Raw genomic sequence first — 1,106,920 nt, 5'->3', positions numbered from 1 at the left:
GTATGGCCCAAGCAGCACTGATATCCTTTCCATTCACTTCCTCCTTCCAATTTATTATCACAAGCTGTTTCCTGAGCTTTTTGTAATTACCAGTCTTATAATTCCACATATATCCCTTTCTAACAGACGTCCTCGAATGACTGGTCACCCTGCAAGTGATCACCTCGTGGTCACTCTCACCAACTGATGGAAGATTTGTCACCTCATTTATAATATAATATCATCTGATGAGATGATCAAATCCAATACTCTTGATCCTCATGTACCCTCCGTTACGTGGAGCCTAAGGTAGCACGTAACGAATTGTCTTTCAAAAACTCCAAAAATTCAATTTCTTTATCCCCAGATGCAGTCTCTTGCTTCCAGTCTATATTACCATAATTAAAGTCGCCCTTAATGATCACTCGTTTCTTGCTAGATAGGCCGATTTGCCTATACATTTTCTTCTTATTACCCTCCATATTACCAGGTCTATAGCAACACCCAACTAAATATTTCATCCTGTTTACTTCTATCTCACACCATGCTGCCTCAATACCATGACCACTATTTGCACCTTGCAAATCCACCTTAGATGGGCACAACTCATCTGCTACCATTAACAGTATTCCTCCTCCCTTTCTTTCCTTTCTATCTTCAAGAAAAATATCATATCCATTCATCTCTATTCCTGTCAGGATGTTATTGTCAATAAACTCAAGCAAAGCAACAATTTCATTCCCCTTATTTTAAATACTTCTAGCATTAGTGAATAAACATAAGAAATCATTACTGCTTCTACAAGTCCTACGATGTGACTCTTCAATACCTTCCCCAGTCACTTCCTCTATATTACCACCAATTCTACAACTTTCCTCACACCTAAGCTCTCCCCACCCATCCTGGGGCCATCTCAATTTGTGTTTGCCCTCTTACACATTCACAAAATTAGACCCAAAACCTTTAGTATGTTGGAGGTATGTAGATGATGTCTTCATAATTTGGAGGGACACAAAAACAGCTCTTTTGAACTTTTTAACAAAAATTAATGCTTTCCATCAAAAAATACAATTCACTTTGAACTGGAAAAAGATAAGCAACTACTATTTCTGGACACCCTAATCAAGAAACTAGCAGATTGACAAATCAAACTAACAGTCTACTGCAAACCAACACACGCTGGATGCTACCTTCGTTTCAAATCAACTCGCCATATTTCCCAGAAGCTCAGCATAATACATATGCTCAAAAATAGAGCCACCAATGTCATCTCAGAGGAAAAAGAGCTGTATGATGAACTTACTCAAATATCAGAGACATTAATAAACAATGGCTATCCAGAGAATTTAATCAATAGGATCCTTCATAGCCAGGGCCATTGCCAGATTAGATCACACCCTGAGGCAAACAATAAATATCGCCCCTGATGAGACAAAAATATAAGAAAATCTCTGATTGCTATTTTGTTTTTATTACAAGAGAAACATTAATGCCAAACGATTACACGATAATAATAATAATTAAATGTTAGCTCTACGGGATTATCGCACAATACTGTTCTAATTTAAATTATAATCTATGTCCGCCTCTATCGATATAGTTGCTAGATCAACCAATCTTTCTTGGGTCATTGCTGTTCTCAAATAATTTTAATTAGTTTAAGCTTTGAAAAACTTCTTTCCGCACTTACGGCGCATACCGCAATATGACTGAACGAGCTCCCCTTATTAAGCCTCGCCGTGAGGCAGGCTGCCTCTGTACTACACCCTGTCGACGGTACTGTTCGTAGCAATCCCCCTACAATAACAACCTACCACCACTCAATACAGATCTTCCATAGTTATTCCTTATTCAGGTACAGTGTCAAAAAAGATCGCAAACCATCTTAGGCCTTTCAACATCAGAGTTGCGTTCAAACCTGTGAAGATTGTCCGCCACGTTTTAAGATCACCAAAAGACATCAATGCTTTGTTCAAACACGCTGAAGTGTACAACATCCCATGCTCTTGGCCTAAACTATGTAGGACAGATGTCGAGAAGCCTTGAAATCCGAAAAAAAAATAACATATAGGTGATGTTAATAACAACAGAACAGACAATTCAGGTCTTGCCCATCATTTCGCGATGACAAACCACACCATTGAGTGGGATAGGAGCTCCATGCCTTATCTAGAAGAAGACCCGTTATAGAAACTTCAAGGAAGCCGTAGTAGTCCACCGTTCTGGAGAAAATCTTAACAGAAACCAGGGAATGATAATAGCTGACATATGGAAAACCTTAATAAGATCGCTCAGTTTGCCAGAATTTCATTTCGTTCATAACTACAGAACATGCTCCCATAACAGTGACTAATACAACATGCTCCATGCGTGTAATGTTACGCGTCTGTTTCAATTTTTTTTTTTAATTTATACGTTCATCGTCTAAGTGGCGGCCTGTGAAGTTTTAAGTGGGAGTGCTGCCTATATAAAATTTTAAAAAAATCATATTTTTCCCTAATTAGTAACCAATTTATTAATAAATAAATCTAGATTTATTTACTCCATTTTCTCTGTACTAGTCACTTTGAGTTTTCTCTTGCTGTTATAAGCCCTGAAGAAGCCAAACAGCTCTGTTGGCGAAACTTGTTGGCTTTGTATGTTTATAAATTACTGGTCAATTAAAAATCAATATATTTCAGTTTAAATTATCTAATTGAGTGACCAAATATAGTTTAACAATGAACAGTCATTACTTTCTTAGCTAGTGATATTCTTCTTCTTATCTCTTTTTTTTTACATCCGTCTTCTTTTGTTATTATTACTCCAAGGTAGTTGAAATTGTTGATAATTTCAGTTCCTTTTATATATCTATCTCTATAGTGTAAAATCATTATTTTGGTTTTATCTTGATTTATTCATAAACCATGGCTTAAGCTTTCCCATTCTAATTGATTTAGGATGAATTTTAATTTCTGTTCGTTTGTGGCTATTATCACTGGGGAAAAAAACATCCATTTATGAAGAATTGAATGAAAGAAAAACACTGGTATTACACAGAACTTGTTACAAATCTGAAAAATAATTTTTCGAGTGAGTACGAGAAGTGGAGATCTTTCCTAACCTCAACAGGTATGCATTCATTACTTATTATTATTATTATATGACACCTCCAGGGAGTCCAAAGAATCATCGAGGGAGGGCACCTACTCCAAGCTCTGTCACCACCACTCAGCTCACCAACGAAATACAAAGAACCGCAACTATCATCATCTACACTAATGCCATCTACTGCTCACCACCAGTATTTTTACAAACAATCACAAACATACATCCATGCCCACTGCAGGATTCGGATCCACAGTCTTTTGGCTGGAGAGCGGATACGCTAACCACTCGGCCAACAGGCCAGCATTTAAAATTTGGGAGACTATATTTTAAGCCCACTGAACATATGCTACCTGTGACATTGAGTTGAAGGTTATCTTAAAACAAATAGAGCTAGGTACCATTTTCTTTTGCAATTCTGATATTCTCACAATTTCGCATTTTTTCCACCCTGTCACCTTATTTGATGTGTTTTACCACAATTCTTAAACAGTGTTGTGAGTTAATATTAGTAAATAAGTTTATGTTATGTATGTTGCTATATTATCTTATCGTTTTTTTTTTTTTTTCAGATTGTTGACTCTCACTTAGAGTGAACATTTAGCATGGCACAGATGCTATGAAGTTTTGGCTGAGTTTTTTGATAGTGGTATATAACGAGTGAATTCGTTATAGTGTTATTTGCTTTACTGAGAATCAGCAATATTTTACTTTGATGCTGATATTAAAAGATTAATATTGTTAATATTATGTGACACCTCCAGGGAGTCCAAAGACTCATCCAAGGGAGGTCACTTGCTCTACAGCTCTCTGTCTCTACCAACTACAATGAACTGACTACACCAATGCCATCTACTGCCCATCACCACCACTAGTATTTTCACAGACAATCACAAACATCCATGCCTACAGTGGGATTCGAACCTGCAGCCTTTTGGCTGGAGAGTGGATACTCTAACCACTGGGCCAACCAGGTCTGTAAATTATTAAAATTAACAAAAACTGGTTTTCAAGAACTTCACTGTTAAAAAAAAAGTTCCTATTAAATCCCCTATTCAAAGCCTATGTAGCTCAATCTAACAACCAGAATGCCACCAAATTTGGTAAGAAGACTAATCAAGACATGGGAAGGATTCTACGAAAAAATTTAAAAAAACAAAGTCGCCGATAGGGGAATATGGCGCTGTTGTAGTCCAGAAAACCAAAAATTTGCATGAAACGAAGTTAAATACCTGTTTTGCTTGCAAAGAGCTATAAAGTAAAGAGGAAAAACTTCACAAACATTCCTAATGATAGTCGTGTTAAACATGTACCTCACATTATCTTATCGCGCGTTACTTGTTAGCAATGGGATAAGACCATTTTTATGCAAGATGGAGCATCTCCCCACATTGCATGATCGGTACAATACACCATCGCTTCATAGAAGAAAGAGTGATTAGTCATTTCTTTCTAGTTGCATGACCCCCTCACTCCCCTGATATTACTCCATGTGAATTATTGGTTGTAGCACTCCAGTAACTATAACACCGTAATTACTGTGGTAAATCAAACTGATATTAAATGTTTTATTGCTGTGTCATAAGTGCAACGCAGAAAGGAATTTTTTCATTTCAGTTTAGTCGTTGTTATTCATTCGTCTGTTAATTTTAAACCTTTTTTTTTTTTTAACGTGTATATGTAAAGATGTCTATACAGGTAAACAATAGAGATTTGGAAGTTGTCCAACTGGGTTACAACATAAGTATACAAAAAAATCTCCTTAAGGTAATTTTTATTTGTATAAAAATGTGTGAAGTTTGTTGCCTTGGTAAATACTTCGTGCCCTCGAATAGTTGGCATTAGTGAGACCTGACTCTCATAGATGGATATACTAACCGGCATCAATTCGTAAAGGGTATAAGTATATTTAGGAAGGATATGAGAGAAGACAGTGTGTGTGATGCTAATGATCAGTGCCGTAACTAGCTTTTTCATGGAGTCTATGCAGGATTTTATTTTTTGCCCCTCCCGCTTTTTTATTTTAGGGAAAGAAAAATAATAATTTAAAAAAAAAATACGATAGAAATAGATCAGTTAATTTTTAACTTTAACCAAAAACGTTACAGAATTGGTCCCCACGGAAGCAAAATTTAAAATTTGAAAACGATGCTAATTATTTCGTCAGATGTAACACGGTCTTCAAGTCACAAAAGTGACTTGAAGACAGTGGATTTTCTTTTTTCAGCCATAGAAGCAAAATACCAAGCCACTGAAATAATTAAATAAGGCAACTTTGGCAATTCAGTAGATCTGGAGGACTGCTATATGCATATGTTTTTCTAACCTGCCAGATGCGTATTTGAATTTACTGATGATCAATATGAGACGCCTCTGCCTATCGTTTACAGGTGGAGGAGTAATAAAGGATTTATTCTTGTGTAAGGTGATAAAATATAGTTATATCTACTCCACTGGGGAATTAACAGATCACATAGTTAACTGTTCTAACAGAATTTAGAGAACTGGTTTCTGATGCTATAGAATTTCCAGATATTCATGCTAACTAAAAGGTTGCTGTATGCAATCCTCTTTACCAGTTCTTTTCTTGTCAGATATCTCCTATGTTTGATTAGGTTATCACACCAACGTTACTGTTTGTTGTTAAGTTCTGGATTTCATGGTGTAAGATGTTAATAAAGAACTTGTAGCAAATCTTATTGTCCTGAACATTTGTAATGCCAGTACGTTAAGAGAGTATTTTTGTGGAAGTTGACAAATCTGATTGAACTGCTCTGCAACAATTTCTGCTTTGTGATCTTTGAAGTCTGGGATCCAGGACAACAGAAGCTTGTAGCCTAAGAAATAGCAGAAAAGATGGCTGCTTAGATGTTCGGTCTGCAGCATCTTTTTTCTTTATTATTTTATTTGAAGAGCAATGTTACTTAGTTATTGAAGTTTTAGTATGCAGAAGATTGAAAGAAGCAGACAGCAAGGATGTACATAGACAGTAATGTCCCTCGACTTTCAGAGAAGTTGGGACTTTAGTTTTAGAGAGAGGGTCATACTGCCATATCCTAAAATTGCAGTCTCTGTCCTTGTCTAGCTTCTATGGAAGCTGAAGGATATTAATATGTACTTGATTGCACTTCCAGAAAACAAATCCTTCGACAAATTGAAGGATCTCAATGTCTGTTTTATAAATTGCTAGAATTTCAATGGTAACCTTCATTCCCTGAGATATTCATGATATTGAAAACAATATCATGGCAAACTGGGTGATATATTTCAGCTTTTCTCATCTTGCAGATTGACCTATTTTGTTGTTGGTTTAGTGACATGAAATTCAACAATGGCTTAGAGCATCGTTTCTCAACCTTTCTAAGCCTAAAGACCAGTAAAATGCTTCAAGCAATTCTACGAACCACTAAGTTATGTAATTTTTTTTAAAAACCTATGCAGGGATTACCAACATTTGGGGAAAACTGTGCCATTTATAACATAATAAATCTAAAAGCATGTTTTCAATATATATGGAAACATAATTAAATTGGAAGTAAACGACTAAAAGTATATCATCATCATCATTGAACAAAGTTTTAATTTTATTAAACAAATAAATAATATGATATAATTATGTTACTACTTACTTTTAATGAGATGGTTGAGCTTCTCGGCCCTTGCAGAGTTACTGGATATCTGGCTCAATATGGTCAACTTTAGTCGAAGTTGACCATATTGAGCGCGCGCACACACACACACACACACTCTTAGACGATTTCTGTATTTTGTTTTTATTTGAAGGAGTGATGAAAACCCTTTCTCACAAAGAAAGGTTGTAAAAAACTGCAGGACGATTTTCAATGCTTCTTCAGATAATTCCAGAAATTTACTTCTCATTGAAGGCGAAATCCAGCGAGCTAAACCAAGATCACGGTATTGCATTTCAAGCCCACTGTCACTTGAAAGCTCTATTAACTGTTCTTTTTTTCGATAACGAAAGGTCGTTCTCGTGACTGTAAGCCTGAAATGGATCGCGAAGCCACAGAAATTTCTTATAAACGTTATTCAGAAGATATGTGTTTCTTCACATATCTTCTGAATATAATTATCAGAGATTTGAGGTGGTCACAAACCCTTTCCAGAAACTCAAAATCAACCAAAATATCATTTTCCACTAAAAAAGGATTCCAGTGTTGGAAAAGAAAAAGATGCAAATTGTCTGTCTTTTACATAACTAATACACAACACCAGTTGTTATTTTTTTCTCAAATGTCTTTATTTTGTCGTAGGCATCATTAACAGTTAAAGAATTTTCCTGAAGAGAGAGAGATTCAGTTCATTTAATTTTGAAAAAATGTCTGAAAGATAGGATGGTGTTGATAACCATGTTTCGTCAATAAGGAGGGATGCAAAATCAGAATTACATTCATTTACAAACAATAAAACTTCTTGCCTTAATTGAAATGATCTTGTTAGTACTTATTGATTTTGTATAGGGGCAAATTCTCCATGCTTGCTGCGCAAGCTCATTAATTGAGAAAGAAGTAATATTTATTTGTTAATAAATGCATGCATTTATAAGCATTCCATTTAGGCTTTTATTTTTGTAGACCGAAGACATCTTAAGCTTGCGTGGCAATAATTGAGCTTTGCATTGTGTATCGAAGGCCAATGCTTGCTTGCTCGTCTAGTCAAAGCTACCTTGGCTTGCTCGGTTGTAGGAGCTTCCAGGTCCTCGCTGCAGCACTGTGATTTCATGAGCGTGCATAGCCATTTCTGCTCCCTTCACATCATCTTAAACACAAGGCCATACGCAGTCAAAGTAGCTCTAGCTTTAGCCAGCCTTTACAAATGTGCGTGTTGCTTGGAAAAATTAAGTTACAACCAACTTTTTATGACGATGTTACTGACCAGTTCATAAAGAAGAACCGTAGGGGTAGAATTTGTATTGAAGTAGCTAAATTGAAAAAGATAGAATATCATTCGTAAAATAAATGTTGTATTTGTATGATTAAATGTACATAAAATTCTAAATACTGTATATAGTTTTATATGGTCAGTAATTCATTATTCCGCTAATCAGACTTCAATCACACCTCTCACTCCCAGAATGATAACAAGAGCAAGCGTGAATTTCAAGACCAGCATTTGCCCCTGGAAAGCCAGCGAATTTCAAAATGAAGCAAAAGTTGTATATATTCACTGCCTATTCATTCCATTTCATTGCAGAGTACTGAAAATAACCTGTTATTTAACAGTTGAGCCTTAATAAAATTAACTAGCTTTACAGCGTTCTAATACCACAGTTTTAAATTCTGGTGACATTCCCTTGGAGGCTAAAGCTTCCCTCTGTACCTGGTTCATATCCAGAGCTGCTTCCTTGACCTTAGAAACAATCACATTGTGTGCCTCCCTGTAAGGGCGCGAGCTCCATCTGAACAGAAGGCCATATATTTTTCCCACTGGATCCCTTCGCATATGTAGTTATTGAGAGTGTGAAATATTTCTTCTCCAGTTGTACAGGATGACAAAGTTCTATAAAACAGAATATCGTCATGAATGTTATGCACATATCTTATGTAGCATATTAACTGCGCATCATTTGTAACATGAGTAGTCTCGTCTATTTGTAACGCATAATAAGGGCTCTTTTTAACTCTTTCGATTAACTGAGATTTACATCACCTTCCATATTATTAATTCTGCGACCAACAGGGTCATTTGAAAGAGGAATCAAATCAACATCTTTTAATAACTTGTTGGCAAACAGTTTTTACCGCATCTTTTATAGCTGGAAGTAGTAAATTTTCCGCGATAGAATGAGGTTTCTCTGTTTTCGCTATGCGCAAACTTAAGAGATAGGATGCTTCCAGTGCTTTGCTATTAATTGAACCCATGGCCGAAACTATATCTTTCCCATGATTTAATGTACCTAAGCATCGCTGAAAAAATTCAATTGGCTTATTTTTCATATCACAATGTTTAGTTTCTAAATGTCGGTAGTTTCGCAGGTGTCGTGCACTCTTTCGACAACGCTTCATAACACGAAACACATTGAGGTTTCTGCTCATCTTTCATCTCCATACCAAGTAAACCCGAATTACAATTATGAACTGTTATATATTTCCTACTGTATTTTTTTTCTTTGAACGGCTGTTTCTTCTACAATAATAGTATCATATTTACTTGCCATTAAACACTTGTATCACAATTAGGGTTAGCATCACCTGTTTAATTTTTGCTTTTCTTTTCAAAGTCCTAGTTCTAAGCCACTTTTACATTATTAAAAAATGTTTCCAAAAAATATATAATACTGGAGGTTAACTCACGACACACTTTGTCCAAGAATCACTTAGCACTTCTGAAGATATGCTGAGCCTTGATTGAAGGAGGAAAACCTTCAATAATTAAAATCAATAAACATGCAATTGGTTGAAATGTGAATAACACGTTTACTTCAAATCTGACAAAACAGCAAGGGAAGGCAGAAGTAATAAAACCATACTATTCACTTCACCCCTCTTTTATTACTCATTCTGCTGCTATTTGTTGGCTTTTTTTTAAGTATCCATTTATCATTTCACTTATTCAATTTTAATTTGTTTTGTTTAGATAATTAAGAAATATATATTTATTTAAATCTGCCTGCAGACCACAGGTTGAGAAACACTGGCTTAGAGGGGTAGGTACCCCTAGGACAGCAAGTGGATCGTCCATTTGGTGAGCCCGAAGGGATGGATTCCTCTCACAATTTTGTGAAATACCTCTCTCTCTCTCTCTAAACAACAGGTTGTGGGTTCAAATTCTGCCAAGGGCATTGATGATTTTTTGTTTGTTCTTAGGTGGGAGATGAATTTCATTGTCCAGTGTGAGACAACTGTCCAGAGCATTAAAGGTGCTCTGACTTATAAAATCATACTTGAGTTCTAGTATTCATACACGATGTCTTTTCCGCATTTTATTTCAAGATTTTATAAAAATTCTTGATGGGTCATGGCCCCTAAATTTTTGTTCCCCATCACCTCGTCACCATAGGATATTTTGGACCCCTTCATAGGAAGAAGTGGAATTCCTCTTACAGTACTAGAGTTGTCAATTTCCCTTAGGACGTTAACAGCTCCTCAAACCTCAAAGAACCAATGAAAACAGGTCATTCTTAAGTGTAGTCCTAATTATAGAGAGAATTCCCTCACTGACCAACACTATTCAGGTTATGAAATAAAAACAAACAATATCAAATGCTTTAGTTCAGTTGAAAGCAATGTCATTGAATGTTTTACCAGATGGAGTATGTCTTTAACTGAATTCCATTATATGGCCTATGACGCTATAAACATGCATATTCTGAATGTTGTATCTCATCTCTAACTAGAGCCGATTGTTTATAACATGGATGAGGATCTCAGTCTGTTGGGTCTCCAGCTCTTCATTAGTGAGAGGTCCCTGTTAGCTTCAGAGATGAACATTGCATAGTACAACATAAAGTTGTTTGGTACATATCTGACAAGCAGATTGAGTTCTGAGAAAAGAGAAGAAAAGCCCATGCCACAAGGTTTGACCCAGGTGCTTTTTTTTTTTAGTGTAGCATTGCTTGTATGCTGATGTGGTTTCAGTCATAGTAACAGGTTGATTTAATCCTACTTAAGTATATGTTCCTCCCAAAACTCTTCCTCTTCGAATGGAGTTCTAAGAGGAATGGTCTTAGAAGGAACTGTTGCTCTTGAAGAAATATTCACAGCACCGCCACTTCTAGAATTTCATCTGCTGTGGTCTTGCCATGAAAACCATCAGCGATGCTGGTGATGGCTCTTTCCTCTTGAAATTTTGTGAAATACCTCTAAACAACAGGCTGTAGGTTCAAATTCTGCCAAGGGCGTTGATTTTTTGTTTGTCCTTAGGTGGGAGATGAATTTCATTGTCCAGTGTGAGATGACTGCCCAGAGCATTAGAGGTTTTCTGTGACTTATAAAATTCTGTGTTTGGTCTATAGAGCCTTTCAGGCTCTAGGAACTAATTAAGCTTGGTCAATAAGGCAATGCAATCTGAAGACATATCACCAATTGCCTTAAGTGAATGTTCTGGGGGGGGGGGGGGGTAGCAGAGTTGGTATGCCTGTTCAATAAGTCTTACAACAGCACAGGTCCGAAGGGAGTGGAAAGAAAGCAAAATTGTTCCACTGTACAAATTTCAGATTAAAAATAGTGTTAGGGAACATGAGATGGCAGCACTTGTTGAGCTGTCTCTTCACTGCAAGCAGGCTGTTTAAATTAGTGATAGCCTTTGGCTAGCAGTCTCTGATTGGCTATCAGTTGAGATTGAACTGCAGGAATAAAAGATGTTAGCTTTTTATTTTTTTGGTTTCTAGGGTCAGGGGTTTCTGGACAATGTAAACAATAAATATACTAACAACATATATATATGTAAACTAAATACAAACGGAGAAAAGATCCTTTTCCCACCCATTCTACGAATGTATTAAAAGTTGACAAAAAGCAAAAAAAGTTCATGGTCAGAAACATATAAAAGAAAAAAAACCTATTTTAATTGGTGTGTAAATTGTAATTAATGAAGGAAAGAGCCAATAAGCTTCGTTGATTCTGAGAAGCTTAGGAAATAGCCTGGAGCTATAGCATGGAATGAAGATTTAAGAAGGAGGGTGATAAATGCTGCATGGTAACTGAAGAACATATTTAACATCAATGTGTGATTTTAAATATCGAACACTGATGTTAAATAACCCCAATGTGTGATGCATTCTGAAGGCTGATTTGTCTGTATGCAGGATAAAAAAAAAGTTTCTGGTAGGAAAAAATCCTGTTACCTCCATATGAAATCGGATGACTCATCTTAAATTGAAAAATTTCCTTATAAAGATCCTTCTTGTCACAAAGAGAATCAAACTTAGGCCTTTTCCAATCGAAGGATGCAATGTACCTTTGTTCTTCGAATAGTGCTACGGAAGGATTAAGCACGAAATCTCAAAGAGAATACTATTGAGGCAGCACAGGTTGAATAATGGAAACAATCCTTACTTAAATTAGCTCTTTATACTTAAATGGAAACAATCATTTTCAAAAGGAGTACAAAGAGCAGGGTATGAATGTGACTCGTTCGGTAAGGCAATATAATCTGAAATGCAATACAAGCAGAAATTAGGAAATGAGGCCAAGAAAAACCCAAATGTTTTTCCAATGCCGCAGCAAGTGGAAAGAACGATTAGGATAAGATGTTAATCAATGAGGATGGTGGAATGATACAGAAAACACAGTTGACCTTCGTTGAACAGTTCATAAGGATGTTTCATGGTCATCAGTGTGAAATCTTAAGCTAAAATTTAAAGGAAATAGAAGAGGATGGCATAATTGTAAGTGTACAGGAGGTACATGTGGAATTAAGCTTGGTCAATAAGGCAATATGATCTGAAGACATATCACCACGTGCCTTAAGGGAATGTTTCAGGGATTAGTAGAGTTGGTATTAGTATGTATGTTCAATGTCTTACAACAGCACAGGTGAGATGCTTTGAGTTAGACAAGTGAAATAGTTTGTATATTTAGTACCACCATGCATGGAAAAGCATATGATAAAGTGCCTTCATACCACAATTGGAAGAACACCGGAACAGTGCGTTCTTTGATTGGAAAATACCTATGTTTGATTCTCGTCATCACGAGGGGAATCCTTATATGGGCTTTTTCAATTGAAGATCTCATATTTCATCTCATGAAATATGATATGAAAAACTATTGGTTTTTCATCGTATGTACAGACAAACACACATGCAATAAAAACAAAAAAAAATAATAATAAAAAATACTGTTGTTTTTTATACTGTGATGATGGGCAGTACATGGCATTGATGGTAGTAGTGTCATAGGAGGAGAATTTAGTAGTGGAGAGGTGAGATGTATTTAATGAAGTAGAGTAGTGTCCTCCTGTGATGAGTCCTTAGGCTCTCTCTGGAGGTGTCAATAAACTGAAAGGATTATATTCAAATAAGCACTGTAATAATTCATTGTTGAAAATGATTATCTCAAGAAATTTCCTCTTCATGCTCATTTAAACATGAATTGTAATAACCAGAAAGTTATAAAATAGACCAGTTTGATTAAATACTTTATTTATCCTTATATAATTTTAAGTGTATATTCAGTTCATAACACTCATGTTCTGCACATGAAATTTATTAAATCATTTGCACATGATTATTGATTTTGCACTGTCTTCTTGTCTATCTTCAAAGATGCAAGTTTCTCTGCAATAAATAAAGAACAGACATGAGATCAGCTCTTGATTTATTAATAACCGTTTAAGCATTTATTCCTATCCATTAAAATTAATGTTAGATATTACACCTTTTTTTCTATCATGCTTTGTATAAACCACTCAACATTATAAACTGCACTTTATGCACATTAAAATGTAATGATTGAGTCAGTCTTATGCCTAGATTTGGGTGCACACTGTGCACGTTCTCCTGGGCAGTTTGCCTGGTTGTGGGACAAAAAAGTCCTGTCCAGCCCAGTGGCAGGGTTTTTTAGTCCTGCATTATCTGTGAGGGTTCCCATAATTGCAGTCAGTCATGATTCAGACATGATTTAAACCCAAGTCTTTGCTACCAAAGGACTTCATTGAAACTGACTGCAACTATGGAGGCTTTCACAGATTATAATGTAAAAATCCAAGTTATCCACTTGGTGGATAACTGATTTTTATATCGCTAAAAGTCTAGTTTCAAAACTGTAACAGAATACTTGTAAAATGACCCATTCCACCTACAATACAATAAACTATCAGCTATATTTTGAATTATGGAGGACAGTAAATGTGATCTTAGCAACTAAACTCAGAGCAGCCTACCTACACATAAGAGGCTGCAAAACATTTTTTCATAACTTATTTACCAATGCTCTGTATCTGTGTGTATGTGAAAGAGATCATCATCATCAAATTCCTGACATGTACCCTCAAGGGGTGTACAGGATATGATAGTTATGATAGTACTACATGAAAAATTTACATCATTACTAACTTCCTATCTACAATTTTCCTCCAAATCAGTCTGTTACTTGTCAAGACTCCAACATTATCAGATCTTATATTTCTATCATCTAAGGCACTTTGTACCGCATCAATCCACCAATATCTTGGTCTTCCTCTGGGTCGTTTTCCTGCCAACCTGGCAGAGAACACTTGTTTTGCTAATCTTTCCTCGCCCATTCTGCTTAAGTGACCATACCACCTGAGATTAGCTCTGCTAACGCATTCCCGGATGCTGGATGTGAAAGAGATAGAGAGAGAAAATGATTAAGGAGCCCATTTACATGTTTCTTCAACAGCTGAAGAATTTAGTCCTTAAGGAAAATAGCAAAACTTTTATCCTAGAGGAGAGAAGCAGATGGAACAAAATAGGACAAGAAACTGGTTTAGCTAAGTAGATCTTCAGATAGTCCATCTGAAGATAGACTGACAAATGTTGACCCAACAGCTGTATTTTTATAGACTAGGAGGAAATATATGGGAATGATGAAAATATAACAGTGGCCATGAAAACAGCAACAGAAAAGGTGAGGCAGAAGAGAACATCTATGCAAAGTCAATGGAGTAGATCTGTGAAAGTTAATGATTAATTGGACTGCTCTTTTTGGGAAGGTTTTTAGTGTTTCATCTCAAATGTAAGAACAGGACAGGTTAAGATATTAATAGGCTTACTTTTAGATTCAGATACATGAGGAAGGGGCATTTTTTAGAATTGTCTGTTAATGTTTAATTGCTTTCTATAATCCTGTACTGAAGATGCCTACAACACTTTAGTGAAAATTTTACAATACATAAGTTATTTACATGAGTTTTCCCTGTAAATTCTTAGAAGCATTTCTTCTGTAAATTCTTAGATGTATCAAGGGAGGCCCTAAACATCATGTCAAGAACTATTCAGCATTTGCACAGTATCTATCACACTTCGCTTTGAACTCATTCACAGTCGTAGCACCCACAAAAGACTCTGACAACCTATTCCACTCATTCACCACTCTTCAAGGAAAAAACATAGTTCTAACACCCTTGCTAACTACACTCTTACTCAGTTTCCATGGATAGCTCCTAGTTCTCCCGTCATCACGCCTGTTCTGAAAAATTTCCTCTGAATAACCTCGTAAGAACCCTCAGTAATTTGAATGTCTCAATCATATCTCTCCTTTCCCATCTATCAACCAGTTTCTGCAACCCACAAATCCTCAATCTGTTCTTGTAAGGTTCATTCCATAGACCTGCTATCATCTTAGTAACTCATCTGTAGATCCTCTCCACCTCACCAAGAAATCCTGGTACCCAGATCTGTATGCAGTAGTCAAGAGGGGGGGGGGGGGGTCTTATCAAGGCTCGATAAAGAGGAATAATAACCTGCTTGTCTCTGCTCATCAAAGTGATCCGATGAGCTGCTTTAGCCCACTTTTTGCTATATGCCCCCTAAACTTTAACTCTCCATCCACTAACACTCCCAAGTTTCTGGCTTTGTCAATTTCCTGGAGTACAGTTCCACTGTCGTGACGTTCTATTTTCATGTTATGTTCTAAATCCGCCATCTTGCTAAAAGTCACTTTCATAAAATAAAGGAAAACTAATTGCAAATTAATCACTGATCTAAGGGTAGAGAAATTTCTATTATACTGCGCCACTCTATCCTTAGATAAGTCTATATGAATTAGTAAGATTAATTCAAAATTAGCTAGCAGTCTTTTCACTCATTCAGGCCGATGGTATTTATTTTCTTTCCTTCTGGGATTCCCGCTAGATCCGAATTTTTGTGAACGGTGCAGTAAAAAGAAATTCAGGCAAACACAATATTTAAAATAACAAACAAAACATTTAATATATGGTTATATAACAAAATACATGTATTCCACTTTTAAATATGATAACTCAGTCAAGCTAGTACATCAGGTCAAGTCATTCACAATAAATCAATCTTTCAAACTTTCACATACAATTTCACAGTTTCAGAATCACAAAGTTCCTATACTCAACTTATTACAATAGAAATTCTTATTTAAACAGTTTCCTTGTGTCTCTCAGCTACACTCTACGATTAACTCATAACAGGCACTAACCACGGTAGATATCATTTCAATGTCTATAGTTCAACTCTCAGCCTCGATGGTAAGCTACAGTTAATGTTACAAACAGCGCAACGGAACTAATACTTAAATCTTCATACACTGAAATAAACTAATGTGACTGTCCTTACCAGAAATAATCTTCAGTACTTCCAATATTTTGTGAGCACACTTTCAATTTGTATTTATCATACTTGCGAAACACATTTATAAAAATTCTCCAAGGTTATAACTAAGCCTTATTAATTGCGCTTCAAAACTCCAGATAAAAACTATAAGGTACATTAATTATTCTTATTTTTCATTCATCAACTAGTTTAACTCCGTACAATTCCTTTTTTCGTAGTATAGAAATAAGTCGTAATTGTAGACTGACTGGATTTATTCAGAATTCTTCTTTGAATGTCCAGTTCTCCAATTATCCGATTACGGCAATAATTTCCTTTATTACTACGGCTGACTTTGCTTTCAGCCAACTATAAGATTCACTTATGAAAAAAATATCTACTCAATTCTTCCCTAAGAACCTTTTAATTACTTCTACTTCTTTAGTTTACTTCCTTGCTACCTTATAGTTCCAAAGTTCCGTTCCGACTCTCACTTACAACTCTTACAACTACGTATCTATTTTCTCTCTTCCCCACAAACGCTCCCTTCACATGCGCCCGTTTATTTTCACGCGTCTCCATGACAACCGATAGACGTAAACATTCTCGCGAATGTTACATTACGCTATACAACTACATTGAGTTATTACATAACATTAAGCTTTCACAAAAGGAATAAATAGAATGATCGCATTTCAATAAATGCGCAGTTAAACTACAAATCAATAAATAAAACAGCTTAATAACATTTAATACAGAATCTATTTACCATTAACACATTTCTTTGATTAAGCAATTAAATATTTGACATAATTAAGGTAGTTATATAATATCAATTATAATTTATGTTATTTACATTAAATAATATCTACAAATATAGTTCTTATGACGGAAAATCATGTTGGATTCTGAATCAAACAACATTTATTCTATTTTCTACATAATTAGAATCCAACAAAGGCTTACTCTTCCTCTGAAAAATTTTTCCTTAAAGAAAAATTTTTCACTCTAAACCTTTAGGTGGTGGAATCAGATTTCTACTACTCTCCTTTTTTTGGGGGGGGGGGGTCTTAGGTTATACCTTGTTTGGATGAAACTCCGTCCTGTGTTTTCTACAACGCATGTACTATCTTCTACAACTTCTCGGTCTTTACTTAGATTCTTACTGTCATTACATTTGACTGTAGTATAACTTCTATTTTGGTGACTGATTCTTCTGGTTTTCCTTCTGTAATTATTTAAGTCCTTAAAATTGTCTCCTCTTCTCATATTCTTAGTTCTGATATGCAAAGCTGATATCTCAGTAAAATTAATCTCAGCTGGTAATTGATTCTCAGTACAAATCTCTTGCTCAGAATCAGATACTTGAAGTTTTGATGTCAAGTCAGTGTCAAGTTGAATAACAGGCTGATCAAGTATAGTAGAGCTTAAATCAGTATTTTTTACAGCTTGTTTGTCTATAGATGATTGCATCTTATCAGGTTGTTCTTCTTGATTAGGCACACAAAATCTTCTTGTTAGTTGCCTTGTTCCTGTGCACTCAGAGGTATAGTTTCTTTTAACACGTATTCTTCTATTCAATATGGATATTTGACCTGTGGAAAAGTCACAAGAGAAGTGATGCTTCTCCATAAAATTTGTTCCTAATATTATGTGAGCATTTAAGCTAGGAGAGAAAGGGACTATCAATAGATCTTGATATACACAGAGGTTGATGTCAGGTATATAAATTTGTGCACGAACTTTTTCATATGCTGTAGATCTCGAATTAGAAAGAGTGGAAATTCTTACAGGTCTCCATAAATTGGTGACATCCTTCCATAATCTATCTTTTAACTTTAGGAAATAATGCTTACTGATGATTGAGGCATTACAACCTGTGTCAAATAGAATGTTACAATTATGACCTTTGACACATCCTGTAACCTTCATCATTAACTCTCTTGATCTAGGGAAATTTTGAGCTTTATTATATGTTCTGTTAGAAATATGTCCAAAATTAGAGTTTCTTCTGCTGTTAGAGTAGTTTCTTTTATTAAAGTAGCAATTCCTAGCGATGTGACCAATCTTGTTGCAATTAAAACATTTGGGAGGATCTCCATCATCTCTGAGAAATTTTCTCCTTGTCTGAGCTTGAGGATCAATGGGAATTTGCTGTCGAACATTCTCCAGGGCTTGCACTACTCTATCCAATTTAGCCAATATTGGTTTATTTTGCTTCTCAACCTCCAGTTTGACAACTTTACTAATATGTTCTGCTGTGGGATTGAAATTTTCTTGAAATCCTACAGTCATTTCTGTCAATTTTTTCATTACTTCATCTAATTTATTCTTCATTGGCTGTTGCAATTTTTCTACTTCCTGGTGAACAATGTCTTTTACTTCCTTGAATAATTTCTTGTTGGTTTGTTCTTTTGTGTCGGACATACAGTTTTGATCAATAGGATTCTCTCTAATGATTTTCCTTTCATCTTCTTTCTTTCTGCTCTCTTTTGAGGATTTATTTACTCCTATGGAACAATCAGTTGTTTCTACTATGTTTACAAGGCCAATATTAGATGAAAGGCAAAGGTCTCCAATCATCTGTTCCTTTTCCTTGACAGCTATAAGACATTCCTCTAGTGAGGTTATCTTCTTCTTATAGGCTGTCTCCCTCAGTTCTTGTCTGACACCTTGTCTAAATTGTTGATAAACTGCCCAATCCAAATGAGGTTTGTCTTCATTGGATACATTTAAACCTTCAGAGAGAGTTAGTAATCGATTGTAGAAGTCACCAACACATTCTTTGTCCTTTTGTATAATCCTCTGTAGTTTCCACAAATTTGGTCCAACACTCCTCCGTTTACAAAATTGAGATAGCAAGACTTCCTTAAACTTCTTGTATTCAAATGTTTCCTTAAGTATAGGAGATGAAAAAAAATATGTCTTAGCTTTACCAGTTAGTTTGTTTCTAAGTAGCACCAACAATTGAAAGTCTGTCCAACCTGCTGTTTCTCTGAGTTTCTCAACATAAGTAAAAAAAGATAATACATCATCAGAGTCTTCTCCTGAAAATTGGGGAATTACTTGTTGGGGATTCATACTTCTAAAAAATTCACTGTTTTCCATCTCTGAATTGGAAGTAACAGCCATTGTGATAATTGGAGCATCAATTCAAATAATATAATCCTTTAATTTCAAAAAAAAACTTTATCTTTGCCTGATTTCTGATTACAACCAGTTCATTGTGATCTATTCAATTTACCTTTTAAATTTTCAGGGAGCAATTTCACAATTATTATTACCAAGTTAAATTAAATCTGTTAATCTACAGCTGTTAAATTACTTTCTATCAATTAAATCACATCCTGCCAACTGCGCCATTTGTCGTGACGTTCTATTTTCATGTTATGTTCTAAATCCGCCATCTTGCTAAAAGTCACTTTCATAAAATAAAGGAAAACTAATTGCAAATTAATCACTGATCTAAGGGTAGAGAAATTTCTATTATACTGCGCCACTCTATCCTTAGATAAGTCTATATGAATTAGTAAGATTAATTCAAAATTAGCTAGCAGTCTTTTCACTCATTCAGGCCGATGGTATTTATTTTCTTTCCTTCTGGGATTCCCGCTAGATCCGAATTTTTGTGAACGGTGCAGTAAAAAGAAATTCAGGCAAACACAATATTTAAAATAACAAACAAAACATTTAATATATGGTTATATAACAAAATACATGTATTCCACTTTTAAATATGATAACTCAGTCAAGCTAGTACATCAGGTCAAGTCATTCACAATAAATCAATCTTTCAAACTTTCACATACAATTTCACAGTTTCAGAATCACAAAGTTCCTATACTCAACTTATTACAATAGAAATTCTTATTTAAACAGTTTCCTTGTGTCTCTCAGCTACACTCTACGATTAACTCATAACAGGCACTAACCACGGTAGATATCATTTCAATGTCTATAGTTCAACTCTCAGCCTCGATGGTAAGCTACAGTTAATGTTACAAACAGCGCAACGGAACTAATACTTAAATCTTCATACACTGAAATAAACTAATGTGACTGTCCTTACCAGAAATAATCTTCAGTACTTCCAATATTTTGTGAGCACACTTTCAATTTGTATTTATCATACTTGCGAAACACATTTATAAAAATTCTCCAAGGTTATAACTAAGCCTTATTAATTGCGCTTCAAAACTCCAGATAAAAACTATAAGGTACATTAATTATTCTTATTTTTCATTCATCAACTAGTTTAACTCCGTACAATTCCTTTTTTCGTAGTATAGAAATAAGTCGTAATTGTAGACTGACTGGATTTATTCAGAATTCTTCTTTGAATGTCCAGTTCTCCAATTATCCGATTACGGCAATAATTTCCTTTATTACTACGGCTGACTTTGCTTTCAGCCAACTATAAGATTCACTTATGAAAAAAATATCTACTCAATTCTTCCCTAAGAACCTTTTAATTACTTCTACTTCTTTAGTTTACTTCCTTGCTACCTTATAGTTCCAAAGTTCCGTTCCGACTCTCACTTACAACTCTTACAACTACGTATCTATTTTCTCTCTTCCCCACAAACGCTCCCTTCACACGCGCCCGTTTATTTTCACGCGTCTCCATGACAACCGATAGATGTAAACATTCTCGCGAATGTTACATTACGCTATACAACTACATTGAGTTATTACATAACATTAAGCTTTCACAAAAGGAATAAATAGAATGATCGCATTTCAATAAATGCGCAGTTAAACTACAAATCAATAAATAAAACAGCTTAATAACATTTAATACAGAATCTATTTACCATTAACACATTTCTTTGATTAAGCAATTAAATATTTGACATAATTAAGGTAGTTATATAATATCAATTATAATTTATGTTATTTACATTAAATAATATCTACAAATATAGTTCTTATGACGGAAAATCATGTTGGATTCTGAATCAAACAACATTTATTCTATTTTCTACATAATTAGAATCCAACACCACCAATATGGTATACCACTGATAATCTTTTCACCCCAAAATGTATAACCTTACACTTTGCCACATTAAACTGACATCCATTCTCCACTGTCCAGTCTTCCCAAATCATCCTGTAACATTTTGACACCATCTTGCAAATAACTGAACAGTTCCTCTCAGATCCTTTCCTATATTGTTAATGAACAAATTAAATAGCAGTGGTCCAAGAACAGAACCCTGCAGCACACCACTAGTCACAGGACTCTACTCCTGAATAAACTACTCTCTGATATCTCTCTATCAACCACCCTCCTATCCATCTCACAACCTTATATATCCATCCCCATATGCTACAGTTTACTGATTAGAATTCCATGTGGTATCCTGTCAAAGGCCATTGCAAAGTCCAGCAGTATCACTGTATTATAAAACATGAACAAGTTACTGAGGCATGATCTACCCTTCACAAAACATTGCTGTCCCCGCCCCCATACAGTATCCCATTCCTGTATTTTGCTCTTGATCAACTTCTCCAGTACTTTGACAACAACTCCTGATATGCTGATCAGTCAGTAATTTGCTACATCAGTCTTGGAGCCACCTTTATGCAATGGAACTACTTTCCACCCCTCCTCAGTACTAACCCAGAATTGAGACTTAGATTAAACAATATGGTCAAGGATACTGACAATACCTTTGCCGCTTCACATAAAACTCGAGCTGGTATACCATCTAATTCCACAGCTGTATTCACATTAAAGGTTTGTAATATGCTATTCACCTCTATTTTATTTACCTCAGTTCCTGTATAAGCCATTGGTTTCCTCATTCCTCAACCCCCAAGCATATCGAAAGAACTGTTTGGGATTCTCATTAGCCCTGCGTTGCTGTCTTTCATAATCTGGTTTTGCCTTTCTTACCACACTAGTTATCCTTCTGGCCTGTGCCTTGTACTATTCATGTGCTTGCAGATCACCTTTCTCCTTAAATTCCCTCCATAATTGTTTCTTTTTTTGCAGCTTCAGCTTGGTCTTATTCATCCATTTAACTCCTATTTGATTTACTCTCCTGACTCTAGGTATGCAGTCTGCCATTACCTCCTTCAAACACTCCTTTACCACTTCCCATGCACTATCAACATCCAGCCCTTGCAGTTTTATATGCCATGGCAATGATCCAAGCCATCTCCTAAGCTTGTCATACACCAGCCCGGTAATTCCACATATACCCCATCTTAACTGAAAATTCCACACGTTTAGTCAAGACCATATTATCACTCTCACCAGGTGGCAACGTGGTCATATTCATTATAGACAAATTCTCAGATGCAATTACTAGATCGAGCACTCTCGAACCCTTAGCATATTCCGTGATGTTTTCTCAGGTAATTATTATTACTATTATTACGGGCAACTCCAGGGAGTCATTAGACTCATCAAGGGGATGAGTTATCGAGGTATTAGACTCGTCGAGGGGATAATTATCCTTTAGTAAATGCATAAAATCCATTTCCTTTTTCCCATGTGTTCTCTTCTCCTTCCAATCTGTTACCATAGTTGGAATCCCCCATAATAATTACCTGTCCTCCACTCATTGAGTCTATTTGCTGATGCATACTATCTCCATCATCTTTTCCATCTCCTGGTCTATAGCTTTGTTCTGCTGGCCTCAATCTCACACCAGATAGCCTCAAATGTGCTATTTTTACTGTCCAGCAGTTGAACTTCTCTCTTTAGTTGCAGTTCATCAGCTATTATCAATAATACCCTTCCCCACCCCCATTCTTTTCTCTCTATCCTCCCTGAACACACTATACCCTGCACATTCTATCCCACTAAATATATCATCTTCTGTTAGCCGTGTCTCAATGTCTCATTAATGCCAATAATCTTTGGCTGTGATGAGCAACCAATTCCAAAAATTCCTCCTGCTTTTTCCTAATGCTCTTAGCATTAGTGTACATAAAGTGCAAAAGCCCCTTAGGCCCACCCCTATCCTAATGCTTTATACTAACTATTCCATTCTGGTTTGTTACCAGTGGTACTAATTTAGGCATATTATACACATTCTTATACTCAACTGCCTCACTGATGTCTGCATATCCACTCAACAGCTTCCTCTCCCCCTCCCCCCAAAAAAGATGTAGTTTCCCTGATTCTGTACATCCACTTCCGCTTCATTCAACAAGACTTTTTCCAGTCTCAGAACACCAAATCCATTCACACATGCAAACCATCCTTCTTGTATAAGTCCTTTCGCCCATCAAATTCACTCCACACACACACTCCTCCTGCATAATCTACACACTCGGTCATTTGCTATTACAGTCCTCCTCCTCAGCTGTACTCTGCCATACTGCAGCAACAGACTCACTATCTAAACTTTCTCAATCTTTTCTTTTGCTACTTCCAGTAATTCTTTCATATCCTCTCTCATGCTTTACTTTTCTAATTTTAAACCATTAGAATTTCTCCTTTTAAACCATTTTAAACCACCTACAATCATTTCCTTCACCCTACCCTTTTGTGCTGTAATAGCCTCACTAACATCATTAATTTTCGCACCGGAAAAGCATGATTTTGTCAAACTCTCATCGATCACACCTTTTTGCAACTGAATCGCCGTATAACACTCACTCCTTGATTTTTCTTTTTCCCTCGTCAAGCCCTCATTTTTCTTATCTCGCACTTCTTTCTTTCTGTTATCAGCTGATCCATTTGCTAGACATTTTTGCAGTTGCTCCAGCTGCCACTTCGCCCTATGTATCACTCCGCACAAACGAGCTATCTTCCTCATTGCAACCAACTCTTCATTCTTTATATCACTCAAACTATTCTTTCATTTAACACTTTTAGTGTTGCTTTCAATCGTGTCACATTTATTCTCACTTTCAGTTCTATCTGGCATTAGATCACAATTTTCAATCGTATTCTGAGTTCCATCCACTAATTCAATCTTGTGACCTAAGACATACTTTTGATCCTCGATCTCATGGCATTTTTGGCACATTTTCCCACCACTATCGCTTTCAAACCAAATTCCAGCTGACTTCAGACATTGCACTGCATGAAGTCTTTTTGATTAAATTCTTTAAACTATGACAACCGCTTGGATGCCACTGTTCTGCTTCACATTAGCGCCATGTGCTATGCTAAGTATCTTACCATTCAAAAGACTAAATTAACAATATTTAAAACAAAATTCTTAACCTAAACTAATTAACTCCACAATATAGTCTAATTCTAACACAATTTTTTAACTGATAACGTTATTTTTTTAAAACTAAACAACTTAGCTTTCGGAGCTCTCCAAACACAGTCCTACCATCACATGCCACCTGATGATGTCTATCATTATGCCAATTCAAGGTATTCCATTATTGAAACAAATAACTAATTTGGAGAAAAATGTTGACAGGAAGTTAGTAATAAAGTAAACTAAATAATGTAGTACTACCATTCCCCTTATATATACTTAGGAATCCAAAATGCTTAATATCCAAAAGTTGGTTAATATTTGTCCTCAGATACTTACTTTTTACTTCACTCTTAAGTGACATAATGTTATCCAAAAAGAATATCTGACTGTTTGGTTGCTGCTTATAAATTCTCTGAAATGCAAAAAAAAAAAAAAAAAGCATAAAACTTACGTTAAAACAAACAACCTTAAAATCCACATAAAACAACACTACAAAAATTTTAAAATAGTACAGAATCCACAAAATATATGATATGATACACGTACATATCAAGAAAAATGAAAAACATTTCTGGCTTATTAGATGGTAAAGAATTCAAAAAATATTAAAATAAACAAATCACACATTATGTTGGTCAAAAGCAACACAATATGTGAAACTACTAAAAAGTTCAGAAAAATTTTGATAAATTAATCTCAAGCATAATGCCATGTAACCTGTACGTTATATGCCAAATATGTAGTGTTTGCTTCTCATAAAATTTAGGTAGTGATGGCTCTGGTCTCAATATTTTACCTTGTATCATACTGATGCATGGTAAAAAAATGTCATAGAAATGGAAAGATTAAGAAGAAAGTTATGAACAGATAAATTCCTGCAGCCGGTATTTATTAAGAAATATACATGAACGGAAGTTGTTTTCAAGGATAATTGTTTCAAACTTGTTTCACTGCTCACTGACTGTTTAGTACTGCACTAATGTAGCTAAATCTATGAAACAAGTGTATTATATATTGGCTAGTTGAGTTTTTTAAGATAAAAATCCCAGTTTTCTGGAAGAAATTTCTGCAAACTTTATAAGACTGGATAATTTGCCTTCAGTTGAAAAGTCCTTATAAATATTTACTGAATTCTATATGGGATTCAATCCATGTTTTTCCAACTAATGAGCAAGTGGTATTCTACAGTAAAAATGAGACAGATAGAAAGGATGAATTAAGAGGAAAAAAATTACATATTGAGGTATGAATTAGATGATAATCATTGCTGCAAGTCATAACAAATCTAAAGAAATATAAGAGGACTTACTGATGCCAATTGTGATGAACAAAAAATCTCTACTAAAAATGCACACAAGCAAAATCTAAAGGTGTGTGTGTGTGTGTGAGAGAGAGAGAGAGAGAGAGTGGATTAGATCAACTCACACCCAATTCACCAATCTTTTCTACAATAAGCCAAAAAGTTTTAAGCTGTTCTTAAGGGTATATCTCTTCAGAAGTAAATGTATCTTTAACTGTATAATATGTTTAAAGAACATATTCTATGGTTAAAGAGCCTTTGTAGCTCAGCCAGTATCAACAGTGCCCTTTGTTTGGAAAGATGGGTCCTGTCCAGGATGTGAAGAATCTCTATCATGGTTTTTGCAAGTGAAGCCGCCTTCACCTGCAAAAGCCTTCCATAACCTGGATTTTTCATCCTGAACAACAAGCAATTAACAACCATAATATACTCTTCAGATAGACTAATTGCCTATCATCAGCAAAAACCAGGTTTCTAAGAAACCAAGCTACCCAACCATGACAGGGCATTGATCCTAATAACAAAAGGAGAGATGAGATTCTATAGTTATGAATGGTCAGTGGCACACCTGGGGGGGGGGAAGAATGCTGCTTTCCCCCCCCCCAAAAAAAAAGGGAAAAAAAATTGAAAATTTTCAAAAATCTTTTCCTAATTAAAATTCATTTTTTATTTATGTTGTGTCTTCTATTTCTATACTACTTACGAATTAGTGGTCACATAAGATGGGAATACCCTGTAACTCTCGGAATCACTGCTGCTGTGAACACAAGACGAACGAAGTAGTGCTCTGGCAGACCAAGCACTACTTCGTTTGCCCGAGCTGAGCCAGAGGAGATCACAGGTATCACATATTGGCGATCACTGCAGATGCTCAGTCATAGGTCGTATGCAATGTGCAGTGTGTATTCTGAAATCGTCTACTCAACTCACCCCCCCCCCCACAAGATTAAATTCTGAGTGTGCCACTATGAATGGTTATACAAATTTGTGATTTACATTTGTATAGCGTTAATTTATATAGCTCTTCAGAGGTGTGATATAGAAAACCTGGATGAGAAAATGATATGCATATATGAGTGACAGGAACATATCAAGAATTGGTATTACTGAAGGTCGGGAAAAGAGGAGGAAGATTACCATTTTTTTTTTTTTTTTCAAGATATAAAGATAGAGTTCTGACAAGGTTATAGCATAATATATTCTAGATATTTTGTGCAAGGTTTCTTAATAAGAGCTCTGCAGTGTAATATCATCAGCAAAACTGTGAATTGGATTTGGAGAAGGCCATGGAAATATCGGGAGTTGGACAGAGCCATGCAGCACACCCAAAATTAGTTGAGTATCAGGAGAGGATCAAAAGTGCTTTGAGGATTACTACCATCACAAGTAACCAGAGAAAGAACCAGTAATCCAACTGCAAAACACAAAAAACAAATCATAAGATGGGATCTTAGATAAAAGGCCTTTATGCTAAATACAATGAAATACTTCATGGTTATCAAGAGCACCAAACTTGAGAAAATCAGTTGAGTTTTCAAAACTTTTTTTTACTGCCATTGTACTAAGGCGGGAGACATTAGTGTAATATACGTTTACTGAGATAACTGTGCGTTATTCATTCTGTATAAGTTACATGTAGACACAGTTGAAAAATATTTAAGATAGATTGATTACAGATATTTCGATTCACATATGTGGATCAATGTCAGTGTAATACAGTTGGAAATCAAAAAAGTAAATAACAATGAAATGCAGTCAAGAGAGCATATATAAGGTAAAAAAATCTATGCTCTTAGGATCAACTGAAGTGCACTTTGTGCAATTAAAAAAAAAAAAAGCATGTGCATACAGATAATAAAAACTGATATAATTAAACAGTACAGTTCTTAATAATAATTTCCCAAATTTTTGACATGGAGAGTTCATTATTAAGGTTTTTTTATTTTTTTAATCACACAACATGTACACATACACACTTCAAAAATGATCCTAACAGTATCAGTTTGGTACCTGGCTGCAGCCACATATAAAGAGATATTCCATTCTCCACAAACCTTCATTGTTGTTATTTAATTTTTCAATTTCCAACTGTCTTGCACTGATAATAATCCACAATATGTGACCTAGAATATCTATAACCAATCTATCTTAACCACTACCGGCCAAGACGTCTATAGATGTCAAAGTTATCATGGATAACTAGTGCATATTAAAATTTTAATACCATTGATATTACATTGAAATATATGATGGAAACAAAGCGTATTGCGATGCGTACTTGATCCATAATGGCCGGTAAGGTGGTTAATTAAATAGTTTTCAACTGTGCCTAAATGTAAGCTATACAGAATAAGTATAATATTAATATATTTAGTTTATTCTTATTCATCTATTAAAACTAGTTATGAATTTTTATTTTTCATATCAAGTTTATTGTTTAATTAAAAGAATTTATTTTTGCAATAGACATCTAAAGCATCATCAGAGTAGAAAGAAAATCAGATGTGTTCAAAGCCCAAAGGCAATGCATGTGCATACAGGTTATATAATTGACTAATTATTTGGCTACTGAATGCAGTATGAGAGAAACACTTTATATTCAAAAAGATCAAACTGTAACAGTTAGGAGTTGAATTATAATTTTCCATATATTTTAATGGTTCAGAGAATTCAATTCAGGATGGCTGCACACCTTTCTTTGAACAAGTATTTATATTTAAAGTAGTGCAAACAATGAATCTCAGCTGATTCCATCAACTACTATGTAGTAGAAATAGTATACTCAGCTAGCTTGGATTTACTGAACTGAAGCAATTGTATATAGTTCTGATCTAACTGAACTGGTCTATTTCATTCAAGTATGAAAGAAGATATAAACAGAAAATTTGAAATGTAACCGATACAGTTGTTTATCCTTATGGGAAGTAGAAAGGGAGATAGAACTAGCTTAAAAGTTATAAGAAAATTTAATTTTATTATTAAAAACTCCTGAGATTCATTCTGAGATGCATCTGATGCAAAGAATAGATTTTGGCTTCAGTAAATTTCTTCTGTGGTAAGTGTGTCAGAAGACTAATAGTGATTGATGATGATCAATTAAAGAGGATCATAGCTAATATTACCATCGTGATCTTTTTTATCGCTGTTAGAGGATCTCAATGAAATTGGTAAACTCGCTGTAGGATGTTACTTGTCAAGACTCCAAAATTATCAGATCTTATATTTCTATCGTCTAAGGCACTTTGTACCATATCAATCCACCTATATCTAGGTCTTCCTCTGGATCGTTTTGCTGCAAACCTGGCAGAGAACACTTGTTTTGCTAATCTTTCTTCGCCCATTCTGTTTAAGTGACCATACCGCCTGAGATTAGCTCTGCTAACGCATTCCTGGATGCTGACAATGTCAAGTTCCTTCCTAATATCCTCGTTTTTAATATGATATTGCCATTGATGCCATCTGTTCATGCCTATAATCTTTCTCAGGACTCTCATATCTGCGGTCTCTAGTCTTTGGTCAAGTGTTTTACTTCTGACCCAGCTCTCAGATCCATAAGTTAAAACTGGTTTGAACACTGTCTTGTATACAGCTAATTTAGTGTTAAGACTAATTTCTCTCTTATTCCATATGAACTTGTATACAGCTAATTTAGTGTTAAGACTAATTTCTCTCTTATTCCATATGAATTTATTCAATTCACTTCCTATCATACCAGCTTTGCTGATTCTGTTGTCTATTTCTATATTTAATTTACCATCTTCAATAAAAATCGTGCCTAAGTAGCTGAAATGTTTCACTTGTTCCACAGGTTCTCCATTTCACAACACAGTTGACATTTTCAATGATTCTGCCTATTTTCATTGTCTTTGTCTTTTTATTGCTGACCTACATACCATATCTATTACAACAGCTATTCAATTTAGTCAGAGAATCTTGCAGACTTGTAGCGGATTTATTTAGAAGTATAACATCATCCGCATAAAGCAAAGAGCTGACATTAACATCTCTAATTTTGATATCATGTTTAATACCACTTTTCTTCATAATGTGATCCATATAGATAATGAATAACACATGGGATAATGTACATCCTTGTCTCACACCGATTTAATATTAAGCCATCTTCCTGTACTTCCTTCAATTATAACTGCTGACTTACAACTAAAATAAAGACAAAGTATTGCTTGATATAATGCCCCATTGACACCATATAACTGTAGTGTATTGAATAGCTTCTCTCTTGGTACCTTGTCATGTGCCTTTTCCAAATCAACAAAACTTAAATACAGATCTCTGTTATATTCCCATGCTTTCTCGACTATTTGTCATAAAGTGAAGATCTGATCCTGACAGCCTCTATTTGGCCTGAATCCAGCTTGTTCTTCACCAAGCTTTTCTTCCACAATTCTTCTCAACTGTTTCTCAAGTATACTAGCATAGATCTTGCCAGGAACACTCAGTAGGGAAATACCTCTGTAATTCTCACATTCAGTTTTATTTCCCTTTTTATATATGGGTACTATGAGAGCTCTACTCCAATCATCAGGAATTCGTCCCTCTGTCCAGGCTTTCTGAACTATGCAGTGCAACCACTGTAAGACTCTTATACCACCATACTTAAGCATTTCTGGTCGAATATTATCTACTCCTGCTGCCTTTTCACATTTCAAGCCTTTGATGGCTTTTTCTACTTCAAGTATGGATATGTATTCCTGACTGCATGCCTGGTCAGTGGTTTTTAACACTGTGCTGTCATCACTGCTTGTTTCATTTAGCAGTTTTTCAAAGTAATTACTCCATACTTCAAGGATATCTTTTTCTCCAGTTTTCATGTCACTTTTATCATCTCTAACTCCTTTTACAGTACTCTTTCCTCCATTCCTAAGCTTCTTCAACAGCCTCCAGAATATTTTGCCACCTTCTTGATATTTATTTTAATGGTGAGTTAGCCGATCTCATACGGAGGTAGCAGGGTTTTTTCTCCCGGAAACTCGGGTTTTTCATCCCGCATACATACAAATCGGCCCTTCAGAACACACGCAATTTACAGACAAAAATTACTAGTTGTGGTGGTGTTGGAGGTGGGCGGTAGATGGCGTTGATTCGTAGTAGAGGTAAAGTGTAGAGACAGTTGAAGATGTCCTCCCACGATGAGCCCTCGGACTCCTTGGAGGTATCAGGAATAATAATAATAATTATTTTCTATATTCTTGCCAAAGTCCTCCCATGACTTTTGTTTAGCTAGTTTTACACAGTGTTTAGCATTCTTGCATTTGTCTCTGTATTCTCTAAGAGCACAAGCTGACTTATTTGACAGGAACTTTTGATATGCTTTCTTTTTTTCCTTCACTGCCTCTTTAACTTCCTGTGTCCACCAGGGAGTTCTGATTTTTTTTATCCTTGCAGACAACCTCACCACATGCCTCTCTGGCAGAAGAATCAATCAATGTTTTCTTCAGTGTTTGCCACTGAATCTCCAAGGTTTGATTCCTGTTTTCAAACTGTTTCATTTTTTCTTCAATAATCTTTGTGTATTTTAGTCTACAGTTCACATCTGAGAGCTGCTCAACTTTTATTCGCTTTAAAACTTGCTTACATGTTATTCTTTTCAATATGAAATTCAATTTTATCCTGCTCAAGACTAAATAGTGATCACTTCCAGTTTCAAATCCTCTGTACACTCTGGTGTCCTGCACCAGGGAGAAAACATCACTATCAACAATAACATAGTCAATGAGACGTTTCTTATTCCTTGCCTCTTCTCTCCATGTGAATTTGTGCACATTTTTATGTTGGAACATGGTGTTAGTAATAACCAGTCCATGTCCTGAGCAGAAATCCAACAGATATTTGCCATTATTATTAGCTTTGCTCTTTTCTCCAAATTTTCCCAAAATATTTTTGTATGTCTCACAACTTCTAGATATCAAGCCCTTAGTGTCTATTTAGTGTGCCACATTAGCCTCCTCAGACAATCTGATGGCATTATTGTCTTCTAAGTAAGGCATGGAGAAAGCTTGCCAATTTACCATAATTATGTTCTGTGAGGATATGTGCTGCTTTTTGTTTACCCTTGTTTTCAAGATTGCTTACATGTTTGTTTGTTTTTTTCTACAGATTTTAAAACATCTTCCCATTTGACCTATGTACACTTTCTGCAAAAAAAAGGACTCTTGCATACTCCAGGATGTTTGCAGAATGGAAAATCATCTTCTGTGTTTTTTTCTGCTATCCTGGCAAAAAGATGTTTTTGCTAACTTTTATCTTTCCTCTCCCATTCTGTTTCAGTGACCATATCACCTGAGATTAGCTCTGTTAACACAATCTTCAGTGCTAACAATCATGTCAAGTCTTTAATGGAACATAGGAAACTTTGTAAGGTGTTAAATTGGTTTGAAGACCATTCTGGTATTGACTGATTTTAATAATCTATTTTCCTGATGTGTTGCCAATGTATGGTAAGGAGACTGTGCCTTTGTAATTAATTTACAGGTTATTACAGATGGTTACAGACTGGAAAATAAAAGTTTCTTTAGTAACTTGCAAGCCTGGTTGGCTGAGTGGTTAGCGTATCCACTCTCCAGCCAAAAGGCTGCGGGTTCGAATCCTGCTGTGGGCATGGATGTTTGTGATTGTCTGTGAAAATACTAGTGGTGATGGTCGGCGGTAGATGGCATTGACATAGATGTTGGACGTAGTAGTTGGTGGATTGAGTAGTGGAGATGGAAAGTTGGGGAGTAGGTGCCCTCCCTCGATGAGTCTTTGGACTCCCTGGAGGTGCTATATAATAATAATAATAACTTTTTGGAATAGCTATTTTAGAGGAATTGACTAAAATAGGAACTGAAATTATTTTCTTTTAATTTCATCATTTTTGAGTATGTTTAAAGCTCTATTTTGTAAGGTTTTGATGATGTCGAATTTTTGGTGAGGGTGATGGAAAGAGCTTGTATGTAGATTTGCCTGTGTGAGTATGTTTCCTGTAGATTTTAAATGTTAATCCACCAGTGATGTTTTTGTTGATAACGATACCTAGGAATGGTAATTTACAATCCTTTTCTATTTCTAATGTGAATTTGATTTTTGGATGGCATGTATTCAGAAAATGGACAAAATCTTCGAGGTCTTTTTGAGTGTGATTCCATATAGTAAAGACATCAACATATTTCCAATGACATATAACTTTAGGGTTGTCTGTGTGCTATAACTTCTTCCTCAAATTTTTCCGTATATAAATTGGTGGAGGCGACAGAGGTGAGCTCATTGCTAGACCATAATTTTGGTAGTAAAATCTAGTAGGAAAATTAAATCTTATTGGCAAAATTTTTGCATATGTATCACATGCATCATCATCAAATTCCTGATCTGTATTCTCAGGAAGTGTACATAATATTATAACAATACTACATGAAAAGATTACATTATTACTACTCATTACAACCTTCTTATCAATATTTTTCCTTACAAGTAATTAATCTGTCAGGACTCCAACTAGATCTTGGTCTTTTTCTGCTATCCTGGCAAAAAACGTTTTTGCTAACCTTTATCTTTCCTCTTTCATTCTGTTTCAGTGACCATACCACCTGAAATTAGCTGTGTACATATTCCTGAATGCTAACAATGTAAAGTTCTTTCCCAATATCCTTGTTTTTAATATGATTCTACCCTTGATGACACCTGTTCACTTCCCTAATCTTTCTCAGAATTCTCATGTACTGTGGTCTCCAGTCTTATGAAGTGTTTGGTTGGTTACAAAGTGAATTATAACAGACAAAAAATATATATATATTATATTCTTGTTTTAATCATTTTACTCAAACAAAAGTTTTCATATAAAGTATCTTCATGACTATGCTACTTGTATATGGAAGTAGATTACTAACAACAAATTGTCTAGTCAGTGCCGTGCCGTGAGTAGGAGGCACCCTTGTGCAAAACATTTTTCAGCGCCCCCATAAAATTAGTTTCCATGAAAAATTTAACTTTGTTAAAAGAACAAAACAGTTTATATGCATACTTAAAAATAAATTTTATTTAACAGTAGTAGACATTGTAATCACTAAAATTCATTAATAAGGAATTTTTAATAATAAAAATTTTCAAAAATGTTTATTCCTTAATATATAGATACAACAGAATATATATATATATATATGTAGAAAGTATTTTACCTTGGGTATAATAAATATAATAAATCTAAAGTATAATAAATATAATAAATAATATAATAATAAATATAATAAATAAGTATAATAAATCCTCCTGAGATTTTTATTTAATAAGGTTAAAACACCTTATGGTAACTTGTTCTGGTAAAATACTTATAAGCTCTGTATTACTAAAATCTTGGTATTTCTAGCCTGGCTCCCACTGATGAGACCTCAATAAAGGTTGAAACCGATCTGGGTAGTGGCCTCTTGCCTTTAATACAAAGCATCATACATCTCCTCCAGGAAATGTGCTTTGCATTAAGGGTAAATATTAAGATTAGTGATCAGAGCTTAATCGACTTTTACCATTAGTTGCCTTGGTCTTGCACTATGTGCAGGGTCAGCTAGGCTTGCAACACTTGCAGGCGCAAACTTGACTTGTTTGTCTGTTTGCTTACTTGGGAAATGGAGTAAAACCAGGTTTAAAATAGCTTGGTATCTTTAACATATGTATGTATATATATATATATATAAACAAAAATTACTTTTATTTTAATATAAAAAGAAATATTACATAACAAAGATAATTTGGAGATATGATTTTAACTATATAACAATTAGTATAAATGTAGATTTACTTTACATATTTATCCATCTTGCTTTAGCCGCCACAAAATTGCGAAGAAAAAATTTATTTTAAAATTTTGTTTAGGGTCATGCGTTGTCTCATCTGATGCTTTGTAACCAAACATTTTTGTTTTTGTTCTTTTGTGACTGTCTGGAAAAATAGGATCAATATTAAGATCGTTTGCTACTTCTTTTGCAGTTCTAATAATATTTTCAAAATATTGGTCTGTTCGGTGAGTATTTAATTCTTGTATATCATAATCAAGATTTTCTGTATTAATTATGTAAAATAGGAAAAATAATTAATTTTTCCTATATCAAATGTTAGATTCTGCATTATTTTGCTTGCAACATTTACGAGACTCAAGATTTCATACCAAACATGAACAGAGTAAATAAATTTAAACGAATCCTGAACTCTAGAATCGATATCTTTAGTTTCATCTTCCATAATATCAAAAAGAGCCTGGTAAATTTCATTGATATTATTTTTAAGTGGCTTTATTACTTCTACTCTACTTTTCCCACCTAGTAGTAGAAAGTGATTTCAAATTTAAAACATGAATATGTTTTTTTAATATAGCCCAACGCTTCACAGATATTGAAAAATAATTATATAATTCCTGTATTACCCCAAAAAAATTTACAGTTTCACAGGATATCTTAGCTGCATCATTAACTACCAAATTTAATGAATGAGCAGCACACGGAATAAAAAAAAGCCCTTGAATTTATTTCAAGGATTTTTTCTTTTTCTGCAGCACATTATGTTTGCCTCGCATATTTGAACCGTTATCATAAGCTTGGCTGTGTAAATCCAAAATGTTAACATTCAATCATTTTAAATAATTTTTTATAAATTGAAATAGTCCTTGCCCAGTGGTATCTTCTACAGATTGAAAACCAAAAAAATGTTCATGAATTTCTGCTATATTTGTATCTTTATTTTGATTAACAAATCTAATAACAATAGATAATTGTTCTGTGTGGCTTATATCCAGAGTAGTGTCAAGAATTAATGAATAACATTTCGCTTCTTTAACCATTTCTAAAATTTTTTGTTTTACAGTTCAGAAATTATATGGATGATTTCATTTTGTATTTTATCACCAAATAATGAGCAATGTTCCTTTTTTGTGATGTTTGGATGCGATGCAAGGGTTCTGCCATTATCGAATCAAATTTAGTGACAGTTTCTACTAACTTTAAAAAATTGCCATTATCATTTTCAAAACGTTTTTGTGAAGAACCTCTAAAAGCTATACACTGTCTTGATAAATATTGTATTATGTAGATTACCTGTTCTATAACAGATTGCCAATATTTTTTCTCAGTTTCGTATAATCTTTATTGTGTGCAATCAATAATGCATTTCTTAATCAACGACATTTTAAGTTCACTGTATTTTGAACAGTTTTTAATGTGCGCAGAACTTGTCTCGTGCATTTTTAGTATATGACTCAAATGTTGCCAATCGTTACAACCGTATTCGTTAGTTAGTTTGGGAATTTTGACTACCGGATGTTTTGCAATAATAACAGAAAACCGAATTTCACGATTCTGAATAAACTAAATAACTTCGTAAAAGTTTTTCTCCATTTGTTAGATGGAGAAATAGTTCGATAATAGTACGAATCGGAAAACTTGCGGCCAGATTCATCTTTGGGAAATTCTTTATTAATTACTTGATGCGGGCAATGCTCAACTACAGCATTGCCTACATTAGTTGAGATTAATTGAGAGCCAATAATAATGGTATTTGCTGACTGCTGCTCAGGACATGGACTAGTGATTACTAATCCCATGTGTCAACATAAAGATGTGCACAAGTACATGTGGAGAGAAGATACAAGAAATAAGTAAAGCTTCATTGACTACCTTATTGTTGATAGTGATATCTTCATGCTAGTTCAGGATACAACAGTATATAGAGGATAAAAATGGATATTACATCAAAAAGAACAGTATATAAGAAAGTTTTAAAAAGAATTAAAGTTGGGCAGCTTTTACAGGTAAATTGTAGCCTCGACTTATACAAACATTATTGAAGGAAAAATTAAACAAATTGAAAACAAGAACTAAAGCTTTGAGTCTCATTTACAAACTCTGAAGAAAACACTGATTGATTTAGCTAGAGAGATATGTGGTGAAGTTGTCTGCATGAACAGAAATATAAGAATTCCCAAGGTGGAAACAAGAAGTTAAACAAGCAGTCTTGGAAAAGAAGAAAGCATACCAAAAATTCTTAGCAAATAAGTTGGCCCTAAAAGAATAGAGAGAAAAATATAAGACAGCTATGCTATGTGTAAAAGTAGCTAAACAAAAGTCATGAGAAGACTTTTGTAAGAATATATAGAAAATAAATATCAAGCAGGAGACAAAATGTTCTGGAGGCTATTGAAAAAGATTAAAAATGGAGAAAAGAGTACTGTAAAAGGAATCAATGATGATAACGGTGACATGAAAACTGAAGATAAGGATATCCTAGATGTTTAGAGTAATTACTTTGAAAGATTGTTAAACAAAACAAAACAGTGACAGAACTGTACTAGAAAATTTTCAAGAGGAATGCAAATAGAAGTACATATATAAATAATCGAGGCACAAAAAGATAAGATTTATGCAAGCATACCTGAAAAGAGGTTGAGAAAGATTGTGAAAGAGAAACTTGAAGAAGAACAAGCTGAATTCAGGCCAAACAGAGGTTGACAGGATCAGATTTTCACTTGACAACAAATAGTTGAGAAATCATGAGAATATGACAAGGATCTGTACTAAGTTTTGTAGATCAGGGAAGACATATGATAAGGAGCCTGGAGAAAAGATTTTCAAAACACTACAATTACCTACAATTACATGGGGTGAATGGAACGTGATACAGAGCAATACATAGCCTATATTTACATTGTAAGTCAGCAGAGGAAATACAGGAAGGGAAGTTCTTTCGCTTGGTTGAACAGCAGGAAAGAGTGATGACAAGAGGCCATCCCTGGAAGTTACGAAAGGAAACTGTGAGCAAGAGGGTGAGGAGTGGTTTCTTTGCATGGAGGGTGGTTGAACCATGGAATGCATTGCCTGATGGAGTGGTGAGAGCGAGAACAGTCAATGAGTTCAAGGAGTGGTATAATAGACTTTGTGTTTCTCAGGGGGACAGGGATATCCCCTCGATGAGTCTTGATAGACTTTGTGTTTCTTAGGAAGGACCTCCCACGATGAGTCTTTTGACTCCATGGAGGCCTGAATAATAATAATAATAATAATAGTGTGATGTAAAATCAGGGGTAAGACAATGATGCACATTATCTCCACTCTATTCATCATCTACATTGATCACATTATGCAAGTGGCATTAAAAACCTGACATTAGAATTGGAGATATCAAACTTGGCTCTCTGCTTATGCAGATAACATTCAGTGTAAGTCTCTCAGATTCTCTAACAAAATTGAATAACAACTGTAACAAAATTAACATGAAAATCAGCAATAAAAAGACCTAAACTATGAAAATAGGCAGAAACATAGAAAACATCGGTTACATTCTGAATGGAGCCTATAAAACAAGTAAATATTTCAGCTATTTAGGCACAATTTTTGATGAAGATGGCAAATTAAATTTGGAAATAGACAATACATTAAGCAAAGTTGGTACAGTGAGGAACCAGTTGAATAAATTTATATGGAACAAGAGAAAAATTAGCCAAAACATTAAACTAGCAGTATATAATACAGTGTTCAAACTAGCAGAATACAATACAGTGTTCAAACAAGTTTTAAGTTATCAATCTAAGTGATGGATTAGAAATAAAGCAAAGCGTTCTTAGAAAAAATTAGGGACTTGAACAAATAGCATCAAAGGCAGAATCATGTTAAAAATGAAGACCTGCTCACACATTCAAGAATGTGTGAGCAAGGCTAATCTAAGGTGATATAGTCACTTAAGTAGAATGGGTGAGGAAAGATTAGAAACAGTGGCAGATTACCCAATAGCTGAACTAGGTGCTCGCCTAGGGCCTTGTCATCTCAAGAGCCTCAAAAATTACATACCAATTTTTGATAATATAGATAATATAGAATATTAGAATATAATATAGAATATAGATAAAAAAGATAATATGCCTCTAAAAATTTATTGAACATTTATATTTATTATTTATTTATTTATTGAAATTAAGTGGATATTGAATCTAACATTATTTCAAAGCCGAATAGAGAAACTACAAGAGTTTCGTGCCAAATGTAGAGACTATAAAAGTTTCGGCGAATCCAAGCATAAGCAAACCTTTCGTGACAGGGGCAACTAATAGTAAAGGTGGAGTAAGCTTCGATCACTATCCTTAGTATTTCCCATTCCCATAATGTAAAACATCTCCCAGCAGACATGTATGATGTTATACATTATGGGGGGGGAGGGGCATCACTACCCAGACCCAGATGTAAATGTAAATACTCAGGTTCTGGTGATGCAGAACTTATATACTTTACCATACAAGTTGTCAAAAAAAAAAGGTGTCACATCACAAAAGGCACCAAGAATTACTGAAATAAGAGAGCCAAAAGGCTTCACTTCAGCGATGCACAATTATTCAAATTAAGTGGATATTGAATCCAACATTATTTCAAAGCCGAATAGAGAAACTACAAGAGTTTCATGCCAAATATAGAGACTATAAAAGTTCCGGTGGATCCAATTCAAATAATTTGTGCATTGCCGAAGTGAAGCCTTTTGGCTCACTTATTTCAGTGTTTATTTATTTTCTAATATATTTTTTAGATAGCTAATATTTATTTTCCATTTTATTTTTTATTGCATATAGGAAAAAAATTAGGAACATGTTAAAATGGAAACTAGACAAATTAAATAATTATAATAAAGAAAAAACTTGTTATTATTATTTAAGGATGTTATTGTCTTTTTAATATAAAAAAATACTTTTACATAAAGGGCCTTATAACAAAATTGTACCTAGGGCCTCAAAGGAACATAATCCACTACTGGTTAGAAAAACAAGTGTTTTTCTAACCAGTAGTGGATTACTGATTAGAAAAAGAAGTGTTTGATGCCAAGATGGCAGAAAAAAGACTCAGAGGAAGACCAAGGTCTAGGTGGATTGATTCAGCCAAAAGTGCCCTAGAAGAATGAAATGTTACATATGACAATATTAAAGTGCTGACAAGTAACAGACTAAACTGGAGTAAAATTGGTGATAGAAGATTAATAGTAATGTAAACTTAATCATGTAGTGTTGTCAGCGTGAATGCTCCTTGAGGATGCACATCAGGAAATTGATGATGATGATGTAAAGCTGAACTGATTTTGTCTGGGAATCACATTTTTAAAGAGAATTTTTTTGAAAAAAAAAAAAAAATTAAATAGCCACATATACTCACTGCAGTCTTGGATACATTTTCAAGTTCACTACTTAAAACTTCAAGTTCATGAATCTGAAATAAACGAACATTATCATTTAATCCAATAAAACTCCTTTAATAATACTAAAAATATATAACTGTTTGTTGGATATATACAAAAATGCTATAGAATACTTTCTTACTATAAATATGTTAAACGAATATTTAAAAAATACTAAAATGTATGAAAAAAGGATATTTTTTGTATTATGCTAATAGGATTTACTAGTCTAGGACAGAAGCCTCCGACCAAACGTTGATCTGTTAGTATAAGTATTTATGCACACATGGACTCTTTTACTCCACATTACAAGCTTAGTTAATACACTGCTCACAAGTGATAGATTGATCTGAAGGAAAATTGTTGACAATAGATTAATATTATTGTAAACTTAATTGTGTAGTGTTGTCATAGTAGCCTCAACACCCCTGAAATTTTAAATCTCTTTGGCTAGCTCAATGTTTTATCATCTGAATTTCATTATGGAAAATCTATCATTCAGAAACATACAAGTCATGCAATAGGAAGGCAGAAAAGCAATACTAAAAATGTATTTAGCAATCTACTTACATAATGAACTGGTACATAAGCTGGCATAACAAAATAAATACAGTAATCTACTGTTTATCTCAGTTTGAAAAGAATGACCCTTCTATTAACCAATAATCAAACATCAACTGACTTCTGGTATAGCACCATGTAACTGTATTTCAATTATCATCAAATTTTTGACATGTACCCTCAAGGGATGTATAAGATATTATGATAATACTACATTAAGAACTTACATCATTACTAACTTCCTATCAACAATTTTCCTCCAAATTAATCTGTTACCTGTCAAGACTCCAACATTATCAGATCTTATATTTTTGTCTTCTAAGGCATTACTGTATCACTCTACCTATATCTTGGTCTTTCTCTAAGCCATTTTCCTGCCAACCTAGTAGAAAACACTTCTTTTGCTAACCTTTCTTCTCCCATTCTGTTTAAGTGACCATAACACCTGAGATTAGCTCTGCTAACACATTCCTGGATGGTAACAATGTAAAGTTCTTTCCTAATATCCTCGTTTTTAATATGATATACCTTTGATGCCATCTGTTCATGAATTCACACCTGTTCACACCCTTAATCTTTCTCAGGACTGTCATATCTGTGGTCTCTAGTCTGTGGTCAAGTGTTTTATTTCTAACCCAGCTCTCAGATCCATAAGTTAAAACTGGTTTGAACACTGTCTTGTATACAGCTAATTTAGTGTTTTGACTAATTTCTCTCTTATTCCAAATAAATTTATTCAGTTGACTTCCTACCATACTGACTTTGTTGATTCTGTTGTCTATTTCCATATTTAATATCTCATCTTCACTAAAAATTGTGTCTAAGTAGCTGAAATGTTTTACTTATTCTATAGGTTCTCCATTCACGATGCAGTTGATATTTTCAATGCTTCTACCTCAGGGTGGCATTTACCATTAGGCGCATGAGGCGCAAGATGGGGGCCTCATTTTAAAACCTTACTCCTCACAAAGAACAATAAAAAAAAAGCGTAGTTATAGTTGCAAAATAAAATACTTATTTTTAAATATTAAATTCATAATATAAAAACTAGAGGTCGCCGAAAAATTTGTAAGGCTTCCCACTTCCATTTGAAATACATTGTTCTTCCTTAGAATATAAAACTAACAGGAACTCTGTATTCCATAAAATTCATGTATGTAAGCATAGCATTTCTTTTCTGGACGTATATACACGTCCAGCAAACCTGGATAATATTCTGTCCACCTGCTGAAAGAACAAGGATAAGAAGTGTAGTTTGACCGTCATGTCTATTAGAAGGTGCGATAATACTTCACGCTGAAAAGAACACTTAACTACATTACCTGGCGTACATAGTAGCTACGTTCTGTGGCCTACAGCAAGAAACGCAGTTGCTTGCCATTTGCTTGGTAACCAGAATCTAAGTTATATCAGACTAAATACCTATGAGTTATATTCATTTTGCTGCTTGTTTTTATCGTATAATTATAGTTTTTAATGCCAGTGTAAAATAAGAAATCCTTTCATACTTTCTTCACTTTATATTGTATCACTCTGGAAGATCAATGTCACTATCAATTTTTTTGCTAATTATTTTAATCGCCAATACATTTTAAAATTTTCCAAGAACTTTGATTGTCACTCACCTCTGGATTCTCTCCACCACTTCTTCATCCTCATGGAATCCAGGTGTCCAGATTAGATGTGGCATCTAATAATAATATAAGGCCTTATTAAAGCCTTATATAGAGAAACAATAACTTCTCTATTCCTACTTATTAGGGTATTCTTCAACAACCATGTAATATGACATGCTGTTTTGGCTACCTTTGCAATATGCCCTGTAAACTTCAACTCCCTGTCTACAATCACCCCCAGGTTCCTGGCCTCATCAGATTTTTGCAGTCAGTTCCAGGAATATAATACACTACTTGTACATTAATTGAAATTAATTTCAATTTAAGTGCCTCCGTAGCGCAATTGGAAGAACAAAGGTACATTGTGCCCTTCGATTGGAATAGATCTAAGTTCGATTCTCGTTGCGACGGGAGGAATCTTTATGTGGACTTTTTCAATCGAAGGTGAGTTAGCCGATCTCATATGGAGGTAGCAGGGCTTTTTCTTCCAGAAACTCGGGTTTATCATCCCGCATACAGACAAATCGGCCCTTCAGAACACACACGCAATTTACAGACAAAAAAATACTAGTTGTGGTGGTGGGTAGATGGCATTGATAGAGATGATGATTGGTAGAGGTTCGGTGTAGTGGTGGAGACAGTTGTATAGTAGGTGCCCTCCCACAATGAGTCTTCAGACTCCTTGGAGGTGTCACGAATAATAATAATAATAATAATAATAATTAATGGCTTGATTGGCCGAGTGGTTAGCGTATCCCTCTCCAGCCAAAAGGCTGTGGGTTTGAATCCTACCGTGGGCATGGATGTTTGTGATTGTCCGTGAAAGCACTAGTGGTGGTAGTCGGCAGTAGATGGCATTGGTGTTAGATGATGAAGGTCGGTGGAATAGTGAGGCGAAGAGTTGTAGAGTTGATGCCCTCCCTCGATGAGTCTTTGGACTCCCTGGAGGTGTGATATAATAATGATAATAATAACTTGTGACTTTTTCCCAAAGTGAAAGTGAAAACCTTACTCTTGGCCACATTAAACTGTCAGCAATTTACCTTTGCCCATACTGCTAGCCTATTTAAGTCTTCCTACAGGATCTCTACATCACCTTCATTTACCACCACTCTTCTCAGTTTTGCATCAGCAAACAACTGAATATTTCCCATCAAATCATTTCCTATATCATTAATGTACAAATTAAACAACAAAGGACCAAGTACTGAGCCAAGTGGTATACCACTGGTCATCTGCCTTTTCCTGGACTCAACTCTTCCAATAAACCATTCCTTCATATCAGTCCATCAGCCACCCTCTAGTCTAAATTACCAGATTTTTATCCATCCCCATTTGTCCCAAATTGTGCAAACAAGTAGAACAGATAAACAGAAGATTCAACCATGAAAATGTGAGTTATAGGTGCATGACATGATATAGAGTGGCAGAGTCTAAAATACATTGAAGTTCTAACTACATAAACTGAAACAAGAGATAAACTATTAATTAAAAAATCTATTGAATATGGAACATGTGGCCAAGAATTACTACTTGGGAAACTGTTCTTTTCAAATGTCATATATGTGAAGCTCACACATAAGTTATTCCATAGTTAATAATTATTTGTTTCAAACTACATGCACTTTATTAAAAAGTGATGAATGTACTGCTCGTATTTACTTGAATATAACTCGCACTTTTTTCTCCAAAATTAAAGTTAAAAAATAGTGGTGCAAGATATATGCATGGATTTTTGGAAATTATAGTTTTTCAGGAAAAAACTTAACTGACATTTATAATTAAATCCTCAATAATTGCTTAAATTATTTATAAATTATGCAATTGGTGGCTCACCTTCACCACCTGATATATTTGAATCTTTAGAGACAACTTCTCTAATTAAATTAAAACAAACAGTTTTATTATTGCTTGTCCTTTTACCATTTCAGAATCATATGATCTCCGAGTTTAAAATCAGCACTGTAACTTGAATGTTTCTCCATATTTCAAGCAAAAATTACCAGTAATTTACAACATTTGAGATAAGTTATGAACATATGATAAGTGTGGTATTAACAAAAGATCGCATAACTCAATGATAAAGGCAAGCCGACGATTGCTGAGCTGAAATGCTATTCTCTTCAAATGAATTCCAAAATATCTGAAACTGCCATAAGAACATTCACTATCTATTTCTTAAAATTTTAAACTTTTTTCACATGCAAGGTATATGCAAAACTTTTTAATTTCTTTTCTGTAAAGTAAAATCAGGGGGTCGAGATATACGCGAGGGCAAGTTATATTTGAATAAATATGGTATGCTATTTTGGATATGCCAAAACATTTAACAGAGTGTTAAATGTTTTAAATACAGGACAGCTGATATGAATAGATAAGAGACTGGTTGTATGCAAGATACTAGCAGGCTGTATAGATTTGGGGGGGGGCATGCCCATTAAATGGAAAACAAGCACTGACTAAGCAATAGTGGCCTAAGAAGGCCACTATTGCTCAATTTATCAATAAATGATATTTCATGAGGAGTGACTGAGGACATTCAGTTGTTTGCTGATAATACAAAGTTTGGAAAAGTTACAAGGAAGGCACTGATGTTAGTTTCTTTTGGAAAGATTTAAATTTTTCAGGAAAATTTAATTTAAAGAGAGATGAGTAGGACCACTGTTAAATGTAAAGTATTTCAGATTAAAAGTAACTGTACTACTCCAATGGATCAATAGAAAGCTGGAAAACTGGTAGAAAATGAGAAGACCTCCACATACATTTTTCATGAGGATACAAAGGACAAGAAAGAGGAGGGTGCTGATGATAGCAGGGGAAATATGTCTAAGTAAGGTGGATATACAGGAGGAGAAATAGTGACAATGGTTATGAGGTTGGCAGGAAAAGGTATTTGTAATAAAAAGTCAGATGTTGATATAAGCCAGAGAATGTGGAAGGCGGTGATTAAGAAATGTATAAGCAACTTGGGATAGCGAACAAGGGAAGGGTGATTTAATATACAGTAGACTGGAATGAAGAGAAAGCATTTGGAAACAAGGAAATGAATTTCTTGCAAGGAAACTATCTTAGGCAGTACGTAAAGGAGGGCATATGAGAAATGAGTTTAAGATCTGATCATTTCATCAGAGGATGTGAATGTGAGTGGGATGCCATATTCTCTTGCAGTTGGTGAAAATGATCACCTGGGTGATAACCATGTAAAGACCTCTGGGGAAATGATATATGTGAAACTACAAGACCAGTAACTATACAAAGCTTAGCAGACAGCTTGGAGCTATAGCATGGAATGAGGAGTTAAGCAAGAAGATAAATGCTGCTCAGCAGCATTTATCTTCTTAGGTACTGACTAAGAGAGATATTTAACAACATCAATGTGTGAATGTATTCCAAAAGTCTAAATAATGAATAAGGTAGGTGTCAGGTGTGTAAATGAAGAAGTTAAGCATGAAATCCAGAAGAAGGTGAAGTGGAAGCAGCACAAGATGAATGGCAATATTTAGTTACACAAAGAGCAGGTCAGGAGGGTTGTCTCAGTTGAAAAGGGCAACAAAAGCATAGCTTGAGTAGAAATTAGCAAATTAGGCCTAGAAAAATCCTAGATTTTTTTCCCCTTTGATATGTGGGAAACAAAAGGAAGAATGATTACGGTAAGATGATGTTAATGGATGAAAATGGTAGACCGGTAACTGCTGCAGAGGATACAGTTGAGGTATTGAAGGGAGCAATTTATCAGGGTGTTTTATTCTCATCAGTGTAAAATCACGAGAAGGTCAAGTATAGAAGAGTAGGAGATGGCTTACTGGTGAGCAAGCAAGAAGTGTGTGAGAAGTTGACTATGCTTGATGTCAATAATGTAATAGAAGGACTTGATAACATATCACTGCATGTTTTAAGGGAATGTTCCAGGCAATTAGAGTCAGCCTTGACATATCTGTTTAACAAGTCTTGCAATAGCACAAGTCCCTAAGGAGTGAGTGGAAAGAAGGTAAAATTCTTCTTCTTCAGAAAGGTGGTGATAATACTGAAGCTACAAATTATAGGCTAATCCATACATCTGGAGTTGTAGTTAAAGTTAAGATGATGAAGAGGCGATGAATGCACTGAGCAAGGGAGATGCATATATATATATACGGTGGTATACTTAGATTTCGCAAAGGCTTTTGATAGATTTTCACAGAACAATTTGGTAACTAAACTGGAAGGATGGAACCAGATACTAAATTAATGAATTGGATATGTGACTGTCAGATATTTATCAGCAAGTTGTCTGTATATGGGGGGAAGGGGAGGAAAACAGTATCTCAAAAGAGGAGAGTCACTGGTAGTGTGCTGGAGAAGTCTGTTTTGGGGCCATTGTTGTTTAACTTGTATATTAATGATATTAGAGCAGATTTAAATGGAGATATGCAACTATTTGCAGATGATACACAACTGTAGAAAGATGAGGAGTCAAGAAGGTGTGGCCTGTATACAGGAAGACTGTATGAATGAGCAGATAAATGAAACTACCAGTTTAATATTGCAAAGTGTAAGATTATGAAAGAAGGCAACAATGGCATGCAAAGCATCCACTTGATGGGGTTATTAAGGAGATAGAGAAAATGAGAGATCAGGGAATGGTAGTAGATAAGGACCTGAAGTTCAGGTTTGACTTCATAACTTGTACTGTGAAAAAGTTACAGTCATCACATAGGATTATGGCAAGGACCTTGACATGCAGAAATAAAGAGGTTACGGTTGTACTGAATAAGGCTTTGATCAGGTCTCATATGGATTACTGTATGATCCATATGAGATTTGGTCACCTAATTTTTATCGTGATAAGAATACAATAGAATGGGTCCAGAGAAGACTGATTAGGTAGTAACTGACCTTTGAAATGGTGTAATACAAAGACAAATTAATAGAATGCAATTGGAAAGCCTTGTGAATAGGAGGAGGTGAGAGATTATGTTGGTAAGGAGTTGTTACCTGGTTAATGTGGAAGAAATTATTTTATTCAAAGAATAGGAGAAGGGGGAAGAAAAAGAAGCCATTTCTGGAAACTGTATATGGGTATGAGCAAGGGAGTGAGAGGAGGTTCTTTGCATGGCGAGTGGCAGACATAGAGAATGCACTGCTTGATGGTATAGTGACACATTGAAGGAGTTTAATGCAATAGTTTGATGAGCACTGTATGTGATGGTGTAGACTTCCTATTAGTGAGTCTTTTGACTTTATGGAAATCTGCAGTTAATAATAACTTTGCATTACTTGCAAATGACTACATATTTCCCCTCTCTTCCACTATAGTGTAATAATTACAGCTTGAAAACATATCAATATGCAACATCACTAGTGACGTTGCACCTTTCTACACAAGTTGCTAATATATACAGCCAATATCCTATTCACCATTGCAGTCCCATCTGCGTCAAATTTAAATATTATTTTCTCAAGCATCTTCATGGAGTCAGAGACTCATTACAGGAGGCCTCTGCAAACCATTATTCACACAATATTTATACTCTCTCCCTGAGCTCATTCACAACCTCTTCTGTTAACCTATTCATCACACTCCAAGAAAAGTATCTTGTACTAACACCCTTACTAACCACTCTTAAGCAATTTTCAGAGATGGTCCCTTGTTCTCTCCTTTCCTGCCAAGTACTAAAAATAAAGTCTCTGGTGTCAATACTATAGAATCCCTTTAATAACTTATATGTTTCTATCATGTCCTCTCTTTTTTTACCTATGGATTGTCTTTGTAGCCTAAAGACCTCCAATCTGTTCTCATACGAAGCATTTCATAGATCTATCACAATTTTGGTCACTCAACTATTGATCTTATCCACCACTCATTCACATCAAATCCAGGTGACCAGATCTGCCTGCAGTAACATAGATGTAATCTTATTAAAGCCTTATACAGGTGAATAATAAGCTCTCCATCCATGCTTTAAAATCAACTTTGGGTGTGGCAGTGGTCATAAGATATTTAATGGGATGTTGTTATAAGCCTGGAATTGTTGAAGAGTTGTGACATGGAAATATTCAAGCAAATTAGTTTTCTGAAAAGGGAGAAACCATGAGGAAATGAAGGTGGTAATTATTGTCACCTACAGTACAGAGCAGGAAAGTATGCATGGAACCTAATCTATGTGTAATTTCAGAGGGAGTTTAATATATTAGTGTTTCAGAAAAAAAAGGGGAAGAAAGAGATTATGAAAAGCAAAAATAAACAAATAAATAATAAGATAAAATAATAATAATTAATTAATTAAGCTAACGCCTTTTATTTCCTTATAGGGAGTAGACGAGGCCTTTATAAAATCAAATAAAATAAAATAAATATGCAATTTGTGAGCAACACTTATAGTAAAATGGTTTGGTTTTAAAAAATATAAAATTATTTTTAACCTTGGGACTAAAAATGTTTAATTTTCATGGGATCTGAGTCAATCACAACAACAACAAATAATTTAATTCAGCTATGGACAAAATTAATTACTACCAAATACCTGTTTTTCGGTTTCCTGTGCATTAATTCCATACTGTTCGGCCATACGCAAAGTGAAGACTGTTGATTTACAAGGAAATTTTAATTATTTAATTTTTATAGTTATAAAGTTCCTAATTTACACTCACGCGTAGATCCACACTTTACCTTGAAGGCATTCGAAACTGAAAATCCCATGGAATAGGTTGGTTAATCCGTTAATCCTTATCCCAGGAAAGTTCTATTGATGGGTGTGCTTACGAATTTTAATTTAACATTCCAATAAAAAACATATAAACATATTCCAATAAAAAACATATTTTGAACACAAAATTGTAAACCTACATGATTATATTCCACCATCTGGATAAAGAAGAGAATTCTTAGCCGAAAAAATTACAAAAATTGAGTTTTGAAATTTGTCCAGAGAGCTCATGAGAATATTATTATTATTATTATTATTATTATTATAAGGTGCCACCATGGAGTCAAAAGACTCATTGCGGAGACCCAACATTGACATACTAACCGTTATTCATACAATACCTGTCATACTTCCGATTGTGAATGCTTCATCTGTGATGAAACATTCACAATCACCTCTGGCAACGCATTCCACCCATTTACAACCCCCAAGCAAAAAATCTAGTCCTTACGTCCTTGTTAACCACACTCTTACACAATCTCCAGGGATGACCCCTCCCCCTCGTACTCTCTCTTCCTGCACTGGTCTTAAAAAAGTTATAAGTATCAATCATATAAAACCCTTAGACCTTCAATCTATCCTCGTAGGAGACATTCCACAGGCTTGCAACAATTTTCGTAACACGCCTCTGAATCCTCTCCACCATTTTCACATCACCAAGAAATTCAGGTTACCAGATCTGTGCACAATAGTCCAAATGAGTTCATATTAATGCTTTATAAAGTGGGACAATCACTTCCTTATCCCTGCTTGTCAGTATGTTCTTCAATAACCATGTAATCTGATGAGAAGTTTTGGCAACCTTTGCAATATGCCCTCGAAACTTAAGTTCTCTGTCCACAATAACTCTCAACTCCCTAGCCTCATCAACTTCTTGCAGTTCAGTTCCATTAATATAGTAAACAGCGTGTGATCTCATCCTTTTGAAGTGCATTATCTTACAATTGGCCCATTAAACTGGCAGCCATTTAGTTTAAACCGTCATCTTATTTAAATCATCCTGCAAGATATCCACATCATTTGAATTAACTATCGCTCTTCCCAGTTTTGCATTATCAGTAAACAAGTGGATATCTCCTTTCAAAGTATTCCCAATATAATTGATGTACAAAATAAATAATAGAGGACCAAGCACTGAGCCCTGAGGCACACCACTAGCCACCTGCCTTCTACTAGACTCCGCTGCGTCATAAACCGCTCTTTGATATCTATCCACTAGCCACCTCTAATCCAAATCACTAGCCTCAGAGCAAATACCAATTTGCTCCAATTTATGCAACAGAGTTCCATGTGGAATCTTGTCAAATGTCTTTAAAAAGTCCAGCAAAAAGGATTTCCTTTATCCAGCTACATTGTTACTTCATTATAGAAAGTGAGTAAATTGCTAAGGCAAGATCTACCCTTCACAAAACCATGTTGCCCCTTATAAAGTATCATATTGCTGTCCACCCAGTCCTGAATTCTAATTTTTATCAATTTCTCCAGAACCTTAACCACCACTCCCGATATACTGATTGGTCTATAATTTGCTAACTCAGTTCTGGATCCCCCCCCCCTTATGTAGTGGAATAATTTTCCCCTCTTTTCACTCAATTGCGATTTTACCAGAACTGAGGCTTAAATTAAACAGCCAAGTTAGAAGAGCTGCTAATTCTCTTGCGCATTCCCTTATAACATGGCCTGATATGCCATCTAACCTAATGGCAGTGTTAGCATTAAGGTTCTTTAATATAATAAGCACCTCAAATTCTTCTAGCACTAGACTCTCATCATTTGTAAAAGTGTACCAAGATGGTACACTTTTGCAAAATGATCACTAAGTAACTCAACTATTTGATTAGTTTCTGTAATTTCCTTACCATTAACACTTTTTAAAGTCATCCTTCCAAAGTTAATCCACCTTTTACTTGCCACATAGCGAAAGAACTCCTTAGGAATTTTTTTTTTTTATTTTATTTTATTTTATTTTTTTTTTTTTTTGACTCGTCAGCTAGCTTCCTCTCATAATTAGTTTTGGCCGTCCTTACCATGCAGGTTACCCTTCTAGCCTGTATCTTGTGCTGTTCAAGGATTGCTCATCACCTTTTTCTTTATATTTATACCACAACTTTCTCTTTATCTGCAACTCTCGCTTAATAATATTATTCATCCATCTTACTCCTACCTGATTCCTCCTCCTGACTCTGGGAATACAAATTTCATTAAATACTCCTTGACGATCTCCCATGTACCATCAACATATCTCCCCTTTAAATTCTCATGCCTTAGCACTTTTGAAAGCTGACTTCTCAGCATGTCATAATCACCAGTCTTGTAATTCCATATACAACCCTTCTTCAGAGAATATTCAGCATATAATATCATCTCCCAAGTCAAGACCACATGATCACTTTCCCCAAGTGGAGACAGTGTATTTAAATTACTTGCTGATATGTTCTTCGATGCTATGACCAGATTTAACACTCTCAGATCTCTTGTCCCTTCTATTACATGCTGCCTCAGGCAGTTATCTCTTAACAATTGTTAACCACCCAACTCCAATCCCTTTGTTCCTTGAGACCATTGCTTTTCCCAATCTATGTCACCATAGTTAAAATCGCCCATAATAATTACACGCCCTCCACTCATCTTACTAATTTACCAATGCATACCATCTACATTCTCCTTTACACTCCTTAGATTATAGCAGCAACCAATTACATATTTCATCCTGTTGATTTCTATCTCACACCAAACAGCCTCAAATGATCTACTCTCTACATGCCTGTCACCTTGAGCACATCTACTATTTTTTTAACACTTCGTCTATCATTAGTACCCCCCCATTCTGTCTTCTCTATCCTTTCAGAAGATACTATATCCCTTACTTTCAATCCCTATGACTAAATCATTCTTAGTTAACCAAGTCTCACTAATTCTTATAATTTTTGGCCAAGTAGAACCAAGTAATGACAAAATTCATCACACTTATTCCGAATACTTCAGGCATTAGTACTCCATTCCCCCCCCCGTAATCACATGGTGTGCGAGTTAGCCCACTCTGAATACTGTACTGTTAAAATTCTGAGAACAATGATATCCCATATCACAGTTATTATTGACCTTAGTACTACTTACAGCTAACTCTACTTTCCTGTCATTATTTTTGCCAACCATCCTCGCACCCTCCCCTTCTAATAACTCTCGTTTCCCTGGTCTAAAACCCCCATATGTTCATTAAACAATAACTTCTGTAAAAGCTTACTCCCGTACTCATCCAAATGCAGACCATCTTAGGCATATAATCTTTTCTCCTATAAAACTCCTCCCATACATATCCACATATTCCACCCGTTCTTTCCCTACACATCCTAGCTAACACTTCATTCATCATCAATGCCCTCCTTCTCATTTCTTGAATATCAAAACTGGGTGGCACACTGACAATCCTAACACTCTTACTCTTAAACTTAGCAGTCACTAATATCTCCCTTAAATCACTTGCCACACGATTTACGCTGTTTCCCAAATCATTCGTCCCAACCATTAAAATCATTTCATCTACACTATAACCTCTCTTTACAGCTCTAGTTACACACTCTACCATACCACCTGGCCAACATTCTTTAAAGACATCCTTTGTTTTATTCTACGAATTATTGAATCCCCTATTATTATTTTCTTGACCTTACCCATCACCTTATCCTTTCTCTGTCTATCCATCTCTACTAATTTCATCCTTTCCATTTTCTTATCCAGCACCCCAACCTCACTCTGTGCCATCTGCAGTGAGCTCCAGAGCGTTCTAAATCTCCCTAAAATCACATTACCGCACTTCCGTACTTCACTCATCACATAATCATTTATATTTGCATGCACATTATGTTTTCACATATCATTTCGTCAATTAGTTTACATTTCCCACATATACATAAATCCTCCTTAATTTCATACCACATGTTTTTTTCTGAAAGTTTGAGGCATATATTAAACAAACATAGCATTTAATGTTGTTTCCAAACAACATATCCTTGAGTACTGGTGGACGAGAAAAAAGAGCTGCACTAACAGTTACTCTATTTGTCAAATTTTGTTTACATTCGCTACAGTCTTTTGCATTGCTAGACATTGACTCTGTAATTCCTTGTGCACAATCAGTCTTACCAACATCTAAAATAGCATCCTTAGACCTGGAGGTCATCTTCTTTTTACAATCAAGGTTTTTCCTTTTGCTAGACGTTGTCTCTGTAATTCCTTGTGCACAATCACTCTTACCTACATCTAAAATAGCATCCCTAGACCAGGAGGTCCTCTTCTTTTTACCATCAAGGATTTTCTTTTTGTTTACCTTCTTTCTCTTCCTAATAGAACCATACTTGTTCTCTTGCAAGTTTCCCTCGCAAAGTCTAATTTCTCGCCGCAGATCTGTCAAAGTAATCGATACTAGAATTCGTGGCTGGGCCTGTGATGATAACTTTTCACCTGCATCCGCATAACAAGATCCACTGGCTTTATCTGTTGACAAAGCATGAACAGCTTCTTCTGAGTCCGAAGATATTATCTGTTATTCCCCAACACCAAATACAGACTCCTACAACAAGGCAGCAGGCGACAAAGTAGTATCTTCTTCAACATATGATGATTCCTTTTCATCCATTAGCAATGAAATTTGATCCTCCTTACGGTCTTGGCAATTAATGCCTATGAGTTGTGTAAGGCTGTTCACCTTAACCATTTGGGCAATTTTCAAAAGTTCAGGCAAACGTTCATGAGATATACTAACTTCGCCACTATACATAAAATCCACAACCAATTTGAAATCCGCATATTCTATATCTTTCATAATTACAATGGAATGCTTACGTGGATTTTCCAGAAACAAAGTTTGAAAATGGGGACTACATACTGCAAACACTATTTTGTGAGCTTTTAAACTTAATCCTTCACATGCTAAAGTTACATCAACAAGCGATTCATTAGAGAGCAAGCGCTTATAAACATTGTCCATATTAGCTTGATGATCATTCCACTTTAAAAGCAACATTGACTCCATTCTCATACCTTCACAAACAATGTTCAATGAGAGATAAAGGCAATACCTAACAACAACTATCCACTACTTACACATCCACAAACCAATACAACCAATATACAATTCATAAATATCCACATACAATTATGTTCATGTACATACAAAAATGTCTAACATAAATTACATCAGAAACTTTAAGAAGCATCCAATTAGATATCTAACACAATATCAACATATATTTATAAAATATCACTGAAGTACCTTTAATATAATAACCGCTGTAGCGCAATTGGAAAGACATGGGAACATTGCGCTGTTCGATTGGAAAAGACCTGAGTTCGATTCTCGTCGTGACGAGGGGGGAATTCTTATATGGGCTCTTTCAGTTGAAGGCGAGTTAGTCTATCTCATACGGTGGTAGCAGGGTTTTTTCCCCCTCGGAAACTCTGGTTTTTCATCCTGCGTGCAGACAAATCGGCCTTCAGAAGACACTCAATTTACAGACAAAAATGCTGTTGTTGGTGGTGATAATGGGCGATAAATGGCTTTGATAATAGTAGTGTCGTAGTTGGAGAATTAAGTAGTGAGATGTTTTTAGCAAAGTAGAGAAATCTGCCCTCCCAAGATGAGTCTTTGGTTTCCATGCAGGTATCACGTAATAATAATAATCGGACAAGCATATCCGATAAATATTTCTTCAGTAATTTTCACATATCAATAATAAATCATTTATACAAACAAAATGTAAATTAGTTCAACATATACATTATCGATAATATTTTTAAGAAAGGAGAGACGTTCACTGGATAGATGCTGACTTCTTGCAGTTGGGTGTTTCAAATAATATTTTGGGAAAATCTGCTTCTTTCTGTAAACAAGCCACAGAAGAACGACGATAAGTTTGTTCTGTGTATGTATGTGTTGGCACAGCTGCAGGTTTCCCCATGTGTACATACAGACAATAAACAAAACTTCAGAGAGCGCATTAGTCAGTAGTGGAGAAGGGAGAGTATTGTTCCACATTTCATATACACAGAGTATTAAAAATTTTTTTTTTTTTAAATCAGCGAACGCCCTTTTATTCCCGTATAGGGAGTAGGCGAGGCCGTTTAGATCTATCTAACTTTTGGAGACTGAGTGGGCAGTTCAATCTCCACTGGTACCCAATCATAGATAGCTGGCCCAAGGCTATCACTAATTAAGCGGCACGCAGTGAAGAGAGAGACGGCTCAAGAAGTGCTGCCATCTCGTGGTCCCTAACCATAATACAATATGTTTAATGTCTGGAGTTTATGGGACGAAAAACCCGAGTTTCCGGGAGGAAAAATCCGCTTGCCCGTGCCAGAGATCGACAAACTCGGGAACCGGTCGAAAAAAAGGCTTAGAAAAATTTCCTCTAGTCGACGACTAGATTCGAAACAGTCTTCCTTCGTGCGGTCAATTGCCGTGGTGTGTAAACGCCACATCCACTGAGTATATTTTTATTAACACTAAAGCATCTATGTACAATCAAAATAAATATATATACAACTATTTACAATATATACATTTGTACATAGAATACTTATTCTAATTGACATTTTGATTTACATTTCTTGAGGCTACTTCTACTGAGGTTGTTTGTATCAACAACAGCAGCTGTGTACATTTAAAAATAAATATATATACAGCTATTATCAATTTGTACATAGGCTGCTAATTCTATTAGGCATTTTCATTTACTCGTTACAATATACTTATGACACCTGTTTTACAACCACTGTTTAAATAAGATACAACATCACATGCTCAATTTCTATTTTCCTTATTGTCCTATTGAATTGCTTGAGCTGTTATTTTTGTTGGTATATGTTACATAGTGATTTCAGTCTATTTATAAGTTCCATTATCAGATCAGTCTATTCTCGTTTATATATATATATACATATACAGTACATACACATACATACATATATATATATATACACACATATATATACACATACACATATATACATATACATATATATATATATACATACACATATACACCCACATACATATATACATATACATACATATATATGTTAGCATTGACATTTTCCATATGTACAATTCGTTTTACATATATCTTCATTTTATATCTTTGTTCACATATTTTGGATGATTATTTTATTAACTTAATTTAAATGCACATCTTATTCTTAAAATGCATACATTGCTTATGTTTTTATTTATATTTATATATGCATATATTTTGGTAGTATCTCTATATCTCATGCAGATTTTATTTTTTTGTAGGCCCTCTTATTTTTACAAAAAGAATTCCATCTTGCTTTAACATTACATTGTTTGCTTAACTTAAGAGGTAAATCTGTAGTTTCTTATATACAAAGTTTTCTGAATTGCAGAAGTAGTTACAGGTCTATAAATGGATAATATATATATATATATATTATTTTAATTATTTTATATACATATATACTTTTTTTTTTAATTTTTTAATTTTAATTTTATTTATTTTTTATTAGATTTGATATCCTGTTGTCATTATTCCTCTCGTTGTGGCGAATGAGCCTACGTTAACAGCACCTTTGTCTGGGATTATGCTTTTTGTTCAGATAGTGGGTTATCATTATTGTCTACCACTAACTATGGGGGTTCCATTATCGGTATAAGTTTTATTTTTCCTTCTTCTTCTCCTTCTTCAATTAGGCCGAGTTTCCTCCATTGCTGTGTTGTTATGCTTTTGGTTTGTGTAGTGTTTATGATAATTTCCTTTAAATAATTGTTAATTTTTGCTAGTATGTCTGGTCTGGTGTCTCTTCCGTGTATTTTTTCACATCTGTGGGACCATATTGCATACATTGTTATTATTATGATTATTAGTTCTGTTTTTTTTTTTCATTTTTTGGTCTTCCAACCAAAATAATGTGTTTTCAGAGAATGGTTGTGTCTTATGTAGGAATTTCTGTATGGTGTTCCATACTGTGGACGTTTTGCTACAGAACATCATAATATGATATATTGTTTCTCGGTCGGGACAGAAATGACACCTCGCTGGGCCTTGTAGTGGGATTTTTTTTGCTACACACCACATTTTTGTGGGGAGACAGGCATGGTGTACTTTATAGAAGAATGTTTTGTATTTTGGTGATATTGGAAGTCGGAAAACTTTGCTAAGCACTGGACTTAGCCTAATTTCTCCTTTTCTTATTTCCCTGTGTTGGGGAGGTGGGAATGTCACTTGACTTAATGTTTTATATAGTTTTCTTGGTTTAATTTTCAGTAAGGTTTCGGTATCTGAGTGTTTCATTATATATGTGTACCCTTCGGCTATTTCTTTGAACATTCTCGGGCTTGGTTTTTTTATATCTGGAAGTGAGCTTATAAACCTATGCGGCAAACACTTTTGTAAGAATGTTGCCGCATAGGCATGATAGGTTTTGTGTGCTCGGGCTGCTGTTATTGCCCTGCCGATGAGAGTTTTCAGATGGATGTTTAGCAATGCTAAACCTCCAGCTTTAACTTCATGGAAGAGTGTTGATCTGCGCATGGGTTCATACTGAGAGCCCCAAATGTATGTAGCGCAGAGCCTGTGTATTTTTGCGGCCCACCTTCCGTGATACGGGGTGTTGTGTATCTTGTACCACAGGAGATATGTTAGGTAGATGTTGCAAACCCGGGCTCTTCCTCTGACGGACAACTGTCTAGGGCGCATTGCATTAATTTTCTTCTTTATGCCGTCATGGAGTTCTTTCCACTGTTCTTCGTGTGATTCTGAGCTTCCGATGTTGATGCCCAGAACTGGTATGTAATTATTCACCTGTATTCCTGAAGGAATCCTTGGTTGGTTTTCCCACTTGCCAATTATTTTGCAGTGGGATTTTGCCAGATTCACATTCAATGCTGAGGCTTTGCTGAAGTCTTTTATTATTTTGAGTGTTGTGTCCAAGGATTTTTGTGTTCCTAGTGTTAAAGTGACGTCATCAGCATATGCCAAAATTTTGGCGTCACTTTCTCCGTGTATATGTGTTCCTTTGATATTGTTGTTTGTGTTAATGGCTATAATGAGTGGTTCTAGGGCTAGAACAAATAGAGCCATGGATAGTGGGTCTCCTTGCCGGATGGAACATTTTATTGGGAAAGAGGCTGAGAGATTTTTATTGATGATCAGCCTACTTTCCGCGTTTCTGTACAAAAGTTTAATCGTTTCTTTCCAGTTTACTCCAACCTCTATTCGGTCTAGTGTTTCAAACAGGTATTGGTGGCTAACTGTGTCAAATGCCTTTTGAATATCTAGACCCATTACAATACATGGATTTTCTGTGAGGCTGTAATAATCGCAAATGCATTGGAGGTGCATTATTGTGTCAAGAATATTTCTTCCTTTCACTGCACATGATTGTGCTGGTGAGATAAGTTTATGGAGGTGCTTTTGTATTCGGTTTGTAAGTATTTTAGATATTATTTTGTAATCAGTATTCAGTAGGGTTATGCCTCTCCAGTTTTTTTATATCTTGTAACTTCTGTTGATCCCCGACCTTTGGTAGTAGTACAATGTGTCCTGTGTTGAATTTTGCTGGCGTTGTCTGTGTTGTAATCATCGTGTGGATCATTTTAATAAAAATAAGTTCAAATTTTGGGAAGTATTCTTTATAGAATTCGCCTGTTAGTCCGTCTTCACCTGGTGATTTGTTATCCGGGAGCTGTTTCACTATAAGACAGCATTCTCCTACGGTGATTGGTGCGTCGATTTCCTCAGCCTCCTGCTGGGTGATTTTGGGGAGGAGTGAAAGGAATCTTTCTCTTTCTTCCTGACTGCTGGGTTTTTCTTGAAATAGTGAAGAAAAGTATTTTTGAACACCACGAATTATTTCCGAGTCTTTATTTAGGGTTTCGCCTTCGTATGTTATGGTTTTTATTCTCTGTTTTGCGTTCCGTTGTTTCTCAAACAGCCATGCTGTTGAGGTCTTCCCTTCATCATTTTCAATTATTTTGAGACCAGCACGTATCCACGCTCTTTCTATTTCCTGAAACTGTTTCGCTGTTATGCGGTTTTTAATTTCTTCTATTTCTGTTTTGATGTTTTCATTATTTCTGTCATGGTGGTGATACAATTTTGATAATTTCTTCGTGTCAGCGTTCTGTTTGTTCCTTTGTTGCTGCTTTTTTATTCTACTAATTTTGATTGCTGTTTGTTTTGTCATATGTTTAAATTTCTCCCAGGCTGTTACAGCATTTTCTATGGATTCTATTTCCTCAACTATTTTCTCTATGTTATTGTTGAATTCATCGTCATCTTTAAGGTGTTTATTAAATTTCCATAGGGGGAAATTTCTGTTTGTAAACTTATCAGCTGTTTCTGTTTGTTGATATGTAGTTCAGCCATCACCATATGGTGATCGCTGAACATGACAGGTGTGTGTTGTACAGTTTTGACCTTTATATTTCTGAATGTTTGGATGTATATGCGGTCTATTCTAGAGGCGTTTCCGGGTGCAAAATATGTGAATTCTTTCTTTTGGGGATGCAAGATTCTGAAGGCATCTGATAGGCCACAGTGGGTGAAAACTCTTGTGAAATTTTTCTGCGGAATTAAGTTTGGGTGTTCTTGATCCTTTTGTGGTTGTTCTGTAAAGTTCATATCTCCTGCTATTATTGGGTTATTTTTTTGTTGAATATAGTGTCGCACTTCCTCCCAGAAGGTGGTCTTATGATTATGTGTGGCTGGTCCATATATGTTAATTATGTTGTGTATTTTTTTTCTGCCAAAGGAGCTCGACCTCCAGAACTCTATGCCTGATTACGACATTATGGGAAAATATTTGGAGGTTACCCGATTTTTTATTATTGTAGTAACTCCACCTATTCCATTGGTCTGAGCCTCTTCGGCAACGATATGGTACATTGTTTGTAACTTGTATTTGAAGCTGTTTGATGGGTCAGTGTTGTTGTGTAGTCTAGTGTCTTGTATCATAAGTATATCGGTTCTGTGTTGAAAGATTAAATTAACTGTTAGTTGAATCGATGTATTATTATTTAGCCCGTTTACATTTATTGTGATGATTTTTAGATTGTGAGTCATAGTTAGAAAGTTGAAAGTTTTCTAGAGCCTTTTCTTTCCGGACACTTAGCTATTTTTTTTTTCTTTGGGTTTTGACTTCCGGCTTTTGGTGATGTTAGGCGTAAAATTCATTTTTGCTCTCTTTACTGGGGTCTGTTTAGTATTCCATTCTGATTTCTCTACTTCGTTTTCTAAATCCGTTTTACTTTTTTCTGTAATTTGTGTTACCCAGATGGTTTGAATTATTTCACTGTTTGGAAGTTCTTCATCTTCAACCGGGCAATTATTATTTAATTCTTCATTTGTGTTATTCGGAGTGATTTTTTTTTCTCTGTAGTTTCAGGTTTTGTTACTTTTTCTGAATTTGCAACTGACCTTTGGCTGTTAGTCTCCTCGCCCGCCCGGATAATCCCTTCCTTTGCCTTTAGCGGAGAGTTATTCTCATTACATTCCGCGTGGCCGTGGGTGTTAAGCCCTGGGGTACTGCTCTCATTGACCCGATTATCTGCCTCAAATGCAATACTTGAGGTTATTTCCTGGAAGTCTTCTGCTTTTTCAAGCTCATCGCATGTGTTCGGTTGACTGCCCGAAGGGCGCGCGGCCAACATGGAGGCATATGTCTGCCCTGGACATTGTTTAATATCGTGTCCGATTCTCTTGCATCGCTCACATTTAGATGCTGTACATTCTCTTCTTAGATGACCTACCTGCCTGCATCTGAAGCATACAGGAGGTCTTCCTGGAATGATTACTAAGCCTGGCATTTTAGAAACTTTTATAATGTACGGGATATTTTCTATTATGGCATCGTCATTCAATGTAATAGTCAATCTTTTTTTGTTGGATAATACATGCGCGCATTCTTTATCTTTTATATTGGATACATTTTCAATACATTCTATTTTACCAAATGATTCAAAGTGCATGCCAACTAATCTATTAGATATTTGGGGGGGGGGGGGGGGAAACCAATGAATTAAAATATCTAATTTTCTAGATCTCACAATGGGGATAATTTCACATGTATGGTTATTAACATTAAGCGATTTTAATTTAGCAAATTTTTCTTTCAAAGAAGCATGTTTAAATGAAATTATGAAAACATAACTGAACTTTAAGGAGCCAAGATGCCATACATCGGAACCTCTTACCTTGCATTTCAAACTTTCGATGATATCCAGTTCTGTATATGGGGCGCCAGAAGGATCACACTTTAGGATGCAGGCCATGCTCCAATCTAGTTCATCTGTGAGATTCAACGATGAGAGAACATCTGAATTGAAATCCTTCGTTGTACTGGCAGCAGGTGACTGAAAGACGGTCGCTGATGCCCATTCCATTGTGTTATGTAGATTTGTTACTGTAGAGACTGGGGATGTATCCTTCAGAGATCCAGTAGCCTTGGTACTTGAAGAGGTATTGCCAGATGAAACATTTCCTTCCAGTAGTTGTTGAAAGCTAGTAGCCTTAATAGGTGAGCTTGTATTAGCAAGTGAAGATTTTTCCGCGATCGACGACATGCTGTATGAAAGCAGACGGTACGTTAAAGGCAGCGTGCCAGCACTGGTAAGGCTTAGCAGCACTAATCCTCTTACGCTCGAACACTAAGAAGCACACAAAAACACGTCTGCTCTGGTCAGAGTCCACTGAGCTACACGCCGCCACATCCACTGAGCTACACAGGCTCCTGAATACAATTAAGGATAACAATTTCCTAAAGTTTTGGACTAGTGAGAGAGTCATTATAATTAAGATAAGGTCTATATAAAGAATTCGATTAAGATTAGGTTATATAAAGAAAATGCTAAAGTATAGCTTTAACACTTTCTTCATATAACCCTTCATGTTTATATGGATCGATGTAGTAACTTGACTTTTTGCTATTGGATGAGCATTTTCGATTCCATGTTGTGAAAGGCCAGATTTGTGAGGTTTAATAAGGTGGATGTGGTTTTGATATTAAGAGATTCGTGTATTTATTGATTTTCCTGTTTGTCCATATTAAGACAAGTTACACGAACATGGTACTTGGTATATGCCAGGTAGCATCATTAGTTAGAGTTTGTCTTTTGGAGAAGGTAGCAAATTATGAATTTCGTTGATGGGTTTGTAGGTAGCAATGAGTTCATATTTTCTCAATTTCTGCCACATGATCAAAGATGCCTCAATATATTCAAGAAAATCCTGTAGAAGAGTGGTTAATTATTTTTTGATTAATATCGGATTATCATATATTATATATATAAAAAAAGGGTCTGTGCAGCTCAGTGGAAGGGGTGCTTGGGCGCTCGAAGTTAGACCTATGTTCTAGTCTAGTCGCCGACTGGAGGAAGTTTTTTTCTAAGCCTATCTTCGACCGGTTCCCAAGTTAGTCGATCTCTGGTATGGGCAAGCGGGTTTTTCCTCCCGGAAACTCAGGTTTTTAGTCCCGTAAACGCAAGAAAATCGACGGTAGTGCCCACATTATTTCAAACATTAAACATATTGTGTTATGGTTAGGTCCAAGAGATGGCAGCACTTGTTTGCCAGCCTCTTTATCGGCGGCTGCTATAAGCAGTGATAGACATGGACCAGCTATCTCTGATTGGCTACCGGTCAGCCACTGACGAAGAGACCGTCAAACAAGTGCTGTCATCTCTTGGTACCTGACCATAGCAGAATATATTTCTATCTGAAATAATCTGGGTTCTACGATCGATTTTCTTGAGTTTGCGGGATGAAAAATCCGAGTTTCTGGGAGAAAAAACCCTCTTGTCCATGCCAGAGATCGACTAACTCGGGAACCGGTAAGTTTATGTTTATTTTAGTTGTAAGTACAGTTGTTAAAAACTGATTATTAATTAAGTAATACAAAGTACAAAGTTAAACATAAATAAAAGAATCGTCGAAAAATAAAATTCTCTCACATGAAAAGTGCCACCAGTGGTGGATCCCCCCCTCCCCATAGCTATGCCACTGCCTTTTTTTCCCTTAATAGTTTGTAATTTAATACTTGTTTTGGTAATCTTTCTGGTTTCTTTCTTTCAATATGTTCAATACATTTATGTTTATATTTTTTATTTTTCTATTATTGATCCCTAGTTTAGTTTTCTGATAATTTCTTCATTTCCTTTGTATAAATGCTATTTCCTTCCTGCCATGTGATCTTTCTTCCTTGCAGTTTATATCTTGACAGTTTAAGTCACCCACAAAAATAACTCTCTACTAGTTGTACTAATTTACCAATGAAGGTAAATTAGTACACATGATGTCTTCCACATCATCTGTGGAACTCCTTGGCCTACAGCAACAACCAACTGTATATTTTGTCTTACTAACCTTAATCTCACCCCCCTAGATTGCTTTAAATGAAAAGCCGCCCTCTCACCTATCTCCTATTCTTTTTGATTGCAATTCATCTGCTATCATCAGCAGTACTCCTCCCACATGCTATCTTCTTTATCTTCCCTGAAAATACTAAAACCTTCATATTCAATCCCTATACCTACACCATTTGCTATTAGCCAAGTCTCACTAATGCCTATAACTTTTGGCAAGGTTGCACTAACCAATGCCAAAAACTACTTCATATTATTTCTGATACCTCTGGCATTAGTATATAGAAACTGCAGCATCCCTTTAGGCCCCAATTCACATTTACTCTCTGAATTGACTACCCTATTTAATATTGTTGCTTGAGAAACTAGATTCCACACTTGGTCATTCTCATGCTCATTCATCTCATTAGTGCCTTCACACAAACTCACTTGCTTTCATCCTAATTGCTTAAGTTTTCCTGAATTTTCACGTCAGCTTGATCAGAGAACAAAACTGCCCTCTCCAAACTACTAACACCAAAACCATTTAGATTCAATCCATTAGCATTATACAAATCCTTCTTTCCATCAAACACAGATCTACAAAACCTATATTATTCCTTCTGCACAATCTACGTATATTCATTGGCTACCAACGCCCTCCTCCTCAGTTCGCCTCTATCATAGCATGGTAGGAGACTTACAATCTTCACTTTCTTGCTCTTCAGTTTTGCCTTGTGTAACAACTCCTGTATGTCCTCCTTCATTGAATACTGCTCGCCTCTCAAATCATTTGTACCAACCAAAACAATCATATCCTTCGATTTTCCTTTTTGCATTCGGAGGACATGGCTAATATCGTGAATTTTTGCACCCAGGAAACACGATTTTTTCACACGTTGGTTAAGTACTCCCCTGATATTGAGTCTCCATACATAATTTTCTCCTTTTCTTGTTGGTTCAGTCGGTCTTTATTATTCCTTCGGACCACTGCTTCGTTCTCTTTTCGGCCCTCCTAATGCCTTTCCGCTTGTGCAATTTTTCAATTTCTCGTTTTGTCCTATGAAAGATAACATTTAAGCGCGACATTTCTATATTAATGTCCAATTCCTTCTCTATTTCCACGCCCGCACGTTCGGTATTAATAATATCATTTTCCGTTTTAACTCAGTATTTGCTTCGTTCTCATCACTTAACAGACACTCATTTTTGTACCACTTAATGCATACTCTCTCTCTCTCTCTCTCTCTCTCTCTCTCTACAATTTGAATTACCTTCTACATATTCTTCAATTTTCTCGACGAATACATTTCACATACACTGCACTGAATAAATTCCAGCAAATTCAAATCTCCCGACAATGTAGTGTTTGCTGCTATTGTTCGTCCCATGATGGCAATATCACAATATAAATGTTATAAAAACACTAACAGTGCCGGATTAAGCGGTGGGCTGACATTGTACATTATTCCACAAAAGTATAAATAAGGGAAAAAAACTATTGACAACTTAACTATTCTCTGCTTGCAATAAACAAACAAATATAAATAATATTAATGAAATACATACCCGATTACAGTTATTCAAACTAAACTAATTATCTTCTTTTTTTGTCAAAGGCCAATGGTTCTTATCTAAAATAGTAGTGACAGGGAGGAACTCTCTGAAGAAATTAAATCTCTGAACAGTTTACTTTCGGAAAACATCAATTTACCATTAGAAACTTTACAATTTTTAAAAGCAAGCAGTTTGCAGAATATGGCTCTAAATACGTGGATCGCATTGAGAATTTTGCTGACAATTTCTATCATGGTAGCAACAGCTGAAAGAACTTTTAGCAAATTAAAACTTATCAAAACATATTTGCGATCGACAATAGGGAGTGAGAGATTAAATTCTTTAGTTTTATTATCTACTGAAAATGCTGTTGCTCAGAAAACAGACATTAGTGAAAGAATAAAAGTTTTGGCAGATTTAAAATCAAGAAAAATGTATCTAAATTATAATTGATTCAGTTAAAATTACAGTGTAAAATCAATAATTTTTGTTTGTAATTATTTTTATTTGTTTCTTTTTAATATAGTATATATCTGAGTGAATAAAAAGGAGTAGTAGAAATAATAAAGTTATGAAATTATTCATAATTTGAAAAAATACTTATACTTACAATTAGAAAGTACTTAATTAAAAAAAAAAAAAACATTTAGTGTCCACCTCTGAACACTAAATTCTCTAAAACATGAAAATAAATACTCTAAAAACACTAATTTTCTAAGTAAAAAACACAATAAAACAGATAAAAATCACCAATTTCACATGAGAGCCAAACTACACGACTCACTGTAAACTTGAGTCCTTTTTAATCTATTTAAAAAAAAAAAAATCAGCTAACGCCTTTTTATTCCCGTATACGGGGAGTAGGCGAGGCCAATCTATTTTGATATCCTTTATTTTCCTTATTTCTTTAATATCCTGTCGTTACTGCGCCATTGTAATATCTTAGGGTTTTCTATATTTTACTTTATCTTATTTCTTTATATCTCTCTTATTTATTTCTATATCTCTCCTCTATATCTTATCGTCACTTCCCAAATCTTTTACTTGTCTCTTTCCCTTATATAACTCTATTAACTTTAAACTTATATCTTCCTGTTCTTTTTTTTTACCTCCAATATTCCTATATTTATTATACCAAGCATCTCTAGATATTTATTTGAATTAGTGACTGCACTTCCGGAAATCCTTTTATGGCATTAAATATTACTACTTTCGGGTAGATATCATTCCTTACTCTTATATACAGTCGTGGCTATCCCTTTATCTAATTCTTGTATTGATTATCTATCTTCCCCGCTCACAAACTCGGTTCTTTTTTTTTTAGAACATTGCATCAAAGAATTAAAATATCAGGCAACAGTATTAATATTTAAACAACAAAGATTTAATTCACATAAGACAAATTTTACACTGAATTTTCAATATTAAAAAAAGAAACATCACAATTCAAATCTGCATAAATAGACTAGTTAAGTTCCTGCATTTTCTCACACAAATCATATCACATATTTAACCAATTTTCTTAATATCACATAAATCATTTATAATGAGCAATGGTACTTATTACTTGAATGTTAACTCTTACTCATCGAACACATAAACAATATCTTTTACACACAACTGCTCTTTCCTTTCTATGTGGGAATATTCTATAGGCAAATTTCACCAATTCAGCAAACAGTTATACTATGACATAATTCAAAATACAAATTCCTGACACTTAATTACTTTATAATTATTTAACTGTTAGATTTACCTATTTAGATCAGCCTCGTTATAGTCCATTAATAAGTGTTCTCTTAAAAGCGCAAGGAAATTTAACAAACGGGTCAACTCACTTTATAGCCGCTACCCTCTGTGTACTTGGCTTCGAACTGGACTTCCGTTCCATGTCAGGATTTTTTTCAATCCCTATTTACGCTGGCGATGGGTCACTAATGTTTCCTTGGGACGCTGTACTGCCGCACTTCGGGCGAAGATTATCGGCTTGTGGAATGCTTGCATGCGCATTGGATCAACAGAGCAATTTCTTCCCTCTGACAACAGCCCGACGAAGACTGGTCAATTCGTCATCGACTATCAGTTTTGACTGGCGGATCGGCTCCTTGTCATCTTTCTTTCAGACCACTGGCATAATTTCTCGAAACGATGATGCGATCTTTTCGCCTACACCTTTTATTCGGTCACTTCTGAATCCTTGTGCAGAGATATGTGAACCCTGAACATTTCAGCAAAATGCTTTGATCCTTTTCTTTGACTGACCCTTCCTTTGTTTTTCTCCTACACTCCCCCAAATCCTATTCGTCCTGGCAGCGGACATTCGTTTGAAACATTTGTCGGTCTACGTAGCACTGAACTTGAGCTTCCCATGTGGAACACACACAAAGTTTGACGTCTTTACAAAAATCTAAAATTATACTGCTTACTATTGGCAAGGTATTGCCTTAATACTATACCTACTAGAATATTCCCTTATTTGGCATAGAGTACATACAAATTCCCATCAGGATTTTCATTATTTACATATAACATACAACGTTTTTACAAGTTACAGGTCTTACTGGGCTCGACCTTGGTAAACTTTACGTAAAAATATTTGGACTTGTTATAGCTACATAAATATTTTTACATCACAATATAACCTTGGACCAATTACGTTATTTTATGTTTATTACAAAATAACATGCGATGGGCAGCAATCGAAGTCGGGTAACTGGTTCGAAGGCAACTATGCTTACTACATTACCACCATCGTGTTCTACTCCTTTTTCTAAGTTTAATGTTTTTCCACTTTCTCTAATTCTCTGGAATATTGTCTAATCATTTCTTTTATTCGGAATATTTCTAATGTTAGGTTATCCACGGATAAATTATCATCACCACTACAGCAATGCTTTTACTCATCGGATCATTCTCTGCAGTAGGACCGGCGGAAGTGGGCATTCAGTCCATTCGGGCGCTGGGGTACGGTTCATAAGTTCATTTTTAAGAAAGAAAATTTTTTTCATAAAAACAAAAATTTCTTAGAATGATCAATATTAAAATAATTAAGACCGGATACACCGAATAAAAATTAAAAAAAAAATTGTATATTGCAGCCACTTTGATTAGCCGGCTGTTTACAATTTTGCAGCGAGAGCAGGCTAAATGCTTGCCTGCAGCATGTTGCGTCTACTGCAGTCTATCTAAATTGAAACGGTGAACGGTTTTTATGCGCAGAAACGAATTTTTGTAGAAAACATTTTATGCTAGTTAACCAGTCATATGGTACGCATCTCAGTAGGCTACTGACAGTAGTGTAGTGCAGGCTATTATTTTATCTCTGTGTCCTGCTGTGTAATAATTTCTTGTGGGTATAAAATAGAAATGGAATCAAAAATTAAAAAAAGTTATCCGGTGCACAAAATCGTAAGCGTCATGCTGCGAAATAAGCAGATATTAAGAAACAAACTGGAGCTCTTAATAAATTTGCTAAAATATTAAAATATTCTGATGCAGACTGTAACCAACTCGATACATCAGATATCAGAGTTGACAAACCGTGCACCAGTTTGAATGAAAGTACTATTGCAACTGTTGAACAAGATAACAAGATGCAGGATTTAAGTGAAAAACAGTTAGGAGAAGATTTAGTTGTAGTTGACCACGAAACTAACACATTGTTAGTAGTAATATTTTTGGTTTACAGATCAAGTGTTGATCAATTTTATTAACTTAACCAACTAGTTTTTGCCAAACTTTAACTGTTGGCGTCTTTAGGGCACTTACATATAGACTGAAACAACCCCATAATTATGTGTAACTATAAAACTGACAAGAATAACTGTCAAAAAGACTAACACATTGTTAGTCTCTGTAGATTTAGAAGATCCAGGTGAATGAGGAAATATTGATGAAAAATTACGAGTTGTTTTAATTGAAATGGGGCCTGTTCAAAAGAAATTTATCGTAAATTTGGCGACACGTATTATAACAGAGAAATGGAAAACGAGGAGCTCGTGCCAAGAACATGGCTCATTTATTCCGAAACTTTAAATTCTGTTTTTTGCAAACTTTTCGCACCTTCTGAATCAAGTAGTCCTGTAGAAGGTTATAACGATTGGCAAAATGTAAGTACAACATTACATAGACATGAGACTAGTTTATCTCGCATGAAAAATTTCTTAAAATGGAAGGAACTTGATAAAAATTAAAAAAACAAAACTACTATTAATTGCCAGACTCAAAGCATGTATGAAATGGAAAAGAAACATTGGACGAGTGTTTTAGAACGCTTGATTGAAATTATAAAATTCCTAGGTAGCCAAAATTTAGTTTTTCGGGGATCTTCTGATAAATTATATGAAAGGAATAACGGCAATTTTTTAAAATTAGTCGAACTATTTGCGAAGTTTGATCCCGTTATGGAAAATCATGTTGAAAGGGCCCTACAAAGAAACAATAGAGTACACTATTTGAGTAAAGACAGTCAAAATGAAATATTGGAAACTTTAAGTAACGCACTCAGGGATACAATTTTATTATCAATTCGAAATCTAAATATTATTCCATAATTTTAGACTGCACACATGCTGCATGTAAAACAGAACAAATTATCATTACTATTCGCTTTGTTTCTTGTGACAATGGAATTGTGAAGATCAGGGAAAATTTTTAGGTTTTGCAGATATATCAGATTCCAGGATGTGGTTTATGTGCAACAATAATGGAACAACTGGAAAAATGGAATATTCCCATTGAAGACATGCGAGGTCAAGGGTATGACAATGGGACAAATATGAAAGGTTAAAAAACATGGGCTCCAAAATTTGCATTTGAACAAAAATCCTCGAGCTTTTTACGTGCCATATGCTACTCATACTGTAAATTTAATCATTAACGATTCAGCCAAAGTGAATGCAGATACAATTATTTTCTTTGCAATTATTGAAGAAATATACAATTTCTTTTCATTCTCTTACAAACGTTAGGGCAATCCTTTTAAAGTTCGTAAAAAAATTAACATTGAAACAGGCATCAAACGCGATGGGAAAGTAAAATTAATGCAATCCGCCCTCTACGATATCAGTTACAAGAAATTGACGATGCACTTTTTGAAATTTTAAATAAAGAAACTCAGCATGAAGCACAAACATTATGTGCTAAAATAAAGGACTACAAATTTATTTGCTCTCTTATAACTTGGCATGATTTACTTAACAGAATAAACCCTGTGAATAAAATGCTTCAAGACAAAAATACGAACATTATACTTGCTTTAGAATCTATCGAAAACCTAAAAATATTCTTACAAGAGTATCGATCAGATACAAATTTTAAAGAAGTTCTAAAAACGGCAAAAGAACTGAGTGAAGAAGCGGATGGAGAACAAGAATTTGAAACTGGTCCGGAAGTTCGACGACGAAAGAAGACACGACAATTTGACTACGAGCTTCATGACGAAACGCCACAATCGTCAGAAGATAAATTTAAAGAGAATGTGTTTTATACATTTCAACGTTGCAATGTGTTCGTTAGTCCGCGCGTTAGCCAAGTGGCTTTGCGCTTCGCAACCATATGCCTGGGGAAGGAGTGTCCTAGGTTCGATTCCTGTAGGAGACGTGAGAAGCTGAAGGATCTTCCTCAGCCATAGCCAAGTTAGCCGGTCTTGGGCGCGGGCAGTAGGGTTTTTTCCGCCAGTTTATCTGGTGTTTTTCATCCCACAAGCAGGCAAACTGACCCCTTGAACACACAGGGATACAGCCAAGAATACCTTGAGGCATAGGAGTGACCATTCTATCCTCGTATTTCGGTTACGAAATCCAAGCATGCTTGGACGGTTGTGGGCCTTAAAGGCCTGTTAAAGCCATTGGGATAGAATGTGTTCGTTAATAGAAGGTTTTGAACAACTAAAAACATATTATGATAATTTCAATTTCTTGTATAGGTTACCACAAATTAATAACGAAGATATTTACGAAAAATTTGTGACGATTTAGAGATTCTCTTGAAGGACGGCGACAATAAAGTCGTAAATGCAGTAGATCTATATGACGAGTTATGTGCTTTCCGGGATATTTTTCGGAAGGATAATTTGAATATTCAAAACCTTTTCGATATTCTTAATTTTATTGTGTCCAATAATTTATCTTTCCCTAACTTTTCAATTGCTTTAAGAATACTATTAACCTTACCTGTTAGTGTAGCGAGCGGTGATTTCCAAGTTGAAATTGATTAAAGCCTACTTAAGAACAAGTATGTCACAAAAAAGGCTCGCTAGTTTGGCGTTAATAGCTATTGAAAATGATATATGTGCGGAATTAGACGTTAAGACTATTATTTCTAATTTCGTGAAGATGAATTCAAAAACCCTAATATGTTAATAAAAAAATTTCAAGTATATTTATGTAATTTAATTTATTTTCTGTTATTCTGTAAAGATTTTATTTTTTTGAATACTTATAAATAATATTAATAAAATGTTCTAATTATTATTTCTGAATTTTTATTTTCTCATGTATCTTGAGTTTCTTTTATTTTCTTAAAAGATAGTTCCACTTATAAAAATTATTAAAATATTTTTACAAGTTACTAAGAATTTAGTAACATGCAGGAATTTTTCATTTTAATTTTGTTAGCGATTCGGGTTTGTGAGAAGGCTACAATCACTGTATCATTATATTCAACGATTAAAGTGAAGCGGCTTTATCAAAATTTGCTTTAACTTTTTTGAATATTCGAGAATTTTTTGAATATTCGTGTTTTTAACGATTATCCTGCCTAGTCAATACCCCCGGTTCGTTACATTTAGCGAACCAACGTGTGGCTGTCAAAATTTATTTAAGAAATTGCAAATAATTAAAATGTTTATTATCGTAAAAGAACCACACACGCCCGGATCGTTGCAGGGGCGCTTAGATAGAAATTGCATGCGGGCGGCAAAAACCCGAGCGCCGGTTCTTCTCCTCAGTACTATATAACAACTTTAACTTGACGTTATACACTATTCAAGATCTCGCAGCCCTCAGCTAGCAATTAGAAGGCTGCAAGGCAGCATCAACACACTAGAAACCTGGCTAACAGATTGGAGGATCCAGGTAAACCCCCTGAAAAGTTCTGCTGTGCTGTTCTCCAGAAGGAAAGTCACCAGCAAGGATGACATCCAGCTTCACGGACTCAAGATCCCATGGGTAACAGAAGCAACATATCTTGGTGTGAAACTGGATAGCAAACTGCTATTTAGTAATCACATCAAACTAACAGGAGTGAAGACATCCAGAGCAATTGCACAACTCTACCCCCTGATCAACCGCAAAAGCAAACTAGATGTAAGAAACAAGCTAACTCTCTACAAAACTGTAATTCGCCCAGTTATAACCTACGCCTCTCCAGCATGGAGTCATACCTCAGAAACCAACATACAAAAACTACAAAGAATCCAGAACAAGTGCCTAAGAATGATCCTAGATGCCCCATGGTACATAAGAAACTCCCAGATCCACCGAGAAGTAAACATCCCTTATATCCGCTCGCATCTCCACGACTTAGCTGAGAAATTCTTTTCCAAGGCAACCCTGCACTCAAATCCACTGATCAAACAAGCCAACGACTACAGTGAAGCAATACACTGCAAATACAGAAGACCAAAATCTATTCTTCTACACAGCGAACATCACTAACTTCAAGCCCCAATAGGGCGAGCAGGTAGCTCAATAATACCCCATTCACAGTATCACTTACAGAGATAAAGGGGAAAAAGAAAAGCATTTTTGCTTCACCCATCCAGCCAGTAACGTTATGCGTTATACACTACCCTGTTGTGACGAGTTTTCGGCGCCATTGTTAAGAGTAATATTCTACAGTTATGTTATTAAATGCTGTAGTACAATAAATACACTAAAAACTACAATAATATGCTAAAAGTACACCAATAAATCTAAGAAAGCATTCAATGAAATCAATAAAAATCACTATCTCTCAGGAGCATTGTAACAGTACATTTTTACTCCAGATAGCTTCGAACCTCAAAAAATATATACTGTATTCCAACGTTCATGAGAAATGAGGTTAAATGTAGTATCTAACCTCAGGTCTTTTCTCCAGATGGCCTCGATCCCAAAGAATTATATCCCACATATTTATCAGAGTCTGAGATTAAATGTAGCTGGCGCTGCGTTTGTTTATTTTCATTCTTGCACTTGTTGAACTTGTGTTTGTTTGGTATGGTCGGGAAATGATAATATTGATGTGGAATATGCTTATACAATTGTAATTGGTGGCATACTGTTGCTGACAGTGTTAATCTACAGATGCTAAATATACGCACGAACGCCATTAGGCTTGTGTAAAAGGCTGAATGAGTTAAATCATGAAGAAAGGAGAAAAATCAACGGATGCGCAGATTCGTCCGTTTAAGTTATCTCATCAAGTTTTGTGTATTACCAGCATAAATTTCCAGCGACAGTCTTTAATTGGGTTTGTAGAATTAACAGTTATTTGTTTAAAGAATGACTTACGTAGGATTAAATTAAACTCTAAGCAGTGTCGCGTATATCGTGCGACAGTAAATGACACATATGAGGCATCTTTTACTTATCACGATCCCACGTTAGAGATATGTCAAGGAGAAGCTAAACAGCGGAATTTGGATTTCTTTAGCGCATGTCATTTATCAGCTGTTAATTCGGTGGATTCCGATCACGGTTCTGGAGAAGTAAACATACGTATACCAAACGAAGCTTTGCATTTAGTAGCAGAAGGCAAACAGCTTCGTATAGGTCTAGAGTTTTCTATAGAGAAACCACAGGGAGGTGTTCATTTTGTTGTACCCGACACCGAAGGTACTCTTGCAGAAAGAGGTGCCCATATGTTTACATATGGATATGAAAATTCTTCACGATTGTGGTTTCCATGTATTGATTCATATTCAGAGCCATGCACGTGGAAGATGGAATTTACTGTTGATGCAACAATGACAGCAGTGTCCTGTGGTGACCTCGTAGAAACAGTGTATACACCAGATATGAGAAAAAAGACATTTCATTATCAGCTTTCAACCCCAGCTTGTGCACCTAATATTGCTCTAGCTGTAGGACCATTTGAAATCTTAGTTGATCCCTACATGCATGAAATAACACATTTTTGTTTACCTCAACTTTTGCCATTGTTAAAGCATTCAACTGATTTTTTACATGAAGCATTTGAATTTTATGAAGAGCTTTTATCTAGCCAGTATCCATTTTCATGCTATAAACAAGTGTTTGTTGATGAAGCCTATGAGGATGCATCACCATATGCTACAATGACTATACTTAGCACAAATCTCCTTCATACACGTCAAATTATTGACCAGACATATATCTCAAGAAAAATTATGGCTCATGCTGTTGCAGATCAGTTTTTTGGATGTTTTATAAGCATGTACTCCTGGTCTGATGTGTGGTTACCAAAAGGTATATCAACCTATTTAGGAGGATTATATTATAAAAAAGCCTGTGGAAATAATGAATACCGCTTCTGGATTCACAAAGATCTCCAATCTATAATTGACTATGAACAAAAATATGGAAGTCTAATTCTAGATTGTAGTGCAACCACAGTCAATGGCACCAATTCTATCCAAGGAAAGGATGGAAATTTTTTTTTTCCAACCAAGCATCTCCACACAACATCACCAATTTATAACAATATTCTTTGGAAGAAATCTCATTTGGTAATACGGATGTTAGAAGACAGAATTGGCAGGGTTCTTCTGCTTCAAGTTTTCAATAAATTATTGTCATTGGCAAGTTCAGCAGCTCAGCAAAAGGTAACAAGCAATGTTTGGTTTAATATGTTACTATCAACTAGTAGCTTTCAGAAAGCTATTTTCACTGTGACAGGCAAAGATATTAAAACCTTTTTGGAACAGTGGGTACGTCAAGGGGGTCATCCAAAATTTTTTGGCACATTTGTGTTTAATCGAAAAAGAAATACTGTGGAACTTGAAATTAAACAAACAGACACACAGGCAAGAGGAATACGGAGATATGTGGGCCCATTAACTGTAACTGTCCAAGAGCTAGATGGTACTTTCAAGCATAATCTTCAAATAGAAGAAAATGCTACAAAGCATGATATCACTTGTCATTCTAAAAGTCGAAGAAATAAGAAAAAGAAAATTCCTTTGTGTACTGGAGAAGAAGTTGACATGGATCTAAGTGCAATGGATGCTGATTCTCCAGTACTGTGGATCCGCATTGATCCAGAGATGCAGCTGCTACGACAAGTTATAATAGAACAGCCTGATTATCAGTGGCAGTATCAGTTACGATATGAAAGGGATGTAACTGCTCAAATTGAGGCTATTGATGCACTTGAAAAATACCCCACTCCTGCTTCCAGATTGGCTCTGACAGATACTATTGAAAATGAACACTGTTTTTATCAAGTTCGTTGTGCTGCTGCAAACTGCTTAAGGAAAGTAGCTAATGCCATGGTAGCCACGTGGGCAGGCCCTCCTGCAATGATGGCTATATTCCGTAAAATGTTTGGATCACATTCCTGCCTTCACATCATAAGACAAAATAATTTCTCCAATTTTCAGCATTATTTTTTACAAAAGACTATTCCAGTGGCAATGGCTGGATTAAGAACAGTTCATGGTATATGTCCTCCAGATGTCCTTAAATTTCTCTTAGATCTTTTCAAGTATAATGACAATAGTAAGAATAAATTTTCTGATAATTATTATAGAGCAGCACTGGTAGAAGCATTAGGAGAAACTGTGACTCCAGTGGTGTCTGTTGTGACTCAGACAGGGCAACCAATTACAACAGATTCTATTTCAGAAGATACAAAATTAATATTAGAGGAAATAACTAGATGTCTGAATATGGAAAAACTCTTACCTTGTTATAAATTTAGCATTACTGTTAGCTGTTTAAAAACAATCCGAAAACTTCAAAAAATGGGACATCTTCCAAGTAATCCTTCATTATTTCAGGAGTATGCTGCATATGGTTTATTTATAGATGTTCGCCTTGCTTCTATAGAAGCATTAGTTGATTTCACCAAAGCTGATGGAAAGATTGAAGATTTAAACTTTCTTTTAAATATAGCTGAAAATGATCCAGTTCCTTTGGTAAGATACCATGTGTTACGGATGTTAACTGAGAATCCTCCATTTACTAGGACAGATCAAAATCCAATGAACACTGAGGATCTGGTTGAAAGGCTCTGGAAGATGATGAATGTACAATATTATGATTCTCGGTTACGGTGTGCTGCTGTTGACTTTTATTACGTGTTATATGGTCGCAATAGACCATCGTGCCTCCCAGTGCCTGAATTGGCAGTTGTTTTAAACTTAAAAGAAAAAAAAGCACGTTTGAATACGAATCTTGTAGATGATGTAAAAATGGAAATTAAAACTGAACCTGTTATTAAAGAAGAAAATATGACACCAGTAATATTAGAAGAAATGCAAGTAGGCGAGCAAGTTATTATAGAAGAAAAAGAAGATATTATAGTTACTAGTGGAGAGAAAAGAAAGGCAACAAGCCCATTGTGTCAGTTTGATGAACCATTGTCATCTGTAGATGGCAATGTGAAAGAATTTGTTATTTCAGAAAAAGAAGGAATTAATAAAGTTAGGGTTAAGGATACATTGTCATCACAAAGTGCTGTTTTGTGTCCATCAGCATTACTACCTACAGCATCAACAGTGACTACTTTGGAAGGGACAAGCAGTAGTCTAGATTCCTTATCTGCACCTGCTTCATCTTGTGCACTATTTCGTTCATTTGATGTATTTTCTGATGACTCTCTATCTAAATCTTTACCTGGTATCCAAGGTTCCTCTGGGCATCAGCCCACTGGATTTGATTCCAGCATGTTTAAGAAGCCATCTCCAGATACACCTGATACAAGAACTGTCCCATCAGATGAAATAGATTTGAACCAGTTAATTAGACTCCACAAAGACAAGAAGAAGAAGAAGAAGAAAAATAAGCATAAACACAAGCATAAACATTAGAATTGTATACATATTTCCCTAAACAGTTTCATTTTATTAATGACCATCTTGTACATATGTAATATTCACATTTTTAGATATTTTGCTGTTGAAGTGGAGACTGTAATGTGGACATTAGCAGTGTAAATATATATGTGTATATATATACAGACACACAGAGTAGTACTTACAGTGGAAAAGTAAAAAAAGGTATAACACCTTTAAATATTTTTAAGCATACTTAAGAGCCAAGTATGAAAATCATATCGTAAGTGGACAAAGAAAATATAAATTATTTTTAATTCTTGATGTTTAAGTGATTTGACATGGCAAGATACAAAGTAAAAAAAAGAGAGGAAATTTTAATATAGATTATGCCTTGCATAGTATCATAGGTCAGATATGATTTAAAGCATTATTTTTCTTCAATATTTACTTTGAAGTTTATATTCTCTGATGATGTGTAAGCTTATTATCATCAGACCTCCATGGAGTCAAAAGATTCATTGTGAGAAGTCACACATACCTCATCATACCATGCCTTAAATGCATTCACTGTCTACATTCACCACCCTCAGACAATGCATTCCAGTCACCTATCACTCTCACCATGCAAATATCCTGTTATCCCTTTGCTCTCATGCTCTTTATATTGCTTCCAGGGATGACCTCTTGTTCTCTGCTCCCATTCAGTGAAAAACCTCATCTACATTAATCTGGTAATAACCCCTTACTGACATCTATCTCCACCCCCCCCCCCCTCTCCTATCCAATAGCCTATGCAAATTGCATTTTCTGAATGTGCCTTCATACTTAACATTCTAGAAACCACCTTAGTAAATCATCTCTGAACCCTTTCCAGTATTCTTGTCATCATCCTTATGAAAACCAAGTGAGCAAATCTGTGCTGCTCAGTAATCCATATGTGGTCTGATCAAAGCCTTCTAATATGGAACCATTACATTTTTACCTTGGCACATCAGTATCCTGCACGTCATTACCATAATCTGCTGTGTTTAAACTTTCTTTTAAATATAGCTGAAAATGATCCAGTTCCTTTGGTAAGATACCATGTGTTATGGATGTTCACTGAGAATCCTTCATTTACTAAATTATTCATTGACAACACATCAGATTATGCAGCTGTGTTGTACTAACAATATTAGTAATGTTTCCCCAAAATTTTAGGTTCTTTTCACCATCTTCTACATTTTTCCTAAGATATCCCCACTAATTTTATACTCTACATCCCATCTTCCTTCACGAATTTTAAAACCTTGCACTCTGCAGCATTGAACTTGCTTGTCAATTTATCCAGTCTATTTAATATTCTTGCAGAGAGAGTGAACATTGTTTTCTTCTTCACAGTTCTTCCCAATGTTTGATCATTTGCATTCTAGACAGGATCCAAAGGGTATCGTTAAAATCAGTTGAGCTACAGAGGCTGTAGCTTAATCAATTTTGAAGGATAGCGTATTTTTAGCAAAATCCATAGTGCAAGTATAGCTTTAGTGGGATTAACACATGCTTAGGTTCATATTATATTGCTAATCTTGTTGGATTACATATATAGTATTATAAAAACTTATCTAATTTAGTTTTTTTGTTTCTTTCTGTTAAAAACTGATTTAATATCCTCCACTCCTCAAAAAATAAAAAATATATAAAAAGTTTAATATTAAAGATACCAAAAATTAGTGTTAAAAGTAGGTTATGTAAGTGATATAAGAAATAAGAATAATAATCCTTGGTTATCCAAGTTTGTTTCACCATCTTTAAAAACATATTGAATGACAAGAAGCTGATCTATAAAGAAGTTTTTATTAGTAATTTAATTTCTTTTAATTAAAGTAAAAAAGAATCTGAAGAAGATATTGTTACACTAATTCATCCTTAAAATAATGTCCATTCTGTTAATTCATCTACCCTTAATTTTATAGCTGTGAAAGCTTACAAAGAAAATTTTTATGATGCAAAAGAAATTATTCATTGACAACAGACTAATTCTTGTGCTTGGACTCTACCAGTTTTCAAGTCAAAAGTCAAAGGATTTAACACTAGGGTTATAATGTTAGCTATGAAACACACCTCTTGATATAGCAAAGACTATTAGTACTACATCATATAAAAAAAAAAATCAGCTGACGCTTTTTTTGTTCCTGTATAGGGAGTAGGCAAGGCCGTTTTAGCCCTATCTAACTTTTGGATACTGAGTGAGCAGTTCAATTTCCACTGGTAGCCAATCAGAGATAGCTGGCACAGGCCAAGGCTGTCATTAATTAATCAGTACACAGTGAAGACGATGGCTAGCAAGTGCTGCCATCTTATGGTCTCTAACCCTAACACAATATTTTTAATGTCGGAAAATAGTGTGGGTTCGATGGCCGATTTTCTTGAGTTTCTGGGAGAAAATATCTGCTTGCCCATGCCAGAGAATGACTAACTCGTGAACCGGTCGAGAAAAGGCTTAGAAAATGTTCCTCTAGTCAGCAACTAGATTCGAACGCCTTTCGTCGTGCGGTCAAGAGCCGTGGAATGCAAATGGCACTTCTATTGAGATACACAGGCTCAGTTGTACATCATATTAGTATTATTATTATATTGGTATCTCCATGGAGTCAGAAGACTCATTGCAAGTCTACATGATAATTTCCTTCCGTTGTGTGTGTGTGTTTCAAATCAGGAATTGGTAACTTGTTCCCCATCCACATGTTACACTTTTTTCCCCCCTATATTCACTATTACAATGGCTGCACTTAAAGATTATATGGATATCTCTTTTATAAAGAGAGAATGAAAAATTTTAAAGTTTCTTCAGTGAGCAAACTGGAATAGTATAATTCGTGAATATATAATATCAGTAAAATCTTGTCAAGATTACTAGTGAACACTTTTATGTCAGAAATACATATCAATACTTGAAGTAGAAAAAGCCATCAAAAAAAAGGCTGGGGACTACAGATGTGAGTGTTATGAGAAAGAGTAGATTGAATAGATGTCATCAATGGCAGTATAATATTAGAATGAGAGAAGCTTGTGAGTCTGAATCTGCTGCCTTGGTATGATAAGATAGAAGAAGGGCCATGAATGTCAATGAGAAAGATTAGGCCAGAGGAATGGTGTGCAGTTTATTGATATATGGAGGGAATTTGATGGACAAAAGGACTTTTATATGCCCAACGGACTACATTTAAATGGTTTTGGAGTTCGATGCTTGCAGAAAGTGTTGTTTAGTGAGGGTGTGGTAGTGCAAAACCAGGAAAAACGAGATATCAGGGAGGATGAAATCAAGCATGTGTCTTGCCACCCCTCTGATAAATGTATACAGTAATGATTATTCAGTGTTGAATGGGATTTCACAGGTTTCTGATTTGAATGCGTTGGTAATGACATTACCCAAGAGCACAAAGGGATGTTGAAATGCATGTACACAAATGCAAGAAGTATCAAGAATAAGGGTAAGGAGTTTTTGGCATTGGTCAGCTCAACTTGGCCAAAAATTATAGGCATCAGTGAGACACCTGGTTGAGTGAAGATATAGTTGCAGGGATAGAATGTAAAGGATATTGTATTTTCAGGGAGGATAGAGGGAACAGGACAGGAGGTAGGATATTGCTGATGATAGCTGAAGAATTACAACAAACAAACAAAATTAGAAGTTAAAGAGGATTTTAGGTCTGAGGGAGATGGTTCATTTGAGGCTGCCTGGTGAGAGATAGAGGCAAATAGGACATGACACGTTGTTGGGTGCTGCTATAGTCGAGGGGAAGATGTAGATGCCACTTATCAGCAGATTAGCACAATGAGTGTAGTCTGAACAATTATTATGGGAGACTAACTATGGGGGATATTGATTGGAGGGAGGAAAGGGGGCATGGCAAGATGGAAGTAGTATTTATACAGTTGCTAAGGGATGGTTACAAGAAACAACATATTATAGAGGGGATAAGGGGTTTGAGAGTGTTGGATTTGATAAAAGCATCAGAAGATATATCCATAACCAAGTAGACACCTGCCTTCAACTATAAGGCTGGTGTTTATGAGAGACTCAGGAGTCATCTTGGAACAGTGCCATGACTTGAGAAGCTATAAGGGAAAAATGTCAGTAGTGCATGGCAAGTGGTCAGAGATTATTTGAGGGTAGCAGTATCAGACTGTATACTCAAGGTCAGGAGGATAAACCCAGTTGGATTAAGTGGATGAGAGTAGAGATATAAAGTAGGAGCTGCAAAAAAGAAAACTTTTTAGTGAGAGAATATAAAGAAAAAATTGATCAGCATACTCATGAGCATTAAAAAATACAAGCAAGAATGGTGACTAGTTTGGTAAGAAATGCCAAATCACAGGCTGAAGTAAACCCAAAAGCGTTTTTTTTTTTTTTCATTATGTAGCAAGTAAGAGGAAAAATGACTATGGTAGGATGACTTTAAACAGTGTTCATGATAGGCAAGTGACCAAGCCAAAAGAAATAGTTGAGTTGCTGAATGATCATTTTGCAAAGGTATCATCCGGGTGGAGATTTTACAGTTGCTGATGTCACAGATACACATCAAAATTGAGGTAGATGAACAAGAGATGTTCATCATATTAAAAAATATGAATATGAACACAGCAGTGGGACTGGATGGAATATCAGCCCATGTACTACGTGAATATGTCTAAGTCTCATCTCTGGGAGGGTTCCAAGGTTGTGGAAAGAGGGTAAGATAGTACCATTGCATAAAGGTGGCTACAAGACAGGTAGAAAATTACAGACCAATTAATATGTCAGGAGTGGTTGTTAAAGTATTGGAAAAGTTGGTGAAAGGTAAAATACAACAGTGGGTGGATAGGGATGTGATCCCCTATAGTGGGCAGCATGACTTTGTAAAGGGTAATAAGGTTCTGTCTTAGGAACTTATTCACATTTTATAATAAAGTGACAACAGAATTGGATAAAGGTAATGGCTACACCATGATACTGCTTGACTTTGCCAAGTCATATGACGCATATCACATGTAAAACTTACAAAAGCTGGAGCAAATGGGAATGGATATAAAACTTGTAGCATGGATAGAGGCAGGGCTGTACTTACACTTTTTCCAAGGCAGGTGTGATCCAGGGTCCTTGAATTGGTCTTAATTTTTTGTCCCCCTCCCCCCTAACTAGAGCCTCGTGTGCCTGTGCATAAGTACAGCCCTGGATGGAGGGGGTGGTCGACAGACAGACACCAGAGAGAGAGAGTAGTATATGGTGGAGTGGAATACCTAAGGGTTCAGTACTAAAGCCAGTACTCTTTAATTTGTATATCAATGACACAGGAAAAGATTTAAGAGGGGATATTCTTGCTGATGATGCATAACTGGGGGAGAGCAATAGTTGATAAAGACTATGTAGATATTCTGCAGGACAATTTAAATAAATTGGCATTGCCGTCAAGGATAATAATTGCCAATTTAATGTTTCAAAATGTAAGGTTAGGCACTTCCGGTTGAAAAGGTTATATGATATATCATATCGATGGTATTGGATTGCAGGAAATTGATGAAAGTAGGGACTTGGGGATAATGGTGGACAAAGAGTTGAAAGTTCAGAGGGCATATTGCAAAAGTTGGTAAAATAGCTCAAAGGATTACTTAAATATTGATAAACATGCTAACAAGTAATGATAGGGAAGTTGTTATCCCTCTATATAAGGCTATGATTCGGCCACATCTTGACTACTATGCACAGATTTCGTCATCTGGGTTTCTTGTGGACTAGGTGGTGATAGAGAGGATTCAGACACGAGTGACCAAGATGGTGACAGATCTGTGGAATACTCCATATGAGGATAGGTTGAAGGTTTGTAAAAAGTTTAGTTGGTAGGTGGAAAAGAGGGGACATGATAGAAACTTTTAAGATATTAAAGAGGTTTTATAAAATTGATACAATTGAAAATTTTCAATAATATGAGAAATTGTCAGAGAACTAGGGGCCATCCATAGAAGTTGTGTAGGAATGTGGTTAGTAGGTTGTGTGTGCTCGAAAAAATTTAAGCATGGAGAGTGGTGAGTGAGTGGAATGGATTGCCAGAATTGGTTGTGAGTCCCCTAATGGTGAATGGACTCAAGGAAAAGTATGATAGGATTTGTGGGTATAATGGTTAATTTGGGTATCCCATGATGAGTCTCCAAACTCCATGGAGATGCCGTAAAATAATAATAATATTAAAAACGAGAATATTAGGAAATAATTTTACATTATTAGCATTGAGTAATGTTTCATTAATGAGTAATCTCTGATGGTAGGGTCACTTAAATATCTAAATGGCCATGTGGATAAAATAATCAAAAATTATATGCTTTGTATCCATATTCCACAGATACGGATTATATTGATTTCTGTGGACACATCATATCCACATAATTATGGATGTATATACATGTCAAGGCTTGTACGGTGGTTAAACAGAATGGGAGAGAGAGAGAGAGAAGGTTAGTAGTATAAGTATTCTTTTCCAGGATAGCAGGAAAAAAAAAAGACCCAGAAGAAAACTAAGATCTAGATGTATTAATACAGTAGGAATTTCATTAGAAGAGAGAAATATATAATCTGATAGTATTGGCATCTTGACAAATTAAAGATGCCAAGAAATTATATACTTGTTTAATCCTTTATCCAAGTGTAAGCAAAGAAGTTTGTGCTTGAAATATAATCAGGACTGTGTAGCTCAGTGGATGTGGCGTTTGCCAACCACGGGGCTTGGCCGCACGAAGGAAGACTTGGTTTCGAGTCTAGTCGGCGACTAGAGGAAATTTTTCTAAGCCTTTTTTCGACCGGTTCCCGAGTTAGTCGATCTCTAGCACGGGCAAGCAGGTTTTTCCTCCCGGAAACTCGGGTTTTTCGTCCTGTAAACTCAAGAAAATCGACCGTAGAACCCACATTATTTTTTTCAGACATTAAATATATTGTGTTAGGGTTAGGGACCACGAGATGGCGGCACATTTGAGCCATCTCTCTTCACTGAGTACCGCTTAATTAGTGATAGCCTTGGGCCATCTATCTCTGATTGGTACCAGTGGAGATTGAACTGCCCACTCAGTCTCCAAAAGTTAGATAGGGCTAAATGGCCTCGCCTACTCCCCGTATACGGAAATAAAAAGGCGTTAACTGATTTTTTTTTTTTTTTTTTGATATAATCAGGACAGGGCAGCTCGCATATTGAGGCTAATGACTTTACATCACCTTGCTTTAGTATCCCATGATGCAAAGCACATATCCTTACAGGCATGTAAAATGCCATGCATTATGGGAAGAGTCACTACCCAGACCGGTTTCAACATTTATTGAGGTCTCATCAGTGGGAGTCAGTCCCAGAGGTGATACTAAGGTTGAAGTAATGCATAAGTCATATTTCCATATATGAGTTGCCAAAAGGTGTCACAACTTATTAATAAAATACTCTGGATTAGAGATGGTTGGAAGTTTTTCCACTTGGTTATACTATACATTAAATATACCAAGAAATTATATACTTTGTTTAATCCTTTATCCAAGTGTAAGCAAACAGATTTTGTGCCTGAAATATAACCAGGACAAGGCAACTGTATATACAGATGTGGTCTGAAAAGGTCTCGGGCCTCGACCATAGATGGTAACACTATCGGCAAATTTTTTTTCTAAGTTGGTACATCTGTCATAAGCATCCATATGAAATTGAAAGTCACTCTATCAAGTAGTTTGTTTTATACAGCTGTCTGAAGCAAAAGTGTTGTCTGTATTCCTTCAAATGGATAAAATAGAGTATCATGCAGTTATAAAATTATTTGTAAAAGAAGGTTTAATGCCAAAAGAAATTCATTTGGAGTTCATAAAAGTTATGGACACTCTTCTCTTTCATTTTCCACAATTAAGAAATGGGCTGCCGAGTTTAAACCTGGCCGTACCAGCCTTGAAGATGATCAACTCGAAGGAAGTCCAAAAAGTGTAACAACACCAGAAATCATTGATCAAGTGCACGATATGGCATTGGATGCCCGGTGAGTCAAAGTGCGTGAAATTGCTGAGACTATAGGCATTTCAAAAGAACGTGTAGGATGTATTTTGCATGAAGAATTGCAAATGAAAAAGCTTTGCGCAAGATGGATGCTGCGCTTGCTCACAGCAGATCAAAAATGCACTCGCATGAAAATCTCTGAACAGTGCTTGGAGCATTTTAACAAGAATGAAACTGATTTTGTGCATCCATTTATTACTATAGATGAAACTTGGATTCACCATTGCACACCAGAATCCAAACAGCAATCAAAACAGTGGACAGAAGCAAATTGTTCAGCACCAAAGAAGACAAAGTTGGTTCCATCAGCATCGGTGTTTTGAGATGCTAAAGGCATTTTGTTTATTAATTATCTTGAAAAGAGTAAAACAATAACAGGGGAATATTATTCTGCTCTTTTAACCAGACTAGACGAAAAAATTCGTGAAAAAATACCTGGTTTGCAGAAGAAAATCATCATTTTTCATCAGGACAATGCACCTGCCCACAAAGGTGCTTTGGCAATGAGAAATTAAGGGATCTGCACTATGAATTGTTGGAACATCCACCTTTTTCCCCATATTTGGCTCCCTCTGACTTCTATCTCTTCTCAAAACTAAAACTCTTCCTTGCTGGTCAGCGTTTTTCTTCAAATCAAGAGGTGATTGCAGCTGTAGAGGGGTATTTTGCAGATCTTACTGAGAACCACTAGAGGGATGGAATAATGGTGCTTTAGCATCATTGGAATAAATGTATTAGACTTAAGGGAAAAAAATTATGTTGAAAAATAAAAATAATTTTGAAATTATAAATTTGTTTTTTTCATTGTTAAGCCAAGAACTTTTCAGACCACCTTTGTATAATGCATTATGGGAAGGATCACTACCCAGACTGGTTTCGACCTTTATTGTGGTCTCGTCAGTGGGAGACAGATCCAGAGGCAGTACTAAGGTTGAAGTAATGCAGAAGTCATATTTTCATATCCGAGTTGCGAAAGGTGTGACACTTTATTATTAAAAATACTCTGGATTAGAGATAGTTGTTGGAAGTTTTTCTGCATGCTGCAGAAAAACTTCCAAATGGTGAGTTTTCTATTATTATTATTTTATTATTATTATTATTCAGTCCTCCATGGAGTCAAAAGACTCATTGTGGGAGGTCCTTCCTAGGAAATACAGTCTATGAGTGGTATGATAGACTGTATTTCCTTCCTAGGAAATACAGTATCATACCACTCATTGACCGTTCTTGCTCTCACCGCTCTATCAGGCAATGCATTCCATGGTTCAACCACCCTCCATCCAAAGAAACCACTCCTCACCCTCTTGCTCCCAACTTCCTTTCATAACTTCCAAGGATGGATCCTTGTCATCGCTCTTTCCCGCTATTCCACCAACTGAAAGAACTCCTCAGTGTCAACCCTGTAACTACCTCTCAACAGCTCCCATCGACATATCCCAAACTTCAAAACTTTACATTTTGCTGTATTAAACCGACACCCCAATTCATTTCCCCATCTGGCTGGTTTATTCAAATCCTCTTTCAGGGCTGCCACATCTGCACTATTACTAATAACCCTTCTGAGCTTCACATCATCTGCAAACAACTGAATATCCCCTCTAATCCATTAACAATGTCATTGATATAAAGGTTAAACAATACAGATCCCAGTACTGAGCCCTGTGGGACTCCACTTGTAACCTTCTGCCTCCTTGATATTGCCGCACCATACACAACTCTCTGATGCTTATCAGATAGCCAATCCTGAACCTAATTGATTAACTCAACATATAAACCCATGTGCTGCAACTTAAATATCAGCTTATCATGTGGCACCGTGTCAAATACCTTTGCAAAATCAAAAATAAATGGTAGTATATGCCTTTCCCTCATCAACTGCTCTTGTCACTTTATTATAAAAGGCAATCATATTACTAAAGTGAAAGCCCCTTAACAAACCGATGTTGGCTTTCTCACAGATAACATTACTCTCATCTACCCAATGCTGTATATGGTCCCTCACTAATCTCTCCAAGATCTTAACAACTATAATTAGACACTTCCAGTTTGTTACCATCCTTATGCAATGACCCTATCTTACCTTCCTTCCATTCCTTGGGTATCTTTCCTATAGCCAGACTTTCATTGAAAAGCCAGGTCAACAGAGTTGTCAGTTCTTTAGGACACTCTATCAAAGCCCATAGTGAAATACCATCCAGTCCTACAGCTTTACTGACATCCAGAGTACTCAGTATTTGGAACACATTCTCTTCCTGCACCTCGAACCTGTCCTATCCCTCTAGTATTAAAATTTACTCCTCCAGGATGAAATATAAAGTGTTCATTGAACAATTCCACTATATCCTCTGCATCAGTCACACTATTCCCATTTTTATCCCACAGTGTCATTCCTCCCACAATCATTTCTCCTCCTACTGGCCACATAGCTAAAAAAATTTCCTAGGGTTTTCTTTGGATCTTAGGGCCAATTTCTTCTCATATTCAAGTTTTGCCTTCCTCACCATACTAGTCACTCTCCTGGCCTGATTCTTCATGCATCTTCTCTCCACCTGTCTCCTTATATCTCATCCATAACCTCTTTTTCACCTGCATTACCTGTTTGATATTGTTTGTAATCCAATTTACACCAAATTGTGTCCTCTTCTTCACTCGTGGAATGCAGCTTACTATTGCTATTAACAAATATTCCTTCAAAATTTGGAGTAGTGTGTCCGCTCACAATGAGTCCAGGGACTCCATGAAGGTGTCATGTAATAATAATATTTTGACCGTTAATAATATAAAAAACAATGTGTTTTATTTTTGATAAAATTCCAATAAATCTTAAAATTTCTATAACTGTCCAGTGCTGCGAAGACTATCATGCTCATTAAAGAAATATATCATATTAGCTATTGTGTAATTTTTTTTTTTTAAATAAATAATGGAGATATATTTGTAATGGAATGTCTTAGTTTATACCACCTCATATCATTATATAAGGATGATAAAATAAATGTGGAATACAGTATAAAGTTTTTTTAAGGTAGATGATTCACTCCTAGAAGAAAATGAAGCTGAATTAATAGCAAAATGCATAATTAATTTCCTTTCCTTTCTAATGCAAATTTTAATTTGCATTAGAAAGGAAAGTTACATAAGTATAATGCCAGTGCAATTATTAATAAATAGAAAAGGAGGTCACTATAATCCTGTTATACAAGAGTGGAGCTAAGGCAAACAACTAATTATAGAACAATCTATATCTCTGTAGTGATTATTAAGACTTTAGGCTAATTATGCAAGACGGAGATAGTGGCAGGTTTTGAGCCAGTATGATGTGAGATAGAGGTGAATAGAATGAAATACTTAGTTGAATGTTGCTATAGACCTGGTAATGTGGATAGTAGTGGCCATGCAATGTATAATCAGATTAGCCAGTCAAATAAAAGGGTGATCATTATGAGTGATTTAATTATGACAGTATAGACTTGGGATGATTAGATAGAAACTTGAACTAAAGAAAATGAGTTTTTTAGGAACAACTTCTGGAGGATTGAGGGTCTTGGATTTGCATCTCATTACAGGATGTTATTATAAAAGTGTCCAATCACCCTCTAGTTGGTGGGAGTGATCATGAAGTGATTACCTCAGTGGTTATAGCGTGAGGATATGTGGCACTATAAGCTTGGTGAATATGAGAAGCTCAGGAGACAACTTGCAGCTGTGTCATGGAATGAGGAGTTTGCTGGAAAGGATATCAGTGTTGCTTGGGTGATATTCAAGAACTGTCTAGTAAAGTAATGTCTAAATTTATGTGAAATGGATGAATGAACAGATTAAGCATGATTTCAAACTGCCTATTTCCTCTATAGTTGATATAGAGGAAAAAAGCATTATAGAGGCAGTGCAAGAGGAGGGGTAAAAATCCATTCCACGAGGTTTACAAAGAACAGGCAAGGAGGGTGAGTCAGTTGGTCAGTATAGCAAAAGTACAGTATGAGCAGCAGTTAGCTAATGAAGTAAAAAAAAAAAAAATCCTAGAAAGTTCCTTTGATATGTAGTCAGCAAAAAACAATAATTATGGAAAGATGACATTGATTGGAGAAAATGGTATAAGAATAACTTCTGCAGAGGATATAAAGTGTGGCTATGACAGTTAAGTGGAGTGAAAGGATTGATGTGATGGTGGGCACGAATGACTTGAGAGTCAGTGTAAATCGGGTGGTGAGAGATGAGATTCATGCTTGAGGTTGTACAAAAGAAAATGCAGAATGTGTATTTTGCCCAGGTATGATAATGACAAACTTAGCAGAACAGCAGTAATAATGAATAGCATAATAGCCAGAATGTGTCAAGGATTGGAATATGTGGCTGCTTGGAGGGCATTTGAGGACAGAAAGGAACTGTATGAGCAAGACCGCTTGCATTTGAATGAGGAAGAACATAGGTATCTGGAGAGATTGTTTTCTGAATGATTAGTGTGTCAATGCAGGGAAACTAGAATTTGCAGTAGGTAGGGGGAAATGCAGTGGTGGAGTACTGCTTATAATAAGTGATGCTTTTCCTTTAAGAGTGGAGGCTTTGGAAGGCAGTGACACATTGTTTTGAAAACATATGGTGTGAGGGAGAGGTGGGCAAGACAGGATATTTAGTGGGATGTTGCTACAAGCCAAGGAGCACAGAGGATGGGAAACAGATGTTTAGGCAGTTGAACTTGGCAAGAAGACTGATTGTTATGGGAGATTTTAACTACAGCAATATAAGTTGGGAAGAGGAAAATGCATGTAGTAATAAGGGAATGGAATTTCTAGAATTCTTGAGGGACAAATGTCTTACGCAACATGTTCTGGAGGGAACAAGAGGTTCAAGAGTTTTGGATTTGGTCATAGCATCCAAAGAGCTGATAATAACTGAGATGACATCTTTGGTTATGCACTCTGGTAAGAGACATTTACAAGGCATCTGCCACACCCACACCTGTGCATCTGCTGAGTAGATGTAGTAGTCTGATTCGTCGCTCCATAACACAGCTTTCATTGTGCTTGCTCTTTGCACCACTAAAGATGACACTGCATGTTTGTCCGGGTAATGTGAAGTTTGTATTTTGCAGTCAAATTGTGGAAACCCATGTTGTGAGCTTTGTTTCTGAATGTTTTTGTGCAGACTCGTGTTCCAGTTGATGCCCTGAAGTCTGCATTCAACGTGTTGGATGACAATGGCAGTTATTACATATCCTTCATAGCAGGCTGAGGTCACTTTCAGTGAGTGATGGGTCACCCACTTCAGGTAATACTTGTAACTGATTGTTTGTGCTTCGAACTCTGTATGGTAACACTGATTTACCAATTTGTTAAGTTTGCCAAACAGTTAGGCCTGTAACATGGCAGCCTATTGCAACATCTCTTTCAAACTCCGTGACCTCCCTTCTCGCAGCCATTTCACTTGAATACAGTTGCACTTCCTTGGGAGGGGGAAAAAATCACTTAGGAAGAAATAGAAAAAATTCAGCTAACTCCTTTTTATTCCATAGACGAGGCTGTTTTACTAGGGTTTGAAAAGTTTACTAAAAAAAAAAAAAGAAGTTAAACACTTTTTTTTGAAAAAAATCACCTTTATTTCTCAACATAGTCTCCATTGAGGTCTACACATTTGGTCCAGCGAGTTTCCATTTTTTCATCCCATTTAAAAAGTAGGATTTGTCAAATTGTGCAAAATAGTCATTGACAGCCTTGATGACATCCTCGTTTGAAGAAATTTTTTTTTTCCACCGAGCCAATTTTTTAAGTTTGGGAACGAGGAGAAGTCAAACAGGGCCGATGTGGAACCAATTCGAATCTCAGTTCGTGCAATTTTGCCATTGCGACGGCCGATGTGGGACGACACATTGTCTTGATGAAAGAGCACTTTTTTGTGCGACAATTTTGGCAGTTTTTTCTTCAGTTATTTTAAGTGGTCCAACAATGACGCATAATAGACTCCTGTTATCGTCTTACCCTTTTCCAAATAGTATATCATATAATTCAGTAGCGCACTCAGGATTGAATCTTGGGGAAAAGGGGCGAGTTGAATAGACGATTTCAGAATAACGCTACGCATCGCATACGACCTAAGATTGGGCATTTGCAATGATCGCTAATTCACAAGTAGTATAGAAATAGAAGACACACAACATAAAAAAATGAAGTTTAATTAGGAAAAGATTTTTGAAAAATTTTGTAGTTTTTTTCTTTGGGGGGGGGGGGGGTTCAGGTCCCTCTCTGGGTGAGCCACTGATATAATTCCTTGGGACTCCCAAAAAACATTGGACATCCCAGCTGACAAAACGGTCTTCGCTTTTTTTCGGTGCTCTTTCACTTTGTCCACTGTTTAGAATGCTGCTTGGACTCAGGTGTGTAATGGAGGATAAAAGTTTCGTTTACACTCAAAAATCGACGCAAAAAAATCCTTCGAATTACGATTAACCCTCATGCATAAGGACCTCATATGAGGACATATATATTTTCCCTCAATAATTATTCATTCATAATTTAGCGCTATTGTATGCATGTAGTCCTCATCTGGGAAGACCAAAGCGTTCTTAGAAACTACAGCAGATGGCAGGAGTTTCAACAGAGTTACAGGAATACCAATCTCTGCAGTGCATGGTGGTATCAAGGAAGAAGTGAAAAGCTGCTGTTTTATTGATTTGAATTTGGTGATTTTATTAGTATTCTGGAAAGGTTAGTATAGTTTTATATATTGTTATACCTTGTGTGAATATTATTATTATTCGTGACACCTCCAAGGAGTCCGAAGACTCATCGTGGGAGGACACCTACAACTGTCTCAACTACTACACCGAACCTCTACTACGAATCATCTCCATCAACCTTCACCACTACCACAACTAGTATTTTTTGTTTGTAAATTGCGTGTGTTCTGAAGGGCCGATTTGTCTATGCGGGATGAAAAACCCGAGTTTCCGGAAGAAAAAACCCTGCTACATTTAATTTGTTCATGTTTATTACCATATTCATAAAACGAACTTGAAAACAACCTGTCCTCAGATGAGGGCAATATGTTTGTAAGGTAATCTATGCAGCAAATAGTTTGAGGTTAGAACAATATTTTTATAATTTTATTTTATTTTTGCAAACATAAATCAATAGTAAGTGTGTTAATTGGCATTATCATCTCTTTTACAGATGGATAACCAAAAGCTAGGTCCATCAGGCATAATAAAAAAAAGGTGTATTACCACAAGAGATTTACTGAAGAGGAGATTGAAAAACTGTTGGAGGAATCTGAAGATGGTTTGGAGCTGAGTGATTCTAATGATGATCCTACATAGTAGCAGCCACAAAATGATCCTACAGAGAATGACATTTCAAGTGAAGACAATGATGTTTAGTGTCCTTCCTCTGTTGGTCAGACTCGCAATGTTCCAAGTCCAGCTAGTGTGCAAAATACAGCTGTTGCTGGTCATATGCCATTGCAGAGACAACCAGTATGGTTTAGTGAGAAAGATAATCCCTTTGCTGGTGTTCAACCACAGTTTAGAGGAAAACACCAAGTAAATATTCACGGAGAGAGCCCTGTAGATTATTTTTCACAGCTGTTTCCAGATGAATTGATGGATGAAATTGTGAAACAAACTAATCTATGCATGCCATAAGGGCAAAGATAATTTAGCACCTACTGTGACTGAACTCAAAATTTACCTTGGAATTGTAGTTTTCATTATATACATAAAATACCCACGTGTAAGGCAATATTGGTCTTCTGAACATGGACTGTGCATGGATGTTATATCTCTACTGCAAATTCTAATTGCTCTACTTTTTTGTATATACTAAGTAATCCAAATTTTGATCATTTATGCAGTGTTTCAGCAAAATATAAATTGTTTATAATCTGTTTTGTCATACCTGTGATGTCTTTCAATGAAAATAAATCCCTTAGTCTAAGTCAGTGGTTCTCAAACTTTTTATCTCTGAGCCCCACCTGACAAGAAAAAACACTGTAAGCCCCCCACCCGCCGGTTTTATTTATCAAAATAGAAGTCATACTAAGTTTGACGTTTTTTTCAGTTTATTTTGTGTTTTCTACATGCTATTTAACAGTTTTTGACACAAAATAATTAAAGTATCACAATATTAGGGTCATTAAGTCGCTGCTTTCAGCTGCGCGTGTATAGTGCTGCCTGGAAGAGGATGCGGCCGCTGACGAACTATCGACACTGTCTCTGGAGCACGCGTTTTATAAGTGCGAGTGAAGAAAAATAATTATTAGTTATTTTGAAATTCGTGATAATTAAAACCTGTATCATCAAAAGTTTTTCTTTCTGGAGTTTTATTTGTTGTTATTTTTAAAACTGATTTAGGGCAGTTTTAATTTTTATCTGTAGAAAAGTATGCGTGCGCCCCTTCAAGCTATTCGTAAGCTCCCCACAGTTTGAGAACCACTGGTCTAAATCATTTCCATAGAAATATGTCTGTTGGCGTTAGTATATGATGTCCTTAGATTAGGACATCATTTTTTTAAATATATACAGGACATAAATTTAGCAAAATTAATGAATTCATGGTAATACTGTAAGAATAAATGGTACAGTATCATGCCATTATAATTTTTTTTATAAATGAATATAAAAATTCATGCATGAGAAGGTTAAACGTCGCCAAATACTGCATTGAAATGTCTTTTCGCATTGATCGACAGTCAACAATCGCGCGCGCGCACAGCTTTTTCATGTGCAATTTTTTGTGCAGGATATTATACACCCGTTCAGTTGAGATGCCTACAATCTCACGCACTTTCACTCGGCAGTCTTCCATAACGGTACCATGGATTTTATCGATCATTTCCTTCATAATGACCCCAGTCGGGCGTCCGGAGCGCGCTTCATCTTCGATGGACTTACGACCAATTTTAAATTCATTTATCAAAAAAAGTCTTTAATGCTGGTGAAGAGTCCCCGTGAACTACATCTAACTCAGCTTTGATCTGAGCGGCCGTCCACTTCTTCAAATAAAAGTGTTTTCTCACTGCACTAACTCGTTATTCTCCATTTTTATGAAAAGTGCGAACACGGTCATTTTAAATGTTTGCCAAACGAGAACTACGCGTTGCACGTGGCTAAAATTTTGCCAGGGGTTATGAAAAAGATGATACGTGCCAACTGGTATGAATGAATGAATTGTGTCGCCGACTATTGGAAATTTACCAAACTTTTCAAACAATCCTCGTAGCCCTATCTAACTTTTTGGAGACTGAGTGGGCAGTTCGATCTCAATGGGTAGCAAATCACAGATAGCTGATCCAATGCTATCACTAAGAGATGGCTACCAAATGCCGCCATCTCGTGGTACCTAATCCTAATACAATATTTTTAATGTCTGAAAATAGTGTGGATTTTAGTAGATTTTCTTAAGTTTAAAGGAAGAAAAATCTGCTCGCACGTACCAGAGATCGATTAATTCGAGTACCAGTTAGAAAAAGTTCTAATTCGTACAGTATCATGCCATTATATTTTTTTATAAATGAATATAAAAATTCATGCATAAGAAGGTTAAATGTCACCAAATACCGTTGAAATGTCTTTTCGCATTGATCGACAGTCAACAATCGCGCGCACACAGCTTTTTCATGTGCAATTTTTTGTGCAGGATTTTATACCCCATATATTAAGTTTCTCAACTGAACGGGTGTATATAACCGCACCAGTTAGAAAATGTCCTAACTGGTGCGGCGACTAGAATCGAACTCCGACGCTTTCTTTGGGTGGTTCAGCGCTGAGTAGTGTAAACATCACTTCCACTCAGCTACACAGGCTCTCAACTTGGGAGAACATTCCTCCAATTTATACCAGCCAAAAACACCTGACTCGATACACCTTGCCTATGAGGATTTCAGTTCACTTTTTTTCCAAGTAGTGTACATGTGCAGTGGTCTGGGTAAGGGAAAAAAAAAGTTTTTCTTCCAGTCACAGAATACTAAATTATATTTCTCGATATACTTCAAAACCGTTTAAGACATTCATTAAAATAAGTAATTGAAACTCTTTGTACAGCCTTGGGATTCTAGGGAATTGGCTAGCAAGAATGAAAGATGCGCTGACTCTTCAATGGGAAGAAGCAGTTCTGCTGCATACAATGGATGTTGTGAATGTTTGCAAATCTTTGATTCTTCCTTGCTGATTATAATTTGCATGCATGAAGAGTTCCAATTGCTTATACTGTTAGAATCTCTTAGCCAATTAGAATATCCTCAAGAAATTATGTATATTATTTCTGGGAAAACTCCCATGTTACCACTCTTAATAAACTATTATAATTATGGCTATTTTGCCTGCTTCAGTTTAGGAGTGCCCCTGTTTAAATGTCATTGGCTATTTGCTCATGGATTCTTAGGGTATTGTAGATGTAAATTTACCAAAAAGTATATGTAGCATAAGGAAGAGAATTTTACACATACCTTTTTCTGGGTGTTGCGGCTTTTCTTCTTTCTGTGATGTCCAAAAACACCTTCCCTTCCCCCCGGCATCACCTTTTATGGCAGATACGTGGACGATATTCTGTGCATTGGTAATCCCACACACATATCACCACCTTAAAAACATCCCTAAACGGTTACAGCAACACACTAAAATTCACCACAGAAACCGAACAGAACAAATCCATCAATTTCTTAAACTTGACATTAACCAGAACACACAACAAAATAGCCACGAAAGTATACTACAAACCCTCGCATGTAGGAAACTACATCCATTTTCACTCATACCATCCATATTCTGTTAAAAAATCTGTCATCTTATCACAATTCACAAATGCTTATAATTTTCAACCAATCAGAATAATCTAAACGCAAAATAAAAAAACTAACACAGATTTTCATAAATCGCAACTATCCTACACAACTGATTAACTACGCAAACAAGACGGCAAAAAACCGCCAAAACAACCCAAGTACCAAAACGAACTTCCCAGCACAAAAAATTATCAAACTACCATACACCCAAAACACATACAAAGCTTATAAATACATCTTCAAACATACTGACTACAAATTGGTATTCACCACAAACCAAAAACTGGCAAATCTCCTAAAATCCACCAAACCTCACACACAGAAAGAAATATTTGAACATCACAATGTAGTCTCTAAATTTCCCTGCCAAAAAGGCTGTGATATCACCTACACAGGTTCCACTATCAGGTCTTTATGGGCAAGACTACAAGAACACTTCCGTGATTGTAACATCCCTATTCCAGATCATTTAAACACTAAAAAACGTAACATCAAAAAGATAAATCGAATACAAAGCACAGGAAAAACGGAAATAGCTGTTCACGCCCTTGAACAAAAACATACCCCACAGATCGACAAGGCCATCATAGTAGACAGACAAGACAATGAAACAATGCTAAGAATATCGGAAACAATAGCCATAAAATGTGACGCGAACTCTATCAACGTACACAGGCCCTACATAATCTCCGAGGTTTGGAAGCTTCACAACATAAAATTGAGGTCACAACCCCGACCAATAGGCGATAACACAAACACTTCAAAAACAGAAGCACCTACCCGATCTGACATAGCATCCACTTTCCCAATGTGTTCAGATGACGACCAAGAATTAGTCGAACCGGACCGTACCCCGTCAACCCCCTTTTTCCCCACCCTATATAATATAGTAATACAATCTTCTTCTTCTACGCGTTATTCCCGCTTCCCATGCAGGGTTCGCGTGTTACTTTAGATGCGACTTCTTTGTTAGTACTATTCCCAACCGACCCGTCGCCTTGTCTGATATATTTTTGACTGTAGAGGCGTATGTTCACGGGCCGGTTTGCCTGTTTGCGGGATGAAAAACGCAAGATAAACTGGCGGAAAAAACACTACTGACCGCGCCCAAGACCGGCTAACTTGGCTATGCCTGAGGAAGATCCTCAAATTCCTCACGTCTACAACGGGAATCGAACCTGAGACACTCCTTGCCCAAGCATATAGTTGCGAAGCGCAAAGCCACTAGGCTAACCGCGCGGTAATATAGTAATACAATATATATGTTTATATATATATAACGGAAAAAAAACCCGGGTTTTTCTAATTTAATTCTCCCAAATTGCCTACCCCCCCCCCTCCACACACTCAGTAGTTTTTGGACATCGCAGAAAGAAGAAAAGCCGCAACACCCAGAAAAAGGTATGTGTAAAATTCTCTTCCTTATGCTACATATACTTTTTGGTAAATTTACATCTACAATACCCTAAGAATCCATGAATAAATAGCCAATGACATTTAAAGAGGGACACTCCTAAACTGAAGCAGGCAAAATAGCCGTAATTATAATAATCCTCAAGAAATATAATTTATGAAATAATTATTTTAGTGTGGATTTATTTCTTGTCAACAAACTCTATTCCTTACATCAAGGATATCCGTTTCCTCTGGAATTCGAAATTTCTTCATAAGTTTGTCCAAAAGCTGCCATTTTTATTTGTATCCGAAAAAAAAATCATGACTACAGCCAAATGTGGGCATAAATTTATTTCTTGCATAGTAATAAATTATATTACAAAAAATGTGTTATAAATTTCATATAAATTAAATTGCAATACGTTTTTGGCAAAAGTTTCAATTTTCTTAAGGACATAGTTAAGGAATTAATGTACAGTGCTTACAGAAAACTATGCTGAGAGACATTGCAGTATCGAATATGTCCACCCAACTGTGATGCAGTTCTCAACCCCAAACGTGCTTTATTGGGGTTGAGATCTGAGAGAGCGTACCTTGGATTCGATTAATATCCTTGTATCCAGAAGTATTTCCAATGATCGTGTGATGTAATGTGGGATTTACATCCATAAAAACGAATTCTTCTCCTACAGCACCATGGAACAGTCAATCATGATGTTGAAGAACTTCGTTGCAATATCGTTCACCAATCATAATCCATTTTTCCAGCACTTTAACTCGATATGTCCATTAAGCATAATGCCTCCCAACACCATGATCCTAGCACTGCCGTGTCTATTCCTATCAAGAAAATTCTCGTGATGGTAAGCAGTACTCCTTTCACGCCAGATCAAGTGTCGTCTAAAATCGGAGACAAGACTAAACCGACTCTCATCTGAAAATATCACATTGGCCCATTGGTCTTTTGTCCAATTTTTATGGATACGTCACTGATAACGTGCTCTACAAAGAGCTGTGGATAAATGGATGCAGAGTATCTTCGGGCATATAAGCCTACTTGTTGCAGACATCTTGTCACAGTTTGTCAAGTTATCCGTGTACCTGTGCTTGAACGAAACTGACTTGCAAGCTAACCTGCTATGGTGAGTTTTGCCATTATAATCAAAAATCTGTCTTGATACTCAGTGGTAGAGCAAGAGTGACCACTTTGTAAACGTCTGGAACACATTCCATTGGTTGAAGCACTTTGAAGCGCTGCTCAGAGCCTGGATTCAATGTTATGCGAGATTTAAAACACTCTGGCATTATCAGAAATTTTGCGGTCTTCTATCCCCATAAGAGGGAGTTGAGTTCCTTTATATTTGAAAAATTGTATACTGTAATTGGATATTTGAGAACTGAATGGGAATCTCGGTTCTGATTAATACAAGACTAGATGCAAGTTTTCCAAAGCATGTTGATCGCTTCTAAATATGACAAGCACTTCATATGCAGACAATCGGGTACTCCGTCTGTTATTAGCTTCCACACTGAACCGTTACTTCCAACCCCACCCTCCATCACTTGCGAAACGAATGGAATTTTGTAAGTTCATATTTTATTTTCTAAGTTTCGTTAATGTGTGATATAAGAGATTAGCTCGCTGCCAATGATACAGAATTATGCACAAAAATGCAGTTTTAGTGACTCATTTGCAGAAAAATACTATTGTACACAACTGCTTTTTTTTATATAGCGATACCAATTGATTCATCAATGAGCAATACAGACTTCTGACCTCTAACACCTTTTGTCAATCTGCCTATGTTCACTTGCCACCCTTTAAAATAATTATCTGAGTTGATTTAGACTGATTCAATATTATCATTCTTCCACTTACCTGCTATGCAGTAAAAGAACTCTTTAGGATTTATTTTGGCCTTCTTTGGTTAGCTTCTTCTCATAACCTGTTGTTTACCCTCTTCACTATGTTGTCACTTTTCTCTTTATATAACCTCTGCAAGGTCTTTTTTTTTTTTGCAGCTCATGCTTAATGATATTACCCATCCATGTAACTCCTACTTGATTTACTCTCCTGACTTGGGTTCTTCTGATTTACGCTCACACGTAGAGACACACTTCACCGTATATGCATATGAAACCGAAATCCTACATAATAGGTTGGTTTTAATCCTTAGGTATACAATACAATTTGATAATGCTTTCTATAGATATTCCTTATCTCTCATGCACTATTAACATTCTTACCTTGCAAGTTTTCATGCCATGGTATAGCTTCGAGCTTGTCATAATCATCTACCATGTAGTTCTACAACATCACATAGTCACTCCCCCCCACCCCCATTGGGCATCAACTTGGCCACGTTGGTTATGGATAGCTCTTCTGATCTTATAAACGGATCAAATACTTTCGTACCCACATCCCCTAAGTCACATTTTCACTCAAGTAATAATCTGTCAGTAGATGTATACATTCCATTTCCTTTCTGCCATGTGATCTTTCTTTCATCCACTCCATATCTCCATAGTTTGTTTCCCATAATAATTATTCGACCTGCACTCATTGTACTAATTTTTGACCTGTGTTTTGCGATCATCCCTGGTTTATAACAGTTTAAAGCCTGAATCTCGCATTAGACAGCTTCAAAAGAACAACCACCCTCTCTCGCCTGCCTCCTATTATTTTTGGCTGTAATTCATCTATCATCAGCAGGTGAGTTACAGTCCCATCCCCATCCCATCTTCTCTGAAAAAAAAAATTATCCCATCATATTCTGTCCGTATAACTGCATCATCTGCTGTTAGCCAAGTCTCATGAATGCCTGTAACTTTGGCGAGGTTGCACTAACCAATGCCACAAACTTCTTTCTCTCTCTCTCTTCTGGTATGTTACATAGAAATTGTAGCAGCACTTTATGCTCTCATACACTTTTGCTTCCTGAATTGACTACCTTATCGATGGTGTTGCTTGAGAAACTAGATTCTGCATTTGTTGGTCATTCTCACACTCACTTGCCTCATGGATGCTTTCAAACATACACACCTGCATCCACCCAAATTGTGTAAGGTTTCCTGCCTTTGCGCTTCAGTACTCTTGGTGAAGAAATCTCTAACACCAAAACCATTTAAGTAGACTGTCAGTATTATATAAATCATTCTTTCTGTCAAACTCAGATAGGTCCACAAACCCAACATCATTTCTTCTGTATAAGCTGCCTATTGATTCGCTTATACTGATGCCCTTATTCTCAATTCACGTCTATCATGAAGTGGCAGAACACTTGCATTCTTCACCTTCTCGCTCTTCTTTCTAGCTTCCTCCGACTTCTTCACATCCTCCCACATAGAATACTTCTTTTTTTCAAGTCACTGACGTCAAGCGAGACAATTGGTTCTTCCCTTATCTTTCTATATCTGGATAGCATCATTAACTTTTGATCCAGGAAAACAGGATTTTGTTACTTTCATTATGTGTCTTAAATACTTAGCACACGGATCTCCTGTTTCTTTCTCTTATTAGCTCTACTATCTTGACATTTATGGAATTTTTCGATTTCGGGCTTTGTCCAGTGAAGGATAATATGTAAGTGCGCTATTCCATTTAGTTATTATATTATTCTTATTATTTGGTGTTTTTGGAACCATGGAAACCCCCCCCCCCTTTTTTTTTGTATTTCCGGTGGTTATTGTAAGAGCTTCCAGTTAGGCATTTTGATCAATGGTTATCGAATATCTTTTTGAAACTTGACATGTGAAAACAATAGACTGAGGAGTAGGCTAATACATGCGTGGCAAGCCAGCCAATTCGTTCAATTCATGCCGTAAACTTGTACGGTACTTGTTAAGTCTGCATTCAATTCATACCAAAAACGTTAATTTATACCCTAGGTTGACAAAAGTATTTGGACACCTCATGTGCTATGCAAATTTGGGATCCTACCAAATGCAAATATTCAGGGAGTGTCTGTGTGTCTGGTAATGAAAGGTGGGATGTTCAGCTGAACTGACAGACTTCCATAGTATGGTAGTTGGGTGTCATATCGTCTTCTTGTGACATTGCTACTCATGTCAATATGCTGAAATCTGCCATTACTTATGATATTCACAGATGTAAACTTGATGGTGCCATCACAACAGGTCAGCGAGTGTCGGTGGTTGTGTGAGGCCATGCCACTCACTGACCAAGATCAACATGCTGTCTTCAAATGTGCAAGCATCCCACACGTCATCTGTGGAGGAACTCACAGTCAACCTGGAAAATGATATCTGTCAGCGCTAGAAAAGTCCACAGAGTTGCATGGATTAGGTTATCACACAGAGTTGCTGCAAACGAGTCACACATCACCGCAATGCCAAACGTTTGCCATTAGGGTGACATGGTTTCTGGACAGTAGATATGTTTTCTGGAAAAGAGTTCTGAGGAGCGATGAATCATGCTTGAAAATGTTTCATTTGAATTGTCATGTTTGGATATGGAGATTACATAGGGAATAATTCCGAGAGGACTGTATCATACTTTGTTATCATACATTATTATGGGGGATTTCAACTATGGTAACATTGATTGGAAGGAGGAGAGGACACATGTGAGGAAGGAAATGGATTTTATTCAATTATTAAGGGATAACTATCCGAGACATCATGTAATTGAAAATACTAGGGGTGTGAGAGTGCTTGACCTGGTAATAGAATCTCAGAATTTGACTGTAATGAATATGACCATGTTGCCGCCTATTGGTGAGAGTGATCATAAGGTTAAGACAGGGTATATGTGGAATATATGACAAGCTTAGGAGATTGCTTGGATCAGCGGCATGGCATGTACAACTGCAAGTGCTGGATGTCAATAGAGCATGGGAAGTGGTCAAGGAGCATTTACAGGAGGTTATGGCTGATTGTATACTTAGGGTGCGAATAGTAAAACAAGGAGGGGGGGTTAAATGGATGAATAACACTATTAAGCTTGAGCTGCAAAAAAAGAAACAACTGTGGAGGGAATTAAAAGAAAGGGGTGACCTGCAGGCACACGAACAGTATAAAGTGCAGGCCAGAAGGGTAATGAGTGTGGTAAAAAAAAGCAAAAGCGGATTATGAAAGGACACTAGCTATGCAAGCTAAAGAGAATCCCAAACAGTTCTTTCAATATGCTGCAAGCAAGAAAAAAACTGTACATGGCAAAATGATTTTAAGGAATGACAATGGTAAGGAGGTCACTGAATCAGTCGATATAGTGGAGTTACTGAGCGCGCACTTTGCAAAAGTATATCATCCAGGTGGTGACATTGAAAAAATGAAGGAACCATTAGTTTATATGGGAATAGTGATGAATGAAGTGGAGGTGACTAGTCTATTACAGAACCTTAATGTGAACACATCTGTGGGATTGGATGGTATACCGGCACAGGTCTTGTGTGAAGCGGCTAAGGAATTATCAGTGCCCTTGACCATGTTGTTTAATCTGAGTCTCGGGTTTGGTTTGGTCCCGAAGGTGTGGAAAGAGGGGAAAACAGTTCCACTGCATAAAGGAGGATCCAAGACTACGGTTGCAAATTACCAAACGATCAGCACATCAGGAGTCATCGTCAAGGTCTTGGAGAAAGTAGTCAAGGGAAAAATACATGAATGGATTGATGAAAATGAGATACTGTACGGGGGATAGCATGGTTTTGTGAAGGATAGATCATGCTGGATAAGGGTAATGAGTTTACAGTGATACTGCTGGCCCTGGCAAAGGCGTTTGACAGGATACCACATGGAATTCTAATCTGTAAACTACAACATATGGGAATGGATATAGGGTTGGTGAGATGGATAGGTGGGTGGTTGATGGAGAGATATCAACGAGTAGTTTATTCAGGAGTAGAGTCCAAAAGACGGCCTGTGACTAGTGGTGTGCCGCAGGGTTCTGTTCTTGGACCACTGCTGTTTAATCTGTTCATTAACGATATAGGGAGGGATCCAAGAGGAACAGTTCATTTGTTAGCTGATGATGCCAAGTTGGGTAGGGCGATAGTGAATGCAGAAGATGTCAAAATCTTGCAGGATGACTTGGATAGATTGGAGTTCTGGGCTAAGGAGAATGAATGTCAATTTAATGTGACAAAATGTAAGTTTATGCATTTTGGGGTGAAAAGATTAGCAGCAGTATACCACATTGGTGGAACTGTACTCCAGGAGATTGATGAGGCCAGGGACTTGGGAGTGTTGGTGGATAGGGAGATGAAGTTTAGGGGGCACATTGCAAAAGTGGCTAAATCAGCTCATCAACTCACTTGGTTGTTGAAAAATACTTTGACAAGCAGAGACAAGCAAGGTATTGTTCCTCTGTACCGAGCCTTGATAAGACCTCATCTCGACTATTGTGCCCAGATTTGGTCACCTAGGTTCCTTCTTGATGGGGAGGAGGTGGAGAGGATCCAGAGGCGAGTGACTAAGATGATAGTGGGTCTATGGAATGAACCATATGAGAACAGTTGAAGATTTGTGGGTTGTAGAAATTAGTTGATAGGCGGAAAAGGAGAGATATGATTGAGACATTCAAATTGCTAAAGAGTTTCTATAAGATAAATTCAGAGGATATTTTTGAGATCAGGAATGGTGGTGGGAGAACTAAGGGGGCACCTATGGAAGCTTGGCAAGAGTGTGGTTAGCAGGGGTGTTAGAGCTGGGGTCTTTACTTTTAGAGTGGTAAATATGTGGAATAAGCTGCCAGAGTCTGTTGTGGGTGCTATGACGGTGAGTGAGGTCAAGGCAAGGTATGATAGATACTGTGAGAATGTTGTATAGTTGTGTGGACATGATGTTTAGGACCTCCCTCGATGAGTCTAAGGACTCCCTGGAGTCGCTCATAATAATAATAATAATCATACCAAATGTCAAGTTTGGTGGAGGCTCAGTAATGGCATCATGGGTGTTTCAGTTGGATGGGATTGCTCCATTGGTGGACATGCCTAAAAGCATGACATTTGATGGCTATCCAGACAACTTCATGCTTTTAATGCTGTGGAAGTACATACTTCAGCAATGACCCTTCAGAAATTGGCTGATACCATGCCTCAAAGGGTAGATGCTGTCATTCAGACCAATGATGATCCCACTCGGTACTAGAAATGTAATTAAAACACTTTTCTTTTCACCACAACTAGATCAAAATAATTTTGTCAACATAGTGTATATCATATTATTAAATCTGGATTTATAATGTGCTATCATCATTTTGGTATCCATAAGAAACCTAACAGAAAAATTTTAATTGCTAGATTTAGAGGAAAATATATGAAAGCAAATAATTTTTTCAAAAAAAAAAAAGGTAAACTTTAGCAACCCTGACTGAGATCACAAGCTTGTTTAATTTTCTATTACTGTGGAACATCCCTCACTCACTAGTCTTTGTGTTCTCTGGTATTATAACTGTGTAAATTAAATTGTGATATCATGATTTCTCTGATTACTGTTTACACTCTCCCAGATGAAACACCTACTGAGTGAACAACAAATCATTCTAACTGGAATAAAAGTATCATCTCCCAGTTCTGCTCAAAATCTTTTACCTTTATTCAAGCCTCAAGTTCTTCAATGTGCCAAGGCAGTATCTCTTTCTAGAGAGAGAGAGAAAAAAAATCAGCATATCTACCACAAGTAACTCAAGACTAAAACTCCAGCTTTACTTTTAGCCTACAATGCAGCTTAGAAAAACTTCAACTTCACCATCAGATAGATTACACTCTTGTTCAAATGGCAGCAGAGCCCTCAGGTTAACAGGTCACTAGGTATAATTTCTGTCCTTCTATGCACTACCTTTTGCACATCTAAATGGAGTCATTATGACACCACCAATGCACTTCTAGATGGAATACTTCTTACAATACCAAGAAGAGAATACTCTCTCCTTCTTGTAATGTAAGTAATCAGAAAAATTCCAAAGGAGTAGGAGGAAAGAAAGATTGTACTATGTCATAAAGAAGGTGACAGAATTCAAGCAATGAATTATAGGTCAATGTGTGTCAGGTGTTGTGGTTTAAGTGTTGGAGAGGCTGGTAAGAATCAGGATCCAGAATTGAGTTGGCAACAATGGTGTTATCTTTGATGGACAGTAGGGATTTGTTAAAGGGAGGTGATATTTTAGTAATCTACTTACTATTACAATATGGTGACAGCAGCTTTGGATGTGTGTAGTATCTTTTGATAGATTACTACATGATAAGTTGATAGGTCAAACTAGAGCAGATGGAGTTGAATGTTAGACTAGTGCATTGGATTGGAGATTGACTGTCTGATAAGTATCAGCAAGTTGTGTATGGGCAAAGCAATATCCTAAAAGAGGAAAGTCACTACTGGTGTACTTTAGGGGTCTGTTTTAGGACAATCGGCCCCGTGAACACACACGGATCTACAGCCATAAATACTTAACCCCCCCATGAAGGGGCTCAACTCACCCCAATAGGGATGGGGGAGAAAAAGGGAGGAAACTCCACATGAATAAATAAATAAATTGCTGTTTAACCTGTATGATAATGATATTGGGGAAGATTTGAGTGGGGATATATACAGTTGTTTGCAAGTAATGCAAAGTTGAGACAAACAATAAGGAATAGAGCACATGTTTTGGACTTACAAAAAGACTTGAATAGACTGTGTGAATGGGCACAGGAGTGGGGATGCCAGTTCAATGTTGCAAAATGTAAGGTTTCAAAATTTGGGGAAAACAAAGATGGGATGTAGAATATGATTTTGGTAGGGATATATTGTTGGGAGTGGAGGAAATAAGAGATCTAGGGGGTGATAGTGGATAAGGATCTAAAATTTAGAGGACGCATTGCCAAATTGAGGACATCATAATGAATCTGATAATGATGTGGAGGAAGCTGACTCATAGAAGTAAGGAGATTCTGGTTCCATTATATATAAGGCTCTAATAGGCCACATACGGACTACTGTACATAGATTTGGTTACCAGGTTTTCAAAAAGATGTTGGAGGGAGTCCAGAGGCAATTGACCAAAACAGTTAGAGATATACATGTTGGTAATGGGGTTTGTTATAGGATTAATATTGAAGAGATTTTTCATAAAATGGTGGGAGATCATCCCTAGAAGCTGTATAAGGAGTGTGTGAGCAAGAGAATGAGAAGCAGATTTTTTGAATAGAGGAGATGTCAATGATTGGAATGTCTGAGAGTATGGTGTCTGTAAAAAATTTGAATGTGTTTAAGGTATAGTATGATGAGCTGTGTATATGACAAAAGGGACCTCCTAGATGAGTCTTTCACTCCAATGAGGTCTTAGGATAATAACAATAATAATTAAGGCATTAGCTGATTTTTTTTTTAATGCAGTTTATGTCTATTTCACTGGATCTTTCTACAGTTAACAAGGAAATGCATTTAAGTTGCTAACGTCTAGATTACCTCACATAATTATAAGAAAATGAAGAATGAATGAAACACCAATTTGAGAACTAACAATGTATTACATTGTTAGTTCTCAAACATAAAACAAATATGTATATAAATACACAAGGAAAAAACAATTGCTAATGCCTTTTATTCCCTTATAGAGTAGACGAGGCTTTTTAGACCTATCTAAATTAATACACAAAGAAAATTCAAACACTCAAACCATCTTTTTAACTGTCAACTGACATGTAGCAATAATGTCGAAAGTAGTAGATGACTGGGCTGAAGAGGAGTCCTATAAAATAACCACTGTATGTATTATGAGAGTATGAATGATTTGTGTTATTAGAATGATGAATTCAATCAATTCCTTATCTTTTGCTAGTTAAAAGCATAATACACCTTCAGATTTTTAAAACTGTTGCAGTTCAGCCACAATATTAATTTTGATTTAATTTTCAGAAATATATATAGTTATTATTTTATATTTATCCCACACACGAGAGGTACTAGAAACTATAGTATTTCAATGCCATTGAATGCTAGAATCCATAGCATTCAATGCTGCGTGAGGTGCAGATCAAAACTGAGAAAGAAATCTATTGACATTTTTCTTAAAGAGCTGTAGGTTGAAATTGTTGAGAAACACATCATGGGGAAGGCCATTCCATAGGACAGATGTAGATAGAATTAAAGTAGAGAAGCAGGAGGTTAGATGAATTTACAGTTGTACTGAAAGGGAATGACAGCTGCTGTTCTTGTTTTAACAAGTCCAACAACAAGTGGAGGAATGATGTTTACCAATTCAATGGAGCAGTGACCATGGAAGTACCTGTAGAAGAGAAAGAGTGCTGAAATATTGCATCTGTGAGAAAGCAGCTGAAATGAGTCTGAAGGAGGCATTTCAGGTGCACCACTCCAAATGTGTGAACGGTATTCTAAGGATGGGAATATTTGGGATTTATATAAGGTCAGTAGCTGGGAATGTGTAAAATAGCTTCTTAGGTGGTTTTCTACAAATAGTTAATGAAAGAAACAGACATTCTGTTAAAAAATGTTTCAATTGTAGCATTCTGTAAAAAGAAAAATGCTTCAAATAACACATCTATCCAGTAGTTATTAAACAATAAATCAAATTCACCGCTATTCATAAAGTATAAAAACAATAACACAGTCATACATAGAAATATTACAAATCCAATTTCTGAGCATAGCACTAATAATGTATATTAAATTAGGTATTAAACCTGAAACCAATCCCTGAAAGGGTGAGAGAAGCCATCTGTTTGCAAAATGCATGTAGATTATAGTAGAAGAGGAGCAAAATCGATCATGTACAGTTTAAAAGGTATTGTTTATGCATTTTTTTTATTACAATAAAAACTGGTAACCCTGTTCTAGAAAACAAAGATCACCACCCCCCATCCCATAATCCCAATAAGTAGAGTAATGGTACTGATACTTTCAGTATATACTATGAGGGACGTCCAGAAAGCAAGTTCTGTTTTTAAATATTTTCACTGCAGCGCTGCAGTGACATTCTTGCAGTGTGTTTATAATGTCTAAGAAAATCGAATCGCCCACCACATGTTAAATTAGGTAAGTTATCCGTTTCTTGAATGCGAGGAACGTTAAAGCAGCTGAAATTCATCAGCAAATTATTGAGGTTTATGGAGAACATGCAATGAGTGATTCGATGGTATGAAGATGGGCAAGACTTTTTAATGAAGGAAGGACAGGTGTGCACAATGATACAGAGTGAGTGACCATCTTTAGTAACTGACGATTTGGTGCATTCAGTTGAAGAGAATATTCGACAGAATAAGGGATTCACTATGACGTCACTCTCACTGCAGTTTCCGGTAACGACATGAAAATTTCACATTCATGTCTTCATGAAATTGTGTCAGAGAAACTGAATTATCGGAAATTGTGTGCATGCTGGGGGCCGAAGTTGCTTACAGAACAACATAAAGTGAATCGGCTGGGCAGTGCATTGGAATTCTTGACACACTACCATGAGGATGGTAATGCTTTCCTCAGCAGACGTATCACCAGGAACGAGACTTAGGTATCACACGCAACCCCTGAATCCAAACAACAGTCTATGGAGTGGTGGCATACCTCATCACCAGTCAAGACGAAATTGAAGACAACGGTTTCCACTCAGAAAATCATTATTATTATTATTATCATTATTCAGGCCTCCATGGAGTCAAAACTCATCGTGGAAGGTCCTTCCTAAGAAACACAAAGTCTATCAAGACTCATCGAGAGGAGGTCCCCCCCCACAAGAAACACAAAGTCTATCATACTACTCCTTGAACTCTCACCAATCCATTAGGCAATGCATTCCATAGTTCAACCACCCTCCATGCAAAGAAACCACTCCTCACCCTCTTGCTCACAGTTTCCTTTCGTAACTTCCAGGGATGGCCTCATCATCACTCCTTCCTGCTGTTCAACCAAGTGAAAGACCTCCCCAGTGTCAACCCTGTAGCCACCTCTCAATAGTTTAAAATTCTCAATCATATCACCTCTCCTTCTTCTATCCACCAAACTCTGCAGTCCACATTCCCTCAGCCAATCTTCATAACTATCGTTGTACAGTCCTGAAACCATCTTTGTTATCGCCTTTGTACTCTTTCCACAGTTAATTTATCCCATTCAAATCCTGGGGACCAAATCTGAGAACAATAGTCCAAGTGTGGTCTGATCAGGGTCTTATACAACAGAATGATAACTGTTTTATCTCTGCAGGTCAGTGTCCTTCTCATTATTGCAGCAATCCACTGTGTTACCTTCACCACTTTTGCAATATGTCCCCTAAACTTCAGGTTTCTATCAATCATCAATCCCAGATCTCTTGTCTACCCTACATCCTCAAGTATAACTCCTCCCATAGAGTATGCAGTGTCCCATCGATGTTTCCCAAACCTCAAGACCATACATTTTGCTGCATTATACCATACCCCCATTCATTTGCCCATCTATCTAGCTTATTCAAATCCTCTTGCAGGGCTGCCGCATCTGCACTATTACTAATAATCCTTCCCAGCTTCACATCATCTGCAAACAACTGAACATCCCCCTGCAATCCACTGACAATGTCATTGATATAAAGGTTAAACAATATAGGTCCCAGCACTGAGCCCACACTTGTAACCCTCTGCTTCCTTGAAACTGCCACACCATACACAACTCTCTGATACCTAACGGACAGCCACTCCTGAATCCAGTTGACTAATCTGACATCCAGACCCATGTTCTGCAACTTAAATATCAGCTTATCATGTGGAACCCAGTCAAATGCCTTCGCTAAGTCTAAGAAAATGGCAGTATATGCCTTTCCCTCATCTAATGTTGTTGTAATTTTATTATAAAAGGCTAGCATATTGCTAAAACAAGAGCACCCCCTTCACAAATCCATGTTGACTCTCACAGATAACATTACCCTCATCTGCCCAATGCTGTATACGGTCCTTCACTACTTTCTCCAAGATCTTACTAACTACTGATGACACACAAACTGGTCTATAATTAGACACTTCCAGTCTGCTACTGCCCTTATGCAATGGCACTATCTTACCTTCCTTCCATTCCATGGGCACCTTTCCAGTAGCCAGGTCAAAGGCACTGTCAGTTCCCTAGCACATTCTCTCAAAACTCGTGGTGAAATACCATCCAGTCCCACAGCTTTACTAACATCCAGAGTACTCAGTATTTGAAACACACTCTCCTCCTGTACATCTAAACGTTAAACCTGCCCTATCCCTCTAGCATTAAAACTGACTCCTCCAGGATGAAATACTGGAGGAGTCAATAAAGTGGTCATTGAACAATTCTACTATATATTCTGCATCAGTCACTCTATTCTCATTTTTATCCCAGAATATCATTCTTCCACAGTCATTTCTCCTCCTACTGGCCACATAACTAAAAAATTCCCTGGGATTTTCTTTGAATCTTAATGCCAATCTCTTCTCATAATCCAGTTTTGCCCTCCTCACCACACTGGTCACTCTCCTGGCCTGAGTCTTATATTCCTCATGCATCTGCTCTCCACCCCCTCTCCTTATATTTCTTCCACAATCTCTTTTTCGCATGCAATTCCTGTTTAATATTGTTTGTCATCTACTTTACTCCAAATTGTGTCCTCTTGTTCACTCGTAGTATACAACTTACCATTGCTGCTAACAAATATTCTTTCACAATTTCCCATGCATTAATGATATCCTGCCCTTCCAATTCCTCCCTCCATGAAACTTCCCTAAGTTGGTGTCTAAGACTATTATAATTACCTGCATTATGATTCCACATAAGTTCCCGTCTCTTTGATACTCCTGCATGTCTATTCATTTTCCAAGTCAAAACCATATGGTCACTCTCTCCAACTGGTGGGAGAGATGTCATCTCAGTTATTATCAACTCTTCTGATGCTATAACCAAATCCAAAACTCTTGAACCTCTTGTTCCCTCTATTACAGGGTGTTCGGGATAAATTTGACAGTTTCGTAAGGAAAAAGAAAATCTTCTTTGTATCTATTAAATTTAATGAATTGACAAAAAAACATTACAGGCAGAGTTAATTACAATACTATCAACAAGATTTACTCAAAATAACCACCATTAGCATCGATCACAGCTTCAATTCTGCTTCGGAACCTCGAACAAGCTGATGCTACAGTCTCCCTGGGAAGGGCCGCAAAAACTGTTTTAATTTTATCCATTAACTGGGCTTTTGTATTACTGGAAGTGCGATTGGTGTCTTTTTCAACTGTGCCCCATACAAAATAATCCATGGGGTTAAGGTCTGGGGAGTTTGGAGGCCAAACATTTGGACTGGTGAAGTCGTAGAAATTTTCAGACAACCATTTTTGACTTTTCCCAGAGGTGTGGCAAGGGGCCGAATCCTGCTGCCATACATACGGCCTACCATTGGCTACCCTTGTTATCCAGGGCTTGACTACAGTTAGCAACTCCACGAACAAAGCCCGAATTCCAATGCCAGGGTTCTTCAACACCTGTTCCTGCAGATTTGCGAGGAATTCTGCTGTATGAACACAATCAGATCGTCTGCTAGGGATCTTTCTTCTTGCTACATCCTCGTAGTCACCATTGCAAGTCTCTAGTTCATGCCTGATTGTTTTTACTGTATTCAGGGAGCATTGGGCAGCAGTCGTAATATCCTTATTTTGATGGCGGGCACGAATCATCATGATACAAGTTATTCTCTTCCATGATTCAGGTGGGTTCCAGCTATCCATCCTTTCTGACATCTTGTATATGAATGAAGAAGGGTCCAAACTTTTAAATGAAGAGAAGTGTGTGTTAATACATGTAACTTACGGAAAAATATAATTAATTATAAATATGTCAAATTTATCCCGAACACCCTGTACATGTTGCCTAAGACATTTGTCCCTCAAGAATTCTAGAAATTCCATTTCCCTATTGCTACATGCATCTTCCTCTCTCCAATTTATACTACTGTAGTTAAAATCTCCCATAACAATCATTTTTCTTGCACTTGCCAAACTTAGCTGTCTAAACATCTTCTGGTCCCCATCCTCTGTGCTCCTGGGTCTGTAGCAACACCCCGCTAAATATCGCTTTCCTTACCACACTAGTCACTCTTCTGGCCTGTGTCTTATACTCTTCATGCATCTTCTCTTCACCTGTCTCCTTATATCTCTTCCACAGCCTCTTTTTCACATGCAATTCCTGTTTAATATTGTTTGTCATCCACTTTACTCCAAATTGTGTCCTCTTGTTCACTCGTAGTATACAACTTACCATTGCTGCTAACAAATATTCTTTCATAATTTCCCACGCACTAATGATATCCCAGCCTTCCAATTCCTTCCCTCCCTGAATCTTCCCCGAGTCGACGTCTTAGACTATTATAATCACCTGTCATATAATTGCAGATGTGTTCCCTTTTCTTTGATACTCCTGCATGTCGATTCATTTTCCAAGTCAAAACCATACACTCACTCTCTCCAACTGGTGGGAGAGGGAGATGTCATCTCAGTTATTATCAACTCTTCTGATGCTATAACCAAATCCAAAACTCTTGAACCTTTTGTTCCCTCTATTACATGTTGCCTAAGACATTTGTCCCTCAAGAATTCTAGAAATTCCATTCCCTTATTGCTACATGCATCTTCCTCTCCCCAGGTTATACTACTGTAGTTAAAATCTCCCATAACAATCATTCTTCTTGCACTTGCCAAACTCAACTGTCTAAACATTTCCTGGTTCCCACCCTCTGTACTCCTGGGGTCTGTAGCAACACCCCACTAAATATCCTGTCTTGCCCACCTCTACCTCACACCATATGCTTTCAAAATCATTAGTGCCACTGCCTTCCAAAGTCTCCACTCTTAGAGGACATAGGTCGTCACTTATCATAAGCAGTACTCCACTACCACGCATTCCCTTCCTATCCTGCTGAAAAAAGCTGTACCCAGCGACTTCTATTCTGTCATTATATCCTCTTCTGTCAATGTCTCAATGATCCCAATAATTTTTAGCCAGGCTGATGCTATCAGTGCCACCAATTCCTTTCCTTTATTCCGGATACTCCTGGCATCATTATAAAGCATATAAATAATGTTGTTTCCATGCCCAGCATTATCCCCTTGAGACTCCACTGGGCTCAGTGTTAGCTGATGTTGTCCCCCTTCTCCCAAGTACCCATTCCCACAAGAGGCCACCCCTGCTACCATCCTCCCTGGGACACACTTAATTTTTTCAGAACAGCAATCTCTCTCCAGATGCCTACGTCCCTCCTTATTGAAATGTAAACGGTCTCTCGCATACAATTCCTCTCTGTCTTCAAACGCACTCCAAGCATCCACATAATCTAGTCCTCTCTTATCACACATTCTAGCTATTATGTCATTCAATATGACCACTCTTCTGCTCAGTTTGTCATCATCATACCTAGGCAACACACACACTATCTTTCCTCTCGGTGTCTTCTTTCATACCACCTCAAGCAAGAATCTCATACCTCTCGCTGCCCTATTTACACCAACACTCAAGTCATTTGTTCCCACCATCACAATCATCTCATCCACCCTTTCACCTCTCTTAACTGCCGAAGCCATACTTTCTGTCGTTCCTCCTGGCAAACACTTCTCACGCATCCTATCTTGAACACCACAGATCATCGAGTCCCCATACATTATACCTCTTAGCATTCCCTCTCTCCTATTGTTTCCATTTTCTCCTCTTCTTACATTCCCAGACCTCTCTCTCCTACTGTTTCCATTCTCTCCTCTTTTATCATTCCCAAAACTCTCTCTCTCTCTCTCTCCCCTACTCTGATTTGCCTTGCATTTATCTCTTCCATTCTTCTAATCTCATCTTGCATACTTATCATACTTCTCCCAAGACATTCCACCTCCTCTTTCAGCTCCTCTATCTCCCTCTGCAGGTCAGTCACTCTAAATCGAAATTCACTCTCGCAAACAAAACCATCTAAACTTTCACTGTCACTCACGCCTTCTACACTATCACCTATTATTTTCTCATTCACATTTTTTTCTTCATTCTCTCCTTTCACACTACTCATCTTCCTGTATTCATTTCCCATTCCTGGAGCAACAAGGTCGGTTATTGAGATATCTGCTGCATTTATTTCCTCCCAATGCCTGCACTTTAAACACACACGCACCCCCATCCTCTCTCTCTCTCTCACACAAGCCAGACATCCAATTCCTGAGACGAATACATGCCGCAAATACTGCATGCCACAAACTCCCTTATTATATTGTTTATAATAGAGTGCTCAAATGGCGGAGGACTCGGCGACACACCATTTGCAACTGCAGCTGAATCCGCCATCGTTCGTTACTGCCGAGTTACTGTTCATTACTAGCGTAATCGTTAATTATTCAAAATCAAAAATAAATAAACACTAAATAAGTAAACAATTACAAGCAAAACAAAACATTAAGTACACTAAATAAAATGAAATAAAACTAAATACAATAGTTATAAAACTAAATACTTCTTTGGTCAAGTCTCCACAATCAATCCGAGTATGTACTGCCAAACCCTTAAGAAACTGTGTCATGCGATTCAGAATAAACAACGTGGCATGCTTACCAGGGGCGTTGTTATGATTCATGATAATGCTCGCCCACACAGGGCAGGCATAACATAACTTCTCGCCACTTTCGGCTGGGAATAATTCTATCATCCCCTCATATAATCCTGACCTCGTGCCAAGTGACTTTCACCTATTCAAACATCTGAAATCTTTCCTTGTGGCCAGCAGTTTCAAGATGACAACGAGGTCAAAGAAGGTCGATGCATGGGTTGCATCGCAGTTGGCAACCTGCTACAATGAAGGTATACAACTCTTGGAGCCCCGTTAGGATAAGTGCCTGAACATTGGCAGAAATTATGTAGAAAAGTAGTGAAAGATGTCTACTTTAATTTCCAAAAAAGTTTTTTTTTTTTTTTAATAAGTGTATTTTTGTTTCTCTGACAGTCCATCAAAACTTACTTTCTGGATGTCCAGTGTATAATAGATGATTGAGTTCTCTCTCTCTCTCTCTGTTTATGTTATGCATAAACAAGTAGTTTTATAATCACTGTTATGAAATGTATACTTGAAAATATGAGTTAAGACAATATGATTTCACAAAAATAACTTTATTTGGCAAATGCTACAACATTTTCGCATAGTACAGGAAATCCTCTGATTTCAGAGGAAATGGCAAGAGTGTGTTTTCAGTGCAACCCAGACCTTGCAGCTATATTTATTACAGTACTTGTTAATAGTAAATTAAATGCAATATTTATGGATAAGGTACTATTTATAGAAATCACATAAATCTAAACGTTATTTAAATTTGACTTGCTTACATGAAGCTAAATGCAATAATGAAATCATTAATCTGTAGGGAAAGAGTTTGCTTCTTTTTTTTTTTTTATAAAAAAAACTGGTGTCCTGACATTTATATATAATACAACATTTATATTACAATATAAATGTTATATATATAACATTTATATATAATATAAATGTTATAAAATAAACAAAGAGGAAAAATTTTAAATTTTTTATATATTTGGAAACCTACTAGTCATCAATTTAAGATATTCCAGAAAGATTTTTTACAAACAGAAAGAAACAGCCATTCTGTTAAATGCTATTCCTATTGTAGCATTCTGGAAAAAGAAAAATGCTTCAAATAACACATCTGTCCAATAGTTACTAAATAATAAACTGAATTTACCGTTATTCATAATGTATAAAAAATAACACAGCCATACATAGAAATATTACAAATCCAAACAACTTGAAATTATACAAAAATTAACATATTCCATACTGTTGATTTCTAGATTCATCACAGAAAACTTAAGTGCATATACAAGTGCTAATACTACTAAAAGTATTAGAAAACAATAAACAAACAATTAAGGGAAAAAAAACAAACCTTAACATATCACTGCTAATTTGGAGGTGATCAAACATAAATCACTCTGACAACGAATAGTATATGATATTAAAATTGAAAATGATGTGTTCAGATTGTTTCTAATTATGTTAATGATTATGCATATTTAATTGGAAAAATTAATGAAATTATGTAGAAAATGCTTACAACCAAGAATTGCCACTCTTGTTTTTAATAAATTACTTAAAATAAATATGTAATTATATTAAACAAGCTGGACAAATTTCCTCCCTTATTTTAAAGATAGTCTAAATAATCCAACCATTCCATACCATAATATTTGATACTAAAAAATCTTAATCATGTGACCAATTATGATGCATTAACTATTATCATCGTATGATTCTATACAGGAAACGAAAGAGTAATAACATGTTAATTAAATATAGGAATTCCATAAAAGGTTGGTTCCACACAATATGAAATAACGGAACAAGAAGAAGAAAAAAAAAGAGAAACAGAATATAAAATGTTTAATCATGTAAGAAATATACATAATCTGTACATTGCTAGAACATTCACTGCATGGAAATCAAGGCAGAGATAGCAAGCTGTGTACATTTAAATATAGTATATAACTTAAAAAATTAAATATTTAAAGAATTGAAATAAATATAGAGGAGAGATTCCTTGTGTAATGTACTGCCAGTTTTATATAAACTAGGAATATTCACCATATAACAAATTATATGCATGAATTAGCATTATTAAGCATAAGTTTTTAAATATGAACTATACTCTTAACTTAGCTTTAATTAATGAAGACAAATTCCTGCAAGTAACAGGAATTCTAATGAAACAGATAAAGGCAACAACTTCACATCTAATTTGATACAGATCGACTTCACCATTCTGAAATTTAAACTCGCACCAAAAAATTAAACTGCCATTCAAGGTTTTCATATGGTCACAAATAATTATGACTACTTGAAACTATGTTTAAGGTATAATGTACTGTCTATGATTTATTTATTTTTTTTTTAAAAAGATAATAGTAGAATTTTAAGATTTCATTTATGGTTCTGAAGTTGATTTTTCTTTATAAACTGGTTTTCAACTTGGTATAACCCATAAAATTGCCAGATAATAACATAAAAGAATATTAAACAATTATTCATTACCACGAAGATGATTATATATATATATATATTTTTTTTTTTTTTTTGTTATATATATATATAACATATATATACTGCATATATATATATTTCCTGTTATGAACAATTTTTATCTGTGGCCCACTAAACTCTTTATTAGCAAATTTTGTCTCACTTATCTTCCTGGTTGTAAAAATAATATGCTATTTTTTCAATGAGGGGGAAAAAACAGCAGGGAAACAAAATATATTAATATTTAAAGATCAATATTTTATCTATTCATCTATAAGTCGTATAAGCATTTACAGTAAAATAAAGAAAGATAAAAATAAATAAAAAAATCAAGAAAGGCATAATTATAGTGTAGCTCTGTACACAAATGAATATGACTGTGTGTGTGTGTGTGTGTGTGTGTGTGTGTAGAAGACATCAAACAAGTTTCAGTTTTTTTTTTCCCCCATTCACAAAGCACACAAGACTGGATGATATACCGACTTTCTACTTCTGAATATGTTAAGCTTATATTTTGGCCTAATAAGTTGAAGATTCTGGTTTCCTTTCACTTGGGATGCTGTATCTTTACAATATATGAATGTAAAATATGTTCTCACCAACTTAGAGTGTTACTTTTTTTTTTAAATTCATTTATTTTAAAAGTATTATTTTTTAAAATTATAGTTATGTTCAGTTTAATTAAATGTCAGCAACATATTCAGAGAGCAAAAAGAATTCAGTTATGCTACATATGCTCACAACTCTGAAATTTTGCATGGTTTCTTTAGGAGAAGTAATAAAATGTTGTGGCAGGTGGTTGAACTGTTTTGCATGCAATTAGGTGGGCTTACCTGCGAATATATTTTCTTGAAAAGTGCATTAAATTTCTTTTCCACTTAAGGGATTGTTATTTCATTTGAATGACAGTTCAAACCAATAATTTGAATTACAGCCTAATTATCACTGAATCCAAAGTTCAATGATAATTAGGATGTAATTCAATGTTGTATACAGGAAATTAGGAATATAACTTTGTCACTTATCAAAAATAAAGAGGAATTTTGAATATCACCTTAGCAGAAAAAAATTTCCAAGGTAATTCTAGTCAGTGCTGTTGAATAATCTCATATGATTCTTTTCTAATATTCCATTCCTCCAATCTTAACTTAAAAAAAAAAAAATTTTTTTTTTGTCCTCTCCTAATTATATGAACTGAATTCCTGCTCAGTAGTTATTTCTTTTAACAACATATCTCAAAAATGTTAAGAATAATATCTGTTCATAAATTCAGCTATAATAATCATTATTTGAAAGCTGATATACCAGAGAGTCTTGAAATTTTTATACATATATTGCTATTACTATTACAATGAACAAATATAACAACATATGAATCCAGGTGTTTTTCAGAAAGTTGCATTAATTGGAATCTGAATAAAAAGTGTCTTACATAAGTAATCAATCCATCATTGTTATTCATTGGCAACTTATCTTTGAACCCTATTTAAGCACCCAGATGTCAATGAGGATGAAATATATCAATTATCTTAAATTTCATATCCACACTATTTCAATGGAATATCAGTGGTATTGCTATTTTAATGGGCACTTCACAGAAGTACCTATTAAAACATCCATGGCAACCATGATGTGTAAACACATCAAGGACAGTTGGGTGGTTAAAGGATATAAAATGTTTTAAAATGCTTACTTTAAGGGAATGCTTGGAATGATTTGTATTATTTTAAATTTATACATAATATCAAATCAAGTTATATGCACGTTATCACTCTTACTGTAATCTTATGTTATTTATGATAAATTAAAATGAGTGAATGACCTTTCATAATGAATGCCACACAAATTTGAAGGCTACTAATATAATAACAACAGTTGGTACGATATTATTATCATTATCTGAGACCTCCAGGAAGTCAAGGACTCATCAAGGGAGGCTATAAATCACCCAAACCAGATGTCACATCATTCCTTAAATTCATTCCCACTAGTTGCACTCACTATCCCTAAAGGCAAACTATTTCACCGACTCACTGCTCCCTGGGAGAAAAACCTAGCGATTACTTCTTTCTTAACTGTGAACAAACTTAATTTCAATGGATGCCCCAGTGATCTCTCCCCACCTTCAACATAATGAAAATTTCATCAGGCAATATCCTATAACACCTGTTAATAAAGCCACGAGATTGGATGAGATATCAGCTCATGAATTACAAGAAAGTGCAAGAGAAATGATAATGACCTAACCAAGCCATTTAATTTAGGTCTCAGCACTGGCAGAGATCTAATGGTAAAGATGAAATTAAGAGAAGGCAAGTGACCAGTGGTTTACTATAAAGTTCTCTGTACTTGGTCTACTGTTCAGCATATACAATTAAACACTAGTTTAGTGAATCCAATACTTCATCACAGTCAAAGAGATATCATCAGGGATACAATCTTAAAATTGTAAAAGCACAAAAACGCTTGAAACAGTATGTGGAAAAAAAATGACTAAAAGTGTAAAGGCCTATGTATGACGGACACCCTCTATGAGTGCTGTTGGCTAGCCTTAGCTGTTAGGTGGGAGGCCTAAGAATTAATTTCCCAAATCTTGGGAAGTTAAACACAACCATATTTATTAAGGTTAGGTTGGTTTTCAAATCTGCTGCTGATTCTGAGAAAATTCTTTCAAGTTTATATTTGTTGCAGCATAGTAGTTCTTTTCCATTTGATTCTGTGCAAGGTATTCAAGATATAGTTAGACCCGATTAACCATAGTTATAGCAGTGGGTATATTTCTTGTGTTTTTCCAGGTAGATTTCACAGTTTGATTATAATGAGATAATTTAAGAGAACAAGGAACCTTGTAAACACCTGGAATAGAGGGGAGGAGGTGGATGCTTAGGAGAGCAGATAACGGCAGGCAGCTTCAGATAAGGTTTGAATGCAGTACAGAGATTTTTTTAGATTTTTTTATTTTTATTTTTCCCAAAATTTATTAATATTTATGGCATTGTAACTATTGGAGAGAGAGAGAGAGAGAAAGGTCTGATGAATAAAGGAGAATTCAGCTGAAAGGGAAGCCAGGGTAGAGTAGAAGTTTGAGGCTCTATTGACAAGGGTTTTGATAACACTATATTATTGAAATTCACATGGAGAGAAGAGACAAGGCATAAGAAAAGTCTCATTGACTATGTTATTGTCGCTAGTGATGTTTTCTCCCTGGTGCAGGACACCAGAGTGTACAGAGGATTTGAAATTGATCACCATTTAGTCTTGAGCAGAATAAATTTCATATTGAAAAGAAGAACATGTAAGAAAGTTTTAAAGCAAATAAAAGTTGAGCAGCTCTTAGATGTGAACTATAGACTAAAATAACAAGCATTATTCAAGAAAAAATTACAGAGTTTGAGAACAGGTTGCAAACCTCGGAGATTCAGTGGTAAGCCCTGAAGGAAACATTGACTAAGTCAGCCAGAGAGAGGCCTGTGTTGAGGTTGTCTGCAAGGACAGAAAAATTAGAACTCTATGGTGAACACAGGAAGTTAAAGAGGCAGTGAAGGAAAAGAAGAAAGCATATCAAAAGTTCTTGACAAACAAGTCAGCTTGTGCTCTTAGAGAATACAGACACAAATGTAAGAAAGCTAAATACTGTGTAAAACTAGCTAAACAAACGGCATGGGAAGACTTTGGTAAGAACATAGAAAATAAATATCAAGAAGGTGGCAAGATATTCTGGAGGTTGTTGAAGAAGTTCAGAAATGGAGGAAAGAGTGTAAAAAGAATTACAGATGACGAAAGCTGGAGAAAAAGATATCCTTGGAATAATTACTTTGAAAAATTGCTAAATGAAACAAATAGTGATAGCACAGTGATAAAAAAACACTCAGCAGGCATGCAATCATATCCATACTTGAAGTAGAAAAACCATCAAAGGCCTGAAATGTGGAAAGGCAGCAGGAGTAGATGATATTCGACCAGAAATGCTCAAGTATGGAGGTATAAAAGTCTTACAGTGGCTGCACTGCATAGTTCAGAAGGCCTGGACAGAGGGACAAATTCCAGATGATTGGAGTAGAGCTTCATAGTACCCATATATAAAAAAGGAAATAAAACTGAATGTGAGAATTACAAAGGTATTTCTCTACTGAGTGTTCCAGGTAAGATTTATGCAAGTATACTTGAGGAAGGATTGTGGAAGAAAAGCTTGGTGAAGAACAAGCTGGATTCAGCCAAACAGGGGCTGTCAGGATCAGATCTTCACTTTACGACAAATAGTTGAGAAATCATTGGAATATAACAAAGATCTGTATTTAAGTTTTGTAGATCTGGAAAAGGCATATGACAAGGTGCCAAGAGAGAATCTATTCAATACGCCACAGTTATATGTTGTCAAAGGGGCATTATATCAAGCAATACTTAGGTCTTTTGAGTTGTAAGTAAGCAGTTAGAATTAAAAGAAGCACAGGAAGATGGTTTAATGTTAAATCTGGTGTCATACAAGGATGTACATTATCCCATCTGTTATTCATTATCTATATGGATCACATTATAAAGGAAAGTGGTATTAAACCTGATATCAAAATTGGCGGTGTTAATCTCAGGTCTTTGCTTTATGTGGATGATGTTAAACTTCTAAAAAAATCCGCTACAAGTCTGCAAGATTCCTTGACTAAATTGAAAACTGTTGTAATAGATATGGTATGAAAGTCAGCAGTAGCAAGACAAAGATGATGAAAATAGGCAGAGGCATTGAAAATATCAACTGCATTGTGAGTGGAGAACCTATAGAACAAGTAAAACATTTCAGCTACTTAGGCACGATTTTTAGTGAACATTAAACATGGAAATAGATAACAGAATCAACAAAGCTGGTATGGTAGGGAGTTAACTGCATAAATTTATATGGAATAAGAGAGAAATTAGTCAAAACACTAAGTTAGCTGTATACAAGACAGTGTTCAAACCAATTTTAACTTATGGATCTGAGAGCTGAGTCAGAAGTAAGACACTTGACCAAAGTGTCTTAAATATGCCTTAAATATGTTCACTGTCTCTGCTCATGTGCTGACGACACTCTCGGGCAATGCATTCCAATTACTCACTACTTTCCATGCAACATGATATGAGTCAGGGACCTCATATCATTAGAGATGTAGCATGTTCGAAGCTTTATACAATGGAACAACAGCATCCTTACTTCTATGTGTCAGTGTCCTCTGCATCATTCTCCTAATTCGCTGTGCTGTCCTCACAATTTTAGTGATGTGTCCCTGAAATTATGGGTCCTTGTCTATAATCACTCCCAGATCTCTCATCTCCTCTACTTCCTCCAAAATATTTTCACCAACTGTATACTCTACATTCCTCTTTGCTTCCCAACAAAACCTCACTTTGTAGCATTGAACTTATAAATCCATTCACTTGCTCATTTGGCCAGTGCATTCAAATCCTCTTGCAAAGTAACAGCATCAGCTTCTACTTCTCATAGTTCTCTCTAACTTTTCATCATTTGCAAGCAACTGATATTGCCAATCAGACCTCTCTCTCTCACAATATCATTAAGGTAAACAGCAGAGGTCCCTAAAAAGACCCAGACACACCACAAATGACTCTCCTCTTCAGGGATATCACTCCTTCATAGACAACTCATTGATATCGATCAGACAGCCAATCTCCAATCCAGCACACTAATCTACTACCTAGCCCCATCTGTTAAAACTAATTTTTAGATTAAAGATTTGAAGTGAGTGGAATTTTATTATAAGATGAAATGTGACTAGTAAGTGGGGTTAAAGATTTAACTAAGTGTTTGCCTAAGGATCTACTCTCCTAATGTACAAGCCGAGCTAACAGTTGAATTGTTAGCTCAGCTTGTACATTAATATCAAGAATAAATAGAGAGGAATATCCAGTTGTTTGCTAATGATGTGAAACTGGAAGGACAGTATTTAACATATAATGCAGAGGTCTTGATTTGAACAGATTAACATCATGAGCAAAGGACAATGGTTGGTTGTTTAATGTGGAAAAGTGAAAGGTTATGCATTTTGGGTAGCAGAAATTGCAAGGTATGTGTTATATTAATGGGACTGCACTGCACGAAAATGAGACTAGTGATTTGGGGATGATGGAGTGAAAAAGGGAGTTAAATTTCAGAAGACATATCACAAAAGTGTAAAATAGCACAAAGAATCATTTGAATGTAAGAAATACAGTAATAAATGGGGATAAGGTGGCTATTATCTTTTTCGTGAAAAGGGTTCAAAGGCCTGTGGAGTGCTCCCTATGAGGAGAGACTGAAGGTATGTAGATTAAGCAAATTTTAAACTTATATGTTTAAAAAAACATATAAGTTACTAAAGGGAGTTTAATAAAGCAGATGCCAAAGAAATTTTTCAATAAATGACTGGATGGAGGAGAACAAGAGATCGATCCTGGTGTGGTCAGCAGAGGTGTGAGGACTAGAATAATTTTTGCATGAGAGTACTGAATGAGTTGCCATAAATGGTTGAATATACTGGTTCTGTTGGTAAATGAGTTCAAGGAGAAGTACAATAGGCATTGTGGTTAACGTGGGCTTCCCGTGATGAGTCTTTGGACTCCACGGATGATGCCTGTGTAATAATCATATCATAAAAGGACTCACATTAAGATATTTTTACGGCAATCCAAATTTATGAATAAATAAAACAAACTGAAGGTTGAGCATCATCAATATTATGAAAAAAAATCATAAAGTTACTGTAATCTAGTTTATACTTACTATATGTCTGTGTATTACGGTAAGCCATCTAAATATGAAAGATTGTCTAAAATTCTGAATGAAGTGTGAGTTGCAACTCTTAACTTATGCATGCATGTTGAGAAATTGTATACTGCTACAAGTTGGTGATGTCCAGACTAATCAGAAATAAAGAATTAATAATAAGGCAAACCTGGAGTAGTTGAGCTTTTACAGGAAGAACTGCATTTCCTATGATTCTAAAGGGAAATGGCATTTTCCTTTAGAATCATACCTATTTACACACACACACACACACACACACACACACACACACACACACACACACACACACACACACACACACGTGTGTGTGTGTGTATATGTATACACATGCACACATATGGTAGTGGAAGTAATACATACAAATTTTTGCCAACTTGCAAGGAATAGTCCCGACTTAATATCATAAGAAAATAAGATGTAATTAAAGGTGGTGTATTATTGAATTCTCACCTGCTGTAATTTCTTGAAAAAAGTGGATATCTTTCATAAAAACATCAAACATACTAAAACTACTAGACCCAAAACAACAGCAAACAGTTAGTATGAAGATAAACGTAATAAGAGAACATTATATTAACTAAATCATCTCTAACATACTACAGATGATTTTTCTTAATATTAATCCAAATCTACATAAATAAACAGAAATAAAAAAAAATGAATGTATATAATTAAAAAAAAACACTTTATAAGGAGGTGATCGAACTCAAGCATCAAACTATAGGCCTATCTGTGTGTCAGGTGTTGTGGTTAAGTTGTTGGAGAAGCTTGTGAGAACTAGGATCCAGAGTTGGGTTGACAACAATGGTATAATCTTTGATGGACAGCATGGATTTGCTAAGGGGAGGTCATGTTTTAGTAATCTACTTACTTATTACAATAAAGTGACTGCTTCCTTGGACAGAGGAGAAGGATACACAGTAATATACTTGGATTTCGCAAAAGCTTTTGATAGAGTACCTCATGATAAGTTGACAGTCAAACTAGAGCAGATGGGGTTGGATATTAGATTAGTGCATTGGATTGGATACATATCTGATAGGTATCAACAAGTTGTGTATGGGGATGCAGTATCCAGGAAAAGGAAAGTCACTAGTGGAGTACCTCAGGGGTCTGTTTTAGGGCCATTATTATTTAACTTGTATATTAATGATATTGGCGAAGATTTGGATGGAGATATTCAGTTGTTTGCAGATGATGCAAAGTTGGGACGAACCATAAAGAGTAGTGAAGATGTTGTGGCCTTGCAAGAAGACTTGAATAAATTGAGTGATTGGGCAAGCAAATGGGGATGTGAGTTCAATGTTACAAAATGTAAGGTTTTAAAATTTGGAAAACAAAGATGGGATACAGAATTTATGCTTGCTGAGAATATATTGTTGGAAGTAGAGGAAATAAGAGATCTGGGGGTGATAGTGGATAAGGATTTAGGGGACACATTGCCAAAATTGTGAAGATAACACAAAGACTTCTGGGAATGATGCGGAGGACACTGACGTGTAGAAGTAGGGAGATTCTTGTTCCATTGTATAAGGCTTTGATTAGGCCACACATGGACTATTGTGCCCAGATTTGGTCACCTGGTTTTCAGAAGGATGAAGAGATGTTGGAAAGGGTTCAAAGGCGACTGACTAAGGTAGTTTCTGACTATGAGGAAAGATTGAAAAGATGTAATTTGCAGAGTCTAGTGGAGAGAAGGAAGAGGGGAGATATGATAGAGACCTACAAGTTGGTAAGGGGTTGTTATAGGATCAATGGTGGAGAAGTTCTACAGAGAATAGTGGGAGATCAGGGGAGAACCAGAGGTCATCCCTGGAAACTGTATAAAGAGGGTGTGAGTAGGGGAGTGAGAGGCAGGTTTTTTTTTGTGCAGAGTTGTGAGTGATTGGAATGCCTTGCCTGAGAGTGTGGTGTCTGCAAGGAGTTTGAATGTGTTTAAGACATCGTATGATGAGATGTGTGTGAGATAAAAGGACCTCCTAGATGAGTCTTTAACTCCATGAGGTCTTGTTTAATAATAATAATAATAATAATTACACTGGTAAAAATATTAGAAGTCATGATAATCAAGCAAGATTTTATTTAAAGGTTTTATTAATTCAGAAATTAATTTGACAGTTTCCTCATAACTCAAGTAAGAAATATGTATGTGGTTTATAAAGCTAATGCTGATTTCTATTGCATGCAGATTTGCAGGTAAGGGAAACAGTTTTATGCTTAAAACCTTGAAATTTCCATAGCTCAGTTGGCATAGATGAAGCACTTTGGTCAGAAAGACAAGGGTTCAATTTTCATCCATGATGAGAGGAACCTTTATATTTGATCTCTTTCTACTAAAGGTGAGTTAGCTGGTATCATATGGAGGTAGGATCTCCCCCCCCCCCCAGAAACTCGGGTTTTTCATCCCCCAGAATAGGCAAACCAGCCCTGTGAACACACGTGGATTTACAGCCATGAATGCTTATGACAATTATGTGGAAGAGATAGGGTTCTCACCATGTCATAATGCCCATAGTTGACTATGAGTCAAATCATGGTAGTCAACCTTCTAGAGGGAAGATGGCACTTGAATAGGATGGGATGATAATTCACTAGTACCATAACTTTTAAATTTAAGGGATTCTGATATAGTTCATTCAAAAGTGATGCTATTCGAAATGCAAAGTTCAGGAGAATTATAAAATTCTAAAAGGTAAGTAACATACCGATTTACATCACTCTTATGTTCTGAGAAAATGTAGAAATTAGTATTTGTAATGGGGAAAAAGTGACACTTATAGAATAAGTGTCGCCTTTGCTGGTTTGTTTATCAAAGCAGAGATGAGGAGAGATTTCTGTATTAAACCTGCCTACTAAAGCACATCAGTTTTTCAATTAGAATATGAAAAAAATGGCTTTAGTATTGTTGGATCAACACTGAAGAGCGAGCAATATGGAAAATACTTAATTCAGCAAAACACATTTGTATCATAATAAGATATATTAAGATAACAGGAGAGAGTGAAGAACCTTATTATGCAATGTTCTGTTTTCAAGCATAGAATCATAATCAAATGTCTGAAGAACTAGTGGCTACTCAGTCAGCTAGTCAATAATCTAATTACATTACACGAACTAGAAATGACTGAATGCTATAAAGACTGGCATGAAAGTGCAAGGATGACATAAAAATCTAAGATTTAAGAATCTGATGATTATTATACCTGACAATTTTTCTCCCTCTCAGCAGTTTATCAACTTTATCCCAGCTAATATTTAGTGGAACAGTATAATGTTCAAATAATAATAATAAAATGAAGTCTTCAATTCTCCCATACTAATACTTACTTATCTATTATGAATTGTGAAAATTTAAAATATTATTATTATGTGACATCTCCAAAGACTCATCAAGGGAGGGCACTCTACAACTGTCTGTCTCCATCACTTAATCCACAAACTACAGCAGACTGCTATTACCATCATCACCTACACCAATGCCATCTACTGCCCACTACCACTAGTATTTTTTTGCCTGTAAATTGTGTGTGTTCTCAAGCCCAATTTGTCTGTATGCGGGATGACAAACCTGAGTTTCTGAGAAAAAATCATGCTACCTTCATATGAGATTGGCAAACTCACCTTCAATTGAAAAAAAAAAAAAACATATAAAGATTCCTCTCGTCATGATAAGAAATGAACTTGGGCCTTTTCTGATCATTCTTCCAATTGTGCTACAGAGATGTTTGAGCTCAGATTCAATAATGGATAACATTTTATAGGTAATAAACTAAAACCAATTGTTTATTTCAGAGTTAATGAAAATTAATCACAAACTAAATATATTATGCAATGAGATACTACATATTCTTTTTAAGTTAGTGAAGAAGTAAATTAAGTCAAAATAAGGCATGGTATGGTGAACTGAGTATGTGATAGTGGGACCACCTGCGATGAATCTTTTGACTCCATTGAGGACTGATAATAATAAGCTTCAGAATTAAAAATATCAAGAGCAGAACCATAAAACAGTACAATGCAATAGTCAAATTAGAGAGCAGAGAACTCGGATGATGAAGTAGGAATTAAAAAAAAAAAAAGGATACAGAAGTAAGAGGATGAGGGTAGTTGGCCATCATTTCCTTTCCATCTCATCTGAGCTCTTTGCTGCTTAGTTAGTTTGTAATTTCATTTTAGAACTGTAAAGGTTCCACTTATGATTCCACTCTTGGCATATTTCAATATATCACTAATTTTTGTTCACTCCTATTAAGCTCAAATAGTCTCTTTTAGTAATAACCAAGTTCATTGCACTTTCTCAACATATTTTGACAACACTGTGTGGTTTCTTTGATTTTTTGGATTAATGACAAATGTCTTCAAAATGATCAAAATTGGTGCTCTTCCTCAAATTCTTGTTTCCAATGCTTGATATTTATTCATTTTTCTGTTTAATTTAATTACTTTAATCTTATTATAAGCCTGTTTTAAAGCCAGTAAAGATGTATTGCTAAAGATCTCTGCCACATGACATTACAAAAATAAATCGACACCAAGCATAATGTAATTTATTACAATTTTTGTAATGCTAGCAATTTTATGTACAAGAATTAACTAAAATGAATAAAATGAATTTATAAAATAATTTAATTATCTCTTATTAATGATTTTCATTAATAAGAGAATATAAGTGAAGATAAATCAATGCTTCTAAGGAAAGAAATAATCTAGTTTCTGGAAGAACTATCAGAATTGCATTACACTGCCACACTTTTCAAATATAAGAAATGATGGCTGCTTTGATATCAGCCAGTCAAAAATAATATCAAATAGTTACTGTTATTCTTAACTCCTTATTCATAACAATTAATTCCATTATTGTAGCAGCAATTAAAATTAAGTATGTAGAATTTACTGCTGGGTTACAAAGTATATTATACCAGAGAAGAAATTACATTCTTGTTTTAATCCTTTATCCTATATTGTGAACAAAGATGGAGTATCTTTATGACTAGTCTATATATAGAGGCTGTTTCACATAATGCAAAAACATTATGGGAAAAGTCACTACTCAGACTGGTTATGACCTTTACTGACATCTCATCAGTGGAAGCAAAACCTATGAAAATATCCAGGTTAAATCAATGCAGAAGTTATGCTTCCACCATTTTATTACTTGTACATAGAAAATATGGCATGTGCATTTCTTGTCAAGTATAATATAAATTGAAGTACAGAGAATACAGAAACAAAGGATAGAGTTTGTTGCCTTGGTCAATATATTGGGACATCATATTATAGGCATTAATGAGACCTGGCTGTCAGAAACAGACATACTAATTGGTATTGAGTTAAAGGATATAGTATTTTTAAAAAGGATACACAAGAGAGAAGAGAAGGTGTGCTGTTAATGATATTAGATGGCTTGAATGCAGTTGGAGTTGAGACTATGACTGCAATACTAGTAACAGTTTTTCATGTAGCAATGAGTTTGAAGCCATCTGGTGGGAGGTGGTCTAACAAGATCAAATACATAGTAGGGGGGGTGTTGTTACAGACTCAGTGAACTGGTCGCTAGTGATGAACAGATGCATTACCAAATAAAGATGATGGGTGAGAAACAAGCAATCATAATGGGGGACTTTTAATTATCCAAAAACTGATTAGGTAACTGTGAAATCTCATGAGAAGAATCAAACTGAATTTATTGAGTTGTTACAAGACACAACTCAAGCAGCATGTGACAGAAGGAACTCAAGGTCAACTGTTTATTCCTTTGACCGGGTTATGTAATTTGGGTTTCAGAACAGGGAACATTCCAAAGAAGTGAAAGAATATATGGTAATCCCATTGCACAAGGGTGGTGCAAGATTGATGTATTCAACTATCGGTCTACCAGTATCTCCAGAGTGGTGGTGCAGACTGGAAAAGTTGGTTAGAGCTCGTATACAGAAATCGGTTGACAGAGAAACTATACTTTGCAATGGACAGCATGGGTTTATTAAGGGAAGGTCATGTTTGAGCAACTTGTTCATAGAGGAATGGATATATGATGATACTTTTGGATTCTGCTAAGACTTTTGCCAGAAAATGGTATATATATATATCAAAAAGTGGTATATGGGGGATCTGAGTCTGCAAGATTTAAGGTAACCAGTGGTGTGCCACAAGGATCAGTCCTTGGTCCATTGTTATTAAATCTGTACATTAATGACAATGGGAAGGATTTAATGTGTGACATACAGTTATTTATGATGCAAAGATAGGTAGAGTAATCAGGATTGCAAATGATATGCAGTACTTGCAGAATGATTTGAATAAGCTGTATTGTGGGCATGTGAAAATGGCTATCAGTTCAATGTTAGTAAATGTAAAGTCATGCACTTTGGTGTGATTAGATATTCAATATCATATTATATCGGTGGGATTATGCTAGAAGAAACTGATTTGGCTAGGGATCGTGGAGTTTTAGTAGACAGGAAGTTGAAGTTTAAGGGCCACATAGCAAAGACTGCAAATACAACTCGAAGAATAATTGCAATGCTGAAACAAACCTTGACATGTAAAGATAAGGAAGTTATTTTTGTCTCTTTACAGGCCTTGATAAGAAAAGAGTTTGAAGGGAGTGAGGGCTAGATTTTTCTCATGAGTGGTGCATGATTGGAATGGATTGCTATTAGATGTGTATGAAAGTAGTGCGAATGAATTCAAGCACAGGTATGACAGCTATTACAATTCTCCCTCGATGAGTCCCTAACTCCCTGGAGGTCTCTCTTAATAATAATAATAATAATAATAATAAAAGTAACAGATGTGAATATACTGTAGATGTGACATTAGGTACTCACTCTAATATTATAGTATTATCTCTAATACTGAAAAAATGAGCTTCAACAAACACAAATCAAAACTGCTTCAGAATTGGTTATTGACTATGCACTTAAAGTATAAAAGTAAAGAATTCATAGCTCAGTAGGTATAGACAAAGCCCTTTGGTTGAAAAGATCTGGGTTCAGATTCCCGTCCATGACATGAGGAACCTTTATTTGATCTCTTTCAACTAAAAGTGAGCTGGTCAGTCTCGTATGAAGGTGGAGGGTTTTTTCACCTGGATACTTTGATATTTTGTCCCTCAGAACAGGTAAACAGGCCCCATGAACACACATGCTACAGCCATGAATACTTACAACAATGTGGAAGAGATACGGTCTTCACCACATTATCCTTATGCCCAAAGTCAACCATGAGTCACACCATAGTTGTCAACCTCCTGGATGGAGATGTACGTGTAGCTGTTTCAAACCATCAGATCAAAGCCATAATAAAAGAAGACTACTGCAATACTGTATATTAAAATTAATACACTGAAGGCAAACAAAAATTTTTTTTTAAAAATTATACTAACATTAACAGTTGAAAGAAAAAAAAATTCTAATAATGTTAATAAATGTTAAATTAGAAGATAACTAAATATTTCAACTGATGACTTTATAAATTTACAAACTTGTTCAAGTGACATGAAAAGAAAAAAAAAAAAATATATATATATATAAATAAGAATCACTTGTATTGGCCAATATTCTTACTTAAATGCTTTAATAGAGTTTCAATGTGTCTGATCTACTAATATTGTATCATTCTAAGATGTATATATTTAGACACAAAAACATTATTTTAACAGAATCAATGTCACAGTTTTTCGTTCTAATTGCTGAATTCATGAAGAAAGAAAATCACAATTCTGTAGAGATCATATTATCAAAATGGATCTGTAAACTTCCATATTATAGAGGATATTTATATCTTTAAATATAATCTTATTCTGAGGAATACTGATAAGATTTATTTAAAGATAAAAAAATTATTTCAGGTTCAATCCGAGATAAATTTTATTAACTAAGTGGTTTCTACACACACACAAGTTGTCAATGGACACCCCATGGGCAAGATGCATTGTCCCACGTAAAAAAAACGAAAGAAGGTCTTTCATCTATTATAAGCAATATAATAAAGGAGTTTGTGGCATGCAGTATTTGCGATATGTATGCGTTTCGGGAATTGGATATCTGGCTTGTGTGAGAGAGAGAGAGGGGGTGGGAGGGTGCGTGTGTGCAAAAAGTGTAGCCAGTGGAAGGAAATAAATGCAGCAGATATCTCAATAACCGACCTTGTTGCTCCAGGAACGGGAAATGAATACCGGAAGACGAGTAGTGTGACAGGAGAGAATGAAGAAAAAAATATGAATGAGAAAATAATAGTTGATAGTGTAGAAGGCGTGAGTGACTGTGAAAGTTTAGGAGATGGTTTTCTTTGGGAGAGTGAATTTCAATTAAGAGTCACTGACCTGCAGAGGGAGAGTGAGGAGCTGAAAGAGGAGGTGGAATGTCTTGGGAGACGTATGAAAGATGAGATTAGGAGAATGGAAGGGATAAATGCAAGGCAAATCAGAGTAGGGGGAGAGAGAGAGTTTTGGGAATGATAGGAGAGGAGAGAATGGAATTGGATGTGAAAATGGAGAGAATGGAAACAGTAGGAGAGAGAAGTATGGGAGTGCTAGAAGGGGAGAGAATGGAAACAGTAGAAGAGAGAGAATGCTAGAAGAGGAAAGAATGGAAACAGTAGGATAGATGGAATGAGAGAGAGGCATGGGAGTGATAGAAGTGGAGAGAATGGAAACATTAGGAGAGATGGAATGAAAGAGAGGTATAGGAGTGCTAGAAGAGGAGAGAATGGAAACAATAGAAGAGACGGAATGAAAAAGAGGTATGGGAGTGCTAGAAGAGGAGAAAATGGAAACAGTAGGAGAGAGGGAATGAGAGACAGGTCTGGGAATGAAAGAAGAGGAGAAAATGGAAACAATAGGAGAGAGGGAATGGTAAGAGGTATAATGTATGAGGATTCAATGATCCATGGTGTTCAAGATAGGGTGCGTGAGGAGTGTTTGCCAGGAGGAACGACAGAAAGTGCGGCTTGGGCAGTTAAGAGAGGTGAAAGGGTGGATGAGATGATCGTGATGGTGGGAACAAATGACTTGAGTGTTGGTGTAAATAGGGCAGCGAGAGGTATGAGATTCTTGCTTGAGGTGGTATGAAAGAAGACACCGAGAGGAAAGATAGTGTGTGTGTGTTGCCTAGGTATGATAATGATGAGCTCAGCAGAAGAGTGGTAATATTGAATGACATAATAGCTAGAATGTGGGACAAGAGAGGACTGGAATATGTGGATGCTTGGAGTGCGTTTGAGGACAGAGAGGAATTGTATGCGAGAGACTGTTTACATTTGAATAAGGAGGGATGTAGGCATCTGGAGAGATTGCTGTTCTGAATAAAATTAGTGTGTCCCAGGGAGAATGGTAGCAGGGGTGGCCTCTTGTGGGAATGGGTACTTGGGAGAAGGGGGACAACATCATCAGCTAACACTGAGCCCAGTGGAGTCTCGAGGGGATAATGCTGGGCATGGAAACAACAACATTTATATGCTTTATAATGATGCCAGGAGTATCCAGAATAAAGGAGAGGAATTGGTGGCACAGATAGCATCAGCCTGGCCAAAAATTATTGGGATCATTGAGACGTGGTGGACAGAAGAGGATATAATGATAGCAATAGAAGTCGCTGGATGGCATTTTTTGGCAGGATAGGAAGGAAAGAGTGGTGGTGGAGTACTGCTTATGATAAGTGACGACCTATGTCCTCTAAAAGTGGAGACTTTGGAAGGCAGTGGCACTAATGATTTTGAAAGCATATGGTTTGAGGTAGAGGTGGGCAAGATAGGATATTTAGTGGGGTGTTGCTACAGACCCCAGGAGTACAGAGGGTGGGGACCTGGAAATGTTTAGACAGTTGAGTTTGGCAAGTGCAAGAAGAATGATTGTTATGGGAGATTTTAACTACAGTAGTAGTATAAACTGGAGAGAGGAAGATGCATGTAGCAATAAGGGAATGGAATTTCTACAATTCTTGAGGGTCAACTGTCTTAGGCAACATGCAATAGAGGGAACAAAAGGTTCAAGAGTTCTGTATTTGGTTATAGCATCAGAAGAGTTGATAATAACTGAGATGACATCTCTCTCTCTCTCCCACCAGTTGGAGAGAGTGAGTGTATGGTTTTGACTTGGAAAATGAATCGACATGCAGGAGTATCAGAGAGAAGGGAATGTATCTGCACTTATAAGACAGGTGATTATAATAGTCTAAGACGTCAACTTGGGGAAGATTCATGGAGGGAAGGAATTGGAAGGCCAGGATATCATTAGTGCGTGGGAAATTATGAAAGAATATTTGTTAGCAGCAATGGTAAATTGTATACCACAAGTGAACAAGAGGCCACAATTTGGAGTAAATTGGATGACAAACAATATTAAACAGGAATTGCATGCGAAAAAGAAGCTATGGAAGAGATATAAGGAGACAGGTGAAGAGAAGATGCATGAAGAGTATAAGACACAGGTGAGAAGAGTGACTAGTATGGTAAGGAAGACGAAACTGGAATATGAGAGGAGATTGACCCTAAGATCCAAAGAAAATCCTAGGAGAAATGACTGTGGAAGAATGATATTGTGGGATAAAAATTGGAATAGAGTGACTGATGCAGAGGACATAGTGGAATTGTTCAATGAACACTTTATTGGAGTAGTTTATCCTGAAGGAGTCAGTTTTAATGCTAGAGGGATAGGGCAGGTTTAAGGTTTAGATGTACAGGAGGAGAGTGTGTTTCAAATACTGAGTACTCTGGATGTCAGTAAAGCTGTGGGACTGGATGGTATTTCATGAGTTTTGAGAGAATGTGCTAAGGAACTGACAGTGCCTTTGACCTGGCTTTTCAATGAAAGTCTGGCTGTGTGAAAGGTGCCCATGGAATGGAAGGAAGGTAAGATAGTGCCATTGCATAAGGGTGGTTAGCAGACTGGAAGTGTCTAATTATAGGCCAGTTTGTGTGTCATCAGTAGTTAGTAAGATCTTGGAGAAAGCAGTGAAGGAAAGGCATATACTGCCATTTTCTTAGACTTAGCGAAGGCATTTGACAGGGTGCCACATGATGAGCTGATAGGTATCAGGGAGTTGTGTATGGTGGGGCAATTTCAAATAAGCAGAGGGTTACAAGTGAGATCCCACAGGGCTCAGTACTGGGACCTATATTGTTTAACCTTTATATCAATGACATTGTCAGTGGATTGCAAGGGGATATTCAGTTGTATGCGGATGATGTGAAGCTGGGAAGGATTATTAGTAATAGTGGAGATGCGGCAGCCCTGCAAGAGGATTTGAATAAGCTAGATAGATGAGCAAATGAATGGGGGTGTTGGTTTAATGCAGCAAAATGTAAGGTCTTGAGGTTTGGGAAACATCGATGGGAACACTGCATACTCTATGGGATGGAGGAAGTAGGGGAGACATCCTACTGGGGGTTGATGATTGATAGAAACCTGAAATTTACGGGACATATTGCAAAGGTGGTAAAGGTAACACAGAGAATTGCTGCAATAATGAGAAGGACGCTGACCTGCAGAGATAAAACAGTTATCATTCCGTTGTATAAGACCCTGATCAGACTACACTTAGACTATTGTTCTCAGATTTGGCCCCCAGGATTTGAAGGGGATAAATGAACTGTGGAAAGGGTACAAAGGCAGATAACAAAGATGGTTTCAGGACTGTACAATGATAGTTATGAGGATTGGCTGAGGGAATGTGGACTGCAGAGTTTGGTGGATAGAAGGAGAGTTGATATGATTGAGACGTTTAAACTGTTGAGAGGTGGTTACAGGGTTGACACTGGGGAGTTCTTTAGCTTGGTTGAACAGCAGGAAGGAGTGATACCAGAGGCCATCCCTGGAAGTTACGAAAGGAATCTGTGAGCAAGAGGGATGAGGAGTGGTTTCTTTGCATGGAGGGTGGTTGAACCATGGAATGCACTGCCTGATGGAGTGGTGAGCATGAGAAAGGTCAATGAGTTTAAGGAGTGGTATGATAGACTTTGTGTTTCTTAGGAAGGAGCTCCCATGAGGAGTCTTTTGACTCAATGAAGGCCTGAATAATAATAATAATCTTATTAAGGTGGGTGCCATGGCCGCTTGTTCCTCACACTAAGGTGTGAGTTGACTTCCTTCCAAGTAGTATGTGTGTATATAATTAGCAATTTAGTTTAATAACTTCCCCTAATTTGGAAATGGATATGCAGTCATTGCACTTAACAAGAAGAGCTTCATAAATTATCATAAATAAGAATTCATATTTAAGGATCACTTATATAGGGTGGCCATTAAGTCAAAAAGGGGTTTAAACATTTAGTAACTTTTTTATTTATTGATTATTTTTATTATTATTATTTTTTTTTTTTTTTGTTATAATGAAATACAGATCCTGGATATGTTTTCCATTAGTTATGAAAAACCACATCACGCAAAATGCCTTCCATTTTTGGTTTCACAAAGATGAGCCCTTTTTACAGCATGTTCCGTGACAGTTGTTAATTAATGTTTCTGGCTGCAGTGCTCTAATTTCTGCATGAACGTTCTTCTTCATCTGTTGGGTTGTCTGGGGCTTGTTCACCTTTTCCTTCAGGTAACCCCATAGGAAGAAGTTGGGAGCTGTCAGATCTGGAGAGCCTGATGGCCAATTAATTGCAGATCTTCACAAAATTATTTGCTCAAATAATTGAATGCCGATTTTCAAAATAAAAATTGCAGGATTTTGATTCATTGCTTGGTTATGAACTTTTCCATGATTAATTTGTGAAATGTTCCTTGGAATACTTAAAAAAATAAAATAAAAAAATTAATAATTAAAAAAGTAATTCACATTTTAAAACCCTTCTTGACTTATGGATCATATTGTATAATCATACAACTCGTACGTCTCCAACTCTGCATCCAGTAGAAATGGCATGCTCTGCAATACTTAGCTTGTAAAGACATTCACAAATATCCATGCCCACAGTGGGATATGAATCCACAGCCAATTGGGTAGAGATCACATATTCTATTCACTCAGCCAACCAGGCTGGAGGAGGCTTCTCTGTATATAACAGATAAGAAATTTCGAAATAAGTTTTATTTACGTTATGTAAACTAAAGTCAGAATTCATTTTTGCAATGTTTATTATGAATCAAATGTATATTTCAGTGTGACGGCTGAGTCACAACCTTTGGATATAAAAATTATATCACTTGCTAGTTGATATGTAGTTAAATTCAAGACCTAATTATCAATATTAGAGCCCACTGATTCACATACTCTAATAGTATACTCTCCAGAATGCAGAGGAAACTGAAACAGGGAAATCTGAATGCAAACATTACTATTATCTTGTTTAAACATAACTAAGGATGCTTTGTGATTAAACTAAATGAAATATAAATTTAAATGAGTTCATGACATTTTATTTTTTCACAAGTATTAAATAATTTCTTAGAAAATTACTAATACTAACATATACACCAATATAAAAATCAATGATATCAGTATGCTATGCTTGTAAATATGCTTATGCTCTAATGTAGATCTGGATTTGATGTGCCATATTTCTTGACGAAGAGAAATATGGCACATTAAATCTAGAAATCCTATATAAGAATTGAAAAACACATAAGAATATTTCTTAAAAAGCAACGATAACAGAAATAAATACCAACAAATATTTCAGACTGAAACTAACAGTCCATGCTCAGTGCTAATAAAGCAAGCATTCAAACCAGGTAGAATGCACAACAATCAATTAAATGTTCAAGGCAAGCTATACACACTAGAATGGTGACATCATACAAATTTAATCAAAATAAATGCACTGTGGATATAACTTAAATTAATCAGAGCTGCTACTTACACAATTTGAATTTCCTTGGAAGTCATTTTGAAAAGATGACCACATTCTCCCCCCCCCCCCAAACTTGTGTGGAATGGAACAGGTGTGTGTGTGTCTTTCAAAGGATCCCATAATTAATTGCACACCTGAAAACCTGAAGTTAACTGAACACCAGCAGTGTTCATTTTTGGGTGCATAGAATTCATTTTCTCATGCAATTCAACAGGAAATGAGTTATCCATTTAGAGGTTGAAAGACTGATCCTAAGCAAATGAGTTCATTTTTTTAAAAAGTTATATCCACAGTACAGTTATTTCAGTATTTGTTTTATTAACAATCAGGATAGATTTTTAATTTCAGCCAAAATATTTACTCATTTCTATTATAAAAATATATTGTATTTTTACTCTATAGATATTTGCACTGTTTGTATAAACAGGAGCAGACATAAAATAATAATAATGATCTGAATTGCAAAAAGGTCCTACTGATGTGATTGAAAATATTCATTAATTAAGAACAGCAATGCTCAAAGAATACTATTTCTCACAGTGGAAATAAGAATAACCCATTAGATGTCAAGATCAGAAATTTGTTATAGATCCAGGAATAAGCTGTTATATTTGTATTATACAAATGCTACAAGTATTAGAAACAAGGAAAACAAAATGGTTGCATTGAGTTCGTTCACCCCAAAATTGTTGGAATAAGGGAGACATGGTTATAACAGGAATAGAGATGGAAGGGTATGAAGTATTTCATGAAGACAGCAAGGGTAAAAAGGGAGGTAGAGTGCTATTGATGACAGAAAATGTATAAGTAAATGGGAAAAGGGTGAGTGATTTTGATTATGCAAAACCGAATGGGATGATGAAATAGCAACCGGAAGTTATGAAAATGACTTTCTTGAGTTTTTGAGGGACAACTACCTCAGGCAATATGTAACAGAGAGCACATGAGGATTGAGGATCTTGGATTTGATCATCTCATCAGAGGATGTTGTTATGAATGAGGTGTTAAATCTCCCTCCAGTTGTCGAGAATGACCATGAAGTGATTAACTGGATGGCTGGCATCCATGTGAGGACTTCTGTGAGGAAAGGGTATATGTGGAACTAGAAGGATGGTGATTATGTGAAGCTTAGGAGACAACCTGCAGCTGTGGCATGAAATGAGGAGTTGGATGGAAAGGAGATCAATGCCGCTTGGTAAAATGTATTCCAAAGTTCAAAAGGTTAAATAAGGAAGGTGTGAAATGGATGAATGAAGAGATTTAAGCATACAATATAGAAGAAAGCATTATAGAGGCAACATAATCCTATCCCAATGGCTTTAACAGGCCTTTAAGGCCCACAACCTTTCAAGCCTGCTTGGATTTCGTAACCGAAATACGATGATAAGATGGTCAGCCCTATGCCTCTAAGTATTCCTGACTGTATCCCTGTGTGTTCACAGGGCCGGTTTGCCTGCTTGCGGGATGAAAAATCCCAGATAAACTGGCCGAAAAAACCCTGCTGTCCACGCCCAAGACCTGCTAACTTGGCTATGGCTGAGGAAGATCCTTCAGCTCCTCACATCACTGGCAGGAATCGAACCTAGGACACTCCTTCCCCAGGCATATGGTCGCAAAATGCAAAGTGACTAGGCTAACCGTGCAGACGAGGCAACATAAGAGAAGTGATAATAATCAATTCCATGAAGAATACAAAGAACAGAAAAGGAGGGTGACTCAGTTGGTAAGGATAGCAAAAGTTAAGTATGAGCAGAAGTGGCTTATACTAGTAGGCTGTGGAACTTGATGATATATCACTGCTTATTTTGAAGGAATGTGCCAGGGAGTTGACACATCTGCCTTGACATATTTGTTTAATATCAGTCATGCACTAGGTGAAGTTCCAAAGGAGTAGAAGGATGGCAAGATTGTACCACTGCAAATTATAGGCTAATCTGTGTGTCAGGTGTTGCGGTTAAAGTGTTGGAGAGGCTGATGAGAATTAGGATCCAGAATTGGGTTGACAACAATGGTATTATCTTTGATGGATAGCACACGTTTGTTAAAGGGAGACCATGTTTTAGTAATCTACTTATTTATTACAATAAGGTGACAACAGCATTAGATGTGGGAGATGAACTATGAGGAGTAGAGTAAATGTTGTGGCCTTACAAAACGAATGGAACAGATTGAGTGAATGGCCACGGGAGTTGGATGCCAGTTCAAATTGTAAAATGCAAGGTTCTAAAATTTGGAAAATAAAGATGGGATGTAGAATTTACTCTTGGTGGAGATATTTTGTTGGAGGTGGAGGAAATTAGAGATTTTGGTCTGATGGTGGATAAAGGTCTAAAATTTAGAGGACATATTGCCAAAATTGTGAGGACAACACAATGAATTTTGGCAAGGATGTGGAGGACAATGACTTGTAAAAGTAAGGAGATTTTGGTTCCATTGTATAAGGCTCATTAGGCCACGTATGGACTACTGGCACAGATTTAGTCACCTCGTTTTCAAAAGGACAAAGAGATGTTGCAATCTGCAGAGTCTAATTGACAGAAGGAAGAGGAGGTGATACGAAAGAGATGTACAAGTTGGTAAGGGGTTGTTATAGGATTAACATTGAAGAGGTTTTCATAAAATGGTGAGAGATTGGGAGAGAACAAGAGGTCATCCCTGGAAGCTGTATAAGGAGGGAGAAGCAGGTTTTTTTTGCATGGAAGTTATGAATGATTGATTGATGTCTGCAGAGAATTTGAATGTGTTTAATGCATGGTATGATGAGCTGCGTGTATGACAAAAGGGATATCCTAGATCAGTTTGTGGATTTTCTGATGATAATAATAATGATCTCATTGTAATAAAGTCCTGCTGATGTGTTTAAAAATATTCTTTAAAAAAGGGCAATGCTTAAAGAATACTATCTCCCACGGTGGGAATAAGCACATCCATGAGATCTGCTGAGATTAGTGCAATGTAGCAAATGATTCAATTCTCTTTATATAATTTTTTGACATAACCACTCTTATCTAGGACCTCATTTTACAAAGGGAACCCTATGCTTAAAGGCTTATGTACTGTAAAATCAGACTGTTCTGGCTCATGGTACATACTAATGATGGTCCCTGCAATGAACAACTGCACATCTACTAGACTGGCCAAAGGGATAAGCCACAAGAATGTACAAGGGATCTTCTGATAAACACCAGGAAAAGCCAACTGGTGTGTGTGTGTGTGGGCAGAATCTGCACTTTGTCAAAGCAGAAACTTTACAGATTAAGCAGGAGTTACTTGAAGCAAAGGAGGCCCAATTATCTTCACAATTTTTGTGAAGATGGACTGGCTGAGACTCAGGTTAATTGTTTAATTCATTCTATTAAGCATTCACAACACAAGTTTCAGTTTAATGCTTCTAATATTTCATCTGTCACTGAGAAATGTTTTGGGAATGCAGTATGAACTGTAACACTCACACCACGTAAATTGAGACTTGTTACTATTATTATCATCATCCTAAGACCCATGGAGTCAGAAACTTATCTAAGAGGTCCCTTTTGTCATGCATACAGCACATCAAACTGTTCCTTTAACACATTTAGATACCATGCTCTCAGGCAATGCATTCTAATCATTCACAACTCTCCATGCAAAAAAAAAAAAAAAAACACCCTACTTCTCACTCCTCTCCAGCTTCTCTTCATCCTTTTGAAAACCAGGCGACCAAATCTGTGTACAGTAGTCCATATGTGGCCTAATCACAGCCTTTATATAATGGAATCAGAATCTCCTTACTTTTACAAGTCAGTGTCCTCCACATCATTCCCAGAATTCTTTGTGTTGTCCTCACAGGTTTGGCAATGTGGCCTCTAAATTTTAGATCCTTATCCAGCACCACCCCAAGATCTCTTCTTTCCACCACCTGCAACATATATCCCTACCAAGAGTAAATTCTACACCCCATCTTTGCTTTTGAAATTTTAAAACCTTAAATTTTGCAACATTGAACTAGAATTCCCACTCCAGTGTCCATTCACTTCATCTATTGAAGTCTTCTTGTAAGGTATCAACATTTGCTCTTACATCTCCTCACATCCCAACTTTGCATCATCTGCAAACAGCTGTATATCCCCATTCAAATTTATCTCTCTATGCCATATCAATGGCTGTTATTACTAGTTCTATATTTGTGCCAAAGTGCTGGCCTGGGTGGATGAATGAACAGCATTTCCACTTTGCAACCAAAAGTTTGTAAGTTAGATCTTGATGACATGAATTTTTATGCAAAAATTTTAGGAGGTTGTTTAACCCCCCAACCGCCACGACGTCTACAGAGGTTGAGCTAAATCTGGATATGAAGCTCTAATTGAATAACATGGATAAGAAGAGCAATTTGGTGTCACTATTTCATCCACATTGGCCGGTAGGGAGGTTAAAAAGTATCCTGTCTGGTTTCTTTAAGAATTATCTTATTCTAAGCACATCCAAGATATTAATCTATGCTACAGGCTTAGGTTTTCAAATATATATTCTATATATATATTCTATTCAAATATATATACAGTAAAATCTCTCATAACCAGCACCAATTAACAGAATAATACCAGAACAATGGCACTTTCAAAGTGCCATTGTTTCGAATTTAAACTCGAAATTTAAGCCTATGAGATAAGAAAAATACGCAATGGGCTTGCATTCTGGCAACACTGTTGTATGTACAGCCAAGCTGCGTGCTCCACGCGACTCCTGAAAGTATGCTTCACACAATACTTCCAGTGGCTCATTGGCTAAGAGAGATTACATGGGTTTTTTTGTATATTGCGCAACCAGAACTTGCACCAACAAACTGTATTCATATATGTATGCTCCTAGCCCACGTGGTGTCGCTATGGCTACTCCCGTGAAATGTAAGAGAAATGTTCTCATTTTCAAGTTAAAACTTGAATTGTCGGAGAAAATGGGGAGGGATGTCAGCAGAACGAAATTAACAGAGGAATATAAAGTTGGATGTTCAACTTTGTACGATATAAAGAAACAAGGTGGTCAACTCCAGAGATTCATGACAGAATCTACAAAAGCTGCAGAAAATCGGAAAACTGTACACCAATCCCGGTGGGAAGAATTAGATCATATGTTATACAGGTGATTTGTCCTGAAAAGATAAGAGGGAGCTTGCATTTCTGGAGCAATGCTGCAATAAAAAGCGAAGGAATTGCATGGGAGAATGAAGATGCAAGACCAGTGTGGATTTTCCAGTGGATGGTTTAACCGATTCAAAGAAAGGCATGGAATCCATAAGTTAGATGAGTCTGGTGAACAGAGGAGTGCTGATGAAGTGTCCATGAACGAGTTTATTGAGCAGTTTCAGAAAATTGTGGACAAAAATAACATGCCTGCAGAACAAACATATAATGCCGATGAGACTGGATTGTTATGGATGTATCTTCCCACGTTGACTTTGGCTTGTGCGACGGAAGCCTTGCCGAAGGGCTTTAAGCAGAACAAGGACTGTGTAACTGTAGTGGTATGTATGTGCAAATGCTGCAGTATGCACAAAGTACGATTGTCAGTGGTAGGCAAGTACGCAATTCACGGTGCTTTAAAAATGTGAAAAATCTGCCTATCCATTATCAGGCACAAAAGAATGCATGGATGGATTGTGGCATATTCAAAGAATGATTTCATAGTGTATTTGTGTCCAGTGTGGAAAAGGGTTTCAGACCAGACAGAAAAGTGATTCTTTTGTTGGAAATTGCCAACAATTGCCACGCCCATCCTCCAGCTGAAGACTTAAATATGGAAAACATTTGTGTTATGTTTCTGCTGCCCAGCGTAACAAGCCTTATCCAACCAATGAACCAAGGAGTCATCGAGAATATAAAGATGAACTATCGCTCTCTTTTTATACATCGATGTGTGAACTTTAAAGGTAGTATCCAAGATTTTCAGAAACAGTTCACATTGAAAGACATCATATTTACTTAGTCTTATGCCTGGAAGAATGTAAAGAACATTACATTGCTGTTGGCATAAATAGTGGCCAATGATCATGTTTGAAGATAATGAATCAAGTGGTGAAGATTTTTGTGGTTTTAAAACACGTCCCGCATCTGACATCTTGGATTTAGTAACACATTCAAAGAAGGTTAGTATTAGTGAAGAGGAGGTGCAGGCTTGGGTGGATGTAGACAATTCCATTCCCATCACTCTCTCTCTTGATGACGACGAACTAATCAAACATGTATTGGGACAGGAGAAAGATGATGATGAGGAGGAGGAGGAGGAGGATGAAGATGACGGCACATGATGTTATGAAACTTCAACATTGTATTTCATTGTATACACAGTGTATTTTTAAAGCTCCGGCAACAATCTTGTAAGCATGCAGACGTTCGAAGTTATATTATCTCATCACACTAAGAAATTCACAACAACTTTCATGGGATAATAGGTACTGTAATTTTTAAATACTATTTAAATTTGATTTTGTGAAATATAAAATTACGTATATGTGTTTTAAATTTTAAAAAATCAGCACGATTTTTGATGTTATTTATTTAATTATGGCTGGCAGATCGAAAAACACGACCAATGAACTTTGCATGCTGCAATTTCTACAGATGGCATCACAAAACATGAACAGGTAAGTTCTCGAAATATATATCCAATTATCCGGAATCGGTGAAGTCCCGTTGTTGCCAGTTAAGAGAGATTCTACTGTATATATATATATATATATATATTCTATAGCTCTTATGAAACATGATTCATGCCAATGAAGGTCATGAATTATACAGTGTTATGATATATTATTGTGTTTTGTAAGTACAGAGAGAAACAGCTGTCAAACTGCTGGGAGCTAGATCACAAGAACAGATCTTATATAATTTATCCTTTTTTAGGATGTGAAGAAAGGAAATTCAAAATGGCACATCAGCTAACATATCTCATAGCATTTGGACTTCTATTCTTATGAGAAACTTAGGCAAAATCCTTATAACAGATGAAATACTAAACAATGAGTTCCATGTGCATTATTTAAGTATTGTTTAGCAAATAAACAGGACTTTCCAATTAATTCCTTCTGGAATATTGCATATGTGGCAACTTGTGAAATGAGGATTGATAATTACATTTCAAATCCAAACAGTGATGGGTGATTGGCTCAAGAACATCTTGTGGACGGATTAAGCCCCATTTTGTGTTGCATAGGCACAAATACCTGAAAGAGTGTGATATAGGTGGAAACTGATCTTCACGGCAAGCTATAGTGTACCTGGATGACATAAAATGATAGTATGATGTGATCTAATTTCACTGGCCTTCATTATATATTAATACCTGAATATTGCTTTTTATCAAATTTTTCAGGTTGCTGGTGATTCACACAGTCATAAGTGAAGTGCTAACTACCAAATAATACTGGTAAATGTTACAGCTATTAGACATTCACCATAATGTCATACCTGTAGAAAATGCATGCCCCAAGGAAACACTCTTTGGATGGTGAGTAGGTATTGTTTCCGTTTGTGGCTGCCATTAACATCAGATATCATATCACTCTGCACAACTTCTTGGGGGTAGAATTCCTGAAGCTATAATGATTTATTATTATACACCTGCTACCATTTCTGAATTGAAAAACACAATGTGATATGATCAATTCCTCAACTTTTAAACAGCTTTGATTGTGATTTCCATATCACATCATTCTTCAGGATGCAAAAGGAAATTTATAGCACAAACTGGTAATATTGTTTTTCCATAACATGTTACATCATGCCATAATATTTCCTAATTCTACACTTCACGATTGTTAATTATAAGCTGGTTCTGGTTCCATTGTATGGAGCCTTGTTCAGGCCTGACATGGATTACTGTGCACAGATTTGGTCTCCTGGTTTTCATGGTAATGAGGATATATTGAAAAAGAGTCCATTGAAGACTGACTAAGGTATTAACTGGTCTTTAGGATGTTGGTTATGAAGACAGATTGGGGGAATGCAGTTTGCAAAGCCTTGTGACTAGGAGGAAGAGAGGGGATATGATTAAGAGATTTAAGTTGGTAAAGGGTTGTCACCAGATTAATGTGAAAGAAATTTTTCATAGAATGGAAGAAGAGGCTAGAACAAGGGGAGCCTTGGAAGTAGTAAAAGGAGGGTGTGAGCAGAGGCATAAGGAGCAGGTTCTTTGCATGGAGAGTGATTGGTGAGTGTAATGCACTACCTGAAATTGTGATGAATATGGTTTGATGGGCTTTGTGTATCAGTGTGTGCCTCCTGCAATGAGTTTTTTTGACTCCTTGGGAGTCTGGTGTTAATAATAATGTCACAACAGTAATGTGTTCACCGCACAGGAAAAGCTTCAAATATACATATACTGATAATTACTTAAATACTTGAGATTTTTTTTATTTTTTATTTTTATAAATAATGCACTTTAAGGAATAATGTGTGATAAAAATCAAAATATAAGCCCACTACCTAACTCAAATACATAACTGCAAATTAAAAAGACCTAAGTTTGAATATTCAGAATGTCATTTAATTCAATATCTATTCATTCTTCGGTTAGCAGACACTGAATTGATAAAGTATACTAATATAGAGTATTGTGACAAAATAAACAAAAATAAATAATAAACATATAAAACAAAACAAAACAAAAACCACTGGTATGTATTATACTGTATAATAATTCAAAATCCCTGTACAATTATCTTAAAAAAATAATAATTATCACTGGAAATGGTGCTCTTAAGCAAATTTTCACAGAACTTAATAATAACATAATAAGTATAGTTGGTTTGAATTTTTAATATTAGTCCTAAATAAAATTGATACACTTATTATACTATACTGTGTTTGAAAACAAGTTACAACTTGGTTAGAGATGGATGTTGAAAGTTTGCATTACTTCAACCTGGGTATCACTTCTGGGTCTGGCTCCCAATGATGAGACCTCAATAAAGGCCGAAACCAGTCCAGGTAGTGACCATTCCCATAATGCATAGCATTATACATGTCCATAAAGATATGTGTTTTGTATTATGGGATACTAAGCGAGTGATGTGAAGTCATTAATTAGCCTCTATATATGAGTTGCCCAGTTTGTGAAGTTACTTCACACACAAACTTTGTTCGGTTACACTTGGATAAAGGATTAAACCAAAAATATAATTTATTGGCATCTTTAATTTAAAGTTACAACTTGTTTTTTAAACACAGTTACATAACTTCTTGAGGTTTGTAACATCTATTGCTGTATATTTATTATAAATAAACTTGCATGATACAAAATGTTGTTTCATATGTTGGATTTCTTTTGCTCTTTTCCTTCTTATACTGTTAACCATTCGGAAGTAATTATGTAAACCATGATGCAATGGATTTACTCAGCTATCTGACATAACAGAAGAAATGAAAATGGCTAAAACTGAGGGATAACAATATAGAAAAACAACTATTATCTTGAACGCACAACTAGTTTCGTCTTTCTAGAATACTTTTGTAATAATTTTGTAACTTACAAATTAAGTCACAAATGGATTGCTGACATTTAATGTTCTGAATCCCACAGTATTGTTGAGCATTCACATTAGTATGATCTTGCATAGCAAAGTTGGATGGCTGAGGAATAACCATCAAAGAGATTAGAACTTGGGTTAGTATAAAGCTGGACCAGACTGACAACAATTTCTGTCGATTCAAAAATTCTTCTCTCAAGCTCAACACAGCATCTAAAAATATTTTCTGATTTATTCCAGATCACTGAGTGTGAGGTAGAATCTCCATCGTCAGGGTTAGCAGAATTAGGAAGGTAATTAGAGAGAGAGAGAGAGCATTGTCTCTAGTTCTGGTGATGTTTCCCACGTACTCCTCTATAGGTAGTTCAATGGGTTTTCCTGCCTGACTAAAATGGTAAAGACAGTAAAAGGACGGGATAGGTATTAATTTTAAAAGATAAGTTATCTAAAAACATTATATCACTCCAGACACATTGTGCAAATTCTGTATACTTCCTATTTAAAAACACTATTTACAAACAGAACTTCACCTTGGACATGGGCAACCCAATATCTCCTATATTGGCAAATATATATTTAAAAGCCTTTGAGGAAAAAGTCACCATTTTGTCATTTGGAACTACTGATGGCATATTGTCAATTTGGAACTATGGCTATTCCCACCAAGTGTTCTTGAACCATCTCAACAACCAACACCCTAGAATACAATTTACTGCTAAGTTGGAAGTTAACGGTTCTTTTCCATTCCTGAATTTCAAATGCACAGAAGTTTAAAAAAAAAAAAAAAATTAATGCTCTCCATTTACAGAACACCACAGATACCTTCATATGCAATCTCATCAATACATCTCAAAAGTTTGGCATCATTTCTACATTAGGTAAACATGCTCACTTTCTCTCTCATTACTGAAGAAGAGATCATGAAAGAACTAAAGTTTCTTCTGATCATCTTTCAGAAGAATGGTTATCATATGCAGACTATTAATAAGCTCTCATTTAATCAACCTGCTCAAATATATTGAAGATAATAATTATGTAAAAGATTTTATTTCTCTTCCATATAGAGATCCATCTCACCATAGTTAGCAAAATTCTCAAAAAATCCACACTTCTTTCACTCTAACAAAACTCCATTCTTTGCTTTGTACAGCAAAAACTAACACATAATGGCTTAAAATATCCAGGGATTTACTGTCTTTTGTGCAACTGCAAAATACCATATTTTGGTCAGAAGGAAAAATCCATTGAGGATTTTTCTATGTATTATTATTCAGGCCTCCATGGAGTCAAGAGATTCATCATAAGAAGTCCTTCTTAGGAAACACAGTCTATCATACCACTCATTGACCATTCTTGCTCTCATCACTCTCTCATGCAATGCATTCCACGGTTCAACCACATCCTTCATGCAAAGAAACCATTCCTCACCCTCTTGCTCACAGCTTCCTTTCATAACTTCTAGCGATGGCAAGCATGTGAGACATCACCTAGGGCAGAACTATAGAGACTGTTCTATCTAATCACATTCTTAATTCTACTAACCATGACAATAAAGATTCTACTGCTCTCCCAGTGATCTGGGAGAAGTCAGAAAACATTTTTAGATGATGATAAGCTTAAGAGAAGAATTGCTGAATCAACAGAAACTGTCCTCAATCTGGTCCATCTTAATACTAACCTAAGTCATAACCTCTTTGTTACTCCTCAGCCATCCAACTTTGGTGTATGCGAGATCATATCAATGTGAACATGCTCAACATTATTGTGAGATTCAGAATGTCTTCAAATGTCAGCAATCCATTTGTAACTTAATTTATAGCTGTTGTTCTATAGCAGCGATTTTCAACCGGTGTGCCACGAGACTTATGAAAACAATTTAATTGAAAGAAACAATGTTATAATTTGCGCATTTATTTATTAGTGTCTAGTCTTCCATCTTCTTGTGTGTGTAAATCAATCAAAATTATGCCTATTATTTGCCAGATCATCAAAAAAATTAAAAGAATGTATTTTTAGTGTGCCGCAGAATTTTAATAATTAGTCTAGATGTGCCGTGTTATGAAAAAGGTTGAAAATTACTGTTCTATAGTAATGTATATTTTGTATTTCTATTTTCATGTTATGCACACCCAACAAAGTCTTCTAGGAAGATGAATTTATTGTGTATTCAAGATAATAATTTTTTTTTTTTTTTCTATATTGCTATCCCATGCTATGAGTCAGTTAAGTTCCTTTTATTATATATATATATATATATATATATATATATATATATATACATACATATATAATAATAATCTTCAGCTACTGTGTTAAAAAAATAAAGCTGCAGCATGTGAATACTCAAGCCACAGAAATTAAGTAAAAACTTCAGACAATTAAAACCAAGAATTTATTGGTTAACATTAAGTCAAATCAGTATCCTGGCATGAAACATTGATAATCAAATCAGAAGTATTAACATTGTGTATATGGAACTTGGAAAGTTTAGATACAAAAGAAATTATTATTACATTTCAGTAGCTTTTTAATATATTACTCGTCTATCAAGGAATTTTATTTCATGATTTTTGGCATTAATTATGAAACTACTTGACTGCAAAGTTTCACTTTACTCCTAATTCAAGGTAAGAAACAGATATATGAAACAACAGACTGAGGAAGGGAAAGAAGAAGCAATATGTGCCTTCCATAGTTCCATAAAAAATAATTTCATGATAGTTGCTTAAGAAAAGGATCATAGCTAGAAGTTTCCCCATGATGTATTTACACCCCCCTACACACAAACACAGCCTCATTTATTGAAACTTATAAAATGTATATTTTTATTTAATTATTTAAAATTATTTAATTCTATACAAAAGAACTTATTTAATAAACAAAAGGAAAAAAATACACATATTATAAATATTTAACATGTCCATTAAAAAACAAACCAGCAAATTTTAATTTAAACAACTGCTATTTTAGCTTACAGACTGATAAACTAAACTTGACAAAATTCAAACAAGTGCTGTCGACTAGGACAAAACTATAATTTTATAAGGTTTCCAGAACTGAAAACTTCAAACTAGCACTTTGTTCTCATTAATTATGAACTGATGAAATTAGGCAACAACTATTTACACTTGTACATATGGTATCCTGGAGTTTCCAGACTTTTGTGCACATGCACTGGTTTATGATATTCTGGATTTTAAACAACTGTTACATTTAATCCTGAATACTCTGTATGATATATAATATGTAAAAATTTATTTTTAGGATTTCAACACTAACAAAATTTAGTACTATTAAATATGAATACTTCCCTTTGCACGAAGAAAATGAATTTCTTATGAGAAAGCTAATTAAATGATTGTCAAAATCAGTTAAAACAAAAGGTTAATAAACCTTTAGTACAATATCATTAATACTGGGTGAATTAAGTTATATATTTTTGGAAACTGCTGTGAGAAACCAAACATGGTACTTGTTCAAGCCACTTCAGGTCTCTAATAATCAGAGTAATGGCCACACACACACACACACACACACACTGGGCAATGAAATTCATATCAGCTAAACACAGGCCAAATGAGCAACTTAATGTAACCATTTCTTTTTGAAATTACTATTTCACAGACACACACATCTGTTGCTGGATGTTCTCAGTAATTCAAAAGTGGGTATATTAATTATGCCCATAGTTTACGTCTTGTATTTCCATTTCCAAGTATTAGGTAATTCTCAAATTTCCACTAAAACAAAGTCACCTATTCATATATAATTTGGTCATTATGTGATCTTCACTAACATCTTTTTATTTGATACATTGTAGTGTTATGAAAATTTCAGAATATACAAATCAAAGACGAAGCTTTAATATGTTTTAATAATTTTTTGACATGGTTGTACACAGTATTCAGTATACTGTGTTAATCCTAACCATATCTCTCTCTCTCTTTCTCTCCCAGAGCAAACCCCCCTCCCCAATACAGGAGTTATGAAGAACTTTCCACTCCCAGCTATAAACAATCATTGAGCCAAATTGGCAGTCTGTGGTTAGGTGGTGTCATGAAGTAAAATCACTTCAGGACACTTCAGACTGCAGCAAATTGAGGACCATTTTTTTTTTTTTTTTGTTTGATGGCAAAAATGCAAACATTAATGTATCATGATATCATTTTTGCCAAAAAAGACTTTTTTTGCATCACTGGACTGATATGTTCAAATGCTTGCAACTCTCCCAGAATTACAAAAATTCTTTCTTTCAAACATACTCTTTTTTTTTTTTTTTTTTTTATCCTGAAAGTATTATATTTGCCAAGTAGCAAAAATTAACTAAACCATTAATTACAAGTCATTATTTTAATTTTTAGATTTCAAAATCCTTTGCTAATAAATATAAAGTTTTGGAGATAGTTTTTGGTATTCAGACCACATGTTTATTAAACAGTAAAAAATAAAAGAATAAAAAAAACCCTCGACAAGTTTCGTTCATCGTAAAACTTACATCATCAGGGGTAATGATGTATAAAAGTTGAACACAACAACCAAATTAAATAGTCAATTAGATGTCTTTTTGACTTCACAATTGTTCATTAAAAATTAATAAATTAAAATAATCAACACATAATCAACTAATAACTAATAAAATTAAATGTAAACTGAAATAAGATATCCAAGCAATAATGAAATGCAATGCCGGTGTAAAATATGTAGAAATATTAAAAGTATTCAGAGAATTTTCAGCATTTGCAAGAAAAAGGGGACAAACAAACTTAAATCATTTTTGAATTCTTGAATTCATAGATTTGGAATATAAAGATGTTTTTATGGCATGTTCCCACTAAAATGGTTGTCTTCTGCAGATTGAATCCTTATTAATTGGCTGGCCCTAAGATCATATGATTTTGTTTCAAGGAGAAAGAAAAAGAATGAGATATGAGAATTTTTTAGAAAGCATTTTAAGAGAAAAGTAGATGATTCCACTCCACAATATGCTACTGCTATTTTGTTCAGCATGTATAGCAATTTTTTCAAGGGGATGTAAAACTACTAAAAAGTGCACATATTACAAGCATTGAAATGAATGGTCTTATGGTTGATCATTATCAGAAATTAATGTATAAAAAAAATCAAGATGGACAAACATTTTGGAGAAATGGATATTTCAATGTATTTAGAAGAAAGTAAGAGGAGCAAGTTTGAGGGTGAAGCTTTTTTTTTTAGAAAGAACACTAATACTGAGTTTAATTGACCTGAGTGTCAGATTATAAATCATTTGTTAAAAGATTAGAGACCTAAAGTAGGGTGTGAGCAAGGGATTGAGAAGCTATTTTTTTTTTTTTTTTGCAGGAAAGTTGAGAATGATTGGAATGCATTGCTTGATAATGTGGTGTCTGCAGAGACTTTGAATGTGTTTAAGGCATAGTATGATGAGCTGTGTGTATGACAAACAGACCTCCTAGATGAGTTTTTGACTTCATGGTGTCTTAGAATAATAACAATCCTGATAGAGTGGTGAGAGCAAGAATAGTCAATGAGTTCAGGGAGTGGTATGATAGGCTTGGTGTTTACTAGGAAGGACCCCCCCCCCCCACCACGATGAGTCTTTCGACTCCATGGAGGCCTGAATAATAATAATAATAATAATAATAATAAAAGAGATGTTTGATGCCAAGATGGCAGGAAAAAAGACCCAGAGGAAGATCAAGGTCAAGGTGGATTGATTCAGTCAGAAGTGCCCTAGAAGAATGAAAAGTTAGATAGATGACAATATTGAAGTTTTGACAAGTAATAGACTAATTTAAAGGTAACTTGTTGATAATGGATTAATAGTAATGTAAACTTAATCACATAGTACTGTCAGAGTAGTCTGAAAACCTGTTGATAGTGTGTGTGTGTGTGTGTGTGTGTGTGTGTGTGTGTGTAGAAATTGATGATGACAATGAGGAATCCAAAAATTGAATAGCTAACCCCAGAAAGGGGATATGTTTTTTTTTTTTTTTTTTGAAAATGGCTTTATTGAGCTCTCTTACTGCTGATTAAATCTGATCAGAATCTTAAAATCTGCAGATTTTGAGAGTGATGAATTATAAAGATATTAGCTTTTATAAAATCATTGAAGTAGTTAAAAAAAATGAAATATTTGCTACAAATCAGCTATGTACAGTTTTTAGATGTTTCTGTTAAGCTGGCAAAAATGGACAGGTCCCCTTTATGGTTAGTGATTCAATTATTCAAGGTGATTGGGGGAAAAAAAAAGTGCACATATTATAAGCATTGAAATGAATGGTCTTATGGTTGATCATTATCAGAAATTAATGAAAAAAAAAATAAAAATGGACAAACATTTTGGAGAAATGGATATTTCATATATAAGTAAGAGGAGCAAAGTAAAGTAACCTTGTAATTGCTCCTCATGTGTATTTATATATGTATATATATTTAAGAATTGTTTGTTGATTTTTTATAATTAATTATCAAATAGTTTACTTTTATTATCTTTCATTATTATGTATTATTATGGTGTAGTGTTATAATGTAAATAATGGGTAAAACATTTTTTGGATTTTTTTCCATAAAAATTAAGTAAAAGAAATTCTTCCAGAATTATGATTTTAGTAGTTAATAAAATATCTCTCTATTTGAAGAAGATTCTTCTTTGGATAGAATTGCACTATGTTTGGAATGCAGTATGAGCCACTGCAATATTGTCAACTGCTGTAAAAAAAAAAAGCAAAAAAACACTGAAGTTTTTTCTTTCATTTGTATATTCTGAAATGCATCACAGTATTAGAGAAGAAAAAAAATTTTTTTTTCTTCAAATGCAGATGTTAGGAATAACTTAGGTGATTTTCACAGAAGGATAAAACCATAAAGATATCAGCATGTGTATCAGAAGATGTCTTAACTATTTGGACATTTTTTAAAAAAACAAATGCTCATAGGCAAAGCAAATACCCAATTAGCAAACAAAAACACTGATTTCACAATAAAGCTGTAATTTATTATATGGCTCTTTAATGCAAAATTTTAAGGTTTAGTGAATAAATGGATAAGATACCAAAATACACTGCATTATTACGATGTAACTCTTTGAATAAAGATTGATGAATTTTTGGTGCTATAATTTTGATGACTTATAAGTTTAGAAAAACTTTAATCCATATGAAATATGTCTAACTTATTCTTTTATCATAATTCTACTAATGCACTGTAAGGTGTGACTATATTGCAATAGAATATGTTGAATCCTTAAAAAATAAATTTATCCAATTTTCTTCTTTGCAGAATATGTGAATTTCATTCTGACAGTAAAGAAAGAAATCAATAATTATAATCTGTAGAGGAACCTGTGAATTATCCATGACCATCATATTACCCAGTGAAAAACTTTTTAATAACTAGACAAGGTTAAATACAGATGTTTCAACATTAGTTTCTTATAGTATCATCAGTGCCTGAGAAGAATAATATAGATATCCAAATACAGCAGATTATAACCATATGCAAATAATGGCTATGATTTTACTATTTAAATGCCTGCTAGACTGAAATCATATATTCCTGAAATAGAGGAGTACAAAAAAAAAAAAAAAAAAAAAAAAGGAATATGTATTTATAGTAAAAACAATATTTTTGAGTCTGATATGACAATTTTCCATATTTTGGGTATAGAGACTGTCATTACAGTTTAAATCGGATAACTGCAAAGCTTTGGACGAACGGGTTATGAAACCATATATATATATATATATATATATATATATATATATATCGGTCTGGATTTGTTCAGTATTACATTAGCACTAATCAGAAGGATCATTTGGGTCAACTTTAAACTATTCTCCACCAGGATCCTTATGGTCAGTGTTAATGTGATGAACCAGTTCAGATCTGTATCATTTTATAAGCCTAACATATTTTAGTATTCAAGATTTGTTTCTGTGTTAAATGGCCAGTTTGAAGGAAGTATAATAGGTTTCAAGAGGTTAGAGTATGATTACTCTTGGCCTAATCAACAAACTGAACAGCATGCATACTGGTAACATGTTTGGAGATATGTTTCACATAATGAACAAGAACAATTTATTATATGAATGAAGTGGATATTAAATCCAGCATTATTTCAAAGCTGAATGCAGAAACTATAAAAGTTTCGTACGAAATTTGACCAGAGAGCTTACAGGAATACACTTGGGGGCATTTATGAGTTGCCCTAGTGCGGACCTTATAGTAGACATGATCACTGCCCAAACGTCCATATATTCACCTTCTATTGGTCCATTTTGATAAGGTTTCACTGGCCTGACAACTGTTTCTGCCTGGTTCTCCTCAGAGACCAGGCAGAAACCTTAACAGAGCAAAAACTCTTGTTCAGTACTAAGGAACTCGAAGTGTCAAAGAGGTGTATTTTTCATAAGTAAGCAAACTCGAAATGTCAGAGAGGTGTATTTTTCATAAGCGAACTCAAAGTGTCGGAGAGGTGTATTTTTCGTAAGCGAACTTTTGGTTGGTGTGTAAAGTATTTACTAATTATAGTTTGGCTTTGAAATAATGCTGGATTTAATATCCACTTGATTTATATATATTATATAATTTTGCATCGCTGAAATGAAGCCTTTTGGCTCTTTATTTTAGTAAACTAACAATTTATATTTCTCAGGGATTTGAGGGAGGGGGGGATATGTGCAAAATTTTCAGTTATAATCCAATTATGCCACAACTATAAAATGTTGCTTTTGCATTTCCATATTTCTATATTTATTTTATGCACTGATGATGTTAGAAATTTATACTGAAATATCTGTTTATAATCTTGTCTAATTCTTAAAAAACTAGCCCCCCCCCCACCTCACATTAGTATAATAGACACAAACACATGAAAACTGTAATGCCAAATGTATGACTGAAATAGAATTAGTGCATAAACATAATATTCTACATCAATAACCAATTGAAATGATATTACAAATCATAGGTAATTTCATGCAATATATCACACACACGTGCAATGATTTTTGTTCTGTAATACATTTGACAATGTGTAAAAAATAGCATCTTAAGATTCTATTTCTGAAAGCATGATACATTTTCCAAGTCAAAATATTTAGTTCTATTTTTCATATGATAAAATTGGCAAAAATTAGGGGTCTGTTGCAATATATGATAATGCAATTCTTGTAAACTTAATTACCTACACACCATGCAAAAACTACATATATAAATCTATATAAGTCAAGAACATCTTATATAAAAATGTTTTTAATTATCACAATTTCCAATGAAAGCATATTTCATACTAGGCATGGATGGTAAGACTGAACAGATTCTATAGCATCACCTGAAATAATCTGATGCCAGAATTGTGATATGATGGCAGTGATATGTCAACTTAGTCTTTATCAATGTAAAGGCAATGTTTCTCTAGAAAAAGCATCCAAAAATGACTGATATCCATATTAATGCTGAGCAATTTGTTTATCTTTAAATAACACAGCACCAAAATCTATAATATGATAGTAAAATATTTAATAAAGTAAACAATAATTTAGGTTAGATATAATACAATGAGAAAGAGAGCTCAGAAATTATTATTCAAATTCACAATCTGAATTTACATTTCGTTTAAAAATCATAAGTTCTTTTTATTTTATATATATAGTGCCATGGTAATAAGCACAAAAGAGAAACGGTCAGGTTTTGTGCAAAACCTTCAGTTCATTTGTAATAATTTTTCTGTAAAAAATAAAATTACCATCTAGATAAAGAAAAACAGGTTGTTGAGCTTCTAGTTCATTATTCATTTGCAAAAATGTTTTTAATTTCAAGTAAAACAATCATAGTTATTTTAAGGGCAATGCACTAAAACTCTCCAGAGAGATTCTAAACAAAAGTTCATGTAAAGATAAGACCAGTGACATTGGGCACTTAATTCTTAATTTCAAATATTTTTTATGCTGCTTTTACAGAATTTAGACACTCCATTCCATTCATGTGTCATCTCCCATCTATGAGGTTACTATCATGATGTGACTCATGGTTAACTATGGGTGTAACAACATGTGGTGAGGAACCTATCTCTTCCACATATTATCATAAGTATTCATGGCTGTAATCCGCATGTGTTCACAGGGCTGGTTTGCCTGTAAATTGTGTGTGTGTTCTCATGGCCGATTTGCCTACATGCAGGATGAAAAACCCAAATTTTCAGGAGAAAAAAAACTGTTATCCCTGCATGAGATCAGCTAACTCACTTTCAAAATGAAAAAGACCACATAAAGATTTCTTTCATTATGACCAGAGTTGAACTCAGTTTTTTTCCAATCGAAGGGCGCCATGTAAAGTTGTTCTTCCAATTCTGCTACGGAGGTGCTTCAGACAAAATTTATCACAAACCTATGTGACATTTTTTTGTCTGAATAATTCATATATATATATATATATATACACACACACACATTTAACAACCAAAAAATATCATCGCACACATAAGAGGCTGAAAAACCTACATGTAGACAAGTGATCAGGGAGAAAGAAGAAATCTGCAGAAGTGTTTTTTAAACAGCTGGAATTGCAGTCCTTGTGAGAAAATCGTATGAAGAAGGCTGTTTAAAAGAAAAGAGGTAGATGGAATGAAAGTGAAAGATGAGAAGTTGGTTTTATAAGTTTGAATGATGTCATATGGAGAAAGAACAAGAGATAAGTTAAACAGAACGATAAAAATAAGATAAACCAGAACTATTACCATTCTGATGATTTGTATTTGCAGTTAATTTGATCAACTGTGGATTTTATTAAAACACCTATTGTTTTTTAATTTATACTTTCCTTAGTGCGGTTGCTCCCATCTTTTTTTTCTCTCTCTCTCTCTCTCTCTATATATATATATATATACACACACACATTTCATTATCATCCATTATCAATCCACTGCTGAATGAAGGTCTTTCCAAAACTGTCTGTCCATAGCTCTCCTTTCCCATGTCACTCTTGCATATCTGATGATATCATCAATCCAGTGTGAATTAGATTGGTCATTTTTCCTCCTGTGGAATCCAATCCAGTACTTTTTTTGTCCATCGCTGATCTTGTCTTCGAGCAAAATGTCCAGCCTAAAGCCACTTCAGATGTTTTACTTTTCCTATGATGTCAGAGACTTTAGTTTGATTTCTAATCACATATTCCTTTTATGATCCAGTCTTGTGATACTAAGCATACTTCTTTCCATACTAAATTGTGTTGTTCTTAATTTTTGAATTTCCTTTGCATTTAGTGCATGTTTCACAGCCATATGTCAATATAGGAAGAACACATTGTTTAAAAATTTTCTCTTCAGGCATAATGGTAGTTGGCTTTTGAATATTGACATAATTTATCAAATGCTTTCCACCCAAGCATCATGCATCTCTTAATTTCGTTTATGATATCTTGTTCTATTGATGTCTGTTGTCCTAAGTATATGTAATGATCTACTTGTTTAATTTCATCATTATTGATTTTTATTATTTCTAGTTGGACATAGCTATTGAACATAACTTGGGTCGTCTTTAGGCAAGCTGTTTTGCTAGCAATTTGGAGTTCATGGATATGGGTCTGTAATTTATGTGCAGTTAAAGTAAAGATAGCTATGTCATTTGCAAAGCATAAATGGCTTACATATCTCCCACTTGGGACAGTTTCATGGAGGGAGTAATTGGAAGGCTAGGATATCATTAATGCTTGGGAAATTGTGAAGGAATATTTGTCAACAGCAACAGTAAGCTGTATTCTACGAGTGAAGAAGAGAACACAATTTGGTGTAAAGTGGATGACAAACAATATCAAACAGGAACTGCAGGTGAAAAAGAGATTATGGAAGAAATATAAGGAGAGGGGGTGGAGAGCAGATGCATGAGGAATATAAGACTCAGGCCAGGAGAGTGACCAGTGTGGTGAGGAAGGCAAAACTGGATTATGAGAAGAGATTGGCATTAAGATCCAAAGAAAATCCCAGGGAATTTTTTAGTTATGTGGCCAGTAGGAGGAGAAATGATTGTGGAAGAATGACATTGTGGATAAAAATGGGAATAGAGTGACTGATGCAGAGGACATAGTGGAGTTGTTCAATGAACACTTTATTGGAGTATTTCATTCTGGAGAAATAGGTTTTAATACTAGAAGGATAGGGAAGGTTCAGGGTTTAGAGATGCAAGAGGAGAGTGTGTTCCAAATACTAAGCACTCTGGATGTCAGTAAAGCTGGGGAAATGGATGGTTTTTCAGGTTTTGAGAGAATGTGCTAAAGAACTGACAGCTCCATTGACCTGGCTTTTCAATGAAAGTCTGAATACAGGAAAGGTATCCAGGGAATGGAAGGAAGGTAAGATAGTGCTATTGCATAAAGACGGTAGCAGACTGGAAGTGTCTAATTATAGGCAAGTTTGTGTCTCATCAGCAGTCGTTAATGTCTTGGAGAAATTAGTGAGGGACCATATACAGCATTGGGCAGTGAGGGTAATGTTATCTGTGAGAATCACCATGGATTTGTTAAGGAGCACTCTTGCTTTAGTAATATGATTGTCTTTTACAGTAAAGTGACGAGAGCAGTTGCTGAAGGAAAATCATATGCTGCCATTTCTTTTGGATTTTGCAAAGGCATTTGATAGGGTACCACATGATAAGCTGATACATAAGTTGTAGCACATAGGCTTAGATGTCAGGTTAGTCAACTGGATTCAGGATAGGCTGTCTGATAGGTATCAGAGAGTTGTGTATGGTGGGGCAACATCAAGGAGGCAAAAGGTTACAAGTGGGGTTCCACAGGGCTCAGTACTGGGACCTGTATTGTTTAACCTTTATATCAATGACATTGTCAATGGATTGCAAGGGGATATTCAGTTATTTGCAGATGATGTGAAGGGTTATTAGTAATAGTGCAGATATGGTAGCCCTGCAAGAGGATTTGAATAAACTGGACAGATTGGCAAATGAATTGGGATGTCAGTTTAACGCAGTAAAATGTAAAGTTTTGAGGTTTGGGATACATCAGTGGGAGGCTGCATACTCAATTGGATGAGCTGTACCTGAGGAAGCAGGGGGGACAAGAGATCTGGTGGTGATAATTGATAGAAAACTGAAATTCAGGGAGCATATCGCAAAGGTGGTGAAAGTAACCCAGAGGATTGCTGTAATACTGAGAAGGACGCTGACCTGCAGAGATAAAAGTTATCATTCCATTGTATAAGACTCTGATCAGACCACACTTGGACTATTGTTCTCAAATTTGGTCCCCAGGATTTGAAGGGGATAAATTAACTGTGGAAAGGGTACAAAGGCGATAACAAAGATGGTTTCAGGACGGTACACTGTTAGTTATGAGGATCAGCTGAGGGAATGTGGACTGCAGAGTTTAGTGGATAGAAGAAGGAGAGGTGATATGATCTGGACTTATAAACTGTTAAGAGGCGGTTACAGGGTTGACACTGGGGAGTTCTTTCACTTGGTGGAACAGCGGGAAGGAGCGATGACAAGGGGCCATCCCTGGAAGTTACGAAAGGAAGCTGTGAGCAAGAGGATGAGGAGTGGTTTCTTTGCATGGATCATGGTTGAACTGTGGAATGCACTGCCTGATAGAGTGGTGAGAGCAAGAACAGTCAATGAGTTCAAGGGGTAGTATGATAGACTTTGTGTTTCCTAGGCAGGTTCTCCCACGATGAGTCTCTTGAGTCCACTGAATAATAATAATAATAATAATATCTTCCATTTATTTTTGGACCTTTCCCTTCCCAAATAAGAAGCTTGAATATTTATTCTAGGCATGCTGTGAATAATTTTGGAGATATTATGTCACCCTGTCTTATACCTCCATATATATATATATATATATATGGAGGGAGGCAAGTATTAGAAACATTGGAAGTGAAAGAATCAGTGTATCAGGTGTTGATTAGGTTAGATGTTAATAAGGCTGTGGGAAGGGATGATCATCACCATATCCTTTTAAGGAATGTGCACAACAGTTAGCTATGCCATTGATCTATTTAATGAAAGTCTTGCAGTGGGTAAGGTACCTGAGGAGTGGAAAAAAAACGCTCGTTTTAGCAATTTACTTTCAATTTATGATAAGGTAATAAGTCTGTTAGATAAGGGAGAATCATATACAGTGATATTCTTGGACTTTGCAAAGTTTGATAGATTATCACATAATAAGTTTGTGCAAGCTGCAGAGGATGGGAATGGATAGTATACTGGTTAGATGGATTAGAGATTGGCTCTGTGAACAGTACCAGCAAGTTGTGTATGATGAGGTGATTTGACTTGTTTATAAATGATATATCATGTGGATTGACTGGGGATCTCCAGTTGTTTGCTGATGATGCAAAATTGGGAAGAATTATAAGGAGCACTGCTTATGCTAATTTTTCAGGAAGATTTGATAGAATTTTGGCTTTGACAAATAAGTGGGATTTTAGTTTTAATATGAATAAGTATAAGGTGTTGTATTTTGAGGTGCATAAATATAAGGCTACATACCCCCCCCCCCCCCCACACACACTATATATTGATGGTGCTGTACTGTAGAGTAGGAAGCAGAAGATTCGAGATATCAGAGTGATTGGTGACAGTAGACTGAAATTTAGAGGGCATACTGCAAGTGCTGTGAAGACTGCACATCATACTGCTATTATGATAAGAAGTACGTTAACATGTAGGGATAAGAAGGTGGCTATTCCAGTGTATAATGCACTGGTCAGACCACACTTGAACTACTGTGCTCAGATTTGGTCATCTGGTTTTCACTGTGATGTGAAAACACTGGAGAGTGTCCAGAGATGAGTGACAAAGACAATATCAGGGCTCTGGAATGTTGGCTATGGAGAGAAGTTAAAGGAGTGTGGATTACAGAGTTTGGTAGATAGGAGGAAAAGAGGTGATATGATAGAGACGTTTAAGCTACTGAGAGAATTTTATTGGATTAATCCAGAGTTCATCTCTGGAAGTTGTATAAGAATGTAATGAAGAGGGATGTGTGAGGAGTAGATTTTTTACATGGAGAATTGTGAGTAAATGGAATGCTACCAGAATATGTTGTCAGTTGAATGAACCTCCCATGATGAGTCTGCTGACTTCATGGAGGGTGTAATAATAATAATAATAATAATACATATTTTTTTTAAATAAAGAAATCTAACAGAAAATAACAGATATTGCATACACTCATTTAATTTCTAATTTTGTTTTTCTTCTGCTGCTTTGTTGATGAAATTTGAGTTATACATATTTAAGAATTTGTGTACATTTTATTTTGAAAGGCATCAACAAGGTGATCCTACATTAAATAATTGAAACTGATCTGTCTGAAAGTTGAAATAGGGAGATCTAAATTAATAGTAAATGTTCAAATGAATGTGATCCATGAGCATATGCAAGATAGAGAATATAAATAATTTAAAATCATTTGTGTCCATTCACGAATTCTAGAAGCAAAATGACTACAACATTTTCATGAATTCATGGCTAAATGAATTCTTATGAAATTAACATTAATCTGTTTGAATCTCTTTGGAGAATCTTAATTCCCCTTATCTTTATATTTTCCATCACCATATGAATATATTTTGTATACATAATGCTTTTACCGTGAACATTAAAGTAGATTTATGCTATCAAACAATAAATTCCTAATTAAGAAATAGAATCTTTTAAGGCAAGTAATTTCATTCGCAAAATCATGATTTCATAATAAATAGAAAAAGATTCATACATAAATGAGTACTTTGAAAACAGGACCTTTAAAGGTGGCTTCATAATCATTTGCTTTTGAAATTCTTTAACTGGCTAAAACACCAGTTCCCAAAGATTACACAATTTTCAATCAAATAATGATGTTCATTATTGCTGTGACTTATTAGAGTACAAAGATTCCATCCAGTCAATATAGTCTTAGACACATTTATTATTATATCTATCTATAACAAAAATATAAATTAATAAATAACAACAGAATGGGAGAAGAAGGGTTAGCAAAACAGATGTTTGATGCCTGGATATTAGGAAAAAGACCCAGAGGGAGTATGAGATTGATGTGGTTAGTATACAATTGGAGTAATGTTAGATAACAGAAAACTAGGAGGAAAATTGTTGATAGGAAGTAACCATATTTATCATGTAGTGCTATCAGAGTATCCTATGCACCCTTTGTGGGAATGATGATAAAATAACATGAAAGCAAGGAAAGAGCTGTTCACATGCCAAAGATTCCATTCTTTAAGGTGAAGAGTATACGACTGTCTTATCCAATTCACTGAACAGAGGTTTTCAATTTCACTACATGTACATTTCAGTCAGAGTAGAGTATTTTAAACTTAGGTGAAAAAATAATTTTCATTACAAGAGAGAGAGAGAAAGAGAGCAAATGTTCTTAACGGAAATTATAATTGTTTACTGTGATTGCATGATTCATAAAGGTCCTAAACAAACACACTAATCTAGTGCTTCATAACACAGAATCAGATTACCACATTTACAGAACAAGAATATAAGAACATTACAATTTTAGTTTTTATGTTAACAGTAGCAACATTGAGCATTTCTGAATGGTTTAAAAATCTTTCCTTTATGATGATAGTTTTGCATTAGTAGTGCAGCCTAGTAAATTTATGTCGATTCCATGTGCAAGAAATTGAGAACGAGAGCATTATTATTCCTTATAATTTCTAATTTTGTAAAATTTGCTATTTTATAATGTCTAAATGATTTGGATGATGGAATGGGGGGAGGGGGGGATCTCCTCTTCTTGTTTTAATAGATATTTCAAATATTTTTTGGACCAGGACACTCATTTTGCAAAACTGAGACATTGGAGCCTAAGTGTTCTTGGATGTTTCAGTTCAGGAGGCCACTATTCTCTTCAGAACTGATTTGTTTCTATCTATTATTATTATTTTTATTTATTTTTTTGTAGGCCAGAAATTTCCAGCTTTTATCTTGTGACATATTCACAATGACAATTCTGTTTATTCTTATAAATAATATTAATGCATCCTACTGTAGCTTTAATGATACCTGTAATATCCTAATAGATTATAAAAAATGCATGCACAGTAAAGATTTATTGAAATAAGCAACTGACATTATACTGATAATGACAGTACATCAGCTGTGTGGAAAAAACAAGCAATTTAAATGAAATGGAATATAAGAAATAAATAAGTAATCATTTGTGATATTTGCTAAGAATGAGAATATTCCAAAATTGTAGTCGAGAGGTAGTCATTCCACTTTAAATTTGGATGGTGTAATAAGGCCTCTGAATTCTTTGAACTGATGTTCATATTTAAAACTGATTCTTTACGTTCAGTAGGTATTGATTCAACAGATACTATGCTCAGTCTCAACAACAAGTGTATACAAGATCTGAGTTATCAGTTTTAAGGTGCAGCATGTTCCATATTTCATTATTACACTCAATGGCTAGTCTATCCAAAATAGGCTAAATTACAGTCACAGTCTTCTTACAAAAAATCAAAAGCTTCCATCTGCACATTTAATTCATGAAAAAGAAGAGTTCTGGGAGTTTACCATTCTGGAACTTCCTACTTACCCACATGGTCTTCTGCTATCATGTCCAACAGTGTTTATTGTAAATCTACCTTCTCTGGAAGATGTACATGCTCAAGTTCTACTCATCATCTCTTTATTATCTTCAGCTTTATAGCAAGAGCTTCTTTCATTCATATCTTTAATTTAATCAAATGGCTGTAACCCCAGACACTTTCAATGGATTTTGGATTCTTACAATCACATATTCAACAACATCATAACAAAATGAAGAGTTCCTATTCTATACATTTTGGACATCTTGGAATTTGTTCAGAATTTTGAAGACATTTCACCTGAGATATACATATACACACTATCCAATACCATATCGAATCAAGTCTCCTAAGTTTTAGGACTTGATTTGATATGGTATGGTACTGGAGTGATCTATTGGCAAATGTGCTAAGTAATACCCACAAATGTGTACATCCCCAGAGAGTGAGGTCAGCTTACATTCAGTAGTGTGCGAATTATGATGTATAGTGTAAAGTGCTTTATTCGTTGTACATCATGGATATGAAAAGTGAACAGAGAATTGCAATTAAATTTTGTTTTTAAGTGGGTCTTTCTGATATGGAAACCCTAGAAATGGTATAAAAGACATATGGAAATGAAGCTTTGAACTGATCTAATGTCTTCAGGAGGTATTCAATTTTGTGATGGAAGGGAGACAGTAGATAATGATGAAAAAAGTGGCCATCCCACATCAACTTGAACTGAAGAAAATGCTGCCATTGAGTTGGTGAAGAATGATTGTTGAATCACATCATGGATAGCAGAAGCTTCAAACTTTCCTAAACACATCGTCCTTCACATTCTGAGTGAAGAGTTGAAGAAGAGGAAGTTGTGTGCACATTTTGTCCTCATGCCTCGACAAAATAGAAGCAAATAGAAGATTGAGTCATGTCTTGTCAGGATATTATCGTGATGGCAAATGCAGAAAAAAAATTTCTTTGACAAAATCATTATGGAAGATGAGAGTTGGTGTTTAGCCTACAATCCAGAATCAAAGCGACCGAGTTTTTAATGGGATGGTGGGACATCTCCCAGACCAAAGAAATTGCAATTCCAAAAGTCATGCATCAAAACAATGTCGATAATTTTTTTTTTTGACTCTCAGGGCACAGTGCATAAAAAAATTCATACTGGAAGAGAGAACAGTAAATGCAGAATTTTATAAAAAGATATGGACTGCCTCCTGAAATGCATTCAACATGTTTGTTTTGCTGCATTCCAGTCACAAGATTTTTTCCTGTTGCATGATGTTGCCAGCCTGGTTGGCTGGGTGCTTAGCGTATCTGCTCTCCAGCCAAAAGGCTGCGGGTTCGAATCCCGGCATGGGCATGGATGTTTGTGATTGTCTGTGGAAATACTAGTGGTGGGTGGGCAGTAGATGCCATTGGTGTAGTTGTGATTAGTTGTGGTTGGTGAATTTAGTGGTGGAGACAGAGTTGTAGAGTAGGTGCCCTCCCTTGATGAGTCTGGATTCCCTGAAGGTGTCACATAATAATAATAATAATAAATAAAATAAATGATAATGCATCCCTCGCAAAGCTGCAAATGTGCATCACTTTTTCATACATAAAAAATCCTGATCCTTTATCACCCCACTCACATTGGTGATTTATCCCCTCTGGATTATTTTCTGTTCTATGCTGAAAATTAAGTTTAAAGGACACCAATTTATGAATGTTCTAGCCATCCAAAAAGCTGCAACCAATTAAATGAATTAAAGGCAATTGAAACAAGTGAAATTTTCTGTGGCTCTCTGAAAACAGTATGACTGAGCTAAAGCTTATATAGATGCCAATGGATCATATTTCAAATAACGAATATGCTTTACCTTTCTCTTGTGTGTTTTTGATTTTTTATAATTTTTGTCCTCAAACTGAAGGACCACACTGTGCATTTATATAAATTTTCCCATGAATGCGATTTCTAATTTTTTGGCGAACATGAAAAACAAGCTTTCACTTCTGTCACTTCTGATCTCACAGAACATGGTGTTAAGACTAAGCACAGTATCTGTTGGAATGATGCTTATCTGATTCATAGAAGCAGTTTTAAATATGTATCTTCAAAGAAAGTTTGCATACATTATTGCATCGTACAAATTTAAACTTGAATGATTGTCTCTCAATCCCAAAAGTTTTGGAGATTATCATCCTTAGTAAATATCAGAAGGGATTAATTATTTGTTTCATATTACCGTTCTGGCTCATGTTAATTACTGATTTCTGGTTTATCAACTGATGTATTTATCTTGTATTCTGTCTCATTTAAATAGATTGTTTGTTTCACACTGAAGACATATTGTTATTTTCAGTATGAAATATCTGTTGCTAATTTTTATTGTGCTGAATGTGCTTTTATAATCCGTGTGTTGAGGCTTAAGTGCTGTGAAGACTTCATATTGGAGGTTTAATGAAATATTATCAGCACTGAGAAAAAAAAAATTGTTTTAATCCTTTCTCAGTGCTGATAATATTCCATTAAACCTCCAACATGAGTGCTTTTATAATCTTTCCTGCTTTGAATGATTTTTCCCAATATATTTCTTACCGTAGTCTTTAATGAAAATGCAAAGCTTGTTTAGGAATGCATATATAAGTGAACAAAGAAACAAAGCAAATAATTTGTCCTTGAGAAATTATTTAATTTTTTTAATAAGAATATTAATTAAAAAGTTAGGAAAGAAGATACTCTTTTTTTCATTCATGGAAGAATACAATAATGTATAAATGGCCAATCAATAGCCTAAAATTTGGAATGAAAATGAAACATCAGTTTCCAACCATTCTCTAGATTAATGCCACCTAAATTTCATAGTGTTTTAATTGACTTTAACCAACAAGCATTATTTCACAAACATGAAAGAATAATAACAATTAACTGTCACAATAGACTGTTATTAAAAATCTGATTATTAGTGGAGTGAATCATGACAAACTCAGTAAACTAAACTGTTCTGGGCAGTCAGAATAGAAAACAGCCCCTCCTCACCATATATTATATTTACTTACTTCAATGTATCAGAAATCAACTTTCTGGCTGATGAAGCCCAAACATTATGGCAAATCCTAGTTTTGGGATTTGTTTGCCATAAAGTAAGTAGCACACACACATTGAATGATTTATATATTTTATATGAATGCAATTCATGGAAGAAATTGGTGTAAGTAACATCATATTACAGTTCCATGGGGGATTTTTTTAATATGCTTTCAAAAAAGAACTTCCACCCACAACCAAACCAACCATAATATTTCTTTCAGTTTCAGATTTATGGGAAAAAAAATGTATATTTCAGTCAAAATATTCATTTTGATGAACTACATTAACACAAGTTGCAAAACAACCTAAATTAGAAATATGGCACTAAAAAATTCTAAATAAGTTTATCATAAATGCTTGTACAAGAAATTTAAAAAAGTGTATACACAGTGTATACAAAAGAAAACAAAGAGAAACTAGTCTTTTTCATTCTGCTTCTGTATGCAGTTTCTCTTCCACGAGTTTCTCATGGACATTCATATTGCAAACAACACGAAGAAATGTAAGATACTATTATCAAAGAGTGGTGTGTCTATAAGGTACTCAAAAAAATGTGTAAATATATATATCAAAAAGTGAAAACACATGGAAACAGGCCTATTTCCAATACGACAAACAGTTCAGAGAACATTTACCGCATGATGTAGAGAAACTGTATGACTGGCTATGCATAGATAACACACGGTTCCATCTGGATGGATACATACATTATTTTCTGGGTTATTATGCTGACATCTGGCATGTTACAGAAGACTTTTCTATGTACTCCTAAAAAGTGGAAAGTCTGGTATTTTATCACTATGATTTATTATCCAATGCTCTACTTCTAGCACTTCCTTGGAATGCTTCAAGTTTGTGTTTTGTAGACAGATAATTAAAAAAAAAATTTCACCACACTGAAAAGTCTAGACACTGCCTTAGCAGCTTTATGGGGACTTTTACAGAGCACTATGCATTTAGATTAATTCATATATTATAAGAGCTACAGGTTCAAATTCAGAATGCAGTAGATGCCATACCAAGAGACACCACTTTTGAGACATCTGTAAAGTAACGTTACTTATGCTAGTTTCTTTCATAGGTTCTATTTCTTTTTGAATGCACTGTGTGATCAGTAAAAAATCATTTTTCATAAACATTTAAATACTTTTTATATGTCTGAATGAGCTGACTGCAGTCACCATAATTTCTGTAACTGGGTGAGGATTTTGTTATGAGGAGAAACCAACCCTCCTGTGATGAGCTGCACAGGAGGGTTGGTTTCGCTAAACAACCCACATCTAACTTTACAAGATGAGAGATTGGTAGCAGTTCACCATCTTTAAGGAACTGGTATGTAAATCATGTACTTTCAAGATATATATATCCATGGGGCCAATACTGAAGATCATATTTTCAGAGTACACTGTATCAAATGTTTTGTTTTATAGTCAAAAGTTTGAAATATAACAAGGACAACTCTTAACTACAATACACTGGTTAATGTCCCATATCGACATTATGATAGACATCAATAAAATGTTAAGTGACAAATGAGATATATAAACAAGCATCTGAGAGAGAGAGAGAGAAAGTGAAGAAGGAAGAAAAGATGGCACAGTAACAACAACAGTAATAAAAACTCATCACATCTGTAACTCTCAGGTATTATATTAACAATTATATGACTATTCAGTTTTCTGAAACTATTAAAAGATTACCTGAGCTGTTACTTTGCTACAGTTAATAACTATTTAGTGAAAACTGAGTTTTCCAATTTTAGTTTCAATGTACTAAATAAGAAATGGGCTTAACAGTCAATTCTACATATAAGAATCTTGTAATTATTAATTTAAACTTTTGTTTCATGCTTTTTAAAAAAAGTTTTTTTTTTTTTTTTTTTGTTAGATGTTCTAACTATTGTTATCCATGAAAAATAAAACTTTACTGGGGAAATTAAAGCATAGCTTTTAAGCATATATTAAACTGTAAAAAATCTAATGTTCTTTGAACATATATGTGTGTGTGCACTCAACCCTAAACATGCCACCCTCAAACATGAGAACTCCACATACACTGTACATGGAACAATTCCTGGTACCAAAGTACTAAGATATATCTACAAATAGTTATTTACAAGATGCACATGTTCTACAAAAATAAACCATTGTAATTATTTACTTTGAAACACCAACCCCCAAGGAGGGAGTTTTCTCTTTGGAGGGAGGTGTGGATGACATGGCTAACTACAGTGAACTATTGACAGCACCAGCTAGGCAGTGTTGTAAATATAAACACCAGCTGCTATTGTCTCTGTGAACCTTTCTAGATCCTTTCAACAACAAACAAATGGGGATCAATCAACCAATTCTTCTAGTGTTTTTTTTTAAGATGTGGGGATAGTTATTTTATTTCATCCCATTTTAAGCATCTGTCACAAATCCTGTACCAATTAACATTATCTTATTAAATTCTCTCAACAGTGTGTGTGTGCCCATGGGTATATTTGCATGCACACATACATACTCATGCACACACAATCTATAGCCCTGAAACCCACACACACACAAAAAAAAAAACCCTCTTAAAAGCAGCCTTATGATAGCTGACAAACAACAATTTTCAAACCATATTGGAAGGCTATAATGCTGACCGATTAGGTTACGATGCTTTAGCTCTAGCTTCTTTCTTTTCCATTCAAAACAGTAAAACAGTGGTACACTGCACAGCAAGGACATGCGACTGACAGCCTGCTTTGGACAACATGCATCATGTGGCACTCACTAGGCAGTGGCTGGCTAATATCTCACTGTTGTTTCCAATGGGCTAGTCTTCACCTCTGGTATTCAGCCAATGGCTTTACTATACCCTCTGAAATTAACAAATATGCAATAAGATAATCAAATTAAATGAAACATCTTGATGAAACACACAGTAGTGTACTTCTTCATATACTGAACAATATTTACAAGCCTGTTTACAAAAGAATTAGTTATTTAAGCTGAGAATCTTTGAAAGTGATAAAAGGACTTCAAAATCTTAAGATGAAGTTCTCTTTAAATATTTATTAGTCAGAAAACCATGCACCATTATAAATTGCATACACTATTAACTGTTGATCAGATCCTTCATTTTTCCTTCTCAAAACACAAATGGTAACAGGTGATTCACATCCCTTCTGAATGCAAAGGTTCTGTTATAATATAATTAATCTCAATAAATTAACTTCTCTGCTTGGACTTTGTATATATAGTAAAAAAAGGCTGAAAAAGAGAGAGTATCTCTAATTTTATGGTTTAATTCACAAGACTAGAGAAATAGTCTGCCACACTTTGCCAACATTAACAATTAGTTATTAACAGGAACAGTTTATATTAAATATCATATGTACAGTCTTGCCATAAATACTGTTACAACTTTTGCACACCCCTGTGCTGCCCACAAAATTGCAATGAGCCCAGATTCATTAATGGTGCTGTGTGCAGCCAACATTTGCATGTTTATCAGCAGAGAGAGATAGTTGTCTAGCTGTATGGGTTAACATGCGGTGGGGAACTGTGTAGCTGTAATAGCACTTCAAGTTGGAATGCAGCCACCTGTTATTTTCAAAATTCTAAAATATTCATGATCAGTAGGATGTTTGTGTATTGGACTATTAACCATTATAATGGCATTTATATGCTTTACTTTATACTAATGCTAGGAGTATCCGGAATAAGGGAGAGGAATTGGTGGCACAGATAGCATCAGCCTGGCCAAAAATTATTGGGATCACTGAGACGTGGTTGACAGAAGGGGATATAATAACAAGAATAGAAGTCACTAGGTATAGCATTTTTCGTCAGGATAGGAGGGGAAAGCGTGGTGGTGGTGGGGTACTGCTTATGATGAGTGATGACCTATGTCCTCTAAGAGTGGACGCTTTGGAAGGAAGTGAGACAAATGATTTTGAGAGCATATGGTGTGAGGTAGAGGTAGGCAAGACAGAATATTTAGCGGGGTGTTGCTACAGACCCAGGAGCACAGAGGATGGGGACCAGAAGATGTTTAGACAGCTAAGTTTGGCAAGTGCAAGAAAAATGATTGTTATGGGAGATTTTAACTACAGTAGTATAAATTGGAGAGAGGAAGATGCATGTAGCAATACGGAAATGGAATTTCTAGAATTCTTGAGGGACAAATGTCTTAGGCAACATGTAATAGAGGGAACAAGAGGTTCAAGAGTTTTGGATTTGGTTATAGCATCAGAAGAGTTGATAATAACTGAGATGACATCTCTCCCACCAGTTGGAGAGAGTGACCATATGGTTTTGACTTGGAAAATGAATAGACATGCAGTAGTATCAAAGAGATGCATGAGGAATATAAGACACAGGCCAGAAGAGTGACTAGTGTGGTAAGGAAAGCGAAACTGGAATATGAGAGGAGATTGGCCCTAAGATCCAAAGAAAATCCTAGGAAATTTTTTAGCTATGTGGTTAGTAGGAGGAGAAATGACTGTGGAAGAATGATATTGTGGGATAAAAATGGGAATAGAGTGACTGATGCAGAGGACATAGTGGAATTGTTCAATGAACACTTTATTGGATTATTTCATCCTAGAGGAGTCAGTTTTAATGCTAGAGGGATAGGGCTGGTTCAAGGTTTAGAGGTACAGGAGGAGAGTGTGTTTCAGATACTGAGTACTCTGGATGTCAGTAAAGCTTTGGGACTGGATGGTATTTCATGAAGAGTTTTGAGAGAATGTGCTAGGGAACTAACGGTACCTTTAACCTGGCTTTTCAATGAAAGTCCGGCTTCGGCAAAGGTGCCCAGGGAATGGAAGGAAGGTAAGATAGTGCCATTGCATAAGAGTGGTAACAGACTGGAAGTGTCTAATTATAGGCCAGTCTGTGTGTCATCAGTAGTTGTTAAGATCTTGGAGAAAGTAGTGAGGGACCATATACAGCACTGGGCAGATGAGGGTAATGTTATCTGTGAGAGTCAACATGGATTTGTGAGAGGGCGCACTTGTTTTAGCAATATGCTAGCCTTTTATAATAAAGTTACAAGAACATTAGATGAGGGAAAGGCATATACTGCAATTTTCTTAGACTTAGCAAAGGCATTTGACAGGGTGCCACATGATAAGCTGATATTTAAGTTGCAGCACATGGGTCTGGATGTCAGATTGGTCAACTGGATTCAGGATTGGCTGTCTGATAGGTATCAGAGAGTTGTGTATGGTGGAACAGTTTCAAGGAGACAGAGAGTTACAAGTGGAGTACCACAGGGCTCAGTACTAGGACCTATATTGTTTAACATTTATATCAATGACATTGTCAGTGGATTGCAAGGGGATATTCAGTTGTTTGCGGATGATGCGAAGCTTGGAAGGATTATTAGTAATAGTGCAGATGTGGTAACCCGGCAAGAGGATTTGAATAAGCTAGATAGATGGGTAAATGAATGGGGGATGTCGGTTTAATGCAGCAAAATGTAAGGTCTTGAGGTTTGGGAAACATTGATGGGATGCTGCATACTCTATGGGAGGAGTTATACCGGAGGAAGTAGGGGAGACAAGAGATCTGGGGTTGATGATTGATAGAAACCTGAAGTTTAGGGGACATATTGCAAAGGTGGTGAAGGTAACACAGAAGATTGCTGCAATTATGAGAAGGACACTGACCTGCAGAAATAAGAGGGTGATCATTCCGTTGTATAAGTCTCTGATCAGACCACACTTGAACTATTGTTCTCAGATTTGGTCCCCAGGATTTGAAGGGGATAAATTAACTGTGGAAAGGATACAAAGACGGATGACAAAGATGGTTTCAGGACTGTACAATGTTAGTTATGAGGATCGGCTGAGGGAATGTGGACTGCAGAGTTTGGTAGATAGAAGAAGGAGAGCTGATATGATTGAGACTTTTAAGTTGTTGAGAGGTGGTTACAGGGTTGACACTGGGGAGTTCTTTCGCTTGGTTGAACAGCAGGAAGGAGTAATGACAAGAGGCCATCCCTGGAAGTTACGAAAGGAAACTGTGAGCAAAGGGTGAGGAGTGGTTTCTTTGCGTGGAGGGTCGTTGAACCATGGAATGCATTGCCTGATGGAGTGGTGAGGGCGAGAACGGTCAATGAGTTTAAGGAGTGGTATGATAGACTTTGTGTTTCTTAGTGTGGACCTCCCCTCGATGAGGCTTGAAAGACTTTATGTTCTTAGGAAAGACCTCCCACGATGACGCTTTTGACCCCATGGAGGCCTGAATAATAATAATAATAATAATAATAATAATAATAATAATACAGAAGATGCATCTAACTGCAGAAGAACAGGGTTGACCTGGCTGCATTAAGATGCAACAGCTTGTGAGGGCTGTGAAGGCACACTTCCACCGTAATCTTGTGAGAATGCAGAAAGTGATGCCACAAGAGACGAATGTTTTGCAGAGGATGATGTCACATTTACTAATTGATGACCTAGGGGTGAGTGTCTATTGTTGTTGTTATACTGGACAAACACCACAATTTATGCAGCAGAGGATGATAAAATCTAAGGCACTTCTCCAGCAGTAGTACATGACCAACAGACACAGAGATATCCTCTTCACAGATGAGATTTTCATCATTGAAGAGTCATTTAACTGCTAAAATGATCAAGTCTATGACACATGCTGTGCAATCATCCAGGACATATACTTGATCATTTTAGCAGTTAAATGACTCTTCGATGATGAAAATCTCATCTGTGAAGAGGATATCTCTGTGTCTGTTGGTCATGTACTACTGCTGGAGAAGTGCCTTATCATCCTCTGCTGCATAAATTTTGTCAATTTATGCAGCAGAGGATGATACATCATTGACACATTACCATGTGTCAATGATGTGTTGGGGGGGGGGGGGAGTATCCAAGTTGCATTTCTGCGAGAAAGGGATCAAAACTTCTGCCAAAGTGTATCAAGACACCCTCCTGAAACCTGTGGTATGGCCCCTGAACACCCTGTTTCAAGGTAGGAAGTGGACCGTCCAACAGGACTCAGTCTCTGCACACAAGGCGAAGACACACAACAGTAGTTGGAGGCAAATGTGCCCAACCACATATCATTATCTGATTAGCTATCTGGAAGTCATGATCTGAATTTGCTGGACTTCAAATTGTGTCAGAGCTTGAAAGAAGCCCGCAAGAAACGGCATTCCAGCATTGCCAGCCTGAAGGTGGATTTGGAGTGAGCAGTGGCAGTTGTGAGTGTCACCATCGACATGTGGCCTCACAGACTTCGGACATGGGCGAAGGTAAAAGGCGGGATATTTTGAATGTTGAGTGCTGCTATGTGCAGGTTATACATGTGGTTTGTATGTGCTGAATGCTGTTTCACACACATACAGAATGAAAATGTTTACATTCTGTTAAGGCTGTAACAGTATTTATGGGTAGACTAGGTATTTTAATTGTTGCCATTATGAATTAAACCGAACAACTGCCAACACCTCAGCTTATCTTTGAGTCTATTGAAATAGAATTAAACAAAATCAAAACTCAAAAGGGAAAAAAAAAAGAAGAAGAAACTCATGCTTTAAAGAAACTAAGAAACTCATAGTTTAAAGAATATGGTGCAAAGGATATAAAAAACAAATAAAAAAAAATAAGCATCATTCTTAAGTCTCTCCTATGTACTAAACACTAAGACATTTAAAGCATTATTATTTCCCTGATCCACCATGGAGTCACAAGACTCATCATGGGAGGTCAACACGAAGTCTATCATACCACTCCTTAAAATTATCCACAGTCTACATGTCGCCACCCTCTCAGGCAATGCATTCCATGCTCCTACCACTCCCCATGCAAAAAACTTACTTCTTACCCTTTCGCTCGACACCTCATTTTGCAACTTCCAGGGATGGCCCCTTATCCTTGCTCCTTTCTCTCATTCTACCATATGAAAAATATTCTCAGCATTCATACAATAATTACTCTTCAGAAACTTGAATGTCTTGATCATATCCCCCCCCCTTGCCTTTTATCCACAAACTCTGCAATCTGCATGCCCTCAGTCCATCCTCATAATCAATGTTGTACAGTCCTGATATAATTTTTGTTATCTATCTCTGTACCCTCTCCAAGGCTACTTCATCCCCATCAAATCCCAGTGACCAGATTTGAGCACAGAAATTAATATGTGGTCTGATCAAAGCTTTATACAATGGGACCAGAACACTTATCTCTCATGGTCAATGTTCTCCTCAACATTGCCACAATCTCTGAGAAGTCTTCGCAACCTTTGCAATATGACCTCAGAACTTTAAATCTCTAGCCACAAGCACCCCAAAATCCCTTGCTTCCTCCACTTCTTCAGGCATAACTCCATCAAGTGAGAATGAAGCATTCCATTTGTGGATTTTAAAACCTTACATTCAGTTGCATTAAACTGATGCCCCCATACCTATGTCAACTCCTCCAGCTTATTCAAATTCTCTTGAAAGAGCCAAAACATCAGCACTATTACTAATAACCCTCCCAAGCTTCTGCAAATAATTGAACATCTCCCTGTAGTCCTGTGAAAATATCATTGGCATAAAGATTGAACAGCAATGGTTCCAGGACTGAGCCCTCTGGAACTCCACTTATAACCTTCCTACTTCCAGATACTGCTTCCCCATATATAACTCTCTGATATCTGTCAGCGAGTTAATCACCAATCCAATCCACTAACTTGATATCCAAACCCATATGATGCAATTTAAAAATCAACTTGTCATGTAGCATCCTGTTAAATGCCTTGGAAAAATCCAAAAAAATGACAGCGTATGCGTTACATTCAGCAACTGCTCTTGTCGCTCTACTATTAAAGCTAACCAGGTTACTAAAACAAGAGCACCCTTCAACAAATCCATACTGGCCTGCATAAATAATATTACTCTCTATCTGTCCAATTCTGTATACGAGTTCTTACCAATTTCTCCAAAATCTTAACAACTACAGAAGAAATACAAATGGAGGTGTCACACAAAAGTTTGATACCTCCATTCTAAAACCACCCTTATGCGATGGTACTATCCATGTATTTTTTCCTTTGATATCACTGAGCTCTTTTCCTTTGCTATCAGTTCCATTTATTTCTCTTGGAAGAACAAAATTTATAAACAGATAAAGGGTACCTCTATGAGGTCCCCTTCCCATCACTCTCCCTTGGCAATTTTTTTATGGAAGATTTTGAAAAAGAAGCTCTTGACTCAGCCCCTCTCAAACCTTCTATCTGGTTAAGAAATGTAGATGATACATTTTCTATTTGGTCTCATGGCCCAGATGTATTAGATATTTTTCTGTCACCTCAATAGTCTTCACCCTAGAATCCAATTTATGATGGAAGAAGAAACTAATAATAGTCTGGCTTTTCTAGATACCTTGGTCGTATGCCCAATGGTGACATGTCCTTTTAAGTACAGGAATACCTCGATTATCGCGGTTATTGTTGCCACGAAAAATACCGCAATAATCGAATCCGCGATAAATAATGCGTGTAAAATGGGTGATCAATGCCAAGGATTTTTCAAATCGATTAATTAAATTTTATATATCAAGTAAAAAAGAAACGTGTTCAATGTGTTAAGTAAAAAATGAAGGTTTATTAAGAAAAACAAGAATATTCTTTAATCTTTATTTATATATAAGAAGTACATACAATTATTCTTTCTTGGATAAAAATTGGTGTAGAATTGTCTGGTGGAATTTTTTCTTTCTTTTTTCTTCGTATAAAACTCGGTAGCAACAGATGGAATTTTCAATTTCCTGACGAACTTTCAGTGATTGCTCGAGATTAGGATCACCGTTCAAGATTTTTTCTTTAATTTTCAGCAATTCTAAACATTTTGTCCATTTCTTTGAGAGTAAATTACTTCGGTGCCAAGTCAATTTGTTCGTCATTATCATCGATTTGAGCATCGTAAGCACGTTCTCTCTCGAGGTTAATTAGGTCTTCATCATCCAGCTCCTTATCATGTGACTGAAGCAGGTCCTGAACATCACCTTTTTCAATTTCTTTTAGTCCTAGGTCGAAGCCAAGCTCAGTTATGTCATTGATAACATGGGTTACTTCATTTTCAAATCCTTTAAAATCATTTGCACAATGACGAATAATCTTTTGCCACGCCACTCTCAGGTTGCTAGACGTTACTTCACTCCATGCTTCCTTGACATTCTCAATGCAATTTTTGATATTGAATGCCTTCCAGAATTCTGTCAAAGTGTCATAGCTTCATCTCCTGTAGTCTTTTCTATTGCTTGTGAAAAAGTTCTTCGTAGATAATATGCCTTAAAGGATGCGATTATACCTTGATCCATTGGCTGGAAGATGGAAGTGGTATTAGGTGGTAAATAAATAACTTTTACATTTTCGCACAAATCATTCAGTGCTGTTGGATGATTAGGTGCATTATCTAATATCAACAAGATTTTAAAATCAAGATTTAATGACTTGCAGTACCTTTCAGCTTCAGGACAAAAACGATTTTTAAACCAATTCTCAAAAATAGTTTTTGTCATCCAAGCTTTTCTATTGGATCTCCAATGAACAGGGAGAAAATTTTTATCTAAACTTCTAAGCGGGCGAGGATTTTGTGAACAATAAAGAGAGGCTTCATCTTGTAATCTCCAGAAGCATTGTGACATAGTAAAAGTGTTACACGCTCCTTCGAAACCTTGTAGCCAGGCTGTGATTTTTCATTTTTTGCTAAAAATGTTTTAGTGGGCATTTTTTTCCATAATAAGCCTGTTTCATCAGCATTAAATATCTGATCATCGGTATAATTTCTTTCTTTCTTCAATGATCTGTTGCAATTCACCAGGAAAACTAGCTGCTGCTTTTTTCATCGGCACTTGCAATTTCACCTTGTACACAAACACTATGAATGCTCGATCGCTTTTTGAACCGATCAAACCACCCTGAACTTGCAAATAAAGTTTCTTTCTCTGCAAGTTCAGGGTGGCTACTGATGCTGAATCATTTTCGCTTACTAATTGTTTTCTTTTTAAAGTTTCAAACAAATTCAATGCTTTTGTTTTTATAGTCATTTGACTAAGAGGAATTCTCTTTTGGTTACAATCTTCTATCCACACTGACAATAGCGTTTCCATTTCAATCATAAGCTGGCTTCTGTTTCTCGTAGTTTGGGACACAGACGAGGTCGATGCACTTTGTCCTAGTTGCTTATAGTTTGCAGCATGGTCTAAAATATGGTGAATAGTTGATTCATTTAGACCATATTCTCTTGCAATTTTGGCTTTAGTTATGCCTGCTTCATACTTATTTATCATATGCAACTTATCTCCTAAGCTGATCATTCTACGTTTCTTCTTGATAGCTGTAGACTTGAAATCATCCTTGTTTCTTTTAGCATTCATTGTAGGGGTAAATAACAAGAGAAATAAATATCCACATGTACTTCAGGCAAGGGTGGATAGTTACTGGTAAGTGGGGAGAAGCGCTGTCGGATAAAAACGAAGCGCAACAAGAGAGCGATACCTGGAGAGTGGCGACTCAAACTGGTTGCATATGCAATAGGCTACATCTCGTGGCCACGATAATTTGAATTTGGAGCGCAATAATCGAAACCACAATAATCGAGGTATTCCTGTATACAGAAACCCACTAACACAGGCAGATATATTCACAAACTTTTGCATCATTCCCGCCCCCCACCCCCCAACAATATGTTTTAGTTTTCTAAGCAATTTTTACGAATAAATATTTTATAGTAGAAATATTCCGAGGAAAATAATATTTGTGAATATGTCTAAAAACGCAGACCCAGGATGCCTAAACAACATCTGTGTAGCAAATGTCAGTGACCAAGCTGCGTATTTTCAAACATGGAAGTATTCATGAATTATCAGGAATTGAAAACTTTCAACATTTGGGAAAGGGAATACTTCTGTTTATGACCAGTCATAAAAATTGTCTGCAAGATGATTACAACAATGGGTGGCATATTCTCTGTTCTCAAAACTGAATGAAATAAAATCTGTGTTGCAAATGTCAGTGACAATCAGCAAGGAAGTATAAAGACAATTTTCCACTGAAATTGAAGAGCAAAGCAGTCTGTATCCGGTTCTCAAATCTAGTAATACTGAATACTGTTTCCTTTGCAGTGTGTAAGTGCTTGTTTCGAAACCTGAGTGCTGTGATTTTTTAAAAGTAATAGGCCTACAGATTTAAATTTTAATACGAATAAGAAACAACGGAGAGAAAGCAACAACAAAATCTCACTAGCCTAACTAATATCTTCAAAAACTCAGTTATAATAAAAGAAACTAAATTTAACTTTTTGAATAACTTATAATTGTTGCATTAAAGTGCTGCATTTTTAAATTCAAAGTATTAATTAGTGTTGGAACTACTGTTTAGAATTGAGAGATTTATACATTTTTATTTATTAAATTACATACTAGTCTGTGCAGTTAGCCTAGTGGCTATGCACTTCACAACCATATGCCTGAGAAAGGAGTGTCCTGGGTTCGATTCCCGTTGCCAACATGAGGAGCTTAAGGATCTTTCTCAGACATAGCCGGTCTTGGGCACGGACAGCAGGGTTTTTCCTCCCACAAGCAGACAAACCACCTGTGTGTCCACAGGGCTGGTTTGCCTGCTTGTGGGAGGAAAAACACACACAACTACAGCCATAGAATATAACGGGAGGCATAGGGCTAGTCATATCCTTGGGACGGGTACCACTTAGAAGGGAGAAGAAATTGCATGCTTTGCTGTTAGCTAAAATCAGCTAACACCTTTTTATTCCTGTATAGGGAGTAGATGAGACTGTTTTAGCCCTATCTAACTTTTGGAGACTGAGTGGGCAGTTCAATCTCAACTGGTACCCAATCAGAGATAGCTGGTCCAAGGTTATCACTAATTAAGCAGCATGCAGTGAAGAGAAGATTCAAGAAGTGCTTCTTCTTGAATCTTCCAATAAGATTCTCTGCCCTGAGAGTGACAATTTGCCTCTTATCATGAGTAACACTTTACCACCACCACTACCACCATGTTTACCTTCCCTATTTAGCCAAAATATGCTATACTCTTCAATTTTTATCCCTGTTAGAACATCCATGATTCATGATAAGACATTCAAGTTCCATTCTCAAATAACTTTTCATCCTGTTATTTTTAAGGATATTACCAGAAGATAAACACTTAATTTAATCAATACTTCTAATATTCTGCAAGAGTTAGACTGGCATCATCAGAGAACAATGGACAGATACATGCACACAAGTACTACGTCATCTCATGATTCCTAACCCTAACCTTGCCTGTGCCAGAGATTGACTAACTCAGGAACCAGTCGAAAAAAGGCTTAGAAAAATTTTCTCTAATCGGTGACTAGATTTGAAACCAAGTTTCCTTCGTGCGGCCAAGCACCGTGGTGTGCAAACGCCACATCCACCGAGCTACTTTGCATATATAAATATTTGTCATTTGTATGTGATAATAAGTTTCACCGATAAGTTGACATCCTTCTGCTGCTTCTCCTGCTCAGCTGACTTCTATGGTGAGTTACAATGCATAAATATTTTTCTCCCTACTGTTTTTTTTTTTTCAAATCAACATCAATAAAATCAATTTAATAATACAGTAATCAATTTTACACTGAATAATATTATAACTTTTTGGTGATCAGAATGGGATATGTCAATGGAAATCAGCACAAATTAATTTAATGATGCAAGATTTCCAGTGATTGATAACTAATTTAAATGTAATTTTATATTTGTCAACATGATACACCATATTATTTATTATCATTATATACATAAGTGTACTAATACTCATTATGATTATGCCATAATTAATTATTGATACTTATGTTAGTTTAATGTATGAACTTTAAAAAAAATTGGAAAGGTATTTACGAGTAAATTTGTTGTGACCAGGTCCTTATTTTATAAAAAAAGAATTTACCGGGCTACGGTCTCAAAAAGGTTGAGAACCCTGATATACAGTACATCAAACGTTTTTATCTAATGGCTACAGTTCCCACAAAAAAAAAAAACAGTCGTTTCCCCCCAATCCATGACCTCTTCAGAAAGATTTCAGTAATGCTACCACTATCCCCTATGTTCAAGGCACATCAGAAAAAATATCCAAAATCTTAAAGAAATACAATCTTTGCACTTTCAAGCCCCACTTAAAACTAGCTACCCTTATCTGCTCAACTAAAAACAAACTCCCTCCCCTCTCTCTTCTAGGTGTATATAGAGTTCCTTGTTCCTGCAAGTTGGCCTACTAAGATAGACTACCATCCTAATGGAAGAATGCAAATTTCATATGCATGACTATGGTCAATCTGGACTTGCAGACCATGCTTTGAATACAGCTCACAGAATCAACAGAAAAAAGACCATCATGTTCCAATACAATACAGTAAAATTAGAAGAGAAACACTGTTTTTAGAATCTGCTGCTGCTCTTAAAAAATCTAATTTAAATAAATACAGTTGCATAAAACTTTCCAAAATATTACTAGGATATTTTGGAAGTTTTAGAGTCCTAACTAGGTGGGGCTCCCTCCATTGAGGGAGCCCCCACCTAGTTAGGACTCTAGTATTTCGACCATGTGTTTCAGTTAGTGTTGTGCTGCCTTTGCATGTGTTACAAGTCACAATTTGCACTCCTTGATGATGTCTCTGTAACAGATGAAATGTTGGAAACACTGAATACTATTATGCCCTCCTTCCACTTTCCAGTAATTGGCCCCATTGCAAGACTTTTATTAAACAGCCAAGTTAATGGCACAGTCAGTTCCACAGTATATTCCCTTAAAACGTGACGAAATCCTATCAAGTCTCCCTGCCTTACTGACATTTAGCATACTAAGTATTTGGAATACATCCTCTTCATTCACTTCTAACACTTCACCACTCATTATTCTTCTAGGAATAAAGCCTGTAGTACCAGAATGGAACACTCTAATAAAGTGATCATTAAATAGCTCAACTATGTCATCTGCTTTGGTCACCCGATTCCCATCTTCACCAAGCAAGATAATCTGTCCACTATCATTTCCCCCCCAACTTGCCACATAATGAAAACACTCCTTAGATTTCAGTGCCAGTCTCCTCTCATATTCTAATTTTTCTCTCCTTACAATACTAGTCACTTTCCTAGCCTGAGCCTTATATTCCTCATGCAACTGCTCTCCACTTTTCTTTTTATATGCCTTCCATAATCTCTTTTTCTCCTGCAATTCTCCTTTTAATCCTTTTTCATCCATTTGACTCCAAATTTCTTTATCTTCTTCCCTCCAGGTATACAATCTGTCACTGCTGTCAACAATTTTTTTTAAAGTATCTCCCATGCACTAATGATTCCTCTTCCTTCCAATTCTTCCATCCATTGTACTGCTGCAAACTGGTTTCTATGATAGTGGCCTGCCTTATAATTCCATATACCTTCCTTCTGTTTTGACACTTCCACATCTCCATTCATCCTTCAAGTCAGGACTTTGTCATTCTCACCAACGGGAGCTAGTATTTCATCTCAATCACAACCAGATCCCCTGATACTATGACCAAACCCAAAACTCTTGATCCTTATGTTCCCTCCACTACATGCTGCCTAAGACAGTTGTCCCTCAAGAAATCCAAAAATTTTCAGTTCCCTTATTACTGCATGTTGTCTCCTCTGCCTAGTTTATATCATTATAGTTAAGTTCCCCATAATGATCACTTACTTTTCACTTGGCAAACTAATTTGCCTAAACATTCCCTGGTCTGTAGCGACATCCCACTAAATATCTTGTCTTATAAACATCTATCTTACACCATATACTTTCAAAGCTATTAGTGTTATTTCCAATAAGATTCTCTGCCCTGAGAGTGACAATTTGCCTCTTATCACGAGTAACACTTTATCACCACCACCACCACGTTTACCTTCTCTATTTAGCCAAAATAAGCTACTCTTCAATTTTTATCCCTGTTAGAACATCCATAAGACATTCAAGTTAAATTCTCAAATAACTTTTCATCCTGTTATTTTTAAGGATATTACAATGTAGAAGATAAACACTTAATTTAATCAATACTTCTAATATTCTGCCAGAGTCAAACTGGCATCATCAGAGAACAATGGACAGATACATGCACACAAGTACTACATCAGCTAAGTGAGACTGAAGCAAAGCAAAGCAAACTTCAGCAGAGAGATCCAGGAATAATCCCTGGAGGTGTGTAAGAGTGTAGTTAGTAAGGGTGTGCAGACTAGTCTTTTTGCTTGGAGCATGGTGAATAAGTGGGATGAACTGCTAGAGATACTTGTGAGTGCCCTGACAGTGAAAGAGTTTAAAAGAGGTATGAGAGGTATTTGCAATGAACAATGGTTAATGGGGCCTCCTGCAATGAGGACACCATGGAGATACTTGTATAATAATAATAAAACAAAGGTGGGCCTAAAGTCATAAATAGTGCCACTTAGTGTCTAGATTAAATGTTCTTGGCTATTGAGATGAAGGTCTGAATGTAAGCATTTTGAGGCAGTTTCTTACATCCAAATTTATTGAGATTTGAATCATTTCTCAAACCAGAGGTAGATTCGAGGAACATCTTCATGCAGGGTGTCCTAAAAGTCCTTGTGCAATATAATAACTTAAGATATAAAAATATTACAGACTTAGAGTAAACCCCCAATGAAAGCTTAATTATTGAAGTTTTTTATGCAGTACAGGTGTATTCTCAAAGGTCAACATAACTGCCACCATGTGTGATATACATATACACTACCTGGAAAGAAGCCATCGGACACCATAGTGTGAAAGAAAAACAGCCATGGCACTCACCTTAATAAGATGTAGGACCTCCTTCTGTTGTCATGACTGCAGCAATCCTACAGGGCATACTTTCCACAAGTGTATAATAGCAATCAATGGACCATTTTTCTTGTAGGCATATAATGAAGTCTTGGATTGATGTCGATTGACTTCAACTGATACTCCAGTTAATCCCCACAGATGTTCAATAGAGGGACTTCTTGTGTTGAACAGTGCACTCTGTTCAAGCTGATTTTCAATTTGCAATCCATTCCAAAGAAGGAGGTTCTGATGCATGGGCTATTATTTTGACATGATCCCATAAATAATAAAAAAAAAAAAGAAGTTCAATAGCATTAGATCAGAAGACTCTACAGAGATATGGGCTCGGTGGAGCCAGTCAAGTGTAGTGACATTCATATCCACAAACCACAGTTACAGCAACAGCCTTATGACATGGTACATTGTCTTGTTGAAAGAGACAATGGTTAGTTCCATAAAAATGCCACAAAGTAGGAAGCACCGTATTGTCCAGAATGTTCAGATACCTCTTGGAGTTCAATGCTTGTGGCACCACAAACAGAAGTCCGAGGCTAAAACCAGGAAAAACAGGACCATACCATTACATCAGCAACTCTAAATTTCATAGCTGGGGTTATGCACTCCAGTAAGAGATGCTCACTGGGCATTCACCACACCTATCAATCTGCTCAGTAAAAGGCAAAAGTGTGATTCAACTCTAAATTTCATAGCTGGGGTTATGCACTCCAGTAAGAGATGCTCGCCAGGCATTCGCCACACCTATCAATCTGCTCAGTAAAAGGCAAAAGTGTGATTCATCGCTCCATAACACAGCTTTCCAAGCTTCCACATATGCTAGCCCCCACATTCCCTGCATTGCTAGCATATTGTGGTCCTACAATGGAAACCCATGTTGTCAGCTTCGGTTTTGAATGTTTTTGCAGATTCATTTTCCAACTGATGTCTGGAATTTGCATTCAACATAACATACTGGCCAAGGAATGGTGGTTTTTACATATTATCATTGTAACACACATTCGGTGAGTGTGGTGGGTCATCCACTGTGGGTGGCACTTGGTTGACTCCCATTTCAGTATTTGTATCTGATTGTTGATCTGGGATGGCCCAATTTGTCAACAATTTGCCAGATAGGCCAGCACATGGCATCCTATTAAAATGCTTCTTTCAAACTCTTCCATCAGTTCCCTTCTCGCAGCCATTTCACTCAGACACAGCTGCACTGACTTGGGGCATCATATTTCTCCAATTTATACTGGCCACAAACATGTGATGCATTACATGGCACGATACACCTTGTCCACGGGAGTGTCTGTTGACTTCTTTCCAAGCAGTTTACTATTCAAGAAGATTTTCAATTTTCAATTCATTCATGATTGAAAAAATAAAAAAAAAATCAACGGTATTAGATCAGAGGACAGGTGACAAAGAAAGAGGGCCCTCCTCTACCAATCCAATAATTTGAGAAAGTGTCATTGATAAACTGCAAACATTGAGAAGCAAGCATGCAAAGCATAATGGCAAGGTCTTGTCCAATCTTGTAGAAAGATGTTTTTATTTAGATGTAGCCTCTCTAGTTCAGGAATGATGAATGTCTGTAGGACTGCAAGGTAAGATTCACTATTAACCATTTACACTTCAAAAAAAGACCAAAAATGAGAAACTTTGTGAAGGCGCATTGTAAAATAAAAGATAAAAAATAAATATTAGTCTGAATTTACAAAACTGTGAGTTTTTACATAAAATTGCACAAGAACTTTTGATATATATTGTGAGAGGTGTACAAGCATTGTCTGCAACTCCTGAGTGACAGAACCGGATATAGTCCTTAATGTTTGACTAATGTTGGCTGTCCTGCCCAGACCAGATACTTGGCATATACCAGGCAAGTCTGGGAAGCTGCAGATAGGCTTATGGGGGAAAAAGGATTCTAAATTTTTGTATGGTCTATAAGTGGGCATAAAGTTGTATTCTTTTAGGATATTTGCCAGGTTTTCAGATGTGCCAAGGATATATGAGATGCCGATGTAAAGCAATGGATAGGTAACAAGGGCTATTACAAGATCAAAAGGATGGCAGAGGAACACGCACGCATGCACACACCCTGACATACCATGATTGCTAACCTCCAAATTGAAGAAGCTACTTAAGAAGGAGAAGAAGAAGGAGGATTTAGTGTAATTTGCACATTTTGAAGGGAAAGGGATGTCATTTTGGTGTATTAAAATTTTCTGATTTAATGGGGATTGCAGCCATTGGTTAGGAAGGTTTTGTAAATGTGATTAGGTTTAGTAGTGGGAGTACTGTTTTTAGAACAAATAAATTTTGCTCTGTTGAACAACATTTTTATGATTCTATATTACTGGGGGAGTTACAGAAAACCTACAAATATAGATAGATACATTCACTGTTAGGGAATGTAGATTACTCACCTGCATATGTGTTTTTTTTTTGTAAGCAGAGAATGAGCCAAGGATCCATCAGGATGTCATGTAATCATGGTATACTGTTATTTTATTTTTCTAAGGTGAAATGGATCCCAGAATGTTAGTTGTTTAGATGAGTTAGATATTGAGAGCATTAGAGCTGTGTGTGTGCATGTTGGGGGGAGAGGCAGAGCCTGTGGTGGTCACCTTTATCTGTAAATTTTCCTTTCCAAATGAAATAGACTGAGTTGTGAAGTGAAACAACACTGGAAGAAAATTAACCTCAAATAAATATTGGTGAATAGAGAACAGCCATTAAAACTAACCACAGTATGACAGAGAGTGAGGTTTTCTATAACAGACTTACTTTTTTATTTGTGAATAGGTGTTACAAGGATATAGGGAGAGCACTTTGGTAAGTGTCTGACTTATCTGCAGGTGGATGAATCAGTGCCATTCACAACTGGATGTAATGGTATATTTTGTATGTGGATTTTTGGCAGCCTGTATATCCAAAGCGAAGGAGTGTCTTGATTTTAATTAGCAATTTCTACTCGCTAGGAGTAGAAATTGCTAATCACTTTTTAAGGAGCCTGTAAAGAGTTTTGATCTGTGTAATGGTGAGTCCAAAGGGTGGGCATGGTGGTTTTTAGACTACAGCAGCATTGCCATTACACACATAAACTATCCTCTCTACTTAATAATCATTCCACCTACTGTGCAGACTTTGACAATACAACACACAAATCAAATCAGGCTTCTTAAAAATGTCACTTCCTAGTCCATAGAATTACTAATAAATTAAAAACCAAATTCCAGACTCCTCATCCATGATGGGCTGCTAAAAACCCACAAACAAAATGTGCCACTACACCCAATTGTCGATGGCACTGATTCACCCACCTACAGATTAGTGAAATCCTTACCATAATGCTTTCCCAGTATACTAGCAACACCTCCTCACATATAAAAAAAACTCTGCTCACTTTAAGTCCTAAATAGAAAACCTCATTCTTCATCATTCTGACATAATGGTCAGTTTTGATTTCTCCTCTATAATCACCACGTTCCAGTAAAAGATACTTGGGCCTTATCCAAATTGAATTTCCTCTCAACATCTCAGTGTTGCCTCAATTCACGGGATCACTTGGCAAGAAAAATTCTACAAATAAATAGAGCGAATAGCCATAGGATTTTGAAACTTTGAATTAAAGTTTCAAAATTCTGTGATGTTTTGGAATTAACAAACAATACTAGTATTTACAAGGGGCATTCTAAAAGTAACGCATATAGTGTGCTTGAGTAGCTCTGAAGCATCTTGGTTTGTTTTGTTCCTTCATCTCTCTGCTGCAGTTTTAGTGAATAAGTGAAGTTGTATTTATCATATTCTTGTATACACAATAGATGTTTTTTATAAGAATAAAAAAAGGCATACAATAATGTAATTTCTGATGCACAAAAGGGTTACCAAAATTCACTGCTGATTACAAGGTAATGCAACTATAGAAGTGGGTATTCATGTTCTTGGGCCCGAAAAACATGAAAAAGCAATGGCAAAGTAGATATTAATGACCATTCATGCAGGGCTGGATTTAATATTGCTGTAATCCTTAAGCTATAACTTTTAAGAGGCCACTCCATCTTCTACTGATTAAATTTTACATTATATATACTGAAGTACAGGTCCTCTGCTGCAGCTTGTCTAGCTTATGTGTAAATCTGGTCTTGCGATCATGAAGGAGCAGCCAAAAACTGCAAATGATAATTTCTATAAGAAGAAAGCAGAGCAGGTTAAACAAAAAAAAAGAAGAAAAAAAAGTGCATAGCTTGTTATTAATATTAATATGAGTAAACCAAATTTTTAGAGAACTGGGCTACAATAATGCATGTGCATATTGGGTTCTGCATCAGCTGACTAGCAAAATGAAGCAGTTTTATATATATATATATATATATATATATATATACCCACAAAATTGTAACTGAGGACAAAAGTTGGATCCCTCATTATGATTCCAAAATGAAAATTCAGTCACTGAAATATTGTCACTCTATCCCTTCAAGAACTAAAAAAGGTTAAAACAAACTCAACTTTCTGCTAGAAAGCACATAATAACTGTCTTTTGGAACAGCAAAACTGGCATTCACAAGGCTGTATGATGAAAGGGATGCCATTAAATTTGAAAAGTTATGTGATGGTCTTAAGAAAGATGAAACAATGAATTGTGTTTGAGCCACTGAATTTGCAACTTGATAACAGGAGGTCACACAGACATATGAGCCCATTCACTTCAAAGGCTATCATGGAAAGGATTTAAAGTTGTGGAACATATTTTCTGCAGTCTGCACTTGGTTCAATCAAACTTTTGGTTATTTTCTAAATTAAAGACAAATTTCAAGGGTATCTGTTTTGATAGTGATGAACTGGTCAAGAAGAGGTGAGAAAATAGTTGCAAAAACAACTTGAGGTGTTTTCTTTTTCTTTCTTTTCTTTTTTTTTTTCTCTCTCTTTTCTTTTTTACTATGATGAACTTGTATTAACAATGGCAGAGGAATATTATGTTTGTAAATAGTATGGGAATAAAGTAGAGACTTCAAAGTATAATTTGCATTTTATTTCACTGATATTTCATTTGGATGAGAACTATCATAATGAAGGCATTATTTTTGGAACACCCACTGTATAAATTTAATGAATTAAATGAAATGGATAGACTGAAATTTGATACCATATTTCTAATTTGAAATAAGACAAGTGAGTTGAAATTCATTTTTTTTAAATAATTTTTTTTATCATATAAAAATTAGGAAAAAATTAGAACTCACCATTATAAACTTTGATGATGCCCTCACAAACAAATCTGTATTGACTCTAAAATAGAAAAATATATTTTACAGATAAATTACAAGATAGACAGATATGCATGAGCGCACGCACGCACGCACGCACACACACACATACACACGCGCACACACACACGCGCACACACACACACACACACACACACACACACACACACACACACACACACACACACACACACACACTATATACTCCATCTGTGTGAGTGACAGAGAGAGAAGAAAGAACTCTAAACTGATAAGTTTGGATACAATATCAACTGTTTGTGTTTCATAGAAAATCCTGATGCATTATTACTTTATTAATTGTTACTTCATTAATCTGTTAATGAAGTAACAGAAGTAACAGTCTGTTACAAAATATTTTGATACTCACCAAATCAATGGCACTCCAAAAGTTTTAGACTGGTTTTCATTAAAGCCACCGAGTCAAATTAACTTATACAAAGGACAGAGATAATGAAAAATTATCTTGATTGCCAATTATACATCTAGAGTAACAAGAACATGCGGTACTTGATGTAAACAATGTCATATTGCTATTTTCCAACAATTAAACATTAACATGCTGACTGCCATTGGCCTAATATGCAAACCTGCTACGAGTGCCAGGAGGTTGTTAGTATTTTCTCTTCAAAAATATATAATGATGATACATTTTTTAATTTGTCAGTTAACTGCAAATTTTTTTTAGTAAAAAGTTTTCAGAACTTGTGTGATTATATTATTAGTTGAAAGATTCTATTCCTGCATATGAGTGGGGAGTGTGCAACCAGTATACTAATACGGTATAGCACAAAAAAGTACTGAATAACGACAACAATATATGTTATTGGAGTAAACAAGTTTATTAACAAAGAAATATATGTTTACATATGATGATATGTACATCCCCAACTATCAATGGAATCTTGGTTGGATAAAATATTGAGGACGGTCGATTATGTGCTCAAGACAGATTTCATAGCTCACATGAAGGTTCTCTGTCATCTTAGAGAACAGGGGTTGGGATATATGGACATATCGTGTAATTTTATCCCTTAATTCATAAAGGTTTAAAGGTAGGTCATAGTGGAATACCCATTCTTTCAACATACTCCAAACAAAGGCATCAAGTGATGTGAGATCAGGAGAATTCTCGAACCTCGAAATGAGTCTGGGGAAGTGTTTTGATAAATAGGCTATAGAACCACGTGATGTGTGACAGGTTGCTCCATTCTCTTGGAATACTGTGCATGAAATGGAATGTTTTTTGCACAACATATCCAATGCAAATCTGTGTGAACGGAAGAACCAACATATTCTTGATATGGTTTTTGCAATTCGAGGTCATGGTTACACTACCCCCCCCCCCCAAGATGTAGTAGGACCAATTATGCCATGGCTGGAAACCATATACCATGTGGTGACCCTCTCACTGTGAAGAGGTTTCTCTTGGACAAATTCAAGTCTCAAGAAACCAAGAAACCTGTAGGTTTTTCTGTTTACATGACTGCTTAGATGGAAATGAGCTTCGTCCAAGAACGAGACATTATGGAGAAGGACAGATCTTCATAGACACTGGCCAGCATGCAAGCACAGTATTCCTGCCATGACGTGTAATCTGTTGCTGTTAAACACTGACTCACCTGAATTCATAAGAAGCACCCAGCTTCTTAAGAATTCTCTGTAGTGACTGCCTCAGTATCCCAAGTTTTGCTGTTGTTTGGCACTGACTATGCTTCGTAGACTGTAACAGCAGCAGATTTCTGTGATTCTTGTTTGTGCTAACATTTTGTGGTCTCCCCAAATGCCCTTTGCATTGCAGCAGAACACTCCCAGTGCATCATCACCTCTCGATTATGGCAATGATGACCTTACTGCTCACAAAAATGTTGTAAGCTTGGACCATTTGCTCTACCAATTCCGTATGAACAAAAATAATGCTCAACAATAAATGTCTTTTCTTCCAAGGTATTCCATTGCTACAGCTAAATGTCATGCCATAGATTCTACACATGCTCTTCTATTAATGTGCAAGCAGTAAAATGGCATATCTCATAGCGCGTGTACTGAAGGGGGGTGTCAAAGTTCAGTATATTTTTTTTTTTCACCATACTCTATTTCGTATGAAAAACTGACACGAGATAACTTGTAGTTGGTGTCCTGATATAGAATGCGAGTTATTTCATAGTAGAGTCAATGTGTTAAATAATTAAACATAATAATCTATTAGATGATCACAATCCAATGGGTTATTCCATAATACGACCAATAACATGATCAAAGACTATGTTAAAGATACCAAGCAATTTTAAACCTGGTTTTACTCCATTTTTTCCAAGTAAGCAAACAGACAAAATGTCAAGTTTGCGCCTGCAATTTATGAAAGACTAGCTGATCCCACAGCTAGTGCAAGACCAAGGCAACTCGTGGTAAAGGTGGAGCAAGATCTGATCACTAATCTTAATATTTACCCTTAATGCCAAAACACATCTCCAAGAAGGGGATGTATGATGTTTTGTATTAAAGGCAAGGGGCCACTACCCAGACCGGTTTCGACCTTTATTGAGGTCTCATCAGTGGGAGCCAGGCTAGAAATACCAAGATTTAGTAATGCAGAGCTTGTAAGTATTTTACCAAAACAAGTTACCATAAGGTGTTATAACCTTATTAAATAAAAATCTCAGGAGGAGATATAGATGTAGAAAGTATTTTTAACTTGGGTATAGTTATGTTAAAGATACCAAGCAATTTTAAACCTGGTTTTACTCCATTTTTTTTTCAAGTAAGCAAACAGACAAAATGTCAAGTTTGCGCCTGCAATTTATGCAAGACTAGCTGATCCCACAGGTAGTGCAAGACCAAGGCAACTTGATCAGATCTTGCTCCACCTTTACCACGAGTTGCCTTGGTCTTGCACTAGCTGTGGGATCAGCTAGTCTTGCATAAATTGCAGGCGCAAACTTGACATTTTGTCTGTTTGCTTACTTGGAAAAAAATGGAGTAAAACCAGGTTTAAAATTGCTTGGTATCTTTAACATAACTATACCCAAGTTAAAAATACTTTCTACATGATCAAAGACATCTGAACTTGTCTGAAAAAAAAAAAAAAAAAAAAAAAAAACATATTGTTTCAAACCCCCCCCACACCACCCAAGTCACAAGAATTTATGGAGTCCTAAAAAGTACACAAGCAGGGCTTGTCATTGAAACCCATTGTGGATGCAAGGATTCTTCAATTTCATTGCTATCCAAATATTTAGCAAATCATATCTAAGCCCCAAATTGGGAAAATAGCCTCTTTTTTAAAGAACTTGTGAGCCTAGATATCATTAATCTGTTCATCAACATATCAAGAACATAAACCTTACAATTACTACAAGATGTATTTCATTGGACATTACAGATCTCTTCAAACATTGCATCAGGTCTGGTCTTCTCTAGTTGAACATGAGACAACTGCAGTTATCAGTAGTTTGCAGCATGTCACAAACCAGCAAACAACTCTATAGAAAATGCACGCATTCCATTGTTATTCCTGTTTTCAAATATACTAGATTTCATAAAATAAGAACACACACAATTTATAGACAGAAAATACCAGTGGTGGTGGGTAGTAGATAGCACTGTGTGTAGATGATGATGGTAGTGGCTGTTTGGTGTAGTTGGCAATTAAGGGGTGGAGATGGAGAGTTGTAGAGTGGTGTGTCTCTTGATGAAATGTCATGTAATAATAATAATAATAATAATGACATGACAAACTTCATAGTAGCTCTGTGTAGCTCAGTGGAAATTGCACTTGCATCCTCTGTGCTTGGCCGAACGAAGTTAGACCTATAGTTCGAGTCTAGTCGCCGACTGGAGGAACTTTTTCTAAGCCTTTCTTTGACTGGTTCCTGAGTTAGTCTATCTGTAGCACAGGCAAGCGAGTTTTTTCTCCCAGAAACTCAGATTTTTCATCCTGTAAACTCAAGAAAATCGATCGGAGAACCCACATTATTTCAGACAGTAACATATCCTGTTAGAGTTAGGCACCAAGAGATAGCACTTGTTTGCTTGTCTCTTCGTTGGTGGCTGCATATAATTAGTGATAGAAATGGGCCAGCTATCTCTGATTGGTTATCGATGGAGACTGAACTGCCCACTCAGTCTCCAAAAGCTAGATAGGGTTTAAAGGCCTCGCCTACTCCCTATATACAGGAATAAAAAAAAGGCATTAGCTTATTATTTTATTATTATTTATTTATTTACAAACTTCATAGAATGCACCAAAGACATTATAACAGAGCTTACTGATCAGCACGTGAACCTAGATATCATTAATCTGTTCACTAACATACTAAGAACAGAAACCTTACAATTACTACACGACCTATTTCCATTGGACACCATAGATCTCCTCAAATATTGCATTAATAGAATTTTCTTCAAATTCCAAGAAGAATATTTTGAACACAAGGATTGGCAATGGGGGGTCTTTCCTTTCTCCCCTTTTTAGCAAATTAGTTCACAGAATGGTTCTGAAGAGAAAGCAATACAATACAAGAGAGCAGGGTATAAAGTTTGGCTCAGATATGCCAAGAACATATTCATTGTTTGGGGAATTTAGAAGAATTTGTCATATACCTGAATAATATTCACCCTTGTATTAAAAGTACATAGGTCTCTACTATTTTCAGACACTTGTAGAAGTATCTGAGCAGAACACATTCAATTGCTATTTGATTTCAGTGTACAGGAAGCCAATGAACTGGATGATACTTGAATCACATTCTATTATCACTCGGCACAAAACAGAGGCATTATTTGTTCCCTACATGACAGAGGTTACATAATCTCCACTAATATAAATGAAAGAAACCCAGAGGTCATTTACCTCAGCACCATCCTACCAAAGAATGGTTACAACAAAACATTGGTCAACAAAATTCTGTATGTTATTCTCCAAGGCAGTCAGGTGAACATGTAAAATAAAACTTCAGAGGAATGGTGATTCTCCGCTATATAAATTCTTTCATTGGTAAGAAACCAAGGATACTACATCAATAAAATATAAAGGTATGTTTCTATTCCACCAACAAGATCTCATCATCATCAAATTCCTGACATGTACAGGAAATGATAGTACTGCATGAAAAATTTACAATACATCATTACTAACTTCCTATCTACAATTTTCCTCCAAATCAGTCTGTTAAATGTCAAGACTCCAATATTATTAGGTCCTATATTTCTGCCTTCTAAGGCACTTTTTACTGTAACAATCCACTTATACCTTGGTCTTCCTCTAGGTCTTTTTCCTGCCAACCTGGTAGAGAACACTTGTTTTGCTAATATTTCCTCTCCCATTCTGCTTAAGTGACCATACCTCCTGAGATTAGCTCTGCTAATGCATTCCTGCTGACAATATCAAGTTCACAATATCAATGGATGCTGATAATATCAAGATCTTACTTAATATCCTTTTTTTAATATGATATATGCTCCTAATCTTTCTCAGGACTCTCATATCTGTAGTCTCTAGTCTTTGGTCAAGTGTTTTTCTAACCCAGCTCTCAGTCCCATAAGCTAAAATTGGTTTGAATTATTGTCACTGTCTTGTATATAGTTAATTTAGTGTTTTGACTAATTTCTCTCTTATTCCATATAAATTTATTCAACTGACTTCCTACCATACCAGCTTCATTGATCCTGTTATATATTTCCATATTTAATTTACCATATCCACTAAAAATCGCACCTAAGTAACTGAAATGTTTTACTTGTTCTATAGGTTCTCCATTCACAATGCAGTTGACATTTTGAATGGTTCTGCTTATTTTCATTGTCTTTGTCTTGTTATTGCTGACCTTCATACCATATCTATTACAACAGTTATTCAATTTAGTCAAAGAATCTTGCAGACTTGTAGCGGATTTAGAAGTGTAACATCGTCCACATAAAACAAATAGCTGACATTAACATCTCCAATTTTGATATCAGAGTTTAATACCACTTTTCTTCATAATGTGATCCATATAGATAATGAATAACAGAGGGGGATATTGTACATCCTTGTTTGACACCAGATTTAACATTAAAACATCTTCCTGTACTTCCTTCAATTCTAACTGCTGACTTACAACTGAAATAAAGCCTAAATATTGCTTGATATAATGCCCCACTGACACCATATAACTGTGGCATTTTGATTAGCTTCTCTCTTCGCACCTTGTCATATGCCTTTTCCAGATATACAAAACTTAAATACAGATCTTTGTTATATTCCCATGATTTCTCAACTATTTGTTGTAAAGTGAAAATCTGATCCTGACAGCCTCTATTTGGCCTGAATTCAGCTTGTTCTCCATCAAGCTTTTCTTTCACAATCCTTCTCAACTGTTTCTCAAGTATACATGCATAAATATTACCAGGAACACTCAGTAGGGAAATAACTCTATAATTCTCACATTCAGTTTTATTTCCCTTTTTATATATAGGTACTATGAGAGCTCTACTCCAATCATCGGGAATTCGTCCCTCTGTCCAGGCATTCTGAACTATGCAGTGCAGCCACTGTAACTCTTATCCACCATACTTCAGCATTTCTGGTCGAATATCATCTACTCCTGCTGCCTTTCCACATTTCAGGCCTTTGATGGCTTTTGTACTTCAAGTATGGATATGTATTCCTGGCTGCATCCCTGTTGAGTGTTTTTTAATCACTGTGTTATCACTGCTTGTTTCATTTAGCAATTTTTTTGATGTAATTACTCCATACTTCAAGGCTATCTTTTTCTCCAGTTTTCATGTCACCTTTATCATGTCTAATTCCTTTTACAGCAATCTTTCCTCCATTTCTGAGCTTCTTCAACAACCTCCAGAATATCTTCCCACCTTCTTGATATTTATTTTCTATGTTCTTACCAAAGTCTTCCCATGACTTTTGTTTAGCTAGTTGTACATAGCGTTTAGCTTTCTTTCTCTGTGTAAAACTAGCTCTGTGTAAAACAAAATCAAGATCTCTAATCTCCTGAAATCTCCATTCACCTCTTGAAAAATCTTGTGTCTACAAGATCAAGCATACCAGGTTTGTGCTATGTAGAACAGACAGGCAGGGCAGGAGGGGTAAGTCAATCTGAATGCATCAAGGAAATAGAGAACAAAAAGAAACAAGAACCAGGAGTGGCAGCACATACTGCTAAAAACACACACACATATATATATATATAAAATAATAATCAAGTATTATGGCAACAAACTAAAATGCTCTACATAGATTACAGATTTTTCTGAAGAGCTTTCAAGAAGTCAGATGAAACGATCAAACGTGCTAGTGCTAGGATGTTTAACGCTAGCGTCGCTGAAGAACGTGATAGAGTTTGAGCTGTATTAAAAAAAAAAAAAGAAGTTTTGAAAGGAGTATAGTGTGACTTTTGTTGCGAACTGTGCTACATTTCTCTCAGTATTACAAGTGTTCTTTAGTGGTCTGCTTTTGGAGTTTGGTTTATAATAAATTTAGTTTAATCCTTTATCCAAGTGTGAGCAAACAAAGTTTGTGCCTGAAAGTATCTTTAGGACTGGGGTAAGGTGGTACAACACCTTAGGTGGTTGTTGTTTGTATTGTGTTATTTTTGGGTTACGGAGAATGCGAGGTCAGAGTAGGACATCTGTAGTGGAAGAAAAGATAAGTTTTCATTATTTGCTATTTAATATAGTTAAATATAGTTTATACTTATAGTATCGAGTAAGTAAATTGGCTTACAGTAAAGCGTAAAACATGGTATTTAGCATTTAGTTTAGTTTTAGCAATTAGGTCTAGTTGTAGTAGTAGTAGTATTTAGTAATTAGTGTTTTAGTTGTAGTAGTTCCTTGGTACAATATAAACGATGACGGCTGCTGCTGATCCAATTACAACTCATTCCCATACCGCTCTCTAATTCCCTCTCTTCTGTATACAGAAGAGAGGGAATGATAGAGAGGTATGGGCTCCTATTTTCTCCTCTTCTATCATTTCCTCTCCTACTGTTTCCATTCTCTCCTCCTCTATCATTCCCATAATTCTCTCTCACACCTACTCTGATTGCAATGACTTGCAATCAGAGTAGTTGAGATTAGACAATTAGATTAGTTTATTAATTACAATTACATTAATAACAATTATTTTATTAATAATAATAGTTTATTAATAACAATTAGATTAGACAATTACAATTAGAGTAATCATTGCAAGTTAGCCACTCTTACTTGCCATTCATCTTCCCCCTATTCAAGGACTCCATTCTGAGTAACAGAGGATTTCGTGGGATGTGGGACTTCTGGCATGTATGTGTCCCAGCAGATTGATATATGGTTGGTAAGAGAAGGGGGAATGTATATATGCTTAAAATGTAGGCAATGGGAGGAATTCAGTGAGTTAGATGCTAGGATATTCGACCTCTTTGTATCAGGAGTGGGAGATCTTCGAGAGACGAGTAGCGTGATAGATGAGAATAACGAGCAGTGAAATATGAATGAAAAAATAAGAGTGGGAAGTGTGGAAGGCTTGAATGATTGTGAAGTTTTTGGAGATGGTCATGATTGGGAGGATGAATGGTAAGTAAGAATGGCTAACTTGTAGAAAGAGATAGATGAGCTGAAAGAGATGGTGGAATGTCTCTGAAATGAGATGAGAGTGGGTGAATGGAGGAGATATATGCAAGCCGAATCAGAGTAGGAGTAAGAGAGAGAGAGAGAGAGAGAGGTATGGGAATGATAGAGGAGGAGAGAATAGAAACAGTAGAAGAGAGGAAATGAGTGAGAGGTATGGGAATGATAGAAGAGTACAGAATAGGAGCAGTAGAGGAGAGGGAATGAGAGAGAGGTATGGGAGTGATAGAAGAGGAGAGAATAGAAATAGACAGAGAGAGAGAGAGAGAAAATGAGAAGAATGGAAGGGAGTGTTGGAACCAGAGATTAGAGTGATGCCAGGACAGCATGTAAGTAGGAGAACACAGAGTGAAAGAGTTAGAGGAGAGAGAGTGAGTGAGGGATGCAGGTGAGCAATCAAGGAACAGAGTGGTAAGAGCTGTGATGTATCGAGACTCGATGATCCGTAGAGTGCAAGATAAGATGCCAGAGGAGTGTTTGTCTGGAGGAACGACAGAGAGAGTGGCTATAGCAATTAAGCGGGGGGGGGGGTGAAAGGGTGGATGAGATGATTGTAATGGTGGGCATGAATGAGTTGAAAGGCAATGTAAATTAGGTGGCGAGAGATCTGAGATTCTTGCTTGAGGTTGTACGAAAGAAAATGCAGAGAGGAAAGATTGTGTGTGTGTTGCCCAGGTATGATAGTGACGAGCTGATCAGAAGAGCAATAATAATGAATAACATAATAGCCAGAATGTCATTCAGAAGAGAGGATTAGAATATGTGGATGCTTGGAGGGCATTTGAGGATAGAAGGGAACTGTATGCAAGAGACCGCTTGCATTTGATTGAGGAAGGACGTAGTCATCTGGAGAGATTGCTGTTTTCTGAACGAGCTGGTGTGTCAACGCAGGGAAACTAGAATTCCCAGGGCGGATGGTAGCATGGCTGGCTTCTTGTGGGAATGGGTGCTTGGGGAAAGGGGAATGACATCAGGTAACACTGAGTCCAGTGGGTTCTGGAGGAGATAACAACAGGTATAGAAGCAGTGACATTTTTATGCTTTATACTAATGCCAGGAGTATCCAGAATAAAGAAGATGAATTGGTGGCACTGATAGCATCAGCCTGGCCAAAGATTATTGGGATCTCTGAGAAGTAGTTGACGGAAGATGATATAATAACAGGAATAGAAGTAGTAGGGTTCAGCATTTTTTGGCAGGATAGGAAGGGAAAAATGCAATGGTGGAGGATTTGGAAGGCAGTGACACTAATGGTTTTGATAGCATATAGTGCGAGGTAGAGGTGGGCAAGACAAAATATTTAGTGAGATGTTGCTACAAGCCAAGGAGAACAAAGGGTGGGGAGCAGTAGATGTTTAGGCAGTTGACCTTGGCAAGTGCAAGAAAAATTATTGTTATTGGAGATTTTAACTACAGTAGTATAAGCTGGGAAGAGGAAAATGCATGTATTAATAAGGGAATGGAATTTCTCGAATTCTTGAGGGGCAAATGTCTTAGGCAACATGTAATAGAGATGGGTGAATAGAGAGAATGAATCAGATCGAGAGGGGAGTGATGTGGAAGAGCAGGAGAGTAAGACAGGAGAGATTGAAGGAGTGGAAATGAATGTGGAAGTGAGTGGTATGAGTATAGATAATGAGAGAATGGGTGTGCAAGAGGAGCAGGGAAACGGGGAGGCTCAGGGTGGACAGGGATACACAGCGTGAGAAAGGTGGATGCTCCAAGAGGAGGTGAGAGAATGTGTAGGCAGGAAAGTAATGGGATGATCAGGGATCAAAAGGAAACAGATGGAATTGCAAAGGGTTCTAAAATGAAGAAGCAGAAAGGGAAATGGCCCCAGTCCAGCATGGAGAGATCACATCGAGTGAGTGGTATCAGTGGAACTAGCTGTAGATCCAGAAATGAGTTGTTGTGTTTGTATACCAATGCTAGAAGTATAAGAAACAAGGCGGATGAAATGGTTGCACTAATTGCGTCTGTGCACCCAGAGATTGTCGGAATAAGTGAGACATGGTTAGATGAGGATGACATCCTGACAGGAATAGAGATGGAAAGGTATGATGTGTTTCGTGAGGATAGAAGGGGTAAAAAGGGAGGGGGAGTGCTATTGATGATAGAGAAAGAGTTATGTCCATACAAGGAAGAGATGCAAGGGGGAAATGGGGCCAGTGGTTTTGAGGCAGTATGGTGTGAGATAGAGGTGAATAGAATCAAATACTTGGTGGGATGTTGTTATAGACCTGGTAATGTGGATGGTGGTGATAGTGAAATGTATAGTCAAATAAGCCAAGCAAATAAGAAAAGGGTGATCATTATGGGTGATGTTGAAAATTTATTTATCACTAGGTTAGACTATAATAGATTTAGTTTAATCCTTTATCCCAGTGAGAGCAAACAAAGTTTGCACCTGAAAATATCTTTCTTCAGGACTAAATATATATATATAGTGTTGTACTATCTTATCCAGTAAGTCGTGCAACACCAAGGCAACTCGTGGCAAAGGTGGAGCAAGCTACCAGGCACTTCTAACCCAGTATCTCCCATAATGCAAAACACATTTCCTATGTGGATATGTATACTGTTATGCATTAAAGGGATTGGCCATCTACCCAGACTAGTTTCGACCTTTATTGAGGTCTCTTCAGTGGGAGCCAGGCCCAGAGCTGGAGATACCAGGCAGAAGCAGTAGCAAGTCATCTGTGCCTATGGGAGTTGCCAAAAGGTTTATCACCTTTTTTAAAAATTACTCTGGATTTAGAGAAAGATGTTGAAAATTTATTTATCACTAGGTTAGACTATAATAGATTTAGTTTAATCCTTTATCCCAGTGAGAGCAAACAAAGTTTGCGCCTGAAAATATCTTTCTTCAGGACTAAATATAGTGTTGTACTATCTTATCCAGTAAGTAGTGCAACACCAAGGCAACTCGTGGCAAAGGTGGAGCAAGCTACCAGGCACTTCTAACCCAGTATCTCCCATAATGCAAAACACATTTCCTATGTGGATATGTATACTGTTATGCATTAAAGGGATTGGCCATCTACCCAGACTAGTTTCGACCTTTATTGAGGTCTCTTCAGTGGGAGCCAGGCCCAGAGCTGGAGATACCAGGCAGAAGCAGTAGCAAGTCATCTGTGCCTATGGGAGTTGCCAAAAGGTTTATCACCTTTTTTAAAAATTACTCTGGATTTAGAGAAAGATGTTGAAAATTTATTTATCACTAGGTTAGACTATAATAGATTTAGTTTAATCCTTTATCCCAGTGAGAGCAAACAAAGTTTGCGCCTGAAAATATCTTTCTTCAGGACTAAATATAGTGTTGTACTATCTTATCCAGTAAGTAGTGCTTGCTACTGCTTCTGCCTGGTATCTCCAGCTCTGGGCCTGGCTCCCACTGAAGAGACCTCAATAAAGGTCGAAACTAGTCTGGGTAGATGGCCAATCCCTTTAATGCATAACAGTATACATATCCACATAGGAAATGTGTTTTGCATTATGGGAGATACTGGGTTAGAAGTGCCTGGTAGCTTGCTCCACCTTTGCCACGAGTTGCCTTGGTGTTGCACTACTTACTGGATAAGATAGTACAACACTATATTTAGTCCTGAAGAAAGATATTTTCAGGCGCAAACTTTGTTTGCTCTCACTGGGATAAAGGATTAAACTAAATCTATTACATTATGGGTGATTTTAATTATGGCAATATAGACTGGAATGAAGAGATAGCAACTGGAAGTAAAGAAAATGAGTTTCTTGAGTTTTTGAGGGATAACTACCTCAGACAGTATGTAACAGAGGGCACAAGAGGATTAAGGGTCTTGGATTTGGTCATCTCATCGGAGGATGTAATTATCAATGAGGTATCAAATCATCCACCAATTGGCGAAAGTGACCATGAGGTGATTACTTGGGTGGTTGCCAGCAGTGCAAGGACCCCTGTGAAAAAAGGGTATATGTGGAACTACAAGGGGGGTGATTATGAAGAGCTCAGGAGACAGCTTGCAGGTGTAGCATGGAATGAGGAGTTAGCTGGAAAAGAGATCAATGCAGCTTGGGGGATTTTCAAAAAATATTTAGTGGATGCAATGTCTAAACGTATACCACGGGTGAGAAGGTTAAATAAGTTAGGTGTGAGATGGATGAATAAAGAGATTAAGCATGCAATACAGAGAAAAAGGGCATTGTGGAGGCAGCATAAGAGAAGTGGAAGTAACCAATTTCATTAGTTCTACAAAGACCAGGCAAGGAGAGTGACTTGGTTGGTGAGAGTAGCTAAAGAGAGGTATGAACAGCAGTTAGCTAATGAAGCTAAAAAGAATCCTAGGGAGTTCTTTCGATATGTAGCCAGCAAAAGAAAGAATGATTATGGAAGGATGACATTGATTGGAGGAAATGGTATAAAGACAGCTGTTGCAGAATGTGTGGTGGAGATACTTAATGAGCAGTTCATAAAGATCTTTCAATCTTGTGAATGTGACTTCATGGAGAGATTAAGAGCAGTTGATGATGGGGAGGAGAGACTGACTGTAAGTGAGCAAGAGGTGTTTGGGGAGTTGAGTAAACTAGATGTAAATAAGGCTGTGGGACTTGATAATATATCACCGCGTATTCTGAAGGAATGTGCCAGAGAGTTGACACCTGCCTTGACATATTTTTTTAATACGAGTCTTGCACTTGGTCAAGTCCCTAAAGAGTGGAAGGAGGGCAAGATTGTGCCACTTCATAAAGGAGGTGATCGAACTCAAGCATCAAACTATAGGCCTATCTGTGTGTCAGGTGTTGTGGTTAAGTTGTTGGAGAAGCTTGTGAGAACTAGGATCCAGAGTTGGGTTGACAACAATGGTATAATCTTTGATGGACAGCATGGATTTGCTAAAGGGAGGTCGTGTTTTAGTAATCTACTTACTTATTACAATAAAGTGACTGCTTCATTGGACAGAGGAGAAGGATACACAGTAATATACTTGAATTTCGCAAAAGCTTTTGATAGAGTGCCTCATGATAAGTTGACAGTCAAACTAGACCAGATGGGGTTGGATATTAGATTAGTGCATTGGATTGGAGACTGGCTATCTGATAGGTATCAACAAGTTGTGTATGGGGGTGCAATATCCAGGAAAAGGAAAGTCACTAGTGGAGTGCCTCAGGGATCTGTTTTAGGGCCATTACTATTTAACTTGTATATTAATGATATTGGCGAAGATTTGGATGGAGATATTCAGTTGTTTGCAGATGATGCAAAGTTGGGACGAACCATAAAGAGTAGTGAAGATGTTGTGGCCTTGCAAGAAGACTTGAATAAATTAAGTGATTGGGCAAGCAAATGGGGATGTGAGTTCAATGTTGCAAAATGTAAGGTTTTAAAATTTGGAAAACAAAGATGGGATGCAGAATTTATGCTTGGTGAAAATATATTGTTGGAAGTAGAGGAAATAAGAGATCTGGGAGTGATAGTGGATAAGGATCTAAAATTTAGGGGTCACATCGCCAAAATTGTGAAGACAACACAAAGACTTCTGGGAATGATGAGGAGGACACTGACGTGTAGAAGTAGGGAGATTCTTGTTCCACTGTATAAGGCTTTGATTAAGCCACACATGGACTATTGTGCCCAGATTTGGTCACCTGGTTTTCAGAAGGATGAAGAGATGTTGGAAAGGGTCCAAAGGCGACTGACTAAGGTAGTTTCTGACTTCTGGAATGTCGAGTATGAGGAAAGATTGAAAAGATGTAATTTGCAGAGACTAGTGGAGAGAAGGAAGAGGGGAGATATGATAGAGACCTACAAGTTGGTAAGGGGTTGCTATAGGATCAATGGTGGAGAAGTTCTACAGCGAATAGTGGGAGATCAGGGGAGAACCAGAGGTCATCCCTGGAAACTGTATAAAGAGGGTGTGAGTAGGGGAGTGAGAGGCAGGTTTTTTTCGTGCAGAGTTGTGAATGATTGGAATGCCTTGCCTGAGAGTGTGGTATCTGCAAGGAGTTTGAATGTGTTTAAGACCCGGTATGATGAGATGTGTGAGATAAAAGGACCTCCTAGATGAGTCTTTGACTCCATGAGGTCTTGTTTAATAATAATAATAATAATAATAATAATAGAGGGAACAAAAGGTCAAGAGTTTTGGATTTGGTCACAGCATCAGAAGAGCTGATAATAACTGAGATGACATCTCTCTCCCTAGTTGGAGAGAGAGTGACCATGTGGTTTTGACTTGGAAGATGAACAGACATGCAGGCGTATCAAAGAAAAGGGAATGTACGTGGAATTATAAGGCAGGTGATTATAATAGTCTTAGATATCAACTTGGGATAGTTCCGTGGAGGGAGGAATTGGAAGGGCGAGATATCATTAGTGCTTGGGCAATTGTGAAGTAATATTTGTTAGCAGCAATAGCAAGCTGTATTCACGAGTGAAGAAGAGAACACAATTTGGTGTAAAGTTGATGACAAACAATATAATCCACTGCGAAAAAGAGATTATGGAAGAGATATAAGGAGAGGGGTGGAGAGTAGATGAATGAAGAATATAATACTCAGGCCAGGAGAGTGACTAGTATGGTGAAGAAGGCAAAACTGGAATATAAGAAGAGATTGGCATTAAGATCCAAACAAAATCCCAGGGAATTTTTTAGTTATGTGGGCAATAGGAGGAGAAATGATTGTGGAAGAATGAGATTGTGGATAAAAATGGGAATAGAGTGACTGATGCAGAGGACATAGTGGAGTTGTTCAATGAACACTTTATTGGAGTATTTCATCCTGGAGAAATAGGTTTTAATACTAGAAGGATAGGGAAGGTTCAGGGTTTAGAGATGCAAGAGGAGAACGTGTTCCAAATACTAAGCACTCTGGATGTCAGTAAAGCTGGGGAAATGGATGGTTTTTCACCACTGGGTTTTGAGAGAATGTGCTAAAGAACTGACAGCTCCATTGACCTGGCTTTTCAATGAAAGTCTGAATACAGGAAATGTATCCAGGGAATGGAAGGAAGGTAAGATAGTGCTATTGCATAAAGACGGTAGCAGACTGGAAGTGTCTAATTATAGGCTACTTTGTGTCTCATCAGTAGTTGTTAAGGTCTTGAAGAAATTAGCAAGGGACCATATACATCGTTGGCAGATGAGGATAATGTTATCTGTGAGAATCAACATGGATTTGTTAAGGTGTGCTCTTTCTTTAGTAATATGATTGCCTTTTATAATAAAGTGACAAGAGCAGTTGATGAGAGAAAGGCATATACTGCCACTTTTTTGGATTTTGCAAAGGTATTTTATAGGGATGACAAGCTAATATTTAAGTTGCAGCACATGGGTTTAGATGTCGAGTTAGTCAACTGGATTCAGGATTGGCTGTCTGATTGATATCAGAGAGTTGTGAATGGTGAGGCAATAAAGGAGGCAGAGGGTTACAAGTGAGATTACACAGTACTCAGTACTGAGACCTGTATTGTTCAACCTTTATATTAATGACATTATCAATGGATTGCAAGGGGATATTCAGTTGTTTGCAGATGATGTGAAGCTGGGAAGGGTTATCAGTAATAGTGCTGATGTGGCAGCCCTGCAAGAGGAATTGAATAAACTATACAAATGGGCAAATAAATGGGGGTATCAGTTGAATGCAGCAAAATGTAAGGTCTTGCGGTTTGGGAAACGTCGATGGGACATTGCATATTCTATGGGAGGAGTTATACTGGAGGAAGTAGGGGAGACAAGAGATCTGGGGTTGATGATCGACAGAAACCTGAAATTTAGGGGACATATTGCAAAGGTGGTGAAGGTAACCCAGACGATTGCTGTAATACTGAGAAGGACGCTGACCTGCAGAGATAAAAGAGTTATCATTCCGTTGTAAAGACTTTGATTAGACCATCCTTAGACTATTATTCTCAAATTTGGTCCCAGGATTTGAATGGGATAAATTAACTATGGAAAGAATACAGAGGCAGATAACAAAGATGGTTTCAGGACTGTACAATGTTAGTTACGAGGATCGGCTGAGGGAATGTGGACTGCAGAGTTTGGTGAACGGAAGGAGAGGTGATATCATTGAGACTTTTAAACTGTTGAGAGGCAGTTACAGGGTTGACACTGGGGAGTTCTTTTACTTGGTGAAACAGTGGGATGGAGCGATGACAAGGAGGCCATCCCTGGAAGTTACTTAGTGTTAAAATGTGTCTTAGACGATAGAAATATAAGATCTGATAATGTTGGAGTCTTGACAAGAACAGACTGATTTAGAGGAAAATTGTAGTTAGGAAGTTAGTAATGATGTAAATTTTTCATGTAGTACTGTCATATCCCGTACACCCCTTGAGGGTACATGGTAGGAATTTTATGATGATGATGATAAATAAAATATAAAAGTATATTTCACTGTAAATGTCTATTTTATTTGAATTTAGATGTACATGTAAACAAAAAAAAATGCCTTATTTTGAATCTAACACAACTGATTCATATAATTACTTTTTTATCAGTTGCTATTATACGCTCTTCGTTATCATTTCAGGCTCGCAATGTACATTTATATACGAAGATTCAAGAGTTAATCCTCACGAATTTGCAAACTATTCAAATGAAGCAGTTATCACAATTTGAGTAGAAGAATTCATTCATAATATATACTTTATTGAGAAATATATACATTTAAAATAATTATTTTTTTCTTAATAATGATTCCATGCGTTAATGATGCATAGCCGAAAATTGCCATGTACCCCCAGGGGTACGCATACCACACTTTGAGAAACACTGGTCTATTTGATTGAATGTATGTCCATCAGGAGATTTCCATGTTTCTTTGTGTATATTCTTCCTAATAAACATAGTGTAGCTAATTAAATTTCTGGATGCAGCCAAATTAATTAATCTTTCCCCATTAACACTGGACTTTTCATGAAGGCTTTGGTTTCCAATAATTTTTTATATATCTATTCTTTTCTAATTTTTGTATTGGAATCTCCAAATAAAATGATTATTAATAAAGGTTATCTTGAACTCTTAGTTTGCTTATTTTTTGAATAAAAGCTTCAAATTCGATCAGTGATGACCATAACTTTTTTTTTAATGATGAAACCTGTTCCAAATTCATGTTTAACAGCATTGTTTCAACCATAAAGTAGAAGAAGATTCTCTTTCTTCAAATTACCTTCTCCTGTAAATCATATCTATTGTTTTGCTACTATATCTATTTTATATTTATTTAATTTATGTATGATTTCTTGAAATGCTCCAACTCTGTACAAGCTTCTCACATTCCAAGAACCCATTTGAAAATCATCAAATGATGTGGTGTAAGGTTCTGAAATTAGGTAATCAAAGATGCGATGGAAAGTATACATTGTTGGAAGACACTGAAGGAGGTAGAGGAGATGAGAGATCTGGAAGCAGTAGTGGTGGAGGTGGGCACGGACGTCAAGTATAGGGTCACAGTGCACAAGTTATAAAGTCATCACATCAGATTATGGTAATGATGAAGAAAGTCTTGACTTGCTGGAACAAAGAGATTAGAGTTCCATCGTAAAACTCCTTGATCTGGCTTCATATGGATTTAGTCACCTGGCTTTCATGGGGATGAAAATATATTAGAAAGGGTCCAGAGAAGAATGACTAAGGTGGTATCTGGTCTATGGAATGTGGTGTACAAAAACTGAGGAAATGCAGTTTTCAAAGTCCAGTAAGGAGGACGAGGATATGACTTTCGACAGTCATATCCTCCTCCTCCTCTAATAACAACCCAATTACCAACTGATATCAGTTGGTATGGGGGGTTGTTATTAGATTAATGCAGAAAAAAGTTTCAAAGATGGGGAGATAGGGACAGAACATTAGGTATCTTGTTCTGTCCCTGTTCTAATCTTACTCAAAATGTTTCCATATAGACTAGAGTCCTAACTAGGTGGGGTACCCTCTACAAACACCTGCTAGTGGCCTAGGATGTAAACTGGGATCTAAAAGTATTAGTGATTCCCATATGAGGGTGGTTCCATAAGTTTCTGACTTGACTAACTTTTAGAGATAACAGAAAGAAAACAACTGTGTCACTTTTCAACATAACCTCCCTTTACTTCAACACACTCTTCATATCATTGAATTAACATTTCTATGCCCTTGAAAAAATAGTCTGTACATTTGTCTGCAAAACTGCATCTTTCACCTCATTGTCATCTGCAAATTTTCTTCCTCGAAGGTCTTTCTTCAGTTTCGAGAAGAGGTAGTAGTCACTGGGCTGTAGGGTGGGTGTCCAATCTTCTGGAAGCCACAGTCCTTCACTGCAGCCTTCACGACAATAGCCATATGGAATGGAGCATTCTCGTGAAGCAGGTGAACACCATGATTCAGCATTCCACATCTCTTCTCCTTTATGGCATCCTGCAGGAGCGAAGCATAATATTCTGCATTCATGGTGGTATTCCTTTCTTTGAAGTCAATCAAGAGAATTCCCTGCCAATCCCAAAAGATTGTTGCCATGATCCATGATCTTCTTGGTGGACTGAGTGACCTTGGGTTTTTTTTTTTTGGGGGGGGGGGGGGGAGAGAAGATGCTTCGCCTGGATTGTGCCACTCCACGGATTCCCTTTGGAAAGGGGATCATAATAAAGGACTATGGTTTCATCCCTGGTGACAATGGATTCCAGTACTTCTCCTCTGATTTCCTTGCAAAAACTTGCAGGAACATGTCACACAACGTTCCTTCTGAATTGAAGAGAGAAGTCAGGGCATCCACTTTGCACTGACCTTAATCATGTGAAGCTTCTTGTGAATGATGCAAAAGATGGTTGTTGTAGAAAGTCCCAACCTTGCTGAGATTTCTTTGAGCTTCAGCTGTCTGTAATTGAGCAGTTCCTCATCAACAAGAGAGACATTTCTTTAGCCATCGCTTCAATAGGACAACTATCACGAGGATCATCTTCAATGCTCTCTCTCTCCCTAGGTGAAACTGTTTAGCCCATTCCTTCATGGTGAAATATGAAGGAGAAGCTTCCCCAATCTAATACCGCTCTTTGTTCCTAGGAGAAAGCCCTTCTTTGGTGAAAAATTTTATCACAGTGCAGTACTCAATTTTTAACATTACAGGCAACTTAGTGTGACATATGTCAGTCAAACAAATGCCTCCAAATGAATGACACTGGTAGACAGCTGAAACTGGTACAGTAAGCTCCCCATAGATAGCACTATCTGTCACGCAACGCATTTTAAAATTGGTGCAAATTTTATGTCAGGCTGGAAACTTTTGGAACCTACCTCGTATTTTGTGAAGTTTTATGCAACCACATTTATTAAATTCAGCTGATTTTTAAGAGCAGCAGTAAATTCTATAAACAGTCTTTCTCTTTTAAATTTATTGTGATGGAGCATGATGGTCTTTTTCTAATTGCTTCTGTGAGCTGTATTCAAAGCATGGTCTGCAAGACCAGACTGACCATAATCATGACCACAGATGTATTTTTTATGCTCTTCCATTCAGATGATAACTGATCTTCCTGTCTGTCCATAGTAGTTCTATAGGCCTACTGCAATCTGCTACCATCCGAATGGAAGAAAAAACACATCTGCAGTTGTTACTATGCTCAATCTGGCCCTGTAACCATGCTTTGGATACGGCTCATAGAATCAATTGGAAAAAGACCATCATGCTCCATCACAGTAAATTTAGAAGGGAAAGACTTTTTTTAGAATCTGCTGCTGCTCTTAAAAATCAGCCTAATTTAAATAAATATGGTTGCATAAAACTTCATAAAATATGGGAATCACTAATACTTCGAGATCCCAGTTTACATCCTAGGCTATCAACAGGTGTCCATAGAAGGCACCCCACCTAGTTAGGACTCTAGTCTTTCACTCATGTGTTTCAGTTAGCTTTGTTGCTGCCTTTGTGTGTGTGTGTATGTGTTTGTTAGATGTCTCATTTTGTACTCCCTGACAATGGTTCTGTAACTGAGATGAAATACTGGAAGCATTAAATGCTATCTTTAAATGTTTCCTAGTGCTGTTTCACTGCAATAAACTTTTATCATGAGTTGTACCCAGCACTTAACATGGAGACTCAATGATCTATGGTGTGTACAAGACAGAATGCCAGAGGAGTGTTTGCATGGAGGAATGATAGACAATGTGACTATGGCAATTAAACAACGTGAAAGGATGGATGAGAGACAATTGTGATGGTGGGCACAAACGACTTGAGAGGCAGTGTGAATTGGGTGGCAAAGGCTCTTAGGTTCATGCTTGAGGTTGTACAGAAGAAGACAGTGAGTGTGTTGCCCGGTATGATAATGCAGAGCTGCAGAGAAGAGCATCAATAATGAATAGTATAATAGCCAAAATGTGTCAAAAGAAAGGTTTGGTTTATATGGATGCTTGGAGTGCATTTGAGAACAGAAAGGATCTGTATGCAAGAGACAGCTTGCATTTGAATGAGGAAGTATGTAGGCATCTGGAGAGAATGTTGTTTTCTGAACAAGTCACACGTCAATGTATCAATACAGGGAAACAAGAATTATCAGGGTGGTAGCAGAGGTGGCCTCTTGTGGGAACAGTCACTTGGGAGTTTAGTGCTGAATCCAGTGGAGTCCGAAGGGGGGAATGATGATAGGTTATAGAAACAGTGACAATGCCTTGATTCTTTATACTAATGCCAGGATTATTCAGAATAAAGGAGATGAATAGGTAGTGCTGATAGCATTGGCCTGTCCAAAGATTATTGGGATCTCTGAGACATGGTTCACTGGTTCATGGAAGATGATATACTGACAGGATAGGAAGGGCAAACGCTTTGGTAGAGTACTGTTTATGATAAGCAATGAGTTTTGTCCTCTCTGAGTGGAGGACAATGGCAGTAATGGTTTGTTTTGAAATCATATGGTGTGGAGTAGAGGTGAGCAGGACAGGATATTTAGTGGAGTGAAGAGCAAGAGATGTTCAGGCAGTTCAGCTTGGCAAGTGCAAAAAGAATGATTTTTATGGGCAATTTTAACTATAGCAATATATATTCGGAAGAGAAAACTGAATGCAGTAGTAAGGGAATGGAATTTCTGGAATTCTTGAGGGACAAATGTCTTAGGAACGCGAGGTTCAAGAGTTTTAGATTTGGTCATAGGATCAGAAGATCTGATTATAACTGAGATGACATCTCTGCCCCCAGTTGGAGAGAGAATGACCATGTGGTTTTGACTTGGAAGATGAATAGACATGCAGGAGTATCAAAGAGAAAGGAATGTGTGTGTGGAATTATAAGGCAGGTAATTATAACAGTCTTAGATATGCTTGGGGAGATCCATGGATGGAGGATTGGAAGGGCGAGATATCATCAGTGCTTGGGAACTTGTGAAGGAATATCTATTAGCAGCAATAGCAAGTTGTATACCACGAGTGAAGAGAACATACAAGTGAAAAAGAGGTCATGGAAGAGATATAAGGAGAAGGGTGGAGAGAAGATGCATGATGAATATAAGACTCAGGGTGACTAGTATGGTAAGAAAGGCACAACTGGAATATGAGAAGAGATTGGCCCTGACAGCCAAAGAAAATCCTAAGGAATTCTTTCATCATGTTGCCAGTAGGAGGAGAAATTATTGTGGTAGAATGACATTGTTGGATAAAATTAGAATAAGTGACTAATGCAAAGGACATAGTGGAGTTGTTCAATGAACACTTTATTGGGACATTTCATCCTGGAGAAGCAGGTTTTAATACTAGAAGGATAGGGCAGGTTCGAGGTTAAAGTGCAAGAAGAGTGTGTTTCAAATACTGAGTACTGTCATTAAAATGGGACTGGATGTGATTATGCAATGGTTTTTCAGAGAATGTGCTAAAGAACTGACAGTTCCATTGACTTGGATTTTGAGTGAAAGTCTGGCCACTGGACATGCTCAAGGAGTGGAAGGAGGGTAAGATAGTGCCACTGCATAAGGGTGGTAGCAGACTGGAAGCATCAAACTATAGACCAGTTTGTATTTCATCAGTAGTTAAGATTTTTGGAGAAATTAGTGAAGAATCATTTACAGTGTTGGCAGATGAGGGTAATGTTATCTGAGAGTCAGCATGGAAATTTTAAGGGGCACTCTTGCTTTAGTAATATGATTGCTTTTTATAATAAAGTGACAAGAGTGGTTGATGATGAAAAAAGCATATTCCACCATTTTTTTTTTTTTTTAATTTTATTTTACAAAGGCATATTGACAGGATACAACATGACAAGCTGATATTTAAGTTGCAGCACATGGGTTTACATGTTTAGTGAACTGGATACAGGATTGGTTATCTGATAGGTATCAGAGAGTTGTGTATGAGAGAGCAGTATCAAGGAAGCAGATGGTTAAAAGTGTGAGTGTGTGTGTGTGTGTGGGGGGGGGTCCACAGGGCTCAGTACTGGAATCTGTATTGCTTAACCTTTATATCAATGACACTGTCAATGGACTGCAGGGGGGATATTCAGTTATTTGCAAATTATGTGAAGCCGGGAAAGGTTAGTAGTTATAGTGCAGATGTGGTAGCCCTGAAAGAGGATTTGAATAAACTGGACAGATAGCAAATGAATGGGAGTATCAGTTTAATTCAGCTAAATGCAAAGTCTTGAAGTTTGTGATACATCAATGAGAGGCTGCATACTCTGTTGGAGGAACTGTACTAGAGGAAGTGGGTGAGGCAAGAGATCTGGGGATGATGTTGATTGATAGAAACCCCTGAAATTCAGGGAACATATTGCAAAGGTGGTAAAGATAACACAGAGGATTGTTGCAATACTGAGAAGGATGCTGACCTGCAGAGATAAGAATTGTCTTTCCATTGTATAAAGCCTTGATCAGACCACACCTGGGTTATTGTTCTCAAATGTGGTCCCTAGGATTTGAAGAGGATAAATTAATTGTGGAAAGAGTGCAGAGGTGGATAATAAAGATATCAGGACTGTACAATGTTAATTCTGAGGATAGGCTACGGGAATGTGGACTACAGAGTTTGGTAGATGAGTCTTGTGACTTCATAGAGGTACGAATCATCATCATAATAATAAAGAAATAAAGAAAGTAGGTAGAGTCAGAATCAAGTTGAATAAATTTGCACGGAACAATACAGAAATCAACTGAAACATCAAACTACAGCTTACAACACAATGTCCTAAATCATTTTTAACACATGAATTTATGAGTTGGATAAGAAATTGGGTAAGAAATAACTGATAAAAGACTGGAGACTGCATATATGAAAGTTATGAGAAAAATTAGAGGAGTGACAGATGGCATCAAGAGATCAACCTTATTAAAAATGAATATATCGGAAAGGAACTTGACATGAATATTCAAGAGTACATTAGCACAGCTAATCTAAGATGTTATTTTATTTACACAGAATGGAGATGAAAGACATGTTTGATACAAAAATGGCAGGAAAAAGATCCAGGAGCAAACCAACATACAGATGCATTGGTACAGTTTAGGAATATGTTAGAAGACTAAAATGTAAGCCCAGATAAAATTGGAGATTGACAAATAGTGCATTAATTGGGATGAAAGCAGAAGAAACTGGTCATGAAATCTTAACTGTGTTAGACTGTCATAATATGTAGTGACCCCTCGAGGAGATGCTTCATCACAAAAGCTGATGGTGATTATGATGACACAAATGTAACTCAAATCACAAAAACATTCAGGCTATAAAAAATATTTTATATCCGTATACATGATTAAAAAAAAAAAAATGTAGCCAACAAACTGAGTTCAAATTTTACCATTCTATAGATGTTTGTGAGATTCCAAATATTCTGATGGTATTGTAAATGTATTAGTTGTCCAAAAACCACAATGAGTTCTGCTTAATGGAAACTTTGAATGAAGGATAAGATGGTTTCCAGTTTATCAAATTCTTGATCCATCCACGATATTAGTGTATCATAGTTATCAATGCATTTCAAGTATAATGGCAAAGTGATGGTTGTCATTAACAGCCCAACCAGCTATGACGTCTATAGACATTCAGCAAAATCTGGATATGATTCTGTAACACCCGTTGAATAACATGAATAAGAAGTGCAATTTGGTCTCACTATTTCATCCATCATGGCCAGTAGAGAGGTTAAGATAAAAAAATAAATGAATAAAATATCTATTCTTAATTTCTGAATAAATCATGTTTACAGTTTTACAAACATTCAAAGACAGACATTGAATTTTAATGTAAATAACATTAGTAAGCAACACACAGATTTATAAATAAGCACAGCAAAGGAATTATTTCATCTGTGTATGTGTGAAAAAAAAAAAAAATATATATATATATATATATATATTATATTTAGCACAAAATCTGATTCTGCTTACAGTAGTTTGAATTAGCATAGCTCGTTGATCCCTCATAGATCGAACTATATCCAGAGGATAGACTGGCTCATTGGCTTCTATAAGGCACATGGCAGTCTCCATGAGAATCAGTACCCCTGTTCTTCCTATCCCAGCGCTGCATGCATAAAATAAATGAAACATAATGAATAAATGCACATACTGAGAGAAGCAGAAACTATGGTCTGAAAGTGAAATCAAGGAAAATGTTTAATACCACTGTACACTACTAGACTTCTGAAAAATACATTCTCAATTAGATTTTTACTAAGAGCAAAATGCTCTGTGAAAGCAGAATCCACTGCATTCATAGAACACAACACTAGTCCGGCTTTGAACTGCTGTGACAAAATATACTGTGATGATGGAAAAAGTGCCTGATGAAACTGCCATCAGGATACTGACATAGTGCATCATTGTGCTTTTCTGCTTGGAGTAAAAATCTGATTGATTTTTACTCCAATAACTACTGGACCCATGCCCAACTACGAGAAACAGTCTAATATCATAATGTTTCCTCAACCCAGCTTCACTTGTCAACAAGCAGTCTTTCTGAAAATGAGGAATATCACATATAGTATAATTTGGCTACTGTTTCCAAGGTGTATTCTATCTCACAAAGTCACTGTATGGTTGTTGATCCAGCAAGTATTTCTAGGAATTAATGTAGCAGATGCTAAAGCTGTGAAGTGAGCATAATATGTCCAGTGTAGGTAGCACCTAGGTTTAACAGTCTTTTTGTTGGATGAAAATCACAGTTTTTATAAAAAGAAACAAACATATTCTTCTAAGAATATTAATTCAGTTTCATGTGAGGAAGTGCAGAAAATGTTCTTCACATCCTTGATGCAATTCAAAAACTCATATCCTATCAATCAAAGGCCACATGCTAATCTGATTGTAACATGAAGGCAGGTATGTCTTGACAATCTCATGTAGAAGAAAGATAGCTGTGCAATTGTGTCAAAACATTTCAAGTAATGTGAAACTCTGTTGTTAAAAGTACTCTACCATTCTTTAGATGACACTATTATTTCCTGTTTTTCCAATTTTATTTTATTTTATTTTATTTATTATTATTTTTTACTATGGCTCCCATCCATGAAAAGCTATTTGAAAACCTATAGTACATTTGTACTGCAGGCAGGCTTAAGTTTTTTTTTCTATTTTTTTATCAATTATATATATATATATATATATATATATATATATATATATATATATATATATATATATATGTAGAAAGTTTTTTACCTTAGTGTAATTATACGTTAAAGATACCAAGAAATTTTATATACTTGGTTTTAATCCTTTTCCCAAGTAAGCAAAACAAAGTTTTGCGCTTGAAATATATTCACGTCTAAGCTACTTGTATATAGAGGCTAATGACTTCATATCACTTGCCTTAATATGTATCCCATAATGCAAAGCACCCCCCCCCCTTTTCAGGCATGTATAATGCAATGCATAATGGGAAGGGCCACTACCTAGACCGGTTTCGACCTTTATTGAGGTCTCTTCAGTGGGAGCCAGACCCAGAAGAGATACCAAGGTTGAAGTAATGCAGAAGTCATATATATCTCATATACAAGTAGACAAAAGGTGCTTGACCATCATAATAAAAATCTCTGGATGAGTGAAAGATGTAGAAAGATTTTTACCTTGGGTGTAATATACGTTAAAGATACCAAGAAATTTTATATACTTGGTTTTAATCCTTTTCCCAAGTAAGCACTCTTGGGTCTGGCTCCCACTGAAGAGACCTCAATAAAGGTTGAAACTGGTCTGGGTAGTGGCCCTTCCCATTATGTATTGCATTATACATACCTGAAAGGGGGTGTGCTTTGCATTATGGAATACATACCAAGGCAAGTGATATGAAGTCATTAGCCTCTATATACAAGTAGCTCAGACATGAATATACTTCACGTGCAAAACTTTGTTTTGCTTACTTGGATTAAAAAAAGGATTAAAACCAAGTATATAAAATTTCTTGGTATCTTTAATTCTTTAATATATATATATATATATATATTGTATTTTTGTTTATTTTTTATATAGTCCAGAAGCTAGACTATATAAAAAACTGTTCTAGAGACTGAATATGGAACTTTCTCAAGCCACTTCAGGCCTCCAAATAAACAGGGCAGTGATCTCACACCATGCAATGAAATGCATCTCCCACCTAAGGACAATCACATATATACATGCTCATGGCAGGATTCGAACCTGCATCTTGTTGGTTGGAGAGCAGATATGTCAATCACTTGGCAAACCAGACTGGCAATTACACCTGATTTTTTTTTTTTTTTATATATATATATTAAACATGGTAAACAGAGTATTTATTATCCTTCATTAAATGGTTCAGGTGTTTTATGAAGTGCAGCTTGCTTCAAATTATCGTATCCCAACATTTGTATGAAATTTTGTATATCCTTCTATCCCTGTGCTGAGATTAGTTAAAAAAGACATGCTGTTCCACAACGGTACTATGATTATAACACTGCACTTAATACTTAGAAACTTTATTAAGCAGGTGTAAACAAATGACTGTGCAATGTCTTTGGCATGCATGTCCTTTCCCAATCATTTCTGAAATCTCAAATACGAATAACTTTTAAAGTGCATATGATACTGTAATATTTAGGGAACAATACAAAATTGAAAAATACTGCTTTTGGGAAAATCCATGCATCAAAACAAGGAATGGGAAGGATAGGAAATACTGTGAAATATTTACAATAATATACTGAAGAAGTCAATAAGACATATGTCCATTCTTTCATGAACAGGAGTCACAAAAATGAATAAATATGATTCTGTTCTATAACAAAAGAAATAGAATTAAAAGGAATAATTATTTTTTAAAGAAAATTAACTATTTGAACTTTAGGATCTAGACACATAGATAAAATTTGGAAGCTATACAGTATGTCCATATTTAAAGTCTTCATATACCTTACACTAGAGTAGATCTGTTTGCGGTGCAGATTTCTGACCCCCACTTCATAAGATTAAGTCTGGGTGATTGGATCTATATTCATTCCAGAGGATTAAACATGTATCTTACATAATTTAAATTCACTGTGATTATTGCAGTATCCTAGATAATCAGTTAGCTACTACATTCTTGGGTCTAGGAAGACAAGCAAGGGATAGGAATATATTCTTCAACTTCCAAAGCCCAACTAATAATTCTCTAATTCTTATCCATTTTACAATCTTATGAAATGTGAGTGACTTAACAGATCTCTTATTTCTAGACATACAAAAAATACCCAAGTTTGCAAAGTGAGCAAATATAATGCTATTAGTGCTTCTCTCTCTCTCTCTCTCTCAGTGGTTGGACATTTTTTCTCTGAAATCCTTGATCTAACTGCTCTATTACTGAACTTATTACATTCTTGAGAGAGAGAGATCCCAAGTTATAAAATTTTTTCATTGTCTTGGATGAATGAGGACTGTTGCTAAAATTAAAATCTTTCTCAGAATGGTTGTCAAAAGAAGGAAATGACCAATAAAAATTTTCCTGGTACCAATGTTAGGTCATAACTTTATAAATTAAATTTATTTATTTATTTTGTATGGGGTTCTCCCCTTTCCATCCCCATCCCCTAGGATGGGGTGAGCCCTTCTAATGATGGATTAAGTATGTATGTATTTTATGACTGTAGATCTGTGTGTTCACAGGGCCGGTTTTCTGTTCTGGAGGAATAAAAACCTGAGTTTCAGGATGAAAACACCCCCTACCCCTGTATGAGACCAGATAAAGGTTCCTCATGTCTTGGATGGGAATCGAACCCAGATCTTTCTGACCAAAGGGCTTTGTCTATACTGATTGAGCTACAGAGGCTCTTATAAATTAAATAATTAATTATGAGGGCGGTCTGAAATGTTCTCAGCCTTGACCATAGATGGCAACACTATCGGCAAGATTTTTTTTCTAAGTTGGTACATCTGTCATAAGTATCCATGTGAAATTGCAAGTCATTCTATCATGTAGTTTGTTTTATACAGCTGTCTGAAGCAAAAGTGTTGTCTGTATTTCCTTGAAATGGATAAAATTGAGTATCGTGCAATTATAAAGTTCTTTCTAAAAGAAGGTTTGATGCCAAAAGAAATTCATTTGAAGTTCACAAAAGTTTATGGGCCCTCATCTCCTTTGTTTTCGACACTTAAAAAATGGGCAGCCAAGTTTAAACGTGGCCATACCAGTCTTGAAGAGGATCCACATGAAGGATGTCCAAAAAGTGTAACACCAGACATCATTGATCAAGTGCACGATATGGTATTGGATGACCGGCGAGTCAAAGTGCGTGTATGAAATTGCTGAGACTATAGGCATTTCAAAAGAAGAACGTGTAGGATATATTTTGCATAAAGAATTACAAATGAAAAAGCTCTGCGCAAGATGGGTGCCTCGCTTGCTCACAGCAGATCAAAAATGCACTCGCATGAAAATCTCTGAACAGTGCTTGGAGTGTTTTAACAAGAATAAAATTGATTTTGTGCATCAATTTATTACTATGGATGAGACTTGAACTCACTATTACACAGCAAAATCCAAACAGTGGACAGAAGCCAGCTATTCAGTGCCAAAGAAGACAAAGTAGGTTCCAACAGCAGGAAAGGTCATGGCATTGGTGTTTTGGGCTGCTAAAGGCATTTTGTTTATCAATTATCTTGAAAAGGGTAAAACAATAACCGGGGAATATTATTCCGATCTTTTAACGAGACTAGACGAAAAAAATCATGAGAAAAGACCCTGTTTGCAGGGAAAAAACATCATATTTCATCAGGACAATGACCTGCCCACAAAGGTGTTTTGACAATGGAAAAATTAAAGTATCTGCACTATGAATTGTTGGAACATCCACCCTATTCCCCAGATTTGGCTCCCACTTCTATCTCTTCCCAAAACTAAAACTCTTCCTTGCTGGTCAGTGTTTTTGTTCGAATCAAGAGGTGATTGCAGCTGTAGAGGGGGTATTTTGCAGATCTTACTGAGAACCACGAATTTATAATTTCAAAATAATTTTGAAATTATAAATTCGTTTCATTCGTTTCATTCTTAGGCCAAGAACTTTTGAGACCACCCTCGTATGACATAACAAGCACTTCTGGTCATCTTATGCAAAGTCATACGCAGATTTAGTGATAACGGCAGTAAATACACTGTAACACATTTATATTTAATAAATTACAGATATGCCATTTTGTATACTTTCTGAATCTCTGTATAAAGCAGGAGTGGTTTTTCCCCCTTTCTGGGTAATCATGAGCTTCAATTATCCCGTGTGTGATGTATTATTTTTTTAAAAATGATATAGTGAATTTATTATTGAATTTGAATTATTAACTAAAAGAAAATAATATTAAAAAGTAGATAAAATCAATTAAAAATAGGAAATGAGGTAGTAGATAAACTGTAAAATTACTTGATTCAGTGTTTTCACACAAAATGGAGCAATAGAAAAGTGGCTTAACTGACAAAATGTGGGTGGATATAGTAAACTGTGTGGATCATATGATAGACTGTGGCACTAAGAGCAGTAAAATATTGCAGATGGTGTGATCAAGTGTACTGTGATTTCATGCAATTCTAGATTTATTTTATATTAAAAAGAATATTTAACTTCACATCAACTACTTATGGGTGAAGGTAGGGAGCTGCACTGAAGGTACCAAGGGATCCCAATTTGGCCATGTGTGGTATAAAACATTTCTATACAAAGGTGTTCTGTGGCGTTAAGCTTGCTATTTATTCATTAGTCAATACTGAAGAGTCAGTGCATTAAGTGAAATTCTGCATAGAAAATTACAATGTTTATTTTTGGGTTTGCTGATCACACCTTTTCATCATGCACTGCCAAAATATTAATCTTGACTGTCATTCTCCAAAATGCTCTAGTTTCCTTTTACTTTCTTAATGTGATTGACAATTTTGTGAAAACATGTCAGAACAATTAAAAAGGCACTCAAGTGGAACAGAGGTATGTTGTACATGATGTAGTTGTGTAATTCAAACATTCTGTATGAATTACACAACTGTGAAAGTCATGCAGATCTCTTTTGTTAATTAATTAATTATAAACTGCCAATAAGATAAACAAGCTGTTTAATTTGAATTATAGCAGAATCAATAGCAATATGAAATTATATATATATATATATATATATATATATATATATATAATATTCATATATTCATCTGAGAATTTAGTTTACCTTAGAAGAGGAAAAAAACAATCAAGTAGCCTTTTTAGATATTTTAATTCTTCACCAAACCAGCTGGTAGTTTTACAATTTTGTTTTTAGATATGAAACTCATACTGATCATTATATCCACACTACTTCTCATCATCATCCTAGTCAAATGGTTGGGGCCATTAAAACTTTAATACATTTTGTTCAAAATATTTGTTCCATTGAAGACCTTTTGCAGCAAGAATTGAATTATATCAAATCTGCTTTTATGAAAAATAACTTTAATGAATCCTTTCTCAAGGAAGCTTTTAACAGCTTTAGGCAACCAATCTTTAGATCTCCTGAAAATATCGCTCAGATTCCATGCCCATATTTTAAAGAAATTTCTGAACATACTGCTACCTCTTAATATTGCAGTATCTTTCTGTTCTGTTCTGTTAGAAAGATTTCTCCTTCCTTTCTTCACCTAAAGACAAGCTTTCTCCACTCAGCCTTTCAGGTATCTATCAGTCATCTGCTGTGAAGAACAGAAATCTTATATCCAGTTTTTTCTTGAATCTGAGAAGCCTGGCCTAGCAGAACATGCCATCTTGAATAAACAGAAGTCTTTTGTAAGAAAACTTAACTTTTACATAAAAGTATATTCCTTATAGAGCAATGATATATGGAGAGACGTGAGTCCTTTCTACACCAACTGAACTTAATCTGATGGCCTTTGGTTATCCCCTTTAAGGGAAATATTATGATATAATTTTTATGAAAATTCCTGATTATATTATTGTAATAAAAAAAAAAAAAATGGAATTTACTGGCCATCTGTTGCCCTGTTGATGCTACAGAGGTGGGCTTTTTGAAATTAATTATTCATCATCATCATCATCAAATTCCTGCCATGTATCCTCAAGGAGTGTACAGGATATGATAGTACTACATGAAAAAAATTACATCATTATTAATAAATCAATTATTAATTATATAGAATAAAATAATTAAAAAATTAATTATTTTATTCTTTTATTTGTAATTTTATTTTGTGTTCCATTATTGTTATGTACTGAGGATGCTTATGATACTTAGTTGAAAATTTTACAGCTAATAAATTTATTTTGCATAAGTTTGTTTCCATCTTTAATTTTTTAAGTATGTCATCTTACATACCTATATTAAAGCAGGCACACACACACATCCATACATGTCAGCACAGGAGATGGTATTTGAAGTTGGGTAAAAAAAAACAGGAGTTCCTCGTATGCCGAGTATAAAATTAGAACCTCAGAATATGATGATAAAAAACATTGTCTAGAAATGTTACCAAGGATGAAATATTACTGGAGGATGAGAATGAAGAAGTCAAAATCAAAGTTACAGATCCAAAGTAAAGGTTTATAATAGATGGTGTCAAGAGCCTAGAAAAACTAATAACTGGTATGAGACCTAACACAGAGTCAGGGAAACTATATTATATGATGTGAATGTGAGTGTAAGAGCGACAATGTTATATAACTGTGTTAATGACAGGAATGGGCTTTGTCATGGAATGTTGATGAGGAGAGAATAATTTCAGGTTTGAGTTCATCCAGTTCAGACCCATCATATGTGTGCAAAGATGTCAACATGTGTAAGGCATTAGAGAATAATAGAGATCTGCAAGTTGTCCAACTGTATCAGACAGACTAGGTAGATTATCACGTCTGTACACGAATGCTAGGAATATCAGAAACAAAGGGATAGTTTGTTGCCTTAGTCAATATGTTGCGACTTCAGATTGTAGGTATTAGTGAGACCTGGCTATCAGAATCAGACCTACTAAATGCTATTGAGTGTCAAGGGTACAGTATTTTTTAGGAAGGATAAAGAGGATAGGAGAGGAGGCGCGTGCTGCTAATGATATAGGATGACTTGAATCCAGTTGGAGTTGAGACTTATGATTGTAGTACTACTACTAACAATATATCATGTGGGAGTGAGTTTGAAGCCATCTGGTGATAGGTGGAATCTAACAAGACAAATTACATAGTGGGGGTGTTGTTACAGACCTGGTGGATTGGCTGCTAGTGATGAAGCAATGCATCACCGAATAGAAAAGGTGAGCGTGAAAAGAGTAATCATAATGGGAGACTGATTATCCAAATATTGATTGGGTAGCAATAGAATCTCATGAGAAGAATGAAAATGCATTTATTGAACTGTTGCAAGACAACTTCCTCAAGCAGCATGTGACAGAAGGAACTCGAGGGCAAAGAGTGTTAGATTTGATTATAGTGTCAGAGGGCGTTTCAGTTAAAGACGTAACTATTCTGCCTCGTTGATGACAGTGATCATGCGGTACTCACTTGAGAAGTGACTAAGTTTATGAATGTTCCATTCAGAAAAGATTACATGCTGAACTACTACAAAGCAGGAAATTATGACCAACTGAGGAGTATACTGAGTTCAGTAGAATTGGATCAGTTGCTGGATGGAAAGAATATCGACAATGCATGGGAAGCATTTAAACAACACTTGAATGATGTGACATCAGAATGTGTCCCGAGAGTTCGAAGAATAAATAAAGTAGGAATCAAATGGATGTGTAATCTTATTAAGCAAGAGATTCGTAAGAAAAGGACGATGTGGAAGGAATACAGTTTGTGTAAGGATGACGTCCGTTATAAGCAGCAATCTAGAATAGTCACAACTGTTGTACAGAAAGCAAAGTCCGAGTATAAAAGGAAACTGGCTCTGCATGCTAAAGACAATCCACAAGAATTCTATTGATATGCTGCAAGTAAAAGAAAGAATGAATATGAAAGAATACCTCTTCTAAATACTGATGGCATGAGGATTACAGATGCAGAAGAGGTTGTTCAGTTAATGAGTGCCCATTTTGTTAAAAGCTATCAACCTGGTATATGCAACAGTGAGCTCACTGTTATCTCTTAACTAGATGAAGAAACACAGGTGTATGAGGATGAGGTATTAGAGCTGTTGCACAAATTGAATAAGAATTCAGCAATAGGGACTGATGGAATATCATCACGTGTGCTAAAAGAGTGTTCAGCTGAACTGGCCATTCCTTTGAACAAGCTGTTTAATATGAGTCTCAGAACAGGGAAGATTCTGCAGGAATGGGTAATAATTCCATTGCACAAGTGTGGTGCAAAGACCAATGTATCCAACTATCGACTGATTAGTATCTCTGGAGTGGTGGTGAAGATTTTGGGAAAATTGGTTAGGGCTCGCATTCAGAAATGGGTTGACAGTGAATCTCTACTTTGCAATGAACAACATGGGTTTACTAAGGGAAGGTCATGTTTTAGCAATTTGCTCACATTCTATAACAATGTTACCATTGAATTAGACAAGGGAATGGATACACCATGATACTTTTGGATTTTGCTAAGGCTTTTGACAGAATACAGCATGGAAGACTGTTGCATAAATTGGAGAAAATGGATTTGGGTTATAGAATATTAGCATGGATAAGAGGATGGCTGACTGACAGAATCAAAAAGTGGTATACGGGTGATGTGAGTCTGCATAATTTAAAGTAACTAGTGGTGTACTACAAGGATCAGTGCTTGGTCCACTGTTATTCAATCCGTACATTAATGATATTGAGAAGGATATAGGGTAATCAGGAATGTTGCTGATATGCAGTACTTGCAGAATGATTTCAATAGGCTGAAATTGTGGGCATTAGAAAATGGGATGTCAGTTCAATGTGAGTAAATGTAAAGTCATTCAGCTTGGTGTGATTAGATATCCAAAAGTCATATTATATTGGTGGGATTAGGCTAGAAGAAACTGATGAGGCTAGGGTTCTTGGAGTATTAATAGATAAGAATTTGAAGTTCAGGGGTCATGTGGCAAAAAAAAAGGACCTCCCTTGATGAGTCTTTTGACTCCATGGAGGCCTGAATAATAATAATAATATTCAATCGGAAATGCTCACATATGGAAGTATAAAAGTTTTACAGTGGTTACACTGCATATATTCAGAAGGTCTGTAAGAAGGTTGAATCCTAGATGATTGGAGTAGAGCTCAAATAGTACTTATTTACAACAAGGAAAATAAAACTGAAAGAGAGAATTACAGAAAAATTTCTCTAATTGAGTGTTCCTGGTAAGTTATGTACGTATACTTGAGAAAAAGTTAACAGCAATTGTGAAAAGTAAGCTTGGAGAAGAACATGCTGGGTTCAGGCCAAACAGATATTGTTCGGATCAGATTTTCGCTTTAAGACAAATAGTTAAGAAATCATGAGAATATAATAATAGTATATAATATTTAAGTGGACAGGAAAAGGCATGTGACACAAGGTACCAAGAGATTATTTGTTGTTTTATGGTGCAAGGACAGGTGCTGTCATACTGTGCCAGTAAATTATCATAGCAGTATATAAGTTAAAAAATAGTAAAATATGACAAACGGATATAGACAAAAATGTATATAAATGTATTTTTAAAACCAAAAAGGTACAAAAACAAGTATGTAAAAAATACATAAAAAGCAGGTGAAATGCAATCAGTGAAAAACTAAAAAGTTCATGAAACATAAATAAAAAAAAACGTATTAAAAGGATATGAAGAGCAGATGCATGACGAATATAAGACATAGGCCAGGATAGTGACAACTATGGTAAGGGAGGCGAAACTGGAATATGAGAAGAGATTGGCCCTAAGATCCAAAGACAATCCTAGGGAATTTTTTTTAGCTATGTGGCCAGTAGGAGGAGAAATGACTGTGAAAGATTAACATTGTGGGATAAAAAACGGGAATAGAGTGACTGATGCAGAGGACACAGAGGAATTTTTCAATGAACATTTTATTAGAGTATTTCATCCTTGAGGAGTAAATTTTAATACTAGAGGGATAGAGCAGGTTCGAGGTTTAGAAGTGCAGGAGGAGAGTGTGTTCCAGATTCTGAGTACTCTGGATGTCAGTAAAGCAGTGAGACTAGATGGTATTTCGCCACAAGTTTTGAGAGAATGTGCTCAAGAACTGACAGCTCTGTTGACCTGGCTTTTCAATGAAAGTCTGGCTAAGGGAAAGGTGCCCAGGGAATGGAAGGAAGGTAAGATAGTGCCATTGCATAAGGGTGGTAGCAGACTGGAAGTGTCTAATTATAGGCCAGTTTGTGTGTCATCAGTAGTTGTTAAGATCTTGGAGAAAGTAGTGAGGGACCATATACAGCATTGGATAGATAAGGGTAACGTTATCTGTGAGACTCAACATGGATTTGTGAAGGAGCGCTCTTGTTTTAGTAATGTGCTAGCCTTTTACAATAAAGTTACAAGGGCAGTGGATGAAAGAAAGGCATATACTGCCATTTTCTTGGATTTAGCAAAGGCATTTGACAGGATGCCACATGATAAGCTGATATTTAAGTTGCAGCACATGGGTCTGAATATCAGATTGGTCAACTGGATTCAGGATTGGCTGTCCGATAAGTATCAGAGAGTTGTGTATGGCGGGGCAGTTTCAAGGAAGCAGAGGGTTACAAGTGCGGTCCCACAGGGCTCAATACTGTGACCTATACTGTTTAACCTTTATATCAAAGACATTGGTCAGTGGATTGCAAGGGGATATTCAGTTGTTTGCGGATGATGCGAAGCTGGGAAGGATTATTAGTAATAGTGCAGATGCAGCAATCTTGCAAGAGGATTTGAATAAGCTAGATAGATGGGCAAATGAATGGTGGGTGTCAGTTGAATGCAGCAAAATGTAAGGTCTTGAGGTTTGGGAAACATAGATGGGACGTTGCATACTCTATGGGAAGAGTTATACTGGAGGAAGTAGGGGAGACAAGAGATCTAGGGGTTGATGATTGATAGAAACCTGAAATTTAGGGGACATATTGCAAGGTGGTGAAGGTAACAGAGGATTGCTGCAATAATGAGAAGGATGCTGACCTGCAGAGATAAAACAGTTATCATTCCGTTGTATAAGACCCTGATCGGACCACACTTGGACTATTGTTCTCAGATTTGGTCCCCAGGATTTGAAGGGGATAAATTAACTGTGGAAAGGGTACAAAGGCGGATAACAAAGATGGTGTCACGACTGTACAATGTAAGTTATGAGGATCGACTGAGGGAGTGTGAACTGCAGAGTTTGAGATAGAAGAAGGAGAGGTGATATGATTGAGACTTTTAAACTGGTGAGAGGTGGTTACAGGGTGGACACTGGGGGAGTTCTTTCGCTTGGTTGAACAGCGGGAAGGAGTCATGACAAGGGGCCATCTCTGGAAGTTACGAAAGGAAACGGTGAGCAAGAGGGTGAGGAGTGGTTTCTTTGCATGGAGGGTGGTTGAACCATGGAATGCATTGCCTGATAGAGTGATGAGAGTGAGAACGGTCAATGAGTTTAAGGAGTGGTATGATAGACTTTGTTTTTCCTAAGAGGGAACTCCTACAATGAGTCTTGATAGACTTTGTGTTTCCTAGGAAGGACCTCCTGCGATGAGGCTTTTGACTCCATGGAGGCCTGAAGAATAATAATAATAATAATAATCAATATGCAGTAAAAGATATTAACTGTCCATAAACATTGAAAAAAAAAAAAAAACATCTGTTGAGTCTGATAAAATTTTCCTGAATGTATAGGGCTCAGATAGATTATAAATACAGCTAAAATAATGACTGTGCTCATTCATGAAATGAGGACAGTCAAATAAAATATGAACTGTGAGCCTAGTATTACAAAACTCACACACAGGCACATTATAACTCCCAAACAAGAAAGAGTGTGAGATGACTATGTAGAGCTGAGTAAGCACAACTTCCTCTGTTTGAACCCCGTGCAGACCAGACTACCATCATATAATTTCAGGCTTAATTTGGTAGAGCTTATTATTAGTCTCTCTATTCCAAGACAACTGCCATTAGGATAGAATTTTTTGTGTCTGATAACATGCCATAATCAGTGTATGGTATAGGCAGATAGCAGGTGTTTGAGGAATGAGTTCACCTAGTTGCAGAATCTGTAATCTCGTTTCCCTTGATCCCAATATGGCTTGAAATCAAATAGAAGTGTACATCTAAATGCAGCTTCCATAAATGAAAGAGAAGGTGTTGAATTTGAGAGAGAAAGCCGAATGTTTATGTAGCTCTAGACTTTTTATTGCCCGAAGAGAACTTTGTGAGACTGAATATATTATGCACCTTTGGTAATGATGCAATCTGATGTGTTTTATTGCAAGCTCTATTGCATACAGCTCAGCTGTAATGGTGGTATACTCCAATCGTATTTGTTCACTTGTAATGTTGTCTGGAAAGTCTGCAGAAGTTCTCGCTAGTCTGTCCAATTTTGAACCATCCATGTAGACAGATACAACATTAGAGCATTCAATTCAATTCAATGAACTTCAAAGAGCTGGTTAAACTATCTGGCTAGGTTAGATGGCTAATTGCCATGGTGGGAATGTGTTTAGTGGCATCTGGGACATGTTGTGTACTGAAATCTCTAGAGTTTGTAAGAGAATACATCATGAAAATTATGGGCATACAATCCCTATCTGTAAAAAAGAAAACAAATGACACATTAACTTTAACAATTTTGGTGAAGCAGGCCTCTCAAATCACGTTCTTAACACCCTACACCAAACTAATTGGAAAAGTACTTGTTCTATACATCATAAAAAAACCTGGTATGAATGGAAATTTAAAGAAGTCTGTGAAATTTTGATTAACTGCCCTAATCTTAACAATAATGGCAGCATAAAAACTCTAAACAATTTTTCAGCTTTTACCAAACACCATCCATAATCAATGGTTTGTTGTAATTTATATGTATACTTATATGAGTAATTTTTTTGTGTGAACATGTTGCTCTCCAGCTTAATTTAATTTTGTAATCTAATAGATAATAATAATAATAATAACAGGATCTAGCTTTGATGTAGTAAGGTTTTTTTCTTTCACCAGAGGTCAGGCCAATGGTTTAAACAGTTGATCAGTAACTTTAGCATACCATGTAGATTGTAGTGCAGCTTGTTTCTTTGTATATATGTGTATACTCCAGATGATGACCTTAATGTGAAGGTCAAAACGTTGAGTATTTATCTTGGTTTATATTAAACTAAAGTTTTACTCTAATGCGGTAGTTGTTTCCATAATTTCCATGACATATTCTGATCACTGTGTAAGCATTAAGGAAAGGAAGCTTGTAAGAGAACTTTGATTAGCAAACTGAAGGGTCTTATGGTAGTCTTCCAAGTGTTGTGAAGATTCTCCCATTGCAAATGAAAAATAGTTGGCCATGCAGCAGGGTCTGAAATATAAACCAGAGAGTAGTGTATGGTGGAATGGAATCTAGTCGAGTGTGAAGTACTTTGAGGTTGGGGATTCAGTTATTTGCTGATGATACAAAACTGGATAGTGCAACAGTAGAAAACAGTGATGGAGACAACCTGCAGGGTGATGTAAATAAATTGTAGTATGGGCAAGGATAATGGTTATCAATTTCATGTAGCAATGTGTCATAGCTGTGCCTTCAATCTATTTTAGGATTTTCCTTGTTATGTAAAATAGCTGGAGTTCCTGGTAAAATGAATAAAACTGCTATGTGAAGTAGGAAGAGAGTCTGAATAGTTGTGAGGTTACTTTTAAAGATACTTTAGTGAATAAGGAGGCTACATCAAAACTGACTGTAACATTGGTTTTAAGGATAAAGTTTGACAAGCAAGATATGAAGTGCACAGAAGTTTTAATGCAAAGGAAATGTGGCCTGTAATGAAAAGGCTCTTGGGCTAAGTGTTTGACCACTTTATAAGTAGAAGAATCCATACTGTCCGCTATAAGTCTCAGGGGTATGTTCTGTTTTGTGTATTTTTGGTAATCCATTTGGGCCTGGAATTATAAAGTTTAATCTGCCCCCCCCCCCCCCCCCAAAAAAAGAAAATCAATTGCTATTCCCTACATTTGAGGCACCTCAGAAAAAATTTCACATTTTGAAGAGGCATAACGTATACAGACCTACTTCAAGCCATACCAAAAATTAGCTACCCTTATCCACTCACCAAAAGACCCCCCCCTCCCCTCCCCATCATATAGACCAGGTGTGTACTATTTAAATGCTGCCATGGGCTAAATCAAGTAATTACACTTATGTAGGTCACATTTTTTAAAACTGAATTTTTATAGAAAAATAAAATGTATATAAAGTTCAATAGATATGTTTATTGAAAATAGCATTTTAATGTGATACATTATATTTTTTTAAATCAACAATTTTTGAGATTAATATTTACAAGTAATATTACAAAATATCTGTAATATTGATAAGTAATTGCTTTAGTAACTATTTTACAAACTAACAAAATAGATATTACCACAAATTTACTATGTAAATTTGTGGTAATATTTATTTTGTCAGTTTGACATAGATATGGAATAACATATCGTTTTCATGAGCATGTTTTTCTTAGTGCACACGTTAAAATTTGTTTAGCGTGTGCACTAAACAAATTTTAGTATTTGTTTAGTGCACATGCTATAGTTGATTTCTGTTAAGGCATAGAGAATGTAAACAAACTCCCCTCCTTAATAAAAAATATTTATTTACATTAACAATAACCATATATAAATCTACTGATTTTTTAAATCATTTAATATTCTACAAATATGTTTTCTTCCATTTATTCAATTTATGACAAGGGCCGTATTAAATCAATAAACAGGCTGTATTGTTGTGCATCCATGATCTAGATCATCCTGGGATCTACAGAATCCCTTGCTTCCACAAACTACTTACTCTGAACAAACAGTGAATATCTATCTGGAGGAGCAAACCATGCCATGGATACAGATTACCAGATCTAATGGAACAAAACCTTCCTTTTATGCAGAAGCAGATATAAAGATGACTGACTATTTCTAGAATCTGCTCACTTTACCAAAAAATCTAGGAGACCATCAGCGTGAGACCTTTGTCAAGATTCCATCACTATACCAAAAGAGGGTGCTGACTGGGACTGATGAATTCTTAATGTTTACCATCCTGCTAGTGTATTTCTTTGTGCCCATGAAGATGCCTTGGTGGATGGCAAAATATTGGCATAATAATTTATTTGCTAAATAAATTTAGTTTGTAATTATTATCTCTAGTATGTTTTTTCAATAAGCATCATCCTGAGTGATAATCAAACTCTATACATTCATGAGAAGGTAGCAAAATGTCCTGGAGACTAATGAAAAGCTTACAAATGGAAGAAAGAGTACTATAAAAGATGATAAAGGTGATGGGAAAACTGAAGATAAAGATAACCTCTTCAGAGCAATTACTATGAAAGACTGTTAAAAGAAGAATAGGGTGAAGCAGGGACCAATGGTGAATGAGTAGAAAGGATATGAGGCATTAAGTAAACTTGATGGTAATAAAGTAGTAGGACTTGATAATAAATTGCTGCATGTCTTGAAGAATTGCTCTAGGGAATCATGAGTCTTGCAATGAAAGTCAAGAAAAATTTTTCCACTTCATAAAAGAGAGGTAAGACTGACGCTACAAATTATAGGTCAATCTGTGTGTGTGTGTGTGTGTGTGTGTGTGTGTGTGTGTATGTGTGTGTGTGTGTGTGTGTGTGTGTGTGTGTGGATTGGATTTGGAGAAATCAGTGAGTACCAAGATTCAGAAATAGGTTGACAATAGTAGTATTCTTTATGATGATCAGCATGGACTTGTTAAGGGAGCACATGCTTTAGAAATCTGTTTATGTATTATAACAAGGTGAAAAAGTTCACTGGGTAAAGGAGATGCATATACAGTGGTGTATTTGGATTTTCCAAAGGCCCTTGGATAGACTGTCATGCCAATCTTGGAATACAAGATTGGCATGACAAGTTGGTCGCTAAATTGAAACAGATGGCATTAGATAACGGGCTAGTGAGTTGGATAGCTGATTAGTTTTCAGATAGGTATCAGCAGAAGCATAGTAATTTGTTGATATTCTTCTTGAACTGCAGGAGGTGGTAGTCCTCTGAAAATGCTTCACAGGGGGAGGCTGTTCTACAGAATTGATGTGGATTGAATGAAAGATGATTGGGAGTAGCTGGTGTTGGTGAGTATGCAGTTCGAATGTGAAGGGCTGTTGAGCAGCTAATGAGTTCATGTAGATCCAACAGAAATGAGAGTCATAATGGATACTAGTTCTGCTAACAGTTTCACCATACAGAAACTAATCTTCTATGGGAAAGTGGCTGAAGAGAGTATGTAACAAATGTCATTAATTAATTGAACCCCTTTGCTGAATAGCATCAAGAATTTTTTTGGGAGGTCTTAGGATGCACTAACCCAAACATAAGAGTTGTATTCCAAGAGTGGCAGAATTTGGGATTTATCAGAGTAAGCAACTGTTCAGAAGAGAGGTTCCATTTTGAGAGAAAAAGGATGCCAAATTTTTTGGAACCTGATGATGCTGTAGAAGTGATATGATTATGCCAGGAAAGGTTTGGAGTAAGAGTCAGTCTGAAAGGCGAGAGATTTGGTCTTGACTGTTGAGCTGAGCATTATCAAAAGTAAATGGAAAAAATCTGGTCTTTTTTGTGAGAACACAAACAAAACTTTGTTTAGGAAGCATTGAGGTAAGGTTGACTAGGTTGTTTTCAAACAAATCAAGGATATTGTGAAGATAGATCAGTGTTCAGAATGTTTATTACAAATTATTTTGAAGCCTGAAATGGTTGAATAGGAAGAGTAGAATGTGCTATCATCAGCAAAACTATGAATAGGGGTTTCAGTCAATGAGAGATGATCATTTATATAAATTTAACCATTACACATAGGGTTTGAGAGAAAACTGGCAATCCAATTACACAAGGATGAAGGAGGTCCATATGATGGTAAATGGTTGAGAAGCCATTGATACCAAACCCAATCAAAAGCCTTTGAGATATCAGGTGCAATGGCATAGGATTCTTCAAATCCTTCCATGAAATTAGAATCCAGAGATGGATGATGGGCCAGGAGACTGCCTGTGGATCTAGATTATGGAAATCCATACTGGTGGTCACTTAATTACATAGTAGTTCTCCAAGTGTTGAAGAAGTTTGCTGTTGATAACTTTCTCCAATACTATGGACAATGAGGTGAGAGCAATAGGTCGATAGCTTGATGGTAAACATTTATCTTCTTTTTTGGGAACTTATTATATACAAACTTTCTTCCATGCTGTAGGGTGGATTCCAGCTAAGTACAGTTTAGTGTACAGATGATAAAGAACAGGTGTTAGTTAAGGAGCACATTTCTTGAACACAATGGATGGAATTCCATCAGGAGGTTGCCTTTTGTAGTATCAAAGTTATTTAAGATTCTTCTGATGTCTTTCTGGTTGAAGGTCACAGGAGCCATGAGATGCAAATTTTCTAAGCAACATGCATAGATAATATGCTATGGTCATCTTTGGAGTAGTTAGAAGAGGATAATGAAGCCAGGATGTTAGCCTTGTCTTTAGGTGATGACACAATGCTACTGTTAGGGTGAGACAGAGGAGATAGTATGGATGAACAAAATTTGCATCCAACAGCTTTGGAAAAGGATCAGAAGGCACAATTGTCAGCAGCACAAGCAGCAAGTTTTCTATACATCTGTGATTGATGAATTTAGACTTTGCCCTTTTAATGATGGTTTTACAAGTCTTGCAGGCAGCCGTGTAGGCTGTGAAGGAAGCTGGCGTTTTGGTCATCTCAAGCCAATTGAGATAGGCTATTTACTTTTCTTGGAGAGAGCCATAGTTTAGATATGGGGGTGGAAAATTTGAAGAGTGTGAGGAATGAAAGCTTCGACTCTAAAATATGGATTTTTTTCTGTAACAAGATCACAACAGGTAACTGGATCTGAAGAAGGGAAACAGTAGGCTGACATTGAAAAGAGTAAAAATCACGCAAGTCCTCCTTCTTGGCATTGTTGTAATGCCAGAGTACATGAAGTTGTGAATGGCTGAAGGAAGGAAGGACTTTCCACCAGAGATGAAACTTGGATGAGATTGTGATCTGAATTACCAAGAGGAGCAGTCACCTGAACCGAGTACCTGGAAGGAGAACTAGTTAAGAAGGGATCAAGAGTGTAAGGTGAGCGAAGAGATTGTCAGGAATTCTGGTAAGGAGATGAATGACCTATTTTAAGTCATTGCTTACAGCAAAAAATCTCTGCCTCTCTTCTGGCATGGTCAGTGAAATTTGTAAAAGGGTGCCAATTAGAACTCTGGACATTGAAACCACTAAGAAAGATGATTTTACTATTTGGAAATTTGGACTGAATAAAATCAAGCTTAGGGGTCTGGGTCAAAGCTAGATAACTGCGAGGAGACCCCCACCTCCTCTGGCATGGTCAGTGAAATTTGTAAAAGGGTGCCAATTAGAACTCTGGACATTGAAACCACTAAGAAAGATGATTTTACTATTTGGAAATTTGGACTGAATAAAATCAAGCTTAGGGGTCTGGGTCAAAGCTAGATAACTGCGAGGAGACCCCCACATAGCCTTCAAAGGAATCCAGAGAACCGACCATGGCTTCTGACCTACATGTGTTGAGGTTTAAGTGCCGTGAAGAATTCATGTTAGAGGTTTAATGGAATATTAACATACACTGTAAACTTGCTACCCTTATCCACTCCACTAAAGACCAGCTCCCTCCACTTTCAGTGCCTGGTGTATATAAAAGTACCTTGTTCCTGTAAACTTGCCTACTTCAGACAAACAGGCAGGTCAGCATCCATCTGGTTAGAAGAACACAGTTCTTACATCTGCAAACACGATTATGGCCAGTCTGGCCTTGCAGACCATGTTTTGGATACATCCCACAGGATCTCCTGGAAAAAAACTACCATGCTCCACCATAGTAAATTCAAAAAAGAAAGACTATTCTTTGAATCTGCATCTGCACTTAGGAATCAACCTAATTTAAACAAATACAGTTGCATTAAACTTCGCTAAATTTGAGAAACTTTAATTATCAGAGATCCCTCTCTACATCCCATGTCACCTACATATGCCCATAGAGGGCATACCACCTAGATAGGACTTCAGTTTCACTTTGCATTGTATTTGTGTGTGTGTGTGTGTGTGTGTGTGTGTGTGTGTGTGTGTGTTGTTACAAAACGTTTTTGTAATACCCGAAGATGTCTGGAAGTATCGGAAGTATTAAAATTAGTTTTAATCCTTTCTCAGTGCTGTTAATATTCCATTAAACCTCTAACATGGCTTCTGACCTAATGTCCAATCCTCACCTTCTCATGGTGCACCCTGTTGGGTATTTACCTGGATACTGAACGAAGGATGGGCTAGCAATTTGGGATTCAGACGACCAAATTGTATTCTTATTGGCTTAAACCAAAATACAAAATGATGATAAAACATGACAAAATTTCATGCTGGCTAGGGCGTCGCCTAGTTAAACAAGGCACCCGCTGTTTTCACCAGGGAACCAGGGCAAACAGCGAAAAGTCAGCTACTGGAACAAATCCTAAAACTTACCCCAACTCGACATCACCAGAATTCAAGATCGGTACTATCAACATAAGAAGCCTGAATGGCAAAGAAATGGAGCTATCTGAGGAATTGGATATGTACCAGATCGACATAATAGGGGTGACTGAAACAAAAAAGACCAAAACTGGTGAGATCTTTCTGAGCAATAAATACAAAATGCTATATTCAGGTAATGGAAATCAAGGAAAAGAAGGAGTAGCCATAGTATTCAACACAAAATACGAGGCTAATCTTCTTGAATGGCAGGCGGTCTCAAGTAGAATGATGTGGGCAAATATCAGAATGGGGAATTGGACAATGAGACATATCTGTGCCTATGGTCTCACAGAAGGTTCTACCAAGGTAGAAGTGGAGGAATCTTTTGATGCTTTAGAGAAAATAACAACTGACACAATGAAAACTGAAAAGTCGGTCTTTTTTGGGGGATCTAAATAGCAGAGTAGGAAATGACTCAGACATACAAAAATATTTTGGGAAAATTTTGGAGAAAATTGCCTGTTGGATTTCTGCTCAGGACTTAGACTAGTTATTACTAACACCATGTTCCAACATAAAAATGTGCACAAATTCACATTGAGAGAAGAGGCAAGGAATAAGAAAAGTCTCATTGAATATGTTATTGTTGATAGTGATGTTTTCTCCCTGGTGCAAATTGGTAGTGATCACTATTTAGTCTTGAGCAGGTTAAAATTGAAATTCATATTGAAAAGAATAACATGTAAGAAAGTTTTGAAGCGAATAAAAGTTGAACAGCTCTCAGATGTGAACTGTAGACTAAAATACACAAAGATTATTGAAAAAAAACAAAACAAAAGAGTTTGAGAACAGAAACCAAACCTTGGAGATTCAGTGGCAAGCTTTGAGGAAAACCCTGATTGATTCAGCCAGAGAGGCATGTGGTGAGGGTGTCTGCAAGGATAGAAAAATCAGAACTCCATGGTGGACACAGGAAGTTAAAGAGGCAGTGAACAAAAAGAAGAAAGCATATCAAAAGTTCCTGTCAAATAAGTCAGCTTGTGTGCTTAGAGAATACAGAGACAAATGCAAGAATGCTAAACACTGTGTAAAACTAGCTAAATAAAAGTTATGGGAGGACTTTGGCAAGAATATAGAAAATAAATATCAAGAAGGTGCAAAATATTCTGGAGATTGTTGAAGAAGCCCAGAAATGGAGGAAAGAGTGCTGTAAAAGGAATTAGAGATGATAAAGGTGACATGAAAACAGGAGAAAAAGATATCCTTGAAGTATGGAGTAATTACTTTGAAAAACTGCTAAATGAAAAAAGCAGTGATGACAGTACAGTGGTAAAAAACACTGACCAGGCAGTCAGGAATACATATTCATACTTGAAGTAGAAAAAGACATCAAAAGTCTGAAATGTGGAAAGGCAGTAGGAGTAGATGATATTCGACCAGAAATGCTCAAGTAAGGAGGTATAAAAGTCTTACAGTGGATGCACTGCATAGTTGAGAAGGCCTTGACAGACGGACGAATTCAAGATGATTGGAGTGGAGCTCTCATAGTACCCATGTATAAAAAGGGAAATAAAACTGAATAGGAGAATTACAGAGGCATTTCATTACTGAGTGTTCCTGGTAAGATATATGCAAGTATACTTGAGAAATGGTTGAGAAGGAATGTGAAAGAAAAGCTTGGTAAAGAACAAGCTGGATTCAGGCCAAATAGAGGCTGTCAGGATCAGATTTTCACTTTACGACAGATAGTTGAGAAATCATGGAAATATAACAAAGATCTGTATTTAAGTTTTGTAGATCCGGAAAAGGCAATGACAAGATGCCAAGAGAGAAGCTATTCCAAACACTATAGTTATATGGTGTTAATGGAGCATTATATCAAGCAATACTTAGTCTTTATTTGAGTTGCAAGTCAGCAGTTAGAATTGAAGGAAGTATAGTAAGATGGTTTAATGTTAAATCTAATGTCAGACAAGGATGTACATTATCTATATGGATCACAATATGAGATAAAGTGGTATTAAACCTGATATCAAAATTGGAGGTGTTAATCTCAGCTCTTTGTTTTATGTGGATGATGTTATACTTCTAAATAAATCTGCTACATCTGCAAGATTCCCTGATTAAATTGAGTAACTATTGTAATAGATATGGTATGAACGTCAGCATTAAAAAGACAAAGACAATGAAAATAGGCAAAAACAGTGAAAATATCAACTGCATTTTAAATGGAGAACTTATAGAACAAGAAAAAACATTTCAGCTACTTAGGCACGATTTTTAGTGAATATGGTAAGTTAAATATGGAAATAGACAACAGAATAAACAAAGCTGGTATAGTAGTATAGTAGAAATAGACAACTGAATAAATTTGTATGGAATAGGAGAGAAATTAGCCAAAACACTAAATTAGCTGTAGACAAGACAGTGTTTAAACCAATTTTAACTTATGGATCTGAGAGCTGGATTAGAAGTAAAACTCTTGATAGAGACTGCAGATATGAGATTCCTGAGAAAGATTAGAGACATGAACATATGGCATCAATGGCAATATCATATTAAAAAAGTATATTAGGAAAGAACTTGATATTGTCAGCATCCAGGAATGCATTAGCAGAGCTAATCTCAGGTGGTATGGTCACTTAAGCAGAAATGGGCAAGGAAAGATTAGCAAAACAAGTGTTCTCTGCCAGGTTGGCAGAGAATGACCAAGATATAGGTGAATTGATATATGGCAAAAAGTGCCTTAGATAATAGAAATATAAGAACTGATAATATTGGAGTCTTGACATTTAACAGGCTGATTTGGAGGAAAATTGTAGATAGGAAGTTAGTAATGATGTAAATTTTTCATGTAGTACTATCATATCCTACACACCCCTTGAGGGTATATATCAGGAATTTGATGATGATGATAGAATCAAGCTTTGATAATAGGAAGTCAAAGTGATTTTCAGAATTGGGAGAATGTCAGATATAATAAAACAAAATGTGGCAAAGAAATTTTAAGACGTAGGAGGTCAAAAAAGGTGAGATTCTACGTCTGACATTAGGCAAGGAATATCAGAAATGCCTAAATGCAGAAGGAATCACAGAGGGTGTAATTTGGACAGTTAAAATGAGATGTGGTTGCTACAGCAGAAATTTAGGGTTCAATCAGAAACTGATCAGGTTTGGATGACTGAAGGTAACAATGCATGTCATTTAAGTTACTATTGATGCCATGGAAGTTGGTAAAGTGATTATGGAAGATTACTTTTTTGTGAGATTTTTAATTTTTTTTCATTCAACCACAGAGACAATATAATTATTAGGGTTATTCTTATTATTCAGGTTTGGTTTCATATTTAATGTTTCAAAAGGTGAAGAGAAAAAGAGAAGGGGAACATGCAGTGGGAGGAAAACAGACTTTTGAATGACAGTGGACTGGCTTAACTGGAAATCAGCTGTTTGCTGATGATGCAAAATAGGGAAGAACTATGAGAAATAGAAAAGATGTGGCCTTGCAGGATGATTGATCTCAACAGACTATGTGAGTGGGCAAGTGAGTGAAGCTTTCAGTTTAATGTTTTGAAATTGGGAAGGCGAGGTTGGGATGCATAGTATACAATTAATGGAACAATTTTGAAGATGGTGGAAGAGTGATATCTGTGAGTGGTAGTAGACAGAGATTTGAAGTTTAAGGGTCACACTACTAAAATTATAAGAAAATCAGAATGGATTATGGTGATAATGAGAACATTGATATCCAAAGGCAAAGAGGTTATGGTTTCCTTGTATAAAGTTTGATTAGGCCACATGTACCACTGTGTGGAGATTTGGTCACCTAAATTTCAAGGGGATGAGGATGTAATGGAGAAAGTTTAATAAGTTAATATCAGGGCTATGGAATGTCAGATACAAGGAGAGATTAAGAGAATAGAAGAAGCAGAGATTTGAATGAACATATAGGTTGGTGAGGGATGTTACCAGATTAATGTGGAGTAGACTTTTCACAGACTAGAAGGAGACAAGGGTAGAACAAGAAGTCACCCTTGGTGACTTCTTGTGTCACTCTCCTCATGGAGAGTGACTAGTGAGTGGAATGCATTGCCTGAGTATGATGAGTCAGAATTTACAAAGCATTTCATGAAACTAGTTGAAATTAAAAAAAAATTCTATTTGGCATCTTTATGGTTAAATACCAGATAAAATATTTCTAGAATGTCCTATCTCACACAGAAGCTTAAACCAAGACAGAAATCACTCAAAATCTTAAACCACCTATATACAAGACAGTGTTCACACAAATTTTGACTTATGGATCTGAGAAATGGCTTAGAATTAACACAGCTGATCAGATATTAGAGAGAGAGAGAGAGAGGGAGGGAACTCAACATTATTACCATTCAGGAAGATGTGAGCAGAGCTAATTTAGGGTGGTACAGTTACTAAAACAGAATATGAAAGGAAGAATTGGCAAAGCAGGCATATAATGACAGGAAAAAATTCCAGTGGAAGACAAAGATCAGCATGGATCGATGCAGTTATAAGTGCCTTAGAAAGCAAAATATACAAACTCACAATAATGGAGTCCTAACAGGTAAGGTAACACTAATCTGCAGGAAAATTGTCAACAGGAAGTTAGCAATAATGTAAACTTTTCATGTAGTACTATAATAAGATTCTATACATGCTTCATGGTACATATCAGAAATTTGATATTCTTTCTAATTTCAACATAATCAGAACAAAAAATGTCTAGTATAGATTCTTATGGCAAAGACACCTACGTGGTTGGGCTTAGTATTGTATGATATTTGTGTTCATGTTACATGAGTTGTTTTTGTAATCCCCGTAGATGTCCTAGTGACTAGGACGAAATATAGGAAGTATTAAGTTCTGTTTTAATCCTTTTTGAGTGTTGTAAAAAATAATCCATTAAGCCTCCAACATGACGTCCTCACAGCACTTAAGTCTTATCTCTACTTGTTAGTGTATTAGGCAAGTTGGTCACTTGCCTCTGGATCCTCTCCACCACTTCCCTATCAATAAACCCAAGTGAGCACAGTAATTCAGATGTGGTCATATTAAGATTTCATAAAAAGGAATGATAATGCCCTTATCCTTGCTTGTTAGTGTGTTGTTCAACAACAAAGCAATCTTGTGAGCTGCCATGGCTACTTTAGCAATATGCCTTACCTGATTTACCCTCCTGACCTTGAGCATACAGTATGATATCTGGAAAAAGAGACCTTCCAGATATCTCCTGACTATCCCCCATGCACTGTGAACATTCTTCCCTTGCAAAACTTTATGCCATAGTACTGCTTCAAGCTGCCTCCTTAGTGCATCATGATCACCTCTCTAATAGTTCTACATATGCCCTTTCTTAACTGGAATTTCCACATTTTGTTACCTCTCAAGTCAAGACCACATGATCTCTTTCTCCAATTAGAGGCAATGTAGCCACCTTAGTTAAGGACAAGTCTTCTCACCTTATAACAAGATCCAATGCTCTCATATCCTGAGTTGCATTCTGCTTCAAGTAATTATTATTATTGTTGTTACGTGATGCCTCCAGGGAGTCTAGAGACTCATCGAGGGAGGGCACCTACTCTACAGTTCTCTGTCTCCACCCTCAGCCCACCAACTATAATGAACCACAACTACAATCATCATCTACACCAACACCATCTACTCCCGACCACCACTAGTTTCACAGATAATCACAAACATCCATGTCTACAGCAGGATTTGAACCCACATCCTTTTGGTTGGAGAGCGGATACACTAACCACTGGGCCAACCAGGCCGAGTGGTTAGGTTTCCATCATATGAGAAAGATTCCTTTCTGCCATATGATCATTTCTCCTTCCAATGTATGACTTCAACTTTGGAGACTCCATAATAATTTACTTGACTTGCACTCACTGTGCTAATTTGCAGATGCAAATTAATACAGTGAGTGCAAGTGATGTGGCACCTGCAAAGGTGCCACATCACTTGCACTCTAGCCTATAGCAGCAACCAATTTTATATTTTATCCTGTTTGCCTCGATCTCACATCAGATTGATTCAAGAGAGCTGCCATCTGCCCAACTGACTCCTAATCTTGTTGGATGAACTTCATCTGCTGTCATCATAGTGCCCCACTTCTGTCCTGTCTATGCTATCCACCCTAAAAATACCAACTCCATCACATGCTATCCCTGGGTCTATATTAGTCTATTAGTCTATACTGAGACTATATTAGTCTCACTAATGTGTATAATGTTTGGCAAGACTGCACTAAAATGCACAAATGCCAAAAATTCCTCCTCCTCATTCCTGATGCTTCTAGCATTAGTATATAGAAACTGTAGGATCCTGGCCCCAAACACCTTTGCGTCCTTAACTGACTACTCTATTCGATATTGATGCCTGAGAGACTAGATTCTGCATTTTTTTATTCATTCACACTCATTTGTTTAATAAGTGCCTTCACTACTCATCCACATCTGCCCTAATTGCTTTAGTTTTCCTAACTTTGCACTTCCACACTTACAGTGAACAGAGTTCCCTCCAGACATCTAACTCCAAATCCATTTAAATGCAGCCTTGTACAAATTTTTCCATCCATCAAACTCAGGCCATAAGTTCACAAACTCTAGATCATTCCTTCTTCAAAACCTGCATATTGATTCATTAGCCATAATCGCTCTCCTTGTAAGCTCACTTCTATCATACCATGGCAGCAGACTCACAAACTTTACACTTAATCATGAGCTTTGGTCAGTCCTACATGACGTCTCGTGTACAGCAGCTAACAAAGAATTTGATCGAATACGGAGCTGACATATCAACAAGTTTGATAAATTAATAAAGAACTTGGCGTCCAAACCTAAACTACAAACCAACACTGTAGTTAACCTTTCTTCAGTTATCTTGAAGCCTGAAGCACTCAACGCTCTATCACGTGGTCACAACTTCACCATTGCTCCTAAGAAATTACCGGCCGAGGAATTAATGATCCAAATTGAACGCGGAATTCGCCAACTTTCAAGCCACATCGCCAACGATATTCGATTGGATGTAGCCTGTGTTCTCAAAAAAGCAAAACCTCCAAAATCCAACATATCTATTAGTGAATACAAGTCACTACAAGAATTGAAGAGAAACAAAGAAATAGTGATCATCAAAGCGGATAAGGGGAACGCCACTGTGATACGCAACCTTAATGACTACACAGGTAAGCTCAAGGCTTTGCTATTAGATCGATCCACTTACCTCCCCATTAATTACAATCCCACCAACTCACAAATTAGAAAACTCCATAAGCTCCTTAAGAAGGTTACTTCTTGGCCTGTGGAGGTTACCAACAGACTAAAACCCTATAATTCTAGACCCCCCTGCATACATGGGTTCCCTAAAATACATAAAGAAAATGTGCCATTACGTCCCATAGTGGATGGCATTGATTCCCCCACTTACAAACTAGCCAAGCATTTAGCCAAAGCGCTCTCACACTATACTGGCAACACACCATCACACATAAAAAAACTCAGCCCACTTCAAAGCCAGTATAGAAAACCTTACACTGCAACAAAATAACATAATGGTCAGTTTTGATGTCTCCTCCCTATTCACGAATGTACCCTTCAAAGAAACCCTAGAGCTAATCCAAGCTAAATTTCCTCCCGATATCTCAGCCCTATTTCAGTTTACAATAAACTCAGGCTATTTCGTTTGGCAGGAAAAATTCTACAAACAGATAGAGGGGACAGCCATGGGTTCACCACTTTCCCCACCCTTGGCCAACTTCTTTATGGAGACTTTTGAAGAGAAAGCCTTAAACTCAGCCCCACAAAAACCTACCATATGGCTTCACTACGTTGATGATGTGTTTGCTATTTGGCCACATGGCCCGGATTCACTCCTCTCCTTCCTAACACACTTAAACAACCAACACCGTAGAATCAAGTTCACCCTGGAAAAAGAGGAAAAGAATAACCTCCCCTTCCTAGACACACTAGTCACCCGCCAACCTGATGGAACCTTGGTTTTCTCAGTTTATAGTAAACCCACCCATACAGGCAGATACATTCACCAACAATCCCATCACCCCCCCCCTCACAACAATATGGAGTTATTAAGACACTATTCAACAGGGCAAAAATAATCTGTTCAAATGATCAAGTCCTAACCACTGAGCTAAATCACATCCATGACACTTTCTCAGCCAATGGCTACCCCCCTCCCCCCCAAAAAAAATCCAGAGAATACTTAACCCAGTTATCCACAACCCCCCCCTTCACAAAAAAGATTACTCTAAATCCATCACCATTCCCTACATCCGAGGCACCTCAGAAAAAATCAACAAAATCTTAAGAAAACACGACTTAACCACTTGTTATAGACCACATAGAAAATTGGCATCCCTTATCCGCTCCACTAAAGACCAACCACTTTCCCTAGACCTACCTGGTGTGTACCAGGTCCCTTGCAGCTGTAAATTGTCTTACTTTGGCCAAACAGGCAGGACAGCAAATATCAGAATCTCAGAACACAAGGATTACATCCGATTTCACCAGTACAGCCACTCTGGGCTTGCAGACCACGCTCTGGATACTCGCCACAGAATAAGATGGAAGAAAGCCACAGTCATACACTGCAGCAAGTTCGAGTATGAAAGACTATTCATGGAATCAGCCTCAGCCCTTAGGAACATGCCAAACCTCAAAAAATTTGGATGCATGAGACCGCCCCAAATTTGGGAAACAATTATCAGAACTTCAGCCCAAAGGTTAAGAACCACCAATATAGCCTGCCAGGGGGCACCACCAGGACTTTAGGAAAACGTTAGCTTCCTAGCTTCAGTTCTCATTTGCTGTTATGTAGTACTTGTGTGCACGTGTCTTTGTATTAAGTTCCCAAGAAGATGGCAACGTGACGTTGGCCGAAATATCGGAAAGTATATATTAAAGTTTATTTAATTTATATTTCTAGTATACGCTGTCAATTCCTTAAATGTTAGTTATCATGTTTAACCAGCGTATAAGCCTCTCAACAAGAAAAACTTTACACTTTCGATCCTCTTATTCACTTCTGCCAACAACTCTTTCATTTCCTTCTTGCATTAGTTCCAGTGAAAACAATCACTTCTTTTACCTTCCATTTCTGCAATCTGACAGCATTTCTAATATTATTACCTTTCATACCAGGGAAATGAGATTTGTAGCGCTTTCATGAAGACCTTCTCTTATCATGAATTGCTGAAAATAATTATGCTTATGCTCATTCTTTCGATTATTCTTACATTTTTTTTTTTTTTTTTTGCTTTGGACCTCTTGTTTTTTTGTGTTTTCAGTTCGACTATCTCTTGCTGTTTCTGCAGCCTTTCAGTCTTGTGCTTTGTCATGTGAAGGACTTGCATGCAAGCATGCCATTTTCTTTATTCAGGTATTCTACATTCTCCTGAACTCCTCCACCACCCTTTCAGTTTTATCATCGATATTTATATTTTCCAGTCTTGTATCAATGCTCTACTATCACATAATTTGTTTTTCTCTGCATTCACATTCAAAGCATTTATTACATGCACTGTCATCAGTTTTGCTCTCCTTCCAAAAAAACTCTGCTGGTGTAGTTAACCAAGCATCTCTGCTTTCAAATAGGTTAAATGGTAAATGATTTAAAAAGTCTGATGTGAGACTACTACCCTAGTTATTGAGCACCACAAGTGGTTTTGTAGAGTTCTATATCTAGTATCTAGTTCAAGGTCTCTATATTATCTAATCCTTGGCCAAGCTTCAATACTACAGCATTTACAACCCTTCACAGGTGGGATATACAAAAAAAGTGAAGCAACATAAATGCCCCTTTGAAATTTCAATAACAGCAGAAATAACAATATTACTAATAAAAATAGCCTGGAATCAGCTATGACTACAATTCTGAACTGCAGCAATTTTCTCAATATAAGCATTTTTTTCTTTGTAAATGTTTTTTAGGAGATTAAAGGAAATTTCATTTATTCACGGTTGAATTTTGTTTTTCACTGGATAGGTTAGAAGGATGTTGATGGCATTTCAATTTCACTATATTTCTTTGAAGTGATGCATATAAGACATAATACCTTCTTTTTTTATATATATTTTGTTCACAATAACAATTATCTGAACAATTTATGTAAAATTCTTGTAGAAAGGCTTATACACTAGTTAAACATGATAACTAAATACTTAAGGAATTGGCAGCGTACACTAGAAATATAAATTAATTTAATTTTTATTTAATTTAATTTATGTAAAAATTAATTCCCTTCTCTCAGTTTTATTCAGTTATTTTTTGATATCAGATGATTTAAGCATATTTTTTTTCTCGTATTATTAATCCCACACATAACATGCCATCAAACTTATAACATGTGTAGGCAAGTGGTTAAGGAGAAGCAGGAATCTGTTAGCATGCTTTTTTGAATCTTTTATTCAATGGGAAAAAAATGGTAAGGAGGTGGGGAGACTGTTTCAAACAACAGAGGTAGATGGAATGAAGGAAGAAGATGAGAAGTTGGTTTGATAAGTTTTGAGATGAAACATGTATGACCTCAGGCTGCTTATGTTCTTATATTGTTAAAAAGGAAAGCAGAGGAATGGTAATGGCTCATTCATTTGGAATCCATTTATATGACTTGTTCTTCAAACTAAGAAACCTGTGAATAAGATACACAATTAGAAGCTATACATTTTCCTTTAGTGAAGAATTAAATTAAAAAGTACATTTTATATCTAAAAACCCCAATTTTGTTAAACTGATTTTTCCATAATATCAAAAAATTGATTAAAAATCAATATTATTTAATGGAACTAACTGGCATTATATGTAATTAGTGTTGTACTACCCAGGTGATGACTTAAGCTTGGACTCGCCGATAGTTCTTTGGCATGAATCTCTTACACTTAGATTTTGATCTCCGAGTTTCGTATCCGGCTTTAAAATAATGAGGGATTTATTATCCCCTTAACTTAATTTACACAACCGAAAAAAAAAGAAAAGAAAAGGAAAAAAGAGCCTCTTGGCTCTTTATTGTAGTAATAATATATGGGTACACCGTTTTGGCAATTCATATAGTAGAGGTACGTAAGTTCGTTTCACTTAAACTTTAGTATTATGAAGGCCTACCTACTTACTGATGAGACCTCAATGAAGGTCGAAACCGGTCTGGGTAGTGACCTCTCCTCATAATGTAAAACAGTAATACATCTCCTAGGAGCTGCATTTTACATTATGAGAAAATATTAAGGATAGTGATGGAGCTTGCTCCACCTTTGCTCCGAGTTGCCTTAGTGTTGTACTACCCAGGTGTTGACTTACGCTTGGACTTGCCGATAGTTCTTCGGCATGAAACTCTTAGACTTAGATTTCGATCTCCAAGTTTTGTATCCGGCTTTAAAATAATGAGGGATTTATTATCCCCTCAGATGAATACCTTCTTCCAGCACCGAGAAGTCCATAAGTATACCTGGTACAGGGATACACTAGAACAACGGTCTCTGATTGACTTCTTTATAGTCTCAGCAGACCTATTTTCCTCGGTGTTGGACATTCGTGTGAGAAGAGGGGCAGAACTGTCAACTGACCACCACCTTGTTGTGTGCACTCTACGGCTTCAGAAACCAAATGCTACTATCAACGGTGGTAAGCCTAAGCAGCTATACCGTGTGAAATGGGAGACATCATTGGAAAATGAGGCTGTGAGGAAGAATTTTGCAGATGACATTTCCTACAGGTTCAAAGAGATTCCCAAGCATACTGCAGATGTTGAGGAGGAGTGGAAGCTGTTCAGAACAGCTATCACTGCTTCTGCACTCTCATGCTGCGGCAGAAAGCGGCTCGGCGTGGCAACGGGTAGTGAGAAAAGGACATCTTGGTGGAACCAAGAAGTCCAAAAAACTGTCCGGGCAAAATAGGAGTCCTACCTAACATGGCTTAGGGTCAGGTCACCTGAGATACGTTTGCGGTATGCTGAGGCAGTAAAGACAGCAAAGCAGAAGGATTGGGAATCCTTGGGAGAAAGATCAAACTCATCCTATGCAAATGCAAACAAAGTATTCTGGCAGACATCCACTGCCTTCGAGGGAGGAAATTGTGCACAGAAAGGGCAATTAAGGCTTCTGATGGTGCACTTTTAACAACCGAGAAGGATATCCTCCATAGATGGAGGGAATACTTTGAGAGCCTTCTTAACCTGGGTGGCCCAGCAGTTGTGGACATCCAAGAGGTGCAGATCAGGGCAATGACTAGTCTCACAGCAGAAGAGGCCCATTTAGCAATAAAATCGCTAAAATCGGGCAAGGCTGCTGGCAATGATGAAATTCGGCCCGAAATGCTAAAAGCCTTAAATCGAGATGGTGTTCTCTGGCTGACTCGAGTGTGTCAGGTTGCTTGGATATCTGGGCGAGCACCAAAGCAATGGCAGACAGGCATAATAATACCAGTCTTCAAGAAGGGAGACCAGAAGGATTGCAGTAACTATTGTGGCATCTCTCTGCTCAGCCTGCCTGGGAAAGTGTATGCTAGGTGCTTGGAAAGACAGTGCAGGAGCATAGTTGAGTCAAAGTTCCAGGAAGAACAATGTGGCTTTCGTCTTGGTAACAGCACAACTGACCAAATCTTCACTTTAAGCAAGTCTTTGAGAAATCTTGGGAATATGCCAAGAATGTCTACACATGTTTGTGGACTTGGAGAAGGCATATGACCAGGTTCCTCGGGATAAGCTTTGGCAAGTAGTATAAGAGTATGGAGTGGATGGCCAACTATTAGCTGCCATCAAGTCCCTGTATGAATGCCCAGAGTTTTGTGTCAGGGTAAACAGCACAAAGTCTGAACCTTTCACGGTCTCCGTTGGCCTCCGCCAAGGGTGTGTTCTGTCACCCCTCCTTTTCATAATATTTATGGACTGGATTGATAGGCACAGCCAAGGCAGTGAGTGTGTCAGAATTGGAAGATGTAGCATTGGGCGTCTGCTTTTTTGCAGGTGACCTAGTTCTGCTTAGCTCTTCCACAGATGACCTCCAGCAGACCCTGGATAGGTTTGTAGTTGTTTGTGCAGATGCTGGAATGAAGATCAGTGCGGTCAAAACTGAAACATTTGTGGTCTCAAGACAACCATCCCAGTGCACTCTATATGTAAGTGGAGTCCCAATGAGGCAGGTGGAGAAGTTTAAATACCTTGGGTCCATATTCACGAATGATGGAAAATGGGATGTAGAGCTAGATACTCGAATTGGCTTAGCAAGCTCAATATTGGGGGAGCTTGGCCATTCGGTAGTACTGAAGCAGGAGTTAAGCCAGAAGGCAAAGCTGGCTGTCTTCAATACAGTCTATGTCCCCATCCTCACCTATGGTCATGAGAGTTGGGTAATGGCCAAAAGAATGCAGACACAAATCCAAGTGGCTGAAATGAGGTTCCTTCGAGGGGTTGAGGGGCTGACAAGACTCAACAGGGTCAGAAGCTCTGCAATTTGGGAAACCCTCAATACTCAACCACTGCTTCTCCGTGTTGAGAGATCACAGTTACGTTGGTATGGGCACCTGGTCAGAATGCCACAAGAGAGGCTCCCTTAGCAAGCCCTCTTTGCCAAGCCAGAGGGTGGGAGGACACGTGGAAGGCCAAGGACTCGCTGGATAGATTATATCCAAAACCTTGGGTGGACACGTTTGGGAATCCCACCAGAACACCTGAGCTTGGTGGCAGAGGATCATGACCATTGGAAATTCCTCTTACAGCTGTTGCACCCCCACAACCCAATTAGGAAAGGTGGGCCTTGAAGATGTATGTTATTATCCCCTTAATTTAATTTATGCTGCCGGGAAAAAAAAAAAAAAACCTCTTGGCTCTTTATTGTGGCATTATATGTATCAACATTTTCAATTTAATGTGAATGAACTTGACATTATTAGCATCCCCACAGCTCATCCAAGGTGATATGTTCATTTATACAGAAAGGAAGGGGAAAAATAGTGGGAAGGAAGACCAAGGTCTAGGTGGATTGATAGAGTAAGAATTGCCTTCTTCAAATTCCTGCAATGTACCCTCAAGGAGTGAACAGGATATGATAGTACTACATGAAAAATTTACATTTTTACTAACTTCCTATCTACAATTCTCCTCCAAATCAGTCTGTTACTTGTCAAGACTCCAACATTCTCAGATTTTATATTTCTATCATCTAAGGAACTTTTTACCGTATATCAATCCATCTATATCTTGGTCGTCCTCTGGGTCATTTTCTTGCCAAAAAGAGAACATTTGTTTTGCTAATCTTTCCTTGCCCATTCTGTTTAAGTGACCATACCACCTGAGATTAGCTCTGCTAACGATATTCCTGGATGCTGACAATGTCAAGTTCTTTCCTAATATCCTTGTTTTTAATACGATACTGCCATTGATCTCATCTGTTTGTTCTCCTAATCTTTCTCAAGACTCTCATATCTGCAGTCTCTAGTCTTTGGTCAAGTGCTTTACTTCTGACAGAGCTCTCAGATCCATAAGTTAAAACTGGTTTGAACACTGTCTTGTATACAGCTATTTTAGTGTTCTGACTAATTTCTCTCTTATTCCATATGAATTTATTCAATTGACTTCCTACCATACCAGCTTTGTTGATTCTGTTGTCTATTTCCATATTTAATTTACCATCTTCACTAAAAATCGTGCCTAAGCAGCTGATATGTTTTACTTGTTCCACAGGTTCTCCATTCACAATGCAGTTGACATTTTCACTGCTTTTGCTTATTTTTATTATCTTTGTCTTGTTATTGCTGACCTTTATACCATATCTATTACAAGAGTTATTCAATTTAGTCAGGGAATCTTGCAGCGGATTTATTTAGAAGTATAACATCATCTGCATAAAGCAAAGAGCTGACATTAACATCAACAATTTTGATATCAGGTTTAATACCACTTTCCTTCATTGATTCATATAGATAATGAATAACAGAGGGGATAATATACATCCTTGTCTGACACCAGATTTAACATTAAACCACCTTCCTGTACTTCCTTCAATTCAAACTGCTGACTTACAACTCAAATAAAGACTAAGTATTGCTTGATATAATGCCCCATTGACACCATATAACTGTAGCGTATTGAATAGCTTCTCTCTCTTGGCACCTTGTCATATGCTCTTTCCAGATTGACAAAACTTAAATACAGATCTCTGTTATATTCCCATGCTTTCTCAACTATTTGTCATAAAGTGAAGATCTGATCCTGACAGCCTCTATTTTGCCTGAATCCAGCTTGTTCTTCACCAAGCTTTTCTTCCACAATTCTTCTCAACCGTTTCTCAAGTATACTTGCATAAATCTTACCAGGAACACTCAGTAAGGAAATAACTCTGTAATTCTTACATTCAGTTCTATTTCCCTTTTTATATATGGGTACTATGAGAACTCTACACCAATCATCTTGAATTCGTCCCTCTGTCTAGGCCTTCTGAACTATGTAGTGAAGCCACTGTACGACTTTTATACCTCCATACTTGAGCATTTCTGGTCGAATATCATCTACTCATGCTGCCTTTCCACATTTCAGGCTTTTGATGGCATTTTCTACTTCAAGTATGGATATATATATTCCTGTCTGCATACCTGGTCAGTGTTTTTTACCACTGTGCTGTAAGAATTGCCTTAGAAGACAAAAATATAAGACATGACAATATATACTGAAGTCATGACATATAACTGATTAATTTGAAGAAAAACTGTCAATAGGAAGTTAGTAATGATCCATCATAATATCTTGTAGATGTCTTGATAATAATTATCAAAAGTGTGATGATGATGTGTGTGCTGAATGTCAAATTAGAACAATTACTACTGTGCAAAGAAGAATCAGAATTAGTCTTTTTACCTGCAGTGTACAATAGTAGCCTCTACCATTCCCACCCTGTTCTGCCGTACTCTCATTACGAAATCCAAGAAGTCTGATGCATCATCAGGGACACCATGATCTGGCCAAGCTATGTACTGCATGTGGGTAATATGACGTTCTTCATCATTCTGAAAGAGGGAAGTAAAAACTATATATGACCTGTACAATAATTAACTGTATTTAGTTGTGTATGTAGCCACAGATTATATAATGGAGTCAAAGCAAAGTTTATGTATTGGAAAATATTACAAATATGTCAACTGAAAGGAAGCAAATACACAAATTTTTTTTTTATTGATGGTGTTAGGTACAAGCATTGCAATAATCATATAGCTGTGGTTACAGCTATATGATTATTGCAATGTTATAAAGAATGTAACAGCAGTTCCATTTTAAGTCTAGTGTACTCCAGTAAGTATGCTGAACTTGAAATGCTAAATTACTGATATACAAAAATAAGCATATTAAGTTATCTATATATTTAAAAATTGCATTTTCATATATAAATTGGTTAATGCATCCTCCACAACCTACACACAAAGACATACTAAATACTATCAAAATCAATGCAAAACATCTAATTCTAATGGTGTGCGTCCTACTATTAAGTCACCAAAAATATTTACAAACTGAGAAAGAAACCTCTGTGTAGTTGACATAAAATTGTGTAATGAATTTTAGAAGTAACATACATTACTGAGACCCAAATGCTAGGCTAGAACTTTAAGAAAGGTTCTAGCCTAAGAAAGGAAGAAAAGAGGCCTCTGTTGCTGTGAGAAGTGAAGAAATAATCCTGTCTTGTGACTAATTAGACAGGCCTCACTTTCACATAAATGAATCCACTGCAAAGAATGCCTAAATATAAAAATATTACTACTACTAATAATAATAACAGCATTAAGAAAAAGAAAATATTTTCATTTACTTCCACATTAATAAGTGTAAATTCTCGAAAGGCAAAGGACGGAGTCTCTTGCTCCCTCACACAGGTAACATGCAGCCGACCAAAATCAACAGTTTCAAAGAGGACAGGCCAATATTTATGACATTTAGTACGACCTCTTTCCATAAGTGTGGTTACCATTACTATCAGAGTTGACTGTTGTTCCCATATCATCTGAAATAATCACAAAAAAATAAATGATTTTACTTAAAAACTGTACCAAAATTCTACTTTAAAAAATAAATAAATAACAGTCAGTAATCAAAGTGTACACATGAATTTATTACATTTTACACAAACAGGGATCAAAAAATCAGACTGTCTTGCAACAAATGTATAAATTACTATAATACATATCTTAGATTACAAAATCAGAAAATAATATAAAACATTGTAAAGTTTAATCTCATTATCGAACTGAATCAGAATAGATATACAAATAATTATACTGTTACAAATTAAAAACAAATATCAATCCGGTTTTCTCATGATATGGCCTGTTTTCACAAAAGGGGACTCTGAAGAATCCATGAAGCAATCTTGTTGAAAAGGATATCTTTCTAATTGGAGAAAATGCCAACTAGACCCACTAAGTGGTAAATAATCTTCACCTGATGAATCAACAACACCACTGTTCATTGGAGGCACAAGGTGGCTATTGTGATATTTGGTCTCCAGACACTTCTGTTTTGCTATTTCTTTTCCATATAGTGTGAGTGATACCCCCCTTAAGGATATGCCAAACATATTTAGAGATCCAAACCCCTTCCTTTTGAAGACCTTCTAACTGATGTTAGGAGGCATCCTGATGAGCTGCCACATACTCTACCAGATTGTGCCTGGAGTGTGTGTGGTTTGGGGAAAGGGATCCGAGTAGTGGCAACAAGTCCAAGAGTATCTCCTCTCAATACGTGTCTGTAATCTCTAATTCACCTATTCCAAATCAAACCACAAAAAATCATTTGTTACACAAAAAAGTGTAACAAATGATCATCGCATCACTGCAATTAAAAACCCTCATCCTTCAAAAGCTAATACCAACAAATAATACATAAAAAAATTACATTGTATCCACTTCCAATATCCGTATCATAAACTTCAACACAAATGATATATCATCACTTACAGATATCAAGACTCGTTATTGTATTTATTTATTTTTTTTGACAGAAATCCAAATTGCTGTTGCAACAACTAATACCTACAATCTAAATTAATTGTTTATGTCTAAATGTCTCCATATAATTCTTTTCACCCCCATTCTGTAATGTTGATCATTTGTTGTGTTTACTGTTCCCCAAATTCAGAAAACCACACTGACCTTTCAATCTTTTTAATTTTTTCAAATTCCACTGATCAAACTAGAAGAGATGTAGAAGTATTTGCTATAGATCTAATGCAAAGTGTACATCTATCCATTAGTCCAAACCAATAATGCTCTTCTCCTCATACCCTTGATTTTATTTTATTTTATTTTATTTATTTTTTTTGTTAACCAGTTCTCCTTCCAGGTATACCACAAATGTCACTTCTCCTCTTAGTAATTTAGATGATAATCTTGTGCATGTTTCCTCTCCAGCAGATACCCCCCCCTTCTCTCAACTAATGCCATCCTAGTGTCATCTGACACTACATGGGTGACAAGTGAGATGAACTGCTAGAACTTCTGCTCATCCTTCACATGGCCAGACTAATACTTCCACATTCAATTTGAATTCTTGCTCACTTTCCAAGCCATGGTTTAATATCAAATGTATAAAGGTAGTTCAAAAGAAAAATTCAGCATAACCAAAGGTGTCTTGTGGCAATAACTCCAGTTTCATGTTTAGTCCAAACTGGAGGGTTTAATAATAATGACTTTGGAACCTGCTAAGTCTGGTTGAGAAAACATTGGAATATTCTGAAATGTGGAAGGTAGTAAGAGTAGTCATCATTTTAAACATCTGTATGTAAAGAAATAAATATTTCAGTTTTTTCCCCCCTCTGGAGGATGGGGGGGCACTTTAGTTTCTGTGGTAGATAGGATGCATTTTGTAGATAGTTTGGAGGAGATAATCTCTCACAAGAAAGCACTGGGCAAGTAAATTTTACATTGAGGGTCCTAGAGATGATGTGCTTGAAGACATTATGTAATGGATAAATGTTTTTATTTACAAATGGGATAGTAAGAACTGCAGTGCAGATAAGTTTTTCATTGCTTGTGGATTTTTGGAAGATGCAAAAAACAGAAAATTTAATGACAGATAACAAAGGTTGAGGAAGTTAACAGAGCAGTTTATTTCAGATTCAGGAGCAATCAGTTATAGAAGCGGTGAGGAGAAAGTTGACGGCAGTTCAATAATGATAAGGATTATTATTATTATTAACATCAGACCTCCATGAAGTCAAAAGACTCATTGTTGGAGGTCCACACTCTCATGCAAAAATCATCAAACCATGCCTTATTTCCATTTACAGTTTCTGCACTCACCACACTTTCAGATAATGTATCCCATTCACCAACCATCTCCATACAAAGAACCCGCTCCTCACTTCATTGATTACGCCCTCCTTATATAGCTTCTGGGGATTACCTCTTGTTCACTGCACAGGAGGTGATGTCAAAGGACCACCTAGAGGCCCATCCTAAAGACCATCATAAAATTTGGTCACTCAAAGTGAAGTAGTTAAAAACATATATCAAGGGGAATTAACTTGTTAAGTCTGTTTCATTGTTTAAAAAGTTTAGTGGCACTCAGAGTGGAACTTTTAAGATGATGTAAAGAGAAGCCACATGAAGTAATGCAAGGAAAACATCAAAACATAATCTAATGTTGTAGAAATGATGACAAATATATACTGCCTTAATTATGCAGATTTAATGGAAATAAATTATTTTTATTATTATACAGGTATCCCCCATAGAGTTAGAAGACTCATTGCAGAAGATCAAGTAGTCATACACTAGCTATTATTCACACAGCACCTATCATATCTCTCCTTACTTTTAACTGACAAAGCACTCACATCCACCTCTGGCAACCCATTCCCCAAGCATAAAATTTAGTATTAACACCCTTGTTAACCACACACTACACAAATGCCATGGGTGACTTCTTTCCTGCCATGTACTGAATAAAATCTTCAGTGACAATACTATAAAACTCCTTTTAATAACTTATATGGTTCTATCATGTTTCCACTTTTGCACCTATTAGCTAGTTTTTGAAGCCCACAGACAATCGAGTTCTTCTCATAGGAAGCATTCCATAGACCAGCCACAATTTTTGTTGCTTGCCTACGGATCTTCTCCACCACTTTTTCATCTCCAAGGAATCAGGGAGTCTAGAGTTGTACATGTGGCCTTATTGCTTCATATAGCTGAACAATAACCTCACTATCCCTGCTTGTTAGTGTGTTCTTCAACAACGACACAATTCAACAACCATGTGCTGGTTTGGTTATCTTTGCAAAACATCCTCTAAACTTCAACTCCCTGTCCACAATCACTCCCAACTCCCTGCCTCATCACTTTCCTGAAGTTCAGTTCCATCAATATAGTACACAATTTGTGAACAGTTTCCAAAGTGCATCACCTCACACTTGGCAACATTAAACTGATAGACATTCACCTTTTCCCATACTGCTAGTCTATTTAAGTCCACCTGCAGGATCTCTGGATAACGTTCATTTACCGCTGCTCTCCCCAGTTTAGCATCATCAGCAAACAACTGAATATTTCTTGTGAATTTATTTCCTATATCACTGATATAAATATCAAACAACAAGAGAAGGTCATTTGCCTTCTCCTGAATCAACTCTTTCATAAACCAGTCTGACATCTGTCCATCAGCCACCCTCTAATCCAAATCACCAAATTCATATCTATCCCCATTTGCTGCAATTTATGCAATTCTAAGTTGAATCATGTCAAATGCTTTTGCAAATCTAGCAATATCTGACTATCCATTTTTATTATCTTATTCCATTGTCACTTTATATTTTATCTTTTTATATTTTTACATCTTATATTTTTCATTACTTCGTAATGAAAAATATAAGATATTTCAATTGATTATAAAAGGGAAGATAAATGGAAGAAGAGGACAAGGAAGACGAAGAAAATCTTGGCTGGCAGATATCAGACAGTGGACTGGTATGAACTCTGAAAGACTGCTCAGAATAGCTGAGAATCGCTCAAAATTTGCCAAGGTGGTCGCCGACCTCCGATAGGAGATGGTGCTCAAAGAAGAAGAAGCAAGTTACTAAGGCAAGACCTACCCTTCACAAAACCATGTTGTCCCTTATAGAGTATCATATTTCTATCCACCCAGTCCGAAATTCTGTCTTAGCATCTCCTGAGATGCTGATTAGCCAATAAAATGCTAGTTCTGTCTTGGAGCCTACTCCATGCAAAGGGACTAGTTTGCTCTTTTCACTCCACTGGCACCTCACCAGTACTGAGGCTTAAATTAAACAGCTTGGTCAGAGGAGCTGATAATTCCCTTGCACATTCTTGTAATACACATGCTGATATGCCATGTAATCCTATGGCTATGTTCATATTGAGGTTCTGAATATTTTAAGAATCTCCATTTCTTCAACCTCTATTTTCCTATCAGTCAATGGCACATCTGGCAATGCAATTTCACCACCTAGATGGCACACCCCTGAAAAATGCTCACTCAGTAATTCAACTGTTCGGTTTGGTTCTGTTAACTCTCTACCATCAACATTTTTTAAAGTCATCCATCCTTCTATAGTCCTTCCTCCTTTTACTTGCCACATATCAACATACTCTAGGAAATCTTTTGACCTCATCAGTCAGCTTTCTAAGTTTTTAAGTTTTTTAAGATAGTTCTGTAACAGGCCAGTAGGCCTAGCACGTAGAAGGGAGAAGTTAGCTTTCTCTCATAATTAGCTTTGGCCTTCCTTAACATACAGGTCACTTATACTGCTTGTGGGCATGTTGATCACTTTTTTTTTTTAATCCCTCCACATCCTTTTCTTTGTGTGGAACTCCTGCTTAATGAAGCTATTCATTAATCTAACTCTTACCTGATTAATCCTTCTTACACTAAGTATATATTCTGATATTGCTTTCTTCAACCACCCTTTGGCCACCTCCCATGCACCAGCAACATCTCTCTCTCTCCTTTCCGAATGTTTACATCATGGCACTGTTCAAAGCTGCCTTCTCAGTGTGTCATACTCACCTGCTTTGTAATTCTCACATATATTCTTTCTTAACAGAAAATTCTGCATGTTTGGCAATCTGCCAGGTCAAAACTATATGATCACTTTCTCCAAGTGAAAGCAGAGTATCTAGATTGGTTACTGTTAAGTTCTCTAATGCAATGATCAGATCCAGCACTCTTGAACCTTATGCCCCCTCTATTACATGTTCTTCAAGTAATTATCTCTCAACAGCTGTATAAATCCATTTTTTTCCCTGCCTGTGACCATTCCTTCTACCAACTTATGTCCCTATAGTTGAAATTCCCAATAATAATTACGAATGCACTTCATCTACATTCTCGATTATAGCATGACTTATAGCATTGCATTATATTATCACCCAATTACATATTCAATTCTGTTGGCCTCTATCTCATACCAGATAGCCTCAAATGAACTGATCTCTGAATCCCTCCTGATGAATTTCTTAGTTTCAAGCAAACCCTGACTTTAGGACTCTAAGCAATTTTTCATTTTTTATTGGCCAATATTCATACCAGTTGCAATTTATATGTATACTTGTATAAGTAATTTAATTTTCTGTTTATCTATTTATCTATTATTTTTTGTATGAACATGTTACTCTCCACCTTAATTTAACTTTGTAACCTAATAGATAATAATAATAATAATAACAGGACTCTAGCTTTGAATACATAAATATTAAACAAGATACTTTCTTTAGTAGACATAAAGGCCTAAAATATATAGTTTCTAAAGCAAATAAAGAAGCGACATACAAACATTATACTTATTTAGTGCCAAAAATATTCAGCACACTACCTTTAACAGTAAGCAATGAAACAAACAAAAAAAAAAAACTCAAATAAAAGAATATTTATTTTCACACAGAAATGAAGAAGCTCTGTTCAGAATAATAATATAAATGATTGGTTTTTGCATATTGGTAGTAAAAAGATCCTGTTGAAGGTGTAAAATGTAAAAATTTAAATGCTATCTAACTACTTTGTTTTATTTTGTTCCTAATTAATGTTATGCAACTATCTCAGTACATATTAGCTCACCTGTGATTTAATTATGCTATTATATTATATGGATGTACATATGTGTATATAACGAAAATGCATTATATAACTTTTTGTAACTTTATGCATATCGTAACCTGGATGAGCTGTTGCTCTTAGGTTACACATTATTGTTCACACATACTATAATATGAAGCTTACAAATAAACTTACTTATAAATATATTATTATATATAAATAATAAAGTTTGAAAAAAATTATTCAGCTGCAACTGAAAATTACCAATTATAGTTATATTAACTGGTAATTAGTTTATGGAATTAATCTATTATAGTTACGGAAATAACTAATATAGTTATATTAGTCATTCATTATATAAAAAACTCTGTATAATCTTCATTTGTTAATATTAGAATGATATGTGTTGCAAATATTATACATAATATTTTACATATCATCATCATCATCATCAAATTCCTGCCATATACCCTCAAGGGGTGTACAGGATATGACAGTACTACATGAAAAAATTACATCATTACTAACTTCCTATCTACAATTTTCCTCCAAATCAGTCTGTTACTTGTCAAGACTCCAACATTATCAGATCTTATATTTCTATCATCTAATGCACTTTGTACTGCATCAATCCACCAATATCTTGGTCTTCCTCTGGGTCGTTTTCCTGCCAACCTGGCAGAGAACACTTGTTTTGCTAATCTTTCTTCGCCCATTCTGTTTAAGTGACCATACCATCTGAGATTAGCTCTGCTAACGCATTCCTGGATGCTGACAATGTCAAGTTCTTTCCTAATATCCTCATTTTTAATATGATATTGCCATTGATGCCATCTGTTCACGCCTCTAATCTTTCTCAGGACTCTCATATCTGCGGTCTCTAGTCTTATGTCAAGTGTTTTACTTCTGACCCAGCTCTCAGATCCATAAGTTAAAATTGGTTTGAACACAGTCTTGTATACAGCTAATTTAGTGTTCCGACTAATTTCTTTCTTAATCCATATGAATTTATTCAATTGACTTCCCAACATACCAGTTTTGCTGATTCTGTTGTCTATTTCTATATTTAGTTTACCATCTTCAGTAAAAATTGTGCCTAAGTAGCTGAAATGTTTTACTTGTTCCACAGGTTCTCCAATCACAACACAGTTGACATTTTCAATGATTCTGCCTATTTTCATTGTCTTTGTCTTTTTATTGCTGACCTTCATACCATATCTATTACAACAGCTATTCAATTTAGTCAGAGAATCTTGCAGACTTGTAGCGGATTTATTTAGAAGTATAACATCATCCGCATAAAGCAAAGAGCTGACATTAACATCTCCAATTTTGATATCAGGTTTAATACCACATTCCTTCATAATGTGATCCATATAGATAATGAATAACAGAGGGGATAATGTACATCCTTGTCTCACACCAGATTTAACATTAAACCATCTTCCTGTACTTCCTTCAATTCTAACTGCTGACTCACAACTCAAATAAAGACTAAGTATTGCTTGATATAATGCCCCATTGACACCATATAACTGCAGCGTATTGAATAGCTTCTCTCTTGGCACCTTGTCATATGCCTTTTCCAAATCGACAAAACTTAAATACAGATCTTTGTTATATTCCCATGCTTTCTCGACTATTTGTCGTAAAGTGAAGATCTGATCCTGACAGCCTCTATTTCTCCTGAATCCAGCTTGTTCTTCACCAAGCTTTTCTTCCACAATTCTTCTCAACCATTTCTCAAGTATACTTGCATAGATCTTGCCAGGAACACTCAGTAGGGAAATACCTCTGTAATTCTCACATTCAGTTTTATTGCCCTTTTTATATATGGGTACTATGAGAGCTCTACTCCAATCATCGGGAATTCGTCCCTCTGTCCAGGCTTTCTGAACTATGCAGTGCAGCCACTGTAAGACTCTTATACCACCATACTTCAGCATTTCTGGTCGAATATCATCTACTCCTGCTGCCTTTCCACATTTCAAACCTTTGATGGCTTTTTCTACTTCAAGTATGGATATGTATTCCTGACTGCATGCCTGGTCAGTGTTTTTTATCACTGTGCTGTCATCACTGCTTGTTTCATTTAGCAGTTTTTCAAAGTAATTACTCCATACTTCAAGGATATCTTTTTCTCCCGTTTTAATGTCACCTTTATCATCTCTAATTCCTTTTACAGCACTCTTTCCTCCATTCCTAAGCTTCTTCAACAACCTCCAGAATATTTTGCCACCTTCTTGATATTTATTTTCTATATTCTTGCCAAAGTCTTCCAATGACTTTTGTTTAGCAAGTTTTACACACTGTTTAGCTTTCTTACATATGTCTCTGTATTCTGTAAGAGTAAAAGCTGACTTATTTGCCAGGAACTTTTGATATGCTTTCTTCTTTTCCTTCACTGCCTCTTTAACTTCCTGTGTCCACTAAGGAGTTCTGATTTTTTTATCCTTGCGCACAACCTCACCACATGCCTCTCTGGCAGAATCAATCAATGTTTCCTTCAGAGTTTGCCACTGAATCTCCAAGGTTTGATTCCTGTTCTCAAACCCTTTCATTTTCTTTTCAATAATATTTCTGTATTTTAGTCTACAGTTCACATCTGAGAGCTGCTCAACTTTTATTCGCTTTAAAACTTTCTTACATGTTATTCTTTTCAATATGAAATTCAATTTTATCCTGCTCAAGACTAAATAGTGATCACTTCCAATTTCAAATCCTCTGCACACTCTGGTGTCCTGCACCAAGGAGAAAACATCACTATCAACAATAACATAGTCAATGAGACTTTTCTTATTCCTAGCCTCTTCTCTCCATGTGAATTTGTGCACATTTTTATGTTGGAACATGGTGTTAGTAATAACCAGTCCATGTCCTGAGCAGAAATCCAACAGATATTTGCCATTATTATTAGCTTTGCTCTTTTCTCCAAATTTTCCCAAAATATTTTTGTATGTCTCACAATCATTTCCTACTCTGCTATTTAGATCCCCAACAAGGACCAACTTTTCCTTTTTCATTGTGTCAGTTGCTTTTTCTAAAGCCTCAAAAAATTCCTCCACTTCTACCTTAGTAGAACCTTCTGTGGGACCATAGGCACAAATAAGTCTCATTGTCCAGTTCCCCATTCTCATATTTGCCCACATTACTCTACTTGAGACTGACTGCCATTCAAGAAGATTAGCCTCGTATTTTGTGTTGAATACTATGGCTACTCCTTCTTTTCCTTGATTGTCATTGCCTGAATATAACATTTTGTATTTATTGCTCAGAAAGATCTCACCAGTTTTGGTCTTTTTTGTTTCAGTCACCCCTATTATGTCGATCTGGTACTTATCTAATTCCTCAGCTAGCTCCATTTCTTTTCCATTCAGGTTTCTTACGTTGATAATACCGATCTTTAACTCTGGTGATGTTGAGTTGGGGTTTGTTTTCAGATTTATTCCAGTAGCTGACTTTTCGCTGTTCGCCCTGGTTCCCTGGCGAAAACAATGGGGGCCTTGTTTAACTGGGCGACGCCCCAGCCGGCATGAAATTTTGTCATGTTGTACCATCATTTTTTATTTACATATTATATTATACATAATATTACAAATATATGAGAAACAAAATTATTAAAACCATTTTTTATTGAAAAACGGTATTAATATATCTTTTTTTATATATTAATATATATAAAAAAAGATATATCAAGAGGAGTATGGCAAGGATGTACCATATTACCTCTGCTTTTTAATATATATATATATATATAAATAAAATTATAACAATCTGGCAATAGCATAACCCATTTGGTATACAAATAAAGATAGATATACTATTATTTGCAGATGATCAAATTATATTAGCTACTTCAGAAGATGATCTACAGAAATCAGTAAATTCATGAAATTTTAGAACAACATAAATTAATGAGAATATTATAAGTAAAGACAAAATAATGGCTTTCAATTTCAAAGGAGAAAATCCAATAAGAAGTAAAATAGTGATAGATAATAAAATAGCAGAACAAGTAAATACTTTCAAATACCTGGGATGCGACTTACAATATGAAGTTGAAAAAGATATAGACTTTAAAATATCAAATTTTGTTTAAGTAAATGGCATAATAAATAATATATTTAAGCCATCCTTGGTACAAATGCACACCAGAATCAGACTATATAACGTTCTGTCTAAACCAACTTTATTATATGGAAGTGAAACATGGACTATAAAAGAGAAGAATGAAAAATGGATTCAAACAGCAGGAATGAAATTTTCCAGAAAAACAGCTGGATATACCAAGTGGAACCATAAAACAAGTGAAATTTTACAATTCCTGAATATAAAACCAACTTACAACTATATAAGTAAATATAAACAAAAATGGTTATAACATCTAAATTGAATGGATAATAGCAGACTGCCAAAAATACTATACAGATATAATATAAATGAAAAAAGAAGAATTGGAAAACCAAGAAAGCGACGGCATCAAACTGGCACAATCCACTTGGCCTAAAATCCATGACAGAAAGAAGATGAGAAGAAATACTAAACACCATTATTAGTATCATGGATAAGTTAAGGTGGTTTGTAAACATAATCTGGAAATTCTGCTCTAGAGACCAAACAGGGAACTTTTGCAAGCCACTTCTGACTTCCAACAAGAAAGGCAGCGATTTCACATAGGTTGATGAAATTCACCTCCTGCCTACAGACATTCACAAACATCTCCCTTCCCACAGCAGGATTTGCATTTGAAGCTTGTTAGATGGCGAACAGTTATGCTATCTACTTAGCCAAGTATGCTGGCCAAGGCTTGGTTCATAGTATAAATTATATTTAAAATTAACCTGAGATTGGTATCTTGGTTTCTGAATGCTGAAACATCAGTAACATTTTTTGCATATATAAAATGCATAATATCTATTTTCACCACTATGGCCGCTCAGGTTTAGCACACCATGCTCTGGTTACCTATTAGGATTCAATGGGGGAAAGTAACAAGCAAATTTCAATGAGAAGCTTTTCCTCAAATCTGCTTCTGCCCACACAAACTATCCTAAGCCAAACAAATATACTTGCCTCATCATGCAGGAAACTTGCATCTGCAGACAATCAGCCCAATGGTCAAGGCCACCAAACCAAAGCCAACAGGTGACATAATTTTAGGACTAAAGACCTTGTATTTCTCCTGTTAATTCTCTGTCTTTGAAGTAGTGCCTGTGTGCATTTTGATACAAGTATATGCTGAGTGGAGAGTATACTCGCTCTCCAACCAAGAGGTCATGGGTTCGAGTCCCACATTGGGTATGAGGGTTGAAACTTCTCTTTCTTTTTTTTTTTTTTTTTAATTATTTAGTTATTATATGTTGTTAATTTCTTTAAACAACATTATATACAACAACATATAAGCCATATAACACATAATAACACATGAGAAAATACCAGGGAACTGTATGAATATGAAAAATTGTTCATATAATAGTAAGTAAACAAACAAAACATAAAGTTACCTGCCAAAAATCTGAAGAAGTATTAGGTAATGGTCCTTGTGTTGCAATATACCTATTCACAATTCCAGAGGTAGGAATTTCCATCTGCAACATTATAAAATGCAGATTATATTCTTATTTAAAGTATGTCTACAAAGTATAATAACTTTTGATTTTTTTTTTTTTAATGTCATTACTAACAATATAAGACACATCCATCAAAAGTAAGAATAGTAAATCTAATCTGAACATAAAGACAAACATAGAAGAGGCAAGTGTTTATTGATCATGTGGGCCATTATGATGTATGGTGATTGAACAATATAAAGCCTCTCCAAGCTAAGTCATTTCCACCTTCCTATAGTAGGCCTGCTTCCACAAAATGGGACTACAGCAGGGCGAGTATTGCCACTTTAAATGTATATCTTCCCTAGTTGTGAGAAAATGCCAATTAAACCTTTAGGTGGTAGATTTCTTTCATCATCCGGTGAAACACCACCACCACCCTGCTTTTTGAAAGCATGAAGTGGATAATGCCATGTTTTATCCCCTGAGTAGGCATCTAGTTTCTGTCTTCCCCCTTTCTTCTCACATGTGGTGCAGGTGATAGCCCTGCTGAGCATGCTCATCACATTGATATCGTTGTTCATCTAGGGGAACCAATTTCTGCTCCATTTGAGGGTACAGCAGTAAAACAGTTTAATGTAGGCTGGTTGCCAGATAGTGCATGGAACCAAACCTGATAGTAACATCTGTTCAAGACGTCCTAATCAGTTGGCGAATAATCTTGCTGCCACTTACCATGCTAGATTATGCCTGGAGATAGACCAGGTCAATGGTATACAGGTAGCAGTATTTGAGGGCACACTCGGATGGAGTCTGTGCACTCCCTATGTGTAAGTTATGTACACAGGTCCATCACAACCCAGCTGCATTTCCCCTACTCTTTATGTTTCATAATTCAACACTCTAACATGAAAGTAAATCACATAAATACTAATGTGATTTATGTGTTTTAACTGTGGATACAAATATCTGAAAGGCATTCGATGATGTCTGGCATTGAGGTTTCGTCAACAAGCTGCCATCTTATGGCCTCTCTTCTACATTGTGACTGGATTGCCATTTTTCCCACTGACTGTTCACTCTGTGTTATGAAGGATGGCTTCCTCTTAACAGATTTCTCCATCAATCTCCTGTTCAAGGCTTCCCAATCAGTTGGTGAATAATCTTGCTGCCACTTACCATGCTAGATTACGCCTGGAGATTGACCAGGTCAATGCTATGCAGGTAGCAGTATTTGAGGGCACACTCGGATGGAGTCTGTGCACTTCCTATGTGTAAGTTATGTACACAAGTCCATCACAACCCAGCTGCATTCCCCTACACTTTAGTTTCATAATTCAACACTCTATACATGAAAGTAAATTATATAAATATTAATGTTTTAACTGTGGATACAAATATCTGAAAGGCATTCGATGATGTCTGGCATTGAGGTTTCGTCAACAAGCTGCCATCTTATGGCCTCTCTTCTACACTGCGACTGAATTGCCAGTTTTCTCACTGACTGTTCACTCTGTGTCATGAAGGATGGCTTCCTCTTAACAGATTTCTCCATCAATGCAGGAGTGCCCGAGGGTTCTGTGCTCTTCCTCCTTTACATTAATGATCTTCCATCTCTGACTTTCCATCCTACTCACAGCTTAAATAAGGAATGAATATTGTCATTGGCTTTGCCAAAGACAGTATTCATTCCTATTCCTCATCTGAGAAGCTCTGTAGTACTGTAATATTAGATGCCTCAAGATCTTCCATAAACAGTGATTCAAACACTGATCTCCTCAACATCCTCAAATGGAATGAAAACAACTTAGTAAATTTCAATGCAACCCCCCCCCCCCTCAAGCTTGCCTTATTACCTGCAAGAAAGATCCTACCTCATTCCTTCTTACCTTTGATAATGTTCCAGTTTCCTTTCAGCTTTCTCTTCTTGACTGTCACATTGAGTTTATCCTGCCGCAAACATATTACATACATAGCCTCACCTTCTAAAAAGCTTGATGTTCTTTTCTGTTCTAAACATTACTTCTCTTCTTCTCAACTACTAATATTTTCTAAGTCTCATATCTGACCAATCTTAGAATACCGTTCTCACATTTCGGGTGGAGCACCAAAGAACTCCCTAAGAATTCTTGATGAAATTCAGAAGAGGGCAATCTGCTTAACAGATGACCCTTTCCTCACAGACTTCCTTCAGTCACTTTACCATAGGCGCTCTGTTTCTGTGCTGCGCTGGACATTGCTTCTCTGAATTGGTTGCTACCATTCCTTCACTTTCTTCTATCGATGTAAGAGCTAGAGCAGCAGCCACTGGCCAACAGCCATATGCTGTCCAGCTCCAACATGTGGAACAAACTTCTCAAGAACTTTCTTCATTCCACCCACCTCTATTCTTTGGAAAAATCTCCCTCATGTTGTCTTTTCCCACTAAGTACAACCTCCTTTTAAGAAACATATCAATAGGTTGTCTTTTACTTCTTAATCACTTATCCACACGTGGCACTGTAGAGTTATAGGTCTTATGACCTTTCATGTGTGGGGTCATCATAAAAAAAATAATAAATAAATAAAGAATCAGATATGATGGATAGAAATTAACCATCTAGCATCAGTGATAACAAATTAGGAAAATTCAAAACAACACTGAACTTGCAACAATTGGTTAACTAATCATGGCAAGTGCAGTATGCCAGAAGGTACATGCCTGACAAATTAAACTAAAATAACAATATTAAAGACGTAATGTATTTAAAAAAAAAAAAATGAATAATAATAATTACATTTATTACAGATAAGAATCAGCCAAATTTTTATTGGGAAAACTGCAATGCGTAAAAGTTCTTGCAAAACAAATGTTCATATTTAAAATTATTACTTCTATTTATTAATAAGGTGCTTTTTTCCAAAGGATTCTGCATGGATTCATGTTACTTAAGGTCCAACTTATGCAATTCTGTTACAAGCAGTTGCCTGAGTTAGATCTTGTTGCATAAATCTGTGGACAAGAGTGTTTACTCTTAATGATAGGTAAAAAATTTGAGGTTGTTGATAAGAAAAATGTAGATATGAGGTGATGCTTCTTCATGATTTTAGTGAGAGGTTCAGTTTCATGCATTTATGTTTGGTCTCATTATCTCATCATTCTATGTTTGATGGAGGTGTCAGAACAGAACTCTATGAATCTATATGTTGGAATTTTCAGCGATTAAACCCATTTAACTGCATAACAGATTTAAGTGCGTGGAATTCCTATTGTTCTTGTTCTTCTTCTTCCTTTCATGGTATTAGGACTGCTGGCATTATATCTTTTTAAGGGTCTTCTATTTCTTTTTTTTTCCGTCTTGGTTTATAGTTTAGCATTTCTTTTGTGATCCAATCTGTGAATAACATTTTATTCACAGATTGGAAGCCACTTGTTTCTATAATTATTTATTCTTTGTAAAGTTGGTTCTTGTTGTACGTGTGGACATGTTGTTTATTATTTTAACGGTATAATAGAACACAGAAACTAAGTAAATAATTTTTCTTGTTCTTCTTCCTTTCATGGTACTAGGACTGCTGGCATTATATCTTTTTAAGGGTCTTCTATTTCTTTTTTTTTCCGTCTTGGTTTATAGTTGTAGTTCTTGGTTCTTGTTGTAGTTCTCATAAGGCCACCAACATTTCTTTTATCAGGTAACTGCTGTTCTTAGAAATTTCATTTTTGCTGATTATATTTCATTATTATTATTATTTTTTCTCTCCCCCATATTTCACTTCCATATAATATGGTATGGTGTGTGTGTGTGTAGGGGGGAGTACTGAACTTCGATACCAGTTTACTCCGTAACATACATTGTTGTAATTATTCAGTACTGTTTTTTTTTTTGCATTATACTGTAAAAGAGGTTTAGCTAAAACACTAAATATACTTAACCTTGCATTTCTTTGTACTAAATTTGGTTTAAAGATTATCAATTAATCATGCCTATGATTCTGGTGAATTTATTAATTTTATGTTCTGGATCCATTTTTTCAATGTAGCTTATGTATTACAACCAAGATAATTAAAATTATTGGCTTGTTATTTAAAACTATTTTAAATAACAAGCCAATGCTGATGAAGAGCTTGATGAAGAGATGCATTCTTGTAAACTTAATGATTATGACTTCACAACTGCATAATCTCTTCCTCTAAATGTAATAATGTTTAACAGAAGATATTCTCATCCCATGTTTTGTTAATTTTAATGATTTTAATTCACAACACAGAATAATAAGAAAATAATTAATATTTATTTAACTTATTTGCTGATATTTTGCCAGTGTTTTATTTCATGTTCTTGGTAATTTTTTGACCTGCATATTTTAGCAATTCATTATAAATTCAATAAATCTCAGCTGATTTCCTATTTTTTAGTTTTGATATGACTGATTCTATTAAACTATTATATATTTCTATTTCATTTGTGTTTTCTGGCTGTTGTATTTCAGACATTTTTATTTCTTTGTCATTATATAATTGGGTAAAATAGTTTTCCTACTCCTCTCTTTCTATGATTTTAGATCATTCTCAATACTGGTTTCTGTGCTCCATAATTAATATTGCAGCTGTTTAGACTAACCTTCTCAATATTTTTGCTTTATGAATCTTATTTTGTGGTTTATTTTATTTCTTATTCTTTCATACTCTTCATATTTGGCTATATCAATCTTATCTTGTAAATGCATATTAAATTCAATTTTTTTTAGTTTCTCATAGTGCTTTAATTTCTTCAATATATGAGAGAGAGAGAGTAAAATCTGTTTCTGTCCCAATGTTTCATGTGCTGCTTGTTTAATGTTCATTTTGAATTCCACCTTTTTTATGTTTATTATTATGATTATTGCACTCTCAATAAAGTCGGCAGACTCATCATCAAAGGTTCATTCAACCGACAACATATTTATCATACCTAATCTTTAAATCCTTAACATCCTTGAATTAACATACATTCTGGTAATGCGTCCCATTCGCTCACAATTCTCCATGTAAAAAATCTACTCCTCACATCCCTCTTCATCACGCTCATACATAACTTCCAGGGATAGCCTCTGGTTCTTCCCTGATCACTGTCTACTCTTTTTATAATCTCTTCTGAATTAATCCGATAAAATCCTACCACTAACTTAAATGTATCTATCATATCACCTCTTTTCCTCCTATCCACCAAACTCTGCAATCTCCAATGTTTCCACATCACACTGAAAACCAGATGACTAAATTTGTGCATGATAGTTCAAGTGTGGTCTGACTAGTGCTTTATACAGGGGCACAACCACTTCCTTATTCTTACATATTTGAGTATTTCTTATCATAGTAATGCTATGATGTGCAGCCTTTGCACACTTGCAAAATGCCCTCTAAACTTCAGTCTACTGTCAACCATCACTCCCAAATTTCAAATTACATCCACTTCCTGTAGTACACAGCATTATTTTTCTGCACTCCAAAATGCACTTATTAATATTAAAACTGCAACCCCACTCCTTTGTCCAAGTCAAAAGTCTATTCAAATCTTTCTGAAGAGAATTAATATCAGCAGTGCTACTTAGCACTCACATCTTCTCACCAACTTTGCATCATTAGCAAACAAGTGAAGATCCCCAGTCAGCCCACATGATATATCATTTACAAACAAGTTAAAGAGTAGGGGCCAAGAACAGAACTCAGGGGCATGCCTTCCTTTTTTTGAGACACTGCTCCTTCATACACAACTCAGTGATATCATTTCCTGCACTTCCTCGTTCTCCTCACTATCATCTTTAGCAAGTTGTGCTGCAAGCTCTTCCAAATCTTCTTTCAAAAAAATCTCTCCATTACTTTCTAGCAACTCACTGACATCATTATTGTGAAAATTCCCAAAGCTAACATTCTTGACCATTACAGACACATCATCATCAGCCCTTCTGAGACAGACTCAAACCCAGGAAAGTCAGGAATTACACCAGGCAACAATTTCTGCCAGATATCATTCATACATGACTCTGACACTTCTTCTCAGGCTTTCCCAGGCTGGAAGTCATTTAATATCCTTAAGGCCGTAACAAACATTTCAGTAGTCTCTCAAAGAAAAGAATTAGATGTCAGCACTGCACTGCCTCCACAATCCTTCTCAAGGTTGTAGTAGCATGCCTTGAAGACCACAATGATACCCTGGTATACATTATTGGTTGCAAAAGTGACAATGTAGTGGTGGGTGTGAATAAACAACCCTAACATCCAAGGCATCAGTATACAAATCTTCAAGGTTTGTTGAATGCCCAGGAGCATTGTCAAGGATGTAAACAACTTTATAAGTTATTTATAACACAAACTTTTGCAACCTCTGGACAAAAGCATGAGTGCGCCATTCACTAAAGATTGTCTGGATCACCTATGCTTTTTATTATTAGAACGGTAAACAACAAGCAAATGAGTCTTGGCAATGTCCTTCACTGTCCTTCATGACATGCATCATATTATTTCAGGAAATTGATAACAGAGTAGATAATGACTAAAATATTTTAATTATTATTTCCTATATGTTTGCCAAAGTTAAACTGGTATCTTCAGGGATTAATACACTGGTATCAAACACATGCACATTTCAGGAAAGGTCTCTCAAATTTAAATTTGCTTTGGTGGAGTAAAGTGACTTTATTCCATGCCAGAGGTCTGCTAATCCTCAGCAGCCAAAGTGGTGGAAATGGATGTAGTCCTGGTGCTCTGATATGGATGTTGGCTGCCCTGCATGTTTGGCCATAGTATGAAAGGTTGCAGCTGCATGGTACCTGGCACACTCCAGGTATATATCCAGTGGGCTGTAGCTGGTCTTTGGGAGAGCAGATAAGGATTGCTAGCTTTCTGTGCAGTCTATAAATGGCCATCAGATTATGCTTTCTTAAGATCTTGGCCACCTTTTCTGAGATTCCATGAATATAAGGGATGGTGATGGATTTGCTGTAATCTATATTTGGAAGGGGAAAGTACTTGGTGAGAATTCTTTTTAACTGGAGGGAGGTGTAGCTATTGGCCAAAAAAAAGTGCTTTTTATGTGGAAGAGTTCTGTACATGTGTGGCTTTTCTGTATATGGCAAAGATCAGAGATCCATTTGGTTGCCTTGTAACCAGAGTATCTAGGAAGAGGGCAGACTGTTGTTACTTTCTATTTTTGTTGTGAAGTGGATACTTGGATGCTGGCTGTTCAAATGGGATAGGAAAGTGTGAAAGGTATCCAAGGCCAGGTGGCCAAACTGCGAACATATTGGCCCACACATTGTAGCCAAATAGTGGGAAGAATTAAGGGCGTTCTTTTTAAATGTTTCCATGAAAAAGTTAGCCAAGGTGATGGGGGGGGGGAGCCTATGGCTGTTCCCTCTATTTTTAAGTAGAATTTTCGTTGGCAAACAAAACAGCCCGAGTTAACGTGAACTGAAATAGGGCTGAGATATCGGGAAGAAATTCTGCTTGGATAAGAGGAAGGGCAAGATATACCTCTCAAACCATGATTAGATTTCTCTTCAGAGGTATATATGGTATACTAGGCATCTTTTTCTAGTACAGACCTGTCTCATTCACATCAAAGACAGAATTTCTGATTTTCAGAAAATAACTGATAAAGGTGTAGTCACCTTCATCAATTATTTGTTGGCATTCAGTTGGATAATCATTTGCTGCAGAAACATCCACATCAACTGCTTACAAGAAATTTTAACATTGTGAATTTTGAATAGGGAAAACCCATCCCCAGCTTGCCACAAATGATCCTTTTCCACCAGCTTCTTCATTTATTTCATTAAACAAGGACCTTGCCTTGTCTATGATTACTGTTGATTTAACAGAATGTTGTTTGATTCATATTCAATCGAATATGAATAGCACGAATAATTTTTTCCATTACTTCACTCCTTTAATATGATGTTCTTGACACTTTTATGAGCACTTTATTTTATCTGCATTGGTTACTATTGTTGAAACTGTTGAAGGTGTTAACGTTCATGCTTTACACACATCAGAATGACATTCACTGAATCAGAATGACATCAGAATGATTCGATGGGTCAAATCACTTCCATTTTTTCCTTCAATGGCAAGTGATTTTCTGCTCTTTTTTAGATGAGGAAGACAACAAATTGGCTCTAGATTTAGATGAAATTTTTAAATTTATTGTTTAAATACAAATATTAGTTACAACTATCACTTTTTAGCAATCCTTACAATGTGATACAGTGCACCTAAACATAAACTATTTTGCAATCTTTACCAACAATGTCATAGAATGTAAAACAAGAGAAAATCCTGAACACTGTTGACATGTGTGTTTATGCTTTTGTGTTGTTATTTATTGATTTTTTTGCTGTTGTTTTTGAAATGAACATTTCAAAAATAACAGCAAAATTGGTAGATAGAAGAAGGATAGGTGATATGATTGAGACTTAAACTGTTGAGAGGTGATTACAGGGTTGACACTGGGGAGTTTTTTTCACTTGGTTGAACAGCGGGAAAGAGTGATGACAAGGGGTCATCTCTGGAAGTTACGAAAGGAAGCTGTGAGCATGAGGGTGAGGAGTGGTTTTTTTGCATGGAGGGTGGTTGAACCATGGAATGCATTGCCTGATAGAGTGGTGAGAACAAGAATGGTCAATGAGTTCAAAGAATGGCATGATAGACTTTGTGTTTCCTAGCAGGGACCTCCTGCAATGAGTGTTTTGACTCCATGGAGGCCTGAATTATAATAATTATAATAAACTATATTATTATTAAATGCCTTCTTTTAAGAATTCATATCATCTGTTCCTCATCCAAACTACAGGAATATCTCATTTTATGTTTCCTCTATTTGCAAAGATTGAAATTAAAATGAGATATTCCTGTAGTTTGGATGAGGAACAGATGATATGAATTCTTAAAAGAAGGCATTTAATAATAATATAGTTTATTATAATTATTATAATTCAGGCCTCCATGGAGTCAAAAGACTCATTGCAGGAGGTCCCTGTTAGGAAACACAAAGTCTATCATGCCATTCTTTGAACTCATTGACCATTCTTGTTCTCACCATTCTATCAGGCAATGCATTCCATGGTTCAACCACCCTCCATGCAAAAAAAAAACACTCCTCACCCTCTTGCTCACAGCTTCCTTTCGTAACTTCCAGGGATGACCCCTTGTCATCACTCTTTCCTGCTGTTCAACCAAGTGAAAAAAAACTCCCCAGTGTCAACCCTGTAACCACCTCTCAACAGTTTCAGTCTCAATCATATCACCTCTCCTCCTTCTATCCACCAAACTCTGCAGTCCACATTCCCTCAGCCAATCCTCATAACTATCATTGTACAGTCCTAAAACCATCTTTGTTATCTGCCTTTGTACCCTTTCCACAGTTAATTAATCCCCTTCAAATCCTGGGGACCAAATCTGAGAACAATAGTCCAAGTGTGGTCTGATCAGGGTCTTATACAACGGAATGATAACTGTTTTATCTCTGCAGGTCGGCATCCTTCTCAGTATTGCAGCAATCCTCTGCGTTACCTTCACAACCTTCGTCTTCTGTCAGGGATGGTGAGCAGAAGAGTGAATGGAAATATATTGACCTGAGAAGGAAGGATAGCTGTTGACAAAGAACCTCTAATTCCCTTTTTTATGAGGACATCTCAGAAAGATACAGCCCCATTTGATTCAATATCAAGAGTGAATTTGATTTTGTCGCAAAGGGTTCTGATTATTTTGCAAGAAGATTTTTAGTTGTTCAAGTGATTTATTTCATATGGCAAAAATATCACCTGTACAGTGATGCCATAGGAAAGGTTTGGGATTAAACGTTACAATTTTTTCCTCTAGTTCTTCGAAGCAGAAGTTGGCAAAGATAGGAGAAATTGGATAACCCATTATGATACCTCAATTTGACAATAACGCTTTTCACTAAAAATATCCAGAATTCAATTTTCAAGATAAACTTGAAAAGGTATAAAATATCTGATGGAAGTTTAGATGATAAAAATTATAGGGTCATCTAGAGGAAAATCAGTAAAAAGTGAATCCATGCTCAACCTTATTAACAAATCTGCAGAATCAAATACAATTCTTCAATGTTTGATATAAAACTACTAGTATTTTTAATATATCAGAAAGAATTGCTGGTTGAGAGAGAGAGAGAGAGAGAGGATTTGAAAGAAACTTATGTCCTATACAATTTATGATAGGCCGAAGAGGATATTATCCTGGTTTATGCAACCTAGGGAATCCATAAATTCCAGTAGCCTCGAATGATGAACTGTATGTGCTATGTGTTTCAACTGAATCTGGATCTGGTGAAAATATATAATTCAATAAGGAGTTAATTTTCTAAGCTTACTCTTGGTTGGATCTCTGCTGCTGATTAATGCTTAAGTTTTTCAATCTCATAGCAATATATGAGGGTGGTTCCATAAGTTTCTGGCATAACTTTTAGAGGTGATAGAAAGAAAACAACTATGTCACTTAGATGAAAAGCCAAAACAGCTATTTTTCTGGCGAAGTTAATTAAATTAAGGGGATAAAAATCCCTTATTATTTTACAGCCAGTATGCGAAACTCTAAGATCAAAAACTACAATCTACGAGTTTCATGCCAATGAACTATCGGCGAATCCAAGCATAAGTGACCACCTGGTAGTACCACACCAAGGCAACTCGAAGCAAAGGTGGAGCAAGCTCCCTCACCGTCCTTGATATTTTCTCATAATGTAAAAACACACAGCTCCTAGGAGATGTAATACTGCTTTACATTATGAGGGGAGGCCACTACCCAGACCGGTTTCAACCTTTTTTTTAAATATAATTTAGTAAAATAATAAGGGATTTTTATCCCCTTAATTTAGCTGTGTCACTTTTCAGCATAATCTCTCTTTACTTCAACACACTTTTCATATCTTTGAATTAACATTTCTATGCCCTTGAAAAAATAGTCTGTACTTTTGTTCACAAAATGACCTAAAACTGCATCTTTCACCTCATTGTCATCAGTAAATTTTCTTCCTCGAAGGTCTTTCTTCAGTTTTGAGAAGAGGTAAAAGTCACTGGGTGCAAGATCTGGGCTGGAGGGTGGGTATTCAATCTCCTGGAAGCCACAGTCCTTCACTGCAGCCTTTGCAACAATAGCTGTATGGACTGAAGCATTGTAGTGAAGCAGGTGAACACCACAACTCAGCATTCCTTGTCTCTTCTCCTTTGTGGCATTGCGCAGGAGTGAAGCATAATATTCTGCATTCATAGTGGTATTCCTTTCCTTTAAGTCAATCAAGAGAATTCCTTCTTCAGTGAAAAACTTTATCACAGCACAGTACTAAATTTTTAACATTACAGCTACTTAGCCTGTCATGTGTTCGTCAAACAAACGAGTGCCTCCAACTGAATGACGCAGGTAGAATTGAAACTGGTACACTAACCTCTCCATAGATAGTGCTATCTGTCACACATGGCATTTTAAAATTGGTATGGATTTTGTATGTCAGGCCGGAAACTTTTGGAACCTACCTCATATCAATTTTGCATTTATAATCAGAAGAGTCAGAAATAACAGTAATATTGCCTCTGTTGGCTTTGGTGATAATAAGATCATATAAAGCTTTGAATTCTGCAAATAGGATATTTAGAGGAGGATGTTTAAGGATTATGAGTAATTTTAGCAACTTCAAAATGTAATTTATTTCAGGAATTTTATTATGATAAATGAGTTATTAAATATTGTGTGAAATCAAAATGAGGAAATCATTATGGCACGACAGAAAATTGAGGCCTCTAACTAAAAGAGGCCTGAATTTTCTGTCATTGCTAAAGGGCTGCAGAAAAGAGGAGTGCAATTTTATGTAATAATTATTACAAATTTTAATTTTTGTTTCCTTTCCTGTGTGTGTGTGTGTGTGTGTGTGTGTGTGTGTGTGTGTGTGTGTGTGTGTGTGTGTGTGTGTGTGTGTGTGTGTGATATTCTTACCCAATTTCTGATGGTAATTTAAAAGATGTTTTAAATTTTTTCCTATCATGGATAGTTTCTGAGAAACAAGTCTATACATTTTTATGATATAAACACTGGTAAGAATATTATACATGCAGAATGAAAGTCAACTAGAATGACCTCCCCCCCCCCCCCCCCCCGACACCTTCCATTTATAAGATGAACTTGGTGTTTCCAGTTTCAGACCCCACCAGTAATCAGCTAACATAGCATGATTTCCCCTTATACCTGCCTTCCATCCTCAGAATCTGCTAATGAAACCTCTCGCTATGTTAATCACTTATGGATCTGAGATTTTCTGGGAAAAAGTCTAGATGTGAATCCAGAAAGGATATTTTCAGAGACATCTTGCATCCCATGTCATGATATGCTTTGAGCATAGAGGAAATGATTTCTTTGTAATGTGAAGATTTGTGGTTGCCCAAAAAGCTTTCTGCAACTAACTTAAAATGTTTCCATGAATTAGCTTCATTTGGTTTAGAACTTGTTCAAATATTAAGGATCGTTCATTAACAATCTAATTTCTTTCCCAATGAAAATGCCTTCTTTACTTTTGCATCACTTAGTTTTTGAAACCATTGTTTCAAATACTGAAACCCTGATTCTTCCTGATTAATGGCTTTCATAAAGTTTTCACGAGTCCAAGTTTGATGTGAAGTGGTAGCAAATTTTTTCTGTCTCTGCCAATGGTGCATGTTTAACATTCTTTTCTCCAGGTGCGAAATGTTTATGCAAAGGTCATTGTTTAACAACCTAATGTTTACTCCTAGTCCTGCTGTCCCATTCACATAGGAAGCAACAGTACTTACTGTACCCTATTTGTAACCATAGCAAAATTGCAATGATCAGCACAGATGTTCCACTTGTAGACATCATAATTAATGTTTCTCAGCATTATTTTCATATTTTCATACGCTTCCTTCATAGTAACTGAATGGGCTATTTGGGATGGATGGATGGATGGATATAAGTTCCCATTGAGAAGAACAGCTTTCAGACTGGATTTTGACAAATTAATAAAAAGTCTCTATTTAGATGTGTGTTCAATGCAATAGGACTCCATTAGTCCATCTATGATAGTGCAAAAGGTCAGGGTATCATTTCACTGAAATAACTGATCTACTCATTTTGACAGTGTCTGAAATATGTGACCTTCATTCCATCAGCTAGGAGATTCCGTCTTTACAGTTGTGATGCCAACAGTTCTGCATGATACTTTGTAAGATTAAGATCTCTTACAAGATCATTCAATTTCTCTTGGGTGATTAAGTGTGGTTCATCGTTTTTTGACTCCGAAATCATATTCTTTGTCAGATATTTCCTCTGTTTCTTCACTATCACTCTCAAAGTCTGCAGGTGTTGGATGTTTAGGTACTGGCAAATCTACAGAATGAGATACTGCTGGCAAAGCAGATGTAATATTTGAATACACAATGTGTTTCTTATTTTTTGATGAAAATCCTGAAACTTTTGTAAGGCAGAAATAACATTCAATAAAGTGATTAGTTGGCTCTCTCTCCTAATCACTGGAACAGCAAATGGCATGAAAGGTCTGGTTCCTTTCAGCCAAGCTCACAGATTAACCACACAACGTGCACAACACACATGTGGAGCCCAGCTTTTATCTTGATCACCTACTTTACAACTGAAATAACAATTGTAGGCTTCCTTAATTAACTTTATAAATGGTCTCTGCTTCTTCAAGATGAACTCCCCACACATGTAGCAAAACAAATTAGGAGAAGTAACACATATACGAGGCATTTTTCTGTCACACAGAAAATACAACACAAGCTACATCTGAGATATGCACTGAATGGACTGCATAGGCTAATGTGAACAATGTAATGTGTTGCATCACCTCGTTAACTAAGCATGGTCGATGCAATAATAGCAGAATGTGACTGTATCACAATAGGCAATGATAACTCATATAGGGCACAATGTTTCTCTCCAGAATGGTACACGATAGAAAAATTTTAAAAACATATTTGAAATCAGAAAAGATTCAGAAATATCTTTTCTTGCAAAGGAAACAATATATGCATTGGACAGCGAATTGGCGATATTGCTTGCATTTTAGCATAATATTGTTTATTTTTTGTTGCTACCTGTGTGATTATTGGCTATGAAGATTTGTTACCTGACTTTTTTCTTTTTCACCAAAACACAATAGCAGTATGCATGAGATCAACTCGCCATGTGGTATGAAGGTCAAATGCTGCTAACAACAGACTCTTTGAAAATGATTTAATGTTATGAGTACAACATGTATCCATGGCAAAATCCGAAAGATATGTTTGTTGAGAGACAGAAGAAAAGACGAGAGAGAGAGAGAGAGAATGTATGGATCTGTAGAAACAGTGATATTTTGTTAGACTACAAGTTATCAGTGAATGCAAAACAGACTGAAGGAATGAGACAGCATAAATGAAAGAAATGCAAGTGGAACGAAAGCAAGTGAGACTGAGGGAGTGAAAGCGGTAAGAATAAAGAAACAAAAGTTAGGGATATGGAAGCAAAAAGAAGTAAGATTGAGGAAATGGAAGACAGATGTAGCAGAACAACAGATAGCGAGACTACAGCAGCAGCAGAGAGAAATTGCCAGAATGAAAGATTTGAAGAAACAGTTGTTCCAAATGAAAAATTAAATGAGGAATCTGTGGAGTGATATTAGATGTTTAGTGGAAAGAAACGAAAGAGTGAAAAACAATAGAATGAAAGAAAAAAGAGAAAGGAGGTGACAAATGACTTGAGAATAGCAGTGTATGAATATTTAATTGCTAGAGGTTGGTTAATGAGAGAGTCCATAAAGTCTGCTATCCAGGAGGTAGGATGAGCAAGACTATTAATGCAGGATTTTTAATGGAGATTTGAGCAGGAAATGAGCATGAGAGTTAGTGGTGGTTGTGGGAACAAATGACATAGGTGGACATTGGGAAAATGTAAGGGCAGATATAAGGAGATTATTGAGGAGAGTGAAATATAAAAGTATAATGGGAAAGGTTGTCGGTGTGTTGTCAAGGTAAGACTGATGACTTGAGATGGAGAGCGAGAATCATGAATGGTATGCTATGCTGAGAGAGCTGTGTGGACATGTAGCATGTATTTGAAGGAAGAATAGAATTATACAGAAGTGAAAGATTGCATTTGAATGGATTTTGGAGTGAGTGAGTTGGAGAAACCGTTGCTAGATGGAACTGCAATGTTGCATGCAAGCAAGAAATGAAGTGAAAAATCAGGCGAGACTGAAGTGCTTGGCAATGGAAACAGTAGTAGCATGAGAGATGAACAGAGAATGGGAATGCAAGAAAAATGGGGAAATGGGGGGGGATGGGAGGGGGAACCCCTCCCATCCCCAAGTCGACAGGAAAACACTGCACAGGGAGAATGGATGCTGGAAGTAGCAGTCAATGTATGTATGGGAATGATCAGCATAGGAATGACAAGGATCGGAACGTGAGTGGGGTAGTCGAGACTGAGCAGATATATGGAGTAAGTGATAAAAGTGATTGGGCAAGGCAGGTAACATGGGGAAATCACCATCATTGGAATAAGTGAAACATGGCTGAATCAAGATGATATCTTGATGGGAACAGAAATGAAAGGATACAGTGTTTTTTTGCAAGGATAGAAAGGACAAGAAGGAAATGTATGTGATGCTGATGATAGCATGAGAATTATGTCCACATAAGGTAGATATGAAATTAGGAAAACAGTGGCAATGGTCACGAGGCAGTGTGGTGTGAGGGTGAGATTGATAGGAAGAGATATTTAGTTGGGGTTGCAATAGGCTGGGGAATATTGAGGGAGGCAATGAAGAAATGTATAAGCAACATGGGTTAGTGAACAAGAAGGATAATTATTATGGGTGATTTTAATTATGGCAGTATAGATTGGAATGAAGGGATAGCATTTGGGAATAAGGAAAATGATACTATCTTAGGCAGTATGTAAGGGAGAGCATGCAAGGATCGAGAGTTTTAAATCTAATTGTTTTATCAGAGGATGTAATTGTGAGTGGAGTTGTGCACTTCCCTCCAGTTGGTGAGAGTGATCATGAAGTGACCACCTGGGTTGTGGCTAGCCATATGAAGACTTCTGTGAGGAAAGGATACATGTGGAAGTACAAAGCTGGTGATTATATCAAGTTTAAGAGACTGCTTAGAGCTATAGCATAAAATGTGGAGTTAGCAGAAAGGAAATAAATGCTGCTTGGGAAATGACAAAGAAATACTTAACAGCATCAATGTGTGAATGTATTCCAAATGTCAAAAGGCTGAATAGGGTAAGTGTAAAATGGTTGAATGAGGGTATCAAGTATGAAATCTGGAAGAAGTAGTTTTGGAGGGAGTGACTCAGATGGTAAGGTTAGCAAAAGAGTAGAACAAGTAAAAATTAGCAAATTAAAACTTGAAAAATCTTCGGAAGTTTTTTCGATGTGCAGCAAGTAGAAAGAAGAATCATTACAATAAGATGAGGTTAATGGATGAAAGTGGTAGACTGGTAACTGCTACAGAGGACATGGTTGAGATATTCAGGGTGTTTCATCCTCAGTGTGAAATCAGTAGCTCAAGTGTAGAGAATGAAATGAGATAAGATAATGATCAGTGATCAAGAGGTATACAAAGAGTTAAGAAAACTAGATGTCAATAAGGCAATAGGACTTATGACATATCACCACGTGTCTTAAGGAAATGTTCCAAGGAGACAGCATCAGCCTTGACCTAGTTGTTTAACAAGCACCTTGCAACAGTACAAGTCCCAAAGGAATGGAAGGAAGGTAAAACTGTTTCCACTTCCCAAAGGTGGTGAAGGCTTCAAATTATAGACTGATATGTACAGCTGGGATTGTAGTTAAGGTGTTGGAGAGGTTGATGAATGATAGGATACAAAAGTAGGTTGATAGTAGTGGTATTTTTTGTGCTTGTCAGCATGGGTTTATTAAAAGGAGGTTGTGTTTTACCAGCTTCCTTATGTACTATAACAAGGTGATAAATGTATTGGATAAAGGAGATGAATACACACACATGGTGGTATACTTAGATTTTGCGAAGGCTTTCGATAGACTGCCACACCGCAAGTTGGTAAGTAAACTGAAGCAGATGGGATTGGATAATAGATTAGTAAGTTGGATAGGCAACTGCTCTCAGATAGGAATGAGCAAGTTGTGTATGGGATGCAGTATCCCAGAAGAGGAAAGTCACTAGTGGTGTGCCACAGAAGTTTGTTTTGGTACCATTGTATTTAATTTGTATATTAATGATATCAGGATAGGTTTAACTGGTGATATACAACTATTTGAAGATTATGCAAAACTGGAGAGAGTGATGAGGAATCAAGAAGATGATGTGGTCATACATAAGGACTTGAATAGATTTGTATGAGTGGACAACAGTATGGAACTGTCAGTTCAATGTTGCAATGTGTAAGGTTCTGAAATTTGATAGGCAACAATGGAATGCAAAGTATAATATACATGACTAATTTTTTCACGGTATTAACAACACCACAAACACTTTTATTAACAAGGATGTTTTATTAACGCTAATATTTCGCTGATTTTCAAATCAGCATCATCAGAGCACAACACACATGTAAACGCGACAGTGAGTGAAACAATATAATTGCAGAAAGACAAAAGATCTAAAGTCCTATTTTTGGCGCCCTCTAACGAAAAAAAAAAAAAAAAAAAAAAAAGCAGCAGCAGTTATCCAGGAGTTTTTCTTAGGATAACCGTCTCCCAAATTTTTGGCAAATTAATGCAACCATATTTGTTAAGGTTGGGAGAATTCTTCAAAGCCATTGCTGACTCAAAAAATAGTCTTTCAGATCTATAACGACTTCTAAATAGCACATTCGTTTTTCTCCATCTAATCCTGCGTGAAGGAGTGTCCAAAGCGTGGTCTGCCAGTCCCGACTTGCCGTAGTAATAGTAGCAAATGTATCTTTCATGTTCTTCCAGGCGGATGTTCACTGATCTTCCTGTTTGCCCATAATAGGCTAAGTCACAGTCACATGGAACTTCATACACTCCTGGGTGTGCTAAAGGGTGAAGTTTATCCTTTGGTGAGCGGATCAGAGTTGCCAGCTTGACATGAGGCTTGAAGGTGGTGCGAAGGCCATGTTCCACCAATACTTTGGCTATCTTTTCCGATGTACCTCTGATATAGGGAATGGAAATGGTCATGTTGTATTCTTGTGTATTAGGGGGGGGGGGGGCAAAGTAATGGGCCTATGTAGTATTTTTTCTATTTTGTAGGGATTGTAGCCGTTGGCTAAGAACGTATGGCGCAGGTACTGGAGTTCAGTGGTCAGAGCTGTATCGTTAGAACAAATGGCTCTGGCTCTGTGTGTCAGTGTTTTTAAAATGCCGTACTGTTGGACTGGATGATGATGTGATTGTTTATGTAGGTATCTTCCTGTGTGTGTAGGCTTCCTGTAAACAGAAAAAGATAGTGATCCATCTGAAAGGCGGGTGACTAATGTGTCAAGAAATGGTAAACAGTTATTTGATTCTTTTTCTACTGTGAAGTGAATTTTGGGGTGTTGGCTGTTTAGGTAGGTGACAAAAGCATCCAAAGTGTCTTGTCCATGGGGCCAGATGGCAAACACATCATCTACATAGCGCAACCACACTAGTGGCTTGTATGTAGCTGTGGTAAGTACTTTGTTTTCAAAGTGTTCCATGTAAAAATTTGCTAACGGGGGGGAGAGGGGGGAACCCATAGCAGTACCATTAATCTGTTTGTAGAATTTCCCCCCCCCCCCCCATGTAAAGTAACCTGCATTCATGGTAAATTGAAATAATTCGAAAATATCTGGGGGAAATTTAGACTTGATTAATTCAAGAGTGTCTATAAGTGGTACATTGGTAAATAGGGAGGTGACATCGAAACTAACCATTATGTCTGAATTTTTTAGGATTAGATTTTTAACCAGTGTTTTGAAATGGATAGAATTTTTTACAAAAGTAGAGGAGTTGCCAGTAAGAGGGGCAAGCGACTTAGCTAAATGCCGGGCCAGTTTATATGTGGGACTATCTATGCTATCAACTATGGGGCGTAGGGGAACATTAGTTTTGTGGATTTTTGGTAATCCATAAATGCGGGGTGTTTTAACATGAATTGGTTTTATTTTCCTGATGATTTCTTTGGGCCATGATGTCACTTTTTTTAGTAATTTTCGGACTTTTTTCTTTTGCGCCATTGTAGGGTCTCGATGTATACTTTGATACGTAGAACTGTCACATATGAGATCTTGCATTTTTTTGTTATACTCTTCTTTATTCATGATAACTGTTGCATTTCCTTTATCGGCTTTTGTAATAATAATATTTTTATTATTGTATAACTTTTTTAGGGCAGTTATTTGCTTATGTGGTATATTACTTTTTGGAGGCTTAGCTTTGTTTATAATACTTGCTATGTCTAGTCGCACGTTGTTAGCCATTGCTGGCGGAAGATCGTGGATACCCCGTTCTACTTTCATCATAATTTCGAGTTTAGGAATTTGTTTGGGCGCGACGGCAAAGTTATGAATAGTCATGAATAACCAGCAACGCCTAAGCTTATCAGTTAGATTAAAGTATAATATACTTGGTGGGGGAATTTTGGAGAAGTTGAGGAGACAAGAAACCTTAGAGTGGTGATAGACAAGGATCTGAATGTTCAGAGACCATACTGTACAAGTTGTGAACTCGTCACATTGGATAATGGCAATGATGAGGAGGATCTTAACATGCAGAAATAAAGAGGTTCTGGTTCCAATGTATAAGACTTTGATCAAGTCTTGTATGGATTATTGTGCATAAACTTGGTTCCCTGGTTTTCATGGTGATGAGGTTACATTAGAAAGGGTCCAGAGAAGACTGACTAAGATGGTAACTAGTCTTTGGGATGTGGGATATGAAGAGAGATTGAGGGAATGCAGTTTGCAAAGCCTTGTGAATAGGAGGAAGAGAGGGGATATATCATTGTCACACTTAATTGGTGAAAGGTTGTTACCAGGTTAATGTGGAAGAAATTTTTCATAGAATGGAGGATGGGGGGGGGGTAGCACAAGGGGAAATCTCGGGAAGCTCTGTGGGCACAGGCATTAGAAGCAGGTTTTTTGCATGGCGAGTGGAATGTGTTTATAGCATGGTTAGAACTTTGTGTTTAACTGTGAACGTCCAGTGATGAGTCTTTTGACAGCGTGGAGGTCTGGTGTTAATAATAATAATAATAAAATTGAGTTCATCTTCTGTTATTCATGCTTTGAAAGATTAACTGCCCATTAATTGTGGTCAACCTTGATGGAATTGGGAGAACATTGTTGTAGGTTATTTGATTTATTGTTGAAATACAGAGTTTGCTTAGCAGATCAAGAATTTCCAGGTTGTTTTGTGATATTAGAATCTATATACTTGTTTGGAATGTGAAATATTAGCTTCTTAAAATTAATATAGAACACTCACGACAATAAGCGAAAATGCATACAAAGAAAAGTGTTGTTCACTCATATTTGGTTAAGATATATCTTTATTCATCTTTTAAAAATTTGTGTCAACAGCACAATTTAAACTGTATTTAATTGGTTAAAATAAATTAAGCTGACAATATAGAAAATTTCCAATGATTACCGTGATTTGTGCATTATAAAGAACTTCCTGTTTCACAATGCAAACTTTGCTTTGCTGCTACTTCATCAAATGCAATAAGATAGAAGCCATGTTTTTTACACCACAGTTTCCTTTTTATGTGTATTTGATGTTATAAGCATTCTGTATTAATTTTAAGAAACTTTCTTTCTTTTTTAATCCTTCCTCTTCTACCTTTTTTTAAACAATGTTGAGGTTTTTGTCCAACTGTTAATTGCAACCGTACTCGAGGATAAGGTGGTTAGCCCCATGACTCCCAGCATATCCTACTGTCTGTAGATGCATGTGTTCACAGGCCCGTTTGCCTGTTCTGGGAAAAAAAAAAGTTTTCAGATGAAAAACCCCCTACCTCCATATGAGACCGGATAACTCACCTTTAGTCAAAAGAGACCAGAGAGAGGTTCCTCACATCACTAACAGGAATTGAACCCAGTTCTTTTCAACCAAAGAGCTTCATCTATACTGACTGAGCTACAGAGGCTCGCTTTAAATAAAAACTTAAATAAATAAATACTATTTTAGTTAAGATAAAAAGCCAAATGGCTAGTTTTCTGGCACCTTAATATAGAAAATAAGGGGATCAACATCCTTTGTATCAACAAAGGATGTTGATCCCCTTATTTTCTAAATAAATACTATTTCATATTCCAAACAAACATACAGTTCAGGCAACTTTATTTTCTGTTTTTTTTTTTTTGTTTTTTTCCTGCTCAATAATTTCATTTTTCTGTATGTATTATAAATTTATAAAGCTACCAAGAGCAGTAGTACTGTGATGATGAAATTCATTTATCTGAAACAATTGGGTTTTAGCACGTGCTTGTACATATCATGGAAAAGCACAATTTTGGTGGCAAGGGCTTCTATCATCCACTATTTGGTGATGCCATTTCCCAATCTAATTGAATAATATGGAATTCACTCTATCAGTGAAAACTACTAAAATTTTAATGTAACTCATAAATCCAACAAATTGAAACAGTCATTAGATCCCAAAGTTCCATATCCCTGGGTCACATATCTGGTTGTGTAGAGATCACCTGCAGAATGTAGATAGTTCAACTTTTGAGGAAAGAAGAAAGAACATGAAACAGACATTGCCCATTCAATAAAGGCAGAACACAACCATCAACACATCACTAAAAAACCCCAAATTAAGATGACTTGATCCAGCAGTTATGCCTTACATGTGGGATAGTATGCTACATTCAAAGGGGGACATGGAAGGAACTGAATCACAGCAATAAAGTTAACATATACATCTTGGACGTTTTAAATGATAAAGATCACAGCTTTTTATTGTAGTACAATGACAATTTTTTTCTTTTCTAATAACAGTATTAAAACATGAAATATGAGGTGCAAAAATAAGTCAGATGTGATGCTTCAAATATTGAGTCATTCTTGAATTGGGATTTGAATGTTAGTTACAAATGAACTTCATAAAGTGATGTAATTTCCCACATCATCTACATGTTGAATAATATTTCTTGATATCTTATTTAATTAATAATAATTCTTGGCATCTTATATAATTTTTTTGTGTGAAAAAGATAGCCAGATTTCTTCATTACAAAGAGGACAATAAATCAGTGAAAATTAGCAAAAATTATTCCTTCATTTATTTTGTTAAGAATACCAATTACAGTAGACCTCCCCACGACCTAGCTGGTTCCTGGAAAGCCACTGTAAATTGAATCCTAATTTAAAATTGGATTATTATCATAAATCAAAGCTTTGTTGTTGCTGGAAATGCAGAAAAACTAATAAATACCACATCAAAATAACAGCAAAACTAAAAGCATTAAAAATGCTACAGGATTTACTGTTTTAAAGCTTCTTCAAATCTCAGCTGTATATTGTAATCTCAGTCAGCTAGCAATCTACCATAGTAGAATATGTATCCTTATTAACTTGCTTCTGCAGCAAGCCATACAGTCAAAATAGAATTGAATTAATATCAGACAAAGTATTATTATTATTGTGCGGGCACTTCCATGGAGTCTGAAGACTCATCACGGGAGACCCAAACTATCAACACAATCAATCTATCGTACCTCTCCTTGAACCCATTAACAAACAAGCACTCAAAACTGACTCTGGCAACCTATTCCATTCATTTACAACTCTCTAGGCAAAAATTTAGTCCTCATACCCCTACTAACCACAACTTTATTCAACTTCTAGGAATGATCTCTTGTTCTGGACCCTCTAGCCGAGTGCCGAAACATTTCTCCTACACCATTCATTACTTATTTTTAACAGTATTAACACCACCAAACAATTATCAAAAGATGTTTAATTAACTGCTTATATTTCGCTGAATTTCAAATCATCATCATCAGAGCACAACAGCGTATATGCAACAGTAAGTGAAAACAATACAATTATAATGGACAAAATAACAGTCTCCCAAATTTTTGGCAAATTAATGCAACCATATTTGTTCAGGTTACAAGAATTCTTCAAAGCCATGGCTGACTCAAAAAATAATCTTTCAGATCTATAATGGCTTCTAAATAGCACATTCGTTTTTTCCATCTAATCCTGTGTGAAGGGGTATCCAACACGTGATCTGTCAGTCTTAACTTGTCATAGTAATAGTAGCAAATATATTTTTTATTTCTTCCAGGGAGATGTTAACTGATCTTCCTGTTTGCCCATGTAGGCCAAGTCACAGTCACAGGGAACTTCATACACTCCAGGATGTGCTAGAGGGTGAAATTTATCTTTAGATGAGTAGATTAGAGTCACTACTTTAACATGAGGTTTGAATATGGTGCAAAGGCCATGTTTCATCAGTACTTTGGCTACCTTTTCTGATGTATAACTCTGACATAGGGAATAGAAATGGTAATGTCGTGTTCCTGTGTATTAGGGGAGCGAGGGGTAACGGGGCTATGGGGTATTTTATCTATTTTGTAGGGATTGCAGCCATTGGCCAAGAACGTATGGCACAGATATTTGAATTCTGTGGACAGAGCTGTATCGTTAGAACAAATGACTCTGGCTCTGTGTGTAAGTGTTTTTAAAATGCCATACTGTTGAACTGGATGATGATGTGATTGTTTATGTAGGTATCTTCCTATGTGTGTGTTGGCTTTCTGTAAATGGAAAAAGATAATGATCTATCTGAAAGGTAGTGACTAATGTGTCAAGAAATGGTAAACAGTTATTTGATTCCTTTTCTACTGTGAAGCGGATTTTGGGGTGTTGGTTGGTGACAAATGCATTCAAAGTGTCATGTCTACATAGCATAACCACACTAGTGGCTTTTATATAGCCGTGTTAAGTACTTTGTTTGCAAAATGTTCCATGTTTGGGAGACTGTTATTCTGTAATGTTTTTTTTTTTTTTTTTTTTTTACAACATCAGAGGGTGCCAAAAATAGGACTTAAGATCTTTTGTCCATTAAAATTGTATTGTTTCACTTACTCACTGTCAAGTATACTAGCTGTGTTGTGGTCTGATGATGCTGATTTGAAATTCAGCGAAATATAAACAGTTAATAAAGCATCTTATGATAAAATTGTTTGGTGTTGTTAATACCATAAAAAATAAGTATAGAAACTTGTAAAAGTTTCTATACTTATTTTCGCCTCTATCATAGCAACTGGAGCATCCCTTTAAACTAACCACCATCTCTAACCACCTTCCCTTTTTGAATTGACTACCCTATTCAATATATTTGCTAGAGAGACGAGACTAGATTCCACACTTGTTGGTCATTATCACACTCACTTGCCTCATAGGTGCCTTCATTTTCTCTCTCTCTCTCTCTCACACACACACACACAAACACATAATTGTGTAAGTTTTCCTGAATTTGCACTGCAGCATGTTTAGTGAACAAAGCCTTCCCTAGACAACAAACACCAAAACAATTTAGATGGAATCCATTAGCATTATACAAATTCTTCTTTCAGTCAAAGTCAGACCATAGGTCCACAAACCTTACATCATTCCTTCTGCACAAATGCATATTGATTCATTTGCTATTAGTGCCTACTCCTCAATTCGCCTCTATCATAGCATGGCAGGAGACTTTCAATCTTACAATATAAACAGTATATTATGTACACATTAACCACTCCATAATGTAATCAAGGTATGTTTTTGCCTCATGAAATTACAACTAAGACATTTTTGAAGTGATAAAATGAAAAAGAATATGAAAATGATATAACTTACATTAACATGACTTGCATTGATATAATCACCTGTTCCGCCATGTATCAATACTCTCGTTGAATCATCTGGAATTTGCAAAGTCAAATAAACAAGAATATAAATCCCAAATATAGTTACAGCATGATCCATCAATTATCTGATCAAGATGTGAAAATAATACTGTAGTCAGTTAGTGTGTATGCTTAAATGAATGTGCAGTTACACTAGTGCCATTATAGGACTTGGATGACGTGCTAACCCATTGAAACATTGGTTACTTGAATCATTATGACTTGGTGAAAAATGGAATATTGATAGACTTCAGGAAGTATAGGAGAATAGAGATAATGATTAGTGAGAGCTAAGTTGTGTAAGTCAAAGGGGGGGTTGGAATCTTTAAAGTTGACAGATTACATTTAAATGAATTTTGGTCTTGGGCATTTAGAAAAGTTACTGTCTGCTGAGAAGACACAGAATCAAGAAGTTAATATAGTGAATGATCAAAGGGTACTTGTGAAGCAGGAGAGCACAGTCAAATAGGTGTGAAGGAGGAGGAAGGAGGATATAAGGTTGTTGATGTGGTTGCAGCAGGACAAAGTGATGGAATGCATAAAGGTGAGGATGAGACAGGCATGGAAATCAGAGTCAGGATCAGGGAAGCAGGAGTGGTCAATCCAAAGCGAGAGTGATTTGGTATAGTAGCTAATGTAGAGAATTACTGAGATAAAGAGCCAATAGGCTTCACTTCGGCAAAGTAAATTTATTCAAATTAAGTGGATATTGAATCCAGCATTATTTCTTAGCTGAATAAGAAACTTATAGATAGAAAATCTAAGAGTTTCATGCCGAATATAGAAAACTATAAAAGTTCGGCGAGTCCAAGCGCAAGCCAACAAGTGGTACATACTGGGGAAACTCGTAGTAAAGGTGTAGTAAGCTCCGATCACTGTCCTTAGTATTTTCCCATAATGCGAAACCCAAGTATGCTGTTATACATTATGGGAGAAGGTCACTACCCAGACCGGTTTTGACCGTTTTTGAGGTCTCATCAGTGAATAGGTAGACCCAGATGTAAATACCAAGGTTGCAGTAATACAAAGCTTATATCTTTACTGTATGAGTCATCAAAAGGTGCGCTAATAAGAAACTCATAGATAGAAAATCTAAGAGTTTCATGCCAAATATAGAAAACTATAAAAGTTTGGCGAGTCCAAGCGTAAGCCAACAAGTGGTCCACTTGTTGGCTTACGCTTGGACTCGCTGAACTTTTATAGTTTTCTATATTTGGCATGAAACTCTTAGATTTTCTATCTATGAGTTTCTTATTCGGCTAAGAAATAATGTTGGATTCAATATCCACTTAATTTGAATAAAGGTAGAGAATGCTGGGGTTGGTAGAATGGCCTCAAAGATGCAGGAATTGTTATATCTGCATATAAATGTAAAGAGTATTCAAAATAAGAGACATGAATTTGTTGCACTGACTGAGTCGGTATGCCCAGAGATAATTGGTTTGATGGTGATTTGATGGTGTGAAGTTGAAATGAACAGGCTAGTACCTGATAGAATGCTGTTTACAGGAATATAGAATGGAAGGAGAAGATAGTGTATGGACATAAGGAGAGTGAGTTTGTTGAATTTTTGAGGGATAAATATCTTAAGCAGCACATGACTGAAGCAACTAGAGATCTTAGAGTGTTGGATTTGGTGATGTCTTCACAAGATGTAGTTGTTAATGAGATATTAACACAAACGCCAGTTGGTGAGAGTAATCATGGGCTACTTGTTTGGGAAGTGGTGAATGAAGAAAAGGTTACTGCCAAAAAAGGACATATGTGAAATCGTAAGGTGGGTGATTGTGGGATAGTCAACTAGCAACAACTCATTTACCCAATGTATAGCAAAAGGCTGTGCAGAAAAGATGTTGTAATTTCATGGGAATTCATAAGACAGTATCAGACACAAGCAACATATAACTGCATACCAAGATTTAAGTAAACAGAGTAGAGTGAAATGGATGAACAATGAAATCAAGGAAGCTGAGTTCGAAAAAAAAATGTTATGAAGGAGGTACAAGACAGTTGATAGTGATCAGATCTGTGAGGTGTATAAAGAACAGGCTAGGAAGGTGATGAGCACAGTAGAGAAAGAAAGGTGCAGTATGAGAGGAGATTGGATGGTCAGCCCAAGGTTAATTCAAGAGTATTTTTTCACTATATGGTAAGCAAGAGGAACAATAATCATGGCTGGCTGACACTAGTCGAGAATCATGACAGCAGAGTGACCGTTGCAAAGGATATAGTGGAATTATTGAATGAGCACTTTATCAGTATATATCATACTGGTCTAAGTGATACGGCAATATGTAGAAGGAGAGACAAGTATTGAGAGAAATGGAAGTGAAAGAATCTGAGGTGTATCAGGTGTTGATTGGGTTAGATGTTTATAAGTTTGTGGGAATGGATGACATATTGACACATATTTTTAAGGCATGTGCACAACAGTTAGCTATGCCCTTGACCTGGTTATTAAATGAAAGTCTTGCAGTGGGTAAAGTAGTGGAAAGAAGGCAAAATAGTACCACTTCACAAGCATGATTCTAGGATAGAAGTTTCCGATTATAGATCAGTCTGTATAACTGCAGTCGTAGTCAAGGTGTTAGAGAGAGTGGTTAAGAATAGAAAACTAGATTGAATTGATGGACATAACATTCTTTATGATGACCAGCATGAATTTGTAAATGGTAAGTCTTGGTTTAGCAATTTACTTGCATTTTATGATAAGGTAACAAGTGTTAGTATAAGGCTGTGATATTCTTGGACTTTGCAAAAAGTGTTTGATAGATTTTTCTTCTTCATCCCATAGTCCACAAAGGACTGTAGAGTAGATATTAGGTAATATTCTTTACAGAAATATTCTACAGTCTTTGATTGATAATTGCTTTCAGCTCTGTAAGTGAAGCAAGCAGTGGTCCAACTTTTTATATTGTCTATCCAATCTCCCTCTTTTTTGTGTTCCTGAAATATGTCCTTCTGCATCAGTAGACCATTTCAGGAACACGAAAAAGAGGCAGACTAGATAGATATCTAGTCTGTCTAGACATATAAATCTCTCTTCATCTTCCTTTAGGAGGAGTCTTCTATATGGAAGTGAAACTTCCATATAGAAGTACTGAATTAACTAGTGTATCAACAGAGCATAATCTGTTGGTAATTGTAAGCTTGTTATCGGTCTATAGTGGTTTTAGTTTTTGGAGTGCTGTAGTTGCTTTTGCAATTTTTGTTCTAATATCTGATCTTGATCTGCAATAAAGATTGCAGATCAAGATCAGATATTAGATATCAGATTAAAGATATTGTAAAGTACTTAAACTAATCAACTTCTTCTATGGGTGTATCCTCAAGTAAGATTTTTTTCAGCTTATTTTTTTTATTTTAGCTTTTCTGCTACTGCACTTCCTTCTTGGTCACAAGTTTGACAGATTACAACATGATAATTTGGTGTACAAGCTGCAGAGGATGAGAATAAATAGTATATTGGTTAGATGGATTGGTGACTGACTTTACGATACCAGCAAGTTGTGTGTAATGGTGCAGTGTCTCAAAAAGGAAGAGTAACCAGCAGCATGCCTAGAGTTTTGTTCTTGGAAGACTGCTGTTTAACTCATTTTTTTTTTTTTTTTAAATGATATATCATGTGGACTGACTGGGGATATTCAGTTTTTTGCTGATGTTAATTATATGAATAGATTTTTGACTTGGACAAAGGAGAGGAGTTGTAGTTTTAATATTAAGAAGTGGGTGCAAGGTGTTGCATTTTGGAGTGCTAAAATATAAGGCTGTGTACTATATTGATGGTGCTGTACTGTAGGAAGTGGATGAGATTTCAGATCTGGGAGTGATGGCTGACAGTAGACTGAAGTTTAGAGGGCATATTGCAAGTGTTGCAAAGACTACATATTATACTGTCGCTATGATAAGATGTACACTTACATGTAGGGATAAGGAGGTGGTTGTGCCATACAAAACACTAGTCACATAGTTTTCAATGTGATTTGAAAACATTGGAGAGAATACAGAGATGAGTGACTAAGACAATATCAGGACTCTGGAATACTGGCTATGGTGAGAAAGGTTGAAGGAATGTGAATTACAGAGTTTGGGAGATATGAGGAAATGAGGTGATATAATAGAGACATTTAAGTTAGTGAGATAATCCTGATTTTATCAGATTAATCCAGAGAAGATTATAAAATGAGTAGAAGAGGAGAGAGAGAGAGGAAGAACCAGAGGCCATCCCTGGAAGTTATGTAAGACTGCAGTGAAGAGGGGTGTGAGGAGAAGATTTTTTTTACATGGAGAATTGTTGGTGAATGGAGCACATTACTGGAATATGTTGCTAATGCACAGAGTGTTAGAGATTTTAAAATTCAGTATGAGATAGGATAGGAGGAAATGAGATACGTTATCAGCTGAATGAACCTCCCACGATGAGTCTGCTGACTTCATGGAGGATGTAGTAATAATAAAAATTTGGAGGTCAGATAATTGAGAGATCATCATATATGCATTATATATATTGAAAATAATCAAACCATACCCTATTATATAGTAAAGTTTAATTAAATCTAAGAGTAATATAGTACAACAGGAATTATGTGCATTCAGAGAAACACTATATAGTTCATAGTGGTTCTCTGAATCAGTTTAAACTTAGTGATTTTCTGTTACTGGAAATGCAGTTTGAACTATAAAATACCGCACCAAAATATCATATCCAATCCTAATTTATGATGTAGTGTACACTTTTTACCATGTAAGCATTTGGAACCGAAATCCTATGGAATAGGTTGATTACTCCTTATTCCTGGAGGTGTCCTATGCTGTAGAAGTGTTACGTTCTCAAGGTCAGTATGCCTGCTTGTGGGAGGAAAAAACTCCAGTCAAACCCTGCAGTCCACGCCTGAGACCGGCTAACTTGGCTATGTCCGAGAAAGATCCTAAGCTTCTCACATCAGCGACGGAAATTGAACCCAGGACACTCCTATCACAGGCATATGGTTGCGAAGAGCATAGCCACTCGGCTAACCGCATGGACACCAAAATATCAGCAAACTTAAATAATGACATGGCAAAGATAACGTTACATTTCATGACATTCAAAGGCATGTCAAATATACTGTGGAGGAGGGGTAGCAGTAAAGCAGTTCAACAGGATGGCCATCAAGTGTATGGAACCAAACTTGATGGTAATGCATTTAAAAGGCTTCCAAATCAGCTGGTAGATACTCTTGCTACCACTCCAGTCACTGTGAGATTGTGACTGGAGAGAGACTATGGTGGTATGTGATGGGTATTGTTTATCAAGATAGGATGTGCTCTGTATGGGCAAAATGTCTATAATGCTAACATTATAAACATTATAATAAACCTAAATAAATACAGGGTCACTGCAGTCAAAAAAAAAGAAAAAAACCTTCCTCACAAAATACCTGAAATGATTAAAAAAAATTTAGGAAACCATACAAAAAAAAAAAAATTTCTTCCATATGCACCATCACTTGATCCATCACTTGCAGCCATCCAGACTTGATCTCCTGTTTCTGAGCAAATCCCAAATTACTGCTATGACAAGTATAGCTCATCTACACTGCTCAAACTGAATAATGTATGATTCCTTCTACCATCGAATATTCTTGTCAGAGGAAGCCTAATCCCGAAGCTCCATTGCTTCCCATTTTTAACCTTCTTGTGGCTTAAGATTTCCTTGGCTCTAATTGTACCATCTGCCATCTCGCTATTGCTCTCCCAATTCTGAAAATCATTCTGACTTTTTATCCTTGAAGCTTGATTTAACTGTGATTCAACTATGCTAAAACTCACCTTTCTTGATGAATTTAATGTCCACAACTCAAACTGGCATCCTTTTTCAATTTCAATGACCAATCCAGAAGAGAAGCTGAGGTATTTGCAAAAAGCAATGAAGCAAACTGTTCATCTTCCAAACCAGAATTCCTAATGATTCTCTCCACTAACCAAACATTCTAAATCTTTTCTTAGCCAGTTCTCCTTCCAGGTACATGGCCACATGACCACACTACTTGGTAATTCAGATTACAATTTCATTTAAGTTTCATCTTTACTGGAATGTCATTTCCTCAGCTATTCACAACCCCGTTGTGAATAGCTGAGGAAATGACATTCCTTTGGCACAAGGTGGAAAGATCTAAATGATGCCAGTGATGTCAATATTCCACCAGGAATATTGACATCACTGGCATCATTTATGGTCTGCCTTTCACCTTTATAACTGGAATGAGATTTTTATCAGGCTGAACAGTGTATGGTAGAAACTGTTCTCTCTTCAGATTTTCTATTAATGCAGATGTTCCTCAGAACTCTGATATTTTATATTCAACATGCATATGTAACTGGAATAGCAGAGATGGACTATAGCAGTGGATGCCAATTGGGGTTTGCTCAGGAACAGCAAATCAAGTTTTGATGTCTGTAAATGGATGTGAAAATGTTTTATTGGATGAAAATTTAGCACATCATTTTAGGTTTTTCAGGTGGGGGTGTATTTCTGTTATTTTGTTGCAATTTTTTTTTTGTGTTTTTCATATTTTTTAATGATTTTTAGTTATTTTTTATGGGAGTTTATTTACATCTACAGTAATGCTATTATTTGTTGGGTTATCTTTAGGTTATCATGGGAGAGTTGGTGCAGAAAACTTAAAGAACAAAAAGCATAAAGCTGAGGTGAGGGACTTGTACACAATTTCCCACACAGAGAGTGTCCAAATTCAATTCAAGTATGACCTTGATAGTACCCCCTCCAAAAAAAAATACACTAATATATCTCTAGATATCAAGGCTTTTGATCATGATGTATCTTCCAGACATTATGTGGCAAAGTAAGCAGCAGAATGATTATTTGCCAGCTGAATGGGAAGCCTCCAGCAGCCAGCCAGCTTACAGGTACTGCTTTCCTGCTGTATTCTCAAATGGAGGAAGTGCTAGATCCCTAATTCATTAATAGTGTACTGAACGTAATCAACAAAGCCATCACCCACACCTGGAGATGAAACATGGAGGCAGCCACCTCATGCCTCCGATAAGCAGGATGGTGGTATTTTCAATGGGTGATGAATGATCATGGTAGAATCTGAAAGTTTGATCAAATTAAAGAAATTATCCATGTTAGAACAAGTGCCTTCATTCCCCAAATCTAAGCTACAGTTTCTCAGAAGTGTGCCAAGGCAGTCTGAAAAAAAAAAAAAAAAAAAAAAAACTGCAAGTGGTTTGAAACAAAAACACCACCTTCATTTTCAGTTCACATTAAATTCCTCAACAATTATAAAATAAACATTAACAAATGTAAATATGATATTGAAATCTGAAGATAAAGTTAACCGCCTAACATCATTCTTCACTTCAACTCCTGCAGAGATGACCATGGCATATCACATCCAACTACATAAGAAACAATGCATCATGTCTTGTGTTACCTTCCATCAGAATAACCATGAATCTAGATATCGAAAAGGCTTCTGATCATGATTATTTCTACGCTGTAAGAGATGTACTCCTAAACTAACAACTGTCCTTTGTCATTTGAATACACTGTTATATTAAGCTGGCATCCCACCCTACAGTATGGAAGCAAGCTCACATTCAGCTATTATTTTGTCCATTCCAAAAACCCATCAATAGTTTGATGGCTTTTGGAATGGACATTACCTACCTACCTTAGATGTGACCATGGAAAGGTGTGGAGAAATCCTGCTGTTTCCTTTGACATTCACACGTATTTAAGTGTGGCACAGAAGATTTCTCAGCAAATAACCATCTTATGGTCTGTAATCCATCCTTTGTAAATGAATCACTAGTTTTCTATTAGATTGTTCAAGGCAATTAATGTTGGATGATTCTCCCTCTCTCTCTCTCTCTTCAGATTTCTACTTATGCAGGTGTTCCTCAAGATTGTGCTATATAATTCACTCTCTTCTTCATAACCAACTTTCTCTCACTAACTTCAAATTCTATCCACAGTTTTGCTGATGACAGAACGCTTCATTTTTCCAACTCTTATCATAAGCCTTGCAGTGCTCAAACATCCCAGACTTCAAGATCTTCTACAACCTGATTCGTAATTTCCATACCACTGTTCAATGGGTGATGATATACTTCAAAAAACAACTATTTATTTTTCTTGAAAAAATAACCTCTTCTTACTCCATAGCATCCCAAGGCTTCAAAAACTTGGCATCTGTTTTCATTCAAAACATTACTTTTTACTTATCTGGCTACTAACTATACAAATCCAAAATCTCCCCAAACACTAGAATATGCTCTCTTGTCTGAAAACTTCTATATGCTAGCTAAAAGATCAAATCTGTTAACCAATTACTTCTCTTTTTCTCTATCACAGACAGTCGGTTCCCATATATATATATATTGCCCCCCCCCCCCCCAGATACATCATCCAAGACACTGTTCAGCAAAATTGTCATCTGTCCCAATCCCCCTAAATCTATAATAACATAAGCATTTACTGAACATACTAGTCCCACTCATTTGTCATTTAAGCTACTTCTGTTGTCTGGAATAGCACTTTCTATGAAGGTTTGCATATATAAATTAATTAAACTTAAATTATAATCTAGAAAATTTAAATTTCTAGATTATAATTTCTAAATATAAATTTAAACTTCAAGAATATTATTTCTTGAAGATAAATCATGACAAACTTAGGTTATCTTTCTATTTTTTGTAGCAGCTTTTGATAGCAAATATGTAATTAAAAAAAAATTAACATTTTTAAAAGAATTTATTTTCTCTGATATTCCATACTACACCACACTATAAGAGACATCCATGTCCCTTATAGTGTGGGGTATTGCTGGAGAACTTGAAATAGAAGTTATGTGGGATTGAACTGTGCACCATCCATATTCTTTGGGATTTTTAGGCCATCATTATTGTCGAGATTAGGAGATTGATTAGAATTTCATAGGCTTTTACAAATTTGCATTCATACCAAGTCTTGGTATGATGTAAGGAACAGGTGCCTTTCCAATCAATTTCATGTAGGGCCCAACTGAAATGTTCAATTGCTGAATGTTCAATTGCTTTTATATATATATAATATAAAAGAATATTATTTCTTGAAGATAAATCATGACAAACTTAGGTTATATTCTTGTTTTGGAATGTATAGTGTTGTACTGTATAGTACTGTATTACTGTGTAGTGTTATACAGTATATTAAGCAAACAGTTAAGTTTTCACCTGAAACATAGTTCAATTCTAAAGATGGTACAACACCAGGGCAACTCATTGTAAAGGTGGTTAAAGCTCTGTCACTATTCTTAGTATTTCCCATAATGTAAAGCACCTAATTACCAAGATTTCAGTAATACAAAGCCTTATCAACTTTACCTATACAAGTTGCTACAAGGTGTTTTTATTTTTAATAAGAATCTCTGGAGGAGATATAATTAATTTTTTAACTTCGGGATATTGTATATTAGGGTTACCAAGTAATTTTATAAGCTTGGTTATTTTACTCCTAATCCCAAGTAAGCAAAGAGATAAGTTTGTGCCTGAACATAGTTCAAGTCTAAAGTTGATGCAATACCAGGGCAACTCATGGTAAAGGTGCGTAAAGCTCTGATCACTATTCTTAGTATTTTCTATAATGTAAAGCACATCTCACTAAGAGATGTACTTTATATTATAGAAAAGAAGGACTACTCACTGAGGAGTCCTTTTTTGAGGACTCCTCAGTGAGTAGCTAGACCCTAAATACCAAGGTTTTAGTAATACAGAGCCTTATCAACTTTACCTATACAAGTTGCTACAAGGTGTTTTTATTTTGAATAAGAATCTCTGGAGGAGATATAGATGTAAATAAGTTTTTTTACCTTGGGAATAATAATTAATAGGAAAAATGGCAAGGTTATTGTTGGCAAGGTTGACAAGGAAGTAAAATGCCTACAACAATTTTACGGACCACTAAGTTATGTAACTATTTTAAAAAAATGTATGTGGGGATTACCAACATATTGGAAAAACTGTGCCTTTTATAACATAATAAATCTAAAAGCATGTTTTGAATACACATGGAGACATAATTAATTAAATTGGAAATAAACGATTAAAAGTGTATCATCACTGAACAAAGTTTTAATTTTTATTAAACAAATAAAAGGTATCAGTTTCCGATTTCCTGTGGTCAAATGAATGGGTATTACACCGCCGTCCCACTAAAATCCCCATTCATCTGCCCACAGCAAACTTTTATATTTTATATGTTATCCCCATTCATCTCCCTACACTCATTAAGCTCATCCCACAACAACTTTTTTAGCGCCATTAGTACCATGGGCAATGAATGGGGAATGTCAGCGCCATCCTGCTGAAACCTTCATTCATCTGCCCACAATGACGTTTATCTTTAATCCCCATTCATCTACCTGCAGCAACTGTTATATTTTATATGTTATGCCATTTATCTGCCCATACTCATGAAGTTAGCCCCACAACAGCTTTCATCTTCATGCACTCTCTGATTTGACCTGTGACATGTAAACTGTTCCATTCGCTAAGTGCGTTGTGAGACGATGGAATAATGTTGTTCTTATCTTACTGTTGTCATCATAATACTGAATACGAACTTGACATCCATGGGTTCCATCATGGATAACATCCCTTGTCCTGTCCAAACCATCCCCTGCATATACCCAAAAAATGTCACTCAGAACATCTCAAAGCCATTAATACATACACAAACATTTCTGGCCGATACGAATTGCCTTATTTCCTTGACGAGTTTTCCATGATCAGCAAAAAAATTTAAGACATCCTGTTATATGATGTCCTTCCCGATATCTATAAACAGTCCAGCCCACTATGTTAGCTGCAAAGTGCCATCCATGTAGTCGGGCACATTTTTCCACCAGTGACCGTATGCATGTGATTTGTACTAATCGTGTTATGATAGTGGTTTTAATTATATCTGTCCTGTTTTATCCAGAGGCACAACAGTGGTCATCGTAAATCTATCAGATTCATTATCGTGTGGTGGTTTTATTTATATCCATCCTGTGTGCTGCTTGTATTCGTTACATTGTGATGTGTGTTTCTGTATAATCCATGACCATATGGATATTGTTGTCTGCATGCGACGGATTTGGTGAGCTCAGCCACATATTCCCAAAAGTGACCATATGAGATATGGAACTTCGCAAAATGAGATGTGGGCAGCTATCCTCCTTGCCAACAGAGCTGAGCCTCACTGTGACATCACTTTGCATAACTTTCGTTTCATCCCCGATTTTGGAAATGGATTAATTAAAAACCAGTAATGACAATAACTGGAAACTGTAGTCCAAATAAATAATACGATATAATTATGTTACTACTTATTTTTAATGAGATGGTTCAGCTTCTCAGCCTTTGCAGAGCTGCTGGATATCTGGCTCAATATTGGTCAACTTCAGTCGTAAGTCGGCACACACACTAAGACGATTTCTGTATTTTGTTTTTATTTGAACGAGTAATGAAAATCCTTTCTCACAAAAACAGGGTGTAGAAAATTGCATGACGATTTTCAGTGCTTCTTCAGATAATTCAGGAAATTCACTTCTCACTGAAGGCAAGATCCAGAATCGAGCCAAACCGAGATCACGGAATTGCATTTTAATCCCACTGTCACTTGAAAGCTCAATTAACTGTTCTTTTTACGATTACGAAAGGTCGTTCTTGTGAATATAAGCCTGAAATAGATCTCGAACCCACAGAAATTTCTTATAAACGTTATTCGGAAAATATGTTTCAAAATTCTGTTTCAGAGATTTGAGGTGGTCACAAACCATTTCCAGAAACGCAGAATCAACAAAAAGATCATTTTCCACTAAAAAAGATTCCAATATTGGAAAGGTGCAAATTATCTGTCTTTTACATAACTAATGCACAACACCAGTCTTTTTTTTTCCCTCGAATGGCTTTATTTTGTCGTAGGCATCAAGATCAAATCTCTCCCCTCAGGGAAATTAAAGAATTTCCCTGAGGGGAGAGATTTAGTTCATTTAATTTTGAAAAAACATGACCAAAAGATAGGATAGTGTTGATAACCATACTTCATCAACAAGGAGCAATGCAAAATTAGAATTACATTCATTTACAAACAATAAAACTTCGTGCCTTAATTGAAATAATCCTGTTAGTACTTTGCCCCTGGAAAGCCAGCGAATTTCAGAATGAAGCAAAAGTTGTATATATTCACTGCCCATTTCATTGCAGAGTACTGAAAATAACCTTTATTTAACGGTCGAGCCTTAATAAAATTAACTAGCTTTACAGCGTTGTATAGCACAGTTTTAAATTCTGGTGGCATTCCTTTAAAGGCCAACCTTTCCCTATGTCATATTTGTTTCATAAACAATATACCCAATTCATATCCGGAGCCACTTCCTTGACCATAGAAACAACCGCCAACTATACCTGCCTGTAAGTGCGCAAGCTCCATCGGAACAAAAGCTCATACATTTTTCCAATGGATCCCTTTGTGTATTATGTAATTATTGAGAGTGTGAAATATTTCTTCTCCAGTTGTACGGGATGACAAAGTTCTACAAAACAGAATATCATCATGAATGTTGTTATCATGCGCATATCTTATGTAGCATATTAACTGCACATCATCTGTAACATCAGTAGTCTCGTCTATTTGTAACGCACGATAAGGGCTCTTCTTAACTCTTTCGATTAACTAAGATTCTACGTCACCTGCATATCATTAATTCTGCAACCTACTGTGTCATTGAAAGAGGAGTCAAATCGACATCTTTCAGTAACTTGTTGCCAAATATAGTTTTTACCACATCTTCGATTGCAGGAACTAGTAAATTTTTCCCGATAGAATGAAGTTTCACTGTTTTCACTATGCGCAAACTAAAGAGATAGGATGCTTCCAATGCCTTGCTATTAACTGAACCCATGGCCGAAACTACATCTTTCCCATGATTTAATGTCGCTAAGCATCGCTGAAATTGGCTTTCTTTTAAAAATTTACTTATTTTTCACATCGCAATGTTTAGTTTCAAAATGTCATCGGAGTTTCACAGGCATAATGCACTCATTCAACAAAACTTCATAACACAAAACACATTGAGGTTTCTGTTCACTTTCATCTCCACACCAAGTAAATCCGAATTCGAAATATGAATACAGTAGGAAATATTTATATTTCCTACTATATTTTTTTTTGAACTGCTTGTTTCTTCTACTTTAGTAGTATCAGATTTACTCGCCATTACAACACGTGCATCACAATTAGGGTTAGTTGTTTCAGTTGCTCTTCTTTTCAAAGTCCTAGTTCTAAGCCACTTTTCCATTATTAAAAACGTTTCAGAAAAATATATTATTATTATTCAGGCCTCCATGGAGTCAAAAAGACTCATCGTGGGAGGTCCTTCCTAAGAACATAAGGTCTGTCAAGATTCATCGAGGGGAGGTTCCCCCCCCCCTCCCAAGAAACACAAAGTCTATCATACGACTCCTTAAACTCATTGACCGTTCTCGCTCTCACCACTCCATCAAGCAATGCATTCCACGGTTCAACCACCCTCCATGCAAAGAAACCGCTCCTCACTCTCAGTTTCCTTTCATAACTTCCAGGGATGGCCTCTTGTCATCACTCCTTCCCGCTGTTCAACCAAGCGAACTCCCCAGTGTCACCCCTGTAACCCCCTCTCAACAGTTTAAAAGTATCAATCATATCACCTCTCCTTCTTCTATTCACCAAACTCTGCAGTCCACATTCCCTCAGCCGATCCTCATAACTATCCTTGTACAGTCCTGAAACCATCTTTGTCATCCGTCTCTGTATCCTTCCACAGTTAATTTATCCCCTTCAAATCCTGGGGACCAAATCTGAGAACAATAGTCTAAGTGTGGTCTGATCAGAGACTTATACAATGGAATAACCCTTTTATCTCTGCAGGTCAGTGTCCTTCTCATAATTGCAGCAATCCTCTGTGTTACCTTCACCACCTTTGCAATATGACCCTAAATTTCAGGTTTCTATCAATCCCAGATCTCTTGTCTCCCCTACTTCCTCCAGTATAACTCCTCCCATAGAGAATGTAGCATCCCATCGATGTTTCCCAAACTTCAAGACCTTACATTTTCCTGCATTCAACTGACACCCCCAATCATTTGCCCTTCTACCAAGCTTATTCAAATCCTCTTGCGGGGCTAACTCATCTGCACTATTACTAATAATCCTTCCCAGCTTCGCATCATCCGCAAACAACTGAATATCCCCTTGCAATCCACTGGCAATGTCATTGATATAAAGGTTAAACAATATAGGTCCTATTACTGAGCCCTGTGGGACCCCACTTGTAACCCTCTGCCTCCTTGAAACTGCTCCACCATACACAACTCTCTGATACCTATCAGACAGCCAATCCTGAATCCAGTTGACCAATCTGACATCCAGACCCATGTGCTGCAACTTAAATATCAGCTTATCTAAGTGTAATTTCCCTCATCTAATGTTCTTGTAACTTTATTATAAAAGGCTAGCATACTGCTAAAACAAGAGTGCCCTTTCACAAATCCATGTTGACTCTCACAGATAACATTACCCCCCCCCCTCATCTGCCCAATGCTGTATACGGTCCCTCACTACTTTCTCCAAGATCTTAACTACTGATGACACACAGACTGGCCTAGACACTTCCAGTCTGTTACCACCCTTATGCAATGGCACTATCTTACTTTCCTTCCATTCCCTGGGCACGTTTTCCAAATACATAAATACTGGGGTTAACTCACGACACACTTTGTCCAAGTATAATTTAGCACTTCTGAAGGTATACTGAGCCTTGGTTGAAGAAGGAAACCTTTAGTAATAAAAAATCAATTAACAACAAGCAATTGGTGGAAATGTGGATAACACCAGTTCACTTCAAATCTGACAAAACAGCAAAGGAAGGCAGAAGCAATAAAACTATATTGTTGTTCACTTCACCCCTCTTATTATTCGTCATTCTGCCACTATAAATTATTGCAGTGCCAGAATGACGAGTAATAAGAGGGGTGAAGCTTTATTGTTTTATAATATAGTTTTATTGCTTCCGTCTTTGAACATTCTGATGCTATTTGTTGTTTTTTTTTAAGTCTCTATTTGATTTCAATAATTTTTACTTACTTATTCAATTTTAATTTGTTTGGATAAAAATTATATATTTATTTAATTAATTTAAGTCTGCCTGCGGACCACCTGTCCCATCATCGCGGCCCACAAGTTGAGAAACACTGTACTAGTGAACACAAGGAGCACATAAGCACTACCAGGTTTCAATTATCTCAAACTGACAGACATGCTTGCTTACTCCAATTAGAGTTAGTAGCTTCTTTAGAACTGTGAAACATCAGAGAAAGATTCTCTTCAAACAAAGTTCATTCAATTTTCTTAGCACATCAAGCTTTTACCACATAACATGGTCATGATTAATATATCTTCAAATGTGCACACAAATACTGACCTTAACATCTTGTCCTAAGATTTCAACTTTGCCTTATCTCCATTTAATATCCTCAAGGTTGATATCATTGCTAATGCAAAGATGCTATGGAAATTATCAAAAAATACCACAGAGTTAATTCACATCCAAACAGTAGTTATACCTCTCAATGTCCAATAGCCATGAAGAAATGTGTCAAAAATTAAATGGTTGGTACGCCAAAAAATAAGATAGGATAGTAACATTGTAGTATTAAAAGCAAGCTAGTGCCTGCTATAGTGAAAAAAAGTTCAAAACTAACTGACCCAAACATCTGCAATCTACTTCGCTGTCACTTCCACTTAGCATGCTTGCCCATAACATGATCAACAATTTAAAGTTCTTATCAACTGGCCCAAAGATACCAAGAAATTTTTTGCATTTAAACAGCCTCTGGTTTCTAGAATTTACAAACGCCTCAGATACACAAGCATGACATACCACAGCAGCCTACAGCTGATGCTAGAATATTCAGCAACCTTCCTTCTCTCTCTAAATATCTTGTGCAGCTAGAAGTCTCATTTATAGGCAGACACCTATATAAGGAATAATACACACTTTGTTTTAAAAATGAAGGATTCTGTAAATTTTGCAATATGCCCATTGAACTTCAGCTCTGTCCACTATTAACCAAAAGTTCCTATCCTCATCAATTTCCTGTAATACAGTATATCAATGTGATATACAGTATGTAACATTTTCAATCCAAGGTATATAACCTTACATTTTGCAGCATTAAATTGACAACCGTTATCCTCTTCTCACAATGCCAATTTATTTACATTATCCTGTAGGATATCAACATCACCTTTACCAAAAACTGTCCTTCCCATTTTTGCATTATCAGAAAAAAAAAAAAAAAAAAAAAAAAAAAAAAAAAAAAACCACGAATACCTCCCCCCCCAATGTCCTGTATCACTAATATACAAATTAAACAGTCATCGTATCATGATTAAAGTCATCGTACCATAGTCATTTTTTCCCTCTTACCTGCTGTGTAACATAAAAAAATCTTGAGGATTTACTTTGTTACTTTGGCCAACTAATTTTCTCTCATAATATGATTTGGCCTTTCTTCTCATAATAGTTGCCCTTCTTGTCTGCAGTTTGTAAAGTAGTGGCCCTAGTACGGAACCCTGAGGCATGCCAGCAGTAACTCTCATTTTCCCAGATTCCACTCTACAATACGCTACTCTCTGGTGCCCGTCTGTCTGTCAGCAATGCCATATTCATGATACAGATTCTTATCCATTTCCATTTGCTCCAACTTTTGTAATAGTTTTCTATGTGGTATTCTGTCAAATGCCTTTGAAATGTAAAGCAGTATCATGGTGTAGCCATTTCCCTTATCTAATTTTGCAGTCACTATTATAAAATGTGAGCAAATTGCTAAGACAGGACATACCATTTACAAAGCCATGCTACCTATCATAGAGTATTATCCATTCATTGTGGGATTTTACCTTGAACCAAATTTTCATACTTTAATGGCCATTTCTGAGATATTAATTGCTTTGCAATTTCCTACTTCTGTCTTAGAGCCACCTTTATGTAATGCAATTATTTTTCCACTTTCTTTTCAGCCTTGTGAATTGAGACTTTGAATGAACAACTTGGTGAGGGGCAATGCAGATTCTCTTGCATATCTGAACTGCACATAGACAGACATGCCATTCGGTCCCTATGTTGTATTCATGTTGATATTTTTCAATATGATGAGCACCTCTTGTTCATTTACCTCAATTCTGACATCAGTCTCTGTAATATCAGCAACTACAAAATCCCCACCTGGATGAGTGGTCCCTTCGCAAAGGGACCACTCAGTAACTTAATTATTTCTTCTGCTTCTATCACCTTCCTACCATCAGCAATGATTAAAGTCATCGTACCATAGTCATTTTTCCCCTCTTACCTGCTGTGTAACATAAAAAAATCTTGTGGATTTACTTTGTCCTGCTTAGCCAATTTTCTCTCATAATATGATTTGGCCTTTCTTCTCATACTAGCTTCTTGCCTGCAGTTTGTAATGCTCACTGACTATACTGATCACCTATTTCTTTATATTTCCTCCACAATGTTTGCTTTTCTTTATAGCTCCTGCTTTATATTTCAACTAATCCACTTAATCCCACTTGGTTTATACTCCTGTTTGTGTGTATACAGTCTAATAGTGCTTCTCGCTGATCATTTCCAATGCACTACTGACATTCTTTCCTCGTAACTTCTCAAGCCATTGCACAGCTTCAAGATGCATCCTAAATCTGTCATAATTACCAACTTCATAGTTCGACATAAACCCTTTTTTGATAGAGAATTTTGCATGTTTAGCAACTTCCCATAGCAAGACTGCAGGGTTACTCTCACAGGCTAAGAGGCAGAGTGCCTACCTTGGTTATGGATGCATCATCTGATATTATAATCGGATCTGGCACTCTCAAATCTCTGGTCCTGTCCATACTATTTCAAGGCATACTATTTCAAGTAATTATTCCTTAACAACAATATAAATTTAACTTCCGTCTTGCCATGCCTCATTTCCCCTCTCCAACCTATGTCCCAACAGTCTCTCCAATGTATGTACCCTTTGTTCGGCCTGCACTCACTATGCTAATTTGCTAATACTTGGCATCCATACTTCCTGTGGATCTTCTGGTCTATTGCGACAACTAACAATATGTTTTATTCTACTGGCCTCTATCTCACGCCAGATAGTCTCAAATGAATCTAAAATCCTCTTTAAACTTCCAATTTTGTTGGTTGAAGTTCTTCAGCTATTATAAGCAATACCCCACTTCCTGTCCTATCCCCTCTACCCATCTTGAAAACACAATATTCTTTACATTCTATCCCTTTACGTAGGACATTTTCTGTCAAACAGGTGTTGCTGATACCTATAATTTTTAGCCAAATCACTATGACCAATTTCAAAACTTCTCTCCTTTATTTCTGATATCTCTGGTATTTGCATACATGAATTTCAAGATGTTGATATCCATATTCATACCATTCTTCACTTGGCTGAAGACAACTTAGTCATCACCTTCAGTGCTTCAAAAACACAATTTCTTTTTTGTTTTTTTTCTTCCCTCATAAAAGGAGTTTATTTCTCCTCCTTTAACAAACTCAGACCAGATCTCTCACTCTCTTTCTTTTCAGAGGGAGAGATATCTGGTTTCTCTTTTTCCTGGCACAAACATATCACTTCAACAGAAGTGATATGTTTGTGCCAGGAAAAACAGGATATGATCCTTTTTTCACTCAAGATATTTACTTTGTTACTGATCCAGATATGAACTCTCTACAATTATCCAACCTTGGAATATTGCACTTACATCTGGGGCAAACCACAAATAGACCAAACAATTTTTATTGTGTTCAAAAGAGAGCAGCTAACTCAGTACCTCTGTTTATCAGACTCTTTTCAGCCAGTGTTTCCACACTGTCTTCTCTATAGATATTTACAAGAGTACCGTTTCACTGGTGCCAGAAGAACTGGCACCAATGATTCTCTTCATTTCTGCTAAATGTACAATAACAGAGAAAACAGCTGCACATCCAATTACAGTTGAATTGCTAATCTACTATTTCATTTATCTGTCATTCTATCTACACAAGTTCTTTGAAGTCTTCCCTATGAAGTATTTCCCAAAGGATATAACCACTAGCTCCCCACAAAGGACATGATGTTTTCCTCTTGGCTCCTGCCCACATATGGCACACAGGTTTTGCAGGCTATTATGAGGGAGTTGTACAACAAAAAAAAAAAAAAAAAAAATGATGGTTATTGCAATTTTAATAGAAATTAAAACTGAATCCAAAATCACTTATATGGCCTTGAAATGTTTCATGAAAATACAGAGGACAAAGTTAATACACACTGTTATTTTTGAAGATGCTTAATAAGTTAGTAACTTACGAGGGTGGTCTGAAAAGTTCTTGGCCTCAACCAAATCTTGTTGATAGTGTTGATGGCAACACTATCAACAAGATTTTTTTTTTCTTCTTCTAAGTTGGTACATCTGTCATAAGCATCCATGAAAAATCGCAAGTCATTCTATCAAATAGTTTGTTTCATACAGCTGTCTGAAGCAAAAGTGTAGTCTGTAATCCTTGAAATGGATAAAATTGAGTATCACGTGGTTAAAAAATTCTTTGTAAAAGATAGTTTGATGCCAAAAGAAATTCATTTGAAGTTCATAAATGTTTAAGGGCATTCTTCTCCTTCGTTTTTTAAAATTAAGAAATGGGCTGCTGAGTAACGTGGCCATACCAGCCTTGAAGATGATCCACGTGAAGGATCCAAAAAGTGTAACACCAGAAATCACTGATCAAGGGCATGATATGGTATTTTATGACTGGCGAGTCAAAGTGCGTGAAATTGCTGAGACTATAGGCATTTCAAAAGAACATGTAGGATATATTTTCACGAAGAATTGCAAATGAAAAAGCTTTGTGTAAGATAGGTGCCGCGCTTGCTCACAGCAGATCAAAAACACACTCGCATGAAAATCTCTGAACAGTCCTTGGAGTGTTTTAACAAGAATAAAACTGATTTTGTGCATCGATTTATTACTATGGATGAGACATGGATTCACCATTACACACATGCATCCAGACAGCAGTCAAAACAGTGGCCAGAAGCCAGTTGTCTAGTGTCAAAGAAGACAAAGTCGGTTCAATCAGCAAGAAAGGTCATGGCATTGGTGTTTTGGGATGCTAAAGGCATTTTGTATATTAATTATCTTGAAAAGGATAAAACAATAAAAGGGGAATATTATTCCGATCTTTTAACCAGACTAGACGAAAAAATTCGTGAGAAAAGATCTGGTTTGCAGAAGGAAAAAACCACCTTTCATCAGGACAATGCACCTGCCCACAAAGGTGTTCTGGCAAAGGAAAAATTAAGGGATCTGCACTATAAATTGTTGGAACATCCTCCCTTTTCTCCAGATCTGCCCCCCCCCCGAATTCTATCTCTTCCCAAAACTAAAACTCTTCCTCGCTGGTCAGCGTTTTTCTTTGAATCAAGAGGTGATTGCAGCTGTAGAGGGGCATTTTGCAGATCTTATTGAGAACCACTACGGGAAGAGGATAATGGCACTGGAGTATCGCTGGAATAAATGTTTCAGTCTTAAGGGAGATTATATTGTAAATAAAAATAATTTTGAAATTATAAATTCATTTTTTCCTTGTTAGGCCGAGAACTTTTCAGACCACCCTCGCATCATATGAAATTTAGGAGTTCTGAATTTTAAAGGACAAAACAAAACTTGAAACTGACAATAAAAAAAAAGCCGATAGCTATTATAAATATATCATCTTCATAAAATTCCTGACATGTACCCTCAAGGGGTGTACAGGATATAAATAGTACTACATGAAGCTTACATCATTACTAACTTCCCATCTACAATTTTCCTCCAAATCAATCTATTATCTGTCAAGGCTCTGACACTATCAGATCTTATATTACTATCTTCTAAGGAACTTTTTACTGTACCATTCCACCTATATCTTGGTCTTCCTCTTGGTTTTTTCCCCTGCCAACCTGGCAGAGAACACTTGTTTTGCTAATGTTTTTTTATTTCTAACCCAGCTCTCAGATCCATAAGTTAAAACTGGTTTGAACACCAGGGGCAAATTCTCCATGCTTTGGTTCATTACTTGAGAAAGAAATATTATTTATTTGTAAATAAATGCATGCATTTATAATTATTCCATTTAGGCTTTTATTTTTGTAGACAGAAGACGTCTTAAGCTCACGTGGCAATAATTGAGTTTTGCATTGTGTATCGAAGGCCGATGTTTGCTTGTCTAGTCAAAGCTACCTTGGCTTCCTCGGTTGTGGGAGCTTCCAGGTTCTCACTGCACAACTGTGATTTCATGCACGTACATAGCCTTTTCTGGTCCCTTCACATCGTCTCAGCAACAGAGAAATATTTTCCTCTGTTGCTTAAACACAGGCCATACGAAGTCAACGTAGCTCTAGCCAGTGAGTTTCACCCAGCCTTTACAATAGTGTGTGTGTTGCTTGGGAAAATTAAGTTACAACCAACTTTTTATGAAGATGTTATTGACCAGTTCATAAAGAAGAACCGTAGGGTAGAATCTGTATTCAAAAGTAGGTCAGCTAAAGTGAAAAAGATAAAATATCATTTGTAAAATAAATGTTGTACTTGTATGATTAAATGTACATAAATTTCTAAATATATAGTTTTGAATGGTCAGTAATTCATTATTCCACTAATTAGACTTCAATCACACCTCTCACTCCCTGAATGATAACAAGAGCAAGTGTGAATTTCAAGACCAGCATTCACCCATGTTGAACACTGTCTTGTATATTGCTAATTTAGTGTATCGACTAATTTCTCTCATATTCCATATAAATTTATTCAGTTGACTTCCTACTATACCAGCTTTGTTAATTCTGTTGTCTATTTCCATATTTAATTTACCATCTTCATTAAAAATCGTGCGTAAGTAGCTGAAATGTTTTACTTGTTCTTTCAGTTCTCCATTCACAATGCAGTTGATATTTTCAATGCTTCTGCCTATTTTCATTGTCTTTGCCTTGTTATTGCTAACCTTCATACCATATCTATTACAACAGTTATTCAATTTAGTCAGGGAATCTTGCAGACTTGTAGTGGATTTATTCAGAAGTATAACATCATCTGCATAAAGCAAAGAGCTGACATTAACATCCCCAATTTTGATATCAGGTTTAATACCACTTTCCTTCATAATGTGATCCATATAGATAATGAATAACAGAGGGGATAATGTACATCCTTGTCTGACAACAATTTAACATTAATTGTACTTCCTTCAATTCTAACCTCTGACTTACAACTCATATAAACATTAAGTCTTGCTTAATATACCAGGGTTGTTCAATAAGTCTTTGCAAAAATGAAGAAAACATTATTTTTTGGGACAAACACTTTTTATTTTTCAACAGTCTCCTAAGAGGTCTATGCAATTAGTCCAATGATGCTCGAGTTTTTTGATCCCATCCATATAGTATGATTTGTACAACTCTTCAAAATAGGCAATTGTTTCGACAATCACCTCATCATTTGATGAAAATCTCTTTCTTGCCAGCCATTTTCTCATGTTTGGAAACTGAAAGTAGTCCAAGGTAGCCAAATCTGAGGAGTACAGAGGATGCGAAAGGACTTTGTAGCATTGGGTGAATTTGAGCTGTGCAGAAGAAAGTGATTTTTAATCGGTGAATAGTCCGTTTTTTTTCCCGTTTTTATACGTTTTTGAGTGCTGAATTGTTTCTCTGAATACGTGTGTACTTCAGTGGTTGTTTTTCGGAAGTTAGTTGCTGTCGCGATATAATATATGTTGGTACCGTCAGAATCGAACGCGTAACGGTGGAAGACAAAACGAAGCTAAGTTACTTTGTATTTAGTTATATTTCATTTTATTTAATTATATTAGTACTTAAATGTTCTGATGTTTGTACTTTTTTCCCCTCTTATTTATTAATTGAATAATTATTAAGGATTACGCTACTCGGCAGTAAGGAATGATGGTGGATTCAGCAGCAGTCGCAAGTGACGTAACGCCAAGTCCTCCGCCATTTAAGAACTCGATTATTAGCAATATCATAAGGGACTTTGTGGCATGCAGTACTTGCGGCATGTATGCTTCTAAGGAATTACATATGTGGTTTGTTAAAGAGAGTGGAGAGCGTATGTGCGCAAAATGCAGGCAGTTGGAGGAAATAACTACATTAGATATATCGATATCCGACTTTGTTGCTCCAGGAACGGAGAATGAATGTAGGAAGACGAGTAGTATGATAGGAGAGAATGAGAAAATAATGGTTGATAGTGTGGAAGGTGTGAGTGACTGTGGAAGTTTAGGAGATGGTTTTGTTTGGGAGAGTGAATTTAGATTAAGAGTGACTGACCTGCAGCGGGAGATAGATGAGTTGAAAGAGGAGGTGGAATGTCTAGTGAATGAGAGCAGAAGTATGAAAGATAAGATTAGGAGAATGGAAGAGATGAATGCAAGGCGAATCAGAGTAGGAGAGAGAGAGAATTTAAGGAGTATGAGTGAGAGGTATGGGGGTGCTAGAAGAGGAGAGATTGGAAACAGTAGAAGAGAAGGAATGAGAGAGAGGTATGGTAATGCTAGCAGACGAGAGGATGAAAACAGTAGGAGAGACGGAATGAGAGAGAGATATGGAAGTGCTAGAAGAGGAGAGAATGGAAACGGTAGGAGAGATGGAATGAGAGAGAGGTATGGGAATGCTAGAAGACGAGCGGATGGAAACAGTAGTAGGAGAGACAGAATGAGAGAGGGATATGGAAGTGCTAGAAGTGGAGAAAATGGAAACAGTAGGAGAGAAGGAATGAGAGAGATGTATGGGAGTGCTAGAAGAGGAGAGAATGGAAACAGTAGAAGAGAGAGGTATGGGAATGAAAGAAGAGGAGAGAATGGAAACAATAGGAGCGATGGAATGGTAAGAGGTACAATGTATGGTGACTCAATGATCCGTGGTGTTCAGGATAGGATGCGTGAGGAGTGTTTGCCAGGAGGAACAATAGAAAGGGTGGCTATGGCAATTAAGAGAAGTGAAAGGGTGGATGAGATGATTGTGATGGTAGGAACGAATGACTTGAGTGGTAATGTAAGTCGGGCAGCGACAGATATGAGATTTTTGCTTGAGACTGTACGGAAGAAGACAGAGAGAGGAAAAATAGTGTGCGTGTTGCCTAGGTATGATAATGATGAGCTGAGCAGAAGAGCGGTGATATTGAATGGCATAATAGCGAGAATGTGTGACAAGAGAGGACTGGTATATGTGGATGCTTGGAGTGCGTTTGAGGAAAGAGAGGAGTTGTTTGCGAGAGACCGTTTGCATTTGAATGAGGAAGGACGTAGGCATCTGGAGAGATTGCTGTTCTGAACGAGTCAGTGTGTCCCAGGGAGGATGATAGCAGGGGTGGCCTCTTGTGGGAATGGATACTTGGGAGAAGGGAGACAATGTCAGGTAAGACTGAGCCCAGTGGAGTCTAGAAGGGATAATGCTGGGTATAGAAACAATGGCATTTATATGCTGTATACTAATGCCAGGAGTATCCGGAATAAGGGAGAGGAATTGGTGGCGCAGATAGCATCAGCCTGGCCAAAAATTATTGCGATCACTGAGACGTGGTTGACAGAAGGGGATATAAAAACAGGAATAGAAGTCACTGGGTATAGCATTTTTCGCCAGGATAGGAGGGGAAAGCGTGGTGGTGGGGTGCTGCTTATGATAAGTGATGACCTATGTCCTCTAAGAGTGGAGAATTTGGAAGGTAGTGAGACAAATGATTTTGAGAGCGTATGGTGTGAGGTAGAGGTAGGCAAGACAGGATATTTAGTGGGGTGTTGCTACAGACCCAGGAGCACAGAGGATGGGGACCAGGAGATGTTTAGACAGCTAAGTTTGGCAAGTGCAAGAAGAATGATTGTTATGGGAGATTTTAACTTCAGTAGTATAAATTGGAGAGAGGAAGATGCATGTAACAATAGGGGAATGGAATTTCTAGAATTCTTGAGGGACAAATGTCTTAGGCAACATGTAACAGAGGGAACAAGAGGTTCAAAAATTTTGGATTTGGTTATAGCATCAGAAGAGTTGATAATAACTGAGTTGACGTCTCTCCCACCAGTTGGAGAGAGTGACCATATGGTTTTGACTTGGAAAATGAATAGACATGCAGGAGTATCAAAGAGACGGGAACTTATGTGGAATTATAAGGCAGGTGATTATAATAGTCTTAGACGTCAACTTCGGGAAGTTTCATGGAGGGAGGAATTGGAAGGCCGGGATATCACCAGTGCGTGGGAAATTGTGAAAGAATATTTGTTATCAGCAATGGTAAGTTGTATACCACGAGTGAAGAAGAGGGCGCAATTTGGAGTAAAGTGGATGACAAACAATATTAAACAGGAATTGCATGCGAAAAAGAGGCTATGGAAGAGATATAAGGAGACAGGTGAAGAGATGCATGAGGAATATAAGACACAGGCCAGAAGAGTGACTCGTGTGGTAAGGAAAGCGAAACTGGAATATGAGAGGAGATTGGCCCTAAGATCCAAAGAAAATCCTAGGGAATTTTTTAGCTATGTGGCCAGTAGGAGGAGAAATGACTGTGGAAGAATGATATTGTGGGATAAAAATGGGAATAGAGTGACTGATGCAGAGGACATAGTGGAATTGTTCAATGAACACTTTATTGGAGTATTTCATCCTAGAGGAGTCAGTTTTAATGCTAGAGGGATAGGACTGGTACGAGGTCTGGAGGTACAGGAGGAGAGTGTGTTTCAGATACTGAGTACTCTGGATGTCAGTAAAGCTGTGGGACTGGATGGTATTTCGCCACGAGTTTTGAGAGAATGTGCTAGGGAATTGACAATACCTTTAACGTGGCTTTTCAATGAAAGTCTGGCTTTGGCAAAGGTGCCCAGGGAATGGAAGGAAGGTAAGATAGTGCCATTGCATAAGGGTGGTAACAGACTGGAAGTGTCTAATTATAGGCCAGTCTGTGTGTCATCAGTAGTTGTTAAGATCTTGGAGAAAGTAGTGAGGGACCGTGTACAGCATTGGGCAGATGAGGGTAATGTTATCTGTGAGAATCAACATGGATTTGTGAAAGGACGCTCTTGTTTTAGCAATATGCTAGCCTTTTATAATAAAGTTACAAGAGCATTAGATGAGGGAAAGGCATATACTGCAATTTTCTTAGACTTGGCGAAGGCATTTGACAGGGTGCCACATGATAAGCTGATATTTAAGTTGCAGCACATGGGTCTGGATGTCAGATTGGTCAACTGGATTCAGGATTGGCTGTCTGATAGGTATCAGAGAGTTGTGTATGGTGGAGCAGTTTCCAGGAGGCAGAGGGTTACAAGTGGGGTCCCACAGGGCTCAGTACTAGGACCTATATTGTTTAACCTTTATATCAATGACATAGCCAGTGGATTGCAGGAGGATATTCAGTTGTTTGCGGATGATGCGAAGCTTGGAAGGATTATTAGTAATAGTGCAGATGTGGTAGCCCTGCAAGAGGATTTAAATAAGCTAGATAGATGGGCAAATGAATGGGGGTGTCAGTTTAATGCAGCAAAATGTAAGGTCTTGAGGTTTGGGAAACATCGATGGGATGCTGCATACTCTATGGGAGGAGTTATACTGGAGGAAGTAGGGGAGACAAGAGATCTGGGGTTGATGATTGATAGAAACCTGAAGTTTAGGGGACATATTGCAAAGGTGGTGAAGGTAACACAGAGGATTGCTGCTATTATGAGAAGGACACTGACCTGCAGAGATAAGAGGGTTATCATTCCGTTGTATAAGTCTCTGATCAGACCACACTTGGACTATTGTTCTCAGATTTGGTCCCCAGGATTTGAAGGGGATAAATTAACCGTGGAAAGGATACAAAGACGGATGACAAAGATGGTTTCAGGACTGTACAAGGATAGTTATGAGGATCGGCTGAGAGAATGTGGACTGCAGAGTTTGGTGGATAGAAGAAGGAGAGGTGATATGATTGAGACTTTTAAACTGTTGAGAGGTGGTTACAGGGTTGACACTGGGGAGTTCTTTCGTTTGGTTGATCAGCGGGAAGGAGTGATGACAAGAGGCCATCCCTGGAAGTTACGAAAGGAAACTGTGAGCAAGAGGGTAAGGAGTGGTTTCTTTGTGTGGAGGGTGGTTGAGCCGTGGAATGCATTGCCTGATGGAGTGGTGGGAGTGAGAACGGTCAGTGGGTTTAAGGAGTGGTATGATAAACTTTGTGTTTCTCAGGGGGGGACTTCCCCTCGATGAGTCTTGACAGACTTTATGTCTTAGAAAGGACCTCCCTCGATGAGTCTTTTGACTCCTTGGAGGCCTGAATAATAATAATAATAATAATAATAATAAAATCGAACAGTTTTGCGGTCACAATTGCAGAAGAGTGAGTGGGTGCATTGGCATGGTGAAAAAGAATCTAATTTTTTGCAAAGTGTGGTCGTTTTTCCTTTATTTCATTATTTAAATGATGCAGCAAAGACGCATAATACACTCCGGTAATTGTTTTGCCCTTTTCCAAGAAGTCTATGAAGTTTATGCCATGAGCATCTCAGAAGACAGTCGCTATAACCTTTCCTGCTGAAGGAACAGTTTCTGCTTTCTTTGGCACAAATTCCCTGCTTGCAACCCATTGTTTTGACTGTTCCTTGGTCTCAGGCTGGTTGTGATGAATGCATGTTTTGTCCACTGTTAAGAAATGAAGCAAAAATTCCTCTGGATTCCGTTGAAACAGCTTCAAACTGTCCTTGCAACAGTTCACATTTTGATGCTTTTGATCTGGTGTGAGCAACGTGCCACCCATCATGCATATATTTTTCTCCCATGTAAATGTTCATGTAAAATATTATTTAAGCGGTCATTTGAGATGCCCACAGTCTTAGCAATTTCACACACCTTCACTCTTCTCAACTATATCATGGATTTTTTTCAATACTTTTGGAGTAGTGACCTCAATAGGGCATCCAGAACTTTCAGCATCACTTGTGCTCATATGGCCCTTCAAAAGTTACTAAACCACTTTTAAACCATTCTAATTGAAGGTTTTGAAAGGCAAAACGGCTCAGGAAACCAAAGCTTAGCTTTGGTTTCCTGAGCCGTTTTGCCTTTCAAAAAAGCAATCTTTAATCATTGCACGAAATTCTTTCTCATCCAGTTTTCACAAATCATGGTACTTGATTGATTCAAATGAACACCAAACACAGAGTAATAGATCTATCTGACAAACTTAGTGTGTGATCTCCAACAGTTGCCAGCAACTAAAAATAATCTCAATACGTATTGGTGGCACCATCTCATTGACTTTGCACGGACTTATCGAATGATAAGTCTGTGTGATAATGCCCAAATAACACCATACAACTGCAGTGTTTTGAATAGCTTTTCTCTTGGCAACTTGTCATATGCCTTTTCCAGATCTACAAAACCTAAATAGAGATCATTGTTATATTTAAATGATTTCTCGACTATTTGTTATAAATTGAAAATCTCATCCTGACAGACTCTATTTGGCTTGAATCCAATTTATTCTTCACCAAGCTTCCCTTCCACAATCCTTCTCAAGTATGCTTGCATAAATCTTACCACACTCAGTAGGGAAATACCTCTGTAATTCCCATATTCAGCCCTATTTCGGTTTTTATATATGGGCACTATGATAGCTCTACTTCAATAATCTAAAACGTCCCTCTGAACTACTGTAAGACTTTTATACCTCCATACTTGAGCATTTCTGGTCGAATTTCATCTATTCCAGCTGCCTTTCCATGTTTCAGATTTTTGAAGGCCTTTTCTACTTCAAGTATGGATATGTAATCCTGATTGCATACCTGGTCAGTATTTTTTACCACTACTGATTGTTTCATTTAGCAATTTTTCAAAATATTTATTCCATAGATCAATGATATCTTTTTCTCCAGTTTTCATGTCACCTTTATCATTTCAAATTCCTTTTTTAGCACCCATTCCTCCATTTCTGGGCTTCTTCAATAACCTCTAGAATATCTTGCCATCTTCTTTATATTTATTTTCTATGTCCTTAACAACGTCTTCCCATGACTTCTGTTCAGCTTTCTTACACTTGTCTCTGTATTCTCTAAGAGCATAATCTGACTTATTTTCCAGGAACTTTTGAAATGCTTTCTTCTTTTCCTTCACTGCCTCTTTAACATTCTGCATACACCATGCAGTTCTTATTTTTCTATCCTTGCAAACAACCTAACCGCATGCCTCTCTGGCTGAATCAAACAATGTTTTCTTCAAGATTTCCCACCGAATCTTCAAGTTTTTTTTTTATTATTATTTAGGCCTCCAAGGAGTCAAAAGACTCTTCGCGGGAGGTTCTTCCTAGGAAACACAAGTCTTCCACGACTCATCATGGGAGGTCCCTTCTAGGAAACACAAAGTCCATCATACCACTCGTTAAACTCATTGACCGTTCTCACTCTCGCCACTCTATCAGGCAATGCATTCCATGGTTCAACCACCCTCCATGCAAAGAAACCACTCCTCACCATCTTGCTCATAATTTCCTTTCATAACTTTCAGAGATGGCCCTTGTGATCACTCCTTCCCGCTGTTCAACCAAGCAAAAGAACTCCCCAGTGTAACCACCTCTCAACAGTTTCAAAGTCTCAATCATATCACCTCTCCTTCTTTTCTGTCCACCAAACTCTGCAATCTAAATTCCCTCAGCCAATCCTCATAACTAACATTGTACAGTCCTGAAAATATCTTTGTTATCCGTCTTTTGTACCCTTTCCACAGTTAATTTATCCCCTTCAAATCCTGGGGACCAAATCTGAGAACAATAGTCTAAGTGTGGTCTGATCAGGGTCTTATACAACGGAATGGTAACTCTTTTATCTCTGCAGGTCAGTGTCCTTCTCATTATTGCAGCAATCCTCTGTGTTACCTTCACCAACTTTGCAATATGTCCCCTGAATTTCAGGTTTCTACCAATCATCAACCCCAGATTTCTTGTCTCCCCTACTTCCTCCAGTATAGCTCCTCCACTAGAGTATGCAGCGTCCCATCGATGTGTCCCAAACCTCAAGACCTTACATTTTGCTGCATTAAACTGACACCCCCATTCATTTCCTCATCTGTCTAGCTTATTCAAATCCTCTTGCAGGACTACCACATATGCACTATTACTAATAACCCTTTCCAGCTTCACATCATCCGCAAACAATATCCCCCTCCGATCCACTGACACTGTCATTGATATAAAGGTTAAACAATATAGGTCCCAGTACTGAGCACTGTGGAACCCCACTTGTAACCCTCTGCCTCCTTGAAACTGCCCCATCATACACAACTCTCTGATACCTATCGGACAGCCAATCTTGAATCCAGTTGACCAACCTGACATCCAAACCCATGTGCTGCAACTTAAATATTAGCTTATCATGTGGCACCCTGTCAAATGCCTTCACTAAATCCAAGAAAATGGCAGTGTATGCCTTTCCCTCATCTACTGCACATGTAACTTTATTATAAAAGGCTAGCATATTACTAAAACAAGAGCGTCCCTTCACAAATCCATGTTGACTCTCACAGATAACATTACCTTCATCTGCCCAATGTTGTATACAGACCCTAACTAATTTCTCCAAGATCTTAACAACTACTGATGATACACGAACTGGCCTATAATTAGACACTTCCAGTCTGCTACCGCCCTTATGCAAGGGCACCTTTCCTGTAGCCAGACTTTCATTGAAAAGCCAGGTCAAAGGAGCTGTTAGTTCTTTAGCACATTCTCTCAAAACTCGTTGTGAAATACCATCCAATCCCACAGCTTTACTGACATCCAGAATACTCAGTATTTGGAACATGCTGTCCTTCTGCACCTCTAAACCTCGAACCTGCCCTATCTCTCTAGTATTAAAATTTACTCCTCCAGGATGAAATACACAGATAAAGTGTTCATTGAACAATTCCACTATGTCCTCTGAATCAGTCACTCTATTCCCATTTTTATCCCACAATGTCATTCTTCCACAATCATTTCTCCTTCTACTGGCCACATAGCTAAAAAATTCTCTAGTATTTTCTTCTCATATTCTAGTTTCGCCTTCCTTACCATAGTAGTCCAGGACTTCCTCTTAAATGATTCAACGATGACTTCTAAGGCTGGAACAGACCATGCTAGGCCTAAATCCTTGATACGCATGATGATGATGACCACAGCAGTCATTCTCTTGGCCTGTGTTTTATATTCTTCATGCATCTGCTCTTCACCTGTCTCCTTATATCTCTTCCATAGCCTCTTTTTCACATGCAGTTCAAGGTTCGGCTCCTGTTCTCAAACTCTTTCATTTTTTCTTGAATAATGTTTGTGTATTTTAGTCTAGTTCTGAGAGCTGCTGAACTTTTATTTAGTTTAAAACTTTCTTACATGTTCTTTTCAATATGAAATTCAATTTTATTCTGCTCAAGACTAAATGGTGATCACTATCAACAATAACATAGTCAATGAGACTTTTCTTATTCCTTGCCTCTTCTCTCCATGTGAATTTGTGTACATTTTTATGTTGGAACATTGTGTTAGTGATAACCAGTCCATGTCCTGTGCAGAAATCCAACAGGTATTCGCAATCATTAGCTTTGCCCTTTTCTTCAAATTTTTACAAAATATTTTTGTATGTCTGACAATCATTTCCTACTCTGATATTTAGATCTCCAACAAGGACCAACTTTTCATTTTTCATTGTGTTAGTTTCTTTATCTAAATAAAAACGTCCTCCACTTCTATCTTAACAGAACCTTCTGTGGGACCACAGGCACAGATAACTCTCATTATCCAGTTCCCCATTCTGATATTTGCTCACATCACTCTACTTGATATTACCTGACATTCAAGATTAGTGTTGAATACTATGGCTACTGCTCCTTCTTTTCCTTGATTGTCATTGCCTGAACATAACATTTTGTATTTATTGCTCAGAAAGATCTGACCACTTTTTGTTTTTCTTGTTTCAGTCACCCCTATTATGTCAATCTGGTACTCATCCAATTCCTTAGCTAGCTCCATTTCTTTGCCATTCAGGATTCTGATGTTGATAGTACTGATCTTGAATTCTGCTGATGTTGAGTTGGGGCATGTTTTAAGATTTGTTCCCGGCAAAAACAATGGGGGGGGGGCTTGTTTATCTGGACAATGCCTGAGCCGACATGAAATTCTGTCATGTTGTATACCACATTTTATATTGTGGCTTAAGCCAATAAGCATACAATTTGGTCAGCTAAATCCCAAATTGCCAGCCTATCTTCGTTCGTTCAATATCTAGGTAGATACCTAACAGATTGCAACACAACAAGGTGAGTATTGGACATTCAGTCAGAAGCCCTGCTCAGAGGCATCTTCACAGTGCTAAATGAAAGAATATTTGTTAATAAGGCAGTGGGCTCTGAAAATATATTGCTACATGTCCTGAGGGAATGTCCTATGGAATTAATTGCACCTTTGACACTAGTATTTAACACAAATCATACAACAGGGCAAGTCCTGAGAGAGTGAAAGTGGGAAAAATTGTTCCTCTTCACAAAGGTGGGAGGGGTTGGATACAAATTATAGCACAATCCATGTGTCGGGGACTGTTGTCAAGGTGCTGAAGAGGTTGATGAGAACTAGGATTCAGAAGTGGGTTGATAACAGCAGCATTCTTTATGATGGTTAACAATGGGTTTGTTATGAATAGGGTATGTATCAGCAATCTGCTTTTATGTATTACGAGGTGAACCAATCTCACTCGATAAAGGAGATACATTAACAAGCATACTTGAAATGGTGATAGGTTTAGGGAGGGTAATCTCTGCTATGAAGGGGAAGGGGTGATTATGGTTAACTAGTTTAAATATTTTTTGGGACTTTTTAGTGGCTATAGCTATTGGCTAAGAAGGTGTTAAGGATATGGTTAGGTTCAGTAGTTAGGAAACTATTACTGGAACTGATTAATTTGGTCCTATTATATAGGGTTTTTATAATCCCATATTGTTGGGAGTGTGTGTGTGGGGGGGTGACTGCTGGTGAATGCAGTCTACAAATTCTCAATCTGTCTTCATAATCAGTATTCCACAATCCTGATATCATTTTTGTCCAAGTGAGTTCTTATCAAGGCCTTGTAAAGAGGCAAAATAACATCCTTACCTTTACATGTGAAAGTTCATTTCAGCATTGCAATTATCTTTTGAGTTGAATTTGCAATCTTTGCTACATGGCTCCTGAACTTCAACTTTCTATCTACTAACACTCCAAGATTCCTAGCCCGATCAGTTTCTTCTAGTATAATTCCACCAATCTAACATGACAATGATATCTAATCGCACCAAAGTACATGACTTTACACTTACCGACATTGAACTGACATCCATTTTTCCATGCCCACATTTCCAGCCTATTCAAATCATTCTGCAAGTACTGCATATCAGCTGCATTCCTCATTATCCAGCCTATCTTTGCATCATCAGCAAATAGCTGTATGTCATTAATGTACAGATTGAATAACAGTGAACCTAGGACTGATCCTTGTGGTACACTACTGGCAACCTTAAATCTTGCAGACTCACACTTTTTGATATCTGTCTGTCAGTCATCCTCTTATCCACACTAAGATTTTATTATCCAATCCCATATTATCCAATTGCCCTTTTCATAGGAATCTCTGTTTTAATGGCACCCATACTACAAGTTCCAGGCTGTTCTCTTTGCAGTGTTTTTATAAATTGGGGTATCATCCATGACTGGTGTTCATTTTTTTCAGTGAATTGTTCTAATGTTTGTTCCAGTAAAACATCATCCTGTACTTCCTTATGTGCAGAAGGTTAGTATCTAATGGTATTTCTAATCATGTGACCAAAACATTTATGCACTTTTTTTTTTGTAAAGTTAATATTTTGACAATACATTTTCTGGAAGCCATTGTGGATGCACTTTTCCATAAGTGAACTTCAGAGTACAAGTGATGCTGAGTCACATTGCAATTATTATTTAGTTTAGGTGAAATTATTCACTTTATATTTGCAAAGCACATTTATAAGTATATAAACTGGGCACATATACTACATTAGATATGCACAGTATTCAGAGTGAGCACATAACCCAAAATGGTTCGAAAAATTTGTAGATGGCGGTGATACATATTTTGGTAACTCCTAGAAAAACAGTGACTACCTGCCACTGAAAATGAACTGAAGTTGAGTCATATTCAAGCCAAATAAGACAGATATGTGCAGAAATATTTATTGTGAATGAGGAAACCATTCATTTCATTGAGTGGGAAAGTTTTCTTGGTGTACAAACACTGCACCAGATTCCACATTAACTGCCAGCCTGGTTGGTTGAGTGGTTAGCATATCTGCTCTCTATTCAAAAGGCTGCAGGTTTGAATCCTGCCATGGGCATGGATATTTGTGATTGTCTGTGAAAATAATAGTGGTGGTAGTGGACAGTAGATGGCATTGGTGCAGATGATGCGATTGATGGATGAGGATGAGTGGTGGAGGAGAGTTGAGCGTAACTGCCCTCCCTCAATTAGTCTTGGACTCCATAAAGGTGTCAAATAATAATAATAAAACTTCACAGCTAATAACAGAGGCATAAAATTTAAATATTTTAATCTAATATTTTGCCTAACACTAACTGATGCAGTAATTTTTTTTATTTCTGTGTTGTTAATATAAACCTTTAAATTTCTTTATTAATAACTAACACAAGTCTAAATAAGTGTAAAATTTGGAGCTTGTCAGGTGGTTTGTTGCTACTTTTCCATTGAAATACTGAGCTATTTTTGGCTGGTCTAATATGTGCTTAAAAAAACAACAAAACATGCAGAGAAACAATATAAACGAATAACATCATTGGTTATCATTCTTCAAATCTGTGCCACAGTTCACTGCTGCGTGTCTGAAGGAATATAACTGGTACTGTCCATCACAAGCTTCTATTTTCTTGGTGAAACAGTCACGTAATAAGTCTAAATAAGTGTAAAATTTGGAGCTTGTCAGGTGGTTTGTTGCTACTTTTCCATTGAAATACTGAGCTATTTTTGGCTGGTCTAATATGTGCTTAAAAAAACAACAAAACATGCAGAGAAACAATATAAACGAATAACATCATTGGTTATCATTCTTCAAATCTGTGCCACAGTTCACTGCTGCGTGTCTGAAGGAATATAACTGGTACTGTCCATCACAAGCTTCTATTTTCTTGGTGAAACAGTCACGTAATATGTCTTAAAAAACATCCTATATAAATCAACCCACCCACAGTACAAAATGTACTATAGGTTTGTTAAGTAACCTTTTTATGGGAGCAACATAAAATAAAATAAAAAAATTAATCACAAAAGCATTGTGTTTCTTTGGAACAATGTGAAACCTCAGATGATGTGGGCAACCAGGGACTCTCCATAGCTTTGGTTGGGAACTTCTATTCCAGCCTCCATATTCACCAATCAGTGAATATGGAGGCTGGAATAGTATCAAATATGTATCATTTGAAAATATGTATCAAAATACAATAATCAGTGTAATCTGATTATCGTATTTTCTTATTGCTAGATAGTCATTTGCAGAATCTACAGTTTCAAAACTGAGTAAGAGGACTGGAAATGGAGTTGAATGATTTCTTTCACTTTTAAATAACAGGAGTTGTATTTATAAACTTGATTTTTGTTATGAAAATGTTATTAGCTGCAAATATACCTATTTTTTCTGAATAAACTTTTTTCCCTCCATTTTTTTAGTAATCTAAAAAAAAAGTGCAGAAACTTTTTTGGTCACATTATAATATAAGCTTATGCTAAAATTTAAAACTTCTAACATGAATATATATGCAGCAGTTTATGAACATTTTTCTAGTTGATAATTACAATTACAAAATATGTGTATGTGTGGTAGAAGAGCAGTATGTCTATTTTTAAACACCTTGTTCTTCAGATGGTCTTAAGTTGTCTAATTTTACTGATAGCTATTAAAAACTTTAATTTAGTTTTTGAACAAGTGATTATAGTATTCTAACAATGAAAGACAATATATTGAGTTTTAACATTAAAACTCAATATATTGTCATCGCAATGATGATGATGGTACTATACATTTTTATTTTTTATTTTTTTAAATAATGAAACCTATTCCAGCCTCCATATTCACCAGATATCTTGTAATTTGATTATCATATTTTCTTATTGCTAGATAGAAATAAGAAATGAGTTGTATTTATATTTATTTATTTATTTATAAGAAATTATAGTACAATAATTCTTTTAATTATGGTACTATACATATTCTATATTGAGTTCTATTACAAAAGAGGCATTGTAGTCAAAGTATCCAGATTTAGGCAGTTTTTTGGCATCTATATTTCTATGAATTTTTTATGCCAAATTTCTCAAAGGTATGATCATCAATCCCGAGTTGCTGTATTGATTATATCTGATATAATGTTCGTATTGTTGTCTGTACAAATTATGCCAAATATTCCTGTTTGAAGTGGATCAGTTCACATATGAATATGAGTATGGAGAGCAGATCAGGTAGGCTAGCCATTGGTAGACTTCAAAATTGTAGTTATTAAAGACCTTTCTTCTTTTAGTTTAGTTACTGTAGTCTTGGTAGTGGAAACAAGGAAATATGGTTAAATGTCTATTAACTCTGAATAATTATAATCATTAACTATAAATGTGTTAAGCTCTGCTATAAGTATGAAATACACTGTAGCTCAGTGGAAGTGGTGTTTGCACACAACGCTAAACCGAAGCAGATAGACTTAAGTTCAAGTCTATTCAGCGACTAGAGTAACTTTTTGCTGGCCTGGTTGGCTGAGTGGTTAACTCATCTGCTCTCCAGCCAAAAGGTTGAGGATTCAAATCCCATCATGGACATGGATGTTTGTCTGTGAAAATACTAGTGGTGGTGGTCGGCGGTAGATGGCGTTGGTATAGATGATGAAGGTAGTTGTGGTTGGTGGAGATGGAGAGTTGTAGAGTAGGTACACTCCCTTGATGAGTCTTTGGACTCCCTGGAGGTGTTATGTAATAATAATAATAATTTATGTAACAGTCTTCCATGCTGTATTCTGTTAAAAGCCTTAGCAAATTCCAAAAGTGACATTAACTAAAAAGTTAATAAACCACTCAGCTACATACTAATCTGGTATGTAACAACCAGACATAAAACTGAGAATACACAAGCAAAAGCAGTTAACTTCATACAGGTGGTTGAAATTATTTTTTATCCATCTGTAAAGAATTAGTAATATCAGGTCCAAGCTGTTTTGGCATTAAAAATGATCTGACCGTAAACAAAATAATATTATATGAACACGTCTATATATCTTAAATTATATATTTTATTAAATTCAACACATTCTGAACAGTTATCACAACACACACACACACACACACACACACACACACACACACACACACACACACACACACACATATTAAGGATACCAAGTAATTTTATAAACTTGTTTTTTTTTTACTCCTTCTCCCAAGTAATCCAGATTATCGATGCCGCTAGAGGGCCAGGCGAACGGTCGTGTTTTCAGGGAGCTCCCGAAAGCTAAGTACAATTTTGAATGGAAATTAGAATATATGTTAAAATCATAACGTAATATTGTCTAAATTTGGTAGCTTGTTGTGTCTGGGTGATTTTGGTGTAAATTCCGTTAATTAATTTAGTATTTAACGATACATTTCATAGATTTGAATATGGTGCCAATGCAACGTAAGATAATGGCGTCCAAAAATACGACGCCATTGTTCAAAAACTATAATGTGAGAGAATTTGTTCAATGTGATGTGTGTGGAATATATGCATTCCCGAATCAGGCTGGAGTTTGGATTGAAAGTGATAGTGGTGGGAGAATGTGTAGAAAGTGTATGCAAGGTGAGGAGTCGAAGTATGTGTCAGGTTGTGAGACAGTTATGGTTGAAGAAAGCCAGAATGCGAGTGAAAATAGTGGCTTGATAGGAAATTGCGGTGAACAAGATGGCAATGTGAGCGGTGATCTAAGTACAGAAAGAGAAAATGGTTTGAATGATAAAAAAAAGAGGAATTATTTGTAGGAAGTGAGATCGCTAGGTTGCGCGCAGTGATACAAATGCGCAGCGGCAATTAGAGCACCTGCAAAACTCTTTCCAGAGTGAGTCGGCTAAAGTAAATAAACAGCGTAGGAGAGTTTCCGAAATGAAGGAAAGAGTGTTGTATGGTGACTCGTTATTAAGAGGAGTAATAGATGGGAGTGTAACTAAATCGTACTTACCGGGTGCGAAATTTAAGGATGTAAGTGAGAGTATTAGAGTGCAAAAACAGAGGGTGAAAGAATTAATAATTGTGGCGGGTACGAATGAATTGAAAGGTGATAAATTTTTTATGAGAGAGGACTTGAAAGTATTGTTAAACGTAGCGAAAGAAAAGGGTGACGGAGTTAGAATGGTGAGCCTGTTACCGCGGTATGACAGAGAGGAGTTTAGAAGGAGGGCCATAATCACAAATGACATTATGCGCAGGTTATGCGGATGGTGTAGTGTGGAATTCGTGGAAGTGTGGAATGAGTTTGATGGGCGAAAGGACTTATACAAGATGGATGGCCTGCATTTGAATGGACTTGGTGTGTGGAGACTGGAAAAAGTGTTGCTGAATGAAGTGAAAATGAATGTGCAGAACCAGGGAAACGAGAACTACCAAGGAGGGGGAAGTGGATATCCAGACATCAGCGAGACAGTTGAGTGTAAAAATGTATATAATGTACCTGAGCCAGCACTAAAGACAAAAAATGGGAATGGGACATTTAGAATAACGCATCAAGATAGGGGTGGGACAAAGGGATCACTGCAATTCATGTATACTAATGCCAGGAGTATTAGGAACAAGAAGGAAGAATTTTTGGCCTTGATTGGCTCTTCCTGGCCACAGGTTATTGGCATTAGTGAAACATGGCTGACGGAAGATGATATAGTTAGTGGGATAGAATGTGTAGGTTATAGTATGTTTAGGAGGGACAGAGAGAATAAAATTGGGGGAGGGGTGTTATTGATGATAGCTGATGAACTGCAGCCAAGGAGAATTGAAGTATTGCAGGATAGTGAAAGGAGCTCATTTGAGGATATTTGGTGTGAGATTGACACTGGCAGAATAAAATATACAGTTGGGTGCTGCTATAGACGAGGTGATGGAATAGATGGTGGAGATGGTATGCATAAACAAATTGATGAAATGAGTGGAAGGAGGGTAATTATTATGGGGGAGTTCAACTATGGTAACATTGATTGGAAGGAGGAGAGGACACATGTGAGGAAGGAAATGGATTTTATTCAATTATTAAGGGATAACTATCTGAAACAGCATGTAACTGAAAATACTAGTGGTGTGAGAGTGCTTGACCTGGTAATTGCATCTCAAAATTTGACTGTAATGAATATGACCATGTTGCCACCTAATGGTGAGAGTGATCATAAGGTGGCTTGACCTGGGAGGTGGCTTAAGGTGTGCAATTTGTGATATATGTGGAATTAAGACAGGGTATATGTGGAATTACCGTGCTGGCAAGTATGACAAGCTTAGGAGATTGCTTGGATCAGTGCCATGGCATGTACAACTGCAAGGGCTGGACGTCGATAGAGCATGGGAAGTGGTCAAAGAGCATTTACAGGAGGTTATGGCTGATTGTATACCTAAGGTCCGAATAGTGAAACAAGTAGGGGTTAAATGGATGAATAACACCATTAAGCTTGAGCTGCAAAAAAAGAAACAACTATGGAGGGAATTTAAAGAAAGGGGTGACCTGCAGGCACATGAACGGTATAAAGTGCAGGCTAGAAGGGAAACGAGTGTCGTAAAAACAGCAAAAGCCGATTATGAAAGGAAACTAGCTATGCAAGCAAAAGAGAATCCCAAACAGTTCTTTCAATATGCTGTAAGCAAGAAAAAAACTGTACATGGCAAAATGATTTTAAGGAATGACGATGGTAAAGAGTTCACTCAACCAGTCGATATAGTGGAGTTACTGAGCGAGCACTTTGCAAAAGTATATCATCCAGGTGGTGACGTTGAAAAAATGAAGGAACCATTACTTTATACGGGAATTGTGATGAATGAAGTGGAGGTGAATAGTCTATTACAGAACCTTAATGTGAATACATCTGTGGGACTGGATGGTATACCGGCACGGGTCTTGCATGAAGCGGCTAAGGAATTATCAGTGCCCTTGACCATGTTGTTTAATCTGAGTCTCAGGTCTGGCTTGGTCCCGAAGGCGTGGAAAGAGGGGAAAATTTATTTCACTGCATAAAGGAAGATCCAAGACTATGGTTGCAAATTACCGACCGATCAGCATATCAGGAGTCGTTGTCAAGGTCTTGGAGAAAGTAGTCAAGGGAAAAATACAGGAATGGATTGATGAAAATGAGATACTGTACAGAGGACAGCATGGCTTTGTGAAGGGTAGATCATGCCTCAGTAACTTGCTCAAGTTTTATAACAAGGTGACGGCTGAAATGGATAAGGGAAATGGGTTTACAGTGATACTGCTGGACCTGGCAAAGGCGTTTGACAGGATACCACATGGAATTCTAATCCGTAAACTACAACATATGGGAATGGATATAGGGTTGGTGAGATGGATAGCTGGGTGGTTGATGGAGAGATATCAAAGAGTAGTTTAATCAGGAGTAGAGTCCAAAAGCCGGCCTGTGACTAGTGGTGTGCCACAGGGTTCTGTTCTTGGACCACTGCTGTTTAATCTGTTCATTAACGATATAGGGAAGGGTCTAAGTTTGACAGTTCATTTGTTCGCTGATGATGCAAAGTTGGGTAGGGTGATAGTGAATACAAAAGATGTCAAAGTCTTGCAAGATGACTTAGATAGATTGGAGTTCTGGACTAAGGAGAATGGATGTCAATTTAATGTGACAAAATGTAAGGTTATGCATTTCGGAGTGAAAAGATTAGCAGCAGTATACCACATTGGTGGAACTGTACTCCAAGAGATTGATGAGGCCAGGGACTTGGGAGTGTTGGTGGATAGGGAGATGAAGTTTAGGGGGCACATTGCGAAAGTAGCTAAATCAGCTCATCAACTCACTTGGTTGTTGAAAAATACCTTGACGAGCAGAGACAAGCAAGTTATTGTACCTCTGTACCGAGCCCTGATAAGACCTCATCTCGACTACTGTGCCCAGATTTGGTCACCTCGGTTCCTTCTTGATGGGGAGGAGGTGGAGAGGATCCAGAGGCGAGTGACTAAGATGATAGCAGGTCTATGGAATGAACCATATGAGAACAGGTTGAAGATTTGTGGGTTGCAGAAACTAGTTGATAAGCGGAAAAGGGGCGATATGATTGAGACATTCAAATTGCTAAAAGGTTTCTATAGGATTAATTCAGAGGATATTTTTGAGATCAGGACTGGTGGTGGGAGAACTAGGGGACACCCATGGAAGCTGGGCAAGAGCGTGGTTAGCAGGGGTGTTAGAGCTTGGTTCTTTACTTTTAGAGTGGTAAATGAGTGGAATAAGCTGCCAGAGTCTGTTGTGGGTGCTATGACAGTGAGCAAGTTCAAGGCAAGGTATGATAGATACTGTGAGAATGTTGAACAGTTGCGTGAACATGATGTTTAGGGCCTCCCTCGATGAGTCTAAGGACTCCCTGGAGTAGCCCGTAATAATGATAATGATAAAGTAAGCAAAACAGTTAAGTTTGCACCTGAACGTAGTTCAAGTCTAAAGGTAGTGCAACACCAGGGCAACTCGTTGTAAAGGTGGGTAAAGCTCTGATCACCATTCTTAGTATTTCCCATAATGTATAACAGTAAACATCTCACTAAGAGATGTTTACTGTTATACATTATGGGTGTGTGTGTGGGGGGTCACTACCCAGACCGGTTTCAACCTTCTTTGAGGTCTCCTCAGTGAGTAGCTAGACCCTGAAATACCAAGGTTTTTAGTAATACAGAGCCTTATCAATTTTACCTATACAAGTTGCTAAAAGGTGCTTTTACTTTGAATAAGAAACTCTAGATGAGATAAAGATGTGAAAAGTTTTTTACCTTGGGGATAATATATATATTAAGGATACCAAAATTGGTATCCTTAATATATATTATCCCCAAGGTAAAAAACTTTTCACACACACACACACACACACATATATATATATGAAAAACCTTTAATGACTAATACCGAGAGATAAAATGATGACAAGATATATTTAAAAAGATACTACTAGTTTATTGAACTGAAGCAACGTGTGCATCAGAGAGATTGTAACTCAGGCTGTTGTTGATATGAGAGGAATCTAGAGAAATTTCCCTGGATTCAACAATCTTTCTTTCGAGTTCATCATAGCACACTACCTACGATGAACACACACTAACTGGCCAAGATTCTCAAGAAATTTAACTTCAAAACTTCCTTCACTACGCTTCCAAAACTTCGTTCATTACTTAGCAAACATAAACAGAAACATCTTCCTACTCAGTTTCCAGGAGTGTACAAGATTTTGTGTGATTGTGGAAAGCCATACTATGGGCAGACTGCTAAATCCATCCTTCTACATTTGGATGAACACCGTAGAGATATCTCCTATAACAGGACTAGAGCTAGCACTCTCTCTCTCTCTATAGCCACGTTCTCTTTTCAGCTAACTCAGACGAAGGCCGCCAACACATTGTAAATTGGACTGAAACTTCTAACATCCATGTGTGCTACGATGAACTCGAAAGAAAGATTATTGAATCCAGGGAAATTTCTCTAGATTCCTCTCATATCAACAACAGCCTGAGTTACAATCTCTGTGACGCACACATTGCTTCTGTTCAGTACTGGCACACTAGTGACAGCGCGTAGTATACGTTTGTTTGGAACTCATACTCGCATTTGTTTTTCAAACACGCTACTGTCTTTTTTTATACTTGTTCTGTTATTACAATTTTAAGTCTCTGTAATTTTTTATATACTTCTTTGATTGTGATACCTGAGGATGTTGATCTATTCAATGAAACTAGTAAACTAGTAGTATCTTTTTAAATATATCTTGTCATTATTTTATCTCTCGGTATTAGTCATTAAAGGTTTTTCATAATATTCCAACCGAGTAAAAATGAATTCTGAATATATATATATATATATATATTTGTGTGTGTGTGTGTGTGTGACATTTTTATGGGCATGCTATTACTTGGCAAAATAGTACATCATTTTAACCATTAAAGCATGCGCTTTTTTATTTTTTTAAATTTATTTTTATTTTGGTTAGGTTAGGAGCATGAACAGATGGCATCAATAGCAATATCATATTAAAAACAAGGATATTAGAAAAGAACTTGACATTGTCAGCATCCAGGAATGCGTTAGCAGAGCTAATCTGGTGGTATGGAAAGATTAGCAAAACAAGTGTTCTCTGCCAGGTTGGCAGGAAAAAGACCCAGAAGAAGACCAAGATATAAGTGGATTGATACAGTAAAAAGTGCCTTAGAAGACAGAAATATAAGATCTGATAACTTTGGAGTCTTGATAGGTAACAGAATGATTTGGAGGAAAATTATAGATAGGAAGTTAGTAACGATGTAATTTTTCATGTAGTAATATCATATCTTGTACACCCCTTGAGGGTATATACAGGAATTTGATGATGAAGCATGTTCTTTCCAACAAGTACATATATATTGTGATAGCTTTGTTCGTTCTCATGTAGATGCTGTTTCATTGGAAAGATGTTAGGTGCCTTGTGTCAAAAATGGAACCACTAGCTTTGATGAAATTTTATTTCAAACTGGGAAAATCTGTTCAGAAACATTTATAGGGAGGATTGTCTATCACGTGCATGAGTTTTTGAATGGTTCCCACAACCATGAAGGCTTGTTTTAGTTCGGACTGATGACAATGTGGAAAAAGCATATGAGCTCATCAACATGTGTATCTTGGTGTCGTGCAGTACTGAACAAACATGAAACATGAAAGTGTGTTAAACATGAAAGTTTCTTGCTTCCAAATGCAAATTTCTTGCTCAGTGGAAGCCAATGCTATATCTTTAGACGGTTGCTAGATGTATTTCGAAAATTCGTATGAATGTTGTTTTGAGTTAATGAGAAATTATACTGGAAAAAAAAAAAAAACTGCCTTCCTGTAGTTGTTCCTTATTTTTATATGAATTTTGTCTCATTATTTAATGGCCATACTTGTGTATGTGTCCTTTTGTTTCCATGCAAATGATTCTACTGACAAAACCGATGTAATTCAATGAATTATTGTAAGGATTTCAAATACTGAATTTCAGTAATATCTGCTTAGCAGATATTACTGAAATTATAAATCCAAGGCAAGTATGCCTTGGATTTATAATTAATGAAAAGAAGATTATTTCAATGTTAGAAATATCTTTAATTAGTAATAATGAAAATACACACACACACACACACTTACATAAAATTATGAACGCATCACTTTCAACCCTGGTTTGATTTCTATATTTTCCTTGTTTTCTCTTCCTTGTGTGAATCTCACCCATGCAAAAATTGTAACGGTTAAAAGAGAGAAAATCTAGAAACAGAAACCTTGTTCTTGGGACTGAATTAAGAACTGTTTGAAGAAACTTCAACTCTCAATAAGTATGGTAGCAGTCGCATGTCAGGTGATGAAATTCATCCAACATTAACTGAAATTTATTCCAGCATGTATGACATTTATTTCAAAGGCGATCATACATTAACACTTAGATGCAATACAATATGAATTAGGACATTAGGAATATGTAAAATTGAAAATTAAAAAATTATAAAAAAATTTATATTTCAACTGTCATAAAATGTGCAAAACTATTTTTTAAATGGCACAGTGCAATAAAAATAGATGTAATTTTGTTAGCAAAAGTTCATGATTGTAATCTTTTTTCACATAAGGTTTTCATTTTGCCATCCATTAATCTTTAAGTAGATAACCTTTTTAAAGATTTCACATTACTATTTTGCAAATAATGGCCTTTAAAGCTCATAGCTTTTAATATAATAATAATAATATTATTATTATTATTATTCCTGACACCTCCAAGAAGTCCGAAGACTCATCGCGGGAGGACACCCACTATTACAACTGTCTCAACCACTACACCGAACCCTCTACTACGAATCATCTCCATCAACACCATCTACCGCCCACCTCCACCACCACCACAACTAGTATTTTTTGTCTGTAAATTGCGTGTGTTCTGAAGGGCCGATTTGTCTGTATGCGGGATGAAACACCCGAGTTTCCGGGAGGAAAAACCCTGCTACCTCCATATGAGATATCAATATAATATTGATAGTTATTAATTTTAACCTTGAAATGGTAACTACAGAGCCAGTTTTGCATATATACATTCTAAAGAAAGAAGTCATATTTAATTTTTCTAATAATATGAATAATAACTCGACTGTTACTTACAAGGTGATATGTCCCTATACCTATTTTTAATAAGATTTTCGGGTAATTTAGCTGCATTCATTGTCATCCCTGGCCTTTTCCTATATAATTGCTGCAATATAAATATTATTCCAAATCAGACTGTATTCAATAATTGCATAAGAAATAAGACTTTTTATACACATTAAGTGATAATGAAATTGAATGATCTCATAATAAATTTACAGAGCAAATTATATTCTGTAATAAGAATAAAAGAATACCTCATAATCAGAAATGCACAACTCTGTTAAGAGAATATTTATAATAATACCCATCTGACATATAAGTGAAACTGTCCTACAGAAAACAATTTTTATAATTAAACTGTTAATTATAAATTCAGGATGTGTATCATCAACGGATGCACAGGATACTATGATAGTACTAAATGAAGCTTATATTATGACTAGATTCAAATCCCCCCCCCCCAAGTTAATTTGTTATAATTTCAGATCTCCAATATTTTTAGATTTATATTTTGGTCTTCTATCGCAATACTAAATGCACTTAAATATAGGTGGACTGATGTAGTTGCTCTCTCATTCTGTTTTATGTAAATGTCACTTTACATTATTAGCTGTGCTCACACATTCTTAAATGCTAACGATAACAACTAGTTCCTTCCTAATGTCCTCTGAATAATAGAATCATCCTGGTTAGCTGAGTGGCTCGAGTACCCATTCTCCAAATGACAAGTTACAGGTTCATCACACTGTGGACATGGATGTGACTTTTGAAAAAATGGTTTTTGAATTCCAGTATTTCCATGTTGATTGGATTTTAATGGTATAGTTACTATACCGTTAAAATTCAATCAACATATACAGATATGTTGATTGGATTTTACTATACCGATAAAATCCAATCAACCAACCAAATAAATAAAAAAAAAAAAACTAAAATAACTAAAATCCATACAATTTTTCAATTTATTGAATATTTATGGAACTACAAAAATATAACTAAATAAAATATACTCCATACAAAAGCAAGTTAAAAAAAAACAACTAAAATAATTAAAATCCGTACAAAATATAAATTATAAATTTTTATTTCATTTAGTATTTTTCTTCAGGAAATATGATTTCAAAGAACATAAAATGTCCACTGAACAATTACTTTATCTTGTTCTTATTCTAGATACAAAATTGCCTGAAATAGAAAATACTCTCTCACTGGCAATTCTTTGTTCTTTTATTGGTTGCCTCAAATACTGAAAATTAGGCTTTCAGTGTCTTCGAATTTGATATTATTTCTTCAGGTTCCTCAAGAAACCTATGAATTGATTTTTCCATGGCTTCTTTTAGAGCATTGCCCCGATTAATAGTTTCTCCATCTCCAACACATTCATCATCAGAATCTGTTTCCATACAAGAATTTGGATATATTCTAGACAATAATTTTCCAGATAACTTAATAATATCGAGTTTTTTGAAGCTAGTAGAAATACACTAAATTTCTTTGTCGAAATGTTTTGTGGATTTTGCAAATATCGCAAAAGGGCTACCAATCCAACCTGTCTTCTTTCTTGAATTTGTACTTCTAAAGCATTTAATAATTTGGAACTAATTTCAGTCTTTAAATTTTTTAGTTCATTTAACAGAAATTCAAATATGCCATCACTTAAGAAATTGGCATTTTGCCACCCTAAGGCCTAAGCTGCTAGACGTGCTAATCCCCAAAATTTAAGAAGCTCCATGATTTTAGGATATTGAGCTTCATTCCATAAATGAGAAGCACCAATATCATTCAAAGCTAAAACAACACATTCTTTTAATGTCATAAATCTTTCAATCATGGCATCTAAACTATTCCATCTCGTTTAGCAGTCAAGAATCAGACTTAATTCCTTTCCTTTTTCTTATTTTACATAATTCTGAAAGATGCTATCTCTTAAGGGAGATTTTCAAAAAAATTTGCAAATTTTTCTAATTTGGGAAATTGAATGTTTGTAATTGTCAGACAACATAGGGAATCCACAGTCGTTATCAAGAACAAGAGAATTTTTAAAACCTTGCCAGAGTCATCTTCCAATTCCTCACTTGTAACATATACATCAGTTTCAAGTCAAAATGTTAATGTTATTAATTAAATAATTAATTCTAGTATCTAAAACCAGTTTTTCAAATTTAAAAACTGGGTTTTGAATTTTACAAATTTATCAAAAAAAAAAAAAAAAAAAAAAAAAAAACAGTTCTTAAACTGACAAACTCTACACCCCACTTACTGGAGGGATGAAGTGGTTTGAAAAAAGTTTGATATTTAGTTTCTATAAGGTTTTAGATTATGTAAATATAATTTTAAAAGATTATTATTATTATTATTAACATCTGACCTCCATAGAGTCAGAGACTTATTGTGGGAGGTACACATTACTGCACACAATGCTCATCCAACCATACCTTAAACTGATTCAATGTGTCTACACCCACAACACATACACTAAGGCAATGCATTCCACTCATCAACCACTTTGCATGCAAAGAACCTACTACTCACTCCTCTGCTCACACTTTCCTTATACAGTTTCCAGTGATGTCCTCTTGTTCTAGTCCCCCCCCTCTCTCTCATTCTAAGAAAAATCTTCTCCATGTCGATGCGATAACAACCTCTGACTAGCTTATATGTCTAAATCAACCCCCCCTTCCTCCTATTCACAAGGCTCTGCAACTTACATTCTCTAAATCTGTCCTCATAATTCACATTTTCCAAAAAAGTACTGATCGCCTTTGTGAATCTTCTCAGGACCCTGTCCAACATATCCTCATCACCATGAAAACTAGGTGACCAAATTTGTGCACAATAATCCATATGAGGCCTGATCAAGGCCTTACTCCAAGATCTCTCATCTCCTCTACTTCCATTAAAGTTTTCCCACCAAGTGTATACTTTGCATCCCATTGTTGCTTACCAAATCTCAAAACCTTACACTTGGCAACATTGAACTGAGTGTTCCACTTACTTGCCCATTCGTGAAATCTATTCAAGTCCTCTTGTAAAGCCATAACATCCGCTTGCCTCTGCATTGCTCTCCCCAGCTTTGCATCATCTGCAAACAGCTGCATATCATTAGTTAAACCCATCCCAATATCATTAACATACAAACTGAACAACAACGGCCCAAAAACTGATCCCTGCGGCACACCACTAGTGATCTTTCTCTTTCAGGATACTGCACCCCTATATACAACTTTCTGATACCTATCCAACAGCCAGTCAATGATCCAACTCAGAAATCTATTATCCAATCCCATCTGTTTGATTTTATATAACAGCTTGTCATGCAGCAGTCTATCAAAAGCCTTTGCAAAATCTAAGTACACCACTCTATGTGCATCTCCCCTATCCAAGTAAGTTAGTGAAACATGATCTCCACTTAACAAACCTATGCTGATAAGCACAGAGAATACTGTTGTTATCAACCCATTTCTGAATGCTACTTCTCACAATTCTCCATTGCCTTCACTACAACTCCAGATATACAGACCAGCCTATAATTCGAAGCTACAGCCAAATTATAGATTTCCCACCTTTATGCAGTGAAACAATTTTACCCTTCTTCCACTCCCTTGGAACCTATGCTGTTGTAAAACTTATTAAACAGGCATACCAATGCTACTGCCAATTCCCTGGAACATTCCCTTAAGATGTGTGGTGATATTATTATTATTATTATTTGACACCTCCAGGGAGTCCAAAGACTCATCGAGGGAGAGTGTGCTAACAGCATATGTCATCAAATCCTATTGATTTACTGACATCAAGATTATTTTCTCAAATACCTCCTGCTTGCTCACAATTAAGCCATCACCCTCCTATATCCTCTAAAGTTCCTCATGATTCCACCCTGAAGAAATGAGTTGCCAATTTGACATATGGTATAAATTCGGTACACAGTTCATGTTTATTAAGCACAGTTAATAAGCACAACTGTATATCCGTATATGTCAAATTTGCAACTCTCATCCGTTCACCCAAGGACAGAATCTCTTCTTTATCACATCCAGGAGTCTATGAAGTTCTCTGTTTGTGTGATCGAGCTTACTATGGACAGACAGGGAGAACTATGGACATCTGCCTCAGTGAACATAAAAAATACATCTGGCACTATTGCTATGAAAAGTCAGGTCTAGCAGACCATGCTTTGGATACCCCTACACACAGGATCATTCTTGAAATCAACAGAAGCCTTGAAACATACTCCAAACCTCAAATCTGTATAAATTTGCCAAAGATTTAGAGACGGTCATCTTGAGACCTAATTAATACCTGCTTTCTCTCTCTTTCTCCCCTCCCCTCTCTTAAAGTAGATGATACCTAATTAACACTTTAGTCTTTGCATTGTATGTTACAATTGTTGAAACTAGTCCCATTGTTATATAGGATTGTTGTTGTCTCGCATACTGTGACAAACTGTTTTTGTGCTCTGAAGGTGCTGGATAGAATACCAGTGAAATATCAGAAATAAGTTAATAAATAATTATTTTCTTATCAGTCTGTGTTCTCATCTATACCGTTAAAATTAATCAACATGTACAACGAACACATAAGTCTTTCCATGCATTATCCTGCATATGTTATTTATCTCTTTGATTTTGTCATTCATTCATTCAAACTACTTCACATCAGAACCAATTTTTCCAATAAGTGGTGGCCTGATTGGTCAAGTGGTTAGGAAGTTGAATTCCACTATAGGTATGGATGTTTGTCAATGTCTTTAGGTGGGAGATAAAATCACTTCCCAGTGTGAGACTACCAATACACTTATTAGAGGCCTGAAATACAAAAACAGAAAAACAATCCTTATTGTACCCACAGTACTAATGAACTATAGGTTTACAAACTTGTGTGGTTGAAATTCACCTAAAAATAAATAAATAAATAAATATAATAAAATAAATTAAAGAGTACTTTCATGGGTGGGCCTTTCTCCTATCCTCACAAATTATTTTGTGGAATAGTCTGAACAGCGAGTTCTCTGTAATTTCCATTCTATATGGCAAAGTTCCATATCTGAACTTCAGGGCTTTCTGACAAAGAAGGATATTGTTGACCATTGTATACATGAATGCTGTTCATCCTTGTATATATGGTGTGGGTTTTCTCTTTACAAAGAAAAACCAGACTAAATTTATATTCATGCTTAGTCTTCAAAACTGTGCTCTGTTATTATAATGTTTTAAAAGTCATTTCACTTGACCTTCTGCCCCAAAAGAAAATACAGCAATAGTTCTGGAGGGACTGAAGGTCACTAAACCAACTGTAAGTACTCTAAAGCTTTTTTTTTTTGAAAAAAAAAAAAGAAGTTTTTCTATACTTTAATATGGACCACAGCAAGCATTGGCAGCCAACATATAACCATGGCTGTAGTATAAAGCAAAGATGGCGGTTACAAAATAGAGAGATGACAAAGTGTTTTGAGTCTTGCTACTGCAGATAGCTTGAAGTTTTAAAATGGTGAAGCTGCAAACTACACATTACGGGGGGGGGGGGGGGGGGGAGAGTTTACTTTATGATTTTTGTTGCCACTGGACTCATGCAAGTTCTACCAATATTGACAAATCAGAGCAAAAACTCCTAAGTAACGTCAACCAGATATTTATCTCTCCACTGTGCCTCCCCACCGTTAAACACAAGAGGCTGCGTTCCAGATATTCGTGTTTGACTAAACCTTCTCCTGGAAAATTGCCAATAAAGAAAAAAAGCTCAAAGCAATCTATGATCAGCATCTCCAAGCTAACAAGCTCAGTACAAGACAGGATCAAGGGAAAATAAAAAGTACAATGCCATCATCCTAAATTTCCATTCAGAAACCAATGTAATGCTAAATTACAACATTTGCAGGCTCACTGCTTCGAGCCCATGATTACATGTACAGATGGAATGAACTTCTTGCATTTAATAAAAGTGATCTGCGTTCATATTCACCATGACAGTAAGGCAGAAGGCACTAGCCCTGAATTACGTGTACGAACTTGGCCAGATCTGATCTATGCACAGCATGAAATAAGGTGGCAATTATGAAAAAAACTGGAAGAGAAATGTCAAAGCAGAGACAAAGCATGGACAATCAATAACAAAGAAGGGAAACCAGTGAGAAAATCAGTATGTAAATAGCTAGCATGGAAATTTGATCCCAAACACTATATAGGGAATGTGTGGGAACAAAAAGCAAACTTCACAGAACCTTCCAGATAAATTTGAAAGGTTAGGTTAATAAGAACAGGCTTCAGTTCTAAACATTAATGATGTTCACCTCCAGGTACAAAACCTTAACTACTTTTCCAGACTTACTTACTATTCATCTCTGCTTTCCCAACTACACACTCGTTAACACTGTTCACCTCAGAGGTGGGGTCTGCACATTTGCTCCAATATACCACGCCAAAGACTATCCAACCTGGAATCACTCAATTTTGATTTCCTTTGGCTAAAAATCACCCTACCTCATTCTAACAAATTTATAAGCTGTCTCTACTGCTCTCCTATTGCCAACAAAATGGCATCAATCACTTTTCCTTCACTACTGATTTTCTTCAATGCAACTCTCCAAACAGCAAAGTAATCTTCCTTGAGTCTTCAATGTCCACAACATCAGCTGATTGCCCGCTTCCAAATTGCATAAATCAAGCAGACAGAGAGGCTGAGACTTTTAATCACGAAATAATTTCACAAAAATTGTGCACATGCCCACCAGGATTCCATGCAATCCCAGCCACTCCCTGAGTACCATGGATCTCTTCCTCACCAGTGACCCAACTAAATACGCTGCAGGTGCTGTCTGTCCTCTAGGATGCTCAGACCATAATGTAGTGCAGACCTCTTCCCCATGGAGCAACATATACAACCACTCACATCCATATATTGTATGGCAGTACAAGAAAGCCAAGTGGGATGATCTTCATAACTTATACACTTCAGTCCTTGGTCAGATTACAGTTTCCAGCTACCTGAATCAAACCCACTTGCAGAACGAATCACCGAGATAATTCTCATCAGCATGGAAACATTTATTCCCTACTTCACCCTAAATTCTTGTCCTCATCTAAGCCTTGATCTCCAACAATGTGCAGGTGCTGTCTGCCCTCTAGGATGCTCAGACCACGATGTAGTGCAGACCTCTTCCCCATGGAGCAACATACACAACCACTCACATCCATATATTGTATGCCAGTGCAAGAAAGCCAAGTGGGATGAGCTTCATAACTTATACACTTCAGTCCTTGGTCAGATTAGAGCTTCCAGCTACCTGAGTCAAACCCACATGCAGAACGAATCACCGAGATAATTCTCATCAGCATGGAAACATTTATTTCCTACTTCACCCTAAATTCTTGTCCTCATCTAAGCCTTGATTCTCCAACAATGTGCTAAAGCTGTGTATAAGAAGAGTCAGGCATACTGCAACACCCAAACCTGTAATATCTACAAGAAAATTATCACAATATTGAAAACTGATTTTGAGAGAGCTAAAGCAGGAAACTTGCATCCTGCTCAAACGGAAGCCATGCCTGATGAGCTCTAGCCAAAATTATTGGCTGTAACTTCTGCAAAACACTATTCCCATCATGTTATGTCCAGATGGCACTATTGTATCATCACCCACAGAAAAAGACAACCCTCTGGCTTCCTACTTCTCCTCCAGTTCTTGCATATTTGATCATGATAAAGATCTCTCAACCATTCCAAACACTCAATGCCATGACCTTTCACCAGAAAGCAACAAGAAAATTTTTGCTCAAACTTTATACCAAAAAATCCCATAGCCCTCATGGAATTCCTCCAACTGTTCTAAAGGTCTGTGCCCCAGAGGTTGACTCACACTTTTAGGCCACCTATTTACATTTTCTTATTCCACTGATATCTATCCTGCAGTCTAGAAACTAGCACAAATATAACCTATTCCTAAGAAGGGTGACAAATCTTTACCTTCAAACTACTGTCCAATTTCTCTCACCTCAATTCTTTCTAAAGTAATGAAAAGAACCATTAAAAGCCAACTCCTACGTTACGTGGAACTCTCGTCTAATAAATGACTGATTACAGTTATGTAATCCATACTGTCAATCAGCAGGAGATCTACTAACCTATGTCCCCCATCTCTACATGGAAAGGTTGGTGAATTTCAAGGGATTGCTCTTAATATCTCCAATGCTTTTGACTGAGTTTGAAACACAGGTTTATTAACAAAACTCCATCATTTGGTCTCCCCCTGACTTCTGCAATTGAGTAGGCATATTTCTGGCTGGATGCTCACTTCGAGTGATGGTGGATGGTTCCTTATTTTCTATCTAAACAACTAATGCAGGGGTTGCACAAAGCTCTGTTCTTTTGGCCCACCCTCTTCCCTCTATACATAAATGAATCTATTCCAGCTGACTGCCAATCCCATATACAGTTTTGATGATGCCCACTGCACTCCTTCCTTTCATTTGCCAAACCCTGCAAAGCACAAATCACAAATGTTCTTCCAATCTTAAACTTGACAGTATCAAATGTCTATTCAAGATGAGATTCAATTTCTGTAACTCTAACCTCAAATCTCTCTTGGCACAAACATATCACAAATACTGCCTCCTCTGTAACAAAAAAAAAAAAAAAGGCTTTGTCTTTTGCTCAAGGAGTTACTTTAGCTCCAAACAGCTCCTATCTATATACAAATCACCCCCCCCCTCTCAACCATTGAGTACTGCTCTCATATCTAGGGTGATGCCTCAGAACTTCCTGAAAATACTGATTCTATACAGAAAAGAGTGGTTAGTGCAGGATCACTCTCCCAAATTGGAGGTAGAGTGCCTACCTTGGTTATGGATGCATCTGATGCCATTACCAGATCTTAAACCTTGGTGTCCTTCATGACATGCTGCGTCAGTTATTTATCCATTAGTTGCCATGCAACTTTCCCTCCTTCTAATCTATAACCCCATAACTGAAGTGCCCCATAATAATTGCTTGGTATTCACATCTTCTTGTAGATTTCCTGGTCTGCAGGCATTTTTCTCATTGGTCAGCTTGTCTTGGACCCACAGTCACACATAATGTCATTATCAATACGAATATTGAGATTAAAAAACTGTGAAACTACACTCAGCATTGCATAATCAAATATAATATGAAAAAATAGCAAGATTACTTCGACAGACTAACTTACAAGTCACTTTCTGTCTAGTTAACAACTTAATACTCACCTAAAGACAAATATCCTCCTCTTTCTTATCCTGGAGTTTATAGAATCCCATAATAACATAAGCTGCTCTTGCAGCTTATGCTATTATGGACAAACTAGTCATTCTGAACAAATTCATCTTTAAGATCATCAGGAATATATTTCAGCAAGAATTCTATTACTATTCTAAAATATTAAAAATTCTAGAATAGTAATAGATATCTATTACTATTCTAAAATAGTAATAGATAACAAGATCTTAGAACAGGTAAATTCATTTAACTACCTAGGATGTATGATCACATATGAAAATGAAAAAGATATAAACATAAAAATTGCAAAATATTTAAAAATAATAGGTGTAATTAACTCTATATTTAAACCAAACCTAGTTCAAAAACAAACCAGGCTAGAAGTATACAATACAATACATTAGCCCTACCAGTCAATGTATGGAAGCGAAATCTGCACAATAAAACAAAAAGACAAACAAAGATTAACAACAGCAGAAATGAAGTTTATGAGAAAAACTGCAAAGCATACCCTATTTGATCACAAAAGAAATGAAGATATTATGAAAGAATTAAACCAAGAACCAGTAATAGAAAAAATTAAAAAATATAAACATAAATGGATGGAACACTTTCAAAGAATGAAAACAGAAAGATTACCAAAACAAGCCTTAAAGTACAAGCCATTAGGAAAAAGAAAACCAGGAGGTCATCTTAAACGATTTAACGATGACTTCTAAGGCTGGAACAGGCCATACTAGGCCTAAATCCTTGATACGCATGATGATGATGATCAGTGGCGCACCCAGAGGGGGGGGGCAAGGGGCCCGGGCACCCCCCAAAGAAAAGGAAAAAAAACACTAGAAAAATTTCCAAAAATCTTTTCCTAATTAAAATTCATTTTTTTTATTTATGTTGTGTGCTACTTAAGAATTAGTGATCACTGCAGATGCTCAGTTATAGGTCGTATGCGATGTGTAGTGTGTATTCGCAAAACGTCTACTCAACTCGGCCACCCCAAAGGTTAAATCCTGAGCGCTCGGCCCCCTCCAAGATTAAATCCTGAGTGCACCACTGATGATGATGAGGAATATATTTCATTTAAAGAACCTAACAAATCAGGCTGGGTTCTTCAAACCACACATTATCTACAAACCCAGGATTCAATGGAACAAAACCAAAAGTGTTACACAAAAGTTATTTTCTTCTGGAAAGACTGTACAAAGAAAGCTATGAAGCATAGATTCACATCTCAAACCCGAACAAAAATAATTGCTTCTCATTTTTCAGCATAGATTCACACTCAAATCTGAACTTATATTAATACTCACTATTCATGTGGTCCTTAATTTGTAATTAAATTTTTTTTGCTTATGTTAATTTTTATGGCTATTTCGCTTATTTTTCTTTTGGAGTACCCCTTTTGTGATGTCATTGGCTTTTTACTCAATTTTTTTGGGCATTATTGATATTTTAAAGACATAAATACATGAAGAATATAATGAAGGAATAATTTTGGGCATACCATTGTAGGATGTTGTTGGTTGTTTTCTTTTGGAGCAGCATCAGGTGTATAGCGATAAACACTGATATACCACTGCTGAAGTATGACAGAAAGGAGGGGGGGGGGGAATATGGAGATAAAAAGATGTGGGAGAATTGCAGATAAGGCAAAGGTATGTAAATTTATTAAAACCAGGGTTTCAAGGGTGGGCTGTGAAGTCTTTGGGAAAGAAGATGAAAGAATATTTTTAAGGGAAAGGAGAAGGATAGAATATGATGAATTAAAATTAGGGGTGGGAGTAACAGGGTATGAGCTGCTTCGACTGAGTGTTGTCTTCAGAGCTTGTGGGAAAAGTTGAGGCTATGTCATGTCAGCTTAGTGATTTTTTCTTGGGTGTGTCTGTGTTGTTTTCCACTGGTCGGAGTCTTGACCTGATTTTTATGTTGTAGAGCTTCCAACTCCCAGAGATTATATCGGGCTAATGAACATTTATGGAGTTTTAAGTAACTAAGTAATATTTTTAATCTTTTTTCATTGCTATTTCACTCCATTAAGCCAATAACATAAGTCATTATGAATCTCACTACAATAGTAAAAATTACACCATGGGCATTTAACTGTTCTTATTATATCACAGTCATAAGATGTTGTGAGTATCACTTCTCTTGAATTTTTTTTTTCCTGTTCTGAATATATTAATTCCCATTAATCAGAACATTACACATTTTTCTAGTTTTTATTATTATTATTATTATATACATATAACATAAAACAAGGCACAATCAATCAGAAGGAATGATTTTTATGTGGCAAAATTCTTCATAAATAAAAGTACTATAACTAAATGTATTAGCAAAATGGTGTTTATTTTTTATCCATATTGTTTTAACAATAACAAAACACTTGTGTGATGAAGTGGATGACCAAGGTATCCAGATGAACTGATGGGATTAGCAGTGCCTTAGGAGACCAAAATATGATAACACTGGAATCCTGACAGGTAAGACTAATTTGGAGAAAGAACACTGATAGGAAGTTAGTAATATTGTAATCCCCATTAGGGTACACATCAGTGTTCTTCTTTTGCTATGCCTTATCCTGTGTTAAACGGGGTCGGCGTTCCCATCTTTAATCTTCTTCCAGATTCTTCGGTCCAGGGCATCTTCCCAACTCCATCCTTTCTCCCTAAGATCCTCTGCCACCTTATCCCTCCATCTGAGTTTGGGCCTGCCTCTTTTCCTCCTACCCTCCCCCTCTATATGCTCCACTCGTTTACCAACATACTCCTCACTCCTCTCTACATGACCGAACCACCGCAGCCTGCTTTCTTGTACCTTCTTACCGATCAGTCCCACCTTGATCGTCTCTCTGATGTAGTCATTCCTTATCCTGCCCTTCTTTGTCACACCACTCATCCATCTCAACATCTGCATCTCCGCCACCTTCATCTTCTCTCCTGTGCCTTTGTTATAGGCCACATCTCCGCGCCATGGAGCATCGCCGGCCTCACCACCATCTTATACAGCTTTCCTTTCATCTTACAACTCACTCTCCTCTCGCATAGGATCTTGTCGCATCTTCCTCCAGTTCATCCAGCCGCATGTTATTCGGTAATGTATTTCCTCATCCAGGTCACCATTCCTCTCGACGACTGACCCAAGGTACTTGAATTTCTTCCCTGAAGTTAACCTTTCACCCTGGAGTCGTATGATCATATCCTTGTCACTCCCCATTGACATATATTCGGTCTTTACCCGGTTTAATTTTCGTGCCTCTTTCCTCCAATACCTTTCTCACTCTTCCAGGGTCTTTTCAAGTTTCTCTCGGAATGATTCACAGAGAACAATATCATCAGCAAACATGCTCCCTGGCATCTCCTTCTTGATTTCCTCCACTAGTACATCCATGGCCAGATTACTGATCATGGTAACTGATCATGATTACTGATAATTTGATTACATCAAATTACTGATGTGTACAGGGTACATATCAGTAATTTGACAATAATCTTTTGAACTCTCATCAACAAATCAATACATGGGAATCTGAAACATTTAATCATTCATTCATCAGTGGCTTTAACAAGCACTTAAGTGCCCATGGCCTTTCAAGTATCCTTGGATACTTGGAAGGCCATGGGTGCTTAAGGATGAAAAACCAGAGTTTCCGGGAGGAAAAAACCCTCTACCCTCTGTATGAGACTGGCTAACTCATCTAACTCAGAATTGAACGCAGGTCTTTGGTCGGAAGACCTGTCTATACTGACAGCTACGGAGGCTCCCAAAACATTTAATCATTACATCATAATATAATATACACATTACATCATAATATACATGCTCTCAATATTCTAAGCTATAAGGATGCCGAGGGAATCACCTATATTTAAACACTTCAAAATTAATAAATATTTACCTCAAACTGAGCAATTGCAGCACCACTTTCTAGCCCCTCGCTAAGAAGCAACATGGATTCTGCTAATACATCAGATCGTGGAACTTTTGCTGACACATGGGGTACATCAGGAATATACTGAAAATCTGGCTCTTCAACATCCTCTCCAACATATACTAAGAGAAGAAGAAACTGTTAGCAGACTTCAATACAAAATACCAAATATTGCATATGGTAACTAATAAATAGGATAATTAAAATTTAGGATACCATTTTATAATTTATATAATAATGGGATGACAAAACAGATAAAGAAATATGGAGCTCCTTATATTTGCCAAGTATCAGTTGCAATTAACAGATACTTTCTTATTATGAATAATAAAACAAGCAGCTCTTAAATTAAATAGTATATTGTTCATCATAATTCCATACAAGAGACAGTGTTTAACCCACAATGGTAAATATAGATTTGAAGAATTGTATATTGTACTCGGGAAATTAATAAGTGATGATAGATCAAGAAGACAGTGGCAGAAAGAGTGAATCAAGAAGGAGAAAAATTTGTTCTATGAGCTTTTAGTCAAATAGATGATGTATGTAATTTAACAGATTTAGAAAGCATCTAGAAGAATTACTGATGCCAATTCTGATCAATATTTGTATGGGAGGGGAAAAAAATAAATCCATATAAATATTTATAGAAAATACAAACAGAAGAAGAGATCTGAATCTTGTTAAATATAAAACTGGAACAAAAAGGTTCTTTTTTTTGCAAGAAAATAAGACAGCATTGTGCTTTTTATTAGCAGGGAAATTTACAGTTATCAGAATTCAGAGTTTCAGAAGGTGATGTATGTTATGGTGATTTATGAACTACAAGGTTTGGCAAATAAGACAGAGAAGTGTGATGTTTGGTAATGAGGAAATTTCTATATTGGATTTGCAGTCAACTAGCGGTTACTGATATACACAAGTTGAGAAGAAGTGAAATGACCAAGCCTAATGAAACACCAGCATTAGTTGCAAAGTTCAAGGATAAAGATCCCTCTCCACCATTACAACAATGTGCATCCAGAAATCTAGTAACCTAGTTAGAGAAGTCAGAAATTAGATATGAGGGTAGCTTAATAGGCATTTGTGCCCAATGCAACAAAGGCCTATTAAGGCCTTTGTTGCATTGGGCACAAAGGTCTTAATTGTTTACCATATTTACTCATACTTGTATACTGCTATAACTCTTGATTGTTTACCATATTTACTCATACTTGTATACTGCTATAATTCGCACTTCTTAGCCAAAAATTAAAGTTAAAAAATCATGGTGTGAGATATATGCAGGGATTTTCAGAAACTAAAGTTTTTCAGGAAAAAAACTAAATTGACATTTATAATTGGGGGTGCAATATCCAGGAAAAGGAAAGTCACTAGTGGAGTGCCTCAGGGATCTGTTTTAGGGCCATTACTATTTAACTTGTATATTAATGATATTGGCGAAGATTTGGATGGAGATATTCAGTTGTTTGCAGATGATGCAAAGTTGGGACGAACCATAAAGAGTAGTGAAGATGTTGTAGCCTTGCAAGAAGACTTGAATAAATTGAATGATTGGGCAAGCAAATGGGGATGTGAGTTCAATGTTGCAAAATGTAAGGTTTTAAAATTTGGAAAACAAAGATGGGATGCAGAATTTATGCTTGGTGAAAATATATTGTTGGAAGTAGAGGAAATAAGAGATCTGGGAGTGATAGTGGATAAGGATCTAAAATTTAGGGGTCACATCGCCAAAATTGTGAAGACAACACAAAGACTTCTGGGAATGATGAGGAGGACACTGACGTGTAGAAGTAGGGAGATTCTTGTTCCATTGTATAAGGCTTTGATTAGGCCACACATGGACTATTGTGCCCAGATTTGGTAACCTGGTTTTCAGAAGGATGAATAGATGTTGGAAAGGGTCCAAAGGCGACTGACTAAGGTAGTTTCTGACCTCTGGAATGTCGAGTATGAGGAAAGATTGAAAAGATGTAATTTGCAGAGACTAGTGGAGAGAAGGAAGAGGGGAGATATGATAGAGACCTACAAGTTGGTAAGGGGTTGCTATAGGATCAATGGTGGAGAAGTTCTACAGCGAATAGTGGGAGATCAGGGGAGAACCAGAGGTCATCCCTGGAAACTGTATAAAGAGGGTGTGAGTAGGGGAGTGAGAGGCAGGTTTTTTTTCATGCAGAGTTGTGAATGATTGGAATGCCTTGCCTGAGAGTGTGGTGTCTGCAAGGAGTTTGAATGTGTTTAAGACCCGGTATGATGAGATGTGTGTGAGATAAAAGGACCTCCTAGATGAGTCTTTGACTCCATGAGGTCTTGTTTAATAATAATAATAATAATTAAATCCTCAGATTTCATTATAATTTTAATTGCTTACATAGAGCCTCTGCAGTTCAGTTGGTATAGACGAAGCTGTTTGGTCAGAAAGATCTGAGTTCGATTCCCGTCCAAGACATGAGGAACCTTTATCTAATCACTTTCAACTAAAGGTGAGTTAGCTGGTCTCATATGAAGTTTTTTTTTTTTTCCCCCTCCTGAAAACTTGGGTGTTTCGTCCCTCCAAACAGACAAACCGGCCTTGTCAACAAGCTCAAATTTACAATCCTGAAAGACATATACTTAACCCGTCCCGGGGGAAGAAAAGGTGGGGGTTACTCACGTTATTTATAAAATTAATGCATTTAAATTTTATTTATTAATGTTATTTACACGATCAGCCACTCACCTTCATCACGACATATTTATTTGAATTTTTAGCGACAATGCTTCCGTAATTAAATTGAAACAAACAGTTTCATTATTGCTTGTCCTTTTATCATTTCGGAATAATAATATCACTAGGATTTAAAAAAAAAACAACTGAAAATGGGTATGACTTTCTAAGAATCTCCTATTCACTATCGCTACTTCCTGTCTCAAGAGCAGTTTCCTCATGTGCATTGTCAATCTACACAAACAGCACCATCTTCGTTCCTATCCAGGGCATTAGTAATGTCTGTTTTTAAAAAACTTTTGGCAATTATTTCTGGTGAAATCATGACCCAAGCTCTCAAAATCCAGTTGCACAACAGTTCTAATGATGGTCTCTTAATCTTCCCTGCCGGAGTCAGGTCATAGCCATTGGCTGCCACCCACTCCATGTAGAATTTCGTACGTAGTCCTTGAATGGTTTGTCGACGATACATCCAAGGGCTGTAGACAAGGTGTAAGACCACCTGGAATAATGGTCACATTGATTTTCACAGCCAAACGTTTTTTACTATTTCTGCCATAACAAGATTCACTATCTATTTCTTAAAGTTTTAATCTTTTTTTCATGTGCAAGATATATGAGAAACTTTTTAATTTCTTTTTTTTTTTTGTAAAGTAAAATCAGGGATGTGAGATATACACAAGAGTGAGTATATATATATTTGAGTAAATATGGCAAATGGAGTTTTATAATACAAGGATGGATGAACATGGTCATACTTGTATACTGCTTTAATCTCTTACTGCACCAGTAAGAGATTATAGTAATATACACTTGGGTCTCTTTTTATGAGGATCTTTTTTATGCGGATTTGAAGTTATGCGGTGCATAACTTCGAAACTTATGTATAGTACACCCACAGATACGAGACCCTTCGACACTTCTGCGCATGTGAACAGAAGGAGAATCCATTCCAATAATAGGGTAATCAATCCATATTGTGGGATGAGTTGTTTATTATTACACGGCTGGAAATTAACTTCTCTTTTATGATCATTGTAGTTTATAAAGTAGTAACTATTTTGCTTGTATAACAGTTGGAAAATTTTACCTATAAAGCACGTGATTTCACGTTATACATAATGAACAGCATGTTGCAGCACATTCTGGCGTAACGTGAGTAACGTGTAGCAGTGAGTGTCTATGAAGTTTAATTTTGCATGTGAGTAAGTGTTTGTCTTTTCATTATAAAGTCTAAATTTTGCTAATTTTTATTTTAAAGATTTAATTTGGCCCAATGGAGAAAAAAAAAAAGCACCAAAGAAAAGCAATTTCTTTGGAAATGAAAATTGCAATTTTAGATCCCTTAGCAAGAAGAGGGATCTATGGCAATTGGTAAACATTTTAATTTAGGCAAATCTACTATAAGAGCAATTAAAAAGAATGAAGTTGCAATAAGAAAATCTGTCATTTCTGGCACAAAACTAAGTGCCAAATTATCATCATACTCAAGAGATGCTTTATTAGAAAAAACGGAACGAGCGCTCATAATTTGGATCGAAGAATTAACTCAAAGAAGAATTCCTATAAGTGGTTATTTAATTAAACAAAAAGCTCTTCGGTTTTATGAACAGATGAAGCAATTGGAGCCGTCTACTTCCGCTTCCCAGGCTGATAAAGAATTTTCAGTTAGCAAAGGAAGGTTAACCGGGTTTTAAAAATGGAATGCACTTCATAACGTGAAGATTGCAGGCCAGGTTGCAGCAGCAGATGAAGCAGCAGCCAAAAATTTTCAAGAAAAGTTAGCCAAAATTATTGAAGATGGTGGATATTGTCCCGATCAAGTGTTTAACGCTGACGAAACAGGATTGTTTTGGAAGAAAATGCCTGGTCGAACTTACATTACAAAGTCTGAGAAGAAAGCAAGCAAGGATCAAGTAACGTTGTTACTTTGTAGCAATGCATCAGGGGGATCGAATGTTGAAACCTCTCCTAGTAAATCGATCTCTAAGACCACGTGCTCTAAAAGGCAAAGATCTAAAACAGCTGCCAGTACACAGGATGGCTAATACAAAGGCCTGGATAACAACTGCTGTATTTACTGAATGGTTCAATAATTGCTTTGTACCGGAAGTGGAAACATATATGAAGCAAAAAGCTCTCGATTTTAAAGTTTCATTAACTGTTGACAATGCACCAAGTCATCTTTCTGCATTATTTTTTTAAAAAGGTACTTTCATAGGCAATGCACCACCAAACTGGCCACTACCATTCCTTCTCTTTTCTCTAATCACGTAAAGAACACAAGTAGTCATAGTCCAACTCCAGACATCTCAAACAAACTTCTCATCTTCTTCCTTCACTCCCTCCCAATAAAGGAAAATAGAAACTTCCTTCATTTTTCTCAAGATGAGAAAAAATGAATTTCCTTCATTTTTCCATTTAACACAATTCCAAGCTTTTCAAGAAACAGGTTAAGATATTTCTTTTTCCATAACCACTTGTCCACACATAGCACTGATGAGTTATAAGGTTTTGCACAAAAAAAAAAAAAAAATCCCAGTCTGAATGGTTAAGCAGTTACGAGTACCTGTTCTCCAACTAACAGGCTGCAGGTCCCAATCCCATTATAGGCATAGTTCTTAGTGAATGTCTTTAGGCGGTGGATGAATTTCATTGCTTTGTATTAAACCACCAACTCATTTATATTGAAAGCCTGAAGTGGCATGATAAAGTTCAATGCTCAGGTTTCTGGATTACGTAAAAAATTACTCATTTATCCTAGAATCTATGAATATAAAGGTAAAATCATTCACCTTTTGGTTATCAAGTTCCTTTTCACAAATGAAAATCTGTGGATCAAAATAGGGTATTATATGATACAGGTTTATTAGACATATATATATATATTGACAAAGCCAGTTAGTTTTTGGTTGAAATATTTGCAATAATAAAAACGATTTATTCTTGTGAATACATGTGTATAATACATTATGTCACAAATGCCATTAAAAACTGGTCATACAGATAGATTATTACATGATAAGTTAGAATCACAGTGAGGCAGAAAAAAAAAAGCCATGAAGCAAGTGTTTTATGTCAGTTAATTCTTAGGCTGGTTTTCCCATTTTGTAGGAAAATAACAGAAAAAAAAAACTGTTTCATGATGTATAGACAGTAATTCTTTCCTCATCAGCAAGGGACCTAGAGGCATCAGTAGAATAGATCTGAAGATTAAAGCTAGAAGACTTTCATAAAACTTACAACGAATGGAATGTGGAAACTAAATGGTGCATCTCATACAGCGCAATATTTGCCTCCTTATGGGACACTTTTCTGATGACAGAGAGATAACCAAGCAGCATTCATTTAAACAAGGTTACACGTTAAGCACAGTTAAACATTTAATTGATAAGGTTAATATAGTACCAAAATATCTGTACTATAACTTTTTTCAAAACAATGATGTCCCACTCTGCTTAAAAAGGAAGACATTTAACTGGTGTATACTTCCAGTAATCACATGTGGTTGTGAAACTTGGTCTCTAACAAAAGCACTAGCAAATAAACTAGCAACAACTCAAAGAAAAATGGAGAGGTTGATGCTTGCCATCACATTAAAAGATAAGAAGCGAAACACCTGGATAAGAAGCCAGATTCACATCACTGACATCATTCTTCACCATAAGCGACTAAAATGGAAATGGGCTGGACATCTATACAGAAGAGAAGATGAGTGATGACCACCAAACTAACTAACTGGATTCCAAAAGAAGGGAAACGAGGCCGAGCATGTCCTAAAAGGTGGAGTGATGAATTGTTAAATTTTGTTGGGGAAAACTGGTCAACCATTGCCAAGAACAGAGAAAGATGGAAAGAAATGGAGGAGGCCTTCGTCCAACAGTGGACAGAAAATGGCTGAAAAGAAGAAGAAGAAGAAGAATTAACTTTACTCAATTAAATGTTTAACTGTGCTTAATGTGTAAATATATTTAAATATGCCAGCCTGATTGCCCAGGTGGCTAGCATACTCATTCTCCAACCAAGAGGCCATGGGTCCAAATCCTGCCATGAGCACAGATGTTTGTGACTGTCCTTAGGTAGTAGTGAATATTATCACCTGGTGTAAGATTGGTTGGTTGGTTTCTAGTTTATTTGGTACAAAAACTACAAAGGTCATACTGTACCATACTAAAGGTTATAAGCATTTAAAAATAATTTCATAAAGCAGCATCTCTAGGTAAACAGACCTGCTGCAGAGGGCACAGCAACACACAAGATCAGAGGTTATTACAGTAGCGCAAAAATAGTTAACAATATAAGTTAATACATAAAATATGAAACACTAAGCCAAGGAATGCAGTATCTACATATATGTAAAATTATAATAGATCCTTTATAGCAGTACAAAAATAGGCAAAAAGGGATTATTATACAATATGCATGTATGAAAATTAAATTTAGTAATGCAGTAGAAACAGAATTTAGAATACATATAAACAGAATTACTAGAAAGTACACAAATACGTAAGATGTCCTACAGCATTACATGATTATTCGAAAAATAAAGCAATAAATAAGATGCATACACAAAATGCATGTTAAATGATACAATATATACATATAAACAAAATTACTGCAGAGGTTTCAGCAGTACATAAATAGATAATTATAGGTTAACATATGTATATACAAAACAAGTCAAGGAAAGCAGTGTCTACATCTAGGAAGATTACAACAAACATTATTATACTAATAAAAGGAATTATTATACACAGCATTGATGCATAAAATTTAAGTTTAGCATTATGGTATTTACATATTAACAAAATTACAGCAGAGTGATACAATTATACAAGATCAAGGCCTATGATAATACATAATTGGTCAGATATATTACAAATAAAAGATAAAAGTTAAGTTAAGCAAAAAAGTATTTACATATAAACAAATTTATGGTCAAATGTGTTTGTACAAATTAATTCTTTCTAAAAAATTAAAAACATCATACAATTTGCCTGAGTCTGCTAGCATTTCCCTGAGTGTATATGGCTTGGTTAGATAGGTGAAAATTTCATTCCTCTCTCGTGTAAATTTTTGACAATCTACCAGAATATGATGAATAGTAAGATGTGTGTTGCATTTTTCACATATGGGAGGGTCATCAGTTCTCAGTAAATGAGAATGCATAAGGTGACTGTGACCTATGCGGAGCCTAGCAAGGACAACCTCCTCCCTTCTCTTTGTACCTTGACTAAAAAGCCAATGTTTAATTTCAGGTTTAATGTTATATAATTTGTTTGTTGATGTTTCTTGCCATGTTAACTCCCACTGAGCAATTAGCCTTGATCTTATAAGTTGTCTGTAGTCTGTATATGGAACTGTCAAACAGTATGTGGAGAAGGTATGGGCTGATTTAGCAGCTGCATCTGCAGCCTCATTTCCTTTGATTCCGATGTGGCTGGGAATCCAGCAGAACTGGACATCGAAATTAAGGATTTTCATTTTGTGAAGCAGGTGTAGCACTTCATAAAGTACTGGATGAGGATTATACATAGGAGAAGAGATAGCTTGTAAAGAGCTCAATGAGTCTGTATAAATTATACACCTTTGGTAGCAGTTTTCTTTTATATGCACAAGTGCAAGCTGAATGGCATGTAACTCTGCTGTATAATTACTGCAGTCAGGTGGAATCTGATTTGAAATAATAATGTCAGGAAACACAGCAGCACAGCCAACAGAGATGTTAGTTCTTGAACCATCAGTATAGATGGGTAAGAAATCAGTATGTGCTGCTCTGTGTGCATTAAACAATTGCAGGTAGATGGATGATGGGGTATAAGATTTCTGTAGCTGACAAAGTGAGAGGTTGCAAGATGGTGTGCAAACCTGCCATGGAGGGATGTTGTTATGTTTAGTATAGCTAATGTTAACATTTATACTAACAGCTTGCATAGTTTCTTTAATACACATACCAAAAGGATGTATAGCAGTTTGATGTGTGTGATATTGAGCTTCCCAATGCAGAGAGAAGATACTATTCCATGTAGGGTGATCAGGGAGAGATTTTATTTTTAGGGCGTAATTAAGAGACAACTGTTTTCGTCGAAGTGATAGAGCCGGTTCATTTGCTTCTACATAGAGACTTGGAGTGGGTGAGGTGCGAAAGGCACCAGTAGCTATCCATATACCCAGATGATGGATGGAATCCAACCATCGTAGGTTACTCTGTCTTGCCAAACCATAGACTTGGGACCCATAATCCAGCTTTGAACGTATAAGTGCACGATAAAGATGGAGCAATGAAGCTCGATCAGCACCCCACCCAGTAGAGGATAGAGTGCGAAGGAGGTTCAAAGTTCTTTTGCACTTTTCTCTTAGTTGACGAATGTGTGCTAGAAATGTGAGTTTTCTGTCAAAAATGAGTCCCAAGAACTTGGTTTCTGTAGTTACTGGAATAACAGTAGGTCCCATTCTCAGTTCAGGATCTGGGTGATGAGTGCGTTTTCGACAGAAGCGTACACAGACACTTTTTTCTGTTGAAAACTTAAACCCATTATTAAGAGCCCACAGAGAGACATGATCAATTGCTTGTTGAAGTTGTCTTTCAATTACTCTCATGTTATGTGAGTGACAGTATATTGTGAAGTCATCAACATACAGAGCATTGTCTACAGTGGGAGGAAGCTTTTCAATGATTGAGTTAATTTTAATAGCAAAAAGGGTTACACTTAAGACAGAGCCCTGGGGAACACCTTGTTCTTGAAGATATGGTCGAGATAGCATACTTCCCACTCTGACTTGGAAAGTTCGCTTGGACAGAAAGTTTTTAATAAATATAGGGAGGTGTCCTTTGAGACCTAGGTTATAGAGGTCTTTTAATATGCCATATCTCCAGGTTGTGTCATAAGCTTTTTCCATGTCAAAAAAAACCAAGACAAGATGTTCTTGCTTCAGAAATGCATCTCTTATACATGTTTCTAACCGAACTAAATGATCTAAAGTTGATCGATGTCTACGGAAACCACATTGTGTATTGGAAAGAAGACTGTTGCTTTCTAAATACCAGAGAAGTCTGGCATTAACCATTTTCTCTAGTATCTTACAAAGACAGCTGGTCAAAGCAATGGGTCGATAATTATTTACTTGTGTTGGATCTTTTCCTGGTTTTGGGATAGCAATGACAATTGACTTATGCCAAGAATTTGGAAACTCTTCCTCTGCAAGTATTCTATTGTATAATAAGAGAAGAAGATCCATAGAAGATGATGGTAGATGTTTTATCATTTCATAATGGATGTCATCAGGTCCTACTGCACTAGGGTGAGATTGTAGGAGAGCTCTTTTTAGTTCCTCCTTGACAAATGGCTGATTATATGGTTGAAGAATGTTGGTAGAAAAATTAAGCCTTTGTTTCTCTTGCTGCTTTTTCAGCATTAAAAATTCTGGAGAATATGAAGCTGTTGCTGAGATTTTAGCAAAAGTTTCTCCTTAAGTATCTGCAATAGCTTTGGGATCAGCAAGAACATTTCCATTATAGTTCAAGGTGGACAAACAATGTGTATTATATCTGCCTTTCATTTTCGGGATTTTATCCCATACAATTTTTGGACTGGTCATTTGATTAATTGATGTAGTAAATTAGATCCATGATTGTTTTTGACTCTGACGTCTTACAAAACGTGCTCTGGCTCGAGCACACTTGAAAGTTATTAAATTTGATGTGGTGGGGTATCTATGAAATATGCTCCATGCTCTATGTTGATCTTTTTTGGCTGCCTGACATTCTGGGTTCCACCAAGGCTTTGGATAAATTGGAAATCGAGATGATGTTTTTGGGATTGAGGTTGTTGCTGCCTGGACAATGCATTCTGTTATATATTTTACGGCTTCATTGATAGGTGTTTGACTGATGGCATCAGCATTAAATTTTGCAAGAAGAGAAAATTTTCCAGTCAGCCTGGTCCATTTTCCATATAGGTATCCGTGTGGGTGAACATGGTTCCTGTGAAGACATTGTACAAAGAACAGGAAAGTGATCACTTCCATATATGTTCTCTTCAACGTCCCACATGAGCAGTGGAAGAATGGAAGGGGAACAGATTGTAAGATCAATTGCAGAATATGAGCGGGTAGGCATATGGAAGAAAGTATTGAGTTTATTATTTAGAAGGGAAAGGTTATTATTATCAAGAATTTTTTCAATGCTTCGACCTCGTCTATTAGTGTTGGCACTACCCCATAGAGTATTGTGACCGTTAAAGTCATCCATCAAAAGTATGGGTTCAGGCAGTTGCGAGATAAGGTTATCAAGATCAATTTCATTTAGCTCAGCATTTGGTGGTAAATAAATTGCACATACTGTAATAAGGAATCCCACAGAGATGCAAATCGCTACCACTTCTAGAGGAGTATTAAGTTGGACCTGATGGAAAGGAGTATGATTGCCCACTAGGATAGCTACTCCTCCATGAGCAGGACCATCTCCAGTTCTATTCTTACGTACAACAGTGAAATTCCTAAAGATACAGTCCTCATTGGGTCTTAAGTAAGTTTCCTGTAGACAGAAACAGAAAGGTTTGTGTTTCTGCAACAACATCTTGATATCGTCAATATTCTGGCGGATCCCACGACAGTTCCATTGTAAAAATTTTCCTATTGTTTTGATTTTATTGATTTGTCTGGTTTTCGAGAGGTTGAGGGCTTACCTTTGTCAGATTTATATTTATCCACTGTTTTTGGGAAGTATGGACGGCTAGTGTCCATCTCTTCCTCTGGTAGAGTGTTCAAAACATCAAATTTGTTAGGGTCAGTTGGTATGCTTAATTTGCTTTCAGTGGGTATCGAGGTATCCATTTTTTCTGTGTGAGTGTCTGGTGGTTTATCTTTGAGTGACTCCACCATAATTTTTTTGACAGATGAGTTTTCAATGAATGGGACTATTTTTGAAGTTGTCTTTGGAGTAAGGCCATAGGTCTTGTGATTAATGTGTTCAACAGAGAAGCACTTACGATCGTAAAGTTCAGACAAGGTGAAATTATCAAATGGTGGAATAGATATACATGTTTGAGTTGCTGTTTGCACTTTTTTAATTGTTACTTTTTCAGCATAAGAGGATTGTAGAACAGGTGTAATGGTGGCTAGCTTTCTTTTTGCATCTTGATATGTTATGTTTTGTTCTGTTTTTATTTTTTGTATCTCTTTTTCATCTTTCCATTTCTGACATGCACGAGAGTATGCTGGATGATCTCCCTGACAGTTGACACATTTAGCTTTTTTTTCACAGCAAGATTTATTTTCATGTTCTTCACTACCACATCGAGCACAGGTAGTAGAACCACAACAGGCAGTTTGGGCATGTCCATATCTTTGACATTTAAAGCATCTCAGTGGGTTAGGGATATATATTCTAACAGGACAGCTGAGATACCCTGCTTTTACAGATGTCGGAGGTCTAGGTGTATCGAAAGTAAGGATGATGTTCTTGGTTGGGACCAGGCAACCATCCCTGCGTATCAGGATGCGTCTCACACTCGTAACTCCTTGTTCTTTAAGCTCTGAACATATCTCCTCATTAGGAACCTCAAGGAGATCCCATTCTGATATCACTCCTCTACTAGAGTTGAGTGTTCTGTGAGGTGTTACTGCAATTTGTATTCCACCCATTGTCGTTGCTCTCAGTAGTTTCTTGGAATGTTGTTTGCACGTTGTTTCCACAAGGATATCACCAGAACGTAATTTCTTGACAGTTTTGGGAGATCCTGCCAGTCCTTCTAAACCTTTTTGGATAAAGAAGGGTGACATTTTCCCAATTGGTTTTTCATCTGTTGCATGAATGATTAAAAAGGTTGGTACATTTTTGTTAGTATCCGACATCTTTTGTTTCTTACTTCTGTTTCCATAGGCTGTGTCTATATTATCAGTACTTGGTTGGGACTTTGTTAGGGTCCCTGAAACATCTGAGGATGAAGAATTCATATTTTAAGGAATTTTAATTCGGCACCAAAGCTCCCCACCCACCATGGAGCCACACATGGATGCCCACTACCCAGCAAGCAAAGAATGCGCTCAGGAGTGGAACGCCAGGGCAACCCTGGACGCTATACTGGCACTGCAGCAGGCCTAGTATCCCGACCCCGGACCATGGGGTGAGAGACTTACTGCAACACCACTGACCCTTGCAGGCAAGCCCACTAGCTGATTGATCCTGGCTGGGCCATCCAGGACCACCCGTCTTGTCGAAGCAGAGGCCAAAGTAGTGCAAGACTACCAGGACCCCCCTCCCCCTTTCCGGATGTCCACGAGTCGCACCGCACGGCAAACACGGCGGCAGGACATTGGATCCCAGTGATGGTGGTCTGGAAAAAGGATAGTGAAAAAGACTCAGGAGAAGTAGAGCAAAGAATACGGGAAGAAAAGCAAAGAAAAAGAGGAAGAATGAAAAGGGCCAGTACCATCACTGGGAGGTCCCCTCCACCACGAACAGGTGCCCCACATGGAGGGGCCTGGTGTAAGACCACTGACCTCCTTATTGGAGGCCTGAAGTGGCTTGAAAATGTTCCATGTTTGGTCTTTAGAGCAGGGTTTCCAGACTGTGTAAAAAAATAAATTAAAAATACAATATATATATATATATATATATATATATATATATAAAACTGATAAAAATAGAAAAAAAATCAGCATGCCTGTGGTACAAAAGGTACTATAGGTTAGTAAAATAACCTTTCGTGAGTGGGGGTAATATAATATACTATATGGGACACTTTGTTAGTAGGTAATCATTTGCATACCCTAAGTGAATGATGATGGGCTTGAAAATATGAGACTTCACCTATCTCAGCTGGAGCAGGTAATCTCCAACTAGGAGTCTCGTTGTTTTGTTTGGAACCAGAGAGAACAGCGAAGAAAGTCAGCTCAAACAAACCTCAACCCCTCAACCTCAAGAATTGAAGGCAATTAGCTAAGTTAACATATTTAACATATGAAGGCCAGTGGAAAAGAGGTGAAGAACAAAGAATTTACAAATTGCCAAGTTGGCCAACAGCTATTATCAAGATGTCTTCATCTTGGTAATAGCAACAAATTGTTGAGATTCTTCTACATAATGAAAAGCAAGAAATGGGATTGACTTACAGAAGAAGAAATATTTGTTTAAACAAAATTTTTGGTCATAATTTTGTGAGCATTTTCAATATAATATCAACTAACTCATAAATTAAGATTAATATAGTACCAAAATATCTGTACTATAATTAACTTTAATTACTCAATTAAATGTTTAACTGTGCTTAATGTGTAAATATATTTAAATATCTTGACCTAATTGGCCAAGTGGCTAGTGTACCAACTTTCCAACCAAGAGACCATGGATTCAAATCCCCATAAGCACAAAAAAGAAATAAAAATATAGAAGCAAGAATTACATAAACAGTGAGTGATGCAAAAGTGAACAAGGGCAAATGTGAATTAATATAAAGTGGACTAGTTCCAACTAGCATTTAAAATTTCAAAAGAGCTGAAAAGTAGGAACAGAAAAACCAAAGAATGCTTAACAGACTAGTGACCTTTGCCATGTCAACATATCAATGATGCTCTTTTTGAAAGACATTCAATCTAGAAATTGAAGAAATTTGATAAGAGCTTTTCCACTGAAGGTAAGCCAGCCAGTCTTGTGGAGGATGAAAAGTTTTTTCTCCTGGAAAACCTGACTATCTTCTATTCTCCAAATAACTTGGTCATTTAGCCTCTTAGTTATTTTGATCATAATTCCAGCACAATAATCAGCAATGCAATGTTGCTAGGAGTTAAGTTAAACAATTTTCTCAAATTATAATCATAACCATAATAAAAAAAACAACAAAAGCACAAATTACATAAACAATTAAGTCATGCAACAGTGAACAAAGACAAGCATGAAGCATTGGGTCATGGGGAGTTCTGTAGTCAACTATCATCAATATGCTGTCTGTGCGGTTAGCCTGGTGACTATGCATGCACTTTGCAACTATATGTCTGGGGAAGGAGTGTCCTGGGTTCGATTCCGTTGACGATGTGAGGAGCTTAAGGATCTTCCTCAGCCATAGCCAAGTTAGTCGGTCTTGGGAGTGGACAGCAGAGTTTTCTCCCAGTTTATCTGGGGTTTTTCATCCAGCAAGCAGGCAAACTGGCCCTGTGAACACACACGGATACAGTCAGGAATACTTAACACAATCCCTCCAGCCATAGGTCTGAATTGTTAGCTATGCTGGTCCCGAGCCAGGATAAAAATAGGGAGGACTGAGGTGATGCCGTACCTCCCTGTAAAAGGAGCTCACGGCCGTTGAATCACCATACAAAATGAAATGAAATGAATCGATATGCTAGGTAGATGAGTTGTGCAAAAGAGATGTTGACAAAGCATGAAAATTCATATCTGACACAAGCAATGTATAACTGCATTCCAAGGATTAGGCACGTAAATGGAGTAGGAGTGAAATGGATGAACAGTGAGATCAAGCAAGCTGTGTTGGAAAAGAAGGATTATGGAGGAGGTACAAGACAGTTGGCGGGAATAAAATCCATCAAAAATATAAACTGCAGGCTAGGAAGGTGACAACCACAGTAAAGAAGGAAAAGGTGCAGCATGAGAGGAGATTGGCTGGTCAGGCCAAGGTTAATTCAAGGGAATTCTTCTGCTATATGGCTAGCAAGAAGAAAAAATAATTATGGCAGATTGAAACTGGTGGATAGTTATGGCAGCAGAGTGACCATTGCAAAGGATATAGTGGAATTATTGGTGAGGTACCAGAAGACATGACTGCCAGCGGTACAGCATCATTTACACCGGTATGATATACATTTATAATGATTACTTTATAAACGTATATCGTACTGGTGTATACCTTATAAACGTATGATATACCTTTATAAACGGTATACATTTATAAAGGTATATCGTACTGGTGTAAATGATGCTATGCCACTGGCAGTCATGCCTTCTGGTACCTCACCAAAGTCATTGGGTGCAACTTTTGTCCATCTGTGCTTCCTCTAAACAATGTTCCATTTTCAAAAACACTACTTAATGCATAAATCATGTTATCCTAAAAAAAAGTCTTAGAAAAACAACTAGTGACATGACTTATTTTCATAAATTAAATGCAATTTAATTTGTGCAGTTGGAAAAAGTTTACAAAAGAAGAATAAATATATTTCTTAATTAAATATGAGTATTAAGTTGATAAATACAGTGAGTTGCTAGCAATAACTGTCACAAAAAAAAACTTATTTTGTCATGCAACTTTGGTTTCATTAAATGTAACATAATGGAAGCAGCATGTTTATTTTTTGCACCTCAGTTTCCTTTATACGAGGTAGTATCAAAAAGTTTTGAGACTAGCTCTGTTCACGAGAAATTACTTTATTTATCTACGTTTACATACTATCACTTTCAAAATCCCCTTGCATATCAATACAGCGCTCCCAGCGTTCTTGTCACTTCTGGAATGTGTCCTGGAAGTCTTCTTTTCAAAGCATGTCAAGCACCTTCTGCGATTCGTGCTAGATCTCCACAATGGTGTCAAAATAGTGACCTTTGAGCTGGATCTTTATCTTTGGGAAGAGGGCGAAGTCTGCAGAAGCCAAATCTGGTGAGTAGGGTGGGTGCAGAAGTAAAATCATGTTGTTTCTGGTGAGAAACTCACGTGTGAGGAGAGCTCGGTGACAGGGTGCATTGTTGTCATGGAGTATCCAGTTTTTTGCGTGCCACAGATCTGGTCACTTTCGCCGAATGTCCTCCCTCAGATGCCTTAAAATCTGGTAGTAGAACTCGCTATTGACGGTCTGGCCCCCGAGGACGAATTCTCGATGCACAATGCTGAGAATATCGAAAAAGACAAAGAGCATGCACTTGGTCGAGCTGCAGACCTGCCTCGCCTTTTTCGGTTGTGGAAAATGATGGGCTCTTCCATTGTGAAGACTGTTGCATCGTCTCAGGGTCATACCCGTACATCCAATTTTCGTCACCAGTAATGATCCTCGACATGAAGGATGGGTCATCCACGGCACGCTGATGGAGTTGGCAGACTTTGACACAGTGTTCCTTCTGCTCCTGGGTCAGCAGCCTGGGGATGAACTTGGTAGCAACACAGCGCATGTTCAAATCACAAGTGAGGATTGCCTGGACTGTTCCATATGACACACTGACAATGGCAGCAATGTTGTGGAGTGTTCTCCGACGATCCTCATGCACAAGTTGCTGAATGGTTTCGATATTTTTGGGGGTGTGAGCTCGTTGAAGGTCTTCCTGATCTCTCATCGTCTTCCAGTGATGTTCTTCCGCTCTTGAAGCACGCGTGCCACTCAAAACACCTTGAACGACTCATTGCAGCATCGTCGTAAACTTGTTGAATCATGTCAAATGTCTCTGTGGCAGATTTGCCAAGTTTCATGCAGAATTTCATGTTTGCTCTTTGTTCTAACTTGCTGTCCATGATGAAATCGCAGATGTGATAACGCAGGTGGTCAGAATAGCATCAGTTGCACAGCACCCGATGTATACATAGGACGATGTCTTTAGGCTGACTTATGAACATAGGTGCTCTCTGGGACTGTGCGTGCAGCCTTGTGCTGCCATCTGTTGGTATGTTACAAACCTAGTCTCGAAACTTTTTGATACCACCTCGTATGTGTATATTCATTTGACATTGTAAGCATTCTGTATTAATTTTAAGAGAGAAATATTTCATATTCCAAACAAAAGTACACTTCAGGCGTCTTCTTTTCTTTTTTGTTAATTTCATTTTACTGTATGCATTGTAAATTAATGTCCTACTATGACCAAACAGACTGGGCAGCCATCAAGGCCCATATGAGATTCCACCTCTATGGACACCCAGGACTTGTTGAACATGCTTTGGACACTCACCACAGTATACGATCTAAAGGGATCACCTTACTCTACCACAGCAAATATGAGTGACCATATCCAGGATCTGCCTCAGCCTTAATGAATAACCCAAATCTCAACAAATTTTGTTGCATGAAACTGCCTCAAATTTGAGAAGAAATTATCTTGAAAACTCCTGAACACATCCTGTTAGGTTAAGTACCAAGAGATGGGCAAACAAGTGCTGCCATCTCTTGGTACCTAAGTGGCAGCACTTGTTTGCCAATGGAGATTGAACTGCCCACTCAGTCTCCATAAGCTAGATAGGGTTAAAAGGCCCCACCTACTCCCTATAAGGGAATAAAAGTGTTAGCTGAGTAAAAAAAAAAAAGTTAAAAATTAGCACACACACATATATATATTAATAAAATTAGTGAAATGATCAAGAGCACTAGCATCATGATAATGAAATTCACATATCACACACTTAAACATGACTTCAGCACTCGTGTGGGAAAGCATCATTCTGGGGACCTCTATTATGCAGACAAATCTGTTATCCGAAGATGCTTTTTCCCAAGGAATTCAGATAACCCAGAATTCAATTTATCTAATTTCTGATATACCATTCCTGCTTCTGACCCAATAAATCATTTTAAGTAAGCATCTGAAATGCTAAAAACAGTCCCTCCTGACCAGAAATCTAGAAGGATTATAAGTCATTCCAAGTGGAATATTAAAATCAAAAATTATTAAGCTCAAACTGCATGATATCTGATTTTGATGAAAGCAAGTTTTCTCGTTGCCGTCTCTTTTAGATGAAAGATTTTTTTAGATTTTTTACGATATTCTATTAATTACAACAGCCATTTTTTTTTTTATTTAACAGAAGTTTCACAATTTTGTAGAGTTAAAATCAGTCACAGCTTATTTCAAGATTGTGCAATTGTTGATTTTTTACTGCATTCTAATGCATTAAAATTTCTTATTTGAATTTTCACATGAAATAATTTGAAGACAAATCAGCTGCTTTAGGTGCTCTGAGTGCTCTTTTTCTGCACACTCTACTCTGCTCTGCAGGCTAGGTTGAATCCACTTGTCTCATTTTTTGTGTTTCATTTATACATGTAGTAGAATATGTATGACCTATTTTCCCCTCAATGTTTGCAAAAAAAAATTAACAGCCGACTTTGGTTTCCTGCATAACATTATTTGGGCTTTGAAATCAGTAGTTTTTAATTTAGGTCTTTTTATTTTTTTTTATAAAATTACATATAGATTATATTTGGATAGTGGATGGGGGGGGGGGGAGAAGAAGCACAGAGTTAGGTTAAATACATAATACAAACTTCTGGCTTGCTCCACCACACTTGGTAGATTGCAATAAAGCATAGTGGCACACTGTGGATAGAGCTGGAACTTAACAGCAGTTAAGAAGGACACCTAAGAACTACATATTACTAATCATTTTAAAGACATATTTGAAGAATATTTACCATTTGGTCGAACAGTTAATACTAACTCCCCTGCTGGTGTTTCCCTTGAAGCTCTGATCAATTTAACTACCTGAAATAATAGTTTTAATACTGAAATTATTAAAATCATAAATTTAGATAATTAAAATAATAAATTTGGATAATTAAAATAATAAATTTAAATAATTAAAATCATAAAATCACATGGAGAGAGTACACAAGAAATAACTCTTATTGACTTGGCTATTTTTGATAGTAATATCTTCATTCTTCGTACTGATGCAGGATATAAGAGTACACAGAGAATTTAAAATAGAACGTGATCACCCTTTAGTTCTCAGTAGGATAAAAATGAGTAGTGTAGGAAAAAAAATACATACAAAGGGGTTAAAAAAGATTAAACCTTAAGCAAGAATCTTAGTACACTACAGAATAGTAAAAAAAAAAATCAAAATTATTGCAGATTCAAGATTGAATCTGCAATTCCAAAAAGCGCCACCTAAGTAGCTGGTGTAAGATAACTAAAAAGGTCCATAAATTTCATAAAAAAAAAAAAATCAATATAATAAAAAGTTAGGAAAGATTATCTGATTTTCCATTCAGCCAATTTTTGCTGTATGGAATGGCTCTTCGGATGAACTTCAACAATTTCTCACTAAGTTAAATGCATTTCATCCTAGGATCAAGTTTATCCTAGAAGTAGAATCAAATAAGCAGTTAGCCTTTTTAGATCTTCTAATTCTTCGCCAACCAGATGGTAACCTACATTTCTCAGTTTATAGAAAGAAGACTCATACAGGCCATTATATCCATGTGGAATCTCATCACCATCCCAGTCAAAAGGCAGGAACTATTAAAATACTGGTTCATCGGGCCCACTCCTTTTGTTCTTCAGACGATCTTTTACAGAAAGAACTACAATATATAACTTCTTCCTTTCTATCTAATGGTTATAAGAATTGCTTCATTAAAAGAACTTTGAGTAGTTTTAATATGCCGTCCTCTTCAAACACAGAAGAAATAACGTGCATTACTGATCCCTTATGTACAAGGCATCAGTGAACATATAGCAAAAGTTTTAAAACCACTGAATATTTTTGTTGCCTTTCCACCATTTAGAAAAATCTCCACCTTTCTCACTTCTCCTAAGGACAAGCTTCCACATCTTAATCATCCAGGTGCCTACCAGATTCCGTGCTCTTGTGGATTATCTTATTTCGGACAAACGGGAAGATCTGCCTCTATTCGGCTAGAAGAACATCAATCTTATATTGAATACTTTAAGCCTGAAAAGTCTGGACTTGCAGAACATGCCATCTTCACTAGACACAGAGTTCATCTGAGAAAGACAAGAGTTCTTCACAAAAGTCAGTTTCTCCTGGAACGCCTTTATAAAGAAACATGTGAAACTCTACTTCATTCTCCTAACTTAAACAGATCCGACGGCTTACGTCTATCCCCTTTATAGGAGATAGTACTTTACAAATCAGCTAATCTTTCCTAACTTTTTATTGTATTGATTTTTTTTTTTTGAAATTTATTGACCTTTCTAGTTATCTTACACCAGCTACTTAGGTGGCGCTTTTTGGAATTGTCAGTTATTGTTTAATTTGAGCTTAATGTACTGAAGATTGTGACACATGGGCGAAAATTATACTATCAAATAATCTTTGTACGTGAGTTTTTTCTGTTATTAATTTTGTATCGATATGTCTTCTCACGGTATACCTCTTTTAAAACTTAGATTCAAGATTGTTAATCACACTGAAGAGAAATCATAGTGAAACTACTTGGCAGTAAGTCAGAATGTGAATTAGTGAATACAGTCACTGTGCAGAATTCATGGAGACAAAAACACACGTGTAAGAGCAACTATTTTGCTTACAATTATTATTATTGTTGCATCCTTTTTTTAAACTCTATTTCTAACCCAACTCTCGGATTATTAACTTAAAACTGGTTTTAACATTGTCATCTCTACTGCTAGTTTAGAGTTTTGAATAATTTCTCTCTTATTCCATAATTTATTCACCTCGCTCCCCACCATATCACCCAGTTTAATCTGGATGAAATCCAGATTAAACTTGCCATCTTCACGAAATAAAACAGTGCCTAAATAATTGAAATATTTTACTTATTCTATAGGATCTTCATTCAGAATACAGCTGAAGTTTTTTTATTTTTCCTACCTATTTTCATAGTTTTGGTCTTTTTATTGCTGATTTTCATGTCAAATTTGTTGCAGCTGTTATTCAGTTTAGTTGCAGAATCCTGGAGACTTGCACTGGATGTTTTCAAGAGTACAACATCATCTGGATAAAGAAAAAGGACTTCGATATCTCCATTTCTAATATCAGGTTAAATGCTGCTTTATTTCATAACATGAACCATATAGATGATGAATAAGAGTGGAGACAATGTGCATCCTTGTCTTACACCTGATTTTACGTCAAACAGTCTTCTTGTATTCCTTCTATTTTAACTGGTGATTGACAACTTAAATTGCTCTGTGTAATGTTCCATTTATCTCATATAACTGTAGTGTTACTTTAAGGACATCTTTGACCTATCCGCAGAGGTGATCAACTGGATCAAAAACCTAAATATTAAAATATGACTAATCTTCTGTCTGATGCTTGTCATAAATTTCATATTTGTATTTGCCTGAATGTAGACTTTTTTTTTTTAATCATATATGTGTATCTTATCTATACTCATGTGTATTTATATCTTATAGTCTTTTAACCATGAGTACAAGCCATACGATAAATAAATAACTGTAGTGTTTTGAAAAGGTTTTTCTCTTGGCACTTTGTTATATACTTTTTGAGATCTACAAAACTTAAGTTTTGTACTGATCATTATCATATTCTCGTGATTTCTCAACTATCTATCATAAAATGAAAATCTCATCCCAATCATTTATTTGGCCTGAATCCATCTTGTTCTTCTCCCAATTTCTCTTCCACATTTTATTCAGCTACTTTTCAAGTATGTTTGCAGAGAAATTCCTCTGTAATTCTCACATTCAGCTTTATTCCCCCCCTCTTTTTTTATAGATGTGAACTATAAGAGCTCTACAACAATCATATGGAACTGAACCCTCTGACCAGGTCATCAGAATTATGCAGTGTAGCCACTGCAAAACTTGTATGACTCCATTTTCTAGTAGCAAGGCTTATACGTTGGTCAGACATAACTGCTGATTAGTTTACGGAATTAACAACGCATATAAAGTATATTAATTAAAGGTAACTTTAATGAATAACTTCTATATTTCGGCAACGTCACATTGCCATCTTCAGGAACATAAAGATATGGTATGTGCACGCAGGAACTAACACAAAGCAAATGAGGAAGAAAGCAAGAAACTAATATTGTTCCTAAAGTCCTAATGGTGCCCTCTGGCGGGCTAATTTGGTAGTCTTGGCAGTTGGGCTGAAGTTCTCATAATGTAAGTCTCCCAAATTTGGGGTAGTTTCATGCACTAAAATTTGTTGAGGTTAGGAACGTTTTTTAGAGCTGCTGAAGATTCTTTGAATAATCTTTCGTATTTAAACTTGCTGCGATGAATTATTTTTGTTTTCTTCCAACGAATTTTATGGTGGGTATCTAAGGCATGGTCTGCCAGCCCAGAGCGGCTGTACTGGTGGAACCGGATGTAGTCTTGGTGTTCTGAAATCCTGATATTTGTTGTTCTGCCTGTTTGGCCAAAGTAGGACAATTTGCAGCTGCAAGGGACCTGGTATACACCAGGTAGGTCTAGGGGAAGTGGTTGGTCTTTGGTAGAGCGGATAAGGGATGCCAACTTTTTATATGGTCTGTAACAGGAAGTAAGGTCATATTTTTTGAGGATATTGGTTATTTTCTCAGAGGTGCCCTGGAGGTAGGGGATGGTGATAGACTTGGTGTAATCTTTATTGTGGGGGGGGGGTATGGTTGACGGGTTTTAGTATTTTTTGGATCTTTTTGGGGTTATAGCCATTGGCTAAGAAAGTGTTGAGGATGTGGTTTAGTTCAGTAGTAAGGGCCTTGTCATCTGAGTGGATTAATTTTGCCCTGATATATAGTGTTTTTATAACCCCATATTGTTGTGAGGGGGGGGGGAACTGCTGGTGAATGTATCTGCCAGTATGGGTGGGTTTTCTGTGAACAGAGAAAACCAAAGATCCATCAAGCTGGCGGGTGATTAAAGTGTCTAGGAAGGGGAGGGTGTTGTTTTCTTCTTTTTCTAAGGTGAACTGGACTCTGGGGTGCTGGTTGTTTAAGTGTGTTAGGAAGGAGTGGAGTGAGTTCAAGCCATGTGGCCAAATAGCGAACACATCATCCACGTAATGAAGCCAAATAGTGGGTTTTTGTGGGGCAGAGTTTAAGGCTTTCTCTTCAAAGGTCTCCATAAAGAAATTGGCCAAGCGTGGGGAAAGTGGTGAACCCATGGCTGTCCCCTCTATCTGTTTGTAGAACTTTCCTTGCCAAACGAAATAGCCTGAGTTCATTGTGAACTGAAATAGGACTGAGATATCGGGAGGAAACTTGGCTTGGATGAGCTCTAGGGTTTCTTTGAGTGGGATATTAGTGAATAGGGAGGAGACATCAAAACTGACCATTATGTCAGTGTGTTGGAGTGCGAGGTTTTCTATACTGGCTTTAAAGTGGGCTGACTTTTTTATGTGTGATGGTGTGTTGCCAGTGTAGTGTGTGAGCATTTTGGCTAAATGTTTGGCTAATTTATATGTTGGGGAATCAATGCCATCCACTATGGGACACAATGGCACATTTTGTTTATGTATTTTTGGGAGTCCATATAATCGGGGGGGTCTAGAGTTATAAGGTTTTAGTTTGTTGGTGACTTCCACAGGCCAAGAAGTGACCTTCTTAAGGAGTCTGTGGAGAGTTCTAATCTGAGAGCTGGTCGGATTATATTCAATGGGGAGGTAAGTCGTACGGTCTAGTACTAAAGCAGTTAGCTTACCTTTGTAGTCTTTTTGATTGAGCACTACTATTTTTTTGTTGTTTTTCAATTCTTGTAGGGCAGCATATTCGTTTTTGGATAAGTTGGCTTTTGGAGGTTTGGCTTTAGTGAGAACACCGACTACATCCAGTCTAACGCTAACAACGTTAGACTACATCCAGTCTAACGTTGTTAGCGATATGGTTAGGCAGGTTGCGAATTCCACGTTCTATATGGATCATGATATCTTCGGCAGGTATTCTTTTAGGAGCTAGGGCGAAATTGTGACCACGTGAAAGTGCGGTGAGTGCTTCAGGCTTTAAAACTGCCGACGAGAGGTTGACTACAGTGTTGAGTGGTGGCTGTGGTAAGGATTCATTAAAGTTACCTTTAATTAATATACTTTATATGCGTTGTTAATTCCGTAAACTAATCACCAGTTATGTATGACTCCATATTTGAGCATATCTGGTCAAATATCATCTACTCCAGCTGCCTTTCCACATTTCAAGTTTTTGATGGATTTTTCTTGAAAATTTTCTTCTACTGTTCTTTTACTGCTTGTTTCATTTAAGAGTCTTTCAAGGAATTACACCAGACATCCAGGATATCCTTATCTACATTTTTCATCTAAGATTCCATTCGTAATTCTCTTTCCTCCATTTCTAAGCTTTTTTTTTTGATAGCCTTCAGGTCATTTTGCTACCTTCCTGATATTATTATTATGACCAACAGACCTCCACGAAGTGAAGAGACTCATTGGGGAGATCCCACTATCACATGCACAGATCATCATACCTCGACTTAAAAGCATTCATTGTCCCTGCACTCACTACACTCTAAGGAAGCGTTTCCCAGATTTTGCCTACGATGGAACACTTCACAAATCCTGAAATTTTCACAGAACACCTTGGTTATTTTGTAATGTATTAATAATTAATTCTGGCATAATCATAAAGAGTATTAGTACACTTATGTATATGGTGTGTGAGATGTTGACAAATAAAAAATTACATTTAAATCAGTTATCAATCACTGAAATAATGAAATCTTGTAGCATATTGTAGTTTCCTCAGGCCAACATTAAATTAATTTGTGCTGATTTTCATTGACATATTCTGATCACCAAAAATTTATAATATTATTATAAGTACTTATGAGTGAATGCAGACTTTTTCTCCTGTGTGCTGGTAGTTTTCCCCTCCTTTTGTACATCCTGGAAATTGCTTTGTAGGCTGGAGGTGGATGAATCACTATCTGTTGTGTCACAAACATCTTCAATAAGAGATTTCTTAACACCAAAATTAAACATAGTTCCTTGTCTCTTATTCATATTAAAATTTAAATCTATAGGACTTATTACTTTTAAAAAATCATGGCACTATGGTTTCGAAACAAGCACTTTCACCCTACAGTATGAACTTGTGAAGAAAGTATTCAGTATTACTTGATTTGAGAACCGGATACAGACTACCTTGATCTTCAATTTCAGTGGAAAAATTTTCTTTATACTTCCTTGCTGATTGGTCACTAACATTTGCAACATGATGTTATTTCGTTTAATTTTTAGAACAGAGGATACACCGCCCATTGTTGTAATCAGCTTGCAGCCAATTTTTATGACCGGCCATAAACAGCAGTATTCCCTTTCCTGAATTACTTCCATGTTTAAAAATACACAGCTTCGTCAATGACATCACGGAACACTGGTGTTCCACGGAACATAATTTGGGAAACCCTGCTCTAAGGCAATGCATTCCAATCACCCACAACTCTCCATTCAAAAAATATATTCCTCATCCTCTTCCACATACACACACACTCACCTTATACAGCTTCCAGGGATGGCCTCTCATTCTCCCCCCCATCTCCAGATATTCTATGAAAAATCTCATCCAGGCTAATCTGGTAATTACCCCTTACCAACTTATATGTTTCAATCATGTCTTCCCTCTTCCTTCTATCCACTAGGCACTGTAATCTGTATTCTCTCAATCTGTCCTCACATTCCATTCCAAAGACCAGATACCAACTTAGTCAATTGTTTCTGGACCCTCTCCAACATCTCATCATCCTTGTGAAAACCTGGCAACCAAATCTTGTACAGTAATCCATATAGGGCCTGATCAAGTGTAAACAGAATCAAAATCCTTACTTCTGCATGTCAGTGTTCTCAGCATCACTCCCATGTGAGGATGAGACAGCAAATTCATCCTCATAATTTTAGTGAAATGTTCATGAAATTTCAAGTCTTTATCCATCACAACCCCAACACCCTTCATCTCCTCTGCCTCCTCCAAAATTTCTCCAATCCTATACTCTGCATCCTATCTTTGTTTTATAATTTTAAAACCTTACATTCTGTAACATTTAACTGATATCCTCATGCACTTACCCATTCAGACCTTTATTTAGGCCTTCAAAGCTATAACACCTGCTCCACTTCTCATAACTCTCCTCAAATTTGCATCATCTGCAAACAACTGTATATCACCATTTATGCCCTTTCCAATGTCATTTATATAAAAATTAAACAACAATGGCCCCAACACAGACCCTTGGGGCATGCCACTAGTGACTTTCCTGTTCTTGGATATCACTCCCCCATACACAACCTGTTGGCCTATCAGACAGCCAATATCCAATCCAATGCACTAATCTACCATCCAACCTCATCTGTTCCAATGTAAATAACTAGTTTGCCATGTGGTAATCTGTCCAATGTATTTGTCTCCTTGTTAAAAGCAAGCAAGCAGATTGCTAAGGCATGATCTTGATCTTACTTCAGCAAATTCAAGCTATCCATCAAAGAAAATTCTACTGCTGTCCACCCAGTTTTGAATTCAAATCCAAGACCCTCAATTCATGTGTAGCCTCTGCTTACAAAATATTATTCTCTTTGGTCCCTGATGCTGTCTCTTCATTCCAGTCTATATTACTATAATTGAAATTGTCCATAATGATCACCCTTTTCTTATTACAGAGACCAATTTGTCTAAATATTTCATCCTCGCTGTCTTCCACATTACCACTACCAAACATTTCATCCTGTTCAGCTAAGCTTCACACCATACTGCTTCAAAACCACTGTCAGTGTTTGAAAAGTAATGAAATTAACATAATGTCAGTAATGAAAATAATGGGTTTTCCTCAACACACTATCAGGTTGATAGCCAACTTGTACAGGGAGCAAGAAGCCATGGTAAGAACATGTGTTGGATTGAAGCATTGGATAAGCTCCAATGATTCAATCCTACGTGCGTTGGATTGAAGCATGAAGCATTCGATAAGCTCAAGACAGGAATTTGGACAGATGGTAGATTGATCAGTAATCTGAGGTATTCTGATGATACCATACTCCTCTGTAATGACAAGGAAGAACTGGGATAAATTCTTGATAAAGTTAACAAGATCAATAATAACAGAGGACTTCAACTCAATCTTAGCAAGACAAAGGAAATGCAAACAGGAAAGCTCTTGAGAAACAAGTGTACCTTAATGGAGAAAGAATTAAAGATGTCAGCAAGTTTGAGTACCTGGGATCCATTATTAACGTGAAGAATTGCTGTTCAGAAGTCGGAAAAAAGATTAGGAATGGCTAAAACAACAGTCAGAGATGTGCCTAAAATCTGGAAGGATGGATCCATCTCCATGAGAAAAGTTGAGGATTTTGAATACAGTTGTTTTCCCAACAGTGACTTATGGATGTGAGACTTGGAACCTAAAGAAGTCAGATATGAAAATAATAGCTGCTTTTGAGATGTGATGTTATAGAAGGTGTTGAGGATATCATATAGAAAGACATACAAATGAATGGGTGTTAGAAAAGATCAGTAGAATTTTAAGGCTCCTTAAGGATATTGACAGAAGAAAGTTAAAATATTTTGGACACACTGAAAGGATGGAAGGAGGACTTCTCAGAACAGTAACAGAAGGTAAAGTTAAAAAACGTTTAATTTTCTTGACCAAAATGCTCTGGAATGACTTTTAATGGGATTATATTGATCAAGTGCATATATTAAACAACTATGTTATACCAACTAGTTTCACTAACTAGTTGGTATAACATAATTATGTACCCTGAAGATGCCAACAACTAAGGCTGTTGGCATCTTCAGGGTACATAACTGATGTAAGGCATTAAAAGTTAAAAACTGTTACAAACTACAATCAACCGATTCCAATTATATTAAACAAAGAACAGAGCACATACAATACGTTCATGTGTCCTAGTCACAGATCCAACACTAAAGAATCACAATGACACCAATGATTTAATACATCACATGGTGAATTAGTCTATAGACTTAAAACGAAGATTGAAATCCATGCATCCACTAACACCAAGACTATAATGGTGCTCCTAAGGTACACAAAAATGGAATACCACTATGCCCGATTGTAGATGGAATCAATTCACCAACTTATCTGTTATCTAAACACCTGGCAGGAATCCTCAAACCACACATCCATAATTCGGATACTTATATATACGAAATTCACAACATTTCGTTGAGAAACTGAACAACATCTCTATCTCCAATATAGATCTTCTCGCCAGCCTGGATGTTACATCTCTAGTCATTAAAATCCCTGTGGAGGAAGTCATCAACATTTTAGGAAGTTTGCTCCCACAAGACATTACTTCTCTGTTCCGTCATTGTTTAACATCAAACTTTTTCTTATGGAATAAAACCTTATATCAGCAATTGACTGGCCTTGCAATGGGTAGCCCCCCCCCCCTTTCTCCATCTTGTGCTGATCTCTTTATGGAGGATTTTGAAAGTAAAATCTTATCTCAAACAGATCCTAAACCCACAGTATGGTGGAGATACGTGGACGATATCTTTATTGATTGGAACCACACAAAAAAAGGACCTGTTCGACTTTCTTAACAAAATCAACTCTCTACACCACACAATCAAATTCACTCTAGAACTTGAAAAAGATAATCAATTATCATTTCTGGACACTTTAATTAAGAAGCTTCCAAGTGGTGGTATCAACCTCTCAGTTTACCGCAAACCTACTAATACAGGACATTATTTACATTTCACTTCCTGCCACCACATTTTTCAGAAACTTAGTATTGTACACATGCTGAAGAACCATGCCTCTCTCCTTACAACAGATCAACAAGACCTCCAGGAAGAACTATCCCTGATATCTACCAACTTTACCATGAATGGGTTTCCTCGAAGACTCGTCCACAAGATACTTTTCTCTGAACCCTGACAAAGACAACGAGATGATATATTTCTACCATCGTCATTCCATACTTAGGGAGTTTCCAATAAGATTGCAAGACTCCTTAGACCACATAAAATAAGAGTGGCCTTTAAACCTACAGAAACGATTAGACAATTCTTAAGATCTCCAAAAGATAGCCATCCTTTCTCCAAACATGCTGGAGTTTATAACATACCCTGCTCGTGTGGCTGGAATTACATTGGCCAAACTTCAAGGAGCCTTGAAATTAGGCAAAAAGAACACACATAGGTGACCTCAATAATAACAGAGAAAAAAAATTAGGGTTAGCTTTTCATTTCTCAAGAACGAACCATACCATAGAGTGGGATAGAAGCACAATTCCTTACATAGAGGAGGACTTCCGCTCCCGAATTTTTAAAGAGGCCACAACAGCTGCCTGTTGTGTACAAAACCTTAACAGGAACCAAGGACTAATCTTACCCGTGATCAGGAAGACCATTATTAGATCTCTCAACTCGCCAGAACTGAATTACAGTGCCAACTATAGAACGTTCCTAATAACAACAAGTGAGATCATGCACACTCTATGCACGTATTGTACGCGCTCTGTTCTTTGTTTAATATAATTGAAATCAGTTGATTATAGTTTGTAACAGTTTTTTACTTTTTAGTTCCTTACATCAGTTATGTACCCTGAAGATGCCAACAGCCTTAGTTGGTGAAACTAGTTGGTATAACATAGTTGTTTATTATATGCACTTGATCAATATAATCCCATTAAAAGTCATTCCAGAAGGTAAAGTTCCTGGAAAAAGAGGAAGAGGTAGACCATCAATGAAATGGATGGATGGTGTGTGGAGTGACTGATCTTCAGAAAGTTGAAACCTCCAGAAAAGCATACAACAGGACTACATGGTGAGGCCTGGTGATGCACATCACTAAGCATCGGAGTGACCATACTGCATCTGTGGATGTCCAGTGAACATATAATGATATGACATGCTCTCCACTCTGGATGGGTACAACTCCCCTACCAACATCAATAACACTCCTCCTCCCTTTCTGCTTTGTCTGTCTTTGCAAAAGACTATATATTCCTCCATCTCCATTCCTGTCAGAATGTCATCCTCATTCAACCATGTCTCACTTATACCAACAATTTTTGGGCAAATTAACTTGATCAACACTACAATTTCATTCCCCTTATTTCAAATACTTCTAGCATTTGTAAACATACACACTAGCTCATTTCTGTTTCTATAACAAGTCCCACTAACCCCCACTTCTTGGACATGATGCCTCCATCCATTCCTGTCTATCAATGCTGATATCACACCCAGATGTAAATATCACCACCACATCCTTGACTGTCTTAATCCTTTCTTGTGCACTCACGCATCTACTCCTGAAACCATCATCATCCAGTTTTTATGCAGTGTCCACTTGTCCACCCCATTTCCCTGTCCATTCTGTGTTCCTTCTCTCTTATTCTCTCCATTCACAAACTTGCATATCTTACTCCTCTGCACTTCCACAACACCTCTTGCTTCCTCAAGTCTTACATTCACTTCAGTCATTCTCTTTTGCAGCAACAGTTTCTCAAACTGACTCACACCAAATTCATTCAAATGTAGCCCAGCTCTTTTATACAGTTCTATCCACTCCCTCAAACTCATCCCACACATTCTCCTGACACAATTCTGCTAGCATATCATTCAAAATCTTTGCTCACCTTCTCAACTCATCATTATCGTACCTGGGCAACATGGTGACTACCTTAACTACCACACTGTTATCTTTCGCTCTCTTTAACAGCCTCACGACATCCATCTTTACATTCTTCTTGTTATCAGCCAGATCATTTGTGCCAACTGCCACTACCAACTCTTTTGCTGGGGTACTCCTCTTATCTAAAGCGTCAACCATCCTGATCATTCTATCTCACAGAAAACAAACCTTGTGCACTTTTTCATTCACCACCCTTCTTATCATCGAATCTTGATGCACTGCCAAATCATTCAACTTTCTTTCAAATCTCTCGTCCCATTCTTCCTCACATTCCCATGCAAATCCGCCATTCTCCTCAGTTCATATCTCTTACGTTTAACCTCTTGCCTCATCTCTGCAACTTCCGCTTTCATATCTTGAATTTTTTTCAAAATTTTTCAGTGCAATTTATGCAGATCTTTATGCTCCAACATAAAGATCTGCACAAGCCATTTCCCCATTTTGAACTTTGCTACACATACCTGAAAATAGTTCAGGTTCAAACTTTGCTCACACTTGGATAAAGGATTAAACCAAGAATAAAATTTCTGGCATCTTTAATTTATAGGATAACCAAGGGGAAAAAACTTCTAACAACTATCTCTAATCCAGAGTATTTTAATAATAAGGTGTGACACCTTTTGGCTACTCGTATATGGAAACATGACTTCTGCATTACTTCAACCTTGATATCACCACTGAGTCTGGCTCCCACTGATGGACCTCAATAAAGGTTGAAATCGGTTTGGGTAGTGACCCTTCCCATAATGCATAGCATTATACATGTCAGTAAGAATATGTGCTTTTGCATTATGGGATACTAAGGCAAGTAATGTGAAGTTATTAGCTTCTTTATATGAGTTGTCCAATCCTGAAAATAGTCAAGTGTAAACTTGGTTTGTTCACACTTGGATAAAGGATTAAATCAAGAATATACTTCCTTGGCATCTTTAATTTATAATTTCCCCACATACTTCAAACTTTCTTCTAAGCAAGAAGTTTCCTTGATTAGAAACCTCATTATAATTAAGGAGATACAAATCCCTTGTTGTTCAACTGCCAGTAAGCAAAATTATTAAGATCGAGAACTACGAATCTATGAGTTTCATATATACCTATACTGAAAAACTATCGACAAATCCAAGTGTAAATGACCACTTGGTAGTACAACACCAAGGCAACTCGAAGCAAAGGTGGAGCAAGCTCCCTCACTATCGTTGATATTTTCTCATAATGTAAAAATACAGCCCCTAGGGGATGTAATACTGTAATTACATTATGAGGAGAAGTCACTGCCCAGACCAGTTTCAACCTTTTTTGAGGTTTCATCCGTGAGTAGGTAGACCTGGAAGATAACAAGGTTTAAGTGAAAAGAACTTACGTACTTTTACTATATGAATGCCATAAAGGTGTGTTTGTATATTATAATATAAATTGAAAGCCAAATGGCTATTTTTCTGGCATCCTTAATAATAATTAAGGGGATTCAAATCCCTTGTTGTTCAACTGCCAGTAAGCAAAATTCTAAGATCAAGAACTACGAATCTATGAGTTTCATATATACAGAAAAACTATCGGCAAATCCAAGTGTAAATGACCACTTGGTAGTACAACACCAAGGCAACTCGAACCAAAGGTGGAGCAAGCTTCCTCACTATCCTTGATATTTTCTCATAATGTAAAAACACAGCCCCTAGGGGATGTAATACTGTAATTACATTATGTTGTACTACCAAGTGGTCACTTACACTTGGATTCGCCGACAGTTTTTCGGTATATATGAAACTCATAGATTCGTAGTTCTCGATCTTAGAATTTTGCTTACTGGCAGTTGAACAACAAGGGATTTGTATCCCCTTAATTATTATTAAGGATGCCAGAAAAATAGCCGTTTGGCTTTCAATTTATGTTATAATATACAAACACACCTTTATGGCATTCGTATAGTAAAAGTATGTAAGTTCTTTTCACTTAAACCTTGTTATCTTCCAGATCTGCCTACTCATTGATGAGACCTCAAAAAAGGTTGAAACCGGTCTGGGTAGTGACCTCTCCTCATAATGTAATTACAGTATTACATCCCCTAGGGGCTGTGTTTTTACATTATGAGAAAATATCAAGGATAGTGAGGTAGCTTGCCCCACCTTTGCTTTGAGTTGCCTTGGTGTTGTACTACCAAGTGGTCATTTACACTTGGATTTGCCGATAGTTTTTCGGTATATATATATATATGAAACTCATAGATTCGTAGGTCTCAATCTTAGAGTTTTGCTTACTGGCAGTTGAAAAACAAGGGATTTGTATCTCCTTAATTATTATTAAGGATGCCAGAAAAATAGCCATTTGGCTTTCAATTTAGGTAATCTCATTATGTTGCACCATCATATAATTTATGGTTTAAAGCAAAAAAGAGTACAATTGGGTAGGCTAAGTACCAAATTGCCAGCCCATCCTCGCTTGTTCAGTATCCAGTGGATACCTACTAATGGGGCACACCATGTGAAGGTGAGGATTGGACATTAGGTCATAAGCCCCAGTTGGTTCTACGCATTCCCTAAAAGTGATGTGGAGGTCTCCTCTCAGTTATTTGGCTTTGACACTTAATTCAACTCATCGATTAAATAAATAAACACGTACATATGCAGAACTTATTATCTGTTCTTCGTATGATTTATTTTTGTAAATAATTTATTTCTTCTTGAATTCAAACAATCAGGACTTTTATTTTCTAATTACAGTCGAATGTTTAATGCATTTCCCAAATATGATTTAAACTTAGCAATGATTATGGAGAAAATGAAATACTCTGATTATATGGTCACTTGAAAGTTAAAACAAATTAATATGAAGTAAGAGATCTGATACCGATGCAGTAGGGTGTTGGGTGCAATACACAAATGGTTACTTGCTGGCATTATTTTTAATAATTAGTGGTATGTGATTATAGTAATGTTTGAATTTAAGAAGTTTCCAAAGTCAACCAAATTAATACTATTGAAGGAGATTCCTCGATAGTTAATTTTTTTAAGGGATATCACTTATGTTTTTTGAAGACATAAGTGATATCCCTTAAAGGGAGGAATTTTTTTTCTATTTTCAAAGTGCTCATTTGTGTGTGTGTGTGTGGGTGGGGGTGGGGGGGGGGTAATCAGATTTAATCTTCAAATCTGGAGAACCATGTCTTGTTGAAAACCTCTAATCTAAGTTACAGAAGGTAAACATTCAGTGCTAATAAATCTTATAATAAGATTAGCTGGTAAATTTTTACAGTATGCTTTTAATTTTTTTTTTTTTTTTTTTTTTTTTTGAAAATTCACCTTGGAAAGATTGAAAACCTATCATACATTACTATATAGATTGGATTTGCTATATATTCTTGGAATCTCTGCTCTATCATGGAACTTTTTTCAAACCACTTTAGGTCCTCAGTAGGTAGAGTCTCAAACTGGTCTAGTAAAATTCATTTATCTAAAAACAATCCACAAATATTTCATAGTAGAATTAAATTTCGAATTCCACTATTGCTTTGAGAGTTGAAGACCGATCCACTCAGCAAAACAGACTAAAAGATAACTTCAAGCTAATTTGGCTTTATGTTACAGATATGATTCTTGATAGATAGTGCATCTTAGCATTTACATTATTTTTCCATTACAGTATATTTAAGAGAAATAACCTAAATGCTTTCACTCTTTTGAATGAAATTTTCACTCATATTAACCAGCAGGTAGCATATTAAATAAAAATAAAACCTCTCAGGAAGAGTACAGAATTAAGTTATATAACTTCAATGAAGATAATTCTTACTTTCTGTTACAAATACATACTTGTTCGTGTGTAAGGCCTGTTACATCTCTATCGTTTATCATTAGTACCTGATCTCCCTCATTTAATCTTGGAATGCAGGTATCAGCTGGAGTATTCGGAGCAACCCTGGATACCAGTATAGGCAAATTTTGATCTGCTCCACCCTATTAAAGACAACGACAAATATAAAAGTTGTACTGTATGCATGTATAGATAGAGAGAAATTAGAAAAAGAACAGTGAAAGAAAAGAGGTTTAGGCACAACAGATGAGACAATAAATCATTAACGAATTACCAGGAATTTCAAGTATAAATAACAATTTCCAAGTATAAATTTTGTGAATATTCACACCTGTTCATGAATTTACATTTAATCTTTTACAAAAGAAAGATCAAATCTCACTCATGAATATTTGGTGATCATTAATGCTGTGGAGAAATTAATATGGTGCTCATGTTCTAGAGATTTTTTTAATGCATTCCTTTCCTGTAAAACAAATAAGCATACTAAGCTAAGTGTCAACAAGAACCTATCTGATGGCAATTAAAATTTTTTAAAAGTTAAATTACAAAATAAATCAACCTATTTCACATAACACTACCATATTAAAAATTCCTCAATTTCCTTATGGTTTTCCTTGTAATTTTAATTATTTTAAAATTTACTTACTAATAAACCTTAAGAACTTAATTTTTTTTTTTTTTTAAATTGCAAATGTATTTATTTATAGGTTCTCTCTCTCTCTCTAATTCAATATATCATGTAAAAGTTGCAATCTACATTCTTTTTTAAAAACTTAAAAGATCTTATTGTTATTAATAAAAAAAATAGAGATAATGTATTTTTCTTTTATCGAAGAAACCCAGGGTAACTAACTAGACTTGTGTACAGAAATCCAGATGTGGCAGTATCAGAGTCTTATAAAGGAGAATTTCCTTATTTCTACATATTAGTGTATTCTTCAATAACTGAAGTAATCACAGAAGTTGCCTTGGTCACTTTTGCAATATGCCCTCTGCATGCTAATTCTCCATCCACACCCTGCACATCACAAAAAAATCCATAAATTCATAAATTTCCTGGGGTATAGGTAATATTAAATGTATAATCTTTTCATCCCAAAATGCATAACTTTAAATGTGTCTGCATTAAGTGGCAATCATTACCTTTTGCTCATACTGTCAGCCAATTTAAATTATTTTCGATGCTATCTACATTCTTTGATTAAATATTACACAATACCGGATTTAGTAGAATCAGCAAACAACAAATATTTTATTTTAAATAATTTATTGCATCACTAAAGTACAAATTAAATAGTAGGGATCCAAGCACAGAGTCCTATAGTACATTGCTAGTCACCAGAGTTTTGGATTCTGCTCTTCCATTCTACTTTTAGGTATATGTTCATCAGCCAACATAATATCACCACCTTCACATCCATCCTCATTTGCTCCAATTTGCATAACAGATTTTAGCATGGTATCTAGTCACTTTATCCAACTCAACTGTTACTTATGATAAAAAGTGACATTATCAAAGCATGACCTGCCCTTCACAAAGCCATGCTATCTCTCATAGAGTATCATATTCTTATCAATCTATTTTGGTTGAATTATCAATCTTGGTTGGTTGAAGACAAATTTTGTCTTCAACCAACTTCTGATACCTTTAAACCCACTCCCAAGATACTGATTGCTTTAATTTGCTACCTCTGATTTGGGGCAACTTCTTTTATGCAAAGGAATTATGTTGTCCTCTTTCCACTCCTTAGGGACTTAACCAGAGATGAGACTTAATTAAAAAAAAAACTGAGTCAGAGGCAATGCCAATCCCACTGCATGTTCTCGTAATACATGGACTGAAATACCATGGTTTTATTTGCATTGAGATTCTGCAATATCCTAAGTACTTCTAATTCATCAACCTCTATTCCCTGTGTCTGCCATCTCTGTACCATTAATCATCATCAAAGTTATGATCATCACTGATGGTAGAGATAAGTGACCGACAGGGGGCAGTATGGAGGAGTCACATCTGAGGAATGGTGTTAGGGAGGCTTATCACAGAAACAGAGATAAGCTAGTATTTATGTTTACAAATGCTACATGTATTCAAAATAAAGGTAATGAAATTGTAACATTAACAGAGTATATTCGCCCAAAAACTGTTAGAAAAAGTGAGACATGGCTAGATGAGGATGACATTCTAACAGGAATAGAGATGGATGAATATGTTGTTTAGTGTGAGGATGTGGAGGGGAGGGGTTGCTGTTGATGTAGCAGAGCAGTTATCTCCATCTAAGGTGGAGATGAAAGGAGTGAACGATGGCAGTGATTTTGAAGTAGTGTAACGTGAAGTGGAGGTGAACAGAATGAAATATCTAGTTGGGCATTCCTAGAGACCTGATAATGTGAGGGAAGTGAAAAGGAAATGTATAAACAAATAGGTCTAGCTAATAAATAAAAGTTGATCATTATGGGTGATTTTAATTATAGTAATATCGACTGGAATAAAGAGATAGCATCTGGGAGTAAAGAGAATGAATTTCAAGAGTTTATGAGGGACAACTTTCAGCAGTATGAAACAGAGGGTACACAGGGATCAAGGATCTTGGATTTGATTATGTCATCAAAAGGATGAAAGAAAAAGATATATTTGGAACTATAACCATGGAATGCAAAATTGGAAGAAAATGAAATCAATCCTGCTTGGGACCTGCTCAGGAACTGTCTGGCAGAGGCAATGTATGGATGCATTCCAAAGGTCAAATAAGGTCGTGTGAAATGGGTGAATGAAAAAGAGGCAAAGGATGCAATTTGGAACATTTTGAAGGCAGCATAAGATAAGTAGTGGCAATAGGCAGTTACACAAGGAGTACAAAGAGCAAGCAAGAGATAACTCGCTTGGTAAGGGTAGCAACAAAAGTGCAGTATAAGCAGAAGTTAGCTAATGAGGCCAAAAGGAATCCTAAGGAATTTTTTTAGATACATGGCTAGTAGAAAAAGGAATGATGATACCGAATAGAGAGAATGGTAGACTGAGGATGACATAGTAGAGATGCTAAATACGCACTTTATAGAGGTATTTCTATCCTCATGAAAGTAACATCATGCAGAACTTGAGAACAGCGGGGAGGAAAGAGGAGTGGATGGTAAGTGATCAGGAAGTAAGTATGCATTGAGTTAACATGAATGTCAATAAAGCAATAGGACTTGATGTTATATCACTGCATTTCTTGAGGGAATGTTCCAGGAAGTTAACAACAGCTTTAACTTATTTCTTTTTACATGAGTTGTAGATTTGCAAGGACATGGTGTTGACAAGTTCCACAGGAGTAGAAAGAGGGAAAAATTATCCTGCATTAAGAGGATGATGAGACTAAGACTTTGAATTACAGACCAATCTGTTTGTCTGGAGTTGTGGTAAAGCTGTTAGATTAGAGAGGTTAGTGAGGATCAGGATTCAGAATTAAGTTGACAAACAACAAGATTCTCTTTGATGGATAGCATGGGTTTATATAGTAAGTAGGGTGCTAAAGCACTATCCTCCTTACTATAACAAAGTGACGTGCACTGGACAAAGGGAATGTGTACACGGTGGTATTTATAGATTTTGCTAAAGCCTTTAATAGATTGCCACATGACAAGATGGTAATTAAACTGGAACAGATGGGTTGGATATTAGATTAGTACACTGGATTGGAGATTGGCTGTCTGATAGACACTGGCAATTTGTGTATGGGGGAGTGATATCCAAGAAGAATAGCGTCACTAGTGGTGTGGTCCAAGGGTTTGGTTTGGGGTCATTGCTATTCAATTTGTATATACATGATATTGGGAAGGGCTTGAATGATATATAGCTGTTTGCAAATAATGCAAAGTTGGTAAGAACTATGAGGAGTAGAACAGATGTTGTAGGCCTTGCAAGTGGACTCGAATAAGCTTTCTGAATAAGTAAATGAACGCAGATACCAGTTCAACATAGCAAAGTATTAAAGTTTGGGATTCACAGAGATGGGATGCAGAGCATAAGACTGGTGGAGATATCTTAGATGAGGTGGAGAAGATGAGGGATCTGGAGGTGTTGGTAGATAAGGACTTGAAATTTGAGCAAATTTCACAAAATTTTGAGGATAGCACAGCACATTGTGGCAATGATGTGGAGAGCACTGACATGTAGGAATAAAGATGTTATGATTTTGTTGTATAAAGCTTTGATCAAACAGTTCATGGATTATTGTGCACAGATTCACAGATTTGGTCACTGAGTTTTCAAAAGAATGAAGAGATATTGGAATGGGTTTGGAGACAACTGACTATGGTGGTTTCTGACATGTAGAGTATGAAGACAGATTGATGGAATGCAAAGCACAGGGTCTAGTGAATAAAAGGATGAGGAGTGGAGGACATGATTGAGATATATAAGTTGATAAGGGGGTTATTAAAATATTAACGTGGATCAGATTTTTCAGAGAATGGGTGAGATATGGGAGAACAAAAGGCCATTCATGGAAGCTATACAAAAAAGGCGTGAGTGAAGGGGTAAGTTTTTTGCATGGAGAGTTGTGGGTGGTTTAAATGCATTGCATGGAAGTGCGGTGAGTGTGAGTAAGGACTCCCGCCCCCATGATGAGTCACTGACTCCACGGAGGTCTAATAATAATAATAATCTTCTACTTTTTTCATGTAGCTTCCACAGTGAGAGGGTGCAACATGTCCTTCCAGTTCTCTCTGTTGGTGGCTTTGCTTTTTGTTTCTGCATAGCCATGTGATCCTGTCCATGATCTTATATCTTCAAGCCATGTCCTTTGTTTTTTGCCTCTTGATCCTTTTCCCATAATTTTTCCTTCTAAAACTGCTAGTATCCTCTGCTGAACCTCTCAGTACAAGCCCTGCCAATCTCATCTTTCTCTGGATCATTTCCTGTAATAAAGATCTCCATGTTCTCATTCTCTGTAGGACATCTGTATTTGTCACATGTTCTGTTCATGAGATTTTCAGAACTCTCCTACAGCACCACATTTCAAAAACCATTATCTATTGTCTTACTCTCTTCTTGAATATCCATCTGAACCTCTCAGTACATGCCCTGCCAATCTCACTTTCTCTGGATCATTTCCTGTAATAAAGATCTCCATGTTCTCATTCTCTGTAGAACATCTGTATTTGTCACATGTTCTGTTCATGAGATTTTCAGAGCTCTCCTATAGCATCACATTTCAAAAGCCATTATCTGTTGCCTTACTCTCTTCTTGAATATCCAGGTCTCACTTCCATATGTGAAAATTGACCACACTAATGTTCTTATCATTCTTTTCTTTGTCTTAATACTCACAGAACTTCTGAGCAGATCTTTATTTTTCTTTAGCTATGGGTGTTCTTTTTTTATTTCTTTATCTTGCTTTTGATCTGCAGTAAATTAGGTGCCTAAATATTTGTATTCTGTTGTATGTTCAATTTTCATATTGTTTATGAATATTTCTGACTCGGATCTGTTTTCTTTTGAGATTTTCATAAATTTGGTTTTTTTTTTTTGCATTAATATCTAATCCAAATTCTTTACCTTCTTCAATTAGTAGCTGCAGAAATTTGATTAATTTGTTTCTGTTTTCTGCTATTAGAATAGTATCATCAGCATATCTAAGATTGTTGTATTTTATACCACTGATACTAATTCCTGTTTTTTGTATTCCAATCTTTTTCATCACTGTCTCACTATAGATATTAAATAGATTTGGTGAAAGGATACAACCTTGTCTACCTCCTCTTTTTATTTTCACTTCTGAAGTCTCAGAGTTAAACAGATGCATTTTCTGTTTGGTGTAAATCATTTTTATAATCTTAAGTACATGATCTTCTATGTCTAGTAGTAAGACTTATACGTTGGTTAGACATAACTGGTAATTAATTTACGGAATTAACAACGCATATAAAGTATATTAATTAAAGATAACTTTAATGAATCATTTCTATATTTCGGCAATGTCACATTGCCATCTTCAGGAACATAAAGATATGGTATGTGCACTAAGGAACTAACAAAGCAAATGAGGAAGAAAGTAAGAAACTAATTTTGTTCCTAAAGTCCTAATGGTGCCCTCTTGCGGGCTAATTTGGTAGGCTTGGCAGTTAGGCTGAAGTTCTCATAATGAAAGTCTCCCAAATTTGGGGCAGTTTCATGCACCCAAATTTGTTGAGGTTAGGAACGTTTTTATGAGCTGCTGAAGATTCTTTGAATAATCTTTCATATTTAAACTTGCTACGATGGATTATTTTTGTTTTCTTCCAACGAATTTTATGGTGGGTATCTAAGGCATGGTCTGCCAGCCCAGAGCGGCTGTACTGGTGAAACCGGATGTAGTCTTGGTGTTCTGAAATCCTGATATTTGTTGTTCTGCCTGTTTGGCCAAAGTAGGACAATTTGCAGCTGCAAGGGACCTGGTATACATCAGGTAGGTCTAGGGGAAGTGGTTGATCTTTGGTAGAGCGGATAAGGGATGCCAACTTTTTATATGGTCTGTAACAGGAAGTAAGGTCATATTTTTTGAGGATATTAGTTATTTTTTCAGAGGTGCCCTGGATGTAGGGGATAGTGATAGACTTGGTGCAGTCTTTATTGTGGAGGGGGGGAGGGGGTTTGTGGTTTACAGATTTTAGTATTTTTTGGATTTTTTGGGGGTTATAGCCATTGGCTAAGAAAGTGTTGAGGATGTGGTTTAGTTCCATAGTCAGGGCCTTGTCATCTGAGCAGATTAATTTTGCCCTATTATATAGTGTTTTTATCACCCCGTATTGTTGTGAGGGGGGGGGGGGGTTCCGGTGAATGTATCTGCCAGTGTGGGTGGGTTTTCTGTAAACAGAGAAAACCAAACATCCATCAAGCTGACGGGTTATTAAAGTGTCTAGGAAGGGGAGGGTGTTGTTTTCCTCTTTTTCTAAGGTGAACTGGACTCTGGGATGTTGGTTGTTTAAGTGTGTTAGGAAGGGGTGGAGTGTGTCTGAGCCATGTGGCCAAATAGCAAACACATCATCCACATAACGAAGCCAAATAGTGGGTTTTTGTGGGGCGGAGTTTAAGGCTTTCTCTTCAAATGTCTCCATAAAGAAACTACATCAAATGTCTACAAAAAGATAGAGGGGACAGCCATGGGTTCACCACTTTCCCCACGCTTGGCCAATTTCTTTATGGAGACATTTGAAGAGAAAGCCTTAAACTCCGCCCCACAAAAACCCACTATTTGGCTTCGTTATGTGGATGATGTGTTTGCTATTTGGCCACATGGCTCAGACACACTCCACTCCTTCCTAACACACTTAAACAACCAACATTCCAGAGTCCAGTTCACCTTAGAAAAAGAGGAAAACAACACCCTCCCCTTCCTAGACACTTTAATCACCTGCCAGCTTGATGGATCTTTGGTTTTCTCTGTTTACAGAAAACCCACCCACACTGGCAGATACATTCACCAGCAATCCCACCCCCTCACAACAATACGGGGTGATAAAAACACTATATAACAGGGCAAAATTAATCTGCTCAGATGACAAGGCCCTGACTATGGAACTAAACCACATCCTCAACACTTTCTTAGCCAATGGCTATAACCCCCAAAAAATCCAAAAAATACTAAAACCTGTAAACCACAACCCTCCCTCCCCCCCTCCACAATAAAGACTACACCAAGTCTATCACTATCCCCTACATCCAGGGCACCTCTGAAAAAATAACTAATATCCTCAAAAAATATGACCTTACTTCTTGTTACAGACCATATAAAAAGTTGGCATCCCTTATCCGCTCTACCAAAGACCAACCACTTCCCCTAGACCTACCTGGTGTATACCAGGTCCCTTGCAGCTGCAAATTGTCCTACTTTGGCCAAACAGGCAGAACAGAAATATCAGGATTTCAGAACACCAAGACTACATCCGGTTTCACCAGTACAGCCACTCTGGGCTGGCAGACCATGCCTTAGATACCCACCATAAAATTCGTTGGAAGAAAACAAAAATAATCCATCGCAGCAAGTTTAAATACAAAAGATTATTCAAAGAATCTTCAGCAGCTCTAAAAAAACGTTCCTAACCTCAACAAATTTGGGTGCATGAAACTGCCCCAAATTTGGGAGACTTTCATTATGAGAACTTCAGCCCAACTGCCAAGACTACCAAATTAGCCCGCAAGAGGGCACCATTAGGACTTTAGGAACAAAATTAGTTTCTTACTTTCTTCCTCATTTGCTTTGTTAGTTCCTTAGTGCACATACCATATCTTTATGTTCCTGAAGATGGCAATGTGACATTGCCGAAATATAGAAGTGATTCATTAAAGTTATCTTTAACTAATATACTTTATATGCGTTGTTAATTCCGTAAATTAATTACCAGTTATGTCTAACCAACGTATAAGTCTTACTACTAGAATCATGATCATCCACGGAGATGCAATCGCACGAAAGGCCCGTCAACACGGCAAATTGAGGTTGAAGATATCGAGGCAAATAAATCGTCTGACGTTCCTAAAACGCTGCCGGGATAACAATGGGATCCCCAACTCTGTCAAATTGAAGCACCGTTTTACTTCCGAGAAAGCTCTACGCATTTATAACAGCACTAGCTTCGCCCTGTTAAGAGAACAAATTACTGCGACGCGCGTTCTCCTTGCCGACGAAAACAAAACCTTACGGGCACTAGAGGAAGAGCTTTCTAACACACTCGGCCTTGATCTATGGTCTATACCTCATGACATCTCATGCACATCGGCAAGAAAGGAATTCGAAAAAATACGTAGTCGGCATGTGAAAAAATATGAAAACCTGACAAAGACTTCTACTTCTGTACCCCAGCCACCACTTAACACAGTAGTCAACCTCTCGTCGGCAGTTTTAAAGCCTGAAGCACTCACCGCACTTTCACGTGGTCACAATTTTGCCCTAGCTCCTAAAAGGATACCTACTGAAGAAATCATGATCCAAATAGAGCGTGGAATTCGCAACCTGCCTAACCATATGGCCAACAAGGTGAGACTGGATGTAGTCGGTGTTCTCACTAAAGCCAAACCTCCAAAATCCAACTTATCCAAAAACGAATATACATCCCTACAAGAATTAAAAAACAACAAAAAAAAGTAATCACCAAAGCTGATAAGGGAAGCGCCACTGTGGCACTCATTCAAAAAGACTACAAAGGTAAGCTAAATTCTTTAATACGAGACCGTACTACTTACCTCCCCATTGAATATAATCCGACCAGCTCTCAGATTAGAACTATCCACAGACTCCTTAAGAAAGTCACTTCTTGGCCTGTGGAAGTCACCAACAAACTTAAACCTTATAACTCTAGACCACTCCGATTATACGGACTCCCAAAAATACATAAACAAAATGTGCCATTGCGTCCCATAGTGGGTGGCATTGATTCCCATCCATATAAAAATATCAAACATTTAGCCAAAACGCTCACACACTACACTGGCAACACACCATCACACATAAAAAACTCGGCCCACTTTAAAGCCAGTATAGAAAACCTCACACTCCAACACACTGACATAATGGTCAGTTTTGACGTCTCCTCCCTATTCACTAATGTCTCACTCAAAGAAACCCTTGAGCTCATCCAAGCCAAGTTTCCTCCCGATATCTCAGCCCTATTTCAGTTCACAATGAACTCAGGCTATTTCATTTGGCAAGGAAAGTTCTACAAACAGATAGAGGGGACAGCCATGGGTTCACCACTTTCCCCACGCTTGGCCAATTTCTTTATGGAGACATTTGAAGAGAAAGCCTTAAACTCCGCCCCACAAAAACCCACTATTTGGCTTCGTTATGTGGATGATGTGTTTGCTATTTGGCCACATGGCTCAGACACACTCCACTCCTTCCTAACACACTTAAACAACCAACATCCCAGAGTCCAATTCACCTTAGAAAAAAAGGAAAACAACACCCTCCCCTTCCTAGACACTTTAATCACCCGCCAGCTTGATGGATCTTTGGTTTTCTCTGTTTACAGAAAACCCACCCACACTGGCAGATACATTCACCAGCAATCCTATCCCCCCTCACAACAATACGGGGTGATAAAAACACTATATAACAGGGCAAAATTAATCTGCTCAGATGACAAGGCCCTGACTATGGAACTAAACCACATCCTCAACACTTTCTTAGCCAATGGCTATAACCCCCAAAAAATACTAAAACCTGTAAACCACAACCCCCCTCCCCCCCCTCCACAATAAAGACTACACCAAGTCTATCACTATCCCCTACATCCAGGGCACCTCTGAAAAAATAACTAATATCCTCAAAAAATATGACCTTACTTCTTGTTACAGACCATATAAAAAGTTGGCATCCCTTATCCGCTCTACCAAAGACCAACCACTTCCCCTAGACCTACCTGGTGTATACCAGGTCCCTTGCAGCTGCAAATTGTCCTACTTTGGCCAAACAGGCAGAACAACAAATATCAGGATTTCAGAACACCAAGACTACATCCGGTTTCACCAGTACAGCCGCTCTGGGCTGGCAGACCATGCCTTAGATACCCACCATAAAATTCGTTGGAAGAAAACAAAAATAATCCATCGCAGCAAGTTTAAATACGAAAGATTATTCAAAGAATCTTCAGCAGCTCTAAAAAACGTTCCTAACCTCAACAAATTTGGGTGCATGAAACTACCCCAAATTTGGGAGACTTTCATTATGAGAACTTCAGCCCAACTGCGAAGACTACCAAATTAGCCCGCAAGAGGTCACCATTAGGACTTTAGGAACAAAATTAGTTTCTTACTTTCTTCCTCATTTGCTTTGTTAGTCCCTTAGTGCACATACCATATCTTTATGTCCCTGAAGATGGCAATGTGACATTGCGAAATATAGAAGTGATTCATTAAAGTTATCTTTAATTAATATACTTTATATGCGTTGTTAATTCCGTAAATTAATTACCAGTTACTTCTATGTCTAATTTATATAATATATTGATTTTATTATATTTTACCTGGTCAAAGGCCTTCTGAAAGTCTATGAAGCATATGTAAATGTTCCTATTTCTTACAAGTGATCTTTCTATTAGTTTTAGTTCCAGGATAGCATTAATGGTTCCCATTCCTCTTCTGAAGCCTTTCTGTTGTTTACTCAATTCACCAATTAAAGTTCTTTCAAATTGTTTGTTAACAATGATTAAAATAATCTTTAATAATCTCATCATCATCAAATTCCTGCCATGTACCCTCAAGGGGTGTACAGGATATGAAAGTACAACATGAAAAATTTACATCATTACTAACATCCTATCTACAATTTTCTTCCAAATCAGCCTGTTACTTGTCGAGATTCCAACATTATGAGATCTTATATTTCTATCATCTGGCACATTGTACCATATCAATCCACCTATATCTTGGTCTTCCTCTAGGTAGTTTTCCTGTCAACCTGGCAGAAAACACTTGTTTTGCCAATCTTTCCTCACCCATTCTGTTTAAATGACCATACCACCTGAGATTAGCTCTGCTAACGCATTCCTGGATGCTGACAATATCAAGTTCTTTCCTAATATCCTCATTTTTAATATGATATTGTCATTGATGCCATCTGTTCATGCCTCTAATCTTTCGCAGGACTCTCATATCTGTGGTCTCTAGTCTTTGGTGAAGTGTTTTACTTCTGACCCAGCTCTCAGATCCATAAGTTAAAATTGGCTTGAATTCTGTCTTGTATACAGCTAAATTAGTGTTCCAACTAATTTCTCTTTTATTCCACATGAATTTATTCAATTGACTTCCCATGATACCAGCTTTGTTGATTCTGTTGTCTATTTCCATATTTAATTTACCATCTTCACTAAAAATCTTGCCTTGGTAGCTGAAATGTTTTACTTGTTCCACAGGTTCTCCGTTCACAAAGTAGGTGACATTTTCAACGATTCTGCCTATTTTCATTGTCTTTGTCTTTTTATTGCTGACCTTCATACCATATCTATTACATCAGTTATTCAATTTAATCAGGGAATCTTGCAGACTTGTAGAGGATTTATTTAGAAGTATGACATCGTCCGCATAAAGAAAAGAGCTGACATTAACATCTCCAATTTTGATACCATGTTTAATACCCCTTTCCTTCATAATGTGATCCATATAGATAATGAATAACAGAGGGGATAATGTACATCCTTGTCTCACACCAGATTTAACATTAAACCATCTTCCTGTACTTCCTTCAATTCTAACTGCTGACTTACAACTCAAATACTGACTAAGTATTGCTTGATATAATGCCCCATTGACACCATATAACTGTAGTGTATTGAATAGCTTCTCTCTTGGCACCTTGTCATATGCCTTTTCCAGATCAACAAAACTTAAATACAGATCTTTGTTATATTCCCATGAGTTCTCCACTATTTGTCGTAAAGTGAAGAGCTGATCCTGACAGCCTCTATTTGGCATGAATCCAGCTTGTTCTTCACCAAGCTTTTCTTCCGCAATTCTTCTCAACTATTTCTCAAGTATACTGGCATGAATCATACCAGGAACACTCAGTATGGAAATACCTCTGTAATTCTCACATTCAGTTTTATTTCCCTTTTTATATATGGGTACTATGAGAGCTACTCCAATCATCAGGAATTTGCCCCTCTGTCCAGGCTTTCGGAACTATGCAGTGTAGCCACTGAGACTTTTATACCACCATACTTCAGCATTTCTGGTCGAATATCATCTACTCCTGCTGCCTTTCCACATTTCAAGCCTTTAATGGCCTTTTCTACTTCAAGTACAGATATATATTCCTGCCTGTATGCCTGTTGAGTGTTTTTTTACCAATGTACTATCATTGCTTGTTTCTATTAGTAATTTTTCAAAGTAATTACACCATATTTCAAGGATAACTTTTTCTCCAGTTTTCATGTCACCTTTTTCATCTCTAACTCCTTTTACAGTACTCTTTTCTCCATTTCTAAACTTCTTCAACAACCTCCATAATATTTTGCCACCTTCTTGATATTTATTTTCTATGTTCTTGCCAAAGTCCTCCCATGACTTTTGTTTAGTCAGTTTTACACAGTGCTTAGCTTTCTTACATTTGTCTCTGTATTCTCTAAAAGCACAAGCTGACTTATTTGCCAGGAACTTTTGATATGCTTTCTTCTTTTTGTTCACTGCCTCTTTAACTTCCTGTGTCCACCATGGAGTTCTGATTTTTCTATCCTTGCAGACAACCTCACCACATGCTTCTCTGGCTGAATCAATCACGGTTTTCTTCAAATCTTTCCACTGAATCTCCAAGGTTTGGTTCTTGTTCTCAAACTCTTTCATTTTTTCTTCAATAATCTTTATGTATTTTAGTCTACCATTCACATTAGAGAGTTGCTCAACTTTTATTCGCTTTAAAACTTTCTTACATGTTCTTCTTTTCAATATGAAATTCAATTTTATCCTGCTCAAAACTAAATAGTGATCACTTCCAATTTCAAATCCTGTGCACAGTCTGGTGTCCTGCACCAGGGAGAAAACATCACTATCAACAACAGCATAGTCAATGATACTTTTCTTAATAATCTTTCCATAGTTATTTTTCTTTTTACTTGTCACACAGCGAAAGAATTGGAGGCTGCTTACTGGATGCCTGAAGTGGCTTGAAAAAGTTCAATGTTTGGTCTCTAGAGGAGGATTTCCAGAATATGTATGTATGTGTGTGTGTGTGTATACACACACACATATAGAATGAATATATCCTAGGGAGATTGATCAATGATTCATAAAAATAAAATGGGAGGAAATCCTTAACTCATCCATGGTAAAAACTGTACTATAGGTTTGCAAATAACCTTTCATGGGCAGGAACAACATAAAAAACTTCAGGATTTCCTTTGTTTAACTAGTTCCCTCTGATAATCTGACTTTTTCTCATCTTACCATTCTGGTCATCCTTCTCCCTATATACCCTACTTCCTTTTTCTACCCCCCCTCCCCTAGCTCAACTTATCAATACTGTTCATTCATCTAACTCTGGTCTAATTTTTGCTCCTGACATTTGTTATACAGTCTGATGCTGCTTCCTTCAGATATCTCTTCACCACAATGATCTGTCATATAGTTCCACATATACCTCCCCTTCTGAACTTAAAATTTCATGTTTGGCAACCTGTCAAATGAAAACAATATGATCAATCTCCCTAGTCTCAGCTAACAAACTATCTTGTGATAGCGACAGACATTCTGATTTGATTCTGCTGCCTGATCCAGCACTCTCAAACCCTGAGTCTCCTCTCTCTCATGCTGCTTTGAGTATTTATCTCTTAGTAGGTGAATAAGTTCCATTTGCTTCCTGCCATGTGATCATTTATCCTTATAATCCATGTCCTTCCTGCAATTGAAGTCCCCATAGCTAGTACTCATTATGCTAATTTGATGATGTGTCATTATCATCCCTTGTCCTATGGCAGCAAAAAACTGCATATTTTGTCCAGTCTGCTTCTATTCATACTAGATTGACTGAAATGCACTGCATTCCAAGTTTATTCTCCTGATGACGTCCTACTCTTTTTTGGCTACAATTCATCTGCTATCATCAGCAGTAACCCTCACTCCACTGTATGCTCTATCTTTCTAGAAAATACAATAATCCTCACATTCTATCTGCTGCAAACACACACACACACATATATACACACACACACATATATACACACACACATATAAATAATCCATAGTACTACTTACAGGCCTTTAAGGCTCAAGACCAACCAAGACTGGCTTCTGCGACCATCATATTAGGATAAGGTGGTTAGTCTTATGCCTAAATATATATTTTTGTGTGTACATTGAACGTGTTTTTTGCTGATTGGTTGCAGGTAGAAACTTCTTACCACCTCTGAACGAGACTGGCTAACTTGCCATTAAATCAGAATCCCTAATTTGAAAAATTGGTTTAACACTTTATTTACATCTCCTATATATTTTGCTCATTGTAACATAAGCATCAATAAGGGGGGGGGGCAAAAAACTGTTTACAACACTCAAAATATAAACAGAAGAATGAGTGAAGTTCCAGAGAATCAAGAATACAAAATTAATTTTAAAAAAAATAAATAGATACATAAAAATATAAAGCTAAATAAGATAAACACAGAGTACTTGGTAAATGTTTATCTCAAGTTGACTAAACTATTCTGAGCAGACTCCCCTGTTCTACTAAGATCAGGATTCGAGAACACCAAGATTACACAATATTTCTAGAATTAGAGGGCCTAGGCCTTGCTTTTCATGTCAACGACAGAGAGTTCACTGGGCTCAGTCAAAGGGGCACTGCTGTAGATTCAAACTTGATCATCTATTCTTTGAAATGAAACCCTGCATCACTGCCCTAATCTTAATTGAACAGGCTGTATGCCTGTTTCCAAGTTTCAGAAAGTAATTTTCACAAATTGTTCATAATTTTTCTATATTTTTTTTTATTCATATTTATTTATTTTTTTAAAATTAACTTTGAATTACACAATTATCTCTGAATGATACTCATGTCACAGTGAGCAAAATATACAGGATTTTGTAATAAGGTCTAATTTACATTATAACAAAAACCATTTTTTCAACTATTCTTATATGTACTACACGTTTCTATAAGGCATCTGGAATCCTTAATAAATGTTTTCTGAATACTGAGTGGAATTTGAACAAAAATTTTGCAAAGTAAAGAGCTTCACTGGCAAACTCTCCCTCTTATTCCTGAAGCTTTTTAAATTAATAGACATAAAGTTTTCAATGAAAGTCTGGCTGCAGGAAAGGTTCCCATGGAATGGAAGGAAGGTAAGATAGTGCCATTGTATAAGGGCAGTAGCAGACCGTAAGTGTCTAATTATAGGCCAGTTTGTGTGTGATCAGTAGTTAGTAAGATCTTGAAGAAAGTAGTTAGGGACCATATACAGCATTGGGCAGATGAGGGTAATGCTATCTGTGAGAGTCAACATGGATTTGTGAAGGGGGGTGCTCTTGTTTTAGCAATATGCTAGCCTTTATAATAAAGTTACAAGAGCATTAGATGAGGGAAAGGCATATACTGCCATTTTCCTAGACTTAGCAAAGGCATTTCACAGGGTGCCACATGATAAGCTGATATTCAAGTTGCAGCACATGGGTCTGAATGTCAGATTGATCAACTGGATTTAGGATTGGCTGTCTGATAGGTATCAGAGAGTTGTGAATGGTGGAGCAATATCAAAGAGGCAGAAGGTTACAAGTGGGGTTCCACAGGGCTCAGTGCTGGAACCTATATTGTTTAACCTTTATATGAATGACATTCTTCATGGATTGCAAAGGGATATTCAGTTGTTTGCGGATGATGCGAAGCCGGGAAGGGTTGTTAGTAATAATGCAGATGTGGTAGCCCTGCAAGAAGATTTGAATAAGCTAGATAGAAGGGCAAATGAATGGGAGGTGTCAGTTTAATGCAGCAAAATGTAAGGTCTTGAGGTTTGGGACACATCGATGGGACGCAGCATACTCTATGGGAGGAGTTAAACTGGAAGAAGTAGGGGAGACAAGAGATCTGGGATTGATGATTGATAGAAACCTGAAATTTAGAGGACATATTGCAAAGGTAGTGAAGGTAACACAGAGGATTGCTGCAATAGTGAGAAGGACACTAACGTCCAGAGATAAAAGGGTTATCATTCCGTTGTATAAGACTCTGATCAGACCACTCTTAGACTATTGTTCTTAGATCTGGTCCTCAGGATTTGAAGGGGATAAATTAACCGTGGAAAGGGTACAAAGGCAGATAACAAAGATGGTGTCAGGACTGTATAATGTAAGTTATGAGGATCGGCTGAGGGAGTGTGAACTGCAGAGTTTGGGATAGAAGAAGGAGAGGTGATATGATTGAGACTTTTAAACTGTTGAGAGGTGGTTACAGGGTTGACACTGGGGAGTTCTTTTTGCTTGGTTGAACAGCGGAAAGGAGCCATGACAAGGGGCCATCCCTGGAAGTTACAAAAGGAAAGGAAACTGTGAGCAAGAGGTTGGGGAGTAGTTTCTTTGCGTGGAGGGTGGTTGAACCATGGAATGCATTGCCTGATAGAGTGGTGAGAGTGAGAACAGTCAATGTGTTTAAGGAGTGGGATGATAAACTGTGTGTTTCCTAGGAGGGACCTCCTGCGATGAGTCTTGATAGACGTGTTCCTTAGAAAGGACCTCACACGATGAGTCTTTTGACCCCATGGAGGCCTGAATAATAATAATAATAATAAACTGCAGTATCCTTTTATATTGACTACTACCTTTACATTTTGTACTGACTGCCACATTCAATGTTGTCACATGAGAGACTAAATTCAACTTTTTTTGTTCATTATCACACTCACACACCTCATGGGTGCACCTGCCCCACTACTTTCCCTGACTTTGCACTTCCACACTATTAGTGAATAATGCTTTCTCCTAACATCATCAACACTATCAATTTCCTGATATGTATCCCCAAAGCATATTCAGGTTGCTATGACAGCACTACATGATTAATCTAACAACAATTTTCCTCCAAATTAGTCTATTACTTGTAAACACTCCAATATTTTCATATCTAACATTTTGTTCTTCTAAGGCAGTTCTGACTGAATTGATCTACCTAGATCAAGGACTAGGTAGACTGGATCTCGTTCCTATCATCTCGGCATCAAACACCTATTTTGCTAATCTTTCCTCACCCTTTCTATTTAAATGGCTATACCACCTTAGCAAAGGTGGTATAGCCTTACCACCTGAGGTCTGTAGTCTTTGGTCAAGTACTTTATTTCTAACCCAACTCTCAGATCCATAACTTAAAACTGGGTTGAACACTGCCTTGTATACTGCTAGTTTGGTGTTTTGGCTAGTTTCTCTCTTATACAATATAAATTTATTCAGCTGACTACCTACTGTACCAGCTTTGCTTATTCTGTTGTCTATTTCCAGATTTAATCTACCATCGTCACTAAAAACTGTGCCTAAATAGCTGAAATGTTTTACTTATTCTATAGGATCCCCATTCAGAATAGAGCTGAAGTGGTCTATGCTCCTGCCTATTTTCATAGTTTTGGTCTTTTTATTGCTGATTTTCATTCCAAATTTCTTACAGCTGTTATTCAATTTAGTTAAAGAATCTTGGAGACTTGCACTAGATATGTTTAGGAGTACATCATCTGCATAAAGCAAAGAGCTAAGTTGGACATCTCCAATTTAATATCAGGCCTAATGCCACTTTCTTTCATAATGTGACCCATATAAATGATGAATAAGAGTGGAGAAAATGTGCATCCTTGCCTTACCCCTGATTTTACATCAAACCATCTTCCTGTATCTCCTTCAATTCTAACTGTTGACTGACAGCTTAAATATAGACTATGTATTGCTCTGTATAATGTTCCATTCACCCCATACAACTGTAGTGTTTTGAAAAGCTTTTCTCTGGTCACCTTTTCGAATGTAGATTTGCAGATTTACAAGCCTTAAGTACAGATCCTTGTCATATTCCCATGACTTTTCAATTATTTGTTTTAAAGTGAAAATCTGATCTTGACAACCTTTATTTGGCCTGAACCCAGCTTGTTTTTCTACAAGTTTCTCTTCCACAATCTTTCTCAATCTCTTTTCAAGTATGCTTACTAAATCTTACCTGGAACACTTAGTAGAGAAATTTCTCTGTAATTCTCAAATTCAGGTTTATACTCCCCCCCCTCCTTTTTTTTAACAGATGGGTACTATGAGAGCTGTACTCCAATCACTGGGAATTCAACCTTCTGTCCAAGTCTTCTGAAATATGCAGTGTAGCCACTGCAAAACTTTTATACCTCCACACTTAAGCAGCATTTCTGGTTGAATATCATCTATTCCAGCTATCTTTCCACATTTCAAGTTTCTGATGGCTTTTTTATCTCAAATATTGATATGTACTCCTCTTTGCATTCCTCTTGAAAATTTGCTAGTATAGTTCTGAAACTGCCTGGTTCATTTAACCCTCTTTCAAAGGAATTACTCCAGACATCAAGGACATCTTTATCTTCAGTTTTCATGTTACCTTTATCATCTTTGATTTCTTTCACAGTACTCTTTCCTCCATTTCTAAGCTTCTTCAATAGCTCCACAACATTTTGTCACATTTGTGATATTTATTTTCTATATCATTACCCAAGCCTTCCCATTACTTTTGTTTAGCTACTTTTACATAGCTTAGCTCACTTACAATTTTACTCTGTATTCTTTTAGTGCTGACTTATTTGCTATGGACTTTTGGTATGCTTTCTTCTTTTCAAGGACTATTTCGTTAACTACTTGTGTCCACCATGGTGTTCTTATTTTTCTATCCTTGCAGACAATTTCACCACATACATCCCTAGCTGAATCAATTAAAGTCTTCTTCAGAGTTTGCCAATGAGACTCCAAGGTTTGGTTCTTGTTTTCAAACTGCTGAAAATTTCTTTTCAATAATGCTTGCATAGTTGAGTCTACAATTTACCTGTAAAAGGTGCTAAACATTATTTTTTTAAACAACATTCTTACGTATTGTTCTTTTCAATGCGATATCCATTTTTATCCTGCTTAGTACTAAGTAGTGGTCACTTCCAATTTTGAATCCCCTGTATGCTTTTGTATCTTGAACCAGCCTTATGATATCACTATCAACAATGGTGTAGTCAATGAAGCTTTTCAAATTTCCTGTCTTCTCTGCATGTGAACTCGTGCACATCTTTGTGTTGAAACATGGTATTAGTAATGAGTAGTTTGTGTCCTGAGCAGAAGTCCAGTAAATACTTACCATTATTATTATTGCCCTTTTCTCCAAATTTTCCCAAAATGTTCCTATATGCCTGGTGAGATTCATTTCCTACTCTGCTGTTTAGATCTCCAACAAGGAACATTTTCATTTTCTTTATGTCAGCTGCCTGTTTCTAATGACTCAAAAAATTCCTCCACTTCTTCCTTAGAAGAACCAACTGTGGGACCATAGGTGCAAATAGGTTTCACTGTCCATTTCCCCATTTTGAAGTTTGTTTGCATAACTCTAGTTGAAACTGCCTTCCAATCAAGAAATGCATCTTCGTGTTTGGTGTTGAATGCTATTGCTATTCCTTCCTTTCCTTGATCATTATTGCCTGAAAGTAGCATTCTATACTTATTATTTAGTAATATCTCACTTGCTTTTATCTTCTTTGTCTGTGTAATGCCAATTATACACACATGGTACTTTTCCAATTCTTCTGCAAGTTTGTTTTCCTTTCCATTAATACTACTAATATTGATGGTTCCTATTTTCAGTTCTTCTGATGTTGGGTTTATTTTTCTTCTTCTAGATGTTGAGTTGAAGCTTGTATCAGTAGCTGCCTTTTTGCTGTTCACAGTGGTTACCAGAGAAAAACAGCAGGGCCTTGTATAACCAGGTGATGCCCCAGCAGCAGGAAATCTCATCATGTTGTATCATCATATGTTTTTGTGGTTAAAACCAACAGATTAAATTACAGTTTGGTCAGCTAAGTCCCAAATTTGCCAGCCCATCTTCATTCGTTCAGTACCCAGTAGATGCCTACTAATGGGGTGCACCATGTGAGTGAGGACTGGACATTAGATCAGTAGCCCAAGTCAGTTCTCTATATTCCTGAAAGGCAATGTTATTGGATTAATACTCCCTTCAGAATCCAACATAATCCACCATATCAAAGACTACATTTATAGATGTTATTTAATGTAAATCTCTTGTTATAAACTATTATTCATATAATTACCTTTGAGTTTTTTTTATTTCATTATTTAATCTAGGATATGTATTAATAATGGAAAGGACTCTGTATAAAAATGACGTTCAGATTATTTTATTTATTCCTATGTTAATAGTAAAAGAATTTGAGTTCATCATATTTAATTGTATATTATTTGAATTGAAAAATATCTTTTTATTTTATTTCTGTACGTAAAGGTAAAATGTTATGTAATGCTTATGCTTATGTACTGCTCTAAATTGTTGTCATGGAGACGGAGTTAAAAGTAGAAAGTGCGAGCGTGGTAGCATGCGAGTTATGGACATGAAATGGAATTGATATAAGCTAGACAGTGAGAAGTTTTGGTGGGAAAAAGGAGTGAAGGTATATAAACGGAAAGCGAGAGTCAGCGTCACAGTCAGAGAGTCAGCACTAGAACTGCAGAACTAGGGACTGAGTAGAGTTGCTGCACTCAGCACAGTGCAACAGAGATGAGGAAATAATTTATTAGCAGCATGGAGTTAAGTAAGAGGCTGTAGTAATAGGAATTAAGTGCTGTAACTAGATTACGAAGGATCGGGATGTAAATTGACAACTCAGAATATTGATATGGAATTCTGAAGTTAATGTTGAATTCCAGAGCTTTCAAGGAAGATTAGTTGAAAGTTGATTCTATTGCAAAGTAGTATATGAGGAATAAGTGAATTTTCTAGTGCAAGTGTGTCTGCATTTGTGATGTGCTGAGATTAAAGATTAAGTTAATTTAAAAAAGATTACTTTTGAAATGTGTAGCTCCAGTGTGATAGTTAACTAAAGTTTTTAAGTGTGCCTCAGTGAATAATATGTGCAAGGATTTATTCCGGTAAGAACAGTTGTACTTTATAGCATTTTAGAGTGAAGTTATAAGAATTAACTCCTCCTGTTAAATCCTAACATTAACTGTGGTGCATATGCTGAAATTAACCGAAGCTAGAAGATTAATAGTCTTCCCCGCCTTATACCTCTTGACTGAACTATGTGATTTATGACTAAGGGATAGATAGAGAATACAATTGTTAAAATATTTGCTGTGAATTTCAGTGATATTGAACTTTAGAACTATCTTTGTTTATTAGGGAGAAAATAGATTTTAAAGACTCAATGTTTGTTACCAATAGTTGAGTAAATGTTATGCATTGTTGAACAGAGTTAATTTTGCATTATCTTGTATCCAAAGTATGCTTATGTTTATATTATATAACCCTGCATTAAATGTTTTGTTTTATTGATTTCAATTTGTTGTTAGCCTGATTCTTTTTCACTGCACCGTTCATAAAATTATCAGACCTAGCAGGAACCTTAAATGTTGATGTCAAATTCGGCCTATATATAAAAATTAGACTGCTAAAGTTAATTAAGTAATATAGGGTGGCACAGTATAATAGAAATTTCCCTATATTTGGATTAGTAATCAACATACAATTAATTAACCTTATTAAGAATAAAGAAAAAAGATGGTGGATCAAAAGACAGGATGTACTATTACTACTATGGATGGACGATCCAACAATGTGGAGGTCTCCTCCCAGTTATTTGGCTTTGAACCTCAAGTGACCCTTTATCCCAACACCTAACTCCAAATTTAAGTGCAACCCATTAGGTTTATATACAGGGCTTGAAAAATTTTGTGTTGGCTCACCAGTCAGGGAAATATCTCACTCATCAGTTGCTAGCCTAGGTGTTCTCTACCATGTTCATCTATTATATCACAGTCACATGTTTATTTATGGATCTCATCAGTTTATAAGCTTTTATTAATGGTACTGCTAATTTTTATCCTATATATTTATCAGTGTTGAAGCAAATATGTTAACTGCTCATCTCTTATCTCTAAAAGAATCTCAATTGGAATCTTCCACAGAAACACCTTTCTCAACTATTTCAATTACATCCTTCATGATGCATTCTACATAAAGGGAAAAACATCTGCTTTTGTAAAATCTGGTATCCCTTGTCAAAAGCTATCCAACTAGGAATCTGCACTTTTCAGTCTGTTTTGGCTCAAGATTTCTTTACTGTTCTTCCCCTAACTCTAACAATCATTCCCTTTTTAACTACCTAACATTAAAGATTGATTGCTAACAAACTAATTACCAAAATTGTCAGACTGTCTTACTAGGGAACATTGCTGTCCTCAACACAAACTGGCTCTGCTACTCTAACTTCACAGATCAAGATGGAAGGAACGCTGAATCATTTGTCACTAGTGAGTAAGTGCAATCCAGCTTTCTCACAAGTCGTTCATTGTGTGTCATGGTAGATGGCTTCTTCTCATCAGATTTCTCTATCAATAATGGAGTGCCCCGGGGTTCTGTGCTCTCACCCAAACTCTTCCTACTTTACATCAATGACTTCAAATCCTATTCACAGTTTCGCCGAAAACAGCACTCTTCATCACTCGAGAAATCCTGTAGTACTAATGTTAAACATCTCAAGATTTTCCTAACAAGTGAATTAAACACTGATCTCTTCAACATCCTCAAATAGAGTGAAGACAACTTAGCAAATTTCAACACCTGCCTTATTACTCAATAGAAAATTCCTACTTCATCCCCTCTTACTTTTGATAATGTTCCAGTTTTCTTTCAAGATTAGTTTTCTCTTCCTGGGTTGACCATCACATTCAATTTATTCAGGCAGAAACATATTACATACATGGCCTCCTTGATCTCTAAAAGTGTTTTCCGTTCTTCAGAACGGAAAAGATAGAGCTCTCAAGACCTCCCTAAGAATTCTTGATGATATTCCAAAGAGAGCAATCTGCTTTATAGATGACCCTTCCCACACAGACTTACTTCACCATAGGCACTCTGTTTCTGCACTGTGCCTTTGTTCTTTCACGGGCATTGCTTCTCTGAATTGGCTGCTACTGTTCCTTCACTTCTATCCATGCAAGAGCTAGAGCAGCCACTGGCTAATGCCCATACTTTGTCTAGCTTCACACATACCAAATTAATTTCTTTTCTCTAGTTATAGGTCATAAGACCCATAAATCGAGAAGACCCCCCCCACACATGAAATGTGTGTGTGTGGGGGGGGTCATAGTAAAAAAAAAAGTATCAAGTGTTTATCATTCTGTGAAGAAAAAAAAATTATGTATTTTATAAGTGTTACAATACTATGCTATTTTTTTTATTAATAATACCATTTTCATTATGTTTTCACTTTTATCACTTATAATATGTCTTGAATCAACCGTATGGAAAAAAGCAAACTATTTCTTCTCTGCATTATAAGCAAACATTGAAATATTCAGTATCATAAAAATTCTCAATGAAATAAAAGCGTTAGGTCTTCACATATAACTATATTAGTGCACTTTTGATTGCTTCTGGAAAGTTGTCAGATGAACAGGGCCAGTGATGTCATATGACATGGCAGCGACTCAGAAAAGAAAAGAAAACATGCAAACATATTCTGCATATTCCATCACCAGGGAAGAAATAAGTTAGTTACTGCTGTCCCCTACATATCTATTTTAAGTTGTGGTGCTGAAATTAATTGGTATTCTCAAAGTGCTACCAAGTGCTCTATAAGATAAAATGATGCATGTCTATCCAATCCTGTGATTGCTTGTATTCCATTACAGTAAAATCATTGATAATTGACAAAACAGGCATTTATAGTGACCATTAATCCCAATAAATGTGATAAGTAGATAAACATATAAAATAACTATTTACGATATAAAACAGAATCGGCATTACATAAATAAACTGACAACAAAACTGAAAATCCTCTTCTGATTCTTTTTCTACTCATCAAATAAAAATATCACTTATTACGGATGAGCAGACAGCACATTTTTCAAGGACTGTTATATAACTCCTTTAATCCATCAAATTTGGCTCACTGATCTATCTACTAACTGCACATTATTCCATTTGCAATTTCTTATGAATAAAAATTTAATATAACAAGAAAATAGCATAACTTTTAACATCCATTCTACAGTTCATTTTCTTGATGCTACGTAATCAAACTAATTCAAATCATAAGTTATAAAAACATGCAAACATACCTTGACATTAAAACCAAATCTTCCCTGATCATCTGGCTTCATTCTGATTGTCACTAATCCTTGTGCTTCTTCATGACCATTAGTCTGAATAAATCACAAAATATTTTATATATTAGTTAAATGTGAATTATAAAAATAATTCACATTTAACTAATATATAAAGTCTAAAAAAAAAAAGAGCAAAGGTTATAAGTCTGTCATGAATCACAATAGAAAGAGTATAGAAATAGTTGCAGGACATCATAAAATGATTTCATAATAGCATTTTTATAACACCATTCATTATCACAAAATTGTACTAAATTATACAATAAAGACATAATTTTGTTAATGATCTGATTGAAATGACTTAAAATATTAACCACATCTAAAACATTTCATTAAATTATCATCATATTCATGAATTGTTTTTCCAATAAAAATGGAAGTCAGGAAAAATAATATTAACAAATAAACAAACAATCATCCATTAAACAGTCTTGAACTGAAAATTAGAACATCAGGATATAACCAAATACTCAGGGCATCAGAAGGCTCATGAAACTGTGTGTGTGTATCACAATGCATGCAGTTACCTGAACCATATGTTAATTCCAACAGCTCTAATGAACCAGCCAGCCTGGATGGCCAGAAGTGGTTAGCATATCAGCTCTCCAGCCAAGAGGCTATGGGTTTGAATCCAAGGGCATGGATGTTTGCGATTGTCCTACTAACCAATTATCATATATATGATGTGATATATATGGTAATTGGCACCATAAAAATCAAATTTAAAAAAAATTAATGAAACAGCAGTACTTCCTAAAAATCCAATGAGTTGTCAAAAATTACTGCAAAGTTTGGCACGGAGATCAAGTTCTGCCTTGAAATTTTCCCAGTGGATGCATTACCAAAATTGCTTTGTGTATGCACCAAAAAATGTGCAAGCTTTATGGATTGCTAGGGTAAATGAAAAGAAGGAAAGCATTAACATACGTGAAAAGCATGTTGAGAGATTAGAGGAATTAGAAATAGGAGCAGGAGTCGGGATAGCAGTAGTAGAGGAACTTCCACAAGAGGTCGTGAAAATAAAAAGTGAAATGAAGCATCTGGAAGATGATATTAAACATCTAAAGAAGAGACTGAGAAGGAGGAAGTTAGTATTACAAAGAAAGAGTCAAAGGATAATCATATATCATTGTATGGGGGACTCAATCATTAGAGGTGTGATGGCTAATAAAGTGCACAAAACATGCTTTCCTGGTGGAACAATGAAACAAATACCTGATGTGTTGCAGAAAAGGAAAGATCAGACATCAAAATTAGTGGTAGCCATGGGTACAAATGACTTCAAAAAAAAATCAGCTAACACCTTTTTGTTCCGTATAGGGAGTAGGCGAGGTGTTCTTTAGCCCTATCTAACTTTAGGAGACTGAGTGGGCAGTTCAATCTCCACTGGTAGCCAATCAGAGATAGCCGGCCCAAGGCAATCACTAATTAATTCAGCATGCAGTGAAGAAGGTGGCTAGTAAGTGTTAGGGTTAGGGGCCGCCATCTGGTGGTCCCTAACACAATATTTTTAATGTCTGAAAATAGTGTGGGTTCGATGACTGATTTTCTTGAGTTTATGGGACGAAAAATCCAAGTTTCTGGGAGAAAAAATCTGCTAGCCCATGAGAGAGATCGACTAACTCTGGAACCAGTCAAGAAAAGGCTTAGAAAAAGTTTCTCTAGTCGGCGACTAGATTCGAACGCCTTTCGTCGTGCGGTCAAGCGCTGTAGAATGCAAACGCCATTTCTACTGAGCAAATGACTTAGGAGAAAAAAAAAGAATGTCTATAGGGACTTGAGGAACAGCAAATAAATAAAAAAAACAGTGTTATTGGAAAAGTCGTTAGTGTGTTGCCAAGATGTGATAATAGTGAATTGAGAAGGAGAGCAGATGTAATGAACAGTAAGATGTCTGAGTTATGTGAGGCAAAGGGGTTCAGTTTGTAAATCTATGGAGTGAATTTAAAGGAAAGTTGGAATGGTTTAAGTTGATGAATTTAAATGGGTTTTTGGTGTTGGGCATTTAGAAAAGCTGTTGTTTTCTAAGAAGGCACAGAATCAAGAAGTTAATATAGTAAATCATCAAAGTCTACTTGTGAAACAGGATCAGGGAAATGGAAGTAGTCACACCGAAAAGAGAGTGAGAGAGAGGTGGTGGAGCAGCTAGAATAGAGAATGTTGGTGCTGGTAGAATGACCTCAAAGACATAGGAATTGATATGTTTATATACAAACGTAAAGAGTATTCAAAACAAGAGAGCTGAGTTTGTTGCATTGATTGAATCAATATGCCCAAAGATAATTGGAAGGATAGGAATGTGAAAAGAAAGCTGTTAATGATTGCAGTGGAATTGTGTCAATGAGGTGTGGAAGTTAAATAGTACATGCACTAATTTTGAATCTGTGTGGTGTGAAGTTGAAATTAACAGGCTAGTATATCTGACAGGATGTTGTTATAGGCGTCGGAATGTAGAGAAAGCTGATTGTGAAATATTTAGGCAAATTGGTTGGGCATGTAAAAAGAAGGTGATCCTGATGGGTGACAAGTGGTACAACAAGAAAAGGTTACTGCCAAAAATGGATATATGTGGAAATATAAAATACAGTAAAACCCCAAAGTTATGCAATAGGTGGGACCAACAAAAAAGCGTGTAAGTCGAATTCGCATAACTCAGGGTATAATTTTGCATCTAATTTATATATACAAACATACAATTGGGACCAAAGGTTTACAAAAACACCTATATTTTTTAAGAAATATAATCATAATTGTAGTTTTTCGTACATAAAAAAAAGAAAGTTATTTTGATGTCGATGGTTTCATAAAATCTAATAGATTCGTCTGATGGCATAATGTCTTTTTCTTGTCATGCAAAATTTCTTCATAGCAAGCTAATGATTTTTTTATTCCTTGCCTTTTGCCTTGTGGCTACAGTTCGTTCCTCATTAGAATCTATGTCTTCCAAAATCTGTAAAGCTTTCTTTTATGATTGTTCTTACTGTGGATTCCTGTAGATCGAACTTCTTTGCTAGCTCACAAATTTTCATTCCGCCTTCAAAATCCTTAATAATGTTGAGTTTTGTTTCCAAAGTAAATGTTTTTCTTTTCTTGCTAGCTGTAGAAGAATCGGACTTGCTTCTTTTGGATGACATTATTATTTTTTATGTGATAAAATTTTAATCAGAACATAACATTAAACAATCGCAAGGTTTGTACACTATAAAAATCGTGTATGAATGGAGAACGTGCGAAACACGTCAGTGCTTGTTCACAGCATGTGCAACACTGGCGAATGTGGCCAGCGCCTGAAAGATATGACTAGTGGTGAGGCGTGAAGCGGGACGGAATATGTACATATAAGAAACTGCGTAACTCTGGATTCGCGTAAGTCGGGGTATGACTATGTGATTATGGGAAGCTCTGTAGTCAATTAGAATCAACATGTTGGGCAGATGAGCTGTGCAGTAAAGATGTTGGCAGTGCATGAGAAGTCATAAGGCAGTATGTGACACAAGCAATATATAACTGCTTACCAAGGGTTAAGTGAGTAAATAGAGTAGGAGTGAAATCAAACAAACTGTGTTGGAAACGAAAATGCTATGGAGGAGGTACAAGACAGTTGGTGGCGATCAGATCCATGAAGAATATAAAGTGCAGGCTAAAGAAAGAAAAGGTGATATGAGAGGAGATTGCCTGGTCAGGCCAAAGTTAATTCAAGGGAACTCTTCCACTATATGGCAAGCAAGAGCAAGTATAATTATGGTAGGTTGACACTGGTGGATAGTCATGGCAGCACAGTGAGCGTTGCAAAGGATATAGTTAAATTATTAAATGAACATTTTATCAATGTGTATCATACTGGTGTAAATGATGTTGTGGAACACATAAAAGGAAGACAAGTATTATGAGAATCGGTAGTGAAAGAATCAGAAGTATGAGAGATGTTGATTGGGTTAGATGTTAATAAGGGCATAGGAATGGATGACATATCATCACATATTTTTAAGGAATGTGTACAACAGTAAGCTATGCCCTTGACCAAAGTTTCCGATTATAGACAAGTCTGTATAACTGCAGCTGTAGTCAAGATGTTGGAGAGATTGGTAAGGAATAGAATACAAGATTAGGTTGATGAATTCAGCATTCTTTATGATGGTCAGCATGGATTTGTAAAGGGCAGGTCTTGTTTCAGCAATTTACTTGCATTTTATAATAAGGTAACAAGTGAATTATATAAGGGAGAATCATATACGGTGATATTCTTGGACTTGCAAAAGTGTTTGATCGATTGCCACATGATAAGTTGGTGTACAAGCTGCAGAGGATGGGAATAGATAATACCGTATTTCCTCGAATATAACTCGCACTTTTTTCCCCAAAATTAAAGCTACAAAATCGTGATGCGAGATATATGCAGGGATTTTTGGAAACTAAAGTTTTCAGGAAAAAACTAAAAATGGGTATGACTTATAAGAATCTCCTATATGCTATTGCTACTTCTGGCCTTAAAAGCGGTTTCCTTGTGTGCATTGTCAAAGTCATCTTCTTTCCCATTATTTCAAGATAAAATTACCAATCATTTACAAGACCTGAGATATGTAATGAACAATCCTTCACAAATGACTAATGAGAAGTGAAAGCAGAGTGCAAAACAGACAGCAATGGTTGGTCAGTAGAGACAGTGCAGCTATGAAGACGTGCATACAATTGGTGCGGTATTAATAAAAGATCATGGCACCCAATGACAAAGGCAAGCCAACAATTGTTGAGTTGAAATGCTAATTCTTTTCAACCGAATTCCATAATAGATGAAATCGCCATAATAATATTCACTAATATATTTCTTAGTTTTAACACATTCATTTAACAGATGGGGTGGTGTTTTGCCTGTTTATCATTCCAATGGAACTTCTCATTACCATTTGTGTACAGCTTCCATGTCGCCCGGGTGGGCTCAACTCACATAAAGTTTCAACCCTTTGGTTGAATTTTATTGCTGCTTGTTTGTGTACTACTTCCATATCTTTCGATTCATGGTAGAATTTTTATTTGAAGTTAGCCTTTGTGATCTGTCTTAATGACATTGAAAATTTCAAATGTAATCAAACTTATTTCATGTAATTGAAAAATTGGACAAACAATAATTTTTAGTTAGATACTGTGTTTGCGGTGCAACATGTGGTTTTGCTCGAGTCTATACAGCTTAGTTTCTGTGGGAGAGTATATCTGATTCATTAGTAAGTGCTGTTTTTATCCCAGATGTCTCTAATTGCACTATTTGTTGAGAAATATATTATACAATCTGCAAATGTCTCTGTACTTTATTCAGTGATACAATAAAACTGCTCGATTTTCTTGGTTCTGCAGTATAGTGGCTGTTGGGGAGGGCATGTTGTTTAATGCGAGGAGCAAGTTATTATCACCCTGATGTGAACGTGTTGAAACTTTTTTTTTTCCTGTGTGAGGTATACATGAAACTTTTTAATTTATTTTTTCGCAAAGTAAAATTAGGGGTGTGAGTTATATGCGAGGGTAAGTTATATTTGAGTAAATATAGTATATTGCTTAGATAGGGTTCTCTGAACCCTACCAGCAAGTAGTGTATGATGGAGCAGTGCCTCAAAAAGGGAGAGTAACCAGTGGCGTGTCTGGGTTCTGTTCTTGGGCCCCCTGCTGTTTAACTTGTTTGTAAATAATATATCATGTAGGCTACTAGGGATCTTAATTTGTTTGCTAATGATGCAAAGTTGAGGAGAATTATAAGTAGCACTGCTGAAGTTAATTCCCTTCAGGAAGATTTGCATAGACTTTTGACTTGGACAAAGGAGTGGGGTTGTAGTTTTAAAATTAATAAATGCCAGGTGTTGCATTTTGGAGTGCAGAAATATAAGGCTGTGTACTATACTGATGGTACAATACTGCAGAAGTAGATGAGATTTGAGATTTGGGAGTGATGGCTGACAGTAGACTGAAGTTTAGAGGCCACAATGATAAGAAGTGCTCTAACATGTAGGGATAAGAAAGTGGTTGTGCCACAGTATAACGCATTGGTCAGACTACACTTGGACTACTGTGCTCAGATTTGGTCACATGGTTTTCACTGTGATATGCAAACAATGGAGAGGGTTCACAGATGTGGATTGTGGAGTTTGGTGGCCAGGAAGAAAAGAGCTGATATGATAGAGATATTTATGTTGGTGAGAGAATTTTATCAGATTAATCCAAAGTGGATTATAAAAAGAGTAGAAAGTGAGAAGGGAAGAACCAGAAGCCAACATCCCTGGTGAAGAGGAGGTGTGAGGAGTAGATCTTTTTTCATGGAAAATTGTCAGCGAATGGAATGCATTACCAGAATATGCTGTTAACGCAAGGAGTGTTAAGGATTTTAAGTTTTGGTATACTAAATATGTTATCAGTTGAATGATCTTCCACGAAGAGGGTGCAATAATAATAATAATAATAATAAAAGATGGATTTAGCTTATTATAATTATCATCCATACTCCATGGAATCAGCAGCTCCTCATGGGAGATACATACTATTATACTGTGAAAATAATTGTATGCAACTTTTACTACTTTAAGTTGCCCAAATGAAGTCAAAATCAGTTCACAAATTTTAACAGTAATCTTAAATATAAAACTGCATTCAGAAAGGGCAGAATTATTATGACCAGTCTGAATTATTTTTGATAAATTTTGTTAATGTTATTAAATTCCATCAAGCCAGAGTGCTGCTGCTGCTATATTATATAATGTTAAGGTGTCATATTCCATTTTGCAAATGGAAATAAAAAAAAATGAGCATTTTGCAAAACGCACCAAAAAATGAAGGGAAACAACAAAGACAAAGAATGTTTGAAGTAACGGAAAGAAATCATTTCTAGGGTGTATCATCCAGTCTCCAAAGAAATATGCCCATGTTTGAATTCTATACTTTTTCTCAAAAATTTTCCTGAATGAATCTCAATCTTAGAAGAGAAACTCAAGATCGAAATTGGATGATGAAGCTGAAGTACTTTAGAAGATGGAAAAAGTAAGAGCTGATGAAATAAACAATAAACCATTGCAAGAGAATGCTCTGTAGGAAACTAGTAATGACATCTTAATTGTGTTGAACTATAAGAGAAACATTGAAGAAACATCAAGGACTGAAATTTTGGATAATTAAACCACAAAATTAAAATAAAATAAAACACAGTAACAGCAGCCAAAATTATTCACATCTAATTCAGTTATTTTTGTATTATCCAAGATATCCTCTAGATCAGTGGTCGCCAAAGTGGTCGATATCGATCCCCAGGGGTCGATATAACCTTGTTAGGGGTCGATAGAAAAATATAAGACATCATGGTATGGGTAATATTTAATTCGGTTAACTTGGATTACCTCCATCCTGAATGACAATGCAATTAAGACTGAATCGTGGGAACAGTGACATGAATAGGACCTGTAAGATGGAGCAAGGTCATGAAAATAGTTACGGAGGCCAATCATGTAGGCCAAAATGACATATTTACCAATAAACGGATGTCGGTGGTTCACGTCCGGCGGTGTGGCAGAAGCAAGATTGCAACACGTGCGTGGTTGCTTATTTACTTACACGTATTCGATCCCATTCTCATTTCTGTGCATCGACATACAAGTGAGCGTTAATGTTCTAAAATTAATTTTTTAATTAATTTTTTCTGTAATAAACTGTCTTCAAATGTACAAATTAAACTGAATTTAATTTGCGCAAATAAATTATGTGCACACATACACAGCAAGTTACCAGCATTCATTTGTACTACAAGTAAAAATTTACCATTTCTACCTGTACTGCAAATATGTGTTTGTTGTTAAACGATATTTGCCATAATTCATTGAGGGATCTTATTTTCACTTAAATCCTATTACCCATTTTCTCCACCCCTTACCCTTGCTCAGTTTCCTGTTATATTCCTTTTTTGAAGACGAAGATTCATCTTTACAAGTGCACCAGCTAGACCTGGAACATCTCAACAAAAGCAGCAACCAATATTATAAATAGCTTTGGAACTAATTGTCTAAGAAATATCCTGAATTACTGCTGGCAAGACCACATTCCCAACTCTATTATATTAGATGAAGCCCAGCAAGATCCTCTAGTCAGCATTGTTCAAAGAAACCAAATAAAATGGCTCAGCCACCAACTCAGACATCCACCCTCTGGTTCTCTACACCCCTACAGATGAAAAAAGAAAAAGAGGCAGACCCTGAACTCAATATTGGAAATACATAAGTAATTATCTCCCCGTTTCCCCCACTGCCATCATCAGAGATCCATCAGTTAGCATATGCACATTATTCCGATTAGTGTGCACAGACTATGTTCTCGAAAAGTTCTCGGGCTCAACCATAGATGGCAACACTATTAGCAAAATTTTTTTTTTCTAAGTTGGTACATCTGTCATAAGCATCTATGTAAAACTGCAAATTATTCAATCAAGTAGTTTGTTTTATACAGCTGTCTGAAGCAAAAGTGTTGTCTGTATACCTTGAAATGGATAAAATTGATTATCATGCAATTATAAAATAATTTGTAAAAGAGAGTTTTAACACCCAAAGAAATTCATTTCGAGTTCATAAAAGTTTATGAGCACTCTTTCTCCTTCCTTTTCTACAATTAAGAAATGGGCTGCTGAGTTTAAGCGTGGCCGTACAAGACTTGTAGATGATCCACATGAAGGACGTCCAAAAAGTGTAACAACACCAGAAATCATTGATCAAGTGCACGATATGTTACTGGATGACCAGCGAGTCAAAGCTCGTTAAATTGCTGAGATTATAGGCATTTCAAAAGAATGTGTAGGATATATTTTGCATGAAGAATTGCAAATGAAAAAGCTCTGAGCAAGATGGGTGCCACACTTGCTCACAGCAGATCAAAAACACACTCGCATGAAAATCTCTGAACAGTGCTTGGAGCATTTTAACAAAAATAAAACTGATTTTGTGCATCGAATTATTACTATGGATGAGAAATGGATTCACCATTACACACCAGAATCCAAACAGCAGTCAAAACAGTGGAAAGAAGCTGATTGTTCAGCGCCAAAGAAGACAAAGTTGTTTCCATTAGCAGGAAAGGTCATGGCATCGGTGTTTTGAGATGCTAAAGGCATTTTGTTTATTAATTATCTTCAAAAGGGTAAAACAATAACCGGGGAATATTATTCCGATCTTTTAACTAGAAGAGACGAAAACATTAATGAGAAAAGACCTGGTTTGCAGAAGAAAAAAATCATCTTTCATCAGCACAATGTACCAGCCCACAACGGTGTTTTGGCAGTGGAAAAATTTGGGGATCAGCACTGTGAATTGTTGGAACATCCATCCTATTTCCCAGACTTGGCTCCCTCTGACTTCTCTCTTCCCAAAACTAAAACTCTTCCTCGCTGGTAAACATTTCTCTTCAAATCAAGAGGTGATTGCAACTGTAGAGGAGCATTTTGCAGAATCTTACTGAGAACCACTACAGGGATGGGTTCTCAGTAAGATCTGCAAAATGCATCAACAGGGATGGCATTGCAGCATCGCTGGAATAAATGTATTAGTCTTAAGGGAGATTACGTTGAAAAATAAAAATAATTTTGAAATTATAAATTCGTTTTTTCACTGTTAGGCTGAGAACTTTCAGACCACCCTCATACTTATTTGTTTTGATTGGTTTCCCTATTTATAATTGCAAAATTATAAATAAACAAATGATGATGTCACCATTTTATACTCATTTTAAGAAGTCAATATTTCAGACTTCAAACAAAAGTATACTACTGGATTCCCCCCCCCCCCATCAATCATTTCATTTCATGTACAGTATTCATACTTATTAATGGAGCCATGCTCACCAATATCATATGGACACTAAAAGATTGAAAAAAGTAACAACATGTTACTTTTTCAGAAATTATCTATTATCATTCATTATTCTGCTAAAAGTGCAGAAAAAGAAAACAGATTATTTCCAATACTAGTGCCCACTTGGTGTCAAATAACGGATTTTAATTATTGATTATTGAAATACAGTTGTTCTGAAGATTTTCAAGCCAATTTTCTTTAAAATGCACAAATACTTTATAAGAATAAATACCATACAAGCTACATTTCAACAATAAATATGATGCATAAATTACTCTAACTTCTATTAATTTTTTCAAAATGATTTCAAAAGTCTGTAATCTGGAGGTCTTGTCTCAGTTATACAGCTTAAGGGTCAAAGCTGTATAACTGAGACGAGACCTCCACATAGCCTTTAAAGGAATGCGGAGAACTGACCAGGGCTTCTGATCTAAAATCTAATCCTCACCTTCTTTTGGTGAACCCTGTTGGGTATCTACCTGGATACCGAACGAACGAGGATGGGCTGACAATTTGGGATTTAGCCGACCAAATTGTATTCTTATTGGCTTAAACCAATATAGAAAATGATGGTACAACATGACAAAATTTCATGCCGGCTGGGGCGTCGCCCGGTTAAACAAGGCCCCCATTGTTTTCGCCAGGGAACCAGGGCGAACAACGAAAAGTCAGTTACTGGAACAAATCTGAAAGCACACCCCAACTCAACATCACCGGAGTTAAAGATCGGTACTATCAACATAAAAGGATTGAATGGCAAAGAAATGGAGCTAGCTGAGGAATTAGATAAGTACCAGATCAACATAATAGGGGTGACTGAAACAAAAAAGACAAAAACTGGTGAGATCTTTCTGAACAATAAATACAAAATGTTATATTCAGGAAATGACAATCAAGGAAAAGAAGGAGAAGCCGTAGTATTGAACACAAAATACAAGGCTAATCTTCTTCAATGGCAGGCAGTCTCAAGTAGAGTGATGTAGGCAAATATCAGAATTTGGAATTGGACAATGAGACTTATTTGTGCCTATGGTCCCACAGAAGGTTCTACTAAGATAGAAGTGGAGACTTTTTTGATGCTTTAGAGAAAGCAACTGACACAATAAAAAATGAAAAGTTGGTCCTTGTTGGGGATCTAAATAGCAGAGTAGGAAATGATTATCAGACATGCAAAAATATTTTGGGAAAATTTGGAGAAAAGAGCAAAGCCAATAATAATGGCAAATACCTGTTGGATTTCTGCTCAGGTCATGGGCTGGTTATTACTAACTCCATGTTCCAACATAAAAATGTGCACAAATTCACATGGAGAGAAGAGGCTAGGAATAAGAATTGATTATGTTATTCTTGATAGTGATGTTTTTTCACTGGTGCAGGACACCTGAGTGTACAGAGGATTTGAAATTGGAAGCGATCACTATTTAGTCTTGAACAGGATGAAATTGAATATCGTATTGAAAAGAATAATATGTAAGAAAGTTTTAAAGTGAATAAAAGTTGAGCAGCTCTCAGATGTGAACTGTAGACTAAAATACACAAAGATTATTGAAGAAAAAATGAAAGAGTTTGAGAACAGGAACCAAACCTTGGAGATTCAGTGGCAAACATTGAAGAAAACCCTGATTGATTCAGCCAAAGCGGCATGTGGTGAGGTTGTCTGCAATGATAGGAAAATCAGAACTCCATGGTGGACACAGGAAGTTAAAGAGGCAGTGAACAAAAAGAAGAAAGCATATCAAAAGCACCTGGAAAATAAGTCAGCTTGTGCTCTTAGAGAATACAGAGACAAATGTAAGAAAGCTAAACACTGTGTAAAACTAGCTAAACAAAAGTCATGAGAGGACTTTGGCAAGAAATGGATAAAAGGAGTTAGAGATGAAAAAGGAGAAAAAGGTATCCTTGAAGTATGGAGTAATTACTTCGCAAAATTGCTAAATGAAACAAGCAGTGATAGCATAGTGGTAAAACACACACAACAGGTATACAGTCAGGAATACATATCCATACTTGAAGTAGAAAAAACCAACAAATGCTTGAAATGTGGAAAGGCAGCAGGAGTAGATGATAATTGACAAGAAATGCTGAAGAATGGAGGTATAAAAGTCTTACAGTGGCTGCACTGCATACTTCAGAAGGCCTGGACAAAGGGACGAATTCAAGATGATTGGAGTAGAGCTCTCATGGTACCCATATACCAGATCTTCACTTTACGACAAATAGTTGAGAAAGCATGGGAATATAACAAAGATCTGTATTTAAGTTTTGTCGATCTGGAAAAGATGGACAAAACTTAAATACATGGTACCAAGGTGAAAAGCTATGACAAGGTGCCAAGAGAGAAGCTATTCAATACGCTACAGTTATATGGTGTCAATGGGGCATTATATCAAGCAATACTTAGTCTGTATTTGAGTTGTCAGTCGGCAGTTAGAATTGAAGGAAATACAGGAAGATGGTTTAATGTTAAATCTGGTGTGAGACAAGGATATACATTATCCCCTCTGTTATTCATTATCTATATGGATCACATTATGAAGGAAAATGGTATTAAACATGATATCAGAATTGGAGATGTTAATGTCAGCTCTTTGCTTTATGCAGATGATGTTATACTTCTAAATAAATCCGCTTCAAGTTTGCAAGAGTCCCTGACTAAATTGAATAACTGTTGTAATAGATATGGTATGAAGGCCGGCATTAAAAAGGCAATGACAATGAAAATAGGTAGAATTGTTGAAAATGTCAACTGTGTTGTGAACGGAGAACCTGTGGAACTAGTAAAACATTTCAGCTACTTAGACACGATTTTTAGTGACGATGGTAAATTAAATATGGAAATACACAACAGAATCAACAAAGCTAGTACGATAGGAAGTCAATTGAATAAATTCATATGGAATAAGAGAGAAATTAGTCAGAAATTAAATATGGAATACTACACTAAATTAGCAGTATACAAGACAGTGTTCAAAACAGTTTTAACTTATGGATCTGAGAGCTGGGTCAGAAGTAAAACACTTGACCAAAGACTGGAGACCGCAGATATGAGAGTCCTGAGAAAGATTAGAGGCGTGAACAGATGGCATCAATGGCAATATCATATTAAAAACGAGGATATTAAGAAAGAACTTGACATTGTCAGCATCCAGGAGTGTGTTAGCAGAGCTAATCTCAGGTGGTATGGTCACTTAAACAGAATGGGCAAGGAAAGATTAGCAAAACAAGTGTTTTCTGCCAGGTTGGCAGGAAAACGACCTATAGGAAGACATAGGTGGATTGATACGGTACAATGTGCTTTAGACGATAGAATATAAGATCTGATAATGATAATATTGGAGTCTTGACAAGTGACAGACTGATATGGAGGAAAATTGTAGATAGGAAGTTAGTAATGATGTAAATTTTTCATGTAGTACTATCACATCCTGTACATCCCTTGAGGGTACATGTCAGGAATTTGATGATGATCATCATCATCGAATTCCTGATATATACCCTCAAGGAGTGTACAGTATATAATAGTAGTAGATGAAAAATTTACATCATTACTAACTTCCCATCTACAATTTTCCTCCAAATCAGTCTGTTATCTATAAAGACTCCAATATTATCAGGTCTTATATTTCTGTCTTCTAAGGCACTTTTTACTGTATCAATACACCCATATCTTGGTCTTCCTCTGGGTCGATTTCCTGCCAATCTGACAGAGAACACTTGTTTTGCTAATCCATTCTCTCCCATTCTGCTTAAGTGACCATACCACCTGAGATTAGCTCTGCAAATGCATTCCTGGATGCTGACAATATCAAGTTCTTTCCTAATAGCCTCGTTTTTAATATGATATTGCCATTGATGCCATCTGTTCATGCCCCTAATCTTTCTCAGGACTCTCATATCTGTGGTCCATAGTGTTTTACTTCTAACCCGCTCTCAGATCCATGAGTTAAAATTGGCTTGAACACTGTCTTGTATACAGTAATTTAGTATTTCGGCTAATTTCTCTCTCATTTCATATAAATTTATTCAGTTGAATTCCTACCTTACCAGCTTTGTTTATTCTGTTGTCTATTTTCATATTTAATTTACCGTCATCACTAAAAATCATGCCTAAGTAGCTGAAATGTTTTACTTGTTCTATATACGTTCTCACATTCACAATGCAGTTCATATTTTCAATGTTTCTGCCTATTTTCATTGTCTTTGTCTTTTTATTGCTGCCCTTCATACCATATCTATTACAACAGTTATTCAATTTAGTCAGGAAATCTTGCAGACTTTGTAGCAGATTTATTTAGAAGTATAATGTCATCCACATAAAGCAAAGACCTGAAATTAACACCTCCAATTTTGATATCAGGTTTAATACCACTTTCCTTCATAATGTGATCCATATAGATAATAAATAAAAGAGGGGGATAATGTACATCCTTGTCTCACACCAGATTTAACATTAAACCATCTTATTGTACTTCCTTCAATTCTAACTGCTGACTTGCAACTGAAATAAAGACTAAAATATAATGCCCCATTAACACCATATAACTGTAGTGTTTGGAATAGCTTCTCTCTTGGCATCATGTCATATGCCTTTTCCAGATCTACAAAACTTAAATACAGATCTTTGTTATATTCCCATGCTTTCTGCTTTCTCGACTATTTGTCGTAAAGTGAAGATCTGATCCTGACAGCCTCTATTTGGCCTGAATCCAGCTGATTCTTCACCAAGCTTTTCTTTCACAATCCTTCTCAACCGTTTCTCAAATATACTTGCATATATCTTACCAGGAACACTGAGTAATGAAATGCCTCTGTAATTCTCCTATTCAGTTTTATTTCCCTTTTTATAAATGGGTACCATTTATAAAAAGGGAAATTGGAGAGCCCTACTCCAATCATCTTGAATTCGTCCCTCTGTCCAGGCCTTCTGAAGTATGCAGTGCAGCCACTGTAAGACTTTTATACCGCCATACTTCAACATTTCTGGTCGAATATCATCTACTATTCATGCTGCCTTTCCACATTTCAGGCTTTTGATGGCTTTTTTTACTTCAAATATGGATATGTATTCCTGACTATATGCCTGGTCAGTGTTTTTTTACCACTGTGCTGTCACTGCTTGTTTCATTTAGCAATAATTCGAGTAATTACTCCATACTTCTAGGATATCTTTTTCTACTGTTTTCATGTCACCTTTATCATATCTAATTCATTTTACAGCACTCTTTTCTCCATTTCTAAGCTTCTTCAACAACCTCAAGAATATCTTGCCACCTTCTTGATATTAATTTTCTATGTTCTTGCCAAAGTCCTCCCATGACTTTTTGTTTAGGCAGTTTTACACAGTGTTTAGCTTTCTTACATTTGACTCTGTATTCTCTAAAAGCACAAGCTGACTTATTTGCCAGGAGCTTTTGATATGCTTTCTTCTTTTTGTTCGCTGCCTCTTTAACTTCCTGTGTCCACCAGGGAGTTCTGATTTTTCTATCCTTGTAGACAACCTCACCACATGCCTCTCTGGCTGAATCAATCAATGTTTTTTTCAGAGCTTGCCACTGAATCTCTAAGGTTTGATTCCTGTTCTCAAACTCTTTCATTTTTTTCTTGAATAATATTTGTGTATTTTAGTCTACAGTTCACATCTGAGAGCTGCTCAACTTTTATTCACTTTAAAACTTTTTTACATGTTCTTCTTTTCAATACGAAAAGAAGAACATCTGCTTGATTGGATTACATATTTCAGCAGAATATTTTATCTCATCCATCGACAATAGTAAAATGGTAAGGAAACAGTGAGGATAGCATTATAGTAGCCATTTTGTTCTGATGGATTAATCCTATTTTCCTTATCAATGTATGAGCCTCCATAGCTCAGTCTCTTTTAATGATGCGATTTGGTTCGAAACACCTGGGTTTGAATTGATCCTGTCCAGGATGTGAAGAACCTTTATAAGAAGCTTTTCTAGTGAAGCTGAGTTAGCTGGTCTCATATAGCGACATCGGAGAGTTTTTTTCATCCAGGAAACTCAGTTTTTTTGTTCTGCACAACAGGCAAACCAGCTGGAACAACACATTCAATTTTCAGACATTAGGGGAATAAGGATCAACCACTCTACTGATAGAACTTATTGGTAGCAGAGTTACAAAGGTTAACTTATGTTCCTATATTCTTATATCCTCGTATGTTCTTTCTTGTGGTTATATCAGTTGCTTTTATTATTTCTGTTCTAGGTGTTTTTCAAAACTTTCCTGACCCTCCTCGTATAAGCATAAAACATGGAGGAAGGAAAGAATCAATATAAGGGAAATGTTAAAATGCATTTTGCTTCTGCAGGCAAAAAGGCAAGGCTCGCAAAATTCATTATTATTATTAAAGAATGTATAATGCATTTAAATGTCAGTAAGTACACTTTTCAGACTAATTATAAGTTAATTATTTGCATGGCATTACATTACATTTCTGAGATCATGATGGCATGTAATGTAACATTTAATGTTGTGACAGCATGAAAAGTATAAATGTGGGAAAAGTATAAATAGGTACAGAACACCTAGTTCTGCCTACCAAGGAAGAACTCAACAGATGAGATAAAGATGCACCATCACTTGGCTGGCTTCAAAGAATGAAAGCAAAGTGACAAGATCACACGACCATACATTTTAATATCAAACACACTAAATTTACTGTGGTAGAAATTAAAACATCCAATGAACAGTTATTTCACAAACACATTTTCCTTAAAGTGTTTGTGGATTGCTAAATAACTTCATATATGCTTACAATTATACTCTAAGTTCAAATATTAATTAATAAAAAAATAATAACTTATTTTCTGATAACAAACATCCTAAAAATGTGGAATCACATTTGTATTTGAAATATTGCACAATGAGAATTGCTGCAGAAATTATAAGAATGTGGATATTTAGTTGAAGAATCAGTACATATCCTTGCAGACCTATTTCTGCCTGACATCACATGCTTCAGGTCACTGCTTGCAATCCTCTTTTTTTTTGCTTAGAAAGGAAGATATTATTGCCAGTTCACAACTTACAAAACTTCCTGCATTTTCCTCTTAACAATAACATTCCATTCTATAAATGCCCTGGAATATACAAGATCTCTTGTTTCTGTGAAAAGGTATATGCGGGGAGATGTTTTGAAATCTGTAAAAAAGAGAACGTAGCAATGCTGAAAACAAGAGAAAGATAAGAGTAGTCTAATTGCTCACGTTATTGCAAAACATCATGCTGTGGACTGACTATCTGCATCCATCTGTTACTTCATGAAAAATGCTTTTGCTAGACGGTTCAAATTGTCTTCTGAGGTCATTCACTCAACATGACACATTAAACAAAAACCAAGGAATTATATATCATGACACCTGAAAGTCCATAATTTGTGTATGTGACATTCAAGAAATTCTGTTCACAAGTTTTGCACAAAACACAGAATCCATATAATGTGCCTTACAATAGACCTGACTGAGATTTATCAACTGGTTTCAATTTGTAAAATAACACCTGTATGAAGCATTTTAGATCTTTTTTGTATGGTTTCTGTAAATTTTCCTGCAGATGCTGTCAGCCAGTGAAAGCAAAATATATAAGAGAAAAATTTAGTTTTATAGCTGAAATAAATGTTTATTTTAGTCAGAAGATGCCTGTAATACAGAAATATTAACAGCAATGGTGGTCTGGCTGGCCGAGCACGCCAACTCTCCAACCAACAAGTCATGAGTTTGAATTCCACAGTGGACACAGGTGTTTGTAAAAGCCTATTCTGGATGAGATTGTATAGCTTCTTGAATTTATAAAGTTTGTCTTTTCAATAAAATAATAATAATAATGCACACTAATACACTATATAATAATATACTAGTTAGTAACAGCTAGTAACCTGAAACAATTTTGCAACAGCCAAAGGAAAATTGCCACCTGCTATATTTAAGGAACAAGTCAATTAAATTTTGGAGATAAAGAATAAATGACATTTCCCCCCCCCCACCCCACAAACACAATAGACATCATGTGCTGTGCCTATCCTAAAAATGTAATATGGTACTCACAGAGACCAGTAACCATAAGTGATTGCAATAAACTGGCAAAGTAAAAGTCCCAAAGTGAAATGAACACAACTCATCACACACTCCAGCATATGGACAAATTACAAGTTGAAGGAAATACACAACCTCACAGATTTGATAGAACAATTAACTAGTTTCATGTTTGAAAAACAGTCAAAAAGCATCAAGTTTTTGATTAGAATGCAACCATAAAATTTTTCTTCTGCAGGCTACATTTTCTTGATAGTCATAAAACCATTAAACAAGAAGAACAGGTATTAAAAATGAACAACGTCACAATTACCTCATTCATTTTTTTCTAGAATTAATGGAGAATGATGCAGTACTTAACAAAACCCTAACACTTTCATATAACAAGCTGGTATTTATTAGTCAGTAATGATGCCGTTGGCCAGTTATGTAAGTAACCCCCCCACACACACAAAACAGCAAATTTAAGATGAATATTTTTTTTAGCATACAGAAATAATTTACTTTTTTAATATAATTTTAATATTTTCAGTACTTTCATAATGAAGTCTTCTAAAGTACTATTTATCAAAGAATGTTTTTGATCTGAAATAAAAGGAAAGAGAAAGAAATATTCAGAACAGATTTTATGCATGACATTTTAAATAATGCATTCATACAATTTATATCACCTAGTTATTAAAATTATTGAAATGTCCTGATTTTGCAGTAAATGAAGACTTCAACACACACATTAATGAGTACTCTGAAATGCCAATAAAATATAAAGAACGCTCCCTCAAGAATGTGCACAGGGATTACAATAACGACATTTTCATTGTTCAATTTGTAATTTTCCTTCTTTTTGAATAAAATGCTTTTTAAACTTTTCGCTCTCTGAATTATTGATTTATTATTATTATTATTATTTGACACTTCCAGGGAATCCAAAAACTCATCGAGGGAGGGCACCTGCTCTACAATTCTGTCTCCACCACTCAATCCACCAGCTGACCGCAACTACACCAACGCCATTTACCGCCAGCCACCACCACTAGTTTTTCCACAGATAATCACAAACATCCATGCCCACGGCAGGATTCGAACCCGCAGCCTTCTGGCTGGATATGCTAACCACTTGGCCAGCCAGACCGGCAATTGATCTATTGCTGATTTATTGAATAAAATTGATCCTATTCTCATATAGTGATCAACTCCTGAATTCAGACTGTTTTAGCTGACAAATATGGAAGGTTGGAGAATGATACCTGTTCTGTTTTATTTGATGTTTTACTAAGCTAAATAAATTAGATTTTTCATTAACAACATTCATTTTAATGGACAGAGTTATGACTACACTCATGAATCAAAACATGATCACCACCAGTCTGTTTCCAGCCAACCATACTGTACTGGTGTAGAAGTATCCTGGTATAGAAACTGTTCTTGCACACATCACTGGGTTCAGATGTGTTCAGTGGGTCCTCTCATACCCACTGAACACATCTTGCCATGTATTCTTATCTGAAAACATTTCAGACCAGGTGGTGCCTTACATGGTGATAATGTCACCCAAAGGATCTGGATTCTTTCATCAAAAGATCAGGGATCATTTTTTGTTTAGAATTTCGTAGTGTATTTCCTCAAGGAGGTATACCAAATACTATTTTGATAGTCCAAAATAATATTTCATGACTGGTTTCTAATCAACAACTTTTCTCTAAATTGGTCTCTTGTGCTGAGTCCTTGTGATCAACTCCATTTCTGTTTTCTAAAGTGGAATGCTTTAGAAAACAGAAATGCATCATCTCACAAATGTATCTTGATCTTTTTGTCAGCCATTTTTTTTTGAAATAGTTATTTTGCTATATGGTGTCTCGTTCCGTTTAAGTAAACATGCTGTCATAGATCAGCTCTGCTTTCGCATTGATGAATAATGTTTGATTTCTTCTGACAGTTTCATTTTTAATATGGTTCTATTACTAATGCCAACTATTCACTCCCTAATATTTCTCAGAAGTTAAAAATAACTTTAGATACAGCTTAAATATTGCTAATTTTAGCATTGTGATTAATCTTTCTCCCACTTATTTGTATACAAATTTATTCGTTGTCTTCCTACCATAAGCTTAATTATTTTATAATTAAGCTGGCATGGTAGGGATGATAATATAATTATAATCCCTATTATAAGATAATATAACTATAAATAGCCTGCTACTTTCAAACTATCAATACTCTCAAGCAATGGTGCTATCTTACCCTCTTTGACTTCCTTAGGAACCTATCCGGTTGAAAGACTTTCATTAAACAGCTAAGTTAATGATATGGTCAGTTCCTATCACTCTGACTAAGACATGGCAAAATCTCATATAGTCCTCCTGCCTTAATGACATCTAGCGTGTTCAGTATTCGAAATATATCCAGTTCATTCACTTCTAATCCTTCACACCTTCTTATACCTCAGAGTATAGCCTACTTTATCAGGATGCAACATGCTAGTAAAGTGATCCTTAAATAGTTGACATGTCATATACCTTGGTCACCTGACTACTGTCTCCATTTAGTGAGGTGATCTGTCCAAAAACATTTATCCTCCTTCTACTGGCCAAATTTTTCTTAACTATCTTCCATGTATTAATGACCCCTTTTCATTCAAATTTTTCCATCCACTGTAATGACTGCTCCAAGTAAGTTTCTAAGTATATTATAGCTCCTGCCTTAAATTCATTCTGCCTAATTACATGCCTATTCATTCTTCAAGTCAGGACAACATGGTCACTCTTACCAAATAAGGATATGCATAACATCTTAGTCCCAATCAGATCTTCTGATGCTATGACTAAGTCCAAAACTCTTGATCCTCATGTTCCCTATACCACATGCTGCCTATGACAGTTGTTCTTCAAGAAGCCCAAAAATTTAGTTGTTGAACACCCTCATCGAAGCTAATTTGCCTAAACATTTCCTGCACATCACTATCTATATTTCCTGGTCCATATAGTCGCATCCTGCTAAGTGTCATTTTCCCTTTGATTCTATGCATGAGGGGACAGAGTTTGTTTCTTAACATGAATAACACTCCACCACTCCATTTATATTTCCTATCATGACATAATATGCTATACCCTTCAGTTTCTATCCATGTCAGAACACCTCCTCAGTTAACTAAGTTTCAGTATTAAAGTCAACAATTTTTTTTTATTTCAGAGTCCAGGGTAGATCACACTATTCTATACAATCTATATTTATTTATTTATTTATTTTGAAATGAGCTGATTTTAGAAATTCAACTGATATATTCACAAAAATTCATTGAGCTTATTTTCATTTTTGTTTTAGATAAAAGATGCATAGGCTTACAAAATACCACTAAACGTTTCATAGATAGCTTGTGCATTTTGATTTTCTAAAGAGTTGATTTTGGAAATTTAACAGATCAAATTGCCATAATGTGCAGAATTTGATAAGTTTGCTCTTTTGATAAGTTTTTCCAAAAATGTTAAACAGTTCCTGAAACTTGGAAACTGCATGCATAGCATGGAATAGTGCCTTGTCATGCTTGACGAAACCATCTCTAGAAAATTTGCACAACTCAAAAAAAAAAAAAAAAAAAACTTGAAATAATTCATGATCAGAGTCTTGAAGCTAACATGCCTTCTGCAGACAATGCCAAAAAGCTTCATAACATCACTGCCTCATCAGTTCAAGACACAACTGAGACAAAGAACAAAAAAGTATAACACTATTATCAATTTCCATTCTGAAACCGATGAAACACTAAATGACAAAATTTGCAGGCTTGCTGAACAATGCAACCTTGATACCAAGAAAATTGTCAGGTGTCACTGCTTCAGGTCACATCATTATGCAAAGAGATGGAATGAGCACTCGGGTTTTAATAAAAGTGACCTGAAATCCCCGATGAGTAGATAGGCATTCATACTGGTGTGATCAACAAGTCGAATGCCGTCATGTGTATGAGTATGGGCAAATCTGACCTATATGCAGCGGGCAAAAAAAGGTGGCAATTATGCTAAGAACCGGAAGAGAAACATCAGCGTGTAGATGAAGTATGCATAATGAATTATAAAAAAAGGAATACAAATGAGAAAACCAAATTCTGCAAATAACCAATGTGGAAACCTGTTTCCAAACACTGCATAGGGAACGTGTAGGACCTGTATAGCCAACACCAGACTTCACAAAACCTTCCAGATCTATTCAACAAATATACACAGTCTCAGTTCTAACCTTAATGATGTTCGCTTCAACCTCAACTCTACAAATCCTCACCTACCTTTCCTGACAGAAACTCAAATCTCAATCTCCTCAAACATTACTCGTCTCTGCTTTCCCAGCTATGTACTGTGCACATGTTTGCTCCAATATACATTGCAAGAGAGTATCCAACTGGAATTTCCCAATTTTTGACCTGCTTTGGCTAAAAATCACTCTACGTCATTCTACCCACTTCATATGCTGTCTCTACTGCTTTCCTAATGCCAACACCACTCTGTACACTATATTACTTTTCCTTAAATGTTGATTTTCTTCAACACAGCTTTCCTGACAGTGAAGTCATCTTCCTCTGAGACTTCAATATTCATAACATCAGGTGGCTGCCCTCTTCCAACTGAACAGATCAAGCAGGTAGAGGCTGAGACTTTTGCAATACAAACGATCTCGCACAAATCACTAACATGCCCACCAGAATACCAGATAACCCCCAATTACTCCCCAGACACCATGGACCTCTCTCTCTCTCTCTCTCGTCCCCACTGTCTGCTCTCTAGGCAGCTCAGAGCACAATGTAGTACAGATCTCTTCCCCCCATTGGAGCAACACATACACAACCACTCACATCCTTACACTGTATGGCACTACAAGTAATCCAAGTGGGATGATCTTCACAACTTCCATGCCGCATTTCTTTGGTTAGATTACTGTTTCCAACCATCTGAGCCAATGTGCAGAACAAATCAGAGAAATAATTTTCATCAGCATGGAAACAATTATTCCCTGCTCAATCCTAAATTCTTGTCCCCCTATGTTCAGCCTTGGTTCACACACAGATGTGCAAAGGCTGAAAAAGAAAAGTCAGGCATACGTCAACTGGCTTGCATCCAAAACTCCATCTTCCTATACTACTTACACCAAAGCCCAGAATAGCTGCAAGAAAATTATCACCATATTCAAAACTGATTTTGAGAGAGCTAAAAGCAGGAAAGTTGTATCTTGCCTAAATGGCAGCAGTGCTTTCTGGCCTCTAGAAAAAGCTATTGGCTAACTTCTGCCCAATCACTCCCCATTACACCCAGATGATACTATTGCATTATCACCCACAGAAAGAGCCAACCTCTTGGCTTCTTGCTTCTGCAATTCTTGCATAGCTGATTATGGTAAATGTCTCCCAACCATTCCAAACACACAGCACTCAATGCTGCATTTGACCTTTTGATAGAAAGCAATCCGGAAAATTTTGCTTAAACTTTATACCAAAAAATCTCCTGGCCTTGATTGTGCCACAGCATTTGTTCTAAAGGTCTGTGCTGCAGAGTTGACTCCCACTCCATGCTGCCTATTTACACTTTTTTATTCCACTAGTATCTATCCTGTTGTCTGAAAATTAGACCTTGTACAATCTATTCCTAACAAGGGTGACAAATCTTTACCTTCAAACTACTGTCCAATTTCTCTCACCTCAATTCTTTCTAAAGTTATGAAAAGAACCATCAATACCCAACTCCATTGCAACCTTGGAGATTCTGAACTAATAAATGACTGACAAAATGGATTCTTTCACTGCTTATGAGCAGTTTCATCTATCTATGGACAAACACCACAGAAAGGTTTTGTGAATCTCAAGTGGTTGCCCTTGATATCTCCAGGATTTTTGACCGAGTTTGGAACAAAGGTCTATTAAGTAAATTTCCATCATTTGGTCTGTCTCCTGACTTCTGCAATTAAGTAGTCAGCTTTCTGACTGAATGCTCACTTTGAGTGAAGGTGAATGACTCTTTAATTTCTATCTATAAAACTAATGCTGGTGTTCCACAATACTCTGTTCTTTTGTCCACTCTCTCTTCCTCCTTTATATAAATGATCTACTCCATATGACTTCCAACCCAGTACATAGTTTAGCTGATGACAGCACATTGCACTATTTTTTTTCATTTGACAAGTCATGCAAACCACAAAATCACCACAACATGAAGAACTCTAACCCCCTTAAAAAAAAGAATCCTATTCTTCCGAGCCTATCTTTGACAATACCCAAATCTCTGTTAAAGATGAGATTTGCTTTCTTGGAATAATTCTAACCTCAAATCTCTCTCTTGGCACAAACATATCACAAGTACTGCCTCCTCTACATCCAAAAAATTAGGTTTCCTCTTACGCTTGAGGTGTTACTTTAATTCCAAACAGCTCCTAACCCTACACAAGTCATAAATCTGCTCGACCACTGAATACTGCACTCACATCTGGGTTCGTGTTTCTAAGAGCACCACCTGAAAATACTGGATTCTATACAGAAAAGTACGGTTAGATGGTCTGTCAATCCCTTGCTCACTAATGCACTCCACTCACTTTCATACAGGCGTTCAGTTTCCACAGCTTGCATCTTCTGTAAATACTGCTATGGCTGCGGTTCATTAGAATCAGCATCAATAATTCCCCCACCCACTTGAAAATCCCTCCAAACAAGTGTGCAACAACCAACCACACTCTCTCACAGTTCAACCGCAAACTGACAGAACAAATTTCTCCTCCTCTTCATTCATCTCTTCCACTGCTGCCCTCTAGAATAGTTTTTCACCACGTTTCCCCAGGAATACAATCCAGAACTTTTCATGTCAAATGTGAACAAGTTCCTTATTGCTCATCCATGGTATTAGTGTACTATAAGTTGACCAACTTCTCGTGGATATGTTCTCCATATTTCAAATAAAAAATAAAATAAATTCATTAATAAATAAATAAAAGTTGAAATTTCTAGTTGTGTAAAATAGCATTTTCCTCCTTAAGTTCCAAAAAATATTATAATGTAAACCCATATAGTTGCATTCAAAAAAGATTTACAGGACATAGTCATAATCAGTATGTATTTGAAATTCTCATTGTTCGTTTAGTTTTTTTTATGCTGGTGTTCTGGAATACTCAGTACAAAAGGTTAGATAACTAGTTTAGCTAATCAAATATCCTATCTTATACTGTTATCACGTGTTTGTTCTTTAGTTATGGGAAATACGTGGATTCCTCTACATCATAGAAGTAAAATGTTTTAGCTCATTAGGTGCAATTTTTAGTGAAAGGTGGCAAATTAAATATGGAAATATATAACAAAGCTGGTATATTAAACAGCAAACTTGAGGTATCAATATTAATTTACTGTTCTGAGAGTTCGTGTGTAGAGGCTTAAGTGCTGTGAGGACATCATGTTGGAGGCTTAATGGATATTTTTACAACACTTAAAAAGAATTAAAATAGACTTTAATGCTTCCTATATAAATGTGGCGGTCGAGTTTAGCTAGTCTAGAAAACGTGTTTTTAAAGTTAAATATAGTGTGGCTTTTTGTCACAAATTATGCTGCAATTGTGCATCGGTTAGAAACAAGTGTCCTTCAGTGGTATTATTGTTTAGAACTGTGTTGTATATATTGTGTTTTCACTGCCGTTTGTTTCACTATAACAACGTGTAAAGATGGCGTCCAACAAGAAACGTACGTCAGCGGCGCGGAGGACTTCTACTACTACACGAAAGGCTGGCTCAGCGTTAGATTTTTCGCAATGGATGCGTTGCGGAAACTGCTACATGTATGCACCGAAAAATGTGAAGGAACTGTGGTCGGTCTGGCAAAATGAGAAGAAAGAAAATGTCGACGTATGTGAGAAGTGTCGGGATAGGCTGGAGCGTTTAGGAATGGAAGCTGACATCGGGACCGTAGCGGAAGAACTTCGGCGGGAGTTTATGAAAATGAAAAATGACCTTCATCTTCTTCATGAGGAAGTGGAAGTGATCGGTAAGGAGATTCTGGAAGTTAAAGCTGAGTTTAATGTGTTAAACAGAGAAATTAGGACTATAGAGATTACTTTAGCTGAAGAAACTAGAACAGGATTACATATGGGTGAGTCTTTGGTGAATGATTCAGTAATAAATAGTATGGGAGTGATTGGGAGTCAACATAATAAAACCACAAGTGGCCTAGAAGAAATGAGATGTAGTGAGAGTGGGGGGGTAAGTAATAGAGAGTTGAGTAATGAAGCTGGGAGAGTCATGCTGAATAGTGTAGAGAATGAGTCCATGAGTGTGGACTTGAATGAAGTTAAGAGTGGTAAAATATATGGTGATTCTATGATTAAGGGTATGGAGAGTGGTATGCATGAGGAGTGCTGGGCTGATGGGACAATAGAAAGAGTGGCTTTAGCGATAAAGAGAGGGCATGAAACAGACAAGATGATAGTTATGGTGGGTACGAATGACCTGAGAGGTAGTATAAATCGGGTAGGAAAAGATTTAAGAACATTATTAGATATTGTGAAGAGGAAAAGTGTCAATGGGAGAATAGTGTGTGTGCTGCCTCGTTTTGACAATTACGAGTTAAGTAGACGAGCAATGATAATGAATGATATGATTGCAAGAATGTGCAGAAAAAGAGGTCTGGAGTTTGTTGATGTTTGGAGTGTGTTTGAAGGAAAAAGGCAGTTGTATGCTAGAGATGGACTGCATCTTAACATGGAAGGACATAAGCGATTGAAGGAGTTATTGTTTTCTGAACAGGTTGAAGTTATTGGGCAGGGAAACTAATATTGAAAAGGTTGAGTGTAAGAGAGAGAAACTTTAGCACTGATTGTGTATTTATTGATCCTTATAGGCAGAATAAATTGCAGAAGAGAGGGGATAAAAATCGGCATAGGACTACGGTAGTTAGTGACTTATATATCAGTTCTAAAGCCGGTACAAGATCTAGAGGGAATCTGCAATTTTTGTATATCAATGCTAGAAGCATTCGAAATAAGAGAGAAGAATTTTTGGCATTAGTCAGTGAAATCTCACCAAAAGTTGTAGGCATTAGTGAAACTTGGCTGTCAGCAGAAGATGTGGTCACTGGAATTGAATGTGATGGGTACAGTATTTTCAGGGAGGATAGAGAAGATAGAACAGGAGGAGGAGTACTGTTGATGATAGCTGATGTGTTGCAGCCAAAGAAAGTAGTATATCATGATGATAGACATGTGAATGAGAGTTCATTTGAGGCAGTCTGGTGCGAAATAGTGACCAATGCAACCAAATATACAGTTGGATGCTGCTATAGGCCAGGGAGTACGGGGGAAGATATTGAATTCATGCATCAGCAACTTAGTGCAATGAGTGAAGGCTTAGTGATTATTATGGGGGATTTTAATTATGGTGATATCAATTGGAAGGAGGAAATATCACGTAGCAAAAAGGAAATGGAGTTCATACATCTTCTACGAGATAATTACTTGAAACAGCACGTAACTGAAGGGACACGTGGTGTGAGAGTGTTGGACCTGGTTATTGGTTCAGAGGTTATATGCATAAGTAAGGTGTCCTCGTTACCTCCAGTTGGTGAAAGCGATCATGTGGTATTGACTTGGGAGGTTGCAAAATCTGTGGATTTTTCTATTAAGAAGGGGTATGTACGGAACTACAGGTTAGGCAATTATAACAAGCTTCGGAGTGAGCTTGCAGCCATCCCATGGCAAAACATATTGCAAGGGAAAGATGTTAGCAGTGCTTGGGATAAAATCAGAAGGTATCTGAGGAAAGCAATATCAGATTGTGTCCCTATGGTCAGGAGGTCAAACAAGGCAGGCATTAGATGGATGAGCAGTAGTATCAAGCTTGAACTGCAAAAAAAGAAAATGTTATGGAGAATTTACAAGGAGAAGGGCGATCAGGACACCCATGAGCAGTACAAGGCTCAAGCTAGGAAGGTTACCAGCATAGTAAGAAAAGCTAAATCAGATTATGAGAAGACCTTAGCCAAAGAGATCAAGGGTAATCCCAAAGAGTTCTTCCGCTATGTGGCAAGTAAGAGGAAGAATGACTTCGGAAGGATAACCTTAGTGGGTGCTGATGGTATTGAGGTGACAAAATCAGATGTAATAGTCGAGTTACTGAGTGATCACTTCTCAAAAGTCTATCACCCAAGTGAGGATATCTCTATACCTATAGCAATACCTAATGTGAGAATTGAAGCTAAAGAATCAGAGGTATTAAATATATTGCAAAACTTAAATGCAAACACTGCAGTAGGCTTAGATGGAATATCAGCTCGGGTGTTGCGTGAATGTGCAAATGAATTGTCAACCCCTCTTACCTGGATATTTAATTTAAGTTTGAACTCTGGTATGGTCCCTAGGGAGTGGAAGTTAGGCAAAGTGGTTCCTTTGCATAAGGGTGGCTCTAAAACTGCGGTATTGAATTACAGACCAATCACCATCTCAGGAGTAGTGGTAAAAGTATTGGAAAAGTTGGTTAAAGACAAAATTCAAGAATGGGTGGATCAGGATATGATACTCTATAGAGGCCAACATGGTTTTGTTAAAGGTAGATCCTGCCTTAGCAATCTATTAACTATTCATAATAGAATAACATCCGAGTTGGACAAAGGAACTGGCTACACAGTGGTACTTCTGGATTTTGCTAAGGCTTTTGACAGGATACCCCATAGAACACTGTTACGCAAATTGGAGCAGATGGGAATGGTTATTAAATTGGTGATATGGATAGGAGAATGGCTCAGGGAGAGATACCATAAGGTGGTGTATGGAGGAGCCGAGTCCAGAATGAGGCAGGTGACCAGTGGTGTACCTCAGGGCTCTGTGCTTGGGCCAATGTTGTTTAATTTGTATATAAATGATATAGGAAACGGCTTAAAGGGAGATATTCAGTTGTTTGCTGATGATGCAAAGTTGTGTAGTGCAATAAAAATTCAAGCTGATGTTGAAAGTTTGCAGGAGGATTTAAATAAGCTGGTAAAATGGGCAAAAGAAAATGGATGTCAGTTCAATGTGGAAAAGTGTAAAGTCATGCATTTTGGGATTAAAAGATTACCAGCTGTGTACTACATCGATGGAAAGGTACTCCAAGAGATTGATGAGGCTAGAGACTTAGGGGTATTGGTAGATAGGGAGATGAAGTTCAGAGGACACATTGCTAAGGTGTCCAAGATTGCACATAGGATTACTTGGTTGTTGAGGAACACACTGACATCCAGAGATAAAGAGGTTATTATTCCCCTTTATAAAGCATTGATACTTCCACATTTGGATTACTGTGCTCAGGTCTGGTCACCTGGATTCCTTGGAGATGAGGAGGCTGTGGAGAGGGTTCAGAGAAGAGTGACCAAGTTGGTGAGTGATATAAAAAATGCTCCCTACATTGATAGATTGAGAGCTTGTGGATTGCAGAGATTGGTTGATAGGCGAAGAAGAGGGGATATGATAGAAACATTCAAATTACTAAAAGGTTTTTATAGGATTGATGCAGGGGAAATGTTTCAGCTGTGTGATAGTGATGGAAGAACAAGAGGTAATCTCTGGAAATTAAAGAAGAGTGTGGTTAACAAAGGTGTCAGAACAAGGTTTTTTGCCTGGAGGGTGGTGAATGAGTGGAATTCATTGCCTGACTTAGTTGTGAGCTCTTCGTCTGTAAATGAATTCAAGAAGAGATATGACAGATATTGTTTTGCTAGTTTGGGTCTCCCGCGATGAGTCTACTGACTCCATGGAGATACCCGTAATAATAATAATAATAATAATAATATTTCGTCCTAGTCACTAGGACATCTACGGGAATTACAAAAAAATTAATGTAACATATGCACAAATAACAAACAATACTAAGCCCAACCACGTGGGTGACACTAAAGTCCTATCTAGGTAGAGCGCCCTCTAAGGGCAGTAGTAGGTGGCCTGGAATGTAAGGTGGGAACTCTGGTGATGAGTGTTTCCCAAATCTTCGGAAGCTTAATGCACCCATATTTATTGAGATTTGGTTGGTTTTTGAGAGCTGCTGCTGCTTCTAAGAAAAGTCTCTCTTTCTTGAATTTGCTGTGGTGGAGCATGGTGGTTTTCTTCCATGATACTTTGTGGGTGGTGTCCAAAACATGGTCAGCCAAGCCTGAATGGCCATAGTTGTGTTTGAAGATGTAAGACTTGTGTTCCTCTAGACGGATGGATGCTGATCTGCCTGTCTGTCCAAAGTACGCCAGCTTACAGGAACAGGGTACTTTGTAAACTCCAGGCAGAGAGAGAGGAGGGAGCTGATCTTTTGTAGAACGGATAAGGGTAGCCAGTTTGCGGTGGGGCTTGTATGCTGTGTGTAGATTGTATTGTTTTAGTATCTTGGCTATTTTTTCAGATGTGCCACGGATGTAGGGTATGGTGATGGCATTTTTAAAATCTTGTTGACGAGAAGGAAGGGGAATGGGGGAGGAGTTGATTATTTTTTTGATGCTGTGATCGCTGTAGCCATTGGAGAGGAAAGTGCTGTGTATGTGGTTAAGCTCATTAGTGAGGGCGGTTCCACTGGAACAAAGATTGTGGGCTCTCTTGGTAAGAGTTTTAATAATGCCATATTGTTGAGAGGGGTGGTGGTGGGAGAGTTTGTGAATGTATCTGCCTGTGTGTGTGGGTTTTCTGTATACGGTGAAGGTGAGTGTATCATTAGGCAGGCGTGTGACTAAGGTGTCTAGGAAGGGTAAACAATTGTTCTTTTCCTTTTCCATAGTGAACTGGATTCTTGGATGTAGACTATTGAGATGACTGAGGAAGGAGTCTAACGTGTCTGGGCCATGAGGCCAAATAGAGAACACATCATCTACGTATCTTAGCCAGATAGAAGGTTTGAGTGGGGCTGAGTCTATGGCTCGTTTTTCGAAATCTTCCATATAGAAATTGGCAAGGGGGGGTGAGAGGGGGGAACCCATGGCAGTTCCTTCTATCTGCTTGTAGATTTTGTTGTTCCAAGAGAAATATCCAGAGTTAATGGCAAAGGAAAAGAGAATTCTATCTGGCTAAGATACGTAGATTTCTCTTTTCCTTTGAAGTTGAATTGCAGGATAGAGAAAAGAGCACATTTGAGGCCATTTGGTGTGAGATTGTGGCTAGCAGAACTAAATATACAATTGGGTGCTGCTATAGACCAGGTGATGGAAAAGATGGTGGTGACATTATGCACAAGCAACTAGAAGAAATGAGTGGAAGGAGGGTGACTATTATGGGAGATTTCAACTATGGTCGCATTGATTGGTATTAGTGAATACCAATCGGGAGGAAAGAATTGGATTTTATGCGGTTATTAAGGGATAACTATCTGCGACAGCATGTAATGGAAAATACTAGGGGTCAGAGAGTGCTTGACCTAGTAATTACATCTGAGGATTTGGCTGTAACAAATATGACCACATTGCCACCAATCGGTGAGAGTGATCATAGGGTCTTGACTTGGGAGGTGGCTAAAGGTGTAGAATTTTCATTTAAGACAGGGTACATGTGGAATTATCGGGCTGGAAAGTATGACAAGCTTAGGAGTTTGATTGGTTCAGTGCCATGGTATGTACAACTGCAAGGACTAGAAGATGATAGTGCATGGGGGGTAGTTAAGAAGTGCTTGCATGAAGCAATGGCTGACTGTATACCTAGAGTCCGAATAATAAATCAAGTAGGGGTTAAATGGATGAATAACACCATTAAGCTTGAGCTGCAAAAAAAGAAACAACTATGGAGGGAATTTAAGGAGAAAGGTGACCGGCAGGCACATGAACAGTATAAAGCACAGGCCAGAAGGGTGACGAGTGTGGTAAGAAAAGCAAAAAAGGAGTATGAAAGAACATTAGCCATGCAGGCTAAAGAGAATCCCAAACAGTTTTTTAGATATGTAGCAAGTAAAAGGAAAAATGTACATGGCAGAATGATTTTAAAGAATGCCGATGGTAGGGAGGTAACTGAATCAGTTGAGATAGCCGAGTTACTGAGTGAGCACTTTGCAAGAATATATCATCCAGGTGGTGACATTGCAGAAACAAATAAACCAGTAGATTATACGAAAATTGTGGTGAATGAAGTGGAGGTGAGTAGTCTATTGCATAACCTCAATGTCAATACATCTGTGGGATTGGATGGTATACCAGCTCGTGTAGTACGAGAAGCAGCTAAAGAATTGTCAGTACCCTTGACCATTTTGTTTAATTTGAGTCTCGGGTCTGGGTTAGTCCCGAGCGGGTGGAAGGAGGGGAAAATAGTTCCACTGCATAAAGGTGGTTCCAAGACTGCTGTTGTAAATTACCGACCGATTAGCATATCAGGAATCATTGTCAAGGTCTTAGAGAAATTAGTCAAGAAAAGAATACAGGATTGGATAGATGAAAATGGGATATTGTATGGGGGACAACATGGTTTTGTGAAGGGTAGATCATGCCTCAGTAACTTGCTCACGTTTTATAACACAGTGACGTCTGAACTGGATAGGGGTAATGGGTTTACAGTGATACTACTGGACCTAGCCAAGGCCTTTGACAGGATACCACATGGAACCCTAATCAGTAAACTGGAGCAGATGGGGATAGATATAGGGTTGGTGAGATGGATAGGAGGGTGGTTGAAGGAGAGATACCAGAGAGTGGTTTATTCAGGAGTGGAGTCAAAAAGACGTCTTGTGACTAGTGGAATGCCGCAGGGCTCTGTTCTTGGACCACTGCTTTTCAATTTGTTCATCAATGATATTGGAAAGGATTTGAGAGGAAGTGTTCACTTGTTTGCTGATGATGCAAAGTTGGGTAGAGCAATTGTGAGTGCACAAGATGTCAAAATTTTACAGGATGATTTGGATAGTTTGGAGAACTGGGCTAGGAAAAATGAATGTCAGTTTAATGTGGCAAAGTGTAAGGTTATGCACTTTGGGGTGAAAAGAATAGCAGCAGTATATCGCATTGGTGGAACCATACTCCAGGAGATTGATGAGGCCAGGGATTTGGGAGTGCTGGTGGATCGGGAGTTGAAGTTTAGGGGGCACATTGCGAAAGTGACTAAAACAGCTCACCAAATCACTTGGCTTCTGAAAAATACTTGAACATGCAGAGACAAATAAGTTGTTGTTCCTCTGTATCGAGCCTTGATAAGACCCCATCTGGACTTCTGTGCCCAGTTATGGGCACCAGGGTTTCTTCGTGATGGGGAGGAAGTGGAGAGGGTCCAGAGACGAGTGACCAAGATGATAGCAGGTCTGTGGAATGAACCTTATGAGAATAGGTTGAGGATTTGTGGGTTGCAGAAATTGGACGATAGGCGAAGGAGGGGTGATATGATTGAGACATTCAAATTACTGAAGGGTTTTTATATGATTGATCCAGAAGATATTTTTGAAAATATGACTGGTGGTGGGAGGACTAGGGGCCATGCATGGAAGCTGGGCAAGAGCGTGGTTGACAAGGGTGTTAGAGCTAGGTTTTTTACTTGGAAAGTGGTGAATGAGTGGAATAAGCTTCCAGAGTCTGTTGTGGGTGCTACGACCATGAACGAGTTCAAGGCAAGATATGATAGATACTGTGTGAATGTTGAATAGTTGTTCCAGTCATGATGTTAGGGCCTCCCTCGATGAGTCTGTCGACTCCTTGGAGTTTCCTGGAACAATAATAATAATAATGGTGATCTGAAAAGATCACCATCGTATGTACTTGTCTACAAAAAAAAAAGCATACAAGGATAAAATAACTTTATGTACATTATTATCTATTTAAGTTAATTTAATTATCTATAATTTAATCATGGGATTCACATGACTGAAGCAATGATGTCAATGAATGCAATATTTTTATGCATAAAAATCTCATACATGAAGCCGAAAAAATAATGACATATCTTGCCGGAGGAATATGGATGCCTATTCTTAAGATTATCTGTAAGCAAGCAAGCAAGCACGCATGCACACACACACACACACACAAATAAAAATAAAAATAAATAATTAAAGCAAGTATCTTACCACAATGGTTTCAGCAGTGTAGGACGGTAATTCATAGAAATCAGTACCGTTCTCCTCATCTGCATAGCCAATCATTTTGGTCGGAATTGCTGGAGTGAAGGCAGTGGTTTCAGCACTAGTTAGAAAAATAACACAAAACACATAATTAGTAAATCTTGAACTCAAATGACAAGAATGCACGTGCTACTTTATTGTAAATTATACTACTAGATATATACTAACATACATTTATTTCCATAAGGCAGTATTTATTGGTAATTCTACTGATGTCTACAACAATTCTTTAAATACTCTTTCTGCTTCAAGTCAGCTTAAGCTTCTGCTCCTTAATTCATTGCAAAAATAAGGACAGGTAAGTACATCTTCCCAATAAAAGAATAAGCGACAATAGAGTGTAGATAAACCGGAGACATTATATGAATAATTTATTCATATCATGTCATTGTCTTCATTATGTATTTTAACTATTTAGTGCAGTTAAAATACATAATGAAGATCAAGCAAAATTAAAAGCAAGAAAATATATCACATCTGGCAAAAAAAAAAATCTTCATAAAGAAATAAAATTTATCACGATAGCTTAGGTCTGTAGGTGCATATTGGTGACAGAGTTGAAGGTACAGACAGATGCAACGTTGATAGTCTTCTTTGCCTAACTGATAAATAGCAAAAATCTTGAATGTCAGGTAGTTTGATAAAAAAAATACTACTTTTGGAACATAAAATAATTTATTTATTTACATTAAAGTTCTTATTATTATCAAGGACTGAGCATTTGCCTGTTCTTGCTTCACTGGTCTATATTTATCTACTTCTTTTGCTAGCTGATATCTTTCTTTTCTATATAAATGTTCTTTCCATTTCACTCTATATTCCTTGACCTTTTCATTTAAGTTGTAAATACCTAGCTCACTTCTAATATCTTCATTATTTATAGGTCAAATATTTGTGCATCCTTTGTTATTTGTTATTAACTGTTCTTAGAGATTACATTTCTGCTGCCTATGTATTTTACTCTGACCTTTCCTTTTAACAGTTCAGTGATGTGGAAGAGTGGGAGAGTAAGACAGGAGAGATTGAAGAGGTGGTTATGAATGGGGAAGTGAGTGGTATGGGTATAGAAAATGAGAGAATGGATGTGTAAGAGGAGCGGGGAAACAGGGAGGCTCAGGGTGGACAGGGGTATACAGCATGAGAAAGGTGGATACTCCAAGAGGAGGTGAGCATGTGTAGGCAGGAAAGGAATGGGATGACCAGGGATCAAGAGGAAACAGTTGGAATTGAAAAGGGTTTTAAAATGAAGAAGCAGAAAGGGAAATGGTCCCAGTCGAGCATGGAGAGATCACATTGAGAGAGTGGTAGTATCAGTGGAACTAGCTGTAGATCCAGAAATGAGCTGTTGTGTTTGTATACAAATGCAAAAGTATAAGAAACAAGGCAGATGAAATGGTTGCACTAATTGCGTCTGTTCACCCAAAGATTGTCGGAATAAGTGAGACATGGTTGGAAGAGGATGACATCCTGACAGCAATAGAGATGGAAGGGTATGATGTGTTTCGTGAGGATAGAGGGGGTAAAAAGGGAGGGGGAGTGTTATTGATAATAGAGAAAGAGTTATGTCCATATAAAGTGGAAATGCAAGAGGGAAATAGTGCCAGTGGTTTTGAGGCAGTATGGTGTGAGATAGAGGTGAATGGAATCAAATACTTGGTGGGATGGTGGATGGTGGTGATAATGAAATTTACAATCAAATTAGCCAAGTAAATAAGAAAAGGGTGATCATTATGGGTGATTTTAATTATGGCAATATAGACTGGAATGATGAGATAGCAACTGGAAGTAAAGAAATGAGTTTCTTGAGTTTTTGAGGGATAACTACCTCAGACAGTATGTAACAGAGCGAGAGTGCACGAGGATTGAGGGTCTTGGATTTGGTCATCTCATCAGAGGATGTAATTGTAAACGAGGTGTCAAATCATCCACTAATTGGTGAGAGTGACCATGAGGTGATTACCTGGGTGTTGCCAGCAGTGCGAGGACCTCTGTGAGAAAAGGGTATATGTGGAACTACAAGGGGGGGGGGGGGGGGGTGATTATGAAGAGCTCAGGAGACAGCTTGAGGGTGTAGCAGGGAATGGGGAGTTAGCTGGAAAAGAGATCAATGCAGCTTTGGGGGGAGGGGAGAGGGGGGATTTTCAAAAACTGTTTAGTAGATGCAATGTCTAAATGTATTCCAAGGGTGAGAAGGTTAAATAAGGTGGGTGTGAGATGGATGAATAAAGAGATTAAGCATGTGATACAGAGAAAAAGGGCATTGCGGAGGCAGCATAAGAGAAGTGAAAATAACCAATTCCATGAAGTCTACAAGGACCAAGCAAGGAGGGTGACTTGGTAGGTGAGGGTAGCTAAAGAGAGGTATGAACAACAGTTGGCTAATGAAGCCAAAAAGAATCCTAAGAAATTCTTTCGATATGTAGCCAGCAAAAGAAAGAATAATTATGGAAGGATGACATTGATTGGAGAAAATTTTGGTTTTGGTTCACTATTTTGATTGAGTGCTGACTGTTTTAACTGTCTATAAGATGTTGATAAATAGTGTTGTGTGTTTTTAATAGTATAAATAAGTTGACATTCATAGTACAGGTATCCCTTGCTTAACACGGGATTTGATTAACGCAGCAAAATCAATTGCGACAATCCCTTCATTATATGCAGCAAGTTTTAATTAACGCACCTTTAAATTTACCATGCAAAAACATGCAAGCCTCGAGGAGTGATTCCTGGCCAAGAGAAAGAAAGTCGTGAACATGATGACATCATTCCTTCCATTAAGCATTAAGAGAGGGTGTATTACAAGCTCTAATAGTTCTGCTGTATTTACAAATTACATTCTTCGAAAATTTTCGTAAAAGACATTCTCAAACGCAGTAGAAACAACAATGGGAGAAAATGCGGTTACGCTCCAAGAATTTTGGAAAAAATTTAACATTAAGCACGCATTGAAAACATTCATGATTCGTGGGAGTAAGTGTCTTCTAGCTGCATGAGAGCTGCTTGGAAAAATCTTTTCCCAGAACGCACTAATGACTTAGGTGGTTTTTCAAAATCCTATGAACAAAGTGGTTGAAGAAATCATTGCAATTAGTGAAGACCTTGGTTTTGATAGTGTTGATGCAGAAGATGTTAAAGAATTATTGGATTCAAATCGAAAAAGATTTCAGTGAGAATGATATTCTTGAAATTGAACCACAACAACAACAACATGCATATGAAGACAATGAACAAATAGAATGTGAAGATGGTTCCCATGGAGATAACAATCAAAGAACTGGATGGAATATTTTGCAGTTTAGAATAGCTTAAGCAGCAAATAATGGATATGGATCCAGATGTTAATCGAAGAATGCTTGTTTGCCGAAGTCTAGAGAGCCATTTTGTTATGCTGATAAGAAAAAAAACTAAAACTCTTCAAATGACTCTTGATAACTGTTTTGATAAAGAAATTGCAGTAACTAATGCAGGACAAGCATTTATTAAACATTTACTTTGCATTCATTTTTTATCTTTCCTAAAAGAGTACCATATAAAACGAATTATTAATACAGTAATCGACCATTGATGAATTGTAATTTTTACCATTGATTATTAGATTTGAATAACGCGATTTTGATATACATGGTAACATCGAGGGATTGATTAATGGCGTTAATCAAGGGATACCTGTATTTTATTCATTCTGTGTAGCTATAAAATAGATACATCTCCAAGAAAGTATGCAAAATTATGTAATCTTTCTCAGCACACATCCATGACTCAAAGACAAACTACCAATGAGTGTGGTGTTGGTTTTGGGTACTGTTAATGCAATTTAAAGAGGTTTAGCGATACAGGTACCTTTTCTCCTGACAGTAAAGGAAAATGCGGGTGTAAAAGGAAAACTATACTTATTCAAGATTCTTTACTAGTTAGGAAAAGCAAAATGAATCTATGATTGTCTGCTGTAGACTTAAATAGAGACTTGGCAGCTAGTGGGATTAATGTTTCTAACATGACAGTTTGTCAAAGATTATTGGAAGCAGGGAGGACTGCCACAGACCAAAAAAGAAACAACTGTCGAGGAAGGCTATGCAGAAAAAGAGGCTCCAGTGGGCAAAAGTGTACAAAGATTGGACTGTTGAGAAGTGGAAGGAGGTCATATTCTCAGATGAGAGACATTTCTTTGTCCAAGGAGAGAGAGAGAGAGTACTCTTGCAAAACAGTGGCTGAGAAGAATTCTCCAGCCCATCTTCAACAAGTTCCTAAACGACCAGCTAAAAAGATGTTCTGGGGTTGTTTTACACATGATGGTATGATGGTGTGACCAATACATAAAAATAATGGAGAAAAGAGTAGTCCCACAGATCCAGAAAAACAAAGAACTCATCTTTCAATATGATCTCACTCCATGCCACACTTTGAAAAGAGTTCGAATTCCTCAAAAATTGCAACATCCAATTGGTCAGTAGTCAGGTAACTTTTCTGACATTAACCCAATAGAAAATTAGTGGGCCATAATGAAAAAGAGACTTGGTTATTTAAATTGTGATACAAAGGATAACTTAATACAATCCATTATAAAAGTATGGTTTAGAGATGCAGAAATAAGAAAAATGTGTTCTATGTTGGTAGAGTCCATGCATAAACAAATTAATGAACTTATTAGGAATGGAGGCACACGTAAATTATTAGGTAAAGTTAGAGTTTAATTTTCGTACTTATTTTCTTATGGAACTAAAATTTTTCTTCAAAATGTGAGTTTTCGGCTTAATTTGTTTACTACTGTATGTATATATTTGATGCAACAGATTCACTCAGCTATATAACATGATGAAAAAATTAATGACTAGATGGCGAGAGATAACAAAATAGAAAAAATGCTATTTATTATTATGTTAGCACTCTTAGAAAACTTCATCAGGCATATAACACAAAAAGTGAAATACAAAAAATATATATTGCAAGAGGCACTATAAATTAACTTGTGAATATATTGCTGACATTTGAAGCCATTCCAGATACTACAGAATTGCTGGGCAGGATCCCGTAGGCATGATCTCATGCATGCCAAAATTGGATAGCTGAAGAAGTGACAATTTCTGTTGATTCCACAATTCTTCTCTCCAGTTCATTGTAGCATCTAAAAATGTTTTCTGATTTGTACCAGATCACTAGGTGAATGACAGAATCTTCCTCATTAGGGTGAGCAGAATTAAAAACGTGATAACTTCAATACAGTGAGGAGGTGAATTAAAAAGTAGCTTATGAGCTGTCTGGTTAGGATAGCCATTTTTTCTGAAAGGTTGTAAGAAGAAACTGTAGTTCTTTGGTGATTTCTTCTTCACTGAATTGGCAGTGAGTGAGCATGTTTAACCAAAGTAGAAATGAGGTGACTGTGCATGAAGGTATCAGTTGGTATGTGTGGGTTTTCTATAAATAGAGTTCTTCAGTCTGACATGAGTGAGTTTTACATCCAAGAAGAGAAGAGAACCATTAATTTCCAATTCTGAGGTAAATTGTATTTTTGGGTACTGACTGTTCAGATGGTTCAGAAAATCCTTTAAAGAATCCACTCCATGATTTGAAATTAAGAAAATATCATCAACATATCTTTTCCATAACCTGGGCTTTAAGGGAAAAAATTGATTGCTTTCTCTCAAATTTTTGTAAATATATATTTGCTAATAAACTCCATTTCTTACTCGGTACACCTAAACAGAAACATGACAGCCTAAAGTTAGCAGAAGTTTAGTATCTTTAGTGCAACTGCAACGTGCTCTATTTTGGTCAGACAGAGAAATCAACTGAGTTGCATATGGAAGTACATGTTACAGACATTACACACGGGAGAACTAGAATCAGCACACTGTCTAATCACGTTCTTAATTCTGCTCACCATAACGAGGAAGATTCTGTCCTTCATCTAATCATCTGGAACAAATCAGAAAACATTTTTAGATACAATGAACTGGAGAGAAGAATTGTGGAATCAACAGAAATTATCCTGGGTCTGGCCCATCTTAATACTAATCTTAACTATAATAAATTTAGTTTAATCCTTTATCCAAGTGTGAGCAAACAAAGTTTGGGACTGAAAGTATCTTCAGGACTGGGATAAGGTAGTACAACACAGGCAACTTGTTGCAAAGGTGGAGCAAGCCAACATCACTATAATCTCAGTATCTCCCATAATGCAAAACACATCTCCTTGCGGATATGTATAATGTTATGCATTAAGGGAAGGGCCGCTACCCAGACTAGTTTCGACCTTTATTGAGGTCTCTTCAGTGGGAGCCAGGCCCAAGCAGAGATATGAGGCAGAAGCATTAGCAAAGTCATCTATACCTACAGGAGTTGCCAAATGGTGTGCTACCTTTTTATTAAATTACTCTGGATTTAGAGAAAGATGTTGAAAGCTTATTTTTCACTTGGTTAGACTATAATAAATTTAGAGTAATCCTTTATCCAAGTGTGACCAAACAAATTTTGCGGCTGAAAGTATCTTCAGGACTGGGGTAAGGTGGTACAACGCCGGGCAACTTGAGATGACCTTGCTAATGCTTCTGCCTCATATCTCCACTTAGGTATGGCTCCCACTGAAGAGACCTCAATAAAGGTTGAAACTAGTCTGGGTAGTGGCCCTTCCCTTAATGCATAACATTATACATATCTGCAAGGAGATGTGTTTTGCATTATGGGAGATACTGAGATAGGAGTGATGTTAGCTTGCTACACCTTTGCAACGAGTTTCCAGGTGTTGTACCACCTTACCCCAGTCCTGAAGATACTTTCAGGTGCAAACTTTGTTTGCTCACACTTGGATAAAGGATTAAACTAAATTTATTATAGTCTAACCAAGTGAAAAATGAACTTTCGACATCCTTCTCTAAATCCAGAGTAATTTAATAAAAAGGTGGCACACCATTTGGCAACTCCTATAGGTAGAGATGAGCTAATGCTTCTGCCTCATATTTCCACTTGTAGGGCCTGCTCCCACTGAAGAGACCCCAATAAAGGTCGAAACTAGTCTGGGTAGTTGCCCTTTCCTTAATGCATAACATTATACATATCCGCAAGAAGATGTGTTTTGCATTATGGGAGATACTGAGATAGGAGTGATGTTGTCTTGCTCCACTTTTGCAACGAGTTGCCCGGTGTTGTACCACCTTACCCCCAGTCCTGGAGATACTTTCAGGTGCAAACTTTGTCTACTCACACTTGGATAAAGGATTAAACTAAATTTATTATAGTCTAACCAAGTGAAAAATAAACTTTCAATAATCTTAACCATAAATTATCTGACCGTCACTTTTCAGTTATCCAAATGAAAGTATCCAATAATTCTATGGCATCCAGAACAGTTTGAATTGTCAGAAATTTTTTTGAAAGTTAATTTACTGCTGTGTCTAGTGATGTATATTTTTTATATCTTTTTAATGTTATGCACCCTATGAAGTTTTCTAAGAAAACTAAACTAGTTGTTCACTCCAATAAAAAATAGTATTTCTTCTATTTTGTAATCTCTTGACTTCTAGTCATTAAATTTTTTAATCCTATATATACGAGGGTGGTCTGAAAAGTTCTCGGCCTCGACTATCGGCAAGAGATTTTTTTTTTCTAAGTTGGTACAACTGTCATAAGCATCCATGTGAAATTGCAAGTTATTCTATCAAGTAGTTTGTTTTATACAGCTGTCTGAAGCAAAAGCGTTGTCTGTATTCACTTGAAATGGATAAAATTGAGTATTGTGCGGTTTTAAAATTCTTTGTAAAAGAAGGTTTAATGCCAAAAGAAATTCATTCAGAGTACATGAAAGTTTATGGGCACTCTTCTCCTTCATTTTTGACAATTTAGAAATGGACTGCTGCTGAGTTAAAAACGTGCCATACCAGCCTTGAAGATTATCCATGTGAAGGACGTACAAAAAGTGTAACCACACTAGAAATCATCGATCAAGTGCATGATATATTACTGGATGACCAGTGAGTCAAAGTGCATGAAATTGCTGAAAATATAGGCATTTCAAAGGAAAATGTAGGCTGTATTTTGCATAAAGAATTGCAAATGAAAAAGCTTTGCACAAGATGGGTGCCGCACTTGCAGCAGATCAAAAACACACTCGCATGAAAATCTCCGAACAGTGCTTGGAGTGTTTTAATAAGAATAAAACTGATTTTGTGCATCGATTTAATACTATGGATGAGACTTGGATTCACCATCACACACCAAAATCTAAACAGCAGTCAAAAGAGTGGACAGAAGCTGGTTGTTCAGTGTCAAAGAAGACAAAGTCGGTTCCATCAGCAGGAAAGGTCATGGCATCAGTGTTTTGGGATGCTAAAGGCATTTTGTTTATTAATTATCTTGAAAAGGGTAAAACAATAACCTGGGAATATTATTCTGATCTTTTAAAGAGATTAGACGAAAAAAATCGCTAGAAAAGACCCGGTTTGCAGAAGAAAAAAATGATCTTTCATCAGCAGAATGCATCTGCCCACAAAGGTGTTTTGGCAATGTTTCCCATTAAGGGATCTACACTATGAATTGTTGGAACATTCACACTATTTCCCAGATTTGACTCCCTCTGACTTTTGTTTATTTCCAAAATTAAAAACTCATATCGCTGTTCAGCGTTTTTCTTCGAATCAAGAGATGATTGCAGATGTAGAGGGGTATTTTGCTGATCTTACTGAGAACCAATACAGGGATGGGATAATGGTGCTGGAGCATCGTTGGAATAAATGTGTTAGTCTTAAGGGAGATTATGTTGAAAAATAAAAATAATTTTGAAATTATAAATTTGTTTTTTCATTGTTAGGCCTGTGTAGCTCAGTGGATGTGGTGTTTGCACACCACGATGCTTAACCGCACGAAGGAAGACTTCTTGGTTTCAAATCTAGTCAGCGACTAGAAGAAATTTTTCTAAGCCTTTTTTTGACTGGTTCCCGAGTTAGTCGATCTCTGGCATGGGCAAGCGGATTTTTTCTCCCAGAAACTCAGGTTTTTCGTCCTGTAAACTCAAGAAAATTGACCGCAGAACCCACATTATTTCAGACATTAAATACGAGTGTTAGGGACCACGAGATGGTGGCACTTGTTGAGCCGCCTCTCTTCACTGTGTGTCTGTAAATTAGTGATAGCCTTGGGCCAGCTATCTCTGATTGGGTCCCATTGGAGATTGAACTGCCCACTCAGTCTCCAAAAGTTAGATAGGGCTAAATGGCCTCGTCTACTCCCTATATACGCGAATAAAAAAGGTATTAGCTGATTTGATTTTTGATTTGTTAGGCCAAGAACTTTTCAGACCACCCTTGTATATATATAAGTTTAGAAATCGTGGGAATATGATGAGGATCTGTAGTACTTAAAATTTGCAAATTTGGAAAAGACACCCAGAGAAAGCAATATTACAAGGAAAAAGATAAATTAAGTTAGTGAAGTTTATCCCTAGATCAGGAGTTGTAAAAAGTAATTCTGGAAAATATTTAATAGAAAAAAAAAATGGAAAGAGTTTTTGTATAAGATTTAAAGATGTAAAGGATTTGTACAAGAAAGATGATAATACTGAAGTAGAATTTGAAAGAGAATTTGATGAAGGACCCATGATAATAAAAAGTGAAGTGATATAAGCATTGGAACATCTGCCAAATGGAAAAGCTCCTGGAGCTGATGGAATGTCAATGGAATTACTGAGAACAGCTGGGAACAAAGTAGTGAATGTATTGACTGAAATTTGTCAACAGGTTTGGAAGAAAATATACTGGCTTAGAGATTGGAAAACATCAGTATGCATCCCAATTCCTAAAAAATCAAATCCTAGAAATTGCGAGAATTATAGAACCATCACTTTAATTTCACATGCAAGTAAAGTTATACTGAAAGTGATTCAACAAAGGCTGGAACCATATGTGAATAGAGAAATGCCACAAGAAAAGTTAGACTTTAGGAGAGGTAGATGAACTAGTGACCAGATAGCAAAAATGAGATGAATTATGGAAAGAACAATGGAATTTCAGAAGGAAGTATTTATCTGTTTTATTGATTATAAGAAAGCTTTTGATTATGTGGATCACAAGAGACCATGGATTGTAATGAGATCAATGGTAATTCCTAAGCATCTGATTCTCTTGATAAGACAGTTGTATGACAATCAAAAAGCTTCAATAAAAACAGTCTTTGAAGAAACAGACAGTGTTCGAGGATAAAAAGGGGTGTGATAGGGTTTGTATACTGTTGCCCTATATTTTGAATATTTATAGTGAATATATTATGATAATGGCTAACTTAGACAAAGACCTAGCTGGAATTAAGATTGATGGCAGAAAAATAAATAATTTAAGATATGCAGATGATACAACCCTCATAGCAGAAACTAAGAAAGATCTAGAGTTCACAAGATCACAAGAGTCAAAAATGACTGGATGGCATATAACAACAAGTGCATATATTCCATTAAAGCGGTTAATTAGTATACATTTAAAAAAAAAAAAAAAACTAAGAATTTTTTGTAATGATGAAATATGCCAATTTCTCCACCTAAGTAAAAATGTTTTCTCCACTTGAAGAGAAAATTTCTAAATTACTTTATATTACAAAATAAATAAAGAAAATTAATTTGTTGTCCAGAGTTATCTACAGTTCATGACTTATTTTCTTAATGAATTTTGAGAAATGTCTCTCATATTCAGCTTCATCACAATAATTCAGTTGTGATGAAAAACAGTGTGTGTCATTTCATTCAGAATGGCACGCTGATGAACAAAATAGACATAAATTTTAAAACAAAGTACTATTTTAATTTACTTAATAAAAACAATTACTTTGAATTATTTAAAAAAAATGTGTTATTCATGTCCAGAAACTGGCCTATCTGATTTTTCTCCATGAAGAGATTTTTATATGACTTCCTTAATAAAGCAATGTGGTGCCAAACAAAAATCATACATGCAATGTGAATGTTGTTGCTGAAACAAGTCATAAGCTGGTGTCAAAACATTTAAAAGCTGTCAAAGTGGTAGACTTCCAGGCTAATATAGAACGAAGAAAATAGGTTTTACAGAACACTTTTATCTCAAGCGGATATATATATATATATATATATTTGATTGCATGGAATAAAGCCTTTTTACAATAAAATAATGACAAAAAAATCATTTGAATTATACATTTTAGTTTTATTTTGCATATGTTTTTCACAAAAACCATATTAATACCCAAAACAAAGATAGTAATCCTTAGTATAGATTGGCAAACTTCTATGCTAGTACTTGATGTATAGAACCATGAAGTATGGTACTGGCATATTATCAAAATACAGATGACTGAGTGAGCATGTATCTAATGTAGCTTAAAAACTAGCTAACAATGCCTGCAGCATAAAATAACCCTATAGCAGAAATGAAAATTACTATGAATTAATTTAGTATATGATTTAATAAATCAAATTATTTATTTCTGGTATTCCTGAATATTTCACTAATAAAACTTCCAATATCACATAAGTATGATGTGAATAATAATGCAGTCTTACTTATGTAAGGCTAGACAATTTTTAAATTATATCAATAAAGCATGTAACTTTACCTTGGTGTTTCAGCCCATGCTTTTCTTGGCCTATATTCAGGCTCTGAAACTTGGATCTTATGGTTGAAACTATCATATGGGCGGACATGAGCAGTGGTGGTCCCATTCATTCTTGTCACGGGTTTGGACGGCTTCTTCTCCCATTCCAGTCCTTCTCTTGTTACCTGGGGAACTGTTTGACGGGCATAACGTTTGCTTGGTGATCTAGAAAAAAATTTACCAATCTGGCTCTTGATAAAGATGAATTATCAGCTTAAATTAAAAATTGATGCAGTATTAAATAACAATCCATTAGTACATTAACAGCAGAGCCTATAAATTTAAGAGTGACTTTCCTTAGAATCATATGTCCATTGTTCAAGTATGAGGCATTATGAGTGATTAAGTTTTAGATTTTGGTGGTTATCAGATTCAATCTCAAAGCATCATATTGAATGTCACATCTGAAAGACGCAAGGATAAATAATGTCCAACACAGAGAATGCTAACTATAACAATAAGAAAATATATTTTACATTTTTTTTTTAAATTTTGAATTAGGTGACAATTAAAGCTTATCAACCAGAACCAAGAGTATTAAATATGATATGAGATGGTAGAAGCATAATAAATCAAATGGTCACAAATAGTTAAGAATTTTATGCAATCAGCAAAAAAAAATTGAGCTAAATGAAGAAAATAAACAATCAGTGGCAAATCCTTCAAGATTCCCAATATGCAATGAAAATAGAACTAATCATAAATATGGATTGAGGAACACTCTCCAAAGCTAGAATTCACTTATAAGCATCTTTCCTAGTTGGAGGAAATGTCAACTTTATTTCTAAGTGGTAGATAACTTTCATTGCTAGTTGATATAAACACAACCACTATGTTTACTGGATGTGAAGTGGCTACTAGTTTTAGTAGAAAAGGGTCTCTGGCTCCTACCCCCATCATTTCTTCATAGTGTGGGCAATGACCTTGATAATCAAAGTCATCAAAAAACTTCCTTTGTGTTAATTTTATAAAACACCTTTAATATCTTATAAGTTTCTATCATATCCCCCTCTAATCTGCCAATCAATTAAACTTTTCAACATACATGCCTTCAACTTATCCTCATAGGGAGCATTCCACAGACCAGTCACCAACTTGGCAGTGACTGGTCACCCACTTGGTCCCTCATCTCTGTATACTCTCTACCACCTCCTGATCCCAATGAAACCCAGGTGACCAAATCTGTACACATTAGTCAAGATGTTGCTGAATCACAGCCTATAAAGAGGGATAATAATCACCCTATCTTTACTTCTTAGCATAATTTTCAACATCCAAATAATCCTTTTAGCTATTTCATCAACTTCTGTCATAAATAGGTTACAACAGATGTTACATGGAAGAGATCAATGATGAATCATGAACAACCTCTGAACACATGTATTATCAGTTACAATTTCATCAGTCAGTTAATGTACTCAAATTAATTTTGCTCTATATGTTTTCACATATAGAGCAAAATTCTTCATTCCTGATGAAGCATGCTACGATGCATGTAACTAGTAGAATTTTTTTATTTTTTTTTACTCTGTAACTTATACCAGTTATACTGGAATTTTGCAATAGTCCTGTCTTATTACTAACAAGAAAGACCTACGTGATGCCCTATTGATTTCAATTACATTTTGATTTCAGTCAATATCAGTTTTCCATTCTTGGGCTGACTTTCACATCTAGCATTTTAAAGGACAAATTTCTGCCTGATATCACAGCCTTCTTTGCTCATATATTACATTCTGTGTTCTGGTTATTCTGTGTGGCAAAATACTTTTTACCTGCAAAAAGAGGTTACAGCCAAGGGCTTGCCATACCCCCCCCCCCCCAAAAAAAAAACCCATCATTACTTTTATATAGAAGCTTTTGAGCAATGTGCTCTAGATTCCTTAAATTTAAAACCCAAAGCCTGGCTTAGATACGTTGATGATGCTTTCATTATCTGACCATGTCGATGCCAGACCATAGACACCTTCCTCAGCCACCTGAACAGACAACACAAATGGATACAATTCACAACTGAAATTGAAAGTTGGAGCATAATTCCATTTCTGTATAAATTTGCCACACATCTTTCATTCAACAGTCCTTTACTATTTACTGTAAGCCTACACATACTGACCAATACATACACATAAACTCGTACTACCACCCAACACAAAAACTGTATGTCATTAACACACCAAAAACAGCGTTTTACAGATTTTCTCCAATGAGCAAGCACTGAAGAGTATGAATTAAAAATTATCAGCAACACTTTTCTAAAAAATGGCTACAGCAAAAATACTATCAATAAAAGTTTCACAAGACTACACCTAATAATAAAAATAAACATTACAATAAAACTCTAGCCATTCCATACATTAAAGTGATATCAGAAAAAATAAAATAAATACAACTTCAATGCCACTTTATTCAACTGCACAAGGATCCCCTTCCTCCCATAGCCCATCCTGGAATATACCATATTCAATGCACCTCTAATGGCCAGTGACTTGAATTCAGATCTCCTAACTAAATCCCAGTGGGGAAAAGACAACCTTGTAATTCTCAATGCCATCAACACTCAGTTCTGCTTGATCTCTCACAAGAAAGGGCTTGCATATCCCACCCTTACCTTCAGTAATAATGAGATAACCAAACACAATCAAATTTTTAATCTTTCACTAACCTGCACCTCCAATATTTCCTGACATTACAACATTTCAACTATAACTTCTGCAGCCATCAAAAAACTTTGTGTAGTTTTTCACTTCACACCTGAGCTGCTAACTCTATAAAAAATCGAAACCCGTCCAGCCATGGAATATTGCTCCCATATTTGGAGTGGAGCACCAAAATCATCTCTAAGATTGCTCGATTCTATCCAGAAGAGGGCAATCTGGCTTATTAATCATCTCTCTTTCTCTCTCTCTCTCACACACATCTACTTCAATCCCTCTCTTGCAGATGTTCGGTTTCTACCTTGTGCCTCTTCTATAGATATTTTCATGGACAGTACTCTGCTGAACTGGGCACTATTATTCCTCCACTCGCCTCCAAAATCATAAAAACAAACACCATTTTACAGTCCATCTTGACATCAAACTAACTTTAATTCATTCTTCTCCTCTTTCATTCCATCTACTTCTGTGCTTTAAAACAGTCTCCCCAACTCTGCCTTCCCTGCAAAGATTATAGCCTCAGTTGTTCAAGCAAAATGTGAACAAACTCGTCCTCTCTTCTATTCCTCTTGCCCCCCCCCCCCAGCATTAATGTGCTATAAGTCTTGTGGCCTTTTGTGTGTGAATCAGATAAAAAAACTGCCTCACAGGGGTGAAGCTAGATGCAAAATTTGTATCTGGAAAAAGAAACATAAATGACATTAAATTTAATAACTACGGTAAATCTGGCCTTTCTGATAATGTCCTGGATACTCTACTTAGAACTGAATGGAAAGACACCTGTTCATTACATCATACCCAAACTTGTGAGAAAAATTCCAATCATCCATCCTAATCTCAACAATAAAGATGGTTTAAATATGAAAGATATGCTCAGTGACAGATCTGAATGGAGAGTGTGTGTTCAAGGAATCACCAGGAGTTGAAAACAACTCGATGGAACATAACAACAACAACAACAAAAATATTCATCCATTTGTTTTAAGAGCCATTATAAATTATAATTAGGATTGCAGTATTCCAGGATCTTAGCATTAATATTATTAAAAAACACCTCCAGGGAGTAAGGAACTCACCGAGGGAAACCACATACTACATGCACCAGCTATCATACTTATTCTTGAATTCATTTGCACACACACAGCATCCAATGGCAATCAGTTACAATCACATACCATTCTACAAGATAAAAATCTAGATCTCACCCCCTTCGTGACGGTATTCATTCTCAACTTCCAAGATGCCCTCTTGTCCTTTCCCCACCCTCTATAAAATGAAAAGTTCCATTTACTGAAATCCTGTATGACCTTTTCAGAAGTTTGTTAGTCCCAATCATATCATCTTTCTTCCTCCTTGCTAGTGTCTGTAGTCTATAAATTCTCAATCTGTATTCATAATCAGTATTCCTCAATCCTGATATAATTTTTAGCAATCTCCTTTGTATTCTCCCTGCTGTATCAGAATCATCACAGAAACCAGGATATATATGATATATCAAAGCCTTGTAGAGATAAAATGACTTCCGTATCATTACATGTCAAAGCTCATTTCATTACTGCAATTATCCTCTGAGTTGTGTTTGCCATCTTTGCTATTATATGGCCTTGAACTTCAACTTCCTATCTACTAAAACTCCAAGATCCCAAGCCTGATCAGCTTCTAGCATAATCCCAATATAATATCCAATATTATATTGGGATTATGTATATAATACCATGTTCCACCATGTTCCAACATAAAAATGTGCACAAATTCACATGGAGAGAAGAGGCTAGGAATAAGAAAAGTCTCATTGACTATGTTATTGTTGATAGTGATGTTTTCTCCTTGGTGCAGGACACCAGAGTGTACAGAGGATTTGAAATTGGAAGTGATCACTATTTAGTCTTGAGCAGGATAAAATTGAATTTCATATTGAAAAGAATAACATGTAAGAAAGTTTTAAAGCGAATAAAAGTTGAGCAGCTCTCAGATGTGAACTGTAGACTAAAATACAGAAATATTATTGAAAAGAAAATGAAAGAGTTTGAGAACAGGAATCAAAACTTGGAGATTCAGTGGCAAACTCTGAAGGAAACATTGATTGATTCTGCCAGAGAAGCATGTGGTGAGGTTGTGTGCAAGGATAAAAAAATCAGAACTCCCTGGTGGACACAGGAAGTTAAAGAGGCAGTGAAGGAAAAGAAGAAAGCATATCAAAAGTTCCTGGCAAATAAGTCAGGTTTTACTCTTACAGAATACAGAGACAAATGTAAGAAAGCTAAACAGTGTTTAAAACTAGCTAAACAAAAGTCATGGGAGGACTTTGGCAAGAATATAGAAAATAAATATCAAGAAGGTGGCAAAATATTCTGGAGGTTGTTGAAGAAGCTTAGGAATGGAGGAAAGAGTGCTGTAAAAGGAATTAGAGATGATAAAGGTGAAATGAAAACAGGAGAAAAAGATATCCTTGAAGTATGGAGTAATTACTTTGAAAAACTGCTAAATGAAACAAGCAGTGATGACAGCACAGTGATAAAAAACACTGACCAGGCATGCAGTCTGGAATACATATCCATACTTGAAGTAGAAAAAGCCATCAAAGGCTTGAAATGTGGAAAGGCAGCAGGAGTAGATGATATTCGACCAGAAATGCTGAAGTATGGTGGTATAAGAGTCTTACAGTGGCTGCACTGCATAGTTCAGAAAGCCTGGACAGAGGGACGAATTCCCGATGATTGGAGTAGAGCTCTCATAGTACCCATATATAAAAAGGGAAATAAAAACGAATGTGAGAATTACAGAGGTATTTCCCTATAAGTGTTCCTGGCAAGATCTATGCAAGTATACTTGAGAAATGGTTGAGAAGAATTGTGGAAGAAAAGCTTGGTGAAGAACAAGCTGGATTCAGGCCAAATAGAGGCTGTCAGGATCAGATCTTCACTTTACGACAAATAGTCAAGAAAGCATGGGATTATAACAAAGATCTGTATTTAAGTTTTGTCGATTTCGAAAAGGCATATGACAAGGTGCCAAGAGAGAAGCTATTCAATACGCTGCAGTTATATGGTGTCAATGGGGCATTATATCAAGCAATACTTAGTCTTTATTTGAGTTGTGAGTCAGCAGTTAGAATTGAAGGAAGTACAGGAAGATGGTTTAATGTTAAATCTGGTGTGAGACAAGGATGTACATTATCCCCTCTGTTATTCATTATCTATATGGATCACATTATGAAGGAATGTGGTATTAAACCTGATATCAAAATTGGAGATGTTAATGTCAGTTCTTTGCTTTATGCGGATGATGTTATACTTCTAAATAAATCCTCTACAAGTCTGCAAGATTCTCTGACTAAATTGAATAGCTGTTGTAATAGATATGGTATGAAGGTCAGCAATAAAAAGACAAAGACAATGAAAATAGGCAGAATCATTGAAAATGTCAATTGTGTTGTGAATGGAGAACCTGTGGAACAAGTAAAACATTTCAGCTACTTAGGCACAATTTTTACTGAAGATGGTAAACTAAATATAGAAATAGACAACAGAATCAGCAAAGCTGGTATCATGGGAAGTCAATTGAATAAATTCATATGGAATAAGAAAGAAATTAGTCGGAACACTAAATTAGCTGTATACAAGACTGTGTTCAAACCAATTTTAACTTATGGATCTGAGAGCTGGGTCAGAAGTAAAACACTTGACCAAAGACTAGAGACCGCAGATATGAGAGTCCTAAGAAAGATTAGAGGTGTGAACAGATGGTATCAATGGCAATATCATATTAAAAATTAGGATATTAGGAAAGAACTTTACATTGTCAGCATCCAGGAATGCGTTAGCAGAGCTAATCTCAGATGGTATGGTCACTTAAATAGAATGGGAGAGGAAAGATTAGCAAAACAAGTGTTCTCTGCCAGGTTGGCAGGAAAACGACCCAGAGGAAGACCAAGATATAGGTGGATTGATACGGTACAAAGTGCCTTAGACGATAGAAATATAAGATCTGATAATGTTGGAGTCTTGATAAGTAACAGACTGATTTGGAGGAAAATTGTAGATAGGAAGTTAGTAATGATGTAATTTTTTCATGTAGTACTGTCATATCCTGTACACCCCTTGAGGGTACATGGCAGGAATTTGATGATGATGATGATGTATATAATACCAATATCCAATCCCAATATTTGGTGGGATTGGATATTGGATATCCAATCCCACCAAAGTGCATAACTTTACATTTACAGACAATGAATTGACATCCATTTTCCCATCCCTACAATTCCGGCCTATTTAAATCATTCTGTAAGTATTGCATATCTGATTACCCTACCAAATTTTCCATCATCAGAAAATAGCTGTATATTGCATGTCAAATCCTTCCTGATGTCATTAATGTATTAATTGAATAACAATGACCAAGGACTGATCCCTGTGGTATATCACTGGTTACCTTAAATCTTGCAAACTTACATCCCACATATACCCTCACACCATCTGCATTTGTTGCAGTTATTCTTTCTTTTACTCGCTGCATAATAGCAGAATTCCTTAGGGTTTTCTTTAGCTTGTAGAGCCAGTTTGTTTTCATAGTCAGACTTACTTAGCTTTCTCTATAATAGTTGTGACTTTTCAGGCCTACTCCTTATAATTTCATAAGTGACTTCATCCTTATGCACACAGAATTCCTTCAAAATCATCCTTTTCTTATGAATCTCTTGCTTAAAGAAGGGCACGCGAAGATTGAGATTTTAGATCAGATCATTTCGTCAGAGGATATAATTATGTAATTGTGAGTGGGGTTTTGCACTTTCCTTCAGTTGGTGAGAGTGATCATGAAGTGATAACCTGGGTAACCATATATTATTATTATTATTACGTGACACCTCCAGGAAGTTCAAAGACTCATCAAGGGAGGACACCTACTCTACAGCTCTCTGTCTCCACCACTCAATCCACCAAATACAACTTACCGCAACTATACCAATGGCATCTACCACCCGTCACCAAAACAATCACAAACATCCATGCCCACAGCAGGATTCAAACCCGTAGCCTTTAGCTGGAGAATGGATATGCTAACCACTGGGCCAACCAGGCCGGCAAAAAGGCTTAGAAAAATTTCCTCTAGTCTTGATTTGAAATAAAATCTTCCTTCATACTGTCAAGCATGCAATATAGCATCCTTTTCTTACAAATCTCTTGCTAAAAGGAGGACATGTGAGGATCAAGTTTTAGATCTGATTATTTCATCAGAGTGAGTGGGATTTTGTCTCCAGTTGGTGAGAGAGATCATGAAGTGATCACTTGGGTTGTGGCTAGACATATGCAGACTTCTGTAAGGAAAGCATATATATGCAGAAGTACACAGATAGTGATTATGACAAACTTAGGAGATAGCTTGGAACTATAGAATGGAATGAGGAGCTGAATGGTAAGGAAATAATGCTGCTTGAGAACTGACAAAGAAATACATAACAGCATCAATTTGTGAATGCATTCTGAACATCAAAAAGCCTGAATAAGTTAAGTGAAAAATGGATGAATGAAGTGATTAAGCATGAAAGCTGAAGAAGAAGGCACTTTGGAGGCATCATAACATGAATCATGGTAATAATTGGAAGGAGTGATGATAAGGGGGCCATCCCTGGAAGTTACGAAAGGAAACTGTGAGCAAGAGGGTGAGGGGTGGTTTCTTTGCATGGAGGGTGGTTGAACCATGGAATGCATTGCCTGATAGAGAGGTGAGAGTGAGAACAGTCAATGAGTTTAAGGAGTGGTATGATAGACATTGTGTTTCCTAGGAGGGAACTTCCCACGATGAGTCTTGATAGACTTTGTGTTTCTTAGGAAGGACCTTCCACGATGACTCTTTTGACTCTATGGAGACTTGAATAATAATAAAAATAATCAATTACATGAAGAGTAAAAGGAACAAGCCAGGAGAGTGACTCAATAAGTAAGGACAACAAAAGTACAGCACAAGCAGAAATTAGCAAATAAGACAAAGAAAAACTCAAGAGAGTTTTTTTAGATATGTGGCAAGTAAAAGGAAGAATGATTATAGGAAGATCATGTTAATGGATGAAAATGGTAGAATCAGAAGACATTGTTCAGGTATTATTCAGTAATCAATTAACAAGGGTGTTTCATCTTCATTACGGTGGAATCATGAGGAACTCAATGTTACAATGTTACAAATGATGGACAATCTGTGCACTGACTCATTCACAATCATTGAACTCCACCTGAGTTTGCCTCTATCATACCATGGAAACAGACTCATAACTTTTACTTCTTCACATGCAGCTCTTTCATATTTTTTCACACATCACACTTGTCACCTACTAAATCATTTGTAGCATCCTTACACCAGGAAAAAATGTTCTCTTATCAGGGAATGGCAATACAAAATCCAATCCTTGTTATCATGCTTGTATTCATTCATACTCAGGTTTCTCGCCCCTTAAATCTCTCCCTTCTTTCACTTCTGTATCATACCATCTGCCGGGCATTTCTCCAAATACTCAGTCTCACATTTTATTCTGTGGAAAACTCCATGTAAGTGTGCTATCTTTTCCATTACCACATTGTCATTCTCTTCATTATCCACTGCTTCATGTTACAAACAATGTATATATAGCATTTCTTTAATTCATTGCAGGCTTCATGAAAAGTTACAAAGTTTGTGTCAATAATGGTTCATTTTATGCTTGAAGAGTTCTTTATCCATAAAGTAGAAAACTATTCTGATTTGAATTTATGATTTTTTTTGTTTGGAACAAAATTTTTGATTTTAATGGTAGCATATGTACATACTTAGTTCATTGAAGATCTAAGATGAATGCTAATAATTTAAGTTAATGTAACATTCTGAAATTTAAACATTGACTCTACAGTTTTATTTTTATAATTTCATAAAATGTTTCCCACTATTGTTTGCATTTATACTTTTTATAATGTTTTATGTTTTTATGTCTTGTTCCTGCCAATACTTTTGAGTTCTGTTTCCTACAATTTCCTTCATTTATGTACACTTCCCCTTCCCCCATACCTAAACATACTTTGTCTGAACATATAATTTCCTGACACTTTGCCCCCCCCCCCCTCCAGCATTGAATGAGTTTATAATTAGGAGGAAGAACTTTTCTGTGGTATGTTATAGCACATCATTTTGTTATAGTGGTGTTTAGCATTGGGAATATCTATTGTATTCTTTTTTTTTAGAGATTGATATAAAGAAAGATTTACTCCACCATTTAGTATTCAAACTTGGTGCTTAAGGGTCAGGGGTGCTTAAGGGTCAAAGCTGTATAACTGAGAGGAGACCTCCACATAGCCTTTAAAGGAATGCGGAGAACCGACCAGGGCTTCTGACCTAATGTCCAATCCTCACCTTCTCGTGGTGCACCCTGTTGGGTATCTACTTTGATACTGAACGAACGAGGATGGGCTGGCAATTTGGGATTTAGCCGACCAAATTGTATTCTTATTGGTTAAACCAAAATAAAAAATGATGGTACAACATGACAAAATTTCATGCCGGCTGGGGCGTCGCCCGGTTAAACAAGGCCCCCGTTGTTTTCACCAGGGAACCAGGGCAAACAGCGAAAAGTCAGCTACTGGAACAAATCTGAAAACAAACCCCAACTCAACATCACCAGAGTTAAAGATCGGTACTATCAACGTAAGAAGCCTGAATGGCAAAGAAATGGAGCTAGCTGAGGAATTAGATAAGTACCAGATCGACATAATAGGGGTGACTGAAACAAAAAAGACCAAAACTGGTGAGATCTTTCTAAGCAATAAATACAAAATGTTATATTCAGGCAATGACAATCAAGGAAAAGAAGGAGTAGCCATAGTATTCAACACAAAATACGAGGCTAATCTTCTTGAATGGCAGTCAGTCTCAAGTAGAGTAATGTGGGCAAATATGAGAATGGGGAACTGGACAATGAGACTTATTTGTGCCTATGGTCCCACAGAAGGTTCTACTAAGGTAGAAGTGGAGGAATTTTTTGAGGCTTTAGAAAAAGCAACTGACACAATGAAAAAGGAAAAGTTGGTCCTTGTTGGAGATCTAAATAGCAGAGTAGGAAATGATTGTGAGACATACAAAAATATTTTGGGAAAATTTGGAGAAAAGAGCAAAGCCAATAATAATGGCAAATATCTGTTGGATTTCTGCTCAGGACATGGACTGGTTATTACTAACACCATGTTCCAACATAAAAATGTGCACAAATTCACATGGAGAGAAGAGGCTAGGAATAAGAAAAGTCTCATTGACTATGTTATTGTTGATAGTGATGTTTTCTCCCTGGTGCAGGACACCAGAGTGTACAGAGGATTTGAAATTGGAAGTGATCACTATTTAGTCTTGAGCAGGATAAAATTGAATTTCACATTGAAAAGAATAACATGTAAGAAAGTTTTAAAGCGAATAAAAGTTGAGCAGCTCTCAGATGTGAACTGTAGACTAAAATACAGAAATGTTATTGAAAAGAAAATGAAAGAGTTTGAGAACAGGAATCAAACCTTGGAGATTCAGTGGCAAACTCTGAAGGAAACATTGATTGATTCTGCCAGAGAGGCATGTGGTGAGGTTGTGTGCAAGGATAAAAAAATCAGAACTCCCTGGTGGACACAGGAAGTTAAAGAGGCAGTGAAGGAAAAGAAGAAAGCATATCAAAGGTTCCTGGCAAATAAGTCAGGTTTTACTCTTACAGAATACAGAGACAAATGTAAGAAAGCTAAACAGTGTGTAAAACTAGCTAAACAAAAGTCATGGGAGGACTTTGGCAAGAATATAGAAAATAAATATCAAGAAGGTGGCAAAATATTCTGGAGGTTGTTGAAGAAGCTTAGGAATGGAGGAAAGAGTGCTGTAAAAGGAATTAGAGATGATAAAGGTGAAATGAAAACAGGAGAAAAAGATATCCTTGAAGTATGGAGTAATTACTTTGAAAAACTGCTAAATGAAACAAGCAGTGATGACAGCACAGTGATAAAAAACACTGACCAGGCATGCAGTCTGGAATACATATCCATACTTGAAGTAGAAAAAGCCATCAAAGGTTTGAAATGTGGAAAGGCAGCAGGAGTAGATGATATTCTACCAGAAATGCTGAAGTATGGTGGTATAAGAGTCTTACAGTGGCTGCACTGCATAGTTCAGAAAGCCTGGACAGAGGGACGAATTCCCGATGATTGGAGTAGAGCTCTCATAGTACCCATATATAAAAAGGGAAATAAAACTCAATGTGAGAATTACAGAGGTATTTCCCTACTGACTGTTCCTGGCAAGATCTATGCAAGTATACTTGAGAAACGGTTGAGAAGAATTGTGGAAGAAAAGCTTGGTGAAGAACAAGCTGGATTCAGGCCAAATAGAGGCTGTCAGGATCAGATCTTCACTTTATGACAAATAGTCGAGAAAGCATGGGAATATAACAAAGATCTGTATTTAAGTTTTGTCGATTTCGAAAAGGCATATGACAAGGTGCCAAGAGAGAAGCTATTCAATACGCTGCAGTTATATGGTGTCAATGGGACATTATATCAAGCAATACTTAGTCTTTATTTGAGTTGTGAGTCAGCAGTTAGAATTGAAGGAAGTACAGGAAGATGGTTTAATGTTAAATCTGGTGTGAGACAAGGATGTACATTATCCCCTCTGTTATTCATTATCTATATGGATCACATTATGAAGGAATGTGGTATTAAACCTGATATCAAAATTGGAGATTTTAATGTCAGCTCTTTGCTTTATGCGGATGATGTTATACTTCTAAATAAATCCTCTACAAGTCTGCAAGATTCTCTGACTAAATTGAATAGTTGTTGTAATAGATATGGTATGAAGGTCAGCAATAAAAAGACAAAGACAATGAAAATAGGCAGAATCATTGAAAATGTCAACTGTGTTGTGAATGGAGAACCTGTGGAACAAGTAAAACATTTCAGCTACTTAGGCACAATTTTTACTGAAGATGGTAAACTAAATATAGAAATAGACAACAGAATCAGCAAAGCTGGTATCATGGGAAGTCAATTGAATAAATTCATATGGAATAAGAAAGAAATTAGTCGGAACACTAAATTAGCTGTATACAAGACTGTGTTCAAACCAATTTTAACTTATGGATCTGAGAGCTGGGTCAGAAGTAAAACACTTGACTAAAGACTAGAGACCGCAGATATGAGAGTCCTGAGAAAGATTAGAGGCGTGAACAGATGGCATCAATGGCAATATCATATTAAAAATGAGGATATTAGGAAAGAACTTGACATTGTCAGCATCCAGGAATGCGTTAGCAGAGCTAATCTCAGATGGTATGGTCACTTAAATAGAATGGGAGAGGAAAGATTAGCAAAACAAGTGTTCTCTGCCAGGTTGGCAGGAAAACGACCCAGAGGAAGACCAAGATATAGGTGGATTGATATAGTACAAAGTGCCTTAGACGATAGAAATATAAGATCTGATAATGTTGGAGTCTTGACAAGTAACAGACTTATTTGGAGGAAAATTGTAGATAGGAAGTTAGTAATGATGTAGTTTTTTCATGTAGTACTGTCATATCCTGTACACCCCTTGAGGGTACATGGCAGGAATTTGATGATGATGATGATGATGACTTGCGACCAAGCAAATCTTTTAACACCACCATATTTTAGCATTTCTGGTTGAATATCATCTACTCCAGTGCCTCTGAAAGTTTTTTCTGATGGATTTTTATATGTTCATATGTTAATATGTCAAGTGTTAATATGTTCTCCTGATCGCATTCCTCTTAGATATTTTTCACCATCGGTCTATCATTTGGTTGTTAGTTAATTTTTTTCAAAATACTGTAATTAATCCACACATCCACAATATTCTTATTTTTAGATTTGATATCAATTTTATGATTTTTCTAAGTAGTCTAATTTTGTTGCTAGCTTCAAAAAATTTTGTCATTTTAAAAATATTTTCTATATTCTAGGTATTATTTCTGGGAAAATTCCCATGTTAATCCTCTAAGTAACGTTTTGTAAGCACTGTTTTGTTATCTTGTATGCTCACAAATTGACAAGGCCATAATATTAGACATACAAAATAATGAAACAATGCTTAGAATATTGGAAATGATAGTTTCCATAATTTACAATAAACATCCATCAACCCTACATAATCTCTGAGAGTTGGAAGCTCCATAATATAAAAATTAGATCATGACTCCGACCAATAGGAAATAACACAAGCACACCAAAGACAGAAACACCAAGCCAACATGACATAGCCTCCACTTCCCCCATGCAGATTAATGCATATTAATCTGCATAACAGCAGATTAATGCATATCACTGGGATAAGGAGACAGCCAACAACATCCAAAAAAGGTATGTCTGAATTTTCCTCCTATATTATTCTTCATATAGTCTTTATAACACATCAGTAATGCCCTGAGTAAAAAGCCAATGACATAGTAAAAAAAGGCACTCCTAAAGAAAAGTAGGCTATATAGCTATAAAAACAATATTTTCTATATTATTTTCAGAATCTTTGTAGGACCATCTATTTTTAAAAGTTACTTAGCTTTTACAAATTTTTCTCAATATTCTCTAACTTTTTATGATTTCTTTTTTTCATGGACTATTTCCTTAACTTCAAGTCCTTATTTTCCACAAACTTTACACATAACTTATCCACAAGGTTCTCTTACTGCTGGAAAAAAATCAATATATTTCACCTTTTCAAGCACAATCTTATAAAACCAAAAAAGTGCAGAATTTGTTTTATATAACTTTCACATCATACAATGAAGTATGAACCAAAAAATCTGAAATTTTTCTTCCCTTTATTTTTTGACAGTTCATTTTCTAACAGATATTCTTATAAGATTAACTTTTTTCCTAGTTGTATTTTACATACTATTAATTTCTAATGCACTTGTGGTTAATCAAGCAGTTTGCTTGGAATTATAGATGAAGTAATTATGGTTGTAAGCCCAGTGTATTCCCATTTTTCCTTTGAAAGTTAAACTCGATGGCCTGTCATGACAAAGTAAATTGGCTTCTTTGATAACCTATTTAATGCTCTGATAGGATAGTTAGTCATATCTGCATAGTGTATTATGAATGTCAATTGTGTATGTTCTCTTGGCCTGTCAGTCCGTTTTGCAGAATGGAACATTGAGTTTCTATGAGGAAAAACATTACCTCATCTGTATGAGACTAGCCTACTCACCTTCAGTTGAAAAGCCATCATAAAAGTTCTCTCCCATTTTTTTTTTTTTTTCTTTTGGAAAGGAAAGGTTCTCTCTATCTTAGACAGGATTCAAACCAAGATCTTTCCAAACAAAGGGCATTGTCGAAACCAAGTGTGTAACAGAATCTTTGATGATGTATTAAGACTGTTAATTGTATGCGCATGCATGTGTGTGTTGTTCTGCCTAGTTTGCCTTTTTAAGTGCCATTTACCAAAAGGGAAAATTCTACCTAAGGTGAGTTAGCTGGTATGAGATCAACTAACTCACCTTCAACTGAAAGCCTTTATAGGTTCCTCACATCCTAGATTTCACTCATAATTGGTTAAGAGTCACCATCAACATTGACTGAACTATGGGGCTCAATAACCAACCAGAGGTGAAGCAATGTATACAAAAAATTTTATGCCATAATTTTTTTACAATATAATTATGGAAGTTTATTCATTTACATTATGCAGTTGATTTAGGAGACCAACTGAATGTGATTATGTATACTCTATTACTGTATTTGTTTACTGCAACTGCAAAAAATAAGTCGTGTTGCAATTATTATATAATTGCAACATTATCAAAATAGCTTTTGTTATGTAATTTGTTATAGTTTCCATAACTGAGTAGAACTTCTATATATATGGGTAATGAGAAGATGTGCATTTAGGATATGTGAGAGTAAATAGTTCTTCTCACTGTGTGTCAGTCATCACTAACTGAATCTTTGTGTGGTTCAACTATGGACATATATCAAATAGCTGAAGAACAGTATAAATAAGAAGAGGTAATTTCATAATATTAGAAATAGGACTTGCTGATTGTTAAATTACTGTATATGAGATTTGAAAACAACAGTTATGTAAAGTAATAACATGATGAAAATAAACATTACCAGTTTAATTTACACATTAATAATTATAACTTCTAAAATGGCACAAATAATTCTGTTGATATTTTTCTCTACACACACAAAACAGTTACATGGAAATGTGCTTAATTGCTAAGAATAAAACTGCCATTCTAGTTTTACCTATAATCCTGGAAAAAAAAAAAAAAATTAAACATAATTTAGAACACAAAAGGACATTATTGGACAATCAATTTGTTATAAGATAATTCTACATACCAATTCATTTTAGGAGAATGGACACAATTTTAGATGAGCAAATTAAATAAATTTCTCAATGAAGTCCACTCATGAAACAAAACTCAATAAATAAAATTTAGATATGGTACCAGGCATCTAAAGTATGGTCTTCTATATAATTAGTGGATAAAATAAATGTTTTCTCCTGAGACTAGTAGTCAATTCTATAGAGAGTCTAACTTATAAATTGTATCTTTTGTCCTTGCAGCCACTTTGGTAATACTGTTTCTAAAATCAAACACTCTGAGGATTTTAAAAACAAGATAATACATAACATGCTCTTATACTGTAGTCTAACATTTTAATTAGTCTGGATATAGTCACACTTTTAACAAATATTCCACTGTCTGTTATTAAGTAGTACTCTCAGGATTTCACTGAGAGTAATAGCAGTAATATAATAATATAATTTCATTGTCTGTAATAACTGCAGAACAGTGGACAGAAGTAAAAAATGTCATGTTGCAGCAGGTGACACTTTTGTCTGAAATTGAAATAGATGAAATTCCTTCAAATGGCTTACTGTGCAAAACTCATTTAAAGTGAGTTTCTTGTTGAATATACAAAAATTGTTGAATATATATATATATATATCGGACCATTTGAGGTGGACATAAAATAGAAAATGTATTAAAATTATATATTACAACAATTATATGCTCTGATTGGCTTGAATTGAAAAAAAAAAAAAAACTATTTAGGAAAGCATATGCCAAAAACTAGTCAATTCAACTCACAGAAGCTTATAAGATATATTTACAATTAATGCATACAAAACAAACACATGATCTACATAATAACCTCACATTTCTAGAATTTTTGTACCTTTCCTCTTTCTTTTGAACTTTCTGTCCATCTACTGTAAGAATATGCAGATTAAACACACTCTCATGAATATTCTTACAGTAGATGGACAGAAAGTTCAAAAGAAAGACCTTACTAACACTGGATTTAATGACTTGCAGATTACTTTTACAGCAGTAGAAGGAATGAATGAATAGGAACACTTTTTTTTTCCTATGTGTTTGGAGTTCAACTTATGAAGGACTGCTGAATAACTGCTGCATGTGTTTTAACAGATTTAGAGAAAAGCATTATCAACCAATTCTAATGAACAGTGACCATGAAAATATTCAAAGAAAATGCAAGTAGCAGAAACTGAACGTCTATGTGAAAGAGAGTGGTGTAAACTGGTGAGAGATATTAGTTGTATATCTCTCACCACATTACACCACTTTCATTTTATTGCTCTCTTCTGTACACAGTCAAGTGTTTTTAGGGACACCATCCCAAATGCAAGGAAAGTAATTTGGTTGTAGAAATTGTGATTTATATATAAAGAGTTAATATTAATACAGTTCAGAGGTAAAGTAATGCTTTGAATGAAAGAAAAATCCTATTTTTGAATGCTCATTATCAGGGCTACAGAAATACAGCTTAAATCTACTAATCACAAAAAAAATTTACTCGCCCAAGGTATCTATTATATGAATATTGTTAAAAGTAGTATTTTAAAAACTAAATATTATGATGAGAAAACAAAGCAATGCATTCTTTAATGTTGTCCATTATACCGAAATATGCTTTCTATTAGTGTGGATTAATACAGCATATAAAATGTACACCACAACACAGCATATCACAACTCAGTTTGTGTTTTCTTTAAATTAAAGAAGCCAAGAATTATATTCCTAGTTTCATTGTTTATCCAAGTGTAAGCAAACTTTACACTTTATCCAAGTGTAAAGTTTGCACATGAAGTCACTTCGTGAGTGGGCTACTTGTATATAAAGGCTAATAACTTCACATTAATTGCCTTAGTGTCAAATAATGCAATGCACATATCCTTACAGATATGTGTAATGCTATATATTATGGGAAGAGCCATTACCCAGACCAGGTTTAGACCTTTATTGAGGTCTCATCAGTGGGTGCCAGACCAGAAGTGATACCAAGGTTGAAGTAATGCATAAGTCATATTTCCATATACAACCTAATTTATTTCAATCCAAACTCTCAAGCTCATAAGTTAAAATTAGTTTGAACATAGTATTGCATACAGTTAGTGTTTCGACTAATTTATCTTTTTTAACATATACATCTATTCAGTTGATTTCCTATCATACCAAATTAGCTAATTCTGCCATCTATCCTATCCTATCAGTGGTCCTAACAGGCATTTAAGCACCCACAACCTTTCCAAGTATTCTTGGACTTCGTAACCACAACTGTAACTCGAGGATAAGATGGTTAGCCCTATGCCTCCTGGTGTGTCCAATGTCTGTAGATACATGTGTTCACAGGGCTGGTTTGCCTGTTCTGGGGGATGAACCCCCCTACTTCTGTATGAGACCAGCTAACTCACCTTTCGTCAAAAGAGACCTGATAAAGGTTCTTCATGTCACCAACGAGAATCAAACCCAGGTCTTTCTGACCAAAGGGCTTTGTCTATACCAACTGAGCTACAGAGAATTCTGACATCTATTTCCATATTAAATTTGCAATATTCACAAAAACAGCAACTAGATAGCTGAAATGTTTTACTTGATCTGTAGGTTTTCCATTAAGATTGCAGTTGATGTTTTTAATTTTTCTGCTTATTTTCACAGTTTTGGTCTCCTCTTTGTTGCCAATTGTCATGCCAAACTTGTTTCACACCTGATTTAATACCAAACCATTGGCATGAGTCGCCTTCAATTCTAACTGCTGACTTACGACTCAAATATAGACTGTATATTCCTTGATAGGACTCATTTACACAGTAATAATTGTAGTGTTTTGAAAGCTTTTCTCTTGGCACCTTGTCATATGCCTTTTCCAGATATACACAACTTAGATAAAGATACTTTTATATTCCCAAGATTTCTCAACTGTTTGTCTTAAAGTGAAAATCTGATCCTGACAACCATGTTTAGCCTGAACCCGGCATGTTCTTCTCCATATTTCCTTTCCATGATTTTTCTTACCCTTTTCTCAAGTATACTTCCATAAATCTTGGTAGAAACACTCAGTAGAGATATTCCTATGCAATTCTTGCATTCAGTTTTATTTCTCCTTTTATAGGCTGGTACTTCAAGTACCAACCTGTAATGTAGTGTATCTGCCTTTCCACATTTCAGCTTTTTGATATAATTTTTTACTTCAAGTATTGATATGTAGAAAGGCAGATAGACTACATTACTGATATTCTTCTTGAATATCAGTAATGAATAGGTATTGTGGGCAAAACAGGTATTGTGTGAATAATGGATCTCAGATGATGAATCATCTGACTCCATGGAGATATCTGCATAATAATAATTATTATGCAGGTATCTAATAATAATATTATTATTATATAATTGCATACTAATAATTATTATTATTCCAGATATCTAGAATTTTTTTTTTTCCAGTTTTCATGTAACCATTATTATCTGTGATTCATTTACAGTACTCTTTAATCCACTTCTAAGCTTTTTCAATAGCCTCCAGATTATTTTTTTTTACCAACCACCTACCAACCAACTTCATGATGTTGATTTTCTATTACCTTACCAAAGTCTTCTCATGGATTTTGTTTAGATAGCTTTAAAGACTTTTTTACATTTTGCTCTGTATTCTCTCAGAGCACAAGCTGACCTACTTGCGAGGAACTTTCGATATACTTTCTTCTTTTCCTTGCCACTGCTTCAACTTCCTCAGTCCACCATAGAGTTCTGTTTTTTTTTTTTTTGTTTTTATTCTTGCAGACAACTACATGCCTCTATGGTTAAATCATTCAGTATTTTCTTCAGGTCTGCCATTAAGGCTCCAAGGTTTAGTTCTTATTTTCAAACTTTGTGTTTCATTTAGAAATCTTTCAAAGTAATTATTCCACACATATAAAGTTTAGTTTTCATCATCATCAATTTCCTGATATGTGCCCTCAAGGGTTGAGACTACTATAACAGCACTACATGATTAAATTTACATAATTATTAATCTCCTATCAACAATTTTCCTCCAAATTAGTCTATTACATGTCAGCACTCCAATACCATCACATCTCCTCTAGGGCACTTCTGACTGAATCCATCCATTTACTCAGCTCTTCACTTCTTCCAGATCTGTCCCTGCAATCTTTACATCAAACACCTTCTCTTGCTCCATTCTGTTTAAATGCTCATACCATCTTAGATCAGCCCTGCTCGCATATTCTTAAATGCAAACAATGTCAAGTTTCTTCTCAATGTCTTCATTTTTAATATGATTATGCCATTCATGCCATCTGTTCACTCCTCAAATTTTTCACTGAACTGTCATTTCTGTGGTGTCTAATTTTTGATCAAGTGCATTATTTCTAACTCAACTCTCAGATCCATAACTTAAAGCTGGTTGTAACACTGTCTTGTATAATGCAAGTTTAGTGGTTTGGCTAATTTCTGTCTTATATAAATTTATCCCCCCCCCCTGCACACACTATACCAGATTTCCTTATTCTATTGTCTATTTCCAAATTTAATTTGCCATCTTCATTAAAACCTATGCCTAAAAAATCTGAAATAGTTTACTTGTTCTATAGGCTCTCCAAGTGAAAATACAGCTTTTCGTGTCACAATTATCATCTATGATTTCTATTAGAGTACTCTTTCCTCTACTTCTAAACTTTTTCAATAGTCTCCAGAATATTTTACCACATTCCTGATATTTATTTTCTATTTCTTTATCAAGTTTACATGCTTCACTTTCTTCAATTTTTTTTCTATATTACTTTTTTCTGCATGCAAGCCTTGTTGGCCAAGTTGTTAGCATACTCACTCTTTGAATCAGGCACTGGTTTGAATCCCACCATGAGCATGGATGTTTGTGATTGTCTCTAGGTGGAAGATGAATTTAATCGCCTGGTGTGACACTAGCACACTGCTTACTAGGGGTCTTAAGTGGCTTGATAAAATTCCATGTTTGGTCTCTAGCACAAGGTTTTCAGACTGTGTAAAAATAAATTGGAAATATAAAACATATATAAAATTGATAAAAAAAAATCTGGCCTATCCATTATTATTATTATTAACATCTGATACTATTATTATTATTATTATTACGGGTGGCTCCAGGGAGTCTTATACTCATCGAGGGAGGCCTTAAAGATCATGTCCACACAACTATATGACATTCTCACAGTATCTATCTATCATATCATACTCACTCATCGTCATAGCACCCACAACAGACTCTGGCAGCTTATTCCACTCATTTACCACTCTAAAAGTAAAGAACCCAGCTCTAACACTCTTGCTAACCACACTCTTGCCCAGCTTCCATAGGTGTCCCCTAGTTCTCCCACCACCAGTCCTGATCTCAAAAATATCCTCTGAATTCATCCTATAGACTAGTCACAAGCCGTCCTTTGGACTCCACTCCTGAATAAACCACTCTCTGGTATCTCTCCATCAACCACCCTCCTATCCATCTCACCAACCCTATATCCATCCCCATCTGCTCCAGTTTACTGATTAGAGATCCATGTGGTATCCTATTAAAGGCCTTGGTAAGGTCCAATAGAATCACTGTAAACCCATTACCCTTATCCAGTTCAGCCGTCACTGTGTTATAAAAATGTGAGCAAGTTACTGAGGCACGATCTACCTTTCACAAAGCCATGCTGCCCCCCATACAGTATCTCATTTTCATCAATCCATTCCTGTATTTTTCCCTTGACTACTTTCTCCAAGACCTTGACAATGACTCCTGATATGCTGATCGGTCGGTAATTTGCAACAGTAGTCTTGGATCCTCCTTTATGCAGTTGAACTATTTCCCCCTCTTTCCACACCTTTGGGACTAAACCAGACCCGAGACTCAGATTAAACAACATGGTCAAGGGCACTGATAATTCTTTAGCCGCTTCACGTAAGACCCGTGCCTTAATAATTGAATAAAATCCAGTTCCTTCCTCACATGTGTCCTCTCCTCCTTCCAATCAATGTTACCATAGTTGAAATCCCCCATAATAATTACCCTCCTTCCACTCATTTTCAAGTTTATGCATACTATCTCCACCATCTATTCCATCACCTGGTCTATAGCAGCACCCAACTGTATATTTTGTTCTGCTTGTCACAGTCTCACACTCAAAGGTGCTCTTTTCTCTATGCTGCAGTTCTACTTCTATTCTCCTTGGCTGCAGTTCATCAGCTATCATCAATAACACTCTTCCCCCATTTTATTCTCTCTGTCCCTACTAAACACACTATAACCTACACATTCTATCACACTAACTATATCATCTTCCGTCAGCCATGTTTCACTAATGCCATTAACCTGTGGCCAGGAAGAGCCAATCAAGGCCAAAAATTCTTCTTTCTTGTTCCTAATACTCCTGGCATTAGTATACATGAAATGCAGAGGTCCCTTTGTCCCACTCCTATCTTGATGCGTTATTCTAACTATCCCATTCCGATTTCTTGTCCTTAGTCCTGGCTCGGGTACATTATATAAATTCTTACACACAACTGTCTCACTGATGTCCACATATCCATTTCCCCCCCTCCTTGCACATCCATTTTCACTTCATTCAGCAACAATTTTTCCAGTCTCTGCACACCAAATCCATTCAAATGCAGGCCATCCATTTTGTATAAATCCTTTCGCCCATCAAACTCATTCCACACCACACCGTCTGCATAATCTGCGCATATCCATGGAGTCATGATGGGAGATACATATTATTATGCACAAAACCCATCCAACTGTGCCTTAAATTGATTCAATGTATCTACATTCACAACATACTCGAGAAATGCATTTCACCACCAACCACTATCCATGTAAAAAACCTGCTCCACACTCCCCTGTTTACAACTTCCTTACACAGTTTCCAGGGATGGTCTCTTGTTCTACCCTCCCATTCCATGAAAAATCTCTTCCATGTTAACCTGATTACAACCCCCGACTAACATGTCTCAATCACATCCCCTCCCCCTCCTCCTACTACTCATGAGGCTTTGCAATTTACATTCACTCAATCTGTCTCTATTGACAACAGAGAATACCAGTTCTGTCACCTAGTTCTCACCAATCTCTCTCTCTCTCTCTAGTACCTTCACCATAACTTCAGATATATAGATTGGCCCATAATTTGTACTCATAGCCTTATCACCATACAGTGGAACAAATTTACCTTCTTTCTACTCTCTTGAAACCTGTGCTGTTGTAAGCCTTATTAAACAGGCATGACAATGCTGCTGCCAATTCCCTGGAGCATTCTCTTAGGATGCATGCTGATATGACATCAAATCCTATTGCCATATTGACATTAAGTTTATTTTTTTTCAACTCTTGCTCACGCACAATTAAGCCATCCTTTCCTATGTCATCTAGACTTAAGTTTCTCATGATTTCACCTGATGATGATGAAACACTCATACTGAATACCTCAACAATGTGTTCTGCAGCAGTCACCATTCTACCATTTTCATCAATTAACATTATCTTACCATAATTATTCTTCTTTCCATGAAACCTACCTATAAACTGATCACTGAACATTTCAACAATATTTTCAGCAGCAGTCACCATTCTACAATATTTATCCATTAACTACTTTCTACTTGCTACATATTGAAAAAACTCCCTTGCATTAATTTCCTAATTTCTGCTTGTATTACTGCACTTTTGCTGTTATTACTAACCTTGTCACTCTCTCCAGAGTGCCTTCTTCTTAGAGATTTTGTACTTAATACCCTCATTCAACGATTTTACACTTAGCCTATTCAGCCTTTTGACCTTCAGAAAACATTCACACAATCAACTGAGTCCCTCCCTCCAAAGTGCCTTCTTCCAGATTTTGTACCCTCATTCAACCATTTTACACTTACCCTATTCAGTCTTTTGACTTTCAGAATACATTTACAGATTGATGCTGTTATGTATTTCTTTGTCAGTTCCCAAGCAGCATTTATTTCCTTACTGCTCAACTCCTCATTCCACACTATAGCTCCAGGCTATCTCCAAAGCTTCTAATAATCACCAGCCTTTTATTTCCGCATATATCCTCTCCTCACAGAAGGCTGCATATGGCTAGCCACAACTCAATGATCACTTCATGATCACTGTCACCAACTGGAAGAAAGTGAATAACTCCACTCACAAATACATCCTCTGATGAAATGATCAGATCCAAAACTCTCGATCCTCGTGTGCTCTCCCTTACATGCTTCATGAGATAGTTGTCTCTCAAGAAATTCATTTTCTTTATTCCTAAATGCTATCTCTGCATTCCAATCTATACCACCATAATTAAAATCGTCCTTCCTTTTTTCACTAACCCAAGTTCATCAGCACTTTTCATATTCTCTGGCCTATAGCAACATTCAACTAAATATCTCTTCCTGTTACCCTCCACCTCACACCATACTGCCTTATAACCATTGCCACTATTTCCCTCTTTCATGTCTACTTTATGTGAATATAATTCCTCTGCTATCATTCATCAGCAGCAGTATTCCCCGCCTTCCTTTCTTGTCCATGGTATAAAATGTACTATAGGTTTGCAAACAGCATTTTGCGGTTGAAGCAATATACAAAAAATCTCAGAGCATAAGCTGGTGTAATTGCCAGCAACTTTCCATATTAATATTATTATTACGGGTATCTCCATGGGGTCAGTAGCTCATTGCAGGAGGCCCAAATTATCAAAACAATATCTATCATATCTCTTCTTGAATTCATTTACAGACGAAGAACTGACAACTGAGTCAGGCAATGCATTCCACTCATTCACCACCCTCCAGGTGAAAAACCTCATTCTCACACCCTTGTTAACCACACTTTTCCTTAATTTCCAGGGATGACCCCTTGTTCTTCCATCACTATCACACAGCTGAAACATTTCTCCTGCATCAATTTTATAAAAACCTTTTAGTAATTTAAATGTTTCTATCATATCCCTGCTTCTCGACCTATCAACCAACCTCTGCAATCCACAAGCTCTCAATCTATCAATGTAGGGAGAAGTCACTCTCCTCTGAACCCTCTCCACAACCTCCTCATCTCCAAGGAATCCAGGTGACCAGACTTGAGCACAGTAATCCAAATGTGGAAGTATCAATGCTTTATATAGGGGAATAATAACCTCTTTATCTCTGGATGTTAGTGTGTTCCTCAATAACCAAGTAATCCTATGTGCAATCTTGGACACCTTAGCAATGTGTCCCCTGAACTTCATTTCCCTATCTACCAACACCCCTAAGTCCATAGCCTCATCAAATCTCTTGGAGTACCGTTGCATCAATGTAGTACACAGCTGGTAATCTTTTAATTCCAAAATGCATAACTTTACACTTTTCCACATTGAACTGACATCCATTACCTTTTGTCCATTTTACCAGCTTATTTAAATCATCCTGCAAACTCTCAACATCAGCTTGATTTTTATTGCGCTACCCAACTTTGCATTATCAGCAAACAACTGAACATTTCCCTTTAAGCCATTTCCTATATAATTTATGTCCAAATTAAACAACAATGGCCCAAGCACAGAGCCCTGAGGCACACCACTAGTCACCTGCCTCATCCTGGACTCAGCCCCTCCACATACACCATCTTCTGGTATCTCTCCCTGAGCCATTCTCCTATCCATATCACCAGTTTAGTATTCATTCCCATCTGCTTCAATTTGCGTAACAGTGTTCCATGGGGCATCCTGTCAAAAGCCTTAGCAAAATCCAGAAGTACCAATGTGTAGCCATTTCCTTTGTCAAACTCAGATGTCATTCTATTATAAAAAGCTAATAAATTGCTAAGGCAGGATCGACCTTTAACAAAACCATGTTGGCCCCTATAAAGTATCACGTCCTGATCCACACATTTTTGAATTTTTGTCTTTAACCAACTTTTCCAATACTTTTACCACCACTCCCAAGATGGTGATTGGTCTGTAATTAGCTACTACAGTTTTAGAGCCACCTTTATGCAAAGGAACCACTTTGTCTTCCGTCCACTCCCTAGGGACCATACCAGAGTTCAAACTTAAGTTGAATAACCAAGTAAGAGGCATTGACAATTCCTTTGCACACTCATGCAACACCTGAGCTGATATTCCATCTAAAACTACAGCAGTGTTTGCATTTAAATTTAGCAATATACTAAGTACCCCTGATTTCTTAACTTCGATTCTCACATTAGCTACAGAGATATCCTCACTTGGGTGATATACTTTGGAAAAGTGTTCACTCAGTAACTCTACTATTACATCTGAATTTGTCACCTCAATACCATCAGAACCCACTAAAGTTATCCTTCCGAAGTCATTCTTCCTTTTACTTGCCACAGAGTGGAAGAACTCTTTGGGATTACCCTTGATCTCCTTGGCTAAGGTCTTATCATAATCTGATTTAGCTTTTCTTACTATGCTGGTAACCTTTCTAGCTTGAGCCTTGTACTGCTCATGGGTGTACTGATCGCCTTTCTGCTTGTAAATTCTCCATAGCATTTTCTTTTTTTACAGATCAAGCTTGATACTACTACTCATCCATCTAACACTTACCTTGTTTGTCTTTCTGACCATGGAGACACAATCTGATATTACCTTTCTCAGATACCCGCTGATTTTATCCCATGCACTGCTAACATCTTTTCCCTGCAATATGTTCTGCCATGGGACTGCTGCAAGCTCATTCCAAAGCTTGTTATAAATGCCTAACCTGTAGTTCCATATATAGCTCTTCTTAAGAGAGAAATCCACAAATTTTGCAACCTCCCAAGTCAATACCACATGATCGCTCTCACCAATTGGAGGTAACGAGGACACCTTACTTATGCATATATATACTCTGAACCAATCACAAGGTCCAACACTCTCACACCACGTGTCCCTTCAGTTATGTGCTTTTCAAGTAATTATCTCGTAGAAGATGTATGAATTCCATTTCCTTTTTTGCCACGTGATATTTCCTCCTTCCAATTGATATCACCATAATTAAATCCCCCATAATAATCACTAATCCTGCACTCATTGCACTAATTTGCTGATGCATGAATTCAATATCACCCCCTAGCCTATAGCAGCAACCAACTATAATTTGGTTGCTTTGGTCACTATTTCACACCAGACTGCCTCAAATGTACTATCATCTTGATATACTACTTTCTTTGGCTGCAACTCATCAGCTATCATCAACAGTACTCCTCCCCCCAAACTATCTTCTCTATCCTCCCTGAAAATACTGTACCCATCACATTCAATTCCAGTGACTACATCTTCTGCTGACAGCCAAGTTTCACTAATGCCTACAACTTTTGGTGAGATTGCACTGACTAATGCCAAAAATTCTTCCCGCTTATTTCAAATGCTTCTTGCATTTGTATACAAAAATTGCAGATTCCCTTTAGTTCTTGTACCAGCTTTAGAACTGATATACATGTCAATAATTTCAGTAGTCCCATGACGATTTTTATTCCCTCTATTCTGCAATTTAATCCACGAATAAGGATCAACAATTATACAACCACTGCTCAAGTTTCTCCCTCTTACACTCAACCTTTTCAATTTTAGTTTCCCTGCCCAATTACTTCAACTTGTTCAGAAAACAGTAACTTCTTCAATTGCTTATGAACTTCCACATTCAGATGCAACCCATCTCTTGATTACAGCTGTCTTTTGCCTTCAAACACACTCCAGACATCAACAAATTCTAGACCTCTTTTTTGCACATTCTTGCAATCATATCATTATCATCGCTCGTCTACTTAACTCATAATTGTCAAAACAAGGTAGCACACACACACTATCCTCCCATTGACACTTTTCTTCTTCACGATATCTAACAATGTTCTTAAATCTTTTGCTACCTGATTTATACTAGCACTCAGGTCATTTGTACCAACTATAACTATCATCATTTCTGCATCATGTCCTCTCTTTATTGCTAAAGCCACTCTCTCTCTCTCTCTCTCTGTTCCACCAGCCAAACACTCCTCAGGCATACTGCTCTCCATACCCTTAATAATAGAATCACCATATATTTTACCACTCATAACTTCATTGAAGTCCAAACAAGAGTCACTCACGGCTTCATTTTCTAAGTTATTCGGCATGACTCTCCTAGTTTCATTACTCAACACTCTTTTACTTACACCCTCACTCTCACGACATCTTGTTTCTTCTAGACCTCTTGTGCTTTCATTCTGTTGACTCCCAATCACTCCCATACTATTTATTACTCCCAATCACTTGCATACTATTTATTACTACCAAAGACTCTCCCATATTTAATTCTGTTCTAGTTACTTCAGCTAGAGTAATCTCCATAGTCCTAATTTCTCTATTCAACCCATTTAACTCAGTTTTAATTTCCAGAACCTCCTTACTGAGCACTTCCAATTCCTCTTGCAAAAGATGAAGGTCATTTATCATTTTCATAAACTCCTGCCGAAGTTCATCTGCTGCAGTCCCGATGTCTGCTTCCATTCCTAATTGCTCCAGCCTATCCAGACAGTTCTCACATACATCGACGTTTTCATTCTCATTTAGCCAAACAGTCCACAGATCCTTCACATTCCTCAACACATACATATAACAGTTTCTGCAATGCATCCACTACGAAAAATCCAACACAGAGCCAGACTTTTGTATAGAAATCCTCTGAACCGCTGATGTATGTCTCTTTTTGGATGCCATTTTTAGTCGCTGAAGTAGTGAAACAAACAGCAGTGAAAACAATATATACAACAGAGTTCCAAACAATAACACCACTGAAGGACACTTGTATCCAACCAAAGCACAATTTGAGACAAAAAAGGCACACTATACTTTAATTTAAAAATATGTTTTCCAGCACAACTCAACACGACAGCCACGTTCACAAAAAAATGGTTTCTGCTTTTCCTAATTTTTCTGTTACTGCCTTCCATCATGAAGTTCTGATTTTTCGATCCTTGCAGCAACCACCATACATGCTCCTGTGGTTAATTCAATCAGTATTGTCTTCTGTGTCTGCCACTAAAGCTCTAAGATTTGGTATTTGCTTTCAAACTCTTTAATTTTTCATGAATAGTAATGTACATTTGAGTACAGGTTATCTGTGAAATCTTCTAAACTTTGACTTTTAAAATTCTTTACACGCTTTCTTAAAATACGATATTAATTTTCATTCTGCTCAAAATTAAATGGTGATCACTCCCAATTTCAAATTCTCTGTATATTCTTGTGCTCTGAACCAGTTTAAGGATATGGCTATCAGGAATAACATAATCAATGAGATAAATAATGAATGAATGAATATAATAATGAATGAATAATTATTATTATTATTCAGGCCTCCATGGAGTCAAAAGGCTCATTGTGGGAGGTCTTTCCTAAGAACATAAAGTCTGTCAAAACTCATCGAGGGGAGGTCCCCCCCCTAAGAAACACAAAGTCTATCATACCATTCTTTAAATTCATTGACCGTTCTCACTCCCAACACTACATCAGGCAATGCATTCCACATTTCAACCACTCTCCACGCAAAGAAACCACTCCTTACCCTCTTGCTCACAGTTTCCTTTCGTAACTTCCAGGGATGGCCTCTTGTCATCACTCCTTCCCGCTGTTCAACCAAGCGAAAGAACTCCCCAGTGTCAACCCTGTAACCACCTCTCAACAGTTTAAAAGTCTCAATCATATCACCTCTCCTTCTTCTATCCACCAAACTCTGCAGTCCACATTCCCTCAGCCGATCCTCGTAACTATCCTTGTACAGTCCTGAAACCATCTTTGTCATCTGTCTTTGTATCCTTTCCACAGTTAATTTATCCCCTTCAAATCCTGGGGACCAAATCTGAGAACAATAGTCCAAGTGTGGTCTCATCAGAGACTTATACAACGGAATGATAACCCTTTTATCTCTGCAGGTCAGTGTCCTTCTCATAATTGCAGCAATCCTCTGTGTTACCTTTACCACTTTTGCAATATGTCCCCTAAACTTCAGGTTTCTATCAATCATCAACCCCAGATCTCTTGTCTCCCCTACTTCCTCCAGTATAACTCCTCCCATAGAGTATGCAGCATCCCATCGATGTTTCCCAAACCTCAAGACCTTACATTTTGCTGCATTAAACTGGCACCCCCATTCATTTGCCCATCTATCTAGCTTATTCTAATCCTCTTGCAGGGCTACCACATCTGCACTATTACTAATAATCCTTCCCAGCTTCGCATCATCCGCAAACAACTGAATATCCTCCTGCAATCCACTGGCAATGTCATTGATATAAAGGTTAAACAATATAGGTCCTAGTACTGAGCCCTGTGGGACCTCACTTGTAACCCTCTGCCTCCTTGAAACTGCTCCACCATACACAACTCTCTGATACCTATCAGACAGCCAATCCTGAATCCAGTTGACCAATCTGACATCCAGACCTATGTGCTGCAACTTAAATATCAGCTTATCATGTGGCACCCTGTCAAATGCCTTCGCTAAGTCTAAGAAAATTGCAGTATATGCCTTTCCCTCATCTAATGTTCTTGTAACTTTATTATAAAAGGCTAGCATATTGCTAAAACAAGAGCGTCCTTTCACAAATCCATGTTGACTCTCACAGATAACATTACCCTCATCTGCCCGATGCTGTATACGGTCCCTCACTACTTTCTCCAAGATCTTAACAACTACTGATGACACACAAACTGGCCTATAATTAGACACTTCCAGTCTGTTACCACCCTTATGCAATGACACTATCTTACCTTCCTTCCATTCCCTGGGTACCTTTCCCATAGTCAGACTTTCATTGGAAAGCCAGGTTAAAGGCACTGTCTGTTCCCTAGCATATTTTCTCAAAACTTGTGGTGAAATACCATCCAGTCCCAAAGCTTTACTGACATCCGGAGTACTCAGTATCTGAAACACACTCTCCTCCTGTACTTCTAAACCTCAAACCTGCCCTATCCCTCTAGCATTAAAACTGACTCCTCTAGGATGAAATACTCCAATAAAGTGTTCATTGAACAATTCCACTATGTCCTCTGCATCAGTCACCCTATTCCCATTTTTATCCCACAATATCATTCTTCCACAGTCATTTCTCCTCCTACTGACCACATAGCTAAAAAATTCCCTAGGATTTTCTTTGGATCTTAGGACCAATCTCTTCTCATATTCCAGTTTCGCTTTCCTTACCACACTAGTCACTCTTCTGGCGTGTGTGTCTTATATTCTTCATGCATCTTCTCTTCACCTGTCTCCTTATATCTCTTCCATAGCCTCTTTTTTTGCATGCAATTCGTGTTTAATATTGTTTGTCATCCACTTTACTCCAAATTGTGTCCTCTTCTTCACTCGTGGTATACAACTTACCATTGCTGCTAACAAATATTCTTTCACAATTTCCTATGCATTAATGATATCCCGGCCTTCCAATTCCTCCCGCCATGAAACTTCACCATGTTGACGTCTAAGACTATTATAATTGCCTGCATTATAATTCCACATAAGTTCCCGTCTCTTTGATACTCCTGCATGTGTATTCATTTTCCAAGTCAAAACCATATGGTCACGTTCTCCAACTGGTGGGAGAGATGACAACTCAGTTATTATCAACTCTTCTGATGCTATAACCAAATCCAAAACTCTTGAACCTCTTGTTCCCTCTGTTACATGTTGCCTAAGACATTTGTCCCTCAAGAATTCTAGAAATTCCATTCCCCTATTGCTACATGCATCTTCCTCTCTCCAATTTATACTAATGAAATAACATAATCAATGAGATAAAATAAAACGGGATTTAACATCTCCCTCTTAATTACTCAATGAGACTTTTCTTATTTTTTCTCTCTGTGTGAATTTGTGCGCATCTAATGTTGGAACATAGTAATGATTAGTCCATATCTGAATGGAATTTCAGCAGATACTTACCATTATTATTAGCTTTGCTCTTTTCTCCAGATTTTCCCAAAACATTTCAATATATTGTTTTTTAATTTATTGTTTGGTCTCAAACAAAAGACAATTTTTCTTTTTGTTTTTTGTGTCAGCTACCTTCTCTAATGCTTGAAAATATTCCTCCACTTCTTCCCTAGTAGACCAATTTATGGGACAATAGGAACAAATAAGTCTCACTGTCCAGTTCCCCCATTATGATATTTGCCAGTGTCACTAATCGATACTGCCTGCAATTCAAAATTATCCTCTTATTTAGTGTTGAATACTACAGCTGCCCTTTCTTTCCCTGATCATTACTGTCTGAAAATAATATTTTATACTTGGGGGATAGATAAAAATCACCTGTTTTGGTCTTCTTTGTTTCAGCATCCCCAATTTGTTGATCTGGTACTTATCCAAATCTTCAGCTAGTTTCATTTATTTTTCACTAATCTCATTATGCTGAAGGTGCTAATCTTAAATTCTGCTTATGTTGAGTTGGGATATGTTCTAGTAGCTGACATTTCATTGTTCACCCTGGTTTCCCTGACAAAAATTACAGCAACCTTGTTTAACTGAGTGCTGTTCTAGTAAGCATGAAATTCTGTCATGTTGTACCATCATTTTATTTTTGGTTTACATTAATCACCAGATACAGAACAGTTTGGTTGATTAAATCCCAAACTATCAGCCCATACTTAATCCATATCTAGTTAGTTACTAATTGGATGCAGCATGAGAATGTGAGGATTGGATATCAGATAAGATTTTGAAGTAGTACAAAACTCAAGTGCTAAAGAATTTTCACTAACTTTAGAAAGAAAAGAAGTGAGAAAACCTGGGAAAAAACTTTAATGGTAAACATTTATTATCCTTTTAGGAATGGGTTTGATATGGCTAATTCTCAGGTTGGACGAAAGATACCAGTGGAACAGAAGAGAATAAAAAGGGAGATAAAGAACAGGAGTCAATGCTGAAGTACAAATCTTCAGAACAATCAGAAGTGGCATCAAGATAGACACTTTTGATATCCATTTTGAAGGATTCTTGTGATCCCTTATGAGCAAAAAATTAAAGAAGGGCAATGAATGCTGTGTGTTCTGAATGACAAGAAGACATTTATGAAGATCATTCATGCAAAAAGTTGAGAGAATAAGAAGTCAGGAGATCTGATTTTTTTTTCTGTGAATAATGATGAAGAAAATGATCTGAGAGCAATAGAAGTACCATTTGGATATGATGTAACTTTCCTAATTTTAGCCCTTTCAAAACCAGTTTTGGATGTGCTAATAAGATTTGCTTGTGTAAGAATGTGATTCACAAGAATGTAAGGACTAGATTTCCTGTTTGAATCATGATAGATAAGTAGAAGTGGTTGCCAGAGGCATTTGTGAGAGTTCTGTCAATAAAAATGGAGACATGATAGGCACAGTGCCACCATTATTGGCATTAATAATGGTTAGTGTGGGCCACCCTCCCCAATGATTCATCGAATTCCATGGAGATAGAAATCTCAACAAATGCCACCTGCAACATGCCTGATTCTTCTCTTTACAGCCTTGACCATGCAAGAATCTTCCCTACTCCTTCAAAAAAAAAAAAAATAATAATAATAAAATAAAATAATAATAATAAATAAATAAATAAAATAAAACAAAATAAATAAATATATTACAAACAAGTTTTATGGTACAGAACTGAACACTCATTCGCTTAAAACTCTGCAAATGATTTTTTTTCTTTTGTTGTTGATAATATACACCAAACTAAAGTGTTATGATGACAAACTGTAATCCTTTTATTGGCATTCTTCAAGAAAATTAGCACTTGTCACATACCTGATAAATGTTCGCTCAGTACGAGCTCTACGTTTGCCTTCCTCTAACGTCTGATATTCTGTGCGACCACTGTTACAAATAGGAGAAAAAAAAGAAAAAAACACAACTAATCACAAAAGAGCAACAGCTTTTAAAACAACCAAAAGAATAGATAATGGGTTTTTATAAGTAAACATAACACTAAGCGATTAAAAAAAGCATCATAAAATTATATTACAACCATATATGCAACTCATTAAAATGTCCAATACTTATATGCAAATCAAAGAAAAAACAAATTTCAAGATGAATGCAAAATAATCAATCTGGGAGAGTGGAATAAAATAAACAAAAAAATAAAAATGCATTATTACCTGTACCGGAATCTGGAGCCCAGACTAAACAGCAAACGTTTTGAAGGGGGCCGTGGAACATGTAGACGAAAAAATGTATGATGTTCAACACAGGATTTCCAAAGATTTTTACAGGATCGATAACTGAGCATGTTGAACCCAAGTAAGCTGTCATAACTTTCCATCTGTAAAATTAAGGGAACCTGTAATGAGTGAATAAGTCTACTTCATGGCTCCTTTAACCTTTCACAGAATGAGTTTTTTCTTTCTTTCTAAATGTTTTAAAATCTAACTCAATTATATATTTTTATTTGGTAATTGAAAACACATGAATTCTTAGTCTCTCTCTATCTCTCTCTCTCTTTTTTTTTTTGCATCACTTTAAAATGTCAAAAAGTCAATTTGTTAACAATATCAAATAATCCCATTCCAATTTCTATTAACAAATTAATGCTGTTACAAGAAACTGCTATATCTCATAATGTAGATTCTTGCAACAGCAAAAGAGAGAGAGAGAGAGAGAGATTTCTCTCTATATATCTCTCTCTTTTAGGTACAGGAGTGGGGATATTAAAATTCTACAACAGGAGCGCTTACCTTCATATGTGGCCAATTAAATTAATCCTCAAAAAGCTGGTTTCACAGGTAAGTTGAAAGGCTCTTATTAACTGGTTTGCATTGATATTACAATTCATCTCAATAGCATTCTGTTGGGTTCAGACCTAGACTCCATACATGCCAGTCAAGTTAAATGTAAAGTGTCATACCATGTCATACTTTGCAGTATGACATGATATAACATAAAATGTTCCTTAAGCATTAATTTCATCCACATTCATTCATCTCTCACATCATATGGTGCAATTCATCAATGATACTATATTATATGTGATAGAATATTCGGATTTATCAGTCCATAATCACAGACTTCCCGTTCCCTATAAATTATAGTAGTCTGCACTGTTAATTGGAATGATAGAGTTTGGCTTGTATACAGCCTGTTCTTTCATAGAAAATAAAATTGTGCAGATCGTTATGTATTGTCCTTCTATCAACCTTTAATCCCATAGATTCTGACTCCCAGTTGATTTGTTACCACAACAAGCTGTCAAAACTTTGAACTATCTTCTGTTATTCCTTGGTTAGCTTCTTTAAGGCTTTCTGTGTGTTTTTTTGCTGAGATAACTCTCTCACACATTTCTGTTATCTAATAATATTAATGGCATTTGTTGGAAGTTTTTTCCCAATTGGTTAGACTATAATAAATTTAGTTTAATCCTTTATCCAAGTGTAAGCAAACAAAGTTTGTGCCTGAAGTATCATCAAGACTGAGGTAACTCGTGGTAAAGGTGGACCAAGTTCTAATCACTCCTTGTCTTAGTATCTGCCATAATGCAAAGCACATCTCCTTGCGGACATGTATAATACTATGCATTAAGAGAAGGGCCACTACCCAGACCGGTTTCAACCTTTATTGAATGTTCAAGTACAGGTCAAACTCCAAAAAGTCAATGTTGTTCCCCTCAGTAACAGGCTTACCCTGCTACTGAGAAGAACTCTCAGAACCGGTTGGCTCTACACCGTGGCAGGCTCACCCCACCACCGAGAAGATCCACTCATTTGTTCATATCTCATCTGAGGGGTAAGAGGCATGCCTCAGTTAACCTCAAGGGCTACAGCATTGCCATTCATTACCCCCACACACACACCCACACCCAGGACTTCGGTGACAGCAATAGCCAAACCTCAGTTAAAACTTCATGGGTTACAGCACTGCCATTCATCACCCAAGCTTCCAACCGGTTTCGACCTTTGTTGAAGTCTCATCAGTGGGAACCGGACCCAGAGGTGGTGATACCAAGGTGGAAGCAATGGAGAAGTCATCTTTACCTATAAAAGTTGCCAAAAGGTGTCTGGATTTAGAGAAAGATGTTGAAAGTTTTTTGCCACTTGGTTTGACTATAATAAATTTAGCGTAATCCTTTATCAAGTGTAAGCAAACAAAGCTTGCACCTAAAGCATCTTCAGGACTGAGGCAACTCGTGGTAAAGGTGGACCTCTCCATTGCTTCCACCTTAGTATCTCCCATAATGCAAAGCACATCTCCTTGCAGACATGTATAATGCTATGCATTAAGGTAAGGGCCACTACCCAGACCAGTTTCGACCTTTATTGAGGTCTCGTCAGTGAAAGCCAGAAGGTGGAAGCAATGGAGAAGTCATCTTTACCTATGTACAAGGAGAGATGAGAGCTTGGTCCACCTTTACCATGAGTTGCCTTAGTCCTGAAGATACTTCAGGCACAAATGTTGTTTGCTTACACTTGGATAAAGGATTAAACTAAATTTATTATAATCTAACCAAGTGGAAAAAAACTTCCAACAACTTTCTCTAAATCCAGAGTAATTTAATAATAAGGTGAGACATCTTTTGGCAACTCGTATAGGTAAAGATGACTTCTCCATTGCTTCCACCTTGGTATCACCACCTCTGGGTCTGGCTCCCACTGACAAGACCTCAATAAAGCTTGAAACCGATGTGGGCAGCAGCCCTTCCTTTAATGCATAGTATTATAAGTCTCAAGGAGATGGGCTTTGCATTATGGGAGATACTAAGACAAGGAGTGATGAGAGCTTGGTCCACCTTCACCATGAGTTGCCTCAGTCATGAATATACTTCAGGCACAAACTTTGTTTGCTTATACTTGGATAAAGGATTAAACTAAATTTATTAATGGCATTGTGTTGATGGTAGTAGTGTTTTGTAACTGGAAGATTAAGGAAGGAGACAGTGAGCAGCATGTAGCGCCACATAAATAATAATTTTAATTTATTCATTTCAGAAGCAACATAGTTCAAATGCACATAAATTTCCAACAAAAGAATTGATTATATATTGGAATTAAAAAGAAAAGAAAAACAACATAATTTATATCAATAAATACACTAAATAAAAGTATACTAGAGGGTCCACCAATGGACTAGAACAGGGTTTCCCCAAACTGTGTTCTGCAGAAGGTGAATAACTGTTCTGCGAGACAGTGAGCAGCATGTAGCGCCACATAAATAATAATTTTAATTTATTCATTTCAGAAGCAACATAGTTCAAATGCACATAAATTTCCAACAAAAGAATTGATTATATATTGGAATTAAAAAGAAAAGAAAAACAACATAATTTATATCAATAAATACACTAAATAAAAGTATACTAGAGGGTCCACCAATGGACTAGAACAGGGTTTCCCCAAACTGTGTTCTGCAGAAGGTGAATAACTGTTCTGCGAGAAGCTCTCCTGGAATATGTCATTTTAGTTTTCTAAGCATTTTTCATGAATAAATATTTTATAGTGGAAATATTCTGAGGAGAATAATATTCCTGAATATGTCGAAAAGCTCAGCCCCAGAATGCCTAATAACATCTGCGTAGCAAATGTTAGTGATGAAGCAGTGTATTTTTAAACGTGGAAGTATTCATGAACTATCGTTAATTTTCACACATCGAAATCTTTCAACAATTGAGAAAGAGAATACTGCTGTTTATGACCGGTCATAAAAATTGCCTGCAAGCCGATTACAACAATGGGTAGCATATCCTCTGTTCTCAAAACAAAGAAATAACATCTGTGTTGCAAATGTTAGTGACCAATCAGCAAGAAAGTATAAAGAAAATTTTTCCACTTAAATTGAAGATCAAGGTAGTCTGTATCGGTTCTCAAATCTAGTAATATTGAATACTTTCTTCGCAAGTTCGTATTGTAGGGTGAAAGTTTCGAAACCGTAGTGCCGTGATTTTTTAAAAGTAATAGGTATGCAGATTTAAATTTTAATATGAATAAGAGACAAGGGACTTTGTTTAATTTTGGTATTAAGAAATCTCTTATTGAAGGTGTTTATGAAGCAACAGATAGTGAGTCATCCACCACCAGTCTACAAAGCGATCTCCAGAATGTACAAAAGGAGATGAAAACTACCAGCACACAGGAGAAAAAGTCTGCATTCACACATAAGTACTTATAATAATATTATAAATTTCTGGTGATCAGAATGGGATATGTCAATGAAACTCAGCGCAAATTAATTTAACGATGTTTGTTTAATTAATAATTAATGATCAATTATTAATTAATAATAAAAATCAGCTAGATTAACAATTAATTATTAATTAATACATTACAAAATAACTAAGGTGTTCTGTGAAAATTTCAGGATTTGTGAAGTGTTCCGTTCGTAGGAAAAGTTTGGGAAACGCTGGACTAGAAGAACCTTCTAGTTCATTGTCCAACTAAAGGGACATATTATGATTATGATGATGATAATACTGTTGTACGTGATTTTGAGTGATGTAGTCTTTTACTATGTGAGTAATGGTTAGGCTGCAGATATAGCCTCCTACAATAACATCTCTTTTGAACTCTTAAAGTGCCATTTTACTTTAGATGCTATTGACAGTATACAAATATTAGGATTATATTTGCTTGCCTTATATGTATGTACAGTCTTCTTGTTCTTTTTCTTTACAGCTATTTTCTGTTCTACTGCTAGCCTCCTCCAGTTCCTTCCATCTTTCTCTGTTCTTGGCAATGGTTGACCAATTTTCCCCAACAAAATTTGACAATTCATCACTCCAACTTCTTTTAGGACGTCCTTGGCCTCATTTCCTTCTTTTGGAATCCAGTTTGTTAGTATGGTGATCCACTGCTCATCTACTCTTCTGGATAGATGTCCCACCCATTCACATTTTGGTTGCTAGTGGTGAAGATTGATCTCAGTGATACAAGTCTGGCTTCTTATCTTTTAATGGGATGCCTAGCATCAACCACTCCATTTTTCTTTGCTGTTGCTACTTTATTTGCCATTGCTTTTGTTAGAGACCAAGTTACACAACCATATGAGATGACTGGAAGTATACACTGGTTAAATGTCTTCCTTTTTAAACAGAGTGGGAAATTTTTTGAAAAATGCTTTTGAATTTACTGAATGCACTCCAGGCAAGTTGAACCCTTCTATTTATTTCCTTTTGGAGTCCACAGTTATATCAATGAGATGACCTAAGTATATATATGAAGACTCTTTCCAAGAAATTGTTTTCTATTATTATGTTTTTAGTGTTACAAAATGATTAAACATGATTTTAGTTTTTTCTGTGTTTATTTTCAGACCAACATTTCTGCTTTAATGACATAGCTCTTCTATCATTATATTAAGGTCTTCAGGAGTGTTTGCAAAATTATGTTATCTTCTGCATATCTTAGGTGTGTTAAGTTTCTGTTGTTAATTTTTATATCAAGGTTTGTCCAGTTTATATTGTTAAATATTTTTTGAAGGACTGTTGTAAAGATTTTGGGTGACAGAGAGTCTCCTTATCAGACACCTTTTTTGATTGATATTTATTACTACTCATGTGAAGTTCGACTATTGCTGTTGCAGTGTGGTGTATTTCCTGGAGGAGGTCCATATATTCTCCAGTAACTTCCTGATTCTGGAGTGCTTTGATTATTGCATTAGTTTTGATGGAATCAAATGCTTTTTCATAATCTATAAAGGTAAAGGCTAAACAGAGAGGCAACTGGTTTTCTTCTGCTTTTTCTATTATTTGTTTTACTGAATGAATATGATCATTGTGTTAAAGCCTTTATGGATTCCAGCTTGTTCTGCTGGTTGATTTGAGTCTAGAAGAGGGGTTAACCTGTTTGTTATTACTTTTGTGAGAATTTTGTACAGATTAAAGAGAATACTAATTGTCTATAGTTGTTCATTGTCTCCTTTTTTAAATAACAGTATCAGAGTAGCATTTTTCCAGTTTTCTGGTATCTTTCCCTCTTCTTGGCATAGATTTAGTAAGTTTGTGACATGGTGAATTATGTTGTTTCCTTCCCATTTAATTAATTCTATGTGAATTAGGTCTTCACTAAGACATTTTCCATTTGTTTTAATGCTTGTTTTATTTCATCTGAAGTGAATGGGAGAATGAATTCCATATGTGATGGGGAAGAGTTATTTGTATTGATTTATCTATTGAAGGATCACTATAGAGTTCTTTATAAAATTCTTCTAGTCAGCTAAGGATTTGTTCTTGATTCCTTATTTTCTATGCTGCAATTTTTTATTAAGTTCATAATATGGTGCTAAACAAATATCCAATTGTCTCGTGAATTTTCCTGAGAGCTCCATTGAGGGATCATTATCCGTAAAATAACTTCCTAATTTTCTTGCCAGTCCAAACCTTCTGCTAATTTCTTTAAAATGAATTCTTTAACGGATTCACCACAATCAGAATCTTCGGCAGAACTTTCCCCCACCATTTGGTTCGACGGCATCTATTGATTGTACCAGTTCCTCATTTAAATCTGTTTCTCTATCAACCATATTGCAAAAGTTCTCTCCACCAAAAATGTGTGCGACGTTTATTATACGACGTAGCTCGGCATCCACTAGAGATAAGAAATTTTGTTCCAGAATGGCTTCAGGCCATATTTTTTTCAAGCAAGTATTTTCAGCGTAGAGGGTTGTAATTCCTTAAAGGCAAGAGAAATAAATTTCACACAATTCAATATTGAAAACTCTTTCCCTGCTTGAGGCAGTGTCAAGTTTGGATTCGATCCCATTTTTTCCAAAATTAACTGGAATGACCACCGAATATAATATGACTTAAATGTTGATATTATTCCTTGGTCGAGTGGTTGAATAAGTGAAGTAGTATTAGGCGGCAAAAAAGTTATTTTAATATTCGGATGGCTTAAATTTATTGGGTGGCCTGGTGCGTTATCTAAAATTAGTAGAATTTTGAAGTCCATTGGTGAAGATTTGGATGGAGATATTCAGTTGTTTGCAGATGATGCAAAGTTGGGATGAACCATAAAGAGTAGTGAAGATGTTGTGGTCTTACAAGAAGACTTGAATAAATTGAGTGATTGGGCACGGAAATGGGGATGTGAGTTCAATGTTGCAAAATGTAAGGTTTTAAAATTTGGAAAACAAAGATGGGATGCAGAATTTATGCTTGGTGAGAATATATTGTTGGAGGTAGAGGAAATAAGAGATCTGGGGGTGATAGTGGATAAGGATCTAAAATTTAGGGGACCCATCGCCAAAATTGTGAAGACAACACAAAGGCTTCTGGGAATGATGCAGAGGACACTGATGTGTAGAAGTAGGGAGATTCTTGTTCCATTGTATAAGGCTTTGATTAGGCCACACATGGACTATTGTGCCCAGATTTGGTCACTGGGTTTTCAGAAGGATGAAGAGATGTCGGAAAGGGTCCAACGGCGACTGACTAGGGTAGTTTCTGACCTCTAGAATGTTAAGTATGAGGAAAGATTGAGAAGATGTGATTTGCAGAGTTTGGTGGACAGAAGGAAGAGGGGGAGATATGATAGAGACCTACAAGTTGGTAAGGGGTTGTTATAGGATCAATGGTGGAGAAGTTCTACAGAGAATAGTGGGAGATCAGGGGAGAACCAGGAGGTCATCCCTAGAAACTGTATAAAGAGGATGTGTGAGTAGGGGAGTGAGAGGCAGGTTTTTTTTCGTGCAGAGTTGTGAATGATTGGAATGCCTTGCCTGAGATGTGGTGTCTGCAAGGAGTTTGAGTGTGTTTAAGAAACGGTATGATGAGATGTGTGGGATAAAAGGACCTCCCAGATGAGTCTTTGACTCCATGAGGTCTTGGGGTAATAATAATAATAATAATATTCTTTTTCTTTGTGTAATTTTCTACATCGGGTACAAAACACTTGAAAAACCAATTTTCAAACATGCTAGCTGTAACCCATGCCTTTTTGTTGGCCTGCCAATAAACAGTAGGGTGGACTTGTCGAGTCCTTTCTTCGCACGAGGATTTGCGGATTGGTTAATAAACATTGGTTTTGTCATGTAATCACCTGATGCATTACTACAAAACAGTAGAGTAATTCTATCTTTGGAAACTTTGAATCCAGGAGCTGATCTTTAAGTTTTCGAAATATAGGTGCGTTTTGGCATTTTTTCCAATATAACTGAGATTCATCCGCATTGAACACCTAGTCTGCACTATAACTACCTTCTTTAATGATTTTTAAAAGTTCTGCTGGGTATTTCCAGGCACCTTCAACATCTGCTGATGCTGATTCCCCTGGATTTGAAGATTTTACAAAGAAAACTGCTTTTTAAAGTTTTCGAACCAACCCACACCAGCACAAAACCCATGCTGAGAGATTTCTTCTGAAGAATCTTGATCAAGTTCTTTTAAATGTTTGTAAAGTTTGAGAGTATTTTTGCTTAATAAGGTGTCAATCCAAACGAATTTTCTTTTGAGTGCAATCTTCTATTCAAATCATTAGAGATTTCTCCATTTTTTCTATTAGAATATCGCGAACACGAGAAACGCGCTTTGTACTTACCGTTGACCCAGCAATAACGCTTTCTCGGATTTTATGTTCATTTTGTTTGATTGTTCAAATTGTTGATTCATTTAAATTCAGTCCTTGCAACAACTCCTGGTTTTTCTCCAATTTTCAACCGATCCAAGATTTTAATTTTTTTCTTTGAGGGAAATGAATTTCCTCTTTAATGTTGGTTTTTTCCCTTTCATTTCAATCATTTTACTGGCCACTACAATAAAAATAAACTTTTACATAAAAAAAAAAGCATTACAGATGTATGTAACTCACTAGAAAATAAAGTGCTCAGCTTGAAATTAACACACTTATGATTTTTAATGTGCTTTCCTAGCAGAAAACAAAGACAATTTTTAACAATAAACACTTTATACAGTAAACCCTAGATGGTGAACCTATGGCACTCATGCCAGAGGTGGCACGTCAACGATTTATTTTACAGGTGATATTCTTTTATACGCTTATAAATTATTCAACTGTTTTTTTAATTACAATACGTACAAGCTGAATTTTGTTTTACACAAGAGAGCTATAAAGATGTGCATGCGATTGGTGCGGTAATAACAAAAGATCACACGACCCAAAGACAACCGACAAATGTTGAATTGAAATGCTAATTCTCTTCAATCAAATTTTATAACATCTGAAACTGTCATAACATTCACTATTAGTTTTAACACATTCACAATGGGGGTGTCATTTATCATTCCGACGGAACTTCTCATTACTGACTGGCTCAACTCACACATCCAGATCACTCATACAGGCGCAAACAAGTTTGCGCCTGTAGACTGGAGTAACTCATATATAGAAGCTTATGTCTTCACATCACTTGCCTTAATATAATGCATAGCATTATGGGATACTAAGGCAAGTAATGTGAAGTCATAAGCGTCTGTATATGAGTTGCCTCAGTCCTGAAAATCATTCAGGTGCAAACTTCTTTGCTTACACTTGGATGAAGGACTAAACCAAGTATATATCTTCGTCTCATTAATTTATAGTATAACCAAGCAAAGAAACTTCCAACAACTATCTCTAATCCACAGTATTTTAATAATAAGGTATGACACCTTTTGGCAACTCGTATATGAAAACATGACTTCTGCATTACATGAGACTGCAATAAAGGTCGAAAATGATCTGGGTAGTGACCTGTCCCATAATGCATAGCATTATACATATGACACTTAAGGATATGTGCTTTGCTTTATGGAATACTCAGGCAAATGATGTGAAGTCATAAGTGTCTATATATGAGTTGCTCAGTACTGAAAATAGTTCAGGTGCAAACTTGTTTGCTTACACTTTTTGGATAAAGGATTAATCCAAGTATATAATTTCTTGGTATATTTAATTTGTCAAAGTAAATTATTATTATTATTAACATTTGACCTCCATGGAGTCAGAGACTCATCGTGGGAGGTACACACTATTACAAGCAATGCTCATCCAACCATACCTTAAACTGATTGAATGCATCCACACCAGGCAACATTCCACTCAGCAACTCTCTCCATACTAAGAACCTACTCCTCACTCCTCTGCTCAGACCCTTATTATACAACTGCCAGTGATGACCTCATGTCCTAGTCCCATTTTCCATTCTATGAAAAATCTCCTCCATGTTGACATGATTACAACCCCTGATTAGCTTATATGTCTCAATCATATTCCCATCCTCTTCCTCCTATTCACAAGGCTCTGCAACTTATATTCTTCAATCTGTTCTCATACTCCACATTCCAAAGACCACTGACCAACTCTGTGAATCTTCTATGGAATCTTTCCAACATATCCTCATCACCATGAAAAACCAGGCGACCAAATCTGTGCACAAATAATCCATATGAGGCCTGATCAAGCCCTTATACAATGGTATCATAACATCTCTATTTCTGCACGTCAAGGTCCTCCACATCATTGCCATTATCCGATGTGATGTCTTCACAACTTCGCAATGTGGTCCCTCAATTTCAGGTACTTTTCCACCATTACTTCAAGATCTTTCATCTCCTCTACTTCTGTTAAAGTTTCCCCACCAAGTGGGGAAACTTTCCATCCCCATCACTGCTTACCAAATCTCAAAACCTTACACTTTGCAACACTGAACTGACAGTCCATTCATGCAATCTATTCAAGTCCTCTTGTAAGGCCATAACATCTGCTTGACTCTGCATTGCTCTCTCCAGTTCTGCATCATCTGCATATCATTAATTAAACCCATCCCAACATCATTAACATACAAATTGAACAATGGCCCCCAAAACTGACTCCTGCAGCATACCACTAGTGACCTTTTGGGATAACGCACCGCCATATACAACTTTCTGACAGCCAGTCACTGATCCAACTAAGAGGTCTGTTATCCAATCCCATCTGTTTCAATTTATATAAGAGCATGTCGTGTGGCAGTCTATCAAAAGCCTTTGCAAAATATAAGTACACCACTGTATATGAATATCCCCTATCCAAGGTATATGTCACCTTGTTCTATTACACAAGTAAGCTAGTGAGACATGATCTCCCCTTAACAAACCCATGAGAATACTGCTGTTTTCAACTCATTTCTGCATCCTACTTCTCACCAATCTCTCCAGTACCTTCACCTCAACTCTAGATATACAGACTTATGGCAGTAGCAGTGGCATGCCAATGCTACCGCCAATTCCTTGGAGCATTCCCTTAAGATGCATGGTGATATGTCATCAAACCTTCTGTCTCTTCAGTACCACTCTCCTGATTTTCCTTTCATCTCTTTCTTCTGATCTCTTGCGTGCATCACACACTGTACTTTCATCCAGCAACACTTTCTCCAGTACACTCCCTCCAAAGCCATTTAAATGCAACCTATCGTGCCTATATAATTTCATTCTTCCCTCAAACATCACAAACTTCACTCCCTTCTCTTTATACAGCTCTGCTATCATACGATTCATGATTTTGGCTCTCCGTTGCAACTCATCATTGTCATATCTTGGCAACACACTGACAACCTCTCCTACTGCACTGTTATCTTTCACTCTTCTCAATAGTCTCCTGATATTCGTCCTCACATCCTTTTTATGTCCACTTAGATCATTTGTCCCTACAATCACGACTAACTCTCTTGCTTGTTTCTTTGTCATGTCCAACACCTTAATTATCCTGCTCATTCTCCCATCTGGATAGCAGACCTTATGGAGTCTCTCAGTAACTATCTATCCCAAATGGCTTTAACAGGCCTTTAAGGCCCACAACCTTCCAAGCACTGCCATATACAAAGTCTCTCAGTAACTAGCCTCCTAATTATGGAATCTCCATATACTGCTATCCTGGAATCGCTCATCACCTCTTTTATTCTTTCATTAGTTTCCACTAGACATCTAACATCACTCCACATATTGCTCATTTCATTTCTCATTTCCAATAACTGTTTCATTATATCTTGAATTCCGACAATTTCACTCTCTATCACTCCTGCAATCTTGCTACCTCTTGTTCTTCTGCACCTTACTTCCATTTCTTCATTCATACTTTCTTTTGCTCCCTTATCACTAACTTTTTCTTCTATATCTTTGCATTCTTTCACTCCCTGGCATAATAAATAATATATTTAAGCCATCCCTAGTACAAATACACACTAGAATCATACTATATAATGTCTTGTCAAAATCAACTTTACTATTCAGAAGTGAAATATGAACCATAAAAAGGAAAGATGAAAAACGAATTCAAACAGCAGAAATGAAATTTCTCAGAAAAACAGCTGGATATACCAAGTGGGACCATAAAACAAATGAAGAAATTTTATAATCCTTGAATATAAAACCAATTAATTACTATATAAGACAATATAAACAAAAATGGAGAGAACATTTAAATTGCATGGACAACAGCAGACTACCGAAAATATTATTATTATTTCATGACACCTCCAGGGAGTCCAAGGACTCATCGAGGGAAGGCACCTGCTCTACAACTCTGTCTACGACACTCAATCCACCAAAACTACACCAACGCCATCTACCGCCAACCACCACCACTGGTATTTCCAAAGAAAATCACAAACATCCATGCCCACGGCGGGATTCAAACCCGCAGCATTTTGGCTGGAGAGCAGATACGCTAACCACTCGGCCAACCAGGCTGGCCGAATGGTTGTATTATTTAGTGGTTAGCAATACAGATATAACAGCTGACAGTGGTTAGCATATTATACAGATATAAAATAAGTGGAAAAAGAAGAATTGAAAGACCAAGAAAGAGAGTATGAGACTGGACCAGATCACCTAGCCTGAAATCCATGTTAGGAAGAAGAAGAAGATAAAGCAAAATATGGTAAATAATTAAATACCACTCAATATTTCAGACCACTACACTTGGTATTCGCTTTTCTCTTACCATAACTGAAACCTGTGATAAGGATCTGAGAGTCTGATAGGTTTTCAAACCATGAGCAATGCCAGGTGGTTTTACCAGCAAGAAATAATTTTGACAAAATTCTGTACCATGAGGTCACTTAAGGGTCAAAACTAGATAACTGGAAGGTGACCGGCACATAGCCTTTTAAGGATTGCAGAAAACCAATCAAATGTTCAGATCTAATGTCCACTTTCTCACCTCTTGGGCATACAGCATTAGTATGTATCTCCACCTGGATACTGAACAAATGAGGTTGCACTGGCAATCTAGGATTTAGCAGACCAAATTTTATTAATTTCAGCTTAAACCAAATAAAGTCATGGCATGGTATTTCTGTAGAACCTACAGAACAAGTTAAATATTTACACAAACTTAGCAATTATGGCAAATTAAATAAAATAAGGAAGTAGATAACAGAATTAGCAGAGATGGTGTTGTAGGAAATGGACTGCATAATTTATATGGAATAAGAGTGAAATTAGTCAAAACGGCAAACTAGTTGTATGCAAGAAAGTGTTTCAACCAATTATGACTTATGAATACAACAGTTTGGTTAGAAATAAAATACTTAATCATAAGCTGCAGATCACAGATATGAGTGTTCTGAGAAAGGTTAGTGGAGTGAAAAGATGCCATCAATGGCAGAATCATATTAAAAACAAAGATAATTAGAAAGGATATTGACATTAGCATTAAGGAATGCCAACAATGGGCCAGGAAAGGTTAGTGTTTTTTTTTTACTAGGATGATAGGAAAAATACCCAAAGGAAGACCAAGATCCTGGTGGATTGATACAGTAAAAAGTGCTTTACTACATACTGACTTATCCTCTTTGTTGCTCATAGCACATAAGGCCAAGATCTGTTTCTTCAAGATACCTCTGTCCTGAGTCATCAGTTCAGCTTCTCAGCCAGCCGGCCATTATTCTTTTCTTTTCTGATAATCTCTGCTAATTTAACTCTCTCATTCATGAATTTTTATATTCATTTATAAAAAATGATACAGTACCATTTAATCTTACAGTATTACCATGAATTCATTAATTTTGCTAAATTTGTGCCCTGTATATGTTAAAAATGATGTCCTCATATGAGGCCCTTATGCATGAGAGGGTTAATTTAGACCTTTCCCTTTTCCATTTTTCTACTTGGATCCATGTCAAAGCCATTGTAGAAATCTCTTTGCTGTCCATTCTCAGTACATGTCCACTCCATTTCCATCTGTGTTTTTTTTATTTTATTTCATCAATGATGCATTTTTGCTCAGTTAGCTTATATAAGTCATCATTTGTTATACACAGGTGCCAAAATATTTTATACAAACATTTTATTTGAAAACTATTTAATTCAGCTGCTTGTTTTTTGGTCAGCTTCCATGTTCTGGTGCATATAATAATACCGTCTTAACATTGCTACTGAAGTTCTTTATTTTAGTTTTATGGTATTTTGATAATTGCCATGTATTATTTAATTTTATGAAAGCAGTATTAGCTTCCAGCAATTTTTGCATTATATCCCTGATAGTTCCATCTTAAGTATCTACATTTGCTCCCAAGTATGCAAAATTCTTAACTTCTTCTACAGCATGTTGATTCATTTTAAATTCTTTGTGGCATTTGGAGTTTAGCTTAAGAGCTTTTGATTTTGTCATATTTATTTTAAGACCAATAATTTCAGCAGTTTTATACACGAGCGTTAGAAGATACAAGATCTGACAGTATTTGAGTGCTGACAGATTAATTTCGATACAAAGCTTGTAATGAAGTAATCTTTTAATGGCGGTGTTATAATATCCTGTGCAACTCCTGGGACACATAGAAGGCAATTTGATGATAATGATGATCGTTACCATTTATTAATAATTCACTATATACAAAGTGATTAACCACAGTTATATAAACAAAGTAATTTATTTAATGATCTTACAATGCTATTAACTAGAAAAAATATTAGCCCCCTCCCCCCCCTCAAAATGGATTACCATCAATTGTTATACATAATGATTTATCATAACATATTAATAACGGAACCACTTACGTTAATTTAAATGTCTTTATTTGTAAAATTTTCGACTTTCATAGCCATTGTCAATACAATTATAGGAAAACACTAAAAAAGAGAACAATAATTCAATTGAAAGCACGTGATATTGCACTATCAGCTACAGTAAAATAGCCCCACCTGAACTAATAGATATACAAAATAAATTACAATAAAATAATTTAGTCAATAACTTATTTTTAAGTATAAAGAATAAATTCATTACAAATTGAGGAACACATGAATGGTGAGTATTAGTCAGTATAACTTCCCCAAAACTGAGAAAGTTTTAGGCAATCGTTTTTTGTACAAGTTTGGGTGTGAATATATACAATCATCCATTGATTATGTGTTCAAGTTACGTCCGTGATCCCATAATGGAATAAATAACATTTTCAACTATACTTTCCAACAAGACACAAGTGAGCGTAAAGTAAAAAGGTTTTTATTTAGCAACAATGCAGTGGCAATAGTACATTCAGCAGCAATCTCCCTCAGCACTCAGCATGTGTCTTTAACAGTTCCTCTGTTGATTTTGTATTTAAAAAATAGGTTATTTGTGTATGTATCATTAAATATTTTGTGATATTTTGTGCAACATGGCTCCTACATAATGAATTAAAAAACTTAGTGAAGAATCACAGAAAAAGAGGCAATCGATTGATCTTGAAACAAAGTTGTAAGTTCAATGATAGTGACGAAGCAGCAACAAGGTCCTATCATTGATTGGAAAAGCTACTTCCATCATGCATAGAGGACTTGAACCAAAAGCTCATACCTCTTAGCACTATGACCATAACTGCTAAGGCACAAAGTCTCTTCAACATGTTGAAGGAGAAAGCAGGACCCGATTACAAATTCAAGGCTTCTTCCGGTTGGTTCATGAGATTCAAGCAGCGTTTTGCACTGCATAATGTGAAAAATGTATGGTGAATCTGCAAGTTCCAATGAGAAGGCTGCCAAGGAGCTTGTGGAGAAATTGGATAAAATTATTATGGAGGAAAATTATTTGCCACAGTAAATATTTATATGGATGACACCGTGTTTCAGAAAAAAAATACCCGAGAGGACAATTCATCCACAAAAAGCTAAAATCTATGCCTGGTTTCAAAGCTCTTAAAGACCGTGTTACGATTCTGTTAGGGGGTAATGTGGCCAGATATAAACTGAAACCATTTGTGATATGGTATGAGAATCCACGAGCCTTCAAAAATATTAAGAAGCATACTCTTCCAGTTCATTAGTGGAGTTATAAGAAGCTGTGGATGACCCAAAAATTGTTTGAGGATGCCTTAATCAACTGTAATGCGAGTGAAATGGAAAGCTATTGTGTGAAAGAAAATGTAGAATTTAAAATTATATTAATTCTAAATAATGTTCCAGGTCATTAATCTTATATTGGCGATCTTCACCAAGCTCAAGGTCATGTTTCTTCCTCCAAACACTACTTCATTGATCCAATCAATGGATCAGGGAGTCCTTGTAGTGTTTAAGACATTATCTATGGAGAACTTTTTCACAAGCCATTTCTGCTACTGAAGGAAAGACCAGACTCACATTCAATTCTGGAAAGCATGCAATAATTATCATGCTACTAAAATGTAGTTTGGGACGAAGTGATCTCTCAATGTATGAGTAGCATATGGAAAAAGACATTAAAAAGGTTTGCACGAATTTGGAAGTTTTGAAAAAAATGAAGACTTTTGTAAATTGAGTGAAGAAATAGTGGACCTAGCAAACTTTGAATCTCCAAGTGAATGATGATGACATAGTTCAACTCATAGAAAATGCCCCTGAAGAGTTGACCAACGAAGAATTGCTGAACTGGAGGAATAACGTGTCGCAGAAGAGGACGAACGAGAAACAAGGAGAGGTAGTTAAACAATTCACAGTGAAGGGTCATGCAGAATTGTTCTTTGCAGTTAGCGATGTTCTCAAAATGGTTGGAGACATGGACTCAAATGTTGAACTACTTATTAGTAGAAGGAAAGTACATGATGTGTTTGCTCTATAAACAAATTATGATGAAAAGAAGAAGAGGAATAAGCAAAGCACAGTGGACATTTTCATCACAAAAAACAAAGGTTACACCAGAAGAGCCACAGCCTGGTCCATCACATAGGACGGTAATGAAGATGTAATTGTGAAGGAATATTTGGGTGATTATTCTCCTGTTTTATAGTGGCAGTGATGCACAGTACAGTTTTATAATAAAGTTTAAAAATTAAAATGACAGTATACAGGAATACCTTGTATAGTGTGGTTTTGAACAATGCGGGTTTTGGTCTAACACGGTTTTTATTATTACACTTATCATTATTACATTAACATTGTCAGCACTGATCGGTGACTCCCGGGCGCCGCAAGTGAGAGTCGAGAGCCACGTTTATGCAGTAGTTATTTGACTGGCTCTCACGTAGACACGTTCTTTCCCCGCGGCATTTTATTATTTGCGTTAATATTAGTATTTTTTTTTTTTTTTATTATTTAAGTATGAGTGAAAAGAGAAAAAACAAAGAAGACACTGTTGGAATACCAAAAAAAACTCAAGTGGTTGACATTAGAGAAGAAACTTGAAATTATAAAATGTCACGAGAGTGGCGCTTCGTTTGCTAAAATAGCATGTGAGAATTCAATAATGAATGAGTCATCTGAACGAACAATTATTCAGAGCAAAGAAAAGATTAAACAACGTGGAATTAGCACTGCTTCTTATATGTCAAAAGTGATCGCAAGAAATCGATCTTCTACAATGGAAAATATGGAACGCCTTCTAATGATCTGGATTGAAGATTGTAATCAGAAAAAGATTCCTTTGAGTCAAATGATAATCCAGGCAAAAGCAACAAGTCTACATGACAAAATAAAAGTGAAAATGAAGGAGGTATACAACCAGTGAAACTTTTATAGCAAGTTCTACAATTTCAAAAAGCATATTGGACTCCATAACGTAAGAATCCAAGGTGAAAGCGCAAGTCCTGACACTAAAACTGCAGAATTATTTCCCAATGAATTGAAGGAGCTTATTGAGAAGGAAGGCTACACAGATGATCAAATTTTTAATGCTGACGAGACTGGCTTGTTCTGGAAAAGAATGCCATCGCGCACATTTCAAGCAGAGAAGGAAAAAACACAAGCTGGGAATAAAGTGTCAAAAGACCGACTGACACTTTTACTAGGAGTAATGCATCACATGATTTTAAATTGAGGCCACTCTTAGTGTACAGAGTGGAAAACCCAAGAGCTCTTAAGGGCTTTACAAAGAACAATTTACCTGTTCATTGGCATTCGAATAAAAAAACGTGGGTGACTTTTTCAATTTTCAAAGACTGGTTTAAAACTTGTTTTTGCCCTGAAGTTAAAAGCTATTCTAAAAAGAATGATATTCCTTTCAAAATTTTGCTTTTATTAGACAATGCGCCAGGCCATACAACTCTATTCACTGACTTAGATGAAAATGTCAAAATTAATTTTTTCCCTCCAAACACAACATCAAATCTGCAGCCGATGGATGAAGGCGTTATCTCCACTTTCAAGGTTTACTATTTAAGACAAACTTTTGCACAAACTATTAAAGCTGCAACAGAAGAAGATTCTTGGACTTTGAGTGAATTTTGGAAGAAATTTAACATAAAAGATGCCATTCGAAATATTTATGAATCTTGGTAAGAAGTGACTCAAAGCAACATGAGAGCCGTATGGCACAATATCTTGCCGCACTGTTCAAAGGACTTTGTTGCCTTTGCAACACAGAAAGAGGAAATCTCAACAGAAATTGTGCAGATGGGCAAAGATCTTGGTTTTACAAGTTTAGATTGTAACAATGTGAACTTATGTATTGATTCTCATTCAAATGATCTGGATGATGAAACCCTTTTGGAGTTGGAACAACAACTAGCCGAAGCAGAAGATGAAGATGATCCCACTGATGTCATGGTTGAAAAATTTCCTTTGCTGACTTTTCAACTTTTGTGAGAAAAATCGACGAAGCTTTCGACTTTCTTATAAATGTCGACTTGAATTTGGAAAGAAGCATCAAAGTGAGAAAAAGTCTCAATAATGCCATCAAATGTTACAGAGATCTAGTACTTGAAGAGACAAGGATGGTTCAAAGAACACTAAAAGACTACTTAAGTAAAAAGTAAATTACTGTATGCTAAAATTGAAGCAATATTTGTTTTGTTTTCTACAACTTTTATATCAGTTTAAAAGGATTTTATTTGTTATTTAGTTAATAAAAATAACTTTTTTTTTCATTTTTAAACATTTTTATTATCCTAAATTTTTGTAATAAACAAATTAAATTGAAAACCTTTATAAATAGACCTCAAAAAATGCGGTTTTGCATAACGCAGACGCTTTTTGGAACCAGTTAATCGCGCTATACAAGGTATTCTTGTACTTATTACTGTCAAGTCCCTAACCCCTATAACTCTGTTGATTTAATGTATCGACTTGTGTCCAAACCGACTTATGTCCTACCGGATGGAACAGAACCTTAATGTAAGTCGAGGGATGACTGTACTTCACAGCTTTCTTTGTACAGTCTATCTCCAAGAAAATAACTCTCGTGTAATACTTTGTTTTGTTCCCCTGAGTCCTGTGTTTTGAAGATAATGCTTGCTAAACCGAATTTGTTGGTGCAGAATAACTAGTCTGTTCATAATAACATAAGCCACAAGAGCAGGGGATTCTGAAAACTCCAGGATAAGAAAGAGGAGGATATTTGTTGATAGGAGAGATAAGGAAAGTATTATGTTTGCAAACTGGATGGAAAGAGACTTGTAACTCAATCTGTCAAAGAAACATCATCATCATCAAATTCCTGCCATGTACCCTCAAGGGGTGTACAGGATATGACAATACTACATGAAAAAATTACATCATTACTAACTTCCTATCTACAATTTTCCTCCAAATCAGTCTGTTACTTGTCAAGACTCCAACATTATCAGATCTTATATTTCTATCGTCTAAGGCACTTTGTACCGTATCAATCCACCTATATCTTGGTCTTCCTCTGGGTCGTTTTCCTGCCAACCTGGCAGAGAACACTTGTTTTGCTAATCTTTCCTCTCCCATTCTATTTAAGTGACCATACCACCTGAGATTAGCTCTGCTAACACATTCCTGGATGCTGACAATGTCAAGTACAATAGCAAGGTTTCTTTGACAATGTCAAAGAAACCTTGCTATTTATTCTGAAAGTCCTTTAACACACAGAATACAAATTCTGGTAATTTCTTCTTGAGGCAGGTTAAGATGACAACCATATTTATTGATTATTTTATTGATAGTTTGTGTATTATAACAATTAGAGATAAACGTAGTTATAATATACAGTTCTTTATTTAGAAAGGAATCTGTAAAACATATTTTATGAGCTCTGTTGACTAAAGATTTGATCATGTCATATTTCTAACAAGGGTGATGATGTGAGTTAGAATCAATGTATTTACCAGGATGAGTTGATTTTCTATATAGACTTTGTAGAATTGTATTGTAGACTACCATTTGGTTGACGTTGAATGAGAACATCCAAAAAAGGAAGACAACTGTTATCTTCTACTTCTAGTATAAATTTGATTCTTGGGTTTATTGAAGTAATTTTTTCAAGAAGATTTCCAATTTTCAATTCATGAAGATCAAAAAGGAGTCCCATTATCAAAAACATCATCAACATATCTGTACAAAATCAGTGGTTTAGGTGAAAAATATGTTTGAAATGTTCCATAAAGCTAGAGTTCGGGAAAGATAAGGCTTTCTGGATTCAAGGTTTTATAAAGCCTTGAATGCAGAAAGATTAGACAGGTATTTTCAGAATTTATTAGTCGGCTATCCTATGCAGTTCACGATAGGTCGTAATGCCATATTTTCTTTATGAAATTTAGGAAGGCCATCTTGCAGCAAAAGCATGATGAACAATTTTGTCTTTTTATTGTTTCTTCATCCCAAGAATGAACTTCATCCAAGAGGCTGTTAAGTTTATTAATTTGTAATTGAGTTGGGTCTGTATCAATGTTTCTGTTTGTAGAATAATCTCAAAGTAGAAGATTAAGCTTTCTAAATAATCATTCTTATCATGAACTACAACTGTATGACTTCTGTCGGCCTTAGTCTATGTTCTTATTACTTATTTCTTATTAAAGAAAATATGCCGTTAAGATGTACTGTGAAGTGCATAGGCTGTACGACTTATTAACTCTCAAAATACCTATCTAATCTTCTTTATGTGTTTACAGGAAACTCCGTTTCTTTCATAAAAAATTCAATAGATTTCAAGAATAAAATTTCAGGATTATCCTTACAACCCACGGATCTAGTAAGTTTTGATGTAGTCTCACTGTTTACAAATATCCCTGTGACAGATATGATTGAATTACTTCATGACTTCATCCTGATTTTGTTAAACTTATTTGACTTTGTCATTAATTCAGGATAATTCAGTAGACAGAACAGACTGTACAAACAAACAGAAGAAACAGTTATGGGGGGGGGGGTCTGCCCTGTCTCCAACTCTATGTAATTAATTTATGGAACATTTCAAACAACATATTGTGGACGTTTTTTAATCTAAACCATTGAATTGGTGGATATGCTGATGATGTCAATAGTGCAATATCACTACTTTCAGCTGAATTTTTGTTCTCTTGATTAGTGTTTTCCTATAATTATATTGACAATGGCTATGAAACTTAGTCAAAAATGTAACAAATAAAGAAATTTAAATTTAAATTAACATAAGTGATTCCTTTATTAATATGTTTTGATGAATTTTCCTCTTACGCCTCTATTTTTAAAATAATAATGATTCATGAATAGATAAACAGCTTAATGCAGCTATTTATCAGCCTTCGTTAGTTGTATTTTCTAACAAGAGTTGATGAACAACAGCTTTATACAGAACTCCAGTTCTATATGAAAAGATTTATATATCTGAATTGAAAAATACAAACATCATAAAACCTAGCAGTATTTGAAATTTGGTGTACTGTGCAAGTGTGCATTCCATTTTTTCTCTGCTAATGATATAGTTTTGTTATGGTCCTCACCTCAGTTAACTTTTAATTCAAGTACCTGATAAATGCCACTAATCATTATTTTTCGTTAATTCAAAACTATATAATTTTGGAAAAATTCAAGTTTATAAAAATGCAAGCAAACCAGAAAAAAAATACTCTTTTCCTGCTAGAAATGTATCATTTGGCTACTGTTATAAAGAGATTAGATCTCTGTAGCCATTTGTTATAAAGAGGGATTATTTATTATTTAATTTTTATCAATCCTCAATTGTTATGAGATTTTCTCAATAATGATTATTTCTATTTCCGAGTGTTTTTTTTTTTTTTTTTTTTTTTTTTTTTTTTTATATGCACAAGGGTTCAATTCTGATTGTGCAATGACTTTTAATGGTTCCTTTCAGAATCCGAAAAATCACTGATTCAAGAACCAAATACAAAATATACACATTTAATAAAACAAAAACAATATATACACTTCAAATAAAATTACAGAATTAACTGGATCCATGGCCTTTTAAAATAAGCTTACACTTTAGAGATCACCCATTATCTGACTCATTCTATTACTGGTTTGTTTAACATATACTTAATCACGTCTACTAGACTAAACACCTTGTTTACACAATAACAAAATGTTCATAGTCAGTTTCTTTGTTAAGGGATTTTTCCAAAGATATAAGATTCTTTTCTTCTTTTTCCATAGAATCCTTTCTCATCACCTTATGTGGCACACATTATTCCTCCTGAATGAAGTAAGATATTCTGAATTCTGCGAAGTATAAGTACTCTTACCTCATGCAGTTCAATTTTGTTAATTTTTTTGTACCAGCAAAAAAAGTTTCTTCAACTGCTTTATCTAAGTTGTTAAATTCCGTCGCCTTTTCTAGTAGAAATAACAGATTGATCTGGTGTCCTTAAAACAGATGAAATTTTCAATCAGCATTTCCTCAAACATTCCTATAGAACGTCAATGGCAATATTTTATTTTATTTTCCAATACTTATCTACAGTCTTAACTCCTCCACCACTTAGAAGGCTCACAATTCTACGATTGCCTTTTCAGAATCTTCTATTAATATTCCTCACGCTGTCACATACAATTAAATAAACTTCGTAAGAACAAAATTCCTCCGTTTGCGTTCTTAAACTTCCATTAGCTCTGTCTTTTGTTTATCCTCCGTTACTTTGAATACCAAACGCTCTCTTATTGTTTCTGTTACCTCGATACCGAAAGCTCTCTATATCAGCTGTCAATCACCAATCAAACTCCTTAGTGAGCATGCGCATTCCATGAAAGTGGCAAGCAAGAAGTTATGTATAATAGCTGACATGTCGTCTCCATTAGCGCTACGAGAATGTCTTTACAAAACACAGCACTTAATAATTTTAAGCTACAATAAAATTTCTGAAAGTAACACAACTATCCAAATCCTGACATAATGGCTGACATGTCGTCTCCATTAGCACTACGAGAATGTCTTTACAAAACACAGCACTTAATAATTTTAAGCTACAATAAAATTTCTGAAAGTAACACAACTATCCAAATCCAGTAAGTACATAAATTTTTTTAAATGCATCACATTTCATTTTGATAAAATAACATCAATAACGGATACATCGCAAGCGCCGACAATGCATGTTATGAAACCAAAACTAATAATGTACTAACATAAGCAATTTGTAAAAATATTCAGAATTTTAAATTATGACTATATTTACACTACCTCAATTATTTTGGATTTCTTAAACAGCAGAAATCTGACAAGTGGCATATAATTTTAACCTAGAACATTGGATTGCAATGATTGATGCATTTCTCATACCATGCCAAAACACTGAAGAGAAAAGAATGACTGTTATCATGTTTGCAGCAAAAAAAAAAAAAGAATGAGCTCATTTTATAGAACTAAGAGTTCTATAAACAAAGAAAAATAATTTCATAATGCTGTGGGAATGATTTTACACTCATGGATTGTATACAATTACAAATCCAAGTATGCTACACTTGGGTTTTATTATTATTATTATTATTATTATTATTATTATTATCATTAAGATAGACCTCCAGGGGCGAATGCACGCTTGCTCTTGTTATCATTCAGGGAGTGAGAAGTGTGATTGAAGTCTGATTAGCAGAATAATGAATTACTGACCATTTAAAACTACATATTTAGAAATTTATGTACATTTAATCATACAAATACAACATTTATTTTACAAATGATATTCTATCTTTTTCAATTTAGCTGATCTACTTGAATACAAATTTTATCCTACGGTTCTTCTTTATGAACTGGTTAATAACATCATCATAAAAAGTTGGTTGTAATTTAATTTTCCCAAGCAACATGCACAGTTGTAAAGGCTGGCTGAAGCTCACTGGCTAGAGTTACTTTGACTACATATGGCCTGTGTTTAAGCAACGGAGTGAGATGACGTGAAGGGAATGGAAATGGCTATGCATGTGCATGAAATCACAGTGCTGCAGCGAGGACCTGGAAGTTCCCACAACTGAGCAAGCAAGCATCAGCCTTCGATACACAATGCAAAGCTCAATTATTGCCATGCAAGCTTAAGACGTCTTCTGTCTACAAAAATAAAAGCCTAAATGGAATGTTTATAAATGCATGCATTTATCAACAAATAAATATTACTTCTTTCTCAAGTAATGAGCTTGCACAGCAAGCATGAAGAATTCGCCTCCTGGAGGCCACATACTACATGTGCCAGCTATCATACTTATTCTTGAATTCATCCACACTACTTGCACAAACAACATCCAATGGCAATCCATTCTAATTATTTACTCCTCTATGAGAGAAAAATTAAGCCCTCACCCCTTCTTAGCAGCATTCATTCTCAGTTTCCAAGGATGCACTCTTGTCATTTTCCCACTCTCTATAAAATGAAAAAAATCCATCAACTCAAATCCCTTATGACCTTATGACTTCAGAAGTTGTAAGTCTCAATCATATCACTCATCTTTCTCCTGATTGCTAGTGTCTGCAGTCTACAGATTCTCAATCTGTATTCACAATATTTCACAAACCTGTTATCATTTTTAACACTCTCCGATCACTCTCTCTCCATTGTATCAGAATCACAACAGAAACCAGTAGATCAGACCTACACAGTATAATCCAAGGGAAGTCTTATCAAGGCCTTGTAAAAAGGCAAAATGACATCCTTATCTTTATATATGAAAGCTCGTTTCAGCATTGTAATTATCTCGAGTTGTATTTGCAATTTTTGCTACAATGCGACCTGAATTTTAATTGCTATCCACTAACACCCCAAGATCCCTAGCCTGATCAGTTTTTTCTAACAAAATCTCACCAATATTATTATTATTATTATTATTACGGGCAACTCCAGGGAGTCATTAGACTCATCGAGGGAGGCCCCAAATCATTTTCATCACAACTATTCGACATTCATACAGTATCTATCATACCTCGCCTTAAACTCATTCACTGTCACAGCATCCACCACAGACTCAGGGAGCGCATTCCACTCATTCACTACTCTAAAAGTAAAGAACCCAGCTCTAACACCTTTACTAACCACACTTTTGCCCAGTTTCCATGGATGTCCCCTAGTCCTCCCACAACCAGCCCTGTTCTCAAAAATATCTTCTGAATTAATTTTATAGAAACCCTTCAGTAATTTGAATGTCTCAATCATATCTCCCCTCCTCCGCCTATCAACCAATTTTTGCAACCCACAAATCCTCAACCTGTTCTCATACTGTTCATTCCACAGACCTGCTATCATCTTGGTCACTCGCCTCTGGATCCTCTCCACCTCCTCCCCATCAAGAAGAAACCTAGGTGACCAAATCTGAGGACCAAATCTGTCATCATCGTCAAATTCCTGACATGTACCCTCAAGGGGTGTACAGTATATGATAGTACTTAATGAAAAATTTACCTCATTACTAACTTCCTATCTACAATTTTCCTCCAAATCAGGCTGTTACTTGTCAAGACTTCAACATCATTATCAGATCTTATATTTCTATCATCTAAGGCACTTTGTACCATATCAATCAACCTATATCTTGGTCTTCCTCTGGGTCGTTTCCATGCCAACTTGGCAGAGATCACTTGTTTTGCTAATCTTTCTTCGAACATTCTGTTTAAGTGGCCATACTACCTGAGATTCGCTCTGTTAATGCATTCCTGGATGCTGACAATGTCAAGTTCTTTCCTAATATCCTCATTTTTAATATGATATTGCATTGATGCCATCTATTCATGCCTCTAATCTTTCTCAGGACTCTAATATATGCAGTCTCTAGTCTTTGGTGAAGTGTTTTACTTCTGACCCAGCTCTCATATCCATAAGTTAAAACTGGTTTGAACACTGTCTTGTACACAGCTAATTTAGAGTTCTGACTAATTTCTCTCTTATTCCATATGAATTTATTCAATTGACTTCCTACCATACCAGCTTTGTTGATTCTGTTGTCTATTTCCATATTTAATTTACCATCTTCAGTAAAAATCGCGCCTAAGTAGCTGAAATGTTTTACTTGTTCCACAGGTTCCCCATTCAAAACACAGTTGACATTTTCAACGATTCTACCTATTTTCATTGTCTTTGTCTTTTTATTGCTGACCTTCATATCATATCTATTACAACAGTTATTCAATTTAGTCAGGGAATCTTGCAGACTTGTAGCAGATTTATTCAGAAGTATAACATCATCCGCATAAAGCAAAGAGCTGACATTAACATCTCCAATTCTGATATCACGTTTAATACCACTTTCCTTGATAATGTGATCCATATAGATAATGAATAACAGAGGAGATAATGTACATCCTTGTCTCACACCAGATTTAACATTAAACCATCTTCCTGTACTTCCTTCAATTCTAACTGCTGACTTGCAACTCAAATAAAGACTAAGTATTGCTTGATATAATGCCCCATTGACACCATATAACTGTAGTGTATTGAATAGCTTCTCTCTTGGCACCTTGTCGTATGCCTTTTCCAGATCGACAAAATTTAAATACAAGATTTTTGTTATATTCCCATGCTTTCTCAACTAACTGTCGTAAAGTGAAGATCTGATCTTGACACCCTCTATTTGGCCTGAATCCAGCTTGTTCTTCACCAAGCTTTTCTTATACAATTCTCTCAACCGTTTCTCAAGTATACTGGCATAAATCTTGCCTGGAACACTTAATAGGGAAATACCTCTGTAATTCTCACATTCAGTTTTATTTCCCTTTTTATATATGGGTACTATTAGAGCTCTACTCCAATCATCAGGAATTTGTCCCTCTGTCCAGGACTTCTATGCAGTGCAGCCATTGCAAGACTTTTATACCACCATACTTCAGCAGTTCTGGTCGAATATTATCTACTCCTGCTGCCTTTCCACATTTCAAGCCTTTGATGGCTTTTTCTACTTCAAGTATGGATAATGATTCCTGACTGTATGCCTGTTGAGTGTTTTTTACCACTGTGCTATCACTGCTTGTTTTATTTAGCAATTTTTCGAAGTAATTACTCCATACTTCAAGGATATCTTTTTCTACTGTTTTCATGTCACCTTTATCATCTCTAACTCCTTTTACAGCACTCTTTCCTCCATTTCTAAGCTTCTTCAACAACCTCCAGAATATCTTACCACATTCTTCATATTTATTTTCTATGTTCTTGCCAAAGTCCTCCCAGGACTTTTGTTTAGCCTGTTTTACACATTGTTTAGCTTTCTTTCATTTGTCTCTGTATTCTCTAAGAGCACAAGCTGACTTGTTTGCCAGGAACTTTTGATATGCTTTCTTCTTTTCCTTCACTGCCTCTTTAACTTCCTGTGTCCACCATGGAGTTCTGATTTTTCTATCCTTGCAGACAACCTCATCACATGCCTCTTTGGCTGAATCAATCAGGGTTTTGTTCAAGGATTGCCACCGAATCTCCAAGGTTTGGTTCCTGTTCTCAAACTCTTTCATTTTTTCTTCAATAATATTTCTGTATTTTAGTCTACAGTTCACATCTGAGAGCTGCCCAAGTTTTATTAGCTTTAAAACTTTCTTAGGTGTCATTCTTTTCAATATGAAATTCAATTTTATCCTTCTCAAGACTAAATAGTGATCGCTTCCAATTTCAAATCCTCTGTACACTCTGGTGTCCTGCACCAGGGAGAAAACATTACTATCAACAATAACAGTCAATGAGACTTTTCTTTTTCCTTGCCTCTTCTCTCCATGTGAATTTGTGCACATTTTTATGTTGGAACATGGTGTTAGTAATAACCAGTCCATGTCCTGAGCAGAAATCCAACAGGTATTTGCTATTATTATTAGCTTTGCTCTTTTCTCCAAATTTTCCCAAAACATTTTTTTTTTGTCTGACAATCACTTCCTACTCTGCTATTTAGATCCCCAACAAGGACCAACTTTTCCATTTTCAATGTGTCATTGGCTTTCTTTAGAGCCTTAAAAAATTCCTCCACTTCTACCTTAGTAGAGCTTTCTGTAGGACCATAGGGACAAATAAGTCTCATTGTCCAGGTCCCCATTCTGATATTTGCCCACATCACTCGTATTTTGTGTTGAATACTATGGCTACTCCTTCTTTTCCTTGATTGTCATTGCCTGAATATAACATTTTGTATTTATTGTTCAGAACAATTTCGCCAGTTTTTGTCTTTTTTGTTTCAGTCACCCCTATTACGTCGATCTGGTACTTATCCAATTCCTCAGGTAGCTCCATTTCTTTGCCATTTAGGTTCTTATGTTGATAGTACCGATCTTTAACTCTGGTGATGTTGAGTTGGGGTGTGCTTTCAGATTTGTTCCAGTAGCTGACTTTTCATTGTTCGCCCTGGTTCTCTGGCAAAAACACGGGGAGGCTTGCTTAACCGGGCAACATGCCAACTGGCATGAAATTTTGTTATGTTGTACCATCATTTTGTATATTGGTTTAAGCCAATAAGAATGCAATTTGGTCAGCTAAATCCCAAATTGCCAGCCCATCCTTGTTTGTTCAGTATTCAGGTAGATACTCAACAGGGTGCACCACGAGAAGATGAGGATTGGACATTAGGTCAGAAGCCCTGGTCGGTTCTCCGCATTCCTTTAAAGGCTATGTGGAGGTCTCCTCTCAGTTATACAGCTTTGACCCTTAAGCACCCCTATAACAAGACATTGGATATCTAATCATGCCAAAGTGCATGACTTTGCATTTACTGACATCCATTTCCAAAGCCTACAAGTCCAGCCTATTCAAATCATTCTGCAAGTACTGCATCATCACTATTCCTGATTGCCCTACCTATCTTTGCATCATCAGCAAAGAGCTGTATGTCACCTGTCAAATCCTTCCCAATATCATTAATGTACAAATTGAATAACAGTGGACCAAGGACTGATCCTTGTGTTACACCACTAATTACCTTAAATCTTGCAAACCCAAATCCCCTGTATACCACTTTTTGATATCTGTCAGTCAGCCAATTTCTTATATCTGCTAATATTTTATAATTCAAACCCATATTCTCCAATTTATGCAATAGTCTTCCATGCTGTATTCTGTCAAAAGCCTTAGAAAAATCCAAAAGTATCATGGTGTATCCATTCCCTTTGTGTAGTTCAATGGTAACATTATTATAGAATGTTATCAAGTTGCTAAAACATGACCTTCCCTTGGTAAACCCATGCTGTTCATTGGAAAGAAGAGATTCATTGTCAACCCATTTCTGAATGCAAGCCTTAACCAATTTTTCCAAAATCTTCACCAGCACCACCACTCCTGAGATACTGATCGTTGGATACATCACCTTTGTGTAATTGGATTACCATACATTCTTTCCATTCCTGCAGAATCTTCCCTGTTCTGAGAGGCAAATTATATAACCTGGTGAAAGGAATAGTTAGTTCAGCTGAACACTCTTTTAGCACCCGCGCTGATATTCCATCATTGCTTACTGCTGAATTGTTATTATTATTATTATTATTATTATTATTAAGGCCTCCAAGGAGTCAAAAGACTCATCGAGGGAGGTCCTTCCTAAGACATAAAGTCTGTCAAGACTCACTGAGGGGAGGTCCCCCCCCCTGAGAAACACAAAGTCTATCATACCACTCTTTAAACTCACTGACCGTTCTCGCTCCCACCACTCCATCAGGCAATGCATTCCATGGCTCAACCACCCTCCACACAAAGAAACCACTCCTTACCCTCTTGCTCACAGTTTCCTTTCGTAACTTCCAGGGATGGCCTCTTGTCGTCACTCCTTCCCGCTGTTCAACCAAGCAAAAGAACACCCCAGTGTCAACCCTGTAACCACCTCTCAACAGTTTAAAAGTCTCAATCATATCACCTCTCCTTCTTCTATCCACCAAACTCTGCAGTCCACATTCTCTCAGCCGATCCTCATAACTATCCTTGTACAGTCCTGAAACCATCTTTGTCATCCGTCTTTGTATCCTTTCCACAGTTAATTTATCCCCTTCAAATCCTGGGGACCAAATCTGAGAACAATAGTCCAAGTGTGGTCTGATCAGAGACTTATACAACGGAATGATAACCCTCTTATCTCTGCAGGTCAGTGTCCTTCTCATAATTGCAGCAATCCTCTGTGTTACCTTTACCACTTTTGCAATATGTTCCCTAAACTTCAGGTTTCTATCAATCATCAACCCCAGATCTCTTGTCTCCCCTACTTCCTCCAGTATAACTCCTCCCATAGAGTATGCAGCATCCCATCGATGTTTCCCAAACCTCAAGACCTTACATTTTGCTGCATTAAACTGACACCCCCATTCATTTGCCCATCTATCTAGCTTATTTAAATCCTCTTGCAGGGCTACCACATCTGCACTATTACTAATAATCCTTCCCAGCTTCGCATCATCTGCAAACAACTGAATATCCCCCTGCAATCCACTGGCTATGTCATTGATATAAAGGTTAAACAATATAGGTCCTAGTACTGAGCCCTGTGGGACCCCACTTGTAACCCTCTGCCTCCTGGAAACTGCTCCATCATACACAACTCTCTGATACCTATCAGACAGCCAATCCTGAATCCAGTTGACCAATCTGACATCCAGACCCATGTGCTGCAACTTAAATATCAGCTTATCATGTGGCACCCTGTCAAATGCCTTCGCCAAGTCTAAGAAAATTGCAGTATATGCCTTTCCCTCATCTAATGTTCTTGTAACTTTATTATAAAAGGCTAGCATATTGCTAAAACAAGAGCGTCCTTTCACAAATCCATGTTGATTCTCACAGATAACATTACCCTCATCTGCCCAATGCTGTATACGGTCCCTCACTACTTTCTCCAAGATCTTAACAACGACTGATGACACACAGACTGGCCTATAATTAGACACTTCCAGTCTGTTACCACCCTTATGCAATGGCACTATCTTACCTTCCTTCCATTCCCTGGGCACCTTTGCCAAAGCCAGACTTTCATTGAAAAGCCACGTTAAAGATACTGTCAATTCCCTAGCACATTCTCTCAAAACTCGTGGCGAAATACCATCCAGTCCCACAGCTTTACTGACATCCAGAGTACTCAGTATCTGAAACACACTCTCCTCCTGTACCTCCAGACCTCGTACCAGTCCTATCCCTCTAGCATTAAAACTGACTCCTCTAGGATGAAATACTCCAATAAAGTGTTCATTGAACAATTCCCCTATGTCCTCTGCATCAGTCACTCTATTCCCATTTTTATCCCACAATATCATTCTTCCACAGTCATTTCTCCTCCTACTGGCCACATAGCTAAAAAATTCCCTTGGATTTTCTTTGCATCTTAGGGCCAATCTCCTCTCATATTCCAGTTTCGCTTTCCTTACCACACTAGTCACTCTTCTGGCCTGTGTCTTATATTCCTCATGCATCTCTTCACCTATCTCCTTATATCTCTTCCATAGCCTCTTTTTCGCATGCAATTCCTGTTTAATATTGTTTGTCATCCACTTTACTCCAAATTGCGTCCTCTTCTTCACTCATGGTATACAACTTACCATTGCTGATAACAAATATTCTTTCACAATTTCCCACGCACTGGTGATATCCCGGCCTTCCAATTCCTCCCGCCATGAAACTTCCCGAAGTTGACGTCTAAGACTATTATAATCACCTGCCTTATAATTCCACATAAGTTCCCGTCTCTTTGATACTCCTGCATGTCTATTCATTTTCCAAGTCAAAACCATATGGTCACTCTCTCCAACTGGTGGGAGAGACGTCAACTCAGTTATTATCAACTCTTCTGATTCTATAACCAAATCCAAAATTTTTGAACCTCTTGTTCCCTCTGTTACATGTTGCCTAAGACATTTGTCCCTCAAGAATTCTAGAAATTCCATTCCCCTATTGCTACATGCATCTTCCTCTCTCCAATTTATACTACTGAAGTTAAAATCTCCCATAACAATCATTCTTCTTGCACTTGCCAAACTTAGCTGTCTAAACATCTCCTGGTCCCCATCCTCTGTGCTCCTGGGTCTGTAGCAACACCCCACTAAATATCCTGTCTTGCCTACCTCTACCTCGCACCATACGCTCTCAAAATCATTTGTCTCACTTCCTTCCAAATTCTCCACTCTTAGAGGACATAGGTCATCACTTATCATAAGCAGTACCCTACCACCACGCTTTCCCCTCCTGTCCTGACGAAAAATGCTATACCCAGCGACTTCTATTCCTGTTGTTATATCCCCTTCTGTCAACCACGTCTCAGTGATCGCAATAATTTTTGGCCAGGCTGATGCTATCTGCGCCACCAATTCCTCTCCCTTATTCCGGATACTCCTGGCATTAGTATACAGCATATAAATGCCATTGTTTCTATACCCAGCATTATCCCTTCTGGACTCCACTGGGCTCAGTGTTACCTGACATTGTCTCCCTTCTCCCAAGAATCCATTCCCACAAGAGGCCACCCCTGCTATCATCCTCCCTGGGACACACTGACTCTTTCAGAACAGCAATCTCTCCAGATGCCTACGTCCTTCCTCATTCAAATGTAAACGGTCTCTCGCATACAACTCCTCTCTTTCCTCAAATGCACTCCAAGCATCCACATATACCAGTCCTCTTTTGTCACACATTCTCGCTATTATGCCATTCAATATCACCGCTCTTCTGCTCAGCTCATGTGATTCAGCTTCTGCAACAGCTCTAAACCTCCTCTTCATACACCTGAGTTTCTTCATTCATTGAAGAGGTAGCAGTGAACTCAACGTTGCATACACCAGGTTAATAGCTTTTAGCAAAAATGGGCACTCATTAGTTGAAAACCTCTTCTGGATTTGTCATCGTCACCATCTGCATTCAGAAGAGTTATTCTTTCATATTCATTCTTTCTTTTACTTGCAGCATATCAATAGAATTCTTGTGTGTTGTCTTTAGCTTGCAGAGCCAGTTTCTTTTCATACTCAGACTTAGCTTTCCATACAACAGTTGTGACTATTCTAGCCATGTTGTAACTATTTTATTCTAGTAAGTCCCCCAGTTTTTAGTAAATTGGCACAGCCATACTTGCTGAGGTTTGGAGAATGTTTTAAAACTACTGATGATTCCAAAAACAATCTCTCTGACTTATAATGACTTGTGCTTGGCACTTTTGTTTTCTTTCATCTGATCCTGTGTGAAGGGGGTATGCAAGGCATGATCTGCTAATCTCGACTTCCCATAACGATAGTGAAGAACATATTTTTTATGTCCTCCAAGGCAGATGTCAACAGTTCTTCCTGTCAATCACAGTAAGCCAGGTCCCAAGTTCAGGGCACTTCAAATACTCCAGGATGTGAGTTTGCCCTGAGGTAAAAGGATGAAAGTTGCCAATTTGATCCACTTTGTTGTGGTTTCATGTACTGTGGCAAACTGTGTTTGTGCTCTAAAGATGATGCATTTAATATCAGCAACATATTGCCAAATAAGTTAAATAAACAAATAATTAAATAATTATTTTCTTCTATTCTGTAATGTAAATTAATATAATTAAATAAACTCTCTTGGTGTAAATCAGACATTATATAAACCAATGCCAGTCATTTGAAATGCAAGTCAGCAGTTACAAATGAAGAAGGTACAAAAAGATAGTTGAATGTTAAATTAGGTTTGAGACAAGGCTGCACATTATCTACACTCTTATTCATCATCTATATGGATCACATTATGAAGAAAAGCAGCATTAAACCTAATATCAAAATTGGAGATGTTAATTTCAGCTCTTTACTTTATGTAGATGATGTTATAATTCTGAATAAATCCAGTATACATCTGCAAGATTCCCTGACTAAATTGAATAACTGTTGTAATATATTTGGTATGAAAATCAGCAATTAATAGACTAAGACTATGAAAATTGGGAGGAACACTGAAAACGTGAACTGCATCCAGAATGCAGAATTAACAAGTAGAGCAAACAAGTAAAGCATTTCAGTTATTTAGGCACAACTTTTAGTTAAGATGAAAAATTAACTATGGAAATAGCAGAATTAGCAAAGCCAGTATGATAGGAAGTCAGCTGAATACATTTATATGGAATAAGAAAGAAATTAGTCAAAACACTAAATTAGTTGCATACAAGACAGTGTTCAAACCAATTTTAACTTGTGGATCTGAGAGCCGGGTTAGAAATAAAACACTTGATAAAAGAATGAGACCACGGATTTTTGTATCATATAAAAAAGGAGGATATCAGGGGAGAACCTTTCACTGTTAGCATTCAGTATGTAAGCAGAGCTATTCTCAAGTGCTATGGTCATTTAATACAGAATAAGACAGGAAAGATTTGCAAAGCAAGTGTTTTTTGCCAGGATGGCAGGAAAAAGGTAAAGAGGAAGACCAAGATCTAGATGGTTTGATATAATAAGAAGGGCCTTAGCACATGGAAATACAATATTTGATAATACTGGAGTCTTGACAGATAACCAATTAATTTGGATAAAAAGTGTTGATAGGAAGTCAACAAACTTAACTTTTTCATGCAGTAGTATCATAACATACCATCCTCCTCATTGAGGGTCTATATCAGGAATATGATGATGATTATTATCTATACCAAGCAAGAAGGATTATATTGTTTAAAGGTTATCACCAATACTAAATTCAGGAAAAAATGAAACTGACATGAGAAGTGGGAAAATTCTACACATACCAGCCACTGAATTAGAAACTTTTATTTTTAATACAGTGATTTCTGTATAGTCATGTGACTGCCAATACCGATCCTCTTCAATTCCATTGCACATCTGGTGAGATATTGGTCAGGAACAAACTTCATTCAATGCTTCAGTTAATTACTGCACATAGAAAGTTTTGGTCCATACAAGCCTTCTCAGAAGATGGTGATCTCGTTCCTTATAAACCATCTTAGGACTACAGTTATGCCTCTTAGACAAGCAATGTGGGTTATTTCTTCAATGATTAAACACTTGTGATCCTCACCTATTGAGAAACCAATCAGCTCTGCTGTTTTCAAAATTGTGGCTTCAACCAGATGGTCACTCATAATAAGCCTTTATCGAACTGTAAAAGATCTTTCATTTTTCCCATTGTGATCAAGACTATTGGCAATTACTGACCAGCAGCATTCTTAAATAGTTGCCTAGAACATTTTAACCAAGTATCTTGCATATATACACTGTATAAGTGACTTTTTACATACATTTGCATAAAAGTTTCTAATTAAGTGGCCAGTATGTGCAAAATTCAGTCACAACCCACAGCCAAATTGTTTTTTCATTTGAAAATTTTCAGATTAGAAACCTAGCATTCTTAATATATTTTAAAAATATTAAAAATTGTTCAATAGTTAAGAAAAAAATGCTGGTAAGTAAATAAAAATAATTCAGCTAGTAATTAATCTGTTGATTTGAAAATATAGCAATGTCAATGTTATTACACATAATCACCAAAGTTATAAATAGAATTAATCAAAATATTTAATAATTATAAAAAAAGTATAAATTTAGAGAAAAAATAACTTGACATTCTGAAGCATAAACTTCATTTTAAAATTTGCAATATGGTATCGAATAGGAACCAGAGGGGTGGAGAGAGAGAGGTCATAAGCTTTGTAACAGTGCAGAAGAGAAAATTCAGTCCTGAAAAGTGTAGCATCAATTATGGACGACCCCTTAAAATACATTTAATGCATTTATTGAATCAGACAGACAAGAAAATGGAGATAGATCTTATGAACAAACTGATTCTGAAATGAGCAGGCAATATGACACTGAAATTGTGCTCACTTCATAATGCATCTTCTAAGTTTCTTTATTCACAAACTATTTTGTATCTCTTGCAACAAAAGTTTACTTTAAATATGTTTTTTGCAATACAATAGTGAACTATTCACATATTTGTAATGAATTTTTCTTTGTTGGTTAACATGTTTTCCCTATTAACCAATATTCTTAGCTGTCTGATCACCCCACCTCTCCAAATTCCATTTTAGTTAACTGTGATTATACTGTCTGAAATAATTAGACAAATACTTCAAATTCCTTTACTAACAAAGTACTTCTGAAGACTGAAGTAACTAATGACATTTTAGGATGTTATAAAATTAAAGTAATTAAACAATTACTTTAATAGTACCACTTCTTAAAAGTAATTAATTAAATAATTACTTTTAAGAAGTGGTACTTAAAAGTACCACTTTTAAGTACCACTTTGCTCACTTGACAAATTATACCTCAAAGAACTAATTACCAGTACTTAGACTATCATTTATCAAGTGAAGTAATGTGATAGGTACTACTTTGAGAACTATTTATAAGTGCATTACAATTACTTGAAATATAAATGTAGAGTGACCTGTCTAGCTGTGAATAATATAATCAGTATGTTAACATACTGCCATATAGGTTAGAAAAGCTTTCTTTTTTTCCATGTAAGATGACATCCCATAATAGCTGATTATTCTGTAAGTTTATATGTTCTGTTTCTGTAACAATCTATAACACCATTCAACAGTAAAGTGATGTGCTCAGTGAAAGTTATGTGTGCACACTAGAGATTTTAACTGTACCATGCAAGCAAACTTGCATCCTATTATTTCTTTATATTTGCAAGCAATGATGTCAATTATGTTGACCATTTTAATTAAATCTATAATATGATGTGTTTCTCTAATGACATGAGTTAATTGCCAATAATTAAAAAAAAATCAAGCAGCAAATTAAAACAAAATTTTAATCTTGGTTTGTTGTTTGCCAATGTTTTGCATAACCTTTATTTACTGCAATTTAAGTGAATTAAATCGTAATAATGAAATTCAAAAAACAGGTGTCAAATTTGCAAACACACACACAACACACAAATGATCTTTCTAGTAGTATATGATGATATTCAGCCAGCAGAATCCCTGCTTGGTGAAGGCCTCACCCATATACAGGAGAATTGGGTCTTCTTCTTCAAAGGTGTCCCAGACCATCTTGGGAGAATGTATCTATCTGTATATATAAATACTAACGAATCACCCAACCAAGATAGCCTAGCATCATACATAACATAAAATTTTAATCTTAGCTTATTTCTTTCCAAACTTGCAAGTTATATGATGATAGACATTTTTTCTTCTAATGACATGATTTAATTAAAAGAATTACCATAACTAAAACCAAATCAAACATCATATTTGCAAAATCTTGCTGATGAGTTTAATAATATTGTCTCATACAGTGAAAATACAAGATATCACATGATGGTACCACCAATTAGGGAATGACGTCGAAAGGGCTAGGCAGGGAAGATAAACCAAGTAGGGCTGAAATGGATGAATCATGGAATGATAAAGAGATTCTGAGAAAGAGGACATTATGGAGGAGATATAAAAAACTTGGTACCCTCAGCAGCATGAGGCACAGGCCAGGAAGGTGATGAGGAAGGAGACATTGGAATAGGAAAGGAGACTGGCTGAGGCAATAAAGAAATTTACCCTAGAGAATATTACAGTTATGTCACTATTAGAAGAAAGGGAAAATAGAAATGTGACTTGAGTTGCTGGAGATGCAATATGGGTCACATCTGCTGAAGGTGTAGTGGAAACCTTTGATGAATATTCGATTAGTGAATTTCATGTGGGTGGAGTAAGAGAAGTGTTGAATAACAATAATGACTGGAAGTTCAAGAATGGACAATGTTTAGAATATTAAGTAACTATGTTGTTAATTTGGCTGCAGGACTAGATGGGATATCATCTATACACACACACACACACACACACACACACACACACACACACACACACACACACACACACACACACACACAATATATTAAAGAAATGTAGAAAAGAAGCTGGCAGTGTCCCTGGTTGTTCGACAGGAGTAGAGAGTAGAGTAACAAGAACGGTCCCAAAAGAATGGAAAGAATAAAAAATGCCAGTGCATAAGGAAGAATCCAAGTCTATTGTGTCCAACTGTAGCCAGTGGATATATATATATATGAAGAGAATAGAAATCTTTTTAAAGAGCAGTATGGGTTTGTTAAGGAAAGGTCATGATTTAGTAACTTGGTAAACATTTTATTTTCATTTTTTTTATCATATTGGAGGTATTATTGCTTATACAATGATTTATCTGGAGTTTGCCAGAGCATCTGATCAAGTACCACATGATAAACTACTGTTGAACTTGTGCAGGATGAGAATAGTCATTTGGTAGCATGGGTATAGTGATGGTTGTCTGTAGAGATCAGCAAATTATTCTGGGTGAATACAATTTCCTGAAAAATGCAGGTAATGAGTTGGAGTACCAGAGTATTCTGTTGTGGGATCATCATCATTTAAATGATATATCAATGATATAGTTGAGGGTGTGAGAGGCGATATCCAGTTTTTTGCTGATGATGCTAAATTCGGAAGAGAAAATTAAAGATACCAAGAAATTATATACTTGGTTTAATCCTTTATCTAAGTGTAAGCAAACAAAGTTCGCACCTGAAATATAATCAAGACAGGGCAACTCGTATATAGAAGCTAATGACTTCACATCACTTCCCTTAGTGATGATGTGAAGTCATTAGCTTCTACATACGAGTTGCCCTGTCCTGATTATATTTCAGGTGATATGAAATCATTACAGAGAGTGCAGGGGAACATCACTGTTTCAGGACTGGAATACTGAGTATGAGGAAGGACTAAGGGAACATAGTCTTCAAAACTATGTTCCCTTAGGAGGAGGAGGGAACAATATGACTGAGATATACAAGTTGTGAGAGGAGTCCATCAGACAGAAACAGGGAAATTATTACATAGGATAATGGGTGATGTGAGAATGAAAGTTCAACCCTGAAAACTTACAAAGGTCATGCGAGAAAGGAAGTGAAAAAGAGATTTTTGCCTGGGAGGTGGTGAATGCATTGCCAGAGTGGGTGATGCTCTAAAGCTGAATGTCTTCAAGGCAAGGTATCACAGTTATTGTGACATGTGAATGTTCAAGCTCCATCAATGAGTCTTTGGACTCCATGGAGGCTTGGATCTAATATATTCTATTGCACATTGCACGCTCTCCAAACATGCACACATGCATGAACAAAAAACTATCACACCCAAAATGACTAGTATAATTTGACACCAATTAATAATATGGGTATGAGATAAGTTTACCGAGTGCAATTACATTTACACTACTTTGGGAAATTTTCACTTAGTCCTTGAACAATTTTTTAAATCACCTTGCATTCTAATGAATTACAGCAAGTATTTATTTTTTAACTGAAACCAATAATTGAACTAACGAACCATCTCCCTCTTCCTAGATACTCTGATTACATGCCAGTCTGATGGAGCCATGGCATTCTCTGTTTACAGAAAACCTACACATACAGGTAGATACATACCCCCAGCGGTCATCTCCTTCCAATAATATGGGATTATAAAAACCCTATATAACAGGGCAAGATTAATCAGTTCTGATAACACTACCTAACTACTGAACTTGACCATATTCTGAACACTTTTCTAAGCCAATGGATACAACCTCAAAGAATATTAAAACTATGTAACTGCAATCCCCCCCCACATCCCTCTTCAGAGTAAAGATTACTAAAGACCTATCACCATTCCATATATATATATATATATCTGGGACATTTCTGAAAAACTGACAAAAATCCTAAGGAAATACAACCTTACTGCCACTTACCGACCACATAAAAATTTGGCATCCCTTATCTGCTCCACCAAAGACCAGCCACATAGCCAATATCAGAATTTCTGAACACAAGGACTACATCCGGTTCCATTATTACAGCCACTCAGGACTTTCTGACCATGCTTTGGACACTTGCTACAGGATAAGTCGGAAGAAGGCCACTCTATTATACCACAGAAAATATGAGAGGCTATTCCTCGAAACTGTCTCAGCCCTGAGCCAAGTTTTTCAGGGCTGGGTACCCAAATTTCTTTTCAAAAGAAATTTGGGTACTTATCCTCATATCTTTGGCCCAATGGCCAAGAACACCCAAGTGTACTAGGGCAGCGCTTCCCAAACTGTGGGCCACGTCCCCCCTCAACAAAACCTATTTCAACAAATTATTTCACGGGCCCCCAAGGGGGTCGTAGGTTTTGTTGAGGGGGGGCCGTGAAATAATGAAAACATATTTAAAATGTTATAAGAATAAGTAGATTTTTTTTTATTTTAAAAGAAACATATTTAACTTTTATTATTTATTCTTTCTTTTTTGTTATTTTTTATATTTTAATGGAAAAATTCACACATTGGTGTTGGTTCACAAACTTTGCTTCCTGCATATTTCAGCGCTTAATGAATATTAGTAAATATTGCTTATTCATATGTTTCATTTCAAAGCAGTGGTTAATTGTATTTACTTTGAATGCTCTCCAGGGAAGCTCCAAATCTTACTGTCCCTTTCATCACACGTTCGTAATCAGGGACTGTTGATATTGACTTTATATACATATCAAAACTAGTTTATATTATCACTGTCATCTGAGCTAGTTTTCTGTTACCAATAAAAATTTCACATATACTTCACACATGAAAAAAAGCTTAAACAAGTTCATGTGGGGAGATAGTAACTCGCTTGCAGTGGTAAACAACACACCCTCCCTAACAGCCACTATACTACAGAGGCAATAAAAACAAGTACTTTTATTATGCCAGTGAATAAGGTATGAGGAGTCTGTGTAATATATTTCTCAACAAATAGTGCAATTAGAGACAACTGGGATAAAAACACACTAATTAATGAATCACATGTCCCCTCATACAGAAACTATGCTGTATAGACTGAAACAAAACCATATGTTGCATGGGCAAACACAGTATCTAACTAAAAACTATTGTTATTAATTAGATGTGTGTGAGTTCGATTTTCCAAGGCAGCAATAAAATTCAATCGAACGTGTTAAAATTCGTAAAAGTGTTAAAACCAAGTAATATATATATATATATATATATAATGAATGTTATGGCAGTTTCACATATGGAATTCGGTTGAAGAGAGTTAGCATTTCAACTCAATTGTCAGCTATGCTTTTATCTTTCGGTTGTGCGATCTTTTGTTAATACTGCACCAATCATATGCACATTTTAATAACCTGCCTTTGCTGTCTGTTTCGCATTAGGCTTAATTACCGTGAAGGGAGAAAAGTCACAAAAAGAGAAAAATGTTCCTGGTCCGGGGATTCCCTTATTCGGGTAATATTCACTAATTTTATGTTATCAGTCTGTGGTGTGCCAGTATCGGTAAGTGGTGATATTATTTGATCTATTCTATGTTAAAAAATTTAACCCTGAGATGGATAAGTGGCTGATAAAAAATAAAACAAAATTCCTGCGAAACAATCAGAAGAAGCAGAAATAGACTCAAAAAAAGGACAGTAATTCATATTTTACCAGAACAGCCCGCATCGTCTTCAGAACCAAACGGTAAGAGGCAAAAAATGTAATATATGCATTTGATTTTTGCAATATTCACTGTGTATGTTTTGTATTGAATATAAATACAATAAATATTATAATAATATATCTCCCTATTACGATTTTTTTTAAAGGGGGGGAGCATGAAATATTTTAATTTTTGCAAAGGGGGCCCTGACATCCAGAAGTTTGGGAAGCACTGTACTAGGGAATGCCATTTAGGACTATAGACCTCACTTTGGTTGCCTTTCTTCAGTCTTATTTATTCAGTGTTAGTGTCTGTGTGTCTGCGCGGTTAGCCTAGTGGCTTTGCGCTTCGCAACCATATGCCTAGGGAAGGAGTGTCCTAGGTTCGATTCCCGTCGGAGACGTGAGGAGCTGAAGGATCTTGCTCAGCCATAGCCAAGTTAGCCAGTCTTGGGCGCTGGCAGTAGGGTTTTTCCGCCAGTTTATCTGGTGTTTTTCATCCCGCAAGCAGACAAACCGGCCCCGTGAACACACAGGGATACAGCCAAGAATACCTTGAGGCATAGGAGTGACCATTCTATCCTCGTATTTCGGTTACGAAATCCAAGCATGCTTGGAAGGTTGTGGGCCTTAAAGGCCTGTTAAAGCCATTGGGATAGATAGATAGTGTCTGTGTGCACATATCATTGTTTTTGTGATCCTTGATGATGGCAATGTAGCATTGCCAAAATATAGGAAAGCATTAATTAAAGTTATTATGATTAATATTTAGTATACATTATTTCCTGAATAATAATAGTTATGAGTAATCAACACATAAGCTTATCTACAAGAAATTATTTATGTATATATTACTATGTATCATGCACATACTTGCATATACTAATCAGTGATTAAAAGAAAATTCTTAGAAAACCAAGCAAAACATAAATAAAATATAGAAATAAAGACATATAGCAATCGCAACAAATTGTACAAGATAATTTGCTGATCCATAAACCCAAATGTATTCCTGGCATGTCCATATGAATTATCCAATCTACCTATTTGTTAAGCTACCATTTATTATTATTGGTTAGTAATTTATATTTGCAAACAAATCCCTTCCCTCTCTAATAAGTTTTTTTAAACTTAATAAGTTTAAAAACTCTAATAAGTTTTTTTCCCCATCATAGATGCAAATATGCATGACTACAGTTTATATTGTAGAATCAGATTAATTACTCCATCCAGCAACTTATAGGACACACATATAAAATATTGCAAATGTAATTTATTAATTCATTTCAAAGTAATGAAAGTATTTCTATTCCCACCTGTTTTTTTCCTCCTTATATATGCCATACTCACATGGCTTATTAATAATTGTTCACATGCTCACGCCTTTTAGTAATTCAAATATACCAACCAAACATAACATTCTCCTGAATTATTGTTTTCTAATATATCCTAAAACACATTTGTTTCTCTCCTCCCCTCTCTATATACATTTCGTTACAACTGAAGAATCTGTGTGATACGCAAACATGAAATTTTTGAGGGCGAAGTGTTTTCTCTCTCCCCATGAATGTGTTAACAGTGTCATTCAAGAGAATACTAGTAAACATTATGAGGTGATGTCAAAGCCGACCAATTATGCAAGTTTTAAAATGAGTAGAGTCTTATGTAAGATGAGGTATGGCCAGTGAGTGGGAAAAGAGATTTTGCTAATTATTGGGATAATTTATAGAAGGCAGACTGAGCAGCATCAACTGTAAGTTTGTTGAAAATAGATGTAAATTTTTTGCCTTAGTATTTAAGACATCTTCAATACACTGAAAATGGAATGCAAATAATTAAAGCATTTTAAAAAGCACCATAGCAAAAGTAAGACAGCAAATGGTCAACAAATTTCTAATTAATAAAAAACATATATACAAATATAATAAGATAATCAGGATAACTGACACAATATTACCCATATTGTGTCAGTTAACCTAAAGCAATCAGATCTAAAGGCCTCACACAGCTCTCTTTGTATAAACATTCCACAAGAATCTACTTTTGTGTAAAATCATGGATTTTTTTCCACAGTATACTTTTGGTTGAGATGGAATGTTCAACTAGGCAGGATTTGTCATGTTTGTGGAAATGGATATAACATTTATGTTCCCCATGAAGGATATCTGCAGATCTACCAGGCAGTTTGAAATAAAACAGGCCACAGAAGCAAGGGATATGGTAGACACGTGAAAATTTGAGTGGAGAAAGCTTGTCTTTAGTTGAGAAAAGGAGGTAGAAATCTTTCTGATAGATTTAGATAGTCCTTTAATGAAGATGATTCAGAGTGATTTCTTCCTGCAACCTAGAATCCTAAAGATGTGAAATGTGTGTTGTTGAAAAAGATATTAAAACCATTTTTAAAAAAAGAAAAAATTGATGTAATTCTTGATGTAGTTTGGTTAAGGTTTAGTGGCTCTATGCCAGCTAAGGTCATCTATGCCAACACAGATCATAACAGTACACAAAATAATAATTACATAATAAATGGAGGAACAGTAGAAAACAAGTACAAAAACAAGAGTATAATAAACAAGCACAAAGAAAAGTGTATAGACAAACAAATAAGTGTAAAAATGTGTACAAAACAAACAAACAGGAGTAAAAAGGTGCATAAGAGGAAGTGTAAAGAAGTTCACAATAAACATAGATCAAACGAACCAGGTATCAAAAGCCTATATACAATAACCACATTCTATGAATAATAATATACAATATGTATATGATCTATATTTTTACTGTCTGTAAAAATGAAGAAAACTCAAGCTGATGCTGACAAAATCTGCCTAAGTGTATAGCACTCAGATGGATTATGAATAAGGCTAAAACAGTGAGGGCACTCACCTGTTGAAAGAAGGGCAGTCAATTAAAATGTGAATGATGGCTAGTTCAGTACCACAAAACTTACTCATATACATGGCATCACCTCTCAACAGAGAGAGAGAGAGAGAGAGAGAGAGAGAGAGAGAGAGAGAGAGAGAGAGAGAGAGAGAGTGTCAGATGACTGTGGCCTATACGAAGCCTAGGAAGAACAATTTCCTCTTTACAGTCCCTGCATAGGCTAGACTACCACACTTTGATTTCAACTTCATTGATCGTGTTGTTAGTCTTATTCAATGATGACTGCTGCTGAGATAAAAGTTTATGTACTATGATCTGCCTGTAATTGGTGTAAGGAACAGGCCGATGGTAAAAACTTGAGAAATGAGTTGACCTAGATGCAGTATCTTCAGCCTCATTTCCTTCACTGCTAATGTGGCTTGGGATCCAACAGAAACACACATCCAAATATAGTTTTTATACCTGAGATGACATGTTGGATACGAGAGAGAGAGACCGAGATGTTTTTTCTGTGGCTGTAGACTTCTTATTGTCTGTAGAGAGCTTCATGAATCTGTATATATACTGCACCTTTGGTATTGTTGCAATATTATATAGTTTAAGTCAAGCTCTACTAAAAACAGCTCAACAATTAAGTTGTTAGAGTCTACTGGGATCTGAGCAGATATTATGCTGTCTGGGAAGACAATAGAAGATCCCAGTAGAGCCTCTAATTTCAAACTATCTATGTAAGCAGGCACAAAATCAGAGTATTCCTCTGATTACATAGATAATAGGCTTGCTTACATAGATAATAGGCTTAAAATAGCTGCTGGTTGACAACAGGAAGGAAGAAATATTTGGGTAGCCAGCAGTACAGCATTTGATAGCATACATGCAAAACTGTTTATATTAATTAATATTTAGAGCTTCAAGAGTGATTTTGTTATGGCAGTCTGATTAGTGTTGTATAGATTTCCACTGTGAGTAAAAAATACTTGGCAGGGATTGTATTTCGTAGCATATAAAAGAGACGTTGAAAAACAAAGGTGGTTCATTTGCCTTGATATAAAGACTAGGGATCAGTGAAGTTTGAAATGCTCCAGCTGCAATTCATATAGCTTCATCACAGTGTGTTCACTCTGGCAGAAGCCTAGACTTGGGACTCATAATCAAGTTTCAAAGAATATCTGTTAGCACCCCAAGAAGTGGAAGATAGGGTACAAAAGATGTTCATCACTATACAGCAGTAATCTCACAACTGGCATAAGGGAGGAAACTTATGTTTCTTGTAAAAATATAAGCCATAAGAACTTGGTTTCTGGTGCAATTGAGAATAAAGGTTATCTTAGTCTTCATCCCATCCCAAGATGGGATGAAGAACGTGTCTGCAGCAAAATTAACACAAGTGTATCTTCTGCTGGGAAAATCTGAACAATTACAAAAAAATACATTTGCAGTGCCAATTCTGAAAGATTGTCACTGGCTTGCTGCAAGTGTCTTTCATGAATGACAATGGATTGTAAACTCAACAGAAAATTGTTCTGTTATAGAATTAACTTTCACTGCAAAAAAGTGCAACACTTAAAATTAAACCTTGTGGGAGTGACTACTCTTGAATATATAGTCAGGAGAGAGTGGTTCCCATGGTATTCAGAAGATTTGGTTGGATAAAAATTTCTTGATAAAAAGAAGGGATACCCTCTGAGACAAAAGTTGTGTAGGTCTTTCAATATTCCAAATCTCCAAGAATTATATACCTTTCCATATATATATATATATATATATATATATATATATAAATAAAAATTATATTAAGCATTTGTGTTTTAGGAAGGCATCTCTAATGGATGCTTCTAATCAGACTTCATTATTGGTTGTTTGCAGAAACTAGACTGTTTTCTTGAAAAAATGTTGTTTCTTTCTCTCCATAAAGCATAAAAAATGAGACTTAACCATTTTATCCAGAATCTTATATAAGCAGTTGACCAGAACAATTGGTCAATAGTTTATTAGGGATCAACCTTCTCTTGCTTAGGAAAGCTAATAATAATCTCTTTTTGCCACGTAAGTGAAAAGATCTTCACAAAAAATTCTGTCAAATGGATACAGCAGTTGATTCATGGCAGGTGACAACCTTGATCATCTCATAACGGATGCTGTTATCTTGTCCAAAAGCAGTCGGCAACATTTAAGCAAGGAGCTTTCATTTTTTGTTTTATGAACAGTCCACCGTATTCTTCAGTACTACTTGAAGCGAACAAAACTTTTTGTTTTTCTGTTTGACATTTCTGAACAAGGAACTTCAGGAGATAAGATACTGCTGATATTGGCAAAAATATAAATACTCCAAACAGTATCAATGATTGCTACTGAGTTGGTAACTGTACATCCACTATGTTCAAGGATTGAAAAGGCAGGTAGTATATATATATCTGCCCTTCATTTTCCAGATTTTATCCCAGATATATTATCTGTTTGTTGCTTTTATTATAGAAGATATGTATTGGAAATTTTAAATAATGAAATAAAGGGAACAAATGATGAAATTAGTACAATTACTTAGTTTGAGACTTTATATCTGCCAAATTAAACAAAGTTTGCAATATGCAAATAGAATTACATCAAAAACTAAATTATAAATACTGTTATGTATAATACAATACTTGCCCCTTCTCTTCTTAACTGTATAAAAAATTGTTTTCTTTTAAAAGAAATCTTTACAATCTTTGCCCTAGAAAAAGAAACACAAATGCATTACTGAATAATGAGAACGTTTTCTTAAGCAAAATTCTTATTTAAAATTTGAATGAAATAAATTGTCCTGAGTAAATTACAGGTATTCATGCTTTGTCAATCATCCCTATAATCTCCCATAATGAATAAAAAGTTTATTATTAAGTAGCATGATTAAAGTTATATTCTACACATTACTATCTTTTTTCCATTAAAACCAAATCATTTATGCACATGATTGATAACTCTTCAATAATCACTAGATGACAATAAAAGAAATGACATCAAATATAACACTTCAACATGAGACTTGAATTTTCTACACTTCATGTAGAAAATTCAATATTTTCTATACTATTTTATTAAAAATTCTTTTGAGTATCATTGTATCTCAATATTCTTAGCATTTGTTTCATTATTTGTGCCATTTCGCTATAACTGATGAAACTACCAAATAACTAAGTGACAAAATTTGTTTGGCATTTTATTTATATATAAGAGTATATCCAATTCATTTATAAAATTCTGTGCTTTAAAATAAAGAATTTTCAACATGAATATGTTCAATCCTAAAAAGAAAAGAACTGAGCATAAAATGATATCATGGTATCTCAGGATATGAAGGTCAGCAATAAGACAAAGACAATGAAAATAGGCACAAGCATTGAAAATATCAACTGTTGTGAATTGGAGAACCTGTGGAACAAGTAAAACATTTCAACTACTTAGGCATGATTTTTAGTGAAGATGGTAAATTAAATATGGAAATAGACAACAGAATCAACAAAGCTGGTATGGTAGGAAGTCAACTGAATAAATTTATATGGAATAAGAGAGAAATTAGTCAAAACACTAAATTAGCTGTATACAAGATGGTGTTGAAACCAATTTTTAACTTATGGATCTGAGAAATGGGTTAGAAATAAAAAACTTGACCAAAGACTAGAGACTGCAGATATGAGAGCACTGAGAAAGATTAAGGACATGAACAGATGACATCAATGGCAATATCATATTAAAAATGAGGATATTAGGAAAGAGCTTGACATTGTTAGCAACCAGGAATGTGTTAGCAGAGCTAATCTCAGGTGTTATGATCACTTAAACAGAATGAGAGAGGAAAGATTAGCAAAACAAGTGTTCACTGCAGGTTGGCAGGAAAAAAGACCGAAAGGAAGACCAAAGATATAGGTGGATTGATACAGTAAAAAGTGCCTTAGAAGATAAAAATATAAGATCTGATTTGTGCCTATGATCCCACTGAAGATTCTACTAAGGAAGAAATGGAGGAATTTTTTAAGGCATTAGAAAAGGAAGTTGACACAACAAAAAAAGGAAAAGTTGGTTCTTGCTGATGATTTTAACAGCAAAGTAGGAAATGATTACCAGACATATAGAAATGTTTTGGGAAAATTTGGTGAAAAGAGCAAAGCTAATAACAATAGTAGATACCTGCTGATGTTAAGGACACACACTAGTTATTACTGACACCATGCTCCACAAATTCACATGGGGGAGAAAGATGCAAGAGAAAAAAAGTCTCAAAGACTATGTTATAGGTGATAGTGGTGTTTTCCCACTGAATCAGGACACAAGTATATAGAGGATTGGAAGTTCGAAGTGATCACTGTTTAGTTTTGAGCAGGATAAAATTGAATTTCATATTGAAAAGAAGAGTGTGTAAAGTTTTAAAACGAATCAAAGTTGTGCAGCTTTCAGATGTGAGTTGTCAACTAAATACACAACCATTATTCAAGAGGAATTGAAAGAGATTGAAAACAAAAACTAAACGATGGAGATTCAGTAGCAAAGTTTGAAGAAAACATTGATTCAGATAGAGAAGCATGTTGTGGTGTAATCTACAAAGACAGCAAAATCAGAACTCCATGGTGGACTCAGGAAGTTAAGAAAAAGTGAAGAAGCAGTGAAGGAAAAGAAGAAAGCATATCAAAAGTTCCTGGGAGAGTAAATCAGCTTGTGTTCATAGAGAATACAGAGAAAAATGTAAGAAAGTGTAAAAGTAGCCAAACAAAAGTAATGGAAATATTTTGGTAAAAACACAGAAAATAAATATCAGGAAAGTGGCAAATTATCTGGAGGCTATAGAAAAAGATTGCTAAATAAAACAAGCAGTGTCAGCATGGTGGTAAAAAACACTAAACAGGAATGCAATCAGGAATACATATTCATAATTCAAGAAAAAAACGAAACATAAAAAGCCATTAAAAACCTGAAATGTGGAAAAGCAGCTAAAGTAGATGAAATCCAACCACAAATGCTGAAATACGTAGATATAAAAGTTTTATGGTGGCTGTACTGCATAAATCAGAATGCCTGGTCAGAGGGTTGAATTCAGGATGATTGAAGTAGAGCTCTCATAGTACCCATCTGAAAAAGGGAAATAAACTCAAAGGGAAAATTACAGGTATTTCCCTACTGAATGTTCCTGGGAAGAATTTTGCAAGTATACTTTCAGAAATGGTTAAGAAGGATTGCAGAAGGGAAAGATGAAGAACAAGTTGGATTCCAGTTAAATAGCAGTTGTCAGGATCAGATTTTCACTTTAAAACAAATAGTTGAGAAATTTTGGGAATACAACATGGATTTGTATTTAAGTTTTGTAGATCTCGAAAATGCATATGACACAGCAGTAAGGCTCTTTAAAACACTACAGTTATATGGTGTAAAGAGGGTAGCTCACAGGATTACCTAGTTACTGAAGAATGCACTAAGCAAAAATAAGGGAATTATCATTCCTCTTTATAAAGCCTTGATACGACCACATCTGGATTACTGTGCTCAAGTCTGGTAACCTGGATATCTTGGGGATAAGGAAGTGGTTGAGAGTATCCAGAGGCAAATGAAAAAGATGGTAAGTGGTTTGTGGAATACTCTTATGAGGATAGATTGAGTGTGTGTGGATTGTAAAATTTGGTTTGATAAGTGAAAAAAAAAAAAGGGGGGGAGAGGAGGGGGGAGGAATGATATAATAGAAACATTCAAGCTACTTAAAGGATTTTATATGCACTTGTTTCAGCAACTGGCTAGAGAGGAAAGAAAAAATGTGTTCCCTGGAAGTCGAGTAAGAGTATGGTTAGCAAGGGAGTGAGAGCCAGATTTATTGCTTGGAGAGTGGTGAAAGAATGGAATGGGTTGCATGAGTCGGTTGTGAGTGCTTTGTCTATTAATGATTTCCAGGAGAGGTATGACAGATATTGTGTTCATAGTTTGGGTCTTCCATGATGAGTTTAAGGACTCCATAAAGAGGCTATGCAATAATAATAATAATAATAAATGGAACCTTATATTGAGCAATACATAGTCTCTGTTTAAGCATTAAGTCAGCAGTTAGAATTGAAGGAGGTAGAGAGAAAGATGGGCTTGATATTAAATCAGATGTGTGAAAATGGTACATATTATCTCCACTGTTATTCATTATATATTTGGATTACATTATGAAGGAAAGTGGTATTAAATCTGATATCAAAATTGGTAATGTTAATCTTAACTCTTTACTTTATGCAGATGATGTTATACTTTTGAATAAATCCAGTACAAATCTGCAAGATTCCTTGATGACATTGAATAATTGTTGTAATAAATTTGGTATGAAAATAAGCAACAAATGGACAAACACAATGTAAATAGGCAGAAACATGGAAAATGTCAACTGTATCCTTGATGGAGAACTTCTAGAACAAGTAAAACATTTCACATTTAGACACAATTTTTAGTGAAAATGGCAAATTAACTATGGAAACAGAAAACAGAATCAGTAAAGCCAGTATGGTAGGAAGTCAGCTGAATAAATTTACATGGGATAAGAAAGAAATTAATCAAAACACTAAATTAGCTGTATACAAACCTATATACAATTTTCTAACCAATTTAAATTTATGGATCTGAGAGCTGGGTTAGAAATAAAACACTCAATGACTTGAGACCAAAGATATGAGAGGTCTGAGAAAGATTGGTGGAGCGAACAAATGGCATCAATAGCAGTACTATATTTAAAATGAGTATATTAGAAAAGAACTTGCCACTGTTAACATTCAGGAATGTTTAAGTAAATGTAATCTCAGCTGATATGATCGATAGTAGAATAGTAACTGCTGCAGAAAACATTGCTGAGGTATTCACTGATCAATTTATAAGGTTGTTTCAACCTCATCAGAGTGGAATTATGAGCAACTTAAATGTAGAGGACATTAGGAGAAGATGGTGTAATTGTGAGTGAGCAGGAGATACTTGAGGAAATAAATAAACCCTGATGTTGATAAGGCAATAGCATTTGATTACATATCACCATGTGTCTTAAGGGAATGTTCCAGGGAATTAGCAGTAGCATTGGCATACCTGTTTAAAGTCTCACAACAGCACAGGTTCCAAAGGAGTGGAAAGAAGGTAAAATTGTTCCACTGCATAAAGGTAGTGATAAGGCTATGGCTACAAATTATAGGCCAATCTGTATATCTCCAGTTGTTGTAAAGTTACTAGATTGGTGAGAAGTAGGATCCAGAAATGAGTTCATAAGAGCAGTATTCTCTGTGGTTGTCAACATGGGTTTGTTAAAGTGTTGATTAATTTTAACGGTATAGATGAGAACACTGACTGATAAGAAAATGACTATTTATTAACTTATTGCTGATATTTTGCTGGTATTCTATCCTGCATCTTCAGAGCACAAAACTAGTTTGTCATAGTATGCAAGATAACAACAATCTGGTATAACAATGGGACTAGTTTGAACAATTTTAATGTACAACACAAAGACTGAAGTCCTAATTAGATGCCATCTATGTTGAGGGGGAAAAAATAAAATAAAATAAAAAAATAAATATAAATATAATAATAATAATAATAATAAAAATAACAAAAAATAAAATAAAAAATTGAAAGAGAAAGCAGGTATTAATTTGGTCTTAAGATGATTGTCTCCCAAATCTTTGCCAAATTTATACAGCCATACCTGTTGAAGTTTGGAGTATGTTTCAAGGCTTCTATTGATTCCAGGAACAACCTCTCTGAGGCTGTTCCTGGATTCAATAGAAGAGATGAGAGTTGATCCTGTGTGCTAAATGATCTAAATGATCTGCTAGACCTGATATTATAGCGGAAGTGCCGGATGTATTTTTTATGTTCACAGAGGCAGATGTCCAGAGTTCTTCCTGTCTGTCCATAGTAAGATTAATCACATGAGCAGGGCACTTCATAGATTCCTGGATGTGATAAAGGAGAGATTCTATCCTTGGGTGAACGGATGAGAGTTACCAATTTCACATATGTTTAAATACGGTGCGTAGCTGATGTTTGTTAACCATTCTAGATATCTTTTTAGATGTGCTTTTAATGTATGGGATGGTGATAGTTTTGTTGTAGTCTTCTGTGGTAGACAGTGGTGGGGGGATTTCTGGGGAGCATTTAGTATTTTGTCTATCTTATGGGGATTATAGCCATTGCCCAAGAAGGTGTGATGTGAGTGAGTTCAGCATTGAGAGCAATGTTACTGGAACAAATCGCTCTAGCTCTGAGTTAGTGTTTTTAGGATACCACATTGTTGAGATAGATGATGGTGTGATTGTTTCTGTAAATAGCTCCTTGTGTGGTTTTGTGTGTGGGTTTTCTATAAATCGAGAATGATAAGAAGCCATATGGAAGACGTGTGATTAGTGTATCTAGGAAGGGCAGACAGTCATTAGCTTCCAGTTCCATTGTAAAGTGGATTTTTGGGTGTTGGCTGTTTAATTAAATGTACTAAGAATGTATCCAATGTGTCTGGGCCATGTGGTCAAATAGCAAGCACATCATCAACATAACGTAGCCAGCCTTGATTTGAGAGTGGCTGTATTTGAGGATAGCTAGCTTTTCCAAGCGTTCTATATAGAAGTTAGCTAAGGGGAAGAAAGGGGGGTATCACAATATGGCATAAGGGTGCACCTTGTTTGTGAATTTTTGGTGCTCCATATATCTTGGGTGTTTTAAAGTGGAAGGGCTTAAGTTTGTTAACTGTTTCTTTTGGCCAGAAGGGACTTTGTTTAATAATTTGCACACCTTATTCTTTTGCGAGGTGGTGGGATCCCAAACTATAATTTGGTATGTTGTGTGCATGTGTGTGTGTGTGTGTGTGTGTGTGTGTACATTTTGCTTTCATATTCTGTTGAATCCATCACCATCATTGCGTTTCCTTTGTCTGCTTTGGTTATGATAATGTGGTTACTATTCTGTAGCTCTTTTAGAGCAATGATTTCTTTATGTCAAATATTATTTTTGGGAGGCTTAGAATGGATTACGATGTTGGCCACATCTAAACGAATGTCATTGTGGATAGTATATATATATATATATATATATATATATATATATATATATATATATATATATATATATATATAGTACTGGGGGGGGGGGACTACCACTCCCTGGCACCTACGGTGCCCAATCCTCCTGTTCCGGACTGGTAGGCCGGTTCTCCTTCAATTCTGATGACTCGAATTTTGAAGACTCGACACTTAGGGTAGCCCCTGAGTGTCCAACCACAACACACACCTAAAAAAGTGAATTACATCCCTGCAAACTGTATCATGAAGAAAACAACAGAATTAATCAAATTGGTGATCACATGGCCAGAGGAAACAACCAAAAAACTTATATCACATTACGCCAGTGCTCCCAGAATTTACGGCCTGCCAGAAATACACAAAACATGCCTCTATGACTGATAGATGAAGGAATCGACAGGCCTAATTATCGCTTAGCCAAGAAATTAGCAGTCAAAGTAAAGGAGTTCTGATAAATATTATTAATATTATGTAACTTTCCCATATATTTCCCATTATGTAGGAGGTCATTCCCCTCCTACGTAAAAAAATTACACACTTCATAAACAATATTAAAAAATCACACTCCATGATAAAGATTAATTAGTCAGCTTTGACGTAACTGTCCTTTTCACTAATGTCCCTATCAATGATACTATTCTACTCTTACAAAACATATTTCTGCCTGATATCACAGCCCTCTTTGCCCACGTACTTTGCTCCAGTTATTTTGTGTGGCAAAATAATTTTTACCTACAAAAAGAAGGTACGTACCAGCCATGTGCTCACCACTTTACTCCAATAGCTAATATTTACACAGAAGACTGTGAGCAATGAGCTCTTGATTAAACCCAAAGCTTCTACTTCTAGTTTCCTGGGAGCAAAAATTAAAGATACTAGAAACGTAACTGAAAAACAGAAAAGAAAAATAAAAGAGATGGTAATTCTTGTAGGAACTAATAATTTAAGTAGTAACAAATATAGTATGAGAGAGGATATGATAGGTCTGTTAGAAGAAGCAGGAAAGAAATGTGAGAGAATAAAAACTGCAGATTTGCTACCCAGATATGACAGTACCGAATTAAGAAGAAGGGTAATGATAATAAATTATTCCATGTGCAGGCTGTGTAAAAGATATGAATGTGAGTTTTTAGATGTGTAGATTGTGTTCGATGGCAGAAAAGATCTGTATAAGAGGGACTTGAATTCATTTGCATCAACACTTGGGAAAATGCTTATTGGGATGAGACCTAATGCAGAGTCAGGGAAACAAAATCATCAAGGGAGGAATGGGAAAAATGTGGGTTGTGAAAGTTCAGCTTTGATATGCAAACATGGTAAAAATATGAATGGCTTCGAAGATGGTTATGCATCTTGCAAAGGGGTGGAAATATACAAATTGGGATGGGATCTTTTGGTTATGTCTGGAGAGGGAAAAGAGAAAGTATGACAAGGCCAAATAGATTGCATATCTGATTATAAGAATAGGTTAGGTGGTAATGTGTTGTCTATACACAAATGCCAGGTGAGAAACAAAGGGGTTGAGTTCGTTGCTTCACTGAATACGATGTGGCATAAGACTGTTGGCATTAGTGAAACCTGGCTATCAGAATCAAATATGGTAACTGGGATCAAGTGTGATGGGTATACTGCTTTTAGAAATGACAGAGGAGATAGGAGAGGGGAATACTATTAATGATATCAGATGACTTAAGGCTAGTTATTATAGAAACACAAGAAAATAATGATGGTAACAATGAGTTCAAGGCTATCTGATGTGAAGTGGAGGCTGAGAGAATGAAATATATAGTGGGGTGTTGCTACAGACCTGGAGGCTCAGTTGCAGAGAATGAAGAACTGCAGTGCCAATTTAGCCTTATGGGTACAAAACGAGTGATCACTATGGGTGAATAATTATCCAAACATTGATTGGATAGAAGAGAAATCTCAAGATAAGAATGAAGAGGAATTTATTGAATTGGTGTGAGACAAATTTCTCAAGCAGCATCTGAAAGAAGGAACTCAAGATCAAAGAGTGTTAGATCTGTTCTCAGCATCAGAAGAGGTCTCTGTTAAAAATATGACTATTTTACATTGGTTGGTAACAGTTAATCATGTTGTTCTTTCTTGGGAAGTATCTAATTGTATTGATTTTCCCATTAGAGCAGGTTACATGCTGAACTACAAACGTAAATTATGATTAACTTAAGACAATACTATCTTTGGTCCAAGGGGTATCAGGTACTGAATGGGAAAATGACAGCAATGCATGAGAATCTTTGAAAAAGTGCTTAAATGAGAGTGTATCTGCATGTATCCCTAGTGTTTAAAGAATAAATAGGTTGGGAGTGAAATGGATACACAACCGTATTAAACAACAGGAAGAATATGAAAAGCATGAAGTATGAAAATAAATTGGCTACGCAGGCTAAAGGAAATCCAAAAGAATTTTCCTGTTATGCCACAAGCAAAAGAAAGAATGCATGTGAAAGAATAACTTTACTGATTGCAAATGGTACTCCAGTGTCAGAAGCTAATGAGATTGTTCAATTAATGAGTGCTCACTTTGCTAAGATATATCAACCAGGTGTGTTTAACATAGCGCACAGTGCTACTGCTACAGTGGATGAAGAATCGGAGGTGCATGAAAATTAGGCTGAAGAGCTGTTGCATAATCTGGATAAGAATTTGTCAACAGAGATAGAATATCAGCATGTTTGCTAAAGGAATGTTCGGCTAAATTGGCTAGGCCTTTCACATATTTGTATAACTTGCGTCTCAGCTCAAAAATGATACTACAGGAATTGGAAGGAATGTATGATAGTTCCATTGCACAAGAGTAGTGCAAAAACTGATGTCTAACTACTGACATTTCAGTATAACTGGTGTGATAGTGAAAATTTTAGAGAAGTTGGTAAGAACTCGCATACAGAAATGGGTAGACAAATATGCTATTCTCTGTAAGGAGCAGCCAAGGGTTTGCTAAAAGAAGGTCATATTTTAGCAATTTGCTCATATTTTATAGCAATGTTACAGCTGAGTTGGATAAAGGGAAGGCATACATTATGAGAATGTTGGATTTTGCTAAGGCATTTGATAGAATACCACATGAAAGGATATTTTATAAACTGGGGAATATAGGATTGGAATATAAACTCTTGACTTGGATCAGTGGATGGTTGACAGACAGATATCAAAAAGTGATATACAGTGGGTGTGAATCTGCCAGATTTAAGCTGACTGGTGGTGTACTTCAGGGTTCAGTCCTTGGGCCGATCTTGTTCAATCTATAGCTTAATGACATTAGAAAGGGTCTAGCAAAAGATATGCAACTGTTTGCCAATGATGCAAAGATAGGCAGGCCAATCAGGGATGGAACTGATATCCAGCACTTACAAAATGATTTGAATAGGCCAGAAATTTGAACAAAAGAAAATGCCTATCAGTTTAATGTTAGTAAGTGTAAAGTTATGCACTTGGTGTGATGAGATTGCCAGAGGCATATTATACTAGTAGGGTTATGCTACAAGAAACTGATGAGGCTAGGGATCTTGGCATAATGGTGGACAGGAATTTGAAGTTCAAAGGTCACATAGCAAAAGTTGCCATGTTGAAGCAAACCTTCAACGTGGCAACATTTTGCCTCTTTATAAGGGCCACGATAACACCATAGTTGGATTACTGGGTACAGATTTAGTCTCCCAGGTTCCAACGTTACAAAGATTATATCCAGAATATGGGATTTAGATTATGAGGACAGATTGTGAGTATATGAATTACAGACTCTGATACGAATAAATAAATAACAGGAGAAAGAGGGGCGGGGGGTAATATGATACAGGTTTATAAACTTCTGAATGGGTGTCATAGGATATTGTCTGATGAAATTTTTCATTATATGGAAGGTGGAGAGAGAACACATTGGCATCCATGGAAGATAAGTTTGTTTACAGTCAAGAAAGTGGTAAGAGCTAGATTTTTCTCTCACACAGAGCAGTGAGTGAGTGAAATAGATTCCCTTCAGGAGCACTGAATGCATCTGTGTGAATGAATTTAAGGGAAAGTATGACAGCTGGTTTGAGTGATTTATAGCCTCTCTCAATGAGTTCTTGACACACTGGAGGTCTCAAATAATAATAATCCTGAATGGCAAAGAAATGCAGCTAGCTGAGGAGTTGGATAAGTACCAGATCGACATAATAGGGGTCACTGAAACAAACAAGACAAAAACTGGTGAGATCTTTCTGAGCAATAAATGCAAAATGTTATATTCAGGCAATGACAATCAAGAAAAAGAAGGAGTAGCCACAGTATTCAACACTAAATACGAGGCTAATCTTCTTGAATGGCAAGCAGTCTCAAGTAGAGTGATATGGGCAAATATGAGAATGGGGAACTGGATAATGAGACTTATTTGTGCCTATGGTCCCACAAAAGATTCTACAAAGGTAGAAGTGGAGGAATTTTCTGAGGCTTTAGAGAAAGCAACTGACACAATGAAAAAGAAAAAGTTGTTCCTTGTTGGGAATCTAAATAGCAGAGTAGGAAATGATTGTCAGACATACAAAAATATTTTGGGAAAATGTGGAGAAAAGAGCAAAGCTAATAATAATAGCAAATACCTGTTGGATTTCTGCTCAGGACATGGACTGGTTATTACTAACACAATGTTCCAACATAAAAAGGTGCACAAATTCACATGGAGAGAAGAGGCAAGGAATAAGAAAAGTCTCATTGACTATGTTATTGTTGATAGTGATGTTTTCCCACTGGTGCAAGACACCAGAGTGTACAGATGATTTGAAATTGGAAGTGAACACTATTTAGTCTTGAGCAGGATAAAATTGAATTTCATATAGAAAAGAATAACATGTAAGAAAGTTTTAAAGAGAATAAAAGTTGAGCAGCTCTCAGATGTGAACTGTAGACTAAAATACACAAATATTATTCAAGAAAAAATGAAAGAGTTTGAGAGGAGGAACCAAACCTTGGAGATTCAGTGGCAAGCCCTGAAGAAAACATTAATTGATTCAGCCAGAGAGGCATGTGGTGAGGTTGTGTGCGAGGATAGAAAAATCAGAACTTCCTGCTGACACAGGAAGTTAAAGAGGCAGTAAAGGAAAGAAGAAAGCATATCAAAAGTTCCTGGCAAATATGTCAGCTTGTGCTCTTAGAGAATACAGAGACAAATATAAGAAAGCTAAACACTGTGTAAAACTGGCTAAATAAAAGTCATCAGAGGACTTTGACAAGAACATAGAAAATAAATATCAAGAAGGTGGCAATATATTCTGAAGGTTGTAGAAGAAGCTCAGAAACGGAGGAAAGAGTGCTGTAAAAGGAATTAGAGATGATAAAGGTGACATGAAAACAGTAGAAAAAGATATCCTTGAAGTATGGAGTAAATGAAACAAGCAGTGATGACAGCAGAGTGGTAAAATACACTGCTCATGCATTCAGAAATACATATCCATACTTGAAGTAGAAAAAACCATCAAAGGCTTTAAATGTGGAAAGGCAGGAGGAGTAGATGATATTCGCCCAGAAATGCTCAAGTATAGAGGTAAAAAGTCGTACAATGGCAGCACTGCATAGTTCAGAAGGCCTGAACAGAGGGACGAATTCCAGATGATTGGAGTAGAGCTCTCATAGTACTCATATATAAAAAGGGAAATAAAACTGAATGTGAGAATTACAGAATCATTTCATTACTGAGTGTTCCTGATAAGATATATGCAAGTATACTTGAGAAGGATTGTGGAAGAGAAGCTTCGTGAAGAACAACTTGGATTCAGGCCAAGGGATTCAGGATGTCAGAATCAGATTTTTACTTTACGACAGATAGTTGAGAAATAATGGGAATATAACAAAGCTCTGTATTTAATAAGTTTAGTTTTATCATTTATCCAAGTGTGAGCAAACAAAGTTTGCACCTGAAAGTATCTTCAGGACTGAGCTAAAGTGGTGCAACAGCAAGGCAAAGGTGGAGAAAGCTATCATCACCACTATCTCAGTATCTCTCATAACGCATAGCACATCTCCTTGCGGATATGTCTAATGCTATGCATTAAGGCAAGGGCCACTACCCATACTGGTTTTGACCTTTATTGAGGTCTCGTCAGTGGGAGCCGGGCCCAGCTAAGGTGGTGCAACACCAAGACAACTCTGTAGATGAACATGTAGATCTGGAAAAGGCATATGACAAGGTGCCAAGAGAGAAACTATTCCAAATGCTACAGTTATATGGTGTTAATTGGGCATTATATCAAGCAATACTTAGTCTTTATTTGAGTTGTAAGTCAGCAGTTAGAATTGAAGGAAGTACAGGAAGATGGTTTAATGTTAAATCTGGTGTCAGACAAGGATGTACATTATCTATATGGATCACATTATGAAGAAAAGTGGTATTAAAATTGGATATCAAACTGATATCAAAATTGGAAGTGTTAATCTCAGCTATTTGCTTTATGAGGATGATGTTATACTTCAAAATAAATCTGCTATAAGTCTGCAAGATTCCCTGACTAAATTGGATAACTGTTGTAATAGATATGGTATGAAGATCAGCATTAAAAAGACAAAGACAATGAAAATAGAATGAGTGAATGGAGATCTAATAGATCAAGTAAAACATTTCAGCTACTTAGGCACGATTTTTAGTGATGATGGTAAGTTAAATATAGAAATAGACAACAGAATCAACAAAGCTGGTATGGTAGGAAGTCAACTGAATAAATTTATATGGAATAAGAGAGAAATTAGCCAAAACACTAAATTAGCTGTATACAAGACAGTGTTTAAACCATTTTTAACTTATGGATCTGAGAGCTGGGTTAGAAGTAAAACACTTGACCAAAGACTAGAGATCGCAGATATGAGAGTCCTGAGAAAGATTAGGGGCATGAACAGATGGCATCAATGGCAATATCATATTAAAAATGGGGATATTAGGAAAGAAATTGATATTGTCAGCATCCAGCAATGCATTAGCAGAGCTAATCTCAGATGGTATGGTGACTTAAGCAGAACGGGAGAGGAAAGATTAGCAAAACAAGTATTCTCTGCCAGGTTGGCAGGAAAAAGACCCAGAGGAAGACCAAGATATAGGTGGATTGATACCGTAAAAAGTGCCTTAGAAGACAGAAATATAAGACCTGATAATATTGGAGTAAAATTGTCGATAGGAAGTTAGTAATTATGTAAATTTTTCATGTAGAACTATCATATCCTGTACATCCATTCAGGGTATATATCAAGAATTTGATGATGATGATGATGATAATAATAAGGTAGGTAAGAACTGGTATGATGTCAGTTTTTTTTTTTTTAATTTATATTTGATTTATTAATATAAGAATATTGTAAAATGTACTTAAGTCATCCATTTTTACAACATGAAGTCGTAATCAAAATTTAGGGCCTCTGTAGCTCAGTCAGTATTATTATTATTATTATTATTATTATTATTGTTCCGGGAAACTCCAAGGAGTCGACAGACTCATCGAGGGAGGCCCTAACATCATGTCAAGAACAACTATTCAACATTCACACAGTATCTATCATACCTTGCCTTGAACTCATTCACGGTCGTAGCACCCACAACAGACTCTGGAAGCTTATTCCACTCATTCACCACTCTCCAAGTAAAGAACCTAGCTCTAACACCCTTGTCAACCACGCTCTTGCCCAGCTTCCATGCATGGCCCCTAGTCCTCCCACCACCACCAGTCATATTTTCAAAAATATCTTCTGGATCAATCTTATAAAAACCCTTCAGTAATTTGAATGTCTCAATCATATCACCCCTCCTTCGCCTATCGTCCAATTTCTGCAACCCACAAATCTTCAACCTATTCTCATAAGGTTCATTCCACAGACCTGCTATCATCTGTGGTCACTCGTCTCTGGACCCTCTCCACTTCCTCCCCCATCACGAAGAAACCCTGGTGCCCATAACTGGGCACAGAAGTCCAGATGGGGTCTTATCAAGGCTCGATACAGAGGAACAACAACTTGTTTGTCTCTGCATGTTAAAGTATTTTTCAGAAGCCATGTGATTTGGTGAGCTGTTTTAGTTACTTTTGCAATGTGTCCCCTAAACTTCAACTCCCTCTCCACCGACACTCCCAAATCCCTGGCTTCATCAATCTCCTGGAGTATGGTTCCACCAATGTGATATACTGCTGCTATTCTTTTCACCCCAGAGTGCATAACTTTACACTTTGCCACATTAAATTGACATCCAATTTTCCTAGCCCAGTCTTCCAAACTATCCAAATCATCCTGTAAAATTTTGACATCTTGTGCACTCACAATTGCTCTACCCAACTTTGCATCATCAGCAAACAAGTGAACACTTCCTCTCAGATCCTTTCCAATATCATTGATGAACAAATTGAAAAGCAGTGGTCCAAGAACAGAGCCCTGTGGCACTCCACTAGTCACAAGACGTCTTTTAGACTTCACTCCTGAATAAACCACTCTTTGATATCTATCCTTCAACAACCCTCCTATCCATTTCACCAACCCTATATTTATACCCATCTGCTCCAGTTTACTGATTAGGATTCCATGTGGTATCCTATCAAAGGCCTTGGCAAGGTCCAGTAGTATCTCTGTAAAGCCATTACCCCTATCCAGTTCAGCCGTCACTGTGTTATAAAACGTGAGCAAGTTACTGAGGCATGATCTATCCTTCACAAAACCATGTTGTCCCCCATACAATATCCCATTTTCATCTATCCAATCATGTATTCTTTTCTTGACTAATTTCTCTAAGACCTTGACAATGATTCCTGATATGCTAATCGGTCGGTAATTTACAACAGCAGTCTTGAAACCACCTTTATGCAGTGGAACTATTTTCCCCTCTTTCCACCCTCTCGGGACTAACCCAGACCCGAGACTCAAATTAAACAAAATGGTCAAGGGTACTGACAATTCTTTAGCTGCTTCTCGTACAACACGAGCTGGTATACCATCCAATTCCACAGATGTATTGACATTGAGGTTATGCAATAGACTACTCACCTCCACTTCATTAACCACAATTCCCGTATAATCTACTGGTTTATTCGTGTCTGCAATGTCACCACCTGGATGATATACTCTTGCAAAGTGCTCACTCAGTAACTCAACTATCTCAACTGATTCAGTTACCTCCCTACCATCGGCATTCTTTAAAATCAATCTGCCATGTACATTTTTCCTTTTACTTGCTACATATCTAAAAAACTGTTTAGGATTCTCTTTAGCCTGCATGGCCAACGTTCTTTCGTAATCTTTTTTTGCTTTTCTTACCACACTCGTCACCCTTCTGGCCTGCGCTTTATACCGTTCATGTGCCTGCCGGTCACCCTTCTCCTTAAATTCCCTCCATAGTTGTTTCTTTTTTTGCAGCTCAAGCTTAATGGTGTTATTCATCCATTTAACCCCTACTTGATTTATTATTCGGACTCTAGGTATACAGTCAGCCATTGCTTCATGCAAGCACTTCTTAACTACCTCCCATGCACTATCAACTTCTAGTCCTTGCAGTTGTACATGCCATGGCACTGAACCAATCAAACTGCTAAGCTTGTCATACTTTCCAGCCCGATAATTCCACATGTACCCTGTCTTAATTGAAAATTCTACACCTTTAGCCACCTCCCAAGTTAAGACCCTATGATCACTCTCACCGATTGGTGGCAATGTGGTCATATTTGTTACAGCCAAATCCTCAGATGTAATTACTAGGTCAAGCACTCTCTGACCCCTAGTATTTTCCATTACATGCTGTCACAGATAGTTATCCCTTAATAACCGCATAAAATCCAGTTCCTTCCTTCCGTGTCCTCTCCTCACTCCAATCAATGCGACCATAGTTGAAATCTCCCATAATAATCACCCTCCTTCCACCCATTTCTTCTATTTGCCTGTGCATACTGTCACCACCATCTTTTCCATCACCTGGTCTATAGCAGCACCCAATTGTATATTTAGTTCTGCTAGCCACAATCTCACACCAAATGGCCTCAAATGTGCTCTTTTCTCTATCCTGCAATTCAACTTCTATTCTCCTTGGCTGGAGCTCATCAGCTATCATCAACAATACTCCTCCCCCCATTTTATTCTCTCTGTCATTCCTGAACACACTATACCCATCACATTCAATCCCACTAGTTATATCATCTACAGTCAGCCATGTTTCACTAATACCTATAACCTGTGGTCTGGAAGTGCCAACCATGGCCAAAAACTCTTCCTTCTTGTTCCTAATACTCCTAGTATTAGTGTACATGAATTTAAGACCCCCATTAGCCCCAACCCTACTTTGATGCCTTATATTAACTATCCCACTCAGATTTGTTGTCCTTATTTGCTCTGGCATATTATATTCATTCTTACATTCAACTGCCTCATCACAGTCAGCCATGTTTCACTAATACCTATCACCTGTGGTCTGGAAGTGCCAACCATGGCCCAAAACTCTTCCTTCTTGTTCCTAATACTCCTAGTATTAGTGTAAATGAATTTAAGACCCCCATTAGTCTCAACCCTACCTTGATGCCTTATATTAACTATCCCACTCAGATTTGTTGTCCTTATTTGCTCTGGCATATTATATTCATTCTTACATTCAACTGTCTCCATAAGGACTGTATCTCTACCCCCCCCCCCCCCAACAAATCTAGTTTCCCTGAATTTGCACATCCACTACATTCAGCAACACTTTCTCAAGTCTTCTTACACCGTAACCATTCAAATGCAAGCCATCCATCTTATATAGATCCTTTCGCCCATCAAACTCACTCCACACATCCACAAATTCCACACCACTCGTCATACATAACCCACGCATAAAGTCATTCGCAATTATGGCCCTCCTTTTAAACATTTCACTGTCATACCGTGGCAAAAGACTAATCATTCTAACTCTCTCACTCTTTTCTTTTGCTACCTCAAACAATTCATTCAGGTCTTCTATCATTTCCATTTTATCTCCTTTCAAATCATTTGTACCTGCCACAATAATCATATCTTTCACCCTTTCCTTTTGCTCTCTAATAGACTCAGTTACGTCCTTTATGGTCGCACCAGGTTGGTACGATTTTGTCAAATCCTCTATTAACACACCTCATACTAACGAGTCTCCATACAGCACTCTATCCTTCATTTTGTTCATGTTCACATTCATACGTCTATTTTTCCTGTCATACCTTTTATTATTGGTTGGTTCATTCAGTCTACTTTTGTTCATGCACTCTAGCTGCTGTTTTGCTCTTTCTATCGCACTATTCAACAACGCGATCTCACTCAATGCATCAATCTCATCTTTTTTATTCTCTGAGAAACCATTTATACTATCATTCACACTTTCTACATTCACACTCTCACAATTTTCATGTACAACCTTGCCGTTTCTTGTCATATCCCTATTTCCTTCATTCTGAAGGTTGACAAAAATATCACACTCACGATCCGAAATACACTTCAATTCCTCATTCTCCCTACATTTTCTACACACATTCAATCCTTTATTATCATCTAACCACACTCCGACCACACTCCGCAAAGCGTACATTTCACAGCTAGTACACTGACTCATTTCTTTTATACTACCGTTCTTTGATAAGGATGGTGAACCTTCATTACTGGCCGCCATGTTCCTTCGCACATGTGCCATACTTATTTGCAACGTGTTTTGTCAAATTATACGTTATAACACACCAAAAACAGACGCACTAAAATACGCAAGGCAAACAAAATAAAACTACACAATATTAAGTAATTTGTATCGATAACTGAAAATGATACTTATCTTATCTGGAGCTTGCACGAACACTACACATTACGAATTCATCTAACGGCGACTTCCCGACATAGATTATGTTATAAAACACTTTAGTACACTAACCATGCTAATAAAGCTCAAATAATATACCAAAATTACACACTTAAGTCCATTACATTGAATCCAAAACATCAATAAATCAACAAAAATCACAAATCTCTCAGGAGCTCTCCGATAGCATGTCCGTTCACCAGCTAGCCTCGACACCAAAAGTATAGATGAAGCCTTGGGTCGGAAAGACCTGGATCCCATTATCATCTATGAAGTGAGAAACCTTTATCTTGTCTCTTTCAACTAAGGGTGAATTAACCAGTATCATATGGAGGTAGATGGTTTTTTCACCCAGAAACTTGGGTTTTTCATCACTCAGAACAGGCAAACCGGCCTTGTGAACACACACACACACACATGAATTTACAGTCATAAAATATATATATATATATACTTAATCCCTCATTAGGATGGATCGAACCATCCCACCAAAGAGATGGGGTCGAAAGGGGGGAAACTCCATCTGAATAAATAAATAAATCAGAATCGGATGCATTCTGGGAATATTACACGTGGAAGAATATAAATGCTTTCATAAAAACAAGCTACAAGAAAAATGAAGGTGAGCTACTGGACTACATTAGGGAAAAATTTTGATCTAATTTTCCTTTCAATAAGGACCTTTCACTTTCCATGGAAGGTCCTTACTAATATACTTGTTCTTTTAAAAAGACTAAATAACTCAAAATGTAATTAAAAAATTTTTTTTTTCATGTCCACAGTATGATTTAACATGAAGACTCATTCACATGTAAGGTGCTGCTGTTGAGGAGCAATACACAGTCATTTCAGCTATAGGGTAAAATGACACAACCACTTTCCTAGCAAAATCATTTTAAGTACTGGTTCTTGCCTGGCTTACCCTGATTAAAGTGTATTGATATGACATACTTTATACTTTTAAGCCACTTCAACTAAAAATTAGCTATTTCTAACTAGTGTATTTTCAAATCAAGGTGCAACGTGTAAAGAGATCACTGATGGAATTACACAAACTAAAGTTATTTTACAAAGGAAGTAGATATCAACATATTGCCTAGTCAGAAAAAAAGTTAATAATACTTGAAGTTTCTCTTGATAGAAATATACATGCATTAATGCCTTAATTAATTTAATAAAATATTTTAGTAAAGAAGGAATGAAGGAAAAACAAATTTCTTAGCCAGTTTCGTTTGCAGTTACTTACCTTAGCACATGTATTAACAGTTAAATTGTACAATGCTGATTATTATTAATATTATGAAGGCAAAACAAAAATCAGCAGAGAACAAATTTAAGCAAACATAATGAAAATACTGGAGAAAGGAACAGCTATTTTGAAGGAAGTTTTGTGTTCCAGACAGAAGAGACCGAGTGTTTTCACAAAAGTGAATAATTGACAAAAATGCATGTTTGTTTATATGGAGAACTTGAAAAACTGCTTGATGTGCTAGCAAAAAAAGTAAATACCATAAAAATGAAGTGAATGAAAATCTGATAACTCAGGGATTTTACTTGTCATTCACAAAAAATAAATATTTCGTTTTAATTTTTAATATAATCAAAGAAGTTTAAACTTCTTTGATTATAATTTGTCATTTTATTAATCTAGATTATCAATAGTTTTTTTTTTCTTATTTTATGGAAGCGAGTTGAGAATTCACTATTTGATCAAAAGGAAGTATGGCATAAATAGTAATCAAAAACATCAACTTTCCACTATAAGCACACTAAATATAGCAACAAGGTATCTAACTGCAACCTTCTTTTGTTTATTTGTGAAAAAACTATTATCCCAGAAATGTTATTATTTAATATATTTTAACTAAAGAAATCAACTGAAAGTTTCAGTCATTATATTTTGTAAATAATGTGAAATAATATTCATCAGTACTAGGATTGCTTTGGATTAAGTTAATGGAATTAATCAATTACTTCAAATCTTCATACAAAAATCAATTTCCCAAAACAATCTGATAAATAGTGGATTACATATTATGAAAACTTTTTTTTTTGTTTTCAAAACACCTAATAATTATCAATACATTAACCACAATCCCTTACCATGAAAATGTGTTTATTTTTATGTTGTTCTGAAAAACAACAAGTCCAACAGATGTCACACCCAACTGAATTTCAGCATTTGTTGAATCCTAATAAAAAATAATGCAAATAAACAAACTGCTAGCAAGAGTAATAAGTGAATATACAATCAATTACAACCAATTATAGGTAGTTAATAAATGTAAGTGCATAGAAATTATTTTTCTTTTCATATTATGGCAGTATGTTATATATAGGAATATCTTGTCACATGTTTATGAAAAAGAGGGACATAGTGCTATAAAAAAGTTTGTCCAATTAGTATTTATAATCAAAAGGCAGAATCCTAAAGGATAATAGACATTGCACAAGCTCATGGGTGCAAAGCTAGGAACCATACTATTTTTTATTAAAATAAAGAGCCGAAAGGCTTCAATTTGGCGATGCAAAATTTATAAAAATTAAGTGAATATTAAATCCAGCATTATTTCAAAGCCAAATACAGAAACTATAAACATTTCGTATGAAATCTGACCAGAGAGCTTACAGGAATACATTTGCCGGCATTTATAAGTTGCCCTAGCCGGATCTAATAGGTGATGATGACCATTATCAAGCATTCGTATATTTGCCTCCTATTGTTCCATTTTGATAAGATTTCACTGGCCTGACAGCTGTTTTGAACTTATTGGTTCACCCTCAGAGACCAGGCAGAGACCTTAAAGAGAGCAAAAACTCTCTTGTAATACTAAGGAACTTGAAACGTCAGAGAGGTGTATTTTCTGTAAGTGAATTCTCGGTTCGGTGTGTGAAAGTATTTACTAAAATAAAGAGCCAAAAGGCTTCAATTCGGCAATGCAAAATTTATAAAAATTAAGTGGATATTAAATCCAGCATTATTTCAAAGCCGAATACAGAAAACTATAAACGTTTCTTATGAAATTTGACCAGAGAGCTTACAGGAATACATTTGCTGACGTTTATGCGTTACCCTAGCTGGACCTAATAGATGACGACAACCACCATAGCTGTCAGGCCAGTGAAACCTTATCAAAATGGACCAGTAGCAGGCGAATATACAAAACAATTGAAGATTCCTAGTCAGTCCACATGACATATCATTTGCAAACAAGTTAAACAGCTGGAGGCCAAGAACAGAACCCTGGGGAATGCTACTGGTTGCCCTTCCTTTTTGAGACAGACACTGCTTCATCATACATAGCTTGCTGGTATCATTCAGATAGACAATCACCATTCTATCTAACCATCAAATATACTATCCATTCACATCCTCTACAGCTTGTACACAAACTTCATGTGATAGATAACAATCATGTGATTGTTATCTATCAAATACTTTTGCACAGTTCAAAAATATCACTGTACATTATTCAAAATTAAGTGGATATTGAATTCCACATTATTTCTTAGCCGAATAAGAAACTCAAAGATAGAAAATCTAATCTAATGAAAAATCTAATAAAAAATCATAATAAATAAATAAATAAATAATAAAAAACTATTTTGAGTTTCTTATTCGGCAAAGAAATAATGTGGAATTCAATATCCACTTAATTTTGAATAATTTAACTTCGCGAAGTGAAACCTGTTAGCTCTTATGTACATGATTCTCAGTTATCTAACACACTCATTAGCTTATCATAAAATGCAAGTAAATTTCTAAAATCAGATCTACTCTTCACAAATCCATGCTGATCATCATGGATTTCAATAATAATAAAGAATGCTATGTCCATTAAATCAATCTGGTATTCTATTCTTAACCAACACATTGACTACAACTGCAATTATACCGACTGGTCTATAATTGGGAACTTCTGTCCTAGAACCATGTTTGTGAAGTAAAAATCAATATAAAAATCCTATATCACAGGGCAAAATTAATCAGTTCTGATATCAGAGCCCAAACTACTTAACTTGACCATATTCTTAACACTTTCTTAGCCAATGGCTACAACCCTACTAAATCAACAAATTATTAAAAGCCTGTAACCACAAAATACAACCTTACAGCCACTTAAGGACCACATAAAAAATTAGCATCCCTTATCTAATCCACCAAAGACCAGCCACATTCCCTAGACCCACCAGGCGTATCCAGGTCCCTTGCAGTTGCAAACTGTTCTACTACAGCCAAACAGGCAGGTCAGCCAATATCAGAATTTCAGAACACAAGGACTACATCCAGTTCCACCAATACAGCCAGTCAGGACTTGCTGACCATGCTTTGGACACTCACGACAGGATATGCTGGAAGAAGGCCACTCTTTTGAACTGCAGAAAATACAAATATGAGAGGCTATTTCTGGAATCTGCTTCAGCACAGAGAAACTTTCTTAACCTCAACGAATTTGAGTGAATGAAACTGTTCCAAACCTGGAAAGCATTCATCATCACATCTTCAGGCCAATGGCCAAGACCACCCAATTTTAGTCCACCAATGAGAGCCAAGTAGGACTCTAGAGCCGACTTTGGTTGTCTTTCTAAAGCCTCATTTACCCAGTGTTAGTGCCTGTATGCACATATCATTGTGATCCCTGATGAATGCCAATGTAGCATTGCCGAAATATAGAAAGTATTAATTAAAGTTATTATAATTAATATTTAGTATATGTTTTAATTTCTTGAAAAATAATATGTATGAATAGCTAATGTATAAACTTTTCAACTAGAACATGCACAACATATTTGCCTAAATATTTTGCAGTCAGTATTCTCAACATTCCCTGGCCTATAACAGCATCCAATCATGGACTACAATCAACAATTGAAGAAGAATATCAACAGATTACTGTATTCCTGACCCCACCCTCATATGGCATCTGTTTGCTGTAGGCTCTTCTGCCTTTCATGTGTGGGATATATATAAAAACTCATCTCTCTTATTTTGATAACTTTTTTTACATTTGTATACAAACATAATGATCCCTGTGTCTTTGAGGACATCCTACCAACATTCTCTACTCCAGCTCCTATACTAAACCTCTCTTTGATCTGACCACTCCCAGTTCCCTGATCCTGACTCTAATTGCTATTCACACCTGTCTCATTCTCACTTTTATGCATTCAATCCTGCTGAAACCACATCTTCAACCTCATATTAATCTTCCTCCTATTGTACAACCCATTTGGCTGTGCTATCCTGCTTCACAAGTAACCTTTAATTGTTAGCTCATTATCTTCTTGATCTTTCCAGCAAACAATAGCCTCTCTCAATGCTCAATACCAAATCCATTCAAATGCAATCGATCAATTTTAAACCATTCCAACTTCCCTTTAAATTCATTCCACAGATTAAAAACCTGAATCCCCTTTGCTTCACACAACTCAGCCATCTTGCTATTCCATATCTCTGCTCTCCTTTTAAACTCACTACTGTTGTATCGCAACACACTACCAACTTTTCTAACAAGACTATTATTCTTTACCTTCTGCAACACCTTCTTGAAATCTCTATTAACATTCCTTTTATCACCAAGTCATTTGTACCCACAACTACCACTAATTCTGATGCCCGCTCTTTCCTTCTCTGCAAAGCATCAGTTATTTGTTTCAATGTTCCACCAGGAAAGTACGTTTTGAGAACTTTATTAGTCATCTCACCTTTAATGACTGAGTCCCCATACAATGATTATACAATTACCCTTTGACTTTTTCTCTATAATGCTAACTTCCTCCTCCTCGTTCACACTGGCCAATCACTTCTTTAGGTGTTTAACCTCATCTTCCAGATGCTTCATTTTACTTTTCATTTTCATCAACTCTTGCCTATGCTCTTCTACTATGGTCCCTTTGTTATTGTGACCGACACTTCCATGCGATTTTTGTAGAATACCAGTGATGCTAGCTTCCATTTCTAAAAGCTCTAACCTATCCATACATTTTTCACACACACACACATTAATGCTTCCCTTCACTCTAAGAGTCTATAGATCTTTCACGTTTTCAATGCATGTATGTGAAGCAATTCTTGCAATGCATCCACTGGGAAAAATCCAAGGCAGAAGTCGATTGTTATATCAAAGCTTTCCATGCCACAGACATGTACTTCTTTGCGAATGCCATTTTTAAAAGCAGAAGCTGTAGGAACATAGAAGTAGCAAAAACACATAATCAAACAAAATTCCAACAACAAACACTCTGAAGAACACTTGTATTCAGCATGCAAGAAATGACTCACAATTATATGATAAAAATTCACGCAACATACTATTTAAAAAAATTTTTCATCACACAACTAAGACTGTTGTGCCATTTGCAGTTCAGCTTCAAACATACTTGAACCAACTTCTTATCTTTCTCTACATTTTATCTATCTCTATTTCTAGAATGTTTATTCTCACATAGTGCTCCTCAAGTGCAAGAACAATCTAACTATTAAAGAAATATATAAATTCTTTCTTTCTTTCTTCTTAACTACTTGTGCTATATAAATTTTGCAACATCTTGTGTATGCAGTTAATATAAAATTTCTTTCATTCACAAGTATTTTCTCTCAGTGTGATAAAAACTCATCCATTAAGTTTAATCAGTACCATTTAATTTTTTTTTTTATTTTTAAATTTAGAGCAGCTACTGCTCTATTTCACATGGCACATTTTTAAAATTTTATTAATTTGCTTTCTCTATTTTATTTATTATTATTTATTTGGGGGGGGTGTGAATGCCCACAAGTGTGGTTAGATAGTCTTGGCCATTGAGCTGATGATCTTGGAATGTATGCTTCCCAAATTTGGGGACAATCTAATGCACCCAAATTTGTTGAGGTTTGGAATGTTTTTCAGAGTTGAGGCAGATTTGAGGAATAGCCTTTCAAATTTGTATTTGCTGCAATGTAATAGAGTGGCCTTCTAACAATTCAACACACTGACCATTATGTCAGTGTGTTAGAGTGTAGGGTTTTATATATTGGCTTTCAAGTGAGCTGAGTTTTTTTTTTTTTTTTTTTTGTGTGTGTGAAATAATAATTTCAAGGATCCAGTTTGTAACTTCCACAGGCCAAGAGGAACCTTTTTAAGGAGCCTATGAAGTGTACTGCTGGGATCAGTCTATAAGGAGGTAAGTAGAGCAAGCAAGAAGTAAGGAGGCAAGCTTACCTGATTAATCAGTTTGGTTTAAAACCACAGTGGCATTTCCCTTATCTGTTTTTGTGATTACTATTTTGTTGTTGCTTTTAATTTCTTGCAAGTTTCAAATTCTTTTTTTTTTTTTTTTGATAGGATGTTTTTGGTGGTTTACCACCAAAAAACACCCTATCAAAAAAAAAGTCAGTATAGAAAACGTTACACTCCAACACACTGACATAATGATCAGTTTTGATGTCTCCTCTTTATTCACCAATGTCTCACTCAAAGATACCTTAGACCTCATCCAAGCCGTATTTCCTCCCAATATTTCAGTTCACTAAGAACTCGGGTTATTTCATTTACCAAGGAAAATTCTCCACTTTCTCCTCCTTAGCCAACTTCTTTATGGAGACCTTTGAAAAAAAGTCAAACTCTGCCCACAGTCTCCCATTCCTAGACACTCTGATTACATGCCAGCCTGATGGAGCCAAGGCATTCTCTGTTTACAGAAAACCTATACAGATAGGTGGATACATTCACCAGCAGTCACCCTCCCCCCTTCCCAACAACATGGGATTATAAAAACCCTATATAATGAGACAAAATTAATCAGGTCTGATAACAGTGACCTAACTACTGAACTTGACAATACCCTTAACACTTTCTTAGCCAATGGCTACAATCCCCAAAAAATATTAAAACCATGTAACTGCAATCCCCCTTCAGGACAGAGATTACTCAAAATTTATCACCATTCCATATATCCGGGGCATATCCAAAACAAATTGACAAAAAATCCGAAGAAAATATGACCTTAAAACCAGTTACAGACCACATAAGAAATTGGTATCTCTTATTCATTCCAACAAAGACCAGCCACATCCCTAGATCTACCAGGAGTATACTAGATTCCTTGCAGTTGAAACTGTCCTACTATATCCAAATGGGCAGGATAGCCAATATCAGAATATTCAAACACAAGGAATACATCTGGTTCCACCAATACAGCCACTCAGAACTTGCTGACCGTGCTTTGGACATCTACCACATGATACTAGAAGGAGGTCACTCTTTTTGGCTGTAGCAAATAGAAGTTTGAAAGATTATTATTACGGACAACTCCAAGATGTCCTTAGACTCATCGAAGGAGGCCCTAAACATCATATCAAGAACAACTATTGAGCATTCACACAGTAGCTATCATACTTTGCTTTGAACTCATTCACAATCATGCCACCCACAACAGACTCTGGCAGCTTATTCCACTCATTCACCACTCTCCAAGTAAAAAACCTAGTTCTAACACCCTTGCTAACTACATTCTTGCTCAGTTTCCATGGATAGCCTTGAGTTCTCCCACCACCACCACACCTGTTCTGAAAAATTTCCTCTGAATTAATCATGTAAACCCCTTCCCCCCTCAGTAATTTGAATGTTTCAATCATATCATCCCTTTTCCACCTATCAACCAGTTTCTGTAACCCACAAATCTTCAACCTGTTCTCTAAGGTTCATTCCATAGACCAGCTACCATCATGGTCACTCGCTTCTGGATCCTCTCTACATCCTCCACATCACCAAGAAACCCTGGCACCTAGATATGCGCACAGTAGTCAAGATGATATACTCTTGCAAAGCATTCACTCAGTAATTCTACTATTTCAACTAATTCAGTTACCTTCCTTCCATCAGCATTCCTTAAAATCATTCTGCCATATACATTTTTTTTCTTTTACTTGCAGCATATCGAAAGAACTGTTTGGGATTCTCTTTAGCCTGCGTTGCTAAATTCCTTTCATAATCTGCTTTTGCTTTTCTTACCACACTAGTTACCCTTCCGGCCTGTGCCTTGTACTGTTTGTGTGCCTGCAGGTCACCCTTCTCCTTAAATTCCCTCCACAAATGTTTCTTTTCTTTGCAGATCCAGCTTAATGGTGTTATTCATCAATTTAACTCCCACTTGATTTACTCTCCTGACGCTAGGTATGCAGTTAGCCATTACCTACCTAAAACACTCCTTTACCATTTCCCATTCACTATCAACATTAACATCTAGCCTTGCAGTTTTACATGCCATGGCACTGATCCAAGCAATCCCCTAAGCTTGTCATACTTACCAGCCCAGTAATTCCTCATATTCCACACATTTAGCCACCTCCCAGGTCAAGACCATATGATCACTTTCACCAATTGTGGCAATGTGGGCATATTCATTATAGATAAATTCTCAGATTCAATTACTAGATTGAGCACTCTCGAACCCATAGTATATTCCATTACATGCTGTCTCAGGTAATTATCCCTCAGTAACTACATAAAATCCATTTCTTTCCTCCCATGTGTCCTCTCCTCCTTCCAATCAATGTTACCATAGTTGAAATCCCCCATAATAATTATCTGTCCTCCATTCATTGAGTCTTATTCCTAGAATCTGCCACAGCTCTGAAAAAAAGAACTTTCCAAACCTCAACAAATATGGGTGTATCAGATGGCCCAAAATTTACCAACCATACATTCACTTGTTCCCATATGGATATGGACCAGATTGCATGTCAGTCATGTGAATCTTCTTTACTAAAGCCTGCGGGAGGTGGAGAAGTGGAAGATGGAAAGTATTCATGTGGAAAAGGGGCTAAAAGTAATTTTCGCATTGGATCTTGGAATGTGAATACCTTACATCAAATTGGAAGATTGGAGATTGTAAAGATGGAGATGCTAAGATTGAAAATAGACTTCTGGGAATGGCTGAGGTGAGATGGAAAGGAAAAGGAGATTTTAGACAGAGGATGGAATAAGAATAATTTACTCAGGAGGGGAAGAGCAACATCAAGCAGGTGTTGGAATAATATTGAATAAACGAGTGGCAGGATGCGTGGAAGGCTACTGGCAAATCTCAGACAGAGTTTTAGTGGTAAAGTTGAAAGCAAAACCAAGACATATTCTACTTATCCAGATATATTTACCTACTTGTGATTATGAGGATGAGAAGGTAGAGAGAGTTTATGGCGATATAGAACAGGGCTCTTGAAATGTAAAGAAACAAAAGATATAATTATAATACAAGGCGATATGAATGCAAAAATCGGAAGAGGAAGGGAGGAAGATATTGTTGGGATATTTGGATTGGGAGTGAGAAATGAAAGAGGAGATATGTTGTTGGATTTCTGTAGAAAGCATGATTTAGCAATTATGAACACTTGGTTTAAGAAACATCCAAGAAGATTGTACACATGGAAAGCCCCAGGATATAAATATAAATAGTAAAAGAAATCAGATCGATTATATTTTGATAAACAAAAGATATAGAAACATTATAAAAGATGTGACAACATATCCAGGAGCAGACTGTGATACAGATCACATATTATTGTCAACTAAGATAAGGATTAATCTAAAAAAGGTAACTGCAGGGAAACGGAACAAATCATGGAACATGGAGCAGCTGAAGATACCAAGTACGGCGAATGAATTCTCAAAGAAAGTAGAGGAAGAAATGAACGAGAGAAACATACAAGAAAATGATGATGCAAGTGAAAAATGGAAGATTCTGAAGGAAAGCATAATTACTGCTACAGAATTACATTTAGCTAAAAAAGAGGAGGAAAGAGAGAAAAGAAAGAAACCATGGATGACGGAAAATATTTTGAGGAAAATAACACAAAGAAGAACGTTAGTAATAGTAAAACAGAGGAGAAAAAAAAGCAGTATAAAGACTTGAGTAGGGAGATACAAAGAGAGATAAGAAGGAAAAAGGAAGAGTGGTTAGATGAAATAAGTAAAGATACAACAGCAAAGGCAAAAAGAAAGGACATAAAAGGTGTTTATAAAGGACTGGAGCAATCAAGAATGAAAGAGGTGAAATTCTGATAGAAAAAGAGAAGATATTACAGAGATGGGAAGAATATGTAAGCAAACTTTACGAAGACAGGGAAAGAGGAGAAAATCAAAGGAAAGAACATAGTGGGTAGAGACTGTGCATCATGAGGGAGGAATTGAATCTAGCAATTCAAAAGATGAAAGAAGGAAAATCCCCTGGAATAGATGGTATACAGATAGAACTTATAAGGAATATAGGTGAAAAAGGTATGGAAGTGTTATGGCAAATTATTAACGGAATTTATGAAGGACAAGAATTACCAGAGGAGTTTAGAAGATCAATTTTTATCCCCATTCCAAAAAAGACAGGAGTTTTAGACTGTAACAATTTTAGAACGATAAGTCTTATAACTCACACAGCAAAAATTCGGGTGCAAATAATTTTAGAGAGAATTAGGAATAAAATAGAAAAAGAAATGAATGAGGAACAGTTTGGATTCAGAACCAACAGAGGAACTAGAGGGGCTATAACTTGTCTAAGAATTATTGGGGAGAAAACACTAAACCATGGTGGAAAGTTGTTTTTGGGATTTCTAGATTTTGAAAAGGCATTTGATGCAGTGAAACATGAAAGGCTTTTTGACATTCTAGAAAATACTGATATTGACTCTTATGATTTGGAAATTTTAAAGAGATTATATTGGTCGCAAATAGCGTCAGTGTGTGTAAATGGAGAGAAACAGGAGAATTCCAGGTGGAGAGAGGAGTCAGACAAGGATGCAAGTTATCACCATTATTGTTTAACTTTTATAATGAACAAATGTTTAGAGAGGCACTTGAGGATGTAGAAGAAGGAATAAAAATAAACGGAAGAATCATTAATAACTTAAGATATGCGGATAATGCAGTAGTGATGGCAGAAAGTGAAAATGGGTTACAACAAATTATTCAAAGAATTGAAAACTCTTGTAAAGAGTATGGACTAAGAATTAACACAAAAAAGACCTAGATAATGATAATGGGTAGAAAAATAGGAGATAATGTAAAAATAAGATGTGGAGGAAAGATTTTAGAAGAAGTGGAAAGATTTCAATATTTAGGTAGCTGGATCTCAGAGAAAGGAACTTCAGAGTTGGACATTAGAAATAGAATAAGCAAAGCTAAATCGGCATTTATGGAAATGAAGAGAATTTTAATAAACAAGAACACTAAAATAGGCATTAGAATTGGAATAGTTAAAGCAACAGTTTGGAGTATTGCAAGTTATGGAAGTGAGTCATGGACACTAAGAAAGAGAGATATGGAAAGAATTAATGCATTGGAAATGTGGTGTTATAGAAAGATGGAAAAGATTAGCTATACAGAAAGAATATCAAATCAAGAAGTTTTAAGATGAGTTGGGATGGAAAGAACACTGTTAAGGAATATTATGCAAAGAAAGACTAGATTTGCAGGACATCTTCTGAGAGGTTCTTTGGGACACCTGACAAGAACTATATTACAAGGGAAAGTTGAGGGGAAGAGAAGACGTGGAAGACCAACTAGAGAGTGGTTTAATGACATCGTGGAATGGACTGGTTTAAGAATGATGGAAGTAACAGACAGAGAGAAATGGAGAAGAGCTGCTCATCTGCTGCAAACCTCTTGCTAGAGGATGCTACCGGATGACGACAACATTCTAAGATCATCAGCCCAACAGCCAAGACTACCAAATTTAGCCCACTGGGGGAGGGGCACTATTTATGACTCTACTCTAGACCCAACTTCTGTTTTCTTTCTTCAGTCTCATTTGCCCAGTGTTAGTACCTGCATGCACATATCGTTGTCTTTTTGTGATCGGTGATGATGACAATGTAACAGTGCCGAAATATAGGCAGGTATTAATCAGTCTTTTATTATTAATATTCTAGTATATGTTGTTATTTTCTGAAAAATTATTAGTTATGAGTAACCAATCTAAGCCTGTCTACAAGAATAAATATAGAGTTCATTCGAACAAGACGAGTTCTTCATAAAAGTCATAGAATGGCTTTATAAAGAAATGTGTGAAACTTTACTTCACTGTCAAAACTTTAACAGATCCGATGGTCTATGTCTATCCTCATTGTGTGAGATAGTACTTTTTTAAATCAGCTAAATCTCTTCTAACTTTATATTGTCTAAATACATATATAATTTACTTTTTAAATAAGTTAGGAAATTGACTGACTTTTTTAGTTTACTTACATTAGCTAAAGTGATGCTTTTTAGAATTGCCTGTTAATGCTTAATTGCCATTTTGAGATCTGAACTGATGATGCCTATGATACTTAGGCAAAAATTCTATGCCAGTGGTTTTGAGGCAGTATGGTGTGAGATAGAGCCTGGTAGATCAACAATAGATGCTATCTTTGGGTTATGGCAGATGGAAAAGTTTTGAGAGAAACAACGGGAGCTACATCTGGCATTTATTGATCTGGAGAAAGCATACGATAAAGTGCCAAGGCAAGAAGTCTGGAGGTGTCTGAGGGAGAAGAAGGTTCCGGAGAAATATGTCAGGTTGGTACAGGAGATGTACAAAAATGTGAAGACAAGTGTTGGGACTTGTCTGGGACAGACAGAAAGTTTTCAAGTACCAGTTGGCTTGCATTAGGGTCAGCATTAAGTCCATTTCTGTTTAACATTGTGATGGAGGTGGTGACGAAGGAGGTGAGAGAAGATGCGCCTTGGACAATGCTGTGTGCAGATTCAAGAGAAGAAGAAGAAACTAAACTGGAAAGATGGAGAAAAGTACTGGAAGAGAGAAGTATAAGACTGAGCAGAAGTAAGACAGAGTATATGTGTTGCACAGTGGACGGCGGCCAGGAGATAGACCTGGAGCTGGAAGGAAATGTCATCAGGAAGGTGAGGGACTTTAGATACTTAGGTTCAACAGTGGAAGAAGATGGAGGAGCTGAGAAGGAAGTGGGATGCAGGATACAAGCAGGTTGGAGGAACTAGAGGGAGATGGCTGGAGTGTTATGCGATAAGAAGGTCCAATCAATCTGAAAAGCAAAATGTATAGGACAGTAGTGAGGACAGCTATGACATCTGCTATAGAAACTGTAGCCCTGAGGAAAAATAACATCAGCAGGATGGAAGTAGCAGAGATGAGAATGCTTAGGTGGATGTGCGGTGTGACCAGAAAGAATCGTCTGATAAATGACTATATTAGGGGAACAGAGAAAGTTATGAACTTAGGAGCGAAGATACAGGAGGCAAGGTTGAGGGCTTGGTCATGTGATGAGGAGGGAGGACGAATATGTGGGAAGAAGGGTTATGCAGATGAATGTGCAAGGAAGGAGGAAGCATGGGCAGCCAAAGAAGAGATGGAGGGAGCTGGTAGAAAAGAACTCGAGGATGAAGAACTTGGATGTGGAGACTGCCGAAGACAGGAGGATGTGGAGGAGACTCATCATCAACAGTGATGATGTTGTTTTTTGTTTGTTTTAGTAATCTACTTACTTATTACAATAAAGTAACTGCTTCCTTGGACAGAGGAAAAGGATACACAGAAATATACTTGGATTTTGCAAAGGCTTTTGATAGAGTACCTCATGATAGGTTGACAGTCAAACTAGAGCAGATGGGGTTGGATATTAGATTGGTGCATTGGATTGGAGACTGGCTATCTGATAGGTATCAGCAAGTTGTGTATGGGGGGTGCGATATCCAGGAAAAGGAAAGTCACTAGTAGAGTGCCTCGGGGGTCTGTTTTAGGGCAATTACTGTTTAATTTGTATATTAATGATATAGGTGAAGATTTGGATGGAGATATTCAGTTGTTTGCAGATGATGCAAAGTTGGGACGAACCATGAAGTGTAGTGAAGATGTAGTGGCCTTACAGGAAGACTTGAATAGATTGAGTGATTGGGCAAGCAAATGGGGATGTGAGTTCAATGTTACAAAATGTAAGGTTTTAAAATTTGGAAAACAAAGATGGGATGCAGAATTTATGCTTGATGCGAATATATTGTTGGAAGTAGAGGAAATAAGAGATCTGGGGATGATAGTGGATAAGGATCTAAAATTTAGGGGACACATCACCAAAATTGTGAAGACAACACAAAGGTTTCTGGGAATGATGCAGAGGACACTGATGTGTAGAAGTAGGGAGATTCTTGTTCCGTTGTATAAGGCTTTGATTAGGCCACACATGGCCTATTATGCCCAGATTTGGTCACTGCGTTTTCAGAAGGATGAAGAGATGTTGGAAAGGGTCCAAAGGTGACTGACTAAGGTAGTTTCTGACCTCTGGGATATCGAGTATGAGGAAAGATTGAGAAGATGTAATTTGCAGAGTCTGGTGGACAGGAGGAAGAGGGGAGATATGATAGAGACCTACAAGTTTGTAAGGGGTTGTTATAGGATCAATGGTGTAGAAGTTCTACAGAGAATAGTGGGAGAGCAGGGGAGAACCAGAGGTCATCCCTGGAAACTGTATAAAGAGGGTGTGAGTAGGGGAGTGAGAGGCAGGTTTTTTTTCGTGCAGAATTGTGAATGATTGGAATGCCTTGCCTGAGAATGTGGTATCTGCAAAGAGTTTGAATGTGTTTAAAACATGGTATGATGAGCTGTGTGTGTGATAAAAGGAGCTTCCAGATGAGTTTTTGACTCCATGAGGTCTTGGGGTAGTAATAATAATAATAAAGTATTTTACATGAGTTTTCCTCTTATGTTATAATTCTCTTCAAATAGACGCCACTACTCTGCTAAACCAGGCTAGTATATCTCCTATACTGAGGAACTAAATTCTTGATATGAAAAACTTATGTAAACAATTATTTATTGCAAATCCCTTCCCCCTCACAAACACACATTTTTAGACATCATCTTGGTATGAACAAATTCTGGGTGCATATATTCCAAACAAAAGATGTTTTCTTAAACAAAATATGAGTCATAGTATTATTATTATTAATACAGTAACATCCATGGAATCAAAAGACTCATCGTGGGAGGGCCACTCAACCAGCAACAAATCTATCGTATTGAGCTTTAAAATTATTTACACACCCTGCATTCACGATGTACTCTGCCAATTCAATCCACTCACAACTCTCCATGTAAGATATGTAATCCTCACTCTCTTCTTCACCTTTCTTTATAAATTTCCAGGAGTGGCCTCTCGTTCTTCCCATCTGAATGTTTTATGGCAACTGTATACCATATATACCATATGACAACTATACACCTCCGAATCAAAAAAATTAGAATTAAAGAAAATGTGTTGAATGATTTGCAATTCTAATTCATTGCATAGAAAATTATTACCAAATATGAATTAGCATCATCTAAATCTATGCACTTTGTAGATTATATAACAATCTACAAACACAAAAATGTAATATAAATTATAAGAAAACTCTGTTATTTGAAAACGTTCACAGAATTAGAATTAATTTTTATCATGGTTCAAAATATTAGAATAATGTGAAAAATAAATGTAAATTACAATTACAGTCAAACGGAAATGACATGACAATTAGTACTTGAAATATACAAAAAGAAATATACGCTTCTAGGAAGTACATAATTGTACTTCTTAGAAGATTAATCAAATTTAAGGAGGTCCTAGACAAGCATGTAATTGAAACACTAAGAAACAACACTTTTGTGGGAAATGGTTGTTATGTTTCCAATAAACAGTTCCAATTTAATTACTTATAAAATACTTTATGCCTAATAGATGCAGTGTGTTAAAAGTTACTGTTATTCTTTATTTCTAATATTAACTAGATTAAAAAAAAACATCAAGAGCATTTCGCTTATGGGGATTTGTGTTGAAACAATGCTATACAAGCTTTGCCTTCCTTAAATCACATTTTATATTAACACTAAACTGGACTGCCTAATCAATATTCTGTGTATGTGTGTGTGTGTGTGAGAGAGAGAGAGAACACTCTCTCTCTTTCTCACTGAATAGCAAATTGGTAATTAATTATGAAACATGGAGTATGAAGACAGATTGATGAAATGCAGCTTGCAAAACCATGTGAAAAATAAGAGGAAGAGAGGATACGTGACTGGGACATTTAAATATTTTGGTAAAGAGTTGTTACTGCATTAATGTGGAACAAACTTTTCATAGACTGGGACAAGGGGGAGAAGAACAAGGGAACATCTCGGAAGCTGTATAAGGAGGGTGAGAGAATAGCATAAGGAGCAAGTTCTTTGCATGGGGTGGAGAGTGGTTAGTGAGTGGAATGCATTCCTAACATTGTGGTGAATGTACTTTAAACATGAGTTTAAAGCACGGTTTGATGGGCTTTGTGAGTAATAGTGTGTACCTACCATGATAAGTCTTGACTCTTGATTCCATTAAAGTTTGGTGTTAATAATAATAAAACCACCTTTTAAACATCTAAATCTTTTAAAACCATTTAAAACAAAAATAAAACTAACATGTTAGCCATATTAATCACAATACGAATATTTCAATTTAACTAAAGGAGGTCTACAAATAAATTAATGCAGATATGTATATGTGGGTAAGGAAAATAACATAACATAATTAATAAACAGAATGACATATTTCATTGTACCTTTATACCATGATGCACGATACTGTGCACCATTCCACACCTACAGTATAATGGCACAGAACTACTGTGCATAGGAAATATAAGCATGCAGTGCAAATGGTGCTTACCCTTACCCTTGCCCGATGTAAGTCTACCCCATACATATCCAATCGCTTGGCATGATCAAGGAAATTATATTCAGCATCTGCAGGAGTCTGTCCTCTAAAAACAAACAAAAAACAACATAATTTTATTCATTAATAGGAAAAAAATGAATAATAATCCAAAATTTTAAATTAGAGCATCCTATACCAGTGGGATCAGCAACCTTTCAAAGAAGAAAAGTAACTTTTATGAGGTTTTCCTTCCATGAAGGAATCATTTCTATAACTATAGTGCATGAACATATGATGGTATGAAAGTAATGTATAGCAGTGATGACCATCACTAATGAGTAATCTACAACAAAGTCTGTGCAGAGTCAAGTTCTGGTGCAAATGCAAGGAAGCTCATAAAGTCATCTGGTAGGATCACCAGATGACTATACAGAAGTACTATGAGAATAAAAGGGCATTCCTGTTGTGACGCAGGTGAGAAAACATGGATTCATCACTATAATATAGAAATGAAGAGAATGTTGATGGAGTGGCATCATTTCAATTCAGTGCATAAGAAGAAATGGAAAAGACAACCTCCATGGAAAAAAGCATGGCAATCGTGTTCTGGAACAAAGATAGGATCACCAGAAACATGATGAGGTCCTCTTTTTTTCATGACAAAATCCAACTTTACACCAGTCTACATATAAGGGATGCAAATGAAACATCTGGCTGACTGATCTTCCCCATCCTGTGTACAGCCCAGATCTGGCATCCTCCGATTACAGCCTGTTTAGCACTCCGAAGAGATGCATTTGAAGAACACAATTTCGTAGTGAAATAAGCTGTATGTAAAGAGCTCTGACAATAAAAGCTTTTATGGGATCAGCATATAGCACTGCATCTCACTCAGCAATGGCAAAGGTGTATAGTAAACAATGGAGACCATAGAAAAATGAATGGATACTCTCACAACAGGAGGATTAATCCATACATAATATTGATAAGTGAATTATATTTGAAGAAAAAATAAAAAGTAAGAGGTATTATTTTCATACCAACAATCATAATTGTAATACAATATGACACTTTCTGGTAAAAAGACCTTAGTTCAAATCTCATAAGATATGAGAAAATTTTCTTTCCTCATATCCTATGAGATTTGAGTTAGTTTACAAATCTCACATATCAGACTGATTCTATACAGATGGCAGGATCATTTGTAACTAGCATGTTAACACGCTTGGATAACAGACTATCAGAATATGAATAATCCATTAACTGCAACAGAAAAATTAAGTTTGTAAGAAGCCAGGTAATTTGATTACAAAGAAAGCTGGGATAGGATGAGATATAATTTCTTCAATGAGATCCTATAGCTTTTTTTTGGGGGGGGGGGAGTAGGAGAGGGTGGCAAATAATCCCCCCAATACACACACACACATTTTTCATAACTTCCAGGGATGGCCTCTGGTTTTCCCCCTCTCACCTTCGACTCTTTTTATAATCCCATCTGGATTCATCTGATAAAATCCTCTCACTAACATAAATATCTCTATCATATCACCTCTTTTCCTCCTATCCACCAAACTCTGCAATCCACATTTCTTCAATCTCTCTCCATAACCAGCATTTCAAATTCCTGATATTGCATTAGTCACTCGTCTCTGAAACCTCATCAATGTTTCCACATCATGCTGAAAACCAGGTGAACAAATTTGAGTCCAAAGTGTGGTCTGACCAATGCTTTATACAGTGGCACATCCGCTTCCTTATCTCTACATGGTAGAGTATTTTTTTATCATAGCAGCACTATGAATTACCGACCGATTAGCATATCAGGAATCATTGTCAAGGTCTTAGAGAAATTAGTCAAGAAAAGAATACAGGATTGGATAGATGAAAATGGGATATTGTATGGGGGACAACATGGTTTTGTGAAGGGTAGATCATGCCTCAGTAACTTGCTCACGTTTTATAAGTGATACTACTCGACCTTGCCAAGGCCATTGACAGGATACCACATGGAACCCTAATCAGTAAACTGGAGCAGATGGGTATATATATATAGGGTTGGTGAGATGGATAAGAGGGTGGTTGAAGGAGAGATATCAAAGAGTGGTTTATTCAGGAGTGGAGTCTAAAAGACGTCTTGTGACTAGTGGAGTGCCACAGGGCTCTGTTCTTGGACCACTGCTTTTCAATTTGTTCATCAATGATATTGGAAAGGATCTGAGAGGAAGTGTTCACTTGTTTGCTGATGATGCAAAGTTGGGTAGAGCAATTGTGAGTGCACAAGATGTCAAAATTTTACAGGATGATTTGGATAGTTTGGAGGACTGGGCTAGGAAAAATGGATGTCAATTTAATGTGGCAAAGTGTAAGGTTATGCACTTTGGGGTGAAAAGAATAGCAGCAGTATATCGCATTGGGGGAATCATACTCCAGGAGATTGATGAGGGCAGGGATTTGGGAGTGTTGGTGGATAGGGAGTTGAAGTTTAGGGAGCACATTGCAAAAGTAACTAAAACAGCTCACCAAATCACTTGGCTTCTGAAAAATACTTTAACATGCAGAGACGAACAAGTTGTTGTTCCTCTGTATCGAGCCTTGATAAGACCCCATCTGGACTTCTGTGCCCAGCTATGGGCACCAGGGTTTCTTCGTGATGGGGAGGAAGTGGAGAGGGTCCAGAGACGAGTGACCAAGATGATAGCAGGTCTGTGGAATGAACCTTATGAGAATAGGTTGAAGATTTGTGGGTTGCAGAAATTGGACGATAGGCGAAGGAGGGGTGATATGATTGAGACATTCAAATTACTGAAGGGTTTTTATAAGATTGATCCAGAAGATATTTTTGAAAATATGACTGGTGGTGGTGGGAGGACTAGGGGCCATGCATGGAAGCTGGGCAAGAGCATGGTTGACAAGGGTGTTAGAGCTAGGTTCTTTACTTGGAGAGTGGTAAATGAGTGGAATAAGCTTCCAGAGTCTGTTGTGGGTGCTACGACCGTGAATGAGTTCAAGGCAAGGTATGATAGATACTGTGTGAATGTCGAATAGTTGTTCTTGACATGATGTTAGGGCCTCCCTCGATGAGTCTGTCGACTCCTTGGAGTTTCCCGGAACAATAATAATAATAATAATGATGTGCAGCCTTTTCTTTTTTTCAGCATACTCTCAGGTCTGCATATAATAAGATCTTAAGGTATCAATAACTTATCTTCAAACATAAAGGATACCTCTCCCTCCCTATTTCCCAGACCAGAGAAAAATTAACCTTCTAGCAACAACAGTAATTTCAAAATTTTCTTGCTAAAAACATTTCACAGCTAAAGATGTCTTCTCGTCCAATAAGGACTGTCTCTACTGCTCCACAAACATTCGTTTTCTCACAATCAACAGATAATGTTCTACAAATCCTAAGATAATAGTTTTTAAAATAATAGTTTTGACCTCAATACAGAGGTCAAAGCTTCAAATATTAATTTCTTAATTATAAGTAATTATTCTAACATGTATCTTGTGTCTCCATAAATTATTCACTATGAATGCTGACCACAATGTAACCTTAAAAGAAAGAAGTCCACAGTGTTGTCGAAACCTGATTGCACGAGTTTCAGCAACAATCAAGAAACATTTACTGGTAACTTAGTCTTCAACTAATAGTTCATCCTTTTTATTCATCTTCAATGCATCTGTCTTATGTGATAGAATGCTGTAGTATTTCCCAGAAACTATCATCTTCAAAAGAAATGTCAAACTCTTTCTTCTTCCCATTTAACCTCATTGGTAGTATCAGTGTACTGTCAATGTGAAACATTCATGGATAGAAGTGGCTTGTTTTTGTTTTAAATATCACTCTTATACACACAAAAGGCTGCAATACCTATAGCAAACCAATGCTGTATGAGGGAAGGAGTAAAGCGAAAAATAATTCAGTTGATGTTCTTTTGAAAAGCTGGAGAATGTAATCTTTTGGGAATACTTTGTGAGGAAGACTATTCCACAGAACCAAGGTGGCTAGAATGAAAGATGAATGGGAGTTGTAGGTTCAGTAAGGCAGCAATTCAACTGTAAGGCTTAGCTCATATGGGGTGGGGGGGCATAACAAATGTCATTTCTGCTGAACATCTGTAGAAGAGACGGATATTTCCTGAATTTCCCTCTTCCAAATAGCATCAAGAATTTTTACAGATGTCTTAGATGAACACCCTCAGAAATGTGAGATCAATATTCCAAAGTTGGGTACATTTATGATTTATACAGTATTAGAATAGAGTCTCTGTAGCTCAGTTGGTTTTTACAGAGCTCCCTGGCTGGAAAGACCTGGGTTCAATTCCTGTCTATGACACAAGGAACTTTTATCAGAGCTTTTCAGTCAAAGATGAGTTAGCTGGTCTCATACAGGAATGAAGTCCCGCCCCCAGAAACTTGGGCATTTTTTTGTCCCTCCAAATAGGCAAACTGGCCCCATGAACACATTTATCTACAGACATAGGATACCAAATGCAAGATGGAAGAGATTAGAGCCTCATCATTTTATCTTTCTACTGCAAATTATGGATTAGAATAAAGTGGACAGATGAAAAGTAATGTCTTGAGTTAAAAAAAGAATGTAAGTTTTTTTTGAAGCTGAGGGTTCTATAAAAGTGATGTGGTTATGTAGCTATATGGATTATGGGTCAGTATGGGAAGTGAAATGTTTTTGGAGCACTGAAGGCAACTATGCTGTTATCACTCCACAGAAAGATAGTATGTAAAGTTTGCATCACTGATAGTACATAATAGATGCTTAAGTTCTTTGAGCACTGCAAGAGTTATCATATCAGTATCATGATCACTAGAAAAACTGCAAAAAAAAAAAGAGAGTGGGTGAAATAACAGAGTCCTGAAGAACACCTGCATTAATAGGATAATTTCGATAAAGAGAAAACCCTCCTTCATAACACCATAATTACATAAAAAAATACAAAGGAAATAAAAATGCATACTATCTAGCAAACATGACTCTGTCTTTCATTATTCCACCCCATTTCTCTCTTTTTTTTAAAAAAAATCTGATTTAATACTGCTGGACTGCTTCTCAGTTAAGTGAAGAAAAGCACAATTCCTGCTTTTCACTAACTGCTTTCTGTGGGTCCTATCATATATTTTGCTAGTATTTATAAGAATATTAGCAAAATATAATATAATATAAATATATAACTAAAAGTTACTGTTATACTAATTTATCTTTATAAATTAAAGATGCCAAGAAATTATATTCTTGGTTTCATCTTTTATCCAAGTGTAAACTAAGTTTGCTCGTGAATAGATTATCCTTGACAAAATAAGGCAAATTCAAAAGGCAGAACACAGAAAAATGGATTTCACCTTCGCAGTCCAGAGAATGAGATGACTTTTAACTCATTAAGGCAAAACTACTGATGTGATGTTGTTAAAAAAAAAAAATCATTACTTCTTTTCGCTTAGATTAACATCTGTTAATTTTTGGTATGAATATATAAACATTTTGATTGGGGTATGGTTGATGCAACAAGACCATGGAGATCTCTTTGAATAGACAAATCAAATTTAAGCCTTCTATGGATAGGTATATAATATAATCCACAGAAGTGTTAAATTTGATTGCCTGTTATTATTTTGATTGCGAGCTATTTCTGAGGAAATTACAACTTACACTGGATACTAATTAAAATAACTTTAATTAATATTTCTGATATTTAGCATCATCTTTAGTAGTGGCTGCTGCACACGTGATGCCCATAGATAAGTCATTATTTTTTAGTAGATATTGGTGACATTGTTAAACATATTCATGGTATTTTGTTTATTTTTCACTGTGTTGTTAAGTAGTGTTGTTTATTCTTGACTATTATTATGCGATATTTTTTAAAAACGTTCTTCATATGGCGCTGATGTGTACCAAGTCACTGATTGACTGATATCAACATGTGGGATTAAGTGCAATGTAGCATGTGTATAATGAATTTGTTGCCAAGAGTGAATGGTTTGTGGCATGAGAGAGCAACAATGGAGAGAAAATTTGTCAGAAAAGTTTCATAAGCAAGTACAAGAAATGTGAGTTGTGTCAAGAGCAAAAGAATGGAGTGACTGATATTATGGATATAACGCAGTATTGTCAAAGTGCTATGGATAATGTAGTGAAACCAATGAAAGATACTGCATGAAATATGAGTGAGAGTTTGAAGGAAATGGTTCGAAGTAATAATGTAAATATGAGATGCCAGCACGGAAAGAAATTGCACACTTATGTGGACTCCTTTACAGGACAAAATGTGAGCCCGAGCGAAGAAATGATTGGTGTGTGTGGTACAGAAGGATGGAGAATGAAAGAAAGAATGAATGGGAAAAGCATAAAAGTGTGAGAAACTGAGAGAAAAGAGATAGCGTTGTATTGGGATTTGATGATAAGAGGTATACTTAATGAGAAACTGATGAAAGCATGTTTTCCAGGTGTTAAGATAGGATGTTAGTATATTGAAAAAGAAAAAAAAAGAGAATGAGTTAATTGTTTCAACAGGCACAAATGATGCCTGTTAGGTGAGAAATAGGCAATAAGAGAAGATATGCAAGAGTTGTCAGAAGAAGCAAAAAGGAAGAGTAAGAAAGTAAAGGTTGTGAGTCTGCTGCCTCGGTATGATAGGACAGAATGAAGGAGAAGGGCCATGATTGCCAATGAGAAGATTGCATAGGAGGAATAGTGTGCAGTTTATAGATATGTAGTGTGAATTTGATGGCCTGATTGTGGAAAGCAGCCAAGCAGTCTTGTACTGTGAAGTTGCTCAACATGTAAAAATTTCAGTCAAGAAAAGGTTTATGCAAAACTACAAAGCTGGCAATTATAACAAATTTAGAAGACAACTTGGAGCAATTGCATATCATAAGAAACTACATGGAATGAATATCACTAGTACATAAGAATTGGTCAACGATTGTTTGGGCAAGGTAGTATCTGAGTGCATACCCTGGGTCAGGAGGATAAAGCGAATGTGGATTAAGCAGATGACTAGCAATATAAAGCAGGAGCTGCAAAAAAAAAAAAAAAAAAGCATTGTGGAAGAAATATAAACAAGTGATCAGCATTACCATGAGCAGTATAAAGCACAAGCAAGAAGGGTAATGAGTATGGAAGGAGGGCTAAATCAGTTTACAACAGAAAATTAGCTAAACAGGCCAAAGTAAATCCGAAAGAGCTTTTTCCCCCCTACACAGCAAGTAGGAGAAAGAATGATTATGGAAATATAACTTTACTCAGTGCTGATGGCAGGAAAGTGACAGAAGTAGTTACTTAGTGATCACTTTGCAAGGGTATATCATCCAGGTGGTGACTTTGCAGTTACTGAGGTGACAGAGACTGATGTGTGCATTGAAGTAGATGAACTGGAGGTACTCAGTATATTGAAAAATATCAATGTATATGCAGCGGTAGGGCTGGGCGATTATGCCAGCTCATATGCTATGAGGTTTGGCTAAAATCCCCACAAAATATTAAAACCATGTAACTGCAATCCCCTCCTTCAGAGTAGAGATTACACAAAATCAATCATTTTGCATATCTGGGGAACTTTGGAAAAAGTAACAAAAATCATTAAGAAATATAACCTTACAACCACTAAGTGGTTGTAAAGTTATATTTCTTAACGATTTTTACAGATCACGTAAAAAAATTGGCATCCCCCTATCTGCTCCATCAAAGACTGTCCACATTCAATAAACCTACCAGTTTCATGAAAATTCAGCAAAAACCATTCAATGAAAGATAGATTAACGAATGGTAAGTCATCAAATAAACAATTAATTGAACAACAATGAAACAAATAGCACTTCATCGAAAAGGCAATTTACTGAATAAACAATTCCTCAAACAACAGTTCATCACAAATGAAACCAATCGAAAAATAATTCACTGATAATATTTAGATGAATTTTTTCATAATTCACTGAAAAATGAATTTTCATGAAAACTATTGCTTTAAAGTTTTCAATATGAATACCTAACACCATCCAAGATGTAGACAACATATACAAGTGGTTACTGAAATGTAATAATTATTTTGCTCTTTTTATAACATTATTTTTGTAAGTGTACCTGCTACTTCACTGAGTAGGTAGCCATTTATTTCTAGACAAAACGTTTGTTCTCCTAATTTTTTCACAACAACAATAGTTTGATTGAAATCAAAACTGACAAATTTTAATATAGATCTTTATTAAATTAATTTATATTTATTTATATATTATTATTTATTTATATATTTATATTTATATATTATTTAGATATTATTAATTTATATTTTATAAATTAATTTCATTAAATTTCATCCAGCCAGAGTGGAATTATTAATATCATTTTTAAACTTCTTTACCAAAATTTTCTAATAAAGTGATCCTGTTGGAACTAAAACTGAACCACACAGACTTCTTGTGCATTTTACAAATTCCAATGTTTGCAGGTATTCTACTTATTGGTATTGCTATAAAAATCTGGTATTATTATAAAATTCTGTCACTGCAATATAAAATTTTTACATTTTGTCCTTTTGTAGCTCCAAATATAGTTGAACTGAAAACTGGAACAGTTTTACAAATTTTTGTAAAAGATTCAAATATCAAATTGGAGTAAAATTTATCCCATATAACTGGTGTTTGTGTGCAGGCATCACACACTAATACTATTATTACTATTAATAATAATGGAGGAGCCTCAATAGTTCAATAGGTATAAATGAAATCCTTTAGTTAGAAAGACCAGAGTTCGAATCCTGTGCATGATTTTTATCACTCCTCTTCAACTTAAGGAGAGTTATTTGGTCTCGTATGGAGATAGCAGGGTTTGATTCCTGGAAACTTGGGTGATTCATCCCAAAACCGGTCCCCATGAACACACATATCTATGGACATAAAACACTATAGTAAGGAAAACAATGGAAAACCATCTTGTTCTCTAATTATTTCCTAGTAAAATAGCATTGCTATCCCACCAACCATTCGGTTGAAGAAAGAGAAGGATAAGGGGGTATAAAAATTATTATTATGCATAGTAGTTGTCTATAATTAGAAACGTAAGGATTCCATGTGATAAAGCATCCATGCTGATATACTGTTGCGAGCGAACAAACCTTCAAGATTGATCATTATTAATGTATTACACTGCAATTTGAAAAATGCTGAAATACTGATGTGAATGATAAAAAAGACAAAATTGACAAACATACCCAGATGATAATCCCTCCTGAATTTTGCAAACATGATGTTTTGAGAACACTTGCAAAGGTACTACAAAACAAAGAGTGCTGTTTTTCATGATAAATTATTTTCCCTCTTAGTTTACTATGGTAAAATGCTTCAAGGTTAAAATTTGTACTTGGTATGTGGATCTTATCACTTGTACGATTTACAGTACATTTGGTTTAATTCTTAAATAACTGACTGTTGTCTCACCCTTTTTCATCTTTATTATAACTTATTTGTATTAACTCAGGTCAAAAAATGAATCAGTAAATGAAATCTCCATTGTACTCTACAGAATACTTCTGTAAATCATCAGATTAGTTCACTCATTTCTGAAAAACAACAAAAAAGTATTCTGCAAATCGACAGATTTATTGATACCTTAATTGAAAAGGAATTTAACCCTCTCAAAAAAAAAAAAAAAAAAAAAAAAAAAAAAATTAATATATTTTTCTGCATTCATTAAAAAGAATACAGATTATCAACTAACTTTTCCAATTATACGATGCACTGCGATTGCGATGCCGATTCTAATGAAGATTATTTTATTTGTTCTACATATTTCATGGCCATATTTTATTTTAACTTTGATTTTGATAATAAAAAAAAAAAATTTTGTATTTCATAATGGGAAAACATAAAACAGTAAGAGAAGAGTGAAATGACATTTCTGTACGCATTAAGGGAAGAAAAGCATAAAAAATTCTATAATTATGAAATTAATAATTTCATCCTTAATTTGCAAAATGAAACAAAATTAAATTAATAATTTCATTTTGTTATGACGAAATACAGCAGGTGCAAATTACTGAAACCATTAGTTCAGTGCAATACCTAAACTGTTAATTATTATTATTATCACGGACGACTCCAAGGAGTCCTTGGACTCATCGAAGGAGGCCCTAAATATCATGTCCACACAACTATATGACATTCTCACAGTATCTATCATACCTTGCCTTGCACTCACTCACCGTCATAGCACCCACAACAGACTGGCAGCTTATTCCATTCATTTATCACTCTAAAAGTAAAGAACCCAGCTCTAACACCCTTGCTAACCACACTCTTTCCCAGCTTCCATAGGTGTCCCCTAGTTCTCCCACCACCAGTCCTGATCTCAAAAATATCCTCTGAATTAATCCTATAGAAACCCTTTAGCAATTTGTATGTCTCAATCATATCTCCCCTTTTCCGCCTATCAACTAATTTCTGCAACCCACAAATCTTCAACCTGTTCTCATAAGGTTCATTCCATAGACCCACTATCATCTTAGTCACTCGCCTCTGGATACTCTCCATCTCCTCCCCATCAAGAAGGAACCAAGGTGACCAAATCTGGGCACAGTAGTCAAGATGAGGTCTTATCAAGGCTTGGTACAAAGGTACAATAACTTGCTTGTCTCTGCTCATCAAAGTATTTTTCAACAACCAAGTGAGTCGATGAGCTGATTTAGCCACTTTTGCAATGTGTCCCCTAAACTTCATCTTCCTATCCACCAACACTCCCAAGTCCCTGGCCTCATCAATCTCCTGGAGTACAGTTCCACCAATGTGGTATACTGCTGCTAATCTTTTCACCCCAAAATGCATAACCTTACATTCTGTCACATTAAATTAACATCCATTCTCCTTAGCCCAGAACTCCGATCTATCCAAGAGGTCCTGCAAGATTTTGACATCTTCTGCATTCACTATTGCCCTACTCAACTTTGCATCATCAGCGAACAAATGAACTGTTCCTCTTAAATCCTTCCCTATAGCGTTAATGAACAAATTAAACCGCAGTGGTCCAAGAACAGAACCCTGCGGCACACCACTAGTCACAGGCTGCATTTTGGACTCTACTCCTGAATAAACTACTCTCTGATATCTCTCCATCAACCACCCACCTATCCATCTCACCAACCCTATATCCATTCCCATATGTTGTAGTTTACGGATTAGAATTCCATGTGGTATCCTGTCAAATACCTTAGCCAGGTCCAGCAGTATCACCGTAAGCCCATTACCCTTATCCAGTTCAGCCATCACTGTGTCATAAAACTTGAGCAAGTCACTGAGGCATGATCTACCCTTCACAAAGCCATGCTCCCCGTACAGTATCTCATTTTCATCAATCATTCCTGTATTTTTCCCTTGACTACTTTCTCCAAGACCTTGACAACGACTCCTGATATGCTGATCGGTCGGTAATTTGCAACAGTAGTCTTGGATTCTCCTTTATGCAGGGGAACTATTTTCCCCTCTTTCCACACCTTCGGGACTAAACCAGACCCGAGACTCAGATTAAACAACATGGTCAAGGGCACTGATAATTCTTTAGCCGCTTCACGTAAGACCCGTGCCAGAATACCATCCAATCCCACAGATGTATTCTTGTTAACGTTCTTTAATAGACTATTCACCTCCACTTCATTCATCACAATTCCCGTATAAACTAATGATTCCTTCATTTTTTCAATGTCACCACCTGGATTATATACTCTTGCAAAGTGCTCACTCTGTAATTCCATGATATCGACAGATTCAGTGACTTCCTTACCATTGTCATTCCTCAAAATCATTTTGCCGTATACAGTTTTTTTTTTGCTTGCAGCATATTGAAAGAGCTGTTTGGGATTCTCTTTAGCTTGCATAGCTCGTTTCATTTCATAATCCGCTTTTGCTTTTTTTACCACGCTCGTTACCCTTCTGGCCTGCACTTTATACCTTTCGTGTGCCTGCAGGTCACCTCTTTCTTTAAATTCCCTCCACAGTTCTTTCTTTAAATTCCCTCCACAGCTGTTTCTTTTTTTTTTGCAGCTCAAGCTTAATGGTGTTATTCATCCATTTAACCTCTACTTGTTTTACTATTCAGACCCTAGGTATACAATCAGACACAACCTCCTGTAAATGCTCCTTGACCACTTCCCATGCTCTATCAACATCCAGCCCTTGCAGTTGTACATGCCATGGCACTGAACCAAGCAATCTCCTAAGCTTGTCATACTTGCCAGCATGGTAATTCCACATATACCCTGTCTTAATCGAAAATTCCACACCTTTAGCCACCTCCCAGGTCAAGACCTTATGATCACTCTCACCAATAGGTGGCAACATGATCATATTCATTACAGTCAAATTCTCAGATGCTATTACCAGGTCAAGCACTCTCACACTCCTTGTATTTTCAATTACATGCTGTCTCAGATAGTTATCCCTTAATAATTGAATAAAATCCAGTTCCTTCCTCACATGTGTCCTCTCCTCCTTCCAATCAATGTTACCATAGTTGAAATCTCCCATAATAATTAACCTCCTTCCACTCATTTCAACAATTTGTTTATGCATACTCTCTCCACCATCTATTCCATCACCTGGTCTATAGCAACTCCCAACTGTATATTTTGTTCTGCCAGTCTCAATCTCACACCAAATATCCTCAAATGAGCTCTTTTCACTATCCTGCGATACAACTTCAATTCTCCTTGGCTGCAGTTCATCTTATGCAGTTCAGCTATCTTCAATAACACTCCTCCCCCCATTTTATTCTCTCTGTCCCTCCTAAACACACTATAACTTACACATTCTATCCCACTAACTATATCATCTTCTGTCAGCCATGTTTCACTAATGCCAATAACCTGTGGCCAGGAAGAGTCAATCAAGGCCAAAAATTCTTCCTTCTTGTTCCTAATACTCCTGGCATTAGGATATATGAAATGCAGAGGTCCCGTTGTCCCACCCCTCTCTTGATGCATTATTCTAACTATCCCATTCAGATTTCTTGTCCTTAGTATTGGCTTGAGTACATTATATACATTCTTACATTCAACTGTCTCACTGATGTCTGCATATCCACTAATAAAGCAGTTGCATTTGAAAATCAGAGGAAGTGAGTAGGCATAGTGAGTAGTGACCAGCATTTTATTTATTTTTTTTAATAGAATAGTCTAGAAAATATAAGACTGGATCAGACAGATTTCTAGTTTTAAGACACATTTGAAAAATGTGTGTACAAAATCAAATTGATCTATAAGACTCCAACTAACGTCACATCCCCTCACATTAAATAAAATATTTCCCGTTTTCTGTTTTTGTAGTTGATTATTTTGTTTTTCTATTTACTAAATGTTAACAAAATCGTATTTGATATTTTGTTAGTTTTTTTGTTTTTACTTTTATATGTAGGAGTACTTAGTTTTGTGAAACTTTTGTTTCAGTTTCTTGGATGTCTTTCCTATTGTGGGTCGAGGTAAAATAATAAAAAAAAAGTTTGAGAAATACTGTTATAGAGTATATATGAGGGTTGTTTGAAAAGTGTGGTAAGTTTCCAATAGATGATGACACAATTTGTTCATTCATACCAGTGTTGACACATATCATCGTTTTCATAACCCCTGGCAAAATGTTAGACATGTGCAATGCCTAGTTCTCGTTTGGCAAACATTTAAAATGATCGTGTTTGCATTTTTCATAAAAATGGAGGAAAAACGAGTTTCATGCAAATAAAACACTCTTATTTGAAGAAGTGGATGGCAGCGCAGATCAAAGCAGAGTTAGATGCAGTTCATGGGGACTCTGCACCCAGCATTAAAGACTATTTATTTGTGGATAAACGAGTTTAAACGTGGTCATAAGTCCATTGAAGATGAAGTGCACTCCGGACGCCCGATTAAAGTCACTACAAAGGAAATGATTGACAAAATTCATGTTATTTTTATGGAAGACCACTGAGTGTAAGTGTGTGAGACTGCTGAGATTGTAGGTATCTTAACTGAACGGGTGTATAATATCCAGCACGAAAAATTGCACATGAAAAATCTGTGTGCATGATTGTTCACTGTTGATCAAAAATGCATGCAAAAAGACATTTCAATGCAGTGTTTGGCGATGTTTAATCACAATTTGCAGGATTTTTTGTGTCAATTCGTGATCATAGATGAAACTTGGATCCACCTCTACACAGCTGAGTTCAAGCAGCAGTCAAAACAGTGGACAATGCCTAGTGAAAGAGCACCAAAAAAAGCAAAGACCATTTTGTCAGCTGGGAAGGTGATGGCCAGTGTATTTTGGGATTCCCAAGGAATTATCATGATAGACTATTTGGAAAAGGGGTAAGCCAATAACAGGAGTCTATTATGCATCATTGTTGGACTGTTTAACACTTTCATTGCCAAGCTGAAAATTGGAATTTCGTGTAGTGGCCAATTTTTTTTTATTTTTTCATTTAGTTAGCGACGTCCACGCGATAACGCGTGATCGGCCGACCGGCGAGGACTCGTATCACGCGATATCGCGTGCTTGCCGATGAACATGTTGAAAGAAGAACTGAAGAAAAAAAATGGCCAAGATTGGCACACAAAAAAGTGCTCTTTCATCAAGACAATACACAGTCGCACACATTGGTGGTCACAATGGAATAATTGCACAAATTGAAGTTCGAATTGGTTCCACATCCACTGTATTCTCTGGACATGGCCTCATGTGTGACTTCTTGTTGCCAAACTTAAAAATTTGGCTCGCTGGGAAAAAATTTTCTCCAAACAAGGATGTTATCAAGGCTGTCAATGACTATTTTGCACAATTTGACAAATCCTACTTTTTAGAGGGTGAAAAAATCGGAAACTCGCTGGATCAAACGGGTACACCTTGATGGAGACTATGTTGAGAAATAAAGGTGATTTTTTCCCCAAAAAACGTGTTTAAATTACTTTTTTACTAAACTTTTCAAACAGCACTTGTACGTATCTGTATTTTTGAGGCCACCATTTGCTTAGTTTGCTAAAGTTTTCTCAGAATATATATAACAATAAAATATATAGGAAATGATAAAAAAAATTAAAAAAACTTGAAAAAATGATCATTTATGAAAGACTTTGAATCATGTTTAACTTATTTAGTGCTGTTTCTGCTATTCCTCAAGGATAAATGCCATATGCCCTTACCCTTCAAATGTCTTTGAAGGCAAGTAACCACAGGTGACAAGGAGAGGATAAAGCTAAGAATAACGAAGAGTATAGATATGGGCATATCTCAGGGGTTGAGGAGGTGGCTGATGTAATTTGTATTATGTTTTAAGGTTAAAAGTTTCTCTTGGAAAATAATAAAATAAGAATAATGAGAAATAGAAAAACTTAGTTTTGGAATCATATTCATCTGTTGTTATATTCTGATGAACAGCATTTGGAAGATCACATTCTAACTTCTGAAGACTGCCAATGGTAGGCAGACCATAGGTAGGAAAACAATGCACTTAAGGAAAATAGTTTGGGGTTGAGTTGTTTTGAATTATGACTGAAGCAACTGCTATAATTAACTGCAAGGGTGTTTATCTAACTGCTCTGCTTGTTTTCCAGCAATAAAAACCCAAGCTTCAGGGATGAAATTATCTTTCCATTCCCCCATATGAGACTGGCTAACTCACCTTAGAATGAAAACCCTGACAAAAACTCTTGGCAGCTGAGATAAACACAGGATTTTGAAGTTCTTTCAAGCAGTTTTCAGGTGTAGAATTTTTCTTTTCTCAGTTTGTAGAAAACAGGTTTAGAATTATTATTATTATTGGCTATTCCAAGGAGTCCTTAGACTCATGGAGGCCATTAAAAATCATAACAAAAAATATTCCGACATTTGTGGAGTATCTATCATACTTTGCTTTGAACTCATTCAGTCGCGACACCCACAACACACTCTGGAAACCTATTCCATTCATTCATAAGATGGATGAGTTTTTGACATTAGTTAAGTGCAATCTTGCCAAAAGTTATAGGAATTAGTGAAACTTGGCTGATAGCAGAAGATATGGTTAGTGGTGTTGAATGTGATGGGTGTGGAGGACAGATACAATAGACGAAGAATATAAGACACAGACACAGGAGAGCGACCAAAATGGTGAGGAAGGCAAAACTTGAATATGAGAAGAGATTGGCACTAAGATCCAAAGAAAATCCTAGGGAATGTTTTAGCTATGTGGCCAGTAGGTGGAGAAATGATTGTGGAAGAATGACTTGCGGGATAAAAAGGGAATAGAGTGACTGATGCAGAGGACATAGTGCAGTTGTTCAATGAGTACTTTATTGGAGTATTTCATCCTGGAGGAGGTTTTCATACTAGAAGAATAGGGCAGGTTCAGGGTTTAGAGGTGCAAGAGGAGAGGGTGTTCCAAATACTGAGTACTCTGGATACCAGTAAAGCTGTTGGACTGGATGGTATTTCACCATGGTTTTGAGAGAATGTGCTAAAGAACTGACAGCTCCGTTGACCTGGCTTTTCAATAAAAGTCTGGCTGTGGCAAAGGTACCCAGGGAATGGAAGGAAGGTAAGATAGGGGCATTGCATAAGGGCAGTAGCAGACTGAAAATGTCTAATTATAGGCCTATTTTTGTGTCATCAGTAGTTGTTAAGGTCTTGAAGAAATTAGTGAGGGACTATATACAGTGTTGGGCAGATGAGGGTAATGTTAACTGTGAGAATCAACATAGATTTGTTAAGGGGTGCTCTTGCTTTAGTAATATGGTTGCCTTTTATAATAAAGTGACAAGAGCAGTTGATGAGGGAAAGGCATATACTGTCATTTTTTTGGATTTTGCAAAGGCATTTGACAGGGTGCCACATGATAAGCTGATATTTAAGTTGCAGCACATGGGTTTAAATGTCGGGTTAGTCAAATGGATTCAGGATTGGCTGACTAATAGGTATCAGAGAGTTGTGTATGGTGGAGCAATAATCAAGGAGGCAGAAGGTTACAAGTGGGGTTCCACAGGGCTCAGTACTGGGATCTGTATTTTTCAACCTTTATATCAATGATATTGTCAATAGATTGCAAGGGGACATTCAGTTGTTTGCAGATGATGATGTGAAGCTGGGAAGAGTTATCAGTAATAGTGCAGATGTGGCAGCCCTGCAAGAGGATTTGAATAAACTAGACAGATGAGAAAATGAATGGGAGTGTCGGTTCAATGCAGCAAAATGTAAAGTCTTGAGGTTTGGGATCCATCGATGGGAAGATGCATACTCGATTGGAGGAGCTGTACTGGAGGAGGTATGAGAGACAAGAGATCTCGGGGTGGTGATGATTGATAGAAAACTGAAATTCAGGGAGCATATTGCAAAGATGATGAGGGTAACTCAGAGGATTGTTGCAATACTGAGAAGGACGCTGACCTGCAGAGATAAAAGAGTTATCATTCCATTGTATAAGACCATGATCAGACCACACTTAGACTTGGCCAGTTCTCAGATTTGGCCAGGATTTTAAGGAGATAAATTGACTGTGGGAAAGGGTACAGAGGGGGATAACAAAGATGGTTTCAGGAATGTACAATATGAGTTATGAGGATCGACTGAGGGAATATGGACTGCAGAGTTTGGTGGATAGAAGAAGGAGAGGTGATATGACCGAGACTTTTAAACTGTTGAGAGGCAGTTACAGGGTAGACATTGGAGAGTTCTTTCACTTGGTGGAACGGTGGGAAGAAACGATGACAAGGGGCCATCCCTGGAATTACGAAAGGAGGCTGTGTGCAAAAAGAGGGTGAGGAGTGGTTTCTTTGCATGGAGGGTGGTTGAACCTTGTAATGCATTGCCTGAGAGAGTGGTTGGAGCGTGAACGGTCAATGGGTTCAAGGAGTGGTATGATAAACTTTGTGTTTCCTAAAAACGACCTCCCAAGATGAGTCTTTTGACTCCATGGAGGCCTGGATAATAATAATATAATATTTTCAGGGAGGATAAAGCTGATAGGCTGAGGGGGGGGGGGGGGGTATTGCTGATGATAGGTGAAGAACTGAAGCTAAAAAAAAAGTAGGATATCAAGAAGAGAAGTGTGTGAAGAGTATATTTGAAGCAATTTGGTGTGAAATAGTGGCCAATGGAACAAAATATACAGTTGGTTGCTGCTATAGTTCTGGGGGATACAAGGAATGATATGGAAGACATGCATTGGAAAATTAGTGCAATGAATGCAGATCGAGTAATCATTATGGAGATTTTAACTACAGTGATATTGACTGGAAAGTAGAAAGATCACATGGTCAGAGGAAAATGGAATTTATACACCTTCTAAGAGATAATTACTTGAAACAGCATGTAACTAAAGGAATCAGTGTTGAGAAGGTGTTAGATCTCGTCACAGGTTCAGAAGATCTGTTCGTAAGTAAAGTGTCCATGTTACCTCCAATTGCTGAGAGTGATCCCTGTAGTATTGACTTGGGAGGTTGCAAAATTTGTGTATTTTTCTATTAAGAAGAGGGGGGGTTGTAATGCACAGAATTACAGGGCAGGTGATTATAACAAGCTTCAGAAGCAGCTTGCAGCCATCCCATAACATAAGAATATGCAGGAGATGGATGGATGGATGGATGGATGGATGTTAGCAGTCCATGGGAAATAGTCTACTGGTATCTGAAGGAAGCAATATTAGAATGCATTCCCATGGTCAGGAAGAAAAATAAGGTAGGTGTTAGATGGAGAGAGAAAAAAATAAAGAAAATGTTATGGATGATTTATAAGGAGAAAGGTGATCAGCAAGCTCACAAGCAATACAAAACTCAGGCTAGAAAGGTTACTAGCATTGTTAATCAGGCTAAATCTGATTATCAGATAACCTCAGCCAAACAGGTAAAAGGAAATTTGAAGGGAGATATTCAATTGTCTGTTGATAATGTAAAGCTGGGCAGCATAATAACTTTAGTAGGTGCTGATGGTACGAGGTGACCGAGGCAGATGTAATAGTTACTGAGTGACCACGTTTCAAAACTTTATCACCCAAGTAAGGATATTTCTGTGTCCTATGTAGCAAGAGGTACTTAGGATATTGCAGAATTTAAATGCAAATACTGCTGTAGGTTTGGAATATCAGCTCTGGTATTAGATGAACATGCAAAGGAATTGTCAGTGCCTGTCAATGTCAAACTTAAGTTAAATGCCTTGGCTATTTAACTTACGTTTCAGCTCTGGTAAGGTCCGTAGGAAGTGGAAGGAAGGTAAAATAGTTGGTTAGAGACAGAAGTTGGGAAAGGGTGGATAAGAATATGCACTCTATGCGGGCCGACATGTTTTTGTTAAAGGTCAGGATTGCCTTAATAAATTTATTAACTTTCTCTAATAGGGTGACAGTTGAGTTGGACAAGGGGGATGGCTACACCCATGGAATACTGTTATGTAAAATGGAACTAATGGTGACAGATATTAAACTAGTGATCTGGATATGAGAATGGCTGATGGAGAGATACCAAAATGTAGTGTATGGAAGAGCAGAGTCCAGGATGAAGCAGGCGACTAGTGGTGTGCCACAAGGCTCTGTGTTTTGAACATTTTTTCAATTTGTACATAAACGATATAGGAAATGATTTGAAGATTGAAGAAAGATATTCAGTTGTTTCTTGATGATAAAATTGAAAGTAATAATTAATCAAACTGATGTGGAGAGCTTTCGGGATGATTTTAAAAAAGTTAGCTGTATGGTTGAAAGATAATGGATGACAATTTAATGTGGAAAAAGTGTAAAGTTATGAATTTTGGGATTAAAAGATTACAAGCTGTGCACCACATTGATGGAAATGTACTCCAGGAAATTGATGAGGATATGGACTTGGTTGAAGTTCAGAGGGCATACTGCTAAGGCAGCTTATAGAATTACTTGGTTATCGAAGAACTACAATGCAGAGATAAACAATTTATTCATTTTCTTTATAAGGCGTTGATACGTCCACATCTGAATTACTGTGCTTGGATCTAGCTGCCTGGATTCCATGGAGATGAGGAAGTGGTAGAAAAGATTCAAAGGTGAATGACTAAGTTGGTGAGTCATAGGAGAAATGCTACCTATTCTGATAGACTGAGTTTGAGGATTGCGGAAGTTAGTCGATAGACAAGGAAGAGAGAATATGATATAAACATTGAAGTTGAGAAAGGAATTTTATAGGATTGATGTAGGGGAAAGGAAATATTTCAGACCCTCAGTGAGTCTTTGGACTCCCTGGAAGTGTCATATAATAATAATAATAATAATAATAATAATGCATATTCTTTCATAAAATTCTAGGGATGTGCTAACTAAAAATGAACAACATGATATACAATGCTATATAATACTGAAGAGTTATCAGCTTCTGGGTGATGTCCAGTATATTATGCATGCATGCATGCATGCACACATAAATGATTAATGTGTGCATGCATGCATTCCATCTACATTCCACTACAAAGAGCAATAAAATAAAACATACTTGTGCAATTTATGAAGCTCCATTATTTTCTTTTCAACCTCTTCAGTCTGGGAGGGAACTAAATGCAGTTCTGAAAGATATCCATGCTTATGTTCTTCCTGATTAAAATCACCAAGCTCAGCTAAAAAATGGAGAAAAAACATTTATAACAAAAGATTTTATTTTTGCTCAAAATGAACTAATGGACTGTTCCATATAACATTTAAGAAAAAAAATTATAAAAAGTAAGAAAATGACTGTGGACATCATTTTACAACATTTCTAAAATAGAGATATCATTAACCTAAAGCCATTTCAGGCAATGTTTGCTGTAGATATAATTTCATTTTGCCAATTTTGCCATTAAAATGATCCAAATGAAACAGCAAATTTTAGTAGTGATTCTACATAACAAATATCATTAAATTTTACAATCTAGGTGGGAATTACCATTTATGAATCAATTTCCCAATAAAAATGGTCCAATTACAGTTGAAAAACTAATTCCTAAATTTCGTGAAAATATTAAAATCATGAATAATTGTTTTAGTTCCTTTTTGACACCTTAAGACTTGGACAGGAATAAATATGACTACACTGCAACATATGCATATTGAAAGAATACACAAGAATAGCATATTCTTACAATTCTTTAGACAGAATATACAGGGTGTCCACATTAGACCTCCTTAATTTCAACATGTTTCTATTAAAGTGTATGGATTATGGTGTCAAAAGTGTAAAAATGAGAAGGAACATTCACCAAGTTTTTGCAAAAAAATAAATCGGTACACTTTCACTTGTGCTCCTTTAATACCATGCACAATGTTAACCAATCAAGTTCTCTGAGGCATGTCAGGAGTGATGTAGGACACTGCAGCAGAAATGCAATGTTTTAGGTTCTCTAGGCCAGGGTTTCTCAAACTGTGTTCTGCGGAAGGTGAATAGGTGTTCCGCGAGAAGTTCTGAAATTTGTCATTTTAGTTTTCTAAGCATTTTTCATGAATAAATATTTTATAGTAAAAATATTCTGAGGAGAACAATATTCGTGAATATGTCAAAAAGCTCAGACCCAGAACACCTAATAACATCTGTGTATCGTTAATTTTCACACATCGAAACCTTTCAACATTTGAGAGAGGGAATGCTGCTGTTCATGACGGGTCAAAAATTGCCTGCAAGCCCATTACAATAATTGATGTCATATCTTCTGTTCTCAAAACTGAAAAAAATGACATCTGTGTAGCAAATTTCAGTGACCAAGCAGCATATTTTTAAACATGGAAGTATTCATGAATTATCGTTAATTTTCACACGTTGAAATCTTTCAACAATCGGGAAAGAGAATACCGCCATTTATGACCGATCGTAAAAATTGTCTGCAAGCCGATTACAACAATGGGCGGCATGTTCTCAAAACTGAACGAAATAACATCTGCATTGCAAATATCAGTGACCAATCAGCAAGGAAGTATAAAGAAAATTTTTCCACTGAAATTGAAGATCAAGGTAGTCTGTATCCAGTTCTCATATCTATTACTACTGAATACTTTCTTCGCAAGTTTGTATTGCATTGTGTAAATGCTTGTTCTGAAACCGGAGTGCCGTGATCTTTTTTAAAAGTAATAGGAATACAGAGTTAAAATCTGATATGAATAGGAGACAAGGCACTTTGTTTAATTTTGGTATTAAGAAATCTCTTAGTGAAGGTGTTTGTGACGGAACAGATAGTGAGTCATCCACCTGAAGCCTACAAAGATCTCCAGGATGTACAAAAGGAGGGGAAAACTACCAGCACACAGGAGAAAAAGTCTGCATGCACTCGTAAGTACTTATAATAATATTATAAATATATTTCATGATCAGAATGGGATATGTAAATGAAAATCAGCACAAATTAATTTAATGATGTTTGCCTGAATAAACTACGACATGCTACATTTCATTAGTCCAGTGATTGATAACTAATTTAAATGTAATTTATATTTGTCAACATGCCACACCGTTATACATAAGTGTACTAATACTCTTTATGATTATGCCATAATTAATTATTAATACTTATGTTAATGTATGAACTTCAAAAAAATTTGGAAAGGTATTTAGGAGTAAATTTGTTGGAACTGGGTCCTCGGAAAAAAAAAAAAAAATCAGCTAACGCCTTTTTATTCCCGTATATAGGGAGTTGGCAAGGTGACTTTTTCTTACTCTTTTAACTAATTTTATAATTAATATCTGATTTATTTCGAACTGTTTAATTTTTGTTATTGAACATTTTATCAAATCATTCTTATTACAATTGCTTTTACATTATTTGATATGGTTTAGTACTTTTCTTACAAGTATTGTTACAATTCATATTTACTTTTGTGTCTAACAGATAAGCTTAGGTGTTGATGGTTATTCATGACTTATTTTTCACGGTATTAACAACACCACACACACTTTTATCACAAAGATGTTTTATTAACACTTATATTTTGCTGATTTTCAACTCAGCATCATCAGAGCACAACACACTTGTAAACGCGACAGTGAGTGAGTGAGTGAGTGAGTGAGTGAAACAATATAATTGTAAAAGACAAAAGATCTAAAGTCCTATTTTTTGGCACCCTCTAACGGGGGGGGGGGAACAGCAGCTATCCAGGAGTTTTTCTTAGGATAACCGTCTCCCAAATTTTTGGCAAATTAATGCAACCATATTTGTTAAGGTTGGGAGAATTCTTCAAAGCCATTGCTGACTCAAAAAATAATCTTTCAGATCTATAACGACTCCTAAATAGCACATTCGTTTTCCTCCATCTAATCCTGTGTGAAGGAGTATCCAAAGCGCAGTTTGCCAGTCTCAACTTCACTCACTGTCGCGTTTACAAGTTTACTTTTGTGTGTTGCAGTCTTTTTTTACTATTTTGCATTATTCATTTACTTTTATATTATTTGACATTTCTTATTTATAATCTTATTGTTTTTCATACTAAAGTTACCTTTAAAATAAAAACAAATTTCTATTTGTTTTTATTATAGCTCTGACAAATATTGGAATCTGAATATTATTGAAAAAATACCCATGGATTCTTGTTTAAAGACAGGAACTTTAACACAAGGAGAAGCAAGTACTTCTGCTGACACATCTACTCGTATGATTGAAGAAGATATGGAATTGCAAACTGCTAATATTAAAGAACAAGAGTCATCTAAGAACAGACCAAAACGGAAGTACCATGAAAGTTATTTAAATTATGGATTTACGTGTATTGGCAATACACATGCTCCTGATGTTTTATGTAATAAAATACTAGTAAACAGTTCTTTGGCTCCAGCTAAATTTCATAGGCACTTCAAAACGAAACACACTGATTACAAAGGAAAAGATATACACTTTTTTAAGAGACGATGTGACTCGCTAGAAAAATCTAAACTTCAAATAGCTACAATTGCTACAACTGAAAATGCAACAGAAGCATCTTTTCACATGAGTTACCGCATTGCACTTTATGGTGAAGCTCATACAATTGGTGAGACGCTCGTTAAGCCTTGTGTGAAAGACATTGTATCATGCATGCTAAACGAGCAGGTTGCTAAAAAAATAGATGCAGTACAATTATCAAATGATACTGTTTTGCACCGAATCAAAGATCTTTATGCTGACATAGAAAAAGGGTTAATTCATCGACTTAGACTGCAGTGAATATTCACTGCAAATGGACGAATCTACAGATGTCGCAGGACTCGCTGTATTACTAGTGTTTGTTCGTTACATATTTGATAAAAGTATTGAAGAATATTTACTCATGTGCAAATATCTACAAGAAAAAACTACCGGAGAAGATAAATTCAACTGTATTAATAATTATATTACAAAACAGGAAATAAGTTGGGAGAAGTGTATTGATATTTTTACAGATGGTGCTCAAGCAATGGTAGGAAAGATGAAGGGCGTTGTAATATGCATTATGCAAGTAGCTACAAGAGCCACCAAAAGTCATTGTGTTTTGCATAGACAAGCACTAGTATCGAAAAGAATTCGTACATATTTAAAAACTATTTGGATGAAGCTGAAAAAATGATCAACTATGTAAAATCTCGACCACTTCAATCCAGATTATTTAAAATTTTGTGCGATGAAATGGGTAGTGCACATAATGCACTTTTGTTACATACTGAAGTGAGATGGCTATCCAGAGGAAAAGCATTATTGAGGCTTTTTGAACTTCATAGTGAGTTAATGGTCTTCTTGATGTCACATAATTGAGGACAAAATTTTATTGAATTATTAAGAAATTCTTCATGGTTGATGAGTCTTGCATATTTGGCAGATATTTTTACAAAGCATAATGAAATTAACTTATCATTACAAGGAAAGAATATTACAATTTTTAATACAAGAGATAAAATTGCATATTTTGATAGGAAGTTGTAATTCTGGATTTCTACAGTTGAACAGAATAATTTTGATTGTTTTCCCACCTTGCATGAATTTTTGACTGAAATAAATTCTAAAATAAATGAAGTATCTAACATAATTTTAGAACACTTGCATGACTTGCAGTCAACCCTTATGCAATATTTTCCAAAATCCAGTGAGGACAATTCCTGGGTTCTGAATCCATTTACAGTAACATCTAAGCCAGCAGGCTTCAACGCAAGTGACTATGAAAAATCTAATTGACTTAATTAGTGACTCTGATTTAAAACAAAAATACAAGGAACTGCCAATAAATGATTTCTGGACAAGCGTGTCAAAACTAGCTATTTTTGTTTTACTTCCTTTTACAACATCATATTTATGCGAGGCAGGATTTTCATATTATGCTGCAACCAAATCAAGTCCAAGAACAGATTCGATGCTACACCAAATATGAGAATTCAACTTTCTCATATTGTGCCTGATATCAAAAGAATTTGTAATTCAAAGACACAAAAACAACAGAGTCATTAAGAACTTAATTTGCAATATACGTTTTACTATTTTTATGTGTTTTGTTTTTACTAACATTTGACAATAAATGATTGTTTTTTATTAACGCTTAGATTTACTCATTTATTTTATTTATATTTACCTAACCTACAAAACCAGCACACAGGAGAAAAAGTCTGCATTCACTCGTAAGTACTTATAATAATATTATAAATTTTTGGTGATCAGAATGAGATATGTCAATGAAAATCAGCACAAATTAATTTAATGATGGTTTAATTGATGTTTAATTAATCATTGATTAATAATTAATTATCAAAGCATTAACAATTAATTATCAATTATTAATTAACAATAAAATAAGCTAAATTACCAATTAATTATTAATTAATACATCACAAAATAACCAAGGTGTTCCATGAACATTTCAGGATTTGTGAAGTGTTCTGTCGTAGAAAAAGTTTGAGAAACCCTGCTCTAGGCTGTCCACTTTTGTACAGATTGTCTTTCCCATATCTCCACAAGAAAAAATCAAGTGCAGCAATCATGATGGCTAGGGAATCAGTCCTCCACATCCAATCCACCGCTGAGAGAAGACCCTACCAAGAGTTGCACGGACCTCCAAATTCCAGTGTGGCATGGCACCATACTGTTGAAAGAGGATGTGTGGTTGCAAGTCTTTGAATTGGAGAAAGACAAATTTTTTCAGCATGTTGAGGTAAACCATTCTGTCGATATTGCTTGAATGGTGGAGCGAGGTCTTTGCAGTTCACGTGACACTCTCCTAATGGATTTTGTTGGACTTTGTGCAAAGATTTTGCAAATCCTCTCTACCTTCTCTTCCAATATTGGCTGCTTCCGTCCTCCATGTTGCTTCGAAACACTTCCTGTTGTTAGGAAATTTTCTTTTACAAACAGATACTCTTGGGGTCGCATGCTGACAGAACTTATACTGCACTGCTTTGATTGATTTTATCTCAGCTAACCACCACGCTACTTGCACTTTCTCTGCCCCTAAAGCCATGTTTAAAACTATGATAGCCCTGTCCAGCACTGCCACTGCATCACGATGCAGGAAAAAACTTCTGGACGAAACTCGTAAAGTCTCTGGAATGTTTGAATTTGAATAACCCAAACCTTACATATTTCTGCACTTCAATTTTTTCCCGTTCTTAGAAACTAAGGTGGTCCAATGTGAACAACCTGTAGTTTGAAACTGTTCTGTTTAAATTTTCAATTACTGATATTTTGGTTATTTTCAAAAGATCTATCATGAGTAGCATACACATTGAAATGTGTATGCTACTCAAACAACACCTTCAAGGAGTTGAAAAGTGAACATTATCTCACTTGGTTATACTATAAATTAAAGACGCCAAGAAATTATATTCTTGGTTTCACATCCTTTATCCAGGTATAAGCAAACAAAGTTCGCGTGAAGTAACTTTATAACCTCTATATACAAGTAACACGACTGGGTTACTTGTATATAGAGGCTAATGACTTCATATCAATTGCCTTCATATTCATCTCTAATCCAGAGTATTTTAGTAATAAGGTGTGACACTTTTTGACTACTTGTATATAGTATTATGACTTTGCATTACTTCAACTCTGGTATCACTTCTGGATCTCGCTCTCACTGATGAGACCACAATAAAGTTCGAAACAGGTCTAGGTAGTGGCTCTTCCCATAATGCACAGCATTATACTTGCCAGCAAGGATATGTGCTTTGCAATGTGGGATACTAAAGCAACTAATGTGGTCATTAGTCTCTATACAGAAGTAGCCCAGTCATGAAGTTACTTCATGTGCAACATCAAGGGGTACTCTGGTACTTTTGTAAAAATCTGGTGTACAGGTGTACCCAACTTACAGCAAGTTTATAACATAGTAACTCATTTTTGAGTTCTTCTTCTTCATGTAGCTTCCTCAGTGAGAGGGTGCAGCACCATGTCCTTCCAGTTCTCTCTGTTGGTGGCTTTCCTTTTTGTTTCTGCATAGCCATGTGATCCTGTCCATGATCTTATATCTTCAAGCCACGTCTTTCGTTTTTTGCCGCTAGATCCTTTTCCCATAATTTTTCCTTCTAAAACTGTTAACATCTTCTGTCCTGCTGAACCGCTCAATACATGTCCTGCCAATCTCATATTTCTCTGGATCATTTCCTGTAATAAAGATCTCTGTGTTCTCATACTCTGTAGGACATCTGTATTTGTCACATGTTCTGCCCATGGGATTTTCAGAGCTCTCCTATAGCACCACATTTCAAAGGCCATTATCTGTTGCCTTAATCTCTTCTTGAATATCCAAGTCTCACTTCCATATGTGAAAATTGGCCACACTAATGTTTTTATCATTCTTTTCTTTGTCTCGTTACTCACAGAGCTTCTGAGCAGATCTTTATTTTTCCAGAATGCATCTTTAGCTATGGCTGTTCTTATTTTTAATTCTTTATCTTGCTTTCCATCTGCAGTAAAGTAGGTGCCTAAGCAATAGGGAAATGGAATTTCTAGAATTCTTGAGGGACAAATGTCTTAGGCAATATGTAACAGAGGGAACAAGAGTTTGTTTCAAGAGTTTTGGATTTGGTTATAACATCAGAAGAGTTGATAATAACTGAGATGACATCTCTCCCACCAGTTGGAGAGAGTGACCATCTGGTTTTGACTTGGAAAATGAATAGACATGCAGGAGTATCAAAGAGACGGGAACTTATGTGGAATTATAAAGCAGGTGATTATAATAGTCTTAGACGTAAACTTCGGGAAATTTCATGGAGGGAGGAATTGGAAGGTCGGGATATCATTAGTGCGTGGGAAATAGTGAAAGAATATTTGTTAGCATCAATGGTAAGTTGTATACCATGAGTGAAGAAGAGGACACAATTTGGAGTAAAGTGGATGACAAGCAATATTAAACAGGAATTGCATGCAAAAAAGAGGCTACGGAAGAGATATAAGGAGACAGGTGAAGAAAAGATGCATGAAGAATATAAGACACAGGCCAGAAGAGTGACTAGTGTGGGAAGGAAAGTGAAACTGGAATATGAGAGGAGATTGGCCCTGGGATCCAAAGAAAATCCTAGGGAATTTTTTAGATATGTGGCCAGTAGGAGGAGAAATGACTGTGGAAGAATGATATTGTGGGATTAAAATGGGAATAGAATGACTGATGCAGAGGACATAATGGAATTGTTCAATGAACACTTTATTGGAGTATTTCATCCAAGAGCAGTCAGTTTTAATGCTAGAGGGATAGGGCAGGTTTGAGGTTTAGAAGTACAGGAGGAGAGTGTGTTTCAGATACTGAGTACTCCGGATGTCAGTAAAGCTTTGGGACTGGATGGTATTTCACCACAAGTTTTGAGAGAATATGCTAGGGAACAGACAGTGCCTTTAACCTGGCTTTCCAATGAAAGTCTGACTATGGGAAAGGTACCCAGGGAATGGAAGGAAGGTAAGATAGTGTCATTGCATAAGGGTGGTAACAGACTGGAAGTGTCTAATTATAGGCCAGTTTGTGTGTCATCAGTAGTTGTTAAGGTCTTGAAGAAATTAGTGAGGGACCATATACAGTGTTGGGCAGATGAGGTTAATGTTATCTGTGAGAGTCAACATGGATTTGTGAAAGGGCGCTCTTGTTTTAGCAATATGCTAGCCTTTTATAATAAAGTTACAAGAACATTAGATGAGGGAAAGGCATATCTGCAATTTTCTTAGACTTAGCGAAGGCATTTGACAGGGTGCCACATGATAAGCTGATATTTAAGTTGCAGCACATCATGGGTCTGGATGTCAGATTAGTCAACTGCATTCAGGATTGGCTGTCTGATAGGTATCAGAGAGTTCTGTATGGTGGAGCAGTTTCAAGGAGGCAGAGGGTTACAAGTGGGGTCCCACAGGGCTCAGTACTAGGACCTATATTGTTTAACCTTTATATCAATGGCATTGCCAGTAGATTGCAAGCGGATATTCAGTTGTTTGCGGATGATGCAAAGCTGGGAAGGATTATTAGTAATGGTGTAGATGTGGTAGCCCTGCAAGAGGATTTGAATAAGCTAGATACATGGGCAAATGAATGGGGGATGTCATTTTAATGCAACAAAATGTAAGGTCTTGAGGTTTGGGAAACATCGATGGGACACTGCATACTCTATGGGAGGAGTTATACTGGAGAAAGTAGGGGAGACAAGAGATCTGGGGTTGATGATTGAAAGAAACCTGAAATTTAGGGGACATATTGCAAAGGTGGTGAAGGTAACACAGAGGATTGCTGCAATTATGAGAAGGACACTGACCTACAGAGATAAAAGGGTTATCATTCCATTGAATAAGTCTCTGATCAGACCACACTTAGACTATTGTTCTCAGATTTGGTCCCCAGGATTTGAAGGGGATAAATTAACTGTGGAAAGGGTTCAAAGACAGATGACAAAGATGGTTTCAGGACTGTACAATGATAGTTATGAGGATTGGCTGAAGGAATGTGGACTGCAGAGTTTGGTGGATAGAAGGAGAGGTGATATGACTGAGACTTTTAAACTGTTGAGAGGTGGTTACAGGGTTGACACCGGGGAGTTCTTTCATTTGGTTGAACAGCGGGAAGGAGTGATGACAAGAGGCTATCCCTGGAAGTTACGAAAGGAAATTGTGAGCAAGAGGGTGAGGAGTGGTTTCTTTGCATGGAGGGTGGTTGAACCGTGGAATGCATTGCCTGATGGAGTGGTGAGAGCGAGAATGGTCAATGAGTTTAAGGAGTGGTATGATAGACTTTGTGTTTCTTGGGGGGGGGGGGCTTCCCTCAATGAGTCTTGACAGACTATGTTTTTAGGAAGGACCTCCCACGATGAGTCTTTTGACTCCATGGAGGCCTGAATAATAATAATAATAAAATATTTGTATTCTGTTGTATGTTCAATTTTCATATTGTTTATGAATATTTCTGGCTCGGATCTGCTTTCTTTTGAGATTTTTATAAATTTGGTTTTTTTGGCATTAAGATCTAATCCAAATTCTTTACCTTCATCAATTAGTAGCTGCAGTAATTTGATCAATTTGTTTCTGTTTTCTGCTATTAGAATGGTATGATCAGCATATCAATTAGTAGCTGCAGTAATTTGATCAATTTGTTTCTGTTTTCTGCTATTAGAATGGTATGATCAGCATATCTAAGATTGTTGTATTTTATAATGATACTAATTCCTGTTTTATTTGTTTAACAATTTTTTTCATCACTGTCTCACTATAGATATTAAATAGATTTGGTGCAAGGATACAACCTTGTCTAACTCCTCTTTTTATTTTCACTTCAGAAGTCTCAGAGTTAAACAGCTGCATTTTCTGTTTGGTGTAAATCATTTTTATAATCTTAAGTACTACGTCTAATTCATCTAATATATTGAACATTTTATTATGTTTTACCCGGTCAAAAGTCCTCTGAAAGTCTATGAAGCATATGTAATATATTACATATTTCTTTCAAGTGATCTTTCTATTAGTATTTTTAGTTCTAGGATAGCATTAACGGTTCCCATTCCTCTTCTGAAGCCTTTCTATTGTTCACTCAATTCACACTGCTTATGGCTCTTTCAATTTGTTTGTTAACGAAGATTAAAGTAATTTTAGATGCATGGGATATTAGGCTCACAGTTCTGTAATCCTCACAATTTTGTGCATTATGTTTCTTTGGAATTGGTATACAGATAGATGTTGTAAAAACTTCAGGTAATAATGACTGGCAATAATAACTATTTAGTATAATCCTGAATGGATTCCACTAAATAGTTATTATTGCCAGTCAAAGCTTTTAGCAGCTCAGCTGGAATATTATCACATCCAGGGGATTTATTATTAGGAAGATTCTTAATTATATGTTCTACCTCCATTCTTGTGGGTAGAGTGGTATCTGTTGTTATGTTTAACTTAAGGTGTCATGAATTATCCAACATGTTACCATTATCATCATAGAGGATCTGATAAGTACTCCATCCATCTTCCATTTAACTTTTCTTTATCAGTGAGTATGTTTCCATCTTTGTCCTTGATGTTATTAGACCGTGTGCATTTTGTTTTTACATTAAGTTCTTTCACTTTCAGGAATGCTTCTCTGGTTTTGTTCCTATTTTGTAATTCGTCTATCTCAGTGCACTGCCTATTTATCCAGTTTTCTTTCAATCTTTTACATAACTGTTTGATTCTTTCATCCAAAGTTTTATATCTTAACCTTTCTTCTTTATTTGCACCTCTTTTCCATGTTCTTCTTTCATCAATAATGTTGATTACCTCTTGAGTAATCCATGGTTTTTTCTTTCTTTCTTCTTGTTTATTGATGTGGTTTTTAGCAGATGTTATTATAGCTGCTTGTAGTCTATTCCATTTAGAGGATTCATTTTTGCTTTGCAACTGTGCAAACAGCAGTTCTGAAATATTTTCATTAAATTTTGATTTTATAATCGGATTTTGTACCATTTGCAGATCCCATTTCAGGGGTTGACTTCTTTTAAATTTTATTGTTTTCAGGCGAATATTCATCTTCATTAAGATCAGTCTATGATCAGATCCACAGTCAGCACTTGGCATCAACTTTGAGTTCCGTATTCCACTGAAGTAACATTTACTAACTACAATATAGTCTAATTGATTTTTGTATCTTCCATCCGGACTTTCCCACGTGTATCTTGCTGTTGGTTTTTGCTCAAAATAAGTGTTAGATATGATGAGATTGTGCTTGTTACAGAAATCAATCAGCTTTTGTCCTCTCTCATTACGAATTTCTAGTCCAAATGGACCCACGTGTGTAGATGTTCTCTCTGATCCAACTTTTGCGTTACAGTCACCCATAGCACAAATAACTCGATGTTTCTTGCCTCCGACTTCCTTTATATACCATTATATTTCATCATACATGATATCTATTTCTGCTTCCTCATTCTGTTCTGTAGGAGCATATATTTGGATGATCAGCATATCTCTAGGTTGAGATTTCACTAGAATTGCCATTACTCTATCTGAATTTTTGATTATATGGATAATGTTTTTATTAGTTTTCTTCTCTACAATAAACGCTATGCCTCTTCTTGATATTTCACCACCTGATGTATATATTTTATATTTTACCATTTGGAAGTTTCGACTTAAAATCTAATGATCCTTTTCAAAAAGTTCCACTTATTCCTAGTATACTAATATTCAATTTCTCCATCTCTCTCATCACATTAGCTAATTTCCCGCATTTATTCAATCCTCTTACATTCCAAGTAGCAACATTCAAGCAATTTCTGCGTCGAGTTTCTTTATAGTAGTCACGGACTGACTATACCGCAGGGCCTGCTATATCACCCTGACACCACAGTTCCGGCATATTGAGACTACCCGGGCTTTAATTCTTTTCTGTGTAGACATGATGCTTTACACAGCGGCATTTTTTATGGAATGGGCCACCAGAACCATCCAACCCCCAATTTCAATGGAGGATCGCAGCTGTCGTTGGTTAGCGGGTTCCATGGACCTAGCCGGGAGGCCTACAAAGTAGTGCCACCGATCATCCCCCTCATCCACCACCGAGGGGACGCCCCAATGCGCCGTGATTTTTGAGTTATCGACTTAAAATATATTTTGCTTCTGCTTAAATGTTTCATTATGTAGTATATTGAAGATCTCACATATTACACCGGATAATGAAAATCATTTATCATCTAATAGAGTTTCACAAACATCCATGTCGCAGCAATATACAAAACCCATAACCTATAGACTGGAAAGCAGAGATGCTATTCACTTGGAGAAACAGGGGCCACCAAATAAAATAAAAAATAAATAAAAACTTGAATAATTTATAACAGGACTATGACATTTATAGTAGGAGAAGCTCATTTAAGCACATGACATTCAATTATATAAAATTTCCATTCATAAAAAAAATGGTAAATACATTATTCTGATTTTTATTATTATTAGTGTACGAACATCTTCACAGAGTAGGAAGACTCATTGCATGTTACCAAAATAATCTATCATAGTAGTATTCCTTGCCTTGAACCATTTACCAGACAAATTATGCACAACGGACTCTGCCAACCCATTCCATTCAATCACAACTCTCCAGGTAAAAAATCACACACACACCTATTAACCACAACTTTACTCAAATTCCAGGGATAAGCTCTTGTTAAGTTTCCTCAAGCTAAGTGCTGAAGTATTTCCCCTGCATTAATCCTATAAAACCTTTTAAGTAACTTAAATGTTTCTATCATATCACTGCTTTTTTTTTTGCCTATCAACCAACTTCTGCAATCCACATACCCTCAAATCTATCCTCATAGAATGCATTCCACAGACCATTCATTATCTTGGTCACTTGCTTCTGAATCCTCTCCACCACTTCCTCATCACCAAGAAACCCCAGAGACCAAAGCACAGTATTCCAAATCAAGGCCTTCTCAAGAGGAATAACGACTTCCTTGTCTCTACTTGTTATTGCATTCTTCAATAGCCAATGATCAAATAATCAACAATAAAATATTTTTCAGTAAGGAAATAACGTGAGTAGACATAATAATTAAAATTATAATAACGGAATTAACTCATGTAAAATATTATTTATTAGTGGAATTTTTGCCTGAGTATCACAGGCATCTTCAGTACATGTATAAAGCTAATTAAACAATAACTGACAATTCCAAAAGGCACCATCTAAGCAGCTAATGTAAGATAACTAAAATAGGTCAATAAATTTCCTAACTTATTAAAAAAAAATTATATATATACAATTAAAAAAGTTAGGAAAGATTAGCTGATTTATAAAGTACTATCTCCCACAAAGGGGATAGATGTAAACCATCGGATCTGTTTAAAATTTATTTATCACTAGGTTAGACTATAATAGATTTAGTTTAATCCTTTATCCCAGTGAGAGCAAACAAAGTTTGCGCCTGAAAATATCTTCAGGACTAAATATATATTGTTGTACTATCTTATCCAGTAAGTAGTGCAACACCAAGGCAACTCGTGGCAAAGGTGGAGCAAGCTACCAGGCACTTCTAACCCAGTATCTCCCATAATGCAAAACACATTTCCTATGTGGATATGTATACTGTTATGCATTAAAGGGATTGGCCATCTACCCAGACTAGTTTCGACCTTTATTGAGGTCTCTTCAGTGGGAGCCAGGCCCAGAGCTAGAGATACCAGGCAGAAGCAGTAGCAAGTCATCTGTGCCTATGGGAGTTGCCAAAAGGTTTATCACCTTTTTTAAAAATTACTCTGGATTTAGAGAAAGATGTTGAAAATTTATTTATCACTAGGTTAGACTATAATAGATTTAGTTTAATCCTTTATCCCAGTGAGAGCAAACAAAGTTTGCGCCTGAAAATATCTTCAGGACTAAATATAGTGTTGTACTATCTTATCCAGTAAGTAGTGCAACACCAAGGCAACTCGTGGCAAAGGTGGAGCAAGCTACCAGGCACTTCTAACCCAGTATCTCCCATAATGCAAAACACATTTCCTATGTGGATATGTATACTGTTATGCATTAAAGGGATTGGCCATCTACCCAGACTAGTTTCGACCTTTATTGAGGTCTCTTCAGTGGGAGCCAGGCGCAAACTTTGTTTGCTCTCACTGGGATAAAGGATTAAACTAAATCTATTATAGTCTAACCTAGTGATAAATAAATTTTCAACATCTTTCTCTAAATCCAGAGTAATTTTTAAAAAAGGTGATAAACCTTTTGGCAACTCCCATAGGCACAGATGACTTGCTACTGCTTCTGCCTGGTATCTCCAGCTCTGGGCCTGGCTCCCACTGAAGAGACCTCAATAAAGGTCGAAACTAGTCTGGGTAGATGGCCAATCCCTTTAATGCATAACAGTATACATATCCACATAGGAAATGTGTTTTGCATTATGGGAGATACTGGGTTAGAAGTGCCTGGTAGCTTGCTCCACCTTTGCCACGAGTTGCCTTGGTGTTGCACTACTTACTGGATAAGATAGTACAACACTATATTTAGTCCTGAAGATATTTTCAGGCGCAAACTTTGTTTGCTCTCACTGGGATAAAGGATTAAACTAAATCTATTATACGGATCTGTTTAAGTTAGGAGAGTGAAGTAAAGTTTCACATATTTCTTTATAACGCTGTTCCATAAGGAACCGACTTTTGTGAAGGACTCTTGTCTTGTTCCAATGAACTCTATGTCTAGTGTTGATGGCATGTTCTGCAAGTCCAGACTGTTCAGGTTCAAGGTATTGAATATAAGACTGGTGTTCTTCTAGCCAAATAAATGCAGATCTTCCTGTTTGTCCGAAATAAGATAATCCACAAGAGCGAGGAATCTAGTAGACACCTGGATAACTGAGATGTGGAAGCTTGTCCTTTGGAGAAGTGAGAAAGGTGGAGATTTTTCTGAATGGTCGAAAGGCAAGAAAAATATTTAGTGGTTTTAAAACTTTTACTATGCATTCACTAATGCCTTGCACATAAGGGATAGGAATACGTGTTAGTTCTTTTGTATTTCAAGAGGAAGGCATATCAAAACTACTTAAAGCTCTTTTGATGAAAGAATTCTTATATCCATTAGATAAAAAAAAGGAAATAATATATTGCAATTCTTTCCGTAATAGATCGTCTGAAGAACAAAAGGAGTGGGCCCGATGAACCAGTGTTTTAATAGATCCTGCCTTTTGACTAGGATCGTGATGAGATTCAGCATCGATATAATGGCCTGTATGAGTCTTCTTCCTATAGACTGAGAAATGTAGGTTACCATCTGGTTGGTGAAGAATTTTTCTACTAATAAATAATATTTTACATGAGTTAATTCCGTTATTATAATTTTAAGAACAATAAAATAATGCTATGAGCTACCTTGACAACCTTAGAAATATGCCCACTAAACTTCTACTCTCTGTCTACTAACACCCCCCAAATCCATAGCTTCTTTTATTTCCTAAAGTACATACATAACTTATGTTAATGGTATTAACAATACCAAATGAACTATTTTATAAAAACGATGTTTATTAGCTCGCTTACATTTCTCTGAATTTCAAATCAGCATCTTCAGAGCACAAAGAAGCATGTTACAGTTTACACACGATAATGAGTAAGTGAAACAATTCAAATTGTAATGGATAAAAAATCTAAAGTCCTATTTTTGTGTCCTCTAATGCTGTAAAAAAGTATTACAGTTATGTAGCAGTTGGTTTTAAGATAACAGTTTCTCAAATTTTAAATCTCCCAAATAAGAAAGATTATTTTTTAGAGTCAGCCATGGCTATGAAGAATTCTCAAAACCTGAAGTATGGTTGTGTTAATCTGCTAAAAATTTACAGTGAATATGTAGAAAGTATTTTTAACTTGGGTATGATTATGTTAAAGATACCAAGCAAATTTAAACTTGGTTTTACTCCATTTTTTTCCCAAGTGAGCAAACAGACAAAATGTCAGGTTTGCACCTGCAATTGATGCAAGACTAGCTGATCCCAAAGGTAGTGCAAGACCAAGGCAACTCGTGGTAAAGGTGGAGCAAGCTCTGATCACTAATCTTAATATTTACCCTTAATGCCAAAACACATCTCCAAGAAGGGGATGTATGATGTTTTGTATTAAAGGCAAGGGGCCACTACCCAGACCGGTTTCAACCTTTATTGAGGTCTCATCAGTGGGAGCCAGGCTAGAAATACCAATACCAAGATTTAGTAATGCAGAGCTTGTAAGTATTTTACCAAAACGAGTTACCATAAGGTGTTTTAACCTTATTAAATAGAAATCTCAGGAGGAGATCTAGATGTAGAAAGTATTTTTAACTTGGGTATGATTATGTTAAAGATACCAAGCAATTTTAAACTTGGTTTTACTCCATTTTTTTCCCAAGTGAGCAAACAGACAAAATGTCAGGTTTGTGCCTGCAATTGATGCAAGACTAGCTATGTGTTTTGGCATTAAGGGTAAATATTAAGATTAGTGATCAGATCTTGCTCCACCTTTACCACGAGTTGCCTTAGTCTTGCACTACCTGTGGGATCAGCTAGTCTTGCATCAATTGCAGGCGCAAACCTGACATTTTGTCTGTTTGCTCACTTGGGAAAAAAATGGAGTAAAACCAAGTTTAAAATTGCTTAGTATCTTTAACGCAGTGAATATGTGTTTAACTCATATGAAATTATGGATTCTTATGTAGCATGACAACTACCATATTCACTATAGTATAAGTATAGTGAATATCCATACACTAAGCCCTTTCCAATGTCAATACATTGGAAAGGGCTTAGTGTATGGATATTCCATTTAGAAAACGTCACATGCTGAACTACAAAGGAAATTAAGACCAAGTGAAAAGAATACTAGGTTCAATGCCATGGTATCAGTTGATAGATGGGAAGGATATTGGCAGTTCATGGGAAGTAACTTGTATCCAAAAGCTAAGGACGAACTACATTTACCTACATATGAAAAAATTTTCATAACTATAGCCAAATGTGGATATAAATTTATTGCCAGCATACTAATAAATTATATAACACAAAAAATGTGTTACAAAGTTTGTACAAAATAAATTGCAATATATTTTTTACAAACATTACAAAGTTCCTAACGATGTAATTAAGGAATTAATGCACAGTGCTTACAGAAAACTATGCAGAGAGACATTTCGGTATGGAATATGTCCACCCCAAACTGTGATGCAGTTCTCACAACATCGTGCCATGCTTAGCACCAAGTGATTCGGATGTTCTCGAGATAAACTGGCCCACTCCTCCTTCAGAGAAAGGATAATAACTTGTTTGTTTTCTGGAGGGGAATTTCGAGTAGCCATGCATCTCCCTATTAGGGGTTGAGATTTGGAGAATGTGCTGGTCACTCAATTTAAATAATATGCACAATCTCCAGAAGTATCTCCACTGCCCATGTACAATGTGTCATCCAATAAAATAAATGAATTCTTCGCCTACAGCACCATGGAACAAAAGAACATGATGTTGAAGAACTTCATTGCAATATCATTCACCAGTCATAGTCCCTTTTTCCAGCATTTGTAGCTCGGTGCTTCCAGTAAACATACTAATATCCCCCTACATCATGATTCCAGCACAGTCATATCTATCCCTTTCAACAACATTCTTGCAATGATAAACAGTACCACTTTTATGCTAGAATCAGAGAAAAGACTAAAACGACTCTCATCTGTAAAGAGTACATTAGCCCATTGGTCTTGTCCAATTTTTCTGGATACAATACCACTGAAAATATGCTCTACAATGAGCTGTGGATAAAGGGATGCAGACTACAGACCTTGAGGTGTATAGGCCTACTTTGTTGCAGACATCTTCCAAGGTTTGTCAAGATATCTGTGTACCTCTGCTTGAATGGAGCTGACTTGCAAGCTGACCTGTCATGATGCATCAATTATGTTTTGCTGTTATAACCAAAAATCTCTCTTCATGCTCCATGAGAGTGAGCAGACTTCTTAACAAACATCTAAAACGCATTCCATTGATTTGAAATGCTGTCCAGAGCCTGAATAAGCAGTATTTGAGATTCTAAACTCTCTGGGAATATCAATATATCTGCAGCCTTCAAGCTTTCCAATAATTCTTCGCGGTGTGAAATCATCTAGAATGTCTTGGGGACATTACATCTAAGCTTGCAACTTTATTCCTTTAGGAAAAGAGCTTTCTTCAAACACAATTCGCTCAGTGCAGCCTTTTGACTTTTATCCTGGTGAGTGCTACCACATGACCCCCTTTGCATGCGAATATGAATGTGTACCAGCTTTTTACTCAAAATCATTAGTTATAAAAACTGCCACAAGCTATGTCTGAATTTGCAGTTGTAATCTTCAGAAATAGTGTCTGTCCTCAGGTTTTGGACACCAATGTAATATTCAAAAAAATGCATCAATGGTGCAATATAATAAGTGTCCCTAGAGTTAAAAAAATAAACAGGATGGGAATAAAATGGATGTGACATTTTATTAAGCAAAATATTCTTTAAAAAAAGATTATGTGGAAGGAATACAGCATATCTCTTCCATATCATCCTTTAGTGTACACAAGAATGACGTCTATTATGGAAATGATAAGGCACAGGCCAGAAGAATTACATATATATTGTATGGAAAGATAAGTAAGAATATGAAAAAAAAAAAAGGCTTTGCTAGCTGAAGAAGACCTAAAAGAATTCTCTCCTTATGTTGCAATAAAAGAAAGAATGAATGTGAAAGAATAACTATTGTTCATGTGAATACTATGTAGGTGGTTGGGTGGCAGATGCAGAAGAGATTGTTTAACTGGGCATCCAGTTTGCTAAAAGCTATCAAGCTTGTGAATGCAACACTGAATATGTCTACAGTGGAGGAAGAAATGCAAGTGTATGAGAACTGTGGCATAAATTGAATATGTATTCAGAAATAGGGACTGATGGGATATTAGCACGAATGTTAAAAGAGAGTTCAGCCAGTTTGACCTGCCTGTATAATTTTGAGTCTCAGCACAGGGAAGATTGCATAAAGAATGGAAATAATGTATGATAATCCCATTGCATAATATTGGTGCAAAAGACTGAGGTGTCTAAATTGATCTATCAATATCTTTGGAATGTAGTAAAGATTTTGGAAAAGTTGGTAAGATATCACATACACAGATGGATTCATTATAAAATATTAATATCAGAATCATGTTTAATATTTTCATTTTTAAATTTTAGCTAAGTTTCATAGCCATTGTCAATACAATTATAGGTAGTATAATTGTATTGACAATTGTAAAACAACAATTTAATTGAAAGCACGTGATATTATGTGCAATATGGGCTGCAGGAGAATAGCTCCATCTGCATTTACTTATTAGATATTCAAAATAAATTACAATAAATTAATTTAGTTAATTATTTTTAAATAAGCAAAATTTAATTACAATTAAGGAACACATGAAAGGTGAGTATTAGTTAATATAACTTCCCAAAATTGAGAAGGTTTTAGGAAATTGCTTTTGTTCAGGTTGTGAACGTGTGCTTCACAGCTTTCTTTGTAGAGTCTTTCCAGAAGAAAGTAGCTTTTGTGTAGCATTTTGGTTTTATTCCACTGAATCCTGTGTTTTGTAGATAAAGCATGGCTTTTTAAACCGGATTTGTTGGATTCTTTAAGTGAAATGTATTCTTGATGTTTTTCAAGATGAAGTTGTGCAGATCAACCAGTTTGTCCATAATAATATAAGCCACAAGAGCAGGGGATTCTGTAAACTCCAGGATTAGATTAGAGGAGGATATTTACCCTTTGGTGAGATAAAGAATATATTAGGTTTGTAAACGGGATGGAAAGAGACTTGAACGTTAATCTGAAAAAGGAAAAAAAAAAAAAAAAAAAAAAAAACTCTACAAAGTAAAAGAACACATTCACAACCCAAATCTGAACAGAAGCGATTGTCTGAAAATTTCTCAATTTTAGGAAGTTTTATTAACTAATACTTACCATCATGTATTCCTTAATTGTAATTAAATTTTGCTAATATTTAAAAATAATTAACTAAATTGATTTATTGTAATTTATTTCGAATATCTATTAATGTCTCTAGCATATAATATCATGTGCTTTCTATTAAATTTTTGTCATTTTTAGAGTTTTTCAATAACTGTATTGACAATGAAATAGAAATATTAAACGTAAGTGATTCTGTTATTAATATTTTATGATGAATTCTTCCACTTATGTCTCAATTTTTAGATAAATACACAAATGGGTTGACAGAGTTTCTATAATTTGCAACGAACAGCATACATGTATTAAGGGAAGGTCATATTTAAGTAACTTGCTCATCTATAATAACTTCACGGATGAGTTAGACAAGAGGAATGGATACACCATGGTACTTTTGTACTTTGCTAAAGCTTTTTACAGTGTGGAAGGCTGTTGTGTAAGTTGGAGGATATTGGATTGGATTTTAAACTGTTAGCTTAGATAAAAGGATGGCTAAAGTGGTGTATGGGGGATGGGAGTCTTTAAGATTTAAAGTAACCAGGTGACCCAGGAATAAGTCCTTGATCCGGTGTTACTCAATCTTTCAATTCATGATACTGGGAAGAATTTAACAGGTGATACAACTATTTCCTGATGTAATCAGCAAACAGCTATAAGTCAGGGTAATTAGGAATACAACTGACATGTAGTACTTACAGAATAATTGGAAGAAGATGGAACTGTAGGAATGTGAACATGTCAGTTCAGTGTTAGTTAATGAATAATATATGCACGTAAACACAAGAAAGATATTTAATTAACCATATTCGGTTAATTAAATATCTTTCTTGTGTTTATGTGCATATATTATTCAGTCTTTATGTCACAAGTATCCTTAAAACATCAGTGTTAGTTAATGTAAAGTTATGCACTCACTTTGGTGTAAGTGTAATGAGATATCCAATGGCATATATTTGCAGGATTATGTAAGGAGAAACTAACTAGGCTAGGAATATTGGTGTTTTAATAGATAGGAAGATGAAGTTTAAGGATCATATAGCAAAAACTGTGAATACTAATCAGAGTATAATTGCGATGCTAAAACAAGTAACATGTAAGAATAAAGAAGTCATTTTGCCCCTTTCCAAGGCTTGGATACAATCTTATCTGGACTAATGTGCACAGATCTGATCTCCCAGTTTCAGAGGTGATGCAGATAGAGTGGAAAGGGTATAATAGATTGTTAAAGATGATATCAGAACTGCAGAATTGTAGATTATAGAATGGACTGAGAATCTGTTAACTACAGACACTAGCAAATACAAAGTCTAGCAGAAAAGTAATGAGAAAAATTTGTATAAAATTGTGCATTCAATTAATGTCTGATACGTCGTGGCTGCCCTCAAAGTAACTCTCTACATACAAAATGCAGTGGTTCCAACCAGTGCATTTTGTATGTATAGTATAACAGGATTTGAGTCCTCTTCTGTTAGCTCTTTATGGCCCCTATCACAGTTCTTTGGAGGTGAGCAGTGACAGGGGCCATGTTTACCTTACAGTCTCAAAATGGGTACCTTTCGTCTTGAGCTTGGGGAAAGGAACACAGGTCACGTGGAGACAAGCTGGGCAAGTACAGTGGCTGTTCCATTACTGGAATGCATGTTTTGGCTAAATACTTATGAACTGATACCACAGAATGAGAAGGTGCATCATTGCTGTGATGAAAGATCCAACATTAGCAATCTTTGCACACACCTGTCAGACATGTTTTTGCAACCATTTATAGATGCCTTTGTAGTAAATTTGATTGACAGTCACTCCAGCACATACAAATTATCAGTGGACCACTCCAAGACCATGGTGTGGTCTGACCATCCAAAAACATCTTGTGCCATTTAAACACATGGTAAAGAATCATTTCCACATGCCCGCTTAATTTTACTGAAGGTTTTTATTAGCACTGTTATTCAGTTTAACACAAAACTTAAATGCACAACGTTGTTCAAGACTTCGCTTCTCCATTTTAGTGATGAACACACCAGGCATACACTTACTAAAAACACAATAACTTGACAGGTGTTTACCTTCTGACAAGAAACTGGTACTGACAGAGAGAGAGCGAGAATCACTAGCATACTATGTCATTGTTGGTTCGACAGTGCTGCCAACTGTCATTATAATTTTTTTTTTTTTTTTAAATCTGATTTCTTTTCTACTAGAATTCGTATTTATTAGAGTGTATAGTTAGGAGAAAGAGGTATAACAGAGACTTACAAATTCTGAAAAGGATCACACAGAATAGAGGCAGATAGAATTCTTCATTCTATGAAGAATTCTATTCTTCATAGAATTCTATTCTATGAAGAATTCTATTGGAAAAGAACAAGTGGACATCTGTGGAAGTAGCAATGAATAGTCAAGAACGGGTGGAAAGAGTAAATTCTTCTTCTTTCATAAAGTGTATAAAATAGAAACTTTACTCCCTCGCCTTGCATGATTAGAATGGCAGATAACATGAATGAATTCAAGAAAAGGTACGATGTGGTGTGAGTGATATGTGGCCTCCCTCAATGAGTCCCTGACTCCCTGGAAGCCTCTTTTAATAATAATAATAATAGTGTATTTGATTAATACTAGCCAAGTTCTGGCAAAAGAAATTGTTCCATGATGAAATAAAATTATAATCAATACCACAGTATTTAAGTAGTTTTTTAGCAAAATATATCTTAATATTAAAAACTGGATTAATGCTGTGCTTTTAATGAATTAAACTTGAATAAATTCTATAACTCTCTATAACAAAAGAATTAGTTTCCTGAAACTTGCTTGAGTCATATCAAACTAATCAAACCAGTAGTTTGCTTGTGCGTGATTGTTACATTATGCAGAAAAACGAGTGAACAAAATTTAGAAGTGCAAATTAACACCAAGTTTTAATAACAGAGTTAACAATAATGGGAGACTTAACTATGAAAGCAAGAAAATAACTTGTAAGGATACTAAATTGTTAGTTGCTTCTTTAGTTGCACCCCACCCCAGTGCTATTAGAGAAATTCGAGGGTTGGGGGGGGGGGGGTTTCCTCTCAAACTGTAGTTTCCACTACCTACTAATATAGGCAAGTCTAGCTACTGTAAGTTGGCAGCCCCACCACTAGGATACCTATCGTCTTGCTAGTAACCCAGCATAGGGAAACACTACTTTCAAGTCTCAATGAAATTAACGGAAAAAAAGGGAAAAGCTTTGGAAAAAGCAAAATGTGATGAAATATGCTACATGAAACATTACAAGCATAGCACATAAAGAAGAAGAATTAGATATAAATTTAAATGAAGAAAACATAGAAATTGCAGTTCTTACAGAAACAAAAAAAAAAAGAAACTTAAAGGAACAAAAGAAACTAATAACTATTATATCATATATATGGTGGAGGAGACAAACAAATATGTGCAAAAGCTGGCATTTAAAGGAAAAATAATTCATTATACATACTGGAATAAAATAAAAGTGTGATTAAAATTAAACAAAGCAAGCTAACTGTTGTTGGAGTGTATGCTGCCGAGGAAAGAAAAGAAGAAGAAATTGATGACTTTTACAAATGGTTACAAGGTATATGTAAAAAATTAAATAAAACAGATAATATAATTATAGCTGAAGATCTTAAAATATTAAAGCACATAATGCAGATATAAAAGAAAGTTGAAATATTGAAGACATACGGAATACAGAGTTTGGTGAAGAGGAGGAAAAGAGGAGATATGATAGAGACCTTCAAGTTAGTTAAGGGATTCTACCAGATTAATACAGAAGAAATCATAGAAAGAGTGGATGTTGAGATGGGAAGAACAGGAGGCCATTTCTGTAAGTTGTATAAAGATGTGGCGAAGAAGGGTGTGTAAGGAGTAGATTTTTTATGTGGAGAGTTGTTGGTAAGTGGAATGCATTGTGAATGCAGAGAGTGTAAATAACTTTAAAAGTTCATTATGACAGACATGTTGCTGGTTGAGTGGGCCTCCCACTATAAGTCTAATGATTCCGTAACCTCCATGGAAATAATAATAGTATCCATGTGTAGCATTATAAGGAAAATGAGTGTTTAATCATCCAGCAATGAATCTTTGAATTTTGTTAAAGTTTTATAGTAATATTAATAGTAAATTTGCCATCCATACCAGTTACTTCAGTTGGAAGGACACCATATATAAATAAACAGAAGGTACACCCATAGCTCTCCCCTCTCTACTTCTTTAGTCAATTTCTATTTGGAGCATTTTGAAATTCATATTCTTGACACTGTCATTCACTAATCATATATCTGAAAGCTAATGATGATATGTTCTCCATTTAGCCTACATTTCTCTCTGACATATTACTCTTTCCTCCTCCACCTCTACAGTAAGCACCCTCAGAATACTGTACACTATACAAAAAGAAAGTAACAATAGTCTGCCTTTTCTAAGCCTTCTTCCCAACAGCACCTTTTCTTTCTCAATTTACAGAAAACCAACCCACTTACACAGACACATAGACATACACAAACTCACCCTTACTCTACCTCTCAATAATATGGTGTTATTAAAAGCATTATTAACAGAGTCTTGAACCAGTGTTTGAACAAGCTTCCCTCACAATTGAAGTCTACTTTATTCACCATACCTTCCTGTCTAATGGCTACAATGCCAAAAAGATTCAACAAATGTTCCTCCAATCATCCCATCCTGGCCAACATACAGATTATACAAGGTTCTTTGTTCTTGCAACCTGTCATTTTATGAACTAGGAGATCTGTCAATCCAACTTGAAGAATATCACTTATCACAACTATGGTCAGGCAGTTTAAACTCACCATGCCTTTTACATCTAGCACAGAATTAAGCAAAAACTGTTTCACTGCAACTTTGTATTTGCTGCAGCAGTGAAACAGTTTTTGAAACAGCTGAGAAGATTTGATTTTTTTTTTTTTTTTTGAATCAGCAACAGATTTAAAAAACTAACCTAATCTACCTATAGATGTGTTAATAATATTTCCCATGATATGGTAAATATTATGGCTAGCTACCAGCATTCAGGAGGAGGGGGGAGAAGAGAAAGAGAAATTTCATTACGACAACAGTTATTACATTTCATTACATTCTTACATTCTGTGAATGTATTGCATGTCCTCTTCTGCATCTTGGTAATATTTATTTTTCCAACTTATGTTTTCTTTACATCAATTAATGATAGCTTTGCATGGCACACTTTTTTTGGTTCTGCCATAGTAGATCTTAACATTTGTATCAGTTAGAAATACACTTTTATTAATACAGACCAGTATTTTACAAATAAAAATTTATTAAAACCTACCAGTTTCGCCAGCAAACTGTCTGGCTTTTTCAAGGTATTACGGAGATATGAAAGTAAATGCAAATTAAAAGGAACATAAAAAACGTTGTAACCCAAACTAGTATCTATGGTTACACGTTTCGCGTGACAAAGATGGCTTATTGTTCTTATTCATTATCACGCATGCGTGTTTGTTGTAGACTTGTAATGTGATTACTGGCTAGCTGTAGTTCAGATTGATTGAGAGAGAGGATCAAGTTTTTCCACGAACTGTTGAGAATTATACCCTGATTTCTGTTGAGGTTTCCGCAGGTTATTAGTACTATTGTGGCTTCCTTAAATACACGATGCCTGTAGTCGTCATCGAGATATGGCATGGAGCTGTTTTGCCAATCTATCGTGTGGTTAGACGTGCAGAAAGCATTTCTTCCGGCTTAGCACATCATTTCTGCACGTCTAACCACACGATAGATTGGCAAAACAGCTCCATGCCATATCTTGATGACGACTACAGGCATCGTGTATTTAAGGAAGCCACAATAGTACTAATAACCGGCGGAAACCTCAACAGAAATCAGGGTATAATTCTCAACAGTTCGTGGAAAAACTTGATCCTCTCTCTCTCTCTCAATCAATCTGAACTACAGCTAGCCAGTAATCACATTACAAGTCTACAACAAACACGCATGCGTGATAATGAATAAGAACAATAAGCCATCTTTGTCACGCGAAACGTGTAACCATAGATACTAGTTTGGTTTACAACGTTTTTTATGTTCCTTTTAATTTGCATTTACTTTCATATCTCCGTAATACCTTGAAAAAGCCAGACAGTTTGCTGGCGAAACTGGTAGGTTTTAATAAATGTTTATTTGTAAAATACTGGTCTGTATTAATAAAAGTGTATTTCTATCTATAAAAACGACCAAAAATGTATACCTTGAATTTGTATCAGTTATTATTCAACTTGTGACAATGTTAATTAATGGAATAAAAGTTACTTGATGTTATCCCTTAATCAGCTTTAAAAAGTAGCACTATATATGTAAAAGACAAGAAAGTTTCAAAGCCAAAGACTTTAAAAATATAAACTGCAAAAATATGCTATTGACAGCTAAGTCTAGGAAATGACTGAAAGCAATGTGTCAGATCATCCAAAAACATGTGTTTCTATAACAGAGTTAAGCTAATGTAGCAGGATTAATAATGATAATGATGATATAATAACTTACTTATCCATATCTCAAAGGCACTCTTAAAAGGAAAAAAATGTCAGTTATACAGTACCAATTAAACAATCATCAAATAACTTCCCTAATCTGATGTTAAAATCATCATTAAGGCCTGCTCATGCAATAGCATTTACTGTGATGACTAGGATGAAACATTAGTTATATTTTAACTATGGGAACACAAAAATACAGTACAAAAAAGCAGAGCTGATTTACCAGTAAATGTCCTGCACAAAGTCTTCACTAACAAAAAATAAACTGGAAGGAGACTAGTGTTTCATAAGAAAAATCTTTCATAGGAAAAGATTTTTTTAAGGAATATAAGGAGCTTGAAAAAACATTCTTAATTTAGAGAAATCATTCTCTGAAACACAACCAAAGGACTGAAACAGAACTATGTGACTTAGCCGAGGTCAAATGACTAGTGCAAATCTTGCTTGCACCTTTCTCTCTGATCTGCTATTCATGTTCCAGTTAGCTGCTGCATTTCATTGCTTTTATTTATTTTTTGTTAATATGTGAAGATACCAACATTGTTAAGTTTGCTCTAAAAATTAAATTTATGTCACAAATCTCCAAGTTTTAAATATGGTGACTGATTATATTATCTTTAAATATATACTAATGTAAAAATAGCTAGATTATATGCAAGCACAGTTTAATTCTAAATGAACAAAGCAACATAGATGGTGTGACAATTAAATTCCCAGAATGGCATTGTACAATTGCACATATGGCAAGTCAGGAAGAACCTGTAATTGTGCATGTTTGGAGTGTCTATACAACTGCCTTAAGTAATCAAAATAATCAAACTAGTAACTTAAATTGTGGTAGAATCTGCGCATTTGTGTTTGTTGCTTTCACTGAAAAAATGGGTAACTAGAATTTAGAACTGCACAATGAATATCAAGTTTTCTGAAAGGTTAGGAAAAACACAAGCAAAACACTAGACATGCTAATAGAAGTTTTACAATGATAATACCATGAAAATGTCTAGCATATTTGAATAGCCTAAGAGGTTTAGGCAGGGATGGTTAAATGTAATAGATGAAGAAAGAACTGGGTGATGACAAACTCACTGAAAATGTGGAACTAGTGCAGTAATCAGTTCAATCTGACAAGAGGATTAAGCGTACAGTGAAGATCCTTTCCTTCATGGTTACACGGTGATCAGAATTAATTATAAAATAATGGAAATAACTACCATGGTGTTAAAGTTAAACTCCAATTTAATATAAACCAAAATAATCACTCAATATTTTGGCCTTCACATTAAGGCCATCATCTGGAATACATACATATATACAAAGAAGCAATCTACACTACAATCTACATGGTATGCTAAAGTTACATTGAGTTGGTCAACCGTAAAACCATTGACCTGAATTTGATCAAAAAAAAAAAAAAAAAGGAGTGTGTGTGTGTGTGTGTGTAAATATATATATATATATATATATATATATATATATATTCCAGCTGGTATCGTGACTTCCCACGATACCAGCTTTGCTGATTCTGTTGTCTATTTCTATATTTCTATTTTCAGAATCATTGAAAATGTCAACTGTGTTGTGAATGGAGAACTTGTGGAACAAGTAAAACATTTCAGCTACTTAGGCACAATTTTTACTGAAGATGGTAAACTAAATATAGAAATAGACAACAGAATCAGCAAAGCTGGTATCGTGGGAAGTCAATTGAATAAATTCATATGGAATAAGAAAGAAATTAGTCGGAACACTAAATTAGCTGTATACAAGACTGTGTTCAAACCAGTTTTAACTTATGGATCTGAGAGCTGGGTCAGAAGTAAAACACTTGACCAAAGACTAGAGACCGCAGATATGAGAGTCCTGAGAAAGATTAGAGGCGTGAACAGATGGCATCAATGGCAATATCATATTAAAAATGAGGATATTAGGAAAGAACTTGACATTGTCAGCATCCAGGAATGCGTTAGCAGAGCTAATCTCAGATGGTATGGTCACTTAAATAGAATGGGAGAGGAAAGATTAGCAAAACAAGTGTTCTCTGCCAGGTTGGCAGGAAAACGACCCAGAGGAAGACCAAGATATAGGTGGATTGATACGATACAAAGTGCCTTAGACGATAGAAGTATAAGATCTGATAATGTTGGAGTCTTCACAAGTAACAGACTGATTTGGAGGAAAATTGTAGATAGGAAGTTAGTAATGATGTAATTTTTTCATGTAGTACTGTCACATCCTGTACACCCCTTGAGGGTACATGGCAGGAATTTGATGATGATGATGATGATGATGATATATTCCAGATGATGACTTTAATCTGAAGGTCAAAACATCAAGTGATTATTTTGATTTATATTTAACTTAAGTTTTACTTTCACATGGTAGTTGTTTCCATAATTTTTATAATAAGTACAGTGAGGATGATTTGGAGAGATGATTCAGGAACAAGAAAAATTTTTAGAAAGATGGTCTTACAAATTGTAAGAAACTGAAGCAACTTGTTTTTCTGACCTTTCTTCACAAATTGATTTGGGGGGGGGGGGCAGGTTATTACTGGTGATGAAGCATGGTGCTTTCAGCATGACCTGAAATTAAAGCATGAATGGAAAACATTTCATCAAGACTTTAAAAAAAAGTGTGAATGTTACAATCAGAGATCATGACAATGCCTGATGATTCATTTTCATCACAATAACATTAATGGTAAATGTGCTGGTAAAGATATGTGCTGTTCATAACAAGAGCTCTGAACTTTGGTCAAACAAATGGATCAACCATCATGATAAAGCTCCTGCACATGATGCAACAGCTCTTCTCAGGTATCTGGCTAAAAAAATCGACCACAAAATTGGAACATTCTCTGTATTTACCAGACTTAGCCTCTTACTAATTTTAGTTGTTCGATAAACTGAAGAATGCCCTGAAAGGATGAAGATTTCGTGATACATCCAACATTATGTGTAACAGTAATAAAAAAGCTTTCCTAAAAACCAGTTCCAGAAATGTTTTTGAACAAGGGCAATATCATTTAAGCGCACTGCTGAACAAGGAGATTACTTCAAATGTGATAATAACCTCTAGTCTACACAGGCAAGAAAATATAGTTTTTACATGTGCATTTTGGGAATGCAATTGTCAGACCTAGTATATAGTTAGCAGATTTTTTTTTTCATTTATTTAATTATTCTGGAAATATGAATCCATGAAAAAATTACTTACACTGTACTGCATAGCTAGCTAATAAAGCAGCTGTAGCAGGTGGTACAATTAAACGACCATCAAGAATATCCTTCTTCAACTGGAGGAAGAAATGATACCTAAATCATATAAACATTATTTACATTAATTTTTTTTTAAAATACATTAACTAATCATTTAGTTAGCTAATAGTTTGGTATTTAATTTCTGTGTATCCTAAATTATATGATGCAAGCATAACATTCATCAGAAATTTTTATAAAACTCACTTGTTAAGCAAATAGATTGGCCAAGTGGTTCAGAGTATCCACTCTATAACCAACTGGCAGCAGGTTCAAATCCTGCCATGGGTATGGATGTTTCTGATAAAAACATTTTAGTTATTATTTAATAACTAAATTTTGAAATGGCATTATTAAAGCTTATACTAGGGAACAAAAATTATCTAACCATAAGCCCACTCATTACCTTTCATGGATGGAAATGTCGCTACCTAAACTATGCTTCCTTCTGTCAATAGGAAATATACATCTGTCAGATCACTTTCTGTGTCAGTGAATGCTAAACCTGGAATCCCCCTCTTTATGATCTGTTAAAAAATTTCCTTGCCATTTTGTTGCATTCATTTGTTATCTTCATTCTCTCCCAAATTTGGATAACCACCCCCACCACTTTATTTCGTGCAAAATACCCAAACAATAAGTTTATCTTCCTCTCAGAATTCAATATTCATAACTAATCTGTACTTTAATTCTGCAGGTCAAGCTGAAAGTCATGAAAATAAAGTGATGAAATATTGGCAGTCAGCAATCATCTAACAGAATTTGTCCATTTACCACAATGCTAGATAATTCTCATCATTCTCCCAGTACTCTAAACCTTTTCAAAACTACATCTCCTTCCAAATATACTGCAGATGTCAGCAATCCTTTTAGATATCCCATACCATAATTTTATCCATGTTTCCTTTTCTGTGGAACATTCTTTAACTAGCCATTTTTTAATTTTGTATCTGCTGGCACTAAAACAGTTCCAAACAAGATAACTTCTATGATTACTATAATTCCTTTCCATGGTCCAATTTGCATTCCTTTCTCATAATCCAAACATCTGATCTGACCGAATAACTGAAATAAATCTTACTAGAATGAAGACTTTCATTTACCATTCCCACAACAGCTATCCCAGCACACTCCTTGGGGAAGAAAGGTGCTGAAGAAGTCCAACAGAAAAATCAGGTGCATCTCCGATGGCTTAAAGTTAAAAATTTCAGCTGTGCACTTAGTCTACACTGCAGCTTGAAATAGCTAGGAAAAAAACAACAAAAAAAAAACATTAACAAATGCAAATTAGACTTGGTATGGCCAATTCAAATGACAGCTCAGCCATCTGGTCATTGTTGTTATCAGACATAACTTATGCCATTCCATGCTTCCATCTCTCTCTCTCTCACACACACAAATCGCCTAAAGAGAAGGTTGATTGCCTGGATTCATTTGACACTTTCAACTCCTGCCTAAAAGACCAAAGTGCAACTTTATTGAGAAGAGCTTATTACATTTCCCCTATGCTCTTTTATCAACAAGCCAACAGAAGAATCCTAAACAGCTCTGATATCAACGTTTTCTAGTATGTACCCCAACCCCAAACAAAAACAGTACAAGTTTTAACACCACTTCTATCTCATCTTTATAATTTTTCATACTCATCAAGCATTGATCTTTACAGCATCCAAAGCATGTTTATATTTACTCCATCCCAAACAAGAGAGATAAAAGACAACCATCAAACTGCATTCCACTGTTCTGACCTCAATTATTTAAAAAATAATGAAGATTATTATTATTATTATCATATGGGCACCTCCATGGAGTCCGAACACTCATCGTGGGAAAACCCAATTTATCCACACAATCTATCATAACTCTCCTAGAACCCATTAATAGACAAAGCACTCACCATTGATTATGACAACCTGTTCCACTCGTTCACAACTACCGGAGCAATTCCTTCCCGCTCGAAAATTCCTCTCTCTGGACAATAGCTCCCGGCAAAGGTTTGACATCAGATCAATGCTTTGCCTGGTGGATCGGCTCCTGTCATCTTTCTTTCAGACCACTAGTATAACTTCTCCTGAAGTCGCGTTCTCAATGGCTTACATCCGATGGATAACTGACTGACGACCTATGGATAACCAATGAGGAACCGACTGATGACCTATGGATAACCGATGAGGAACCGACTGATGACCTATGGATAACAGATACTCGATCTTCCGGCTAACGCCTTTTATTCACCTTCTTTCGGATCCCTGCATGAAGATATGGGACCCCAAATATTTCGGTGCATTCCCTTGTTCTTTCCTTGACACTGACCCTTTCTTTGATCTTCTACTAGACTCCTTTAATCCTATTTCTTCGGGCAGTGGAAGTGCATCTGAAGTTTGTCGGTCCGTCTGACACTGACCTTGAGTGTTTACAAGTGGAATTCAGCAACAACTTTCACATATCCTTATAAAGAGCTAACATACAAAGTTTTCTGGTGGCAAGGTATTGCTTTTGTTCAATACATTCTAGAATTTTCCTATTTAGGGTTGTAAGTACAGACAATTCCCATAGGGATTATTTACATTAACAAACTGTTTTAAATATACATAGACATACAAGTTATTTTTATAACATCCTTACAGGGCTTGACCTCTGTAAAAATTGATGAAAATGCTTTGTCATTTTGAAGCTACATCTATTATTATCATATGGGCACCTCCATGGAGTCCGAACACTCATCGTGGGAGACCCAATTTATCCACACAATCTATCATAACTCTCCTAGAACCGATTGTGTGGATAAATTGGGTCAGAATCAAGCAAGATTTTTTGCTTGATTCTGACAACCTGTTCCACTCGTTCACAACTCTCCAAGCAAAAAATCTAGTCCTCACACCCCTACTAACCACACTTTTATTCAACTTCCAGGGATGACCCCTTGTTCTCCCTCTAGCAGAGTGCTGAAACGTTTTCCTCTGAATCAATCCTATAAAACTCTTTAAGCAACTTAAATGTTAATATCATATCTCCTCTTCTTCGCCCATCAACCAACTTCTGTAAACCACACACCCTGTGCTTAATGATATTACTCATCCATCTAACTCCCATCTGATTAATTCTCCTTACATTAGGCATACAATTTAACATTGCTTCCTCTAGATAACCCTTAACTATATCCCATGCAATACTAACATCCTTACCCTGTAGCATTTTATGCTATGGCATATAGATTTAAGCTTCTTTATAAGCTTGTCATAATCACCTGCCTTATAGTTCCAGATATACCCCTTCTTGACAGAACATTCCTCATGTTTTACAATCTCCCAAGTCAAGACTGCATAGTCACTTTCACCAATCAAAAGCAATCTGGATAGCTCTTCCGATCCTATGGCCGGGTCCAATACTCTCCCATCCCTAGTCCCCTCCATCACATGCTGTCTTATACAATTATCTCTTAGTAGGTGTATAAATTCTATTTACTTCCTGCCATGTGATCTTTCTTTCTTCCAGTCTATATCTCCATAGTTGAAGGTCCCCCCCCCCCATAATAATCACTTGACTATACTCATTGTACTAATTTGGTAATGCATGTCTTCCAGATCATCTGCGGAACTCCATAGCCTATAGCAATAACCAACCATATATTTTGTCTTACTTATCTTAATCTCACACCAGACGGCTTCAAATGAACAGTCATCTGATTGTTTATGGCTGCAATTCATCTGCTATCATCAGCAGTAACCCTTCCCCAGCCTAATCGTCTGTATCTTCCCTGAAAATACTAAACCCTTCACATTCTATCCCTGTAACTACATCATCTGCTGTTAGCCAACTAGTTTTCAACAAGTCTCATTAATGTCTATAACTTTTGGAAAGTTTGCACTAAGCAATGCCAAAAACACCTCCCTCTTGTTTCAGATACCTCTGGTAATAGTATATAGAAACTGCAGCATCCCTTTAGGCTAGGGTGACCAGATTTTCAAAACAAAAAAAAGGATATTTTGAATTTTTCAGTAATTGAAAAAGGGGACACTTCTGGTATGCTCTCCATAAAAATGGAATAACATATAATTATAATTACAGTACACAGGACTGAAGTGTGTATTATAATTATGGAGTATCAGCATTATCATTATATTTATAAAAAGACATTATTTCTTCCAAAAGTGTTGGTTCTTTCAAGATACACTCATAAAACTGTACCTTGAAAGAACAAAATGTCAAAGTGTGTCTTGATCACAATTATTGCTTTCACAGTCTTGTGTTGAAGCAGTTCATTTCATCAGACCACAAAGAACTCATGAGAGAAAAAAATTCTCTCTACAGCTGTGTTTGTTCCTGGAATTGCCATAAGAAACGCAATAACTGGCAGTATGTTTTTGTGGTGGATGCTTTTTTCTTGGAGCACCTTAAACACATCACACCACTTTTTCGTCCACTTCAGTGTTGTGTCCTTCCATTCTTCCATCTTGGAGTTCAAAACACTACTTAGGCTGCTTGCAACTTCAGCCAAAGTTAGTGGAGTTTGCAACTTAATCCAGTGAAATGCTTTCAATGGCTGGAAATGATAAGTCCATTTGCTTAAATATTCAAGGAAAGTATCATAAAATAAATTTGTAGTGTCTAAAAATTCTTTTTCATCAAAGACACCCTCATCTTTGAACTCTGAAATAATTGATGACATTTTAAATGTTCGAAAGTTCTCAGCTTTTCTTTGTAATTTTCTGTCTGAGCAATTCCAATTCTTCTACCACTTCAGTTGTCGAAATATTTTCCCTTTCTATTTTCGTTATTGTTGCTGAGAATATTTTCAGCTGGCTTTACATGAAATGGAACCAATGTACTGATTGTTGGTTACTGAAAAATGATTTCAACAATGTAGGGCTTTTATCTTGTGATAAAAATCAAGATCTGAGTCCATCATATATGTCAATAATCCCATTCACAGCTAGTAGCAATGACAACCATTTTGTTTGTAAGCTACCTAGGACACGCTTGTATTCAATTTCTAAATGCACAGAAATTCTTCAATTCCTCTACTCTCACGGTGTAAATGTGGAAATACTGAAATATTTCGTTTACAATTGTTTCGATATCAATAGGCAAAATATCAGCACTTGTCTGTACACCATTATGAACAACATGAGCAGAACAGCCAATAGAATGAATGTTCATTTTTAATCCTTTGTTGAGTCTTGAAAATACATTGTTGGCACCACCTCATTTGTATCCACTGAAGTTGGTGTTGCAGTTATCTGCAGAAAATGAAATAATTTTCTCAGTCAGCCACTGATTCTGGAAAGCACAGGCACCAACTTCAAACCTCTGTGGTTTGATGTGTCTACCATAACTGACACACATTTAGCTTGTTTCAATTCAATTGCTATTTCTCGCATTGCATAAGGTGCCAAGACATTCACTAAAATTGATTGGCACTTTGTTCACCCACATGTAAATTTCTTTTCAAATAAATTTCTCATCATTGCAGAGGTGCAGTCCATTGACCTCAAAGAAAGGTTATATTTTGCTGCATGAAATGCAAACAAACCTTCTTGAACTGAAAGACATTCACTTTCATCAGTTAATTTCCCTTTTGAATTTTACTTGAAAAATAATGTAACATCTTTACTTGAATTGCAAGCAGGGCTGCCAATTTATGTTTTTGCTTTGTCAAATGCTGTTTTATATCAGAACAGCCTCCATGTTCAATTGGAAAAAAACCAAACAACACAGTACATTGTAACTTGTTTGTTGTTTCATCGTCTTTCAAGAAGGGATATTCTTCTTTTAAATCCCGAATGAAACTACACTTCCTTTTTGGCATGATAAAATCTGGATGAAATATCACCACTCACAATATATACTCACTTTAACTTGCACAATTACTAACAGACCGACATAAGAAGCACAAAACAATGGTATGGTAGACAAAGTAACCTTGTTAGCATCAAGATGCAGTGTTGAGTGTTGCCACTGGTTGCAGCATTTTCATCCTATCGCAGAGAGAGAGTGTGATCATAACAGTTGATAATCGTCATAGCATGCATGTTTTCGACCTCAAGCTATCACATATCACCAGCAGACACATTATCCTTTCCAAATTCAAACATACAAGAATGAAATCATGCCACAAATTCAAAAATGGGACAAAACAGGACTAAAGTTAAAAAAATGGGACAATTAGTGTCCTGTTAAGATTTTGTCGAGACAATGGCACCAGAGTCTAAAAAAAGGGGGGGCATCATCATCAAATTCCTGCCATGTACCCTCAAGGGGTGTACAGGATATGATAGTACTATATGAAAAAAATCACATCATTACTAACTTCTTATCTACAATTTTCCTCCAAATCAGTCTGTTACTTGTCAGGGCTTCAACATTATCAGATCTTAAATTTCTATCGTCTAAGGCACTTTGTACCGTATCAATCCACCTATATCTTGGTCTTCCTCTCGGTCGTTTTGCTGCCAATCTGGCAGAGAACACTTGTTTTGCTAATCTTTCTTCGCCCATTCTGTTTAAGTGACCATACCACCTGAGATTAGCTCTGCTAACGCATTCCTGGATGTTGACAATGTCAAGTTCTTTCCTAATATCCTCGTTTTTAATATGATATTGCCATTGATGCCATCTGTTCATGCCTATAATCTTTCTCAGGATTCTCATATCTGCGGTCTCTAGTCTTCGGTCAAGTGTTTTATTTCTGACCCAGCTCACAGATCCATAAGTTAAAACTGGTTTGAACACTGTCTTGTATACAGCTAATTTAGTGTTCCGACTAATTTCTCTCTTATTCCATATCTATCTATCCCAATGGCTTTAACAGGCCTTTAAGGCCCACAACCTTCCAAGCATGCTTGGATTTCGTAACCGAAATGCGAGGATAGAATGGTCACTCCTATGCCTCAAGGTATTCTTGGCTGTATCCCTGTGTGTTCATGGGGCCGGTTTGCCTGCTTGCGGGATGAAAAACACCAGATAAACTGGCGGAAAAAACCCTACTGCCCGCGCCCAAGACCGGCTAACTTGGCTATGGCTGAGGGAGATCCTTCAGCTCCTCACGTCTCCGACGGGAATCGAACCTAGGACACTCCTTCCCCAGGTATATGGTTGCGAAGCGCAAAGCCACTAGGCTAACCGCGCGGACCTCTTATTCCATATGAATTTATTCAATTGACTTCCTACCATACCAGCTTTGCTGATTCTGTTGTCTATTTCTATATTTAATTTACCATCTTCAGTAAAAATCGTGCCTAAGTAGCTGAAATGTTTCACTTGTTCCACAGTTCTCCATTCACAACACAGTTGATATTTTCAATGATTCTGCCTATTTTCATTGTCTTTGTCTTTTTATTGCTGACCTTCATACCATATCTATTACAACAGCTATTCAATTTAGTAGGAGAATCTTGCAGACTTGTTGTGGATTTATTCAGAAGTATAACATCATCCGCATAAAGCAAAGGGCTGACATTAACATCTCCAATTTTGATATCATGTTTAATACCACTTTCCTTCATAATGTGATCCATATAGATAATGAATAACAGAGGGGATAATGTACATCCTTGTCTCACACCAGATTTAACATTAAACCATCTTCCTGTACTTCCTTCAATTCTAACTGCTGACTTACAACTCAAATAAAGACTACGTATTGCTTGATATAATGTCCCATTGACACCATATAACTGTAGCGTATTGAATAGCTTCTCTCTCTTGGTACCTTGTCATATGCCTTTTCCAAATCGACAAAACTTAAATACAGATCTCTGTTATATTCCCATGCTTTCTCGACTATTTGTCGTAAAGTGAAGATCTGATCCTGACAGCCTCTATTTGGCCTGAATCCAGCTTGTTCTTCACCAAGCTTTTCTTCCACAATTATTCTCAACCGTTTCTCAAGTATACTTGCATAGATCTTGCCAGGAACACTCAGTAGGGAAAACCTCTGTAATTCTCACATTCAGTTTTATCCCTTTTTATATATGGGTACTATGATAGCTCTACTCCAATCATCGGGAATTCATCCTTCTGTCCAGGCTTTCTGAACTATGTGCAGCCACTGTAAGACTCTTATACCACAATACTTTAGCATGTCTGGTAGAATATCATCTACTTCTGCTACCTTTCCACATTTCAAGCCTTTGATGGCTTTTTCTATTTCAAGTATGGATATGTATTCCTGACTGCATGCCTGGTCAGTGTTTTTTACCAATGTGCTGTCATCACTTCTTGCTTCAATTAGCAGTTTTTCCAAGTAATTACTCCTTACTTCAAGGATATCTTTTTCTCCCGTTTTAATGTCACCTTTATCATCTCTAACTCCTTTTACTGCACTCTTTCCTCCATTCCTAAGCTATTTCAACAACCTCCAGAATATTTTGCCACCTTCTTGATATTTATTTTCTATATTCTTGCCAAAGTCCTCCCATGACTCTTTAGTTTTACACAGTGTTTAGCATTCTTGCATTTGTCTCTATATTCTCTAAGAGAACAAGCTGACTTATTTGACAGGAACTTTTGATATGCTTTCTTCTTTTCCTTCAATGCCTCTTTAACTTTCTTTGTCCACCAGGGAGTTCTGATTTTTTTATCCTTGCAGACAACCTCACCACATGCCTCTCTGGCAGAATCAATCAATGTTTCCTTCAGAGTTTGCTACTGAATCTCCAAGGTTTGATTCCTGTTCTCAAACTCTTTCATTTTTTCTTCAATAATCTTTGTGTATTTTAGTCTACAATTCACATCTGAGAGCTGCTCAACTTTTATTCGCTTTAAAACTTTCTTACATGTTATTCTTTTCTATATGAAATTCAATTTTATCCTGCTCAAGATTAAATAGTGATCACTTCCATTTCAAATCCTCTGTACACTCTAGTGTCCTGCCCAGGGAGAAAACATCACTATCAACAATAACATAGTCGATGAGACTTTTCTTTTTCCTTGCCTCTTCTCTCCATGTGAATTTGTGCACATTTTTATGTTGGAACATGGTGTTAGTAATAACCAGTCCATGTCCTGAGCAGAAATCCAACAGATATTTGCCATTATTATTAGCTTTGCCCTTTTCTCCAAATTTTCCCAAAATATTTTTGTATGTCTCACAATCATTTCCTACTCTGCTATTTAGATCCCCAACAAGGACCAACTTTTCATTTTTCATTGTGTCAGTTGCTTTTTCTAAAGCCTCAAAAAATTTCTCCACTTCTACCTTAGTAGAACCTTCTGTGGGACCATAGGCACAAATAAGTCTCATTGTCCAGTTCCCCATTCCCATATTTGCCAACATTACTCTACGTGAGACTGACTGCCATTCAAGAAGATTAGCCTCGTATTTTGTGTTGAATACTATGGCTACTCCTTCTTTTCCTTGATTGTCATTACCTGAATATAACATTTTGTATTTATTGCTCAGAAAAATCTCACCAGTTTTTGTCTTTTTTGATTCAGTCATCCCTATTATGTCGATCTGGTACTTATCTAATTCCTCAGCTAGCTCTATTTCTTTTCCATTCAGGCTTCTTACGTTGATAGTACCGATCTTTAACTCTGGTGATGTTGAGTTGGGGTTTGTTTTCAGATTTGTTCCAGTAGCTGACTTTTTGCTGTTCGCCCTGGTTCCCTGGCGAAAACAACGGGGGTCTTGTTTAACAGGGTGATTCCCCAGCCAGCATGAAATTTTGTCAAAAAAGGGGGCAATCCTGTTAAAAAAGCAATGTCTGGTCAACCCTACTTTAGGCAACCACCCACCTTTGCTTCCTGAATTTTTTTTTTTTCAAATCAAATCTTTATTTTAAGCTTCATAGAATAGTACAAAATTTTGAGTAATCATATGTGTAACCTAAGAGTAACAACTCATCCATGTTACAATATGCATAAAGTTACAAAACATTGTGTGATGCATCATCATTATATACACATACATCTATAGAAGACAGATTTTATACATTAATATATTATCATAATAAAATAACATAATCATATCACAGAAGACATGCTAATATGTAGATTAAAAAGTTGCAGAGCATTAATTAGGTTTAAGAGCAAAATAAAACAAAGTAGTTATACAGTCATCATCATCATCATCATCATGCATATCAAGCAGGCTTAGCATGGCCTGATCTGGCCTTAGAAGTCATTGTTGAATCGTTTAAGAGGACGTCCTGGTTTTCTTTTTCCTAATGGCTTGTATTTTAAAGCTTGTTTTGTAATCTTTCTGTTTTCATTCTTTAAACGTGTTCCATCCATTTATGTTTATATTTTTTAATTTTTTCTATTACTGGTTCTTGGTTTAATTCTTTCATAATTAAACAGTATTTAAATTTTTACATATAAATTTTTACTAGTTAAACAGTATTTAAATGTTTACATTTTACATAGGAAACTGGATCTTTGAATAAATACAAATATGCTAAACTAATCATTCATACAATTATTTTGAACAGGGCTTTTTCATTTCTTCATCATCACCAAATTCTGGCCATGTACCCTCAAGGGGTGGACAGGATATGATAGTACTACAGAAAAATTTACATAATTACTAACTTCCTATCTACAATTTTCCTCCAAATCAGTCTGTTACCTGTCAAGACTCCGACATTATCAGATCCTATATTTCTATCTTCTAAAAGTACTTTTTACCGTATCAACACACCCATATCTTGGTCTTCCTCTGGGTCTTTTTCCTGCTAATCTTGCAGAGAACACTTGTTTTGATAATCTTTCCTCTCCCATTATGTTCAAGAGTGACCACATACCACCTGAGATTAGCTCTACTAACATATTCCTGGATGCTAACAATGTCAAGTTTTTTCCTAATATCCTCATTTGTAATATGATATTGACACTGATGTCATCTGTTCATGCCACTAATCTTTCTCAGGACTCTCATACTGGTTAAGTGTTTTACTTCTGACCTCGCCCTCAGATCCATAAGTTAAAATTGGTTTGAACAATGTCTTGTATACAGTTAATTTAGTGTTTTGCTAATTTCTCTCTTATTCCATATAAATTTATTCAGTTGACTTCCTACCATAACAGATTTGTTGTTCTGTTGTCTATTTCCATATTTAATTTACCATCTTCATTAAGAATCATGCCTAAGTAGCTGAAATGTTTCACTTGTTCTATAGGTTCTCCATGAGACTTTTCTTATTCCTTGCCTCTTCTCTCCATGTGAATGTGTGCACATTTTTATGGTGGAACATTGTGTTAGTAATAACCAGTCCATGTCCTGTGCAGAAATCCCCAACGAGGACCAACTTTTCCTTTTTCATTGTGTCAGTTGCTTTCTCTAAAGCCTCAAAAACTTCATCCACCTCTACCTTAGTAGAACCTTCTGTGGGACCATGGCACAAACAATGCCGTAGCTAGAGCTTTTGCTGCCTGGGACGGTCTCTGAGTTTGCCGCCCCTCTCAATACACACGAAAAATACTACAGAAAGTCAAAACGACATATAGGGATATAAATTAAATTAAAACACTCTGTTTATTTTTGAAGTAAAATTTTAATTCCAACATTCTAAAATCCTCATGTCTACTAAGGAAACCATCTTGTTTGATATTTATGAATAGCAGTATCTTATAAGCATATAAATATCAAAGGGGCAGTATGTTTAGCATGGTGTATTTATTGCACATTGCAGTATCCTTGTATTTGTTTCCAGTTAAGATTTGAATTACTTTGTTCTGAGTCGAAACTAGAGGGTTCAGTGTAGTGCAATAGATTCCTCCCCTTAAAATACTATGTTGTAATGTGCTTCGAATTCATGTAGAATATAATAAATTTAATATATTTGAATTTAAGAATCTATTTAGGTAGTAAAGTCCATTTTACATAATCCTTACTTTATTTATGATGCTTTCCAACTGAAATTACTATCAATTTTTAATCCCAAGTAGGTTATTACATTGACTTTTTCTATTTCCACACATTTGCAATGTGAATTTGTCCTGCAATTCAAATCATGCTAAAATAATGTGCAGTGAAGTTCATTTTACTTGTTGTATTATGCAAAGTAAAATTTACATATTTAGTTTTTGAGACATTCAGGCTGAGTTTATTTGACTGGAACCAATTTGTTCTTATTAAAAGATCCACACTCACTATGGTTTGCATTTGTTCAGTTATGTCTATAGAGAAAATTAAGACAGTATTATCTGCAAAGGTGTTTATTTCACTAATAAGTTTAAGATTGCAGAAGTCATTAATTTAAATACTAAATAAAATTGGTCCTGAGAAAGATCCTTGTGGTACACCACAGCCTACGATTTTGGAACTGCTATAAATGTTGTTTATTTTTAGAATTTGTGATCTACCATTTAAATAATTTTTGAAACAGGTTAGGGCAGTACCTCATATTCCTATGACTTCTACTTTTTTTAATTAAAATTTCATGGGATACAGTGTCAAAAGCTTTGTGTAGGTTTGAAAATACTCTAATGTTAGTTTATGTTCATCTAGGGAGGTATAAACTGTGATTGTGAAGTTCAGCAAAAGCATGTTCTGTGCTAAACCTTTGCATGAAGCTAAATTGATTCTTTGAAAAGTAGTTCTTTTTGTCCAAAAATTTCATGAGTCTAATTTTTACCGAATTCTCTAATATTTTCGAAAAGACCGGTACAATGGAGATCGGTCTGTAATTTTTCAAGTTATTTTTGTTTCTCTTTTTGTAAATAGGTATAACTACAGCCTTCTTAAAATCCGATGGAAAAGCGCCCGTCATCAGTGATAAGTTAAAAATGTACATTAGGTATTCTGTAATGTACATCTGTCATTCTTTCAAAATGCTAGTGTTAATACCATTGTATCCTGAAGTTTTGGTTGTTTTCATTGATTTCATTTTCACAAGTGAGGAAAAGATATATGGTGTTTCAATTCTCTTGGGAGTGCAATTCAGAGGGGTGGGGTTAGCATTTTTCAGAATGCATTCACTGACTATGGCAAAGGGATTATTGAATTCTTCAGCTAATCCTCTGTCTCCATTTTCTCTATTCTCATTGATATCTTTAAGTGTGGGAAGGGCTTGTTTGCATATATCTTAGCCCATTAATTTATTCACAAACTTCCATTGTTTACTGGAGTTTCCTTGGCATTTTAGAAATTCACTTCTGTAGTATTTGTTTTTACTTCCTTTTAATTTATGGTGTATTAAATTTCTATAGTACCTGAAACCGTGTTGATAATATTGATTGTGCAGATTTTTTTTAAACTTTTTATACACTTTATCTCTAATTTTTATGGAATTGTATGATTTCCTGTGCAATCCAGGGCTTAGTTTCTTTCATTTTGTCTATTATTTTAATTTTGATCGAGTCTTGTATTTTACTGCTTAATATCTTAATAAATTTATCATACGAGGTGTCAATATTTGTTTCCTTCATTATCTCTTCCCAAGAGACAGTGTGCAAGTTAAGTTTTAATACTGTGTAGTCAATTGTAGTGTAGGGGATGTTTTTGGTTGTACTGCCATTGTGCTGTTTAGGAATTGATCTGCAAGAGGTTGCAGCAGAACTGCTGCTTAGATTTTGTTTCAGCTTAAAGTATTTGGGAGATAATACTGTCTCCCAAATACATGATCCAGGCACGATCTACCATCATTGACCTCTCTTGTAGGGACATTAATATACTGTTTGTGTCCATACATGGCAAATAATTCTAGATAATCTTGAGAGGAGCCAATATTCCTTAGCAAGTCAATATTCGTTCCCCAATTATAAGAACAATGTCACTTTTGATCTCATCTAGACTACACTTGAGTTCTTGTATAAAGTTGGACTCCGTGTAGCAATGCGACCTATATACAGCCCTTATATATATATATATGTGTGTGTGTGTCGATTAGTTTTTACTCGGTTGTTATACATTTCAAAAAATAGATTTAATGACTCCAAGACCGAGATAACATATAAAGATTTTAATGATAAATACTACTAGTTTCGGCATATAGCAGCCTTCTTCAGGTATTTATAAAGGAAAGGAATACTAATAAACATTGAAATATTTAAACAAACTGGAAATTACAGGTACAAATTGCCTCACATAATCGATACATAAAAACGTTGTATTTTTCAAGTTGTTCCAACTTGCGTGCCATTGTTTGTTGCAATTGTGCGTGCAAGTTCAGGTGAACGCCAATATTGAATAACTGCAGCATGGCTATCTGGGATGTTATAACTTAAATTATTATTTAAGTGGACCGGGTTCAGTAGGATTTCCCTTGATTCTACGATTTTTCTTTCAAACTCATCTTCACAGCGAAAAATATTTTCTGATCTATTCCAGAATACAGAGTGGCTTTGTTGGTCATCATTAGGATTATTTGAAAAAAGAACATGACTGGATAATGCAGTTGCATGAGATCTTTTGTATGAGATGTCTCTCTTATGCTCTTCTATGCGTTGTTCAATAGATTTGTTAGTTTGACCAAAGTATGGGATATTGCAATCACACCACAATTTATATACACCTGGATATTTTAGGTTGTGATGGGTAGGTTTTGGATGGCTGATTAGAGAGCGGATTTTTGGAAGTGTGGTGAAGAAGGTCCTGATATTATATTTTTTAAGGACTTTAGCTATTTTCTTAGAGATTGTGCTAATGTATGGAATAGAGATGCTACCTTTAAAATTAATAGTCTCTGTTGTGCACTGCTTAGGAGGGTTCAGAAGAAGTTTCTTAATTGTTTTTTCAGAGTATCCATTTTGTTTAAAAATAAGAGTGAGGTGATTCATTTCTTTTTGTAGTTCATCTCTGGTCTTGGAGTCATTAAGTCTATTTTTTGAAATATATATATATATATATATATATATATAAAATCAGCTAACGCCTTTTTATTCCCGTATGTAGGGAGTAGGCGAGGCCGTTTGGCCCTATCTAACTTTTGGAGACTGAGTGGGCAGTTCAATCACCACTGGTACCCAATCAGAGATAGCTGGCTCAAGTCTATCACTAATTAAGCGGCATGCAGTGAAGAGAGACAGCTCAACAAGTGCTGCCAACTCGTGGTCCCTAACCCTAACACTCGTATTTATTGTCTGAAATAATGTGGGTTCTACAGTCAATTTTCTTGAGTTTACGGGACAAAAAACCACTTGCCCGTACCAGAGATCGACTAACTCGGGAACCAGTCGAAAAAAGGCTTAGAACAATTTCTTCTAGTCGCCAACTAGATTCGAAACCAAGAGGTCTTCCTTCGTGCGGTCAAGCGCTGTGGTGTGCAACGCCACATCCACTGAGCTACACAGGCTCATATATATTAACAGAAAGCTGGGTTAAAGACAAAGAAGTTGATTTGTACCAGTTAAGCAGATTTAAAAATTATTACCAGTGTAGAATTTATAACAAATCTGGATGGGTAATTATCTTTATTCGAAACTCTATATCTGTTAATAATATTTAACAGATATAGAGTTTCGAATAAAGATAATTACCCATCCAGATTTGTTATAAATTCTACACTGGTAATAATTTTTAAATCTGCTTAACTGGTACAAATCAACTTCTTTGTCTTTAACCCAGCTTTCTGTTAATATTAAGACATCTAGCCAATAGTTTAAATTTTAAATTGTCTAGAAGTAGTTCTATGTGTTCTAATTTATCACAAATACTTCTTATATTCATATGCAAAAGATTCTAAGTACTTACAGTGTCTGGGGATAAAATGTTTCTTAATTCGACTGAATCATAACATTCTATATATTTATGAAAAGTGACATCTCATTTGCCATTGTTGTTTGTGAGTCAGTTTTACTCTCACTGTTTTCTTTCAGTTTACACGTCTTTTACGCATCTGATCCACCATGAAGATTTTGCCATGTTTGACACACAGATATTTGTAGAGCACTTCTTTACATTTCTTGGCAATAAACAGCAGATGCTTTACATTTCAAGTCAGGTACTCATTTAGATATATTTTGCTATCCTTAAAATGGTCACATATATCAACTATGCTTAGTCTCTATTTGATAATTTTGTGTCTGTCCAGCCATTTGTCTCTGATCGTTTTTCTTTTAAATTTTATAATGATAGGCATTGCTCTGTGTCTTTGCAGACTAGGAACACAATGCAGAACCTCAATATTATCTTCATTAGAGTTGACCTTGATTTTATGTGCAATTTTCTTTGCTATTTCATGCATATTTTCATGTGGCTCATGGAAAACACCAACAATTTCCAGGTGTTTGAGCTTATTGCCTGTTGATTAAGGTCATCCACTGTTTCATAATTTTTAAGCCAACTATATGCCTCTATATTTGTGTTTTCTACTTGAATGTTTTTTATTTTGAGTTCCTTAACTTCTTGTGACAGGCCAGCAATGATAGTCAGAGAGTCATCTATTTTGTTCGAAGTGCATTCTGTTTGTAAAAATGTGTCCCTATTGGTGCCATTGTAATCTCTGTGTGGCTATTTGCGCCTTTGTAAACTCTGTGTCTATTGTGCCTTTGAAGTTCTATTGTATACTTTGTAATACTTATTATTTAATTACTTTATCTTTACTTTACTTCTATATTTAATTTTCTTCTACACTTCGATTTACTTCTTCTATATCTCTATTCTTCATTAACCTTATTTAATTCCTCTGTTAACTTTATCTATTCCTTTCATGTACTCTATTAACTTTTGTATCCTTGCTCTACCTTCAGTAGTCTTTACCTATACCAGAGATCACTAGAAATTTATTTTTGATATAACGACTGTGCCACCACGGTCTCCTTGTGGTATATTAATAAAGAAATATCAATACTTCAAGTAAAGTCCGCTTTCTATCTTAAAGCCCTTCTTAATAATATTTTACAGTCGTGGCTAACACTTAACTTCAATTCGTAGCTATTTGTAAACTTCCCGCTCACAGGATCGCATTTATTTGGAAACAGTGCATTGCATAAAAGATCAGGCGCACTCTTTGTAAATAAAACAAACATGTTTATTTGTGCTGAAACAATCATACAATTTACACATTGATGAATTACTACTTCTTATTCCACTCTAAGTTTAACACCTCAGAGAACACTTTCTTCAGAACATTTTACGTAAGTATGCAACATAATACAAATCATTAAGCAATTTAAAGAGAACACTATTAGCCCATTTACAATATTGGAATTATCATGCCTTGTTAACTATAACTATAAACTCCTGCTTTCACTTTATATAAACTTATATAAAGTAGCTGCTCCCATGGTAATTAATTAGCTCCTGGGGCTATCCGTCTCAACATCATCGAACAGGACGAAAGTCGTGGATCGATGATTCTCTCTCTCTCTCTCGTCCTTTTTCTTCTCCTGGCGTCGATATCGATCTCTTTTTCCATGATGCCTTACATTCGGTTTTCCTAGGACTCTGGATGAAGGTTTGAGACCTCTGAACTTTCCCGTGCAAACTCTTGACCTTCTTTTAAACTCGGACTTCTAGCTCTCCCTGAAGTGCACATTTAATCTCCTTAACGGAACGGCATAGCCACGTTGGATGTATGCCGCCCCTTTTAACACTGACCTTGAAAGCGGTATCGGACTGGCGGGTTTCTTTTACATTTTATCTAAATACTAACATCAGTATATTTCCAATTTCTAAGGAATTGCCTTTGAACTTCTATTTACACAATTTAGCATGCTAATTCCTCTGGGGTTTAATACATGGGCTTTTGGTATTACTTACATAGAAAATTACAATATATTTCTGATTTCTATGGCATTGCCCTTGACCTTAACATATTCATACATCTTCTTATTTACACAATTTATTATACTAATTCCTCTGGATTTTAATACATGGGCTTTTAATATTATTTACATAGAAAATTCCAAGTTTATTTTTGTGAATTTTGGATGCGACCCTGTAAAAGTCGATGCAATAAAAAAAATGGAAAAATTTACGCTGCATCGAATTTTACACGTTGAACTTCTTTATTTAATTCTTTCATTATTCTCCCCATTAAATCTGTATTATCCATGTTACTCATCTCTGGAACATGAGTCATCGCCGGGAGAAGTTGTCGGCAGGTGTTGGTTAGCACTGGAAAGGCATCCGTTATGTAACAAAGAGTTTGAACACTCAGCAGGTCTTTGCTGTTTGCCGAATTTGCACAAAGCTCATTTCCAGTTTTGTTTTCTGTCTTTAAAGAGCTTTTTAAATTGGTTTTCACTGAGACCAGCAGAGTAAAAATGATAACTACTTTTGCATTTATTTGCACACTTCATAACCAATGTCACGTCAATAAATTTATCTTCACATACTTTTCGAAAGTACAGTATAAAAAAACAACACTACTTTTGGGATGACCTGATATATCAGTTTAATAGTTTTGGGGAAACTAGTTGTTTTCAAAGTAAAGTAGATGAATATATTGGAAAAGAAACCAGAAATACTTAAATGATCCTCATGGTACAAATCTAACCTATATAACTTTGGGATTAACCTATGTGGTTTTTATAGGTGCAGGCAATTAAACACGTGCATGCATGCACACACACACGTTTTAATAAAATGGTCAAGACGACAACATATGCAAAACACTTTTAAACACAAAAAAAAAAAAAAAAAACAGAACGGTTTACTAATCTTCTAGATTACCAATATGCAACTGTGCATACATGACATTCAAATGACTGTTAGCTTTTGTCAAGGTGAAATACAGGAATCTTTTCATATATTATTAATTTAATAATATATGCTATTTTTAATAAGATGTCTGTTCCTTGCAGAATATAGCATGTTCTTCCTATTTTGGTAGGAAGAATTGATGGCAAAGGAACTAGAGGAAGAAAAAGAATATCATGGTTTGACAACATCAAGACGTGGACAGGAAAGAGCAGTGCACAACTGCTCAGATTAGCACAAGAGCGCAGTTTGTTCGCCAAGATGGTCGCTGACCTTCGATAGAAGATAGCACAATAAGAAGAAGAATAAGATGTCTGACTAATCACTTGCTTCTTAAGCATAAAAAGATAAAATAGTAGTCAAAATATTAATAACAACAAGTATGTCAGTTAAAATCTAAGAAAAAGAGATCATATGGTATGGTGACTCAATTTTAAAATTTGCACTTGCCAAGGGAGTCCCACTTCTAGTTTCCCAGGAGCGAAAATTAAAAATATGACAACCATTGAAAACCAAAAAAGAAAAGTAAAAGAGGTGGTAGTTCTGGTAGATACAAATAATTTAAGTAGTGACAAATATAGTATGAGAGAAGATATGAAAGGTCTGTTGGAAGAAGTGAGAAAGAAATGTGAGAGAGTAAAAATTGTTGGATTACTAGATACAGGGCCAGTTTTATCATTAGGCGAACCTAGGCAATCACCTAGGGGCACAAAGACTTCGGGTATGTGTACATGTACTTGTGTGAGTATGACAAAATATATATATATAGAGAGAGAGACAATGTATAGGGGCGCCTAAATTTTCTTTGCCTAGGGGCATCAGATACTCTCGGACCAACCCTGACTAGATATGACAGTACTGAGCTAAGAAGGAGGGCGATGATAGCAAATAATTTCATGCACAGGCTATGTAGAAGATATGGATGTGAGTTTTTAGCTCACATCCATGTGAGTAGAAAAGATTATGATGGCATGCACTTGAATTCATTTGGCACCAGAAGCCTGGAGAAATTACTTCTCAGTATGAGAGGCTTAATGCAAAGAGTCAGGGAAACTAGATCATCAAGGGAGGAATGGGAAAAATATGTGTGAAAGTTCAGCTATGGTATGCAAACATGATAAAGATATGATGTCTTTGAACATGGTTATGTATGTGGTGAAGGGGTGGAAAAATATGCTTTAGGTTCGGACATTTTAAGTATGTCTGGGGAGGGAAAAGAGAAAATTCTAGAACAAAACCAAATAGAATGCATATTTAATTATAAGAATAGGCTAGGCAATAATTTATTATGTCTATACACAAATGCCAGGAGCATTAGAAATAAAGGGGTTGAGTTTGTTGCTTTATTGAATATAATGTGGTCAAAGATTGTTGGCATTAGTGAAACCTGGGGTCTCTGTCAAAATCAGATATGGTAAGTGGAATTGAGTGTAATGGTATACTATATTTTAGGAATGACAGAAGAGATAGGAGAGGAGGCAGAGGAGTGCTACTAATGATATCAAATGATTTAAGTCCATTTAGGGTAGAAACACAAGAAAGCAATGATGGTAACAATGTGCTATGCAGCAGTGAGTTGGAGTCTATCTGGTGTGAACTGGTGGTTAACAGAATGAAATATATGGTAAGGTGTTGCTACAGACCTGGAGGCTCAGTTGCAGGGGACAAAGAAATGCATCACCAATTTAGCCTTATGGGTACCAAATGAATGATCATTATGGGTGATTTTAATTTTCCAAACATCGACTGGGTAGAAGAGAAATTTCATGATAAGAAAAAAGAGGAATTTATTGAATTATTGGGAGACAGCTTTCTCAAGCAGCATGTGAAAGAAGGAACTCAAGGTCGATGTGTTGAATTTGCTCATAGCATCACCAAATGTTGACACTGATCATGCTGTACTTTCTTGGGAGGTATCTAATTGCATTGATACTCTGATTAAAACAAGTGACATGCTGAACTACAAAGCTGGAAATTATGATCATCTCAGGAGAATAATCTTTGGTCCCATGGTATCAGTTACTAAATGGGAAAAACGTCAGCAATGCATGGAGAATCTTAGAAAAAGTGGTTAAATGAGGCAGTATCTGAATGTATCCCTTATGTTCAAAGAAGAAATAGGTTGGAAGTGAAATGGATGTCCAACCTTATTAAGCTAGAAATCCACAAAATGAAGATGATGTGGAAAGAATATTATGAGAATAAGAGTGGCAGGAGTTATGAAATATATAAAGCTCAGGCCAGAAATGTAACAGGTATTGTGAGGAAAGCTAAATTGGAGTATGAAAAGAAACTGGCCATGCAAACTAAAAGCAATCCAAAAGAATTTTATCGTTATGCTGCAAGTAAAAGAAAGAATAAATGTGGAAGAATAACTTTATTAAATGTGGACAGTACTCGAGTGTCGGAAGCTAATGAGATTGCTCAGTTAATTAGTGCTCATTTTGCTAAGGTATATCAACCAGGTGTATGTATAGTATGCCCACACTTGCTAAAGCTTCGTTGGCTTTGTGCCAAGAATAGTTGATTCATACTGAAGGGGAGAAAGAAATGAAGGATGTATGAATTGGTCACCAACACACGAAATCACGTGCTCCAAAGGTAAAATTTTCCAACTGTTATACAAGCAAAATAGTTACCACTTTAAAAACTACAATGATCATAAATGCAAAGCTAATTTTCTGACGTGTAATAATAAACAACTCGTCCCACAATACGGATTGATTACCCTATTATCGGAATGGATCCTCCTTCTGTTGACATGCGCAGAAATGTCGAAGGATGTCTTGTATCTCTGGGCATACATTAACAAGATGCACAGTGCTGCTGTTACAGTGGATGAAGAGTTAGAGGTTCATGAAAATGAGGTTGAAGAGCTGTTGCATACCCTGGATAAGAATTTGTCTATAGGGACAGATGGAATATCAGCCTGTTTGCTAAAGGAATGTTCAGCAAATTGGTTAGGCCTTTCACATGTTTGTACAACTTGAGTCTCAGCTCAGGAATGTATGATAGTTCCAATGTACAAGGGTGGTGCAAAAACTGATGTGTCTAACTACAGACACATCGGTATTTCTGGTGTGGCAGTGATTTTAGAGAAATTGGTAAGAACTCGCACACAGAAGTGGGCAGAAAAACATGCTATATTCTGCAAGGAACAGCATGTGTTTACTAACGGAAGGTCATGCTTTAGCAATTTGCTTATATTTTATAACAATGTTACAGCCGAGTTGGATAAAGGGAATGGATACACTATGATAATGTTGGATTTTTCTAAGGCATTTGATAGGATACCACACGAAAGGCTTGCATAAACCAGAGAATATGGGATTGGAATAAAAACTCTTGCCTTCGATCAGGGGATGGTTGACAGATATCAAAAAGTGGTATACAGTGGGTGTGAATCTGCCAGATTTAAGGTGACCTGTGGTGTACCTCAGGGTTCAGTCCTTGGGCCATTATTGTTCAATCCATATATTAATGACATCAGGAAGGGTCTAACATCAGATGTGCAATTGTCTGCTGATGATGCAAAGATAGGCAGAGCAATCAGGGATGCTACTGACATTCAGTAATTACAAAATGATTTGAATAGATTGGAAATTTGGGCAAACGAAAATAGCTGTCAATTTAATGTTAGTAAGTGTAAAGTTATACACTGTGGCATGATAAGAGATCCAGCAGTATATTAGATGCAAGGGTTCTTGGCATATTGGTGGATAAGAATTTAAAGTTCAAAGGTCACATAGCAAAAGTTGCAAATACAACTCAGAGGATAACTGCGATGTTGAAGCGAAACTTGACATGTAAGGATAAGGAAGCCTCTTTATAAGGCTTTGATAAGATCACACACACCTGGATTATTGTGTGCAGATTTGGTTCCCAAGTTCCAAGGGGATAAAGAATCTGTGGAAAGGCTGCAAAGAAGAGTTACAAAGAATATATCTGGATTATGGGGGTTTAGATTATGAGGACAGATTGCTAGTTTGTTTATTGCAGATTCTGGTTAACAGGAGAAAAAGGGATGATATGATAGAGGTCTATAAACTTTTGAATTGGTGTTATAGGATATCAACTGATGAACTTTTTCATTATATGAAAGGTGGGGAGAGAACACAGGGGGCATCCATGGAAGTTAAATTTAATTGCAGTCAAGAAAGCAGTAAGAGCTAGGTTTTTCTCTCAGAGAGGAATAATTTGCCTTTAGGGGTAAATTTATTCCCCTATCTAGTCTGAATGGATTTAAGGGAAGGTATGATAGCTGGTTTGGGCAACTTATAGCCTCCCTCGATGAGTCCTTGACTCTCTGGACGTCTCAGATAATAATAATAATAATAATAATAATAAATAGTAAGTATTCATAGAAAAATGAGTAAAAAGCATTAGATGTAATTAGTTCATTAAAGCAAAGGATATAATCTGATTGCAAATAAACAATCAATCAGTCTGAATGACATACCTGATTCTATTCATTTGCACAAAGTATTAAAAACCTTCATTTCTGATTTAAGTTCACTTTCTATCTGGTGAACTCATTCCATCACTAATGGTATGTGTACCACTGACTGAGAAACTCTGTTGTAAGCAAGGTGATTGTATGTTATGAGCTAGACAAGTGGTCACATATTAAATAATCTGAAATTTTTGTCTCGCTAATGTTTTCTAGACATACAGAATGTAATCATGAATAGCCAAAACTATGAATGTTTAACTGAACATCTACTTGTTCTTTACTAACCTTGTATATTCTTCATGAAGCTTGCTTGGATCGGAAACATAAAATTTCACTCGAAAATACAACAAATAAGGAGGACCCACTAAAGAAAGAAAGAAAAAAAGATAGTGTGATGCAAAAATAAAGTGCATGTGTGTAATATACATAATATACATACATAATATATATACATACATACATAATATATATACATACATACATAATATATATATATATATATATACATACACAGTGTGCCCAAAAGTAATGAGACCATTTTTATATCAAAACAATGAACTATATTTGCAATTGTCAATTACACAGATTCAAAATAATCTCCCTCCAACTCCACACTATGTTCACATCTGTCTTACAGGTGTTCAAAGGCACTGTGGAAGTCCTGAACAGGAACCTCCTTCAACCTCTGGGTCATGCTGTGTTGGATGTCCTCAATGTTGCTGAAGCACTTCACTTTCAAGGCACACTTCATCTTTCAGAAAAGTCTGCAGGAGCCAAATCTGGTAAACAAGGGGAATGTTCAATCACACCGACTTCGAAGCCGGAAACTGCTTCACAGGCAGTGTATATAGCCTGTGAAACAGTTTCTTGTAGTGCAACAGAAATCAAATGTTGTTGTGTGGAACAGTTCTTTCATGACATGTCACATGAGAGATGTTGCATTACTTCTAAATAATACTGACTGTTCGCTGTGGTACCCTCAGGAACAAATTCATGACGGATGAAACACAAAATGGTTCATCCTCCAGGGACTCCTTCCCCTCTTTAAACATTGAAAACCAGTAGAACATCTGTACGTGGCTCAAACAGTCATTGACATAAATCTTTTTAGGTTTCAGTACACTTCTCTAGCAGTTTTTCCAAATTTACAGAAAAATTTTAATCACAGCTCTTGCTCCATAACACAACTTTTGACATGCTCTACTCACACACTATTAGATCAACAGTTGCCACATGAAAACTGCTGTGTCATCTGACTTGAAAATTGCACCAGTGATTACAACACACCCTAGCGGTCAAAACTATAAACATGTTTGTTAATTTCATTCAAAGGGCTGTCTGGTAAAAAATCAATCTCATTACATAATGTGTGCACACTGTGTATATATATTTGGGAAGAGACACGCATTCATGAAGAAAGAATGAAAGATTTCAGCAATTTTTTGCACTATCATTCAGTACACCTGTAACTCCACACAAACTTGAGTATACTAGAATCCTTGTTCTACAATTTCTCCCTATTTTGACCAGAGTGACTGTATTACAGATAGCCAATTGCTAGAAAATATGGAATTATATCCAATTCCTTCAACCTGAATAGTTTTATCCTGCAGAAAACAAAGATTCTTAGACTCATTGGGAACAATTTACAAATCCTTCATATAAACTCTTCACAAATTCCAGAAGCTAATTAAAGAATGATGTGGAGCCTTTGCAATCAGTCAAATTTAAATCATAATGAGTGCTTAAAAATTGTGAGAATTCGTCACTTTGAACAATAACTTATAGTTTAAAAAATAATTTATCCAATTTGCAAAAGGGAGCAAATACCTACGCATTCTATTCTAAGTGATGTACCCTGTTCCTTTTCTCTCTATTCTAAGTGATCATACCAACTTAAAATAGTCAACTCACATTCTTGAATGCTAAGAATCTTGAAAATGTTTTCTGATCATTTATTTTCAATAATTACTACTATCACGTTGTTGAGATATAGTTGTTTGTTTATTAAAATTGTATATCTTGGAATTCCAATCTCCATTAACATTGCGCACAGCATATCCTAATTTTACACCAAATGCTTTGCAAATTCATTAAAGCAAAAATATGAAGGAACATTATATTCAGTATTTTTTTTTTTCAATTAAATGTTTATGCTTGCAATCTGATCTATAATTTGAACATACAACTTGTGTTCCTCTTTCAGATCTAACACTTGCATGTTCTAGTATCTGTTGTACTGTGTCAGTATCCAGATGGATACCCAATATTGACCTAAAAAACATGAGAACATCAGTATTAGACATATAAGAAGTTCAGGTTCTTTCTCTGCATTCCTTAAAGTTACAAAAAGGTCTCCTTATTAATTTAGCCTTGATCCTTTGCAACACATATTTAATTGTAAATAGGTCAAAGATTAAAATAAATAGATATAAATAAGTCAGAGATCAAAGGAATTAATTGTAAATATAGGTTGCTTCTATAGTTGTAATGTTGTAATGAAGTAGCAGTGAAATGTGCTACTTCATTTAATCAATCTTTTCAACCTAAGAAAATGAGCCTTGTGAAATTATACAATTTTATATAATGATAATGTTAAATGGTCATTAATTTGTAGGTTAATTCTCTCTAATGCAAGCAATGCTAGAGTGAATTCCTTTGCTCACTATAACAAACTAGTGAAGTTCCAGGCAAAGACCTATTGGCCTCAGTGCTATTCTGATGGAAATACACTACAAAAAAACTTTATAATATAGTAAGAGGTGAATGTGTGATAAACGTAGCTGGCAGAAATTTTCAAGTTTAGCACTGGAAATATGTTGGTAAAATACTGACATCAAAATAATAGCAAAATCTCATACTTTTCTCCTCACTCCCCAAAAATATGTTTAATTACCCGGGCTACCAATCTTTTATGTTGAACAGCATAAAAAACAGGATACTTTAACCCAAGTTATGACCAAGTATCTGGGTTTTATATAAACTTAATAGGATGAGAGTATGTTTCCCATGTGGAAGTCCAAGGATGTTAGTGAAACTACTATACCCTGTTCCACTTTAAGATATCAGCAAATCATTTCCTCATGGAAAACAGACAATTCTACAAACAGAAAATTGTCCCTTCTTTGGATGCAAAATATCTTAAATACCTTCTTAAAATATCATTTGAAGATAAAATTATGAGCATGTTTTTAGTCTTTTTTAAATTAAACAGAATGTTTAAAAATTTAGTACTACTTTAAAAAAAAACACAAAAATAAATAAACTGGCTGATTGCTTTGACCAATCACATCACTCTATGGTTATGATAGATTTCAAAATAGGAACAAACAACATGTCAGATGAGACAGGCGGTTCAATTGTGACTCCAGATTTTTTTAATTTGAAATTCTAATGGGAAAATATTGACGAGTCAATCAAAGCAAATTTTGATGAATGTTTATGCAAAGCTGCGAGCTTCATACCCTGGCAAGACCAAGGAAGACAGTGTAGCAGGCTGACCAGTGTTTTATAAAGAACTATGTTTAGTGTGAAAGCTGATAAAAAGAGGTCACACATGCTGAAGATAACACTCAAAAAGTAGGCACGACGAGGACTTGAACTTGGCCAATCCAGTGCAAAGCACTCGACACCAAGATTTGATGAATTCGTTAGGTGTGCCATTCGCGAAAGACTCATGCATTTTACTTCAGGAATGAGCAACCCACACTGAACAAATGTGGAATGCAATTTCACAGGTTTCATATTCGAATAGGTTTCCAACGATATGACACAAGGGATCAAGGGGATGGTGAAGTGCATGTACCCAAATTCCAGAAGTATTGAAATAGAGAAGAGTAATTTTTGACATTGGTCAACTCGAATTGGCCAAAAATAATAGGCATTGGTGAGTCCTGGATGAGAGAAAACGATATAATTACAGGGATAGAATATAAAGGGTATTGTATTTTCAGGAATGTCAGAGGGAATAGGGCAGAAGGTGAGGAGTTGCTGATGATCACTGAACAACTTCAATCAACAAAATTAGAAGTTAAAATGGATTTTAGGTATGGGGGGAGATGGTTCATTTGAGGCCATATGGTATGTGATAGATGCCAATAGGACAAAATATATTGCTGGTTACCACTAGAGATCAGGGGGATCCACAGAAGATGCCACACAATGGAATCTTCCTGTGGCCTGCATTCATAACATAATAAATGCAGACCAAGCAATTACTATGTGGGAATTCAACTATGGGGGACACAGATTGGAAGGACATAGAAAGAAGGCATCAAAAGATGGAAATAAAATTTATCCAGTTCCTAAGGGAGAATTACCTGAAAGAACATCTTAGAGAGAGGAACTTGGAGTTTTAGACTACAAGATATGGTAACAACATCGGAAGATATAACCATAACCAAGTAAGACACTCTGCCTCCAACTGGGAAGAGATCATTCAGTCTTGTTCTGGGAAGTAGCTAAACATGTGGAATTCTTCGTCAAGAAAGAGTTTGCGTTGAATGATAAAGTTGGTAATTATGACTTAGAGTCAAGAGGCATCTTAGAGAAGTGCATGGCTTGAGAAGATAGAGGAAAGAATGTCAGTAGTGCATGGGTATTGTTCAGGGATTGTTTGAGAGAAGCACTACCAGAGACTGCATACCCATAGTTAGGAAGAAAAACCAAGTGGAGATTAAGTGGAGAGGACTGGCGCAAAAAAAAAGAAAATACTGTGGATGGAATCACTCCTTTCCTTATAGGAATATAAGGAAAGGAGTGATCAGCATACTCATGAACAGAGAAAATTAGCTACGCAGGCCAAAGTAAATCCAAAAGAGTTTGTTTGTCATGTAACTGATGGTAGGAAGGTAACAAAGGCAAAAGAAATAGTTGAGTTGCTGGGTGATCATTTTGCAAAGGTATATCATCCAGGTGGAGATTGTACAGTTGCTGATGTCATAGAAATGCTAATCAACATTGAGGTACATGAACAGGCGGTGTTCAGCACATTGAAAAATATCGATGTGAATAAAGCAGCAGAACTAGATGGTATATCAGCCTGTGTAGTACACGAAAGTACACGAGAATTGGCATTGCCTCTGATATTGTTCAATCTCAGTCTCAGCTCTGGCAAGGGAGTGGAAAGACAATAAGTTAGTTCCATTATGTAAAAGGTGGTTCCAAGAAAGAAGTATCCAACAACAGACCAATTAATATCTCAGGAGTGGTTGTTAAAAGTATTGAGAAATTAGTTAAAGTTGAAATCTAACAATATCCGGATAAGGATACAATACTCTGTAGGCAACATGGCATTATAAAAGGTTGATCTTGTCTTGGTAATTTATTCACATTTTATAATAAAGCGACAGTGAATTGGATAAAGGAAATGGCTCTACCATGATACTGCTGGATTTTGCAATGGCATTTGACAGAATGCCACATAGAAAACTATTACAAAAGTTAAAACTAATGGGAATGGATATGAAGCTAGCAGCATGGCTAGGGTGGCTGACAAAAAAGACACCAGAGAGTAGTATATAGTGCAGTGAAATCTAGGAGAATGAGGGTGACCAGTGGAGTAGCTATGGATTCGGTACTAGAGCTGCTACTCTTTAATTTGTATATCAATGATATAGGGAAAGATTTAAAGGGGGGGGGGATATTCAGTTGTCTGATGATACAACACTGGGGAGGGCAATAGTTGATGAAGGTGATGTAGATATCTTGCAGGATGATTTATATAAATTGACAATAAATAAAAAGAATAAATTTTCAACTTCTTTTTTTCAATGTGTTCTTTTTTCAACCTTTCGGGCTGAAAAAAAAGGTTACATTGAAGGAAATTAATGATTACTAAAGAAAGAATCATTCAGCTTCATTTCGCAATGTAAAATTACATAAGAAAAGTGAATATTAAAAATTCAACATTATTTCAAAGCTGAATGTTTGCAGAAATTATGAAACTTTTGTAAATTTTACCTAAGAGCTTAGGAGAATACAATCCTCGGCATCAGAGTTGCCTTAGCTTGTAGTACTTAAAAGAACATGACCACTTCCCAAGGCATCCGTTAGCTCGCCTTTTATTAGTGCATGTCATTAAGGTATTATTTCTAGAAAATTTTCCATGTCACTCCTCTAAATTAACATAAATTTTTATGACTGTTTTGCCTATTTTTTTTTCAGGAGTACCCCTTTTATGAAGTCATTGGCTTTTTACTCAATGTTTAGAGTATTACTGATGTTTTAAAGACATAGATACATGAAGAATATAAGGAAGGAATAATTTTGGACATTCTTTGGACATACATACCTTGAAACCTGGATTTTGAATTCACATACCTTTGTCTTACCTGCAATTATGTCACATCTCTCTCTCTCTCTCTCTCTTTCACTTTTCCAACCCCTCCTCCCCACTTCCTTTCAGTCATTCTTCAGGAGTAATATATAAATGTTTATCGCCATATGCCAGATGCTGTTCAAAAAGAGGGCAACCAGGAACATCCTACAAAAGGAATGTCCAAATTATAGGCCTATCTATGTGTCAGGTGTTGTGGTTAAGGAGAAGGTGTTGGAGAAGCTGGTGAGAACTAGGATCCAGAAGTGGGTTGACAACAATGGTATTATCTTTGATAGACAGCATGGATTTGCTAAAGGGAGGTCATGTTTTAGTAATCTACTTACTTATTACAATAAGGTGACGGCTTCTTTGGACAAAGGAGAAGGATACACAATTTCACAAAGGCTTTTGATAGATTATTGCATGATAGGTTGACAGTCAAACTAGAGGGGGATGGGGTGGGATAGTAGATTAGTGCATTGAATTGGAGACTGGCTATCTGATAGGTATCCGCAAGTTGTATATGGGGAGCAATATCCAGGAAGAGGAAAGTCGCCAGTGGAGTCCTCAGAGGTGTGTTTTAGGGCCATTGCTGTTTAACCTGTATGTTAATGATATTGGCAAAGATCTGGATGATGCAGAGGACACAGACTTGTAGAAGTAAGGAGATTCTCATTTCATTGTATAAGGCTATGATTAGGCCATACATGGATTTCTATACACAGATTTGGTCACCTGGTTTTCAAAAGGACGAAGAGATGTTGGAATGAAATGAGTTTGCTTCAGAGCAAACTTAAAGAACCAGATGGTAGTGAAACCAGTATGTTGCTTGCTTCCTATTTCTTATTTCACAGGCAAACGATGCAGGTTACACAAGTACAAAGTAAAAATTATTTTTTTTTTTTAATCTGAAATTTGTAATGATGATTACACATGAAATTTAATGATGATGCATGTGATATGAATTCAACAAAATTTGCAATTATATTTACTTACATTTCATCTGTTTTCGAACTGATTTTGATGGATCAAGCCACCTCTGTAAAATGAAAATAAAGATTACACTATCTGGCATTAAAAAGAAATGATCATTTATATATATGATATTTATATATAGCTTTTTTTATATAGCATAGCATATACAGAAAAATAATAATCTATCATTTATTCAAAACAACTACCAATCAATTAACTGATCCTTGTATATCAACCAGACTTCTGGAACAGCACTATGTATTTTTTTTCCCCATATTTGCTTTTCATATCATGAATATATTTAAATTAAATACAATTTTAAAAAAATAAAAGAAAAAAAACAAGGTGGGACCTTTCATAAATTAACAGCCAGTCATATACTTGTCAAACAGAATTATCTTCTCTTCGTGTAAATATCTGGAAGAGTTTGGATAGACTTTACTATGAAAATTGGAACACACTGGCATAGTAAACAAAGAAAGAATGAAGAATTATCAAATCTAATCAAAGAAAAAAACAGCCGCACCGACAGACTCAAACAACCTCTATACAAAACCTCCTACTAATAATATTACAAAAATGGAATGAACAGCTGTAAATTACAGTTATCATTTACAAATTTTAATGAGTAATTACTGTGCTTGATTACATACAATAAGAACACAGGGATTAAAATGTATAAGCCCACACTGGTCACTGTTAAGGCATTCAAATTCAAATTACTCCACTGGGATGATATGCCTAACACAACAGGAAAAATTATTAATGCAATATTCTGTCTTTTGTCAAATTCAAAATCCTTAATTAGGGAATATTTAAAATCTTGATATTAAATACAGTTATTCATAAAATATAGAATACTATTAGCCTTGTTTTTATGCTTCTCACCCAATGAAGGTCATAAACCAATACTGTACAGGGTTATCAATTTAAAGTATCCCTGTTTAAGGCCTTATGGTGCAAAACTGTGCAGAAATACAATTATGCAGCATGCCGAAGCAATATCTGAAAAAAAAAAAAAAAAAAAAAAAAAAAAAAAAAAAAAAAAAAAAAACCTAGTTCCAAAATTCACCACCAGGGGTGCTGTATGCTGTACCACGTGTAGATGTAGTAATTTTTCTGTGTGTAAGAAGGAGAAAAGTGACACAAGCATAAACAAATAAACAACACATTCTTATTCACTTCCATTATGAATCCACGTTCTGTGCTGCTCTTCCCAGAATGCCACAACCTGCATCATCTACATGGTGTGTTCAATGGCAGAATGCAGCTGATAAGGAATAAAGTTGTGCACAGGCTGCATTATGCTGTCCTTCAGCATTGCAAGTTATCAGAATGATTCTGATAAACCCTTCCTCCTTTGAGAAATCCCTCGAGCCAGAAGTCACAGGGGATTAGATCAAGTGAACAAGGTAACCATGCAGCAGGAAATGATTGCTGTTCACTCTGGCTTCAAATGCTATCAAAGAACCTCCTGCAGATCGACCAATGTGTGGAGGGGCCCCATCCAGCATGAAAATGACTGTATCCATGCACAAGCACTGCTCTAGTTGTGGCACAACAAAATTATTTATCATATTGCAATACCTCTCAGCAGTAACATTTGCCGAGGACAAAAAAGAAGAATGGTTCAATTATAAACGAAGACACATGCACCAGACACAGTAACTTTGGTGAATGCAAAGGAATTTGTTGGATTGCATGCAGGTTCTGCATAATTCATACCTGGCAATTGTGAGTATTCACAGCTCTGTTCAGATAAAAGTGAGCCTCATCTCCTCACAAAATCATCCATGGCCACACAATATCCAACTCCACTCAAGCAAGAAATGTTAAAGCGAATGTCAGTCAACTTTCAACGTCTGTGGGCGCAGAACTTTGAAAGTTGACTTCTACAGGACTTCTGTAGAATTTTCCAGACAGTTGTGTAAGGCATATTCATGTGCCTTGATACAGCATGTGTGCTGCAAGGATCAACACTGTTATTCATGGATTGCTCCACAACAGCAGTAGCAACTTCATTCATTTGTTGTGAACTGATTGGTTTGTGACTTCCACCAGGTCTAACTGCCAATGATCCCATTTTTTTAAAGTGGTTAATCATTTTATTTAATAAAATATTTAAAATTTATTTAATAAAATGATTAGTCACTTTAAAGACGTGTTTTTTTGTTTTTTTTTTACAATACAATACAATGTTATCAAAAAACAGTGGTATTATAAATGCTAATTAAAACTGGCACAATGTCTATGCTGTAAATCATCTATAAATCTTATTCTTCCAACACCTTTAACCATTAAGTAGGCGAGCAGTTATAATATAATATTGTCCTAAGAGTCCTATTGCAAGTGTCCTATTATCCTAATATAGTATTGTCCTGAGCTTATTTCACTGCTCACAATATGCATTAGTTTTAAATGTAATTAAATATCTGAACAATTTATACAAAGAAAAATAAATAACGGAAAAAACTCACTAAAACTCAAAATTAAACACTAACTGACAATTCCAAAAAAGCACCACCTAAGTAGCTGAAGTAAGATAACTAAAAAGGTCATGGATTTTTTTTGGAATTGTCAGTTAGTGTTTAATTTTGAGCTTAATGTACTGAAGATGCCTGTGACACACAGGCGAAAATTATACTATTAAATAATCTTTCTATGTGAGTTTTTTCCGTTATTTATTTGTATCGATATGTCTACTCATGGTTTACCTCTTTTAAAACAATGAAAAAGGCTTTTTAATACTATTATTTAAACAATACAATTATCTTGAAACAAATCAAAGATTAGATCGTGTGAAAGAATATATCATGAAAAGGATGTCTGGCTCCATAATGAGTGCTACCTACTTTCTTGTTCTCATGAATTTTGTTATTTGTGTTTGTAACTACATTATTGCTTAAGGATAATTTATACAATTCCACCCTTCATTATGAACAATAACTGAAAGAAAACACAAACTGAGTTATAATGAGTGATGCAATGTACACTATTGTACATATTAAACCAACATTAAAGGAAAAGATATTTCTTATAATTAAGTGTAATGTGTACTGAGAACTAAAAAATTTATTACTCTGTTCTGTCATCATAACATTTAGATTTTTAGAGCCTCCCTCAACGAGTATATTTTAGCTGACTAGTAGACTTGAGTTGTATTTCTGGAGCCCTGCATATATACATATGTATTTAGTGTATATGCATATATTACAACTTAAATATACTCATCATAAAAAAAATTTACTTACCCCATATAACAAATTATGGTAAAAGATGTATGTATATATATATAAAGTTACCACTGTGTTCAATTTCAGCAGCAACAAAGAAAACATCCTTAATAGAATTTGAAACAGCTTAATTCAAATGATGTGCAATAATCTGCAAGATCTCAAATGTCTTTCTTTTTGTTCCCAACATCACATGCTACATCGACTGTCTGCTAAACAATATCTGGCTACTATTTTATTATTATTATTATTAAACAAGACCTCATGGAGTCAAAGACTCATCTAGGTGGTCCTTTTATCTCACACACATCTCATCATACCGGGTCTTAAACACATTCAAACTCCTTGCAGACACCACACTCTCAGGCAAGGCATTCCAATCATTCACAACTCTGCACGAAAAAAACCTGCCTCTCACTCCCCTACTCACACCCTCTTTATACAGTTTCCAGGGATGACCTCTGGTTCTCCCCTGATCTCCCACTATTCGCTGTAGAACTTCTCCACCATTGATCCTATAGCAACCCCTTACCAACTTGTAGGTCTCTATCATATCTCCCCTCTTCCTTCTCTCCACTAGTCTCTGCAAATTACATCTTTTCAATCTTTCCTCATACTCGACATTCCAGAGGTCAGAAACTACCTTAGTCAGTCTCCTTTGGACCCTTTCCAACATCTCTTCATCCTTCTGAAAACCAGGTGACCAAATCTGGGCACAATAGTCCATGTGTGGCCTAATCAAAGCCTTATACAATGGAACAAGAATCTCCCTACTTCTACACATCAGTGTCCTCCTCATCATTCCCAGAAGTCTTTGTGTTGTCTTCACAATTTTGGCGATGTGACCCCTAAATTTTAGATCCTTATCCACTATCACTCCCAGATCTCTTATTTCCTCTACTTCCAACAATATATTCTCACCAAGCATAAATTCTGCATCCCATCTTTGTTTTCCAAATTTTAAAACCTTACATTTTGCAACATTGAACTCACATCCCCATTTGCTTGCCCAATCACTCAATTTATTCAAGTCTTCTTGCAAGGCCACAACATCTTCACTACTCTTTATGGTTCGTCCCAACTTTGCATCATCTGCAAACAACTGAATATCTCCATCCAAATCTTCGCCAATATCATTAATATACAAGTTAAATAGTAATGGCCCTAAAACAGATCCCTGAGGCACTCCACTAGTGACTTTCCTTTTCCTGGATATTGCACCCCCATACACAACTTGTTGATACCTATCAGATAGCCAGTCTCCAATCCAATGCACTAATCTAATATCCAACCCCATCTGCTCTAGTTTGACTGTCAACTTATCATGAGGCACTCTATCAAAAGCTTTTGCGAAATCCAAGCATATTACTGTGTATCCTTCTCCTCTGTCCAAGGAAGCAGTCACTTTATTGTAATAAGTAAGTAGATTACTAAAACACGACCTCCCTTTAGCAAATCCATGCTGTCCATCAAAGATTATACCATTGTTGTCAACCCAACTCTGGATCCTAGTTCTCACAAGCTTCTCCAACAACTTAACCACAACACCTGACACACAGATAGGCCTATAGTTTGATGCTTGAGTTCGATCACCTCCTTTATGAAGTGGCACAATCTTGCCCTCCTTCCACTCTTTAGGGACTTGACCAAGTGCAAGACTCGTATTAAAAAAATATGTCAAGGCAGGTGTCAACTCTCTGGCACATTCCTTCAGAATACGCGGTGATATATTATCAAGTCCCACAGCCTTATTTACATCTAGTTTACTCAACTCCCGAAACACCTCTTGCTCACTTACAGTCAGTCTCTCCTCCCCATCATCAACTGCTCTTAATCTCTCCATGAAGTCACATTCACAAGATTGAAAGATCTTTATGAACTGCTCATTAAGTATCTCCACCACACATTCTGCAACAGCTGTCTTTATACCATTTCCTCCAATCAATGTCATCCTTCCATAATCATTCTTTCTTTTGCTGGCTACATATCGAAAGAACTCCCTAGGATTCTTTTTAGCTTCATTAGCTAACTGCTGTTCATACCTCTCTTTAGCTACTCTCACCAACCAAGTCACTCTCCTTGCATGGTCTTTGTAGAACTCATGAAATTGGTTACTTCCACTTCTCTTATGCTGCCTCCACAATGCCCTTTTTCTCTGTATTGCATGCTTAATCTCTTTATTCATCCATCTCACACCTAACTTATTTAACCTTCTCACCCGTGGTATACATTTAGACATTGCATCCACTAAATATTTTTTGAAAATCCCCCAAGCTGCATTGATCTCTTTTCCAGCTAACTCCTCATTCCATGCTACACCTGCAAGCTGTCTCCTGTGCTCTTCATAATCACCCCCCTTGTAGTTCCACATATACCCTTTTTTCACAGGGGTCCTTGCACTGCTGGCAACCACCCAAGTAATCACCTCATGGTCACTTTCGCCAATTGGTGGATGATTTGATACCTCATTGATAATTACATCCTCCGATGAGATGACCAAATCCAAGACCCTTAATCCTCTTGTGCCCTCTGTTACATACTGTCTGAGGAAGTTATCCCTCAAAAACTCAAGAAACTCATTTTCTTTACTTCCAGTTGCTATCTCTTCATTCCAGTCTATATTGCCATAATTAAAATCACCCATAATGATCACCCTTTTCTTATTTGCTTGGCTTATTTGACTATACATTTCACTATCACCACCATCCACATTACCAGGTCTATAACAACATCCCACCAAGTATTTGATTCTATTCACCTCTATCTCACACCATACTGCCTCAAAACCACTGGCCCCATTTCCCCCTTGCATCTCTTCCTTGTATGGACATAACTCTTTCTCTATCATCAATAGCACTCCCCCTCCCTTTTTACCCCTTCTATCCTCACGAAACACATCATACCTTTCCATCTCTATTCCTGTCAGGATGTCATCCTCATCTAACCATGTCTCACTTATTCCGACAATCTCTGGGTGCACAGACGCAATTAGTGCAACCATTTCATCCGCCTTGTTTCTTATACTTCTAGCATTGGTATACAAACACAACAACTCATTTCTGGATCTACAGCTAGTTCCACTGATACCACTCACTCGATGTGATCTCTCCATGCTGGACTGGGGCCATTTCCCTTTCTGCTTCTTCATTTTAGAACCCTTTGCAATTCCATCTGTTTCCTTTTGATCCCTGATCATCCCATTACTTTCCTGCCTACACATTCTCTCACCTCCTCTTGGAGCATCCACCTTTCTCACGCAGTGTATCCCTGTCCACCCTGAGCCTCCCCGTTTCCCTGCTCCTCTTGCACACCCATTCTCTCATTATCTATACTCATACCACTCACTTCCACATTCATTTCCACTCCTTCCATCTCTCCTGTCTTACTCTCCTGCTCTTCCACATCACTCCCCTCTCGATCTGATTCATTCTCTCTATTCACTTCTCTACCTTCCAGCAGCAGTCTCTCCAAGCGGCTCACACCATAACCACTCAAATGCAGTCCATCGCTCCCATACAGCTCACTTCGTCCCTCAAACTCATTCCACACATTAACAAACTGTACTCTCATCTCCTCACACATTTCAGCCAGAATATCATTCATAATCCTTGCTCTCCGCCTCATTTCACCACAATCATACCTAGGCAACACACTGACCACCCTTCCTGTCACACTATTCTCCTTTATCTTTCCAAGCAGTGCATTTTGTTCAAAGCATTTTGTGGCCTGATATTGTTAATTTTTTTATATATTGTTAAATTCTAATGTTAGATATTGTGATATTAAGTTTTTTTTTTTCTTTTAGGCTTGCACGGTGATCCGAATGCATTTTTGGAAATTATGGAGACAACTACCGTGTTTGAATAAAAACTTTAGTTTACTATTACTAAAATTTTACAATTCGACGTTTCGACCTTTATGTTAAGGTCATCTTCTGGAGCGTACAAATATACACAGGAAACAAGCTATACTACAATCATACTGGTTCGTTAAAGACACTGACTAACCGCTACCACAATTGTTGGCCTGACCTCTGGTGGAAAAAAAAAAAAAAATTGTACATCAGCGCTAAAGTCCTATTATTTGTGTTGTCTACTATATACATATATTAACATTATATTAACATCATTCCAGCCAGTTGGAGTGGAATGGTTTCTAATAATAGCAGATTGGCTAGAGTCCTGACTTGTGTTGAATCTTTCAAATTAGGTTGGCTGAATGAAGTTGGCTGAACATTCAGCCAACCTAATTTGAAAGATTCAACACAAGTCAGGACTCTAGCCAATCTGCTATTATTAGAAACCATTCCACTCCAACTGGCTGGAATGATGTTAATATAATGTTAATATATGTATATAGTAGACAACACAAATAATAGGACTTTAGCGCTGATGTACAATTTTTTTTTTTTTTTTTTTTTTTTTTTTTTTTTTTTTTCCACCAGAGGTCAGGCCAACAATTGTGATAGCGGTTAGTCAGTGTCTTTAACGAACCAGTATGATTGTAGTATAGCTTGTTTCCTGTGTATATTTGTACGCTCCAGAAGATGACCTTAACATAAAGGTCGAAACGTCGAATTGTAAAATTTTAGTAATAGTAAACTAAAGTTTTTATTCAAACACGGTAGTTGTCTCCATAATTTCCAAAAATGTGATATTAAGTTCTTTCGTTACTACTTTTTGCCAGATATTGTTAAATTTTTTTTGATATTGCTAAATTCTATTGTTCGATAGTGTAATAATAAGTTCTTTACCATTACAGTTTTGATAATTATTAGTATGTATTTTTTTTTTCCATATTTTATTTTTTTATGCCATGACGAAGAGCAAATTGCATAACCACCCAACTCCTGTGGCAAGACTCGTATGAGACTAAATAGACAGAGTGAAATTATTGAAGTTTCTTTGAATAATAAGAAATGGTCTGCTTTCTCTTACAAAGGGCTCAGACCAAGCTACGTTTTGTTTGCAGAACGAACATAGCGAAGTACATCTATACCAAACTGGACAATGTGCCAATAATGAACGAGTTGGTTCTTAATAGGGTTAATGGATATGTTATTGTTTACAAATCAGTAGATACTCCTGTGCATGTAGATGATGCAGTTCATTTTCCCATGGAATTTTTCAATTTGCTTAATCTGCCTGGATTGCCTGGTCATGAAATTCAAAAATAGGTGTTCCTATTATGTTGCTTCAAAATCTTCCCCCTCTCCCAAATCTCTGCAATGGAATTAAACTTCAAGTAAAATCGCTGAAACTGAATATGATAGAAGCTGCGATATTTACAGGTCCTGGTATTGGAGAAATTGTCTTCATTCCTCAGATACCCTTCAATCCTTCAAACTACCCATTTGCATTCAAAGGGTTACAATTTCCAATAAGAGTTTGATTTGCAATGACAATTAATCCTCACATATACATGTTTAGATTTAAGAGGTAAATGTTTCAGACACAGGCAGTTATATGTAACGTGTTCTCGAGTTAGCAGTCCTGAGAATTTAATTATTTTTGTCAAGGATGATGAAACTTCTAATGTTGTTTACAAAGAAGAGTTATAATGCTCACAATTCTACACCATGATGCACCAGCACAAAATACTCGAATAAATACCCTGAACTGAACCGCTTGCAGTATAAGTTCATCTCAGTGAAGCAGGAGAGCTCAGCTAGTCATTTTTATACATTATAGAATGCAATTTCGACTTTGTAGCACAACCACTTGGATTCCTCAAGCCATTTGTCTTTGAAAGCATGTTATGATTGTTTTTAGATGACACAACAGCAGAACTTTTTTCTCCAGTGTTTTTAATATTTTCTGGTCACTTATTTTGGCCTTCAGTTTTTTACTTCACAAAAATTAAATGTATAGGTTGCATTTCCTTTCATTTATTGACCATAGTGAAGGGTGAATTTATATAAATTATACATAAAAATAATACAATAGGAAACACAAAGTTTATGAAAATAACAGAAAATGGTCAACATTAGCAAAGGAATCAGACTAACTTTTCACAATGTAATGTTAATCATGTGATAGTCTTCAAATTAATATAAAAAACTATAATCTTTGCTGTTTTTTAAATAACAATATTAAAGCCTATTCATCATATATATGTTCAAGTATATAATTACACTAAGCGAATTCATTTTTTGAATTGGGAAATAAGCTTATGGCAATACTATGTTGCAACTGCATACCTACTTAAGGATTAAAGAGGGGCTGGGAGAATTACACTTGACAGGGATTTTTTCAGTAATCTTCAATTCTAGAAACTTTCTATAGAACTGTTAAACTTATGTATATTCATTTTAAAGTTTTCTTCTTTAACGATATGCCTGATTTTTATTAGAATGGCAATGACTCAAGTTACGCAGAAAGAATGTTGTTTAAGAATACTTGACTTTGTATCAAAATTAATTTGCAGACACGTGGTAGGCTTTAGTTTACAACTGAGAGAGAGAGACCAATAGTGCCAACTGTTGTCATAGATTGGAAATACTTGAAATTTCAGAAACAGAAGCAAGGTGTCTTTGAGTGTAACTTCATGCAAACCAACTTTTGGCAGAACACAATCTAAAAAGAATTAAATTTGTTAATTAATTACGTACGATACTATCTCATGGTTGAAAAAAAAATTATTTTATTTTTTGATCAAATAACTTGATAGTGAATGAGATGATGTTTTAAAATGCATAAAAGGATGTGCAAATTATATAGAAAATAAGGCAAAACATTTTGAATGCATTTAGAATGAGGGTGAAAATTCACTCGCCATATGTCTCTGATAACTTACCTGTGGCAAGTAGATTTCTGGGATGTTGTATATACAGGTAACCCTCGTATAACGTGGTACTTATACAACGCGGTTTCGATATAACGTGGTCTACAAATTGTAGTAACCCTTGTTCAACGTGGTTTTGATATAACCTGGTCTACAAATTGTAATAACCCTTTATATTTTTCACTGCGTGACTTAAAAAATCTAATTTTATCTTCGTTAAATTTTCGTCTGCCCATATTGTGCATGTAGTTATAAGTAGCAAATTTATATTAGGGGAAATACCCTTCAGCAGGTTACATCTAGTATGTTTGAAAATTGGTTTTTCAAGTGTTTTGTACCCGATGTAGAAAGTTACAGAAAGAAAAAGAATACCAATTTCAAAATTCTACTAATTTTAAACAACGCACCAGGCCAGCTAACAAATTTAAGCCATCTGAATATTAAAATAACTTTTTTGCCGCCCAATACTACTTCACGTATTCAACCACCAGACCAAGGAATAATATCAACATTTAAGTAATATTTGTCGAACATTCCAATTAATTTTGAAAAAAAATGGAATCTAATCAAACATGGCACTGCTTCAAGCATGGGAAAAGTTTTCAATATTGAATTGTGTGAAAATTATTTCTCTGTCCATTAAGGAATTACAACCCTCTACACTGAATGCTTGTTGGGAAAAAATATGGCCTGAAGTCGTTCTGGAACAAAATTTCGTACCTCAAGTGGATGAAGAGCTGAGACATATAATAAACATTGCACACATTTTTGGTGGACAGGACTTTTGAAAACAAAATTAGTGAATTAATTAATAGGAAAACAGATTTAAATGAGGTGGAACTGGTACTATTAATAGATGATGTTAAAGATACCAAGCAATTTTAAACTTGGTTTTACTCCATTTTTCCCAAGTGAGCAAACAGACAAAATGTCAGGTTTGCGCCTGCAATTGATGCAAGACTAGCTGATCCCACAGGTAGTGTGGGATCAGCTAGTACCATGAGTTGCCTTGGTCTTGCAATACCTGTGGGATCAGCTAGTCTTGCATCAATTGCAGGCGCAAACCTGACATTTTGTCTGTTTGCTCACTTGGGAAAAATGGAGTAAAACCAGTTTAAAACTGCTTGGTATCTTTAACATAATTATACCCAAGTTAAAAATACTTTCTACATCTAGATCTCCTCCTGAGATTTTTATTTAATAAGGTTATAACACCTTATGGTAACTCGTTTTGGTAAAATACTTACAAGCTCTGCATTACTAAATCTTGGTATTGGAATTTCTAGCCTGGCTCCCACTGATGAGACCTCAATAAAGGTCGAAACCGGTCTGGGTAGTGGCCCCTAGCCTTTAATACAAAACATCATACATCCCCTTCTTGGAGATGTGTTTTGACATTAAGGGTAAATATTAAGATTAGTGATCAGAGCTTGCTCCACCTTTACCACGAGTTGCTTGGTCTTGCACTACCTGTGGGATCAGCTAGTCTTGCATCAATTGCAGGCGCAAACCTGACATTTTGTCTGTTTGCTCACTTGGGAAAAATGGAGTAAAACCAAGTTTAAAATTGCTTGGTATCTTTAACATAATTATACCCAAGTTAAAAATATTTTCTATATTAATAGATGATGTCGAACCAAATGACGTGGGAAGTTCTGCCAAAGATTCTGATTGTGATGAATCCGTTAAAGAAGTCAGTTTAAAGAAATTAGCAGAAGGATTGGACTTGACAAGGAAGTTATTTTACGGATAATGATTCCTCAATGCAGAGCTCCAGAAAATTCACGAGACAATTGGATATTTGTTTAGCTCCATATTATGAACTTAATAAAAAATTGCAACATAGTGGTAAGCAAGGTCTTATTACTAATTTCTTAATAGCTGAACCAGCAAAAGTATGCAAGGAGAATTATACAAATGATGTCCAAGAGATTTCAAGTGATGACGACATCCAGCCACTCATAAATAAAGAACATCTATGAAATGTTATTTTTGAAGATAGTAATGACGATTAAATTATGCACTTTATTTTATTTTGCCTAAAACGTTTATTGCATTATGTACAATGAAGTTTACGTACGATTTGCAATTTTTATAATTTTATACTATGTATCTGTTTCATAGTTTATGTTTTCTTAATTTACATGAATTACCTGAATTAAATAAAAAAAATATTTTTGTTAGTTATGTCATTGTTGTTTATATAATTAAAAAAAAAAAAATTTCAGAACATAAACCTACTTTTTCTATCTGATCTGAGTCTCGCATAACATGATTTATATAATGCGGCATTTCTATGGAACCTAACATCTGCGTTATATGAGGGATACCTGTATGTATGTGTGTATATATGCATATGCATAAATATAAATACACACATACACTAAATGGCATTTTAGACTGTTATTTGGAAATTGTGTATTATTTTAGAAGTGATTTTACCCAAAATTCTGTAACAAAAGAAAATACAACAACAGTTTTCAAGTGATTGAAGATGTCTAAATGAACCAAAAGTACCCTGAGCATCTCAAAAAAGCAGTTTCTCTGTATTCTGATATCAGCTATAGCAAGTAGTAACAGACAATGTATAGCCATGCCTATGGCATGGAGTAAAGATGGCAACAACAAAGCCAAGCAATGACAAGAGTGCTTCAAGTCTCACTACCACAAACTGACCTCTTGAATCTTTAAAGTGCTGTAGTTGCAAACTGCATTTTGAATGAGAAAAAGACCTTTCCATGCAATTTTTGTTCCCAGTGAACACATGCTAATTTGTGCCATGATCGATGAATGAGCACCAACTCCTAAGCAACTTTGGCTGGCCAGCCATTTTTCTGTCACATTTGCCTCCTCTAAATTAAAAGCTTTCTATTCCTCAGAAAATGCAAGGACAGCTTGGAACAGTGCTTTATCATGTTTGACATAAACCTCTCAGAACATTGAGAGGTTTATGTCAAACGTCCCCATGCTGTTTCTGAATTGCAAGGCAGTGACGTGAGTAAGCTTCATGTCACTTCCTTGTCAGTTCATGAATGAGTCAGAAAACAAAAAGCATAATGCCATCATCCTGAATTTCCAATCTGAAGCCAATGCAACACTAAATGACAACATTTCAGGCTCACTGAATAATGCAACTTTCACCACAAGAAAACATGAACATTCAATTATAAAGAAGGAATAGTAGAGAGAAAATCTGCAAATAACTAGAATGGAAACCTGAACCCAAACACTGAACAGGGAACATGTGGTACTCATGCAGTCAAGAGGAACTTTCACAGAATCTTTCAGATCCATTTCACAAATATGCATGGTCTAAGTTCCGATCTTAATGATGTCAGCTTTCACCTCCAGTCTGCAAAACTTCACCTACTTTTCCTAACAGAAACTTAAATATCAACTTCCTTGAAACAATACTCATCTTTGCTTTCACAATTATGCACTCTGATTCTTTTCGTTTCAAAGGTGAAGATTTTGCATATGTTTGCTCTGGTATACCATGACAAAGAGTATCTAACCAGAAATCTCTCATTTTTGACCTCCTTGCCTAAAAATTATTCTACCTCATTCTATCAAATTCATATGCTGTCTCTACCACTCCACTAATGCCAAAACCACTCTGAACTTTTCAATTTCCTTTCCTTAAATATGGGTTTCCTTCAATTCAACTTACCTAACAGCAAAGTCATCTTCTTCAGAGACTTCAATGTCCACAATACCAACTGGCTGCCCTCTTCCAACTGCATAGATCAAGCAAAGTAGAGAGGGTAAAACATTTACAATTACAAACGATCTCACATACATTGTTCACATTCCCCACCAGAATACCACACAAACACTCCCCAAACACCACAGATATCTTCTTCTGCCTACCAATGATCCATCTAAATATGCTGTGAATACTGACTATCCTCTAAGCAATTTGGACCAAAATCTCATGCAGATCTCTTCCCCCCATGAAGCAACACACATATAATTACTCCCATCCACACACTGAATGGCATTACAAGAAAGCAAAGTTGGATGATCTTCGTAACTTCTATGCCTCATTTTCTTCAGGTTACTGTTTCTAGCCATCCAAGCTAAACCTGTGTGTGGAACTAATCACCGAAATAATTCTTATCAGCATGGAAACATTTATTCTCTGCTCCACCCCAAATTCTCATTCCCTATCTAAGCCACTATCCAACAGGTGTGCCAAGGCTTTAGAAAAAAAGAGTCAAGAATACAGCAGCTGGTTTGTATCCAAAACTTCATCTTCCTATATCACATATGTCAAAGCATGGAACAGCTGCAAGAAAATGATGAACATCAAAAACTGACTTTGAGAGAGCAAACAGAAGTAAACTTGAATCCTAACAAATGGTAGCCATGCTTTCTGGTATCTAGCCAAAACATTAGCCGCAATATCTGCAAACATTACTCCCACCACAATTACACCCAGATGGTACTAACACATCAGCTCAACAAAAACTACAACAAAGCCAACCTCTTCTCCCAACATATGTGTTTCCCAAGGAATACAATCCATAAGTCACACTATTCAAGTCAAATGTGAACAAGTCACTTATTGTGTATCCATAGTACTATAAGTTAAACACCTCTCGTGGATTGGTTCTTCATAAAAGAAATATACATACATATATATATATATATTTTTTTTTCCCCCTGTGTTTCTCATTTTTTAAAACTTCAGTGTTTTTATTGCTGTTTCCTATTTTTAAAAGACACCTGAAGAAGGCTGTCAAAAGCCGAAATTAGTTGTGTGTTATACCATTAAAACCTTACAATTATTCTCGGTTTCATTCATTAAATTCTCTTTATACAAATGTATCAAAACAACCGAGTCAATGTTCCTCAACACGTTTATAGCCTACATGACGCGGCATCTCTAAATAATATTAAAAGACGCTTCAAAAGAACACTGAAGAAGATAGGACTGAGTATTAACAGGTTAGTCTTCTTAAAACGTTGTAAATTCCATGCAGTCTTTCCCAATTTCATTTCTTTCAAGGAGAACATAAGAACAGTACGTGCTAAAAAAATCTATCAGAAGGCTAAGTTAGACCTACTAACTGAAAGAATTTCTGACACGAAACGTACACTGGCTTTTTTGTTTAACAATAAAAGATCTTTAGCTCAAATACTTGAAGAATCTCTGGATAATAGTAGTTGGCATGAGTTTATTGTGAATAGTGAAGCTTAAGCTACACAAATACAATATGATAACAAGATTAACCTTATCAGAAAATTTGAGACTCTTAAGAGAGTAAAGAATACACTTAATCTTACAAAAGCCAACATCAATCCTGACAAAGTTGTAATAAACGAGTCTTCTCATGTTCTTACAGCTGCCTAAAAAAGCATTCTCAGCAAAAGTCTAATTTGAGACTCTTAAGAGAATAAAGAATACACTTAATCTTACAAAAGCCAACATCAATCCTGACAAAGTTGTAATAAACAAGTCTTCTCACGTTCTTACAGCTGCCGAAAAAAAAGCATTCTCAGCAAAGGTCTAAATTTGATTCCTTCGCCAAGATTTATTCCTAAAGAATCTCTCCTTACCAAAATAGAAAAGGCCACTTCATTTCTACCTACTCAAGATGCGAAACTTCTACGTATTGAATCCATATTCATTATTAATAATGCAAAACCTCCAACAGATAATATTTCTTCAGCTGAACGACAGGCTATAAAAAGCCTAAAAAACAACAGATATAATAATATTGCCAGCAGATAAAGGCAATGCTACAGTTGTCCTCAGTTCTGAAGATTACCATAATAAGATGCTTCAATTGCTTGAAAATAATACCTATTCAATACTTCAGGAAGATCCAACTCGAGAACTACAAAATCGCACCAACAATTTATTAAAAACAACAACTGAACTATCTCACAACATTCGCCTTTCTCTACGCTCTCTTCATCCACTTATCCCACGTATTTATGGAGTTCCTAAAATCCACAAGGAAAACATCCCCCTCTTCGTTCATCAACAACACCATGGACTTTGTATCATACATTAAGGATATAACTATCAACGAGAATGACATCATAGCTAGTTTTGACATAGTTTCCTTATTTACAAATGTCCCTACAGAAGAAGTACTGATATTACTAAAAGACAAAGTATCCAAAAATATATTTGTTTTACTGACCCATTGCATAAAGTCTGGTTACTTTCAATATCAAGACACCGTCTACAAACAAAACTAAGGTCTAGCGATGGGCAATCCTTTATCCCCTATTCTTGCAAACATCTATTTAGAGGATGTTGAAACAAAAGCTATATCATCCTTCTCATTTAAACCTAAACTTTGGAAACATTATGTGGATGACATTTTTATTATTTGGAGCCACGGCCACAATTCTCTCATGGATTTTCTTGGTCATCTCAATAATCAACATCCTAATATAAAATTCACAGCTGAACTTGAATATGACAATTCCCTACCTTTCCTGGATATAAAACTGTCATGCTGCTCTGGAAAATTTAGAATTTCAATGTATAGAAAACCTACACACACTAATAGATATCTTCATAGTCAGTCCCATCATTTTCCTCCCCAAAAACTTAGAACTATTTCTACCTTAGGACATAGAGCACGCTCTCTTCTAAATGACCCAGATGAACTACAAAAAGAAATTAATTACCTCTCAGATGTCTTTAGACAAAATGGATATTCTGATAGAACCATTAAAAAATTCCTTCTAGATCCTCCTAGCCACCACACTGAAGAAATAATCAATATTAAGGGTAACATTTCTATCCCATACATCAGTTCAGTTTCCCAAAAATTAGCTAGAGTTCTTAAGAAATACAACATCAGGATTTTATTTACTACACTTCCAAAAATCCGCTCTCTAGTAAGCCATCCGAAGCCTCATCATCATAATCTGAAATATCCTGGTGTGTACAAGATATGGTGTGACTGTAATATCCCTTATTTCGGTCAAACAGATAAGTCTATTGAATTACATATAGAGGAGCATAAGAGAGACATCTCTTACAAAAGAACATGCGCCAGTACTTTGTCTAGTCATGTTCTTTTCTCGAACAATCCTGATGATGAACACCAGGGTCATTCTGCTGGGATAGATCCAAAAACATCTTTCATTGCCATGATGAGTTTGAAAGAAAAATTGTGGAGTCCAGAGAAATCATCCTTAATCATGAACATTTAAATAACAATTTGAGCTACAGCTTCCCAGATAGCCATTCTGCTGTTCTTCAGTACTGGCATTCACGAGAGACTGCAAGCACGCACTCACCAAACAATGGCACGACTGAAAGAACAACTTACATGTAACTACAACGTTTTTTCATGTTAATTATGTACTGCAATTTTTTGCTGTTTCTCAGTTTTTTTAAACTTCAGTGTTTTTATTGCTGTTTCCTATTTTTAAAAGACACCTGAAGAAGGCTGTCAAAAGCCGAAACTAGTTGTTTGTTATACCATTAAAACCTTACAATTATTCTCGGTTTCAGTCATTAAATTCTCTTTATACAAATATATATATATATATATATATATATATATATATATATTGTTTTTTCCACATCCAAATATTTACATATTGTGTATATATATATACATACACACATGTGGATACACATACACACACACATTCATGCATACATACATACATATATACATCACCATCATCAACAACCATTCTCATTCCACTGTTGGATGAAGGTCTTTCCAAGATTTCTCCACTTGATCTTGTCATGGACTGCTTGTTGTCAATGCCATTCCAATGTGTTTTCTGATTTCATCCCTCCATCAGCTAAATAGTCATCCTCTAAGTCTTTTACAATCTCAATCTAGCAATGTGGCCTGCCCATTTCCATTTTAGAATTTTCACATAGATAATGATGTCTTCCACTCTTGTCATTCCTCTTATCCATGTATTCCATTTCTTGTCCCTTCTTGTAATTCCCATCATGTATCTCTACATGCTTCTCTGAGTGGTCTCCAGTATTTGGATGTCTCGCTGAGTAAGGATCAAAGTTTCTGATCAATAGGTAAGAATTATTAGGATGCACCGGCTGAACACCTTTTTCTTTAGACATAAGGGTGTGGTGGGTGCTGCTAAAGATATTATGGTTTTTGCCAAATGCACTCCATGCCATTCATGACTTATTTTTCACGGTATTAACAACACCACAAACACTTTTATCAACAAAGATGTTTTATTAATGCTAATATTTCACTGATTTTCAAATCAGCATCATCAGAGCACAACAAACATGTCGGAAATACTCACTGAAGAAGCCAAGAACGCTCTCAGTTTAGGACATAACTTTGCCGTCGCGCCCAAACAAATTCCTAAACTCGAAATTATGATGAAAGTAGAACGGGGTATCCACGATCTTCTGCCAGCAATGGCCAATAACGTGTGACTAGACATAGCAAGTATTATAAACAAGGGTAAGCCTCCAAAAAGCAATATGCCACGTAAACAAATAACTGCCCTAAAAAAGTTATATAATAATAAAAGTATTATTATTACAAAAGCCGATAAAGGTAATGCAACAGTTATCATGAATAAAGAAGAGAGTATAACAGAAAAATGCAAGATCTCATATGTGACAGTTCCACATATCAAATTATACATCGAGACCCTATGATGTCGCAAAAGAAAAAAAGTCCGAAAATTACTGAAAAAAGTGACATCATGGCCCAAAGAAATCATCAGGAAAATAAAACCAATTCATGTTAAAACACCCCGTATTTATGGATTACCCAAAATCCACAAAACTAATATTCCCCTATGCCCCATAGTGGATAGCATAGATAGTCCCACATATAAACTGGCCCGGCATTTAGCTAAGTCGCTTGCCCCTCTTACTGGCAACTCCTCTACTTTTGTAAAAAATTCAATCCATTTCAAAACATTGGTTAAAAATCTAATCCTAAAAAATTCAGACATAATGGTTAGTTTCGATGTCACCTCCCTATTTACCAATGTACCACTTATAGACACTCTTGATTTAATCAAGTCTAAATTTCCCCTATATATTATATATTATAAATTATTTCAATTTACCATGAATGCAGGTTACTTTACATGGGAGGGGAAATTCTACAAACAGATTAATGGTACTGCTATGGGTTCCCCCCTCTCTCCCCCGTTAGCAAATTTTTACATGGAACACTTTGAAAACAAAGTACTTACCACAGCTACATACAAGCCACAAGTGTGGTTGCGCTATGTAGATGATGTATTTGCCATCTGGCCCCATGGACAAGACACTTTGGATGCTTTTGTCACCTACCTAAACAGCCAACACCCCAAAATTCACTTCACAGTAGAAAAAGAATCAAATAACTGTTTACCATTTCTTGACACATTAGTCACCCACCTTTCAGATGGATCACTATCTTTTTCTATTTACAGAAAGCCTACACACACAGGAAGATACCTACATAAACAATCACATCATCATCCAGTCCAACAGTACGGTTTTTTAAAAACACTTACACACAGAGCCAGAGCCATTTGTTCTAACGATATAGCTCTGACCACTGAACTCCAGTACCTGCGCCATACGTTCTTAGCCAACGGCTACAATCCCTACAAAATAGATAAAATACTACATAGGCCCATTACTCTGCCCTCCCCTAATACACAAGAATACAACATGACCATTTCTATTCCCTATATCAGAGGTACATCGGAAAAGATAGCCAAAGTATTGTTGAAACATGGCCTTCGCACCACCTTCAAACCTCATGTCAAGCTGGCAACTCTGATCCGCTCGCCAAAGGATAAACTTCACCCTTTAGCACACCCAGGAGTGTATGAAGTTCCATGTGACTGTGACTTGGCCTATTATGGGCAAACAGGAAGATCAGTGAACATCCGCCTGGAAGAACATGAAAGATACATTCGCTACTATTACTATGGCAAGTCGGGACTGGCAGACCACGCTTTGGACACTCCTTCACACAGGATTAGATGGAGGAAAACAAATGTGCTATTTAGAAGTCGTTATAGATCTGAAAGATTATTTTTTGAGTCAGCAATGGCTTTGAAGAATTCTCCCAACCTTAACAAATATGGTTGCATTAATTTGCCAAAAATCTGGGAGACGGTTATCCTAAGAAAAACTCCTGGATAACTGCTCTTTTTTTTTTTTTTTTTTTTTTTTCCTGTTAGAGGGTGCCAAAAATAGGACTTTAGATCTTTTGTCTTTTGCAATTATATTGTTTCACTCACTCACTGTCGCGTTTGCATGTGTGTTGTGCTCTGATGATGCTGATTTGAAAATCAGCGAAATATTAGCGTTAATAAAACATCTTTGTTGATAAAAGTGTTTGTGGTGTTGTTAATACCGTGAAAAATAAGTCATGAATAACCATCAACGCCTAAGCTTATCTGTTAGCACTCCATGCCAGTTTCCCACATATATTTCTCCCGAGATTCTGCCATCACTTGTAATCTTTAGTGGACTTGGTTATTTTCCAGCATTACATCCTCAACACATATATCTGATATTTATCTGTGAAGATGTAGATTGCTTCAGTATTCTTCTCAAGGTCCATCTTCAGTCCCACACACACAACTTGTGTACAACTTGTCAACATCCTTGAATACACACACACACACACACACACATATATATATATATAGAATTTGTCAACATCCTTGAATACATCCAAGCCTTCATTAGCCAAACACGTGAATGCAAATTGTGTAAACAGGCACAACATACCGAACAATGAGGAGTACAATTCGAAATATTTTAAAATAACATCAGTCTCTTCTATAACTACATAATGGCTGTCACCTTTGTTAGTCTTTACTATTTTGTTTACTACTTTGTATGTCTACACCTGAAGGAAATCCTGTGCAATTAGCATGAAATGTCATGTTGTTAATTAAAATAAATATTATCATCTTATTTCAGTGTTATGCTTAATAAACTCTTAGTTACGTATACAGACAGCACGCACGCACACGCGCGCGCACACACACACACACACACACACACACACACACACACACACACACACACACACACACACACACACACACACACACAAAATACTATGGCATTCAGAATGCCTTCAAACATTAGCAATTTGTTTGCAACTTAATTTATAGCTTTAGTTAAGATAAAAAGCCAAAACAACAAAGGATGTTTAATTTATAGCTGTTGTTCTCTTGTAATGTATATTTTTGCATTTCTCTTTCATGTTATGTATGCAGCGAAGGCTTCTAAGAATATGAAACTAGTTGTGTATTCAAATAATAAATAGTTTTTCTGTTTTGTTATCCCTCGTCTTTTAGTCTTTAAATTACTTCAATACACACACACACACACACACACACACTCTTAATGCTATTATTAGGTAAATCCTACAAAGAATCTAAGGCCTCACTGTGGGAAGGCACTACTCCATTAAGCACAACACACCATCTCTCCTACTTAATCATCCACCTATACAACTAACATCAACGGACAACGTGATCTATCACCCACCACCATGAATAGTATTTTTTCAGCTGTAAATTGTGTATGTTCTCTTGGCCAATTAACATGGACTGACTTCATAAATCTTTAATAAGTATATTTAATATGTTGAGATGGCCATTTCCTTCACCTTATAGATTAAATTCAATGCAAGTGGATAAATTGGGAGGCAGTAATCAGTCTTTGCCTCTGGAAGGGTTTTTGAAGAAATCTGCCAGCTAATGAACAGTACTAAAGCACAAACTTCTACTATGGATTCTAAGACCCGTGAGAGACTGTGATTTTTTTCTGGCTGTACATTGTCTACTCATCAGTCCAGGGGTAAAGAAAGAGAAGTATTCAGAAAGGAAGTAGAAGATATGAGGACTAAGATGAAGACAGTAAACAGAGAGATTATGACACATAAGATTAGCTAAAATATAAAGTTCAAGAGCAAATGTGAGAGAGTCAAAAAAATGAGAAAACAAGTGAGGGCTTGGGCAGGAGAAGTAGAAGGGTAAGAGAGGAAATGAAAAGGTTCCAAGAAAATGTGAGAGTATGTGAAGGAGGGATGAATGGGGGACATGATGAACATAAGCAATTTATGAGAGAGAGGGAGAGAGAGATGAGAGTGGGAAAGATGCTAGTGGTGTTAGAAATAAAATCATGGAAGGTTTAGAGAATGAAGAGTTAGAGGTAATGACAAAGATAGCATGCTTACATGTAGTTTTTCATAGGACGAAGAGTAAGCTGGAGAGACAATGTCTGCCAAGTGGTACTGCTTCAGTTATCCAACCCTTCAATTTTCAGAGTGGCAAATTGCCTTCCTAATATGACTGGATAAATAGTAATTACTGTACTTGGTTACATACAATAAGAAAACAGGGATTAAAATGATGAGTAAACAATGGTGACTGCTAATGCATTCAAATTCAAAGTATTCCACTAAAATAATATACCTTACACAACAAGAAAAAATATTAATGCAATATTCTATCTTTCAACAAATTCAAACTCCTTAATTAAAGAATATCTAAAATCTTGATACTAAATACATTTATTCATAAAATTTAAAGTCGTGTTTTATGCTAATACCACCCAATTGAAGGAGGGATGAATGAGAGACATGATGCGCAAGCAATGTATCGAAAAGAGAGTTGGAAGAACGTATGGAAAGAAAAAAATGTATGGTGTAGAGAATGAAGAGTTAGATGTACGGGGAGAGAGAGAGAGAGAGAGAGAGAGAGAGAGAGAGAGATAGCCTGATTACATATAGTCTTTCATAGGATGAAGTATAAGTTAGAGAGACTAAATGTCTGGCAAGTGGTACTGCTGGAAAGCAAGAAAAGAGTAGGGTGAAAATTTCGTACAGAAATTACACGATAAAAGGAGTGGCTGATGAGAGTACAATGAAATCATGTTTCCCATGTGCAAAGATTAATGATGATAGTGAGGATATTAGGATGCAGAAAGGCAAATTGAAAGAACCGACTGTTTTAGAACTTACAAACGATCTAAAAGAAGAAATGTATGGTATGAGGGGAAGACATGAAAGAGTTTCTGACAGAAACAGAAGAGAAGAAGATTAGAAAGAGAAGAGGTCATGTGGATGGATGGAAGGAATGGAATTTCTGCAGCTAATTAGGAACATTTACCTAAGATAAGAAGTGAGAGTGTAAAGATAGCAAGTCTGTTGCTGTGATAGAGGAGAGTTATGAATAAGGGCCATAACTGCAAATGGCTCAATGCAGGAAGAACAGTGTAAAGTTTCTTGGAATGTGGAGTGAGTCTGATGGCTGAAGAAACTTATGTAAGATGGTTTGCCCTTGAATATATCTGGTAAGTTAAGAGTTTAGAAAAAGTGCTGCTGACTATAGAAGGATTGGATGTACAAACTAAAGTTTTTGGGTAGGAAGCATGTGAGTGTTCATGAAGACACCAATAAGGTAAATGGGTGTGCAATTGGATAGAAAATGCTGACATTTGTTCCTGGGAAGAAAATTGGAATGGGATTGTGAGTACAAACCATAAGGTTAGTTATAGGCCTATAAGAATTATACCATTTATGTATACTAACACCAGAAGTATTACGAAGGAGGAGGAGGAGTTTGGGGCTAAATGATATTGGTATTAGCAAGATGTGGCTGACAGAAGATGATATACGAGGGTGGTCTGAAAAGTTCTCAACCTCGACCATAGATGGCAATACTATTGGCAAGATTTTTTTTTTTCTAAGTTGGTACATCTGTCATAAGCATCCATGTGAAATTGCAAGTCATTCCATCAAGTAGTTGTTTCATATAGCTGTCTGAAGCAAAAGCATTGTCTGTTTGTCATTCCCTTGAAATGGATAAAATTGAGTATCATGAGGTTATAAAATTCTTCGTAAAAGAAAGTTCAACGCCAAAAGAAATTCATTTGAAGTTCATAAAAGTTTATGGGCACTTTTCTCCTTCATTTTAGACAATTAAGAAATGGGCTCCCAAGTTTAAATGTGGCCCTACCAGGCTTTAAGAGGATTCGCATGAAGGACGTCCAAAAAGTGTAACAACACCAGAAATCATTGATCAAGTGCACAATATGGTATTGGATGACTGGCGAGTCAAAGTGAGTGAAACTGCTGAGAGTATAGGCATTTCAAAAGAAAGTGTAGGAAATATTTTGGATGAAGAATTGCAAATGAAAATGCTTTGCAAAAGATGGGTGCCAGACTTGCTCACAGCAGATCAAAAATGCACTCAAATGAAAATCTCTGAACAGTACTTGGAGTATTTTAACAAGAATAAAACTGATTTTGTGCATTGATTTATTACTATGGATGAGACTTGGATTTACCATTACACCTCAGAATCCAAACAGCAGTCAAAACAGTGGACAGAAGCTGGATGTTCAGCGCCAAAGAATACAAAGTCGGTTCCATCAACAGGAAAGGTCATGGCATAGGTGTTTTGGGATACTAAAGGCATTTTGTTCATTAATTATTTTGAAAAGGGTAAAACAATAACCGAGGAATATTATTCAAATCTTTTAACCAGACTAGATGAAAAAAATCGTGAGAAAAGACCCAGTTTGCAGAAGATAAAAATAGTCTTTCATCAGGACAATGCACCTGCTCACAAAAGTGTTTTGGCAATGGGAAAATTAAGGGACCTGCAATATGAATTGTGGGAACATCCACCCTATTCCCCAGATATGGCTCCCTTTGACTTCTCTCTCTTTCCAAAACTAAAACTCTTCCTTGCTGGTCAGCGTTTTTCTTCGAATCAAGAGGTGATTGCAGCTGTAGAGGAGTATTTTGCAGATCTTACTGAGAACCACTACAGGGATGGGATAATGGCAGTGGAGCATCACTGGAATAAATGTATTAGTCTTAAGGGAGATTATGTTGAAAAATAAAAATAATTTTGAAATTATAAATTTGTTTTTCATTGTTAGGCCGAGAACTTTTCAGACCACCCTCATAATTATTGGTATAGAATGTGCAGGATATAGTATTTTTAGAGCAGACAGAGCAAATAGGATGAGGGGAGGGGTATTCTTATGATAACAGATAAACTGCAGCCTAAAAGGGAGTAGTATAACAGGAGATCAGTAAGATAGAAAGCTGTTTGCCTATGAGGCTGTCTGATGTGAGATAAACGCTAGCATGGCAAAGAATTTCGTTAGCTGCAGCTATAGACCCTCCCCACTCCTAAAGAGAGATTACATAAAATATATCACCATTCCATATAGACAGGACACATCCAAAAAAATTAAGAGAAATCATAAAGAAATACAACCTTATAATGACTTACAGACCACATAACAAATTGGCATGCCATACCTGCCCCACCAAACCCCAGTACACCTACCAAATGTCTATCAGGTTACTCGGTTGAACAATGGAAGAAGGCCACTCTACTGCATTGTTGCATTGTAGCAAATACAACTGTGAGAGGTTATTCCTGGAATCCGCCTCAGAAACTTTCCAAATCTCAACAAATATAGTTGCATGAAACTGACCCAAATTTGGGAAGTATGCATCCTCAGATCTTCAGCCCAATGGCCAAGACCACCCAATTTAGCCCACTAGAGGGAACCATTTAGGACTCTAGGCCTGGCTTTGGTTGGCTTTCTTCAGCCTTATTTATTCAGTGTTAGTGCTTGTGTGGACATTATTGTTCTGTAATCCTCAAGGATGGCAATCTAATGTTGCCGAAATACTGGAAGTACTAAATAAAATTATTATAATTAATATTCAGCATACATTGTAATTTCCTCAAAACTAATAGCTGTGATAGCTTTGCTATATCTTTTAAATCTAAATTTTAGAGTAACATAAAATTCTTCACAAAATCTTACTAAATTAAATGACTGAGAAAGAATGCAATGTAAAATCATTTCATTCCAATAGCATCATGATGCCAAACTGAAGGCTTTCCAGGTTTTTCCATCAACAATGAATATACTTTTAATTCCTTTGGTTTTACTGCTTGACATTTATTGATGAAGAACACTGTAACGTAATTCTAATAACTTTAAATGAAATTAATTTGTGTCATCTACCAATCCTTTTTTTTTTTTTTTGTGACAATTTCATTTTGTTTTCCTGCAAAGCAAAACTTGATGGCAAACCAGCCATCAAGTTTTGCTTTGCAGACCATACAGGCAGAATTAATCATCTTATCATAAGCAGTAATCAGATTTCTAAAAAGCCAAGTTATATTCCATCATGAGTCTCTGACTCCATGGAGGTCAGATGTTAATCATAATTTAGCCATGACTGGCACTAAGCTTAACAAGAAAAAAAAAAAAGGAAAAAAAAAAAGCTAAGAGGAAGGATATCTTGTTCATTTGTGTTTCATTATATCATCATTCATAGGAAGTTATTTAAAAGTGAAATATGAGAAAAGGAGGCAAACATTCAGACAGAAATATGTTTAATGTTGATGGGTATTACAAGTTAAAATATTCTGTATTGATGGGGGTTGGAATTAATTAAGACTCTACTGGATAACATGATAATAATTCAGGAAGGATGATTTAACTTCATCAGTTGACTGTCTGGAGGAGGTGAGGGTGGGGAAGAAAAAATCATACATAATTTTTAACTTACCATTGCATCAGGAGTGGAATCAATTTCAGAAAACTGCAAACCAAAATAATCTTTCTCAATTAGCTCCAAGTGTTGGAAGACTAGTTCTAACAGCATTTGTCCTTTACCTCGCTTCTGAAAAATGAGAAATATAAAATCACAGGCATAATAATTAGTGATATCCAACTACTTATTACAACCAAATAAATCGAAAACTAAAAAAAAGTATGCCAAACTGATATTTTTTGAAATATTATATTTTAGATATGCACATATATATTTACAAAAGTATTTCAAAATTATTTAAATGAAATACATCTTTCCTTTTGCACAATTTTTTTTTTTTTCAGTAACAATTCTACCTATAAAAGATCGAAACATCATGCACTAATAACAATGTTAAATATTAGATAAGCCAAGAAATTTAGGAATCCAAACACTTCCCCCCTCCCTCCATATTTCGTTGCAGGTTCAAAAAAAAAAAAAAAAAAAAAAAAAAAAAAAAAAAAAAAAAAGCAAGTGATCAGTTAATTCCAAGTGTAATGGAGGTGGGGATAATGATTAGGTCTCTTTAACGCTTATATCTATGCAAAGTGCGTCTAAAAAATACACTGGATGTAATGACGCTATACCTATAACTCTGACTTGATTCAGCATCTATTATCAGCTGATTCATTGATTGGCTTGAAATTATGGCTAATATGACTATGAGATCAGTGTATTATGTTTGATGACGATGTACATTTTTTCACAAGTTTGCTAGTTTAAAGAGAAAATGCCAACTTACTTGGAAGAAAAAGTACATTAGATTGGATAACTTGTCTTCACCTGGATTTAGAGAAAGATGTTGAAGGTTTATTTTTCACTTGGTTAGAGTATAATAAATTTAGTTTAATCCTTTATCCAAGTGTGAGCAAACAAAGTTTGTGCCTGAAAGTATCTTCAGGACTGGGGCAAGGTGGTACAACACCGGGGCACTCCTTGCAAAGGTGGAGCAATGACCTGCTAATGCTTCTGCCTGGTATCTCCACTCGGGCCTGGCTCCCACTGAAGAGACCTCAATAAAGGTCGAAACTAGTCTGGGTTGTGGCCCTTCCCTCAATGCATAACAACAGACATATCCGCAAGGAGATGTGGTTTGCATTATGGGAGATACTGAGATAAGAGTGTTGGTATCTTGCTCCACCTTTGCAAGGAGTGACCTGGTGTTGTACCACCTTGCCCCAGTCCTGAAGATACTTTCAGGCACAAACTTGTTTGCTCACACTTGGATAAAGGATTAAACTAAATTTATTATTGTCTTCACCTGAAAAGCTCCTATAATAATTTGCATTCCTGATGATATTCAAATTCAGGTATTTTCAAGAAAAGCACAAACACTGAAATATGTCCTTCTGAAAGTGATGTAAACATTAACCAATTAGTTAATATATCTTCTCAAGTTACAGGAAATACCAGTTACATTGCTAGATGGTAAACGATGTTCAATGTCTGGTGAAACATGACTGCCCTGATTATTTGAGGTGTGGTGACCACAGTCATCTTTCCTTTGCAGAGTAGGGTCTCTAGTTTCGATGCTCCCCCCCCCCTTATATTCACTCATGCAGAGCAAATAAGGTCAAGAATGAGAATGCTCAACATAATATAATTAATTAACTAGCTATGGAAGCCAGTATCTCCATTTGAAGGTAAAGCTATAAAGTAGTTCTGCAGGACAGCTGAAAGCTAGCTAATGTATCAGAAGGCCTGCAGGCCAGATAGCAAAAAAATCCTGATGATAGTTACTTATCAGATGGTGTGTGTGTGTGTGTGTGTGTGTGTGTGTGTGTGTGTGTGTGTGTGAAGAAAGTCTGAATATAGCAGAATGCAAAAGACCAGAAAATACTGTCAAGGTCATGTGGGCTAGCCTAGGCATATTCCTGATATCTAGACTTATAGGTAATATCCACAAATCCTTCACTCCTATTACTCTTTCATCCATCTGACATCATTAACCATAAATTACACTACAATAAATAGCAGCAATGCTGCAGTTTTAAAAAAAAATATTATTATTATCTGATTGAGACCTCCAGGGAGTCAAGGACTCATCGAGGGAGGCTGTAAATTACCCAACCTAGCTATTATACTTTCCCTTAAATCCATTTACACTAGATCCACTCACTATCCCTAAGGGCAAATTATTCCACTCACTCACTGCTCTCTGGGAGAAAAATCTAGCTCTTACCCCTTTCTTGACTGAGAACAGCCTTAACTTCCATGGATGCAAAATGCAAAATAAATAAAAAAACATAAAAAATGTGGCAGGAATTTGATGATGATGACATAAAACATGCTCTGGATACTCGCCACAGAATACGGTGGAAGAAAGCTACAGTAATACACCGGAGCAAATATAAATTCGAAAGATTATTTATGGAATCAGCCTCTGCCCTAAGAAACTCTCCGAACCTCAACAAATTTGGTTGTATGCGACTGCCCCAAATTTGGGAGGCATACATCAGCAGACCTTCAGCTCAACGGCCAAGAACGCCTACTTAGCCCGCCAGAGGGCACCATCAGGACTTCTAGGAGAACGATAGCTTCATATCTTCATTCTCAGTTACTGTATTGTTAGTGCCTGTGTGCAACTGCCTTTTTGTAAGTTCCTATTGAAAATGGCAATGTGACATTGCCGAAATATCGGAAATATTTATTAAAGTATAATTTAATTTATATTCGGATCTACGTTGTTTTAATTCCCTAAGTGATTTAGAAAAGACATAAAAATAAAAAAACAAAAACAAATATACCCCCCCCAAAAAAAAAAAATTGCAAAAAATAAAATAAACAAACCACCCAAAAAAAAAAAAAAAAACTGCAAACATGATAAAAATTTAAAACTGCTTTCATGTCTACTTTACCAACATCCATAGCCTAAATATAAACTCTCTCTCTCTCTCTCTTTCTCTGTGTGTGTGTGTGGGGGGGGGGGATCATTTTCGACTCCTGGTGATTCTATGAATCATATGCTCTCTTCTGGCCATATCTTTCAGAATTTCCAAGCACATTCCAGTTGCTTCTTTAACTCCATCCACCCATCTAATTCTTCGTCTTCCTCTTCTCCTGCTTCCATCCACTTTAGCAAGCATCATCATTTTCTCCAGACTGTCATTTGCTCGCATAATATGTCCAAAGTATGACAATTTTTGCTTGATGATCATAGCTTCGAGGGAGCAATCTGAATTTATTCTGTCTATCACTGATTTATTGGTTTGCTTTACAGTCCATGGAATTCTTAGTAAGTATCTCCAAACCCATAATTCAAATGCATCTATCTTCCTTTGTTCACTCTTTCTCAGGGTCCAACTTTCATATCCATACAGTACCACAGGGAATACCATTGCTTTCACGATTCTGATTTTTGTTGCGAGGCTAATATCTTTATCTTTAAAGATCTTGCTTAAATTTGTCTTCGCTTTCTTTCTGAGTAATAATCTTCTTCTCAGTACAATAACCTTTATCAGTTCGGGATCCTAGGAGCATTTTTCGAATGGTACTTGTAATAAAGTAGCCCAGCTAAGAAATTACATTTAAAATAGAAGTACATCTTAAAATCTTGAAACAATTCCAAAACAGAATATGCTATGAACTTTGTGTATTACGTACATTGATTTATCTGGTGATCTCGTATCTTATGCTACTCAAATGATTTCCTATACAACTCAACTACTTCCATTTTCTCCCCATCTACTTCAAAATCCTTAAATTCACATGTTACCGTAACTTTTGTCTTTTTTGAGGTTAAGTTTGAGGCCATATTTAGCACTTTCTTCTTTAACTTTCATAATAAGTTCCATTCTATTAAACCTAAATTAGCATCAATGACTCAACCTTAACTATACTATGTAGGTTCTGCATGATTCTTTCCATAATGGTGAAACAAAGAGGCATTTGTCTAATATGGCATTCCATGCCACATAATACAATAGGGGTATGTGAGATAAACATTATACATCACAACATTCATGCACCTTTAAATGAAGTAACTGCACTATCCATTATTTACATAATACCTACATACCTCCCCTTAAACTCATTCACTAAATAGGGAAAAAAAAATCTAGTCTGTACACTCTTATTAACCACACTTTTACACAAATTCCAGGGATGACAGCTAGTTCTATCTCTACTCATCATGTACTGAAAAATTTCATTTATATCAATCTTATAGAAACTCTTTAGTAACTTATAAATTTTTATCATGCCTCCTCATTTCCACCTGCCAACTAAACTTTGCAACTCACAAACCTTCACTCTATCCTCATAGGGAGCATTCAAAAGACCTGTTACCAGAGTGACCACTTGTCTTTGAATCCTCTCCACCATCTCTGGTCACTACCAAAAAACCAAGTGATCAAATCTGTGCCCAGCAGCCAAGATGGTCTGATCACAGCCTTATAAAGAAGGATAATAACCTCACTATCTCTACTTGTCAATGTGTTCTTCAAGATCCAAGTGATCATTTGAGCTATGTGAACTTTTGCAACATTCACCTCTGCACTTCAACTCTTTGTATGCCATCACCCCCAAATCTCTAGCATCGTCAATTTCCTACAATCCAGGAATAATCACTGTACAAATACACAATATGTAGACTTTTCATAGCAAAGTGCATAACCTTACATTTTACCACATTAAACTGACAACCATTATCCTTTGCCCACACTGCCAATTTATTTAAAATCATCTGGGAAAATGTCTATGCCACCTTTATTAACTACTCCATCCCCAATTTTGCATCATCAGGTAGGTAGAAATTTTCCCACTGAAATAATTCCATGTATCATTAATACACAAACAGTAGCAGTCCCTCATAGAGAACTCTGAGTAACTTCACTAGCTACTCTCATTCTTCTAGATTCCACTTCACCATATACTACTAACTATTACATAGTGTCAGACAGACCTCTACCCCCTATCCATATCACCAGCTTCACATCCATTCCCATTTGATCCAACAATGTTAACAGCATTCTGTGCAGTATTCTGTCAAATGCTTTTACAAAGTTCAGCAGTATATAATTGGATAAGGAAAATGTAGCCATTTTCCTTATCCAATTCCAGTGTTACTAAGGCAGGACCTACTTTTATAAAACTGTGCTGCCTACCATACAATATCATATTCCTTTCCCTCACGTTCCTGAATTCTACCTTTAACCAACTTTACCAATACCTTAACCATACTCCTGAAATGCTAAATGATCAGTAATTTGATACTTCTATGTAATGGAACTGTTTTACCCTTTTTCCACTCCATTGTAACCTGACCAGAGCTGAGACTTAATTTAAGCAAACGTCATTAGAGACATTTCCAGTTCACCTGCACTTCGTTGTAGCACAAAATGCTATCCATCCCACAGATGTATTCAACTTGATATTTTTCAATATGTTGAGCATCTCCAGTTCATCAACCTCAATTCTCACTATCTCTATCACATCAACAACTGCAAAATCTCCACATGGATGATACACCATTGCAAAGTGATCACTTAGGAACTCAACTATTTCATCTGCTTCTTTCACTTTCCTACCATAAGCACTAATTAAAGTTATGCTTCCATAATCATCCTTCCACTTACTTGCTGCATAGTGAAAAAACTCTTTAGGATTTCACTTGACCTGTTAGGCTAATTTTTTTCTCAAAAGCTGGTTTAGCCTTCCTTATCATACTGGTAACCCTTCATAAGAGTCTGTGCTTAACAGCATGCTGATCACTTTTTTTTTTTTTTTAATTATATTCCCACCACAATATGTCTCTCTCTCTCTCTCTCTCTCTCTCTCTCTCTCTCTCTCTCAGTTCCTGCTTTATATTGCTAGAGTCATCCATTTATTATCCATTTGGTTTATCCTCCTGGCTTTGGGATATTGTTTCCCAAATGCTACTAATATTCTTTCCTTGTAGCTTATTTATGCCATGCACTGCTCCAAGCTGTCATTATCACCAGCTTTATAGATCTACATAAACCCTTCCCTGACTGAGCTTCTCAGATCAGAGGCAGAGGGGGCTACAGTGTTATGGGTGCACTGTCCAGTGCTATTACCAGATCCAGCACTCCTGATCACAAACCCCTGGTCCCTTCCATTACATGCTGTTTCAGGTAATTGTCCCTTAGTAATTATAAAAATTCCATTTCTATCTCACCATGCACACTTTCTTCCCTCTAATCTGTCCCCATAGTTGAACTCCTTTCTAATACCTGTTCATCCTGCACTTTGAGCTAATCTGACAATGTGTGGCATTCACACCTTTCTGTGTACCCCAATAGCAACAACCAGCAATTCATTTCATCCTATTGGCAAATGAACCATCTCCCTCAGACCTAAGATCCTCCTGAACTTTTATATTTGTTGAAGTTATTCAGCTATCATCAGTAATATCCCTCCTCTCCTATTCCCTCTACCTTCACTGAAAATATAATATTATCCCTTAACTACATCATCTTACGTCAACCTAAGCCAAAACACAAGCAGATATCTACTTGCCACTTCACACCACCATACTGTCCAGAAACTAAGAATTTTCAAACCTTTAGCCTCCAGGGCAAAGTAAATTTTATCCTTGGGACAAGTACTTCATCCATAACAAAAGGCTCTACTCATGTCATTCCAACAAATTGGATATATATTAAAAAAATAAATAAATAAAATAAAATAAAACACTCTGGCCAAACTAAAAAAAAGAACAGACCCCTCCCCCAAAACCAAACTACACACACACACACACACACACACACACACACACACACACACACACACACACACACACACACACACACACACACACACACACACACACAACACTTTTATCCTACATTCAAGGCACAATAGATAAACTTGGCTCCCTCTTCAAAGCAACACAGAATCAGAACTGTATACAAAGTTGTAAATAAAATTTCTACCTGCCTAAGACAGATCAAAGACCACTAAGACCGCCCTCTCTCTCTCTCTCTCTTTCCCATGTGTTTACAGCATTCCCTGCCAGTGTAGAACTCAATATTTTGGAAAGACAGAATGAACTACAGTGATCTCAAAAAAAAAAAAAAAAAAAAAAAAAAAAAAAAAAAAAAAAAAAAGGATATATCTCAAATGGAGAGCCAAAAAAAGCAGACTATCTCAATGTGCATTAGAGAAAGACCACTTCATAAGATGGAAGAAAGCCAGGCTACTTTAGAAATCCCAATTTAAATCAGAGAGAAGTTTTGTTCCTGCAAGTGGCACAAGTTCTACAGAACCCTGCTAACTGTAACAGAATGGACAGTATGATTTTAAATGGATTTTGGCACACTCCCCTATCATCAACAACTAAAATCACCAAGAGAACACCACTGTTATGTCGTTGCTTTCTCTATATTTTCTGTTTTATATATGTCAATTCTTTCTATCGCTATTTTACTTCTTCAGATATCGGGCCTATTATACATATATCTAGGATTGCTTCCTCTTCGGATACTGGCGAATTTATATTTTGCTGCGCCAGCCAGTATCCTATAGCAGAAAAGGATTCTTACTCAGGGAGACAATACTAGATTCTGAGGCGTTCTTACACAATAATCTTTAACACTGCCATATAGATTCAGATAATTGCAGTCGTGACCTAAATCTATAATTATATACACTTCCTAATTTCTTCCCACAAAAATAGGTTCTATTTTTATAAGTGGTAGTTTGAAATTGTAATCAGGCATGACTCAGGTTTAGGCAAATATGACATGTTTATTGGAATATCTAAACAGAATACAAAATTTCACACACTCAATTATGACTCAATACTAATTAAAACTCGAGTTAAGAGGTTAACATATTCTAAACTAAATCTAAGGTCATAAAGCACGAGTAACCGCATATTGGAATAAATAGCAAATGATATGAAGTTAAGCTAAATTCCTTTCTGTAATGCTATTCAGAAAACAATATAAACAAACATTCTAATGTTACTCAGTTACTAAAATCCACAATTCTAATCTCATTAAATTAATCCTATTACATGCAATACAAAAGGTCTCTTCTAAACAATTCTTCTGACTCTCAAAGGAGGTTAACTTTCTAATTAGAGACTGTCCACAGAGTTCTTTAGAATACTGTCCTTAATTTCACATTCACAAACAATCTTCTCTCTTCTAATGAATTTTATACACAAAATAGAGTAATTTCACCTTACCGAACTTTTTCTGCGTCTTTCAGCACCACGTGTACATCGGGTTACTTCTTGTCTATTGGCTGTCCTTACGTCAACGTAGAGGTTACTCTATCTTCATTATTTCTGCCGAAACGAACTCAAATCTTTGCGTTTCAGGAACGATTCGATGGGATTTTTTTTTTTTTAGCAACAGCTTGATTCTGCTAGGACTGGAAATTTTACCTTCAGCTCTGCATAGAATCCTACTCCAATCTCAAGAAAGCTCGCTGTCTGACATCTCAGCAGAGACGCCTCTTCCCCCCTTTACGCGAACTCCCACTAACTTCTGAGCCACCAAGCAGGAAAAAATTAAGACCAGAGAGATTGATACGGCACTCGTCCCCCTTATATTCTTCGTTAGAAGTCTCTTTTCTCCTGTTGGGTTCATCCCTTGCTCTCCTGAGGCAGGCTGTTATGCTCTTGCATTCCCAGAATTTGTGTCAAAGTACGTTCCGTGTATGCTACTGCCGTTAGCGTTACGTTGTACACATGTAGTTTTATACCTTCCAAGAATTATTATTTAGTAACTATTTGATGACTCACAGTTATTTTTACACAGCTTAAATGAGGCTTAAATTAAATCAGATTATCTCTCTTTTAAGACATACTCTAAAAAAAATCTTAATATGATCACAATAGCTTAAATATATGGTACATGAAATAAAGAATAAAAATTTTATACATAAAGTGAAGAAGTTTCACTTTTAATTTCAGCTGATGTGCAGGTATTTCTCTTTTTTTGTAAGTTTAATATGTTGGATTCTGAATGAATGATTTCTTCGCAAGATTCCTTCATTCAGGATCTAACACCACTGTTGTCCTATATGCACATGACTACTCTTGTTATTCAGGTCATTTTAGTTGGTGTCTTCACTGAGAATGTAAGTGACAAAGTTGTAAACAAAATTTCTACCTGCCTAAGACAGATCAAAGATCACTGAGACTGCCCCCTCTCTCTCTCTCTCTCTCTCTCTCTTTCTTTCCCATGTGTTTACAGCATTCCTTGCCAGTGTAGAACTCAATATTTTGGAAAGACAGAATGAATTACTGTGGTCTAAAAAAAAAAAAAAAAAAAAAAAAAAAAAAAAAAAAAAAAAGGATATATCTCAAATGGAGAGCCAAAAAAGCAGACTATCTCAATGTGCATTAGAGAAAGACCACTTCATATAGCATTAAATTGTCTCTGATAATGCTAGCTTAAGCTAGAGAAACATTGGCTATAAATAATTAATTTTAGACAGTAAATTATTTATTTCAATCCCGTGACACCTCCAGGGAGTCCAAAGACTCATCACGAGAGGGCAACCTACTATACTTTGCTAAATACATCTCACCTTCTCCACTGCTACTTAATTCTCTTACTATGACACTACCACCATCAATGTCATCTACTGCCCATCATCACAAACAACAGAATTTTTTTGTCTGTAAATTGTGTGTGTGTGTTCTGAAGGCAGATTTGTCTGTATGCAGTTTCTTTTCCAGAAACTTCAACATGAATTATTAGCAACAGCTATGGAAACTTAGCCATGGAAATATCAATTTATTATCAATTTCACTGACCAGAAAAGGAATATCAACTTTCCTGTTTTCGAAAGTGGAATTTTAGCATGAAATAGGAGGACTCTGATTTCAAGCAATATAGTTAATGCTTATATCTTTAACTTAAAATGTTTACCTATGTATTTACCTTGTAGCGATGTTCACAGAATTGCTTCACTTATTCATTTTACACTGTATAGTTTTAAGAGCTCTATCATTTCCCTAGAACATTTCTCTACACCATTCTCTACACTACTTTGCTCACTGTGAATATTTAATATGGCAAGCAATCATGTTTAGGCTTCAAAATTTCTTGGTATCTTTAAGTTACAGGTACAAAAGTTTCTGGATGACACTTTTGCAGACAGGTGCATCGGTAGAGGAGTCAGAGACTCATCATGGGAGGTACTCACTATTGCATACAATGCTCATCCAATCACATCTTAAACTGATTCAATGTATCCACATCCACAACACACTCAGGCAATGCATTCCACTCACCAACCACCCTCCATGCAAAGAACCTGCATCTCACTCCTTTGCTCACACCCTCCTTATACAGTTTCCAGTAGTGCTTTTTAGTGCTCAACATGATCGTCATCTTGTGCGATGCATGTAACTAAATGATTTTTGAAGTTCCAGAAAATGTGTAGTAGTTTCTGAGCAGTGATTGAATTTGTAATTTTAGTCTTAAGGTGATTGAGAGAAGCAGGTTTTGAAGCATACATGACTGTTTTGATGTAACCCCATAAGAAAAAGTCTAATGGAGTCAGGTCAGGTGACTGAGGTGGTCATGCAAGAGCACCTCCTCTACCGATGCACCTGTCTGCAAAAGTGTCATCCAGAAACTTTTGTACCTGTAACTTAAAGATACCAAGAAATTTTATACTTGATTTACTCCTTTATCCAAGTGTAAGAAAACAAAGTTTGCACCTGAAATATAATCAGGACTGGGCGATTCGTATATAGAAGCTAATGACTTCACAATCACTTGCCTTAGTATTCCATAATGCAAAGCACATATCCTTACGGATATGTATAATGCTATGCATTATGGGAAGGGTCACTACCCAGACCTACTAAGTCACTACTAAGGCAAGTGATGTGAAGTCATATACGAGTTGCCCAGTCCTGATTATATTTCAGGTGCAAACTATGTTTGCTTACACTTGGATAAAGGATTAAAGCAAATATAAAATTTCTTGGTATCTTTAATTTATAGTATAACCAAGTGGAAAAACTTCCAACTTTTGTACCTGTGTCGCATAGTGACAGGGTTCCCCATCCTGTTGGAAAATGGTTTTATTCATAAGATTTAATCTCTTTAATTCGGGAATAAAAAAATTCTGAAGCATTGCTAAATAACATTCACCCCTGACAGTGGGCTCAATGAAAAAGAATGGTCCGATAATGCAACACCTCCTAACCACACACCACCCATTAACTTTTGGTGAGTCGTTTTCATGTTGCCACATTTCCTGAGGCTTCTCTGTAACCCAAATACAGCAATTGTGACAGTTAACTTTCGATTTATGTGGAATGTTGCTTCATCTGAAAAACTAAACATGTCAATAACATCTGTGCCATTTTCCATTTGTGTCTTCATCAGTTTACAGAAATCCAACCTGCCATGATAATCCTCTTCTTGTAGCATTTGAACAGTCGTAATTTAGTAAGCATGTTTATGGAGTTGTGATTAGAATTCTGTACACTGTAGTTTCTGGTACATTTAACTTGGCAGCAACATGTTGCAATGATTTCTTGGGACTCTTATCACCTCCCTTTTCAATTTCAACCACATTCACTTCCCTTGATGAACATCTCTCTGATCTGGGTTTGTCATGAATTCATATGGTTTATTTGAATTTTTTCATCCAATTATTAATTAAATTTCTGTGGGGAGCCTTCTTGTTATAATGAGCAGAGAATATTCTTCTTACTACTGTTATGGACTTGAGTTCAGCAAGCAACATTTGAAATGTAATGAAACTGTAATGTTCATTACATTTCAAAATGTAATGAAATAATAATATTCATGCATCAAAAATTCTAACAGTTATACTTTCAAATGATATTTATTGCAACTCTGTAAATGATACTTTTGAAGCAGTTAAAGATCAAAACTGCACTAAGAATTATGGACACTAAAGACACCCTGTATATGAAGTATCTGAGGAAGACTGATTTTCTTGGTTAATTTTGTTTAACGATATCAGGAAAATTGATACAAACTCTCTACAATACATGTCATTTTGATACTGTTCTACAACTGGCCTATAACTTTTTGAAAACAATAAACAGTTTACTGAATTTAACTTTATAATCATACATATTAAAAAGGCACTTCATTCAAACATTTTAGAATGCATCTTTTTTTTGGAAAGTAGTCAAGGGAGTCTTTTCCCTGGGTGTTTTTTGGCCAAGTTTATGAGGGTGATCTGAAAAGTTCTTGGCATCGACCATAGATGGCAACACTATCAGCCAGATTATTTTTTTCTAAGTTGATACATCTGTCATAAACATCTATGTGAAATTGCAAAGGCATTCTACCAAGTAGTTTGTTTTATACAGCTGTGAAGCAAAAGTGTTCTCTGTATCCCTTGAAATGGATAAAATTGAGTATAGTGCGGTTATAAAATTCTTTGTAAAATAAGGTTTAACGCCAAAAGAAATTCATTCGAAGTTAATAAAAATTTATGGGCACTTGAGTTACGGATAATTAAGAAATGGACTGTCAAGTTTAAATGTCGGCGTACCAGCCTTGAAGATGATCCATGTGAAGGACGTCCAAAAAAGTGTAACAACACAAGAAATCATAGATCAAGTGCATGCACAATATGGTACTGGATGACCAGCGAGTCAAAGTGTGTGAAATTGCTGAAACTATAGGCATTTCAAAAGAAAGTGTAGGGTATATTTTGCATGAAGAATTGCAAATGAAAATGTTTTGTGCATGATGGGTACCGTGCTTGCTCACAGCATTTTGACATGAATAAAACTGATTTTGTGCATCTATTTATTACTATGGATGAGACCTGGATTCACCATTTCACATCAGAATCTAAACAACAGTCAAAACAGTGGGCAGAAGCTGGTTGTTCAGCGCCAAAGAAGACAAAGTCAGTTCCATCAGCAGGAAAGATCATGGCATTGGTGTTTTGGGATTCTAAAGGCATTTTGTTTATTAATTATCTTGAAAATAGTAAAACAAAAACAGGGAATATTATTCTGATCTTTTAACCAGACTAGACGAAAAAATTCGTGAGAAAAAAACGGGTTTGCAGAAGGAAAAAAATCATCTTTCATCAGGACACTGCACCTGCCCAGAAAGATGTTTTGGCAATGGGAAAATTAAGGGATTTTCTCTATGAATTTTTAGAACATCCACCTTATTCCCCAGATTTGGCTCCCTCTGACTTCAATCTCTTCCCAAAACTAAAACCTCACTGGTCAGCGTTTTTCTTTGAATCAAGAGATGATTGCAGCCGTAGAGGGGTATTCTGCAGATCTTACTGAGAACCACTACAGGGATGGGATAATGGCACTAGAACATTGCTGGAATAAATGTATTAGTCTCAAGAAAGATTATGTTGCAAATTAAAAATAATTTTGAAATTATAAATTTGTTTTTTCATTGTTAGGCCGAGAACTTTTCAGACCACCCTCGTAGATATGCTTCCTCATATTATTCTCAGTATCTGCTCACTAGGTAGGAACCTCTAATATGCTTTCTTCTTTTTCTAGGAATGCCCTCATTATCTACATTAGACCACTACAGAGTTCAGATTTTTTTTCTGACTGTGCAAACAACATCAACACATGCATCCCTAGTCGAATCAATTAATGTGTTCTTTAGAAATTGATGCTGAAAATCTAATATTTGGTTGTCGTTTTCATTCTTTCATTTATTCTGCTACCATATTTGTAGCCAAAAGCTACTTGAGTTGCCCACACATATGTAATTATTCATTTCAGACAAATTATGGAGACTACAAACATATCAGAAATAATTATTTTAATTTCCCAACATTTCGACCTCCATATTAAGGTCATGAGGAATCTACAGCATGTTGCTTAAAAGCTTCCATTTTGCCATATAAAAGGAAACTTTTGAGCAACATCCTCTTGATTCCTTTACTTTAAACTCAAGTCTGGTTTAGATACGTTGATGATGTTTTTGCTATCTGGTCATATGGCTTCCAGACAGACACTTTTCTCAGCCACCTGAACAAACAACAAAAATGCATACAATTCACAATTGAGACTGAAAGTCAGAACACACTTCCTTTTCTAGAAACACTTGTCACACAATTCCTTCTGACAGTCATTTCTTCACTGTTTACCGAAGTTGTCCAAATTCCGGTAAACACATTTGTGTACATAATAAATTTAGTTTAATCCTTTATCCAAGTGTAAGCAAACAAAGTTTGCACCTGAAAATATCTTCAGGACTGAGGTAAGGTGGTGCAACACCAGGCAACTCTGAGCAAAGGTGGACCAAGCTCCACACTTGGATAAAGGATTAAACTAAATTTATTATAGTCTAACCAAGTGCAAAATAAACTTCCAACATTTGTGTACATATTGGTACACAAATGCTAGGAGTATTAGAAACAAAGGGATAGAGTTTGTTGCCTTAGTCAATATGTTGCTACCTCAGACTAAGTTTATGAATGTTCCATTAAGAGAAGGTTATTACATGAACTACAAAGAATGAAATTATGACCAACACTGAGGAGTATACTGAGTTCAGTGGAATGGGATTAGTTCCTGGATGGAAAGAATATCGACAATGCATGGGAAGCATTTAAACAATACTTAAATGATGAGATATTAGAATGTGTCCCGAGAGTTCGAAGAATAAACAGAGCAGAAGTCAAATGGATGTGTAATCTTGTTAAGCAAGAGATTCATAAGAAAAGGACAATGTGGAAGGAATACCATTTGCATAAGGATGACATCCGTTATGAACAGCAGGCTAGAATAGCCACAACTGTTGTATGGAAAACAGAGTATGAGAATCAAAAGAAACTGGCTCTGTGTGTGCTAAAGACAACCCACAAGAATTCTATCGATACGTTGCAAGTAAAAGAAAGAATAACTCATCTAAATGCAGGTGGCATGAGGGTTACAGATGCAAAAGAGATTGTTCAGTTAATGAGTGCCCATTTTGTTAAAAGCTATCAACCTGGTGAATGCAACATTGAACTCACTGTTACCTCTTCACTAGATGAAGAAAAGCAGGTGTGTGAGACCGAGGTATTAGAGCTGTTGCACAAATTGAGTAAGAATTCAGAAATAGGGACTGACTGGATATCAGCATGTGCTAAAAGAGTGTTCAGCTGAACTGGCTACTCCTTTGACCAGACTGTTTATTATGAATCTCAGAACAGGGAAGACTGATGCAGGAATGGAAGGAATGTATGGTACTTCCACTGCACAAGAGTGGTGCAAAGACCGATGTATCTAACTATCGATCAATTAGTATCTCAGGAGTGGATGTGAGGATTTTGGAAAAATTGATTAGGGCTCGCATTCAGAAATGGGTCGGTAGTAAATCTCTACTTTGCAATGAACAACATGGGTTTACTAAGGGAAGGTCATGTTTTAGCAACTTGCTCACATTCTATAACAATGTTACCATTGCACTAAAAGGGAATGGATGCACCATGATAGATTTGGATTTTGTTAAGGCTTTTGACAGAATACAGCATGGTAGACTGTTGCATAAAATGTAGAAAATGGGTTTGGGTTATACAATATTAGCATGGATAAGAGAATGGCTGACTGACAGATATCAAAAAGTGGTTACGGGGAATCTGATCTGCAAGGTTTAAGGTAACAAGTGGTGTACCACAAGGATCAGTGCTTGATTCACTGTTATTCAATCTGTACATTAATAACATTGGGAACGATTTGACAAGAGACATACAGCTATTTGATTATGATGCAAAGATAGGTAGGATAATCAGGAATGCTGCTTATATGCTGTACTTGCAGAATGATTTGAATAGGTTGGAATTGTGGGCATGGGAAAATGGGTGTCAGTTCAATGTGAATAAATGTAAAGTCATTCACTTTAGCATGATTAGATATCCAATGTCATATTATGTTGGTGGGATTTGGCTAGAACAGTGATTTTCAAACTTTTTCATAACATGGCACACCTAGAGTAATTATTAAAATTCTGCGGCACACTAAAAATATATTCTTTTAATTTTTTTGACAATCTGGCAAAAAAATAGGCATAATTTTGATCGATTTACACACACACAAGATACTAATAATAGTAATTACTTATCCTTTTTGTTCCAAAAAATGTAAACCATATTTTTGACATTTTGAGTAAGAAAAACAATACTCAAATTTATTTTTAAAAATTTTTCTTGATTTTTTCAAATGAATATTAAATGTATTAAATAATATACATACTTGCAGTTAATTTTAATGAGATATCTGAGCTCAATGTTGTTTCACAATGTCTTTTGTGCGAGGTCGAATTTTAGATAGGCATACTCTTAAATCATCTTCCAAGTCTTCCAGCAGCAATCTATTTTTGTTCTTAATAATATTCATTGCGGAAAAGCTTGATTCACACAAATATGACATGGAGAATGGAAGAAGTACTTCTGTTGCTTTTTTCGTAATATTATGAAATTCACTTCTTAGAGATAACCAAAACGAAGTAGTATTTATTGTTGAATGTTTTAGTTTTAAACCTTTATCATTTCTTATATCTGTTAATTCATCCTCTTCTGTAATCATTAAATTTCCCAATTTACACGCACTTCAGAAAAACTGATCTCTTATCCAATCGAAGGATGATATGACAAGTGAGGGAAAATATTTTTCAATATTTGCATTTAGTAATCTTATGGTTTGTAAAATTAGATCTATTAGATTTTCATTAAGTTTGTACTTTTTTGTTACTTCAAACATATTTACTGTATTTTCTTTTCTGATTCTTTCTTCCCAAAGCATTAGATTTTCCTTGAATGCATTAATTTTGTCAGTGGAAGTAAGAATGTTTCCACAGTCTCCCTGCATACCTTTATTAAGTGCAATTAAAGATTTGAAAAATCAGTAAGAAATGCAACCTTGTTGCACAAAGCTTGTCGCTAAGAAAATCTGATAACTCAGATTGTTGAGTTGTCAAAAAAATTAAAATGTCCTCTTTTAGTTCATACAATTTTGATAAAATTCATCCACGAGATAACCATCTTACATCTGTATGTATTAACAACTGCGTGTAAGATGCTTCCATTGAGGAGGATAGTGCTGCAAACAATCTCAATTGTAACAGCCTGGCTTTTATATAATTGACAAATGATAGTCTCGTCTAGTATTTTTTAAGCTCAGGTACCAATGATTTTGACTCTAGTACTTCTCTGTGGAGAAAACAATGTGTAAAAATAATTCTAGGATTCTTATTTTGAGCCAGTGTAACAAATCCTTTTACATTTCCTGATATTGGTGCAAATACCGATGCAAGAATCCCAAGACAAGTTATGGCAATTAAAGTAATTATCAACAACATCGAAAAATCTTTTCCCTTCGTTGTTTCTAGAAGTGGTCAACAAAATAAAAACTGTTCTATAATATCTTCCTTATAAATAAATCTACTGAAGGCTAGAAGTTGAGCTTTACTAGTTACATCAGTTGATTCGGCCAACTGAATAGCAAACATATCTGCTTCTTTAATGTGAGATACCACTTGCAACTCAACATCTTTGACCAAATCCTGAATACGTCGATAAATGGTGTTATCTGACATAGGAATTTTTAAAATCTCCTTTTCATATTCCTCACCAAACATGATATTAACAATTTTACAGCATGCTGACAGAATTACAGATTCTGCAATTGTGTGAGATTTCTTCAGTATCCAGATGGATACCTAACAGGGTACAACATCAGAAGGTGATGACTGAACATTAGGTCAAAAGCCCTGGTCGGTTCTCCGCATTTTTTAAAAGACTATGTGGAGGTCTCCTTCTAGTTATACAGCACTGACCCTTAAGCACCCCAATCTGAAATATTACATGTCTGAACATGTAAAAGATGTCAAAAAAAAAGAAGATAAATCAGGTTTGGCATCCCATACAACTAACTCAGGCCATCAAGAAGTATGGCAAACAGAAATTCCTTATATTGATCATAACTGTTTTACAAGAAAATTCAAAGAGGTCTTGCAAATGCTAAGGATCCCCATACAATGTAACAAAAATCAAGGTTTAATCCTACACCAAGTTCTCAGATAAGATACGTGAGATGCTACAGAACATGCATTATTCCAATGTGTATACAGCAATTAATTTAACATTTTTTTATTCTCATAACTTATTTGTATGTACCAACTGAGAAGTACATCCTGATTCCCAATTGTGAAGTTCTGAAAACATCTAATACGTGTAATTAATTGTTTCTAATATTTTCTTTTTGTGTATAACCTTTGCTAGTACCCCCTGACCATGTAAGTCTCATGACTTACAAAACTTGTAGGGTTATATTTGTTTATTTTATTAGACTCGTTATTTATCTAAAACTCTGTGGTCTCGATGCTGGAAGCTTTCTACAGAAGTACTAAACCACAGAAACTTATGTATTCACAAACAGCTGTCATTCAGAGTATTTTAATATGATGTTACCATTTCCCTACTTGCACATGAAAATGCAACTTTGACCACTGATTTAGCCCTCAGTATTTCTGTGGTGTAGTTTTCCCTAGCGAGATCTCAGTAAAGATCAAACCCATCCAGGTAATAACCACTCCCATAAGAGCAATATATATATATATATATATATATATATATATGCCTGACAAGAAGACTGACGTGTATTTGGGGCTATGAGAGTAATATGATGTGAAGTCATTTGTATATATCTGTACCCAAACACAAGTAGCTTAAATGTGAAATTAACTCATGTGTAAATTTTTGTTTCTGCATGCTTGGGTAAATGATAAAATATAGTTCTTGTAAAATATAATTTACAATGTCAATTAATTTCTTCTAATTAAGAAAAATTTGTTTCAAATTGTGTACTTAATAAATAGTGACCTTTACCACATTTGCAAAGAGGCACATTTTTTCAATACATTACAATGATCAGGATTTAATTAAAAGCTTACATCAATTTCAAATGTCTGCTGAGAGTCATCCAAAAAGAAAATTGTGCAACGGATGGTCTTGATACGTTTCTCTCGAGCAAGTTCTGAAGCCCGCACGTTGTATGTGCCACTTGATCCAACAAAAGCCCTCCTGGACATGCTCCACTACTGACCACTAGATAAAATTAAAATTATATTTGTAAAACAGGAACAATTTCAAGAATCATACAGTACAAATTACTAATTGTGAGGATTAAATTATCAGGTGTTTAGCTGAAAAGTAGTTATAATACTCTTAGCATTGCATAAGATAAAAATATGTCATATAAAGTCAATGGAAGTCAAAGTAGTAATTTGAGCAAGCGTACAAAATTGTAAACTAGGCTTGCAGAAAAAGAGATTGCTCCAGTACAGGCATATATACAAATTTCACTGTATGGTATTTTCTCTTCATTTAAGTCATCTACTCTTCAGCGTATTGGCCTCAGTGGTTTGTCACAGCCGAGTAACTTTGTCTACATAGAAAAAAAACCAAATTAATGATAGAGGAGTTAGTTCTATCCGGAGTGTCAACAATGTCTGTCAATTGCCAGGTTATCATCTTGCAAGATGAAAATCCTAATGTTTCAAAAAGTGCCCATGCCCATAAGAGAAGTACGTCCTGATAAGAGACTGGTTAACTCATCTTCAATGAAGTCAGCTTCTGTACATTCTAGACAGGATTCAAACTTCAGACTTTCCAAGGAGTGCCACTGTTACTAACTGAGCTTGTTAGAGAGAATGTTCATTCACCATTCTCTCTAATTCAATTTTTAAACAATTTTTTTTTTTTTTATGTTTCAGCTATTTTCTAAGAATCTGTTTCTCTACTTGTTAAGAACAATCTGCTGTGTTATCCAATTAATTCATCAATCACTTTTCAAAAATAGTAACTGTTACTTAGGTGCATAATGACAATCTTATATTCTTCTCAGTTGATTTTAACTTCCAGTTTTAATTCCACTCCCTTTGAGTGTGTAAGAATATGTGCTGGGTATATTCTGTTCCCATTCATCATGTATGCTAAATCTGGATTCTCGTTTCTGAAGGGAATGAAAAAAAAAAAAATTCACCCATCATTTCTACCAGTTAACTGTACACAATGTTTAATGCACTAGTTAAACATCACCATACCTTGGCAACCAGAATATGATGATGAGTTGAGAAAAGATTTTTAATATGTAATGATATGCTGTCAGAGTTGTGTGAGGAGAAAGGGGTGTTAATTTTGTGAATGTGTGAGATGAATCCAAGGACAGACTGAGCTGTATAAAAGGATGGGCCACATTTAAATAAACTTGTTGCAAATCAGCAACAGAAACTGTTGATGAAAGAGAAAATGGTTGAAGTGAATGTAAGTCCTGAAGACCAAGCGGTGTTGTGGAAGAGCAGGAGAATTTGCAAACAGAGAGGTGAATGGCACAATTGAATAGAATGAGAAAACACAAGATGGACAGGGGAATGAAAGGATTCAGGATGAACACAGAGATACAGTGTAAGAAGTGTAGATGATGGTTTTAAGAGTGGATATGTGAGTGTGCGAGAAAGGATTAAGATGGTTAAAGATGTGAGAATAACATAGAGGTCTTGGGGAGGTGTAATATCAGTAATGACAGGAATGGCCAAGGAGGAGCATGGAGGAATCATGTCCGAGAAATTGGGTCAGAGGTACTTCTTATAGAAACACAAATGAGCCAGTATGTATGATTACAAATGACAGAAGTATTCAAAACAAGGGGAAATGAAATTGTAGCATTAATAGAGTTCATTCACCCAAAACTGTTGGAATATGTGAGATGTTTAACGAGGATGACCTTTTGACAGGAATAAGAGATAGAGGAATAAGTAGTATTTCACAAAGACAGACAGGACAGAAAGGGAAGAGGAAGACTGCTGTTGTTTCCACCTAGAGTGGAGATTCAAGGAGGAAATAGTGGTTTTGAAGCAGTATGGTATGAAGTGGAAGTGAACAGGATGAAATGATTATAAGGGTACTGCTATAGACATGATAACATGGAAAGCACCGAGAAGGAAATGTGCATCAGATAATAGAGGCTATAACAGGATCAAGGGTCTTCAATATGATTATCTCATCAGAAGATATTATTGTAAATGAAGTGCAAATCTTCCTCCAGATAGTAAGTGACCAGGAAGTGATCAGTTTCACCTGATATGGTGGTGTCCAGCCATACAGGACTTTAGCGAGAAAGGGTTACATGTGGAACTATAAGGCAAGTGATTATGACAAACTCAGGATGCTGCTTGCAACAAGGTCATGGAAAGTGGAAATGGATAAGAAGGAAATCAATGCTGCTTGGTCACAACTCAGGAAATGTCATAGGCAATGACTGAGTATATTCTAAAGGTCAGGAGATTAAATAAAGCAAGTGTAAAATACATTTTAGAAATTATGGACTTTACAACTGTATTATAAATAACACTTTAAATTTCCCGACGTTTCGATCTTCATATTAAGATCATCATCTGGAGCATATACAAATATACAGGACAAACTGAGTAACATTACATACAGTAAGCTAGAGAAACAATGATTTGATCACAAGTTATTCTACTTGCATGACCTCTAGTGAAAAATAAATAAATAAATAAAAAGTAAAAATTTAAAAAAAAAAAATTAAAATAAAATAAAATAAATTAAAAAAATTACAAATTAATTAATTATTTAGAAACTACATCAAGCTAAATTCTATTTATGATAACATGAGCAAACATTCTTTCTTATACATAATTTTCTTTCAGTAACAATGATGTCCTATTTTTAGCATTACAATTGTTATTTTTGATTTAGGATCCTGGATTATCTACAGTCCTGTTTATAGTTACTCTTAGAGAGGAAGGTTCTGTGGGTCGAATATGTGCCTTCCATATGTTTGGGATTTTTAGACCATCATTATTGTTCAGACTGGGGTGGTTGATAATAATCTCACAGGCTTCCTTAAATTTGTGTTCATACCATGTTTTGGTGTGATGTAAACTGGTGCTTTTCCAGTCAATTTTATGTAAGGTGTTAAGGGCATGATCAGAAAGGCCAGCTTCACCATAATTATTATATTTAATGTGTCGTTTATGTTCTTTTTGTCTAATAGGAATTGTGCGTCCTTTTCCCCTGTATATGGTATATTACAGGTACAATAAATACGGTATACTCCAGGGTGGGCCAGCGAAGGGAGTGGGTCTTTGGATGAGTTGAGTAAGCTTTTTAATTTTGCTTTTAATTTTAATAAGTGTAAAATAGATGACTGAAAAGGTGAAGAGGTGAAAAGGAGCCAATATAAAATGAGTAGCAATAATCAGTTGCATGAAGAGTACAAAGAGCAAGCAAGGAAGGTGACTCACAAAAATGCAGTATGAGCATCAGTTAGCAAATGAGGCTAAAAGAAATCCTAGGGATTTTTTTTCAATATATGTCTAGTAGAAGGAAGAATAATTATGGGACGATAATGTTGGTCAGTGATATTGGGAGAATGATAAACACTGAGGAGGATATAGTAAAGATGTTTAATGAGCAGTTTATTAAAGTATTCCATCCTTGTGATTGTAACATAATGTAGAACTTGAGAGAGCAGCAGGAATGGGGGAGAAACCAATGATGAAGAATAAGCAGGAGGTATATCAGGAATTGAGTAAATTTTTCGTCAACAATTTTAACTTACATTTTAGCATTAGTCTTAGAATAGTCCAAATTCCAAAGGAGTGGAAAGAATGGAAAATTGTTCTGCATGATAAAAGGAGTGAAAAAGACTAAGGCATAGAAATGTAGGCCAATCTGCTGGTCTTGACTTGTGGTCAAGATGTTAGAGAAGCTAGTGAGGACCAAGATTCAGAAAAAAAATTGACAGCGAGAAGAATTCTTTTCGATGGACAGTATAGGTTTGCTAAAGAAGATCAAGTTGTAGCAATCTGCTTGCTTATTAAAACAAGGTGATGAATACATTGGACAAGAGAGATGTATATACAGTAGTATATTTAGATTTTGCAAAGGCTTTTGATAGATTGCCATGTGACAAATACTAGTAGTTAAATCGGAACAGATGGGTTTGGATAGTAGAATTAGTGCACTGGATTGGAGATTGGCTGTCTGATGGTATTAGCATAATATGTTTGAGGAGTGATATCCCAGAACAGGAAATTCACTACTGGAATGCCCTGGGAATCTGTTTTGACGCTGTTGTTGTTTAATATTATTATTATTATTATTATTATTATTCATGACACCCCCAAGGAGTCCGAAGACTCATCGCGGGAGGACACCTATTGTACAACTCTCCATCACCACCACTACACTGAACCTCTGCTATCAATCATCTACATCAGTGCCATCTACCGCCCACCACCACCACAACTAGTATTTTTTGTCTGTAAATTGTTTGTGTTCTGAAGGGCCGATTTGTCTGTATGCGGGATGAAAAACCCTGCTACCTCATTATGAGATTAGCTAACTCACCTTCGATTGAAAAAGTCCATATAAAGATTCCTCCCGTCATGACGAGACTTGAACTTAGGCCTTTTCCAATTGAAGGGCGCAACGTACCATCGTTCTTCCAATTGCGGTACGGAGGCGCTTATATGTAAATAGTATGTATGTAATATGTATGTAAATAGAATTGGAAATGGCTTAAATGTTGATATTATTATTATTATTCGTGACACCTCCAAGGAGTCCAAAGACTCATCGCGGGAGGACACCTACAATTGTCTCAACTATTACACCGAACCTCTACTACGAATCATCTCCATCAACGCCATCTACTGCCCACCTCCACCACTACCACAACTAGTATTTTTTGTCTGTAAATTGCATGTGTTCTGAAGGGCTGATTTGTCTGTATGCGGGATGAAAAAACCCGAGTTTCCAGGAGAAAAACCCTGCTACCTCCGTATGAGATCGGCTAACTCACCTTCGATTGAAATCATCCAGATAAAGATTCCTCCCGTCGCGACGAGAATCGAACTTAGGCCTATTCCAATCGAAGGGCGCAATGTACCGTTGTTCTTCCAATTGTGCTAGAGAGGCGCTTATATGTAGCTGTTTGTAGATAAAACAAAGTTGGAGAAAGTTATGAGGAGTAGAGCAGATGTTGAATTCTTGCAAGATGACTTGAATAGACTTTCTGAATGGGAAAGTGTATGGGAATATCAGTTCAATGTAGGAAAGTGTTAGGTTTTAAAATTTGGGAAGCAAAGATGGGTACGGAGTACTGTAGCACTGGTGGGGATAGTTGAGAAGCGGAGATGAGAAATCTGGGGGTGATAGCAGATATTTCAGGGACATTTTGCTAAAATGATTCCACTGTACATAGATTTAGTCAATTACTGTACATAGATTTGGTCACCTGGTTTTCAAAAGGATGATAAACTGTGAGAGTGATCAGAGACAACTGACTAATGTGGAGTATGAGGACAGATTGAGAGAATGCAAATTGCTGAACCAAGTGGATAGGAGGACGGGGGGGGGGGACATGATCGAGACATATAAGTTAGTAATGGATAATTACTAGATTAATGTGAATGAAATTTTTCATAGATCGGTTGGAGACTGGGAGAACAAGAGGCCATCCCTAGAAGCAGTATACGGAATGTGTTTGCAAGGGAGTGAGGAGTAGAGTTTTTGCATAGAGAGTTGTGGGTAATTGCAATGCACTGTCTGAAAGTGTGATAAGTGCAGAGTCAGTGAATGCATTTAAGTCAAGGTATGATGAGCTGTGCGAGTTAGAGTGGGACCTCCTGCAAACAGGTCTGATAATAAGAATAATAAAAGTATAATACGGTCCAAACTGTGATAAAGACTGCTTTGTGTCTTTGTGACATAGACTGCTTAAGAAAACTTACCATTCTAATAAATTTAGTTTAATCCTTTATCCAAGTGTGAGCAAACAAAGTTTGTGCCTGAAATTATCTTCAGGACTGGGGTAAGGTGGTACAACACTGGGAAACTCATTGCAAAGGTGGAGCAAGCTCATCTCCCATAATGCAAAACACATCTCCTTGCGGACATGTATAATGTTATGTATTAAGGGCCACTACCTCCCCTAGTTTCGACCTTTATTGAGGTCTCTTCAGTGGGAGCCAGGCCTGAGTGGAGATAACAGGCAGAAGCATTAGCAAGGTCATCTCTACCTATAGGAGTTGCTAAACGGTGTACCACATTTTTATTAAATTACTCTGGATTTAGAAAAAGATGTTGAAAGTTTATTTTTTACTTGGTTAGACTATAATAAATTTAGTTTAATCCTTCATCCAAGTGTGAGCAAACAAAGTTTGTGCCTGAAAGTATCTTCAGGACTGGGGTAAAGTGGTACAACACCGGGCAACTCGTTGCAAAGGTGGAGCAAGCTCACACCACTCCTATCTCAGTATCTCCCATAATGCAAAACACATCTCCCTGCAGACATGTATAATGTTATGCATTAACTCCTATAGGTAGGATGAGCTTGCTCCACCTTTGCAACGAGTTGCCCGGTGTTGTACCACTTTACCCCAGTCCTGAAGATACTTTCAGGCACAAACTTTGTTTGCTCACACTTGGATGAAGCATTAAACTAAATTTATTATAGTCTAACCAAGTGAAAAATAAACTTTCAAAACTTACCATTAATGTGAGAAACTGGTTTTTCATCGATCTTTTAAAAGTACTTATTTCATGAAACTGTTTCATTACTTTTACAAAAACATTAAATCCACTATCATAAAATTTAAATCTTGCATAACCTGTCAAAAAATGTAGTTACACAAACATACCTTACAGAAATATTGTAAACTGTTTCTAACACACTTGAGAAGCTTGAGAAATGGGTATAAAACACTTACAATTTTAATTCTTTTCAGTTACTTATTGGAAAATGAGGAGAAATACTAAAATTGTAGCAGTGTGAAACAGCAATGTCTTACTGATAAGAGTCCAAGCAAGGGAATAATATTACATAATGTATGTCCATCTTGCTTCTTATTGGTGGATTTCCAGATGTTGGAGGACATCAAAAACATCAATGTTCAAGGTACAACTCATCTAAAACTACATTAGAACTATAATGTTATAAGTGTAACTGGTACTACATTTCACAAATATATAGCAAAAAAAAAAAAAAAATGAAACCTTGCATAGAAAGATAATTAAGTATCTTTTACAACTGTTTGAAATTATGGCCAAAGCAAACTAGGCTATCAGGCCAGTGTACTATGTCTATAAATTGCACATGTGTTCTTGTGACTGGTTTGCCTGTTTCAAAGGATGAAAAACACCAAAGGTTCTGAGAGAAAAAACCTTGCCATATCTCTCTATGAGACTGTATCTGATGATAATATAAGGTTTAAAGAAGCAAAGACTCCATAGCTCAGCTGGTAATGATAATGTTCTTTGTTGGGAGAGACTCAAGTTTGAGTTTGAATCCAGTTATAGTATACAAAAAAAAAACCTTTAATAAGATCTTTTCAACATATCTCCATACACACGACTTAATCTTCAGTTCAGACTACTGCACTTCAAACTACTACATATCCACTACATATCAGATCATATTAGACAGGATTAACCCCCATCACAGCACATTAATAACATTTTTCTAAAGCCAAGCTGTGCGTACTGATGTGGACAGGAATTTCAAACGGACATGTAAGGAAACAATGATTATAAGGAAAATGACAAATATAAACCAACTGAAATGAATGTTTCTGACAAGTATCTCACAGGGCTATACACAAATTACACTCAATAAAAATCATGAAAAAACTTTCTTGTGAACAAAGAATCTATTAAAAAAAAAAGATATGTTATTAAGACACATATAAGAGAATTTCACACACAGGAACACAAAACTGAATTCATTCTATGAATAGAATAGAATTCTATTGTATACAGAGAATAATAATAAAATTCTATTGTATACAGAGAATAATAACAGAATTCTACTCTACTGCATATGAATCTCTATCTACACTACTTACTATCTACCAACTATATACAATGACATCTACAATCCACCACCAAAAGTATTTTTTGCCTGTAAATTATGCGCATTATCCTGGCCAATTTGCCTGAATGCAAAATGAAAAAACAAGCTTTACAGAGGGGGGGGGGGGGAACTGTTACCTCCATCATTGAAAATATTATTACGAACTTGCATCACTGTGTGTGTGAAAGCACCCATGAGGCAAGTGAGGGTGAGAATAACCAACAAGTGCAGAATCTAGTCTCTTAAGGAAAAATGCTGAATAAGGTAGTCAATTAAGAAAGTAAAGGTGATTTGGAGCCAAAAGGAATGCTGCAGTTTATATATACTAATACCTGAAGTATCAAGAACAAGAATGGGGAGTTTTTTGCATCGGTTACTGCAACCTCAACAAAAGTTAAAGACATTAGTGAGACTTGGCAAACAGGAGATGATGAAGTTACAGGGCCAGAAAGAGAAGGGTTTATTATTTTCAGTGAGGATAGAGAAGATAAGATTGGGGAGATGTATACTGCTGGTGATGTCCGATAAATTGCAGCCAAAAAGAATAGGATATATGCAGTGGCTGTTCATTTGAAGTAATCTGTGCGAAATTAAGGCCAGTAAGACAAAATATGGTTGGTTCATGCTACAAGCCAAGGAGAACCAGTGATGATCTGGAAGACATGCATCAACAAATTAATACAAGCAAAGGCTGAGTGATTATTATGGGGGAGCTTCAACTATGGAGATATAAACTGGAAGGAAGAAAGATCACATGGCAGGAAGGTAATGGAATCTCTACACCTACTGAGAGATAATTACTTGAGGCAGCATGTGATGGAGGGGACTAGGAGTATGAGAGCAATGGACCTGGTCATAGGATCAGAAGAGCTATCCATAACCAAGATCGCCACATTGCCTCCAATTGGGGGAAAGTAACCATGAGCCTGGACTTATGAGACTGTGAAACATGAGGAACATTCTTTCAAGAAGGAGTATATGTGGAACTACAAGGCAAGTGATTATGTCAAGCTGTGCCATGGCATAAAAGTTTGCAAGGGAAGGATGTTAGTAGTGCATGGGAGATAGTAAATGGGCATCTAGAGGAAGCAATATCAAAATGAAAACCTAAGGTCAGGAGTGTTAATCAGGTAAGAGTTAGATGGATGAGTAGTATAATTAAGTATGAGCTGCAGAAAAATATAATGTTGTGGAGAGTATACAAGAAGAAAGGTGACAATCAAACTCATTAACAGTATAAAGGTCAGGCAAGAAAGACCACATGTTAAGGAAGGCAAAATCTGATTCCAGAAGAAACTTGCCCAAGCAGGCCAGAGGAAATCCCAAAGACTTCTTTCATTACGTGGCAAGTAACAGGAAGAATGACTATGGAAAAATAACCCTTAAGGAGTGCTGATGGTGATGAGGTGAGAAAAGTAGATAAAACTGAGTCGCTAATGACTACTTTGCAAGTGAGGTTACTGCTGTAACATATGTGACAGACACAGATATGGGAACAAATGTGGATGAATTGAAGTTTCTTACAATATTGCAGAATCTCAATGGAAATTCAGTTGTGGGATTAGTTTGCGATAATGTGTAAGGGAACTGGAAATGCCTCTGACTAGGCTCGTTAATTTAAGTCTCAGCTCTGGTAGAGTTCCAAGGGAGTGGAAAGAAGGTAAAATAATTCCCTTGCATAAGTGAGGGTCTAAGATTGCGGTAGCAAATTATAGACCAATCAGTATCTTTAAGCATAGTGGTAAAATGCAGGAAAACCTCGCTTAACGGGAATTTGATATGTGCAATAATCAGTTAGTGCAATTGAGTGAAATGATACTATTTCCCGCTTTAAGTGAGTGATTAATCAGTTAACGCAATTTTTTTACATTATGCTAAATTTTCTATCACCAAAATGCAGCGAGCAGAAAAGCTGGAAGTCATTAAGAGACATGAAAGTAATGCTAGTAATATAATGATTGTGTAAGATCTGGGATACAGCGAGTCTACAGTTTGGACTATAATGAATAAGAGAAAAGAATACAAAGTACAAAGAAAAGTTGCTACTGCTTCTTTAAGCATGTATATCACCCGAAATACACCCTCTGTCCAAAGAGAAACCGAAATTTGCGAAAATAGAAAAAACTAGTGGCGCCACCTGTTGTATCTTTTTTTGTTGTCGAAAGCGGCAACCTTTATTCGTGTTGCGTCAACTGTTTATGATATCTGTTTCATTAGAAGTCGAGTTGTAGTGACAGTGACAGTGTGTTTCAAACAGAGCTGCGATTGACTTTTGTGTTAAACTTGGTAAAAGTTTTACGGAAATGCATTAAATCCTTCAAAAGGCATACGGTAGTGAATACTTATTCCGTACTCAAGTTTACGGGTGGTTTAAGCGATTTCAAAGTAGTCGTGAGGACGACAAAAAGCCCGGCCGTCCAAAAACTGGACTGAGCGAAGTTAGCATCCAAAAAGTGCGTGATTTCATCAAAGAAAACCCGAAATCGTCCATGAGATTGATTGAAGATGAATTGGGAATTGCCAAAATCAACTATGCACAACATTTTGACCGAGAGTTTTGGCCTTAGTAAATTGAATTCGCGATTTGTCACACACAAGTTGACTGACGACCAAAAAATGTATCGAATTGAACACCGAAAGGACCTCATTAAAACCGCTCGTAAGGACTTAAACTTCCTTGAAACGATCGTTACTGGTGATGAAACGTGGTGTTTTGAGTACGAGCCCGAAACAAAGCGCCAGTGCGCTGAGTGAAGACCACCAGAAGAGGGGGCATCCGAAAAAAAGTCGCTTGGAGGTCAAAAGTAAAGACAATGCTGATTTGTTTCTACGATTCCAAGGGCATTATCCACAAAGAATTCGTTCTGTATGGCCAAACAGTCAATGGTGAATTTTATCTCGAAGTTTTGAAATGATTGATGGCGAGAATTCGTCGCGCACCGCATGAATATCGTGATGCAGGCAACTGATCACTTTTGCACGATAATGCACCATCTCATCGTTCGAACATTGCGAGACAACTTTTGAGCAAAAACCAAGTTTGTGTGTTGGATCACTCGCCGTATTCACCTGACTTCTTCCTCTTCTCCCGACTTCATTTGCCGATGAAAGGAAAGCGACACGACACCATTGAAAACGTTCAAGCGGCAGTAACCACGACCCTCAACAGTATCCCAAAAACCGATATAAAAAACTCATTTAACGAATTAATTGACCATGCCAAACACTGTATCGAAACTGAGGGAGAGTATATTGATTGAAATAAATGATTTGAATAATTATAATTGGACTGCAAAAGTTCGGTTTCTTTTTGGACAGAGGGTGTAAAAGCCATTTAATGATCAAGATGGAAATATTCAGGCAAAAGCTCTCGATATTTTTATCTCATTGAAAGAAACCAAATTTCAAGAGGTGTGAAAGCTTTACTGCGAGTTTAGGATGGTTTGACCGTTTTAAAATTGAGCTGGACTGCATAATGTAAGTATAACCGGGGAATCTACTAGTGCTGATAAAGATTCTGTGGCCAAGTTCCTAAAGAATTGCAAAGGATAATTCAGGAGGGTAATTATGCCAACAAAAACTTTCCTAGCTAAAACTGAAGCATCTCAACCAGGATACAAAGTATCTAAAGATTGTCTTATGCTTTTATTAGGAGGCAATGCAGAAGGCGACTTTAACCGTGCGGTCTTGTATGATCTGACAGATACAAACAAAGTGTTTAATAATTGGAGGTCATGAGTAGCTGCGCATGCATATATTACGAGTGATATTCCACACTGTTAATGCGGTCAATTTTGGTTTAAAACATGCTATGTAAAGGTGTGATAGTTCATAGTAAATTGTATCTGAGAGATACCGAGACTTCCGATGGCAGTATAGTATTGATTTAGTTGTTGTTATTTTTTATTTATTTATTTACCGTTGAAAATGGCTGGAAAAATATATCGATCGGATAATCCATCAGATGAAGAGATCCAGCGATTTTGTTACTCGAGTCCGATGATGAGAATGATAAAGTCGAATGCTTAAGTGAAAGTGATATTTGATAGTAAATTGTATCTGAGAGATACCATGAACTCCGATGTCAGTATAGTATTGGTTTAGTTGTTTTTTCTTCTTTGTTTCTTTGTTAAATAACTTCTAGATTGTAACTGAAAATAAAAAAAACATCATGTATTATATTTGCAGTGTAAGTTTTATGGCATTTTAGCACATACTAGTAATGAATGTATCTCTCGGATACAAGCGACCTACGCTGCAATTTTTTCGACCGTGACCTCCGCAGGGTTAAACTCAAGCCTATGTTACTGTATTGCGCTCAAAATCCAAGATCTAACATTATAGAAGAAATCAGCACAATTGAAAAAAAAAAAAAACTTAGATTTAATGAACTGCATAATGAAGATGTGAGAAACTTGCTCGATTCCCATTCAGAACAGTTAAGTGAGAATGATCTCGCTTCAACTAGAAGAACAGCGTGCATATGAAGAAGAGATAAGGAGTGCGAACAAGAAGAGAATGTTACAACTAAGAAGTTAATTGCAATATAACTTGAGCTAGTTTTCAATCACATTGAGCATGCTAAGGAATTTTGTGATGCTGACCCTGATATGGAACGAAGCTTCGAAGTCTGCCGAAATCTTGATAAAGAGGTCACCAGCTATTGCAAATTGCATGACAAGATGAAAAAGTCGAGCACGATCTTTACTTAATTTTTTTTTTTTTTGTAAAAAAGTAATTCCATCAAATGTTTAGACATTAAATAAAAATTGAAGCAATTGATTTTTATTAACTTTGATGATTTTATCCTCTAATATAGCTTCTACTGTATTTTTTTCCCCCAAATTTGCGCAAACTGATGGATGAATTATAATTATTCCTATTGTTTATTGTATTCACTTAACGTGATTTCACTTAGCACGCATTAATTGATGGATTAATTAATCGTGTTAATTAATAAAATACGCATGCACACACACACACACCACTAAAATCTCCATGAAATATAATTAAAATATGAAAAATGCAATCAAAAACTCAAAAAATAACAAAATATTCTGTACCCACTTCTCCAACATTTGTGCTCTTAAAACAAACAGAAACGATGTACGCTACACTGATTGATATATATACATAGATAAGTCTAAAAACACCTGTAATTTCTCAGAGAATTATAAATGGCATCTGCAACAAACACTCTCCTTCAACTATCCAAACTATATTTTACTTCACTCCTTGCATAAAAATAGCAGTCCGTGTCATTTGTCAGATTTGACATTCTATAGCAGAGAATGCAAAACTTAAAATCTCCTTTTTATGATCTAAGATGCTAGCTATTTTTTACCCACCCAGCTACTAACTCTATACAAATCCCAACTCCACCAATCCTTAGAATGCTGTTCACGTGTTTGACTGGTCATCTAAAACCTTCCTAAAAATTTTCGATGCTATCCAGAGGAGAGCATTAGCTCTCAGATGATGCTTCCTGCGAAGACAAACTTCAATCTCTCTCTATCACATCTTTCTATCAATACAGGTACTCTCATGGTCACTGTCCCAGTGAACTTGCAACCATCACTCCTCCACTTGTTGTTGTTGGGTTTGTTAAAACAAGGGTAGTACCAGCTGCCCACCATCCCTTTTCAGTACTGCAAACACGCTAAACCTACTTCTCCTCTCCCTCATTTATTTAATCTACATCTGGAAGAACATTCCTCAATAAAATGTTTTCCAACAACTATAATCCCACACCTTGTCAAGAAAAATGTCAAACAATTTTTTTCTTCAACTTGCATCGTGCGCGCGCACGCGCACACACACCCCACCCATCACTAATGTGTTATAGGTTCTTTTCCTCATGATGGGATGAATATAAACCCTGGAGACTCACCAATTAATTAAAGATCACAAATATGGATTCCATATTTGTGATCTTAAAACGCGCATGCGCGTTTTAAGATCACAAATTTAACGCGCGCACACACACACACACACCACTAAAATCTCCATGAAATATAATTAAAATATGAAAACTGCAATCAAAAACTCAAAAAAAGAACAAAAAATTCTAAGCATGCTAAGGAATTTTGTTTGATGCTGACCCTGATGTGGAACGAAGCTTCGAAGTCTGCCGAAATCTTGATAAAGAGGTCACCAGCTATTGCAAATTGCATGACAAGATGAAAATGTCCGAGTTAACACGGTTCCGCGCGGTTAACCTAGTGGCTTTGCGCTTCGCAATCATATGCCTGGGCCAGTTTATCTGGGGTTTTTCATCCCACAAACAGGCAAACCGGCCCCGTGAACACACAGGGATACAGCCAAGAATACTTCGAGGCATAAGAGTGACCGTTCTATCCTCGTATTTCGGTTACGAAATCCAAGCATGCTTGGAAGGGTGTGGGCCTTAAAGACCTGTTAAACCCATTGGGATAGGATAAGATAGGATCATTCTCTCTGCACAGCAGATCTCCCAGCAACATTCTCTGCCTTTGGGCACAAGCCATGGAAAAGTTTAGAGAAACTCAAGCAGAAAAACTATGAACAGTAATTGAAGTTACAGAAAGTCACTGATGTAAAGGAAGAAGTGTGGATAAAAGTACAGAAAACTGGGGTACTTCAGCATTCATAAATGAAGTGAGAGGAAGCCATCCTCCATGACATCCAATAAACAACCAGAGAGGAAACTGGCAATCCAATCTTCAGAAAGGGCAGGACAGAGAGAGCCCCTTAACTTTGTAAGAAAACCTCAATGCCAGACATGATTAAATGTCTTGGAAAAAAATCAAGACAAACTGCAAGTTTCTTTAAATCTTTCTACAGCCTGTGTCCAAAGGCAATGAGGCTAGCATGGTTGAATCCACAACCATCAACACATCATTAACTGATGGGTCTCCAGATAGTGAAGAAGCTAGTTGTTGATGGCTTCCTTCAACACTTTCAAGAGTATCAAGGTAAGGACAATGGAATGATAGTTTGATGATCAACTTCCATGGTCTTGGGAAGATTCCAGATGATTGCCACAGCTTATGAGGTGCTAATCAAAAGTTAGGAGAATTTTGCCATAAAAAAAAAAAATACTAACCCTAACCTCTAGTTTTCACTATCTCCTTCAAAGTGATCTCAGTTGTTTTCCATGATTCAATGCATCTTTGGAAGTCCTCAAGTGTAATGACTGTGTTCAGCACCACTTGCAATTCCGCCTAGATCTCCTCGATCATGCCAAAACAGCCTTTTCTGCCAGAATTCTATCATGGGAAACAGGAAAAAGTCACTGACAGGTGAATGGAGTGAGGTCAGGTGAATGGGGTGGGGGAGATGACTGTCATGTTTTGGAAGCCAGGAATTCTCAATCAATGAGTGATATGCAGTTCATATTCACAAACTCCGACAAAATGTGTTGAACAGTCCTTTACAACAGTCCTAAGATCTCACAAACATCATGGATAGTTTGCTTACGATCTGCAAAGATAGCCTCGTGCACTTTTACAATGCTTTCCAGTGCTTGTGTTTGTCGATAGTCATCCAGAATACCCATTGTTGTCAACAGATGTTTTTCCAACCCTCAAGCATTTGTACCACAAAAAAAAAGTTTGCTTTGGCTCATAGCATTATCATTATCACCAAACGTTTCCTTGAATCAGTGGATTTCTGCAACAATTTTTTTTTTGTGGTACAAATGCTTGAAACTATGAACATATCTTCAGTTACTGAAGATATGTCTGATATCCTTCTTGTGAAAGACAAGAGTTGCATACTGTAAGCAATTTAATGCTCAAGGTGATTTGCCTTAGTTGTCTATATAAGAGTTGGAGGAAACCAATGCAAAATATGATGCAGATTCTTTCCTCCTTAAAATCTAACATTTCATGTCAACATTATCCAAAGAAAAGGCAGATCTTTTGCATCAGTTTCCTCCAACTCTTATATAGACAACTAAGGCAAATCACCTGAGCAATAAATTGCTTACAGCATGCAGCTCTGTCTTTCACAAGAAGGATATCAAACATATCTTCAGTAATCTTGATACTAATAAGTCTCCTGTTCAAGATGTAGTTGCACTAAAAACTTGTGTTCCAAAAGTAATATCCATTCCATATTGCCTATATACAAGGTGCTACCCAGACAATGGCAAATTTGAATAACGTGTGCAAACTGGTTGTAGTGCGGCCTTCTGTTGCTATATACCGGGTGAGCAGTACCCTCTGTGAATTGGTTTGCCAGCTGTTGGCAAACCAATTGAGTGAATTTGATGGACATAAGGACCTGTATATGCCTCATGGACTGCACCTAAATGGTTTTGAGTTAGATACTTGCAAAAAGTGTTGTTCAATGAGAGGGTGGAAGTGCAAAACCAGGGAAACTAGAGATATTAGAGGGGAAGCAATCACACATGTGTCTAGTCATCCCTAGGACAAATAAGTGTGAGCACAGGAAAGACTGTGTGGAAATAACCACCCCTGGGATAGATAAATATGAGTGTAGGAATGACTGTGAAGAACTGGGTGCAGATTACCAGGTTTCAAATCTGAGGCAGGTAACAACATTATGTAAAGGTAACTGTGGACCCAAGGAGATGTTGAAATGCATGTACACAAATTCCTGACAATCAAAAATAAAGGAAAGGAGTTTTCAGCATTGATCACCTCAACTTGACTAAAAAGTATGGTCACCTTTCTTACCTGACTCTTATACTGTTCATGAGTTTCATGGTCACCTTTCTTGTTATAAGCCCTCCTCAACATTTTTTTTTTCTACAGATTATGATTAATGATACTACTCATCCATCTAACTCTTACCTGATTAACCCTCCTTACCTTAGATATACAATTTAATATAGCTTCCACCAGATACCCTCTTAACTATCTCCCATGCATTACTAGCATCCTTTGCTTGAAGGATTTTATGCCATGGCACAGCTACAAGCTTCTTCCTAAGCTTGACATGATCACCTGCCTTGTAGTTCCACATACACCTTTCTTGAAAGAATGTTCCTCATGTTTCACAATCTCCCACGTCAAGTCAGTATTGTCACTTTCCTCAATCAGAGGCAATGTGGCCATCTTGGTTATGGATAGCTCTTCTGATCCTTTGACTGGGTTCAATACTCTCAACACCCATAGTCTCCTCCTCAAGTAATCATCTCTCAGTAGGTGTATAAATTCCATTTCCTTCCTGCCACATGATCTTTGTTCCTTCTGGTCTATATCTTCATAGTTGAAGTCACCAATAATAATCACACCAGATACTCATTATACTAATTTGGCAATGCATCTTTTAGATCATCCATAGAAACCCTGGCATGTAGCAACAATGAATAGCATATTTTTTTTACTGACCTTGATCTCATACCAAATTGCTTCAAATGAACAGCTACCCTCCCACCTATCTCCTATTCTTTTTGACTGCAATTAATCTGCCATCATCAGCAATCCCCCCTCCATCATCATAGTTTCCCTATCTTTCCTGAAAATACTAAACCTTTCACATTCTATCCCAGTAACTACATCATCTGCTGTTAGCCAAGTCTCACTAATGCCTATAATTTTTGGCAAGGTTGCACTAACCAATGCCAAAAAACTCCTCCCTCTTGTTCCTGATACTTCTGGCATTAGTATATAGAACTGCAGCATCCCTTTTGGTCCCAACCCACCTTTACTTCCTGAATTGACTACCCTAATCAATATTTTTGATCGAGAGACTAGGTTGTGCACTTGGTCATTCTCACACTCATTTGCCACATGGATATCTCACTCACTCACACACACACACACACTCATCTGCATCAGCCTTAATTTCTTAGTTTTCCTGAATTTGTGCTTCAGTATGCTCAGTGAGGAAAGACACCTAACACCAAAACCATTTAGATGCGGTCCATCAGCATTATGCAAATCCTTCTTCCCCTCAAAACATAAGACCACAGATCCATAAATTCTTCCTTCTTCCTTCTACATTCCAATTCATTTACTACCAATGTCCTCTTCCTCAGTTCCCCTCATCACTATCTTCACCTTACTCCTCAATTTTGCTTCTTCTGACAACCCCTTTACATCCTCCCTCATACAATACTTCTTGCCTCTTAAATCATTTGTGTCAACCGAGACAAACAGTTCTTTTGCTGCCTCCTTCCTGCATCCAGATGGCATGACTGATATCGTGAACTTTTGCACCACGGAAATACGATTCCATTACACAAAAATTGTGTTTCCTACTTCGAGCCACATGCTTCTTCCTCTTCTCAGCCCTGATCTCTTGCCACTTCTACAATTTTTCAATTTCCGTGCTTAGTCCTTGAAGGATAAGATTCTTCAGGTCCATTTCATAATCGTATATTTCCCAGGCTGCACGTTCGACATTAATTCCGACATTTTCCATCGCATCATCAGTAACAAATTGTAAGGTAATTCCAACAGACCGGTGTTGCTGCGCCACTTTACAAGTGTCGCAGCAACACTGGCTGCTGTGCGCAGACTTTAAAATAAAGTCAAAGATAAGAACCTTTGGAAGCCATGGGAGGAAGACAATTAAGTGGTTTCGTTTAAAAGAGAGTGTGAGGAATCGTTTTAGGAAGAAGGTGTTAGAGAGGATTTCGGATGGACTAGAAAGTGTACAAGATTGGTGGAGACATAATTCAAAAGCAATTCTAAGATGTGCAATTGAAGTGCTTGGTGAAACATCCGGAAAGATTAGAGAGCAGAAGGAGGGTTGGTGGTGGAATAATAATGTACAAGAAGCAGTGACGGCTAAAAGGAAGGCAAAGCAGAAGTGACACGAGTCAAGAGTAGAAGAGGACAGAGAGAAAAAGCGAGAAGCCAAGAGAGTTGTTGCACAGGCGAAGGCCATGGCATATCAAGACCTTTATGATCAATTAGAAACAAAGAAAGAACAGAGAAAGATTTATCGATTGGCAAAATGTAGAAATAAGGCATCAAAGGACATCGTACATGTGAGACAGATCAAAGACTCTGGAGGAAGGGCATTAAGGAGGGATGTGGATATAAGAAACAGATGGAGAATATACTTTGAAAGGCTTTTGAATGAAGAAAATGCAAGAAACTCTAAGAGAAGATGGGGAGCCTTATGAGGGGGATGGTGCAGAACATTAGTAGAGTGGAAGTGAAGAAGGCCATAAAGAGAATAAAGAATGGAAAATCGGTGGGCAATGACAGGTTCCCAATGGAGGCATGGAAGGCACTGGAGGAAGAGGGAATTGACCTGCTGTGGGACCTGTTAATAAAAGTTTGTCAACAGGAAAATATACCTGAGGAATGGAGGGAAAGTACTCTTGTCCCCATCTACAAGAGTAAAAGGGATGCACAAGACTGTAAGAATTACAGAGGAATAAAGTTGATGTCCCACACAATGAAAATCGTTGAGAGGGTTCTTGATGGAAGACTGAGGAAAGAGGTGGAGATTGCAAAGGAGCAATTTGGCTTCATGCCTGGTCGATCGATGGCAGATGCTATCTTTGGATTACAACAGATGATGGAGAAGTTTCAAGAGAAGCAACAGGAGCTACATCTGGTATTTATTGATCTGGAGAAAGCGTATGATAGAGTGTGAAGGCAAGAAGTCTGGAGGTGTCTAAGGGAGAAGAAGGTAAAAGAGAAATATGTCAGGCTGGTGCAAGAGATATACAGAAATGTGAAAACAAGAGTTCAGACCTGCCTGGGAAAGACAGAAAGTTTTCCAGTGACAGTTGGCTTGCATCAAGGGTCAGCATTAAGTCCGTTACTGTTTAATATTGTGATGGAGGTGGTGACGGAGGAGGTGAGAGAAGACGCACCTTGGACAATGTTGTATGCAGATGACATCTTGCTGTTAAAATGGAGGAAAGTACTGGAACAGAGAGGTATGAGACTGAGCAGAAGTAAGACAGTGTATATGTGTTGCAAAGTGGACGGTGGCCAGGAGACAGATCTAGAGCTGGAATGAAATGTCATCAGGAAGGTGAGGTTGAGAAGGAAGTGGGATGCAGGATACAAGCAGGATGGAGGAACTGGAGAGAGATGGCTGGAGTGCTATGTAATAAGAGGGTGCCGATCAAACTAAAAGGCAAAATCTACAGGACAGTAGTGAGACCAGCTATGACGTATGCTTTGGAAACTGTGGCCCTGAGGAAAAATAACATCAGCAGGATGGAGGTAGCAGAGATGAGAATGCTTAGGTGGATGTGCGGTGTGACCAGAAAGGATCATCTGAGAAATGACTATATAAGGGGAACAGTGAAAGTTATGAACTTGAGAGCAAAGATACAGGAGGCAAGGTTGAGATGGTTTGGTCATGTGATGAGGAGGGAGGAAGAGTATGTGGGAAGAAAGGTCATGCAGGTGGATGTGCAGGGGAAGAGGAAGCACAGACGGCCAAAGAAGAGATGGAGGGAGATGGTGGAGGAGGACTTGAGGATGAAGAACTTGGATGTGGCTACAGCCCGAGACAGGAGGTTGTGGAGGCTACTTAAGTGGGAAAAGCTGCAGAAGAAGAAGATCATCGATACTGTCCACTCTACTAAAGATTGCTCCGTTGTCGTCACTTAACTCGCAGGCAGAGCTGATAATCGGTTCAATAACTGCAACCAAAGTATGTGAGAGTATACATCGCAAAAATTAAAGGATATGTACGAGGGTGGTTTGAAAAGTTCTCGGCCTAACAATGAAAAAACGAATTCATAATTTCAAGATTATTTTTATTTTTCGACATACTCTCCCTTAAGACTAATACATTTATTCCAGTGATACTCCAGCACCATTATAGCATCCCTGTAGTGGTTCTCATTAAGATCTGCAAAATACCCCTCTACAGCTGCAATCCCTCTTGATTCATAGAAAAAACGATGACTAGCGAGGAAGAGTTTGAGTTTTGGGAAGAGACAGAAGTCAGAGGGAGCAAATCTGGGGATTTGCGTGGATGTTCCAACAATTCATAGTGCAGATTCCTTAATTTTCCCATTGCCAAAATACTTCTGTGAGCAGGTACATTGCCCTAATGAAAGATGATTTTTTTTCTTTTGCAAAACGTGTCTTCTCACGAATTTTTTCGTTTAGTCTGGTTAAGAGATCGGAATAATATTCCCTGGTTATTGTTTCATCCTTTTCAAGATAATTAATAAACAAAATGCCTTTAGCATCCCAAAACACCGATGCCATGACCTTTCTTACAGATTCAATCAGTAGGAAAGGTCATGGCACTTTGTCTTCTTTGGCGTTGAATAACAGTCTTCTTTCTACTGTTTAGACTGCTGTTTGGATTCTGGTGTGTAATGGTGAATCCAAGTCTCATCCATAGTAATAAATCGATGTACAAAAGCAGTTTTATTTTTGATAAAATGCTCCAAGCACTGTTCAGAGATTTTCATGTGAGTGCGTTTTTGGATCTGCTGTGAGCAAGCGCGGCACCCATCTTGCGCAAAGCTTTTTCATTTGCAATTCTTCATGTAAAATATATCCTACACGTTCTTTTGACATGACTATAGTCTCAGCAATTTCACGCACTTTGACTCGCTGGTCATCCAATACAATATCGTGCACTTGATCGATGATTTCTGGTGTGTTGTTACACTTTTTTTGGATGTGCTTCACGTGGATCATCTTCTAGGCTGTTACAACCATATTTAAATTCGGCAGCCCATTTCTTAATTGTCGAAAACGAAGGAGAAGAGTGCCCTTAAACTTTCATGAACTCCGAATGAATTTCTTTTGGCGTTAACCCTTCTTTTACAAAGAAATTTATTACCGCACAATACTCAATTTTATCCATATCAAAGGATACAGACAACGCTTTTGCTTTAGACAGCTGTATAAAACAAAGTACCTGATAGAATGACTTGCAATTTCACAGGATGCTTATGACAGATGTACCAACTTGGGAAAAAAAAATCTTGCCGATAGTGTTGCCATCTATTGTCGGGGTCGAGAACTTTTCAGACCACCCTCGTAGAAGCAAATTGAAACTGGAGGGAGTGTGTACTGCATATTTCAAAAGTAAGTAATACAAACTCTCTCCAGTTTCAATTTCCTTCTACATATCCTTTAATTTTCGCGACGTATGCATCTCACACACTTTTGTTGGAGTTACTGAACCAATGATCAGCTCTGCCTTCGCGTTAATTAAAAGTTTTGAAATAAAATTATAATTTTTGTCGGGTTTTCGGTCCTGTGTAAGTGTCCGAAGCGTACAGCTCCTACGCCTGTACGGAAATCCACCACTCCCATTACGAGGCACAAGCATTGAAAATGAAAATAAAGGACCGTTTCAATAAAGGACAATGACAATTTAGCTAAAATAACGGACATCTGGCAAACCTAATTTTATTAACGCGGATGGGTTATGGGTTTCGTTAACCGAAAACCCAACTCTATAAATCAAACGTGTATATTAATAAATAAAAAATCAAAAGTTAACCCATTTTAAAACGAAACCTTAAAATGTAAAAATATTCTTAAAATTAATTGTTTTGTTTTTATGCGAGGCAATGAGAGGCCTGGCAGAAACATACCAAAAGTATTATTATTTAGGATCTAAGCCTGCTGCAAATTGCTGTTTTTATCTCCCCTCGATATTCTTATGATTTACTAGATTGGAAACATTTTAAAATACAATGAAAATACCAAAATATCATGTTTTCCTGTGTCTGGACATTGAATACACAACAGAAATTCTGCTATCAGTAATATAATAACATGTAATAATACGTACAAACACATAAAACACATTTTAATAATGGTTGCAATTATCGTCGTATCATTCCCATTCGCACTGCCATAGTAACTGCAACCCATTCTTAAGAAAGACAGCAATATTTACAGAATCCATAATGTATAAATAGTCACACACTAAAAGAATTCCTTACCTAACTGAAAGTTGACATACTGCCGGTTGTCAACTTTCTCCACAAACCACGCAGTCTTCTCTTAGAAGACTGATGACATCCGCTTAGTCACATCCGCATCTCTACTGGCTACTAACCGGTCTTAACTTCCATGTAAAAAGTACATAATCCACTGAAGGCGCATTTTAAAAGTTTCAGTTTCTTTATCAAAACATTCTGCACATGCACATCCGTAGATTGCAGAGAATGAACATGCGGAAAGTCGATGAAAAATAATGGAGATATACAAGCATACACAAAACACACGCAATAGTCGTTCATTCCACAGTGAAACAGAACGGTAGCAAACAGTAGTCTTACGGCAGAATAGTCGGAGTATTGGAACAGATCTCACCAACCGACAATACAATGCTGCCTTCAGTGAGGAAAACAAAGGGCCTAAAAGAGAACTTACAGCGTCCCCCAACATGGCCAGTATGACTCATAGTTCCGAACTGGTCCAGCTTACCGATCTTTTACATCCCCCTCTAGTGCCGCTTTCACGTGTTTCCTCGATTTCACGCGAGTCTAAATCGGTCTCGTACAGAACTAAAAACGAGCTGTGTTGTAGGTTCCAGCCACACGTGGTTGACGCAAGCAGTTATGTTTACTTTGCAAAACAATGCATCGAGATGCTCATAAATATGTTTCATACTAGTATATATTTTTTATATAGAAATTATGTATACAGTATTTCTATATAGTGTAACCAGTTTAAGGAAAAATTTTATACAAATATACACAGATATATATATACACATATATATATATATATACACATATATATATATATATATATATATATATATATATATATATATATATATATATATATATATATATATATATATATATATATATATATATATATAAATGCATTTTTACGTCAAGCGCAAGTTTACAGATATATAGTCTTAAAATTGCATCCCAACAAGTTGCATACATTCAATAAATGAATAAAAAATAATGAAATATTTATAAAATTTATTTAAAAATTAGCAGAATCAGGCTATAAAATACAAATACAGTATTACAAAAAAGTGAAGCATCTCGTTCCGTCAATTACAGAAGGTCAGCATCGACAGACACCCTTTTTACTGTTAATTCTACCCACGAAAGGTTGTATCAATATAATTTATTTATAAACTTAAATTACATTGGTATTACACACGTGGTTGACACAAGCAGTTGCGTTTGCTTTGCAAAACAATATATCGAGATACAATAAAGAGCCAAGAGGCGATTTTTTTTCGGCGACGGAAATTAAGTTAAGGGGATAATAAATCCCTCATTATTTCAAAGCCAAATAAGAAATTCGAAATCTAAGAGTTTCATGCCGAAGAACGTTCGGCGAGTCCATGTACTATCAGGTGTTGACTTAGGCTTGGACTCCCCGAACGTTCTTCAGCATGAAACTCTTAGATTTCGATCTTCGAGTTTCTTATTCGGCTTTGAAATAATGAGGGATTTATTATCCCCTTAATTTAATATATCTACATGTTCATAAATAGGATGTTTCATACTAGTACTGTTAACCCTTGAACAACGAGGGGGTTTAGAAGCGCGACTCTTCCCCCCCGCCTTGTTTCGAAATTCCACATATAACTTTTGACTCCCCAAAAACTTAACTGCTAGTGGGCTAGTGTTGACCGGAAGCCTTACCGATAACATAAACAGTCGATTAACACATATTTTATATGGTACGTATCAATGGTGTCGTTCAATCTTCTGTTTTTCTTTAGGAATTGTGTTAGCACATCATCATAAAATGAAAATTTTTTCTTCAGTTCCATCATCAATATCTTTTCAATAGCGATTAAGCTTAGGTCGCACAGCCTTTTCCTGTCTTTGTGTTCCTCTAAAAGACGTATGTATTCTCTTCGTAGCCTAAAAAGAACGCTCGACTGTAGCAGGAGAACTCGGAATCGACATAACACGTTCTGCTAACTTATAAATTTCCTTGAATGCAACCTGAAGCTGAGTTTCTTGCATCAATTTTAATAGATGATGCACGGTTTCCTGGCAAATTCTTCAGGAGAAAATAGTACTTTCAGTTCATTTTTTCAAGCGAATGTAGTCAAAAACTAGGCCAAAGAATTCCTTCAAGTTTTCTAAAATACTAACAGGAAACGTCTTCGCATACTGACCATATCTTTCACTACAAAGGAGATGAAAAAATTCAAGTTTCGAAGTGAAGAGTATCTTTCTTCCACCACCAGGCACATGCGGTCGACTACTTTCTGGCGTAATCGAACGCACATGCTCCGTCAAGATCTTAGGTCTCGAATCATCAACTGTATGCTTCTCCTTTGATACAGAAACCCAAATATCATCAAATTCATGTTTCCTGTCATTCCTACTGCTTCATAGTATCATGCTCTTTCTTACAAGAGTACAATATACCATAGGATGAAGTTTGCAGTATAGTGGTCCCCTCTTATCCTCGTGAGATGTTCCAAGACACCCCGCTGATAGTACCGAATCCTATATATACTCTGTTTTTTGCTATACATACCTATGATAAAGTTTAATTTATAAATCAGGCACAGCTTCATTTCGTGGAAGAAGTTCCTTAAAATACAGTCGAATCCTTTAAATGACTGTCTAAAAGAGGATCATACTCATGGAGCACATTTAAAAATTCTATAATTTCCTCGATTAGTTGAATCTTCAGAACCATCATGACCTCTCAAAGGAAGTCCTTGCTTAACCAAATAGCACAGCATCAATTAATCGTTTTAAAATGTCTCTATTCTTCTTTACCTGTTCATTATGACAGGTAACTTCAATTTTTCTTTGTTTGCCATTGAGAGGTTTTCCAAACATCTTGAGATTTAAAAATGATTGAACATGTGATTAGGAGCGCTCATGTTTTTTGCACCGCTGCTGTTATTGAGGTCAGAATATCCATGCTTATTCTAACTATCTCTCTCTCTCTCTCTGGAGAATAATAAACAAGGCCAACAAAAAAAGTCTTGACCGCACTTCACATCCAGTCAACCATTCTGCTGTATTGTATCGTGAAATATAAAAGTGTCTCATATAATCAGTTTTTGCATCTTTGTGCATGCTCTATAAATTTGAAAAAGGAGGACGAGGCTTACCTCTTTCGAGTACAGTCATACAATCCACAAACGTACTGGCAGAATACGGGACATTCAGTAGATCGTCAACAATGTTTTCCATTGTAAATATGTACAAGAAGTTATAAATTTGTGGAAAATTATATATTAAAAGCTTGCCTACCACGTTAGTTCACGCACACAAAACAGATGAAATTAGAAAACAAAAAAAGCAACTCATTACAAATGACAACGTTCAATTGGATTAGTTGACACAATAACCAATCACAGCCTCTAGGTGCTATTGTCTCAAAACTCACCCAGCCTCGCCTTCTCAGCGGTTTAAAACTACTAGAACGCTAAGAATTTGACCCGCTGCAGCCGCTTTATATCTTTTCAAAGAGCTCAAAGGTGTATGTATTTTGAAAGCACACCCGGGCTATTAACGCAAATGTGATGCAATGATTACATCGAAAAGTACTCTCTTCATGAAGCACTAAATTAATTTTAGGAATCACGCCAAGCCAGGAATCAATTAGGGGAATTTTTAATACTGATATCGTTAATACTGATATTTCGTGGATGAGCACGACACACCCGGAATCTTCTCCCCTGGTATGTATGTATATATACTATATTCTTATAATAAAGTAAGCTAGAGAAAAGAAAATGATATTAAACAAAATCCTAAAGAAGTGAAAATACATTTAGAGTACTGTACTGTATTTATCGTAAGTTTACGTCGTCAGTTTACAAGATAAATCGTATGGCTCTCAGTACCTACATCAATATCTTCTTCTCCCTTCTGTGCCTACTGGCCTGTTGCAGATAGCTCTGCAACAGGCCAGTAGGCACAGTAGGCAATATACCTGGAGGCATTGGGCTCCAGGTATATTGCCTACTGTGCCTCCAGGTATCCTTATCCTCGGAGCGGGTACGACTAGCCCAATGCCTCCAGGTATATTCTATGGCTGTAGCTGTGTGTGTGTGTGTGTTCACAGGCTCGGTTTACCTGCTTGCGGGTGGTAAAACTTCAGATCGCAGTGTCCACGCCCAAGACCGGCTAACTTGGCTATGTCTGAAGAAAGATCCTTAAGCTCCTCGCGTTGGCGACGGGAATCGAACCAGGACGCTCCTTTACCAGGAATATGGTTGCAAAGCGCATAACCACTAGGCTAACTGCGCGGGCATCAATATTGTCTTATATGATACAAAACACTATAGATGTTATACAACTAGACATCAAAAATGAAAAGATAATGTGAAAAAGAAATTATTCATTTTTATTTGTATAACAATTCATGTACTGATAACGAAGCAGGAACAATATGATTGATGTATGGTAGCCTAGCGCAATCGATACGATTGCTTCGTGGTAGTCCAGCCTATACACTAATGAATGAATGAATCGTTTAAAAATTTTTTATTTATGTTATAATTAAACTATTTAACTAATTAATAACTGCTAATTTTATGCAGTTATGATTTACCACTGCATCTTTACATTTGTTTACATTTCTCTCGACTGCAAAATGTACAGTCTAAGTATTTGTGTGCGCAAGTTTGGATAAATTTTAACTTTACATGGACATTATATTTGTGTACACATTATTTATATTTGTGTACACAAATATAGCCATTATATTTGTGTATACTTTATGTCAGTAAATGATAAAACAGACTTATCTACATATATTTTATGCATTCATGACATACCTAACTTTTTTCTTAATTTAATTTTTTCGATATTTTTAGGCTACGCGGTTCGTTGGCAGAGCATCCGTAACTCAGGCAGTATAGACGAAGCCCTTTGGTCGGAAGACCTGGGTTCTATTCCCATCAGTGACGAGAAGAACCTTTATCTGGTCTCTTTCGACTAAAGATGAGTTAGCCGGTCTCATACGAGGGTAGGGGGATTTTTTAACCCGAAAACTCGGGTTTTTCGTCTCCAGAAGAGGTAAACCGGCTCCCCCATGAATACACATGGATTTGTTAGGGGAAAGCAATGGTGAACTACTCTGTAAAAATCTCACCAGGAATACTTCTTGTGCGGTGCCTACAAGGTCACCTACGGTTCGGAAACGACTGAAAGGTAAAACCAGAGAGAGGTTCGTCTGCGGGTTTTTTCAAATTGTCGCAAATCTCCAAAAGGCTTTCCAATAAATATTTATTCATAAAAAAACCGCGTATAAGTGGATCCACGCAGTTCAAACCATCATTCGTCAAGGTTCAAATGTATATATTTTCTATATAGAAATACTGTATACAAACTTCGTGTTGTTTACATCGTTAAGGGAAAATTTTATACAAATATACACAGATATTATTATTATTATAACGGTGTCTCCAGAGTCAAAAGACTCATCGCGGGAGACCCCACATTAACACACTGACCATTATTTACACAATGCCTATCATACTTCTCCTTAAATTCATTCACAGACAAAGCATTCACAACCACCTCTGGCAATGCATTCCACCCCTTCACAACCCGCCAAGTAAAAAAATCTAGTCCTAACACCCTTGTTAACCACACTCTTACATAATCTCCAGGGTTGGCCCCTCGTTCTATCCCTTCTTGCACTGGTCTTAAAAATGTCATCAGTATCAATCCCGTAAAGTCCCTTTAATAATTTATATGGTTCTATCATATCTCCTCTCCTACGTCTATCAGCTAGTTTTTGGAGCCTACAAATCTTCAATCTATCCTCGTAGGGAACATCCCACAGACCTGCAACAATCTTTGTAACTCGCTTGTGAATCCTCTCCACCATTTCTTCATCACCAACAAATCCAGGTGACCAGATCTGTGCGCAATAGTCCAAATGCGGTCTTATTAATGCCTTGTAAAGTGGAACAATAACTTCCTTATCCCTACTTCTTAGTGTGTTCTTCAACAACCATGTAATTTGATGTGAGGCAATCTTTGCAATATGACCTTTAAACTTAAGCTGTCCACAATAACTCCAAAGTCTCATGCCTCGTCAACTTCTTGCAGTTCAGTTCCGTTAATATAGTAAACAGCATGTGATTTCATCCTCCCGAAGTGCATCACCTTACACTTAGCCACATTAAACTGGCTAAGTCATTCTGCAAGATATCTACATCATCTGAATTGACTATCGCTCTTTCTAATTTTGTATCATCGGCAAACAAGTGGATATTTCCTTTCAAAGTATTCCCAATATCATTGATGTACAAATTAAACAATAGAGGACCAAGCACTGCCTTGAGGTACACCACTAGTCACTTGCCTTCTCCTGGACTCAGCTCCTCCATAAACCACTCTTTGGTATCTATCACACTAGCCATCCTCTAATCCAAATCACCAGTTTCAGAGCCATACTCATTTGCTCTAATTTATGCAACAGTGTTCCATGTGGAATCTTGTCAAATGCCTTTGCAAAGTCCAGCAATATCACTGAGTAAGGATTTCCTTCACCCAACTCTACTGTTACTTTATTATAGAAAGTAAGCAAGTTACTGAGGTAAGACTTAACCTTCACAAAACCATGTTGCCCCTTATAAAGTATCATATTGCTGTCCACCCAGTCCTGAATTGTAATTTTTACCAATTTCTCCAAAACCTTAACCACCACTCCAGATATATTGATTGGTCTATAATTTGCAATCTCAGTCTTGGAGCCTCCCTTGTGCACTGGAATTATTTTCCTCTCTTTCCACTCTATTAGTACTTTACCAGTATTGAGGCTTAAATTAAACAGCCTGGTTAGAGGAAGTGCTAATTCTCTTAATAAGTGCATGTTTACGTCATGCGCAAGTTCATATATATATATACTCTTCACATTGCATCCGAACATGTTTCATACACTCTATAAATGAATAAAAATTACTGAAATATTTATAAAATATATTTAAAAATTAGCAGAAATCGCAGGATATAAAATACTAATATTAAGAGAGAGAGGAGAAGTATCTTGTTCCGTAAATTACAGGTCAGAATCGACAGACACCCTTTTTACGAGGTGTGACAATTTAATTCCCGGAACGGCCACGTAATGTCGCCGGTGTGGTGATTTGGTTAGAGTCACACAAGTAGTCGTATTTGTACATCTTTACACTTATGAGTGCGTAAATCTCAAGCAGATAGAGCAATTTGCTAGTTGGCTATTCCAAAAACAAAAGAGATATGCCTGTAAACTTTGGCGTAAAAATGTGTGAAACGTTTCACACATTTCACACTACTGAAACGTTGGAGCTGTTGAAAGTGGCATATGGTGTGGATGCTCTGAAAAAAGCTGTGTCTTTGAGTGACATAAGAGATTCAAAGGTGGGCGAGATGTGAACGGCGATCCCAGAAACAAAAATGATGGACGCAAATATGAACAGAGTGCGAGATTTGGTACGGTCTGACAGAGGATTAAATGTGTGATTAATGTCTGATGAATTGCAAATGAATCGAGAAACAATCAGGGTAATTTCAACTGAAGAACTGGGTATGTGAAAGATTTCTGCGAAGTTTGTGCCTCGGATCTTGATGGATAAACAGAAGCAACGGCGGGTTCAAGTTGCGACTGATCGTTCTGCAAGTAAGCACATTTCCGAGAGTAATTATGGGTGATGAAACCATGATACTTCCAGTACGATCCCGAAACAAAACGCAAGCGCATGCAGTGGAAAACCCCCGAGTTCACCACGTCCGAAAAAAGCACTCATGTCACGTTCGCAGTTCAAGACCATGCTGGTGTGTTTCTTTGATTACAAGGGGATAGTTCACTATGAATTCATTGAACAGGGACAAACGGTCAACCAACAATACTATTTAGAGTTGCTGAAAACATTACGAGGTTCCGTTCGGAGAAAAAAGACCTGAATTGTGGCCTGATAAGTGGAATATCCATCACTTCAATGTGCCCAGCCATAGTACGCTCATCGTGAGAGTTTCTGGCCAAAAAAAAATCGATTACCGAATTAGGTAATCCTGCTTATTCACCGACTTAGCTCCCTGTGAATTCTGGCTGTTTCCAAAATTAAGACTGTGCTAAAAGGATGAAGATTTTCTGACATCGCTGATATCCAGCATAGAGTGATAAAGAAAAACTCAAGAGTATACCGGAAAAAGAGTTCCAGGCCTGTTTCCAAAAATGGGAACACCGTCTTAACCAGTATAGATGCAAACGGAGACTACTTTGAAGGCGACAGTAGTAGCCACTGATGTATAGTTCCGAACGTAGGTTTTTTTTTTTTTTTTTACAGGTGTCCGGGACTTAATTGTCACACTTCGTACTGTTAATTCTACCCACGAAAGGTTCTACCAAAATTCCCGGAACAGGATTTAGTAATAAACATAATTACAGTACACTGGTATTGGTAACGTGTGAGAGTTAAGGATAAGAGAAACTGGAAATCACGCTGCTCTAGAAACGAAAACTTTTTTTCAAACCACTTCACGCCAAAAATAAACGACGCGATAATGTCAAATCAAGATGGGCGATGGATGGCATTCATCTACCACAGGCATTCACAACAATCCATGCCTAAGATGAGATGCGCGCCCACAATCTGCTAGTCGGAGGAGAGGAGTAAGATGTCTGCTCGGCCAAGTTAGTTGTTATGAAGCTGTTACACATAATGAAGACGAGTAACCATGAAAATACTTTTATTTTTAATAAAATATTAAAGATTACAAAATGCTGATAGAGCATACTTTATTTGTGAAGTAACATTTGTGTAACATGTGCAGAATAAATATAATTTGTGTCGATTTCATCTGTTGTCCTACAGAAGAGTAGGCCAAAAAGGTTACAGATAAGACAGGTCACTAAGTAGGCTTTTAACACACTATTCTTAATTTTGCTAATGGATTCATTAGTAATCGCAATCCTCTTCAGTTTTTTTTTTTTTTTCATTTGTGCACCGGACTATCGAAGGCATCCGCTTTTCTTTGTTTTGTTTGTTTTTCACGTAGAAAAGTAAACAGCGATTAACCCAACCTTGAATGCTAATTCTTTCAGAAATGGAGAAATGAGTGCCTAGTGGAACATCTGTATTATTATCATTAAGAGACCTCCATGGAGTCAAGAGACTCATCGTGGGAGGTCCCACTCTCGGATGCCCAGCTCTTTATACGTCGAAAGAAATGAATTCACTCTTCTTGTACTCACTCGCCATACTCTCAGACAATGTATTCCAGTCATCCCCATTCTCCATGCAAAAAATCAACTCCTCACCCCTTGCATACACACACCTTATACAGCTTCCAGGAATGGCCTCTCGTTCTCCGGCTTTCTCCATACATTCTATACAAAATATGATAGACGTTAATCTGGTAATTAACCCTTATAAACTTATATGTCTCGATCATGTCTCACCTCTTCCTTCTATCATCTGTAATTTGTATTCACTTCATCTGTTCACATATTCCACATTACAAAGGCCAGAAAACAGCTAAGTCAATCGTCCTGAACTCTCTTAGACATTTTATTAACTTTTAGAACACTACAATGGAAACAAAACATCCTTATTTCAACACGTCAGTATCCTTTCATGGTCCTCGTAATACGATGTGTTGTCCTTACAATTTTAGCAAAATGTATACGCAATTTCAAGTCCCTATCCACCATCAGATCCTTCATCTTCTCCACTTCCTATAAAATATCTCCACCAATGCTATACTCCGAATCCCATCTTTTCTTCCCAAATTTTAAAACCTTACACTTTCCAACATTAAACTGACATCCCCATTCACTCGCCCATTGAGAAAGTCTATTTAGGTCCTCTTGTCAAGATACAACATCTGCTCCAATTCTCTCAAACTTTGCACCATTTGCAAACTATATATCACCACTTAAGCCTCTATGTATACAGTCATGTGTTCATGAGTTAAAACTATTGGGCTGAAATAAATTATATATTTATTTTTAAGTAATGTATTTTAATTTATTTGCAGAACAATAGTTTTAACACATGAAGACGAGACTATTCATAGAGGCGTTCCCATTTAACGCATGCGCTCTATTGTTTCTTTAGTCAATTCCTTGTTGTTCATTTGTACTGATAATATCTTATTGATAGGTAAGACGAAATATCTGCATAATATTTTTTTGATTCTTTAGTTATGGATACTCCACAGGTCTCATTGCACAAACATGACTAAAATAATGACTACGCTCGTTGCTAAAACAAGGGCACTCGATTAAAATATGAATAATAGTTAGTCAGACGTCACACAACTCACATATAAGCATGTCTCTCATCCCTCGATAGGAAGGAGTGTGTGTTAGATGACCGACCTACGCGAAGTGGAAAAAAAAAGTTTCCCTTTTCGGCCAATGGGATAAAAGTTTATGCCTGATGACCTGCTGTAACACTGGACAACACACAATTTACCTGGGAAATGAAAATAGCAATTATTTACTAATTTCGATTAGCTGAACACGAAAATAACAATAAATCCATTGATTGGCTCTTGTTTAGGATAGACTCAGTCTACATTGCGTACATAGGCATCATTTGGAAACGCTGTATTTCAATCTTTTGATTGCAACATTTTGCATCAGTCAATTATACACAACACCTCAGGAGCTATTGCATCGTTAGATGATGCATTGCTATTGAGTCATGGCATCAATCGCTGTCGTACGATGATGCAATCATTAGTATAAAGTGAAATCTTTATACTAATGATTAGGGTGAGCAAGTGTTTGTGCGACTTCCTGGGCTACACTCCCATTTACTCCTGCGTCATAAGTACTAGTGAAATAGGGTGAGCAAGTTTGTGTGACATCCTGGTCTACACTCCCATTTACTCCTGCGTCATAAGTACTACACAAGTGATCCCTGCGGTGCGAATCCAGCAGTAGTGATGCAAATAACTTTTATTACATTTGAGAGGAAGTGACGTTTGCAAGCCAGAGAAAGAGGCTTATCAGCTTTATTTCGTATGTAAGATCGGGGATCAGGACACATGCTGCAGTACATGTAATAGAAATCTTCCAAAGTGGCTGAAAAGCATAAAGTATCGATGCTGTTTGCTGTTGCTATAGTTTGGAGGGAGCCAAGCAATCATGCAAATGATTGCTACTACTGCATAATACCACCTGTTTCGGGAGGCATCACGAGGAATAAGAAGTGGGCAATAGCGTACTACTCTCCGACCAGTTTCGTACGGCATGGAAGAACTTCCAGTTCCCGAACCTACAAAAGAATTTTCCATCGTTTCAGAGGACGAAGGCAGATTATCTAATGATAATCCATATGTCGGCCACAGTGCGTCATCTGTGCCACACACATTTCACACAAGAACCGGACGATCTTGTTCGCGATCTGGAACTGTCCAAGGTCAAAGCGGAGTTATTGGGATCAAGTCTACAATGGAATATTTCCGAGTGACTTCTTTTCACACTTGTCATGAGCAGTTTGCGCCTTACTTCCGAAAGGAAGATGACCTTGTGTTCTACTACGATGTAGATGGCCTGATGAATGCATTTCAAATCAAACATGACCCGCACGAATGGCGACTATTCATAGACTCGTCGAAATTGAGTCTCAAGAATGGGTTGCTGCATAATGGAAACCAGCTTCCATCCGTTCCAGTATCACAAGTTCCAGTTCTCTGTATTACAAACTTGGCTGCAAATTACTCTATTATATAAGAAACTATTGCAGATCTGTCACAAATCATAGCCAATTTTGCATTTTCCTTGTCATATTCGTGTTCAGCATCTCGAAATCAATACGAAATGACTAAATTAATCTGGGGAACATCACTTTTGTAAAATTTGATTGTCCACTGTAATCAGTGCAGAGTATGGGCAGATAGAAGTTGAGAAACGAGTTGACCTCGCTACAGTATCTGCAGCCTCGTTTCCCTTCATCCTAATGTGGCTCGGAATCAAACAGAAACGTACATCCAAGTTGTAGTTTCCACAACTAAGAAAGGACATATTGCATTCTTGCAAGAGCACTAAATGTTAATGTAACTCTGGCCTTCTCGTCTGTAAAGAACCCTGTGAATCTGTATATATCATACACCTTTGGTAGCGATGCAACTCAAAATATTTTAAAGCAAGCACTTATAACATACAGCTCAGCTGCAAAGTTGTTAAATTCTAGTGGGATCTGAGCAGATATTCTGTATGGGAAGACAGCAGAAGATCCCTGTAGGGTCTGATTTTGAACCATCAGTATAAACAGGCACAAAATCAGGGTACTCGTTTCTGAAAGCTTGAAAGAGTTGCTAGACAGCACATAAGGAAAAGTTGGGTAGCCTGCAGAAAGAAAAGTTATATAGTAGATAAAGGGTAGATAAAGTTAACAAGATCAGTAATAACAGAGGAGTTCAACTCAATCCTAGCAAGAGAAAGATTACGGTTCTCAAAGGAAATACAAACAGGGAAGCTCTTGAGAAACAAGTGTACCTTAATGGAGAACGAATTTAAGAAGTCAGCAAGTTTGAGTACCTGGGATCCATTATTAATATGAAGAATTGCTGTTCAGAAGAAAATTATAAATGGCTAAAATAACAGCCAGACTTGTCTAAAATCTGGGAGGATAGATCTATCTCCATGGGAACAAGCTGAGGATTTTGGATGCAGCGGTGTTTCCAACAGTGACTTATGGATGTGCAACTTTGAACCTAAAGAATTCAGATAAGAAAAGAATAGCTGCTTTGAGACGTGATGTTACAGAAGGTTGTTGAGGATACCACAGACTGAAAGGAATACAAATGAATGGGTGTTAGAAAATATCAGTAGAACTTTAAGGCTCCTCAAGGATATTGACAGAAGAAAGTTAAAATATTTTGGACACATTGAAAGGACAACTTCTCAGAACAGTAATAGAAGTTCCTGGAAAAAGAGGAAGGGGTAGACCGTCAATGAGACGAATGGGTGGTGTGTGTGTGTGTGAGAGATGACTGATCTTCAGAGAGGTGAAGCCTCAAAAAAAGCATACAACAGGACTACATGGTGAGGCCTGGTGTGGCATTGGAGTGACCATATGACATCTGTGGATGTTCAGTGAACTTATGATTGAATGAATGCATGTAGGAGTGTCATGGTGGGAAGTATATTGAATAGCTTCTGTACTGCATTTTCTACCCCAACATCCAGGGGCTGTAAGATGAAACTTTTATTTGCAAACCAAATGGCATTATAGTAGATGATTGGTGTTGTACTGATTTTCCCATTATTGGTAGAACATATTGGCCAAGTGGGATTCTCCAGCAAGAATTTCGAAGCAAAAATGGCAATCCATTTGAGTCGACGTACAGAATAGGATTGGTGAGGATCAAAATGCTCCAGTTGCAATTCTTATGCCTTGATGGTGAACAGGATCCAGCAATTGCAAGATATTCTGACTTGAGACTCAATCACGTTTTGGTCTTATAAACGCCCTTAACAAACAAAGCAAAGCAAAGAATGTCATCTGTCAGCAACCCAAAATCATGAAAGATATGGCGCAAATAGTGTTTATTACTTTACGGCACGTGTCTCGCAACTGGCACATGTGAGGGATGAGATTGGGTTTGCTGTCAAATATAAGCCTCAATAATTTGGTTTCTGGTGCAACTGGGTTAAAGTTTGTCCTGGACTGATTCTGGGTCAGGATGAAGACGTCTGCAGCAAAAATTCATGCAAACTGTTTTCTGCTGTGAAAAATCTGAACCCAATTGCAAGTGCCAATTTTGAAAGTTGATCAATGACTTGCTGCAGCTGTCTTTTCTACAGCACTCATATTATATGAATGATAAAAGATAGTAATTCATCCATATAATGGGCATTAGATAGTTTGATTATTCGTAAAAAATAAGTGTGACACTTAAAAATTAACTTTCTGGAGCTCACTCTTCTTGGGTATAAGATCGGGAGGAAGCGCTTCCCAGTAGGACTTGGAAGATTCGATTACATTAAAAAAAAAAGTTCTTGCTAAAAAGTGGGAGATTACGATACAACGTTGCTTGGAGATTTGGGATACTGAAAGACCTATGCAATTTTTTGCTTCTTCCGTATCAAAGAAACCCAGTACTAAGTGCTCGCGTTTCAGGAAGGCATCTCTGATGAACGATTTCGACCATTCGATCAGATACTAATGATAATTACAGAAGCCAGATCGTGTTCTACAATAAACAAATGTTTCTCTAGAAACCATAAAAGACAAGAGTTTACCATCCCCCCCCCCAGAATCTTCACAAACAGATGATCAGAGTAAACGATCGATAAATTATTGGTTATTTTGAATCCTTCCATTGCTAAGGAAGGGCAGTAATAATAGCCTTTTGCCTGGTATCCGGAAATATGCTCTCACAGAAAATTCTGCTATAAAGGTGCAATAGTTGATCCAGAGCCGACTCTACCGACGGTGCAAACGTGCATTTGCACGGGGCGACAAAGTTGGCATAAACTATGCGAAAAATACGGGAGAAGGTGCGATAAAATATACTACTGCACGGAGCGATTATATGAAAAATAAGGGAGAAGGGGCGACAAAATATGCTACTACACGGGCTGACAAAATTCCTAGGAGCGGCCCTGAGTTGATCAACAGATAATGGTAACAGATGTTTAACCATTTCATGGTGTATGTTATCTGTTCGAAGAGCATTTAAGCAAAGTAACTTTCATTGCTTCTTTTGTCAACAGCATGTTGTATTATCTTTGGTACTGTTCGAAGAAAACAGAATTTGTTTTTCAGCTTTGCATTTTTCGAACAGGAACTTGGGGAATAAGTTGCAGCTAATATTTTTGAAAAAATGTTTCCCAGTGTGTTGGAAATTGCTGTTGGGTCAGCAGATATGAATCCAGTATGTTCTAAAATGGAGACCTAGTGAGTGGCGTTTAGGCTTCTCATTTTCTGGATTTCTGTTCTAGATTCCATTGTTAGTGGCTTTTCTTATGGAAGATGTGTATTGGATCCAGGATTCTTTCTTGCTCTGACGAAGGACGCATCTTTCTCAGAATCGAGTGTGTTTGTGTGAAAGCAATAAGGTTTATGGTACAGTTTCTTTGGCTGTTGTGCAACCGTCATTTCACCATGGCTATTCAATTTTTTCAGACTCAAATTTCATGGCTCAAAAAAGATGCTTCAAGTTTGGCAGCTATAGGTCCAAATGACAAATATATCATCAAGGTATTTCTCAAAATATTCTAAAGCCACATAAAATGTAATCAACACGCTAGTGAAATTTAAAATTAAACTTCTTTTCTGGATATGCATTTATGTATCTCCAACCTACAAAAGATTTTTTTTGTAACCCTATAGCACATTAGTACCTGGGTAAACTAAGGATTTTTTTTCTATTTGTAGTAATTTTCATATATTTTTATTCATTTTTTACCTGGTCTGGAAAAGCAGCTCTATCCTAAATGATTTTTTTTCAAGCCACTTCGGCTGTCGAATAAGCAGGGCAGTGATCATCGAGGGGTTAGATGCTAACTCCTCGACCAATCAGGCTAGCAATACTTGCTACACACTTTCCTTCAGGCAATCTATCCTTCATGGTATACCACTGTAAATTAACACACATGAACCAATACATACACACAGACTCACACCATAATCCAAAGTAAAAATAGATGCCTTTACCACTCTCAAGAATAGAGAACCATGTAATAAATCAGTGGAAGTGGAGTTTGCAATGCACGTGCTTTTGACCGCAGGAATAAAGCCTTGGGTTCAAATCTAGTCGCCGACTAGAGGAACATTTTCTAAGACTTTTTTTGACCAGTTCCCGAGTTAGTCTATCTCTGGCATGGGAAAGCGGATTTTTCGTCCCATAAACTCAAGAAAATCGACCGTTGAACCCACATCATTCTCAGACATTAAAAATCTTGTGGTAGGGTCAGGGACCACGAGATGGCGGCACTTGTTAGCCATCACTTCACTGTGTGGCAATTAACTTAGTGATAGCCTTAGGCCAGCTATCTCTGATTGGCTACCAGTGGATACTGAACTGCCTACTCAGTCTCCAAAAGTTAGATAGGGCTAAAATGGCCTCGCCTACTCATTACACGGGAATAAAAGGCGTTAGCTGTTGTTTTTTTAATTGCCTCCAAAAAAATTAATTCTGAACAATAATCAAAACTTATAAAGAATGATTATAACAGTATCCAATCAATATTCACAGAGGCCATTGGAGCAATTCATTTTTGCACTAACATTTTTTTTCTTAAATAGTCAATGTTCCATCCCCATTTTGAAGTTTTCCAGCAGTAATTTTAGTAATGTTTTTCCCAACAGCCAAAGGTAAGCTCTGGACAGGTTTGTACACTCGATGGAGGTAGGGTGCTTTGCTTTTGAATTTATTATTTACAGCTTATGAATAGAGATAACTACAAGTTATTGTATTACAGGCCACTTTCAAGGTACAAGAAGTTTGTTCCATCTCTAGAGTAAGCAGCCAACTGAGTATTTTTCTGGGATTATAAGTTCTGGTGTACTTGCTAATGTCATCCTTTAGCTTAACAGCTGTTTCCAGAAAGTAGAGGATGGTGGCATTACATTTTATTTTCTGCTTTTACTGAGTTGTGAACTGTTGTTGCAATAAAGTTATAGAGCTAGCTGAAACCTCATTAGTTATTAGCAAGGTCTGTAACCTTATTATAACCTTTCACCATCTGGGCAATGGTCATGAGTCACTTGAGCTTTCTTTTCTACAACAATTTTGCTAGAAAGTCACCTAGAGAGTTATAAGGTGCTGTTTGATCATGTGCTTTGAGGTTAAGAAGTCAATGTACCAATTGTGGTACATTGACTAATTACCAATTAGTCAATGTACCACATCCACAGAAATCATACACAAAACCCTTCTTTTTTGTTTCCCTAATGTCCAGTCTTTTTTGCAGCACTTCTTAGGATTATCTGTATAACTAGTGATTGAGGGTCTGTCTGTGGTAGCAAGGTATGAAGAGCTTTAAAATTGCCAGATATTAGAGCTCTTCATACTCTAACATCTAGCAATGTTAGACTTTGTAGCTACCATCTTTGTTTTGTGCAGCAGACATAGCTGAATCCCAGTGCATTGTGTGCATGACCGATATTTATTTATATATATATATATACTGTCCGACCACAGATATGAGACCCTTGGTAGGTAATGTGCCAAGAAGAGGCGACTAATGTTGAAGGGTTTTAAAAAGGAATAAGGCAATGTATGAATTTGTTACCAAAACATGAAATCACATACTTTATATGAAAAATTTTCCAAATGTCATAGAAGCAAAATAGTTACCACTTTAAAAACTAGAATTTTCATAAAAGAAAAGCTAATTTTCCAACATATAATGATAAACACTCATCCAACAAAACACAACGATGACCCTATTATCAGAATGGATTTGCCTTCTGACATGTGCAGAAATGTCGAGGGATCTCGCATCTGTGGCTGCACAGTATATATATATATATATGATTATGAACAGCCTATTTTTCTACTCTCTGCAGGGTGAAGGCCACTCCCATTGAGGGAGGTTTTGGGTCTACTACTCCCATGGTATCCAGTCCATATTGGGAGAGAATCTATACTTGGGAGAATTAATGTATGAAGGTAGAAGACAAGCAGAACCGTTCATGCCTGCGTGGGATTCGAACCCACGACCTCTTGGCTGGAGAGCGACTACACTAACCACTTGGCCATCCAGGCTGGCCAATATATATGTTGAAATTTTTAACTAAAATAAAGAGCCAAAAAGGCTTCGTTTTGCGATGCAAAATTATATAAATTAAGTGGATATTAAATCCAACATCATTTCAAAGCCGAATACAGAAACTATAAAAGTTTTGTGCGAAAATTGACCAGAGAGCTTGCAGGAATACACTGCCGCCATACTACGAGTTGCCCTAGCCGAACCTTATAGAAAGTGACGAACACTCAAAGCACCCATATACTAACCTCCTATTGGTTTATTTTGATAAGGTTTCACTAGCCTGACAGCTGTTTCAAACTCACTGGTTTTCATCAGACTAGGCAGAAACCTAAGAGAGCAAAAACTCTCAGTACTAAGGAATTGACAATTGACATTTATATCTTTAGGAGTGAAGCAAGATGCTTTTCATATTCCCCGCTATCTGTTGTGGTTACAGTAAAGGTAAAATTTATGAGCAGATTGCTCGCCCTGAATGGGCATGGAGATTATGCATCACTAAAGGAGGCTAATATAGCTTTTGGTCTTCTATATTTGAATATGTCCGTTGCCTCGAATGCTGCAGCTTGCTCAACCAAATCGGTGGGATGTGTGGACGTCTTCAGGAAAAACTTGGATGCTAAGGATTGTAGATAAGAGAAAATATAGGGAATATTTGTGTCTCTGTGGAGTTGATTGTTTCTAACATACCACGGGGCGTTCAGAATCATTCTCAAGCACTTGTTCTGCACTCGCTGTATTTAGATAATGTTAGCATTAGAGGTGTGGCTCCAGGCCGGAAAGGCATAGGTGATTATAGGACGAATTGTCATCTGGTATAGTTGCAATTTGATTCTGTTGCTAAGCTTGCAAATTCTGTTAATTAGCAGATAGATCTAAGCTATAGCTTTAGATGCCTTTGTGCACACAGACTTAGTGTGCTGATTGAAAGATAGCTTTTTGTCGAGAATTACACCCAGGTAATTTGTTTCTGACTGCCAGGGAATTTTAGTATTGAATAGTAACACATCTCCTGCAGGAGACATTGGCCTTTTTGAGAAAAGAACAGCTGAGCTTTTCTGGGGGTTGACTTCCAATCTCCACTTAGAGAACCAACTCTCCAGCTTTAGGATTTCTTGAAGCTTTTCTGGTAATGAAATGGGGTCTGAGAGATCTGGTTAGTATTGCTGTATTGTCCACATACAGGGCCAAAATGGAAGTCATCGGATTGTGCGTGATGTCTGACATGTATATAGAGAACAGCAATGGAGCCAGTAGAGATCCCTGCGGCACTCCAGCAAAGATGTGGCGCTGGGAGGATGCAGAACCGTTGATGTTTACTTGCATTGATCTATTCTGAAGATATGAATGGATTAAATGAACCATTTTTAGTGAGGTACCGGCTGAGATAAGTTTGTGCAGGAGTCCAAAATGCCAGATTTTGTCAAATGCTTTGGATAAGTCTAGGAAAACAGCACCTGTGCACTGGTGCCAGTTGTAGCTGGTGGCGATGTATTCGACAATTCTGTGGATTTGCTGGGTAGTACTATGGTGTTGCCTAAAACCAAACTGTTCTTTAGGGAGGATGTTTAGGTCATTTACTGAGGTTTGGAGTCATGAGAGGATGACCTTCTCTGCAACCTTACCCAGATTTGAGATGAGACCGATTGGATGATAATTTTGCGGTAGATGTGGGTCTTTGCCTGGCTTATGTATAGGAATTACTTTAGCCAGTTTCCAGGTGGAAGGAAAATAGTGAAATCTTAAAATTGCATTTATTATACTGGTCAAGTACACTACTGCCCTCCGGGGCAGAAGTTTAATCACCCGATTAGTAATGCCGTCTGGTCCAGGAGCTTTTTTGTTCTTTAATTTTTTAATAATGTCATATATCTCAGCAGGTGATGTTGATGCAATATGGTCAGTGCTGGTGATAGGAAGTTTGAGTGAGTGTCTGACCTTGCTGTGAATCTTATATATGTGGTGAAAGTCAAGGTTTCCATACAAAGGCCTGCATTGCTCCTCTAAGTTGTATGCTATAACTTCTGCTTTGTCTACATCTGTGTGAGCAAGGCCCTGGTCAGAGTATATTGGGGGAAGGGATCTGTCTTTGTTTTTGATATTTTTCAGTAGTCCCCAGATGGAGTGATCAGTAGGTGAAATGGAGGATAACTTTTCATCCCATACTTGGTCTCTATGAGCTTTTGAGTGCATCTCTTACTGCCCCATTTAATATGTTTAGATTTATTTTATCTTGTGGTGGTACTAAGGAACTTGAAGGATCGGAGAGGTGTATTTTCTGTAAGCGAACTCTTGGTCGGTGCGTAAAGTATTTACTAAAAAAAAAGAGTTCAAAAAGGCTTCATTTCGGTGATGCAAAATTATATAAATTAAGTGGATATTAAATCCAACATCATTTCAAATCCGAATACAGAAACTTTGCATTGATTAGTCTATAATTTGCTACAGTCTTGACTTTATACATCTTTATACAAAGAAATTATTCTACCTCCTCCCACTTTTTTTGGACTTTACCAGAGCTGAAATTTAAATTAAACAGACTAGTTAGAGACACTGCCAGTTCATTCAAACATTCTCATTAAATTCCAGCTGATATCCCATTTAATCCCATGACTGTATCTGCACTGAAAATCTATTATAAGTACTTCCAATTCATTAAGCTCAATTTTTGCATCAGTTCCTGTCACATCTATGACAGCAATATCCACACTTGAACAGGATTTTGCAAAGTGGATAATCAATATTTCATTTGCTTCTATCTCCTTGCTACCATCAGAACTCATTAAAGTTATCTTTCTATAGTCACTCTCCCTTTTGACTGCCACATAACAAAAGAACTCTGTAAGATTTCCTTTGGCTTTCTTCTGCTCAGATAATTTCTTCGCACAACGTGATTGTGCCTCTTACCATGTTACCGTGCTGTTAACCTTTCTTGTCTGAACTTTATACTGCTCAGGAACTTGCTGATCATCTTTCTCCATATACATACCCTCCACAACATCCTGTTGCCGCTCTTGCTTGATGACATTAATGATACTACTCATCCATCTAACTCCTACCTAGTACATTTTTTTCTTTTTCCTTACCTTGGCTATACAGACTGAAGTTGCTTTCTTCAGATAACTGTTGACTATTTCCAATGTTTTCAATGCACTACTAACAATCGTTCCCTTGCAGATTCTTATATAATTTAGCACAGTAAGTGCTTCAAGGTGCCTACTCAGCTTGTCATAATCACCTGCCTTGTATTCCACATATACCTCATCCTCTAAATGAAAATTTCATGTTTCACAACCTGCCAAGTCAAGATTTCATGATCACCAATCAGAGGCAATGTGGCCACCTTAAGAAGTTGTGAACAGATTTTCTGAACCTATTATCAGATCCAACACTCTCATACCTCATGCTGCACTCACCATTAATTATCTCTTAATAAGTGTACAAATTTTGTTTCTTTTCCTCCTATCTTCCTATTTGTTGCCATAGTTGAAGTTCCCCATAATAATTACTTGACCTGCACTTGCTGTGCTAAATTGCATGTATTCACATCATCCACTGCACTTTCTGGCCTATAAGCAACAACCAACCATATGATCGGTTCCTATTGGCTCTATCTAACACCAGATTTCCTGAAATGAAATGCCATCCACGCACACGCACACACACACACACCTGTCTCCTACTCTTTCTGGATGCAATTCAATCAAAATTCAAAGAAACCTGCAAGATGCTAATCCATCACTCCCTATCTTGAGAAGAATGATGACTCAAGGATACAGACAGACAAATCTGCAGTAGGATCGGTTGACAATATCTGTGTATATGCACAGATATTATCAGACTACTAAATAATAAGCAAGACTCAGAAAGGGTTGAGGAGGATAACAAAAGAAAATACCAGGTCTGTGAATGGTGGGCTATGAAGAGGAGCACAGGGCATGTAATTTAGCAGAGCATGGTAAATTAGGCGACAAAGCAGGAAGATGAATACGATACTCACACAAAGAATCTGATTTCAAGACTTAGAAGTTTAATGACATTTTAAAGAATAACATTAGTGACAGAATGACTTACATACCTCCAGGTTGGCACTCACACACAGTTCACTACAGAATGTAGATGATGATGTTAACAAGTATGAAATGCATAGCCAATTACAGATGGCTATAATAAATGTTTCCATTTCATTTTAAAAGAAATGAAGCAGATAAAATATTAAAAACTTAGCACTGTTTAATGTCATAGTCAATGTGAACTGTATGGAAAATTAAGTGAAACTAATGTCAATATTGAAAGCTTAGATGTAAGGAAACAGTAAAATGATGAAAGACGAATATTAAAAATTAATTCAACACTTAGAATATTATTTTATACAAGAATCGAAGCCAGTGAAGTGACCTTTGCACAGAATGAACAGAAAGATAATTTTTTAATCTCTAAATGTTGCAGTATGGGAAACCACCTTGCTCGTAGTCACTTCCCTAGTATGGTAGCATAACTGCCCCTACCATCCGTACCGATGAAAAGAAACCAATCATCATAAAATGTTGCAGTGACATTACAAGTGCACCGGCTGGTAGAAATCATTACTAAAGGTTTCAACTGGAAACTCAATACAGCTGCCATCTTCATCGACGCAGAGAAGGCATTTGACAAAGTATGGCATCAAGGCCTTCTCTACAAACTGATAAAATTTAACTTTCCAGTCAAGTTAATAAAAACAATACATTCTTACCTGAAAGACAGATATATGCAGGTCAGGGTTGGTGAAACGGTTTCGACCAGATGCAGGATCTCGGCAGGTATACCTCAGGGATCTCTTCTGGCACCTCTCCTGTTTTCAATCTATGTAGCAGACATTCCTCTGAACCCAAGAACAACAGTCACTGCATTATATGCAGATGATACTGCACTGATGGCAAGATCACTGATCCCAAAACTGGCAACTAAAAGACTACAAACTAGCATACACACTTTAGAAAAGTGGATGGCAGACTGGAGGATACAAGTTAACCCCCAGAAAAGCTCAGCTATATTGTTTACTAGAAAGAAAATCCATACCATGGAGGATATTTATTTATTGGGAGTAAAGATTCCACGGCAGGCTGAAGTTAAATATCTTGGAGTGATTCTTGATAGTAAACTCCTATTTCAGCAAACATATTAGTTACATTACCTCAAAGACATCCGACGTCTTAGCACAGCACTGCCCTATGATCAACAGACAAAGTAAACTGGACACGCAAACAAAATTAACAATTTACAAGATGGTAATTTGACTGGTTATCACTTACGCATCCCCAGCATGGAGCCACACCGCTAATTCAAAATTCTAAAACTTCAGAGATTACAGAATAAGTGCCTGAGGATGATTCTGGATGCCCCTTAGTTTATAAGAAACACCCAGATCCATAGAGAAGTTAATATCCCTTATATCTCTTCCTTTCTCATAAATCTAGCTGAGAAGTTCTTTACCAAGACAAGTAACCATCCAAACCCGTTAATCAAGGAAGCCTCGGAATAAAATGAAGCAGAAATCAACAAATATAAAAGACCAAAGTCTATCTTAAGTTCAGCTGAACACAACTAACTTCACTGCCTTCAAAGGGCGAGCATATAGCTCACTAACACTCCATTCAAAGTTCTTTCATTACAAGACAAAGGGGAATATGAAAAGCAATTTTGCTTCACCCATCTAGCCAGAAATGTTAATGTTAGTGTATTGATGATAGCTTGCCACCAAAACCAGAGAAATACATGTCAGTGAAATACATAACAAAAGATAGTTTGATGTCTTTATTTTATTATGATTTTTCCCTAATCTTATATAAGCTTACTAATTTGATAAGGCATTATGGTTTAACTCATTTTCATATATGGATTCCAGTTAACTGTGCCAAATCGGAAAGAGCATAATTTGGCCCAATTAAGCAGCTGCCCCGAATTAAATGAAGCTGCATGTAAAGAGTTTAAAAGATGTACGTATATACATATTAAAATATGAGTTAAGACAAGCAGTTTGTTTATTGCGTAGCAAAATTACTGACTTATAGATAAAATTAAACAATTGGTTTTAATTAAAGTAAAACATTTGCCATAAAAATATTTTCATTTATGTATGTATTAAACAGGCATGCAGTTCTTAGCAGTTAATAACATTGTAAGAATTGATCAAGCATAGCCTGTCGTTTTTTTTTTTTATTATTTGTCTTTGTTTTGATTGACAGGTATCTATTGCAAATGTAGCAATATATAGCCTTCATGCATGAGACAGCATTGTAATCCAGTAATAAATTTTCTACGGTCCTGGGTAGCCATTTGTTCATGTTGTGAGTATACTTTCTTGTTCTTCTAATGCTCTCTGATGTTTAGCTGCAATTTCCTCCATAATTTTCTCCTGAAAATCTTCATTTTCATTATAGTACGGAAGACTGCAGGCAATGAATGCAAATCTTCATAGTTTTTGATGTGGTTCACATGTAATGAAACATCATTTTCACTGATGACCATATTTCGCATATCCATGATTGAATGCATAAAATCCCAGAAAAAAAACAATTTTGAATGGTCTTGATGCTTATATTGTGACAATTATTGGCCATAATTTTCTTGCAAAAGATTAACTTTTGAGTTGACCTCCTTAGCAATTGTCAAGAACCATTCAAAGTTTTCTTGATTTCCTTTGTAATTCTATGTCCCAACTCATAAGTCAATTCTTAAATAATTCAGATGTCATCCATACATTTTTTGTTCACATAGTACTGAAGTGATTAACCCTCCATTCCAATCCCTTTAAAGCACTGAGGCTGGTCTTTATTCCAATAACTAACAACTTTTGTTCATTCACAAGTTCTTGACATTTTGAACACCATAACATTGTTACACGATTCATTCTTTCATTAATCCAAACAACATAACATGTTTATAACACAAGGAACCATCTAATGTAGCACAATAAAATATATAGCCCTGTTTCGTCAGCCTCCCATACATCTGAAATATGAGTTAACTCATATTTCAGATGTCATCACCACTAAATTTTTGAAGCAAGATTACTTAATATTTCTAATACTCCATGTGGCAGAGGTTACTGTCTGGCCCAACTAAATAGTATGGTGTCAAAATAAATGAAGCACATCCTGGTTATATTCTCATTTTGTTTTTGTTCTTTCAAACTTGTCCTAACTGCTGACCAAGCTGTAAATTAGACCATCATATTTAAGTCTGCTCTATATAAACACAAAACTGTAAACTGCAATCTATGAGCTGATCTTTGATTCAGATGTAATGTATGATGCATGAAGTGATGGTATATATACTGATAGTAACTCAGTAAGTCCGATCATTTTCTAGTAGTATATAAAAATAAATTTTATGTTAAATCATAAATGTAAACTTTAAAAACAGAACAAATTTTATTAACACTTTTTATATTGCATAAAGTACAAGAAATAGCTAAAAATAGAAAATCATAATACTAATGAACTGTTCAATGAACACTTCATTGGAATATTTCATCCTGGAGAAGTAGGTTTTAACGCTAGAGGAATAGGACAGGTTCAAGGTTTAGAGGTGCAAGAGGAGAGTGTGTTCTAAATACTGAATACTCTGGATGTCATTAAAGCTGTGGGACTGGGTGTATTTCACCACAGTTTTGAGAGATAGTACCATTGCAGGTAAGATAGTGCCACTGCATAAGGGTGGTAGCACACTAAAAGTGCCTCATTATAGGCCAGTTTGTGTGTCATCAGTAGTGTTAAGGTCTTGGAGAAATTAGTGAGGGACCATATACAGCGTTGGGCAGAGGAGGGTAATGTTATCCATGAGGATCAACATGGATTTGTTAAGGGATGCTCTTGCTTTAGTAATATGACTGCCTTTTTAATAAAGTGACAAGAGCAGTAGATGAGGGAAAGGCATATACTGCCTTTTTTTGGATTTTGCAAAGGCATTTGACAGGGTGCCACATGATAAGCTGATATTTAAGTTGCAGCACATGGGCTTAGATGTTGGGTTAGTCAACTGGATTCAGGATTGACTGATAGTTATCAGAGTTGTGTATGGGGCAATATCAAGGAGGCAGAAGGTTACAAGTGGGGGTTCCACAGGGCTCAGTACTGGGACCTGTATTGTTTAACCTTCATATCAATGGATTGCAAGGGGATATTCAGTTGTTTGCAGATGATGTGAAGCTGGGAAGGGTTATTAGTAATAGTGCAGATGTAGCAGCCCTGCAAGAGCATTTGAATAAACTAGACAGATGGGCAAATGAATGGTGGTGTCGGTTTAATGCAGCAAAACGTAAAGTCTTGAAGTTTGGGATACATCGATGGGAGGCTGCATACTCGATTGGAGGAGCTGTACTGGAGGAAGTAGGGAGACAAGAGATCTGGGAGTGATGATTGATAGAAAACTGAAATTCAGAAAACATATTGCAAAGGTGGTGAAGGTAACCCAGAGGATTGCTGCAATACTGAAAAGGATGCTGACCTGCAGAGATAAAAGAGTTATCAATCTTGTATAAGACCCTGATTAGACCACAATTAGACTATTGTTCCCAAGTTTGCTCCCCAGGATTTGAAGGGGATAAATTAACTGTGGAAAGGGTACAGAGGCTTACTCATATATACTTAGTTACTAAGGCTGAAATATATGGCCTGTGAGTAAATATTAGTATTATTCTCTTCTTTCCTTGTATTATCATGTAAGCTGAAAAAACCTTATAGCACAAGTATCTCTTAAAGAACAAAATTTGTTTTGTTTTTATATCTACCTTTTCATGTAGCTTAGTTGTTTGGTTTCACTTACCAAATTGTTTTCAAAATCTCACTTTTTAATTGTTTTTAAATCACCTATGCATCACTATTTTCATAAATCCAGGAGTCTGATTTATTATTCTTTCAAAATTAAGATTGATAAATAACTCATTAATGTTAAGCCTACTGGCTGGAAAAGTAAGGAGCAGCTCTATTCACATAATGTTCAACATTTATTTTTTATTTTCAAATTCTAGTGCTCATACATAGAATATACAAGTGGAAATTGATATAAACAAACATTATAAGATACAGAATAAAATCTGATACTAGTTTCAGATTAAATCATTTCATCTGAAAAGCATAGAAATTAAAGAATGGTTACATTCCTGGTAATAATAAATTCATGAATCAGGTACACATATAAGCAGCCACAGAAGTAAAGTATAAGACAACCAAAAATCCCAGTTTATTCAACATACTCCACTTCTTGAGGTATTTAACGGGCATATATTCCAGGCTGCATAAAGGTTATTTATACTCTTTTTAGATGCAGATGCAATCAAACACTTTGTGGAACCTATGCCAAACTGCACATGGGCTGTAATTTTTAGTTAATCATAATCAATAATTATATAATTTTTATAAAATATAAGAACATTTTATTACAGCTCAAGAACAGATAGATGCAGATCTGTACTGGTCCAGTGATGTATATATCTGAATATAAAGCTTACCACATTACACAATATCCTGATATCTGATGTTACAATTGTATGTCATCAACGTGTCACCATGAAGTTGCACATACATTTCAGATTGTGTTTCATTGTCTTTCAGTGTTATATCAGTTATGATCATTAGTGTATGTTAAGTTTCTTTAAATAACCCTGAATGCAAAAAAATCATAAAAAATAATAATTATGCATTATGTAAGTAGACATCACATTTTTATGGTAAACAAAACCAGTGTTATGTAATTTGCAATATTAGTATTTCAATATCGAAATATTAGAGAGGCACTTCAAAACAAAATTACTGTAAAATCCAAATCCAGCAGTTTATCCAAATCAAGAATTAGAATCCGATTCTGATCTGATTTTCCCTTTCAGTCATTTCTGATTGTAGGTGACCTTTTGTAGGCATCGCCCACAAGTATTCCCGGTGAAATTTTTATAGGATAGTTCATCATTGCTTTCCCCAACCCCCAATTTTATCCAGGCTCATGACCACCACATGGCTGGGATGTATTCGTGACTGTAATAATCCATGTGTGTTCATGGGGCCAGTTTGCCTGTTCTGGGGACAAAAAACCCCTATCTCTGTACGAGATCGGCTAACTCACCTTCAGTTGAAAGAGACTAGATAAAGGTTCCTCATGTCACTGACAGGAATTGAACCCAGGTCATTCTGACCAAAGGGATTTATCTATACTTAAGGGTCATTCCGACTAAAGGGATTTATCCTGGACCACTACTATTTAATTTGTTCATTAATGATATCGGAAAGGATCTGAGAGGAACTATTCATTTGTTTGCTGATGATGCAAAGTTGGGTAGAGCAATAGTGAATGCACATGATGTCAAAATTTTGCAAGATGATTTGGATAGATTGGGGGACTGGGCTAAGGAGAATGGATGTCAATTTAATGTGGCAAAGTGTAAGGTTATGCATTTTGGGGTGAAAAGATTAGCAGCAGTATACCACATTGGTGGAACTATACTCCAGGAGATTGACGAAGCCAGGGAGTTGAAGTTTAGGGAGCACATTGCAAAAGTGGCTAAATCAGCTCATCAAATCACTTGGTTACTGAAAAATACTTTGACGAGCAAAGACAAGCAAGTTATTGTTCCTCTGTATTGAACCTTGATAAGACCCCATCTTGACTACTGTGCCCAGATCTGGGCACAGTAGTCAAGATGGGTTAAATACTGGACTGTTTTAAGAAATTAAAACTTGATACCCTAGACTGCAAAGAATGAAATTATGATTTCAATGTACTTCTTAAAGATCATCTATACAATTTTATAATTATAATGGCTTTCACAATATACTTGCTAATATATATTTCAACAGTAGTGATGATAAAGAGAAATTATACAGTTATTCATGATGTCAAGCATTTCTCAATCTATAACCTATTTTCCACAAATTGATTTTTTTCTCCACAATTGATTTATCGTCAGTTTTTTTTTTTAAATAGACTAAAATATAGAAAAGAAACATAACTAAAGATTATGCAAGTAGTAACTATACCTGCATGGCAAATAACATCCAATTAATACAGTTCTTCCAATAATAATAAATACATTAACTGAATACCAGATTTTAGACCAAATAATAATATGTTTATTATGCAGCTTACAGATGACTATATAAAACTTAGTTTTTTTTAATAATATACTTACCCCAACCCAACAAAAGCGAGGTCTGATGGAAGACATTCATTCAAAAATGTTTGAGTGGGCCAATAATGCCAGGGTCAAAGAGCATCTAGGAAATGATATGTAAGCTGACGCTCACACATGCCGACACTGTTCTTACCTATAAAAAATAAATAAATGAATAAATAATAATAATGGGAAAACAGAAATAATGATGCAAATACAGAACACAATCTTAATTTCTCATTTGCAAGTATTATACCATGGGAATGATCCAATAGGTAACAAAATGCAAAATAAGATAGAAATGATAATTTTCATACTAAAATTTAAAATTAGCAACCGAGATATTGTATAGACTGGTCTCACATTCAAATAAACTGCAACTCAGTTTGTACAATTAGCCATCAAGATGGCCTGTTTATACTCCCAACATGATGCACCCTGAAAAAAACTTTTCAAGATAAAATAATTCCCATTTCTTCGATAGTCTATTACATGCCCTATCTCAATTTTATCAGTTTTCATTGGTTGCTATACAGCAGAACTTCATCATGGGGATTACAGTTCTTTGGCAAAATACAGTAATTGTTTAAATTTACAATAAACACTAAAAACGTTTTTTTTTTTCTTCTTTTCATATAGTAATACTGTGGGTGGTCTAAGGGCAAGATAATCTGGGAATCCAACTGAGAAACCAAATATGAAACTTTTTGAAGTCCTCCACTTCAGCCCACCAATTAGCAAGATATCTTATACCAGACAATGAAATTCATCTACGATCTCATCTTTAGGTAGCAGGTGAAAGCTCATAGTAGGATTGAATCCACACAGCTTAAATGGTTGGGGAGACTACCTGTGAAACTAACCAGTTTCACATACTTCAACCACTGTAAAATACTTTCTTTGTTCATTTGGCATGATCAGACTGAAAATATTTTGTATATATCATTCATCCAAAAGGATAAGTATATAAATAAAAATAAAGAAACAAAGTTATTTTAACAATATAGTGACATCATTAAGGATATATATACAAGAGAACTGCAAGTGTGAGAAGTGCTTGTAGCAAATGTTTCCTACTGTGGTAGGCATACACCAGGGGTCAGCATTGAGATCTTACTCATCTGTAATGATGAAAAGCCAGGAGAGACAGAATAAAGTTTGATGTTTGCATGTAGTGTGATACCCAGTGACCAACCAAAAGAAGATTTAGATGCTGGAAACCAAAGGGAACAAGGATTATAAGATCTAAGACAGAATATATTACTGCCTTTCATGACTGAAGCATCGATAGCACTTTGGTTAGACATGCTGATCAACATTTTTTGCAAAAGAATGGAGAAAATCCCACGATGAGTCTTTTGACTCCATTGAGGCCCGAATAATAATAATAATAAATGATCTGAATTGTGAACCGTAAAAAGAGAATTTGTGAATACAGCCAGTACTCAACTTATGACATATGTGATTTACAATCAGTTATACTTAAAACTGCCATCCCATTAACATGTTCACCAAATATTACGTCTTCAGCAACCCACAGACCAGGGTATTACTGCTGTCTTTGTGGCATGTTATTTAAGAAATTTTTTCTCGGGCTACTACTGCTACTGATGGATAGAAACCCTCAGAAAATTTTGGAATGAATATAATATTTTGAACTGCACTAAGAATATAGATGCAGCATTGAGTGAGGTGACAGCAGAGTGTATGAATAGTGTTTGGAAGAAGCTGTGCAAAAAACTCCATGTCGTTACAGATGGGAAACTTGATATAAAGAAAGAGTTTATCCTTGTTGGAGTTCTAAACAACAGGTGAGAAAGCAGCACAGATCAAAACACAACAATGCTAATATAGCAAGTAAGTAGCACGTGCTAGACATCTCCTTAGGATGAGTCAAAACTATCAACCAGATTTCAACATGATTTGGATAAATTCAAATGGAAAAAACACTCAAAAAAACAATCTGACAAGAAAAGTCAGATTATCATTTCTGATTCACATTTCTTCAAATCAGAACAAGATGCAGAAGTGCACAAGAGATTTGAAATAGGAAGTGCCCACCATTTGGTGTTGAGCACAATAAAATAAGTATCAATTAGAAAGAACAGGATACTCCAGTTCCAAAAAGAATCAGCCAAACAATTCTCTCATGCGAAATATCTGTCAAAACAGTAAAAAAAAAAAAAAAAAATGGAGGAGATGCTAAACAAGATCCAAACCTTAATATACAAAATATGAAGAAAATCAACTGACTAAGCTAGGGAAATGTGGTGATACCACTCGTACAGAAAAGACATTCATGACAGCCATGAGATGAAGCAGCCTATGAAAAAAAGAAATATAAAGTACTTCAGAGAAAATGCAGAAATAAACAGAATTTGTGTGTAAAAAATAACTAAAGATTTTGGAAATAATATTTATAAACAGTAGATGACTTGCATCACCTAGTGACACACCACTACCCTGCTTATTGGAGGCATGAAGTGGCCATTGTCATGTTTCATCTCTAGAGTAGTTTTCTGTTCCCCTCTTCCCTTTCTGCTTATATGCAGTGTAGGTAGAGTCTCCCAGTTCACACTCTCCACACCATAATTATTTAATTAAGGAACCAGCACCCACACCATATGAGTACACCGACAAAGCAGTTTCCACAGATGAACCACCACAAGCACACTAGACTAAACCTGTTGTGTAAAGATGCCAAGAAATTACATTCTTAGTTTAACCCTTTATCCAAGCATATGCAAACAATGTTTCTGTGTGAAGTATCTTCATGACTGGGCTACTTGTACACAGAGACTAATGACTTCACATCAATTGACTTAGTATCCCATAAGGCAAAGCACACACCCTTTAGGGGAAAGCCAATACGCAGACTGATTTCAACTTTTATTGAGGTTTCCTCATGGTAATGGCCCTTCCCTATAATGCATAGTATTATACACATCTGAAAGGGTGTGCACTTTGCATTATGGGATACTAAGACAACTGTCTGAAGTCATTAGCATTTATGTATAAATAGCCCAGTTGTGAAGATACTTCACATGCAAACATTGTTCGTTTACACTTAGATAAAGGATTAAACCAAGAATATAATTTCTTGGTATCTTCAATTTATAGTATAACCATGTGAAAAACTTTCAACACTAAACCTGTTGGTAACATTTCAAGAGGTTTCTCAGTCAACTGGGAAATAATTCTGCTTACTCTACCAGGTTGTAATATTTACTCAAATATGACTCGCCCTTTTGTATACCTCGCGCCCCTGATTTTACTTTACAAAAAAGAAATTAAAAGTCAAGACACTGCGGAGCCTGTGGTATGGACCCTGAACAACACCTTATTTCACGGTAGGAAGTGAATCTTCCAAAAGGACTCAGCCCCTGCACACAAGGCGAGGACCACACAACAGTGGTTGGAGGCAAATGTGCCTAACCACATATCACCATCTGAAATTCCCAATCTGAATCTGTTGGAATTCAAATTTTAGTTGGTACTTCAGAGAGTAGCCTAGAAATGAGATGCCAGCATTGCCAACCTGAAGATAGATTTGGAACTGGAGCAAGCAGTGGCAGTGTTTCCGTTCGAAGTTGTGCATGCTGCCATCGATATGTGGCCTCAGATTCTGGGCATGCGTGAAGACAAAAGAGATATGTTTTGAACTTTGAGTGCTGCTATATGCATGTTATGGGGTTTGTATGTGGTGAAAACTGTAATTGATTTACTGATAGATTAAAGGTTAATGTGCTGTTAAGTTGTAATCGGGCAGCATTTATGGCTATACTAGGTAGGTGTGTGTGGGGGTGATACTTTTTTTTTTTCATTCTTTCGGAACAGTATGCAATGGCAAGCCATATCGGCATATGTGATACAGAGATGCAGAACATTTAGAAAATGGTAATATTCAATCTTTTTTTTTCTAAACATTTATCTAGTATTCAAAGAAGCTATTTTTAGAATTTTAAATTACTTTCATGTTTATATATTAGCACACCAAGTTGTGTTGCACCAGTTGCACCTCAAGCATTATTGTACTTTAGTGCTACAATAAAATTTTTACTTTGTTTGGTTTGTGACTAGGCAGTATGGTGTTCTATTCCAGTTGCCTTTAATTACCCTAAATACTCTTACTCTACTCTTTACTAAATACAGTATAAATTAATTATAGAAGATGACATACAAATTGGGTTTAATAGGTTGGAGATTTGATACAAAAACTGTTAGCATACTAGTTTGGCCACTAACTGGTGGCTTCGTCCAGGCAAGATAACACACTTAACAACTTAACAAATGAAAATGAGCTAAAGTTTCAAATTAATACATAACCGAAGGATGAAAAATATATATAATTCATAGGAACCGTTACATAAACGTGTGAAGCATGTATGTTAGCACTTGGTCAGTCGTTGTTGAGCAGGTGCATCCCATAATTGGCTGCAAAGTTGAACTCTGATGTGTTGAGCAATCTTATGAGGGATTTCCAAATATCACAAAGGATCATCCCTTGGTTTCTGTTTAGGATGCCCCTTGAGCGGATAACTACTGCAGCTTTGTTTATGTTGCAGGAGATGTAGTCCTCCTCTATGTACGGCATAGTACTTTTATCCCATTCAATGTTGTGGTTTGTGTTGGAAAAATGGAAAGCTAAACCAGAATTCTCTTCTCTGTTGTTGGTTACGTCTCTGATGTGCTCCTTTTGTTTTATTTCTATACTTCTAGACATTTGTCCTACGTTATTCAAGCCGCAAGAAAAGGGAATGTTGTATACCTCCAGGGTGTTTATTAAAAGCATTCTTGTCTTTGGGTGACTGAAACATATTGCAAACTGTCTTTATTGGTTTGAAGGCAACTCGAATGTCGTGAGCCCTTAGCAGGTTGGCAATGTTTTGTGAGACTATGCCAGCAAAAGGAATGGAAATCCTGTGATGAGTTTCTTGGATTTGCTGTTGAGAGGGGTTGGAGAAAGTATCCATTTCATTAATTTTCTCAGGTATCCATTGTTTGTTAATGTTTTGGAGAATAAGATCTAATTGGTCTCTTAAAACTCTGTCATTTCTTATGATGGAGGTTGCTCTGTTTTTCAGCATATGTATAACGCTCAACTTTTGTAAAATATGGTGCAATGAGGCAAAATGCAGGTAATGCCTGTGCGAGTCGGCTTGCAGTATACATTAAGATCAATGCTATTATCCATTTGTTTTTTAATTAGTATGTCCAAAAAACGTAATTTCCCTTCCTTTTCAAGTTCTAGGGTGAATTTGATTTTTTGGTGAAATGAATTTATGGAAGAGGAAGGGACAAATCTAGCCTCTTTCCATTTTTCCAACACAAACCACAACATTGAATGGGATAAAAGTACAATGCCTTACATAGAAGAGGACTACATTTACAGCATAAAGGAAGCTGCAGTAGTTATCCGCTCAAGAGGCGGCCTAAACAGAAACCAAGGGATGATCCTTTGTGATATTTGGAAATTACTCATAAGATCGCTCAACACATCAGAGTTCAACTTCACAGCCAATTATAGGATGCACCTGCTCAACAATGACTGACCAAGTGCTAACATATACACTCCACGTGTTTATGTAACGGTTTCTATGAATTTGATTTTTTTTTTTTTTTCATTCTTTATGTATTAATTTGAAACTAGCTTGTTTTCATTTGTTAAGCTGTTATGTGTAGAGTTATCTGGCCCAGAAGAAGCCGCACCAGTTAGAGTAGCAAAACTAGTATAGCTAACCGTTTTTGTATCAAATCTCCGGCCTATTAAACCCAATTTGTATGTCATCTTATGTATTTAGTGGTCGAAAAAACATTCATCATAAATTAATTGTGTGTCTGCTTGTGTGTGTGTGTTTACTATTTTCGGTGCTACAATAAAACTAGTTTCTTTTACTTGCATCTGTGCAGTACGGTGACTGTAGGGAAGATGTTTAGCATTATATAGGTTCATTTTCATTCTAGTACTAAACTATCAATATATACCAATTATGCAAACAGAAGGTATATGACAAATTCTATTCTGCCTCGAGGTCAACTACAACACCAGACAATTTCTCCTCCCTCTCAAGAACATGTTAAATCATTTTTATTAAGTTTTATCTGACTTCTGCTGATGCTTTCTTTATTTAAGAAATAATACAGAAATTGTCTTGAACTGTAAAGTAAAAAATGAAAAGAATTACTAATTTATTTTACCTTTTCACAGTTAAGAAATTAAAAAAAATAAAAAGTAGAAAAATGAGTGAGGAGTTAACTATAGAAAGGAATTGTGTCAAAAACTTTTTTTGTTCATCATGGTATACACATTCATTAGCAAGGAATGATACATAAATGATAGTCCAAGTTGCTGGGCTCTATATAAAAAAAGAAAAAAATGCCTTCTGGGCAAAGTATAACTGGCTAAGTTAACTAAATTAGATAATTTTGATATGCATTATGTAAATGAAATGGAAATATTGGATTGGAAAAGATGGGAATGAAGATTTCTAAGGAATAAGAAAATGATGAAGTTGTCTATTCTGGCAAAAGTAGATACAACAGTTACTATCTTTAAGCAAGAAAACATTATCAAACCATTAAGTAAAAATATCAGTATATACTTTTTTAGTTTTCTTTTGATATCCTTTTAATCTTCGATTTTTCCTGCCAGCAAAGAATGAGTATGCATTTATTTTTTTACAAATAAAAAAACATTCTCTCTCTCTCTCTATATATATATATATAACATATACATACACAACATACACACACACATATATACAGTATTATAACAAGTACAAGTTAGGACTTCTCATGCTATTGTTTTGATTTAATTTTACAGATGATCATTAAGAACGGTAATTCTATTCTTAATGACCATTAATGCCACAATTCAATTTATTAATTTACCATATGCTTTTAAACTTTTTTTTTTCAACTTTCTTTAAAAGCCTTTGGACAACATAAAATGCTGCACTGTTTACCTTCCCTGTAAGTTCATATTTCATATGAGTTGTCTTCCTTTCTGAAAACAACCTTCCCAAAGTAAAATTTATAAAGCATAATGTTACAAGTAACAAAATTACAGTCAGCTTAAAAATAATAATTAATATGGAGTACTTGAGAAGAGGTGGGATACTGAACATTCCAAGCTCAAACTGCATATAAAGTATTCTGAAGCACAAAGTCCTAGCATTTTACACCCTGTATTTTGATACTTTTATAAGCATTCCAACTATATCTCTAGCTTTTTTGAATGAAAAGTACAGAAGCATTGTCACTTCTCTGAATGTGTCTTAAACTTAGTTTAAGACAAATAAGATAGAAGTGCATGAAAATAGTGAAACAATTTATCCAACAAGAATTAATTTAATTGAAGTGGATGTGTTTGTGCTAAGACTTAATTACAATCATCCAAACAGGGCAGTGTTGTTATGCATCTTTTATACATAAAAATAAAAAAAGTCAATAATAACATCAAATTTCATTAATATTAAATATACCCTAGTTGCAGTAAGAATAATGGTAACTTAAATTATTAACTGCTGCACAACAGTGACAGAAGTAATCTGAATAGTTTGTGTGAATGTAACAATTCCACCCACATAAAAAGGTCTGAAAATCTATAGTATACTTGTAGTATTGTTATAACTGGAAGATCATGGAAATTTCCATTTTGTGTTGGGGGGGGGCATAATTGGGCTGAACATATGCACAATATTTGAATATCGATTTTTTATCTCTTGAATTTTTTTTTCAGTTACAGCGCAACAATATATTTGAAGTTTTCGTTTTCTGAGAATGATCATACCTTCAAATATGCTCTGCTCGATGGGAAGGAGTGATATTTGCATAATCAAGTAAATGCTCCGTTAATAATCTTATTTAAAAACATAAAATTGTGTTTTATGATATTTTGCAATTATATAGGCTTGTAAACGCGACTCACAACATGACATTTTCTTGAAACAAATTAATTATGCCCTATACTTTACTGCAGTTCCATATTCAACCGTGTTAAAACTTATTCTCGGCATACGCACAAGAAGAAAGTATATCCCATTTTGCTAACATAATTTAATAATATACAAACTTAAAAAAACAAATGGTAAAAAAAAAAACTGTTTTTAAGTGTGTGTTAAGTAAAATAATCTTAGTTTTGGGTGTTTATACTGATTATATATATATATATATATATATATATATATATATATATATATATGGAAAAAAATCCATTCATAATATTCTCTAAAATGCAACAGTTTTTATAATTAAATCAAAGTGAAATGGGTTTGTAACAGGCATGTTGGTAAACACACCACAAAATTATCTGTTTGGCACACCATACTGTAATGCTACTAGGCTTTAGAAATCACGTATTTACAATTCCAAGCATGCATTTAAAAACTGCCGCTGCAAATAGATCACAAAGTAAAATTATGAGTGCTAATTACGTATAATAACCATACAGAAGAACTCCGTGACTTTAAAAGGACAAATTTATTTAATGTGCATTAAAAACCCGCCCGTATCTTAGTGTGGTTGCTGCTTATCCCCGAATCAGCAATCTAAAACCCGACGATAAACGAACATCAAGAGCAGCTCTCTAAAGGTTAAGGAACCTTACCATCAACGGCTCCCCCCAAGACATACACTCAACGCCGAGAAATGGAACGAAGGTAGAGTGAATACGTAGCAGCAAAGAAAGCAACACTCAGTCCGACCTGCCAAACAGAGCAGCACAAGGACATATACACAAACACAGCAGTACAGAACTAGGTTGCCGGACACGACAGTTCACCTAACATCAAGCTTAGCAAAAGGGTATTACAGTGAGCAAAGAGGATCGACAGAACATGCTCCCCAAGAGAATAGCGACTTGGATCAATGTCAACCGAACGATACTAGTCGCGGGGACAGACATCGGAAGAGGAAATGGTCATTCCCACACCATAAACGGGAGGGGCGGCAGGCAGAGATATGTGCGCAGCGGATCGAAGGCAAGCATAAGAAAGAATCAGAAATCCCAGAAACTTTGCTGCGATGGTCATAAATAATCGCTGGTAATGAAATTTTCTTACGATGTGTTTAGTATATGTTAATGTGAAATGGAGTCGAGTGAGTTTTACTTCCCACCAGCTGTGGAAAGAATTCGTTTCATGTAGGCAAGAAATGCAATCTGATTACTTAAAACAAATTATACTGTACCATTGTACTAAATGCCTTTTTACATTAAAAATCGTGCCCGTAAAGGCACTCATTTTTCTGTGGTTAATGAGCGTACCTGACGGGGTGCCGTTAGGAGTACATAATTTCTGCTATCGTATAAGTTGTTCAAAAGGCATAAGTTAACCCCTTCGTTTTGATTACAATAGCACGCACGCTAATTTTTGCATTTATTTTCGAATTAAGAGCGGCAACATCATCGCCGATTACATGTTACCTGTCATATTAAATAGAATGTTATACTACTACTAAACTCAAGAAATTATACACATAAAAATACACGACTAATATAAATTAAATAGTAAATTAAAATCCCTAATCTATATAACTTGCATTTACTAATGTGGTAAAAAGTTTAACAACTGGAGTGGTGGTGGCGTAGTATTGTGGTAATGCTTTCGCGACCAAAATGATAGGCTGCCAAACACTGATTTACTATTCGGGGGGGGGGGGGGGGGGAATACAATACGAAGACAGATTCAGAAATGTGGATTATGTCACCTTTGTTGCTAAAGCATTCCACAAAACTTACCTAAAAGTAAGCTGTTTTCGATTTTGAAGTAGCTCATCACGCCTTCGCAACCGTAATTATCTTTTGCGTATCGTTTTTCTGTCAGTAAAGAAAAAATTTGCACTCACGTAATATAATGTCCTATATATCTTAAAATCCTTCAATAAACATCTACTTTCATCGCAATTCGCTATTACTCGGCGAGCCTCGGTAGCGCTCTGTCATCAAGTAAGGTTATTTCTCCTTGGCCGCCCACTGCTGTTTCTATCAACGTATCCAATTTTAGAATGATGCCCTTTAAATGTGCTCTTAACAGTGACAAAGGCACTTTGGTAGCATGTAAGGAATAACCGTCTTTTTTTCTTTTCTTTTTTTTTTAAATAGTAATAGTGCTTTATGAATGTGATTATAAGGTAACACTGAAGATTTTTCCGAGAATATGCTGCACACACACGTTCAGTGGTAGTCAATTTGCAAAGTAATAAATAAGATTATCAATACAAAATAGCCAGTTTATTTAATTTTGAATTGTTTTAACAGAAGTACCAAGATTTTTAATACTTTACAAAAGTTGTATAGCAACAATTCTCAGGAAATCTTTTACATGCTTCTTTATTTTCACAGAATCCATCTCAACCTACTTCGAGCCACGATAGTGCTCACCTTCGATCCATGCTCACCTCGGTCTCTCTCGCCTCTCATTTCTTAGAAGAAACCAATCTAAAACAACTTTTGTTACACGTTCCTAATGCAGCATTTCTCTAATTACACTACTTATATAATTCCACTTTCTTGGTTTTTCAGCTGATCCATCAAAAGTCCATTTTCAATGCAGGTATTTTTATGTGTGTATGACTCTCTCTATTAACTCCATGTTTCTGAACTATGCTCCAAAACATATCAAATGAGTTTTTGTTGCCCGTTTTGTAATATTACTGATCCAAAAGATATGATTTAGTATTTCTATCTTTGACACTTCTCACACGCATCTTGCGATTTAGAATCTAAGTCAGATAACACCTATTCTCTGAACCCAAATATTAAAATCCTGTACTCTTCGCATTTTTTTCTGCATAATTATTTCCAATCTCACTAAGATTTTTCACATCTGAGTCCCCCCCCCCTCTTTTTATACTCATTAATAAACTTTCCACACGAGTACCAAAGCATCATCCATCACCCATTATTCTGACCACAGTATTTTAGGACTACATCCATAAAATAAACATTTAGATTGGTTGTGTAATTGCTCATATCTTCCATAACTAATACTTTTCTTGAAACTTAGATCAGTGCTTCCAAAAATTAAATAAAATAAAAAATAGCAGAAAAGTATACTTTTGTGAGTAGCCTAAGCGTATTTAATATTACACGAATTTTAAAATGCAGTCATTACGAAAATCCACTAAACAGTTCAGTGTTGAAGGAAAGCTTGCATATTATCTGAAAGGATTCGGACGTAATGAATGTAAATAACTATGCCAAACAGAAGTGTACACTATGAGTGGATGACTAAAATTTTTTATTTTCTTCGCAAAAGAGCTTCTTGAAAATAAGTTCTTTTGCGAATGTCAGAGAAATCCCTATAAAATATGTGCAGAGAAGAGATGGGATCGCATTGTGAGTTTCATTGAATACTAATGCTCTGTGCTGTTCCAACAAGTTTCATATACGCCCCTCATCCTTTATAATATCACGCAAGATCAGATCTTTTCCAAGAAGGACCGACACGCATTCTTTCCTGGACATTCAAAAACTAGTTGCCAATTTGCACTGAAGACATCACTCCTCACCTGTACAAATCGCAAATTCCCTCTCCTCCTAACTAGGTAACCTTTTCCACTAACGGCATCACTTCTCACATACAATGTTATTCGTACATTTGGGGATGGTGCACCAAATACTTTACTAAAAATATTTGTGTTAGCCAGAGGAGACAAGAAGTTAACTAATGACTTACTTTCACAAACCCATCCTACTCTCTTTCTCAAAAACATTCTATTTCTGTTGTATGTGTCTTCTATGAGTATTTCATAGGCTCTTTTCGCTTATACAGGGTGTCCCAAAATTCACGCAAGATTTAAATTTAGCGCCATTTGTGCGGTAAAGTGTTGCCAACGAGAAAAAAAAAGACAGCGTGACAGCTGACAGTTCAGGGTTGTTAAAAATGACCACACACGGCGAAGAGAGTTCGTTGAATGGATTATGGAACAACAACAAATGGATGCTTATTTTTCGAACAAAATCATCTTCAGCGATGAGGCTCATTTTCATCTTGATGGCTTCGTTAATCGACAAAATTGTAGCATTTGGGGTTCAGAAAATCCACGAGTGATTGTTGAGAAACAAATGCATCCACAACGTGTCACTGTTTGGTGCGGATTTTGGACTGGAGGCATCATCGGTCCATTCTTTTCGAAAATGCGGCTGGTAAGGCAATAACAGTTAATAGTGCTCGCTATCGCGATATGATAATCCAGTTTTTTGCAAGATATGGATGTGGACGACATGTGGTTTCAACAAGACGGTGCCACATGCCATACAGCCAGAGAAACAATTCAATCACTGCATTTTCCCGTTTTGGTGATCAGAATTGGCCGCCCAGATCATGTGACTTAACGCCGTTGGCTTTTTTCTTTGGGGTTTTTTGAAGTCTAAGGTTTATGCCAACAAGCCCACGACCACCCACGCCTTGAAGGAGGAAATTAAGCGCTGTATCAACGAAATTCAGCCACATTTATGCAAAAGGGTCATGGAAAATTTCGACAAAAGAGTACGTATGTGCCAGCAAAGCCGTGGAGGCCATTTACCCGATATGCTATTCCATGCATAACCCTATACTGTATACTTTATGAATCAATAAGAAATTACAATTTTTAATTAAAAACCTGTGTTTTCTATCAAAATTACTTCTTGCGTGAATTTTGGGACACCCTGTGTGTGTGTATATATATATGTGTGTGTGTGTGCGTGTGTGTGTAGAAAGTTTTTTTACCTTGGGTATATATTATGTTAAAGATACCAAGCAATTTTATAAGCTAGGTTTTTTAATCCTTTTTCCCAAGTAAGCAAACAGACAAGTAAGTCAAGTTTGCGGCTGCACGTAGTGCAACACTAGGCAACTCGTTGTAAAGGTGGAGTAATTTTGATCACTTTCCTTAGAATTTTCCCCTAATGTAAAGCACATTTCCTTGCGGAGATATATGATGTTATGCATTAAGATAATTGTCACTACCGATACCGTTTTCGACTTTTATTGAGGTCTCGTCAGTGGGAGCCAGACCTAAAAAATGCCAAGGGTGAAGTAATACAGAGCTTATAAATATTTTACCTAAACAAGATGCCATAAGGTGCTTTGACCTGATTAAATAAAAATCTCAGGATGAGAGTAAGACGTAGAGAGTTTTTTTTTTACCTTGGGTATATATTATGTTAAAGATAATTCTAAGAAAGTGATCAGAATTCTAAGGAAAGTGATCAGAGCTTACTCCACCTTTACAACGAGTTGCCTAGTGTTGCATTACGCGCAGCCGCAAACTTGACTTACTTGTCTGTTTGCTTACTTGGGAAAAAGGATTAAAAAACCTAGCTTATAAAATTGCTTGGTATCTTTAACATAATATATACCCACGGTAAAAAACTCTCTACATCTTACTCTCATCCTGAGATTTTTATTTAATGAGGTCAAAGCACCTTATGGCAACTTGTTTAGGTAAAATATTTATAAGCTCCGTATTACTTCACCATTGGCATTTTTTAGGTCTGGCTCCCACTGACGAGACCTCGATAAAAGTCGAAAACGGTATGGGTAGTGACCATTACCTTAATGCATAGCATCATACATCTCCGCAAGGAAATGTGCTTTGCATTAGGGGAAAATTCTAAGCAAAGTGATCAGAGCTTACTCCACCTTTACAACGAGTTGCACTGCGTGCAGCCGCAAACTTGACTTACTTGTCTGTTTGCTTACTTGGGAAAAAGGATTAAAAAACCTAGCTTATAAAATTGCTTGGTATCTTTAACACACACACACACACACACACACACACACACACACACACACACACACACACACACATGAGATTTCTTTTAATGAATTTTTGTTACTAGAATGGTAACAAAAATTTCATATTTCTAGAAAAAATACCACATACATTGCAGTCTGATTCAAACAAATCAGATGACAATTCATAGCAGGATACAGTCATTAGATTCTCTAAGCTAAAACCCAGAAGTGTTTTTAGATTTGATTATATGCATTTTACTAAAGCCTCCTTTTGAAGGATGCTGTGGAGGTAGGTAACTGTGTAAGCACCATCTATGATAACTTACCACCAAAGAGCAGGAGAGTATGATTTTCTTTAATCATGGTAGACAAGAATCCTACGCTCTGGTAACGGTAATTCAATATTCAAAGAAATTATTAGAGCGGCAGTGCTCTTTCTAAAAAATATTTCTGTATTTTCCTAAAGGTAAAAAAAAAAAAACTTAAATTTTTTTTTAAATTAAATAAAAAAAAATATATATATATTGTCCAGTCTGCAGCTACTCGCCAGCTGACCGCGTGTATGTCGAGCCATATATACAGGTTGATCCAAAATTCGCGCACATCCAAGTTGAAGTTGGGCTGCATCGATACGTTTCAATTCTAGTTATTTGTTTCACCTACAGATTGCACCCTAAGACTAGCGGCCACTATCGTGTAATCCAGTGTTTTTCAAAGTGTGGTACGCGTATCCCTGGGGCTACGCGGCAATTTTCGGCTATGCATAATTAAAGGGGTCATTATATTTTTCAACAAACAGTGCAATTAGAGACAACCAGGATAAAACGGCACTAACTAATGAATCACATCCCCTCTCCAACAGAAACTGCTGTGTAGACCAAGCAAAACCATATGTTGCCGGTGGAACATATGGTTTTGCTTGACACTCCCCCTCCCCGTCGTTAACGTGTTAAAACTAAGAAATATATAGTGAATGTGTTTCAGATATTATGGAATTCGGTTGAAGGGAATTAGCATTGAAACTCAACTGTTGAAATGCTAATTTGTCTTTGGTTCGCGCGATCTTTTGTTAATACCGTACCAATCATATGCACTTCTTCATAGCTGCTCTATGTATTTCAAGTCTTGTAAATTACTGGTAATTTTTGCTTGAAATAATGGGAAAGAAGATGACGCTATTTGGGTAGATGACTTTGACGATGCACACAAAGAAACTGTTCTCGATGCCAAAAGTAGTGATAGCGAGTAGGAGCTTCTTGGTAAGTCGCACCATTTTCAGTTTTTTTCTGAAAACTTTAGTTTCCAAAAATTCCCGCGCGTATCTCGCAACACGATTTTTTAGTTTTAATTTTGGGAAAAAAGTTAGAGTTATATTCGAGTAAATACAGTATTTTTTTTTTTTTTTTTTAGCTTTCAAATTCTTATGTATGGATCATTGGCTAAAGATTGAATTTATAAAACCCCCAAAAGAAAGCAATATAGCAAATACAAGTAGCTGTAAGCAACAAAAAAACGTTGATATTGCATCTGGATCAAATGAAATTGATGAGTGTGTCGTCTGACATCTCTAGAGAACTAAAATTTAAAAATAAATCACATTTTTTGTTTACATGAACATATAAATTCAAATAAAATAGATATTTAATTTTAATTAATATTTTTAATTAATTTATTAATTTAAATTAATCAATTTATTTATTTATAATTAATTAATTGGGGGTACTTGGTAATAATGAAAATCTAAGAAGGGGTACGCGGATATCTGAAGTTTGAGAAACACTGGTGTAATCCATCCGCCACGGGTTGAGTACTGGACGTCTACTGAGTAGTTTTGTTTATGAGGAAAGCAAAATGGTACTTTCCCAGGTGCAACGAGTTGTTAATTTGTCAGTGGAAACGCTTTCGGGAAATTGGATCAGTTGCAGACAAACAGCGTCATAGAAGACCTTCCATATTGAATGAGACTAAAGTGACTGCAGTACAGGACGTGTTGCAACGTTCACATTCAAAGAGTCTTGAGAAAACTCTCTGCACAGACAGGTATATCATATGGCAGTACTTGGAGAGAAATCAAACAAAGGTTCGTCCAGACTGTGTTCACTCAGTTCAGAAAATTAAGCCACTGGATAAGGAAAAACGTGTTGTGCACTGTTGGTGGTTTCGACCATTTGCTGAAGAAAATGGAGTTCACAAGCTGGAAAATGTTTTCTTCAGTGACGAAGCGTGTTCCACCTAAGTGAATACACCAATAGCCAAAATAACAGAATTTGGTCATCAGAAAATTCTCATGCTTTCCATGAAATTCCCTTGTATTCTCTGAAAATCAGAGTGTGAGCAGTATTACACCGTCGCATTGTCAGACCCATTTCCTTTGAGACAACATTGAACAGTGCACTGTACCAAGAAGACATAACCCACTTCTTGGCTCTCCTTGAGATTGAAGAATGTGATTGATGTTTTCAACGGCAGTGCCACTTGCCATACATCAGAAACAATGCAATTTTTGCAAGTTTTTAGTGACAAACTGATTTCTAAAGGATTTTGTCTCGCAAGGTCGCCAGATTTATCACCTCCATTCTTCATAAGAAGAAGAAATCTGGAGGTGAGAAAGGTAAGGTGTATAAAAATAATTCTCATACTGAAGACGAACATCTGAAGCAATCAGAGCAGTCAGTAATTCCATGCTTCGAAGAGCTCTAATTTGGTAAAAAGATCACATACCGGCGTTCAAAAACGAGGCAGCCAATTTATTGCTATAAAGTACTAAATTGGCCGCCTAAATTCCCTAAAACTGAAAATTCCAAGTTTATTTTATGATGTGCTCAACTTTTGGACCATTCTGTACATTCGGTTAACTCATTTTTAGTCACCTGAACCGACTACAGGTTTTTCTTTTCAAAAGGCATTGTCACCACCTAATACGCTACAAGACGCAAAAAATTGTTGCTTGCATTTTTGGAGGGGGAAAAAATGCTATCAGTCTAAACTATGAGACAAACAAAACAGAATTTTGAATGAAATACTGTGTATCACTCTTTTATAAAAAGCTACTCGCATTATGTACCTAGAATTTCACAATACTAGCTAGAAGATACAAGACCACAGAAATCAAATGTCTTTGTAAAGTTGGACGTAATTACTGAAGAAGTGTTGTAAAGACTGAAAACACCTCTAGTTTTTCTCGATTCATTATTATTTTCCCTTTGTGAAATAATAATAAATATATGAAAAGCGCAGATGTTTGTCGAAGAGTTTTGCAAATGAGTATCCAGTTACACAAAGATAAAAAATATATATAATAAGATATGTACAATAAACCCGCTCTGCTAGTATTTAACCTATCAGTCAACATCGTGATATTTCTTTTTCACATATTGCACAGATAATCCACACGCGCACACTTTTTTGTAGTATCCAAACTACAAAACAACTATTTTTTGGTAGTAATCCAGAAAATAACACTTTTTTGAATATGAGTAAAACCGTAAAATAATTCAAAGTATGAAAAGATACAAAACCACTACTCGAAATTAAATAGCCCTCTGTCTCACTCCAAACTTTTACATCGCAAGAAATGAATCGTAATGTTTTTCTAATCCAAACGATACTGTGGAACAGTAAAAATATTAGAGCCCATCCATAGCTCAACTGGAAGAACAATGAACATTTATCCTTCAATTAGAAAAGACCTGAGGTTGTTCGATTCTCGTAGTGACAAGAGGGATCTTTATATGTGCATTTTAAATTCAAGGTGAGTTAGTCGATCTTATATGAATTTAGCGGGGATCTTTCTCAGGAACATTCGGGTTTTTCATCCTGTATAGAGAAAAATCAGCCAGAGAATACATGGAATTTAAAGACAAAAATACTATTAATGGGTGTTAGAAGAGGTGTTGCGTAGATGATGGATCTAGCATGGTAACAAAAAAAACGTCATTTTGAAGTAAAACAACGTACGTTTTATAGCACCTTTAGTGCTCTTCCTCGAACTATAAAAACAGTTAATCTTTAAAATAGATTGTGTGGAGTAGAGCGCCCTCCTGCGGCGAGTCTTTGGGAGTACCACATAATAATAATATAGGTATTGTATACTTATAATTTTCAACTACCGATCCACGGTTTAGCTAGACTATGGACTGGCAGTTGGAAAACTACAACCGTTGAATTTAATCTGGTATCCAACAATCTACTGCTAGGTGTCTTATAACTGCACAGTGAAAAAAGGGCTACTTTTAAGGCTATTACAATACCTACACACACACACAAAAGCAAATAAAACACAGCAATAAAGGTGCGTTTTTTTTTTTTTTGTTTTGTTTTTAAAGCCGAGGTTCAATTATGTGAGTACCGGTTTCAAGAAGAAACGAAGATTCACTCAAGCAACTTTCCCATTTCCTTTAAATTAAATCACTTCAGCAAATAATGATGGTCTGGGTCTGTCTCGTGCAAATTTATTAGACAGAGAGCTGGAAAAGCGGGATTGCAATGAAACAGGCTTTTTTGTGGTGAAAGATCAAGCTCAAATCAGTTTTACTAGAAAGTAAAACTTTCATGAAAAGAAGTTCTTAAATGGAATATGCCCATACCATTTCTACCGGAAGGGGAGAAAAAAGTATTAGTTTGCTTTTTATTTGTGTTTACTTTCCAAGGGCTTTCAACAAGCTCTCCAATGAATGAAAAAGAAACAAAATATGCTGACATCAATTCTGGCAGCTGTGAGTTCTTTATAATGTACGTGTGCGCGTGTGGGAGGGAGGGGAGATCTAATAATCCAAATACTTAGAAGAACGTTAGATATTGTCAGACAACAAAGAGTTCCTGATGTGATGTATGTAGTTTAAAGAACGAAAATAAAGTGAAGCGGGGGGGGGGGACCTTTAAACAGGTTTTGATGGCAAAAAAGCTATATTGTGGGCATGACAATAGCCTCGTAGAAATGTTATGGGAAAATGTTCTGGCAATTCGCTGTAATGGCTCTCTGTGGGAAAATTCTCAACATGGAGGATGAGATGAAAAGAGTTATAAAAACAAATGCATCGGACTAGAATTTAAAACATTTAAGGAGGTGTACTACACCATGAAGTTGATTGTGTAGTCGTCTCCACACCTAAACTTATTCCATTTTATATTCGAATCATGGAGCCTTCATTTCATTTTCAAGATTATAGCAAAAGTTTGAAGAAAAATGACGTACGTTTTACGTAGCACCTTTAGTGCTCTTATTTTAACTATAAAAGCCGTTAATCTTTAAGATGGGGAGGGGGGAGAGGAGGCTGAACGGTCAAATTCAGGTCATTTTTATCAACTGATTTTTTTTTTTTTTATAAATCAGTTTAAACTGACAAAATATTTATATAACAAAGATTTGAAAATAAATATAAATAACGTCCAATGCTGACAACTTTTCAGACACTTAAAACTATTCCAATAAGCTTATTTCCAGAAATTAAACCATTCTGCACAAGTTTTTTTTTTTTAATGGATAAATATAATCTGCTACTACCCTTACTATTACTACCTCGAGGAAAGCTTGTTCCAATTGAATGGAAGTGGACATTTTTATTAATAATAAAACAATATTTTTCATTAATGAAAATAAATTAGAGAAACAAGAAAAGAATAATGATATAAATCAGTTTCTTAAAATATCATTTTGCCATTTTTTCATTGCCAAATATTTCGTTCAACTTTCTGCTCTACAACAGATTGAATTGATCTAGTGTAAGAGATTACTGTCAAATACCGGATAAGAAAGGAAAAAGTAATCCTTCTTTCTAACAGTTTATAGAAACACCAATGACAATTAGTACTGAAACCAGAGTAGAGTACCCTCCCACGATGAGTCCTTGGAGGTATCATGTAATAAATGCAATGTAATATGGTTATACCTGAGCATGTAGCTTTGCTCATTACACTTTACACAATTTTTAAAAACAAAATGTCCTTGTTGGTTGCTAGGTGACATGGAAACTTTCGATTGTATAAATCCGTGAACATTACGCATAGAAAGTTAGATATCGTCTTAGTCTTCGCTAGTTATATATTGTGAATACAATACCAGGATGGCTTGGAAGTCAATGCGGCACTATGCTGATAATACAGTATAAACTGTAATTTCCAAATGAAAAAGTCATACGAACACTTTTTGCTTTGTGAAAACCTTCTATAATTCTGTAGGTCGAAATCATATTGTAGCACTTACTAGCTTTGCGGTAGCCAATGGTGAATGAATTTTCATAGTGATACCTGATATGGTCACCCTGATTTGTCCATACACGGCACTATTAGTGTGCTACAGATTTAAATTTTTTTGTGTGTAAGGTATCATACCAACTTTAACACATCAAGCATTCCTATTGTATGGCCCAGCCTATATCGCTTCCACTACAATGATAATATGAAAAAAAAAATCACTTAGCATATCGAGTAACATTTCTGGGGAAAGTGGCAATTAGCTAGTCGTCGGCGGTTATAATTGAACCTGGATCATTTCCAACCAAAAGGCATATCCCAGGCTTCCAACTGAGCTATAGGGAAACTTTTCAAAAGCCGAATATATCTTATATACAGAAATTTTGAAAGCTGCGGAAATTTGACCAGAGAGCTTATGAGAATATAATCCTTGGCATCAGAGCTGTCTTAGCTCGTCGCCCTACTCAAAAGACAAGAGTTGCTCTATGCTACGGTATGATGTCAGTTTAAGATCCCCTCCCCGATGCCTATTTTTTTTTAAAAAAAAGCAATGTGCAAAGGAAGTAATTGAGACCAAAAGGAAATATACACCTCATATTACTGAAAATCATGATGCTCCTAAAATGTTCACAATATGATTTGAAAAAGCTAAGCTATTTTTGGCAATAACAGTGACCAATTTTACTAACAAATTTTTGGTCTTCCCAATGGTCAGGACATGAGCGGTATACTCGCTGAACTTTTTGTTGTATGGAAACACAATTCTTATTCCTCTATCCTACCGACTGACATTGATTATTAAGGTAGATGTTGTACTGTGCATCGGTAACGCGAATGCCATATAACAGTTAGCCCGTGATCCTAGATTTAAATTTTTAGTCCAATACAAAGAAAATAAAACCATATATTTCTTGAATTTAACCCCCATTTGATTCGATCACCCTATCAGTACCCAAGTACAAACAAACCAACAAACATTAGAAATTATTTGAATTTTACTTCCTATCATCCTTATTGTGTCAAAAAATAATCTTCTATTTTAATACAAGTCATTAACGCCTACAAATATTCATCTACAGACAATGTTTTGCGCCAAGACTTATTCATCAAGACTTACTCATCTGAAAGATATCTACTCTCGACAATACCCCAAGCAACAAACTTTTCTGCTTTACTCATCTGAAGACCTTTAATCTAACGAAACGGTCAACACCCATCACGTTTGTTGCTGGCTTGCTGTGTGTGTGTGTGTGTGTGTGTGTGTGTGTGTGTATATATATATATATATTTATTTATTTATTTATTATCACTTCTTTCGAAATTCAAAATTTACAAATTCATCTTTTCGGTTTTAACTTTTCGTCACTGGTTTTAAAATTGCATACCGAGTCGGCTCCAATCAAGTCTTGTCAAATGTTCACCGTATTTACATTCAAGACACAGGTATGTTAATTAATATTCTTCCTTTTAAACCTAATTAAATTCACGTGTTTTAGCCTATTCGTTAAAAAGGGTCTGCTCCATAGCCAAAAATAGCTTAGCTTTTTCAAATCATATTGGAAATGTATACATTTTCTTCCATGCTTAACTTTAAACTGCATCTGTGAAATACTGTTTAGGTATTGTAAGTGGAGGTTTCTGTGATTTAGAAGCTCATAAGGCATATTCCGGTAATTGGACCACATTTTTTTTTTTATTAAGCTATAAAAATATACCTCAGTCAGACCTCGGACATTATGATCGTGGCATCATCCAGCATTGTTTAAACTTAGCACTACTTTGAATCTGCATTCTGATTTTTTAATTTTATGAACAGTCGGACGGCTACAACTGTATAGTATGAACTATTAATTTCTCTTTTTTGTTGTTTTGACTTTCAGTTACCTTTTACCCCTGAAGATGTAAGTCAAACGACTTACAAAACTTGTCGGGTTTTATTTCTTTATTGTGCTTTTAGGTTAATAAAAAAATGTGGTCCAATTACCGGAATATGCCTTATGAACTGTTTAGTATGTTAACCTTAAAGTTGCAAATTTCTCGTACATCAAATGTGACACGTACTCAACTAGCAGTGGCTTCCTGTGTTGAAATCAAGTCGATCAGACTAATATCATGTTAGTCATTACGTATAGCTTGCTTTTAGTAAACTCACAAAATAATTCAAGAAAGATGTTTATCTACAAAAAAAAATTAAGTTATGAGAGTAGTACGTTACACATTGCCTTTAAAGGAAATTAAAAAAAATAAATAAAAATAAAATAACTGCTGAATAGAATATTTTTCATCAACGGGAAGTTGACCCTCTTGCTTCGGCTTAAGCGTCACAGGTGCAAAAACTTTCAAGCCTTTAAAATATTTGCTCGGCATGCGAAACATTATCGCAGACTTGGACTTGAAATAACCATTTTACAGATCACATACTGAAGATGCTCAAAATCGTATTTGAAAAATCAACTGAATCGGGCTTGACTGCTTGGAAAGCAGTCAACGAAAACACGAGTCACGTGTTTGTAGCCGGTATAAATTGGAAGAACATAATTCTATCAAGACACTGCAACTGTGTCTGGATAAAAGAGCTACGAACAGGGAACTGACAGTTACAAAGAGGAGTTGTGATAGGATGCCATGTTGCAGGCCTATCTGTTCGCAAAATGTTGAAAACAATTGGCCATCCGAGGTCAACAATCAATGATACCATACTGAGATGGAAGCGCAGGGATAGAACTGCAAGCGCAACCCGCAGTGGACCCCCCCCCCCCAACCGCATTCACCGACCGTGACCGTAGGGTGCTACGAGAGATAATCTGCAAAAACCGCCATTAGTCAGCCAACATGTTGAATGAGGAGTTCCAGGCATCGACTCGAATCTACACAAAAATATTCAGAACCGAGGCTCAACATGAGTTTCCATGGTAGGACCGCAATATCCAGCGTAGCTTCGTCTTCAGTAGTGCAAAGAGCGTGTACACTGGGCCATGGACGCTGTGTTATGGAGGGACGAATCACCCTATACTATCTCTCTATACTCTCTAACGAGCAGATGGATGGATGCCTAGTGAATGTCTCTTACGAGTGCGTAACCAACCATGAAATTCGGAGGTGACGGTGTGATGATATGGTCCTATTTTTTTTTCTGGTTTTTCAGACATCTGTGATGCCACAAACAGTGAACTCCAAGAGGTATCTGAACATTCTGGACAATGCATTGTCCAGAATGTTCAGATATGCTTCCTACTTTGTGGTGTTTCTACAGAACTGACCACTGTCTCTTTCAGCAAGGCAATGCACCATATCAATAGGTGCTGCTCTTACTGCGGACATGTACGTCACCACACTTGACAGGTCTCTATAGAGCACTGATCTCAACCTTAATATTTGTGGGTTGAACGGGAGCGACAGGTGAGGTCAAGGGACGTCCACTCCCACAACAGTCCAGGTCCATGTTACATGCCTACAGGAAAAGTTCAGAATTTTCACTGATCCCTATAGTACGCTATTAAAAAGTATGCACCATAGGATAGATGCAGTCATCGCGGTGAAAAGAGGTCCTACATCTTATTAAGGTGGACGCCATGGCTGATTGTTCCTCATAGCATGGTGTCTTGACTTCTTTCCAAGCAGTGTGTGTGTGTGTGTGTGTGTGTAGCCACAGAAAAAGTGAAGATTGCAAGTCTATTGCCATGTTAATGAAGGAATGAAATATAAAATATGCAGGAATAAAACAGCAAATAATGAATTAATTCATAGGTTGTGTAAAAGGAAAGGTGCGCTAGGATTATGGAAAGAATTTGATGGAAGAAAGGAATTATATTTGAATAACATGCAGCTAAATAACTTTTGAGTTCATTGGTTGAAGGCAGTATTGGTCAAAGTGGGATCTTATGTACAGAAGGGAAACTAACATTGGGGGGGGGGGACAAGTGAAATTCACACCTCACTTGTTCCTGCCTTTGAACCTCAATGACAGGAATCATTGCAATTACTGGTTCTGTGGACTAATTGGTTTTTAAAATGCTTGTATAGAAATGCCAGAAGTAGCAGAAACAAACGTGAGAAATTTTTATCGTTGATTAGTATATCTCGTATGTCTGTTAGCTGCGCGGGCTTTTTCTGGGGTATGAAAAACCTTTCTACTTGCTTATCGAGACTGGTTAACTTATCTTCAACTGAAAAGTCCTTTATAAATATTTATTGGAGTCAAAGACGTCTGAACCTAGGTCTTTCCAACCAAAGGGCATGAGTTATGGCAGCTGCTCATAAAGGGAAAAAGCCTAGGAAAACTGATTTGCCTCCTGAAAACAGGAAAACCAACCAGAGAACATACACAATTCACAAACACATTTGTGAGGTAGATTAATGTAGAACGGCCATACAAAGTAGATAATAAGGTGGGGAGACCCCCCACACACACACACAGAGTTCTTGGACTCCACGGAGGTATCATAGCACAATAATAACAAAACGATATATTATAATTTACACATAACAGACAGCACGGGGATTTCATTCATAAATGCAGAAAACTAGTCAAATTTTAATAGCTTCAGTAAATTTTAACAAATAAAGGCAATACTCTCTCTCTCCCCTACCCCTCACGATGTTCTAACTTGCTACAAAACATTGAGAGAGAAAGAGAGCACTACCTGTAATGTGTCCTTGCGATGGAACATGCACGTCGATGATGAAGGGTGTGGATGAGAGACTGTCTGTTCATTCTTAAATTACGTTTAGTACACGAGGCCCTTATAGGGCTCCAGAAATCCACTCACCATCGGCGAGTTATTAGAGACAAATAGTGAGTGAATTTTCAGCTTGGTCTAAATCCATTCAAAATATGACCTTACTTTTTTCCCATAAGTTAAACTTTTTTTTTCTTTTTAAATCATCATTCTCATTCACAGTCAAATTATTTTATTATGGCCATACATTTAGTAAACAAGTTTTATTTCTAAGCCGGAGACAGTAACTTATGTACTTAATAAGGTAATTCCTTCGTAAAATGTCCCGCTATAAAAATTAGTTAAGATACTCTCAAAGATGCCTGTGTAGCTCAGTGGATGTGGCGTTTGCACACCACCGCGCTAGGCCGCACGAAGGAAGTCTTGGTTTCGAGTCTAGTCGGCGACTAGAGGAAATTTTTCTAAGCCTTTTTTCGACCGGTTCCCGAGTTAGTCGATCTCTGGCACGGGCAAGCAGGTTTTTCCTCCCGGAAACTCGGGTTTTTCGTCCTGTAAACTCAAGAAAATCGACCGTAGAACCCACATTATTTCAGACATTAAATATATTGTGTTAGGGTTAGAGACCACGAGATGGCGGCACATTTGAGCCGTCTCTCTTCACTGCGTACCGCTTAATTAGTGATAGCCTTGGGCCATCTGTCTCTGATTGGGTACCAGTGGAGATTGAATTGCCCACTCAGTCTCCAAAAGTTAGATAGGGCTAAATGGCCTCGCCTACTCCCGTATATACGGGAATAAAAAGGCGTTAGCTGATTTTTTTTTTTTTTTTTTTTTACTCTCAAAGATATGTCTTGCCGCTGTTTTTGAAAGGTAATCATCATCATAATCAAATTCCTGAATGTATACTCAGAGGATGTTCACAACATTATAATAGCACTACGTGAAAAGTTACATCATTACTAACTTCCTGTCGACAATTTTCCTACAAATTAATCCATATCTGTCAAGAATCCAATTCGGTCTTTTACTGTATCATTCCACCTATATCTTGGTCTTCCTCTGTGTCTTTTTCCTGCCATCCTAGCAAGCAACACTTGTTTTGCTAACCTTTCCTCTCTTATTCTGTTAGTGCCCATTACCTGAGATTAGCTCTGCTAACACATTCCTGAATGCTAAAAATGCCAAGCTCTTTCCTAATATCCTCATTTTCAATATGATAAGGCCATTGAAGCCATCTGTTCACTACCCCAACCATTCTCAGAACTCTCATATCAGTGGTCTCTAGTCTTAGATCATGTTTTATTTCTAACCCACTTCCCAGATATCATTTAAAATTGGTTTGAACACTGTCTTCTATACATCTATACAGTTAAGTTTTATTATAGCTGTGTAATACTGAACTTTCCAACGTAAGAAAAATAAATAAATAATAAAAACTAGTCCACGCGGATGTTCAGGCAGAGAGACTACTTTTATAGCATAGTTATGAAACAACTGTTTCCGTTAAGGCGACAGAGCAGGATCATTTGCCTCGACATAAAGATTTTGAATAGGCGATGTGTGTAAAATGCACTGGTAATTATTCGTATACCCTCATGATAGGATCGAATCATCGGAGGGTGCTGTTCCTTGCAAACATGGGACCGATAATCAAACTTTGATCGAAGAGAACGAAAACGGCAAAGTGGGGATGCTTAATCCAAATCCTATTCTAGAGGATAGGGTGCGAAGTTACGAAACAGAAAATCGATTGCTTGCTTAAGCTGACTTTCAAAGATCCTTGTGTTAAAAGAATATACAGTAAATTGTGAAGTCACCAACACATATAGCATTGCCTACTGTGGAAGCAGTTGTTAAGTGCTGCATCACCAAGAAAAGAATGTTGTTCCCAAACGTTGTAACTGCGCCACTCTTGGTCGGAATGAGTTTCCCACTAGGACATGGAAGACTCGAGTAGATACTTTTAATAAAAAAACAGGAAGATGCTCCCTGAGACGACGATTATAGGTCTTTTAATATTAATGACATATACTGCTTGGAAGGAAGTAAACGGACACCATAGTGAGGAAGAATGGTCCAAAATTCCTATTGATCGCTATCTTACGCTTTCTGAAAGTATGCCCATAGGACTGCTGCAGTCATCTCCGCGAAAGGTCCTACATCTTATTAACGTCTGCGCCATGTCTATTTGTTCTTCACTATGGTAAACAGCCATGGCGCCCACGTAAATAAAACATAGGACATTTCACTGAGATGACTGAAGCAATCCTATGGGGCATACTTTCCGAAAGCGTAAGATAGCGATCAATAGGAATTATGGACCATTCTTCCTGTAGGCATGTAATGAGGTACCAGACTGTTGTGAGAGTGTACGTCCCTTGATCTCATCCGACGCTCCAGTTCATCCCAGATGTTAGGGTTGAGATCAGGGCTCTGTAAAGGCCAGTCGTGAGGTAACGTTCATATCCGTAGTTGGAGTAGCAGTCTTTTGACATGTTGCATTGTCTTGCGAAAGAGGCAATGGAGTTCCATAGAAACGGCACAAGGAAGCACTGCATTGTGCAGTGCTCATATACCTCTTTGAGTTCAATGTTTGTGGCACAACAGAGGTCCGAGACCAACCAGGAAAAACAGGGACCATACCATCATACCGTCACCTCCGAATTTCATAATCCGGGTTAGGCCCTCTGGTAACAGCCATTCACCGGGCGCTCGTCACACCCAAATCCGTCCATCTGATCGGTGGAGGGTGTAACGTGATCCATCCTTCCATAACACAGCTTTCCAAGCTTCCAGGTCCCACTGTACACGCTCTTTGCACGACTGAAGATGACGCTACATATTGGTTCGGGTAATGTGGGGCTTGCATATTGCAGTTCTACCATGGAAACCGATGTTGTGAGCCTCGGTTCTAAATGTTTTTTGTGTAGATTTCTGTTCCAATCGATGCCGGGAACTCCGCATTCAACGTGTCGGCCGAAGAATGACGGTGTTTACATATTATCCTTCGTAGCATCCTTACAGTCATGTTCGGTGAGTGTCGTTGGTCATCCACTGAGGGAAGCACTTGCAGTTGATTTACTCTCTGAACTTCCATCACAATATGGTATCACTGATTGTTGACCTGGGATTGCTGAATTTGTCAACTATTTGCCGAACAGATGGGCATGCAACATGGCATTCTATCACAATGCCGGTTTCAAACTCTGTCAGTTCCATTCTCGCAGCAATTTTACCGGACACGACTTTGGAGCATCATATTCCTCCGATTTATACCGGCTACAAAAACACGTGACTCGTTGCATGGCATAAGCATCTTGCCCACTGACTTCATTCCAAGCATTGTATCTCCAGGAATGCATCTCTTACGCATGTTTCTACATAGACTAAAAAGTGCATTGTAGAATGTTGTCTACAAACACCGCAAAGTGATGAAGAGCTCACTGTTGCTTACTACATATCAAAGAAGCCTGGCATTACCACTTTCTCTAATATCATACAACGATGACTGGCTGGTCTGAGCAATAGATTGGTAATTGTTTGCTTGTATTTGATCGTTTCCTGTTTTTGGAAATGCGATGACAATACTTATGTCATGAATTCAAAAACTTAATTGCACTTTGGCAATCCTCCTCAGTAATTATTCTGTACTACATTGGTGCTCCGCGAGATTGGTGAAAACAAATTAATTGAAAGAAATAATGTCGTAATTTGCGGATTTATTTATTAGTGTTTGGTCTTCCAACCGCTGCTGAAGCTCCCTTATTTATATTTTACGAAACTTACGGTTGGTGAATCGGTTTAAAATTGTGTATTAATTAGCTTTAATCTTTTGATAAGTGTGTTTACAAATAACTTCATATAATTCTCTTATTTTTAAAAGGTAATTGGTAAGAGTCCTTTTATTTTATTTTTTTTTTTCATTCAGATAATTTTATTCAATATATTCTTTTAACATGGATAAATTTGTAATAAAAAAAACGACAATTTGAAGACAATGAAGAAAGTGAAACTAGTACGTCAAAAGAAAAAGAAAAAAAAAAAAAAAAAGGAGGAAAAAAGTGAAGCTAGTTTTGCCCAGCACATCAGCAGTGATACCATATCTGGTACTGGTTCTTTTAAAACTAAATTAAAAACTAACGTTCGCCATTACGACGAAAATTATTTGTCATTTGGCTTTATTTCCAGTCAAAAAGACCCGCCACGTCCTACATGCGTAGTTTGTGGCGAAAAATTAGCAAACAATGCTATGGTTCAAAGTAAATTAAAAAGACATTTACAATCTAAACATTCTCACCTGAGCGAAAAACCGGCCGAATATTTTAAAAGACTTGTACCGGATAAAACTATTCAAGCAAAAAGATGGACTAAATTTGTAACTGTGTCCGAAAAAGCCCAAGAAGCCAGTTACGCAATCGCAGAAATTGTTGCTAAAAAAAATGAAATCTCACACAATTGCAGAATCTGTAATGCTTCCAGCATGCTGTAAAATTGTTAATATCGTGTTTGGGGAGGAATATGAAAAGCAGATTTTAAAAATTCCTATGTCAGATAACACCATTTATCGACGTATTCAGGATTTGGCCAAAGATGTTGAGTTGCAAGTGGTAAAGCTCAACTTCTAGCCTTCAGTAGTTATTATAAGGAAGACAACATAGAACAGTTTTTATTTTGTCGACCACTCCCGGAAACAACGAAGGGCCAAGATATTTTTGATGCTATTGATAATTACTTTAATTGCCATAACTTGTTTTCGGATTCTTGTATCCGTATTTGCACGAATGGTGCCCGCTCGATGTCAGGAAATGTAAAAGGATTTGTTATACTGGCTCAAAACAAGAATCCTAGAATTATTTTTACACATTGTTTTCTCCACAGGGAAGTACTAGCGTCAAAATCATTGGTACCTGAGCTTTAAAAAAAAGTAGTAGACGAGACTATCAAAATTATCAACTATATAAAAGCCAGGCCGCTACAATCCAGATTGTTTGCAGCACTATGCCCCTCAATGGAAGCTTCTTACACACAGTTGTTATAAATACAGAATTGAGATTGTTATCTCGTGGACGAGTTTTATCAAGATTTTATGAACTAAAAAAAGGAAATTCTAATTTTTTTGACAACTCAACAATCTGAGTTATCAGATTTTCTTAGCGACAAGCTTTGGTGCAGTAAGGTTGCATTTCTGGCTGATTTATTTCAATCTTTAAATACACTTAATAAAAGTATGCACGGAGACTGAAAACATTCTTACTTCCACTGACAAAATTAACGCATTCAAGGAAAAACTAAACTAATGCTTTGTGAAGAAAGAATCAGAAACGAAAATGCAGTAAATGTCTTAACGAAAATCTAATAGATCTAATTTTACAAACCTTAAGATTACTAAATACAAATATTGAAAAATATTTTCCCTCACTTGACATATCATCCTTCGATTGGATAAGAGATCTGTTTCTCTGTATAAATTGGAAAATTTAAAGATTACAGAAGTGGACGAATTAACAGATATAAGAAATGACAGAGGTTTAAAACTAAAACATTCAACAATATATACTACTTCGTTTTGGTTATCTCTAAGAAGTCAATTTCCCAATATTACCAAAAAAGCAATAGAAGTACTTCTTCCATTCTTCACATCATATTTGTGCGAATCAAGCTTCTCCGCAATGAATATTATTAAGAATAAAAATAGATCGCGGCTGGAAGCCTTGGAAGATGATTTAAGAGTATGCCTATCTAAAATTCGACCTCGCACCAAAGACATTCTGAAACATCAAGCTCAGATATCTCATTAAAATTAACTGCAAGTATGTATATTATTTAATACATTTAATATTCGTTTGAAAAAATGTATAAAAAAATTTTAAAATAATTTTGAGTATTGTTTTTCTTACTCAAAATGTTAAGAATATAGTTTACATTTTTTTGGAACAAAAAGATAAGTAATTACTATTATTAATATCTTGGGTATGTAAATCAATCAAAATTAATTATGCCCATTTTTTGCCAGATCGTCAAAAAAATTAAAAGAATATATTTTTAGTGTGCCGCAGAATTTTAATAATTAGTCTAGGTGTACCATATTATGAAAAAGGTTGAAAATCACTGCTGTAAAGAATGGCTGATTGCACTGCTCTAACTCAGTTGTAGAAAAGTTGAGCCACTGTTTCTTATTGTTGTTCTTTCAAATATCAAAAATCATGGCGGATAGGAAGCCTTTGCTAAGATTCAAGCCAAGATTTCTATTGAAATGTCTAGGATTCACCACCTACACATCCATTTCGGGTATATGAATGGTGTGTCTATATGTATCCTTCATTTTCCGGATTTTATCCCATACAACTTTTGCACTGGGTGCATACTGACAGATATTGTTTTTGAAACATAACGTACTGTGGCATGAGAATGTTTAAAAGCTATGGGATTTGATGCATAGGTTATCTCAGGGAATACACCACTTGCTCTCTCTTGGTTTTTGGCTATCAGGCACTTAGTGTTCAACCATGGCTTTGGAAAGAATGGAAATGAGATTGTTTGGGAAATGCAGTTATTCCTGCCTAGAAAATACAACTTCAGTATTACAGACATCACTGCTTCACTGGTAAGTGTTTGGCTAACTGCTTCAGCATTAAATTCTGTAAGACGGGGGAAAATATTCCAGTCAGCCTAGTCAATTTTCCACGTGTGTGTCTATGGAAGAGCACATGGTTCGTGTGATGAAATAGTGCAAATCGCAGGAAAATTATCGTTTCCCCATATGTTAGTCTTCGCATCCTGCATGAACAGCAAAATGGCACAGTAGCAGATTGTAAGATTTATTGCACAATATGAGTGGGTAAGCACATGAAAGAAGGTATTGCATCCATCACATTAAGAAGAGCGTTACTGTCAACCATACGGGCTCGCCCATTCGTGTTGACACTCCACTACCCAGGGAAGTGGTGTGTCTATTTAAAGTCATCCATAAGAAGCATGGGCTGAAGAAGTTGCAATGCAAGATTATCAAGATCGATCTGATTGAAGTTGGAATCCAGTAGTAAATAAATGGAAGACTAATAAGAAATCCCAATGAGAGGAGAATGGCTGGCACTTCCAGATTAGTGTAAAGTTGGACATGTTGAAAAGGAATATGGTTGCCCACTAGGATAACGACTCCTCCATGAGTAGGTCTATCTCCAGTTCTGTCCGTGCAAATGCCTTAAAGTGATGTTCTAATTGTTTTAAATGGCTTCTTCTTCTTCGTCCTGTCCTAAACAGGCCCCTAGGCACCTATGACCACCAAAGGAGTCCTTGGTGCATATTTCGGATGTTTAAAAGCATTTTAGTGGATTAAGGATGTACAGCCTAACAGACCAGCCGAGATATCCTGCTGTTAATGATACTGGATATTTGGGCGTGTTAAGAGTAAGGATGATGTTCCTAGTTGGAATCAGGTGACCATTATCAGAATGAGTCGCATACATGTTACTCCTTGATTTTTAAGATGTGAATATATCTCATCGGAACCATCAAGGAGATCCCACTCTAATATCGCATCTCTAGAATATATAATCGTTTTATGAATTATTACCGTAATTAGTATTGCTCCATTAACGATAATTGCAGTAGTATTTCTGAATGTTGCCAACATGAAGTTTCAATAAGAATATATCTAGAATGTTGCTTTACCTGTTTTGGGAGATCCTGCCAATCCTTCTACAATCCTTTGGAACAAAGAGGGTGAATTTTCCCTGTCTTTTCACCTGTTGCGTGAATGGAGAAACAATGGTATATACATTGTGAGATGCCCATTTTTTATTTGTGTTTCTTATTTGTGTTATCCAATAATGTTTCTATGATATCTTTACTCGGTTGTGGGACTTATGAGGATCCCTTGAAAATATAAGGTTGGATTCATGTTCAAAAGGAAGATTTTGGTTTAGCTCCAGAGATCTCCACCTATAACGGACTAAACATGAACGCCCACTATACAAACAAGCAATAAATTCTGGAAATTGAACGCCGGGGTTACCTAGGACACTATACCAGCAAGCCTTGTATCCTGTCAGTCATTGGACCATGAGGAAAAACACTACTGACCCATGTAGGCAAGCCCACAAGCCGACTGATCATGGCTGGGCATCTAGGAATTGCCAGTCTTGCTTAAACACGGTGGAAAGCAATGCAAGACTACCAGGATCTCTTTCAGAACTGTCCGGGAGTAGCACCAGACGGCGAAGACGACGGCAGAGCAGTGAATCCCAGTGATGGTGGTCTGGAAGATAAGAGAAAGAGAAATAGAGAGAAGAATGCTGTATGGGGAGAGGCACGAAAAGGCCAGTACAATCGCTTAGTGGCCTTTTGCACCAGAAGACCACACGCGAATCCCAGTGACAGTCGTCTGGAAGACTCAAGGGAAGAAGAGATAGAGAGAGGATATGGGAAGTATAGGAACGAAAAAATGAAATAGCCAGCACAATCACAGGGGGTCCCCCCTCCACCACAAATATGGAGGAGTGCAGGGACAGAGAGAAATCTGTTATTGTCTTTCTTGGAGGTTACATACTTCCACGAAAACGATTCTAGGAGGAGGCTGTATCTGGTGAACTAGCAAATTAACGGCATTAAGCTCAACTCAGTACTTTTTGTGGAGGATGATATGCGTACGGGTACCTTTATTACAATGACGTGTGATATACGGATAAGGTAAATTTAGAAATTGGAAATTTTCAGTAATTTTACCTAGTTTGCCTAACAGACATTTAGAATTTATAAATTTGCAATATTCAGCAATTTTACATAATAGACAAATAAGCTTATTTAATTCTATTTTTTTTTCGAACACTGACTTTGATTTAATAATGAAATTAAACTGGGATATATTGAACGAAGATTTTAATATTATTAAAATCTTCGGCCAATATTATCCCAGTCTAATTTTATTATTGAATTAAGCCGTTATTTATTTAATGTAATTAAAATTTTTCACGTCTATTGTTATTAAGATATGTTATATATATTTTTTTATATTTACTATATAATTAATTTATATTAAAAATTATCGCATCCATTTTAATTATTTTTATATAAAATAAAATCAGCTAACGCCTTTTATTTATAGAGCAGGAGAGGCCGTTTTTAGCCCTATAAGGGAATAAAAGGCGTTAGCTGATTCACAATCTGTGAAACTTCAACTCGTTTCAGGCTTAAATAAGCATGCAGCTCTATTTTTGCCAATACAAAATTTCCATATGAAACAGCCCTCATAAATAAACCGAGACTTGAGCAGATGAATAGATATTAGTTCAGTATTTCTAATGTAAATCACGCATTTTAGACAGTAGTATAAAAGGATGCTCAGAAAATTTCTGCTACAATTAGTTGACAGAGGCATAAGGAGGTGACAGTACCATTGTATAAGACACTATTCAATATATATATATATGCACACACACACACACACACACACACACACACACACACACACACACACACACACACACACACACTCTCTCTCTCTCTCTTTCTCTCTCTGTGTGTACACACACACACACACACACACACACAGAGAGAGAGAGAGAGAGAGAGAGGGGAGTGGTCGCATGGATATTTGGATATGAAAACATGATAGACTACAAACGAGTGATTATTTCTGGACTGTAGAATACTGAGTACGAATACATACTGGAATGGACGGTGCTCTGCAGAGTTTCGCATACAGAAGAAGGGGAAATATGATTAAAGCAAGTTGGTGAGAGGAGCTTTTAAGACAGATAGAGGGGGTGCAGGGTCAGAAACGCTGGTAGGACTAGGGAGTTCCTACCCCTAGAAATGAGAAGTTTATTGTATGGCGGTTGATGAATGAGTAGAATGCACTCTGGAAGTAAATGACAGAAACACTACATTAAGAGTAATGTATGATATGTGTTGTGGGATGTAGGAAGTATGACCTGTTACCATGAGTCTTGTAACTTGAGTTCTAATACTAATTTTACAAATAAAAATGATCTGACAAAAACTACAATTGAACCCTATCAATCTCTACATCGTTAAATCCCAAATTTTATTAATTTCATTCGACTAGGGTAAAGTTATTGGAACATAAAATTTCGACAGGTTTTATTCCTCTGCGCCCAGCAAATGGTCCGAGTGAAACAAAAACTGAGATGATTATGTTTTGTAAGAGTTATAATATAACAAATGTCGAGGAAATCGGTCTACGATTTCCTTGACTACTGCTTACGCGATGACAAATGCTTACGCTCTTTGTTAAACGTACCTAAACTACGGCATTCTAGTAATTAGAAATTACAAAAGGCTATTTCACTTTGTGTGTGTGTGTGTGTGTGTTCGTAAACACATAAAAAAAACTTGGCTCCGCTCTGTAAAGGATAAATTTTAGAAAAAATTAAACCAGAAGGGCATCACGATTACTGAAAATCTACCATCAATCCACCGAGCTGTTTTGAGTGACGAATGATCAAGCAGTTCACTGCATTATTACAGTCAGGGCGAAGCTACAGATTAAGAACGGCTACATGATTAAAGTGTCTGAGTACTCTTAAATGCAATATTCAGTTCCAAGAACAATACTACTGTTCCGAGAACTAAATTCGTTCTCAGAACAGCTGCTATGAAGTTTTCGAAGCTTCCTAATGCAAACCTTATTATTCTCAGTATAGTACACGTGTGTGGAGTGAGATGACAACACAGCGAAAATTGAACTGAAAACTTCAAAACTCGCCAAAGAAAAATTACTTGGTAATTCAATGCAATGCACCTGTAAGTGCTTATGTGTAACTGAATAATACCTACAGGAGGAAACGCGTCTAAAGATTTACATTCCCCACTTCCCAGCTGAAGTAGCATTAACTTTCTTTAATATCAATGATAGTTTATTAGGAATGTTATTACAACCCAAGTTTTGCAGTTCAATCTTCGGTAGTATGTTTGTAAGTAAATCTCTGGAGGTGTTATGAATGTTGACAAACACTGTCAAATTTATTAATTTAATTAAGCACAGGCTATCTGTCATATTTCCAGAGGAGATACGTTGTGCAAGGGTGCCAAAACCAGTTCTATTCAAATCAATTTTAAACGGATCTCACTTAGTAATTATTATCTATTCGTTTTTTTTACCCTCAATAAAATAGAAAAATTATGAAATATAGTTCCAGAATAACCTGTAAAGTGTTTGATACCATTTCATTTATTTTTTTCCTACGAAAATCAAATTTTATAAAGCATAATAAACATTATTTATTTTAATGCCAACTAGGGCATTAAAATGCCGACAAGCGCTCATTAGGGCTGCAAAGCTGTGTACTTTACAGATGAAGGTCTAGATCTGTATGAGTGATTTGGTCTACATTGCTTCTCTAGGCTGTCGGCAAAGGCTTCAACTTTGCCTACATCAGATTTACGGTCTGTGCATAATAGAGTTTTGGTCATTTTTCCAGGGCGTCAGGATCCTCTGTAGTTAAGGACTGCCGTTTTGTCTCCTGTTGTTGATTCCTATTGTTTTTAAGGAAGTCTGATATGTGCTTAAAAACTATCGAAATCAACACAATGGGCGTACTGGCAACCGAGCTACTGGCTCGGTTGCCAGTATCTGGAACCGAGAAACTGAAAAACGCAGTCTCAGTACTAGAACAATGGTTCAAAAAATTACGAATTGATGTTAATGCAGACAAGAGCACTGCAGTGCTATTCACAAGACGAGTGTCCCCGGAGGACGAAGCAGTTATGTTTGGCACCTTCATTCCATGGCAACCAGTAGCCAAATACTCGTAGGAGTACAAGTAGATAAGAGCTTCGCTTTACAGCTCATATCGATCATGTCCACTCAAAAGCAAACAGGGCAATGGAGAAGCTATACCAGTTACTGAATTGTCGTAGCCAGCTAAGCACAGAACTCAAACTGCTGCTATACAAGATGCTGATCCAAGCCAGTCCTGATGAATGGCTCACCTGCATGGAGTCACACAGCGGATTCGAAAGTTAGCAGACTACAGACAATCCAAAACAAATGTTTACGAATAGCGTTTAACGCATTTGTTAAACGTAAGGTACACCGAGAAGTCGATATCCCTAAGATCAAAACTTTCCTACGCGAAAGGCTGCAAACTTATATTGGCAAATACTGCTATCCACCCTAACCCACTAATCCGCCAAGCGGTAGACTGTGGTGAGCATGAGCCTGCAAAACATAAATGTCCCAAAACTATACTGAACAGATATTTAAAAAAATAAATAAATAAAAATAAAAAAAACGACTGCTAGAAGCCCAAAATCGGCAAGCCAAAGGTTCAATAACATTCCATGTCCGTTACGATCTACCACCTAGACTAAAACAAACATCCCAAAACACCATACCGATCAATAAGGTTTTTTTTTTCCTCATAAAAAATAAAAAAATCACTAGTAGTCAATAGTCCACAATAGGCAAACCAAGTGCTCAATAATGTTCCTGAATCCAGAAATTTCGTTGCAAATCCGACAAAAGAATAAAGGACTACTAGTCCCATCAATTCAGTGTGCCAAAACAGTTAACTAAACAATGTAAATCATCCATTTACATGAAGAATATCACAAACATTCAGGCGTAGTGGGATTTGAACCTAGAACCAGTATTGGTGTAAAGCAAACACACTACCCACAAGACCAAAGGCGACAAGTATTATTAAATCAAAATATCATATGTCTGTCATCATCACGAATACTAAGTTTATCTGTGACTAAATATTAATCGAAATATGTAAAGTATCTGATGGTTACGGCACCATCTCAGTTCCCCCCCCCCCCCCAAGTTTTATCCGGGCTCCGGAACCGACATAGCTGACGAATCAGACCTATGGCCAGTATTCCTGACTGTAATCCGTGTGTGTTCACTGGACCGGTTTGCCTGCTTGCGGGATGAAAACCCCCAGATAAACTGGTGGAAAAAACCCTGTTCTCCACGCCCAAGACCGGCTAACTTGGCTATGGCTGAGGAAGATCCTTAAGCTCCTCGCGTCGTCGACAGGAATCGAACCTAGGACACTCCTTCCCCACGAATATGGGGAAAGGCGCATAGCCACTAGGCTAACCGCGCGGATGGGGAAATGGAAATACTATATATATATGAAAAAATAAACTAATGTACTTTTAATGACTAAATTGGTTTTGGCTTTCTGAGTACGCAGGCATGAGTTGTACTTGACAATACAAAATGGTAAAGGGTTATCTTTAAATGGAGTTTATTTTAGCGTCACTTTTCGAGCATTAACCCCCCCCACACACACACACACTTTAAGAATTCAAACATACGAGTATATTAAGTTTCTGTTCCTAATATGAAAAATAATATTTTCTGAAATGCTTTTATTTTAAAAATAATAATTTCCTGAAATTCTTTTATTTGTTACATCATTTTGGATATTTTTCTCTTTATCCGTGTCATTTCTTTCCATCCCAAGGGAAGAAATAACTGACTTTCATTATCATTTAAGGTGATCACTTAAGCCTCGTTGCAAATCATAAAATAAAATACATTTAAGAGAACCAAAAAAAAAAAAAAAAAAAAAAAGATTCGCTCCTCGGAAAGGAAAGCCTATTTTAAGAAAATTGATTAAAAGACACGAGCCTTACCTCCGTACTGGTGTTTGACTCTATCAATGGAAAAGCCAATTTAACGTAGCTAGCTATGCTGGACCGTATCGCACCACTGACTGGTGTCAATGGATATGGTTAATTTGATTGTGTTTATAAGGATCTAAAGTTATATCATTATGGCTACAGCGCTGCCGACGGGATTCGACGATGGGGGACCAAATTAAAACGTTGTCCGTTTACTTTTTTTTTTTTTTTCAAACATTTAATTAAAAAGGCAATGCATTAATTTTGTAAGTGCCATTTACAAAATTTTAACCCCAAACTGGCCGATTTATTTTTTATCCATCAAAAAGCTTAACACTAGCATAGTAGTCTGTTAAAACTTGAAACCGGATCAATACAATTCAAGCGCGAACGGAGAAATATGTATTTTGTTACATTAACACATTTAAGTGTGCCTCCATAGCGGAGTCGGTTATGAAAATGCCCTTCAGGTGATAAGACCTAGGTTCTAATCCGGTCAAGGACGCAAAGAGCCTTTAACAGGGCTTTCCATCTGAAGGTGTCAGCCAGTCTTACAGAGGTAATTCTTCCGAACGGAAACTTGGATTTTTTTTTCATTCCCTAAGGACACATGAATGTGTCCTTGCGGGAAAAGGATTAACCATTCTATTCAGTCTGATCTGGTTTCGAAAGCCTGCATGGGAGATGGTGCGGGGCTCTGTGAGTAAGCGAGAGAATACATCTAAGTGAAAAATTCACAGTGCGCTTATATTTGGCAGGTGATACAGTACGACATATACGTAGCTCACGGTGAATTAGGAGAAAAGTACATATTCGACAGCTCATAACAGAAGCCTTTTCTCGAAAAGGCTTCACAGAACCTGTCGGATATTGGACGGTTATAAAGTGATAGCTGCCTTGGAGGGGGGGGGGTATCCACGTGTCAATAGAAATAAATAAAAATAAAGACACATGTTAGGTCAAGCGTTTATTCATCATTTTACAATTCATGTTTACAACAACAGGTTCTGAAAAATATTATCCTTATCCGAATGAACCCATACATATACAGCTTTTGTATATGATATTATTTATATATTTAAGATTGTCCTGATATATGAAGTATCCAAAATCCGACCGAGTAATGCATGTTGTGTTTTCATTTTGGTACTTAGCTCTATCAACTATCGAAAAAAGTTTATTTAGATCCAGATACCTGGGTGGTCAAATATGTACCGCCAATCTAATGGCTAAGAAAACAATAATCGAGACACCTTTACCTGCGCGGAAAAAAAATATACGAGGGGGGGGGGGGGATGTTGGACGTACATACGACACCTTGTAACCAAATATATATATCTTTAGAAGCAATATTTCGTCTAATCGCAGGTAAATGCCACACCTAAGACACCTTTAAAAAACAAATGGACTAATTAACAGATCGCAGATGACTGATTACATCGACTCCACATATTCACATTGAAGCGATGTTGAAAATTTCTTTCCGAAGTGGCACGACAATTCGTCTCTGACCACACCGTGAACAGTTGAGTGCCTACACCATCGGAATAAAATGAGCTTTGTCACAGAACACCATGTAACTGGTGTTCAATCGATGAATACGATGTATGTAGTGGAGGTGCATAAAAATCCAAGTGTTCGTAACAAATAACGTCCTATACACTCGCTTGCAGCATTATGACACATGAAAATTCTTCGTGTAGTTATTCAGTCCTTTTCGTTGGAAAAAACCTGAGGTCAAATCCAATCTAGGACGCGAAGAACCTTTATAAATGAAAAAACCCTGATAAAGGTTCTTCAATTGATGGTGAGTTAGCCAATCTCATATGGAGTTGTGAGACTTTTCCATCCGGAAACTCAGGTTTTTGTCCCATAACCATACAAACCGGGCCAGAGGGAGAGGCAGAACACATGCAAATTACACACACAAAGGTATATCCTAAAATTACGGTTACGAAAGCCAATCTTGGCAAGTGATGGGTGGGTCTTAAAATGCTATACCCCAGTTTGTAATTTTTCCCCCTATAGTATTGAGCAAAAGAAGTACGGAATAATTTTGTTGAACTACACACGCTCAGATGAAACATGACGGCTAGAAAACACGCTACTCGGCTCTCACGTAATTTCTTGAAATCACGGCTTACCTACATTTCAACCAGCAATTCCGGTTAAATCACTTTCCCAGGTCTTTCCAAAAGCATCAATTTACATCACGGTATTAACCCGCTGCTGTGAGTAGTCGTGTCTTTAAAAATGTGGGCCGCAGCCCCCACCCCTGGGGGGGGGGGGGGGGCGTGAAATAATGAAAGCAAATTTTAAATGTTTTAAGACTAAGTAGTTCTTTTTTTAATCTTAAAAGAAACGTATTTAATTTCTATTATTTCTTTTTTGTTATTTTTTATATTTTAATGGAAAAAATCACACATTGGTGTTCGTTCACAAATTTTGCTTCCTGCGTATTTCGGCGCTTAATGAATATTAGTAAATAGACTCGGGTCTCTTTTTATGCGGATCTTTTTAATGCGGATTTGAAATTATGCGGTGCATAACTTCAAAACTTATGTATAGTACGCCCACAGATACGAGACCTTTCGACACTTCTGGGCATGTCAACAGAAGGAGAATCCATTCCAATAATAGGGTAATCCAGCGTTTCACAAACTTTTCCTACTACGGAACACTTCACAAATCCTGAAATTTTCATGGAACACCTTGGTTATTGTGTAATGTATTAATTAATAATTAATTGTTAATTTAGCTGATTTTTCTTACGAGTGAATGCAGACTTTTTATTCTGTGTGCTGAGAGTTTTCCCCTCCTTTTGTACATCTTGGAGATTGCTTTGTAGGCTGGAGGTGGACGAAATAAATATCTGTTGCGTCACAAACAACTTCAATAAGAGATTTCTTAACACCAAAATTAAACAAAGTCCCTTGTCTCTTATTCATATTAAAATTTAAATCTGTAGGTCTATCACTTTTACAAAATCACAGCACTACGGTTTAGAAACAAGCTCTTTCACCCTACAATACGAACTTGTGAAAAAGTATTCAGTATTACTAGATCTGAGAACTGGACACAGACTACCTTGATCTTCAATTTTAGTCGAAAAATTTTCTTTATACTTCCTTGCTGATTGGTCACTAACATTTGCAACACGGATGTTATTTCGTTCAGTTTTGAGAAGAGAGGATACGCTGCACATTGTTGTAATCGGCTTGCAGGCAATTTTTATGATCGGTCATAAACAGTAGCAGTATTCCCGTTCCCAAATGTTGAAAGGTTTATGTGTGAAAATTAACGATTATTCATGATACTTCCACGTTTAAAAATACACGGCTTGGTCACTAACATTTGCTACATAGATGTTATTTAAACGTTCTGGTCTGAGCTTTTCGACATATTCACGAATGTTATTCTCCTGAGAATATTTCCACTATAACATATTTATTCATGAAAAAATGCTTAGAAAACTAAAATGACAAATTCCAGGAGAACTTCTCGCGAAACACTTATTCACCTTACCGGAACACAGTTTGGGAAACGGGTAATCAATAAATGTAATAATAAACAACTCATCCGTATTGTGGGATGAGTTGTTTATTATTACACAGCGGAAAATTAACTTCTCTTTTATGATCATTGTAGTTTTTAAAGTGGTAACTATTTTATTTGCATAACAGTTGGAAAATTTTACCTATAAAGCACGTGATTTCGCGTGCTGTTGACCAATTCGTTCATCGCCGTTGTACATAATGAACAGCGTGTTGCAGCACATTCTGGCGTAACGTGATAACGTGTAAGCAGTGAGTGTTCGTGAAGTTTAATTTTTGCATGCGTTTGTCTTTTTATTATCGAAAGTCTAAATTTTGCTAATTGTTATTTTAAAGATTTAATTTGGCCCAATGGAGAAAAAAAGGCACCAAAGAAAAGCAATTTCTTTGGGAATGAAAATTGCAATTTTTGATCGCTTAGCAAAAGAAGAGGGATCTACGGCAATTGGTAAACATTTTAATTTCGGCGAATCTACTATAAGAGCAATTAAAAAGAATGAAGTCGCAATAAGAAAATCGGTCATTTCTGGCACAAAACTAAGTGCCAAATTATCATCGTACTCAAGAGATGCTTTATTAGAAAAAACGGAACGAGCACTCGTAATTTGGGTTGAAGAATTAACTCAAAGAAGAATTCCTATAAGTGGTTATTTAATTAAACAAAAAGCTCTTCGGTTTTATGAACAGATGAAGTAATTGGCGCCGTCTACTTCCGCTTCCCAGGCTGATAAAGAATTTTCGGTTAGCAAAGGATGGTTAACCGGGTTTTTAAAAAGGAATGCACTTCATAATGCGAAGATTACAGGCGAGGTTGCAGCAGCAGCAAAAAAATTTCTAGAGAAGATAGCCAAAATTATTGAAGATGGTGGATATTATCCCGATCAAGTGTTTAACGCTGACGAAACAGGATTGTTTTGGAAGAAAATGCCTAGTCGAACTTACATCGCAAAGTCTGAGAAAAAAGCAAGATTGTTACTTTGTAGCAATGCATCAGGACATCGAATGTTGAAACCCCTTCTAGTAAATCGATTTCTAAGACCACGTGCTCTAAAAATGCAAAGATCTAAAAGAGCTGCCGGTACATTGGATGGCTAATACAAAGGCCTGGGTAACAACTGCTGTATTTTACTGAATGGTTCAATAATTGCTTTGTACCAGAAATGGAAACATATATGAAACAAAAAGCTCTCGATTTTAAAGTGTTATTAATTGTTGACAATGCACCAAGTCATCCGCATTTAGAACCTCCAAATGTACAGATAGTGTTTTTTTCCACCCAATACAACATGCATTATTCAGCCATTAGATTAAGGCATACACTAGTGGCCAAAATTGTGGAAACCTTTTGGAAAAAGTGTATTTCTGAGATTTGATGGCTCATAACACCACTTTTTTTTTGGAGTAATACCATAAAATTATATATCAATGGAAAGATAATTTAATCAAGAATAATTTAATCAGCCATTAGATCGGGACATAATTGCTACTTTTAAAAAAATATTACGTTAAGCACACTTTTCAATTTATATTGGATAAACTGGAAAATAAATCATTAACAGTAACTGACGTTTGGAAAAAAATTTCTGTTTTGGACTGCTTAAGTCATGTTGCATCTGCTATTGCTGAAATAAGACCACAAACTTTGAATGCCTGCTGAAAGCAGTTTGGCTTGGATGTGTTGCAAACAGTGCAATCATCTATATTATCAGCTGAAATCATTACTTTGGCACATGAAATTGGTGGAGAAGGTTTTGATACATTTAGCCAGGACGATGTAGACGAATTGCTTGTGGATAATGCCTTAAGTGACGATGATATTATTGGATATCGATCAACTTTAGATATCGTCGAAGATCCAGAAAACGACAGTGAAGCGGAAGAAAATCTTGTCCCCCCCCCTCCCTCACTGCAAATATAATTCGAGAGTCTTGAACTGTGCAATAAATTGGAAAATCATTTTCTTGTTAATGACACAAATTCTGAACGAGCCTTTAAATTCCAACGTGAGATGAAGAACTGCATGTCTAGATATCGCGAGCTGTATAAAAAATTAGTGAAATCATCATCGCCAAGTTTAATCACTGATCACATTGTCAGAAGAAAAAATCAGCACAGCACGAGGGTGAAGTTCATTCTGTTTGTGAAGAACCATTGCCTTTACAATACAGATCTGATGCGCTTACCATCTCTTCTGGTGATCAAAGTGATTTTGCACCAGTTCACAAACGCTGCCGAATATTGTCTAATAGCGATGATAATTCTGATGACAAAATGTAAAAAAAAAAAAAAAAATTGTTATTTTTCAATAAAATTAAATGAATAAAGCTTTAAAACAAACTTAGGCATTCTTATTTTCCTGAATTTTCATAATTTTTTTTATGCGATTTTAGGTTTATTTTAATTCGTTACTTCGGTTTTATGCGGTTTCAGAAAATTATGGAACGTATCCCTAATTTTTCAACGTAAGTTAGACCTTTTTTGTGCGATTTTTTATATGCGGTTTTCTGTGTAACGTATCTACCGCATAAAAAGAGAGCCGACTGTATATGCTTATTCGTATAAGTGTCATTTCAAAGCAGTGGCGCACCCCGCTCCCTCGCTGTTACAACACTTGTGATACAAGTGTTGTAACAGCAAGTAAATCTGATACTATTATTAAAGAAGAAGAAACAAGCAGGTCAAAGAAAAAATACAGTAGAAAATAAAAACAGTTCATATTTGGAATTCAGGTTTACTTGGTGTGGAGATGAAAGTAAACAGAAACCTCAATGTGTTTTGTGTTATGAAGGGTTGTCGAACGAGTGCATGAAACCTGCGAAACTCCGACGTCATTTAGAAAATAAACATTGTGATGTGAAAAATAAGCCAATTGAATTTTTTCAGCGAAGCTTAGGAACATTAAATCATGGGAAAGATATAGTTTCGGCCATGGATTCCATTAATAGCAAGGCACTAGAAGCATTCTATAAGCAATACGTTCCCTATTGCTTCCCAAATGTGTTCTATGGGGTTGAGATCTGGTCATTAGTCTCCAGAAGTATCCCCACTGCTCGGCACTGTCATCCATAAAAATGAAGTCTTCGCCTACAGCATCACGGAAAATCGAACATGGCGTTTAAGAACTTCATTGTAATATCCGTCAGTTACAGATCCTTTTCCCAGCACTTGTAGTTCGGTGCGTCCATTAAGCATAATGTCTTCCCACATCATGATACCCCAGCATCGCTGTATCTATCCCTTTCAAGAACATTCTCGCGATGATAAGCAGTATCACTTTCACGCCAGATCAAGTGTCGTCTAGAATCGGAGGAAAGACTAAACCGACTTATCTGTAAAGAGTGCAGTAGCCCATTAGTGTCTTGTTTGATTTTTATGGATGTCCACTGCAAACGTGCTCTACAATGAACTGTGGATAAAGGGATGCAGACTACAGGCCGTTGGATATATAAGCCTACTTGTTGCATATTTTGCCACAGCCTGTCGAGATATCCGCGTACTTGTGCTTGAATGGAGCCGACTTGCAAGCTGACCTGCCGTGGCGCGTCGATTAGGTTTTGCTTGCAACCAGAAATGTGTCTTCATGCTCTGTGGTAGAACGAGGGCGACCTCTTAGCAAACGTTTGAAGCACATTCCATTGGTTTGAAATGCTGCCCAGAGCCTGGATACAATGTCGTGTGAAATTCCAAACTCTGGCAATATCAGTAATTCCGAGGTCTTCAAGATTTCCAGTACTTATTCCCCGCATGTAATCATCAATAATATGTCTTGAGGCATTACAAGACATCCGAGTTTGCGACTCAATTCCTTCAGGAAAAGAGCTTTCTTCAAACATAAGGCAGCCTTTTGTCTTTAATCCCGTTGAGTGCTACCGCGTGATCCCTTAGGGCGATTCTAAATTTTGAATGTGTACCCGATTTCTACTCGAAATCGTCCGTTATACAAATTGCCACAAGCTGATTCGTCTGAATTTGCGGTTGTAATCTTCAGAAATAATGTTTGTCCTTAGGTTTTGGACCACCAGGTAAATAACGAAATATTTCGTCAACCCGTGTGCAGTAACACTCTCAGAAGTTTAGAGGCCTCATTCATATCACTCTACTTTCTCCTGTTTACCAGTGTCTATAATCCGCATAATAGTAATCTATCAGCACAATCTATATTCCACAACGCCGTATTTATGTTCGCAACTCTTCTTCTTCACAAGCTGTCCACAACTTCATATCCTCGGAAACCAAGCACCGGATCTCCGCACAATAGTGCACATACAGTAAGTATAAAGAGGCAAAATGACCTCGGTATAATTATGAAAATGCAACTCAATTGTCCTCTGAGGTTGTATTTGTAATATTCGCTATGAGACCTTCGAAATTCAAATTCCTATCCACGAGAACCAGAAGATCCCTAGCCTCATCAGTTTCTCCAAGCATAATCCCACCAATATAAATATTATGTTGGAAATATCTTCACACCAAGGTGAGTATCCTGAATAAAACTCAAATTAATGTCAATTTATATGATATGATATATATATATATATATATTTCAACCTGAAAATTATTAATCATCATCAACAGCAGTTGAATATAAAGTAGATCACGAACAATGGTTTATTAAAAACAGCAAGAGCCGCTTGATATCAATACACAGAACGAAAAGAAATAACTGACGTAACTTAAATAAAAAATAAATAATGTGTGATTAGAATAACTTCTCCCACATCTTCGATAATGAAAGGCAGCCATTCCGATTCACGTTAGGATGGTGGAATAAGGATTTTGGGCTTTCTGTTCGAACTGATGGCGGACGATGGGGTAAATGCTTTTCAGATAATAGGATATTGTGGTCGGTATCAATTCCACATTGTGCAAGGCCAGATTTCTCATATTTCTTATTAAATGCAAGATTGGTGATTTTGCATTTATTTCGCCGCTGAACGTCCAGTGAGAATGTAACGGTCACAAGGAACTTGGTAGACGTCAGCAAGAGGAGTTCGTTTATCTATCACTCGTGTGTAATCAACTTCGAGCTCGGAAACTTGATCTTGCTATTAATATAAAGAGTGATCAAAATTAAAGTATTCTTGTTTAAGGTTCAAATGTTTCAAAACTTTGCAGAAATACACTGCAAGTCATGTGGAAGCAATATCTGAGGGATAAAAGAAAAGAGTAGTCTCAAAATTCACTACCAGGGAAGTTATAAAAACCAAATGAACAGAATTTGCATATCACGCAACTCGGCACGGTTGCGTGATATGCAAATATCACGCAACCGTGCTAAAATCCTGTATCCATCTTTTTAAGCCCCCAGAAGGGCTTAAAAAGATGGATACAGGATTTTTCCCTTCATCCTGGTCGTTAGTATAGCCAAAGGGATGGCACTGACGTGCTTTGTTCCTGAAGCTTTACCACCTAAGCAAGTGCAATGCTGTTGCTGCACTCCGCGAATTTCGTCGCCTGAACAAATTTCGACGAGGTCCATTATCTCCATGTGCTTTGCGACGAATGATCGCAGAAAAAGAACTTGTGGGTATTTCAGAATAAAGATTTTACTCCGCCATCCCTAAATGTGATATCTGCAAAGTGGAAACAGCAACGTTATTTGCTCTTCCCACAGTAAAAACATCAAGAACATTATATTTATTTAAAAAAATGTTATGCCTTACTCAGAAGTCCGAGAATTGGGTACTAAATTAACTTTCACAATCATTTCAAATCCTCTTCCATTTTCAGAAATCGACTCATCCGTTTTATAAAGTGATCTTTGTTAGAATTTCGCGTTCCTTTGCGTTTTAAATTTATTGTGCGCCATGCCTTCCACACAATTTTTATAAGATTCAGATAATTTCGTAACATATTTTGTTTTTGAATAAATTTTTCAAACTGCTTCAAATTCCACAACGTTTTGTCCTCAAACGTATGTCATTGACCCGCTCCAGTTGACCACCAATTCAATAGTTTCGCCACTACATTTCTTCTCCTCGCCTGACAAACTTTGCATCAAACAAGCTACAACTTACAGAGCAACGACCTCTGCAACCCTAAATTCAGATCTCTAAACTATGCTATAACAGGGCTCGAATAACCTTGTCAATTTCCAATGTCTTCAAAACACAGTTCTGCCTTATTTGCAACAAAATTTTCCCAGGCCTTGCCTTTGAAAAATAACACCCAAATCTATAAGATGAGATTTCTCTCCTTGGGATTTGCCTGACATCAATCGTCCCTTGGCATAAACATATTACAACTACTGGCGCCTCAAAATCCAAGAAATTAATTCTGCTTTCGCTCAATTGCTTTCCCTCCAAACTCTACAAATCCACCCATCAATCGGGTACTGATCACGTATTTGAGCCTGTCCTCAAGAACGCCTTAAAAATATTCTACGCAACACAGAAGAGACCAATCAAGACATTAACCCCTTAACATACCAATTAAAAATCAGAAAGCGGTCGTTTTTCTGCCAATTTTTTGGGCGAGGGTGATTTGATGGATCAAATTCATCATTATTTGAAAAATAATGATGAATTTGTGCAAACGAAATAGCCGACACGCCGTTGGCAACTTTTCTCGGCTGAAAGGAAATAGGCACAAGATTGTCTAGCATCTATATTCGGTTGTATTTATATGTGAAACCAAAATTCAAAATCAATTTTGGTGCAATAAACAAAAGATGTGTCACAGACGTCTTTGTATTTAAGGGGTTATTAACTCATCTCTTACCAACTCACTCCCACTGCTCTTACACAGGCCTTTATCTACTGCATGCAACTTCTATAGTAAATATTCATCAGAACTAGCTTCAATAATTTTTCTTCTCTCTACCAACTCCACTGAATCAAACACAGCCACCTAATAGTCCTTCACAGTTCAACTTTCTCTTCCTTCTCTTTTATTCCTGCTGCTACAATCTGGAGAAGCCTCCGTTTATTCCGTTTCCAAGAAATACAACATACAAATCTAATCAGGAATTTGTGTGTTGCATTCAAAGGAATGCATCACACAAATTTCAAATCTAATGTTAAGAGGTTCCCTCGAACGTACTATACGTTGGTTGACCAACCAACCTTTCGTGTATGGGACCAAACTTGAAAAGTGTTAACGCGAATCGGGTGCAACTCATCACTGGAAATAAGTGGTGGAAATCGGAACAACCAAACAATGCAACCCTTTCCCCTCCTCTACAACTGTACCCTTAATTTTTATCCGTGTCGAAATTGTCAGACGACTTCACCAAAAAGAAACTAAATTTCAAATTTTATCAATAAGAATGGAACGACGAGACCCCTGAGTTGTCTGTGGAAAAAACACCTTTTCACCTGAAATATATATATTTCAAAGTTCGCAGAAATCAGTTAAACAATGTAACCTCTAGCGGTATCTGCAGAGATAGTAACTTCCTACCCAAGTTTTATTCACCGAAGGTACATAGTACCTTCCACATAAACAACTGCAAGAAATGTTCCAAAAGTAATGACTCATTTGCGATATTGAGTCATTATCGCATTATATATTGAGCCACTTTAAAGAGATATGTTAGTGCACTGCAGCAAAAGATACCTTGAAGTCTACTAAATTTTGACAAAAATTTCTCCACATAACCTCCATTCCTTTCAATACATTTTCTCGACCGCATAACAAGTTTCAGAACTATTTTCAAAATGGATACCCTTGACATGTGTTTAATTTGGACAACAATCAGAAGTTCAATGGGACCAATGAGGGCGTTTCCACAACAAATCCAATCTCTTCGACAGCTGCTGTAAACATATCCTCATGGGAACTTTCAAGTTCTTTGCATAGCTTTGAGAATTTACTGTCAACCCCCTTTCACCGCAGTCCCGGAGAATAACACCTTTCCCTCTCAAAAGACCATTAGGATGCACTTCTCAACAGAATAGTCGAGTTTACTTTTTTGCAATCAGTGAGATCGGATGGCAATATTCAACAGGCTGAATTTTCATTTCGGGGTTTATGATGAACCCAGTTTTCATCCCCAGTCATGATTATGTGAACAGCATCGACTTCCCTATGTTAACATTGAAGCACTCGGCGGCAAACTCTCGGTCTCGTCTGTTTCATTTTCGTCATCAACTGACGCAGCACACAGTTCATTCATTTCAGCACTTCGTTTTAGTCCACTTCTGTAACAATTCGGTTGACTCATGTTAATCCAATGTTCAATTTTAGTGATAGTAATCCCGTAACTTATTCGGATTAACTGCTCAACTTTCTCTTTATTTCCAGAAATAATCAATTGCTGTTTATGGCTGTACACTTCATGACCGGTCATAAATATCAATTCTGCCATTGCTGTTTTCTTTTGCTGTACGCACTACAGTTGCTTCACCATCTGAGGTGAATTTTGATAGCAATCAGATTTTTGTTCGTCAAAAATAATTCGATTACTGCGCGTCTTCTATAAAACGGTAAAGATTCATCTACTGTGTTCATAAAAGATACCACTTCGATAGTATAGTCTACTTAGTAAACTGTAGCTGACATATGAAGGAACAAGACTAGATGCAGTTCAAGGCTACTCTCCCTTACACTCTCTCCCTCAAACGTTGTATGCACAGCCATTACTTTCGAGGTTCTCTGACAGATTCTCAAGTTTGTTGAAATCGGTTGAATGACACAACCTGTAGCGATGTCTGCGGAGTAAGAAATAAAGACACTTGCGGAATGTCTTTTCATTTACAAATTTTTGAAAGTGCTCTAGTTGTTTCAGTAATCAAATATGATGCTTCGAATATAGCTATTCAATACTTCTATCGAATAAAAGTAGCAGTGATAACACCCAACTTATAACCAGGAATCCAATATGATCCTACAGTATTTGCTTATAACTTCTGCACTCCTGATAATCCCACCTCCTTTGTTTTATTTCCTTACAGGATGCAATTGGCTTTTTCAATTGAATGTGAATTAGCTGATCTCATACCAAGGAAGTGGGATTTTTTTTTCCCTTCTGGGAACCAGGGTTTTTCATTTAATACAAGCAAATCAATGCAATATACTGACGAAAGCACATTGCATTCCTCCCTTACATTCGACAAACCTGGCAATGCACTAAACGTCACAATCTCTAGAGCTTTAACCACTACCACCTTAAATACAGATATCCAAAACATTCATCAGTGGAGTTTAGATAACCTTGTCAATTTCAAGCACAAAACACAAATGTCATTTTACATAAAAAAGAATCCTCCTCCAGCCTTACTTTTGAGAACATCCAAATCCCCAAAATGATTTATCTTCTTGGGATAACTAACCTCAGATCTCTTTTGCAAAAACCACAACGAGATTGCAAATATTGCCTCCTCTGCCTCCAAAAAGTTAGGTTCTTTTTCGCTCGAGGCGTTACTTTAACTCAACTTCTTCTTTCGCTACGCGTTATTCCCGCTTCCTATGCAGGGTCCGCGTGTTACTTAGATGCGATTTCTTGTTAGTATCACTCCCAACCGACCTGTCGCCTCGCCTAGCTCGGGGGATATATTTTTTGACTGTAGCAGCGTATGTTCAAGGGGCCGGTTTGCCTGCTTGCAGGATGAAAAACGCCAGATAAACTGGCGGAAAAAACCCTACTGCCCGTGCCCAAGACCGGCTAACTTGGCTATGCCTGAGGAAGATCCTCAAGTTCCTCACGTCTTCGACAGGAATCGAACCTAGGACACTTCTTCCCCAGGCATATGGTTGCAAAGCGTAAAGCCACTAGGCTAACCGCGCGGACAACTCTGGACAACTTCTAACCTTATAGAAATTACAAATCCATCCAACCATTGCATATTGCTCCATATCTCAAGTGGTTCCCCTAAGAGCTGCCTGAAGATTTCGACTCTGTGCAGAAAAGGGCAGTCAGGCTGATCAATGACCCCTCTCACTTCCACACAAGTGCTCAGCTTCTGTGGTTTGCATCTTCTACAAATACTTCTATAGTCACCGTTCATCAAAATTAGCATCAATAATGCCTCGCAGCTCAATGTGCGGCAACTAATCAATACTTCTTTAAAGTGCATCTCCTATTCTTCGTGCATCAATTACACTGCTGCCCTCTGGAACAGTCTGCCATCTTACATATTTCCGAAAAGAACACAATCCACACCTCTCCAAGGTAATTGTGAACAAGTTCCTTTTGCCCATCCACAGTACCAGTGTACTATAGATTGCCCCTCTCATATACGGATTCCCCATAAAAAAAAGGTCAGAGAACAAACAATAACAGATAAAAATATTATCAAAGCCGTAGATGGTGTGATGTGGGTGTCCTCGTGCAATGATCTCTTGAACTCCTTGGAGATGTCATGTAACGAAAACAATAATTTCTACTGTTGAATTAACGTACTTGGAAGCATAAGTATTTCTTAACGGTATTTAGAAAAGATAGTTTACTTGACAAATTTCATAATATGCCGTTAAAAATACTATTACTTTTGCGTCCAAGTACGTTAAATTACCTGAAAATGTAATTTAGTGGGACATATCTTATACCCACTAGGTGAAATCCAGTCTGTTACTTTTGGTAAAGTGGTTTATTTACTTAATGTTCAGTATCTGAGACACTATATACATATCTTCAGAAAAGTGAAGTTCAAGCATTTTGACATGTACGTAAATACAATTCAAACAATCAAAACATTCCCTTTTTTTTTTCTTTTCTTACTCCAATTTAGGCGTATATTGCAAGCGAATGGAATCTATTTGCTTCATGTTTGTCCATTCACATAAAACAATTCCACAACGGATGAGCCAATTTTGATTACGATTCATATTTAACATGTACGCATACAAGAGTTGAAAAAAAATAAGGGAAACACTAAGATTTAGGAACAGAATTTGTATCTATATTGGAAAAAAAAAAAAAAAAACTTGTGGTGACAGCACTGAATGTTGTTTAGTTTACACTGTAGTTCTCATGCAAGTGCATTGTCGATAGTACTGAGTGATAATTCTAGAAAAATCGGAAAATGGGAGAGTTGTTCGACCTTGAAAGAGGGCAAATCGTTGGTGCGTGTTAGCTGGTGCATCAGTAACAAAAACTGCCACATTGTTAGGTGTATCGAGATCGATAGTTTCTAAGATTCTGTAGGCGCATACACATATCATGGCAAAACAATATCATCGAAGATAAACAGTGAACGAAAATCAAAAATGACAGAAAGAGAACGTTGGACACTGATTCGAAAATCACAGAACTACTGCGGCACACGTAACAGCAGAACTGAATATTCATCTTGCAGAACCTGTTTATGGAAATAGGTTCGGCAAGATGAATATGTGTCCGACATGAGCTTCATAAATCCAATATTCACGATACAGCTGCAATTGCTATTTGCAGCTGTATGATTACTGCGCAGATGCGTAATAATGCAAAATAATGTGCAGATGCGTAAACGATGCTATCACGACTGTCAAACCCGGACATTAGAAAACTGGAAACGTGTGATATGGTCAGATGAGTCAACGTTCACGTGTTTCCTACATCAGGAAGAGTATCCACATCTCAGGAAGCCTACAATCCGGAAAGCGTCATTCCAACAGTAAAGCATGGGTGGGAGGGAAGGTTCTGTGATGGTCTGTCAGCAATATCGCGGTATTCTGTTGGTCCCATTATTATTCCTCAAATCAGAATTACTGCAAGTGATTCTTTGGACATTTTGGGTAATCAAGTGCATCCCATGATCCAAATTTTATTTCAAAAACAACAATGCAAAATTCCAAGACGACAATGTTCCCATTCACACAGCTTGGACTGTATAGTCGTGGTTTGGAGGGCATGAAGGTGGTCTTCATCTTTCCTGGCCAGTACAATCACCACATCTGAACATTACTGAACCACTCTAGTCAGTTTTGGAGACTAAGAAACAGATTCATATCTCCAAATTCTCTAAAACAACTTGAAGCCGTTGAAGAAAAATGGTAAAAATTCCACCAAAAACTATTCAAAACTTATTCGAGCCTGAATTCCAAGAAGAATTCAGGCTGTACTGAAGGGTGGTCAAACACCATATTAATAAAGAAATGTGTATAACAGTGTTTCCATTATTTTGTCCAACTTTTTTTTTGGGGGGGGGGGGGGGAAGCACTCTACATAATATGTATTTGGTAGTGGCCAGAAAAGAGATTAAGGAATAAGGTAAAATTAAGTATTTTAGACTAAGAAGGAAGCATCCACCTTCAGAAATGTAGGTATGCTGGATGACCCAGGTGCTCTTTTTATTTAGATGAAACGCATTTGAGCATAAAAATCGTACCATGTATAAACACGATGTTAAAGTAAAACAAGCTACTAATTAGTAGACCAAAAGATAACGCATAATTATATAAAATGATGGTAGAATAAAATCAAGAAATCATCTCTTGTGCACGAAAAATGGTTTCAAATTCCACATGGATGAGATACGTTCTAAGCATATGATTGGCCCACAATCATATGCTTAGGAAAAGAATGAGATGTGATGAGTGGAAATCTCATTGTTCTTTAAGATCATATAGTTATTTATATTATATTAAATTTATATTATTTATTTCGTATTGGGTTCCCCCTTTCCTCCCACGTCCCTTAGGACAAGTTGAGCGCTCCTAATGATAGATTATGTATTTTATGACTGTAGATCCATGTGTGTTAACGGGACCGGTTTGCCTGTTCTGAGGGATGAAAAACCCTCTACCTCCGTATGAGACAGGCTAACTCACCTTTAGTCGAAAGAAACCAGATAAAGGTTCCTCACGTCATGGACGGGAATGGAACCCAAGTCTTTTCGACCAAAGGGCTTCGTCTATACTTACTGAGCTACGGAGGCTTATATACAGTATTTAGGAATAGTCGTCCATAAGGAATTTTAAACCATTTTTCGTGCATAAAAAAGATCATTTCATGATTTTATTCTAAGATCAATGTCCATAAATGTTCAATACTGGTCTACCAATTGTTTTTTTATTTTACACCGTTTATTTACTTTTCCACTGTAATTATATATCATACGATTTTGTTAATGGTCAACTGCAAACAGAACCAAGTAGGTCATCCAGCATATCTGCAATTCTTGAAGGCCTTCCTTCTACTAACCTTGAAATATATATCAATGATTCCATTCTTAGTCTAAAATGCAGTTTAAGTATTTTACACTATGCTTAAATCATGTCTATTTGGTAAGGAAGATTACGTAGGAGTGCTCCATAAAATACTAAACTGCTATATATACGTGTATGGAACCTAACAGGAGTAGCATGATCCCCAGGAGGCTCAAAAATTTCAAGTGAATACTTAACCTCAGAAAAACTGCCGAGCAATTTCAATTTTTGTGAAAAATGCAGACGTCCAATGACGAACGTAACTGCATAAACTGATACTTCCCTTTTGCTTATTACGTAATGGTAGTTTTACTTACCCATAGTAAGATTGCTTTTCGTGCGAATAAAACGATACAAAAAGTAACTTTCTTTTCTTTTTTGCAAATTTGATGCATTTGTTTTTTTTATTATTGGCAATTACGATGATTTCAACGAAAATTAATAATTATAAGTGAAAAAATTTATTTGCAATTTTGCGAAACAGTTGAAATGTTAAATTTACAAACTTGTTTCTCCTTTCCAAATACGCCTCTTCGGTGACGCCAGTTTGACATGTAACCCTCCGCTAGAAAGACACTTAAGGTAGCCAGTATCATTTTCTTTTTTTCAAACGAATGCGAGTGACCTGATCTGACACAGAGAGGGAAAATGTTTTCCTACAGTGAATAAGCGCAAATGATCGACATGGTACAATCACTCGTTCTTATTGGTTTAGCTGAGTTGTAAATTCTAAATGACTTCTTAGTGGAGTACAAAGCAAACCTCACACACTTAACTTAATCGTGTATTACCAAGTAATGAATTAGCTTCGAAGATAGATTACGTGTTACAGAATATTGAAATACCTTTAAAAATGTCACAACTGGAGGGGGGACGTTTCGTTCCCATCGTTATATCTCCGTCTAAGCTAAATTGCTTAAGGTAGCTTTCATACATCCAATGAAATGGAATTAAAATATCAATTCACTGACGCCGCCCATTATGTACTACTGTGTTCACAAAATGTCTCAAACTTTGTTGTTGTTGTTGTCGTTAATAGTTCTGTTATATTCTAAGCATTTTAACCTACAGCCGATAATGTTCCATGATTCACTCAAGCATGAATAAAACGCCTCGAAAGCGCATTTTCTTTCAGCTAATGGATGCACGTCGAGGTTACAGAGAGAGACACTCCACCTGAACTACTTCTGATGTGTGGATATCAGGTTTTCTAGTCAAAAAACCAAAGCCATTTCCGCGGCAGTGATGAAACCTAACCCGATAATGCACTCTTTTAAACTTTCAAGGTGCACGCTGATTCGCATTTTGTACCTGAAGGGGTTGTTCCTTTTAGCCGACAATTAACAAGCTGGGCACACAACGATTTCTTAATGGAGTGCAACGCAAACCTTACACACTTAATCTTGCATTACCAAGTGAAAAGCTTCAAAGTTTAAGTAATATAGAATCTTGAAACATCCTAATGGTTTTCATTTAGAAGCTGATGGAATATTTTACCAACGCACTAACTTATTAAAAATGAATAACTAATAAAATAGGTAATTTTTCAATCTGATATTTAGATTAAATCTAACATTATTTGTATAACACAGCTGACACTATGCAGACCACAGATCAGTTGAAATATCATGGCAGGGTCACAAGAATGTGTCAAATAATAGGATTAAATATATTTTATTTATGAACACTACAAAACGGTGAACATGTAAGTACAGTGAATTTTTTTTATTATTTTTAATATCAACCCATACACTAGAGTTCGCAAACCGTATAAGACAATATGTCGCGTGGTAAGCTTTTTGCATCACAGCCACGGTAACCAGGATCATGAGGCCAATATATTAATGTTTGTTAACTGTGTCTTTTTCTGGCCGATTTGCTTTGCCTGTTTTGAAGAATGAAAAACCTAAGTTTCCAGGGAAGAAATACCCTTCCATACGTCTTTCCAACCAAAAGATTTAGTCGTAAGGTTTGTGTATGATTAAGGAGAAAGAAAGAACTTCTCGATGTCCTTCTTGTGCACATGGAAGTTGTAGTGGTTGGGGAAATCGGTGTGAAAAAGAATCAATGGGAAAATCGGTGTGATAAAGAGGGTTTCAAAAAAACAGATGTAGATGAAATGAAGGATGAAGACAAGAAGTTGGTTGATAACTTTGAAGCTGAACTGTGTAAGGATACTGACCAGCAGCTGCTTGTAAAGGGTGGCCCATAAGCCACGAAGTGAAAATTTAATAACTTTATTAGTTTTTTTTCTTCTTTTTTTGTTATAATGAAATACAGAATCTGGATGGTTTTTTATCATCATCATCAAATTCCTGAAATATACCCTCTAGGGGTATATTTCAGGAATTTGATGATGTAATATGATAGTACTATATGAAAAATTACATCATTACTTACTTCCTATCTACAATTTTCTTCCAAATCAGTCTGTTACCTGTCAAGACTCCAACATTATCAGATCTTATATTTCTATCATCTAAGACACTTTTTACTCTTTCAATCCACCTATATCTTGGTCTTCCTCTGGGTCTTTTTCCTGCCAACCTGGCAGAGAACACTTGTTTTGCTAATCCTTCCTCTCCCATTTTGCTTAAGTGACCATACCACCTGAGATTAGCTCTGCTAATGCATTCCTAGATGCTTACACTGTCAAGTTCTTTCCTAATATCCTCATTTTTAATATGATATTCAGGGACGAATTATCCATGCTTGCTGCGCAAGCTCATTAATTGAGAAAGACGTAATATTTATTTGGTATTAAATGCATGCATTTTATATAAGCATTCCATTTAGACTTTTATTTTTGTAGACAGAAGACGTCTTAAGCTTCCGCGGCAATAACTGAGCTTTGCGTTGTGTAGCGAAGGCCGATGCTTGCTCGTCTAGTCAAAGCTACCTTGGCTTGCTCGGTTGTAGGAGCTTCCATGTCCTCGCAGCACTGTGATTTCATGCGCGAGGATAGTCATTTCACGTCGTCTCACTCTGTTGCTTAAACACAGGCCATACGCAGTCAAAGTAGCTCTAGCCAGTGAGCTTCAGCCAGCCTTTACAAGTGTGCGTGTTTCTTGGGAAAATTAAGTTACAACCAACTTTTGATAACGATGTTATTGGCCAGTTCATAAAGAACCGTAGGGTGGAATTTGTATTCAAGTAGCTAAATTGAAAAAGATAGAATATCATTTGTAAAATAAATGTTGTATTTGTATGATTAAATGTACATAAATTTCTAAATATATAGTTTTAAATTTTCAGTGATTCATTATTCGCTAATTACACTTCAATCCACCTCTCACTCCCTGAATGGTAACAAGAGCAAGCGTGAGTTTCAAGACCAGCATTCGCCCCTGATGATATTGCCATTGATACCATCTGTTCAAGCAGGGCTCTCATATCTGCTGTCACTAGTCTTTGGTCAAGTGTTTTACTTCTGACCCAGCTCTCTCTCAGATCCATAAGTTAAAATTGGCTTGAATACTTTCTTGTACAGCTAATTTAGCGTTTTGGCTAATTTCTCTCTTGTTCCATATAAATTTATTCTGACTTCCTACAATACCAGCTTTGTTGATTCTGTTGTATATTTTCATATTTAATTTACCATCTTCACTAAAAATCGTGCCTTAAGTAGCTGAAATGTTTTACTTGTTCCACAGGTTCTCCATTCACAATGCAGTTGATATTTTCAATGTTTCTGCCTATTTTCATTGTCTTTGTCTTTTTATTGCTGACCTTCATACCATATCTATTACAACAGCTATTCAATTTAGTCAGGGAATCTTGCAAGCTTGTAGCAGATTTATTTAGAAGTATGACATCGTCTGCATAAAGCAAAGAGCTGACATTAACATTTCCAATTCTGATATCATTTTTAATACCACTTTCCTTCATAATGTGATCCATATAGATAATGAATAACAGAGGGGATAATGTACATCCTTGTCTGAGACCAGATTTAACATTAAACCACCTTCCTATACTTCCTTCAATCCTAACTGCTGACTAACAACTCAAATAAAGACTATTGATTGTTATAATGCTCCAATGACACCATATAACCATAGTGTTTCGAATAGCTTCTCTCTCTCTTGGCACTTTATCATATGCCTTTTCCAGATCTACAAAACTTAAATACAGATATTTGTTATATTCCTGTGAATTCTCAACTATCTGTTATAAAGTGAAAATCTGATCCTGACAGCCTCTATCTGGCCTGAATCCAGCTTGTTCTTCACAAAATTTTTCTTCCACAATCCTTCTCAACCGTCTCTCAAGTATAGTTGCATAAATTTTACCAGGAACACTCAGTAGAGAAATACCTCAGTAATTGTCACATTCAGTTTTATTTTCCTTTTTATATATATGGGTACTATGAGAGCTCTACTCCAATCATCGGGAATTCGTCCCTCTGAAGTATGCAGTGAAGCCACTGTAATACTTTTATACCTCCATACTTGAGCATTTCTGGTTGAATATCATCTCCTGCTGCCTTTCCACATTTCATGCTTTTGATGGTTTTTTCTACTTCAAGTATGGATATGTATTCCTGACTGCATGCCTGGTCATTTTTACAACTGTGCTGTCATCACTGCTTGCTTCATTTAGTAATTTTTCGAAGTAATTACTCCATACTTCAAAAATATCTTTTTCTCCTGTTTTCATGTCACCTTTATCATCTCTAATTCCTTTTACAGCATTCTTTCCTCCATTTCTGAGCTTCAACAGCTTCCAGAATATTTTGCCATCTTCCTGATATTTATTTTCTATGTTCTTACCAAAGTCCTCCCATGACTTCTGTTTAGCTTTCTTACGTTTGTCTCTGTATTCTCTAAGAGCACAAGCTGACTTATTTTCCAGGAACTTTTGATATGCTTTCTTCTTTTCTTTCACTGCCTGTTTAACTTCCTGTGTCCACCACGAAGTTCTGATTTTTCTATCCTTACAATCTCACCACATGCCTCTCTGGCTGAATTAATCAGTGTTTTCTTTAGGGCTTGACACTGAATCTCCCAACTTTGGTTCCTGTTCTCAAACTCTTTCATTTTGTCTTCAATCATGTTTGTGTATTTTAGTCTACAGTTCACCTCTGAGAGCTGCTGAACTTTTATTCTCTTTAAAACTTTCTTACATGTTCTTCTCAATATGAAATTCAATTTTATCCTGCTCAAGACTAAATGGTGATCACTTCCAATTTCAAATCCTCTGTATATTCTGGTGTCTTGCACCAGGAAGAAAACATCACTATCAACAATAACATAGTCAATGAGATTTTTCTTATTCCTGGCCTCTTCTCTCCATGTGAATTTGTGCACATTTTTATGTTGGAACATGGTGTTAGTAATAACCAGTCCATGTCCTAAGCAGAACTCCAACAGATATTTGCCATTATTTTTAACTTTGCTCTTTTCTCCAAATTTTCCCAAAATATTTTTTTATGTCTCACAATCATTTCCTACTCTGCTATTTAGATCCCCAACAAGGACCAACTTTTCCTTTTTCATTGTGTCAGTTGCTTTTTCTAAAGCGTCAAAAAATTCCTCCACTTCTACCTTAGTAGAACCTTCTGTGGGACCATAGGCACAAATAAGTCTCATTGTCCAGTTCTCCCTTCTCATATTTGCCCACATTACTCTACTTGAGACTGACTGCCATTCAAGAAGATTAGCCTCGTATTTTGTGTTGAATACTATGGCTACATCTTCTTTTCCTTGATTGTCATTGCCTGAATATAACATTTTGTATTTATTGCTCAGAAAGATCTCACCAGTTTTGGTCTTTTTTGTTTCAGTCACCCCTATTATGTCGATCTTGTACTTATCTAATTTTTCAGCTAGCTCCATTTCTTTGCGATTCAGGCTTCTTATGTTGATAGTACCGATTTTTAACTCTGGTGATGTTGAGTTGGGGTTTGTTTTCAGATTTGTTCCAGTAGCTGACTTTTCGCTGTTCGCCCTGGTTCCCTGGCAAAAACAACGGGGGCCTTGTTTAACCGGGCAACGCCCCAGCCGGCATGAAATTTTGTCATGTTGTACCATGATTTTTATTTTGGTTTAACCAATAAGAATACAATTTATGGTATTCTGCTCTCCCATGTGGTGGTTAATTACATGCCATGGCGTATAGTTTCGACTTCAGATTTCGCCACTATTGGGGCATATCTCGACTCTGTGCTTTCGGTTACCCTTTCTCCAGTACATTGACATTTTCTGACTAACTTATACATAGCTTTGCTAGGAAGTTAGGTTTTTCTTTAAAACAGGAAAGCCGGTCAGAAAAGACATTTCTGACCGGCTCTTACAATCTCACCACATGCCTCTCTGGCTGAATTAATCAGTGTTTTCTTTAGGGCTTGCCACTGAATCTCCCAACTTTGGTTCCTGTTCTCAAACTCTTTCATTTTGTCTTCAATCATGTTTGTGTATTTTAGTCTACAGTTCACCTCTGAGAGCTGCTCAACTTTTATTCTCTTTAAAACTTTCTTACATGTTCTTCTCAATATGAAATTCAATTTTATCCTGCTCAAGACTAAATGGTGATCACTTCCAATTTCAAATCCTCTGTATATTCTGGTGTCTTGCACCAGGAAGAAAACATCACTATCAACAATAACATAGTCAATGAGATTTTTCTTATTCCTTGCCTCTTCTCTGCATGTGAATTTGTGCACATTTTTATGTTGGAACATGGTATTAGTAATGACCAGTCCATGTCCTGAGCAGAAATCCAACAGGCATTTGCCATTATTATTAGCTTTGCTCTTTTCTCCAAATTTTCCCAAAATAATTTTGTATGTCTGACAATCATTTCCTACTCTGCTATTTAGATTCCCAACAAGGACCAACTTTTCATTTTTCATTGTGTCAGTTGCTTTCTCTAGAGCCTCAAAAAATTCTTCCACTTCTACCTTAGTAGAGCCTTCTGTGGGATCACAGGCACAAATAAGTCTCATTGTCCAGTTCCCCATTCTGATATTTGCCCACATCACTTACTTGAGACTGCCTGCCATTCAAGATTAGCCTCGTATTTAGTGTTGAATACTGTGGCTACTCATTTTCCTTGATTGTCATTGCCTGAATATAACATTTTGTATTTATTGCTCAGAAAAATCTCACCAGTTTTTGCCTTTTTTTTTTTTTTGTTTCAGTCACCCCCTATTATGTCGATCTGGCACTTATCCAATTCCTCAGCTAGCTCCATTTCTTTGCCATTTAGGCTTCTTATGTTGACAGTACCGATCTTGAACTCTGATGTTGAGTTGGGTTGGGTTTTAGGATTTGTTTCAGTAGCTGACTTCTCGGTGTTTGCCCTGGTTCCCCTGGCGAAAACAGCGGGGGTCTTGTTTAACCAGGCATGAAATTCTGTCATGTTATACCATCAATTTTGGTTTAAGCCAATAAAAATACAATTTGGTCGGCTAAATCCCAAATTACCAGCCCATCCTCGTTCGTGCAGTATCCAAGTAGATACCTAACAGGGTGCAACACGAGAAGGTGAGGATTGGACATTAGGTCAACCTGATCGGTTCTGCGCATTCCTTTAAAGACTATTTGGAGGTATCCTCTCATTGTTACAAAAAACCACTTGTTTTAAACCCCTTCGTGGCTTATGGACCGTGTTGTATTTTTACAGGCATAAAAGTAGAGAGGTGGTGGCTAATTCGGCAGCAGCGATCGTGGAAATGTACGTGGAAAAAAAGGCATAGAAAAATGGAACATCTACGAGAAAGTGAGTGAACTCAGTGAAAGATGGATCATCTATTAAGCAGATTTCTCTATTCTGTAAGGAATCAAGGTTTTTTATTGTAGGTGGAAGTATGTTGTGTGAGGAATGGGAGGGTTAAGTTAGTCTAAGAAGATAAATCTAATGGTCATTGGAGCCGAGTGTTATCAAAGGTAAGGGATAGCTAAGTAAGATCTTTCTTGCGATAAACAAGATAGGAGTGTTTTTTTCGTAATACTGAAGTTCACTGGGTTAAAGTGTTAATGTGGCATTCTCTGAATGGAGAGAAAATCAATGCCCACATCGGTCATGGATGATGTTTAAGTTTAGTCAGCATTACAAAGCTTGTCAAATTCAGAGGAATAGGCAGTACTGTCTTCAACAATTATGGTTGCTTGGAATTACAGCCGAATAAAGATGTGATTTTGATTTGATTTTTTATGGCACAAAGACATCAAAGGTCATACTGTGTCAGGACACAGGTGACAGCAGTACATATGGTAACTGGTTAGTAGGACAATCACAAACATCCATGCCCTTGGCGAAATTCGAAACCGAAAGGATGAGAAGCCAGTGTATTTAAGTGCGTAAAATGTCTTTTCTGACCGGCTTTCCTGTTTTAAAGAAAAACCTAACTTCCTAGCAAAGCTATGTATAAGTTAGTCAGAAAATGTCAATGTACTGGAGAAAGGGTAACCGAAAGCACAGAGTCGAGATATGCCCCAATAGTGGCGAAATCTGAAGTCGAAACTATACGCCATGGCATGTAATTAACCACCACATGGGAGAGCAGAATACCATAAAACAGTAGTTTGGTAGGAGGGCTTATGCCAAAATCATGAAATGCATTAGAAATGTCAAGAGCGACCACGCCAGTTTTTCCGTCGCTGGTATTCAACAACAGATATCTTTGCTGGAAAATATGATATGGGGAGAGAGAGAGTGATAATCACAAAGTAACTGATCTGACTCCAGGTAGTAAAGAAGTTGGCTAGTGATGATCTTCTCCACTGTTTTCGAGAGAATTGAGGCGAAGACAATGACCAATAGTCTGATGGCTGATTTTTTTTCTTCTTTTCTGAAATGGAATGAATATATAGAGTAGGTAGGTAGTATCCCTATTATAGCTCATGTATAAGTTGTATAATCGAAAGGATGAAGCCTATACAGACACTTATCATGCGCTTGAATTAGATAATTCAGAATTACTACTGTAGAGATCTAAAAATTGATTTTTTTTTTTTTTTAATTTTTTCGCCCCAGATCTTGTAAGTGAAGTGGTGGTGGTCTCAAGCCGAGATGAACTGCATCCACCACAGACAGCTGTTTGGGAGCAGAGACACTACCCAATGACAACTGCTATGCGAAGAACCTTTATAAGACTTTTAAAGCTGAAAGTAAATTAAAAGGTCATATACAGAAGAAATAAGGTTTTATCATCCTGCAAAATGCGCAAATCGATCCGAAAAACACTGAATTAACATATATATACACTGGCTTCATAGCTTTAATGCTATGACCATATCAAATTTGCCAGAGATCGGGTATTATTTTTATAATCATCAATTTGCTTGGAAAGAGGGATTCAAATCCTGTTTGTGATAAAATAAGTTTTTCAATATCTTTTACTTGCAAGGTTAAGTTGGAAGAGATGGGAATTTGTTGTTCTGTTGTTCATTCTTTCTTCTTCTCTTTAAAGGAACTATTGTTTGATTTCCTCCAAAAAACGATACGCGAAAGTTAGAACTGCTCGATAAGCACACAACTAAAAAGAGTGGGCAATTTTAATCTGTCAAAATTGGCTTCCAAAAGTCAATTCAAATTGGCGATTAAAAGGACATCAGATCAACATCGAAAAGGATTACTATTAAAATTTTTCGGTATCATTCTTCGCTTTCGTCCCAAGCATCACCATTCCCTGCGAAAGATGTACGCTACAAACCACTTAATGCCATTTTATATCGAGTAAAAAATAGTATCAAGATATGTTTAAAGGCACTGACTGTATATTAAACTGCGGGATGTTTGAGCAATGCACGGTTTGTTAAACTCATTTAACAAGCCTTGCATTTAAGTAAGGAGAATGGTGTGTAGTCAGTTTCAAAACTATGGATATAGTTTTGGGTGTGAGAGGTCATTTATGTACAGGAGGATGAGCAATAGGACATTTTTGAGACATTCATTAATAATGATGGCAAAATCTGAAAATAAGCTATCCACCATGGCATGCAATGAGCGACGGAGAGAAAAGTGGCTGAGCAATCACAACGGGTGGAACTAGACCACAAGATTAGGTGTTCTAAAATTGTGGATGCTACGCCAATAGTGGTATTTATGAACGTCATGCATAACCACTTGGCGTGAACACGGAACAATCTAGTCGTGCTAGTGCAAATATTGAGCTGACATTTACCGCTAGTCCATTGTCATGTTGAATTTCATTCACCTTCTTTCCACTCTAACGAAGAAGTGGATTTCATGGAGTGGAGTCAAGCTAATAAAATGGCTACTCAATGTATGCATATTATTTATAGCTACTGAACCAGAAAGTGTTGGAAACCTATAGCACATTAGTCCGTTGGACGGATTATGGTTTCAATAATCAAAGACCAACATAGTTCTGCTTTTCATACCACTTCAGCTCACTAACAGAAAAGTGGTTATTGAGATTCTTGGGGGGATTGAAATAATGTACCAAGCTCACGACATTCACGCTACAGCCAGATTCAAATCCAGAGCAAAACGATGATATCCAATCAAATACCCAGGTCGACGAATATACAGCAATTTCGATGCAATTAGAGCAACGTTACTTATGAAACTTTTTTTTTTATATATGGCTGACAAAATTATTGCATTTCGTAACAATGAATATCCACTGATGAGCGTATATAAAGTCTATATTACAAGTGGGACAATCTTTTCTATCTGCTGTTTACTTTTCTTATATACGGCATATACGTAAATCCGGGTATTAAATGTAGAATAGTGTTCCCCAAACTTTCAGTACCCAGGTACTCTTTTAAAATATTAATAAGACCGGCATTACCTCTATATATATATATAATTTGAGATTTTCATCTCGACCGGAAGGGTGTGGGGGTTTGAAGGCAATATATTCTTTTCCAAACTTTTTTTTTTTTTTTACTATTTTGTTTTTCGCCACTCCGTTTCCTGGATACGAAAACGTTTCATTTCATAATGCTCAGCTGTTACGTTTCTAAAATTTTTAATATCACAAAACAGCTATAGAATTACCCAACGGATTCAAAAGAAAGTATAACATAAATAACGAACTAACAACAACGGTATTATATAAACCTGTCGGCAACTCCGTCATGCGGCACCGAAACGACGAGATTGAAAGAACGTCAAGAGATGATCACGGTGTGTGAAATGGAGAACAAAACACTAGCGGTCAATGTTCCGACCATGCAATTGACATTACAAAACACTTAATCATTTGCAATTTGGAAAGAGTACAGCAGACGGGAAACAAAAAAACAAACAAAACATAAAAAACACTTAAGTCCAAGTCACATCCGGTGCCGCAAGCACAAAAACTAAACGACCTGTTCTGAATGGCACGTGCGATTGCGCCTTCATACGAGTCTCCCACAGTAACCTCTTAGTCATTCATCACTAAAGGCAGCTTCATTCCTCGGCATTCAAAGAGAATTGCTGCAAGGTCACACAATGATACCGTTGCATTACATGCGAGGACGTAAAGGGCGCTAATTCCAGGTATTAAATGTAGAACAGTGTTCCCCAAACTTTCAGTACCCACGTATCCCTTTTAAAATATTAGTAAGACCGGCATTACCTCTCTCAGGAAAAGTCAATTTGGGAGAAGTTGCAATATTTCATTCACACACGAATATCATAAAGATTTTTTTTTTTTATCATTTGCGTTGTGATAAATTACAAACATGCGAAACATTCATGCATTTCAGTTATACGAATCCTATATATATATATATATATATATATATATATATATATATATATATATATATAGTAGAACCTGGTCGTGTGGTTCGAACTATTTCAATTTAATGCTAACAGTTCGAACCACGGGGCTCGGAAAGCGATCGTGCGTCTACTAGACGCGGCCCTAACGAAATTCATGCTAAGAAACTTAATAAAAAAAAAAATCTAAAACTTCCTTTAGATTTCTTAAGTTACTGAAAAAGTTAATTATAGAATAAGCCTGCGGCGATGCAAAAATTACAAAAATTAAGTGGATATTAAATCCAACATTATTTCAGAGCCGAATACAGAAACTAGAAAAGTTTCGTGCGAAAACTGACAGAGCTTATGGGAATATACTCGCCGCCGTAGCCGAACCTTATAGGAGAGATGAACGCTAGAGCGTCCATATATTCGTCTCTCCTATTGGTTCATTTTAATACGGTTTCACTGACCCGACAGCTGTTTCAAACTCATTGGATTTCGTCAAGGATCAGGCAGAAACTTAAGAAAGCAAAAACACTCAATACTAAAGACTCGAAGCGTCGGAGAAGTACTTAATTTTTGCATCGCCGAATTGAAGCCTTTGGCTCTTTTATTTTAGTAAATACTTTTACACGCCGACCGAAAGTTCGCTTACGGAAAACATACTTCTCCGACGCTTCGAGTCGTTTAGTACTAAGAGTTTTTGCTCTCTTAGGTATCCCCGGAATTTTGCTCCCAGTGAAGGGGGGGGGGGCTTAGATTTCGGGGGTTGCCTGAAAGAGCGATTTGAGTCTACGGGGAGGGTGTTCTCTGGCGAGGCCCGTTCGGGGCTTGTTGGTGGATGCTTTTCTCTGGAATATGAGCGGCTCTGCTCAGTGGTAAGGTCACTAGGTGGAACCAACACTGAGTTGGGTCCAACTCAGTTTACTCGTAGAGAGTGGTCCGGTATCCTTAACGAAAACCAATGAATTTGAAACAGCTGTCGAGTCAGTGAAACTTTATTAAAATGAACCAATAGAAGACGAATATATGGACGCTCTAGCGTTCCTCTCTCCTATAAGATTCAGCTAGGGCGACTCGTAGTATGGCGGCGAGTATATTCCCTTAAAAAAAAAGTGCCTCGTACTCCATAAAGACCTTTTACATACCACACTTTGGGAAAAACTAGTGGAAACAAAGGTTTCCAATTATCGGATTGGGAAGGTAGGGTAGAGTGGTGCGAACCTTTGAATTCGTAAAATTTGGAATGGTCTTTTTGGCCATTCCAACCACATACCGATCTATGAGAGAAAAATCTAGCTCTCGTCGCCTTTCTTGATAACTTCCCTTGATCTCTCTCTCCCCTCCACAAAATGAGATATTCCATCTACTGGTTATCCTAACCCTTTCAGAAATGTGTAGGTCTATCATATCCTCCCTTTTTCCTGTTTGAAAGTGTTTACAGTTCACAAATAGTCATGTTCATAATCTACATTCCATAGTCGCGACATTCTCTTTAACATTCTCCTTTACACCCCTCCACTGCAACTGCATCACCTCGGAACCTGAACACCATATCTGGGAACAGTCAGGTCGTATCAGGCCTTGTAAAGAGGGCAAAATGACCTTATCCTCCTTACATATCAAAGTTCGTTTCAACATTGGAATAATCATCCGAGTTGTATTCGCAATCTTTGATGTATGATCCCTGAAATTCAACTTCCTGGCTACTAAAACTTCAAGAAAGAACTAGGGTTCTTTCTTGAAGTTTTAGTAGCCAGGAAGTTGAATTTGAATCCTGGCAATATAATACGGCATTGGATATCTCATCACACGAAGTGTGTAACTCTCCTTTGAAGTGAGGCTATTTTCACATGCCCACAATTCTAGCCTATTCATGTCAGCATGTAAATACTGCATGTCGGTTGCATTTCTAATTACACTACTTCTCTTAGCATCATCATGTGCAAACAGCTGTATCAGATCCTTTCAAATCTTTACGTTAATAACAATGATACTGCCTCTTTAAATCACTCATTACAACGAATGACGGCAAGAAAAAAAAATCATTGTCAAGAATTATTAATGACAATGATTTTTGCCTCTTCACAAGAAGTCTTTGACAGGACCGTACCTGGACCACTGTGTTATGATTTGATCTCCTGGATTAAAAACGGATAAAGAAGATGTGGAAAGGTTGCAAGGAGTTATGAAGATAATATCCAGGAAAGACAGTATGTGGACTGGTCGGTTGATAATTTTTTTTTTTTTTCCCACTATATGGAAGATGGAGGAGAGAGAAAGGGGACATCCATGGAAGTTAAGTTTGTGTGAGATGAAAAAAGCGATGAGAGCTACATATTTTACCTCACATCATCATGAGTGAATGGAGCAGTTTGCCTGTTGACGGACTGAGTGCACCTAGTTTAAATGAGTAAGAGAAGGTATCTCACTTGATGAGTTCTTGTCGCCCAGGAGGTCTAATACTAATTACACAGATTAAGTAGCTGCGTAAATCGCATTGGATAAGCCTTATCTGTTTTTATTTTTTCTTTTCACTATATTTAGAATATCTTAGAATATATACCTATTGAGAATGTCACTTTGATTTAATCTACAAGTATAAGGCACATAAAAACTGGGGGAGTGATATTTTCATCAAGTGTTTTATTGCATTTATACACGATCTTTTCAGATTTTAAAGAATTTTTTTAAATCTGAAAGATCGTTATTCAGTATCACAGATTCATTTATAATTTCTCGAGTAAGATATACACAATGTAGGATACCAGTGTATTAACCCTGAAGATGCCAATTTAACTGTGTCAAAAATATTATTTTATTATTATTATTATTGCGTGACACCTCCAGGGAGTCCAAAGACTCATCGAGGGAGGACACCTACTCTACAGCTTTCCGTTTCCACCATCAATCCACCAACTACAACCACTAACGCCGCCATCATCATCATCTACGCCAACGCCATATACCGCCCACCACCACCACTAGTATTTTCACAGACAATCACAAACATCCATGCCCATGGCGGGATTCGAACCTGCAGTCTTCTGGCTGGAGAAATATAGAAAGTAATAGTTAAATTTTAGTTATCTACTCTACGTTGTCAATTTCCTGAAACGACATGATGCAGTCTTGTGCTATGGAAGCAAATACGATTTCCACAAGACTACAAAAGTCACCCTCAACTCAGAAGAAATAATGGGGGGGGGGGGGGAAGCAATCAATTAATTCCCTCAGCCAATTTCTGGATTTTTAAAAGCAGTGGTTTAAACAATACTGAACAAAAACAAATCTTCTTTCACTGCGCGTTATTCCCGCTTCCTATGCAGGGTCCGCGTGTTACTTAGATGCGACTACTTGTTAGTACCACTCCCAACCGACCTTACGCTTGGTCTGCCGCTGGGGGGGGGGACTGAACAAAAACAAATACTGTAGCTAAAAGAAATATTAAATTTGGTGATAAGGGAGACTCCATTGTTGTTCCTTCCTCTTATTTGTAATTGTTTTTCTTTCCAAGTGAAGTAACCGGACGTAACAACAAATTTGAATAATTCAACAATATCAGATGGAAATTTTTGAGTTAACAAGTCTACCGTTCCCTTATAGGGAATATTAGTGAAGAGGGAGACGATGTCGAAGCTAATTAGCAACTTGTAAGTCGGGCTGCTAATAAAATCCACGACGGGTCTGAGTGGAACGTTATTCTTATAAAGCTTAGGTAAACCGTAAATTCTAGGAGGCCTAGCATGGTATGTCCTGAGTTTTTCTTTTTATTGTTTCTTCATCTAAGGAAGTGGTTTCATCAAGTAACTTGTTCAGTTTCTTGAGCTGTCTTTTTGTAGGATCATAATCAAGTTTGGAGTAAGTATTTCGATCTTGGAGTAGTAAATTCATTTTTCGGTCATATGAATTGGTATCTAGAACAACAGTGGCATTTCCCTTGTCGGCTCTGGTGATTATTATGTTTTTATTACGTTTTAAGGAGGTAAGAGCTTTCAATTCTGATGGTGGGATATTTAAGTCCGAAGGTATGGCATCATAGATTATTTTGGCTATTTCGAAACGAAGTCTGTTGGCTTCAATACTGGAAAGATGCCGATGTTTCTTTCAATGTTGTGTATAAAATCTAAATATGGAAAACATTTAGGTGAAATGGCAAACTTATGACATGCTAGAACATTTAATTAATCTTCTGTTAGTGGACGGCTAGATAAGTTGACAACCCATTTTTCGGCCGGTAATTTGTTGGTATTTTTCTTAGATCGATTTAACAAATTAAGGTATTTTTTATGTAGATTAATAATACTTTTATCAAATCCTTTGATCCCCGAATTTTTTGCGACACTAATAATCACTTGTAGCAATTCTTGATTTAACATATTTGACAATTCTGCTTCTAATTCTGTAATTTTTAAATTATTTGTTGCCAATTCATGTTTAGAAACTCGTAACTGATAAGCAGTAAGGAATGGCTTGCTTTCTGATAGATTTTATGAGCACCTGGTGATTTGAAAACTTCCTTTAGTTTAGCAAACGTTGGAATGAGTTTATCGCGTCTGTACTTTTTTTTAAAAAAGAGATTCGGCCACGTAGCTTACCCTGTTTCAATTGAAGTTTGCCTAGTAAGTCCGTCTTCTGTGCTGTCAGATTCCCGTGAAGGAATAACACTTTACTGTACAATGAAACCTGTGGAGAATTCATGACTAAACAAACTTTTCTAATTCAATGTTGGAAACTGACATGCTAATTAGCTTCGACATTGTCTCCCTCTTCACTAATATTCCCCATAAAGGAACGGTAGACTTGTTAACTCACAAATTTCCACCTGATATTGTTGAATTGTTCAAATTTGTTATTACGTCCGGTTTACTTCACTTGGAAAGAAAAAATTTACAAGCAAGAGGAAGGAACAGCAATGGGGTCTCCCTTATCACGAAACTTAGCAAACCTGTTTCTAGAATATCTTGAAGAAAAAATTTTCACGTTTAAACCCAAACCAAAAATTTGGCTACGATATGTCGATGACGTCTTTGCTGTCTGGGGGTCATTCCGAACAAGAACTACACCTTTTTCTAGATAAAATAAACCTTCTTCATCCTCGCATCAAATTTAGGCTAGAAAAAGGATCTCCACAGAATATCTCCTTTCTGGATTTACACATCCAAAAAAAAGATGGTTCCATCTCCACTTCTGTCTATCACAAGCCGAAATTTTGAGGTCGCTACATTCAGAATTCTTCTGCTCATCATCCATTTAAAAAATTTGGCATAATTAAATCATTAGTAACCAGAGCGCACAGATTCTACTCCTCTGAAGAATCTCTAAACCAAGAATTGGAAATAACCAAAAATACAGCCATACTAAATGGATATAATCTTAAAACAACTCAAAAAATCATCAGTCACTTCCCCACACATCAACCTAGACAAGAACAAGCCCATAGGATTCCCATACTTTATGTCAAAGGCATCTCCGAACATCTTTCAAAAATTATGAAGAAATACAAACTTACTACTACCTATAAACCAATCAATCAGATCTATAACTTGTTACCTTCTCCTAAAGACAAACTCTCACCTCTGATGCTACCTGGCGTGTACGAGGTTCCATGCTCCTGTAAATTGTCTTACTATGGACAGACAGGTAGATCTGTTCATAAACGCATTTCGGATCAAGACCATAACCATCTTATCACACCGCAGCAATCTGGCCTTGCACAACACGGAGCTGAAAACCCAAACCACAGGATCCATTCGGAAAAGACCAAACTTTTACATAAACATGAACGTTTATATAAAGAAGGTGCTGAAGCCCTACTTCACAGACTAAATCTAAACCGTAATGACGTTCTTGCTATTCCTAAAGTATGGGAAATTGTCATACAAAATTGTGTAAAATAATTTTTATATATGTTATCTTATTTTAATGTAATCTTTTTTTTTAAATTTATTTCTATAACACGCTACTGCACACATATTGGGATTCCATTGTAATCATGCGCCCTAAATTATGTTATTCTTAGTATTGTTTGAATTAACTGTACTGACGATGTCCTAAGATACTTAGGATGAAATATTTACTTATTAAAACGTATTACTGTGGTTATTACGTGTGTTTGTTTAGTCATGAATTATCCATAAGTTTCATTGTACAATAAAATTTATGCATCTGAAACAAGGGCTGAAACAGTTAAATATAATGGTAAACATTTATTATTATTATTACATGACACTTCCAGGGAGTTCAAAGACTTATCGAGGGAGGGCACCTACTCCACAACTCTCCGTCCCCACCACTCATTCCACCAATTACCTTCATCATCTACACAAACGCCATCTACTTCGGACCACCATTACTAGTATTTTCACAAATATCCATGTCGGGATTCGAACCAGCAGCCTTTTAGCTGGAGAGCAGATACTAAAACCACTCGGCCAACCAGTACTTGGATAAAGTTGCTGAAAGAACATTCCCATCTACACAGCTATAGAGTCATGATTAAGATGGCTAAAGATCGCGATAAGTGGAGACCTTTCTTCTTAGTGGACTCAACCCGTTGTCAAGTGGATGAGATGAGATGAGATGATGAACCAAGCTGGCGACATGTTAACAGATTACAGAAGGATAGAATAATTAGAAAGGGGGGGGGGGACTGGAAACCAAATTCTCAAGGTACAACTGGAAATACACAGAAACAGTACAAAGACAGACTGCAATACTGTCGTAACACAATCTAAGACTTAATGTGAGAAAGTAAAGACGCACTGTATTTACTAGCAATCTGAATCTTGAGCTGTTTTGGTATATGCGCTGTAAATAAGTTTGTTTCAGTATTAAAATTTTACTATTAAAATATGAATATGCTATTTTTAGCGTATGATGATACAAGAGCAGTGAGGTCCAAACAGGAAGATACAGCACCTTATGAAACCAATATAAAGCTACTGGCCGTAATTCTTGTCGATATATGGTGCATTTTATCTGGCTGATTTGTTTGTGGGGAGAAAAAAAAAAAAAAAAATATATATATATATATATATATATATATATATTATAAAAAAGTTTCCAGGAGAAAAACCATGCTGTCTCCTTACGTGATCTTTTGTTTATTGCACCAAAATTGATTTTGAATTTTGGTTTCGCATATAAATACAACCGAATATAGACGTTAGACAATCTTGTGCCTATTTCCTTTCAGCCGAGAAAAGTTGCCAACGGCGTGTATCGGCTATTTCGTTTGTACAAATTCATCATTATTTTTCAAATAATGATGAATTTGATCCATCAAATCACCCTCGCCCAAAAAATTGGCAGAAAAACGACCGCTTTCTGATTTTTAATTGGTACGTTAAGGGGTTAAACATTCCTCTCTTCACAAAGAGAACTGACCCCGGCTCTTTTCCAATCGAAGGGCACCATATCCAGTCATTCATGTTTTATTTTACTATAAAAATATTATCGCTATTAAAATTTGAATAATTCAAAATTAATTTTGAATTATTTTGATTTTAAAAAAAATTATCCAATTATGATTAACAAAAAAAATGGAAGGGAAAGTATATTATTCCTATCATAATTTAAAGAACAAATATATCAGGAGACAGCGCATTTTCAACCATTTTATATATATACACTAGGGGGAACTCCCCCCCCCTGGCGCCCAACCCCCGAGTCCCGGGCTGGTAAGCCGGTAAGACAAAAAACATTTCAAATTTCGGCTTATCTTTTTATATACAGTATATACTCATGAGCAGTTGAATTAGAGATACCTGCCTAGTTGCGGGTAGCACCCCCCCCCCCTTTCGGCTTGATGATGGCGGCGATGAGGCGTGGCATGGACTCCACAAGGCACCGGAAGCGTTGGGGAACCAAACTGATCCATGACCGCTGCACAGCCTCCTACAATGCACGGAGATTGGTCGGAGCAGGGTCCAGGGCGCGTATCTCTCTCTCTCTCTCTCTCTCTCGACAGCATCCCAGATTTGTTTATAATAGGTTTGAGGTCAGGGAACCTCGTGGGCCAGCCAAGCATCCTCATGTCCTTGGAGTGTTCATCCACCAACTAGGCCACAATTCGGGAGTGGTGGGCCGGTACACTGTCTTGCTGTAGGTACAGGCTTCCTGCAGGGTGCTGTAGGCGCAGAAATGGGTGCACATGATCTGACAGCAGGTCCCTGTATCGTTCGCCGGTGAGGGACGATGGTAGATGTACCAGGGGGACCCATTTCATCCCACGTAAACAGTCCCCATACGAGGATACTACTACTACCACCGGCCTGAACTGTACCCTGCTGGCACGAGGGATCCATCGCTTCATATACTTGGCGACGCACTCCTACCCTGCCATCGGCGTGTACCAACGTGTACCTCGACTCATCAGTCCAGGCGACCTTTTTCCATGCGTCGAGGGTCCAATGGCGGTGTTCCTGCGCCCATGCTAATCGTTGTGCCTTGTGACGTGCGGTGAGCAGAGGGCACCCTAGTCGGGCGGTGGCTTCTGTACCCCATAGCGAGGAGATGGTTCTGGATGGTGTGGCTGCTCACACGTCGTTGTTGTCCGGCATTGAATTGGCGAGTGATCTGCGGCACTGTGGCTAGTCTATCCGCTGTTGCTAGCCGACGGCGTCCCCTGTCATCGACACGTTGTACACCACGGCAGTTTTCTCTGGCGGCTGGTTTTACCGGATTCCATAGTCTGGCTCCAACTATCTGGCCGCGATCGAATTCGCTGAGATCTCGAGTCTTCCCCATTCTGTGCTCGACTATTATTATACTCAGATGGTCAGTACAAGGTCTGACGACATCCCCGTCACGTGGCACTATTCCATTCACCGGGGCGACCACAGTACCATTTCACCAACACTGCGGGTATCTCTAATTCAACTGCTCATGAGTGTATAGAGTAGATTATACAACGCACGCGCACGTATTGACAAGATCGAGAGCATAGTCTGAAATTATTCCGCGTTAAACTTTCAATTGCAAATATTCATACTGATTATGTAAGAACTTAAATCTGTGACAAAAGTGAGCTATTCAAAGATCTGTCACAATTGATAAGTGCATATCATTTCGGCCTGTTTATAGCTTATGTATCAAAAAAAAAAAAAATTGTTTTGTCTAATTTTGCCACTCCGTGTTATACGACTAAGACCAAAATTGAAATGGTTTGACAAATTTAGCCATCCTACAATAAATACAAGATTTCAAGATCGCATTAAATTCTACCTCCCCCCCCCGTAAGTGCAAAATTACTGCATCGAATTCCACTCATGCTGCTAAATTTTTGTCAACATCAGAATGATCTGAATGGCACACCAAACAAGAATCGTGCGACTTTCAATGAGCATCCGAAATCACAAATTTTAATAAATTCCTTCCAGCAAGAATGGGTTTTATTAATAGTCTCATACCATAGTTGCTATGGTATGAGACTATTCGTTAGAATCAACTATGAAACACTCCCCTAACCTAATTGCTGCATGAATTTGCCTAAGATCTAGGAAACTCATTCTAAACCACATTTAGCCTTCCCTGAATTAATTTCAATTTTCATCTAGTTGTTGGAGGGTGTACTGATAACACATTACTTTCAGTTACAATTTCAATTGTTTCTGCAACAATCTGAGTGATGTCTGTCTTATGAGTATGCTCTGAAGATGGTTTGAAATCCAGCAAAATATTGGTAAATAACTCAATAATTGAATTGAATCTTTTGTTCTTTTAGTGTTGTTTATGCTGTAACGCACTGTTATGAATAATGAACTATAGAACAATGTGGTGTATGCAAAGTATTAATCGTAAAACATCAAAAAATTACTGCTGAAAAGTTTTATTATATAATTTTTTTAAAAAAAATTCTGTCTTTGCTTAAAGTACATGTTTATGACCATATGGTGTCAGTTATTTTATTTTTTTGCTGCCATTCGGCATAAATTAGCCTTTAATTTCTGATCCACATAGGATGGTGACATCATCCTCATCTTATTATATAAGCCTTAGAAATTAGTATCCTGTTTTACATTAACTATCTGGAAAGCATAATAATGCATCTATATAACAAATGTTTCAACTGTAAATAAACACTAAGAGCAAAAGGGTATTCATCAAAATTACTAGTCGAAAGTTATATCATACAATTTCTTCAAAATTCTCCATTTATTATTTTCATTTCAAGTGTACGTTTATAAATCTATATTTTTAACATCTGCCAAATCCTATATTTTTCTGCCTGCATATTGATGCGACTCTGCTATGTAAGGCATTAGATGTGGGTCAGCATGGTGTTTAAGTTTAGAAAGTTTAAATGGGAAGCAATAGTGATGGATAATAACTTCTAGAAATGTTTCAAGCAGAACAGACTGAAAGTCCCGATAGGCAGGTAAAATAAAATATTTTGTTTGAAAGTTTTTTCACTTCATTATATTACAAATTAAAGATGCCAAGAAATTATATTCTTGGTTTAATCCTTTATCCAAGTGTAAGCAAATAAAAATTCGCACGTGAATCACAACTGGGCTACTTGTACATAGATGCTAATGACTTCACATTAATTGCCATAGTATTCAATAATGCAAAGCGCATATCCTTATGGACATGTATAATGCATTATGGGAAGGGCCACTACCCAGACCAGTTTTGACCTTTATTGAGGTCTCATCAATGGGCGCCAGATCCAGAAGTGATTCTTTGTGTTCAGGTTGTTAAGGATTCTTTGGATTTCTTTTTTGTCGGAAGACTATAGGAGACATGAAGGGAGCCATTCTTTGTGGAGTGGAGGAAATTTTGCCCAGGTCATCAATGCAGAAATTAGAAGAGTGATGCAAGTAAGTTGGCCTCATCTTTGGTGAGGTGACTATAGTACCATCTGGATGTGAGAGTGGTGGAAACCAGTGTGGGCAGAAGTTGTCCATTTGGGCAGGTGGCGAGTTTGCAGCATTTGCCCCTTTCAAAGTGTGACGGACTTGATTCTTTTACAACTGTTGCAGGCTGCAGTATAGGCAGAGAGGGCAGCTGGAGTTTTGGTCTTGAGCCAATTGTGGTAAGCAAAGGTTTTTTCTTTTACAGCACTGACACAATTTTGAGAACCAAGACTTGGATGGTGGTGAGAGTTCGGAATGGAATAGGGCATGAAAGCCTTCATTCCTGTAAGGATGCTTTCTGTTATTCGGTCTGAGTAGGTGTTTGGATCAGAAGAACTGAAGCAGTAGTCGGACAATGGGTAGGAGAAATAGGAGTCATGGAGGTCCTCCCAGTGGGCACCCTTGTAGTGCCAAAGGACACAAGACTGAACTGATGGGTGTAGGTTGTTCTACAGCAAAAGAGACTTGTATGAGGTTGTGGTCTGAGTTTCCAAGAGAAGAACTGACAACCACAGTACACCTGGAAAGGGAACTTGTTAGGAAGAGGTCAAGTGTGTTGACAAATTGGAGGGGGTTGTCTGGTATACTGATGGGAAGATTGACCTGAGATTGGTCACTGCTGATGGCAAACACCTCAGCATCCCACCAACCCTTGCCTACTACAAAGGACTGCAGAGTGGAGATAAGCTATCAATCCACAAGGCTGGCAACAGTTTATGCTTGCGTACTGGTCTTTAATAATTATCCTCATATCAATTTATATATTTGATTGTCCTCATGTAATGGAGAGAGCAAGCTATGTGCTCTATTATTGCAATGGTCTAATAGTTGTTTATATGTTAAAAAAAGATTCTGTTCATCTATATTTCTAACATTTTATTATAAGGAAAGTACTATTTCTGGATATTCAATAAAGAAATACTTGACACAGACTGCAAGGCAAAAAAAAAAAGCAAGTCATTCAAGATCTTCTTACTCATGTTGTCATTGTTAATATGGCTTGATACAATCCACATAACGAAACATACAATGCTTCCTTTTAAAAGTGACCTGTCTCACAAAGAAATTTTTCTATCATTGATCTTCAGCTGTGCTTAAAATAATTTGGTTGGTTAGTTGGGTGTTCTAAACCAGGAAGAGAGAGATCCACTCTTACATGCATAATCCAGTAACAGACAAACTGTTTATGCACATCAACTTTTGATTCCATGTTATCAATTCCTAAATCATACTTGAAGTAGCCATTGAAATCCAATTTCCTGCTTATCAGTCCCAAGTCAGGATTACTCCCCTGTCCCCCCCCCCAAAAAAGTTTCTTCATCCAGATTCTCTACTACTGAAACCAGCTACAATTAATTCCCATGCACTTACACCACTCTTTAAGGGAGGCCTGATATTTAAGACTGATACTGTTCAGACATGTTCACATCCGTGTGAGACAGCTAATACTTACATTCTAGTCAATAAACTCAGATCAAATGTGGACAGGACTCTCAAATATGTAGTTTCTTGGCATATGAATAATGCCAGTGTATGTGCCATGGTCAATTTGATTAATTAGGATATTATGCATAATTGCCAAGGATTATAAATAATCACCTAATATTATGGAGAATATTATTAATAAAAATGAAAAGCTTACTATTTATCAGAATCATTGGTGATTATGCATAATTTCCAATCATTACTGGTTAATATGTGAAATGCAATTCAAATAATCCAAATATGAAAAATATAAAAATAATAATAATCATAAAAAAGCATGAGATTCAAGAGGAACTTATTAATTTGACTGTATCCAAATGATGTGAAATTATGGAGGCAAAAATTTAATAAGTAATCATTGGATACATTTTTGATTTATTAATTAAAAATGTCATAATAAAATGTCAAATATGCAAGACCAATTAACTCCATTGTATTCAAAAATAATTTAAAAAAATTAATTACAATAATTTAAATCTCCTCATTTATCTGTTTCATCAACATGTTCATCAGCAAAAATATACTGTATGAACATTTTCACCATCACCAAAGTTGTTCATCATCATCAATGCAGTCTCAATCATTAGATTCTACACCATGTTCTTATCAGATCCATTTATTAGTCGATACAATTCCTCTTCTGTTCTTAAAAATTGTAAAGCTTCTTGAAGCTTTTAAACCTACTTTCACTACTTAATGCAGATCCTATGAGTTTCACAGAAACTCATAGGTCTGCATTTTATTCTTTCATGATACACTTGATTTTTTCGTTAACTATACATAACATAAACCTTTGCTCCATTTTGTCATTTGAAGTCAAATACACAGCATGTTTACGACATCTTGATTCCCATGTTCCCCTGATCCTTGACTGTCACTGTGATGTGGTTTTTCCATAGACAATCTCTAGTTCCGGTCACATAGCACAAACGGCAATAATTTTATTTGAAATAATCATGCCCATTGCCACTTTGAATAACATCTGGAGCTCCAAATATTGTATATATATCTAAAAGTTCATTGCAACTCCTTCAGTTGTTTTCATTTTTAATAGCCAAAATTGTATAAACTTGGTCAAACAATTTTAATAAGCAAGAAAAAATTTGAAACCTTGATCTTCTTGAGCTTTCACACTGATTAAGTCGACTTGGCATCAACTATTCATTTAATTAAAAATTTACAAACATTACGTGTCTTTTTTTTTAATTAAAGCATAAAAGTTTCTGCAGTCACTTTTTATATTATTATTATTATTATTATCCAGGCCTCGACCTCCCAAGATGAGTCAAAAGACTCATCGTGGAAGGTCTTTTTTAGGAAACACAAAGTTTATCATACCACTCCTTGAACCGAATGAATATTTCTTACTAATTTCTTTTGTTTATCAATTTCTTCTACCATGTCCAATGAAAGATGTGTCTCATGTATGATATTGAAAAGTTCATCCATGGTGACATGATATTTAATAGCTGAATTATCTGAAGCTGGATAAATAAGTTTTTCAATACCTCCTACTTTGATTACATCAAACCATTTTAATTTATGATAATTGACTGGCATTTTCCCTGTTGTTATTTGTTTAAGTTGTGTTCACTGTCGGTGCCAAGTTATTTTGCGCCCTAGGCAAAGTTTACAAGTGCGCCCCTTATTTCATAAACTAAAATGTTTCTAATTGACATTAAACAAAATAAAATTGTCTTTCAGGTTAAATTTAATAGGTAAATTAATAGGGCTGTTTATTTTCTTTTTTAATTAATTTGAAAATTCTGTTATAATTCATTTACAAAAAAAGTTATAAAATATTAAAACATTAATATTTTAAAATGTTAACGTTTTAAAATATTTATCTTAACTGAATTTTAAATGTTAAATATAAAGTATAAATATTGAAATATTTATCTTAACTGAATTTTAAATAGCGGTAAATTCAAATCATTTAGGTAAGGAACAAAAAAGAACCAAGAGTTAAATAATAAAATAGTGTGATGTGTGAGGGATAAGGAAAACGAATCGATACCTAAATCATATATCACTATTTAATTTTGATATTTTAGTAAAGTATGAATAAAGCATAGCTTGAAGTTTTGTGCCCTAGGCGGTTGTCTAGTTTGCCTAAATGGTAGCGTTGGCCCTGGTTGTGTTATCTCAGTTTTTAGTTGTAAATACCTTTCCATTGCCAGAAAACCCATGTTCAAAAACCTTTATTGAGATTAGTGTGGCTAGCTTTGCATTACATTGCTGTTTTATTTGTCCTACTTTAAGTTATATCCATTTTGAAATGGATACAACAGCTACAGTAATTTCATTCAGTGAATAACACTGTTCACCGTTGTTGTTGTTTATGTGATAATGATGTTACATAGCATGATGCGACATAATCAGTATATCACATGGCCAACTCCTACCAACCAGTCAAAACATATTCATTAAAGTAATTCTCTTTATATTCTCCATTTAATATTGAAGAATATACATAATCACTGGTGGTTTTGATAAATTAATAAATATTAATCATATTCTCCAATATGTTTATTCATTCCCAATGATTATGCATAATTTCTTATTTATCAAATTCTCCATAACATATACATACTAACAACCGATCCTGTTGTCCTAAAGTTAGGACAATTTTTCACCACACAAGCAGTGAAAAAAAAAATCACCTCGTCTATGACTTGGGTTACATGAAATTGTCACATACATACAGTAGCAAACAAATTAATCTGAACACTCTTTTTAAAGAAAAATTTTAATTTTGCAAGAAAATAAGTAAAAAAAAAATTAAATTCCAACTTTTTATATGTGCTCCTCTATTCCTAATAACTTCCTTAATTTGCTTATGCATTGACTATCACCGTAGAACGCAGTTTTCTTATTTCTACATCTCAAAACCATATTTATATAATGGATTGCATAAAGTTATCCTCTGTATCACAATTTAATTTTCCAAGTCTCTTTTTCATTATGGCTCACAAATTTTCTATTGGGTTAATGTCAGAAGAGTTACTTAGCCACAGAAGCAATTAGTTGTTGTGATTTTTGAGGAACTCTTTCACTTTTTTTTAAACTGTAGCACAGAGATGAGTGCTAGATAGAAGATGAGTTTTGTCTTTCTGGCTCTGTGGACCACTCTTTTCTCCAATATTTTTATGTATTGGTCACTTTTCATCATACCATCAACAAGCACAAAGTGATCCTGGACCTTCATCCATTAAACAACCACCAGAACATCTTTTTAGCTGGGTGTTTAGGAGCTCGTTGAAGGTGGGCAGGAGAAGCCTAATTTGTGAATATAGTGTCCTCTCCTTGGACAAAGAAATGGCTCTCATCTGAGAATATGAGCCTCCACTTCTCAACAATCCAATCTCTGTACACTTTTACCCACTGGAGCTTCTTTTTCTGCATAGCCTTCATCAACAATTATGTATTTTTTTGTCTATGGGCAGTCCTCCTTGCTTCAAACAATCTTTGATGGGCTGTCATGTCAGAAGTATTAATACCACTAGATTTCAGTTCTCTAAGTCTATAGCAGACAATCTCGGCTTCATTTAGCTTTTCCTAACTATAAACGAGCTTGAGTAAGTGTAGTTTTCCTTTTTCGCCCACATTTTACTTTCCTGTCAGGAGAAAAGGTGCCCTTCTCCATAAACCTCTTTAAAATCGTTAACAGTACCTACACTCATTGGACTTTGAGTCATGGATATGTGTGCTGAGAAAGAGTACATATTTTTGAACAATTTCTTGGAGATATATCCATTTTATAGAAACACAAAATGAATAAAACATTACAAATGTCAACTTGTTTACACTATTGAAAACGTACAACACTATTAACAAACAGCGTAGACAATTAAAACACACAGCACTCAACCAAAATAATGAACTAACACCAAAACCGAAAATAGTAAACCAAAATCAAAACCGAAATTATTGTGAAGTGAAACAAACACCAAACCAAACCATCAACTTGACGAAAATTCAACTTGTTCGGATTAATTTGTTTGCTACTATACATGTGTGAAAGATCCTCCGACTTTAAAGAGTGATGACCTGACCATGCAATGTTAGGTGAAGCTTTTAGAACTGCAGAATTTGCAACACATCACTGTTTCAATCCTATTCATACATAATGCCTGTGTGCATGTATCAATATAATGCGTACCACTTTGACAAAGATACTGGGAGTAATAATTAACATGTTTAATATAAGAATGTTCAGAATGAAAGGAACATTACGAATTCATATTCTGATGCACCGCACTATCTATGATAGTAATATGAAAGAACATGCATTTCTACAAACTGCAAATTTTGTTTACAGGTTACTGCAGCAGAAAGTTGTTCTCATTACTTAGATTCTAAAATCAAGTGCAGACAGCATTTATCACTAATTAAGCAGTTCAATAAAACAAATATTTTATATGACAGGTCAGAAGTGAAAACCAATGGTGCAACTAGAGCTGTTTAAATTATAGTCTGAATCTAAACGCAACTCCCCCCCCCCCAATACAGCTATTTGAAACAAGTATTATTAAGAAATACTCAAAATAATCAACAACCAGGCAGCACAATAATGATATGAACACTGTCAACTAAGATACCCATGAAGAAGTATTGGTTGTAAGCACTGATTAACACAATTTGGCTATCAGGCAGATTATCAGATAGTTCTCTCTCTCTCTCTCTAAATGTTTTGAAGAAAAGATTTAATGAAAATGAGTTTAAAAAAAAAACTGCTATAGGTTTATTTATCATGTTGTACCAGAATGGTAATTTGCTAAGCAGACCTCAATATCAAATCCAATTTCATTGGATTTGATATTGAGGAAAATTGATGGAGTTAGTACTAATATAAACTTTTCATAGATTGTTATGTATACATCTCAAGAGTATGTATCAGGAATTCGATGATTCTGTAACTGGGCAGTCAGTATTTTCTCAATTTGTTACAATGTCAGTGAAGCCACCTTTCTCTTTTTTATCCACATCACAAGTGCAGGCATGGCAAGAGTATTTTGTTGCCTACTCTATTTCTCCTATATCTTCTCTCTCAATGATCTCAAACCATTTCACCAGGTGTGCTGATGACAGAACACTATTCCTCTTACTCATTTAATAAACCAACAAACATCCACACTTCAAGGCTTACTACAATCAATACCTTGAAAATAATTTCCACATCATTCTTCATGAGATGAAGAAAATTTGGTCACCCTCAATGCTGTTCTGTTTTTTTCTCATAAAAAAAATCTCAATTCAACCTCTCTTACTTTTAATAACACCCATCACCAGATAACACTGGATATCTCTTCTTACTGTGACATTTTATACTGGCCTTTCCTGGTAGAAACAAATAAATTCATGACTTCCTCAGTCATCCCCCTCCCCAAAAAAAAAAATTTCTGCTCAATAAGCTATTTTTCACAGACACTAACACTGTACAAATCTGCAAAAATTACAATGCAATTCTCATGTATGAAGCAATGCACAAAAAATCTTGTGAAAAAATCTTCATACTGTCATCTTCTATTACCTCCCTTACGAAGTGGCACAATCTTATCCTCCTGCTCTTTTTGGAATTCGACCCAGTGCATGACTCATATTAAAAAAAATATGTCAAGGCAGATGTCAACTCCTATGCACATCCCTTCAGAATACGTGCTGATATATTATCAAGTCCCACAGCCTCATTAACATCAAGTTTGCTCAATCCTCCGTACACCTCTAGCTTGCTTAGTCACGCTCTCCTCCCCATCATCAACTGCTCTCAATCTCTGCATGATGTGCCATTCACAAGAATGAAAGACCTTTATGAACTGCTCATTAAGTATTGCCACTATATCTTCCACAACAGTTGTCCACCATTTTCTCCAATCAATGTCATCCTTCCATAATCATTCCTTTTTTTTTTTTTTTTATTTTGCTGGCTACATATCAAAAGAACTCCTTAGGATTCCTTTTGGCTTCATTAGCTAACTGTTGCTCATACTTCACTTTTGCTACCCTTACCAACCAAGTCACCCTCCCTGTTTGGTCTTTGTAATCCCCATGGAATTGGTTATAACACCATTTATGCTACCTCCATAATGCCTTTTTTTCTCTTTATCGCATGCTTAATCTCTTCATTCGTCCATTTCACACCTCCCTTATTTAACCTTCTGACCCTTGAAATACATTCAGACATTGCTTTAGACCCTGATTAGAGAGCCATCAGAAACTCATTTTCTTTACTTCCAGTTGCCATCTCATCATCCTAGTCTATATTGTCATAATTAAAATTGCCCATAATGATTACCCTTTTCTTTTTTGCTTGGCTAATTTGATAACACATTTCATAGTCATTAACATCCAACTAAGTACAGCGGTATCTCGCTTCTTTGGTCCGAACCCTCCAGTAATCCGAACTGCGGTTTGAAAGAAAAAAAAGTTTTATTTATTATGAATTATTATTTTGTGTACTATTATTTTTATTTAATAATTATTATTTATTTTATTATTATTACAGTATTTTTTCATACTATCGATTGTACGGTTATACTGTAGGCCTATTTTGATTTATTGTGTATTCACATTTGCTTTTTTATACTGTACAGTACCTACTATATTATAAATATGATGCTACAGAATGAATTAGAAGACGATGATGACGATAAAGAACTCGAAAAAAAAGTAAAATATGAAGAGGCAGGTGACAGTTTTAATATGTGTATAGAATGGGCTAAGCAGAATGATACACCATTCCACAAAATTTTATTGCTAATGCAGCTCCGAGAAGAAGCATTCAAAAAAAATTTAGCTTTCAAGAAGCAAAAGAAAATCAGTGACTTTTTTACAAAGAAATAAAAAAAACTTTTTTATGTGTTATTTTTTGAAACTTTTTTTTGTTGTTGTGTACAAGAAAGTAATATTTTTATGCAAATTAAGTTATGTACTGAACCATGCAATTTTATTAAAGAATCCTCAACAATACAGGTATATACAAACTAATTTTTTTACTAAAATAACTTGTGTACTGTATTATTTTTTAAGTTTTACATTACAGTATGGTAGCTTTTTTTTTCTACCAGTTACTTTATTTATTTACAGAATTAAATTGATGTACCATTAGAATCTGATTATTTTGGTCTTAAACGCTAGTTATTGTTGTCTCTTGGGGAGAAATTCGCTAATCTGAACGAGCACGGTTTTTATTCATTCAGATTAGCGAGATACCACTGTATTTTCATTCTATTCACTTCTATGTTAAAGATACCAAGTAATTTTAAACCTGGTTTTACTCCATTTTTTCCAAGTAAGCAAACAGACAAAATGTCAAGTTTGCGCCTGCAATATATGCAAGACTAGCTGATCCCACAGGTAGTGCAAGACCAAGGCAACTCGTGGTAGAAGTGGAGCAAGCTCTGATCACTAATCTTAATATTTACCCTTAATGCCAAAACACATCTCCAAGAAGGGGATGTATGATGTTTTGTATTAAAGGCAAGGGGCCACTATCCAGACCGGTTTCGACCTTTATTGAGGTCTCATCAGTGGGAGCCAGGCTAGAAATACCAAGATTTAGTAATGCAGAGCTTGTAAGTATTTTACCAAAACGAGTTACCATAAGGTGTTATAACCTTATTAAATAAAAATCTCAGGAGGAGATATAGATGTAGAAAGTATTTTTAACTTGGGTATAGTTATGTTAAAGATACCAAGTAATTTTAAACCTGGTTTTACTCCATTTTTTCCAAGTAAGCAAACAGACAAAATGTCAAGTTTGCGCCTGCAATATATGCAAGACTAGCTGATCCCACAGGTAGTGCAAGACCAAGGCTCTGCATTACTAAATCTTGGTATTTCTAGCCTGGCTCCCACTGATGAGACCTCAATAAAGGTCGAAACCGGTCTGGGTAGTGGCCCCTTGCCTTTAATACAAAACATCATACATCCCCTTCTTGGAGATGTGTTTTGGCATTAAGGGTAAATATTAAGATTAGTGATCAGAGCTTGCTCCACTTCTACCACGAGTTGCCTTGGTCTTGCACTACCTGTGGGATCAGCTAGTCTTGCATATATTGCAGGCGCAAACTTGACATTTTGTCCCACTACCCAGGTTTAAAATAACTTGGTATCTTTAACATAACTATACCCAAGTTAAAAATACTTTCTATATTCACCTCTATCTCACACCATACTGCCTCAAAACCACTTGCACTATTTCCCTCTTGCATCTCTACTTTGTATGGACATAACTCTTTCTCTATCATCAATAGCACTCCCTGTCCCTTTTTACCCTTTGTATCCTCACAAAACACATCATACCCTTCCATCTATATTCCTGTCGGATGTCGTCCTCATCCAACCATGTCTCACTTATTCCAACAATTTTTGGGTGAACATATATTAATGCAACCATTTCATCATTTGCCTTGTTTCTTACACTTCTAGCATTTGTACATAAAGACAGATAATTCAAATGATACCACTCATTTGATGTGACTTCTCCATGCATAACTCGAGCCATTTCTTTTTCTCCTTATTCATCTTAGAACCGTCTTCAAATCTAACTGTTTTCTCTTGATCCCAGGTCATCCCCTTTCCTTTTTTGTTTACACATGCATTCACATCCTCTTGAAGCATCTACCTTTCTCATGCTGTGTTCCTCTATCCACCCTGAGCTTCCCCATTTCCATGCCTGTCTTGCACACCTGCTCTCTCATTCTTTATACTCATGTCACTCACTTCTTCATTCATAACCACCTCTTCAATCTCTCCTGTCTTACTCTCCCATTCTTCCACATCGCTTCCAACTTGACCAGATTCATTCTCTGTACTCACTTCTCTACCTTCCAGCAGCAGTCTCTCCAAGCAACTCACACCAAAACCACTCAGATGCAGTCCATTGCTCCTATACAGTTCACTTCATCCTTCAAACTCATTCCACACATTAACAAACCACACTCCTTTCTCCTCACATATTTCCACTAACATATCATTCATAATCCTTTCTCTCCGCTGTCAATCTGGGCAACATGCTTACTACCTTTCCTATCACACTGTTCTCTTATCTGTCTCTACAACCTCCTGATATCTAATTTGACGTTCTTTGTTTGCAGCCAAGTCATTTGTACCTATTACAACTACCAACTCTTTTTACTTGATTACTTCTCATATCTAATGCCTCCATCACTGTACTCATTCCACCCCCATAGTGCATCATCTCATCCAGCACACCTTTAATAATTGAATCACCATACAATGCCACTCGCAGGCCTTTTGCTATCTCTTTTATACTGACATTATCTGTTTTCATCATTTTCACTCTTCCATACATATCTCAAATTCTCTTAACTTCATTCTGCATCCATTTCATCTCTTGCCACATCTAAACCAACTCAATTTTTGAATCTGTCACATTTTCGCTGTCATTCATTCTTTCGAATTTTTGAACTATGTATCACACTTTTGCTCTCATTCATTCTCTCAATATTGTTGCCAGCCATACACGCTTGAATCAAATGTCATGAAAGTTCAGTGTAGTCTTTTCTGGGTTAACATACAAGTTGCTAATGCTGCTTAATTCTCCTGCAAGGGTTGAAAAAATGGCCTGGATCTCTTAAAATTAACACAGCATCATGAGCATATGACAATTTTAATTTGGTGTGACACTAGAGAAATGGTAATTCCTCTAACTGGGCATTCTTCCATCTTCTAGGGTTTGTCTACCAACGTGAAGAGCAGAGGATGTCTCAGTCCAACTCTTCTGTGTAGTGAGATGGGAGAGCGAGTCAGACAGGAATCCACTAATACTTTTATCACTTTTCTATAGATTGATTATGACCTGAGTGGCACTCTTTATTACATTAAGTCCTCAGTAAGTAAAGAATAGTTGGAGGGGTAGGTAGAAAAAGGCTTTAGCTCATAATTTCATCTTTCTAGTTCAAAGCTATCAGATTTAGTTGTTGTTGTTTTGTTTGCTATCTTCAATGGATCTCAAAACAGAATTCAAAAAGGATTGGGGAGAGGCACTATCCCAGTGGCTGGTCCTTTCCATGAGTTGGCCTTCCCTGTCTGAGGACATCCCCAAATCGCTCTATGGGGGATCAGACAAAAGACTTACTGCTGAGGTTGACTTATGTTTAGTAATTTGACTGTTAAAGAGAAAAGACTTTTCCACTTAAAGCATGAGCAATCTGACATTTATGGTTCTATTCCTCAGAGTGTATAAGATGCGTGGCCTGCAAATTTTGATGAAAATTCAACTTCTATTAGGATTTCTTATTCCAGAAGAGCCAAAAAAAAACATGTACAATATGGTACAATACAGTGACCAAGAATACAAGAACAAGCAAGGAGAATGACTAATCTACATAATGCTTGCAAACCTTCCAGATGCGGTACTTTATTTCATTTATAATGAAAACCCAATTGATTCTCCACAGAATCAATGTGCACTCATAGAATTGATCTGCTGTACTATCAAATTTTCATTTAATGGTGTTAAGTGGAAAGTTGCCATACATCATCATCAATGCCAGATTGTTTCTTGTTGGTGTATCCTTTATGGTTACTAAATTACTGAACAAGATGTTGCTGTTGGTGACAAAATCCAGAGAGGTGTACAAGTATGGGGAAGAGAGGAATTAAATATGAGTGCATACCACATATTCTTGTTGCAGATATTTGCTTGGCTTGTATCTAAGGATTGCACCTGAACCATGTAGTCTGGCATGACTGTGTATTGTTCAGGATCAATCTCTGCCACAGGACCTTTGTAATTGACAATCCCAAAATGAAGCTCAAATCCTGAAAAGTAGTAAAGAAGCTTGCTATAGAGATGGTCAGTCTTCAAAATTCTTTATTTGCAGGACTATTTCCATAAAAACTGCAGTTTTTCATATTGAAGTTTATGGAATAAAAATGTAGAACCGGGATGAAAATAACTAATTTACTAGCTAAATTAAATATGTGCATGCCAACAGTGCACCAAGCTCAAGCCAGCCTTATCAAAAGCACTTTCAAGACATACTTATTATTATTGCATGGGCACCACCATAGTCCTAAGACTCATCGCAGGAGACCCAAACTATCAACACAATACCTATCGTACCTCTCCTTGAAACCATTAACAGATAAAGCACTCATAACTAACTCAGGCAACCCATTCCAGTCATTCACCACTATCCAAAAAAAAAAAACTCACTAAACTCCTTAAAAAGAACACCATGCCAACGAGTATACACACACTCTGCCCTACATTAAAAGGTACAATGAAGATAAACTGGAATTTCCCCTAAAGCATAAAATCAGAATAACTTATAAACCTCTGGAGAAAGTCTCCACCTTCCTAGACAAATCAAGGATTGCCAGGATCGTCATTCCTTCCCAGTGTCTATGGTATCCTCTGTCAATGCAGTATCCAGTATTTTCGACAGACAGAATGGACCAATGTGGTAAGAAGAAAAGAACACAAAAATTATATTTGGTACAGGCATCTAAAAGCAGACTAGCACAACATGACTTGGATGAAGACCATTTCACATCAAGTGGAAGTCAGTCAGGATAATACACAGATCCCATTTCCAATCAGAGACTGTTCCTGATGCAGTTCATGCTTTACAAAACCCAGTAAGACTGCAATAAAATTGATGGTGCACTACCCTATCCTCCCATTGGCAGTAATCAGAGAACATCAGTGCAGAAAGAATACCACTGTCATCTTCCATACACACAAAATTAAATATCCTTGTTGTTACAAGGAAATTTAATTATAACCAGTAGGTCCTTGTTCTGACGATCATTTTTATCTCAGTCTTCACTGAAAGAGAGAGAGAGAGTGTGTTCAAAATGCCTTTGATAATGCTAACTGGCATGTAAAATTTAATTTAAGTAGCAAATTAAATATGTTCATTCTAAGTCAACATAATTTTTGTTCCAAAAACTTCAACATGAATCACTTTATTTGCAGGCAGGTGATGCTTAGATACTGCAGTCTCAGGATTGGAGATGCTTTTCTAGAAGATGGAGGATCTCTTTCTCCACTTCATAGTGTAGAATGCCTAAAAAGTATTTCAGAGGCTTCTTGTAAAGCTGCTCTGCTTCTTCCATTATATCTGTGATGTTTATAAATATACTGACATGTGGGAAAGACAAAACGTTTTAAGAACAGTATACCTTTAGATGAAGTTGACAGCAGTCTACTCTCTAGTCCCTGAGTTCTTCAGCAGCCTTCTTTATCAGTTCATCTAGATGTAATTATAGGTATGCTGCAAGAGGGATCCCACTTGACATCCGACGAATCAATCAGAAATCGATGCTTGTTTGGGTATATATGTTTGGGCCATGGTTGGCACTTCCAGACCACAGGTTATAGGTATTAGTGAAACATGGCTTACTGTAGATGATATAACTAGTGGGAATGAATGTGATGGGTATAGTGTGTTCAGGAATGACAGAGAGAATAAAATGGGGGGAGGAGTATTGTTGATGATAGCTGATGAGCTCCAGCCAAGGAGAATAGAAGTTGAATTGCAGGACAGAGAAAAGAGCACATTTGAGGCCATTTGGTGTGAGATTGTGGCTAGCAGAACTAAATATACAATTGGGTGCTGCTATAGACCAGGTGATGGAAAAGATGGTGGAGACAGTATGCACAAGCAAATAGAAGAAATGGGTGGAAGGAGGGTGATTATTATGGGAGATTTCAACTATGGTCGCATTGATTGGAGTGAGGAGAGGACACACAGGAGGAAGGAACTGGATTTTATGCGGTTATTAAGGGATAACTATCTGCGACAGCATGTAATGGAAAATACTAGGGGTCAGAGAGTGCTTGACCTAGTAATTACATCTGAGGATTTGCCTGTAACAAATATGACCACATTGCCACCAATCGGTGAGAGTGATCATAGGGTCTTAACTTGGGAGGTGGCTAAAGGTGTAGAATTTTCAATTAAGACAGGGTACATGTGGAATTATCGGGCTGGAAAGTATGACAAGCTTAGGAGTTTGATTGGTTCAGTGCCATGGCATGTACAACTGCAAGGACTAGAAGTTGATAGTGCATGGGAGGTAGTTAAGAAGTGCTTGCATGAAGCAATGGCTGACTGTATACCTAGAGTCCGAATAATAAATCAAGTAGGGGTTAAATGGATGAATAACACCATTAAGCTTGAGTTAAAAAAGAAACAACTATGGAGGGAATTTAAGGAGAAGGGTGACCGGCATGCACATGAACTGTATAAAGCGCAGGCCAGAAGGGTGACGAGTGTGGTAAGAAAAGCAAAAAAGGATTACGAAAGAACATTGGCCATGCAGGCTAAAGAGAATCCTAAACAGTTTTTTAGATATGTAGCAAGTAAAAGGAAAAATGTACATGGCAGATTGATTTTAAAGAATGCCGATGGTAGGGAGGTAACTGAATCAGTTGAGATAGTTGAGTTATTGAGAGAGCACTTTGCAAAAGTATATCATCCAGGTGGTGACATTGCAGAAACGAATAAACCTGTAGATTATACGGGAATTGTGGTTAATGAAGTGGAGGTGAGTAGTCTATTGCATAACCTCAATGTCAATACATCTGTGGGATTGGATGGTATACCAGCTCGTGTTGTATGAGAAGCAGCTAAAGAATTGTCAGTACCCTTGACCATTTTGTTTAATTTGAGTCTCGGGTCTGGGTTAGTCCCGAGCGGGTGGAAAGAGGGGAAAATAGTTCCACTGCATAAAGGTGGTTCCAAGACTGCTGTTGTAAATTGCCGACCGATTAGCATATCAGGAATCATTGTCAAGGTCTTAGAGAAATTAGTCAAGAAAAGAATACAGGATTGGATAGATGAAAATGGAATATTGTATGGGAGTCAACATGGTTTTGTGAAGGGTAGATCATGCCTCAGTAACTTGCTCACGTTTTATAACACAGTGACGGCTGAACTGGATAGGGGTAATGGGTTTACAGTGATACTACTGGACCTTGCCAAGGCCTTTGATAGGATACCACATGGAACCCTAATCAGTAAACTGGAGCAGATGGGTATAGATATAGGGTTGGTGAGATGGATAAGAGGGTGGTTGAAGGAGAGATATCAAAGAGTGGTTTATTCAGGAGTGGAGTCTAAAAGACGTCTTGTGAGTAGTGGAGTGCCACAGGGCTCTGTTCTTGGACCACTGCTTTTCAATTTGTTCATCAATGATATTGGAAAGGATCTGAGAGGAAGTGTTCACTTGTTTGCTGATGATGCAAAGTTGGGTAGAGCAATTGTGAGTGCACAGGATGTCAAAATTTTACAGGATGATTTGGATAGTTTGGAGGACTGGGCTAGGAAAAATGGATGTCAATTTAATGTGGCAAAGTGTAAGGTTATGCACTTTGGGGTGAAAAGAATAGCAGCAGTATATCGCATTGGTGGAACCATACTCCAGGAGATTGATGAGGCCAGGGATTTGGGAGTGTTGGTGGATAGGGAGTTGAAGTTTAGGGGGCACATTGCAAAAGTAACTAAAACAGCTCACCAAATCACTTGGCTTCTGAAAAATACTTTAACATGCAGAGACGAACAAGTTGTTGTTCCTCTGTATCGAGCTTTGATAAGACCCCATCTGGACTTCTGTGCCCAGCTATGGGCACCAGGGTTTCTTCGTGATGGGGAGGAAGTGGAGAAGTTCCAGAGACGAGTGACCAAGATGATAGCAGATCTATGGAATGAACCTTATGAGAACAGGTTGAAGATTTGTGGGTTGCAGAAATTGGACAATAGGCGAAGGATGGGTGATATGATTGAGACATTCAAATTACTGAAGGGTTTTTATAAGATTGATCCAGAAGATATTTTTGAAAATATGACTGGTGGTGGGAGGACTAGGGGCCATGCATGGAAGCTGGGCAAGAGCGTGGTTGACAAGGGTGTTAGAGCTAGGTTCTTTACTTGGAGAGTGGTAAATGAGTGGAATAAGCTTCCAGAGTCTGTTGTGGGTGCTACGACCGTGAATGAGTTCAAGGCAAGGTATGATAGATACTGTTTGAATTTTGAATAGTTGTTCTTGACATGATGTTAGGGCCTCCCTCGATGAGTCTGTCGACTCCTTGGAGTTTCCCGGAACAATAATAATAATAAAAATAATATCCTTGCTCACGTTTTATAACACAGTGACGGCTGAACTGGATAGGGTAATGGGTTTACAGTGATACTACTGGACCTTGCCAAGGTCTTTGACAGGTTACCACATGGAACCCTAATCAGTACTCTGGAGCAGATGGGGATAGATATAGGGCTGGTGAGATGGATAGGAGGGTGGTTGAAGGAGAGATACCAGAGAGTGGTTTATGCAGGGGTGGAGTCTAAAAGATGGCTTGTGACTAGTAGTGTGCCGCAGAGCTCTGTTCTTGGACCACTGCTTTTCAATTTGTTCATCAATGATATAGGAAAGGATTTGAGAGGAAGTGTTCACTTGTTTGCTGATGATGCAAAGTTGGGTAGAGCAATTGTGAGTGCACAGGATGTCAAAATTTTACAGGATGATTTGGATAGTTTGGAGGACTGGGCTAGGAAAAATGGATGTCAATTTAATGTGCCAAAGTGTAAGGTTATGCACTTTGGGGTGAAAAGAATAGCAGCAGTATATCGCATTGGTGGAACTGTACTCCAGGAGATTGATGAGGCCAGGGATTTGGGAGTGTTGGTGGATAGGGAATTGAAGTTTAGGGGGCACATTGCAAAAGTGACTCAATCAGCTCATCAAATCACACGGTTGCTGAAAAATACTTTAACATGCAGAGACAAACAAGTTGTTGTTCCTCTGTATCGAGCCTTGATAAGACCCCATCCGGACTACTGTGCCCAGTTATGGGCGCCAGGGTTTCTTCGTGATGGGGAGGAAGTGGAGAGGATCCAGAGACGAGTGATCACGATGATAGAAGGTCTGTGGAATGAACCTTATGAGAATAGGTTGAAGATTTGTGGGTTGCAGAGATTGGACGATAGGCAAAGGAGGGGTGATATGATTGATACATTCAAATTACTGAAAGGTTTCTATAAGATTGATCCAGAAGATATTTTTGAGAATAGGACTGGTGGTAGGAGGACTAGGGGCCATGCATGGAAGCTGGGCAAGAGTGTGGTTAGCAAGGGTGTGTTAGAGCTAGGTTTTTTACTTGGAGAGTGGTGAATGAGTGGAATAAGCTTCCAGAGTCTGTTGTGGGTGCTACGACCGTGAATGAGTTCAAGGCAAGGTATGATAGATACTGTGTCAATGTCGAATAGTTGTTCTTGACATGATGTTAGGGCCTCCCTCAATGAGTCTGTCGACTCCTTGGAGTTGCCCGGAACAATAATAATAATAATAATAATAAATATTCCAATACAGCCTGAGTCTTGTTTTGTTAGGGTTAGCTGTAAGACCACCAACTTCACTGAATTTTTCTAAGACCCCCCACCCCACCCCAAAAAAAGTATAAAGGAAATCTTAATCCCTAAAGGTGCCTACCACATCTTCTGCATAGGCTATAGTTTTGGCTTCTCTTGTGGTGGATGGGAACATAATTCCAATCACAGCCTGCTCTTTATGAAGTGCTTGAAGATGAGTGCAACTAGTAGAGGACTGAGGAGCATCCTTGGAGTTCTTGTGTCCATTGGTAAGTTGATCGAGTACCAGCTGAAGTCCTCCACAGAAATGCACTTCTTGATGTTAACGACTTTCACCTATTTGAAGAATGTGGATGAGTATGCTATCTCCAGATTATAAATACTCCATTGAAACTCTCGATCTTTATTGTTCTGACTTGATTTCATATCATAAATGGGAGTAACTTTAATTCTCTCTATGTTAAAACTTTCAAACTGCTTATCTCCATTTCTGTATCCTTGACAATTACTCTATATTTCCCCCCCCACCATACAAGCATGATGCAATAAAACTTATTTGCTCAAGAGCTCTATTTTAATGTTTGTAACCAAATCACCTGGATATATCCATCTTTGTCAAACACAATTCAGAACACAATGAAATTGGAAATTCCACTACTGCCAACATAGTAATCATGGGGTAGAGGACAAGCTGCAGATGCGGGTCTCCTTAAAATATATTTGTAACTCACCAAATAAACAGTTACTGGAAACAGACTTAACTGAAATTCTAGACAGTATTTATAGCTAAAGAAGTACTAGTAGCAAGAGACCTAAATGTCAATCACACAGCATGGAATAGTAGAAACAACCACAAATCAAAATGTTAAAATCCTCAACAACTTTGCTGCCACCAGGAACATCATGATCTTAGGACCTCTAGAACATACATATTATTACAATGCAGCAAGATTCCCAAAATCCAAGATACAGCAATACTTTAAAATACTGTACCCCAATAAGTACAATGGATGACCTCAGCTCCAACCACAGTCCAGTTTTGCTCAAGAACACAAAATATCATAGATCGATTGTCAACTGTTAAGTTGACAAAACTATTGACTGCTCCACACAGAACAGATAAAAGTTACCTCTTGCAGCTGCTATGCACAAACTCCTAGTGATTAGGGGATGAAATCAAAAATCTAATCCATGAAAAGAACAGAGCCAGGTATCAATACTACAAAATACTGACCCATGGAAAACCAACATGCACCCAACAGTCACGAATAATGTTCATATATGCACTTGAAAACTATCGGAATCAGCAGTGGGGGAGACAAAACTTCAATCCTTAAAACAAAGAGGACCAGATAATCTGGAAAATGGCTAATACTCTATATTAGGCAAAAATTCTTCCTTCTTGTTCCTAATACTTCTGGCATTAGTATACATGAGTTGCAGAAGCTTATTTGTCCCATTCCTATTTTGATGTGTTATACTAACTATCCCATTCTGATTTGTTGTCCTTCGTACTCGCTTGGTCATATTACACACATTCACACACTCTACCGTCTACCTAAAGTCTGCATATCATCCCCCCCCCCCCAGTAACTCTAGTTTCCCTGATTCTGCACATCCACTTCATTCAGCAATACCTTTTCAAGTTTCCGTACACCAAATCCATTCAAATATAAACCATCCATTTCATATAAATCCTTTCACCCATCGAACTCACTCCACACATCCACAAATTCCACACCACTCCTCCTGCATAATCCATGCATAAAGTCATTAGCAATTTTGACCCTCCTCCTATACTCTTCACTGTTATACCACGGCAACAGACTCACCACCCTAACTCTCTCACTCTTCTCCTTTGCTACCTCAAGTAATTCCTTCAGATCTTCTCTCATAGCCATTTTGTCTCCTTTCAAATCATTTATTCCTGCTACTATTATCAATTCTTTCACCCTCTGCTTTTGCATTCTAATTGACTTGCTTACATCCTTGACATTCGCACCAGGTTGGCATGATTTTGTCAAACTCTCATCTATCACACACCTATTACTAAAGAATCTCCATACAACATTTGTTCTTTCATTTTGTTTACACTTAATATCATACTCTTATTTTTCTTATCATACTTTTGCCGTTTATTAGTTGGTATGCTCGGTAAACATTTTTGCCAACGCTCCAGCTGCCGATTTTCCCTATGTATCGCTCCGCGTAACATGCGATCTCGCTCATTGCATCTGTCTCATCATTTTTATTATCTGTTAATTCATTCATTCGTTCTCACTTTCAACGCCACTCTCACAGCATATAAAATGATATGCCCCAGGTGAGGAGAATATCATTATAATATTAATGCTATTGAGTATGTTTCAGCAGAAGTGAAGAATTTCATTCGTCATCACAACATCACTGGGGATATTGATATGTCAAAAGTCTTTATGATTTCAGAACAGGCGATTATAAGTATTACTTTTACTATTAATACTTTTATAATATTAAAAGTATTAATGGTATTAATTAATACTATTAAAAGTTCAAAACTGGGGAAAATATTGCTCTCGTGTTGCCTCATTGGAAAATATATATTGGGACAGAGACGAAATTATTGAAGAATTGTGTAAATATTTGGTGATTAATGTAAGTGAAAGTGATATGGTGATTCGGACACCAATTCAGATGACAATGAAGATTATAAAGATATTTTTTTTTTCAAAATTTTCTGCATGGTTTTGTTACAGAGAGTCACAACAAGTCATAAATAATTAATTGGTTTAGGACATTAAACTGCCTGAGGTCTTGCAACTGAATTTTAGAATGGCTAAGTGAATTTAAAAAAAGTCTTTATCTGTATAATTATTTTTTTTTATGCAAAACTTTCTTAAAATTAAAATTTTGCTTACATTATTTTATTATTATTATTACATGACACCTCCAGGGAGTGTAAAGACTCATTGAGGGAGGGCAGCTACTAACTTTGTCTCCACCACTCAATCTACTAACTGCAACTACACCAACACCATCTACTGCCAACCAGCACCACTGGTATTTTCACAGACGATCAAAAGCATCCATGCCCACAGCGGGATTTGAACCCGCAGCTCTTTGTTAATACTATACGTAAAATTTTCCAACTGTTATACAAGCAAAATAGTTACCACTTGAAGAACTCGAATGTTCATAAAAGAAAAGCTTTTTCCAACGTATAATAATAAGCTCATCCCATGAGATGGATTGATTACCTTATTATCGGAATGGATTTGCCTTCTTCTACCATGTGCAGAAGTGCTAAGTGTTCTCTCATCTCTGCTTTGAACTATAGTGAAATCTTAATATTGCATTAATAATAGCAACGGTGTGCATTATGGCTTTGTGTAGTCTAGATGTGCCTGGATGTAGTTTGGATATAGCTTCATTTTTGTCCATGTCTTAGTATACCAGACCACATTCTTCACAGATTTGTTGGAAGGATTTGCAGTCTGTGTGGAAAGAGGGGTAAAATAGTTCCACTGCATAAAGGAGGTTCCAAGACTGCTGTTGGAAATTACTGACCGATCACCATATCAGGAATCGTTGTCAAGGTCTCGGAAAAAATAGTCAAGAGGAAAATACAGGATTGGATGGATGAAAATGGTATACTGTATGGGGGACAGCATGGTTTTGTGAAGGATAGATCATGCCTCAGTAACTTGCTCACGTTTTATAACACAGTCACGGCTGAACTAGATAAAGGTAATGGGTTTACAGTGATTCTACTGGACCTTGCTAAGGCCTTTGACAGGATACCACATAGAATTCTAATCAGTAAACTGCAGCATAAGGGGATGGATATAGGGTTGGCGAGATGGATAGGAGGGTGATTGATGGAGAGATATTAGAGAGTGGTAATTCAGGAGTAGAGTCCAAAAGACGGCCTGTGACTAGTGGTGTGCCGCAGGGTTCTGTTCTTGGACCACTATTGTTCAATTTGTTCATTAACGATATAAGAAAAGATGAGAGAGGAAGTCTTCATTTGTTTGCTGATGATGCAAAGTTGGGTAGAGCAATAGTGAGTGTACAGGATGTCAAAATTTTGCAGGATGATTTGGATAGTTTGGAGGACTGGGCTAAGGAGAATGGATGTCAATTTAATGTGGCAAAGTGTAAGGTTATGCATTTTGGGGTGAATTAGTAGCAGAATATCACATTTGTGGAACCGTACTCCAGGAGATTGACGAGGCCAGGGATTTGGGAGTGTTGGTGGATAGGGAGTTGAAGTTTAGGGGGCACATTGCAAAAGTGGCTAAATCAGCTCATCAAATCACACGGTTGCTGAAAAATACTTTAAATACAAGCAGAGACAAACAGGTTATTGTTCCTCTGTATCGAGCCTTGATAAGACCCCATCTAGACTACTGTGCCCAGATATGGGTGCCAGGGTTTCTTCTTGATGGGGAGGAGGTGGAGAGGATCCAGAGACGAGTGACCAAGATGATTGCAGGTCTATGGAATGAACCTTATGAGAACAGGTTGAAGATTTGTGGGTTGCAGAAATTGGCTAATAGGCGGAAGAGGGGTGATATGATTGAGATTCAAATTACTGAAGGGTTTCTATAAGATTAATTCAGAAGATATTTTTGAGAATAGGACTGGTGGTGGGACTAGGGGGCCATACAGGGAAGCTGGACAAGAGTGTGGTTAGCAAGGTAGTGTTAAAGCTAGGTTTTTTACTTGGAGAGTGATGAATGAGTGGAATAAGCTTCCAGAGTCTGTTGTGGGTGCCACGACTATGAATGAATTCAAGGCGAGGTATGATAGATAATGTGTGAATGTCGAATAGTTGTTCTTGACATGATGTTAGGGCCTCCTTCGATGAGTCTATCGACTCTTTGGAGTTGCCTGTAATAATAATATGGTGGCAGTCTCAAAGCTAGGAATCCATGTTCTTTGAGCATCGTGTCAAATTTAAAAGTTCAGGTTTGGGTAAGTTTCTTTTGACCAAGTTGAGCAATTCAATTTTTCGCATGTCTGGGGAATGAGAAATGTTATTTGCAGAGAGCCAATCCATAATGACTTGCTTCCTAGTAGAACGATTTGGAACTTTGTTTAACCGGATGGAGTGATATGGAGCATCATCAATTATAACAAACTGCATTTTTAGAAAGGTTTGGAAGCAGTTTTTCTTCTGTCCACTTTTTGAAGATCGCAGAATTCATATGCCTAAGGTAATCAATATCTCCAGTTGTTGAATTGGCATTGTAAAGTAAATTTGAATTTGGTAAAAAACCCATTTCTCCACCCACACACAAAATTGTTATTTTGTGTGTGGTGAGGCATCTCTGGTTTTTAACAATCCATTTTCTTTTGATCGCAAAACATTTTCCAAAAGCTAAATTACTGTCAATCCAAAGTTTCACCTAGATACACAATTGGATATTTCTTCTCCCTGAAATATCATATTGCTCTCAATTATTACTTTCTATATAAAACTATGTCACTTTGCTCCATGATGTGTCCTTTTATTCTGTGACTTTTTGAAACAAAATCTAATTTCATGAAGTATTTTCTCTAAAGTTTCTCTTTTCCAAGGAAAATTAATTTTTTCTTTCAGCACAGGAATTAATTTAGGAACAGTTGGTACATTTTTCTCGACCACGTAAAATTTGCGAATAGTTCTTTTAACATCTATATCCTTTAAAATCATTCAAAGCTATGTTTTCGATGGTTTCTTTCTCTGGCTTTTTAGGAGATTTAAATTTTGGCTTATCTTCACCTTTTGATTCCCGACGAATTCTTTCAACAGTCGATTCCAATATGCCTGCAATTTCAGTTGCACATTTTGTGGCCTGAGAAATTGGAACAAGGGGACTTGCCTTCTAATGATTATTTTTTGCAGAATGTCAGCACATTATGCAATATTCTTTTGCAAGTTTTACTGAAAGAAACACCAGAACTTGTCGACGGTACTGGATCAATCTTACAAATAAATACAAAAAAAAAAAAGTAAAAGAAGCAACAAAAAAAAAAGTTAGCACAGCAAAAGCCAAAAAAGCATATGATTTTGTGTGTTGATGATGAATCATACATCCCTTAATACTTTCTCCCCTTCAACATGAATTTACTCTTCTTGGCATGGTTCTCTCAACTGTGGGAAGACTGTATTTCCTACCACAGTAGAAAGTAGCTGATCATGAAACAACAAAAAGCAGCACAATATGCCTGATCAATCTGCTCTCCAGCCTACAAAAAAAATGCAAAGAAGATAATGCTAATAAGACTAGAAATTCATGAAAAAAAAATTAAACCACATTCCTGATGAGCAATTGGGATTCCAGGAAAGCCACCAAACTAGTTCTCAGTCATGAAGCACAGCAGAGGATAGAACTGGAGGCAGCACACAGGCATGATCTTCCTGGACACTGCCAAAGTATTCAACAAAATATGGCAAATTGAAATTCTTTTCCAACTGATCAAATTCTACCTCAGCAATAGCAAACACCAAGTGAAGCTGCTAAGAATCAGATTAGCTAAATGCAATATTACAGCAGCAGCAGCTATCCCCATAGCTCCTTGCTTTCATCACTGTCATTTATGTGAGTAACATCTCATCTACAATGGATTCCAAGGACAGCTCTTTATGCAAACATTACTACAATAATGATCTGCTCCTTTCAATCCAGATAAGTAATTGCAAAATGTCATCACAGAACAAGAATAACAGTCAAGAAATGAGGAACCATGTCAACACAGACAAAAGAATTGTGCTGATGGAAGTTTATTTTCCACTTGGTTAGACTATAATAAATGTAGTTTAATCCTTTACCCAAGTGTATGCAAACAAAGTTTGCACCTAAAGTAGTTCAGGACTGAGGCAACTCCTAGTAAAGGTGGACCAAGCTCTCATTGTCTCATCACTCCTTCTCTCAGTAGCTCCCATAATGCAAAGCGCATCTCCTTGGGAACATGCATTAAGGGAAGGGCTACTACCCAGACCGATTTCGACCTTTATTGAGGTCTCGTCACTGGGGGGCAGACCCATAAGTGATGATACTAAGGTAGAAGCAATGGAGAGGTCATATTTACTTATACGAGTTGCCAAAAGGTGTAGCACCGTTGGAAGTTTACTTTCCGCTTGGTTAGACTCTAATAAATTTAGTTTAATCCTTTACCCAAGTGTATGCAAACAAAGTTTGCACCTGAAGTAGTTCAGGACTGAGGCAACTCATAGTAAAGAGAGCTTGGTCCACCTTTACTACGAGTTGTCTCAGTCCTGAACTACTTCAGGTGCAAACTTTGTTTGCATACACTTGGGTAAAGGATTAAACTAAATTTATTATAATCTAACCAAGTGAAAAATATCTTTCTCTAACTCCAGAGTAAATTAGAAATAAGGTGGTACACCTTTTGGCAACTCATAAGTAAATATGACCTCTCCATTGCTTCTGCCTTAGTATCACCACTTCTAGGTCTGTCTCCCACTGACGAGACTGCAATGAAGGTCGAAACCGGTCTGGCTAGCGCCCTTTCCCTTAATGCACAGCTTTATACGTGCTTTGCATTATGGGAGATACTGAGACAAGGAGTAATGAAAGTCTGGTCCATCTTTACTACGAGTTGCCTCAGTCCTGAACTACTTCAGACGCAAACTTTATTTGCATGCATTTGGTAAAATATTAAACTAAATTTATTATAGATATTATAAATTTATTGTGCTGACATTCACAAGAAGAAGAGTATTGAAGTATTTAGGCTTAGGTATTGGTTTACATTCATGCTGCATTTTTAATGAAATAATTTACAGCAAAAGGGAAATAACAACAGGCTTAATCAATTTCAATATTTTGTCTCAGTCAAAGAGACATCACCAGGCATACAATAATAAAATTGTAATAACACAAGAAACAATATTTGGAAGAAATAAGGTACAATAAATAAAGACTAAAGTCCTATTAGGGCACCCTCTATGGGTGCTGTTGGCCAGCCTTAGATGTTGAGTGGAGGCCTAAGAATTGAAGTTTCCCAAATTTTGGAAGTTTTAATGCAACCATATTTATTAAGATTAGGCTGTTTTTTATGTCTGCTGCAGATTCTAAAAAGTCTTTCAAGTTTGTATTTGCTATAATGGTGGTTTTCTTCCATGTGATTCTGTGTAAGGTATCCAAAGCATAGTCTGCTAGCCCTGATTGACCATAGTTGTCAATCAGGTCACAACCTACACTTTGAAAACACTGAGATCAGATCATCTTAGTGTCTACAATGTTTCCTTGCTCGAATGTACTCTGAATAAATATAAAGAACAACAAACACCTGAATGAACAAAAATTATGTCCATTATCAATATCAAGGCTCAAAAAATATGCCCACCCACACTTTCACACTGTACAAAATGGATGGAATATTTCATATTAAAATAATAACAGGAGCCTCCATAACTCAATCAGTTTCAATTATGTCCTTAGGATGGAAAAATCTCAGTCCAAATTCTGTTTAGGCATCCCTCCTGGAAGCTGGGTTTTTTCATCCCACAAAACAGGCAAACAAACCAACCAACCAACCAACCAGATGAATGCCTGTAGCTGACAGCCATAATACACCTGAAATAGGATTACCTGCCTTATAACAGCACTAATTAGGTTTCAAACAAGCCACAAAGTTACTTGGCCATGACAGTCCATTGATCTATTTATCTTAATATGGAAGGGAAAACAGAGCATGGGACAAGAAAAAACTTCAAAACAAATCTTAACTTTAAGAATACACAAGTGTTTTTTTTTTTTTTAGAAAGAATAACAAACAATGCTGCCATGATAACTTTTTGATAGATGTGGCATATCACCATTACCAATGCACAATATTCTTGTCCATTATGATTAAAGATAATTATGCTGTTCCACAATTCAGTGGTAGGCATTAAATATTAAAATTATTATAAAAAAACTAACTTCAGTGTGATTTCTGAGATTGGAAGTCTCAGAGTTAAATTGTTTAAATAAACTTTTTAAACAATGTAGAAATAAGTTGGGCTGGTCTGAATTACAGCCAAAGACACTAGTTGTTTAGGATATACTATCTCTGTATGGGCATGTTCTTATGGACTGATTTGTGTAGTACTTTTTTTTTTGTTTTGTTTTGCTGGATGAACACCCAAATATCTAAGAGGAAACACTTTGCCATATCCATTTAAATGTATGTAAATAGCATGTCATGTAAGAATTCATCTATAAAGAGAGAATAATATTTACTTCTTTGAAAGTATCATTGAGAATGCTTATTCAAAGTTTCATTCCCCCCCCCCCCTGCCAAAGGTCTTGATGGGCAGTGAAGTCTTTTCAGAAGCATAGCATAAAACTCAGTTAGGTCAGATTTCCCACAGTCAGGACATTTTCAGAATTTATTTTGTACTACAATCATTTCTATTTGCAACTGTAGTGGAACCTTATCAATGACAAAACAGTTGTATGGGAACAGCAAGATTTTATAATCACCACTTCTGAAAACTGGCAAATCATGAGAAAAATTAATTTGATCTACTGAATGATACTAATAAACTTATTTTTCACTAATGGACAAGTGACTAGTGTAATATAAAGTAATTCAAAGATAACTGGTAATTCAAATATAATTTTGCAAAAGAAAAAAGTAGTCTGGATTTTGTTTGTTCTTAATTTTATATAGCAATTTTAATTTCACTTCAAAAGATTTTATTCTAAGAAAACATGCCATGCAACAATTTACTTTCCTTTAATTTTATATAGCAATTTTAATTTCACTTCAAAAGATTTTATTCTAAGAAAACATGCCATGCAACAATTTACTTTCCTTGGAAATTTCCGATTCAGTTCATGTTATATCCACAACAAAATCAATAACTAGAATATATTTATAACCATGTAGTATACTTTCTCCTTTTCCATAAATAAATTGACTATTTCAGATCAAAAAGTTAAAAAGGTTTCTCAAAAAAAAAAAAAAAACAGCAAATAGTATCATAATCTGTTTTTGCTATCTTCTGAATAGCTGGCCAATACTCTGCATCAAATATGATTCTGTGAAAAAAAACAAATGTCCATGATGAATAATGAAAACATTTCATTATTCATCATGGAAAACATTTCACAGTGTCTTGATGAATAATGAAGACTCCAATATTATAAACAACACGTTTTTGTTACCATTTTCATGTTTTTTCAAACTGTTTCAAAGCATCAAGAATTTCTTCACTTTAGAAAACAAGCTCTACAGTAGTGTTTTTCAAATTCAAACTACCATCATCAAATTTCCATTGTATAAGGCTTTGATTAGGCCACACATGGACTATTGTGCCCAGGTTTGGTCACCTGGTTTTCAAAAGGATGAAGAGATGTTGGAAAGGGTCCAAAGGTGACTGACTAAGGTAGTTTCTGACCTCTGGAATGTCGAAAGATCCTAGAAAATAGTGGGAGATCGGGGGAGAACCAGAGGTCATCCCTGGAAACTGTATAAAGAGGGTGTGAATAGGGGAGTGAGGGGCAGGTTTTTTTCGTGCAGAGTTGTGAATGATTGGAATGCCTTGCTTGAGAGTGTGGTGTCTACAAGGAGTTTGAATGTGTTGAAGGCACAGTGCAATGAGCTGTGTGTGTGAGATAAAAGGACCTCCCAGATGAGTCTTTGATTCCATGAGGTCTTGGGGTAATAATAATAATTCCTGATAAGTACTCAAAATATGTAATGCTGTAGTAGTATTACGTATTAAGCATTTAGTAATTTTCAAATTCAAACTACCATCACAAATTATCGATAAGTACCCAAGATTATCATTATTACTATTATTACATAACACCTACAGGGAGTCCAAAGATTCCTCGAGGGAGGGTACCTGCTCTACAAATCTCCATCTCCACTAACCGCAACCTTCATCATCCACACCAGCAACGTCTACTGCTGACCACCACCACTATTTTCACAGACAGTCACAAACATCCATGCCCACAGCAGGATTCCAACCTGCAGCCTTTTGGCTGGAGAGTGGATACCCTAACCACTCGGCTAACCAGGCCGGCAAGCAAGGGGGTGCTTGAGATATGTAATGCTGTAGTAGTATTGCATCATTAAGCATTTAGTAATTCTTTTACTACTTCCAATCAACAGTTTTCCACCAAACTGGTCTGTTATTTGTCAGGACTCCAATATTATTAGAAGTTCCATTTGGATCTTCTAATGTACTTCTAATTGCATCAATCCATCTAGATCTTTTGTTAACCTTTCTCTACCTCTCTGTTCCTGTGATCATACTATCTGACATTAGCTATGCTCTTATATTCTTAAATGTTACAACATCAAGTTCCTTCCTAATACCTTCATTTTTAATGTTACTGCGTTTGATACCATCTGTTCACCCTCTAATTTTTCTCATATCTATGGTCTCTAGTCATGGATCAAGTGTTTCATTTCTGACAACTCTCAAATTCATAAGTTAAAACTGATATGAACGCTATCTTGTTTACTGCTAGTTTAGTGTTTTCATTCATTTTTCTTTTATTCCATATATTTTTTTATTCAACTGGCTTCTACCATACCAGCTTCGCTTATTTTTCTAAACACCCAAATATTTCTATTTCCATATTTAATTTATCACTAAAAACGGTGGCTAATTAGCTAAACTATTTATTCTGTAAATTCTCCATCAAAAATACTAATGTTTCCAAGTATTTAAGTTTTTATTAGATTAATTTTTGTCTGACTTTTTATAGTCGATTTTTATGTTAGAGTAGACATTCAATTTTGGTTAAAAAGAATTCTGAAGACCCGTAATGGATTTATGAATATAACATCATTTGCATTAAAGTAAAGGACTGAGATTAGCACTCAATTTTGATATCAGTTCAATGCAACTTGAATTTTATAATGCGATCCACATACAGGACATAACAGTGGAGATAGTGTACGTCCTTTGTCTTATACCCAATTTTATTATTATTATTATTATTATTATTATTATGAGTATTTCCATGGAGTCAGTAGACTCATTGCAGAACCCCAAACATCAAAACAATATCTATCACATCTCTTCTTGAATTCATTTACAGACAAAGAACTCACAACTAAGTCAGGCAATGCATTCCACTCATTCACCATCCTCCGGGCGAAAAACCTCATTCTCACACCCTTGTTAACCACACTTTTCCTTAATTTCCAGGGATGACCCCTTGTTCTTCCATCACTATCACACAGCTGAAATATTTCTCCTGCATCAATAAATGTTTTTTATAATTTAATTTAAATTAATTTAAATGTTTCTATCATATCCCCTCTTCTCCGCCTATCAACCAACCTCTGCAACACCTGCAAGCTCTCAATCTATCAATGTAGGGAGCATTTTTTACATCACTCACCAACTTAGTCACTCTCCTCTGAACCCTCTCCACAACCTCCTCATCTCCAAGGAATCCAGGTGACCAGACCTGAGCACAGTAATCCAAATGTGGAAGTATATAAAGGGGAATAATAACCTCTTTATTTCTGGATGTTAGTGTGTTCTTCAATAACCAAGTAATCCTATGTGCAATCTTGGACACTTTAGCAATGTGTCCTCTGAACTTCATCTCCCTATCCACCAACACCATCAAGTCACTAGTCTCATCAATCTCTTGGAGTACCGTTCCATCAATGAAGTATACAGCTGGTAATCTTTTAATCCCAAAATGCATAACTTTACACTTTTCCACATTGAACTGACATCCATTACCTTTTGCCCATTTTGGCAGCTTATTTAAATCATTCTGCAAACTCTCAACATCAGCTTGATTTTTCATTGCACTACCCAACTTTTCATCATCAGCAAACAACTCAATATCTCCCTTCAAGCCATTTCCTATATCATTTATGTACAAATTAAACAATTTTACATCAAGCCATCTACCTGTGCCCTCCTCAATTTGAACTGCTCATTTACAACCTTAAGCATAGAATATATATTGCTTTATATGATGTCCAGTTTCGACCATATAACTACAGCATTTTAAATAGCTTTTCTCTCTTCACTTTTGTCATAAGCTTTTTTTTTTTTAGACTATTTGTCTTAATGTGAAAATCTAATCTTGAAAACATCTATGGCTGAAGCCAGCTTACTAGTTCTTCCACAGGCTTCTCTGCCACAATATTTCTTAGCTTATTCTCAAGTAAGCTTAAGCAGTCACTTATCAAGAACACTCAGTAGAGAAATTCTTCTGTAATATTCACTCCTTCTCCCTTGCTTTATAAATGGTATTATAAGAGCTCTACTCCAATCATTCGGATCTATCTTCTGATCAGGCCTTCTAAAATATGCTAAGTAACCATTCTAAAAAAAATAAATATTTTAATGGAACATGCAAATTAGATGTATTTAAATAACTTTCATGGCTTACACATGTAACAAAAATTATGTAGAATTTTTTTTAATCAAAAACTCCAATATTTTAATTTTTTTTATCAAAAACTCCAGTATATGATTATACTATCAAATCATTCTACAAACCATTCAAAAACTTTTATACTTTCATATTTGAGCATATCTGATCAAATGTCATCTACTCTAGCAGGTTTCTGATGGATTTTTTACATCAAGTACTGATATGTGCTGTTGACTACATTCTTCTTGAATATTTTCTGACATTGTTCTATAACTGCTTGTGTTTTTAATATAACAATCATTCAAAATAATTATTACAAACATACACAATATCTTTATCTTCAATTAAATTCATCTCCCATCTAAAGCTGGTCTGGTTGTCCAATGGCTAGCTTATCCGCTCTCCAGCCAAAAGGCTGCAGGTTTGAATCCCGCTGTAGGTATGGATGTTTGTGACAGTCTGTGAAAATACTAGTGATGGTCATGGGCAGTAGATGATGATGGTAGTTGCAGTTCGCTGCGGTTGGTGAATTGCGTGATGGAGACAGAGTTGTAGAGTAGGTGCCCACCTTTAAAATTAAAAAACATATTCAACTCCTCTAAGGATCCTCTCCTCCCACTGGCGCACCCTGGAGTTTATTGCATCTATTGCACCTATAACTTACCTTATATTGGGGAAACTGGACATACAATCCCTATCTGTAAAAAAGAACACAAGCAACACATTAAATTTAACAATTCTGGAGACGTAAGCCTCTCAGATCACGCTCTTAACACCCTATACCAAATTGATTGGAAAGTACTGGTTTTTACATCATACAAAAACCTGGTATGAATAGAAATTTAAAGAAGCATGTGAAATTTTAATTAATTATCCAAAGCAGTTTTCCTATGCCGATGATCTTGTAATTGCAATGCAACATATAAGAGGAGAGTTTTTGGAGAATACCTTGCATGGGGATGTGAACATGGTGGGCCAATATTTTAGGAAATGGAAGACAGGATTCTACTGCTTTCACCTATATAATAAGATGGCTAACCTTGCTTTACATGGGGAAACCATACCTAACAGTCACAATCCTAAGTATCTTGGTATTAGTACTAGCTCCATCTTTATATAATGGAATTAGTAATTATCTTGATCCTCTTTTCACTCATTAGAAATCAAACAAATTGCATTACACATTGCTTTAGTACCTCTGCTGTAATCCTATCTAATCTTACTACTGTGACCGCATCAAGCAGGTACTTGCAATACCTTTAACTTATTCACTTTCTCTCTGTTCATCTCCTCTCAAATTCAACAAATCCATTCTAGAACTAATGGATTTGTTGGGAATGTATAGCTTACTAAAATAATTACTTAATAACTGAACTATTTCAAATACATCGGATACTCTCCTACCATCTGCATTAAACTGGGTGATCTACAAGATCACTTGCCACAGAGGGAAAGAATTCTAATATAGATTTTTTATACATTATAGATGTGTTGAACTATGAATACTGATTATTGTAATGTAAGAATTCACATAACAGCCTACAGAAGCTGAAATTACACTATTCATATAGCTATAGAAATCTTTTCACTTGGTAACAAAATAAATTATACTTGCTAAGAAATTATATTATTGTTTATTCCTTTGACTAAATGACTACTGTATTAATTCAACGTTGGTATCTTTCTGAGTCTGACTCCCAGCAATGAGACCTCGATAAGACTTGAAAGGAGTCTGGATAGTGATCCTTTGCACAGCCATATACACATCTAAAAAAAAAGGAAGCATGGTTTGCATTATAAGACACTGAGGTATAGTATGCCCACAGATACAAGACCATACAACATTTCTGCACGTCAACAGGAGAATCCATTCCGATAAGGTAATGAATCCGTATTGTGGGATGAGTTGTTTATTATTACACAGCGGAAAATTAACTTCTCTTTTATGATAATTGTAGTTTTTAAAGTGGTAACTATTTTGCTTGTATAACAGTTGGAAAATTTTACCTATAAAGCACGTGATTTCGTGTGTTGTTGACCAATTCGTTCATCACCTTATTTCTTTCTCCCCTTTAACATGAACTGACTCTTCTTGGCAGTCTTCCAATGAGAGCTCTCCCTTATGTGGGTCAGACTATAACTGATGTGAAATCAACAGTCCATATACAATGTAACCTAGTCATGTAGGCTGTTTAGGTGTAACCAAATGTGAACTAAGGATTAATAAAGAATATAATTTCTTGGCAGATATAATTTATTCAAATAGTAGATTAACATATTTAACTCATCATGATGAACATAATATCTAAGGCTTCCTTAGTTAATTGAATCAAATTCAGTAGGTTTGTCATTAATGTTTTCCTCTTCTTAAGGCAACTGAAAAATACATCAATCAGTAGCTCAGAAATGATAAAACAGCTTTTCCTTATACTAGATTACTAGTAAAACAATATCTTAATGATCTTTTCCACCTTCAGTCATCAAATCCTGATTTTAACTTATTAATATGTCCAACAGTATACTTTGTTTTTTAATAAATCTGATATGCATAGGTAAATGCAATGTATTATTTTAACCTCTTCTGTTATAGGATCGACTATACTAAGAGATCGTGATATCCAGATAAAGACTGAATATGATGTTTAAAGCCATTAGGTTCCATCTTTCACAATTTTCAAGAATCTGAAAAAATACTCAAGCCAGGCTATAATATAAATCATATTTACGAAGATCCACAAATAAAGATTATCAAGCAATTCGAATTATATAATGATCTGCAATCTATAATATTAGAATATGTTAAATATTTTATAATATATATATATATATATATGTTAAAGATACCAAGCAATTTTATAAGCTAGGTTTTTTCTATATATATACAGGGTGTTCGGGATAAATTTGACATATTTATAATTAATTATATTTTTCCGTAAGTTACATGTATTAACACACACTTCTCTTCATTTAAAAGTTTGGACCCTTCTTCATTCATATACAAGATGTCAGAAAGGATGGATAGCTGGAACCCACCTGAATCATGGAAGAGAATAACTTGTATCATGATGATTCGTGCCCGCCATCAAAATAAGGATATTACGACTGCTGCCCAATGCTCCCTGAATACAGTAAAAACAATCAGGCATGAACTAGAGACTTGCAATGGTGACTACGAGGATGTAGCAAGAAGAAAGATCCCTAGCAGACGATCTGATTGCGTTCGTACAGCAGAATTCCTCGCAAATCTGCAGGAACAGGTGTTGAAGAACCCTGGCATTGGAATTTGGGCTTTGTTCGTGGAGTTGCTAACTGTAGTCAAGCCCTGGATAACAAGGGTAGCCAATGGTAGGCCGTATGTATGGCAGCAGGATTCGGCCCCTTGCCACACCTCTGGGAAAAGTCAAAAATGGTTGTCTGAAAATTTCTACGACTTCACCAGTCCAAATGTTTGGCCTCCAAACTCCCCAGACCTTAACCCCATGGATTATTTTGTATGGGGCGCAGTTGAAAAAGACACCAATCGCACTTCCAGTAATACAAAAGCCCAGTTAATGGATAAAATTAAAACAGTTTTTGCGGCCCTTCCCAGGGAGACTGTAGCATCAGCTTGTTCGAGGTTCCGAAGCAGAATTGAAGCTGTGATCGATGCTAATGGTGGTTATTTTGAGTAAATCTTGTTGATAGTATTGTAATTAACTCTGCCTGTAATGTTTTTTTGTCAATTCATTAAATTTAATAGATACAAAGAAGATTTTCTTTTTCCTTACGAAACTGTCAAATTTATCCCGAACACCCTGTATATATGGAGGGGGGGGGAGCATAGATATTCGAGTAATACGATTCAACATATTTTATCACTAAAAAACATACGTAATAACCACAGTAATGACTATTTAATTCGTAAATATTTCATCCCAAGTATCTTGGGACATCATCAGTACAGTAGTTCAAACAATACTAGCAATAACATACAGTTAGGGTGCATGATTGCAATGGAATCTCAATATCCGTAACATGTTATAGAATATAGCATTCTCCTACCAGGATCTTGGCTGACTAGCCATCAGTCATGCTTGTAGCATGTTGAGCACAGCTAAGCCTGGGATGGATTTCTGTGGTGGGCTGGCAACCTACGACACTGTCAAAAACCCTGATGGAACTGATATAGATGGCAGTGCCAATATTTCGGTGAAGTCCGGAGGGCCATACCCAGGAAGTCTTAGTATCATGCCTCTACGTGGACCCCCCCCCCCCCGGGCGTAATGAGCCATGACAAAGTTGATACTAAGCAAAGAGCTGGCAGAAAGCTATAAAGTGCATCTCCCAAGACGTTATTTGGCTAGCATGGGAGATGTTAGGACTGCAATAACATCTGCTGTTTCATCATTGGTGGAAGAATTCATATATCAACGGCAATGTGAAACAACTGGCAGGCGGAAGATTCTAAATACAGATCAATGGCTAACAGAGTGAGCCAAGTTAGCTGGCTATTGCAGACGTGGAAGAGATCGGGGCCTCACCACATTACTATCCTCTATCCTATAGTCGACCATGAAGAAACGGAAATATTTTACAAGCTATGCTTTTGAAGTTGGAACCTCTGCAACGTCCCAAGCTGTAAATAGTTACAGGGAAGAAGACACTGAAACTGTGATTAAAACGAGCGCTGCAAGTGCACTCTATGATGATGTCAACTTAAATACGAAAGGAAGGTTGGCATCTGATATTCCTCATTTGAAAACAAGAAACGGAGTCTTGAAAATTGGAATTTGGAACGTGAGAACATTATATAAACTAGGGAATTTTGACAACCTTATACAGGAAATAAAAAGACTTAAAGTTGATGTGATGGGAATTAGTGAAACAAGATGGCCTAACATGGGAAAACTAGAGAAAGATGGATTTACATTTGTATATTCTGGTGGAGAGAAGCATGAATATGGAGTGGGTTTCATGATTAAGAAAGACATCTTTAAATGTGTAATGGGGCTGTGGCCCATAAACGAAAGAATAATACTTATTAAATTAGCCGCAAAGCCTTTTAACATCATAATTATCCAGGTTTATTCCCCTACGATGAATCACAATGATGAAGAAATGAAAGATTTTTATAATAACTTACAAAAATCTATAGAATATGTAAAATCAAATGGGATACTCATAGTGATGGGTGACTTGAATGCAAAGGTTGGAGAAGGGAAAGAAAATGCAGTTGTTGGAAAATTTGGACTAGGCGACAGAAATGAAAGAGGTGAGAGATTGATGCAATTCTGCATTCAAAACTTGTGCATAATGAATACTTTCTTTCAACATCCAAAGCGCAGACTGTATACTTGGACAAACCCAGATAACTCTATAAGAAACCAAAGAGATTTCATAATGATAAATAATAGACACAAAAATAATATAACCAACATAAAAACGTACCCAGGTGCTGATATAGGTTCAGACCATAACCCTGTTGTGTCCACTTTAAAAATTAAACTAAAAAACATTTCTAAAAACAATCATACTGAAAGACTTGAATTCACAGCTCTGAATATACCCGACAACATAATGGTGTTTAACTCAGAAATTAGGAAGAAATTAGATCATGTAGGATATAAAACAGAAGACAATATACTTTGTAACAGAGAGGAAATTGAAAACAGGTGGTCAAATTTTAGAAGTGCAATATATAATACAGCTAACGAGGTTATCCCAAAAATTAAATACAATAAGAAAAAACCCTGGATGACTGAATCAATACTAGAACTTATGAATGAAAGACGAAAAATGAAAAGCACACAACAGTATAGAATACTCAGTAAAATTATAAAAAATGAATGCAGGAAGGCTAAAGACAAGTGGCTAAATGAAAAATGTAAAGAAATAGAGGAATTGGACAAGAAACACAATAGTAAAGAAATGCATAAATCAATCCAAGCCCTGACAAATAAAAAGAAAAATTTCAACCATAATCCTTCTATAAAAGATCAAAATGGAAAAATGCTACTGGAGACACAAGATATCATAAAAAGATGGAAAGAATATGGAAAAGAACTGTTTGACTCTGATCGCACAGATGCACCAGATATACAAAATATGGTGAACCAATTACATATGAAGAAATAGAATACACTCTAAGCCAAATGAAAACATGTAAAACACCAGGCCCTGATCAGATCCCTATTGAATTGTTCTCATCTCATCTTCCTTATACCCTCTTTTACCTTGCGGTGTCGAGGATCCATTGATCATTGGACCTCACTCCGTTTACAGGATAAGGTGGTCAGCCTTATGCGCTGGTGAATCCTATGGCCTGTAGTGTTGAGTTCTCAAGGCCAGTTTGCCTGCTTTGCGGGATGAAAAACCCCAGAATAAACTGGGGAAAAAACCCTGCTGTCCACGCCCAAGACTGGCTAACTTGGCTATGGCTGAGGAAGATCCTTCAGCTCCTCATGTCACCGACGGGAATCGAACCTAGGACACTCCTTCCCCAGGCATATGGTTGTGAAGTACATAGCCACTAGGCTAACCGCGCGGACTCTATTGAATTGTTAAAGAAAGTAAATGAAAACACACTTAATGACCAAAAAAGTTATTTTTAATAACATCTATGATTCAGGATACATCCCTGGTGATCTAAGGAAATCCATCTTTGTCGCTATTCCCAAAATTCCAAGAACTTTTGAATGTACAGAATATAGACTAATAAGTTTAACAAGCCATATTACAAAATTACTACTGAGAATAATCCTAGAAAGAAAAAAAGGCACTTTGTCAGTAGAAATAGAAGACACTCAATCAGGTTTTCAAAAAGACAAAAAGGTACAAGAGAAGGAATCTTCAATTTGAAAACATTATGTGTCTTAGCCTTGACAACCAGAAAAGCATATATCTTTGTTTTATTGATTACACCAAAGCATTTGATTCAATAGATCATAAGAAATTAATACATATCCTACAGAATAATGTATTAAAAGGAAAAGATCTACGTATAATTACAAATATATACTGGAATCAAATGGCCTCAATAAGATATAAAAATACATATTCTGGCAACTTTGAAATCAAAAAAGCAGTAAGGCAAGGATGTGTCTTATCACCCTTACTGTACAATATATATAGTGAGCAAGTTTTTAAAAATATTTCAAAACTGAAGGGTGTAAAAGTTGGAGGTAGGAACTTCAACAACTCCAGGTATGCAGATGACACAGTTCTTATAGCTGAATCTGAAGATGATCTTCAAAACTTAATCACAGAAATTTACAACAGAAGCTTAGACATGGGACTAATTATTAACCTAAAGAAAACAAATTGCATGATTATATCAAAAAAACCAATAAATAAGAAACTGAACATAACTGATAACAAAAAGAAAATTGAACAGGTTCAGTCTTTTATATATTTGGGACAAATGTTTACAGACAGAGGAAATTCCCTTAAAGAAATAAAAAGAAGAATAGAGATAGCAAGAAAAGCCTTTACTGATATGAAAACTGTTCTAACATCCAGACATTAATATAGACACAAGAAAAAGATTAATAAAAATGCTATATCTGGTCAAGCCTTTTCTACAACAGTGAAATTTGGACTCTAAATAAAGAAGCAGGGAAAAAATTAGAAGCTTTCGAAATGTGGACCATCAGAAGAATGCTGAAAATACCATGGAACAGAGAAAATGAAAAACGAAGATGTTTTAAAGAAAGCAAAAATGAAAAGAACATTAATGAAAATAATTAAAGAGCGAAAACTTAAATATTTCGGACATCTAACCAGACAAGAAGACATTCAGAAATTAATATTAGAAGGGAAATTGGATGGAAAAAGAGGGAGAGGTAGACCCAGGAGAATGTGGTTTGAAGACATTAAGGACTGGACTGGCTTGAATTACCAAAAATGTTCCAGAGCAGCAAAAGAAAGAAAAAGGTTCCGTGACATGGGTGCCAACATCCTTCTAGGAGATGACACTTGAAGAACATGTTATAGAAGTAAATTAAATATAACTGAAAAAAAATAAAAATAAATAAATTAAAAAAAAATAATATATAAGATTATTATATATATATATAATGATTTCTTTATATATATAAAATGATTTTTTTTCAGTTATGAATTTCCATTCAAAAAAAATAAAAATAAATAAATTTTAAAAAAATAATATATAAGATTATTTTATATATATATATATATATATATATATATATATATATATAATGATTTCTTTATATATATAAAATGATTTTTTTTTCAGTTATATTTAATTTACTTCTATAACACGTTACTGCACACATATTGAGATTCCATTGTAATCATGCGCCCTAACTGTATGTTATTCCTAGTATTGTTTGAACTACGGTACTGATGATGTCCCAAGATACTTGGGATGAAATATTTACGAATTAAATAGTCATTACTGTGGTTATTACGAGTTTTTTAGTGATGAATTCACCACAGGTTTCGTTATATAAAAACGTATTTTATGATACACTCTAGCCATACTTATATGCAGACCGGGGGAAGGGGAAATAGAACGCTAAAGGGATGAAATGTATAATTCCATTCTTTATTTATAAACAAACCTAATCACACACAGATTAAGGAAGCGAACCTATTACGCGGAACCCCTGCTGAGTGGTGTTCAGAGATACCGATTATTCTTTCGTTCATATTATTCGAAAAAGTAAGCTGTGCACACAGTGGCTTCTGATGGGCGAAATCAATGTGTCAATAGCACCGTAAATCCTATTTTTCATAATGATATAGTATTTAAAAACTCTAAGTCTAAAGGATTCTTCCTTTCCATCTTGCATGTGTGTGTGTAAATCATAGGCAGATGACGCTGCTTGGAATCATTTTTAATCAGTAAATGATGCCTTCTCTCCGAATTCCGTTTACTGAAATGTTTTATATAATTAAGTAAATAAATAACTATCATTGAATGAAGATATTTACAAATCAACACTTAACTGTAATACAAAACCAATCAAGATTAACAAAAACAATTATGATGATGATGAATGTCCTTAAATAGCACACAAAGTAACACCGAAAAAACATGGGAATTGATACTTTTAAATATTCCCGATTCAATAAAAGAGTCCATTGACTTCAGTGATGATTTATCAAAACGTGGAAGAATGTTTCATTCCTAATACTTGTGTAATACAAATCAATTATCAATATGCATTTCTAATTGAAATACATTATATACATACTGTATCTGCGTTCTGCAATGATGAATACAAGAAAGTCACATCACAAAATACGCACAATCTGGTGGATAAAACGCTTTGACAACTTATTCAAGTAGTGCCATTTCATTGTTGTGCATGAAATGTAAACTAATAAAACATTTATTTTATTCGAGTGTGGATACCTTGCTTCAAAAGCACTGGTGAATTATCCATATAATTATAAAAACCAGTCGGTGATGAGCAGCACGTTCTCGCCTCCGGCAACTAACTGCCAATAAGTTCCAATCCCGGTAACATACCTCACACAGAATTATATATATGCATACCCACTTTACATTTCCCTTTTAAGTTGCTGTAAAGGTAACTTATAAGAATAACCATTAAAATCTCACCTTTCTTCCAAACTTTTCAAGCTTTACACCATAAAAAACCACCGTACTCCTGCAGACATCCCCACAGCATATATTTCCACAAACACACACGCGCGCACGCACAGTCTTGCTAAAAGACACCTATCTCAAAATGGCGGATTTGAGAAAATCACGTGACTAGATTTGAACACTTCACGATTTAGATTTCCAGATGTAGTACGCCAGTGATATATTAAAAATTTGTTTTAAAACGATTATTCTACTGGCATCAGATGAACCATAGGATCACACAACATAATGAAAACTATTTGATTTACAAAAGAGAAATCTCGTTCAACATGTTTCCATTCATAAATTTCTTTCAAGTGTTTCGCCAGTTCCGACAATCTCGGCTTATAACCGTTTGATCCATTACTTTTTTTTCTTTACTTTTTTCGTATGCGCAATATACTTCGGTATGTAATTGCATACGTTGCCACAACTTTTATAAAATCCGTACAGATCTTATAACACCTGGTTAAAAAAAAAAAATAATAATTAAAAAGGTGGCAAGCAAAAACTGGAACTTCGAAATCTCTCACATTCATATTACTACAATAAAATTATAATATATAAATGAAATTCAAGAATATTAATTTCTGATATAAACTTCGATAAGCAAACCTAGTTTTTGCATGACTATAATTAACGCATTCCAATTAAAGCAATAAATATATTAACAAATAAATAAATAAATTTATTATATATATATTTTTTTTTTCAAGTTACCAAGTAATTTTATATAAACTTGGTTTTTTAATCCTATTTCCCAAGTGAACAAACAGACAGGTAAGTCAAGTTTCGCACCTGCAAGTAGTGCAAGTCTGAGGCAACTCATGGTAGTGCCACTCTAGGCAACTCGTGGTAAAGGTGGATTAAGTTCTAATCACTTTCCTTAGTATTTTTCCTTTAATGTAAAGCACATCCCCTTGCGGAGATGTATGATGCTATGCATTTAAAGTCAATGGTTACTACCCATAACGGTTTCGACCTTTATTGAGGTCTCGTCAGTGGGAGCCAGACCTGACAATGCTAAGGTAGGCAATTGACATTTATGTCTTTAGGGGTGAAGCAAGATGCTTTTCATATTCCCCGCTATCTGTTGTGGTTACAGTGAAGATAAAATTTATGAGCAGATTGCTTGCCCTGAATGGGCATGGAGATTATGCATCACTAAAGGAGATTAATATAGCTTTTGGTCTTCTGTATTTGAATATGTCCGTTGGATCGTATGCTGCAGTTTGATGAACCAAATCGTTGGGATGTGTGGACGTCTTTAGGAAAAACTTGGTTGGTAAGGATTGTAGAAAAGAGAAAATATAGGGAATATTTGTGTCTCTGTGGAGTTGATTGTTTCTAACATACCACGGGACGTTCAGATTCATTCTCAAGCACTTGTTCTGCACTCGCTGTATTTTGATAATGTTAGCATTAGAGGTGTGGCTCCAGGCCGGAGAGACATGGGTGATTATAGGACGAATTGTCATCTGGTATAGTTGCAATTTGATTCTGTTGCTGAGCTTGCAATTTCTATTAATTAGCGGATAGATCTGAGCTATGGCTTTAGATGCCTTTGTGCATGCATACTTAGTGTGCTGATTGAAAGATAACTTTTTGTCGAGAATCACACCCAGGTAATTTGTTTCTGTCTGCCAGGGAATTTTTTAGTATTGAATAGTAACACATCTCCTAGGAGACATTGGCCTTTTTGAGAAAAGAATGGCTGAGCTTTTCTGGGGGTTGACTTCCAATCTCCACTTAGAGAACCAACCCTCCAGCTTTAGAATGTTTTCTTGAAGCTTTCTGGTAATGAAATGGGGTCTGAGAGATCTGGTTAGTATTGCCATATCGTCCGCATACAGGGCCAAAATGGAAGTCATTGGATTGTGCGGGATGTCTGACATGTATATAGAGAACAGCAATGGAGCCAGTAGAGATCCCTGCGGCACTCCAGCAAAGATATGGCGCTGGGAGGATGTAGAACCGTTGATTTTTACTTGCATTGATCTATTCTGAAGATATGAATGGATTAAATGAGCCATTTTTAGTGAGGTACCGGCTGAGATAAGTTTGTGCAGGAGTCCAAAATGCCAGATTTTGTCAAATGCTTTGGATAAGTCTAGGAAAACAGCGCCTGTGCACTGGTGCCAGTTGTAGCTGGTGGTGATGTATTCGACAATTCTGTGGATTTGCTGGATAGTACTATGGTGTTGCCTAAAACCAAACTGTTCTTTAGGGAGGATGTTTAGGTCATTTACTGAGGTTTGGAGTCGTGATAGGATGACCTTCTCTGCAACCTTACCCAGATTTGAGATGAGACTGGGCGATAATTTTGTGGTAGGTGTGGGTCTTTGCCTGGCTTATGTATAGGAATTACATCAGCCAGTTTCCAGGTGGAAGGAAAATATTGAAATCTTAAAATTGCGTTTATTATACTGGTCAGGTGCACTACTGCTTTTCGGGGCAGAAGTTTAATCACCCGATTAGTAATGCCGTCTGGCACAGGAGCTTTTTTGTTCTTTAATTTTTTAATAATGTCATATATCTCAGCAGGTGATGTTGGTGCAATATGGTCAGTGCTGGTGATAGGAAGTTTGAGTGAGTGTCTGACCTTGCTGTGAATCTTATATATGTGGTGAAAGTCAAGGTTTCCATACGAAGGCCTGCATTGCTCCTCTAAGTTGTATGCTATAATTTCTGGTTTATCTACATCTGTGTGAGCAAGGCCCTGATCAGAGAATATTGGGGGAAGGAATCTGTCTTTGTTTTTGATATTTTTCAGTAGTCCCCAGATGGAGTGATCAGTAGGTGAAATGGAGGATAACTTTTCATCCCATACTTGGTCTCTATGAGCTTTGAGTGCATCTCTTACTGCCCCATTTAATCTGTTTAGATGTATTTTATCTTGTAGTGCACACGTGTTACGGAATCTTTTCCTAGCTCTGTTTTGGTCTCTGATTCAAGTTCATGATGTCTTCAGACAAACGATCTGGCTTGCGGGCAGATTTGTTGAAGGAACCTACCTTTATAGCAGAATTAATTTGTTGTGTGAGATTTGTAACTGAAGTTTCTACTTCTTTTGTGCCTATGTGAGGAACAGGTCCAATATAATCCTTGAGTGCTGCTGACAGTCTTTCCCATGCAATGTAGGAGTGAGAAGAAGGACACAAGTATTCTTGATTTCCCAGCTGTAGTAGAATTGGATTGTGATCGGATGATAGTTCATCCGTAGATATGATGCTGTATTGAAGTTTAACACGTTCATTGCCAAGCTGAAAATTGGAATTTCGTGTGGTGGCCAAATTTTTTTAATTTTTTTATTTAGTTAGCGACGTTCACTCGATAACGCGTGATCGGCCGTTTGGTGAGAACTCGCATCGCGTGATTGGCAATAAACGTTCATTGCCAAGCTTAAAATTGGAATTTCGTGTGGTGGCCAAATTTTTTTTATTTTTTTATTTAGTTAGCGACGTCTACGCGATAACGCGTGATCGGCCGGCCGGTGAGAACTCGCAAAACGCGATATCGCGTGGTTGGCAATGAACGTGTTCATATCCTGCAGGAAGCTATATCCAGGATGTCAGCAGTGCCGAACGTACTGAGATGAGTTGGTTCGGTGGGGCCTGCCACAACAGCGTTGCTTGATCCTAAGTAATTGTAAAGGATGCAACCATTCTTGTTTGTGGTTGTACAATTCCACGCAGGATGCTTGGAATTCAGATCCCCGGCAATAATGGTGGGCTCTCTGATGCATAGGATGGCATTTAGATCAGAGTGAAGTAGAGATTTTTGGGGAGGGTTGTAAGCTGAGTAGATTTTCAGTTTGCCAGTGGAACTGGTGACTACTTCCACTCCTGTGATCTCAAGGTTAGTGGTTGAAGGATTGCTCACAGAGTGGCGCTTAATGTAGTTTTTAGTGAAGATAGCAGTGCCGCCGCCTCTGTAGAGTAATCTGTCATTTCTGTATAGGTGATATCCCCTTATTGTAGGATTGTCTGAGGGTTTTAAATGAGTTTCACTGATTAAAATAACATCTGGTTGATACCTTAATCCACCTTTACCACGAGTTGCCTAGAGTTGCACTACCATGAGTTGCCTAGAGTTGCACTACCATGAGTTGCCTCAGACGGTGCAAACTTGACTTACTTGTCTGTTTGCTAACTTGGGAAAGTGGATTAAAAAACCAAGTTTAAATAAAATTACTTGATAACTTGAATACATAACATACCCAAGTTAAAAAACTTTCTACACACACACACACACACACACACACACACACATATATATATATATATGAAAAACCTTTAATTCCATCCGAGTAAAAATGAATTCTCTCTCTCTCTCTCTCTCTCTCTATATATATATATAGATTGTGTGTGTGTGTGTGTGTGTGTGTGTGTGTGTGTGTGTGTGTGTGTGTGTGTGTGTGTGTGTGTGTGTGTGTGTGTGTGTGTGTGTGTGTGTGTGTGTGTGTGTGTGTGTGTGTGTGTGTGTGTGTAATAAATTTTTTAACTCGGGGATATTGTATATTAGGATAACCAAGTTATTTTATAAACTTGGTTATTTTAACTCCTAATCTCAAGTATGCAAACAATTGAGTATGCGCCTGAAACAAAGTTCAAGTCTAAAGATGATACAATTTAGGGTCTAGCTACTCACTAAGGAGACCTCAAAAAAGGTTGAAACCGGTCTGGGTAGTGACCCCAATCATAATGCATTGCAGTATACATCTTCTAGTGAGATGTGCTTTATATTATGGGAAAATACTAAGAATAGTGATCAGAGCTTTACCCACCTTTACAATGAGTTGCCCTGGTGTTGTATCATCTTTAGACTTGAACTTTGTTTCAGGTGCAAACTTAATTGTTTGAATACTTGGGATTAGGAGTTAAAATAACCAAGTTTATAAAATAACTTGGTTATCTTAGGGTTATACAATATCCCTAAGTTAAAAAATTTATTACATCTATATCTCCTCCAGAGATTTTTATTAAAAATAAAAACACCTGTTGCAACTTCCATAGGTAAAGTTGATAATGCTCCGTATTACTATAAGAGGCCAAAATCCATCCTAAATACTTGCAACAATGACTAATCTCCGTACCCCCCCAGGGCGAGCTCTCAGCTCATAAATTTTTCCTTCAATTCATCCTCCCTATCAGACAACGGGGAATAAAAGCATCTTGCTTCACCCTTCTGGCCAATGATGTTATGTATGTTATGTTATATGTAACCTTGATATGGTATTTAGGGTCCAGCTACTCACTGAGGAGACCTCAAAAAAGGTTGAAACTGGTCTGGTTATTGACCCCACCCATAATGCATTGCAGTATACATATACATCTTCTAGTGAGATGTGCTTTACATTATGGGAAAATTTGCATTATGGGAAAATACTAAGAATAGTGATCAGATCTTTACCCACCTTTGCAATGAGTTGCCCTGGTGTTGTGTCATCTTTAGACTTGAACTTTGTTTCAGGCGCAAACTTAACTGTTTGCATGCCTGGAATTAGGAGTTAAAATTAACCAAGTTTATATATATACCGGTCTGGGTAGTGGCCTCTTGCCTTTAATACAAAACATCATGCATCCCCTTCTTGGAGATGTGTTTTGGCATTAAGGGTAAATATTAAGATTAGTGATCGGAGCTTATGCCACTTTTACCACGAGTTACCTTGGTCTTGCACTACCTGTAGGATCAGCTAGACTTGCATCACTTTGAGACACAAACTTGACTTGTTTGTTTGTTTGCTTACTTGGGAAATGGAGTAAAACCAGGTTTAAAATTGCTTGGTATTTTTAACATATATATATATATATATACTGCAATACATCATGGGTGGGGTCACTACCCAATGGTGTTTCATGTTGATCAATTACTATTGTAATTTGATCAACATGAAAAAAGCTCTACTTACAGAAACTCTACTTACCGAAACATACTTAACTCGCAGACAAGGTGTAGGGTTGGGACAACAGTTGGAAAAACAAATTCAGGAAGGGTGTGATTACTGGGAACATGTCCTGAGGCGTGTCATAGCTGTTATTCGTACGTTAGCTGAACGTGGCTTGGCTTTTCGAGGAACAGAAGAAATATTTGGATCATTGCAAAATGGGAACTTTTTAGGGCTGCTTGAGCTCAAAAGTCAGTTTGATCCATTTTTAGCAGGTCACATTGTGAAATATGGAAATTGTGGCAAAGGAAATCTTTCTTGTCTGTCCAAAGCCACCCGTGAGGAACTCATTCAACTGATGGCTCAAAAGGTCCATGTGCTTATTGTTGATGAAGTAAAATCTTCTGGTTATTTTAGTTTGTCAGTTGATTCAACACCAGATCTGTCACATATCGACCAGTTAAGTGTTGTACTTAGGTACTTAAAAGATGAACAGCCTATTGAACGCTTTTTAACCTTTCTGGAAATGAAAAGCCATACTGGTGAGGAAATGGCAAATCAGGTGTTGCAGAACTTACGTAAAGTTTGTCAGCTAAGCTTTCCAAAATGTAGGGGTTAGTCTTATGACAACGCTGCTAACATGTCTGGGCGTCATAAGGGGATGCAGGAAAAAATTTTAGAAACAAACAAGTTTGCTATATATGTGCCCTGTGCAGCTCATTCACTAAATTCGGTAGGCCGAAGTGTTGTTGACTGCTGTCAAGAGGCGGTTAATTCTTCTCTACAGTGCAGTTGCTCTATATCTTTTTTTTTCAGCCTCAACCAGCTCGTGAACAATTCTTAAAGGTTTATGAAAATGTCTTAATATTCCTCTCTGATAACAGATGGGAGACACATGCTATGGCAACAGCAGAAATTTTGAAATCTTTCCCTCAAATTTTAGAAGCGTTAGACTGTATAGCCGAAGACCAGTCACAAAAGGGAGACGCTAGAAGAGAAGCAGATAATATTGCAAATAAGATGCAAGAGCTAGAATTCGTTTTTATGTTGAATTTTTGGGATGAGATTTTGCAAAATTTTCATAGAGTAAGCCAAGTTCTACAGAATGAGGATGTTAACTTAAAAACATATGCAGATCTGTATGGATCATTAGATGACCAATTGTGCACTTCACGAAATGAATTTGAAAGATATGAAGCAGCTATAAAGGAAGTGCTACCATGTGTTGATTACAAGGCAGCTCAAACTCGCAAACGTATCAGCAAGAAGGTAGCCAATGACGGAGATGCTCCAGAAGTATATCTGAATGCCAGAAATAAATTTCGTATCACCACCTTTTACACAATTGTTGACAAACTTGAAACTGAGATGAGAAGAAGAAGATGAGAGATATATATACAAAGAAATATCAGTGAGATTTTCTTTTCTAAGTGATGTGCCACATAATGCTACTTCAGTGACTTCATCATCTACTGAAATTGAAAGGTATTCTTAGTGTTGTCAAAAGCTGATTGATGCTTTTCCAGAGGACTTGAACACTAATTTCTCAGCTGAGCTTCAGCAGTTTCACTCATATGTGCGCCATAAGTTAAGTGCAACAAAAAATGTAAAAACAAGATACAGTCATGCAGAACTTTATAAAATAATTGTAGAAGACAATATTGAGTGTGCCTTTCCAAACATAGACATTACCGTTCGCATATTTTTAACATTAATGGTCACAAATTGCTCAGCTGAGCATTCATTTTTTCAGTTGAAGTATATTAAAAATCCCATCAGAAGAACTATGCAACAAGGCAGATTGAATGCCTTATCTCTACTAAGTATAGAAGCAGATGTGTTACATAAGATTAAATTTGAGGATCTGATCAATGACTTTGCAATTAAAAAAAGTAGGAGAAAACTTTTCATATCTGAATAAAGTTGAAGTATACAAAAATAAACATTATTTTCCATCTTACTATACGTTTTGTTTCATTTTGAAAAATAAAAAATTTTTTATGGTTTATTATTGTTTATATTTTAAATTACATATATATATATTGGGCACCACAGCCTTTTAAGTCCTCTATGGGCCTTAATCCGGCCCTGCTTCCATGTCTGAATTTTCTTTGAGAACCATAATATTTGTTTTGCTATGTTTGAGCTGAAAGCCTCTATTATGACTGGTCTCGTTAATTTTATCGAGAATTTGCAGTAGTTCTTCCTTGTCATTACAGAGGAGTTTGGTATCATCAGCATATCTTTAATTACTGATCAATCTACCACCTATCCTAATTCCAGTCTTGAGCTCATTCAATGCTTCATGTATGATGTCTACAGCATAGATACTAAACAAGTAAGGAGAAAGTGGACATCCTTGCATAACCCCCTTTCCAACCTGAAGCCAAATCAGTTAACCCAATACCAGTTCTTATTGCTGCTTCTTGCGCCATGTGCAAGTTAGCTCGCAACCTGAATCTTCGAAATAATCATAATTTTTGAATGCTATGGGGATATTTTTATATATGTTGTAATACTATGTTTAGTTTTTGGTCGCTGGACAAATATTATGCTGCTTGCATATCATTTTAACGAGATCATCTCTATTAAGTAATTCATTTATTTTATCTTGGAGTGGAAAATTGACTTCGGTTCGATTCCTGTCTAGATCGTCAAGATAAGTTAGCTGCTCAGATAGGATTGGATGCTCTCCTTCTCTCTCTTTCTCTCTCTCTCTTTCTCTCTCTCTCTCTCCCTCTCTCTCTCTGTCAAACACTCTGTCAGACTACGCACTTTACAGATTTAATACACCTGACGTTTCTATAGCCTTTGTTGTTTTTCGCAATTCAAATCAACAAGAATTTAAATACGTAGGCTGTTCAATAAGTAATAAGACTATATTCACACAGAAAACAGATTATCTTTAATCGTCATCATTTACATGGTCTTTTTCGAAGTAACTACCGTGAGACGCGATGCATTTGTCCCAACGTTGCGTCCACCTCTTAAACACATGTGAGAGTCCGTTTATTGAGAGTTCTTTCAAAACCGCCTCCGCAGCTTTTCCACATGCTTTGTTGCTTTCGAAATGGCGGCCTCTTAGTGGATTCTTGAGCTGAGGAAACAGCCAGAAATCGCACGGTGCGAGATCAGGACTGTATGGAGGTTGTGGTAGGATATCTGTGTTGTTCTTTTGCAAAACGTCCACTACGCAACCAGCAATATATGGCCTTGCATTATCGTGGTGCAATAAGAAGCCATTCTTCAGCAATGAACGCTTCCTTTTGACGTGCTTGATGATAATCGCTGCTGTGTTGATCACTGTCTCTGTGATAGACGTTGAAGGTCTTCCCTCACGTTCAAGATCTTCCACATTTTGCCTTCCTTCCTTAAAAGTTTCATGCCAGCGAAAAACACTTGCCCTCGACATTGCTTCATCGTGGAAAGCTTCGCGTATCATGTTAACAGTGTCCGATGCCGATTTTTGCAAACGCACACAAAATTTAATCGCATAACGCAGTTCCAAGGACGCTTCCATTTCGAAGATTGGTCGCACCTCGTAGGCGCGCCGATGAGCACTTCCGTTTAGTCACGTGACACTCTGGCACATCATCCCTTATACGCCATCTATCAACCTCTTTTATTAATACATACAGCAACATTTCTTTATTCCACAGAAATTAATATTGTGACGAGTGGTTCCGCCACAGTAAAATTAGTTCCTATTACTTATTGAAGAGCCCACGTACGTTTCAGCAGAATGCCTGCAAAAGATTCGAAGAATTCATAGGCTAAATTATCTACCAATTCGGTAGTGCAATTTAACGCTTTTGTATTTCCTCTATGTAATTCCTAGACTTGTATTTTCTTATCCCTTACTGATCCCTAACTCTTTTATGTCGCAACTGGGATTATTTCATACCCAAATTTGCTTAGTTCTTCTTTTTTTTTTTTTTAATTCAATATCAATAAAAGAGGTAGTTTTTTATTCTTATTTCCAAGTTTATATTTTTAGTATCCAAGTTTATATATATATATATATATATATATGTTAAAGATATGAAGTAATTTTCTTGGTATCGTTAACATAATTTATACTCATGGTAGAAAACTTTCTACACACACACACACACACATATATATATATATATATATGTATGTATGTATATATGTATGTATGTATGTATGTGTCGATCAGCTTTTACTCGGTTGTTATACATTTGAAAAAATAGATTTAATGACTCCAAGACCGAGATAACATATAAAGATTTTAATGATAAATACTACTAGTTTCGGCATATAGCAGCCTTCTTCAGGTATTTATAAAGGAAAGGAATACTAATAAAAATTGAATTATTTAAACAAACTGGAAATTACAGGTACAAATTGCCTCACATAATCGATACATAAAAACGTTGTATTTTTTCAAGTTGTTCCAACTGGCATGCCATTGTTTGTTGCAATTGTGCGTGCAGGTTCAGGTGAACGCCAATATTGAATAACTGCAGCATGGCTATCTGGGATGTTATAACTTAAATTATTGTTTAAGTGGACCGGGTTCAGTAGGATTTCCCTTGATTCTACGATTTTCCTTTCAAACTCATCTTCACAGCGAAAGATATTTTCTGATCTATTCCAGCATACAGAGTGGCTTTGTTGGTCATCATTAGGATTATTTGAAAAAAAGAAAGAACATGACTGGATAACGCAGTTGCATGAGATCTTTTGTAAGAGATGTCTCTCTTATGCTCTTCTATGCGTTGTTCAATAGATTTGTTAGTTTGACCAAAGTATGGGATATTGCAATCACACCACAATTTATATACTCCAGGGTACTTAAGGTTGTGATGAGTAGGTTTTGGATGGCTGATTAGAGAGCGGATTTTTGGAAGTGTGGTGAAGAAGGTCCTGATATTATATTTTTTAAGGACTTTAGCTATTTTCTTAGAGACTGTGCTAATGTATGGAATGGAGATGCTACCTTTAAAATTAATAGTCTCTGTTGTGCACTGCTTAGGAGGATTCAGAAGAAGTTTCTTAATTGTTTTTTCAGAGTATCCATTTTGTTTAAAAATAAGAGTGAGGTGATTCAGAAAACAATTAAGAAATTTCTTCTGAACCCTCCTAAGCAGTGTACAACAGAGACTATTAATTTTAAAGGTAGCATCTCCATTCCATACATTAGCACAGTCTCTAAGAAAATAGCTAAAGTCCTTAAAAAATATAATATCAGGACCTTCTTCACCACACTTCCAAAAATTCGCTCTCTAATCAGCCATCCAAAACCTACCCATCACAACCTTAAGTACCCTGGAGTATACAAATTGTGGTGTGATTGCAATATCCCATACTTTGGTCAAACTAACAAATCTATTGAACAACGCATAGAAGAGCATAAGAGAGACATCTCTTACAAAAGATCTCATGCAACTGCGTTATCCAGTCATGTTCTTTCTTTTTTTCAAATAATCCTAATGATGACCAACAAAGCCACTCTTTATGCTGGAATAGATCAGAAAATATCTTTCGCTGTGAAGATGAGTTTGAAAGGAAAATCGTAGAATCAAGGGAAATCCTACTGAACCCGGTCCACTTAAACAATAATTTAAGTTATAACATCCCAGATAGCCATGCTGCAGTTATTCAATATTGGCGTTCACCTGAACCTGCACGCACAATTGCAACAAACAATGGCATGCCAGTTGGAACAACTTGAAAAAATACAACGTTTTTATGTATCGATTATGTGAGGCAATTTGTACCTGTAATTTCCAGTTTGTTTAAATAATTCAATTTTTATTAGTATTCCTTTCCTTTATAAATACCTGAAGAAGGCTGCTATACGCCGAAACTAGTAGTATTTATCATTAAAATCTTTATATGTTATCTCGGTCTTGGAGTCATTAAATCTATTTTTTCAAATGTATATATATATATATATAAACTGCTAGTGGTAGTACTACAATCATAGTTCTCAACTCTAAATGGATTCAAGTAATGCGTTTCATTAGCACTACACCTTCCCCTCTCCTATCTATCTATCTCAATGGCTTTAACAGGCCTTTAATGCCCACAACCCTCCAAGCATGCTTGGATTTCGTAACCGAAATATGAGGATAGAATGGCCACCCCTATGCCTCGAAGTATTCCTGGCTGTATCCCTGTGTGTTTACGGGACCGGTTTGCCTGCTTTCGGGATGAAAATCGCCAGATAAACTGGTGGAAAAACCCTGCTGTTCACGCCCAAGACCTGCTAACTTGGCTATGGCTGAGGAAGATCCTTAAGCGCCTTGCGTCGTCGACGGGAATCGAACCTAGGACACTCCTTCCCCAGGCATATAGTGGAAAAGCGCAGAGCCACTAGGCTAACCGCACGGATGGGGGAATGGAAATACTATATATATGAAAAAATAAACTAATGTACTTTTAATCTTTTTAAATTTGTTGGTCTTGGGTTTCTTAGTACGTCTCCTATACTCTCTATCTCAAATATATATACAGGGTGATTCAGAACTCTTGGGTTAAGCTTTAAGGGGGATGTTCTATCTCCCCCTTAAACAAGCACTTTTCGTCATACAATGCATGGTCCGAAATTAAACGGTGAAGCGCAAGGGATTGGAAACTACTGTGTCAGGAAATAAAGAAACACGAGAATGACAGAGGAGATTTCAAACAATTGCAGAAATTACAGAACATGAATTAAAAAATTTTATTGAACAAATTACAGAAACTGCTGAAAAGAGCGTCCGGTAACATTAATGCAGGCTTCACACCTTTGACGTAGTGATTGGCGTATATTGGCGAAAACACCAGGCATTTCTCGTACAGCCACAGCGGCAGTATAAATCCTGGCAATAAGGTCCTCATTGGAATCTATGGGGCTATCGTAGATCAGGCTTTTCATATGGCCCATAGGAAAAAGTCCAGACATGAGAGATCGGGTGATCGTGGCGGCAAAGCGATGGGACCACCCTGACCAATCCATCGTCCTGGAAATATTGCATCCAAGGCTTTCCGCACATCCACGCTGAAATGGAGTGGCGCTCGTTCCTGTTGGAACCAAATACGTGTTTGAATGTTTGCTGGAACAGGTTTTAGTAATTCTGGCAAGACCTCTTGTAAAAATACGAGGTATGTTCTCCCATTCAGTCGTGCTGGCAGAAGGTATGGGCCAATCAAATTGTCATGTAGGATTCCAGCGCAAACATTTATGGAGAAACGCCACTGGTACGAATGTGGACGTGTCGCGTGCGGATTTCTGCTCCCCCACACATGATAATTATGGATATTAAAAATGCCCTCATGAGTAAAGGTGCATTCGTCAGTAGATAAGACATGTGCATCAAAAGTCCTGATGCACTGCAGTCTGCTGCAGGAACCACTGTGCAAAATCCACAGGAGGCCGTAATCTGCAGGTGTCAAGGCGTGCACCCTCTGTGCATGGTAGGGGTGAAATCGTTCGTCTCGTAGAACTCGCCACACCATCGATTGGGTTACACGTACGGCATGGAAAATTGCTCACAACATCCTACATTCAGGACGATCTGCAACCCTACGTAGAATTTCCTCTGTAACACGTGGGGTTCTCACACTCCTTGCACGCCCTGTATCCTGCATGCCGCTGACAAAGGAGCCCATTTCGCACAGATACCTGTGCAATAGCTGAAAGGTCTTACGATCAGGCACGCGTCTGGTCGAAAAGCGCTCTCGGTACAGTCTTTGGGCTTCCCTCGCATTCCCGTTCTCAGCTCCGTAAATGAAATGCATGTCAGTCTTTTCCTGATTTGTGAAAGAATCCATCCTTTATGCACTCCACTGTAGAAATAGCGACGATTGCCAAAACCAGCGCTTATAAGTGTTTGGAAAGCGCCCTCTAGCGTTTCACCTCTAGAGTTCGGACCATGCATTGTATCACTAAAAGTGCTTGTTCTATCACCCCTTAAATTCCAAGAATTCTGAATCACTATGTATATATATATATACAATATATACATGGTGATTCAGAATATATATATATATATATATATATATATATTTTCTACATTTATATCTCCTCCAGAGATTTTTATTTAATAAGGTTAAAACACCTTATGGTAACTTGTTTTGGCGAAATACTTACAAGCTCTGCATTACTAAATCTTGGTATTTCTAATTCTAGCCTAGCTCCCACTGACGAGACCTCAATAAAGGTCGAAACCGGTCTGGGTAGTGGCCCCTTGCCTTTAATACAAAACATCATACATCCCCATCTTGGAGATGTGTTTTGACATTAAGGATAAATATTAAGATTAGTGATCGGACTTGTTCCACCTTTGCCACGAGTTGCCCTGGTCCTGCACTACCTGTGGGATCAGTTAGACTTGCATCAATTGCAGGCGCAAACTTGACTTTTAGTCTGTTTGCTTACTTGGGAAGTAAAACCTGGAGTAAAACCAGGTTTTACTCCATTATATATATATATATATATATATATATATATATTTGCTGTAATATTAATTTATTTATATTTGCTGTAATATTTAATTTTATCATCAACAATCCTATACAGTTCTCTTATTTTGTATAAAAAATAATAAAAATCCATCTTGTAGCACTTAGGAGGGAGAAAGACGCTAGCAGCACTATTTACCACAGTGTCATATTGCTACGCACACAAGCATTGGCACGTCATAGTGAGATGCGAGCTATTAGCGTAATGCGGCACAGTCCGTCGCGCAGTTCCACTATTGTTTATATGCAGTTTGTGCCAGTAGTAGTGTTTGTAGTGTTTATCGTGTTTAATCCGTCTCTTTAATTATTTGGACATTACAATTAAATGATTTAATGTAATGTCCAAATAAATCAATTCCTTTAATTACAATTAAAGGAATGGATTTTATTTTTAATTTTGAATTATACCAAACTGTATGATTTTATCGATAATAAACAATATTATATTTTCATGTTTATTTATTTTTTAAATTTATTTTTATGTTTTATCCAAACACCTATACACTGTACTTACAGTGTGTATGTATATTTCTAAAATTGCAGCTCCCCCACGATTTCAAGCCACGAGCCGCCACTGATCAAATGTAGAGGATACAGTATTTTAGAAAGGATAGAGAGGAGAGGAGGAGGAGGTGTGGTGCTAATGAAATCGCATTACTTGAATCCAATTAGAGTTGAGATCTACGATTGTAGTACTACCACTATCAGTATTCCATGTGGCAGGGATTTTGAAGCCATCTGGTGTTAGGTGAAATCTAACAACATCAATTACATAGTGGGGTGTTGTTACAAACAACACCCTAGTGATAAAGAAATACATCACCAAATAGGAAATATAAGCGCGAAACAGTGATCATAATAGTAGACTTTAATTATCCAAATACTGAGTAATGATGTAAATTTTTCGTGTAGGAGAGTGGTCGCCAAAGGGGTCGATATGACATGGTTAGGGGTCGATTCGGGCTCAGTGGTCGATTGGGGGTCGACAGAAAAATATAAGACATCATTGTATGGGTAATATTTAATTCCGTTTTAAGCGTCTTTTTTTGCTTGTCCTACTATAATTACGTAATAGTAAAATATAGGGGGGCGATAACAAGTCAAGAAACTCTTGAAGGGGTCGACGGGCAAATAACTTTGGCGACCCCTGGTGTAGGACTATCATATCCTGTACACCCCCTTGAGGGTACATGTCAGGAATTTGAAGATGATGATGATTATGATGATAGGGTAGCAGTATAATCTTTTGAGAAGAATGAAAATGAATTCATTAAACTGTTGCAGGATAACTTCCTCAAGCAGCATGTGAGAGAAGGAACTCGAGGTCAAAGAGTGTTAGATTTCGTAATTGTGTCACAGGGCGTTTCAGTTAAAGACGTGACTATTCTTGGTGACAGTGATGATGCGGTATTCACAGGGGAGGTCGCCAAGTTTATGACTGTTCCATTCAGGAAAGATTGCATGATGAACTACAAAGCAGGAAATTATGACTCACACAGGAGTATACCGAGTTTAGTGGAATGGGATCGTTGATGGATGTGAAGAATATCGACAGTGCATGAGAAGCATATAAACAATACTTAAATGATGTGATATTAGAGTGTGTCCCGAGAGTTTGAAGAATAAATAATGTAGGATTCAAACGGATGGGTAATCTTATTAAGCTGGAAATTCGTAAGAGAAGGATGATGTGGAAGGAATACCATGTGCACAAGAATGATATCCATTATGAAAATTACAAACAGTTATGAAAAGAAACTGGCTCTATTTGGCAAAGACAACCCCAAGAATTCTATCAATATACTACAAGTAAAAGAAAGAATTACTCTACTTAATGCAGATGACATGAAGGTTGAAGAGGCAAAATAGGTTGTTCAACTAATGAGTGCTCATTTTGTTTAAAGCTATCAACCTGGTGTATGCGGCATTGAATTTACCTCTTCACTGCATGAAGAAATTCAGGTGTATGAGGACAAGGGGCTAGAGCTGCTGCAGAAACTGAATAAGAATTCAGCAATAGGGAGTGATGGGATATCAGCAGGTGTGCTAAAAGAGTTTTCAGCTGATCTAGCTATTCCTTTGACCAGCAATTTAATACGGATCTCTGAACAGATAAGATTCCACAGGAATGGAAAGAATGTATGGTAATTCCATTGGATAAGAGTGGTGCAAAGAGCGATGTATCCAGCTATCGACCAATCAGTATCTCGAAAGTGGTGATGAAGATTTTGGAAAAATTGATTAGGGCTCGCATTCAGAAATGGGTTGAGAGTCAATCTCGACTTTGCGATGAACAACATGGGTTTACTAAGGGAAGGTCATGTTTTAGCAACTTGCTCACATTCTATAATAATGTTACCATTGAACTAGATAAAGGGAATGGCAACATGATAGTTTGGATTTTACTAATGCTTTTGACAGAATACAGCATGGCAGACTGTTGCATAATTTGAAATAAATGGGTTTGGGTTATACAATATTAGCATGGATAGGAGGATGGCTGACTGACAAATATCTCAAAGAGTTATTATTATTATTATTATTATTATTATTATTATTATTATTATTATTATTATTATTATCATGTAACACCTTCAGGGAGTCTAAAGTCTCATCATTTAAAGTAACAAGTGGTGTACCACAAGGATCAGTGCTTGATCCACTGTTATTCAATCTGAACATTAATGATGTTGGAAAGGATTTGACAAGCGACATACAGCTATTTGATGATGATGTAAAGATATGTAGGGTAATCAGGAATGCTGCTGATATGCAATACTTGCAGAATGATTTGAATAGACTGGAATTGTGAACATGGGTAAAATGGATATCAATTTAATGTCAGTAAATTATTCAATTAGTTCGGTGTGATTAGATATCCAATGTCGAATTATATTGGTGGGATTATGCTAGAAGAAACTGATGAGGCTAGGGATCTTGAAGTGTTAATAGATAAGACGTTGAAGTTCAGAGGCCATGTGGCAAAGATTGCAAATACAACTCAAAAGATAATTGCAATGCTGAAACGAACGTTCACATGTAACGATAAGGATGTCCTTTTGCCTCTTTACTAGGCCTTGATAAGACCTCACTTGGACTATTGTGCGCCGGTCTGGTCTCATTGTTTTCGTTGTGATTCTGATATAGTAGAGAGAGTGGAAAGGAGAGTATTATAAATGACATCAGGATTATGGAATACTGATTATGAAGACAGATTGAGAATTTGTAGTCTGCAGACTTTAGCAAACAGGAGAAAGAGGGTGTGTGATACGATTGAGACATACAAACTTCTCAAAGGATCATATAGCATTTCAGTTAATGGAATTTTTCGGTTTACAATGGGTGAGGGAAAGGATATGAGTGTCATTGGAAGCTGACAAGGAATGTCGCTAAGAACGGTATGAGGGCCAGATTGTTTTCTCATTGTGTGATGCTTGATTGGAATGTATTGCCATTGGATGATGTGTGTGTGTGTGTGTGCAAACAGTGTGAATTAATTCAAGAATAACTAGGATAGCTGGTGCGTATTGTTCGTGGTCTCCCTCGATGAGTCCCTGAGGAGTCGCTGTATGTATGTATGTATATATAGATAGATAGATGTGTGTGTGAGTGTATGTGTGTGTTTTCAGGAGCAATTCTTTACTTTAAGACCGATGTGAGTTCTTAGTCTACTTTTTCACAATTCTTTTAGCCTCTTTTCCAGTATTATTATTATTATTATTATTACGAGCAACTCCAAGGAATCCCTAGACTCATCGAGGGAGGCCTTGAACATCATGATCATCAACTATTCAACATTCACACAGTATCTATCATACTTTGCCTTGAACTCATCCACGGCCATTGCACCCACAACATCTCTGGCAGCTTATTACACTCATTCACCACTCTAAAAGTAACAAATCTAGCTCTAACACCCTTACTAACCACACTCTTGCCCAGCTTCCATGAATGGCCCCTAGTCCTCCCACCACCAGTCCTGTTATCAAAATATTCTCTGAATTAATCTTATAGAAACCCTTTAGTAATTTGAATGTCTCAATCATATCCGCCCTTTTCCGCCTATCAACCAATTTCTGCAACCCACAAATCTTCAACCTGTTCTCATAAGGTTCATTCCATAGACCTGCTATCATCTTGGTCACTCGCCTCTGGACCCGCTCCACGTCCTCCCCATCTAGAAGAAACCCAGGCAACCAAATCTGGGCACAGTAGTCGAGATAGGGTCTTATCAAGGTTCGATACAAAGGAATAATAACTTGCTTGTCCCTGCTCGTCAAAGTATGCTTTCATAAACCTTACCTGAAACATCAGTAGGGAAATTCCTCTATAATTCTTGCATTGTTTTATTTCCTGTTTTTATAGATAGATATTATGATAACTCTGCTCCAGTCATTCAATGCTACGGCATTCTGAAATATGCAGCATAGCTACCTAGAGAATGAGAGAGAGAGAGAGAGAGAGAGAGATGACAGCTGTTGTTTACTGGTCTCTTCATCAGTGGGCGCCTATAATTAGTGATCGACATGGGCCAGCTATCTCCGAATGGCTCCTCGTGGAGATTGATCTGCCCACTCAGTCCATATATATATATATATATTTTTTTTTTTTTTTTTTTCAGAATTAATTTTTACTCGGTTGGAATATTATGAAAAACCTTTAATGATTAATACCGAGAGATAAAAATATGACATGATATATTCGAAAAGATACTACTAGTTTACTAGTTTCGTTGAATTGATCAACATCTTCAGGTATCACAATCAAAGAAGTATATAAAGAATTACAGAGACTTAAAATGTAATAACAGAACAAGTACAAAAAGACAGTAGCGTGTTTGAAAACAAAATGCGAGCTTGAGTTCCAAACGAACATATACTACGCGTTATCGCGAGTGCGCCAGTACTGAACAGAGGCAACGTGTGCGTCAGAGAGATTAAAACTCAGGCTGTTGTTGATATGAGAAGAATCTAGAGAAATTTCCCTAGGTTCGACAATCTTTCTCTCGAGTTCATCATAGCACACATGGGTGTTAGAAGTTTGAGTCCAGTTCACAATGTGTTGGCAGCCTTCGTCTGAGTTAGCTGAAAAGAGAACGTGGCTAGAGAGAGCTCTAGCTCTAGTCCTGTTATATGAGATGTCTCGACGATGTTCTTCCAAACGTAGAAGGATGGATTTAGCAGTCTGGCCATAGTATGCTTTCCACAATCACATAAAATCTTGTACACTTTTGTACTATGGCCAGACTGCTAAATCCATCCTTCTACGTTCTTCAGAATTCCAAATTACTGAAGGGTTTCTATAAGATTAATTCAGAGAATATTTTTGAGAACAGGACTGGTGGTGGGAGGACTGGGGGCCATCCATGAAACTGGGCAAGAGTGTGGTTAGAAAGGGTGTTAGAGCTAGGTTTTTTATTTGGAGAGTGGTGGATGAGTGTAATAAGCTGCCAGAGTCTGTTGCGGGTGCCATGACTGCGAATGAGTTCAAGGCAAAGTATGATAGATATTGTGTGAATGTTGAATAGTTGTTCTTTACATAATGTTGGGCCTCCCCCGATGAGTCTAAGGACTCCTTGGAGCTGCTCGCAATAATAATAATAATAATAATAATAATAATAATAATAATAATAATAATAATAATAATAATAATAATAATAGAAAATAAAAAAACTATTTTGATATAGAATATAGAAAAACTGTTTTAATATAGAAACAAAGAAAAGCATTAAAAACGGAAATAAGAAAAGTTTAAATAAACTGAAAAGATAATCTGCAGGGGAAACACAAATCGAACTAAAAAAAAAGAAGAAACAATGACATACCTCAGCTAATGTTACATTAATTTTCTTTTAAGTTTACACGATGGCCAGCATTCGTAGTGAAGAATTTATGGAGACAAAAACGTTTTAGAATAAGTACTTTGCTTAACATTAAGTAACAATCAACGTTCGAACTCTGTAATCAGGTTGTTATCAGGAAAACATACCTGTGTACTAGATTCAAGCTACATGACGCTGCACAATACAAACGTAAGATTAATCTAAATGTTTGTTAATTATTTATCCGAGCCTGACCTGTGATGAGTAAAAAAATGGACCTATATTAATCAATTTCTAGAATCCTTTCGTCTTGGGATTGTCTTCTGTCTGGTGTTGTTCTGGTTGCTATATGAGTTGACGATGGCTCCTCCACATACTTGGAAAAATTAACCATCATTTTTGTCCAGATTCGGATGACGTTTCAGCATTTCACAAGTTTCTTTGAATTTTCTTTCAAACAAGTTTTTTGTGAGGTGCATGGACTTCGTGCCTTTCCAGTGAATTCTTTGGCATGTTTGGAGTGTGTGGTTTTACTTCTTCTTCTTCTTCTTCTTCTTCTTCTTCTGCAGCTTGTCCTACTTAAGAAGGGTCGCTGTTTTCAGTGAGTCTCCTGTCATGAGTTGTAACCACATCCAAGTTTTTCATCCTCAAGTCCTCCTCCACCAGCTCTGTCCATCTCTCCTTTGGCCACCTGCGCTTCCTCCTTCTCTGCACATCCATCAGAATGACCATTCTTCCCACATACTAGTCCACCCTCCTCATCACATGACTAAACCATCTCAACCTTGCATCCTGTATCTTCGCTCCTAAGTTCTTCACTTAAACCGTTCCACTCACATACTCATTTCTCAGATAATTCTTTCTGGTCACACCGCACATCCACCTAAGCATTCTCATATCCGCTACATCAATCCTACTAATGTTAATTTTCCTCAGGGCCACAGTTTCCATAGCATACATCATAGCTGGTCTCACTACTGTCCTGTAGATTTTGCCTTTTAGATTGATCGGCATCCTCTTATTGCATAGCACTCTAGCCATTTCTCTCTCAAGTTCCTCCATCCTCAGGTGTCCTGCATCCCACTTCATTCACACCCACCTTCTCTGTTGAATCTAAGTATCTAAAGTCGCTAGCCTTCCAAATGGCATTTCCTTTAAGCTCTAGATTTGTCTCCTGGCTGCCATCTACTTTGCAACACATTACTTCTGCTCAGTCTCATGTCTCTCTGTTGCAGTGTTTCCTCCATCTTCCCAATTTAGCTGCCACTTCTCTTGATACTGCACACAGCACAATGTCATCCACATACAACATATTCCCAGGTGTGTCTTCTCTCACCTCCTCCGTCATCACCTCCATCACAATATTAAACAAGAACGGACTTAATGCTGACCATTGATGCAAGCCAAATGTCACTTGAAAGCTTTGTTTCTATCCCAGGCAGGTCCGAACTCTTGTCTTCAGATTTCTGTAGATCTCCTGTACCAACCTAAAATATTTTTCGGATACCTTCTTTTCCCTCAGACATCTCAACTCCAGACATCCTGCTTTGACACTCTATTGCACGATTTCTCCAGATCAATATACACCAGATGTAGCTCTTGTTTCTCTCGAAAACATTTCCATGATCCACCTTAACCCTAAGATGACATCTGTCGTCGATCGACTAGGCATTAAGCCAGATTGCTCCTTTGCAATCTCCACGGCCTTCCATCAAGAATACTTTCCAGGATTTTCATTGTGTGGTTCATCAACTTCATTCCTCTGTAATTCTTACAGAATTGTGCGTCCCCATTACTTTTGTAGATGGTGACAAGAGCACTTTCCTGCCAATCCTCGGGTATATTTCCCTGTTGGGAAACTTTTATGAACAAGTCCCACAACAGGTCAATTCCCTTTACCCCCAGTGCCTTCCTTGCCTCCACTGGGACCTTGTCAGAGCCCACCGATTTTCCATTCTTCATCCTCTTTATGACCTCCTTCACTTCCACTCTACTAATGTTCTGCACCATCTCCTCATAAGGCTATCAATCTTCTCTGTGAGTCCTTGCATTTTCCTCATTCAAAAGCCCTTCAAAGTACATTCTCCATCTGTTTCTTATATCCACATCCCTCCTTAATACTCTTCTTCTAGAGTTTTCGATCTGCCTCACATGTACGATATGTCCTTTGATGCCTTATTTCTACATTTTGCCAGTCGATAAATCTTTATCTGTCATTCCTTTGTTTCTAATTGATCATAAAGGTCTTGATATGCCATGGCCTTCGCCAATGCAACAACACTCTTGGCCTCTCGCTTTTCCTCTCTGTACTCCTCTCTGTCCTCTTCCACTAATGACTCGTCTCACTTCTGCTTTGCCTTCCTCTTAGCCGTCGCTGCTTTGTGTACATTATTATTCCACCACCAATTCTCATTCTGCTCTCTGATCTTTCCAGATGTTTCACCAATCACCTCGATTGCACAGCTGAGAACTGCTTTTGATTTATGTCTCCACCAATCTTCTGCACTTTCTAGTCCGTCCGAAATCCTCTCTAACACCCTCTCCCTAAAACGGTTCCTTACGCTCTCTTCTTTTAAGCTAAACCACTTAATTTTCTTCATTACATGGCTTCCTAAGGTTCTTATCTTCAACATTATATTAAAGTCTGTGTACAGCAGCTGGTGTTGCTGCGCCACTTGATCTGTTAGGATTAATTTATAATTTGTTACTTCCTTAGGATGTTTCTTCTAGTCAAAATGTAGGCAGTGTGAACTGTTGTTACCACTTCTAAATGTTATTATTATTATTATTATTATTATTATTATTATTATTATTATTATTATTATTATTATTATTATTATTATTATTTGACACCTCCAGGTAGTCCAAAGACTCATCGAGGGAGAGTGTGCCAACAGCATTGAAGATTGATCTCCTTCCAACTACTAACTGCGCTCAAACTTGCTTAACGTTTTGCGTGAGCCATTAGTAGCAGAGGCTCTACCAATCGACCACCCTTTGTTGGCTCTTCTACCTTGCAGAAAAACAAGTTCATAAGTGCTAGATTAAACGCTACCGCGAAGTCCACAATCCTTTCTCCTTCCTGGTTCACTATTCCCACTTCATGGCTGCCATTCACCCTTTCACAGTTCCTATTCTGTCTTCGTATGGTTCAAATATCACCCGACAATCGCCATCTCGTTTTTTTCCATTTCCCTCATTTCTTCATCTAGCACGTTCCAGAACTCATCTTTCTCCTCTGCTATACAGCCAACTTGCAGCGCATATACACATAAGAAGACTACTTGCACTTCTTCAAGACAAAGTTTCATTCGCATGAACCTTTCGTTCCTCCTATCCACTCTCAGTACTTCGCCCTCCAATCTGCCACACACCACAATTCCGACACCATTTCTTCCCTCTTTATTTGCTCCAGAGTAGAACAATTTTTACTCTTTTCCCAGTTCCTTTGCCTTTTGCCCCTTTCACCTTGTCTTCTTCACACATAAAATGTCCAACCTCCTCTTCCTTATCATGTACCACATCATCTACCACTTCTCTTCCCTTTCCAGTCATGCTTCCAACATTCAACGTGCCCGCTTGCAACATTCACTTCACCCTTTGGGCTCGCTTAAATAACCGCATTTGCCCTTGATTCGGTAGCCTTTGTCCACTTCTCGTCGTAGCTGTATGGCGATGTAGCTGCGCACTGAAGGAGTACGGCCTAGCTTTTTTATCACTTTCTTTTCGACTCATTTGATCGTAGCTATAGCTTGAAGTTTTACCACCGGATGTCCCTTCCTTACGTCAATTTTTGCCATTTATCCGTACTTGGGACTAGCTTCGAACAATTTCCTATTTTGCTATGTCATTTCATAGCAAAATAGAAAAGATTCACCCCCAGCCCTAAAGGAGCAAGAAGGGAAGAAAGAAGCAAAGAAAGAAGGGTGAGGGACCAGCAGTGTCGCACCCAGATCGGGGCTAGGGAGTCATGGTCCCCTCCAAAGAAAACGGAAAAAAAAAAACACTAAAATATTTTCCAAAAATCTTTTCCTAATTAAAATTCTTTTTTTTATCTATGTTGTGTCGTATCTTCTATTTCTATACTACTTATGAATTAGCGATCATTGCAGATGCTCAGTCATAGGTCGTATGCGATGCGCAGTGTGTATTCTCAAATCATCTACTCAACTCCCCCCCCCCACAAGATTAAATCCTGAGTGCGTTACTGGGGACTAGTCTATAGATATAACAGATGTATATTACATGAAGTAAGGCATGATCCAGCATCAGGCACCTAAGGTTTGCCATGCCCGTACTCACTAAAGTGAACCCTTGAGGTTTTACTATGTGGTAAATCAGGCCTATCAGTAAAGACAAAAGAACATTTTTTGAACAAATAAAATATTCTGTATTGAAAAAAAAAAACATTTCCATAGCAACATGATTTTTATAGAAAATAAAAGACCATGAAAAAATCATTGAAGTACCACAAAAGGAACACACTAATATCTGTAAAGCCTTTGGACTTATGGATTTACGTTCTTAAATCCGATGAAAAAGGAATTCACCGACTTCGCTCCATGTAATGCAGCTAGAATCTACATCCCAAGCTATCGAGATATAACTGTTATAAGCATTAAACACATTCCACTAGTCTTCAGTAATCGCCACATGTTAGATGCCAAACTTCAGATTTCTCAAAAAGAAGAACCAAAAAAGATTTATTAATCAGAACTTTCCATTATGTAAATTTGATAAAAAGCTAATTGAATAAAGTGAATTTAATACAGAAGTGGAAAAAAATAATAGGAGAATCAGGAAAAAAACTTGAAAATGCAATAAGTTCATTAGAAACATTTTTTTTTTTTTAAAAAAGGCAGCTATTACAATAGGAAATCAAATAAAACACTAGCTGAATAGAGAACAGGGAGAAGATCTACTTCTATACTTCTCAGACAGAACAAATATACCAGTAAAAATAGAAATAGATATGTTAAAAAAACTAAAATAAAACAACCGCAATACGAGGAAGTAGAAGGTGCATAGCTATGTGCACGTTTAAAAGCTCTAGAAAATGATGAAGGCAAAACGTTTTCTGTTTCTGTTTGACTGTTTGAAAAAATAACAAGGAAATAAGAAAGATGAGAGCACTACCTTATTCAAGGTGAAATATTGCAAGAAGTAACAGACTTACTAAAGGTGTGTTACGAACATATTATAGCTCTATTCACACACACACACACACACACACACACACACACACACACACACACACACACACACACACACACACACACACACACACACACACACACACACACACACACACACACACACACACACACACACACACACAGAATTTTCTAGAGACGATTGAATAACTCGCTCAAACATGCGCAGTAAAAGAAAGAAATATAACGGTTACCATAAAACATCTTATATGTGTTTATGAATACTATCAATCTTCCAATTCATGAAGACATCCCACCCCTAAAAATAAATAGGCTAAAGTCAGGCACCCTCCAATCTTAACAGCAAAAAATCTTGCAGAGACAAGTTTAAACATGAAGGAGAAATGGAAAGAGTCATGGTTTAACACTTCAACAGGGATCTTCCATGAATTAGTGGAAGATCACAGATACCCAACACAGATACCTTCGGGTTTTGACCTACCTCTGAAAACCTGGTCCACCCTTAACCGAATCCGCACCAACCATGGAAGATGTGCAGACCACCTTTACAAATGGGGCATGATTGCCTCACCCAAGTGCGACTGTGGATCACGCCGCCAGACAATTAATCATATTACAGCAGAATGTGTCCAACATGCATACAGTGGAAACCTGTCAGACTTCACCCATGCTACACTAAGTGCAGTCGACTGGATAATCAACCTAGACATTCAGTTGTAGACTATTCTTGATTCTTGAGTGTCTCTTTTATGACTGTATTATATCTTATTTTTGTACATGTCTATTATTATTTCCATATATATTAAGGATTAATGTAATCTAACTTTTCACGTGTGAGCTATAACGCTAAATAAATTGACCAAAAAAAAAAAGCATGATGTCATTTTCCCCCTAGCTTACCTTGAGGGAGGCAGAAGAAATTGTTGCCCAGATTACAATCGCAGAATGCAAAATAAAATAAAGCATCTATCAACAGGAAAATCTCTTGGAACAGATGGTCTAACAGTGAATTTTATAAAATACATTTTCAACAGTTTAAAACTTATTTATGATGATGATTATTGAAATGTTAGAAACACCGACAAATCATAAATTTCAACAACGGATGCATCACATTAATACCAAGTGTTTACGATCCAGAAAATCTGAAGCATATAAGAAATGGGAGGTATAATATTTTTAAATACATATCATAAAATAATTTCAAAAATTCTCACAAACAGAATATAGAATTTTCTAGGGAAGTTTGTATCACTCGCTCAAACATGCGCAGTAAAAGAAAGAAATATAACGGTTACCATAAAACATCTTATATGTGTTTATGAATACTATCAATTAACCTTCCATATTGCTAAGTCAAGACTCGAAATTGTATTTTGACCCTGTGAGTCATGAGTATATCTTCGAAGTAGTAAAGGAAATAGGTTTGGGGAAAGCCTTTAAGGGCTGATTGAAATGAATTTATTTATTTATTTATAAGAATATAGATAACCATGTAATAATAAATAAATAAACTCTTTGCACTTTTTCAAATCAATTGATCCGTACGACAAAGAGACCCTCTCTCTATTACACTCATCTTATTAGAACTTGAAAGTATAAGAGCAATAAACACAAATAAATCAATTCGAGGAACTAACATTCATGGAGAAAACTGTTAGCAAAACTATAAGAAAACTGTTATATTATCAGCATCAGCGTAAGCAAAACTGTTAGTTTACGCCGATGATATAACACTTAATCCAGAAAAATTCATAGAGGAAACAATGGGAATATTGAATTCCTTAGGAAAGGTCTCAGCCCTTAAATCAGATCGTTAAAGTCATATTCTGTGATAATTGACAACAGAAAAAAAGGAACCTAAAATATCATCAGCAGCAATTTCGAGAAAAAAAAATTGCTCACCAGGTGTCGGAATCAAAATTGGGAGACTGGATACTTATATAAATCAGTTGAAAGAGTCCTATGAAGCACTATTCAAAAAATAAGCAATATGCGCAGAAGAGATCTTTCTGTGAGAGGCAAAGCCAGGATTTGCAGTATTGCTATTTGCAACATACATATGTGGTTGACAAAATCAACCAACGTGACGTACAAAACTCCTGCACGAAATGAAACTGTTGGTCTAGTTTGCACAGATTTCGTCGCCAGGTTTTCAAAAGGATGATAATATGTTGGAGACTATTCAATAAGTTGGCTTTTGGGCTCTGAAATGTGGAATATGAGGACATAATGCAAATTACAGAGGCTGCTGGTTGGTAAGAAGATGGGTGACATAATCGTGATGTATCTCTTTGTAAGGGAAAATTATCAGATTAACATGGATGAGATTTTTCTTAGAATAACTGGAGACAGGAAGAGAACGAGAGGCCATCTATGTAAGCTGTATTAGGTGAGTGTATGCAAGGAAGTGAGGGATAGATCTTTTGCATGGAGAGTGGTCGGCGAATGCAATGCACTGTCTGAGAGTGTGGTGAGTGACAAAGAAAAAGATTATTCTCACAGACCTAAACAACAGCAGGAAAGTAATTCCAAGCATGTAGAAGTGTTTCAGAAAATTTTATTTTCAAAGCAAAGCCAACAATAACATAAAATTAGTTACTAACATCATGTCAACAGTGAATGTATTTAAATCGAGGTACGATAAGGTGGGCATGTGAGAGTGGGACCTCCCACGATGAGCCCCTTTACTCCATGGAGGTCTATTAATAATAATAATAGTAGTAGTAGTAGCATTGCACGTTTACATTTTATTTTATAATTAGAAATTACGAAATGTTTGTATATAACTTTGAAAAGTTCAGATTAATGAACCGTGCAAATCACAGTTAATCATCGCCAGATTTAGAAATAAAATAGACTCACATTACAACAGGCCTCATCCTCCGTATACATAACTTTACTCAGTAGAGGGACTGTTGAAAATTTTACCTTAGGGACACATCTTTAAATCCCTTCCTGCACCTCATATTTGATGCAAGATGGATTTCAAATTGCCTTAAAAAGAAATACTGTGTATTTGTGTCAGGATGAGAGATGGAACGCAATACAGTAATTGAATCAATTATATGTATGGTTTAATCCTTTTTCCAGTTATAAGCAAACAAAGTTTGCACCTGAAGTATTTTCAGGAATGGGGCAACTCGTAGCAAAGGAGGTATGACTTCTCATCACTTGCTTTAGTATCCCATAATGCAAAACACATCTTCCTGCGAATATGTATAATGCTATGCATTAAGAGAAGGGTCACTACCCACAGTAATTGAATGTTAAACAGTAGTTGACCATCTTATTATTATTATTATTATTCGTGACACTTCCAAGGAGTCCGAAGACCCAATGTGGGAGGACACCCACTGTACTCTCCGTCTCCACTACTACACAGAACCTCTACTATCAATCACCCACATCAACTGCCCACAACCACCACCACAGCTAGTATTTTTTGTCTGCAAATTGCGTGTGTTCGGAACGTTTAATTTGTCTGTATGTGGGATGAAAAATCCGAGTTTCCGGGAGAATAAATCACTGTTACCTCCCTATGAGATCGACTAACTCATCTTCAATTGAAAAAGTCCATATAAAGATTCCTCTCGTCATGACGAGAATCGAACTTAGGCCTTTTTTAATCGAAGGGCGCAACGTACCGTCGTTTTCCCAATTGCGCGCTACAGAGGCGCTAATGAACTGGAAAAGTATGGGACAATTACTGCGTAGTTGCTTGATAAATTTTAGTGGGGAAGGAGTTACATGAAAAGCAACACACACACACACGAGAGAGAGAGAGAGAGAGAAGTCGCACAAGCTCGGACACGAACGGACGTGCCTGAAAATCGCTCCTGCTTTTACCTTTATTTTGTGTGGTATCGGAAAAACTGGATGTATCTAGTATCGACTGGTAGCTAGTACAGTGAGTAATTTGCTGTATAGTTTCATAGCTCTATGCTTGTATGACTGAAATTTTATTCCATCTTTTTGAACTGAATACTGCTGTGGTCAGACTATCTATTGTTCAGCTATCTCAAACCGATCATAATAGGATAAGCTGTACAGCAAGGGCTAACACCTCTCCCCCCCCCCCAACTGTTGCCACTGGGAGGTACAAAGTCACAAGAAACAACCCTCTGAAGCATAATTCAAAGGACGTTTCACTTCTCGGAACAAGCAGAAGAACTGTAAGTACACTATCTTAAACTTTGTATCTTAGAAAGCATAGCAGTTCAATAGGAAAGCAATAACTCACACAACTTTAAGTAACATTAAGATGGCGGCACGGGACGAATTAGAGTTCGAAAAAGCTCTAGATCTGCTGCGTAACGTTGCCAAAGTAAGCAGCAATCTAAGAAATGATTTTATAAAGGACATAATAACTGCAGTGAGCGAAATAACAAAGGTATTTAATAAAATGAAAAATGCAACTAAAGCATTGATACAACAACAGACTACTACAAACAACCAGGGACAGCCTAACTTAGCTGAGCCTACTCAGCTATACCCGCAAGTAGTTAAAATCAACGCTAAAAACAAAGATTAATCTGAAAACAATCTTTGCTATAAATTAATAGTCAAATCAATAGCTCAACTAGACAGTGATGAAACCAAAAATCTTATAAAAGAAAAAATTGACCAAGAAAAATAAAAATCGGAATCACAAAAATGAAAAGTATTAATAACGGAGGAGTGTTAATTGAATCTAAAGAAAAGACCGATATAGCCTTACTACATAACGAAATAGCTAAGGGATGCAAAGACACATTAGTAGCAAATCCCAGTAAGAAACATCTTCCAAGGCTGATAATATATGATATTCCCAGTGAAATAGATACGGACAACGCAGACTCAATCGGCATGCAGAAAGAAGAACTCTTCATCGGCGAAGCAAAGATGACACAGATATTTATCATGACAAATAAAAAAAACGAATAAAAGAAACTTGATTATAGAAGTCGATCCAATGGTGAGCACCAAGCTGTTGAAAGCCGGTGTTAAAATCCTATGGAGAATTTGTCATTGTGCAGACTACTAAGCGTTCTGAGACTTTAACTGCAATAAATTTCACCATCATACACGAGACTGCAGGGGAAAAACCACCTGTCTATTTTGCTCTAAAAAACATAAGTTCAGCGAATGCCCACGAAATAAGTCCGCGATGAATTGCATAAATTGCCAAAATCACAACAAACATGCCAAAACCAAAAGCGACTGCAAACGCGTGGCATTAAGCAAAGACTGCCCGACATACAACTACTACAAACAGGCCAAAATTCAAAACATAGATTATGGAAAGCAATAATGAAGCTTGTAGAAACAGCACTACTTCCCTGGCATGTCTTCAAATAAATCTGCAACGCTCTATCAAGACTGTCAATAACTTAACAGAACTCATAAAACGAAAAAATATGAGACTGGCATTAATACAAGAACCCTACACCATCAACAACAAAATATGCGGCTCTGCAAGTAATTTTAAAATATTTCCAAAGGATCTGAAAGAAAGAGAGCTGCAATACTCGTGGTCAACCCTGAAGTCGAGACAATATTAATTTCTGAGCACAGCAACGAAGACTCGGTACTTATTGAAATTACGTACAGAGGAATTAAAACTTTTGCTGCAAGTATGTATCTAAACTATCACACCGACATAAAATGTGACTTAGAAAAAATGGGCAACATCGTGGAATTTACTATCAACCACGGCTTAATTATGGGAATAGGTAGCAACGTCCATTCAGTTTTATGGTTTAACGAGAGCACAAATAATAGAGGTAAAAATTTGGAAGAGTTTGTAGCATCAAATTCCCTACATATACTAATCGACAACTGTAACACTCCATCATTCGAAAATACCAGAGGAAGCATCTTCATCGATCTAACAATGGCAAACAATGCTATTATACCCTAGGTTTCTGAATGGAAATACGAAGAAGAGGAAAGCTGTTCTGACCATCGCATAATAAGTTTCATCATCAGTAAAAAAAATGTAAACGGAATAGACAACAAAAACCATTGCATTAACATCAAATACTTCACCAATAAAACCAACCTAGAGAAATTTATAAAAGCATTAAAAAAAGACTTTTCACGCTTAATCTTAGAACACCACTTTAAAGTGAAAAACAGCTCAGCTCAGCTCAGCTTAGACAGAACCCTAGCCATCTGGGCATCAGCACAATCCGATATAGACTTCCTTGCTTCTTCACTTTCATCAGGTCTGAAAACATCCAGCGATCAAACACTCAGAACAACCAAGAAGCTAAACATCGATGGAAGAATATCAGTACCGTGGTGGAACGACGAACTAACAGTCCTAAGAAAACGTGTCAATGCACTCAGACGACTATAACAAACAACATACAATAACCAAGATTTAAGAGAGAGCGGAAGACAGAACTACTACAAAGCCAAATACAGCTATCAGTCCAAAATTACAAACCCGAAAGCAGAATCATGGAAAAAATTCAAGTATCGTATCCTTGAAATTGCATACATAAATTAGCAGCAAGCAAGAACAAGACAACATCTATATTATCAAGAAAACAGACGGCGCCTACACTAAAAACGTAGCAGAAACTGCAGCTATTATGATAGAGAAGTTTATCCCCAATGATGATGAAGCAACAGATGAAGAAATCCACAAAACGTACAGACAAAGAATGGAAACAGATATAGACTTTCCTGACGACGACTCATTTGCAACTAATGAAATCGAATCAATATTAAGATCAATGGAACCAAGAAAAACTCCTGGAGAAGACGGAATAAGCAACGAGATACTCTTAACAGCGTTTCTCGGTTTCCCCGAATTCATTACAACAGTTTACAACAAATGCCTGAAAAGAGGACGATTTCTATCAATATAGAAATACTCCAAAATTATACCTATAATCAAACCAGGAGAAGAAACATCCGACGAAATTAACGAATACAGACTAATCAGCCTCATAAACGTTGCTGGTAAGGTACTAGAAAAACTTCTAATAATCCGAATAATGCATTACGTCTACTCAAGAAACTTATTAAGCAGCAATCAATACGCATTCAGACCTCATTTCAACACAGTAGACGCAATTATGGAGGTGAAAGAGTTTCCAGAACACAGTCTACAGCAAAAAAAAAAAAAAAAAAAAAGACGTACTACTGATTTCACTCAATGTACAAGGAGCCTTCGATGCTGCGTGGTGGCCAGTCATAATCAATCAATTGATAGATTTAAAATACCCGAAAAACTTACTCTACCTTACAAAAAATTATTTTTCAGACAAAAGAGCCACTATGACACTAAAAACCACAACTCTAACAAAAAAGTCAAACGAAGCTGTCCGCAAGGTTCCTGCTGTGAGTCAGGTTTCTGGAACATCAAGTACGACTCGGTTTTAAGATTTCCTGTCGCTATTGAAACAAAAGTCATAGCCTTCGCTGATGATAATGATTCGGGGACGCGACGGCTTACAGTTAGAACGGCCAAAGAACGAATCAGCTAACGCCTTTTTTTATTCCCGTATACGGGAAGTAGGCGAGGCCATTTAGCCCTATCTAACTTTTGGAGACTGAGTAGGCAGTTCAATCTCCACTGGTACCCAATCAGAGATAGATGGCCCAAGGCTATCACTAATTAAGTAGTACACAGTGAAGAGAGACGGCTCAAATGTGCCGCTATCTCGTGGTCCCTAATCCTAACACAATATATTTAATGTCTGAAATAATGTGGGTTCTACGGTCGATTTTCTTGAGTTTACGGGACGAAAAACCCGAGTTTCCGGGAGGAAAAACCCGCTTGCCCTTGCCAGAGATCGACTAACTCGGGAACCGGTCGAAAAACGAAGAACTCTTTAAAATTGCAGAGCGGGCACGCGAGAAGAAAGTGACCTTCTATAGCACCAAGTCTAAAGTGCTCCACATCTCACGAAAAAAATCAAAACAACCTATAACAGTCTTCCAAAACGGAGTTCTCGATGCAGCCAGTGAGCTAAAATACCTAGGAGTAACAATAGACAAAATTTCACACAAAATTCACCTTTAATAAGCATATCACATATGTTGCCGAAAAAAAAGCTTAGAAATAGTAAACCTCCTAGCTAAGTCTGCAAGGTTTAAGTGGGAATTAGGCCAACGAGCGCTGAAAACGATATATAACGGTGCTATACTACCACTGATATCTTATGCTGCACCTGCCGCGAAACATACACTAAAATCGAAGATAAACCGACAAAAACTACACATGGTTCAACGCCTTATAGCCATATGCATAATTAAAGGATACAGGACAATATCTTTCGAGACAGCTTGCGTTATTGCAGCTCTAACACTGATCTGCCTGAAAATACAAGAATCATCTCTTATATATGAAGTCACTTCCGGAAGATATATCGAAAGTTACAACATCGATCCAAATTGCTACGACGTCCGCTTCACTAAAGTAAGTGGACTCACCCAGCACAGAAAACAAATATTAAGGAGAAGGAAAGTTCTGAAAATGACAAATTCCAAATATACCCTGACGGAAGCAAAACCGAAAGGAACGTCGATTGATCTTTCACTGCATACAACAGGCAGTCCATTATACAAGAACGCTGCTCTAGACTGCATCCTCTCTGTTCTAACAACCAAGCAGAACAACTTGCTATAATTCAGTCACTTACATATCTCCAGGAATTAGAACTCAACACCTCTCAGCAAAAGACAGCAGCAATTTACAGTGATAGTAGAAGCACTATAGATGGCATAAAAAACCAGAACAAACATATTGCATTAATAGAACAGACAAGAAATCTGGTTCGAAATCTCACTCTGGAGCAGTGGTTCTTAACCTTTTCGAAATCACGGAACACTTGGATTCAAAAAAAAAAAAAAATTAGAGAAACAACAAAAGCATTAGGGTCATAAAACTAACAACAAAAATATGCATGGACTTGCCTTTTATAAAAATGGAACCTATTTTAATGGGTTACTTGAGCTTTTCGGTTTTTGCAGATTTCAGCAGTATCAGGTCTAATATGCGATATAGCTACTCTCATTTCTTTGTCTATATATATAAGTCATTCACAGTTTTTAGTTTTTATATTGGTTAACATTGAGAAAAAACCGAGCTCACACAAATATGATGTTGAAAACTGTAACAAAATTTTCAGTGCCCTTGTGGAGAGAGCTGGGTATTCGGATTGGACAAAAATCCAAAATTCCTCAAGAGTTATTTCAGAGAATTTCATTTTTAGAGTATTATCCGTTGAGAAGGTAACTAATTTTTCTTCTTCTTGTAACGAAAATTCTCAACTCAATGTATTAACTAAGCCAAATGGATTTGGTATTTAAGGAAAGAAAGTAAATTTCAGTAGTTTCTTCCAATATTGTTAAATGTTCTGTTATAACGGAAATAATTTCCACGTTATTTTTATTATGCAGCGAAGGAAACATATCTACTGTATTTTTTCTGATATGTGGTTTTCCAAAGAGATGTTTTTTTCTGAAAAGCTGACAATTTGTCAGTGGATGTCAAAATATTTCATTTTCTATTGGATACTTGTATCAACACGCTATTTAAGTAATTAAAAATATCGGCTAAATATGTCATTTTAGCAAACACCAAATATCATTTTGGAGACATTTTACAAAAGCATCTGTACCTTCATTTTGAAAAAAAGGCTAATAATTCATTCTTAAGTTCTAATATTCAGAATAGCACTTTACCCGTAAAGTGCTATTCATAATGTAATTACACTTAATGTAATTTACCATCAATGTAAATTACACTTAATGTAATTTACACTTAATATAATTCACACTTAATGTAATTTACCATATTTACAACTTGGTCTAGTACAGGTTTTAATATTGCCCGTAATGTTTTTGAACGATGTGACATCTTTCACCGGCAGAACACTTATAACCAGTTTGCGGAACACAAGAAGCAGCTAGAAACGAACGGCTAGAAACAAGTTACCAGAAATTCTCGAAATCTGCTACAAAATCACTTGCAGAAGAGAAAAGCCTAGACATGTGGGAAGAAGAATGGAAAACATCAAAAAACGGATCAACAACAAAAGAATTCTTTCCTAGCATCAGAAGCAGAGTCCGGCTGAAAACACACGCCATTTCTCCAGGTTTAACCACGCTACTAACGGGACACGGAAAACTAAGACATTATTATTATTATTATTATTATTATTATTATTATTATTATTATTATTATTATTATTATTATTATTATTATTATTATTATTATTATTATTATTATTTTAACGGTGTCTCCATGGAGTCAAAAGACTTATCGCGGGAGACCCGACATTGACACACTAACCATTATTTACACAATACCTGTCATACCTCTTCTTAAATTCATTCACAGTTAAAGCATTCACAACCAGTTCTGGCAAAGCATTCCACCCATTCACAACCCTCCAAGTAAAAAATCTAGTCCTAACACCCTTGTTAACCACACTCTTACACAATCTCCAGGGATGGCCCCTCGTTCTCTCACATCCTGTATTGGTCTTAAGAATATCATCAGTATTAATCCTGTAAAATCCCTTTAACAATTTAAATACCTCTATCATATCTCCTCTCCTACGTCTATCAGCTAGTTTTTGGAGCCCACAGATCATCAATCTATCCTCATAGGGAACATCCCACAGACCTGCAACAATCTTTGTAACCCGCCTCTGAACCCTCTCTACCACTTCCGCCTCACCAAGAAATCCTGGCGACCAAATCTGTGCACAATAGTCCAAATGCGGCCTTATTAATGCCTTATAGAGTGGAATAATAACTTCCCTATCCCTGCTTGTTAGTGTGTTCCTCAACAACCATGTAATTTGATGTGATGTTTTGGCAATCTTAGCAATATGCCCTTTAATATCTACACAGATTCCATATCCTGGAATCACCATCATGCCTCTGCAGTCCACACCTTCAACAGACTTTTGACCACATACTTTACGACTGTCAGCTATTGGACTCCATCCGGATACCCCTAATATAACACGTCATCACTTCCGGAGACAAGTGGCCAGTGTCAAAACAGAGATTTATCGAAAAGTATTACATAGAATTAATTAAATTTGCCAATAAAATCAACTTCCAGTCCATGTGATCTAACATAAATACTGAAATCATGTGAATTATACTGTATAGCAGGGGTTCCCAACCCTATGCCCGCGGGCACCATGGCGCCCGTCGACCAATTTGTGTGTGCCCGCCACTGTTCAACCGTGTGCCGTATAGTTTGAAATACTCACGCAACAATTCATGGCATGCTATATCACACATGCGTTAAGGACACATGACGAATATTAAACGCATACAATGTAAAGTAGATGCGCATTCGAAGTTGTTCATTCCAGTTTAAGAACTGGAATATCATCATATTCTCCTAATTATGAAGCACTGGCCAATGAAATGCAATGCCAAAGATCACACTAACTTACATATATATTTAAATTTTTATGTAATGTAAACTTTTAAGTAATAAAACATTTGATTATAATGTAAACTTTGTATGTATTCATTTACCAAAAGAATTTAAAAAAATTGCTTGAAAATATAGATGGTACCCGTCGCCCTATCGGTATTTTAGAATGTGCTCTAGAAGCAAAAAGGTTGGGAACCCCTGCTGTATAGTGTTAATATATGTATATTCTTATTCTTATTATTCGTCCTCCAAGGAGTCCGAAGACTCATCACGGGTGGACGCCTACTATTATACAACTGTCTCAAGCACTATACCGAACCTCTACCCAATCATCTCCATCAATGCCATCTAGCGCTCACCTCCACCACCACCACAACTAGTATTTTTTGTCTGTAAATTGCGTGTGTTTTGAAGGGCCGATTTGTATGCGGGACGAAATGTCAATGTCTGTATGCGGGATGAAACACCCGCATACAGACATTGACATTTATATATAAATTTACATTTATATATAAAAATATAAATGGAAATATGATAGTTTGTGCATGCATGATGTTTGTAAAATGATTATTGTTTGGAATTTTCTTATCGAAGGGGACATGTCAATGTGTCTTTCCCGAATTTCATCTATGACGTTGGGGAATCCTCGTAACGACTTTCAAATGATAAGGCGATTAATTCAGTGTCATTCGAGAGTGGAAGTGTGACCCGTCTCCCGGAAATTAAGGTTTTTATTCTACTGTAGCTAAAGAACATGGGCTATATTAATAATAATAACATCATCGATAATAATAATAATGGAAACCACATGGAGTCTGTTGACTTCTCGTGGATGGTTTACTGACCTTCCGAACACTTATAAAATACCTGTCATACTTTGCTTTTAACTCACTCATCGACTCAGCACTAATAACTGCCTCCTGGAACTCTTATGCACCACTTTCCAAGCAAAAACTCTGGTCCTCACGCCACTGGTAAATAACACTTTTTTAATTTCAATGCATGGCCCAAATTCTCAAAACACTAGTCATGTACTGAAAAATTTCATCTGTATCTATAACAACCTTTATAGATACAGATGAAAAAAGTGGCGTGCTAAACTCGTGGCCCAAGGCCACGAGTTTAGCACGCCATCCTCTTCGGTCCAGTGCTGACTTTCTTACTCTCCTCCAGCTCGAACATCCTAGTATGTTTCGTTCCTCAATTACCATCCTGAGCCATGTCATTTTAAGTCTTTCTCTCTTCATTTTTACCATCAGTCGCTCATGTAAATGCTGTTCTTGTGTGTTCTGATGTTGGCATTCTGAATGCATGGCCTATCCATGTAAATCTGCTTTTCTTTAATTCTATTGTGATGAGTTTGGTTTTTGGTTTGTTGTATATTTCAATATATTGATGTACTGTATAAGCCTATTTGTTTAGCAGTTTCCTTCAGCTTTGTTGTCTTAATTTTCATGTCTTCAAATTTAGATGACAGTAGTACAATGTTCTCAGCATAGTCCAAATCTTCTAATATGGTTTCAATGTTCCATCTTATTCCCGTTTTCAAGTTTTACAGGGTGCGCCGCATTATTCAATCTTATGTGAAGGATGAAAAGTGTTCCAGACATGACATAACCTTACTTAAAACCAGTTTTGATGTCAAAACTTTCGGAAATTGTTCCATTTACTAGAATTTGTCCTTTACTTCCATCATAAATCTTATATGATATTTATTATTTTGTCAGGGGCTCCAAAAATTTTCAGGATTTTCCATAGACATTCTCTCCATGCTGTCAAATACTATAGCAAAATCAATAAAGTTGATATGTATAGTTGAATTTAATTCAACATTCTGTTCAATCATGTTTCTAATAATAAAAACTTGATTCAATTCTTCAACTTCTTCAATTTCTAAAACCTGCTTGTTCCATTCTTAGTATTTTCTCAGTTCTATCTTTTATTATATTTATTAAGATTCTAGTGAAGAACTTTGATGGTATTGATAATAGGCTGATTCTTTAACTCTTTTCTTATTTGTGATTCTTTCCAGGTAGTCAGAACCTTCTCAGATGCCCATATGTGATTAAACAGTTTGTACAGTACAGATGCTAATGTTTTTAGGTCAGCTTTGAGCAGATCAGAACTAATGTTATCATTTCCCCATGCTTTTCTATTCTTTTGGATCTCAATTGCTTCCATAATCTCTTGCATTGTGATCCCCCCCATGTTTATATCAAGTTCGAATTCATTTAGTATCTCCTCGAGAAGGGACTAAATATTTGGATTTATAGAATCATATTTAACATTTAATTGTTCTTCAAAGTACTCTTTCCATCTTTGTTGGACTTCTTGCTCTTGAATTAATAGTTGATCGTCTTTATCTTTAACCCCACATTCATTCTTCTGGTAAGTTCCTCCAAGTTGTCTTATAATTTCCTAAACTTCTTCGTGATTTCCAGTATCATTCGCTCTCTGAGCATCTTTAGCCGGAACACGGTCAACTGGGCGACTGCGATTGGGCGATAAAATAATAGATCAAATATGCAATGCTATTCTATTTAAGGTTACAATATTCTAAAATGCCAAAATGCTGACACCCCATCGCCTGACCAACTCTTCCGGACACAAACATCTAACACAAAAATAAATACATATGTTTGAAATCTTTACCTTTTAGCTTTTCATTAATTAGATGTGATGAGTATTCTTACTAGAACACGCAAAAATATGAGATTTTAAGTGTCATCATAAGTCTTATTATTATTATTATTATTATTATTATTCCTGATACCTCCAAGGAGTCCGAAGACTCATCGTGGGAGGACATTATGAAACAAGAGTAGGCCGATTATTGATTCAATTGTTCTATAATATAGCCAACCTCTTGCATTCTTGTTTCAGCAATGTTACCAACACAAGAGAAACGCCTGGGTAAGAAATCTGAAATGCTCTCACTGAATGGCGGACAAAACGGGTGTTTTTCGAAAATGTATGCGGACAGCTATTTTCATTATCAAAATGCGGACATGTCCGCATAAATGGTGACGTATGGTAACTCTAATTCTATTGTTCTACTACCCTGTAAATTTAAATTATTTTTTATTTAATTATTATTATTTTTTTTTATTTTTTATTTTTTTTGAGAAACGAGTTAAAAGAACGGTATAAACATAAAATTTGAAAAAAAAAAAAAAAAACCCTCGCATATAATTAAGTTTATTTTTATTGTGTAGAATTATACTGAATTTCTCATTCCAAAAATGAGTCAGCTAGTTAATAAATATTTTTGATTATATCACAATGATAATATTAATTTTTAGTTGTGAAAGTCATGCAATGTAGAGCAAAAGAATGAATTATTTGTGGATGGCACATTTTTATTTTCTCCTCTCTTTTGCTCAAATTTTTGTTATTTTGGCTAGAAAGGATGGAGGTTCTGTTTTCTGGGTTTTATATTGTTTAATACCTAATAAAACTCTTGAAACATACACAAAATAATTCATATGATACATGAAATATGGGCATAACTAGATCCCGAAAATATAAATGTTAATTATGAAATTGCCATTCATCAAGCTTTACGTATAGTATTTCCGCAAGCTAATAAAAAGGGTTACTTTTTTCATCTCGTACAAAATCTTCGTAAGCATCGACAATATTGCGGAAAGCCTGTCATCGAAAATTGCAATTGAGCTTTGCCAGCGGCACAAGTCATCCAAATTTATGGATTTTTATAAATGGACTCCAAAAAAAATCAAAAAACATATGATGTTGATTATGAAAGAGCAGTAGCAAGTTTTCAACATCAGCACAAACGTAAACATTACGATGAAGCCGACCTTACGATGAAAAATATATTTTGAAAAAAGTTATATATTACGATAGGGAAAATATATATAACAGAATATTTACGTGGTATTGCATATAACTAGAATCATCATCATCATCATCATCATCATCAAATTCCTGGTATATACCCTCAAAGCAAGTAAAGGATATGACAGTACTACATGAAAAATTTACATCATTACTAACTTCCTATCTACAATTTTTCCTCCAAATCTGTCCGTTACATGTCAAGACTCCAATATTATCAGATCTTATCTTTCCGTCTTGTAAGGCACTTTTTACTGTATCAATCCACCTATATCTTGATCTTCCTCTGGGTCCTTTCCCTGCGAACCTGGCAGAGAACACTTGTTTTGCTCATCTTTCCTCTCCCATTCTGCTTAAGTGACCATACCATATGAGATTGACTCTGCTAACACATTTATGGATACTGATAATGTCAAGTTCTTTCCTAATATCCTCGTTTTTAATATGATATTGCCAATGGCACACATCTATTCATGCCCCTAATCTTTCTCAGGAATCTCATATCTGTGGTCTCTAGTCTTTGATCAAGTGTTTCATTTTCAACCCAGCTCTCAGATCAATAAGTTAAATTTGGTTTGAACACTGTCTTGTATACAGCTAATTTAGTGTTTTGGCTAATTTCCCTCTTATTCCAAATAAATTTATTCAGTTGACTTCCTACCATACCAACTTTGTTGATTCTGTTTTCTCTTTCCATATTTAACTTACATCTTCACTAAAAAATTGTGCCTAAGCAACTGAAATGTTTTACTTATTCTATAGGTTCTCCATTCAAAATGCAGTTGATATTTTCAATGTTTCTGCCTTTTCATGGTCTTTGACTTTTTAATGCTGCCCTCCATACCATATCTATTACAAGAGTTATTCAATTTAGTCAGGGAATCTTGCCGACTTGTAGCGGATTTACTTAGAAGTATAATATCATCTGCATAAAGCAAAGAGCTGAGATTAGCATCTCCAATTTTGATATCAGGTTTAATACCACTTTCCTTCATAATGTGATCCATGTAGGTAATGAATAACTGAGTAGATAATGTATATCATTGTCTGACACCAGATTTAACATTAAACTACCTTCCTGTACTTCCGTCAGTTCTAACTGTTGACTTACAACTCAAATAAAGACTAAGTATTGCTTGATATAATGTCCCATTGCTACCATATAATTGTATTGTTTTGAATAGCTTCTCTCTGGCACCTTGTCATATGTCTGTTCCAGATCTACACAACTCAAATACTGATCCTTGTTATATTCCCACGATTTCTCAACTAGTTGTCGTAAAGTGTAAATTTGATCCTGACTGCCTCTATTTGCCCTGAATCCAGCTAATTCTTCACCAAGCTTCTCTTCCGCTAATCTTTCTCAGCCGTTTTTCTCTCAAGTATACTTGCATATATCCTACCAAGAACACTCAGTAATGAAATACCTCTGTAATTCTCAGATTCAGTTTTCTTTCCACTTTTATATATGGGTACTATGAGAGTTCTACTCGAATCATCTGGAATTCGTTCCTCTGTCCAGGCCTTCTGAACTATGCAGTCACTGTAAGATATTTATACCTCCATACGTAAGTGGAATATATTCTACTCCAGCTGCATTTCCACATTTCAGGCTTTGATGGCTTTTTCTACTTCAAGTATGGATATGTATTCCTGACTGCATGCCTAGTCAGTGTTTTTTTAACACTCTGCTGTCATCTACTATAATCCAACATGTGTAAATATGTTTCTTCATTACAAAATAATATTAATAGATGAATTAAGAAACTATATTTTCCTTTATTTTAATATTGTGCGATTATTCTTTTCAATTCTAAATCATTTTCGGACCACTCTTTTTAACCATCTCTTCGAAAACGAATTCTTCGAAAGTAAGTTTTTCGAATGATCAATTCTTCGAAAAAAAATTTTTTTTTTAATTTTTCGAAAATTAGAATATCGGAGGCAAATTTATGCAGGTGAGCTAAGGTCAGATTAAGTCGTTAGGTCTGGATTATTTTTAGTCTTTTTTTTTTCAATTATGTGGAAGTAACACATAACTCAGTTCATAACTTATAACTCATACCTCATAAGTTTTAACCATATTTTTATTTATATTTACAAAATATAAATATAAATATAAATATAAATATTGATATATTTTTTTTTTTTATTTCCGTATAGGGAGTAGGCAAGGCTGTTTATCCCTATCTAACTTTTGGAGTCTGAGTGGGCAGTTCAATCTCCACTGGCAGCCAATCAGAGATGGCTGGCCCATGGCTATCACTAATTAAGCGGCACGCAGTGAAGAGAGACGGCTTAACAAGTGCCGCCATCTCATGGTGACAAACCCTAGCCCAATACATTTAATGTCTGAAATAATGTGGGTTCTACGGTCGAATTTCTAGTGTTTACGGGACGAAAAATCCGAGTTTCCGGGAGAAAAAACCCGCTTTCCCGTGCCAGAAATCGGCAAACTCGGGAACCGGTCGAAAAAAGGCTTAGAAAAATTTTCTCTAGTCGACGACTAGATTCGAAACAAAGTCTTCCTTCGTGCGGTCAAACGCCGTGGTATGCAAGCGCCACATACACTGAGCTACACAGGCTCTCATATATAAATATAACTACTATATTTCAAAAAAAAAAAAAAAAATCGCCAAATCGCCTGCTAAGCGTGCAAAATTTGCAAGTTTCTGTCGCCCACCTGGCTATCGCCCAGTTGACCATCCCACAGTTGCCGCATACTCTTTCAGCCAACTGCTGATAGCAGTTTCTCTTGTTATCTTTACCATCTTATGTACTTTTGGTATTGCTTCTTATATTCTCCTCGTAATCTTTCTGGCTTGATTTGTTTTATGTTCTTTCTTTCTTCAATTAGTTTTAATGTATTTTCCATATTCATTCTTTGTTTAACTTCCCATTGGTCACTCTTAAAATATCTTCTTCGCTTTTGTTAAAGACTTCTTTACCCTTTTGAAACAGTTGGTTTCAATCTTCTTTTCTTCGTTATTTATATTTGATTCTCCAAAACTGAGAATCTCTTCTTCAGTTCAATGGAAAACGAAATTTTTTTGTTTTCTTTTTCCTTCAATTTATCAATGTTATATTTAATTTTTTTTTTATTATTTCTTAGTTTTGAATTTCTTAGTAACTTTAGTTTGACTACTTTAGTTAGTAGAAAATGGCCTGAAGCCACATCTGCTCCTCTTTTAACACCATTACATCTTGTAATGTCCTCTTGAAAGTATTACATATAGCAATGTGATCGGTCTGATTTTTTTTTTTCCATCAGGGAAAATTCATGTTAGTTTGAGGTTATTTAATTCACAGAAGGATGAAAAAATTTCCCCATTTTCATTTTGTTCACCACTCTCTTCGTTTCCTATAGCACGTTCACAATCTGTCTTGCTTTTTCCTACTTTACTGTTCATGTTTCCCATCAAAATTAGAAAAACAGAGAATTGGGCTTTCTCCATTTCTTCAGAATCATTTGTGGGCACATATGCTTTATGACGGTTTATTTCGTGAACTTTGAGAAAAATCTAGCTTTAAATCTAGGCCGGTTAGCATATCCGCTTTCAAGCCAAAAGGTTGCGGGTTCGAATCCCGCCATGGGCTTGAATGATTGTGATTGTCTGTGAAAATACTAGTGGTGGCGGGCGATAGATGGCATGGGTGTGGTTCATTGTAGTTGGTGGATTGTGGGTGGTGGAGATAGAGAGTTGTATAGTAGATGACTACCCTCTTTGAGTCTTTGGACTCCCTAGAGGTATCAAGTAATACTACTACTACTAATAATAATAAATATTCGATTACTTACTGTGTTCCAATCCGACAGGCATTTCCTTGCTTTCTCACTTACAATCACTGCAACACTTTTCTTATATCATTCATCATCTCCAGAATACAATATGCAGTATTTGTCGATTGAACATGATCTTCTTTCAGCAATTCCTATGATATCAATACCGTATTTACTCATCTCGTTGACTATCTGCTTAGTTTCTCCGATTTGATGAATTGTGCAAACGTTCCATGTTCTGATTTTAAGTTCAAATTTAGGGTGAGTGAGTGAGTGAACTCATCCACAAGTGAGGTTCCATAAGGCTTGGGCCCACCAGCATCATAGTTGTTGGCCCCTCTCCAAAATCCTATAAATAGTCGTCTTTCAGGGGGGAGGAGCACAGGTCGCAGTACTCTGCCCCAAGGAATTTCTTGCTTCACTCATGGTTTCTATAATCAGGGATTTTTTATGAGGGTGGATGATTAGCCCATCGTTCAACCTTCCTCTTTTACTCTGGCTTAGGACCGGCATAGGGACTAGTGTACGCTCCACCTCTGGCAGAGTTATAATAACCTTTAAATAACTTATATGTCTCTATCATACATCCCCTCTTTTTCCTTCCCTTCCTTTCACCCAAATTCTATAACCCACAAATCTTCAAACAATCCTCAGGACCGTACTTACACTTTTCCCGAGGTGGGTCGGGCCCGACGCGCTAGAATGCTTGGCCTCCTCATTTTTTGGGCCATAAATTGCCCTTATTTTTTCGAGATCGCTGGAACCTCCACACGTGTGCATAAGTACGGCACTGACTATCCTCATAAAGAGCATCCCATGATGACCCTCGTGGTGGATAGGATAAGAATAGCGCTGCTGTAGCCCATGCATGTCGTAAGAGGCGACTAAATTGGGTCACAGAGTTTCGCTCTCTTAGGTTTCTTCTGGAATTTTGCTCCCGGAGAGGGGGAGGCTTAGATTTTGGGGGAGGTTGCATTTTGAGTGTCTGAGGAGGGTGTTCCCTGGCATAGCCCGCTAGTGGCCTTGTCGATGGATGCTTTCCCTGGAATATGAGCAGTTCTTCTCAGTGGTCAACGTTGAGTTGGACGGTCTTTCGGCTACTCGTAGGGAGTGATCCTGGAGATCGTCTTAATTTTTAGAGCGGGCTTTACTTACATACTATCCTCATAAAGAGCATCCCATAATGAATGTCATAGTTTAAAAGTACCTCTAGTCGACTTATGGAAAAAAAAAATCTTCACCGATGACGGGTAAAAATGTGGAGGTAAGTTGGGATGTTCAGGATTCTTAGTTGTTACAGATACTTTTCGCATTATGCACCGTGGTCTAAATGTAGCTCTGGGTCATAAGTTCTTCAAAGAAAATTGGTTCACAAACCGTTTCTCGTGAAACGCACGCAAAAATTAAAATTTGGAGAGCATCGATCATATTTGATGACACTGTAGGAGATGTCAAACCCCCTACAAATGTGCTGCCTTTGCCTATGAAATTCTTTACACTAGCATTAAATTGTCTCGGTTGTAATGATTCTTCATAGTATTTGGTACAAAATCCATAAGAAAATCTTGTTTTAAAATTCTCTATGAATTTTTGTTAATAATATACATTGTTCTGGTTTTCCGATACCAACGGATACTTTTTAAACATACTTATTAGTAAGATTTAAAGTAATTCAGTGGTTATGTTTCCGGCTTCCTTCGGATACCGCTCTGTTCCGGAGGAAGTAGTTTCCTGTTCTGGAAGTTGCGTGTCATCAACATGTTTTCTGAAAATTGTTTAAAATTTCTCATTTTAACAATAGCTTTAAGTATTATTTCAATTAAGGGCAATAAAGATGTAAAACAAAATGAAAATGGTAAGGATGATAACTTATTTGCTTTATTTTATTTTATTTTAAATTATTACTATTTATTTTATTTATTTATTCCCCCCATCCTCGATGAACTTAAGGTCGCTTTTATAATAAAATCGTACACCCGGCATTGATCACTATATTGAGGTGTAATCTGAACTCCGTGTGTAAGAAATCTGTCTTCCTGGAAAGAATATCAGAGAAAATCGTAAGGAATGCGACCGATTAAATAGCGGCTCCCGGTTTATTTATTATTTATTTGAAGATATAGAATAATAATAATAAAATACTTATTCTTGAATTCATTCATACTGCTTGCATGCACAACATTGAATGGCAGTCCATTCTAATCACACACCACTATGAGAGAAAAATCTAGCCCTCACTCCCTTCTTAGCAGCATTCATTCTCAGCTTCCAAGGATGCCCTCTTGTCCAGTCTACAAATTCTCAGTCTGTCTTCATAATCAGTATTCCATAATCCTGATGTCATTTATAACACTCTCCTTTCCACTCTCTCTACTATATCAGAATCACAACGGAAACAATGAGACCAGACCTGCACGCAAGTGAGGTCTTATCAATGCCTTATAAAGAGGCAAAATGCCATCCTTACATGTGAACGTTCATTTCAGCATTGCAATTATTGCGGGTATCTCCATGGAGTCAATAGACTTCTCGTGGGAGACCCAAACTATCAAAACAATATCTATCATATCTCTTCTTGAATTCATTTACACACAAAGAACTCACAACTGATTCAGGCAATGCATTCCACTTATTCACCATCCTCCAGGCGAAAAACCTCATTCTCACACCCTTGTGAACCACACTTTTCCTTAATTTCCAGGGATGACCTCATGTTCTTTCATCATTATCGCACAGCTGAAACATTTCCCCTGCATCAATCTTATAAAAACCTTTTAGTAATTTAAATGTTTCTATCATATCCCCTCTTCTCTGCCTATCAACCAACCTCTGCAATCCACAAGCTCTGAATCTATCAATGTAGGGAGCATTTTTTACATCACTCACCAACCTAGTCACTTTCCTCTGAACCCTCTCCACAACCTCCTCATCTCCAAGGAATCCAGGTGATCAGACCTGAGCACAGTAATCCAAATGTGGAAGTATCAACGCCTTATAAAGGGGAATAATAACCTCTTTATCTCTGAATGTTAGTGTGTTCCTCAATAACCAAGTAATCCTATGTGCAATCTTGGGCACCTTAGCAATGTATCCCCTAACCTTCATCTCCATATCCACCAACACCCCCAAGTCCCTAGCCTCATCAATCTCCTGGAGTACCGTTCCATCAATGTAGTACACAGCTGGTAATCTTTTAATCCCAAAATGCATAACTTTACACTTTTCCGCATTGAAATGACATCCATTACCTTTTGTCCATTTTGCCAGCTTATTTAAACCATCTTGCAAGCTCTCGACATCAGCTTGATTTTTTATTGCACTACCCACCTTTATCATCAAACAACTGACTATCTCCCTTTAAGCCATTTCCTATATCATTTATGTACAAATTAAACAACAATGACCCAAGCACAGAGCCCTGAGGCACACCACTGATCACCTGCCTCATCCTGGACTCTGCTCCTCCATACACCACCTTCTGGTATCTCTCCCTGAGCTATCCTCCTATCCATATGACCAGTTTAGTATCCATCCCCATGTGCTCCAATCTGTGCAACAGTATTCCATGGGGTATCCTGTCAAAAAGCCATAACAAAATCCAGAAGTACCACTGTGTAGCCATTTCCTTTGTCCAACTCAGATGTCATTCTATTATAAAAAGTTAATAAATTGCTAAGGCAGGATTGACCTTTAACAAAACCATGTTGGCCCCCTATAGAGTATCATATCCTGATCCACCCATTCTTGGATTTTGTCTTTAACCAACTTTTCCAATACTTTTACTACCATTCCCGAGATGGTGATTGGTCTGTAATTAACTACCGCACTTTTAGATCCACCTTTATGCAAAGGAACTACTTTGCCTTCCTTCCACTCCCTAGGGACCATACCAGAGATCAAACTTAAGTTAAATAACTAAGTAAGAGGCATTGACAATTCCTTTGCACATTTATGCAACACCTGCGCTGATATTCCATCTAAACCTACAGCAGTGTTTGCATTTAAATTTGCAATATACTAAGTACCTCTGATTTCTCAACTTCAATTCTCACATCAGTTATTGCTACAGGTACAGAGATATCCTCACTTGGGTGATAGACTTTTGAAAAATGATCACTCAGTAACTCTACTATTTCATCTGAATTTGTCATCTCAATACCATCAGCACCCACTAAAGTTATTCTTCCTAAGTCATTCTTCCTTTTGCTTGCCACACATTAGAAGAACTCTTTAGGATTACCCTTGATCTCCTTGGCTAGGGTCTTCTCATAATCTGATTAGGTTTTCTTACTATGCTTACTAACCTTCTTAGCTTGAGCCTTGTACTGCTCATGGGTGTACTGATCACCTTTCTCCTTGTAAATTCTCCATAACATTTTCTTTTTTTGCAGATCAAGCTTGATGCTACTACTCATCCATCTAACGCCTACCTTGTTTGTCTTCCTGACCATGGGGGATGCAATCTGATATTGCCTTCTCTCAGATACCCGCTGATTTTATTCCATGCGCTGCTAACATCTTTCCCTCTGCAATATGTTCTGCCATGGGATGGTTGCAAGCTCACTCCAAAGCTTGTTATAATTGCCTAATCTGTAGTTCCATATATACCCCCTTCTTAAGAGAGAAATCCACAAATTTTTCTATTTCCTAAGTCAATACCACATGATCACTCTCACCAATTGGAGGTAATGAGGACACCTTACTTATGCATATATCCTCTGAACCAATGACCAGGTCCAACACTCTCACACCACGTATCCCTTCAGTTATGTGCTGTTTCAAGTAATTATCTCATAGAAGATGTATGAATTCCATTTCCTTTTTGTCACATGATATTTCCTCCTTCCAACTGATATTAGCATAATTAAAATCCCCCATAATAATCACTAACCCTGCACTCATTGCACTAATATCTTTTGAGTTGTATTTGCAATCTTTGTCACATGTCCCCTGAACTTCAACTTCCTGTATACTAACACTCCAAGATCCCTAGCTTCATCAGTTTCTTCAAGCATAATCCCACAAATATAATACAACATTGGATATCTAATTATGTTAAAGTGCATGACTGTACATTTACTAACATCCATTTTCTCATGCCCACAATTCCAGCCTATTCAAATCATTCTGCAAGTACTGCATATCAGCAGCATTCCTTATTACCCTACTTATTTTTACATAATCAGCAAATAGCTGTATGTCACTTGTCAAATCCATGTCAATATCAGTAATGCATAGATTGAATAACAGGGGACCAAGCACTGATCCTTGGTTTTAAAAAAAAATGGCACATCAATGGTTAACTTAAATCTTGCAGACTCATATCCCACATATATCACTTTTTGATATCTGTTAGTCAGCCATCCTCTTATCCACACTAATATTCTATAATCCAAACCCATATTATCCAATTTATTCAATAGTCTACCATGCTGTATTCTGTCAAAAGCTTTAGCAAAATCCAAAAGTATCATGGTGTATCCATTCTCCTTCTCTAGTTCAATGGTAACATTGTTACAGAATATGAGCAAGTTGCTAAAACATGACCTTCCCTTAGTATATTGTTCATTGCAAAGTAGAGATTCACTGTCAACCCTAACCAATTTCTCCAAAATCTTCACCACCACTCCAGAGATATTAATTGGTCCATAGTTGGATACATCGGCCTTTGCACGACCCTTATGCAATGGAATTGCCATACATTCTTTCCATTCCTGTGGAATCTTACTTGTTCTGAGACTCTTATTAAACAGCCTGGTGAAAGGAATAGCCAGTTCAGCTGAACACCCTTTTTAGCTCATGGGCTGATATCCCATCAGTCCTTATTGCTGAATTCTTATTCAGTTTGTGCAACAGCTCCAGCACCTTGTCCTCATACACCTGAATTTCCTCATCCAGTGAAGAGATAGCAGTGAGCTCAATTTCACATACACCAGGTTGATAGCTTTTAACAAAATGGCACTCATTAGTTGAACAACCTCTTCTGCATATGTAACTCTCATGCCATCTGCATTTAGAAGCTTATCAATAGAATTCTTGTGGGTTGTCTTTAGCACACATAGCCAGTTTCTTTTCATACTCAGGCTTTCGTTTCCATACAACAGTTGTGACTATTCTATCGTACTGCTTATAATGTTCATTATGCACATCATCTTTATGCACACAGTATTCCTTCCACATCATCCTTTTCTTATGAATCTCTTGCTTAATAAGATTACACTTCCATTTGACTCCTACCCTATTTATTCTTTAAACTCTCAGGACAGACTCTGATATCACATTGTTTAAGTATTGTTTAAATGCTTCCCATGCATTGTTGTTATTCTTCCCGTCCATCAACCGATCCCATTCCACTGAACTCAGTATACTCCTCAGTTGGTCATAATTTCCTGCTTTCTAGTGCAGCATGTAACCTTTTCTGAATAGAGCATTCATAAACTAAGTCACTTCCTAAGTGACTAAGTTTATGAAGTACCGCATGATCACTGTTACCAACCAGAGGCAGGATAGTTACATCTTTAGCTGAAATGCCCTCTGATACTACAATCAAATCTAACACTCCCTGACCTCGAGTTTCTTCTGTCACATGCTGCTTGAGGAAGTTGTCCCACAACAGCTCATTATGTTGGTAGATATACAGTCAGTCACTAAAGTCAACATACAACCTTAAAAACATCATTATTAAAAAACTATAAGAATTTTTAGAAATGATGCATTTGTTACAGTAAAAGTCTAAGTATATACAGATGTGTTTGTCTAAGAAAAGGAGAAAATATCAAGCTAATATACAAAAATATATTTTTAATAAAAATATGTATGTCGCAAAAGTCCACATACAAAGGAAAGACGAGTAGAAAGGTGCATGATTAATACTTCTGGAAAATAAATTAGTGTCGTGTAAGCCATCCTTTGGAATCCTGAAAGACTGATCCACCTACTGCCTACTAAATTATGATTCTACTCAGACACTGATTACAACCATCTGTAGACTACTAAATAATGTTACCTTGCCAGGTGGCAGACATAACCAACAAACTAAAACCCTACAATTCCAGATCCCCCGCCCCATATTTATGGACTTCCAAAATTCCACAAAGAGAATGTACCTCTATGCCCATTTGTAGATGGTATAGACTCACCCACCTACAAACTGGCTAAACGGTTAGCCAAAGTTCTTTCCTGTACTACTGGAAATACCTTGTCACATATCAAAAACTCAGCCCATTTTATGTCCATCATACAAGACCTCACACTCTGCCACACTGACTTAATGGTCAGTTTCAATGTCTCCGCCATGTCCCACTTAAAGACACTTGGGCACTTTTCCAAGCAGAATTTACTCCTGATATCTCAACCCTTTTTTCAGTTTACTATGAGCTCGAGTTATTTTGTTTGGCAGGGAAAATTCTGCAAACAAATCAAGGTTACAGCCGTGGGCTTCCCTCTCCCCCATTGACTGACTTTTTCATAGACACATTTGAAAAGAATGCCCTGAATTCCTTCCCCCCTCCTCTTAACCCACTGCTGGGCTATGCTATGTGAATGATGTGTTTGCAGTTTGGCCACATGGCTGGGACACCTTACACACTTTCATTTCCCATTTGAACAGCCATCATCTAAGGATCCAATTCACAACAGAAACAGTCTGTTTTTCCTAGACACCCTAGTTACAAGACAACCAAATGGATCCCTGACCTTCACAGTCTACAGAACCTTCCCCTCCCCCCAACAATTTGGGATACCTGAAAACCTCAGTCTACTGGGCAAAAGTAATTTGCTCAAATAACAATGCACTCAACACAGAGCTCACCCACATAAAAAAACATTTTTGACTAATGGCTACACCTCCAACCAAATACAAAGAAATTTAATATAATGCACACACACACTCCCCCCCCCTTCCAAACAGATTACAGCAAATCTATCACCATCTCCTGTATCGAGGTATCTCAGAAAAGGTGGTCAAGATTTTAAAGAAGCACAATCTTGCGACCACCTATAAACCACACAAAAAAAACAAAAGCTAGCAGCCCCTATATGCTTTCCCAAAGACCAGCTGCAACCTCTGGATTTTCCAGGAGTTTAGGTACCCTGCAGCTGCAAAATTTCTTGTTATGGACAAACAGGTAGGACAGCCAACATCCATATAACAGAGACCAAGATTACATCCGATTTCAGCACTATGGCCACTGGAACAGACCATGCCCTGGATACCTAGCACAGAATCTGTTGGAAAAGAGCCACCTTACTCCACTGAAGTATGTTCAAGTTCGAGAGGCTTTCTCTGGAATCAGCTGTAGCTCTTACCAAATATCCCAACCCAAAACAAATGTTTGTATCACACTCTCCCTCACATGGGAAACCTTCATCTGCAGACAGTCAGCCCAACGACCAAGAACTCTCATCTGAAGCCAATAAGTGGCATAATTGTAGGACTTTAGGTCTCCTGTATCTCTCCAGTTTCTTCATCTTTGTTACTGAAATGCTCCTGCGTGCACATCTAATAAAAGTGTATTTTCCCTGATGATGCTGATTTGACTTCAAAAAAAAGTAAATAAGTTTATTTATTAACAAATATGTTGTTAATTTCCTTAAAAATATATGATGATGGAGAATCAACGTATAAACCTAAACACTAAAATTCTAATCTTCTGTGCATTGAGGTGCATGAGAGATTTTGTGGTATCCAGTAGTAGCCATGCCTGGGTTAATGCTTCCTTCAAGAATTCCTGATTAGAGAATCCTTGCTTCCTTCAAGGAATGCCAATTAGAGATTGCGTGTTTTCGAACTCTTCTCTCGAGTTCATCCCAAATGTACTCAATTGGATTTAATTCTGGTGACTGAGGAGGTGAATGGAGCTGTTGAGGTACCTTATGAAGTAGCCACTCCTTGACATTCTTGGCTGTCTACTTAGGATCATTATACTGCTGAAAGACCCATTTCCAACCTCAGCTGCTGCCATAGATCCCCAAACCATTACATTGCCTCCACCATGCTTGACTGCAGGAACCAAATGTTTGGGTTTTATTTATTCATTTTTTCGTCAGCAAATCTTTCTACAACTGTCAGATCCAAAAATATATGTGCTTTCATTGGTAAATAGGACTTTTCCAAGGTCTTTGTTGATATATGCTTTGACAAAGTTAAGCCTTTTGGTCTGATTTATTGATGTTATTAGAATCTTTCTTCTGGGAACTGTACTATTAAATCCTTTAGATCAAAGAATTCTTTATACAGTCTTGCTAGTCAGCGTTGCAATGTATTCCGTTAATTTTGTAGCAGATAATTTTTGATTTCACTTGACTCCTTTTAGAACAGCTCAAGCATCTCGATCACTTAATACTCTGTGGCCACCATTTCAAGCTTTGTCGAATACATTTATGGCTGACTCTATGACCATCCTAATTCCTATAACAGTTTGGACACGTGAACGGATTTTTCCAACAATGTTTAAAATCTCACTGTAAGATTTTTTTTTTTTTTTTTTTTTTTTTCATTTCTCAACTGTATTATAATATTTCTCATGTCCAGAGAAATTTCTTTTCATGGAGCACTCATTTCAAACTTACTTGATGATGTTTATGGGAAAAGAGGAAAGATATATTGGTAGATATATACAACATAAATTGTGACATAACTTACAAGATATACTCAAGAATATGTATACATATTGAACTTGCAGTAGTGTTTTGTTGTAAAGGGGAAACTATGGCATATTTGAGTGAAGTAAATGTCAAATTCTTATTTTTTTATCCATAAGAAATAGTAAACCTTTATAACAGAATTTTCTGTGAGAGCATATTTCTGGATACCTGGCAAAAGACAATTATTTGCTCCCTTTCCTAAGGCAGGAAAAGATCCAAAATCTATAGATATAAGAACTGTTCAATTGTTCGGACCTGCTATTTATGCAAAATTCTTAAAAAACAAATGGCTCTCATCTTTTATGTTTTCTGAAGAGAAACCTTTTTATTTTCCAGAACATAATCTGGCTTCTGAAAAATTCTACTACTGATCGTCTAGTCCTGCTGGCAACATCCATTAAAGATGCCTTCCTGAAATGTGAGCATCTAGTATTGATTTTCTTTTATATGGAAAAAGCATATGTCTGCTTGTAGATTTGGAATGCTGAAAGACCTACACATTGGTCTCACAGGGAATCTCTCTCTCTCTCTCACACTCACTCACTCACTCACTCACTCACTCACTCACACACACACACACACACACACACACACACACACACACACACACACACACACACACACACACACACACACACACACACACACACACAGAGAGAGAGAGAGAGAGAGGTTTCAAAACTTATGACAGTGCAATGTGTGTGAATAAGTGATTAGAGCAAAGAAAGGAAATTTCATGTATTTCTTGAAGAGATGGTGTTGTTAATAATTTATTTATATTACATTACAAAACCATAGTATTATTTTCTTATTAACCAAAAATATCACCTGGGTTGTTGCTAGCCATATGCAGACATCTGTGAGGAAAGGATATATGTGTAAGTACAAGGCTTGTGATTATGACAAGCTTAGGAGACAGCTTGCAGCTATGGCATGGAATGAGGAGTTGAGTGGTAAGGAAATAGATGCCTCTTGGGAACTGAAAAAGAAATACATAACAGCATCAGTATGTGAGTGTATTCAAAAGGCTGAATAATGTGTAAAATGAATGAATGAGGAGTTTAAGTATGAAATCTGGAAGAAGGTACTTTGGAGACAGTACAAGAAGAATAATGGTAATAATCAGTTACATGAAGAGTATAAAGAACAAGCTAGGAGAGTGTGGTTATTAAGGAAGACAAAAGTGGAGTATGAGCAGAAATTGGCAAATCAGACAAAGAAAAACCCTAGAGAGTTTTTTAAATATGTTACAAGTAGAAAGAAGAATGATTATGGTAAGATGATGTTATTAATGGATGAAAAATGGTAGAATGGTAACTGCTGCAGAAGATATTGTTGATGTATTCAGTGATCACTTTATAGGATGTTCATCCTGATCAGGGTGGAATCATGAGCAACTTAAGTGCTAGAGGATATAGGAGAGGATGGCTTAATTGCAAGTGAGCAGGAGGTATTTGAGAAAATAAATAACCTTGATGTCAATAAAGCAGTAAGATTTGATGACATATCACCATGCAATCTTAAGCGAATGTTCCAGGGAATTGGCAGTAGCAATGGCATGCCTGTTTAATAAGTCTCTTGCAACAGCACAGGTTAAAAGGGAGTGGGAAGAGGGTATAATTGTTCCACTGCATAAAGGTGGAGATAAGGCTGTAGCTTCAAATAACAGGCCAATCTATATATCTGGAGTTGTGGTGCAAGTACTGGAGAGATTGGCGAGAAGTAGGATACAGAAATGGGTTCATAACAGCAGTATTCTCTATGGTTATCAGCACGGGTTTGTTAAAGGGAAATCATGTTTTGCTAACTTATGTACTATACCTTGGACAGGGGAGATACATATACAGTGGTGTACTTGGATTTTGCAAATGCTTTTGATAGCCTGCTACCCAACAAGCTGGTAAATAAATTGAAACAGATGGGATTGGATAACAGACTTCTGAGATGAATCATTGATTGGCTGTCAAATGGGTATCAGAAAGTTGTATATGGTAGTGCAGTATCCTGAAAGAGGAAGGTCATTAGTGGTGTACTGCAGGGGTCAGTTTTGAGGCCATTCTTGTTGTTCAATTTGTATATTAATGATAATGGGATGGGTTTTAACTAGTGATATGTAGTTGTTTGCAGATGATGCAAAACTGGGGGAGAGCAATGCAGAAGCAAGCAGATGTTATGGCTTTACAAGAGGACTTGAATAGATTGCGTGAATGGGCAGGTAAGTGGAACTGTCAGTTAATGTTGCAAAGTGTAAGGTTTTTGAAATTTGGTAAGAAATAATGGGATGCAAAGTATATACTTGGGAGGGAAACTCTAAAAGAGGTAGAGATGATGAGAGATCTAGTGGTGGTGGACAAGGACCTGAAATTCAGGGTTCCACATTGCACAAGTTGCGAAGGTATTGCATCAGAGAATGGCAATGATGCAGAGGACCCTGACATGAAGAAATAGAGAGGTTATGATGACATTACATAAGGCCTTGATCAGGCCTCATGGATTATTGTGCACAGATTTGGTCACCAGGTTTTCATGGTGGGCAAGGATATGTTGGAAAGGATCCAAAGAAGATTCACAAAGAAACTTTGTGAATCTTCTCTGGATCCTTTCCAACATGTGGTCTTGAGATGCACTGTGTTCATTTAGTTATAGTTCAGTTATATGTATAAAGTTCTTGTATAAGGCCTTGATTAAACTGCCCTTTATTAGAAGTTCCTACTCTGAAAGGTTTTGTAAATCTACAGTATGCTCATACCTTATCTCAATATTCTACAGTTCAACAGTTTTAGTTATTTGCTTATGCACTCTTTCCAGTGTTCAGGCTAATTAGTGATTATAGAGTGGAATTGTCACCTCCTTATCCATACGTCAGAATTCTTTGCATTATAGCAGCAGTTTCTGAGTAACTCTTACAACTTTTGCAGCATGTTCCCTGAACTTCAATTCCCTATCCATTCAGATTCCTTACCCCTCCACCTCCTAAAGCAGAGCTCTTCAATATGGTAAGCACTAGGGTGCGTAACTTTACACTTAGGAACATTTGAAATGACATCCTTATTTTTCAGCCCAAAGTACCAAACTATTCAAATCCTCTCATCACAACATTCAACAACTGAATATTTCCTCTTACACCCTGAACTAAATTAATTTCTTTGAGAATTAATTGTATGCTGTCATGTCATGACATAAGAAGTGGAGGTAATTTCTTTCCATCTCTTTTAAATTTTGTTCTTTATTTCAGTATTTAAACTATGTGTTCTGTTATAGATATACCAGTAGTAGAGGGTGATGGTGGAGATATAGAGATAAAAGTAGAAGAAGATGTTTTGGTTCTTACCAATGACAATTTTGACTTAATGGTTTTATCAAAGGACATAATTCTTGTAGAGTTTTATGCACCATGGTAAGTTGTAAATAAGCTGTACCAGTTTATTGGACTTGTAATTCATTATTTAAAATTAATTTGTTTCTTCATAACATATTAGTGCTTAATTGCAGATATTTAAGTTACGAAGGTGGCCTGAAAAGTTCTTGGCCTAACAATGAAAAAACGAATTTATAATTTCAAAATAATTTTTATTTTTCAACATAATCTCCCGTAAGATTAATACATTTATTCCAGCAATGCTTCAGCACCATTATCCTGTCCTCTAGTGGTTCTAAGTAAGATTTGCAAAATACCCCTCTACAGCTGCAATCACCTCTTGATTCGAAGAAAAGCGCTGACCAGCAAGGAAGAGTTTTAGTTTTGGGAAGAGATAGAAGTCAGAGAGAGTCAAATCTGAGGAATAGAGTGGCTGTTTCAACAATTCATAGTGCAAATCCCTTAATTTTTCCATTGACAAAACACCTTTGTGGGCAGGTGCATTGTCCTGATGAAAGATTATTTTTTTTCTTCTAGTCTGGTTAAAAGATCGGAATAATATCCCCTGGTTATTGTTTTACCCTTTTCAAGAGTAAAATATAATTAATAAACCAAATGCCTTTAGCATACCAAAACACCGATGCCATGACCTTTCCTGCTGACGGAACCGACTTTATCTTCTTTGGTGCTGAACAACCAGCTTCTGTCCACTGTTTTGATTGCTGTTTGGATTCTGGTGTGTAATGGTGAATCAAAGTCTAATCGATAGTAATAAATCGACTCACAGAATCAATTTTATTCTTGTTAAAACACTCCAAGCACTGTTCAGAGATTTTCATGGAAGCGTTTTTGATCTGCTGTCAGTAAGCATGGCACCCATCTTGTGCAAAGCTTTTTCATTTGCAATTCTTCATGCAAAATATACTCTACGTTTTGACATGCCTATGGTCTCAGCAATTTCACTCACTTTGACTCGCCGGTCATCCAATACAATATCGTGCACTTGATCGATGATTTCTGGTGTGTTGTTACACTTTTTGGATGTGCTTTACGTGGATCATCTTCTAGGCTGGTACAACCATATTTAAATTCGGCAGCCCATTTCTTAATTGTCGAAAACGAAGGAGAAGAGCGCCCATACGCTTTTATGAACTTCAAATGAATTTCTTTTGCCGTTAAACCTTCCTTTACATAGAATTTTATAAAAGCACGATACTCAATTTTATCCATTTCAAGGGATACAGACAACACTTTTGCTTCTGACAGCTGCATAAAACAAACTATTTGATAGAATGACTTGCAATTTCACATGGATGCTTATGACAGACGTACCAACTTTGGAAAAAAAAAATCTCTTGCCAATAGTGTTACCATCTGTGGTCGAGGCTGAAAACTTTTCAAATCATCTTCATAATAATAATAAGGATGTGATGACAAATGAAAGATTTGTTATATCAGAGTGATCTGATGATGAGCTGGCATCTACCAGTTTATCATCAGTGTGTGAACAGTTAACTGAGATGACTTTTCAAGACACTGTTGAAAGTTTATTTTTCACTTGGTTAGACTATAATAAATTTAGTTTAATCCTTTATCCAAGTGTGAGCAAACAAAGTTTGCGCCTGGAAGTATCTTCAGGACTGGGGTAAGGTGGTACAACACCGGGCAACTCGTTGCAAAGGTGGAGCAAGCTGACAGCACTCCTATCTCAGTATCTCCCATAATGCAAAACTCATCTCCTTGCAGATATGTATAATGTTATGCATTAAGGGAAGGGCCACTACCCAGACTAGTGGCCCTTCCCTTAATGCATAACATTATACATATCTGCAAGGAGATGAGTTTTGCATTATGGAAGATACTGAGATAGGAGTGATGTTAGCTTGCTCCACCTTTGCAATGACTTGCCCGGTGTTGTACCACCTTACCCCAGTCCAGAAGATACTTTCAGGCACAAACTTTGTTTGCTCACACTTGGATAAAGGATTAAACTAAATTTATTATTATCAACAGACACTGTCAGGCCAGGTGGATCAAATCTCTCCATTTCTTTCTGTTTTTCCAAATTTTTCCTCATGAACACTATATCAGTTCAATCTTTTTTTCCCTAGATCTTCTCTTATCTGGTTTCTCCACCTTTTCCAGGGTCTTCCTCTTGGTCTCTTTCTTTCAAAATTTCATTTTTATACATTCTTCTTGGTATTCTTTCTAAATTCATTTTCATTAATGTTCAAAACCACAAGATCAAAAGCATTTCTTCAACACTTGTTAGTCCTAAACTCTTCCCTGTGACCACATTTCTTATTCTGTCTTTCCTTGTTTTTGCCAATAATGCACTTAAAAGTTTTATTTCCATTTCTTGTATTCTATTGTCTTTTTTTTTTTTTTTAGTCTCTATATCTCTGCTGCTTAAATCAAAACAAGCAAAAAATAACTTGTAATATGAGCTGAATATTAAGTGGCTACTGGTTAGTTAAGAATGTGTGATTTAGTATATCTCATTTTTGTTTCAAACCTTGCTTCTCTCCATTTTTGACATAGTTTAGCTTTAATTTTGATTATATTATGCTTTTCCTAATAGGGAACTTTTTTTTTTTTGCATAGCCACATATTCTTGTTAATGCAGTTTTTGTAGTATATATCACTGCAAAATATGCATTTTATTTCTTTTATTTCATCCTATTCTGGAATTTTTCCAATTTTTTTTTTTTTAAAACATCTTTTCCTGCTTATACATAACAGTTTGGGCTCAGTACTGAAAAATATATCATTGTTAGAATTAATGTTTAATATATTTACATACATAGAAATTGTTGGTTGGACAAAATTCATTATTTAAAATCTTTACTAAATTCACATTCATTATAGTACATTTCTTCAGGAGAATGAAATAAAATTGGTTGATAATATGGGCAGATGAGTTTATAGCAAGCAAGCTAAGAATATGACTAGTGAGTAACATTTGAACCAGTGGTGTTGCACATTTATGGTTCACTGATATATCATGAAGTCTAGCAATGTAATGTGTATGTGTTATATGGTGTGCGCATGTGTCAGGTTTTCAGGAAGCAAGATTGGGCATGATGTAGGATAATTTTTTATTTCTTATAATGATTGGAGTTTCTTAACATTCCAGTAATTCCTCAAATCTGAAAAAGAAATTAGTGTAGACCATTTTTGTACACTGGCACAAGTACTTTATAATTTGTCTCTGTTGTATGTGAAGCCTTGTTTCTGGTTCTGATTTCTGTTTTTTACACATTCTCTCACCACCCACATATCCATGTTACCAGTTTCCTATCCATCCCCATTTCTTCCAATTTGTGTAAGAGTTCTGTGTGGTAACCTGTCAGACAACTTTACAGAATCCAGGTATCATCATGTAGCCATTCCATTTAACCACTAAAGCATCACCTTTGTTATGAAAAAAAATGAATAAATTAATATGGCATGATCTACCATTCATGAAGTCACACAGTCCTCCCTCAGAGTATCATATTCTTGTTTACCCATTCCTTGAATTTTGTGGCTGATCAACTTCTCCAATACTTTCACCAACACTCCTTAGATATTGATTGGTCTAAAGAGCTGTAGCTTAAGTTAGACAGCCTAGCCAGAGGCAATACACATTCCTTTGCATGTTCTTGTAATATGAAGGCTGATATTCTCTCTGATCTCCTGGCCACATTTGTATTGAGATTCTGTAGTATCCTAAGCAATTACAATTCATTAACTACTATTCCCACAACAGTTCTTGTCACATCTATCACTAAAGTATCTTCACCTGGTGATAACCCTTTGCATAGTGGTCTCATTAACTCAACTATTTCATGTTCTTCTCTCACCTGATAAGTAAACGTGCCACTGCTGTCATTCTTCCTTTTACTCGCCACATACCGAAACCTCTGGGATTTTGTTTTGCCTTTTCGGCTAATTATCTCTCATAATCTGATTTTTCCTTCCTTACTATGCTGTCATCCTTTTTGCCTGTGTCTTCCTTGTATGCTCATGAGCTTATTGTTCATGTTTCTTCATATATGTATATATATATACACACACCCTCCACAACATTTTCTTTTTTTGCAGCCCCTGGTTTATGATGCTACTCATCCATTTGACTCTTGCCTGATTTATCCTACTGATCTTGAGTATGTAATCAGATATTGCTTTCTTTAGACATCCCTTAATCTCATCCTATTTCCATGCATGCTAAAATCCTTCCCTTATAGATCCTTATGCCATGGTGTTGCTTTGAGCTACCTCCTAAATTTGTATTAAGCACCTATTTTGTAATTACACATATACCTTTTTTTAACAGAAAATTCCATGTTTGCAATCTCCTTAGTGAAGATCACATAATCACTTTTCCCATTCAGAGGCAGTGTGGGTGAACAAATTTTTTAGAGGATGGATTATGGTTATGGACAGATCCTCTGATGCTGTTCCAGTTCTGGGCATTCTCAAATCCCAAACTCTCCTATTCCATGCTGTTTCAAGTAATTATCTCTTAGTAAGGGTGAATAAATTCCATTTCTTTCCCACCATGTGATCTTTCTTCCTTCCAGTCTGTATCCCATAGTTGAAGTGCATCATAATAATTACTCAGCCTGCTAATTTGCTATCTTTGCTTGCTAATATACCTTCCCTGTAACTACATCATGACTGTCAATGATTTCACTAACTTTTGGTGAGGTTGCTCTTGCTAATGATAAACTCCTCCCTCTCATTCTTGATGCTTCTGGCATTAGTATATATAAAACTGCAATATCCCCTTGGGCGCACAACTACCTTTACTCCTGGTATTGCCTTTCCATTCAGTTTCATTATTGAGAGAGTAGATTCAATATTTTTTTGATCATCATTACACTCATTTACCTCATAGGTGCTCTCCCCCCCCCCCAAAGTAGCTCTAGTTTTCTGTACTTTGCACTCCCACACTTTCAGTGAATGCTTTCTTCAGACACATAACTTCAAATCCATTTAATGCAGTTCACCAACATTATGTAAGTCCTCCCTTCTGTCAAATAATTAAATCCATAGTTACAAAGTGCACATCGTTCCTTCTGCACAACCTGTGCATTGATTCATTTGCCCTTCTCCTCATCTCACCTCTGCAACAGTTTGGCAGCATACTCGTACTCTTTACTCTTTTTTTTTTTTTTTTTTTTTTTCATCTTTCAGTAGTTCCATCATATCCTCTCTCTCATACTATGTTTTCACCTTTTAGGTCATTATTAGTGCCTTCCAAAACAATCTCTTTTACTTTGTCTTTGCATCTCGATAGCCTTTCTGGTGTCATTAATTTTAGCACCATAGAAACAAGATTTTGCACTCTTCTTAAGCATCCCTCAATGATAGATTCACCATAAAAAAAAAAAAAAAATGCTGTTTCTTTTTCTTATCTTGCATCTCTTATGTTTTTCTACCATTGTACCACTCACTGATGATTTCTGCAATCATTTGAGGTTATGCTTTATGCTGTGAAGGGCCACTATAAGCACACTATTTTTTTCCTAATATACTCTTCATTCTTCTGACCCTCCACTACTACAACTTCAACAGTCTCACTGATGCATTTTCCTGTCTTTTGTCAACGTTCTTCACTCTACTCCACTAACATTCATTTTAATCACCCCCCCTTTGCGCACGCACACACACACACACACACACACACTTACTTACTTACTTACTTTTGAAATTTCTTACATATTTGCTCACCAGTCGATCTTTTAACCAGACTAGACGAAAAAATTTGTGAGAAAAAACCCGGTTTTCAGAAGAAAAAAATCATCTTTCATCAGGACAATGCACCTGTCCACCTTTGTGGGCAGGTACATTGTCCTGACAATGGGAAAATTAAGGGATCTGCACTATGAATTGTTGGAACATCCATCATATTCCCCAGATTTGGCTCCCTCTGACTTCTGTCCCTTCCCAAAACTAAAATTCTTCCTCTCTGGTCAGTGTTTTTCTTCGAATAAAGAGGTGATTGCAGCTGTAGAGGAGTATTTTGAAGATCTTACTTAGAACCACTACAGGGTCAGGATAATGGCGCTGGACCATTGCTGGAATAAATGTATTAGTCTTTAAGGGAGATTATTTTGAAAATAAAAATAATTTTGAAATTATGAATTTGTTTTTTCATTGTTAGGTCAAGAACTTTTTGGACAACCTTTGTATATAAATCTAAACTAAGATGCACTAAATCAAATACAAGTTAAAAGTCAATATTGCAGTTTTCTTTTTCTTTTTTTTAATAAAATAGGCTTATCATTTTATCTTTCTCTTAATATTGATCTTCCATACACTATCTAACGGCCACCCATTTATCAAATTAATTTATTAATTATCAAATAAGGTATTATTGTAGCTGAATGAACAATCAGAAAAGGAAGCTGAGATTATTGATGTTGCAGTCACTGCTCACATGTCTATTAATTGACTCTTGCAAGATTTTTTTGGTCATTTATTCATCATTAATTTTCAACGAAATGATCCTGTTGAACATGCAGCTTTTAAATGGTCTGTTTAGTGATATCAAATCTCACTATCATGAGCCACAAAGAAGAAATGAATATAGCTATCTTTCTTTTGACAAGTTTAAGAAATTAAGCATCATGTATTAATGTGCATTTTCAAAACAGAAGATATGATACTGTCCAATAAGATTTTTTTACATCAACTTTGCATTACATTCCTGATTACTGTTACTGATTAACTAATATGGATATATTTTAAAAAAAAAAATACACAACTGATAACTTACCTAAGCAGGGAGAAATTACTATTAAAAACAATCGTCAATGATGTCAGATTCATCAGGAAATATCTCGCCTAACCAGAAATATCATATTGAACTTTAAATGTTATTGGAAGTTTTTCCACTTAGTTATATTATAAATTAAAGATAAAGAAATTATATACTTGGTTTAATCCTTTATCCAAATGCAAGCAAACAAAGTTTTCACCTGAAGTATTTTCAGTACAGGGGTAACTCTTATATAAAAGCTAATGACTTCATATCACTTGCCTTAGTATCCCATAATGCAAAGCACATATCCTTACGGGCGGTTCTAGGAAAATTCATCCCAAACATTTTCACCGTAAGACATTTTGCATTAATTTTTGTAAATAATTATTTACAAAATTTCATAATAACCTTTATCATCCATTGATTATAATCAATGGATGATAAAGGGTATTATAAATTCATTAAAAAGGCAAATGTGAATGTCAGCAATATATAATATAATGAAATAATTTAAAAATTGTGTAAATTAAAAGAGATACTGCGTAAATTAACTTTTTGTTGCGGATTGTCATTCAACAAATCCATCAGTAACATCGCTCGTTGGAAAAAATGCTAATGCTATGAAGCATTTAATTTTTGTGTTGAATTCAGCATCTATTTGTTAGTGTAACTTCAACTCAATGGCAACAATTTTGCGATAAAGATCTTGTGCCATATGAAATAATCGACCTGTTATGGTTGTTGATTTTAAAAAGCATTGATAGTTGCTTTCTCGAAGTCAACCATTAATGTTTCGGGATCTAATGATGAACGTAAGGTACTGAATAATCTGCTGTAAGTTAATTCTGATTTGCCAGGAAGCAAAGCAGAAAGCTGCCATGGAATCCTTGGGGGTCTCATGCCAGTCCCAAGCCTGGATAATGGTGGAGAGTCAGATAGATGAGTGTCAGTGCTCTGACCGTAAAGAAAAAAACATGATTTTTATCTCATGCATATGTGATCAACAGCTACCACATGCCAGCTCGGACGTCGCCCAGATCAACAAGGTCCACAATACAAATCGAGCATTTCCATATCATACTCATTACCTGGTGGTGATACCTGCTTCAATTCTTCAGTCAGTTTCGCAATGTTACCTAAATCTAGCTTTTTTTTTTTCATATAACTCACTACAGTATCTTGTCCATCGCTGTATAATTTTATCTTTATTCTTCAATACTTGGCCTCTTTCGTCTTTAACTGTGATCTGTTTTGGTTGCCACCTTCTATTAATGGTTCTAATCATTTTGTACACCTTCCTAATTTTATGTTCTCCATAGCACTATATATATATATATATATATATATATATATATATATATATATATACTATTTATAGATCTATATTATTGCATTGGGCTTCTAACCATTTCATCTTATTCGGCTGACTGCTTTTTTCACCTCATTACACTTTCTTCTATATTGGTCCTCTATTTGTTCTGATCTATCCTTTCTTATCTTCAATATTCTTTTCTCCTGTACTAACCTTCAGTGTTTCTTGTCTAATCCATTTCTTCTTGATCTTTTCTTCTTCTGGTACTTTCTTCAACTGCATCTTCTAGCGCCTTCATTACTTTTCACTCTTAATTTTGATTATTTGAATTTGAATTTTTTTTCTTTGTCCACACTTTTAAGTTTCTCCTTTAACACTGTTCTGTACCTTCTTCCTATTTCTTCTTCACTTATTCTTGCTGTCTTCATTTTTGATAATGGGGTTTATATTTTATTTTTTAATTTCAACTTGATGTTTGCAATCACTGAACTATGATCTGAGTCTATATCTGCTCCTTGAAAAGTTCGACACTGCTGTGCTGAAGTTATCCATCTTCTTTTAATCATAATCACATCAATCATGTTCTTGGTTTTCCCATCATTTGATCGCCACATCCATTTTCTACACTCTTTTTGCTGGAATCGTGTTACAGATCATATGTCATGGTCCACAGCAAATTCTAACATTTTTTAATCTCGTTCATTTCTTTCTCTGAAATCATATTTTCCCATGAATCTTTCCCAACCATCATTACATATTCCGACTTTAGCATTCCAATCTCCTTCAATAATTAGTATATCTTGCTTTGGTATTGTTTCTATTGTCTCTGTCAGATCTTTGTAAAATAAGTCAATATCCTCATCTATGCTGTCAGATGTGGGTGCATATATTTGGACTATTGATATATTAAATGGTTTTGCTATATGATTTTCTAGGTTTTTTGTTAAGAATGAAACCAACTCCTGCTTCATTCTTGGTGTCATGCCATGACCATATGACTTCGCATCTATTTATCTTTCCTGCTGATGTCCATCGCAACTCCGCCAGTCCTAGTATATCACACTGATATCTCTTCATTTCCTCACGAAGTAATTCTAGTTTACCTGCCATTCAAAGTGTCCGTACATTCGATGTTCCTACTATAATAGTTCTGATAGTTTCAGTTTCTTTTTTCTTTTGGTATCCCACTTTTCGATCCAACCCCCGATCACTCAATTGGTATTGCGGACCTTGTTGATCAGGGTGACATTTAAGCCGGCATGTTGAAAGCTGTTGATCTGCATCACATAACAATCATGTTTTTTCTTTACAGTCAGAGCATCGAGACTCATCTGACTGATCCTCCTCCATTATCCAGGCTTGGGACAGGCATGCGACTTGTAAGGATTCCATGGTGGCTTTTAGCTTTGCTTCCTGGCAAATCAGAAGTAACTTGCAGCAGATTATTCAGTACCTTTAGAGGGCTTATGTTCATCATTAGATCCCGAAACATTAATGGTTGATTTAGAGAAAGCAACTATCAATGCTTTTTCTAACATATTTACATCAACAACTATAACAGGTTGTTTATTTCATATGGCACAAAATCTTTATCGCAAAATTGTTGCCATTGGTTTGAAGTTTTGCTGTCAAACAGATGCTGAATTCAACACGAAAATTAAATGCTTCACAGCATTAGCATTTTTTCCAATGAGCGATGTTACTGATGGATTTGTTGAAGTGACGATCCGCAGCAAAAAGTTAATTATTTATGCGGCATCTCTTTTAATTTGCACAATTTTTAAATGATTTCATTATGTTGTGTATCACTGACATTCACCTTAATAAAGAATTGTCTTTTTATTGAATTTATAGTACCCTTTATCATCCATTGATTATTTACAAAAATTAATGCAAAATGTCTTGCAGTGAAAATGTTTACGGTGAATTTTCCGGTCATGCTTACGGACATGTATAATGCTATGCATTATGGGAAGGGTCACTACCCAGAACACCTTCAAACTTTATTGAAGTCTCATCAGTTGAAGCCAGATCCAGAGGTGATAAACAGAAGTCATATTTTTATGACTTCTGTCTGAGAAAGATCCTTAAGCTCCTCAATGTCGTAGACGGGAATCGAACCTAGGACACTCCTTCCCCAGGCATATGGTTGTGAAGTGCATAGCCACTAGGCTAACTGCGCAGACCTTTACTAAAAGGTATTCTTTTTTTGATTATCATCCTCAGAGTGACAGAAGATGCTCTGTTGCAATCATTAAATGGCTTCTATTTCAGGTGATCTGCATGCTTAAAGAAGCAGTAGCAACATTTCCTTATTCTATGTATTCTTTGCTCTTATTTAATATAGTCCAAACTGTAGACTCGCTGTATCCCATGTCTCACACAATCATTGTATTACTAGCGCCACTTTCATGTCTCTTAATGACTTCCAGCTTTTCTGCTCTCTGTAGATTGGTGGCAAAAAATTTCGCCTAAGGTAAAAAAATCGCGTTAACTAATTGATCACTCACTTAAAGCAGAAAATAGTATCATTTCACCCAATCGTACTGATTATTGTGCATATTGAATTCGCGTTAAGCGAGGTTTTTCCTATACTTCGCATCCCATCATTGCTTACCAAATCTCAAAACTTTACACTTTGCAACATTGAACTGACAGTTCCACTTACCTGCCCATTCGTGCAATCTATTCAAGTCCTCTTGTATGGTCCTAACATCTGCTTGACTCTGCATTGCTCTTCTCAGTTTTGCATCATCTGCAAACAGCTGCATATCACTAGCTAAATCCATCCTAATATCATCAACATTTAAACTGAACAACAGTAGTCCCAAAACTAGTCTGGTTGGCTGAGCAATTAGCATATCCACTCTCCAGCCAAAGGCTGCAGGTTCGAATCCCACTGTGGGCATGGATGTATGTGATTGTCTATGAAAATACTAGTCATGGTGGTTGCGATAGATGGCATTGGTGTAGATGATGATGGTAGTTGCGGTTTGTTGTAGTTGATGGATTGAGTGGTGGAGACAGCTGAAGAGTAGGTGCTCTCCCTTGATGAGTCATTGGACTCCATAGAGTTCAAATAATAATAGAAACTGACCCTTGCAGCATACCACTAGTGACTCTCCTTTTTCGGGATACTGCACTCCCCTATATAACTTTCTGAACACTATCTGACAGTCACTGATCCAACTCAGAAGTCTTTTATCCAATCCCACCTGTTTCACTTTATTTAACAACTTGTTGTGTGGCAGTCCATCAAAAGTTTGCAAAATCCAAGTACATAACTGTATATGCATCTCCCCTGTCCAAGGTATTTGTCACCTTGTTATAGTACATAAGTAAGTTAGTAAAACATGATCTCCCTTTAACAAACCCATGCTGATAACCAGAGAATACTGCTGTTATGAACCCATTTCTGTATCCTACTTTTCACCAATCTCTCCAGTACATTCACCACAACTCCAGATATATAGATTGGCCCATTATTTGAAGCTGCAGCCTTATCACCATGTTTACGCAGTGGAACAATTATACCCTCCTTCCACTCCCCTGGAACCTGCTGTTTCAAGAGAATTATTAAACAGGCATGCCAGTGCTATGGTCAAGTCCCTTAAGATGCATGATGATATGTCATCAAATCCTATCAAATTTATTTCCTCAAATACCTCCTGCTCACTCACTCACAACTAAGCCATCCCTCCTATGATATCTATACATAAGTTCCTCACGATTCCTTCCTGATCAGGATGAAACACCCTTATAAATTGATCACTGAATACCTCAAGAATGCCTTCTGCAGCAGTTACCATTCCACCCCTTTCATCCATTAACATCATCATCTTACCATGATCATTCTTCCTTTTGCTTGCCACATATCTAAAAACTCTCGCGTTTTTCTTCACCTGATTTGTCAGTTTCTGCTGATACTGCACTTCTGAGTCACTCTCCTTGCTTGGTCTTTATATTCTTCATGTAACTGATTATTACTATTATTCCTTTTGTACTTCATCCAAAGTATCTTCTTTCAGATTTCATGTTTAAACCCCTCATTCATCCATTTCACATCTACCTCATTCAGTCTTTTGGCCTGCAGAATACATTCAACCATTGATGCTGTTATGTATTTCTTTGTTAGTTCCTATGCAGCACTTACTTCCTTACCACTCAATTCCTCATTCCATGTTATAGCTTCAAGCTCTCTTCTAAGCTTGTCATAATCACTAGCCTTATAATTCCACATATATCCTTTTCTCACAAAAGTCTGTATATGGCTAGCCACAACTCAGGTGATCACTTTCACCAGCTAGAGGAAAGTGTGAAAATCCTGTCCCAATTACATCCTCTGATGAAATGATCAAATCTAGAACTCTCATTCTTGCGTGCCTTCCTTCATGTGCTGCCTGAGATAGTTATGTCTCAAGAAATTCATTTTCCTTATTCCCAAATGCTATCTCTTCATTTCAATCTATACCGCTATAATTAAAATCACCCATAATAATTACCTTTCCTTTGTTCACTAATCCACGTTGTTTGTACATTTCTTCATCACCACCCTCCACATTCCCAGGCCTATAACAACATCCAATTAATGTCTTCCTGTTAACCTCCATGTTACACCACACTGCCTCATAACCATTGCCACTATTTCCCTCTTTCATGTCTATCTTATGTGGACATAATTCTCTGCTATCATCAGAGAATTATATTCCTCACCCCTTTCTTGTCCTTTCTATCCTCATGAAAAATACTGTATCCTTCCATTTCTATTCCTGATATTCAACCATGTTTCACTTATTCCAATGATTTTGAGGCGAATGAACTCAGGCAATGAAATATTACATCTCCCTTATTTCTGATACTTCTGGCATTTGTAAATGCGGTAATTCATTTTTAGGTCTATAACTAGTCCTATCCAAGCCACTTGTTGGTTGTGATTTCCCTACTACACCTGTCCAATCACCTTTATCAGCACTTACCACATATATCTGCTCAGTCTCAACTTCCCCACCCACATTGCAATATATTCCATTTTTATTCACATATTCACTGCCACTTTCAACATCCACTCTCCCTATGCCATGTCTCCCTGTCCTCCTGGTCTCCCTCCCTCCCACATTTCTCTGTTCCTCTTGCATTCCCATTCTGTCTTCATCTGTCACACTACTACTGTTTCCACTGCCAAGCACTTCTGTCTCTTCAGTACCACTCTCCTGATTTTTCCCTTCATCTCTTTCTTCTGATCCTCTTGCATGTATCACATGCACACTGTACTTCCATCCAGCAAAACTTTTTCCAGTGCACTCACTCCAAAGCCATTTAAATGCAACCCATCATGCCTGTGTAATTTCATTCTTCCCTCAAACACATGCCATACATCCATAAACTGTACTCCCTTCTCACACAGCTTCTCTAGCATACCATTCATCCTTTTGACTCTCCATCGCAACTCATCATCGTCATACCTCAGCAATATGCTGACAACCTTTCCTACTACACTGTTATATTTCACTCTTCTCAATAGCCCCCTGATATTCACCCTTGCATCCTCCATATGTCCACTTAGATATTTGTACCCACAATCACAATTGACTCTCTTGCTTGTTTCTTCCTGATGTCCAGCACTTTAATTATCCTACTCATTCTCCCTCCTGGATAGCAGACCTTATGGACTCTCTCAGTAACTAGTCCTCTAACTATGGAATCACTCATAACCTCTTTTATTCTTTTTTTTTCTTTCGTGTACACTTTTGTTAGTTTCCACTAGATGTCTAACATCACTCTGCATATTCCTCAAATCATTTTTCTTTTTCAGTAACTGTTTCATTCAGTCTTGCATTCCAACAATTTCATTCTCTGTCACTCCAGTGGTCTCGCTACCTCTCGTTCTGCCACACTTTACTTTTGTTTCCTCTTTCATACTTTCTTTCATTCCCTTATTGCTAATTTTTGCTTCTACATTCTTGCATGCTTTCACTCCCTCAGTTTCTTTAGCTTTTGTTTCATTTCTTTTTCTTTCATTTATGCCATCTTCTATCTTTTCAGTCAGTTTCATATTCATTGCCTCATAATATATCACACTTCTGACAGATCCATACTTTCTCTCATCTCTCGTTCATTCCTTCTCTCTCTCTCTCTCTCTCTCTCTGAAAACACATCTCTTACACTCGGCCATGAATACATATTGCACTTTTGACATAGAATCATTTTTGAAAAGTCTATGCCAATTAATGCCACTTCATTTTAGTGTGCTCGCTTAGTCACACTAGTCAATGCCTGTATGGTTGACCTTGTGCGCCATTGTGTTATACTTAAAAAAGACAATTTCGACTAATAAATCAAGCAGATGGAATCTATTGACCTCGTGACTACCATTGTGTTATACTTAAAAAAGGCAATTTCAACTAATAAATCAGGCAAATGGAATCTCTTGACCTCATGACCACCATTGTGGTCTTAAAAAAGGCAATTTCCACTAATAAATCAGGCATAAAGTCTCTGATTTGATTTCAGACCTCAGTTATGTAGCAATCATTTGAAATTAATATAAGAAAGCTGATGGCAAACATAGCATTAACAACATGCAACTCATTTTTAAAATTTTTTTTTTTACCAGTTTATGTTATTAATGATTTTTGTATTGCTATTCCATTTACTTCTTTGTATTATGTAAACCGGTATCTGAACCCTGATGAAGATTCCAGATATTAAGATAGTGAAACTCAGTTATTTTTAGTACAGAATTTATAATTATGAATGACACTAAAAACCGATTCTGAGTGTTATAACAGTCAGAACACTCTTTTAGCATCCGTGTTGATATCCTATCGTTTCCTATTGCAGAATTCTTATTCAGTTGGTACTATAGCACAGATGCTGAAAGAGTGTTCAACTGAACTGCTATTTGCTATTCCCTTGACCAGGCTATATAATTTGAGACTCAGAACAGGGAAGATTCCACAGGAGTGGAAAGAATGTATGGCAATCCCATTGTACAGTGGTAGTAAGACCGATGCAATCCAGCTATCGGCCAATCAGTATCTCAGAAGTGGTGGTGAAGATTTTTGAAATGTTGGTTAGGACTTGCATTCAGAAATGGGTTGATAGGATGTGATAGGATGCCATGTTGCAGGCTTATCTGTTTGGCAACTTATTGACAAATTGGGCCATCCTAGGTCAAAAATCAGTGATACCGTAGAAGATGAGAATCAACTACAAGTGCAACCCCCAGTGGATGACCCACCACACTCGCTGAATGTGAGCGTAAGGTGCTATAAAGTATAATATTTTTTGATATGTAAAAACTGCTATTCATCAGGTGACACGTTAAATGCAGAGTTCTAGCCATCGGCTTGATGCAAACCTGCACAAAAAAATTCATAAGTGAGGCTCACAACATGAGCTTCATTGTATGGCAATATTCAAGACCCATATTACCCGAATCAACATGTTGAATTGTCCTCAGTGGTGCAAAGAATAGGTATAGTGGGACATGGAAGCTTGGAAAGTTGTGTTATAGATTACGACGAATCATGCTACACTGTCTACTGAGCAAATGAATGAGTATGGCAGATGCCTAGTGAATGTCTCTTACCAAAGTGCGTAACCCCAGCTATGAAATTTGGAGGTGACAGTGTGATGATGGAGTCCTGTTTTTCCTGGTTTGGCCTCAGACCTTTGTTTGTAGTACCATGTATGTTTAACTCTGAGAGGTATCTAAACATTCTGGACAATGCAATGCTTTCTATTTTGTGGCATTTCTACAGAATTGACCATTGTCTCTTTCAACAAGACGATGTATCTTATCATGAGGCTGCTGCTGCTGTAACTGTGTGGTTTGTGGACATGATTGTCACCACACTTGACTGGCCACCACATAGCTCTGATCTCAACTCTATTGAACATCTGTGATTGGAGCACTGGGCAAAGTCGAGACGTCTGCCCCACAACAGTCCAGGACCTCGTTTCATGCCTACAGGAAGAATGTTCCAGAATTCCCATGGAGTGCTATCATATGCTTGTGGAAAGTATGCTCTATGGGATTGCTGCAGTCATCGTAGCCAAAGGAGGTCCTACATCCTATTGGCTTCTTTCCAAGCAGCCTGTGCACGCACGCGCGCACACACACACACACACAAGCATTTGCTCTAAAAGTTTGCTCATGTTAGAGCAGTAATTATTTTTATTATTACAGGCTACTAAAGTGCTTCTGTAGTTCAGTCAGTGTGGATGAAGCCCTTTGGTTGGAAAGACCTGGGTTCGATTCCTGTCCAAGATGTGAGGAAGCTTTATCTGTGTGGTCTCTTTCGACTAAAGGTGAGTTAGCTGGTCTCATACAGAGGTAGGGTTTTTTTAACCCAGAAATTCTGGTTTTCATCCCCCAGAACAGGCAGGCTCAGTGAACTTCTAGTCATAAAAAATTGCCTCCCCCCCCACCAATACCAGACTCTGCAACAAGCCAGTTGGGGTTTCCACAGTTGCATAATCATAGCAGACCCTATACACTAAGCATAACTGGTAATTAGTTTACGGAATTAACAACGCAAATTAAGTATATTAATTAAAGGTAACTTTAATGAATCACTTCTATATTTCGGCAACGTCACATTGCCATCTTCAGGAACATAAAGATATGGTATGTGCACTCAGGAACTAACACAAAGCAAATGAGGAAGAAAGCAAGAAACTAATATTGTTCCTAAAGTCCTAATGGTGCCCTCTTGCGGGCTAATTTGGTAGTCTTGGCAGTTGGGCTGAAGTTCTCATAATGAAAGTCTCCCAAATTTGGGGCAGTTTCATGCACCCAAATTTGTTGAGGTTAGGAACGTTTTTTAGAGCTGCTGAAGATTCTTTGAATAATCTTTCGTATTTAAACTTGCTGCGATGAATTATTTTTGTTTTCTTCCAACGAATTTTATGGTGGGTATCTAAGGCATGGTCTGCCAGCCCAGAGCGGCTGTACTGGTGAAACCGGATGTAGTCTTGGTGTTCTGAAATCCTGATATTTGTTGTTCTGCCTGTTTGGCCAAAGTAGGACAATTTGCAGCTGCAAGGGACCTGGTATACACCAGGTAGGTCTAGGGGAAGTGGTTGGTCTTTGGTAGAGTGGATAAGGGATGCCAACTTTTTGTATGGTCTGTAACAGGAAGTAAGGTCATATTTTTTGAGGATATTGGTTATTTTTTCAGAGGTGCCCTGGATGTAGGGGATGGTGATAGACTTGGTGTAATCTTTATTGTGGAGGGGGGGGGGGAGGGGGGGTTGTGGTTTACAGGTTTTAGTATTTTTTGGATTTTTTTGGGGTTATAGCCATTGGCTAAGAAAGTGTTGAGGATGTGGTTTAGTTCAATAGTCAGAGCCTTGTCATCTGAGCAGATTAATTTTGCCCTGTTATATAGTGTTTTTATCACCCCATATTGTTGTGAGGGGGGGGGGGATTGCTGGTGAATGTATCGGCCAGTATGGGTGGGTTTTCTGTAAACAGAGAAAACCAAAGATCCGTTAAGCTGGTGGGTGATTAAAGTGTTTAGGAAGGGGAGGGTGTTGTTTTCCTCTTTTTCTAAGGTGAACTGGACTCTGGGGTGTTGGTTGTTTAAGTGTGTTAGGAAGGAGTGGAGTGCGTCTGAGCCATGTGGCCAAATAGCAAACACATCATCCACATAACGAAGCCAAATAGTGGGTTTTTGTGGGGCGGAGTTTAAGGCTTTCTCTTCAAATGTCTCCATAAAGAAATTGGCCAAGGGTGGGGAAAGTGGTGAACCCATGGCTGTCCCCTCTATCTGTTTGTAGAACTTTCCTTGCCAAACGAATTGCCAAAATTAATCTGCTCAGATGACAAGGCCCTGACTATTGAACTAAACCACATCCTCAACACTTTCTTAGCCAATTGCTATAACCCCCAAAAAATCCAAAAAATACTAAAACCTGTAAACCACAACCTCCCTCCCCCCCTCCACAATAAAGATTACACCAAGTCTATCACCATCCCCTACATCCAGGGCACCTCTGAAAAAATAACCAATATCCTCAAAAAATATGACCTTCCTTCCTGTTACAGACCATACAAAAAGTTGGCATCCCTTATCCGCTCTACCAAAGACCAACCACTTCCCCTAGACCTACCTGGTGTATACCAGGTCCCTTTAAGCTGCAAATTGTCCTACTTTGGCCAAACAGGCAGAACAACAAATATCAGGATTTCAGAATACCAAGACTACATCCGGTTTCACCAGTACAGCCGCTCTGGGCTGGCAGACCATGCCTTAGATACCCACCATAAAATTCGTTGGAAGAAAACAAAAATAATTCATCGCAGCAAGTTTAAATACGAAAGATTATTCAAAGAATCTTCAGCAGCTCTAAAAAACGTTCCTAACCTCAACAAATTTGGGTGCATGAAACTGCCCCAAATTTGGGAGACTTTCATTATGAGAACTTCAGCCCAACTGCCAAGACTACCAAATTAGCCCGCAAGAGGGCACCATTAGGACTTCAGGAACAATATTAGTTTCTTGCTTTCTTCCTCATTTGCTTTGTGTTAGTTCCTGAGTGCACATACCATATCTTTATGTTCCTGAAGATGGCAATGTGACGTTGCCGAAATATAGAAGTGATTCATTAAAGTTACTTTTAATTAATATACTTAATTTGCGTTGTTAATTCCGTAAACTAATTACCAGTTATGTCTAACCAACGTATAAGCCTTGCTACTAGTATACACTAAGCAGGATAAAAGCACTATAAACAGGAAGATGATGATTATGGGCTACTCCTTGGAGTCCATAGATTCATCGAGGGAGCCCTTAACATCATGTTGAGCACTATGCAACGTTAGTCTAGTATCTATAATACTTTGCTTTGAACTCATTCATAGTCATGGCACCCACAACAGTCTCTGGTAACCTATTCCACTCATTTACTACTCTCCAAGCAAAAAGATCTAGTCCTGACCCTCTTAACTATACTCTAGATCAGTCTCCAGGAGAACTAGGTCCCTAGTTCTCCTGCCACCAGACCTGTTCTGAAAAATTTCCTCTGTATTAATCTTGTGAAAACCTTTCAGTAATTTCTATGTCTCAATCATATCACCCTTCTCTAAGGCCTTTTAACCAATTTCTGTAACCCACAGAACTTCAACCAGTCCTCATAAGGTTCATTCCATAGACCTACTACCATCTTCTTGGTCGCTTGCCTCTGGATCTTCTCCCCCCCCCCCCCCACTTCATTCCCAAGAAACCCATGTGACCAGATTTGCTCACAGTAGTCAAGATGGGGTCTTACCAAGGCTATAAAAAGATATAATAACTTACTTTTATCTGTTCATCAGGGTATTCTTCTGTAATCAAGTAATCTTGTTAAATCTGGAATGAAAGGTTCAATTTGTTATTGAACATTTCATTCAGGATTTTACTAGGATCTAAAAACTCTATAAAAATGAAATGCATGTACATAGGTGTAAGTGAAAACTTTAATGTATTAATATTTTATTAACGAAATTTTGTAAGGAATAAATTGTAAACTGTCTTAGAAATAATATACCAGAGTCTAAAAGATCTTAGTGAAAGTTACTTTAGAAGGAGAAAATTTAAGCCAAGTCCACTTTAGCCTAATCAGCTTTTCAATATAAACCCGGGGCATCGCAATGCGAAGTCCGAGCATTTTGGGGAGAAGCGTGGGGGGGGGAGTGTGCAAAAAAAAAAAGGAGTTAGCTGTCTTGAGCAATCAGTGACGTAGTTGGGAGAGCAAACTAGGGGATATATGAGGATTTTCCAGCGAATATAGCCCGCTCTTAGTCCTCTGTTCTTGGTAGTGTCTCTCTCCCTCAAAAGTGGGTTCCGATGAAAGCAGTTCGTGGCAACGATGACTAGAAGGAAGGTCAACGATGGCTACAAAGTCAGGTAGCGATCCGCTTCAAGCGTAGCAACGGCACAGCCATGCAGCCAGTGGCGACCGCAGCCTTATGCCGAGTCGTACGTGCCTATCTGTCGAAGCGGTGTCGTTAAAGTTATAGGAATAGCGGTGATTCGTGATCGTAATCACAGGTGGTAAGAAGTCGGAGGAAGTTATAGATAGCACACCTAGGAACCTAACCGAAAGGAATCAGCAAAGATTGAGATTATGCCCACATGGTCGGTAAAGTAGAAACTTTTATTGTCTTTTGTACTGAGAGCAGGACTAGAGCAAGTGAAAGTGCTAACCGTGTATGTGATAGGACTTTTTTATGACTGTCTGGACTATAGTGTTTTACTTTGTAGCTAGATGTTGTATTTCCAGAAGTTCATTGTTATTAAGTTATGCCCATAATAGAATTTTGGTATATTGTAGTCTAATCTGGGAAGTTGAAGGAATGTTCATTTATATAACTGTGATAAGTTAACGAGAATTAGATTAATTGATCTGTTGGAAATATATTAAGTGACTACTTAGTTATAATCAGATAAATTGTCTGAGAAATTTTGAGATATCCTTTTAAGAACAAGTTATTATATGTATGAAGCTAAATTTTGATCTCTGTGTACAATACCTTAGTGTAAAATAAATGTTTTGTTTTCTATACCTAAGAAACTTGCCCGATTTCTCACGCCAATGTACCGCTTGCTAAAATTAGAACCTGTGTAAATTCAAGTGCAGGGGGGGGGGATTTGGTTACGACTGCTGATTAAGGAATAAACTAATAGGGTATAAATAAATAATAGATTCTAAGGTCGTGTGATTATCTGCGTGTTAACTCTCTGATAGGAATATCCTTCTTGTATAGGAATCAAGATGGCGCAGCTGTATTAACAAATAAAATTTTCTTGATTCCGAAAAGGAGCAAACTCCGGATCTACAACAATAGAAGGATTTGGCTCTCGTCTGGAGCATTCTCTTTGTCTGCAAGAATAGTACACGTGATCCATTAGAAAGAATGGTGTCTGATAGAAATCGGCTCTAATTAAGACTAAGCATTGTATATTAGCGGCTGGAACAGGAACAGCAGAACAATTGGTAGAAAGACGAAAGAACTATAGATAAGATTTATAAAGGTCAATAAGGTAGGACATACAAATATTTAACAATGGTGCAGCCAGCAGAATTTAATTCATGCAATTAATTAATCAAAACTGTGAATTAAGGTGAGCAGGTTTTGGCTTGAGATCAGGCGGTTTTTCTTAGTAACAAATTTAGAATTAGCAGTACTTGTGTGTGAAATTAAGATAGTAAATTTGTAAACTTATATACAAGCATGAATCAACCTTCAAGCCCGGGAATGGAGGATTGCGAGTTCTTCAGGATCATCAACCCTCAACAGGTTATTCTACAGTTTTCTGGAGAGGAGAATGACAATGTTTTTAGCTTTTTTAGCTACGTCGAGTAGTTGAGGAAGGCAGGGAGGTGGAGATGGACTTCCAACTTTTGATCTTGTTGTGTAGTAAGTTGGTGGGAAGGCTAAGAATTTCCTCTATTCTTCCCCCATACTTAAGGAAACACTAGACTATGTAAAATTCAAGGAAGTCCTCATCTCTCAGTTTTCTAGGTTAAGAAGCCTTGGTCCAAACTTATGGAAATTACAGAGAATGGCGCAAAAAGACCAAGAGAACGTGACCGACTTTTATCACAGGTTATTGAGCCTCGCTCACACCTTGCAAGTATCTAACGAAGATAAGCCTCATCTGGGATGGGCGATCTTTCACCAGTTGAAGCTGGGAGTGAAGCAAGAGCTCAGAGAAACAGCCTACAAAAAGAAAGTAACTAACTTAGAGGAGTGCCTAAATGCAATGAGAGATAAAGAGCAAATGCCTGGTGACCTTGGTCCTGCATCTGCTACTGGCTATGTAAACCTAATTAATAAGGAAGGGTATTCTAATAATAACTCCAAGCCAGAGAAAGAATCTCACAAGAAAAGGGAGAGGCATAAGAATTTTGATAGATGTGAGGGAGATAAAACTGATTCCATCAACACAAATCAAATAACAGGTGGAGTGTTGGATATAAAAGAGGTCCAATCGATAGTTCAGAGAGAGGTCGAATGCTTACAACAACCAGTCATGGAGCGCCTTGACGCTGTTTTAACCCAGTATCCACAAAAACCTCTGAACTCCCTGCCCCCCAAGTCGATCGGACTGCTGAGATAGTGAAAAACTGCAACAACCCCTGTTTGACTGGTTGGATACAGTAATGAAGAAACTGGCTGAAGTGACTAATCAGAATACATCAAACTCTCCTATGAGACTGGAAAGAGAAGGAAAAGACAGAAGAGAACCTCCTAAATGCTTCAGTTGCGGCAAGCCTGGGCATTTTGCTCACAATTGCTTCAATAACAAGCGAAGATCCAGCAGAGGATCTTCATCTCTGTTTGCATACATTCCCACATGTATGCAAACAGAGCTTGGAAAGAGGGTCAGAGGAACCATTACCAGTCCCCAGAGTTGACATTAAAGGGAATTATCTGTGGTAAGCACTGTAAAGCACTTAGATTATTATTATTATTATTATTATTATTATTTGACACCTCCAGGGAGTTCAAAGACTCATCGAGGGAGGGCACCTGCTGTACAACTCTGTGTCCACCACTCAATCCATTAACTACGCCAACGCCATCTACTGATGACCACCACCACTAGTATTTCCACAGACAATCACAAACATCCATGCCCACGGCGGGATTCGAACCCGCAGCCTTTTGGCTGGAGAGCGGATACGCTAACCACTCGGCCAACCAGGCTGGCAAAAAAAATTGCGCGCAGCCCCCAGTGAGGATCGAACTCACGACCCCTGGTTTACAAGACCAGTGCTCTAACCACTGAGCTATGAAAGCAAACAGAATACAGGCCTCTATAAATAGATACAGGCCTCTATTATTACAGCGGATTATTTTGAGAGGATAAGGCCCCATGTGAGGCATAACATCTTTTATTTTAGAAAGCCTATATGGTTATCCAGAGTGTCGACGTACGTCTACCATCCGTGTGTCAAAATCAGTATTCTTGAAGGTATATTTACCAGAGTTTAATATGTGTGTTAGGCATTAGTCGTTGGTCCTACCTAGGACATCTCGCCCACACGTTCATGTAATTTTTGGAAATGACTCTCTAGAAAAATACAAGTTTCCATGTGACTACTCACAAAATGAGATATTTCTTATAGGAAGAAAACGATTTGGTAGAATGAGTCAAAATTTTCATTGCAGAGATAAAAATGAAGACTCACATAGAGAAGGAATGAAATGTGAAAGTAACGTAGTGCAGAATAACGGAGCTAGTGAGGGTTCCACTAACAATCAAATTAATTCTGAAAAGGCTTCTACCTCCAATGAGAATGATCAATATAAGACATCCCAAATATCAAGCGTTAAGTTGGTAATTGACCAAGGTGATGCAGAACAACAGTTAGAAGGTCACCCAAGAACAATTGGAGTAAACCATATCGAGATAATAAAAGGATCTAAAAGTTTTCTTAACAGACAGAGGAGAATCAGGCACAGAAGACAAGAAGTTGAGGTACAAACTCAGCATCAACTTGATTATGCAAACTTCCTCTGTTTTCTTTTTATGCTTAGGAAGGCTATAGCTGGTCTGTTGTGTTGGGATTTGGCTCTTAGTACAAAAGCTGCACATTTACTAACAGATTGTGCAAGCTCTTTGAACAAATCTAATGAAGAATTATTTAGGTCCAGAACATTAAAAGATAGCAATGAAATTAGGTGTAATCATGAGAATAAGGTTCAGTTTAAAATGACAAATTTTAAAGACAAAAGCTGTATTAAAAAATAAAATTTTGTTAATACAGCTGCGCCATCTTGATTCCTATACAAGAAGGATATTCCTATCAGAGAGTTAACACGCAGATAATCACACGACCTTAGAATCTATTATTTATTTATACCCTATTAGTTTATTCCTTAATCAGCAGTTGTAACCAAATTCCCCCCCCCCCCCTCCCGCACTTGAATTTACACAGGTTCTAATTTTAGCAAGTGGTACATTGGCGTGAGAAATCGGGCAAGTTTCTTAGGTATAGAAAGCAAAACATTTATTTTACACTAAGGTATTGTACACAGAGATCAAAATTTAGCTTCATACATATAATAACTTGTTCTTAAAAGGATATCTCAAAATTTCTCAGACAATTTATCTGATTATAACTAAGTAGTCACTTAATATATTTCCAACAGATCAATTAATCTAATTCTCGTTAACTCATCACAGTTATATAAATGAACATTCCTTCAACTTCCCAGATTAGACTACAATATACCAAAATTCTATTATGGGCATAACTTAATAACAATGAACTTCTGGAAATACAACATCTAGCTACAAAGTAAAACACTATAGTCCAGACAGTCATAAAAAAGTCCTATCACATACGCGGTTAGCACTTTCACTCGCTCTAGTCCTGCTCTCAGTACAAAAGACAATAAAAGTTTCTACTTTACCGACCACGTGGGCATAATCTCAATCTTTGCTGATTCCTTTCGGTTAGGTTCCTAGGTCTGCTATCTATAACTTCCTCCGACTTCTTACCACCTGTGATTACGATCACGAATCACCGCTATTCCTATAACTTTAACGACACCGCTTCGACAGATAGGCACGTACGACTTGGCATAAGGCTGCAGTCTCCGCTGGCTTGCATGGCTGTGCTGTTGCTATGCTTGAAGCGGATCGCTACCTGACTTTGTAGTCATCGTTGAACTTCCTTCTAGTCGTCGTCGCCACGAACTGCTTCCATCGGAACCCACCAAGAACAGAGGACTAAGAGCGGGCTATATTCGCTGGAAAATCCTCATATATCCCCTAGTTCGCTCTCCCAACTACGTCACTGGTTGCTCAAGACACTTAACTCCTTTTTTTTTTGCACACTCTCCCCCCCACGCTTCTCCCCGAAATGCTCGGACTTCGCATATCGATGCCCAGGGGTTATATTGAGAAACTGATTAGGCTAAAGTGGACTTATTTTCTCCTTCTAAAGTAACTTTCACTAAGATCTTTTAGACTCTGGTATATTATTTCTAAGACAGTTTACAATTTATCACTTACAAAATTCCATTAATAAAATAGTAATACATTAAAGTTTTCACTTACACCTATGTACAAGCGTTTCCTTTTTAGAGTTTTTAGATCCTAGTAAAATCCTGAATGAAATGTTCAATAACAAATTGAACCTTTCATTCCAGATTTAACAATCTGATATGCTGCTTTAGCCACTTTTACAGTTTGTTCTCTAAACTTTAACTTCCTGTTCCACTAACACTCCCAAATTCCTTTCTTCATAAATTTCTTAAGAGTACAGTTCCAGCAATATGGTACACAGCTTGTGATCTTTTCACTCCAATATGCCTAACTTTAGCATAGTGAGCTAAGGAAGTTTAGTAGGAAGTTAGAAGTTTGGTCATCTTCAAGCATTATATCTATATTAGTTGGAAATTATTTTTTTAAGTATGGAAGTTATTATTTCTAAGTATTTTTATATTTTTAAAATGACCAGGTGTCTGTTTATTCTGAATGTCTAATGAGCTCAAAGGTTAGCAATTTTATTTCTAGGTTGTTACTGCTGAAAATATGTTAAAATGCATTCTGCTGCATGTATGTTATTATTATTATTATTATTAAACAAGACCTCATGGAGTCAAAGACTCATCTAGGAGGTCCTTTTATCTCACACACATCTCATCATACCGGGTCTTAAACACATTCAAACTCCTTGCAGACACCACACTCTCAGGCAAGGCATTCCAATCATTCACAACTCTGCACGAAAAAAACCTGCCTCTCACTCCCCTACTCACACCCTCTTTATACAGTTTCCAGGGATGACCTCTGGTTCTCCCCTGATCTCCCACTATTCGCTGTAGAACTTCTCCACCATTGATCCTATAGCAACCCCTTACCAACTTGTAGGTCTCTATCATATCTCCCCTCTTCCTTCTCTCCACTAGTCTCTGCAAATTACATCTTTTCAATCTTTCCTCATACTCGACATTCCAGAGGTCAGAAACTACCTTAGTCAGTCGCCTTTGGACCCTTTCCAACATCTCTTCATCCTTCTGAAAACCAGGTGACCAAATCTGGGCACAATAGTCCATGTGTGGCCTAATCAAAGCCTTATACAATGGAACAAGAATCTCCCTACTTCTACACGTCAGTGTCCTCCTCATCATTCCCAGAAGTCTTTGTGTTGTCTTCACAATTTTGGCGATGTGACCCCTAAATTTTAGATCCTTATCCACTATCACTCCCAGATCTCTTATTTCCTCTACTTCCAACAATATATTCTTACCAAGCATAAATTCTGCATCCCATCTTTGTTTTCCAAATTTTAAAACCTTACATTTTGCAACATTGAACTCACATCCCCATTTGCTTGCCCAATCACTCAATTTATTCAAGTCTTCTTGCAAGGCCACAACATCTTCACTACTCTTTATGGTTCGTCCCAACTTTGCATCATCTGCAAACAACTGAATATCTCCATCCAAATCTTCGCCAATATCATTAATATACAAGTTAAATAGTAATGGCCCTAAAACAGATCCCTGAGGCACTCCACTAGTGACTTTCCTTTTCCTGGATATTGCACCCCCATACACAACTTGTTGATACCTATCAGATAGCCAGTCTCCAATCCAATGCACTAATCTAATATCCAACCCCATCTGCTCTAGTTTGACTGTCAACTTATCATGAGGCACTCTATCAAAAGCTTTTGCGAAATCCAAGTATATTACTGTGTATCCCTCTCCTCTGTCCAAGGAAGCAGTCACTTTATTGTAATAAGTAGATTACTAAAACACGACCTCCCTTTAGCAAATCCATGCTGTCCATCAAAGATTATACCATTGTTGTCAACCCAACTCTGGATTCTAGTTCTCACAAGCTTCTCCAACAACTTAACCACAACACCCGACACACAGATAGGCCTATAGTTTGATGCTTGAGTTCGATCACCTCCTTTATGAAGTGGCACAATCTTGCCCTCCTTCCACTCTTTAGGGACTTGACCAAGTGCAAGACTCGTATTAAAAAAATATGTCAAGGCAGGTGTCAACTCTCTGGCACATTCCTTCAGAATACGCGGTGATATATTATCAAGTCCCACAGCCTTATTTACATCTAGTTTACTCAACTCCCCAAACACCTCTTGCTTGTTATATCACTTTCTTAATTGAAGTGTTAAGTTAATTACTGCATTCATGCTATTTATATCAGTGCAGAATGCAGTTTTGTTATAAGCTACATCCTGGGTTTTAACTAGAAAAATTGTACATAGGTAAGGCTGCAGTTCACTAAACAAAAATTAAAAGGGATAGGAGCTGGGAGTTCCTTTTGGTTTGATTCTCTCTCTCTCTTTTTCCTTTCTCCTCCTCCTTTATCATTAATATATAATGTATAATAAAATGTTAATATACAGAGTGGCCCATAAGTCACGAATGACATTTAATAACTTTTTTAATTACCAATTATATATATATATATATATATATTTTGTTTTTTGTTATAATGAAATACAAAACATGGAGAATTTTATCATTAATTGTGAAAAACCATATCACCTAAATGCCTTGCATTTTCAGCTTCACAAAGATGCTTTTCAATGACATATTCGATGACAACTGTTAATGTTTCTGGCTGCAGCACCCTAATTTCTGCACATGAACCCCTATGGGGGTTACCTGAAGGATAAGGTGTATGTGAACAAGTCCCAGACAACACAATGAATGTTTTTGCAGACCTACAGAACTTAAGTACAGATGCTCGTCATACTCTCAATGATATCTCAGCTATTTGTCATAAAGTGAAAATCTGATCCTAACAGCCTCTATTTGGCCTGAGTCCAACATGTTCTTCTCTCAGTTTCTCTTACACAATTTTTCTCAGTTCTCTCAGTCCTTCCCAGCTCTTTTATAATTATTTTTATGTTACTGGTTTATTGGAAGTTCCCACTGACGAGACCTCAATAAAGGTTGAAACCGGTCTGGGTAGTGGCCCTTCCCTTAATGCATAGCATTATACATGTCTGCAAGGAGATGTATTTTGCATTATGGGAGATACTAAGACAAGTGATGAGAGCTTAGTCCACCTTTACCACGAATTGCCTCGGTCCTGAAGATACTTCAGGCGCAAACTTTGTTTGCTTATTTGGATAAAGGATTAAACTAAATTTATTATTATAGTTACTGATTTATCTTTATATTTATAAAAATATCTTGCCACATCAAACTAGACGGCATGACTGGGTGAACAGAGTGAGATTGTTTACTTGATCATCAATAAGGTATAAACAATTGTATCATCATGATAATGGTGAAGAAATTAATTCTAATGTATCTGTTTGCATTTATTTTATATGAATACAAATATGTGCTAAAACTTTCTTGCTGGGTCATAGTCAGACATCATCATCATCATCAAATTCCTGCTATGTACCCTCAAGGGGTGTACAGGATATGATAGTACTACATGAAAAATTTACATCATTATTAATTTCCTATCTACAATTTTCTTCCAAATCAGTCTGTTACTTGTCAAGACTCCAACATTATCAGATCTTATATTTCTATCGTCTAAGGCACTTTGTACCGTATCAATCCACCTATATCTTGGTCTTCCTCTGGGTCGTTTTCCTGCCAACCTGGCAGAGAACACTCCTTTTGCTAATCTTTCCTCGCCCATTCTGTTTAAGTGACCATACCACCTGAGATTAGCTCTGCTAATGCATTCCTGGATGCTGACAATGTCGAGTTCTTTCCTAATATCCTCGTTTTTAATATCATGTTGCCATTGATGCCATCTGTTCACGCCTATAATCTTTCTCAGGACTCTCATATCTGTGGTCTTTGGTCAAGTGTTTTACTTCTGACCCAGCTCTCAGATCCATAAGTTAAAACTGGTTTGAACACTGTCTTGTATACAGCTAATTTAGTGTTCCGACTAATTTCTCTCTTATTCCATATGAATTTATTCAATTGACTTCCCACCATACCAGCTTTGCTGATTCTGTTGTCTATTTCTATATTTAATTTACCATCTTCAGTAAAAATCGTGCCTAAATAGCTGAAATGTTTTACTTGTTCCACAGGTTCTCCATTCACAACACAGTTGACATTTTCAATGATTCTGCCTATTTTCATTGTCTTTGTCTTTTTTTATTGCTGACCTTCATACCATATCTATTACAACAGCTATTCAATTTAGTCAGAGAATCTTGCAGACTTGTAGCAGATTTATTTAGATATATAACATCATCCGCATAAAGCAAAGAGCTGACATTAACATCTCCAATTTTGATATCAGGTTTAATACCACTTTCCTTCATAATGTGATTCATATAGATAATGAATAACAGAGGGGATAATATACATCCTTGTCTCACACCAGATTTAACATTAAACCATCTTCCTATACTTCCTTCAATTCTAACTGCTGACTTACAACTCAAATAAAGACTAAGTATTGCTTAATATAAGACCCCATTGACACTGCAGCGTATTGAATAACTTCTCTCTTGGCACCTTGTCATATGCCTTTTATAAATCGACAAAACTTAAATACAGATCTTTGTTATATTCCCATGCTTTCTCGACTATTTGTCGTAAAGTGAAGATCTGATCCTGACAGCCTCTATTTGGCCTGAATCCAGCTTGTTCTTCACCAAGCTTTTCTTCCACAATTCTTCTCAACCGTTTCTCAAGTATACTTGCATAGATCTTGCCAGGAACACTCAGTAGGGAAATACCCCTGTAATTCTCACATGCAGTTTTATTTCCCTTTTTATATATGGGTACTATGATAGCTCTACTCCAATCATCGGGAATTCGTCCCTCTGTCCAGGCCTTCTGAACTATGCAGTGCAGCCACTGTAAGACTTTTATACCACCATATTTCAGCATTTCTGGTCGAATATCATCTACTCCTGCTGCCTTTCCACATTTCAAGCCTTTGATGGCTTTTTCTACTTCAAGTATGGATATGTATTCCTGACTGCATGCCTGGTCAGTGTTTTTTACCACTGTGCTGTCATCACTGCTTGTTTCATTTAGAAGTTTTTCAAAGTAATTATTCCATACCTCAAGGATATTTTTTTCTCCCATTTTCATGTCACCTTTATCATCTCTAACTCCTTTTACAGCATACTTTCCTCCATTCCTAAGCTTCTTCAACAACCTCCAGAATATTTTGCACCTTCTTGATATTTATTTTCTATATTCTTGCCAAAGTCCTCCCATGACTTTTTAGCTAGTTTTACACAGTGTTTAGCATTCTTGCATTTGTCTCTATATTCTCTAAGAGCACAAGCTGACTTATTTGACAGGAACTTTTGATATGCTTTCTTCTTTTCCTTCACTGCCTCTTTAACTTCCTGTGTCCACCAGGGAGTTCTGATTTTTTTATCCTTACAGTCAACCTCACCACATGCCTCTCTGGCAGAATCAATCAATGTTTTCTTCAGAGTTTGCCACTGAATCTCCAAAGTTTGATTCCTGTTATCAAACTCTTTCACTTTTTCTTTAATAATCTTTGTGTATTTTAGTCTACAGTTCACATCTGAGAGCTGCTCAACTTTTATTCGCTTTAAAACTTTCTTACATGTTATTCTTTTCAATATGAAATTCAATTTTATCTTGCTCAAGACTAGATAGTGATCACTTCCAATTTCAAATCCTCTGTACACTCTGGTGTCCTGCACCAGGGAGAAAACATCACTATCAACAATAACATAGTCAATGAGACTTTTCTTATTCCTGGCCTCTTCTCTCCATGTGAATTTGTGCACATTTTTATGTTGGAACATGGTGTTAGTAATAACCAGTCCATGTCCTGAGCAGAAATCCAACAGATATTTGCCATTATTATTAGCTTTGCTCTTTTCTCCAAATTTTCCCAAAATATTTTTGTATGTCTCACAATCATTTCCTATTCTACTATTTAGATCCCCAACAAGGACCAATTTTTCATTGTGTCAGTGGCTTTTTCTAAAGCCTCAAAAAATTCCTCCACTTCTACCTTAGTAGAACCTTCTGTGGGACCATAGGCACAAATAAGTCTTTGTCCAGTTCCCCATTCTCATATTTGCCCACATTACTCTACTTGAGACTGACTGCCATTCAAGAAGATTAGCCTCGTATTTTGTGTTGAATACTATGGCTACGCCTTCTTTTCCTTGATTGTCATTGCCTGAATATAACATTTTGTATTTATTGCTCAGAAAGATCTCACCAGTTTTGGTCTTTTTTGTTTCAGTCACCCCGATTATGTCGATCTGGTACTTATCTAGTTCCTCAGCTAACTCCATTTCTTTGCCATTCAGGCTTCTTACGTTGATAGTACCAATCTTTAACTCTGGTGATGTTGAGTTGGGGTTTGTTTTCAGATTTGTTCCAGTAGCTGACTTTTCGCTGTTCGCCCTGGTTCCCTGGCGAAAACAACAGGGGGCCTTGTTTAACCGGGCGACGCCCCAGCCGGCATGAAATTTTGTCATGTTGTACCATCATTTTTAATTTTGGTTTAACCAATAAGAATACAATTTGGTCAGCTAAATCCCAAATTGCCAGCCCATCCTCGTTCGTTTAGTATCCAAGTAGATACCCAACAGGGTGCACCACGAGAAGGTGAGGATTGGACATTAGGTCAGAAGCCCTGGTCGGTTCTCTGCATTCCTTTAAAGGCTATGTGGAGGTCTCCTCTCAGTTATACAGCTTTGACCCTTAAGCACCCCACAGTCAGACATGTATTCATTATTATGAATACATGTCTGAAAAACTACTTTAGTGTAGTGTGTTTACCAGTGCATTTAGTTTATTTTCAGTGGTGTTTTTTCCTAGGTTATGAATTTGATCGAACAACAGACCATGAAAAATACATTTTCATCAATATATGTGTTTATATTACTTGTGTAAATTATAATATGTTATTTATTTACTGTTTTGTTTTATTATTTTATTACCAAGGTGTGGCCATTGTAAAGCCTTGGCCCCTGAATATTCAAAAGCTGCCAGTCTTCTGAAAGACGAGGACCCACTAATACCTTTAGCTAAAGTGGATGCAACTGTAGAAACTGAGTTGGCGAGTAAATTTGATGTTACAGGATATCCCACTTTGTATATTTTTCGAAAAGGTGAAAAGTATTCATATGATGGACCTAGGACAGCCATGGGTAAGAGAACCATGGGTATTTTTATTCAGTTGAATTTTTTTAGATATGATGTTATTGAAAAACAGAGAATTGCATTTTATTTTAGCTGTTAGCTAAAATCTGTTTTAGCTAACAGCTCCTGGATATGCGATTCTTTTATTAGGTTTTTTAAATGTAGTTGATTTCCAAGCTTTATTCCTAATTTAAGGTTATATGTAGTATTTTGGTTTTTAAATATAAGAGCTCTGGCTAAGAAAGTTATTTTTTTTTTTGTAATTTTTGCTATGAAAGACATGCATTTTGGGTGAAGGTGGATCATTACTGAATATGGTTAAGAAATTTTTTAATCTATGGTTTCTGACAAAATTGATAGAGGGTTTAAGATTTAAAACACATATGGTAATACCTCACTTTACATTTTTGAAGTTTTGCCTTATCGCAATTTTTTATTATTATTATTTTTTTTTTTATTTAGAAATTTCATTTTAACTGGTCAGTAATGTTAATCATTACATGATTTTTAAATATATCCAGAGTTATATAGTACATTTAGATAGAAATGGAAAAAGTTCTTTTTTTTTTTTTTTATTGTACATGCTATTCTTATTTGCAGGTGAATATTGTATAGCATCCCAAAAATCCACAAGGCTGGTGTTATTCCTTGAATGGAGTTTGCCTACTTACCTATCATCCAAATACTCATATTTGCTATAGAACCACTTCCAATATTTGAATTACTTTATCAGAAATTCTTCACATTTTGCCCCAAAACTATCCTACATCTCATTTGCATCACTGGACATCCTTGCCAGTCCTGAAATCTTCTCACTATACACGAATGTCTTAGTCGATGAAGTTCTAGACCTCATTAACAAACTTTTCTCTCCTGATGTCACAAGACTTTAAGTGTTACTTTCAATCTAATTATTTTGAATGGAACTATATCTCTACAAACAGCTTTTTGACCTAGCCATGGGAAGTCCTCTATTCCTTCTTCCCCACTCCCATGCGCTAATTTCTTTGTGGAAAATGTCAAAAAAAAAAAGTTCCTTGTACAATTAATCTGAAACCTTTTTTCAGATTTTTTCATCTGTTGGAGGTATGTGGGTGGCATCTTCATCAATTGGAAGCATTCCATTGCTGACTCTTTCTTTTAAGGTTACACAGTGATCAGCATTCATATCTACAAATTTAGGGACACAAAACACACGTGTTGAAATGATAATTTTACTTATTATTAATAAAATAACAACTGCCATTTTGATATTGAGGTCATTATCAGAAAAATACATGTGTATATGAAAACAAGCTACATGCTCTTGCACTCTACAAAGGTAAATTGAATGTACGCTGTTAATTGATCTTTATCGTATCCCGACCTCTGGTGGTCGGGCAAATAAAAAACAATAAACCCTGCTAAAGTCCTCCCGTACTAAGATTTTCTTCTGGACTTGTACCGTTCAGGTTGCTAAAATAAGATTTTCTTCTGGACTTGTACAGTTCGGGTCGCTATTGAATGTTAAAAAAAAAAAACCTTCACTAAGTCTTCTTGTATTGAGATTTTTCTTTGGCTTGTTCTGGTTGCAATAATGGTTGCAAATGGGTCCTCCATATTCTTGGTCATTAGACTGTCATTTCACATGCTTTTTTAAATTTCCTCTCGAACCGGGTTTTGGTGCAGTGTAGGGACTTTGGTACCTTTCCAATCAATTCTGTGGTCTGGATTAATGTCTGGATTATGGGGTTTGAGAGGCCTGTTTTTCCAAAATGGATCTATTTAATGTGTCGTTTGTGTTTGTCCTTCCTAATTGGGATGGTTTGCCCTGTTTCCCCTATGTATGGTAGGTTACATGTGCATTGTATTTTGTAAACCCCTGGATGGGCTCAGTGTGGAAGAGGATCGTTGGAAGAACTGAGTAGGTGTCTTAATTTTGTCGGGGGTTTAAAGGTGGTTTTGATGTTGTATTTGTGTAGTGTTCTGTCTATTTTTTCCAAAATGCCTCTAACATAATGTATGACAATGGCATTCTTAAAATCCTTTTTGTTTTTAGTGGTTTTAGTGGTGTCTCTGTGGAGGACCTTGTGAATAGTTTTTTTTACTGTATCCATTTTTTATAAATGTATGGTTGATGATCTTGTATTCCTGGTTTAGAGCTTGCTCATTTAAACAAATAGTTTGAGCTCTGTGTTTAAGGGTGCTTATGACACCTAGTTTTTGTGTGGGTGGTGGTAAGAATTTTTGTGTGTGTGTGTAGTTTTGCGGTAGACTTTGAAGGAGAGACAGCCTGAGGGAAGACGTGTGATGATTGTGGGTCTAGGAAAGGAAGAGAGTTTTTTTTTTTTTTTTTTCAATTTCAATGGTGAATTGGATACATTTGTGTTGTTTGTTCAGATGGCTAAGGAATGTATTCAGTGCTTCACAGCTGTGGGACCAAATGGAGAAAATATCATCAACGTATCTGAGCCAAATTTTGGACTTTAGGCAAGCTGACTCTAGAGCTTGTTGCTCAAAGTCTTCCATGTAAAAGTTAGCTATTGGGGTGGGGGGAAGTGGTGAGTCCATGGTTGTACCTTCTTTTTGAAGGTAAAAATTGTTTTGCCACATGAAATATCCAGAGCGGAGTACGTGGGCAAAGAGGGCCATGATGTCGTATGGAAATATGTTCTGTGGGAGCATAATAGTATTATCGATCGGGCCATTAGTGAAAAGGGCAGTTATGTCAAATCTGACTAATAAATCTTGGTCATTGAGTGTAATGTTTTTAATTTTGTTTATGAAATGTTGTGTATTTTTTTTTTTTTTATGTGGGAAGGGGAATGACCTACCATTTCCTTGAGTATGGGTGCTAATTTTTTGGGTAAGTGGTAATTCAGGCTGTCGATTCCTTCAACAATCAAGCTTAGTGGTGTGTTTGTTTTGTGTATTTTTAGCAGTGTATATTTTTTTAACATTCAATAGCAACCTGAACTGTACAAGTCCAGAAGAAAATCTTAGTACGGGAGGACTTTAGCAGGATTTATTGTAGTTTTTTTTTTTTTACTCTAGAGGTCAGACTAAGATAAAGATCAATTAACAGCGTAGATTCAATTTACCTTTGCAGAGTGCAAGAGCATGTAGCTTGTTTTCAGATACATGTATTTTTCTGTTGATGACCTCAGTACAGGGGTTGAAATGTCAATTATTATTTTATTAATAATAAATAAAATAATAATTTCAACGCGTGTGTTTTGTGTCCTAAAATTCGTAAATATGAATGCTGATCACCGTGCAATCTTAAAAGAAAGAAAGAGTCATCATAATCCATGGAGATTTGACCCACAAGCAGTGCAGCCAAACTAAAGATACGTGTTTCCTTGTTAATTAATCGACTAGCCTTTCTGAAACGATGTAGAGACAGCAACTTAATACCCAACTGCATTAAACTAAAAGGAGTTTACATCAGCTGAAGCGCTCCGTATTTATGCCCAGTTGGAAAAAGCACTGTTAAGGGAACAGATCCACGAGGCATGAAAAAACTTAGCATCTGCTCAAGCCAAAGTTTTACAACTAAAATTAGAGCTATCCAGGTATGTTAATCCTGAAATTTGGGATATTTTAAACAAGATCACAGACAACTCTGCCAAACACCTATTACTCAAAAAGAATGAAAACTTAATAATGGAGTTCCAAGCACTAAAATAGCAAGAAAGCACAAGACAATCAGGATGCCATAACCAGAGGAGCAGCCAATCACAAACTGACATCACAAGGAGCAGCCAATCGCCCACAAACGAAGTTAGGAGCAACAAACCACGATCGGACCACTGCCTGGTTATCAACAAATCAAACTACAACCTCACCCAAGGTGAACTCTCACTGCTGGAAAAAGGCCTAAACTATGCCATTGCGCCGAGGTCAGTAAACAAACTGGATATCATTTATCATATTGAGAGTAGTCTAAGATCCCTCCCACCAGTCTAGCTGACAAAATACGTATGGAAACTTGAATACTAAACTCAAACAACAAATTAAGCAGCAACCTAAACAAAACGGGAAAAACTGGCCGTCAAATCCCTAAAAAAAAAAAATAAAATAAAATAAATAAATAAATAAATAAATAACACGGACATTATAATCACAAAAGCAGATAAAGGGAATGCTACTGTTGTTTTAGATTGGATAACCTACATAGAAAAAATGAACCATTTGGTTTTGGACCACAACACCTACCAAATGGTAAACTACAACCCCACGCATCAAACAGAAAACAACTGAATTAATTAAATCCGTTAACACATGGCCAGAAGAAACTACCAAAAAACTAATACCTCATTATGCCTGCTTTCCCAGAATTTACGGCTTGCCAAATACACAAAACAAGCACACCACTACGTCCGATTGTTGAAGGAATCGACAGCCCGAATTACCACTTAGCCAAAAAATTAGCACCCATACTCAAGGAATTGGTAGGTCATTCCCCTTCCTACATAAAAAAAAAAAAAAAAAAAAAAAGCATTTTGTAAACAAAATTAAAAACATTACACTCAATGACCAAGATTTATTAGTCAGCTTTGACATAACTGCTCTTTTCACTAATGGCCCGATCAATAATACTATTATGCTCCCACAGAACATATTTCCACACGACATCATGGCCCTCTTTGCCCATGTACTCCGCTCCAGGTATTTCGTATGGCAAAACAATTTTTACCTTCAAAAAGAAGATACAGCCATGCACTCACCACTTCCTCCCGCCCCAATAGCTAAATTTTATATGGAAGACTTTGAGCAACAAACTCAAGAGTCAGCATACCTAAAGTCCAAAATTTGGCTCAGATACGTTGATGATATTTTCGCCATTTGGTCCCATGGCCGTGAAGCAGTGAATACATTCCTTAGCCACCTGAACAAACAACACAAACATATCCAATTCATCATTGAAATTGAAAAAAAAAAACAACTCTCTTCCTTTTCTAGACACACACTCGTCACACGTCTTCCCTCAGGCTGTCTCTCCTTCTCAGTCTATTGCAAACCTACACACACACACAGGCTAGTACACACACAAAAATTCTTACCACCACCCAACACAAAAACTAGGTGTCGTAAGCACCCTTAAACACAGAGCTCAAACTAGTTGTTCAAATGAGCAAGCTCTAAACCAGGAATACAAGATTATCAACCATACATTTATAAAAAAAATGGATACAGCATAAAAATATTCACAAGATCCTCTGCAGAGATACTAATAAAAACAAAAAAAATTTCAAGAATGCTATTGCCATACCTTATGTTAGATGCATTTCCGAAAAATTAGACAGAACGCTACAGAAATACAACATCAAAACCACCTTCAAACCCCTGACAAAATTAAGACACCTACTCAGTTCTTCCAAAGATCCTCTTCCACACCTAGCTCACCCATGGTTTTACAAAATACAATGAATATGTAACCTACCATACATAGGGGAAGGGCAAACCATCCGAATTAGGATGGACAAACACAAACGACACATTAAATACCTCCATTTTGGAAAAACAGGCCTCTCAAACCATAATCCAGACCACAGAATTGATTGGAAAGGTACCAAGTCCCTACATTGCACCAAAACCTGGTTCGAGAGGAAATTTAAAAAAGCATGTGAAATGCTGAAACACAATCCTAACCTGAAGAAAATTGACAGTCTAATGACCAAGAATGTGGAAGACCCATTTGCAACCATTATTGCAACCAGAACAAGCCAAAGAAAAATCTCAATACAAGAAGACTTAGTGAAGGTTTTTTTTTTTTTTTTAACATTCAATAGCGACTCGAACTGTACAAGTCCAGAAGAAAATCTTAGTACGGGAGGACTTTAGCATGGTTTATTGTAGGTTTTTTTTTTTTTTTTAACCACTGCAGGTCATTCTAAGAAAAAGATCAATTAACAGCATTAATTCAATTTACCTTTGTAGAGTGCAAAAGCATGTAGCTTGTTTTCATATACGCATATATTTTTCTGATGATGACCTCAATACAGGGGTCAAAATGTCAATTGTTATTTTATTAATAATAAGTAAAATAATAATTTCAACATGTGTTTCGTGTCCCTAAATTCTTAAATAAAAATTGTAAATTCCATTGCTGATTTAAATTGTTTTATAATTACTCTCAATTTATTCTACCTAAAAATGACTTTCACTTTGGAAGTTGAAAAAGACAGGCAAATTACCCTTTTGGGATGTTCTCATTTTAAAAACTTCTGAAAATTGTTTCACATTAGACATTTACTGCAAGCCTCTACTTATACTGGATTTATCTGCCTTCATCATATCTGCACCATTCCTTACAAAATATAGGACTTATTCATATACTCTCAAAAAACATGCTCTTGAAAGCTGAAGACAAGAAAAATGAAGAATTACAACCTCTGCTTAATCAACTCATTCCTAACAGTTATCCAAGGAAATTGATCCAAAATAAACTATTTTCTAATCCTACTCTGCATTCAAATTTGAGATGCACTATATATCCTCAGTTTCTAACTTATTTTCACCATCCATACCATCTTTGTTCTCTCAAAGATAATAACCCCTTCTACAAACATCCTGTATTTTTCAGACTTTCTTATCTCCCTACTTTCTTTCATAACATCTCAGTGTGCAGCTCAGAATGGGGAAGAAAAATCAGGTTCAGCTTTTAACATTTCCCATACACATCATGTCATTGATTGGAACAAGTCCTCTATGCCTTATCTAGAAGAAACTTCCTCATCAAATAAAAGAACCTACCACTGTCATTTCTCCATACACCAGATTTCAACTTTTCAGTTATCATCCCCATAAGGTGCTAGTAAGCAGATAATTCATGCCACCTCCTCTCTGTATCCACATGTTTTCTATTATTTATACTACAGTGGTTCTTGACAGCTTAGCTTGTTAATTTATATTTTGTATTTTTGAAGCATATGTTTATATATATTTTTGGATCTAAAAAAAGATGTAGAAAGTCTTTTCACTTTGTTACTAAGTAAATTATGCCTACCGATAAATTATATTCTTGTTTAATCCATATCCAAGTATAAGTTGCATGTGTTGTATCTTCATGACTAGGCTACTTGTATGTAGAAGCTGATGACTTCACCTCATTTGCTTAGTTTCCCCTAATGCAGGGATGGCCAACCTATGGCGCATGGGCTAAAAGTGGCGCATTGGACCCAATGATAATAATAAAAAAGTAAGCCTGTTTATGCAAAAAATATTAACCAAAAACTGATTTGTAGGGAAAAAAAAAAAGGTAAAACTCTTAGTAATTATTTTTAACAATTTAATTGTTTCATGCACATCTTTTGCACATTCACTTATTTCAGCCTGAGGCATGAAGCATTAGCAACAGTGGTGCATCTCAGGTTTTGTTAATCAGTTTACAATTGATACTCGTGCTCCTCAATATTAATATATCATGTCTATATTAACATATTTTTACTTGAAGTTTATAAGGGTACAAGAGTTGTATGGCACATGGAACATAAAAGGTTGGCCACCCCTGCCCTAATGCCAAAGTGCACATCCTTTTGAGCATACATAATGCTATGCATTAAGGAGGGTTACTTACCAAGAATGCTTTTGACCTTGGTTACAATGGTGTTGCTGGTATTTTTACCACATGGAACAACTGGTAGTGAAATTGTTTATTAAAACATTCAACTAGTTTCATGAAATTCCTGTTTTCCATCATCAGGAGATGAAAATAAATAAAATAAAATAAATTAGGTTGCAAACGTATCGATCACTATAAACTGAAAATGAGAATAACAGTGGCATGTCTTGCCTGACATGCAAACCTTTCAAGAATATGGGAAAACAAGAAAAAGTACAAATCAGGATTGGTAGCATGTACAGAAGATACAAAACATCAAATATTGTGGCAACAAACAAACTGTAATCTGTGTGAATCAACATGATCCACACAGATTACAGTTTCTACTTAAGAGTGTTTAGTCAGCTGAAATGATAAAACACCCTCAACAGTTCAACAAGAAACAAGACATGATTTTATGTCCAGGCTGGACTTCTCCCATTAAAAATCTAATGCACGTGCAAATTCCAGCAGAATGCAAATAATCATTAAATGTGTACATAACACATGCATGCATTCCATTGTTATTCTACTTTTCAAATATTTTATTGTGATCGATATATGTTTTTAAGAGTGTTTAGTCAGCTGAAATGATAAAACACCCTCAACAGTTCAACAAGAAACAAGGCATGATTTTATGTCTAGGCTGGACTTCTCCCATTAAACATCTAATGCACGTGCAAATAACCATTAAATGTGTACATAACACATGCATGCATTCCATTGTTATTCATCATCATCATCATCAAATTCCTGTCATGTACCCTCAAGGGGTGTACAGGATATGACAGTACTACATGAAAAATTTACATCATTACTAACTTCCTATCTACAATTTTCCTCCAAATCAGTCTGTTACTTGTCAAGACTCCAACATTATAAGATCTTATATTTCTATCGTCTAAGGCACTTTGTACCGTATCAATCCATCTATATCTTGGTCTTCCTCTGGGTCGTTTTCCTGCCAACCTGGCAGAGAACACTTGTTTTGCTAATCTTTCCTCGCCCATTCTGTTTAGGTGACCATACCACCTGAGATTAGCTCTGCTAACGCATTCCTGGATGCTGACAATGTCAAGTTCTTTCCTAATATCCTCGTTTTTAATACGATATTGCCATTGATGCCATCTGTTCACGCCTCTAATCTTTCTCAGGACTCTCATATCTGCGGTCTCTAGTCTTTGGTCAAGTGTTTTACTTCTGACCCAGCTCTCAGATCCATAAGTTAAAACTGGTTTGAACACTGTCTTGTATACAGCTAATTTAGTGTTCCAACTAATTTCTCTCTTATTCCATATGAATTTATTCAATTGACTTCCCACCATACCAGCTTTGCTGATTCTGTTGTCTATTTCTATATTTAATTTACCATCTTCAGTAAAAATCGTGCCTAAGCAACTGAAATGTTTTACTTGTTCCACAGGTTCTCCATTCACAACACAGTTTACATTTTCAGTGATTCTGCCTATTTTCATTGTCTTTGTCTTTTTATTGCTGACCTTCATACCATATCTATTACAACAGCTATTCAATTTAGTCAGAGAATCTTGCAGACTTGTAGCGGATTTATTTAGAAGTATAACATCATCCGCATAAAGCAAAGAGCTGACATTAACATCTCCAATTTTGATATCAGGTTTATTACCACTTTCCTTGATAATGTGATCCATATAGATAATGAATAACAGAGGAGATAATGTACATCCTTGTCTCACACCAGATTTAACATTAAACCATCTTCCTGTACTTCCTTCAATTCTAACTGCTGACTTACAACTCAAATAAAGACTAAGTATTGCTTGATATAATGCCCCATTGACACCATATAACTGCAGCATATGAATAGCTTCTCTCTTGGCACTTTGTCATATGCCTTTTCCAAATCGACAAAACTTAAATACAGATCTTTGTTATATTCCCATGCTTTCTCAACTATTTGTCGTAAAGTGAAGAATTGATCCTGACAGCCTCTATTTGGCCTGAATCCAGCTTGTTCTTCACCAAGCTTTTCTTCCACAATTCTTCTCAACTGTTTCTCAAGTATACTCGCATAGATCTTGCCAGGAACACTCAGTAGGGAAATACCTCTGTAATTCTCACATTCAGTTTTATTTCCCTTTTTATATATGGGTACTATGAGAGCTCTACTCCAATCATTGGGAATTCGTCCCTCTGTCCAGGCTTTCTGAACTATGCAGTGCAGCCACTGTAAGACTCTTATATCACCATACTTCAGCATTTCTGGTCGAATATCATCTACTCCTGCTGCCTTTCCACATTTCAAGCCTTTGATGGCTTTTTCAACTTCAAGTATGGATATGTATTCCTGATTGCATGCATGGTCAGTGTTTTTTATCACTGTGCTGTCATCACTGCTTGTTTCATTTAGCAGTTTTTCAAAGTAATTACTCCATACTTCAAGGATATCTTTTTCTCCTGTTTTCATGTCACCTTTATCTTCTCTAACTCCTTTTACAGCATTCTTCCTCTATTCCCAAGCTTCTTCAACAACCTCCAGAATATTTTGCCACCGTCTTGATATTTATTTTCTATATTCTTGCCAAAGTCCTCCCATGACTTTTGTTTAGCTAGTTTTACACACTGTTTAGCTTTCTTACATTTGTCTCTGTATTCTGTAAGAGTAAAAGCTGACTTATTTCCCAGGAACTTTTGATATGCTTTCTTCTTTTCCTTCACTGCTTCTTTAACTTCCTATGTCCACCAGGGAGTTCTGATTTTTTTATCCTTGCACACAACCTCACCACATGCCTCTCTGGCAGAATCAATCAATGTTTTCTTCAGAGTTTGCCACTGAATCTCCAAGGTTTGGTTCCTGTTCTCAAACTCTTTCATTTTCTTTTCAATAATCTTTCTGTATTTTAGTCTACAGTTCACATCTGAGAGCTGCTCAACTTTTATTCGCTTTAAAACTTTCTTACATGTTATTCTTTTCAGTATGAAATTCAGTTTTATCCTGCTCAAGACTAAATAGTGATCGCTTTCAATTTCAAATCCTCTGTACACTCTGGTGTCCTGCACCAGGGAGAAAACATCACTATCAACAATAACATAGTCAATGAGACTTTTCTTATTCCTGGCCTCTTCTCTCCATGTGAATTTGTGCACATTTTTGTGTTGGAACATGGTGTTAGTAATAACCAGTCCATGTCCTGAGCAGAAATCCAACAGATATTTGCCATTATTATTAGCTTTGCTCTTTTCTCCAAATTTTCCCAAAATATTTTTATAAGTCTCACAATCATTTCCTACTCTGCTATTTAGATCCCCAACAAGGACCAACTTTTCCTTTTTCATTGTGTCAGTTGCTTTTTCTAAAGCGTCAAAAAATTCCTCCACTTCTACCTTAGTAGAACCTTCTGTGGGACCATAGGCACAAATGTCTCATTGTCCAGTTCCCCATTCTCATATTTGCCCACATTGCTCTACTTGAGATTGACTGCCATTCAAGAAGATTAGCCTCATATTTTGTGTTGAATACTATGGCTACTCCTTCTTTTCCTTGATTGTCATTGCCTGAATATAACATTTTGTATTTATTGCTCAGAAAGATCTCACCAGTTTTGGTCTTTTTTGTTTCAGTCACCCCTATTATGTCGATCTGGTACTTATCTAATTCCTCAGCTAGCTCCATTTCTTTGCCATTCAGGCTTCTTATGTTGATAGTACCGATCTTTAACTCTGGTGATGTTGAGTTGGGGTTTGTTTTCAGATTTGTTCCAGTAGCTGACTTTTCGCTGTTCGCCCTGGTTCCCTGGCGAAAACAACGGGGGCCTTGTTTAACCGACGACGCCCCAGCCAGCATGAAATTTTGTCATGTTGTACCATCATTTTTTATTTTGGTTTAACCAATAAGAATACAATTTGGTCGGCTAAATCCCAAATTGCCAGCCCATCCTCTTTCGTTGAGTATCAAAGTAGATACCCAACAGGGTGCACCACGAGAAGGTGAGTATTGGACATTAGGTCAGAAGCCCTGGTCGGTTCTCTGCATTCCTTTAAAGGCTATGTGGAGGTCTCCTCTCAGTTATACAGCTTTGACCCTTAAGCACCCCCATTGTTATTCTACTTTTCAAATATTTTATTGTGATCGATATATGTTTGTAACATATATATATATTTTTTTTATTTTATTCATTTTTGTCTCCTGATGATGTAGAGTTATCTGATTGTGGGAGTATGAGATTGCAGTTAGTTATCTGATCTGACTTTTGAGTTGATACTTGGTTCGAGATTAGGTGAGTCATCATCTCTGGTTATTCACATCACATTATATTGTTAGTCTCTTTTGGATTAGTTTTTGGTTTTTCAATCATGATTCAACATTCCATGAACTCTTTAGCCTTTGGATATAGGTAAGTGTCTGGTAAGTATCCGTTTTTTTTTTTCTTCTCTTTCCTTACTTTAACCATTCCTGACAAAGGAATGGGTAAAGTAAGGTGCTGCCAGTTCAGATCTATCATTTGCAGGAGCAAATGATAGATCTGAACTGGTAGCACCTGGACTATGAATAAGCTCAAGATGCATAAGCATTGTCCAGGAGAAGAAATGGCCACACTGTTTCCCCAAATGCATGCCCCAGTCCATCTCCCAATATTCCCAACACAAGGCCAGCAAAAGAGCAGGAGCAGGCCACAGAAGAACCTAGCACAGACCTACACTGTTTCCAACAAGTCAGCTGCAAAAACGACTTAGGGAAACAACTGAATGCCCATGGATGCAGAGAACAACAAAAGGGAAAGAATACCACTTGTCATTGCAAGACAAGGTGCAGTAGATTGCACCAATCTCAGTTCTAAAAATCTGTAAAACAGAGTTCAGCAGGACTAAGAACACCATTTAACCACACAGTTGTTAACTACTGTGCAATTACCAAATTCATGGATGAAAAAAGAGGAGCAAATGATATCATTTGGTATCATTTGCTCCTCATCCTAGCACACCTTTGCCTTGAAAAGCGAAAAAATCCTGAAGGTGGTGTTGTGCAGTACTACTGAAGAAGTGGCAGTTGATCTACAGAATTGCTGGCTGTGGCCCATCAAAGTGAGCTGCATACTGATAGCAGACAAATGACTAATGCCACTTGTGCTGGTCAAAATCAGTAAAGAGCAGCATGAGATCCTTGACATCATGACTGTCTGTGACCCGATCATCAAGTCAAAGGGTATCCAATGGCTAATGCCACTGTCGTCCAATATTTGATCATTCACAGTAGTACAGCTTTGCATCATGTGGAGAACAATCACATAACTACATGCAAGAAACTGAGAACAGAATCAGCAAAATGTGTCAACTGTGGTGGACCACACCCTGCCAACTGCAAAGGGTGCAGAGAATATCCGATCTTCAAGGAACTTCAGAACCAACTCAGGCCTAGCCTGACAACAAGATAGAGTTAAAAACCTACTGCATCCAACCCCCAAAAATCCAAAAACGCACTAAAACCTGCACAGGCACATGCCTCATATGCAAAAGTGATGTCATCTAAAAAAGCAACAGAACCAGGAGATTATCAACACGAGATCCTATAAAACTGCCAAGATTGCAGTCATTCTGACAGACATGCTTATTGAACATTACAAATCCAACCCCCAATCAAGAAGCCATAAACTTGTTTGTGAGACAAATGCAAGCATTTCTCCCACTTATCAATGATAGTTAACGAATGTAGAAGACCTTATTCCATTCACATAATATTCTGGAATGCCAATGGCTTAGGAAACAAAATGTATGAACTTTAAGAATTTACGATGCACCATGATACTGACATAATTTAGGTTAGCAGAATGCATCTATGTCCAGCTGACAATCCAAGGCTCAGAAACTATGTTTTATATTGCGATGACAGGCCCAATGCCATGGGAAGCAGCATGGGTATATCAAATAAACATCAAGCACAGTGAAATCAAAAATCCCTAATCTGCTAACATTGAGATCACGGGAATGGAAATCCAGACAGCTAATGCAGAGAGCTTGGAAATCTACTCCCTGTACAAAGCACTGCTCGGTTCATGTCTAGTATCTCCATCTGCCGGATGGAATAGTAAAATCCTCAACACTCACCACCACAAGGAATATCACTGTTGTGGGATTATCAACATCTCTAGAACCTACACACTATAGCATGCCAGGACGTCCTGACATTTTAGACATTGCCATATTCTGAATTGTTGCTCACTAATACATGTTGAATTTGGTGGATGATCTAAGTTCTGAACACAACCCAGTTCTAATTAGGTTTAGAACAGGAAACTGCTCCTGACTATCTTTAGTAATTAACTGGAATAAGCTAACACACTCCTTGAGTGCATGAGCCCAGTCCTGCTGTCAAATATCTGTACACCTTATTATTACACACAGGAGATAGTGCTTTGCACAACTGAAAAGAGCATGAAACAAAACATTAAAATATGCCTATAACTCAATTCCGTAAAAAAAGAAAAAAAAAAAAAGAGGACATAGTGCCCTTTACCTTTGGTGTACAGATGTAAAGAGATTTAATAGTGGAACTGGGTTTACACTTCAATACACAACCTGGAAAAATAGATAACAACAGCACTCTAAGCTGTTTCCTTCATAATGCCATGCCCAAACAGTAACTGCTAAGCAGAAGAAATCAAGAATCTTATCTGCAAGAACAGAGAGGCAGCAGTATCACAGATGATAGCCGAAGTTTGACAAACCCTCAACAGAGCCACCTATTCAGTCCAACAAGTACTGAGGGACCATTGGAACCAACAGTAGGAAACGAAACTTCTATTCCTAAACAGTGAGGATAACTCACTATGGAAGATGATAAAAGCTTGTAGAATGAACTGCAAACCCCTCCCACCTATGAATAGAGAAGTAGTTTGGTCTATCATGATGCTGAGAAAGCAGAAGCTTTTGCCGACAGTTTAGAAAAATAGTGCTGCCCAAACTACGTGTATGTAGACCTAGATTTGGTCAGGAAAGTTCACGTTTGTGTACACCACACACTGAAATGTGTAAATATCTGAAATGACAACCAAATGGCATCAGCTGCTGGAATATGAGAAATAGTCTAGAAACGAAGCTAAGGAAAGTACTGGACCCACATGGGATTTCCAACAAGGTCATCAAACAATTATCCCATGAAGCTGTTATGCACCTTGTAGCAATCATTAATGCAATGCTAAGATTTCACTACACTCTGCCACACTTGAAAGAAGCTGACATAATCTTAATCCGGAGACCAGGAAAAGCAAAGCAGCTTACTGTCCTGCCTATGAAAGATTGCTGAATGAGTGATACTGACAAGACTTCAAAAATCACGAGAAGAAAAAAAACCTCATACCCAATGAGCAGTTTGGCTTTTGTGAGAATCGCTTCACTGTGTGCTGTATACAACAAATTGTCAGTATGAACACATTAGTGTGGGATACAGTTGGAGACAGCACACAAGTGCTCTTTCTTGATGTTGCAAAGGCATGATTGATCTCATTAGGCCTGACTAGCTTTATCAGTTTATATCTTGAAGATGGGAAGCTTTGTGTGAAACTACAGGGAAGCAGATCATTCAAATGCAGAATTATAGCAGGAGTTCCTCATAACTCTCTACTGTCATCTTTACTCTTAGCTGTGCATGTGGCTGACATCCTCTTCACAACCATCACAACAGGGGCTCAGTACACAGATGGCACCACAGTGACCTGATCCCTAAGGCCAAGATTGGTACTTAAAATCTGCAGGTCGCTATCTCAAAATTAGAGCAGTGATTCAGAAGATGGTGCATCAGTGTCAACACAGCCAAGAGTGTTACTATCCTCTTTACAAGGAAATGGGCACATCCTGAAGGCAAAGTCATAGATTTTTGACATCCTATTCCCTGGCAGCCAGTTGCCAAATACTTAAAGATAGATACAACAAGACAAAGGACTCTGCTTTGCAAACCATTTAAATTATGCTTGCCCAAAAGCTAACAAAGTAGTAGGACAACTTTACCTGTTACTGAACCAACGCACTCAGCTAGACACAGAAAACAAGCTGATCCTGTACATGTGATGATCAGACCAAGCTGGTGACATATGGCAGACTCAAAAAAAAAAAATAAATAAATAAAAAATACAAATCATACTAAACAATGCATCCACATGGCATTCAACATGGCAGCTTCACTGAGAAGTCAATGTCCCAGATTGCAACTTTCCTACACAAAAAGGCTACAAACATTTTTGCGAATGCTGCCACCCACTCTGATGAGACACAGATGCTCCAAAATTGCTCTGTGCAGATGAGTAGTATGAAATACACCTGCAAATCAGCCCACAATGGGGAAAGTCAGGTGCTCACTAAACAAACCTAATTTACATTTTTTTCTTTCAGAAACTGACAAAGGGATAAAAGAACCACAGCTCCAGTCCATCTTGCCAGAAGTGTTATCCATTATCCTGATGAAGTAAAATAGGAATTTTCACAAAACTACATGAGTGACTTATTAAACAGTTTTACTACTAGTTGTTCCATGTGGTAAAAATATTGGCTACACAGTTGAAGTATGTCCTTTTTCCACAGAAGCCTACATAATAGTTTTTTCACCCTTTATTGAGATCTCAGCAGTGGGAGCCAAACCGAGAAAAGGATTAACCAGGAATATAATTTCTTGGCAAGTTTAATTTACTTTATAAACAAGCGGAAAAACTTTCTGCATCTATCTCTGATCTAGAGTATTTTGATAATTAAGTGATACACTTCTTTACTATATGGGAAATATATGACCTCTGCATTATTTTCAACATTGACCACTGATTTGTGGAAGATCACATCAGTGGGGTCTGCTCAAGTTGTCTTGATCACTGCATTCCATTAGATGCTTGCCTATGGTATGGCTTCTACTGATATAGCCTTTACTGGGGGGTCCTTTGGCAGATACTTTTTTCCCTTGGAAATGAGTGGTTCTGCTCAGTAGTAGGATTTGTCACTGAGTGGAACCACTGTTTGAGTACCTTGGAGCAATCGAGAGTTAATGAGTTAAGATGATCCTTCTGGTCACTCATTGAGCGTTCACCTGAATGATCATATAATTTTTGGAGACTGCCCTTCACTTATCCAAAGGTTAAAACTGGTCTGTATAGTGATCCTCTCCCTAATGCATGTCTGAAAGAATGTGTGCTTTGCATTATGGGATGGCAAGGCAAATGATGTGAACTCATCACTTTTTATCTACAAGTAGCCTAGTTGTGAAGATGATACTTCGCATGCAAAAAATTGCTTGCTTACACTTCGACGAAGACGACGACACTTAGATAAAGGATTAAATAAGAATATAATTATTCTGTGGTGAAACTGTGTTGAAACTAGTTGATTTTGTTTATTCTTTGTGTGTATTTTACATATTTATTTATTTTTTCTTAATGACCAGATAATGCCCAGTTTGCTGTCATGAGTACTTTTGATTATTTATTGGTTGAAAGTACTCATTCAAATATTCCTAATACATGTATTCCTTTAGAACCTTCTTACACCTAAATTTTATAGATTTTTCCAAATCTTTTGACATTATTCATAGAAATTGAGGATAGTTATTAGAATTTCTGCTAAATTTGTGAAAACATTTAAAAGAAATATATATAAAGAAAGTTAGAATTGTTATTGCACAACAAACAACACAGAATGGTTTGAGATAAGAGCTGGTGTGAGACAGGGCTGCATAATGTATGGATTAATTTTTAACATCATTATAAGGTTTAATGGATTAAATACAGCACATAAATAATTAAACGATATGTTTAATCACTCCTATATTTCATCTCAGTCAAGGAGATATTATTATCATTATGGACAACTCCAAGGAGTCCTTAGACTCATCGAGGGAGAACATCATGTCAAGAACAACTATTCAACATCCACAGAGTATCTATCATACTTTGCCTTGAACTCGTTCACAGTCATGGCGCCCACAACAGACTAGCAGCTTATTCCACTCATTCACCACTCTCTAAGTAAAAAACCTAGTTCTAACACCCTTGCTGACCACACTCTTGCCCAGTTTCATGGATGGCTGCTAGTCCTCCTACCACCAGTTCTGTTCTGAAAAATATCCTCTGAATTAATCTTACAGAAACCTTCAGTAATTTGAATGTCTCAATCATATCACCCCTTTTCTGCATAGCAACCAATTTCTGCAACCTGCAAATCTTCAACCTGTTCTCATAAGGTTCATTCCATAGACCTGCTTTCATCTTGGTCACTTGTCTCTGGATCTTCTCCACCAAGAAGAACCCCGGGCACCCAGATCTGGGCACGGTAGTCAAGATGGGGGCCTTATCAAGGCTCGATACAGAGGAACAATAACTTGCTTGTCTCTGCTAATCAAAGTATTCTTCTGTAACCAAGTGATTTGATGAGCTGATTTAGCCACTTTTGCAATTTGTCCCCTAAACTTCAACTCCCTATCCACCAACACTCCCAAATCCCTGGCCTCGTCAATCTCCTGGAGTATGGTTCCACAAATGTGATATTCTGCTACTAATTCACCCCAAAATGCATAACCTTACATTTTGCCATGTTAAATTGACATCCATTCTCCTTAGCCCAGTCCTCCAAACTATCCAAATCATCCTGCAAAATTTTGACATCCTGTACACTCACTATTGCTCTACCCAACTTTGCATCATCAGCAAACAAATGAAGACTTCTTCTCACATCTTTTCCTATATCGTTAATGAACAAATTAAACAGTAGTGGTCCAAAAACAGAACCCTGTGGCACACCACTAGTCACAGGCCATCTTTTGGACTCTACTCTTGAATAAACTACTCTCTGATATCTCTCCATCAACCACCCTCCTATCCATCTCATCAATCCTATATCCATCCCTGTATGCTGCAGTTTACTGATTAGAATTCCGTGTGGTATCCTGTCAGAGACCTTAGCAAGGTCCACCGGAATCATTGTAAACCCATTACCCTTATCCAGTTCAGCCATCACTGTGTTATAAAACATGAGCAAGTTACTGAGACATGATCTACCCTTCACAAAACCATGCTGTCCCCCATACAGTATCCCATTTTCATCTATCAATTCCTGTATTTTCCTCTAGACTACTTTCTCCAAGACCTTGACAACGACTCCTGATATGCTGATCGGTCAGTAATTTGCAACAGCAGTCTTGGAACCTCCTTTATGCAGAACTATTTTCCCCTCTTTCCACTTGGGACTAACCCAAACCCGAGACTCAAATTAAACAAAATGGTCAAGAGCACTGACAAATCTTTAGCCGCTTCACATATGACACAAGCTGACATACCAACCAATCCCACAGATGTATTCACATTGAGGTTTTGTAATACTATTCACCTCTAGTTCATTCACCACAATTCCCATATAAGCTGTTGGTTCCTTCATTCCTGCAAAGTGCTCACTCAGTAATTCCACTATAACTGTATCAGTTACCTCCCTACCATCGGCATTCTTTAAAATCATTCTGCCGTATACATTTTTTCTTTTACTTGCAACATATCAAAAAAACTGATTGGGATTCTCTTTAGCCTGCATGGCTAATTTTCTTTCATAATCCGCTTTTGCTTTTCTTACCACATTCGTTACCCTTCTGGCCTACGCTTTATACCGTTCATTTGCCTGCAGGTCACCTTTCTCCTTAAATTCCCTCCACAGTTGTTTCTTTTTTTGCAGCTCAAGCTTTATGGTGTTATTCATCCATTTAACCCCTACTTGATTTATTATTCGGACTCTAGGTATACAGTCAGCCATTGCCTCCTGCAAACACTCCTTAACCACCTCCCATGCACTATCAACATCCAGCCCTTGCAGTTTTACATGCCATGGCACTGAACCAAGCAATCTCCTATGCTTGTCATGCTTACCAGCCTGGTAATTCCACATGTAATTCCCTATTTTAATTGAAAATTGCACACCTTTAGCCACCTCCCAGGTCAAGACCTTATGATCACTCTCACCAATAGGTGGTAACATGGTCATATTCATTACAGTCAAATTCTCAGATGCTATTACGAGGTCAAGCACTCTCAAACCCCTAGTATTTTGAATTACATGCTGTCTCAGATAGTTATCCCGTAATAATTGAATAAAATCCAGTTCCTTCCTCACATGTGTCCTCTCCTCCTTCCAATCAATGTTACCATAGTTGAAATCCCCCATAATAATTACCCTCCTTCCACTCATTTCATCAATTTGCCTATGCATACTATCTCCACCATCTATTCCATCATCTGGTCTATAGCAGCACCCAACTGTACATTTTGTTTCGTTAGTCTCAATCTCACACTAAATAGCCTCAAATGAGCTCTTTTCACTATTCTGCAATACAACTTCAATTCTCCTTGGCTGCAGTTCATCAGCTATCATCAATAATACTCCTCCCCCAATTATATTCTCTCTGTCCCTCCTGAACACACTATACCCCTCACATTCTATCCCACTAGCTATATCATCTTCTGTCAGCCATGTTTCACTAATGCCAATAACCTGTGGCCTGGAAGAGCCAACCAAGGCCAAAAATTCTTCCTTCTTGTTCCTAATACTCCTGGTATTAGTATACATGAAATGCAGAAGCCTGTTAGTCCCCCCCCCCCACCCCATCCTGATGCCTTATACTAACTATCCCATTCTGATTTGTTGTCCTTCGTACTTGCTAAGGCATATTATATCATTCATTAACTCAACTGCCTTTCTAAAGTCTGCATATCCCCCCCCCCCTCTTAATAACTGTAGTTTCCCTGATTCTGCACATAATATCGCTGACATAGCATACTTACAATTTTTTTCTGGTTCCCACCCTTGAATGGTTATTGGTAAACCTCTAGTACATTTTTACTTACTTTGAAAAATTGCTAAATGAAACAAGCAGTGATAGCACAGTGGTAAAAAACACTCAACAGGCATTCAATCAGGAATACATATCCATACTTGAAGTAAAAAAAAGCCATCAAAAGCCTGAAATGTGGAAAGGCAATGGGAGTAGATGATATTCGACCAGAAATGCTCCAAGTATGGAGGTATAAAAGTCTTACAGTGACTGCACTGCATAGTTCAGAAGGACTGGACAGAGGGATGAATTCCAGATGATTGGAGTAGAACTCTCATAGTACCCATCTATAAAAAGGGAAATAAAACTGAATGTGAGAATTATAGAGTTATTTCTCTACTGAGCACTCCTGGTAAGATTTATGCATGTATACTTGCATAAATATACATAAATATGCAAGTATACTTAAGAAACAGTTGAGAAGGATTGACAGCCTCTATTTGGATTCAGGCCAAATAGAGGCTGTCAGGATCAGATTTTCACTTTACGACAAATATTTGAGAAATTGTGGGAATATAACAAAGATCAGTATTTAAGTTCTGTAGACCCCTGCAATATCATCTTCTGCATATGACATGGTGCCAAGAGAAAAGCTATTCAAAACACTACAGTTATATGGTATCAAATGGGGCATTATATCAAGCAATGCTTAGTCTTATTTGAGTTTGTAAGCAGTTTAAGTCAGCAGTTAGAATTGAAGGAAGTACAGGAAGATGGTTTGATGTTGATTCTGGTGCCAGACAAGAATGTACATTATCCCCTCTATTATTCATGATCTATATGGATCACATTATAAAGGGGAGAGGTATTAAACCTGATATGAAAATTGGCAATGTTAATCTCAGCTCTTTACTGGATGTAGATGATATTATACTTTTAAATGCCTAGTTGGCTGAGTGGATAGCGTATCTGCTCTCCAGCCAAAAGGCTGTGGGTTCGAATCCTGCCATGGGCATGGCTGTTTGTGATTGTAGAAATACCAGTGGTGGTTGGCTGTAGATGGCATTGGTGTAGTTGCAATGAGTTGGTGATAGAATGGTGGAGATGGAGTTGTAGAGCAGGTGTCCTCCCTCGATGAGTTCTTGGACTCCTTGGAGGTGTCAAATAATAATAATGATAAAATAAATCTAGTACAAGTCTGCAAGATTTCCTGACTAAACTGAATAACTGTTGTAAAAATTTGGTATGAAAATTGGCAATAACAAGACAAAGGCAATGAAAATAGGCAGAAACATTGAAAATATCAAATGCATTGTGAATGGAAAACTTATAGAGTAAATTATTTCAGCTACTTAGGCACAATTTTTAGTGAAGACGGTAAATTAAATATGGAAATAGACAAATAAAGCTTATATGGTAGGAAGTCAACTGAATAAATTTATATGGAATAAGAGAGAAATTAGTCAATTCAAGACTGTGGTCAAACCAGTTTTAACTTATGGATTTGAGAGCTGGGTTATAATAAAACACTTGACCAAAGACTAGAGACCACAGATATGAGAGTTCTGAGAAAGATTAGGGGTGCGAACAGATGGCATCAATAGCAATATCATATTAAAAGCAAGGATATTAGGAACAAACTTGACATTGTTAGCATCCAGGAATGTGTTAACAGAGCTAATCTCAGGTGGTATGGTCACTTAAACAGAATTGGAGAGGAAAGATTAGACCCAGAGGCTAAACCATGATATATAGGTGTACTGATATAGTAAAAAGTGCCTTAGATGGCAGAAAGATAAGATCTGATAATGTCTTGACAGATAACAGATTGATTTGGAAGAAAATTGTTGATAGGAAGTTAGTAATACATGAAAAACTTACATCATTACTATCATATCCTGTGCACCCCTTCAGGGTGCATGTCAGGAATTTTATAATGATGACGGAACCAGTTTCTTCTGACAGTTGTTTTGAACCTTTCCCGTTTAGAATGAGCAAGGGTAATTTATTTGTCTCCCCCCCCCCCCCCCAACCCATTTTACCCAGACTTCACACACTCCTTTGTTGTATGAGTTCTCTTTGGACTATGTTTATAGGTCAATGCTTGATGGAGTGAGTTGTTTTTTTTCAACCATAGCTTTTCAAATGTGTGTGTACCAATCAATGATTGAGTTACACAGAGTCTAGTTTTCTATCTCCGGAGGTTTTTCTTTAGAAGTACTGTTTTTGTATGCGACCATTGCTGTATTCACATGTATGTAGTATAATTATTCTGTAGGAATCTGCCATTTGATGCTCTTCTGTTTTTCTTCATCCTTCTTCTTGGCAAAGCAATTTTTTTCTAAATTGCCTTGTTTCTTACAAAACCAACATATAGCTTTCATACATGTTAGTTTGAGGAATTACCCCCCCCCCCTACACACAACCTAAACATTTTGGTTCATTTCTTATTTGTGGGACATACCTTCTTCCCTGCTTAACTCTTCAGTGCAATGCATTTCTTGTTGACTGGATTTCATTTTTGAAATGTTCTTCCATGCCTTTGTTTCTGCCATAGTAGCATCATGCTCTTTTTGGAACATGAGATGAGTATCAGCTAACAGTCATTGCAGCATCTGGTTGTGCATGCCACTGCACCAGGCAATTTCTCCATAGTCACTCACTCGCTCCTCTGTATCACTTGCTCCTGTTATGTATTGGTTATTCACAGTGATTCTCATGCAAGACTGCTGTTGTCATACCGTATTACTCCCTTTCACACATCAAAAGAAAATAGGTGTAAATAGCCTTGTTTCTTAAAAAAACATAATGCATTGTATATTTAGAGTAGTGCAGTGTAGTAGTAGCTGTGTGGCATATGTTCTCCGGATAAGTCTTTTATTTTAGTGAATATTAGTAATTTTAGTAATTATTTTTGTTTATATCTTGTGAAGCTCAGTAGAAGTGGCATGTGCCACTTGCCCAAAGAAAGCGTTGTAAGTTTAGTCAGTCTCTGGCATGGCAAGCAGTTTTTTTCTCCCAGAAACTGAGGTTTTTCATCCCATAAACTCGAGAATCAACTGTAGAACCTGTATATTTTCAGACAGTAAACATGTTAGGATTAGGAAAATTTTATATCTTATTTATTTTAGTATGTAAAGTTCAGTGTGTGTATTTGTTTCAGAAATTTAATATTGGATATAATTTAGAAAGCGATTTTTCATGGCCATTCGCAGTATTAGACTGGCCAAAGAAAGAGCATAAGTAGAAGTTCGATTCTAGTCATCAACTTGAGGAACTTTTACTATGTTTTTTTTTTCAACCAGTTCCCAAGTTAGTCATGGCACAGGCAAGTGGTTTTTTCCTCCCAGAAACTCTGGTTTTTCATTCTGTAAACTCAAGAAAATCAACTGTAGAACCCACATATTTTCAGACAGTAAACGTGGTGTTAGGATTAGGGACCACAAGATGGCAGCACTCATAATCTGCCTCTCTTTACCGGATGCTGTATATAATTAGTAATATTACGTGTGCTGAGGCTTAAGTGCTGTGAAGAATTCATGTTAGAGGTTTAATGGAATATTAACAGCACTGAGAAAGGATTAAAATTAATTTTAATACTTCCAATATTTCGTCTCCGTCACAGAGACATCTTTGGGGATTACAAAAACTTTTTGTAACAATACACACAAATACAATACAGAGTGAAACTAAAGTCCTATCTAGGTGGTGCGCCCTCTATGGGCATTTGCAAGTGGCTTGGGATGTAAAGAGGGATCTCTGATAATTAAAGTTTCCCAAATTTTGGGAAGTTTAATGCAACCGTATTTGTTTAAATCAGGTTGATTCCTGAGTGCAGATGCAGATTCAAAGAATAGTCTTTCTTTTTTGAATTTACTATGGTGGAGCATAGTAGTTTTTTTTCCTGATCCTGTGGGATGTATCCAAAACATGGTCTTCAAGGCCAGATTGACCATAATCGTGTTTGCAGATGTAAGAGCTGTGTTCTTCTAACCAGATGGATGCTGACCTGCCTGTTTGTCCGAAGTAGGCAAGTTTACAGGAATAAGGTACTCTATATACACCAGGCACTGAAAGAGCTGCTCTTTAGTGGAGCGGATAAGTGTAGCAAGTTTACGGTGGGGCTTAAAAGCTGTATGGAGGTTGTACTTTTTTAATGATCTGGCTATTTTTTCTGAAGTACCACGGATGTAAGGAATGGTGATGGCATTTCTGAAGTCCTTCTGAAGAGATGGTCGGGGAATGGGGAAGGACTTCATTATTTTTTTAATTCTGTACTCATTACAGCCATTGAAAAGGAAGGTGTTGTGTGTATGTGTTTGAATTCGGTTGGAAGGGCAGTTTTACTGGAACAAAGATTGTGGGCCCTATTGGTCAGAGTTTTAATAATGCCATATTGCTGGGAGGGGTGGTGGTGGGAGAGTTGGTGAATGTATCTGCCTGTATGAGTAGGTTTTCTATATACAGAGAAAGAAAGGTTACCATTAGGAAGGCGTGTTACTAAGGTGTCTAGGAAGGGTAAACTTTTCCTTTTCCATCGTAAACTGGATTCTTGGATATAGACTATTGAGGTGAGGAAAGAATCTGATGTGTCTGAGCCATGAGGCCAAATAGAGAACACATCGTCTACATATCTTAGCCAGATAGAAGGTTTTAGAAGGGAAGAGTCAATGTCTCGTTTTTCAAAATTTTCCATGTAATAATTGGCAAGAGGGGGTGAGAGGGGGGGGAACCCAAGGGGGGGTTCCTTCTATCTGTTTATAGCTTTTGTTCTTCCAAGAGAAATAACCAGTGTTGATGGCAATGGAAAAGAGCTCTAAGATATCAGAAGGAAAAACGTTTTTTAAGAGTGTTACAGTGTCAATTAGGGCAATATTTGTAAACAAAGAGATGATGTCAAAGCTGACTAATATATCTGTATAATTTAAAGTAAGATTTTCAATTAAGTTTTTAAAATGGGTGGAGTTTTTTACATAAGATGAGGTAAGACCAGTGAGGGGGGTCAAAGAGTTAGCTAGCTGCTTTGATAATTTGTAACAAGGTGCATTGGTGGCATCTACTATAGGTCTTAGGGGAGAGTGTTTGTGGATTTTGTTTGTGGTTTGTGGATTTTGGGTAAACCGTATATCGGGGGGGGGGGAACAGAATGTTTTGAGTTTTTTTGTAATGTCAGGAGGCCAGGAAGAAACTTTTTTAAGTAGGTTTTTTAATTTTTTAACTTGATTTTTTGTGGGATTGTGTTCCAGTGGTATGTAGGTAGTGCGATCACGGAGAATAATATCCATTTTCCGATTATATTCTGAGGCGTTGAGAACAACAGTGGCCTTATCAGCTTATCAGCAACCCTTATCAGCTCTAGTGATGACAATACTTTTGTAATTTTTTGAGGGCAGAGAGTTGACCGGAAGATAAATTAACTTTAGGAGGTGAAGAACAGGAGAGAACGTTAGCTATGTCAAGTCTGATGTTATTGGCTGTTTCTGGAGCTAAGTGACAGATTCCGCATTCGATGCTGTACACAATGTCCAATAACGGAACTTCAATAGGTGCAACGGCAAAATTGTGTCCGAGGCTTAGGGCACTAACGGCATCTTCGCTAAGTCTTTTAGAAGATAGGTTGACTACTTGCAGATGTAAGAACACAGTTCTTACATCTGCAAACACGATTATGGTCAATCTGGCCTTGAAGACCATGTTTTGGATACATCCCACAGGATCTGGAAAAAAAAACTACCATGCTCCACCATAGTAAATTCAAAAAAGAAAGACTATTCTTTGGATAGTCTTTCTATGAATCAACCTGATTTAAACAAATACGGTTGCATTAAACTTCCCAAAATTTGGGAAACTTTAATTATCAGAGATCGCTCTTTACATCCCAGGCCACCTGCAAATGCCCATAGAGGGTGCACCACCTAGATAGGACTTTAGTTTTACTCTGTATTGTATTTGTGTGTGTATTGTTACAAAAAGTGTTTGTAATCCCCAAAGATGTCTCTGTGACGGAGATGAAATGTTGGAAGTATTAAAATTAGTTTTAATCTTTTCTCAGTACTATTAATATTCCATTAAACCTCTAACATGATTTAGTAATAGTCTTGGGCCAGCTATCTCTGATTGGCTACTGGTGGAGATTGAACTGTCCCCTCAGTCTCCAAAAGATAGGACTCAAGGGGAATAAGAGGTGTTAGCTGATTTTTTTTTTATATCTTATTTATTTTTGTGTGTGTGTTTCAGAAATTTAATATTGGATATCATTTAGAAAGTGATTTTTCCTGACACCAATGCATACAAGGAAAATGGCTGCCAAGGCTACCAGGTTCATCAAGTTTAGCATGAGGCATTTTGTACGATGAAGTGTATGTCCTATTTTTTTTTTTTTTTTTTGTTAAGCCCATACATGAGAGGTTGGTTGATCAACCTATAGTACATTAGTACTGTATGTCATTGCCAAGAATAAATGAGTTATGGCATTGAAAGCGAGATTGGAGAAATAGTGTGTCATAAATGTTTAGTATGCGAGTTCTGAGAATCAAGAAAACAACAAAAGTGATGAATATTAACACTGTAAGGAAAAATAGCAAAAGTGTTCTGGCGAATGTGGAAGTGGTGAATGATAGTGTATGGAATGAAAGCACAAAAGAACTGGCTGAAAGGAATGCGAGTTATGAAATGACAGTAAGGAGTGAAATAGCTTGCTTACGTGGCATCTTTCACAGGACAAGACAGGAGCTAGAATGACTGGAGAGATGATTGTTGTGTGGTACAATAGGCAGGAGGATGAAAGAAAAAGGGAAAGTATGAGAATGCAAGACACTAGAAATAAGGAGAAAGTATTGTTTGGAGATTTGGTGGTAAGAGGTATATTTAAGGAGAAAGGGATGAAAGCATGTTTCCCAGCTGTGAGGATCAAGAATGTTAGTGAAGTTAGTGAAACTGTTATTTTTCAGAAGGGAGAAGTGAATGTAATGATTGTTATGACAGGAACAAATGAGTTGAAAAAGGAGAAATATTCAAGGACAGAAGATATGAAAGAGTTTGTTGAAAGAAGTGAAAATGAAGAGTAAGGAAGAAAAAATTGTGAGTCTGCTGCCTTGCTATGATAGGACGGTGTTGAGAAGAAGAGCAATGATTGCGATTGAGTTAAAGAGGAGATTATGCAGGAGGAATGGCATGCAGTTTATAGATGTATAGAGTAAATTTGATGGACAAAATGACTTATATGTTTAGTGAGCATTTGGAAGTTCAAGACCAGAGAAACTAGAGATATTGGGGGAGGATACAATCAAACATGTCTGGCAACCCTTAGGATAAATGAGCATATGTACAAAAATAATTATGCAATGCTGAGTGCAATTTCACATGTTTCTAATTCAAATAGGTTGGTATTACATAAGGGAAATTGTGGGTACGAGGAATACTAAAATGCATGTACATGAATGGCAAAAGTATGAAGAATAAAGGAGAGAAGTTTTTGTCAGCTCGACTTGGCCAAAAATTATAGGCATCGGTGTGACCTTATTGACAGAAAAGGGTATATTGGAAGTTTTTCCACTTGGTTATACTATTATATTTTGTGATGTGAAGTAAAAGCTTCTATATAGGAGTTGCCCTGTCCTGATTATATTTCAGGTGCAAACTTTATTTGCTTACACTTGGATAAAGGATTAAACCAAGTATATAATTTCTTGGTATCTTTAATTTATAGTATAACCAAGTGGAAAAATTTCCAACAACTATCTCTAATCCAGAGTATTTTAATGATAAGGTGTGACGCCTTTTGGCAACCTCGTATATGAAAATATGACTTCTGCATTATTTCAACCTTAGTATCACCCTTTGGTTTGGCTCTCACTGACGAGACCTCAATAAAGGTCAAAACCAGTCTGGGTAGTGACCCTTCCCATAATGCATACCATTATATATGTCTGCAAGGAGATGTGTTTTGCATTATGGGATACTAAGGTAAGTGATGTGAAGTCAAGGCTTCTATATACGAGTTGCCCTGTCCTGATTATATTTCAGGTGCAAACTTTATTTGCTTGTACTTGGATAATGGATTAAACCAAGTATATAATTTCTTGGTATCTTTAATTTATAGAAAATGGTATAGTTAAAGGGACAAAATATAAAAGATATTCTGTTTTCAAGTAGGATAGAAGGAATATGGAGGTGGAGTATTGCTGATGATAGCTAAAGAACTACAGCCAACAAAATTAGAAGTTTAAGATTATAATAAATTTAGTTTAATCCTTTATCCAAGTGTGAGCAAACAAAGTTTGCGCCTGACAGTATCTTCAGGACTGGGATAAGGTGGTTTACCACCTCCATATTCCTTCTATCCTACTTGAAAACAGAATATCTTTTATATTTTGTCCCTTTAACTATACCATTTTCTATAAATTAAAGATACCAAGAAATTATATACTTGGTTTAATCCATTATCCAAGTACAAGCAAATAAAGTTTGCACCTGAAATATAATCAGGACAGGGCAACTCGTATATAGAAGCCTTGACTTCACATCACAAAGGATTAAACTATCTTCAGGACTGGGGTAAGGTGGTAAACCACCTTACCCCAGTCCTGACGATACTTTCAGGCACAAACTTTGTTTGCTCACACTTGGATAAAGGATTAAACTAAATTTATTATACTCTAACCAAGTGAAAAATAAACTTTCAACATCTTTCTCTAAATCCAGAGTAATTTATTAAAAAAGGGTGGCACACCATTGGCAACTCCTATAGATAGAGATGACCTGCTAATGCTTCTACCTAGTATCTCCACTTAGGCCTGGCTCCCACTGAAGAGACCTCAATAAAGGTCGAAACTAGTCTGGGTTGTGGCCCTTCCCTTAATGCATAACATTAGACATATCTGCAAGGAGATGTGTTTTGCATTATGGGAGATACTGAGATAGGAGTGTTGGTAGCTTGCTCCACCTTTGCAAGGAGTGTCATGGTGTTGTACCACCTTACCCCAGTCCTGAAGATACTTTCAGGCACAAACTTTGTTTGCTCACACTTGGATAAAGGATTAAACTAAATTTATTATACTCTAACCAAGTGAAAAATAAACTTTCTAGAAGTTAAAGAGGATTTTAGGTCTGGCAGAGATAGTTTGTTTGGAGCTGTCTGGTGTGAGATAAAAGCCATCAGGACAAAATATATTATTGGTTGCTGCTTACAGACCAACCCTAGAGAACTGTGATATTAGAATGACGGTAAGAGGAAGAAGAATAAACTATCTAAAGTTTGCTGATAATATTGATCATCTAGCAGAAAACAAATCAGATCTTCAGAAAATCACCACAAAATTAGCTTATACTCTTAAAAATATATGTCTTAACCATAAGTACTCAAAAACAATGACAAATATCTCTACATCTGACCAAGAAGGAAGTGCTGTAGCAGAAACTGAAAAAAATCCACCTTGAGGATACATCCATAAAAGAAATTCATCAGTTTAAATACTTAGGCAGTATCTTTAATAAAGATGGCAAATCAAGATACGATATTAGAACAGAAGCAACAACAGGACTTCAAAAACTAAAACCACTATGGACAGATAACAAGCTTACAATTACAAACAGATTATGCTTTATTGACACACTAGTTATTTCAGTGCTACTATATGGAAATGAAACTTGGACCCTCCTTTTAAAAGAAGAAAAGAGGTTGCTGGCATTTGAAATGAGGTGCAATAGATGGCTTTTAAAGTTATCATACACTTATCATGTCACAAATCTTGAAGTAAGACAAAGAAATGGTTCTTTTGCCTGTCTAAGAGAGATAGCATCATAACTAAGATTCGAAGGAAACAACTTATGTGGTTTGGTCATATCAGCAGATAAAATGATTTACTAATGCAAGTTCTTGAAGGACTTATTCCAGGAACTTGAAAAAGAGGCAGACCTAAAATAAACTCATAGACAATATTATGGGATGCTAAGGTAAGTGATGTGAAGTCATTAGCTTCTATATATGAGTTGCCCTAGTCCTGATTATATTTCAGGCACAAACTTTGTTTGCTTACACTTAGATAAAGGATTAAACCAAGTATATAATTTCTTGATATATAATTATTTTATTGCATGTGCTCTAAAGGTCAATTTATCTGTATGCTCAATGAAAAACCTGAGTTTCCAGGAGAAAAAACACTGCTACTTTTGTATAAGATCGGCTAAATCACCTTCAATTGAAAAAGACCACATAAGGATTCCCCGTGTCATGACGAGAGTCGAGCCCAGGTCTTTTCCAATTGAAGGGCACGATGTTCCACTGTTTCTCCAGTTGTGCTATGGAAGCACCTCCAAAATTAATGCCAGCACCACCCAGGTTCTCAGGTGGGTACCCTCCCAAGTACCAACTGGGCTCAGGTTTGCTTAACTTCAGTGATCAGACAAGAACTGGAGTTTTCAAACTGACTGGCCACTGACAAGACCAGGATTAATGCAGACAGAAAGTTGAAGTTTAGAGGGTATATTGCAAAAGTTGGTAAAATAGCTTAAAGGATTACTTGGATGTTGAATAACATGTAAACAAGTAAAGATTGGGTGGTTATTATCTCTCTTTATAAGGCTATGATTCAGCTGCATTTTGACTACGGCGCACAGATCTGGTCACCTGGATTTGTTGGAGGATCAGAAGATAGTAGAGGGGATTCAGAAATGAGTGACTGAGCTGCTGATAGGTCTGTGGAATGCTCCCTATGAGGATAGGTTGAGTGTGTGTGGGTTACAAAGTTTAGGTGTTAGATGGAGAAGAGTGGACATGATAGCAACATATAAGTTGCTATGATACCTTGTATGATACCCTTTGATACCTACTATGACAGATAGTCAAAGTAGGTATCAAAGTAATATTGTGATTAGTGAGGGTGTGCAAACTAAATTTTTTTTTGCCTGGAGAGTAGTGAATAAGTGAGTGGAATGGATTGCCAGAACTACTTCTGAGTGCCATGATAGTTAATGAGTTTAAGAGAGGTATAATAGGTGTTTGTGTGCGCGAACCTTGGTGTGGGTCTCCTATGATGAGGCTCTGGTCTCTATGGAAATACCATATAATAATAATATTTGTAAACTGTTATGTGCAAGAATATTCCATGATCAATACAATTCAGAGGTGTTATCTTATGAATAGTTGGATTATTGAACGTAGCAGATGTGTTGTCTAGCAATTGCTAGCAGCATCCATTATAGATCCCCATATGCTTTGCATGTTTGGAATGTATTATAGAGATGTTTATTAGTCACCTTAAACAAATGAAACATTCTGTTTTGATTGTAATTAGGTAATTTTTATTGTTCATCAGATAAACAGTGATTTCAAATGTAAATATTCTTATCCTTATATCATTATCTTTTTCATTTCATCTTCTCCAGTGGATTTTATTGCATTTTAAGTAATAATAAGCCTTTAATACTAAATATCTGGTTTCTTAAGTTTCTTAACCATAGCTATTATACTTTCATGTGTGCATATTGATTGTCCCTCTAATTTCAGAGAGATCTTGTTTATGGAATATCATTTATATATTAATCTTTATTTTCTAACCATTTGTTTACTTACATTGAGTATTTAAAAAAAAATGACAGGATTATTTTCGAGTCAAATTTTTTTGGTAAGGGAAAGTGGGAAACTTCTGCATTTACAAGTGCAGAAATTTAGCACCAGTTTCATTTTCAGGAATTGCAGAGTATATGCGTGAGCAGGCTGATCCCAACTGGAAACCACCTCCACAATCAGTGATAGTTCTCACAAAGGAAAATTTTACGGACATTGTAAATAATGCAGATATAATTTTAGTAGAATTTTATGCACCATGGTAAGTAATATCTTCTTGATGGTAATCATCATGTTGAGTTTAAGGTAATGGAATTTCTTTTGACATAATACAATTGAATTTGGAGAAAGAGAGAGAGAGTCCTTTGTTTATGCATATTCAAAGTTTGCCACGAGTTATTTAGCCATTTTCATTTTATTTATTCACCTAACTCAAAGTTATATAATTATGAACATTAAAGTAAAATTTGATACAAGAGCAAGCTGAGCAAATGACTTATCCTCCCAATGATTCCTGGCTGATCTTACCATCATTTAGCTTCTCTCTCTCTCTTGTTAATCTCTAGTGCTAAACTGATTTCGAGAGGAGTGCTCATGTCTTTAGTTTGTTTATTTATTTATATTTTTTTTTCCATGGTATTTCAGAAATACAATTAATAGAAACCTATAATTGTGTACATGTGCCGATAAGATTTTTCGGCATCAGTAGTTAACTTGATGATAACATATTTTTATTAATCATCTGATTGGACATCTGGAAGTCCCAATCTGAATCCATTGAACTTCAAATTGTGGTCAGAGCTTGAGAGAGTAGCCTGCAAAAACGAGATGCCGACCTTGCCAACTAGAATGTGGATTTTGGACAGAGAATTGGCAGCATTTCCATTCAGTGTTGTGTGTGCTGCTATCAATATGTGGCTGCACAGACTTCGGGCATGTATTAAGGCAAAAGAGGGACATTTCAAACATTCAATGCAGCTATACGCATGTTATGTATGTGGTTTGTATGTGCTGAAAGCTGATAGATTAAAAGTTTATGCACTGTTCAAGTTGTAACAATATTTATGGCTGGACTAGGTATATAAAGGTTATCGAAATTAAAGTATCCTTGGTTAAGGCCTTGTGGAGTGCCATCTAGTGATTCAAATACTGCAAGACTTTGCTGAAGCAGTATTTGAGTTAAAAAGAAAAAAAAAAGAAAAGTAGTTCCAAGCTTCACCAATGGGATGCTATTTAATGTACTTGAATGCCGATGTAGTAATTTTTCTCTATGTGTAAGAAGGATAAAAGCAAACACAAGCCTAAATAGCACATTTCTGCTTTCATTATGCATTTACAGGCTCTACTGTTCAGTGTGCTTCCCTTCCCAGTATGCCGCAAACTGCATCCTTTGAACATTGTGTTCAACAGCAGAATGCAGCTGCTTGGGACTGATGTTATGCACATGCTATCTTTCAGTGTGCTGGAAAGTTATCCGAATAATCCTATAAACCCTGTCTGAGAAATCCCCAGAACTAGAAGTCACAGATATCAGATCAGGTGAACGAGGTGGCCATGCAATGGGAAATGCATGGCAGATCGCTCTGGCTTTCATGAAATATTCTCAAAGAACCTCCTGTATAGATTGACTGATGTGTGGAGGGGGATCCCATCCTGCATGAAAATTACTGAATTCATTCATCTGCAGCTATGGCACAACAAAATTGTTTATCATATTGTGATACCTCTTGGCAGTAACGGAGCAGGTCACAGGACCTTACTGGTGAATGGCTTCAAAGAAGAAGAATGGTCCATTGATAAACAAAGCTGTAAGCCTGCACCAGACTAATTTTGGATGAATGCAAAGGAATTTATTGGATTGCATGTCAGTTATGTGTAGCCCATACTTGGCAATTGTGGGGTATTTACAGTTTGTTCAGGTGAAAGTCAGCCTGGGCCTAATCTCCCCACAAAATTATCCACAGCCATGCAGCATCAATCCAATTCCACTCAAGCAAGGAATGTTAAAACTAATATAAGTTTATGTTCATACTGCTGTGTCAGAGTTATCTTGAATGGGTAGAAATGCAGAATCTCTTCCATAAAATTTTCCAGGCAGTTGCGTAAGGCACATCCATGCGTCTTGATGCAGTACATCAAGACATATCATGGCTTACTCCACAATGTCATTCACTTGTTGATTGTTTAGTTTGCGACCTCTGCCAGGTCTGACTCCCAACAATCCCGTTTTTTGAAAACGCCTAATCATTTGTCACACAGCACATAGAGATAAGTGGCCCTTGTCAACATTTGTTCAGGCTATGAAATTTGCAGAGTGCAGCAGGAATATTGCAATTGGTTAGGTAGTACAGTTTTTCAAACAGAATTTTCCTAACCTTGAACTAACCTAGAAGTACTAACCTTGGGGCAAGGTTAGTACCATCACTGAGGATGGTATTAACAACTAGAATCAAGGGGAAAATTCCATGTCCATCTTTGTAAAATCCTGTCAGGTTGTGTGATGTGCAAATTCCATGTATTTGGTGCCCCCCCCCCAATGGTGAGTTTTGGAACTACTTTTTTTTTTCTCTCAGATATCTCGTCTGCATGATGCACAGTGTATTATTCCTGGAAAGTTTCACAGCACTGGATGGTGCTCCACAAGACGTTAAACAGGGATACTTTAATTTTGATCACCCTGTATATACCTGTTATGGCTTAGAACCACAAGGTGTCTGCAGTTGTGCGCCTTACTTTTTCTCTTGAAGCCTATAAAACCATCGCTAGCCTTGGACTCATCTAAGTGACTGCTTGCCAAAGCGAGAAGCAAGTCTGGCTATTCATCACTCTCTCAGAAAGTTAATTAGTGCAAAGTACTAATTAACTACAACTTACTACTACTACGTACTACTCCAATTGGGAATATAAAGCATTTGAGGATTTATTTAAGCTCACTTGCAAAAGAAAACATAAGAAGGCAGGCTGCAGTCTCCTTTGCCTAATCTATAGCATGATTTTTTTTTTTTTTTAATTTGTAAAAAAAACATACCAAGATCCTTTTTATTAAACATTTTTAAATATATATATTGTTTTATATACTGAATTTTAGCAGTTCATTATCTGTATTCATATGCACAGAGCTTGATAAATTACCTTGTTTGTGGTGAGTAGGAAGTTTTTGTGGTGAGTAGCGTGTAGAAAATATTTAAATATAGAAAAATAATTCTTTCTTTTAGGCTTGCACGGTGATCCTAATGCATTTTTGAAAATTATGGAGACAACTACCGTGTTTGAATATTCAAACACAGTAGTTGTCTCCATAATTTTCAAAAATGCATTAGAAAAATAATTCTTTAAAGAAAATATTTTTAACTTAAAAAAAAATAACAGACGAAACACCATTGTCAAACTCCTGCTGACTAACTGAGACATATCATTAAAAAAGAGGGGTCTTGCTTGCCGAGTATGATTTGCTAATTTCTTATTTTTTTTCAGAAACTGTACTCATTGCAAATATCCATCAGTATCTCACTTCTCTGGTTGGGAAGTTCAGATCCTGTTCAGGATATTAGAAATCTTTATTAGTACTTTTCAGTTGAAGATGAGTCAATACAGCAGTATTAGAGTTTTCCACTCTCCAAGAAACTCAGCTTTTACCTTCTTGCAAAACGAACCAACCAGCCAACTAGAGAATGCATTAATATGATCTCATTATGTTCATAGTTGCCTTGGCTGTAATCTCAACCATTTGCAATATAATGCATATAAAATGTACAGTTCTGATCTTGGGGATCACAATGAATGGATATATTGTATTAAATCCATTATTATTTATTATATATCTCATGTATGTACAAGAGGTTGCAAAACCTATATTGTTGTGTTTGAACGGGGTGTGTATAAAGAGAAGGAACCTGTTAATATTCTTCCTGAGTATCTGGAAGTTCTATCCTTTGAAGAACACTGTGAGGAAGGCTTTCAGAAAATAACATCAGATAGAATGGAAGAGGAGGCAGTTTGTGGTTGGACTGTTAAACGATGTCTGGGCTGCTGCTCCTCATGTTATAATAGATATAATGGAAAGTGGAGTAATGTTGGATGCCAATTCAATGGATAGGACCCATGGAAGTTCCTGGTTTCTGCATAATACAGAAAAAATCCATCCATGAGAGGGGAAACATCAGTTAGCCATACTATCCTGTTTGAAGATTTTGGTGTATTGCCATAAATAGGAGAACAGAATGTCGTGCGCTAGCCTTGTACAAATCCCAAATTCTCTGAACTTTAACAGGTTGAGAGAATATGGGGTTTGTACAAGACTAGTACAGTATATGTTTCTCCATGTGTCTAGAGGGGAGCAGTGTAGACTAAGGGATATGTTGGGGGAACTAGAATGAAAAATCCATACCAGTAACCATTTAATTAGCTGATGGGCCTCCAGGTGATTAAGAAATTGATGGTTAATGATTTTCATGATTATTTAGAGGGGACTCTGATCTAAAAGGCTTAACCTTTTAGATCAGAAATTTGATCTTTGTAGTAATTTAGTGATAAGCCAGTTGATAAAGTGTCCTTCATAATTGTATGTAGGTAGCAAGGCCCAACTTTGAAGCATGATGTAGGCTCTATGTGCTTTCAAAAGGACTAGAGCCATTACTCACTGTAAAAACCACAAAACATGTATTTGATTCTGTTACCCAGAAAAAGGAAAGCAAATTTATTTATCTTTTTTTTTTATCTGTCAGTTGTTTAGAAATATTTTCAACAGGCTTGTAATCATTTTGATATTGACTGATATTGTGATACTGTCATTTCAATCATTTTGATACCTTGTATTGCCTTAAAATGCTTTTTTGCTATGTTTTTTTCCTTTGAAAAAAAAAGTTTTTGTTCAGAGGTGGAAGTCTAGTGGTTAGTGAACATAATTCTTGTAATGTAACATTGAAGGATATAATTTTTTTCAGTTCTCATTAGCAATGGCATGTTTTTGCAAAGCAGGTTCTTTGCATGGAGGATGGTTGGTGAGCGGAATGCATTGCCTGAGTGTGTTGTGGTCATTTTGATCATTTTAAGACTTGGTTGGATGAGCATTGTATGCAATAGTGAATACCTTCTACGATAAGTCTCTGACTCCATGGAGGTCAAATTTTGATAATAATTATCAAAGTCGGGGAACGTACTCAAATGGCATAACAGTATAATATGCTACATGATTAAGTATTCATTATTATTAACTTTAACATGACCTGTTAATGAACAATGTTATAATCATTATGCTGTGATGTGAGTACCCTTGAATAAATTTGGTGAAATTTTTAATTGGTTTCACAATCGGAATGAGTGGCTTGCTAAACCTAAAAATATTATCGATAAGGTATATGTTGAACTAATCTACATTGATTGTATAAATGATTTATTATTGGTATGTCAAAAATTACTGAAGAAATATTTATCAGATATGCTTGTCCGATTATATTAAAAGTACTTCAGTGATATTTTATAAGTATGTGTTGATATTGTGTTAGATATCTAATTGGATGCTTAAAGTTTCTGATGTAATTTATGTTAGATTTTTTTTGTATGTACATGAACATAATTGTATGTGGATATTTTTGAATTTTATATTGGCTATATTGGTTTGTGGATGTGTAAGTAGTGGATAGTTGTTGTTAGGTATTGCCTTTATCTTCATTGAACATTATTTGTGAAGGTATGAGAATGGTCAATGTTGCTTTTAAAGTGGAATGATCATCAAGCCAATATGTCCAATGTTTATAAAGGCTTGCTTTCTAGTGAATCGCTTGTTGTTGTGACTTTAGCATGCGGAGGATTAAGTTTAAAAGCTCACAAAATAGTGCTTGCAGCATGTAGTCCCCTGTTTCAAACTTTGTTTGAAACAGGGGACTACATGCTGCATGATCTTACAATAGGATGTTTACATGGATCATGCTACATGATCCATGTAAACATCCTATTGTAATTATGAAAGATAGAATATGCCGATTTAAAATTGGTTGTGGATTTTATGTATAGTGGAAAAGTTAGTTAGTTAGTATATCTCATGAATGTTTGCCTGAACTTTTGAAAATTGCCCAAATGCTTAAGGTGAACAGCCTTACACAACTCATGGGCATTAATTGCCAAGACCGTAAGGAGGATCAAATTTCATCGCTAATGGATGAAATGGAATCATCATATGTTGAAGAAGATACTACTTTGTCATCTGCTGCCTTGTTGGAGGAGTCTCTGTGTTTGGTGGTGGGGAACAACAGATAATATCTTCAGAGTCAGAAGAAGCTGTTCATGCTTTGTCAACAGATAAAGCCAGTGGATCTTGTTATGCTGATGCAGGTGAAAAGTTATCATTACAGGCCCAGCCACGAATTCTAGTATCGATTACTTTGACAATCTGCAGCGAGGAATTGCCTTGCGAGGGAAACTTGCAAGAAAACAAGTGTGGTTCTATTAGGAAGAGAAAGAAGGTAAACAAAAAGAAAAACCTTGATGGTAAAAAGAAGAGGACCTCCAGGTCTAGGGATGCTATTTTATATGTTGGTAAGACTGATTGTGCACAAGGAATTACAGAGTCAATGTCTAGCAATGCAAAGGACTGTAGTGAATGTAAACAAAATTTGACAAATGAAGTAACTGTTAGCATCTCTTTTTTCTCTTCTACCAGTACTCAAGGATATGGTGTTAAGAAACAACGTTAAATGCTATGTTTGTTTAATGTATGCTTTCAGAAAAACGTGGTATGAGGTTAAGGAGGGTTTATATATATGCGGGAAATGTAAACTACTTGAAGAAATGATATGTGAAAACATAAGCCAGAATGTGCATGTAAATGTGAATGATTCTGTGATGAGTGAAGAACAGAAGTGCAGTAATGAGATTTTAGGGAGATTTAGGACGCTTTGGAGCTCACCGCAGATGGCACAGAGTGAGATTGGGGTTGGATAAGAGAATGGAAAGGATGAAATTGGTAGAGATGGATAGATAGAGAAAGGTTAAAGTGATAGGTAAGGTTAAGAAAATAATAATAGGGGATTCAATGATTTGTGGAATAAAAACTGGAGATGTCTTTAAAGAATATTGGCCGGGAGGTACGGTAGAGTGTAACTAGAACTGTAAAGAGAGAGGGGTGATAGTGTAGATTAAATGATTTTAATGGTTGGGATTAATGATTTGGGAAACAATGTAAATCGTGTGACAAGTGATTTAAGGGAGATGTTAGAGATTGCTAGGTTTAAGAGTAAGAGTGTTAGGATTGTTAGTGTGCTGCCAGATATGATAGTTGAGAAATGAGAAGGAGGGCATTGATGATGAATGAAATGTTAGCTAGGATGTGTAGGAAAAGAGGGGTGGGATATGTGGATATATGGGAGGAGTTTTATGGGAGAAAAGAATTATATGCTGAAGATGGTCTACATTTGAATAAGTATAGGAGTAAGCTTTTACAGAAGTTACTGTTTAATGAACATATGGGGTTTTTTAGACCAATGAGTTATTAGAAGGGGAGGGTGCGAGGATGGTTGTCAGAAATAATGACAGGAAAGTAGAGTTAGCTATAAATAGTACTAAGGTCAATAATAACTGTGATATGAGGAATCATTGTACTCAGAATTTTAACAGTATTCAGAGTGGGCTGATTCGTACACTGTGTGATTATTGGGGGCAAGGAGTATTGCAGTTTATGTATACTAATGCCTGAAGTATTTGGAATAAGTGTGATGAATTTTTGTCATTACTTAGTCCTACTTCACCAAAAATTATAGGAATTAGTGAGACTTGGTTAACTAAGAATGATTATAGGGATTGAATGTAAGAGATATAGTATCTTCAGAAAGGATAGAGAGGACAGAATTGGGGGAAAGAAGTTTTACTAGTGATAGACGAAGTATTAAAGCCAAAAATGGTAGAAGTGCCTCAAGGTGATAGGCATGTAGAGGGTAGTTCATTTGAGGCTGTTTGGTGTGAGATAGAAATCAACAGGATGAAATATGTAATTAGTTGCTGCTATAATCCAAGGGGTATAAGGGAGAATGTAGATGGTATGCATTGGCAAATTAGTAAGATGAGTGGAGGATGTGTAATTATTATGGGCAATTTTAACTGTGGGGACATAGATTGGGAGAAGGAATGGTCTCAAGGAACAAAGGAATTGGAGTTTGATGGCCTGGTTGGCTTAGTGGTTAACGTATCCGCTCTCCAACCAAAAGGCTGCAAGTTCGAGTCCCGCCGTGGGCATAGATGTTTGTGATTGTCTGTGGAAATACTAGTGATGATGGTCGGTGGTAGATGACGTTGGTGTAGATGATGAAAGTAGTTGTTGGTGGATTGAGTGGTGGAGACGGAGAGTTGTGGAGGATGCCCTCCCTCGATGAGGCTTTGGACTCCCTGGAGGTATCATATAATAATAACTACCCGAGACAGCATGTAATGGAAGGGACAAGAGATTTGAGAGTGTTACATCTGGTCATAGCATCGGAGAATATATCAGTAAGTAATTTATATACACTGTCTCCACTTGGGGTGATCATGTGGTCTTGACTTGGGAGATTGTATTATGTACTGAATATTCTGTTAAGAAAGGTTATATGTGGAATCACAAGGCTGGTGATTATAACAAGGTGAGAAGTCAGCTTTCAAAAGTGCTATGGCATGAAAAAAATTTTCATGCCATAGCACTTTTGAAAGCTGACTTCTCACCTTCTCACCATTTATTCCATTTAAAAGGGAGAGATGTTGATGGTGCATGGGAGATTATCAAGGAGTATTTAATGAAAGCTGTATCTGACTATATTTCCAGAGTCAGGAGGAGGAATCAGGTAGGAGTAAGATGGATGAATAATATTATTAAGCGAGAGTTGCAGTTAAAGAGAAAGTTGTGGTATAAGTATAAAGAAAAAGATGATGAGTACTCCCATGAGCAGTACAAGATACGGGCAAGAAGGGTAACCTGCATGGTAAGGAACGCCAAAGCTAATTATGAGAGGAAGCTGGCTGATGAGTCAAAAAAAAATCCTAAGGAGTTCTTTTGCTATGTGGCAAGTAAAAGGAGGAATAACTTTGGAAGGATGACTTTAAAAAGCACCGATAGTAAGGAAATTACAGAAGCTAATCAAATAGTTGAGTTGCTTAGTGTAAAATCATCACTATGATTTTGCAAAAGTGTACCATCTTGGTTGTGATATTGCAGTGCCGTATGTGTCATTGACTGATGAGAGTCTAGTGATAGAAGAATTTGAGGTGCTTAGTATATTACAGAACCTTAATGCTAACACTGCCATTGGGTTAGATGGCATGTCAGCCCATGTTTTAAGGGAATGTGCAAGAGAATTAGCACCTTCTCTAACTTGGCTGTTTAATTTAAGCCTCAGTTCTGGTAAAGTCCCAATTAAGTGGAAAGAGGGGAAAATTATTCCGCTACATAAGGGGTTGGGGGCTCCAGGACTGAGGTAGCAAATTATAGACCAATCAGTATATCTGGAGTGGTGGTTAAGGTTTTGGAGAAATTGGTAAAAATTTGAATTCAGGACTGGGTAGACAACAATATGATACTTTATAAGGGGAAACATGGTTTTCTGAAGGGTAGGTCTTGCCTCAGTAACTTGCTTACTTTCTATAATAAAGAAACAGTGGAGCTGGATAAAGGAAATCCTTACTCAGTGATACCGCTGGACTTTGCAAAGGCATTTGACAGGATTCCATACAGAACTCTGTTGCATAAATGAGAACAGTTTAAATTTGGTAGGTGAATTATACAGGGAATAATAATTAAATATGAAAAAAAAAGGAAACTATACATAACTTATATACAATAAATATGGTCAGATGTTCCTCCAGTATCTTGCACAATCAATTGCTCTTTCTGTGCAGGATATAAGGTCCTCTTTTGTGCAAGGTGATGGAAGAAAGGGACAAGAAAGAAGGTGTTCCATGGACTGGGTTGTCCCACACTCACTATTATCTGGGCCAGTTAGGTAGCCCCATTTGATGAGGTTTTGTTTGCAGCGTTAATGATATTGGAGATGGTCTAGAGCAGCGTTTCCCAAACTTTTCCAACGACGGAACACTTCACAAATCCTGAAATTTTCATGGAACAGCTTTGTTATTTAGTAATGTATTAATTAATAATTAATTGCTAATTTAGCTAATTTTTATTATTAATTAATAATTGATTATTAATTAATTAATAATTAATTAAACATCGGTTAAACATGAGGCCTGTGTGGCTCAGTGGAAGTGGCGCTTGCATCCTCTGCACTTGGTTGCTCGAACTTAGACTTAAGTTCAAGTCTAGTCGCCGACTGGAGGAACTTTTTCTAGGCCTTTCTTCGACCGGTTCCCGAGTTAGTCGATCTCCGACACAGGCAAGCAGGTTTTTCCTCCTGGAAACTTGGGTTTTTCATCCCGTAACTCAAGAAAATTGACCATAGTACCCACATTATTTCAGACAGTAACATAAATGTTAGGGTTAGGTACCAAGAGATGGCAGGTCTTGTTTGCCAGCCTCTTCATCGGTGGCTGCTATAATTAGTGATAGACATGGGCCAGCTATCTCTGATTGGCTACCGGTGGAGATTGAACTGCCCACTCAGTCTCCAAAAGCTAGATAGGGGTATAAAGGCCTCGCCTACTCTCTATAAGGGAATAAAAGGCGTTAGCTGATTATTTATTTATTATTATTCAATTAAACATAAACATCATCAAATTAATTTGTGCTGATTTTCATTGACATATCCCATTTGATCACCAAAAATTTATAATATTATAAGTACTTATGAGTGGATGCAGACTTTTTTTCTCCTGTGTGCTGGTAATTTTCCCCTCCTTTTGTACATCCTGGAGATCGCTTTGTAGGCTGGTGGTGGATGACTCACTATCTGTTGTGTCACAAACACCTTTGATAAGAGATTTCTTAATACCAAAATTAAACAAAGTCCCTTGTCTCTTATTCATATTAAAATTTAAATCTGCAGGCCTATTACTTTTAAAAAATCTGCGGTTTTGAAACTTTCACCCTACAATACGAACTTGTTTAGAAAGTATTCAGTATTACTAGATTTGAGAACCGGATACAGACTACCTTGATCTTCAATTTTAGTGGAAAAATTTTCTTTATACTTCCTTGCTGATTGGTCACTAACATTTGCAACACAGATGTTATTTCTTTCAGTTTTGAGAACAGAGGATGCGCCACCCATTGTTGTAATTGGCTTGCAGGCAATTTTTATGATTGATCATCAACAGCAGTATTACCTTTCTCGATTGTTGAAAGATTTCGATGTGTGAAAATTAACGATAATTCATGAATATTTCCATGTTTAAAAATATGCCGCTTGGTCACTGACATTTGCTGCACAGATGTCATTTCTTTCAGTTTTGAGAACAGAGGATATGCCGCTCATTGTTATAATCCGCTTGCAGGCAATTTTTATGACCAGTCATAAACTGCGGTATTCCCTTTCCCGACTGTTGAAAGGTTTCGATGTGTGAAAATTAACGATAATAATTCATGAATACTTCCACGTCTAAAAATACATCGGCTTGGTCACTAACATTTGCTACACAGATATTATTAGGCATTCTGGATCTGAGCTTTTCGACATATTCACAAATATTATTATTCTCAGAATATTTCCGCTATAAAATATTTATTCATGAAAAATGCTTAGAAAACTAAAATGACAAATTCCAGGAGAACTTCTCGTGGAACACTTATTCACCTTCTGCAGAACACAGTTTGGGAAACCCTGGTCTAGAGGGTGATATTGAAGTATTTGCTGATGCAAAGTTGAGATGGATGATAAGAGATATAACTATTACAGAATCTGTGCAGACTTGTTGGAACAAATTTGTTCTGTTGGTTATTGATAATGAATGTCAAATCAGTATTACAAAGGCATAAGGTTATACATTTTGGATTGAGGACATTGCATGCAAAATACTATATTAATGTGAATTTGGTACAAGTGATAAATGAACAGAGCTGAAGTTTAAGGGCCACATTGCTAATGTGGTTAAATCATCACATCAGATAAACTGCAATGTTGAAGAGAACATTATGAATAAGGAGGTTGTTCCACCCAGTTTGGAAGTATTTACAAGGGTGGTCTGAAAGGTTCTCGGCCTTACAATGAAAAAAACAAATTTATAATTTCAAAATTATTTTTATTTTTCAGCATAATCTCCATTAAGATTAATACATTTATTCCAGCGATGCTCCAGCACCATTATCCCATCCCTGTAGTGGTTTTAAGTAAAATCTGCAAATATCCCTCTATAGCTGCAATCACCTCTTGATTCGAAGAAAAACACTGACCAGTGAGGAAGAGTTTTAGTTTTGGGAAGAGATTGAAGTCAGAGGGAGCCGAATCTGTGGAATAGGGTGGATGTTCCAACAATTCATAGTGCAGATTCCTTAATTTTCCCATTGCCAAAAAATCATGTGCATTGTCCTGTTAGAGATTGATTTTTTTCTTCTGCAAACTGGATCTTTTCTCATGAATTTTTTCTTGAGAAAAGACCCTGTTTAAAAAAGTTTAAACTCAGCAGCCCATTTCTTAATTGTCGAAAACGAAGGAGAAGAGTGCTCATAAACTTTTATGAACTTCGAATGAATTTATTTGGGCATTAAACCTTCTTTTTACAAAGAATTTTATAACCACACTACACTCAATTTTATCCATTTCAAGGAATTCAGACAACATTTTTGCTTTAGACAGCTGTATAAAACAAACTACTTGATAGAATGACTGACTTGCAATTTCACATGGATGCTTATGACAAATATACTAACTTAGAAAAAAAAAAAATCTTGCCGATAGTGTTGCCATCTATGGTTGAGGGCAAGCACTTTTCAGACCACCTTCGTAATAAGGCCACATTTGCATTACTGTGCTCAAATAATGTTACCTGGGTTCATTGGAGGCAGAATGACATTCAAAAAGTGATTCAGTGGCAGACAGTTAACATAATGAATTTTAAGGATGAACAGAGCTGAACAGATGTGCGCATGAAGACTGAGTGAAGAAATGTGGCCTTCAAAGTTTTATAAGGGTATGGTTAGGAAGATGTGAGGTCTGGGTTCTTCTCATGATATGTGATTAGTGTGTAGAATGGGCTACCATTTATGTTGCGACACAGTCACAACATAAATGATATCCCATTCTACCTATTTTCTCTCTCCCCCGACACATTTAAACTTTAAATGTGTCAGGAGAGAGATATGATAAGTATGTAGGCACTGGTTGGCACAGAAGGAGCCTTTCCTTGATGAGTCCTTAGACCACCTGGAGCAGTCCACTTAATAATATCATATTAACATGCTGCAATAATTAATTAATTCAGTAAGTATATGTACCTGTTAGCAGGGAGATACTTGCTTATGATGAAACACAAAATAATCATCAAAAATATTTCTCATAATAAAAATATTATCAAAAAAGTACATACTAGTTTTTGAAAGGCCTTTAATAAAGACAGAGGCATTTATCTTTCCTTCTATGGTATTTTATTATATGACCTTCCAAGACACTCCATATTTGCCATCAGAGTGGCCAAATGGATGGTGTTCTCTTTTCTCCAACCAACACGTTGTAGGTTCGTATATGACATGGATGTTTTTGAATTTCGTTAGGGTGGTAGGTGATTTTTCTGTTTCTCAGTGTGAGATAACCACTTCAGTTACCAGAAACCTACAGTGGTAATTTAAAAAGTGCTGTTTGGTCTCTAGAGCAGGATTTTCAGATTATCTAATCCTTAGCCAATCCCTTCAACATTAATCCATGATGGGTATACAGTCTTTCAAGGGCAGAATTTGCATATAATAACACTTTATAGCAAAAGTTTTCAAACAATTGGGCACATCTTCAAATGTACGCTTGATACTTAAGATGTATATGAGCAGCATGAATGTTGTGAATTGGCAGAACTGCATATCAACATTCACATTGTTTAAGATTTTTCCTTTCCTTAGAAAATAATACAATTAATATTCAAATGAATATTACACATAAACATCCAAATGAAAATTTTTGTTTTTTCATGAAGTAAATGTAGGTGATTCTGATTACTTTTGATATGCTGAATTCAAATAGGAGTCATAAAATTACCAAATCACACTTCAGGAATCAAAAATTCATGTTGACATGCTAGTTACATTTCATATGAACCTATGTTGTTTTAGAGATACTTGAGCCATAATGAGTTGTACACTTAGGCACAGTAATATATAACTGAAACAAATAAAGTAAAAAATCTATTTGCCAAACATTTCAAGCTGAGAGAAATAGGTCATCTTCATTAGCAGGTGAGTATGCACATGGTAGAACAATAATATTAGATTATTTAAAATATCAATAATATGAGCTGCATGATGGTATAAAGAACAATGTGATGTGGATGGAATGTAGTAATTAGTATACAGATGGGGAGAAGAAAAAGGAAAAAAAACTATAGAAGGCTGATAAAAATGACTTTCCCAGATTTTAGGCATTGAGAGGCAGTTGTTTCAATTCAAATTAGGATGATGATGATGTAGAGCTTCAGCACTCTCTTTAATAATTAAGGGGAGAAGAATTAATATTAGAATGGGGAGAAGAAAAAAAAGAAAAAAAAAACTATAGATGGCTGATAAAAATGACTTTCCCAGATTTTAGGCACTGAGAGGCAGTTGTTTCGATTCAAATTAGGATGATGATGTAGAGCTTCAGCACTCTCTTTAAATAAACATTCAAATTTGAAGGTATTTGGAGTATTTATGTAGTAGGCACATTCTAGACCAGAAAATGATGTAGTGGTGTCCCATGCTGTGCTAGACTGGATTTCTCAGATTTATTATTACTGATTTATGATCATTTTTCTTGTAATCTTTTCCTGACAGAATGTATGGTTTGCCTGAAGTAGGAGAGGTAGCAATCATAAGGAACTTGATAAATGCCAGAGAGGGAAAGGTTGTTTATCTTTAGAAGAAGGTAGCCATAAGGAGAATTTGTTGATAGGAAAAAATGTAGGTGCTAGGTTGTATTTCTTGAGGATTTTTGAAATAGGTTCATAGATACCTGAAATATATGGAATTGGAATTCTCTGCATTGTTTCTGGGTTGTTCTAAAGATAAGTGATCTTTTTTTTTTTTTTTCACTCCTTGATGTTTCTCAAGTTTCCTGTGATTGCAACCTTTCCTTGCAAAGTCTTCTTCTTAACTAGGTGTTAGTAAGGTGGGGTGTCACAGACTCCCAAAGATTTTAAATTGACTATAACTTTTTAACAACTCGTGGCAGTGAGTCATGCCTCAGTATAGCTTCCCCTCCCGTAACTCGACATCATAGACAATAGGCTGTTGCATGCAAGCAAGTTTAGTGTGCTGGGGGTCCACCAGACCCCACCTTAAACGTGTGACTATATTTACTTCCGAAACATAAGTTGTTTTCATGTATATTCTACTAAAATATTATTGTTACCGCTGTGTCTTCTATATTTTTATACCAACTATAAGAAAATACGTTTTTGTAAATATTTAGAGGGTATTTTGAGAATAATATCTTTTTCTTATCAGATGAGTTACGAGCAGGAAGAACAGAGGTTATATCAACTTATAGATGACACTTTGACAGACGAGGAGTTATTTAGCAGAGATGATGATAGTGAAATTGATTTTAGAATTAGTCAGTAACCAGATACAGAAAAAGACTGTAAGGAAGAATCTTAAACAATATATGATCTAATATTAAAAAGATATGGATTTCTATAATACACTACATTATTTGGGTGGGTGGTCTGTGGGACCCCACCTTATCACTTTTGTTACATATTTCCCGCCTCGCCAGTGCCAGGTTAAAGCAAACCAGACTTTCTGTGTGGAAAAGATTACAAGAACGGCAATCATATATCATTAATAAATCTGAGAAATCTGGTCTAGCACAACTTGGGATTGGCATCAACCACATTGGTGCCAATGTGGTTGATGCCAATTATTTAAAGAGAGTGCTATATCTCGCCCACATCATATTGTTCTTCATATCATCACACAGCTCATGTTTTTTAAATAATCCATTGTTAATGTTCTACACATACCAGCCACTGAATTTAGAAACCTTTTATGCAGATGTACATGAACGTCACTTATATAGCGTATATGCAAAAATACTTGGTCATGTGCATCACCAACTATTTTAGAGTGCTGCTGGTCAGTAATCATCAATAGTGTTGATCACAATGGGAAAAAACAAAGGATCTTTCTGAGTTTGATAAAGAGCTTATTGTGAGTGCCTGTCTGGCTGGGGCGATGATTTTGAAATCAGCAGAGCTGACTAGTTTTTCAAAAGGTGAGATATCCTGGGTGTTTGATCAGTGGAAAAATAACCCGCATTGCTTGTCTAAGACGTGTAACTGTGGTCCTAAGACAGTCGGTCAGAAACAAGATTGCTGTCATCTGAGAAGGCTTGTACGGACAAACAGAACTTCCTGTGTGCAGCAGTAGACTGAAGCATTTAATAAAGGCTGTTACCAACCCATATATATCACCAAACTGTGCACATAAAATTGAAGAGGATCATTATTGGCAATCGCATGTCTGTGGAAACTACTGATTTCTGTGAAGAACCAGAAAGTTTGTCTACAGTGGTGTCAGTGTTCTGTGACTGGACTATGGTAGACTGGAAAAAAGTCATATGGTCCAGTGAGTCATGGTACATCTTGTTCTGTACTGACAGTAGGCAAAGAGTTTGGCATGAGCCCCCCCCCCCCATGAGGCAATGAACCCAACTTGCCTTGTAAACAAAACTGGAGGTGGTGTCATGTGTGGGACTTTGTTCTGTTGGTATAGAACGAGCCCCCTAATATTGCTGGAAGGTTGTGTCCTCCAAGGGATATTTGAACATTGTTACCAATCAAGTCCATTCTGCAATGTTGACTTTTTATCCAGCAGATGGCAGTTGTTTCATGGACGATAATCGTGCAAGCATGACCAACTTTCATCTTCCCTGGCCACCACAAAGCTCTGATCTGAACGCCATTGAGAATGTATGGGACATGTCAGAAAAACAGATCCAGGAGCAAAGTCCTCTTCTGTGAAATCTGAGCCAATTAAAGGACTGTCTGAAATCCCTGGTATGTTGTAGACTTAGGTGCATTCTAACTCTTTGTCGAATCTATGCCAAGCTGCACATACCATACTTACTCAAATATAATTTGCCCTTACTCAAATATAATCATGTATAACTTGCAACCCTGATTTTACTTTACGAAAAAAGAAATTAAAAAGTTTTGCATGTACCTTGCACACAAAAAGCGTTTAAACATGTTCAAGTTGGGTGATAGTAACTCTCACTCGCCGAGGTAAACAATACACCCTCCCCAACAACCACTATACTGCGGATGCAAGAAAAACAAGTTATTTTATTATATTACTGAATAAGGTACAGAGACCTTAGCAGTCAGTGTAATATATTTGTCGACAAATAGTGCAATTAGAGAGAACGGGGATAAAAACGGCACTAACTAATGAATCACATGTCCCCTCCCACAGAAACTATGCTGTATAGACTCAAAGTAAACTATATATGTTGTACTGCCAGACACAGTATCTAACTAAAAACTATTGTCCAAACATTTGTCCAAATTTTGAATTAAGTAAAATAAGTGTTTGTTCATATAAGACTTATTGTTAAACTGACCATACTGAAGGAGCCATACTGAACGATACTTGGAAAAATCTAATTAATTCCCTCAGTTCAACAGAACTACAATACGCGAATAATCATGTAACGCGTGTTTATGATACTGAGTAGAAAGTCGCAATTTCATACAGACATGTCACGTGAACGTGTTACCTTAGATACCTAATAGGTACTAACGTTTTTTGTATTCTTAAACCTTTTTGCATTTACCATTTTTTTTTTGTACTGTGCAAGCCTTGAGAAAGCTAGTCAGTTACTAGCGAAACCAGTAGGCAATATTGTACAAACATACATACCAATTAAAAATCTATGGTCAGTTTAACAATAAGTCTTATATGTTTTAACATTTTACGACCAAAAATATGTATAATTTAAGTGTTTGTTCGATTGCATTTGAAATTTTTGATGTCATTAAGACAGATCACAAAGGCTAACTTCAAATAAACTTCTACCGCTGAAATGAACTAACATGCCATATAATGTGCGTGTGAGTGTGCCTGCCAGCCCCACGTGGAAGTGGCATGCAAACAAGCAGCAATAAAATTCAACCGAAGAGTTGAAACTTTCTGTCAGTTGAGCCCGCCGGTGTGACGCGGAAGCAGTATGTAATTGGTAATGAGAAGTCCCCCTCAGAACATCACGCCGACATGAACATGTTAAAACTAAGAAATATATAGTGAATGTTGTTATGGCATTTTCAGATATTTTGGAATTCAGTTGAAGAGAATCAGTATTTTAACTCAACAATTGTTGGCTCGCCTTTGTCGTTGAGTCACACAATCTTTTGTTAATACCGCACCAGTCATATGCACGTCTTCATAGCTGCTCTATCTCTACTGGCCTACCATTGTTGTCCATTTTGTGCTCTGCTTTCACTTCTCGTTAGTCATTCATGAAGGATTGTTCATTACATATCTCAAGTCTTGTAAATTACTGGTAATTTTTGCTTGAAATATGGAAAAATGTTCAAGTTACAGTGCTGGTTTTAAACTCAAAGTTATAAAAACTGAAAAATTTTACAATTCCAAAATAATAAAAGGACAAGCAAGAATGAAATTGCGTTTTATGTTAATTACAGAAGCATTGTCACTAATGATTCAAATATATTGGGCGATGAAGGTGAGCTACCGATCATGTAAATAACTTTAATAATTAAAATCTAAATGCATTCATTTTATAAATAATGTGAGCAATTATAAATTATAATGAATACTGAGGATTTAATTATCATCATCATCAAATTCCTGCCATGTACCCTCAAGGGATGTACAGGAGGATTTAATTATAAACATCAATTTAGTTTCTGCCTGAAAAACTTTAGTTTCCAAAAAATCCCCGCATATATCTCATGCCACAATTTTTGAACTTTAATTTTGGGGAAAAAAAGTGAGAGTTATATTCCAGTAAATACAGTACAAATATGCTGTAAAGTAAATACAGTACAAATAAGTCTCATGTTGTGAGATACTTGGAAAATAAGTTTTACTTTATTTTATCTTTTATTTGTTTCAGTTATATATTCTTGTGTCTACATGAACGTGGCTCTCTCACTATATTGTATGTGCCCCCCACAAATTTACTTAGTTTACAGAATCTTAGATTGGCAGAAATAACACAGGATGGGAAAAGGTTATGAGAAAATTTAGATATGGAGAAAGAAATGAATATGGAGAGATGCTTCTGGAATTTGACACTGATAACAACCTTATGATTTGCAATATCAAATTCCAGCAAAAAAGGTCGTAAATGAACGTGGTGCTCCTTCGATGGCAGGCTTAGGAATATGACTTGATAGCAATAGACCAGAAATGGAGAACATCAGTTCAACAGTGCAGATCATTCTAAGGAGCTGATATTGATTTACACCACAGCTCAGTGATTGTAAATATAAGACTAAAACTGAAACTAAATTGCATAACAGCTGTAACAATATCAAGTTTGAAGAAGGATGTAAGGCTTAAATCTAATTTTTTATCCTCCTCTAAGTCTAGTAAACAAAATAATTGTAATTTAAATGTATGGTGTACTCGTAAGTCCTGGAAACATTCAGTAAATGACAAGAATAGTATTTCAGTTTGTCTCATGCAAGGCACTTCTGAATACAGAGATATATACTTCTGTTTTAACATGGAATTTTTTTTTTTTTTTTTGGATGGTAAATAGTAATTTACAAGGGTGAAGTGGAAAATTTGGAATGAATTAGGCAGTGAACCTTTTATAGAATATTTTACCCAAATTACATGATGGTTTAAGCAATCCCAAAGTTAGGTAACCTCATCATACTCAAATTCTGCACATCTTCAAAGGATGCATAGAATTTTGTAATAGTAATACAATATATATTTTATTGGCATAAAATTTTTGCCATAGTGTGAAGGGTATCTTTAGTATTAACAGAAACCGGGTCAATTCAACAATGAAATACACAAACTGCACATACATGTTGTAGAGTGTCATGGTTCTAGTAAAAATAACTTTATTGAGATTTAAAAAATAAATAAATAAAAAAAATTAAAATAAATAAATAAAAAAATTAAAATAAATAAAAATTAAATTAATTCTGGAACTGGTGAGAACTATTTCCCACAAGTGATACAAATTTCCCGCAAATGATACAAAGTATGTAATCTTTTCATCCTGAAGTGCCAACCATACATTTTGCAGCATTAAATTGACAGTCATTATCCTCTGCCCATGATGCTAATTTATTTAAATCATCCTGCAAGATATTTACATTAGTTTTGCATCATCAGTAAACAATTGAATATCCTCCCCCTTAATCATTCCCTACATTAATATACAAATAAAGAGTACAGTGCCATGAAGTACTCCACTAGTCACCTTCATTTACCTTGATTCTACTCCACTATATACTAATATCATGTCTGGCTGTCAGCAATTCCACTATCGGTATTTATTAGCAGTTTATTAGCAATTTATTACTAAGGAAGAAGGAACCTTAGTAATTGAGCAGCACAGCCTTTTATAATATTTTATAATATCCAAACTTTTCCAATACTTTAACCACCACTCCTGAAATACTAATTGGTTTGTAATTTTCTACTCTTGTCTTGAAAACACCTTTATGTAATTCAACTATCTTATCCTCTTTTCACTCCCTTGGGACCTTGTGAGCTTTGTATTAAATTAAAGTTTGCCAGAGGTACTGCCAGTTCTCTCACACATTCTTGTAGCACACAAGTTGACATACCTTCCAGTCTTATTGCTGTATTCACATTGGCATTTTTCAGCTATCCTAATTCTCACATTAGTCTCCGCCACATTAGTAACTGTGAAGTCTCCACCTGGATTATACATCCTTGCAAAGTGATTGTTTAGTAGCTCAACTATTTTTTCTGCTTCTGTCACTTTCCTATTATTGGCACTGAGTAAATTTATCCTTTCATAATTATTTTATTTTATTTTTTTACTTAATATAGTAAGAAAACTTTTTTGAATTTATTTTGGCCTGCGTAATTAATTTTCTCTCATCTGATATAGCCTTCCTCACCATACTAGTCCTTTCCTGTGCTTTGTATTGTTCATGAGCATGCTGACCATTTTTGTTTATGTTCCCTCTACAATGTTTTTTTTTTTTTCAACTCCTGCTTTAAATCACTATTCATCCATTTAACTCCTACTTAGTTTATCCTCCTGACCCAAGGAATTCCTTCCTTGTAGCGTCTTATGCCATGGCACTGCTCGAAGCTGCCACCTAAGTTTGTCATAACCACCTTGTGGTTCCACATAACCCTTTCTTGACTGAGAATTGGAGTGGAGTGTCCTTCCACAATGAGGTCTTGGACATCTGGGAGGTGTCACATAATAATAATAATAATTGCACATGTTGAGTAACCTCCCAGAACAAAACTGCATGGTCACTTTCCCCAATTGGAGATAGAGTTGTTAGTGTAGTTATTGGTAGGTCTTCTGATGATATTACCAGATCCAACACTCTGAAATCCCTAGTCCTCGCCTCTCTTTCAGGTAATTATCCCTTAATAACTGTATAAATTCCATTGCTATTTTGTCATGTGCCCTTTCCTCCTCCCAGTCTATATCCCCATAGTTCTACATCTCCCTGTAAGACTTGCTAGATGCTGATGCATGGCAAACACTCAACCACACAGTCTAAAATAAAGAAAATACAACCACTAATTAACAATATTGCAAATATTTACTAAAAATAAAGACATCTCTTTACAAGTTGGAAACTTCAATGGGCTACATATCCTAGCAAATCTGCTCATGGTTTGAATTGCAATTTTTTATATTGTTTTATGCGTACTGTCCAAATTAATCTGCAATTATAGAATGCTGATACATTTCGTAGTAAATATAAGGGATATACACGTCACTTCCACATATTGCCGTGTTTACCATAAACATTAAATATGTTTTCAGTTTATTCTGTATCTTTATTATTCTATAAAATGCCAACAATTATTATATAATATAATAAAAATTAATCTAAAAATATATTTAAGGTGTGGGCATTGCAAGAGATTATAATATAATAAAAATTTATTTAAGGTGTGGGCATTGCAAGAGGTTAGCCCCAGAATATGAAAGAGCAGCAAAGGTTTTAAAAAATTCTTCACCATCTATTCCCCTTGCAAAAATTGATGGTACAGAAGAAAAAGAATTGGCAGATAAATATGATGCTCACGGATGGCCAACATTGATGATTTTTAGAAAAGGAAATAAATATAACTATGAAGGACCAAGAGATGAAACAGGTAGGCCTTTAATTACTTATTTATTATTTGCTTTATAGAGATTTTTTAAATGGCACATAAAGCACAAATTAGCCACTTTCTTTGTTATACACATTTTCACTTGTCATATTCTATTAATCTTAATTTGCTTCTTTAGTTAATACTTAAAAATTGCTTCTGTTGTACAGACATTCATGTGCATATGCACATATATAGTTAGATAGCATCATATAATAACATTGTAATATGCCATTTTAATGATAAAACATGTTAATATATGCCCTTTGAACTTATACAATGACTATAAGCTAGTTAAGGACAGATCTGCCATTTGTGAATGACTGTTTTCTGTATAATTCAACAAGTTATATGACATTGTATTTGGCACTTCGTGTCTGTTATTATCATGCTGCTCAGATAGGTAAATGTATGAACCTCCCTATTTCAGAAACTGAAATTGAAAAAGAGACAAAATTATTTCATACTACCAAATAGTAATGCAGCATTCTTGGCACGTTCAACTGTAAATATTGGAATGCGCATAAAAATGGTATTGTTTTATAGTGCCATTTTTCTACATGAATGCTTATTTTATCTATTCACTGACTGCAGTCTCATTGACATTTTTATATATTATGTGTATGTAAATGTTTCTATTCTCATACTTTATTTATTTATTCATATGGAGTTTCCTCCCGTTTCTCCCCCGTCCCTATTGGGGCGAGTCAAGCCCCCTCATAGGGGGTTAAGTATTTATGGCTGTAGATCCATGTGTGTTCACGGGGCTGGTTTGCTGCTTGCAGGATGAAAAATCCCAGATAAACTGGGGGGAAAAACCCTGCTGTCCACGCCCAAGACCGGCTAACTTGGCTTTGGCTGAGGAAGATCCTTAAGCTCCTCACGTCGGCGACGGGAATCGAACCCAGGACACTACTTCTCCACGCATATGTTTGTGAAGCACAAAGCCACTAGGCTAACTGCGTGGACACATTCTCATACTAACATCATCGTATCATAGCATATACAGGACATTATGATGGTCTAACACAATTAAAGTTTTATTACTGGTTTTATATTCAACAGTTACTTCCAAATTGTATCTTCTGTAAGATCTTTATTATGGTTCATCCCCTGATATTTTTGTCTTCTAAAGCAATTCTGATATCATTAATGCATCAAGATTAGGCATCTTAAACATGTGAGTCAAATGTTTAAACTGGTACTCATGATCATTGAAAATCTGCATCTATAAAGTGATCTTTGTATTATGATAAGTCGATTGTTTTTATTTTTTATTTGCAAATTTACTTTATCATATTGCTGACAATAAAAGAAAAACTCCATTTCTGTGGATAATATTTCACCTTGATGGCAGATGAAATAAATCATGTAGCATGGATAAGATGTTGACTATAAGTCATAACACCTTTTTAACTATTCTAGTAGCAAGGCTTATACGTTGGTCATACATAACTGGTAATTAGTTTACGGAATTAACAACACATATAAAGTATATTAATTAAAGGTAACTTTAATAAACAACTTCTATATTTCGGCAACGTCACGTTGCCATCTTCAGGAACATAAAGATATGGTATGTGCATGCAGGCACTAACAAAAGCAAATGAGGAAGAAAGTAAGAAACTAATATTGTTCCTAAAGTCCTAATTGTGCTCTCTGGTGGGCTAATTTGGTTGACTTGGCAGTTGGGCTGAAGTTCTCAAAATGTAAGTCTCCCAAATTTGGGGTAGTTTCATGCACCCAAATTTGTTGAGGTTAGGAACGTTTTTTAGAGCTGCTGAAGATTCCTTGAATAATCTTTCGTATTTAAACTTGCTGCGGTGTATTATTTTTGTTTTCTTCCAACGAATTCTATGGTGGGTATCTAAGGCATGGTCTGCCAGCCCAGAGTGGCTGTACTGGTGAAACCGGATGTAGTCTTTGTGTTCTGAAATCCTCATATTTGTTGTTCTGCTTGTTTGGCCAAAGTAGGACAATTTGCAGCTGCAAGGGACCTGGTATACACCAGGTAGGTCTAGGGGAAGTGGTTGGTCTTTGGTAGAGCGGATAAGGGATGCCAACTTTTTATATGGTCTGTAACAAGAAGTAAGGTCATATTTTCTGAGGACATTGGTTATTTTCTCAGAGGTGCCCTGGATGTAGGGGATGGTGATAGATTTGGTGTAATCTTTATTGTGGAGGGGGGGGGGGGGTTGTGGTTTACTGGTTGAGTATTTTTTGGATTTTTTGGGGGTTATAGCCATTGGCTAAGAAAGTGTTGTGGATGTAGTTTAGTTCAGTAGTTGGGGCCTTGTCATCTGAGCAGATTAATTTTGCCCTGTTATATAGTGTTTTTATAACCCCATATTGTTGTGAGGGGGGGGGGAATTGCTGGTGAATGTATCTGCCAGTATGTAATAGTGGGTTTTTGTGGGGCAGAGTTTAAGGCTTTCTCTTCAAAGGTCTCCATAAAGAAATTGGCCAAGGGTGGGGAAAGTGGTGAACCCATGGCTGTCCCCTCTATCTGTTTGTAGAACTTTCCTTGCCAAACGAAATAGCCTGAGTTCATTGTGAACTGAAATAGGGCTGAGATATCGGGAGGAAACTTGGATGAGCTCTAGGGTTTCTTTGAGTGGGACATTAGTGAATAGGGAGGAGACATCAAAACTGACCATTATGTCAGTGTGTTGGAGTGAGAGGTTTTCTACACTGGCCTTAAAGTGGGCTGAATTTTTTATGTGTGATGGTGTGTTGCCAGTATAGTGTGTGAGCGTTTTGGCTAATTTATATGTGGGGGAAATCAATGCCATCCACTATGGGATGTAATGGCACATTTTGTTTATGTATTTTTGGGAGTCCATATAATCAGGGGGATCTAGAGTTATAAGGTTTTAGTTTGTTAGTGACTTCCACAGGCCAAGAAGTGACTTTCTTAAGGAGTCTGCGGAGAGTTCTAATCTGAGAGCTGGTAGGATTATATTTAATAGGGAGGTTAGTAGTACGGTCTAGTACTGAAGCATTAAGCTTACCTTTGTAGTCCTTTTGATTTAAAATCAAAACTCTCCACATTAGATTAGAGATTAGAACTCTCTACAGACTCCTTAAGAAAGTCACTTCTTGACCCATGGAAGTCACTAACAAACTAAAACCTTATAACTCTAGATCCCCCTGATTATATGGACTCCCAAAAATACATAAACAAAATGTACCATTACGTCCCATAGTGGATGGCATTGATTCCCCCACATATAAATTAGCCAAACATTTAGCCAAAACGCTCACACACTATACTGACAACACACCATCACACATAAAAAAACTCAGCCCACTTTAAAGCCAGTGTAGAAAACCTCTCACTCCAACACACTGACATAATGGTCAGTTTTGATGTCTCCTCCCTATTCACTAATATCCCACTCAAAGAAACCCTTGAGCTCATCCAAGCCAAGTTTCCTCCCGATATCTCAGTCCTATTTCAGTTCACAATGAACTCAGGCTATTTCGTTTGGCAAGGAAAGTTCTACAAACAGATAGAGGGGACAGCCATGGGTTCACCACTTTCCCCACCCTTGGCCAATTTCTTTATGGAGACCTTTGAAGAGAAAGCCTTAAACTCTGCCCCACAAAAACCCACTATTTGGCTTCGTTACGTGGATGATGTGTTCGCTATTTGGCCACGTGGCTCGAACTCACTCCACTCCTTCCTAACACACTTAAACAACCAACACCCCAGAGTCCAGTTCACCTTAGAAAAAGAGGGAAACAACACCCTCCCCTTCCTAGACACTTTAATCACCCGCCAGCTTGATGGATCTTTGGTTTTCTCTGTTTACAGAAAACCCACTTGGCAGATACATTCACCAGCAACCCCCCCCCCTCACAACAATATGGGGTTATAAAAACACTATATAACAGGGCAAAATTAATCTGCTCAGATGACAAGGCCCTAACTACTGAACTAAACCACGTCCACAACACTTTCTTAGCCAATGGCTATAACCCCAAAAAATACTCAAACCCATAAACCACAACCCCCCCCCCCTCCACAATAAAGATTACACCAAATCTATCACCATCCCCTACATCCAGGGCACCTCTGAGAAAATAACCAATGTCCTCAGAAAATATGACCTTCCTTCTTGTTACAGACCATATAAAAAGTTGGCATCCCTTATCCGCTCTACCAAAGACCAACCACTTCCCCTAGACCTACCTGGTGTATACCAGGTCCCTTGCAGCTGCAAATTGTCCTACTTTGGCCAAACAAGCAGAACAACAAATATCAGGATTTCAGAACACCAAGACTACATCCGGTTTCACCAGTACAGCCACTCTGGGCTGGCAGACCATGCCTTAGATACCCACCATAGAATTCGTTGGAAGAAAACAAAAATAATACACCGCAGCAAGTTTAAATACGAAAGATTATTCAAGGAATCTTCAGCAGCTCTAAAAAACGTTCCTAACCTCAACAAATTTGGGTGCATGAAACTACCCCAAATTTGGGAGACTTACATTTTGAGAACTTCAGCCCAACTGCCAAGTCAACCAAATTAGCCCACCAGAGGACACCATTAGGACTTTAGGAACAATATTAGTTTCTTACTTTCTTCCTCATTTGCTTCTGTTAGTGCCTGCATGCACATACCATATCTTTATGTTCCTGAAGATGGCAACGTGACGTTGCCGAAATATAGAAGTTGTTTATTAAAGTTACCTTTAATTAATATACTTTATATGCTATCTTTGGGTTACGACAGATGATGGAAAAATATCGAGAGAAACAAAGGGAGCTACATCTGGTATTTATTGATCTGGAGAAAGCATACGATAGAGTGCCAAGGCAAGAAGTCTGGAGGTGTCTGAGGGAGAAGAAGGTGCCGGAGAAATATGTCAGGTTGGTGCAGGAAATGTACAGAAATGTGAAGACAAGTGTTCGGACCTGTTTGGGACAGACAGAAAGTTTTCAAGTAACAGTTGGCTTGCATCAAGGGTCAGCATTAAGTCCGTTTCCGTTTAATATTGTGATGGAGGTGGTAACAGAGGAGGTGAGAGAAGATGCACCTTGGACAATGTTGTATGCAGATGACATCTTGCTGTGTGTAGATTCAAGAGAAGAAGCGGAAACTAAACTGGAAAGATGGAGAAAAGTACTGGAAGAGAGAGGTATGAGACTGAGCAGAAGTAAGACAGAGTATATGTGTTGCGCAGTGGGCGGTGGCCAGGAGACAGACCTGGAGCTGGAAGGAAATGTCATCAGGAAGGTGAGAGACTTTAGATACTTAGGTTCGACAGTTGAAGAAGATGGAGGAGGTGAGAAGGAAGTGGGATGCAGGATACAAGCAGGTTGGAGGAACTGGAGGGAGATGGCTGGAGTGTTATGTGATAAGAGGGTGCCGATCAATCTGAAAGGCAAAATTTATAGGACAGTAGTGAGGCCAGCTATGACATATGCTATAGAAACTGTGGCCCTGAGGAAAAATAACATTAGCAGGATGGAAGTAGCAGAGATGAGAATGCTTAGGTGGATGTGCGGTGTGACCAGAAAGGATCATCTGAGAAATGACTATGTCAGGGGAACAGTGAAAGTTACGAACTTAGGAACGAAAATACAGGAGGCAAGGTTGAGATGGTTTGGTCATGTGATGAGGAGGGAGGACGAATATGTGGGAAGAAGGGTCATGCAGATGGATGTGCAAGGAAGGCGGAAGCGTGGGTGGCCAAAGAAGAGATGGAGGGAGCTGGTAGAAGAGGACTTGAAGATGAAGAACTTGGATGTGGTGACAGCCCAAGACAGGAAGGTGTGGAGGAGACTCATAATAAACAGTGACCCCACTTAAGTGGGAGAAGCTGCAGAAGAAGAAGAAGAAGACATGCGTTGTTAACCTTTTTAATTATATTAATATGCAACACTATTATCTTCTTCAGTAGACTAATGAACCACATAAGTCTAATGTTTCCATTACTAGATTTTCCATCACTATCTCTCGTAGGCTGCATCTGGAATAAAGCATTCATTCAATTGTTTTACGTTTTTTCATTATCACATCCGTCTATCCAGTTCAGTCTTCTATAAGTCTTTTCTTGTCAGTTTTATTTCATAAGCACTCATTTGATCAACTGTTCATCTGTCTTCAAACATGGCCATTCATGTTGAAGTTAATTCTCTTATTTATAAAGTATTTGAAATATGTTTCACAATTTCTGATATCTTTGTTCACACAGTCCAGTATTTTGATTATATGATGCCAAGAAATTATATTCTTGGTTTAATCCTTTATCCAAGTGTAAGCAAATAAAAATTTGAGCATGAAGTAATATCATGACTGCGCTACTTGTATATAAAGGCTAATAACTTCACATTAATTCCCTTAGTATACCAGAATGCAACGCACACATCCTTACGGACATGTATAATGCTATGCATTATGGGAAGGGTCACTACACAGACTGGTTTCAAAAAAATTGGGTGACCCCCCCCCCCCCCCAGATCACTCTAAACTCAGCAGGTGCTAGTAACCTGAAGGATCATTTTACTCCATGGTCATTCGACTCAGTAGCAGGCCCACCCTACCACAGAGCGGGACCCTCAATGGTGGTTCTGCCAAATGGCAGACTCACCCTCCACCACAGAGCAGAGACATGAGCTCAAACAGTTACCCCACTTAGAGATAGGCAAAATCCTTCCCCCAAGCAGAGCTGCTCATATCTCAGTGTGGCAACCACTTCTGCGCAAAAGTGCTTCAAGGTTGAAGTAATGCAGAAATCATATTTCTATATACAAGCACTCAAAAGGTTTCACCATATTATTAAAATACTCTGAATTAGTGATAGATATTTGAAAGTTTTATCACTTGGTTATACTATAAATTAAAGATGCTAAGAAATTACATCCTTGGTTTAATTCTTTATCCAAGTGTAAGCAAATAAAAATTTGCATGTGAAGTAATGTCACAGCTGGGTTACTTGTATATAGAGGCTGATTCTATTCTATTCCCTCAGTCATATGGCTGGTGGGTGTAGCAATATGCTACCATACTAGGGAAATAATTATGAAGAAGGAAGGTGGTTTTCCTTTGTCTTCCTTGCTGTACCATATCCTATGACTGTAGCCTGTGTGTTCACAGGGCCAGTTTGCCTGCTTGCAGGATGAAAAAAAACCCCAGATAAACTAGTGGAAAAAACCCTGCTGTACATGCCCAAGACTGGCTAACTTGGCTATGGTGGAGGAAGATCCTTGAGCTCTTCATGTCATCGACAAGAATCAAACCTAGGCACTCCTTCCCCAGGCATATGGCTATGAAGCAGAAATAGAGCTGATGACACAATAAAGGTTGAAACTGTTGGGTAGTGACTCTTCCCAAAATGCATAGCATTATACATGTCCATAAGGATAGGTGCATTGCATTATGTGAAGCAATTAATGTAAAGTCATTAACTTCTATATACAAGTAGCCCAGTCGTGATGTTATTTTACGTGCAAATTTTTATTTGCCTTTTTTTTTATTTTATTTTATTTGCTTACACTTGAATAAAGGATTAAACCAAAAATATCATTTCTTGGCATCTTCAATTTATAGTATAACCAAGTGAAAAAACTTTCAAACATCTATCTCTAGTCCAGAGTATTTTAGTAATGAGGTGTTGACCACCTTTACTTGTACATGGAAATATGATGTCTGCATTATTCCAACCTTAGTATCACTTCTGGATGTGGCTCCCACTGATGAGATCTCAATAAAGGTCAAAACCTGTCTGGATTCTTCCCATAATTGATAGCATTATACATACCTGTAAGGATATGTGCATTGCATTATGGAATAATAACAATTAATGTGAAGTCATTAGGCTCTCTATACAAGTAGCCTAGTGGTGATGTTACTTCACATGAAAAATGTTTTATTTGCTTACACTTGGATAAAGGATTAAACCAAGAATATAATTCTTTGGCATCTTTAATTTATGATGTGGCAAATACAGAGTTGTGTGTGTGTGTGTGTGTGTGTGTGTGTGTGTGTGTGTGTGTGTGTGTGTGTGTGTGTGTGTGTGTGTGTGTGTGTGTGTGGTCTTAATGATCTTAAAAGTCTGCATTTGATAGTGGATTTTGATGTATACTGTCATGTCTGTTTATACTCCCTAAATATGCAATTGTTTATTAAATTTGTAATGTTTTCTAACAGTTGCTGAATTGTGAAAATACGATCCGACTTTCTTTCCTTTGTAGAAGCTGCACTGATAGTTTCCAATGATGTTTGAAACATATGCATTAATTATTTTCCAGACAGTATAGACCTTGTAGCAAATGTTCAAGATGGAAATACCTTTATAATTACTGTGTATTTCTATAAATTGTTTCTTACTATAATTCACAATGCCATATAGAAACCAAATGAATTGTGTGATTTATTAGTCTATCTGTTGATATTTTGCTGGATTCAAACCAACATTTGTAGAGAGGAAAAGCACTTGACAGAAAATCACAAGGCACTACCATCAGATAGTGGAACCAATTCAAAATTGTAATGCAGGAGGAGATAGAAAAAAAAAAGATGGGGAAGAAGAGTCCTAGCATGCATTTTCTGTTCTAGTTATATACATAGTCTGTAGTTTTAGAATGAAGATAGTAGCCTTAGAATAAGTTTCCAAATTTTGTAAATTAGCATAGCCATACTCATTAAAATTAGAGATAGTGAAATCTTTCAGCCATGAATGATTTCACTATCATTCATGATGCTGGATTTTGTTCTTTTTTTTTCTATATTTCTCTCATTTTTCCATTTCAGTGTTGTAACTTCCTGAATTATTAAATTTATGAATTTATTTGAACATGTTTTCAGAGTCCTTAACTGAAATATAACTACACTAAATATAACTCTAAATATAATACTAAATAGACTTGGGATCCCACAGGGCTCAGTACTGGGACCTATATTGTTTAACCTGTATATCAATGACATTGTCAGTGGATTGCAGAGGATATTCAGTTGTTTGCAGATGATGTGAAGCTTGGAAGAGTTATCAGTAATAGTGCAGATGTGGTGGCCCTGCAAGAGGATTTGAATAAGCTAGACAGATGGGCAAATGAATGGGGGTGTCGGTTTAATGCAGCAAAATGTAAGGTCTTGAGGTTTGGGACACATCGATGGGATGCTGCATACTCTATTGGAGGAGCTATACTGGAGGAAGTAGGTAAGACAAGAGATCTGGGGGTGATGATTGATAGAAACCTGAAATTCAGGGGACATATTGCAGAGGTGGTGAAGGTAACACAGATAATTGCTGCAATAATGAGAAGGACACTGACCTGCAGAGATAAGTGTTATCATTCCATTGTATAAGACCCTGATCAGACCACACTTAGACTATTGTTCCCAGATTTGGTCCCCAGGATTTGAAAGGGATAAATTAATTGTGGAAAGGGTACAAAGGCAGATAACAAAGATGGTTTCAGGACTGTACAATGTTAGTTATGAGGATCGACTGAGGGAATGTGGACTGTAGAGTTTGGTGGATAGAAGGAGAGGTGATATGATTGAGACTTTTAAACTGTTGAGAGATGGTTACAGGGTTGACACTGGAGAGTTCTTTCACTTGGTTGAACAGTGGGAAAGAGTGATGACAAGGGAGCCATCCCTGGAAGTTATGAAAGGAAACTGTGTGCAAGAGGATGAGGAGTGGTTTCTTTGCATGGAGGGTAGTTGAACCGTGGAATGCTTTGCCTGATAGAGTGGTGAGAGCGAGAACTGTCAACGAGTTTAAGGAGTGGTATGATAGACTTTGTGTTTCCTAGGAGGGGCCTCCCATGATGAGTCTTGATAGACTTTGTGTTACCTAGGCAGGACCTCCCGCAGTGAGTCTTTTGACTTCACAGAGGCCTGAATAATAATAATAATAATAATAACTCAATTTAATGTTTGAAATTTGATATAGCGAAATCTAAATATCTTGTTTAATTTTCTCTTGAAATGTACGAGGCATTTGTAGATAGAGATTGTGCTCCACTAACTAATTTGGCTTTGGCACTACTAGTATTATAATGTTTGGTGATTAGTCGAATCTTGGTTCAAGGCTACGTTGTGATTGATCGGTGAATTTAGAGCTCGTAAAATTGGTGATTTGTATATATTTTTTGTCCTCCCCCTTAGAAAATTCGTGTTTTATAGGATATTAATGTAGATTTTCATGTTTTCGGTATTTTTTAAGATATTACAGTATTAAACATAATTTAAAATTTGCCCAAAACCACACAACAGTATTGCTAATAGGAGCAGCAAAGTCAAGAACAAGAAGGCTGGCTTGTCCCACTCAAGATGTTATTGAAAATGAATTAATCTCAAAAATAGCGAAATTAAAGCAAATTATCAGAGAGATGACACAGGGATGACAAAGTTGAGAGGTGTTTGAATGAACATAGGGAGGAAAGGAAAATCAAGCAGCAAAATAAGAAACGACAAAGCACAAAATCAGGTAGGTCAGTAAGTAATGAAAATCAGGTAACATTATTTGTAAAGAGAAGAATGTTATTTGGTATGGATTTGATCATAAAACATGCTTTTGATAAGCAGGTTATAACTTCGAGTTTTCCAGGAGCAAAAATTAAAAATATAATGCAAGCAGTTCATAAACAAAAAAGAAAAGTAACGAGATCGTAATTGTAGTAGTAGTATTAACAACTTAACAAGTGATAAGTTCAGTATGAGAGGGGACATGAAAGGGTTGTTGGAAGAGGAAAGTGAGAATAGTAAGTATATTACTTCAATATGATAAAAATGAATTAAGAAGGGCTATGATGGCAAGTGATTCAATGCATAGGCTGTGTAGAAGGATTGGATGCGAGTTTTTGGATGTGTGGAGCGAGTTTGAGGGAAGATTGGATTTGTATAGGAGGACAGCCTACACCTAAATGTGTTTGGTATCAGGAGTCTCGAAAAACTAATAACTGGTATGAGACCTATGCACAGAGATTCAGGGGAAACTAAATTGTGATGGGAGGAATGGTGAGAATATGAGTGTAAGAGTGACAGTGTTATATAATTGTGCTAATGATGGGAATGATCATGGAAATGATTACAAGGAGAGAACAATTTCAACTTTGTGTTCGTCCCGTTCAGACCCATCAAACATGTACAAAGATGTCTACGTGTATGAGGCACTAGAGAAGAATAGAGATCTGCAGGTTGTCCAACTGTGTCATGCAGACTGCAAACAAGAGTATACAAAAGAACAACATGCGGGTAGGTTATTGAAAATGAATTAACCTCCAAAATAGCGAAATTAAAGCAAATTATCAGAGAGATGACACAGGGATTACAGAAAGTTGAGAGGCATTTGAATGAACATAGGGAGGAAAGGAAAATTAAGCAGCAAAATAAGAAACAACAACAAAGCACAAAATCAGTCAGTGAGTAACGAAAAGGTACAGTTTCTTGCCTTGGTCAGTATATTAGGACCTTAGATTGGGCATTAGTGAGCCCTGGCAATCAGAATCAGACATACTAACTGGTATTAAGTATAAAGGGGGTGCAGTATTTTTAGAAAGGTTAGAGAGGATAGGAGAGGAGGGGGGCTTGATGCTAATGATACTGGATGACTTGAATCCAGTTAGTGTTGAGACCTATGATTGTACTACTAGTAACAGGATTTCATGTGGCAGTGAATTTGAAGCCATTTGGTGTGAGGTGGAATCTAACATCAATTATATAGTGGTGTGTTGTTTGAATTATTACTACCAGAGACTCATTGAGTGAGGCCACATCATTCACGCTACTTGCACTCACCACCTGCAAAGGTAAACCATTCCAATTTCAGACCACTCTATGAGAGAAATCTAGCTCCCATCCCTTTCTTGATTTCATTCATTCATTCAACTTTCATGGAGGTCCTGTCATCCTCTCCCTACTCTCCATAAAATTAAAAATTCCACAAAATGGTATCCTGTATGGCTCTTTCAGAAGTTTTTTGGTTCCTATTATATCACTCCTTTCTCCTGGTTGCGAGTATCTGCAGTCCACACATTCTTAATCTGTTCTCATAATCATTCCACAGCTCCAGTATTATCTAACATTCTCCTTTGCATCACCTCAAAAACCTGGAGACCAGAACTGCACACAATAGTCCAGGTCAGATTGTATCAAGCCTTGTAAAGAAGCAAAATGACTTCTTCCTCCTTGCAACAGTGCATTTATCCTCTGGGCTGTATGTGCAATATTTTCTATATGACCACTGTAATTCAACTTCCTATTTACTGCAATGCCAAGATCAATCTCTAGCCTGATCAGTTTCTTCTAGCATAATCCTGCCAATATATTCTTTTGGATTTGTCTTTAGCCTTCCATGCCATTTTCTTTCATACTCAGACTTATATTTCTGTACAGTATTTGTAACTATTCTGGCCTGCTTGTCAGGTTCATAACTGACATCATTCTTATGCACACAGTATTCCTTCCACATCATCTATTTCTTAAGAATCTCATACTTAATAAGATTACATATCTGTTTCACTCCTAACCTATTTATTTTTTCAAATGCTCAGGACACATTCCAATTTTGCATTATTAAGGTATTTTTTAATACAGGTAGTTCTCACTTTACAAATTCCTGCTTTACGAATTTTTGGATCAAAATTTTTATTTTAAATTGTACATGGTGAAGGCATTTAGGGACGTGTACGGGGAATTCAGCTTGTAATGACATAATGATCAGTTAGAACGAGCCTCAGTCACCACGAACCTTGGCGATGTGAGTGTGTTATTCATAGTTTTCTTCAATTACACCTGATTTTTTATTTTTAACTATAACCCTTTCACTTTTCCAACAATTGTGTGCAAAAACAGAAAATGAGCAAAAGAAACAAAGAAAATCAAATACGTTAGAGAAAAAAAAGTTTCCGAAAAACTATGAAAGGAGCATGGCATAAACTTTGCTCTCAGTTTAATAATAATTTCGAAGGCTTTGAAGACCCAAAAAAGATTGGGAATTCTGAAACTCAAGCGATCTTAGTTGTGGCTAACCAGCTGCAAATGGAAGTTTCGGAAGGTGATGATAATTATCTGCTTCAGTCTTAGACAGTGGAACTCTCATCCATTGATCTCCTTGAATTAGAAGAACATGAAACATTGTGGCTAACCAGCTGCAAATGGAAGTTTCGGAAGGTGTTGTTTATCTGCTTCAGTCTCAGACAGTGGAACTCTCATCCAATGATCTCCTCGAATTAGAGAAACATGAAACAAACGAAGAAGAAAAAGATAAAGAAGATGACTAATATGAAGCTCCAACTTGGTTTTTCACTTTAAAAGGCCTACAACAAGCATTTAAGCATCTCAAAAAAAGCTTGAGCTTTTTTTGAAGTTTCCTAATATATCTTCTACTACCTTCTTCTACTATTCACCCGGTGATATAGCAATGAACTATTTTTTTTTCAAAGAATATTTTTTAATTTAAAACTTTTCTTATGTTATTTTTTAAATATGTAAATCTTTGTCCAGTAAGGTTTTTTCTTATCATTTAATATTCGTTTTATATATTCCTTCTTACAGACGTAACTCTCACTTATAGAATTATTTCTATGGCAAATAAACTCCTGATTTATGAATGGTCGCCAGGAACTGATTAATTCGTAAAAGTGGGAACTATCTGTATTTCTTATGCACTGTGATATCTTTCCCATCTAGCAGTCATGGGACCAAATCCAGTAATCTCCTTAGTTGGTTATAGTTTCCTGCTTTATAGTTATGCACATAACCTTCTCTGAATGGAATATTCATATATTTGGCTAATTTGCAGATCAGTACATCATTGCTATTACTAACTGGAGGCAGAACAGTGACATCATTAACTGAAATCCCCCTCTGAAGCTATAATTGGATCTGTCATGCTTTGACCTCTTGAGTTCCTTCTGTTACATGCTGCTTGAGGAAATTGTCTCACAACAGCTCAGTCTGGCTTCATTTGTTTCATGCTGTTTCATTGCTACCCAATCACTATTCAGGCAGTTAAAGTCACATGATAATTACTCATTTAATGCCCATTAGGTTCATTCATTAGTGCATTTCATCATTACCAGCAGCTGATCCACTAGGTCTGTAACAACATCCCACCATGTATTTGATTCTGTTATACTCCACCTCACACCAGATGTGGCTAATAAAAGCCTCTGTCCTGTCGTATTCCCTCAGCCATATGGCTGGTGGGGGTAGCTATATGCTACCATTTGCTGTTTTAAGGATACTTGACATAAGACTGAATGATAATTCGTAAAAGTGGAAACTATCTGTATTTCCTATGCACTGTGATATCTTTCCCATCTAGCAGTCATGGGACCAAATCCAGTAATCTCCTTAGTTGGTTATAATTTCTTGTGTTTACGTGCATTTATCATATGCTACCATGCTAGGGAAATGATTATGAGCAAGGTGGTTTTCCATTGCCTTCCTTGCCATAGTATATTTTATGACTGTAGCCATATGTGTTCATGGGACCTCATATGGAGGGGGGGACCCTCCCTCCATGAGACCAGTTAACTCACCTTTAGTTGAAAGAGACCAGATAAAGGTTCCTCACATCACTGATGGGATGGAGGGAGAGAAATTGCTTAAATCTCATTGATTGCTTAATCTCGCTACCGGCCAAGGTGGATGAAATAGTGAGACCAACTTGCACTTCTTATCCATGTTATTCAATAGGTATTACAGAATCATATCCAGATTTATCCGGACGTTAATTTGATTATACTCTCAGAAACTTTTCAGTTTGTCTTTCAAAAGCTTGCTGAGTTGGATAGAAAATGCACTTATTTTTTATAATTCATTCACTCATTTTCATATTATTCTTAGCATTGATTAATGATATTTTAATTTCACTCTTCATTTTAATTTTAATTTTTTTTTTTTTTTTTTCATTTTAGGAATTGTAACATATATGAAAGAGCAAGCTGCCCCTGCCAGTTCAGAAGTGACCTCAGCTAAAGCTCTTCGAAATGCGTTGAGCAGGTCAGATCCTACAATTGTTGGTTTTTTTAAGGATGCTAATGAGGCATTTTTCAAAGAATATCTGGAAGCAGGTAATTATTTTTTTATTTTATTTGTTTATTTTTTGTAATGAATGAAATTTATCTCAGTGTGCCTGCTCAGATATTAAACTGCTATGTGACCTAGTGGAGTCCTGGAACTTTGTAAGCAGGTAGCTAATTTTATATATTTAACATGACTAATAAGAAATCTGAATAGGCTATTATTATAAATACTGAAAATAATGAAAAAAGTTAAGTTACTTCACAAGAATTCCTTAGAGGTATTCTTTGTTTGTTTAGTAGAGAACATCAAGAATAATTTTCTACTTAGTATGATGTTATAATTTAACACTTTGAAGATATTTTAACATGTAGTGTTAAAAAAATTGCTTTTTAAACACAGTTAATAGGTACTGAAAACGTTTTCCATGCTGTGCAAAACTGCACTGTTTAAAACATTGTGTTATAGTGTAATATTCCATAATAGTGTAAAATTACAAACATATACAGTATTGGTAAAAAATAATAATAATTAGTCATCATTTGCTTACTGCAAAGTCACCAGAAAGACTACTTAATGATCATAGAAAAATTAAAAAGGATTAAAATAAAATGAAAAAGTGGTAAAGATTTTTATTGTTGATAACTGAACATGAGTTTTAATTTGGAAAAATTGTCAAAAGTTCTGTGCTGTGCAAAACCATACTATTTAAAATGTTATTATGTGTTATGGTGTAATATGTTCCAAACGGACACAGTATTTGTAACTTCAAGCTTACCAGAAATACTAATTAATAAGTACAAAAGATTGGAATAAAATAAAAAAACTAGTAAACATTATTATCATTGATAATTGAACACGAGTTTTTATTTTGAAAAACTATTTAAACAATGTAGTTTACACAGGTTTTTCTTAATTTTTCTCTAAATGCATATCTTTGTAACATTTTGCAATGCTTTCTGAACTTTAATGCTTCGTTCAGTGTTAGGATCTGTGTCATAAGTAAAGGCGCAAACTTTGTTTGCTTACACTTGGATAGAGGATTAAACCAAATGTGTAATTGGTAGCATGGCCAAGTGAAAAAAACTTCCATCAACTATCTCTAATCCAGAGAATTTTAATAATAAGGTGTTGAGACCTTTTGGCAACTAGTATATAGTGATATGACTTTTGCATTACTTCCACCTTAGTATCACCACCTCTGGGTCTAGCTCCCACTGATGAGACCTCAATAAAGGTAGAAAGTGATCTGGGTAGTGATCCTTTCCATAATGCATAGCATTATACATACCCATAAGGATATGTGCTTTGCATTATGGGATACTAAGGCAAGTGATCAGAACTTTTCCACGAGTTGCCCCAGTCCTGAAAATATTTCAGGCACAAAGTTTGTTTGCTTACACTTCGATAGAGGATTAAACCAAATGTGTAATCGGTAGCATGGCCAAGTGAAAAAAACTTCCATCACCAATTTGAACATTATGGAGCGTTATATGCTTTTTAAAGTTATAAAACCAGCCACGACTTGCCTTAAAAAGTTTTCCCCTTCATATACATTTTCTTCTCTGTTGCCTTATAGAGACTTGTTTTTTAGCTTGAATTATCATCTGACTTAATGTCATTTGTTTCTGATTGCAGTCTTTAGTCCATATCATTAAAAGACATTCCATATTATCCATTGCAGAACTTCTATGTTTAACAATTTTTAGATTTGATTTTTCCTGACTTAATTAGTATACATACTAATGAATCTTTAAATTAAAAGATACCAAGAAATTATATTCTTGGTTTAATCCTTTATCCAAGTGTAAGCAAACAAAATTTGTGCATGAAGTAATTTCACGACTGGGCAACTCATATATAAAGGCTAATGATTTCACATCACTTGCCTTGGTATCCCATAATGCAAAGCACATATCCTTAAGGACATATATAATGCTGTGCATTATGGGAAGGGTCACTACCCAGACCAGTTTCGATCTAAATTTTTCTTCCTGATGAGATTTCAATAAAGTTCGAAACCAGTCTGGGTAGTGACCCTTCCCATAATGCCTAGCATTATACATATCCATAAGGATATGTGTTTTGCATTATGTGAATACTAATGCAAGTGATGTGAAGTCATTTGCCTCTGTATATGAGTTGCCCTGTCATAAGGTTACTTCATACACAAAACTTTGTTTTACTTACACTTGGATAAAGGATTAAACCAAGAATATAATTTCTTGGCATCTTTAATTTTTAGTATAATTAATTAAGGAATCTTTAATTCCTTGGTGATGTACTATTTTTTAGCAACACCTTTTTGTTCTAATGTTAACTATTTACATTTTGTTAAAGTTCATAATCTTCATTGTGTTTCCTCTTTCCACTCATAATTGTGTATATAAGGCTACTCATATGTAATAAAAAAAATTTTGTAAAGCGACCACGATTTAGCTGCACTGAAGCTAAAATAATACGAAAGTGTGCATTGATACAGTTGTTACTATGGCGTGCTAAATTACTATAGTGCTGTTTTAGTAGAGTTATAGTGTTTGTAATGCAGTGCAGTCAGTACCTTACTACTATAAAAAAAAATTTTAATTGTTAAAAATTATAAACTGTGCTATAGTGAAACCTGTGCTTTTCAAAACCATGCTGTGCATACTGCTTTAATATAGGTACATATTTATTGAGTTGCACCTATAAAATGTTAGAAAGCCTTCTGTACAACAGATTGCCAATACCAAATCATGCAGCATGTCCTGATTGAACAAGCTAGTTTTAGAGAAAAACATGGTTGCTGTGATCAAGTGCTCATTTTAACATTCATATATAGAAGCTGGATTCTAGAAGCAAGAAAAAACATCAGCTGTCTTCTTGGACCTAACAGCAGCCTATGATACAGTATGGTATGAAGGTCTTATATACAAATTTCTTAGCATTGTCCGATGTAAATGGACTGCACACTTAATTTCCTCCATGCTCACAGAATGTTTCTTTAAAGTTATATTAGGAAATAAAATGTCCAGACAACGAAAACTTAATAATGGTTTTCCACAAGGATCAGTATTGGCGCCCTTACTTTATATCCTATACACATATGACTTGCCCGCTACCATCTCACACAAGTTCTGTTATGCTGATGACACTGTAATTTCCATTTGACACAAAAACATGAGTCAGGCTGAAGAGGTACTTACAAAAGATCTGAAAACAATAGGCGAATATTACAAGAAATGGAGTCTCCAGCTCAATTCAGACAAATCAGAAATATCAAGTTTTCACCTTAATAATCACATTGCAGATGTCACTTTGCATATCTGGTTTGAGGGATGTTTATTATGACACAATAAGTTTCCAAAGTACTTGGGCGTGACCCTGGACTGCATGCTCTGTTACAAGCAACACCTAACAAACATTTCTGCTAAGTTAAGAACCCATATCAACATAATACAAAAACTAATAGGCATGACACGGGGAGCAACAGCCGATAATCTACGGTTACAGCTCTTGGTCTAGTTTTCTCTTTTGCCAAATATTGCTCACCAGTGTGGCTAAATAGCACACGTGTTAAACCTGTTGATAATCAACTAAATAACACAATGAGACTGATATCTGGCACAATTAAATCAACACCCCACACACTGGCTTCCATCTCTTAGCAACATTGTTCCACCAAGTCTGCACAGGACTAAAGCTCTCTTACAGGAGTACAAGAGAAATCTTGGAGAACACAGCCCTACCAATACACTTAGATCTCCTAGACTTAAGTGTACGACGATTGCAATTGAGACATCCACCACTACAATTGATCCAACTACTATTATAATCTAACTTCAACCTGAAGCAAAAGTGGCAAGAACAGTGGGAGAGCCAGACAGATGATATCACAAAATTTTCTCTCAACAAATTACAAGAAAGTTTTGATGTTTGCTTACACCTCCCATGCAAATCCTGGACTCAGCTTAATAGAATATGAACTGGTCATGGTGTATGTGTAGACATGCTTTTTAAATGGGGACCATCCTCACATTGTGATTGTGGAGCTCAAAGACAAACTTTGGACCATATTGTGCCCAGTGTTATCTTAGAGCATATTCAGGAGACAAATTGGACTTTTTAAGTGCTACACCCGAAGCTATGAACTATTTGACCAATATGGATGTAACCTTCTAATTTTATTGGTTTTTAAAATTACTTTTAATTTTATATGTTTTTAAAATGACAGTGTATTGTACTGCATGTTTTGTTATTCATGCCATATGATTAAATAAATAAATAGGTACATAAGTTGACATACATAGAAAATTAAAGATGGATACTTATGTGAAATAAATTTATTATCTGTAAAATTTTTGTCTACGTATCATATGCTTCCTCACAACAGTAATAATGGAACACAATATAAAATTACAATAAAAGAATCATTTCAAAAAGCACACTATAGCGTTAATAGGATAATATACGGTTGGTAAAATTCCCAAGTATTTAAAAAAAATTACAATAATATACTAATCAGGAATTTGCATCAAAATTATATAATATTTCCCATAAAGGTGATATCCAAAGGCCATCAAATCTCTTTAAGTTTGGTTGGTGTAGAAAGGTCTCACAAGATCTCTATAAGGAATCTACTTCTGTGTAAAAACTTAGTTTTCTTCCATCCACTAAACTCTGTGTTTAGTTAAAATGTCATGTTCTGCTAGGCCAGACTGTTCTGGTTTATGGTACTTGATGTAAGATTTATATTTTTATGACAGACGGCTGCACATTTGGTAGATTGTCCAAAGTAAGACAAACCACAGGAGCATGGGTTCTAATAGACACCTGGAAGGTTGAATGGAGAAAGCTTGTCTTAGGCGAGGAAAAGAAGGTAGAAATCTTCCTGACAGGACAAAAGGATACTACAATATTAAGAGGTTTTAGAACTTTAAGCTGTATGTTTCAGAAATCCTTTAATATAAGGGAGTGGAATTTGAGTGATATCTTCACAAGATCTAGAGACTGGTTGCTTAAAGCTGTTAAAGGTTTTCTTAATAAAAGATTCATTAGTCATTTTTCATAAAAGCAAATTTGATATAATTCAATTCTTGTATCTGTTGTATTTATTCTGTAGTTGTTAAAATTTTAGCAAGATGTAAGAACTTGTATACTGAATTGCGCAGATGAGGGTTACATTATTTGTGCAGGCCAGCATGGATTTGCTAAATGATGCTATTGTTTTAGCAATATGGTTACTTTTACAATTAGAGTAACAAGAGCAGTGGATGGGGGGTAAGGCATACACTGTAATTTTTTTGATTTTTCCAAGGCATTTGACAGGGTTCCACATCCATCCATTTGTTCATTGGACATCAGCTGATGCCTTATGGTCACGCAAATTCTCGGTGATGTGCCACACTAGTCCTTGCCATGTGTCCCTGTTGTATGCTTTTCTGGAGGCTTCAACTATCTGAAGATCAATCACTCCAGACACACCATCCATCCATCCATCTCATTGATGGTCTACCCTTTCTTCTTTTTCCAAGAACTTTACCTTCTATTACTGTTTTAAGAGGCTCTCCTTCCATCCTTTTAATGTGTACAAATTATTTCAACTTTCTTCTCTCAGTATCCTTTAAGGAGTCTTAAAGTTCTACTGATCCTTTCTAGCACCCATCCATTTGTTCTCCTTTCAGTGTATGATAGTGTATGATAACACCACATCTCAAATGCAGTTATCCTTTTAATATCAGACTTCTTTAGGTGTCAAGGCTCACATCCATAATTGGCTGTTGGAAAAAAAGCTACATCCACAATCCTCAACCTTGTTCCCATGGAGATAGATCCATTCTTCTAGATTTTAGATAAGTCTCTGACTGTTGTTTTAGTCATTCCTAATCTTCTTATGACATCTTCTGAACAACAGTTCTTCACATTAATAATTGATCCCAGGTACTCGAACTTGCTGACTTCCTCAGTTCTTTCTCCATTAAGATACACTTGTTTCTCAGGAGCTTCCCTGTCTGTATTTCCTTTGAGAACCATAATCTTTGTTTGGCTAGGATTGAGCTGAAGTCCTCTGTCTCTTTTACTGATCTCGTTAACTTTGTCAAGAATTCCTCCTAGTTCTTCTTTGTCATTCTTCAAAGATGACAAAATGAAAAGGACTACTGTATCATCTCCTTGCCTAACTCAATTTCCAACCTTAAGCCAATCATTTAATCCAACACCTGTTCTTACCATGGCTTCTTACTCACTGTGCAAGTTAGCTATCAACCTTATAGTATGTTGAGGAATTCTTTTCATTACTTCCCACAGTTTCACATGCTGAACACAGTCAAAAGCTTTAAAGTAGTCTATGAAACAAATTACTGGCCTGGTTGGCTGAGTGGTTAGCGTATCCGCTCTCCAGACAAAAGGCTGCGGGTTCGAATCCTGCCATGGGCATGGATTCGAACCCATGGATTCGAATGTTTGTGATTGTCTCTGAAAATACTGGTGGTGGTGGTCAACTGTAGATGGCATTGGTGTGGATGATGAAGGTAGTTGCGTTTGGTGGAGACGGAGGGTTGTAGAGTAGGTGCCCTCCCTCAATGAGGCTTTGGACTTCCTGGAGGTGTTATGTAATAATAATAATAATAATACCCTTACCTTTACTAAAACCTGTTTGTTCATCAGGCATCTCTGCTTTGACTTTGGCCTCAATCCTCTTCAGAATGATCTTAGTAGAATCTTGCTCGCATAAGAGATTAAGGATAAGAGATAGAGGAATTCTTCCAGTCTCTAGACTGTGATCCTCTTCCATATCCTTGTAATCGGTCTATGAAACACTCATATACCTCCATCCCCCATAGCCTTAACTGCTAAGATTCCATCCACACCTGAGGCCTTATTGCTTTTAAGCTGTTTAACTGCTCTTTCAACCTCATGCCTAAGTGGAGGAGGTTCCAAATCAGAATTTTCCTGGTTAGAGGGTTCCTCCAAATTTTCTTTATTTTCTCTGTTGTACAGTTCCACACAGCAGTCTTTCCATATGTTTTTGATTTCCGTTTCTGCTCCATACTCTTTTCCTTGTTCTGCCTGATGGCTCTTTTGATTTCTCTATGTAATCCCTTATATTCTTCAATCCTTGTGTCTCTTTGTTTCTCCAGCTGCCTTTCGATTATATCCCATGCTGAATCTGATATCCATGGGTCTCTTAGCCTTCTTATTTGGCCAAGATACTTCTCGGCTGTATCTTGTATTATAACCTTGACTCCTTCCCAAAGCATTTCTAGTGTTTTCCTCACTAGTCTCCAAAAAAATCATCTAACTGAGTTGATGTTTCTTTGGTTGTGAGCCAACTATGTAATTCTTAGTTGTGAGCCAACTAAGAATTACTCTGACATCCAGTCTAGTGAGACATGCCTGACATGGAAAGTTTCAGAGTCATAGTCTTACTTTGATTCTTACTAGCTGATGGTCTGTGCCATAGTCTGCTCCAGGACAAGTATGCACATCAGAGATGCTTGTCTTCTGCTACTAGAGAGCCAGGATGTAATCAATCTGATGCCTTGACCTATCAATGTTAGATGTCCAAATATAGGTCCATCATGGTTAGATGTTCAAGTATAGGTCCATCGTGGGTATTTCTGGAAGCAGGTATTGCTCAGGTTTAACTCTTAACCATTTTTGTATTAAAGTCCTCTAAGATGTAAAGTACATCTCTTCTTGGTAAGCAGTCCAGAACAATCTAAGTTTTCATAGAATTCCTCACTCTCTTCATCAGGTCTATCTGTGTGGGCTACATAAACTACCACAGTTGACACATTTGTAGGATGTGCCTTAAGTCTAACCAAGAAGGTTAGACTTAAGACATAACTTTAAGATTATAACCAAGAAGAGTTCTTGTCTGGGCTGTCTTCAGTATCACAGCTACCATGATGTTTTGAGTCACCTCCTGAATAAACAACTAGTTTACCATCCTGTCTTTTGAAGTGACCTTCTCCATTCCATCTGGTCTCTGTAATTCCCATGATGTGAATTTTATACCTCTCCATCTCTTTACAGACAATATCAAGAGTACCCATCTGTGGACCCTTACATTCCATTTGCCTATGTAAAATTCATCCTCTAAGATTAATCCTATACTTTCCATATTCCTCATTCAGAATATCACTGACTTTTGTTGGAGACTGTAATATACTTCTTGAACAGGACTCTCTGCCTAAGCCTGATCATAACTCTGATTATTCTGTGTGACAACCAATGCAGAATGAGATGTATTATAAGGCACAACCATATTAGCATTTTGGAATGAAGTCACTGCAAGAAAAAATTAGTAGGGTTGCAGAGGCCATTTCCACATATCTGGGAAGTTTTGCTGCAATTCATCCCATGTTGGCCAGGTGGGTTGGAACTTCTGCCTACTAGGTGAGGCACACTCCCACTGCATAAGACAAAATGCAATAGCAAAGTAGCTCTAATACTCTAATAGCATTAGGGAGAAGGAGCAAGAAGAAAAGAAAGAAGGAAAGGGAGAAACCACTCTACAGATAATATAACAGATGTATATTACATGAAGTAAGGCATGGTCCATCATCAGATACCTCAGGTTTGCCATGTGACAAGTTGATTTTTAAGCTGCATCATATCGGTGTGAATATCAGATTAGTGGATTGGTGATTGGCTCTCTCTCTCTGATAGATATCAGAAAGTTGTGTATGAGTATCAGAGAGTAGAAAGGTTACAAGCAGAGTTCCACAGGATTCAGTCCTGGGACCATTGTTGTTCAGTTTATGTCAATGATATTGTCACAGGACCACAGGGAGATGTTCAGTTGTTTGCAGACGATGTGAAGCTTGGAAAGGTTGTTAGTAATTGTGCTGATGTTTTGGCTCTTCAAGAGGATTTGAATAAGCTGGAAAGGTGGGAAATTAATAAGGATGTCCGTTTAATACAGCTCATTGTAAGGTTTTAAAATTTGGGATCCACAGATGGGATGCTTCTCACTTATTGGAATTATACTGGAAGAAACATAGGAAGCAAGGGATCTAGGAGCGATTGTGGATAGAGATTGGAACTTATAAGGACATACTGCAGAGGTTGTGAAGACATCTCAGAGAACTGTGCAATGTTGAGGAGAACATTGACCATGAGAGATAAAAATGTGCTGGTCCCATTGTATAAAGCTTTGGTCAGACCACATCTGGATTTCTGTATTCAGATCTGGTCATCAGGATTTGAAGGGGATGAACAACCTTTGAGCAGATGTAGAGACGGATAACAAAAATGATGTCAGGACTGTACAACATTGAATATGAGGATGGACTGAGGGTACTAAAATACTATAATAAAATTATAATAATAATGTGTTACTCCTTTTGGCTACTTGTATATGGAAATATGACTTCTGCATTACTTCAACCTTGATATCACTTCTGTGTCTGTCTCCCACTGATGAGACCTCAATAAAGGTCAAAACTGATCTGGGTAGTGACCCTTCCCATAATGCATAGCATTATACATGTCCGTAAGGAGATGTGTTTTGCATTATGGGATACTAAGGCAACCAATGTGAAGTCATTAACATCTATATACGAGTTGCCCTGTCCTGAAAATACTTGAGGCACAAACAAAGTTTGTGCCTGAAGTATTTTCACTGCATTATAAACAGTTGTTACCATGTGTTTTATGCAAACAAAAATTTGAAATAGGATGTTACAGCAAATGTATTTAGTTACTCTGTGAAAATAAAATTGTTTTGCTTGCATGCAGGCAACATAGTGTCTGTGGAAGGAGATGCATTTTTCATTATGAAGTATCATTCTAATTATCTCCAATTAATTACTCTAATTACACATAGACTAGGTATTAAATATAGTACATAGACTAGGGATGCACTGAAGTGAGATTTGGCCGAAGTACCAAATATTTGTCCGAAACATAATAATTAAATTTTATAAACAAATGTAAATTTTATAAACAAATGTTTTCAAAAAATAAAAAAAAAACACATTAAAAATTTTTTTAATAAAAATTTTAATGAGGGTATATTTTGTTTGAAACATTTGTAAGGTTTTAAATTTAATTATGCTTCAGCCAAATATTCAGCACTTCAGCCAAATTGCAGAATAAAGAAAGATTAAAAAAATGTGTAATAATACTTCACCTAATCATGTGACCTCATGAAAATAAATAAATTAATATATATATAAACTTGGAAGTTTCAAACACTGACCAGAGAGCTTATGAAAATACAATCTTTGGCATTGAAGTTGTCTTAGCTTGCCTTACTTAAAAAGAAAAGAGAGTGAGAGAGAGAGACATGCACACTGCCAAGGCACCCATATATTCGCCTTTTATTAATTCTTTTGATTAAGGTTTCACTGACCTGACAACTGTTTCAGTTTTGTCGGAGATCAGAATGAAACTTTAAAATAACGAGTCCTCATTTTTCAGAGAATTGTATTTTTCATAAGGGAACAGCAGTCGGTGCTTAAGAGTAATTATCAAAGAGCATAAATGTATTCATTTTGGCATTGTAAAATAAACAGATCAATTGATATTTCATGCATTGAATAATTGTGTATGTGTGTGGCTATGAAATAAGCGTGTATCTTTACTATATCCTATTTTTGTTTATTTTACATTGCCAAAATGAAGATATTTAGAATCTTCTTTGATAAAAAGGGAAAATAAAATTTTGCTTTCCCTAAATATAATAACTTTCAAATTTTTAAGTATAGAGTTGAGATGCTTCAATTTGAAATAAGTGAGATATTGTAATGGAGGATATTATGGATTCATCCATATTTTATTGCCAAATGCAGAAAATAATACATAAAAGTTTTGAAAAATTAGCAGAGAATTTATAAGAATAGAATCTTCTCATAAGCTTAATAGTAATTTTTTGAAAGTAAGAAAATTTTTCTACATTTCTTACTTTTGCTTATTTCAACATTTTGCTATAAAATATAGATGAATCTGTAATATTGTCTCTTATAACATAGATGTAAGATAAATATAAGCTTCTTAGTGCTATAGTTTAATATTTTATTATACATCAGCCTAGAGCTCACTTATGTTGAATTTATCTTTCTGACATAGCTTAGATGCATCGTTGAATGAGCATTTGTCTTCACTTACACTTGTAATTTTAACTTGGTCAATTTGAAGCCTGGTGTTCTGAAACATACTCATTAATAAGTTCATTAATAAAAGGTAAATATGTGGGTTATGGGTAGAGTTTAAATAATGCAGCCAAGGCAACTCCAATTTCACTCTTGTTAGCATAAGTTTGCTGGTAAATTTTCAAAACTTCCCTTTCTTTCTAAATTTGACTATAAAACATACATGGATCCATAATATCCTCTATTTCTATATAATAAGACTATAATTTAATTTCATAGAGAACATTGTATTTCTTCTTCTCTTTAAGGATTATGCATTTGCCTGTTCCATCTTGTCACTGGTCTTCTTTTTCCTTTTCGTCTATATCTTTCCATCCTAGATAGATGTTTTCCATTTCTCTCTATATTCCTTGATCTTTTCATTTTTGTTATAAATATCTAGTTATTTTCTGATGTCTTCATTTCTTGTATGGTTCAATTTTGCACATTGTTTAATTGTTCTTAAAAATCTCATCTCTGCAGCTTGACTTTCATCTTTCATTTTTACCTTTCATGTTTCTGAACCATGTAAGAGAGTGGGAGTGGCCATTACTTTGTAAAATTTTAGTTGAGTTTCTCATCTTTTTTTTTTATTCAGTGTTTTTTTTTTAATTGTTTCACAGATTTTCTGAATTTCTTTATTTTTTCATCTATATCTTTATCTTTTAAATATGTTATTATGCAGCCTAAATAATTAAACTGCATCATTGGTCTTTTATTTATTTTCTATAACTGGTTTTGATCTAACATGATCTCGACCTTTAAATGGATCCATAATATAATCGCATTGTTGGCTTATTTTGTTTAATTCAGAAACTGATTTTTGAAGGTCATCTTCATTGTCTTCTAATATAATCTGATCATCTGCATACTGCATTGTATTGATAACAGTTCTTCTGGTTAACAGGATACCTTGTTTTATTCTTGTTTTCCATATTTTAATAGTCTGATCAGTATATATATTGAATAGAGGTGGAGATAAACTACATCCCTGTATGACATCCTGATTTATTTCAGTTTCTTCTGTTAATTTATTACCTAACTGTAACTATTTTTGTATCTTCATTACCAAGTTTAAAAAACAATATTGCACTTATTTCATCAAATAAAAATATTATTGTAAGTTATTTTAAATTGTGAAATATAGAAAATAATTATGAATTCAATAATCAGAATGAATTTGTGATAAATTGTGATGTAGGAAAATGAATTTTTCAGCATTTTTTTGGAGTAGCATATGTCTAGTTTCTTCATAAATATTTCTGACTTAAGGAATAAGTCAGAAATATTTAAAAATTTTTCTGCTTCGGCTGACTGAACACCAAATCTTTCTACTGATTTGGCCAAATCCGAATATCTGATAAACACACTGAATCAGCCAAATACCGAAGTAAAATCGAATATTTGCACATCCCTAATATTTAGTGATACAATAAAACCACTTTTCTTATTTCTGCGGTATACTGTCTGTTGGAAATGGAATGGAATATTTTTCATGCTATAGAAATGTTTTGATTTCAGTCTTTGAAAAACCGAGTAATGGATATAAATTTATCTCTTCCTGAATAAAAATGTATTATAAGAAGTGGGCTGCATCTGTTGATCTCCAACAGAATATCATGCAAGATATCTATTATTGATAGAAAAGAGACTGAGAAGGGGGGGGGGGGATCTTAGGTAGTGAATGTAGGATTAGCAAAAGGGTGGATAATTCTGATGATCAGAAATCATTTATATATATTACTATGTAAAAAGTGTATGCTGATCATCAGTGAATACAAGAAAATTCTTAGAAAACCAAGCAAAATATAAATAAAACAGAAATAAATGCACAACGTCATACAAGATGATTTGCTGATTATCCAATAAACATTATCAGTTCATTGGATAATCCCCTGCCTATAGTTATATACTGAGCTATCAATGTATACAGTCACTGTTTATTGCTAGTTAGTTATTTATATTTCAGAAACAAATCTCTTTCCCTCTCCTTGTTTTTAAATTATGCCTGGTCTAGAGTTTATAGAATCACATGTTATTCACTCCATTTTTTGGATCACTTGCTATTTGCAACTTATAATATCACAATTGTAAATTATTAATAATTCATTTACAAGTAAACAAAAAATTTTTATTCACATCTGTTCTATTTCACCCTTATATTTGCCATTCTCACATAGCTCATTAATGTTGGTTCATATATTTACACCTTTTAGTAGTTCAAATATACCAACCAAATATAGCATTCTCCTTAATTATTGTTTTCAAATCCTGAAACAGACAGGTTTCTTTCGAAATACTAATTTGGCTATACTAAAAGAATTCTTCATGATATGTGGCAAATCCTGCCAATATGCCAACTAAAAATTTTCATGGTGTTAGTTATTTTCTCTCTCCCTCCAGAATATCAAGCTTGTAGAGAGAGAGAGAGAGAGAGAGATTTTATCTCATACTGGCATGAATATATTAAATAGTAATATTAAAAACCAAGAGCTGACTTTTGCAGAAGTGTGATAATAAAATGGAAACAATGCAGGAACATTACTTTACAAATTCTTTACAAATACATAGTTTAAATTTTATATTTTTAGCCAATGGACGCCGAGGAAAGTTTAAATTAATGCATACATTCACTCAGAGTGTTATAGAAAATTTCAAGTTTCCAGTAGGGTCCATCGTTATCATGCAACCTGATATTTATCATTCAAAATATGAACCTTCACATCATATATTTTCTAAAGTAGGTAAATCCATTTTTTCCTTTTTTATTGTTTATTATTTTATTTATTTTATATTTATTATTTTATTATTTAAAATGATTTTTAAATGTTTGTAATTATGTGCTTAGATATTATTTTTATAAAAATAATTTTATAAAACCTTTGCAAATGCCCTTTCATTTACTGAAGGCCTGCAGCACTTTTTTAGTCCTAACTTTGACTGGGGATTATCTACCATTTGAAATTGGTTACATCCTCAACCCGTTTTAACTGCTGCTCTGGACCAAATACTCTTTTTTTTTTTTTTTTTTCATGATGTATATGATTAGAGAGCAGAAGGAGGGTTGGTGGTGGAATAATGATGTACAAGAAGCAGTGACTGCTAAGAGGAAGGCAAAGCAGAAGTGGGATGAGTCAAGAGTGGAAGAGGACAGAGAGGAATACAGAGAGAAAAAGCGAGAAGCCAAGAGAGTTGTTGCACTTTATATCAAGACCTTTATGATCAGTTAGAAACAAAGGAAGGACAGAGAAAGATTTATCAATTGGCAAAATGTAGAAATAAGGCATCAAAGGACATCATACATGTGAGACAGATCAAAGACTCTGGAGGAAGGGTATTAGGAGGGATGTGGATATAAGAAACAGATGGAGAATATATTGTGAGTCCTTGCAGAAAATGCAAGGACTCACAGAGAAGTTGGGAGCCTTTTGAGGGGATGGTGCAGAACATTAGTAGAGTGGAAGTGAAGGAAGCCATAACGAGGATGAAGAATGGAAAATCAGTGGGCCCTGACAGGTTCCCAGTGGAGGCATGGGAGGCACTGGAGGAAGAAGGAATTGACCTGCTGTGGGACCTGTTAATAAAAGTTTGTCAACAGGAAAATATACCTGAAGAATGGAGGGGAAAGTACTCTTGTCCCCATCTACAAGAGTAAAGGGGATGCACAAGATTGTAAGAATTACAGAGGAATAAAGTTGATGTCTCACACAATGAAAATCCTAGAGAGGGTTCTTGATGGAAGAATGAGGAAGGAGGTGGAGATTGCAAAAGAGCAATTTGGCTTCATGCCTGGTCGATCGACGACAGATGCTATTTTTGGGGTACGACAGATAATGGAAAAGTTTCAAGAGAAGCAACAGAAGCTACATCTGGTATTTATTGATCTGGAGAAAGCGTATGATAGAGTGCCAAGGCAAGAAGTCTGGAAGTGTCTGAGGGAGAAGAAGGTATCAGAGAAATATATCAGGTTGGTGCAGGAGATGTACAGAAATGTGAAGATGAGAGTTCAAACCTGCCTGAGAGAGACAGAAAGTTTTCCAGTGACAGTTGGCTTGCATCAAGGGTCAGCATTAAGTCCGTTCCTGTTTAATATTGTGATGGAGGTGGTGACGCAGGAAGTGAGAGAAGATGCGCCTTGGACTATATTGTATGCAGATGACATCGTGCTGTGTGCAGAATCAAGAGAAGCGGCAGCCGAACTGGACAGTTGGAGGAAAGTACTGGAAGAGAGAGGTATGAGACTGAGCAGAAGTAAGACCGAGTATGTGTGTTGCAAAGTGGATGGTAGCCATGAGACAGATCTGGAGCTGGAAGGAAATGATCAGGAAGGTCAGTGACTTTAGATACTTAGGTTAAACAATGAAAGAGGATGGTGAGGCTGAGAAGGAAGTGGGATGCAGGATACAAGCAGGATGAAGGAACTGGAGAGAGAGAGAGCTGGCTGGAGTGCTATGTAATAAGAGGGTGCCGATCAAACTAAAAGGCAAAATTTACAGGACAGTAGTGAGACCAGCTATGACGTATGCTTTGGAAACTGTGGCCCTGAGGGAAAAATAACATCAGCAGGATGGAGGTAGCAGAGATGAGAATGCTTAGGTGGATGTGCGGTGTGACCAGAAAGGATCATCTGAGAAATGACTATATAAGGGGAACGGTGAAAGTTATGAACTTGAGAGCAAAGATACAGGAGGCAAGGTTGAGATGGTTTGGTCATGTGATGAGGAGGGAGGAAGAGTATGTGAGAAGAAAGGTCATGCAGATGGATGTGCAGGGGAAGAGGAAGCACAGACGGCCAAAGAAGAGATGGTGGAGGAGGACTTGAGGATGAAGAACTTGGATGTGGCTACAGCCCAAGACAGGAAGTTGTGGAGGAGACTCACCACAAATAGTGACCCTACTTAAGTGGGAAAAGCTGCAGAAGAAGATTAGATGATGATGATAATACAGCAGACATCTGATGTCATCTTGGTTCCAGATTTAACTGTTATATGTTTATGCAATGTTTATTTTTTGTGGGGGGAGAGATGGCATGCAACAGTACAGTGTGCTGGCACCTTGATTAACAGCAGCATGTGACATACAGATGTGGTGTAGTTTTAATTTTCAACTTTTCCTGCTAGAAAAGAATGCATACTGACATCTATTGTTTTGAGGAAAAAAAAGTTGTATATATTAGGAGTGTGTATTTTTTAAAATAAATTTTTCGATGGTGTGACTTGTGAGATTAAAAACCCAAAATAGAGGCACAATGTACCAAAAATCACTTAATTCTGTAATCATATATATGTCTGTATATATATATCTGTATATATGTATATCTGTGTGTGTATATATGTATATATATATATATATATATATCTCTGTGTGTGTGTGTGTGTGTGTGTGTGTATATGTCTGTAATCATATATACATAATCTATATATTAATGAATGATATTGGTGAAGATTTGGATGGAGATATTCAGTTGTTTGCAGATGATGCAAAGTTGGGATGAACCATGAAGAGTAGTGAAGATGTTGTGGTCTTACAAGAAGACTTGAGTAAATTGAGTGATTGGGCATGGAAATGGGGATGTGAGTTCAATGTTGCAAATTTTAAGGTTTTAAAATTTGGAAAACAAAGATGGGATGCAGAATTTATGCTTGGTGAGGATATATTATTGGAGTTGGAAGAAATGAGATATCTGGGGATGATAGTGGATAAGGATCTAAAATTTAGGGGACACATAGCCAAAATTGTGAAGACAACACAAAGACTTCGGGGAATGATGCGGAGGAAACTGACGTGTAGAAGTAGGGAGATTCTTGTTCCGTTGTGTAAGGCTTTGATTAGGCCACACATGAACTATTGTGCCCATATTTGGTCACCTGGTTTTCAGAAGGATGAAGAGATGTTGGAAAGGGTCCAAAGGCGACTGACTAAGGTAGTTTCTGATCTCTGGAATGTTGAGTATGAGGAAAGATTGAGAAGATGTAATTTGCAGAGTCTGGAGATAAACTCTGCAAATGGTGGACAGGAGGAAGAGGGGAGATATGATAGAGACCTACAAGTTGGTAAGGGGTTGTTATAGAATCAATGCTGGAGAAGTTCTACAGACAATAGTGGGAGATCAGGGGAGAACCAGAGGTCATCCTTGGAAACTATAAAGAGGGTGTGAGTAGGGGAATGAGAGGCAGGTTTTTTTCATGTAGAGTTGTAAATGATTGGAATGCCTTGCCTGAGAGTGTGGTGTCTGCAAGGAATTTGAGTGTGTTTAAGACACTATCATGAGCTGTATGTGTGATAAAAGGACCTCCCAGATGAGTCTTTAACTCCATGAGGTCTTGGGGTAGTAGTAATAATAGTAATAATCAGCTGAAAAAAAGCCTCAAGTCAAAAATGAACTGAAGAAAATTTTTTTAGTTAATTACTTGAATTGAATATCTTTCTTACGTCTGTTTGATCTAGCATCAACAGACTTGTGTTTTATAGCTAGATTTTGAACACTTGTTTTACCTCAGATTCTTACTGCATATAATAATATGCAGTTAACACATTACATAAAAATTAATTTTAAAAAATACACACTCCTAATGACATATATACAACTTTTTTTTTCTGAGAACAATAGATGTTAGTATGCATTCTTTGCTAGCAGGAAAAGTTGAAAATTAAAACTACACCACATCTGTATGTCACATATTGCTGTTAATCAAGGTGCCAGCATGCCGTCTCCCCCCCCACACACACCACACACACACAAAAAACACTGCATAGACATATCATAATATTGTAGCCACCGTAGAATAGTGGAACATTGCACCCTTCGAAAAGACCTTGGTTCGATTCTCGTTGTGACGAGGGAAATCCTCGGTGGCGGCTGGTGACAATTAAAACAGGTGGGGCCAGGGGCCAAAACCAACTTAATTTTTTTATATTTATATAGTGGGTTCTATTATTGATTTATAGTTATTATTTCTATTACAATAATGTTTAGTCAGAATCTACTGATGCATTGAGCTATTAATTTTTTAAAGTTGTTAGGACCTAACATATACAGGCTCAATGTATTAATAACACGAAAACTCGAAAGATTTGCAGTTGCAGGCATAGCTTAACGGACTAGCAGTGAACCGGAAATCCAAAGATGCTGGTTCGACTCCAGCTGTTCCCCTGCAAAATGTTTTCATTTTTCAAGTGTTAAAACAAAAAAGTTATTATTTATTTTATAAATCAATGTCAAAACTTCCGAGATTCCAAGAAATAACGAGAAACGTTTTTCCAATAAACTATCGATTTTGTTCATAGTTAAAATGTATTGTTTATGGACGTAATAAAAATTTAAACTTTAAAATAAATTATAACAAAAAATGACAACAATAATTAAACACACTAAAAACAATAAAACAGATCAACAACGAGAATAAATAATAAGATAATGAATGAATCGCCTGCTATTTACATACAAATGCAGTGACTGGCCCCAAGATGAGTGTTGTACCCGGTAAACAAACACGATTGCTAGTGCATGTGCTTTATAATCAGAGAATTGCGCACTATGTACGTATGTGAAAATACATTGACTGAGCCAGACTGAACTGGCCCCAAGATAAGCATTGCGCCCGGTAAATAAACACAATCCCTAGTGCACTTGCCTCATACATGCCCTGTGTTCTACACGTATAAAATAGGGCCAGCCGTGGCTGGCCCCAGAGACCGTACTAAGTCGCATTATACAATATTGCCACAAAATACTTACAGTAATTTTTTTATTAAACAATAAAACGTGTTGGAAATAGATCAAAAAATAATAATTACAAGAAACAATTATTGGACTAGTTATACAAAATAGGTTAAAATAGTTATATAAAATAGGTTTAAAACTACAATTATGGGACTAGTTATACAAAATAGGTGGAGGCCCGGCCCTATAGACGAGCTGCCCCTGGGAATCCTTATACAGTAAACAGTAAATTTAATGGACTAATAGGGGCTAAGGAGTGTCCTTTAAATCACAAATTTTTTAAAATAAAAATATCTCTAACATTATACTGTAATTTTATCAATATTAGCACTATAATAACAAAAAAAATTGTTTTACACACAATTTTTCACACTTTTATATAAGTTAATGTGAGGTTAATGTTTGATGTTAAGGCACTTGGTTTAGTTAATCCTGCTTTGAAAAAAACTCATCATCATCATCATCAAATTCCTGCCATGTACCCTCAACGGGTGTACAGGATATGACAGTACTACATGAAAAATTTACATCATTACTAACTTCCTATCTACAATTTTCCTCCAAATCAGTCTGTTACTTGTCAAGACTCCAACATTATCAGATCTTATATTTCTATCGTCTAAGGCACTTTGTACCGTATCAATCCACCTATATCTTGGTCTTCCTCTGGGTCGTTTTCCTACCAACCTGGCAGAGAACACTTGTTTTGCTAATCTTTCCTCTCCCATTCTATTTAAATGACCACACCACCTGAGATTAGCTCTGCTAACACATTCCTGGATGCTGACAATGTCAAGTTCTTTCCTAATATCCTCATTTTTAATATGATATTGCCATTGATGCCATCTGTTCACGCCTCTAATCTTTCTCAGGACTCTCATATCTGCGGTCTCTAGTCTTTGGTCAAGTGTTTTACTTCTGACCCAGCTCTCAGATCCATAAGTTAAAACTGGTTTGATCACTGTCTTGTATACAGCTAATTTAGTGTTCCGACTAATTTCTCTCTTATTCCATATGAATTTATTCAATTCTATTTCTATATTTAATTTACATCTTCAGTAAAAAGCGTGCCTAAGTAGCTGAAATGTTTCACTTGTTCCACAGGTTCTCCATTCACAACACATTTTCAAGAAATTGTGTAATCATTGACATTTTCAATGATTCTACCTATTTTCATTGTCTTTGTCTTTTTATTGCTGACCTTCATACCATATCTATTACAACAGCTATTCAATTTAGTCAGAGAATCATGCAGACTTGTAGCGGATTTATTTAGAAGTATAACATCATCCGCATAAAGCAAAGAGCTGACATTAACATCTCCAATTTTGATATCAGGTTTAATACCACTTTCCTTCATAATTTGATCCATATAGATAATGAATAACAGAGGGGATAATGTACATCCTTGTCTCGCACCAGATTTAACATTAAACCATCTTCCTGTACTTCCTTCAATTCTAACTGCTGACTTCAAACTCAAATAAAGACTAAGTATTGCTTGATATAATGCCCCATTGACACTATATAACAGCAGCGTATTGAATAGCTTCTCTCTTGGCACCTTTTCATATGCCTTTTCCAAATCGACAAAACTTAAATACAGATCTTTGTTATATTCCCATGCTTTCTCGACTATTTGTCGTAAAGTGAAGATCTGATCCTGACAGCCTCTGTTTGGCCTGAATCCAGCTTGTTCTTCACCAAGCTTTTCTTCCACAATCCTTCTCAACCGTTTCTCAAGTATACTTGCATAGATCTTGCCAGGAACACTCAGTAGGGAAATACCTCTGTAATTCTCACATTCAGTTTTATTTCCCTTTTTATATATGGGTACTATGAGAGCTCTACTCCAATCATCGGGAATTCGGCCCTCTGTCCAGGCTTTCTGAACTATGCAGTGCAGCCACTGTAAGACTTTTATACCACCATACTTCAGCATTTCTGGTCAAATATCATCTACTCCTGCTGCCTTTCCACATTTCAAGCCTTTGATGGCTTTTTCTACTTCAAGTATGGATATGTATTCCTGACTGCATGCCTGGTCAGTGTTTTTTATCACTCTGCTGTCATCACTGCTTCTTTCATTTAGCAGTTTTTCAAAGTAATTACTCCATATTTCAAGGATATATTTTTTCTCCTGTTTTCATGTCACCTTTATCATCTCTAACTCCTTTTACAGCACTCTTTCCTCCATTCCTAAGCTTCTTCAACAACCTCCAGAATATTTTGCCACCTTCTTGATATTTATTTTCTATATTCTTGCCAAAGTCCTCCCATGACTTTTGTTTAGCTAGTTTTACACACTGTTTAGCTTTCTTACATTTGTCTCTGTATTCTGTAAGAGTAAAAGCTGACTTATTTGCCGGGAACTTTTGATATGCTTTCTTCTTTTCCTTCACTGCGTCTTTAACTTCCTGTGTCCACCAGGGAGTTCTGATTTTTTTATCCTTGCACACAACCTCACCACATGCCTCTCTGGCAGAATCAATCAATATTTTCTTCAGAGTTTGCCACCGAATCTCCAAGGTTTGATAACTGTTCTCAAACTCTTTCATTTTCTTTTCAATAATCTTTCTGTATTTTAGTCTACAGTTCACATCTGAGAGCTGCTCAACTTTTATTCGCTTTAAAACTTTCTTGCATGTTATTCTTTTCAATATGAAATTCAATTTTATTCTGCTCAAGACTAAATAGTGATCACTTCAAATTTCAAATCCTCTGTACACTCTGGTGTCCTGCACCAGGGAGAAAACATCACTATCAACAATAACATAGTCAATGAGACTTTTCTTATTCCTAGCCTCTTCTCTCCATGTGAATTTGTGCACATTTTTATGTTGGAACATGGTGTTAGTAATAACCAGTCCATGTCCTGAGCAGAACTCCAACAGATATTTGCCATTATTTTTAACTTTGCTCTTTTCTCCAAATTTTCCCAAAATATTTTTTTATGTCTCACAATCATTTCCTACTCTGCTATTTAGATCCCCAACAAGGACCAACTTTTCCTTTTTCATTGTGTCAGTTGCTTTTTCTAAAGCGTCAAAAAATTCCTCCACTTCTACCTTAGTAGAACCTTCTGTGGGACCATAGGCACAAATAAGTCTCATTGTCCAGTTCTCCCTTCTCATATTTGCCCACATTACTCTACTTGAGACTGACTGCCATTCAAGAAGATTAGCCTCGTATTTTGTGTTGAATACTATGGCTACATCTTCTTTTCCTTGATTGTCATTGCCTGAATATAACATTTTGTATTTATTGCTCAGAAAGATCTCACCAGTTTTGGTCTTTTTTGTTTCAGTCACCCCTATTATGTCGATCTTGTACTTATCTAATTTTTCAGCTAGCTCCATTTCTTTGCGATTCAGGCTTCTTATGTTGATAGTACCGATTTTTAACTCTGGTGATGTTGAGTTGGGGTTTGTTTTCAGATTTGTTCCAGTAGCTGACTTTTCGCTGTTCACCCTGGTTCCCTGGCAAAAACAACGGGGGCCTTGTTTAACCGGGCAACGCCCCAGCCGGCATGAAATTTTGTCATGTTGTACCATGATTTTTATTTTGGTTTAACCAATAAGAATACAATTTGGTCGGCTAAATCCCAAATTACCAACCCATCCTCGTTCGTTCAGTATCAAAGTAGATACCCAACAGGGTGCACCACGAGAAGGTGAGGATTGGACATTAGGTCAGAAGCCCTGGTTGGTTCTCCGCATTCCTTTAAAGGCTAAAAACTATATAATCAAAAAGTTCAAAAAAAAAACAAAAGTTTTTTTGAACTTTTGAATTCTGCTGTTTTTTTATAATTAACTCCCTAAAATTACGAAAATGTGTGTAATAAAACTGCCACAGAAAGTCATGCCATGCGACAAAAGAACCAATTACAGTGTGATTGGTGTGATCACATCCTAATCATTCGCCGAACGTGTTTCATGAGCAGTGACTCATTTATGTTTACTAAATTACTACAGTGATTTTCCAACATATGATTGCCTTTTTTATACAATGAAGCCTGTGGTGATTTCATCACTAAAAAACACATGTACTAACCACAGTGATAAGTTTTAATACGTAAATATTTCATCTCAAGTATCTTGGTACCTCCTCAGTGCAGTAATTCAAACAATACTAGGAATAACATACAGTTAGGACGCATGATTACAGTGTGAATCTCAATATGTATGCAGTAACGTGGTATAGAAGTCAATTAAAACATAACTGGGAAAAAAAAAATACATATATAAAGAGATTATTTTACGCAATTTTGTATGACGAAATGACGTTCTTACTATTCCTAAAGTATGGGAAACTGTCATACAAAATTGTGTAAAATTTTTAATTTAATTCTATAACTTGTTACTGCATGCACATTGAGATTCCATTGTAATCATGGAATAACATACCCTAACTGTATGTTATTCCTAGTATTGTTTGAATTACGTTATTTGAGTTACTCCATTGTAATCATGGAATAACATACCCTAACTGTATGTTATTCCTAGTATTGTTTGAATTACTGTACTGAGGATGTCCCAAGATACTTGGGATAAAATATTTACGTATTAAAACTTATCACTGTGGTTAGTATATGTGTTTTTAGTGATATGATGGCCTATTTGCCAAAATTTTTTAAAAATAACAGGAAATTAATAACAAAAAATAACCTGTTAATTTAATTATAAGCAAATCTTGGTTAAAAGCATTTTAAAATTAACAGGGCGTTAATTTTCACATGTGACATACGGACCGGATATTTTTCCGTTAAATCGAGGGTTTACTGTTCAGACAACTTTTATTCAGTTGAAGGTGAGATAGCTGATCTCATACCATTGTAGAAGGGTTTTTTCTTCACGTGTACAGACAAATCGGCCTTCAGAACACACTAAATTTACAGACAAAAAAATACTGTTGTTGGTGATGAGCAATAGATGGCATTGATGGTAGTAGTGTCATAGTTGGAGAATTAAATAGTAGTGGAGAGGATGAGATGTATTTAGAGAAGTAGAGTAGTTTGCCCTCACACGATGAGACCGTGGATTCCCTGGACGTGTTATTACGTAATAATAGTAATAATAATAATAAAGTAAATACAAAAATGCAACAAAATGAATATCAAATGATTTTATTAGCATTTAAATACAGCATAGAAAAATACTCAAATAATACAAAAACAGAAATTAGGAAATATTTTTTTTAATGAAAAGTTTGCTGATTCGAGTCAACATTTTTTCTCAATATTGTCACTCCATACATTTCCAGATGCAGCAGTTAAACATGTCTTAGTTAATTTTTACTTTACATTCTTCTTTCTTCTAATAATAAAACAAACTTTGGGTTTGGGTTAAGCGAATAAGTGGTAGATTTTGGAGGTCTTCGTGGATGGGTAAGTTGTTATTTCCCATACATTTTATCCACTCTCTGTTAGCGACAGCTTTCCTCTTTATGTCTGGTGGTATAACAGAGTGATGGTAGCTACTCAACAGATGTAGACTTTATGCAACTTGTGATGATTCTCATTATATCGTTAAGTTGCACATCGACCTTGCTGACATGATGCCTCAAATACCATATTGGAGCACAGTATTCTGCACAAGAGTACACTAGAGCATGTGCAACAGATTTTAAATTGTTGGCTCCTGCTCCCAGCCCGAACACAAGCTTCCTGATGATATTATTCATAGTTTTTAGTTTCTGGCAGACATTTTCCAGGTGTTTCTTGAAGGTTAAAGAGTGATCTAAGGTGACTCAGAGATATTTTAGGTTGTGGTTGTGCTTCAAAGTCTCCCCTCTGAATTAGACCTTCATCCATTTATCAGCTTGATGATTGTTCAGGTGAAATGTGCAAACTTTAATCTTAGAGGGATTTGGACAAAGACACCATTTGTCCAAATTACCCTGTAATAGTTGTACAGAACTTCAAGGTTGAATTGAGCACAGTCTCGGCCTCTTTTGGGTGTTTTGTCTGAGTTGCCTACGCCAGATCATCTGCATATGCAAACTTTCGGGAGGAGGTCTGTGGCATGTCACTAATGTATAAATTAAAGAGGAGCGGAGCTAGCACAAAGTCCTGTGGCAGTCCATTTTTTAGTACTTTAAAGAGGCTATTTTTACCATTCAGTTGTACCTTGAATTTGTACTTTGATGTCATGCGCTTTAGAATCTTAATTATCTTTGGGTCTTGTATTACAGTTGTAAATTTCAGTACTTACCCAGACTGTGTCATATATGGTGGGCAGATCTATGAAAGCTACTGAGGTTTTAAGGCCTTTTTTTGAAACCAACTTCTATACGTGTTGTAAAGTACTTGGTCACAGCAGCTGTGAGAGTCTCTGAATATGGCCTGTTCATTTGGTACTATGGCATTAAACAATGAGAAATTCGATTATAGAGTAATTGTTCAAAACGTTTATAGGGAATACTTAGTAAAGATATTGGGCGATAATTTGCTGCAGGCTCTTTTTCAGGTTTTAGGATGGCTGTAACTTTGCTCCTCAGGAATTCCTTTGGAATGTTCCCACTTTCTAGAATTTTACAGAAAAACTGCAAAAGCCACTTACAAGCATTACTTCCAAGATGTTTAATGAACTCAGGGTTTATACCATTCAGGCTTGCTGCTTTGTTATTTTCCAGCGATTTAAATGCTTGAATCAGTTCGTTTTCAGTGAATTGCATTGATAGGTGGTTATATTGTTTGACATTTCTATAAACATGGATATATTTGGTCCTAATTTCTTTAGAATCGGGTGCACTAATCTTTACGTTATTAGATGTTTGCTGGATTCTTGACAGCGTCATCAACTAGCATCATCCTCCCATGACTATGGGAGGATGATGCTAGTTGATGACACTGTCAGATTGGTAACCAATGTGGAGGATGTAGTTGAATTATTCAATGATCAGTTTATCAGTGTATTTCATTAAGGTAACATCAGGAGAAACTGGAGTGTAGAATGTATGGAAGAGGAGGGACTGATGGTAAATGAGCAGGAACTATATAGGAATTAAGTAAGCTTGATGTTTAATAATGCAATAGTACGTGATAGTATGTTATCTTGTGTCTTGAGGGAATGCCTTATGGAATTAATGACACCTTTGGCAGAACTATTTAACATGAGTCTTGCAACAGAGAGAGTGTCCCAAAGTTATGGAGGGTAGGAAAAATTATTACACTTCACAAAAGGGGGGGGGGGTAAGAGAGGCTACAAATGATAGATCAGTCTGTGTGTCTGGGAGCTGTTTGTAACGTATTTGAGAAGTTGGTGAGGACTAGGATTGAATATTGATCATAGCAGTATTCTTTGATTGTCAGCACAGGTTTGTTAGGGAGAGGTCATGTTTCAGCAATCTGCTTATTACAACAAAGTTACAAACTCAGTCGATAAAGGAGATGCATATACAGTGGTGTACTTGGATTTTTCAAAGACCTTTGATAGACTTCTGTATGACAATATGGTAGCTAAACTGAAATAAATGGGATTAGGTCACAAACTAAATACACTGGATGACTAATTGACTGTTGGACAAGTATAAAGGAGTGGTATCCAAAAAGAGGGACCATTTTTTGGGGACCATTATTCTTTAACTTGTACGTTAATGACACACTGGACTCAGGACTGGCTTAACTGGAGATGTGCAGCTGTTCACCAATGATACAAAGTTGGGAATGGCTATGAGAAGTAGAGCAGATATTGTAGCCTTGCAGAAGGATCAGAATAGGCTGTGTGAGTGGGCAAATGATTGAAGCTATCAGTTTAATGTTGCAAAATGTAAAGTCCTGAAGGAATGCAGAGTATACAATTAATAGAGAAATTTTGAAGGAGGTGGATGAGATGAGAGATCTGGAAGTGATGGTGGACAGAGACTTGATGTTTAGGGATCACATTGCTAAAATCGTAAAAACATCCCACACAGATTGTGGCAATAATGAGGAGGACATTGATAGGGAGAGGTCATGTTTCAGCAATCTGCTTATTACAACAAAGTTACAAACTCTGACATACAGAGGCAAAGAGGTTATGGTTCCCCTGTGACCATAACCTTGGTCACAGGGTCTCTTGGTTTTCGGGGGGGGGGGGGGGGTATGAGGATGTATGTATTGGAAAAAGTCCAGAGAAGGTTTACTAAGTTAGTGTAGGTCTGTGGAATATCAGATACAAGGAAAGATTGAGGCCTCATGAATAGAAAGAAGAAGAGGGGATATGATTAAGACATATAAGTTGGTGAGGGATTGTTACCAGATTAATGCAGAGAAGATATTTCATAGAGTAGAGGGCAGCAAGGGTAGAACAAGAGGCCATCCATGGAAGCTGTATAAGGGGATGGGGTGCAGGGGAGTGTGAAGCAGGTTCTTTGCATAGAGAGTGAGTGGAATGCACTGCCTTAGAAGTGTTGAGTATGGAAACTGTCAATGGGTTCATGGCAGAGATCAATGATCTTTTGGCATCTGAAAGTATAGACCTCCCATGATAAGTCCTTTAACTCCATGGAGGGCAGATGATAATAATAACAAACCTAAACAGATTCAGCTGCACAAACTTGTCCATGATATGAGAAACACTTATCTTAGAAACAACAGTCATTTTCATCTGTGCATATACCCAGAAGATATATATATATTAGGAATTCAGCATTGACAGCACAAGCCTACTTCCACTTATGTTTTTAGTGTAGTATTTTTTGCTCATTTTCTAGAATATAACATAGCGATCATGTCAGAATATCAGAAATATTGTTTATTTCCAATTAATGTGAGTAACTATCACATTGGCCTTTAAGGAATGTAAGAAACCAGTCAGGTTCTTAGTTAATGTTCAGTCCTCACCTTCTTGTGGTCTATTATGTTAGTAGATATCCACCTGTGTACTGAACAAAAAAGGATGGACACTGGCAGTTTGGGATTTAACCAAAAGAAAGTGATGGTGAACATAATATCATGTCAGCTGGGGTGTTGCCAATTAAACATAGGCCCTTGCTGCTTTGATTGGGGAAACTAGGAAAAAGTAAATCGGTGAGCCTTGCCATCAAACTGAGAATGTTGGAAACATGCATATTCACAAGCGTTCTCTATGGTTGTGAGGCATCCTCAAAGACTATAAGACAGATATTAGCTTTTGAAAGAATGTGTTATAGAAAGAATCTACTAATTCGATGGATGCAAAAGGTAACAGATGAAGAACTGTATATTAAAAAAAAAGATAACTGATAAGAAAATCTAATGCAGAAAATTATTCAAAGGAACTTTTTGGACATATCTGCATGATGGATAACAGTAGAAAAATCAAATCCTTGATGAATCATATCCTACAGTAAATAGAAGAGGATGGCCAGGATAAGAATGGATAGATGATGTGAAGGAGTAATGTGCAGAGCTTGCAGGATTTGAGTCATCTGATAATGGACATAGGTGAAAAGTGCATTGGACACCCAGTGATTGTTGGGCCCACAAGTACTGCTCATGATGACCATGTCACCATAATTGGTGTTAACAAAACAAAAAAGACAAAAACAGATGGGACTTCCAAATAATAATTGCAAGATGTATTCTGGCAGTAGTGATCAGAGAAAGGGAAAAAATAGATAGTTTTTAATGCTAAACACAAAGGTAATCTTCTTGAATGGCAGGCAATTTCAAGTATAGTGATGAGGGCAAACATGACATTGAGAATTGAACAGTGGTACTTGTTTATATTTCCTATGTAAGATTTCTACTTGGAAAGAAGAAGAAGATTTTTGGAATAATTAAAGAAAACAGTAATATGTTGGGAAGGCAGCAAAATTTTCAGGGGCTATTGAAAATGTTTAGAAATGAAGGAAATAGTGCTAGAAAAGGAATTAAAGATGATAAAGGTGACATGAATGAAAAATAAAGATTTCTTATGGTAAAATTATGGAGACTATTACCATGTTAGGAATAATAACTTGAATTTTTTGATATTTTGATCTTCATGTTAAGATCATCATGTCTTCATCTGAAGTACATACACTACAATAAAACTAGTATACCCAAGTATCACTCATTTGGTTAGCTGTTACTATACTAGCCTGACCTCTGGTGGGATGAAAAAAAAAACACAAAGCTACTCCTCTTGTATACTGTCAGGAAACAATCATATTATCCTTTAATGAAAAATTCCTGTAAATATTACTTGCTTTAGTAGGAGCCTAAATTTATTATTGTCAATTATGTTCAGAGTGAAAATTGCAGACAAATTTCCTTGTCCTTGGTAAAATTTATCCAAGCATACTTGAGCAGAGATAAAGAAAAATTATAGAAGAGAAACATGAGGAAAACCTACTGGGATTCAGGCCAAATAGAAATCATTGAGGACATTTTGACTTTAAGACAAATAGTCAAACTTACAGCAGAATTCCAGATAGGTACTACCAGCATAAGATCTATCAGTGGAAATGAACTGGAACCAGTAGAAGAATTAGAGAAGTACCATGTTGATATAATTAATATTAATGAAACAAAAAGGATTGGCTAAATAACCATTATAATATATTATTATATTCATGCAATAATGATCAGAAAAAGGAAGAAAGGAATACATACAGTATTGAACCCTAAACTTAAAATAATCTTGAATATGAGGCAATATGGTGTACAGTGATGTGCAAACCTCAGTATTATGAATTGATATTGAGACTTATTTGTACTAAAGAAGTTGAGGAATTTTTCAAGTCATTACAGTAGGCAGCTAACATAAAGGAAAAGATGGTCCTTATCGTCTTCTTCAGAGTAAGAAGTGAATTTCATGAATACAGAAAGGTTTGGGAAAATTATGAGAAAGGAGCAATGCTAGTAATAATGCTAAGTACCTGTTAGATTTCTGTTCAGGACTTGCACTAGTCATTACTAATACCATGGTCCAACATGTGCACAAATTAGCATGGAGAGAAATAACACAAGTAATAAAAGTCTCACTAATAACAATTGGTGGGACTAATTGTTATTGTTGATGGTGATATCAATCATGATGATTCAGAACACAAAAGTATACAAGAAATTGGAAATAGGAAGTGATTCCTATTGAGCAAGATAAAGTGGAATAATATCATATTGAAAAGAAAAATGTATAAGAAAGTTTTAAAAAACAATCATAGTCAAGCAGCTTTCAGAGTTAAACTGTACAATCAAATATACAAATATTATTCAAATCTTTAAAGGCATATGGCATAACTATAAACAAAAGTTAAAGTCAAGTTAATTAATGTGGTTATCATATAATTTGTTGTTGTAAATATTATTCAAGTAAAAAAATAAAAGAATTTGAAAACAAGAATCATCGTTCGGATACTTAATTGGCAGACTAAAGAAAACTTTCATTTACTCAGAGAGGGAGAGAAAGAGATGTGGTGAGGTCATCTGCAAGGATAGAAAAATCAGAACTCCATGGTGAACTCAGAAAGTTAGAGTCGGACAGGGAAGAGAAGAAATTTATCCAAAGTTTTTTTTTTTCTGTTAGTAACCTGCTTTGCTTTTTTTCATTTTTTTCTGTACTCTCTCAGAATACATGGCGAGTTACTAACAAAAAAAACTTTGGATAAACTTTCTTCTCTTCCCTGTCTCACTCTTTAACTTTCTGAGTTCACCATGGAGTTCTGATTTTTCTAGTAGTGAAAAAATCGTTGAGATACTTTGGTGAGAATATAGAAAATAAATATCAGGACAATAGCAAAATGTTCTGGAGGTTATTGAAAATGTTTACAATTGGAGGAAAAGAGTACTATAAAAGGAATCGGAGATGATAAAAGTGCCATAAAAACTGAAACTATAGATATTCTACATTTGTGTCCAGAGTAAGTACAGTACTTCATTATTATTATTATTTTCCTGACTTCCATGGAGTCGTAAGACTCATCATGGGAGACCTACACACAAAGTCTATCATACCATCCTTAAACTCATTGATTTTCTGCATGTTCCCACCCTCATGGAAAAATACATTCCACGCTCCTATGCTCCTTGCAAAAAGCTTACTTCTCACCATTTTATTCATCACTCCCTTTTGCAACTTCCAAGGATGGAACCTTCTCCTTGCTCCTTTCCCTGATTCTACCATATGAAAAAATTTCCTCATGTTGATTGTGCTAAATCTTGAATGGGAGAATTTATTGAAAATTCAATTCATTCAAGATTTAACAAGTCTAACATATCAACATGGAGAAACTTGTACTTAAGCTATCAAAAGGATTGTAAATAGGGCTATAAATACCTTATAGATGGAAGGTTCCAATCCATCTCCCCATAACTCTACACATTTCATGACTCGGACCTAGCAGGTCACCAAGGAATTCATAGAACATGGAAAAGAGTAAAGGATAGATATTTATGGAAGGGAATAAGAGAGGATGTCGAAGCACATGTGTCTTCATGTCACTTATGCCAGCAGAAATCTAATATCATAGATAAGGCTAATCTCCAGCCTTTCCCAATCCCTTCACGTCCCTTTCAGGCTGTAGCTATGGACATTGTGGGCCCACTTCCTATCTCCTCGAAGGGCAACAACTACATACTTGTGATAATTGATATGTTCTCGAGATTTCCTGAAGCCACAGCCATGAAGGATCAGACAGCAAAGACTGTAGCAAGCAAGCTGTTTAAACTAATTTTTTCCAGGTACAGAACCCCTCAAACCCTCTTATCAGACTCTAATTTCACCGCTGAGGCTATGTTGCAGCTTTGTAAACTGTTAGGGATAAAGAATCTGTTCACTACTCCCTATCACCCTCAAGGGAATGGAATGTGCGAAAGAATGAATAAAATGTTAAGCACCTCTTTCCAAGCTAGCAGATGGGCGCGTGTCAGACTGGGATACCCATTTAGCACACACCCTGTTTGTATGTAGGACTGCTCTCCATGCTGCTATCAGGGAGACCCCAGCAGTCATAATTTATGGTTTCAAGCCATTGTTCCCAAATGATTTCAGAAATTCCAGAGTCAGCACAGGTTTTCCCGATATAGATGACTATCTGAACAACCTCATCAGGGAAAACAAAGTGCCATATGAATTGGTAGGTAAGTCCAGCAACATATGTTCACAACGTGCAAGAACGTATGCTAAGAAGATACAAGGATCTGAAACAGGAAACCTGGTCCTCCTAGAGCAAAATTCCAGCAATAAAAAGGGGAAAAAATTTGGAAAGGTTTGAAGTATGGTGGTATAAAAGTCTTACAGTGGCTGCACTGCATAGTTCAGAAGGCGTGGACAGAGGGACAAATTCCCGATGATTGGAGTAGAGCTCCCATATATAAAAAGGGAAATAAAACTGAATGTGAGAATTACAGAGGTATTTCCCTACTGAGTGTTCCTGGTAAGATTTATGCCAGTATACTTAAAAAACGATTGAAAAGAATTGTGGAAGAAAAGCTTGGTGAAGAAAAAGCTGGATTCAGACAAAATAGAGGCTATCAGGATCAGATCTTCACTTTACGACAAATAGTTGAGAAAGCATGGGATTATAACAAAGATCTGTATTTAAGTTTTGTCAATCTGGAAAGAGCATATGACAAGGTGCCAAGAGAGAGAAGCTATTCAATACGCTACAGTTATATGGTGTCAATGGGGCATTATATCAAGCAATACTTAGTCTTTATTTGAGTTGCAAGTCAACATTCAATTGCAGGCGCAAACTTGACTTTTAGTCTGTTTGCTTACTTGGGAAATGGAGTAAAACCAGGTTTAAAATTACTTGGTATCTTTAACATATTTGCAAGTCAACAGTTAGAATTGAAGGAAGTACAGGAAGATGGTTTAATGTTAAATCTGGTGTGAGACAAGGATGTACATTAACCCCTCTGTTATTTATTATCTATACAGATCATATTATGAAGGAAACTGGTATTAAACATGATATCAAAATTGGAGATGTTAATGTCAGCACCTTGCTTTATGCGGATGATGTTATACTTCTAAATAAATCCGCTACAAGTCTGCAAGATTCTCTGACTGAATTGAATAGCTGTTGTAATAGATATGGTATGAAGGTCAGCAATAAAAAGACAAAGACAATGAAAATAGGCAGAATCATTGAAAATGTCAACTGTGTTGTGAATGGAGAACCTGTGGAACAAGTAAAACATTTCAGCTACTTCGGCACGATTTTTAGTTAAGATGGTAAATTAAATATGGAAATAGACAACAGAATCAACAAAGCTGGTATGGTAGGAAGTCATTTGATTAAATTAATATGGAATAAGAAAGAAATTAGTCAGAATACTAAATTAGCTGTATACAAGACAGTGTTCAAACTAATTTTAACTTATGGATCTGAGAGCTGGGTCAGAAGTAAAACTCTTGATCAAAGATTAGAGACCGCAGATATGAGAGTCCTGAGAAAGATTATAGGCATGAACAGATGGCATCAATGGCAATATCATATTAAAAACGAGAATATTAGAAAAGAACTCGACATTGTCAACATCCAGGAATGCGTTAGCAGAGCTAATCTCAGGTGGTATGGCCACTTAAACAGAATGTTCGAAGAAAGATTAGCAAAAGAAGTGTTCTCTGCCAGGTTGGCAGCAAAACGACCCAGAGGAAGACCAAGATATAGGTGGATTGATACAGTACAAAGTGCCTTAGACGATAGAAATATAAGATCTGATAATGTTGGAGTCTTGACAAGTAACAGACTGATTTGGAGGAAAATTGTAGATAGGAAGTTAGTAATGATGTAATTTTTTTCATGTAGTACTATCATATCCTCTACACCCCTTGAGGGTACATGGCAGGAATTTGATGATGATGATGATGATATTCAAGAAAAATTGAAAGAGTGTGAGAATAGGAACCAAACCTTGGAGATTCAGTGGCAAATCCTGAAGAAAACATTGATTGATTCAGCCAGAGAGGCATGTCGTGAGGTTGTCTGCAAGGATAGAAATAGAGACAGTGAAGAAAATGAAGAAAGCATATCGAAAGTTCTTGGGAAATAAGTCAGCTTGTGCTCTTAGAAAATAAAGAGACAAATGTAAGAAAGCTAATCACTGTGTAAAACTAGCTAAACAAAAGTCATGGGAAGACTTTGACAAGAACATAGAAAATAAATATCAGGAGGGTGGCAAAATATTCTCTAAGCTGTTGAAAAAGCTCAGAAATAGAGGAAAAAGTGCCTGTAAAAGGAATTATAGATGATAAAGGTGACATGAAAACTGGAGAAAAAGATATCCTTGATGTATGGAGCAATTACTTTGAAAAATTGCTAAATGAAACGAACAGTGACAGGCACAGTGGTAAAAAACACTCAACAGGCATGCAATCAGGCATACATATCCCTACTTGAAGTAGAAAAAAACCATCAAAAGCTTGAAAAGTGGAAAGGCAACAGGAGTAGATGATATTCAACCAGAAATGCTCAAGTATGGAGGTATAAAAGTCTTGCAATGGCTGCACAGCATAGTTCAGAAGGCCTAGAAAGAGGAATGAATTCCTAATGATTGGAGTAGAGCTAATAGTACCCTTATAGAGCCTCCGTAGCTCAGTTGGTATAGATGAAGCCCTTTGGTCAGTAAGACCTGGGTTTGATTCCTGTTCAAGACATGAGGAACCTTCGTCTAGTCTCTTTCAACTAAAAGTAAGTTAGCTGGTCTCATCCTGAGGTAGGGGATTTTTTTCACCCAAAACTCGGGTTTTTCATCCCCCAGAACAGACAAACCGGCCTGTGAACACACAGATCTACAGTCATAAATATATACTTAATTCCTCACTAGTCTGACTCAACCTGTCCTAAGGGATGGTTGAGGAACGGGGAGAACCCCATATGAATAAATAAAAAAGTACCCATATACAAAAAGGGAAATAAAACTGAATGTGAGAATTACAGAGGTATTTCCCTGCTGAGTTTTCCTCATCATCATCATCATCATCATCATCATCAAATTCCTGCCATGTACCCTCAAGGGGTGTACAGGATATGATAGTACTACATGAAAAAAAATTACATCATTATTAATTTCCTATCTACAATTTTCCTCCAAATCAGTCTGTTACTTGTCAACACTCCAATATTATTAGATCTTATATTTCTATCGTCTAAAGCACTTTGTACCGTATCAATCCACCTATATCTTGGTCTTCCTCTGGGTCGTTTTCCTGCCAACCTGGCAGAGAACACTTGTTTTGCTAATCTTTCCTCGCCCATTCTGTTTAAGTGACCATACCACCTGAGATTAGCTCTGCTAATGCATTCCTGGATGCTGACAATGTCAAGTTCTTTCCTAATATCCTCGTTTTTAATATGATACTGCCACTGATGCCATCTGTTCACGCCTATAATCTTTCTCAGGACTCTCATATCTGAAGTCTCTAGTCTTTGGTCAAGTGTTTTATTTCTGACCCAGCTCTCAGATCCATAAGTTAAAACTGGTTTGAACACTGTCTTGTATACAGCTAATTTAGTGTTCCAACTAATTTCTCTCTTATTCCATATGAATTTATTCAATTGACTTCCCACCATACCAGCTTTGCTGATTCTGTTGTCTATTTCTATATTTAATTTACCATCTTCAGTAAAAATCGTGCCTAAATAGCTGAAATGTTTTACTTGTTCCACAGGTTCTCCATTCACAACACAGTTGACATTTTCAACGATTCTGCCTATTTTCATTGTCTTTGTCTTTTTATTGCTGACCTTCATACCATATCTATTACAAGAGCAATTCAATTTAGTCAGAGAATCTTGCAGACTTGTAGCTGATTTATTAGAAGTATAACATCATCCGCATAAAGCAAAGAGCTGACATTAACATCTACAATTTTGATATCATGTTTAATACCACTTTCCTTCATAATGTGATCCATATAGATAATGAATAACAGAGGGGATAATGTACATCCTTGTCTCACACCAGATTTAACATTAAACCATCTTCCTATACTTCCTTCAATTCTAACTGCTGACTTACAACTCAAATAAAGACTAAGTATTGCTTGATATAATGTCCCATTGACATCATATAACTGCAGCGTATTGAATAGCTTCTCTCTTGGCACCTTGTCATATGCCTTTTCCAGATCGACAAAACTTAAATACAGATCTTTGTTATATTCCCGTGCTTTCTCGACTATTTGTCGTAAAGTGAAGATCTGATCCTGACAGCCTCTATTTGGCCTGAATCCAGCTTGTTCTTCACCAAGCTTTTCTTCCACAATCCTTCTCAACCGTTTCTCAAGTATACTTGCATAGATCTTGCCAGGAACACTCAGTAGGGAAATACCTCTGTAATTCTCACATTCAGTTTTATTTCCCTTTTTATATATGGTTACTATGAGAGCTCTACTCCAATCATCGGGAATTCGTCCCTCTGTCCAGGCTTTCTGAACTATGCAGTGCAGCCACTGTAAGACTCTTATACCACCATACTTCAGCATTTCTGGTCGAATATCATCTACTCCTGCTGCCTTTCCACATTTCAAGCCTTTGATGGCTTTTTCTACTTCAAGTATGGATATGTATTCCTGACTGCATGCCTGGTCAGTGTTTTTTACCACTGTGCTGTCATCACTGCTTGTTTCATTTAGCAGTTTTTCAAAGTAATTACTCCATACTTCAAGGATATCTTTTTCTCCCGTTTTCATGTCACCTTTATCATCTCTAATTCCTTTTATAGCACTCTTTCCTCTATTCTTAAGCTTCTTCAACAACCTCCAGAATATTTTGCCACCTTCTTGATATTTATTTTCTATATTCTTGCCAAAGTCCTCCCATGACTTTTGTTTAGCTAGTTTTACACAGTGTTTAGCATTCTTGCATTTGTCTCTATATTCTCTAAGAGCACAAGCTGACTTATTTGACAGGAACTTTTGGTATGCTTTCTTCTTTTCCTTCACTGCCTCTTTAACCTCCGGTGTCCACCAGGGAGTTCTGATTTTTTTATCCTTACAAACAACCTCACCACATGCCTCTCTGGCAGAATCAATCAATGTTTTCTTCAGAGTTTGCCACTGAATCTCCAAGGTTTGATTCCTGTTCTCAAACTCTTTCATTTTTCCTTCAATAATCTTTGTGTATTTTAGTCTACAGCTCACATCTGAGAGCTGCTCAACTTTTATTTGCTTTAAAACTTTCTTACATGTTATTCTTTTCAATATGAAATTCAATTTTATCCTGCTCAAGACTAAATAGTGATCACTTCCAATTTCAAATCCTCTGTACACTCTGGTGTCCTGCACCAGGGAGAAAACATCACTATCAACAATAAACATAGTCATTGAGACTTTTCTTATTCCTAGCCTCTTCTCTCCATGTGAATTTGTGCACATTTTTATGTTGGAACATGGTGTTAGTAATAACCAGTCCATGTCCTGAGCAGAAGTCCAACAGATATTTGCCATTATTATTAGCTTTGCTCTTTTCTCCAAATTTTCCCAAAATATTTTTGTATGTCTCACAATCATTTCCTACTCTGCTATTTAGATCCCCAACAAGGACCAATTTTTCATTGTGTCAGTTGCTTTTTCTAAAGCCTCAAAAAATTCCTCCACTTCTACCTTAGTAGAACCTTCTGTGGGACCATAGGCACAAATAAGTCTCATTGTCCAGTTCCCCATTCTCATATTTGCCCACATTACTCTACTTGAGACTGACTGCCATTCAAGAAGATTAGCCTCGTATTTTGTGTTGAATACTATGGCTACTCCTTCTTTTCTGGCTGAGTTTTCCTGTAAGATAAAATAGTTCTTAAATAGCACCCAAGCAGCATTGATCTTCTCCCCCCCCCCTTCCCCCAAGCTCCTCCTTCCATGTTACAGCTGCCGACTGTCTCCTGGTCTTCTCATAATCACTAGGCTTGTAGTTTCACATATTCTATTTCCTCACACGACTAGCAACTACTCAGGTAATCATTTCATTGTCACTCTCACCTTCTGTCTGAGGTAGTTATCCCTGAGAAAATTGAGAAATTCATTTTCTTTACTTCCAGTTGAATTCTTGCCATCCTAATCTATACTACCATAATTAAAATCACCCATAATGATGATTACTCTTTTCCTGTTTGCTTGGCTGATTTGCTTATACATTTCATGGTCACCACCTTCCACTTTACCAGGTGTATAGCAACATCTAAGTATTTCATTCTATTCACACCATACTGCCTCAAAACCACTTTCATTATTCCCCTCCCACACACACACACACTTGCCCATGTATATCTACTCTCTGTGGACATAACTCTTTTTCTATAATCAATAGCACTCCACCTACCTTTTTACCCTTTCTGTCTTCACAAAAAACATCATACTTTTCCATGTCTATTCCTTTCATGATGTCATCCTCATTCAACTATGTCTCATTTATTTCAACAATTTTTGTGTGAACTAACTTTAAACCTGATATCTCATCTCATCTTCCTTTTATCCTCTTTTACCTTGTGGTGTTCAGGGTTTATTAATCATTGGACCTCAAACCTTTTACAGGATAAAGTAGTCAGCCCTGTATCCTATGTCCTGTAGTGTTGAGTTCTCAAGGCTGGTTTGCTGCTTTGTGGGATGAAAAACCCCAGGATAAACTGGGGGGAAAAACCCTACTGTCCACGCCCAAGACTGGCTAACTTGGCTATGGCTGAGGAAGATCCTTCAGCTCCCCACGTCACCGACAGGAATCGAACCTAGGATACTCTCTCCCCAGGCATATGGTTGCAAAGCACACAGCCACTAGGCTAACTGTGCGGACCTAAACCTGATATCAAAGTCTTAAATATTCAGATCAGCTAATCTTTACATTATGTAGATCTGTATATATTCTGTAAAAGTCTTCAGTATTCTTTAACTAAATTGATTAACTACTTCAAGTTTGATGTGAAAATCAGTAATGGAAAGGTAAAATTATGAAAATAAACAGAAAAAATTGAAAAACATCACATGCGTTTTTAATGAAGAACTTGTTGAACAAGGCAGCCTACATAAGTACAATTTTTAGTGAAGATGCAGTTGAATATGGTGATGATGTTGTTGTCGAGTCCATTAAAGAGCTTCTAGATATGACCGTGGATCTGTAGAACTGCTTTGTCAATCTGTTGAACTTTGATGGAGTAGAGCTTTTCTCTAGGGTTATTGTCAGTTTTCTGTAGAGTAACAGCAATTTCTGGATAAGAATAGATATGGACAGGTGTTAGTTCAACTCCTGGACAGTTGCATGTTTCATAGCTCCTACTACCGTCTGGCTGTATTTTCATGCCTTTAAAATGTTCTGTCCTTAGTCTTGTGATGATTGTGATTATTTCTCTATTTTCAATTTCATTGATTTCATTCTTCTTCTTGAAAGTTTGTTTTACCAATCTTATTTTGGCAACAGAGTTAGCATCAGTTAGTGATGATAGTGGATGTAATTTTTGAGGTAAGTATCTTGCTTCTTTGGCTAGTCTGTCTGTTCTTTCATTGCCTTCAATATTTACATGGACTGGTATCCATTGCAGTGTACAGTTCTTATTTTTCAAACTTAAAGTTGTTAGTAGTTAAAGTTGTTTATGAATTTCTTCTGTGAGTTTTGTTTTTTCATTTTTTAATGCCTCTAGTGCAGATTTTTAGTCACTGTAGATGGTTATTCCTTCTGTAATGTTTATTACTGGATTCGAGAGATAGAACTCGAGAGCTGTTTGTATGGCTGTTGATTCACAAGTGAAGTTTGAAGCTATTTGGCCAGCTGTGGTTTTGATTTGTGTTTCCTTGCCCCCAGGTAGAGTTAGAAAAACCCCTGAACCTCCTTGGTTGAGTGCTTCATCAGATGATCCATCAGTGTGGGCAATGACATGGTTTAGATTATTTAAGTGATGTATAGTGTCAAGCCATTTTCTTTTATTTTCTTGCTGTGAATCCTTTTTTTTTGAACAAGGTTCTAGGAGATTTAAGTTTATCATTGTGTTTTTTGGTAGAATAGCAGAAAAGAATGGCTCTTTGCTTATTTCAATGGAAAGGTGCTCTAAGTTGATCTGTTTTCTAATTTCATGATCATATTGTAAAGTAGATGATCTCTTTAGTCTAGATTTTCTTGTCCAGGCATCAAAAGTCCTGAGTGAGATGTGATCCTGTTGTTGTTGGCTCCTGATTCTATTAGTGAATTTAACTGTGGAGAGTTTCTTCTGTCTTCTAGTATGTGAAGCCCACACACTCTTGTTGAGCTTTTAAATTATTTGTGGATGAGACTGCACCTATAATCATTTTTGCTGCTCTTGATTGTACTCTGTCAAGTTTTTCTTTTGAGCTAGTAGAAGCTGGAGTCCAGATTGATGAGGCATATTCCATTGTGGGTCATATGAATGCCATATATGTTGTTTTGAGTGTCTTCAGTTTTGCACCCCCACTTTGTTTCACGAAGCCTTTTGATGATATTAAGCATTTTAAGAGCTTTATTAGATACAGTTGTAATATGAGTTGTAAATCTCAGTTCAGTATCTAGGGTTAGGCCTAAGTATTTTGGAGACTGTTTTTTCTATTTTGGTATTATGTATTTTGATTTGGGGGTTGTAATTGTGTCTGCTTTTTCTATCAGTGGAGAAGATGCTGAGTTTATCTGTAATTTAAATTCCTTTGCTCATCTTCCTAAGCCTTTTATTGAATTGTTTAGGACTTTTTTAGATTGTTGAGGATTACTGCTTGTGTGCCAGGTTGCTATATCATCTGCATAGCATGCTATTTTGGTGTCATGTATTATGTGAGGATGGATATTGTTCATATAGATGAGAAATAGGAGTGGGCTTAAAACAAAACCTTATAGGACTCCATCTCAAGTTCAATGCATGTTGGAATAAATTCCATTAACTTTTACTTTCATTTTTCTTCCTTTCATGAAATCTGAAATCCAAATTAATGCATTCCCCTTTATTCAAGTATCATATGCAATTTTTATTAGCTTTTGTCTCCAAATGCGAGCAAAGGTAGCTGTGAGATCCAAGAATATTGCTGTTGTCTTCTTTGGTGGTTTTTCTTCAAATTGAAGAAAATCTATGACTGATTGGCAAAGATAAAATAATTGATCTTCTGTACTGTGTTGAGACCTGTATGCAGTTGTAGAAATTGATCTTTTTATTTTCTAAGAGCCAATTCATAAGTGTGGTATGTATTATTCTTTCAAAAAATTAAGAGCAAATTTGGTGATATATAATAGAATAAAGAAAGTTGCTGTGATTGAGGGATATGGAATAACCCTCAATCAAAAAAATGCATATGGAATAACATTGATTGATTGATTTTCATGATTTTAATTTATGGTTGTGAGAGGTGAGTTAGAAAGAAAATAGTTGAACATAGATTAGACACTACAGATAGGAAAGTTTGAGAAAAATTAAGATAGTGAACAGATAGCATTAGTGAGAAAACGATATGAAAAATTATTTTTTTTAAGAACTTGACCTTGTAGGCATTTAAGAATATATAAGCAGAGCTCATCTAAGGTGGTTTTGTCACTTAAAACTGAATAGTTAGCAAAACGGATAATTAATGCCAGGATGCAGGAAGACCATGATATAGGTAGATTGATGCTAAGTGCCTTAGAAGACACTTAGTCTTCTAAGGCCCACAAATAATCATGTGGAGACCTGACAAACAACAGGATTAATTTGAAGGAAATTATTGATAAAGAAGCTTCTAATAACACAAGCTTGTCCATCTTTTAGCACTAGCATCGCATCCCATATACTCCATGAGGCTATATATCAGCATTGTGATTATGATAATTCATTAAAGTAGTGAAGTAAGAAATTTTCTTTGAAACATGACTTAGGGACCATGTTGTGATTTACTGATTGAGCTGCATCATTATGATTTTCATAATCATAAGTCAGTATCTAATCTAAGTAGATGTACTTCTCTGTATCTAATACAGAGAAGTACATCTACTCAGATTAGATATTAAGAGCTTATCTTCCTAGTGTAACTCGGAATTTCTGTCTTGCATTGCTTCTTTATTAGAAGATTTAAATGTTAAGGGTTTTGTTTTACTCATAAATCAGTCCAAAAACTAAACAGTCCCCTAAACATTTAATAAAGATAATAATCCTTTTCAGAGCTATCCAAGTGACCATAAAATATAGATATCTAAATATATTTATCTCTTTATACTTCCTGTAATCCCAATGAAGTTCCTAGATATTCATTTAATGATGTGGTACTTCTTTTGGTTATTTTGATTGATGCGAATTAAACCTAGTCGAGTATAGTTTTTACTATATGTGATCATTTCAGTTTTCTTTTGCTGCATATATTAAATATTTTAAATACATTGAAATATAATTTATGAACTACTTGATAGTGATCTTTGATGTAATGAACAGTAGATGAAATCTGTTATTTTTATTTATATACACATTTCAATTTCAATATAGGATGATGGAGTAGCTAGTGAAATTCAACAGTTTTTTGATGAAAATTTGCTACCGCTTGTTGGACAGCGAATGCATTCTAATATGTGGAGATATCAGAATAAATATCCTTTAGTTGTGGTGTATTATGATGTTGATTTTGGATTTGAGCATCGAGTTCGTAAGTAAATCTACTTTTATTTTTAATATATAATTTTATCATTATTATTTAGGGGTGCCGACCTCCTGCGTTGTTCGAAAATCCGTGTATAACTTTTGACTCCCCAAAAACTTAACTACTAATAGCCTACTGTTGACTGGAAACCTTACCGATAACATAAACAGTCAATTAACACATATTTTATATGGTAAGTATGTATGTATATATATATATATATATATATATATATTGGATACCTCCCACAGGATCTTCTGGAAGAAAACTACCATGTTCCATCACAGTAAATTTTAAAAAATTAAAAAAAAAGAGGCCATCAATGGAAACTGTATAAGGAGGGTGTGAGCAGGAGAGTGAGAAGAAAGTTCTTTGCAGGGAAAGTGATTTTTTTTTGTGTGTGTTTTGTTCCCACCCACAAAAGATTATTAGTAAGTCTATAGTACATTTGTACAATGGGTGGGTTAAGAATCTTTTTTTCCATTTTTATCAATTTATATTGTTGATAGTGATGTTTTCTCCCTGGTGCAGGACACCAGAGTGTACAGAGGATTTGAAATTGGAAGTGATCACTATTTAGTCTTGAGCAGGATAAAATTGAATTTCATATTGAAAAGAATAACATGTAAGAAAGTTTTAAAACGAATAAAAGTTGAGCAGCTCTCAGATGTGAACTGTAGACTAAAATACAGAAAGATTATTGAAAAGAAAATGAAAGAGTTTGAGAACAGGAATCAAACCTTGGAGATTCAGTGGCAAACTCTGAAGAAAACATTGATTGATTCTGCCAGAGAGGCATGTGGTGAGGTTGTGTGCAAGGATAAAAAAAATCAGAACTCCCTGGTGGACACAGGAAGTTAAAGAGGCAGTGAAGGAAAAGAAGAAAGCATATCAAAAGTTCCTGGCAAATAAGTCAGCTTTTACTCTTACAGAATACAGAAACAAATGCAAGAAAGCTAAACAGTGTGTAAAACTAGCTAAACAAAAGTCATGGGAGGACTTTGGCAAGAATATAGAAAATAAATATCAAGAAGGTGGCAAAATATTCTGGAGGTTGTTGAAGAAGCTTAGGAATGGAGGAAAGAGTGCTGTAAAAGGAGTTGGAGATGATAAAGGTGATATGAAAACAGGAGAAAAAGATATCCTTGAAGTATGGAGTAATTACTTTGAAAAACTGCTAAATGAAAGAAGCAGTGATGACAGCAGAGTGATAAAAAACACTGACCAGGCATGCAGTCAGGAATACATATCCATACTTGAAGTTGAAAAAGCCATCAAAGGCTTGAAATGTGGAAAGGCAGCAGGAGTAGATGATATTTGACCAGAAATGCTGAAGTATGGTGGTATAAAAGTCTTACAGTGGCTGCACTGCATAGTTCAGAAAGCCTGGACAGAGGGCCGAATTCCCGATGATTGGAGTAGAGCTCTCATAGTACTCATATATAAAAAGGGAAATAAAACTGAATGTGAGAATTACAGAGGTATTTCCCTACTGAGTGTTCCTGGCAAGATCTATGCAAGTATACTTGAGAAACGGTTGAGAAGAATTGTGGAAGAAAAGCTTGATGAAGAACAAGCTGGATTCAGGCCAAATAGAGGCTGTCAGGATCAGATCTTCACTTTACTACAAATAGTCGAGAAAGCATGGGAATACAACAGAGATCTGTATTTAAGTTTTGTCGATTTGGAAAAGGCATATGACAAGGTGCCAAGAGAGAAGCTATTCAATACGCTGCAGTTATATGGTGTCAATGGGGCATTATATCAAGCAATACTTAGTCTTTATTTGAGTTGTAAGTCTGCAGTTAGAATTGAAGGAAGTACAGGAAGATGGTTTAATGTTAAATCTGGTGTGAGACAAGGATGTACATTATCCCCTATGTTATTCATTATCTATATGGATCACATTATGAAGGAATGTGGTATTAAACCTGATATCAAAATTGGAGATGTTAATGTCAGCGCCTTGCTTTATGCGGATGATGTTATACTTCTAATAAATCAGCTACAAGTCTGCAAGATTCTCTGACTAAATTGAATAGCTCTTGTAATAGATATGGTATGAAGGTCAGCAATAAAAAGACAAAGACAATGAAAATAGGCAGAATCGTTGAAAATGTCAACTGTGTTGTGAATGGAGAACCTGTGGAACAAGTAAAACATTTCAGCTACTTAGGCACGATTTTTACTGAAGATGGTAAATTAAATATAGAAATAAACAACATTATCAGCAAAGCTGTTGTGGTGGGAAGTCAATTGAATAAATTCATATGGAATAAGAGAGAAATTAGTCGGAACACTAAATTAGCTGTATACAAGACAGTGTTCAAACCAGTTTTAACTTATGCATCTGAGAGCTGGGTCAGAAGTAAAACACTTGACCAAAGACTAGAGACCGCAGATATGAGAGTCCTGAGAAAGATTAGAGGTGTGAACAGATGGCATCAGTGGCAATATCATATTAAAAATGAGGATATTAGGAAAGAACTTGACATTGTCAGCATCCAGGAATGCGTTAGCAGAGCTAATCTCAGGTGGTATGGTCATTTAAATAGAATGGGAGAGGAAAGATTAGCAAAACAAATGTTCTCTGCCAGGTTAGCAGGAAAACGACCCAGAGGAAGACCAAGATATAGGTGGATTGATACGGTACAAAGTGACTTAGATGATAGAAATATAAGATTTGATAATGTTGGAGTCTTGACAAGTAACAGACTGATTTGGAGGAAAATTGTAGATAGGAAGTTAGTAATGATGTAATTTTTTCATGTAGTACTGTCATATCCTGTACACCCCTTGAGGGTACATGGCAGGAATTTGATGATGATGATGATCAATTTATATATATATATATGTGTTGTAATTTTTACATAGTGCATAGATCCTGCTCTAGAGACCAAAAATGAAACTTTTTCAAGCCCTAAAAACAATCACAAACATCCATGCCCATGGCAGGATTTGAACCCGTGACATGTCATTTGGAGAGCGGGTGTGTTAACCACTCGGCAACCAAGCGAGTGGTTAAGGCACGATGATCTTCATGCATAAGAGTGACTCCATGGAGGTCTGATGTTAACATAGACCTCACATGCTTCCTAAGATCCTTACCTCGTTCCCAGAGAAGACCCCGAGTTCTGTCTCTACCTACCCTACCATGAACTGTAAAATCTCACTCTTGTTTATACTGACAAGATGCATTTATCAACTTATGTTTCTGTCATAACTCCTCTCTTCTGTTTATTACTCAAACCCTGAAGACTACATTCCTTCAGTCCATCCTCATTTACACAATCTATAGGTTAGGTATCGACTTGGTTACCCACTGGAGCTTTTTATTTGTCTCCTCATTCCCTCTGAACCCAGTTGACCATATATGAGCATGATGGTCAATATGTGATTTTATCAAAGCTGAGGATAAAATCACAGGAGACAAATAACTTCCTTACTTTTACAAAACTGCGCAGTTATCCTAGTGGCTTTGCACTTCGCAACCATATGTCTGGGGAAGGAGTGTCCTAGGTTCAGTTCTCATCAACGATGTGAGGAGCTTGAGGATCTTCCTCGGCCATAGCCAAGTTAGCTGGTCTTGGGCGTTAACAGCAGGGTTTTTACCCCCAGTTTATCTGGGGGTTTTCCTCCTACAAGCAGGCAAACCGGCCCGTGAATACACGGATACAATCATGAATATTGTCCTTAGGGGATGCAGCAGAGGAGTGGAGAACTGGCTGCATTAATATGGCAGTAATCCCTCATTAGGCGGGGACTCAACCTTCAATGAGAAGGATAGAATACTTTTACAAGTTAATCTTCTTTTTAACATTGCACTTCTCTGATGCGATGACTTAATGTGTCCCTTAAACTTTAGCCATGTCTGCCATTATTCTCGGGTCTTGAGCTTCGTTGATGAGCAAATTATCATTAATACTATACTCAGCCTTGTTTTCATTCCAAAATGCATAAATTTGCACTTTGAAACAGTGAACTGATATTTGTTGTTATTTGCCCACATAGTCAGTTTCTCTTCAGGCTGCTAGGATTCTATAACTGTCCCTTATCATTTCCCAACTTTATATCATGCAGATAATTGGATCTTGCCCTCCAGACAAACCAAAATATTTTTAATATCAAGTTAAACAGCAGTTACCCAAGAATAGAACCCCGCAGTACTTCCCTGGTTAGACAAAATGGATAACTGAGCTTATGTTTAACCAGTAAATAAAGCTCTGGCATGCTCCTGCTTTTATTAATCTCATTATAAATGTACATTTAACCAGACATACTGCTATTAAGTGTGCCTCAAGCATATTGTAAACTCTCCTTAAATATGAAAATTGTGGATTTTAATATTAATTACTTTAATGTGCACAAAAGTTTCACCCAGACTGCTTGTGTCATGGCATGATGCTTTACTTACCATTTTATTTAAATTAAAATTCGTTCCATATTCTAATCATAATTTTTTACTTTGTGCACCACAGATTTATTTTTAATCAAAACATATAATACTTTAAAAAAAAATCTGTTTATTTTGAAATTATGCATGTATATTTTGAGTTGATATATTGTAAAGAAAATTTAACAGAAACCTTAATCTTCTCACTGCTGAGATCGTAGAAGCCACCGAAACACTCTCTCTCTTTCTTTTTTTTCTCCACAGTTTTTATTTATTTATTATTTTTTTTAGCTCAAATTTTTTAATCTGAACTATAAAAATTAACATACAAAACATAGGCTATGTTTTCAAATCGGAGTTAATCAAAATTGGGACACTACTAAATTATGTTTTATTGAAAATCTTGTTCAATATTTATACAGTGCTAACCATTATGCAACACCTCCATCATCCTTTCAAAATTGTATGATATTTTTCAAAATGGGTATACACATAGAGCAACACAACATATATGCCACACATAGATCTGCTCTCTCTTCTTCCCTCCCATTTTTTTTTTTTTAAGTGCAGTGTTTGAACACACACGTGGCAATACCTCATGGGATTTTTCTGTTTTTCGCACATGTAGCACCAGTTTCTCGTGGAAAGGCTTAGACATTGGTTATGCATTTTCACTATATTATTTCAGGAAATTACAACGTACTAGGATATACATTAAAATAAATTTTAATATATTTCTATATTTCGGCAACTTCATGCTGCCATTTTCAAGAACTTAGGTACAAGATACGTGCATGCAGGCACAGCAAAACAATAAATGAGCAAGAAGTATGAAGCTATTATTTCTCCTAAAGTCCTGATGGTGCCCTCTAGCGGGCAATGTTGGTATTTTTGGGCGATTGGGCTGAAGGTCTTCTGATGTAGGTTTCCCAAATTTGAGGAAGTCTCATGCAGCCAAATTTGTTGAGGTTTGGCTCGTTTCTTAAGGCTGAAGCTGATTCTATGAAAAGCCTTTCATATCTGTATTTGCTATGGTGTATTATCTTGGCTTTTTTCCACCGTATTCTATGGCAGGTATCCAGAGCATGGTCAGCAAGACCAGAGTGTCTGTATTGGTGAAACCGGATGTAGTCCTTGTGTTCTGAAATTCTGATATTTGCTGTCCTGCCTGTTTGGCCAAAGTAGGACAGCTTACAGCTGCAAGGGACCTGGTACACACCAGGTAGGTCTAGGGGGGGGGGGGAGGTTGGTCTTTTGTTGAGCGGATAAGGGATGCCAATTTTTTTATAAGGCTTGTAACAAGAAGTTAAGTTATGTTTTTTTAAGATTGTTGTGATTTTTTCTGAGGTGCCTTGGATATAGGGTATGGTGATGGATTTAGAGTAATCCTTGTTGTGAGGGGGAGGGTTGTGATTTACTGGTTTTAGTATTTTTTGGACTTTTAAGAAGGTCACTTCCTGGCCTGTGGAAATCACCAACAAACTAAAACCATATAACTCCATACCCCCCCCCCCCTGTATTTATGGACTCCCAAAAATTCACAAGGAAAATATGTGCCATTACATCCCATAGTGGATGGCATTGATTCCCCCACATACAAACTAGCAAAACATTTGCCAAAGCTCTCTCACACTATACTGGCAACACACCTTCATACATAAAAAACTCAGCCCACTTCAAAGCCAGCATAGAAAACCTTACACTCAAACACACTGACATAATGGTCGGTTTTGATGTCTCCTCCTTATTTACGAATGTCCCACTCAAAGAATCCTTAGAGCTAATCCAAGCTAAATTTCCTCCTGATATCACAGCTCTATTTCAGTTCACAATGAACTCAGGCTATTTTGTTTGGCAAGGAAAATTCTACAAACAAATAGAGGGGACAGCCATGGGTTCTCCACTCTCCCCACCCTTGGCCAACTTTTATATGGAGACTTTTGAAGAGCAAGCCTTGAACTCTGCCCCACAAAAACCAACCATTTGGCTTCGCTATTTGGCCACATGGCTCGATGCACTCCTCTCCTTCTTAACACACTTAAACAACCAACACCCCAGAATCAATTCACCCTGGAAGAAGAAAAAACAACTGCATTCCGTTCTTAGACACACTAGTCACCCGTCAGCCTGATGGAACCTTGGTTTTCTCAGTATATAGAAAAACCCACCCATACAGGCAGATACATTCACCAACAATCCCCCCCTCACAACAATATGGAGTTATTAAGACACTACACAACAGGCTAAACTTATCTGCTCGAATGACAATGCCCTAACCACAGAACTAAACCACATCCTCAACACGTTCTCAGCCAATGGCTACCCCCCCCTAAAAAAAATCCAAAAAATACTAAAACCAGTAAACCACAACCCCCCCCCCTCCCTCCCCAAGGATTACTCTAAATCCATCACCATACCCCTATATCCGAGGCACCTCAGAAAAAATCACAAAAATCTTAAAAAAAACATAACTTAACTTCTTGTTACAAGCCTTATAAAAAATTGCATCCCTTATCTGCTCAACAAAAGACCAACCTCCCCCCCCCCCCTAGACCTACCTGGTGTGTACCAGGTCCCTTGCAGCTGTAAGCTGTCCTACTTCGGCCAAACAGGCAGGACAGCAAATATCAGAATTTCAGAACACAAGGACTACATCCGGTTTCACCAATACAGCCACTCTGGTCTTACTGACCATGCTCTGGATACCTGCCATAGAATACGGTGGAAAAAATCCAACATAATACACCGTAGCAAATACAGATATGAAAGGCTTTTCATAGAATTAGCGTCAGCCTTAAGAAACGAGCAACCTCAACAAATTTGGCTGCATGAGACTTCCTCAAATTTGGGAAACCTACATCAGAAGACCTTCAGCCCAGTCGCCCAAGAATACCAACATTGCCCGCTAGAGGGCACCATCAGAAATTTAGGAGAAATAATAGCTTCATACTTCTTGCTCATTTATTGTTTTGCTGTGCCTGCGTGCACGTATCTTGTACCTAAGTTCTTGAAAATGGCAGTGTGACGTTGCTGAAATATAGAAATATATTAAAATTTATTTTAATGTATAATCCTAGTACGTTGTATTTTCCTGAAATAATATAGTGAAAATGCATAACCAACGTCTAAGCCTTTCCACGAGAATCACGATAATCCACGGAGATGTTACCACACATAAAGCACGCCATTACGGTAAGTTGAAGCTAGCAAGACAACTGAATCGTCTCGCCTTCCTGAAGCGCTGCCGGGATAACCAGGTAATCCCTAACTGTGTGAAATTCAAGCACCGTTTCTCTTCGCAAAAGGCACTTCGTATCTATAACCGTGCCAGCCAAGCCTTACTCAGAGAACAAATTGCCGCCACTCGCCGTTTCCTGAGTGAAGCTAACTCAGCTATACAGGCACACGAAGAAGACCTTTCAAGCACCTTAAGCCACGAAATTTGGTCGATTTTACGCGACATCTTGTGCACTGCAGCGGAGAAAGAGTTTAGATTAGTCCAAGATCGACACATCAAAAAATTCGAAAATTTAAAAAAGGTCGTGATCTCGAAACCGCAACTTCCTACCAATACGGTAGTGAATCTGTCGTCACTAAGTGTGAAACCTGAAGCGCTCGACGGCCTCGCACGTGGCCACAACTTCGCCATTGCGCCCAAAAGAATACCTGCTGAGGATATCATGATACAGATTGAACGCGGGATCTGACACCTCCCAAGCCACGTCGCCAACGATATTAGACTGGATGTAGCTTGTGTTCTGACCAAAGCCAAACCACCTAAAACCAACATGCCCAGTAAAGAAATTAAATCTCTATTAGAATTAAAGAAAAACAAGAAAATAATAATCACCAAAGCTGACAAAGGGAATGCCACAGTATTGCTGAACCAAAAAGATTACACAGGTAAGCTGAAATCTCTATTGTTAGATCGTTCCACTTACCTCCCTATCGAATACAATCCCACCAATTCGCAAATTAGAAAACTCCACAGGCTCCTTAAGAAGGTCACTTCTTGGCCTGTGGAAATCACCAACAAACTAAAACCATATAACTCCATACCCCCCCCCCCCCTCGTATTTATGGACTCCCAAAAATTCACAAGGAAAATGTGCCATTACGTCCCATAGTGGATGGCATTGATTCCCCCACATACAAACTCGCCAAACATTTGCCCAAAGCTCTCTCACACTATACTGGCAACACACCTTCATACATAAAAAACTCAGCCCACTTCAAAGCCAGCATAGAAAACCTTACACTCAAACACACTGACATAATGGTCAGTTTTGATGTCTCCTCCTTATTTACGAATGTCCCACTCAAAGAATCCTTAGAGCTAATCCAAGCTAAATTTCCTCCCGATATCACAGCCCTATTTCAGTTCACAATGAACTCAGGCTATTTTGTTTGGCAAGGAAAATTCTACAAACAAATAGAGGGGACAGCCATGGGTTCTCCACTCTCCCCACCCTTGGCCAACTTTTATATGGAGACTTTTGAAGAGCAAGCCTTGAACTCTGCCCCACAAAAACCAACCATTTGGCTTCGCTATGTAGATTATGTATTCGCTATTTGGCCACATGGCTCCGATGCACTCCTCTCCTTCTTAACACACTTAAACAACCAACACCCCAGAATCAAATTCACCCTGGAAGAAGAAAAAAACAACTGCATTCCGTTCTTAGACACACTAGTCACCCACCAGCCTGATGGAACCTTGGTTTTCTCAGTATATAGAAAACCCACCCATACAGGCAGATACATTCACCAACAATCCCCCCCCCCTCACAACAATATGGAGTCGTTAAGACACTACACAACAGGGCTAAACTTATCGACTCGAATGACAATGCCCTAACCACAGAACTAAACCACATCCTCAACACGTTCTCAGCCAATGGCTACCCCCCCAAAAAAATCCAAAAAATACTAAAACCAGTAAACCACAACCCCCCCCTCCCCCTCACAACAAGGATTACTCTAAATCCATCACCATACCCTATATCTGAGGCACCTCAGAAAAAATCACAAAAATCTTAGAAAAACATAACTTAACTTCTTGTTACAAGCCTTATAAAAAATTGGCATCCCTTATCCACTCAACAAAAGACCAACCTCCCCCCCTAGACCTACCTGGTGTGTACCAGGTCCCTTGCATCTGTAAGCTGTCCTACTTCGGCCAAACAGGCAGGACAGCAAATATCAGAATTTCAGAACACAAGGACTACATCCGGTTTCACCAATACAGCCACTCTGGTCTTGCTGACCATGCTCTGGATACCTGCCATAGAATACGGTGGAAAAAAGCCAACATAATACACTGTAGCAAATACAGATATGAAAGGCTTTTCATAGAATTAGCTTCAGCCTTAAGAAACGAGCCAAACCTCAACAAATTTGGCTGCATGAGACTTCCTCAAATTTGGGAAACCTACATCAGAAGACCTTCAGCCCAATCACCCAAAAATACCAACATTGCCCACTAGAGGGCACCATCAGGACTTTAGGAGAAATAATAGCTTCATACTTCTTGCTCATTTATTGTTTTGCTGTGCCTGCGTGCACGTATCTTGTACCTAAGTTCTTGAAAATGGCAGCGTGACGTTGCCGAAAGCCGAAATATAGAAATATATTAAAATTTATTTTAATGTATATCCTAGTACGTTGTAATTTCCTGAAATAATATTGTGAAAATGTAGCACCAGAGATGATATGCATTTTTTTTTTAATCTAAGAGATTGGTCACCATGGAATAGGCATCCCATTTTAGTGTTGCGTAAGGTGTATGGAGTATTTTCAAAATCTGTAAGCATTATGTTTTTCTCCGTTTTTACATTGTACTGCATCTGAGAATTGGTAACTTATGTCTAACAGGTGAAAAACAAACTTTCTGTACCACTTCAAGGCCTCACACTTTACAAAGAACTTAACATCATATTTGACCTGTCAACTGTCCATGTATTCTCATTGCATTGTTTTACACTATGAAGCTTTATTATTGAGTTCTTCTTCCAACCAAACTCAGATGTTTGCACAGAATAAAGAAGAATATGTTCTTGTACTGAAAGCGTTTTCATTCTAAACTGAAATAAAATCTTTGCTTCATAGTAAATACTTAAGTATTTCATAAGATTTGCCATACCTTTCTATATAATGAAATAGTACATTTTGCTTCAGAACAGATGTTATGAAATGTTTTCATTAGAGTGAGTCCTGCTTTTAGTAATTCAGTGATAAGGTGTATGTGCTCTGCTACTTTCATATGTTCTGCATTTGAGTCCAAATTACACCACAAATATATATATATATGTATTTAAAATTTGAATTACTTTTACCATGCTGATGGCTAGTTGGTTATAACTGATATATATTTTTATGTAATTTGGCATATTTATAAAAGATAGTACCACATTCTCCTACTTAAATGTGGTGTCAGCTGGACAGTTGGTAGCTTGCTCCACCTTTGCTACGAGTTGCCTGGTGTTGTACTACTTACCCAGGTAAGATAGTACAACACTATATTCAGTCCTGAAGATATTTTCAGGTGCAAACTTTGTTTGCTCTCACTGGGATAAAGGATTAAACTAAATTTATTATATTCTAACCTAGTGAAAAATCAACTTTCAACATCTTTCTCTAAATCCAGAGTAATTTAATAAAAAAAAAGGTGGCAAACCTTTTGGCAACTCCTTATAGGTAAAGATGACCTTGCTACTGCTTCTGCCTGTCCAACTCTTCAGTGGGAGCCAGGCCCCCACTGAAGAGACCTCAATAAAGGTCGAAACTAGTCTGGGTGTGGCCAATCCCTTAATGCATAACTGTATACATATCCGCAAGGAGATGTGTTGGTAGCTTGCTCCACCTTTGCTACGAGTTGCCTGGTGTTGTACTACTTACCCAGGTAAGATAGTACAACACTATATTCAGTCCTGAAGATATTTTCAGACGCAAACTTTGTTTGCTCTCACTGGGATAAAGGATTAAACTAAATTTATTATATTCTAACCTAGTGAAAAATAAACTTTCAATACACACATATGCACACACACACCAAGAGTAAATTCTACATCCCATCTTTGTTTTCCAAATTTTAAAATCTTACATTTCACAACATTGAACTGGCATCCCCACTCCTGTGCCCATTCAAGTCTTGTAAGGCCACAACATCTGTGCTACTCTTCATAGTTCTCTGCAAATTTGCATTATCTGTAAACAGCTGAATATTCTCATTCAAATCCTCCCAAATATCATTAACATACAGGTTAAACAGCAGTGGCCTTAAAGCAGATCCCTGAGGCACCCTAATAACTTTCCCCTTCCAGGATATTGCTCCCTCATATACAACATGCTGATACCTATCAGATAGCCAATCTCCAATCCAGTGCACTAGTTTAATATCCAATCCCATCCTTTCTAATCCCTCATCCAATAAAGCTGTCACCTTATTGTAATAAGTAAGTAGATTACTAATATAGGACCTTGTTATATTTACATTCGTAATTCTTATTACCCTGTTTTGTCCTTTGCTTTCTTTATTTAATATTCATGAGGGATCGGCTGCCGCCATATCTATGTCTTATTTCTCATACTCTATAGTCTAACAAATTTATTTGTTTTAACGACTGCACCAGTTAGACTATAATTTGAGTATGAGAATATAAGTTCTTAAATCAAAGACTAAGCAGATATCATTTATATTCTCCGCTTTTATATTTTATTCTTATTTTAAACTAGTCGTGGCTTAAATATAACTCATATAAACTTCTATCTTATGCAGGTTTGAATTTTTTAGGATAGTACATTGGCAGAATCAGTCCAATGTGTTGTTTACAAACCATTTTTTTAAGTCAAACAGAAATATGTACAGAATGAGTTATATCCAGATTTATAAACAATATCATTACAAACTTTCTTGCTTGTTTCAATTCTTTTTAATCTAACCTTAGTTCTAAGCTAATTCACAATTTAGCATAACATTACTTGAATATAAGACATACTTTGGTTAAGTCTAATTCATCATTAATATGCAGCATTATCTCAGAAACATAGACTCTTGACATACATTCTTGCTCAGTATTACAACTACTTACATTTCTTGTTCAGCAGACAGTCTTTCACATTAACCTTTTGTTCACACATAATTCTTTTTCTTGTCTTTCTTTCTACTTGCTGACACATTCCTGTTTTTCCTGCCTAACTTCTTCCTTGTTAGAGTTGTCGACTATGCCTTTGCCTTATAAGACCCTTAACAACCTCCCTTTAGCAAATGCTGTCCATCAAAGATAATACCATGGTTGTCAATCCAATTCTGGATCCTGGTTCTCACTAGCCTCTTCAACACTTTAACTACAACACCTGACTTGCCTATAATTTGATGCTTGTTCTGTCACCACCCTTATGAAGTGGTACAATCTTTGCATCCTTCCATGCCTTTGGAACTTGACCCATTGTCTTGACCTCATATTAAGCAAATATGCCAAAACAGATGTCAACTCCCTGCCACATTCCTTCAAAATATGCTGTTATATATCAACAAATCCACAGCCTTATTAACATCATGTTTGTTCAATTCCCCATATACAGTAATCCCTCGATTAATGCATCATTTTTTTTCGATACCCAAATTTGATTAGTGCGCCTATATACATCTTAAAAATAAATGTTACAGATTTTAAAAATTTTCTATCTATACATTTTTATGGCTAACTATTTTAAAAATTCATTCACCAGAATGAAATAATTTAGTTACTGATTTAAAATATTTTATAAAGTTATTTTTAATGGTATGCTACACTACTTCTATGTAACTTATCTATACTATCACTATCTTCCAAATTTTTACTGACAAAATTTATGTCATCTGCTATAGTATGCCCACAGATTCGAGACCTTATGACACTTCTGCACATGTCACAAAAAGGAGAATTCATTCCAATAATAGAGTAATCAATCCGTCTTCTGGGATGAGTTGTTTATTATTACACGTCAGAAAATTAACTTCTCTTTTTATGATCATTGTAGTTTTTAAAGTGGTAACTATTTTGCTTGTATAACACTTGGGAAATTTTATCTATAAAGCACGTGATTTCGCATGTTGGCGACCAATTCGTACATCCTTCATTTCTTTCTCCCCTTCAAGAGTTATGTCCAAGATAACGTCCAAGAGTTAATTAAATCTCATTCTGAGAATTGAGTGATTCCAACCTGCTAAATTTAGATGCACAGCAGAAAGATCCCAAAGAATAGTCAGCCTAAAGAAATTTCACAGAAACAATTTGAAAATTTTTTTTGTACAATCAAAGTTTTTAAGCAGCAAGGCTGACCCTTGATGAAGAAAGAAAATACAGTAAAATTTGCAGAAGAGTAGAAGAGGCAATAGGGCCATACTGTCGGTTGGAAAAAAATTTTGTATGAAAAAAAGAAACATAATGGCTGCCAAACTACGTTAGCTCAATTTTTTGTTAAGAAGTAGAATAATAAAATTTATATTCTGAATATGTTTTATTGTCTTTCAGCTTCGTGGTTTTCCTTTAACTAGGGCCTGAGACATACCTTAATTCTTTTATAAAAAAATTAAGATTAAAAAAAAATTTGAGGAACAAATTATGCTTTTTCCCATAGGTTATTATATTCGATTAATGCCTGTTTTAAAGAACACATTAGGCGCACTAATCAAGGGATTGCTGTACCTCTTGCTCACTCGCAGTCAATTTCTCCTCATCATCCACTGCTCTCAAACTCTCTGTGATGTAACATTCACAAGGATGAAAGCCCTTTATAAACTGCTTATTAAATATCTCAACATTATCCTCTGCAGGTTGTCCTTATACCATTTTCTTCAATCAGTGTCATTTTTTTTTTTTTTAGCTGGATACATATCAGAACTCCCTATGTTTTTTTTTTGTTTGTTTTTTTCGCTCCATTAGCTGAACTGCTACTCATACTGCACTTTTGCTACCCTTACCCCCCCCTCTCTATTACATGCTTAATCCCTTTATTCATCATTTTCAAACCTGCCTTATTTAATCTTTTGATCCTTGGAATATATTTAGATATGGCTTCTACTAGACAGTTCTTCAATAGCACCAAGCAGCATTGATCTCCTTCTCCCTGCCTCCAAACTCCTCCTTCCATGCTGCAGCTGCAAACTGCCTCCTGAGCTTGTCATAATCACCAGTCATATTGTTTCATATATACCCTTTTTTCACAGAAATCCTCTCCTCACATGGGCTGGCAAACTTAGGTAATCACTTCATAATTCTCACCAGCTAGAGGGAGATTTGACACCACATTTATGATGACATCCTCTGATGAGACAATCAAATCCAAGACAATTCTTGCATGCCACCCGTAACATAGTGTCTGAGGTAGTTATCTCTCAAAAAACCCGAGAAATTATTATTTTTTACTTCCAGTTGTATCTCATCATCTCAATCTATATTGCCATAATTAAAATCACCCATGATGATTACCCTTTTCATATTTATTTATACATTTTATAGTTGCTACTCTCCACGTTACCAGGCCTATAGCAACATCTGAATACTTCTTTTGTTCACCTCTATCTCACACCATACTGCCTCAAAACCACTGCCACTGTTTACCCCCCCCCCCCTTCCCACCTCTGGAATCTCTACTTTGTATGGACATAACTCTTTTTCTATCATCAATAGGACTCCACCTCCTTTTTTAGTCTTTCTGTCTTCACAAAAAGCATCATACCCGTCCATCTTTATTCCAGTCAAGATGTCATCTAACCCTTTCTCACTTATTTCAACAATTTTTTGGGTGAACAAACTCGATGAATGCAACATTTCATTTCCCTTGTTTATGATGCTTCTAGCATTCATATACAAACATCTATAACAAGTTTCACTGATACCACTTATGTGACTTTTTGACCCATTTATTCTTCTCCTTACCCATCTGAGAAACTTTTTTCTTATCTGACTGTTCTGCCTAAATCTCAGTGAATGACATTCACTTCCTCTTTTAGCATCAACCTTTTTCATGCTATGTTCCCCTGTACTCTCTGAGTCTTCCCATTTGTCTTGCACAGTTGCTCTCTCTCTCTCTCTCTGCATCATGCTATCCATTTCTCCATTCTTAGGCACCACTTCAATCTCTCCTGCTCTTTCACATTGCTTCTTATTTGCTCAGGTTCATTGTCTGCACTCATTACTCTTCCTCCAAGCAACAATTTCTCCAAAATGAAAGTGGATTTTTCATCACACAAAAACCACTCAAATGCAGTCTATCATTCTTATACAGTTCAGTTCATTTTTCAAACTCATTCCACACATTAACAAACTGCACCCCTTTCTCTTCACATATCATTCTTAATCCTTGTTCTTCACCTCATCTCATCACTCTCATACCTGGACAGCAACACACTGACTACCTTTCCTACCACACTATTATCTTTTATCTTTCTCAACGACTCCTAATATCCAGTCTTACATACTTCTTGTTCCCAGTCAAGTTATTTATCTCTACAACTGCCACCAAATCTTTTGCTCGCTTACTCCTTATATCCAACTCCTCAATCTCTTTTCATTTTACCTTCCAGAAAATGAACAATGTGCATCTTCTTGTCACCACACCTGTAATAATTGAGTCCCCCATACAATGCCACTCGAGGCTTTCATTACCTCTTTCATACCAACATAATTTGTTCTCGTCTTCATCACTTTCCATACATGTCTACAATTCTCTTCATTTTGCTCTGTATCCACTTCATCGCCACAAATCTTGTGCCATTTTTTTATATCATTTACTCTTACTATCTTATTGTCAGTCATGACAGTAGACTTGGTTGCCATCAACCCAGCTCACTATCATACCATTAATTGCACTCTGTTTTTCAAATTCATTATCACACACTTTATCAGCAATTGAACTCTTTTTCTTGCTATCACTTTCTAAACATTCGTACAAGTTTCCTCAACTACCAATTCAGTCATGATACTGATACCATGTTCCCTACTCATTTAAACAAGCAATACAATCTGTGTGAGCTGCTAGTCAGGCAGTTAGAATTGCAGAAAAATAGTTTGATGTAAAATTAGTTGTAAGATAGTGTACATGTTATTTCTATTATTCTTCATCTATATGGATCACATTATTAAAGAAAGTGGCATTGATCTTCATATCAAAATTGGAGATGTTCATCTTAGAATCTTTACTTTATGTGATGTTGAGTATTATAAGTGTTGTAGTATCTGAGTTAGATTAAATAGGTGAATGCAGATTAGCTTAGAATAGCATATTTTAAAATGTATTTAAAATATGCTATTCTTATTCCTTATTGCTAAAAAAGGACATAGTTTACATCAGCACCAAGACAATAAATTTATTGAATTTAACAATGTGCAAATGAATTAAGAATTATAATTAGCGTATTTATAAGCAATAATAAAAAATAAATTCACTGAACTTTCCCTAATGTGTATCCTGGGCTTGTTCCATAAAGTGTGTGTTAAACCTCATATTGCCCACTGTGGGTGGATAGTAATCATACAGCCTGAAAATGCTTAAGAATTACTTAAAAGTGTTGATATTAGTTTATCTGATACAGAACCAAAGAATTTCCTTATTGTTTTCTGTTCTTGCATTTGCTTCAAATTTCAGTTATTCTTTTTGGAAATGGGGGGGGGGGGGACCTCAATATAATTTGCTTGGAATATATTAATGTAAAATATGGTACAACCTAGAATTAGCATGCCCTACATATCGCTTTTAAAACAGTGAGGATGGTTCTGACTACAGTTTACAGGAAGAAAGAAAACGGTGACAGTGCTTTCTATCTTTAATGATCAACTTGGCTTGTTTTAATAATGGTTGCAAACAGTGTAACTAAATTTACACATTTTGAAAGCAAAACAAACAAAAAAGTACACACACACACACACACACACACACAAACCATCCTTTAACAGCCATTTGTGTATTTGTGCATAAATTGATTTTGGACAGCATGTTTCGTTCTTGATAACAGATAGGTAATCTGGAAATCTTGCTCTACGTTAGAGCAGGATTTCCAGATTATTCTTAGTCTCCAAAACATGGACTAAGCTTCCTTTTTAAATCCACTTCAGGCATCTAATAAGTAGGTTGGCAGTGGCCTCGATGATGAAAATGGTCTACTACTTTAAAATATATTCGCAAATATGCATGACAGTGGGATTTGAACCAACAACCTCTTAAATCATGTGTGAATGAGAAAGAGAGTAAATGGAAAAATCAATCCATTGAGATCATCGACTGACTTAAGGTTTTAATACTTATTTGAAAATGTCCTATTCATTCATCAGTGGTACTTATGGGCTCATAAAAAGCAGTAATTTTAGTATGCTAAAGTATTTTTGACATTGACTATTGGTTCCCCTTAAAATTGAGGATATAAACAGCTTATGAAATTGGAATTTTTTAAGCATGAAAACTTAATTGTTTCTCATTCATACATTTATTGTTGCTTTGCTTATTTTAAATATCCATATTTTTTTATCTCTTTCTTTTTTCTTTTTTTTTTTCCCATAAGAAACTCAGCTAATCCGAGAAGAAGTACTCAAAGTGGCAAAAGACTTCAAAACTGAAATAGTATTCTCAATATCTAAGGAAGATGAGTTTCTAAATGAATTATCTGATTTGCAGTTAGATGACAGCAGTGAAGATGTAAATGTAGGATATTTTGAATCACTTAATGTTCGTTATCGGATGGAACCTGTAGAAGATTTTTCTGCTGATGAATTGAGAGAATTTATTGAAAATGTTCGCTCAGGTAAGGCCATTTATTTAGATGAGTAAAACCTTGTTAATATATTATTATTATTAATGCCAGACTTCCATGGAGTCACAAAAGATATACACTATTACACACACACACAGTTCATCAAACTGTGCTTTAAACTCCTTCACTGTATTTGCATTCACCACACTCTAAGGCAGTGATTTTCAACCTTTTCCATAATACGGCACACCTAGACTAATTATTAAAATTCTGCGGCACACTAAAAATATATTCTTTTAATTTTTTTGATGATCTGGCAAAAAATACCCAAGAAGAGGGAAGGTCAGACACTAATAAATAAATGTGCAAATCACAACATTATTTCTTTCAATTAATTTGTTTTCATAAATCTCACGGTACACCTGAAGACCTCTCGCAGCACACCGATTGAAAATCGCTGCTCTAAGGCAATGCACTTCAGTCACCAACCAACTCTCAATGCAAAATAACCCACTCCTCACTCCTTTGCTCACATGCTCTTTATACAGTTTTCATGGCCTCTTGCTCTACTCCCTCTTCCATTCTATGAAAAATTTCTTTGGCGTTAATAACCTGTGACAAACTTTTTATGTCTCAATCATATCCCCATCTTCACAAGACTTTGCAATTTACATTCCCTCAATCCAAAGACCGATTGCCACCTTCGTGAATCTTCTCTGTATCCTTTCTAACATATCCTCATTAGCATGAAAACAGGTGACCAAATCTGTACAAAATAATCTGCAAGGCCTTATACAATGGAATCATACTTCTTTATTTCTGCACTCAAGGTTCTCCTCATCATTACCATAATCCAATGTGGCCCCTGAACTTCAGTTCCTTGTCTACCACCACTCCCAGATCCCTCATCTCCTTCAAAATTTCCCCACTAACTCTATACATTATATCCCATCATTAATTATTACCAAATTTCAGAACCTTACATGTACAGGCTAAAAGTAACTAGTTAGAGTGCATTAAGTTGGAATGGGTTAGAGTAATATTGGAGTGGAGGCATTGGAGAATTTATATAATTTGTTTTTGTACTACATTCTAAGATTATTGATTGTAAATTAGAAATTTAGAAAATAAAAATTTTGTGTGCGCAGTTACTAGGCATTTGCACTCCCTTTTTGATCAGTGTGTGTGCATGCACATGTGGACAGCTTAGAGGAAACATGTATTTCCTGAGGCTCAATACTGTGTGCATGCACATGTGCACAGCTTAGAGGAAACATGTATTTCCTGAGGCTCAATACTATGTGCATGCACATGTGCACAGCTTATAAGAAACATGTATTTCCTGAGGCTCAATATGTACTTCTTTTCCTTGACTGCCTCTTTAACTTTCTGAGTCCATTGAAGTTCTGATTTTCTTTATCCTTACAGACAGTCTCACCACATACCTCTCTGGCTGAATCAATGAATGTTTTCTTCAAGATTTGGTTCATGTGTTCAACGTATTCATAACTTTGATTTGCTAAAAAAATTGTGACATACTCCTCTTTTCAATATGAAATTCAATTTTTTCCTGCACAAAATAAAACAGTGATGACTTTCTATTTCAGATCCTCTATATATTCTTGTTTCCTCAGTGGGGAAACATCACTGTTAACAAAGTCAATGAGACTTTTCTTGTTTCTTGCATCTTCTCTCCATGTGAATTTGTGCACATTTTTATGTTGGAACATAGTATTAGTAATAACTATCCATGTAGTCAACAGAAATCTAATAAGTACTTACCATTTATTATTATTAGCTTTGCTGTTTAGATCTCCAAAAGGACCAACTTTTCCTTTTTGTTGTGTCAGCTGCATTCTCTAATGCTTAATAAAATTTCTCTATTTCTTCTTTAGTAGAACCTTCTGTTGGACCATAGACTCAAATAACTCATATCATCCAGTTTCTTATTCTGATGTATGTCCATATCCCTCTACTCGATTTTGCCTGTGATTTAAGATTTTCCTCATATTTAGTGTTGTATACTATAGCTACTCATTCTTTTTCCTGATTGTTATTGCCTGAATATAACATTTTGTATTTGTAGCTTAGAAAGATCTCGCCTGTGTTTCTTTTTTTGTTTCAGTCATGCCTATTATGCTGATCTGGTACTTATCCAGTTCTTTTGCTGATTCCATTTCTTTTCCACCAATGCTTCTTACATTGATAGTACCGATGTTGACTTGGGATTTCTTCCAGTTAGCTGACTTTGCACTGTTTGTCCTGGTTCACTGATGAAAATAGTGGGAGTACTGTTTAACAGGTGATGCCCCTGCCAGCATGAAATATGTCATGTTGTACCATCATATTGCAATGTGATTTAAGCCAATAAGGATACAATTTGGTTAGCTAAATCCCAAATTGTCAGCCCATCCTCATTCATTCAGTATCCAGGTAGATACCTAATAGGGTATACCACGAGAAGGTGAGGATTGGACAATAGGTTAGAAGACCCAGTTGTTTCTCTGCATTTAAGGCTATGTGGAGTTATATAGCTTTGACCCTTAAGCACCCCCTCAAATGCTTTAGTTAAATCAATAAAACACTTGTAAAGAGGTTTTATTGTATTCTAATGATTTCTGTATTATTTGGTTTACTACAAATATTCCATCTGTTGTTGATCTGGTTTTTTTTCTAAATTTTTGTTGCTCATTGGATAATTCAAACAGAATTATCCAATGAGCAAACAAATCATTCATTATATTTCCATTTATTTTTGTGCAGAGAAGATTTATTCCTCTGGATCTGTCCTGTCTCCTTGGGTATTGTTAAGCTCTTTCACCAGTCATTTATTTTTCTTCCTTTAAATGTTGAATATCATGTAACTCTTTGGTTAATTGTTTCCCTCTACATTTTAAGTTCATTCTATGTCATATCTATTCCAACTGATTTTTCTGGTTTTTAGTTCTTTAAGAGTTTGTTCAATATCTTTTTCTGTTATTTCAAAATTTATATTTGTAAACAGTTCAGTTGAATGTCTTCTACCACTGCAGGTTGCTGTTTCTGAAATATAATCTCTGTCCCAGCAATAGGCCAAAAGCTTACATAATTCTGAAAAGATAAGAAAAAATATGTCCCCTGAAGTCACATTAGAGCTCCAAGCAATAGTAGTACAATACAAGCAGTTTGTTTCATTTTCATTCACTTGATTGATTAGCAGTCATTCTAAGCAGAAATACTAATGATTATTTTGCAGGCTGATACGGTATTTTTATCAAAATTAATTCCAACTAATCACTCTAAGATCACATAATTGTTTAATCTATGATAACAATTACATCTTCAGTTTTATTATCAAAAATTATATATGGATGTTGTTTCGTGATTTTTTTGAGGGGGGGGATGGGGAATTATCAGGCTATGCAAAGTACTCATATTTCAGATTATATTAATTATACATTTTCATAACTGTTCACAGGAGAACGCAAATCCCTTGAAGAGCTGCTTGTATATTTTTGTGTACAGCAGCAGTAAAATTATTGCTATTTTAAAAATGCCACACATCAAATAAATTAGCAGTAAATGTATATCTTCTCAAATTCTTCTCTGCATTGCAAGAAAATACTGGATAATAATATGTAGCATTTCTTCTTCATTGGTGGTCGTTCCAGAACCAAATTTTATTTACAATGTCCTTTATCTTTTTTCAAAACAAAGTGCACAAAATTATTTTCTCACTATTCTTGCTAACTGCATCAAAAATAATTATAAGAATGAAAATTATTGATATTGTTTAAGTTGTATGTTACTCAGAAAGCTTAGCAAATACATACTTGTTTCATAACTGTTCCAATTCATAATCAGTGATTTCTTGGAAATGGGAGAAGCAAGTTGTCACTCAAAGTATTGCAGAAAGCAATCTACATTATAAACGTTATGGTTTTTCTGTAAATCAAAACCATCCAAGTGCAGAAACCATATGTATTCTGTGAACTGATTCTAACTAGAATTATGAATAAAATGTAATTAATTTAGAAGAAACAGCGCACTTTTAAATAAACATTATTATTATTATTATGACTATTATACATTCACCTCCATGGAGTTCAGAGACTCATTACAGGAGACCCAATCTATTCACACAATCATATCTCTGCTTGAACTGATTAACAGACAAAGCACTCACAACTGACTCTTATAACCCATTCCACTCATTCACAACTTTCCAAGCAAAAAATCTAGTCCCACACCCTTACTAACCACACTTTTATTCAACATCCAGGGATGGCCACTTGTTCTGGTCCCTCTAGCCAAGTGCTGAAACATTTCCCTGTCTATCCTATAAAACCCTTTAAGCAACTTAAATGTCTCTATCACATCCCCTCTTTTTCTCCTATCAACCAATTTCTGCAATCCACACAATCTCAATCTATACTCATATAGAACATTCCACAGGCCACTCACCATCTTGGTCAGTTGCCTCTGAATTCTCTCCACCGTTTCTTCATCACCAAGAAACACAGGCGACCAAACCTGAACACAGTAATCCAGATGTGGGCTTATCAAGGCCTTATGAAGAGGTATAACAACTTCTTTATCTCTACTTGTTAATGTGTTCTTCAATAGCCAAGTAATCTTTTGGGCTACCTTAGCAATATATCCTCTAAATTTAACTCTGTCTATCTCCCCCCCCCCCCCCCCCAAAAAAAAATCTCTAGCTTCATCTATTTCCTGGAGTTCAGTGCCTTCAATGTGATACACACCTTGTAATCTATTTATCCCAAAATACATAACTTTACATTTCTCTATGTTGTTAAACTGACACCCATTATCTTTTGCCCATACTTCAGAGCCTATTTAAATCATTCTGCAAGTTCTCCACATCTTCCTAGGGAGTTCTTTTGATATGTAGTCAGCAAAAGAAAGAATGATTATGGAAAGATGACATTGATTGGAGAAAATGGTAGAAAGACAGCTGTTGCAGAATGTGTGGTGGAGATACTTAATGATCAGTTCATAAAGATCTTTCAATCTTGTGAATGTGACTTCATGGAGAGATTGAGAGCAGTTGATGATGGAGAGGAGAGACTGACTGTAAGTGAGCAAGAGGTGTTTGGGGAGTTGAGTAAACTAGATGTAAATAAGGCTGTGGGACTTGATAATCTATCACCGCGTATTCTGAAGGAATGTGCCAGGGAGTTGACACCTGCCTTGACATATTTTTTTAATATGCGTCTTGCACTTGGTCAAGTTCCTAAGGAGTGGAAGGAGGGCAAGATTGTGCCACTTCATAAAGGAGGTGATCGAACTCAAGCATCGAACTATAGGCCTATCTGTGTGTCAGGTGTTGTGGTTAAGTTGTTGGAGAAGCTTGTAAGAACTAGGATCCAGAGTTGGGTTGACAACAATGGTATTATCTTTGATGGACAGCATGGATTTGCTAAAGGGAGGTCATGTTTTAGTAATCTACGTACTTATTACAATAAAGTGACTGCTTCCTTGGACAGAGGAGAAGGATACACGGTAATATACTTGGATTTCGCAAAGGCTTTTGATAGAGTACCTCATGATAAGTTGACAGTCAAACTAGAGCAGATGGGATTGGATATTGGATTAGAGACTGGCTATCTGATAGGTATCAACAAGTTGTGTATGGGGGGTGCGATATCCAGGAAAAGGAAAGTCACTAGTAGAGTGCCTCGGGGGTCTGTTTTAGGGCAATTACTGTTGATCTAAAGATCTTACTGATAAGGTGATAGGATCTAAAATTTAGGGACACATCGCCAAAATTGTGAAAACAACACAAAGGCTTCTGGGAATGATGCAGAGGACACTGACGTGTAGAAGTAGGGAGATTCTTGTTCCGTTGTATAAGGCTTTGATTAGGCCACACATGGACTATTGTGCCCAGATTTGGTCACCGGGTTTTCAGAAGGATGAAGAGATGTTGGAAAGGGTCCAAAGGTGACTGACTAAGGTAGTTTCTGACCTCTGGAATGTTGAGTATGAGGAAAGATTGAGAAGATGTAATTTGCAGAGTCGGGTGGACAGGAGAAAGAGGGGAGATATGATAGAGACCTACAAGTTGGTAAGGGTTGTTATAGGATCCATGGTGGAGAAGTTCTACAGAGAATAGTGGGAGATCAGGGGAGAACCATAAGTCATCCCTGGGGAGTGAGAGGCAGGTTTTTTTCGTGCAGAGTTGTGAATGATTGGAATGCCTTGGCTGAGAGTGTGGCGTCTGCAAGGAGTTTGAGTGTGTTGAAGACATGGTATGATGAGATGTGTGTGTGTGTGATAAAAGGACCCCCCAGATGAGTCTTTGACTCCATGAGGTCTTAGGGTAATAATAATAATAACTATTACTATACCAAATTTTGCATCATCAGCAAACAGCTAAATATATTCCCTTTCAGGTTATTTCCTGTATCATTTATGTACAAATTAAACCGCAATAGTCCCAGCACTGAACCTTGCAGCACACCATTAGTCACTTGTTTTCTCCTCGATTCTGACCCTCCATATTCCACTTTTTGATATCTGTACAGCAGCCATCCACTTATCCTGTGTCACAACTTTGTGATTATTTTATAAAATAACTGTTTCATCAAAGTAACTTCAATAAAGTTCAAGAACAAACAAAAAAAGAAAGAAATCTAACAGTAATTAGGCAAAATAACAACAGCAAGAAAAGATTCTATCATTTGTTTTCCTAGGTGCCCACAAGATTTAAGATAGAGTCTGAAAAGTTCTCAGCCTAACCATGAAAAAACGAATTTATAATTTCAAATTTATTTTTATTTTTCAACATAATCTTCCTTAAGACTAATACGTTTATTCCAGCGATGCTCCAATGCCTTTATCCCATCCCTGTAGTGGTTCTCAGTAAGATCTGCAAAATACCCCTCTACAGTTGCAATCACCTCTTTACTCGAAGAAAAATGCTGACCAGCGAGGAAGAGTTTTAGTTTTGAGAAGAGATAGAAGTCAGAGGGAGCCAAATCTGGGTAATAGGGGGATGTTCCAACAATTCATAGTGCAGATCTTAATTTTCCCATTGCCAAAACACAATGATAAAATCATCTTTTATCATGTCCTGATAAAAGATGATTTTTTTCTTCTGCAAACCGGGTCTTTTCTCACAAATTTTTTCCTCTAGTCTGGTTAAAAAATCAGAATAATATTCCCTGGTTATTGTTTTACCCTTTTCAAGATAATTATTGTAATAAACAAAATGCCATTAGTATCCCAAAACACCAATGCCATGACCTTTCCTGCTGGTGGAACCGGCTTCTGTCCATGTTTTGACTGCTATTTGGATTCTGGTGTGTAATGGTGAATCCAAGTCTCATCCATAGTAAAAAATTGATGCACGAAATCAGTTTTATTCTTGTTAAAATGCTTTAAGCACTGTTCAGAGATTTTCTTGCTCAGCAGATCAAAAATGCAAGTGCATTTTTGATCTGCTGAGCAAGCGCGGCACCCATCTTGCGCAAAGCTTTTTCATATGCAAAATATATCCTACACGTTCTTTTGAAATGCCTATAGTCTCAGCAATTTCACACATTTTGACTCTCCTTTCCTATACCATATCGTGCACTTGATCAATGATTTCTGGTGTTGTTACACTTTTTGGACGTTCTTCACATGGATCATCTTCAAGGCTGGTATATCCACATTTAAATTTGGCAGCCCATTTCTTAATTGTCGAAAACGAAGGAGAAGAGTGCCCCTAAACTTTTCTGAACTTCAAATGAATTTCTTTTGGCATTAAACCTTTTTATAACTGCACGAGTAGTTTGTTTTATTCATTTCAAGGGATAGTCAACACCTTTGCTTCAGACAACTGTATAAAACAAACTACTTGATAGAATGACTTCCAATTTCACATGGATACTTATAACAGATATGCCAACTTAGTAAAAAAAAATCTTGCTGATACTGTTGCCATCTATGGTCAAGGCCGAGATCATTTCAGACCACCCTCGCAAATGCAGTAATTGATTGCAACCATTTTCTGAACAAATCAGTGACATTATTTATCACTAAGATAACACATATTTTGGAACATGTGTTAGAAATACGAGATGGTGGCAATTGTTAGCCGTATCCTCACTGGATGCTGCTTAAAATTAGTATTGTCTTGTACCAGCTATCTCTGATTGAGTTTACAATTTAATCTCTACTGATAGTCAGTCTCCAAAAGTTAGATAGGGCTAAAATGGCCTCACCTACTGTCTATATGAGAATAAAAGGTGCTAGCTAGCTTGGAGACACAGCTACAAGTGCAGGTTAATCTGCTTAGCATTAAAGGGGTTCTCCTTAGTGTGAAAGATTATTGCACCTCTTAACAGGGACAACTGATAGCTAGCACTTCTTTTCCGCATCTCAGCTCTATAAGTATGCTTCACATCCACATTTTGGTTGACATGAAAATAAATCAAGGCTGGCAAGGGAAGTTAAACCATGGTGTCCATCTTTGATTAATTTTTGTAGTAATCCTTTTTTTTCCTGCTTCATGTGGAGTGTTTTTAAAGGTTGTCCATTTCTCTTTTACTGTTTGTTTTTTTGTCTTTTAAATTTTACTTTTGTTCTAACAATCTTTTCTGAAGTAATTCTGTTCTGTATTTTGTTTTAGTCTTGGATAGTTTTATTTTTCCAAGAACTAAGTTATGATCACTTCCTATATATGCTGATATTAAAACTCTTACATCAATAATTTTTTCTGACCTGTTTTCTATATTATTTATAATGTAATTAATTAGATTCTTGCCCTCTTAATTCATTATTCATACAAAACTGTAGTAGGTATATTAAATTTTCATTAATTATTTCTTCATTAAATCTTTGGCTTATATATGGAATAACCACATTGGAGATTGAAATGCAAGAAATGGCAATTATTATTCATATTTTTTGTTTGTTCATTTATTACATTTTGAAGATTTTCATAAAATTCCTCTATTTCTAGTTTTGGTTTCTCTTCCTCTGAACTATATTACACTACTAATATTTAATCATTTTCCTATTAACATGAAATGTAGTATTCTGCTTGTTATATAATTGTATTCTATTTGATCTCTTATATCTTTATGTAACATTATTTGAACTCCTTTAGATGTTCTTGTGTTTTTTTACTCACTATATATTGATATGTAGTTTTCAATTTGTTTTGTACCTTGGTCTTTTTTTCTGTCTCTGATACTGCACTAATTTTAATGCTATGATGATTTCAAGTTCTTCAATTAATTCTTTTCCAGTTAGAGATCATACATTCAAGATGACAATTTTCAGTATCTCCTCTTTTAGTTTTTTCTTATTCTTTTCTGGGTCATTTCCAAGGTAGCTGTCTGTTGGGTTTAACATTCTCTGGCAAGCTGCTAACCCAACCAGAAAACGCCTCCTGTGTTGGCCAGGCATACTATTCTAGCCTGCTGCTTATTTAAAAATAAGCAGCAGGCTAGAATAGTCACAGCTGTTGTATGGAAAGCAAAGTCTGGGTATGAAAAGAAACTGGCTCTGCATGCTAAAAACAACCCACAAGAATATGCTGCAAGTAAAAGAAAGAATAACTCTTCTAAATCCAGATGCCGTGAGGATTACAGATGCAGAAGAGGTTGTTCAGTTAATGAGTCCACATTTCGTTAAAAGCTATCAACCTGGTGAATGCAACATTGAGCTCACTGTTATCTCTTCGCTAGATGAAGAAATGCAGGTGTGTGAGGCCGAGGTATTCAAGCTGTTGCACAAATTGAATAATTGATAAACATATAGCTTTATTAAAGTAGTTAAGGATATAAATTAAATTAAACTTTAATAAATATTTTCCGATATTTTGGCAATGTCACACTGCCATTGTGGGTTTTCTGTAAACTGAGAAAACCAAGGTTCCATTAGACTGGCGGGTGACTAGTGTGTCTAGGAAAGGGAGGCTGTTTTTTTCCTCTTTTTCCAGGGTGAATTTGATTCTGGGGTGTTGGTTGTTTAAGTGTGTTAAGAAGGAGAGAAGTGTTTCAGAGCCATGTGGCCAAATAGCGAACACATCATCAACGTAGTGAAGCCATATGGTTGGTTTTTGTGGGGCAGAGACTAAGGCTTTTTCTTCAAAGGTCTCAATAAAGAAATTGGCCAAGGGTGGCGAGAGTGGTGAACCCATGGCTGTCCCCTCTATTTGTTTGTAGAATTTTCCTTGCCAAACGAAATAGCCTGAGTTCATTGTGAACTGAAATAAGGCTGAGACATCAGGAGAAAATTTAGCTTGGATTAGCTCTAGAGTTTCCTTGAGTGGGACATTTGTGAATAAAGAGGAGACGTCAAAGCTGACCATTATGTCAGTATGTTGGAGTGTAAGGTTTTCTATGCTGGCTTTGAAATGGGCTGAGTTTTTTATGTGTGATGGTGTGTTGCCAGTATAGTGTGTGAGCTCTTTGGCCAAATGTTTAGCTAATTTGTATGTGGGGGAATCAATGCCATCCACTATGGGATGTATTGGCACATTTTCTTTATGTAAACCAAAAACCAACCATATGGCTTCGCTACGTTGATGACGTGTTCGCTATTTGGTGTGAGATTGTGGCTAGCAGAACTAAATATATAATTGGGTGCTGCTATAGACCAGGTGATGGAAAAGATGGTGGTGACAGTATGCACAAGCAAATAGAAGAAATGGGTGGAAGGAGGGTGATTATTATGGGAGATTTCAACTATGGTCGCATTGATTGGAGTGAGGAGAGGACACACGGGAGGAAGGAACTGGATTTTATGCGGTTATTAAGGGATAACTATCTGTGACAGCATGTAATGGAAAATACTAGGGGTCAGAGAGTGCTTGACCTAGTAATTACATCTGAGGATTTGGCTGTAACAAATATGACCACGTTGCCACCAATCGGTGAGAGTGATCATAGGGTCTTAACTTGGGAGGTGGCTAAAGGTGTAGAATTTTCAATTAAGACAGGGTACATGTGGAATTATCGGGCTGGAAAGTATGACAAGCTTAGGAGTTTGATTGGTTCAGTGCCATGGCATGTACAACTGCAAGGACTAGAAGTTGATAGTGCATGGGAGGTGGTTAAGAAGTGCTTGCATGAAGCAATGGCTGACTGTATACCTAGAGTCGGAATAATAAATCAAGTAGGGGTTAAATGGATGAATAACACCATTAAGCTTGAGTTGCAAAAAAAGAAACAACTATGGAGGGAATTTAAGGAGAAGGGTGACCGGCAGGCACATGAACGGTATAAAGCGCAGGCCAGAAGGGTGACGAGTGTGGTAAGAAAAGCAAAAAAGGAGTACGAAAGAACATTGGCCATGCAGGCTAAAGAGAATCCTAAACAGTTTTTTAGATATGTAGCAAGTAAAAGGAAAAATGTACATGGCAGATTGATTTTAAAGAATGCCGATGGTAGGGAGGTAACTGAATCAGTTGAGATAGTTGAGTTACTGAGTGAGCACTTTGCAAAAGTATATCATCCAGGTGGACATTGCAGAAACGAATAAACCAGTAGATTATACGGGAATTGTGGTTAATGAAGTGGAGGTGAGTAGTCTATTGCATAACCTCAATGTCAATACATCTGTGGGATTGGATGGTATACCAGCTCGTGTTGTACGAGAAGCAGCTAAAGAATTGTCAGTACCCTTGACCATTTTGTTTAATTTGAGTCTTGGGTCTGGGTTAGTCCCGAGCGGGTGGAAAGAGGGGAAAATAGTTCCACTGCATAAAGGTGGTTCCAAGACTGCTGTTGTAAATTACCGACCGATTAGCATATCAGGAATCATTGTCAAGGTCTTAGAGAAATTAGTCAAGAAAAGAATACAGGATTGGATAGATGAAAATGGGATATTGTATGGGGGACAACATGGTTTTGTGAAGGGTAGATCATGCCTCAGTAACTTGCTCACGTTTTATAACACAGTGACGGCTGAACTGGATAGGGGTAATGGGTTTACAGTGATACTACTGGACCTTGCCAAGGCCTTTGATAGGATACCACATGGAACCCTAATCAGTAAACTGGAGCAGATGGGTATAGATATAGGGTTGGTGAGATGGATAAGAGGGTGGTTGAAGGAGAGATATCAAAGAGTGGTTTATTCAGGAGTGGAGTCTAAAAGACGTCTTGTGACTAGTGGAGTGCCACAGGGCTCTGTTCTTGGACCACTGCTTTTCAATTTGTTCATCAATGATATTGGAAAGGATCTGAGAGGAAGTGTTCACTTGTTTGCTGATGATGCAAAGTTGGGTAGAGCAATTGTGAGTGCACAGGATGTCAAAATTTTACAGGATGATTTGGAGGACTGGGCTAGGAAAAATGGATGTCAATTTAATGTGGCAAAGTGTAAGGTTATGCACTTTGGGGTGAAACGAATAGCAGCAGTATATCGCATTGGTGGAACCATACTCCAGGAGATTGATTAGGCCAGGGATTTGGGAGTGTTGGTGGATAGGGAATTGAAGTTTAGGGGGCACATTGCAAAAGTAACTAAAACAGCTCACCAAATCACTTGGCTTCTGAAAAATACTTTAACATGCAGAGACGAACAAGTTGTTGTTCCTCTGTATCGAGCCTTGATAAGACCCCATCTGGACTTCTGTGCCCAGCTATGGGCACCAGGGTTTCTTCGTGATGGGGAGGAAGTGGAGAGGGTCCAGAGACGAGTGACCAAGATGATAGCAGGTCTGTGGAATGAACCTTATGAGAATAGGTTGAAGATTTGTGGGTTGCAGAAATTGGACGATAGGCGAAGGAGGGGCGATATGATTGAGACATTCAAATTACTGAAGGGTTTTTATAAGATTGATCCAGAAGATATTTTTGAAAATATGACTGGTGGTGGGAGGACTAGGGGCCATGCATGGAAGCTGGGCAAGAGCGTGGTTGACAAGGGTGTTAGAGCTAGGTTCTTTACTTGGAGAGTGGTAAATGAGTGGAATAAGCTTCCAGAGTCTGTTGTGGGTGCTACGACCGTGAATGAGTTCAAGGCAAGGTATGATAGATACTGTGTGAATGTTGAATAGTTGTTCTTGACATGATGTTAGGGTCTCCCTCGATGAGTCTGTCGACTCCTTGGAGTTTCCCGGAACAACAATAATAATAATAATAATATTTGGCCACATGGCTCTGAAACACTTCTTTCCTTCTTAACACACTTAAACAACCAACACCCCAGAATCAAATTCACCCTGGAAAAAGAGGAAAAAAACAGCCTCCCTTTCCTAGACACACTAGTCACCTGCCAGCCTAATGGAACCTTGGTTTTCTCAGTTTACAGAAAACCCACCCATACAGGCAGATACATTCACCAACAATTCCCCCCCCACACACACACAACAATATGGAGTAGTGAAAACACTATACAACAGGGCTAAACTAATCTGTTCAAACGACTTGGCCCTAAACACTGAACTAAATCACATCCTCAACACTTTCTCAGCCAATGGCTACCCCCCCAAGAAAAGTTCAAAAAATATTAGAACCTACAAACCACAGATCCCCTCCCCCCCCTTCCACAACAAGGATTATTCTAAATCCATCACCATTCCCTACATCCGAGGCACCTCGGAAAAGATTACCAAAATCTTAAAAAAGCATGACCTGACCTCCTGTTACAAACCTTACAGAAAATTGGCATCCCTTATCCACTCCACTAAAGACCAACCACTTCTCCTAGACCTACCTGGTGTATACCAGGTCCCTTGCAGTTGTAATCTGTCTTACTTTGGCCAAACAGGCAGGACAGCGAATATCAGAATTTCTGAACACAAGGACTACATCCGGTTTCACAAGTACAGCCATTCTGGTCTTGCGGACCATGCTCTGGATACACACCACAGAATACAGTGGAAGAAAGCTACAGTAATACACCGTAGCAAATACAAATACGAAAGACTATTTATGGAATCAGCCTCAGCCCTAAGAAATTCTCCAAACCTCAACAAATTTGGTTGGCTTACATCAGCAGACCTTCAGCCCAACGGCCAAGAACACCTACTTAGCCCACTAGAGGGCACCATCAGGACTTTTAGGAGAACAATAGCTTCATCTCTTCATTCCCAGTTACTGTGTTTGTAGTGCCTACGTGCATGTGCTTTTTTGTGTAAGTTCCTTTAGAAGATGGCAATGTGACATTGCCGAAATATCGGAAAATATTTATTAAAGTTTAATTTAATTTATATTCTTAACTAGGTTGTTCTATTCCTTAAGTGTTTTAATAATGCATAACCAACGTATAAGCCTGTCTACGAGAATAAACATATAGCTTATTTACATATGTGATCTAAACTTTGCTCTTTTTATGCTTTGCACTTTTTATTATCAGGAAAAGTATACAGGAAGCTCTTAAGCATTGATAAATCAGCCTTGTAAGAGCTGGCTTATTTCAATCGATATTGACAATAGGGACTGATTGAATATCAGCATGTGTGCTAAAAGAGTGTTCAGCTGAACTGGCCATTCCTTTGACCAGGATGTTTAATATGAGTCTTAGAACAGGGAAGATTCCACAGGAATGGAAGGAATGTATGGTAATTCCATTGCATAAGGGTAGTGCAAAGACTGATGTATCCAACTATCGACCAATTAGTATATCAGGAGTGGTGGTGAAGATTTTGGAAAAATTGGTTAGGGCCCGCATTCAGAAATGGGTTTACTAAGGGAAGGTCATGTCTTAGCAACTTGCTCACATTCTATAACAATGTTACCATTGAACTAGACAAGGGGAATGGCTACACCATGATACTTTTGGATTTTGCTAAGGATTTTGACAGAAACAGCATGGAAGACTGTTGCATAAATCGGAGAAAATGGGTTTGGGTTATAGAATATTAGCATGGATAAGAGGATGACTGACTGACAGATATCAAGAAGTGGTATATGGGGGATCTGAGTCTGCAAGGTTTAAGATAACAAGTGGTGTTCCACAAGGATCAGTGCTTGGTCCACTGCTATACAGTCTGTACATTAATGATATTGGGAAGGATTTGACAAGCGACATACAGCTATTTGCTGATGATACAAAGATAGGTATGGTAATCAGGAATGCTGCCGATATGAAGTATCTTTGCAGAATGATTTTAATAGGCTGGAATTGTGGGCATGGGAAAATGGGTGTCAGTAAATGTAAAGTCATTCGACATGATTAGATATCCAGTGTCGTATTATATTGGTGGGATTAGGCTAGGGATCTTGGAGTGTTAATAGATGGGAAGTTGAAGTTCAGGGGGCCATGTGGCAAGGATTGCAAATACAACTCAAAAGATAATTGCAATGCTGAAATGAACATTCACATGTAAAGATAAGGATGTTATTTTGCCCAGGTCTGGTCTCCGTTGTGATTCTGATATATTGAAGAGAGTACAAAGGAGAATATTAAAAATGATATCAGGATTGTGGAATACTGATTATGAAGACAGATTGAGAATTTCTAGACTGGAGAAACAGGGTTGATATGATTGAGACTTAAGTTTTAAAAGAGGTAGACCGTGAGTAGACATATCGGTACACAATAAATAACGGAAAAAACTCACGTAGAAAGATTATTTATTAATATAATTTTCGCCTGTGTGTCACAGGCATCTTCAGTACATTGAGCTCAAAATTAAACACTAACTGACAATTCCAAAAAATGCCACCTAAGTAGCTGCTGTAAGATAACTAAAAAGGTCAATAACTTTCCTAAAAAAAAAAAAAAAAAAAAATTAATACAATAAAAAGTTAGGAAAGATTAGCTGATTTGTAAAGTACTATCTCTCATAAAGGGGATAGACGTAAGCCGTCGGATCTGTTTAAGTTAGGAGAATGAAGTAGAGTTTCACATGTTTCTTTATAAAGGCGTTCCATGAGAAACTGACTTTTGTGAAGAACTCTTATCTTTCTCCAATGAACTCTGTGTCTAGTGAAGATGGCATGTTCAGAAAGTCCAGACTTTTCAGGTTTAAAGTATTCAATATAAGATTGGTGTTCTTCTAGCCGAATAGAGGCAGATCTTCCCGTTTGTCCGAAATAAGATAATCCACAAGAGCACGGAATCTGGTAGACACCTGGATGATTAAGATGTGGAAGCTTGTCCTTAGGAGAAGTGAGAAAGGTGGAGATTTTTCTAAACGGTCGAAAGGCAACAAAAATATTCAGTGGTTTTAAAACTTTTGCTATACGTTCACTGATGCCTTGTACATAAGGGATAGTAATGCGCGTTATTTCCTTTATGTTTGAAGAGGAAGACATATTAAAACTACTCAAAGTTCTTTTAATGAAGCAATTCTTATAACCATTAGATAGAAAGGGAGAAGTTATGTATTGTAGTTCTTTCTGTAAAAGATCGTCTGAAGAACAAAAGGAGTGGGCCCGATGAACCAGTATTTTAATAGTTCCTGCCTTTTGACTGGGATGGTGATGAGATTCCGCATGGATATAATGGCCTGTATGAGTCTTCTTTCTATAAACTGAGAAATGTAGGTTACCATCTGGTTGGCGAAGAATTAGAAGATCTAAAAAGGCTAACTGCTTATTTGATTCTACTTCTAGGGTAAACTTGATCCTAGGATGAAATGCGTTTAACTTAGTGAGAAATTGTTGAAGTTCATCAGAAGAGCCATTCCATACAGCAAAAATGTCATCGACATATCTGAACCAATGCGTAGGTCTGGGAGAAATGTTGTTCAAAATGTTCCATAAAGAAATTGGAGATAGCAGGAGAAAGAGGATTACCCATTGCTGTTCCTTCAATTTGTTGATACAACTTATTTTTAAAGGAAAAATAACCAGAATTTATTACAAAATCAGATACGTTTACAATGTCTGAAGGAAATTCCTGTTGTAGAAATTCAATACTTTCCGAAAGAGGCACATTTGTAAATAAAGAAACAACATCTAAACTGATCATGATATCAGAAACGTCCAAATGAAAATCTGAAATTTTATTTTTGAAATCCAAAGTATTTTTTATATAGGTATCAGTTCTTCTAGTTGAAGAGGAGAGTAAATTTGATAAAAATTTTGAGATTTTGTAAGTGGGGCAACTTATACAATCTACGACTGGTCTCAACGGAATGCCTGGTTTATGAACTTTCGGAAGACCATACAATCTAGGTGGACGACCGAAGAAGGTTTTAAGTTTCTTCTAATTCTTCGCCAACCAGATGGTAACCTACATTTCTCAGTTTATAGAAAGAAGACTCATACAGGCTTATATCCATGCGGAATCTCATCACCATCCCAGTCAAAAGGCAGGAACTATTAAAACACTGGTTCATCGGGCCCACTCCTTTTGTTCTACAGACGATCTTTTACAGAAAGAACTACAATACATAACTTCTTCCTTTCTATCTAATGGTTATAAGAATTGCTTCATTAAAAGAACTTTGAGTAGTTTTAATATGTCTTCCTCTTCAAACACAAAGGAAATAATGCGCATTACTATCCCTTATGTACAAGGCATCAGTGAACGTATAGCAAAAGTTTTAAAACCACTGAATATTTTTGTTGCCTTTCGACCGTTTAGAAAAATCTCCACCTTTCTCACTTCTCCTAAGGACAAGCTTCCACATCTTAATCATCCAGGTGTCTACCAGATTCCGTGCTCTTGTGGATTATCTTATTTCGGACAAACTGGAAGATCTGCCTCTATTCGGCTAGAAGAACACCAATCTTATATTGAATACTTTAAACCTGAAAAGTCTGGACTTTCTGAACATGCCATCTTCACTAGACACAGAGTTCATTGGAGAAAGATAAGAGTTCTTCACAAAAGTCAGTTTCTCATGGAACGCCTTTATAAAGAAACATGTGAAACTCTACTTCATTCTCCTAACTTAAACAGATCCGACGGCTTACGTCTATCCCCTTTATGGGAGATAGTACTTTACAAATCAGCTAATCTTTCCTAACTTTTTATTGTATTAATTTTTTTTTTTTTTTTTTTAGGAAAGTTATTGACCTTTTTAGTTATCTTACACCAGCTACTTAGGTGGCGCTTTTTGGAATTGTCAGTTAGTGTTTAATTTTGAGCTCAATGTACTGAAGATGCCTGTGACACACAAGCGAAAATTATACTAATAAATAATCTTTCTACGTGAGTTTTTTCCGTTATTTATTGTGTACCGATGATTGAGACTTACAAACTTCTGAAAGGGTCATACAGAATTTCAATTGAAGGAATTTTTCAATTTATGGAGGGTGGGGAAAGGGGATCCTTGGAAGCGGCCTTCATTCTCAGCTTCCAAGGATGCCCTCTCGTCCTTTCCCCACCCTCCATAAATTGAAAAATTCCTTCAACTGAAATCCTGTATGACCCTTTCAGAAGTTTGTAAGTCACAATCATATCACTCCTGTTTGTTAGTATCTGCAGTCTACAAATTCTCAATCTATCTTCATAATCAGTATTCCACAATCCTGATATCATTTTTAATATTCTCCTTTGTACTCTCTTCAATATATCAGAATCACAAGAAGAGTGTGAGGACCAGATTTTTCTCTATGATGGTGGTGCGTGATTGGAATGGATTGCCTTTGGATGTTGCGAGTGCAAGCAGTGTGAATGAATTCAAGAATAAGTATGATAGCTGGTGGCCTCCTTCAATGAGTCTCTGACTCCCTGAAGGTCTCTCTTAATAATTATTATTATTAATTATACATTCAGCATATCTTTTTGTTAATATCACAAGTATTTAATGTAATTGCATTTTCTGTTTACATTAGTAATACTTGAAGTTTTTATGGCAATGTTTAAAGTGATATAGGCCAAATTGTTTACCCTAGCAATACATGCTTATGTATGTGCTGAAACTACTTTCTTCTGGCTTTTGAATTAACAAAACCAAATAACAGTAAACAAATGCAAATTGTCTGTTTTTTCTTACTAAATTCTGATAAAAGAAAGCTCACTCAAATATAACATATAGATCATTACAAAATGCTATTTGAGTAGCATGTCTAGGCACATTACTGTGTGGATTACGTGAGAAACTGCAGCGACTATAACAAGTTATTGGTGTACATCTGTATTAACAGAATAAGGCAATCAGATCAACTGAAATATTTTTCATTCCACATATATGATCTAAACTTTGTTTTTTATGCTTTGCACTTTATATTATCAGGAAAAGTATACAGGAAGCTCTTAAGCATTGATAAATCAGCCTTGTAAGAGCTGGCTTATTTTAATCGATATTGACAATGTCCTTTGGTTAGAAAGACCTCGGTTTGAATTTCATGTAGAATGTGAAGAACCATAATTTAAGGGTTTTGCAACAAAAGCTGAGTTAGCCAGTGAATAGCCTTCCCTTCTTCCTGGAAACTAAGATTTTTCATCCCACACAAAGAAAGAATACACTAAATTAACAGGTATAGCAGCTGCTATACCACATTCTTAAGCTAATTTCTACAAAACTCAACAAATACATTCACCTGTTGAGTAGATTTTACTAGCTGGTAGGTAACTGCCCAATTAGACAAAATAGAATAATTTTTATTTAATACAAAATAGCTTTCTAAACATTTTTTAAGAAAACAAAGAAGAAGAATATTAATAATAATAAAGGGCCATTCTAGTAAATGTTTTTACAATTCTTTCTATTCTTATTATCTGTTGACTTCTCATTCTTGGGATGTTTCTCCAAAATGATATAGCACCTCTAATTGCTTTTTTGAAGCTAGTAGGATTTTGTTGAGCCCTGGTAATAGGCTACTGAACTTAATTTGTAAATGGTGGTGGTGGGGGGAACAAAACCAGCTGTATTAACTTGACAGAATATTCATGCATTATCATTGCTATGGGTAAAATTTTTAATAAACATGTAAAAAAAATTAGTATAGCAACAGTTAATTGGCTTCTGAAAGTATACTGATATGATATGAAAGTGCCTATTAATTATTCTAATGCATTGTTATCTTGAGATTCTTGATTCATATTTAGTCTTAATTTTTTTTTTAGGTAAAATAGCCCGTCATATTAAGTCACAGCCTGTTCCTAAAGACAACAAGGGTCCAGTGTATACAGTAGTTGGCTCAACATTTGGTACACTTGTAACCCAAAGTAAGAAGGATATTCTTATAGAATTTTATGCGCCATGGTGTGGTCATTGTAAAGCATTGGAACCAATTTATAAAAAATTAGCAAAGAAGTATGTGGATAATGAAAATATTTACATAGCAAAGATTGATGCCACAGCTAATGACTTCCCAGAAGATTATACAGTAAATGGATTCCCAACACTGTACTATATTTCAGCAGCAGATAAGAAAAACATTGTTCAGTATACAGGTGATCGTAGTTTAAAAGACTTGGAAACTTTTGTGACTCAACACCTCACTGGAAAAGACATTAATGGTAAAAGAGATGAATTATAACACTCAGCGATATTTTTAGACATTAAATGGTGCTATTAAAATCGGTTTATCTTTTGTCAAAAATGTAAGTGTAAAGTTAATTTTGAATTCATTTACTGTGACCATTTAAGCACAAATTTTATGTACTTTTTTATATAATTAAAGTTTCAATTTTTTTTTATAGAATCATAATTCATTTTCTTTTCAAACACTATTAATAAGTTAAGTTTATAATCACAGATTATTGTTCCAATGAAATTTGAGAAATTTAAGTGACATATTTGTAAAGAAAATATTTTTTTATGAGGGACTTTTCAGTAGCTAAATGCAACCATTATTTGCTATTGAAAGTGTTGACTGTATTCTAGAGCAGATTCTCAAATTGCCTTGGGCACATTCGTTTTATGGAAAAATCTAGGGTTTGAGAGTGCAGGACTGTATGTGAATATGAATACATAACCATAGAAATAAAACATTATTTGTTTCAATAATGAAATACCGTGAATTAGCATATTGAAAAGAATTATAAGGGAAAACTCACATAAATAACTTTATTAGCATAGAATTTTTGCCTAAGTATCATCGTCAGTACAAGATCACAATGGTACAGTGGAATCTGCTTATTGTGACTGCGGATAATATTATCAATCGGCTATTATCAAAATCATTTAAAATGAATTAAAAATAATCCATCTATTATAATCAAAGTAAATAAGTCTTCTGGTTATTGTTATCAAAATCCTCGAATGTTTAGCCTTTTGCATCTCAGAATTCTAAGAAATAAGGGTTAATCAGGAAAAAATTTGACAAAGAACATTTGTCGAAATATGACTATTTTTTGTTAATCTTCCAGTCAAGGGGGGTATAAATATAAATACAGTCTAATTGTGATTTTTAGAATTTATTTTCGTGCTGCTCTCTTTCTGCAAGTTATTTTGACTTTAAGTGCTCGTTAAAACAGCCCTTGGCATTATGGCAGAAACAAGTAAAAAAAAAAAGTAAAGATTTATCTTTTCAAGAAAAACAAAGAATTTTGGAGTGCTATGATAAGTTACCCAAAATGAGTCAGCGTAGTGTGGCTGTACATTTAAAATTTTCACAATCGCTGTTGTGTAAGATCTTAAAGTTCAGCTCTTATTAATGTGAACATGGATTGGAAGAGAGCCCAATCTGGTAAGGATATTCAAGTTGAATCAGCATTAAAAATTTGGTTTAGTAATGTTCATGAAAAGAGTGCTTCGATTAATGGGCCTTTGATGCATCAAAAAGCAGAACTTGAAAAACAGTGGACAAAGCGAGAGAATATTGTGTAGAAGCGTATTCATGGTGAAGAAAAAAGTGCTGATTTTTTATCAGCTGATGTGTGGATTAAGACCGAATGGCCAAAATTATTGCTGAA

The 1,106,920-nt window shown here is 36.5% G+C and overlaps 5 protein-coding genes, 1 non-coding gene and 1 pseudogene across 9 annotated transcripts; 2 read left to right on the top strand and 5 right to left on the bottom strand.

The window, feature by feature from the left end:
• Positions 1–13,145: 13,145 nt before the first annotated feature.
• LOC150100033 (ASNSD1 upstream open reading frame protein-like) lies at positions 13,146–49,025 on the bottom strand. 3 transcript variants are annotated; one of them, XM_090403107.1, is made up of 4 exons: positions 48,941–49,025; positions 39,916–39,969; positions 24,787–24,862; positions 13,146–13,303 (listed from the first exon to the last, which is right to left on the bottom strand). In XM_090403107.1, exons 1-4 carry the CDS (start codon positions 48,956–48,958, stop codon positions 13,254–13,256), a joined length of 198 nt encoding a protein of 65 aa, XP_090259233.1. In that variant the 5' UTR covers positions 48,959–49,025; the 3' UTR covers positions 13,146–13,253. The 3 variants fall into 3 exon arrangements, with proteins under 3 accessions (XP_090259233.1, XP_090259231.1, XP_090259232.1); XM_090403105.1 differs by lacking the exon at positions 48,941–49,025 and adding an exon at positions 48,618–48,934; XM_090403106.1 differs by lacking the exon at positions 48,941–49,025 and adding an exon at positions 48,764–48,934.
• Positions 49,026–53,370: 4,345 nt separating this feature from the next.
• Positions 53,371–53,832, bottom strand: LOC150100032 (longitudinals lacking protein-like). The gene has a single exon (XM_090403198.1). The coding sequence runs from the start codon at positions 53,830–53,832 to the stop codon at positions 53,371–53,373; it is 462 nt and encodes a 153-aa protein (XP_090259324.1).
• Positions 53,833–72,924: 19,092 nt separating this feature from the next.
• On the top strand, positions 72,925–76,956 carry Taf2 (TATA-box binding protein associated factor 2). Its single transcript, XM_090402401.1, has one exon. The coding sequence runs from the start codon at positions 73,058–73,060 to the stop codon at positions 76,703–76,705; it is 3,648 nt and encodes a 1,215-aa protein (XP_090258527.1). The 5' UTR covers positions 72,925–73,057; the 3' UTR covers positions 76,706–76,956.
• Positions 76,957–189,586: 112,630 nt separating this feature from the next.
• Ptpmeg (protein tyrosine phosphatase Meg) lies at positions 189,587–747,915 on the bottom strand. Its single transcript, XM_090403197.1, has 25 exons — positions 747,791–747,915; positions 696,108–696,261; positions 677,239–677,352; positions 650,688–650,730; positions 643,658–643,736; positions 620,293–620,390; positions 590,172–590,292; positions 569,731–569,824; positions 554,178–554,266; positions 533,865–533,928; positions 486,657–486,820; positions 486,304–486,372; positions 452,531–452,734; positions 440,912–441,026; positions 406,953–407,036; positions 382,177–382,320; positions 366,442–366,511; positions 347,358–347,512; positions 334,241–334,331; positions 288,670–288,734; positions 263,804–263,887; positions 252,061–252,252; positions 251,115–251,263; positions 214,562–214,697; positions 189,587–189,643 (listed from the first exon to the last, which is right to left on the bottom strand). The coding sequence occupies exons 2-25, from the start codon at positions 696,243–696,245 to the stop codon at positions 189,587–189,589; spliced, it is 2,619 nt and encodes an 872-aa protein (XP_090259323.1). The 5' UTR covers positions 696,246–696,261; positions 747,791–747,915.
• A 164,102-nt stretch (positions 747,916–912,017) lies between these two features.
• LOC150100027 (protein disulfide-isomerase A4-like) lies at positions 912,018–1,105,707 on the top strand. Of its 2 annotated transcripts, XM_090403156.1 has the most exons (11): positions 912,082–912,144; positions 920,271–920,352; positions 923,196–923,331; positions 955,282–955,487; positions 987,517–987,655; positions 1,009,587–1,009,792; positions 1,024,674–1,024,829; positions 1,038,488–1,038,636; positions 1,066,943–1,067,099; positions 1,085,027–1,085,266; positions 1,105,127–1,105,707. In XM_090403156.1, the coding sequence occupies exons 1-11, from the start codon at positions 912,136–912,138 to the stop codon at positions 1,105,540–1,105,542; spliced, it is 1,896 nt and encodes a 631-aa protein (XP_090259282.1). In that variant the 5' UTR covers positions 912,082–912,135; the 3' UTR covers positions 1,105,543–1,105,707. The 2 variants fall into 2 exon arrangements, with proteins under 2 accessions (XP_090259281.1, XP_090259282.1); XM_090403155.1 differs by lacking the exon at positions 920,271–920,352 and having other exon boundaries at positions 912,018–912,144.
• On the bottom strand, positions 946,077–946,149 carry TRNAT-UGU (transfer RNA threonine (anticodon UGU)). The gene has a single exon. It is a non-coding gene; the product is annotated as a tRNA-Thr (tRNA).
• Positions 986,151–986,267, bottom strand: LOC150100028 (5S ribosomal RNA; annotated as a pseudogene).
• Positions 1,105,708–1,106,920: the final 1,213 nt, after the last annotated feature.

The sequence above is a fragment of the Typopeltis vanoorti genome, chromosome 13, assembly GCF_054136105.1.
Source record: "Typopeltis vanoorti isolate ZY-2024b chromosome 13, IOZ_Tvanoo_1.0, whole genome shotgun sequence".
In the NCBI taxonomy this organism is placed as follows: domain Eukaryota; kingdom Metazoa; phylum Arthropoda; class Arachnida; order Uropygi; family Thelyphonidae; genus Typopeltis; species Typopeltis vanoorti.
This window is presented reverse-complemented; position numbering and strand designations above follow the sequence as displayed.

What these genes read in the sequence shown, in the direction of transcription:
- Ptpmeg (XM_090403197.1), bottom strand. Translation starts at nt 696,245, where the DNA reads ATGTCCAGGAGGGCTTTTGTTGGATCAAGTGGCACATACAACGTGCGG. An exon ending in AAAATAAACACATTTTCATG is followed by an intron (nt 533,929 to 554,177) that starts GTAAGGGATTGT and finishes TTCTTTTTCTAG; the next exon opens with GGCAAAGATTGTAAAGATTT. An exon ending in GCATGGGCTGAAACACCAAG is followed by an intron (nt 441,027 to 452,530) that starts GTAAAGTTACAT and finishes TTTTCTAACTAG; the next exon opens with TGCTGAAACCACTGCCTTCA.
- LOC150100032 (XM_090403198.1), bottom strand. Translation starts at nt 53,832, where the DNA reads ATGGAGTCAATGTTGCTTTTAAAGTGGAATGATCATCAAGCTAATATG.
- LOC150100027 (XM_090403155.1), top strand. Translation starts at nt 912,048, where the DNA reads ATGTTTTCTGAAAATTGTTTAAAATTTCTCATTTTAACAATAGCTTTA. An exon ending in CACATCATATATTTTCTAAA is followed by an intron (nt 1,038,637 to 1,066,942) that starts GTAGGTAAATCC and finishes ATTTCAATATAG; the next exon opens with GATGATGGAGTAGCTAGTGA. An exon ending in TGGATTTGAGCATCGAGTTC is followed by an intron (nt 1,067,100 to 1,085,026) that starts GTAAGTAAATCT and finishes TTTTCCCATAAG; the next exon opens with AAACTCAGCTAATCCGAGAA.
- Taf2 (XM_090402401.1), top strand. Translation starts at nt 73,058, where the DNA reads ATGAAGAAAGGAGAAAAATCAACGGATGCGCAGATTCGTCCGTTTAAG.
- LOC150100033 (XM_090403105.1), bottom strand. Translation starts at nt 48,662, where the DNA reads ATGGCCGAACAGTATGGAATTAATGCACAGGAAACCGAAAAACAG. An exon ending in CACAGGAAACCGAAAAACAG is followed by an intron (nt 39,970 to 48,617) that starts GTATTTGGTAGT and finishes CGTTTATTTCAG; the next exon opens with ATTCATGAACTTGAAGTTTT. An exon ending in AAAATGTATCCAAGACTGCA is followed by an intron (nt 24,863 to 39,915) that starts GTGAGTATATGT and finishes TTTGCATTTCAG; the next exon opens with AGAATTTATAAGCAGCAACC.